At 47.8% G+C, this 1,153,433-nt stretch overlaps 10 protein-coding genes, 6 long non-coding RNA genes, 6 other non-coding genes and 5 pseudogenes across 48 annotated transcripts; 10 read left to right on the forward strand and 17 right to left on the reverse strand.

Annotated features, from left to right (window-relative positions):
• Positions 1-9,667: 9,667 nt before the first annotated feature.
• LOC126539322 (uncharacterized) lies at positions 9,668-12,498 on the reverse strand (annotated as a pseudogene).
• On the reverse strand, positions 12,117-19,911 carry LOC129386972 (uncharacterized; annotated as a pseudogene).
• Positions 19,912-26,491: 6,580 nt separating this feature from the next.
• LOC126539643 (BBSome complex member BBS2-like) lies at positions 26,492-238,023 on the reverse strand. 9 transcript variants are annotated; one of them, XM_055075570.2, is made up of 15 exons: positions 231,495-232,130; positions 228,306-228,518; positions 225,661-225,786; positions 208,226-208,288; positions 207,940-208,122; positions 205,824-206,144; positions 201,124-201,189; positions 184,905-184,961; positions 183,851-183,948; positions 112,179-112,286; positions 66,871-67,003; positions 57,961-58,092; positions 57,064-57,201; positions 56,615-56,727; positions 26,710-27,012 (listed from the first exon to the last, which is right to left on the reverse strand). In XM_055075570.2, the coding sequence occupies exons 1-15, from the start codon at positions 231,744-231,746 to the stop codon at positions 26,766-26,768; spliced, it is 2,250 nt and encodes a 749-aa protein (XP_054931545.1). In that variant the 5' UTR covers positions 231,747-232,130; the 3' UTR covers positions 26,710-26,765. The 9 variants fall into 9 exon arrangements, with proteins under 9 accessions (XP_054931548.1, XP_054931544.1, XP_054931546.1 ...); XM_055075574.2 differs by lacking the exon at positions 56,615-56,727 and adding an exon at positions 33,760-33,879 and having other exon boundaries at positions 26,925-27,012; positions 231,495-232,136; XM_055075575.2 differs by lacking the exon at positions 26,710-27,012 and adding an exon at positions 33,806-33,879 and having other exon boundaries at positions 231,495-232,135.
• On the forward strand, positions 55,879-268,092 carry LOC126539335 (sodium-dependent glucose transporter 1A-like). 5 transcript variants are annotated; one of them, XM_055075582.2, is made up of 6 exons: positions 140,513-140,580; positions 140,867-140,958; positions 265,441-265,537; positions 266,440-266,566; positions 266,762-266,920; positions 266,977-268,092. In XM_055075582.2, the coding sequence occupies exons 3-6, from the start codon at positions 265,463-265,465 to the stop codon at positions 267,999-268,001; spliced, it is 1,386 nt and encodes a 461-aa protein (XP_054931557.1). In that variant the 5' UTR covers positions 140,513-140,580; positions 140,867-140,958; positions 265,441-265,462; the 3' UTR covers positions 268,002-268,092. The 5 variants fall into 5 exon arrangements, with proteins under 5 accessions (XP_054931559.1, XP_054931558.1, XP_054931557.1 ...); XM_055075584.2 differs by lacking the exons at positions 140,513-140,580; positions 140,867-140,958 and adding an exon at positions 55,879-56,009; XM_055075583.2 differs by lacking the exons at positions 140,513-140,580; positions 140,867-140,958 and adding an exon at positions 73,050-73,087.
• LOC140214166 (uncharacterized) lies at positions 164,867-165,958 on the reverse strand (annotated as a pseudogene).
• Positions 241,801-258,868, reverse strand: LOC126539336 (sodium-dependent glucose transporter 1-like). 2 transcript variants are annotated; one of them, XM_055075580.1, is made up of 6 exons: positions 258,549-258,868; positions 252,257-252,359; positions 246,869-247,101; positions 243,138-243,264; positions 242,925-243,083; positions 241,801-242,869 (listed from the first exon to the last, which is right to left on the reverse strand). In XM_055075580.1, exons 1-6 carry the CDS (start codon positions 258,639-258,641, stop codon positions 241,920-241,922), a joined length of 1,665 nt encoding a protein of 554 aa, XP_054931555.1. In that variant the 5' UTR covers positions 258,642-258,868; the 3' UTR covers positions 241,801-241,919. The 2 variants fall into 2 exon arrangements, with proteins under 2 accessions (XP_054931555.1, XP_054931554.1); XM_055075579.1 differs by having other exon boundaries at positions 242,925-243,264.
• A 1,683-nt stretch (positions 268,093-269,775) lies between the features above and the next one.
• LOC126539374 (uncharacterized) lies at positions 269,776-275,854 on the forward strand. Its single transcript, XR_007601288.2, has 3 exons — positions 269,776-271,211; positions 274,999-275,033; positions 275,827-275,854. It is a non-coding gene; the product is annotated as an uncharacterized lncRNA (long non-coding RNA).
• Positions 271,905-277,525, reverse strand: LOC140214276 (uncharacterized). Its single transcript, XR_011891259.1, has 2 exons — positions 277,395-277,525; positions 271,905-272,272 (listed from the first exon to the last, which is right to left on the reverse strand). It is a non-coding gene; the product is annotated as an uncharacterized lncRNA (long non-coding RNA).
• Positions 277,526-283,178: 5,653 nt separating this feature from the next.
• Positions 283,179-599,864, forward strand: g (adaptor-related protein complex 3, delta 1 subunit-like garnet). Of its 6 annotated transcripts, none has more exons than XM_055075585.2 (33): positions 283,179-283,380; positions 284,070-284,165; positions 286,997-287,077; positions 308,492-308,572; positions 308,655-308,762; positions 312,610-312,739; positions 313,029-313,168; positions 324,196-324,269; positions 330,616-330,665; positions 357,740-357,789; positions 358,115-358,163; positions 359,620-359,765; positions 375,772-375,920; positions 390,614-390,740; positions 406,360-406,463; positions 408,187-408,397; positions 409,267-409,412; positions 418,353-418,442; positions 422,077-422,140; positions 431,007-431,075; positions 432,168-432,252; positions 441,031-441,123; positions 461,837-462,026; positions 494,665-494,776; positions 504,807-504,917; positions 516,688-516,825; positions 543,997-544,215; positions 574,122-574,169; positions 574,336-574,473; positions 574,991-575,125; positions 576,672-579,153; positions 587,225-587,307; positions 599,526-599,864. In XM_055075585.2, the coding sequence occupies exons 1-31, from the start codon at positions 283,285-283,287 to the stop codon at positions 576,783-576,785; spliced, it is 3,444 nt and encodes a 1,147-aa protein (XP_054931560.1). In that variant the 5' UTR covers positions 283,179-283,284; the 3' UTR covers positions 576,786-579,153; positions 587,225-587,307; positions 599,526-599,864. The 6 variants fall into 6 exon arrangements, with proteins under 6 accessions (XP_054931560.1, XP_050042061.1, XP_050042062.1 ...); XM_050186104.3 differs by lacking the exon at positions 324,196-324,269 and adding an exon at positions 325,185-325,258; XM_050186105.3 differs by lacking the exon at positions 324,196-324,269 and adding an exon at positions 325,185-325,258 and having other exon boundaries at positions 516,691-516,825.
• On the forward strand, positions 359,774-364,155 carry LOC140214078 (uncharacterized; annotated as a pseudogene).
• On the reverse strand, positions 473,233-473,307 carry TRNAS-GGA (transfer RNA serine (anticodon GGA)). Its single transcript has one exon. It is a non-coding gene; the product is annotated as a tRNA-Ser (tRNA).
• LOC140214079 (uncharacterized) lies at positions 575,600-614,783 on the reverse strand. 2 transcript variants are annotated; one of them, XR_011890997.1, is made up of 3 exons: positions 613,553-614,783; positions 610,303-610,363; positions 575,600-575,873 (listed from the first exon to the last, which is right to left on the reverse strand). It is a non-coding gene; the product is annotated as an uncharacterized lncRNA (long non-coding RNA). The 2 variants fall into 2 exon arrangements; XR_011890996.1 differs by lacking the exon at positions 575,600-575,873 and adding an exon at positions 587,328-588,846.
• LOC129386974 (uncharacterized) lies at positions 611,409-709,499 on the forward strand. Of its 3 annotated transcripts, none has more exons than XM_072285355.1 (10): positions 611,409-612,446; positions 627,997-628,048; positions 633,911-633,969; positions 635,201-635,283; positions 643,008-643,141; positions 643,642-643,712; positions 659,483-659,589; positions 671,111-671,175; positions 687,224-687,315; positions 709,272-709,499. In XM_072285355.1, exons 2-10 carry the CDS (start codon positions 628,035-628,037, stop codon positions 709,436-709,438), a joined length of 792 nt encoding a protein of 263 aa, XP_072141456.1. In that variant the 5' UTR covers positions 611,409-612,446; positions 627,997-628,034; the 3' UTR covers positions 709,439-709,499. The 3 variants fall into 3 exon arrangements, with proteins under 3 accessions (XP_072141456.1, XP_054931564.1, XP_054931565.1); XM_055075589.2 differs by lacking the exon at positions 611,409-612,446 and adding an exon at positions 612,465-613,357; XM_055075590.2 differs by lacking the exon at positions 611,409-612,446 and adding an exon at positions 613,114-613,357 and having other exon boundaries at positions 643,068-643,141.
• On the reverse strand, positions 685,387-685,566 carry LOC126539650 (U2 spliceosomal RNA; annotated as a pseudogene).
• Positions 709,500-724,790: 15,291 nt separating the features above from the next.
• LOC126539348 (tetraspanin-33-like) lies at positions 724,791-760,090 on the reverse strand. The gene is made up of 4 exons (XM_050186169.3): positions 759,651-760,090; positions 748,482-748,717; positions 740,339-740,550; positions 724,791-725,671 (listed from the first exon to the last, which is right to left on the reverse strand). Exons 1-4 carry the CDS (start codon positions 759,855-759,857, stop codon positions 725,316-725,318), a joined length of 1,011 nt encoding a protein of 336 aa, XP_050042126.1. The 5' UTR covers positions 759,858-760,090; the 3' UTR covers positions 724,791-725,315.
• A 3,659-nt stretch (positions 760,091-763,749) lies between these two features.
• Positions 763,750-775,312, reverse strand: LOC140214207 (uncharacterized). The gene is made up of 2 exons (XR_011891128.1): positions 774,047-775,312; positions 763,750-765,210 (listed from the first exon to the last, which is right to left on the reverse strand). It is a non-coding gene; the product is annotated as an uncharacterized lncRNA (long non-coding RNA).
• A 7,350-nt stretch (positions 775,313-782,662) lies between these two features.
• On the reverse strand, positions 782,663-786,171 carry LOC140214228 (uncharacterized). The gene is made up of 2 exons (XM_072285581.1): positions 785,824-786,171; positions 782,663-785,575 (listed from the first exon to the last, which is right to left on the reverse strand). The coding sequence occupies exon 2, from the start codon at positions 784,505-784,507 to the stop codon at positions 783,599-783,601; it is 909 nt and encodes a 302-aa protein (XP_072141682.1). The 5' UTR covers positions 784,508-785,575; positions 785,824-786,171; the 3' UTR covers positions 782,663-783,598.
• Positions 786,172-793,512: 7,341 nt separating this feature from the next.
• On the forward strand, positions 793,513-1,097,067 carry Rtca (RNA 3'-terminal phosphate cyclase). 6 transcript variants are annotated; one of them, XR_008614321.2, is made up of 21 exons: positions 793,513-793,665; positions 806,901-807,055; positions 823,353-823,436; positions 827,953-828,094; positions 846,951-847,064; positions 894,919-895,049; positions 925,648-925,748; positions 926,877-926,979; positions 937,936-938,095; positions 943,595-943,746; positions 1,025,849-1,025,949; positions 1,026,026-1,026,169; positions 1,031,146-1,031,269; positions 1,041,346-1,041,404; positions 1,044,608-1,044,749; positions 1,059,041-1,059,168; positions 1,062,045-1,062,103; positions 1,078,717-1,078,811; positions 1,091,833-1,091,937; positions 1,094,750-1,095,724; positions 1,095,811-1,097,067. XR_008614321.2 is itself a non-coding variant. In XM_055075593.2 (20 exons), exons 1-20 carry the CDS (start codon positions 793,635-793,637, stop codon positions 1,094,804-1,094,806), a joined length of 2,187 nt encoding a protein of 728 aa, XP_054931568.1. In that variant the 5' UTR covers positions 793,513-793,634; the 3' UTR covers positions 1,094,807-1,097,067. The 6 variants fall into 6 exon arrangements, 5 of the variants coding, with proteins under 5 accessions (XP_054931568.1, XP_054931566.1, XP_054931569.1 ...); XM_055075593.2 differs by having other exon boundaries at positions 1,094,750-1,097,067; XM_055075591.2 differs by lacking the exons at positions 1,094,750-1,095,724; positions 1,095,811-1,097,067 and adding an exon at positions 1,092,314-1,092,876.
• Positions 833,660-833,732, forward strand: TRNAA-CGC (transfer RNA alanine (anticodon CGC)). Its single transcript has one exon. It is a non-coding gene; the product is annotated as a tRNA-Ala (tRNA).
• LOC129386976 (tigger transposable element-derived protein 6-like) lies at positions 837,710-838,318 on the reverse strand (the record flags this gene model as incomplete). Its single annotated transcript, XM_055075598.2, has 1 exon — positions 837,710-838,318. A coding segment is annotated over one exon (513 nt), but the record flags the coding sequence as incomplete, so codon positions are not given.
• LOC126539360 (uncharacterized) lies at positions 1,008,841-1,009,913 on the forward strand. The gene has a single exon (XM_050186191.3). The coding sequence runs from the start codon at positions 1,009,155-1,009,157 to the stop codon at positions 1,009,818-1,009,820; it is 666 nt and encodes a 221-aa protein (XP_050042148.1). The 5' UTR covers positions 1,008,841-1,009,154; the 3' UTR covers positions 1,009,821-1,009,913.
• Positions 1,083,092-1,083,166, reverse strand: TRNAS-GGA (transfer RNA serine (anticodon GGA)). Its single transcript has one exon. It is a non-coding gene; the product is annotated as a tRNA-Ser (tRNA).
• On the reverse strand, positions 1,083,373-1,083,447 carry TRNAT-GGU (transfer RNA threonine (anticodon GGU)). The gene has a single exon. It is a non-coding gene; the product is annotated as a tRNA-Thr (tRNA).
• Positions 1,083,654-1,083,728, reverse strand: TRNAS-GGA (transfer RNA serine (anticodon GGA)). Its single transcript has one exon. It is a non-coding gene; the product is annotated as a tRNA-Ser (tRNA).
• TRNAT-GGU (transfer RNA threonine (anticodon GGU)) lies at positions 1,084,276-1,084,350 on the forward strand. Its single transcript has one exon. It is a non-coding gene; the product is annotated as a tRNA-Thr (tRNA).
• Positions 1,097,068-1,146,971: 49,904 nt separating the features above from the next.
• Positions 1,146,972-1,149,543, forward strand: LOC126539358 (uncharacterized). Its single transcript, XR_008614322.1, has 4 exons — positions 1,146,972-1,148,732; positions 1,149,093-1,149,174; positions 1,149,256-1,149,312; positions 1,149,459-1,149,543. It is a non-coding gene; the product is annotated as an uncharacterized lncRNA (long non-coding RNA).
• Positions 1,149,544-1,149,955: 412 nt separating this feature from the next.
• Positions 1,149,956-1,152,780, reverse strand: LOC129386977 (uncharacterized). Its single transcript, XR_011891277.1, has 3 exons — positions 1,152,513-1,152,780; positions 1,152,042-1,152,448; positions 1,149,956-1,150,037 (listed from the first exon to the last, which is right to left on the reverse strand). It is a non-coding gene; the product is annotated as an uncharacterized lncRNA (long non-coding RNA).
• Positions 1,152,781-1,153,433: the final 653 nt, after the last annotated feature.

The raw sequence follows: 1,153,433 nt of genomic DNA on the forward strand, positions 1-1,153,433 counted from the left end.
AAAGACACTCCGAATGATCTCACCATTTCTTGCAGCCAAATGTCTCACGCATAGAGTTTCTAAATAAATACCCTAGAGGGTGTGGGGATGCGCGACTCTCACGCGTCCCCTGATATGTTGGTTTTCCCGCACGGCTCGCGTGGCCTGGCGCCCGCGGCGGTCGGAGTGGTTGAGGCACAGTGCGAGAGATGGCGCGAGTGTTGCGCTGCTAACACCGCCTCACGGCAGGGTTACTTCGGGGCGCAGGGGAGAACAGGCTGGCTCTTTCCCGGCGGATCAGCGAACAGCGTGGACGTCCCGCGCGCGCGCCGCCCCATGCTTCTGCGAGACCGCCTCGCGTGGCCTGCCTTCGAACGCGCCACCGTTCGCGTGACCGTATGCGCGAACGACCAGGCGTTGGGATCCAGCATGGGGCGAACATATTCGCTCGCTATGTGGTCGCGGTGAGTCGGACTTCTAGATTTGTCGCGCGCCCATGGGCATGTTTTGTGGATAGCAACTCGGCTAGCAGGCATTGATCTATGAAAGGTGCAATAAATGCCCTTGTGATTGTTTGCACTACTGTGTTGTCATTCCTTTGTCCCAAGAGCACGGAGGAGAATCCCACATCTGGCGCCCAACGTGGGGCGCCAAAGGTGGGGGTTGCACTCTGCGTGCAGCTAGAGCTGAAGGCGAGCTCCGGATCTGGCCCCACGCAGTCGCTTCGTGGTACTCCCAACCCGTAGCGCGGGAATCGCGGCTACGCCGGGTTCGAACGAATAAGGCAACCAGCGGTGTCAACGGTAATAACGTTTATTGCTATTAGCAATAGCGAACACTCGCAGAGGGACGTCCTCTCAGTAACGGTAATAAATAGGCTTGCCTCGTTGTCTGGGTGGGTCAGACAACGAGGCAAGCCTATTTATTACCATGGGTCAGACAAACGAGATCACTCACGGGATGCGGCAGGTGCTGTCGTCCAGGCGGTCCAGGTGTCGGCCTCCCAAGAGAGAGAGTCTCCCCTGGTGGCGCGCTTTTATGCCTTTTTACCTTTTTGCGAGGGGAAGTCCTCCTCGCCCGCCGGATACGTTTCTTTTTCCCGTGAGCCGCGTGGGGGGAGAGGGGTACGCGCGTCACCAGAGCGACAGAGAAAGGGAGGGCGCATAGTGCCTCTCTCCCTTGTCTACGCCGGCCCGACCCGTCCGCCACGTTCGAACGGGACGCCGCGGGTACGCGGGAGGAAATGGAGGCGGGTGCTCCCCACAAGGGAAATGTGGCACTAGTGTCTACGGGGGCTCTCATGAGCGTTCCCTCAACCTACATGGGAATGATGGGAAGTACAGGCTTCGGATTGACTTCAATCTTTAGACTAGTGGCGTTTGCTTGTGGCGCAATAAACGAAGCTATGCTCAAATATTATTGCGTAAAATCTAATTCTATTTCTGCAGTATGTTATATAATGTACAACACGCTACATAAACTTTGTATGACTTTGAGATGGATGCATGGTTTGCTGTGGTTTGTTACCAGGGCACACCAGGGTATGCATACTTGTGCGATTCTGTTCCCGATATAACGCCAAAGAATAATTATTTATTTATTTTTGCAACAGCAAAACAACCGTGCATGTACTCATATAAAGATACTCATCAAGTATTTCTGGAAATAAGAATGTTGTATTGTGACAAAGCGTTGCGCCCTTGAGCGGAATGCTATAAGTGTCGTCTGCTACAACGCCTGCTCGCTGCAAACGCAAGATTTTTCTCGCAGACGACAGGCACTTGCGAACTCTCTCGCTCTTTCGAAAGGCTGCGTCGACTGTCACGATTGCTGAACGTCTTCAAGTACTTTTAACCACATCTACTGCAGTGCCAGCTAGGACGCTAGTGGCCTCCTACGAGTATTTCGTCATCATATATTATATTGACGTACCGCTTCCGAAGTGTATGCGTGGCTCATTTTTTGAAGCTGAACATTTCGACAGAATTGCCTGTCTGGTTGGGAAATTGATTAGGACTTGAGACTGACTCCAACCAAACCAGCGGTGCGCCGGTTTTAAAGCGTCTTTTTTGAAGAAAGGAGGGGGGAGCACGGGAGGTGGGGAGACACTTCACAGACGGAAAGGTGGGGGGAACAAAAGGAAAGGGGGGGGGGCGTTGTTGACGGCTTCCATGGTGCTGGGATGACCGGTGCTGGGGGGAGTGCTCGCGAGGGTGCCCTTGATGGGTGGCCGGGGGGGGGGGGGGGGGAAGGTTACAGGGTCGCGCTGACGTTTTCGTGTTGGTGAAACAAGCGGCGAGTCTACCTAGCTGTGCCTCCTTTTCTTCTTTTCGTCATGTCGCCAAGGCTATGGACATACACCGAGGGTAGGTTGCCCTTTACGCGGTTTATATTATTCCCCGTATTCTGAATGTGCCATGACTCCAGTAGTAGTCTCTTTCGCCAGTTCGTTTCTGTTTGAAGGATTTCAGTTTCCTGGAAAGCAATTTTGTGGTCGGCGTCTTCAGAGTGTTCGGCGACGGCACTGCGAATACGGTTGAATGTCCTGACGTCGTTCTCGTGTTGTCTAATCCTTTCTTTTAGATTTTTGGTTTCCCCGATGTACGACGCCGGACAGTCGGCACAACTGATTTTGTAGACGACGCCTTGAGCTTTTTCTTTAGGTGGACGATCTTTTGGTTTAGGGAGGAGGATATTGAAAGTGTTTGTTGGTTTGTGCACCACTTTGAGGCCTTCTTTTTTTAATATTCGGCTGAGCGCTTCGCTGATACCTCTGACGTACGGGATGGACACTCGCTTCTGGGGTTGGGGAGAGGTCAGTGGCTGAAGGTCCCGCATTTTGCTTCTTTTTTGTTGTCTGGTTGTTTTTCGAATGAAGTCATCTGTGTAGCCATTCCTCTTAAGTTCGTTGAGAACCGTTTTCTTTTCTTTCTTTAGATCCGATTCCGATGAGGAATGAGTTTCGGCTCGTTTGAATAAAGAATTTACAACAGACGTCTTGTGGTTTGCCGGATGCTCGGATTGGAAATGAAGATAGCGGCCTGTGTGGGTTGGTTTTCGGTAGACTGAGAATTTTAGAGTGTCGTCTTTCTGTGTAACTTGTACGTCTAAGAATGGGAGTGATCCGTTCTGTTCGCGCTCATACGTGAACTGTATATCCGGGTCTATGGAGTTTAAGTGTTTCTGCAAGTTTTCGACTTGGCTCGTCTTCACGATGCAAAAACAATCATCCACGTACCTGAGGAAGACTTTTGGTTTTGGGGAAAAGGTATTTAAAGCTCTCTCCTCGATGCTCTCCATGGTCAAGTTTGCCATGGCAACAGAAATTGAGGCCCCCATAGGAGTTCCTTTAACCTGTTTGTAGTAGCTGCCTCGGAAGGTGAAATAGGTGTTGGACAGGCACAGTTCGAGAAGGCGGCAGATCTCGTCTACATTCAAAGGGGTTCTCTCATTGAGCATATCGTCACGTTCCAGGGCATCCCTAGTTGCGGAAACAGCCAACTTAATGGGTACTCTTGTGAAGAGAGAGATTACATCAAAAGAGACCAGACATTCATCATCTTCGATACGTACTTTTGATGTGAGTTTGATGAAATTCTCGGAGTCGCGCACGTGCGATGCTGACCTTCCGGTGAGTGGTGATATGATCTGATGCAAGTAAGTGGATAGTGCTCGTAGTGGGGAACACGAAAAGTCTACGATTGGTCGTAAGGGGATTCCGGGTTTATGGAGTTTTGGCAAGCCGTAGAAAGCTGGGGCGGATCCGTTCCTACACATTAATTTTAGGTAGACATTTCGAGAATTTGGATGGCTGTGGAATATTTCAATCAGCGTCCTGTTCAGCATAGACTGGGTTCTCGTAGTGGGGTCCTTCTTTAGTCTCTCGTAATCTTGGCTGTCGAGTAGGGCGGACGCCTTATCCTCGTAGTCCTTTATGTTCAAAACAACGGTTGAGTTCCCCTTGTCCGCCGGTAGGATCACAATGCTTGTATCTTCTTTCAGCGTTCTCACTGCTCTTATTTCGTCGGAAGTTAAGTTGCGTTCTCTTCTGCGGTTGTTATTGGACCTTATTATGCCGATTGCTTTCAGTCTGACCTCTTCCCGAACTTTGGGGTCTAGTTGCTGGATGCCGCTCTCAAGGGCGGCGATCATCTTGGGGAGGGGTGGGTTATCTGTGGTAACATTGAATTTGTGACCTTTTGCCAGGATTGAAGTTTCTTCGCTTGTGAGCTTCCTCGATGATAAATTGGTTACTGTGTGCCTGTTTAACACTCCTGTTTTCTCGTTTTCGTTGACTAGGGAAGAGAATTTCTTCTTCTGTGTTTGACTGTGTTTCATTTCCTCTGAGGACGCTACGGCCTTTGCAAACGATTCAATTGATGAAAAGAGATGGGGTACCTGGTGTTCAAGTTGTCTTCTGGCGAAGAACGCGTCGACTTCTTTCTTCCGGATCACCATGTGGCACTCATGTATCCGTGCTGTCACCAATCTTTGCTGGGCCTTGTTGATGATGTCCCGGCCTTCTGGTGTGTTGATTGGTTGGCGTAGCTGGAGACTTCGTGGCACGACGTTTTTGTCTGTGCATTTCCGGGTGAAGTCTAGGTGTGTCTTGAAGGTGGATATTCCTCATTTTGCGACACTAGACTACAGCCAGGAAGCAGCAACCTTTCCTACCACAAGTAAGTTTGTGTTCTCAAAGTCCTAAAACGCACATTTCAATGAGCACATAAACGAGCAATGCATAATGAAGCCCTCAATCAAATTTGATTGTCAAGCCACTAGAAGTACAACTGTCTTATATCAATAGTGCCTTCTTTTTCCTATTCTGAAGTTTCATAAAGCACATAACGCTACAGCGCTAACCTAACACACCTAACAAACCAAGGTCCAAATGGTCAAAACATGTTCTGTCATCGTTTATGATGCCGTCGCTTTCTCGTCAGGGCTTTGACACCACACCGCGACACAAACATCGTCCCAGCCGCTGGCCCAGCGCGCTATCGCCACTTCGAGCAACATAACAAAGGCAGGGAGCTTTGTGTTGCACTGTCCTACTGTAGGTTATAGCAATTGCACTTGGAGCGAAACCAAAACTGCCAAAAAAATACTTGTAGGCTAGTTTACCAGTCAACAAAATGCCAATCCGAAGCCTGTACTTCCCATCATTCCCATGATGGTTGAACGATCGCAGTGCCAGATTTCCCTCTAGGTATACTAATATGAAACTCTGTGGTCTCACGGAAGCAATCAGCCCAGGCTATAATATAACAAAGGGGGGAAGTGGCGATCTTCTCGAAGTTCATGACAAACCATAGTAGTATGACAAACTCTCGAAACTTGTGGAATTTGGGGACATTCCCATTTCAGTGGGCCCACACAGGTCGGTGAACACTGCACAGTATCATCTTGGAAGGTGACCTTCTCAAATTCAGTAAGAGCCTAGTACTTGAAGTATTGCAAAACCAGAACCTAGTCAAGGTGCAAAGGATAAAAATAAGGCGAGATGGCATAGAATTAAATACTTACCATGCACATAATCATTACATTTGGAACCAGTACCTGAATCAATTGAAACCGGTTAGTGTAAACTTCGTGTTAGACGGTACGTCCCAAATCCGCGTCGACGCTTCAATTAAATGTCAGCATTTTGGACATGCATCGTGAAACTGCAGAGGGCATGCTACTTGTGCTAAATGTAGTTCTGTTGAACACCCTTCTAACATCTGCACTTCAACCCACTGTGCCTATTGTGAAGGAAACCACCCTGCCTACTCGCGATCGTGCCTGTTGTGAAAAAAAAAGAGAAAGAACCATTGCAGTGGAAGTCAAACTAAAGCTATCTTTCCCATAGGAACGTAAGCGTTTCTCTCTCCGCAATCAGTCCAATCCTTCCTACACCGATCTGATGTGCTGTGGGCAGTGCCACATACTTTGGTGGCCGCCCATGTTGCACGGAATGCGACGGTGGTCACGCCATAAGCCCCCATGCCATCCCCCCCCAGCCAAGATCGACCAGCAGACCTCTGGGTCTGCCGGTTCCACGGCCACTGCCTGTGCACACAGGCCAGAAAAAAAATCCCCCGAGTGTGCCCGCCAAGTGGATGTCATCCAGCGTCTCTGAAGAGGCGATGGATGCAAGCAGCACTATGGCTTCTCAGATGCCGAAGTAACAGCGTAGCTCCGTGGAGCGCGCCAGGAGAAAAGAAAAATTCTGTATCATGGGGTCTGGAAAGGTCTCGTGAGCTAACTTAAGTTATATCTATTGACACACAGCACAAAACACTTCCAATATGGCTACACAGATAATACTTTGGATTGTGAGAGGTCTAATACACACTCTTGATGGCATTGAGGAACTCCTACATTGCTCTGTGGTCAAGAGACTTGCCTCAATCCTTCACATGCTAAGGTTCTCGGACAATATAACATTTACCGCAAAGTCCGCAACGATGCTCTTGCTTCGTCGGGCGGTGTGGTCATGATAGTAGATAAGGGTGTTGCCTGCCAGGATTTACACCTACAAACGCCCCTTGAGGCAGTCGCAATCAGAGCCATGCTGTTTAATGAGCTTAGTTCTTAGATGTATAGAGAACAATTAGTTCTGTACATTCCACCCTACTATCAATTTCCCAAAACAGAATTCCAGAGCTTTATCACAGAACTTCCCGAGCCTTACATTGCAGTAGGAGATTTAAATGCACATAACACCCTATGGGGAAATTCTTGTTGCAGTGCAACAGGGCGCTTATTAGAAAACTTCTCTGTCAGACAAGGATAGACCGGTTAGTGTAGTGGCTCCGCTTGAACAAAGCAAGTGGGAAATGGCAGAGAAGAGGGTTCCTAGTAGCATGTTGACAGGACCTGATGGCATCACAATTATGTTAATAAAGACATTAGGCCCAAAATCTAAGCAAGCGTTAAGAGAGGTAGTGAGCAAAACGATAATGGATGGTAAAGTCCCCGATGGGTGGATACTAAGCAGGATGAACATGATATATAAGGGAAAGGCGGACAAAGCCAACATAAATAACTACCGTCCCATAACAGTGACGTCGGTGGTTTACAGGGTGGTGATGCAGATTGTAAAGGACAGACTGCAGGCATGGGTGGAGGGCAAGGAGGTGCTGGGAGAACTACAAAATGGGTTCCAGAAACAAAGGAGGTTAGAGGACAATCTGTTCTCATTGATGCAGTGTATCGAAATAGGAAAGGAATGAAGGCCCCTATGGCTAACATTTCTGGATATCAAGGGAGCCTATGACAGTGTAATCCAAAAGGATTTGTGGGGCATATTGGGCACACTAGAGGTGGAAGATGGAGTAACTGATCTTTTAAAATAAAAAGCAATAAACAAATAAACATAAAACAACATAGACAATAACAAAAACATAAACAATAAAACAAATAAAAGTAACAAGGTGCTTATATAATGGAGAAAAAAGTATCTGAGCCTATAGAGATACAACAGGGGCATAGGCAGGGGTGCCTTCTGTCACCTTCATTGTTCATATTGTATCTACAAGGATCAGAGACCAAATTCAAGTGGAGTAGACTTTGCTTCAACCTTTCTTTTTTCAAGCAAGGAGAATGGATTGAACAGTCATCACCAGGACTGATGTACACGGGCGACATTGTACTTATGGCAGACAAGAAAGATTTGCAGGGATTGATGGACATTTGTGGTAAAGTGGGAGATAGGTTAGGTTTGAAGTTGAGTAAGGAAAATCGGCAGTCATGATTTTTAATGATAATCAGGGCAGCAAGCATAGGATACAGGAGGTTATGCTGGAGGTAGTGGATAAGTACAAATATCTTGGCATGTGGATAAACAATAGAACTGAGTACTTATTGGAACATGAAAAATATGTAACGACTAAAACAGGAATGCAGCTGTGATGAAGAAAGGGGCCCTGTGAAATTGCAATAGGTACAAGGTGGTGAGAGGGATTTGGAAAGGGGTGACGGTTCCTAGTCTGACTTTGGGCAATGCGGTCCTGTGCATGAGATCGGCGGTTCGAGCAAGGTTGGAAGTTAAGCCACGAGGGGTAGGTAGGTTTGCTTTGGGAACACACGGAAATACACCAAATCGGTGGGCGCAAGGTGACATGGGACGGGCATCATTTGAGGGCAGGGAAGCTAGCAACAAGGTAGAATTAAAGCGGTGGGCAAGGACAGTTTTCAGTTACTTGTACATAAGGAATGTTGACACAAAATGGAGTAAGTGAACCAGAAAATTGTCACGCAAATATTTGGACAACAGCAGGAAAGCGAGCCAAGAAACATTGGTTAAGAGAAAGGTTTAAGAAACAGAGAGGGTTCTGTGGTAAACGGGTGCAGATGAAATCAGCTGTGGGAACACTTTCAAGCAGGAAATTGCCAAAGAAAATATCTACGATAATTCTAAAGGAAGCTCTTTGTTGTTTGAAGCCAGGACAGGAGTATTGTGGACTAAGATGTACAGACTCAACTACGAGGTGACAGACACGTTATGCGGTGCGTGTGGAGAATAAGAGGAAACGGCTGAACACTTCGTACTTTTCTGTAAAGGGCTTCACCCTACAGTTCAAAGCAACGGGGCTGACTTTTTCAAAGCATTGGGGTTAAAAATACAGTTTAAGCAGGTAGAAATAACCAAATGGAGGTTATCTGATTGGTGGCTAAAGTCAAGGCAAGAGCAATATGTCACCCTCCACTAAGTACAAAATATATTGCTAGTCATGGCTGGGTGGCGTGTGCCGCTGCTTGATTTAAAGGATTCAGCCTTATCCATCCATCCATACATCTCCACAGGTGCGTGCTTAGCCAGTGCCTCCTCTATTTTTCTGTGCCTGGGAAATGTAACAGAACCAAGGGAACCGGCCATCGGCTCTAGTACGGCTTTTCGCCGCCACGCGCCACCGCCGGAGTAGGATCATTGTCGCTCATGAAAATGCAGGGTGCGACTGTATTCGCAGCTGTTAAATGGTTGAGCTTTCGACTGTATTCGCATTGTTTCAAGTACAATCAAGACTTTTGTAAACGTGAACCCTGAAGCACTTGTCACTCTGGGCAACCAGCCCATTTTAGAGGCATGTGTCGTTCGCGGCTATTGCTGTTCGATGCACTCGCGCGTCGTCTGCTGCACCGATACGAGAGCGCGCGCCAGTTGAAATCCAATGCGTGGAAAAATGCTCTGTCACCGCTATGTTTGCTTACATGAAAGTCGATATTTGGAAGCAGTGCTTGCCATCATATAATGGGAACGCTTGGGTGCTGAAAGAGCCTCGGTGCGTCCTAACGTCTACTCGTGTAGCAGACTGCACGCAAGCTGGGAGTTCATGCGCCAAATGGCACGTAATGTCGTGAGACTGCTCTACAGCAAAACGTGATGCCGCGTTCCCTTAAAGTTTTTGAGAATTACATTTGTTGCCACCGCAAGGAAGCCACAGCTGGCGTCAGAAAATGAGGAGCAGTGCCGTGTCATTTAGGAACTTAAAGTAGTTGAATCATGATGGTGCAAAAACAAACAAAAACAGCGCGTTCTGCCGCGCGCTTCCTGCAACACATGAAGCTCTGCAGAACCTGCATGCAGACATTACTCCGCAAATAGAGAGGTTCATGTTTTCAATATCAATGAGTTACGAGTCATGGCTTACATTGATTTTACCATTTCAATGATGGAAATAAAAGCATTTTTTGCAGAAGGAAACTACCACATGTCATTGAAGCGTATGCCACTCTCACAGTTTGCGTACTTTCACGAAAGGGCCTTTCTTACAAAATTTTTAACTGCGTCGTGCCTATCAGTAACATTGAAGGCGTAGTTGCAGAGGAGCGGCCTCAGGAAACGAACCGATATGAGGTTCATGAGCTTAAGCCTGTGCTCGTTGCTATCATTGCTCTTACACTTTAGCAACATTGAAGCACAAAGAGCTGGGACAGCATACTCCACTAAGGTAGTTAGTGGCTTGTGCAAGGTCTGGTGCTCCTGCAGGGTACGGTCAGCAAAATCTCTTAAACAGTCCAGGACAAAGAGAAGTTGGTCCGACGGGTAGAGCAGCCCACCTCGATCTTGGCTTCGAGTGAGCTGAAAGTGAGCTGGTTGCTCACTGGCTTCGTACACAAAGTAACGCAGTTCTCGCAGTCAATATGCTCACCTACAGCCCTTACAATGTAGCCCCCCACATAGGCGGTAGCCGAAATCTGTAGCGATGACAGCTGCTGTGGCAAAATTGTGGTATTAAGTCTCTGCAACGGCAATCTTGCTCTCGAGAGCTGGGGCACTGCTTGCACAGTCGACGTCAGGGGAGGCATTGGAGCTGAAGCAGAAGCTGGTTGTGCAGAGGAAAGTGTATCATGCAGTATGTGTCCCGACATACGTTCTTTGTGGGCAATATTGGAGGCTGCATTGGACACAGCAATCCTGGTCTTGAGTAGCTTTTCGAGACCTGACAGTGCAGCTCGAACATCCAACATGTCGTTGCACCCAGATGACATTTGCAAACATCCAAAGAGCGATTCATTTGGATCGCTGTTGAATTTTCGAGTGAGCACAAAAGAAAACTTCTCTTCTGTCAACAGATATCTGACGCACACCACTGTTGAATAGGTGGTTAACAGAATTGCTTCATACGTTTCGGCTGCAAGGAATTCACAGGCATGTCCAGATCTTTTCTTTAATGTCTCCAAGTACACAGGAAAAGTGACCTCAAGCCATTCAAGCCGTGGATCAGCACTGTCGTCAAATTGACTGCCATCCGAAAAATTGTGGCGTATGTGCTGTGTCGTGTTGCTGACATCGTGAAGCACAAACCACCGATAAACATTCTTCATGAACGTAATTGTTGGGCCTGCGGCTGAAAATGACAGCGCACAAGCGTGTCCAGCCTGATCCTTGAGATGTTCCAAGGCATCGGTTATACTTGGAGACATGAGCTGGACAGCTCTTGCCACGTTCATCTTTTCTATGTTACTCGGATAAACGTGCTTCCTGTTTAAAAACAGAACAGGCTTTACAGAAAAGCCTTTCTGCAGTTCGAAGAGGTCTTTTATGTGTGAAGCAGAAATCTCACCTTTCGGGCCAAAGTCACGCGATAGAAACTGTGACCTCACATTCTTCAGCACATGGCATGGATCAAAGCTAATGAAAAGAATCCTGCTGCGCTCACAGGGGTGTTCAATCCGGTAGGTAAGCAGGCCATTTCCAAGCAGTTTCATGCAATTCACGTTCACTTTATGATTGTCCGTGACAAGGCGAACAATGCTAAACCCACAAGCTTCCACTTTTTGCATTACGAAAATCAGCAACTTGTGGAGTCGGGGGCCCGTTAGTCCTTTTGTAAAATAGTAGGCAACTGGAATTCGAAACTTTGTTTTCAGTCCACTGATGACAAAGCACAGGAACGAATTGGCTAAGACAAGGTCACCGTTTTGCTCTTCCACCCCAATGTCTACATGCCCAACAAAGCAGTTACGTTGCTTGTTGTATTGCAACTTCTGCTTTACCCTCATCTCGTCAACGATGAGCGAGCAGACCTTTGATTGCGGTTTGTCAAAGTTTTCGGCTTCACATATTGGCCGAGCTTCCACCAGTTTGTTGAAGCCGGTCTCACCACTTGTAGTTCCAATATAGTTGGTTAGGGTTTTTCGGTCTGGAAGCTTCAAAAGCATCTCTCCTCGAATATGTTTGTAGACTTTCGTTGATAAATGCCTCAGTACCACACAACGTTGAGTAGTTTCTTCAGACCAGGTAGGCCTTTTTTTCTTGTAATTGGTAATTTGGTCCACGAGAAACAATGCTGAAGCCTCTTTCTCTGCTGCTCTTTCTCTAATGTAGGAAGTGTCTGCAGTCAAAGAATCCTCCTGCAGTTTCTTGAGCTTCTCTTTGTACTTGTCAATGGTCTGATGTAGTCTCAGTATCTGGCTCCTCAGATCTCTTTCTTTTCTCTTCCATTTGGCCTTTTCGGTAGTGAGCAAAGCAGAGGCCGAATTGCTGTCAACCTGGACACTTTTGTCGCATGAGGCAGCCTGGTCAGCCCTGTGCACGCATTCATTCTGGCGCTGCACACCATGATTGTCTCTTGTTTCGCAGATAGCGCTTGTAGTGTCCATCGGCTCCGATTCTTCGGCTTCGGGACTTGATGTTGCCAGCGTTGCACATGGCAGCGGTCGCGAGGCAGCGCGGCTACTAGTGCAATTATTCGTTGACTGTTCATTCGCAGCACGGACACGTTTAGTGATACTTGCCATGCTTCGTTTAATTGTTGCCTTCGGCTGCAAACGTGAAGGGTAGTCTGCAAAGACTGACGGAACTGCATCCTTCTTGAGCCGCCGTTTTTTTTTCCTTCTATAGCGTCTTCTTTTTCTGAAATGGCGGCTGCATACTCTAGTGTAGTTTGAAGCTGTATTAGGCGACCAATTACCCCACCTAATTACTGCAAGCCACCTGTCTCGTATACCAGCGGCAGCTGGTATTTCGTGGAACGACAGCCCGACAATCTTTCCGTTCGATTTGCACAATGGTATGCAACAGTAAGACATACTGAAGCATGCGGAACACGTGCTTGCAGAATCCTGAAAGAAGAACAATACGAATTCAAAGTTTCACACTGTTAGCGCGGCCGGACAGGCTACATGTGCAACACGTGCGTGTAAAAGCCTGAGAAAAAAAAAACGAATGCTATGAAATACGAATGCAAGTTTCGTACTGTCAGCGTGGCCGGACAGACTGCATCTGGAATCATCGCCATCATCAGCCTGGTTACGCCCACCACAGGGCAAAGGCCTCTCCCATACTTCTCCAACTACCTCGGTCATGTACTAATTGTGGCCAAGTTGTCCCTGCAAACTTCTTAATCTCATCCGCCCACCTAACTTTCTGCTGCCCCCTGCTACACTTCCCTTCACATGGAATCCAGTCCGTAACCCTTAATGACCATTGGTTATCTTCCCTCCTCATTACATGTCCTGCCCATGCCCATTTCTTTTTCTTGATTTCAATTAAGATGTCGTTAACTCGAGTTTGTTCCCTCACCCAATCTGCTCTTTTCTTATCTCTTAACGTTACACTTAATGTTAACATTACAATGAAGCAGGCGGAATACGTACCTGCAAAAGCCTGAGAAAAATCGGAATGCAATCAAATGCGGATGCAAAGACGAATTCATCAGCTTCGTACTGCGTGCAGCCGGTTAGCGCCAGCTTACTGGACGGACGGACGGACGGACAGACGAGGCTCAACCCTTTGAATTGAGCGGTAGTGGCGCGCGCCACCTAGCCTTGAATGGTACTATATGCATGCATACCTATGTAATTACTCCTTTACTTTTGTGTTGATATTATCCACCGATCAAATAGCCTCCGTTTAGTTATTTCTACCTGATCAAAGTCTATTTTACTTTCACTGTCTTTAAAACCCAAAACTTTGAATAGTTCCCCCTTACATTCAACTGCAGGGTGAAGTTGTTTACAAGCAAGTATCAGGTGTCCAGCCATTTCCTCCTTTCCACACACCCCGCACAACAAGTCTATCTCCTGGTGTCTGGCTCGCTACATTTTAGTCCGCAGTACACCTGTCCTGGCCTCAAACAACAGTGAGCTTCCCTTAGAGTTATCGTAAATATTTTCTTTGGCTATTTCTTGCTTAAACGTCCTGTATTTACCTAATGCTGATTTGGTTTGCGTCTCTGTTTTCCACATACCCCTCTCTGTCTCCTTAACCACTTTCTTGACGGATGATTCCTTACCTGTCCCCCCACTGCGGCCCAAGTATTTGCTTGACAATTTTTTAGTTCGCTTCCTCTACCTTGTGTCAACATTCCTCGTGTATAAGTAACTGAAAACCTTCCTAGCCCACTGCATTTCCCCCATTTTTCTCAATCGCTCCTCAAATGCTATCTTGCTACTAGCCTCTCTGCCCTCGAAAGAAGACCATCGCAGATCCCCCTGCACCCCAAGATTTGGTGTCTTGCCATGTGCTCCCAGACCGAGCCTACCCACACCACGTACCTAGTTTCCAACTGTTGCCGGGTCTCTGCTCTCATACATAGAACTGCATTGGCAAAAGTCAGGCCCAGAACCATTACCCCCTTCCATATACCTCGTACTACCTTGTACCTATTGTAGTTCCACAGTGCGCTACTCTTCATAATCGCTGCACTTCTGTTACCTTTAGTTGTTACGTGTTTTTCGTACTCTGTGAGATACTCAATGCCATTATGTATCCACACCCCAAGATACTTGTACTTATCGACTATCTCCATCGTGGCCTCGCGTATCTTATGCTCGCCGCAAATGTTATCATTAAAAATCATGACTGCTGATTTTTCTTTGCTAAACTTTAAGCCTAATCTGTCTCCTTCTGTACCACATATGTCCATCAATCCCTGCAGATCTTCTGTATTGTCAGCCATTAATACAATATCATCTGCATACATCAGTCCTGGTAATGACTGTTCAATCAATTTTCCTTGTTTGAAATATGATAGGTTGAAGCTGAGTCCGCTTTTCTGTATTGTATGATTGTATAATCACCCGGTTACATTTATAGATACCTTTCAAGAAATTGGTTGTTCCATCTTGCACTCCTAAAGTTTCCAGAATGCCCCACAAGCCCTCTTGAAATACACTGTCATAGGCTCCCTTGATATCAAAAAAAAAAAAAAAAGCCAGCCATAGGGGTCTGTGTTCCTTTTCAGCTATTTCAATGCACTGTGTTAGTGAGAACAGATTGTCTTCTAGCCTCCTATGCTTCCGGAACCCATTTTGTAGCTCTCCAAGCACCCCCTCGTTATCTACCCATGCCGGCAGTCTGTCCTTTATAATCTATAATTTATAACCTTTCTGTAAACCACTGATGTCACTGTTACAGGCCCGTAGTTATTTATGTCAGCTTTGTCCCCCTTTCCCTTATAGATCATTCTCATCCTACTTAGCCTCCATTCGTCAGGTACTTTACCATCCATTAGCATTTTGCTCACTACCTCCCTTAATGCTTTCCTAGATTTCGGGCCCAATTTCTTTATTAACATAATTGGAATACCATCTGGGCCTGCCTATGTGCTACTTGGTACCCTCTTCTCGGCCCTTTCCCACTCTCTTTGTCCAGGCAAAAGCAGTGGATTGACCGGGCTATCCCTCTCCGACATATTGCATGTACGATTTCTGTTCTGTAAATTTTTCCCTCATCATGGTTCTTATATGCTCCATTGCCTCCTCTCCTGAGTACCTTGAGCTGTTACTATATACCTCTGCTCTAGGCTTGTTCCATTACCCAAGGAGTTCAGATGTTGCCAGAATTTCCTAGCTGCCTGTTTATCTTTTTTATTGCTTACTTCTGACAGCCATTGAGACCCTTCTGTCTTGATTTTCTCGTTGATCAAATAGGATGCTTCCCGTCTGCATTTTATGTACTTTACCCATTTCCTCTCTACTTCTGCTTCAGGTTCTCCCTTACTTTCGGAATACCTGTGTTCCCTGGTGGCTTCCTGACGTTTCTTTATGGCCTTCTTAACCTCTTCGTCCCACCAGCTCTTGAGTTTTCGTATCCCTTGCCTTGTTTTCCTGACTCGCACCTTACCTAGCTCAAGCTCAGATAGTCTCATTAACTTTGGGCAAGTCCAATCAGTTTCAGTACCCTCTGATATTTCCTCTTCAATTTGTTTGGCCGCTATTTCCACTTGCTCTTCTGAGTAAAAAATCCCATTTGGCATATCCTCACACCTCGTTCATGCTTTAGCTTCCCTCTTAAAACTCAACTTGATACGTTTGTGGTCGCTACCTATACTTCTGGAGCCCTGTTCATCTATAATCATGGCTCCTAGTCTATCGTACATCCTATGTGACATTCTGTGTCGAGTGTCGACCCCCTACCTCCCACGTTATGGTCCCGTCACACTTCTTAGTAGAGTTACAGACAACTAAGTTATACCTCTCACATATCCAGCAGCGTGTTATCTGTGGAGTCTGTGTACCCATCCATATCTTTAACATGCGCATTCATGTCTCCTAAAACATTTATCTCGCATCCTTTTCCTAGCTCCTACTTACACAGCGCCGCCACGCGCCGGCGGCGACGCGGGCGCCTGACGGCCTGGGGATAGCGTTCGCCCAGGCACTGAAAAGCTTGGCAAATAACTGGTCGTCCAACTGCGCCATTTTCTGCTCCTGGCTGTGCCCACTGAACTGCCAACTGCGCAAACATGCGGTATTTTCGCGCTTGTATGGCAATGTAATATTTCCAGTAGTGTTCAGTAGTCAACGACCGGTTTTCCGGACGCCTGATTTTTCGGACATGCCCGATAATTTGGGCGCCTTTGCGGCACCGCCACGGTTGCCCATAAGGTCAATGTATAAGAACGTCTGAAACTTCGGACGCAAAAAACCTTCGCCCTCCGATTTTCCAAACTTTTTGCCATGTCCACTGGTCCGAAACGGCATTGGTCGAAACCACCGCCGCCGCCGTTTTGATTATCTCGCCTCCCCTCGAACAGGCACCCTCTCACGCAGATCAGCTGGCAGCCGTAGCCACCACCCCGGCACCGCTAGGCTTAGCTACTTCGACGTTCGCTACCAAGCTTCTTGCTGTTCGGTGCTTTTAATTAAAAGCAATGGCGCCGACTTCGCCTTTGTAATCCTCGCCAATGGCTTCGAAGCTCGGAAAGCACAATGTGTTGCATAATGGCGGTTCCCGAAAGTCAGCTTCACCTGCATACAGTAGTGTCACGCAGTGAAGCATACGTGAAGTATTGCGATGAAGCATATCAAAAGTGGCAAGAGGCAATTGTCACGGGAAGCAGTACGTATTCCTTAATTATACATGCATGCACTCGCCGTCTCCTGTCACATTACGAGCACCGATACGCGTAATAATTGTGCTGAAAGACCTTCAGAGCTACTTCGGACGTGCTTGTGGCGATATGAGCCCTAGGTGGCAGTAAAAAGTACTGCTTTGAAAGGTCGCTTGGGTACCGGCGACAAAAGTTCTCGCTTTACACTGTATCTACTCGTATCTATTTGCAGAGGCCACATGACACACAGGAAGCCGACAAACTGCCTTGCAACGAAAGTGAGTGTATGGGATGGTACAAACGTTGTTCTCCATCGCCATCACAATCTTTGCAACACACCGTACGGAGGCATTTCATCTTGGCGCCGTTCATAGAAGCATAGTCTCTTGTCGAGCTTTTAGCATTGTTATTGGCTGTTATACACATTTTGTCTAGTGCGGTAAAGCATATCAAAGCAAATTTCATTTGGAATGCACATCAGACATTTGCCATCACTTTTTTGTCTTGTGCCGCAATTTGTGCCTGACGGCACAAATTGTTCTAGGTCATTTGTAATTTTATATCTGTTCTCGTTAGGCTACCAAACATTATTTAATTGTTTACAAAATTAAGTTTCTTGCCTACCCAAATAAAAATGTTTGCAACATACCGTGCATGGTATACCTTCCGTGGGAAGACAAGCTTAATTGGTCACTGTTGGCTTTCTGTCGTGCTTCACTGTTGAGCACCGCTAACTGATTGAACAGTAATAACAAGCTTTGCCAAATGGCTACAGAAGACTGCTGTACTACTCCAAGCGTTCCAAAAAAGACAAATTTTTCTGCTCCGAAACTGCTCCAAATTGCTGATATGGCTGCTCCTAAACAGCTCCAGAATTACATTTTTCCCGCCCTAAAATTGCCCCAAATCCTAAACTGGCTGGACCACCAATGAAATTAGAAAGAACTGACACTACAGTGTCGCAAACAGAAGATTCTGTTCTACAGGCCTAAGCATCGCATCAGGCACACTCGTGATGAAAAATCTATATGGGAGTGGCCATTTTCCTATTGTCATAAAATTAACAAAAGGTGATGAATACTCTCCACATGTGCCCCAGTGGAAAGTCAACTGTGCTGACTGGAAACAATACAGGGAGGTCACACATTTGACCTGGCATGACGTACATGCACTACCTGTCTATGATGCAATGGCACATTTGATGGCATTCATAGTTGATGGGTTTCACGTGCCAAAACCACAATTTTATTATGAGGCATGCATTAGTGAAGGACTTCAGATTAATTTTGACCGTTGAGGGATCTTTAATGTGCCCCAAGTGCCTGGGACCCAGGCGTTTTTTTGTATTTTGCCCCCATCGAAATACGGTCGGTGGGCAAGATTTGATCCCGCGACCTCGTGTGTAGCAGCGCAGCACCATAGGCGCTAACCCACCAGGGCAAGTAGTTGGTGCGGCATCAATTTCCGTCTCTGAAACGAATGGATTTCCCTCAAAATAACGTGTTGCGTAGCTGGTGGAACGGCGAGTGTAAGAAAGTACATAGAAATCAAAATAAGGCTTGGAGCCACCTTCGAGCCTCTCCAATTATGGAGAACCTGATCTAAGCCACATCTAAGCTGCCTACAATCAAACAACTAGATATCTTCACTGATATTTAGCTGATATTCAAGAACTCGAGAAGGTTTACAAGGCGATGGAAATCTGCGAGACGATACACACTATGAATAGTAAAACAGCTATTTGTGTCAAGGTACACTGGAAACCAATAATAAGAGGGACCCCAGGGATGTGGCATTAGAAGAAATGCAGCACGAAAACGCACAATTACGTGCGGTTGTGCTACAATTAACTCAAGAAATTCGAGAGATTAAACAGTCGATGGCGCAGACATCTATACCTAAACCTGCTTTAGTCCCGACTCCCATCACGAACGGTAACGACGGTGCGGCGCCGCCCACAAAGAAACGCGCGGCGGCCAGTTCCGAGTCTCAACAGCTCGAGAACTGCGAATCAGCAGTAAGTGATTGGCGCAAAGCATATGTCACGATAAATGACTGGCGGAAAGAACAAGAAGAAATTAGGAAGCTGCTTTCAGAAATTCAATCCGGGATCCGCAACATCGGCGTTGCGGTCAATAACCTCACTGCTCGAACAGACAGGGTTGAAATTCATATAGACAAAATTGAGACTCACATAGGTCTTCGCCCAGGCATGGAAATGATGCCCACCATGGGCCCTACAGTCATTCACCCTAGCCCTATTTCAGGTAACGCACAAGTACAGCACCACGATGGCCAGCCCCACTAACGAGCTCGTGGTGTGGCAGTGGAACTGTCGGGGCTTCACTAAGAAGCAACCACTGCTGCAACAATACGTCCGACACGCGCAACCCAAACCCGACATCATAATGATACAAGAAACAGTAGGTACCGTACCAAAGCTTCCAGGTTACACTGCGCATGCCTCGCCGATTCCCGTTGATCGCGGACTTGCAATTTTAATTCGGAAAGGGACAGTAGTGCAAGAACATAGCGTAAGCGGCACACATGCGGAAAACATGCTTGTAGAGCTCCTTCCCTGTAGAACACGCAACCACAGTGTATTTCTCCTCAACGTATATAGTAATCCGGCTCACTCACGGGCTCGTTTCCTCTCTCTGTTCCGAGGGGCGCTTGCCTTGGCGGGCGCAAACCCGTTTCTGGTGGGGGGAGATTTTAACGCCCCGAACGAGGCCTGGGGCTATGGCTACACTACCGCCAAAGGTCGACGCCTGTGGCAGGACCTACATGATGCCGAATTAACTCTTATTACCGATCCCACGGCGCCGACCCGCACGGGCACGTCTACGGCACGGGACACGACACCAGACCTGACGGCGGTCCGTAACATCCCTCAAGCAATGTGGCGCAATACCTTTGAAGATCTCGGTAGTGACCACATGATCATAGAAACACGAATTCCTCAGGCGGGTACACCCCCTTTTCCTAAGCTATTCAAATGGACGGACTGGGACAAATTCCGAAAGCAGCGAGCTGAACAGAGAGGTGAGGAGAACATCGATGACATCGAGGCATGGATGGAGACGCTCAACGACGACATGAACAAGGCGACGCAGACGCTCGCACCCGAGGTCCAGGTTGACAAGATCGACAGCTGACTAGCCCACCTCTGGGAAGCGAAGACGTCACTAAACGCAAGATGGAAAAAGCAAAGGCACAACCGAAAGCTTCGTAAGAAGATCGCACATATCAATCGCCAGCTGGAAGAACATTGCCGGACCTTAAGCCGCCAACAGTGGTATGACATCTGCAACGCGGTCGATGGGCAGCTCCACAATGGCAGCACGTGGCGTCTCCTTCGTCACCTCTTGGGGGAAACGCAGAGCAAGTCTGCTCAGCAAGCAAACCTGCAACGCCTTTTGCACAAGGAACAGACTACCACGAGTGATCACCAGCTCGTGACACGCCTGCTAGCCAAGTACTTCCCTCAACGGCCCGATGTGCAACACGGAGATTACACTGGAGAGACAAATGTGACACTCGATGAAGAATTTCACGAGTCAGAGATCCGCGCAGCTCTCCACGACCTTAATGGCAAATCAGCACCTGGTCCCGGCAAGGTTACGAACAAGACTCTAAGAAACCTCGATGATGCCTCGATAACCGCTCTTACGGCATACATCAACAAATGCTGGCGAGCAGGTTGCATCCCAGAGGCGTGGAAACGCTCTAAAGCAGTCCTGATACCGAAGCCAGGCAAGCCGTCCAGCCTCGACCACTTGCGGCCCATTTCCCTCACATCCTGCGTCGGCAAGGTGATGGAGCACGCGTTCCTCTCCCGCATCAACCACCACCTCGAGGACACTGGAGCCTACCCACCCACTATGGTGGGCTTCCGGTCACACCTCTCCACTCAAGACGTCATGCTCCAGCTCTACCACCAGATTATCAATGACCCAACTAGTGGCAATCGGGCCATCCTCGGCCTAGATTTGGAAAAGGCATTTGACAATGTAGCACACGCAGCAATCCTGAGCCGCATAAACAAGCTCAACTTGGGTGAGCGAAGCTACAACTACGTCAGAGACTTCCTCTCGCGCCGCACAGTCACCCTCGCGGTCGGCAGCATGACATCCGACGAACATACACTAGGAAGCACCGGCACTCCTCAAGGATCGGTCATATCCCCGCTCCTTTTCAACCTCGTGATGCTAGGTCTCCCGGCCTACCTCGACGAGATCGATGGCCTCCATCACGCCTTGTACGCAGATGACATCACCCTGTGGGTCAACAAGGGCAGTGACGGTCAGATAGAATGCACCTTACAAGCAGCGGTATCTGCAGTCGAAACCTACCTCCAAGACACAGGTCTCCGACTATCTCCACTGAAATCGGAGCTGCTCGTCTACCGCTCGCGCCGCCGGCCCAAGCCTACAGCCGAATCGCGCCAATGTGACGACATAATCGTCTATACGCAAGACGGCTCCTGCATTCCCCGAGTCCCGAAGATACGCATCCTAGGCATGCATATAACAGCCAACGGGTCAAACATAGAAGCTATCCGCAAAATCGAAGGCAAGGTTACAGCGGCTACCCGCCTGATCAAACGCATTACAAACAAGCACACGGGCATGAAGGAGGACAGTGTCATGCGCCTCATACAGTCTTTCGCAATCAGTCACATCACTTATGTGGCTGCCTTCCACAACTGGAATGTCACTGATAGGGAGAAAATCAACACCCTTATACGCAAGACTTACAAGATCGCCCTTGGCCTACCGGAGTCCACAAGCACTGCTTGTCTGCTACAGCTGGGGGTATACAACACGCTTGAGGAAATCGTGGATGCGCAAAGAACCTCTCAACTCGAACGCATGTCTCTGACAGCCACGGGCCGGTACATCCTGCAGAAACTCGGCTTCAACTACCATGTCCAACACGGTCAGAAACAGGTCATTCCACCTGACCTCAGCGACACGCTGATTGTCGCCCCTATACCTCGAAACATGCACCCCGAATATAATCGGGGCCGACGCCAGGCCCGTGCCAAGGCACTGCTGCGCTCCTTGGGTGGAAAGAGGACTACGCGCTTTGTAGACGCCGCAGAATACACACGAGAACACCGATTCACGGCGGTAGTCGTAGACGTTAGCTCCAGGCTTACGCACGCGTGTAGTCTCGCAACGGAATACCCCGAAACAGCAGAAGAGGTAGCGATTGCGCTTGCGCTTACTGACCCCCTCTGCGAGGTAGTTTTTAGCGACTCACAATCCGCAGTTCGCAACTACGCGCGGGGGCGCATTTCCTCAGAAGCTCTCCAGATTCTAAGGAAAGCTGGTCGACAGCACTTCGATAACACCGCCATCATATGGTTTCCAGCGCACGTCGCCACCCCCACCGATGAGGGCCTCATTAACTTGAACGAGGTAGCACACCGCTCTGCGCGAGAACTGACCCGCCGCGCAGAATCGGAGACCGCCTCTTCGAGTTCGGAACTGCTGGCTCAAAACACGCGAGAACGCCTGGTCAGGTACAGTGACATCACCAAGCACTACCAGCTAGGCAGGCGGTTGCTGCCCCCACCTCACCCCATGCTGAAACGTCGCCAGGCAGTCATCTGGCGACAATTGCAAACACAAACATTCCCCAGTCCGGTGCGATTGCAGCACATTTTCCCCGCGCAATACCCGACTGCTCTTTGCAAACTATGTCAGGACACTAGAGCGACGCTGTCACACATGTTGTGGGAGTGTCGGGTTGCATCAGCTACAATGGCAGTAGCTCCGGAGGCTCTTGCGTCGAAGTGGGCCGCCGCTCTGCGCAGCTCCAACCTCAAGACACAAGAGTGGGCTGTCCAGCAAGCCCGAGAGGCGGCGACGAGGCAAGGCCTCGAAGTCCCCTCATGGGAGACCTGAGCCCGGGTCGTCAAATTTGCCGGATTCAGAATAAAGTTGTTTCCATCCATCCACTGGATTTAAAGCCATTCCGCGCACCCTCAGAACATTGCTGCTGACCAGCAGGCACACTGCCCTCCTAATCCAGATCTTCCACGTATTTCCCTCCAGCCTCAACCCCTTAACTCACTCCGAGCCCGTAAAAATGTTCTCTGGCAGGACACATGCGCTCTTATCCCACCATGTGTCTGCTCCTTCCCCCTTCACCTCACGGGGGTGTTATGATCGGCTAGGCATGCAGCGGAAGCGACCTTCCAGCCTCTCCTGCCCTACTGCGACGAATCGCTTTGTGAGGCTCACAATACGTCACCTCGGACAGACCAGCGGCGACACCAAGGCGAGACATGTTTGACGGCTACGGGGTTAATGAATGGCACTTGATTGCCGACTACGATGCTGAGACCAAGGAACTCCTGTGAAAGTGCGTTATATGCCGCTTCGTTGCGGTCACTACTGGGCCACCAGGAGCCAAGACATGCAAACGGAGTCAAGCGTGACACCCCTTTCTTCAAGCGCCTCCTTCTTTCTCTGTGACAGTGAGCCGTGTGCACCTGGAGGTATTTCTTCATTGGCGTTCCGTGAACAAAGGTGTCGGAGTGCTTGTGCGCACTCTCACCTTCAAGGTGACTATGAGTGCACCTATGTAGCTGGAGCGTACTCTGATCTGTGCTCGCCAAAAAGATGTTAACTCATGCTACGAGAACGATGTACTGTGCTCTGTGCCCCCGCCAGTACGAGTACCCATTGTTTTATGTAAATAAGTTTGCCTTTCCAATGTAAATAAACCCCCTGTTGCGTTCCTCACCCTCTTGACCTCGTACTCTTCACTAAAGAAGCAGCCCTCGTCAAGCAAGCTTGGACAACGGTGTGGGCCCGATAAGCCTCCATGTGATGCTCCGATAGCATAGGCCAGCTACCTACTAGAAGACACACTGGCGGCATAGGCTAGAGAGCAACCCTCTGTGTAATGCCAGGCTCCGAGGACACAACCCCCGGCTCATACAAGGGCGGAGGAAGTTGTGCTTAGTAGGCTTTGGGCCAGGGTGGCTCTTACACCGGCTGTGATCTCAACATGGAACTGGTCGCATTTACCATTGGGTGCTATGTGACCATACTGCTCCACCCCAGTGATGGAGGCAGATGGGTACTGCCCAGTATGGACATATCTAGGCTTACAATCGAAACGCTTACGTTTTCTACTGCAAGCTGGTCTCTGCTATGGTATCACAACCAGCTATGACTGCTGGATACGTAAGAGATTTCACAAAACGCTGCTTCAATTCATACATAACACAGGCCTCACAGCACATATATACATATACACATAAAAAATTATGCCTTAAAGGCCAGTCTTTGTCATCATCATCATTTATTGGCCCTTAAAGACCCGTGGAAGGGGCATTTTATAAGGGGGGCCCCGGTGAACGTCGAACATAACAACGTAGGTCACTGTCAAACATTGTCACAATAAGTGATCAGTGATTCAGTGATTATCTCAATAATAAAAAAAAAAGTACAGCTCAGCTTGAATAAATTGTCCAAGTTGGCTGAAGACAATGGTTTTAAACTAAACCCTCAGAAATGTATGTGCATCCTCCTCTCGCACAAGGGAGGTATAATACTAGATCCCATTATTGACCTTAATGGAAAACAGCTACCTATAGTGTTTTGAAGATGCTGGATTCTGTCCACCACTTGGATATGTCTTGCTACAGGTGTGTTCAAGACTAGTCCTGTAGAAAGCCCGTACGTTGAATCCAATGGATGGTCTCTACATCTTCAAAGGACATATTTAAGTTTCTCCTATGCCCTGAAGCTGAAATCGCATGTTCATCATCCATGCCATCCAATTATTCGTGACTTGTCCACGGCCAGGCTGTTCCGTAACCGCCCAGCCACTCCTCTGTCCCTCCGGTTGGAAGCACTGCCAGAAGAAACAGGTGTCCCTCTTCTAGGGAATGTCCTAATGGCTTCCACCGCCTTGAAAGTGGCAGACTATCCAGTGTGACTTCTCTTTCATAGAAATATTAAAACAAACACCTGAGGCACAGATATATTCACATTTTCTTGAACTTATTTATGTGCTGAACTTCAGATCAATGCTTCAAAGTCTCCTGGTGGTGTTGCTTACGCTCTAGGACCATGATTTTTAACGCACAGCACATTCAATCCGCGTACATGTATTTTTATGGCGGAAGCATACGCGATACTCTCTGCAGTTAAGCACATCAAGCAACCGAATCTCACTAGGGCTATTGTGTTCATAGATTCATTGAGTGTAGCCCGAGCCATGATAAGTGTACAAAAGCATAAAAACATGGTCTTTAATGAGCTATATGTATTGTGCTCAGCTTATATGAGTAAACAAGTCATCATACTATGCTGGATACCTGGCTGCAGTGGCACAAAAGGCAATGAAGCTGCTGACGACAATGCTACCACAGTAGCTTTTAGCGACACCGAAGCACTGGCAGAAACAGTGGGATACACAGGTATATAAAAACTAAACTAGGGCCCTGGATGTTTGAGAAAGCAGCATGATACAAGGAAGTGATTGTTTGCAGATTAAGAATAGGACACACTTACGGTACTCGCGCTTACTTTTTGACGGGAAGCAATCCTCCGACATGTAATAAGTGGGGCAATACTCTTAACAGTTGTTCATGTTCTTCTTCATTGTCTTGCTATAGAAACAGGGAGGATAAAGTTTTTGTCTTCCACATATCATGAACACATCCCCTCTGCACCCAGCATTTTGGCTGAGTAAGGAACTGCTTCTTAAATTGAAAACTGTTTTAAGCTATTTAGAAACAAACATCCTGGAAATCATTTGACCAGAATATTTGTAGCATGTGCCTATCAGTGCCTGCCTTTAAGGGCATGGTTATATTGCGCTCAGTTTTACACAGACGATATTAAGGAAGGACAGGACGTGGACGAACTTGCGCTACGTCCGTCCACGTCCTGTCCTTCCTTAATATTGTCTATGTAAAACTGAGCGCAATATAACCATGAACGTTCACCAACTAGCCCCCTTCATTCCTTTAAGGGCACTTTTGGAGCACTGTTGCAACTGTGGGAAAATGAAATGGCCATGATTTATAGTGATAGAATCCAGCATGCTCCTCGCAATTTAAGTAGGAATTATAATTTTAAATTGGCAAAGAAAGTCTTAAAGACCAGTAAGTGGTGAGGCCTGGCGGTGAAATCTTAGTACGTCAAATGTAGTCTATGAGATTACTGTATGTAAGTCGGCTGTTATTAATTGCAGCGTAATTATTGCTTAACATTGCAGTTGCTATATTACTAGACACTTGCGCTTTATTCTATGCTTTGGAAATCAAAAGCGCATGCGTGGCTATGGCAGCATGCTGAACTGTGTATCACGTGTAAAAGCGTCATTTGTTTTCGATCTGGTAACTTTCGTTTAGACTTGTTAAATACCAAAGCAATTGGACAGGAAAACATGAAGACCCATAGGTGCTATCGCAGAAATACCTACTTTAACGCGAGAAAACATGAATCGCAGAAACATCGACTTGATAAACAAAACAATACTTTCTCACAGTTACGGTTGCACTTGTCTGCCTCCCACCAATGCCGGTGTATAATTGCTATTATGCTCACCTATCGACATTTTCAGCATGCTTCCAGTGAATGACTACATCCTTACTGCACATCGAAAAATTCTGATAAAAGATGTTCCATGGTGTTTTCTGTGTTACCACTTCATGATTAGACACTTTGGCTGGTAAGCTTTCCATTGCATTAAAGAAATAGGTTCCATGAAAATTGGTTGTCAGCCCCTTTAATGAAATTCTATTTGTCATAGCCACACTAGTCATTGTCATTATTTTATTAGCTATACATTTTACACCAATGTTACTCCAACCATTAGCACTCAATTTTTCCATTTCATTCAGAATTAATTGACAACACATTGTCTTGTGTCATGGTGCTCTTTGGTCACACCTGGCCATACCACACATCATCAGGAATTTTTTCCAGGATTGGGGACAGCTCGATTTATTTAATGCTGAGAGTCGTCTGCTTTGCCAGCTATTGCTCAGCTTCCCCTTAGTGCTTGCAGCAGCGCGTCGCCATCGGCGGGTGGTGCCAATGCCTGTCGGCAGGCAGCCACAGTGGTGGCCTTGTGGCGGCCCGCCCTTAGAGCGGCGGCCCGCTCGATGCCCCGGTTCAGCATGCGCACGCAGCGCGACAGCTCCTCGTGGCTCTGGCAGCGCACCCGGTGGTCGCTGACCAGCTCTCGGTTCAGTGTTTGCAGCTCCTGGTACCAGCGGCGCATCCCGTCGCTGCGTCGGATATGGCACTTTGTCAGGAAATCGGTCTTGATCGATCCGTAATGGGCAACAGGTGCAACGGAAGGTTCAGGGGTTGATGTGTGCGGAGGACATGTAGTGCTACTAGCAGACAACAAGAGATTCACAGACATTTCCGAATAAAAGCTTATGCAGCAACGAATCAACTGCTGGGCAGATATCTTAACGTTCTAATAAAACACGCTCTGTCATTTCCCGAGCTTTACCGCAACAAGCACACACTTCTTCTTTCTTGTTGTATCTCACTTTATAAATGCATGTTCTAAGGCATCCTGGGGAGGTATTCTGTAAGGGTCCACCTAGCGGACATGTTCATTTCGTCTGCTGTTGAAGCAGTTGAAGTACTGATTGGCTGGGCTGCGCTGTGCGTCCGCAGCAGCCAGGCGCCACAGCCAATCAGCACTTCAGCAGCAGACGAAATGGACATGTCCACTAAGTGGACTCTTGCAGAACACCTCCCCAGATCTCGCTTCGAAAAATAATTAGCTTCATTTGAGTTATGATAAATTGTTTCTTTCCCGATTTCGTTTTTTCCTTTTAAGTAATTACTCATAGCAGGCTTCTTTCCCATTGCTGCCTCCCGTGAGATTATCTCGGCCTCTCTGACTTTCCGCTTGACATTCTTTGTTGCCATGTTGCTCACCACACTGGTCGCATGCTTGCTGGTAAGCTTCCTATTTTTTTTGTCCACTGTGAATCAATGTTTTACAGTGAATCTGTATATGGCTAAGGCATTTCCGTCGTCTGCAAACAACCCTCGAGGAGGAGGAGGAAAAACTTCATTTGCTCTAATTGGTTAGAAATTAGCGGTGGCAGATGAGGTCAGCCGTCTTCGTGGTCTTCTTCCCCATCTGCGCAGGGTCGACGCCCCTATTCCAGGGCACCACTGAGGGTGGCTACTCGGTAAGCGTGCCTTACTAGTCCATGCTGGACTTTCGGGTCGCTGCTGGAGAGCACCCTCTCCCTTGCTCCGCACTCGGGTCTTTTATTTGAAAGATTTGTTGATTGTGAATGCATCCCCATGTAATGTGATATAAGGTGGGCTTGGCGCCGCACCAGGGGCAAATGTCTCTATACTGGGTGGGAAACATCTTGATTAGTGTGTTTAGATTTGGGTATGTTCCTGTTTGCAGCCTCCTCCAAGAGGTTGCTTCATGGTGATTTAAGCTGTTGTGGGGTGGAGGTTATTTGATTGGGACCCCCCTTATAGTAATTCAGAATGTCAGACTAGCTTGGGTTGACTGGTATGGGTTCCTCAGGGTCGGTGTTTGTGGCCGCTCTGTTTGTGTGCTCTCGAGCTACATTGTCTGCCCTTAGGTTCCCTTCTATTCCAGCATGTCCCAGTACCCAGAAAATCGTATGCCTGACTTTGTTGTTAACCCTGCAGAAGCGGAGGATGTGAAGCGCTCTGCGTCCTGTTCTGCCGTTCATGTAATTCCGACACGTGGCTTGCGAGTCGGTGAGTATTGTTAAAGACCTTTCGGATCGGTAGCCCTCCACTGCCGCTAGAGCTACAGCTATTTCCTCAGCTTCCGTTACCGAGCAGCCCTTCATTGACGCACTGCTGATCTCTTTGTAGTCCGGGCTTATTACTATCGCAGCTGTCTTTACTATGTTTGTTCCTCTTTGCTTGGCGTATACTGCAGCATCTGTGTAGACTGTTGTGTTCCTTGTGGCCAGGTACTTTTTGACGTTGGTGCCCCTCGATGAAACCGTGCGAACGCGCTCATGCCACTGCTGAGGCGTTAGTCATCATCGTCCCCTTCCACAGCTGGCTCTGTTGCCACTCATTACTTAAGGGGGTATGAGCCATTCATTGGCAAGGGGAAACTATTATCATCAACAACAACTATCGTCATCAACAATGGCTCGAGCAGCATCGTCGTCTTCCACAGCTGGCTCCGTTGCCAATCATCATTACAATGTTAATTTCATTTTTCTACTGTCGTCATAATGGGGAGGCTGTGTTAATTTGTTTTATGCGAAGCATATTACGAGAGCTCAACCCAGCTCCTCAGGCGCGGCGGTGTCGCCTTCAATACCACGTGACACCGTGACGTCACGACAGAGGAGAAACGGGGCTCCAACTCGCGCCGTCGCTCGCGGCGTCGCGGCGGTATATAAGCAGCTGCGCTTGCCTCTGCTAGACACTCACGAGGTGAGATGCCTCCTGGAGACAGAGCTGCTCGTTGGAATGAGAAGCGAAGGTTGCGGCGTGCTACAGAGACTGATTTTCTAGGTGGCTTTGGCTCAACTCTTGCAAGATGGGCTGGGTGGGAATCGAACCAGCGTCTCCGGAGTGTGAGACGGAGACGCTACCACTGAGCCACGAGTACGATGCTTCAAAGCGGTACAAAAGCGCCTCTAGTGAATGCGGTGTTGCCTTAGAAACGAGCTGTTTCTAAGGCTCAGGCGTGCGTCGCTTGCTCAGGCGCACATTTCGTTGCCGCGCCGAACGCTGCGTTGCTCGACGCTCACCGCGTCCAATGCGGGGCGCGTAGTCGCTGCGCCGTAGCCCATTGTCTTACACCCCTTGGCGGGTCGACGGGAACGCTGTCGCGTTCCACTCTTGAAGGCGAAGCAGAGTAACGCATGAGTTGTTTCTTCGTCTAGCCGAACCAAATATAGCCAAGCAACAGCAGTTCACCAGGCTAAACAGTGGTTCAACAACTAAAATAAAGGGTAGTATGCTTCGCATCCTGGGCTTAACCTTAGCTAAGCCACAGCCATTTTTTTATTTACGGTACCCATTGCGTTCGGAAAATGGTACACGGTATCCCCATTCAGGGGCGTAGCCTGCCCCCCCCCCCGAAATTTTTTCATGCTGTACCGCGGACTAAAACAACCCCTGGCGCCGGAAATCATGCTGGATTTTATCTAGAATGTCTTTCTTATGCTCGAAAAGACATTTCAGTGTGAACATTGTGAACTCTGGCTCGATTTCATGGCAATGCCCATGCACCTGGAGTTGCATAACACAAAGAGGCCCATTCGAGCATGAAGTTTCAGGGTGTGTTTCGATGATGAGCGGGCAAGTCATGGCATCTTGCGAAGGCCGTGGAATCTATGGAGCTCATTAATTTCGATTTCACAAAACTTTATGGGTATTAAGTTCTCAGAAACCTTTGATGCGAAAGGTGCATTGTCATTTCCAATGTCGTCCTTTAGATTTTCAATTCCGGAACATTGTAGGTTTAATGTTCTTAAAACATTTGACGCCAAAGGTGAATTCACTTTTCTAAAGTTGTACATCAGACCGTACGAGGAGACATTTAAGCCAAATCAACACACTATCAGACAAGCTGACAAAGCACGCAGCAAAGTCCGATGAGTCCAAACGTTGTGGTGGATCATTTGTGCCGTCGTGTCACAGAAAGTAAAGTCAACGTCTTTTTTTTCACCTGCGCCAAAGCATTCATGTCAAGACACTAAAGCCAGCAAAGCTAACTGCATTCTTATTTATCTTTCAACTTTAACTTTTATTCGCGAGGCCACATTGAGCCCTCGCTACACAAGGGCTGCCCGAGCCAGCCAGAGCGCATGCACTTTTCTCGTGTTGCCCCGACCACCGCGCGGTGCACTTCGATGCGCGTTCGTTTTTCTCTGGCCGAGTAGATTTTTACCTGGCAATGTTTTGGACGCTTTCTAGCTAGCAGGCGAGAAAAAGAAACAATGGTCGCTCGCCGCCATCACTGTGGGGACTCGACAGGTTGCAACGAGTTCGCTTGAGCGCAACCTCTCCGGAAAATTTTGTCTCGCCAGTTTAGGATATCAAGCAGTATGCATATGGTTCTCTGTGGACCAAACGTCTTATGTTTTCTTCTATATTCCTTCGGTAGCCACATTATGTGCCCAAAGTAGGCATTCGATTGTGGCCAACATGCTTTCCTTTGCGTTTTTTATTTCCGTGCCCCTGCCCCACAAATGAAAAAAGAAAAAAAGACATTGTTGTAGTGCCGCAAATTGTCGCATGGTGAAAGTTCAATTTTATTACTCCTTTTATTGCGGAAAGTAATAATGGGCCACAGGATGCTTCAGTTGCCGGGTACTTTTATAAAGTTGTTGCGGTAGCAATTATATGCATTCCTGTAATCGCCTTCACCATCATGTTCTGTATAAAGTCGAAGGGCGATAACATTGTGACCGCACGCCGCATGCTGTATGTGTGCGTGAAAGCGTAAGAGGGGGGGGCGTGGCATGGGTGAGCCGACGATGGTAGCTCAGTCTTGTGTGCGCGAGGGAGAAAAGTGGGGAGGAAGCGCGTTGCCTCCTGTTGCGCATGATACATAAGTGGGAGTGGAGGGAGGGGCTGCTGTGATCTGTGAATCTGTGGTTGCGCGACATGTTTGTTTGCCTTGTTTGACACATTACATACACTGATCTTTTCTTAGACATGTTGATTTATTGGAGACTTACATGTATATTTAAATATCTTGTTGCGAGGTTTTGCGTATACATGCAGCGAACTTTGTTTCCAGTGACATTTCTTTGCCCTTTATGAAGCTATATCTACATGTTTGTATATTCCACTGTGTCTTCGCATTTATAATGTATGATGGCGAGTCAAGGAAAGTGAGCCAACCCACCCCACGCAATAATGGTCCTGTTCATTATCTGCGAGGCATGCACGTAGCACACAGGCATCTCTCATTTACAAAAGTGACACGCAGGTGTTAGGATAAAGGTTCTATAATGCTCTCATACACAGTTGAACATGGTTGTGTGACATAATGGACACTCCAAAAGTTGAACAGCGTGGGGTTGTGAGGTTTTTGACAGCTGAAGGTGCTTCCCAAAAAGAAATTATCGCCGTGTGGCTGCCGTGTATGTTGAACATTGCATTTCGTTAGCCACTGTGAAGCGTTGGAGCAAACGGTTCAAAGAAGGATGTGAAAGTTGCAAAGACAATCCAAGACTGGGCCAAAGCCAATGCGCAATGACCCCCAATACAATTTTAAAGGTTGATGAGCTGATTAGACAAGAACGGGGGATAAGCATCGATGAATTAGCAGGTTGTGTGAACATCAGTCATGGTTCGGGTCACAGCATGATTCATGGCATCTCGGTTATTGGCTCTTGTGTGCGTAATGAATGCCCAAGATTTTGAACCAGCGCCAGACGACGGAAAGGTTCGGCGCTGCTTTGACTCATCTAGTCCAATATCACAATGAGGGTGACGACTTCTTGTCTGCAATTGTGACCGGGGATGAATCATGGTGCCACTACTACGAGCCTGAAACACGACGGCAAAGCTTACAGTGGAAACATTTGAATTCACTACCCCCAAAGAAAGCAAAGGCCGTCATTTCTGCCAGAAAGGTGTTGTCAACTTTTTTTTCTATCATTAGGGGCCAATACTGATCGAATTTCCTAAACCTAAAGAGACTATCAATCGTTTCCGATATTGTGAAACGTCGGATTGGCTGCATGTCGTGATCAAGAACAAACGACGTGGAAAATTGAGGAATTGGGTCATCTTGCTCCACGACAATGCCCCGCCCCACGTCGCTGGTGTGGTTAACACAAAACCGGCAAAGTTCCAAGTGGGAAACACTGCAACAGCCGCCATACAGCCCATACCTGTCGCCTTGGGACTTCCACATTTTGGGGCAGTTTCAAAACACCTCAAGGGAACCAGACTCATGTTGGACGATGACGTGAAAGAGTCACAGAGTTTTAGAAGCAGCAACCCAAGGATCTTTATGAAACGGGAATCACGCGACACGTTAGTCAGTGGGACAAACGTTTAAATTCTCATGGAAACTGCTTTTAAATAAAGTACCCCATTTGTCATATATTCGCATTGACTCACTTTCATTTGACTCGCCCTCATATATTTTGCAGAACTGCTTTTTATATGTGCTCTCTGTTGTGACTGTAATTTCGGTGCAATTACAATACACGACAGGTGACAGCTGCTCCTGCGCAATACATTGGAACAAAGGACAGTGTCATTGAGATTTTTCCAGGCCGTTACATATTTACAAAAATACAAACAAAGTTCTTGAATGACAAAGTTTTATTAAAATATTTGTCCTCATCTTGTTCATTTCGTGGCCTCTACATTTTTCATGCCAGTGGCATGCACTGCTTTGCTGAGTTCATACTGATATAGTTCTAAAGTTCGTGTGATATTTTCTTAACTTATTAAATAGACAGAAAAATTGGAAGCATTCATATCAGTTATTTTGGGCACAATTTTTGAGACATACGAGTATATTCCTTTATGAAAAAAATACATATTTCACTTGTCTTGACAGTGCCTAGCATTCAAGAATTTGTTTGCAGCATCTTTGGCAATGGCAATGCAGTTATTATTCATGTATTTGATCCCTCGACAAATTCTATAAGGAGGAGGCCGAGCTACAACGTGAGCCCCCCCTTCCGAACGAAATTTCTGGCTGTGCCACTGTCCCCAGTACCTAAGAACATGGATGCTGCTTGCTGGGAGAAGAAATGCTGGGGCATAATGCATAGACAAAAGGACAAAATGTATGAATACGGCGAGATTCACTGATGCTGTGCCTATCAGACAGATGCAAGGAGTGCGGTAATTATTGCTCCACGGACCGCGGAGGGAAAATTACAGCCTGCACAATAGATTGCACTTCTACAACAGAAGCGGAGGAGGTTGCAATTGCCCTCGCAATAAAAGAGGGCTGGATGTGAAAAACTCCATTAACAATAATCACTGACTCACAAAAAGTTTGCAGAAACTACCTAAGGGGGAAAATTTGAGCACAGGCGCTCCGAGTACTGGTTGGGACTGGATTGGACCCGATGGTTGAATACATCCAAACTGTGACCTGGGCAGTGGGGCACAAGGGCGTCACCAGGAACCTGCATGCGGACAATGCAGCTTGAGGCTTTACAAATCACTGAGCCAACCTGGACTCTGCAATAGAAGAGCCTACACCCTTAGACCCTTGCTACACAACAATTCTAAAGTACTATAGAGAAAAATAGAAAAATCTATCCACCACCGCACGGCAAACTCAGCGCTGCGGAGGCAACCGTGTTGCCTGCACTCTCCACCTGATCTACCCCATGATATACAGAAACATGTGCCCGTGGTGTGTGGCAACACCAACACTCTTTGACACCACGTAGGAAGTGCAGAACACAGAGAAGCACACAAAACAAGCGGCACATGGAACGAATGGGAAGCGCTGCTGTCTAGCTCAGCCCTAGAAGATCAGCTACGACCCATCCAACGAGCTGTATGGATGGTCCATGCCAGTGGGGCCTTGAAATAGGGGCACCACCCTGCCGGACAAACTCCGTTTTTCACCCCTCCCCCACCCACCCCCTACTTCCTCTGGGGAACTGTGGTAGGAGCGCATCTGGTTTCTGTGTATAATAAAGCTTTTTTTACTACTACTATTACGGTGGTACATACTATGAACCGTTCCTTAAGGGGGCATTGTCTTACGTAACAGACGCATTTAATAACAGATGTGATACGAGAATGTGTATGCATACCTATCGTCACGGTGATCACCGATCAGGACAATAAATATGTTCTTACCTTTGTTCAAAATTCTATGTCACTTCTGTGTCATGTGTTAAAGCTTTGCTGGTCATCCACCTTCACAGAGTGGAATGGCTCATGATTTCTTCCTGTGCAAATATCTGAACACTCTCCCAGCCCATTTACTTTCTTCTATATTCCTCAGTTGCTCTTCATAATCAATTTTACTCTGAGCTTCCCTTACTTCAGAACTTGTACTACAACAACTACCGTCGTCATATCACCCTGCATAGCATCATTTGTAGTCTTCCTGTGAGCGCCCAATGCGAGGCGTCCCGCTGACCTCTGGTTGCCATCGTGTCCTGATTGTACCCCTCACTTCAAGCAAACAACAGCATTTCCAAATGCAAGTCCTGGAACCATTACATCTTTCCACATACCCCAGAGCACCTCGCACCTATTGCATCCTCATAGTGCTCTGTGTTTCATTATGGCTGCATTTCTCTTCCCCTTTACTGTTATTATTTTTTCCTGTGTTTCCATATATCTATTGCCTTCGTTTATCCATATACCAAGATATGTATATTCGTTTACCCGAGGTAGTTCCTGGCCCTGTATTGCCACTGTCTGTTCACTGTTTCACTGAATACCATAACACCTGATTTCTTAATGCTAAATTTCAAACCTGAATTCTCGCCTTCCTGTCCACAGATATTAGCCAGACATTGCAAATCACTTTGCTTGTTAGCTAGCAACACAATATCCTCTGAATAAAATTTCATTTCATTTATTCAACCTTAAGGGCCCGAAGGCATTACATAAGGGGGGGCATGCATCAAAGTCTAACAGCTTCATAAGAAAGTTACATAATGAAGTGCACATTGGTTGTAATAGGTACAAAAAAAAAATCATAAAAGAAGAAAACGGAACATATACACAGTACCAACAAGGCGATAAATAAATAGATGTGGTATTCATGTGGTTATGTTGGCATTATCAAAATCGTTTAGTTTTTCGTGAAATGTTTTGCGGGAGTGCACAATGTCATCTGGGAGTGCGTTACAAAGTGTTACGGCATGGGGGAAGAATGAGCTGCTCATCGCCGTCGTCCGGCACTTTTATCGTCGCCAAGGGGCGAGTATGAGATAAACGGGATGATGTTCTGAACGGGCGTTAAACCTGGACGCTGCTGCTTTACTACTGTACCCGCCCATTTGTACGAGAGATTAAACCCGGTATTACTTCCTTATGCATTTGGCAGGCATTCTCAGATCATGAACAGCAGGTTGCCATTATCCCTCAAGAGAAAAGTGTATAATAGCTGTGTCTTACCAGTGCTCACCTTCGGGGCAGAAACCTGGAAGCTTACGAAAAGGGTTCTACTTAAATGGAGGACGACGCAACGAGCTACGGAAAGAAGAATGATGGGTGTAACGTTAAGGGATAAGACAAGAGCAAATTGGGTGAGGGAACAAACGCGAGTTAATGACATCTTAGTTGAAATCAAGAAAAAGAAATGGGCATGGGCAGGACATGCAATGAGGAGTGAAGATAACCGATGGTCATTAAGGGTTACGGACTGGATTCCAAGGGAAGGGAAGCGTAGCAGGGGGCGGCAGAAAGTTAGGTGGGCGGATGAGATTAAGAACTTTGCAGGGACGACATGGCCATAATTAGTACATGACCGGGGTTGTTGGAGAAGTATGGGAGAGGCCTTTGCCCTGCAGTGGACGTAACCAGGCTGATGATGATGATGATGATGATGATGATACTTCCTTATAGTGCTCTCTACATTTTCACCATGTACATCATAAACAGCAGTGTGGATAAAGGGCACCCCTGCCTGAGTCCCTTGTTGATATCAACGTGCTCCTCGCTCATCATCCCTTTCTATTCAACGAAAATGGTATTTTCTACGTAAACCTCCCTCAAAAGCTGTATACAGTCGTTTCCTAAGTCTTCCCCTTCCAGAATATCCCACAAAATGTTGCGGTCTACATTGTCATGCACTCCTGTAATGTCTAAAAAAGTCACATGTAACAGTCTCCCTTCTTCTCTGGATATTTCAATACGCTGAGTAAGAACAAATAAGTTGTCATCCAGATTTCCACCAATTCTGAAGCCATTCTGAAGTTCTCTCAATATAGAGGGGTGTAGGATTGGGCTTGTTGGTAAAACATGCTTTAAAGTTTGAATAACAGCGCAAGGACAGCAGAGGGGACAAAAGAGAGAACAGAGCGCTAACAGTTTATTTTATTTTCAGAAAGCATAGCAAGTATTATAGCCATACATTAGCACACCAACCATGCGCAGAACGGCGCGACAAAGCAATACAGCCAGTATGTCATTATGTTCTGCCCATGCAGTTTTAATTTAATCGCCTGCATTGCTTAACTGTATATACTAATGCGAGTGAATTCAATCTTTCTCCCTCTTAGCTTTATAAATTAAGTTCATTCTGCTTTGTCACGAACTGTCTGGTATTCGTCGATCTTTTAAGTTTTTTTTTCTGCTGCTTTTAACACAGCTTCCTTACTTTTTCGTCCTAGTTCATTAATCAGCCCAATGGGAACCTCATCTAGCCCTGTGACTGTGTGCCTAGGAATTTTCTCTTCGACTTTGTTCCAGTTGAAGTTTGTGAGCACCAGCTCCTTTTCCCATCTGGTTGTCTTTCATGTTCTTTTTTTCCTCGAATACAACCTCGTCATTGCCGTGGAAAGATTAGGCTATTATTTTACGGATGTAATTTAATGCCGTGTCCCCTTCCGCTTTGTTTCCATCTTCTTCTAGGATATGTATTTGTATTGTTCCAGACTTCCTGTGCGGCCTTCTTTTCCTCATGTATTTCTGACAACCAACGTTCACTTTCACCTTTTATCTTTGTTTAAACCTGTATTTGAACCATAGATTTTTTTCTTTCAGTATATTTCCCATTTTCTGGTTGCTTCATTCTGTGGCAACTGCACATTTTTTGCCTGCCTGTACTCTCGTGATGCTTTCTATCATTCGGTGATCGCTTCTCATATCTCCCTGTTCCACCAGCTTTTTGGTTTCCTTTCTCCTTTCCAACAAACATGTTGCTTCTCTTTCTGTATTCCTTTCATAATTGCATTTAGAGGCTTACAATATTCTCACTCTTTGCTTGGCCATTTGCCAAGTTCTTCCTTGACTCTTGTGACTATATTTGTTATTTGTTCGGCGTTCAAATTTAGATTGGGCATTCTTCTCTCCTTGCTCTTTTTCCCAACTACATTTACCATTTTCAAAATGATGCGTTTATGGTCACTCCCTATGCGGCTATACCCTTCCTCGTGACCATCTCTCTCAACTTATAAATTGCTTCTGTCATCACATAGTAATCTATGGTCGATTTCTGGTTTCCTACTTCCTGTGTGGTCTACCCATCACACTTAGGCCCTGTATTCCCGATAACGAGGTTATGTTGCTCACAACAATATAGCATTGAAAACCATTAATAGCTAATGGTCTTGTCACTTCCAAACTACTATTTAAAGGCTATAAAGACTTAACGTCCCACACAATTGCACGTGTTGAGAAATGTGGCATGAGAGGACGCTCTGACTATCCTCCAAAACCAAATATACATGAAACACATCTGCGCGCACGAGAAAAGAAGAAAAAAAGAAGGAAACTAGCAAATTACTATTTAAAGGCTAAAAAAATCTGCAAATAAAAAATACAGAAGCAAGCTCAAAGCATGCGCAAAAAACTTATGTTTTCGTCGCCACCACGGAGCACTGGAAAAGTTAGTTCATACGCGACAAACATCACAGTGTCGCAAGCTCCAGCGCTGCCATCTCGTGTTCACTTCGCTGATTACTCACACCGCATTGATGATGGTGATGATTTAACGGCATCCCCTTTGGAACGGCACGGCGACGAATAGTCATCTAGCCTGCTTGAGTTACTCAGGTATGCTGCACATGCCTTTGATTCTAGTATTTTTCTATATGTCTCTTTAATCTTTTTCTCTTCCTCAAGACTTCTCTATTTACTTGTACTGCTACCTATGCCTGTAAAGGATCCAGTCGTATCAATCTCTTCCCTGCATTTTTCTCTCCAATACTCTAAATGTCTCTTGCTTATCTTAACTGATAACTGTTTGATGCTCCTTTCCACTTTATATCCAAGCACTTCTGGAAGGTGTATGTTACCTACGGGTCCAACTGGATGAATCCCTTCACACTCGATTAGGATGTGCTGAGTGGTACTGGATTTTTGCTCCAGCATATACATGCTCACCTTCTTGCGAATATTTGCTTCAGTATGTGTTTGTCCTTAGGCAACCAGCCCGAGCCTCAAATAGCAATGCACTGCTTTTTGTGTTATTGTACAGATTTTCCCTTCTAATTTTTTTCTTACCATTCTTGTAAGTCTCCATGATCCTTTTTGTTTCCATTCTCACTTTCTGATGACTCCTGGTTGTCTAGCTACACTTTCAATTACCCTTTACATGGTTGCCAACTTTCTTGACCTCTTTCTCCATTCTGTGTCCACGCTTTCCAGGTACAGATACTTGTGCACTTTAGCCACATATTTATTTTTATCCATGTTCCCGAGTCTTTCTTCAAAACTTATTTTGCTCTGCGCTCCTCTGACTTCAAAAGAGGCGCATCCCATGTCACCCTGCACTACCTCATTTGTGGTTTTACCGTAGGCTCACTAAGCCAACCGGCCTACCGATCTTCGTTTAACTTCCAATCCGACAAGATGTTCGATTTTAAGCACAGAATGGCATTCGCGAACATTAGGGCTGACATCATGACTCCTTTCCAGATTCCACGCACCACCTCATATTAAAGTGCTCTGTGTTTGACTATTGCCACATTTCACTTCCCTTTTATTTTCAGATTATCTTGGTGGGTGCCTGAATAATTCTTTCCTTCCTTTATGTATACGCTAATGTATTCATATTGCTTGACTGTGTATGACTTGCTGTTGAATGGACACCACGTAATTAATTACTCGTCTATTCATTGAAGATAATAATTCTTGATTTCTCTGTGCTAACCTTAAGGCCTAGATTTGTTGTTGCATTGCCACACATATACACAAGTGTCTGTGGGTCTCTTGCTTTGTTCGCTAGTAGCAGTGTATCGTCCACACACACCAATCCGAGGACCTTCTGTTGTACCATTTGTCCATTACACATGCAGGATAAATCAAACCCAAATTCACTGTTTTCCACTCGTCTTTCTGTCCCATAACATACAGCATGGAACAACAATGCAGACAGAGTGCATCCTTGCTTCAGTCCTTGGTGAATTTCCACTACTTCATCTTAAAACTTTTTGTGCGCAAATAAACAGGGACGAAGAATAGGGGCAACACAAGGACGTCCCTTCTTCGTCCCTGTTTGTTTGTGCACAAAACGTTTTAAGATGAATCTGTTCCAACTAGGCCGACTTGCAGTTATGCTCCACTACTTCATTACACTTTCGGCCTTCCCATAAAATGTTTACTCGATTGTCTCTATATATATTCATCAGCAGCTCCACGAAATCATCATCTATGCCTTCGTGCTTGAGAATATCCCATAACAACTCCCTCTCTACGTTGTCATAGGCTCCCTTAATATCTAGAAATGCCACCCATAAAGGTCTATTCTGAGCTAATTAGCCCATACCCAAAACTTGCTATTCTGAGCTACTGAAATCTCTATGCCCTGAGCTAGAACAAAAATATTATATTTTAAGTGGCTGCCTGTATGAACCTATTCTGTAGTTCCCCCAGTACATCATTTGCTTCCACCCATTTTGACATCTCTAATTTTATGACTTGCATTTCCATTCCATGTAGCACCAATGTTATATTTACTGGCCTGTACCCCCGCAGGGGCGTCTGCGTAAGCAGGCGTTTGGTGTGTTGCGACACCACGTACCCGAGCACACAAGGGTTGGACCCTCCCGCGTCTAGCCGTGCTCGGCTTAGCCGTGTCTGGGGAAAAGGGGATCCTGGGGGTTGAGCCGATGCTGGGTGTCTGGACCTTTAAGGCCCCCCGGCGGAGGCAACACACCTCTTCGGCCTCGGCTTCACATAGACGGCACCTCCAGACTGACCCACCTGGAGGAAATCGGCAGTCGCCTTTTCCTGTCTCTCTCTTCCTACAACCTTCGTCTTTCCCTTACTTTCCACCTTTCCTGTCTCCTTCTCTCTTCTATTCACTTCCTTCTTCTCGGCGGCAAGGGTTAACCCTGTGTGGCTATCCAACCTTGGGTACACCATATTCGGTTATAGTGACGGCGTACGACTGGCGGTCGTGCAGACTTGTATGCAAGCTCTGCCGCGTCCCCTCGTTGGGCTCCGTGGTGGGCGGTCGGCGCTGTTGCCGAATATATAAATTTTTCATGGAAACTTCTTTCCCCTCCCTTGCTGATCGCCCTCAGAAACGAGGGCGCACCGAAGATGTCTTCAAGTTTTTCGGACGCCAAACCCAGAATTTTCCCCGCTTCCACGTTATTCATTCCGAAAAGCCAAACAAAGCAGTGCGAAACATTTCACCATTCCTTGTTTCAAAGTCCCTGACTGATGTTTTTGGTCCAGGATACAAGGTCTCGAGGATGGCAAGCGGCGACCTCCTCTTGGAGCTCCGCGATGTAAAACAATATGAGAAACTACCGCAACTAGTGTCATTTGGAGAGACCCCCATAACAGTAACCCCGCACCGTACAATGAACACCACCCGTGGTGTTGTGTCAGATGATGATTTGCTTGAGCTGACTGAAGCGGAACTCCTGGAAGGCTTCAGCGAACAAAATGTGATCAATGTCAGAAGAATTAAGATTAGGCGGGATGGTAAAGAGATTCAGACAAAGCACCTAATAATTACTTTTGGATCAAGTATCTTGCCCGAATCAATCGAGGCCGGGTACATCAAGCTCCGTGTTAGGCCGTACGTGCCCAACCCACTCCGTTGTTTCAAATGCCAGCGCTTTGGCCACAGCTCGCAGAGCTGCCGAGGCCGCCAAACTTGTGCTAAATGTAGTGCCTACGAACACACATCTGAAGCTTGTGAGAATGCTCTCCACTGTGTAAACTGTGATGGGGAGCACGCCGCGTACTCGCGGTCGTGCCCATCCTGGAAGAAAGAAAAGGAAATTGTAACAATTAAAGTGAAGGAAAATATAAGTTTCAAGGAGGCACGTAGGCGGGTATCGTACCTGCCCAAGAAAACCTTTGCCGATGTGGCGCGTCAGGGGGCAGCGTCACAACGGCCTCCGGCGGCTGTCCGACCCACAAGCAGTGAGTCGGCAGCTACGCCATCTGCCCCCACGGCGGTTGCAGCTAGCGCTGCTCCGCCAACCCAGCAGACGGGGCCATCGACCCCGAAAGTGGGCGCAGCCGAGGCCGCCCCAACCTCCGAAGCTCCTTGCAGCGCTGGCAACGGCCATCGCAGCCAAATCCCTCAGGGATCCCCATCGACCTCCGGGCTGGTGGGCGCAGGGGTCTTGCCTTCTAGGGCAGGACTCTCTCGGAAAACCTCGCGCTCGCAAGAGCGCTTGTCCGGCGTCTCACACGAGGCAATGGACACTACACCTGTCCTCAAGGCGCACCAAACGCCTAAGGAGCGTCGACACTCGCTCGAACGCTTCAGAAAGAGCAAAACCCCTATTACAGGGCCTCGAAAGGGCTCTGTAATTTAAGGCATCCCTTCCGTTTCCGTACACACAGCATATATTTACTTCCAAAATGGATACACAAATTATACAATGGAATGTGAGAGGTCTCATCCAAAATCTTGACGACGTAACCGAACTTCTACACAAACTTAATCCGAAAGTACTGTGTGTACAGGAAACGCACTTAAAAGCGACACAGACGAATTTTCTCCGGTCACATAATATTTTTCGTAAAGATCGTGACGAGGTCAACACCTCATCCGGCGGTGTGGCCATAGTTGTCAATAAGACTGTTGCTTGCCGACACTTGCCGCTTCGGACGTCCCTCGAGGCAGTGGCGGTTCGCGCAATTCTTTTTAATAAGTTAATAGCCGTCTGCTCCATCTACATACCTCCAAACTACCATCTGAGCAAAATAGAATTCTACGAACTTATTAATCAACTTCCTGATCCGTTTCTTATTGTTGGGGACTTCAATGCTCATAACAGTCTCTGGGGAGATTCCAGGACTGACTTGAGGGGACGACTGATTGAATCCTTTCTTGTCACGTCCAGTGTATGCCTATTTAATAGGAAAAAACCCACCTACTATAATATTGCGCATAATTCATACTCCTCGATAGATTTAGCGCTTGGATCTTCCATACTTTTTTCCTACTTAGAATGGAATGTCATAGAAAATCCGTTTGGGAGTGATCACTTTCCTATAACTTTAAGCTTACTAACACGACCCGACACTCGTCCACAGGTACCTCGCTGGAAACTTGACTCCGCGGACTGGAAGCGTTTTAAGGAATGTACTTACTTATCACAAGATTTTATACGCGATTTTAGCATAGATGATGCTGTAGCATATTTTACCGCTTTTATTATTGATGCAGCTGAAACGTTCATTCCACAAACAAATGGTCACTCATCTAAGAAACGTGTTCCCTGGTGGAATGAAGACTGCAGAGATGCACGGAAAAGACAAAATAAGGCATGGGGCAGATTGCGCCAATACCCTACGGCGGAAAATTACATTGCATTTAAACATATCAAGTCGCAAGGACGGCGCACGAGACGGCAGGCTAGAAGAGCAAGCTGGGAGAGGTTTCTCTCAGGCATAACTTCCTATACCCAGGAGGCTAAAGTATGGGATGGTCTGAGAAGGCTAAAAGGGCAGCAGATCAACCCATTACCTTTGATTGATGAGCGAGGAAATACCTTGGAAAACCAGGCCGATGCACTTGGATTACACTTTGCGCGTATATCAAGTTCTATAAACTATTCACAAACATTCCTTAAATATAAGCAAATAGCAGAACTTAGGTCAATAAACCGCAAATGCAGACCTAATCTACCGTACAACTGCCCTTTCAATATTGCCGAGCTTAGAGCTGCGTTGAGCTCGTGTATGAACTCTGCACCTGGAGTTGACAGAATCATGTATGACATGATTAAAAACCTACACACTGATACACAAATGACACTTCTGGCACTCTTTAACTCTATTTGGGCTGCTGGATACCTCCCATCCTCCTGGAAAGAAGCTATCGTAGTACCGGTCTTGAAACAAGGCAAGGACCCATCCGACGTTTCAAGTTACCGTCCAATAGCACTCACAAGTTGCTTATGCAAACTCTTCGAGAAAATGATAAATCGTCGTCTTTTACATTTCCTTGAATCCAATAAAATGCTCGACCCTTATCAATGCGGCTTCAGAGAGGGTAGGTCGACTACTGACCAGCTCGTGCGCATTGAGGCAGGCATTCGCGACGCCTTTATCCATAAGCAGTTTTTTCTTTCTGTTTTCTTAGACATGGAAAAGGCATATGACACGACTTGGAGATACGGGATTTTGCAAGACCTCTCAGAAATGGGTATTCGAGGGAATATGCTTAATGTAATTGAAAGTTACCTATCAAACCGCACATTTCGCGTTAGGGTGGGCAACGCTCTATCCAGGCCATTTACACAAGAAACTGGTGTGCCGCAAGGAGGGGTATTAAGCTGTACCCTTTTTATAATCAAAATGAATTCCTTGCGCTTATCTATACCGCAGAGCATGTTTTATTCGGTATACGTCGATGACGTTCAATTAGGCTTCAAGTCATGTAACCTTTCTATTTGTGAGCGACATGTCCAGCTTGGCTTGAACAAAGTATGTAAATGGGCAGAAGAAAACGGCTTTAAACTGAATCCTGTTAAAAGCTCATGTGTCCTTTTCACACAAAAAAGAGGATTATTTGCAGAGCCCAGTGTAGAACTACATGGAGAGCACATACCAGTTGTCAAACAACACAAATTTTTAGGAATCATATTAGATTCAAAACTGACTTTCATTCCACACTTAAAGCACCTAAAACAGAAATGTCTGAAAACAATGAACCTTCTTAAAGTTTTATCACATACAACATGGGGCAGCGACAGGAAGTGTTTGATGAACCTGTACAAAAGCCTTATACGCACACGGTTAGATTATGGGGCCATAGTATATCAATCTGCCAGCCCAAGTTCTTTGAAGATGCTTGACCCTGTTCACCACTTAGGTATCCGCTTGGCGACCGGTGCCTTCAGGACAAGTCCTGTAGAAAGTCTCTACGTTGAATCTAATGAGTGGTCGCTTCATCTTCAAAGGTCATACTCCAGTTTCATGTACTTTCTAAAAGTGAACGCAAACCGCGACCATCCCTCTTATGTAAGCATAAACGACGTGGCATCTGCAATGCTTTTTAATAACCGACCTGCAACTACAGAACCATTCTCTCTGCGCATTAGAAAGCTTGCTGAGAATATGCAAGTACCAATTCTACAGCAAAACCTGATGACCCCAGCTAAGCCATTGCCACCATGGCAGTGGAAGCCCATAGAATGCGATATATCATTCGTAGAGGTGACGAAACACGCTCCAGAAGCACATATTCGAATGCATTTCTTGGAACTTCAATCTAAATACTCGTGCATAGAATTTTACACTGACGCTTCTAAGTCGCATGCCGGCGTGTTTTATGCTGCAATCGGACCATCCTTCTCCCAGTCCGGCGGACTGCATCCGGAAACAAGCATATTCACTGCGGAAGCTTATGCAATTCTATGTGCTGTTAAACAAATCAAGAAAGCAAAGTTGCACAAAGCCATTATATACACGGACTCTCTAAGCGTCGTAAAAGCCCTAATGTTCCTCCGAAATCATCGAAACCCTGTCCTTACCGAGCTTTATTCTGTCATTTGCACATCGTACATGTCCCAGCAGCAAATCATAATATGTTGGGTACCTGGACATAGGGGCATTGAGGGTAATATGCTGGCTGACCAAATAGCCACATCAATTGCATCACAAGATATCCATCCTACCACTGCACTACCTGCCTTAGATCTAAAACCTTTCATCCGAAAGAAACTCAGAAGCCACTGGCAGCGCTTATGGGATGCTGAAACAAATAATAAGCTTCACTTGATTAAGCCAAAACTGGGTTATTGGCCCCCCGCATCAAAAACACGACGAACAGAAGTCCTATTCTGTCGTCTCAGAATAGGACACACATATGTCACACACAGTTTTCTGCTAACTGGAAATGAACCACCATCCTGCGGTAGATGTGGTGAAAGGCTCACCGTCCTCCACGCTCTCCTGGAGTGTCGGGAAGCCGAAACAGAAAGAAAGAAACACTTTCCGCTAGCATACCGGCAGTACATCCCCCTTCATCCTGTAATGTTTCTTAGTAACGAACCGTTGTTTGACACCAGAGCAGTCCTAAATTTCCTAAACGATGTTGTCTTACATGTTGTTAGCCCTACGAATTTGTAGCACATCCTCTTTCCAGAGGATGCTGCTGCAATAAAATTTTTTTGTATAGCACATGCCTTCAGGCCCTTCTGTTCCAAGGGCTCTCTTAGGCAGTAGTGCTTCTTGCAAACGTTTACCTTCATGTATTTTTAAATAGCATCATTCTATCACAACGTATCTTTTGTGTTCTTAGTAGTACTCACTAGTCATTGCTATAACTTTATTACATATAGCGTTTATGCGCTTGATTTTACATCATTCTTCTACGATGGATTTTAATGTTCATAGTATTCGTCATTATTCATCGCCATAATTTTATAGCACGTAGATTTTACGCACTTTACAGCGACTAATTTTAGGCCACTTTACAGCCAAGTCACATCTTCCATAATTCATCGTCAACATTACCACGTGTCATGGCGCTCTTTGGCCAAACCTGGCCCTTGCGCCACAAAACACCACACATCATCACTGGCCTGTACGAGCTCGTCCTATCCTTATCACCTTTGTAGATGAGGTTCATCTTGCTTTCACGCCATGCAAATGGAATTTTCCACGTTTTCATCACTTGTTCAATGGGGTTAGTTAGCAGTGCCTTGCTCTTTGGACCAAGGTTTTTGATTAGCTCTGTTGGGATTTAATCGGGTCCTGCAGCGGTGTTATTAGGGGCATTTTCTTCTGCTTTTTTCGAGTAAAAGTTTTTTTATGCTAAATTTTGGTTTGTCAGGCTTTTCTGTTGTTGCTGGATCTGTTTTAGTCTGAACCATATCCGCTTTCTTTCATGCCGAACTTATCTCTAATAACGTCTCTGATGTACTGCAGCGCATCGGCTCCTTCAAAAATGTTACCGTCTTCATCCCTTATAGGATTTTGTGAATTTTTAGTTGGAGCTCTGAGTGCTCTTACATGCTTTCAGAATTCTTTTTTTTTTTTTGTGCCTTTGTCTCTTTTGCAAATGTTATGCACTAAATGTTCACTTGCGCATTTAATTTTCTTTTGTACGAGCTCACTTGCCACCCTTTCTTCTGTATTTTTTTTCCATCTAAGGAGCACCTCTTTTTCGTGTAATCCCAACTTCTTGGCGTCTCGACGATCCTTAGATGCCTGCTTACGCTCTTCTATAGCTTGCATTATTTCCTTGTTCCACCAATTACGTGGTTTCCTCTTTCCAGTCCAACAGTTCTTTCTCATTGTCTGTCTTATGTCCTTCTTCATAATGTATACCAGTTCCTCATATTCCCAGACTGTTGTAGGAAATGCCTCCATTTTCTTCTCTATGTTTCTTGCAATCTGTGTTATTTGCTTTTAATTAATTTTTAAAAATTCTGATGCTATTGGTTCGTGTTTTGCATTAGTATCTCTCCCGACTATTAAGGTTAAATGTCTGTGACTGCTACCCAGGCTATCTTCTCTGTGTTAATCTGTAATCATTTTGTCTAGTTGTTCGTAGACTGTTTCTGAAACTAAGGCGTAATCTATACATGACTGCCTATTTCCGCATTGCCATATTACCTGTCCATGATACTTATCCTCTCTGTTAATACTATAAAGTTCTGTTCATTGCACAGATCCAGCACGAACCGTTATAATCAGTATATCCGTCTAAATCCTTCTTTTGCACATTCATATCTCCTAATATCACTTTGCACGATTTCTTGAACTTAGTCATAGGATCAAATCCTGGCCACAGCAGCCGCATTGCGATGAGGGCGAAATGCAAAAACATCAGTGTACTTAGATTTAGGTGCACGTTAAAGAGCCCCACGTGGTCCAAATTTCTGGAGTCCCCCACTACGGGGTGCCTCGGCGCATAAAACCCCACAATTTTTTTTAATTTATTGAACTCATTAATATTGCTTCTAATGCAATCAATCACTTCTTTAGTTTTATCTCTGCTACTCCAAGCCACATCTTTTTACCTCCCCAAGTGCCGCTAATACATGAACGTTCCTCACATGTCTCTTTTACCCTTTGCCACTTTAGACCTCGCCTAATTAGCATGCCTCCACCTTTCCTTGGCCCGGTCATTCTGTTGCACCCTTCCGATACAAAATTGTCATTAACAGGCGGCTGCTCCAAATCTCTTAGATGTGTTTTGGTCAAGACACACACGCCAATAGCTACGTCATTCAGCTGCGTTTGAATTTTCAGCCATTTCTTTCCTGCTTGCGACCACCCTGCATATTTATGTGACAAATTTTACCGCCTTTATTATTATTTACCTGTGACGCTCCTCACGGGATATTCCTTCAAGCAATTAGCAAGCTGTCATGACGACTATCTCGGACCGCAACCACTTATTCAGGAAATTGCAGATGTATTGCAAAGTCTTCTGCACGCTACCATTCACTTTCTTTTTGAAGCGTTAACATCGCAATATATCTGCCAAGGGAAGATGCCTAAATGACAGATTGAAAGAACATATGTACAACACAACAAAAATAATATCAGGGCATTTAGCTATTCATCGTAGGGACTGCGGCTGCACACCCTTAATGGAATAACCTAGCATCATGTCAAAATCAACAGATAAGCGAACAAGAGAGATTGTTGAAGCCCAAGAGATAAAAAAGCTGGGTGATTCTTGTGTCAGCAAGCCATCCGTCATGCTCTGAGAGAAAGACATAAGATTCCTTACAGGAACCGTTTTTCACCTGTAGTAGGCTTTGACCATGTGATACTCTTTCATATTCCTTACATGTACCTGTGCGTCTTATGTTTATTCATGTTCAGCCAGTACTGTGCATCCAGTGAATAAACCTTTAGTTGTCAGTGCAGCCTGTGAATGTGTCGTTCTTCTTCCTCTGGTCCCTTGTGTTCTCTGGCGCTGTATTACTATGGATATGAACAAACTAGCTCAAAAATACGTCTTGACCAGAAAAAAGTATTCGTCGATAAAATTTGCAGCCCCATGTCACGTTTCGTGATCTTGATGAAAATGCGAAATTGCATTTTGCAAAACTTCCGCTTCCCGGCACAACATTTAGAACACATGACCTCTCGACAGATAATAAAAACGTTGACAGATGATCAGATAGTCCACATGGCGGATAATGGCAGCCGCGCAGCCGCCATGGGTGTCGAGAATAGAGCCCTGAAAGTGTAAAGGACAACTAGCTAGGAGTCGTCGAAAAGAAAGTGGGAGAAACAGAGGCAATAAATTGAATGCAAAGGATGGAATGAAAAAAGGCCATGGAGATTTGCAAAAGTAGCAAGAAAGACATTAGAAGGAAAAATTCGTACAATAACACAAAGAGCAGTTCCCTGATATCTTGAGGTTTGAGCTGGTCGCCTAAGGACAAAAACATACCAGAACAAATATTCGCAAAAGGATGAGGCATGTATCTGCTACAGCAAAAGTTCGGAGAGAATTCGCATCTTTGTGGAATGCGAAAGATTTCCCCAATGAGACCAGTAGGTAACGCACACTATCAAGAAGCACTGGGATTTAAAGCGGGTAGAAGCATTAACCGGTCAGTAGTTGAGATAAGCAAGATCCGTTTATAGCATTCGTGGACAAAAGAGCAAAGAAGAGATTGACAGAACAGGGTCCATTTCAGACATAGGTAACGATACAAGGTAGATAAGTTTTAAGGAAGAGAAAAAAAAAGATGTTAGACAAAATGCTAGACTGAAAAGCATGTAAGCATACCTGATTGACCCATGCAGGCTAGGGAAATATTTGTCCCCCACCCCTTGTTTCAAAGAGGATGCCAATAAACCATCATCATACTTATTCCAGGGAGGTTTCCCAGCATGAATCCAGCGTTCGCTGGGTGTGTGCCCCCCTCAAGGCAGCTAACTCTAGCAGAGGTCATTTGGGCCCGCCAGGCTTTCCGTGGATGATTCCGCACGCGATAGAGAAAGAAAGGAGGGCGAGGAGGACGGCGCAACTCCCGCCGGACGCCCTTGCGCACTATTGGTTCTCGCCATGAGGTGACGTATTGCCTGCGCGGCTCTTCCCATCACTGCCGGCAACGGCCTACATAAAAGCAGCTGTCGCGCGAGCGTGGTGTGCGGACGTTAGGGCGCGCCGCGCACCACGGCTTTCTTTCAATGGCGCCTTTTCAATGGCGCAGCATAAATTTTCATTTACGGAAGCTCTTTTCGCTACTTCTGGCGTGTGATGAATGCAACTCTTCAAAAGTGCCCTTTACGTTACGTGCCGCGTGAGTGGTGTATATTCCAGTTTGACGAATGCATTACTCCACACTAATTCGCAATTTAGTTGTGTTGAGTTTTGCTTATGTGGCTTCCACTTGTGTTCCTTCGCGCCGCTCCGAGTGCCAGCTGTGAATTTAATGCCGTATGGTTTTCAAGATTTTAACTACTGAGAAACTCACAATCGCTGATGCGCCCTTCGTCGACGTCGTTCCTCGTACATTAAATGGCGCCACGATTCGGATGACTTATTGCTTTCGCGCCGACGAAGAAACGACGCCACCGTACCACGTGCGTGAATGGTGCAGTCTCTGCGGGCGCAAGTATGCTCGAGTCCACAATACTGGCGAATGAGGAAATGATGTGTTGTCGAGATTACACTTTGCATATAGCGTTCAGAAACTGGGATGAAGGTACCGGTCATGAGGTAATTGATTTTCTACAGGAAATATATCGATAAAATAATGTTGGAAATAACATGGGAAGGAAATAAGAGTACGACAACTGTCGAGGTACACAAAGGATTAAGGCAAGGTTGTCCTCTATCACCGCTGCTGTTCATGCTTTATATGATAAGTATGGAAAGAAGGCTACAAGGAAGCTATCTAGTGTATAATCTGTCGTACGGATTAGGCGGAAAGGTTGTTGAGGAACGACTACCGAGTTTAATGTATGTGGACGATATTGTACTGTTAGCAGGTAGCCAGGCAGATTTGCAAACTCTGGTTAATTACTGTGGAGACGAAGAAGACAGTCTAGGTTTCAGTTTTAGTGCAGCTAAGTCCAGTGGGATGTTTTTCAACGATACAACTGATCAGGAGCTTACAATACAAGGCAATGAAATACCCCGAGTGGCCGAATACAAATATCTCGGGGTTAATTTGGATAAACAAAAGGCAGATGTACACGGAAAAGCATGAACAGTCTCTCATAGCAAAAAGGCGAAGAGATGCCGGGATAATGAAACAAGGCATTGTGGGGGTGCAACAGGTGAGGTACTGAGAGGTATTTGGAAGGGAGTAATGGTGCCGGGGTTTACTTTCGGGAATGCGGTCCTGTGCTTAAGGGCAGGACTGTCAGAGCTGTTGGAAGATTAGCACTAGGTGCCCACGGGAAAACCACAAACGAAGCAGTACAGGGGTATATGGGCTGGGCATCGTTCGAAGCACGGGAAGCTCAGAGTAAAATCCTATACGAAAAACGCCTGAGGAAATTGGATGATAACAGGTGGGCAGCTAAGGTATTTAAATACCTATACAGAAAGAGCGTTGACTCACAATGGCGGAAAAGAACTAGGAAGCTAGCCAGTAAGTATGCCAGACACGAGAACGGAGAAAGAGCACTAAACGACTGGTTAAAAACGCGGAAGGTAAAAATTGGATAAATTCAATGGAAAAGAAGCATTGTGTTGAACTTTATATCGATACTGGAAACAGCAGAAGGAAGCATTTTATGATAACTCCAGAGGCAGTGCTCTACTCTTTGAAGCTAGATCAGGATGTCTTAGAACGCGGAGCTATAAAAAGAAATTTAACGAAGAAGACACATGTACTGTATGTGGTAAATATGTAGAAACAATAGAACACCTCATACTAAAATGTGATGGTATCCATCCCGATGTCAATGCGGGCACAGTCACGCTTCCCGAGGCCCTAGGGTTCAGAGATAACATTAGTCATGTAAATAAATATGCGGTGGAAATTAGCAAAAAGCGATTGGAGGATTGGTGGCTCAAAAGCAGAGAGGTGACATAAGGTTAAAAGTGTAGGAAGACATATTTAAAGAAAACGGCGAATTTTAATAATTTCCAACACAGCTAAAAAAAAAAAAGCTCAGCATGGTGGCAACTACCATCACCCCGTTTCAAAGCGGACGCTCCTACCTTCCATCCATTGTTACGTTTCGCCTCCGACGCGCGGTATAGCCGGCGCGGATGCAACGGACGCCGGGGCTTCGTTCAAAGCGGCGGACATTTTGGCCCGTTCAGCGCTGCCGCAACGCTTCCTCCCAAGCGCGTCCAGGCATGTTTCAATGCCACGTGTCTTCGTGTGTGTGTGTACATGTTGGTGCCCACGCTTGTCAAAGCGCGGCAGCCGGGGAGAGGAGCTCCCCAACTGTGAAGCGAGGAGGTCTGACCGGCGCCGGCCCGGCGGATGCGTCACTTCTCGTCTCAACGTGTCCGTGCGGCGCCGTCACGTGCGCCTCATCCTGAGTCGTTCCTTCTTGCCCTCGACACCGAGAGTATAAAAGCAGCAGCCCACGGACGCCGAGAGAGGCTCCGATTTCTTCCGTCGAGTAACGTGCTCTCCCGTCTCTCCACTTCGGTCGACCTGACCGGCCGCTCTTTTGCAATGCTATAATAAACAAGTTGTTCTGTTAGCAGTCGACTCATCCTTTGCCAGGACCTTCGGATGCTTCCAGCTGTGCCCCAGGCCGCCAGGCCAACGCTACCCTTGGGGCTTGTGACCCAGATGCAACACCATCCAGTAACACTGAGAGGAATCTGTTATTTTTTAAGTTTGGGGGTTTAATAAATTTAACGCTATGCCACCATATCTCGGATTCGGGAATTGACGACCGAAACGAGCCTATCGCGCTAGACGACGTCGCTCAGACGAGTACAGAGCACGGCGCTGCTACGCACTTAGCACGGCGAAGAATTTATTAGTAGTAGCGCGATTATAATTTGGCCATGACGGGCCGCAATGCAACTGAAAAAGGAAACAGTGTGCTTAAAATTGATACGAATTCAATGCAGCTAGAAGACCCCTGGGGAATGATCAGCCTTATCTAATCGTGAATGCTGCGGAACATAAAACTTGTCCCACGTTATGAGCTGGCACGGCTCCACCGTCAGCCTCACACGTGCGATACCAAAATAAAGTTCCCCAGTTCATTAGAGTAATCAACATTAAAGCGTGGTTTTTAATGAAAATCGGTAAATGGGATCGATAACGAAATGGGATCAGCATACGAACATTTTCCAGCCAATGTTCCTTTAAAATGGCGATCACAAGCGGCTTAGGTACGCGAAATAGCGTTGCCAGCCTAGGGTTTAGCATGCTGCTTCTAAAGTTCTGTAATTATTTTGCTTACGTTGTACGGCAGATGCCCATGCGACACTTGCGTGGCCTGACATGCTAGCTGGTTGAATATTCGAACTTTCAAGCAAATTTCCTTAGTTCACTTTCAAGAAAATAAAACATTCACGTTTATTCAGCATATTCTTCCTAGTCGACAATCCATGTCGTATTGGTAGTCTGACTGTAGCTGTAGATCCACTCGTACGCGTCTTCGGCCGTGCAGAGGTCAACACGGAGTCACTTGACGCTCGCTGGGCAGTTCGAACTGGCGTCCAGCTCGCACGTGAATGTCCTGGTTAGGATCCTGGTGCCCGCCATGCCAGTCGGAACCACGTTGGTCATATAAACGAATAGATTTCTGATGCTTTCCACTTAAAACACAAACAACGCGGAAGGCACTTTTCGGTTGTGCAAGTATTATTGATCCACTAGCAGCGCGTATGGGCGTCTTGCGTTGGAGTTTGATGTATAGTAGCGGCGCCTGGTGGCGGCGCGGGAAACGACATCTGGGTCGTACCAGCTTGGGTCGTATTGAGCCCTGGCTGTGGCGAAGCACGTTTCTAGGCCGAGTTTTGCGTCGATTCGCACTTTTTTCTGCCCTGTTGCGAGTGCGAAAAGGCTCGTCACTTCTCACAGACCACGCCGACCACGCTGCGAGCTGGTCGCAGCCTATAGTTTAACGAAAACGGACTCTCCGTGTGCCGTGGGACGTAATGCTGGAAGCAGAAGGAATCAGCGACGCCGATCCGGAGGGACCTAGCTCAGAATCGAAAAAGCATCACCGTCGATACTGCTGAGTCGTGGGCTGCCATGAACAAGAAGGCTTGAATCCCAACATCCGATTCTATCGTTTCCCTTCAAGGCCTCACGAAGCGGAGCATCGGGCGCGCTGTATAACTGCAGTTCGTCGCGCTGGGTAAGCGAAACTTCGCGCCATGCTGACTGCTTCACCTGTCTTGAAGCTTGCTTGATTATAGATCTGCGTTCTAAAATTTGGTCTTTTGCACCTACAGTCCCGACGGGAGACCGACATAGCAGCAGGCATGGCTGGTGATTCACGATTCGAAACCCGGCCACAGCGACAATTAACAATTCGACCGGTGCGAAGTGGTGAAGTGCCCAGGTGTGTGCAAATGACCACAGATGGCCGGGCTGATTCGGTGACAATTCACTACCCCACTACGAGCAGCACAGGTTAGAGAGTTAAATGTGCTCATACTTGACCTCAAGCCAGCATGTTGAGGCAGCGCAGCAAGATAGTATTGATTACAGCAGATTGATTTTCGAGCGTTGTCATTAAAAGCTACATCAAGCGAGCAGCGCACGAGCTCGCGCTGCAGCGCGATTCGCACGTACGTGCGAGCTCATATGCATTGCATCACTTATTACCAGTTACTAAAAGGGACAGATGGCCGCTACTACAACGCAGGCATAACTACTTGTTTAGCGGATGCAGTTAACAAAGATTGCAGGAGACCCGGCGTTTCGCGGCATGTCGAAAGACCGCTGCCGTCGCGGCGCGTACCGTCGTGTGCTCAAGCAGTTCCGTACACATGATGTCTGCTTATCGCTGCTGTGGATTCATTTATAGGAAGCATTTCCTCGTGTTTGTGGGCCTGAATCTAGCAGCGTGCAAACCTTACCTGAAGTTCCACTTCGTACGCGACTCGCTTCACTTGCGATTGACACCGCGCTAAAACTTCGCCGCTTAATTCTTGAACGGCATACACGTATTCGGCACTGCATAATTTCTTGCCTTTACGCAGCGTGCCACTTCTGAAAAAATCTTCGGCGCCCGATATTCGCTGCAGGCCGTGGTACAACACAACCGAAAGTGGCGGGTCTATATTGTAAACGTGCTTTCCGAAGCAGACGACCGAGCTTGGTACGACCCATTTTAGGACTGAGGGCGCTTTTTAGCACCTTTTTCGCAGCGCCCCCTGGGCAATGCAAGAGCCCCATACGTAGCAGCGTATGAAACGCGCGGGAAGCCGTCGGCGAAAACCGCGTGCGCGTGGGGGTTTGCGGCAGTTATGGGAAGAGCCGCGCAGGCACCATGTGACCTCATGGCAAGAAGCAATAGTGTGCAAGGGCGTCCGGCGGGAGTTGCGCCGTCCTCCTCGCCCTACTTTTTTTCTCGCTCGCGTGTGGAATCATCCGCGGAAAGCAAAATACGCGGCAGGGCCAAGCGGGGTGTGCAGGTGCGGTTGAGCTGGGGCCAGGTGGCGGGACATTCGCAAAGGGTGTGGGCACAATGGGCTCGTGCAAAGGTTAAACAAGTGCCCGCTTCAATCTGCCTGATCGGAGCGGCGCGGGAAACTCGCAGCGCAAGCTAGGGGCCAACTTGGATGCCGCATATTCAAGCAGGCGTAAAACACAGAATCGCCGTTGTGAGGAAACCCAATTTGAATGAAATGTGCTGCACTTAAGAGAGAACAGTAATTCTAGTGACTAGGATGCAGCACTTTGATTCAGGGCCGGAATTTGTTGACAAAGGTTACCACAAATCGTTAAGTTAAAGAAATAGGTGTAGGAAGCTTATAAATCCGTAACTTCGTAAAAAAAAAAAAGTGAAAAAAGAAAGAAAAAGGTATCGTAGTTCTGTGAACTGCACCCGTTAGAACATCAGTGCAGGAAGCATATGCATGTATCGCAAGTTTCTCGAATGTTATCGATAGTTCTCTCCTTCGTCTGCTGTCACCGAACCTTGAATAATCTGATTGCAAGTATGTGTGCGACGCGAATTGTGCAGTACTTTCTGGAAGACAGGCGGGCACTGGCGATCACCCTGGAATCTTCCGACGACGAGTCGTGTGTATACAAAAGCCGACGCTCTTGACTCGCAGGTAAGATTTTCGACGTTGGCTGACTTCGCTCGCCGCTATCGTTGTGCCTTGAGTGTTACTTGTAATGCAGGGCACACATTTGCCCAGTGAAGAGTTAAATGTGTGACACAGCTTTGGTATTGTGTCGTTCTTCACCGTCACTACCATGTGACAGTATATTATTTTGTAGCCTTTGTAAATTTGTTACAATGTTAAGGGTTTAGTAAAAGTCTTACGTATTAACAGTGTCTCAATTTTGTCGGCTTTAGAGGTATTATTACGTGCAGTTTACAGAATTGCAATTTCATTTTTCATTGTGTTAGAGAGTTGCAAATGTGATGGCACCGTTTTCTCAACTTTTGCGATATTCAACAATCCTTATTTAAGAAAATCTGTAGCTTAAATAAAATATCTGCGTGTTACGTTCACTAGATTCAAATTGTGTCTTTTAAGTGCAACAAATCTCATCAAATTCAGTGCAATGGATGCCGAGAAGAACGATTACTCCCTTACAGAAGCGCCCGAGCTCGCGACTACTTAACGGTCCGTGTGCAAAGTGGATTATCAGCGTAATTCGCAACGCGGTCGCAATGCGCGCGGCATCACACGTGACACTGTATACCCACTAGTCCCGTAGCAGGCGGCAGTCCTCGGCGCGCAGCAGCAGGCCGCGGACTATGCTCGCGGTGTCTGCCATGTTGGCCGAGATGGTCAGCCTCGCAGACTCGTGCTCTCGAACCTGCAACGGAAGTGGGGCATCGCACGCTGACTTGCTTCTCTGGCCGCACGCTCCTTCTCCGTATGCGCGCGCAAATTAGATCCATCCTCGTCCACTTCTGAGTGTACATCTTCGGTTACGCAGACATTTACACTGACACGATGATCTCAAACTCTGGACTGCAAAACGGCAGAACACGTTGCACTCAACAGCACAGTAACATACAACATGTAGGATGCATGTATAGTTGCAGGACTGTATATACAGTAACATACTAAAAGCTGTGTCATTGGCATGAATAATCTTAAGCCTGACTATATATCTATTACATGAGCTAATTACATGCGCTGTGCCCACCTTGTCGACAAGTGATCTGAGGCGGGCGTACTCGTCGGGGAAGTGCGCCCTGGACTCGAGATGCTCCAGCTCCAGGTAAGCAGCCAGGGACTGCACCATGTCGGCGGCCACGTCCATCAGGTCCGTCTCGATGCTCACCTGTTCATTCGGGGGCAAAACAGGCTGCGATACCTGCAGCGCTGCAGTGTGTGCACAAACGCTGGTGTCTCTGCTGTGGGCGCGTGCGGCGGTGCGAGCGGGACGGCAGACCGTGCAGCTATACAAACGGCTTTCCTTCAATCTCATCTAGTGCGCCACTGATACCGCAGATTGAGCTGCGATAATATCCTGCCAGCATTCTGAGGAACCTGCGTGGGTCGGGGCGTTGTTTCTGCAGCGCAGCATTGCATTTACCTTGCCTATACAGCATCGCGCCAAAAACGCTGTCTAGCTCCATACCGCGCAACCTTGCTTTCGTTAGTGCGTCGCGATATGAGGCGAAACTGCCTTTTTTATTTGTTTGTTGTGAGTAGCTTGGGGGGAGGGAGAGTCTACTGCTTTGATTAGTATAGTAGACTCCGTGAGCTTGTATATCTTTAGCATACCGTTGTGTTCTGTGCTTTACTCATTTTTTCTAGCCGTCCTCTGTTATATTTTCCTGCAATGTGTGCCGTTCGGAACCGCAGTTGTAGGCAGCGTTGCAGGCTCCGCCGTATTTCGGACGTTACCAGCTATGAGAGACGCCGTGGCGGACGGCTCTGGATTAATGTTGCCCCCCTGGGGCGCCGCCGTGCACCCAACGCACGCAAGAGTCGAGCAGCAGAACGCGCAGCCGCAATCAGTGCCTGCAATTTGAGACTGCGCTCGAGGGCGCCGCGGTGCCATGCATCACTCGCACACATTTCCAGAGCTACGCACCTCTCCGCTGGCGTCCGCATCGATGGTGATAGGCTTGAGGCATCGCAATGCCACGAAGCTCACCCGGAAAGATGTGCCGGCCTGGCACAGGTCTTCGGGCAGCAGGAAGTTCTGGTTCACCCACGACGCCACCTGCGAAGGAGCTTACTTGGGGTCCATCGGAATTCCTATTGAGCGCTCCATCAGTGTCAGGAACGCGCAAGTATACCTGTATTGGAGCCATCCGCAACCTCACGTCTGTATATCGGACAGTGAGTGCCCTTCAGGCACGGTATCGAACCGGAACCCAACCGAAACCGGGGAGAACCCGTGCGAACCAAAACGTTGTGATTTTATTTTTCTATTTTTTTCACTCCGGAGTGACGCCAAAAAAGAAAATGCTGTTCGGTTCAGGTGGGCCGCCTTCTCTGGACCCATGTATTGCTGCCTGCACTTGTATGGCTCAACCGTGCCAGTGCGTACAACACAAGCTCTAACCGTGCCACATCATTCTCACTGCCGCGATTTTGGATGTGGCAGCATGATTTTCAAGGTGTCGCCTAAATTGGGAGGCAAGCATGTCGGTACTACACTCTTGAATGAGTAAAATTTGGTACCGTAAAATATTTCGCCTTTAAGGGATGCTTCTTTGTTGGGCGGTCACTTTTGATCATGCTGCATGGTACGTCAGCTTGGGGTGGCGCGATGAAATTGACGTATTGCTTCAATGTTCTTCCACATTTAACGTCAATTTAAAGCGAAGCTTTCTTTGCCTCTGCCTTTGACGTTTCCACTGCTGCTGCTGCTTCTGTGGCTGTTTTGCATGCAGCATAGGGGGTGGTTCAGAGCGCGGCAAAGAAGAAAGGCGACGCGAGAAACTCATTTGGACCTTTCCATCGCTTGGCACGTGCACAATGCCCTCTGGTGCTCTCTGGGCATCGCCACATTAGCCTTTTGACAGCTGTAATTATCCGTGACCCCCACTAAAGCATTGCAGACACTGCAGCGCTTACCTTTCGACTAATGTGCAAGTCCAGAGGGAAGCTAGAGTATGGACCCTAGAATATTGTTCTATATAGCTATGGGACCATAGCTAGATAGAATGGTAGAGAGGAGGCAGAGAATACGTAGAACCGAGGCAGTCGCAAAACGAGCGACGGACTAGGGATGTCCGATTAATTTTTACTCGATTTACAATTAGTCATTCATAATTTTAGCCTTTAATCGATTGATTGATTGACATTTTGCCAGGAACTTTTAGGAAGATTGAAACACAGTTATCTACTTTTGTAGGACCCTAGTTTAAGGTTTGAGAGGTGAAACCAAGCTTCAAACACAAGTCTATAAACGTTTGATAAAGGTTAATATTTAACTTGCTAAAAACTAAATATAGTTAGCACAAGTTCCCTTTGAAAAGATAATACATGTTATGAAATGGCGCTTAGAGCAGAATTAAATAAGATACATAGTACTAGTGAACCCATGTACAGTGTAATCAACGAGAAGAAAGGGGGTTAACCGAGGGGCCCGATTTTTATTAGTCATATCATAAGAAGCCAACACACAACCTTCGCGAAATGCGAAGGTTATGGGTTCGGTTCCCACCTGCCGCAAGTTGTTTTTTCATCCACTTTAATTTCCATTAATTTATCGTTTCTTTATTTCATTTATTAAGCACAAGTAATTTCCCCTATGTTGTCCTTGGTGTCAGTGTTTGTTGGCTTCTTATCACATGTACAGTGTAGTTAGACAAGAAATAAGAAAAATGTCAGAAGTTACAGGTGAAGTCCAACTGAAATATGCGAGAGATTTCAATACGCACAGGGGAAAAAATGCTAGCTTAGAATTTTAAGTCACATGCTCTTTTCTACAGAGCGAAGGAATGTCAATTGGCTGGGATGTTTGGGTAAAACCGACACCTTCTTTTGACTGGACACACAACCAGCATGCAAGAATAGACGCTCGGACGCTATGGATTTGCTGGAATCGACACGAACTCTATCGCTATGTCAACATACGTGCTCCAAACTGGCGCGCATGCTGTACCACCTCATTTGCGGAGCGACACGAGGACTGGGTCGTTATAGCATGCTTTGAATTAATAGGGTCTTTAAAGCCTCCGGCTTCACGAGGCATGGGGGAAGAGTGGAGAAGCGCTCGGCGTGGCATCACTCGGAAAAACAGTCGCTCTACCACAGCGGCACAGTCGCTGCTCGTGTGCCGCAATATCAGTACGATTTCAAGAATTTGGCACCACTCCTGTCAAACTCTCAAAAGTGATTAATCGAACCGGCCTAATCGAATAAATCGATTAAATGAAAGGTGAACATCGATAAAGATTAATCGTTTTGCGGGATACATTTAATGGATCAATCATTCATTGATATTATCAACCCTATGACAGCCTTGTCTCTCTCGCAGTTCTCTTAAAATGGGACAGGGCGGGAGAGGGAAAAGGGGACGTGATATAGACATGACAGCGGTTGCGGACAAACTGACTGTACGGTACGGTACGTCTCCGCTATTTCTGAAAAATAAACACGATGGAAATATTGACACGTGTACTTGTTTATCTTTTTCGAGTGACCGCTTTTCACCGTCTAACAAATGTTATCGCTCAGCGTGAGACGCGCCCGCATGTATCGGAAGTTTCTCGAATGTTATCGATGGTTCTTTCTGCTGTGGTTTGTCAGCGAAGCTTACGTAATTATACTGCATGTGCGGTGCGAATTGTGTAGAACTTTCTGGAAGACATGCAGGCACTAGCGATTACTCTGGAACCTTCGATGGCTCATGTATAAAAGCCGACGTGCTTGACCGGCAGATCAGCACGTTTTCTGCATTTTTTAGCACGCAGAAAACGTGCTAAACACGCAGTACACATGGCCCTAACGCCAAACAAGTGAAACTGATGATGTCTCACGATGACACAGGGAGCTTTTACAGATTTTCTGAACTAGACAGCGGCGATTTCAGCGACGGTTTCAGCAACGGTGGCGGTGTAGTCTCTGACGTCACAAACACATGGTGGCCAGTAAAAAGACAGGGGTTGGGAACGCAACCAATCTTTAAAATTCATTTTCAGGAAAACTAAATGACTTGCAGCCACATTGCTTGGCAAGTATAATCAGAGTGCAAAAGAGAATGTATATTCAAAATTTTATTAAGATCAGTGGACATATTGGATCAGTGGATCAGTGGACATTAAGATCAGTGGAAAAATCGCCGGAGTTGCCCTTTAATTTTAAAGCAAAGCTTTATTTACCTCTTCCTTCGACTTTCCCGCTGTGCTGCTGCTGCTGCTGCTGTGGGTGCTGCTGTCTGGCACTTCGCGTCGGGGGTGGTTCAGAGCGTGTGTATACATGACAGGGGCGAGTCAAAGAGGAAAGGCGACGCGAGAAAGTCGTTTGGACTTCACCGCGTCAAATGTGCACAATGCCCTGTGGAGCTTCCTGGGCGTGGCCACATTAGCCTCTTGACAGCTGTAATTATCCGTGACTCCCCTCAAAAGCACTGCAGAAACTGCAGCACTTCCCTTTAGCAGAAAGAAGAGAGTACAGTCCAGAGGGGATGTAGATAGAACTGTAGAGAGGGTGGAGGAGAAGAGGCAGTTACTATACAAGGGGGGAGGGGGGCAAGGTGACGTGAGAAGGCAAGGAAACCCTACTACTATACGACAGCGGTTGCTGGGAAACTGTATAAGCTGAAGTTCAAGGTACGATACAGTACATTCCTAGTAGTTCTGAAAAATAAACACCATGGAAATATGTCAAGCGGACAAATTACGCAGGGCGTGCAGAAGCAGAGCCGCATTAATTAAAGCGCACTGCAGGGTCTCGGGGACACTAGGGCAGCGGTCGACCGTCAAATCAACACTTGTGTGCCCGCCGCGGTAGCTTTTTGGCGATGGCATTGCTCGAGGTCGCAGATTTTATCCCGACCGCGGCAGCCGCATTTTGACGGGGGCAGAATAACAAACGCACAGATTTAGGGACACGTTAAAAAACACCATGGTGTCAAAATTTATCCAGAGTGCGCCACCACGGCGTGCCTCATAATCCGATTGTGGTTTTGGCACGTATAGCCCCATACTCCAATTGAAGTTTAATACTTCTGCCACCACGCGACGTGTCATGTAAGGCAATTTCAATGCTCGACCCTCTCAGAGGTTATGAAATATGGCGCACAACGCCTCAAGCAAACACCTCTCCCTGTGTGTTATGTGTACTACGCAGACAAACAGCAGTGGTGCACCCAAGGTAAGGTTTAACATCGACTCACCACTCTCATGTTAGACTGAACGAAATTAAGCTTTTGCTGTCAACATCACCGCTAGTTATCGTCAACCAAAGCAACCGCGGCACAGAAAGCTTGACATACATCGATTCCCACAGTGCATGGGACCCGCATAATTTTGAAAACATACTTATTTGTCGACTATCCTGAGTTCTTGAATATGTTTATTTGCAAAACGACCAACTCCTCTCGGTATGTGGTTTGGGAAGGAAGAGGAGGGGGCAGGGCAAGTCAAAATTGCGTGGACCGGTTCAGGAGAGAGTCCCGAATTGCTTTTTTGTGTGTGTGTGCCCCGTCTTTCCCTTTGTGTCCATGGCTGAAAATTTGCGGGACGGTGGGCTGCATTCCCACCTGAGGTGGAAGACGTCAGCTCGCTTTGCAGTGTTGTACCTCAAACACGCATGTCCGCTATGGGCCAGCTTCTCAATGTGTCAGAGCTGTGGCCGTTCTTGCTCTCCTTAAGTTTGTATTATTGCGGAATGTGATCCGGATCTTCTAGCAAGTTTTCCAATTTTCTTAAGTTTTCTAGCTTTACAAGTTTTTCGTGATAACATTGTTCCTCTTTATTTGATAGGACCTCAAGTGCCAACTGTCATGACCGTGTACATTTAAACTCGGAATCATCGCCTTATGCGGGGGTATCGGATATTCCGGTGCTAATCTTATGACGACGTCAACCTATTGCTTCGTCAGGCGATATAGACACGTGAGGATACCATTATTCTCGTATATCCGAATTGTAATCTGGAGGTATCGCCTTCAGCTTGTGTGTAAGTCGTACTTTAGGAATTTTCAGACGCAATTTACTTTGAGAAATTCAACTATTTCAGTAAGGCGCTTGCGCTTGGTGGATGGCCTAGGATAATGAGGATGTATGCTGCACTTCCGCACACGTGCGTGCGCACGTGAATTACGTGTGCACACAATGTATCTGTCCTTGATGCGTGGTGCTCTGCCCGTTGCATCTTTCGCACAGCGTGCGTTGTGACCGTAATCGACATTATGGCAAACTGTCCGAAGACCGTACCTCCACCTCACGGCCGCAGACAATCAGACAGACGTCAAATGGCAGCTGGAAGAAGGCTTTGTCTTTGAGTTTCTGCGTAACAGAAATATGTTTGCTCGTATGTTCAGATTGCAGACCGAAGCTATCATGTCTGCAGCTTGTGTGTAAGTCGTACCTTACGAATTCTCTGACGCAATTTACTTTGAAAAATTGAATTCGTTCAATAATGGTTTTGGGCTTGGCCGAGAGAAATGGGCATGCACGCTGCTGCACTGCCGCGCGTAGCGTATAGTACGTCGCTTGTCTAGCGTTGGCAACAGCGTCGCTGTACATCCACTTCACTGGGTGGAATGGAGGCGGATTTTCCCCCCTGTGTTTCCATACATCTATTGCCTAGCTCCGTTTATCCGTATGCCAAAGTATTTGTATTCTTTTATCCAAGTTATTTCCGAGCCCTGTATTGACATTGTCTGTTCACTGTTTTTTCGTTCAATACCATAAATCCTGATTTTTAACGCTAAATTTTAATCCTGCATTCTCACACTCCTGTCCACAGATATTAGCCAGACGTTTCGTATTACTTTTTGCTTGCTAGCAAGCAACACAGTGTCGTCCGCATAATACAAAGCTGGAAGCTGCTGTTCTACTATTGTGCCCGCCTGTAGATATACCACAGATTAAACCTGATATCGATTCTTTCTAGTGCCCTTATAATGTACATCATAAACAGCAGTGGGGATTAAGGACACCCCTGTCTCAGTCCCTTGGTGATATCAACATTCTCCTCGCTCCTCACCCCTTCCCATTCAACGAAAACTGTATTTTCTTGGTAAATCTCCCTCAAAAGCTGTGTACATGTCATTGCCTAAGCCTTCCCTTTCCAGAATATCCCACAAAATGTTGCGGTCTACATTGTCATGCGCTCATGTAATGTCTAAGAAAGCCACATGTAACGGTCTCCTTTCTTCTCTGGATATTTCAGTACGCTGAGTAAGAACAAACAAGTTATCATCCAGACGTCTACCGATTCTGAAGTCATTCTGAAGTTATCCCAATATGCCATTATGTTCTGCCCATGCTTGCAAATTTAATTTAATCGCCTGAATTGCTAAACTTTATATTACCGATGTAACGGTCAACGGTTATATGAGTGAATTCTTTCTTTACCCCCCTTACCTTTATAAATTTAATTCATTTGTCGCCAACTGTCCGGTATTCGATCGCCTATCTTGTAAGCTTTCTTCTACTGCTGTCAAGAGAGCTTCTTTTCTTTGTGGTCCTAGCTCATTAATTAGCCTAACGGGAACCTTGTCTAACCCTGTGAAAAAAATTTCCACTGTTGTATTGTTGTTGACTTCCTGCCTAATAGGCTAATGCGGTTCCTAAATCTAAGTGCGGTCTTCCTTTTCTCACGTATTTCAGACAACCAACGCTTACTTTCACCTTTTATCTTTGTTTGAACCAGTATTTGAGCGACAGTTTCTTTTCCGGTATATTTCCCATTTTCTGTCTACTTCATCCTGCGGCAACTGCACTTCTTTGCCTGCCTATGCTCTCGTGATGCTTCCTGTCATTCATCGATCAATCTTGCATCTCCGTGTTCCACCAGCTTTTCGGTTTCCTTTTTCCTTTGCAATAAACGTGTTGCTTCTCTTTCCTCATTTCTGTCATCCTTACACTTAGAATACGCTCACTATATTCCCACACTTTGCTTGGTCATTTGCCAAGTTCTTTCTCGACTCTTATGACTATGCTTGTTATTTGTTCAGCATTCTAATTTGTACTGGCCAGTCATCGCTCCTTGCTCCCTTTCCCAACCACATATACTGTTTTCAAAATTATGCGTACAATGTTGCTATGCCCTTCCTCGCCAATGACCAGTTCTCTCAAGTTATCCTAAATTCCTTCCATCATTAGACAGTAATCAATGGTCGATTGCCTATTTACGACTTCCCATGCGATCTCGCCATCACACTTATGCCTGTTATTCATGATAACGACATTACGTTACTCACAGAGATGTAGAATTAACTTACTGTTGTCGACGGTGTAACCGTCTAAGTCCTGTATGTGGGCATTCATGTCACCTAATACGACCATTTCCGTATCATTCCCGAAACTCCTAATGTCAGCACTGAGGTAGTCCACTAACTCTTGATTCTCCTCTTTGCAACTTTTCACCGTCCACAAGTACATTACGCCTAGCCAAGTCTTTACACTTACTGTGTTTCTGGACGCTTCGAATTTGCTCTTTCTCATTTGGCTCCTTGATACATGAGTGTTCCGGCTCCCCCACCCTTTCATTCCGAATTAGCTTTATTGCTGACACTTGAGAAAACCAGCCAACAAAAATTGAGACGCAAAACACGACAGAAAGAGAAGTTGCACCCTTCCCTAACGAAATCCTCAATCATTGGTGGTCCTTCTAAGTCTCTAAAGAGCATTTATGTAACCGCATACACACCTCTTTGTGCATTATTTAACTGCCCCTCAATCTCTAGCCACTTTTTTTGTCTTCTGCCGCCCTGCATGTTTGTGTGGTCTATTGCACGGTGAGCTCACTCCTTTTCCTCCTTTTTCTGTTATTGATGGCGATGCTAGTCTGACGTTCTCCTAGGAGACCTTCTTTGCTGCTTACCCTGGCCTCTTGAGCGCCCATGGGCCACCAAAAAAGCAATTGCGCGACCAGCAAGTCTCCAGTCCACTTCTCGTCCAAGCCTGTGATTGAAGTGGATTACATCTCGTTGAAAACGACCATACCTTCTCACTTCCTTGTTGACTTCCACAACCTCGAAACCTTTCTCTCAGATCACTCTCCATATCGCCTCATTAGCGGCCGCAGCCGCTCATTTTACGGTAGTGTCATGTACAGGTACCTCCGGCACTGTGCACACCACAATTTGCACCCGAGGCGTCATCTCGCGCAAGTAGTCTACACCCTCGCCTCCACCAGACGCTCGCCTTCGCGGATCCGTAAAACCATTTACGGACCCCTTTACGGATGGATGGATAGATAAACGTTATGAGCGTGCCCTTTGTAACGGGGCGGTAGGTTGTGCCATCAAACTCTTGTTTTATTGCCTAATGTCCTACCTATGTTAACGAAAAAAAAAAACCCACAATGAATTCCCATAACCAATGTTTCCGAACTCCTATTGTGAACTTTGTTTGGGTACGTCTCCATTGTTTGTCGTTTCCCCACTTTTCTTCCACCGATCTTCCAATCGCCTCTTACTAACCTCTATTGCGGACATGTTTACTTTCCGCCTGCTCTCGCTGAACCCAAGGGCTTCAAGGAGGCCAGTGATTCCTAAATCTACCGTTGGGCAGATACCTTCACATTCCAATACAACGTGTTCTATTGTTTCCCTAGTTTTACCGGCGTATGCTTTACCGCGCGAGGCCAACGCCATCTGATGGTGCTGCAAGGAATCCAGCGGTGCACGCCTTCCGCTGTGATTGGTTGAATTGTCTGTCAACGGAGACGAAGAAATCCTGGTATCTTAGTCATAAAAAAATAAAACACTATCGGAGGCAGCGTTAGCCATAAAGTGGGACTCGAAAAAGACGTCATGCACGTGCGCTAAATTATCGCGCTGTGCAGCTTGCCACGTCATTGATGAACGTACCCTGTGTGGCCTGTCGTTGATGCGGAAGCGGACGCTCCCTGAGGCCCTGTCACGTGGCTCCTTCTCCGACAGCAGCAGGTAGGCGGCAAAGCGGGGCAGCTGCCGCGACAGCTCGAACACGTGGAAGTGACCGCTGCGCACAAATGCAGTGATAGGGTTGAAAATGAACTATGCGATCTGCATCCACTGATTGTACTGTCACGAGCCCAGCGCAGAAGCACATGTGATACCGCTGACGACTTGATCGCTCAAGTGCAGAAAGTTGGGCTATAGACTTGGCACGAGCCAAACAACGCATACAAGGCGGCAAGTGGATGACGCAGGCACTGTCAAATGGAAACATACACCGATCGTTTTGCGTAGCCTGAACCAAAGTGGTACTTCGTAGAAGGATGTTACCAACGGTTTTCGATCGCCTACAGCTATTAGAATAATTCTTCCAATGAGCTTAGTTGGCTTTTTGGGATCAAGTGACCTTGAGTGCACAGCCGTAAAGGTGAGGTTGAAACTCCGCAAGGGTCCATACGGCGGCAAGTATACTGGCATAGTTGGACTCCGGGCATGGTAATTATTTTAATGTCATCACCCGCCTGCCGTTGTGCGAGTACACTGCGCACTTTGGATGTTACTCGCGTGAATTTCAGTCTGGGAGGCTCCGATTGCTGCACGGCAATAGGAGCGGAGTCGGCAGAACGCCGGTGCTTCAGCAGGAACCGGCCCAAGGAAGAGAAACTGCCCTCGAAGTCAAGCTGACATCGATGACACTGTGTTGCACTCCTGCTCAAGCGATGATGCCTCAGGTGAAGAAGGCTTCGAGAGAATGGTACACCGGAAGGCCAAGAGAAGAAACATCAGTGGATGGTCTTCACCAAGTAAGTCAACTGTCATGCCACAGCGAAAGCCATCGGCGCACACAATTCTCTTTGTGCCTGACACACCTGTGGACAACCTCAACCGCCTTAATCATCAAGCAATTTGCGTTGTTTTGGAGGCTCTTGCGCGAGGAGAAATTAAGTATATCAGAATTAATAATCGAAAGAACTGGCTATTGATGTCCACAACCGAAGCGCAATCAATGTTTGATGGCAGCAAATCTCCTGGGCAACATTAATGTCCAGTACCTCATTCCGCAGGATAACGAAACCACACCTGATTAGAATGACAGAAAGCTGAGCTAGTTGGTAAGGATTCATTATGCAAAAAAGGTGAAGCGTGCAGACAGGTCAGAAGAAAAGAGAAGTGGACAACGCGAACGCCGGCGGCGTTACAATGTTCGTGTTGTTCACTTCACAACACGGCGTTCGTGTTGTGAAGTGTCCTGTCTGCACGGTGTCCACGGTGTGCTGTCTGCACGCCTCACCTTTTTTGCATAACCACACCTGATGTTGTTTATCATAATGACGCATCAATTAGCGATAGCGACCTGCCAATATTAATCAAACCTGCGACAGATGGTGTTGCCTTACTGCAAGCTTGGCACCTTGGCAGTTCTAGCTGTGTAAGGCTCGACTTTAAAGGTGACTGCCTACTATCGCACGTAAAAGTCTGCCACTTTCGGCATGTGGTACGGCCTTTTGTATGCAAACCACTTCAGTGCAGAAGATGTCAAAGTCTTGAACACATGAGTGCTGTCTGCCGAAATTCAATGGTATGCCCACGATGTTCCGAACAAAACGACGCTGGCACTTGCCGGGCAACGGAACTCAAGTGCCCAAATTGTCAAGGCTCGCACGCTGCATCCTCAAAAAGCTGTCCATGCCTAAAGAAAGAGTAGAAAATCTTGAGGAAAATGGCCGGAGACGGATTATCACACAGAGATGCTTATGCTGCAATAAGGCGACATCGCTCCCGGAAACAAACGTCTACGAAATCCTCTTTTGGTCTGAGGGAGACGCCTCGTCCGGCAACGCCGCCTCCTGTTCCATGTGTCTCCAATAAGAGCACGAATGTCAGCGAAAAAAGCGGCCATGCTATTGGCACTTCACCAAATAAGACGTGGCCGGCGCTGCCGAAGACACGCCACACACCAGAGCAACAGCTCATGACTCACCACTTTTGTCGCTGCAGTTGACTACATGCGAGACAAGGATTCGCAAGTGATTGATATGCTAAAGTCTATCACGAATATCATGCGTCTACCATTGACAAACATGGACACTCCGGCTGCTCGTAGCGCACTGCAAGTACTGGACACGTTGATTCCAGTGCTTGAAAGCTTCGCATAGCACCATGGTCCACCCCTCGCTGCCCTTCCACAAGGAAGTCTAGAAAGCGTCTCTATTGCAGTGGAATGCCCGGGGGCTCAAATCAAGAATTTCAGATTTTAGACACTTTGTCTTCAAAAATCTTTTCCTATCCTCGTAATTTGCGAACCGAACGTTCAGAATATCATCCGCATTTCTGACTATGAGGCATTAATGTCCTCTACCTGTGGTGATGTGAGCAAGGTCATTGTATATATTAGATGTGAACTGACATACGTGTTGCACCCAGTCCCGCCTTACGACGACAACCTGTACGTTTGTTTAAATGTATAAAACGAAGGACGTTACATTCACTCTTGTCGCTGTCTACATTGCTTCTTCAAGTCGCTTCGACTCTAAACGACTGCACGACGTGTTGTCAGCGACGCGCAGCCCTGCGATTCTGACCAGAGATTTTAACGCTCCTAATCCGCTTTGGGGGAGCTTGGACTCCAGGCGAAGGAGATTAGCATCCTTTGCCACAAAGCACGAGCTTTATTGCCTTGACGGTGGTAGTCGACATATTTACGAGGGCTTACATACAGCAGCTGTCCAGTTGTTTTGCAAACAGCGCGAATAACGGGACAGAGAAAGAGGCACACGACACAGGCACTGACTTCTAACAAGTAGGTTCATTGCGCGAGCGCAGAATATATAGGCAGAGAAGTAATAGTAAAAACATAAATGGCATGGAAACACGAAAAGAATGATTTCAAATTACATGTGGGCAGAGATCGGTTAAATTTGCAGATAACTGGATGGATGGTGAACTGATGCATGAAAGACCACGTTGGGTGATGGCAAATGCTTTGATAATTTCACGCGTGCGCTGGTCAGCGTGCTTTTGGATGGATGACAGTGACTTTCTAAAATACGGGATGCATTTACATGACCGGCAATGCAGAGCAAGGTTGCTGCTGCAATTTTGTTTTATGTTGTTGGGGTGGGGGGGGGGGGTGCTCCCAGAGGCGATCGTTGAGACAGCGTCCCATTTGTCCTACGTAAGAGCGCCCGCAATTCAAGGGTATTTCATACACGACACCTGTGATGCAGCTGGTGAAGGGCTCCTGCTGCTTCTTTGTCGCAACCTTTTTTGTGGGCATTGTCTTGCTTGACCCTTCTGCATGAGGTGTTGAGCTTTCCTGGGGCTGAAAAAACAACCGAAACACTCGCCCTTCCCACGGCCTTTTTCAATCTGTGTGACATCCCGTGCACATAGGGAATGACAGTCGTCTTCGAATTATTGATCTCGGTTTCCCGTGTCTTCTCTCTTTGGTACATTTCCGCTAACATGTCTTCCGCTAGCTGTACTGGGAGAATGCTCGGAAAACGAGCCAGCAAAAGCCGCTGAACCTGGGCTTCAAAGGCTATTTCAATCTCGTGTGTGCATGATCTTTGCATTACATTACGAAAGATGGCTTTTGCGATTTTCCTCTTCACTAACCTTGAGTGAGCTGATGAAAAAGGCAAGGGGCTTTTTGCTGAGCGGCGTGCATACCTCCAGCATACATGTTCTTTCTTTAACAATAGGAGAAAGTCCAGAAAGCACAAGGTATTGTCCTCTGGTATAGCTCCTTTGTGAACCTGATATCATTCATATTATCCACAAAGCTTTTGTAGACAACTCGTACCACTGAAGCATGATCGTCTTCGGTCACCTCAATGAAGACGAGGTAGTCATCGACGTACTGAACACTTTCTTGGTGCGGACCGTTGGCAGGTTCCTTTCGATCTCACAGTCGTAGCCGGCTAGCAACAGGTCACTCAGTACAGGTGCAAGGCATGAGCCAATACACACTCCTTCGTTTTGGAGGAACAACTTGCCTGCGAACTGGACCACCGTGGAGCGCAGGTATAGCACAAGCAGGTCGAGAAACCTGTCTGCACTTGTTCCGCACTCGTTGTGGGAGTGCATGTCTCCGCATGCCTCAGTGCCTTCTTTTACGACCTCAAGGAAGAGTGAGTGGGGCAACGAGTAATAAAGATCCTTTACATCGATGGAGAAGGCCACCATCCCGGCTGTGCTGGGGGAATCCAAGTACTCGGATACAGCTGCTGAGCTGCGAATTAAGAAAGGGTCGTTCGCCTCGACTAGGCCAATGCATTTCTGCAGGAAGCTAGCAAGCGGCTTCTGCCAAGCTACTCGTCCTGACACAATTACCCTGAACGGGCAGTCGAGCTTGTGCGTTTTTGCCGAGAAAAAGGCTTCAAGATTCCTTCCACCTTTCTTTTTGATCGCTGCAACAAGCTTTTCCAGTCCGGCTTTCTTGCACATCTTACTTGCTTCTTTCTTCGCCTTACTCGGAAGCTTCCCGTCAACTTCATGGAAATTGGCTCTAATGGCGACCACAGCTTTTGCTTTGTAAATGCCCGAAGGCATGACGGCGAAGTCACCTTCCTTGTCGGTTACAAAGAGCTTCAGGTGTGCCTTCCTTAGGATAGTAGCCAGTTGCGCGGGTTGCACACGTCGATCTATTTTGGATCGAGCTGGCAACGCTTCGAGCCCTTCCAGTATGCACCTTGTCGCCTCGTGTGGTTCTGCTTTTGATGCGTTTCTCCGGACAAGGGCGAGCAGCTCAGGTTTCTCGAGCCTCGGATGCATGCAGAACTTAGGACCTAGTTTCACGGCCGCTTGTGTTTTTTTGCTACACAGTGGGTTCTCCGATGAGGTGCAACTCTTGGTTGGCCTTTTCTCTGGGCGGTCTCCTCGGTGGGGTGACAAGCAATTCGGTTAGTTGGCCCACCACGCGCAATTCTTCAAGGAACTTTCGCCGATGGCGATTAGGTGGAACCGCTTGCATGCAGGAAAAGAGCAAGCAATCTTTTAACAGTCGAACTTGCCTCCAGGTTTCCTGCCGAATAATCCGACAAATCTTCTCGCCGTGCTGGTGAGATGGTGCAGACGGCGTGGTTAGATTTCCAATTGCGGACGGTACAAACGAATTGTTGATGGCGAATGTGAGCAGCTGTGCGCGGCTGTTTGCAGCAACAAGCAAACTTGAACATGTACCTGAGTTCTGAAGTGCACAAGGATGAATAAAAGAGCCTGAGGACGAGTTGATAAACTTCAGAATAGTGGCTAGTCGGGCTTGTTGGTACGAACACATTCTTTTGCGAACTGTGCGAATAATGGGACACAGAAAGAGGCACGCGACACAGGCGCTGACTTCCAACAAGTAGGTTTATTGCGCGAGCGCAGAATATATAGGCAGGGAAGTAATAGTAGTAGTAGTAGAGTAATAGTAGTAATAATAAATAGTAATAGTTGTAGAATTAATATTAGTAGTAGAGCGTCCTCCTGGTACAGCTAGCGTAAGACATGTTAGCATAAATGCACTAAAGAAAGAAGATACGGAAAATCGAGATCAATAATTCGAAGACGGCTGTCGTTCCCTATGTGCATGGGGCATCGCACAGATTTAAAAAGGCTACGGGAAGGGCGGGTGTTTCGGTTGTTTTTCAGCCCCAGGAAAGCTGAACGCCTTATGCAGAAGGGTCAACCAAGACAACCCTCGCAAGAAAGGTTGCGACAAGAAACATCAGGAGCCTTTCACCAGCTGCATATCACAGGCGTCGTGTATGAAATACCCTTGAAGTGCGGGCGCTCCAACGTAGGAAAAACGGGACGCTGCCTCAATGATCGCCTGAGTGGGCACGGCGAAAGCGCTGGGTGCAGGTCACTCATCATGCGTTTCGTTGTCGTCTTACAGGCATTGTTGCTGTCGATTGACAGCGCCCTGCCCCCTGCCTCTGCTTCGCCGGTACCCATGTGTGCAGCGAAAGACGCCGACGCGCTGGGCACTGAAAACTGCGGAGTCATCGAGGATGCACTGCCCCTTACTTCAATCCGTGGCCTTGTGACGTCACCAGCAAGCTGCCCTATAAAGACTGCACCATTCGTCATGAACTTCAGTGGGCACGGCAAAAGCACTGGGCGCAGGGCACTCATCATGCGTTTTATTGTCGTCTTACAGGTTAGTTGCAGTTCCTTGAGAAGTGATAACGGATTCCTGGTTGTCGTGCCATGCCCACACTTGCGTATGCATTGCGTACGACTGTTTTTGTGTTTGCAAACTGTTAGTTTGTGGCGATGTAGAGGAAAATCCTGGACCTTGTTGGAACCTCAGTGCTGACGCCCGTTATTGCAAATGGGTCGCAAGCCCCAAGGGTAGCGTTGGCCTGGCGGCCTGGGGCACTGGAAGCATCCGAAGGTCCCGGCAAAGCATGAGTCGGCTGGTAACAGAACAACTGGTTTATTCTAACATCGCAAAAGAGCGCGCGGTCAGGTCGACCGAAGTGGAGAGACGGGAGAGCACGTAACTCAACGGATGAAATCGGAGCCTCTCTCCCGGCGTCCGGGGGCAGCTGCTTTTATAGTCTCGGAGTCGAGGGCAAGAGGGAACGCCTCGATATAGGCGCACGTGACGGGGCACGGACACGCTGAGAGACATGTTGAGACGAGTGTAGTGACGCATCCGCCAGTGGGGCGCCGATCAGACCTCCTCGCTTCACACTTGGGGAGCTCCTCTCCCCGGCTGCCGCGCTTTGACAAGCGTGGGCACACACACACACACGCACACACGAAGACACGTGGCACTGAAACACGCCTGGACGCGCTTGGCGGGGAGACTGCGGGAGCTCCGAACGGGCCAAAATGTCCGCCGCTTTGAACGAAGCTCCGGCGTCCGTTGCATCCGCGCCGGCTATACCGCGCGTTGTAGGCGAAACGTAACAGACCGCCCCGCCGGGGGAAGGAGATCCCGATGGTCAGGGGACTGCATCCGCTGTCCGGAGGGATGTCGCTCGATGATGCTCATAACCGAAGTCGGGCGTCCTTCGGCGTTTCTTGAGCGCAGCGCACAGAGAAGGCCTCGTTCTCTCGTTCAGGTTCACCCAGGACACTGCAAAGTGACTTCGGGAGAGTTGACATTTTTGTTCTCGTTCCCGGCAAGCGTTAGAACTACGCCGAAACTCAACCGCTCAGTCAGCAAGCACGGCACAACCCTCACTAAGCCCTGCCAGGCTCTTTCCCCTTTTATACTACTGCCTAGTTCCTTACAGTAGTTTAGCAGCACTCAGAACACGTCCACAAATTGGAAAATTGCACGAGAAAGCACATCATCACTTTGAAACACTACACAAAAGCAATATGTTAAAAATCCTGCCTCAGGAAGAAAAACATCAGTAACAAACAATTTTGAGGCTGATTCCCACGTTAGGGGCTTCGACTTAAGCCATCGGCGTTACCGTTGAGACTCCCCTTTTTGTAACGCACCTCAAAGGAATATTGTTGCAAAGCGAGGCTCCAGCGCAGGAGGCGGCCATTTTTGGGAGAGATGGTCTGCAGCCATTGGAGAGGGCAGTGATCCGTCTCAATGATAAACCTCGAGCCGGCTAGGTAGCATGACAATTTCTGAACGGCCCACACGATACACGCACACTCTTTCTCGGTGGCGCTGTACGCCTGCTCACGACTGGTCAGCTTACGACTAGCATACAGGACGGGGTGTTCTACTTCTCTATTTTCCCGTTGGCACAGTACAACGCCCATGCCTCGCTCACTAGCATCACACTGAACAACGAACCCTTTTGTGTAGTCGGGCGATCGTAGCACAGGCTGGCTTGTTAGGGCGCTCTTTAGGGCGCTAAAAGCTCTTTCCTTCGTCTCGTCCCAGACGACTGTTTGCGGCTCTGTCTTTCTTAGAGCATCCGTCAGGGGAGCCGCGATATCAGAGTACCTGGGGATGTACCTCTGATAGTAGCCGGCGACACCTAAGAACGACCGAATATCGGTCTTCGTGCGCGGTTGCGGGAAGTCTCGCACAGCGGCCACCTTTATTTCAGAGGGGCCGCGACGACCCCGACCAATCACGTGACCGAGGTAGACAACCTCGGCCTGTGCTAACTGGCACTTGGGAGCCTTGACTGTCAAGCCCGCATCGCGCAGGCGGGTTAGCACTGCCCGCAAGTGGGCCATATGCTCAGGCCAGGATGCGGAGAATATCGCTACGTCGTCTAGATACGGTAAAGCGAATTCTTGCTGTCCCCGCAACACTTTATCCATGAGGCTTGAAAAGCAGTATGGCGCGTTCTTCAAACCAAAGCTCAACACTTTAGGACGGAATGTTCCCATTGGTGAAATGAACGCCGCATACCTACTAGCCTCTTCTGTAAGTGGAACCTGCCAATAACCCCTGACAAGATCTAGGGTGGAAATAAACTGAGCGCTACTCACTCTCTCAAGGCGCTCCTCGATGTTAGGGATCGGATAAATTTGATCCTTAGTGATGGAATTAAGCCTGCGGTAGTCGATGCAAGGACGAGGTTCCTTGCCCGGTACCTCAACTAAAATCAAAGGGGAGGTATAATCACTCTCACCCGCCTCAATAACACCGAGCTGTAGCATTTTCTTTACCTCAGCCTCCATGATATCGCTCTGGCGGGGTGACACCCGGTACGCTTTGGATCGTACTGGCTCTGGGGAGGTAAGTTCTATGTCGTGAGTAAGGACAGAAGTCCTACCAGGCCTCTCAGAGAACAGACCTTGAAACTCTTGTAAGAGCTGGTGTAGTTCGGTTTTCTGCTCAGGCGACAGCGATGCTTTACTGATTAAGTCACTAATGACTTGATCGGTGTCTTTCCTGTTCGTCACTGAGCCTAGTCCCGGAAGCTCGACCGGAAGCTCTTCGGGAGCGTTTACCATCATACACACTACTGCTTCCCGTTGCTTATAGGGTTTGAGCAGATTACAGTGGTAAACTTGCTGTGCTTTCCGTTTTCCTGGCAGACTCACCACGTAGTTAACGTCCGACAGTTTTTGAACAATCCGTGCTGGGCCCTCCCACTGCACGTCGAGTTTGTTCTTTAGCGATGTGCGCAATATCATGACCTCATCGCCCACCTCAAAACGACGGGCCCTGGCTGTCCGATCATAATAAACCTTGGCCCTCTGCTGGACCTTTGCCATTGCTTCACCTGACAACTCCTGTGCCCTTCTTAAGCGTTCGAGGAGCTTAAGCACGTACTCCACCACGACTGGGTCGTCGCCCCTGCCTTCCCACGATTCTCGAAGCATGCGAAGCGGAGATCGCAGAGAGCGACCGTACACCAGCTCAGCTGGCGAAAACCCCGTAGCCGCATGCGGCGCGGTCCTTAATGCAAACATCACCCCAGGCAGACACAGCTCCCAGTCAGTTTGTTGTTCAAAACACAATGCTCTCAACACGCGCTTCATGACGGAGTGGAGCTTCTCAACGGAATTCGACTGGGGGTGGTGCACTGAGCTGTGTAACAGCTTTACCCCGCACCTTTCGAGAAAGGCTGTCGTCAAAGCGCTCGTAAACACCGTGCCCTGATCTGACTGGATTTCCGCAGGAAAACCAACTCGCGCAAATATGGACAGTAGTGCATTGACTATCTCAACTGAGCTTAGTTCTTTAAGCGGCACTGCTTCAGGGAACTTTGTCGCTGGGCAGATCACAGTCAAAATGTGTCTGTACCCCGTGGCTGTTACCGGCAGAGGTCCCACTGTATCAATAACGAGCCGTCTGAAAGGCTCCGTAATGATAGGTACCAACTTCAACGGCGCCCTCGATTTGTCCCCTGGTTTGCCCACCCGCTGACAGGTGTCACATGTCTTCACAAAGTGGTCTGCGTCCCGAAAACACCCTGGCCAATAGTACTCTTGCAAGAGACGGTCCTTAGTTTTCTTAACTCCTAGGTGTCCGGACCACGAACCCCCATGCGACAAGCGCAACAGATCCTGACGATAGCATTGAGGCACGATCAGCTGATCGAACTCCACTCCTCTGCGGTCTAGATACTTTCGGTACAGGACCCCACCTCTTTCCACAAAGCGAGCATTTTTCTTGGCGATACCTTCCTTGACAATGCAGCGTATGTTTTCTAGGCTGCCATCCTTCTTTTGCTCGGCTATCAAAGCCGCCCGGCTGACTTTTAGCAACCTATTAAGTCCGTCTGACGTAGGCGCGATGAGCAAATCTGCAGATAGCTCTTCTAACTTTCCCGTGTCGGGCATTTCCTCTCCAGTATCTGGTGCCTTCAACGCTACAGGCTCAATTTTATTCAGTTCGGGCGTGCTCTGAATATCAGCTTGCTGCGCCTCTGACCCTTTTTCATTGCACGACAACGTCGGCCCCGCAACTACCGCCTTTGCAGCGAGCTCCCGAACCTTCGATCTGGTTAAGGCCTGAACGCTAGCCTCACCAAACAAAAGCCCCTTCTCGCGCAGGAGGTGATCGGACCTGTTCGAAAATAGGTACGGGTACTGGGGGGGCAGCATAGATGACACTGCGGCCTCCGTCTCAAGCGCTCCGAAAGGTCCTTCAATAAGCACTTTTGCTACGGGCAGACACACGCTATGAGCTTCCACGGCTTGCTTGATCCATGCACACTCGCCCGTGAACATATCGGGTTTTACGTAAGAGGGGTGAACTACATCCATTGTAGCTGCGGAATCGCGAAGTATTCGGCACTCTTTCCCGTTCACGAGGAGGTCTCGCATGCAAGGCTCGAGAAGCTTCATGTTCTCGTCAGTGCTGCATAAAGACAAAAACACGACTTTTGTTTTTGTTTCTGGACACTGCGCCGAAAAGTGACCCGGCTTCTGGCACGTATAACAAACGCGCGCTTGCCTCGTCTCGAACCGCTTTCTGCGTTCGGCTTCGGTTGCCGCCGCCTCCTTACGTTCGGTCGGACTGCTTTCACTCGCATCCGCACTACGTGTGTCCCCCTTTGCTCTCATGGGCGTGAACTTTGGCCTCTCAAACTTGGAGCCAAATTCACCCTTTTGACCGTCCTTAGCTCCGCGAGCCCGACGCGTCACAAACTCCTCGGCTAGCTCAGCCGCTCGAGCCACCGTACTAACGTCTGGCCTATCCAAGACCCAGTACCGCACGTTCTCAGGTAACCGACTATAAAACTGTTCTAGCCCGAAACACTGCAGAACTTTCTCGTGGTCACCAAACGCTTTCTCTTCTTTGAGCCACTCCTGCATGTTTGACATAAGCCTGTACGCAAACTCTGTATATGACTCACTTCTGCCTTTCTCGTTTTCCCGAAACTTCCGACGGAAAGCCTCCGCTGACAGCCTGTACTTTTTTAGCAGACTCGATTTCACTTTGTCGAAATCCTCTGCCTCCTCTCTATTCAAGCGAGCGACTACGTCGGCCGCCTCGCCGGGTAACAAAGTGAGCAAGCGCTGTGGCCACGTTTCCCGAGAGAACCCCTGCTTCTCGCACGTTCGCTCAAAGTTAACCAGGAACAAACCAATGTCCTCTCCAAGCCTAAACGGCCGCATCAGGTCAGTCATTTTGAACAATACTCGTTCTCCTGCACCGTGTGCCTGACTTCCATTACGAGCGCGTTCCATCTCAATCTCGAGACGCTTCATTTCCAAAGCGTGTTGACGGTCGCGCTCTTCTTTTTTCTCTTGTTGCTCCCGTTCTATCTGTTCTTTACGTTCACGCTCTTCTTTTTCTTTCTGTTCTTTAAGTTCACGCTCCTGTCTCTCTTTCTGTTCTTTAAGTTCGCGCTCCTGTCTTTTTGCCGTCTCCCTCTCCTCAATGGTCTCAAGGCATTCCGACAGCTCGTCATCCTCAGCTTCTAACTCAAGAATAGCCCTTAGCAGTTCTGGTTTTCTGAGTTTGTCTGAGACATCCAGACCCAACTCTCTTGCAAGCTCCAGCAATTTCGGTTTGCGCAACGACTTCAAATCCATGGCTGCTCCGAATGCTGCTTTCTCTACTGCCTACTATTGTCTTGCCGCAAACTAACCCGGCAGCAACGACAACCACAATTACCAGCTCTGTTTCTGACACTAACAAAAGCCTGGCAAAACTCAGAAGAAGAAAGTCCCGCACTCACCAAACCTCGCAGCCAAGAATTCAGCGCAGTCGTTCCGCTGCAGGCAACCAGTCATCACACAGGGCTCGTTGCACTGCTCCCGGATGGTCGTTGTGCTGCTCAGCATACAGTCAACCGCATCTCTTCGCTGCTGGCCTCCGTTGTCGCGATCTCACCGCTGGCAACCAGCTGTTTGAATCGCACCGCTGCCACCAGCTGTTGGAACCTCAGTGCTGACGCCCGTTATTGCAAATGGGTCGCAAGCCCCAAGGGTAGCGTTGGCCTGGCGGCCTGGGGCACTGGAAGCATCCGAAGGTCCCGGCAAAGCATGAGTCGGCTGGTAACAGAACAACTGGTTTATTCTAACATCGCAAAAGAGCGCGCGGTCAGGTCGACCGAAGTGGAGAGACGGGAGAGCACGTAACTCAACGGATGAAATCGGAGCCTCTCTCCCGGCGTCCGGGGGCAGCTGCTTTTATAGTCTCGGAGTCGAGGGCAAGAGGGAACGCCTCGATATAGGCGCACGTGACGGGGCACGGACACGCTGAGAGACATGTTGAGACGAGTGTAGTGACGCATCCGCCAGTGGGGCGCCGATCAGACCTCCTCGCTTCACACTTGGGGAGCTCCTCTCCCCGGCTGCCGCGCTTTGACAAGCGTGGGCACACACACACACACGCACACACGAAGACACGTGGCACTGAAACACGCCTGGACGCGCTTGGCGGGGAGACTGCGGGAGCTCCGAACGGGCCAAAATGTCCGCCGCTTTGAACGAAGCTCCGGCGTCCGTTGCATCCGCGCCGGCTATACCGCGCGTTGTAGGCGAAACGTAACAACCTACGGTAGAGGAGATGTTAGCAATGCTTGTGGAAGGTCAGAAGTTGATTAAAACTGATAAATCCTACTTGAAAGACGGCCTGGAGACTACGGAAAAATTGATATATAGCTTTGGTGCGCGTTTGACAAGACTAGAAGACGAAGTAAAAGAATTAAAAAACCAGACTTCCCTGAATGAAGGTATTCGCTTAGCGGAAATCGAAAAGACGCTTTACATGCAGCAGGAAAAATTCGTGGATTTAGAGGATAGAAGCCGCCAGTCAAACCAGATTGTATTCGGCGTTCCTGATACACTTGCAGAATCGGAAGCAACCGTGCGAACTACCATTATAAAGTAACTATTTCAAGATAAAATGGGCGTCACCTGCTTGTCGGTCGCCCGCATTCACAGGCTTGGCCGGTCAAAGCCGAATCGTCCGATTATTCTTTATTTCCAAGATTACAGAGAAAAGCAAGCGGTCTGGAACAACGTAAAAAAAACTAAAGCAACGCAAATTTCTATTCAAAACGACTACTGCGCAGACACACTCAGAAGGCGTAAGCTACTTTGAGACAGTGCCAAGATTGATAAAGAAGCAGGAAAGAAGGTGTCTCTGGTACACGATAGGCTTTGGGTTGACGGGTTGACAACTGCCCTTACATGTGAATGGCTCCCATTCACGCAAAGCAGTGCCAAAACCGAGAAATGTTTGCCGAAACCTTCCAGCGGTTGCACCTAGCTAGCAACTACAGCCTTGCCAGCTACGCTTGCTTTCTTTGAATTCTCAAAGTGTTGTAAATAAATTGGATAAGTAGTGTGGTTTGCTGGGCCAGTTGGTGCATGGTGAACGTATAAGGGGTTCCAGCAAGCACGGACGCGAGCATAAGTAAAAAGAAACGGACAGGACCACGCTGGATAATCTGAACGCTCGAAATGGGATAAACTTGAACATTTGTTGCTGCTGTATGATCCACATGTCTGCGTCATAACAGAAACTTGGCTAACTGAGTTCATCCGAGACGAAGTTATTTCGCCTGCCTATCAGTTGTACAGACTGGATAGAGGCTTGTTAACAACGGCCTGCTCAGGTGCAAGTTCTGCCAGCCAGCTGCGACAGCGGCGGCAACCTTTGCTTGGAACGCCACCGTTACGCTCTAGCCTTGTCGCCATTGTGACTAAACGTGGTCGGTGGACCAACTGTTGTTACTGAGCCCGCCACCATCCACCTGGTCAGCCGCGAGCGGGGGAGTGCCCGCGGGAACGTCTACTGATGCCTCTTTCCACGCGCCGTTCGAGACGCAAAACAATGGACTACCGGCCGCGCTGCGGGGGTCAGCTCCGAGTTCTACGAAGTCCGTGTGACGTCGGTTCCGGACCGTGGACTTGTGTGTGTGTGTGTGTGCGCGTGTATAAGCCGTCCCGCGGAGAGGCGGCTTGTTTACGATGACTGGACGAACGTTTCCGTCACCTTGGAATCGAGGGGGGGACCGAGTGTTTATAAACCGCTGTTGTGCGGATGCTCGAGGCACACTTTCTCAAGCAGTCATGTTAGACTGGCACACTTTCTCTCGCAGTCATACTAGACTGATGTAGATACTGTAAATAAACCCATATTCCTCGTTCTCGATTAGAAGCAGTCCTTCCCTTCAACAACGTCCTCAGCGTGGATAAGTTGGATGACGGCATGGGCCAGCTACCTTCTAATTCATGCCCGACTCCAATCTTGACAACGAGTTATGAACGGTGGGATTGAGCCCCCAATCCTGACAGGCTCACGTGGTGGCGGCGTAGCTGTCATTGCTCGAAAGGGGGTCAACGTACAGGTACTTGACCAGACTGATAACCATAAAAGCCTGTCTTTGAGAGTCACGTTTTTTTATATTACGTTTGTTCTTGTCGCTGGTTATCGCCCTCCCGATACTGATGACTTGTACTTGAACCAGTTGTGCAATCATATGCTACAATTTCAGGGAAAAGTCTAGTAATAACTGGTGATCTTAATTTGCCCTTTATTAATTGGCAAGAGCTTAACTATGGTTGCTCCACCCCCGAAGACACCATATTGGACATTGTGCTTACCCTTAACCTCAAGCAAGTCGTGAAAGTTGTGGGGTTCTCCTCCGTGCTCTTGGGACAAAGAAACGACAACACAGTAGAGCAAACAATCACAAGGGCATTTATTGCACCTTTCATAGATCAATGCCTGCTAGCCGAGTTGCTATCCCCAAAACATGCCGATGGGCGCGCGACAAATCTAGGAAGTCCGTCTCACCGCGACCGGATAGCGAGTGAATATGTTCGCCCCGTGCTGGATCCCAAGGCCTGGTCGTTCGCGCGTGCGGTCACGCGAACGGTGGCGCGCTCGAAGGCGGCCACGCGAGACGGTCTCGCAGAAGCATGGATCGGCGCACGCGCGGTGCGTCCGCCGGCCCGCCGCCCAAAAATAGCGAGCCTTCCTTCTCCGCGCCCAAGTAGCCCCGCCTGTAGGTGGCGTCAGCAGCGCAACACTCGCGCCATCTCTCGTACGGCGCTTCAACCACTCCGACCACCGCGGGCGCCAAGCCACGCGGTGAGGCCGCCCTGCAGGAGACGAGCTATGCGGGAAAACTAGATCTCAGGGGACGCGTGAGAGTCTCGCATCCCCACAAAGTAAACACAAGAGGAAATTCAGTCCTAGATCTTTTGTTTATCAGTGACATTTTCGGTGGAGGTACTCTGTTAGTTGAGGAGGGTATTTCAGATTACAAATTAATTTTCTACTGATGGATTAAAGACGCTGATAGGCAAAAAAATGCTTCTGTGATAAAAGTTGTCAAGGACTTTGCTCGGGCGTATGATGTGGCCATAATAGGCTATTTGGATACTCATCTATGCGGTCCTATAAGTAATATAGAGGCAGCATGGAAGCAATTTCGTAATGTTATTCACCACTGGGTCGAAAACTTTGTGCCACTAAAAGCGTTCCCTCAGCGTAGATTAAACCCATGGATCACCAGAGAAATAATTCAGAGTAAAAGAAAAATAAAACGATGGAGGAAGAAATGTAAAACAGAATTCGAGCAGTTCAGACTCCTTAAAGACGATTTGTTAACAAAAGTTAGGCAAGCTAGAAATATTTTTTTCAACAACAGCTTTACGGAGTTCATTAAAAACGATCCTTATAATTTCTGGCTCTACTTAGGTAACGCAAAAGTCGAAGTGTCCAAATTGAATGTCGATGGTGTCATTCAGACAGATCCTTCTAGCATAGCGGATACCTTTAACGAGTACTTTCAAAGTATTTTCTGAGTATGAAGAATATGAGCCACGAACCACCGCATCGGACCTCCCGCAGGACATTCGGGTAACGCGTGAAGGGGTTTTGGCGTTGATTTTAAATGTTGATATGTGTAAAGCTATTGGGCCGGACGGTCTCCTGAACCCGTTTTTCAGGAGATATGCCGAACAAATTTCTGGGACCTAACAGAGCTCTAACTTTTCACTGGAAATGGGCAAAATATCTGATAATTGGCGTCTGGCGCGTATATATATATATATATATATATATATATATATATATATATATATATATGTGTGTGTGTGTGTGTGTGTGTGTGTGTGTCAGCTTTTCAAGAGCTATGTTTTCTTGTGAGGAAACTTCGATATGTTCCTGTAAGCGTTCTAGCTTGTAGCGCATATGTTAGGTCTGCACTGTGGGACCCATATGTTAAGAAAGATATAATAAAACTTGAGGGTGTTCAAAGAAAGGCTGTACGGTTTATATTCGGAAAACATAGAAGGATGGATTCTCCATCGTCATTGATGAAACATAATAAGATTACAACATTCGAGATACGCACAAAAATAAACCGACTTTTGTTACTTTACAATTTTCTGTCCGGAAAAATCGCCCTATCTGAAGCAAGTTATGCTCAACCTGCTGCTACTAGGAAAACAAGGCACACAGCGGAACATTCACTGAGGCCTATTTTTGCGAAAACTAATTTCTACAAATACAGTTTTTTGCTTAGAACAGTGAAAAAGTAGAATGAGTTGCCGCCAAGTGTTATCAAGGCCGAATACTTTTCAGCAGAACTGGAATGTTTCTTTTGTGAGCTATAGATACTTGCAATTGTATAAATGTACGTATTTTCTGCTAGTTTTAGTTCTGTTCGGTCTGTTTTGGTTCTTTTTTTGTTTTGTTGAAAATTGCTTCTCCATTGTGTTAGCGTTGTACTTTTGCCCCCTTTGCTTCTTTTCGAGTTTATTGCTGTTACTTATTGTTTGTCATTCCGAAAATGCCCCTCCTGCTAGGGCCAAAGAATTGGCCGGCAGCACGGTTAAATAAATAAAATAAATAAAATTGGACGCTGCCTCAATGATCGCCTCAGGGAGCACGCCAACAACATAAAACAAAATTACAGCAGCAACCTTGCTCTGCATTGCAGGTCATGTAAATGCATCCCATATTTTAGAAAAGTCACTGTCATCCAAAGCACGCTGACCAGTGCTTGCGTGAAATTATCAAAAACCCGCTGTGGTTGCTCAGTGGCTATGGTGTTGGGCTGCTGAACACGAGGTCGCGGGATCGAATCCCGGCCACGGCGGCCGCATTTCGATGGGGGCAAAATGCGAAAACAACCGTGTACTTAGATTTAGGTGCACGTTAAAGATCCCCAGGTGGTCGAAATTTCCGGAGTCCTCCACTACGGCGTGCCTCATAATCAGAAAGTGGTTTTGGCACGTAAAACCCCATAATTTAATTTTTAAAATTATCAAAGCATTTGCCATCATTCAGCGTGGTCCTTCATGCATCAGTTCACCATCCAACTAGTTATTAGATAAGGAAATCGCATATCTGCAAATTAAACCGATCTCCGCCCGCATGTAATCTGAAATAATTCTTTTCTTGTTTCCATGCCATTTATGCTTTTAATATTACTTCCCTGCCTGTATATTCTGCGCTCGCGCAATGAACCTACGTGATGGAAGCCAGCGCCTGTGTCGTGTGCCTCTTTCTGAAGTAACAAAACGAAGGACACCAACCAACAGAAGTGCTAAAAGATGAATAAATCTAAAAGACGTTTCGGCTTCGCTACGGAAGCCTTGTTCACAATGGGATGACGGAAGGCTCATGGAAGCTTATGTATACTTCAGAACGTGACGCAAGCAGCGCGTGTATGACGGGGGGAGGGTTACCTCATTTCGATTGAGCGTGTGACGTGTTTTTTGTATCTCCAGCGATTCCAGATACAGCCGTGATTTCGTTTTATTACTTCATGCTTCATCCCGACCAGACGGGCTTCCGTCGAACCCTCGATTTCATGTACCTCTTTCTGTGTCCCGTTATTCGCACTGTTTGCAAAAGAATGTGTTCGTACCAACAAGCCCGGCTAGCCACTATTCGGAAGCTGTCTAGTCTCGACCCTGGCTTTTTGGAGTCTTGAAAGAAATGTGTAATGGTTCCCAGACATCGAATCCCATGAAGGCGACCATATTCCCACATATCTGAAGATCAAGGGACTATTTAAATACTCCTCCACGACACTACAACGAATTGACTGACCGGCGTTTCGGTCACACATGGAGGATGTATGTCAGGAAGGGAACCATTCTAGTCTGGAACACGAAATTCAAAAAGCCATGCAAGAGGTTACGCGCGGTTTCCAGCCGTTCCTGAAATATGAAGAATTTGAAGCTGATCTGCAGAGACTACGAGCGATTCGCCGGCGGGCTGAAAGAAGATGCAGAACTAAATCCATCCACAGTCTCAGAGAGGCAAGGCAGTTGCAAGAGAAGATTTAGTGCCACATTGATGCACTGCAATCTTAAAGATGGAAATGATTCTATGAGTATTTGGATCCACGTCAGCGCTTGCCTCGGATACGGAGAACCGTGCGTGGACTTCGCGTATCACCGCAACTGCGTGTTCCTTTCAAATCTCTCGCTTTGTATCAAGGTCGAAGAGGGATTGAGTCTGCTGAACAAATTGCTCAATACTTGTAGACTTGCAGCCCCAAAGTGCACTTACACCATGTGTCACATCTGTGCCTCGGGATTCCTGCATGGATGTAATGTTTTTGATGGAGCAGCTTGAGGCGCACTGGTGATTTGCAGGTGCTCTTCCCCACCTGGGTCGGACAGCGTTACCTATGCGGTGCTCGGCAATCTTGAGCAGAAAGCACAACTCATGCTGCTAAACCATTACAACGAGCCTTGGCGCAACGGTTTGGTTCTACGTGAATGGAAATGCAGCCGCTTAGTTGCGCTCCTCAAACATGTCAAATCACCATTAGATTTGTCATCGCACCATCCCATCGCATCTGGCCAGTTGCATCGGAAAAATAATGCAAACAATGGGCTTGACGCGGACGGCATGGTACCTGGAAAATCACGTGTACCTAGATGATATGCCTTGCTTCCGGCGTGGGCGCTCATTCATAGATTATGTCATCGATTTGGTCACGTTTGTTTAACATCAAAAACGTCTTAAACGACTCACTGCGGTATTGTTCCTTGACACAAAGGGCGCCTACGATAATGTAGCACACTATGCTACATTATTACACTATGCTACATTATAGAGGCTCTAATTAATTGAAGCCGGAATTGGGGGCCGCGCTTTTCAGTGGCTGTGTAGTTATTTGAGCGAGACATTTCTTCGTGATGACGAAGGATGGCGCCATGACTCACCGCTAAACGTTCCGTGTACCGCAAGGCGGGGTGTTGAGCCCGACACTATTGAACCTAGTGTTCGTTGCTTAGTCAGGTGCTTGCCCAACACAGTTCAAGTATCAATCTATGCTGACGAAATGTGTATTTCGCCGTATGCTGTAACATGACTGCAGCTACGAGCAAGGCTACAAGCAGCTACATTAACATCACTGTACTCACGAAAACAAAACTTAGAGCTGTCATCAGAGAATTGCTGCCGTGTTACATTCACTCGGAAGACAATGAGGTCTTCCTATGTAAGTGTCAGTGGGCAAGCAATTGCAAACACACGGAAACACTACTTTTCAGGGGTAATTATCGACCGCGACCTATCATGGAGTCCGCACTTTTCATACCTAAAGAGGAGGTTAGTGACAATAATACACCTCCTCTAGTTTCTCGGTGAAAAGTCATGGGGCACATCGGTGCGGTAAATGCTGCAGCTTTATAACGCTTTGTTCCTTGGTTCCGCAAGAGACAGCCTCCCTGTGCTAGGCAACACCAGCAAAACGAAGCTGCGTGTACATCAGGGATTACAAGCTCAAGCCCTAAGGAGGTGTCTCGGTCTTCCGAAATGTGCGTCTACACCGACAACAATTGGCATAGCGCGACATCGCTCAGTATCAACGTACTTAGCCACCGACGCTCCCAGGACGCATATTGGGCACGTGGCCCGACTACCTTCTCACTATCTTGCTTCTTTACCTGCAGAAAGGCCACACACATCTTCAGTCGTATAATTGCTGCCAATCGTAACTCATTGCCATCGAACTACACGCCTGCAGCAATAGCATGCTCACCTTTATGGTGCCTGCACAAACCTCAAATACGCCTTACGATCCCAGGAATCGCGAAGAAAGCTGACATGCCGTCATTTGCTTTGAAACAGGCCACATTAGGACTCTTACATGAGGCGCACAGTGGACGCGTACATGTTTAGATCGATGACTCAGTCACACCTACAAGTTCAGCTGTCGCTGTGGTGATTCCAGCAAGATCCGTCAAAATACAGCTAAAGACGTCACATGTTTCATCAACAACGGCTGCTGAAGTGGTAGCCCTCCGTGCGGCTCTTCATTCAGGAGGGACCACCCCATCGGTGGTCAGTCTTCTGTAATACCAAGGCAGCCCTCCAGAGTCTACTCTCAGCACTGCGCCATGGGCCACATGAGCAGCTCGTCGTTGAGATAAGAGAAATACACTATCGCATAGTTGACGAAGGACACGATATAATATATCAGTGGTTGCCTAGTCACTGTGGCATACACGGCAATGATCGAGCAGACGCAGCTGCCCGATCTGCCCATGACGGAGTCAACTGCGTTGCCATTCCTCTTTCGAGAGCCGACGCAGCGAAAAAACTTTCCACGCTGGCGCGTGACCTAACATTAGCTCAATGACATTCATCCGACTTCACAAGTGCACACTTTCATACCCTGGACCCTAACTTACACCTCCGTATTCCGCCCGACCCTTCGCAACGTGACCGCACGCTGCTAGTCCGTCTATTGTTTAGAGTAGCATTTTCGCTGTACGTACTCCTTTCTGATTAGAATGGTCAACAGCCCACTTTATGACTTCTCATTGGGCAACTTGTTTGCGAGTGCCCTCGTTTCAGCCCGCAAAGAGCAGCCCTCTTAGCCACGCTAGACCGACTGGAACAGCGCCCAGTAACGGCAAACAACACACTTGTAACTGGCCTACGCGAACATCAGCGCGAACCGCTATGAAGGCACTGCTGCGTTATGTAAAAGACACCGGACTTTGTGACAAATTGTGACTGTGTGCTGTACGTGTGACGTAGGATGGGACGTTGACACTGTGTAACACAAGGAACGCCTTCGCAGATTGCGTGACAGTGCCCACAGAAACAGTCCTGTATTTTGCGTGTGTGTGTGTGCGTGTCTTTTCCTTCTTTCCCCTTCATTTTCTCATTCTTTTTCTCTCTCTCTCTCGCCTATCGCATCCCTTTGCTCCTACCCTAAAGCTCCTTAAACTTCGTAAAGTAGCGACACTCTCCTCCTCTGCCTTCACTCCTCATCGTTTCTCCTCTCTTTAACGCTCCCTCCTCGACCGTGGCGCCGCCTACACTGCTCGAGCGTAGCAACGGCGCCAACATGCGCTCCTCGCCACTCCGTAGACGCTTCTCGAGCAAAAATTGCACTGATGCACGGCGCGAGCGCCCACGTGATGCTATTAGGCCAATATCGGCGCGGCGTCGAGGACAGGCAGCAGAGCGTGCGAGGACAAGGCAGCATTCTTCAAAGTGTGCCGCTACTTTACGAAGTTTAAGGGGCTTTACCTTACCCCGGTACAGGGTAGCCAATCGTAGGTAATCTTTGGTTAACCTCCCTGTCTTTGCTTTTCTCTCTCTCTCGGCCTCTGCGTATACGTTGCAGTATATAATGTGTAATCTTTGTAAGAAACAGTTGAGGTGATTTACTTGGAATTATTCCGACAATTAGTACAGAGCTAGGACAGCGTTCAGTTCTCGTACATAGTCGCCTCTTGAGTGTTGCTTCTTTTCCTCCTCTGTTCCTAGCCGACTCCAGTCGCAGGCAGAGTTACTGAGTTAAAACGTGCCCTGGTGGCATGTTTTTCTGAATCGCTGTTGCGTCGTTTATATCATCATCATCATCATTAGTTTATGATTATGTCCACTGCAGGACGAAGGCCTCTCCCAGCGATCTCCAATTACCCCTGTCTTGCGCTAGCTGATTCCAACTTGCGCGTGCAAATTTCCTAATTTCATCACTCCACCTAGTTTTCTGCCGTCCTAGACTGCGCTTCCCTTGGTACCCATTCTGTAAAGGCCGAACGACACGCGACTAGTCGTACGACGCGCCACGCGTCTGCGAGGTCGTGCTTGTGCTTGTGCGTCTTAATATGGCTATCAGGGCCATTACCGGCCTACCAATACACGCGAAAACAGAAGTGCTGCACAGATATTCCTGCCTCCCGACGGTGGAAGCACTGGTTAAAACCCACAAGCAGGCGTTAAACACTTCCCATACGTGAGCCTATCCCAAAGATAGTGCAATGCCAAGCCGACCCGCGGTGGAAGTGAAGCAGGCGTTAAGCACCTCCATACGTGGGCCGGTCCCGAAGATAGTGCAATACCGGGCCGACCCGTGGCAGAGATGCAGTTCGCAATTAAGGGACCCACATACACAGCTTCGCTGGTCATCCTTCTTCACAGAGTGGAAGGGCACTGAATTTTTTTCGTTCCATCGCTCTTTGCACGGTCCTTGTTTACGAGCTTCTTAACCTCCAAGTTTGTTAGCATGCAATGATTGTACACTTTTCTTTTGAACAACAATCAGTATTTGATAATGCCTGCCATATGCACTCCAACCCATTTTTATACTTCTGTAAATTTCATTCTCATGATCAGGGTCCCCCCTGACCTAGATAAACGAACGCCTGCATAGACTGTATAGAGGCTGACTGGCGATCATGAATTCTTGTTCCCTTGCCAGGCTATTGTCTTCTGCATATTAATCTTCATCCCCACTCTTACTAAGGTCCTCAATCATTTGTTGCAAATCGTCCCCAGTGTTGCTTAACAGGACAATGTCATCTCCAAACCGAAGGTTGCTCAGATACTTGCCGTTGATCCTCACTCCTATGCAGGGGCGTAGCCGGGGGGGAGGCCTATGGGTCTTAAGCCCCCCCCCCCCCACCCCAGCTTTCCGTAATTTTTTCGTGCTGTCATGCACCGCCGACCAAAACAACCCCCGACGCCGGAAATCATTCTGGATTTTGTCTAGAATGTCTTTTTCAGGCTCAAAAAGACATTTCAGCACGAACATAGCAAACTTGGGCTGGATTTCGCAGCAATGCCCATGCACCGGAATCGCATAACACAAGGAGCACCATCCGAGCACGAAGTTTCAAAAGCCTTTTGATGGCAAGTGGGTTCGTCGCGGCGTCTCGCAGAGGCCGCGGAATCTACGGAGCGCAGGGATTTCAATTCCGAAATTTTATGGGTATAAAGTTCTCATAAACTTCTGATGCGAAAGGTTCCTTGACATTTCCAAAGTCGTGCTTTAGATTTTCGATTCTGGAACTTTGTGGGTTTAATGTTGTTATAAACATTTGACGCCAAAGATGCATCAACTTTTCTAAAGTTGTACATCGGACCGTACAACGAAACAGGCCAAATCAACACACTATCAGACAACTTGACAAAGCACGTAGCGAGGTCTGATGAGACGAAGCGTTGTGATGGTTCATTTGTGCCGTTATGTCATTGAAAAGAATAACAATATTTCACCTGCACCAATTTATACATACTGCAACCCTCTTAGGGTTGCAGTATGTATAAATAAAAAAAAATGTCAAGACACTAAAGCCAGCAAAGGTAACTACGTTCTTATTTATTTTTCTACTTTGACTTTTATTCGCGAGGACACATTGAACCTCTTCAATTTTCTTGTTCTCGCTACCTGCGGGCTGCCAGAGCCAGCCAGAGCTCATGCATTTTTCTCCTGTTGCCCCGACCACCATGCGGCGCCCTTCGGTGCGCATTCATTCTTGTCTGGCCAAGTGGACTTTCGCCTGGCAGAGTTTTAGACTCTTTCCGGATAGCAGACGAGTAAAAGAAACAATGGTCGCTTGCCGCCTTCACTGTGGGGACTTGACGGATCGCAACGCCTCCGCTTGAGAGCATCACCTTCACTTTGATGTTACTGCAACCTATCCGGAAAGTCTTTTGTCTCGTCTGTGTAGGATACCGAGCAGTATGCGTATAGTTCTCTGTGGGCCAAGGCTCTGACGTTTTCTTCGATATTCCTTCGGTAGCGACATTAGGTGGCCAAAAAAGGCATTCGATTGTGGCCAACGGGTTTTCCTTCGCGTTTTTTTTTTTATTTCGGTGCTCTGGCTCCACAAAAGGAAAAAAAAAGACGTGGTTGCGGCGCAGCGAACTGCCGCACAGTAAAAGTTCTATTTCATTACTTCTTCTTTTGCGGAAAGTAATCGGACATGGGATGCTTCAGTTGTTGGACACTCTTATTATATTATTGCGATAGAAATTATTTGGACACTCCAGGTGCATTCCTGCCGTCGCTGCCGCCCTCATGTTCCGTATAAAGTCCGAGGGTGATAACATCGAGATCGCGCGCCGCATGCTGTATGTGCGAGTGAAAGCGTACGGGGGCGGGAGGGGTGGCATGGGTAAGCCACCGATGGTGGCTCAGTCTTGTGTGCGCAAAGGAGAAAAGCGGGGAGGAAGCGCGCTGTCTTCCGTCGTGCGCGATACAGAGGGAGGTGGAGGGCGCGGCGAGCCTTAGGATTCTGTGATGTGTGAATCTGTGATTGCGCAACATGTTTATTTGCCTTGTTTGACGCATTATATACAGTGACCTTTTCTTAGATATGCAGATTTATTGGACACTTATACGTATATTTAAATGACTTATTGCGAGGTTTTGTGTATACGTGCATAATATAACTGACACTTTTTGCCCTTTGTCAAGCCGTATCTTCGCATTTGTATATTCCGTTGTATCTTCGCGTTTCTAATGTACGAGGGCAAGTCAAATGAAATCGAGACAACGCACCCCGTGCAATAATGGCTCGGTTCTTTATCTGCTAGGCATGCGCGTAGCACACAGGCATCTCATTTAAAAAAGTGACACCTGGTACGGGGTAAATGTTCTTTATTGCTCTTATACGCTGGGTTGAACATGGTTGCGTGATAACAGCGTGGTGTCGTGAGGTTTTTGACAGCTGAAGGTGTTTCCCCAAAAGAAATTAGTCGCCGTATTGCTGCCGTATACGTTGAACATCGCATCTCATTGGCCACTGTGAAGCGTTGGAGCGAATGGTTCAAAGAAGGACGCGAAAGTCGCAAAGACGATTGTTACGTTTCGCCTACAACGCGCGGTAATGCCGGCGCGGATGCAACGGACGCCGGGGCTTCGTTCAAAGCGGCGGACATTTTGGCCCGTTCGACGCCGCCGCAACGCCTCCCCGCCAAGCGTGTCCAGGCGTGTTTCAGTGCCACGTGTCTTCGTATGTGCGTGTGTGTGTGTGTGCCCACGCTTGTCAAAGCGCGGCAGCCGGGGAGCGGAGCTCCCCAAGTGAGGAGCCAGGAGGTCTGTCCGTCGGCGGGTTGGCGATGCGTCACTACACTCGTCTCAACATGTCTCTCGGCTCGACCGTGCTCCGCCGTCGCGTGGGCTCATGCTCCGCCGTCGCGTGGGCTCATGCTCCGCCGTCGCGTGGGCTCATCCCGTGACCTTCCTCCTGGCCCGCGACGCCGAGAGTATAAGAGCAGCTGCCCCCGGACGCCGAGAGAGAGGCTCCGATTTGTTCTGTTGAGTTACGTGCTCTCCCGTCTCTCCACTTCGGTCGACCTGACCGGCCGCTCTTTTGCTATGTTAGAATAAACAAGTTGTTCTGTTACCAGTCTACTCTTGCTTTGCCGGGACCTTCGGATGCTTCCAGTGCCCCAGGCCGCCAGGCCAACGCTACCCTTGGGGCTTGCGACCCATTGGCAATAACGGGCGTCAGCACCGAGACCCCAACACGATCCAACACCGGGCAAACGCCACCGTGCAATCACCCCCAACACAATTGCAAAGGTTGATGAGCTGATTAGACAAGAACGGAGGATGCGCATCGATGAACTGGCAGAGCGTGTGAGCATCAGTTACAGTTCAGTTCACACCATAATTCATGAACTCGGTTATCTGCTCTTGTGTACGCAATGGATGTCCAAGATTTTGAACCAACGCCGGAAGACGGAGAGGTTGGGCGCTGCCTTGACTCATCTGATCCGGTATCACAATGAGGGTGACAACTTCTTGTCTGCAGTTGTCATCGGGGACGAATCACGGTGCCACTATACGACCCTGAAACACGACGGCAAAGCTTACAGTGGAAACATTCGAATTCACCACTCTCAAAGAAAGCAAAGGCCGTCATTTCCGCCGGAAAGGTGTTGTTGACTTTTTCGATCGTCAGGGGCTATTATTGATCGAATTTGCTAAACTTGGAAAGACTATCAATCATTTCCGATATTGTGGAACGTCGGATCGGCTGCGTGTCGCAATCAAGAAAAAACGACGTGGAAAATTGAGGAATTGGGTCATCTTGCTCCACGACAATGCCCGGCCCCACGTCGCTGGTGTGGTCAACACAAAACCGACAAAGTTCTAGTGGGAAACGCTGCAACATCCCTCATACAGCCCGTACCTGTCGCCTTGCGACTTCCACATTTTGGGGAAGTTTCAAAACACCTCAAGGGAACGAGACTCGTGTCAGAGGACTACGTGAAAGAGTCACTTACGGAGTTTTAGAAGCAGCAAACCAAGGATCTTTATGAGACTGGAATGAAGCAACTCGTTAGTCAGCGGGACAAATGTCTAAATGCTCATGGAGTCTACTTTTAAATAAAGTTCCCCGTTTGTCATATATTTGCATTGGCTCACTTTCACTTGACTCGCGCTCGTATATCTTGCAGAACTCCTGCTTTTTATAAGTGCTCTCTGTTGCGACTATAATTTCGGTGCATTTGCTCACAATACACGACCGATGATAGCTGCTCCTGAGCAATACATTGGAACAAATGACAGCGTCATTGAGATTTTTCCCTGGCCGTGGTATATGTACAAAAATGTAAACAAGGTTCTTGGCTGGCAAAGTTTCATTAAAATATTTGTCCTCAACTTGTTCATTTCATGGCCTTTACATTTTTATGCAAGTGGCATGCGCTGCTTTGCTGATTTCAAACTGATATAGTTCTAAAGTTCTTGCGATATCTTTTTTTAGACAGAAAAATTGGAAGCATTGATATCAGTTATTTCGGGCACAATGTTTGAGACGTACGAGTATATCTTTCTATGAAAAAAAGTACATATTTCACTTGTCTTCACAGTGCGTAGCATTCAAGAAGTTGTTTGCAGCATCTTTGGCAATGGCAATGCAGTTATTAGTAATGTATTTGATCCCTCGACAAATTCTATAAGGAGGAGGCCGAGCTACAACGTGACCCATCTTATGAGTCAGCCATCTTAGCTGTTCTGACTCATCCTGTATATATATTGTAAATATAGTTTTTATAAACTCACAACATCCCCGTAACATATTGGTGAGAGATGGGGGGTACCACGGCTGGAAACGGAGCTCCGCAGTGGACGTTGCATCACCATCCGCACCATGAATGACGGTGAGCACGCGGGATCAACGTCGTTGCCACCTCCAACGTCACCGTCGCCAGCTACGTCGCTGTCACCTTCGGTTGTCGTTGTGCAACCCAAGGATCCTGGAACTTTCTGCGGGACTGATGGCGCCAACGTTGAAGAGTAGGTGGCCATGTACGAACACGTGAGTGGAATCAACAGATGGGACCCTATGCTTATGCTACCTAACCTATTGTTCTACCTAAGAGGCACGACAAAGGTGTGGTACGAAAACCATGAAGAGGAGCTGACCAGCTGGGGCCAATGCAAAGAGAAGTTAACAGAGTTTGGCAAACCAGCCGGCCGTAAAATTGCCGCAAAGCAGGAACTGCCCTCTCGTGCTCAATCCCCCACAGAGTCCTATGTTTCGTATATCCAGGACATGCTGGCGCTTTGTCGTAAAGCCGATCAAGACATGACAGAAGCTGAGAAGGTAGGGCATGTGCTCAAGGGAATTGCTGACGACGCTTTTAATCTGTTCATGTGCAAAAGCTGCCCTACAGTTGATGCTATCATCAAAGAGTGCCGACAATTCGAGCAGGCCAAAAGCCGACGCGTCCTTCACCCATTCACCAGACTTCCCAATACTGCCGCAACGTCGACGTGTGAAGATCAGCCCGCACAGCAGCATGCGTCGCCATCAGAGGACGCGGTGCGAATCGTTCAACGTGAACTGGACGCGATGGCGCCCGCAGCTTTCTGTTCGTGTACCCCTGATGCTACTCCTATTTCAGTTCCCCTCGTGCAAGTCATCGTTCGACAAGAATTTGAAAACTTTGGCCTACATTCTGTCTGTGTTGTCGTCAACCCCAGAGCCAACGAACGCCCTTCTACTATTTTCGCTACACCCCGACGCTTCTGTCCGCGTTATCGCAACCCGACTGAGTGGAGAACCGCGGACGACCAGCCGATATGTTTTACCTGTCGCCGCATTGGTCATGTCGCCAGTACTGTCGCAGCTCGTGGCCCTCAACACCTCGCACGCCGACCAGCCGTAGCCGTTTTAATGGAAATGCCCGCAATGTGTCGCCCACCGTTGAGTCTAACAACGCCGACAACTCTGCTAGGAACACGTGGTACAGTCGCTCACTATCGCCGCGTGGACACCAGTCTCGCTCACCAAAAACACTTCGCCCATCTTCCCGTTCGCCGCAGCCACGTTGCCTTTCGTCCCCTGTGGCTTTTGGCCGCACCCTTTCGGAAAACTAAGAAATGCAGCCCTCGGAGGTGATGCTGCATTGCCCACTACTGCAGCAAATCCTCTGTCTGTGCCCACCAAAAGAAGTGTAATTGACGTTAAAATAGAGGGCTTACCTGTCCAAGCACTCGTCGACACAGGAGCCCACGTATCTGTGATGAGTGCTAGCTTACGTAGACATTTAAAGAAGGTCCTCACCCCAGCAGCTGCCCGAGTGCTCCGTGTGGTCGACGGCGGTGTGCTGGTTGTTCTTGGAATGTGTACTGCACGTTTAATTATAGCCGGCCGCCCTACTTCTGTTCTGTTTGCTGTGATCGACAACTGCCCTCACGACATTATCCTTGGATTGGACTTTTTATCCCATCATTCCGCTCTCATCGACCGCGCAACCGGCGTTCTTCAGTTGGAACTGCCTCAAGTTGCCCATGCTCTGAGCACTGCTCCACCGCACTTGTGTTCGCTTCAAGATGTGCGTCTGTCACCTGAGGCAGTCACTTACGTTGCTTTGACCGCACAGCCACAGATTCCCGACGGTCAATATATATGTCCTTCGCCCCATCATCGACATGCTTTTGAACCGGAACGTTGCTCTTCCACATACGCTGGTGACGATGACTAATAACAACGTCGTTCTTCCGCTTCTGAATTTCAGCCAGCTTTCGGGCTTCGCCTGTCGTCCTTGTGAAAAAAAAAAGATGCTATCTGACGTTTTTGCGTCGATTATCGCCATTCAAACACGATCACCCGAAAAGACGTCTACTCACTACCACGCACCAATGACGCCTTGGACTGCTTGCACGGAGCTAAATACTTCTCGTCCATCGATCTTCGATCCGGCTACTGGCAGATTTCAGTTGATGAAATGGACCGCGAGAAGACGTCCTTCATCACACCGGATGGCTTATATCAGTTCAAAGTCATGCACTTTGGCCTATGCAATGCTCCTGCGACATTTGAACGTATGAAGGACTCTCTTCTGCGAGGCTACAAATGGACCACCTGTCTCTGTTACCTTGACGACGTTATCGTCTTTTCTCCCACATTCGGCAGCCACCTTACCCGACTTGCTGCCACTCTCTCGGTCTTCCGAAAAGCCGGCCTCCAACTCAACTCCACGAAGTGTAAATTCGGGCCCCGTCAGATTACCGTGTTGGGACACCTCGTTGACGCATCCAGTGTCCAACCAGATCCGGAAATAGTTTGCGCCGTACGCAGTGTCCCTGTGCCACGTTCTGCTTCTGACGTGCGCTGCTTCGTCGGCCTGTGTTCTTCCTTTCGCCGTTTCGTCAAAAACTTTGCAGACGTTGCTTGGCCTTTGATAGATCTAAAGAAGAACACGCCGTTCTCATGGGGCCCTGAGCAAGCTCACGCGTTCGCCGCTGTCATCGGGTTTCTGACCACGCCTCCCATACTTGCCCACTTTGATCCATCTGCACCGACCCAAGTCCACACTGACGCAAGCGGCCACGTCATCGGCGCTATTCTCGCCCAACAGCAGAATGGCACCGAGTGCGTGATAGCTTACGCCAGCCGCCTGCTGTCATCTGCTGAGAGAAATTGCTCCATCACCGAGCGGGAGTGCTTGGCTTTAGTTTGGGCTGTCGCCAAGTTCCGGCCATATTTGTACGGCCGTACGTTTTAGGTTGTTACAGACCACCACGCCCTCTGCTGGCTGTCTTCCCCCCGGTACCCCACAGAACGGCCTGGTCGCTGGGCGGTGCGGCTCCAGGAATTTTCATTTGTTGTAAACTAGAAGCCTGGACGCCTGCACAAGGACGCTGACTGCCTCTCGCATCACCCCGTGGATCCTCCCAATCCTGTTGCGCATGATCCGGTGACCTGCGTGATCGCTTTGACTGACAGGACCGACATACGCGCTGAACAACAACGCGACGCATCCTTACAATCTATCATCGCCGGAGTGCAATCTGGCATCACCGACGGCACATGCCGCATGTTCGTGCTGCATGACGGCATCCTCTACCGCCGCAATATCAACCCTGACGGCCCTGAGCTGCTCCTTGTCCTTCCTCGTCATCTGCAATCCGTCGTTCTCGAACAACTTCGCGATGCACCGACGACGGGACACCTTGGAGTTTTGCGTACCTACGACCGTGTACGACGCCGGCTCTTCTGGCCGGGTCTCTACCGCTCTGTACTTCGTTATGTCGCAACTTGCGAATTGTCAAGGTTGAGGACTGGGAGTGTTGGTACAGCATATTAGAGGCTTGATTGCGCAATATTTGGACGACACACTAAGAAGAGAAATACACACCACAGAGCGCTACTTGCAACTATCGTCTTATTCCCTTGTCAATGGAATAAATACTGAATTGTGTCAGCGCCGGAAGAAACCTCCCCTGCCACCTGTCGGCCGACTCCATCCAATTGAAGAACCCTCTGAACCATTCTTTCGCGTTGGCCTTAACCTGCTTGGCCCTTTTCTGACGACGACTAGAGGGAATAAATGGATCGCTGTGGCTACTGATTACGCGACACGCTACGTGATGACAAAGGCGTTGCCGACTAGTTGCGCAACTGACGTAGACGATTTTCTCCTTCACGACGTCATTCTCCAGTACGGTGCACCTCGACAGTTACTTACCGACGGCGCCCACTCGTTCTTGTCTCGAGTTGTGGACGACCTCCTCCGCTCTTGTGCCACTGAGCACAAGCTGTCCACCGCCTACCACCCACAAACGAACGGTCTTACGTAACGTCTCAACCGAACGCTCACAGAGATGCTGTCGATGTACGTTTCCAACGATCACCGCGACTGGAACGCCACGCTGGCCTACGTGACATTCGCGTATAACTCGTCCCGACATGACACCGCAGGATATTCACCCTTTTACCTTTTGTATGGTCGCGATTCCACTTTGCCCTTTGAGACCGTCCTTCCTTCTGTGCCCCGCGTTGCCACTGAGTATGCTCGTGAAGTCATCGATCGAGCTCACACAGCGCGTCAAGTCGCCCGATCTCGCTTATTAGCCTCGCAGCATCTGCAAAGAGAGCGTTACGACCGCGGTGCCATCGCGATGTTCAGTCCGCCCCAAGTGCTTGGGTGCTGCTTTGGCCACCATGTCGTCGGGTCGGCCTCTCTCAGAAGCTCCTCTCTCGCTACACAGAGCCTTATGAAATCCTACGTCAAATTAACGACGTCAATTACAAGATCGCGCCGTTACAGTTTCATCCATCCTCAAGCCCGCCGCCCGTTGACGTCGTGCACGTTTCGAGGCTTAAGCCATACTTCGCTCGCAGTTCTTCGCCTACCATGTGCCGAGAAGGCGCTTCACCACCCGGGGGTCCTGTTACGGAAGGATGAACGAAGAGAGAGAGAGGAAGAAGATCGCGACACGTTGGCTGCTGCGTGTTGTTGCTGGTCAGCCATCTTGACCACAATCACTTTGCTTGTATATATACTGTAAATATATTCAGTCGATACTCCCAACATCCCCGTAACAATATTCCCTATGATATTCACGTATGCCTCCTTTAGTACTCCTTTATTATGCAATGCCTCCATCACTGCTGGTATGTTTATTGAATCAAATGCATTTTCATAATCTATGAAAACCATATAGAGAGGTTGATTACTCCACAGATTTCTTATCTCATTCATGACATGGATGTAATCCATTGTACAATATCCCTTCCTGAAGCGAGCCTGTTCATTTGGTTGTTGAAGTCAAGTGTTGCCCTGATTCTATTGGAATTTATCTTGGCGAATGTTGCTACGGAACAGTATTTGCAATGACGAAGAGGAGAGCAGTGAGAAGACGACGACAACGTTTGGAAGCTAGCGCGGGCTGTTGTCTTTTGGCCAAGTGCGGCGTATTCCCTTGAAAATATACTTGTATATAGCTTTTCCTCTGCGTCTTCCCGCGTAACATATCTGGTGGAGGTGGACGTTCCCTGTACCTCGTCACGGAGCTTCGCAGTGGACGGTACGTCGACCCTTCCTTCATGGCTCCCGGCGATGACAACTCGACTCAGCCGCCTCCGACAGCTGCTGCCACTTCGACGACCTACATCACTCTCCCCGCTCCCCGTGATCCTGGCGTATTCTCGGGCAAAGATGAGGAAGACGTCGAGGAATGGAAGAGCCTATACGAACACGTCAGCCGCAATAACCGGTGGGACCTTACTATCATGCTCGCCAACGTAGTCCTTTACCTGGGTGGCACACCTCGAGTTTGGTTTCGGACGCACGAAGATGAGCTCACCAGTTGGGATTCGCTTAAGCAAAAGCTCCGAGACTTGTTCGGTGACCATACGGTGACCAGCTTGCCGCGCAGGAGGCGTTATCCAGCCGTGTGCAGACGTCAACGGAGTCCTAAGTCACGTACATTCAGGACGTCTTGGCTCTGTGCCGCAAATTGGACGCACATATGACTGAGTCCGACAAGGTTTCCCACATCCTCAAAGGCATTGCCGATGACGCCTTCAACTTGCTCGTCTTCAACAACGTGGCGACGGTGGATGCAGTTATAAAAGAGTGCCGCTGCCTGGAACTCTCTAAAAGCCGACGTATCGACCAGCAGTTTGCCCGTCTGCCCAACACCCCAGCGACATCTTCCTGTGCCGACGCTCCTCGCCCCAACAACACTGACGATGTTACCAGGATCGTCCGGCGTGAGATCGAGGCCGCCTATCCGGCTGCCTTCGACTCCAGCTCCTCCAACGCACCTGCAGTCACGGTTTCCCTGATCCAGGCAGTTGTCCGCCAGGAGTTCGAAAACATGCCTCTTCACACCATCTGCTCGGCCCATCGCCCTGACACCCACCCGGGTCTTCGACTCCGCCCCGTCCCACATCTTATTACCCACCACGTTTCCGCGACCCATCTGGATGGCGCACTGCTGACGACAAGCCCATTTGTTTTCACTGCCGTCGAATCGGGCACATTTCTCGGCACTGTCGCAGTCGCTGGAGTTCCCCGACCCGGTCTACTTATACTGCCTACTCTCGCCCCTCAGGTGGCCCTTCTCGTCCCTATGCCGCACGCTGCGATAATGCCACCACTGATTCTCCTGCGCCGGACCGCCCCTATTCTCGTTCGCCTTCGCCCCAACGACGGCAATCTCGCTCTCCCCAGCCCCGTCGCTCCTTCTCGCCGACTCCCTTCGGACGCCGCTCCCAGCCGGAAAACTAGACGATGCAGCGCCTCGAGGTAACGCTGCATTGCTCCCTACGCCGCCAAATCCTCTACTGACGTTGCCCACTCATCTGAACCTTCTTGACGTGCAAGTCGACGGTGTTTCTGTATCTGCTCTTATAGACACTGGGGCGCATTTGTCGGTAATGAGCGCTGACCTTCGTAACCGCCTGAAGAAAATAATCACGCCCGCCACGGCGCCTGTTGTCCGTGTCGCCGATGGCGGAACAGCCCCCGTAATTCGTATGTGTGTCGCCCGCGTCTCCTTCGCCGATCGCTCCACTATCGTGCTATTCACAGTCATCGCCCACTGTCCCCACGACATCATCCTCGGCTTAGACTTCCTCTCCGCACATTCTGCTTTCATCGATTGTTCCGCCAGTACTCTCCGCCTTGACCTGCTTGTTCTGGATCCCGCTGAACCACACCCCAGTCGCCTCAGTTCCGTCGACTTCGTTCGCTTGCCACCTTCGGCACTGACTTACGTTGACTTAGTGTCATCCCCACCAGTGCCCGACGGCCACTACATCGCGGCTCCTATGCAAGACGTCCTGCTTACTGTGACGTCATCCTGATACGCACTGTGTGTGTGCCTGAGACACAGACACGCGCTAAGATAAGCGCTATGCTTTCATTTCTTTTAACCAGTTCTCACACGAGTCATGTGACCATTCTGGCTGTATATATTTCACGACGGTACATTAAAATGGATCATTCTTGGTCATGGGACGACGAGCGTCTGTCTGACTGTCTGACATGGTGTCAGAAGTGGCTATCTCAAAGCTGGCTACGATGTAGCGCTGCAACAGCCCGTCAACAAGCGAACGAGCGCCTGCTTCCACAAGAGCAAGTCCTCCCGGTGACAATCGTCAAGCAACGCTTCAGCATGGCAGGAATCAAGCCTCCTAGGCCCTTCGACTTCCAGAACGCTGCGGACTAGCCCGCCTGGATGGACGAGTTTGACTACAGATTCGCATCCGGACTACATGAGAAACCAGACGAAGTACAAGTAAGGACACTTCTCTATACAATGGGCAGAAAGTCACGGGAGATTCTTCGGTCGCTAAACGTCAAAGACGAAGAAATGGAGGACTTGAACCTCGTAAAGTGAAAATTTAAGGGCTATTTCGTCCATACCAAGAACACAGTCTACGAGAGTACTCGCTTTAATCTACGCCGCCAACAACTGGGAGAAACAGTCGACTAGTTTGCAACCGAGCTTAACAGGCTAGCAGACAGATGCGAGTTCAAAGAAATGAAGGAACGCCTTATAAGGGACCGCTTCGTAGTAGGACCAGGGGGGGGACACTCCGTATGGCTCCCATTGGCCATTTTCGAGCAGACGCTCTTTCTAACCAATGGGCGACCTAACCTAACCAATGGGCGACGCAGAAGCAAAATGGCGGCGCACATGATTGTTTACGTTGTCATGGCAACAGCAACAGCAGCCGCGCGGTACCTCCTCTCCCAAACGTTTTTCTTTCCTTTTTGTTTTTATTATGCCGACCCGCTCCACTCCCTTTCCCCCACGCCGCGCGCTCCGCTCACTTTTTGTTGTTTTTTTATAGCGCGCTTGTTACGGCGCGCCACACGCCGCCAGCTCGCAAGCAATGCGCGCGCTACGCCGCACATTGGCATTGCTTGCGAGCTGGCGCGTGGTGCGCCGTGAGCTATGCGTTGGCACGCAGGCAGTCTCGCCCATACTTATACTAGCATGTGCCGGGACATAAAAAAAAATTCCACTTCCAACACAACAGATGTTTAGTCTCGCTTTCTTGACTTCGTTTCCGAAAACAGATTTTTCTTACAACGTGGTGTGATACACGCTCAAAAAATGAGCAAAGGTGAAAGGTGCATGACATATACAAGAGTGTATGACATAGTCATGACAACTATAAAAAGGGAAAACTCGCTGGTAATGGCAAAAACAATGACACGCAAAATACCTGAAAGATACAATAAAATCCTAACATTGTTTGATTGAGAGCCATACCAAAAGAAAGCTTACTTATAAATCTGCACGAAAGTATATGAAATGCGTGACATGTTCATTACTGCTGAACAAATTGAAAAAAACATGGCAGAAAAAAAATAACACTGTACTAAGAACTGAAACACACATTATCACATTATTTTGCACTTGGCCACAACTTGAGTAACGGTGGCAAGGGGAACAGAAGGTAGTCGGCTTTTGCAGCAGCACATAGAAAACATTCGCAGGAAGGCTTATTCCTCAAAGACCAGGTAAAACAAGCCAACGCGACTTTTCTTTCTACCCGAATGCAATGCTTAGCAATAAAATTACGTCACTTAAGGCACTAAGTCGTACCTACTGGGCTCTCCTTTGTATAATAAACACGAACTGCAAAAATCTGCATGTAGGACACTTGCAATGTTCATGTTTTCCAGAAGAAAAAAAAAGCGTATCATGCCTACACATGAAGGTTGTTCGCGCGGTTTTCCCATCGAGGGTTACTGAGATAGTACACTAACAGTAATTTTTCAGCTGTTAGTAGGTTTGTAGAACGTGATACACAGAAAAAGCACTGAGGGCGGTATGGAAAGCTGGGCAAGTTACTGAAGTTGCAGAATGAGACTTGGCACAGAAAAACACAAGTCACAGACCAGGTGACAATGAGGAGGAACATCTATTTGTCAGCTTTCTCTACCGGGAAGAGGAAAGTGTAGCACAATCAAGGCGCAACGATGCCCGGAGCCTCATGGAGCACACAAATGGACAGGGCTGTGTTCGTGTACATGCGCCTTCTGATGTCCTTGGGTCTGAGTGCTTGGGTCTGAGCTCTGAGCGTCTTTAGGCACCCGGGACAACCTTGCAGGACTTGTTTTTGAGGTATTTGTGCACCACTGCACGATGCAGGAGCGGTACGAGTCGTGAAACGGGTGAAACATCGCGGAGCACAAGCACACAGCTACCGAGGACCACTGAACTGACGAAACTAGCCACGTCGGTCAACGCACAGCAGCGCACGCATCTCGATGGCAGTAGATAACAAAAATAAAGCGTTACGTAGCGGACTAAGCAGCAGCCGGGCCGGCGGGGACGGCACGGCGGCGCGGGCGCGTAGACAGTCGAAGGTGAGGGAGTTGCGAGTGTGTTACGAGAGAGGGCGTGGGGAGAGGAATTGAGCGGGGGGAAGGGTTGGCCACCTAGATCGGCGCGCGTGCGCGCGACGATCTACGAGGCCATGCAAGGGAAACGGATTTTTGCGTTCGCCCATTACAGAGATGGCGCCAATTTCCTGTGCCACCGAAACCGGGGGGTGTCCCCCCCCCCCCTGGTAGGACTACGAGACCAGCTTCTCTCGGAAGAACTACAGATGGATCCTAATCTCACGCTGAGCACTGCTTTGGCAAAAGCGCGTACAAGCGAAACAGTAAAGATGCAGCAAGCCGAGCTAAAAGAGCACGAGGTCATTATCCCAGAAGCTTGCGTCGGCGCAGTAAAGCCAGACAAAACCCCTGGAAAGAGCAAAACGTTTACACGCGCTCACAGACCAGCTTATCGTTCTGCAGTTTCTGCGCCGGACCATTTCATCCGAGAAGCAGTTGTCCAGCGAAACAAGAAAGATGCAGGTTTTGCCGAAAGTTGGGCCACTTCGAAAAGGCGTGCCGAAAAAAGAGACAAGCAGACGGGAATCTTGACGACATTGCCGAAGCTGATAAATTTCTTGGCACGGTCGAGCAATCGGCGAACACACCGTCTGGGCACTTCGTCACGGTACTGATCAACGACCATAAGCTCCGCATGAACGTAGATACGGGAGCCGAAGTGACAGTCGTCGGGGAAAAATTTCCTTCCGCGTTCTCTGGACAAAGCAGGTGATCTTAAAGGACCGAATAATGCAAGCATCCGTACGATTGGAAAGCTTGACGCTGAAGTAGCTTGGAAAGACAACTGTTCGAAGCAAACCATTTACGTCGTCCACAACTTGCGCACACCCTTGTTGGGACAGCCAGCTATCAAAGCCCTAGGAATCGTTCGCTTCCTAGATGACTTGGAAACTGCTGACGACATCGTAAGCCGGTATCGTAAGATATTCCAAGGCACGGGTTCCATGTCTGGAGAACATACCATACGTCTCGTTCCAAATGCAACACCGTACGCCCTGTCTACACCCAGACGGATTCCTGTTCCCATGAAGGAAAAAGTCAAGCAAGAACTAGACAGGCTAGAGCGAGAAGGAATGATACAAAAGGTCGAACCGACAGAATGTTGCGCTCCTATTGTACCCGTAATAAAGCCGTCTGGAGCAGTAAGGATATGCGTCGACTTAACTCAATTGAACCAATTTGTCAGACGCGAGCGTCATCAGCTACCAACGGTAGAGCAAGTTATGGAAAGTTTCTAGGAAGCGAAGGTGTTTTCTAAACTGGACGCGAATTCTGGATTCTACGAGATAAAGCTTTCCAAGGAGTGTCAAAAGCTCACCACTTTATAATGCCGTATGGGCAGTACTGCTACCGCAGGTTGCCGTTCGGGATCACATCCGCACCAGAAATTTTTCAAAGAAAGTTCGCGCAGGTCGTCGAAGGCCTAGACGGCGTACTGAACTACATGGACGACATTCTTGTGTACGGCAAGAACAAAGTGGAACATGACAACCGTCTTCGTAACGTGCTCGACCGACTGGAACAAACAGGAGTAACCCTTAACAAGGAAAAATGTTGTTTTGCTGTTGAGCAAGTAGCATTTCTGGGCATGATCTTTGACGCCAATGGTGTGCGCCCAGATCCTGAGATGATCAGAGCAATCAAGGAGTTGCCTTGACCCCAAAACGTCGCTGAGGTTCGTTCCTTATTAGGCACGATGAACGACCTCGCAAGGTTTCTTCCTGTTGGTGCGTCTATATCTGCGCCTTTACCCAGCCTCCTCAACAAAGACAGCGACTGCGTGTTGGGGAACTCATCAAGAGGAAGCTTTTGAGAAGATCAAGACTACTCTCAGCTCGAACCTGGCAAGGTACAACCCCATGTACCCGACAATCGTTTCGGCGGACGCATCTTCGCAAGGACTTGGCGCCGTACTACTCCAGGATCAGCCATCTGGCGAAAGACGTCCAGTAGCATATGCCTCCAGATCGCTCACGAAAACAGAGCAGAGGTATTCACAAATCGAAATGGAAGCGTTGGCTTTGACCTGGGCAGCAGAGCGCTTCGACGAATTTCTGAGAGGCCTCACGTTTTTATTTGAGACAGACCAGAAGCCCCTCCTTCCGCTACTGGGTCGCGATCTTCTCGATTCTCTTCCACCAAGAATCCAAAGGTTCAGAATGCGTCTTGTGCGGTACTCGTTCACGATCACGCACGTCCCGGGTAAAACCATCGCTACAGCGGACACTCTTTCTCGAGCCAGAATGATGAACACGGGACTGTCTATCGGGGAATTGTCTGAAGCTGACGTCTCGGCTCACGTGGATGGAGTTGTTCGATGTGCGCTCTCAGATGACATGCTCGACTGCGTACGCTCAGAGCAGGCAACGGACCCCGAGTGCGCATGGTTACTCGAAGCTTGCATGCAAGGTTGGCCCGCAAAGGATCGGCTACCGCAAGTTCTCAAACCATTCTGGGCGCATCGTGGCAACATCACGGTTTGCAAGCAGTTGCTTCTAAAGGACGCCAGACTAGTAATCCCAAGATCTCTGCGGAAAGAAATGCTTCATAAAATTCACGAAGGGCATCAAGGCATTGCTCGCTGCCGCGCAAACGCTAAGGAATCAGTCTGGTGGCCAGGAATTAGCCAGGAAATTGCAACAACCGTAGCCAACTGCCAAACTTGTGCTGCAGAGCGTACCCAATTTTCCGAACCGATGATCCCATCTGAAACAACGGACCTTCCATGGGAGAAAATCGGAATTGATTTGTTTGCGATGAAAGGAGCTATCTTGTTGTTGTCGACTACCATTCCAGGTATCCTGAGCTGGCCCTACTGGATCAAGGAACATCGTCACAGGTGGTCATCCAGCACCTGAAAAGCATCTTCGCCAGACACGGGATCCCGAAAACTGCAATATCTGACAACGGACCACAGTTCATCTCATTTGCTTTCATTGATTTTGCAAGAAAATATGGCTTCAAGCATGTCACAACGAGCCCTCGTTACCCACAAGCTAACGGGGAAGCTGAGCGCATGGTAGGGACTCTCAAAAGACTACTGAAGGAAGCGCCGGACCCACAAATTGCCTTGCTGAATTACAGAAACACACCGGGCCCAACCAGCTATAGTCTAGTGCAACTGCTAATGTCCGCCGCTTAAGCTCACGTGTGCCATGCATGCCATCCGCTTTAAAACCGCGAGTGGTACCCGTTTCTTGGAAAAAGCAGGACGAAAAATACAGACAGAAACAAAAGATGTATTTTGACAGACGTCATGCTGTGATATCTCTTCCCGCTTTATCCGCAGGCAACCAAGTATGGCTAAGTGACAGATGCGCCGAGGGCACAGTCCTTCGTCCTTCCTCAACACAAAGATCCTACTTCGTCCAGACTGCAGGGGGGACCGTACGTAGAAACAGACTCCATCTGTTCCTGCTCCCAAACGGAGGTGCAACCAGTCCCGTCCCGGCCGAACAGCCTCAACAAAGCAGCCTGCCAACGGACACAACCGACAGCGCGGACATCGTGGCTAAGCAATCGTCCGACACCCAAAAGACCCCTCCACCGAACGGAACTTCGAGACCCGAGCAAAGAACGACGTGATACGGTCGCGTCGTACGAGCGCCGAAAAGACTCGCCATTGGTGACTGATTTGTAGAGTGCTTTCCTTTCTTGGTAGGCACGCAGTGCTTGTAAAACGGGGAAGATGTGACGTCATCCTGATACGCACTGTGTGTGTGCCTGATCCACAGATACGCGCTAAGATAAGCGCTATGCTTTCATTTCTTTTAACCAGTTCTCACACAAGTCATGTGACCATTCTGGCTGTATATATTTCACGACGGTACATTAAAAGGGATCATTCTTGGTCATGGGACGAGCGTTTGTCTGACTGTCTGACACTTACAGGTGCTATTACGGCGAATTGCGTCTGCCTGCCAGTGGTCAATTTTGGCTTGACGACACAAGTGCTGCCACGCAGGATGTCTCTGGTCCAGCTTTGCTCATTCGAGGATCACTCAGTAGCATCTATTGCAGTAAACAATTCAGCCGACACTTCTCTACCATCGCAGTCGGCAACTTGTACCATCGCCGACTTACAGAAAATGATTGCACCCGACATGCCGTCCGAGCACGCTCGTGAGTTCTAGCGCGCTCTGTTTTCCCACCACGATATTATTTCCTTTAACGATCGTCCTTTGGCCCAAACTACAGCTGTTAAACATCGCATTAATACCAGCGATGCCCCTCCTATTCATCGCCGCCCGTATCGAGTGTCACCGGTTGAGCGTTAAGTTATTCACGCAGAGGTTCGCAAAATGCTTGCGAAGAACATTATTGAACCGTCATGTAGTCCATGGGCGTCACCTGTTGTACTGGTAAAAAAAAACGAAGGATGGCTCATGGCGCTTTTGCGTGTATTATCGGCACCTTAACAGGGTTACCAAAAAGGACGTGTATCCCCTACCTCGGATCGATGACGCCCTTGAATGCCTCCACGGTGCTGGCTACTTCTCCTCTATTGACCTTCGCTACGGCTACTGGTAGATTGCCGTGGACTACACAAGGACGCTGACTGCCAGTTTCGCTACCCGGTAGACGAGCCTGACGACGCCGACAGTAGTATTGCCAACGGCATTTTCTCTGTGTCTGCCTTCTGTAACATCGCCGATGAGCAGTACCGAGACCTATCGTGGCGAGCACTCATCGAGCGTCTGCGCTCTACACCTAGCTACCGACGCATCCGTTCGCCGATATGTCCTCCAGGGCGCCATTCTGTACCGAAGGAACTTCCTCCCTGACGGATCTGATCTTCTTGTCGTGCCAAAACATCTACGACAGACTGTGCTCTTTGAGATGCATGACGCACTCACTGCAGGACATCTTGGGCTAACCCGCACGTACGACCGCGTCCGCCGCCGCTTCTATTGGCCTGGTCTCGCTCGCTTCGTCCGACGCTATATTGCTTCCTGTGATCCCTGCCAGCGTCGGAAAACACTTCAGATGCTACCTGCCGGTCATCTCCAGCCTATCACCGTCCCTGTGGAGCCGTTCTTTCGTGTTTTATTAGACCTCTATCATCGGTCCCTTTCCCACGTCATCCTCTGGGAACAAATGGGTGGCCGTCACAACTGATTACGCCACCCGATACGCTATCACGCGGGTTCCCCCTACCAGTTGCGCCACTGACGTCGCGGACTTTCTCTTGCGTGACATTATCTTACTTCATTACGCCCCGCGATAGCTGCTTACTGACCGTGGTCGTAACTTCCTCTCGAAAGTTATTGCCGACATTGTGCGTTCCTGCTCCACTCAGCACAAGCTGACTACCTCATACCATCCTCAAACCAATGGCCTGACAGAGCGGTTTAACCGTACTCTTACCGACATGCTGTCCAAGTACGTTTCGAAGGACCACCACGACTGGGACATTGCCCTTCCTTAAGTCACATTTGTGTATAATTCTTCCCGGCACGACACCGCCGGATTTTCTCCATTTTATCTACTGTATACGGTCGTGAACCGACCTTGCCCCTTGACATGGCACTTCCTCCTGCTGCGACCTCAACAAGCGAGTATGCGCGCGACGCCATCGCCCTCGCTGACCATGCACGCCAGCTTGCCCGTGCTCGACTGACGGCCTCGCAAACCACTCAGCAGCGTCAGTACAACGCCCGCCACCGTGACGTACAGTTTTCGCCTGGTGCGCTGGTGCTCCTGTGGTCGCCCTCTCGTCACGTCGGACTTTCAGAAAAGCTACTTTCGCGATACACAGGGCCCTACCGCGTGCTGCGCCCGGTGGCGCCTGTGACGTACGAAATCGCTCCTGTGTGTTCAACCTCGTCCTCTACTCTGGCATCTAGTGATGTCGTGCACGTCAGTAGGCTCAAGGCCTACTACACCGTTTTTGAGTCCGGCCTTTAGTCGCTCCGGGACGGCGCTTTTGTCGCTGGGGGTAGTACTACGGAACAGTACTTGCAATGACGAAGAGGCGAGCAGTGAGAAGACGACGACGTTTGGAAGCTAGCGTGGGCTGTTGCCTCTTGGCCAAGTGCGGCGTATTCCCTTGTAAGTATGCTTGTATATCGCTTTTCGTCTACGTCTTCCTACGTAACAATATACAATACTGAAAGCAAGCTACTGAACCTATAATTATTCAATTCTTTAACATCGCCCTTCCTATGGATCAGTACAACGTTGGCTGTCGTCCAGCTCTGGCTTACTCGCTGGTCTACTCGAAGAGGCCCACATTGCACAGAAGGTTGCAATGCATAACCGACTACTTAACAAAAATTCACTAATCAAGTTTTAAATAATTACCTTATGACACATATTGATATATACAAATTACTACAACGTGACAATATGGTCATGCTTAAAGAAAATCGCACACATGCAGATGACATCACCATCTGGTGCGTCGGCGGGAGCGACGGCCAAGTTGAGGCCGCCATGCAGATCGCCATCAATGTGACCGAGCGCTTCCTCCGCCCCACTGGGCTCAGATGTTCTCCACCAAATCTGAACTACTTCTCTACAAGAGAAGACCCAGAGGCGGCGGCCATTGTGATTGGAAACCGGAGCCCATGAGCGAAATGCGGCTTTTCACTGGTGACGGGTCCCCGGTGCCCAGAATGGGCTCGCTCCATATATTGGCGGATGTATATCGAGTGTAATGGTGCCAATGGAACCGCACTCAGAAAGATACCGCCAAGACGGAGAGTGCTCTCGGCGTCATCCGGAGGATGGCCAACATGCTCCGGGGAATCAAGGAAAACAATCTCATCCGCACTATGCATGCCACCTTTCATACTCGGCGGCCATGCATAATTGGCATGTTGCAGAGAGGAACAAGCTCAATTCCCTCATCAGAAAGGCCTTTAAGCTTGCCCTCGGCTTACCTGTAAGCACCCAAACCGAAAACCTGCTTAAGCTCGGGGTCCACAACACGCTCGAAGAACACAGTGTGTGTGTGTGTGTGTGTGTGTGTGTGTGTGTGTGTGTGTGTGTGTGTGTGTGTGTGTGTGTGTGTGTGTGTGTGTGTGTGTGTGTGTGTGTGTGTGTGTGTGTGTGTGTGTGTGTGTGTGTGTGTGTGTGTGTGTGTGTGTGTGTGTGTGTGTTCGGACACTAGGAGCAGAGCAGCGGCTACAGTCCAGGCACGAGTCCATTCAGTCCTACAGTCCATTCACGAGCAAAAGCGCTGGAGAGGACGACCCACTGTATCGTTCCAATCCTTCTCTGCAATATATATGTATAAAATATTGCACGCTAGTTCACATTGGCTTGCGGGGCGATAAACAGTCCGTGCGAGCACGCTGATTCGCTCGAATGAACGCATTTCACTGCAGCCCACGGGAACACGCGCTGCTCTCGTTTGAGCGCGGGTTCAGCGAGCCTGTGTCGGGACCTGCGCACGTCCTTGATGAATAAGCACTCACCGCTGCCACATTCATATTTGTTCCTGTCGTTGTCTAACACATTCTTGTTGGCATACGTGTTGATTTTTGTAGGTTTTTCTCTGTAAGCACCTTGCGTTTCGCAGTGATTTGGGCTTGTTGGTAAGACATCGTGAGGCTTATAGCGCGTGAAAAAGACAAGGACGAAAGTGAGACGTGACACACACAGGCGCTAACTTGCAACAATCTTTATTTCGAGCAAGGGACCCATACATAATACAACTTTTTCGCGTCATCTGTTTTTGCAAACAGCGCATGTATAATGTACGCGAAAAAGTTGTATATATGTATGGGTCCCTTGCTCGAAATAAAGATTGTTGCAAGTTAGCGCCTGTGTGTGTCACGTCTCACTTTCGTCCTTGTCTTTTTCACGCGCCATAAGCCTCACGTATAGCTGCGGCATAGCTTCTTGGCATGAGCACCACTTTAACGCCCGTCCTACGTGTATTGCTTTAGCAATCCGCGTTCTTTTGTCAGCTGCTGCGTCGTCCACCCGTCGCCGCACTGAATGTCTGCGAATAGCGCAATGAGCTGGATGTCACGTGAGGTGGTCACGTGCAGTGCTGACTCACCTGTCGCGTTGTCCCACGAGAACCTTCAAGTGCAGGTCGACGGCCAGGTCCCTGGGTGGCCACAGTGGCAGGCTCACCTCGCACTGCACCTGCTCGGCCTTCGGGTGGCTGCGCAGCGCCGACAACAAAGCGCTGTTCACCCAAAAAACTTGCGGCTGAATAGCCGCGCGCGGCGTGCGTCGTGCAGTTGCCGAGCAACGGCCTTCGTCACCATTTTTTTCTGATTCATTGCCTCGCGATACAAAAATGCTCCATGGTTCTGATGTGTACGCTAAATACGGCCATATGGTGCATGGTTAAACCGTGCGCACGGAGTAGTTTAAAGAAGTGCAACCTCGGCCAAGTGCCGTATCAACACTCTACACTCATAAGAAAGTTTACGCCCTTCGGGGCTTATCTTGTCCCACAACGACAATCGTCATCTGTCTTGTCCGCATATCCTTCCTTTAACCCTGCGATCCCGGTACTTCTTAGTCACGAACGGTTGCGTGCTATCAGGAAAGTAGTGAGCGATGAGTTTTCGAGAAAGGAAACGCAAACAAGCCAGATCACAATTATCATGTTGGACAAGATAAGCCTCAAAGGGCGCAAACATTTTTAAGAGAGTAAGGAAAGTTTGCACCTTTTGTAGCTTATCTTCTCTCTAAACTACAGTCGCTACACTCTTAAAACAGTTGCACCCTTTGGGGTGTATATTTGTCCTACAACGATAATCGTCATCTGCCTTGCTTGCGTTTCCTTTCTTGAAAACTCGGGGCTCGCTACTTTCCTGTCGAGAATGCTATGTCACGCTTATAAATAACGCACATGCCATTCGTGACCCGGAAGTACCGGGCGCACAGCGTTCAAGAAAGGAAATGCGGGCAAGGCAGATAACGATTATCGTTGTGGGACAAGACAAGCCCCGAAGGGTACAAATTTATTGGGGAGTGTAGCGTTCCGTTCTCTATAACGCTGCACGCCTGGTACAAGGTCTATCTAAATAAGTCGCAAAGTTTGGAACGAAAAGCGTGCAAAAACCTATCGCCACAGATATCACTTAGTGGCACACGATTGAAGCAGTGAGAAACTATATGCGACTAGTTGAATGGGGGGGGGGGGGGGGGGGAGGGAGCCAAACACTAAAGCTAGAAACCCTATGTGAAAAAAAAAAAATGTTCGAAAATTTTAAATCGGGGCCGCTATCTTGTACACGTTCGAAAAGCCGACGTTCGATTTCGCCTCGCGCGATTGTCCAGGCTGCGCCGATATCGCGGCCTTGGCCAATCTAGTCCAATCGCGTGAGGCGAAGTCGAACGTCGGCTTTTCGAACGTGTACAAGATAGCGGCCCAGGATACTGTCATACGAGTAAATATTCCGTTTAAAATATTTTTGCTGCAGTAAAGCAACAAATGCTAATTATTTCTATTTCACAATTTATTAAGGTAGTTCGTTCTTGGTTACCACTACCAAAATACTTGGCAAAACTGTGCAAACCAGCCATTATATCGTGCGCAATGGTGTTGCTCACTGGAACGCAGCGGTTTCATCCGAGTTTCTTTATTTGCTTGTGCGTTTGTTCAAAGTGTGGCTCGCGCTTCACTTCAAATTTTGTCTGACCTAGCGCACGGCATTCATTGGCAAAAGGTGTGATTGCAGGTTTTTGTTATCGTGCAAGTCCACGCTGCGGTATCTGACGTGCTGTGTCTCCTCGTCATAAATGCGGAACGCTTAGCGAAGAAACATCGCTCTATGTTCATTCACTTTCCATAACACCGGCTCAGTCTCCGACTGGCAGCGAAATTAGTAAGTCGAATGTTTTCTGTATGATGTGGGACAAGGTCTGAGAACAGTTGGGTATGAATACCGAACTCGCACGGAGTTGCGAATGATTCTGTGAAAAGGTTTCGCATATGTTGCTGTATACATTACGACTGTGTGCTGGCCATGGTACTTTTCCTCCATTGAGGCATGTTTTGTTTGGTCAATTATATTGGTTGCATTATTCTAGACGAATAAAAGTGAAGTTCTTTTTGAAACCTCTGTGGCACTGCAATTATTCCCATCCTATTCGCCCACCTTCCTAAGACACTTACTGGAGCAATTGCCGTCAGTATAACAGCGTAATTATGTTCACATTAAGATATACGCCACTTCTCTAATTTAATGACACGCTGGCGCTTCAGCTGAGGCGAGTCGCAAGCTCACCTCAGCCTCAAAAGAATAATGATTGCTGCCGTAGTGGCGAAGATGCCGGGCGCTAAAGAAATTCAAACATTCGCGCCAAGCAGCATACAATCTTGACGTCACTTCCATTTCCGGTTGTGACGTTACTTTCTATATATATATTTTTTTGTTTCCTCTTAGTTGTCCCCTTCGATACGTAGATGGCGACGGTTGCAACGAGCCGCCATTTTCTTGAGATGCGTCTCCCCGCAGGCCAGCTGGGTCCAGAGAAAAATAGATGTTCTGTCGTCACATAAGATGTTTCTTCCCTAAGTTGTCCCCGGAATTCTGCGTTTTTCCTCCGTGTGTTACTTATGACGCTGCGAAGTACCTGGTGCGTCACGTGAGCATGAGAACAAGGCCGGCGTGCTTGACAAATTGGCTTGACGGAAGGTGGGGAAGATCACACGAGAGTTGAGATCTATTATAGTTGCGATCACTTCAGTTGGTCAACGTAAGTGCGTGAACCATCGCTGCGTGTTTTGGAGTAAACACTTTACTCAACGCAAGAGCATCTGAGATCACCACAAGAAACATGGGGAGAGCCGACAAATGCGGTAGTGACGGCCCTTTGTTCGAAATTGTTTTGAGACCGAAAGAATCGCATCGTGACAACGCACAAGTTCCTCAGTATGTGAATTTGTCGTTAGAAAACGCTAAAAGTAAAAACTGTTGGATTATGTGGTTCGTTCGTTTATTTTCAAATTTTCTACGGGGAGAATGCACAAAGCCATGAGCAGAGGGTTTCGGCCGAAGGCTGTATGCAAGAAAGACCATTAGTTCGTGTGTAAAATCAATCGTCTGTAATGTCAAAGAATGTGTGGTGGGCGTTTTTAACGTCTGCAGCTTCTCTTCAGTGGTATAACGCTCCGGTGTTTCGCTGACTGCACCAGACTTTTTTTTATCTAGCAAACCGAAATAATCTAGTTCTCGTGTTTAGTTGAATCTAATGGTGTTGCACTGAACGACGAAAATGTTGAGTACGAAATATTTCCCGCTCATAAAACCCGAGCACGGCACGCTAAGTTTGTGCACCATAAGTTTCAGTGCAGTGCAAGCATCATGTTATTGTTAACCAACTGTTAGCATGCATCTTGAGATAACTCACTTGCATTCCTCTTCACTACATACCACATTTATATTTATAACACAACTAGCCTTAGAGATATCCGCAGCGACAGTATAGATCTACGTTGGAGCCGGGAAAAATTTGTACAATACAGTACAACATTAGGTTCAGTAAACAGATGTCGCAGTGCAAATAATTATCAACCAGATAATGGTTACACTGAGCTAAGTGGTGTAGCCAGGTGGGGGCTGAAATTTTCTTGCCGGCGCCCTGCTCCCTTTTATGACTGGCACGGCACCTAAAAACAAAGGTGCATATCCTTCGAACGCCCGGCCGCCCTAGACAAGTACATGACGGTACACGCCTTCAGGGAGACCAAGGGCCCGCGAAAGGTAATAGTTGTATTTTAACGCGCGTTAAGGGCCCCGTGTTGCGGAAAATCCATTTGCATCCTCCGATTCCTGCGGCAAGAGAATTGCCACGATGCGGAGTGGCTACGGTGCATTCTTCATCAGGCCAATCAAGTAATACACATGATGACGCACGTAAGCATGCGCCACACAGGAGTGCGTGAACACGAACTCCGTAAAATTGCTGTGGCAGCAATCTACTCCAGAATCCTCTATGGCCTGCCATACGTTGCACTTACACACAACCAGACCAAACTGCTCGAGTCTTCTTTGCGGAGATGTCACCGCATTGAAGTGGGTGTTCCCAGGTACGCCCGCAGCTTCGATGTTGAAAGCACAACCCTGCACAACGCCTTGGATGCAAAGGTTCAAGCCTACGGAGAGTCTCAGCATGTCCGTCTGAGCACCTCGACCCAGGTACGTGCCATCCTGCGTATGTTGGGACACGACACTTCAACACTCCCACCTCTTTCCATTAACTTTCACCATGGATAACTATCCCTCGAATCGAAGTCCGACCGATACCCCGGAATATGCACCCCGAACACAACGCTGGCAGCCACAGGTGACTCATCTAACTGACCCAGCCCATAACACCTACTACGTTGACGCTGCCTTCCCGTCGATGGCATCCAAGACGGGAGTCATCGGCCCTCAGGGCGACATCACTTGTTGGCATGGCGGAGTACCGTCTCCAACTGACGCCGAGATCCTTGCCATATTGGAAGCCATTACTATTCCCCCTCACTCCACACCAATCATTACCGTTCGCTCAGACAGCCAGGAAGCCCTTCATTCTTTCACAAACAAGCTACTTCCCTGTCATATTAGGGCATCCCTCACGCTACACATGCAACAGCATCACTCACTTCACGTCGTCTTTAAGTGAGTGCCGGGCCATCAGGGGATACAAGAAAATGAGCGTGCCCACTCCCTCGCTCGCGAGCCTAAAATACCAAGGCCTCCTATTCCATGGCCCGACACCTATTGCACCAGAATGCACCGCGCTTAACACCGCAAGCAAAGCCGCGCTAGGCTCCGTGAACTGCGTTCGAATGCATGTACCCAATTCCGGCCCCCGATCCCTCCTTCACCCGCCATGATGCCTCCCAAATTCGTCAGGCTCAAACTCTAAGACTGGCGAATGACGCCATGCAACACATTATTGAACAACGCCGCGGCCACCGGCACGCCCGGTGTACGGCGGCTATCCCGACGTTCGCCACACATACTGGACCTGCCCCCGTGCACAGTCCTTGTCTTACTATCTCCCCACCTCTTCCCTGAGCCTATCTATTCCTTTCTGTTGGGAGAGCTGGACCACTCCACCTGAACCCCACCAAGCCGCTTTTTGGTCGCTCCTTTGCACCACATAAGGCACGTCCAGGGCACCACCACACCCCCCGCTCCGGGTGCTACTACATAATCACACGGCACCGAAGCGGCGGACGGCACAGACGAAGGGCCGTTTCAAATAAAGTTTTATTAATTAACTCATTCATTATCAAAAACTGTTTTGCTGTCTGTGGCTAACATGCAGAAAGGGGTCCTGAAACTCAAATATCTAGTACATAAAATGGAAGACCAATACAGTGATGTGAAATCTTTTTTACAAACTGCTTACACGAGGGGAACATGGAGAGGTCACAGCATTTTATCCATCACAGGCAGAATCCGTTCTCTGCTACTCACAGACTGTTGCGGTCCCCACTGAATTTTGTTAACATCGTAATTGGCTCAAATTCTTCATGCTTGCATGTAGTACAAATGACGAGGACAGAATTCCTTATTTTAGTGCAGCCAATGAGCTCTTTATCAATGAAGAAGCCCTTCTTGAAAACATTTTCTTGCTGCACCTCTGTTAACCATGTCAGACTTGTTTGGTTCTCTTGAGCAACTTGTGTGATTGGGATACCTTAAACTTGTTGTACCTTAACATGATTGGGATACCTTAAACTTGTTAATTTTGTTGTCATGGGCAGTGCTATCAAACTTGTGTATAGAATATATATGTAAAACACGCAAATACTTTCACGTTATCAGAAAAAAGTCTGGCGTACACACACGGATAAAAGACAACGGAGATGGACAACACAAGTTTCCTTGTGTCCACCACCTTGTGTCCGTGCCTGCATGTCTTCTTTTGTAGCATAAATTCCCACCAACTAGCTCAAGTTTCCGACGTACGTTTTATATCTGCCGCTTGTCTTATGGAGCCTGTGTCACTTTGGGTTGATAGTGGCTCAGTTTGATCATGAAGAACATCCATGTGTCAAAATATTGCAGTTACTGCAACACGGTTCCTGCATTCTTAGTGTTCTGTATTAGGATCTACATTATGTCTGCTGTGCTCTGTGCAGAGCTTTGTATGATATGCCTGTAGGCACAATTTATGCCTGCTGGCATAAGTTATGTCTGTGGGCCGTCCATTTATAATATATGCCTGTATTTGTTTTCTGGGTCCCAGATGTCCTCAAGCTACGTTTTTATTGCCTTTCTTGTCTGAGGTCCATTCCGTAATTGACTGGGACGAACAAAGCACTCATTCACTTTCGCATATTGCCGAATAGTGTCTCAACAGCTGTCAGTCCTGCCATCAGCCTGCAGTAAAAGCTTGATGCCTACCAGCACTTTTCATATTGTCATCCACTGTGCAAACGTATTCGATAACATCTTGAGGATTGAGTGCAGGAACTGTAAAAGCAGCTCTCTTAAAGATGGACAGCACCTGTAGTTTTTAAACTCTATTTGATGTTTCAATATATTTGTCATTTTGTCTGCCCTTCAACCACAGATCTGGTTAGACGTGGATACTTCCAATGCCATTTGTTCTTCACCTTCTAGAATGCAGCAACGTTTTTGGGGCATCTCTCTGGCTGCAAGCATGTGTTAGTCTTGCAATCTATGTGAAGACACAACAAGCTGCTTGGGCTGAGGCTGCAAAAGAATGGCTTTGTCAATTTTTATCATTGTGCTTGTCTCATCCATGCCTTGTGAATTCAGCACATTGAACAGACTTTGTCTTGTTAATGTTTGAGTTAGTGTTGCACAATAATTTCTGCAATTACTCTCTACTGCAGACATCTGTCTTCAGTACTCCAAATTATACTTTCATGTGCCGGGCATTCTCCACAGTTGCCCGCAACAAGGTGCTACATCTACCTGACATGTAGCAACTGAAGATATGATGCCTGTGTTCATAAATATTTTTCCGCAATAATGTCTGGGTATAAGTATAGCTGTACTAGTAGCTAAAGTAAAGTTTAAGTGAATTAAATGAGTAATTGGCAGGCTGGTAGTTGTTTTCAGTCTTTGTGAAGCCACTATGGTGTCGTCCTTTTCCTACACACTTGCGACAGAACGGGAGAATGTTGACTTAAACAGATCTATAAACAGTTTTATGTGGCTGAACTTGCCAATGTTGAATGGCTACTTGTTGTGTATAGACACCACACAGATCCAGAGAGGGCTGCCATAGAATGTCTCACTATATCACAGAACACCTATACAAACTTAGAGAAGGGAAACTGCACATTCCACAGTGCAACGGAAATAAGCATAGTTTCTAAATAAATACCCTAGAGGGCATAGAGTTTCCTACAAAATCTATGCTAGAATGAAATGTGGCGCTAGTGTCTACGGGGGCTCTCAAGAGCGTTGCTCCAACCTACATGGGTATGATGGGAAGTACCGGCTTCGGATTGACTTCGATCTTTAGACTAGTGGCGTTTGCGTGGGGCGCAGTAAACTAAGCTATACTCAAATATTATCGCGTAAAATCTAATTTTATTTCTGAAGTATCTTACATAATGTACAACACGTGACAAACTTTGTATGACTTTGAGATTGAAGCACGGTTTACTATGGCTTATCAACAGGGCACACCAGGGTATGCATCCTTGTGCGATTCTGTTCCCGATTTAACGCCAGAGAATATATTTTATTTATTTTTACAACAGCAATAACAACCGTGCATGTACTTATACAGAAATACTCATCAAGTATTTATGTAAATAAAAATGTTGTCTTGTGAGAAAATGTTGCGCCCTTGAGAGGAATTCCAGAAGAGTCGTCTGCTACGATGCCTGCTCGCTCGCTGCAAACGCGAGACTTTTTCTCGCAGACGACAGGCACTTGCGAACTCTCGCTCTTTCGAAAGCTGCGTCGGCGGTCACGATTGCTGAACGTCTTCAAGTACTTTTAAGCACATCTGCTGCATTGTTAGCTAGGACGCTTGTGGCCTCCTACGAGTATGTTTCATTATATTTTATATTCACGTGCCGCTTCCGAAGCGCTATGGCGTGGCTTTGCACTTACCCATTTTGCGACTCTAGACTACAGCCAGGAAGCAGCAACCTTTCCTACCACAAGTAACTTTGTGTTCTCTAAGTCTTAAAACACTCATTTCAATAAGTACATAAACGAGCAATGCATAATGAAGCCCTTAATAAAATTTGATTGTCAAGCCACCAGAAGTACAACTATGTCTTGTATCAGTAGTACCTTCTTTTTCCTATTCTGAAGTTTCATAAAGCACGTAACGCTACAGCGCCAACCTAACACCCTTAACAAACCAAGATCCAAATGGTCAAAACACGTTCATTCAACGTTTACGATGCCGTCGCTTTCTCGTCAGGGCTTCGACACCAAACCCCGACAAACATCGTCCCAGCCGCTGGCCCAGTGCGCTATCGCCACTTCGAGCAACAGAACAAAGGCAGAGAGCTTTGCGTTGCCATGTCTCACTGCAGGTTATAGCACGTGCGCTTGGAGCGAAACCAAAACTGCCAAAAAAAAAATACTTGTAGACTAGTTCGCCAGTCAACAGAATGCCAATCCGTAGCCTGTACTTCCCATCATTCTCATGATGGTTGAACAATAGCAGCGCCAGATTTCCCTCTAGTTATACTAATATGAAACTCTATGCCTTGACCAAAACTAACATCATCATCATTATGTAGTGCGCAATATGGCCGCTGCGGTAGCGGCTGGTGGTGCTCGCTCGCTGGTTTTGGGCGTTTTGATACCGTTTTCCAGGCGGTGTTCGTGTGTACGGTTCTAGAAAATGACTACAGATACTTTTATTATATCGCCAAGTGACCGAGAGGCCTCAACTGGCAAAAAACGTCGGACAAGTAAGCTTAGATTGTTCGTCAATCGTGAATGACGCAATACATGCCCACAATTTTCGTATAGGTCAAGTGTAGCTAATGCTGTCAGTGACCGAGTTTACAACATACAGAAACACAGATAGTAATCTATTGAACGGAATTCAAAGCTGAAATCGGGCGCTCATCGCGTTTGGCGTGTCGCTAAAGCAAGGAGAAGGAAGCTTCAGGCAAGGATATTTGTGCTCGGCTACACTCATACTTGTATTGCGTACAGTGTTGTCTGGCGTGTTTCATACTATACGTATATGGCATGCCTTCGACGATTTCAGCTAGATTAAAAAAAGAAACATAAGAAGTGCTCGGCAAAGATGTACTGTCAGTAAGGTGAGCTCGAGCTGCAATGTCGCATTGTTTTCATAACACATTGGCGATAGGCGCGAAGTGTAGAGGGAAAAAAAACGTTATGCTAAATTTTAGATTACACATCGTCTGTTCTTGATATTTCTGCTGCACACGTAGTGTTCTGGTGCAGCAGTAGAGGTTTTGACACAAGTGGAGTACTCGTTGGGAGGCGAGGAACGTTATGGAGACGACAGTGCTCACAGGACCTCTGCAAATATTGTGTATAAACAAGGACACTAGATAAACCTATAAGTACACCAGATTACCGCTCACGGATCCTTCGGAAATGCAATTTACGGTTTCATGTTGAAAAACAATCTCGGTTTGTGTTTTCAAACAATGTAAAGAGGTTACAAGGAGACGAACACTATAGTTGAGTAACAGAGGTGAGCAAGGGAAGCCTCAGCTTGTAGCCAACGTTTCAGCAATCAAACGTATTTGTGAGGGCCGTGAGGCTTCCCTTGCTCGTCCACTGTTGATTGGCTGAATGTTAAGCCAAACTTAGAGTATATTTCGAAAACTGTTTATGAACACACTGTCGTCACGTATGTCATCTGCTATTTAAAGAGAAAGAAAGATTGATTTTAGTGGTTTGTCATGTTTGAGAAGTGTGGAGTAGGCCGGTTGTGTGAAGTTGCCTTTTCTCGCCAGCTCTTACGGTGCAGGGCTAGCCTATTTGTTTTGATTCAAACTGTAGATGAACCTCTTGTAGTTAACAAATGAAAAATAATGCAAGATTCAGATCTAATTCTAATCCTAGCACTTATCATAACAATATTCCCTTAAATTTCGTCATTTTCTATGAATAAATTGGTGTACACATTACAGATAACTTAAATTGGACCAATATAGAGTATGCCATTAACAATGCTATTCACCTGCTCGGGTAATTAAGTGCAACTTTTTCAAAGCACTGTCTACTTTAAAACTGACCTTTACAAGACTAATACGCTCGAAACTTGAATATGCATCTGCAGAATGGGAACCTAGTCGCGTTAGTCTTATTACTTCATTTGAACTAGTACAAAATAACTCTTCTTGTTTCATTATTTCTAATTATAACCGTACCGGGAGTATAACCTTAATGAAACTAACCAGAACTTATTCCCCTAGCTAATTACCCCCGCAGTCGCTCGTGTTTCGCTATTTCATAAAATTGTCCGTCATACCACACTTCAGGTCAACTTCATACCGCGGCCTCAAGTGCATTTCAAACCGCATCGATCATCGCAATAAGGCAGGAATTGATACTTATTACACGAAGTCTTTCTTTCAATCTTTCATCCCCCGTACATCTCAGGAATGGAACGACCTTCCCTCAGGTATCTAGCTATCACCGATAAAACTTTTTTTTGCAAAACATAGCTAACATTGTATAATCAGGAGAATCATTGCGTTGCCAGAACTCACTGCTCTTGATTGTTTGTTTTACTCTACTGCTTTGTACCCATTCGCTTCTTTAATGGCATATGGCCCTGAGCGTACTTTAAATAAAAGACAGAATAACGCCTCCATAACAATTTCAGTTACTCGCGCATCTTTGGTCACACATTAACCTTGAACACCTCTGCGCTTCCACGTGCCATTTCTCTGTGAAACGATTTGCTCAATACTATCGCTTCCTTAACAAACCATGATTCCTTCCGCAACCAAGTCAGCAGTCATATTTCAATAACACCCTTTTAATCTGTTCACCGACTTATTGCTTTTCATTGTTATTTCTCAGTTGCATGGTGGTTTGTACTGCGCATTGTTAAGAACGGCCTGCTGAGGTGCAAGTTTTGCCAGCCAGGTGCGAGAGCGGCGTCACTAAGTCTACTGTGTGCGGAGAACAATACGCCGCGTCCTCGACCCTTCGTCGCGGGATTGTCGGGATGGGTTCGACGAACCAGGCTTTGTGACTGAACACGCCACCGCCGACTCGGTCTGCCGTGAGCAAGGGAGTTCCCGAGGGAACGTCTTTGGAGGCCCCTTCCCACGCACCGTTCCTGAGGTAAGCCCCGAGTTCTGCGAAGCCCGTCTGCCCTCGGTGGTGTCCGCGAAACCGCTGCGGAAGCGTGTTCCGGACCATGAAGCTGGTGCAGAAGCCCTCCCGCTCAAAGGTGGCTCGTCTACTGATCGAACGTTTCCCTCACCTAGGGATCGAGGGAGGACAGAGTGTTTATAAACCGCTGTTGTGCGGCTGCTCAGTGTAATTTCTCTCGCAGTCATGCTAGACTGATGAACTGCAACGTCTTTATGTAGATACTTATGTAGATACCTAGGTTAAAAAAGAAAAAAACTAACACTATGAACTCCTACAACCAAATTTTCTGACCCCCCAATTGCGAACTTTGCTTTTCTACGTCTCCGTTTTTTGTCGTTTTCCTACTTCCACCAGTCTTCCAATCGCCTCTTACTAATCTCTATTGCGGACATGTTTACTTTTCCACATAGAGTTTTTAACTATAACACCTAGAGGGAAATCTGTCGCCACCGTCTATGGAAGTTTCCTAAGGGGCGCCGTGCCGTCATGGGAATGACAGTATATGTGTCTGCGAGGCTTGTGTTGGCTGGTGTTGTAAGAGGCTTCGTCTAAAACGTGGATATGGCTACACAAATAACGCGTTCTTAAAGTAAAATCTTCATAAAATGTTTCCATTCATGCATATTACATCTTTACTTACTTACAATGCATGACCAAGCGAAGAAAAGCAAGAACAAACGACAAGCTGTTCCAAAGCGAGCACGAATCTTGTCGTCTGCCCTCCAACTTTAGCGGCCAGCTGATACTTTTTACCTATCATATAGTTGGACATGCAATAACAAGTTTTTATAGTTAAACAAAACATGCTTTTGTGCAATAATAAAGCTACAACAGCTTTTTACGTGCAGTTTTAGTAGAAAATGAGTCATTGTGACAGACGGAACGGTGCTTGCCTGGCTCTCCGAGAACGATGCCAATCCGAAGTCACAATGTATACCGGCATTCCCATGCATACCACAAACCCGGCAAACCTCTCAGCATGGACAATCTGCGCCCACTGTCGCTTATGTCGTGCGTGGGTAAGACCATGGATCGTGCGGTGCTTAACCGTATGAAGCCTTACCTGGAAGACAACGAGATATATCCTCACATCATTGGCTTTCGTCAGGGGCTGGCGACGCAAGACGCTATGAAGCTGGTCAAAAGCCAGATACTATACTAAAGCCAGACAGCACAACAAGAGGCATCAAGGCCATCCTAGGCCTAGTCCTAGAAAAGGCCTTTGATACCATACGGCACTCATTCATTCTACAACAAATCTCAACACTCTGACTTGGTCAACATCTTCATGACTACATCCGTGACTTCCTGAGGGGAAGGCAGGCCTTGCTACAAGTCGGGTCCCTGCAGTTGGAGCCAGTCGTACTGGGCGACAGGGGTACCCTGCAGAGCTCGGTGATATCCCCTACCCTCTTCAACCTGACCATAATAGTCCAGGCAACTGACTCGAATCGAGAACCTCCAACATACCATCTATGCAGATGACGTGACCATGTGGGGGGCAAAGGGGAGCGAGGGACAAATCGAGCACACTTTACAAAATGCGATCCGAGCCGCTGAGGAGTACCTCAAACCAACAGGCCTGCGGTGCTCATCGAGCAAGTCTGAGCTGCTGCTATATAGACCAAAGAGACGAGGGCCCAAACCGAAGCGACGGGACACAGGTGCCTGTCCATGCGTCCGCCTGTACACCGCTGCAGGCAACACGATTCCGCTGGTCGGTCACATCAAGATGTTGGGCATGGCAATAGAGGCGAATGGCTCGAACACCATCGCTGTCGCTAAGCTCACCACGAGGGCCGAGAACGCCACATGCCTACTGAGACGAGTGGCCAACCGGCATCACGGGCTCAAGGAGGACAACCTGCTTAGCCTGGCACAGGCCTTCGTGATCAGTCACTTCGTGTACATCGCGGCCATGCACAGTTGGTCCAAAGTGGTGAGAGACAAGTTTGAAACGCTCCTGCTTAAGGTCGCCAAGAGAGCCATGGATCTACCCATGCACACGAGCGCGGAGGCACTGGACGCATTAGGCATGTACAACACGCTGAGCGAGATTGCGGAGGCACAGGAACGGGCACAGATCACCAGTCTGTCCGGCACACCTGCGGGCAGGTGGATCCTACGAGAAATCGATGTCGCCTAGAAAGATCGACAGTAACAGCCACGGGCTAACACCCGACCAAAAGACAAAGATCGGGGCAGCCCCTCTGCCTAGGAATGTGAACCCAGAGCACAACATCGACAGAAGTCTTGCTCGAGCCAAAGCACTCTCCGACAGGCAGCCGCCTCCGGGAAAGCATGCTGCTTTATGGACGCAGCCAAATATCCTGGCAGACGAGCCTATGTAGAAGCGGTGGTCAACAAAGATGGCACGGTCATCAACGCGTGCACGGTCCGCACTGATAGTCCTGAGGTGGCCGAGCAGGCGGCCATCAGCCTTGCACTCCTAGAAGATAATAAAAGCTTGGTATACTGCGACTCCAAGAGGGCAATTCTGTCCTTCGGAACAGGGAGCATGTACCCGACCGTCGGCAGAATGCTTGGTACTGATCACGTCACCCCACACTACATCAATTGGTTCCCGGCACACATGGGACCATTGGAGGGGCCGCTGCCTAACCTCAACGAGATGGCACACGAGGCCGCACGAGACCTAACTCACCGTGCGAGCCCGGACTCCCTCTCGGCAGGATGGGAGAGCGAGCGCGACCCCCATGTCACTTACAACGATCTCACCCAGCATTATAAGCTAGTCAAGAGAACCATGCCGCTACTGCACAAAGCACGCAATAAAGCACAAGAAGTCACGTACAGGCGGCTTCAGACGGGCACCTACCCATGCCCGGCCTTCCTGCACAATATCTTTCCCGACGTGCACCCTCACAATACGTGTCGCTACTGTAAGGATATAGCTAGCCTTGCTCACGTGCTCATGGGCTGGGCTGGATGGGTGGATGGATGGATGGACGGACGGACGGACGGACGGACGGACGGACGGACGGACGGACGTTATGAGCGTCCCCTTTGGAACGGGGCGTTGGGTGGCGCCACCAAGCTCTTGCTATTATACTGCCTAATGTCCTACCTATAGGTTAAAAAAGAAATAAAGAAAAAAACATTATGAACTCCCACAACCAAATTTTCTGACCACCTATTGCGAACTTTGCTTTTGTACGTTTTTGTACGTCTCCGTTTTCTGTCGTTTCCCTGCTTCCACAAATCTTCCAATCGCCTCTTACTAATTTCTATTGTGGACATGTCTACTTTTCCCCTGCTCTCGCTGAACCCAAATGCTTAAAGGAGGCCAGTGGTGCCTAAATCGACCGCTGGGCAGATGTCTTCACATTCTAATAAAACATGCTCCATCGTTTCCCTAGCTTTACAGCAGCAAGCAAATGCTTCTTTTTCTTTCTTATATCTCGCTTTATAGGTGCGTGTTCTAAGGCATCCCGATCGCGCTTCGAAAAGTAATGAGCTTCCCTGTGAGTTATCATAAATTGTTTCTTTCCTGATTTCGTTTTTTCCTCTTTAGTAGTTACTCATGGCCGGTTTCTTTTGCATTGCCGCCACCCATGAGATTATTTCAGCATTTCTGACTTTCCGCTTGAAGTTCCTTGTTGCTGTGTTTCCCAGCCTACAAGCCGTATACTTACTGGTAAGCTTCCTAGTTATTTTCCTCCACTGAGAATCAATGTTTTTGCTGTACAGATACCTTAACACTCTCCCAGCCCATTTACTTTCTTCCATATTCCTCAGCCGTTCTTCATACTCAATTTTACTGCGAGCTTCCCTCACTTCAAAACTAGTCCAGCCCATATCCCCCTGCACAGCTTCATTTGTAGTCTTCCCTTGAGCGCCCAATGCAAGGCGACCCACTGACCTTTGGTTCCCGTCGAGTCTTGATTGTACCCCTGATTTAAAGCAAACAACCGTATTTCCAAAAGTAAGTCCTGGAACCATTGGACCTTTCCGCATACCTCGGAGGACCTCGTACCTATTGTATCCCCATAGCGCCCTGTGCTTCATTATGGCTGAATTTCTCTTCCCCTTCACTGTTATTGTTTTTTCCTGTGTTTCCGTATATCTATTGCCTTCATTTATCCATATACCAAGGTATTTATATTCTGTTACCCGATGTATTTCCTGGCCCTGTATCGCCACTGTGTGTTCCCTGTTTTCATTGAATACCATAACACCTGATTTTCTAATGCTAAATTTCAAACCTAAATTGTTGCCTTCCTGTCCACAGATATTAGCCAGACGTTGCAAATCACTTTGCTTGTTAGCTAGCAACACGATATCGTCCGCATAAAATAAACCTGGAAGCTGCTGCTCTACTACTGTACCCACCTTTTTGTATGAGAGATTAAAACCGATATTACTTCCTTCTAGCGCCCTCTCCATCCTCACCATGTACATCATAAACAGCAGCGGGGATAAAGAGCACCCCTGCCTCAGTCCCTTGTTGATATGAACTTTCTCCTCGCTCCTCATCCATTCCCATTCAACACAAACGGTATTTTCTAGATAAATCTCCCTCAAAATCTGTAGACAATCTTCACGTAAGCTTTGCCCTTCCACAATATCCAACAAAATGTTGCGTTCGACGTTGTCATAGGCTCCTGTAATGTCTAAAAAGGCCACACATAACGGTCTGCTTTCTACTTTTGATATTTCAATACACTGAGTAAAAACAAATAAGTTATCATCTAAACGCCTACCTATTCTGAAGCCATTCTGAAGTTATCCGAAAATGCCATTATTCTCTGCCCATGCTTGAAGCTTTAATTTGATTGCCTGCATTGCTAGCCTGTAAATTACCGATGTAATGATCAACGATCTATACGAGTGAATTCGATCTTTCTTCCCCTTTATAAATTCATCCTACTTTGTCGCCGACTGTCTGGTATTCGTCTATCCTTTAAAGTTTTTTCCACTGCTTTCAGCAGAGCTTCCTTACTTTTTGGTCCTAGTTCATTAATCAGCCTAACGGGAATCTCGTCTAGTCCTGTGGCTGTGCCACTTAGGCATTTTCTCTTCGGCTTTCTTCCAGTTGAAATTTGTCAGCACCAGCTCCTTTTCCACCTGGGTCTCTCTCATGCTCTTTTTTTCTTCAAATACAACCTCGTCGTTTCCTTGGAAAGTTGAAAAAAGGAAGAAGGGGGCGCCAGTGCGCGTCGTCGTACTGCGCGCTATAGTCCAAGAAGGGCACAAGGTTAAAAAAAATAAAATTAGATGCTGATGTTTTACGTGACAGAATCACCATAGGATTACGAGGCACGAAACGTAGTGGGAAACCTCTGGTTAATTCGGACCACCCGTGGAATTCCTTAGCGAGCACTGGGTGCGCGCTAAGGAAAGAGCACCACATAGTTGTTTTTACAACGTTCCTTCTTGCTCATTAAATATAAGTTAAATATTATCTTGCAAGTTTTAAAGTATAGACGCGTGGTGCCGGCCGTTTACGCAATGCTTCAAGCAGTTTATTAAGGTAATTTTTTTTTTTTTTTTAAGTTCTCAGCTGACAGGCCGTGTCGTATAAGCGTAAATCAGTTGCCAGCGCCATGTCGTCTGCTTCCACTTCCTAAGTAGCGAGTGCAAGAGAGCCGTGAAGTGGCTCCTGTAGGGCCATCTTTGCCCCGTGTCAAACTCTCGCCCTTCGTCACGTGTTCGAACATGACTCGCACGCAGCTGTGCTTCTCTTACCGCTGCGATATGTCTGTCGGCGCGTCGCGTGATAAAAACAATGGAACGTGAAATCAAACATTGCAGTATACGGGCCCTGCATTGCCTGCGCGAAGTAGAATCGAAGAGCGTGGTGCTGACGGCACGCGCTGTATACACTGTGAAATTGAGAATGAAAGTGCGGCGCTACCGAAATAGAGCAAAAAAAAAAAAAAATAGCGGCAGCCGTATATAAGAGGTCTCCATACTCTGACTCCACAGTCTTATTGGCCGAATAAGGGAAGTGCTGGAGCTGCCTGGTTGGAACCCTTCTGGCTGCTGAATGGCCATCTGCGAGCTATGGACGCTGGCGATAGCACGAGGAATTCGATCTCGCCGTGCAAATATTTCCTTGGCATTGGCTTTGACAGCCGCAGTCACAGGAAACCTGACTCAGCCCATCTACCAGCTAACACAGTAATTGCGAGAGCAACTTCGTGGACAGTGTCGGCCACAGATATCTAGTCCATTCCGAATAATTATTCGCTTCCGACGGACCTGCAGGCCAGTGGCCAGGTACCGCAGCGTGCAATTCCTCCGCGGAACGGCCGCTGGCGCGCTTGTACCAGAGTCTCCTCCGGTTCGTAGCGTAGCCAGCTAAAGATCTGCCTGGAAGGCCGACAGTGCAAATAATTTTCCGCCGCCTCATCGAGCGCATGTCGAGCCGACACCGAAAGAGCAACGCCAGCGAGCGATAGCCACCAACGCAAGCGCCCGCGCGGGTGTCCGGGTAGCGTTGTCTCCGGGGCAGCGCGGACGGTGCGCGCGGCCATGGTCGGAAGCCAACAGCCAAGGCACAGCAAAGCGAACTACCTCCTCTCCGGTTCCGCTCTGAGCCGACGATGGGCTCGCTTTGAAAATCATTGACAGGTGGGTGACGTCTTCATAGCTTGCGGTGCCGCCCCGCTGTCTTTTACAGCCGCTCGCGCAAGCACAATTCTGACCAATCACATGATGCCAAGTGAACCGTTCACGCACACATACTCTCTCTCTCTGAACTCACTCTTAAACAGTTGCACCCTTTGAGGTGTATATTTGTTCCACAACGACAATCACCATCTGCCTTGCTTGCGTTTCCTTTCTTGAAAACGCTGCGCTCGCTACTCTCCTGTCGAGAATGCTGTGTTAAGGCGCGCTCACACTAGCGGGAGACTTCCCGCAGCGGCACAGCGTCAACGTCGCCGCTGCGTCGCAGCTCCTCCGAATGACGCTCACACTGCGCGCGTTTTCTCGCTGCGGTTGTCTTGGAATGTAGAGAGAGGAGGCGTTGAAGGAGGACCCTAACGAGCAGAGAGAGAAAGGGACAGTCACGTGACACCAGAGAAGACTGGAAAGCGCGCTCTTTTCCCGCGTCGTCGTCTTGATCGTCTGCTAGCTCTCCTCCCGTCGCCCTTTTTGCGACGAGGATGGCTGGTTCGAACGATGATCTGTTGGCCACGGTAAACCTACTTATACTTGCTTGTTCGCTGCTTCTGCACCGTCGCCTCAAGTCGCACATTCATGCGGGCAAAGCAACCGCCGAGTGTCCCGCAGCACGCTCCCAGCCTCCGCCGACGGGGTCACTGAACTGGGACCGACGTCACGGTACACGGTCGGCCCCCATTGGCTGTTCTCGTCAGCGGCGCGGGAAAAATAGGTACCGGACCCATCGCTCTGCGGGACGGCACAGCAGCCTGTCTGCGGGAGAAAAACCGGTTTGTGCGAGAAGCGGCGCGCGGAAAACGTTCTGCGTTGCGCGTTTTCCCGCCACTGTGAACGCGCCTTTACGCTGATAACGCGCAAGCTTTTCGTGTTGTGGGACAAGATACAACCAAAAGGGTGTAAAGTTTTCAAAAAAGTGAATGTCAAGGGCAGCGCAAAATTTATAAAATGTAACGCAGTGCGGTTTAAAATATCTTATTGTAATAAACTTTACAATAAAAGCTTGCACAGCAGGGGTGGCGAGCTTCTGCAGTTCTACGCTACTGGGCGGTGTACACCGACCATATACATCTTCAAGGGGAGTATGGTAGCGCGATTCAAAGACGGGACAAGAGAAGACACAAAGGGACACACACAGCGCTAGTGTGTCCCTTTGTGTCTTCTCTTGTCCCGTCTTTGAATCGCGCTACCATACTCCCCTTGAAGATGCATTACCAACAAGCCCACATTGCAACCCTCGTGACCATATACAGTTTGCAAAATCCGATGCCACTCAAAATGTGAGGGTGCGAGGCCGATCGGCCGCGTCAGAAAAACCTTCACGTGTCGGGCGAAGAGTAGCGCTTCGGGGACTAGCCGCGTGAACATTTTAGGCAACTCATTAATGAGTTCATGGTATCGCGCCCACCTCTCTCCCTGCTGATGAAGGTGTCAGCAGGCTGTATACGGTGCGGTTAACACAGTTCTCGACACACTCCTTTTTTTTTTTTTTTTAAGCGAAGCTTTCTTTTCCTCTTCCTTCGCCTTTCCCGCTTCTGCTGCTGTCTGGCACACCGCTTCGAGGGGGTGCTTCAGAGCATGGGTATACATGACAGGACCGCGGCAGAGAGGAAGGGCGACGCGAGAAACTCGTTTGGACCTTTTCACCGCGTGGAATGTACACAGTGCCCTCTGGAGCTCCCTTAGGCGTCGCCACGTTAGCCTCTTGGGGGCTGTAATTATCCGCCACCTCCCCCCCCCGCCTAAGCATTGCAGCAGCGCTTACCTTTCTACTAACGTGCAAGTCCAGAGAGAAGCTAGATGAAATGGTAGAGAGGAGACCGATAATGGATAGAACCGAGGCAGATGCGAAGCGAGTGAATAACAGCCTCGCCACTCTTCGCTTGCACTCACCATACAAGAAGGGCGAGGAAGGGGACGTTATTAAAAAACCGGCTGCCAAGGTTATTGAATACACTACAGAAACAATATATAGAGCCCGACAAGATTACCATCTGCGGACCTTCGAAAATAGTTTAGTGCGTAGAAGAAGAAAACAAAAAGGGAAACAAGAATAGCATAGTGTATAATTTTGCTGCACTTTCACTGCGGAGTTATCTGCGCTTTCTGCGGTGCATTTTGTGTGCGCTGGTCTCTGGTGGCGTTCTTGTATGGATAAACAGTGCCTTGAAAGCTGAATGTTTGTACTTCGTAACCTGTAATTTGTATGACGATGTCTGAATATGGAATGAGTTTTATCGCTTTGTATGCATGGATTTCAGTGAGTGCTGATTATAACTCATATATATCATATAATTTGCTGGCTGATACGTGAAGTTGCCAGTGCGGGGGCCTGCGGCCTTGTCAAGCTGCAATGCGACAGCTTTTCCTGTAGGCCTCCGGCATGGTGCTTTTCGGATGCAAATAAAGATATTATTATTATTATTATTATTATTATTATTATTATTATTATTATATGGTAAAGGTGACATGGGAAGGCAAGGACATGCTACTGCTTTGGGATTTACTACGACACGCAGACGCAACAGCGGTTGCGGGCAAACAAGTTAAATTTAAGTTCGAAGTACGTTACGGTGCTTTTCTGTCATTTTTTAAAAATAAACACCAACAAATTTGTCGAGCGGTCAACTTACCCAGTGCGTGCGGAAGCAAAGCTGCATTAAATCACACCGTAGGGTCTAGGCGACATTACGGAAGCTGTCTGTGATAGCGCGACGCTGTGTTGTGACGTCATCGCGGTCTTGAAAGAACCACGATTCCGTGCTGCGTTATCACGCCTCTCGGACCTATATATATCCCTGCGTACTGGTCAATAAACGTTCCTCGTTCGTCGTCTGGCGTCAGCCACATCATCTGGCGACGAGGCACTTGGCCCACGCGCGGAGCTGGCTCGGCAATGCGGAAGCCACGTTCTACGCGGAAAGACCAGCCAGAGCACTCGCAATGTTCGTCGACTGTACGTGCTCAAGGTGCACGACAGCCAACGGAGGTGTCGACAGAAGTCCAGCGCAAGTGCTGACGGCAGGAATGGACTACTTCGGACGCAACGTGAGTACTGTCAAAATGCCTTCTTACGGGAAAATAGCGGAGTTTGATGCTAAAACTCAGAACTTCGAATCACACGTGGAACGTATTGAACTTTTTGTCGGCGCGAACGAAATCGCTGAGGAAAGAAAAAAAAAACTGTCTGTATTTTTGAGTTATTGGCGCAGAAGCTTATGAGGTGCTGAAAAACCTGAGTGTTCCGAAAACGCCCGCCGAACAAACGTATGCTGAGGTACAGCGGTTGCTTAAAACCCATTACTGCCCGATAAGCTCTGTGATTGCCGAACGTTGCAAGTTCAATCGCCGCGTACAATTAGAGCATGAAGGTGTGGAAGAGCTTATTGTTGAACTGAAACACTTGGCCAGGAAGTGCGACATTGGCACATTCTTGCGAGATGCGTTATCGTTACGGGACAGATTGGTTGCAGGCTTGCGGAATGAGGAAAGCCAGCGCGCATTGTTCACTGCAGAGAAATTAACGTTTGAGGGGGCGTGCAAAATTGCATTCGATCGGGAGCTGGCGGCAAAAGACGCCAGCTCCCTATAATGCTAACAAGAGGAGCAAACTTATCGTTACATTCTTTGCAGGCTAAGAGTAAGAGTGCAAGGAACGAAGGAATGGCGAAGTTTCCTGACCAGGTGTCAGTAAAAGCCTCTTGTGAAAGATGTGGCAGGAAGCACGAATCGCAGAAGTGTTGGTACAAAAATTTTAAATGCCATAAGTGTTCAAAAATCGGTCACTTGCACAAAATGTGCCCTAAGGTAAAGCTCCTGAATACAGTAGGTGACACTGAGGACGAGGGAGAAGAGTTAGACGTGTACTATTTGAAGAACTTGACGCGATCAAGTTACGAAGTAAATGTTGGAAGGCAAGCCATTGAGAATGCAGATCGACACTGGCGTGGCTGCTTCAATTGTTCCTGAGAGTGTGTACAATTCTGTCCTTCCGCAAGTGAAGTGTGTGCCCACTGGCATGTCATTGCGCACTGGAGAGCAGATATATCTTTCAAAGGCCGCTGTGACGTATCAGTCTTCTACGGCAATCAGAACCTGAATCTGCCCGTCTTCGTATCGCGCGATAACGGGAGGCCGCTGCGGGCACTGTCGGGTCGGCTCGAACGCCTTCAGTGGCAGCAGATCGGCCACATTTTGGGAGGAAACCGCGTCCTAGCACTGCGCGGTGTTCTCGGCCACGTTGGGGACAGCACGAGGCGAGAATGGTGCTGAACCAGAAGGCTGCTCCAGTTTTCAGTCGCGCGCGGCGCAGTTACCTTCGCGCTGCGGGAACTCGGCCAAATGGTAGCGACGGGCATGCTTCGGCAAGTTCCACACAGTGACTGGGCAACAGCGGTTGTAGTGGTGCGGAACAAAGATGGCAGCCTGCGGATATGCGGGGATTATAATGTTACGGTAAACCCAGTGTTGAAAACCGAACACTACCCGCTACCACGGCCAGAGGACTTGTATTCAACACTAGCAGGTGGAAAGATATTTTGTGCGCTCGATCTTTCTGCTGCATACCAGCAAGTGCCGCTCGCTCCTGAAGCCAGACCACTTTTGACCATTAACACTAGTTCGGGACTTTTTGAATTTCAACGCCTTCCGTACGGTGTGGCGAGCGCTCCAGCCATTTTCCAAGCCCTGACGGATGAAGTGTTGAGGCGCATTCCGAGAGTTGGCTGCTACATTGATGACGTCATTGTAGCAGGGTCAGACATGGATGACTGTCAAAAGACGCTTGAGCGTGTCTTGCAGAGGTTGTGTGCCTTCAACATTACACTGAATGTCGACAAGTATCGTTTCTTTCAAAGCTCAGTGACCTATTTGGGTCACAAAATGACTGCGGAGGGCATTTACCCTACTGACGCCAAAGTACGGGCAATCCTGGAAGCGCCGGAGCCAAGTTCAGTCTCCGAACTGAAGGCGTATCTGGGAATGTAGAATTTTTATTTAAAATTTTTGGATAACGTGTTCACAGTAGCACAGCCACTTTACCAGCTTCTAAAAACAAATCAAGAGTGGTCATAGTCTACAGAATGCCGCGACTTGTTCCGATCCACCAAAAAGCTGCTCATAAGCAGCAAAGTTCTAACCTTCTACGATGTCAGTAAGCCTGTCGGCATGCTTTGCGACTCCTCATCTTATGGCCTGGGTGCTGTTATCTTTCATGAGATGCCAGACGGCAGCGAACGTCCCATAGCTTTTACCTCCCGAACGCTGACAGCTGCGGAAAGGAAGTACCCGCAATGTAAGCGCGAAGCCTTGGCTTTAGTTTTTGGGTTGAAGAAATTCCATCGGTATTTCTACGGCCGGGAATTTACACTTTACATCGACCATCAGTCATTGCTGGGAATCCTTGGCCAGGACAAACCAACGCCTACTTTGGCCACAGTGCGCATGCAGCGTTGGGCCATGATACTTGCTGATCGGCTTAAGTACCGCAAAGGCAAGAACCTGGAAGTAGCAGATGTGCTGTCCAGACTACCGCAGGCTGAGAAGGAAACTGATGTTGCAGAGGAATGCTTGGCAGTGTTCGAGAGCCTGCCATTATATGCTGCGGATGTTGCTAAGGCCACAAAGCGCAACTTGACTTTGAGTCGTGTCTCTAATACACACTGAATGGTTGGCCAAACCAATACCCGGAAGAAATGAAGGCATATCACGTGCGCCGTTATGAATTCCCCCTTGAGCAAGGGTGCCTAACATGGGGCACTCGGGTAGTAATGCCGGATCAGTTCAGAGAACGCGTGTTAGACTTGCTTCATGATGAGCACCCTGGCAGCACTCGCATGAAAATGCTAGCCAGAAGCTTTGTATGGTGGCCGGGTCTGGATCAAACCATCGAGATGCACAGGCGCTCCCAGAATAATTCGGAACGCAACACATGCACCCGTTCGCCGGCGGCGCGCGCCCGTCGAAAAAAGTACTACCGTGGCCTGCGCGTGCGCGGTCTCCCCTAGCGGACAAGGTTGGCTCCCTAGTGCATCTAGTTTGTGTTGCGTTGCTCCAAAACGGTAGCCCTAGGTGCCCCTTAACGGCTGCGCCGGTGGTGTCTGCGCATGCACTCGCGTTGGAGCATGAGCGCTCGTGTCTGCATGTTCGGGTGCTTGGGCGCCTTTTTTTTTTTCATTTTTTGCGTGGGCCGTATTTATCATTTGCTCAAAATATTTCAGGTAGGCGACCGTGACTAGCGCTGGCATAGGGCGACGTTTTCGTCTGATGCAACCGTGATGATATCGGTGGCTCGATTGATAGATACGAACACATTGAAACAATGACAGTTACGAGAATTCTGCCCTATTCCAATCGAGGTAACATGCCGAAAAGAGTGCCGATGAATGTGCGGAGAAATACAATTAAGCTCAGTTCAGAAGGTATACCTCAACGTGAGATATGCCGCCTCACAGGAAAGTCTATAAGTGCGGTCAACTGAATAATCCAAGCATACAGGGATGAAGATGGCCGACTCAAAGATGCAGCACGATCGCGATGACACCGATGCACGTCGGAAGAGTTCGACCTTCTCATTGTTGCTGCAGCCGTTGCCCATCCTTTTCAGAGCGGCCGCCAGATCAAGACAGCCCTCAACCTGCAAGCCAGTGAGAAAACAATTGGAAGGCGCATACGAGAGGCTGGTCTTCGTGGATTTGTCGCGGCACAAAAGCCACACCTTACGGAGCGCCAAAAGCGCCGGCGCCTTGAGTTTGGCAGGGCATATGAGCGCTGGACGACTGTAGAATGGAAGGAAGTCATATTCTCGGATGAATCGACATTTTCATCCAGATGGGATCAAGAGCGCCGCGCATGGAGACCATACAACTGCAGGTATTTTCCTTTTCTTTCTGATCTTTTAAGCACAAATTATTACAAAAATTTTTACAAAAGTTATTACAAAAATTTTTACAAAAATGTTTACAAAAACATTTACATAAAATTTTACAAAAAATTTAAGCACAGCAGCGGCCGGTCTGCTCTCAACGTTTGGTGAACAATTAGCAAAGAGGGCCTTCGGTCCGCTCATCCGACTGTCCCCCTCGTTCACAGCCGAAGCTTACTGCGAAATTCTGGACTACCACCTATTGCCATATACGCTCTGGACGGGCCATTTAAAGATGGCTGCTACTTGTTCCAGCAAGACCTGAGCCCGGTGCACACCGCCAGAGCTGTGGAAGAACTTCTTCAAGAACGTGGTGTTCGCGTTCTTAACTGGCCTCCGAAAGGTGCAAACTTCGATGTTATGGAGGACGCGTGGGGCACGATGAAGGAACGTTTATGCAAGCTGAATCTGGAAGGGGCCAGTGCCGACGAACTCTGGCTCGCCATAACGCGCAAGTGGAAGCGCCTTGGACAGAGGAGGGACTTCGTCGATGCGCTCTACGAGTCAATTCCACGCCGCCTACAAGCTGCGCTTCGCGCGGACGGCGCGTTCGCGAGGTATTGATAGCGGAACATGCCACCCGCTTTAGACGAAACAGAGTTACGTTTGTGTTCTGTAGAAAAAAATAAACCCAGTGTTCTTCCTGTTGTTTAAATTTACTATGTTCCCCTTATAATTTTTTTTTTTTGTATTCAGCTCACCATTGTATATCATCATCATTGTATATGCCCTCTGAACAAAAGAAAATGAGTATGAAAATGATTAACTAGGCCAACAAACGCCGACACGCGATCAATACGTAAGGATACTCGCTACCAATGGTCGATTTTCCGTGATTGATTGGCGCACAATATATGCGAACTACGTAACGGGGTGCGCCAATAAATGACTGGAGTCATGAAGAGTTCATTAGAGTGCCCTTTGCATGACGTGACTTCCTGTGCGTGAAATTGGCCTTGATGAACGTGCAGCGTTATTTCATTTTGTAAACTATTTTATTGCCACTATCGCAGACACACCCGTTAAGAGGGGTCACGTAATAGTGGACATTGTCCTCGTATTACGAAGCTAGTAGTAACACGGATCGGGAGATAATTTAATAAGAACTAATACTTCGCAGGACAGGCCAGCACGGTCGAAAAATAAGGCAGCGATGCTGTTGTAGGCAAGCCGCCTCACTATAGCACGTAACGACGCAAGGCATTGCTATCTCCCCGACGGGATCCAGACCATGACGAGAATACGCTGCAAGGAATCCACAAGCCTTTATTTATAGATTACGGTGCATGCTGTGCTACAGACATTCATTCGCCCAGCCCCCATTGCACAATGCTAAAGGGCACCTAGCGCTACCTTCTTGGAGCAAGGCAACGCCAATCTAGATGCACTAGGGAGCGAAACTTGCTCGCTAGGGAGAACGCGCATGCGCAGATCTTGCCCGTATTTATCCGCCGGCGCGCTCCGCCGACGAGCAGCTGCGTGTCCGGCGTTCCGAATTGTTCTGGGAGCACCCGTACGTCAGGAAATGCAAAATCTGCCACGCAGTCCAGTCAGATGCCCAACCCGTGCCGCTCCATCCGTGGAGCTACCCATAGAAGTGTTGGGCACGCGTTCACGTTGATTTTGCATGCAACAATTCTCACATGTTCCTTGTTTTAGTTGATTCTTTTTCTAAATGGGTGGCAGTTTGGCCGATGTCCTCAACGTCTACCACGAAGACGATTGAGAGACTAAGAAGTCTGTTGTTCAAGTCTGTTGAGTTCTCGGACTTCTCAGAGCGCAATGGTGTGAAACATGTCCGTGCCCCGCCATATCACCCCGCGTCCAATGGTGCGGCGGAGCGCACCGTGCAGATGATAAAACGGGCGCTGTTAAAGCAAGTCATGGAGCGTGATGTGACTCGCGTACGATCGCTTCAGGAGTGTGTGGATAATTTCCTTATTGCCTACAGAAATACACCAAGCACTTTGACGGGGCAAACACCGGCACAGTTGTTTCTTAGGCGTCAACTGCGCACGAAGCTTTCTTTGCTCAAGCCCAGCTTTGTCCGTGACATGCGGCAAAAGCAAGCTGACATGAAAAACAAGCGTGATGTGTCGCGTGGTGCTGATCGCGTGTTTCGCGAAGGTGATCGCGTGTACGTGCAGACGGTGCGAGGGGAACATGCCTCTTGGGAGGCAGGTGTCTTCAACCTCCTCTAGTGGATGACGTAGTGCCGACCTCTGTTAGTACAGACTTGGCACCATAGCAAAGACCAGGGCAGCTGCAAGCGTCGGAGCCAACGCCACCTATAAGGGAAGAATCAATCCTTCGTCGATGCACTCGTTTGCGCAAGCAACCGGATCGGTTCAGACACGAGAACTTCTAAGTAGAGCCTGTGGGGGGGAAAGAAATGTGATAGCGCGACGCTGTGTTGTGACGTCATGCGGTCTTGAAAGAACGATGATTCCGTGCTGCGTTATCACGCCTCTCGGGCCTATATATATTCCTGCGTACTGTTCAATGAACGTTCTTCCTTCGTCGTCCATGTCTGGCGTCAGCCATATCACTGTCATACATCAGCACTTCTATGCCGGCAGCGGCAACTCTGCGGCTATGGCATTACTCGAAGTCGCGGGTTTGATCCCCACCACGGCAGCCGCATTCCGACGGGGGCACACACACACACACAAAAAAAAACGCTCGTGCACTTAGATTTAGGGACACGCCTAAGAACACCGCGGTTTCAAAATTAGTCCGCCACTACGGCGTGCCTCATAATCTGATTGTAGTTTTGGCACGCACAGCCCCACAATCCCTATTAAAGTTTAATACTTCTGCCGCGATGCGATGTGCAATGTCAGGCAATGAGTATGCTCAACTCTCTCAGAAGTTATGAAGTATGCCGCACACCAAGAACTCAAGCAAACACCTCCGCCTGTGTGTTCTGTGAACCACACATACAAATAGCAGTGGTGCACGCATGATAACGTTTTGCAACTTACCACTCTCGTGTTTAACTAAACGTTGAATAAATTAAACGCTCGCCGTCAACATCACCGCTAATTAGCGACAATCAAAGCAAACAACACAGAAAGCTTCGCTTACATAGATTCCCACTGTGCGTGGGACCCGCGTAATCTTTTTCTCTTCTTCGTACTACCACAAAAGCAAAAACTTGTCTTCAACGAGCCTTCTTGTTTGGTACACTTTTCCAACGTCACCGCTTCTGCTCTGTGTAAACTATTCCGCGATTTCTCCTGGAACAACTTCTGCTTCTCCGGCAGCATACCGTGTGAGCTGCTTGTCAAGCTGTTTCGAAAGACACCGTGCTGCTGCGACCAAAGGTCCCCACTTGAGACACGGTTGTCTTATTTCGTACCGCTTTCTACACGCATGTGTTGTTATCACTTTGTTTCTGCGGGGACTCGAAGATGTCCCGTTCCACTACAGGCGGCGCTAGCGTCGGGGCCCGCCTGGCGCCATGGCCTGGCGTCACCACGTGGCCATATTTGTTCTCGGAGCGGTGGAGAGTCGCGCGCCGCTGCGAGCGAGTGACAAGCCATGGGTAGCGACGCGCGGAACAAGGCTTTCGCCGGCGTGCGCTACCATACACCAGAGGAGGGCAGGTGAGACGCATGCTAGCTGTTCGCCAAGCTTAGTTGCGTGCAGCACAGTTACGCTGGCGGCGCGGATGGAGATATCGAAAGAGGTAATTCAGGTGCAACGCGAAAATCCGCACTGTAGCCGACACAAATTAGGCATTGCAAGCTGAAATTGCACGGCATATCCGTGGCCACATGGTCAACGCGTCCGCTTTCAACAAAGCGGTGCCTTGGCAGTGCACGACGGACGAGAGTGCGAGTGACGTCAGAGGCGAGCCGTTGCTCGATCGCTGTCGCATTGATGACGCAGCTGGCCTGCGTGCACGACGCGCACGGCCGACCAACATCGAGGAACTGGCGAGAAAAAGCTGCGTCGCCGGACAGACGCTGCGAACGGATCACGTAAGGACTGGCGTTTATTTCTTTATATTACCCCTAAGGGCCCTCACGCGAGGGTATTACATAGGGGGGGGGGGGGGGCGCAAACATGAAATATACACAAGAAATAAAACTACATGAAATAAACACCCCCCCACACACAAGGAACATCAAATAAATAGATATGAACAAGGGGTATATGCACTTAGTCATGAAAACACAAGAACATTTTACATAATATGTTAATATGTGCATATAACAATAAGTAATAACTAATCTGCTACCTCTCCAGGTCAGTGAGCATGCATTGCAATTGGTCTCCTGAGTTACTAAGCAAGGCAATATCATCAGCGAATCGCAAGTTGCTAAGGTATTCTCCATCGACTTTTATCCCCAATTCTTCCCACTCCAGGCCTCTGAATACCTCCTGTAAACATGCTGTGAATAGCATTGGAGATATCGTATCTCCCTGTCTGACGCCTTTCTTTATAGGGATTTTGTTGCTTTCTTTGTGGAGGACTACGGTGGCTGTGGAGCCGCTATAGATATCTTCCAGTATTTTTACATATGGCTCATCTACACCCTGATTCCGTAATGCCTCCATGACTGCTGAGGTTTCGACTGAATCAAACGCTTTCTCGTAGTCAATGAAAGCTATATATAAGGGTTGGTTATATTCTGCACATTTCTCTATCACTTGATTGATAGTGTGAATATGGTCTATTGTTGAGTAGCCTTTACGGAATCCTGCCTGGTCCTTTGGCTGACAGAAGTCTAAGGTGTTCCTGATTCTATTTGCGATTACCTTAGTAAATACTTTGTAGGCAACGGACAGTAAGCTGATCGGTCTATAATTTTTCAAGTCTTTGGCGTCCCCTTTCTTATGGATTAGGGTTATGTTAGCGTTCTTCCAAGATTCCGGTACGCTCGAGGTTATGAGGCATTGCGTATACAGGGTGGCCAGTTTCTCTAGAACAATCTGACCACCATCCTTCAACAAATCTGCTGTTACCTGATCCTCCCCAGCTGCCTTCCCCTTTTGCATAGCTCCTAAGGCTTTCTTTACTTCCTCTGGCGTTACCTGTGGGATTTCGAATTCCTCTAGGCTATTCTCTCTTCCACTATCGTCGTGGGTGCCACTGGTACTGTATAAATCTCTATAGAACTCCTCAGCCACTTGAACTATCTCGTCCATATTAGTAACGATATTGCCGGCTTTGTCTCTTAACGCACACATCTGATTCTTGCCTATTCCTAGTTTCTTCTTCACTGTTTTTAGGCTTCCTCCGTTCCTGAGAGCCTGTTCAATTCTATCCATATTATAGTTCCTGATGTCCGCTGTCTTACGCTTGTTGATTAACTTAGAAAGTTCTGCCAGTTCTATTCTAGCTGTAGGATTAGAGGCTTTCATACATTGGCGTTTCTTGATCAGATCTTTCGTCTCCTGCGATAGCTTACTGGTTTCCTGTCTAACGGCGTTACCACCGACTTCTATTGCGCACTCCTTAATGATGCCCATGAGATTGTCGTTCATTGCTTCAACACTAAGGTCCTCTTCCTGAGTTAAAGCCGAATACCTGTTCTGTAGTTTGATCCGGAATTCCTCTAGTTTCCCTCTTACCGCTAACTCATTGATTGGCTTCTTGTGTACCAGTTTCTTTCGTTCCCTCCTCAAGTCTAGGCTAATTCGAGTTCTTACCATCCTGTGGTCACTGCAGCGTACCTTGCCGAGCACGTCTACATCTTGAATGATGCCAGGGTTCGCGCAGAGTATGAAGTCGATTTCATTTCTAGTCTCACCATTCGGGCTCCTCCACGTCCACTTTCGGCTAACCCGCTTGCGGAAAAAGGTATTCATTATACGCATATTATTCTGTTCTGCAAACTCTACTAATAATTCTCCTCTGCTATTCCTAGAGCCTATGCCATATTCCCCCACTGACTTGTCTCCAGCCTGCTTCTTGCCTACCCTGGCATTGAAGTCGCCCATCAGTATAGTGTATTTTGTTTTGACTTTACCCATCGCCGATTCTACGTCTTCATAAAAGCTTTCGACTTCCTGGTCATCATGACTAGATGTAGGAGCGTAGACCTGAACAACCTTCATTTTGTACCTCTTATTAAGTTTCACAACAAGACATGCCACCCTCTCGTTAATGCTATAGAATTCCTGTATGTTACCAGCTATTTCCTTATTAATCAGGAATCCGACTCCTAGTTCTCGTCTCTCCGCTAAGCCCCGGTAGCACAGTACATGCCCGCTTTTTAGCACTGTATATGCTTCTTTTGTCCTCCTAACCTCACTGAGCCCTATTATATCCCATTTACTACCCTCTAATTCCTCCAATAACACTGCTAGACTCGCCTCACTAGATAGCGTTCTAACGTTAAACGTTGCCAGGTTCAGATTCCAATGGCGGCCTGTCCGGAGCCAGGTATTCTTAGCACCCTCTGCAGCGTCACAGATCTGACCGCCGCCGTGGTCAGTTGCTTCGCGGCTGCTGGGGACTGAGGGCCGGGGTTTGATTGTTGTATTCATATAGGAGGTTGTGGCCAAGTACTGCACCAGGGTGGCCAATCCTGCTCTGGTGAGAGAGTGCGTTACCGGTTCTGGTCACCGGGATCAGGCCGCACTCCAGGCCTGTTTGTGCAATTTTCTCAACACACGTTTTTTTTTTTTTGTATTTTCCGGTGGAGAATAGCGCGGCACCGGGATTTGAATCACGGTCCTCTTGCACTGGAGACGGATACTCTACCGTCCCCGTAGGAGTTAAATTAAAAATTAATTTATGGGGTTTTACGTGACAAAACCACTTTCTGATTATGCACGCCGTAGTGGAGGACTCCGAAAATTTCGACCACCTGGGGTTCTTTAACGTGCACCTAATTCTAAGTACACGGGTGTTTTCGCATTTCGCCCCCATCGAAATGCGGCCGCCGTGGTCGGGGTCCGATCCCGCGACCTCGTGCTCAGCAGTCTAACACCATAACCACTGAGCAACCACGGCGGGTCCCGCAGGAGTTGTACGCCTCATTTAACCTACAGTGGTGCCCTACTTGGTCAGTCAAGGTGGACCAATCTGAGCTCGGTTATACCGCATGGATGGCACTCGGCTAGAGAACCTGGTATTTATGACCTGCACATGTGAGTGTGAGGCCATAAATATTTGAAGATCTATATAAATATATATATATATTTTTTTTAGGAGGGTTCCCGTACAGTGATAAAATAAAGGAAAAGACATTAAAAGAAAGAAAAAAAAGAAGAAAAAAAAGAAAGAAAAAGGGGCAGAAAAAAAAAGGAACATAACAGGTGATTTGAACTCGTGACCCTTCGATGTTGCCCAGAAAGATAGCTCAGTCGGTTGGTTCGTCAGGTCCCAGGCTACTTTCAAGCGCCACAGCTCCTGCTCCGAGCCTCACACTTACGTGGAAAGAGACTCATGTTGTCCGCGATAGTCGGTTTTTGGAAGGCATACTTTCTAGGAAAAAATGGCCGCTCAAGGAGAAGAGCGAACTCGAGCGGCTTTAGAGGCTAGGAAAACTGCCTTAAAATATTTAGACTTGAGGGAAAGCTTCGTTAACAAACTATAACACGGCAATCAGCACTCGAATACGACGAGAGAAATTACTGAGACGTGGAAAATTCCCATGAAAAAAATCTGGTTTGCGAGACAAATGCTTGTATGTATTGAACCTCTTAAAAGATGAGGGGGAAATATGCGCTCACCGAGAGGGCATCTTCAGCACGGGACCACCCCAAGGCACCTTACAGAGATGTGGAGAGCTTCGCGGCCGGAACGAAGCATCCCTTCTCCGCCGGCCAAGAGGGGGAAACGCGCTTTCCGATCGCTCAAGGTTGCGCGGACAAAGCATACTCTAGCGTCTAGGAAAAGCTTAACCAGGTGCGATGGCGGCACGCATAGCGTGGGAAGCTAGCCGCCAGAATAATTATACCAAGGACTGCTGCTGATGAGGGCGAAATACCTTCGTGTAATTATAATAACCCTAATAGGACTACTTTCGAAAAAAAAAAAAAAAAGAAGGAAACGGCCCAGAGGGCTATACTACGAGAGCTCTGACTGATAGTTTTCTATATATATATATATATATATATATATATATATATATATATATATATTCATCTCATCTATGGGATCGCATGCGCGCGCTGTTGCTTTGTCTCTGCGTGTAGTATAGTTAAGAGAGCCAGTTTAAGGGCGGAGAAGAAGAAAGAAAAGAAAAGCAAAAACTGCAGCGCCGTGGTTTTAAAGCGCACCCGTGGTAGAGAAACGGAATGCGATATAAGCGTGCGTAGCCATGATACGCACACGACAAACTGCCTTAATATATTTAGACTTGAGGGAAAGCTTCGTTAGCAAACGATAGCACGGCAATCAGCACTCGAATATAATTATAACCCTAATACTAATTGTAAATATTTATCTCATCTATGGGATCTAATGCGCGCGCTGTTGCTTTGTCTCTGCGTGTAGTAGTTGAGAGAGCCAGTTTAAGGGCGGAGTAGTTGGAAGGCATACTTTCTAGGAAAAATGGCCGCTCAAGGAGAAGAGCCAACTCGAGCGGCTTTAGAGGCTAGGAAAACTGCCTTAAAATATTTAGACTTGAGGGAAAGCTTCGTTAACAAACTGTAACACGGCAATCAGCACTCGAATACGACGAGAGAAATTACTGAGACGTGGAAAATTCCCTTGAAAAAAAAAAAAATCTGGTTTGCTAGGCAAATGCTTGTATGTATTGAACCTCTTAAAAGATGAGGGGTGAAATATGCGCTCACCGAGAGGGCATCTTCGGCACGAGACGTCCCCAAGGCACCTTACAGAGATGTGGAGAGCTTCGCGGCCGGAACGAAGCTTCCCTTCTCCGCCGGCCAAGAGGGGGAAACGCGCTTTCCGATCGCTCAAGGTTGCGCGGACAAAGCCTAACTCTAGCGTCTAGGAAAAGCTTAACCAGGTGCGATGGCGGCACGCATAGCGTGGGAAGCTAGCCGCCAGAATAACTATACCAAGGACTGCTGCTGATGAGGGCGAAATACCTTCGTGTAATTATAATAACCCTAATAGGACTACTTTCGAAAAAAAAAAAGGAAACGACCCAGAGGGCTATACTACGAGAGCTATGACTGATAGTTTTCTCTCTCTCTCTCTATATATATATATATATATTCATCTCATCTATGGGATCGCATGCGCGCGCTGTTTCTTTGTCTCTGCGTGTAGTACAGTGAAGAGAGCCAGTTTAAGGGCGGAGAAGAAGAAAGAAGAGAAAAGCAAAAACTGCAGCGCCGTGGTTTTAAAGCGCACCCGTGGTAGAGAAACGGAATGCGATATAAGCGTGCGTAGCCATGATACGCACACGACAAACTGCCTTAATATATTTAGACTTGAGGGAAAGCTTCGTTAGCAAACGATAGCACGGCAATCAGCACTCGAATATAATTATAACCCTAATACTAATTGTAAATATTCATCTCATCTATGGGATCTAATGCGCGCGCTGTTGCTTTGTCTCTGCGTGTAGTAGTTGAGAGAGCCAGTTTAAGGGCGGAGAAGAAGAAAGAAGAGAAAAGCAAAAACTACAGCGCCGTGGTTTTAAAGCGCACCCGTGGTAGAGAAACGGAATGCGATATAAGCGTGCGTAGCCATGATACGCACACGACAAACTGCCTTAATATATTTAGACTTGAGGGAAAGCTTCGTTAGCAAACGATAGCACGGCAATCAGCACTCGAATATAATTATAACCCTAATACTAATTGTAAATATTCATCTCATCTATGGGATCTAATGCGCGCGCTGTTGCTTTGTCTCTGCGTGTAGTAGTTGAGAGAGCCAGTTTAAGGGCGGAGAAGAAGAAAGAAGAGAAAAGCAAAAACTGCAGCGCCGTGGTTTTAAAGCGCACCCGTGGTAGAGAAACGGAATGCGATATAAGCGTGCGTAGCCATGATACGCACACGACAAACTGCCTTAATATATTTAGACTTGAGGGAAAGCTTCGTTAGCAAACGATAGCACGGCAATCAGCACTCGAATATAATTATAACCCTAATACTAATTGTAAATATTTATCTCATCTATGGGATCTAATGCGCGCGCTGTTGCTTTGTCTCTGCGTGTAGTAGTTGAGAGAGCCAGTTTAAGGGCGGAGTAGTTGGAAGGCATACTTTCTAGGAAAAATGGCCGCTCAAGGAGAAGAGCCAACTCGAGCGGCTTTAGAGGCTAGGAAAACTGCCTTAAAATATTTAGACTTGAGGGAAAGCTTCGTTAACAAACTGTAACACGGCAATCAGCACTCGAATACGACGAGAGAAATTACTGAGACGTGGAAAATTCCCTTGAAAAAAAAAAAAAAAAAGAATCTGGTTTGCTAGGCAAATGCTTGTATGTATTGAACCTCTTAAAAGATGAGGGGTGAAATATGCGCTCACCGAGAGGGCATCTTCGGCACGAGACGTCCCCAAGGCACCTTACAGAGATGTGGAGAGCTTCGCGGCCGGAACGAAGCTTCCCTTCTCCGCCGGCCAAGAGGGGGAAACGCGCTTTCCGATCGCTCAAGGTTGCGCGGACAAAGCCTAACTCTAGCGTCTCGGAAAAGCTTAACCAGGTGCGATGGCGGCACGCATAGCGTGGGAAGCTAGCCGCCAGAATAACTATACCAAGGACTGCTGCTGATGAGGGCGAAATACCTTCGTGTAATTATAATAACCCTAATAGGACTACTTTCGAAAAAAAAGGAAACGGCCCAGAGGGCTATACTACGAGAGCTATGACTGATAGTTTTCTCTCTCTCTCTCTATATATATATATATATTCATCTCATCTATGGGATCGCATGCGCGCGCTGTTTCTTTGTCTCTGCGTGTAGTACAGTGAAGAGAGCCAGTTTAAGGGCGGAGAAGAAGAAAGAAGAGAAAAGCAAAAACTGCAGCGCCGTGGTTTTAAAGCGCACCCGTGGTAGAGAAACGGAATGCGATATAAGCGTGCGTAGCCATGATACGCACACGACAAACTGCCTTAATATATTTAGACTTGAGGGAAAGCTTCGTTAGCAAACGATAGCACGGCAATCAGCACTCGAATATAATTATAACCCTAATACTAATTGTAAATATTCATCTCATCTATGGGATCTAATGCGCGCGCTGTTGCTTTGTCTCTGCGTGTAGTAGTTGAGAGAGCCAGTTTAAGGGCGGAGAAGAAGAAAGAAGAGAAAAGCAAAAACTGCAGCGCCGTGGTTTTAAAGCGCACCCGTGGTAGAGAAACGGAATGCGATATAAGCGTGCGTAGCCATGATACGCACACGACAAACTGCCTTAATATATTTAGACTTGAGGGAAAGCTTCGTTAGCAAACGATAGCACGGCAATCAGCACTCGAATATAATTATAACCCTAATACTAATTGTAAATATTTATCTCATCTATGGGATCTAATGCGCGCGCTGTTGCTTTGTCTCTGCGTGTAGTAGTTGAGAGAGCCAGTTTAAGGGCGGAGTAGTTGGAAGGCATACTTTCTAGGAAAAATGGCCGCTCAAGGAGAAGAGCCAACTCGAGCGGCTTTAGAGGCTAGGAAAACTGCCTTAAAATATTTAGACTTGAGGGAAAGCTTCGTTAACAAACTGTAACACGGCAATCAGCACTCGAATACGACGAGAGAAATTACTGAGACGTGGAAAATTCCCTTGAAAAAAAAAAAAATCTGGTTTGCTAGGCAAATGCTTGTATGTATTGAACCTCTTAAAAGCAGAAGGGTGGGTCTGAAAATTAATCTGCAGAAAACTAAAGTACTGTTTAACAGTCTCGGAAGAGAACAGCAGTTTACGATAGGTAGCGAAACACTGGAAGTGGTAAGGGAATACATCTACTTAGGGCAGGTAGTGACCACGGATCCGGATCATGAGACTGAAATAACCAGAAGAATAAGAATGGGTTGGGGTGCGTTTGGCAGGCATTCTCAAATCATGAACAGTAGGTTGCCACTATCCCTCAAAAGGAAAGTGTACAACAGCTGTGTGTTACCAGTACTCACATATGGGGCAGAAACCTGGAGGCTTACGAAAAGGGTTCTGCTGAAATTGAGAACGACGCAACGAGCTATGGAAAGAAGAATGATGGGTGTAACGTTAAGGGATAAGAAAAGAGCAGATTGGGTGAGGCAACAAACGCGGGTAAACGACATCTTAGTTGAAATCAAGAAAAAGAAATGGGCATGGGCCGGACATGTAATGAGGAGGGAAGATAACCGATGGTCACTAAGAGCTACGGACTGGATTCCAAGAGAAGGGAAGCGTAGCAGGGGGCGGCAGAGAGTTAGGTGGGCAGATGACATTAAGACGTTTGCAGGGACAACATGGCCACAATTAGTACATGACCGGGGTAGTTGGAGAAGTATGGGAGAGGCCTTTGCTCTGCAGTGGGCGTAACTAGGCTGATGATGATGATGAATCTGCTACCACTAACAGTTTTCTTGCAACAAGGTTTGGAAAGATGGTAAGTTAAATTCAGTAGCTATGCATGATGGTAGGTTATTCCATTCTATTATTGTGCGAGGGATAAATGATTTTGCGTAGAGCGATGAGCGGCACATTATGCGTTTTACTTTGTTAGCGTGGTCACGGCGCGGGAAAACTGCGGGGGGCGGTGAAAAGTCATCGTAAAGCGTGGAATGGTGATAAAGTTCATGAAATAAGGTTAGGCGACAAACTGGCGCCGACGTGACAGTGATTCCCACTCGGCACGTTGTTTTAACGATGTGACGTTGGTGAAGCATGAATAATCGGAAAAGATGACGCGAACAGCACGGTTTTGCAGAGATTCAATGTTGATTATGTATGCTTGATCAGGAACCCATATGGCAGAAGCATATTCAATTTTTGGGCGGATCAGCGTGATATAAGAAAGTTTATTTAAGTGTGAAGGTGCGTGCTTGAGGTTACGCTTAAGAAGACCGAGTGTTCGGTTAGCTGATGCTAAGACGGTGTTAATTGGTAATGCGAAGTTAAGTCAGACTGAAGATGAAGGCCAAGATACTTGTAAGTTGGAGCAAGTTTTACTCTAGCATTATTGAGAAAGTAGGTGGTAGGAAGTCGAGGGGAATTGTTGGTAAATGACGTTAGCTTGGTTCTAGACGTACTTACAGACATTAACCACGAGGAGCACCAAGCGATCACCGCATCAAGATCAGTTTGTAAGGAAAGTCGGTCAGCGTCATTACTAATATTACGATACATAACACAATCATCTGCAAATAATCGAATTCGAGATGACAGATTTGGGTAGATCATTAATAAAAATTAAGAAAACTAGGGGACCAGATTGGCGTTGGCCAATCCTTGGCGATTACATTATCGGCGAACGAGGGCGGCTAATTAGAATATACACCTTTTCAGCTAAGCTGTATACCTCTACTGTCCAAGGGAATTTGTGTCGTTGGCGTGGTAAGCAAAAAATTCCCCATACTTGGGCCGATCCCGAAGCTAGTGCAATACCGGCCCGACCCGCAGCGGAGGTGAAGCAGGCGTTAAACACTCCCCATACGTGGGCCGATCCCGAAGCTACTGCAATACCGGCCCGACCCGCAGCGGAGGTGAAGCAGGCGTAAGCACTCTCCCCATACGTGGATCAAACCCGAGAGTAGTGCAACGGCGGGCCGACCCGCGGTGGAGGTGAAGCAGGCGTTGTGAGGTTATGGAGGTCAATCCCACCGCTCGTAACCCGTTGTCAAGTTTGGAGTCGGGAATGAATTAGATGGTAGCTGGCCCATGCCGTCGTCCAACTTATCCTCGCTGGGGACGTTGTTGAAGGGAAGGACTGCTTCTCATCGAGAACGAGGAATATGGGTTTATTTACAGTATCTACATAAGGACGTTGCAGTTCATCAGCCTAGCATGACTGCGCGAGAAAGTACACTGAGCAGCCGCACAACAGTGGTTTATAAACACTCGGTCCTCCCTCGATCCCTGGGTGAGAGAACCGTTGGACCAGCCATCGTAGACGAGCCGCCTTTGAGCGGGAGGGCTTACACACACACACACTTCCGCACCGGTTTCACGGACCCCACCGAGGACAGACGGTCTTCGCAGAACTCGGGGCTTACGTCAGGAACGGTGTGTGTGGGAAGGGGCCTCCAACTACGTTCCCTCGGGAACTCCCTTGCTCAGCAGACCGGGTCGGCGGTGGCGTATTCCGCCACAAAGCCTGGTTAAGGGCGATAGCACAGCAAGACCAGATCGTGGTATGCACAGTGCCGGAGGTGCAAGGACGGAACGGAGAAATCGCCAAGGACGTTGTGGCTGTTAATCGTGAGATAAGAAAGCTAAGCCAGGAGAAAGGATTTGAAGTGGCAGTCATAAACAGAGAAGTGCATAGAGCAGGCTTTGGCGGAGGCTTTACGCGCGATGGCATCCACTTTAATGGAAGGCTAGGAGCCGAGATCGGCTGGCGCCTGGCAGGTCGGGCAGCAGCGTTTTTAGGGGGTCCACTGCGCCTCAGGGCGTAGGGGTAGATAGAAACAGTGTAGAAAGTGCAACAATAGAGGCTGACGCCAATAACATGGCCGCTAGGAGGTCCAGAAAGAAAACTACAAAATATATATTTAACACCAGGATCAGGTACATAAACACGCAAGGTGGTAGAAAGAGAGTGAAGTGGTTAGAAATACAACAGCAGTTAAAAGACGAAGAAGTAGGTGTATACGCGCTATCTCGGGGATCTAGAAGACCCACCGTTTATTGAAGGCTACGTCTGGGAAGGGAGCAATAGAACCACAACGGAGAGGAAGGGGGGATGAGTAGGTATGCTGATACATCAAGGAACAAATTGGAAAAGAATAAAGTTAACTTGCAAAGAACATGTCTGGGTATCGGGTACAATTGCCGGTAAAGAGACATGGCTTGGAGTAGTTTATTTAGGGACAGGGGCCAAATGCAGGCAATAGAACAAGGATCTAGTGAAGTGTCTCGATGACAATATAAAGCAGTTTGGAGAAGGTGCCGATATTTGTCTGCTGGGTGACATGAATGGCCACATCGAGGATCTGGATGGATACACAGATTAATTGTAATGGGAGGTTGATGCTAGACTTCTGTGAGCGACACACCCTAGTTATAGTAAATAGAGAAACTAAGTGTCAGGGAGAAATCGCGTGGGAGTCCCGTAACAGACCAAGGACCATTGATTACTGCTTAATGTCGCAGGGTGTATAGCAAGCTCACAATAATGGAAATAGACGAAAAGGGGAAGCACAGCCTCGGAAGTGATCATAAGTGCATTAGTCTACAGTCGGGAGCCCTGCTCAAAAGAGAAATGCAGGGAAGTCAAAAAGAGTACGCAAAATTAGATGACGAACAAATAGCGCAAATAGCGACCGGCATAGAGGAAGCAATAAAGAAACATCCCATGGAAAGGTGGGAGTATAATCAGTTAGAACTACTCATTAGTACAAAAATAAAAAAAGTAATAGGAGTAAACCGCTGGAGAGGAAATAGGAAGCCACGAGGTTGGTGTAATAAGGAAATTAGGGAGGCAATCGAACAACGACGGTTGGCATCTCGGGAACACAGAGAAGCAAAGAGGGCGCAGTTATCTGTAGAGGAAATAGGCCAAAAATGGGAATCTTATCGACAAAAGAAACAAGTGCAGGTCCTCGTCCAAGCTGAAATGAAGCAGTCCTCTGATCGTTGGCTGGCTGAAGTTCGCGATGCAACTAATAAAGGGAGGTCAAGAAAATTCTGCAACCATATAAGCTGGCTGGGTAAAGCAAATCACAGAAAGCAGGAACAGATTCACAATGTCGAAGGAAATTGTTTAGTGGGAGATGACGCTGTGAACTACATCGGTTCAGTTATAGCAGTCATTTAGGAAAGACAGGGTAATCGCCCCAAATGAGGGAGCAGCACAGAATAGCATAATAGAAAACAGCTTAGAACTGACCAATCTTAACTGGAAAAAGGCGGAAGCAAATGTTCCAAAATGCACGTCCGCGGGGATAGACGAAATACCAATCAAGTTAATTAATGAACTTGGCCCAAGAAGCAAGGAAACGCTGATAAAAGCGTTGCAGGCAGTCATAAAAACCAAATTCCGCACAGCTGGAAACAGAGTAAAATGAATTTGATTTATAAAGGGAAAGGTGATAACAAGAACATAAAATTCTTCCGACCAATTACGATAACATCAAATATATATAGGCTGGCGATGCAGGCGGTGAAATTAAAGATGCCGTCATGGGTAGAAAGTAATAGAATACTCGGAGAACTTCAGAACGGCTTCAGAAGTGGTAGGTGCTTAGATCATAGCCTGTTCGTGCTTACCCAGTGCATAGAAATAGCTAAGGCGGGAAATAGACCTCTGTATTTAGCCTTCCTGGACATAAGCGGTGCATACAACGTGAACAGGGAATTCCTGTGGAACATATTAAAAGCTGAAGGTATCGGTAATGAGGTAATTGATTTTCTACAGGAACTATATCGAGAAAATAATGTTGAAATAACATGGGAAGGAATCAAGAGTACGACAACTGTCGAGGTTCACAAAGGATTAAGGCAAGGTTGTCCTCTATCACCGCTGCTGTTCATGCTTTTCATGATAAGCACGGAAAGAAAGCTACAACGAAGCAATCTAGGGTATAATCTGTCGTACAGATTAGGCGGAAAGGTTGTTGAGCAACGACTACCGGGTTTAATGTAGGCGGACGATATTGTACTGTTAGCAGAGAGCCAGGAAGATTTGCAAATTCTGGTTAATTACTGTGGAGACGAAGGAGACAGCTTAGGTTTCAGTATTAGTGCAGCTAAGTCCGGTGGGATGTTTTTCAACGATTCACTTGATCACGAGCTTACAATACAAGGCCATGAAATACCCCGAGTGGCCGAATACAAATATCTCGGGGTATGGATAAACAAAGGGCAGATGTACACGGAAAAGCACGAACAGTCCCTCATAGCAAAAGGGCGAAGAGATGGATAATGAAGCATAAGGCATTGTGGGTGTACAACAGGTATGAGGTACTGAGAGGTATTTGGAAGGGAGTAATGGTGCCGGGGTTTACTTTCGGGAATGCGGTCCTGTGCTTAAGGGCAGGACTGTCAGAGCTGTTGGAAGATTAGCACTAGGTGCCCACGGGAAAACCACAAACGAAGCAGTACACGGGGATATGGGCTGGGCATCGTTCGAAGCACGGGAAGCTCAGAGTAAAATCCTATACGAAAAACGCCTGAGGAAATTGGGCGATAACAGTTGGGCAGCTAAGGTATTTAAATACCTATACAGAAAGAGCGTTGACTTACAATGGCGGAAAAGAACTAGGAAGCTAGCCAGTAAGTATGCCAGACACGAGGACGATGAAAGACAGAGCATTAAACGACAAGTTCAAAACGCGGAAGGTAAAAATTGGATAAATTCAATGGAAAAGAAGCAGTGTTGAACTATATCGAGACTGGAAACAGATCAGGAAGGAAGCGTTTTATGATAACTCAAGAGGCAGTGCCCTTCTCTTTGAAGCTAGGTCAGGATGTCTTGGAACGCGGAGCTATAAAAAGAAATTTAACGAAGAAGACGCATGTACTGTGTGTGGTAAATCTGTAGAAACAATAGAACACCTCGTACTAAAATGTGATGGTATCAATCCCGATGTCGATGCGGCCACAGTCACGCTTCCTGAGGCCCTAGGGTTCAGAAATAGTAATAGTCATGTAAATAAATATGCGGTGGAAATTAGCAAAAGGCGATAGGAAGATTGGTGGCTGAAAAGCAGAAAGGTGACATAAGGTTAAAAGGGTAGGAAGACGTACTTAAAGAAAATCGAGAATTTTAATAACGCATAGCACAGGTAAACAAAAATAAAAGGCAAAATAAAAAACTGAGCATGGTGGCAACTGCCATCACCCCGTTTCAAAGGGGACGCTCCTTCCATCCATCCATCCATCCATCCTGGTTCGTCGAACTCATCTCGGCGTCCTGCGACGAAGAGTCGAGGACGCGGCGTATTGTTCTCCGCCCACAGTAGACTTGGTGACGCCGTGTGGCTAGAGGGTTGCGGTGTCTTTCCAGGAAAAGCCGACGCCGCTCTCGCGCCTGGCTGGCAAAAATTGCACCTCAGCGGGCCGTTCTTAACAGCATCAAGCACTCCCCATACGTGGGCCGATCTCAAAGATAGTGGAATGCCGGCTCCACCCGCGGTGAAGGTGAAGCAGACGTAAGCACTCCTCATACGTGGGCCAAACCCGAGGATAGTGCAATGCCGAGCCGATCCGCGGCGGAGGTGAAGCAGCCGTCAAGCACTCCCCATACTTGGCCCGATGCCGAAGCTAGTGAAATACCGGCCCGATCCGCGGTGGAGGTGAAGCAGGCGTTAAGCAGTCCCCATACGTGGGCCGATCCCTAAGATAGTGTGATGGCGGGCCTACCCGCGGCGGAGGTGCAGTTCGCCATTAAGGGGCCCACATACACAGCTTCGCTGGTCATCATTCTTCACAGAGTAGAAGGGCACTGAGTTTTTTTTTACAAAATAAAAACCTTTGTGAAATTTGGCCCCGTGGATTAAATATTTCGGCGCTGTACATTTCTTTCGTGCCGTCTAAAAATGATTTGTTGCTTGGGGACTGTGTTTGACTAAGGATATGTGAATCATTAACTTTTTAGATCGAATCGAATATCGCATACTTTTCGAATAATAAAGAGCCTTCTTCACCCTTAATATGGAAAAAGTATGTATGTTCATAACATGCACAACGTTAGCATGTTGATGTCATGACACTGTGATTTATTTTAAGCACAAATAGAACATTACAAACAAGAGAAATAAGGGAAGATGGAGGCTTGTTCAGCAGTGGACGAACAATGCCTGGAACTTTGTCAAGCCGTTTACATAAACAGAGAGTTCGCATAAAACCGGTTCGTAGGTCATGAATTTCAGAGACAGTATTGTGGGCCATTACGCAAGGCATCTACGTAGACCGGCGTGCACACACGCACGCACACGAATTTTTTTTCATTTATTCAATTCTATGTCTGATCGTGCAGAATTGACGTTGGGCAATACTCGAAAAATATTTGAGTGTGCAAATACCGACAATTCTATTCGAGCACCGAGTAGAATAGGCCACTGTTCGATTTCGTTATGACACTCTCGAATGCTCGCGCAACTCTACAGATTTAAGCGAGGGTTAGGCGCAGCTCACTAACGGCAAAAAATATCTTGGTGAAAACTTTTCCCGAAAACAGCGGCACGAGCGCAGTGGTCACCGTTCGTGCTGGCCGCTTACCGCAGGAAACGCTTGAATTTTCTCACCCACATCTGGTCCTTGGATTTCGTTAACCGGCCCTGTAAGTAGGGAGATGCAGCAGCTTTCATTTTTCACAATAACGTGCTTGTACTGCACAGACGAGCGACGGTGCACTGCTGTTGCCAGCAGAGCACTTTTCCTGCAGACAGGGCCAATTCTGAGCTGAGCAGATCACGTGACGCCAGTGCAATTTAACGGAATGCATGATGACAGCTACCAAAGAGGTGGGAATGTCAACGCGCACCAACCTTTCCGCGAAAACAGCGCTGGATTAAAGGGGGGGGGGGGCTAAGGGGGCTGCAGCCCAGGGCCTCAACTCGGACAGTCCCCATTTATTCTAACCTGCTTAGTATATGGAACCGTGGGCAACGGAACTTCGAGCGGCATGTATGAAGCGAGAAAACCAGAACGAGCAGACGGGGCCCCCCACCTAATGTAACAGCATGCGTTTAGCCTGACCATTTGCAGAGAGCTTGTCGAGCTGCAAAAAACAGGAATCCCCGCCATCTCGGCGGGGCCCTCTTTCTTAGGATGTGAGGTGCGTTTGCTTGGAAGAGTTTTCGTGGTTTCCTGTCAGTCCGTCTGGAGAGGAGGGGCAAGGGGGAAAACACCTAAAACATGTAATGTGGGATGAGGACCTAAAACTCCCTTTCCCCTCGTCATCACCACGCCATCCTCCACCTCTCAAATAGTTCCGCCGCTGTCCTTCTCACAGAAAGGATGTGCTGCAGTACCCAACAGTGCCTCCCATTCGACTTTTCTTTACCGGGATGGTAATTTGGGTGGGGGAGGATGAGTCCGATAGAAGATCTTTATGAGTCTGATGGCAGAGCCTAGGCAGGAAAGGAAAGAAGACGTCACACGTGCTTTTGTCCGCGTGCCGTGGGGCATGGAATGTTCGCTGTTCAGACTAGGGTTGTGGAAGAGTAAAGGGGGAAGTTGGAGAGTTGGACACAAAGGCCTGTCTCGGGGCCCATTCCTGCCTAGTGGCTGTGCACGCTCGCGCGCGCTCGACGGAAAAAGTAGCTCAGACTGGCCGCCGAACTTTCCAGAAAGAAGTAGAAAAAGATGACTCAGAGGTGACGGAGGGCGCGTAACTTCGCCCGCGCTAGGAGTCGCCCTCTCCCCTTCGTTCTCGCGCTCGGCGTCGACGGGGCGAAATAAAAATCTAGAACCTCCCAGAACAGACGATTGCTCCTAGCCAATAGGAAGACGAGGCCGGAACGGGAGAAGGAGTGAGTTTGTACGGAAATGGAGGGAATTTGTACAAGGAATTCTATGCTATGTGAACGCCTGCTTTGGGGCTAGTAACAGACAGACGCGGCACGCGTCTATGAAAGAAAGTTGATTGCGGGCTGCGATTCAGCCCTGAGCCGCCGGTTAAGCTTGCATACGCCCGCTTGCTGAGGAGCTCCCGGGGGACGCACCACTCTCGGCCAGCCACGGACCATCCAGGCAGCGTGCGCCAGTCATCGGGACGACCACCGTTGGACACCTGCGGTCGCGTCGGACTGACGAAGTGCCCGGTAAACAATTAGCATCCATTCATTAGAAAATGCTCAGTCGGAAGCATCAAATTGGTGCGTCTAAACGAAAGGCGAAGTTAGAAAGAGAAGAACGTGAAAAGAAGCTACCAAAGATGACAATGTACCTCCTGAATGCAGCTTCCGCGGAGCAGTATGATCGCTCTACCCAGAGTCCGTGTCAAACTCCCAATAGTACCGACTGTGCTTCTGTGGAAGACTTGCCAACTCCATCACCGCGGTTTCCTGGCAAGAAGCAAGGTTTGACTCCTTGGTTGTCTGGATCCTGTGAAAACGGTGCCAACCTCAGTCGTCCACATTTGTGAGCAACCGACGCTAACCGAGCCCTGTCCTGTTCCTGAGTCAGCAACGTCTATGCTACTCGGCGGGGCCTCTGCCACAGAGCTCCAGGTGTCCGGTCCGCCACACCCGATTTCTACTACTGCTGATCAACAGGTGCTAAACCTCCCCGATGAGCCTCCTTCTACTGACGAGCGCCAGGAAACAACACTCCAAGAATCGACTCACTTGTTTCCTGTTAGTTTGGCTTCAAATAATCGTGTTCCCACCCACAAAGTGTGCCTCGAGAGGACGAATGAGACGGCTTCTCGCTGCGGCAACAGAGAAGTAGAGACACCCCCGCAGCAAGAGGTATACGTTGCGAGATTCTCCGAAGTGACCCTGCTAAGTGGCCGGACGTTATTAGTGACAGCTTTCGGAGTGTATGCCTTGAGAAAGGGTCACTGTATTTTCAAAATCGGGCAGAAAATTTTCCGTCTTGCGAAAGGCAATACAAAACTCAAAAACGCTACATATCACCTATTTTCGTGCGAAAAGCTGTAAATGGGGAGGCGTACGAGCGACACGGGTTAATGTACTCTGAGTCCAAAGGCTCCGTTTACTGTTCATGTGCAAACTATTTTCGATTTCAACCAACCCCAGTGCTTTCACCACGCACGGCTTTTCTGATCGGAAAAGAGCAGAAGAAAAGGTTTGCGCACATGAAAATAGCGTCGAGCACCGGAACTACGTGGCAGCATGACTCGCCCGCTCTAACTCGAGCAGCACAATTGACAAGGAGCTGGTTAAGCACCTTGTCACTGAGACCGCTTACTGGACAGAGGCAGTGTGGAGATTTTCGGTTCACCGAGAAATGGCAATTATATGGGAGTGCTTGAGACCATTGCCAAGTTTGATCACTTTCTAGAGTAGCACGTCAAACGCTACGGGAACAAAGGAAAAGGTCACCCATCGTATTTGTCAAAAACCATTTGTGATGAATTTATCGAGCATATGGCAAAGGCTGTCAAGGAACGTCTCGTTGACAAAGGGAAACGCGCAAAATACTTCTCTTCAATTGTTGATTCGACTCCAGACCTTACTCACGTTGATCAGCTGTAAGTTGTTTTACGATACTATTTAAATGGGAAAGTGTACGAACGCATTCTTGGGTTTGTTCCAATTGAATCTCATACCGGCTTGTATCTTTTCGATGCCGTGATGTCCCTTTTGACGACCAATGGCAGCTCAATTGATGATTGTAGGGGCCAAGCTTATCATAATGCGAGTAACATGTCAGGAAAATACAAAGGACTGCAAGCTCAAATCAAACACCTGAAGGAATTCGCAGTCTACGTCCTGCGTGCTGGTCATTCACTGAACTTAGTTGGCGCGTGTAGCATTGACAGTTGCCTTGGGGCAGTCACATTTTTCACTGTAATTCAGAGACTGTATGTGTTCTTTGTTGCCCCACCTAAGCGATGGAGGTATCTTTAGGACAGCATGGGCGGAACTGGCCAGCAGCTTGTTTTGAAAAGTCTCTGAGACCAGGTGGTCAAGAAACGCTGAATCATGTAAGGCCATGCTGAAAATTTTTAAATGCAGTCTTGTGTTGCCTTGAAGCTATATCAAAGAACGAGGAAAAAAACGGTGACATTAGGAACGAAGCGCACTCTCTTCAAGAAAATGATAAAGCTAGAGACTGCATTCATGGCGATTTTCTGGAGTGAAATCTTGGAGCGCTTTGAAAAAACGAGCGTAGCACTTCAGAAACCAGGCCTAGACATTTCAACTGCTGTAGACCTGCTGAGCTCTCTAGAAGGATTTAATTCTTTGCGACCTCTCTTTGATACCTTCGAAGAGAGAGCACGCACGCTAAGTACCTATCAATGTTATCAGGATGAGGGCAAACGCATCGTTTTGAGTAAGCACCCCGACGGAAAAAGCGATAGTGCGCTACTAGGTAGAAAAAAGTATATCGTAGAGACATACAATGTTGTACTTGTCAGTCTAGGTTCTGCTTTGCGAGTGGGAAAGGCTGCCTACACTGAACTCTGCGAAAGGTTCGGATTCTTAAAATTGCTGACAGAAGTTGGGAGCGAGGCCTCTCTGGCACAGCTAGCTGAGAAGTTGGTGAAAACCTACAAAAAAATGATTTGGAGCCAGCATTTCCCGCTGAAATCGTTCAGTTTGCGAACTTTCTGCACAACTCTGTGTGCCAGGACACGAGTCCCCTGAGGACAATGAAGCTGCTGCACGAATGAAAGCTTATTGATGTGTTCCCGAACCTTTCTATTGCTTTGCGAATGTACTGAAGCATACCCGTGGCAAACTGAGACCGAACGATCGTTTTCCAAGTTGTCGCTGATAAAAAATCGCCATCGCTCGAGCCTCCTTGACGACAAGGTGAACTCGCTTGCTATCATGTCCTCCACGATCTATCCTTCGAACAGGCTATATCTGATTTCGCCAAAGCGAAGGCGCGAAAGATGCCAGTTTAAAAGAGGACTGTTTTCGCTATACATGAATAGTTCCAATAAGTTCGTTGTGTCGCCTCCCAGTCTCCACGTTGCCAATGAAACGCTGAGCAGTGTAATTCAACATATGCAAATCTTCGTTGTTCGTCTCTTGTTTGTTCTTCTTGTAATATTTAGCGTGCTTATAAAGAACTGTATGTTTGTGGTTTTTTATAGTGCCACGTTTATTTGGTGTCGTCCTTGCTTGTCTTACCTTTAACGAAAATATTTTCAAATAATGTTTTGTAATTACAGTTAGTAATTTTCATCTGTATTCTAGTGCATTTTTATGGTGTTTGTATTGCCTAAAGTATTGTATATATCTATTGCATATTTATAGAGTAACGTGTATAACGATTACTGCAGTCTGATGCTTGAATTTTAATAAAGAGTGTTTTGGATATAACCATGCGTCTCCTCACGGGATTAAACTTAGTGATGCAAACAAAGCCTAGCTTCAGAAGGATCGACCTCTGAGCTGCGTTGTCTTTTCTACGTTCTTGTTCGTCTTGAGTGCACTAAACTTTTCCTTAAAGCCTAGCTTTTGCTGAAAACAGAATGCAGATTAATCACAAAGTGAACATATGTGTTGGTGTTTACAACAGCACGCATTTCAAGCAAGTTTCCTTGTTTTCCTTATAATAATACCAATAATAATAATAATAATAATCCCGTTGATCGCACTTCGTTCATTTTTGTTTGGTGGAATTAAAATGAAGCACGACACATTTCCAGTAGCGTAGCAAGCGACAGGGGGCGCCATGCCCATTAGCCGAGGGCCCCCATTTTTCTTAGTCCGGCCCTGCGCGAAACGCCCGGTGCCGGCTCAAACAAGGAGGGCTGACACACGAGCCTGGGGCGTCTACAAGCTGCACTCATGCCTGCCAGCCGAACGAATTCTCCGATTGTGGCTGCATAAGGTAATTGTAGAGAGATCGCGGGAAAGGCGACGCGGAAGTGCTGCTCTTTTCCGAGAATATGATGGGCATTATTGACGTATTGCAGCAAAGCATTAGCTCGAAGAGGACCATGTTTGTTGTGCAAAGCCAAATGCGAAGCTTGCATATAGACTGTATGGTTGCGCTGCAATTAAGAGTGCTGTGTATACGGGGACACTAACCGCAAAACAAGCGACGAACATGGAACTCGCGCACTAACAACTGTTAATGTATTCGCTTACAGTCATCATACACATATACATTGAGTACACAGTAAAATTTAGCGTGTACAATCTTGCAGCTAAAATTGTTATGCATTTGCAACAAGCATAAAACCAACATTAGAAAGCACATGTATGAGACACGTACCCCAAGGACGTATTGCAAGTTATCACTTGTGCGAAACCTCTTACAGTGTGCAGGTTTAAAGCAACTATATGTGCAAGGAATTAAGGCTAGGCACTGCCTACACAAAATATTTCTTACATATAATTGGCCGTGCAGAAACCCCCGAATGTCATCGCGGATTTGTAGATGAAGATATACATCACCTCTTTCTAGATTGCCCACAACACACGAAGACGCGGACTTAAATCAACCCTAATTTTATTAGACCGCAGACCTTTCAGTTTAAAGAAACTTTTTGGTCCTTGGCCAACAACGGCCTTGCAGAAGAGCGCTTTGAAAGCATTAAAAGCTCTTTTCTCGACGACAGCGGCATTGTCGGTCGTTATTAACGCTTTTAATGTTCCTTTAATTTCAATGTCGCTGTCTATATGCATGTGTTTGTGGATTATGTAATGTTGACATTTCCGTTGTGACTATATGTGATAATGCATTTACACGATGTATGCACCATCCGCTGACTAGAGACTGTATTACTAAGCGACAGTATAATCTGTATTTTTAAGACTTTCTTCTTTTCATAATTTTAATTATTGAGTTTTATGCGCCAAAACCACTTTCTGATTATGAGGCACGCCGTAGTGGATGACTCCGGAAATTTCGACCATCTGGGGTTTCTTTAACGTGCACCTAAATCTAGTACACGGGTGTTTTCGCATTTCGCCCCCATCGAAATGCGGCCGCCGTGGCCGGGATTGTATGACTTTCTTCTACAGAACTGTCGAGTCATTTAACTTGTATATTGTATGTACCACGTATTTCTTACGGCATAAAGTTACTGTGAAAACGTTGCTTGACAAGTTGTGGTACTTGTATGAAAATGTTATTTGATGTGTAATCTTGAATCCTGTATCTTCTAGGTTAGACCCATTCAAGAGCTAAGGTGTAGCCGGCGCCTTATATTTTGCGTCAACGTCTCCTTATATCGTATCAATGAATAATAAAAAGGTGCAGCGACACATGGCCATATTTGCAGCGTATAACCATGCTGTCTCTGAGCGTGAACTCACGTTGAAGAAGGGGATCTGCGTGGCCCGCAGCGTTGCGAAAACCCGTGCGCGCGTGTATGCGGCGCTCCCTCGTTGGCCGGCGCCCGCCGTTCGTGATTGCGACAGCGCCTTCTTTCAACGAAAAACTTCAGTTTGGCCTAGTTGGTGTTCACTGCATATCATACCGCAAATAAAGACTGGGACAGCGGAAGAGAACACACAAACAACATAGGCGGTAACTTTCAACTGGTTTAGTCACGGCAGCCCGTAGGCATATATAGACAAATAGAACATGCGCAGAACGCAGGAAAAAGAACACTCATCAGCCTAGCGGGGCAACCAGTTATGCAAAAAATATATTTCTGATTGAAACAACCTAATGGAAGTGCCACTAACAGTCTTGGCCTTTCTCATGTTTGCTGTGGTCTGCGCATGTTCTATTTGCCTATATATGCGCACGTGTTGCTGTGAATAAACCAGTTGAAAGTGTTCTTTTCCGCTGTCCCGGTCTTTATTTGTGGTCAATATGATATGCATCTTTCAACGAGTTTATTTCAGATGCACAACGGAATCGGATCATACTGACAACGCCGCCATTCGCGACATCCTTGGTACCCATTGTGTGGACATTCGTCGTATGCCCAAGGACTCGCTGATGCATGTTCGATGGATTTGTGTTGCGCTTCAACGATTAGACGGGTCAACTCGCTCACACTTTTGCCCAGAGTCGTTAAATAGGGTTCGGCAGGCGCACTTCTTGCAGTCAAGTTCAAGAAAACCATTGGACCATCTTTACCATGCTACTGTATCGGCATCGCTGGGGCATGATAGCACAGTAGCGTGGAATCTGCTTAAGCAGTCAGTCTTTCGACTGACTGCTGAAGCAGATTTAGCCGAAAGAAGAGTTCGATTATCGACGGTCGCACCACCTCAACAAAATTGTTCAAAGTGGTAACATTATAGCGCATTGTTCTCAGCACCAAACACGTTAAGCAGTTCTCGCAGGGGCGTACAGAGGAAACGAGTTACGAACAGAGAAAGGTATACGTCGAGTGCAATTTCATTAACTGCATCCCAATGACAAAAGCGGAGCTATAGCTACACCGTCCAAATTGGCCTTAACCATATGCTACGTGAACATAGCAACAAATGAGCGGCCCGGTTGTTTTCTTGTACTTTACTGCAAAAATGCACCTGGTGATTCAGTCTCGACCGGGTGAGGTGGGTCTTCACCGCAAGAATCAAAGACGATGACGAAGGCGGGCATCGTGATGATGAATAAAAGCAGAAAAGATTGTATTAATCTCATTGGTACGTGGTTGCGACTCTGTCCGAGTCTCGAGCGGTTCTGATTAACACGGAGACCAGGACCGCCTTAAGTAACCCATTGTGGACGTGTGGTCGTCGATGTCTTCTTTGAAAACGTGGGGAGCCTGTGGAAGTATCAGTGCCTTCGTCAGGTTCTGCAGTCGACGAGTTCCTGCCCTTCGGGTTTTCTTCTCTTCATCCTTCCCTTTGCGTCTCTGCTCAGGGCATAAAGGGCTGACGCTTTTTCGGGGAAGAGGGCAATTATGTCGACACGAGAACGCCCGCTTGAACGTTTCTCACACTTGACAGGTCGAAGTCCAGCCTTATCCAAACAGCCCTTCCATTTTTGTAACTGGCTCGTACAACAAACAATACAAAGAAATTCTGAGCGTAATGCGAAACCTTTGAAATTAAAACTAATGAGCTCCTAATAACTAACAAATGAAAAGAATTGCATCGCACTCTATTTACAAACAAGAAACTTATGGATTCCCCCAATTCCACGATTATTACCTCTTAATGCGCACTCGATTGGATAGCTGTCTGAAGGCTTTTGGGCCTCGCTCAAAGGACGGACGGACGGATCTCGACCCTTTGAATCAGGCGGCGGCGGCGCGCGCCACCTAGCGTTGAATGGTACTATATGCATGCATACCTATGTATTTACTCATTTACTTTCGCGTTGATATTATCCACCAATCAGATAGCCCCCGTTTAGTTATTTCTACCTGTTCAGTCTATTTTACTTTCACTGTCTTTAAAACCCAACGCTTTCAATAGTTCCCCGTTGCATTCAACTTCAGGGTGAAGTTGTTTACAAGCAAGTATCAGGTGTTCAGCTGTTTTCTCCTCCTCTCCACATGCCCCGCACAATAAGTCTATCTCCTGGTATCTGACTCGGTACATTTTAGTCCCCAGTACACCTGCCCTGGCCTCAAACAACAATGAGCTTCCCTTAGAGTTATCGTAAATATTTTCTTTGGCTATTTCTTGCTTAAACGTCCTGTATGTCTTTAATGCTGATTTGGTTTGCATCTCTGTTTTCCACATACCCCTCTCTGTCTCCTTAACCTTTTTCTTGACGGATGATTCCTTGCCTGTCCCCCACTGCTGCCCAAGTATTTGCTTGTCAATTTTCTAGTTCGCTTCCTCCACCTTGTGTCAGCATTCCTCGTGTATAAGTAACTGAAAACCTTCCTAGCCCACCACATTTCCCCCATTTTTCTCATTCGCTCTTCAAATGCTACCTTGCTACTAGCCTCTCTGCCATCGAAAGAAGACCATCGCAGATCCCCCGGCACCCCAAGATTTGGTGTCTTGCCATGTGCTCCCAGAGTGAGCCTACCCACACCACGTTGCCTAGTTTCCAACTGTTGCCGGGTCTCTGCTCTCATACGTAGAACTGCATTGGCAAAAGTCAGGCCCGGAACCATTACCCCCTTCCATATCCTTCGTACTACCTCGTACCTATTGTAGTTCCACAGTGCCCTACTCTTCATAATCGCTGTCCTTCTGTTACCTTTAGTCGTTACATATTTTTCGTACTATGTCAGATACTCAATGCCATTATTTATCCAAGCCCCAAGATACTTGTACTTATCGACTATCTCCAGCGTGGCCTTCTATATTTTATGCTCGCCACAAATGTTATTATTAAAAATCATGACTGCTGATTTTTCTTCGCTAAACTTCAAGCCGAATCTGTCTCCTTCTGTACCACATATGTCCATCAATCCCTGCAGATCTTCTGTATTGTCAGCCATTAATGCAACATCATCCGTATATATCAGTCCCGGTAATGACTGTGCAATCACTTTTCCTTGTTTGAAAAATGATAGGTTGAAGCCGAGTCCGCTTTGCTGTATTTTGCCCTCTAAACCTTGTAGGTACAGCATAAATATCAGAGGTGACAATGTACACCCCTGCCTAAGCCCCCGCCGAATCAATACAGGCTCCGAAACCTGCTTTTCCCATTGTATAATCACCCGATTACATTTATAGATATCTTTTAAGAAATTTGCTCCATCTTGCACTCCTAAAGTTTCTAGAATGCCCCACAAGCCCTGTTGAAGTACATTGTCATAGGCTCCCTTGATATCCAAAAAAGCCAGCCATGGGGGTCTGTGTTCCTTTTCAGCTATTTCAATGCACTGTGTTATTGAGAACATATTGTCTTCTAGCCTCCTATGCTTCCGGAACCCATTTTTTAGCTCTCCAAGCACCCCCTCGTTCTCTACCCATGCCTGCAATCTGTCCTTTATAATCTGCATAGCCACCCTGTAAACCACTGACGTCACTGTTATAGGCCGGTAGTTATTTATGTCAGCTTTGTCCCCTGTTAGAATCGCACCGCTGGCACGAGTTGTTGTAGTCTCGGTGCTGACGCCCGTTATTGCCAATGGGTCGCAAGCCCCAAGGGTAGCGTTGGCCTGGCGGCCTGGGGCACTGGAAGCATCCGAAGGTCCCGGCAAAGCATGAGAAGACTGGTAACAGAACAACTTGTTTATTCTAACATAGCAAAAGAGCGGCCGGTCAGGTCGACCGAAGTGGAGAGACGGGAGAGCACGTAACTCAACAGTACAAATCGGAGCCTCTCTTCTGGCGTCCGGGGGCAGCTGCTCTTATACTCCCGGCGTCGCGGTCCAAAAGGGAAGGAGGGAAGGTCACGGGATGAAGGTCACGGGACGGCGCAGCAGGAGCCCACGACGGCGCGAACTGTCGGGCCGAGAGACCTGCTGAACCGAGTGTAGTGACGCATTGCCAACCCTCACCCACACGACGGCGCGAACAGTTGAGCCGAGAGACCTCCAGGCTCCTCATTCGGGGAACTCCGCTCCCCGGCTGCCGCGCTTTGACAAGCGAGGGCACACACACACACACGCACACACGAAGACACGTGGCACTGAAACACGCCTGGACACGCTTGGAGGGTAGGCGTTTCGGCGGCGTCGAACGGGCCAAAATGTCCGCCGCTTTGAACAAAGCCCCGGCGCCCGTTGCATCCGCGCCGGCATTACCGCGCGTTGTAGGCGAAACGTAACACCCCCTTTCCCTTATATATCATTCTCGTCCTACTTAGCCTGCATTCGTCAGGTACTTTACCATCCATTAGCATTTTGCTCACTACCTCCCTTAATGCTTTCCTAGATTTCGGGCCCAATTTCTTTATTAACATAATTGGAATACCATCTGGGCCTGCCTATGTGCTACTTGGTACCCTCTTCTCGGCCCTTTCCCACTCTTTGTCCAGGCAAAAGCAGTGGATTGACCGGGCTATCCCTCTCCGACATATTGCATGTACTATTTCTCTGTTCTGTAAATTTTCCCCTCATCATGGTTCCTATATGCTCCATTGCCTCCTCTCCTGAGTACCTTGAGCTGTTACTATATACCTCTGCGCTAGGCTTGTTCCATTACCCAAGGAGTTCAGATGTTGCCAGAATTTCCTAGCTGCCTGTTTATCTTTTTTATTGCTTACTTCTGACAGCCATTGAGACCCTTCTGTCTTGATTTTCTCGTTGATCAAATAGGATGCTTCCCGTCTGCATTTTATGTACTTTACCCATTTCCTCTCTACTTCTGCTTCAGGTTCTCCCTTACTTTTGGAATACCTGTGTTCCCTGGTGGCTTCCTGACGTTTCTTTATGGCCTTCTTAACCTCTTCGTCCCACCAGCTCTTGAGTTTTCGTATCCCTTGCCTTGCTTTCCTGACTCGCACCTTACCTAGCTCAAGCTCAGATAGTCTCATTAACATTGAGCAAGTCCAATCAGTTTCAGTACCCTCTGATATACTTCTTCAATTTGTTTGGCCGCTATTTCCACTTGGTCTTCTGAGTAAAAAATCACATCTGGCTTTTCCTCGCGCGCTGTTCGTGCTTTAGTTTCCCTCTTAAAACTCAATTTGATACGTTTGTGGTCGCTACCTATACTTCTGGAGCCCTGTTCATCTATAATCATGGCTCCTGATCTATCGTACATCCTATGTGACATTAACGCATGATCTACTGTCGAGTGTCGAACCCCTACCTCCTATGTTATGATCCCGTCACACTTCTCAGTAGAGTTACAGACAACTAAGTTATGCCTCTCACACATATCCAGCAGCATCTTGCCTATGGAGTCTGTGTACCCATCCATATCTTCAACATGCGCATTCATGTCTCCTAAAACAATTCTCACGTCCTTTTCCTAGCTCATTGATGTCCGCTGCTATACAGTCCAACATTTTTTTTTGTTTTCCTCTTTAGCATTTGATCCTGCCCAAAGGTACACAAAGCGTAGAAGTGTTTTCGCCCTCGCTACTTTTCCTTTTACCATAAATGCTCCTTGCATTCCTGTTTGACCCTTTGCCAATTTGTATTTTTATGAATGAGTGCTCCAATTCCCCTGCCCTTTCTGCTACCCTGCACTCTGTTGCAGTATTCCCATGCGTAATCAGGGTTACAGGGCGGTTGTTCCATGTCCCTAAGATGTGTCTCTACAAACCCATAAACCATTAAGTTCTCCTGCCTTAGTTGCTCTTCGATTTTCTCCCATTTTAGCCTATTTCTGCCACCTTGCATGTCAACGAACCCTATGTCTGTAGTGAACCCTATGACTTCATTTGCCTCTGGTGCTTACTTCTGTCTCCTACAGTACCGATGCTTGCTTGTTTGCAGCTCCTGCCTCGAATCGTCCATGCCTACACTGGTTCCTTCAGGGCTCTGGTCCCCCTAAAAAAGCTGTTGCTTGGCGACCCATCCTGCCCCCTATCCTTTTGCCAGTCACACCACTGTAGTGAATGCCATCCTGCACAAAAGGCCGGGAGCCCGCTCCATACACGTCCCTGTTGACTTCCATCACGCTCTACCCGAGTCGTCGGCTTAGACTCCTAATGACTCGATTGGCCTCAACCACCCTCCTTTATATCTGGTAAGTCTGGCCCTGCACTTCTGGGATAGTGCATATGGTCACATGCACGCTCCCTAGTGGGCTCTCTAAGCTTACTCAGCCCAGTCTCAATGTACCTCTCAAGGTCCTGGCTTCTCTCCTTAAGCACGTCATTGAGCCCAGCATGCGTAATGACCAAGCTGTCGCTCTCCGTGCTGTCCCCTACCACTTCCCGCGCCTTGGTCATCGCTTCCGCCATGCCCTTCCCCGCTTGCGCCTCCACCTGTACTCGCCCGGCCGCCTTCACTCTCGTCATCACGCCTTGTTCAGCCCTCCCCACGTTGGAGTCCCCTATCACCAGGACCCTTCTGCGTGCGAGCCTTTCGCCGCCAGCCTGTGTCCGCTGCCCCTCTCTTCACGCCCGCTGGCGCCCCTGTGGCTGCAGTGTCTCCTCACTCGGGGCGTGTTGCGCTGCTTCGCTATAACTACGCCGATTCACCGGCGGCGAGCTGGCGACCGCTTGCTCTGCCTCCCTGCCTCCCACTTCGCCTGTAGGGTCTACCCTACTTTCTGAGCTCCTTCCATCCGGATTGATGTACTGACCCGACATTCTCCGCTGCCCGCGTCTCCAGCGCATCGAGCCGCCTTTCCAGTTCGGCGCTCCTTTCTTGCTCTTCCCCAAGCTCGGCCATGGTCCTTACTAACTGCGCGGCCTGAGCCGCCTCCACCTTGGCCAAATTGTCAACTTTCGCCTTAGAAGCGGGTAGCCTGCAGTGCTACCCGCTTCTTCTGCTCCTCCCTCAGGTCTGCTTTAAGCTCTTCGAACTTAGCCGCCCAAGTCCCTTCCAGTTAATGGACGGCTTCCCTGACACCCTCGCACGACCTACACGTGAAGGTAGACCCCCTCCGCGTCTGCTAAATTCTGGAATTTAGACTTGTCGAGGAAGCACCATCGCAGGCACTCATCGCACTGCACTTGCTCTCCCGTCCCCCGCGGCCTTCACGTTCTTCGGTTTCATCGCTAGGCCTACGTCCCTAGGCCCAACGAGCAAGTTCGCCAAATCACTCGAGCAAAGCAGACCACTATACCAAACAAAAATAAAAAAATAGCACTCCCTACCCCTTGTAGGAATCCGAAAAGCTAGCTGAAAGAATTAAATAAGCCTATCAAATAGGTCCCGCCTATCACCTAGGCCTAACGGGGAAGCCGCCAGACCTAGACAAAGCCGGTACATTTACTACTCTTACCAAGAATTCAAAATTTGCGCCCCTACTCCATGCAAAAGAAAACACTTCGAAACACTGGCTAATGCCCAGGAGCGTCCGCGAGATGCGTTCCACACCATCACACGCCAGCGGCCAGGCATACACTGCTCTCTGTCGTCGCTTGCCACTTTGTGTGCCCGCGGCTTGCTTTCTCCTCCTTGAAGGGGAGGCCGTAAACACGAGAATAATCGCCAGTCTCCCTTTGCCCTCACTCTCGCGGCACTGCAGTCACTGCCTGACTGGCCCTGTTCGTACACGCATACCTCAGCCCGGTTGAACCTTTCAGCCGCACCCCTACTCGCAGAGACGCGTCCTGTTTTGTTATTAGGCGACGCCTCCGTTTTTCAACCGTCACAACGAACCTTTTGAAGTTCTGCGCGATGGCCGGTTCCCTTGTCTTACGGGCTGCGGTGTGGCGTCTTTCTCGATTCCTCGCTGCGCCGAATACTTCGCTCGTTTTAACCTGCGCCGCCTGAAAAATGTTTGCCATGCCAGGCGCTGACCGAATGTGCCTTTGAAATCCTTGAGCGTCGGGTTCCGGCTTTGCTTCGCCGCCATGGCATTCTCCTCTCCTTTTGGCGCTTCTGGAAAGTCGCTCAAGTGGAGGTATGAGGGAGTTTTTCAGCGCGTCCCTGACTTTCTTGGGGCTGCTTAAGCAAGTGTTGTAATCGCACCGCTGGCACGAGTTGTTGGAATCTCAGCGCTGACACCCGTTGTTACAAATGGGTCGCAAGCCCCAAGGGTAGCGTTGGCCTGGCGGCCTGGGGCACAACTGGACGCATCCGAAGGTCCCGGCAAAGCATGAGTCGACTGGTAACAGAACAACTTGTTTATTCTAGCATCGCAAAAGAGCGGGCGGTCAGGTCGACCGAAGTGGAGAGACGGGAGAGCACGTTACTCGACAGAAGAAATCGGAGCCTCTCTCGGCGTCCGGGAGCAGCTGCTCTTATACTCTCGGAGTCGAGGGCAAGAGGAAGGCCTCGTGACGAGGCCACGTGATGGCGGGGCACGGACACGCTGAGAGACATGTTGAGACGAGTGTAGTGACGCATCCGCCGAGCAGGCGCCGGTCAGACCTCCTCGCTTCACACTTGGGGAGCTCCTCTCCCCGGCTGCCGCGCTTTGACAAGCGTGGGCACCACCATGCACACACACACACACACACACACACACGCACACTTGAAGACACGTGGCACTGAAACATGCCTGGACGCGCGTGGCGGGGAGGCGTATCGGCGGCGTTGAACGGGCCAAAATGTCCGCCGCTTTGGAACGAAGCCCCGGCGTCCGTTGCATCCGCGCCGGCTATACCGCGCGTCGTAGGCGAAACGTAACACAAGCCTCATCTCCGGAAGGAACCTCCTCCGGAATATTCACTCTTTCTACTTTCGCGACATAATTGCTCTCTTCTTCTACCGCGATTCTGTCTTTGACAACCTTCAGTATGTCTAAAGAGCTTTCCGAATGTGTCAGTATCAAATCAGTCTGTAATTCCGCGCTTGTCCTGTGTGTTTTTCTTCGTCCTGTGTCGTTAGCGCGGTTACATAATGCATTCCAATAGATAGCCTATATTTCCTTAGCAACGCAGCTTTTACTTTTTATAGTCGTCTCTCGTTAGCCTTGCAATTATTTCGGTTGCTTCGCCAGGAAGAACGGTCAGAATCTGTCGCAGCCAACTCTAGTACCAACCCGTTTTTCTTGCAGGTTCGTTCAAAAGTAACGAGAAAAATCCCATGTCATCGTTCCCTTTCTACAACGGCATGACATCCCTTATTCTCACTCCTGCATCACCTTAACGTCTTCGATTTATCGAGAGGTTATTTGCTGATAACCTGGCCCGATCACGCTGTACGTCTAGTTCTTTTAGATTTAGTTCGTGAGCTCTCTGTTCCTCTCTTTCTGCAGCTTCCTTTTGATCAGCTCTTTGCCTTTCTTCTACCACGTTTTGTTCAGGTTTCTGAGTTCGATTCTCTATTTCTTCCCATGTCTCTGAAATTTCGTCCTCAAGAGCGCCACGCTGCTCAATCCCCTCAATAAGCTGCGGCTTTCTATGACTTTTCTCGACCTCAATTCCCAGCTCTTCACATAGTAATACCAACTCTGGCTTTCTCCGTTTGCTTAAGTCCATAGTCAATCCCGAACGAGGACTTTCTTACTCTACTGTGACGTGAGGAAGCTTTCAACAGGAGCCTGCACGTAAGAAACTAATTTGCCGTTTTACAAAACACACGAGCTAAAACCTGGCAATTCTCAACGCCAAGCGCTCACCATCCTGCTGAAGCCAGGACGAAGCGTGAAGTATCCCATTGCTGCCAACCAGCTGGTACAATCTCGACCGGTTGAGGTGGGTCTTCACGGCAAGAATCGGGAAACTACATCGTGATGATGAAAAAAAGCGGGAAAGACTGTATACACTCCATTGGTAGATGGTTGTGACTATATCCGAATCTCGAGCGGTTCTGATTAACACGGGGGCCAGGACGGCCTTAACCCCTTGTCCTGTTGTGGTCGTCGACGTCTTCTTGGGGAGCCTGTGGAAGTATTAGTGCTTTAATCAGGTTCAGCCGTCGAGCTCCTGATCTTCGGATTTTCTTCCCTTCGTCGTTCCCTTTCTGTTAGCTCGGGGAATAAAAAGGGTGACGCTGTTTCGGAGAAGAGGACAATTATATCGTCATGGGGACGCCCGCTTGAACGTTTCGCACACTTGACAGGTCGAAGTCCGGGCTTATCCTAACAGCCCTTTCTAGGATGAGGCAAATCATCTCGTCATGAGAACGCACGCCTGAATGTGTCTCACACTTGACAGGTCGATCATAACACTGCAAACCTTTCTTTAACAATATTGTGATTCCGGCCAGAAGCGTGAACAAGTTGACCACGCTAATCACTGAAGCACAACACAAAGCCATCTATGGAGACACATGTCCATCCACCTCATCATCAACAAAAGAGTAGACACTTTTGTGGATGCCATTAATGTTGTTCACAGAATGGATTCCATGCATGTCGCTACGCCTAAGGCCTCTGGTTGGATTTAGGCGCAACGGTGAGAAATAGTCCTCCACTAGTGTCCCTCATAACCCACTGCATGCAGTTTTGGGAATTTAACACACTACGTGCGCTCCCTGTGTTGCATTGTACCGTCATGGCGAAGGACTCGATCGCGTCGTTGTTTCTCACATGCTATTCAGTTGACTGGGCGTACAGTCTTGGCGGACATTACATGTATCGAATAATGTAAATTAGCTTTCATGTAGTACATGGGTGCCTCGTGTAATTCACGAGGTGCTCTTGTGCGGGTTGGGATTTGAAGGGGTGCTCGTTAGTCGGTGAGCGAAGATTAATCTGTGCGAAGTGCGGTGGCTGAATCTGACAGATATGGGTAGCATACACCGACGGAATGATGCGATGTGGCAGCGAATGCGGTAGCAGTCGTGGATGAGAGCGAAATATGTCGGCACTGACGCACAAGTATTTCTTGAACCCAGGCACCGACGTGGCGATCTACTACGACAGTTGCATCCACGCGCAGGGGCTCCAATAGTCTACAGGGAACAAGCTGCTTAGCTTAAGACTGAATCCTGAAGATAGTGGGTGACCTGACACTGGCAACAAAGCTCGAGGAAACTCCTGCCGCAGAAGCATGGGAGGCACCTGCTTTCTACGCCTACTACAGTTGGCGTCACCGAACGCTGTTTTCGCGCCTGATCAATGCTCACCACGAGAGCACAACATCGGCTCATACACCGCCGGCGAGTGACCATCGTCGTCCCCCCTCTGGTTTCTTCGAGAGCATCAGGTGTGTCCGTATATTCTAGGAATTACTAAGAAAGCTAATCATTCGTCAGTGTCTTTGAAGCATATGACACTGCTTTTATTGCATGAAACATACGCATACTGCATGCATACTGATGGTTCGACCCCGCCTACCAGCTCAGCAGCCGCGTTTGTCATTCCAGCAAAACGGGTCACAATGAAATTCAAGATGTCACACATATAACGACATCTACGGCAGCAGAACTTGAGGCCCTCCGTACCACTTTAAACTATGGCATTGACCAACAAGCAGAGAAACAAGTCGTGTTTTTTGACTGAAAAGATTATTTTCGCAGCGTCAAACCTGCTCTACGTCTCGATGCATATGAGCAGATACCTGAAATAATAGAGAGTAACCATCACGCTCAGGAAAATGTCACCTTTCAATGGCTTCCGTGTCAATGTGGCGTTGTCGGCAGCGACCTCGCTGACAAGGCTGCTTGGTTGCTGCCCACGGAGGCGCTCGTACAATTTCTTCCACCGTCAAGGACTGACGCTGCTAGAGAACTTTGCTTGCTCGCACAAAGACATGTGCCTTCTGGAGCTCTCCGAGCGTATGTAATTGCCGCCTACGATGCTAAATTGACCCTGGTCCTGAGCCCTGGACCCTTTGTTACGGCTCGAAGTGCTCTCTAGCCTTTCCCGCGGAGATGCAACACTGCTCTGCCCCATATGTATTGGTGTGGCAGTTACGAAGGCGTAATCTTTCCCTCTTGGAATGACCGATGCACCAATGTGCGACACCCGTGGTTTTGAAGAAACCGTTGTGCACTCTCCCTCAATACCACGTCTAGCCCAGGTCTTTACAGATTTGACTCGAGCAGAGAGTTTTGTGAAATAGAAACTCTTGGACCCTGGCCACATCCGTCGATGGCGCAGTTCGGGCTCTACGGCAGTGTCAGCGGCTTCAGTGACCGATTGCGGCTCATTCTCGCCCTCTTTCTACTTCCCTAGCTCGTCTGGTTGACCTCCTGGCATTTCCCCTCTTTCGCTCTGTCGATGTCTGTATAGGCGAACCTTCGAGGATTTTGCTTTCGCTTTTGAGAGCGCTGCCTGTAGTACCGGAAAATTGTAGCGCAGAAGGCGTTCACAGAACGCAGTATGCATGCGTGAAAGGTCATCCATGGAGCCAACATTGTTTGAGAGCATGGGAAATGCCTATTCATGTGATCGGTCTTCCCCCTTCGAACATGTAGTTCTTATGCCTTCAGTCTGTCGAAAGCCGTACCTACTTCCGACTTGACACGTATTGAATAGGAGAGCGTGCAACCTTCAACGTATGGCGCGAGACATCACGCTGAGGCCTTCGACATTTCGGGTACTATTGAAAACTTCGTACCATTGGAAACGCTTCCATACAGTTAATAGCTTTCTGTAATATTGCACGCAAGACACGCCGGTTGCGACCACAGCATCACAGGCAGGTGCCATCGGAGTTTAGGTGCAGTTCTCAACCGACGAGGCCAGACAAAGTCAAACAGCGCACAGATTGCCTTGGTCACCGACGATACTGTGGCGAGAAAACTGTAAGCGGCGTCAACAAGTGCGAAAACAATCAGTCTTTTTCGTGTTCCTTTCGAGTACCACGACCGCGTGGGCGACCCCAGGATCCCTGTGCACTCTTTTCTTCGACAGGCCAGCTGTGCGCGTACTCCTCAGTAGCTCTCACTGGAGGAGCAGCTGTCTGACTAGTCGGGAGCCCATCTTCAATTTGTCGAGGACTGGACGGTTGTCGTGACTCGTTTTTAGGTGCTTATTTTGCCGGTTTCAGGCGTCTTCGTTTGACTTGGATTTTCTTATTGCTGACGTTCAGCTGCCTTTGCCTTGTGTTCAACGTTCCGCTTCATCACACAGTTGTCTATCGCCTTCTCCCTACGCAAGATAGAGCAACGAACACAGTTGGATTTGTTATCTTGCGCTGTTGGGGTACTGAGACTGTTTAAAGGGACAGAATAGGACCATGAATCGAGATAACCACGCTGAAGCTAAGATTGCCTATCGTATTGGCTAAAACAAGCCACGTTTTTGTTATTAAACGTAGATTTATAATTTCACTGAATTCTTCACTGAAAGTCTCAAAAGATGATCTTTGGCGCCCCACCCGGCAAGAACATGAAGGTGCATAAGCGGCCCATCACGTGAATAGAGTACGCGGTTCCTGGTCATTTTATTAGCATTGAAATGCAGTACGTTTTTTTCCTGTTATAAGCTTTCCGAACACACAATGTGCAGAAAGGCCTTCGTTTTCGATGAGTTGGCTTGGCGCGTCTATTGACAGAACAACGACGAAAGGGGCCAACCAGTCATGGCGTAGGCGTGTAATAGGGGAGAAACGTGGTGCAAATATCCGAAAGATCTATACAACAACGCAAACTTATTATACCAGCTTTTTATTTTCAAAAGTGGTTGAAAAGGTGAAAATGTAGGTGGTTAACCACAGTTGCACTCACTCCTCTGAAAGCAGAACGATGGGCGGCTTTCACAATTTGCGAGGCGGGCCATCGGCATCGCTCTCACTTGGCAGTATTTATTTACTTTCAGGGCCTGGAGGCACTACAGAAAGGAGTGGGGGAAACATAACAGACAATTTGTGGAAATAACATTGGATTTAAGCAAAGGCTCGTTGAATGGCGTTGTTGAATATAGTGTCCGTGATGGCGTCGATGAAAGTGGAAAGATGGTCCCATTCCGTGCTTGTTCGAGGAATGAAAGAATCATTGTAAAGATTAGTCTTACATGACAGCACGCCTACTTTAAACTTATGGGGTTTTACGTGCCAAAACCACTTTCTGATTATGTGGCACGCCGTAGTGGGGGACTCCGGAAATTTCGACCACTTTGGGTTCTTTAACGTGCACCTAAATGTAAGTACACGGGTGTTTCCGCATTTCGCCCCCATCTAAATGCGGCCGCCATGGCCGGGATTCGATCCCGCGACCTCGTGCTTAGCAGCCCAACACCATAGCCACTAAGCAACCACGGCGGATGCACGCCTACTTTAAAGCAATGATCTGAACGAGATGAAACATAAAACGGCTGCGTGAGAAGCTGCTTTTTTAATACAGGGTTGAAGTGCAAAATTTTATGGAATAGCGAAAGGCGAGCGCATTTTCCACGGTATGAAAGATCTGGTAAGTTTAGGGTATTTTTCATTGCTGTAACGCTGGGATGACGCGAGTAATTTGATGAAGTGAATCTAGCTGCACGGTTTTGGATAGATTCGAGGACAACAGAGAGTGGTTTGAGCGGGATCCCATATGGCACATGGGTGTTCGAGCTTTGAGCGTACCAATGTTCGGTAAAGAATTGCTTTAAGGGATGAAGGCGAAGCTGTAAAATTACGACGCAGGTATCCGAGCATGCGGTTAGCATTATTACAGACGTACTCAATGTGGGTGTGCCATGAGAGGTTATTTGGGATATGAAGGCCGAGATACTTGTATGAGTCAACAGGTGTTAGCTTATTACTGTTAAGAAAGTATAAGCGCGTGTTACTGCATCTTGAATGGCGGGAAATTGGCATAGCTTTACATTTGGTTACGTTAAGTTGCATTAGCCATTTATTGCACCAGAGTTACACATTATTCAGATCGTTTTGCAGTTTACATGCATCAGATGGATTAGTAATTTTATAGTAAAGTACACAGTCGTCAGCGAAGAGCTTAATAGAGGAAAAAGTAATGTAGTCAGGGACATCGTTAATATAGATGAGGAAAAGCAATGGACCTAGCAGCGATCCTTGCGGCACTCCCGATGTTACAGCAGAGGAAGGAGAAGAGTAATCATTAGCTGTTACATACTGTGTTCTGTTAGTCAGGAAGTCTCTAATCCAAGATAAGACGTTAGAATCAATATTAAGTTTGCTGAGCTTAAGGATCAGTAAATTATGTGGGACCGTATCAAATGCCTTGGCAAAATCCAGGAAAATGCAGTCAGTATCAAAACCTAGGTCAGCATTAAAGAACAGGTCATTGGTAAAGGATAATAGCTGAGTTTCACATGAGAAGTGCTTCCTAAAGCCGTGCTGACAAGGCTTAAAACATTAACTTGTTTCTAGGAAATTAACTGTGAATAAATGATGTGTTCTAGAATTTTGCAAGGATTTCTGGTTAATGAGATAGGGCGATAGTTCTTGGGTGAATGTGTAGTACCTGACTTGTGAACAGGAACCACCTTCCCATCTTTCCAATCGCCGGGTAGAATTGAGCATTGCAAGGACAAATTTTTTAGAGAGAATAATAGATGAATACACGGCAGTACATTTTAGAATTTTCGTCGTGATTTCGTTGGGTCCTGCAGGTGAAGGTATGTTTAGGCCGCTAATTAGATTTGTTGCACCGCCCCAATCAATGGGGTCCATGGGCGGGAAATTCCGAACCGCAGTCAAAGGGTTAGAAAAAGGTGACACTTTATGAAAAACTGATGTGAAGGCATTATTCAGCACAATTGCTGCATTCATCGGAGGAGCAGCGATGTCGGAATGTTCTAAATGTATTTGCCTGTTACTTTTGCCGCCAACAACGCTCCAAAATTTACGAGGGTTACTGCGCAAGTACGAAGGAAGCGTAACAGTAAAGAAAACTTGTTTTGCTTCAGCGACCGCCCGAACATAAGCAGCGCCTTAGCGGCTTGATAATCCGACCAAGGTATAGGGAGGTACGAACATTTCGCGCATCGAAACAAGCGCTTCTTTTTGTTGCGTAGGCGGCGTAATGTTGCATTGAACCACGGGGAAACGTTGGTCAGATTGAACAATTCTTTTGGGTACATAACGATCAATAAGGTACAGTAATTTGCTTTTATTTGCTCCACAAAAATCACGGATATGCTTTACACTTTTTTTTTTATGCGAACACGAGCTTGTATATCAAATGCAACACTAAGTGATCACTTATTCCTGGCTGATAACTTATTGCAGAAACAAGGTCAGGTAAGGTGAGCATTGCTGGAGGAGGGACTCTTTCTTTTTTAGAAGTTGTTCAGATAGAAAAATTCTGCTTACAAAATATCCACGCGCTTTTGGAAGTAACCGCTGCAGGTACAAACACTACCAAGGGTGAGCTTTGCGTTTCGTCATAAGGAACTAGCTCCTTAAAATTGGTTGTCAGTCCCGTTAAGTTCTGCAGGCAGATGTCGCCGCCGCCACAACGAGAACAGCGTTCTGGTGGTCACGTGCACTCGGAGCAAGTGTCTCGGAAACTGAGCGTGCAGCTCGGCTCATGGCGACGTCGTGCCTGGGGACAGCGGCACGACACGCATTTTCTCCGATGATCCCAGCCGTCGTAGAGAGACTTGAGAGGGACCCTCTGCAGGTGGAGCCGATCTGATATCAGCCTGGTCAAGAGGAACTCTCTTGATAAGGAGTCTCGGAGGTCTGAAGGGGTACTTCAACGATACTAGAGATTTTCGGTAAGTGTCCACACGCTTTGCGCCTGTCGGGAGCCAAGCATGTGTATACAGTCCCTCATTATAGGTCACATGTGAAGCACGCCATCTGTCTTCATTGTGAGCGAATTGAAACGTGAAATTTACGAAGTTGTTTTCTTGCTTGTAAATTACAATTACGGTTAGATTTCGCTTAGGCGCGCTTGCGACAAGCAGCGACAAATAGCGAGAGTGACATCGTCGAACCCGATGAGGCGGCGATGCGCGCCTCTTCCCCGCGGAGCTCGTTTCTTCGCCGCGGACAGCGTACGCCGTTTGTTTCTACGAAGACGTTGGGCAGTATTTAAATATGGCCGTAGACGGTGCCGATCGCAGGGTGACGGGTGTTAATTAGTCGCAAATTAACAAAAAGCTATTAATAAGCTCTTAATAACTAACAAACGAAAAAAAAATGCTTCGCGCTCTATTTACAAAGAAGAAACATGGATTGGCCCGATTCGACAATTACTACCTCTTAATGCGCACTCGATTGGATAGCCGTCTGAAGGCTTTTGGGCCTCGCCCAAAGGGCGTCAGGCATACACTGCCCTCTGTCGTAGCCTGCCACTTGGTGTGCCCGCGGCTTGCTTTCTCCTCCTTGAAGGGGAGGCCGTAAACACGAGAATAATCGCCAGTCTCCCTTTGCCCTCACTCTCGCGGCACTGCAGTCACTGCCTGACTGGCCCTGTTCGTACACGCATACCTCAGCCCGGTTGAACGTTTCAGCCGCACCCCTGCTCGCAGAGACGCGTCCTGTTTTGTTATTAGGCGGCGCCTCCGTTTTTCAACCGCCACAACGAACCTTTTGAAGTTTTGCGCGATGGCCGGTTCCCCTTGTCTTATACGGGCTGCGGTGTGGCGTCTTTCTCGATTTCTCGCTCCGCCGAATACTTCTCTCGTTTTAACTTGCGCCGCCTGAAAAATGTTTGCCATGCCAGGCGCTGACCGAATGTGGAATCCAGGGCGTACAATCAGGCATGCATAACATGTGGTTCATTCCACTCCAATCTGGTGCATCGGCGTTCAAAAATGCGGAGCATCCTTGCAGCATCTGTCCTAGAGAGCAAGATTGATAGGCAATGGTCTTCTATACGCGAGCCAAACGAGCAGCTCAGTCGACACGTTCGTTGCCGATACCACTTTTTCTGGAATGCGGCGGTAGAGCTGGACGGAGCCGTCGGTGTATATGCGTGTGTACTTCCCGTACTTATGCGCTGCTTATGAGCCGGCGATGCTGCCTTTTTCCGGGCGCCTTGTACTGTGAAGTTGATCTTAGACTGAACGAAGGAGGAGATCTTGCGGCTGCTGTTCGGCAGGCCCCTCCGTTGGGGCGAGGTGCCCCGCGCGCACCGTGGTTGCTTCAGCTGCGCTCTTGCTCGAGCGATTGCAATAGTTGTCCGCCGCTGACGCACTTCGAGGAAGACCGAAACAAACCTGCAGCGTCAGAACACTTTGTTAAACACGTTGGCTTGTTTTACTTTCGTTGGTTAATGCTGGCCGGCAAGCTGTACTGCAAGAAGCGAAGAAAAAGTATCATGTATGGTTGCAGCATAGCGCATGAACAGGTTTACGGGAGCGCGATTAAAAGACAGGACAAAAGAAGACACACAGGGACACGCATGGCGCTGTGTGTCTTCTTTTGTCCTGTCTTTTAATCGCGCTGCCGTAAACCTATTCAAGATGCGTTACCAAAGAGCCCACATTGGAACTGTCGTGAGAATAGCACTTGTAGACGTTCCCCAGGTTTTTCCAGTGAATGCATTCGAAAGGTGAAAGATGCCTGTCAACCGCTGTTTCATGTACGCTACATTGGCGCTCCATGAGAGATGTCTCTGTCTATTATGACACCCAGGAATTTGCATGACCGAACATAGGGCATTATCTGCCCATTGATTATTGCACTGTCGTGCGTCATAGGCGTACGCGCAAACGCCACAAGTGCAAATTTTTCAGATGAAATTTCCAGGCCTTGATTGCGGAGGTAAAGTGTGGTCTGAGTGGCAGCTTTTTGGAGCCTTGCGCGCACCTGTAGGCGTGTCACCCCAGACGCCCAAACGCATATGACATGCGCGTACACTGATAAATTAGCTGTGTTTTGATTCATTAAATGTTAACTGTGCTTAGAATCCTGGCCATCTCGCCAGGATTCATTATACATATTGTCACGTGGTAGTGACGGTGAAGAAAGCAGCAGTATTGTGCATGACAAAACTGTCCTTTTATTGGGCGAACCTGCGCGCTCAAAAACAGGCTCCACTCAAGAAACAACGACAGCGGCGAACACTGTTGGCGATCATCGAAAACCTCATGTGCCGGTCAAGCGCGTCGACTTTTATGCACGAGTTATCGAACGTTCCAGAGTAATCGGTGGTGCCCGCGTGTCTTCCATAAAGTTCTACACAATTCGCGTCGCACATGCAACCAGTTTGCACAAGCTTCAGTGACAACAGAACCGTCGATAGCATTCGAGAAGAGAGAGAGAGAGAAGTTTAATGATACGAAATGCTGAGAGGTCGGCCAACATTCGAGAAACTTTCCATACATGCGGGCGCGTCTCGCGCTCAGCGATAACATTTGTTTGGCGGTGAAAAACGTTCACCCGTTAAAGATAGAAAAGTCCACGTGTCAATATCTAGCAGGATACTCCTCGCCCGCTCACCCAGATGACGCATGGCTCTGTGAGAAATTCCATCAGGTCCTGGCTTTGAGTTCATGGTTGGAAAATGGTAGATCCATGCGGGGGTCACGTGGTGGCGGGAAGCTGATGGAATGTGATATCTTGTTAGGAGCTGTGAGTTGCCCAGATAATCTGGCGCAGACTTCTTCTGCCTCATCAATATCTGGTCGCTGTTGGCAAAGGGTCAGAGCCTTAAATGGAGACCGCTTTACGGGGGGTGTCCGGAGCCCTTGTTCCCTCCTCCGTAAGTGTGATAAGGGCTACGAGGGTCTAGCGATTCACAAGAAAGCAGCCCAGCGTTGCGTCCCCAGCTAAGGATGTCTCAGAATGACCAGTACAGATATTAAATAAACCTGTCTTCAGTAATACGGTGTGTGGCTACGTTGCTTGCATATTACCGCATCGTAGGATGGATTCTGCCGTAATTTTTCACCACAGAGCCGCTGTCCGCCAAGCGTCGCTGTTTCCTTAACGGCACTGCACTGGAATCCATTGGTTTCTACAAGTTGGCTTTCATTTTACCGATCGATTTTCGCGGCATGTATGTGCATGTTGAACCAACGCTAGTCACACGCTCGGACACGCTGGAAGCAACGAATGACGTGATGACGTGAGATGGCAAAAAACACTACTGCGATAGTCACGACAGCGGTTGCGGGGAAACTGGATAAACTTCAAGGTTAGGTAGGGTGCGTTCCTGCTATTTCTGAAAAATAAATACCGTGCCAATATGTCAAGCGGACAAATTACGCAGGGCGTGCAGAAGCAGAGCCGCATTAATTAAAGCGCACTTCAGGGTCTCGGGGACACTAGGGCAGCGGTCGACCGTCAAATCAGCACTTGTGTGCCCGCCGCGGTAGCTTTTTGGCGATGGCATTGCTCGAGGTCACAGATGTTATCCCGACCGCGGCAGCCGCATTTTGACGGGGGCAGAATAACAAACGCACGTGCACTTAGATTTAGGGACACGTTAAATAACAACACATTCTAAAAATTAATCCGGAGACCGCCACTATACGGCCTGCCTCATAATCCGATTGTGGTTTGGGCACGTACAGCCCCATAATCCAAGTTTAATGTTTCTGCCACGATGCAATCTGCCATGTGAAGCAATGAATATGGTCAGCCCTCTCAAAGGTTATGAAATATGGCGCACAACAACGCCTCAAGCAAACACCTCTCCCTTTCTGTGTTGTGTACTACGCAGAAAAACAGCAGGTGGTTCACGCACGGTATAACGTTTAACATCAACTCACAACTCTCCTGTTGGACTAGACGTTGAAGAAATTAAACATTCGCCGTCAACACCACCGCTATATATCGTCAATCAAAGCAAACAGCACAGAAAGTTTCGCTTGCATCGATTCCCACAGTGCGGGGAGCCTGCATAATGTTTTCCTTTCAAATTTATTTAGTTTCTTTACCACATTATTCCTTTATAGCGATTGCCGAGACGACGTTCGAGCGAAGTCGAGAGCTTGCGCGGACAAGGAACGCGCTTCCGAGAAGCGAGGGCGACCCTTCCGCCCGCACCGCCGTCGCAGCCAATGGCTGCTGCAAAGCAGAGGTTTGCATAGCGGCGCACACGTCACGTCGTGCTCACCAGACGAGGCTCTCTCCGTCGAAGATGCCTTCAGCGAAGAGGATCACCGCCCGGATGACGGTCTCGTTGTTGGTCTCCAGGGCCACCTCGACGTGTGGCTGCGTGACAACCGTCCAAGCAGCGAGTTGTTTTTATGGCTTTGAGCATTTAATCGGCACTTTCGCACGCGAAAATATTCATTTTACATTTTTTATTAAACGAGTTAACAGGAAGCTTTAGCTCGGATTCTCCTATCTAAATACATGTAAAAGGAGAATTCGTTCTTCTCTGCATACAGGTCACCAAATTTGACGAGCTTTGTTGCGTTTAAAAGAAAAACTGAAAATTTAGTGACTGTTGTTCTCACATTTTAGATTTAGGTTCACAATTTTCTTTTTCTTAAAGTTGGCAAAAATCGCAAATTTTCATAAATGAAACTACCAAGTTTAAAGAGGAAACGAACCGCGATTTCAGACGTGGTGTGACGGAGTGGACAGGACGAGCGGTATCTAGCAACTGAGGTTTATTACCTCGAAACACCTTTTACACGCATGAACGTGTAAAAATCTAGTAATATGGAATTGCAGCTTTTGCAGCACCCTTGCGCACAACGTAAGGAATTCACGTGAGATATAAATCGACATATTGAATTTGTCCGCTTTGAATGGTCTAAGGGATGCCGTTTACAAAAGCGCGATATCTGTCATTCATGCCGAGCTATTAATTTTTAAACTTCGTGCTTCTATATTTTTCCAACTTCCGAACTTTTGAAAGTGCTTTTAACAAAATTCAAGCCCTAAATAGAAATTTCGCTTTCAACAGTCAGTAGAATTTATTTTTCTCTCTCATATGTCGCAAATTTCACTAAATTCGGGGTTGTTTCACAAGAACGTTTCTGCGTTTTACACGTATTTGAATAGGCCGCGTCGGAGTTACGCTCGAGCTAAAGCTTCCTCTTACAGACCATTTATTGGATTTCAGATGGTCTGCATTGGCCACCTCAGTAGAAGAGAGAACATCAAGCGCTAATCGCTTGCCACATTTGTGACGCGGGTTTGAGTTCCGCAACGCTCACCGGGATGCCGCCGGAGCCGGAGTTGATAGCCAGGAGGGTCTTCAGCTGCGTGTTGGCCTGCGCGGGAACGGAAACCGTGTCTGCGTTTCGTTTTATTACGATAGAAGTTATGTGGACACTCCGAGCAAATCTTTGCCGTCATCGTTGCCGTGAGGTTCCGCATATATTTAGGTATGTGTATCCTATATATGCGGTGCCCTGCTGTATTATGTGCGGTGTATGCGGGTTATATTGCCACACCATTCTATCACTAAGGTTGCTCATACCAGGTCTTACATTCTTGACATTATACTTCAGAATTTTGAGAAAGGCAGCCCACAAACGAATGTCATGGAACGAAACACCAACAGCGCATGCTTCTCATCTTAAATCTTCTCGGACTTTCATATTAAAAGTGCGAAAGAGTAAGGAGCTCATACCTTAAAATGATGCAATTTCATTGGCGCGGCTGTACACCACCTCCGGGATCGGCCCAGGTTTGAAGCATAACCGATGCGGAAAAGTGGTGGTAAAGTCGCTAAGACGCTGACTTTAATTATGAAACATAAATAATATTGCCGATGGTGTGATTCAAACAGAGGGCCCCTAGCACAATGGCTCGTTTTTTACTTAGTCAGCTTACGCTTACTTCAATCCATCCTGCCACTACAGTTACGGGTCTTACACTTCGTGTATTGTTCTAACATGTTGCTATCGAATTCATTGCTTCGCCTGTATTGCAAAACTGTATTTTTTCATAGTTCCATGGCGGACCTCAGATGCGCTGGACATGGGTTTTTCTCTCGGAATATGACCACGGGAAGCGTGTGCTGCCAATTAAAGGAGCTACTGTCGAGGTTGCGGCCGCCGACGATGTAGTTGCTTCAGAATCCATAGCGGCACGTGCTGCCAGCGCCAGCAAACAGCTGCAGGCTGCGGTGCCAACGCCGCATATCACCGACGTTTCGCTACTACCGAGGTTGTGGCCGCCGCCCATGTAGATGCTTCGGACTCCATAACCCTACGTGCTGCCAGAGCCAGCAAGCAGCAGCAGCCGCCGGTGCCAACGCCGCATGTCGCCGACGTTTCGCTACTGCTGAGGTTGCGGCCGCCGACGACGTAGATGCTTCAGACTCCATAGCGGCACGTGCTGCCAGAGCCAGCAAGCAGCAGCAGCCGGCGGTGCCAACACCGCATGCCACCGACGTTTCGCTACTGCCGAGGTTGCGGCCGCCGACGACGTAGATGCTTCAGACTCCATAGCGGCACGTGCTGCCAGAGCCAGCAAGCAGCAGCAGCCGGCGGTGCCAACACCGCATGCCACCGACGTTTCGCTACTGCCGATGTGGCGGCCGCCGACGACGTAATGCTTCAGAATCCATAGCGGCACGTGCTGCCAGAGCCAGCAAGCAGCAGCAGCCGGCGGTGCCAACACCGCATGCCACCGACGTTTCGCTACTGCCGAGGTTGCGGCCGCCGACGACGTAGATGCTTCAGACTCCATAGCGGCACGTGCTGCCAGAGCCAGCAAGCAGCAGCAGCCGGCGGTGCCAACACCGCATGCCACCGACGTTTCGCTACTGCCGAGGTTGCGGCCGCCGACGACGTAGATGCTTCAGACTTCATAGCGGCACGTGCTGCCAGAGCCAGCCAGCAAGCAGCAGCAGCCGGCGGTGCCAAGACCGCATGCCACCGACGTTTCGCTACTGCCGATGTGGCGGCCGCCGACGACGTAGATGCTTCAGAATCCATAGCGACACGTGCTGCCAGAGCCAGCAAGCAGCAGCAGCCGGCGGTGCCAACGCTGCATGTCGCCGACGTTTCGCTACTGCCGAGGTTGCGGCCGCCGGCGACGTAGATGCTTCAGACTCCATAGCGGCACGTGCTGCCAGAGCCAGCAAGCAGCAGCAGCCGGCGGTGCCAACACCGCATGCCACCGACGTTTCGCTACTGCCGATGTGGCGGCCGCCGACGACGTAGATGCTTCAGACTCCATAGCGGCACGTGCTGCCAGAGCCAGCAAGCAGCAGCAGCCGGCGGTGCCAACGCCGCATGCCACCGACGTTTCGCTACTGCCGATGTGGCGGCCGCCGACGACGTAGATGTTTCAGAATCCATAGCGACACGTGCTGCCAGCGCCAGGAAGCGGCAGCAGCCGCCGGTGCCAACGCCGCATGTCGCCGACGTTTCGCTACTGCCGATGTGGCGGCCGCCGACGACGTAGATGCTTCAGAATCCATAGCGGCACGTGCTGCCAGCGCCAGCAAGCGGCAGCAGCCGCCGGTGCCAACGCCGTATGTCACCGACGTTTCGCTACTGCCGAGGTTGCGGCCTCCGACGACGTAGATGCTTCAGACTCCATAGCGGCACGTGCTGCTCGCGCCAGCAAACAGCTGCAGGCTGCGGTGCCAACGCCGCATATCACCGACGTTTCGCTACTACCGAGGTTGTGGCCGCCGCCAATGTAGATGCTTCGGACTCCATAACGCTACGTGCTGCCAGAGCCAGCAAGCAGCAGCAGCCGGCGGTGCCAACACCGCATGCCACCGACGTTTCGCTACTGCCGATGTGGCGGCCGCCGACGACGTAGATGCTTCAGACTCCATAGCGGCACGTGCTGCCAGAGCCAGCAAGCAGCAGCAGCCGGCGGTGGCAACGCCGCATGCCACCGACGTTTCGCTACTGCCGATGTGGCGGCCGCCGACGACGTAGATGCTTCAGACTCCATAGCGGCACGTGCTGCCAGAGCCAGCAAGCAGCAGCAGCCGGCGGTGCCAACACCGCATGCCACCGACGTTTCGCTACTGCCGATGTGGCGGCCGCCGACGACGTAGATGCTTCAGACTCCATAGCGGCACGTGCTGCCAGAGCCAGCAAGCAGCAGCAGCCGGCGGTGGCAACGCCGCATGCCACCGACGTTTCGCTAGTGCCGATGTGGCGGCCGCCGACGACGTAGATGCTTCAGAATCCATAGCGACACGTGCTGCCAGCGCCAGGAAGCGGCAGCAGCCGCCGGTGCCAACGCCGCATGTCGCCGACGTTTCGCTACTGCCGATGTGGCGGCCGCCGACGACGTAGATGCTTCAGAATCCATAGCGGCACGTGCTGCCAGCGCCAGGAAGCGGCAGCAGCCGCCGGTGCCAACGCCGCATGTCGCCGACGTTTCGCTACTGCCGAGGTTGTGGCCGCCGCCCATGTAGATGCTTCGGACTCCATAACGCTACGTGCTGCCAGAGCAAGCAAGCAGCAGCAGTCGGCGGTACCAAGAGAGAGAGAGAGAGAAAGAAATAGAAGACAGGAAATGCAGGGAGGTTAACCAGACGTAGGTCGGGTTTGCAACCCTGCACCTGGTGGAAGGGGGTATGGGGATGAAGAGAGAAGGGATTATATATAATATTGTCACGGGTATAAAACTATTTACAAGATGTATTTACAAGGCATATAAACAGCAGGCTGTTGCCACTTCGTTGTCTTTACCATCGACGACCTTGTCTTCTTTTACACCGTAACCCTACCCCTAGCAGAAAAAGCACAGTCCCGGTGCTTTTTAGCACGGCTTAAGCCGAGAGACGTGTACGACGTCAGGTGATGTGGATCCGGGTGACACGACGGAGGTCTTGGGGATTATCTCGTGACATTGGTCACTTGACGTAGAACACGGTAAGAGCCTTTGTAGCATGGAAGAAGTTTCTCGTAGAGCCCCACTCGGCGGAAAGGGGACCAAAGTAGCACGAGAGAGCCTGGTGAAAAATGTCACGATGGCGGCGATTGTAAGCGTGTCGTTGAGATTCCTGCGATGCCAACAGACGAGTACGGGCAGGCTGGCGCGAATGGTCAGCGTGGGCGATGGCGTCGCTGGCATACTTGGTCCTCGAGTTCTGTATCAAGGGGAGGGAAGCGTCCAATGGTAATACTGGGTCACGACCGAAGAATAAGTAAAAGGGGGAATACGCAGCAGTATCGTGGCTTGGTGAATTATAGGCGAACGTGACGTAGGGCAACGCCACATCCCGGTCCTTGTGGTCGGGTGAAACGTATTTTGATAGCATGTCAGTAATAGTCCGATTAAGTCGCTGAGTAAGGCCGTTGGTCTGGGGATGGTAGGAGGTGGTCAGTTTGTGCTTGGTAGAACATGATCGTAGGATATCGGCGATGACTTGGGAGAGGAAATTGCGGCCGCGGTCAGTAAGGAGCTGTCGCGGGGCGCCATGTACTAAAATGGTATCCCGGAGTAGGAAATCTGCGACGTTGGTTGTGCAGCTCGGGGGAAGTGCCCGAGTGATGGCATAGCGCGTCGCGTAATCAGTAGCCACAGCGATCCACCTGTTGCCGGAGATGGGCTCTGGGAAAGGGCCAAGGAGATCCAAACCCACGCGAAATTTAGAACGGTTCAGGTTAAATGTCGATCGGCTGTAAGCACCCGGCAGGAAGCGTTGCTGGCCTTTTGCGATGTTGACAGGGCTGGCAAGCAGCTACATAGCGCCGTACGGAGCGTGCGAGGCCGGGCCAGTAGAAGCGGCGGCGCACGCGGTCGTAAGTGCGAGCAAAGCCAAGGTGTCCGGCAGTTGGGGCGTCATGAAGCTCCTGAAGCACGATTGAGCGGCGGTGTTGAGGAACGACGAGGAGAAGGGGAGGACCGTCAGGATGAAAACTGCGTCGGTACAATATCCCGTCGTTCAGAACGAACCACCGTGACGATGGATCAGTAGGAGCAGATTCCATTCTGTCAATGAGGGTCCTCAAAGTAGTGTCATGGCGTTGCTCGTTGGCCGTGTCCAAAAGCTGGGAAATGGAAAGAACACTTGCGGCAACGTTCATGTCGGCGTTGGCGGGCGTGTGTACAGGGTAACGGGACAAACAGTCGGCGTCCTTGTGTAGGCGACCAGACCTATACACCACCGAATAGGAATACTCTTGTAGCCGCAAAGCCCATCGTCCAAGCCTCCTTGTGGGATCTTTTAAGGAAGAAAGCCAACAGAGGGCGTGGTGGTCCGTTACAATAGAAAAGGGCCTGCCTTATAAATAGGGGCGAAATTTCGCCACTGCCCACACAACGGCCAAACATTCGCGCTCGGTAATAGAGTAGTTCCGCTCCACAGGTGACAAAAGACTGCTAGCGTACGCGATGACACGTCCATGGGCGTGTTGAACTTGTGCCAAGACGGCACCGATTCCGTGGCCACTGGCATCGGTGCGCACCTCTGTAGGGGCTGAAGTAGCGAAATGTCCTAGAATCGGTGGGGTGGTGAGCGTGGTGGTAAGGCGAGAAAAGGCGGTGGCCTGAGAGAATCCCCATAAAAACGGTACACCTTTCTTCAGGAGATCTGTGAGAGGGCGTGCTACGTTGGCAAAATTTTTAACAAAGCGGCGGAAGTAAGTGCAAAGGCCCACGAAACTTCGGATATCTTTTGCGGACCGTGGAACAGGGAACTCTTTCACGGCGCGAATTTTCTCTGGGTTAGGTCGTATGCCAGATGCATTGACGACATGTCCAAGAACAGTAATCTCACGATGGCCGAAGTTGCATTTCTTGGAGTTGAGCTGTAGACTGGCCTTGCGAAAAACGGCAAGTACAGCTGAAAGACTCTCAATGTGTGTGCTTAATGATGGTGAGAACACAATAACATCATCTAGGCAGCAGAGACAAGTCGACCACTCGAATCCTTGGAGTAATGAGTCCATCATACGCTCAAAGGTAGCCGGAGCGTTTCATAGCCCAAAAGGCATAACTTTGAAGTGGTAAAGACCCTCAGGCGTTATAAAGGCGCTCTTTTCACGATCTTGATCATCGACAGCGATTTGCCAATATCTGGACCGTAGGTCGATGGAGGAAAAATACTGTGCACCGTATAGGCAATCGAGGGCGTCATCGTTACGATGTAGTGGGTAGACGTCCTTCTTCGTGATGCGGTTGAGGTGGCGGTAGCCGACGCAGAATCTCCATGAGCCGTCCTTATTTTTGACCAGCACGACAGGGGACGCCTAGGGACTTGAAGATGACTCTATGATGTCTTTCGCTAGCATCTTGTGTACTTCCGTTTTGATGACTTGACGCTCCGAAGCTGAAACTCGGTAGGGTCTCCGATGGATGGGTGGATTATCGCCTGTATGTATGCGATGTCTGACAAGTGACGTCTGGCCTAAGGGATGGCTGCCCTGGTCGAATATACCCTTGTAGGAGATTAATAGGCTGCACAGCTGTTCAGCATCCGCAGGAGTGAGATTCGGGGCGATCATTTTCCTGATGTCGTTGTTAGTACATTTGGCAGACCGGAAAAGCTCTCTGGAAGCGTCGACGGCAAAAGTCTCAATGCAACTTATTTCTAAAGCAGTGATCGCGGCCAGGGTGATATCTTTAGGCAGAATTTGCTTAGCGAGCCTGAAATTCACCACAGAGAGGTAAGTGCGATTGTCTGTGACCCTCAGTACTGTATGCGGGACAGTAACGCTGTGGCTGAGGACGATGGCAGCTATGGGAGCGGAGATGTAATCACCATCGGGAACTGGCACAGAAGGCGACATTTCGATGTATGTCAAGACTTGTGGTGAAACGTGAACAAAATCAGTTGGTCTTAGGAGGATTTCGTGTGGTGTTGGAGGAACGTCTAGTAGAGGCAGGTCAAGGCGCTGTCAGGATTGGGGGCTCAATCCCATCGCCCGTGATCCGTTGTCAAGATTGGAGTCGGGCATGAATTAGAAGGTAGCTGGCCCATGCCGACGTCCAACTTATCCACGCTGAGGACGTTGATGAAGGGAAGGACTGCTTCTCATCGAGAACGAGGAATATGGGTTTATTTACAATATTTATATCAGTCTAACATGACTGTTTGAGAAAGTACATCAGTCTAACATGACTGCTTGAGAGAAGTGTGTCGAGCATCCGCACAACAGCAGTTTTTAAACACTCGGTCCTCCGGCGATACAAGGCGGCGAACGTTCGTTTCGTCGGCGCAAACTAGCCGCCTCCCGCAGGACGGCCTACGCACACAAAGGCACCCACGTTCGAAGGTCCGGAGGCGACGTCAGAGGGGCCCCGTAGAACTCGGAGCCGTTCCGGGTAGCGCGTTGGGGAGTTTGGGAACAATAGTTGGCCCGCCGAACTGATTCCGTCACAAAGTCGCTTTGGTCACGCTGTGGCTAGAAGTTCGCGGCGTCGCTCCCGGAATGCGGCCGTCACAGTCGCAAGTGGGTGGCAATCTTGCATTGCAGCTCGCCGTTCTTAACAGCGCCGGGATGTTGCCCCCTATAGTCGTAAGGGGGCGGCAATCTTGCACCGCAGATGGCCATTCTTAACAGCGCACAGTACTTGAGGAACAATCGATGAGCGCTGAATGGGCGGAGAGGACGTGTAGGCCTAGGATGAGGTCATGGGGGCATTGGTCAAGCACAGTGAAAAGGACGACAGTATGGTGCCCGGAAATGCTCACACGCGCAGTACACATTCCGACCACGGTCACCGTGCTACTGTCGGCGATTCGTACGAATCGAGTAAAGGCAGGCGTAACAATTTTCTTTAAATGGCGGCGTAGGCGGCTGGTTATAATCGATATGTGCGCTCCGGTATCTATGAGGGCTGTGACGGGTGTGTAATCAACTTGGATGTAAAGGAGGTTATTTCTCGTAAACAGCGTCAAAGGAGGATTTTGCGGCGAATTTTGCTGCAAGGATGCGTAACCCGCACCTCACCAAATGTCACGGGTATAAAACTATTTACAAGATGTATTTACAAGGCATATAAACAGCAGCCGAGAATCTCGAGAGGCTGTTGCCACTTCGTCGTCTTTACCATCGACGACCTTGTCTTCTTTTCCACCGTAACAATATATATATATATATATATATATAAATTGTATGTGTGTGTGTGTGTGTGTGTACGGAGAGGAGAGAGAGAGCAGTTTCGCGCTCAGTTGAAGGTTCTCACCGGGTATACACACGGTTCCCAAGACCTGTCGACTTGAGGTATTTCAACAGCGGTTTCGTGGCTTTCTGTGCCGTTGACGCTTGCGGCCAGGGTCCAAGGATCTTCATTACCGAAAATTGTCTAGAGTCCAGCTGGTTCAATGCCGCCGGGAGAGCTTCTGTGTTCAATTGTTTCTGTGGTTTCACAAGAGTCGCGCATGGGCGTATCCCCCATTCCAATGCTGAAGGAGTCATCATCATCATCATCATCATCAGCCTAGTTACGCCCACTGCAGGGCAAAGGCCTCTCCCATACTTCTCCAACTACCCCGGTCATGTACTAATTGTGGCCATGTTGTCCCTGCAAACGTCTTAATGTCATCCGCCCACCTAACTTTCTGCCGCCCCCTGCTACGCTTCCCTTCCCTTGGAATCCAGTCCGTAACTCTTAGTGACCATCGGTTATCTTCCCTCCTCATTACATGTCCGGCCCATGCCCATTTCTTTTTCTTGATTTCAACTAAGATGTCGTTTACCCGCGTTTGTTGCCTCACCCAATCTGCTCTTTTCTTATCCCTTAACGTTACACCCATCATTCTTCTTTCCATAGCTCGTTGCGTCATCCTCAATTTCAGCAGGACCCTTTTCGCAAGCCTCCAGGTTTCCGCCCCATATGTGAGTACTGGTAACACACAGCTGTTGTACACTTTCCTTTTGAGGGATAGTGGCAACCTGCTGTTCATGATTTGAGAATGCCTGCCAAACGCACCCCAACCCATTCTTATTCTTCTGGTTATTTCAGTCTCATGATCCGGATCCGTGGTCACTACCTGCCCTAAGTAGATGTATTCCCTTACCACTTCCAGTGCTTCGCTACCTATCGTAAACTGCTGTTCTCTTCCGAGACTGTTAAACAATACTTTAGTTTTCTGCAGATTAATTTTCAGACCCACCCTTCTGCTTTGCCTCTCCAGGTCAGTGAGCATGCATTGCAATTGGTCTCCTGAGTTACTAAGCAAGGCAATATCATCAGCGAATCGCAAGTTGCTAAGGTATTCTCCATCAACTTTTATCCCCAATTCTTCCCACTCCAGGCCTCTGAATACCTCCTGTAAACATGCTGTGAATAGCATTGGAGATATCGTATCTCCCTGTCTGACGCCTTTCTTTATAGGGATTTTGTTGCTTTCTTTGTGGAGGTCTACGGTGGCTGTGGAGCCGCTATAGATATCTTCCAGTATTTTTACATATGGCTCATCTACACCCTGATTCCGTAATGCCTCCATGACTGCTGAGGTTTCGACTGAATCAAACGCTTTCTCGTAATCAATGAAAGCTATATATAAGGGTTGGTTATATTCTGCACATTTCTCTATCACTTGATTGATAGTGTGAATATGGTCTATTGTTGAGTAGCCTTTACGGAATCCTGCCTGGTCCTTTGGTTGACAGAAGTCTAAGGTGTTCCTGATTCTATTTGCGATTACCTTCGTAAATACTTTGTAGGCAACGGACAGTAAGCTGATCGGTCTATAATTTTTCAAGTTTTTGGCGTCCCCTTTCTTATGGATTAGGATTATGTTAGCGTTCTTCCAAGATTCCGGTACGCTCGAGGTTATGAGGCATTGCGTATACAGGGTGGCCAGTTTCTCTAGAACAATCTGACCACCATCCTTCAACAAATCTGCTGTTACCTGATCCTCCCCAGCTGCCTTCCCCCTTTGCATAGCTCCTAAGGCTTTCTTTACTTCTTCTGGCGTTACCTGTGGGATTTCGAATTCCTCTAGGCTATTCTCTCTTCCACTATCGTCGTGGGTGCCACTGGTACTGTATAAATCTCTATAGAACTCCTCAGCCACTTGAACTATCTCATCCATATTAGTAACGATATTGCCGGCTTTGTCTCTTAACGCACACATCTGATTCTTGCCTATTCCTAGTTTCTTCTTCACTGTTTTTAGGCTTCCTCCGTTCCTGAGAGCCTGTTCAATTCTATCCATATTATAGTTCCTGATGTCCGCTGTCTTACGCTTGTTGATTAACTTAGAAAGTTCCGCCAGTTCTATTCTAGCTGTAGGATTAGAGGCTTTCATACATTGGCGTTTCTTGATCAGATCTTTCGTCTCGTGCGATAGCTTACTGGTTTCCTGTCTAACGGCGTTACCACCGACTTCTATTGCGCACTCCTTAATGATGCCCATGAGATTGTCGTTCATTGCTTCAACACTAAGGTCCTCTTCCTGAGTTAAAGCCGAATACCTGTTCTGTAGTTTGATCTGGAATTCCTCTAGTTTCCCTCTTACCGCTAACTCATTGATTGGCTTCTTGTGTACCAGTTTCTTTCGTTCCCTCCTCAAGTCTAGGCTAATTCGAGTTCTTACCATCCTGTGGTCACTGCAGCGTACCTTGCCGAGCACGTCTACATCTTGAATGATGCCAGGGTTCGCGCAGAGTATGAAGTCGATTTCATTTCTAGTCTCACCATTCGGGCTCCTCCACGTCCACTTTCGACTAACCCGCTTGCGGAAAAAGGTATTCATTATCCGCATATTATTCTGTTCCGCAAACTCTACTAATAATTCTCCTCTGCTATTCCTAGAGCCTATGCCATATTCCCCCACTGACTTGTCTCCAGCCTGCTTCTTGCCTACCCTGGCATCGAAGTCGCCCATCAGTATAGTGTATTTTGTTTTGACTTTACCCATCGCCGATTCTACGTCTTCATAAAAGCTTTCGACTTCCTGGTCATCATGACTAGATGTAGGAGCGTAGACCTGTACAACCTTCATTTTGTACCTCTTATTAAGTTTCACAACAAGACATGCCACCCTCTCGTTAATGCTATAGAATTCCTGTATGTTACCAGCTATTTCCTTATTAATCAGGAATCCGACTCCTAGTTCTCGTCTCTCCGCTAAGCCCCGGTAACACAGTACATGCCCGCTTTTTAGCACTGTATATGTTTCTTTTGTCCTCCTAACCTCACTGAGCCCTATTATATCCCATTTACTACCCTCTAATTCCTCCAATAACACTGCTAGACTCGCCTCACTAGATAGCGTTCTAACGTTAAACGTTGCCAGGTTCAGATTCCAATGGCGGCCTGTCCGGAGCCAGGTATTCTTAGCACCCTCTGCAGCGTCACAGATCTGACCGCCGCCGTGGTCAGTTGCTTCGCGGCTGCTGGGGACTGAGGGCCGGGGTTCGATTGTTGTATTCATATAGGAGGTTGTGGCCAAGTACTGCACCAGGGTGGCCAATCCTGCTCTGGTGAGAGAGTGCGTTACCGGTTCTGGTCACCGGGATCAGGCCGCACTCCAGGCCTGTTTGTGCAATTTTCTCAACACACGGTTTTTTTTTTTTTTATTTTCCGGTGGAGAATTGCGCGGCACCGGGATTTGGATCACGGTCCTCTTGCACTGGAGACGGATACTCTACCGTCCCCGTAGGAGTTAATTTAAAAATTAATTTATGGGGTTTTACGTGACAAAACCACTTTCTGATTATGCACGCCGTAGTGGAGGACTCCGAAAATTTCGACCACCTGGGGTTCTTTAACGTGCACCTAATTCTAAGTACACGGGTGTTTTCGCATTTCGCCCCCATCGAAATTTCTGATTGCTGTGCTATCGTTTGTTACCGAAGCTTTCCCTCAAGTCTAAATATTTTAAGGCAGTTTGTCGTGTGCGTATCATGGCTACGCACGCTTATATCGCATTCCGTTTCTCTACCACGGGTGCGCTTTAAAACCACGGCGCTGCAGTTTTTGCTTTTCTTTCCTTTCTTCTTCTCCGCCCTTAAACTGGCTCTCTTAACTACTACACGCAGAGACAAAGCAACAGCGCGCGCATGCGATCCCATAGATGAGATGAATATATATATATATATATATATATATATATATATATATATATATATATATATATATATAGAAAACTATTAGTCATAGCTCTCGTAGTATAGCCCTTTGGGCCGTTTCCTGTTTTTTCTTTCGAAAGTAGTCCTATTAGGGTTATTATAATTACACGAAGGTATTTCGCCCTCGTCAGCAGCAGTCCTTGGTATAGTTATTCTGGCGGCTAGCTTCCCACGCTATGCGTGCCGCCATCGCACCTGGTTAAGCTTTTCCTAGACGCTAGAGTTATGCTTTGTCCGCGCAACCTTGAGCGATCGGAAAGCGCGTTTTCCCCTCTTGGCCGGCGGAGAGAAGAGGCTTCGTTCCGGCCGCGAAGCTCTCCACATCTCTGTAAGGTGCCTTGTAGTCGTCTCGTGCTGACGATGCCCTCTCGGTGAGCGCATATTTCCCCCCCTCATCTTTTAAGAGGTTCAATACATAAAAGCATTTGTCTCGCAAACCAGATTTTTTTTTCAAGGGAATTTTCCACGTCTCAGTAATTTCTCTCGTCGTATTCGAGTGCTGATTGCCGTGTTATAGTTTGTTAACGAAGCTTTCCCTCAAGTCTAAATATTTTAAGGCAGTTTTCCTAGCCTCTAAAGCCGCTCGAGTTCACTCTTCTCCTCGAGCGGCCATTTTTCCTAGAAAGTATGCCTTCCAACCACATGGAAGCAAAAACCGACTATCGCGGACAACATGAGTCTCTTTCCACGTAAGTGTGAGGCTGGGAGCAGGAGCTGTGGCGCTTGAAAGTAGCCTTGGGCCTGACGAACCAACCGACTGAGCTATCTTTCCGGGCAACATCGAAGGGTCACGAGTTCAAATCACCTGTTATGTTCCTTTTTTTTTTTCGCCCCTCTTTCTTTCTTTCTTTTTTTTTCTTTCTTTTAATGTATTTTCCTTTATTTTATCACTGTACGGGAACCCTCCTAAAAAAAAAAAAAAGAAAGATATATATCTTCAAATATGTATGGCCTGACATGTGCAGGTCATAAATACCAGGTTCTCTAGCCGAGTGCCATCCATGCGGTATAACCGAGCTCAGATTGGTCCACCTTGACTGATCAAATAGGGCACCACTGTAGGTTAAATGAGGCGTACAACTCCTGCGGGACCCGCCGTGGTTGCTCAGTGGTTATGGTGTTAGACTGCTGAGCACGAGGTCGCGGGATCGGACCCCGACCACGGCGGCTGAAGGAGTAGGCATTTGTAAATGCCACCCCAAGCCAGAGGCGGCACAATACTCTCGCCTCAGAGCGGGAAACTTTTGATGGCGCTTGTAGCTTTAAGGATGGATCCAGCCTATGAAGATGACACTTCGGGAGGTTAGGAGAAGACCAGTATTCGTGTGCCATAGCTTTAGCCGCATAATGAAGCTTTCTTGCAGCGTCGGTTCTGGATAAGGAGATTGGAACATGTCGGGCTTCCAAGTGGGCAGACCGGGCGGCTTCGTTGGCTTCGTCGGCGAGGTCATTGCCAGCAGGTGGAATATAATTTTATGCCCTTTAGCGATCGCTTGGTGGTGATTTTCTTATTTAATATGTCAGCTGCTTGATCGTGCTTGATCGTGTGTCCGTGGCATCCGGTGGCTTCGATTAGGAGTCCAAGAATGCGTATGTGGTCGACTCGCGGAATCTGTTGTCCGTCTCTTGTGTGTAGTGCGATCGGCAGTTCGTCTAGAGGAGTTAGGTATCGGACTCCTTGGCAAGACTTGCGATATAGTAAGAGTTCCGATTTATTGGAGGATAGTTTCATTCCTGTGTATTCGGGCTCCAGATGGTGATGTCATCTGCATATAGAGCGCAATTTACGTTCGGAATGTCTCGTAGTTTGTCTGCGAGTCCCTTCATCACTATGTTAAATAGTAATGGAGAGATGACTGAGCCTTGCGGTGTTCCGACGGAGCCCAGCGTGTAGCAGTCCGACTTAAGTTGTAAGACTCGCAGTCGGGCTTCTCTGTCATTTAGGAAGGAGCGCACGTACTCCTGAAATCTCTGGCCGAGGCCTGCCACAGACTCCAATATGAAGCGGTGCGAGACGGTGTCGAATGCTTTCGTGAGATCGAGGGCGAGGATGCCTCGAACGTCTCTTGTTTTAACGTCAAAGACCTGTCTCTTTAGGAGCAACATGACGTCTTGCGTGGAAAGGTGGGGTCGAAGCCCTACCATGTTGTGTGGGAGGAGTTCGTGTTCCTCAATGTAGCGTGACACTCGGTTTTGAATGACGTGCTCGGCTACTTTACCCACGCATGAAGTAAGAGAGATAGGGCGTAAATTGTCGAGGTTAAGTGGTTTGCCGGGTTTGGGGATAAGGACCACCGTGGCTGTGCGCCATTGCGTTGGTACCTCTCCTGTTTCCCACACGTGGTTGATGTCTTTAGTGAGTAATGTAATGGCCTGGTCGTCTAAGTTACGTAACATTCGGTTGGTTACCCCGTCGGGTCCTGAGGCCGACCTGCTGTTTAGGTTGTGTAGCGCCTCTCGGACTTCTGCTTCCGTGAAGGCAGCGTCTAGTTCGGGAGTGGTTTCGCACTTTATGCTCGGGTAATCGTTGGGGTGAGCGTTGGGTTGGTGTAGCGCCTCTCGGACTTCTGCTTCCGTGAAGGCAGCGTCTAGTTCGGGAGTGGTTTCGCACTTTATGCTCGGGTAATCGTTGGGGTGAGCGTCGCCTAGCGGAAGGTAACGTTTGGCGATCTAACTTTTATTGGGCGAACCTGTGCCCACAAAAACAGGCTACACTTATACCACAGCGATAGCGGCGAACACGGTCGGCGATTGTCGAAAATCTGATCAGCGGGTCAAGCGCGTCGGCTTTTATACAGCAGTCGTCGAATGTTCCAGACTAATCGTTGGGACCCGCATGCCGACAACAGACAGCGGATAGAAGCATCGATAACTTTCCAGAAACTTCGGATACATGCAGGCGCGTCCCGTGCTGTGCGATAACATTTGTTAGGCGGCGAAACGGGGTCGCCAGATAAAGATAAGTACACGTGTCAATATCAAGAAATCAGCAGTATGGAGGAAAAAAATACGGCACTCAGATCAGTAGTGTGTACTAATAACAGATGATGCAGGAAAACTAATATTGTGATCAACAAGTACAGAGTATTAAGCATAAAACCAGCGCTAGCAGCAATAATATTTATACAGACTATTTAACGAAGACTGTAAGACTTCAATATCATCTGCGATCAGTGTGTTGAGTAGGACAGGCAGCGTATAAGCAATCATTTGGTTTCCGTAATTAGTGCGTGGGTGCTTTACATACCAGTATTCTGGATATCGTGTCTGATAATTGCGTAAGGTTAGCTATATGGAACGGATAGAACAGTTATTCGATTTGCAATGCCTAATGTATGCACGAACTAACCTGTAATTACATAAACTATGCACTTTGTGTATTTTGAGTTCTTGGAACCGTTTCACTTGGGGAGACCCATGGTACATCACACATCACACGGAGAATTTTTTTTTTTTTTTGAAGGATGAATAATTAGCATATATTTGTGACAGATGTGGTACCCCTGACAAGACTGCGATAATTCATATGACTGATGAAAAGGGAGATATATATAAGCATTTTTACATTGCGTGGAAGGTACCTGTGCAGCCGGTCCTGCCTAAGAGTACAAAATTTCCGAAAATATTGAGCGGCAGGTAAAAGCCTGTTTCTTGCCTAAAAGTATTAAGAAAAATTAAGATTTCAGTATTTATTTTATTATTCTAGCATTTATTGTTCATTTATTATGCTAGCAATAGATATAATTAAATAATTGCGCAGAGAACGCGAAGACGATCTAGTGAGCGCCTTGTTCTGTTCTACGAGAGATCGCTAATCTGACAACTGAGAAAAAGGTCACTCAGTGTCCGAGTCACTCTCCCTGAACACATGCATTAGAATCGGTCGCGGTCGCTTCCACATTTCGATTTAATTGTACGTAGGCGAGTTTTCGAACACGTTAACTTGCGAACTGGCAGATTGCGAAGGTATATGTATCAGGGGCTGCTTAGTGCAAAGGCCTCGACAACTAGGCACACGGTTCCACGTGCTTCGATCGCGGAGTCCCAGACGCCAGTTAAACATTTCAGAAGGTATACTTTGAAAGCTACGCTATACGTTTTCAAAACGAAACTGAAAAGCACGAAATGAAGACACTCGAAAACTGTGCTGCCGTTTTCTTGTAGTCGTCGTCTCTTTTAGAACTGTATGCTGCAAAGCAGATAACAGCAAGCATAGATGTGTGGAAATTCAAATGTTTTTCTCTCTATCGCCGTGCTGAAAAAAGACGAAACGAGAAAGAGCGGCTTTTTCCCTAACCTTGCGGGGTACTCTCCCCAGCCCTTACATCTCTAGCCCTGGCACGGCGCAGCCAACCGCAACGCAGCCGATGCGAGCCAATCCAGCCTTTGGAACAGCGCAGCACCCGCCGCGGGCGACGCTCACCGGAATGGATCCGCACTCGCCGCCATCCGCGCTGGTCTCGTAGTTGCGCAGCTCCTGCAGCAGCGTCTGCGGGACAATTCGACCCGTTTATTTCTGCGGCCATATTTTGCCAAAATTTTAGAAGCGTATGGTAAAAAATGTTTGCCGACTTATTTTCATAAAGCTCAAAGTGCGCATTTTATTACACCAGTATGAGCTTAAGAAGAACAGGCCTCCGAGGGCTGTCAAGTCTTAGCAGGACTCTGGTGCGAGTTACACCACTGTCAAGAGGGCGAGTTCAGTGCACTTACGGGGAGCGTACTTCGGGACCTTTAGGCTACGCGGTGCTTTGATTGCATCCTTCACTCGGTTCTACTTGATAAGCTTGAAACCTACGGTATTCGAGGGCACTGTGGAAGCCTTATAAAGTCTTATCTTGATAATCGCTATCAATATGTTGAAATAAACAATAGCCGCTCAAATTTGAAGCATATCACCAGAGGCGTTCCTCAGGGTAGTATTCTTGGCCCGTTCCTGTTTATCATATATATAAATGACTTAGTGAATATCTATAAAGATGCGAAATACGTAATGTACGCAGACGACGCCAGTATATTTTTTTCCTCACCTGACTCTAGTAGCCTTGAGAATAAAGCTAACGCTGCTCTGAAAATTCATGTATGGTCAAAACAAAACTGTCTACAAATCAATATAAACAAAACAAAAGCAATAATCTTTAGGCCCAAATATAAGCAAATAATCAGTTCCATCAACCTTGTTTATGACGATGTAAACCTAGAAATTGTAGGTAGCTTTAAAATACTTGGCGTTATTTTCACACAAAATATGCTTTGGGACATGCACATAGAATCGGTATTGGGCAAATTATCTCGTGTAGTTGGCATGATGGTGTGGCTGAGACCTCTTTTACCTTACAGAATCAAGGTTCTTATTTATAACACCCTATTTCTTTCTACACTTTATTATTGTCTGCTCGTGTGGGGTACCACATCACATACGAATCTAGAAAAGATACATATACTTCAGAAAAATTTTTTGCGAGTACTATTTAACCTGCCTTACAATGCCCACACATCAGACTTATTTCCGATAGCAAATATAATACCCGTGTTTAACCTTTATAATTACAAGTTAAGCCAAGCTTTCAAACGGGAGATAAAAGAGAACTAAAGTTTCTTCATGAGTTATCTAATCTCACCAGAAACGCACATTCTTACATCACAAGGTGTACGGAACAGTGGAAGGTGGTCACTCCGCGTGCCAATTACTCTACACAAAAGATATCATACACACTACCAACACTTTTAAATTTGTTTCTGAAATCAGGTCTTGATATTTATATAACTGGTGTACGAGCTTTACGTGAGCATTTTGTCACTCAATCTTTCTTAAATAATTGAAGAGCGCTTTTCAGGTAATTTGTGTTTTTGCGTTTATTTTTTGTGCATATTTCACATGTAGTCAATTCCTATGCATATATGTCTCCTGTTCAATCGTTGTTTGCCTTGTAAAGGAGGCTGCGGGCTCTAGTCAAGTCGCTTCACTCTAAAGCGACTTTTTCCCGCAGTCTCCTCCATCACTGATGGAAATAAAGAAGTTATTATTATTATTAAACGGGAAAACAGAGTGCACTCGCACTCAAAAAAAACAAAAATGGCGACAGACTAATACCATGTTTTTTGAAGATGTAGATTAAAATTAAAAAAAATAGCTTCTAGAAAGCGATTGCTTTAGTTGTATTATAAGTAAAAAAGAATCGTAATTAATATTTATTCAACAATAGAACGAAAGTATTTTTATCATGAGTGTTGCAAGTCAAGGCCGGCCAAGACGAATGCCTAGCCAACCCAGAACAAGATGGTGGCGTTAGTGGCGTGCGACGATGCGGCATTTGATCCTGCTAGAACAGAATATCAGTGAGTTATGCTCCGATTATTTTGTTAAAAGCTGTTCAACAGCTAGAGTTACTTCCTGTGCCGTTGAAACCGCTGGCGGCGAGGCTACGTACTCGACCAGCAAAGTGCGTTCCGTGAGCGCACTCCGACCGGAGTGCACTCTTCTGCGAGTACACTCAGCTTGCGACGTTTAGATTTGGGAAAGTGCACTTAAAACCGAGTGCACGCTCCATAAGTGCACTTGCCCGCTTGGTATTAGCTGGTTCATGATCTTGAAGCGCACTTTCACCAGCGCGAAGAAAGGGGGACGAAAGACGAAGAACACGAAGAAACAGACGAGCGCCGACTTCCAACTGTTAATTTTGAGCGTCCAAGCAATATTTATGCCATAACTTTGGACAGTAGCAATATTTATGCCATAACTTTGGACGATTGTATGGCATAATATTTATGCCATACAATCGAACAACTACTTAACAGTTATACATACAATCTCTGTGATATTATAAAATTACATAAGCTAAAGGAAACCGTCTAAAATTTTTCTCGTTATCAAACAGTGACTGTGTACTAATGCGCACTAATGTTCTTCGTTTTTCGTCCCGATTTCTTCGCCCTGGTCAGAGTGTGCTTCAAGAAGCTTGACTTTTGAACAGAGGTACCCAATAATAAAGGCGTTTGATGCTGCCAAGAACTAGGTGCTCTCTATGAGGGGGCGTTGACCAGGTTTTGATAAGTGTCTCGGGAACGGTCGACAACACCGTTAGGGGGGATATTCAACGCCGTGAGTGAAATGCCGTAAGGTTTTGCATTGTTTGTTTTTTGCTCTTTGTGAGTAATACCACAAGCAGCGCATACATTGAAGACGTATTTATCTGAGAAGACGACGACGAGTCTTGAAATGAATTATATTCAGCCACATGTGAGCAAAACATATTTTAGGTCTTGTAAGATTCTAATAAATGAGTGCTTCAGTGTTTAATTGCGCATGACAACTAGATGTTTCAAATTTAAGGTTTTTATTTCATTCAGATTCATCACAGAATTAGAATTTCTTTAATTCTGCTGAGGAAGGATACAACATCAAGTACGCGGGAAATAAATGCTTACATTTCTTAACAATACAGTCGCCCCTGCAATACATGTACCGCCAACGAATGGGCTGTTCCACTACGTGTTAGCGAGTGGTGGCGCTGGCTGACACTCCCAGGGTTCTAGTAGGAAACATAAATACCCAGGAAAGTGAATGGCAAAACGGCGTCGGTAGAGCATCGCACGCGTAATGCGAAGACGTGGGATAATTACCCAGCTGCGGCAAGTTGTTTTTTCATCTATTTTCATTTCCATTAATTTAACATTTCCTGAATTCAATTAGTAAGCACAAGTAAGTTCCCCTATGTGGTCCTTAGTCATTGTTTGTTGGCTTCTTACGATATGCTTAGTAAAAATCGGGCCCCTCGGTTAACCCCCTTTCTTCTCGTTCATATATATATATATATATATATATATACATTCCTAGGAGCTTAAAGAAAAATTGTCTTCCGCGTCTATATTCTGTCGTACATCGTATTTGCAAAGTGAGTTTTTGCGTCTATCTTCTGTCTATGGGAGCTGATTATTATTGTTATTATTTGTTATTATGGATTATCGCTGAGTGCGTTACGCGTGCGAGTCAGATAGTGGTTAGTATACCTGTAATACGTGTTGCACGAAGTTGTAGGTATATGCACAAGTTGTTGTGAGCGTGGATGTTGCAAGCCTCACTGCACGGCCGCCTTGCACGACACCGCTCCCTCCGGTCGAGCCACGTGCAATGGCGTGGCGTTGAAACAACCGCTGTCCATCGTGCGCAAATAAGCCCCGCGCGCGCATTTACTGATAAGGCCTTAGGTCGCGATGTTTCAAGGTCGCGTTGGGAGGTACAGAAAATAGCACGTGACCCACGGAAGGCCAGGAGCGAATTAAAGCATGTCCAGCCATTTGTAAGATGATTAATGATTAGCAAAGGTAATAAATGATTGATTAGTGATTGGATTAAGGTGGATTAAGGTCGATAAAGGTGGATTGAGGTGTATAGAGAGGGCTAAGGTGGATGAAGGGGGATTAGGGTGGATGAGGGTGCATTAAGGTGGCTTAGCGTGGACTGAGGTGGATGAAGGTGAAGTAGGGCTTTACAAGGTTCTCGCCTTCGCGTCTTAGGCGATAGCTAAGGACACCAGGGACTTTTTCTCAGTGTTTCCGGAATCGAAATGCTCCTGCAACGGCCGCATTCATCGAGATCGGCATGTGTCGCTTTGTTTCGCGCACATTTACCGGCCGGTGATGAGGAAGAACAAGAAAGTCACGCATGCTCACGAATGCCAAGCTCGCGCTTTTGGGCGATGCGCACAGGATGGATGGATGGAAGGTGTGCCCTTTGAAACGGGGTGATGGCAGTTGCCACCATGCTCAGATTTTTATATTTATCGGTGTTGTGTGTTATTGAATTTCTCGATTTTCTTTAAATACGTTTTCCTACCCTTTCAACCTTATGTCACCTCTCTGCTTTTGTGCCACCAATCCTCCAATCGCCTTTTGCTAATTTCCACCGCATATTTATTTACACGACTATTATTATCTCTGAACCCTAGGGCCTCAGTAAGGGTGACTGTGGCCGCATCGACATCGGGCTTGATACCATCACATTTTAGTATGAGGTGTTCCATTGTTTCTACATATTTACCACACACGGTACAGAAAAGCTGCCGCCGATGCCGTCTGGCGGGCATCGGCCGAGGGCCCCGCATTTGAGCCCGGGAGACTCGCCTGCTTCTTGTGGCTGAGCTCGCGCACGGTGTCCTGCTCGAAAGTGGCGTCGGCCGCCTGCTGCCGCAGCTCGGCCGACGCGGCCAGGTAGCCGCGCACCTCGCCGGCCGTCGAGACCACGATGAGCTGCTCGCGGCCGTCGAGGCAGTAGTCGGCCTGCACGATGCCCGCCACGCCGTGCGCCAGGCTGTCGCGGAACACCACCTCGCCCGTGGCCAGGCTGCGCGCGTCCACCTTGCCATTGCTCCAGCCGGTGATGAGCTCCGGCCGCCCGTCGCCGTCGATGTCGTAGCCGTGAAGGCACACGGCTTGGCTCTTGGACTGCGGGGAGAAGGGCCCGGTTTGGCTGTGCGGCGCCCGTCCACGCGAGCCCGAAAACACACCGTGGCCAGCTACACTTGTAGTATGTTGAAAGACGGAGAGAGCACGCTGCTTGCGCTCTCTGTGACAAGTCGGGGCGCTTACCTTCACGCCTGAAAAACAACGCGCGTAACATTCCGTTTGCCTCCGAAGGTTACGCGGAGCCACGTGTCATTGCTACGGAGCCTCGGCGTTGCTTTCACCCACGCATCGTCGAATACCCGTGACTGTGAACGTTGCCTGCAACGCGGGGACATATTGTGCGGGAGCGACGGGCGTTTGACAATCTCCTAGCCAGCGTTGGCAGCCAACCGCTGTCGGACGACGCTATTCTCGGCCACTGCAGTGCGCACAGCGAGAGCGCTTTGCAAGTGCATGACACGTGACTCTGCTTCTCGTCCTCCCCAGAGTAGCAGACTAGGGCGCACCAGCGCAGGCCTTTCCTGCGAATCAGATTTCTCTCGCTCTCTCTGCATTCCTTAAGTACTTGGTCTGTAGTCAATCTGAATTCATGTTTGCGATAATTGGCGTCACAGCCGTTACAGCGTTGCAGAAAGCAGCTGTTGCATGTTAATTAAAAAAGTACGCAGTTTCGCCAGCAAGGAATGCGATAGCAACATGTTAGAATAATACACCAAGCGCAAGACTCGTAACTGTAGTGGCAGGATGGATTGAAGTAAGCGTAAGCTGACTAAGTAAAAACGAGCCGTTGTGCTAGGGGTCCTCTGTTTGAATCATACCATCGGCAATATTATTTATGTTTCATAATTAAAGTCAGCGTCTTAGCGACTTTACCACCACTTTTCCGCATCGTTTATGTTTCAAACCTGGGCCGAGCCCGGAGGTGGTGCACAGCCGCGCCAATGAAATTGCATCATTTTAAGGTTTGAGCTCATTACTCTGTCGCACTTTTAATATGAAAATCCGAGAAGATTTAAGATGAGAGACATGCACTGTTGGTGTTTCGTCTCATGACATTTGTTTGTGCGCTGCCATTCTGAAAATTTCGAGCAATAATTTTGTAAACAATGTAAGACCTTGTGTGAGCAACCTTAGGGATAGAATGGTGTGGCAATATAACCCGCATGCACCGCACGTAATACAGCAGGGCGTGGCATACATATACCTAAATATACCTAAAATTTGCTTAGAGTTTCCATATAACTGCTATCGCAAAAAGCGAAATCGCAGACTTTATACTGATAGATTTATTATGAGAGAAATCTGAGAGTTCGGCCCGAACTGTTCTGTTCTTGCCATGCTATTCAATGATCCTGGACCTTTTCCCAAAGCAGCGCACGGCCCATGAGAGACCTCCGTGATTTAGGCGGCGCCCGGGGTTCCTTTAACGTGCACCGAAATATATGCGTGCACTCGAGCGTTCTTGCACTCCGTCGCAGCCGGGAATCGAACGTTCGACCTTGTAGACACGAACCACCGCTGTTGCATCACATTGCGATGATCAGCACCAACGTGATTTCTGTGGCGTCTAAAAAAATACCTAGACGTGAGTAGTGCGACAAAGGTTACAGGCATTTGCGGTCGCATAACTTTGCAACCGATAAAGGAAAGGCGTAATGAGGAATCGAGCCTGTGCTGTTCGACAACGCTGTCACTGACAGATGGCAAGTTGTCCGACAATCACGGATTTGTGCAATAATATTCACGCTACGTAATGTCCGGTTAAATTATCGTTCGCCGATATTGCGTAGCCGTGCAGAGACGCCGGGAACGCGCGTCTCGCTACCGAACGCACCTTGATCCTCCAGAGGCGCTCGGTGGCCCGGTAGACGCCGATGGTGCCGTTGGCGAGCGCGTACGCGAAGCACTCGTGCGTCAGCGGGCAGAGCGCCGTGATGGCCTCGTTCTCGGCGATCTCGGCCACGATCACGTCGTCGCGGAAGACGCGGATGTCGAAGTCCTCAGAGCCGACGAGTAGCTGCGCAGAGAGACGAAGCTGATTGACGAGTACGCGTCCATCATACAGGCGGAAACAGCAGCACATTTGCGCAGGACGAGCTCGCCCGTCCAATTGGGCTCACCTCGTTCAGGCCGTCCTTGTTGAAGTCGTACAGGGCGAGCGCCCTCACGTTGTCTCCGGTCACCTGCGTGTCGGGGGCCCGTCTCAAGGTTAGCTGCACGGCGTACCACGGAAAAGCGTGTACCCGCAGACTAAATTGTTTAGCATAATTACGCGGCCCGCGGAGTACATTTGCGAAACGTATTGCGCATGCTTTTGTGTCTTAGTGAGCAATATACAATTGTTAGTTCATCAGTATTGAAACACGGGGATTTGCAGAAATGATCCTGTAATGCTATCATCAGCTTTAGTGCATTACCAAAATAAAACACCCCTGTAACCTCACACCCTTATGAGGCGTAATCTTCGAAATATGCTGTTCGTGCTCTCTAGAATGCCTTCGGGGGGTTAGAAAATTAAATTATGGGGTTTTACGTGCCAAAGCCACTTTCTGATTATGAGGCACGCCGTAGTGCAGGACTCCGAAAATTTCGACCACCTGGGATTCTTTAACGTGCCCCCATCGAAATGCGGCCGCCATGGCCGGGATTCGATCCCGCGACCTCGTGCTCAGCAGCCCAACACCATAGCCACTTAGCAACCACGGCGGGTCTTAGGGGGGTAATAAACGTAGGTGTTTTCGGCAACGTTGCAGCCTATTTTAAAAAAGAACTGCTAGAAATAAGGGTGTGGGAAAGGTGTGATTGGTTCGACATTGTACGTACGATCTCCGCTTACGACATAAGCGCATTTATGGGTTAACAAAATTCGTTGCTGGGCTAGTTGGTCCCGTACGTGTCGGTGTCTTCTCTTGTCTTAAAATTGCGCTTACCAGTATTCATCTACAAGCGCATTAGCCCATTAGCACCCAGCGTACTTTTAAAAGTATAGCACCATTTTCATTTGTTAATAAATGAAGATAAAACAGTGTTCCTTGGTACGCGATTTTGCTTGGGAAGGGTCCTGCAAAGACGACCGCATTATAGTTTTAGAGCACAGCTCTTTGGCGCTCGTTCCCGCGTTTCGCGCCGCCGTCGCCCTGCCGTCGGGCCTCGTCGTAACCAAGGTCATCATCTGCGCGCTCCTCTAGCTGCGCGCGCTCTCCTGCTGCCATCTCTCGCGTGCAGCTCGAGTCTTGCTCACCCCTTGTCATATTGTAGGAAACTCTATGTTCTCGCCTATAATCTCGCCCCCTTCCTCGGCGCTGCGCCGTTGTGGTGACTCTCGCCGCTACTGTCCACTGCGCCCTCGCCGTCCCTTCTCCCGCTGTCGCGGCACTGCCGCGGTGCCGGCAGCGGGTGCTCTTGCCGCCTCGCTCATCATCCGCGGTTCTCCGATCCTCCCTCTGCGTCGCATGGCTGTACGGCTCTCAGCCGTCTCTCTCGCTTCCCCGTTTGCGGGGCGCGTTCCTCAGTGGCATTTTTCGCCTCTGGCAGTGCTTGTGCCTGACTGTCCTTCTCCCGCCTCCACTCTTGCCCTATACCTCCCCTTACTTGGCGCAGTGCCGTTGTGGTGACTCGAAAGACAGTTATAGCGTTTCATCCCCTTACTTCTACTTCCCACCCCAAGCTTGTATGGCCACATTGAGGCCTGTCTATAAGTGAATGAGTGTGTGACCTCTACTCAATACCACTGTTCTCCACCCGTTTCCTCATCCCACCTGAGAACAAACATTAAACAATAATTGCTAATCTCCCCCACTCTCCGCGGCGGTGACCCGCTATAAGATGGCGCGCCGGCTCGATAGCGGCGGATCGTGGTGTGCGCTGCCCGATCCAAAACACAAAACCGCCTCCGTTCGGCACTGCGTGTTCTGTATGTGCTTGCCTGTTGTTGAAATAAGGCAGCAGCTGCGCTCAAAGATCGCATTACCAAGAAGCGTAATCGTCGGCCAATTTTTTTTGTCAGCATAGCAGGTGCTGGCTCTACATGCAGCTTCTTTATGTTTTGTCAATCATGGCATACGCTTCTCGGAGCTGAAGATTTCGGGTAAGCTTGAGAAAAGAAGGGTGTAAACGATGAACGCACAACATTCCATATGCAATACATATTTATACCTTCGCAAGAAAATGAATGCCGGTGTACTTTGTAAAGTACGCTGGGCCTATGTTTATGCAGAGGGGTGTGCTTGATCTCTAAGCACACACGATGGTTTTTTACCTGTATTCCGTCAAAACATTTTTTGCTGGCTACAAGAACTCAAGAGATTGTTGCAGGAAAGAAAATTATTTAGAATTTCATCAACGTTCAGAATCAGAATCAGAATCAGTTTTATTCATGACAAAATGAGGATAATTACAACATATGTATATACAGAAGGAGGTCCCGTAGTTAGAAACTGAAATGGGACCTCCTGTGCATGATGACTAGAATTAATAATACATACAACAATGGCAACATGAAAAATTTAGGAATAAAGGTTTAAGGAGACAGGGCATAAATGAACAGAAAAGCAGCATATCTACGTATTAAACAAAAACAAGGCTTCGACTTAGTCAACGAAAGGTGAAACTACAAAAATACCTAAGAAGAAAGAAAGTAAAATATATATGCACACACACATACACACACACACACACAAACACACACACACACACACACACACACACACACACACACACACACACACACACGTATATGCGGGAAGGAAATCAAGAGACAAAGAGAAAGTTCAAAATACAACTTATACAATACTCAAATGGGAAAGTCGGAGGAAGCTAAAAGAAAATGCTTAAGTTCAGTACGAAATCTGTGAGCTTTGAACAATTTTAAAAGGAATGGTAATGTATTCCACAGAGATAAAGCTGAAAAGTGTAGTGACTGCTTACCATAGTTGGTGCGAACTAAGGGTAAAATGAAGTTAATATCTTCAGCAAATCTAGTATTATTTGTATTAGTAAGGGATGTCTTCGGTATGATGGTTACTGGAATATCATTGTTTAATGCCCTAAATATAAATATGGCCAGGTTATATTTCACGAGGTCAGTCACATTCAAAATATTATGTGCATGTAACAGCTGAGTTGCGCTAATACTACGAGGTGAAAATGTTATTAGCCGAATAGCTCGATTCTGAATGACTTGCAACGAAGTTAGGTGACTGATATAAGTGTTTCCCCATGATTCAATGTTATAGTTAATATGAGAATGAACAAAAGCATAATAAAGCGACATGAGAGTAGAAAATGATAAATATGGTCGTGCTTTGATTAAAACGCGTATCCCGTATGTCATTTTCTTATTAACATTAGCAATGTGAAGGTGAAATTTGAGATGGCGGTCGAATTCCACACCTAAATAGGTGCAATAATCAACTGCATTGATTAGGTGATTGTTGATTGAAATAGACTGAAGGAGCTTAGGTGATCGCTGATGTGAGGCAAAAACGACAAAATTGGTCTTATTATGGTTAATCTGTAGCTTGTTAAGTTCACACCATGTGGAAATTTTCACGAGATCTTCATTGAGCTCGCGTGTTAGCGTTGATATACAATTGTTAGAGCTAAATATAGTAGTATCATCTGCGTACAGAATACACTTCGATGAGGAGAGACAACTGGGCAGATCATTAATATAAATTAGGAAAAGTAGAGGACCTAATATGGACCCCTGTGGTACACCAATGTTAGTAGTAGCTTCTTTAGAGTAGTACCCAGAAATATTAACGACTTGTTTTCTATCTTGTAAGTAACTGCGGATTAGAAGTAGAGGCGGACCAGTTATTCCGATGGCTTCAAGTTTAGCGCAAAGAATTGTGTGATTAATTGAGTCGAAGGCCTTGGATAGGTCAACGAATATCGAGGCTGCAAATTTGCCTTCATCAATTGCTTTTTTGAGATAATCAGTAAGAGATATGAGTGCCAGATTAGTTGAAAAGCCAAAAGCCAACGTTGCTATTATTCCTCCTGGTTTTTGCTGCCGACAAAGATGACGATGCTCTGGTCCTCTCAGTCAAAAAATAGCGAGCAGTGTTAAATTTCGATCAATATAAACAATTTAGATATCATGTGAAGAATATTTAAAAAGAAAGATGATTCATGCTTCCTCTACAACAAATTCGAAAATGAGTGGGAGGGAACTGAAAACAGACTATGTATATTCCTATGCCAATCGAGATGAGTTATGCAATAAAATTAGGGCAACCCAGATTGGTGAACCAGACGTAGACCCCACCTCTTGAAATGACAGAAAATTTTAGCGAAAATGACACCTAGCAATCATACAACAGGATTGTAATGCAAGAACCAGCTGTCATTCGAGGAGATGTCACCAATCTCTTGAATGTTTCAATTACTACGGAAACCAAATGCTGAATGCTTTAGTTTTGAAAGCCTGTACTTATCGCCAATTGTCGCGTCTAGATCTGCGTCAATTACATATTTGCGTTGTGCGTGCCTCTGAAAGCAACAGCAACGCCCTTCCTTGTTAAGTGATAAAGTCATGCTACGCACTTGATAAGTAAGAATACTTCCATAACGAACAATATTTCCCACTAAAATGCAAATTTTGCTACCAGAAGGTTATGCAGGCTTGCGCAAAATTTCGTTTGACTTTTCGCTGCAAGGCTTTTTGTTTTTGCAAGCTGCAAGATATAGCATACACATTTCGTGACCTACATCAGGTATTGCTTCATTAAGGCCCAGCGTACTTTATGAAGTACACTATATCATAGCATTTTAACGAATAAAGCGCCACTCACAAAACTTACAATATATTTACTATGTGAAAAGATCGTCTGACACGAAAAATCAACAAAATGTAACTGGTAGATTTTTCTTGGGCCTTAATGGATTGCGGGAGTTGCGGGAATGTTATTAGGTAAGAGATAACTCGAGTCGGTTCTTGCCTGCGCGTGGATGTGTTTTAATTGCCTAAGCTTTGTCTGCATAACCAATGAGAAAACCGTTCGTTCATCCGTCCCGTAAGAAGACCGCTTTCGAGAAAGCGCCCGCAGCAGCGAGTGAATTCACCTTCGTGTTGCCTCTCCCTTCAACTCCGACGAAGCGGCGAGAACGCAGCGCTCACGGAGCTCCCAGCACACGAATCGCTCTGCCCCTTTCGCAGATCGCTTTCACGATGCGGGCCCGCGCGCCTCTCTTCATCGCAAACGAAGCGGCGAGAACACAGCGCTCACGGAGCTCCCAGCACACGAATCGCTCTGCCCCTTTCGCAGATCGCTTTCACGATGCGGGCCCGCGCGCCTCTCTTCATCGCAAACGAAGCGGCGAGAACACAGCGCTCACGGAGCTCCCAGCACACGAATCGCTCTGCCCCTTTCGCAGATCGCTTTCACGATGCGGGCCCGCGCGTCTCTCTTCATCGCAAACGAAGCGGCGAGAACACAGCGCTCACGGAGCTCCCAGCACACGAATCGCTCTGCCCCTTTCGCAGATCGCTTTCACGATGCGGGCCCGCGCGCCTCTCTTCATCGCAAACGAAGCGGCGAGAACACAGCGCTCACGGAGCTCCCAGCACACGAATCGCTCTGCCCCTTTCGCAGATCGCTTTCACGATGCGGGCCCGCGCGTCTCTCTTCATCGCAAACGAAGCGGCGAGAACACAGCGCTCACGGAGCTCCCAGCACACGAATCGCTCTGCCCCTTTCGCAGATCGCTTTCACGATGCGGGCCCGCGCGCCTCTCTTCATCGCAAACGAAGCGGCGAGAACACAGCGCTCACGGAGCTCCCAGCACACGAATCGCTCTGCCCCTTTCGCAGATCGCTTTCACGATGCGGGCCCGCGCGCCTCTCTTCATCGCAAACGAAGCGGCGAGAACACAGCGCTCACGGAGCTCCCAGCACACGAATCGCTCTGCCCCTTTCGCAGATCGCTTTCACGATGCGGGCCCGCGCGCCTCTCTTCATCGCAAACGAAGCGGCGAGAACACAGCGCTCACGGAGCTCCCAGCACACGAATCGCTCTGCCCCTTTCGCAGATCGCTTTCACGATGCGGGCCCGCGCGTCTCTCTTCATCGCAAACGAAGCGGCGAGAACACAGCGCTCACGGAGCTCCCAGCACACGAATCGCTCTGCCCCTTTCGCAGATCGCTTTCACGATGCGGGCCCGCGCGCCTCTCTTCATCGCAAACGAAGCGGCGAGAACACAGCGCTCACGGAGCTCCCAGCACACGAATCGCTCTGCCCCTTTCGCAGATCGCTTTCAGGATGCGGGCCCGCGCGTCTCTCTTCATCGCAAACGAAGCGGCGAGAACACAGCGCTCACGGAGCTCCCAGCACACGAATCGCTCTGCCCCTTTCGCAGATCGCTTTCACGATGCGGGCCCGCGCGTCTCTCTTCATCGCAAACGAAGCGGCGAGAACACAGCGCTCACGGAGCTCCCAGCACACGAATCGCTCTGCCCCTTTCGCAGATCGCTTTCACGATGCGGGCCCGCGCGCCTCTCTTCATCGCAAACGAAGCGGCGAGAACACAGCGCTCACGGAGCTCCCAGCACACGAATCGCTCTGCCCCTTTCGCAGATCGCTTTCACGATGCGGGCCCGCGCGTCTCTCTTCATCGCAAACGAAGCGGCGAGAACACAGCGCTCACGGAGCTCCCAGCACACGAATCGCTCTGCCCCTTTCGCAGATGGCTTTCACGATGCGGGCCCGCGCGCCTCTCTTCATCGCAAACGAAGCGGCGAGAACACAGCGCTCACGGAGCTCCCAGCACACGAATCGCTCTGCCCCTTTCGCAGATCGCTTTCACGATGCGGGCCCGCGCGCCTCTCTTCATCGCAAACGAAGCGGCGAGAACGCAGCGCTCACGGAGCTCCCAGCACACGAATCGCTCTGCCCCTTTCGCAGATCGCTTTCAGGATGCGGGCCCGCGCGCCTCTCTTCATCGCAAACGAAGCGGCGAGAACACAGCGCTCCCGGAGCTCCCAGCACACGAATCGCTCTGCCCCTTTCGCAGATGGCTTTCACGATGCGGGCCCGCGCGCCTCTCTTCATCGCAAACGAAGCGGCGAGAACACAGCGCTCCCGGAGCTCCCAGCACACGAATCGCTCTGCCCCTTTCGCAGATCGCTTTCACGATGCGGGCCCGCGCGCCTCTCTTCATCGCAAACGAAGCGGCGAGAACACAGCGCTCACGGAGCTCCCAGCACACGAATCGCTCTGCCCCTTTCGCAGATCGCTTTCACGATGCGGGCCCGCGCGCCTCTCTTCATCGCAAACGAAGCGGCGAGAACGCAGCGCTCACGGAGCTCCCAGCACACGAATCGCTCTGCCCCTTTCGCAGATCGCTTTCACGATGCGGGCCCGCGCGCCTCTCTTCATCGCAAACGAAGCGGCGAGAACACAGCGCTCACGGAGCTCCCAGCACACGAATCGCTCTGCCCCTTTCGCAGATCGCTTTCACGATGCGGGCCCGCGCGCCTCTCTTCATCGCAAACGAAGCGGCGAGAACACAGCGCTCACGGAGCTCCCAGCACACGAATCGCTCTGCCCCTTTCGCAGATCGCTTTCAGGATGCGGGCCCGCGCGCCTCTCTTCATCGCAAACGAAGCGGCGAGAACACAGCGCTCCCGGAGCTCCCAGCACACGAATCGCTCTGCCCCTTTCGCAGATCGCTTTCACGATGCGGGCCCGCGCGCCTCTCTTCATCGCAAACGAAGCGGCGAGAACACAGCGCTCCCGGAGCTCCCAGCACACGAATCGCTCTGCCCCTTTCGCAGATCGCTTTCACGATGCGGGCCCGCGCGCCTCTCTTCATCGCAAACGAAGCGGCGAGAACACAGCGCTCACGGAGCTCCCAGCACACGAATCGCTCTGCCCCTTTCGCAGATCGCTTTCACGATGCGGGCCCGCGCGCCTCTCTTCATCGCAAACGAAGCGGCGAGAACGCAGCGCTCACGGAGCTCCCAGCACACGAATCGCTCTGCCCCTTTCGCAGATCGCTTTCACGATGCGGGCCCGCGCGCCTCTCTTCATCGCAAACGAAGCGGCGAGAACACAGCGCTCACGGAGCTCCCAGCACACGAATCGCTCTGCCCCTTTCGCAGATCGCTTTCACGATGCGGGCCCGCGCGCCTCTCTTCATCGCAAACGAAGCGGCGAGAACACAGCGCTCACGGAGCTCCCAGCACACGAATCGCTCTGCCCCTTTCGCAGATCGCTTTCACGATGCGGGCCCGCGCGTCTCTCTTCATCGCAAACGAAGCGGCGAGAACACAGCGCTCACGGAGCTCCCAGCACACGAATCGCTCTGCCCCTTTCGCAGATCGCTTTCACGATGCGGGCCCGCGCGCCTCTCTTCATCGCAAACGAAGCGGCGAGAACACAGCGCTCACGGAGCTCCCAGCACACGAATCGCTCTGCCCCTTTCGCAGATCGCTTTCACGATGCGGGCCCGCGCGTCTCTCTTCATCGCAAACGAAGCGGCGAGAACACAGCGCTCACGGAGCTCCCAGCACACGAATCGCTCTGCCCCTTTCGCAGATCGCTTTCACGATGCGGGCCCGCGCGTCTCTCTTCATCGCAAACGAAGCGGCGAGAACACAGCGCTCACGGAGCTCCCAGCACACGAATCGCTCTGCCCCTTTCGCAGATCGCTTTCACGATGCGGGCCCGCGCGCCTCTCTTCATCGCAAACGAAGCGGCGAGAACACAGCGCTCACGGAGCTCCCAGCACACGAATCGCTCTGCCCCTTTCGCAGATCGCTTTCACGATGCGGGCCCGCGCGTCTCTCTTCATCGCAAACGAAGCGGCGAGAACACAGCGCTCACGGAGCTCCCAGCACACGAATCGCTCTGCCCCTTTCGCAGATCGCTTTCACGATGCGGGCCCGCGCGTCTCTCTTCATCGCAAACGAAGCGGCGAGAACACAGCGCTCACGGAGCTCCCAGCACACGAATCGCTCTGCCCCTTTCGCAGATCGCTTTCACGATGCGGGCCCGCGCGCCTCTCTTCATCGCAAACGAAGCGGCGAGAACACAGCGCTCACGGAGCTCCCAGCACACGAATCGCTCTGCCCCTTTCGCAGATCGCTTTCACGATGCGGGCCCGCGCGCCTCTCTTCATCGCAAACGAAGCGGCGAGAACGCAGCGCTCACGGAGCTCCCAGCACACGAATCGCTCTGCCCCTTTCGCAGATCGCTTTCAGGATGCGGGCCCGCGCGCCTCTCTTCATCGCAAACGAAGCGGCGAGAACACAGCGCTCCCGGAGCTCCCAGCACACGAATCGCTCTGCCCCTTTCGCAGATGGCTTTCACGATGCGGGCCCGCGCGCCTCTCTTCATCGCAAACGAAGCGGCGAGAACACAGCGCTCCCGGAGCTCCCAGCACACGAATCGCTCTGCCCCTTTCGCAGATCGCTTTCAGGATGCGGGCCCGCGCGCCTCTCTTCATCGCAAACGAAGGGGCGAGAACACAGCGCTCACGGAGCTCCCAGCACACGAATCGCTCTGCCCCTTTCGCAGATCGCTTTCACGATGCGGGCCCGCGCGCCTCTCTTCATCGCAAACGAAGCGGCGAGAACACAGCGCTCACGGAGCTCCCAGCACACGAATCGCTCTGCCCCTTTCGCAGATCGCTTTCACGATGCGGGCCCGCGCGCCTCTCTTCATCGCAAACGAAGCGGCGAGAACACAGCGCTCCCGGAGCTCCCAGCACACGAATCGCTCTGCCCCTTTCGCAGATCGCTTTCACGATGCGGGCCCGCGCGCCTCTCTTCATCGCAAACGAAGCGGCGAGAACACAGCGCTCACGGAGCTCCCAGCACACGAATCGCTCTGCCCCTTTCGCAGATGGCTTTCACGATGCGGGCCCGCGCGCCTCTCTTCATCGCAAACGAAGCGGCGAGAACACAGCGCTCCCGGAGCTCCCAGCACACGAATCGCTCTGCCCCTTTCGCAGATGGCTTTCACGATGCGGGCCCGCGCGCCTCTCTTCATCGCAAACGAAGCGGCGAGAACACAGCGCTCACGGAGCTCCCAGCACACGAATCGCTCTGCCCCTTTCGCAGATCGCTTTCACGATGCGGGCCCGCGCGCCTCTCTTCATCGCAAACGAAGCGGCGAGAACACAGCGCTCACGGAGCTCCCAGCACACGAATCGCTCTGCCCCTTTCGCAGATCGCTTTCACGATGCGGGCCCGCGCGCCTCTCTTCATCGCAAACGAAGCGGCGAGAACACAGCGCTCCCGGAGCTCCCAGCACACGAATCGCTCTGCCCCTTTCGCAGATGGCTTTCAGGATGCGGGCCCGCGCGCCTCTCTTCATCGCAAACGAAGCGGCGAGAACACAGCGCTCACGGAGCTCCCAGCACACGAATCGCTCTGCCCCTTTCGCAGATGGCTTTCACGATGCGGGCCCGCGCGCCTCTCTTCATCGCAAACGAAGCGGCGAGAACACAGCGCTCCCGGAGCTCCCAGGACACGAATCGCTCTGCCCCTTTCGCAGATGGCTTTCAGGATGCGGGCCCGCGCGCCTCTCTTCATCGCAAACGAAGCGGCGAGAACACAGCGCTCCCGGAGCTCCCAGCACACGAATCGCTCTGCCCCTTTCGCAGATGGCTTTCAGGATGCGGGCCCGCGCGCCTCTCTTCATCGCAAACGAAGCGGCGAGAACACAGCGCTCCCGGAGCTCCCAGGACACGAATCGCTCTGCCCCTTTCGCAGATGGCTTTCAGGATGCGGGCCCGCGCGCCTCTCTTCATCGCAAACGAAGCGGCGAGAACACAGCGCTCCCGGAGCTCCCAGCACACGAATCGCTCTGCCCCTTTCGCAGATGGCTTTCACGATGCGGGCCCGCGCGCCTCTCTTCATCGCAAACGAAGCGGCGAGAACACAGCGCTCCCGGAGCTCCCAGGACACGAATCGCTCTGCCCCTTTCGCAGATGGCTTTCAGGATGCGGGCCCGCGCGCCTCTCTTCATCGCAAACGAAGCGGCGAGAACACAGCGCTCCCGGAGCTCCCAGCACACGAATCGCTCTGCCCCTTTCGCAGATCGCTTTCAGGATGCGGGCCCGCGCGCCTCTCTTCATCGCAAACGAAGCGGCGAGAACACAGCGCTCCCGGAGCTCCCAGCACACGAATCGCTCTGCCCCTTTCGCAGATCGCTTTCAGGATGCGGGCCCGCGCGCCTCTCTTCATCGCAAACGAAGCGGCGAGAACACAGCGCTCCCGGAGCTCCCAGCACACGAATCGCTCTGCCCCTTTCGCAGATCGCTTTCAGGATGCGGGCCCGCGCGCCTCTCTTCATCGCAAACGAAGCGGCGAGAACGCAGCGCTCACGGAGCTCCCAGCACACGAATCGCTCTGCCCCTTTCGCAGATCGCTTTCAGGATGCGGGCCCGCGCGCCTCTCTTCATCGCAAACGAAGCGGCGAGAACGCAGCGCTCCCGGAGCTCCCAGCACACGAATCGCTCTGCCCCTTTCGCAGATCGCTTTCACGATGCGGGCCCGCGCGCCTCTCTTCATCGCAAACGAAGCGGCGAGAACACAGCGCTCACGGAGCTCCCAGCACACGAATCGCTCTGCCCCTTTCGCAGATCGCTTTCAGGATGCGGGCCCGCGCGCCTCTCTTCATCGCAAACGAAGCGGCGAGAACACAGCGCTCACGAAGCTCCCAGCACACGAATCGCTCTGCCCCTTTCGCAGATCGCTTTCAGGATGCGGGCCCGCGCGCCTCTCTTCATCGCAAACGAAGCGGCGAGAACACAGCGCTCACGGAGCTCCCAGCACACGAATCGCTCTGCCCCTTTCGCAGATCGCTTTCAGGATGCGGGCCCGCGCGCCTCTCTTCATCGCAAACGAAGCGGCGAGAACGCAGCGCTCACGGAGCTCCCAGCACACGAATCGCTCTGCCCCTTTCGCAGATCGCTTTCAGGATGCGGGCCCGCGCGCCTCTCTTCATCGCAAACGAAGCGGCGAGAACACAGCGCTCACGGAGCTCCCAGCACACGAATCGCTCTGCCCCTTTCGCAGATCGCTTTCAGGATGCGGGCCCGCGCGCCTCTCTTCATCGCAAACGAAGCGGTGAGAACGCAGCGCTCACGGAGCTCCCAGCACACGAATCGCTCTGCCCCTTTCGCAGATCGCTTTCAGGATGCGGGCCCGCGCGCCTCTCTTCATCGCAAACGAAGCGGCGAGAACGCAGCGCTCACGGAGCTCCCAGCACACGAATCGCTCTGCCCCTTTCGCAGATCGCTTTCAGGATGCGGGCCCGCGCGCCTCTCTTCATCGCAAACGAAGCGGCGAGAACGCAGCGCTCACGGAGCTCCCAGCACACGAATCGCTCTGCCCCTTTCGCAGATCGCTTTCAGGATTCGGGCCCGCGCGCCTCTCTTCATCGCAAACGAAGCGGCGAGAACACAGCGCTCACGGAGCTCCCAGCACACGAATCGCTCTGCCCCTTTCGCAGATCGCTTTCAGGATGCGGGCCCGCGCGCCTCTCTTCATCGCAAACGAAGCGGCGAGAACGCAGCGCTCACGGAGCTCCCAGCACACGAATCGCTCTGCCCCTTTCGCAGATCGCTTTCAGGATTCGGGCCCGCGCGCCTCTCTTCATCGCAAACGAAGCGGCGAGAACACAGCGCTCACGGAGCTCCCAGCACACGAATCGCTCTGCCCCTTTCGCAGATCGCTTTCAGGATGCGGGCCCGCGCGCCTCTCTTAATCGCAAACGAAGCGGCGAGAACACAGCGCTCACGGAGCTCCCAGCAGTCTTTGTCGGTATCGCAGATAGTTTTCGAGGTAGAGCCCGCGCAGTGGTGCCAAACGAAGTCGCTGGCTGGGTACATTTGGTCACGCTTAATAAAGGTTCAATGTGGATAGATAAGACGCTAAAGGGCGATAACGGCTAACGGCGATAACGTCACCAGCGCATTTGGCGCCGCCACATGCATGTACTTGCGCCATCAATTCTCCTTGCGCCGCCGTTCGTGTCGCCGCAGCGCTGTCGTTTGTACTGGCTTGATCAAGTTTCATAACATCGATAATGACACCGGGTTACGCGGATATGAGCAAGTGGCACAATGCTTACGCATACTTAGACAACCCCTGCAGATGACTTTCTGCGAGATTTTTTTTTTTTTTCAGTAATGGCTTTGACCAGATAAGTGATGATGCATCCCTGGCATATCATTTCAAATATTTTGTCCCGTGGAAGAGAAAAAAGTGCCCAGAGCCCACTGGTGCTCTGGGCCTCTCGCTGTTATGCATTTTTTTTTTTTTTACGTTTTTGCCATTTTCGTGAGTCATTTCATCAAGGATGAGCAAAAAGATGTTCCCACGACCACTGTTAGGATCGGCCTGCAGGGGTACTGCTCTGCAAAGCTATTTCAGCCCGCTGCACGTGCTTCGATCGACCCGCGGTGCTGGCGCCCTTCGGAGAACCAGCGAGGACGACAGCGGTAATCCACCATGCGCCTCGTTCGGAGAATCGGTGACGACAGCAGGGCGGGCCACGTTTGGCACCCAACGTATTGTTGGTTGATTTGCCGGGTCGTCATCGTCTCTCTCGGCAGCAACAATAGCTTCCCTAACAAAAAGGTGCTTTGCGGTACGTGGGCCCCAGGATTCGTCAGTCTGCTGACACTCGTGGTGACAACAGGAGAAAGGCAGCTCTGGAATTTAGAGGCGCAAGACAATGGGCAACCGGCAGCTGCGCTGCGGGGGTCAGCTCGGAGTACCGACGCGCCTTTCAACACTCAAGATAATGGACAACCGGCGGGTCAACTTCGATGACTGGTTGAACGGTTCTCTCACCTAGGAAACTAGGGACCAATGGAGTGTTTATAAGCAGCTGTTGTCGGCTGCTAGTGTGTGCTCGTCGTCGTGCTCTGTGCTTTTGTTCGTACTCGTGAGCTGTGTGCTCGTTTGCTGTGTGCTTCGTCTTGCGTGCCCCATGTGGGAGCCACGCTAGACTGTCGATGTATCTCTTGTTTAAGATGTAAATACTGTAAATAAACCCTGTACGCCTAGTTCCTCCCACGTTCCTCTCTACGACCTACAGCCCCTTCAAATGGTGGCAGCGGCGAGATCGTCCGACAACTCCAACTGTATGCCAGCGGTGGGATCGTCCGACAACTCTAATACCACCTGAACAAGGTCAGTCGTCTACTTCCTCGCTCATTTTTGGATGACGTGCCTTTGGAAGCTCGGATAAGCTCGATTCCTGGGAGAGCTCAACGCCAGAAGCCATAGACTCTGGCAGCGAATACACCGTAGTCATGGGCCGCCGTATGAAGAAGATGCGCCGTATGTCGACTGAGGCGACTTCATCGCATCAGAGTGAGCAAGACTCCTTCATGGTTTCTTACGTGCCGCTCTCGACGTCGCACAGCATGAACTCCCTCAGCAGGCAGTTTCTAACCGAATATTTTGAAAGTGTGGCCCCTGGGCAAATTAACGAGATCAGGATCAACGCTCGCAAGAACATCCTGACAATAGATGTGAAAAATTCCAAAATACTTGAGAAGTTAACGACCATTCCACAGTTAAGCGCAATCCCCGTCCTCTCCTTTATTACTTACGGGAAGGAGACAACGACTGGAGTGATTTCCTACGTGGAACTTGAAATCAAGCATGCGGACCTCAAGAGTCTTTTGAGGTCATCGGTGCGCATTCTTGAGATTCACCGCTTGGGCCACTCCCGATGTATCAAGCTAACATTTGCTTCTTCGACATTACCAGCGTCTGTCAAAGTGGGCTACGTTATACACCAGTACGACCATTCGTTCCGAGGCCTATTCAATGTCGGAAATGTCACAAGATAGGACACGTGAGCGCTGTTTGTAGAAGCAAAGCCACCTGCTCTCGTTGCGGCGGAGAGCATGATACCACCGACTGTGAGGCGTCCTCATTTAAATGTCCCAACTGTACCGGCTTTCACGAAGCGACTTCGAAAGAATGCCCAGAGATGAAACAAGAGGTTCGTATTCTTCGAAAAATGGCAAGAGACCAATCTTCACGTAAAGAGGCTGCTCAATCTGTTCGCCAAAGTGACCAACGCTCGCGACAGAAGCATCACAAAACCGTTTCAGGAGAACTACCTAGCGTGGCACAGGTACCCCGACCACCTCTGCCTGTGCGTGCATAGAGGACGGTAACGGCGTCTACTGATAATTCAAGGTCGACGAGAGCACTCGGCAAACATTCACCTCCACCGGCTGATACAGACACGCAATGGCCTTTGCTGACCTCTAGGCCCACGGCCATGCCAGCGGGCACTAGTGGTCCTCTGCGCCATGAAGCCAAGAATTATAGGGCCAATGAAACCGGTGACACTACGGGCAAGCAAGGAGATGAACACAATGAGAAGGAGAGTGTAAAAAAAATGCCGAAGCACCTAGTAGAGTCAATGCGCGTGATTCTCGGTGGTCTCGAGACTCCGGCCGCTAAAAGTGCCCTACAAGTTCTCGCCGTGCTACAGCCGCTTATCGCAGCTCTTTATATGCTATAAAGATTTTGTTTGGTGCTTGTGCTGTTCACGCAGGGGAGGCCCACACACCAGCTTCGTCCTAGCGCCTCTATATTGAAGTTCACTTGAATTGATGACTACAGACTTGATACGAAACCTGATAGTGGCTTCATGGATGACATTTGTGTATGTTTTTCAATGTATGTATGTATTTCAATTCGAATAAACTATACATATTTGCAATTTACATACTTTACGTACATTGTCTTCACTTTTGCGGAATCAACTGATGGTCCGTAGCTTAAATAATATCGGTTTCGCCTACTGCTTTTCCATCTCACCAGCATGCAGGTCAATTGCGTCACTCAACGCGTGCGTTACGGCGCCACTTGAGTAAACTCATCCGCCGTGAACTGGCGGGCACATTCGTGCTTTTGTAGAGACCGGAAGTAAGCGTGCGTATGCACGCTGCGGCGTTCTGCTTGCGCGAATGACGACGCGGGCGACTGAGCGGCTCCAAAAGGTCGACGTTCGGTTCAGCACGCGAATTTCTTCCGTCAAGAATGTAATGAACCGAACATATCAAGCATGACTTTGCTCAGCGTGGTCTTGGAATTTCGCTATTGCAATTCTGCTAACTTAAAAGGGCTACCAATAAGGGAGTCCAGGTAGACTGAAAGGCTTCTGTAATAACAAGTTGGCCATTCGTGGTGAGAAGATGACAATGCTAAATTTGAGTGGAGGCATCTGTGGTGGAGAATGGTGGTGATGGTAACAACTTTATGGAAATTCTGCTCAGTTATGATCTGGCAGGCCCGAGTCCTAGGATGGCCCCTCACGAGGAGTGACCATTTCGGCCCAGGCAACGAGGGTTTTTGTAGTTTTTGGTCCGGCGTTCTGAGCAGCTCCTTTCACGTCTGTTGTGAGGGAGCTGGCAGGAGCGACCTGGGAGAGGGTAAGCCCTCGCACCCCCAAAGAATGTGATTTTGGGTAGCCAATGTTTGATTTGTGCAGTTTTGACATATTGGGTTCCATTGCCCGTTGGTATTATGGCCAGCCAATGTGGGCTGGAAAACGACTTAGTTTGGATTCGACGCAGGATCGAGGCTTGAGCTCGCGTGAGGCTTGCGTAGCATAAAAGGAGGTCACGTGAAGGTTACGTCAAGAGGATGCTTTAGCTTGGGCCCAACTCCGACGCGGCCTATTCAAATACATGTAAAACGCAAAAACGTTTCTATGAGATAACTCCTCTACCGATTCTAATGAAATTGCATTTGAGAGAGAAAGTTAAATTCTAGTGACTATTGGAAGTGGAATTTCGATTTAGGGCCTGAATTATGTTAAAAAGATTTTCAAAACTTGGAAGGTTTGGAAAAAGTAGAAGCACGATGTTTACAATTTAATAGCTCTGCAAGAACTGATATCGCGGTTCTGTCACTGAAAGCGGACATCACTGAAAGCGGACAAATTCGATGTGTCATTTTATATCTTACGTGAATCTGTTACGTTGTGTACAAGGGTTCTGCAAAAGCTGTATTTACATATTTATACATATTTTGAAATTGATGTGTAACATATCAATTTCGTCCGCTTTAGAAGTACTATTAGATAAAATTGTGGTATAATTTTTTGTTGCTGAGTTACAGAGGTGTAAACTTGATAGTTTCGTTCTCTCAAAACTTTTGATTTTTGCCAGTTTTTAATAAAAAATTGATAACCTAAATCGAAAATTAGTGACAAACAGTCACTATAGCTCTTAAGTTTTTCTTTATAATGCAACAAAGCTCGTCAAATTTGGTGAAAAACGAATTCTGCTTTTACGGGCATTTAGATAGGAGCACCCGAGCTAAAGCTTCCTCTTAAGGGCTCCGTTTTCTTGCGGGTGGTTCAAATTGAGGAGCAGCAGCGGACCTAAGGCGGCAAATTGCTACGCGGCAAAGTGGCACACAGAAAACGACGGTGGACTTGTAGCCGAATAATCTATCGACACAGCTTGATTTAATATTTTCGTTTAATGCCTCCAGTCTTGGTTTGAGGTGTAGTTTGCCACGTGTCGTCGAACGCGACAAGGTGCCGACCGAGAGGCTCACCGTCCAGAAGACGTCCTCTCCGTCGTGGTCGAACCCCTGGATGGAGCAGTTGCCGCCCACCAGCACCACGGGGTTCCTCCGGCTGCCCAAGTAGCCCGCGGCCAGGCTGTTGGCGCCGTCCGCCACCTGCGCCAGGCGGCGCTCGTGTCGGCGGCGTGCGGTAAAGCCCCTGAAACTTCGTAAAGTAGTGCCACTCTCCTCCTCCGCGTTCACTCCTCCTCGTTTCTCCTCTCTTTCACGCTCCCTCCTCGACCATGGCGCCGCCTACGTTGCTCGAGCGCAGCAGACGACCTTTCGCAGAGTGAATGCACGCATAGCAAGGCAGTGCTCTTTAGGCGTTCACGTTGGCTTTCCAGCTCCGCGTAACTTCGTGTACAGCATAGAATTTCTAGTCGGATGCTTATACAAATTCGGTGACGGCAGCTTTTGTTTCATTTTTTGATAACTATTTCTTAAAAAAAGTATCTGAAGGAGTGTTAACGCTGTGCGTTGACGACTGCGAATGTATCGCGTGCCCTACAATTAGGTACGCAACATTTGTCAAGGGCGTGTCGCAAGATCTTGTTGCGAATGGTTGTAAATAACACGTTTACCATCGAATGACAACCTCTTGGCTTCCAGCAAGCCCTCAGCCTAAAGAATCCGCGCCGCCCTTACCATGTGAATTCGCGGCGCGTATCAGCTATGACATACAAAGGCTGACGGAGATCACTGCTCTGGAGGTTCGAAAGTGTATTACAAGCTACAATGCCGCCAACGTGCGTGCTTGCCAATCTAAGCGCGCGCAAAGCCTCAGAGGTGGGCGATGGTGCTATTATGTTTCTCGTGTCTCAACGCCGACAGAAATACCGCGGCCGATCATCGAGTCGGGACTGTGCGTAGCCAAGAAAATAAAATGAGTTTTTTAGCATTCGTGCGCGAAGCGGGAGCGCGATAACAATGCTTGACTCAATCTCAAGCAAGACCACTGTGGCCTTCAGTAATTTTTTCAGGTTAATGACTTATCACGAATAACACTTCATCGTGCGTTGGTTCGTCCGTTTACTAAGTGACGTACTTGTCGCGAACCGAGTTGCACTGAGGTGCATGCATTCAGGACGGTTGTACTCCCTTCGAAGTAACATTTGCGAGACATGACTTTATTAGTGAAGTCATGATCGCGCAAAGAATCCCCCCGCCATGACACGGCCGAAATTGCGGCAAGTGAAACGATGTTTTATCCATAGGTTAAAATGATATGAAACGGCATTCGAGTTGCAAGTCAACAGTTTATTTTCACATAGATGCATTACAGATTTGCCTTTGCAGTCACAAGTCCGTGTGCACCATTTATTGTCTCATTGCGTAAATAAACGCACCAGCCTAAGAGTCCTACAGCAAGCGCGTCTCAATTAGGCATAGTGACTGTAGAAACTAATAGTGGCATAGACGAGCAAGCGAACGACTATATGAGCGCGCGAACTAAACGAGCGAGCAAACGACTAAACGAGCGTGCGAACGAACGAGCAAACGACTAAGCACGAACGACGACTAAACCAGCCAGGGAACGGGCGGGCGACCGCACGTTTTCTTTGCGAGTGCTCCAGCGCCGCATCTTAAGCTTCGCACACTTTAAAGCGCACGCGAACTAGCACATACGTCTCAATTACATATGATGCGGTCGCTCGACGACGAACGCACCGCGTAACACGGTTTCGGGAGAGCACGCACGCTTTTCATCGGTGCCTCTGTATCACAAATCCACCGGGCGACCGCCAACGAGGAACACGAACAAATGTGGCAAACAAAGCTAGTCTATCTAAAGAAGGCTAGTAAGTAACCACAAAAAGCAGAGAGTTGCTCTCCTGAGGCGTTTTCATGATCGAGACTGAAATTTTATCAAAAGGACTGCGCTGAATCTTAAAAATTTCGTAATCACGTTATCGCACGCAACCTCGCGTGCCCGCGAACTCAAGCCGGTTGGCGTTCAAAACGATTAAGCGCACCAAATGTGACTAACACGACCACGTAGTGCGCATATAAGCAAAGCGGACGTTGCGTAAAAATCATGCTAAAGCGTGCGTACAAATGACAATATGCACAGTGAACTGTGCAATATCTACTACGTTATTGCCCGCAGCACAATACGCAAGCCTGGCACATACAATACTCTGAGAGAGCCACAACTTACATCACATAGTCGCGCGGAGGAAGTTGGTCGGAAGTTGTCCCTCCCGATTCGGTGAAGCCATGTCTTCCTCCTTAACGCGTTGCGCTTACCGGACGGTATCGCGAACATATTCTTGCCTTTGCTAAAACTATATTGGCATCCAAACGCGCAGCAGGTCATGGTAACAGAAAATGACGTGAGGCGACGTCGCACTTGCCACAAAACATCCTTCAAGGCGTTCACAAGATCAAAACACAGAATAGGAACGGAAGGAATGCCACCAACAAGCGCCGCTTCTCGAGCAAAGATGGCACTGAAGCGCGACTGTAAACAAACGAAGCCGGTGCAAGGGGCCACGTGATGCCATTAGGCCAATAGCGACGCGGCGTCGGCTTCGGGCAGAGCGCTCGAGGAGGGGGCGGCATTCTTCAAAGCGTGGCACTACTTTACGAAGTTTAAGGGGTTTTAGCGTGCGGGCCCCGCGCGGCGCGCTCACCTCCCGGAAGAAGAGGTCGCAGTTGTTCTCCACGTCGTAGGCGAGCAGTGCTGTGGGCGTCCCGACCAGCAGCACGTCCTCCTTGGCTCCGGGCTTAAGGCAGCCGGCGGCCACGCAACTCACCGTCTGGTTGACGTTCAGCAGGGACACGTCCCCGCCACCTTCCCAGCGGTCGCCGCTGCGCTGCTGCCGGTTGTTGTTGTGCACCAGCACCTGCAGCCCGCACAATGCAAACCCGCCGGTCGGTCGAGCGTATTCTCCGTGTTTTCGTCAGCACTAACCTTACACGAGTACAGTTTCAACACAGACTGCCTCAGATATTCTTTCTTCTCACAGCCAATTAGATAATAGAATAGATTACCCGAATGTATAACTAGTTGTAATGATTTGGGTGAATTATTAACATTACTTTGAAATCACTTACGTACTACCCACAGTTAAAATCTAGTCTACTTTTCTTTTGCAGTAGTGCAATTTTTGAATGTGATCATTATGTGCTGTATATGTCTGTTTCGTAATGTTTTTACTATATGATTTTTCCTACCTCAACCCCAAATAATACTGTATAAAATCTCTAACTGCGTATTGACACTTTATTTGTAATTGTTTTTCTTTCTCGTTTTGTTTTGCCCTCCTGCAATAGCCTTCATTTGGATTGGTAGTATGTAATAAATAAATAAATAAATAAATAAATACTGCCTTTCGTACAACCCAAATTCGATACCAGAAAATGTCAAGTGTAAGCTACGCCTCCTTTTTTACTACTTACCTTGTGCAGGCTGGAACATGCTCCTGCAGACTTGCCTGAATATTTTTCAAAGCGTTTCTTCTCTACTGATTCACTATCTGTAGTACCTCTACGAACGCATAGCACTTAACGCACCTCTAAACTGACCAATACGTAATCGTGACATCGCTTTGTATTGCAAAAGCACGTGTGAAATTGTTTTCTTTGACATCTTGTTGGTTTTTCTTTATCCGCCATTCTAATTCGACGCTCACTTTTTCTCAGGCACACAATAAGTGCGTCGGCAGCTGTTGTACTGCGAAATTACCTGCCGCGTGTCCGTCGCTTTTTCGAGCACCGACTTCACGCTCCGGGGCTCGGTCTTATCGCAACCGCTCGGATGGTTCGCCCTGGTTTGTATTTAAAAGGTCAATTCTCCGTGCAGCGTCCCTCAATAGTTCTGACGAATCCGTCTTACTGCCTTCGGCTGATATCACTATAGAGAAAATATTTTCCCAGACGGGATTCTTAGCCTACTAAACGCATGCCCCACACTCGCAACGCGAGATTTGTCAAGGAGACATGTAGAGTTTTGTGTGCGATACGCAACAATATTATATGTAACCGGAATTCCATGAAAAAGCAGACTTTCTTCTAAGACTATGTCAAAACGGCAAGTTGGGCCAGTTGGTTGGGATTCATAGTAAGGTTCGTTACAGCGCAATACAAGACACAAGGACACAAGAAGGCAGCGCCGTGTCGTCCTTTTCTGTGTCCTTGTATCGTATTGCGCTGCAACGAACCTTACTATGATTCTTCTCTATGAATGTAGCTTGAATTACAGTACTGCGGTCCAAACCTCCCAGGGTACTCTGTAATTCATTCGGTGCGCCTGAATTATAAGTTAATTCAGTTTTCTCGGAGAGCGTATGGTCCGTATACTTTTGTTTGCTCGTGTTCGTACGTACTTAAAGGGACTGACAACAGGCCAGAATGTGTTGCGAGACGTTGATGGAAATGAAATGACCATGATTTATAGTGATAGAATCCAGTACGCTGTTCGCGATGTAAGTGGGAATTATAATTTTAAATTGGAAAAGGGAGGAAACTACTTTATGGATATTGGCAAGGAAAGGCTCAAAATCCGGTAGGTGGCGCTGCCTGGCGGTTAAATCTTGGTACTTGGGATGTAGTATAAGAAATCACCGTACATAAGTCGGCTGTTATTAAGCACAACGTACGTATTGCTTAAAGTTGCACTCGGTATATTATTAAGCTATAGCGCTTTATTCCGTGTGCGTATTACAAAGTAAAAATATTCGTGGTAACGAGCGGAGCGGCGACGAGACCTGGTTCGATGCGTGCGCGCGAGTTAGTAGCGAGGTCTGTGCGAGACCGTCGACTAATTGTGCACCGAGTGGGCACCAGGCACTACACTAATAGCGATATTGGCATATTCTGCCACTTGGCTCGGTTTGGCTAGAAAGAAAAGCCTGGCGCACGCAGCCAGCAAGAGCCATGGCTACAGTGGCTGTACCATGGCCTTAGAGATGGGCGGGAGCCGTCGCAGGGGCGTGGATTCGGACACCACCTATTGTTGCAAAAATAATTCGACACTTCGTGAAACACGACCCGCACGAACGTCGGCTGAGTAGCGCAAACACAAGCCGCACTTTGCGAGGCGGCGCATAAATCGCTGTGTTTGTCGAGCACGGCGGCGTGCTCAGTGCGGATCGGAAAATTCTGAGAAAAAACATTTTCGACGGCGTTTTCCACTGCGACCACTTTATGACGAGTTCCGTTGCACTAAAAACAAAAAGAAAAGGTACCATAGAAATTGGTTGTCGGCCCCTTTATGCAAAAGCATCCTCGAAGAGTACGTATGACACGCATCTCCTCACTTTTTGTTCTGTAATGCATGCGGTCACGCATTCATTGAAATAATTTCCTATGGAATTCGATTGTGCCGAATAACAGCGATACGAATCCCTTTCAGCCTCTATATCGGTGTACAAAATGAAATAGCAGCACGTGAAATAATCAGTGGCGTTGTCTCACCAGACGGTTGGAGATTCTATTTGCGGTGTGCGGTTGCACCAGTAAGGCTTCGTTTGCATATGTGGGGGACACATTCAATGAACACGTCATATTTCAGTCCAAGGAGAGAAAAAGGTCACTCGCCAGCTTCGACGTGCTCTTCTTCAGTCGCAATAGCAGACGCGTTGCTACCTATAATTTTTCTGCGTGGCACAAATTGATTGCCGTGTCAATCTTTTTGCTTGCTCTGTTTCCTATTTTCCAAAACTCCTCAGCCAGCTTCTCCCCCAGCTTTTCTGAAAGTATTTGCTATTGCAGTGCGAATTTGGAAGACAGTGCGTACTTAAATGTTGCCGCCCGAAACACCGTTTTTCCAATGAGACGGTTGCAAGTCTATCGACACAGCGAGGCACGTGGGCGCGTACCTTGTCGGAGGCCGTGGCAGCGGTGATGCACGGATGCAGGCCGTCGTACTTGCCCACGGTCACCCTGCGCGCAAGCACTTTGTGGTTCAGCTGGAAGGTGAACTGCGGCACCAGGTTGTCCCTGCCCTTGGAGCACGACATGGCCGGCGCACGAACATTGATCAGAGCGGTTGCCGTGGCGACTGTCCGAAACACGTGCCCCCTCTCGAAACCAGGATGTTCGGCTCCGGAGCGAAACGAATATCGGGACATTCCGCTTCAGTCAACTTCGGATGGGTTTCAAGAAAAAAAGAAAGAACATTCGCGTGCGTCCGGTTAAAAAAAACGCGGGATGCTTTTGAGGAAGCGTAGTTCCCCAGGGCGACAGCTGTGTAAGACGGTTGCCCGGACATTAACGTGAAAAAAGGCGTCTAACACATCTTCGTAACGAAGCAACTGTTTTTTTATGAGCTGTACGAAACGCGGCGCTTGCCGGTCGACAGCGGCACGTGCGCACTTCAGAATGCGCGCGACGGCGCCGATCGACTGGGGAGCTCCTGCCGAGCAGTGCTTCGCCGTCAACTTGCTTTGACGATGTGTATATTGTCGAGAGACGTCGTAGTTTAACTGATGAAACCCTCGGGTAGTAGAGCACCGCAGGGAGAGGTCACACAGCTTAGGCAACACAGGCACAAGATTACAAAGGCGCCAAATAAAACAACAGACGAAGGAAGGAGACACGAGACACGTAGGCGCCTTCCTTCGTCTGTTGTTTTATTTGGCGCCTTCTTTGCAATCATGCATAACCAACTCGCCCACCAGCACGTGCACAGGCACAAGGTTCCCAACCACTCGTTGTCGTCTTTCTCGAAACAGTGCCTGCTGCTTGTTCTTCTCCAGTACAATATATATATATATATATATATATATATATATATATATATATATATATATATATATATATGTATAATATTAGAACGAGAAGAAAGGGGGCGTGGGGCCCGATTTTTATTAATCACATCATGAGAAGCCAACAAACAATGACACCAAGAAAAACATAGGGAAAATTACTTGTACTTACCAATTGAATTTAAAAAAAAATGATAAATTAATGGAATTCAAAGTGGATGAAAAACCACTTAATATGCAGAGAACAAAGATAATCATGAATAGCCGCGCAAGGGAACAAGAGCTCAGGATCGCCAGTCACCCTCTAGAGTCTGTGAAGGAGTACATTTACCTGGGTCAATTAATGACGTGGGCCCCGATCATGAGAAGGAAATCTACAGGAGAATAAAAATGAGTTGGAGCGCATACGGCAGACATTGCCAGATCTTGACTGAAAGCTTACCATTATCATTAAAAAGGAAGGTCCACAATCAGTGCATTTTACCGGTGCTGACATTTGGGGCAGAAACTTGGAGACTGATAAAGAAGCTTGAGAACAAGTTAATGACCGTGCAAAAAGCGATGAAACGAAGAATGTTAGGCGTAACGTTAAAAGACAGGAAGAGAGCGGTGTGAATACGAGAGCAAACGGGGATAGCCGATATTCTAATTGACATTAAAGAAAAAAAATGGAGCTGGGCAGGACGTGTAGTGCGTAGGTTAGATAACAGTTGGACCATTAGGGATACAGAATGGGTGCCAAGAGTAGGGAAGGGCAGTCGAGGACGACAGAAGACTAGGTGGCGTGATGAAATTAAGAAATTCGCAGGCGCTATAGTTGGAATCGGTTGGCGCAGGACAGCGTTAATTGGAGATCGCAGGGAGATGCCCCTCGTTCTGGCAGTGGACATAAAGTAAGCTGCTGCTGATGATGATGCTCGTGTGTAGTCGCCAATGATTTTCCGGGTTCTGGGATTTCCTCTGGGCCACAATAGATGGGCCGAGCTCCCCGTGCATGGTCACGTGAAGTGCTAGGGGCACATGAAATTTTAGAAACTGTGGCGTATCCTCCGGTTGCAAGCGGATGTTGAATGGCTCACCGATATGTTTGTCCTGTTGTCCGTCGAACACGTCGTCATCTCGTGGCAAAATTCGATCCACTTTTGTTGGAGTCAAGGCGCTGATATCGGTGATTCCGATGTCCAGAACCTGGAACCAGTCTCGCCCGAGGAGGCTAGCTCCTTTGCCGTGTACGGCGTGCAGGTACAGCTGTGCGGTTTTGTGATTCACCTGCGCTCCCACGGGACAGCGTTCTAACAGCTTCATTCTTGTTTTCCGACCATACGTGCAGAGTAAGGTCTGTAGACTGCAGCTGCGCGGAAGACCAGAGGTGTCGCTCATCACTCACTGAGGTGCTCCATCAGCAGCGGCTGCCCATTTACAGTAAGTTCTATTGTGATCGGTGTTGACGAACCCACACTGTTCATGGCGAAGAGATCTCGCACTGAGTCGGTCAAGGAGATCAGTTGGTGATTTCTGATTTCTTGCGTTTGCTGCTGAAGAGCTGTGGACTTGAATTCCGTCTTTCGTCGGGAGGAAGCTACTATGACTTTTCCTTGCGATCATCCGGCAAATGCATTCCGGTGCATCAGAAACGCGGTTGTTTGCTCACGTTTGGCTTGCGTGGTGCTAAAGGTCTGGTGCTTTGTGCTGTGCCTTCTCGCTTGCCGGCATGGAGTTACATGCCGGCAAGCCAAACGCCGCCGCCCGGTTTACCTCGGAGAGGTAAACCGGGCGGCTTGGTGGCACGAGCAGACGGCGGCGGCGTTCTGGCCGGGCAGCTGGGTGTAGAGCTCGGGCCCGTAGCCCGACTGCTCTTGTCCTGCCCACGGGTACAGAAGCTCGAACGCCGACCTCGGGCAGCAGGCGGCACGACAGACGGGGGCGGCGTTCTGGCCGGGCAGCTGGCGTAGAACTCGGGCCCGTAACCCGACTGTTCTCGTGCTGCCCACGGGCGCAGAAGCTCACCGGCCTTGAGGAGCTGGCGGCACGCTCAGGTAGACGGGCGACGCACAGGAACAGGTTGGCAGGAGGCCCCGGTCGGGTGAAGTCTTGGTGGCTCGGGTCCGGAACCCGACGGCCCGTCTTCAACGCCCGCTCCGGTGGTTGACCTCCTCCTGCCGTCGCTTCCTGGGACTCTCCTGGCGTCTCCCTTGCGTCTCCTCTGCGTCTCCCTGCGTCTTGTCTTGTCTTGTGTCCCAGACAATGGCGCATACCCACTATGGGGGATTGGCCAAGAAGCAGGCGGTTTTTCGTATGCTTAGTAGTAAAGCCAAACTAGATTTAAATTGTGGAGCATGAGACTAGAACTGTAATTTAGACGTATGATGAAAATATTGTGAATTTTGATAAAATAAGTTAACGTAAATAAACGAAATAATAGAAAATATTGATAATTTTAGAAAGTCAGCAAGGTACTCTTTTTGTATCTCTAATAAAATTGTAAATTGCAAGAAAAGCATCCCTGTGGCTTGATCCCAGTGAGGTCGCACCAAAAGAAAGAATGGTTGGTGAGGTTAGCGATAGCCCAAGTTTGGTGAATGAGTGTACTAATAATTTTCTTTGTCTTATAAAGCGGCGGCAGGAGAGAAAATAATGTTCGATCGTTTCAGGTGCACTGCAAAAAGAACATAGAGGGGACATAGCGAGACCAGACCTGTGTAAGTAAAAATTTAGAGGAGGTATACGGCATCTCAATTTTGTAAAAGAAACTTCCAATTGTCTTGAAGGACACCAATTATTATTCCATGGGAAGCCAAGATGGTGGAAATCAGAAGACGGTGTTAGTATGGATGTTGTCGAGTTTTGGGATATAGCGAAATTTCTATACCTAGCCGCGGTGACATAAGCTGATGTCGGCAAAACAGATATGATAGGGCCGTTGAGGGATGCTCGTGCGAGTGAATCGGCCATTTCATTCAAGCGTAACCCATGATGTCCCGGTACCCAAAGCAAACATACTTTCCGTAAGTACGGAGGTACCATCGAACGAAATGTTCTTTGAATTCCTGTATCTAAAGATGCAGTCAGTGCTGCACATACAGATAGCGAGTCGGTCACAATAACAGCTAATGGGTCGTTTTGGGGAAGTTTTCGTAACGCTAATATAATTGCTAATAATTCTGCTTGAAATATAGGTGTGAAATCGGGAAGACGAAGCGAGTAAGACCATTGTAGAGATTCAGAGAAGATCCCCACTCCCGCCTTCTCATTGCACACAGAAGCGTCAGTGGCTATTACATTTTCAGTGGTTAGTTGGTGTAGGTGGTCGTGTAAGATGTTAATTAAATCTCGCCTTGGTAACAGTTTAGCATGATTCGGAAATATGTCCTCGAACTCAATTTTGAGGTCTGTTAAGTCATTATTTGAATGACAAACTTGGCGTATGGACACGTCCAATTGTTGTAACTGTGCTTGCACAAATAATATCTGAGGGCTGTGGAATCTTGACCACGATACCTGAAAAAACTCAGATGGTTCAGTGATAAAAGCATATTGCGTACGCATTTTTGAAAACTCATAAATTTTTAAATATGTCTGAACCGTAAGCATGCGGAATCTGCAATCTAGGGTGGATATATGGGCTTCCTGATATAAAACAGCGTTGGCAACAAATCTAGGAAGCCCGAGGCATGACCGTAGAGCTTCTCTTTCTAAAAGTATGAGAGGTTTAATTTTGTAGGCGGGGCCACCGGAAAGTATCACGCAGCCGAATTCTAATATGGGCCGAACATACATTTTATAGATCATCAGTAGGGTATCCCTGCGTAGTCCAGAGCGACGGTGGCTGAGCCGGCGGAGCATAGCTACGGCTCGTTCTGCCTTTGTTTTAATATGTTCAATGTGACTGCGCCAGGTGAGTTTGCCATCGTAAATAACACCAAGGTACATGACTTCGTCAACTTGAGGAATGATTTCCTGTCGATATTGCAAAGATATATGCACTTGTGCAGTTAATGGGAAGACGAAGAGCGAACTTTTGCTAATATTTAATGACATACTTAATCTCTCTAGCCATGTCTCCAGCATTCCTAAGTAATTTTGCAACGACTGTTGTAGGGAATGTATATTGCTTGCGGAGGCAAAAAATGAGATATCGTCCGCATAAACATAAACATGTACTTCCGGGGACAAAGGAATGGTGCTTAGCAAAATATTAAATAATACAGGGGAGAGAACGGAACCCTGTGGTACACCTCTTGTCTGCTTATGTTTAGACGTCGAAATACCGTGTTGGTAACAATAAAATTCTCTATCCCTTATAAATTCGCAGATCCAAGCGGTTATATATTTTGGGAAATTCGTAGAGTGAAGCTTATCGAATAGAATGCAAAGTTCTACAGAGTCGTATGCTTTTGCTAAATCTAGCGTCACCAAAGCTGCGTACTCTCGTTTCCGGTGAGCAAGTTTAATGCGGCTCTCTAAATCTACATGAGCGCACCATATGGAGTGGCCCGGACGAAATCCAATCTGACAAGGACTGAGAAGGTTATCATCCTGCATAAAAATTTTTATGCGGCCGTGAAGAACCCTTTCTATTAATTTTACCACATTTGAGGTAAGAGAAATCGGTCTTATGTTTTCTAAGTCAAGTCCTGATGATTTTTTCTTCAATAGTGGGATAATTTTGGCTACTCTCCACTCTCTTGGAACCCATGAATTCTTGAGAGAGAAATTTATTATGTTTAGTAGGTCCTGAGGCGCACAATCAAATAAAACTTTTAGCATTCCTGTTGCAATTTCATCTGGACCGGGGGCTGACGCCGGCAAATAATTAATAATGCCTTCAAGCTCTGTCGCTGTTACTGCTATAAAGTCGTCTACCAAGGGAGGTTTCTTTACTCCTATCGGCAATTGATTTGTGAAACGTCGCGCAAGTCCTTGGGCAATTTTCTCAAGTGATTCTGATAATTCTTTTGTTGATAGAACAACAGATTCGACGTTCACGGGGGCCGGTATAGCTTTGCGAGATCGAAGAAATTTAAACAGGGCTTTTTTATTGCTAGACTTCGAAAGGTATGTGTAGTGCCTGGTATCGTAATCCTCCTTAGCCTTTGAGACTGTTCGTTTAAATGTGGTAGCTATATATGTATAATCAGCCCAATTAACAGGACACTGGTTGTATAAAAGCTTTTTCCATGCAGCTTTTCTACGTCTAAAATCTCGTTCGCACTCAGAATTCCACCAGGGACAATATGATCCACCCTTATAAGATTTCACAGCAAATTTAGCTTTTTTTGATGACTGTTTTAGCATTGAACATAGGCTCATTGCTTTTATATCCATCTCCATGCCCTCCTGGGCTTCTAAAGCTGATTTTAAAGCATTTTAAATTTTTTCGTAGTTAACAAAAGTACGCATATTATTATTTAAACTAGTTAACGGAGTAAGCAGTTCAAAAATTATAGGAAGGTGATCACTGTTAGTTCCGGAATCTAGAGTCTTCCAGGAGGTGACTGTCATGCTCGGGGTAGCAAACGTAAGATCTAGGGCAGATCGCGACTGACCACGCACGAAGGTATGTGCTCTCGAATTTAAGCAGGAGAAATGATTCATTAAGACCCAATCCCACAGGCGTTTGCCACAAGTGTCCGTTCGGAAACCCCACGATACATGATGAGAATCGAAATCTCCCACTAGTATGATGTTCTTCTGACTGCGAGCAATAGAGGTATCTAGATAACGGGTATCTTGTACTCCAATGGGGAAGTACGTGTTTATTATAGAAAAAGGTGTGCAACCAGGTAGTATTATATCCAGTGCTAGGATTTCACAGTCTGGGGACATTATCTGGTATGCTATAGTAGCTCTATGGCAGATTTTTGATGACACAAACAACACTAAACCACCGCCTCGGGATGGGCGATCCAATCGAAAACATCTGAAATTCTTTAGATGAAAAGATTGACCAGCAGCAAGCCAAGTTTCCTGTAAAATAATAATATCTGGAGAGTATGTAGAAATGAGATATAATAAATCTGTTGCGGCCGAAAGTATGGAACGACAGTTCCACTGAATTACTGTTAAAGTTCCTATGGTGAATAAATCCGAGCAGCAGAGACTGCTTGGTCTAAAACGTTCTCTTTTAAGAAGTCCTTCTTAGTCGGAGTCTCTCTAACGTACTTTTTTGCTTTGGAGTTGATGGGAGAGCTAGATTTTTTCTCTGTCGGTGACCTTGTTCGTTTCAGAGATCGGGGGTCCATGTCTACATCTTGATTTTCCACCCCATCTGTGTCGGAGAGACAGATTTGGTCGACTTTCTCAGGAGTTGATGGCTTTGGTGAATCGTTATTTGTGAATGGCTGCGCGGTCGATATTTCAATAGGTGGACTCCGCGGTAGACCCGACACCGGATCCACAATATTGGGTTTATTAGTTAGTTGAAGCCACGGAGTTAGTTGTGAGGACAGCACCTGAACGAGGGAGTCGGTGAGATTTGCCATCAAGCGCTCCATTGCTTTCTCCAATGCCTTTTCTACGGAAGCTGCCACAGCCTCAGAGATTGAGTTCTCCATAGACAATGTTTGACGGGCCGTTATACCAGCATACCCTTGAGATCTGCTCTGAATTTCTCCAATGGCCTCACGACGAGAGCATCGACGTCTGTCAATTATTTCGAGGATTTGCATTTCTTTTGCCCTTGCAGGGCAATTAGGTTCATTTGCAGGGTGGGGCCCACTGCAAAGGCAGCAGGACTCATTTCGGGAAGAACAGTCATTTGAATGATGGCCTTCTCCACAAATTCGGCATCGTGTGTTTGACCTGCAGGCTTTTATCGAGTGCCCAAACCGCCAGCACTTTAGGCACTGAAGGACGCGAGGTGATAGAGGCTCAACTCGGTATATAAGTGGCCATGCCTTGATTTCCGATGGGCGATTCATTCCAGCGAAAGTAGCTATGACTGTTTCAGTGGGCATGCGCTTATTATCAGCAACACGGCTGCAACGATACACAGAAATCACGCCTGCCGCTGAAAACATTTCCAAGATTTCTGCCGGACATAGACTTATGTCGACACCACGGACTAGGCCTTTGGTACATGCAAGGTGATGAGGAATGAAACTGCTCACCGGATGTGTCGCAAAAACATCGCACTTCAGCAAATCTTGAACACAAGCCTGGTCTGACGAGCAGCAAAGAATGCCCCCTCGGCCAAACTGTCGAACCTCGGTGATTTGTTGAAAATTGGCCGAGGCCATCCGGAGTTCGGTTTGAATTGCTTTGGGATTCTTCATGCGAATCACCCCGCCATCACTCGGAACCAAAGCCACAGGTACGCTGCTCGTCCCACTGCGTAAGAAAAGCTCCACCGGCAAATCAGAGTTAGGAACAGAAGCCGACCAGGAGGAAACCTCCTGGCCTGGCGATGAGAGTGACATTGCCAAGAAATAGGAAATTACACTGGAAGCTTATCAGATATTAAACAAAAGCTCAAAACCAATTACGTAAAACACACAGATTAAAAGAAACCGCCAGCTACTTGACCAGAACCAGTGTTCAGGAGCTTCGCAGGAACGACCGTTGACGTTCCCCAGAGCTGACGTGATCGTCTTCTTTGTTCACTTTGTTTACGTCGTCAGTACGTTGATAGCAGTGGCTCACGGAAAGTGCCTCCCTGCGTGTCCTCCCGTTCTGCCAGCGCACCGCGCTTTTTCTTCTGATCTGGCTGATTTGGCATTTTCCGATTGGCTGCCTGAGTCCCCGTGGTCTTTCCTAATTGGTTGCTTTTCTTCTTTTTGTTGTTTTTCATGCGCCGCGCGTTCTCGTGCCAGACGCTCTTCGGCGTCGTTGTTTTCCTTCTTCCAGCATGGAATCCACCTCGGCGCGCGTGCACTCATTGTCGTCTGCTCTTGACCGTCCCGATCACCGCACCATGTCGCGCACCACACATCACATAAGCCCCTTTTTTTAACAAGTTTTTCAGAAGAAAAACTGCCGCTCAGTGCGCGACCTAGTTCACAACACTACAGTCATGGTCCGTTCACAAGAACTCACTGTATGGTTCCATGGCATAGTTCACTGAGCACACAGAAACAAACATTAAAGGAAAACACTAATTGAAAGAAAACACAGCAAGTGACAAAAAAAAATGGCAGCGTCAAAGGCTAATAGCCTGGCATTGTGAAGACAACCTTGCTATGGTAACGGTAACTTCAAGAGGCATAGGGTTGTAGACCCCCTTGTATTCTACTCGTGTAGTCCGCCCTACGAAGTTCGGCACTTTGACTTTCTTGAAGGTCATCGCCTTCATTTGTTGTGAAGGTAGGTTTAGGGGTGTCCGTCTCCTCTCCTCCACCACGATGAATGATGCTGACTGTGAAGAACTTTCAGGTACACGCTCTTCATAGCGCTTCAGCATGTTGATATGGAACAGCTTTGTATGTCAGCATATGTGGCGATTTCTACAAAAGAACTTTGAAACAAAGGTGACCCCTAAGACGGATCTTTATATGTCGAACAAGGAAGGTTCTGCAGCCACTACGCGCCAAAATAACTCGGAGCAATTTTTCTTGTGGCACTCTCGTTCCACGTACATCAGCAAACTTGGAAAGTGCCTCACGTGACCAGAAAACTATGTTCTATGAAACGATAGACGCGTCGTGCTCCAATGCTGTGTCGCCGCTGCCAGGTCGTGTTATGGCCATGCAGCTGACACGCGTGGAACGCTTGAATCGTGTTCAATACGTCGCGCGACATGCTCGGTCGTGCCTGGAGCCAGTGCTTACTTCGGTGTTGATGCGCGCGCACCACATCGCGGCGCACTTCTCGCACGGGCTTGAAAACTACGCGCCTGGCGAGTCTCTGTGCGTTTGGTATTACCGTTTCGTTTAGACATCAATGGCGACGCGCCCATGCAGAGTTTCTGTTCTAGCAATCTTGCGTTGCTGTGAAATTGAACCTGGCCGCGGCCACTTTTACACCTTGCAGCTCGGACATGCGCTCAATTCTGTAGTAAGAACATTTATCCCGAGAACAAGAGCCGGTTGCGCGGGGCGCCGTGCCACAAGTGCATTCTTTCTCGAGAGCCGCTCACCCGTACAATTGGTCGTACGGCAGCAACGCGAGTGAACTGCTTACACATAGGCTGTGAAAGTTACCATTGCCGGCTTATTAAGGCGAAGGAAAAGTCCGGCATTATCATCCGATGGCACCAAAAGCTGCGTGACCAACTGATGACGTCACGTTCCCGGCACTGAACCTGCTGCGGTTCGCGCTGCGACATCCCGCGGTGAACAGCCACGGCCCACACAAGAACCACCGAAATTTCAATAAGTTCGATTAAAGTAGATTAAGGCGTATTGATTCAGGTGGATTAAAATGGATTAGGGTGAATTAAGGTTGGTACAGATTAGATCAAGGTGGAGTTTTCATTGAAGTTGGTACAAGTCCTCATGCCTTCAAATCACGTAAGGGTGACTGTCATTTATTACAGCTGGGTGACAAGAGCGCCGCTACTCGTCCACGCAGTGAATAACTGTTGTGCTGTTGTGTCCGTAGTTAACGCGACTTGTAGGACCGCGCTTCGACTGCAGCGGGCAGCGGGGCGTAACCGTCGCCGCGTCGCACCAGCATCCTCGCGACCAGCAGGAGCAGCAGCGAGACGCCCGCGAGCGCCGCCAGCGCGTAGTGGAAGAGCATCGGTTCGCGCTCCATCTCGGCCCCGAGGCAGAGCGGCGCGAACGCCGAGCTGGCTCCCACCACCAGCACCGCCAGGGCGAACCGGCCCCGAGAGACGCCCGAGTGGTCGTGCAAGAGCAGCAACGTCGAGGGCATCACGGGAGCCATGGACGCGCCGGCCAGCACCGCGCCGATCCACATCGCCGGCGCCTGGTGGCCGAAGGCGGAGCCGAAGCCCGCCAGGGCCAGGAGCAAGACGTTCGAGCACAGCAGCACGCCGAGCGAGCCGTGCTGCTGTAGCCACACGATCGAAGCGCCCCGCACTGCGCTGAACGCGGCCCAAAAGCTGGACGTCAGGTAGGCGGCCACGGTCTTGTTCTGCCCGAGGAGAAGCGCGAACGCGGCGACGAGCTGGCTGTAGATTATCTCCATCGCGACCGACGTGAACAGGTACGAGAACAACACGACTACGATTCCGCTGCAAGGTGCGACGGGGCACTGTGTCTCCATAGCCCTTAGGTCCTGGTGCCGAGGGTCAACAAAGAACGCGACCAGCACCAGGAAGACGACGGCGAACACGTACAAGGCGACGGCCCAGTAGGCGTACGCGACGTAAACAAAGTCCTTGTCTTCGAGGCTGGTCAGGTAGGCGAGCTCCCTCTCGACCGCCGGCGGCATGTCTGACGGTGGTCGAAGCACGCTTCGCTGTGTCAGGAACGGTTCGCCCAACACGGGCGCCAATGTGCAGCCCATGCAGTGCATGAAGCTGAGGGTCTGCAGCAGGAACCCGCTGGCCTCTCGCCACAGCGCCGACATCCACAGGACGCCCACTGCAAAGGCCGCGTTGTGTGATTCGCGAGCAGGCGCGGTCTCGAACGAACTGACCGATGTTGATTGCCCCGAGGGCGAATCCTCCGAGTCCGAAGAGCAGCTCACTCTGGAAGAGCGTGTCGAAGTAGGAGACCCCGAGGCAGGCCATGGCGAGGAAGAAGTCGAGCACCACGAGGAGCACCTGCGGGTTCACGGGCCTCAGCAGCACTCCGCCTGCAGCACGCGCGCCACGTAGTAGTACGCGCGCGGGCACGGAGCGCCACTCACCGGCCACGGCTCCCAAGAAGTACCCGACGCCCCTGGCGGCCAGCAGGAACAACACACGAAACAGGCCCACGTCCAGCGTCACGGCCAAGTCTTGCACAGTGGGGCCAAACAGCGCGTAGTACATGCCCTGTGCAATCGTGACCCATCGCGCTGCTATAGGCTATTGACGGTGAACGAACTATTAGGTAGCGATAAATTTTATTTCGCTGCGACCAACGTCGTTGCGCTCATGCCTTCAGTCGCCGTTCTAACAGCCTCCCTGTAATCTGCTGTTTCACTTTTGTTGGGAAAAGATTCTCTCAGTACGGAATTAGCCAAGCCACGACGGCTTTTAGGGCTGGCCCCTCTTTCTAAAGGTAAATAAAAGGGATTGATAGATGGAAGTCGCAGAGTAGAGGTTTGCTCGAAATATCAGTTTCTTTAAGTCGCCATACTTGTTGCTAAGCTGACATACACTTTAATCCTTGACCGAAGCCTCTTGCAAACATCAGTTACATTTGTTCTAATAAAGCTCGCAGATGCGGTGTATGTATCGCGAAACATGCTCTCCACTTGCTTTGCATAAGCGGGATTATGTGGGCCTCTTTTATTCCGAAAAAGTCTTAAAAATTCGCCCGAGTCGCCAGCGAAGTAGCGCCACTCCAGCTGGAAATCATCAATGGTTCAACTTTAGTATTTCTTATTGCGATAGCATTCACATGGACACACTAGCCCCATTTTTACTTTCGTTGTCTCCGTCGACGTTGTCGTAATGTTCTATATAAACTCGAAGACCGATAACACCGTCGTCGCATGCTGTGTGGAAAGCGTGTGAAGGTGAGCCGGCGATCAAATCAAACCAGTTTATTGTGACGTGAACATGTCCACGCAGAACATGCCCACGGAGCGAGGCAAAAGGAAGAAGCTAATGCCTCACCCCGTGTCACACATCAATGGCAGAAAGGTGAACATGTTCATTAAACAAAACAAATATTCCGTAGTTTAATTTTGGCGTGGTTGTAAATTAAACAAGACACGCGGCCTTATAGAAGAAGCAAAATACATTAGTAGCGCTACAACGCACGATACAAAAGATAATAGAAAAAAATTAAGGTTGATCCCTCTTTCACAGGAATCGACAGAACACGAAAGTGAAACGTGTCTTCGCAAGGAGCTGTTGCATGTTTGCTTCGTGAACTCGCAGTCCGCTGCAGCGCACGATTTGCGGGACGGCGACCGCGTTGCAGGTTTGCCGGACCAAAGCGAGATTCGCCCGTCGACTCCGTTGCCTTTCTGCGCCGCGTGGAGCAGCTGTTTTCTTAGTCGGTGCCATCGAAGCAGTAGGTGGCGTGTGGGCACTGCTGATGCATGTTGAAGAGGCACTCCGTAGGCGACGAGGCGCCACAGGCTAAACCGACGCGAAAGGCAAACCATGCGCTGCAAGTGCCAACACCAGGCGTTGGAGCCTCCGCTGCGCTGTGACTACCGAAGCACTCCCTGTCGGCGCTCGTTAGTGTCACGTGCTTCGCTTCACCACTGCTATCTTTATCTCACAAGGTAGGCAGTTGCGGCACTGCCGAAGGTACGAGGCGCACACAGGTAATAGCCATGCGCAGCGACATACACATATATATATATAGTTCCAGGCGTAACTGGCTGATTATCGGGTATGCACTAGAGAGTTTTATTTTTGATCGCTCCATGATATGGTAAAGCGATACGTGGCATGTTAGGACTTACCGAGAATTACTGCGGTAGTTACCGCCGTTAAACGTAATAGCCACCCTAAACGTGATTATGCAGCCAACGTGGCGGCACCCATATATAGCCGAGACCGCCCGCTGCTACGGTTGGAGTCTGGCACCACGTGCGGAAAGGGATTTCACCCGACCTTCTCTCGCCATGCCTCGTCGAAATGAGGCGTGACTGCTCCTGCTACGGTTGGCATCCAGCACCACGTGCAGAAAGGAATTTTTCTCACCCGATCTTCACACACCTTGCCTCGTCGAAATGAAGCGTGACTTCCTAATTCGCCATGACCATTTCGAGTGTCTGCCGGTCTGCCGGAAGCCCCGCAGTGTTTACAGGCCTCTTTTGCGTTTGTGTGTGTGCGACTTTAGAGGGACCCTTTCCTCGAACGGTCAAACTCTACAGGAGAACTTCCACGAACCAGCAACGCGCAAGAGAGACGGACAAGCGTCTACAATTCCAGGAGGTGGGACGCCCTCCTCCTTGCAGCAGGCTTTCTGTGATGGTCACGTGACGTCGACGGAGGCAAGATCCCTCCCATGGTTGTAGAGAGCCTATTTAAGGGGCTCCGAAATGTACTTTTTAGAATACTCCATGCTCTTCTCATTTTCCTTCATCTACCTTTGAATAAATCGTGCAAGTTTCGCACTAGAAATCGTCTCGCCCTTGCTTGGTCGCCATGGTCTACCGGAAGCCTGCAGCCCGCCGACTACGCCACGCTACCCAATGAGTAACGTCGGTCGAGCTTCGATAGGCAGGCGCCGCTACAACTTGGCAGCAGTACGATACGCTACCCTGGAGTACGCAACACTGCTTCGATTCGAATTCAAGCTTGTTACATGGCTCTCCGCCCTTTCAGCAAAAAACAAGCGGCAAAATCCGTCATCGCTAAGTCTCATCACAAGCTGACGTCGAATCATTAGGCATGCATGCTCTGTCGTAATTATTGAGATCGGCTGTTTGTTTTCACGCTACTATAGGACTACAGACACGACACCGAGCTGTAAAACTGACTCGGTTTCTAGTTAGCAAATGGCGCCACAGCACTAGCATTGGTGATGCGTTGACGATACCGAGCGCTATATAACGGCATTCACTGCATCATTAATTTACTACCCCGCTCTAGCATGGTACGTGATGACGGTAGCGAGCAAACGCTCGGCTATGTTATCAGGACAGTCGAACGAGCCAGCCAGTTCGCAATGGCGCCGCAGTTCGAAGGAGGGCAGACGCCGATGGCCAAAGGGCTGCAACGGCGTGCGTCAGCAAGAACAAGCCTCTTGCAGAGTCGTCTACGCGAGATTCGTACAGGGAGTGGCAGCGGGAAGCGGTCTGCGATACCGTGTGCCTGGTAAAGCGTGTCTTACTCGATCATTTTGTGCAAGTTTTCTTCCCCACAAACTCGGGCGAAATATTCTTCAATGAGTGTCACCACGGTCGCCAAGAAATAGCGTGGCCTTTGTTTCCTAAGAGACGCATTCGGGTGATATCCGCGGAGGTTATATTTTTTCATATATTCGTGCTTGATCCGATTCAGTGGTCGCTTTGCAAGTACCTTCTTCCACTCACGGAGGGCGCAACAAGCGGCGCACACATTTGCATTCAGTCGACGTAGCGTGTCTGTGTTTTTTTTTTTTTTTCCGAGTCCTTAAAATTTCCATCACACGTTGTATTTGGCATCGTGTTATATATGGTGCAAGCAGGTTTTTAGGAGACGGATACGTCGGAGGCAGTGCAAAAAAGTCTAAGCATTTCCTCTAAATTCGCGACTGCATCACCGCAACGCTTCCATTGCGCAATTTCGAAAGTACCCTAATGTAACTGCGTCAAAACGAATTACACCCATGGTTATTTGCTACTGACGCCGTGTCATACAAGCGCATAGCTGTCGTTTAGTGCCTTCATATGACCGGCCCGAAGAAGCGCTACTTGGGCCACACACGAGAACCTGTATCCGCGATGGTAATGCAGATCGGAGGATATAAGCGGTAGAGGAGGCGTGCCATTCCGAAGAAGCTGAGGTGAATGCAGAACGTCTGCGCCGTCTTGACGAGCCTCTCCCGGCGGCTGGCCTCCATGTGGGACTCCCTGACCGGCACCGACTCGAGGAAGTGCTCGTGCGCCCACTGGCGGTGCAGCTCCTGCGCTTCCGCCCGGCTCGTGACGTCAGCCACCGTCACCGACTTCCGGGGCGCTTGAGGCGACGCGGTGGCACCGCCCGCGCTGGCTGCTGCGCCTGCGTCGCTCGCTTTTAGAACGTGCCCCGAGGCGCATGCGCGACACGCAAGCCGCGTTTTCGGTTGGGCACGCTATTTCGCCGATTTAGCGGGAGCCACAAAAGCTGCCCCAGAAGATTTGCGTAAACAAACATGGCGGCACCCATCGAAGCGACGGCTCTAACCTGGCACCAAACTGGGCTCGATTCGTGGTGACGCGTCAAGTTCGCAAGCTAGAAGTGACTGCGGTTATCGCTTTCTCTCAACTAGCGTGTGTTATGAAGATTGATTCGTTAGACGCCGCTGATTCCGAATTCGATTGCGGATTTCATGGCCCGTACGCCCAACACGGCTTCGTTTTTCTGGTGAAGGCACGTAAAGTTGGTTACTCAAAAATAAGCGCAACTAATTGTTTGCTGCTAATAGAATAACCTCTAAATTGTAATTAAACGCTAAAACACATAAGTCAAAGTTACTATCCTTATAAAATGGTATATATTATTTAATTATTTATGATAGCGTTTCTTACGACGTAGTGGCGCTGTCAGCGCAAGAAGCCATCCGCACACGCAAAGCCCAATTCTAAACCTCTTCACTCCTGCGTGCCCCAACGCTAACACCCGCAAAGCCCTTTGGGGCCCCAAACTATTGGGGAGTGTCGGCCTGACAGCAACGCGGCGCTACGAACGAGGGTTCATAAACAAAGCTCCGTAGCTGAAGAAACTCGTCCTGGTCCGGGGCCAAATCAACCCATTTCTGGAGTGGTCGCTCTAAAGCAGATCCCAGAGGGAGGCTAGGCTAGATTGATCGAAAAACGGAAGAGTAACGTCGCCAAGTAACGACAAATCAAGTCCGGAGAGTGGTAGAAGGTTACGCTGAAAGCACCTGCGCTCTGTGATGTCATCTATAAATACCGACGATTCCACAGCGACACCCAAGTATCCAGAAAATTAACTTGGTGCTGATTCTGCCGCATACGTCAAGCAACGAAACCTATCTTGACGCGTGACCCGCTGTGGTTGCTTAGTAAGGCTTTGGTATTGCGCTGCTAAGCACGAGGTCGCGGCATCAAATCCCGGCCACGGCAGCCGCATTTCGATGGGGGCGAAATGCAAGAGCAGCAGTGCGCTTTGATTTAGGCGCACGCTGAAGAACGCCAGGTGGCCGAAATTAGACCGCAGTCCCCCACTATACGGCGTGTCTCATGATGAGGTCGTGGTTCAGGCACGTAAAACTCATTCTTTTTTTGTCGGCGCGTACCGTGTTGAAACGATATTACAGAACATACAAAGGCAGATAAGACACAGCTGAATTTTATCCGACGACACCTCCTTTTCGCCGTCAACCGCATTCTAAATGCCAGACTTGTGGAGGCTCGCGCAGCCATCGTCCCCGAACGTCGCTTTCTTCGGACGACCCTCTCGATGGCAGCGCGGCTGGCTGCCTTGCATGGAGCTTCTCTTTCTTTGAGTCGCTTTCGTTTTTGATTTTGAGTACAACAATTAGTTGAGATTGTTACGCGCATGGCCAATTTCAAGGCACCTTTTACTAAAAGAAGTGCGCGTCAGGATCGTGCAAATATGATATATACGATGTGATCAGCTTCCCGCACTTCACACGCACAGTTTTTGTCCCACTTTCGTTATCGTTAAATATATGCACGGCGCCCCTCGAAGCACGCGCCTAGTGACGTGCTGTAGGCGCGCACGCGTGCGAACGTGTTGAGGTGGACACACGTGCCTGAATTCACCGACTCGTGTGTGGCCGAGCGCGAAAAATGACGTCAAATGATCCGCGCCGCTTCGAAGCCAACTTTACGGGCGCATCGCCGACTCATGCGAACTCGTCGTTTCCGTCAGTACCATCGCCAGTGCAATCAGTGGACCGTCGATCGTGCGTTCAGAGGAGCAGCTAGAGGCTCTTGCATCTTGAATCTTTTTCTATTTGCAGATTTGCGGCTACTAAATAGTAAGCACTACTAAATAGTAAGTACTACTAAATAGTAATAGTAAATAAAAGTAAGCTTTGCTTAATATGTGCACATTTCAACATTTGAAATGCGCTTAAATCTGTGTCTGCACCGCATGTATCGAAAACGTGCAGCTGTTGTGAACGATGGTTAGTGATAAATGGCGCTCTGTTAACGGTCACTGACATAACTGCAGGCACGATAGCTCTCTTGGCGACGGTCATTAATCGGCTGGTTTCGGCAGCCAAAATGCGCTAAGTGTCCACCTTACGTGTATGAAGTTTTAAACACTTTTTAAAACATTTCTTGCTTTCTGACCATGATAAGACAACTTCATATGCATGCTGAAAATCATTGCACCGCTGTTTGTGGCAACGTACTGCGCGTTTGCGAGCGAACTTTGGAGCTGTTCGAGCCACGGGAGTATTTTATTTTGGGGAATCGAAGGCGGTCCCACCCCATATTTGTACGTTCGTGTGTGTGTTTGTATATGCGTGTTTACATAGGTACATACAAAGTTTCGGTTGGTTGGAAGCCCACCCCCTCCGGCTGCACGAATGACTCGTTCGAGCGTAGCCTGTATTAACAAGTGCCCTTTGCTAAGCGCCTGCGAACAATTGGCGCTTGTAGCTCGCGACCACCAGAGAAAAAGGCGGAACACCGCGCGGCATTTGGCTCCTGCGCGCGCGAGGAGTGGCTTCGCTGCAGAGCTGGATCACGGCGGCGGTACTATGCGCAACTCTGCTCCCTGCGGGAGCATATACAGGAACACTAAAAGACGCGCGCCGCAGACGCCCTCTGTCGCCTCCCTCGCCAAACACTCGCAGCATCGCGGTGGGCATCAACTGCTGCGTGCATTTCTGCGTTGTGAACCGTGCGGGGCAAAAACAGAACCGTTGCGGGATATTAAACGGTGCGTACATAGAATGTCAACGAAGACAATTGTACGCATCGCATTTAGTTTTATAACGCTTAAAAAGTTGAATGAGAAGAAAGGGGCTTCACCGAGGGGCCCGTTTGTTATTAATCATATCATAAGAAGCCAGCAAACAAAGACACCAAGGACAACACAGGGGAAATTACTTGTACTTACTAATTGAATTAAAGAAATGATTAATTAATGGAATAGAAAGTAAATGAAAAACCAACTTGCCGCAGGTGGGGAACGATCCCACGTCTTCGCGTTACGCGTGCTATGCCCCACCAAATTATCATTTAATTCAATTAATAAGTACAAGTAATTTCCCCTGTGTTGTCCTTGGTGTCATTGTTTGTTGGTTTCTTATGATATGATTAATAAAAATCGGACCCCTCGGTTAACCCCCTTTGTGTTCTCTTTTCATTACATAACGAGGGTCTCGAATCTGGTAACACTGATGCCCTCAGGTAGCACGTGTGGGTTTATTGACCAGTTGCCTTCACCCAAAAAAGATCGCGTACTGGTCTGCGGCGGAAAGGACGTTCCGAATCCGCCGCCAAGGTTTGTGAGTGGTGGCACTGGTTAACACTCCCGGGTTAGGAGTATTGAGTATGAATAACGCCTGAGAAATATGGAAGAAAGTAAATGGGCTGGGAGAGTGTTCAGGTATCTGTACAGGAAAAACATTGATTCACAGTGGAGGAAAAGAACTAGGAAGCTTACCAGCAAGTATGTGGCCTGTAGGGTGGGCAACACAGCAACAAAGACGGTCAAGCGGAAAGTCAGAGAGGCTGAAATAATCTCATGGGTGGCGGCAATGGAAAGGAAACCTGCCATGAGTAACTACTTAAGAGGGAAAAAAAACGAAATCAGGAAAGAAACAATTTATGATAACTCAAAGGGAAGCTCATTACTTTTCGAAGCGAGATCGGGATGCCTTAGAACACGTACCTATAAAGCGAGATATAAGAAGGAACAAGAAGCATGTGCTTGCTGCGGTAAAGCTAGTGAAACTATGGAGCATGTTTTATTAGAATGTGAAGACGTCTACCCAGCGGTCGATTTAGGCACCACTGGTTTCCTTGAAGCGCTTGGGTTCAGCGGGAGCAGTGGAAAAGTAAACATGTCCGCAATAGGCATTAGTAAGAGGCGATTGGAGGATTGGGTGACGAAAAGTAGGGAAACGACAAAAAACATAGACGTACAAAAGCACAGTTAGCAACAGGGGATCAGAAAATTTGGGTGTGGGAGTTCATAGTGTTTATTTTTTTATTTTTTATTGTTTAACTTAGGTAGGATATTAGGCAGTATAATAGCAAGAGCTTGGTGGCGCAACCCACCGTCCCGTTCCAAAGGAGACGCTCATAACATCCATCCATCCATCCATCCATCCATCCATCCATCCATTCATCCATCCATCCATCCATCCATCCATCCGTCCGTCCGTCCGTCCGTCCGCCCGTTCATTATTCATTCATTCATCCATGGTTAGTTGTAGTAGTAACACATAAATACCCCGGAAATTTGGTGGGAAGACGGCGCTGCGTTAGCTCAATCGGTACAGCATTGCACGCGTAATGCGAAGACGTGGTATCGTTCCCCACCTGCGGCAAGTTGTTTTTTCACCCACTTTCAATTAAATTAATTTCTCATTTCTTTATTTCAACTAGTAAGTGCAAGTAATTTCCCCTGTGTTGCCATTGGTGTCTTTGTTTGTTGACTTCTTTTAATAAGGTTGAGAGCTTCCTCTACCTCTGTCTACGCCATCCCTATGTCTTTTGCGTGCTACAAGTTGGAATGGAATGCCAACATCCCGAAGCTTGGATTATATTCTAATTATTAACCTCTTCCCAAAGACTCGGACAGGCGCGTTGTATAACGCGCGATATATTTCAGGACGTCAACTACGTCCTCAGCAATATTTATATGCAATTAAATCAGATTCGACAGAATCCAAGCTCATTCATTCATCTTTCATCAGGTTCTGGCGCAGAATGTGGAATGTTTACGGTATACCCTTTATAGCTAAAGGGTGCTCGTTAGTGTGAATTCCAACGCAATACTATCAACTTATAATTAAATTGACAAGTAATACTCCACGTTCAAGGCAGCATAAACCTTGTCGAAAATTAATGCACGTCACAGGCAGTGCGTCGCATGCAGCTCCACTGCAGTGCATCGCTTGCCTCCCCTGCGTCCGAGAGGCGTGCAGTGGGCGCTTGCGTAGCTCCAACAAAGTCAGCCTGGCGGCGCCCAGCGTAGCATCGCACTGCGAGCCCGGTCGTACCTTTCGTCGGGCTTCGAGGCGTCCACGGCTGAGGGAACGGCGGCGAGGCGACGGCCGGCTGCGTCGGTGTCTCTCCGGGGGCGCTGAGCGGAGAGCTGCCCACCTGCATTGTGGCATGCCTCTCCGCTGTCGAACGTTGCTGCAGAACCTTTTGGTTGTGCCCGCAACCTGAGCTGCTGCACCGTTAATACCGCTCCACCCCTCCTCGTCCTACACTGTTGGATGTATTTTCTATGCGCAAGCCTAACTGGCCAGCTCTTCAAATCGGCGGCGTTTGTCCGAGGCCGCCAAGCAAGCGAACGAGGAAGCGCCTGGAGGGGAAGAAAATCGCGCGCCGGAAACAGTACGAAGGAGCGCCCTCAGCACGCGGCAAAGCACAGCCACCGAGAGGAATGTGTTACGTAAGGTTTAGCGAAGTGGCGATGGATGAACGAGGTCAAGCGTCGCGGAGCAAGAAGGCAGGCGGATGCGCGCTGGGTTGACGTCATCTGGCAGTACTGGTTTTGTTTGCGATGCATACATGGTGGGTTCGTCTCCTGGGAAGGTCGCTAGGTGTGCGAGTGAAAGCGTGCGACGGTGAGCCGACGATGGCGGCTCAGTCTCGCGTGCGCAAGGCCAGGAAGCGCGCCGTATTCCGTCGTGCGCGTTGCAGCATGGCACCGCGGGGGGAGGCGACGGAGCGGGGGCGTGGTACTTCGGCCGCGCGCGGTCCCGCCCGCTCTACGTTGAAAGTGATCTGCTTTGGGGGCACAGTCTAGGTGTGCCGACAGCTCGTAGCTTTGCGTGCGCTGTGTTCTCACCGCTGAGTTTGCGTACAAGTGATAGCCCCACGGTCACTTCGCTCGCTGCTACTGCCGCGATTCCTCACGCCAGCGTTTTGACAGCGAGTGTCCCGCGGTCATCGAGTGCGGACGCTTGCTGTTTGCCTGTGCGCACTGACACCGTGCTAGGTAATTTAAACAGCAGGCGCATGCTTACAACGGGCCGTTCTATATTCCGGCGACTGCTGCATGTGGCGCGGCCCCCTGCCTTGTACTGTGATGCGCGCGGTGTGCAAGGCGCAGCGAGGGAGCCGACGGCGTCCTGGTGGTGCGCTATGGGATCCACGCGCATGCGCATCACTCGCGAAGCGAAACGTCGCGGTAACTTTTTGTGGGAAACAGAAAAAGTATGGCAATTTTGGTAACTATCGTTTCTGTTATATTCTGTGAGCTTACTTTTCTGTGAGTTTAACAAAATGGCCTGATTATTTTTCTTCCGTGGTTTCACTGAAAGGAAGTTACATAGTGATTTTGAAATAGCGCGCAACGGGATGGCGCAGCAGTAAGGACGACGAACAGAGGCGTTATAACTGTGTTCATCTTCCTTTTGGTTGTGCCGTCCCGTTGGGCGCTATTTCAAGATGGTTCTCATGTCAAAATAGCAACTAGCCCAACATTTAACTCTTTTAGAAGTTAGATAGCTTATTCCATGAACGGAGTAATTTTTACTCCCCTCATGGTTACAGCTTTCATGTAGTACAAAAAAGTCAAATGCTGGGATGCGGATGCAACATAGCATACACAGGTAAACACTCTACGTAGAACATGTCTACTGATACGACACCTGGCACCAGACGCGTCCCGTACCCACTCTGCACGGGTTTGTGTTCGGCCTTATTCCGAGCGACACGGCTCGCCGCTCAGAATGCATTCGCTCGCGCGCACGAGATCTGCGTGGCCGGTGACGCAGCAGAGACGAACGAATGTCACTTTGTTCGCGGTGTGGTTGACTTTACCCTGTGGGGACCGATTGTGCTAACCAGGGGCGTAGCCAGGGGGGCTTATGGGGCTTCAGACCCCCCCCCCCCCCCCGAAATTTTTTCGTGCTGTCATGCGCCGCCGACTAAAGCAACCCCCGGCGCCGGAAATCATGCTCGATTTTGTCTAGAGTGACCTTTTCAGTCTCGAAAAGACATTTCAGCGCGAACATTACGAAATTGGGCGTTCGTGGCAACGAACGTCAATGCACCGGGAGTCACATCGTAACGCCCCCCTCCCAAGAAGCTCCATCCGAGCACAGATTCAAAGGCGTTTTGATGGCTAGCAGGCTTGTCGCTGCATCTCGCGGAGGCCGCGGAATCTAGGGAGCGCTTGGATTTCAATTCTGAAACTTTATGGGTATAAAGTTCTCATAAACTTCTGATGCGAAGAGCGCATTGACGTTTCCAAAGTCGTGCTTTAGATTTTAAATTCCGGAACTTGGCGGGTTTAATGTTGTTATAAACATTTCACGCCAAAGGTGCATAAAGTTTTCTAAAGTTGTACGTCGGACCATACAATGAGACTGAGCAAATCGACACACTATCAGACAAGTTTGCTAAGTACGCAGCGAGGTCCGATGAGTTGAAGCGTTGTGGGGGTTCATTTGTGCCAGTATGTCACAGAAAAGAATATCAACATGTTTTTCAGCTGCGCCAAAGCATCCATGTCAAGACACTAAACCCAGCGAAGGTAACTACGTTCTTATTCATTTTTCGACTTTGACTTTTATTCGCGAGTACACATTCAACCTCTTCACTTTTCTTGTTCTCGTTACCCGCGGGCTGCCAGAGCCAGCCAGAGAGCATGTATTTTTCTCGTGTTGCCCCGACCACCGCGCGGCGCACTTCGGTGCGTATTCGTTTGTCTGACCGAGTGGCTTTTTGTCTGGCAAAGTTTTGGACGCTTTCTGGCTAGCAGACGAGTAAAAGAAACAATGGTCCTTCGCCACCATCACAGTGGGGACTTGACTGATTGCAACGCGTTCGCTTGAGCGCAATCTGTCCGGAAAGTCTTGTCTCGCCGATGTAGGATGCCGAGGAGTACGCGTATGGTTCTCTGTGGGTCAAGCGTCTCACGTTTTCTTCGATATTCATTCGGTATCCACATGAGGTGCGCAAAGTGGGCATTCGATTGTGGCCAACATGCTTTCCTTCGCGTCTTCCTTTTTTTTTTTCATTTCGGTGCCTGCGCCCCACAAAGGAAAAAAGACATTGTTGCGGCGCAGCGAATTGCCGCACGGTGAAAGTTCGATTTCGTTACTTCTTTTGCGGAGGATAAAGGGCCACGGGACGCTTCAGTTGCCGGGTAATCTTATTATATTATTGCGATAGCAGTTATATGGAAACTCCAAGCGCATTCCTGCCGTCACCGTCGAACTCATGTTCTCTATGAAGTCCAAAGGCGATAACATCGTGACCGCGCTCGGCGGCGGCATAGGTGAGCCGACGATGGTTGCTCAGTCTTGCGTGCGCAAGGGGGAAAATCTGGGAGGAAGCGCGCCGCCTTCCGTCGCGCGCGGTACATCGGGGGATTGGAGGGAGGAGGGGGCGGTGATCTGTGAATCTGTGGTTGCTGAACATGTTTATTTGCCTTGGTTGACGCATCATATATAGTGAATTTTGCTTAGATACGTAGATTTATTGGATAGTTATACGTGTATTATACGTGTTATACGTGCGAGGTTTTGTGCATATGTGCAGTGAACTTTGTTTCCAGTTACACATTTTTGCCATTTATCAAGGTGTATCTTCGCATTTGTGTATTCCATTGTATCTTTCTATTTCTAATGTACGAAGGCGAGTCAAATGAAAGTGAACCAACTCACCCTGCGCAATAATGACTCGGTTAATTACCTGCAACGCATGCGCGAGGCACAGAGGCATCTCTCATTTACAAAAGTTACACGCAGGTGTGAGGACCAAGGTTCTTTAATGCTCTCATACACTAGTTTGAACATGGTTGCGTCACGTAATGGATATTCCAAAGTTGAACGGTGGGGCGTCGTGAGGTTCGTGACAGATGAAGATGTTTCCCAAAAAGAAATTAGTTGCCGTATGGCTGCCGTGTACGTTGAACATTGCATTTCATTGGCCACTGTAAAGCGTTGGAGCAAGCGGTTCAAAGAAGGACGGGAAAGTTGCGAGGACGATCCAAGACCGGGCCATAGCCACCGTGCAATCACCCCCAACACAATTGCAAAGGCTGATTAGAAAAGAACGGATGATAAGCATCGAAGAATTGGCAGGGCATGTGAACATCAGTCACGGTTCGGGTCCCACCATAATTCATGAACACCTCGGTTATCAGCTCTTGTGTGCTCAATGGATGTCCAAGATTTTGAACCACCGCAAGAAGATGGAGAAGTTCGGCGCTGCCTTGACTCATCTAATCCGGTATCATGATGAGGGTGACAAATTTTGTCTGCAATTGTGAGCGGGGACGAATCGTGGTGCGACTACTACGAGCCTGAAACACGACGGCAAAGCTTACTGTGGAAACATTTGAATTCACTACCCCTATGGAAAGCAAAGGCCGTCATTTTTGACGGAAAGGTGTTGTTGACTTCTTTTTTCGATTGTCAGAGGCCATTATTCATCGAATTTGCTAAGCCTGGAGAGACTATCAATCGTTTCCGATGTTATGAAACGTTGGACCTCCTGCGTGTCGCAATCAAGAACAAACACCGTGGAAAATTGAGGAGTGGGGTCATCTTGCTCCGCGACAATGCCCGTCCCCACGTCGCTGGTGTGGTTAATACAAAACTGGCAAAGTTCAAATGGGAAACGCTGCAACATCCGACATACAGCCCAGACCTGTCGGATTGCCACTTCCACATTTTGGAGCATTAAAAAAAACAGCTCAAGGGAACCATATTCGTGTCGGACAATGACGTGAAATAGTCAGAGACATTTTGAAGCAACAACCCAAGGAGTTTTATTAGAAACACGCAACCAGTTAGTCAGTGGGACAAATGTCTAAATGCTCATGGAGACTACTTTTAAATAAAGTACCCTGTTTGTTATATATTTGCATTGGCTCACATTCATTTCCCTCGCCCTCATAGATTTTGCAGAACTTCTGCTTTCTATATATTCTCTCTGTTGAGACTATAATTTTGGTGCAATTACTCACAATACACGACCAGTGACAGCTGCTTCTGCACAACACATTGGAACAAAGGACAGCGTCATTGAGATTTTTCTCTGGTCTTTGCATATGTACAAAAATGTAAACAAGCTTCTTGAATGACAGAGGGAGAGAGAGAGAGATGCAACTTACAGAAAGGCAGAGAGGCTTATAAAGCTTTATAAAAATATTTGTCCTCAACTTGTTCATTTCATAGCCTTTACATTTTTAATATCAGCGGCATGCACTGCTTTGCTGGTTTGAAACTGATATAGTTCTAAAGTTCGTGTGATATTTGCTTTACGTATTAAATATACAGAAAACATGGAAGTATTGATGTCAGTTATTTTCGGCACAATTTTTTCCGACATACATGTATATTCTCATATGAACAAATACACATTTTACTTGTCTTGACAGTGCGTAGCGTTTAAGAATTCGTTTGCAGCATCTTTGGCAATATCAAAGCACTTATTAGTAATGTTTAATGTATTTGATCCCTGGACAACCTCTATAAGGAGGAAATTGAGCCCCCCTCCCCCCCGAACGAAATTTCTGGCTACGCCACTGGTGCTAACATCAAGAAAAAATTGTCTTCGACCATATACAGAAGAGATCCTTCTTTAAACATAATCTCTGTTTCCTCATTTGAAAGCGATTCCCTGTAGTAAAAGTATAAATTTCCAGCTTTTTCTTTGTTTTTCACATTTATTCTTACAGTTTCGCTAGTGCAGCTGCATGATCGCGATACCTTAATCCTCTGTGTTTAGCTGGCATGATCAGCATTCTTCTCTCATGCTTACGCTTACGTTCTTGTGATGATTATGAAGCTGGCAAGAACGCATACGCTTAGCTGTTTATTACGTTGCTCGTTTTGCTCTGCCAAAAGAGAAAGACGTCCCTCGTCTTGCGCATGACTCACGGGTTGGCACACAGTGCTCGCCGGGCGAGCACTGTGTGCACCGGGCGTGAGCTCCACATATATACAGCACGGGGGCGCCCTTGCATTCCACCCTCATTGGAACGCGGCCGCCGCGATGAGGACGGGTCGTGAGGCACGAAATGGCGCGCCAAAAGCGCCGTCTCGTTTCTAGGGAGCAAACTAGCTAGTGAAATGCGTGTGTATCAAAGCAGGCCTGGATATCAAACGAGACGGAATATCCAACCGTGCCTGAATATTCCCTGTTGGATATTCCATCTGCGGCAAAATGCGCAAATGCCGCAAGGTGTGCGAATACATTTCTCACTGTGCGGTTGTGACAAGCACGGCGGGAGCACAGAGGAAAGTCACGGGGGGTCACGTGATCGCCTTCGTTGCGCTATAGCATACATGTAGCCCTTGGTGCTCTACAAGCCGTGCTTACGGGCGGCGAGGTCTGCGTGGCCTTGACTTCGGCGTCTGGCGTCGGCTCGAACGTGATCATGGGCCGCTCCTCGGGCTCCTGCTGGTCGGCCATGGCGCCCACTACGGCGACGGCGGCAGCCGCCTTCCTCCTCGGTTGGCTGCAGCAGCAGCGGCGGCGGTGGCTTGGTTGGCTGCGGTGCTCATCGGGGGTGAACAAACCACTCGGGGGCCGTGAATCGGGCAGTGCGAGGGTTTTAACAAAATGCTACAAATTTTGAGCAATATAAATTCAGTCAAAACTGGTATCTGCAAATTGTGAAATTAAACGTGACCTGACAAAGTCGCAGCTCACGAAGACGACGAAGCTCGCCTGGGTGGCTGTGCGCCGCGAGTTTGCGAAGGCTGAGGTGCACACCAGCGAGTGTTGTTGCTGTCCTCGCGGCGCATGCTTCTACGAGTGGGCTGCTTAAGGCAAGCGGATAAGGTCGAGTGGAAATTAGCAGACTGCAAGTGGAAACGTAGAAATGAAAATTTTAGGGTGCGCAAAAAAGAAAAGCAAGAACGCAATCAACGCAAAACAAAGATGGTTTGTTGCCTTCAAAGATATGGCACGTACCCACGAGGGGGAATGCGCAATGGAGAAACGTAATAGAATACCTTCTTTCCCGCTAACTTCATTGCCCGTGTTAGCTATGTTTAAATAAAAATAATAAATACTGAAGAATTACTCAAAAGTGATCGTGCCAATTTTCGATAAAGCCGCCAGAGTATAAAAAATACAATTGATGACGAAAAAGGTGTATGACATGTCATAACACGTCAGCCTCCCGGTAGCGATGAGGTGCTCACGTGAAATCTGACATACTTGCTTTCGGGCACGACCAAGGGTGCTCGGACCAAAAGATAAAGCAGTAAGTAGTGAGAGAGTAAGGCCAATACGCGATAACGGTTCCACTAAGTACGTCTTACTTTAGGGATTATATCTTACGATGAAGAGGAGGAAATGGTCCAGTGATTCCACATCTCCACGTGACGCACAAATGTTCGATAGCGCAAAGTGTGACATCACCACTGGAGTGACGTGTCTTCTTCGACGCTGCGACCCCCCTCGTTCAGCATTGCATTCACATCTTTGTAGCATACTTCTCCACCAGCGGGAAAATTGCAGAGAAGTCGCCTGGTGGAAAGCTATCGTATCCTGCTCATTAATCCTTTTTAGATGCTGCAGCACAAAACGAACCATTCAAGACGTCGGCTGACGCCCTGGCGAATAGTTATCACGAGTCACATAAAACATTTGTGCTCTGGACTCGTTTAACGAGACAACGACATGCTGTGCACCGATCTCGGGGAGAACTGTTCTTGCTTCCAAACCATGGTCAGCGGAAAATCCGACGTCGTTACAAGCGCACTTCCTCGCGACGCCATGCATGCAACGGACCACGGCCGACCGGTCATTGACTTCGCGGCCGTGGCTGTCGCCCAGAGTGTCGACGCCGAGCTCCAGCTGCTTCGCACGAGCCTCTCTAGTGTCTGAAGGTAGTACCTTGCTTCCACACTGCGGCGTTTGTGCTATACGTCGTTCCTACGTGCGTCGCGCGTACCGTCTTTGACGCCCTCCATTCTTTGGTTCATCCGGGCATTCGCGCAACACCTCGTCACTTCTCCATATGTGTAGGCCAGTATCGACGTAGACGTTCGTCACTGGTGCCTCAACTGCCAACAGTCTAAAGTGCATCGCCACACTGCGACTCCTCTTGGCACATTCCCGTCCCCGGACGCCCGCTTGCAGCCATCTGCACGTCGATATTGTTGGCCCCCTTCCTACCTGCGTGAACCATGGCCACCTGTAAACCTGCATTGACAGGTTCACCAGACGGCCTGAAGCGATGCCCGTTCTGGACATAACGGCGGAGTCGAGCACTCCTCACACTCTGGATTAGCCGCTACGGTGTCCCTTCCACCATTGCGACTGACCGTGGTGGCCAATTCAACTCGCCATTGTTTGCCAGTCTATCTCGGCTTACCACTTACCACCCGATATCCGATGGGATAATCGAATGTTTTCACCGCCAACTGAAGGCTTCACTCATGGCTTGGACTTTTCCTTCATCATGGATCGAGCGCCTTCCTTTCGTTATGCTTGGCATCCGCACCGCTCTTCGCAGTGACTCTTCCACCAGCCTGGTGTTAACAGCGTAAAACGTAGACGAGACGAGAAGACGACACCACAAGCGCAGCGCTTGTGGTGTCGTCTTCTCGTCTCGTGTACGTTTTGCGCTGTTCACACCACGATGGAAAACCAACACGCCCAAGCTGCTATTCTAGCGAAATCTTCCACCGGCCGAGATTACGTTTGGCACCACTCTACGAGTCTCTGGCGAATTCTTCGGCGATTCCACCACTGCGGCTGCTGACGTTTCCAAATACGCCTACCGTCTACGCAGCGCTATGCGTACTGTCGTCCACCCACGCCCCACCCGCCAACAACGACGTTCCTCCTGACGTGAGTACGTCAACCCTGGAGAGCTGCATGCACGTCTTTGTGCTCCACGACGCTGTGCGTCATCCCTTGCGGTCTGTTCAAAGTACTCAAGCGTGCACCTAAGCACTTTCTATTGCTCACCGACGGCCGGGAAGATATGGTCTCCGTCGACCGTCTGGAGGCTGCCTATCGGACGCCACTTCTGCTGTCGCACTCCCACCCTACCTTCTCGCCGTCGGCATTTCGCACCGCCGCCATCCGCGCTACGTCCAGCCCACGGCTTCCTCGCTAGAAGGCTGCAGCGCAATGCTACGTGCCACAATGGTCCGGCCGCAAAAGACGGCGACGCCACGCCCAGCACTGTGCACGAGCAGTGGGCTCGGCGGAATCAGACATCCGCCTGATTGGGCGGGCTCGGCTAAAGCGTAATTTGTGGACACCAGCGTCTGTCTCGTTTGTCACAAACACATATCATTCACGTGCATTTCGCACGCCGTTGATAAAAGACTCTGCCGAAGAGGTCACTGAAGTCTGCAGGTTTATTTCAAGGTCAAAAAAGCACGCAAAGCAATTAGAAGCGAGGGGAACATACAGCAAGATATTCATTCTCTAGGCAGAAGCTATTCATACCATTAGAAATAATTGTTAGTTGGCTACCTCCTTCTCTTTATAAAATATAATAAATTTTGTACTGTGAATATATTTAAATATATTGTGTCTGTGCGCGGGGTTCACAGTGGACATTATAAAAAATGCTGAAGTGAAAAAATACGGATGAGGTAGCCTCCGCTAGTGCTTCTAATGCGCTTGAAGTCCTACAGTCAGGATTTGCAGAAATAAATGAAAAACATGAATTAAAAGCCGTGGACGTCCACGCCAACAATGATGCAGTCAGCTTTTAGTCACAATAAAATTTTAAGGTCAAAGGTAGAGTCAACTCAAAAGAAACCTCAAAAAAATTATGTGGGTAACAGAACTCTGGTTATGGCACTCTGGGGGGGGGGGGGGGGCGAAGGGAGGGGTGTCGGCTTTGGCATCACCGGGGGGGGGGGAGGCAGTCCCCTCCCTCCCCCGGAAATCTTCGGAGGGGGCTCGGGCCCCCCTCCAACCCCCGTTGTCAGCGCCTATTGAAAACAGTGAACTTATTGTCATTGACAAACTGGAAAAGACTGTCTAAGCATTTCAAGAATTCTGATACATCGCCGTTTGGGGGCCGATAAAGAACGGAAAGTACAGTGCGGTCGCTGAGAAGCTAGAGTACCTCGCAACTATCAGATAAAAAAGAGAACTCCGGGATTAAATTACGTTCAAGAGCAGAAAGGACAAGAAGCGAGACGCCGCTATCTCTACGCCTGATTGGCCGGTTAATAAGATACGCCTGCTACATTGGAAGTGCTAGCGTGTTATACATACCACGTTTCAGATATGATCAGGACATCGAAGTGAAAGCTAAAACGGTTCAGTAACGCAGTAAACAGTGAGCGAGCGTTGGTGCGAGAACAGCACGGAGCGGCAAGATAAGAACTCAGAACCGAGGTGCCCTCGTATCTGTTCAGGAATTATATGTACAGTCGAGCGTCTAGAGCAGACATCACCGACGCAAGAATGCAGAAACTTCAGAAAAACACAAACAAAACAAACGAGCAGTTCATGCGTTTCCATGATCAGTTTCTTTGAGCGGACCGTTTGCAATCATGCGATCTACATATGTCATCGATGCGATGCGCAATACAGGCGTCGAATCACTTCGGCGCGCAAGCACTTTTCCTTTACTGCTCCAGACCTACTTCCAACCAACAGACTTTTTTGGGGAAAATGAGCAGCTGTTTATTCTTCGGTGTTACGGTACTCAAGTGACTGAGTAGTCAGCCGCTCTTTCCGGGATTTTTGTCAGAATAGCATTGCGCTTGGAATGACGCGTAAAGCGCACAATGCGGTTCTTCACCCTATTGTTGGGGGTTTCGACGCTGTGACAAATATCAATACCCGATCCAGAAATGACTTCACCTTGTTTATGGCCAATTGCCTTGACAGCTGCCATTTCATTGCAGCCATATCAGACAGACCTTTTTTGCTTCAATGTCGTTTAGTCTTTGCTACTGCTCTAGCTCGTTTATCTGAATTTTGAGTATGATTTTCGTGTTCGAGTTGCGTGTTCTTATCCACGAGTTTCTTCATGTTCAGCTTTAGCTCCCTTAACATTCTTTTGAATTTCGGATACACTGTCACTAGTATCCGAGCAGTACTTGGCACTCTCCTTGGGAGAGCGAATTTCAAGACGCAGCTCTCTGCGAAATTCGTCAAGCTGTTCCACAAGGCATTTGTCCTTGCTTTATTTTGACGTTGTTACAAGACACAGTTCACAGAAAGAATATATGTCGCAAAATACAAGAAATACTCAGCGGCAGCGGCAACCACAGGTGTGATTAAATGTAAGTACAGAACGGTTAGAATGACCTGCAAGTATGAAGAACCTTTTAGCACCGGGCCGAGACGGCACGTTGCCGCTGCTGCTGAGTACGTGTCCTCAGCAGAAGTTTGCACAAGAGGTTTTATTAAGCTGTGTTTCTATATTTCTGAGTGGAGAGCATGTGTCCCCCATTTTACAGCATGTCCCGGAGACTTATGTCAGCTGCCCGGACTCTCAGTGGTTTGTTGAGCGAACGTTCAAATTTGTGGATCTCCACTCGCGTGCGCTGGTGTGTTGGAGACCAGATTGCAGGAGCACGACCACACGCGCGTCACGTGTCCCCGCTAACTTTAGCCACAGTTTAAAAGCATGCCGATGCACTGAAAGACGACGCGACCAAATGCATGTGTCCGACTATTGTATGTAGTAAGTCACCATTTTTTGTCGTCGTCGTCATCATCATCATCATCATCATTCTATTTTATGTCCACTGCAGGACGAAGGCGATCTCTAATTACCCCTGTCCACGCGCCAACCGACTCCAACTAGCGCCCGCGAATTTCATAATTTCATCACTCCACCTAGTCTTCTGCCACCCTCGAGTTCGCTTCCTTTCTCTTGGCACCCTTTCTGTAACCCTAATCGTCCACTGGTTATCTAACCTGCGCATTACATGACCTGCCCAGCTCCATTTTTTTCCCCTCTTAATGTCAATTAAAATATCGGCTACACCTGTTTGCTCTCTGATCCAAACCGCTCTCTTTCTCTCTTAACGTTATACCTAGCATTATTCGTTCCATCGCTCTTTGCGCGGTCCTTAACTTGGTCTCGAGCTTCTTTGTCAGTCTCCAAGTTTCTGCCCCATATATCAGCACCGGTAAAATGCACTGATTGTATATCTTCCTTTTCAATGATAATGGTAAGCATCCAGTCAGGAGCTGACAACGTCTGCCGTATGCGCTCCAACCCATTTTTTATTCTTCCGTGCGTTTCCTTCTCATGGTCAGGGTTTCCTGTGATTAGTTGACCTATAGGTAAACGCACTCCTTCACATACTCTAGAGGCTGACTGGCAATCCTGAACTCTTGTTCACTTGCCCGGTTATTCATGATTACCTTTGTCTTCTGCATATTAATCTTCAACCCCACTCTCATACTCTCTCTGTTAAAGTCCTCAATCATTTGTTGTAACTCGTCTGCATTGTCGCTGAATAGAACAATGTCATCGACAAACCGAAGGTTGCCAAGATATTTGCCGTCGATCCTTACTCCTAAGCCTTCCCAGTTTAATAGCTTGAATGTTTCTTTCAAGCACGCAGTGGATAGCATTGGAGAGCATGTATCACCTTGTCTGACCCCATTTTTTATAGTTGTCTTCCTATTTTCCTTGTGAAGAATTAAAGTAGCTGTGGAATCTCTGTAGATATTTTCCAAGATATTTACGTAAGCGGTCTGTACTCCTTGATTACGTAATGCCTCTATGACTGCTGGTATCTCTAGTGAATCAAATGCCTTTTCATAATCTGAAAGCCATATAGGGAGGCTGATTGGTTAATTAATCTTGACGAATTATGCAATTAAGCAGAATACAAAAAATAGTGCGACTTACTCCATACAATAGACAGCAACATGTATTTGGTCGCGTCGTCTTAGAGTGCATCGACATATATTTAAACCATGGCTAAATTTAGCTGGGACAACCTGTATAAATTGTGTCTTTGCAAGAATTGCGAGGCCTGAAGCTTTTGTTCGCACATCAGGCAGAAAAAAAAAAATGTCGGGGCTATGGAGAAAAGAAAGCACGGGCTCACTTATACTGTCATTTCTGTCGTAACAGCGCAATATTTAGCAGCCCTCTAATTGGGGGTAATCGTGACAGGAGATAGCTCAGAGATAACCACTATGCCACGTCAGGCCTTTCTGCTTTCGTGCGACTGAATGACCGGTCGTCCCACGGCCAGCCCGACAGAAAGAGTTGACCGCCGTACCTGAAACGTGGATGCCTTGGCTGCGACAGGAATCGTGCCGACGCGAGAAGGATGCTGTCCCCGCGCGCCCAGCTGTGGCTCAAGCTGGGCCGAACCTGCAACCTCAGCCTGGGCTGCCTGGGAATGGTGAGCGCTGTGGTGCAGGGATCGCCTTTGTTTCCCTACGTGTAGTGCTTTGCGACGCGCTTATGCAAATAGAGGACATCTTGCACACTGGGCCGTGCAGTGTCTGCTGGTGTTTTTTGGCACAAACGCCTTACATGTGAAAAAAGAAAACGCGCATATAGCGGAATACAATAAATCGTGGAGTATTTGCTGCTCAGTTCAACAAAAGCAGGGCAGCCGAATACCTTCAACGTATTCACTACTCAAGGCGCGTGCATCACATGCCGCTTTACACTCTCGTAGATTTATTCAATTGATGACGCACATTCCCTGGGCATCACGACACGCTTCCTGCATGCGCGAATATTGCCGAATGCTCTTGGAAGGCCAACGGAGCACCATGAGAAGGAATTTCGCCTTGGAGATAAAGTCATTAGGAAAGCTATCAGAATTGATGGCAGCTATATATCTTTACAGAATACGCGCATCATCGTATAGTGTAGTGAGGTACTTCTTCTAGAGCGCCATTGCGGCTACAAAAGTTGCTCTATAGTTTTTAACATAAGCAGCCGTCTGGCAGCGCTAAAAGTGTTATTCAAGATATACGCCCATCCCCAGTCTGTAAAACAAAGAAATAAAAAAGAAAGTAGTCAGAGCGGCGGGAAATATCTTGGCAGTTTTATTTACATGCATTTGACCGTTAACCTAACAGTGGGCTAAGTTACCTCAAGCAGTCGTGAATGTACCCTTTCATTGACTGCCATTGCCACTGCTAGAAATTTTCAGTAGCCCCGGGGCCAATTTATTTATTCGTCCAGGCTACTTTTGACGGGCGCCGCTGAAGTTAAGCGGAGGTGAGCGCGAATTTCGCCCACACATGGAGCAGACTTGTGTGTGAACGGGCTGTCGTGTGTTGCGTACAGGGTCTCATCCTGGCCTTGACTGGCGTGGCGCTGCTGGACCTGGTCGAGATATACGACTCGGACATATCAAGCGTGTCGCACCTCATCACCGCACGCTGCGTCGGCGGCCTGCTCGGCTCCCTACTAGGTGAGTCTCGCGGAGAAAGTAACCTTTTTTATGAGCTAACCAATATTAAATCAAATTGGTTCGTAATCTTCGACCGTAACGAACGCGCTGTGGACAAACATTCACGCGTAACAAAGTTTAAGAACCGCGTTCCTTGGAGTCAACCACCGCGAGTTTGCGCAAACACAGCCGTGTTTCGGTCGATGCATGTTTCAGGAGGCAAGCTGTACGACACGTGCAACGTGCAGACCATGTCTATACTGATGATGGTGCTGGCCTGCGTGACGGTGCTCATGATTCCGCTTAGTGGAAGCCTGCCACTGGCGTTCGTCATGGTCTTCTTCGGCGGAATCAGCTCGGGTGCCTTCGACACCGGTGAGGCCCACGTTGGTGCTATAGCTGAACTAAAGCTAACGAACGACACTGCGCAGGCGCGAATGTGTGGATCATCAACCTGTGGCCGGAGAACAGCAGTCCGGCGCTGCAGGTCTTTCATCTGGCCTTCGGCGTCGGCTGCATGGTGGCACCGCTCATCGCCGAGCCCTTCCTGTCCACGGGTCACGTCGGCTCGTTGCTGAATCAGACGGGCACCAACCTGAGCGAGTACTTGATCTTGAACGACACTGGCTACAGCCCGTCAGAGCCCCTGACCGGACGCGAGGGGAGCCGGGTCTACTACGCGTTCGGCATAGCCAGCGCTTTCCACCTTGCCCTGGTCGTTGCCATGGTGGCGCTCTACTTGATCGACGACGCCGACACCAAGCCTCCCCAGGAAGGAAATGTCACCGTCGGATGCAGGAAGGAGTCTCCCGAGAACGTGCGCTTTAGCCGCACCATGCTGGCCCTGCTTAGCGCGTACGTGTGCGTCTACGTGGCGCTCGAGTGCACGTCGTCCCAGATGCTCACCGCGTTCGCCGTCAAGAGCGAGCTGCACTTGTCCAAATCGGCGGCGTCTCGCGTCGCGGCCGTCTACTTCTTCTGCTTCGCGGCGAGCCGCCTGGCGGCCGCGCTGGTCACCGTGAAGCTGTCGCCTTTTCAGATGCTCGTGCTCTCTCACGTCATCATCGCCGTCACGGCCGCCGTGTTCCTGGTATGGGGCTCCAGCAACAGCGCGGTGCTCTGGGCCTGCAGCGCGCTCACGGGCGTAGGCCAAGGTCCAGTGTACGCGGCCGCAGTCGCGTGGACTGTCGCCTACGTTAACATGAGCAACAAGATGATGTCCGTCGTCATAATCACAGCAGGCATCGGCGCGCTGTCGCCGCCCCTTCTAGTGGGTCAGTTCTTAGACCACAGTCCGAACCTGTTCCTCTACGTATGTTTCGTGGCGGTCTTGCTGTGCGTAGCTTTTTTTGTTGCCATGCACTTTTACGTTCGAAAAAGGCCGATACTAAATGCTGATAAAGAAGTGTGCGTTAATGGAACTTACGAAAAACCTCTCGAAATGCTTTCGCTCTAGCGATGTCTCCGTACCTACAGCTACACGCACCGCTCCGCAGGGCACGATCATCTTCCCAGTAGTGCAATAAACATAACCCGGAGCATTGGAACCTTAAAATGTCGTCTTTGTTTCACGAAGACACACAAAACAAGACAAATTTCCGTCTTGCGGGTGGCGCACTCACAAGTACTATTGCACGCAGGTAAGTAACATGTAAGCTTCACAGATTGGTGCAGCGGCCATGTATCGGATGCCGCTTGGGCTCGCCATTCGCAAATCGCACCGGACGACAGCTATGCGACTGCGCGCTGGGTGCACAGTGGCGGTACGCTCACTAAGATGACTCGCCGCCATATGCCATCCAGCTGTGTTCAGGTTCGACAGACTGAGCAGTCGGCCAGGCTTGAGTCGGGAGAGCAATCGCAGGGCTGTCTTTTCTCAAGCGGATTCCCGTTCTTCGGGAGCACGGTGATCTCGGTGCAATATCGTAGCTGTGTGAACAACCAAGGCTAATTAAAGAGTGCCGCCACTTAAACCCAATGTCTACGGATGGCCTCGCCAGACCACGGCATATTGCCTCGAGGTGTTTGCATCCATCGCCGCAAAGAAGGCTTCGCCGACATGATAGAGAGCATTGGACTATTCCGCTAGGGGATCCTGGATCTAGACCGCAGCGTTACAATAATATCTATTTCTCCTTCTTTTCGACTGCTTACTGCTAGTACCCCAGAAAAAGAAAGTGTGCAGGTCCCACGCCTGGTATATGCAAGCAACATAGCGCAGTAAGGAAGAGGGACAAGTCGAGACGGGACATGCGTTAACTTTCAACTAAGATTTCATTACGGATCCTGAGCGTATATGCACACCCATCCGAATCTGCAGAGAAGACGAAGGTACGCTATACCACGTGCAGACTAAGTCAAGAATTCAAGCTCTTTTTTTGATAAAGCCACTGACGGCTTTATCGGTAGACCCGCCGTGGTTGCTCAGTGGCTATGGTGTTAGGCTGCTGAGCACGAGGTCGCGGGATCGAATCCCGGCCAAGGCGGCCGCATTTCGATGGGGGCGAAATGCGAAAACACCCGTGTACTTAGATTTAGGTGCACGTTAAAGAACTCCAGGTGGTACAAATTTCTGGAGTCCTCCACTACGGCGTGCCTCATAATCAGGAAGTGGCTTTGGCACGTAAAACCCCATAATTAATTTTTTTTTATCGGTAGCTTCTACGATTTCCGTGGTTAAACTGTTGCGATGGCGATACACGACATCATTCTAATGAGAAAGAGGACGGCAAGCTGCCTGTGCCTTGAACTAATATGCAGATACACTCGAAATAGCATCCCTACGATGATCCTATAATCCCCATTTTACCTTCGTCAGCTTTCATCGCTGCGGCGCGATTCAGAAAATGTACTGCTACAAATAAGTTCGCTCAATCATCATTGGCAACATCTGATTTCCCGCATCTCAGTTTTCCTTGGAACAACAAATGGTGCTTCTCTAGAAAAATTGAAGTAATAATTACAAGACTACGGTGCCGAGTCCCCCCACTGACCTCGACAGGTCTGGTCTGGCTATATCGCCCTTGTGCCCTTTAGGTAAGAGAGTGAATCTCTGGAACACTTCTTTTTGACATACCGCAGTTTCATTCTTCAACGAAAAAGATTTTTAGAAGAACCGTTCCAAAAGCTTGGCTTGAATTTGACTCTTCCTATAACTCCTTCCTTTAGGGCTACCGTACTGGGTTACAGCCAGAGGAACATTTGTAAAGCCTTCTGCATCTTTCTGCGTGAAACAAAACGAATAGCATGTTAGAATTCTTCAAAAGTCTGATAATGTTCACAAAATTCAAAAAGATATTGTAAGGTCGCTCTGATTGTTCGTGTTCTTAAGTGTGACGAATCGGCCACGTGCTGTGTGTATAGAGAGGGGGTTCACTTCCCCCCCCCCCCCATGTCAGCGGGGCAACCGTTTCTGTGTTATGTGAGGTCACGGACCGCGCGGTGTTGGGTGACGCGTCGCGGCAGGCGCCAGGAGGGCGAGTGCCGATTCCGGGAAGTCGGTATTGTGCGCAGGGTGTTGGCAGTTCGCCGACGGTCACACAAGTCCACACAGACCAGCCTTGAAAGGGACCGCTGTATACGGTATTGTGGCTCTGGCGCCCGAGTACCTGACTAGTTGGAGGCGCCGCCGAGGTTAAGAAGGGCTTAGCAACCTTGACCCCGTGCCGCGCGTCCGGAACGCAATCGCCAGTCTTGTTGTTGGGTGCGACTGCCTGTGTGATGTCGAAGGCCAGCTTACAGTGCACGCTGTAGGGATGCGGTGCACACGTGGAGAGTGGATTCGGACGGCGGCGTCTTGTAAACGCGCACTCGGAGAACTTTGTCTTGTAGACAATAAGTTTGAAGGACAAGGAGGGCCATCCGTCTCCCACACGGCCGAACTTTGAGTACAGCGGCACTACGTGGTGTCGATGCCCCTGCTTCCGAGACATTTGCGGCCTAGACGCCGTTGGGATTTGAGGCGGTCTAGCGATAACTTGTTCGGGCCTGGCGTGTTTTGCTGAGCCCGTCACTAACTACGTAGAAACGAGAGGGCAACGGAGTTTTGGGGAAGAAGGAAAAGAGCTTTGTTTTTCAATATGTTTATTTTTAAGAGTAAGCCCATCCCTTTGGGTTGTGGCTTAACAAACGGTTGACTCTGATTGGCAACTGAACCTGTGGGACGGGCCAACGGCCCTACCGCCTTTTTTTCTTTGTATATTTGGGCTATAAAAATCGGGACGACATGCTGTCCCCCAGACTTGGCTGAAATCAGGATTACTGATAGATCAGTGAGGCTCCGTACCATGTACGTTAGACTTGGCTGAAATCAGGATTACTGATAGATCAGTGAGGCTCCGTACCATGTACGTTAGACTTGGCTGAAATCAGGATTGCTGATAGATCAGTGAGCCTCCGTACTATGTACGTTAAAACGAGTCTGGGCTCTAACAGTCATTGAGACAGTCGAAGAGTGAGACTTTGTTTCTCAATTGTTCAAGTTTGTAATGTATTTGTTTTACCTGCCATGTATATAGAAAAATTCAACTGTAAATATTTCTTGTACATCTGACCTCATCGCTTCCTGCCTGCGTTTGATCAACTGCCGATCATCGTCCGAGAAGCTTCAAGTTCCAACGGTGAAGCGAGGACAACAGAGAACGAACGAAACTTTACTGATATCTAGGTAATTGATTATTCGTATACCTGTAACAGTAGACACTTTAAATCCCAATTGCAAGATACTTATTTCATTTCACCCGAATTTATTTTTTTTATATGCTAACAGTTCCTTCACCGCCCGATTCATGGCCGATCCCACAGAGCGGGTTGCACCATTTTACTAGGGAACAAGAGCAAGAACAATCGACAGCCAGTTGGCCGACTGTAGCAATATTGCTGACTTTTTTGTTGTGCTCTTGCAGACGCGCATTCAAGCACCTGCCGGCCTGACCAAAATGATGTCTTCCTCAAAAGAGTAGAATTCTGTAAAAAGCTCCCTTTCTGCAGGTGACGTAGTTGTCTTTGTGCTTCATAGTGCAGTCTGGTTTGCGCATTCTCGTAGGGCAGCTCGACTTGCAGAAACTCAAAAGCCTATTTCGCACCGTGAACAACACTGTGGTGGCGGAACGTTGTTCTACCTTTTTCAGGTTGTGAGAAACTTTATGCAGGTTGGGAATCTCTGCTGCATTTTCTTTGAATCTTTTTTCTTTCTCTTGTCTTCCGCTCTCTAACGCCTCCACTGTGGAAAACGACGTTGTGCGAAGCATTTTGCAGGTGCCCGACTATCCAGCACTTGAATATTGAAAATTTTGAAAAGCGCCAAGCGTCTCAAAGTGTCTCATGCCCCCGACAAATTCATAAGGGCGTTTCACATCACTTGTTGATACATGCGTCAGTGGTTTATTCATTCTATGTTCGGGTTTCGAGGAGAACGGACGCGTGGTGGCTGGCTCCGTGCGAGGCAGCCGCTGTTGGTCGCGGTGACAGTTTTTCTTCTGCACCCCCGGATTATAGGATTTTGCTGCCAACATTGGTTTCAGGCGAAAGCACGCAGCAATGCGTTTTTTGCACGGTGACCTGGCAAGAAGACCATGTCGGCTGGAAGATTTTCCAGAGCCATTGGGAAAAGCTGGCATCATCAAGAACATCACGGGTATAGGGGCCTTCCAGATGAACCACATCTGGCTAGTCAAGTTGCGCAGCAAAGCAGATAAGGATGACGATGACAAGATTGACATCAGATCCCTGCGAGCATTTTCAAAATTCAATTATTTTAGACAACAGGCACATATGCAATACTGACATAATCTCAAATACGACTAAGCAGCTGGGTCACATATTTGTTGACCATACTCGCAGGTAAAATAAGTAGATCATGTGGACAGCTCCAGCTCATTTTCTTTAAATCAGTGTGTGCAAGGGGTATGCAAAAATAATTTTTTTCTCGCGCACCGATTATTTTGCTGTATAAGCAAGAGAACCCACCACGTTAGTGTAACGTATCTTGTACATCGTCGCCGTCGATTAACGGCTGCTGTCTTTCTAGATATCAAGGGTGCTTTTGACAACGTTCTCCATGATGCAATTTTAAATGCCCTAGAAGAATGTGGCGTCGGGGGACGTATGCATCAATGGATAGCCAGCTATCTTCAAGAGAGAACGATATTCATGACAACTCCAGACGGGGAAACAAAGAACCACCCCGTCTATCGTGGAGTGCCTCAAGGAGGTGTATTGAGCCCAACCTTATTTAATATCGTTCTCATCGGACTGGTCAAAGAACACGCAGGCGCAGTCTCGGTCTCTGTGTATGCAGACGACATCTGTATATGGACCACGAGCTTAACGCGCTTACAAGTGCAAACGAAGCTGCAGCGCGCGGTGTCAATAACGTCGGCATACCTAAACAGTCGCGGACTGCAGCTCTCACCGGAAAAAAGTGCAACCATGGCATTTACACGAAAGTCAATGGCCTGCTACCCCGTTATGATTGATGGGAAGATTATACCTTCAGTAACCCACTACAAGTTTCTCGGAGTCATCATCGACCGTGACTTATCTTGGTCGAAGCACCTCTCAGGATTAAGAAAAAAGCTAGACAGCTTTACTCAGATCATTCGACATATGTCTGGAAAATCATGGGGGCCATCCAAGTCATCTCTTCTGCAGCTCTACCAGGCACTTTTTGTTGGCTACTTCCGCTACAGTGCGCCTGTACTTTCTCGGGTTAGTACAACTGCTGTACGCACACTTGAAAGTGCTCAGGCTCGCGCACTGAGAATTTGCCTAGGACTACCACGATGTGCGTCTACTTGGGGCACTATTGCAGAGGCACGTGCGTGGCCAGCTCGAGTTTATCTGCAACATGAGCCATTGCGAGTGCATCTAAGGGTACTGACTAGACACAGGAACCATCCACTCACGAACGTCACAAGCGTACGGCCTGTGTCCACCTACTCAGAAGCCGTGTTGTCGCAGCAAGACTTATTGCCGTCGGACTTCGAACCGTATGACATGCCCGAAGTTCCACTCTGGACAATGGCAAAGCCAACGGTGAGGCTCTCAATCCCTGGAATAACGAAGAAGTCGAAGATGCCGCTTGCTGGCCTCAAGCATTTCGCGCTATCATACATTGCTTACATGTATGGATATTACGAACATATTTTTACAGATGGTTCTGTGACACAGACCTCTTCCGCGGCGGCCTACACTGTGCCAGGAATGGGGATCGCACAACGGTTCAAGATAGGACACAGGACGTCGTCTACAGCAGCTGAGTTGACCGGAGTTCGAGAAGCAGTTCGCTGCATACTGCAACAAAGTCTCGAGAAGTGGACAGTGTTCTGCGACTCAAAACCAGCACTGCAACTCATCAGCAATTATATGAGTGACAGAACCGCATATAGTCCCCTGGTTTATGACATCATGTATCTGCTTGCTGAGGCGTCTCATTCCGGACATACCATCGTGCTGCAGTGGATTCCTGGCCATTGTGGAATAGCTGGAAACGAACAGGCTGACGCAGAAGCAAAACAGGCGCACACTGACGGAACTATTATAAAAATTCATTTTTCCCGGTATGACATTAACGCCTTGCTCCATACCTCCCTTAAAACTTCTACGGCGCAACATTGGGACAACCCCGAACATCGCCAAGAGCGCCTCCATAGACTTGACGCTGGATTACAATTCCGGCATCCACTTCGGTTGCAGAGAAGCCAGGAAACGCTCATTCATCGATTACGGCTGGGTGTGGCATACACCAATCGATACCTTCACAAGATTGGACAAACACGGGACCCTGAATGTAGCGTCTGTCACACTCTCGAGACAATAGCTCACGTACTTTGCGTGTGCCCTCAATATGCGGCCGAACGAAGAAAACTCAAATCTACAGTTGACAGCTTGGACTCCCGCCCCTTTGCAGAAGAAAAGCTTTTGGGCGCGTGGAGGAGTGTTGACTGTGCCCAACGTGCCATAAAAGCACTTTTGAACTTTTTAAGTGAGACTGGTTTAGACGATCGCCTCTAGAAGCTGTGAGACGTGTAGTCAGTGCGAAATGTGTTTGCGCAAAAACTTTTTGTGGCAAGATTACTTTTTGTATGGACAAGATTACTTTTAGTGTATTGCGTCTCCAGTGCGCATCCGCATATTAGACAACGTGTATATAGTATCTCATTGTACCATATCATAATCATCCGCCACCTACCTTTCCCTGTATTTCCCACTTCCCCATTCCCCAGTGAGGAGTAGCAGGCTAGAGACACGCTCTCCAGGCCGACCTCTCCTCCTTTCTCTCCATTAAAATCTACTCCTCCTCCTCCTACATCACACTAATATGTGCTTTAATTTACCAAGTGAGATGAGTTACTTTTATGGCTCATTCAGTCATATCACACTGCAAGCTGCATTCATCAATCTTCAATTGGATTTTGCAAATGATTAATGAAACATGTTTCCCTTTTATGCAGATATGCAATGGCAAGCCCTTCCGTGTCTTCCAAAGGTAAAATTTAAGCTTTAAATTAAAGAAGACATTTCTAGTTAGAAACAAGCAAAAATGGTGAATGCAGAGTATCAGAAGCCCAAGGTACAGAAATTATGAGAAGTGTCGAATGATTTTAAGGAAAGAGTCGTATTTGAAAATGCAAGACTCTTTAGTGGAGGTCAAGCAAGTCAATATAGGTAGAATACTCTGCAAAATTATGCGAGTGAGGGGATGTCAAACAATGGGTCAGGAAATGCGTTGTTTTTCTGCAAAACAAAAGCTGATTGCCATTACATTACATGAGACTGCTGCTTGATAAATTCAGAAATAAACAAAAAAAAAAAACAAGACACGCAAATATAAAAAAATAATTTAATGATGCTCTCTCCACACTGGGATAAATAAAAACAAGCACATCACATCTAATGTGGACATATCAGACGCCTTGTGAAACACTAAAGGAAAAATTCAGTTTCGAGCTATGGCACTTGCCGCATAGATGTGGGGGGCCTTGCACTAATAGTGATAGTTACCGCTGCATTTAGGAATTGAAAGCATTCATCAGACAAGGATGATTCTTTATATTTTTAGCTACCACTTCAAATGCCTCCACCAAGTGTTACAATGCTGCACGCAGCCATATTAAGGATCTCGCAGCAACACCTGCAGGTAAAAAGCAGAAGCAGTCAAAGTGCTGGTGTGTACTGGACACTATGTTTGAAAACTTTTAGGCAAGAGTGCAAGAAGCAGACATAACAACTGCATTTATTTCCATAATTCCCCATTTGAATGGCCTTTTCTTTTTGCTTAGACAATGCCTACACCTAGCCACAGCAGCTCCCTCATAAAGACTCCGCAAGCCAGGAGGCCGTGGAGGCAAATGCAGGTGAGAGGCAAGAAGCAATAGCACTGGTATCGACTTTCATCTAATTTCTTTCTTTTTCTTTCGTTTAGGCAGCCAGCACACCTTGAACAGCCACCTTGACTGCGGGTGTGTCACCCTAGTCGCCAAGGAAACATTTGAGGGAAAGCGACAGACAATGTGAACAGTCACTTTTCCATGTAAACGATACTCTTTCTCTCGGATGACTCCTACGCCTCGCCACGCCAGCACACTTGTGCACAAATATGCCGCTGAGGCACGTGCAGGTCAGAGGCAAGAAGCAGTGGCACTGGTGTCGACATTCACCCAATTTATTTTTCTTACACTGAGGCAGCCAGCACACCTCGAACAGCCACCTTGACAGCGGGTGTGTCAGTAGATTCCTGTTGTACATATGCTCATAATAAACTTCAGTAAACTTGAACTTGATAATAAACTTGAAGGCAAATGGGACATTGATGCATTGTTCTTTTGAACATTTATTGTACACATACAATATATGTTATACTTTGCAGTGCTACAGAGCGTATTTTGAAGCTTCCCCCTATATTTCGCACCTTTAATTACGTATGTGTTGTGTGACCCTCAATGCAGTTCATGTTGCAGCAGCTGCTTTGTCTGTGTATCGCACATTGCTTTAAGCTCGTGATATCCACATACTTCTTTCACATATGCAAAATAAAGTTCTATGTAGTCCTCAGTGTTACAACAAAAAATGAAAGTAAACAATCCGATCGTGCAATTGTGTTTATTACAGTGATTCCTATGACAGTTACTGACAAGTTGACAACTTGAACTGGTCAATCCGTCTATAGCCTCCTCTATTCATCGAAAATAAAGGAGGCTATGATCCGTCATGGCAAGGAATTGTATGTATACATAAAAAAAAAGGGGGGGGGATGCGTGTGTGTTTGTAGTGGGGGGTATAGGATTAGGGCGGTACGAAAAAATGTACCAACGCCGTCCTCTAGATCCATTCCGTTAAGGTACCGTAACAAAGTGTATTATGCATAAAGTTCATACAACCAACAACCAACGCGTGTGTAGTAACCTACACACGCCAGGCGACGCGAGCTACATTTGCCATGACGCATTCGCGACTGCACCGGATGCCCTCCATATTATTCTCGTTAATCGTGCTCACTGCACCGAGGCAAAATAAAGATCATGGGCGCAGGTGCCTTTAAACTATCTCGACCCTGCGAGGCACCCCTGCGCGTGCCAGAGGAGCTGTCCGGGCGAACACTCCCTGGCACACACCTGCCTCGGCGGCCCCAACCTACGTACCGTTCTGCTTCGAGCTTCGATCCCCCCACTGTTCCTTGGGTGCCCTGGAGTTCCTGCGCCGCCTGCTTTATTATAATCTCAGGTGCTCTCCTGAGACTTCCGTTTGTCGGTTACATGTGCCCTGCAGCTGGATCAGTACTTATAATAATAAAAAAAAAAACGATCTATCGTCGCGACGATAGATCGCGAAAGCGGCTTTTGCAACATACCGCTCCCGTGCGAAGAGAATTACGGAACGCCAACGAGGAATCTGACCACAGCTTCGAGCTCGTAACCTTGTCGAGTGACTCTCCTGCAACAGGCGTGACCGCTGAAAACCGCATACCGCCGGAAACTTAAACAGGATAATCACTGCCACCTGTACGGCAAACATGGACCACACCCTGTTGCCGGATGGACGTCAGACTCTAGAGTTTTGCAAGACGCGTAGCGCCACCTGCCGGTGCGAAGAGAGAGTAATTGAGTAGTGCGAAGCCCGACTCGTTGCCTATGCCGCTAGCGACTGCGAAACAACGATTTAACTAGATTTTGGTCCATGTAGCGAGTGTTTGCGCATTTAACACCCAGACAGAGAGCTATGAATTTCCACTCTAGTCGGACGCGCCCCCGAACTGCCATAAAGCGCTTGCTGGCTCACTCATCAGACTGATGACGGAAACAACGGCAACCGCGATAGCTCGCGCGCTACGAAGAAAGGCCGCAATCGACGCTACTGTTGTGTAGTAAATTGCCATGAATGTGAAGGACGGAATAACAACGTTCAGTTTTACCGATTGCCACCGCGATCGTATGAAGGGGAAAGGCGAGAGCGCTGGATACGGGCCGTTCAACCTGTTGGGTAATCGGATTACTTGCATTCCCCACAACACAGCGGCTCGCATGAGAAAGCGCGACAATTTTGTTCTTCTGTAATTGTGTTGCGTAGCCCTGACGGAGGACCGTGGTAACCAAGCGAAAACTCAAGAATCTGCAGCCGCCACTTCGTTGGTAACAGAAAAAACAACGTTGCGAACCATCCTGCTTATGTGCCATCGATATCTCCGCCTTTTAACAGACGTCCGCCTCCGCTTGACTCAACAAGTGGAACGGAGAGATTTGGCAGGTCAGCTTAACCAAACATTTTGGTTCGTTTATGAATTCAAAATCCTGTTCTGGAGCATCGTTGTATCGCGAGCTCATTTCTACTTTCGGTATTTTGTATGTCCTGCGCCGATACAAGCACGCTTCGCAATGTGCTGAGCCTGCTCGACTGCGTTTTTCAAATATGAGCAATAAAGTTGCTGTAGGAGCACTGGATGAGTAATTGCGAAATAACGCACGTGTGTAAAGAAAAAAAATGTAGCGTTTATTTACATTTATGCGTGCGCGCTTGCTGCTTGAAGCGTCTGCAAAAAGTTCAAATGAAGGTACTGAGCGATGCTGTAGGTCCTGCGAGAAAGAAAGATGCAGCGCGTAGGCACTGTAGGAAGCTTACTTTCGTTATGATCGCACGCTATTTGCTGCCCTGGAAAAGGCTATGAAAGGATTTACTCTCTGTTAATAATTGTGAGACAAAACATTACGATAAAATACATAAAAATATAGGAGATACTTAATAAGTCTTGTATTCAGGACATATTCAATTGAACCAATTTGAAATGCTTATATTTTTATGCTGATATGCCTATAGATAAACCTGACGCTCTCTGTACTTGCGAGTTGCAGCACGCCGAAATAACACTTGAGACTTTATTTTATATTGTACACGTACTTCGCCCTGCTGAGCTTCCTTTCCGAAGCGTGGATGGGCGGAAGAAGCTTTCCAGGTCCTTGATTTTTAGGAAACCGTGCCTCAACACAAACGAAAGAGAAGAGTCCATTGTGGCCTATGTACCTTCGCTTGCGGACAGCTCTCCTTGCACTACTCAGTTCGCGCCAAGGCTCCGATGGGGGCGCTGGTGACGGGTTTTTTCGCAGCGCCGCCTGGGCAGCGTCTGAGGTCTATTAAAACTGACAACTGTCACCAACTCTAGCAAGCGTCTCAGGAGCTGGCAACCTCGGCGTGTAGCAGCATGGCGGTGCTTTTGCGGTTCCCGATTTCAATGCATGGGCCCTATGGGTAGCTTCTCTTCTAGTTTCAGTATAGTAACTCTATGCCCTACCCCCTCCGCGCGCTAGGAGAAAAGTGTGGAGGAAGTGACGTAGTACGTTCTCCTCTTTTTTGCTGGTTTTTTATTTCTTTACAGTAGCGGCCACGCTTTTTGGAAAACAATGGCGGCTTTGTTTTGGTTCTGTGCGCTCACACGTGTTGCTCCGTAGGTTTCGTACCGTGGCAAAGGCGCCGTGCAGGCAGGTTTGCGTTGGTCTCCGTGTTTTGTTGCGCTGCGTTATCTGGACCGTGCTCTCCCGAATGTTGCTGTGGCCAGGTGGGACAGGAGGAACTAAAGTTCGTGAAATTAACGCGCATTCAACGCTGTACGCAATGTACCGCGCCACGGCAATGGCTACGGACGAAGGTATATCAGCGGGAAAATTTGCCCTCTTTCGCGGAATCATGCTAACGTGCTAACGATTGCTTAGTATTGCTGCGGAGCGCGCGGGTCCGAGCAGCACGGTTGCGCGCAGCGCGGTGTGGTTTCGCAGGAAATGTAAACAAGAGAGGAGAGCCGGCCCGATAGGCGGAGCAACGCCATGAGCAACGCAACCTTCCGGCTTCACTTTAGCTTCACAAAGAGTGACGTCAAGGCCTCTCCTTAGTTTCCTTCCTCCGTGTCATGCATCGAAGAAAATGGCGGAATGTCCAGAAAACATAAGAGTTTCCTACAAAAATTATTTTTGTAGGGAACTCTATGCCAGAAAACATAGTATTATGGAGGAAGTATAGTATGCATAGTATGCACAGTAAGTATGCATCATAGAGTTTCTCACCACATTACCTAGAGGGAAATCTGGCGCTGCTGCGATGTAGTATGCATGGCAATGCCCACGGAGGAAGGAAACTAATAGCGTCCTCGATCACCTTGCCCCGGAGTTGCCCCGAAACCAGAATGGTGCGCTTTGCACTGCCGTGGTGGCGCACTGCGGAGGGTCAACATTGGGGACAAAACTGCACCCCGTGCAGGGTGCTTGCCTGCAGCGCTACATTGCCCCTGGCGCGAAAAACGTGCGCGAACAGGCGCGCGCGCACATTTTATTGTTTGCAGGTGCTGAGCATCTGCGGCAAGCGCTCGAACCTTGTCAAACTGCGTGCTCCGGCATACCTGGTTGCAAGTAAACATCAATGGATTTTATAATTAATCCTGACGACCCGTTCCTGACGACCTGTTCAACGAACCTGTCCACTTTCGGCCGCTCTTCACCACATTGTTCTTGGACGAGGTCGATCAGCATTGTCGTCTTCGCTGTCAGACGAACTTGAAAAAAGCTCATTGATTGCAGCAACTAGGAGCGCTTCTTTTCTCATTGCCGACATCTCCACTAGCTAACTCCGTCAATTTCGTTGCAACCGCAGCTATCGGGTCAGAGCGTCCGCGGTTCTGCAGTCGGCAGTGCGCGCGCGCGTCGATCGCACGTCCCGCAGTGCTTGCTGGGTTTGCACCCCGGCGCACCGCCGATTTTCTCGGCGCGAGACGGGGCAACGGAAAACCGCTCCAACAGGGTGCGCTTCCGGTGATCGAGGATGGTCGGTGCGCACCGGTGCGGTTGATCGAGGATGAAAGTGCGCACCAAGGCGCCCCGGTGCGCACCGGTGCGGGTGATCGAGGACGCTATAAGGAGAGGCCCTGACGTCACTCTTTGTGAAGCTAAAGTGAAGCCGGAAGTTCGCGATGCTCATGGCATTGCTCCGCCTATCGGGCCAGCTCTCCTCTCTTGTTTACATTTCTCGCGAAACCACGCCGCGCTGCGCGCAACCGTGCTGCTCGGACGCACGCGCTCCGCAGCAACACTAAGCAATCGTTGGCACGTTAGCATGATTCCGCGAAAGAGGGCAAATATTCCCGCTGATATACCTTCGTCCGTAGCCATTGCCGTGGCGCGGTACATTGCGTACAGCGTTGAATGCGCGTTAATTTCACGAACTTTAGTTCCTCCTGTCCCACCTGGCCACAGCAACATCCGGGAGAGCACGGTCCAGATAACGCAGCGCAACAAAACACGGAGACCAACGCAAACCTGCCTGCACGGCGCCTTTGCCACGGTAAGAAACCTACGGAGCAACACGTGTGAGCGCACAGAACCAACGCCTCCTTTAAAAAGATGCTTGCCGCGTGCGCCGAAAACCTGCTGTATGCCGATTTCAATGCATGGGCCCTATGGGTAGCTTGTCCTCTAGAGTCAGTATAGTAACTCTATGGGAGATAGGGACGTAAGTGGCGCTATCTCTTGACAACTGACCGCAACTCAAGGCGTGACAGCTACAATTGGTATGAGACCAACACCGCAGCAGGCATATCTTTCTAGAGGAGGCGTTGACAGAACCAAACCAAAGCCACCATTGTGACCCGAAAAGCGTGGCCGCTACGCCAAACAAATAAAATACCAGCAAAAAAGAGGAGAACGTACTACGTCACTTCCTCCACACTTTTCTCCTAGCGCGCGGAGGGGGTAGGGCCTCTCCCATGGAGGAAGGAAACTGAGGAGAGGCCCTACCTCCTCCGCGCGCTAGGAGAAAAGTGTGGAGGAAATGACGTAGTAGGTTCTCCTCTTTTTTTGCTGATGTTTTATTTCTTTGCCGTGGCGGCCACGCCTTTCGGGCCACAATAGCGGCTTTGTTTTGGTTCTGTGCGCGCACATGTGTTGCTCCGTAGGGTTTCGTACCGTGGCAAAGGCGCCGCGCGGGCAGGTTCGCGTTGGTCTGCGTGTTTTGTTGCGCTGCGTTAGCTGGACCGTGCTCTACCGGATTTTGCTGTGGCCAGGTGGGACACTAAAACAATGTGGTGAAGAGCGGCCGAAAGCGGACAGGTTTGTTGAACGGGTCGTCAGGAACGGGTCGTCAGGAACGGGTCGTCAGGAACGGGTCGTAAGGATTAATTGTAAAATCCATTGGTGTTTTCTTGCAACCAGGTATGTCGGAGCACGCAGTTTGACAAGGTTCGAGCGCTTGCCGCAGATGCTCAGCACCTGCAAACAATAAAATGTGCGCGCGCGCGTGTTCGCGCACGTTTTTCGCGCCAGGGGCAATGTAGCGCTGCAGGCAAGCACCCTGCACGGGGTGCAGTTTTGTCCTCGATGTTGACCCTCCGCAGTGCGCCACCACGGCAGTGCAAATCGCACCATTCTGGTTTCGGGGCAACTCCGGGGCAAGGTGATCGAGGACGCTATTAGAGTGTAGTGCCCCAATCTTCCAAACACCTCTTAATAATCTCGATTGCGAACATGTTTCCTTTTCCACTGCTCTCGCTGAACTCAAGGGCTTCAAGGAGGCCAGTGGTGCTTCCTTGAAGGCCTCACTAATGTAGTGAGAAACTCTATGCTTGAAGGTTCCTTGAAGTGATGCCTCCAGTGGTTATAGTATGTTTGAGCAGCGCCATCTGGCGCAACCTATGTAAGTTTAATGCGCTTCCGTTGCTTATTTTCGTACCACTGTGGAAGGTACAGTTTCCATTGTCTAAAGCTGGTTCTTCATTTTATGGGTTGGTTTCGAGAATGTGCAATGCCTGGCGTGTATTTGGACACCACTTATTGCAACAGCCAAAAACACGCCAGATAAACTTGACTTTATGGCTTCCAAAATTGCTTCCGCCGCATGCAGCCAGCAAAAGCATGACCTTGGAGATCTGCATTTGTTTCTGTAGAAAATTGTTTCTGGCAAAATTTTTAAAGTATACCTAAAAAGGCTGTTTTTTTTTTGGAGTGTGGATGTGGAGACAGAGAATACTTACTACGGAGACCGCAACCGTAAAATTTTTTGAACGCCGGCTAGGTGGTAGCCACCAAAACCCGAATTCAAACAAGACACTAGTGTAATGCTATCCACAATGGGGTGGCTAGATCAGCATCCAGAGGTTTAGGTCACGTGACTTCTCAGTAGGTCCACGCAAGACGGTTTTCGCTGTATGCGGTTTTTGTTCAGCTTTTTACCAGTTGTAAGCTTCATGTAGTGACCAAACACCGCAGGAAATGGCCTTAAGAAAAGTCAAGGGTAATATAGAACGAATGTTCGACAAGAATTTGACAGACCTCGTCCGCGGTATTAGAAACAACAAGGAGAACGAGGTAAGAGCACGGAAAACTCCCCTCCCCCCTTTCTTTTTTATTTTCTTGCGGTAATGGGAGGCCTAGTCCATATTTCGGGGCGTCAAGTTGCAGACGTTGCTGATAAGTTAGCTGCAAAACGGGACTGGCCTCTGGCTGGCTGTTTACCGCTTTCTCGATATCAGGCTTTCCACATTGTCTGATGCACAGTAACGGGGTTGGCGGTACAGTCACCCTCGCTACAAAAAAGCTGCGATGTCGTGGTCGACGGGAGTTAATTTGCACTTTTAAGTCCAGCGGTGATCTGCGTGACAGGCTGTTCGTGTTCCGAGATGGTTGACGGGGAATCGGGCGATCATTCCGCATGGATTGTCGCGTGGAGACTTCATATATCATTTTGCTCTCGCTAAGCGTACGACGCGAGTAAGCATCTTCCGTGCTTTCCGGTGTCAGCTGACACCCTTAAACTGTGCCATATTTTCTCACTGTGACGAAGTGGTTTAGCGATATCGTCTGGTGCACTTACTTTTTAAATATTTAAATTCGCCCGATTCATAGAGGTGACAGAAAGTAGTGTCACGATATTTGTCGTCAGTATTAGTTCGTTAATTAGACCACGAAATGCGATTGTGGTTTCTTTAAAACACGTAAATACCAAACCATTCCTTTTCTTCTCTGATCTGTGTGCTGGCTGCCTTTTCTTTTTTCAGACAAAATACATCGCACAATGCATCGACGAAATCAAGGAAGAGCTCCGACAGGAAAACATGTCTGTGAAGGCAAACGCTGTTGCAAAGCTTGCTTATGTGAGGAAATCTATTTCTTTATGTAACAATTCTGCTTTGAAGACTGGGCATGTCCTTGTCATATCTTCAGTAAACTAGACCAACTCTACTAGTTATCTATGTCGGAACACAAAGACACCGTAGGCAAAAAGTGAAATGGCTTGTTTGTTGTCATGGGTTAGTCCATTAGTTTGAGCACTTGTAAGTTTCCTAAAAGGATGTGCAACATGCTGTTGCACAGTTTTCACATTATGGTCTCTGTGTAAAGGTTTATTCACAATGGTGGTAGCTGCTTTTCTGTTTTAATTTGATGCAATTAATTATATTAGTTTTGTGCCACCTGTATTACTTTTAAACGCATTGGTTATGTTTAAAAGTTGTATTGGAATGCATGTTTGTGATCTTGACTATTGTGCGTGATATTGTATATCGTAATTGGTGCTGTAGGCCTACATCATACTTAGCTGTTAGCAAATGGATATGCAGCAGTGTAATGGGACACCTTCATGTATTAAGAATGCTTAAATTGTTTTTAAATGCTTGTATTTATGCTAGTAGCACTCATTCTGCATTTGTACAATGGTTCTTATACAATAACTTGACTGAGCACAGAGTTAACATGCCCACTTGATACTTCATATAGTCATGCTGCAATAGTGTGCTTACAAACTGCAGGATAAGGTGTTGTTTTATAAGGGGACACTAAAAGAAATTTTATGGATTGTCTGATTGCTTTAGAAAATATGAATTGACTGTCTCTGCACCATGTTTTGCAGTTTTAGCATCAGCAATTTAAATATATAAGGCTGAAGAAAAGGCCATTTTTATCTCCAATTCTCGCAATCATCCTGTCCTGCCTCGCAATCATATAGTGGTTTTGGCATGTGAAATATTGTCACGTGGTAGTGACAGTTGAGGACACAGCAACAAAACTGTCAATGACAAAACTAACTATACCGGGCGAACCTGTGCCCAGAAAAAATGGTACGCTCAATGCTCAACGAAAACGGCGAACACAGTCGGCGATCATCAAAAAGCTGATCAGCGGGTCAGGCGCTGCGGCTTTTATACATCAGTCGTTGAATGTTCCAGAGTAATCCCTGGGACTCATGTGTCTTCCACAAAGTTCTACACTATTCGCGGCGCGCATACGTGCAATCAGATTACACAAGGTTCGGTGAGACATCGCATGGAACCATCGATAACATTCCAGAAACTTCCGATACATGTAGGCGCGTCCGGCGCTGTGCGATACTTGTTAGGCGGTGAAACGTGGTCGCCCGATAAAGATAAGCAAGTACACATGTCAATATACAGCCACATCACTCTTTTTACATCACTCTTTTTGTTTATGAGAACACTATTGTGCTTTTGAAGAAACTGAAGGAATACTGAAGCAAGGTTAACTACAGAATTTGCACAGTTAACCTGCACAAGTCAGGAATTTGAGAATGGTTGCGATCATATGTGAAACCAGTCTGCATGCGATGGGGCTGAGCACTTGTGGTGCTCATCTGCATCTCATCCCAAGTGTTGTGAATTGGCAGGCATACAGTGGCATGAAACCAGTCTATGGCCAAATTCAATTTGTTTATAACGCTTCGCTGTAAATAAAATTCTATAGATCAGTTCTATGCGTTCACCATAGATACCCCTCTTTAATTCATCCATGAATCGAGGTCTCAAAAATTGCATGTGTACTTCAAACACTTAAGTCTTTCATTACCAGGCCTATTGCCAGTGATTGACAATGTCAACTGCAATTTGCTGCACGTGAAAATGTTCAGCATTCACGAAGCATCGTGTAGTAATTGAATTCTGGGGTTTTACATGCCAAAACCATAATTTGTTTATGAGGCACGAGGTAGTGGGGTACTCCGGATTAATTTTGACCACCGAGGTGCCTTTAACGTGCCCCCAATGCACAGGACACGGGAATTTTTGCATTTTGCTCCCATCGCAATGTTCCCATGATAGTTTGGATGTGGAACAACATAATCACGAAGCCACCGCAGCAGGTTCCATATAATCAGGCTTTCATAGTTGGGATTAATTGTCTCTTTATGGCAATATTGCGATTTTTTATGTGACCGGGGGAACGGAAGTTTGTGTGTAATGGCAAAAAGGGACATGAGCTTTGCCTCATGGGATGAGAAAGTCTTTGCATTATTCTAATCATGACAGACCAACATCGGAAAATTCTTTGGTAGTATGCAGCCTGTTAGTAGTCCTCCTTTTCCACTAACTCTTCCCATTCCAGGTCAAATGCCTCACCCTCACCCTGTGAAATATATTTCCAGCTACACCACTGCTGCTACAGGACAGCATTGGACCATCTGATTTATGAAATGGACATCAGTTATCTGTGACACGCTGGTGCCTTGTATATGCTGTGGAAAGATGGGTAGACAGTACACCACCGACTGCTCACACTACTGTTTTTTCATTAGCGGTGGGGGACAGTAAGTGTATTAGGTAATGGTTGAGGCCATGTCAAACATGTTCCCATGGATGTGCTCAAAGGGCTTGTACATTGTTATACGAGGAAGTATTGGGTATTCTGTTTGGGCATTTTACTAGTGCACTCACCATGATGTCTCTCTGGCTATGGCATTGCACTCACGAGCATGCTCCGAAAGCCAATATCAGGCCCCATATACCATGCCTTTGGTGCTCTTAAGGAATCCCAGATCGTAATAGTTAATCTGGCATCATTCACTATGCTGTTTCTTGGATGTTGCACCTCACATTTTGTTTAATTTTGCTTCTATTAGTGTCTGAAGCCACTGTAGGCTAGTCCGTGACATTTCTTGATGCAGTCATTGAACCTGAAGGAATTTTATGCTTTTCAGCTTCAAATGTTAGGATATGACATCAGCTGGGCAGCCTTCAACATTATTGAAGTTATGAGCTCTACAAAGTTCACATATAAGGTAAGCAGTGGCACTTCTGTTTCTTTAGGCAGTGGCCTTTATAAGCACAATGTGCATGACCATGTTTGCTTACGTTATCACAGTCTTTTATGCCAGTCAGGGAAACACACATCTTTAAAGAGTAGTGCTTGTTATCATCAGATGTGATTCATTTCCATTGGACCAAGTAAGAAATGAGATGCTCGTGTGGGGAAGGAAGTGCATCTTTCCTTGAATGGCAGCTTAAGGTGGCAGTCCCACTCCGGCAGCATGCGCTGCGCATATTAGTCATTGTTTGCGGGCACACTGTGCTTGCTACGCTCACAGGATTGATGTAAATTATATTGCATTAGAAAGCTTACTTTCTGTGCTTTCCATTGACCTGTATTATCGCCTAGCCTGAAGTGTTACCTGGCAGCACTAAAAACAGTGTGAGCAAAAAACAGCCTTTCTGCTGTACTAGCCTCCGTTGTACTGCATTTCTGGCAAAACTCTTCAACAACCCAAAATGAAAATTTCGGTGCCTTTAAAGGGCCCCTGCAACGGTTCAGTCAAATTTTGTAGACACATAGGGTACAGCTAAAGTTAATGCAGTTGAAGTAAAGCTAAAGTTAAGCACCACAATTTGTGTAAAGCGTTTCATATTAAGAGGGTTACGGACGATTACAAGTTACCCTCCTCCGTAGACGCATTTTCTCCCCAACTCGTTCACCGAGTGATCGGGGCTAAGCTCCGCCTTCACTGGTTCTCTACACCAGTGAAGGCACGTCGTGTCGTCTGCTTTCGGTTCTCTAGGAGCGAGCGCGTGAAGCCTCTTCAACCTCTCCGCCAGCTGCTTGGCAGTCGACCCCAAGCGAGATCTATCGAAGCAGCATGCGTTGTGAGCATTCTGTCGCAGCGCCGAACATGTCTGGTATTCCGGTAACCACAGGCAAGCTGAGCATTTCGACGGAACGGTGGAGGCATAAACTCAAACTGATGAAGGAACGTTAGTATAGACTTACATGATCGGCCTGATCGGTCTACACGGTCCAGCCACCTGGTGGCGCAGAGCTTAACCAGCCAAAGAGCTAATATTGCTCTAACCAAGTGTAAAACATTTTAAACATTTACAAAAAGAGTTATTGATTGCGATCCTGCAAAATATTTGCACCAGCTGTAAAGAAGAATACACTTCGTTACTGCTACCGTGTTTGGTTGAGCACTGTGCCACCAGGTGGCTGCACTGTGCAGACCATCCACATTTGCGCTTCTGCTCATACCGTGAAACGGCATGGTTACACAGCCAGGCCCTGTCCCCTTGCGCTTGCGTTTCCGAATACAGAACTTGCGAAATGATATTGTGGTAGTAATCCTCTGGTGTAATCCTCTGGCCGCAAACGCGCAAATTCTGGCGCTGATCAGATAGCAACAGTCCAATGTGCTAGAGCCACTTTGCTCGTTGGCTGCCTTGCAGAGGGACACGATGTCGCAGCTTGACATATTGCCAGTCGCTACATTTGCAGCCCACAACGCAACAAAGTCGAATTATGGTGCTCGCAAAAAGACTGAGACCGACACTGACCACGGAGCTCTTGTCAAAACGAAGCAGGTTGTAACACAAGCAGATGACACTTGCTGTGTGCCGGAAGTGCTTAAGTGTACTGAGAAATTGTTCTTGTGCATTCTCTTTCTGTTATTTTCTTTTTATAGAAACAAATTCACTCCCATTCAAACTATTACGAACAACATTTGTTCACCATAAGGTTGGAAAAATTATCAATGACGCGCCCTGGTCAGCTAATCGGATTGCTCGCCCTACTGACGTTGTGGGGAGCACACGCACCCGTCATCCCCCGCGTCATTGCGGTCGCGTCAAGAGCCGGCATAGACACTGGAGTGGGGCACTGAGCCCTCCCGCTTCTCCCTCGCTCTCGCGACGCGTGCGCACCCTTCCTCCCCGACTCGCGGGAAGGTAGCTGACGGGCGAGGAGGGCATTCCCCTCGCAAAGGTAAAAAGGTACAAAACAGCGCCACCGAGAGAGACCCTCTCTCTCTCTGACGCGGGGCCCCTAACCTGCTGGATTGGAGTACCTGCCGCAACCTGTGAGTGACCTTGTTTGCCTGACTATCTTGTGCAACGAGGCCAGCCTATTATTACTTCTTACAGAGAGGACTTCCCTCTGCCAGTGTTCTTTATTGCTTGTAGCAATAAACGTTACAGTTAACGCCGCTGGTTGCCCTATTCGTTCGAACCCGATGTAGCCTCGATTCCCGCGCTACGGGTTGGGGAGTACCACGGAGCGACTGTGTGGGGCTCGATCCGGAGCTTGCCTTCAGCCCTAGCCGCACGCAGAGTGGAACCCCCACAACGTCAATTGTGTGAATGACGTCAAATGGGCAGGGGCAGCTAAAAATTCAGCCGAGCAGTGTGCTGCGATTGGCAGTGATATACATTCTTAAAACCTTATAATAAATTACATGCTTTACGCGGAGCACTTGGATGCATCAATTAATCATCAGAAGGACCTACTCTAATGATGTAGTATGTTTGTAGAAAATCGTCAAAATCGTTTCAGGGTCCCTTTAAATTAAAGGTTATACAAGGTTTCTATGAAGGGATATAGGCCCTAATAAAAATGGGCTAAACAATGAAAGTTTATAAATGAACATCCTTTTCTCTTTTCAATGCAGAACAATATTTAGTGGTTTTCTAGGTTACAGTGCACTTATCTATGCAAAGTTATTTTGTGTTCTGATGAACAGTTCATGAGTTATTATTACTTCAAATGGGCAATTTATGGCTATACTGAAGAAGAGGCAAAACTATTCAAGCTGAAGCTCTGCTAACTCTGAAAAGCAAAAACGGCACGAGAAAGGCAGACCACACGTGCACAATTTACGCTACGTAGACTGGTGACTTATATAAAGCAATTACTTTTGGCAAATGGTCTATTTATGCAATTCCTGCTTGTGTAGAGCGTGTGATCTTATTCCAAAGGCCAGTGTAAGGACTTGCCATGGGGCGCTTGTGTCCTGGGAAGGTAGAGAAACTGTCCTTCGCGAAAGCAATGAAAACAGCTGTCGGCAAAACTTGGAAAACGTCTGAGGGCTGTGCGCAAGGCTATGCGCGAGGGCTTGCGATGGTCATTGTAATCATAAAGCTTTCACAATGAGCGCTAACACAGGTGAGCGCATGTACATTTACTAAAGTGATCGTTCTGTGCTACAGCTTGTTATACCATTTGCTGTACCGAGGCTCTGAAACTTGAATGATGCGACCTCCAATACCGTGGGCCCTCTAGTGGATATACCCATGACAGCACAGCACATGCACCGGAAGTGTGCGTGATTTCTATCAATAAAACAGCCTGATCAGAAGTACTATTTTGTAGGGGTGCGCAAGTAGTAACTTTTAACGCCAATCAAAAACTGCCAATGACAAATCGAATTGTATATAGATTGTATTCAATTCGACAACTGAATCAAATAGGCAATTATTATATACTACGCTATCTAGATTTTGAATACCCATACTATTATTTCATTTCCGGAAAACATCTCTAGAGTACACCTGCAACCTTCAGATTTGTAGCTGCTGTCCTGTTCTAAGACTGCAATATATTTGGGTAAACAACCAACTAAGTGGACATCAGCAGTTGACAGATGGCAAACGTTGAAGGAAACCCATATAATAAACATTTATTTTTTGTGTGCACATAGGCATATTCATCATATCATTGAGTGACACTTATCAGTTCAGTCATAATGCCTTCTTTCTCTCCTGTTTTTAGCTGCAGAGAATACAGTGACACTCAAGCAGTATTCTTTGGGTTGCATTCCTTCCATCACATGTTCGCTTGTTGAATTCTTCATGAATCTGACAAACAAGTTTCTTAGGCGGTTGGTGCACATGAAACAAAGAGATGAGAAAGCACATGAGACAAAGCCGGCAATATCATTACTAATATGGATGAGATAGTTCAAGTGGCTGAGGAGTTCTATAGAGATTTATACAGTACGAGTGGCACCCACGATGATAATGGAAGAGAGAATAATCTAGAGGAATTCGATATCCCAGAAGTAACGCCGGAAGAAGTAAAGAAAGCCTTGGGAGCTATGCAAAGGGGGAAGGCAGCTGGGGAGGATCAGGTAACAGCAGATTTGCTGAAGGATGGTGGGCAGATTGTTCTAGAAAAACTGGCCAGCCTCTATACGCAATGCCTCAAGACCTCGAGCGTACCGGAATCTTGGAAGAACGCTAACATAATCCTAATCCATAAGAAAGGCGACGCCAAAGACTTGAAAAAATTATAGACCGATCAGCTTACTGTCCGTTGCCTACAAAGTATTTACTAAGGTAATTGCAAATAGAATCCGGAACACCTTAGACTTCCGTCAACCAAAGGACCAGGCAGGATTCCGTAAAGGCTACTCAACAATAGATCATATTCACACTATCAATCAGGTGATAGAGAAATGTGCGGAATATAACCAACCATTATATATAGCTTTCATTGATTACGAGAAAGCGTTTGATTCAGTCGAAACCTCAGCAGTCATGGAGGCATTGCGGAATCAGGGTGTAGACGAGCCGTATGTAAAAATACTGAAAGATATCTATAGCGGCTCCACAGCCACTGTACTCCTCCATAAAGAAACCCCGCAGGGGCGTCTGCGTCAGCAGGCGTTTGGTGTGTTGCGACACCACGTACCCGAGCACACGAGGGTTGGACCCTCCCGCGTGTAGCCGTGCGCGGCTTAGCCGTGTCTGGGGAAAAGGGGATCCTGGGGGTTGAGCCGATGCTGGGTGTTTGGACCTTTAAGGCCCCCCGGCGGAGGCAACACACCTCTTCGGCCTCGGCTTCACATAGACGGCACCCCCGGACTGACCCACCCGGGGGAAATCGGCAGTCGCCTTTTCCTGTCCTTCTCTCCATCTTCGTCTTTCTCTCTCACCTTTTTTATCTTTCCTGTCTTCTCTTCACTTCTTATTACTTCCTTATTTCCTGGCGGCAAGGGTTAACCTGGTGTAGTTTATCCAACCTTGGGTCTATTATATTAGGTTATAGCGGCTATGTACAGCTGGCGTCTGCGTTTCCTTCGGGTCTTGTAGCGTCCCCTTGTTGGGCTCGATGGTGGGTGGCTGGCATGGCTGCCGAAATCAAATAAACATGTATGGATTTATCATCCTTCCCCCGTCTGTCTGATCGGCCTCTTAACAAAAGAGGACGCACCGAAGAAAAGCTGCTATTTTCTTGTCAACCTAAGCAAACGTTCGCACGATTTCACGTTATTCATAGTGAAAATCCTGAAAAGACAGTTAGAATGATATCGCCGTTCACGGTTGCGAAATGTCTCACTGACTCAATTGGCCCAGGCTACGAAGTCACAAAAATGGCTAGCGGTGATCTCCTGCTTGAGGTCCGTGACAAACAACAGCATGACAAGCTCCCAAATCTGGTCTCCTTCGGTAATGTAAACGTAACAGTGACTCCACATCGATCCATGAATACAAGCAAAGGAGTAATTTCCGACGACGACCTGTTGTATCTCAGCGAGGAAGAACTTCTAGAAGGTTGGAAGGAACAGAACGTCACCACAGTAAAGAGAATCATAATCAAACGGGAAAACAAAGAAATTCCAACTAAACATCTGATCGTTACCTTTGCGTCCAGTGTGCTGCCAGAAACATTAGAAACAGGGTATACTAAAGTTCGAGTCCGACCATACATCCCGAACCCTCGGAGATGTTTCAAGTGCCAGAGGTATGGCCACGGCTCACAAAGTTGCCGGGGTCGACAAACCTGCGCAAAGTGCGGTGTCCAGGATCACCTTTCAGATAATTGTAATGGCGCACTCCACTGTCCCAACTGTGGCGGCGGACATGCAGCTTTCTCTAGGGCTTGCCCTACATGGCAGAAAGAAAAAGAAATAATTAGCCTCAAAGTAAAAGAGAACATTTCCTTCCAGGAAGCGCGAAAGCGCATTTCCTTTCTTCATACCGCAGGGTATGCTGCTGCGGCGCGTAAGGGGGCAACGCCGCAACAGACTCCGGCTTCGGCCCGGACCACAAAGAATGTGGCCGTGGCAGAGCCACCAGCCCCCCAGGCGACAGCAGCCGGCTCTGCTGCGCCATCTCTGAAGGAGGGTCCATCGACCTCTGGGTTGGTGGCCTCCAAGGCCCTGCTTTTCGAGGCAAGGCCTAAGGTGAAAACACCCCGCTTGTGTGAGCGGAAGTCCAGCGGCTCCCAAGAGTCGATGGACACAACCCCGAGCCAGAAGGCGCATCCAGCGCCTCGGGAGCGGCGCGAGTCTCGCGACCGCTCCAAAAAAGACAAAACCCGTACCATAATCACGGGGCCTGAAACGGCTCCGTGAGTCATTTCTCAAACTTGACTCCTCTTGACACACAGCACATAAACACAAACAATATGGATACACAAATATTACACTGGAACGTGAGAGGTCTGATCCACAACCTCGATGATGTCAAAGAACTCTTACACAAATACAATCCAAAGGTGCTGTGTGTTCAGGAGACACATCTTAAATCTACACAAACAAACTTTCTTAGGCAATACGCTATTTTCCGGAAGGACCGAGATGATGGTGTTGCATCGTCCGGCGGGGTAGCAATAATAGTATGCAGAGGCGTTGCCTGTCGGCAACTGCAACTCCGAACTCCTCTTGAGGCAGTTGCTATCCAAGCAGTGCTATTCAATAAACTAGTTACTATCGCGTCCGTATACATCCCCCCAAGTTATCAACTCTCTAGCACAATATTTCAAACCTTTATTGATGAGCTGCATCGCCCTTACATAGTCGTCGGTGATCTAAACGCGCATAGCCCACTGTGGGGCGACTCTCGCTGTGATGCGAGAGGACGGCTTGTAGAAAACATTCTATTCTCTTCAAGTTCCTGCTTGCTGAACAAGAAAAAGCCAACATTTTACAGCTCTACACACAAAACGTTTTCTTCGATAGATCTAAGCATAGCGTCTAGTACAATTGTGACATATCTGGAGTGGGATGTCATTAATAACCCTTATGGAAGTGATCACTTCCCCGTCGTTCTAAACCTTAAAAAACAAAGTGAGTGTCATGCACATCTTCCTCGATGGAAAGTTGACTCAGCCGACTGGACAAAGTTTCGCGAACTAACACAGCTGCCATGGAATGATATCTCTGATCTTAGCTTAGACGACGCAGTAGCATACATAACCGCGTTCATTATTGAGGCTGCATCAGTATGCATTCCCCAAACAAATGGGTCGCCATCGAAGCGACGTATTCCATGGTGGAATGAGGAGTGTAGGGAAGCCAGGAAAAAGCAAAACAAGGCCTGGAACCTCCTTCGTAACTCCCCAACCACAGAGAATCTGATTAATTTCAAGGCGATCAAGTCGCAAGGTAGAAGAACGCGCCGCCGCGCTAAACGCGAAAGTTGGAAAAACTACATAAGCAGCATCAATTCATACACAGACGAACGAAAAGCCTGGAACAGGGTGAATAAAATAAAAGGCCGCGAAACTCATCCCTTACCTTTATTAAATACACAAGGAGACACTCTTGAGGATCAGGCAGATTGTCTAGGATCACATTTTGAGCACATTTCCAGTACATCTCATTACACAGATACATTTCTAAAATACCAGCGACTAGCAGAACAGATGAATTTGGGTCGGTACAGCTCATCCAATGAAGTATACAATCGTCCATTTGAAATGGCTGAGTTCCAGGCCTCACTGAACTGTTGCAACAAGTCCGCCCCAGGAAGTGACAGAATAGTGTATGAGATGATCAGACACCTACACCCTGAAGCCCAAGAAACACTACTGTCACTCTTCAATTGTATGTTCTCCGCAGGCTACATTCCGTTTGCCTGGAAAGAAGCAATCGTAATCCCCATTCTCAAAGAGGGCAAGGACCCTTCCTCAGCCGACAGTTATAGGCCTATAGCTCTGACAAGTTGTCTATGCAAATTGTTTGAGAAAATGATTAATCGTCGCCTCATCCATTTTCTGGAAAGCAACAAGATGCTTGATCCCTTACAGTGCGGTTTTAGGGAAGGTAGATCCACAACAGATCACCTTGTACGCATCGAGACAATTATCCGTGATGCCTTCGTCCATAAACAGTTTTTTCTGTCAGTATTTTTAGATATGGAAAAGGCATACGACACAACCTGGCGCTTTGGAATCCTCCGTGACCTGTCTGAAATGGGAGTTCGAGGCAACTTGTTGAACGTGATTCAGAGTTACCTCGCCAATAGGACGTTCCGTGTTAGAGTTGGTAATGTTCTGTCTCGCCCATTTACACAAGAGGCCGGTGTTCCACAAGGTGGTGTGCTGAGCTGCACTCTTTTTATTGTCAAAATGAACTCGATCCAGACTGTCATTCCACGTACTATGTTTTATTCTGTATATGTGGATGACATCCAGATAGGTTTCAAATCATGCAATCTAAGTATGTGCGAGCGACAAGTACAGCTTTGCATAAATAAACTGTCTAAGTGGGCTGACGAAAATGGTTTTAAGCTAGACCCTCAAAAAAGTACATGCGTCCTGTTCTCTAACAAGAGAGGCATACTGGCGGACCCCGCAATAGATCTAAATGGAGAACGGCTATGTGTGAGCCACGAGCATAAATTTCTAGGTATCCTTTTAGACAGCAAGCTAACCTTTGTACCACACCTGAAGTATCTGAAATCAAAGTGCCTCAAGACTATGAATCTGCTGAAGCTCTTATCACGTACATCTTGGGGAAGTGACAGACGGTGCCTTCTAAAACTTTACAAAAGTCTCATATTAACACGGCTTGACTATGGAGCAATAGTCTATAATTCTGCCGCACCTAGCGCTTTGAAAATGCTAGATCCTATTCACCACCTAGGTATCCGCCTTGCTACAGGCGCCTTTAGGACTAGCCCTGTGCAAAGCCTCTACGTCGAATCAAACGAATGGTCATTGCACTACCAAAGGACATACTTAACTTGCTCCTACGCCCTGAAAGTTAGCTCAGATGTTAAACATCCTTGTCATTCCACTATATGCGACTTTTCCACTGCAAGGCTGTTTCGTAACCGCCCGGCCACTAGGCCTCCTCTGTTCCTCCGGGTGGAAGCACTCTCAGAAAACACAGGGGTCCCTCTTTTACACAATGTCTTAATGGCTCCTACACGGCTTCCACCGCCTTGGGAGTGGCAGACCATAAGATGTGACATCTCTTTTTTAGAAATATCGAAACAAGCACCTGAGGCTCACATACAATCGCATTTTCTTGAACTTAAAGAAAAGTATTCCTGTGACGAATATTACACAGATGCTTCGAAGTCTCCTGCTGGTGTTGCTTATGCAGCTCTCGGACCCTCATTTTCAACATCAGGGCCACTAAACCCACACACCAGTATCTTTACGGCAGAAGCGTACGGTATACTTTCGGCTGTTAAACACATAAGGCGCAGAAATGTCGCTAAGGCTGTTGTCTTTACAGACTCGTTAAGTGTCGTGAGAGCGCTAATTAGCTTACGAAAACATAAGAATCCCGTTCTGAATGAGCTGTATAGCTTGCTGTGCTCTGCATATATGTGCAACCAAGTGATTATACTATGCTGGGTACCCGGCCATAAAGGTATAAAAGGGAACGTAGCTGCTGACGAAAACGCTACGTCAGTGAGTTTTAGCGACACAGATGGAAATATCCCCATTCCTGCCATAGACCTAAAGCCCTTCCTGCGCCGTAAATTAAGAAATCACTGGCAAGCAGAGTGGGATACAGAAACTTTGAATAAATTACACATTATAAAACCAAAGCTGCGGAATTGGATAAGTGAGAAAACAGCACGGTACAAGGAAGTACTTCTTTGCCGATTAAGAATAGGGCACACTTACAGTACTCACTCCTACCTGTTGACTGGCGGGGACTCTCCTACTTGTAGTAGGTGCGGCGATAGTTTGACAGTCCTCCATGTTCTAATCCAGTGCCCTGCACTAGAAACAGAGAGGAAAAAGTATTTCCTTTCTGCATATCGGGAAAATATACCTCTTCATCCTGCATTTTTTCTCAGTGATGAACCGTTTTTTAAACTGCAAGTAGTCCTAGATTTCTTAGCCGAAACCGACACTCTGAAAATAATTTGGCCAGGAAATTCTTAACACGTGATTACCAGCCCAGTGATTGAACAGTGATTACCAGGGCTGTCTTGATGCTCTAGTGTAACTGTTGTTTCATCTTCGTATGTTCTTTATATCAAAGCACAATTGCCATCGTCCACGTCCATAACTAATCAGTGTCATTATTTTAGAGACTATATATTTACGCCATTTACAGCGAAAATTTTTAGGCCCTTATACAGCCATATCACACCTACCATAATAAATTCACAGTCCACGCCATTCACAATAAATCCTTTAAATTACCATTTGTCATGGCGCTCTTTGGCCATAAGTGGCCCTTGCGCCATTAAAAACCACATATCATCATCATCATCCATAAAGAAAGCAACAAAATCCCAATAAAGAAAGGCGTCAGGCAGGGAGATACGATCTCTCCAATGCTATTCACAGCGTGTTTACAGGAGGTATTCAGAGACCTGGATTGGGAAGAATTGGGGATAAGAGTAAATGGAGAATACCTTAGTAACTTGCGCTTCGCTGATGATATTGCCTTGCTTAGTAACTCAGGGGACCAACTGCAATGCATGCTCACTGATCTGGAGAGGCAGAGCAGAAGGGTGGGACTAAAAATGAATCTGCAGAAAACTAAAGTAATGTTTAACAGTCTCGGAAGGGAACAGCAGTTTACGATAGGTAGCGAGGCACTGGAAGTGGTAAGAGAATACATCTACTTAGGACAGGTAGTGACTGCTGATCCAGATCATGAGAGTGAAATAATCAGAAGAATAAGAATGGGCTGGGGTGCGTTTGGCAGGCATTCGCAGATCATGAACAGCAGGTTGCCATTATCCCTCAAGAGAAAAGTGTATAACAGCTGTGTCTTACCAGTACTCACGTACGGGGCAGAAACCTGGAGGCTTACGAAAAGGGTTCTGCTTAAATTGAGGACGACGCAACGAGCTATGGAAAGAAAAATGATAGGTGTAACGTTAAGGGATAAGAAAAGAGCAGATTGGGTGAGGGAACAAACGCGCGTTAATGACATCTTAGTTGAAATCAAGAAAAAGAAATGGGCATGGGCAGGACATGTAATGAGGAGGGAAGATAACCGATGGTCATTAAGGGTTACGGACTGGATTCCGAGGGAAGGGAAGCGTAGCAGGGGGCGACAGAAAGTTAGGTGGGCAGATGAGATTAGGAAGTTTGGAGGGTCAACATGGCCACAATTAGTACATGACCGGGTTAGTTGGAGAAGTATGGGAGAGGCCTTTGCCCTGCAGTGGGCGTAATCAGGCTGATGATGATGATGATGATGCACATGAAACGTGGATGATTTCTGTGTAATATAATGCGGGACGCATATTTGTACTGAGTGGTACACAAGCAGGTGCATCATATGGGCATTGATATAGAGACTCGTGTGAAAGAACGCAACTGCGATTGTTGCGTGTTTGTCTGTACTAGATGATATAAATAGTATTCTTCTCAAGTTTATCTCGCAGTCCATCCAACACCAATAGTGAGTTAAAAGCATACGTGCACGTGAACGAAAGAATTGGAATAAATTCTGTGCTATTGCTGCATGAGGTAAACAGGCACGAGGCAATCCTGGTTTTATCAGGTTGCTTCATGTCCATGAGTGCTGCTGTCTGCACGTTGTCCATGGGCCATACAGATAGAAAATCCCAGCTATTTATGACATCTGTATTCTGGCACCTGAGCACTGCAAATACTGATGACAAGGATTACAAGGGCTTTGTCCGCATGCTTCGACACTGCGACGAGTGCCAAAAACCATTCTGCCGGCTCGTGGGACAACACGGGGCTCGTGTTTCGAAATGGAGAGAAGGAAACATTCACATGGGAAAGAAAGCAGGCTATAGACGGAGAGTAAGAATGCTTTCCGGCTGCATCTGCTTACCTCGACCTTTTTGCAGATAGTGTCTGCTCACCTTCCTTCAGTTTTTGATGTATTTTAGTCATGAGGAATTGTTGTTAATGTATGGTGGGAAGGAGACGACCTTCACTGCTGTTACCATAACTGTATTGCAGAAGGCGAACATTTGAACTATTCCATGGCAGGCGGAGCTATCATCAGCTGGCATTCCTGGAAGGGGTCACCCTCTCATGTACTAGCTGAGACCAACACTGCTTAGCTTCGACGGTTGCAGGAGCCGTCACTCATGCACCAGGACATGGCATGATGGCCTAGGAACATTTGTTCGCTACCCAAATCCCCATTCATGTCCATGCAGTTTACAAACAGTGCTGGAAAAAAAAAATGTGTGTGAGCGTGTGTGTGTGTGTGTGTGTGTACGTGTATATATATAGTATATATATATTGGCACCTCTTACATAAAAGACATCTGTTTTGGTATGCACGAGGCTAACAGTGCTTTAGTTGGCTATACGCAAAGCTGTTCCGTCATGCATGTATATAAAAAGCACGCTTCTTAGGGTACTGCAAGGCGTGCAAAAGGGCCGAAGTAATGGAAACGAGCTTGCTGGGGGGTTTCTGAACGCAGGGAAATAGGCATTAGATCACGCAGCACATGCAGTCAAAACAAAACTGGTTGCAGCAGTGCACACAACTCTAATTTCTATCCACGTGCACGCAGTCCGGGATAGCTTACAAAAGCACTGCGACTACTTCTAGCAGTTGGATCTCTCCACCCCACTGTTCCATGCAACGTAACAATGCCGGTAACAACCTTTCGTGAGGAAGCCACTCGACAAATGAACTGTCCTTTTTTTTCTTTTTATTTAGGCGCTCTGTGGTTCATGGTAGAGCACGAGCTGTTCTGCGTGGGCAATAGTTCAACAATGTCCCGTAGTATATAGGTCACGCAAAACAGTAATTGACTCCTATCCGCTTGACCACATGATAAGGAAAGTATGTTATTGCATTCTTGTGGATTTGAAACACGAAAATTATGAAGAAATTGTGGCCTAATCTGAAATCTCTTGACACTTTGTCACAGGTGTTTCATAAAGAAAAGGCATCACAGAGCCCATCTATGGTGATAGACAATCTCCTTCCATCCTTTAATAGTTCTTGGTTGTGTTGATATGTTAAAACTGCATGCTGCTATATTAGATTCAACAGTGGTTCGTGACAGGCAGTTGTGATGCGAGTGCAAAAGGCAAGTATGGCACAAATACTTTGCAAATATGTCGTTATGGCGATTGGTGTACTCTGGCATTGCCGCTGCAAGTGGGCATTGGCAGTTTACATGTCACCATTTATATAGTAACACTAGAGCAGTGCACATGACAAGCATAAGTATGCTTAAGCATTCTAACAATCTTGGTTGTGCAGCTGCGGAAAGCCAGCCGAAAAACTCATTATATGCAGCTTTGTATCGCAAGCAGCCTGACAGAAAAGGACTTTTGATGAAGTGTACCCTATTCATATGCTCACGCTTGTAACACAGCTAAGATATTTGCCCACCCTTAGCGGAAACGTTGCCATGTTAGGATAATAGTGAAGACAAATGCCGCAGTTTTCGCAGCATGCCCACCATGCGTTTTTTGTCACTGGCAGTTAAGCGTGCCCATCTCAGTTTCTGGCCCGACAAAGTGGACATGGCTACATTATTGCTGCAAACTTGCCTATATTAACGATATTGTTCATTACTGATACGAAATAAACTGTTTCAGTGCACGTGATGTACTCACGAGAAGAAAAATAGTCGCGCTCGGCACGTTCGGCTTGCTCCGCCGGCCGCCATTTTTGTTTTGGTGTCCCACACTGTTACAGTGGCAGCCACCTGTTTGTTGACCTGTTGTCATTGTGCAGCAAATGCGGGATGAAAAATTTTTTTTCTTTTCGCGGGAAATTTAAGCCGCGTAATGATCGCACCCCTGAATTTGCGTCAGTTTTTTTTCACAACAAAGTGCGATCATTATGCGAGTAAATGCGGTACTTGCTTCTTAACTTAAAGGGGCCCGGAAATGATTTTGACGATTTTGTATAAACATACTGAGTCATTAAAGTAGGTCCTTCTGTTCATTAATTGATGCGTCTAAGTGCTCCCCGTAAAGCGTGTAATTTATTATAAGGCTTTAAGAATGTACATCGCAAGCTATCGTCACACAGCACTTGGCAGAGCCGCCTCTGACCATTTGACATAAATTGCCCTAATGATGCTAGTAGGGCGAGCTATCTGATTGGCTGCCTAGGGCGCGTCAATATTTTTTCCAACTTTATGGTGAACAAATGTTTGTAATAGTTGGAATGTCATTTGTTTCTATAAAAATAAAGTAACAGAAAAGGAATGCTTAAGGACAATTTCCCACTACACTTAAGCACTTTCGGCGCAAAGCAAGTGTCGCCTGCTTGTGTTACAGCGTGCTCCATGATGACGAGAGCTCTGTGGTCAGTGTTAATCTCGATATTTCTTTTTGCAAGCAACATGGTTCGCCCTTGTTATGTTGTGGGCGGAAAACTTGGTGACTGGCAATATGTCAAGGTGCGACATCGTGTCCCTCTGCAAGGCAGCAGACAAGCAAAGTGGCTACAGCGCGTCGGGCTGTTGCTGTTCGATCGGCACCAGGATTTGCGCGTTTGCGGTTGTCACTCACTTTATACCGGAAGATTACTACCACAACAGTGTTTTGCATGTCCAGTATTCGGGCAAATGCAAGCGAAAGTGGACTGGTCCCGGCCGTATCACCGTGCCGTTTTACGGAATGAGCAGAGGTGCGAACGTGAACGATCTGCACAGTGCAGTCACTTGGTGGCAGAGAGCTCAACCTAACACACTAGCAGTAATGAAGTGTATTCTACCTTGCTGCTAGTGTAAATTTCCCGCACGAGCGTAAATCGGTAATAGTGTCAATCAAGATAGCATGCCGACGCAGACAACTGTCGAGCTTGAGGTGAAACGACGTAACAATGCTTTATTGGACGCTTGCGCCTTTACATCAGCCTCCCGGCTGATGGGCTTACACAGCATGGTTGCCAATCTTGAGGACCCTGGTTGCCAGGCCCGATACTGTGAACACGTTTTTGTGAATGTTTATAATGGTTAGAGCAATATTAGTTCTTTGTTTGGCTGGTTAAGCTCTGCGCTACCAGATTAAGCTCTGCACTAAAGCTCCTTCATCAATTTGAGTTTATGCCTCCACCCATCTGTCAAAATGCCCATCTTGCCTATGGTTACCGGAATACCGGAAATGCTCGCAACGGACGTTGCATTGATAGCTCTTGCTTGGGGTCGACTGCCAGGTGGCTGGCGGAGAGGCTGGAGAGGCTTCACTTGCTTGCTCCTAGCCAACCGGAAGTAGACGACACGACATGCCATCATGACGCAGAGGCAGTGAAGGCGGAGCTTAGCCCCAATCACTCGAGTTGAGGATAAAATACGTGGCTGAGGAGGAAGGTAACTTGTAATCGTTCGTAGCTCTCTTAATATGAGATGCTTCACAAACATTGTGGTGCGGATGGTTAACTGTAGCTGTACCATACGAGTCGTCAAAATTTGTCCAAACTGGTTCAGGGACACTTTAACAAAAGTGCTTAAAAAGCTACAATAGGTTTATTGTTGTTCTGCCTGGCCCTGAAGCTTGTGTTGATTTTGCCATGATAGGGGGGGGGGGGGGAGAAGCTTGTCAGTGCTGCTGTTGCTTAGTAGCGACATAGAGCAAAACCGCAGACTTTAGGTGTAGGATATGCTGCAGAAACTTCTGGGCAGGCAGAAAGAAATGCGAGATGTAAGAGGAACTAAGGCCAACCAATCTTCCTTTTGTAATTAATTAGACAGATTGAACCAAAGAATGTGTGAAGTACAGAGGACATTAAGAATAGTAGGCAAGTACGAGGAAAGATTTGCACACCTCCAAACAACCTTGGACTTAGGAAATGCTGTGGAGGCACAAAAAAAAAAAAAAAAAAAAAAAAAAATATATATATATATATATATATATACATATATATATATATATATATATATATATATAACTGATCGGGAAGATTGCCACCATACAACAATTTTATAGTGTTTGGAATCCTGAAAGTGAAAAAGACTGCTTAACAGATTGGAAAGAAAGTGTTAACTGACGTTTTCTGCAACCGACTTAATGTTCAAAAAGCACAGTGGAAAGAATGCACAGGCGTGGCAGAAAGCAGAAAGGAAAAGTACGCCCAGTGATCAAGAGAGTTTTCGACTACTACAAAGAAAAGGCTGCGTTGTTCAAGAACTACTGAGAGTTAAAAGGGACCGGCATATCTATCTCTGATGATTTTCCTGCAAACATGCTACTAAAGTGGGGAAACCTATGGGAAAGCGCAAAAGCAGAAAGGGTTCAGCTCATGTATGTCAAGATTGTTAACGAGAATGCATTGTATTCTTGGAATAGTGCCCAGTCTTTTAGAATGAAAACAAGCAAGCAAAATACAAATGCACATGATTCTCAATGACACAGTAGAAAACAAACTCGAGATTTCAAGCTAATGAGTAATAATGCCCGCAGCCTAAAACAAAACCACTGAATTTGCGCACCTTCTTTTTCTGCGTGTGTATTGCCATTGCAATCGAAACCCGGTGGCGTCTGGACAGGTAGCTGACAGCGAAGTAGTATTGTAATGTTATTCATAAGGATAGTGAAACTCGTGGTGGCGGCATAGCAATTGTTCATAAAAAGGATATTGGATGATGCACGAATGCCCTGATAATGAAAGTATTTAGTTTAGGTTGACGCTGTCTGGCTCTCCTTGCATAATTGTTTTTATAAACCTCCTAATGCTCTACACTTGCCTTTCTAAAATCAGTTCAACACGCTTGTGACAGCTTGCCTGAAAATGTGCATCTAATTATAGCAGGTGATTTGAACCTTCCACTTATTCATTGGGATGTGTGACATGTTGGCTCAGCAGACTTCAAATATTGTGATGTCTAATTTGACATTGTAGTTAACAGAGGAAAAGCTTCATTAATAACCTTATGCAGGTTGTTAATGAAGCAGCTAGAGTTGGACCAACTACTCTATCAGTGCTTGACCTTGTGTTTATTGACAGCAAGATTACTGATTATGCAATTGACGGACTATCAGACCTTAAACTTGCCCTTTTGTGCATAAAAAAAAAGTTGCCAGCCAAGCGTAACAGAGAAACAATTAATGTTAAAAATTTTGCTACAGAAGATGTTGCATCCTAGATTATCTGGACATGGCAATGGAGTCGTTTTATTGAGCAGCTGAGATCAATACATTGTGGGATAAATTCGACAGTATTGTTAATTAATGTGTGCATAAGTATGGAAAGAAATAAAAAATTCTAAATGTTACATCATGTGTCCTTCAAGGGTCTGTTTTAGGACCTTCGGACCTTTAGGGCCCGTGTAATGACATAACAAATGGCCTTCATAGCATGATCACGGTTCATTTATTTCCATGTGATTGCTTACAGTACTAAAAAATTTATTGTCGTGAGGACCACTTAGAATTAGGCTCAACACTAGAAACAATAACCGATTGGTGCACATGATGGAAAATGAAAATAAAATATGAAAAAAGTGTCTATGCGTGAATAACTAGAAAAACAAGAAACATGTTATGTTTTAATAACAAGCTAGATAGTAAGCCAATAAAACAAGTGAGCCATTTAAATAACTGAGGTTTTTTAGCGCATGAAAAGGGACGAAAGACAGTGGCAAGACGCGGACACAGCGCTAACTTCCAACAAATGTTTTATTTCACGAAGCGGCACACATATATATATAGGTAACACACATTACCGTACGCATGCGCATATGTACTGATTTCTAGTCAAATGAGACAGCAACGAGACATGTGTAATCGAAAGTTAAGATGATATCAAAGATGAAAGAACGACCATGCATAGCCAAAAAAATGTTTTTTTTTTTTGTAATTGCAAGATTAATATGTAATCTCCATCAGGCCACCCTCCGTGTCACCTTTAAAAAATCGAATTCTTTTCTTGAAAGATCTATTGAAGGCGCGCTAACACAAGCGCTCCCTAAACTAGCGATCTTCGCTGCTTCAATAATCTCACGTGTTGTTTGCGCTGGGCTTCTTCCTATCACCGTGCACTGTTTATAAATGGGACTGCACCCATGCTTTCTGCAGTGAAAAGCCAGATGCCCCACTCCTCCAGTTCGCACATTATTTGCGTGTTCACGCAACCTGTCATTTACGCACCTTCCCGTTTGGCCGATGTATTTTTTGCCGTACGACAGTGGCAAAAAGTTAGAGACGTTTCAAAATGTGCTGAGGAAAATGAAGTAGGAAGGTGTATCTCAGTAGGTGTGGATGTTGTGTCGCGAGCTAAGCCATCTAGGCCTGTCGTGCCCTTAAAACGTGTGAAACATTTCCTTCGCGAAAATAGCTTGGCACTGCTTCCTGCAGATAAAGAAGGTGGTTTTGTGGTCATCCCACATAACTCGTTGAAACAGAAGGCAGATGAGGCTTTGGATTCCGTTTTTCATAGCGGGAAAGATGTCTCACTTGCGAAAGTAAAATCAGAAGCCAAGAAGCTTTGTCAGAAATTAAACCTGAGTAAACTGGTCCGCGAAATCGAAAGTAAAAAATCTGGCAGTCTTGAAATGTTTTTTTCAATCAAAACCCATAAACCAGAATGGCCACTGCGTATTGTAGTGTCTGAAGGTGAAACTTGGCAAAAGTCTGTAGGGCTTTTTCTTCAACGCAAGTTGAAGTTGCTTGCAGTGAATGATCCTTTTCTGACCAAGAACTCGGAATAAGTAATAGGGTACCTGAACACGCATGTAGGCAGTAATTTGAAAGCTTTCTCTATAGATGTAAAAGATCTATATTATTCACTGCCACATGATGAGTTATTAGTATGTGTTCAAGAGGCTATTGATGCTTACGATGAACTGAAGTTTGTAAACACCATCTGCATATCTACACAGGGTTTTCTTGAACTATTGTCCATGTATCTGCGCTCGACGTTCTCCAAGTGGAAGTGTTTATCTTCAAAAACAAGGAATTTGCATTGGTTCCTGTATTGCGCCAATTTTAAGTGACCTTTATCTTGCTCGTGCAAACAGGATACTGGATGCCAAATTAGAAAACTCGAATGTAAAAAAGGTGTATAGATACGTTGACGACTACCTTGTGCTTCTCGATCCAAGCCCTAGCGGGGAGGTTTGTCTTGATGTCATGCAAGTGCTAGATCTTTTCAACAAGTGTTTACAACCGCTCACTGTTCCGCATGAAACGCTACAGGATGGTACTTTGCGATTTCTCGATATAAGAATGTTTTTTGAGGTACACCAGGTGTGCTGGGCATATGAACCAAGGGCGAACAAACCTCTATTGCCATTTTCATCAGGCCACTCTAAGTTGGTTAAGAGGGCGATCGAAAAGTCAACCCTAATGAATGCTCTTCGCCGCTCATGTCCTCACAAGTGTTTGTCCAGTTTTATGGCGCAAGTGGATCGCCTGAAACAGGCCGGTTTCCCACAGCATATCATCACAGCTGTGGCCGAAGGTCTCCTTAAGACTGCAAAACGCGGGCGACAGGATGAGCAGTCTACTTCACCAGAAAATGCGAGAGTTAAGCAGAAATGCGCAATCATACCGTACATCCACGATATCTCGCACAGACTGAAGAAGATTGGCAATAACGCAAATGTAAGTGTCATCTTTTCAGCGCCAATCAAGCTATCCAACTTGTGCAAGGCCAGCTACGGTAGTTCTGAGAAGTCCAGTTGCCGGACAAATCACAAGGAACACTACGTTCATTGTGAGAACAATATCGTGTTTGAACTGCCCATGTCGTGCGGCAAAAAATACATCGGCCAAACGGGAAGGCGCGTAATTGACAGGTTGCGTGAACACGCAAATAATGTGCGAACTGGAGGAGTGGGGCATCTGGCTTTTCACTGCAGAAAGCATGGGTGCAGTCCCATTTATAAACAGTGCACGGTGATGGGAAGAAGCCCAGCGCAAACAACACGTGAGATTATTGAAGCGGCGAAGATCGCTAGTTTAGGGAGCGCTTGTGTTAGCGCGCCTTCAATAGATCTTTCAAGAAAAGAATTCGATTTTTTAAACGTGACACGGAGGGTGGCCTGATGGAGATTACATTTTAATCTTGCAATTACAAAAAAAAAATTTTTTTTGGCTATGCATGGTCGTTCTTTCATCTTTGATATCATCTTAACTTTCGGTTACACATGTCTCATTGCTGTCCCATTTGACTAGAAATCAGTACATATGCGCATGCGTACGGTGGTGTGTGTTACCTATATAGTATATGTGTACCGCTTCGTGAAACAAAGCATTTGTTGGAAGTTAGTGCTGTGTCCGCATCTTGCCACTGTCTTTCGTACCTTTTCGTGCGCTAAAAAACCTCAGTTATGGAATACCAACACGCCCTAACCTACGCTCTTTCAAGCCATTTAAAGTATTTAATTTTTCCAATATCAGATGACTTGGGAAAAACACATCACTAACTTGTGTAATTCCGCAGAGGTTAAACTTTGGTTTGTAAGATGTATAGAAACATGCTCCCCGAGATGTTAAGCTTACTGCATGTCTGCCATCGGTATGTCCCGTGCTATAACATGCTAGCATAATACGGTATCTATATAGGAAGAATCAAGTAAACAACATTGAAAAAATATGTGCAGCCACGGTTACTCGTGTGCAAACATAGGTGCAACAGCGATATATATATATATATATATAAACAGAACATCACAGATTTGACAGTCTGTTAGATCTAGCCACGACGACCAATATATGCCCATACCTGCAAAGGTTAACACATTTACGTATTCCTTTCTTCCAAAAAGGATTGAAGATTGGAATGTGATGCCACATAACATCACCAAAATTGATTGTCCAGAACAGTTAGAAAAATTGGTACTGGCCTATTATTCTTCTATGTAACCATGCTTAACATTATTAGCTTCTTTGTGGCACTAGTGATGTAGGTGGCATGTGCAATCTGACATGGTTCGAAATGATTCTGCATGATGTTTACCAAGTTCTTGTGTATGATGTTGAAAATATGATTTTGTATGACACAGTTGTTGTTTCTTATGGTGTCTTATTAGTCTGTAGTGCAGTAGTCATGTTAATATATCTGCAGATAGTCTTGTGTCAAATTGACATTACTTAATCAGACATGTTGCATTTTCTTGTTTGATTTGTGTAGTACTTGTGTTGGTAGCAATCTTTGAAGTTTATGTTATGATCACCTTGTATCAGCCTTTCCGTTAACACTATCAATACATAAACAACTACTGCTTTATATTGGTTTGTTCCCTACGCTCGAGATGGGGCGGGTGGGGGGGGGGGCTTCTCTGGAAAGAGTGCATAGCAAGCACCCTGCCTTTCTTGCCTGCAGCGCATTGGTTATCTGGCTGCGTCACAGAGCTTCCACGAAGGCACAGATGTCCTCATGCTTACCACGAACATGATTCGAAAGGTGAGGGGGGGGGTGCCCCCCATCTTTTACGTATTGCTCAGTGACCGAGCCTTCCCTTGAGAGCAGGCTCTGTGCTTGACAGGACCTGAACAGCCAGAGCATGTATGACTCGGGCACATCGATGAGTGGCCTGGCCTGCTTTGTGACAGCGGACCTGGCTCGGGACTTGGCCAATGATGTGATGACACTGGTGAGTGGTCAGTTCAGAGGTGCCGCTTCTAGCAAGTGTTTGGCTTGCCTATAGGCCAGTGGAATACAAGCTGCTTCGTCTTGTCTCATTGCAGCTGTGGGCTGCTAGTTCCAGAAATGCTGTCTAGTTTCATCTTTGTTGCAGCATGGTTTTATGTTTTATCACAGTTAAGTTAATCTTAGTGTTGCTACTTGCACAATAATATAAGGCAATTTGCCACAAGGGGGCGTGCTTAGTTGCACCCTCTTCATTGTGAAAATGAATTCCATCCGCAAAGTCATTCCATCCTCACTGTTTTATTCAATATATGTAGATGATGTGCAACTAGGATTTAAGTCTTGTAATCTTGCTGTCTGCGAGCGCCAAGTCCAACTTGGACTGAACAAGGTCTCAAAATAGGCAAACGAAAATGGCTTCAAGCTAAACCCCTCCAAAAGCTCCTGTGTACTTTTTTCTAGAAAGAGAGGCTTGATACAAGATCCCGATATTATGCTGCATGGACAACATATACCACTAAACACTGAACATAAATTTTTAGGCCTAATACTCGACTCAAAACTAACCTTCATTCCTCATATCAAGTATTTGAAAGCTAAATGCCTTAAAACAATGAACATCCTGAAAATACTGTCACATACAACATGGGGAAGCGACAGGAAATGCCTCATGAACCTCTACAGGAGCCTTGTACGATCGCGGTTAGACTACGGTGCCGTTGTGTATCACTCAGCTACACCCAGTGCTCTTAAGATGCTGGACCCTGTGCATCATCTTGGTATCCGCCTCGCCACTGGCGCCTTTAGGACGAGTCCGATTCAAAGCCTCTATGTCGAATCGAATGAATGGTCGCTCGATCTGCAGCGGTCATATTCTACATTTAAATATTTTCTAAAAGTAAATGCTAACAAAAACCATCCTTGTTATCCCACCATAAACGATATGGCCTCTGCAACACTCTTTCATAACAAACCTACAGCCAGAGAGCCATTCTCGATCCGTGTGAAAAAGCTGAGCGAGGAGATGGATGTTCCTATTCATGAAAATAGTCTAGTGGCTTCTGCCAAGCCGTTTCCACCGTGGTTGTGGCGAATCATTGACTGTGACACGTCATTTGTGGAGGTAACGAAGCACGCTCCAGAGGCGCACATTCATATGCATTTTCTGGAATTACAATTTAAATACCCATGTCCAGAGTATTACACAGATGCGTCTAAATCACATGCTGGCGTGTCATATGCAGCCGTAGGCCCTTCCTTTTCCGAGGCCGATGTTCTGCACCCTCAAACAAGCATCTTTACAGCAGAGGCGTATGCACTGTGGTCGGCTGCGAAACACATCAAACAGTTAAAACTACATAAGGCGGTCATATACACAGACTCATTAAGCGTTGTGAAAACATTGATGTCATGCTTCAACCACACAAATCCAGTAATTGCAGATCTTTTCTCTCTCCTCTGTACTATGTATGTCTCTGGCCAACATGTGACGATATGCTGGGTGCCTGGACACTGAGGTATTGAAGGTAACGTCCTGGCAGACCGAATTGCTACGTTCGTAGACACAAAAGCTTGCAACATGTCCGTAGCCGTCCCGGTCTCAGACCTAAGGCCATACTTACGGAAAAAACTCAGAACCTACTGGCAGCATAAATGGGACGCTGAAACCCTTAATAAACTCCACATAGTTAAGCCACATTTAGGATACTGGCCATCACTGACCAAGTCCAGACGAAGTGATGTCCTATTCTGTCGTCTCAGAATAGGGCACACTTACGGTACACATAGCTTTTTGTTGAGTGGCGGTGAACGTCCAATGTGTAGTAGATGTGGGGAGACACTCAGTGTCCAGCATGTCTTCCTAGAATGCCGCGAAACACAAGTCGAGAGGAAAAAACACTTCCCTTTAGCATACAGTCAGTGTACAGTCGCCGACCGATTTTCCGGACTCCAAAAATTCGGACATGCCCGATTATTCGGTCAGCTTCGCGGCACCGCCGTTCTCCCCATAGACCATAATGTATAACAACTGCCGAAAGTTCGGACACCTTGAGGCCTCTCGTCTGATTTTTCGGACACTCCTTGAGCCAACTCGATCGAGGGCATCATGCACCGACTCTGACCGGCGCATAGTTCGACTTGCTGAACGCCATTTTTGTTTTGAACGGAGCCTCCTTGCTGCCCCACGAAGCGGCGCTACTGGAAATCCCCGCTCATCATCATCGTTTCTGCTTGGTTCGATAGAGTGGCCGTACAGCAGTTCCGGTTTCAGCTTAGTAAGCCATGTCAAGACAATCCAGCAGCTGATTTGTTTCTTTCGCGCACGACGCTGCGAGCAGGCCGCGTTTTTCGTTTGTGCGACTGGTGTCGGCACGATAGTGTTTGCTTTGTGTGCTGTGTCGAGGTTTCGGTGTTCCAACGCGGCGTACGGAAACATCGCGTCAAGTGTCTAATGGCGCCGACAGTGCGGGTGCCGGGAGGCCTAAGATTTGTCGCCTTCCGATGTGCTCCCTACTGACGCGGAAAAAGTTCTGCCGAGACCTGCGCAGCGGTTGCATTGCGATTCCGGACACCGTCTCATTTGACAGTTTCACAGGTACTGACACTGCTGTACTGACATGCGCAGAACTCGACGACGGCGAGATCATTCGTCAGGTTTCTGCTGCACCCATTCTCTATGCTGCACCGCCGGACGATGACTCCGAGTCGGAAGATGACGCACCATGTGCTACGCTGCCGTCGCATGCGGAATGTGCACAAGCAGTGACTGTGCTTTCAGCCGCCTATAGTGACCGTTCGACCCTCTCCGAGATTCAGGCTTATCTGATTGCGCGTAAACGGAACAGCGTGCAACGGCGCACTCACGATTTCTTCAAGCCTACTGCCGAGCCCGAATAAGTGCGTGGAAATAAAGGATTTCATTTTTTTTTTCCTTAATCTGCTTTTTCGGACACCTGTTTATTCGGACATTTCCGCAGTCCCCGTGAGGTCCGAATAAACGGTCGGCGACTGTATACCACTTCACCTGGCACTGTTTCTAGGCAGAGAACCGCTATTTGACATGCAATCTACCTTGGCCTTCTTAAGCGACGTTGACACGCTCCACGTTTTCTGTCCGAGAAATTCGTAGCACGGCCTCTTGCGAGACGCCACGGTTGCGATGTCAACCTTTGGTATAGCACATGCCTCCGGGCCCTTGTGCTCAAGGTATCCGCTGAGGCTCTTGTGCTACTCGTCAACAATCACCTGTCGATTTATATTCATGTAACGTTATAACACCATTGTTGTACATCCCATACTTACATCATGCCCTACTTCAGTCATTCTCATATTTTTATTCCTTATGTATTTTAAGCAATTTATAGCTCTGAGTTTTAGGCCTCTCTACAGCCACGTCACATCAGCCATTAGTCAATTCAGTGCTCATCACCACTGCCTTGGCGCTCTTTGGCCACACTTGGCCCTTGCGCCAATAAACACTACATATCATCATCATATAAGGCAATTTAATAACTTGCACCAACAAACTGACCACTAAGGTGTAACACCCAGAGGACTTTTCATATGCTGGTGTTAATCTGTGCGCATTGTGGCCACATTGTAGCGTGATCATTTCACACTCAGTTCATAAAGCATCTTTGCTTTTGTGATGTGCTATACCATACGTGCTGATTAGGGTGAAGGATTGTTTTTAAGTTTGTAGTGGGCTAACTTCACTTTGTACACATGACAACCATGACATATGCCATGAAAGATATCACCTGGCAGCACAGTCACCTCGGGATTCTTTGCGCTAGTAGTTGATGCCCAACACAGGGCTTGCGCAACATGTTGTGTGTGTACTCTTGCAGCTCACATCCACCAAGCCTTACCTGCGCAAGAAAGCGGTGCTGCTCATGTACAAAATTTTCCTTCGGTTCCCGGATGCCTTGAGGCCAGCATTTCCACGGCTGAAAGAAAAACTGGAAGACCCTGACCCAGGCAGGCCTGCCTTCTTTTCTTTTAAAGCAAATACTTTGTCATAATGAATACATTGGGTGCAGATTTGGTTGGACGTTTCCTCAATGGAAATTCAATTCTCAGAGACACAATTTCCATCTTGCATGCAGTAAGTTTCTGTTACAATGCATGCCAAACATGTAGTTGTCACTGTTTTTGGTTGTCATCTGGGAGGACTGGGGAATGTGCTAGTTGTAATCTAATCATCAGAGCCCTTTTATGTGCATTTGCTTTTGAAATGCATCCGCTGTTGATGACTCGCCAATTGCAGGTGTGCAGTCTGCATCAGTGAATGTCATCTGTGAGCTGGCACGGAAAAACCCCAAGAACTACCTGTCGTTGGCACCAGTCTTTTTCAAGCTCATGACAAGCTCCACTAACAACTGGATGCTGATCAAAATCATCAAGTTGGTGAGCAGTCTTTGATTGACTGGCCCTCATGTAGAAACAAGTGTTTGGCAAATGGAATGCTTGTCCTCAATGGCCCTGGTGCCTTGGCCATCGATGATGCAGCTATCTGTCCAGTGCAGCGCATGTCTGTATTTCCGATGGCAACTAAACAGGGTCTAGTATAGCCGCCAACAAATGTTTAAGCTTCATTGGTGCTGTATTTAGTACATGCATAGTGATTTCACTTATTTCCCAAAATTCAATGTGAAATTGGAGGTACATTGTTTATGCGGGGAAATATGTTGAGAAAGTATTTCAACACAATAAACTGGGTGGAATATGTCACACATAAGATTTCTTACATTAGTTGCCAATGCACTAATAATGTATTTACTCGAGTCTAACGCGCCCTCGATTGTAATGTGCAACTTCCACAACCCCAAAAAAAAGGGGAAAAAAACGCTTTCGATTGTAACGCGCACCCGTTTGCCGGGACCTAAAAAAAGGAAAAGTCCTTTACAGTACCGCGCACCTCATTCTTTAATACAGAAATGCGAATTTCTCTCATTTGGGAAAAACAAGAATTTACTCCCAATGCACTAAAGTTCCGATAATTAAAAAAAGTCGCAGTTTCGCCCGAAAGGCGAAGCATCGGTTACGATAGCAAATTAGTAGACAGCTATATGAAAAGTAAGAATAGCAGTTTTATTGGCCATATAAACTTTTAAACATTCGCTTACTAACCAAATTAACAAGCATGGTGTCACGCCCGCACAAGCAAACATGAAAATGTCTCACTCAGTGACTGCGAAAACTCTTTAAGCGTTGGAGAGGAACTGCGGTTGCAGGAGCGAGGGAATCTACCTTTGTGCGGCCTCTCGCTTGACGCAAACTAAGCAATGAGAACACAGCGCGGTGCCCCTAGATGCGTAGACTCTTATCTCCGTCACAGATCGCTTTCAAGATAGGGGCCATACAGCCGCGTCGTATGTAGCAGCCGCCAGTGTAGAATGCTTCTCCTGTTTGCACCAGTACCACATGCAAGTTTCGGGAACTCCGAACGCCCGTAATGTGGCCCGATTTCTGTCTGTCTCCGCACACATGATCGCTTTCCTTTTAATTGCAGCATCGTGATGAACTCGGCATGTCTTTGCAGTTGGAACTTCCATGCTGATAGAGCAAATGCAGAAAACGGGAAGACGGACGGTGCACTAACCTAAGCCAAATTGCCTAAGCTCACATACTGCAACGCATGGAGAAAGCTACAACAGCTAGGCTCGAAGCGCATACAAGGTAGCCATTTTGAAATGCCGATGGTGATATGGTAACGCAGATTCAGGGTCGTACTCGTTCCTAACATGCACGCAATTTTCGGACCCGTTTTATCAGAAAAAAAGTGCGTGTTAGATTTGAGTAAATATGGTAATTGCAATTTAAAAAGTAGAACTGAAGCCTATCTTTTTATCTTTAATGAATATAATTGTAGACATATGTTGTATACATGAACCCTTTACAGTAGGAACTTGCTGATATGATCACACCTTGTACGAATTAGGAGGTGATATGAATTTTTACAGTGAAGCTGTTAGCCTCTCATTGGTCGGCACTTTTCGTGTCGTCATCCATGGGTAAAAATGTGGGCTGATCCCAACAGTAGTGTAATACCGGGCCAACCCGTGGCTGAGGTGAAGCAGGCTTTAAGCACTCTAAAAAGTGAAGCGAAAAGTACATACCATATTTACTCGAATCTAATGCTCACTTTTTTCCATTAAAATGGATCCAAAAATTGCGTGCGCATTAGAATCGAGTACAACCCTAAATCTGCATTACCATATCGCCATCGGCATTTCAAAATGGCCACCTCGTACGTGTTTCGATCCTAGCTGCCGTAGCTTTCTTCGTGTGCTGTAGTATGTGTGCTCAGGCAATGCTTCCTTTGGCTTAGCTTAGTGCACTGTCTGTCTTCCTGTTTTCTGCGTTTGCTCTATCAGTATGGAAGTGCTGACTGAAAAGACATGCTGAGTTCATCACAACGCCGCAATTAACCCGTTGAGGGTCAATGACGTAAATATACGGTGCTGCGAACAAGTCCAAAAATGGTCGATGCCGTATATTTACGGCACTGTCTGTACGTTTAAAAAGCACGCCGATATCCTAACTTTTTCTTTTCTGTCATGTGCTGCCACTATGTGAGAATACAGGGAATTTTTTTCGTGCGCCTCCCTCTCTCGGTTTTCGTTGCACGGTTAACTGATGGCTATCTCGTTACTAATCGCTCAAAGGGCAACTGCTTGTTTCTCGCTCATTTAGTGCTCACAGGGGTGCACATAAAAAGGATGCCGCCATGCATGCGTTTCCAGTGCCTTTTTTTTTTTGGCACTCGCAAGAACTAATTGCCTCTGGTTGGCGATAAGATGAAGATTAGTGGAAGTTTGTCACACGTTTTGCTTTTTTGACGGGCACACAACCACGCAGTTTTCTTAAGTGCGCGCACCTACGCAGTTCTATTATGCTATGGATGTACGCCCTTGCAATGTTTTAACAATAACACGCGAGTGTCGACCGCAAGGCATGCCAATGGCTTTGTAGCGGTGAGGGCTGCGGAATTGCCAACTGTATGTGCGGTCGGGCAAGACGAATTCCAGTTCGAATGTATTGTGCGGCGCTGTTTGGATTTAGGGCATCACCTCACTGCTAAAGGGCCACTGACGTGCCGCGCGGTCGACGCTCGCGCGATATTGTTAAAAAATTGCAAGGGTGTACATATTAGTGTAAGAGCAGGAATATTTGAGTCTTACGAAATATTCTCTTTTGCACATTTTCAAAGCCTTGAACTATGTGTATAACAATGCATCAAATTTGTCATTATAATTTTATTTCCTTCTTTTTGTTATTCATGAATGAAGAGTACATATATACCAACGCAAAATATTTTTTTCTCGCTTTACAGTCATCCTAGAAAAATTACAATAAATCACGGAGCAAGAAATATAGGAGTGGAAACTCCGCTGTTTGCGGCGACCAGAAAAGGTCACAAGCCCGCGGATATATTTTCATGCTGGCGGCACCTGGCGGCATGGGAAGAAATTACCGCCGTTTCGGTTGCCAGGGCAACCGGTCGAGCGTGTTGCTCCCGTTCGGCCGCGCGCGCCTGACTTCTACTGAGGGCACTCTCGCGTGCCTCTTTACCGCTTGTAGCCTGAAGAGCAACTGCTGCTACGCTTCAGCCATTTGAGCACAGTAAAAAATAAAAGGCGTTTTCCATGACAGCTATAAGATGATACGTAGCTTCTGGTTGTAGAAAGGGCTATCTTGCTCCGTGGCGGGCGGTTTTCGGCTTTTTGCGCTTGCGAAACTGATGGCTATCTCGTTCCTAATCGCTCAAAGGGCGACCGCTTGTTTCTCGCTCTAGTGCTCACAGGGGTGCGCTTAGGAAGGATGCCGCCGTGCATGTGTTCCCGTTCCTTTTCTTTTTTTTAAGACTCGCGAAAACTAGTTGCCCTAGCTGCTTGGCGATAAGAGGAAGATTAGCGGAAGTTTGCCACACGTGTGGCTTTTTTTGATGGGCACACAACAAAACAGTTTTCTTGAGTGCGCGCACCTACGCAGTTCGATTACGGCGTGCCCGCTGAAGCAAACATCCGTGTCGTCTGCTTGTCGTCTGCTTTGAGCGGGCGCCGCCGGAGTGAGCGCCGGAGCTGCCGGAGCCGCCGAGCCGCCTGCCGGGCGCTGCTTTTTTTTTTTTTTCCGCTGCGGCTTCTACGACGCGCCGCATGGTGCCGCCACTGCATAGGGTAGCGTCGGCGCATGCAACAATTGTGACTTTATCTGGTCGCCCGCGCTCGCTCGCGCTGACGGGAGTTTCACCTCCTATATTTCTTACTCCGTGCAATAAATCTTTTTCAAAATAAGTCCCTAAGAAGAATTGTAATCTGCAATAAAACAATTGACCCTAGGCGGTCGCATATGGCGAAAAAAATCGACCCTCTAAGGGTTAAAGAGCAAAGCGATCATGTGTGCGGAGATGAACAGAAATCAGGCCACATCACGGGCGTTTGGAGTTCCCGAAACTTGCATGCAGTACTTGCACAGACAGGAGAAGCATTCTACACTGGCGGCTGCTACGTACGGCGTGGCTGCGGGGGCCCCTATATTGAAAGCGATCTGTGACGAAGATAGGAGTGCGCATCTAGGCGCACCACGCTGTGTTGTCGTCACTTAGTTCACGTCAAAGCGAGAGACCGCACAAAGGTGAATTCCCTTACTCCTGCAATCGCAGTTCCTCACTCCAGCGCTTAGAGTTTCCGCAGTCACTCAGTGAGATGTGTTCATGTTTGCTTGTGTGTGCGTGACACCATGCTTGTTAATTTAGTTAGTAAGGGAATGTTTAAAAGTTTACACGGCTGTTAAAACTACTATTCTTATTTTTCGTATAGCTGTCTACTAATTTGCTATCGTTACCGATGCTTCGCCTTTCGGGTGAAGCTGCGACTTTATTTATCGCAACTTCAGTGCACCGGGAGTACATCTTTTGTTTTTCCCAAAGGAGAGAAAGTTGTATATCTGTATGAAAGAATGAGGTGCATGGTACTGTAAAGGACTGTATTTTTTTTAAATCACAGCAAACGGGTGCGTGGTGTAATCGAGGGCGGTAGCTTTTTTCCTTTTTTTTTTGTCACAGAATATGGGTGCGTGTTGCAATCAAGGGCGCATTAGAATCTAGTAAATATGGTACCATCTTTGGAATCACGCTTGCAACATACAGAAGAGCATTCATTCCATTAAATAACAAGCCTGAAACAAGCATCCAAACCACATAATTGATAAGGTGCTCCTGTTAACGCAGTGACGGCAGCTTGCGATGTAGGGAGTGACGTCCCTAGCCTTTAGTATATTAAAGAACTGATTCCATTGTTGTTGCAGTACCGCTATATGTAGGCATTGCATAGGACTTGCAAGGAGCAGCGTGGATATGAGGAGCGGCAAAGGGAAAAAGAAATGGCAATATGACCAGCGGCAGCATGCTGTCAAATTTACCATTACTACCATTGCTTTAAATTACCATTACTACCATTATTGTCAAACAATAAAGCATTGCATACCTCCCTCAGCAGTTGTAGTGGTGGTTTTCAACAGCTTCACCGGACATCCACTTTCGCAGGGCCAGGATGAGGAGTCACTCTTCCAAAGTCCCAACCCAAGTCCATTAGCTTACATTGTGCTAAATTATGGATGTTGGGAACTGCCTTTTGCGCCGCGGCGAATAAGACAAACAATCTAGCAGCCCAAGTCCATTACCTTACATCGTGCTAAATTATGGATGTTGCGAACTGCCTTTTGCGCTGCGGCGAATAATATGAACAATCGAGCCGCTGAAGTTCCAGCCCAAGTCTATTAGCTTACATTGTACTAATTTATACATAATTCAAACTGCCTATTGCGTTACTGCGAATAATACAAACAATCGAGCCGCCGAAGTTCCAGCCCAAGTCCATTAGCTTACATCGTGTTAAATTATGGATGTTGCAAGCTGCCTTTTGTGCCGCGCCTAATAGTACAAACAATCGAGCCGCTGCATGACTTCCGGTGGAGTGGGCAAGGAGGCTCCAGCACACCGGTGACTACCATATTTACATGATTGTAAGTCGACTTATTCTTCTTTTAATTTGAAAACCTGAAGTGGGGGGTTGACTTACAATTGAAACCAAGATATGGCACCGCTGTTGCAATCTCACCGCTGGCAGCGGTTGTTGCAGATGGGTCGCAAGCCCCAAGGGTAGCGTTGGCCTGGCGGCCTGGGGCACAACTGGAAGCATCCGAAGGTCCTGGCAAAGCATGAGTCGACTGCTAAGAGAACAACTTGTTTATTCTAGCATCGCAAAAGAGCGGGCGGTCAGGTCGACCGAAATGGAGAGACGGGAGAGCACGTAACTCAACGGAAGAAATCGGAGCCTCTCTCTTGGCGTACGGGGGCAGCTGCTTTTATACTCTCGCAGTCGCGGGCAAGAAGGAACGTCTCGTCAGAGGCGCACGTGACGGGGCACGGACACGCTGAGAGACAGGTTGAGACGAGTGTAGTGACGCATCCGCCGGGCCGGCGCCGGTCAGACCTCCTCGCTTCACACTTGGGGAGCTCCTCTCCCCGGCTGCCGCGCTTTGACAAGCGTGGGCACCAACATGCACACACACACGCACACTTGAAGACACGTGGCATTGAAACATGCCTGGACGCGCTTGGCGGGGAGGCGTATCGGCGGCGCTGAACGGGCCAAAATGTCCGCCGCTTTGAACGAAGCCCCGGCGTCCGTTGCATCCGCGCCGGCTATACCGCGCGTCGTAGGCGAAACGTAACACCGCCAAGAAAGTGAGACCAACGAGAGCTACAAAGTAGTTGCAATTTTATGTTTGCTCTATGGCCCTACCCGTAGCTTTTCGCTATCTCGCATGTTTGTTCACTTTTCGGAAGAGCTTTTCAACATTTTGAGAGTTTTACAATGCGCACAACACTCATGGGGGTTGTCGTTAGTTGATTTAAGCGCCACTGTTCCATTTGCGGCAGCAGCCTCAGAACGGTGGCGCTTGAACGGTGGCGCAGCAGTGCAGTGGCACCTCTTGAAGCCTGATTTTCTTCCCAATTTCGAAGACAACACACTGAAAAAGTGCAATTTTCTCAAATTCTGCTGCATATTTCTTACAAATATTCAGCCATGAGATAAGGGAAGGTTTTAAGTTTGCGGAAAGAAAATGAATTTAGAAATCTGAAATTTTCAACATGTTGGCTATTGCATTGCTTTGTCCCCCCTTATAATTTCCATATATTTTAAAACGTTCTTGGGTGGTACGAATTTCAGGTGTGATGGAGTTTCTGCACCATAACTTTTAGGTTTTTGGTGCACAAAAAGGGACCTAAATGTTATGGAATACCAACATGCCCAAACCTACGCTCTTTCATTTTGCACCATCCAGAGAGATTCGTAATATAGAGATTTTACTGTATTTATGAATTGCTGGTCACGTATGTTCCACATAGAAATCCATGCAGACTCTGAATTGACCCGTCTTCCGCAGCAGGTCGTCTTTGGACACATTCAGTCAGTGCGTGCTTCCAGTCTTATTGAAGCGTGTCCTCGGGACATAGTTGGAAAGGAGGCCCTGCACTTCCCAAGCAGTGGTAGAACAGCTGCGCTAATTGTGCCATCCTGTGCCAAAACGGTATTTTAGCGGAATATTGCACCGAGCCTGCGCCAAATCGTGAATAAGAGTGAAGCCCTACTTCCGTCGATGCTTCGCAGCTAGCAAAGCTGAAATCGAAACCAATAGCACACTATCAGCATCATCAAAGAAGGCAGCAGAGGCACATCCATGGAGAAACTCTATGGGCCTATTGAAATCGTCCATCCTCAACGACAGTATATTAGTGGGATTTTTTTTTTTTTTTTGGACTGCGTTCGCTCAGTATAAGTTTCCAAAGCTTGCCATGTTCAACGTTTGCCTCCTTTAGAACACAATGTAGTCCATTTTTATAGATAGAGCATTAAGTTGGCCCTAGCAGGTGCCATCAAAATGCATGATGTCGTGGTGAGCTGGTGCGCGAATGTCAAGCTGGCGTCGCCACCAGTCTTTTCTTTTTGTGTGTGTGCGGTAAGGGTGGCATTCTCAGTGAGGGTAATCCATCAGTAATAAAGGTGAAATAATTTTATCTTACAGTGCCCCTTTAAAGGGCCCCTCACCAGACCCTATAGCAAATTTGGTTATATGCTGGAAGTTGTTACCTGTCCTCTAGGGAGTGTTCTGCCACAAAAATTTTTCAAATTGGCTCACTAAAAGTCAAGATAGAAATATTTCAGTGCCACGAACCCATGATTTCACGAAGCGAGCGCTACTGCCAAGCGAGACACTCTCTCCAGTTGCCCCATCTAGCCTCCCCGAGCGAAATTCCTTCCCTGCATTCACCCATACCGGACCTCGAGGATCGCGTGACGCATACATCACGTGCCCTGCCTTCACTTTTTTTCCTCCTCGCTTTCTTGTGACGCAGCGCATTTCCGCTGACTGTGTTGCATGCGAGCTGTTGTGATCGTCTCGTTTTGCGCAGCGTGCAATTTTGCGCGCTTTGCAAGTGGTATAAGTAAGTGCTACACAAATACTGAGGCAGACACAAGTAAATCACAGTGCATGATCCTGTGCTGGAACACGGTAGAAAATGACATAGATTTGGTGTCTGCGTGCATGAGTGCACACAGACAAAGCGAAAGTACATCTCTCTTGCTTTAGTGCGAAATAAAAGAAAAAGATGCACACATTCGGTTTGTGTGTTTTATTATTTCTTTAAGCTATAAGTCGTCTGTTCAAGCAACATATTACACAAATAACAGATGTTGCCTTGAATAATTCTCGAAGTCACGTGTCTCGATGATTGGCGTCACACTGCGAACACGAGTATATAGGCACTGGAACACGTGCATGTCACTGTCCGGCTTGGAGCACGGTTGCCGCGAGGGAAAGGGACAAGGGCGTTCAGATTGAAATTTCAGGCCTTTCCGCGGCACGGAGCGACATAATACTTTGTAGACATGATCGTTATCGTGCATTGTATGCATTGCACTTGTTAGCTCAAATTGGCCAGAACTGGTGAGGGGCCCTTTAAGGTGCACCCTTTCACTAGTGCATGAAGATTTTACAAACTGGCTTTAAGAAACGTGTGTATTGTTTAGCTGTATAGTTAGTGTGCTCATCTAGTTAGTATAGTTGCATTGTTTACAGGATGGGTAGCCTCTATTAAAGCGACTTTTGGGTCCCTTTGAGTTGCCCATTGTTGCCCCTTTGGAATTGATTTTGGCGTGGTGTTATTACTCCTTATAAGCGTACAGGGTGTATGGAGATGGGTTTGCACAAGGCTCACCTTACGAGTTACGGTCAGGAAAGGGCACAACGCTCCTCCACTCCACAATGCACAAAGGCGCTACGACAGGGTTCGTCGACTCTCCGACACGGTGCATGCAGAGAAGGCTCCAGAGTCAGATCGCCAATAAGCACGGGTTTATTGACCCAAGATACAGCGCACTGCGATAGTCAGGGCGCTTACAGGCAAAAAAAAAGGCTTGCCGCAAGACCAATGAGTATGCACGCCCGCTGCACTAGGGCTAATTGCGAAGCGGTGCACCAAGCATGAGAATGAGAAGTCTCAGGAGCAAAGGTTTCATGTAAGCAACTCGTTGCGGGCCTGTGAGCATCTGCCGCGGCGATAAAGCGCTCAGTGGAAGGGAGCTCGGATGGAGAGGTCACCTGGGGATCGCCACTGGAGAGGCCAATGAGGGTGCATCTTGGTGCCACTTGCCCGTGCGGTGATTTGACCCCGGGAGGGAGAAGCACGGTTTGCACGAGAAATTGGCTCTGGCGCGCTAGCTGTGTCCTCCATGTTGCTGTTACGGTGGTGGTTCCCGGAGATCGAACTAAGCACAGTGCATGAGCTGGGGGACGAGGCGCGGAAAGGCACTTCGATCCCCACAGGTGTCCCAGTTTGTGAGCAGTTTTCCTGCAAATTGGGATATATTTTTTGTCATGCTACTAAACCATAATTGATTAGCCAGATTGTTAATTACTGCACCAACTAAACATAAGCTCAAGTGCGAAAGTGTGATTTGTATTTGAAAGTGTCAGATTTAATTGTCCTTGGCCCAGCAAATTATTCTTGGTTCACTTTTCTATGCTTCAAAGTGGTAGTTTACATTAATAAAAACAAATGCAAAGTGAGCACGTGCCTGATGTGCCTGACAGCAGTGCTCTCAAAAGTGTACTTATTCAAACAACTCCACTAAGTGGCTGACATTGCGACTGTGTAAAAACGACAAGGCATCAGTGTTAGTTGTTGGCTGCTGCTACGAGGAAGTAGCTGTGCGAAGCTGTAAGCAGAGCTATGGCAGCTGGCTTAGGACAGCGATGAGGGGTTGAGGCTTGGCTGACAGGGTTAGTATTAGGATTTAGTAAGTATGGCATGTCCAAGTGAAAACTGCTTAGGAGAATGCGCTTCCTGTGGAAGCCCCAACTGCAGCCAGGATTTCGTGCTTCAGTTCACACAACTACTTACTATGAATATGCATGTAAGCTGTTTCATTACTGTCAAGATTTGCCTTGCTTGGACTCTTCATAGAATTGACGTAGACAAGTCCATGGTCATTACTCCCTGTGTCAGTGACTACAGGTGCGAAGGTGCTGAACACTATGCAGTAAGCTCCTTAACACAAATATATCTTACTAGTATTTCTCATGTTCAAAAGATAATTTATAAAAGAAAGCATGTGCGAAGAATGTTTCAGGCTTCGAATTATGCAGGAGGTATATGATAGAGAGCCTGTCTTGGATCTGCATTAGTCTATGTGCTTCTTTGGTTTGAACAAGCTGCTCACAGTACTTAATAGCTTTTTGTTCCGTTACGCTACAAAATTGTTTCAGATCTGCTGTCCAAACTCTTAAGTGACTTTATGCTGGTCATCCCCCTTTTAGTGACTTGGAACAGCATGTCCTCTGACTGCATTGGCTTTGGGCTGTGTATCATAGCGCTCATCCCTAAAGGGATAAGTGTTGGTTGCACATGCAATAGTTTGCGCATGTTGCACATGTAATATTAGGTATTGCATTCATTTTCAAGACATAGTGTGGGCCTTCCATTAGTGAACACAAAAGGCCTAAATTATACATCACGCTGTGACTTGCTGGCAAACGACTTCAGTGGTTGTGGAAGAAGGTTATTGTTATTTTTAAGATTGGTGACTGGAAAAGGAGTCTTCTTTTTATAATATTGATTCATGGTACATTGAGGCACTGTGCCGGCTAAATGTTTATTTTTTTTTGATAAAACAAAAATGTGCAGTGATAGCCTGCTCTTGTTCAGCACAACAGGGTGGGGGAGTGTGTTGTGTGGCCACCCATGATGGCTGGCTTCTCTGGCAGTGTTTGTTGCACGTGTGTCTTGTCTTGGCCCCTGTTGTCTTTCCTTTCCTGGTTCACTTGTGTGTTCTTCCCCCTTCTCTTTCTCTCTCTCCATCCAGTTTGGGGTTCTGACCTACATTGAGCCGAGGCTGGGTAGAAAATTGAGTCAGCCGCTCATTAACATAATACGCAGGTAACGGCCACTGCATCAACACCTTCATCATCTTACACAGGGATAAGCTGTGCTGTTAGCTGCAGTAGCTGTGGGCCTTGCATGTCTTGCCTGACTCTCGAGTAGTAGCGGTGCATTGTGGCCGGCTGCAGCTCTTGCATTGTCTGTGCTGCCTCTGCTCGGCTTTGCTTTTTTTATTTGCCACACAGCTAGCTCCAAGCTTTTTGTTTACATCGTTTATGTCTTGTGTCTGGTTTGCAAAGATCTGGCCGACCACCACCCATTCGCGATTACTCCTTGTTAGCAGACATGTGCATTTTTAATGAGCTCCTATAAGCACATAGAAAACAAGAACAAGATAAATGATTTGGTAGTTTTTGTGCTTACTTCCAACTGCTTAAGTAGCCTGCGATCAGTTGCGAGGCACGTGGTGTTATTACGATTAAGTCAACAGTGTATTAAAGTGGGAATTAGGTTTGAGGACCTTGCCTGAGCTTGTCATGTTTGAGATGGAAGCTTGCTGTGGTAGTGCACAATGCAAATGGTCTTTTCCAGTCACCATTACATTTTGTTTCAAATTTAACTCTCACCTTCCAGTAAAGTATTAAGCTTACAAGGTCGTGAACAGTTCTTTACACTGACAGCCTACACGTATAGAGAGAAATTTTAGATTTTGTTTCTTTGATGTAAACAAAGTGCGAAAGAGTAAACAAGGGCATAGCAGAGCATTTCTGAACCAGAGCAGGCAAGAGGCTTGGTTTGCAACGTAGTCATTATAATTCTGCTTTTGACCACTGTCGTGAGTGAAGCATGGGAGGGAACGTGTGTGCACACTGTGCAGCTTTGCTGGTGTGGTGTGGTGTACACGGGGGAGGGGTGGTGTCTGAGCCCAGTGTGGTAGTGCACACGCACATAGTTGTCTGTCTCCTTTTGCAGTTTGGTGCCCTCACCCCACTTGAGCCTAGGCTGGGGAAAAAGTTGATCGAGCCATTAACTAACTTAATCCACAGGTAACCAAGGCACGACCTCTGGCGTGGTTTTTGTTTTGTTTCTGTTTGTACTGCATTTCTTGGGCTGGCGAACTAGCAGACCTTTCCAGTCTCTCTTCTCTTGACATTTGCTGTTTTGATTTTTCACTCATAGCCACTGTTGCTTTTAATTTGCGAAATGCGAGCCTGCTTTGGGCTGTCCAGTTAGTGTAGCATGTGCTCTGCTCTCGTAGCCTTGTTGGCCCAGAGTGCATGTGGGGTAGAAAGCAGAAGTCCGAAGGAGCAAGACAAGAGAGGTGAAACTGTTGCAAGTTCAGTACACGATAATATAGCACCCAGACAGCAACAGCTGTTGGAACAGCACGCATCGAGTGCCAAGTTTATAGAATGCTCACTGGAATATGTTGCATGAACACAGCAGCAGTGCACTATGCTCATTTTCTACAAACCGTCAACTGTAGAGTAGAGCCATCAGTCAGTGCCCATGTTGGCGTGCCACCTTCTAGTTTGATCGTTGGGTCTTCATTACCTTCCGGCATGAAAATATTGAAGTCAAGGGGACGTTTTCTTTTCTTCCCTTAATTTTTGCTGCTCTAACAAAAATGTGCAATATGGTTCTCATGAGCATGGCAGTTACTTCTGCCGAGTGATATTCTTTAGCGTGAGGCATGGCAGCACGTAAAAGTCACATGTTTCACGTAATACTTCACTTAAGTGCATCTACTGCATTGGTAGCTGTATCGGTTATTGTGTGCATTATTTTTCATTAAAGGGACCTTGCAACACTTATTGAACATGGCAAATAAACCATGTAAGGCTCAGGTTGAGGCTGTCATGAGCACCCTAGCCGAATTAACCTCAATTGCATGCAGCAGGGTGTGTACATTGTCACTATTAAGATCACCCATGATTATCTCTGGTTACTTTAAATCTGCAGTGTCACATTAGGACATTCTTTGAGTATTGGCGAGATGGCAGAATATGTAATGAGAAATTCCTTTGGCAGAAATGACAAAATTGTCAGGAGTGCCAGGATGGTGTTACACTGAACTAATTAGCGCATGTCAGTGATGGGTTAGGAAGAGTTAGAGCTAATGCATGTCAGCAGTGCTATCATCATTTGTGTTCAAATTACACAGGTCTGTTGCGTCAAGAGGCACAAACTTTGCACTTCTCAACTAGTCCTTGTTGATGCACATGGGCAGGCAAGTTTGTGGCTTGTAATTCATGGCTTGCCAAGTTCGGCCATTTTAAAGTGGCAAGCGCAGCATATACATTACGACCCAACAAATATGTCTATGGAGTATTACGCACTGCGAAAACAGCTGAAATTTCAAACCAAACATTGCACGCCCTCCTTCTAGAAGGATCCCCGTTACCCGCCGTGGTTGCTCAGTGGCTATGGTGTTGGGCTGCTGAGCACGAGGTCGCGCGATCGAATCCCAGCCACGGCAGCCGCATTTCAATGGGGGCGAAATGCGAAAACATTGGTACTTAGATATAGGTGCACGTTAAAAAACCCCAGGTGGTCTAAATTTCTGGAGTCCCCCACTACTGCGTGCCTCATAATCAAAAAGTGGTTTTGGCATGTAAAGCCCCATAATTTAATTTTTTTTTTTTAGGGATCCCCTCTCCCAGCTAGAGAGTCAGTCACACGCACAAATGCCTCTATGTAAAACATACTTCCTGCTACGTCACTTACCATGAAATGACTTTGTTCTGCCATTCAATGTGGAACATGACATGCTGCCACTGGAAGTACGCCGTGCAAAGAAGGCAAAGAAGAAACATACCTCGCGGACGCTAGTCGAAGCAAAGGGATAGTGTCTGGCAGCATGGTAACAGGGCAGTTGATTTCTTCCGTCTCGTCCATTAATGAATCAATTCGAAAAACTCCCTCGACGGCGCCTTACAACTGCCAGTGTTATAACCAAATTTGCAATTGGACTTGGTGAAGGGCCCTCTAATCATCCATGAAAGAAAGGTGAGGTATCAAAAGTGCAACATCTTCTGCTACTGACTTGTGTAAATATTAGTTCCAGGCATACACGACTCTTCCAGATCATGTTTCGCACAGAGGTAGCATTTTGCAGGGACTTTAGTTTATTGTCATACTTTTGGCCGTTACTTACTAGTTTTGTCCTCTGTAAATCTGAGTTGGTGTCGTCTGTGGCAGTGCCACTTAGAACATTTTCTGTTGCAAGAAAATGGTAGTGCCATCTGTCACTGCTATGGCAAAAACACTGTGCTCACTTTTGCAGCAATAATAGGCGCTACCGCATCGTTGCAATGAAATCGACACATTTCGAGTGGTGTCAGCACAGGCGATGCCCAGTTCTGGTTTATTGTGGACAAAATGGGAGAAGTGGGGAGGGATTGAACTAAAGTTACTACTGCAATATTATGGGTGTGCAAATATTCGGAAATTTAGAATATTATCGAATGTTATATTGTTAATATTCATATTCGATTCGAAAACTAGGTACATATTCGAAAAATTTTGTATATTTGATTGGATATAAATATTTGAAATAAATCGAATTTATTTCTGGCTGTGTGTAATAAGTAATAAATACTTATTAGCATTTATTTCTATCTGATCTAAGAAAGTATGTCTGGTTTTGTGCTGAATTTTGCGATGAGATCATGCTGCTGACGAAATTTATCCTTTAAAACACGCTTAGCCACTGGCCATCCAAGCTGTGCAGGAAAGCCAACCTCTCAGTAGCAAGGAACATGGGTTTGTGAACAGTGAGGGTGCACTCTATTGCAGGTTCCACCCCCCTACCTGAGCTTATTGCTTCACAGAAAATGTTATGAGTGACGACTGGTACAGAGTCAAATGCCTCGGAGTTTAAAGGAAATTGATGTGGTATAATAAGGCACAAGTTGGCGAGAACAGACAACTAGCAAAAATTATTCAATTTTCCAAAGCTAACATGAGCCAAATACAATCATTTAGTATAACGGCTTACTAGTCTAATTTTTTTACCAATGACGATGCAATTGCAATGTTACAACATGTTAAAATAAACCAACATGCTAATAAACGCATGTGCATATCATTATTCGATATCCGATGCTATGTAGTTTAATATTTTGATATTCGCACACCCTTTGCAAAATCCTACTAGTACCGTGCAAAATTTTAGTGCAAATCAGCCAGCAGAATAGCAGGAAGAGTCATACACACCTGGCACTCCCATTTATGTGACACACAATGTACAGCTGCTCTCTCCATTGATTACACTGTGCTGCCATTGGCTTAGGAAATTGTAGTTTTGGCTGCCCATACCATAGTGTCACATGGATGTATATATTATTGTATCTATTGTAACACTGTTTGGAAAGCGAAAATCTGAAGTTGTGGCAATTATGTGTTGTCAATCAAAAACGATACTCCATCACCATCTCCAGTGTAGAATAAGGAATGGCAGCATTGCATAGGAACTGAAAGCAACTCTTTGATTGCCAATAACATCTGTATGCTATGCATTCAGATATAATCTGGCTGAGACAAGTGTTGCAGGGCCCTTTAAATGCTTGGCTTTGATGTGCGTATCTACAATGACAGTGTGTACTTTGTATTATCATAAATTGAATGAGTAACTGATTCTGTGTTGTGCAATACTTGAACACAGTTCAAAAACTTCCTATTAACTGATAGGCCACCTAAATTCTGGAAATCTGCCAGAGCATTTGCACTAACTCATGACAGTGGACTTCTGTTCAGCACTTTAAGCTGGTGGTGGCAGTGCATTTCCATCAACTGAGCTTCTCGTTACTTAAATCCCGAAAACGTCATGGATTAGATAATTTGGCCTTTGCCAATCGGTGCTCACACACTTTCACAGTGGCTACATGCAGCATGGTTAGGATGAGGAGTGCACTAGCTAGGCAAAACAGGAACCCAATAGAACCCAACTTTCCACTTGAGAGCAAACACTTGCCAAGTGCACAGCTGTTTTAGGTCATGGGGGGAGTGGGTAGATGCCAATGTACTCTTGACAGTGTCAAAGGGAAGTTTCTGGTCCAGTTAGGAGCAGTGGCGTCAGGCACACCATAAGCAGCAGTGCAATCAGCAGGGATTTCACTGAGGTACGCAAGGATTTTGTCAGTGGTGTTTGATGGGTGTGTCCAAGAGTGGTACAGGCTGGACTCCGTGTGCGCTAGCGTTCTAGAAGTGCTGTTTTCCACTCTCACCAATGCTGCAAAGGTATTCAAGCATGTTACTGCACTGCACTGTGAAGTATCTTTTTTAAGTGCTTGTGACAGCTAGTGTTGAAAAATCTATTTTTGAGAGAGAAGAGACAGCAAGCCTGGACCTTTTTCTGTTGTTTTTAAAAATTCCACCTGCCAGATAAAACAGTTGATTTTCATAACTATGCAAAAATTTAATAGAACTTGACTGTGCCAGTTTTGCAGAGCACATCTTCCTTGTGGCCTTTGCTGGATAATATTTGTTTAAACGTTTTGACAACATGCGTTTGCGTCACATACCTTGCTGTAAAATTTTTATTGCAGATGCCTATGCACATTGCAAAGTATCATGAGTGCACATCTGAAAATCTACCCTGCACAAAGGTCCATCGGTCCTTAAAGACACATTTACTTTGTATAGTACTAAATTTTTGAAGCACAACGTATACCACTACTGCAAGGATCAACCCTTTCTCTACCGCTCACAATAATAATTTCTGGGATCTTATGTGCCAAAACTACAATATGATTATGAGGCACACCGTAACGGTGGACTCCAGGTTAATTTTGACTGTCTGGGGTTCTTTAATGTATACCCAATGCATGGTACACAGGCGTTGTTGCATTTTTCCCCCTTCAAAATGCAGCCACTGTGGCCTGGATATGATTCTGCGCCGTCGGGCTTAGCAGTGCAATGCCAAAACCACTATGCCACTACGGCGGGTACTGCCGACATTCACAATCATCACTAATTTCTACCAATATAGTCGATGATGAATGTAGCTGTCACAAGCAAACATACTTCACAGTGGAAATCTGTGACGATTATATTTGTAAGACTGCTTCTGGTTGCAGTCCTTGTAACCAGATGGTGGCGTTTGTCAGTCTTAAGATACTATTGTATTTTGTTTTTCTCTCTATTCGGGGATGCTTGAACACTTTGATGGGAAACATAGCTGCCTGCATGTGGCAATTCTAGAACATTTCTGGGAAAATTGGCAGGATATTTATTTACTGTGGTACGGAAATGGTTATATAAACGGAAGAGATTGTCAGCGTAAAACATTTAGCAAAATCAGTTTTTAATGGTCTTGCATTATAACGTGGGTTTTGGAGCTATTGTAAAATGACAGCCATCAATGTTCGTGGCAATACATTGATTTGCCTGCTCGTTTCAGCACTTCTGCAATGTCCCTGCTTTATGAGTGCATCAACACAGTCATTGCAGGTGAGTGGGATCTTGGTGCTGCCCTTCTGTGAGCCAGCCAGGTGCCTCTAATGGCTGGCTCACAGTGAAACCTGTGCCAGTGTTTTTGCGGAGGCCATTAACAGCTGTCTCAGTCCTACATACATTGCCAGAATGCAGTAGGCTTCCATTAATTCTACTTTTCTGGGGACTGAGAATTGGTTTTAATTACCCGCCGAACAAAATAAAAGGGAACGAAGAAAAATTCTGTAAGCTTCTTAGTAATCTATAAAGGTCAGCTGCCATTTTCATTCGCAAGACACTGAATATGTAGCATGCCTTTATTTTGGTATGCACTGGTAGATAACAGGTCTCTTATTTTGTTTGTGACAAAGGTAGATAGAGTGGAAGTGGACAAGACAGCCACTTGTTCGCTGCTTCAACAGCACAGCATGTCTGTGTATTTGAGCAACTGTTCAATGTTTCTTTTTTTTTTCTGGGGTGTTCAAATAGCTTAATTTCTGAATCAGATTCAATACAAATATTTGAGAGAAACTGCCTTCGAATATTGAATCAAATAGCGATAATTTCCAACATATAAAGAATGTGAATAATGCAGGTTGGGCAGTGTCCCTGCAAAAAAGGCTTATTGACTTCACTTAAATTATATATGGAATTCCCGTGAACAGCTGGAAGTCAAGTCTACCGAGGAGCTTCTAACTGGGAGACAGTTGAAATCTGATTGTATCTAGTGCTCTGACACTGATAGCTATAAGACTATGGTTTTCACATGCACACATGTATAGTGGAGTGATGTGTTCGTGGAAGTAGCCGGGTTAGCACATATTGTTTTCGAGGAACCCAGCATGTTAAGATTGACCAGGTAATAAATTGCTTTGCCTAAATCAAGAAAACAATTTCATTGGCTGAACAAGGAGAGGCATGCCTATTTAACGACTGAAATCTATTGTAAAGAAGTGACATCAATGTGTTCGCTCAGCAACTGTTGCCTATGTGTAGAAACCACGGCGCTTCAGAAGAAATAATATTCGGAAGAGTCTCCACTTGTCTTTCTTCTTGCTGACTGCAACAACTCTTCTTATGCCTTCTGTTATACAATAAAAAAAAATATTTGACAGCTTTGGATAGGTACATCAAATATGAATTGAATAGCAAAGATTATTCAAATTTCATTCAAAATTTCTAATATTTACATACCTCTGTTTATTTGAAATATCCTTTGCAAGAACTCCACTTCTGTGGGGTTGAGCCATGTTTCTGCAGAATTTTGGCACAGATGTTTGGTGTCTTTAAGCTTTTACAGCTCTCATTGTCAATTACATTGTAAGGCACTGTGGGCACAACATAAGATTTTTAGCCAAGTGTAGTATGCTACCTCAACAAACCAACCAGGTGTTGCGGTTTTTACTTGTTGTAGGACTGCTAGCTTGGCTTATTTTTTAAAGCATAAAATAGAACTAAATGGAAAAAAGCACAAAAGAGAGGTGCTGTTCATTTGTTTCATTGCAGCTTGTCATGAATGTGACATCTTGACTAGGTATACTACCTTGCTACCTTTCTTCTGTAGTGACGACGTGAGCCGCTCTTGAGTGCTAGTGGGAAACATGAAAGTCAAGGCAAGGAATGAACTCTGGTTTTATCTAATATTGCACACGTGTGTATAGATAACTTTAGCCCTCTGGTCGCATTCACATTGAAATAGAAACAAGAACTAAATATACAACATATTCCCCCCTTTAAGACTAGTAAATTAGTCAATTCTAACATATTGTTACAGGGGAAAAATGTATGTATTTACAATATATACAGTTACGTGGTTGTAGCTCAGTAGTCGGGGTAACACCATCTACCGATCGTCGAGACACTTCAACCTCCTCTTCACCTCACAACGTCCTTTTGTCCACAGCGGGACAGACTCGTATGTGACATTAACACCCGACGGCAGAAGCATCGTCTCGATGCTTCCTAGGGTGTCGAATCAATGTGCGAGTTATAGGGCTTTAGTCGCGAAACGTGCACAATATCAGTTGGTGGGGTAGAAGACGTTGAAGTCACAAATGATATCTCGTGAGGTTGGTGACTTGGCGAAGGACTCAGTATGGCCTGACGTATCGCGGCAGCAGTTTTTCGCAAAGGCCGACGCGATGGGAGGGTAACCAAAGCAGGACAAGTGATTCAGGGCTTAAATGAACGTCTTGACGACGACTGTTGTAACGGTACTTTTGGCTAGTCTGAGACGCCAGAAGACGGTCACGGGCAATGTGACATGCTGTGGCCGCACGAACAATGGCGTCGTGAGCATAGAACGTGGTAGTGGTGGCATCGGAAGGGAGCAGCGAGTCAAGAGGCGGAAGTAGTGCACAGCCATATAATAGATAGAACGGAGAATAACCAGTAATATTGTGACTCGTCGAATTGTACGCAAACGTCACGAAGGGTAAGGTGCAGTCCCAGTCTAGATGATCTTCGGACACGTACATGGAGAGCATGTCCGTGAGTGTACGGTTGAGACGCTCGGTAAGTCCGTTTGTCTGTGGGTGGTAAGTCGTTGTGAACTTGTGGGACGTGGAGCAAGAGCGAAGAAGGTCGTCGACAACCTTAGAAAGAAAACAGTGGCCTCTATCAGTGATTAGCTGACGTGGGGCACCATGATATAGGATCACTTCATGAAGGAGAAAATCAGCCACATCAGTTGCGCAGCTCGTAGGGAGGGCACGCGTTGTGGCATAACGCGTGGTATAGTCTGTCGCAATGGCCACCCACTTGTTGCCCGAGGATGAAGTTGAAACTGGCCAAGGTGGTCCAGGCTGACGCGGTAAAATGGCTCACTGGGGATATCTATAGGCTGAAGGTGCCCAACAGGAGACAATGGAGGCTTCTTGCGGCGTTGGCAAAGTTCGCAGGCAGTGACGTAACTTCGAACAGAGAGATATAGCCCAGGCCAGAAAAATCACCTGCGCACACGGTCGTACGTATGGGAGACACCCAAATGACCAGCGGTGGGCACATCGTGTAACTGCGAAAGAATTGTCGAGCGCAGATGCTGGGGAACGACGAGAAGCAGTTCAGCCCCATGTGGATTCATATTGCGTCGGTATAAGGCCCCTTCCTGGAGAACAAACATACGGAGGGAAACATCCTGTTGCTCCGAGGTAAGGCGTTCGATAATGGATTGCGATATGGGTCACGACGCTGCTCGTCGGCGATGTGTGAGAAGTCTGAAATCGACAACACGCAGGTATCTGTATCTGTATCTGTTTCGGTGCCGTCGGGAGGGTCGACAGGATAGCGGGAGAGGCAGTCGGCGTCCTTATGTAACTGCCCAGATTTGTAGTACACGGAAAAGGTGTACTCTTGCAGGCGTAAAGCCCAGCGGCCAAGACGGCCTGTCGGGTCTCTGAGTGAGGATAGCCAACATAAGACATGATGATCTGACACGGCGGTGAAATGCTGACCGAACAGGTAAGGGCGGAACTTAGCAATCCTCCAAACAAGGGCCAAACATTGACGTTCTGTTATGGAGTAGTTGTGCCCTGGTGCTGAAAGAAGACGGCTAGCATACGTGATCACGCGATTGGTGTCCCACTGTCGTTGGGACAAGATAGCACCAATGCCATGGCCGCTGGCATCAGTGTGAACTTCTGTGTAGGCATGCGGATCAAAATGACCCAGCCTGGTCGGGTCCCCAACGAAAAGTGGTGCCCTTTTTGAGGAGGTCTGTGAGAGGACGAGCGATTTCAATAGATCTGGATAAATCGCTGAAAATAGAAACACAGCTCTAGGAAACTTCAGACATCGGTAGAAGAAAGCGGAAGTGAAAACTTGCCAATGGCACGAACTTTATCAGGATCAGGCTGGACGCCAGCAACGTCAACCAAGTGACCAAGTACTTGTATTTGGCGATGGCTGAAATGGCATTTTGCAGAATTGAGTTGTAGGCCAGCTCGTCGAAAAACAGCAAGGATAGCTGAGAGTCGGTGGAAGTTTCTCTCAAACGTCGGTGAAAAAACAATGATGTCATCAAAGTAGCAGAGGCATGTGGTCCATTTGAATCCGCGCAGAAGAGAGTCAATCATGCGCTTGAAGGTAGCAGGGCCATTGCACAGTCCGAAAGGCATCACTTTAAATTGGTAGAGACCATCTGGGGTGACGAAGGCGGTCTTTTTGCGATCTCGTTCATCAGGATGTCACCAACCGGGAAAACCGGGAATTCTCAGGGACGTTGAATAGTCTGGAAATAGTCAGGGAAAACTCGAGGAATTTGTGCTTCTATCAGGGAAAATTAGCTGTAATTTAATTGAAACGAAACGAAAGTTGCGCTAATGCTGGCTCAAGTAATAGAGAGGAATCGTAATGAATTTTCTTTGACACAGTGTCGTTGGCTGGAGTAGTTGCCAGTGTACAGTCAACTACCGGTTTTCCGGACGCCTGATTTTTGGGACATGTCCAATGATTGGGACGGCTATCAACGAAAAATAACTGACACCAAGTAAGCAGTCCAGCGTGTCATCAATGCGCAGAAGGGAATACATGTCCTTTTTGGTAATTTTACTGAGATGATGGTGATCGATACAGTCTCCAGGTATTGTCCTTCTTTTTAACCAAAACGACAGGTGACGCCCACGGACTGCAGGAAGGCTCGATAATGTCTTTGGAGAGCATTTTGTCCACCTCCGTTTGGATCACCTAGCGTTCAGCCACAGACACATGGTAGGGCTGCCGGTGTATAGGAGGAGCGTCACCACTGTTGATTGGATGGGCAACGACACGGGTTCGACCTAGCGGGCGATTGCAAAAATCAAAGATGTCTGCATAGGACATCAGAATGCGGCATAGGGCATCGGCGTAAGCAGGTCGTAAATCAGTAGCTATCATTGGTGTAAACTTGTCGTTGCGTAAAGTAGGAGGGGCAGAAGCTGCAGCAGTGTCGAATCATGGTTCGGGCGTAAGAGCAGTTACTCCACAGTCTTCCAAAGGGGACAGCACAGCGAGAGATACACTCTCAGGAAGCACTTACAAACACAAGCCAAAGTTCAGAAGAGGAAGCCACGCTTTATTGTTGACAAGAGTTACAGTTGAGCTTGGTAGTGCTAGTTGACGGGCCAGGAGGACGTCGCAAAGTGGGTACACCACGTAAGGACCATCTCGAAGTGGTGGAGAAGGCGACATGAGGACGTAAATCGCAGCATCAGGTTGCAGTCGAACAAATTCAGTACAACGAAGTCGGGGACTTGTGGTCATCGGTCGGGTTGGCAAAGTAATGGGGCAGTTCAAGGTGAAGGGTGCCGGTTGCACAGTCAATAAGTGCTGAATGGGCAGTCAAAAAGTCGATTCCCAGAATCACTTCGCGGTGACACTCGGCCAGTACAGTGAACAGGAGTAAAACTGGAAAGCCGGCAATGGTAACACGGGTGGCGCACATTCCCATCGTCACGGCTGTTGTACTGCCATTAGCTACTCGGACGGCAGGCGACTAGGCAGGTGTCAGGACTTTACGGAGACGGCTACGAAGATCTGATCACATAAATGACACCTGAGCGCCAGCATCGATGAGGGCTTGAATGGGTACATCATCAACAAAAATTTCAACAAGGTTCGGTCGAGCAGTAGGGGTCAGCAGAGGTTTTGCAGTCCGTCTCGTCAATGCAGCCGCACCTCGGGGGGCTGCATTGCTTAGTTTCTCGAAAAGCGACCCATGTAGGATGGGGACGAGGGACGTCGAGGCGTAGGAGAACAGGACTGACAGCGTTTCGGTGAGGGCGAGCGGCCAGTGGTGTGTCCCTGAGGTGGAAGGCCGGCATGATATGGTTCAGAGAGGGGCGACAGAGGCTGAGGGTCTCGGTCGAAGCGGCGATCAGCATATGGTCGAGGCGAGGAGCATCAGCGGCTACTATGGCAGTGGCAGGAGATCTGACCGACCCGGGAGCAAGCAAAGCAAATTGGCCTGTCATCCGGTGTTCGTCACTCTGAGGGGTTCTGATATCGATTCGGGAACGACTGTCGAGGTGCAGCAGAGGCAATGGCAGGAGCGGTAGGGGTGGGACGTGGGCGGACGGCAGACTGGATGTCCATGTTTGCAATTTCTTGGCGGACAACAGCTTGAATGAGTGAGATGGTCATGTTGTCATGCATATAGGGGCAGTGAGAACTTGGTGCCATAGCCTCAAGTTTGCGACGAATGACCTGTGTGAAGCTTGGCGTTGTAGGCGGATGTGACGCCGGAGGGTCGTTGCAGGAGGAAGTGGCAGCCGTATTCATAAGTCGGTTGAAGCATTATACGATGCACTTGCTCTTCGCTTGCTCAAAATTCTGGCATTCCTTAATGATAGACTCAACCGTTGAGCAGTTCCTGCAAAGCTGGAGGTTGAACTCTGTGGGGTTCTCACACGTGCTCTTGGGACAAAGGAACGACAACAAGGTTGTGCAAACAATCACAAGGGCATTTATTGCACTTTTCATAGACTAATGCCTGCTAGCCGAGTTGCTATCCACAAAACATGCCGATGGGCGCTCGACAAATTGTGGAAGTCTGACTCACTGCGACTGGATAACGAGCGAATATGTTTGCCCCATGCTGGACGCCAGTGCCTGGTCGTTCGTGCATACGGTCACACGAACGATGGCGCGTTCGAACGATTGTGTTCGTCCATTCTGGGGTAGGCCTCGCGAGACGGTCTCGCAGAAACATGAATCGGCGCATGCGCAGAATGTCTGCGCCGCTTGCCGATCCCGAGCCAAAGAGGAAGAGCCTTCTCCTTTTTGCGCCCAAGTAACTCCGCCGTTAGGTGGCATTAGCAGAGCAACACTCGCGCCATCTCGTACTACCCTGCAAGCATACCGACTGCCGCAGTAAAGCCAGCGGTGAAGCCAGATTACAGGAGACGAGAACTATGTGAGAAAACATGTCAGGGGACGCGTGAGAGTCGCGCATCCCCACAATGCATCGTCGGGGATGCCCTTCCAGATGTGTCCAGCCTTTATCGGCCTCCAGCATGTCCGCATCCACTTTACAGCAGAGAGCCAGAATGTCCTGAATATATGCAACGTACAATTCGGTTGTTGTCTGGGCCAAGCTCTTGCTTGGCCTCTATTTGATGTACCATAAGTCTTCCGAAAAGATCACGTAGCTTTTCCTTGTGGGAGTCCCAGCTTATAATGTCGGCTTGATGCATTTCGAACCATACCTTCGCGGTTCCTCCCAAGTAAAAGATCGCGTTGGCCAGTGAGAGTGTGGCATCGCACTTGTGCTTACCGACGCGTTCATACGACGTTGACCTTGCCAGTGCCGATGAAGATTCCCGAGTGACGTAGCTGGGTTAGCACTACTTACGCTGGTGCCTGAGTGGCGGAGACAGCGTCAGTAGCCATAACAGTGGAACCGATGTGACCCCTGCTGCGAAGATCCAGGGCCGTCTTGTGGCAAGAGTAACCCGCACGTCCACCAAAATGTTACAGGGGAGAAAATATATGTATTTACAATACATACAGTTCCGACGTTGTAGCTCAGTAGTCAGGGTAACACCATCTACTGATCGTCGAGACACTTCAACCTCCTCTTCACCTCACAACGTCCTTTTGCCCACAGCTGCACAAACTTGCATGTGACAATATTTTGTAACCTGAAAATAATTACAATGCTATATACATGAATACATAAAGCACAAGTTTGAGAAGAGGATCACGTGACAGGTCATTTATGCAATGTTCATCCCATTAGGCACACTACATGTAACGATATTGATCAGGCGGTTTCATGTTACAAAGTGGCAACACAGGACGCAAATGTTCAAGAATTGGAGACAACATCCCTATTGTCTTGAGGCGGGGTGTCAAGGTGGGGAGTGGCGGGTAGTCGAGAACTCGAGGAATCGAGGACTGGCTTTGGAGACGCCATACCAGTTGTGTCTTGAGACTCTGAGGTGGTGGCATGGAGTTGAGAGCCCAAAGAATCGAGGACTGGTCGGAGTAATCGAGGACCACTGGGGAGAGACCTATGCTGAACGTGAGCACTCTCATTGGGGTTCCACGATTGAAGTATAACTGAAGTTGCCACAGAAGCCTTTGACAGCTTGGATGCATTCCATATCGTTGCATCATCGAGTTGAAAAGACAACTGCCCGTGTTTCTTTATTACCTTGCAGGAACACGTGAAAGCGAAGTTGCCCTTTAAAGAAACGACTGGCTTCTTCATTTGAACCATGTCGCCAACTTTCACAGTAGTCTCTTTCACAGACCTGCGACTGTGCTCATATTTCTGTGCTGCTGGTTGCACCGCTGCTGCTGCTTCACCTGCTTGTGCAGGCACTCAAGTTGTGTGTCTGGATAGCTGAAGAAGACAAGTAATGGGTATCCTACGATATCGTCTTGTCCTTGGTACGCGTCCATGGAGCAGTAATGCTAGAGTGACCCCAGTACAGTAGTAGCATGCGGATTGCAGCGGTAAATCCCCAGATACTCGATTACTGCTTGAAAAAGCAGACGCTGCTCTAAAGCCGCCACTTCAACATATGACTTGAAAACTCTGTTGAAGCATTCAATTTCCCTGTTCGCTTGCGGATAATACAAAGAAGGATGCAGAAGGTGGATGCCGCAGTTTTTTAGAGAGTGCTCATACTCTCTAGAAGTGAACTGTGGGCCATTGTCACAAACGACCTCATCCGGGTAACCTTCGCAGGAAAATAGTGAGAGCAAAAATTTGGTGACTGTAGCTGTGGAGACTTTGCTACAGAAGTACACTTCAGGCTCTTTGAAAAATAGTCCACCAGTGTAATTGCATATCGACAGTTGTGTGGGGCTCACTCCAGGGGACCGACAATGTCAAGTGCTATATTTTGCCATGGGCTGTCTGGGAATGGTACTGGTTGCAGTGGAGTAGCAATTATTTTGGCGCTCTTAGGACTGGCCGAAGTGTCAGTAAAAACATATGCCTTAACATTGTAGAGCACCTTGAGAAACCTCTGAATAAATTGTTTCTAACATGATATATCTTACATGGTTCTTTTTTCCATGTTCCAAAGAACGCTCGTCAAATATGAAAAAATATCATGTGACGGGGTGCCTGCACACTGTTATTGTGCTTCTCTCAAACGTGCGATAGATGAACAGGGTCGGCTGCAGCGAGACTGGCCTGCGACTGGGTGTTATGCCTGGTGTAGGTATCTGGGCATGCGGCTCTTATCGCATGATGGTGCAAATGCATGCTGCTGGCCGAAGCGATAAAGCTTCTAAGGCCACAAAAATGAAAAGACGAAAGCAGCATTTTGATTTTGCTTGAAAAAAGGGAAGGGCGAAGCACGTGGCGACAAGGGAAGACAATGACAGCTGCTACAATTTTGACTTTCTACACAACTGACTTTGTAGTAGTTTTCGAATTGAATGATGATGCTACAACTTTAAACCTTAGGGCCCGAATAACAGCGGATAAATCAAACGGGGACAAGACTAACTAAAGGTAAAAAAAAAAAAAACTTCGCTATATTCAAGGAAGATTACACGTCTTCTTCAGACGATGACTCTTTTCGCACTGGCGCCATATACTCTCCTCATACTTGCTGTCTACCAGACGTTCTTTTTTGGTCTTGCACCCCGCACATTGTTAAGAACGGCCTGCTGAGGTGCAAGTTTTGCCAGCCAGTTGCGACAGCGGCGTCAACTTTTCTTGGAACACCACCGTTACGCTCTACCCTCGGCCCCGTTGTGACTAAACGCGATCGGCGGACCAACTATTGTTTCTGAACCCGCCACCACCGACCTGATCTGCTATGAACGGGGGAGTTGCCGAGGGAACGTCTCTGGAGGCGCCGTTCAAGACGCAAGACAATGGACAACCGGCGGCCGCGCTGCGGGGGTCAGCTTGGGGAATCGGATGTGCCGTTCCTGACGTCAGCTCCGAGTTCTGCGAAGACCGTCTGACGTCGGTTGGGGACCATGAACCTCGCGCAAGGAGGTGTGGGTGTAAGCCCTCGTCTACGGTGCCTGGTTGAACGTTTGCCTCACCTTGGGATCGAGGGGGGGACCGAGTGTTTATTAACCGCTGTTGTGTGGCTGCTCAGTGGACTTTCTCTCGCAGTCATGCTAGACTGATGAACTGCAATGTCCTTATGTAGATACTGTAAATAAAGCCATATTCCTCGTTTTCGATGAGAAGCAGTCCTTCCCTTCAACAACGTCCTCAGCGTGGATAAGTTAGACGACGGCATAGACTAGCTACCATCTAATTCATGCCCGACTCCAATCTTGACAACTGGTTACGAACGGTGGGATTGACCTACCAATCCTTACAACGTGTACATCGCTTCTTGGTCGCAGTAACGGGTGGCTGCATCTGGCCTCACACTTGTGCACCGTGACCGGCGTGTCAGTCCCTGAGAGAGTGTGCCCGGGGGCTGCTCCAGTTTACCGAATGTAGTCATACATTATGTACCTCGTTTAATGAATCCCAGCGAACTGCAATATATCCAGTGCTCCTCAGGTGTCCGTATCCCTGCGTGTTCTCCATAGCAAAGCTATTTGGCTGTAACCAGTGTTGAGCAACAGATACGGCTTACTCCAATGAGGAAAGAGCAGATATGGTCTTGGCTCTAGGTGCGTCAAGTGGACATAGAAGGCGTGCAGTTGAGCTATTTAAAAGCTTGCATTCAGGCACGCGTCCGAGCTCAATGACGATTGTGTGTGTATATGAAACGCTGATACAGACTGGGACTTTTACGAAGAAACAACATAAATCTTCAATCCTGGGCGAGGACGTGGAGACAGTTTTCCTCAGACGCACATGCAAGTGTTCATAGTGTGGGTGCTGAAGCTGGAGTGCCAGTCTTCGGTGTGGAGAATACAGTAGAACCTCGTTAATTCGAAGTTCATCGGACTGCAAAAAATCATCGAATTAACCAGGTTTTCGAATTATCAAAAATGGACGAAAAACGAGAAATAAACGTACGAAATGTGGCTGTATCAACACTGCACCTTTATTTTGCCTGAAAAACGGTCACTTGAAGTACCGTATTTACACTATTGTAAGGCGACTCAAATGTAAGTCGAACCCCTTATATTGCGTACGACCGCACCACGACATCTTGTGGAACAGCAGCCCACGCCGAATGAACCAACGACATGCAGCCATCAGGGAGGCTCTTTTGACAGGTCCAGTTGGCGTAATTTCGCGGTCTTCTGCTGCCAGCCACTCATACTCACAGCGGAGCAGGTCCTTAAAAGGCGAAGATCCGGGCTTGTTTCATGACCATGTCGCACTTCACTGGCAGGGACCCATTGCGCATTTCAGCGATATATGCCGCAAGCTTAGCCTACAGCTCCAAAAAGCGTCCAGACTTTGGCACGTGGGAAATTCCTCACTTGTCGTCACAGGTGAAAATTTCGCTTCGCTGCAGTCACCACTCTCGCACCACCCGTTCAGAAACATCGAAGTTGCGGCCCGCTGCGCAGTGATTTGTTTCTTCGGCGCAAAGGATGGCAGTCTCTTGAACGCTGCTGTGAACGAGTGCCGAATGATTAGTGGGCCTGGAGCACTCGTGATGACTGAGGAAGCATAGAAGTAGCACGTAGCCAGCAGTCAAGTGGAATGCGTCAAACCAATGCCTTTCGTCAAACTATAGAGCAAGCTAAGTGCAACAGGCAAAGAGAAACCCGTGAGTGGTGTCTGCTCTTCCATGAACTACCGATGCTCCCCACAAGTGTCGCCGTACTAAGGGTGCCGCCGTGAATAGAACAGCGGCGCTTCCATCAACTATCGACACCCCCTCATGAGTGTTGTGTGCTCTGTAAAACTCTAAAAAATGTTGAAAAACCCTTCCGAAAAGCGAACAAACATGCTGGATGGCGAAAAGCTATGGGTAGGACCATAGAGCAAACATAAAATTCTAACTGCGTTGTAGCCCGTTGATCTCGCTTTTTTGGCGGTGCCATGTTTTGGTTTCGATTGTAAGTCGACCCCCCACTTCAGATTTTCAAATTTAAAAAAAGTGGTCGACTTACAATCGTGTAAATACGATGGTCATCGATGCGTGACTGCTTGGCGCGATAGTTAGCCGCACCGTAGGCTGCGTCCTCCAGTCTGCTTACAGTGCGCAGCAATTCACTGTTACCGCCGCTACACTCCACAAAACAGCGCACAACGTTCACCGGAAACAGAAAGTTGATTTAAAGTGCCGCCTGGCTGCCACTCTGGCAACTATAGTGGCCTCAGAGACCGGCACACAATTTTTTTTTGTTGTTGCGGATCACGGAGACCATGGTTTAAACTGACGTATTATCTGGATATGGGCATGCTGACTGTTCAAATTATCCGGAAAAATTTGCATGCAAACTGTTGGGACTGCCGAAAACCTTCGAATTACGCGGGATTTCGAATAAACCGAGTTCGAATTAACGAGGTTTTACTGTACTTAAAAAGAGGCAACTTCACCCGTACCAGGTGCAGCTGCACCATATGTTGGAGTCCTGTGATTTCCAAGATCGAAAGGGCTTTGCAAACTGGATTATAATCAAGACTGAAGAGAACCCAGGCTTCGTCAACAAAATACTGTGGACTGATGAAGGTACCTTCTCACGTAATGCGCAAGTGAACAGCCACAACGCTCACTATTGGAGCGACGAAAACCGTCACTGGATTTTGAAGACACATCACCAATTATCAGTGGTCGGTTAATATGTAGTGTGAAATTTATGGTGGCACTATCATTGGCCCCATGTTTTTAATTAACCCGCTTACAGGCGAAAGATACGTCAACGAAATCCTTGATGGGGCGCTTGAGGATTTTCTTTGCGAAATTCCATTGGCTAAGATCACAAATATTTGGTATCAGCATGCTGGTGCTCATGCGCACGGCAGCCGCAAAGCTTGCAAATGGCTGCATGATGTATTCCCGCAGCAGTGGATTGGACGGCATGGGCCCATTGCTTGGCCGGTACGGTCGCCAGATCTAACTCTCCTCGATTTCTTTCTCTGGGGCTACGTCAAGGATCAAGTATACCGGACACCAACCACAACATCAGAGAACCAAGAAGAAAACATAAGACAAGTCTGCAACTCTGTTCCTGTTGCCACGATCAAGAACGCCTAGGAAAATGTGTCTATGAGATGCCAAATGTGCATTGCAGCAGATGGTGACCTCTTCGAACACCGATTATAATCAAAGGCCGTTTTTTGGATTGAAGGTCACTGGAAAATCATTCCGGCCCTAACGCCGCCTCCCCACCCAACCCCATTACACGCCGTCGGCAGGCTACCAGCTCTTGCCCATTTCAAACATAAAAAAAAATAAAGCTATGTTCTTGTTCTCTTCCGTCTCCTTAGACGCTTTATCACTTCGGCACCGCTCGGCCAGCAGCACGCATTTGCGCCGTCATGCGATAAAACCGCATGCCCAGATACCTTCATCAGACAACGCCCTGTAGCAGGCCAGTCTCACTGCAGCCGACCTTGTTCATCCATCGCACGCTTGAGAGCAGCACAATAGCAGTGCGCAATACCTCGTCACGTGATATTTTTTCACATTTCGCGGGCTTTCTTTGGAATGCTGAAGAAAGGACCACATGATATATCTTGTCGGAAACAATTTATTGAGAGGTTTCTCAAGGTGCTCTACCACATTGCGTATCACACTTGGGGTCTGCAGCCAATACTTAAATAGTTGATTAATTAAACATAACTAATATGTTAGTAAGGGGCAAATAAAAATAGCCTGAGTAACTCTAGGCCAGTGCCAACATTATGCATTCAGTTCAACTTGCGTCTGGAGTGCCTTTCATTTTTAAAACTTTGGCTCAAGTTATGTGGGACAACCTGTATATTATCTGCTGCCTGGCAGATGATGCAGGTCTGAATCGTGAGCTTAACTTGCTGATCCATGCCTGGCCACCAAAACTGTTCTCATAGAAATGCCTTTGTCCTGACAATTCCAGGATGGGCCTTGTGTGCTGCAGCAACCACGTGTGGTGTTGGTGATTCTGGAACAATAAGACGGACCCCGTCTTAACCTATGGAGGAACAAATTTCCAATAACCGGCAATTCTTGATGCACCTTACAGTATGGCTTAAGTTCAACTGCAAGCGATTTGTGCAAAGGCTACAATGACTGAATGTGGGAAATTACTTGCTGTAACGTGTTGTCTTCAGCCAAACACTGCTGGAATTAGTTTTTGATGATGCATGGTAGCGCTTGAATGAATGCTAGAACTTCGTCTATCAGTTTCCTCCTGTGGTCATGAAACTGGAAGACTGGACAAAAGCGTCTGCAACTTGGTATCCTAAACCCTTCCTGTATTGTACCGTGTAGTTATACCGGTAAAGTCACTCTGCCCAGAGTGCTGTACGAAGTGGTTGTCTAATAGTGCTTTAACGTGAAAAAAGAAAAAAAAGAAAAGATACCAGAGCCTGGTGGTCTGTGCACAGATTGAAATGGCACCCCCCAAAATACGTATGCCAATGCTCAATCGCCAACACACATGTGAGTGCTTTGCGCTCTCCAGTGGCATACTTTCTCTCTGCAGGAGACATAGTCCTTGAAGGAAACGCTACAGTGCTTAATTTGTGTCCGTATTTCTGAAGAACAGCTCCGAGTCCGCAGTCTGATGCATCTGTGGCGACGACGACTGGAAGTGATGTGTTGAACATCGGAGGTACTGTACCGGAATCGAGCACTAACTTAACCTTTCGGAAGCTGGCATCAACATTCTAGGGCCAAACAAAGGGCTTATTCATGCGAAGAACAGCCTGCGTAGGATCGACGACATCGGCTAAGTTGGAAATGAACTTGGTATAATATTCCACTAACTCAAGAAAGAATTGAAGGCTGGCGGCATCTACGGGAGCAGGGATGTTCTTGATAGATTCTACTTTCTCCGGTTGAAGAATGATGCCATTGGGCATGACTTTGTGGCCCAGGAATGAAAGCTCATTTGTGAAAAATACGCACTTGTCATTGAGCTTGAGCCCTGCTTGTTTGGTATGCCTTAGAACAGTCATGAGGTTTGCCCAATCGTCTTTTTCACTTTTCCCAGAAACAATGATCTCATCGATGTAAAGCAATACACTAGAGCATCATTGTAGAATTTGTGACATCATTCGTTGAAAGGGAGAGCGAGCGGAAGCCAATCCAAAGTATGTGTCTAAATTGATAAATTTAGTTATGCATGTGCTACAAAGGCTGTCAAATCACGACCCTCTGGATGGAGCAACACCTAATGACAAGCAGATGCCAGATCTAACTTTGGGAAGTGTGTTGCTCCCACAAGGCTGTGCAGAAGTTCTTCAGTGTGAGGAAGCGAAAAATTGTCTGGAACAAGTGCCCTGTTTGCTTCTCGAACATCGACACACAGGCGAACACCCCCATCCCTTTTTTTTTTACGGTGATGATAGGGGTGACCCATTCTGACGTGTTCACGCGCTCAGTCGCATCCTTCTCTTCCAGCCGATGAAGCTCTTCCGAGATCAACGGTCGTAAAGACAGCGGTAGGCAGCAAAGCTTGGACGCAACGGTTTGGACAGATGGATGTGTTTTGACATGGTGGACGAAATTCTTAGCTTAGGCCACACCATTTCCAAAGAAACAATGGAGCTCTTCCCGTGGCTGGGAAGTGCTGTATAGAGTGGAGAAGGGCTCTTGGCTGAACATTGTTCTTTGCTACTAATTGCAGTGGGAATTGTCTGTAGACAATGGTGGGATGAGCCATCAGGTTGTAGATTAAGAGCCTTAATTACATCAAGACCGAGAAGCAAATTGCCTTGAGACACAACATAAAACAAAATGGAAGCCGTTCGAGCCATGTGCATAACCTCCGAGACAAAACAACCATGCACAGGTATGCGCTGTTTTGAGCAGTCCATCAACTTAACCCAAGGTGCAGTACATTGTCCCTTACTGCTGAAGTGCTGATTGAAGAGGTTATATGACATCACGGAAACTGCAGATCCCGAGTCAACTAAGAACATTAAGTTGACGTTTCCTGCTAGAACTTCTACATGAATACGAGGCTGAGTGAACGCAGTCACAACTAGAATACTTGCAATGTCGTTGCGTGCTTCACTGCTTGTTCATGAACGAAAAGAATGCGTCGGTTTTTGTTACACACTGACTTGAAGTGGCCAACCAGACTGAAGCAATGGCAACATTTCCCTTTAGCTGGACGATGAAAAGAAGGAGCAGAGCAGATGCAACTACAGAAGCGGTGACATTCTGGGACAATATTAATTTGGATGGTAACATGGTTTGCTAAAGCTGCAACACCATTGTCATACGACGAAGGTGCGGCCTTTGTCTATTATTCCGAAAGCAATACTGCTCGCACTTTCGGCCCATCGGTGGTCGTGGCACCTCCTTACACAGCTGCGCGTCACGTGATCGTGTGACGTCACGCCAGACTGAGAGACGGGGCCCCAGCTCGTGGCATCGATGGTGGAGGCGAAGCCTTGCGCGCCGCTGCTGCGGCGCTACCGAGAGAGGGCGCTCGCTGGTGTGACGTCACGCTAGGAGGATAAATGGGGCTACAGCTCGGCTCCTCGCAGTGGTCTGCGCGCTGCCTTGCGCTATGTCGGATGATGTATAGCCCTAAGTTTAACAAAGGGCAACCATGTCCACACCATCAGCCGAACCAAGGCGCAGCCAAGGGTATTGCTTTCGCAATCTTCCAGGCTTAACCAAGCTAAGCCTTCAGCCAATTTTTTTGATAATGGTCCACTGCTTGTGCCCTGAATATCTTCTGAAAGATTTTTAGTGGCGGTGGTCTCACCTTCTCCGGCGTATTCGGTAGACACAGGAAAAGTCAAGGAAATGTGCAGGCCGTCGGCGCCTAAACTATGGATAACAAGGGCCTTTCAACGCTCTACCTAGAATTCAGATGCTCCCAGAGCCAGCATGATGTTCTTGAACAGTCGTAGCCACTGCAACCAAGCAACAGCAGGGTTGCTGGGTGGTAGAAAGGGAACCCGTGGTGCGAGTTTAGAAAAACTCATGGCGGGAAACAGAAAGGCACTGTTACACCCTTTCTTATGTTGACCCTTATCGCCAATGTAGTGACGGCATGAGTGGCTTTTGGATAGTGGAAAACATGAAAGTCAAGGCAAGGAATGAACTCTGGTTTTATTGAATAACACACATGTATATATATAAATAACTGAAGCCCCCTGGTGGCATTCACATTGAAACAGAAACAAGAACTACATATACACCTTCCTGCACTTTTTCTCTTTCTAGTAAAAAAACCAAAAGGCTGAAACTTTTGAAGTATTTGTCAGACTATCTGCATGTTTGGCAGGAATGGAAAACATTCCTCTGCCTACTTTTGTCAATCAGAATTTGCTGGGCATTCATTGTTCACAGCTGTTGTGCTTCTTAGTATCACTCTAATGCTAGTGCTATCAATACCTTTTTTCTGATTTGAAGAGCAGGGTGGGTTCGTAGTGTGAGATTGGGAAAACCGCACAGGGACACAAGACAGGAACACAAGTGCAACTCTCAACTGGTATTTTCTTTTATTTGAAATGCAAAAGAAATATTTATAGAAAGTATTTTTTAAGTATCGCTTGGTACAGTTAAACCCGGTTATAACGAACAGTGTGATTCAACGGTATTTGGTCGATGTATGGAGTAGTTCGATATAACCGAACCCGCTTATAATGAACTTCAGCACCAAATTCGCTATATGCGATGTTGTAAACAGTGAGGGGAAAACTCACTAAGAAAAACCATGCCACTCACTGCGAATAATTACTCCAGGAGTAATTTATTGCGTAAGAGAGTGCCACCTATTCCCAGTAGGCAGTGATTTTTTCTTGAACACTTTGTTTAGTTCCATCAATGAGAATTGCATTTTTGACATGCGACATCATTTCAATGATCTCCAGTCCCCTTCTCTGTATCCCCGAGCAGTAACGTCGAGAGAGGGCTATCGTCTTCTGGCGGTGGCACCTCGGCGGCACCAGATGCCAGCATGTCGGCAACAATTTTCAAATCCAGCGGGCTTGCCATCACAACTATGCCCTCGTCAACCATCAAAAAATTCTCGTAGGCATCATTTTCTGGCAAAGCATCTGCAACATGGGCTAGCTCTCCCCATAGCATGGTAAAGTTACTGTTGTCTTGCACAGTACTCGCAACTTCCGCCCCCTCTTGACACAGTCCAGAATGGTGAAAGCAGTTGCGGATTGTGTCTCGAATCACGTCTTGCCAGGCACGACTGATCATTTTGATTGTGACGAGCAAATTAATCTTCAGCTCATCGCTTATCCGCACTTTTACCAACAGGTGCTCAATGACGCGCTTCCGGTAGCCCACCTTAATCGCATGGATGATGCCTTGGTCAAGTGGCTGCAGAAACACTGTTGCATTGGGTGGCAAGAAGCAAAGTTTGATGTTCCTGAACAGATCGCGTGCGATCTAAGTTCGATATGTCCAGTGTCTGGTTTGTTATAAAAAATACATTTTACATACATAATGATAGGAGAATTTCAGTTGTTTGATAGAGAGCATATTTCACTCTCTCCGAGTTTGTTATATTCAGGTTTGACTGTAGTGAAGGAAACAAGACACAATTAAAAGAATTGCAACTGAATTAAAGCAATAATCAGGCAGCTTTTATTGCCAGTTAGTCTTGGGATGTGTGCTGTGTAGATATTCATTTTCAAGTGAACAGAATAAATGGCTGGCTAACACATACACCTCCCACCTTTATGTGAAAGACCTCCATTATTGCTCGGTTAATTTGGCTCTTCTCTCTCTCAATAGGATACTGGTGTTGATGAACGTCGGTCTGCAAACACACGTCCTGAAATGGGTAGTCATAAGCTAAGTTTGACAGGGACAGTTTGTTTCTCAAGTTTGTTGTATGGCTTCCACCACAAGTTAATGGCAGCTGGTGACAATTTGTTTTTGCAAAATTGTTTTTGCAGAAGAAGACGCAAACAATAAAGGGGGGTACAGGACACACAAAGCACTTCGTCTGGCCTGTACCCCCCTTTCTTTGTCTTCTAACACAAAACATTTTCCCAATACGTAACCAACTTGCCCAAATCACCGCTTTAGCTTGACATCTTTTTCAAGCCTGATGTACTGTTTTACACAATAGTCTCCAAAGAACACATGGTGCAGAGTGAGGTCTCAGTTTCTTTGTTGTATTGATAGCTCTCTCGTCTACAAGTGGAAACAGCAAAGCTGTCCTCGCTTGCAATTTCTAACACCCAAGTGTCGGTCGATTTATCTTCAGAACCATAAACATTACATTGCAGTGGCAAGCATTGGTGTGGAGTATTTCTATTACTCCTGACCTCATAACAAGCTGATGGAATGTAGGGAAGATTTGCAATGTTGTTTAATGATGAACTTGAGTTTTGTTTGCAGTCTGGATTGGCACTTGTCATTCATACTACAGTGAAACCTCGTTAATTCTTAAAATTGGGTTATTCAAGCTCGTTCTTTGGTCCCGGCAGGCCTATGCATTATTTAATGCAATGAAACTTGTTAATTAAGACATGTTTAGCCGCACATCGGAGCGTGACGAACGCGGAGCACTACAAATGTGCGATGCAAAAGAGCAAAAATGGTGTTACCATCCACTGAATCGAAGTGGCGGCGTTCGCACCGCCATAGTCATCAGTGAAAATCGTGCTTGAATGACAGCAATGCCAGAACGCTTCGTGCCTTTAAAGCCTTTATTCTTGCATTAACTGCCGTGCATAGGACCACGTTGGCCGCGTGCCTTCATGACTGCATAGTTACCATCCATGATCGCATCAATAGCAGCAGTAGTTCGTCTGCAGCGATTGCAGCAAACAGTAGTTTCGTTTTGACTCGGTACGCACGTAGGCAGTGTGCCTTCACAGCTGCGTAGTCGACATCCATGATCACGTCGACAGTGACTATGGTTTGATCCACACTTGCAGCAAATGGTAGTTTTGTTTTGACTCAGTGCCGGTGTCAGCTGCACGCCTCCAAACTGCAAGGTGGACATCCATGATTGCGTCAACAGTGGCTGTGGTTTCGTCCACAACTGTTTCGGCAAACAGTATTTCAGTTTTACTCAGTGCAAAGCTGTCAGGATGAAGAGCACCATCTACATCGCAATGGGTGGCTACACTGGCAAAAAAATAATTGGGATTTGCGCGTGCTAGTGAAAAATGTATCAGATTAAGACTCATGTCACGGCTTCGCTATGAAGAGAGTCATGAGGCCTTCACCGCTGCGAGCGCTAATCAGTCACGAGATGAGAATTGCAGCTTATGCACTGCTTTTGTGCAAAATAGAAACAGGATTTGCTGATTCATTCAGTAAGTAAAATCGTATTGACGTAGTAAGCATTTGTTTGTTTTCTTGATACCCTCGATAATTTGACATTCAGTTAATTCGCACATTTTTTTCGGTCCCATGAAATCTAAATTAACGAGGTTTTACTGTATTGCTTTTGTTCTATCTTCAATCATTATACAGTCGACGACCGATAATTCTGACTCCACAGGTAATGTGAATAAGTCCAAACTATTGAATGTCTGAAAAAACGAATGTATCCAAAAAGATCACTTTATGCAAGGCGCCTGAGCAAGGAACAAGTGGTCGATGCATTGCTTCATGCACTTCTGCTTACGTGCAACCAATTAGGTCTGTATTTCTGCCACTTTTACGTAGCGCTGTGCGCTGATGCAAGGACTGCAAAGGCTTGAGTCAGATCTGCATGTGAAGGCTCCAGAGTACATGGCACATCATCATCCGAGTCAGAGTCGCTGTTTGACGGCGGGAGGACTTGCTCGATTATTTCGTCATCGTTCAGTTCGGCACACGATGAAACTGTGCTGTCGATGTCTGCAAAGTCATCAAATGTAATGGTGGCAGGAATCGGCACACCGCAGCCTAGCAGGTCATCAATGATGTCAGCATTTGAGCTCATTGTGGTAGGCGACAGTTCAGCCTCATCAGTTGCAGGGTCAGGCTAATTCGCATTGCAAGGGTACCGTTAATGCCATTTGACGTGGCCTGTCTATAACTTCATGAGAAAGACTTCTTGGAGCCAGCAGAGCACTGTCTGGAATACAAATTAAACAAACAAGCACAGCATGGCAGAACATTGTCCGGAAGGCACTCAACAAACAGAATTGAGATACCCAGCCATGCACGGGGGTGCCGGACTAGTATATGATGATAAGATGCTGATGTGACCTCACACTTCAGGCAAATCCTCTTAGATTGGCATTGGAATGTATATCTCTGAGGCGTAGAGCAGCAACCAAGGCCTGGCCTCAGAGACTACCATTTAGCATGTAATCTCTGTGGCCATACTTGATGTCTCATTGAGGTTGCCAGAGGAGATAATGGTGGCAGAGTCGACGTATGCTACAGCTACGGACGGAGACCGGATAATGGAATATAGGGCTGGCGATTGTACGAAATATGGGTTGTCTTTACACATTGTCTAAGGGGCCATTGGCGGTGCCCCAAAGCTGTCCGAATTATCGAGCATGTTCGGTTTATCAGTGTCCGATTTATTGGTCGGCGACTGTATGTTGGAAATAGTAGACAACTCTATGTACCAAGGGCAAGTGTTGCCTGTATAGGCTCTCGTGTTGTGCACCTACTGAGTTACTTTTCCCTGAGCCCTTTGAATGGAAGAATCTTAAAAAAAAGAAAGGAAGGAACGGCCTGAGACTATTCTTTTCTTTTCATTTGGCTATCTGGTCAGTGTTTGAAAGGACAACAATAATCAAAGGTTTGTTAACATGTTCAGGCTTTTCCAAGAGTGGTGATTAGGTTTAAAGCTCTGAGTAGAAATTACTGAGAACCTTCGATTCTTGGATGCCCGACTTCGATTTTAGCTTGGCCATGTACGTTGGGGGTACCACTTGTGGTCGAATAAAGCCCCTACTGAATTTTTCTCCTAATCATTCTAAACTACATTAAAGGGACACTAAAGGCAAATATTAAGTCAAGCTAAAGTGATAGATTAGCGTTCAACAATCTCTAAGGCATCAATATTATCGTGAACACCTTAGTTCACGATAATTGAGAGTTTGACGTAAATGCAGGACACGATTAGAGACTCTCCCGGGACATTCAAGTACTTGCCTGATGATGAAGGCACTCTTCATTTAAATTATGTCACTAGTACTCAACCACTCATTATAAAAGCATCAATTGCATTATTAGACTAATGAAAATGTTGCTTGTTCAGATCTATTTCATTTTTAGAAATAACTCATTGACAACAATAGGAACGGTCAAAGGGTTTCATTTTTGCTTGACTCTGCACAGCCCCCATTTTCGCCTTTCAGTAGGTTTGCTATTGCATAGTGCTGTGCTGGTTTTGATGGCTTTCGAAACTCACGCAAACTGCAAGTAGCAGAGAATTTGACTTCTATATGATGTCGCAGAGTGCCCGGACGGTTCGTGCCACTTGACGAAAAGCAGCTGCAGCGGCAGATCCACCGCTCTGTCATTGCTCAGTTTCTTCATGGCTGCGCATTTGCATTTTGTGCAAAAAACCGTACCACCATCTGTCGAGTGCCATTCTACTCAACGACGGCAGCGAAGGGCGGTGATGGCATATGGAATGTCACCATTCCCTGGTTTAGTGGTGGGAGATTTGAATTGCGATAGAGGTATTCGGACACTTCAGATGCAATTTTCTTGCAAACTAAGTTTTTTCTTGGCATGTAACATGCATTGCGAGGTTTCTATAATGGCATTTAAAGAGTCCACATTGACTTAGTATTTGACTTTAGTGTCCCTTTAAATCCACGTTAAAAGTCATTGGGACAGGTACTGTACTTCATTATAAGGAGCATTACATTTTTTGTATAAGCAGATGGGCTCTAAAAGAAAGCCATAGTACAGCAGGACATGCAGTTCATTGGCATGGGAGCTCTCCTGGTAGCATATACTGAAACGATGTTGATGATCATCAGCCTATTTTTATGACCACTGCTGGATGAAGGCCTCTCTCAGCAATCTTCAATTACCCCTGTCTTGCACTAGCCAATTCCAATTTGCACCTGTGAATTTCCTAATTTTATCATCCCACCTAATTTTCTGCTATCCTTGGCTGCACTTTCCTTCCCTTGGCACCCATTCTGTAACTCTAATGGTCCACCGGTTATGTACCCTATGCATTGCATTGTCTGGCCAGCTCCATTTTTTACTCTTAATGTCAACTAGAATATTGGCTAGCCCCATTTGTTCTCTGACCCACACCGCTCTCTTCCTCTCTCTTAATGTTACACCTAAAATTTTTTGTTCCATCGCTCCAAGTTTCTGCCCCATATGTTAGCACTGGTAGAATGCAATGATTGTACGCTTTTCTTTTCAACGACAGTGGTAAGCTCCCAGTCAGGATTTGGTAATGCCTGCTGTATGCACTCAAACCCATTTTTTTATTTGCCTGTGAATTTCCTTCTTATAGTCAGGTCCCCTGTGAGCAATTGACCTAAATAAATGTACTGCTGCACAGACTCTAGAAACAGACTGGCAATCACGAATCCTTGTTCCCTTGCCAGGCTCTTGAGCATTACCTTTGTCTTCTGCATAATACACGGTCTGGGTTAAGGTCCAGAATCATTTGCTGCAATTCATCCCCAGTGTTGCTGAACATGACAATGTCATCTGTAAATTGAAGGTTGTTGAGATATTCGCCGTTGATCCTCCTGCACATTTTAAACAAATATCTGCCACTTGATCACCAGCTTCAAATCATTTGGATCCTGGCACCCAGGAACTGAGGCTGCCCACCATTATGCCCGAGGTTTCGTCAGCCAGGCAGTGGGAGGCCTTGACCTGGTTTCAGCGAGGGATTGCATGGGGATGTTCCATGAAATCACTATGCATTACTGTGAAGCTAGACAAAAATACCCTGTTCCACATAAATCACTGGATAAACTGCAACTGGTTACCTGGAGACAGTTGCAGACTGGCTCATTTAACAAACCTTACAAGTATTTCCTAATACATCCAGACTGCTTCTCGTCTAAATGCAAAAGCTTCGACGCCCATAAAATGGACCTGACGCATATATTGAGCGACTGCTCTGGGCTAAAGCCTAGAGCGGAACACCAACTTATTGCACTCGGGCTAGGAGGTAGTGGAGTCACGCTTGGATCTTGTGGTCTCGTGGTCCCATAGTCTCGTGGTCCCGTCGCCAAACTTGAAGTTCGAAAGTGCGGATGCGTGTAGATGCATGTGTATACAAAAGCTGAGACTGGATCAACTTACGCGTGCTTGGCCTGTGGAAATTAATTGCTGCCAGAGCCTAAGATGACATTAAAGGGACACTAAAGCGAAACAATAAATCAGTTTAGACTAATGAAGCATTGTTTGAGAACCTTGCAGGCAGTCATTTAAAAAAAATAGTTTGATTATTAGATGAGAAAATGAAGGTCCAAGTATCAGTATTTGAATTTCGCGCTGAAACCTGTGGGGTTCTCCTCCCGTGCTCTTGGGACAAAGGAACGACAAACACTGTAGTGCAAACAATCACAAGGGCATTTATTGCACCTTTCATAGATCAATGCCTGCTAGCCGAGTTGCTATCCACAAAAGATGCCGATGGGCGCACGACAAATCTAGAAGTCCGACTCACCGCGGCTGGATAGCGAGCGAATATGTTCACCCCATGCTGGATCCCAACGCCTGGTCGTTCGCATGTACGGTCACGCGAACGGTGGCGCGTTCCAAGGCGGCCACGCGAGACAGTCTCGCAGAAGCATGGATCGGCGCACGCGCGGCACAGCACGTCCGTACTGCTTGCTGTCTTGAACCAAAGAGGAAGCGCCTTGTCTTTCGGCGCCCAAGTCACCCCGCCTGTCGGCGGCGTTAGCAGCGCAACACTCGCGCCATCTCTCGTACTGCGCCTCAACCACTCTGACCACCGCGGGCGCCAGGCCACGCGAGCCGTGCGGGAAAACAACATATCAGGGGACGCGTGAGAGTCGTGCATCCCCACAAACCCCAGCGCCGGTACGTCAGCGTGACGTCAGGGATTCCAAAGTATGTTTTCGCATTTTAGCCGCGTTGGCTGAATAAAGGTTCCCGAAACTTGCCATGTTTAATATTTGGTTCCTTTAGAACACAATGTAGTCAATCTGTACCGCTATATATAATTAATAGGCCCAAGAAGATGGCATCGAAATTCAAGACGTCACAGTCCCCAGGTGTGGGAACTTAAGTAGGCGTCGCCACCCGTATTTCGTTCTAGCGCTTTTTCTGGCTTACCAAACGTCTTATCGTTGTAAGAGTGGTGTTTCTGGTGTTGTAGAAAGGTAATTTAATGATGCAGAAGAAATCATTTTTCACTTTAGTGTCCCTTTAAGTATGAAAAGAGTCAATGTGAGCCATATGAACGCAAGTTTGCCCAGTGCAAGAGCCCAGCAGTACCTTCCTAGCGATGCTGCCTGGTTGTATCTTGCCAGTTTATTGCAGTGCCTCTGCATCTGCTTCAATTACTGTGGTATGAACTTATTGAATTGAGTGCTACAGCTCTCCTGGGAAAATTCATCCAGGTACTCCACAGACACTATTACACTGTGAGTTGTAATTATGCAGACTACAGCGTTGTTCAATTGTACAAGTGGTTATATGATACAAGGTTTTTATGATATAGGGCAGAAAGGATATACCACATGTTCTGCGAAGGTTTATGAGTGGTGGCGCTGGCTAAAACTCCCAGGGTTAGTTCTAGCAGTAACACATAAATACCCCAAAAAGTGGATGGGAAGATGGCGCCGCGGTAGCTCAATTGGTAGAACATTGCATGCGTAATGCGAAGACGTGGGATCGTTCCCCCCTGCGGCAAGTTGTTTTTTCGCCCACTTTCGTTCCATTAATTTATAATTTCTTTATTTCAACTAGTAAGTGCAAGTAATTTCCCCTGTGTTGTCCTTGGTGTCTTTGTTTGTTGTCTTCTTACAATATGATTGTTAAAGATTGGGCCCCTCAATTAACCCGCTTTAGGTTCTGAAAGGCTAGATGGAGGCTCTAGCAGACCATGTGCATACAAATCTGTATAGACCTTGCAAGGTTTGTGCTCAGTGTTGTCCACTTGAGATGTCATGTGACCATCTGGAGCTCTGGTTGTGGGATGTTGTTTTGAGACCTTCTTTTTTCATGTACTTAATTACAAAGTGGCATTTGACCTCGCCCATCACTTTGGAACTGAAAAATCTGAGGATGTTTTGTTATAAAGCATTAGCATAAACATGTGCGTGAGACAGGCTGAATTCAGAAACGGAGATGAATTTTGAATTGATATTTGTGTACATAACTATCTGTGGGAATTGCAGCATAATATACATTGTCTGCATGTAATCATGAGCCCGATTCTCATCATCAAGGTTTCTGGGGAGAAAAAAGTTGGAGCAAAGCAAGCACACTAAAAGCTTGCCTTAATGTTCACTCACCGCCCAAGACGGCCTTTCTGCATGCATAGTTGAACTCCTCCACCTCAAGAGTACTCAGTATGTACATGTCTTAATCGGAAAAGCTGTCAGTAGAATGGTGTGTATTGCAAACACTTGCTTTTCTAGAACTATACTTGTTCTGGAGCACTTGTTTGACAGTGCTCTCATGTGGCTTTGTTTTTCATCCCCATATTGGTTTTTAAATTGGAATATTAAGTAGTGACTTGTTCAGGGCTGGTTCAGGGCTGGCCTTGGAAAGCTGCAATTACTTTTTTCTGATGAGAACAAACCTGGGGCAGTCCTGTAAAGTTGGTTACATGGGAAACGTTGTAGGAGGGGATCTGGTCTGCGTGCAGTGTTTGTCTTATGTGCTTGAAACAGTTGCGCTGTGTGTGTGTCTTGTCGAGTTTTGCTAATGGACTGCCCTTGCCTGTTCTCTCTGCTTTCTTTTGTGCAATCACCCCCTCTCATGGCTGCACCCATCACCGGACCACCCCTCTCGCTGCCTGCATCTCCCGTTCGGGTGCAATCACCATTTCGCACCTGCTGCCTTTTCTGGATCACTCTGACTGTCTTCTGTTGGTTGTGCTGGTTACTCCTGCTATCGCTTACTTCACTCTTACATCCTTGTTTTCTCTCATGTCTTCTTTCGTTCTTTTTTGTTGTTCCCAATTTTTTCTGCCCCTTTTTTATTCTTTTGCCACGCTTACAGTCTTGATTTCTATATCCTCAGGAATGCCAAACCACTCTGCCTCAATCCAGGTATGTTTGCAGAGTTTTTCACATTCTGGGACAAATATTTTGCTTTTGTGAACTGTTGTTTTGATATACACATAACCTTGTCTTTCTAATAAAGACCATTGGCTACTGCTAAACTTAATTTTAACTGCTATCTCTACGGTTGCTTGTCAATTGTATGTACAGACACCAGAAATTCATTTTTTTTTTTCTGTTATATATGATATATAACAGCTACCACTTTCTGAATACATAACAACTTAGGCAAGTTGCAGTTCCCATTTCTTTAAAACAAGGAGTGTCTTTCTGTATTGACTGAGTATTTACTGCTGCTGTTCATTATTTGCAGCTCTGCGTCCAGAAGCTCAGGATATTGATAGAAGACTCTGATCAGAACTGTAAGCTTGTGATAATCACCTCTTTCTCCTCATTAGATAATGTTATGGACCACCAAAATATTGGTACTATTGCAATGCTACTTGCTGATGCATAATGTCTACGCCACATTTTCCAGTGGTGGCACTTTAGGACACATGCTTGTATTATAATTGGTTTTGTATTGAACATGATAGGTATAGGCAGCAGGAGGAGTGAGAGGTTGCATATTGTCTTGGTGCACTTGACTTTACAAAGCACATTGTATTACTTGCCACAGTGGCTTGGTGGCTACGGTGCTCTACAACTGAACACAAGATCAAGAGTTCGATTCCTGGCCATCATGGCCGCATTCCAATGAAAGTTCCCATGTAGTGCATTTTGTGCATACGTTAAACACCTGGCAGTCAAAATTAATGCAGATCTCTTAAATGCGGCATATCTCATGGCTTCCGACTTACTTTGGTATGTTAAACACCCTCGCATGTTTTATCAGCTTGCGTCTCTAAGCCAACTTTAACAAGGCAGTGGCACCCACACATCTCTCACGAAAAGCGCATCAAATGAAAAGAGCCAGGGAGGCAGATGGGTACCTTACTTGCAGTGTTTTACTTGGAACTCACCTTTTAGAAAATTAACAAACAGCTTGGCTCTCCTGAGCTTTTAAGTGTGCTCAGGGCACCCACAAGGTTGGGGATTCACAACAGTATTTGCTTGGAAACATTCCAGATGGCTGTAGTATAAGCATTGCAGGGGTTAAACAGCAGTGAAATGAGCCTACGTGTGGGATGCAATGTGTGACCAACAAGCCAGTGCAGCTTGCAAGAGAGCTGCTTTTGCTCTCTGAATGGCAGTCACAAGGGCTCGTCATTCCATTGTGTGTCACTTTTACGGTCACACTTGTACTGTGTGGCCTGCCATTAAAAGCAGTTCTCGCATGATGGAGAAATGAGCTTCGAGCCTCGTGCAATGTCTCACCAAATTGACATAGCTTGAGCCGGCACTTTCAGCCAGAGTGTCAATAAAGGAGAGCCACGCATCAGAGTGACTGAGTGGCGTCATTGGATATTAAGGAAAGCGCAGAATCAAAAAGAGGCACTCTTTGCTTTTCCTCCTGGTCTCCCACTCTAGTCAATGAGAATCCGACAAGAACAACCAACATCCTCTCATGCTTGTGTCGCTACAGTGATGCTGATAATCTATAGAAAGTTTTTTGTTATGTCAAGGGCATCTTTATCTTTGGCTGTCATCAACACCACTTTGCAGAATGCAAATCCTGTCATGGCATCAACGCTCCACATTTATGATGACAGTTGGGTGCATATTTCTCGCATCAATGAATTTGCTGTGACTTTTGTACTGTGACTTTTGGTCGTGAGCACTTTGGCCTTGTGAACTTCAAGGACAAGCACGTTTCACAGTGTGTCCTTCATCCACAGCAGTACAAGCTCGCTTTCGTCTCTCTCTCTCTTGGTTCAGTGAAGTACCTGGGACTGTTGGCCATGTCCAAGATCCTGAAAACTCACCCCAGGAGTGTGCAAGCCCACAAGGACCTCGTGCTACAGTGTCTTGATGACAAGGACGAGTCAATCCGCCTCAGAGCTCTCGACTTACTTTATGGCATGGTGAGGGTTGGCATCTCAAGGGAAGAGCACAGTGTGTGTCTAGTATGGCAAGTGGGACAGTCAAGAAAACCAACGCTAAATTCTGTTCAACTCAGTAGTAATGATGAAATGCAGCACTGCCTGCACACAAGGACAAGAGGTAGTTGTAACAAAAGAAGGGTTGGTCGTGACAGCACACAAGTAACTGTTGGCAATGAAAACCATATACTGAAGGTTAATATACCATATACCATGAATGTTAATCTCATGCTTTTTTTTTCCAGTCGAAGAGTGTGCTTTGTGTTAGGATGATTCAGGTTAGGATGATGTCAGGATGCTGTCGTGTGCATCCAATGCAAGATTTATTTGCCCTTGCACCACCAAGTGCCACAGCAATGGAAAGAAACTGATTTTAGATGGGATTGGGCCAGTGTTGCTATTTTGATAGATTTCCCACTAAATCTAACATTGTTTTGTTTTGTAGGGGGCCTTGAAGCTTTTCTTTTATAGAGTCTTTTGCATTGGTGGAATGGCAACCGAGATCTACATGTATTTTATAATGTAGATCGTGCATTGAGATGATTGGTACAGTAAAAGCTCGTTAATTTGAGTTCTGCAGGGATGCTACGAAAATTTAAATTATACAGAATTTGAACTACTACCCGCTGTGGTTGCTTAGTGGCTATGGTGTTGGGCTGCTAAGCACGAGGTCGCAAGATCGAATCCTGGTGACGGCAGCCTCATTTCGATGGGGGTGAAATGCGAAAACACCTGTGTACTTAGATTTAAGTGCATGTTAAAGAAACCCAGGTGGTCTAAATTTCCGGAGTCCCCCACTATGGCGTGCCTCATAATCAGAAAGTTATTTTGGCACATAAAACCCCATAATTAAATTTTCCTTTAGAATTCAAACTAATGAAAGTCAAAGAAAAGAAATTGCTTGGTTAAGGTGCATATATAGGCTGACGTAGCACGAGCGCGTGCATGCACCCACTTTACGTCACATTGGCGAGATAAACAATGTTACAGCGAACTAGAAGGGACAGTGCAACATGCGGAGGCAGCGACGCATATGGGCACCTGACGCCCCTGGTGGCGAAAAGAGCAGCGGCACTGCAATCGCTCACTCTTGCACGCGGTGCCTGTTGCATGGCTCGAAAGCACTTAGGTGGTGTTTTGCCCATTTTCCCAGAATGTCTGCTGCTTTAAAGTCGTGAACATTTCAGCTCGCGTCAAAAGCGAGGAGGCCAGCAGCTGATTGTGTGTGACATTATTCGCTTGTGTAGTTCTTATTTTCCAGGGCCTCACTTAACGTGCTGTTTAAAGGTGTGCCAAGGAGAGAACAATCGTACAATGTAACTGGTTAATTTAAACTTACTTTCGTTGTTACAGGCATTAGTAATTGCCGAAGCAAAGCAAGCTGTGGAACTTTTGTAATGCAGGTCATTTGCTCTCGTGCCCATTGCCATAGCAATTAAGGGGGGACGCGGCCTTCTAAAACCGAAAAATTGCGAAAAAGTAGATTTGTGTAAAACCACATATTCGGGCAGTATGTCTTATAAACTACCATTTCTGTAAATATCAACGTCTAATTCATCACGAAACTATTTGAAATAAGATTAATAATGAGCCACGGCAGCCCTTGAGCGGCGAGTGAGCACTCAAAATACCTCTGCTTGGTGCAAACGCCATTTCTCCACCACTCTCCTGAGCACCACCATTTTGGTGGTGTTTTGTTTGTGCATTGTTCTGCTTTTTTTTTCCCTTCACCTGCGGCGGCGGTGGCAGTGCGGGAGAGGTGTAAATCGCTCATGATTAGAGTGCTTGTGAGAGCTTTTAAGTTTCACATGGCTGAGACGCAAAGCTGAGATTGTCGAAGCGTGCGCTCCTCAAGGACGCGGGGGAGCCCGCGACTCCCATTGTGTGCTGCGTACGATGATGTAGTGGTCTCCTGCATAATGCATCCTGTCGTTGTCTGCTTCGGCTCCTCCATCGCCGGCACCCTTTGTGTGTTCCGCTTGCCATTGGAACACCAGACACCCTTGCCCTATCCACCAGACACCGGACCCCTATCCTTGCAGCCGTTCGCATACTCTCCAAGTTTCTACCATCTTTACGAGACGATTTTCAACCGTCTTTATGAGACTGTTGTTGCGTTTAGCCTGCTGATTGTTATGCGGTCGGCCACGGTGCATCCAAAGAAACACGAGACAGGCTACACGCGTTCGGTGCAAGGAAGCGTTCTATGAAGCTCGCCCGCATGGCGAAGCTCGCCGCTCGCCTGCGCGCCGACGATGATCGCACTGATGCTTCCTGCGGGGCAGCTTCTGCTTCATCTATGCAAGAGCGTAGTTGCGTCGACGCTTCTAGCAATGTGACCCTTGCTCCACCGGCGCAAGAATTTGTCATGATGAGTGCGCCTGGTGTCTCGTGCTCATCGACAGCGGCTTCGACATCCTCTCTTTCATCTGCCTCGGACAGTGTGATCGCGTCGTCCACTGTGCACTTGAAAACATGTTTCCTGACGTGCGAGGAGAAAGAAGCGGCAGATAAAAAATGCGCTGCTGTGCAACGAGGACTTGGCGCTATGTCAGCGATGGAGCGAAAATTTCAAGCGATGGAGCGCGATCCTGAAGCTGCCACCGCTACAAGTGAAGGCGAAAAATTTCTCCTTGTGCAAATGGATGCTCTAGGTGACCTGTTATCTTGGAACCCATGCCAGCGTTGCTTCGCGGCTGGGATGAAGGTTCAAGAAGGCACCAAACTTGAGCTGCTATGCTTACATTGTGGAGTAGTTGCAAGCTCGTGGAGTTCTGCTCGTCAGGATGACTCAGTGGCTTTTGACGTGAATATAAGAGCCATTGTGGCAACAAAACAGATAGGAAAGGGTCAAACAGCTCTCAATGATTTTTGGGCAGAGATAAACGTGTCCCATCGTGGCCTGCATGATAAGACTTTTTGGAAGCACTTGAAGAAATTCAGGAAACCGCAAACACAGTGCATAGACAAGTTCTATGCAGAATATGCTTGTGCTGTGAAAACCACCTACAAGGAAATGGATCCATAGTTCACAGTAAACTTTGATGGAACATGGCACAAGCGTGGAAACACGTCCCATATTGGAGTTGGTGCAATACTTGAATATCATACGGGCCTTATCTTGGACGCCATTGTTTTATTGAACCAGTGCCTTGGTTGCCAAGTAGGACAAAAGCCTGGAAACCCAGGCTACGCAAGCCGGCAGGAGGATCATGTGTGCCAGAAAAACACTGACTCTAAGTCTGGGAGGATGGAGGTTGAGGCAGCTGTCATCCTTTTCTCACGTTCGGTACCAAAGCACAACCTCCGTTACACAATGCTCGTGTCTGACGGAGATAGTGCCTTCTTCTCTGCCCTTGTGCAAGAAAATGTTTATGGACTGGTCCCCATTTCAAAAGAGGAATGCCTGAACCACGTCCAGAAGAGGATAGGGACAGCACTGCGTAATCTTGTGCAGAAAAGTGACAAGGCTTTAGGAGGGAAGGGTAGATTGACAAAGGCCCTCATTGACATGTTGACCGACTATTATGGCTGGGCCCTACGGAACAATTCCAATGATGCGGCTGCAATGCAGCGTGCAGTGATGGCATCGTACCACCACGTGACATTGGCGGACGATGATCCTCACTTGTGCCTGGAGGGTGCAGACTTGTGGTGTCGTCATAACGCCAGCAAAAGTGATGGTGTGCCACCTCCGAAGCATTGGTACAATCTTCCAGGCTGTGTTTTAGAAGCACTGCTACCGGTTTATGAGCACCTCTCACAGGCTCCTCTTCTGTAACGCTGCCTGGGAGCAAAGACTCAGAATGCATCAGAATCATTTCACTCAGTGCTGTGGTCTCTGATGCCGAAAGACCAGCATGCGTTGCTGATTGCTGTGGAGACAACACTGCATGAGGCAGTTTTAAGATATAATGCTGGCTGCCACAGGGCCACCCAAGAGCTATGTTCATCAGTGGGTCTAACACCTGGCCACCTGGCCATTCAATGAACAGCCAAGAAAGATTCTCGGCGCTTGAAAAAGGCCAAGAAGCGATCGCAATAGAAGGTGGAAAGGCGGCAAAAAAGAGCAAGTGTTTAAGGACATCTCCAGTTACACTGCAAGGTCATTTTAGACCAATATATGTGCTCAAAACTTTCAAAGCTCATTTTCTCAAAATGACTTATTTGGCTGGTGCGGCTGCTTGTTCCAGCCATATCTCTGTAACCGCTCATCAGATTTCCAGAATTCTTTTGTATTGTGTATCTGAATAAATTTCTGAAGGCAAGACAAGCCCATTTTTTATATTTATTGTGTCTGTGATTTGTGATATTTATTCAAAACTTGAATAAAATCTTATTCACCAACACTAAATTCGGTGGTCTGCTAAAATTTTTCAGCGAGGAAACTTAAAAGAAAGGGCTCTCTTGCACTGAGGTATCCATCTGGGAATCATCATAGTGAATTTCACAGTTGCAGCACCTTTTGAAAATTCTCCACGCCTGGAATGAGAAAACCATGTGTACCATTCTGACATATTGCTGTAATTTGAGAACCAGTCAACATAACTGCATGGAATTTTGGAGTTCTACTAATGCTTTTTCTACGAGTCTATATTGAAAATTTCATGAAGATATCTCAATAAACAAAAAAGTTGGTGTCCGAGGGTCGCCTCCCCCCTTAATGCTGTCATTGGATTAGTGTGGAAAACTATTCCAGGTGTCATTCTTCAGCGCCCTACCGGTTCGTGTGTGTGTCTCCCCATACTCTGTGATGCCTGTATAGTGAGCATTTATTTACAGATTACACAGACTATGGAATTGTGCCCCATTTGGGAAGTGCTGTACCTATATTCCTAGTGACAAGAATTGTGTCCTGTGGATATCCCATATCGACATTCACTGCTAGGACATCACTATCCTAGGGATACTAGGGATGTGTCGATTTCGTCTTGTGAACATCCCTCCTGTGACCATATGGTTGCACTTTCTGTGCCCTGCGGACATCCGTTGCATGTCCGCGAGGGACATTATGTGGATATGCTGCGTACATTTTACGGACATATGCCAAGGCCTTTTGCAACGTGCTTGCCATAAGGCAGATTACGGTCGCAGCGCACGCTGTATTATAGATGCAACAGGCATAGCGCCCATGTATCAAGAACAGATACATTTCGTGCACACGTGTGCGAAAGTGCAGCATACTCCTTATTCTTCTAGGCCTTGCACCAAATGCAAGTGCCTTATTGAACTACCATATTTACTTGATTCTAACGTGCCCTTGATTGTAATGCGCACCTGTTTTCCATGACCAAAAGAAAAAAGAGAGCAATACCGTGCACCTCGTGCTTTCATATAGAAATACTATTTTCTCTCATTTGGAAAAAACAGATTTATTCCCAATACACTCAAGTTGCGATGAATAAAAACACAAATGGAAGCGCCATACCTTGCGGCCAAGATTTTCACTGCACCGGTACGAGTCATGTGGGGCAATAGGTATCGCTTGTCGTCGCTATCAGAGAACTCCTTATTGTTTTCAACAGACCAAAGCATTTCATCCTCGGTGTCGTCCATGGCATTCGAAATCCCACACTCTTTAAAGGCCTTGTTGACCATGGTAGATCGTGCACCATGCATCTTTCACCCATCCAGCAAATTCCTGCAGTGAGGCACGCTTTATTTTATTGGCGGGCATGAATTCGTGGCAGCCACTGACAAGCTATTCGATGTAGGGCGCCCGGATTCTATCTTTCACTGGCTTGTTCAAACAAACATTGTGCAGCTGGAGCTGCGATATCATGCCACCGGGTATCACGACAAGGTCGGTGTTGCATGCAGTCAGCTTGTCCTTGATGCTCTGGTCAAGGTGGCACCTGAACGCGTCAAGCACAAGCATCCCATGCAGACCCAAACTGTCGCCGGGTCTCTTCCGTCAAATGCTATCAGTTCAGTCAGTGACCAAGTCCGGCGTCATCCAACCTTTTTCATTTGCGCACAATCACGCCACTCGGAAACACGATTCCTTTCGGGAGCGTCTTCCGTCTAAAGATACAGGGGCAGCTTGTGCCCATTCGCAGTGCAACAAAGCATTGCAGTGACTAGTTTTTTTGTGGCCGGAAGACAAAACGTGCACTTGCTTTGCCCCCTTCTTTTCAATGGTTGTGGTGGCAGGCATGTCAAAGTAGAGCGGCGTCTGATCAACATTTCCAATCTGTCCGAAGTGGTAGCCGTTTCTATGGCTCAACTTCAAAACGTACCTCTGAAAACTGTGCAATTTCTCTTCTTATTTATTGGGCAATTTTAGGCATATCCTTGTCCACCTTCGAAGAGGAAAGCCTTTTCTTTTCATAAAATTTGACAGCCAGCACCTGCTCGCTTTGAAGTCACTCCGCCTTAGCCCTTTCTGTAGGGCTAACTACATCGCCCGTACTTTGACGAGATCGGTCGTCACAGGCCGCTGTGCCGCTCACTGCTCTTGCACGTATTCCGCAAGCAGCTCTTCTATGTCAGCAAAGCGGCCCTGCTTTGGTCCACTGAAACCCTTCCTTGTTGCTTTGCTGATGAAAATATTCTCCTTCTGTTTGCGCCAGTCCCGCACGCAAATTTTGGGAACTCCGAACGCCCGTGATGCAGCCCGATTTCCGTCCGTCTCTGGCACTGTTACGATCAGCCTGCAGGAGTACCGACCTGCAAAATTTTCCCGGCCTGCTGCGACGACTTACTTTATAAAGAGAACAATGCGCTTCCTTAGCAGCCCAACGGTGCCAGCATGTCTAGCCACGTTCCACGGACTGAGTATTGTTAGTTGATTCGCTGTCGCCTTCACGGTTTGCTTGGAACAAGAGAACTGGAAAAGGATGTTTTGCGGTGCTTTCTCACGGGCCCCAGAAGTCGTCACGGTCAATGGACAGACGTGGCAGCTACTGACTGCGGGGTCAGCTCTGGGATCAAGAGGCGCCTGCTTGGGTCAAGACCCCTTGTCTACGAGAACCCTCTCACCTCGGTGTGTTCAGTGAAACCAAAGTGCGGAAGTGAGTGGGTGAACCCTCCCCCTCAAAGACGGGTCGACTAGGATGACTTTGGACGCTCCCATTGGTTGAAGGTTGAACAGCAGTTTTCCCTCACCTAGGGATCTAGGGAGGACAAAGTGTTTTTAAGCAGCCGTTTACGGCTGCTTGGTGTGCTTTCTCTTTCAGTCATGCTAGACTGATGAAATGGAATGTTCTCCACCCTTCATGTAGATATTGTGCATCCCATATTCCTCGTTCTCCATATCCATCCCATATTCCATATTCCTCGTTCTCGATGAGAACAAGTCCCTCCCTTCAACAACATCCTTGGGTGGATTAGTCTGACGACGGCATGGGCCAGCTACCATTTATCCATTTATTTCAGGCCCCACCCCAATCCTTACAACTGGCTGGCAGCGGTGAGACGGACTTTGCGACATGGTGCTATGTCTGCGATGAGTGCTTGGTTCTTGCTTTGACTCTCTAGGCTTCATTTTGTGTTTGTTCAGTTTAAAACAGTAGGGAAGCTGGATTGTTGATTGTTAGCTAGGTTGTGTTTACCTAGATAGGTTTAGCGAGCAGGATTAGGGCAGTAAAGCAGCAATCATGGAGTTAAGGACACTGCTGAGAGACAAATTGTTGATTGTTGGTGAGGAACTCGGCCTAGAGGTACACAAGGAAATGCTAAAATGGGAATTATTGAAGCTGATTTCCGAACAGGCCAGTGAGGAGGACATTGAAATTGGGTTAGAACTTCTTAGGAAAAGAGAGAAACGGGACAGAGAGAGAGAACGGCACAGAGGAACGCGAGTTAAGAAAAATGCAACTTGACCTTGAAAGAAAATGTTTGGAGTTGTCTCAAGGAAGTGAAGGGGCTTTGGGATGATCCAAGTGAGGGAGAATCATACCGCATGGACGGCTGTTAAAGCCACTTGAGGTCGGGAACGACATAGGCTTGTTCCTCGGAAATTTTGAAAGGACTTGCGAGAAGATGAACTGCAGTCCGAGTACATGGCCACAGCAGTTGCTATCTATGTGGCCGTGTGAGGCTGTGGAAATAATCGCCAGGCTCAGTGCACAAGATGCAGATAAGGACAAAGATAAGGACAAAGAGAACGCTTTCCAAGGTTTGAAAACGCTATTGGTTTCTCGTCCTGTGCTTTGCGGGCCAGACTACACAAAGGAATTCATAGTTCAGTGCGACGCAAGCAACAGAGGTATTGGCGGGGTGCTTAGTCAGGTCGGCGACGATAATGAGGAACATCCTATCCTCTATGCCAGCTGTAAATGAACTGTAAGAGAGGAAGCCTATAGCGCTTCAGAGAAGGAATGTGCTTGTTTAGTTTGGGCAGCCCAGAAGTTGTCGTGTTACTTGTACGGAGCGAAGTTCATCTTCGAGACCGACCACTGTCCTCTGACGTGGCTCAATCAAATGTCACACAAAAATGGCCGTTTGCTCTGACGGAGCCTCACCCTCCAAGAGTACAACTTCTCCGTTAGATATAAGAAGGGAAAGTTGCATAGCAATGCAGATGGTTTGATCAAGGCAGATCAAACCATCTGCCTTGCTATGCAACTTTTCCTTTTTATTAGCGCTAATTAGTGCTCGTCTTGTCGTCTTCTCTGTCTGTGTCCCTGTTATTTGCGCTAGTCTTTTTATTAATGGTTAACAGATGGTTTGAGCAGGCTAATTTGAATTATGCGTTTAGGGATGCGGCCTAACTTGTGGGGTTGTTGTTGTTAATTTTGTTAAGCCAAGAAGATCCCCTCTCATTTAGCAGGACTCCCTCCATGTTTGCTCAATTTGTCAGCACGAAATTCCTTCCAAAAATGGCATAGCGAAATACAGCATTTTTTATTTCTGCACTTATGTTTTCTTTGAAGCCTAGTGGGTCTAAAGTGAAATCCAAGATACGGCATCTTGGCGCAGGGCTGTGTTGTGGGGTTCGCTTTGCAGTTACCTGTCCTTGTTGGATGTTTTGGGGCGGTGACATCATTACACAAATGGTCGCTGCGAGCCAAGGCATCGGCCCCTGGCCACCAGCCGTTCTCTTCCTGCCCAGCGGTTATCAGCACTGGTCAGTCGAGATTTTTTGGGCCATGGAGGAGCATTTACGATTGGCCTGCAGGAGTACCGACCTGCAAAATTTTCCCGGCCCGCTGCGACGACTCACTTTGTAAAGACAAAACTGTGCCTCCTCAACAGCCCAACGGCACTGGCATGTCTAGCCACGTTCGGTGGACCGAGTATTGTTAGTGAGTCGCTGTCGCCTTTATGGTTTTTTTGGAGCAAGAGAACTCCTGGAAAAGGACGTTTTGCAGTGCTTTCTCATGGGCCCCAGAAGTCGTCACAGTCAATGGACATACGCGGTGGCTACTGACTGCGGTGTCAACTCTGGGATCAAGATCATGCTTGGGTCATGACCCCTGTCTACGAGAACCCTCTCACCTCGGTGTGTTCAGTGAAGCCAAAGTGCAGAAGTGAGTGTGTGAAGCCTCCCCCTCAAAGGCGGGTTGACTACGATGACTTTGGACGCTCCCATTGGTCGAAGGTTGAACGGCAGTTTTTTCTCACCTAGGGATCTAGGGAGGACATAATTTTTTTAAGCAGCTGTTTACGGCTGCTTGGTGTGCTTTTTCTTTCAGTCATGCTAGACTGATGAAATGTAACGTTCTCCACTTGATGTAGATATTATAAATAAATCCCATATTTCTCGTTCTCGATGAGAGCAAGTACCTCCCTTCAACTTTGTCCTCAGCATGGATGAGTCGGACAACTGCATGGGCCAGCTACCATTTATTTCATGCCCGACCCCAACTCTTACAGTACATGATAACTTTCCTTTTAAATGCGGCATCATGGTGGACTCCACGTGTCTTCGCAGTCGGTGCTTCCATGCTGATTGAATAAACGCAGAAAACGGGCAGACAGGCGGTAGACTAGGTTACACCAGCGCCTGGTTACACTTACAACATGGAGGTATGCACATGGAGGAAGCTGCGGCAGCTGGCTAGGAGTGCGTACGAGGCGGCCATTTTTCTAATGCTGACGGCGATATGTTAATGCGGATAAGGGTGGTACTCGATTCTAATGCGCATGCAATTTTGGACCCGTTTTATCGAAAAGAAGGTGCGCATTAGATTCGAGTAAATGCGGTAATTGAAGTTTTCAAAGTAAATTGCATCAGAAAATTCATAGTATGACATAAACGCAAGCTGCACCATTTGCAGCTGCACCATGCAGCAAATGCACCATTTCTAGCTGAAATGGTGCATGGACATTGGGACATGATTCGAATGTCCTATGGACGAACCGTTTTCACTGGGTCGTTGCCAAAGCTCCATGCTCCATGCCAAAGCATGGTCACCATAAATACAACAATGAGCTGCTTTCCATTTCAGTGAAGCTACCGCTTGGCTTCCGGCATAATTGTTGTGCTAGTCCTCTCCTTCTGCTCATTCGCGTTTACTGTGCGGTTGGGACATTACAGTCGAACCCGCTTATAACAATATTCAAGTGCCATGAAAATTCCATTGTTATAACCATAGAGTTTCTAAATAGATACCCTTGAGGAAAATGTGGCGCTAATGTCTACGGGGGCTCTCCTGAGCGTTGCCTCAACCTATATGGAAATGATGTGAAGTACAGGCTTTGGATTGACTTCGATCTTTAGACTAGCAGCATTTGTTTGCAGTGCAGTAAATGTAACTATACTCAAATATTATCACATAAAATCTTATTTTATTTCTGCAGTATTCTCTATAATGCACAACACATTACATAAGCTTTGTATGACTTTGAGATTGAAGCACGGTTTGCCACCAGGGCACACGAGGGTATGCATTCTACTGCAATTCTGTTCCCGATTTAGCACCAGAAAATACTTATTTATTAATTTTTATAATAGCAATAACAACTGTGCGTGTACTTATATAAAAATACTCATTATTTATGGAAATAAAAATTTTGCATAGTGAGAAAGTTTAGCGCCTTTGACAGAAATGCTACTAGTGTTGTCTGCTACGATGCCTGCTCACTGCGAACGCGGTATTTTTCTCGCAGACGACAGGCACTTGTGAACTTTCTAGCTCTTTCTAAAGGCTGCGTCGGCTGTCACGATTGCTGAACGTCTTCAAGTAGTTTTAAGCACATCTGCTGCAGTGCTAGCTAGGACGCTTGTGGCCTGCTACGAGTATTCTTCATTATATTTTATATTGACGTACCGCTTCTGAAGCGGCTGCCAGCAGCTGTTATGGCGTGGCTTTGCACCCATTTTGCGACAGCAGACAGCAGCCAGGAAGCAGCAACCTTTCATACCACAAGTAAGTTTGTGTTTCAAAGTCCTAAAACACATTTCAATGAGCACATAAATGAGCAATGCGTAATGAAGCCCTCAATAAAATTTGATTGTCAAGCCACTGGAAGTACAACTGTCTGTGCCCTGTATCAGTAGTGCCTTCTTCTTGCTCTTCTGAAGTTTCATAAAGTATGTAACGCTACAGCACCAACCTAATACACTTAACAAACCAAGGTCAAAACGGTCAAAACACATTCTCTCATTTACGATGCCGTCGCTTTCTCGTCGGAGCTTCGACACCACACCACGAAACCAAACATTGGCCCAGCCACTCGCCCAGCGCACTATCGCCACTTCGAGCAACAGAACAAAGGCAGTAAGCTTTGCATTGCACCGTCCCACTGCAGGTTATAGCAATTGCGCTCGGAGTGCAACCAAAGCTGCCAAAAACACCTGTAGCCTAGTTCGCCCGTCAACAAGATACCAATCCGTCCCCTGTACTTCCCATCATTCCCATGATAATTTAACGATTGCAGCGCCAGATTTCCCTCTAGTTATAGTAATATGAAACTCTGTGATTATAACCAATAGTTGTTATAACTGGGTTGCATGAAAAAATCGAAATAGGGGGATGGGAGAGCTGATGTGAGAAAACTATAATGGTGTGGAGGCCAGCGCCCCTCCTCATTCTCCGTCCATTTCCTCCATCCGGCTGCCAATTGTGTTCACTCGTTTAACTGCTTCCTGGGCACTCCGATCGCAAGTAACAAGCAGCGGCTGTCGGCGTTAAAGAATGGCATTGCTATAACAACTGTAAAGAGGTGTCACGGGTGGCAAGCGATATGCAAGCACCGCCGAGGCATCGCGTTCGTGGCCCTGAAAGGGGCCTTTTAAACATTGCGAGAACGCTGCTGCGGCAGCCTGTCAGCTTGCGAAATCCAGATGAAATGCTAAGGAGAGATCGCCACAAGCATCTTGTCACGTCCTTCTCACTGGCTTGCACGAGAAAAGTCCTGTCTGTCAGCCTTGCACGCTGCACGTGAAGCTTGCCGACATCCTTTTCCAAGGCATCCAAGGGCTCCACGTAGTGCAACAGAAGATTCCTCATGAAAACGAAGCTCCGGAGGGACTGAATCATCTGCCGGGCCTCCTGCGAGGACATAGTTGAAGCAGCCTTGCTGCAGTTGTCGCCATTGCTATCTGATTAAGCATGTTCGCGACGATCGTCTCAACATCCGTCGTGGTAGCTCAGTGGCTGCGGTGTTGGTCTGCCGAGTACGAGGTCGCGGGATCGAATCCCGGCCACGGCGGCCGCATTTCGATGAGGGCGAAATACGAAAACACCCGTGTATTTAGAGCTATGGGCGCAGCCCATTCATGTTCGGAGTGGTGGAAGGGCGAAGAGAGAGAGCTGCATGTAGATGGCTGGAAAATTGAGCACGGCGGCTGTTGGAGCAGTGGCCCATCATGCAGCAGCTCGAATTTCTCGTTTTCTTTTTTTCTTTTCAAGAATTTCGCATTTCATCATTATAACCAATAATGCCGCCTTGGGGCATTGTAGTAAGTGGGTTATTTAACCATGGAAAACATACAAAAGTTGACGGTGCAGGAGCTTCTCATTGTTATAACCAATATATTAAAACCGGTGTCGTTATAAGTGGGTTCGTCTGTATTTCTACAGATGAATTTCAGCGACTTCTTCAGAATAAATGGCTTCTGTGGGCATATGTGACTTCAATTCAGGCCTGCATGTTTTTTCTGCTGCTTTTCAATTCGTGAGCATTTCTGTAGACGTAAGGAGAGTTAAGTCAGGCTGTTCGATGTTATTCATCAGCACAGTTTCTGTTTTCATGTAGTTGCCTATAACATGTGCTGTTGAAAGATGTGCGAGAGGAGGTAACGAACGGGCAACGTAACAGCTTAATTTACACTTTCGATGTTGCAGGGACTAGTTGCATATAATTCTTCTGTTATGCGGTCACTTGATTGATATTATGTACGATCCGAACCTGCCCACTCGAGTTTGGATGCACATTGTCTGTGCCCTCAAGCTCTCTATGCTAATCTTGATCCTGGTTGCTGAACATATAGCAGTGATCATTTTCTATTGTGTTGAAAAAGTTCATCTGGGCGGGACTCGAATGCAGTCAAAAGTACCCATTTTCTTGATTGCATAGCTAGGTTCCAGCGGCAAGGACAGACGTGCTATAGTAATTTCAGAAAATGATTTAGCATCTGTGGCAAAAAACAATACGCGTTTCATTGTCTGATTGTAAGCAGAGAATGCTGACCAAATAATTGAAGTGTATCGGGAAAAAAACTGGAAACTTCCTGTGCTCTTCAAGCATATAGGTACGTTGCAGTGTATGCGAGCGTTTCGTTTTCTGCTTTTCAAGAGTGGTTGATCGCAGCACTGCCACGACTTGCGACACCAGCGGAGCCATGCGGAGAGTGCCACCCGCTGCACTGCCCGTTCTAGTACGCTGTAACAACGTCTATAGTTCGAAGCACTGGTGCAGCCAACGTAACCGGACGCAGCCAACGCGATCTGACGTCGAGATGGCTCTTGCTCCAGCTGCACGTTCGTCGCCCCAACTGCGCCAACCCACAATGCATGGCACAGAGAAAAAAATGTGCCCACACCGCTTTGCTGGCTGTTGCAGGCAGCCATTCAAAACGGAGCACAGGTTGGAGATCGTTCTGCGCATGTTCCGGAGAGAGCAGTTGATTGCGCACGCGTCGAATTATGGAGGGGACTGCATTTCAGCTGGTGCAGCGCAAGCAGCATAGTGTGCATGGTAACGTGACTGGCCATAAGCGACATGTGCTAAAAACGTCGTGGACTATAAATACGCCTTTGCGCCGCCAGTGCTCGCTGCAGGAACAAGAGGTGAGCTCTAAAATGCACTCATGAAACGCACCACAACCTGCTGCGACGTTGGTCTCCATTGTACTCTTGTAGCTGCACCAGCTGCATGCTGCCAAGTTTCACTATACGTAGAGGTGTCGTCCAAGCATGAAGAAAAGTAGAAAGACGATAAATGATGGAGGCATACAAAAACAAAGTTCCCAATACGGGTTCAGAAATTTTGGTGATGAGACTTCTTCGTGCTTTTTTTTTCCTTCTTTTTTAACATAGGTAGGACATTAGGCAATATAATAACAAGATCTTGATGGTGCAACCCACCACCCTGTTCCAAAGAGGACGCTCATAGCATCCATCCATCCATCCCTCCAGCGATGCTTTCCTTTGAGTAATAGCCATCGATTTCAAAGGCTGTGCTTTTTGGTACCGCAAGTGCCGACAAACGTCACGGCTGCCATGTTTTAGACATTACCTGGAGCCGCTTCTCGGCAGAACACCTTATAGAGAAAGAGCATAGCCTCCAAGATGTAAAATGAAAAAACGAAAGAAACAGGAAAAACATGCAGCGCCACGTCTGCGTTTTTATCTCGAAGGTTTTGAGAGAGGGAGAGAATCGACCTGCAACAGAGGCGTTAGCCATGCCTGGCCAGGCGCAAATGCGTCTCTCTCCAGTCGTGCCTAAACAAAGGGCCACAGATGAAAAGAGCAAAGCTGCGCAGCGCATGCGGCGACGCCAGCGTTGCCAACGTGCTCCTGTGCACTAGCACTCTTGCCAACCACGTGGGCGCGGAGTTAAAATGATCAGTGGCGGTACGGACCTTAGTGTGAGTTAGCCAGATGCATTACATATTGCTTTCAATACATTGTTGGACGGACCCTGGCTGCTGCTTCAAATTATCCTAAATTTTGAATTAATGAGTTGTGAATTAATGAGCTTTTACTGTATTACTATTTATTAAATTAATTGACTTAGTATGATATCGATCCCTTACATGAAGGACCAAGATAGAAGTGGAACACGGATCACTTCATGTGTACATTGATTATGAGAAAAATGCTATACACTCAGTGGTGCTCCGGCAGTGATGCTGGCAGTGCGAGTGCACTGTGGCTACCTGCACTTAGTGCTTGGTTTGGCTGTGTTGCAGTGCGCGCATGCCCCAAAATCGTGCATGAAGCACCTCCATCATTGCTGGGCTGTTGTCTCCATGTGAGCTTCTCTGTTTGAGGCATTGTGTCAAGCGAGGGAACCCCGTTGCAGGTTGTGTTCCCATTTTAAAGTGCTTTTTCTGCTTTCACCACACGCAGGCTGTATGGTTGTAGGAATAATACATTTCCAAAACCTGTGAAACATGGTGTAGAGGCTGCGGATCGAAATCTTCAGAAGAGACTGGACACAGTGTAATAGTATCATCTTTGCAGTCTGTTTAACAGTGAAGAAACAGTTAACCCACGAATGACTAAACATACATTCTTTACTGTAGCTGAAATGCAAACCTCTGACATTATTCAGAACTGTTGCCTTTTGCGGGAACATAGCAAGCCTTGATCAACACTGTCGCTTAAAAATGGGAAGTGATAATGACAGCTGTTCACTTCTGAAAGGGAACTGTGTTTCAACAGTAAATGAAATATGACGGTTACGACCATCATTTTCATCCCCAGGAGTTGAGGGAAGGAAGCTCAGCTTTCTCGTGACCCCCTCTCCTTGTGGGTCATCTTACGGCTGTGCAGGTGTTGGAATAGTTGATGTATCATCCAGCCTACCATGATGGCTATGCTTTGTGTATCTCTAATGCATTCGATTCAAATGTTGCTGTCCTGTTATGCAGGTGTCAAAGAAGAACCTGATGGAGATAGTGAAAAAGCTCATGGTCCACATGGATCGTGCTGAAGGCACTGGCTACCGAGATGAGCTGCTCTCCAAGATCATTGACATCTGCTCACAAAACAACTACCAATTCATTACAAACTTTGAATGGTAAGGTCTGCAAGGATGGGCAGCACTGCTGGTTGCAGCACGCATCTGTGGCGTGCATTAAGCCACTGTCACGGTCGCTTGATCAGCATGCACTAGGTGCGGCCTGTCGTGTCAGACGGGTGTACACGGACGAGGGTGAAAGCACTGCATTCACAGTTCCACCCATGTTGTTGATAATACTCTGGACCAGAGTCAGGACATTGCTACGAAACATGTGCTGCAGCGTGCATGAGCTCTTTGAAACGGTGGCATTTACGCTGAATTCTCTGCCTTCTGCCATATGTGAAAATGCCAAGAGACTGCTGTGTGCTGTTGTGTTCATCCAATGCAAGAAAGAATCCTGACTTGCTCTACCACGAATTTCTGACTGATTCTGAACATCAGCAAGTGGAGATAACTAACATATCGAGACAGGGATCCGGTAAACTACTGTCCTGACTGGTGATGCCGTGGCAGGAATGGGCTGAACTAAGCACTTCGCGCTAATACTAGCACACTCAACAGGCCACACCTTGTGCGTTTTAACCAAACTGCCGTGCCACTGTATTGTCATGTAGCTGTGACAAAATGCTAGCAGTAGGACAAGCAATGAAAACAAATTGAAAAAACAAAAAGGAAGCTCTTTATGTGACAAATTCGCAATCACTAAAGCATAAATTTGTAATCGCTAATGCACAACTCTGGCATGGCAGTTGTGGCTGACAACAAGCTGCAGTTGATCCTTGTCTATAAGGTGTCGTGCATTCTAGATGGAGACGCTCCTTGCAACAATTGAGACATGCGCTACTACTACATGCATTGCATCCATCTGATGATGGTCTCGTCTTGCTTACAGCAACACCCATGATGCCATTTGGGAGTGTATCTTGTTCTTAGGTTGGAACTACAGTCAACAACTGATTATTCGGACACCGATAATTTAGGCATGCTTGATTATCCGGACAGCCTGGTGGCACCGCCACTATCCCATTGATTGAATATACAGGCAAATTTTGATATAATGAACTTCAATATAATGAAATTCTTGATATAACGAAGTATTTAACTTTCCATAACTTCTTGTCCATAGAATACAATATATCTATAACCTCAATATAATAAAGTGTGTTCGTATGCGATTTCAATATAACGAAATTTCGCTTCTGCTGCATAGGAATGCCTAAAAAATAAATGGAAACTTGAGGTATTATGAGGTCTTGTAAGTACAGTCGCCGACCGATTTTCCGGACTCCAAAAATTCGGACATGCCCAATTATTCGGTCAGCTTCGCGGCACCGCCATTCTCCCCATAGACCATAATGTATAACAACTGCCGAAAGTTCGGGCACCTTGCAACCTATCGTCTGATTTTTCGGACACTCCTTGAGCCAACTCGGTCGAGAGTACCATGCACCGACTCTGGCTGGTGCATGGTTCGACTTGCTGAACGCCATTTTTGTTTTGAACGGATGCCCCACGAAGTGGCGCTACTGGGAATTCCCGCTCATCATCATCGTTTCTGCCTGGTTCGATAGAGTGGCTCTGCAGCAGTTCCGGTTTCAGCTTAGTAAGCCATGTCAAGACAATCCAGCAGCTGATTTGTTTCTTCGCGCACGACACTGTGAGCAGGCCACGTTTTTTCGTTTGTGTGACTGGTGTCGGCACGGTGGTGTTTGCTTTTTGTGCTGTGTCGAGGTTTCGGCGATCCAACGCGGCATACGGAAACATGGCGTCAAGTCTCTAATGGCACCGACAGCGCCCGCGCAGACTGCGCTGGGGAATGCCGGCAAGCGGGTGCCGGGAGGCTAGGATTTGTTGCCTTCCGATGTGCACGCTACTGACGCCGAAAATGTTCTGCCGAGACCTGTGCAGTGGTTCCGGACACCGTCTCATTTGACAGTTTCACAGGTGCTCACGCTGCTGTACTGCCATGCGCAGAACTCGATGATGGCGAGATGATTCGTCAGGTTTCTGCTGCACCGCCGGACGATTACTTTTGAGTCGGAAGATGATGCACCATGTGCTACGCTGCCGTCGCATGCGGAGCATGTACAAGCAGTGACTGTGCTTTCAGCCGCCTATAGTGACCGTACGACCCTCTCCGAGATTCAGGCATATCTGATTACGCGTAAAAGGAACAGCGTGCAACGGCCCATTCACGATTTCTTCAAGCCTACTGCCGAGCCCGAATAAGTGCGTGGAAATAAAGGATTTCATTTTTTTTTTCTTAATCTGCTTTTTTGGACACCTGTTTATTCGGACATTTCCGCAGTCCCCATGAGGTCCGAATTAACGGTCGGCGACTGTGCTTGTATAAGGCCGTTGCTTCACTGAACATATCTTTGATGTCACACGAAGTTCCTTCAAGTGCAACTATAATTAAAGGTAATATATATATATATACAGTGGAACCTCGTTAAACCGTAGTTGGCTGGAGCTCAGAAAAAGTACGTACTAAACGGTCGTACTGTTTAACCGAATTTGCATGAGATCGCCCACACACCTGTGGAAAACGTAACTCAGAGAGAGTGCGATGAAAGGGGGAAAAAACATGCAGTGTTTATTCACTTCGCGTGACAAAAGTGTTATTTTCGTTTGATGCCGCAGCGGCCTAGCACGACGACAGCGGCCTCAAACTTACTGAAGCTGCGTGCCAGCTTTTCAGCCAGCCCCCTTTTCTCGGCAAACACTGGCATGGCAGATTCCTCATTGGCATTACGTATTCTCTGTGCATGCGCGCAGCAGTGCTGCAGAAGTCCCGGGACGCCTTTTTCATTGCCGGGTGCTGTTCTCGTCACGACGATTGCATTCATGAGGCTGACGTAACGCGCAGCTTCTACCACTGTCGGGCCTAAATCGCCTGTGCTGTCGCTTTTCGTGCCGTTGTCATCACTGTCGCTAGTCGACACTTCGGCAACAACAGAGGCAACGATGGCGAAAAGCTGAACCTCGTAGCGGACATCTCTTCGCAGTCGCAGCAGCGCTGTTGAGAAATTTCGGATTCGAAATGCCACACACCGTAGTCAACACCAGATCCCTGTCGCGTGCCATCGCCGACTTCTCCATGTCACGTCCGATAGCACAGACGGTGTCTAATTTTTCTACTATGCTGAGCACTCGACGTCTTTTTTTTTTATCCGAGCTTCCGCATGATGCGAGTCCTCGCTTGTACAATGCCACAATGCTCTCTGGCATCTCTCTGGCACAGCGCCAAAATGATGTTGATGTTAATGTGGCTTCACATGCAAACGCGCAGTGTGCTTGGAGGCTGTTCTGATTTCTGAGGCTTGTTGTTCTGCCGGGCCGCTTGACGGAGACGACGCACCGCCGTGTTTGCGCGACGAAAAGTGGAAATGCTATGTTTTAACCGATTTGTACGCAGTAAGCTGGTACTGTTTATGCGGATACAAAACTCATTATGTTCAATCGCGGCTGAGTCGGGGATTTGACTTTACTACTTTTAAAACGAAACTACTGTTTAAGAGGGTACGGCTTAACGAGGTTTTAATGTATATATATATGTCAAATCAAACAAAATCAAACCCCGGCCCTCAGTCCCCAGTGGCTGCGAAGCAAGTGACCACGGCGGCGGTCAGACCTGTGACGCAGCAGAGGGTGCTAAGAATACCTGGGTCCGAACAGGCTGCCATTAGAATCTGAACCTGGCAACGTTTAACGTTAGAACGTTATCTAGTAAGGCGAGTCTAGCAGTGTTATTGGAGGAATTAGAGGGTAGTAAATGGGATATAATAGGGCTCAGTGAGGTTAGGACGACAAAAGAAGCATGTACAGTGCTAAAAAGCAGGCACACCCTGTGCTACCAGGGCTTAGCGGAGAGACGAGAACTAGGAGTCGGATTCCTGATTAATGAGGATATAGCTGGTAACATACAGGAATTCTATAGCATTAACGAGAGGGTGGCAGGTCTTGTGAAACTTAATAAGAGGTACAAATTGTAGGTCACACAGGTCTACGCCCCTACATCCAGTCATGATGACCAGCAAGTCGAAAGCTTCTATGAAGACGTGGAATCGGCGATAGTTAAAGTCAAAACAAAATACACTATACTGATGGGCGACATAAATGCCAGGGTAGGCAAGATGCAGGCTGGACACAAGTCAGTAGGGGAATATGGCATAAGTTATAGGAATAGCAGGGGAGAGCTATTAGTAGTTTGCAGAACAGAATAATATGCGGATAATTTATACCTTCTTCCGCAAGCGGGATAGCCGAAAGTGGACGTGGAGGAGCCCGAATGGCTAGACTAGAAATGAAATAGACTTTATACTTTGCGCTAGCCCTGGCATCGTACAAGATGTGGACATGCTCGGCGAGGTGTGCTGCAGTGACCATAGGATGGTAAGAACTTGAATTAGCCTAGACTTGAGGAGGGAACGGAAGAAACTGGTACATAAGAAGCCAATCAATGAGTTAGCGGTAAGAGGGAAAATAGAGGAATTCCGGATCAAGCTACAGAACAGGGAAGAGGACCTTAGTGTTGAAGCAATGAACGACAATCTTATGGGCATCATTAAAGTGTGTGCAATAGAAGTTGGTGGTAACTCCGTTAGACAAGATACCAGTAAGCTATCGCAGGAGACGAAAGATCTGATCAAGAAACGCCCATGTATGAAAGCCTCTAACCCTACAGCTAGAATAAAACTGGCAGAACTTTCCAAGTTAATAAACAAGTGTAAGACAGCTGACATAAGGAAGTATAATATGGATAGAGTTGAACATGCTCTCAGGAACGGAGGAAGCCTAAAAGCAGTGAAGAAGAAACTAGGAATAGGCAAGAATTAGATGTATGCGTTAAAGGGATAGTGAATAAAAAATTTGTCGCCGAGATTTGTCTCCAGTGATAGCTGTCGCACTGAGAGTGACCAAAACAACACTCTTTCTGAGGAGAAGTGAGCGAAAAGTAATTATTTTAGTGAATATTTCTCAAATCACAGCACCTACCGGCCTCCTCCGAAAGCTCTGGCAAAACCGGATATCACGTCACGCTTACCCACCTCGAGGCCCATTGCGAGCGATCGTCCACACTGAGCGCGCGAAGGGGCGAGTTGACGTTTGCAGCAACGCGCTTTTTTTGTTCGACCGTCCTATTCGTACCGCTTCCTCGTGTGAGCTGTACGAAAACCTCGTCTTTCATCTCGTGGATTTGTGGTTTGATGTGTGGAGCAGCCGTGTCAACGCCGCAGAATGCCGAGGGTCTGCTGTGCGCATGTGAACACGGCAGGCAGCGGTAGTCTTTTTTTCGCGTACTTGTTCACGCTGTAGTTTTGCGCACAGGTGCTGTTTGACCGTAATTTGTCGTTTGTACGACGTTCTGAGCCAGATGTTTGGCCAATTCTGCCAGAATGAATCGAAATCCGCATAGTCTGAAGCGACGGCTGACGAAAAAAAAATTCGCCGACATGAGACTGGTGGCGCCATCTCGTGTGCACCAAGGGAAGGAGTGCTCGGCTGCGATGAAACAACGGGACTCTGAAACCGCTGCGCATGTACTCGTTCACTCCGTGAATAACAAGACGTTCCCTGCTTACAGAGGCGCATTTCAGTCACTGCACATGCCTGGCTTCAATCCTCACCCGTTGCTTCATCGCATCTATTCTCAAAACAGCTACTTGCGCGCATCAAGCATCTGCCGCGCGAGAGTCGGCAGCCGACTGTTATGCTCACGCCGCCGGCCACACCTGCTCCGATGGTGTAGGTACAGAGAGGTCTACACGCGTCAATATCTTCAACGATTTCTACGTTATTTTTTTTTTTTTGTACAGTGTGTGCTCACGGCACCTGTATTGTGCATTGGTGGCTTTCATGTTTTACGCGCTAGCAGCTACCCATCCAAGCGGGCGGAGCAAGCCGCTTTGCGCAGAATGCAGAGTAAATTCCTTACGTCGCCTGACATTGCATAGCCTGAGGCATAAGCGTCCTCGCTCTGTTGAACCAAACATGGCAAAGAGTTTGCGTGAGTGAATCATGCTGGGCGCACCGCCACGAATGCAACACTGTCAATGAGGCGTGCGCCTCTCGTCCCGCTAATTCATTCGTGACAGGTGCGAGCTTGCGATCCGAGCCGCAGGAACCGCGTTTATATCTGGTTTCCACCTATGATGCCGCCCCTGATCTCTCGAGACGAACGCGTGTACATGGAATGCACAGTGTAAACACCACTTTGCTGGTCCAGACTCTCTCGGCACCGCGGAGGGGGACTGCTGCGGCGGGTCGTCGTCAATTTCGCTTGACGACGCGGACGGATCGTAGGCATACGCCTTTATCGTTCGTTGTCTTTCAGTAGGCCGCTCATCCAAGTCGGAGTCATAAGTTCCGCTCATGCTATCGCTCTCACTAGAACTGCATTTTGCACTGCGCAGCACGAGGAAAACAAAACTGCGCAGCCGGACAGCTCGCTCCGCGGATGCTGAGGGTAGGTGTGACGTCAGATCCGCCGGCTTGTTGTCGGGAGCGCTTTGCGAGTGACGCGGTGGCCGCTCATGGAGAGTCAAAAATAAATCCATCCGCTCAAAAGTAACCTGAATAATGACTATATACTATAGCAATCGTGTCTTAGGAATGCACTTGTGGGGCTTTCTCTATATTCGATTTTTATTCTGTATCCCTTTAAAGGGAAGCTGAGGAGTCTGTTGAATTCAATAAGACGCTCATATACGAATGCGGGAACCTTATAAACCATGCACGTAAAATTTTGGGTGGGATTTTTTACTTAGTAACGACGTAATCGCCAGCTAAAATTGCGCTGTCGCTCCGCCCCACGTCGAGCACCGCGCGCTGCTGCTGATGCTGATGCTGATGATGCGAGCGGAGACCGGAAACCGCGGCGTAGTGACGTCAGCACTGGTGTTCCGCTCCTTGGCAGTCTCCATGACCGTGCCTGACCGTGCCTGACCGCGCTTGTTTCTACAGGGGTGCCGTCATGATCTGCCTCGCTCGAGCCTGCATTCCTTTGTTTGTGTGTAGGTAGAGTGGTAGTTGACGTGCGCAGCATCAATTGAAGTGGTGGGCCAATCATGCCGGCGTTCTGTGCAGCCTACGGTTGCACGAACACCAGCGGCCGCGACGATGTTCTATTATTCCCCGCAAGACAAGAAGCTTGCAGCTAAGTGGGAGGCTGCTGTGAATCGAAAGAATTTCAAGTGCTCAAGAACAACAGTGCCGTGCTCTAACCACTTCCGTGACGAGGATTACTACTAGAGTTTATCAATAAGGCGTGAATGAGTGAGAGTGCCGACTTTCTGCTAGCAGGCTTTCTGAACGCAGCGCGAGAAGGTCGGGGCAACGAACGCACAAAGGCGGGACGGGTGCAGGCGGACGGATGGTAACTGGTCTTGGAAGACCTTATGAATACATGAACTCGTCCAAACTTGGATTTTGATTTATTGCTAGCTCCGTGTTAGCACGCTGAACGGAAGGTACATGCTCATCTCCCACCCTTGACGCAGGTTTGGTTGCAAACTGCCATTAATTTTCTATTCGCACGTGTGTTGTGAAACACCCAACATCCAGCTACCATAATGCAGTGCAAGTGTAAAGTTTTCATGTGTTTGAAAGCCGGCGCACGGCAGGACGCTGCGCTCCCCCTCGCGCACCGAGAGAAACCGGATGTCTCACGCAGCCGACAGAATTTGCCGCCTTTACGGTTCCGGTTACAATTAGCGTGCGGATGGCACACTGATGAAGGCCACTACATGAGCTACAAGAGCTGGAAAACTTTTCCCGCATGTAAACCGTTTGTGTAGATTGCCGACAGCCTTGGGGCAGCGCACAAATGCCGACGATCCCATCCCTCCTTACGTTCCACGAGGAGGCATGCAGGAACATAACAGTACAGTTGCTTGCCCGGAAACGAACTCACTGGATCGCTGAATACAACTTTGCAAAAAACATACTCACCAAAGGACATTTCTAACTGGAGGAGATGCTAACACTTCGCTTTCGTTCGCGTCGAAAGTGCTGCTTGCTACCAGCATCTTTTGCTTCTTGGAGAGGCCGGCTACGTATACATGTAGGGAGCAACGCCGAACTCCTCAGAGAAACGGAAGCTCTCGAAATTTACCATTACCGTTTCGCCAAACCACAGCGCCAAACCACCTTGCACCGTGCTTCACGTGTGGCGGCAGCGGCTGGTCCGGACAAAGAGCAATGTTGACGTCACGAAGCGCCCGACCAATCACAGGCAGAAACGAAGCGCGTGGGCTGCCTGAGTCTGCTGCCGCGCTTTTCGTCGAAATAAAATCAGTTTGTGCTTTCTTTCGCTCAATTTCGATGCGATATTCGGATTCGGAGGGTTGAAAACCATTACGTACAGCTCTTCACTCATTTTTTGTGGAAAACTCTTCAGCTTCCCTTTAAGAGATAAAACCAGCAATATCGTTACTAATATGGATGAGATAGTTCAAGTGGCTGAGGAGTTCTCTAGAGATTTATACAGTACCAGTGGCACCCACGACGATAATGGAAGAGAGAATAGTCTAGAAAAATTTGAAATACCACAAGTAACGCCGGAAGAAGTAAAGAAAGCCTTGGGAGCTATGCAAAGAGGGAAGGCAGCTGGGGAGGATCAGGTAACAGCAGATTTGTTGAAGGATGGTGGGCAGATTGTTCTAGAGAAACTGGCCACCCTGTATACGCAATGCCTCATGACTTTGAGCGTACCGGAATCTTGGAAAAACGCTAACATAATTCTGATCCACAAGAAAGGGGACGCCAACGACTTGAAAAATTATAGACCGATCAGCTTACTGTCCGTTGCCTACAAAGTATTTACTAAGGTAATTGCAAATAGAATCAGGAACACCTTAGACTTCCGTCAACCAAAGGACCAGGCAGGATTCCGTAATGGCTACTCAGCAGTAGTCCATATTCACACTATCAATCAGGTGATAGAGAAATGTGCCGAATATAACCAACTCTTGTATATAGCTTTCATTGATTACGAGAAAGCATTTGATTCAGTCGAAACCTCAGCAGTCATGGAGGCATTACGGAATCAGGGTGTTGTGGGGATGCGTGACTCTCACGCCTCCCCTGAGATCTAGTTTTCCCGCATAGCTCGTCTCCTCCAGGGCGCAGTGCAGGAGATGGCGCGAGTGTCGCGCTGCTGCGGGGTTACTTGGGCGCCAAAAGGGAAGGCGCTTGGTCTCTTTGGGTTCGGGAAGCGAGCGGGAGCGGACGTGCCGCCCGCGCGTGCGCCGACCATGCTTCTGCGAGACCGTCTCGCGTGGCCGCCTTCGAACGTGCCACCATTCGCGTGACTGTACACGCGAACGACCAGGCGTTGGGATCCAGCATGGGGCGAACATATTCGCTCGCAATGCGGTTGCGGTAAGTCGGACTTCTAGATTTGTCGCGCGCCCATCGGCATGTTTTGGGGATAGCAACTCGGCTAGCTGGCATTGATCTATGAAAGGTGCAATAAATGCCCTTGTGATTGTTTGCACTACTGTGTTGTCGTTCCTTTGTCCCCAAGAGTACGGAGGAGAACCCCATATCTCCCACATCTGGCTGCCCAACGTGGGGCTCTTGGGGCATCGGACGATAATTTTAAGTGTTGCTTCGTTCAAGACCTTTGTTTGAACCGAAGCGCAGGCCTAGCGTGGATTTTGATCGCTAGCGTCGGCGGCGTGCTTTCTTGAGCGAGGCGGCGGTGGCTGTAGTGTGTTTGAACATGTCAACATGCTAAGCCTTTTCGCAAGTGTTTTGTTTAATGACATTCGTCAGTACGAGAGCCACGTGGTCTGCATCCTGGGAGAGCGAGGCTGAGCGCCCGCGGAGCAGTGGCAAGCCTGAAGCGAGTGAGTACGGAAGCCTCGTGGGTGGTCCGAATTTCTTATGTAAATAGCTTCTTCTATCTCTTTGACTCGGATGAAGTCGCGGCTCTGGGAGCCGGGTGGCCGCGGGCCACAGGTGCCACGACGGGCTGACTGGTATTGCGGCCTGGCACCGGGCGCTCCGACACCGTCTGGGACGGTGGGCGCCGTCAACTCGGATGCTGTGTGCACCGAGCGGAGTAGGACCACCTCACAGAGCTAACGTCTCCTCGCGGCTGCCTGTTTTGCGCCCATTTTGGGTGTTGTTTTTGGATGCCGGTTGTTGTCAGCGTAGCGACGATTTAGGCCTAAGGCTTTACGAAGCTGCCTGTCGCACGTGGAGGGACACAACCTGGTGGACCGTGGCGTTGAGGCGTTGTGATTTGCTTCCCTCATTCTATTTAGCCTCGCACGAATTGAAATTACTCGTTCGACTCAAGGAAGCGAGCTTCGTTCACGTGAACTTAGCGACTGAGTAGCCGCCCGATCTTTTGCTAGCCAAGTTGAACATCGTACCACGTGGGCGATGCGCATGCATAATTCCTCTCCCTTGCACTACTTTAGTGTTTGCCGAGTGTGTCAAGTGTACGCAGCGTGAATGGAGTCACCCCTGGCTTGCTGTCACCTGCACATCGTCTACGCTGCTGCTCCGGACTACGATCGAACCACCCCGGGCGATGGTGATGCTGTGGCCAGTTCGGCGCAGCGACTTCGGCGGCCTCCTGCATCCAGCTCACAACCCTCGGCGGCGGACAAAAGAGCCGCTGGTCACCGACAGCTGCGGCGGCTCTTGCCAGCAGGGCGTGTCGGCGCGAGCGACGCTTGCTCGTTCCAACTACTGCGTCGCCATTTCCGGAGTCCTGGCCTGGAATCTTGCCGTCTAGTCTGCAAAGCTGCTGCTGTGACCGGCGGACGCCAGCGGTGTACCCCAAGGACAGTCGGCTCGCATGTTATGGACAGCGTGTGGACATTTCCCCGGCGCGGCCACTGTTGCATGTACCACCTTGTTCGCAAAGCACGTGTTGATGTTAGACTGTGTGAAATGTTTCGCCAGAATATGTAGTGATTTAAGGTTGGGGGGATGTGGGGATGCGTGACTCTCACGCCTCCCCTGAGATCTAGTTTTCCCACATAGCTAGTCTCCTCCAGGGCGGCTTCGCCCGCGGCGGTCGGAGTGGTTGAGGCGCAGTGCGGGAGATGGCGCGAGTGTCGCGCTGCTGCGGGGTTACTTGGGCGCCAAAAGGGAAGGCGCTTGGTCTCTTTGGGTTCGGGAAGCGAGCGGGAGCGGACGTGCCGCCCGCGCGTGCGCCGACCATGCTTCTGCGAGACCGTCTCGCGTGGCCGCCTTCGAACGTGCCACCATTCGCGTGACTGTACACGCGAACGACCAGGCGTTGGGATCCAGCATGGGGCGAACATATTCGCTCGCAATGCGGTCGCAGTAAGTCGGACTTCTAGATTTGTCGCGCGCCCATCGGCATGTTTTGGGGATAGCAACTCGGCTAGCTGGCATTGATCTATGAAAGGTGCAATAAATGCCCTTGTGATTGTTTGCACTACTGTGTTGTCGTTCCTTTGTCCCCAAGAGTAGGGAGGAGAACCCCATATCTCCCACAGTGTAGACGAGCCATATGTAATGAGGAGGGAAGATAACCGATGGTCATTAAAGGTTACGGACTGGATTCCAAGGGAAGGGAAGTGTAGCAGGGGGCGGCAGAAAGTTAGGTGGGCGGACGAGATTAAGAAGTTTGCAGGGGCGACATGGCCATAATTAGTACATGACCGGGGTAGTTGGAGAAGTATGGGAGAGGCTTTTGCCCTGCAGTGGGCGTAACCAGGCTGATGATGATGATGACGACGATGATGACGACATATATATACTTGTATATAATGTGGGCGGAGTTCGAAAAGCTGGTCGCAAGAGCCCCCCCCCCCCCCTGAATAAAAGCTTTTCACCTATGATCGTTGTAATATCAGTGCCGACAGTCACAGACAAAATGGTGCCACGCATTTGAAACTCCAACCTGCTTGTGTGTCGCCTGCTGCCTAGACTCATCGAAACTGCACTGTAGAAAGTGCAGTTTTCGTGCTACACTTCAGCTGTAAAATATGGTTTTGTGTAGGTGGGCGGAGCTACATTTTTCTACACCAAGTAAAAGAAATGACTTCCTACACTGACTACGCTCGCGTAGCCAGTGTAGGTAAAGAAATGGCTGTATTGTCACGGCCTCTGGATAAAAAAAAAAGGTAAGGGCTGCAATGGACGAGAATGGTAGAGCCGTAGTTGCATTCTCGGTCGCTTGGCTGGGCTGAACCTCGCTAGCTGTTTGGGATGGGACGCATTGGCTTCCATGGGCAGCGGCGTCCTAAGAGCTTTACTGACGCATTTTCTATGCCGAGCCACGCGAAAGACCCCGACTGGTGGTGCTGCAGCAGATGACAGCATTTTTGATGCACGTGGCAGGCCGCACCTTTTTTTTTAACCAGCAGCCATGCCAGTGTAGGTAAAAAAAGCGTAGCCCTAGAGAGCCCCTCCCAATCTTGGAAGCTATAGAGCGGGCCATTGGAAGCCAAGCCTGGCCAAGGCAGTGAAAAATCCAACATGGTCGCCTCCAAGATCCGGTAGCGTGGCTCGTAATGAGCGATTCAGTCCGGAAAATCAAATTTTGGGGCCTAAATTTATCCGAAAGTTTGGTCGCGAAAATGCATTAGCTCTATGGGAACCCTGACACTGCATTGGAAAGCGATAAATCTGCCGGCTACTGTACATTCGGTGTCAGAAAAAGACGATCCAAGAATACCACACACCTTTCTTGACCACTAGTGAAATAAAGTCACAAATTTTTTTGGGTGAATGCGATATTTCGCAGTCCTGGTTATTCAGATGTTTTCGCGGTCCCCTGCGAGTCCAAATTAGTGGTCCCTGACTGTAAACCTAGGTAATATTGAAAAAGCAAACAGTGTGACAGTGACAGCACAGTGAATGGGAATCGTTGAAGGTGCACCAGATGTTATGTGAACTGACGGAGCTGCTTCAGTTGCGACATGCTGTTGCAACAGCTGCGCCAAGCCAGAGACATGTGGCAGGTTTCAGGGTAGTGTGTCTCAAGGAAAATCAGCACATTTCGCATAACACTTGGGTGATCTCTGAGGAGGCACTATATTTGATTACAACGAAGGCGCCAAATAAAACAGCGGGCGAAGGAAGGCGATGTGGGACAACCACGTAGGCACAATCATGTGTAACCAACTTTCCCACCAGCGCGTGCTCAGAAGCACTATAGACAGAGAATGTAATATAAAGTCTACCTCCATTAATTCAACCCTAATGGGATTGACAAAATCGATTGAATTATTTGGCGGATCAAATTAAACAAGGAGCAGAACAGAAGCAAAAACACCGTAGATTTGTTTCGCAGGACAGCATACTTCTGTCCGTTCAACTCTAGTCTGGTTAATGCGATCCCTACCGAAAGTTCCAGCTGGTGCCCATGCTTTTCAATCGGCCTAATTAGTGATTATTTTGATCCTAAAATTGGCCTTCGGCGGATAATTTGGACTTGGCCAGTCAGCGTGCACGTGCCTGTTCCCTGCGGTGATCCCATCTCTTTAGGGCTGTCGCCAACCGCTTGTCACCATCCACTCATTTACCGCGGTGGCTTAGTGGCTATGGTGTTGCAGCGCTAAACACAAGGTCACTCGATCAAATCCCAGCCCCAGTGGCCACAATTCAATGGGGGCGAAATGCAACAACGCTTGTGCCTTCTGGTGGCCAAAATTATTCGGAGTCCCCCGCTACGGTGTGTCTCATAATCAAATTGGGGTTTTGTCATGTAAAACCCCAGAATTCAGTTCAATTCAACATGTCAACTCCCGTCAAAAGTGCTGATTTTTATCCAGCCCTAGGAAGATCTCCAAGCAATAGCCATAGCTCACAATGTCTGATTATGGTATTTACCCGATTCCAACATGCACCTGAAAACAAAACCGCCTTTGCGGTGTTATGCTTTACTGCATATTGCAGATATATGGCGGCGTAGCTGACTTGTAATAAACTGTGCGGCGAAGCTGACTTTGGGAAACCGGCCAACATTGTGCAACACATATTAAACCCTTGTCCATTTTTCTTGCTAAAAAATCAAGTGTGCATTAGATTTATACTTTGTTTAGTAGCTGTAATGTCATTTCTACACTAGTTTTGTGCTTTGGACATGCAGAAAGTGGGTGTGTTTGATTTAAGGACGTGTTAGACTAGGGCAAATACTGCCGAATGAATCATTGCAATCCACCCATTAATTCGGTCAATTTTGTTGGCCTCGTCTAGGTCAAATTAATCTAAGTCAGCTGTATGTGAATGTTCCTTCAAACTGTGCTGGGATTCAGTTCTTTGTTTATATGCAGCCAGAACTACTGGTTAAAAGGACAGTCAGCATATTATAGATAAAATTTTTTTTAGTATCCAATGTTTTGCATGCCTTGTGACACAACCACTCAGAGCTTCTAGATCTCTTGTCAACATTTTTGTTTTCTGGTCCAGGAACAAAATATGCTATAATAAATCCTGTCCTTCAGAATTTTTACTAGCCTTCAGTAAAACAAGTATCTTTTTGGGGAATGCAGTCCATGTAAATTTAACTTGGTACTATGAAAGAAACACATGGTGGGTCTGTAGTTCAAGAAAAAATGTAGTTTGCTGCTTTCCGGTGGATGATAATGATGCCTCTTGCAGATTTCTGCATAGCTTGTGTGCCCAGTTCTCTGCCCTTGTCTTTCTTGTGCACCTGGCGTACTGTGCGATGGCAATGTCCAGGTCCCGTACTTTTGTTGGTTGACGGGACTTGCACAGCAGGGAGGTGAGGTGAGACTAGTGTTTATGTGCAGGTACGTGAGCGTGCTGGTGGAGCTGACTCGTATCGAAGGGACCAAGCACGGCTTTACAATTGCATCCCAGATGCTGGACGTGGCTGTACGAGTGCAAGCGGTCCGGGCTTTCAGCGTCTCGCAAATGGTCGGTTTGACTTTCAAGCAGCTTGTAAGGTCGCTCATTGTTCTCTGAATTGAAGCTCCTTCGAAGGAAGCTTCCAGCACAAGACAGGACGAGACTGGCTGTGAGCATTCTTTTGAGGGGGAGCTCTGGACATTGAAGCCAAAAGCATGGTTGAGCATTAGTGCGTTCATTATTAAGAACAGAGATTTGATAAGGGAGAAAATGGCAACAAAGAAATGGACAGTGCTGCTGCTACCCGACGATAAAAAAAAAAAAAGAACTAGCATGTATCGAATACCACGAACAAAGCACCACAATTTGAGTGCATGTCCTTTAATGTGAATGTGCAGTACAGCAGAGCCTCAGTAAATGGAAATAGCTTTAACAAGATTACCACGTAAACAAAACAACAGCTTCTAAAGTCGTTGCTTGTTTATGTGTACAATTCAAGAAAAGATTAATTAATCGTAATTGGAAGCTTCACGTCTCTCTGTAAATGGAACCACTGATGTTGCGACCCTTCAAAAAGGAAAATTTGCAGTGCACATACTAAAGGATGTTTTTTAGGGAGAACCATGATCTGCACTTGTTTTAACACCTGTCTTCTATGGAAAAAGGATAAGAACTCAAGCAAGCAAGAATTTACATAAAGTTAATTAATGGTATGTGAAGTTGCCGACGACAATGCGAACATGCTTGAGTATTTGGGATGCCTTAACGTGTGACTGTGTCAAGGAAAATGAGCTATGTTCTAATTTTGATAAATTCGGTGTCTTCTTAAGATGGAAAGCAGTGAAGCCCATCAATCCAGTAGTACATACAGTGCCCAAACCGTGGGATAAGCCATGCTGCTAATTTGTCAAAGCTGCATTTACAGTTTGTTGTCTGTGTGCCATGCGTCCAGCGTTCTTCTTTGCATGTCAAATAGCGCCATAGTCTAATGCAATTTTCTTGGCTGCTGCTCTGAATTCTTTTGCTCAGAATCGCCAAGCAGCTTTAAAATGTTATGAACTCCACCCTCAATGTGTGCGCTGACTTGTGCGGCAATGGAGCTAGAGGAGGACTGGAATGTTGCACAGAAATCCGCTCTCGTTTGACTACCTCTGTTCAAGTTGACAGTGGTGGAGATTTGTTTCATGCATTGACCATACTTTTGTCTATTGTAGTGATAGCATGACATTGGTCAAGGTACAGACTGACCAGGTCTGAATGCAAACATATATGTGTGCAAGGACGCATTTGATTGAGCTCTTTTTTTTTTCTTCTTTACTTGGGGAGTAAAGTCACTTTCTTGCGAATCTATTGTTTCGGACTTCCGGTTTGCAATTTGAGGTGGTCCTTTCAGAGTCCTAAGTGCTGCTGTATTCGCTCTTTGATGCCTAACGTTTCTGATGACTGTGGTAAGAGGGTGTATGACATACATCGCCACAACCTTTCTCATTGAATGAAACTTGTATTCAATATTTCTCTAGTCTCACGAGGCTTTGTTTTGTGGATTCTACTATATGTTCACTCTTTTTGTGCCGCTGTTCACTCATTGCTAGTTAAGGTGGCAGACCCATTTCAAACTTGCATAATGCATACTTTCCAGTACACCGAGAAGCACGTGCAAAACAATCTCATCATCGACATGTTTAACAAAAATAGCATAGACAACTTGACTACATACTGCAGGATGAACAAATTTTGGCAGAGACACTTGAGACTGCATACGTGTAGGAATGCAAAAGCATTATACTGTTTGTAGACTTCAGAACATCATAAATGTGCTCATTTTGTACACACGTGACGTAGTGCCACCTCCTTCCCATTGGCTGAGCTGTCACGGGCTCAATGATGCACGCACTAGGCACACTTTTAGTCAGTCCGAGCCCTGGAGCTGCCACGGCATTGAGGAAGCGTGTTTGCCTCGTATCCCAGATGCCCTGGTTCGATTCCCACCCAGACTGAAATGTACCAAAGTTTCTTTTCAGAGCCATTAATTTACCTTGTTTACAGGAACCGCCCTGAGAAATTTGACATCAGTTCTATCATTTATTGACGTGTTTTTACTCTTCGCGCCATCGGCCATTTTCGGTAGCATAGCTTGGTCATACCGACTATGACGGATATTCACATAAGGGGGCATATAATGCTTTCACATTAAAACGCAACATTATGTGTCAGGGATTAAGCTCTTGTATTAGAGCATAGATAGCTTATAACTTGTAGTGTCGGAATCGAATATCAAATTGAATAAAAAAGGAAATCAGAATATTGAATCAAATGTCAGAAATTTTTTAACAAAACCTAATGCTTACCATTTTGGGCAAGAAAATATGGGGCTGCACATGCTTGGGAGTCTCCTAGCATTGCATAATAAGAATCTAGCAAGCTGTCAGTAACGTAGGTACACAGAAATTAAGACATACAGTATGGTATACTCTTACCAAAGGGAACATCAAATTATATGCCTGTACCAATTACAGCTCAGTTCTAGTATATGAAGGTCTGAAAAATATTTTTGTTTTATCAATAGAATTTCTGTTGAATAGAATCAAGTGTTTTTTTAGGGAAGCTAATAGTGGACCTTTGTTTTTTTTAACAATCACTTATTTATTGCATAGAAAGTATTGGTTTCCAGTTTTTCTACAAAATGCGGAACGGCTATCTCAATTTCATGGCAGGTGGGTTATCATGAGGCTGATCTGTGTGACAGAGAAAAGGACCGCGCATCGCGTGACTCGTGTTGCCAGCACCAACAGTAAAGAGCCGGCGCTGTCTGCTCCGTTTCATTGTCAGATTTGACGTGATTTGCTACCTGTCAAAGAAAGATTAAACCATCTTCACGGTCACGGCGCACTAGGTGGTTCTTTTGCATCGCAACGAAGTGAAACGCTCGCTTGGCCAGCATCGAGCACGACGAACTCTGCAGTGCACGTGACACTGCGTGGGTCTCTGCGCCGAATATATTGATTATATGAGAGATCGAATAGTAGATATTGGATTCGCGAATCGAATTATTTGAACATTCACTATTTGATTAAATTCGGTGATACAGTCGGACCTACTTATCGTTAGAATCTTATCGGTTAGAAGCACTTAGTTTCGAAATCTATAGCCGTGCGCTTTCTTTTCACCGGCAACGGCGTGCATTGCCGATGGTCAGCGTGCGGATCAGCCATCTTCCGTTTCGGCAGCAAGTCAAATGAAGTTGAGAAACCGTGCGGCCTGGAACGACTTCAACACAACCAACAAAAATGAACGTGAGCGATTAATCTGTTCGCAGCTGCCATAGAATGAAGAACCAACTTTAGAAAAGGGAAACTGTACTTTCCACAGTGGTACGAAAATAAGAAGTGGCAACGCATGTAACTTAGCGGGAGGCCCGACAGATGGCACTACTTAAACAGGAAGCGGAGATGCATTTTTTTTAGTGCAATATCTAATATGGCCACTTTTTACCGGTGGCATACGCTGGGTACGCGCTGTGCTTGCCTAGATGGCTTTGCGTCAAGCCTCAGCTGCCGCGTTTTAATCGCCAGGAGACTAAAGAGCCTCTACTGACGCCCATACAAGCAAGCCGCAAGTGAGTGAACAGGACGTGCGACTTCATTGGCAGAAGAAAAGCAGTACACCTTCTCGTATAAGAGCAGAAATATAATTTGCATGTCGAGATGCGCTGAAACCATTAACGCGAGCTCATAAACTACTCACTTTCGTCGTCGCACGTGGCGGTCTGGTAACGAGCGACATCAGCAGCGCAAGCAAATTGGGCAGTGCCCACCTGTTTGCATCGACAGTCGCCGTAACTTGCATTGCAAAGCATTCGGGTGATGCAAGGCCTCTGCTGCCACAGCCAACACTGCGACATGGACTACTCGGCATTTTAGCGTTACCTCCTTTCCAACCTGCACGTTTCTTTCTGTTCTTTCGGGGGCCGCTAATGTGTAACTCATACTTGGTGCCCCACATTCTTAACATGGGTATCACCATTTTGCAGCCACTTTTGCAGACCTTTCCACCCATGTGACCTTCAACTTCATACACTTCGGACCATGTAATCATGTGTGCTGGTCTCTGTTCACACCACATCACCGCTGATGAAGGCCCACAAGCATAATTTGCCCGCGGCTGCAGCAGGAAAGGTTGAACGGGAAGAGCACCGATTACGGTGCGTGTAAATTGGGAATCTTTTTCGCTGTGTGGACTGCAGGAGCAGATGGTTACCTCAAGAGACTGTTGCCCATGCAGCTGACCAGGTCACCATATCCAAGAAACGTAACGTGGCGACCATTATTAAATGAGACTCGGCATTCAATCACCACATAAGGTTCAGACAATACACTGTACGTTGGCTAAGATCCACATGACAACACTGAGCATTCATGCACTACAGGTCACTTACAGCACATTCAGCTATCCAACTTCGGGCACCGTGCTTGCCTACATCGCACATGGTGGTCTAGTAACAAGTGGCAACCAGCAGAGCAAGCAGATTGGACAGTGCCCCACCTGTTTGCATTGACAGTCTCCATAACTTGCACTGCGAATCAATCGGGTGAAGCAGGCACCTGCTGCCATAGCCAACACAGCGACATGAACTACCCGGCATTCTAGCGTTACCTCCTTTCCATTAAAACTTCTTTCTGGGCGAGTTGGTGCATACTTGACATAAAAATTGTTACAGCGCAATCACATGCAACCACAAGTGTTCGTCCTTCATACTTGTGGTTGCATGTGATTGCGCTGTAACAATTTTTATGTCAAGTACCTCCTTTCCAACCTGCACGTTTCTTTTTGTTCTTTTGCATGCCGCTAATGTGTAACTCACACTTGGTGCCCCACATTCTCTAAATATGGGCATGGTCGGTTTTGTGGGCATCGCCATTTTGCAGCCACTTTTGCAGGCCTTTCCACACATGTGGATATCAACTTCATACACTTAGAACCTAATCATGTATGAGAGTCTCCGTTGATGCCAAATCAAGGCCAAGGAAGGCCACAAGCAAAATTTGCACACGGCAGCAGCAGGAAAGGACGGAACGGGGAGCACCAGCCACGGTGCATGTAAATTTGCAGTCAATGTCACTGTGCGGACTGTAGGAGCAGATGCTTGCCTCGAGAGGCCGTTGCCCAATGCAACTGACCAGGCCGCCATATCCGATAAATGTAACACGGCAACTATGACCAAGTGGGACAGCATTGAAACAAGACTCTGCAATCAAATTACTTCAGCATACTCTAACATAACGCTCTATCTATACATTGGCACTATACACAATACATTGGCCATGATCCACATGACAACAGTGAGCATACACGTACACGGGTCGCTTGCGGCACATTCAACCGTCCGACTGTAGGCATAGTGCTTGCCTTCATCGCACATGGTAGTCTGGTAACAAGCAAAAACCAGTAGCACAAGCAGATTGGACAGTGTCTCCCATGTGTTTGCACTGACAGTTGCCGTTGAAGATGAACAACTTGCATTGCGAAGCAATCGGGTGACTCAAGCATCTGCTGCCACAGCCAACACAGCGACATGGAGTGCCCGGCATTTTAGCGTTACCTCCTTTCCAACCTGCATGTTTCTTTTTGTTCTTTTGCATGCCGTTAATTTGTAACTCACACTTGGTGCCCCACATTCTCTAAATATGGGCATCGCCGGTTTTGTGGGTATCACCATTTTGCAGCCACTTTTGCAGGCCTTTCCACACATGTGAATATCAACTTCATCCACTTAGAACCATGTAATCATCTACGAGAGTGTCCGTTGATCCAAAATCATGACCGAGGAAGGCCACAAGCAAAATTTGCACACAGCAGCAGCAGGCAAGGACGAAACGGGGAGCACCAACCACGGTTTGTGTAAATTCGCAGTCTATGTCACTGTGCGGACTGTAGGAGCAGGTGCTTGCCTTGAGAGACTGTTTCCCAATGCAGCTGACCAGGCTCCCACATACGAGAAACGTAACACGGTGACAAGTACCAAGTCAGACAGCAGCGAAACCAGGTTCTGCAATCAATGTCTTCAATGTAGTTTGCGCAAAAACACAGGCTGTCGAGCAAGAACAGCAATCCTGAATGAGACTAGAAATTAAATATGGGAATGAGAAAGCTTGCATTCAAGAAAGAAGCCACTCTACCTTCCAAGCACTGAAAGTCAAGAACATTAAGGAAAGTTAAATGCTACATAGCACACAGTGTAAAGGTTAATGCAAGACATAAGCCAATACCGCATCAGCTATTTCAGGAGAGGAATTGCACATAGCAACATACATTAGAAAATACTGCTACAGATATGTTATGCTTCTAGACAGTGACTGGTATTAAGCATGAGCAAAGAATCGGTTGACCTTTAATGTTTGGACGAGGAAGAGGAATGATCTCTGACAAGAATGTGGAATGAAAAAGCTTGCATTCGTTGAAAAAAAAAATTATACTTGGCGCAAATTGAATTTGGCTAGGCCAGGAAGCTCGCTAAGGAAGGGCAAGCTGATGGAACTCTTCTGGCCAGTGTCGTCTGTGCTTGTTCAGAGGTTCCAGGTGCATCTGAAGACAAAGAATTTCTGTTGTTGAGGTACCTGGATGACTCGGCCAATATCCGTGCTGGTGGAATGATGGCGGAGGTTCTTTTCACTCTTGACACAGTCGTCCGTAGACCTGATATCTTATCCAAATTCTGGAATGGCTTCTTTGTTCATGGTCTAACAGCCTTGGAAATTCAGTTCCAGCCCCTTCCTGTTGGTGTAGATGGGGGCTCCCGTGATGACCAAGATGTGCTTGGCACAGACTGTTGGGGCAGAACCGTGACACATGATACAGCAGAGATTATCCAAACTCGTATAGTGTTTTCTTTTATGTTCGAACCAATTATACTGAACTGTAAATACGAACAAACGTTCATATCATCTGCTACAAACAAATTACATGTATCTCAAGACCAGCAAGCCAATACAGCATATATCAAGCATATTTATTTCTGAACCAGGTGTTTACCTTGTAGTAGCAGCCACCGCACAAGGACCTTGTTGCAGCAGGCAGCAGCTTCTGTTTAGTGCATGGAGTGTGTTGCTTTATACTGGTGCTGTCCTCATTACTGCATGTCTAGAACAGAAATTTTGACTGCATCAGAAATTCAATAAGCACAATTTTGCAATATAAAATGCAAAAAAGTGTGATATATACATTGTAATGGTTTGTGACTACAGAACACATGCAAATGTACACTGTTTGTTCTAGGGGGCTTAAGCAGCATGGTAAATAAATATTGTTACTCTCCATAAAATGTCTGCCTAACTACAATGTATGTCAACAGCTTAAGTGTTATTAACCTATGAGGGTCGAATTATTTTGAAAAAAACTTTCCCAGGTGGTCAAATTATTTTTTTGCGGATCTTGAATGTCCAAAATGTATTAAGTCGGGAATAAATAGTCAAAAATAATTAGGAACAGTATTTTGGTGTCGGCATCACTCAGAATTGAAAAATGTTCAATAGTATTTCCGAGCGTGGTACTCCTTGTAACACGGGTCTACGCACAGCGCCTTATCGCAGTCTGCACACCTAAAATGCGTGTCTGTTCTCTTGAAGCGAGGAGTTGTGTTGGCGCACACATGCCATCTCTGCGTGCGGCTGCCTTGGGCAGAGGTCTGAGGCACCCTCTTGCGTAAGCACGTTGCCGCGGAGAGCGAGAATACCTCGCGAACGGCGCTGATAAGCAAGTGGTGATAACCAAGCTAAGAGAAGTGCCAATCAAGATAGAAATCAACTTCCGCCGCCCCTGCGAGAGCGTGCCGACAAAGAGAAAAACAACGTTTCGCGCGCCTCCGTTGCGATCACGCGGCGGAACCGAAACCGCGAAAGCGCGTTGCCACTGAGAGCGGGAATACCTCGCGAACGCCGCTATAAGCAAGCTAAGAGCAGCGCCAATCGAGATAGAAATCAACTTCCACCGCCCTGCAAGAGAGTGCCGACAAAGAAAAAAATGACGTTTCGCGCGCCTCCGTTGCGATCACGCGGTGAAACCGAAACCGCCAAAGGGGCGTTGCCGCAGTCTGAGCGACGCGCTGAAGCTAGCAATCAGCTCTGTTTATCTCCCCAAGAAGGTAGCACCAATTTCAAACGCATCTTGTAAGTTCTAAGAGGTGGCAGCACCTCCCGATGAGCGCTCATCGTCATTATGGCGCGAAATTTCAAACGGCGGGTCGGAACCGTACCCGTACGGCAAAGACCTTGCGGGACAGAAAACCGCCGCCGTACATGTACGGCTAAAACCTTCAAAGGGTTAAAATCACAAATGAGAACATTTGTGCACTCGTTTCTACTAGAAGAGATCACACTGCTGGTTTCACAAGCAAATAGATGAAAGACATGAAGCTATTAGAAATTAGGCATTATTTTTCTGCATTAATGTTATGCACCGCTTCACTACTGCAAAAATAAATGTCCTGAGGTAAACCAAACTGAACAGCAAGAACATTTGGAAGCAACAGGAACGAAATTTGGGTGAATTATAATGCGTGCAACAGTTTAATACTTTAAATTCTGTTCTTTACCTTCAGTTTATCAAAGGGTTATTCGGTTCTGTGGACGAAAGAAGTTGCCGGCAGACTCGAAAAAAAGAAAATATATTGATAAGTCTACTCAGTCACCCATGGCTACGGCTACAACGAGATGAAAAATGTGACGCATGTTCCGATATCGCTTTCTCTTTCGTGGATGTGTGTATAATAATGGCCTCTCAAGTGAAAGTTTATTTCAGAAACAGCAACGGAGGGTCCCAACTGCCCATATGTACTGCAGCATCTAGTTCGGTAACTTGCCTCCGCCTGTAAGTTAACGTAAGTTAATGAGACATAGCGATTACATAGCGATTGAAGCAGTGATGTTAAACGACTTATCAGTATTGCCGTCCCCAGTCGCAGCGGGACCCGGCTCCCACTCCCATTTCGATGCAGAAGTGTTCCACATGGCTCACGACTGAAACCTAGCTTTCGGGCTTACACCCCAAGTTAAAAACGCGAGATATCGAAGCGCAATAAACTGGTTTTAGAACAAAATAACCAACCAATGCACGAACCAAAGAATCCGTGCCTGCCGTGCATGCGAGCATACCGGTAAAAATTTTAAATCCAGGACAGAGGTCACGTGCGAGGTCGATGATGCTGAACACTATTTTGTGTTTAAAATGGCAAAAAAACACCAAAGTTGATAATCTTGCTGTTAACAGCGCAAAATGTAGACAAGAGACGAGACAAGAAAACACCACAAGCTTGTCATCTTGTCTCGTCTCTTGTCTACATTTTGCACTGCTAACAGCAGGATGGAAAACCAACAAGCCCAAGCTGCTATTCTAGCGAAAGTTGGTAATAAAGAGTACAATGTAAAATTAGGAATGATAATTTTGTACCCTTTGTCATGTAATAAAAACGCTTCGTTTATTGTTTGTGGGATTCTCCTCCCATGCTCTTGGGACAAAGGAACCACAACACAGTAGTGCAAACAATCACAAGGGCATTTATTGCACCTTTCATAGATCAATGCCTGCTAGTCGAGTTGCTATCCCCAAAACGTGCCGATGGGTGCGCAACAACTCTAGGAAGTTCGACTCACTGCGACCGGATAGCGAGCGAATATGTTCGCCCCCATGCTGGATCCCAACGCATGGTCGTTCGTGCGTTCGGTCACGCGAACTGTAACGCGTTCAAAGGTGGCCACGCGAGACGGTCTCGCAGCAGCATGGATTGGTGCGTGCGCGGGACGTCCGCGGCACTCGCCGACCCACAACCCCAAGAGCCAGCGCCTTGTGTTTCCCGCACCCAAGTAACCCTGCCGTGAGGCGGCGCTAGCAGCACAACACTTGCGCCATCTCTCGCATTGCGCTTCAACCACTCCGGCCGCCACGGGCGCCAGGCCACGCGGCGAAGCCGCACTGCAGGAGATGGGAGCTATGCGGGAAAACAAGCTATCAGGGGACGCGTGAGAGTTGCGCATCCCCACATGTTGAAAAAGGTTTGTAGGTTAAAATTGCGCTTACTGCGGCACCTCTTGCGGCAGATAGTGCGCTCAGTGGGGAACCTTTTTAATTGGTGTACTATGCCTGTTTCTTTAGCAGCGCCGAGCGGTCGATTTTTTCGCCCTCTGTGGCCATTTGTTGAACTTGACAGTGTTTGGGGCCTGGAACTGCACTGAAGGAGGAGCCAGCGAGCAACATGATGATGATGATGATGATAGTGATCTAAAGAAAGGAAAGCCGCTTGATTCTGCAACCCGTGAGGGCGAACAACATGCGAGAGAAGTGGTTCTTGTGGGGGGGAAAGGATGAAAGGCTGGCACTATTTTCTGCAGCCCTTGCGAGGAGCACACGAGACATTCATTTGAGAGACCGCCAGCCGTTTCTGCACAGGCCCCTGTAAAGATGGGTGCGAGAGAGATAATCTGGGGGCTTTTGTTCCTTGAATATACTGACACGTGTACTTGTCTTCATCGGGCGACATGTTTCACCGCCTAACAAATGTTATTGCACAGCGCAGGACGCGCTTGCATGTGTCGGAAGTTTCTGGAATGTTAGCGATGGTTCCATCCACTGTCTGTGACTGAACCTTGCGTGATCTGATTGCATGTGTGCGCGACACGAATAATGTAGAACTTTGTGGATGGCGTGCGGGTCAGCGATTAGTCTGGAACATTTGACGATTGATGTATAAATGCCGACGCGCTTGACCCGTTGATCAGATTTCGACGACCGCCGATCGTGTTCACCACTACCGTTCTTTGAGTGTAGCCTGTTCTTGAGGGCACAAGTTCACCCAATAAAACACTTGTTTCGTTAATCACAGTTTTGCTGCCTTCTTCATTGTCACTACCACGTGACAAAGGAGTCTGCTTAGGCAGTACGGAGGAGGTTTCTTAGTGCATGTTGTAGGCGTTTGTCCCTAGGCGTTCTGGCTTTGCGGAGTGAAGTCGAGTTTGTTTACGCTTGGACGCTGACTGCCGGCACGGTAAAATAGGTGAAGCAGCGAGCACTGACGTCCGATTTGGCGACCGCTGTGTCGACCGCTGTGTCGGACAGACTGTCTCGCCCCTGCGGCACTCATTCTATGTCAGTCGTGGCGGATCATAGCTTGCGACCGTAGTAGAGCCCGGGCTGCGTACAGTGGAACCCCGTTCATACGTTTTTCACCGGACCGGGGGAAAAATACGTAACAGCCGGGAAAACGCAACAGTGAGGAAAGCTCCGAAAATGAATGAAAAAAGTGCAGCTTCAACTATAGACAATTTATTTCCACAGAGTGCGCTTAGGACTTAAAAAAGTCCAGAATGGTGGCTTGCCGTTTCTTTCGCTCGCTATAAATCGCCACACGTTTCTCAATACCCTGGAAGGCCGCATTGCTGTCAGCGTCGCTGTGAGGTGCGACGTACCTGCGGAGGAGGTCCAGAGCCGCGACGGCTTCTCCAAAGCTAGGATTTGGCAACTCCCCGGCATCGTGCGGCTCGTGCTCCTTGTCGTCACCGCACCACGGCAATGGCAACGGACGAACGAATATACGCAGGAAATTTTGCCCTCTTTGGCGTAATCATGCTAACGTGCTAACGATTGTTTAGTATTGCTGCGGAGCGCGCGCGTCCGAGCAGCCCGATTGCGCGCAGCGCGGCGTGGGAGAAACGTAAACAAGAGAGGAGAGCAGGCCCGATAGGCGGAGCAACGCCACGAGCAACGCCAACTTCCGGTTTCACTTTAGCTTCACAAAGAGTGACGTCAGGGCCTCTCCCGAGTTTCCTTCCTCCTTGAGTCGACCCGTCCAACAACCAAGCGGTGACTGTAATCACAGTGATGATAGTAAGATCATTTTTCACGAATGGCCACTTAGCGGCGGCCTCATGCGGCCTCTCGAACTGGCGTGCGGCTTCTTGCAGCCAGTTCCATAGCCAAGCCCGGCCAAGCCCAGCCAAAACTCGTCAAAAGCCAAAATGGCGGTTGGAGCGCGTTGTCTACTTTAGCCCAGGCGGGTTCGGGGTGCTAAGTTGCGACGTATCATGCGGGAACGTTTTCACAGCTACAACGTAACAGCGGGGTTCCTTATACATTGGATCCTATGGAAGCTATGCCGGGACCGGATGAAAACGACGTAGCAGCCGGGAAAACGCAGCAGTGAGGAACGTAACAGCGGGGTTCTACTGTATATGGAAAATCTGGAAGGCAGAACACCTTAGCAAGTCTGTCCGATGTACCTTCAGAGGCAAAGTTCTGACTGGTGTTGCAGAAGTCGCTGGGCACTGTAGTGCTGAACTTAGCGTCACAAGTTGGCGGCTGGATGTAAATATATTTATTCAATCGTGTTTTTTTACTAACTGTAACAACCTGTCATTATTTCGCATTATTGGCGGCGCCTCCAGGACACCAAAGTGACAACAGGGACACCAAAGCTGGTGTCCGCAGGTTGGTGTCCGCGGGACTGGTCCGCAGGTTGGGGCTCGGTGAGGCTGAAGCGTGCCATGGGTGTATAAGATTGGCTGTCCGCGAAAGCGGACAGCCAATTTATTTTAGACGAAATGAGCACCATGAAATCGACTCATCATGAGATTATTATTATCAGCCTATTTTTATGTCCACTGCAGGACGAAGGCCTCTCCTTGAAATCTCCAATTACCCAAGTGACGCCCTCTATATTTAAATTTCGGGTCTTAAATGCTATGCCTTTGCTGGTTGAAAGCACTGGATGCGAAGGCCGAAGCATGCTAGGGTGTATGAGGTTGGCTGTCCACGATAGCGGATCGCGAATTTTTTATGCGAACACCCCCTGGCACACTTCGGCTTCCACGGCCCCAACCCACGGGCCGCACTGCTTCCAGCCCTGCTACCGCTTGGGTGCCCCGGAGATCCTGCGCCAGCTGCTTTAATATAACATCAGGTGCTCTCCTGAGGCCTCCGTTTGCCGGTTACATGTGCCCTCCCGGAGCAGTGCTTGTAAAAAATCCAATCTATCGTCGCGACGAAAAAAGCGACCCGCGACTTATATAACACCAGTCAGAACCTTGCCCCTTCAGACACAGCTATCACCAAATGGTGTGTCCATGCCCATTGGCTCACCGCGCGGGCAGTTAGTGGCGAAGAGTAAACAAACTCGACCGCACTCCGCAATGCCGGCATGTCTAGGAGACAAACGCATAAACACGCGCTAAGAAACCTCCTCCATAGTGCCTAGGAAGACTTATATATTCAAGGAGCAAAAGCCCCGAGATTTTCTCTCTCACGCCCGCTCTTACTCGCGCCTGTGCACAAACAGCTAGTGATCCATCAAATGAACGTCTCGCACGGCTCAGCACAATCTGCTTGCGGCGCAGTTGGCACTGTCCATTTGTGTTTCAGAGGGTAGGGCAGTGTAGGGCTATGGACGCAGCTCATTCATGTTCGGGGGAGGACGACGGGAGAGAGCCGCACGGAGATGGCCGGAAAATGAGTGCGCGGCAGCTGTTGGAGCAGTGGCCTATCGTGCAGTGGCTCGAATTTCTCGTTTCTTTTTTTTTTTTCATGGATTTTGCATTTCACTACCGTTCAGCTCGGACACCCAGCAGCCAGACTTCATCGTTATAACCAATAATGCAGCATCGGAGCATTGTAGTAAGCGGGTTATTTCACCATGGGAAACATACAAAGGTCGACGGTGCAGCAGCTTCTCATTGTCATAACTGATATGCTGTACTGTCAAAACCGGTATCGTTATAAGTGGGTTCGACCGTATTCAATATTCGCACACCCCTACCTATAACGTAAGTCACCAGAGTCGTGAATTTCCGCCCTGTAAGTAGTACTGCGCTATAACCAAAACATTTTCAAAAGGCTGTGCTTGTGAAAACATGTAGACCAAGCAGCCACGGGAATCGAAGCATGCAAGTGGGATGTGCCCTCACTTTCATTGGCAAGGTGGTTCCTTCGCTTTCGAAGTGCCATGCTGCCCCTGTGTAACATTTTGTGGACTCAGCACCAAACTGCAACTTCGGCCGCAGACTCCCAAATACACGGCGCTAGTTAGGTCTAGCCGGTGGGGATGTCTGGGGAGTGGTTGGGCGGCATGCTGTCAAGAAAAGCTTGCTCTTGGTATTGATACATGCATATTGAGTGTTTCTTGCGGCCGATGCATGCGGGCGCCCCGACGAACACGACGAATGCTCTCTGGCTCTCCAGTTGTCCGCAGTACTGGCCAGCTCTGCAATTACCCTTTGTAAATATACTTTGTAAATAGTCTCCAGTCTTAATCCTTTGTTCGCATAACAATGTTATTCATATCTGTAGACTAATAAATAGAGATGTGGCGCAAGAGCATGCACACGAGCTGAACTGACGGCAGTGCGCGAGACGCGGGGTTCGCGGGCGATCAGCCGGCAACTACCGCGAACACGTATAGCAAGATTTTTTATGTACGTATACTGGTAAGAATGGCAAAACATCACATCTAGACAGTGTTCTAAATTGATGAACTTGCGAAACACAGTTTAAACTGACAGCATCGCGGGGTCAAAGTCGCACACATGGTATCTGCACTTCACGATAATGTGCATGCAATGGGTGAATGCAAAGTACTCTGTCAGCCTCGACTGATTTCTCTGGTGCTGAAGTTACAAAAAAAAAAAACTAATTGATTTTACCGTCGAAATTCCTTTTTCTGGCATGCTCAATAATTCTGATATTTTTGAGACCCCTTAGTATCCCAAAATATCAGTTGGTGACTACATTTTACCATCTGCACACAAACTGAAGAGCCAAAGGGCGACAGTGCACATGCATTCTGTGCAGACTGTGCGCCAGTCTTGCGCGTTAGTCTTGTGTGGCTCCACGATGAGCAGTGTGTGTAGGCATTGAGCTCTATGGGAAGATAAACAGGAGTCAGTAAAGGCCGCATTATGTCAGGTCCTTCTCTGTAAGTGGTTGTGTTATAAGTGGTCTGAGCTGTACTTCATTTGTGGAAGGCTGGCAGTCAGTGTTGGGTCAGGGGCAAACACACAAAATACAGCACAGCAACCACGAAGTCATTGGGAAACTAAGGCCAAGGCAGGCACTCATAAAAGCATGCAAGTACGTGAGTACAGTAGTGATCTTAGTCAGGCAATGGGTATAAAGCATGTGTGCATAGAGAGGGTTTGAGAGAACGTGAGTGGGGAATTTTCGTTTCTGATATTTGTAACATTAAAATAACAGGTACAAGTTGGGCCCTTTTTAACTCCTTTCAGGTGTGCACTTATTTACAAACATCCAACATCTAGGGCAATTCAGTGGTGCTCTGTGTTTGATGTATTGTGTAAGCCTTATCATTGAATTCATCTAAATTTAATTACAGAATTTCACAGTAGAATTTGATGCCCTGTCAGTGACCTTTTGTTGCTTGCAAACCCAACATTGTGCTCTTTCTGCCCACTCCTAATTTAAGTAATTCGTGGGTACTGCAATAAGCTAACAGGAAGGAGTGCAATGTGATGCCAGATCACTCTATTCCAACTATTCCAAGATCACAACTATTCCCATGTGAAACTGAAGTTCTTTAATATATTTCATATTTCAAGGTTCAGCAACATGCAGGTGTTCCGTAACACGCTACAGTGATTGCACTTTATTTTGGCTCTTTGCATGTTCAGTTGTCGTTAAGCCAGTGACTATGCAGGCTGTGCTGTTGGACAACACTCACCTGCTGATGGGCAATGGCCAGAGAAACAGCATTTGTGAAGTTCTCTACGCTGCTGCTTGGATCTGCGGAGAATACTCAGAGTGAGCAGAGGCCTTTTCTTCTGTTGCATTTGAGTAAATGCAATTTAAACTTAAATATTGCATCACATTATTAGTTTCTAACAATAATATATTAGCAGCAGCGAGTTAATCCTTTATTGATGAGTGTAGTCTACAGGCAACATACCAGAAAAACAAATTTGTTTTTCTTGCCGAGTTTCAGTATTGAGTACGAAGTTTCTGGCTAAATGTATTCGGCCAACACTAAATGACAGGCGGCAAGTGTCATTTGTTAGTTTAGAGCAGGGACACTGGACGAGGAAGAAGTTTGGCATGCAACTTGCTGTCTTTTGACAGCAAGGTCGGAGGGGACTACTGATGCAAGATATCCAGCTACAATGGTGCCCCACATGTGATGCAAAGCAAATGAAATGTGTACCTATGGATGAGATATGATGAGAGCTTTCTATACAATTTGAAAACGAAGCCTTACGTGGCTTGGGGTGAAGCCCACTTCCAGTTGCCTGCCTGGGGTTTCTTCCTATTGCTGAAAAAATTTCTGCAATATATTTTTTCTTTTAGTTGATTATGCTTATCCTTGATGTGTTTTGCACATTTAGATAGAAATCAAACATATTTTCTCGGTATTTATGTCTCGTCCTTAAAGGGTTAATTACAAACATTACGAGGGATTCATATTCTCTATTTGGTCCTGTCAAACCAATGCATTATTTCATGATTTCAAATACACCTTAATTCACAGTGGAAGCACCAGCAGAGTCTGTTGGTACTCAATAGTTTCACGGGGTAGTCATAGTCAAGAACACAGTAGCAAAACTGTGAATGGCAAAGCTAACTCTTCATTGGGTGAACCTGTGCCCAGAGAAACAGGCTACACCCAAAGTACAATGATAGTGGCGAACACAGTTGGCAATTATAGAAAATCTGATCTGCCGGTCAAGCGCGACAGCTTTTATAGATGAGTCATTGAAGTTTCTAGATTAATTGCTGGTGCCCGCATGCCTTCCAGAAAGTACTACACAATTTGAATTGCGCATACTATCAGATTGCACAAGCTTCAGTGACAAAAGACAACAAATAGAACCATCAATAACATTCCAGTAAGTTGCAATCATGCAGGCGCGTCTTGCGCTGAGTGATAACTTTAAGCTGCTAGCAGGTGAAATGCAGTCCCCCAGAAAACGATAAATAAGTATGTGTCAATTGTGCCAAACCACAGTGAGCGGAGAAAAAAGAAACACAACAGACTCCCAAGAATTAACATTAATTTGGGAGAACTGCAGATATATAATACAGGAAGTCATGTGTACAGTGCACTGGATGCAAACAAATTAAACTGAAAAAAAAAAATACAACAAGAAAGGTCAGAACTACCAGACCCACATTGCCTTAACCCTGTTGAGCTGTTAATACTTTGATGTTAAGGATTTGCCCTTCCTGTAACTTTCACAACTTATGCAAACGACACTTCAGTTACTCTACTGATATTTGCCACAGTGAGAGACAAAATGTGCTTTTGCTCTTCACAGTTGTTCAAACCAGCATTGCAGTAACACAGCCCTTACCTGTGCACACTCACTGATCTCAACAGCGGGGTTGTTCCTTTTCTTTTGAGAAATACAGGTTTGGCAGCATTGTGATCGCTGAACGTTTGACATGTCAATCTGTTCTGTACTGCTTGGACAGGCAGAGTGGCTTGACAGATGTTGCAGCAGTAGACAGACATGCGTTGTCTTTGGTCCAGGCTGCTGCTGGAGCCGCAGTCGACCCTGGAGGCCCTGCTGCGTCCCCGGGCGAGCCAGCTTCCCCCGCACATCCAGAGCGCTTATGTGCACAATGCCCTCAAGCTCTGGGCCCGCCTGCTAGCTGCCCAGGAGGAGCCCGACTGCAGCCAGCTGCTGTCCGAGCGGCTGCCCCTGTTTGTGCAGAGCGGACACCTGGAGGTGCAGGAGCGAGTGGGTGCACCCTCCATCCTTTTCCATCATGCATTGCTTGGCTGGGGTTTCAGAGTTAGCTAGCTGCTGGAACTGGTATCCAAGGGTCACTGCTTGCTCAGCTATTGTAAACAGCAGTTATTGGCCAGTTAATTTGAGCGCCCTTCCCTCACTCTGCTTCTTTTCAAACTTGTTCGTTATCTTCTGCCCGGGTGGAGTGTGCCATGAACCTCAAAGCTGCCATAATGTCAGCATTAGTCAGACATACTGTTGCTCACTCATAAGTAGGCATAAAGAACTTAGCAATTTTGGTTACTCTTGAATTCTCTCTAAATAAAGGTTTTCTTTTTGCTGAAGGTGCTGAGCCTGCTATATTATAAGCAGAACACTGCGCACTCTCTACAAGTGCTTCACTCTATCTGGTTTAAAAAGCAGCTTTGCTCGGTGCTGCATGCGACGACCTCGGGAAGCATTAATTTTAGCTTCATTTGCTATCTCATTAATTATTGTTCGCACGTAACAGTGGAGCTGGAATATCTGGAGTTTGGTTCACTGGTAGCACGCACTAAGGCAAAGCTGTTCCTCTGATGAAAGCTTGGATATCAAGCTCGCTCGTAAGCTTGTGTAAGGCCAGCTTGGAAGGGAATGAGGAAATGTTTGAGTGCTCTATTCTTTCTGAACTGCACACATTATCTTCCCTTGCGCATTAACTTCTTAAAATGAAATGGGAGTGCCAGGCGTGCGTGACTGCTCCTGCTAAGCCACTTGCCTATTTTTGGTGCAATTTTGCACAGCAATTGTGAAAATTGAAGGTTGGGCTGGTGCCAGCTCGGCCAAGGCTAGTGCTTGCTTATGCTGGGAGCCTCAGCATTGCTTGTTGGCTCCTTCAGGCCTGCTGTGCCCTGAACTTGGTGAAACAAGTGAGCAAGATGCACGCACGTGGCGAGAGAGTGGGTGATGAGCTGCAAGCCCTATTTGCTGGTGAGCTCAATCCAGTGGCGCCCAAAGCACAGAAGAAAGTGCCTCTCCCCGAAGGGTAAGTCTCCGAAGTTGTGTGGGGTTGAATTGGGTGCATTAAGATTTTCGCAGCACAGAACAGAGGCACCGCAGGAATATGACGTACTGGCACATTATTGCAGAAACAGTGGACTTGATTGATGCTGTGTGCACCTTTGTGTCATACTAGTGGCACAGAGGCTATATAATGTTTTTGATTTCCTTTACTTTGTCATCTAAGAATAACCGTAGTGAGCCATTGTTATGACATAAATATAATTTCATTTGAGATACAGCATAGACCACTTGTTACGAAATTCGCCAGAGTCTCGAATTTCCACACTATAAGTGATATGGGGCTATAACCAAAACATTTTTCAAAGGCTTTGAACCTACAAAACATGTACGCCAAGCAGCTGCATGTGTCTGGAAATTTAAGCATACAACTGGGATGTGCCCTCACTTTCGTTGGCGAGGTGGCTCCTCTTCTTTCCAAGTTGCATAGAGCCACTGCATAGCATTTCACCGAAACTTCCGCCGCCAACTCCCGAGGAGACGGTGCTGGTTAGGCCTAGTTGGCAGGGGTGTTGGGCAGCATACTGTGGGAAGCTTGCCCTAGATATACAGTGGAATCTCTGTAAACAAAAATCACTTAAATGGAACTGCCTTTCAAACAGAACACGATCCTCATGGTTGGTTGGTTGGTATTTTATTCATGACATTGTACTCAGATTTGTCTCTCAGTAAATGGAACTACTGTTAGAGGATGTAGTTTACTGGAAGCATGCTGAAAGCGGTGATACGTAAGCGCGATGCGATTATACGCCGGCATCAGTTGAAGGCAGACAACAAATTAATAAAAACTTAGAGCACTAAAAACACGAAAGACGTAGAGAAAGAAACACGCACCAGACGCGCTTTTTAGCGCTCTTTTATTGATATGCATTACCAACCAGCCCACCTAACCATCCTTTTGCAAACGACAAGTGTGACCGTAACTGTTAGAAAGTATTATTTTGTCTGTCAAGTCGACGTTGCTGCGATTCATGTTTTCCAAAGTGGTAAAGTATTCCTGCAATAATAGCTATGTGCTTTCGTTGTTTCCTGTCCAACTGCTTTGGTATTTAACCAGTCAAAACGAAACCAATTGGATCGAAAACGAAACGACGCTTTTACACGTGATACGCAGTTCAGCATGTTGCCGTTGCCATGCGTGCGCTTTTGATTTCCGAAGCATAGAATAAAGCACAAGTGTATATTATTATATAGCAACTTCAATTTTAAGCAATAATTATGTTGTACTTAATACCAGCCAACTTACGTACAGTAATCTCATAGACTGCATAAGAAGTACCAAGATTTTACTGCCAGGCCTCGCCACTTACTGACTTTTAAGACTTTTTTTTGCCAATTCAAAATTATAATGCCTACTTCAATCACGAACAGGGTGCTGGATTCTATCTCTATAAATCATGGTCATTTCATTTCTATCAGGGTCTCACAACACATTCTGGCCAGTTGTCAGTCCCTTTTTAAGCTTCCTCCAAGTTTTTCTTCATTCATTTCGATAGGTTCGCCCTCTGCAGCGATTTGCTGGAACTTGTTTCAGGTGCCAACCGAGTAGTGTTCTGTGTGCAAGCATGATGTCGTTGTTGTGCTTGTCAAAGGTTGACCATCATGGCATCACAGACTGTTGGTAACGACGGGTTGCGCAAAAAGGGATTACTGTAGTCGTATGTGAAAATGTATATACAACCCAACCACAATGTATACATCCAATGTATATACGCCCAACCACACCCAGGCGTCAGGGAGGCTCTTTTGACAGGTATGGTTGGCATAATTTCGTGGTCTTCTGCTGGCAGCCGCTCGTACTTACGGCGGAGCAGGTCCTTAAAAGGCGAAGATCCGGGCTTGTTTCTTGACCATCACTTCACTGGCAGAGACCGATCGCGCATTTCAGCGACGTACGCTGCAAGCTTAGCCTACAACTCCGGAAAGCGTCCAGAGTTGGCACGGGGGAAATTCCTCACTTGCCGTCACAGGTGAAAATTTCGCTTCGCTGCAGTCGCCACTCTCGCACCACCCGTTCAGAAACATCGCACTTGGCCCGCTGCGCAGTGATTTGTTTCTTCGTCGTAAAGGATGGCAGCCCTCTTGAACGCTGCTGTGAACAATTGCCGAATGATTAGTGGGCCTGGAGCACTCATGACAACTGAGGAAGCATGGAAGTAGCATGTAGCCGGCAGTCAAGCGAATGCGTCAAACCAGTGCCTTTGGTCATACTATAGAGAAAGCTAAGCGCAACAGGGAAAGAGAAACCCGTGACCCATGAGCAGTGTCTGCTCTTCCATGAACTACCGATACTCTCTGCAAGCGCCGCCGTTATAAGGGTGCCGCCGCGAATGGAACAGCGGCGCTTCCATCAACTATCGACACCCCCTCATGAGTGTTGTGTGCACTGTAAAACTCTCAAAAATGTTGAAAAACCCTTCTGAAAAGCGAACAAACACGCGGGATAGTGAAAAGCTACGGGTAGAGCGACAGAGCAAACATAAAATTGTAACTACGTTGTAGCTCCCGTTGGTCTCACTTTTTTGGCGGTGCCATGTTTTGGTTTCGATTGTAAGTCGACCCCCCACTTCAGATTTTCAAATTCTAAAAAAATGGTCGACTTACAATCGTGTAAATACGATACGTGTGTTTAGGTTAGTCCACCGTACGTCTTCCCGTTTTCTGGGTTTGCTCTATCAGCATGGAAGTGCCGACTGCAAAGACACGCCGAGGGTTCATCACGATGCCACAATTAAAAGGAAAGTGATCACGTGTGCAGAGACGGGTGGAAATCGGGCCGCATCACGGGCATTTGGAGTTCCCGAAACTTGCGTGCGGAACTGGTGCAAACAGGAGAGGCGTTCTACTCCGGCGGCTGCTGCATAGGCACAGCCGCTGCACTTACTAACTAAATTAACAAGCAAGGAGTTGTTAATTGAGTTAGTAAGTCAATGTTTAAAAGTATACACGGCCAATAAAGCTACTAAGCTTCTGGTTATCTTGCTGAAAGTAACATTTTATCACCTGTGCAACATGGCTTCGAGAAAGAAATGTCCACTGTGACACAGTTACGACAGTTAATGATATAGCAGTTGTGCATGATAAATCGGGGCACATTTTTGTGCAGCCGAACCCAGCTGTACTGAACTTGCAAAAAAATGCCTATCAATTCAATATAGTCCATAATTCGATATAAGCCTGCTAAAGAATTAGACGTCGTAGAAGCACATGCCATTTATAAAATCACTTTATTGATGAAACTGCTTAGTTTCGCATGAAATAGTCCTGTATTTTCTTCTGCTTGGGCAATTTCTCTGCCTGCAATGCATGCACTTCTCGACATTGTCTAAAGAGTCGGAGCAGCTGAGGCCGCAACCTTCCACATTCGTGCAGAAGCACCGGACTAGTGCGAGTGCACCAATCATCTTGGAGGATGTGGGCAAAGGACCATCGTTGCTTTCCTCGTTATGCCCACTTTCACTTGTGCTCGGTACGATGTCGGCAATGTAGTCTTCGTTTTCGGGCACTCCTATGGTCGTGACACTATCATCTGCACTCACAAACTAGAGGACCATTGACTCGTCACGGCTTCCAGAAATTCTGACAGCTCGCTCCAAACTTCGGCAACACGGGCAATGGTTCGTCGTACTCGTCAGAATTTACAGTCATCAATGGGCACGCGGAAGCAATTTCGGATGAACCGCTTGTGCACGGCCATGTGCACATGTCAGGCGCGACAGGTACTGGGTTGTGAGTTTGTCCGCTTTAGCCCTAATCTCCCCCTTATTCTTCAAGATCGTGCTAAGAGTGCTTCTCGGAACCTTGCACACTGCGGGGTCATCCGACTTCTCACCACGTTCGACCCGATTCATGATTTTGAGCTTCACGGCGAAAAGCAAATTCTGCCACTTCATCACAGCAACACTGCGGGAGAAGGCCCACAAGATGCAAACACAATGAATCAGAAAAGCAGCGAGACAACTCGCACTTGCGCCATCTTGCACAACAAAGGCACAAGAGCCTCTGATTGGCTGTCTGAGCAAGCGCTGCCGGCAGGCCAGTATCATTTTTTGTAAGGGGGTGTCGACGACTCGCCTGATGGAGCGCGGTCGCAGTAAAGAGTGGTTGGATGGAATCGCGCCGTCGGGTCTCCCCGCTGCCGCGAGGGAAAGCCAACTTGGGGGGCACTTCTGCGCCACTTGGCGTTCAATATATCGGGAGTTGCTGCTATTTTTGTTCGATGTAAGCGTAATTTTTGCTATATGTATTCATTGTAGCTATACTGTGTTCAGAAATTGTTCGATATACAGAATAATTTGATGTAAATGGGTTCGGTATAGTCAGGCTTGACTGTACTTATTTTAGATTTCCGAAGGCATTTGATACAGTTCCCCACAGTAAACTTGTTTATAAACAGGAAAGTATTGGCGTGCCCACTGAACTTGTTAATTGGATTAATGCTTCCTTAAAACACAGGACACACGACATAGGTTCCCAAGGAAGCGTCTTAAGCCCGCTGCTCTTTCTAATTTATGTTAATGATTTGCCAGCTGCCATATCCAAAAATGTCTTTTGTCAGGCATTGCATAGGTGACTGCATATTTTAAAGAGCATAAACGAACAGAATACTCATAATATCTTAAAAAATTTGCTATTAGCTGTTCATCAATGGTGCGTTAAATGGAACATGCAACTTAACCTACATAAAACTGCCATCTTGTGAATATCGCGTAAAAACAGGTTTCTCCTTTCACTTCCAGCCTGCTAAAATCATTCTATTATAGAGGTCTCACATCATCAATAATTAGGGGTTACATTAACAAACGATTTAACATGGACTGCCCATATTTCAGACATTTGTTCCTCCTCATTTTCCAAGCTGTGCTTTCTGAGACGGAAGCATAGTGATGCTCCAAGTAAGCTTAAACTTCTTGCATTCATAACATTCGTTAGACCAAAAATTAGAGTGTGCATCAGTCTTTTGGTACCTGTTCATAAAGAAGAACATTTACCAGCTTGAGATGGTGCTAAGGGAAGTGATTAGGTTCATTTCTAACAAATACAGAAAGTTAGATTCACCACGACACTAATAAAAACCAGTCACATCCCATTACTTCAAGTATGCAGGAAAATTTAACTCGTCTACTAAACATATTGCATCCCACAATATTTAAACAGCTATCATCTAGACGAACACACCACACAGGAAGGCATTTGCTCAAGCCAATTTCTGCAAGAACTGAAACATTCAAACGCTGTTTTTTCTTGCAGACCGTTTCTGACTGGAACTGTCTTCCGGGGCCCATTTTCCAGTCCTCTGGTTTTATTAACGCTCTAGAACAGCATCTGCCCGCGTGTGTGTGTGTGTGTGTGTGTGTGTGCGCGCGCGCGCGAGCCTAAATTTTCAAATACGAATACTTAGCTTTGAATATGAACTATTTATATACACATGCATTTTTATGTTGGAACATTGCAATTGCATTGTCAATGATAAAAAAACTAGACCAGTGAGCCGTTATATTAAAACATTATGTATTTGGCTCATGATAACTTGGAAAATTTACCCTGTCTGCTCGCATAATGGTAGCACTTTTTTGTAAAAAAAATTGCTGCAAATTCAGGGGTACATAGGTTAAATTTCCCATGAAAAGAAACATTTTTTTTTTGCATCCCGCATTTGCTGCGGGATGACAACAGGTCAACAAACAGGCGGCTGCAGCTGTAACAGCACGGGACACCAAAACAAAAGTGGCGGTGGGCGGAGCAAGCCGAGCCTGCCGAACACGATTTTTTTTTCTTTTCGTGACTACATTAAGCGCATTGAAACAGTTTCTTCCGTATCAGTAATGAATAGTATTGTTAATATCTGCAAGTCTGCAGCAATAACGCAGCCATGTCCACTTTGAGGGGACAGAAACAGAGATGGGCGTGCTTAGCTGCCAGTGACATAGAAACACATGGCGAGTATGCTGCAGAAACTGCGGCATTTGTCTTCATCACTATCCTAATACGGCATGTTTCCGCTAAGAATGGGCGAATATCTTAGCTGTGTTACAAGCGTCGGTGTATAAATAGGGTACACTTTCTTAATGTATCAGTGTAAATGTGGCTACTATCGTTGCCCCTCACAATTTGTTGCATGCCCACGAGTGCAGATGAGAATAATCGAAAGGTCCCTTTTTTTGTTGTTGTTGTTGTTGACCACAACCATTATAAAGCCTACAAATAATAAAGCCAAGACAAGTTTGGTTGTAGCTTTTTTTTTTCATGGAAGTGTAGAAAGGGATGAAAGGAATAAAATGGGGCATCTGCTTCAGAATGTTTGGTGTGCGCAGACCGCTTGGTATGTCTTGAAGAATCGTTCGCATAGCATTTGACAGCATTCGATAGATGGTAAGCACTATCATCATTAGCTAGACTTGGCATACGACATATTGCTGCGGCAAGTTCGGGGTGCAATCATTACACGGGAAAGAAAAAAAATTAATTTTGACGACAAAATTCAGGGGTGCGATCATTATGCAAGTAAATATGGTAGTCATTCCTACTAGCTGTCCTCGTCAACCTGTGCCTTATTATACTGCATCAACTGCTGACAAACTCGGAGGTATTTCACCTTGTGCCAGATGTCACACATTGAACTTGCCATCAAGTAGTAAGCTCAGAATTTGGGGTGGCTCTGCAGAATATCAAAACAAAAAGTGCACCCTCGCTGTTTGCAAGCATATGCCCTTTGCTACTGAGAGGGTGGCATTTCTGCAAAGTTTAGACTCTTAGTAGCTAAGTGTGTTTTACAGGCGAAATTTCGCTAGCAGCACGAAATCGTCACAAAATTCAGCACAATATCGTCCTAATAAGCATAGATCAGATAGAAACGAATTCTAAGAACCGTGTTTGCTCCCGCACAGTCAGCAATATATTTGATTTGATTCAAATATATATTTTTCGAATTGAATAAAGTATTAAAAATACAATATTTTATAATATTTGAACTTTTCAAATATTCGCACACCCTTAATATTCTGTTTTATTCGTGGCAATCTCGAACTGCCATTTCTTGTGCCGCATTGTATTTTCATACTTTGTACAGTGAAACCTCGTTAAAGCGTAGTTGGCCGGAGCTCGGAAAAAGTACGTACTAAACGGTCGTACTGTTTAAACGAATTTGCATGAGATTGCCCACTTACCTGTTGAAAACAGAACTCAGAGAGAGTGCGATGAAAGGGGGAAAAAACATGCAGTGTTTATTCACTTCGCGCGACAAAAGTATTGTTTTCGTTTGATGCCACGGCGGCCTAGCACGACGACAGCGACCTCAAACTTACTGAAGCTGCGTGCCAGCTTTTCTGCCAGCACCCTCTTCTTGGCAAACACTCGCATGGCAGATTCCTTGTTGGCGTTACGTATTCCCCTTGCACACGCGCGGTAGTGCTGCAGAAGTCACGGGGCAACTTTTCATTGCGGGGTGCTGTTCTTGTCACAACGATTGCATTGATGAGGCTGACGTAACGCGCAGCTTCTTCCATTGTCGGGCCTGAATCGCCCGTGCTGTCGCTTTTCGTGTCGTCCTCATCACTGTCGCTAGTCAGCACTTTGGCAACAACAGTGGCAACAATGGTGAATAGTCGAACCTTGTAACCGACATCTCTTCACTGTTGCAGCAGCGCTGCCAAGCTACTTTGCATTCCAAATGCCACACACCGTAGTAAACAGCAGATCCCTGTTGCGGGCCAGCGCCAACTTCTTTGTGTCACGTTAGACAGCACGAACGATGTCTAATTTTTCTTCTACGATGAGCACCCGGCGTCTTTGTTATCCGTGCTTCGGCATGATGGGAGTCCTTGACTGCACGACGCCACAATGCTCTCTGGCACGGTGCCGAAATGATGTTGATGTTGATGTGGCTTTTCACGTTCAAACGCACAAAGCGCTTGGAGGCCGTTGTTCCGATCTCTGAGGCTTGTTCTGCCGGGCCGCCCGATGGAGACGACGCACTGCCGTGGTTGCGCAACGAAAAGTGGAAACACTATGTGTTAACCGATACTTACACGCAACAAGCTGGTACGGTTTATGCAGATGCAAAACACATTATGTTCAATAGCCACTGAGTCGGGGATTTTACTTTACTACTTTTAAAACGAAACTACTGTTTAAGCGGGTACAGTTTAACAAGGTTTTACTGTATAGCCCCTCCTGTATGTGCCAAAATGTTCACCTACTGTATTTCGAAATAAATAAAATATGCAGTTGACAAGAGCGTCACTGTGTTGGCATTCTCCATTGGCGGAGATTGCCATGGAGCTAGAAGAAATAAGCCATGTTACTTTGCACCACTTGGCTCATGCAAAAGCACAGGTGGTGGCACTGAACACACAAATACGAAGCCACACAAATGCACACAAAGATGCGACAATGTCTCCTAGACACACCTGCTTTGTGGACACACCACATGCAAAATAGCAACCGAAACTTAAAAAGAAACAAGAACCGTTCCTAGGTGATGCATTAAGATGGTTGCCCTGTGGCTAAGCTAGAGGCAGTGTTCTTGGGCAACCACTTTCGGAGATAATTTCACTTTCCCAAGATTTGGCGCTTGGATGTGTCCACTGGTACGGCCAACAGAGTCTCGGGCACTGTGCAGGGGGCTCCATCTTCACATAGTGCCCAGAGTCGGCTGTCAGCTGTGTACTTCGACGCATCACGTCTCTTAAAATCTCACGAAAGAAACTATCGCCGAACATAATTGCCCAAGTATACCGCCCCTAGAGTCTAAAAGTACCAATGAAAGTAGAAACTGGGTTGCCTTGCTGTTCAGCATTCTTTAAGTTTACAGAGCCAGCATGAAAAATAGTTTCTTTTTTACAACACAACATTAAAGAGAATTGACTGACGGTATCATAAAGCTACATGTGTATTTTCTGCTCAGCTTGGACCTGGACCAATGGATTAATGACCCACCCTCAGAATCTTCATCAGAAGAGGAGAATACAACTGAGATATTCATCAAGTCAGAAAGGTAAGGAAAAGAAGTTGCGTTGCAGCTTGAATGCTGGTGCATTTGCTAGTCATTCAGAAGCTGGATGTGATTTGTGGAAGCTATTTCCAAGCTGTGCAACTCAAGCAATAGGCACCTCCCTTTCCACATTGACAACTACTGTAAACAGCAGCGTTTTAAATGTGCCAAATGTGCTATTACATTTCAGTGTGCTTGTTCATCATGGTGTATGCACATTTCACATGTGCCTCTTGTGAAACTGTGCACTAGTATTACATCTCGTGAGTGAAAGGTTTTTTCTATTTCTTAAACTAGTGGTGTGCAAATACCAAATTGTAGATTTTCATTCGAACATTGAATTGAATCAAGAAAAAAAAAAATCAGAATATCAACTCAAATGTCAAATTTTTTTTTAATTTAATGCTTACAAATCTTAGGCAAAAAAATATGGTGCTGCACATGCTTTGGAGCTAGCATTGCATAAGAAGAATGTAGCAAGGTACCAGGTACATAGAAATCAAGATATACAGTATACCGTGAAATTTCGAGCAAGCGCCCCTACCTGTGCAGGCACCCCCCTTCCCCTAACTCCACTGCTAATTTCTCGTTTCTGCGCCATTTCGGGAAAGCCTCCCCTCCTTCCCGCTCCACGGCCTTATCACACACCGCATCCAGGCAACATTGGCCTACCACATCCAGTTCACAAAAAGAAGTTTCCGTGCCTTTTATTTTTTTCTAAGGCGCGTCCCCGTTAGCGACATCGCAACTCGTTGCACGCCATTTGGAGTTCGTGGACCACCGGCCAACAGCAGCCTTGCTGGCTAAAGGAGAGATCTGCCTCTGGCACAGCACAGAGGATCTCCCTGCGGCACAGCGACGGGGGCACTCAGTGACAGAGGAGTGGTCACGGCTAAGCTCATCGTTGCCGATTGCTCACCGCCGATATCGTCGCTAAGCCTTTTCCGGCTCGCTTCGAATCTGTAGCAAACGGCGCTTCAGAACGAACTGCCAAAGCTCCCAAGCAGCAATGTTTTGTTACCATTGGTGCCGCTTAACCCTCTCCTTGCATTAATTTCGCACGAAGATGAAAACATGCTGATATTTGCGCAGCTGTCAGCAGCGATGCGAGCATGGCCAAGCCGCGGTTCACTGTCTGCTGTCGGTAGGCATGCACTGCAGCTGAACTCAACTTGTTTTGAGAGTGATGAACAGCACTAACAAATGTTTGGTTTAATAAAGTTCATGTTGAATACAATTTTTAATCCATGCCCACTGCATTTTTTTTTTCTTGCAGGAAAATTTTCTGGCCGTCTTGAATTTTGTCATTGCCACACTTTGACGATATTTTCGACTTGCTTTAGGGGGGCGCTTGCTCAGAAATTTACTGTAGTTTACTCTCGTTAAGTGGAACATGAAATTAGCATACCAGCACTGATTACGGCTCAGTTCTAGTATATGAAGGTCTGGAAAATAATTTTTTATTGCGATTACAACTATATGGACACTCCAAGTGAATTTTTGCCATCGGCGTTGCTGTGAGGTTTCATGTATATTGAGCTATGTATACATGCTATATATGCCATGCTATGCTACATGACATGCGGTACATGCGGGTTATATTGCCACAACATTTGATCACTAAAGCTGCTCTTAACAAGTCTTACATTCTTGACAAAATATTACTCAAAAGGCAGATCACAAACCAAACAAATTTCATGAAACAAAACACTGACAGCGCATCTCCTTTATCTTAAATATTCTCAGACTGAAATATGAGAAGTGCGAAACAGTAACATGGCTCAGACGTTAAAATGATATAATGTTATTGGTGTGGCTGGGCACTATCTGCGGGACTGGCCCAGGAAAGAGGTTTGAAACATACCTGATACGGAAAAGTGGTGGTAAAGTCGCTAGGAAAGAGGTTGGCTTTAATTAAGAAACATAAATGAAATTGCCAGATTGCAGGATTTAAAAAGAGGGTCCCTAGTACAACAGCTCGCTTTTACTTAGGCAGACTATGTTCACATAAATTCATACTGCCACTACAGCTACGAGTCTTACACTTCGTGTAATATTCTAACGTTGCCGTCACATTCATTGCTTTGCCCTTGTGGTGAAACTGATTTTTTCTTTCAATACAATTTTTGTTGAATGGATCGTGCTTTTTCTTCCTCTGAAACTAATGAATTTGTAGTGTTCAGTTGTGCTGAATACCAATGAGGTTCTCAATTTAATAACAGACCTGTGTTTTGCGGCACTCTTTTATTTATTGCATAGAAAATTTTGCTTTTCAGTTTTTGTTTTCCAAAAGACAGAATGGGTATCGCAGCTTTATGGCTGGTGGGTTATTGTAAGGCCAGTCTGCATGGCAGATGAAAGGACCATGCACCATGTGACACGATCACTGCTCTGCACCTAGCCAGTGCCTATGGTAAAGAGCATGTGCCATCTGCGCCGTCTCATTGTCAGAACTAGAAATGGGGGTACCAGCGAAACATAAAAGACCCGCACACAAGGAAAAGGCGTTAGACACGGATGGGTGCTGGACTTTCAACTGTACTTTGTTGGAATTCACATTGCCGCACATAACCTCTGATGCATGCGCATCTTCAACTCCTCCCAAGACATGCGCATTGATAACGCCTCGAAAAGTACATTGCCACACAAAAACAACCGACGCATGCGCAACTTCTACTTCTCCAAAGACCCGTACTTTTTAAGTTCATGCACCAACTATCCCAAGTGCTTGCTCTAATGCACTTCATTGTCAGGTTCGGTGTGATTTTCCACCTGTAAAAAATTATACAAAATTAGGAAATCTGGTGGAGGGTCATGGCAAGTTCACGCGACGGCACGCCCCCCCCCCCCCCCCCCCCCCATCTCCTTTTCCATCCACCGTCTGTGCACATGCATGCAACCGGGTCGTGACACTTTCGCACCCGCAGAGTGACTCCAAAGATAGTCTTGGGAAGGATTACTCGAAGCTACAAAAAGCGGCTAATGTGCGCCTACGGACAGTGCCAAGAACAAGAGGCCGTTATAGAGTCTTGCAAGGATAGTGGCTGTGAACAACTTTTTTCTCTTCCCTTGCATTCGCTTTCATTTGCGAGGCAGTTTGTTGGCTTTTCACAGAATGGAAAAATGCTCATGTATTGTGCTTTGGTAGCAATTTAAAAGAACTCAGGTGGTCAAAATTGATTCGGTGCTTTCTACTATGACTTCCCTTCTAGTCCACTGTTCAGTTACGGTACGTTGAACCACACAGTTGAATTTTTTAATTTAATTAATAAACACATGTTATGTATAAGTGGTTTTCCAGGAAGTAAACTGTCGAGCTTAGTGAACCACGGTGTCTGCATCTTTTTGTGTTCCTTGTTTGCTTGCACTAAAGCTCTTGTCAGTGAGGTGGTTGTTTCTATTAATAAATCCATGCCATGAGAGTTTTGAAGAGGTGATCTATGTGTCTAGACAGAAAGGCAGTTAGAATATGGCAGTTAGGTAGTATTAAAGAAACTAGTGATAAACAAGGTAGAGAGATGCCTTTGTTCTGGGCCAGTGTTCTGACAAGACTGAGTTGATGGTTCTGCGCACTTCAGAGCACTTTCACTCCGTGATTTAGTATTCTTTTAGTACAGCACAGCTTTGTTGATTTCAGGAGTGCAGCAATGTCCCACTTCGCAGAAAAAAAGTATGAGCCTACCAAGGAAGAACTGGAGAATGTAAGTTTTGCCAATGCATTCTACAGCAGACGCTGATGAACCCTGTTTTTGCATATTGTAACCATTTGGTTTCATGGTCTCTAATTTCATTTCATTTATTCTTACCCTTGGGGGCTTAACAGCATTACAGAGGGGACCAGACACGCGCAAAATGTAAAAACAAGATATGCAAACAAATATACAAAATACAGAAATAGCTGAGCATGGGAACACAAATAAGTACTATGTAAAAACAAGAATATAAGCTACTTACAACTAAAGGAAATCCACTAGTGTGTATTGAAAATGGGAGGAGTCAGTTATAAGAACGTTTTGAGAATGGCAATTCCCATCAGCGCATGACAACCTCCTTCTGTGCATGGTTGGCATGTGAGGGAGATGTATGTTGGTGTTGCGGTATGATGATGATGATGATGGTGTTGTAAATATGATAGTGTATAGTGCTGTAAGGTTGGTTATTCAACTCCTGTATGTGGTTGGCGCATTTCAGTGTGATGGCAATCCAGTACCAAGCATTGGGTGTGCGCTAAAGAACTTTGTGCGGTCAAAATGAATCGGAATCTCATAGGACATTAAACCCAATCACTCAGTTCGCTTTTTAATTGGTCAGTCAATCAAGTTAGGTCTAGTTTGTCTATCTGCTGCTCGTCGCACACCTTTACATGCACAGTGCCTTTGGAGCATTGTGTCACGTAAAGACTAAACAAGCATGCTTTAGATGGACAGGGGTGCATCATCTAAAATTTCTTATTTAACCCTGTAATGCCCAAACACAGTTCCACATCAAGGAAAATTGGAACAAATTGTTCACATTTATTCTTGGCCCTTTGTAGCAAAAAGAAATGTTTTTCAGTTATATCCTAATTACCTTAATAATTCATTATTTAGTCATTGGCTTACTAAACTATCCAATTGAAAACTTCACTCCAGCATATTGAAAACACAACTATGAGTTTTGCATTAACTTTCCTGCACTTCCATCAGAATTTTGACACCACAAACTTGATGCAGCATGTATGGTAGATTGAGTGTTGCAGAATCAAGCAAAATGTGAATCCGAAAAGCTAATTTTGGTTTTTACTCTGTTCTTGCTGCACACACCTTCGTGGAACATGTTAAGCGTACATGCACACACATTGAGAGCAAACCAGGTCCCGCTGAAACAAAAATGCTAGCTGACATTCTTGCTGGCTAGAGTACAATCGGCGCTGAATTGGTAACCCTGAGTAGGACATTTTACTAATTCATAACTCGGAATTTGTAACATTGTGTTGGCCATGAGCAACAGCAAAGGCTTTATGCGCCGTAGCAATAATTTGTTGTTTCAAGTGATATTACAGCTGGGCATCACTTGGTGGATATTCTAGGATATTCTGCCTTGGCAGTGTAGGGCTGTACCCCAATTCCCATCTTGTCCAGGATGGCACTGCTTCGTGCAATGAGGACAGTTTCAGGAAGGCCCTGCAGTGTGGCCAGCGGGGTGACCTAGCAGATGGGGATGCTTGCCGACGGAGGTGCAGTGTAAAAGTTCCTGCATTCTTTGTCTCGATGTGAAGTGACACGCTTGCACCACCACTGTGCCAATTGCCCCGAACTGTGCTGAGAGGTGAATTCTGCTAAATCCTGCTACATTTCAGCAAAATACGAGAAATCCGTGCCCGCCCTGCATCAAAAGGGTTGCTCGGGCTTTCGAAAACGGAACTTAGTCCTCAAGCGCCACTTCTCCGCACCATTGAAAGTGGCATGGCATGGACCAGCAGCTGCAGTAACTTCATCATGCACAGAGTCGAGCTTCTGGCACTTAAACCTGGATCGTATTGCTGTTTCATCCTTGTGCTGTTGTCTATCTTCGACACGTTCGACGTCACTACATGCAGGTAGATTTGGCAGCTGGACAGCATCGCTTTTCAGCCAGCAATGAGCGATCGCGCGGGCACTGAGCCAGACCCCATGCTCTTCTCCTGCAAGTTTCGGACGCTATATTGTGCCTCGTTAAATTTTTCTAACATAACGTGCACGATGTTGCAGACATGGTGGCCGTGAACATTTCTTCCGCTATTCAGTTTTTCGTCTATCTCTCTCATTTGTTGGCGAGACGATTTCACAGCCTTAAAAATATTGTATGGCAGCAGCTAATATTTTGGTCAACTCCACATCAAACAGCAACTTTCACTGCTGGATACTGATAAAGCGCTGCTGGTTTGCCTAGCTGCATCGTACGGCTGTGACACAAATTCGCTGCCAGCCGCGCAGCAGTCTGTCATGGCAAGTTGACCTCCAATGTGTTCAGACCAGTAAACTGCTTTTGTGATTGGGTATGAGATCACACGCTATATGGCTGTTTCACATGCAGCGATTCAAGCGAAAAAAATTTTCTGCCACGCTTGTCGTTAATGAGTACCACTGCCAGCTTTCACATGCGTCGGCGAAGGTGTAATTTCCATCAGAGCGATGCCCAAGATTGAACCCAGCTCTCAGTGCATTCACGCCTCTGTTGTTACAACAGAGGCGTGAATGTTCGCAGTAACATTTCGTTACTGCGAACACCACATTAACAAACTTTTCAGATTTACTAATCTTTTTAGATACCTGCCAAAATGCCCATATTTTCAATGTAAAAACTTTCAGTACTACGAATTTCAGATTACCGAATATTTCAGAATAACGTACATAATTTAATCACGAAATCATCAAGATGCTTCGTCATTACGAAGTTCTGTCACGGTTGCAGCTTGCAGGAATATAACTTCACTGTTTCCTACAAGAGTGGCCGAAAACATGCTGACGCAGACTGCCTTTCCCGTATGCTGCTTACCACGACGGACTGCGACGGAGACGATTTTGATAATCTTGTCGCTTCTGTGACATCCGCTTTTCCAGATATTGATACATTCAAAGCAGTACGATGGACAGACACCAAATTGGAGCCACTCTTCACTTCTGCCCATTCAAGTGCTACAAGCAGCTACTGTGTACATGACAGACACAAGCACGGATGCGTGCTTCCTTCTAGTGGTGCTGGAGCGTCTCCGGCCAGCAATCTTTCAGGCTATGCACGATGACTCTACCTCCGGTCACTTAGGCCCTGTGCGCACCCTTTATCGCATTCAAGAATGCTTTTACTGGCCCCAGATGCGACATTCGGTTGAGTTGTATGTTGCCAGCTGCATACAGTGCCAACGTTGGAAACGCCCAACCACTGCCCCATCTGGTTTCCTTCAACCTGTGCTGCCTCCCAGCTCACCCTTTTGGCAAGTTGGCGTTGATCTGTTAGGACCTTTTCCTCATTCATCTAAGGGGAACCGCTGGATAATTGTCTGCGCCGACTATTTCACACGCTATTGCGAGACGGCAGCTATACCATCAGCCACTGCCACCGAAGTGTCGCTCTTCTTACTTCACGTTATTGTTCTGCGACATGGACCGCCTGGCGTTGTTATAAGCGACTGGGGATGTCAATTCATGGCAGATATCGTGGAAGAGCTTGCGCGTTTATGTAACTCACACCTCAGGCACTCGATGCCGTATCATCTGCGTCACTGAGCGCACTAGTCTAACAATCACCAATATGCTTTCCATGTATGTTGCGTCCGATCATAAGAATTGGGATGAAGTTCTGCCGTTTATTACTTACACCTACAACACCACCAAACATGAGACAACCGGCTACAGCCCCTTCTTGCTTCGATATGCTCGGCCGCCCCGGTATACGCTCGACACTGTCCTCCCTTTTTACCACCATGACAATCCTGTGGTTGCCGATACACTATGCCTCCCTGAAGAGGCTCGGAGACTTGCACGTCTGCAGACTTTGATATTGCAAGAAAACTCCAAAGCCCGCTACGACGCGCGGCATGGGCCTGTTACATATCACCCTGGTGATCTCATTTGGCTTTGGACTCCCACAAGGAAGCGCGGTTTGTGCCAAAAGATGCTGGCAAACTACGATGGACCTTATGTTGTCATCGACAAAGTCAGCGATGTGAACTATACTCTCGCGCGCTTCACGAACATTGGTAGACGTTCTTTTATCATGCATGCCATGACAAGCTAGTTGATTCGCCCAGCGGGCTTTGTCTGCGAGATGAGGTACGTTGCGACCGAACACTTAAAAGGGACGAGTGGATCAAGAATAGAAGGGAAGAGGAGAACGAAGACTGTGCAGCGGCCATTCCTGCTGTTCGTAGCCTGCTGTTCCTGCTCTCGCAAACCTAAATAAACCCCTTTTCCCTGTGCTTGTAACAATATCACAAGCTTCCGAATAAAAAAAGTCGGTTGTGCTTGCAGTTTCGAAATTACAGGCAATCAGAACTGGGCGCCATTTCAAAACAGCTAAACAAGGCCGCATTTTGTTCTTTCGATAGATGTTTGTAATGGAAATTTGCAGCTAGGTGCGGAAACGCACCGGGAACAAAACTGGCACTGAAATTCTGTTTTTCAGACCTATGTGCTGCTGAATTGTAACTGCTGATGCCAGCTTCAGTGAGGTTAATTTGTGAGCCTTCTTAAGGGCGAGTCCACGTATAACGAACTCCAAATAAATATAATGGCCACTTTTCGCGGAACTATTGAGTTTGTTATAAACGAGTTTGACTGTAGTATGCTTTCTGGTCATTAATAAAATCATTTTAAATTTATGATTACTTAGTGCTCAACTGCGGAGATGCAGGCAAAACACATTGTAATGTAGACGTCAGCAGAAAAGCCCAGTTTTGAACGGCACTTGTCAGCTTGCCCGAAATTGCACTGATCACTGTGACGATTGCGATAGTTGCAGACGCACGACAAAAATCACTGTTTTGCTGAGTGAAAATCACAGCATGTGGAACAGCCTACAGACTAGAGGCCAAAGGCCAAGGTTTAGTCTGCAGGTGGTGTGCCGGCAACTACTGCAAAAGTCTTTCGCCAAACTGAATTTGCGCATCGCCAGCCTAACTTGCCAGCCTAATTGGCAGAGTCAAAGGTTGCGCGCGTACTGTCGAACCCACTTATAACAATACCGGTTTTAGCAATATATACGTTAATAACAATGAGAAGCTGCTGTATTGTCAACTTTTGTATGTGTGTGTGGTGAAATAACCGGCTTACTAGAATGCCCCCATGCCATATTATTGGTTATAACGAATTCTGGCTGCTGGGTGTTCGTGCCAAAAGGTAATGGAATGCATAATCCATGCAAAGAAAAAAAGAAAGTGAAATTCGAGCTGCTGCACCCTCACCCACTGCCCCAACAGCCACTGTGCGTTCATACAATGGAACCTGTTTTCCAGCCTTCTCCACATCACCAGCCTTGCATGCTTGTCTCCCTTCGCACTTGCACCCTTATGAACACAAATGGGCTGCGCCCATAGTTCTATGCTGTGCCAACTGCGCTGACGACGCTGCTCCCACATTGCTTGCTGGCCCCTCATTCTGTGCAGTTCTGCCAACGGATTAAGTCACTCATGCTCGTCTTTGTTTGTTGTGTTGATGTCGTTCCTGGCCACATCGTTTCTCTGCCTCGTTTGAATTCCTGCCAAAACAGAAGATCTGCCTGCTGATCATCGGCAATGCACAATGTTGCCAGTGAGGAGAAAGCTCGCTGCTATAGATGTGGAGACAAAATGCAGTATCGGGAGGGATTACAAAGATGGTAAAAAAGTTCGTAACATGGTGAAGTACAGACTATTGCAACCGACAGTGTCGACAATGCTCCGCTCGGTAGAGAAGTTCGAGAAAGAAAACTGCTCGGTAGACAGCACAAACACATTTGACATGGTGCCTTTAAGGTGGTGGCAGAGGCCCTCTACAAGTTGTTTCTTGGTGCCCGTGCCATGAACATTTCCATCAGTGGGCCAATTCTGCCCACAAAGGCGAAGCAGTTCGCCCTACTCATTGACAGGGTGGACTTCCAGCCAGGTGGCAGCTTGGTACAGCACTTCAAAGACAGGCACGACATTGTTTACATAGGCTTCGCCGGTGAGGGAGCTTCACTTTACTTGGAGGCAAAGCATTAGTGGGTGGAGGAAACGCTGCCTCACATCCACGACAGCTACGTTGACACTGGCATATATAATGGCGATGAAACAGGACTGTTCTTCCAGATGTTCCTGTCCAAGACACATCCACTCAAAGGAGACGTGTAATGGCGACAAAAACAGCAAGCTGCGCCTCCCTGTAGTTTTGTGTGCCAACATGGATGGGAGTAACAAGTGTCCTGCATTTGTTACTGGGTCTATCAAGCCAGAAATATTATTGCGAGCTTATGATGCACCATTTGTGCCAGGTGCATTTATTCTGAGCCATGATCCGACGGCGAAAGATTGCAGGGAGTGTTGCTGACACTACACTATGCGAACTGGTGAGACGGCAGGCTTGCAAAAAAATAAACAAATAAAAAAAAACTGAGAAGGAATAAAAAAAAAAAACCTATCACATTCTTGAAAATAAGTTTGGGATAACACAAAACCAAAACAGTACTAATCTTATGCTGTTTAAAACCACGAGTATTTATTTGAAACGGTGAATGAAGTTCTTTCTTAGCTTTTCTGCCTCGATTGTCTTCTTGCCCCAGGTTTGTAGTGGTTTCAATAAATGCATTGGTTTCTTAAAAGTACTTGTTAAATAGCAAGTGATTCATTTTAAGCTCGGAAAACGAGTAGCAAATGTGCCGTGTACATGCAAACACATGCAAAAGCTAAAAAGCAGACGACGCGCTGCATTGTAGAAGGCACAGGGTTATTTTCTTTTGCGATCCGGCATGTGCTGTAGAATTCCAATCACGAGAGCTCTACCAAACCAGTCATCAAAATACAAAAGTCTTTATACCTAGAATTGCATGTTTTATAAGCATGGTTTTTTTTCAGCGGGACTATTTTAGTCGTGGCAGCAATCGGCTGTTGTGCTTTGGTTATCGGGGCTAGGCCTCCTTTTTGCTCTAAAGTTGTACCCGACAATAGATGACACAGTAGAACAAACATACTTGAGCAATCCTACACACACAACGCTTTCGCCATGGTAAGATACCTACAGTGCAGGATATGCATTAGCATACACTACCATAACAATACCGCCATTGTGCCCCGACAACATTGCCGTCGCTGCTGGACTGGGTAGGGCCTCTCCTCAGTTTTTTCTTTTAAAGCAAAAAAAAAGAAAAAACGCCGTAAGTCAAGACGCAGGACCAGAAGGAAGCAGGTACATGCACACACAGTCGCACATTTGCTGGCATAGTGTAGTGGTTAAGTACCATGCTTTGGATCTGTAGGGCAGACGATCAAATCCTAGTGGAGGCATTTTTATTGATGGCGACTGTATGCGTGTGCCTCCATCTGGTCCTGCGTCTTGGTTTTCGCTGGTTTTTTATTGTTTTGAACATGAACCAACTGGCGCAGCAATTCACGCTTCAAACTTTTTTCCTTCCACTGTGCATGCGGCCGACGTATGCACAGAGTCAAAACGTAACTACTGTTTGCCTCAGCCGCTGCGGATCAAAACGCGCTCACTATCGACACAATCATGGATGGCAATCTTGCGGTTCCAAAGGTATGCGGCCGATGCGGTGTTATGCACAGCGGTAAACACAAAAATAAAGGCTTAAAGGCATAAATATTGCTGAAGTGCTCCGGCAGTGCTGTTCGACTTTTGCTGATTTCTATGGTGATGCGGACTCTGCCGTTTTTATTCCAGTTTGACACTAGTGCCATTTTTGCTCTTCTGTGTCGCACATTTGCAGTGCCCCACGCTCGATGAGCTCCGAGAGTTGTGTGAATTAACTGATGTGCGGCCAAATAAGGCCATATTAATTAGAGTTTGATTGCATGAAATAATGCATATGCGTGCCGGGACCAGAGGACAAGTCTGAATTATCCAATTTTACGAATTAACGAGGGTCTAATTAACAAGGTTTTACTGTAGAAACAGCAGTGTGCATAGAGAGTGTTACTGGCCAAACATTGTCTACATTTTGTGACAAGCATAGTTGAAAACTTTGGTAATTTATTTATTCACGCAAGATACATTATGGAATAATTAATTGTAAATGTAGTACACTTACTGCTACAAGGAAATGTTGTGAGGTTAAAACAGAACAGTGAGATTGCTACAGTTAAGGTGGCATGTAGTGGTATGCGATGCCACTAGGGACTTGCGTGAGGTTAGAGTTGGGACCATCAGGTCCTTTCAGCCACTTGGTTTACCCTGCCCAGTTGGTGGCCACGTGATCGTGCGATGCATAGTGTGTGCGTACTGACACAACGGCAGCTCTTCACATTGAGTGCCTAGCTTATGCATGCCACAGTAAACAACTACTTATGTGCAGTCAAAGGCTTAGCATTCTGTTCTCATTTTCTTGGCAATTGCTTGGCTTACCGGTGTTTCTTGAGTGTGCTGGCAAAGTGCTGCAAGCCTCTGATCTTCTAGAATGCTTGTTTGGCATAGGAGCATCCATTTGCATCTGGTGACAAGCATTCTATGAAAATTGGAGTGCAGTGCTCTACCGACGCACTCGTGAAATACCGATAAGCCGAGCGATTGATTCATGCAAGAAATAATAATTTAACACATACATGCTCATTATTTCTTCCATGGTGGGCTTTTGCATTGTCATTGGCTTACACACTAATATCTGCCAATCCTCAGCGGACAAGGTTGGCCATGAGGGTGGACAGCCTTCAAAACAAATTATTTTTAGCTTCTCTTTCAGCTTCACTATGCTGGAGTTTTGTTGCACATCCATGCCCAATCATAGACAAATTCATGTTGACTCCCATTGGGCTGCCTCTAGTAATGTTATCAAACTGTGTGGGTAAAAAAATGTCTGCGGTGGTTGTGATTTACCAGACAGGTGCCGAAGATAATCCTCACTCCATGCCCTCTTGCAATGCAGATGAGAGAAGCCCGTCGGCAAGAGCAGGCCAGCAACCCTCACTACCTGAAGGCCATGCCCAAAAGCAGGGTATGCAGACACTGGCACTGAGTTATTGTGTTGTCTGCATTTCTTCAAGCACTTGCTTCAGTGAAGCCCCAGTCGTTGTGTGGCCAGCAACTTGCTTTGAACTCATGCACACTGCTGCTGAGCACAAGGTTTGATTGGTAGCTGCCACAACCACACAAGAGTGGAATGCAAAAGCAGGTAAAAGGGTCACACATTGAATCTGGAGCCTCCCAGTATCGCATCACTCATAGCCTGCATGTTGCTCTGGGTTGTCAAATCCACTGTATCACAGGCCTAGTGCTTGTGGGAGCTTTACAAATGGAAATGAGGAAAGAGTAAGATGCAAAACTAAGTGCATCCTCTGTAAAATTGACTGTTCAGGATTGGCTTCCATGTAAGTATAATATTCCATACCAATTTTAGAGCAATATTAGTATTCCAATTGGCAGTGTGGATTATTTGCAGTGAAACTTTGAACATCAGTGATATTGACAGAAACAGTGAGGACGTGCCATAAAGTGGCACTGAGCGCCTCTGTCGAGAAGGCAACAACCTTTAAGTTAAACTTGTACAGTGAGTTTACTTTGTAGCTGCATTGTGCATAACAGTGTCTCTGAGAGCCAAATTATTCAAAAAGTTCAAGGGGCACTTGGTTATCCCCACGTGGATAAATGCCAAAGCATTGGGACCACCGCCTGATGGTTGGACATTATTCCACAACGCAAGGTTGTGGGTTCGACTCCCACCAACGGTCGATGGTTCGTCTCCCAACAAAGGTCATGGGTTCGAGTGCCTTAATTACCTCAATCTTAATTAACTTCACCTTAACACCAAGGGTTGTGGGTTTGAGTGCCTTAACTCTATCTTAACCAAAGGTGGTGGGTTCGACTCCCACCTAAAGTCGAAAGTTCATAGCCTTTTCGTACCGTCGTGTGGTCGTGCCACCAATGCCGGATTTCCCGCCTCATGAGCCATTTAATGGTTTTGCATGGAACGAATTAATGCTTTAGCTGTGATGAAGAGTTGTAGGCAAGTGTTTGCTTAGAACAGCATTAATTTGATTGTTTTCTCACTTGTGCTGGACCAGTGTGCTAGAGTTGACATGCATTTCAGTCAGCCAATGGGCATCTGCAAGGGGCAGCTTTGGATGACATCCCTGTGACCGAGATCGATCTGTCAGTGCCTCTTCACATACCTGGTGAGGGCACTGTGGCTTTTATTTATTTACGCTCCACGGCTTGTTCTGGCTCATACATAAGTTGCCTTAGCAATTTCGTGCTTTTGTGGCCTTATGCTGCCTCTTCAAGTGCTGACAGAAAATTCTTTTGCTTTGATTGCTTTATTAGGTAGCCATTGATGTAGTATAATTAGGTTATGGAGCGTCAGTTCCTCAAGAGTGGTACAAATGCTTTCAGTGCTACTTTTAATGCTATCAGTTTAAAGCGTGCACAAAGTGCAGCATGGTGTCACTTAGAAAAATATGTAGTGGTGTGCGAGCATTCGAAACTTCGAATGTTCCATTCGAATTAGTTAGTATTCGATTCAATTCGAAAGGCACTTGTATGTTTGAATATTTGCAGCCCCCAAAATTGCTGTTGTCAGTTTTTAAGTCAACTTTGCCGCAATACAGCCGAGCTCTGCGGCGAAGCGTACAGATTGCATTGCAGTGAAGCATATTTGCGGTGCAGTGAAGCAGATCAAAAGTTAAAAAAGGGCACTGTCAAGGTGCCGCTGCTGGTGCTTCTGGCTAGCCAACACTATCAACTGAAGTACCCACACTGTGCTGCCACTTCATGCAGCTGGACAACACCAGCTACCTGGTGGAAACTTCTGTGTCTGCTACCAATCTGGCTAAATGCCTAAAAATATGGTTCCTAAATTGTAAATTTGACAAAGTAGCATGGCAATGTTTTCACACTGTCGTTCTAAGTACCACCAGGATGCTTCAATGGCAACCTGGCTTTAGAAAAAGCAAGGGAAATTTCAACACCAAGAAACCCAGATATATCTTCAATGACAAGAGCTTCTGAAGAGGGTCCTTCTATGTCAGCAATGTGGAAAGGCTTATATAAGCTCACCAACCAACAGAAATTTTCACTTGCTTGTGGCAGCAATTTTTATTGCCACAAGCACAGGTTGAAAGATATGTGCATGATTAAAATTGTGACTAAAAAGAAGATACATGTGAGGGGGGTATAAGCATCATGCTGTCTGTTGGCGGGGCTTGTGAAGAGATATATGCCAATACCAGACAGTTCGGTGCCAAGGTGAGCAGCTATTTTCACTGTCTGAAAGAATGGTGACCTACAAGACGGTGTCGCTGCTCCCTGAACATTTCAAGCAGCTATCCTTCCTTCATGGCAACATTAAATAACTGCAGTTATGATGCTGTCAAGCAAAAGTGTTGTACTACAGAATTATGTTGACCACAAAGCATAATTTTCCTGTACATAATTTGCTTTTTGTTCTTTTGGTGGTGAAAATTTGCACTTTTGCTAATGCAGTAGTAATTGCAAAAAAAATTATTCAAAATATATTTGATTAGATTTGCACTTGGTTTTCATTATTCAAATTCACTTTAAGAATGAAAATTTTATATTCGCACACTTTAAAAAAAGAAGACATGGTGCTAAAACCTATGGTGGTCTCGCGGTACCAGACGCCACTTATGCTTACGCACTCACTATGGTTGTGCTGCCAAAACCGGAGTCCGTTGAACCATTTACAGAACAAGAAAGAAAAACATGTCACCCCCGCATTTCCAAGAAAAGTGAACAATTGGAAAGGCCTATCTAGCAGCTTTTAGCAACACAGTCATTGTATGGCCTTCCAATGACTGCGTCAGGCTGACTAATACGATGGACTGCTACGTCTGCTTTCAGTGTTGTGATCAGTTTCCTTTTTCGCATCCGAAGCGACATTGCTCTTGGTGCACATTTTGAATGAGTTGTATACAAGGGTCTGAACTTATAATTATTTGGGGCAGTTTCGAGGAATTGAGTTTACATGCCATAATTGTGGAGACGACACCTGTCTAAAAAAGCATATATATATTGACACGTGTACTTATCTTTATCGGGCGACCACGTTTCGCCGCTTAACAACTGTAACCGCACAGCGACGGACGCGCCTGCATGTATCCGACGTTTCTGGAAAGTTATCGATGCTTCTACCCGGCTGTCTGTTGTCGCCGAACCTTGTGTTATCTGATTTCATCGCGTAACGCGAATGGTGTAGAACTTTGTGGAAGGCACGTGGGTCCAAACGATTAGTCTGGAATATTCGACGACTGCTCTATAAAAGCCCACGCGCTTGACCCGCTGATCAGATTTACGACGATCGCCGTTGTGCTTTAAGTGTAGCCTGTTTCGTGGGCACAGGTTCGCCCAATAAAAGCTAGTTTTTGCCTTTCACAGTATTGCTAATGTGTTCTTTGACGTCACGACCACGTGACAACTGGTGGAGGTGCTTTGCGTTCATGTACCGGACGCCCCCACAAAGCCGTGACCCAAGCCCTCACTCGGAAGACACGAACGTCGCCAAGAACCAGCGTGGTAGCCGCAGGCTGCAAGGACTGCCCCCGGAGCACGGACTTTTGCCTGAGACGACTAGGAAGATGGCCACCAAGTCCACCTCAATGGCAGCCCCAGCATCACCCGTCGTGCTGCAGCAGCCCAGGGAGCCTCCGACGTTCCGCGGTTCAACTTTCGAGGACCCGGAAAGCTGGCTTGAAACGTACGAGAGAGTCAACTGGAACAGCGACGACAAACTGCGATATGTCTCCTTCGCTTTGGAAGACGCGGCCAGGACGTGGTTCGAGAACCGAGAAGCCACTTTAACGACCTGGGAACTTTTCCGAAGCGGCTTCCTACAAACATTCGCAAGCGTCGTACGCCGAGAACGAGCCCAAGCGCTATTAGAAACCCGGGCGCAGCTACCTAATGAGACGACCGCGATCTACACGGAAGAAATGAGCCGTCTCTTCCGCCACGCCGACCCTGAAATGCCCGAGGAGAAGAAAGTCCGCCTGCTGATGCGTGGTGTGAAGGAGGAACTTTTTGCCGGAATGGTACGAAGCCCACCGAAGACCGTCGACGAGTTTCTTCACGAGGCCACAAGCATCGAGAAGACACTCGAGATGCGAAACCGGCAATTTGACCGCCGCACGAACTCGACAAACTACGCCGGAGTTCAATCACTGGCCACCGACGACCTGCGCGAGACTATCCGAGCGGTCGTGCAGGAGGAGCTACAAAAGCTGTTCCCACCATCACAGCCTCAAGTGGCTTCGATTGCCGACGCCGTGCGTGAGGAGCTCCAACAACAACTTGGGGTAGCCTCTGTATCGCCCCAGCCTGAGCCGCAAGCGATGACCTACGCCGCCGTCGCACGCCGTCAAGGTTCCCCTCCGTGACCGCGCCAGGGCCCTGTCACGCCATAGTTCCGTCGTCCGCCGCCGCCACCGCCAGCACGACCGCCCGTCGCCAAGCGCACCTACGCGAGGAAGACGGACATTTGGCGCGCTCCTGACCACCGCCCGCTCTGCTACCACTGCGGAGAAGCGGGTCACGTCTACCAACGATGTCCATACCGGGAGATGGGACTGCGAGGTTTCGCCGTGAACGCTCTGCGCCCGCAGCAAGGTGAACGCCCCTGCGATATCGCCGACTACCTCGCCGCTACTCAGTGGAGCTCTCGACGACCGTCGCGTTCGCCATCACCAGGCTGCTACCTGTCACCGCAGCGCCGACCATACACTGGCCCAGCCCGGGGCGGGTCAGCGAGCCCATATCCGGAAAACTAAAAGCAGCAACCGATGGAGGTGCGGTTGCTGTTAGTCGAACTGACGAAGATGCTCCGCCGCCGACGAACACACCGAAGAAACTACCTCGACGACATAACGACACGCCGCCGTCCCGACGAAATCAGGAAGCCAAGACTACATCGATGAAAGACGACTTGACAACGTTCCAACTTCAGTTCAACACGACGCAGCCGTGATCCGACGCCAAGACCTAACTGTAATGCAAGACAAAGAACCACCGACCTCGACGTGCTTCTCGACGGCCACGCAGTCACCGCCTTAGTAGACACAGGAGCCAATTACTCCGTCATGAGCGGACCCATCGCCGCCCAGTTGAGGAAAGTTAAGACTGCATGGAAAGGCCCTCAAATTAAGACCGCTGGAGGACACCTGATTACGCCGACTGGGATCTGCACGGCAAGAATTACTGTTCATGACCGGACTTACCCTGCCACCTTCGTTGTCCTCCAACAGTGTTCACGAGACGTCATTCTCGGCATGGACTTCCTGAATCAACATGGCGCAGTCATCGACCTGAAGTCGAAATCGATAACGCTGTCACAAGATCAAGCGATACCGCCGGAGAGCTGTCGTAGTCACCACGCCTTGAGTGTGCTCGAAGATCAAGTGAGCATCCCGCCGCGCTCCAGCATTATTATTTCCGTCGGCACTGAAACACCCGCTGACGTAGAAGGCGTCATCGAGGGCGACCAACATCTACTGCTTGACCGTGAAATTTGCGTCGCAAAAGGGATCGCTCGACTCCACGGAGGGCAAGTGGAAGTTATGCTAACCAACTTCAGCCAAGAGTTCAAGCACATCAACAAGGGCACGACAATCGCATACATCGAGGAAATTGTGGAAACCAGCAATGCCTTTGCCTCTCGGATTCAGCCGCATCTACCCCGATGAACATTGTCCCCGAACCAGACTTCGACGTGAATCCAAGTCTTCCTATGAGTAAGCAGCAACAGATCAGAAGCCTTCTCCGACGATACAAAGACTGCTTTTCGACGTCATCGAGGATTCGACAAACACCAGTCGCCAAGCATGGCATAATCACCGAGGAGTACGCTCGACCACTCCGCCAGAGCCCTTACCGAGTTTCGACGCGAGAATGTGAAGCTATTAGGCAACAAGTCGACGAAATGTTGCGCGACGACATCATCCAGCCGTCGAAAAGCCCGTGGGCCTCTCCTGTAGTCCTAGTAAAGAAAAAGGACGGAACCCTACGCTTCTGCGTCGATTATCGTCGACTGAACAAGATCACGAAGAAGGATGTGTACCCCCTTCCACGGATAGACGACGCATTCGATCGGCTCTGCAATGCTAAATACTTCTCGTCGATGGACCTCAAGTCTGGCTACTGGCAAATAGAAGCCGACGAGAGAGATCGCGAAAAGACTGCCTTCATCACGCCAGACGGCCTCTACGAGTTCAAGGTCATGCCATTTGGACTGTGCTCGGCGCCTGCAACGTTTCAGCGCGTCATGGACACGGTGTTAGCCGGACTGAAGTGGCAGACGTGCCTTGTTTACCTGGATGACGTCGTTGTCTTCGCCGGAAATTTCGACGATCACCTTAGACGGCTTGCGACAGTGTTAGAAGCCATCAAGTCATCAGGGCTCACTCTGAAGCCGGAAAAGTGCCGTTTCGCTTACGCTGAGCTTTTGTTCCTAGGCCACGTGATCAGCAAATCAGGAGTACGCCCCAACCCACAGAAGACAGCTGCCATCGCCAAGTTCCCGCAGCCAACTGACAAGAACGCAGTGCGCAGATTCCTTGGCATGTGTGCCTACTATAGGCGCTTTGTCAAGGACTTTTCACGCATCGCGGAGCCGCTAATACATCTAACCAAATGTGATGTCGCGTTCAAGTGGGAAACGCCGCAGGCCAAGGCATTTCAAGAACTCAAACGACGCATGCAGTCGCCGCCGGTACTTGCACACTTCCACGAGGACGCCGATACCGAAATCCACACTGACGCCAGTAGCCTAGGCCTCGGTGCCGTCCTAGTCCAGAGGAAAGAAGGACTTGAAAGGGTGATATCGTATGCTAGCCGGTCGCTGTCAAAAGCGAAAAGCAACTATTCTACGACTGAAAAGGAATGCCTCGCCATCATTTGGGCTACAGCTAAATTCCGCCCTTACCTCTATGGCAGGCCATTCAAAGTCGTCAGTGACCATCATGCATTGTGTTGGCTAGCTAACCTAAAGGACCCTTCAGGACGGCTGGCGCGGTGGAGCCTCAGACTACAAGAATATGACGTCACGGTAATATACAAGTCCGGAAGAAAACACTCCGACGCCGACTGCTTATCGCGCGCCCCCATCGATCCCCCGCCGCAAGACGATGAGGATGACGACGCCTTCCTTGGGATAATAAGCGCGGAAGACTTCACTAAACAGCAACGAGCCGACCCGGAGCTAAAAGGCCTCGTCGAGTATTTGGAAGGGAACAACGACGTTGTCCCTAGGGCATTTAAGCGCGGGTTGTCTTCGTTCACGCTACAAAACAACCTGCTCGTGAAGAAGAACTTCTCACCAGTCCGCGCCAGCTACCTTCTTGTACCGTCAGCGCTGCGTCCAGAAATACTGCACGCCCTACACGACGATCCAACCGCTGGGCACCTCGGATTCTCCCGGACGCTGTCGAGAATACAGGAAAGGTATTACTGGCCGCGTCTGACCGCCGACGTCGCCCGTTACGTCAAGACATGCCGAGACTGCCAACGACGCAAGACACCATCAACAAGGCCAGCAGGATTACTACAGCCGATCGAACCTCCTCGCCGACCATTCCAGCAGATTGGGATGGATTTGTTGGGGCCGTTTCCGATATCAACATCCGGGAATAAGTGGATCGTCGTGGCGACGGACTATCTCACCCGTTTTGCTGAAACTAAAGCTCTACCAAAAGGCAGCGCAGCCGAAGTGGCGAAATTTTTCGTTGAGAACATCCTGCTGCGACATGGTGCCCCAGAAGTCCTCATCACCGACAGAGGAACGGCTTTTACAGCAGAGCTCACCCAAGCCATTCTGCAGTACAGCCAGACAAGCCACAGGAGGACAACTGCCTACCATCCGCAGACGAATGGTCTCACGGAGCGCCTGAACAAGACCCTCGCTGACATGCTAGCAATGTACGTCAACGTCGAACACAAGACGTGGGACGCGGTCCTGCCATACGTAACCTTTGCGTACGACACGGCGGTGCAAGAAACAACACAGATCATGCCGTTCAAGCTGGTCTACGGCAGGAACCTGACGACGACGCTTGACGCCATGCTGCCGCACGTAACTGATGAAGAGAATGTTGACGTCGCTAGCTATCTCCAGCGCGCCGAAGAAGCCCGACAGCTCGCCCGCCTGCGAATCAAGAGCCAGCAGAGGACCGACAGCCGACACTACAACCTCCGACGATGCTTCGTCGAGTACCAGCCTGGCGACCGTGTTTGGGTCTGGACCCCGATACGCCGACGAGGACTCAGTAGAAACTACTCCGACGCTATTTCGGACCCTACAAGGTCATCCGACGTATTGGCGCTCTGGACTATGAGGTCGTGCCAGACGGCGTTTCGCATTCACAGCGGCGCCGCGCACGATCTGAAGTGGTCCACGTGGTGCGCCTTAAACCCTTTTACGGACGCTGACGAACTTCGTCATTTTTGTTCATTTCTTTGCTACGAGTGCTTTTGTTTATTAGCTTCGTTGGTTTGCAGCATCGGGTCGATGCTTTTTAAGAGGGGGGGTATTGACACGTGTACTTATCTTTATCGGGCGACCACGTTTCGCCGCTCAAAACTGTAATCGCACAGCGACGGACGCGCCTGCATGTATCCGACGTTTCTGGAAAGTTATCGATGCTTCTACCCGGCTGTCTGTTGTCGCCGAACCTTGTGTTTTCTGATTTCATCACGTAATGCGAATGGTGTAGAACTTTGTGGAAGGCACGCGGGTCCACACGATTAGTCTGGAACATTCGACGACTGCTCTATAAAAGCCCACGCGCTTGACCTGCTGATCAGATTTACGACGATCGCCGACTGTGTTCGCCGCTCTCGTTGTGCTTTAAGTGTAGCCTGTTTTGTGGGCACAGGTTTGCCCAATAAAAGGTAGTTTTTGCCTTTCACAGTATTGCTACTGTGTTCTTTGACGTCACGACCACGTGACAATATATATATATATATATATACAGTGAACTCTCACTTGAGTGAACTTCAAGGCACCGAAGGAAATAGTTCACTTAACTGAAAGTTCACTAAACTGAATACTCACTCGACCAACATAAGACATGGCATACAGAGTCAGAAGTTTGGAGTGCAATTCATGGAGCAAAAGACATGGTATGCATAGTGTTAGAAATGTGTGAAATGGAATTTGTACATATCAGTGAAAAACACACCACGTGGTCATTTGTGTGCACATGCGGAACCGACGAGACTGGAAAGAAAGAGACGACGACCATGCCACGACTATTCGGTCGGAAAAACACACGCACCACGTGGTTTGTGGTGTGACAGATCGCCGCTTTGCTCTGGCGGCGTTGTAAGCGCCAGCGATGTTACTTTGTTCATGGCCTCTGAGATTACATGTTTGCTCGTTTTGTGCGGGCGATCTCGGAGGCCATGCCTCGTTGCCGTTCGTTTTCTGCGCCGCCGCATTGCCCCAGGGGCGCTGTAGCGCCAGCGGCGTTACATGGCCGCTGCAGCGGCGGTTTGATGAGGGCGGGCAACGGTTGCGCCTGCAGTGCAGTGCAGTGCAAGCCATGGTCCTCTGAGCAAGTTCGTTAAACTGAAATATTCACTGTTCCGAAATTCGTTTAATTGAAACATTTTTGCATAGAATCTTTAAGAAAACTGCCGGGGATTTTTAAAAAGTTCGTTATTCTGAAATATTCGATAAACCGACGTTCGTACAACTGAGAGTTTACTGTATATATGTATAAATAAATGACAAGATCTTTGTGTTCGTACTCCCTTAAACGGGTTTCAAAATCAGTAAAGCTTTTTAATGCACTCTTGCACCGGTGTCTGTGCTTCTGTGCTAATGTAGCTTCCGGATTAGCTTTGTTTCATGTTTATTCTGTTTTTTCAAGAAATTAGTAAATTAAGGCTTGTACTTTGTGAGAGCACAATCTCTGAATCCATCACTCACTGTTCTTGCTGCTCAGGTCTCATTTCATCCGACAAGTATCTTAATGCAAGTCGCAAGGAACGAGATGTGGCAGATGGCGGCAAGAAGAAGAAGAAGAAGCTGAAGAAAGGCAAGTCATTGCGATTTTCTTCTCTGCTAGCACATTTAGAGTAAAGGAGTTGGCTTTCGAAATTGGCCACAAAAAAAAAAAAAAAAAGGAGCATTCACCACTATCAGAAGTCTTGTCAATGCTGTGCCTTCGTGCTTGGTAGGTCTTTTATTGTCCTCATATATACTTTGCTTGATTTGGCATGCCCTCAGTTTTACATTCACACAGTTTTCATGGTCAGGAAAGAGATGTCACCCTCACACTTTCATAATTCATCTGAATACCTTTATTCATACTAAATAACCAAATTAGTATGTGCTAACTCCATTAAAGTTTCGAAAGGCGCTCAGCAAAAGGCAAGCTGTGGTAGAGAGTGTGACAAGCATTACAAGTTTGCAGTAATGCTTATTCTACACTGGATGCCTCATGAATTGGAACATATTGGTGCCAGACCTAAAGTTGATGTCCTATTTCTTGCTAAGAACTAACTTGAATGTGTCTGCGTTTGTGTCCAAAGAGAAAGCTCCTGGAGTGTTGCATTAAACTTTGCAAGGAGTTAATCTAATGTTTTCAGGGTGTCTACCAAGTGGGAAAACTGGGAATTCTCGGGGATTTTGAGTAGTATGGGAAAACTCAGGGAATTTGTGCCTCTATCAGGGAAAATTAGCTGTAATTTTATTGAAAGGGTCGAAAGTCACGGTAATCCTGGCTCGAGTAACAGACAGGAATCGTAATGAATCGTCTTTGACGCCATGTTGTCGGCTGGAGGAGTTGCCAGTGTACAGTCAAGGACCGACTTTCCGGATTCCCGATAATTTGGACGGCTTCGCGGCACCACTGCCGGGGATACATTGACCCCATAGAGTCAATGTATCAGAACGTATGAAATTTCGGACGCAGGAACCCTTCGCTGTCCAATTATCCGGACGTTTTGCCGTGACTGCAGGTCCAAAATAGCATTAATCAAAGCCACCACCGCTGCCATTTTGATTACCTCGCCGCCTCGAACCGGTGCTCTCGCACGCAAATCCGCTGGCAGCCGTAGCCATCACTGTGGCAGTGCTATGCCTAGCTGCTTCGATGTTCGCTATGAAGCTTCCTGCCGTTGGGTGCTGTGTTTTTTATTGAAAGAATTTGCTGCTGTCAGCAGTGCCACAGACTCTGCCTTTGTGGGCCTCACGATTGGCTTAGAAGCTTGGAAAGCACAGTGTGTTGCATAATGCCGGTTTCTGAAAGTCAGCTTTGCCTCTGTACAGAAATGTTACTTGGTGAAGCATACACAAAAGTATTTCAGTGAAGCATAAGGAGGGCGTGAAGGGGCTGTTGTCCCGAGACACAGTATGTATTCCTTAATTACACACGCGTGCACCTGGTATTTCCTGTCACAGTACGAGCACCAATATGCCTAATACGTGTAACGACAGGCCTGCAGAGCGGTTTCCAATGTGCATGTGGTGAATTGAGCCCTTAAGGGCAGTAAATGACGTGCATTTATTTTTTGCAACCGGCCGATTTTTCAGACATTTTCGCGACCCCTAGGGAGTTCGAAAAATCGGACATGGACTGTGCAACTGACCAATAAGATGCTTGAAATGGTCCATGGGGTGAACGAGTGGCGGAAGGCGGACAAAAACAAGAAGGACCTACGCATTGGGTAATGAACGGGAAAGGAAGCATGCTGCCGCTGTTATGAGTTCAAAAAACAAAGTGTTGGGCTGATGCTGAGATGCAAATGTTCCTCATCCAGACCAAATAAACTATTTAAAGCAGTGAAACATAGTACTGAGGCATCGTTGCGGGCTAAGAGTATGTCAGGACAGTTGAGGTTGACTTACGAGCGGTTAAGAAAGAATCTCAATTGTGACAAGGTTCGGGCCTCATACCACTGAGCTTGCTATCAGTTGATAGAAATAGCTCATATTCGAAAATATTTGCTTCTGTATTCATCTCCTTTTTATTTGTATTTGAGAATGTCCGACTTGATTTGCAATTTCTTCTGAAGACATTTTATTTGCTGTGCATTTTACTAACCCCTCCCTTCTATTCTTTTTTTGACTAGCATAAACAGTACTCCTTAGTATTCAAATTGCATTAAGTCGTTTTTTTAAGTTTTTTTTATATGCTTACTAGAGTGACAGCATCAGGCGATACGGTTTCAGCCTGTCTTGACATGAAACATAGTTCATCACTCAGGGAATTTCGCTAAGGCACTCAGAAAAAACCTGGAAAACTCGGGGAATTTGGAAATGCCAACTTGGTAGACACCCTGGTTTTTCATGTATTGCAAACTTAATGGACACAGGCAACGGACACAACTTCTACCCATGTGGCTCATACAGCGCCTAAATCTGTTCTCTAAACAAACAGCACCCACCTCCTCAATATGGCAATGCATATAATTCATTGGAAGATCAGAGGTCTTCTTCACAATCTTGATGACTTTAAAGAACTCCTCTAGAAATTTAGTCCCAGGGTGCTGTGTGTTCAAGAAACACACCTGCGCAAACAAATTTTCTCCAACAGTATTCTATTTTTTGTAAAGACCGTGATGATGATGTTGTTGTCATCCGGTGGTGTGGCCATCATAGTCGACAGAGCTGTTGCTTGCCGGGAAATAAAAGTCCGTTCGCTCATAGAGGCAGTTCATGTCCATGCAGTCTTGTTTAATAAACTAGTTAATATTAGCTCTATATACATGCTTCTGAATTATAAACTCCTGAAAAGCGAATTTCAAGACTACATTGATCAACTTCCAGAGCTATACATAGTTGTCAGATTTAAATGCTGTGGGGAGCACATGCGCCCATCTTCCTCCACGTCGTCACGGTTGCGTCGAGAGCTGGCATAGACACAGGAATGGTGCACTATGCCCTCTCCCACTTCTCCCTCATTCTCGCGATGTGTGGGAAGGTAGCTGACGGGCGAGGGGGACATTCCCCTTGCCAAGGTCGAAAGGTGCAAAACAACGCCACTGGGGGAGATCCTCTCTCTGACGCCGGACCCCTAACCTGCCGGACTGGAGTATCTGTCGTAACCCGGGAGTGACCTCGTTTGCCTGACTATCCCGGGCAATGAGGCCACCCTATGATTACTTATTACAGAGAGGACGCCCCTGTGCCAGTGTTCTTTATTGCTGGTAGCAATAAACATTGTTACAGTTGACACCGCTGGCTGCCTTATTCGTTCCACATTGGTAGCGCCAAATGTGGGGGTTCCACTCTACGTGTGGCTAGGACTGAAGGCAAGCTCCGGATCTAGCTTACACAGTCGCTCCGTGGTACTCCCCAACCGGACACGGGAGGGCTTAGTGCGCCTTTCCCGTGTCTATGCCGGCTCTCGACGCGACCGCGACGACGCGGGGGAAGATGGGCGTGTGTGCTCCCCACAATGCACATAATTCTTTTTGGGTAGACTGCCGTTGCAATGGAAGAGGTTGTTTAATAGAAAAATTCCTCTTCGGATGCATGTGTACTTAAAAAGAAGGAGCCTACATAATTTGGCGTTCCATACAAAAACCTACTCATCAATAGACTTGGACATAGTATACAGCACACCAATGCCATACCTTGATTGGAATGTTATTAGAAACCCCTACGGATGTGCCCACTTCTCAGTGGTCATAAATGTTGCAAAACAGGCTTAATACTCTCCGCACATTCCCCGATGGAAGGTTTAATTGGCAAACTGGGTTCTCTTCAAACAAATCACATATTTAGCTCAGGATGACATTGCTGGTTTTAATATAGACGATGCTGTGGCTTACATGGCAGGTTTCATAATAGAGGCTGCCACAAAGTCCATCCAAGAAACTAACGGGCTGGCCAAAAAGCTTCGGATCCCATGGTGGAATGACAAATGTGGAAAGGCACGGAAAAAACAAAACAAGGCTTGGGGATTGCTTCATGACTCTCCAACCGCTGAAAATCTTATCAATTTCAAACAGGCAAAATCTCTAGGCAGAAGAATGCGTAGACGTGCTAAGAGAGAGAGTTGGGAGAAGCACCTTTGCAGTATAAATTCTTACACAGACGAGAGAAAAGTGTGGCACAGAGTAAACCAGGGTGTCTACCAACCGAGAAAACCGGGAATTCTCAGGTATTTTGAGTAGTCTGGAAATACTCAGGGAAAACTCGGGGAATTCGCTTCTATCAGGGAAAATTAGCTTTAATTTTATATAAAGGGAACAAAAGTCGCTGTAATGCCGGCTCAAGTAACAGAGAGGAATTGCAACGAATCTTCTTTAATGCCATGTGATCGGCTGGCCAGTGCACAGTCAACGACCGACTTTCGATGCCCGATAATTTGGATGGTTTTGCGGTGCCACCACATACCCCATAGAGTCAAAGTACAAGAACATCTCTGAAAATGTATCTGAAATTTCGGACGCAGGAACCGTTCGCCATCCGATTTTCTGGATTTTTTGTCGTCAACGCTGGGCCCAAACTGCATTAATCAAAGCCGCCACCACTGCTGTTTTGATTACCTCGCTGCCTCAAACCGGCGCTCTCACACACAGATATGCTGGCAGCTGCAGCCACCGCTGCGGCAACGCTAGGCCTAGCTTCTTCGACGTTTGCTATTAAGCTTTATGCTGTTGGGGGCCATGTTTTTCATTGAAAGAATCCTCTGCTGCCAGCAGTGGCACCAACTCCGCCTTTGTAGTCCTTGTGATTGGCTTGGAAGCTTGGAAAGCACGTTGCTTTGCATAATGCCGGTTCCAGAAAGGGATATTCGCCCCAATACAGAAATGTTATGCTGTGAAGCATAAGCGAAAGCATTGCAGTGAAGCATAACAAGCGTAGGAAGGGGCAGTTGTCACGGGACCCAGTATGCATTCCTTAATTATATACATGTGCACCTGCCATCCCCTGTCCCAGTACGAGCACCGACATGTCTAATAAGTGTATTGGCAGGCCTTCATAGCTTTTTCAGATGTGCCTGTGGCGATTTGAGCGTTTAAGGGCAGTTAAAGACATGCATTCATTTTTTCCAAACTGCCCGATTTTTCGGACGTTTTCACGGTCCCTAGGAAGTCCGGAAAATCGGATGTTGACTGTAGAACTGACTAAGAGGATGCTTCAAATGGTCTGTGCGGCACACGCACGGCGGATGGAGGACGAGAACACAAAGGACCTACGCATTGAGAAATGAACGGCAAAGGAAACGTCCTGCCACTTCTTTGAAGGAGCTTGAGCTCAAAAAACAAAGTGTTGGCTGATGCCGAGATGCAGGTATCCCTCATCCAAAACCAAAGTAAACTCTTTAAAGCAGTGAAACGCAACACTGAGGCCTTGTGCGTGGGCTGAGAGTATGTCAGGGCAGTTGAGGTTGACACACCAGCTGTTGAGAGAGATTCTCACTTGTGACAAAGTTTGGGCTTCATACGAATGAGCTTGCTATCAGTTGATGCAAATCGCTCATATTAGAAAATATTTGCTTCTGTATGCATCTCCGTTTTATTCGTATTTGTGAACGTTTGACTCAATTTGCAATGGGTTTTACCATTTCTTTTCGAAGATATTTTATTTTCTGTGCATTTTACTAGCCCTTCCCTTCTGTTTTCTTTTGGAATAAAATAAACGCTACTTCCTATTATGCGAGCTCGATTAAGCTTTTTTTTTTAACATGCTTGCTAGAGAGTGACAGCATCGGGCGACATGGTTCCAGCCAGTCATGACTTAAAACAAATTTTTGGGTCACTCTGGAAATTTTGCAAAGGCACTCAAGGAAAAAACCTGGAATACTCAGGGAATTTGAAAATGCCAACTTGGTAGACACCCTGTGAACAAATTAAAAGGACGTCACATGCAATCACTCCTCTTGGTAAATACACAAGGTGATAGCCTGAAAGGTCAGGCTGACTTTCCTAGTGAACATTTTAAATATATCTCTAGTGCATCACACTACACAGAACACTTCATGAAGTTCAAAGAATGCACATAGTGATAGCTCCTCGAGCACAAATGTGCACGAAATGAGGCATACAATCGACCATTTTCTCTTGCTGAACTTAAGGCATCTCTCAAGTGTTGCAACAACTGAGCACCGGGTGGCGATCGTATAATATACACAATATACAAAATGATTAAGCAGCTGCAGCCTGAAACTCTATATACACTATTAAGTCTTTTCAATTCCATGTGGGCAGCCGGTTATATTCCATCGTCATGGAAGGAAAGTGTGATCATTCTTATACTTAAACAAGGACATGCTGTCTTTGCAAGCTATTTGAAAAAATGGTAAACCGGCACTTGATCTGTGGGCTAGAAAGCAGCGAAATCCTAGACCCCTTCCACTGTGGTTTCTGGGAAGGCATGTCCACAATAGACCACCTTGTTTGCATTGAGTGACGTATTAGAGATGCTTTTATGCACAAGCAGTTCTGTCTCTCCGTGTTTGTGGACCTAGAGAAGGTTTACGATACCACATGGCGCTACGGAATTTTCCGAGATCTTTCTTCAATGGGAGTCCGTGGCATCCTGTTAAACACAATCAAAAGTTACCTCTCTAATCACACATTCCACGTACGAGTGGGTCATGTTTTGTCTAGGCCCTTCACCCAAGAGACCGGTGTACCACAAGGGGGTGTGCTTAGTTGCATCCTATTTATTGTAAAAAATAAGTTGCCTACATACAGTCATCCCACACACAATGTTTTATTCTGTTCATGTTGATGATGTGCAAATAGGCTTCAAGTCATGCAATATTGCCATCTGCGAACAACAAGTGCAGCTTGTGAGGATGCGCGACTCTCACGCGTCCCCTGATATGTTGTTTTCTCGCATAGCTCCATTCTCCTGTAACCCGGCTTCGCCGCGTGGCTTCACTGCAGCGGTCGGTATGCTTGCAGGGTAGTACGAGAGATGGCGTGAGTGCTGCTCTGCTAACGCCACTTAACGGCGGGGCAACTTAGGCGCAAAAAGGAGAAGGTGCTTCCTCTTTGGCTCGGGGTCGGAAAGTGGTGCAGACGTTCTGTGTGTGCGCCGATCCATGCTTCTGTGAGACCATCTCGTTAGGCCTACCTCGGAACGCACAAACATGATCGTTCTAACATGCTACCGTTCGCGTGACAGTACGCGCGAACGACCATGCATTGGTGTCCAGCATGGGGCGAACATACTTGCTCGTTATCCGGTTGCAGTGAGTCGGACTTTCGCGATTTATCGCACGCCCATTGGCATGCTTTGTGGATAACAACTCGGCAGGCAGGCATTAGTCTATGAAAGGTGCAATAAATGCCCTTGTGACTGTTTGCACTACTCTGTTGTCGTTCCTTTGTCCCAAGGGCACGGATGAGAACCCCACAAGCTTGGAATAAACAAATCGTCAAAATAGGCAGATGAAAATGGTTTTGAAGTAAACTCCCACGAGAGCACTTGTGTACTCTTTACAAACAAGAGAGGCGTAACGCCATTTTCAAGTATCAAAATTGATGGACACAAGCTCCGATGGACACATGCGCATAAGTTTCTCGGAATCATTTTAGACTCGCATTTATTCCTCATCTTAAGCATCTGAGGACCAAATGCCTTAAGACAATGAACATTTTAAAACTTTTACCACGTACAAAATGGGGCAGGGATGGAAAGTGTCTCGTGAACTTGTATAGTAGTCTTGTCCACTCACACCTTGACTACAGAGCTATACAGTAAAAGATCATTTATTCAAATTCCACAGGGATGCTACAAAAATTCAAATTATACAAAATTTGAACTAATTAAACTGAGAAAAAAATTGCTCAGTTAAGCTGCGTACAGTAAAAACTCATTAATTCACAACTCATGCCAAAGTTAGGCATGGATTCAGGAAGGGCATGTCAATCACTAGTCAACTAGTTACGATGGTTAATGACTTTCTCAGCGTACTGGATAACTCGGGACAGATCGATGTTCTTTTTTTTTGGATATGGCGAAAGCTTTTGGCAAGGTACAGCATTCAAAGCTTATTTATAATTTGCAGTTGATTGGTCTTCCACCGTATCTTGTTGAATGGGTCAAAGCATACTTAAGTGGTAGAACGCAGCTGTTGATGTTAGAATAAAAACAGGAACAGCGCAACACAGGATGAGCGAGTAAACAGGACAGAGCGCTGACTAGCAACCAAATGCTTTATTTGCAGAAGCAGCATATAAATGCATCATGAAGGTGACATAGAGAATAGAGAAAGAAGGATAAGAAGGATAAGTGTCAGCCACGAAGATAATCAATTTCTTTTGTTGAGAGCGAGAGGGATGCAGAGCTTACGCACGCGTTGCCACTTCTGAATATACAATATGCTTCATAGATTTCCCGCGCACGCTTTTCACTATATCTGCCGATTATTTCGCACTTGTTAAAGATCGGGGTGCAACCACACGTCTTACAGTGCGCAGCTAGATGACTGTACGGGTTTTCTTTTAGTGAAGCGGCATGCTCGCGCAGGCGATCATTAATGCACCTCCTTGTTTGCCAGATATAGCAACGTTTACAATCAAGTGGGATTTTATAGACGACCTGCGTTGTACAGTTAACAAAGCCCTGAACATGATTCTTATAGCAGCTTTTGCTCATGACAGTATCCTCCCTATTGACTATATTGCACAACCCACCCAGTTTTTTAGGGGCATTGCACACCACCCTCACTCCTGCCTTGGCCGCAATTTTCATAACGTTGTGGGAAACACGGTGTACATAAGGAATGATGGCAAGCCTAGATCTGGAAGGCGGTGACTGCAAAGTTTGTTTTCCGGCATTCTTTAACTCTTTTACAAGGTCACCAGCAACACTGCACAAAACGCTGGTCGGGTAGCCTGCTGATGTTAGTCTGTTGACTTGCACTGAAAAGCTCTGTTCAACAGAGTGCTCGCACAAGCGCTTCAAAGCAGCTTGCAAACATGCCTTAGCGATGCCTTGTTTTACGAGTTTGAAGTGAGCAGACGAAAACGGGAGAAGCCCTTTCTTTGAGCGAGGCGAGTAGCTCCAGCACACGTGATGCGGTTTAAAAACAATCTCAATGTCTAAAAACCTTAAACGGTTATTAGTGGGCTCTTCCGTTGTTAATGTAAAATCCTTCATAATCGCATTGAAGGCGTCAATAATTGTCTTGGAGGTTAACTCCATGTCACAAAGGTCAACTGGATAAAATACTAAAAAGTCGTCTACAAAGTGAAATATTCCTATGGGCGTCAGCTGTAGGCGAGCGAGTAAGCTCCTGTCATAGCGCGCCAACAAAAGGCCGCTAAGTATGGGTGCCAAACATGAACCTATACACACTCCCTGCTTTTGAATTAAAACCTTATTGTCATGACAAATGAACGTGGATTTTAGGTAGTAAGTGAGCATTTCCATGAAGCTGCCGATTCCACAGGTATTTTGAAACTTCACTACGCCATACTTATCGATGCAATCACCGACTTCCTCTAAGATCAGGTCACTTGGTAACGAATAGTACAAGTCTTTGACATCAACGGAAAAGGCGTGGCAGTCTGGTGGGCACTCATTATGCAAGACTGTAGAGACTTCATGCGGCTTCCGGATTAGGAAAGGGTCGTCCACTTCCAGATTTCCCAGGGATTTTTGCAGGAAAGCACCTAGGAGTCGCTGTCAGATTCCCCGCTCCAACACAATCACACAAAAAGGGGTTTCCACCTTATGTGTTTTTGCCGAGAAGAACAATCAAACAAAACGATCTGCGATGTTTGCAGAGTACATGTAGTGCCGGGAGTTTCGTATGCAATGTGCTTTCTATATTTCGTTCGCGTTGAAGCAAGAGCTGTATGAAGGTCAATTCGCTCGCTGCTACTGCCGCAATTCCTCACTCCAGCATTTTTCAGCGAGTTTCCGCGGTCATCGAGCGAAATGTGTTAATGTTTACTCGTGCATGCTTGACACCATATTTGTTAATGTAGTTAGTAAGCGAATGTTTACAAGATTATACGGCCAATAAAACTACTATCCTTACTTCGTATAGCTATCCAAGTTTATACGGCCAATAAAACTACCATCCTTACTTCGTATAGCTATCTACTAATGTGCTATCTATCGCAATCGATGCATTGCTTTTCGGGCGAAACTGCGACATTTTTTGTTTCTCCGCGCCAGTCAGTGCAATGAACGTGCGGATTGAGCAACAGCCATCTTGACATTGGGCACGTCGGACCACATTGGCCACGCCCAGTTACGTTGGCTGCTCCAGTGATATGAAGTATAGAAACTGTTATTCACGCCAACGTGACATAGCGTGTGTGTGCGTGTGCTCACGCGACATCAATCTATATACGCGCCTCAACCGAGTGATATTTTTCTATGACTTCTTTCATTAGTTCGAATTTTGTATACAGTAAAACCTTGTTAAACCATACCCGCTTAAACAGTAGTTTTGTTTTAAAAGTACTAAAATCAAATCCCCGACTCAGCGGCCATTGAACATAATGTGTTTTGTATTCGCTTAAACCGTACTAGCTTATTGCATGTACATCGGTTAACCTGTAGTGTTTCCACTTTTAATCGCGCAAACACGGCGGTGTGTCATCTCCATCGGGTCGCCCGGCAGAACAACAAGCCTCAGAGATAGGAACCATGTATCAGACCAACGGCCTCCAAGCACCCTGTGCGTTTGCACATGAAGCCACATAAACATCACCATCATTTCATCGCCCTGCCAGAGATTGCTTAAATGATATTGCGCGACATAAAAAAACGACACGGACGTGAGAGAAGACTACACACCAAGCGCAAACTTTCAACTAAGTTTATTGTGCCAGAGAGCTTGTAGCATTGTGCGAACAAGGGCTTGCGTCATGCCGAAGCTCAGATAAAAAATGATGCCGGGTGCTCAGCATAGAAGAAAAATTAGACATTGTTCGTGCTATAGAACGTGACACAAAGAAGTTGGTGCTGGCACGCGACAGACATCTACTGTTGACTACAATGTGTGGCATTTGGAATGCTAAGTTGCTCGGCAGCGCTGCTGCAACTGGGGAGAGTTGCCGGCTACGAGGTTCAACTTTTCGCCATTGTTGCCTCTGTTGCCTAGCGACAGTGATGAGGACGACACGGAAAGTGACAGCACAGGTGATTCAGGTTCGACAGTGGCAGAAGGTGCGCGTTACGTCAGCCTCATGAATGCAATTGTGGCAATGAGAACAGCACCCTGCAATGAAAAATGCGCCCTGTGACAACTGCAGCGCTACCGCGCCCGTGCACGGAGCATATGCAGCGCTAACGAAGAATATGCCATGCATGCGTTTGGCAAGAAGAGGGGATGGGGTGCTGGCCGAAAAGCTGGCTTGCAGCTTCAGTAAGTTTGAGGCCGTAGTCGTCGCTGTTAGGCTGCCGCGCCACCAAATGGAAATAATGTTTTTGTTGCGCGGAGTGAATAGATATTGCATGTTTTTTTCCCTTTCATCGTACTCTCTCTGAGTTGCGTTTTTGACAGGTAAGTGGGTGATCTCATGCAATTTCGGTTAAGCAGTACTACCGTTTAATACATACCTTTCCCGAGCTCCGGCCAACTACAATTTAATGAGGTTTCACTGTAATTCTAATTTTCATAGCATCCTTGCGGATTTCGAATTAACAAGCTTTTACTGTATGCGGTTTGACGGCGCTAGCGTCGAAGTCTATAGAGGGGATGGCATTTTGGCTGGCGCAGCACAGGTGCCGTTGCGTGACCGGCTGCACGCGACGCGCGCTGACACTCGCCACAGGAACAAGAGCTGCGCTCTAAAATGTACCTTAGGAATGCATCACAACCTGCTGCGATGTTGGACTCCGTTGTACTTTCGTAGATGCACCTACTGCACGCTGCTGAGTTCTGCTATATGCATAGGTGGCGTCCAAACGCGATGCTTTGCTTTGAGTAATAGCCACGAATCTCAAAGGCTATGTATGCTTTTTGGTACTGCAAGCGCCGATAAACGTCACGGTCGCCATGTTATAGTCATTACTTCGTGCCGCTTCTCGGCAGAACACCTCGTAGATAAAGAGCGTAGCCTCCAAGATGTGACATGAAAAAAAAATGAGAAAAAGACGCAGTTTCACTCAAAAGGCGAAGCATCGATTGCGATAGCAAATTAGCAGACAGCGGTATGAAGTAAAGATAGTACTTTTATCAGCCGTATCAACTTGTAAACATTCGCCTGCTAACTAAAATACTAAGCATGGCGTCAGCGCACACAGCAAGCATGAACACATCACACCTGATTTCTACGGACACTCGCTGTCAAAGCATTGGCGTGAGGAAACACGGCAACAGCAGCGAGCGAAGTGACATTCGTGCTATCGTTTCAAACCAAAGTGAGCGCCGAGAGTACGCAGCACGCACAAAGCTACGAGCTGCCAATGCAACTAGACTCTGCACCCAACGCAGATCGCTCTCAAGGTATGGCCGCACGACTGCTCGTAGCTGCCACATGTGCAGTTGCAGCTGGAGAGAATGCCCCCCCCCCTCTCCCACCCCCATTGGCACCTCGTAATGTTGGGTGCCTTGCCTGCGAGAGAGAGAGAGAGAGAGAGAGAGAGAAGACGGCGCGCTTCCTCTTCGCATTCATCCCTTTCACTCGCGCAAGACTGAGCCATGATTGTTGGCTCTCGCGACTCCGCTTGCACGCTTTCACTTGCACATACAGCATAGGGTGCGCGGTGACAGTGACGCCGATGATGGAAATGCACTTTGAGTGTCCATATAATTGCTATCACAATTTAAAAAAAGAAAGAAAAACTGTGTTCGCGTTTTTATCTTGAGAGTCTTGAGAGAGGCACAGAACCGACCTGCAACGACGGCCACAGATGAAAAGAGCAAAGCGACACGGCAGCGATTGTCACCAACATGGTCCCGTGCACTAACGCTCTCCCTGTACATGAAGGCATGGAGTTCGAATTATTGGTCGTGGTGCGGATTTCAGTGTGAATTAGCGGGATGTGTTCCATATTGCTTTCAATACATTGTTGGGCGAACCGCAGCAGCTACTTCTAATTATCCAAAATTTCGAAGAAACGAGTTGTCAAACGAGCTTTTACTATAATTTATCATTCCGCAACGCTAAGTGCACTAAATATACTAGGCCCTGTTCACCATATGGGTATCCATCTCACGGCCAGTGCAGGACAAATCCAATCCACAGCCCATACGTATTAGTCGAACCAGTCGCCACTTCATCTCCAGCATTCATATACCAGTTTTATATATTTTTTTAGAATAAACGCAAACATTCAACATCATTCTTATTCAACCATAAACGACATGACTGCTGCCACACTCTTCAATAACTGGCCTGCAGCGAGAAAGCCGTTCTCTTTGCGTATGACGAAGCTTAATGAGGAAATGGGTGTTCCAGTTCTTGAACAGTGTCCTATGGCTCCAGCTGAGTTGTTACCACCATGGCAGTGGTAGCTCATAGAGCGTGACATATCGTTTGTAGAAGTCACTAAGCACGTACCAGAGGCACACATTAGAATGCATTTCTTAGAACTTCAGTCCAAAATTTAGAATTAGCGAGTTGTGAAATGAGCTTTTACTGTAATTTATCATTCCGCAATGCTAAGCACACAGAGTCTAAGTCATATGCCGGGGTCTCATGTGCAGCCGTCGGCCCATCCTTCTAGGAATCCGGTGTACTCCATTCGGAAACAAGTATCTTTACGGCTGAGGCCTATGCACTATTATCAGTTATAAAGCATATAAGGAAATCAAAACTTCCAAAAACTATTATATTGATACATGCATATTGCGTGTTTCTTGTGGATGATGCATGCGGGCGCCCCTACGAAGAGGACAAACGCTCTCTGGCTCTTGAGCTGTCGGTTGAACTGGCCAGTGCTGCATTATCCTTTGTAAATGTACTTTGTGATTAGTCACCAGTTTCTAATCCTTCGTTCTTGTAACAATATTGCCACCTGGTGTTATGAGCCAGCGACCATTCAGCATTGCGTGCCCAGCAAAATGGCGAAGAAGACGACGAGGTCAAGGATCCCGCGCCAGCTGGAGAACCGTCGCTTAGTGCGTGGCATTTTTCGTCTCTGGCTGCTCGTACTGTCACTTACTCCTGTGTTAGCGCGTGACAAACTGGTGGAGGTGCTGGGTAATCTAATCTATGCACAACACCCCTCCGAGCAGCAGGAGCTCCAGCCCCGTACCGGTGGTTACGCCTGTACACCGCGCCAGCAGAAGGATCCGTGGACAAGCCCCTGAGTTTGGACTCCTCGCAGAGAAAATGGCAGCTCCGACCACGCCAACAGGTATGGAAGGCCCAACGCCGATTCAGTGTACGCTACTGAATCCGCGAACGCCAAATCCCTTCCACGGCGCCATACATGAGGATGTTGAAGATTGGCTGGTCCACTATGAACGTGTTGCCGCGTTCAACAAGTGGGATGACGCAGAGAAACTGAAAAACGTATATTTCAGCCTGAACGATGGTGCACGTGTTTGGTACGAGAACCGCGCAGATGCCCTAAATTCATGGGCAGAATTCAAACGCCGGATTCTTGAGACGTATGCGAGCCCTGATCGCCGGGAGCGAGCTGAGCGTGATCTGCAGTCCCGTATACAAATGCCGAACGAAGGTGTCGCAATGTATGTCGAGGACATGACGCGTCTCTTTCGACGAGCCGACCCCAGCATGTCGGAAGAAAAGAAGGTGCGGTACCTGATGCGCGGAGTGAAAGAGCAGCTGTTCGGCGGTCTCGTGCGCAGTCCTCCCAAGACTGTGTCAGAATTTCTTTCCGAGGCCGTCACCATGGAACAGACGCTTCGGCAGCGGGCACCATCATACGAACGCCAAGTGAACGCTGCCTCACCTACGGACTTCTTCGGAGCTCTCGGGGGCCACGTCGATTTCTTTCGAGAGCTCATTCGCTCCGTAATCCGCGAAGAACTCCAGAAGCTGTCGGTACCCTTACAGCCGACGCTCAACTCCTTGTCCAGCGTTCTCCGTGACGAAGTCCAGCAAGCGCTAAGAGAACCACCCTTCAACACAGAAGCTCGACCGCTAAGAACTGACAGCTCCCGTATGTCGTATGCGCAAGCTTTGAGGCAACCTGCCCCACCTCCCTCCCCGCTTCGCACCGCGTGCCCGGCCATGCTACAGCCCGTCCAAGCGGCCTCGTATTACCAGGACCACCGACACGCCCCAAGGAAATCAGACGTGTGGCGGGCACCTGATCGCCGTCCCCTTTGCTTTCACTGTGGCGAAGCTGGGCACGTCTACCGACAGTGCTCCTATCGAGAGCTCGGACTACGCGGATTTTCAGCAAACTCGCCGCGACCTAGGTTCGGCCAGCGTCCCCCTGAAATTGAACAATACGTTGCCCAGCAGTGCGGATCCCCATCAACTCGACACCAGTCACGCTCCCCTTCGCCGCGGCGGTTTTCTCCGACTCGCCGTACGTATTCGAGCGTGGTGCGGGGTCGGTCGCCCAGCCCGCGCCGGGAAAACTAACCACAGCGGCCTTCGGGGGCGAGGCCGCTCAGTCTGGACGTACTCAAGGACCCCTACTGACGCGTACACGGACCGACGATACACCGACGACGACAGTACCCGCTGATTACAGAAAAAGAATTTCCTTGGACATTCCTGTAGTGCTCGACGGTCGTGAATTGACTGCTTTAGTGGACACTGGAGCGGATTATTCTATAATCAGCGAAAGACTGGCCACCCTTCTGAAGAAAGTGACGACGCCTTGGAATCAAACGCCAGTTCGTACAGCTGGCGGGCACATCATCACCCCACTCGGCATGTGCACGGCAAGAATACAGATTCGCGGCTCCACGTTTGTTGCCAGCTTAAGCATTCTCCCTCAGTGTTCTCGAGACCTAATCATCGGTATGGACTTTCTCAGGGAGCACGGAGCTATCATCGACATTCGAGAACGCCTCGTCACTTTCTCGACAAAGAGCGCCGCAGCGACGACCAACACCATCCACCCTCGAGCACCTCTTCGTGTCATCGACGACGCTGTCACGTTACCACCACGTGCAAGTGTCGTGGTTCAGGTGGCATGTGACAGACTCTTATACGGTGAAGCGGTCGCAGAAAGCAATCGCTCTCTCCTGCTTTCTCAAGGTGTTTGCGTAGCAAGAAGCCTTATTGATCTCCATGATGGCCACTGTGAGGTTCTTGTCACGAACTTCAGCTACGAACACCGGCACCTTTTCCCCGGTACTGTCATCGCCTACGCCGACCCGATCGCCGATGTCACTGAGTGTTTTGTTTCCGAGGCAATCGACAATGCTGAACCACCTTTACGCAACGTCGACATTAGTCCAACGCTTCCTGAAGAGAACAAACAACCCCTACGCGAGCTGTTGCTCGAGTTCCACTCTTGCTTTGCACGGTCGTCGAAGATACGTCAAACGTCGATTACGAAACACCGTATCATCACCTATGACGACGTGCCCCCCATACGGCAACAGCCTTATCGTGTTTCCCCGACAGAACGACATGCGATTCAAACGCAGGTGAAGGAAATGCTTCAAGACGGCGTAATACAGCCTTCATGCAGTCCCTGGTCATCGCCAGTCGTTCTCGTTAAAAAGAAAGATGGCACGCTTCGGTTTTGTGTGGACTACCGGAAGCTAAACAACGTCACAAAGAAAGACGTGTACCCGTTGCCTCGTGTCGACGATTCTCTGGATAGATTGAGGCGCGCAAAGTATTTCTCCTCTATCGATCTGAAAAGTGGCTACTGGCAAATTGAAGTAGATGAGCGGGACCGCGAGAAAACTGTGTTTGTGACTCCGGACGGCCTTTACGAATTTAGAGTACTCCCTTTTGGCCTCTGTTCCGCGCCAGCCACATTCCAGCGAATGATGGATACCGTTCTCGCTGACCTCAAATGGAAAAGCTGCCTCGTCTATCTCGATGATGTCGTTATCTTTTCGGAGACTTTTGACGAGCACCTTCGACGCCTTCGGAATGTACTCGAAGCCATTCGATTGGCTGACCTTACACTCAAGCCAGAGAAATGCCATTTCGGTTACGAGGAACTGAAGTTCCTTGGTCACGTCGTGAGCGCGGCAGGTGTTCGGCCCGATCCCGAGAAGACTGATGCCGTAGCTGCTTTTCCCACTCCAACCGACAAGAAAAGTGTCCGACGGTTTTTGGGGTTGTGTGCCTATTATCGACGCTTCATTGAAAATTTTTCGAAGATTGCAGAGCCGATATTTCGCCTTACACGTGACGACGTGCCATTCCTCTGGACGGATGAACAACAGACTGCCTTTGCGGAGCTACAACATCGATTGTCTTCTCCTCCTGTGCTCGGTCATTTTGATGAGGATGCTGACACAGAAGTACGCACTGACGCCAGCAATATCGGTCTTGGAGCTATCCTGGTGCAACGGCAAGACGGAACTGAACGAGTTATCGCCTACGCGAGCCGCACTCTGTCACGGGCAGAGTCCAATTATTCCACCACAGAGAAGGAGTGCCTCGCGGTTATTTGGGCTACTACAAAGTTTAGGCCCTATCTCTACGGGCGGCCATTTAAAGTTGTGACCGATCATCACGCTTTGTGCTGGTTGACCAACCTCCGAGACCCTTCTGGACGATTGGCACGTTGGAGTCTGCGACTCCAGGAATTTAACATCACCATCGTATACAAGTCAGGTAGGAAACATGAAGATGCTGACACTCTATCAAGAGCACCTGTTGAATCTCCGAATCCTGACGAGGAAGACGACAGCGCCTTCCTGGGAGCCCTCAGCAGACCGGACCTGCTCGCTGCACAACGATCGGACGCTGAGTTAAGGCCCATAATTGATCACTTAGAAGGCAGCATCGCGTCCATTCCTCGCCCACTTTCGCGACGGTTGTCATCATTTTGCCTTCGAGAGGGCATCTTATACAAAAGAAACACAGGTGCCGGCGACAAACCACATCTTCTAGTAGTGCCTCAAGCCCTTCGCGACGACATTCTATTAGCCTGCCACGACGAGCCGACATCTGGTCACTTGGGTTCCTCAAGGACTCTGGACAGGGTACGGCAACTGTACTACTGGCCTAGACTGACTGCTTGCGTCAAACGCTACGTGAAAGGATGCCGTGAATGCCAGCGCCGAAAGTCACCACCCTTCAAGCCTGCAGGCCTTCTACGACCCATCGACCCTCCGCGTACGCCGTTTGATCAAGTTGGAATGGACCTTCTTGGACCATTTCCCTTGTCTTCCTCCGGCAATAAGTGGATCATTGTCGCAACTGACTACTTGACGCGTTACGCTGAGACGAAGGCACTACCACGCGGGACAGCATCTGAAGTTGCCCAGTTTTTTATGCATCACATTGTGCTTCGGCATGGCGCACCATCAATCATCATCACTGACCGAGGGACGGCATTTACGGCGAAGCTTCTGGACGACATCTTCAAGTTGAGTTACACGAGTCATCGAAAGACCACTGCATACCACCCTCAGACTAATGGTTTAACAGAAAGACTAAACAAAACACTGGCAGACATGCTCTCTATGTACGTCGATGTGCAGCACAAAACGTGGGACGAAATCCTGCCATACGTAACGTTTGCGTACAACACTGCCACACAGGAAACTACACGATTTACGCCGTTTCGCCTCGTTTATGGTCGAGATGTTCAAACTATGCTCGACGCCATGATTCAATATGAAGACATCGATCAGCTCGACCAGTTAGCTCCTGACGTCGAGGAGTACATTCAGCGTGCCGAGGAAGCCCGTCAACTGGCCCGTGTCCACATACGACAGCAGCAGTGTACCGATGCCATAAGGTACAATCTTCACCATCGACAAGTTACCTATGAGCCTGGTGACCAAGTTTGGGTTTGGACCCCCATTAGACGGCGAGGCCTCAGCGAGAAACTCCTGAGCAAGTACTTCGGACCATACACGGTACTAAGGCGTGTAAGCGACGTGAATTATGAAGTGGTTCCGGACGGAGACCTACCATCGCCCAAGCGCCGTTTACCACGCGCAGAGACTGTGCATGTCGTCCGCCTCAAGCCGTATTTTGCACGGTGATGTTAAGTCTACCGGTGAAACAAACTTTTGTTTTTTGCTGTCGTCGCGTCGTCCTCCAAAGAACTGCGAAGTGTTTTTTTTCTCTTTTCTTGTTCCCGACGACAGAACCCAATTTTTTTTGCCTCGTGTGCATGCCCGTATGTGTGCTAGCGCGTTTTCCCCTTTTTTTTAATGTCTTACCTAATGTGCGTACTTTCCGTGTACGTCTTGTGTTTGAGCATCGAGTCGATGCTTCATAGGGAGGGGGAATAATGCCACCTGGTGTTATGAGCCAGCGACCATTCAGCATTGCGTGCCCAGCAAAACGGCGAAGAAGACGACGAGGTCAAGGATCCCGCGCCAGCTGGAGAACCGTCGCTTAGTGCGTGGCATTTTTCGTCTCTGGCTGCTCGTACTGTCACTTACTCCTGTGTTAGCGCGTGACAATATTTACAGGCTTCCAAAGCGTAGTAAAAGCCCTGAAGTCAATCTAAACACAAAAATCCTGTACTCATTAAGCTCTATACAGCCCTGTGTAGAGCGTATATATCTAACCAGCATGTTATTACACGCTGGGTACCTGGCCATAGAGGCATCGAGGGTAATGTGCTTGCACACCAAATGGCCACGTCACTTACATTGCAAGCTATTAATCCTACCGCTGCATTGCCTGCCACAGATCTGAAACCTCTCTTACAAAAGAAACTGCGAAGGCACCTAATAAGCTTCACGTGATAAAGCCACAGTTACGTTTCTGGCCCTCCGTTACAAAATCGCAGTGATCTGATGTCCTATTCTGTTGTCTCAGACTAGGACACACATTTGGCACCCATAATTTTCTGCTTGCTATTGCATTAGTAATCTTCCGTTGTAAAGTGACGGCCGCAAACGCACAAATCCTGGCGTTGTTCGGATAGCGGCAGGTAAATGCGCTGCAGCCAGCCTTCTCGTCAGCTGCCTTGCAGAGGGACACGATGTCGCCGTTTGACATATTGCCAGTTGCCACATTTGCAGTCCACAACGCAACGAAGTCGAATCATAGTGCCTGCGAAAAGACTGAGACCGACTCTGACCGCAGAGCTGTCATCAAAATGGAGCACGTTGTAATGCAAGCGGTCGACGCTTCCTGTGTGCCAGAACTGCTTAAGTGGAGTGAGAAATTGTTCTTGTGAATTTTCTTTCTGTTACTTTCTTTTTATAGAAACAAATTAACATTCCAACTATTGCAAACATAATTTGTTCACCATAAAGGTGGAAAATTATCGATTACACGCCCTGGGCAGCCAATCGGATAGCTCGGCCACATGAGGTCAATTGGGTGATTTACGTCATATGGTTAGGGGCGACTGAATATTCAGCCAAGCAGTGTGCGGCGATCAGCAGCGATGTACATTTTTAAAGCCTTATAATATATTACACGCTTTACGCAGAGCACTTAGATGCGTCAATTAATGATCAGAAGGACCTACTCTAACGACTCAGTATGTTTGTAGAAAACCATCAAAATCGTTTCAGGGTCCCTTTAAGAGGTAGTTGCTTTTATCGAGTTAACGCTTATATCAAATTTTTTAGCCATCCCATTCACTTCGTTATAACAAGGGCTTACTGTGTGTGCCAAAATGTGCATTCACTAGTATTTCACTTTGGTGTTGATGTAGTGCAGTAAGCATGTGTGTCTCATATTTCCACTGTTCCAAAAACTGATTGAAAAAGATGCAATGCTACTTCCATTACTGTTGAATCAACATGGATCCTGCAATATGGTGTGATCTTGCGGCATGCACAGGCAAGGAAAGGCGGAAGAAAACATCCCAGCTAGCAGTAGCCTCAGAGTCGGATGAGGAGGAACTGCCCGGTCCACTCGGTGTGGTCAACACATCCGTTGAGATGCCTGAAGGTGCTCGGCTGTCTGATGATGACGATGATGACCGCAATGCTGATGACCCACATCGGGCCTTGGACATCGACCTGGAAGAGTGAGACCCCTTTTTGTCTCTGCTCCAGCATGTGTCACTTTCAATGCTCAGCACATGAGCACACTGCTCACAAATCACTGTGCCAGAACAGCGCAAGTCATTTCATGTCGCTGTATTACATATGGCCACACTTTTTGATCTGAACGTACATTTTCACAGCTCAGCGATTCGAACACAATAATCTGACTGCATGGTGGCCAGGGCTTTCTGTGCTACCGGTGAGTGATAAGTAATTGCTGGAAATCCAAATTCAGTCTTAATGCATCACAAAGGCTCTTGCCTTCATCGTATACAAAAATGGCTCAGCTCGATGTCCCCAGCGCCCACCAGTGGTGCAAGAAGCGTTAGCAGCCATGTGTTCCGAGTATCACATTTTAATCGCTGAGCATATTACTGAGAGAAGCGGAAATTTTTCTTAGTATAGTTCAGAATCATTATAGCAAAAGTGTACAGCAAAGCGCTTTTTTATTCATCGAGTCAGTTTGCATGTTTCAAAAGTCTAAAAACAATCCCACAGCATCTTAATACACTTTAAATGGCATTGTTAGTAAGCACTTATGAACAAATCCCTGTGAAACTTGTTTGATAATGTTGTGGACAAGTGTAGCAGATGTTTCATGTGTCACAAGCATAATGCACAATGTAGTAAGCCTGTGTGTGCTGGAAAGAGCAAAGCTGCGGGGTAGGTGCTTTAAACTACCTTCTGATGGTGCCATGCACATTATCAGCAGTCATCACGAGACTTCTCTTTTCAGTTGGTGTACAACACCGTAGCAAAATGTAATACTCTAGTACTCCCTGGTAGTGGCTGGCATGTACTACTATGTGAAAGTTACTGCCATTGCCAACAAAACAATCCCTCTCAGTCCCTGTGGTGTTAAAAAAAAGAAAGGGAAGGCATTTTCTTAGCGACACTGGTACCAATGAGAAGCAACAATGACATAAAATCTCCCGTAAAATGCAGCATATAATATTGTCCCCGCAGGGGCGTCTGCATCAGCAGGCGTTTGGTGTGTTGCGACACCACGTACCCAAGCACACAAGGGTTGGACCCTCCCGCGTGTAGCCGTGCGTGGCTTAGCCGTGTCTGGGGAAAGGGGGATCCTAGGGGTTGAGCCGATGCTGGGTGTTTGGACCTTTAAGGCCCCCCGGCGGAGGCAACACACCTCTTCGGCCTCTGCTTCACATAGACGGCACCTCCAGGCTGACCCACCTGGAGGAAATCGGCAGTTGCCTTTTCCTGTCCTCCTCGCCATTCTTCGTCTTTCTCTCCCACTTTTCCATCTTTCCTGTCTTCTGTTCATTTCTTTTAACTTCCTATTTCCTGGCGGCAAGGGTTAACCTTGTGTAATATATCCAGTCTTGGGTATATATATATTAGGTTATAGTAGGAACGTACGCTGGCATACACAGAATAGAATTTTTCTAATCCTGTGACGTCCTCAGGTTGGGCTCCAAGGTGGGCGGCGGGCATTCCTGCTGAATACAGTAATCCTATATATGGCTTCGAATTTCCCCCCACTCCCTGATCGCTCCCTGAAAAGGGGGCGCACTGATGAAACCTTCAACTTTCTCTTGAAACCAAAAGAAATATTTCCCAAGTATTGTGTAATACATAGTCAACACGAAAGCAAGACAGTCCGTACAATATCCCCATTTGTGGTCGCAAAATGTCTGACAGAAGCAATCGGCTCTGGTTACAAAGTAACTAAGATGGGAAGCGGCGACCTTCTTCTGGAAGTGCGTGACAAGCTCCAATACAGCAACCTGACCAAACTTGTTGCATTTGGTGACATTCCTGTCTCTGTGGGTCCCCACCAGTCAATGAACACTGTATGTGGTGTCATTTCTGATGACGACCTCCTTGAACTTAGTGAGAGCGAGCTTTTAAAAGGATGGCTAGAACAAAACGTGGTAAAGGTGCAACGAATTAAGTTAAGGCGCGATGACAAGGAAATTCCAACAAAGCATCTAATAATAACATTTGGAACAAGTGAACTGCCTGATTCATTAGAGACGGGATATTGTAAACTACGCGTACGACCGTACATTCCCAATCCGCGCCGATGCTTCAAGTGCCAGCGTTTTGGGCATGGGTCTTAGAGCTGTCGAGAGCGTGCTACTTGTGCAAAATGTGCATCTAAAGACCACACATCAGACACCTGTTCTTCCACAACCCACTGCGCTAACTGTGGCGGAGACCACCCCACCTATTCGCGATTGTGCCCGTCATGGAAGAAAGAAAAACAAATAATCGAACTGAAAGTCAAACTAAACATTTCTTTCCCAGAAGCGCGCAAGCGATTTTCTGTCCACAACCATTCGAATCTGTCCTACAGTGATGTGATGCTCCGGGGGGCAGTGCCACATCCTCTGGCGGCCGCGCAAGTCACACGGAGTGTGACGGCGGCTACGCCATCAGCCCCCTTGGCGGGAGCAGCCACTGCTCTTCTGCCCCCTACCACGAAGGGCCAGCAGACCTCCGGGCCTGCCGGTCCCAGGGCCACTGCTCGTGCAGACAGGCCCGAAAAACCCCCGAGAGCGCCCGCTGAGCAGGCATCATCCAGCACCTCTGACGAGGCGATGGACGTAACAAAAACTTCTCTGGCGTCTCAGACGCCCTCCAGAGTTGCTCCCTGGAGCGCGCCAACAAGAAAGAAATACCCCGCATCAAGGGACCTGGAAAGGTCTCATGAGCCAACTTAATTGATATCTTTTGACACGCACCATAAAACACTTCCAATGTAGCCACACAAATAATGCACTGGAATGTGAGAGGTCTAATACACAATCTTGATGACATTAAGGAACTCCTTTGCAAGTTTAATCCAGGGGTGCTGTGTGTGCAAGAGACACACCTCAATCCTTCACATACTTTCTCAAACAATATGCCATTTACTGCAAAGGTCGCAATGACGATTAAGCCTCATCAGGCGGTGTTGCTATTATAGTTGATAAGGGTATCGCCTGCCAGCATTTGCATCTGCAAACGCCCCTTGAGGCAGTGGCAATCAGAGCCGTGCTATTTGATAAGCTAGTTCACAGTTAGCTCTCTGTACATTCCTCCGAGCCATCAACTTTCCAGAGCAGACTTCGAGAGCTTTGACGCAGAACTCCCTGAACCTTACATTGTAGTAGGCGATTTAAATGCACACAACACCCTCTGGGGACGTTCTCGTTTTGATACGAGAGGGCGCTTATTAGAAAATTTCCTTTCATCTTCCAATGTGTGGTTACTAAACAAGAAAGAACCCACATTCTACAGCGTGGCGAACAAAATGTTCTCATCTATTGACTTAAGTATAACATTAAGTACACTAGTGCCATACCTGGAGTGGAACGTGATCAAAAATCCATACGGGAGCGACCATTTTCCAATTGTCATAAAATCAGCAAAATGTGATGAATGCTCTCCATGCGTCCCCCACTGGAAAGTCGAGTCAGCCGACTAGAAACATTATAAAGAACTCATCCGCATGACTTGGGAAGACATCTCTGCACTTTCTATTGATGACGCTGTGGCATATCTGACAGCATTTATTGTTGATGCGGCGTCACTATGTATCCCTGAGTCAAATAGATCGCCCTTCAAACGACGTGTTCCCTGGTGGAATGCGGAGTGCAAAGAAGCTTGTAAAAATCAAAATAAGGCTTGGAGTCACCTTCGCGAATCTCCAACTGCCGAGAATCTGATCAATTTCAAGAAAATAAAGTCACTGGGTAGAAGAACACGCCGCCGGGCCAAACGGGAAAGATGGCAAAAATACATCAGTAGCATCAATTCATATACAGACGAAGGGAAAGCCTGGAATAGGGTCAACAAAACAAAAGGCCGCGGAACTCATCCTCTACCTTTAGTAAACACAAAGGAGACACTATTGAGGACCAAGCTGATTCGCTAGGGGCACATTTTCAGTACATCTCTAGTTCATCCCATTACTCAGATACATTCCTAAGATGTCAGCGACAAACGCAATGACAGCCTCTGAATCAGAAAGGAAATAAAAATGAACCTTACAACCTACCATTTCATCATCAACATCATCAGCCTGGTTACGCCTACTGCAGGGCAAAGGCCTCTCCCATACTTCTCCAACAACCCCGGTCATGTACTAATTGTGGCCGTGTCGTCCCTGCAAACTTCTTAATCTCATCTGCCACCTAACTTTCTGCCACCCCCTGCTACACTTCCCTTCCCTTGGAATCCAGTCCGTAATCCTTAATGACCATCAGTTGTCTTCCCTCCTCATTACATGTCCTGCCCATGCCCATTTCTTTTTCTTGGTTTCAACTAAGATGTCATTAACTCGCGTTAGTTCCCTCACCCAATCTGCTCTTTTCTTATCCCTTAACATTACATCCATTATTCTTCTTTCCATAGTTCGTTGCATCATCCTCAATTTAAGTAGAACCCTTTTCGTAAGCCTCCAGGTTTCTGCCCTGTGGGTGAGTACTGGTAAGACACAGCTATTATACACTTTTCTCTTGAGGGATAATGGCAACCTGCTGTTCATGATCTGAGAATTCCTGACAAATGCACCCCAGCCCATTCTTATTCTTCTGATTATTTCAGTCTCATGATCCGGATCCGCCGTCACTACCTGCTCTAAGTAGATGTATTCCCTTACCACTTCCAGTGCCTCGCTACCTATTGTAAATTGCTGTTCTCTTCCGAGACTGTTAAATATTAATTCAGTTTTCTGCAGAGTAATTTTTAGACCCACTCTTGTGCTTTGCCTCTCCGGGTCAGTGAGCATGCATTGCAGTTGGTCCCCTGAGTTACTAAGCAAGGCAAAATCATCAGCGAATCGCACTTTACTAAGGTATTCTCCGTTAACTTTTATCCCCAATTCTTCCCTATCCAGGTCTCTGAATACCTCCTGTAAATACGCTGTGAATAGCATTGGAGAGATTGTATCTCCCTGCCTGACGCCTTTCTTTATTTGGATTTTGTTGCTTTCTTTATGGAGGACTATGGTGGCTGTGGAGCCGCTATAGATATCTTTCAGTATTTTTTCAGTATTTTTCAGGTTTCGACAGAATCAAGTGCTTTCTCGTAATCAATGAAAGCTATATATAGCGGTTGGTTATATTCCGCACATTTCTCTATCACCTGATTGATAGTGTGAATATGGTCTATTGTTCAGTAGCCTTTACGGTATCCTGCCTGGTCCTTTGGTTGACAGAAGTCTAAGGTGTTCCTGATTCTATTTGCGATTACCTTAGTAAATAGTTTGTGGGCAGCGGACAGTAAGCTGATCGGTCTATAATTTTTCAAGTCTTTGGCATCCCCTTTCTTATGGATTAGGATTATGTTAGCGTTCTTCCAAGATTCCGGTACGCTCGAGGTCATGAGGCATTGCGTATACAGGGTGGCCAGTTTTTCTAGAACATATCCGCCCACCATCCTTCAACAAATCTGTGGTTACCTGATCCAACCCAGCTGGCTTGCCCCTTTGCATAGCTCCCAAGGCTTTCTTTACTTCTTCCGGCGTTACTTGTGGTTTTTCAAATTCCCCTAGACTGTTCTCTCTTCCATTATTGTCGTGGGTGCCACTGGTACTGTATAAATCTCTATAGAACTCCTCAGCCACTTGAACTATCTCATTCATATTAGTAATAATATTGCCGGCTTTGTCTCTTAACGCATACATCTGATTCTTGCCTATTCCTAGTTTCTTCTTCACTGCTTTTAGGCTTCCTCTGTTCATGAGAGCATGTTCAATTCTTTCTATATCATACTTCCTTATGTCAGCTGTCTTACGCTTGTTGATTAACTTCGAAAGTTCTGCCAGTTCTATTCTTGCTGTAGGGTTAGAGGCTTTCATACATTGGTGTTTCTTGATCAGATCTTTCGTCTCCTGCGATAGCTTACTGGTATCCTGTCTAACGGAGTTACTACTAACTTCTATTGCACACTCCTTAATGATGCCCACAAGATTGTCGTTCATTGCTTCAACACTAAGGTCCTCTTCCTAAGTTAAAGCCGAATACCTGTTCTGTAGCTTGATCTGGAATTCCTCTATTTTCCCTCTTACCGCTAACTCATTGATCGGCTTCTTATGTACCAGTTTTTTCTGTTCCCTCCTCAGGTCTAGGCTAATTCGAGTTCTTACCATCCTATGGTCACTGCAGCGCACCTTGCTGAGCACGTCCACATCTTGTATAATGCCAGGGTTAGCGCAGAGTATGAAGTCTATTTCATTTCTAATCTCGCCGTTCGGGCTCCTCCACGTCCACTTTCAGCTATCCCGCTTGCGGATGAAGGTATTCATTATCCGCATAATATTCTGTTCCGCAAACTCTACTAATAAGTCTTCCCTGCTTTCCTAGTGCCTATGCCATATTCCCCCACTGCCTTGTCTCCAGCCTGCTTCTTGCTTACATTGGTATTGAAGTCGCCCATCAGTATAGTGTATAACCGACCATTTAACATGGTGGAATTTCAGGCTGCACTGAACTGTTGCAATAAATCAGCTCCTGGAGGCGATCGAATAGTTGATGAGATGATCGAACACCTACATGCCGAAACACACAAAACACTGCTATCAATTTTTAATTCCATATTCTCTGCCAGTTATATTCCATCTGCCTGGAAGCAAGCAGTTGTAATTCCTATTGTCAAAGAGGGCAAGGATCCAACTTCGGTCAGCAGCTACAGGCCTATAGCCCTGACAAGCTGCCTATGCAAACTCTTTGAGAAAATGGTAAACAGACGCCTAATTCATCATCTTGAAAGCAACAAAATACTAGACCCCTTTAAGTGTGGTTTCTGGGAGGGTAGATGTACGACAGATCACCTTGTCCGCATGGAGGTAAATATCCGAGATTCCTTCGTGCACAAGCAGTTTTTATTGGCGGTATTTTTAGATATGGAAAAGGCATACGACACAACCTGGCTTTTTGGAATTCTTCGTGATCTGGCTGGTATGGGTGTCAGAGGCAATCTCTTGAACCTGATTCAAAGCTACTTCTCTAATCGTACATTCCGTGCGAGGGTTGGTAAAGTGCTATCTCGTCAATATTCGCAGGAAACAAGTGGTGTGCTGAGCTGCACGCTCTTTTGTAAAAATGAATTCCCTCTATAGCATCACACCACGAACAATGTTTTACATATTCAGTGTGTGTGGATGACGTACAGATAGGATTTAAATTATGCAATATTTCTATCGGTGGAGCAACATGTACAGCTTGGCCTAAACAAAATATCTAAGTGGGCTGACGAGAATGGATTTAAGTTAAACCCCCAAAAAAGCACATGCGTTCTATTCTCTAAAATGAGAGGTATGTTACCTGACCCTATTGTCCATCTTAATGGACAGCCGCTATCTGTCAGCCGCGAACATACATTTTTAGGAATCATCTTAGACTCGAAACTAACATTTGTCCCTTACCTTAGGTATCTTAGAGCGAGATGTCTGAAGACAATGAATTTACTAAAGCTCTTGTTCCGCACATCTTGGGGAAGTGACAGGAGGTGCCTTTTGAGCCTCTACAAAAGCCTTGCACGGTCCCGCCTCGACTATGGAGCAATAGTGTATAGCTCTGCTGCGCCTAGTGCTTTAATGATGCTAGATCCCATTCACCACTTGGGTATACGCCTCGCTACAGGCGTTTTTAGGACAAGTCTCGTAGAAAGCCTGTATGTGGAGTGTAATGAATGGTCATTACGTCTCCAAAGGACATATTTAACTTTTTCTTATTGCTCTCAAGGTTAAATCAGACGTGCAGCATCCATGTCAGTCATCTATTCGTGAAGTGTCTACAGCCAGGTTATTTCGTAACCACCCAGTTATTAGAGCTCCGTTGTACCTCCGTTTGATAACACTGGCAGAAGAAACAGGTGTCTTAGTCCCAGAGAATGTCCTAATGGCACCCACTCGCCTGCTCCCACCATGGGAATGGCAGACCATTGAATGCGACGTCTCTTTCGTTGAAATATCTAAGAGGGCGCCAGAAGCACATATACAATTCCATTTTCGTGAACTTCACGAGAAGTACTCTTGTACAGAATGCTATACAGACGCTTCCAAGTCCTTAAGGGAGTTTCCTACGCAGCTCTGGGACCTTCATTTTCAGTATCCGGGGCACTAAATCCACACACAAGTGTCTTTACAGCGGAAGCCTAGGCTATACTATCGGCTATTCAAAACATAAGGCTCACAAAACTTGCTAGGGCTATTGTGTTTACAGATTCATTAAGTGTAGTCAGAGCCCTACTTAGTCCAAGAAAATATAAGAACTCAGTTTTTAGTGAGCTGTACAGTCTGTTGTGCTCCCTATATATGTGCAATCAAGTGATTATCATATGCTGGGTACCTGGTCACAAAGGTATAAAAGGCAACGAAGCTGCTGACCAAAGCGCTAGGTCAGTAACTTTTAGCGATGCAGATGCAAATATCCCCATCCCTACCACAGACCTAAAGCCTTTTCTACGCCGTCAATTGAGGAATCATAGGCAAGGCGAGTGGGATACACAAGCAATGAATATGCTTCACATAATAAAACAAGAACTGGGGAACTGGATAAATGGGAAAATAGCAAGGTACAATGAAGTACTTCTTTGCCGATTAAGGATAGGCCACACATACGGTACCCACTCTCATCTCTTGACTGGGGGCGATCCTCCAACTTGTGTTAAGTGCGACAATAGTCTCACAGTCCTCCATGTTCTTATTCAGTGCCCTGCAATAGAAACAGGGAGGAAAAAGTATTTCCCTTCTGCATATCGCGAGAATATACCCCTTCACCCTGCATTTTTTCTTAACGATGAACCGCTTTTTAATCTGCAAACAGTCTTAGACTTTTTAGCTGAAACCGACACCCTGAAAATCATTTGGCCAGGCAACCTTTAGCACATGACTAACAGCCCTGCGTTCAAGGGCTCTCTTGAAACTCTGGTGTCAGTGTTATGTTTTATTGCATCATGTTTTAACGAAAGCCTGTTGCCATAGCCCACATCACATCCTAGTCACCGTCATTATTTTAGCACCTATATATTCTACGCCACTTACAGCTACAGGTATTAGGCCCTTTTACAGCCATGTCACATCTTCCATGAGGAATTTATTGTGCACGCCATCCATAATACATCTTCAACATTACCACTTGTCATGGTGCTCTTTGGCCAAACCTGGCCCTTGCGCCATAAAACACCACACATCATCAGCATATAGTATTGTCACGTGGTAGTGACGGCCACAAACGTAGTAGCAAAAGTGTAAATGGCGAAACTAAACCTTTATTGGACGGACCTGTGCCTAGAAAAACAGGCTACATTCAAAGTACAACGATAGCGGCAAACGCAGTCGGCGATCGTTGAAACCTGTGTCGGTCAAGCCCGTTCACTTTTATACATCAGCCATCGAAGGCTCCAGAGTAGCCACTGGGGTCCGCGTGTCTTCCAGAAAGTTCTACACAATTCACGTCGCACATGCAATCAGATTACACAAGCTTCGGTGACAACAGACAGTACATAGAACCATCAATAACATTCGAGAAACTTCTGATACATGCGGCGTCTCCCTCGCTTGGCGATAACATTTATTAGACGGTGAAAAGCGGTCATCCAATAAATATAAACAAGTAAGCGTGTCAATGCCCCCTCTCAAAAAGCATTGTCCCAATGCTACGAGAATAACAGGAGAGCGAAACACAAAAGGGCACTTATTAAACAAAAGTAACAAAACAACAAAGAAATAAGTCCAAAGTAACACAGAAAAAAAAAACGAAAAACGAAAAAAACAACAACTTCAAAGTGCAGCTATGCAGAGTCCCAAAGTTCGTTAGTGCTGGTAGAACGGCTTAAGTCGCACAACGTAGACTATTTCAGATCATGAGCAGTGCCGCGTTGATAGCGAAATGCCATCTGGCACAACCTCATAGTCTAGTGCGCCAATGTGTCGGATAATCTTGTAGGGTCCGAAATAGGGACATCAAAACTTCTTACTAAGTCTTCGTCGGCGTATTGGGGTCCAAACCCAAACACGGTCGCCAGGCTGATATTCCACGTATCGTCATCGAAGATTGTAGTGCCGGCCACCAGTCCTCTTCCTATTCTTGATGTGCAGGTAGGCGAGCTGTCAGGCTTCTTCGGCATGCTGGAGATAGCGTCGTTGTCGAGATTCTCTTCGACGGTGACGTGCAGCAGCATGGTGTCAAGAGTCGTCGTCGGGTTCCTTCTGTAAACCAGCTTGAACGGCGTTATTTGAGTTGTTTCTTGCATTGCCGTGTTATAAGCGAAGGTTACATATGGCCAGACCGCATCCCACATCTTGTGCTCGACATCGATGTACAGCCGCTCCGTCAGACCATTCATCTGCTGCTGGTAGGCAGTTGTCCTCATGTGGCTTGTCTGGCTGTATTGCAGAATGGCTTGGATGAGCTCTGCTGTAAAGGCTGTTCCTTTGTCAGTCATGAGGAATTCTGGGGCACCATGTCGCAGGAGGATGTTCTCGACGAAGAATTTTGCCACTTCGGCTGCACTACCTTTTGGTAGAGCTTTTGTTTCGGTGAAGCGGGTGAAGTAGTCTGTTGCCACGACGATCCACTTCTTTCCAGATGTTGAAGTCTGAAAGGGTCCCAACAAATCCATCCCGATCTGTTGAAATGGCCAGAAAGGAGGCTCGATCAGCTGTAGTAATCCCACTGGCCTTGTCAGTGGTGTCTTTCATCGCTGACAGTCTCGGCATGTTTTGACCTAACAGGCGACGTCGGCGGTCAGCACATCCAGTAATACCTTTCCTGTATCCTCGATAGCATACGGGAGAATCTGAGGTGCCCAGTGGTCGGATTGTCGTGTAGGGCATGCAGTACTTCTGGACACAGTGCTGAAGAAATAACAAGAAGGTAGTTGGTGCAGACAGGTGAGAAGTTTTTCTTTACAAGTACCGTATTTACTCGATTCTAACATGCCCTCGATTCTAACGCGCGCCCGTTCCCGGGACCTAAAAAAAAAAAGTCCTCTACAGTACTGCGCACCTCATTCTTTCAAACAGAAATACAACTTTCTCTCATTTGGAAAAAAACAAACAAAAAATTACTCCAAATGCACTAAAGTTTGATGTTGTAGTTCTGCGGAAACCCGCAAGGTGGAGAGAAGTAATGAATAAAGGGAAAATCAGACATCCACCCTTACGTGGCAATTGTTACAAAGGAAACCCATACGGGTTCCTCGAAAGAAAAGCCTCATAGTTGAAGAAAAATTCGTCCTGGTCCGGGACTCGAACCCGGGTCCACCGCCTTTCCGGGGCAGCCGCTCTACCATCTGAGCTAACCAGGCGGCTAGCAGAAGGCAGGGCGAAGTCGAATTTGTCGACAAATTCGACTTCGACAAAACATTTTTCATTTGCATACAGCCATCACGTCCTTCTGCATCCGGCCATGTTTCTTGGTGTAGAACCGCTTTTTAAGACCAAAGCAGTCCTCGCTTTCTTAAAAGATGTTGTACTACATGTTACAAGCCCATTCATTTCTTAGCGCATCCTCTTTCCAGAGGATATTGCTAGGATAGATTCTCTGTATAGCACATGCCTCTAGGCCCTTGAGTTTCAAGGGCCCCGGTGAGGCAGTTGTGCTCTAGACAATATTATACATCTAGACAATCACATATTTTATATATTGCATCATTCTTTCTCAATACATATTAATGTTCATAGTACACGACAATAGTCATTCCCATAATTTTATTACTCGTACATTTTATCGAATTTGCATCAACTCTTTTAGGCCCCTTTACAGCCACGGCGCATTAAGATCATAGAACCCATCAGGCACTGCGAACTCATTAATCATTAGCATGGCGCTCTTTGGCGACGTCTGGCCCTTGCGCCATTAAACATCAAATATTCATTCATTCATTCTGCCACCTGGTGGACGTCTTCGAGAGGTTGTGCATGCAGGCGGGTTGACTCTAAAGCTGAAGAAAGCTCAAATAGCTGAGACTCACATTTCCCTATTGGGCTTTACTATCAACAGGTGTTATCTTCTGCCGTGCATAGAGAAGGTCCGAGCTATTCTAGAATACCCAATGCCGGCGAACATTCAGGGCCTTAGGCACTTTTTGGGAATGGTGAACTACTATAGACAGTTCATCCCAAATTTTGCCACTCTCCAAGCGCCCTTGACCGCACTGTTGAAAAAGTCGTCATGATGGAGCTAGGGTCCTGAGCAAGGAGGGTGCCTTTCATGCACCATTCTGAGCTCTAGTGGCCACAGTCGAACTGAAGCTGTCCGACCTCAACAGGGAGTTCGTTGTCCAAGCTGACACAAGTGACCTGGGTCTTGGGGCTATGCTGCTTCAAGAGCATGACGGCATTCTCCGACCAGTTGCCTCTGCCAGCCGGTCACTTGCCGCCAAGTGCAACTACAGTGTGACCAAAAGGGAGTGTCTCGCTATAGTTTTTGCTCTCCGGAAGTTTGACTGCTACGTCAACGGAGTGCCATTTGTGGTAGGGAGGGACCACATGCCACTCACCTGGCTTAAGCGCTTGCATGAGCCCTCGGGCTGCCTTGTGCACTGGGCATTGACACTGCACCGGTACAACTTTGTTGTGCGCTACTGGAAAGGGAGTTCGAATGTGGTGGCTGAAGCCCTGTCGCGCGCCCCCGTTTTGGCGTCTTACTCTTCAGTCCGTCACTCCCATGAGCATTTGCACCAAGTAGAGATAAGAGCGTTTGTCTTCAATGGCTCGAACGGCGCGACCCCCGATGGCGAAGCGCAACCCACATTGCCAACCTCTGGAGAGGACGTTTACCTGGTGGACCCCATTACTTCCTCTGGTATAATCTTCAGCAGGCAAGAACTACTAAAGGCGCACCAGAGCGATCCATTTAACATTGAAGGGCTCACAGAGTCGAGCGAAGCCGTCGGGCGCGCACGTGCAGCTTGTATTGCTGTTGACGCCGAGTGCGATACCGCTGGTATTGTTTCTGGCACATTGGATATGTAAGTGCTTGATGCCCATGGAGTTCTCCTGCACTATATCCCATCTGAGGAGGCTCCCCAGGAGTCTTTCAAGGTGGTGATACCCTGCAGTCTAAGAAAAGCCACCTTAAGCTATTTCCACGACTCGCGGTTGGCCAGACATGCAAGTGGTCTTAAGACTTTCCAAAAGTTGTGCTGCTCTGTTACCTGGCTAGGCATGAAGCGTGGCGCTCTTCACTATGCCCGCTCATGCCGTGTGGGCCAATGGGTGAAGCGTCTCGTGGACAGACCCCCCCGGGATCATGCAGCCAATCGACAGCCAGCTACCCTGACAAGTCGTGCGCATATGACATTATGGGATGCTTTTGCAGAAGCTGGCGAGGCTACGTTTTTCTCCAGGCTGTCACTGCTCACTTCACGAAATGGGTTGAACTTCTTACCCTTCGGAAGTTAATGGCACGGGCAATCTGGGACAGGTTGACCGAGTTCTTTAACTGCTTCGGCTTTGCGCCGGAGCTTATATTGGACAACGCATCCCACTTCATGGCCAAGGTGTTCGTGGATGCGTGTGCTGCGTTTGGCATTAAGCACTGCAAGACAACCACATATCACCCACAGGCCAACCCGACAGAGTGCATTAACCGGAACCTCAAGCCCTTGCTCGCAGCCTTTGCCCTGCAATACAGGGATTGGGATATCTGTTTTAACGAGATAGGCTTATCCTTGCAGTCTACGGTGAACCATTCGACTGGGTACACGACGACTTTCCTCAACTTCGGGCGGGAGCTGCCAAACTCCATGTATCGCATTCTGCGGACCGCAGCAGGGCGTGCGCCACGGATGGACGCAGCCCTTGACCTGGTCTGTTCCAACCTGGCAAAAGCGCGAGCTGGACAGAAGGCTTAATACGACCGGTCTCATAGGGACGTGCACTACAGTGTCGGCGATCTTGTCCTCAGACGCAACCATATCTTGAGTGATGCTACCAAAGGCATCACTGCATCCCTGTTGACCAGGTTGTTGGGCCCATACCAAGTAGAGACCAAATGTCCCCTCTGTTATACAAGCTGGCTGACTCCCAAGGAAGGCTAGTCGGCGGTGCAGTTCACGTCTCGGATGTCAAACCTTTCGTTGCCAGAAGCAGCGACTGGGGAGAAGGGGAAGCGGTCAACGAATCGCAGGCAAACCATGACACAGCTGGCCCCAGGCCACGCCACCGGTACAACCGGTGGAAACGCACCTAAGCAGCTTTTCTCCCGCCAGCTCGTAGCCAGCCTTCATTCCCTACCACGCAGGTGAACGGAGAAATGCAGCTACAGTGCAAGGGCACACATTAAAGCGGTGACAGGCCCTTCTGACCTAATATACCCTCGAGTGCTGACCCAGCCTTTTAGTGACACGACTAAGGAATTTCCACTTCCCAGCAGGTAGATGGACGTTACTCCCTACCACCGTGGTAAATGGAGAAAATTAACGGTTTTGGGGGGGGGGGGGGGGGGGGGTGCGCACGTTGAAGCGGTGATGGGCTCTTTTAGCCCAATATACCTTCTTGTGCAGTCCTGGCTCGTGCTGAACGCCAGCCAGAGGTGAGAGACCCCCCCCCCCCCCCCCCCCGACCACGATTACTTACCAGGCTGGGGGCTTAGCTCTCTAAGTACTAAGTACACTGGAGCGGAAGGAAGCACGCATCCTTATTGGCCCAATACTCCTTCCCATCTAGCCCCAAGGACTACTCTGATTGGGTCACTTCGGTGGCACATCAGAGGCTGCACTTTCCTTTATGCATTGCCTGACCCTCATCGCATCACTTTCCTTGTTCGCTTGTCCGCTAGTGACTTCCGTGATGCCCTCAAAAAAGCGGCCGTACCCTGCGTATCGCCACTCAAAGCCGAAGCTCTGCGCAGTGGCTCCTGCTCGTGACATCAAGGCTTTGCATTGCTCCTCCAAGCCGGCCCAGAAGTCACCCAGGCCAGCACCTGCCCATGCACCCTCTACTCCTGCCCCCCACAAGAAGCAGCTGTCTTATCGGAATGTGGCAACGCAGGCCTTCCAGCAAAGTCAGGAGGCTTCAGTGGCGTTTGTCTCCACTCAGCGTTGGTGATATCAACGGGAAGTGGGAATCGGAATGGTGTTACGGGACCACCCCCACCCTTTCTGGGGCCGCACTCTCTCAGACCAGACCCAGGCGACTGGTGCTGCAGCAATGCCGGTGGAACCATCGGAAACATTCTGCAACACGTGTAGGGTGCTTGTCATGCACCCGGCGACACATAACTTGTCGCTGGTGCACAAGGCCAAGGCGGAAAACAAGGAAAAAAGGCTCCAGCTGCACAGCCTGCCTTCGCCCCTGAATGGCTGCACTCGGTTGCTGCAGCCCTCGCGGCTGACCCAAACTTCATGGCGGCCATTGCGGCGGCTATTAGTGCATCGACCCTGTCCGCGAAGGAGGTGGACTCTTGGCACAAGCGGGCAGTTGACATGGCCGCGGAGGATGAAGGCGCTTGCGGTCCACCGGCTATGGACTGTGTTTTCTGGATTAAATGCCAGAAATAAAGGTGGCAGTTGGTCAGACAGGCGTTGCGGTTTCTCAGGCTGGCTGCGGTCTTTGGGAGGGGAAAATGTGGGGATCGAGGTGCCCTGCCGTGCCTCGTTACCAGCCTGCGCATTGTGCTTAGCTCGATCTCCGGGAACGGCCGCCGTGATGGCAACATGGCGAACACTGCTACTTTGCCGAAGCTAATTTCCTTCGCAAACCGTGCTTCTTCCTCCCAGGGTCTAATCGCTGTCCGAACAAGTGTTGCTGGTACATGCCATGATTGGGCTCTCGAGTGGTGGCCCCCGGGCGCCCTCTCCACCCGAGCTCTCTTCGGCTGAGCGCTTTATCACTGCGGCAGATGCTCACAGGCCCACAACAAGGTGGGGTCATTGGGCCTTTACTCCCGCAACTTCTAGTTCTCACGCTTGGTGGACCGCTTCCTGGTTAGCCCTAGTGCAATGGGCACACGTACTCGATCGGTCTTGCGGTGAGCCTTTGCCCGTAAGTGCCGTGAATGTCGCACTGTGCTGTATCTTGGGTGATTGAACCTGTGTTTGTTGGTGATCTGACTCTGGAGCCTTCTCTGTGCCGTGTCGGAGAGCCGACGAACCCTGCCATAGCGCCTTTGTGCGTTGCGGAGTGGAGGAGTGTCGTGCCCTTTCCTGACTGTCGCTCGTGCGGTGAGCTTTGTGCAGAACCGTCTCCACAGCGCAGGACGCTCATGAAAGTCTGTAGGAAGCTATTGCAGAGCAGGTCCCATGTAGTCAGGGTCGATTCCTGGTTCTCAAACCACGTTCTGGCCGCATCTTCTAAGGCAAAGTACACGGGTTGCAGCTTGTCGTCGGAGTTCCAGCTGTATAATTGAGCAACCCTTTCGTATTTCCAGCCAGTTATCCGGGTCTTCAAATGATAATCCCCGGTAGGTCAGTGGCTCCCTGGGATGTTGCAGCACGGTGGGGAACACTAGGGCTGCCATTGGGGTTGTTGGCTTGGCCACGATCTTCTTGGTTGTCTCAGGAAGAAGTCTGTGTTCCGGGGGCAGGTGTTGTAGCCTGCGGCTTGCTCGATGGTCCGGTATAACAGTGGTGCTACCTTCGCGGTCCGGGCTTGCATCACGGCTTGTCGGCGGATTCGGTACATGAAATCAAAGCACCTCCAGCAGAACTCACATAGTAGTGACGATCACAAACACAGTAGCAAAACTGTAAATGGTGAAACTAAATCATTATTGGGCGTACCTATGCGCAGAAGAGCAGGCTACACTCAAAACACAATGATAGCGGCAAACACAGTTGCAATTGTTGAAAATCTGCTCTGTCGATCAAGCGCGTTGGCTTTTATACATCAGTGATAGAAGGCTCCAGAGTAATCGCTGGTGCCCACATGTCTTCCAGAAAGTTCTACACAATTCACGTCGCACATGCAATCAGATTACAGAAGCTTCGGTGACAACAGACAGCACATAGAACCATCGATAATATTCGAGAAGCTTCTGATACGTGCAGGCACGTCCCGTGCTGGGTGATAACATTTGTCAGGCAGTGAAAAGCGGTCACCCGATAAACAGCTACGTGTGTTAATATGAGCTCTTTGTCCAAATTTTGAGGTGCATATTTCCTTTATCATAATATGTTTAGTGGTGTGCAAATACTGAATTATCACTGAATAGAATTGTGAATGTTCCACTAATTCAGTTCGCAAATTGAATACAGTGAACAACTGATTTTTCTGACGCTTGATAATACAGGCACCTTCATGGCACTGCCATGTACTCCATAGAGCTAGTGTATCAGGATGACTGAAAGTTCTGACACTGACACCATCTGCTGTCCGATCTTTTGCGACTGTGCCATGACTGCAGGTTCGGAATGGCATTAATCAAAGCCACCATCACCACCGTTTTGATTATCACGCATCCTCAAACTGGCACTCTCACATGCCAATCAGCTGGCAGTGTAGCCATTTGTGTTTGGCCAAATAGTGTTAGGTGTGTGGTCATGTGCTCATTTGTGGTCATGTGCTTATTTGTGGTCGTGTGCTCAATGTGGTCATTTTGTGCTGGCACGCACTCTACAATGCTTGGCCTAGCTGTTTGGACATTTGCTAAGAAAGTTCCTGCTGTTCAGTTCCGTGTTTTTCATTCAAAGGATTCGTTGCTGTCAGCAATGGTGCCAACTCCATCTTGGTCATCCTCACCAATGGCTTGCCACATGCCAGTTTCTTATGTCAGCTTCTCCGCAATACAGCGATACGACGCAGTCAAGCATATGCAGTTTGTTGCAGTGAAGCTTACCATGAGGGGAAAGGAACCACTGTCACAGGACATAGTATGTGTTCTTTGGTTATACATGCGTGCACTCACTGTCTCCTTCCACAGTACAAGCACTGAGGTGCCTAATAACTGCTGGCAGCCATTCAAAGCTATATTGAACATGACTGTGGTAATATGAGCCCGCAATAAAAGGCATGCATTTGCTTTTTCGGATGCTTTCGCAGTCCATAGGGAGCCCCAAAAAATCAGATGGCTATATTTGCTGCTCGATTTTTCAAATATTTGGTATATTTGATGAAACACCCAGAGTGGTCAGCCCCTTAATGTGCATAGCCTTTTCACGGTGTATGTTCCAAGTCGGTGCAAGGTTGGTCGGCCAATAGGACCGTTTGAGATGATAACCTGATGCAGACCAAATGAAGGGTGAGAAAAGCAGCCCCTATTTCAGAAAATGCGAAAGCATGTGCAGAGGTCAGACTGATCAGCCACTGGAAGCCACAGATTGTATCGGATATGCGCGTTCACACACACATATTCATGCAGTTCGGAACTTTCTGTCCACATGCAAGTTTAAGCACACAGATGAACATGGTAGGCATGCCTGTGGACCCGAATGCCCCTTCAACAGCAGTCAGGCCATTTAGGCCTATTCGGTGCTGCTTCATCAACTGCCAGTAACTAAAGTTGTGATTTGGTGCTGAATAGATGCAGATGTATTCGCAGCAGCTGTACTGTACTTGGAAAGCTGGCAAACTGCCTCACTACTGAAAGCAAGTTTATGAAATGGCACCAACAAAGTTCACGGCCACCACCTTTGCCACACATCGTATGGTGGCCTCTCATTCTTGATGCCAGACGCACATTGGTCTTTTTTTGTAGCTTTGAGCAACTCCTTACAAGTCTATTTTTTTATTTACATGGTGGGCACCAAAGTGCCATGCGACTAGTGCACTGGCCACCTGGCTGACATCTGCACCGATGACGGATAGACTTGGAGAGCGAAGGGAGGGGAAGTGCCTCACACAAACTTGCCAGGACCCTCCAGATTTCGGAACCTTTCACGGGTGGCCAATGATGCTGAACACTACTATAAAAATGATTCTACTCTATATTGTCAGCACAACCACGGATTGACCCACACCATGCCAACGATGGCTACACGTGAAGCAGTACTCGAGTAGCACTGTGCGTATTTCGCCATCACCGCCTTTTACTGCTGTCGGTGATTAAAATGGCGCCCAAAGGACGGCGCTGCGATTTTTTGCGCAAAATGCATATGTGCGGCTATGGAGAAACTGAGCCAAGACAGAGCATTGGATTTACTATTGTAGCTGCTCATGGTCAAGTGGCATGGGCCGTTCGGGCATCCCATGACATCCTATGTACATGGATGCTACTAGTGTGTGGGTTTGTGTGGGTTTCATGAGCCAGCAAGAACAGTGCAAAGTCAAGCGAAACCAAAAATTTCCACTGCCTGCCGTTGTCCAGAGTAACGTCCACAAGTTTTTTCTAAATTACAAATAGAACTGGACACGTAGCATTTTTTCCAGCTTATAACGCAATGCCATGTTCTTTTTTTTTTTAAGAGTGGTTTAGTACTAGTGACAGAATTATAATGATGAGTGCGCACGTCATCAGGCTAGTACTTGAATGTCCTGGGGCAGTCTCAAATTCTGTCCTGCATCTACCTCAATTTCTCGCTTAGTAAGCTCTGTTCGTGATAGTATTGACGCCTTAGGAGTTCTCGAGCATAAAAGTTTAACTTTAGCTTAGCTTCATATTTGCCTTTAGTGTCCCATTAAACTGAATATCTCCTTAAATATTCAGTACAACATATCTTGACTACTTTGTTATCTTCAGAGTGCAAAAAGCTCTTAATTCTATTCAACATACGTTCTATATAGATAAAAAATATTTTCCAGGCTATAGAATTAAGCTGTAATCAGAGTTGGCTTATTAATTTAGTGTTCCCTTTAATAATAGTTTACCATATGGTATATCTTGATTCCTAGGTACCTAAGTAAAAGATAGCTTGCAATATTCTTGTTATGCACTGCGGCCGCAAGTGGAAACGGATTCTGGCTGCTGAAAATACCAGCAACAGTGCTGCAGAGTGACAGTTCAAAGTGAGCAGCCTGGGTACAGTGTACTAGAATAGGGGCATTGTGTTCAGATGGCGGAACGCGCCATGCACTGCTTTGAAGCTGGGAGCGTAGACAGGTCCCAGATGTATGCGACGGCGCTGCAGTCGCATGGGTTGTATGGACGCGTTCTCTGTGTGATGCGGCCAGTTGCAGCGTGCTTCCTCTGAAGGTATTCCTCGAGTTTCTGTCTCATTGGAAGTCACATGCAAAAGGTCTTTGTGGCTTTTTGAGCCAGTCGGCGGCAGATGGGCTCCATGTGACATTGTGCAGCACTTTGGCTCTGTTAGAATACTACTTGGAAGGAGAGGGTTTTAAATACCTATTGACATCTACACTAAGACAATATAAGTTGGGGAATTTCTTCTGAGGCAGTCGTGAAGATCCAACGACCACCCAATGCCGTCTCAATTTTTTATTGTTGTCAATTGCCTGTCTTTTTGTAACTTGGCGAAGGCAATGCAAACAGGGAACACAGAGGTCAGTAAAGTTTTGGTATCGCTACTTCACTCACCTGATAATCTGACAAGGAAGGGCAAGTTGCGTCACTTGATGAATGTTTATTGCAAAAGAAGGTAGATGCCAAGCAGGGAAGCTCTTTGGCTTTGGGCTATGTACGCACATATTGTTTTGCCTTCTTTTCTACAACAGCAGCTGAGGAGCTATAGGCGCTTGACGTTGGGTCGTGGATTCCGCGGCCACGTTTTTATGAATGCGAACCGCAAAAGAAAATGTGTGTACCTGGAATCTAAGTTGGTTTAAATCTATTCGATGTCCTTTACTACAGCGTTATTTCCAGCCGAGTTTTCCGTCCGAATAATTTCTGGTTTTATGTGGCAGCGTGGCTCAAAACAAATTTAGCAGCTTTACGCCACTACTTCGGTGTCTGGAAAACCTTTGCTGTCAGGTTAATAAATCCATCTAATGGTCGTTGAGATGCACTAGGAGTGCACATATAATTCGTCTCTTATATGAAGTGAGTTTCAGGGATGCATCTTAACATCCGTTGAGCATTTGCACGTCTATTTGACTGCAACAGAAACTGATTATCAAAATGTCAACATACAGTGCTGGCGCTGCACCGTCTGTTCCGTACAGCCCATGTTCCTACAGCACCATCTCGTGCTGTCTACATGAAGCGCCTCAGCGGCGAGCGCTTCCTGAACACACTGCCCCTATTGTAGTACACTGTAGCCTAGGCTGGCGGCAATGAAAAGCACTTCTTTCATGCAGCAGGAAAAGACAATGTTTTCTAGATCCTAGAAAGGCGGCATTTCTTAAATCGTGGAGAACTTGGCAACATATGTAATGCATCAATGCTCTACATGATCATCATCATCACCATCATCAGCCTGTTTTATGTCTACTGCAGGGCGAAGGCCTCTCCCTGCAATCTCCAATTACCCCTGTCCTGCGCCAACCGATTCCAACTACCACCCGCGAATTTAATAATTTCATCGCTCCACCTCGTCTTTTGTCATCCTCGATTGCGTTTTCCTTGTCTAGGTAACCATTCTGTAACCCTAATGGTCCAACGTATATCTAACCTGCGCATTACATGACCTGCCCAGCGCCATTTTTTTCTCTTGTCAATTAGAATATCATCTAGGCCCTTTTGTTCTCTGATCCAAAACGCTCTCTTTCTGTCTCTTAATGTTATGCCTAGCAATCTTCATTCCATCGCTCTTTGCACGGTCCTTAACTTGTTCTCAAGCTTCTTTGTCAGTCTCCAAGTCTCTGCCCCATAAGTCATCACTGATAAAATGCACTGATTGTACACCTTCCTTTTCAATGATAATGCTAAGCTTCCAGTCAGGAGCTGGCAATGTCTGCCGTATGCGATCCAACCTATTTTTATTCTTCTGTGAATTTCCTTCTCATGATCAGGGTTCCCAGTGATTAATTGACCTAGGTAAACATACTCCTTCACACACTCTAGAGGCCGACTGGTGATCCTTAACTCTTCTCCCTTTGCCCGGCTATTTATCATTATCTTTGTCTTCTGCATATTAATCTTCAACCCCACTCTTAAATTTTCCCTGTTAAGGTCATCAATCATTTGTTGTAACTCGTCTGCATTGTTGCTGAATAGAACAATGTCATCAGCAAACCGAAGGTTGCCGAGATATTCGCCGTTAAAACTTGCTCCTAAGCCTTCCCAGTTTAACAGCTTGAATACTTCTTCCAAGCATGCAGTGAATAGCATTGGAGAGATTGTGTCTCCCTGTCTGACCCCTTTCTTTATAGGTATCTTCCTGCTTTTCTTGTGTAGAATTAAGGTAGCTGTAGAACCTCTGTAGATATTTTCCAAGGTATTTGCATAGGCGTTCTGTACTCCTTGATTACGTAATGCCTGTATGACTGCTGGTATCTCTACTGAATCAAATGCCTTTTCGTAATCTATGAAAGCCATATAGAGAGGCTTATTGTACTCTGCGGATTTCTCGATAAGCTGATTGATGACATGGATGTGATCCATTCTAGAGTATCCCTTCCTGAAGCCTGCCTGTTCCCTTGGTTGACTAAAGCCCAGTGTTGCCCTTATTCTATTGGAGATTATGTTGGTAAAAATTTTGTATAGTACTGTGAGTAAGCTAATTGGTCTTTAATTAACGTCTCCCTTTTTGTGGATTAGTATAATGTTTCCATTCTTCCAGTTTTCTGGGACCCTTGCAATCGATAGACACTTCGTATAAAGAGCTGCCAATTTTTCAAGCATTATGTCTCCTCCCTCTTTGATTAAATTGACTGTTATTCCATCTTCTCCTGCCGCTCTTCAACGTTTCATCTCTTGCAAGGCCCTTCTGACCTTATCGCTAGTTATGGGAGGAGTTCCTGTATCTTGTTCATTACTGTTTCTAATTGAGGTTTCCTGGCCCTCTGGGTACTGTACAGGTGAGTATAGAATTCATCCGCTGCTTTTACTATATCTTTGAGATTGCTGATGACATTGTTACGTAGGAAGATGACGACGATAAGCTATATACAAGTATATTTACAAGGCAATACGCCGCACTTGGCTAAAAGGCAACAGCCCGCGCTAGCCTCTATTCGTCGTCGTCATCTTCACCCTGCTCATCTCTTTGTCATCGCAAATACTGTTCCGCAGCACTACCCCCGGTGGCAAAAGCGCCGTCCCGGAGCGACTAAACGCCGGATTCGGAAGCAGTGTAGTAGGCCTTGAGCCTACTGACGTGCACAACATCACTAGATGCCAGAGTAGAGGACGAGGTTGAACGCACGGGAGCAATTTCGTATGTCACAGGGGTTACCTGGCGCAGCACGCGGTAGGGCCCTGTATATCGTGAGAGGAGCTTCTCTGAAAGTCCGACGTGATGAGAGGGTGACCACAGGAGCACGAGCGCACCAGGCGAAAACTGTACGTCATGGTGGCGGGCGTTGTACTGACGCTGCTGAGTGGTTTGCAAGGCCGTCAGTCGAGTACGGACAAGCTGGCGTGCATGGTCCGCGAGGCCATCGCCCTCGCGCACATACTCACTTGTTGAGATCGCAGCAGGAGGAAGTGCCGTGTCTAGGGACAAGGTCAGTTCGCGACCGTACAGTAGGTAAAATGGAGAAAATCCGGCGGTGTCGTGCTGGGAAGAATTATACACAAATGTGACGTAAGGAAGGGTAACGTCCCAGTCGTGGTGGTCCTTGGAAACGACGTACTTGGACCGCATATCGGTAAGAGTACGGTTTAACCGCTCTGTCAGGCCATTGGTTTGAGGATGGTATGAGGTAGTCAGCTTGTGTTGAATGGAGCAGGAACCCACAATGTCGGCGAAAACTTTCGAGAGGAAGTTACGACCACGGCCAGTAAGCAGCTGTCGCAGGGCGCCATGAAGTAAGATAATGTCATGCTAAAGAAAGTCCGCGACATCAGTGGCGCAACTAGTAGGGAGAGCCCGCATGGTGTAATCAGGTGGTGTAATCAGTTGCGACGGCTACCCATTTGTTCCCAGAGGATGACGTGGGAAAGGGACCGAGGAGGTCTAATCCAACACGAAAGAACGGTCCCACAGGGACGGTGATCGGCTGGAGATGACTGGCAGGTAGCACCGGAAGTGTTTTTCGACGCTGGCAGGGATTACAGGCAGCAACATATGATGGATCCACACGACAGACTAAATCCGTCGTTCCTGCGACGGACGGCGCATCACGTGACTACGCGTGATCGATTCATGCCGTCCCTGCGGCGTCCGCAACCCCCATGAACGGAAAATGCAGAGCTTTTTTTTGCATCCGGATTCTGGGGGTCGAATGCTGCGGATTTAGCTTAACATGCTTTACAGTCTGGCAACAAGCGCAGCTTTGGCATCTTTCTGAAACAGCTTCATCGCTGTTGACACCATTTGTGCCTGTTTGCACACGCGACTCGCACAAGTGGTTCTTTATTCTATGACAAGAGCGACTGCAATAAACTTGAGTGACGAGGGAACTTTACTCTTCTTGCATTTCGTGGAGCAGATCCCCGCGTTGTGGGACATGACTCTCACCGATTACGCGGACGAGAGCGAAAGAGACGATTTGGCAGCAACTGAAGAAACTGCTCTCTTGTCACTCGAAGCAGCCTCCGGTATTCTTCAATGTTACCGACCAACAGCTCTCGGTACAAGTGGTTTTGCATACCGAGATGCTTGTTGGCGTTCTAGTCCTTTTGCCAACAAGACCTCTTTCGATGAAACAAGCACTCGTCATCATCCAATTCAGACGAAACAACAGCCGTTGCGGCCAACCGCTGTTTCCTTTCGATCTCCATCTTCATTCAGAGTGAAAAACACGTATGACAGCGTGTATTACACCGATGGCACCATCTAGAATGAGTAGAAACAAGCAAACATTTGTAACTTACGGCCACTGAGATCCGCTTGGGCCGCCGCAACATCTTTGAGGCCATGTTCAGCCAATAAAGCCACTCTAAGCCTGCACGCCTAGAATCTGAGTGTGGCTTTCGTAAACAGTGCCAACTCATCGCGAATACTTTGCTGTTGAAGCTTTTGGACATAAATTTGAACCAAATACAAGCCTCAGTTTGAAAGTTACGGACCACACAGTGGACGACGACGACGACGTGACAGGTTCGAGGCGAACGGCAGTCGCTTCGGGCAATGCCGCCATCTTTATTTTTCCGGTGCGGTCGTCTGCTCACTCCGTCCGTCGTCTGGATGCACTTCGCAGCCGGACGGGCGGCGGAATAAGCATCCACGGAGCAGATTTTCGCGGAACGGTCTGTCGTGTGGATCCACCAATAGCGCCGGACGGAGCGAGCAAGACCAGGCCAATAAAAACGGCGGCGGATGCGGTCGTACGTGCGGGTTACCCCAAGATGTCCTGCAGTGGGTGCGTCATGCATATCAAAGAGCACAGTCTGTCGTAGATGTTTTGGCACGACAAGAAGATCAGAGCCATCATGGAGGAAGTTCCTTCGGTACAGAATGCCACCCTGGAGGACATATCGGTGAACGGAGGCGTCGGTAGGTGTAGAGTGCAGACGCTTAATAAGTATTGACAGCGATAGGTCTCGGTACTGCTCATCGGTGATGTTAGCGAAGGCAGACACAGAGAAAATGCCGTTAGCGGTACTACTGTCGGCGTCGTCAAGCTCGTCTACCGGGTAGCGAGACAGGCAGTCAGCATCCTTGCGTAGTTGGCCAGATTTGTAGGTGACAGAGTACGAATATTCTTGGAGGTGTAAGGCCCAGCGACCAAGTCTTCCTGTAGCATCTTTCAGTGAGCATAACTAGCAAAGCGCGTGATGGTCTGTGACAACGAAAAAGGGTCGGCCATATCAGTATGGGCGGAACTTCGCAACCGCCCAAACTAGGACCAGACACTCACGCTCAGTGATGGAATAGTTGCGCTCCGCGGGTGAGAGGAGCCTGCTCGCGTAAGTGATAACACGGTCGTGGCCACACTGGCGTTGGGCCAGTACTGCGCCAATTTCATGACTGCTGACATCAGTACGGACTTCGGTAGGCGCAGAAGGATCGAAATGGGCCAGAACGGGAGGCGTTGTGAGAAGGTCAATTAGAAGAGAGAATGCAGAGGCCTCATTATTGCCCCACTGGAAAGGGGCGTCTTTATTCAAAAGCTGGGTTAGTGGACGTGCTATGGCCGCGAAATTTTTCACGAAACGCCGATGAAGCTGCGCACATCCTTGACACACTTTGGAACAGGGAAGTGCGTACCAGCATGGATCTTGCCTGGGTCCGGTTATACTCCGTTCACGTCAACGAGATGTCCAAGGACGGTAATCTGGCAACGCCCGAATTGGCACTTCGATGCGTTCAGTTGCAGACCGGCTCGCCGAAAAACATCCAGGACTGCTGAGAGGCGCTCGAGGTGCGTAGCAAACGTTGGGGAGAATACTATAACGTCGTCCAAGTAGCACAGGCACGTGGACCATTTAAAACCGTGAAGAAGGTAGTCCATCATGCGTTCAAGAGTGGCAGGAGCATTAAATAGACCGAACGGCATCACTTTGGATTGATCAAGACCGTCGGGAGTTACAAAAGCAGTCTTCTCGTGGTCGAGATCGTACACGGCAATCTGCCAGTAGCCGGAGAGAAGGTCAATAGAGGAGAAATGGCGAGCATTGTGGAGGCAGTCAAGGGCGTCATCAATCCAAGGTAGGGCATGCACGTCCTTTTTGGTAACCCTGTTAAGGTGCCGATAATCCACGCAAAAGCGCCATGAGCCATGTTGTAGTTTGGGCCAAAGGACGGTCGTTAAAGTAAAAAGTATCGTGGTAGGAAAACAGAACGCGGTAGAGCTCATGAGCTTGCTTGGACGGCATGTCGGGCGCAATCATTTTCTGTAAGTAGGCGATGGTACAAGTTGCCGACTGCGATGGTAGAGGAGGATCGGCTGAATTGTCGTCTACTGCAATAGATTCTACTGAGTGATCCTCGAATAAGCAAAGGTAGTGCCAGAGACATCCCGCGTGGCAGCACTTGTGTCGTCAAGCCAAAATTGATCACTGGCAAGCAGACGCAATTCGCCGTAATAAATAAAACTGTATGAGGTACTGTGATCCCGTGTGTAAAAAGGACGTCTTGCATAGGAGCCGTGATGTAGTGACCATCGGGGACTGGTGGGGATGACACGAAGTCAACGTAAGTCAGTGCCGAAGGTGGCAAGCGACAAAGTCGACGGAACTGAGGCGGCTGGGGTGTGGTTCAGCGGGATCCAGAACAGGCAGGTCAAGGCGTAGAGTACTGGCGGAACAATCGATGAGAGCAGAATGTGCAGAGAGGAAGTCTAAGCCGAGGATGATGTCATGGGGACAGTAGGTGATGACTGTGAATGGCACGATAGTGGAGCGATCGGCGAAGGAGACGCGGGCGGTACACATACCAATTACGGAGGCTGTTCCGCCATCGGCGACACGCACAACAGGCGTCGTGGCGGGCGTGATAATTTTCTTGAGCCGGTTACGAAGGTCAGCGCTCATTACGGACAAATGCGCCCCAGTGTCTATGAGTGCAGACACAGAAACGCCGTCGACTTGCACGTCAAGAAGGTTCAGATGAGTGGGCAACGTCAGTAGAGGATTTGGCGGTGTAGGGGGCAATGCAGCGTCACCTCGAGGCGCTGCATCGTCTAGTTTTCCGGCTGGGAGCGGCGTCCGAAGGGAGTCGGCGAATAGGAGCGACGGGGCTGGGGAGAGTGAGATTGTCGTCATTGGGGCGAAGGCAAACGAGAATAGGGGCAGTTCGGCGCAGGAGAATCTGTGGCGGCATTATCGGAGCGGGCAGCATAGGGACGAGAAGGGCCACCTGGGAGGCGAGAGTAGGCAGTATAAGTAGACCGGTTCAGGGAACTCCAGCGACTGCGACAGTGCCGAGAAATGTGCCCGATTCGATGGCAGTGAAAACAAATGGGCTTGTCGTCTGCAGTGCGCCATTCAGACGGGTTGCGGAAAAGTGGTGGGTAAGAAGATGCAAGACGGGGCAGAATCGAAGAAGCCGGGTGGGAATCAGGGTGATGGGCCGAGCAGATGGTGTGAAGACCCGTGTTTGCGAACTCCTGGCGGACAACTGCCTGGATCAGGGAAACTGTGACTGCAGGTGCATTGGAGGGGCTGGAATCGAAGGCAGCTGGATAGGCGGCCTCGATCTCGTGCCAGACGATTCTGGTAACATCGCCAGTGTTGTTGGGATGAGGAGCATCGGCACAGGAAGATGTCACTGGGGTGTTGGGCAAACTGCTGGTCGATACGTCAGCTTTTAGCGAGTTCCTGGCGGCGGCACTCTTTTATGACTGCATCCACCGTCGCCACGTTGTTAAAAACGAGCAAGTTGAATGCCTTTGAGGATGTGGGAGACCTTGTCGGACTCGGTCATGTGTGCGTCAACTTTGCGGCACAGTGCCAAGACGTCCTGAATGTACGTGACGTAGGGCTCTGTTGACGTCTGCACACGGCCGGAAAGCGCCTTCTGCGCGGCAAGTTGGTTACCATAGGGGTTGCCGAACAAGTCTCGGAGCTTTTGCTTAAGTGAATCCCAACTGGTGAGCTCATCTTTGTGGATCCGAAACCAAACTCAAGGTGTGCCACCGAGGTAAAAGACTACGTTGGCGAGCATGATAGTAGGGTCCCACCGGTTATTGCGGCTGACGAGTTCGTAAAAGCTGATCCAGTCCTTGACGTGTTCCCCATCTTTGCCCGAGAATACGCCAGGATCACAGGGAGTGGGGAGAGTGATGTAGGTTGTCGAAATGGCAGCAGGTGTCGGAGCCGGCGGAGTCAAGTTGTCGTCGCCGGGAGCCATGAAGGAAGGCTCGACGTACCGTACACTGCGAAGCTCCGTGACGAGGTACAGGGAACGTCCACCTCCACCAGATATGTTACGTAGGAAGACGCCGACGAAAAGCTATATACAAGTATATTTACAAGGCAATACGCCGCACTTGGCCAAGCGACAACAGTCCGCGCTAGCCTCTAATCGTCGTCGTCGTCTTCACCCTGCTCGTCTCTTTGTCATCGCAAATAGTATTCCGTAGCAATATTACCCTGCTTATCTTTTAGTACATACATCTTGGTTTGTTCTATGCCAAGTTTCTTTCTCACTGATTTCAGGCTGCATCCATTTTTTTACGGCTTCTTCAGTCTTTCTCACATTATAGTTTCGAATATCTCTTATTTTCGCCTTGTTGATCAGTTTTGACAGTTCCACGAATTCTATCCTATCGCTTGAGTTGGACACTTTCATTCTTTATTTCGTTATTAGGTCCTTTGTTACTTGGGAGAGCTTGCCCACTGGTTTCCTTGGTGCCTTGCCTCCCACTTCAATTGGTGCCTCTGTAGCCAGCTTAGTTGCGGTTTCATTCATTACCTCTATGTCATCTTCACCTCTGTTCTAAGGCTGCATATTTTCAAGTGCCAGCCTGTTTGCCCTTACTGCCTCTAGGTTGACCTGTTTCTTCTTGACCAATTTTACTCTTTCTCTGTTTAAATTGAGGTGAATCCTAGCCCTCACTAACCTATGATCACTGCACTTTACCCTACCTATCACTTCTACATCCTGCACTATGCTGGGATAAGCAGAAAATATGAAGTCAATTTCATTTCTTGTTTCACCATTAGGGCTTTGCCAGGTCCACTGTCTGTTGCTGCGCTTCTTGAAAAAGTTGTTTATTATTCGAAGCTTATTCCTTTCTGCGAATTCTATCAGCATCTCTCCTCTAGCGTTCCTAGAATTGACGCTGTAGTTGCCAATTGCTTGTTCATCAGCCTGCTTTTTCCACACTTTTGCATTGAAGTCGCCCATTACTACAGTATATTGCATTTACACTTTTCTCATCGCTAATTCAACATCTTCATGAAACTGATCTACTTCCTCTTCATCGCGACTGGATGTTGGAGCGTAGGCTTGTACTACCTTTAATCTATACCTTTTATTAAGTTTGATTACGACTACAGCTACCCTCTCATTAATGCTGTAGAATTCGTCAATGTTGCCCACTATGTCCTTACAGATTATGAATCCTACCCCGTATTGCTTCTTATCTAGGAGACCTCTATAGCAGAGGACATGTCTGTTGTTCAGCAATGTATAAGCCTCACCAGTTCTTCTAATCTCACTAAGGCCGATGATATCGCAAACAATGTCTGATAATTCCTTAAAGAGTCCTGCTAAGCTAGCCTCACTCGTGAGGGTTCGGGTGTTAAAAGTTGCAAGGGTCAGTTTCCATTGGCGGCCTGTTCGGATCCAGAGATTCTTAGCACCCTCTGCTGCGTTACAGGTCTGACCGCCGCCTTGGTCGGGTGCTCCGCAGTTGCTGGGGGCTGAGGGCCATTGGGTAATTGAGTGAGCCATTTGGGAGGGAGTTGCCGAATACTGCACCAGGGAGGCCAATTCCAGATCTGGTGAGGGAGTGTCTTGTTGAAGCTTTGTGGGCCTTCCTAATTTGGTTGTACCTGGATTAGTATAGCCCCACTCGCTCTCAGCATCTTTTGCCGGTGACAGGCGTCACCCAAGCCTGCAGAAGCTCTTTATCGGGGGTTGTCAAACTGGGTTCCGCAAGGAGTCAGTATGAATTTGACTATCTTGTCTCTCTCAATTCACGAAGCCATCGTGGGCCACATTGGCACTTTAGTAGTCTTTGAGCAGCAACAGACCCATGTGGCAGTGGCGCGCAAAGCTTATCATGCTAATTGCAAGCCCACAGTGGTTGTACTGAGTGCCTTTAATTCGTGATAATGAGTGCACTTTGTAACATGTGAGCGGGAATCAACTCGGAAGTTCGGCAAGCTTTCAGCCACTTGTCTGACTGGTCGACTCTTGTTTCTGACGAATGACGATAATGACCATCTGAACAGCATATTGTAACAGACATGCGGGGTGCATTTACACATTATTGGTGGCTCAAGCGTGGCAGTATTGGCATGGCACAGTTTTGGTACAGGCTGGTCTGCTATATATACGGCTGGCATGTATGCGTGGCACAGCCTAGTCAGGCAAATGTTTGCCTTTAGCTGTGTCTGTGAAGACAATTTGAATATTTTTTTAAATAAATCAATAAAGAAAGAAAGAAAAATATATCAGGCGTTCACACTATATCGTGCTTGTTGTGCATTCAAGAATCTCTAGCATTTAGGCAATAAAGGATTTGGAGAATTGAATGAGTAGCAGAAAGACAATGCTGCTCCCACAGTTTGCAACTTGCAAAAATAATGTTTGAGAAATATTCAACGAACTAATAAGAGTGCAGAAATCTTTATTTTAAGCTCGAAAACCAAGTAGGTTTTTTCTGAAACAGCTCTGAAGAATCATTTTTGACAGGAAAGCAAGCTGGAAAGGTGCTCTTTCAAATGAGGCCAAGATGGCTTGGCTCTGATAAGTGGTTTCGGAATGGCCAACTGCACAAAATGTGTCATTTTCAGTGCTTTCATGGCTGAAACTGAGCATTTCAAAGCATAAAGTTATTTTTCCTTAATGACATGTAATTTAGAGTTAGTTTATTGCTAGCAGGTGTGCCATGATATGTAGATAAAAATATTAACGAAATAACACATATTTTTGTGATTTTTTTTGTTTCCAACACTTATGACCCCTTATAAAGTGAAAAGAACCAAGCTCTCCAAACTCTTTTCACTTGTTATGAAGCTTAACCCTTTGAGGGGTCGAATTATTTTGAAAAAAACTTTCCCAGGTGGTCAAATTACTTTATTGCGGATCTTGAATGTACAAAATGTATAAAGTCGGGAATAAATAGTAAAAAATAATTATGAACAGTATTTTGGTGTAGGCATCACTCAGAACTACAAAATGTGCAATAATATTGCCGAGCGTGGTACTCCTTGAAACACGGGTCTACGCACAGCGCCTTATCGCAGTCTACACACCTAAAATGCGTGTCTTCTCTCTTGGAGCGAGGAGTTGCGTTGGCGCACACATTACATCTCTGCGTGCGGCTGCCTTGGGCAGAGGTCTGAGGTACCCTCTCGCGTAAGCGCGTTGCTGCAGAGAGCGAGAATACCTCGCGAACGGCGCTGATAAACAAGCTAAGAGCAGCGCCAATCAAGATAGAAATCAACTTCCACCGCCTGCAAGAGAGTGCCGACAAAGAAAAAAATGACGTTTCATGCGCCTCCGTTGCGATCACGCGGCGAAACAGAAACCGCCAAAGGGGCGTTGCCGCAGTCTGAGCGACGCACTGAAGCTAGCAATCAGTTCTGTTTATTTCCCCAAGAAGGTAGCGCAAATTTCAAATGCTTCTTGTCAGTGCTAACGGGTGGCAGCACCTCTCGGTGAGCACGCATCGTCATTATGGCGCGAAATTTCAAACGGAGGGTCTGAACCGTACCCGTACGGCAAAGACCTTGCGGGACAGAAAACCGCCGCCGTACATGCATGGCTAAAACCTTCAAAGGGTTAAGGACTCTGCAAGTTGATACTGTACACAAAATTACTTTGTGAATAGTATGGGCTCAGAGACACAAGAGCTTAGGTAGAACTGCTGTCAAAATTAAGCCAGGGGTTGAGCTTTCCAAGGTTTGAGTGCGACTTGAGCATTCACTGACTGCTGGCATGCAAGGCTCATCTGTCTCTCTCTCTCACTCTTTCTTTCCCTTCTGTGGCATCTGTCACTTCGAGGGTCAGTCAGCGATCATGAGGAAGGCTGCTCGTAGTAGTGAACTCTTGAGTGCAAGCTCAAAGGTAATGGCAGGAATATAAGTTCTACCGTAGCAGTTATGCCAGTGTTGTGTGTTTAGATGGAAGTTACGCACTGGTGGGAACGCACCTGTTCATGTGCAGACCTCTGCATGAGGAGGAGAGGCTGCCAGCCCAGGCACAGAACAACAGCTTGTCAGCGGGCAGTGCAAAGCTTGCAGCAGAACCAGAAGGGAAGCCATCCAGAAAACACAAGGTAGGTGAAGTTTTCATTTGGAGTGGCTGGTGCAAGGCCATTCACAATATTTGGCTAGTTGTTCCTTTGTTGACTGTCACATTTACTTCTTTTAACCCTTTGCCATCATTTTGCACATAGTGTATATGTCTGGCACTGGTAGGAGTGCAGCTGGTTGTGCATCATGATGTTTCCCATTTCTCCCAAAGAGATTGCAAAAATTTGGAGTTGTCAGTCTACATCTTTAGTGCACTTTTTCTCTCCTTGGAGGGCAAATTGGCACCTCATTGCATTTTACTTGTTTGGGTACATGACTGTCTTGTGCTCAGAAAAGGGCCAATAATTAATCTGTAGTCCTTAGCCATGGCATCTGTTATAGCTCCCATTGTTTCTTTTTTCAAATTAGAACCCTTGAATCAATCGATCAATCATCACATTGTACAGACCAAAGAACCAAATTGTGGTGAAACTTTGAATCTAACTCTCTATTGGGCACATTTGTGCTCAGAAAAATAAGCAACATGCAAAGCACAATGATAGTGGCACATCTTGTGCCATGTAACAGATCGATATCTGTGACAATTTGGTAAGAAACAGTCACCGTCAAAAAGCAATGCAATGTACTCATAATAATACCATATTTACTTGCATAATAATCGCACCTCTGAATTTTGTTGTCAAAGTTCAATTTTTTTTTTTCCCGTGTAATGATTGCACCCTGAACTTGCCGCAGTGATATGTCGTGTGCCAAGTCTAGCTAATGATGATTGCGCACCATCTGTCGAATGCTACGCGAATGGCTCTTCAAGACATACCAAGCGGTCTGCACGCACCACACATTCTTAAGCAGATGCCCCATTTCATTCCTTTCATCACTCTCCGCACTTCCACGAAAAAAAAGTGACAACCAAACTTACCTTTATTATGTGTAGGCTTTATAATGGTTGTGGTCAGCAACAACAACAAAAAAGGCGTCTGTCAATTCTTGTCTGCAGTCGTGGGCACGCAACAAATCGCGGGCGGCAACTATAGTAGCTGCGTTTACACTGATACTTTAGAAGTGTACCCTATTCATATGCCGAAGCTTGTAAGACAGCTAAGATATTCGCTCACGCATAGCGGAAGCTCGCCGTATTAAGATAATAGTGAAGACAAATGCCGCAGTTTCCGCAGCGTGCCTGCCATGGGTTTTTGTCACTGACAGCCAAGCGCGCCCATCTCTGTTTCTGTCCCCTCAAAGCGGTAATGGCTATGTTATTGTCACAAACTTGCGGATAGTAACGATATTATTCATTACTGACGTGGAAGAAACTGTTTCAATGCGCGTAATGTACTCACGGGAAGAAAAAAATATTTTGTTGGCCGCCATCTTTGTTTTGCTGTCCCGCACTGTTACAATGGCAGCTGCCTATTTGTTGACTTGTTGTCATCCCGCAGCAAACGTGGGATGGAAAAAAAGAATGTTTTCTTTTCGCGGGTAATTTAACCAGCGTAATTATCGCACCCCTGAATTTGTGTCAATTTTTTTTACAAAAAAGTGCGAACATTGCACGAGTAAACACGGCATACCTTGCAGCCTGCAGCTATTTATAACATTTGCGGGAAAATGTGGCTTTGCATCTGCACATCATTTTTGGTGCTGTAACGAGGTAAACGTGGTTTTGTATTTTATGTGTGGCTTTGTTAATATGTGATATGCATACATGCACTTAAACATAACAAAGACACAAGAGCACTCACAATGCCACTAGAGTAAAACTTTGTTAATTAAGCCCTCTATAATTTGGAAGATATGATAATTTGGGCTCGTCCTCTGGTCTCCGCAGGTGTATACATTATTTAATGGAATCAAACTCGTTAATTCAGATGTTTTTGGCCGCAGACTGGTTACCGTATTTACACAATATTAAGTCTACTCGAATGCAAGTCGACCCCCCTCATATCGTGTGTGACAGGGAAAAAAAAAAAAAGAAGAGCATACCCGCGAGCGCATTCCATAACGAAAATTATGTCGTCCTAAATTATGTCGTTCATAAATTATCTTTGTCGTTCGTCCTTCCCGTGCTATGCTTCTAGTGTAATGATGTTCTCAATATGTTCTCAAGTTCTCAATACTTTTGGAATGTTTGAAATCGAACCCGATGAAATTACATCCATTATTCTCAGCTTACCAGGCAATAAATTTGCTGGACTGGATGGAATTTACCCACACATACTTAAGGAAAACACTGATATCTTGGTACCCATCTTATGCAAACTTTTTAATCATTCATTAAAATGTGTAAAGTACCCCTCTGCACTAAAGATTGCCAAAGTTGTCCCGGTATACAAAGATGGAGACCGATCCAACCCATCAAGCTACAGACCCATTTCTGTCCTAAGTGTTAATAATATTTACGAAAAGATTCTATCCAATAACATTAACAAATTCTTAGAAAAATATAACTTACTCTGTCAACGGCAATATGGATTTCGAATACATCATTCAACGGCATCTGCAGTCCTAAGCTTGACTCAATTAATTAATACAGCATTACATGCAAACAAACTGGCCGCCGTTGTATTTGTTGATTTAAAGAAAGCGTTTGATACCGTAGATCATGCTATTATGCTCAACAAATTAAACCACTATGGATTCCGCGGTGAAGTCTACAGCTTATTTTCCAGTTACATCGAAAACCGTCAACAAGCTGTAGTTATCAATAACATTGTATCATCAATTCAATATTTCCAGATCGGGGTTCCTCAAGGATCCGTTTCAGGGCCGATGTTATTTTCGTTATACTTGAATGATTTGCCGAAGGTCCTAAGTTGCTCTGATATTTTAATGTATGCCACGGCGGCCGCATTACGATGGGGGCAAAATGCAAAAAACAACGGTGTACTTAGATTTAGGTGCACGTTAAAAAATTCCAGGTTGGTCCAAATTTCTGGAGTCCTCCACTACGGCGTGCCTCATAATCAGAAGGTAGTTTTGGCACGTAATACTCCATAATTTTTTTTTTTTTATGTATGCAGATGACACTGCTATCATTGTTACAGCTCACAACCATGAGGATCTATCTAGAAGCAAAGACAAATGCTGAATTGAAAAAAATTTCAAGCTGGTTTTTCACCAACAAGCTAACGTTTAATTCAAGCAAAACCAAATATATAGTATATAGGGGCATCTGCGTCAGCAGGCGTTTGGTGTGTTGCGACAGCACGTACCCGAGCACACGAGGGTTGGACCCTCCCGCGTGTAGCCGTGCGCGGCTTAGCCGTGTCTGGGGAAAAGGGGATCCTGGAGGTTGAGCCGATCCTGGGTGTTTGGACCTTTAAGGCCTCCCGGCGGAGGCAACACACCTCTTCGGCCTCGGCTTCACATAGACGGCACCTTCGGACTGACCCACCTGGAGGATATCGGCAGTCACCTTTTCCTGTCTCTCCCTTCCTACAACCTTCGTCTTTCCCTTACTTTCCACCTTTCCTGTCTCCTTCTCTCTTCTATTTACTTCCTTCTTCTTGGCGGCAAGGGTTAACCCTGTGTGGCTATCCAACCTTGGGTACACCATATTTGGTTATAGTGGTGGCGTACGACTGGCGTCGTGCAGACTTGCAGGCAAGCTCTGCTGCGTCCCCTAGTTGGGCTCCGTGGTGGGCGGTCGGCGCTGTTGCCGAATTTTTATATATTTTCATGGAAACTTCTTTCCCCAAACTTCCTGATCGCCCTCAGAAACGAGGGCACACCGAAGATGTATTTCAGTTTTTCGGACACCAAATCCAGAATTTTCCCCGGTTCCATGTTATTCACTCTGAAAAGCCAAACAAAGCAGTGCGAAACATTTCACCATTCCTTGTGTCAAAGTCCTTGACTTATGTTTTTGGTCCAGGTTACAAGGTGTCCAGGATGGCAAGCGGTGACCTACTCTTGGAGCTCCGCGATTTGAAACAATATGAAAAGTTACCGAGACTACTATCATTTGGGGAGATCCACATAACAGTAACCCCGCACCGTACAATGAACACCACCCGCGGTGTTGTGTCGGATGATGATTTGCTTGAGCTGACTGAAGCGGAACTCCTGGAGGGCTTCAGCGAACAAAATGTGATCAATGTCAGAAGAATTAAGATGAGGCGAGATGGTAAAGAGATTCAGACGAAGCACTTAATAATCACCTTTGGTTCAAGTGTCCTGCCCGAGTCAATCGAGGCCGGGTATATCAAGCTCTGTGTTAGGCCGTACGTGCCAAGTCCGCTTCGATGCTTCAAATGCCAGCGTTTCGGCCACAGTTCGCAGAGCTGTCGGGGCCGCCAAACATGTGCGAAATGCAGTACCCATGAACACACCACTGAAACTTGCGAGAACCCTCTCCACTGTGTAAACTGTGATGGGGAGCACACCGCATACTCGCGGTCGTGCCCATCCTGGAAGAAAGAAAAAGAAATCGTAACGATCAAAGTAAAAGAAAATATCTCATCCAAGGAGGCACGCAGGCGGGTAGCATACCTGCCAAAGAAAAGCTTTGCCGAAGTGGCGCGTCAGGGGGCAGCGCCACAACGGCCTCCGGCAGCTGTCCGACCCACAAGCAGTGAGTCGGCAGCTACGCCATCTGCCCCCGCGGCGGTTGCAGCTAGCGCTGCTCCGTCAACCCAGCAGACGGGGCCACCGACCCCAAAGGTGGGCGCAGCTGAGGCTGCCCCAACCTCCCCGGCCCCTTCCTGCGCTGGCAACAGCCGGCGTAGCCAAATCCCTCAGGGAGCCCCATCGACCTCCAAGGCGGGACCCTCGCTGGTAACTTCCCGCTCGCAAGAGCAAGTGTTCGGCGCCTCACAAGAGGCAATGGACACTACACCCATCCTCAAGGCGCACCAAGCGCCTAAGGAGCGGCGAGGCTCCCTCGAACGCTCCAGAAAGGGCAGAACCCCCTTTACAGGGCCTCGAAAGAGCTCTGTAACCTAAGGCATCACCTTCGTTTCCATACACACAGCACTTATTTACATTCAGTATGGATACACAAATGATTCAATGGAACGTCAGAGGTCTTCTTAGGAACCTTGATGACTTGCAAGAGCTTATCCAAAAACACAATCCAAAAGTGCTGTGTCTGCAGGAAACACACTTAAAACCACAACACACAAACTTTCTCCGACCGTATGTCAAGTTCCGCAAAGATCGCGATGGTGCTGTCGTATCATCAGGCGGTGTTGCCATTTTTATTCATAAAAGTATTTCCTGTCAGCGTTTACAGCTACAAACGCCCCTTGAAGCAGTGGCGGTTCGAGCTGTTCTTCTAAATAAACTCGTCACCATTTGCTCGCTTTACGTACCCCCACACTACAAATTAACGAAACATGAATTCCAATCCTTTATAGATCAATTGCCAGAAACTTATGTTGTTCTTGGTGATTTCAATGCGCACAGCTCCCTGTGGGGCGACTCTCGTATAGATGCGCGAGGTCGTCTTGTTGAACAGTTCCATTTTTCTTCTGGTGCGTGCCTTCTGAATAAGAAGGAACCCACTTATTACTGTCTTGCAAACAATACCTTTTCTTCAATTGATCTGAGCATAGTTTCCCCGTCCATACTGCCTGAACTCGAATGGGAAGTTACGAACAATCCTTACGGAAGCGACCACTTCCCCATACTATTAAGAACACTTAAAGAAAATGAATATCCACCACAGGCTCCTAGGTGGAAGATTGAGACAGCTGATTGGGAGAAATTTCGATCTCTTACTAGTATCTCATGGGCTAACATGTCTTCGTTAGGAATTGATGCTGCTGTTGAATTCTTTACAGCCTTCATAATAGATGTCGCATCTAAATGCATATCAGAAATAAATGGTTTGGCATGCAAACGGCGTGTCCCGTGGTGGAACGACGATTGTAGGATCGCTCGTAAAAAAAAGAACAGGGCGTGGGGGTTGCTACGCGCTTCTCCCACTGAGGAGAACCTTATCAACTTTAAAAAAGTCAAGTCCCAAGGCAGGCGAACCTGCCGACAGGCCAGAAGAGAAAGCTGGCAGAAGTTTTTATCTCTGGCATCAACTCGTACACAGATGAGGCCAAAGTCTGGAACAGGGTTATTAGGATAAGAGGGTGACCAGCACAATCACTCCCTCTGGTAAACACACAAGGCGATACCCTGCAAGATCAGGCAGACTCACTTGGGGAGCACTTTGAGAGTGTGTTGAGCTCAACCCATTATTCTCAGTCCTTTCTCAAATATAAACAAATAGACGAATGTAAGCCAATAATTAGAAAATCCAGACAGAATGAACCCTATAACCAGCCTTTCAGTATTGCCGAGTTGAGAGCTGCCTTGAACACATGCAAAAGCACTGCACCGGGACCTGACAGAGTCATGTATGATATGATCAGAAACTTACATACTGACACACAAGTTACACTACTCACACTTTACAACACTATTTGGGCTGCGGGATACCTCTCATCTACATGGAAAGAAGCGATTGTGGTTCCTTTCCTGAAGCAGGGAAAAGACCCCTCCTTGGTAGCAAGTTATCGTCCGATAGCTCTTACGAATTGTCTGTGTAAGCTCTTTGAAAAAATGATTAATCACAGACTCATACACTTCCTTGAATTCAACAATATACTCGATCCCTATGAGTGTGGCTTCAGACAAGGGCGGTCAACAACAGATCATCTTGTGCGCATTGAAGGATATATTCGCGATGCCTTTGTACACAAACAGTATTTCCTCTCGATATTCCTCGATATGGAGAAGGCATATGATACAACATGGCGTTATGGGATCTTGCGAGACTTGTCGGGAATGGGCATGTGTGGAAATATGTTGAAAATAACTGAAAGCTATTTGTCCAATCGTACCTTCCGTGTAAAAGTCGGCAATGCACTGTCACGTCCCTTTATGCAGGAAACTGGTGTACCCCAGGGAGGCGTGTTCAGCTGCACTCTCTTTATCGTTAAGATGAACACACTATGTGCTTCACTACCACCTGCCATTTTCTATTCCGTATATGTAGACGATATACAAATAGGCTTCAAATCCTGCAACCTCACAGTATGCGAAAGACAGGTACAGCAGGGCTTAAACAAAGTGTCCAAATGGGCAGACCAAAACGGATTTAAGGTCGACCCCCACAAAAGTTCTTGTGTTCTCTTCACAAGAAAGAGAGGCCTGGTCCCAGATCCTTGTGTAGAACTTGGCGGACAACAAATTCCTGTCAACAAAGAACACAAATTCCTAGGTGTTATTCTTGACTCCAGGCTCACTTTCATTCCTCACATAAAACATCTTAAAGAAAAATGTCTTAGAACAATGAACTGACTTAAAATCCTATCCCACACAACGTGGGGTAGCGACAGACAGTGTCTATTGAATATTTACAAGAGCCTAGTTCGATCACGGTAAGATTATGGTGCCGTAGTATATCACTCTGCCGCACCGAGCGCGCTTAAGATGTTAGACCCCGTTCACCATCTGGGCATCCGTCTGGCCACTGGCGCATTTAGGACAAGCCCTGTTGAAAGTTTATTTGTAGAGTCGGATGAGTGGCCACTCCATCTTCAGAGAACCAACATCAGCTTAACGTATTTTCTCAAGGTTCGCTCTAATAAGGAACATCCGTGTTTCACAACCGCTAACGACTTGACGTGTGAAACACTTTTTCATAACAGACCCTCTATGAGACTTCCTTTCTCACTGCGTGCAAGAGAACTTAGCACGGAAATGGATGTCCCAGTTCTCCAACAATGCCTAATGCCTCCAGCTAAGCTAGTACCGCCCTGGGAGTCGCAGCTGATAGAGTGTGACACATCCTTTGTAGAGGTCACTAAACATGCGCCAGAGACGCATATCAAAATGCATTTCTTGGAGCTCCAGTACAAGTACTCGTGCACAGAGTTTTACACAGACGCTTCTAAGTCGCATGCCGGGGTGCCCTACGCAGCCATTGGTCCATCCTTCTCGGAATCCGGTGTACTGCACCCTTAAACAAGTATATTTACGGCTGAGGCCCATGCACTATTGTCGGCTGTGAAACATATCAAAAAATCAAATGTTCAAAAAACAATTTTATTTACAGACTCCTTAAGCGTCGTAAAAGCCTTGAAGTCACACTGTAAACACGGAAACCCCGCAATTACTGAGCTCTATTCCACTCTCTGTAGAGCGTATATGTCTAACCAGCATGTCATTATATGCTGGGTGCCTGGACATAGGGGCATCGAGGGTAACGTTCTAGCAGACCAGATGGCCACATCAATTTTATTGCATACAGTTAATCCTACTGCTTCGGTCCCTGTCACAGACCTGAAGCCTTCCTTAAGAAGGAAACTGCGAAACCACTGGCAAGGTAAGTGGGACGCAGAAGTAAATAACAAACTGCATGTGATAAAGCCACAGTTGGGTTTTTGGCCCTCCGTAACAAAATCACGGCGAACAGATGTCCTATTCTGCCGCCTCAGAATAGGACACACATTTGGCACACATAACTTCTTACTCACTGAAAATGATCCTCCAACCTGCGGTAAATGTGGGGAGAGGCTGACCATCCTCCACGTCCTCCTGGAGTGTCGGGCAGCCGAATCTGAGAGAAAGAAACATTTTCCCCTAGCATACCGGCAGCAGATCCCTCTTCATCCCGTAATGCTACTCGGCCCAGAACCTTTATTTGGCACCAACGCAGTCCTAAGTTTTCTGAACGATGTTGTCCTGCATGTTGTTAGCCCCACATGTTCGTAGCGGGTCCTCTCTTTAGAGAGAGGATGCCGCTGTGATAGCTATTTGGTATAGCACATGCCTCTAGGCCCTTGTGTTTCAAGGGCTCTGGCGAGGCAGCAGTGCTCCAAGTAATTTTGCCATGTTATATATTTTCTATTTTGCATCATTCTTTTACGATGGATTTTAATGTTCATAGTATTCGTCATTAGTCATCGCCATAATTTTATAGCACGTAGATTTTACGCACTTTATAGCGACTATATTTAGGCCACTTTACAGCCAAGTCACACCTTCCATAATACATCGTCAACATTACCACTTGTCATGGCGCTCTTTGGCCAAACCTGGCCCTTGCGCCTTAAAACACCACACATCATCATTTAGCTCACGAGCAAAAGTCATTGACAGCTACCAAATTAACATTTTCATTAACGACCACTCGCTCAAACGAACACACTCATTTAAGTATCTTTGTGTCATTCTAGATGAACATCTTCACTGGAAAAATCAGATTAGCGCCGTCTGTTCCAAGTTGGCTTCTTGCTGTTATGCCTTATTACAGGCCCGAAATTGTTTTAACACACATACACTGCATACACTTTATTTTGCCCTTCTTAACAGTCATTTAACACACTGTGTAGAATCATGAGATTTGAGATATAACACTTACCTTGATCCTATCCGGCGATGACAAAGACGGGCTATCCGAATTATAACACAAAACAAGTATACTGAACCAAGTAAACCAATTTTCCAGTTAATAAATATCCTTCCTTTTGAGCTTTTGCAGTCATTAAAGATAGCGGTATGTGTAAACAACATAGTAAAATATAATCAACCTTTCAATGCCTCCCTGTTTCGCTCTCCTTCTCGACTCACAAGAAACCTCACACACAGTAACTTTAATCTGCCGCCGAATAATAACATCTACAGTGAAAGATTGATGCAGTTTTCAGGAGCCAAGGTTTGGAATGCTTTACCCTCAGAAATAATACAGTCCCACAAAACAAATAAAAAAATAAGAACATACTTTATGAGCCTATCTTGAGCTATGTGACAGTCGTTTTTGGTTTGTGTTTGATGTACTGTGTTGTTCATGACAGATCTTTATTCATTCTGCTGTAAAATGCACATTATTTTATTTTCTCCTCATTGTATGCTGTACTTTGGTCTTTCGCCGTGATTTTGGGCTTTTCATTTTTTTACAAGTGCTGTATCATTGCCATCGTGTATTTTGTTTCTGAACCCCACACTAGCCTCTGGCTATGTGTTCAGTCAGTGTTTTGATAATTTGTATGGCAAGAGTAGCAATAAAATGAAAATGAACATAATCAAAGACTGAGGCTCAGTGTTCTCCGCCAGGAGAGGAAGCATCGCAAGAAGGGGCACAAGGAGCACCGGAAGGGCCAGCTGCTACCAGAGGCCAATCACGGCTCAGAGGGTCCCGCTGATGAGGCATCCTCGCGTGTCAAGGTGAGGATACCATGGGCCTGTAGAGTTGTTGGCCATCGCAAGGATTGGTCAGCAGATTATAAAGGTTAGTTTTGCCCAAAAGGCGAAGCATTGATTGCAATAGCAAGTTAGACAGCTATACAAAGTAAGGATAGTAGTTTCATTGGCCGTGTAAATTAGTAAACATTCACTTACTAATTAAATTAACAAGCACGGTGTCACACTTGCACTAGCAAACCCGAACACATCCCACTCGATGACCGCATGCACTAGCTGTCACGGCACGGTAGAAGCAGCGAGCGAATTGACCTGGATGTTGCCTCTCGCTTCAACATAAACTAAGCAATGCAAGAACACAGCGCACATGAAACTACAGTGAAACCTCGTTAAACCGTAGTTGGTCGAAGCTCTGAAAGAGTACGTACTAAACGGTAGTACTGCTTAACCAAAATAGCATGAGATTGCCCACTTACCTGTCGAAAACACAACTCAGAGAGAGTGTGATGAAAGGGAAAAAAACATGCAGTATTTATTCAATTTGCGCAACAAAAGTGTTATTTTCGTTTGATGCCACGGTGGCCTAACAGCGACGACCGCGGCCTCAGACTTACTCAAGCTGTGAGCCAGCTTTTTGGCCAGCCCCCTCTTCTCGGCAAACACACGCATGGCATATTCCTCGTTGGTGCTGCATATTCTCCGTGTGCAGGCGCGGTATCGTTGCAGATGTTGCGGGCCACCTTTTTCATTGTGGGGTGCTGTTCTAGTTTCGACGATTGCATTCGTGAGGCTGATGTAACATGCAGCTTCTGCCACTGTCGGGCCTGAATCGCCTGTGCTGTCGCTTTCCATGTCGTCCTCATCACTGTCGCTAGGCGACACTTTGGCAACAGAAGCAACGATGGCGAAAAGTCTAACCTCGTAGCCGACATCTTTTCGCGGTCGCAGCAGTGCTGCCGAGCAACCTTGCATTCCAAGTGCCACACACTGTAGTCAACAGTGGACCCCTGTCGCATGCCAGTGCCGACTTCTTTGTGTCACGTTCGATAGCACAAACGGTGTCTAATTTTTTTTCTATGCTGAGCACCCGGCAGCTTTGTTTATCCGAGCTTCGGCATGACGCGAGTCCTTGTTTGCACAGCGCCACAACACTCTCTGGCACGGCGCCGGAATGATGGTGATGTTGATGTGGCTTCACACGCAAACGCACAGGACGCTTGGAGGCCGTTGTTCTGATACATAGCTCCGCTCTCTGAGGCTTGTTATCCTGCCAGGCGACCCAATGGAGACGACGCAGCATCGTGTTTGTACGACAAAAAGTGGAAACACGACATGTTAACCGATACGTACGCAATAAGCTGGTACGCTTTAGGCGGATACAAAACACATTATGCTCATTGGCCACTGAGTCGGGGATTTGACTTTACTACTTTTAAAACAAAACTACGGTTTAAGCAGGTACGGTTTAACGAGGTTTTGCTGTATCGGCACTTGGCACACATAGTCCCCATCCAGATCGATTGAAAGATAAGGCCTGTGTGGCCGCGCCATACACAGCCACCGCCGAAGTAGAGCTCCCTTCCCTTCATTGCCCTGCGCATACGACAAAAGATTGCGTGCTTCCTCCCTGCTTTTGTCCCTTGCGTGTGCAAGATTGAGCCACCATCGTCGGCTCACTCTCGCATGCTTTTACTCTCACATACAACATACGGCGCAAGGCGACAATGTTATCACCCTTGTACTTTACACGGAACATCACGCCGACGCCAATAGCAGAAATGCACTTGGGGTGTTCACATAATTGCTATCACAATAAGACATGTTATTAACGCAGAGCTTTCTTTACAAAAGCTCTTTGTTGTAAAACTACATAGAATAGCCAGTGTATTTTCGCCTACATGCTACTCTGCAGGGGACTCAACGAAGGAGAAAAAAAGCACTAGAGGAAGGCGAGCAAATAAAAAAAGCAAGAAAAAAAAATGAAAGGTGCAGGTCTTGTGATGTTATCGACAGCAGAATAAGGTGTGGATAAGTTTCACTGAGACAATGCAGGCTGATAGAGAGTGGTTTGGACAAATGTCTATGACATTAACATCTTCAGGTACCACATATAAAGCTCCCTATTATTGCATTGTCCTCAGCTTGTCCATTTTTCACTCTCTGAGTGAGTTACCAATGCATTTTGCTATCTCCACCTCTGGTAGGAAGCCAACATCAAAACATAAAGATGTATCCGCTTGGGTTGTTTCTGCAGTTGATAGTTGATGGGAAGGTTTTCCAACCCAAGTATCAGCGTCATTACTAAATTTGTTTCTTCGTGCACTGCAGCTTCTCCCATTCTGCTTTCTGCCCACCCCACCCCTAGTGCATGAGCACTAAAGGGCATTCTCACACACTGTGAATTGCGATTTTCTGTGCTTCGTGTTTAAGTCTGTGCAGTAAGCTTTCATTTCTGTGGCACTGCATGAAAAGCACGACTGCCGCATTTTTATAGTAAGGTTTCGCATAAAAAGGAGACTGAAGTAAATGCAGAAATTTTCGCGGGTGCAATGATCGCTAAAAAAATTCACAAACAATTATGATAGTTAAACCTGGATGTAACGAAATTGAAGAAAGTCCGCATTATTTCATTATATACGGGTTTTCGTTACGCGCAGTTTCATTGGAAAACCGGGAAGTACCATGCAATAACAAAACCAAAATGAGACTGATTTCACTTAATGTGAGCTCACCTCTCAGACATTTATTCAGGAGAAAATACCTGCCTGATTTTAGCTTGTTTCTTCTGCATGATTGATGACATCAACCGGTGCTCCAAAGAAGTTAAATCATGCAATGCGGCTTCCTCGTCCTGCGCATGAATGGAGCAACGCAAGACGTCCAACGCATCTATCACCTCTCTCGGTAAACAACGGATCTGCCTCTGATACGCCTTCCTCGTCACTGTGATCTTGCATGATTTCAGCAAGTGCCGCATATTAAATTTCTTTAGTACATACGGCACCATCACCAGCATACAAAAATATGCCAAGTTCGACGTCGTCGGGCACTCCACCATTGACATGTAGTACATCCTACACCTTGGTGACATCGGGTGGGCGTGCAGGCTCCTCTTCGTCATTGCAGATTCCAGCTTGAACGATCTTTATTTGGGCCTTGGCAAAGCAATTAGAAATCATCTGGGTTCCAACTTCCTGCCACGATGCAGCAAGCATCTTGATCGCGTGACATATGTATATCTTCGTCTGCCGTTCAAAAGGATGACCAGAAGGATCTTATCTATCACCCAACGGCGATAGCAGCACTTGAAGCTGTTGATCAAGGCTTTATCAGGGATGTGCAATTGGGAGAAAAATATATCAACTCGATGTTTGACAGCTGAGGGCCAGTGACGTGGTGCGTGGAGAATTGTCGTGCAGCAAGCATATTTGGCGGCCTCGTCGCTTAATGTCTTCATTGAACTTATTCAACGATTCGGAAAAGATCGTCCGTGACATTCACACTTTAGAATTGGCCACATATATAACTGGTATTCATTTCATTCCCTTGAAGCATCTGGGCTGGGCACTTTGCCCGATAACTAACGGGGTTCGTTTGTCACTGCCATCGCTATTGGCACAAAGCAAAACTGTCACGCGGAGTTTGCTTTGCATCGCAGCAGTCTTGTCCTTTATGTGCCAGCGTGGGATTTGGCAATACAGTAAAACCTCATTAATTCGAAATCCTGCATAATTCGAAGGTTTTCGGTGGTCCCAACAGTTCGCATGCAAATTTTGCCGGATAATTTGAACAGCCAGCGTGCCCATATCGGGATAATACGTCAGTTTAAACCATGGCCTCCGTGATTTTTCCGTGCCTCCGTGATAAAAAAAAAAAAAAAAAAAATTGTGTGCCAGTCTCTGAGGCCAGTATAGTTGCGGGAGGGCAGCCAGGCAGCACTTTAAATCAACTTTCTGTTTCCGGTGCTTTGTTGTGCCTCAGCTATCTGCACAGTGCTACAGCCAGTTCTGGAGGCTAGCTTTAGTTGACAAAGCAACAACCAGGTGCCACTAGGTTAAAATTTTTCTAGTTCCGTTTCCGTTGTTTCTTTGTCTAGTTTGTGTCGGGCACTGCTAGTTATTCTTGACCATGTGCGGGGTGTTGGTGTTAAGAAAATGCCGAAGTACAGAACTCTGACTCTCTGCCAGAAAGTGTGCCTAATTGAGGAGGCTGAAAAATGGATGAGCTCCAAAACACAGCTGACGGAAAAGCACAAGGTGCCTTTATCGACCCTTTTGACGATATTGAAGACTAAGACAAAGATATCTCCTCGAGGCCTACGGGAAGACACATTCGACGAAGTGGACAAGGATTCGTTTTCGTACGTATCCGGATGTTGAAGACGCCTTGATAAAGTGGCTTCAGCATGCAAATGCAGCACACCTGCCTATGAACGGCACACTGCTGCGCGAAAAGGCCGATGAGCTTGTACTGCGACTGGGCCATGAAGCATTTAAGTGCAGTAACGGCTGGTTGTCCAGATTTAAAGACCGCAATAACCTCACATTCACGACAGTGTACGGCGAAAGCGGGAGTGTCGACCCAAACGTTGTTGAGAATTGGAAAAAGCATACATTGGCTCCGCTACTTCAGCGGTACGCGGAGGACGATGTTTACAACATGGACGAGGCCACATTGTTTTATAAAATGCTGCCAACGAAGACGTTTGCCTCAAAGGATGCAGTAGTCACGGGAAAAAAGCAACCTGAGGACAGAATAACCGTTCTGTGTGGTGCGAATATGTCCAGCAGTCAGAAAATCCCGCTACTGATCATCGGAAAAGTGGAGAAGCCACGGTGCTTCAAGAATGCACGACTTCCTCCTAAGGATGACGTGCTGTACAGAAGTAACAAAAAGGCTTGGATGACAGGAGCGCTGTTTGAGGAGTATGTGAGGCACCTTGACCGTAAGTTTGCTGCTGCGGGACGAAAAGTTGTTTTTGTTGTTGACAACTGCCCAGCCCACGCCGACATCCAGAACTTGACAGCAGTTAGGCTTGTCTTCCTGCTGCCGAATGTTACAGCTGTATCGCAGCCTAGAGACCAAGGCGTTATTCTTCAAGCGAGAAAGATTTATCGCTGCCATTTGCTTAAAAGGATCTTGTTGGGCTGTGATAACGGCAAACAATATTCCGTAGACCTACTGGGTGCCATTTGTCTAATCGTGTACGCCTGGAAGCAGATGGAGGGAGATATGATCAGGCGTTGCTTTATGCACGCCGGTTTTTCCAAGCAACAAGATGACAGTTCCGAGGATGCATCTGATGCCAACTGCACACTGGATGATGAAGGAGAGTCATTGTGTGTGCGCATGACCGACTTAGATGAAAGCAACGGATTGACCTTTGTGGAATATTTGAGCACGGAACTTGATGTCCAAACGTCCTATGCCGACTTGGAAGGAGAAATGTGTGACAACCGGCCTTCCAACGAAAGTGAAGGCGATGTTGAGCCCACCCGAGCACCAGCTTTAGCTGCAGCTGTTGAGTCACTGAACGTTGTGCGCAGTTTTGTGGAGTGTAGCGGCGGTGACAGTGAATTGCTGCACACTGGAGCAGACTGGAGGATGCAGCCTACGGTGCGGCTAACTACCGTGCCAAGCAGTCACGCATTGATGACTATTTCAAGTGACCGTTTTTCAGGCGAAATAAGGTGCATTGTTGATACAGCCACATTTTTATTTCTCGTTTCTCGTCCCTTTTTTATCATTCGAAAATCCGGTGAATTCGATGATTTTTCACGGTCCGACGGACTTCGAATTAACGAGGTTCCACTGTATCTGATTAAACTGAGCCGTCTCATCAGAGTTGTAGACGTCAGCTGCCTCGTTGCGGCTGAAAATGCCAGGCCTTCTTGGCAACCAACGATGCAGAAGCATTCCCGTCGGCAGAGGCAGACTCGCGGCTAATTATTTTCGAGACGACTGTTTCGGCTCTTCAATCCTTGCAACCAGCTGTTGCTAGGTTTAAAGTCCTCATGGCCGAGCATGCATGCAACATTCCTCGCTTTCTGCTGCAAGATTGTGCCACTTATGGGCATGTTTTGTGCTTGTGTGTACGAAAAACACGTAAGCATGGCTTTGTCCACATCAGTGTAAGTCGACTACTTCATTCTTTATTATTCAAATTTGTGCTCAACTCCACTACACTGCAAATACTTTCTTTTGCATTCAAGATAGTCGACAGAGATTGTCTGGGATGTTGAACGGGGCAGCAACATCCTTCTTCTTGCCCTTGGCAACCGCATTCACAATTGAAAACTTGTCCTCGAAAGACAAAACTTTGTGCTTCCTCACCGTACTCATTTTCAAAGCGAACAAACATCGTGAGAAACGTGTGATACACTGCTGAAGTTAACACTCGCCTCACGTCCGCTCTCACATTCACACTCCTGCCACCTAGCCACATCAACACAAGTCTGGAAAAAAAATCTAAAACATGCAGGCACAGTAGTGACACCTGGTGTCACAATGCATAAGTGAAAAATGCAGAGGCTGATCCGCTTGTCAGAGTGGCACTAGGAGAGCTAGCGGCTTTCATCATCATTATCGTAGCACACTGGATCGGTTGCTCTTAACTCGCTGTGATTGCATGTGTTCCTCTCTCAATTGGCCGCGTGCCTTATTTATCAATTACAAAAGTTATAGATTATTTACCTAAATTTTCGGTGGAGCTACTGCTCACATATCAGCGTTGAAAAGTCTTTGCAGCAAGGTCAATTGACGCAATGCCTTCGTTAAGTGGCGGTCATAAATATGTGAGGTTCTATGGGGGTGGCATTGGGGGAATGAAAAGATTTCGTTAAATCTAGGAATTCATTGTATTGGGGTTCGTTGCATCCAGGTTTAACTGTACTCCCTAATGTGAAATTTGAGCGCAGCTCTATACGAGTTTTCAGTTTGCAATATATTGGCTGGTGCCGACAATCTGTCTCGTGCGGCACATTGCAAAGTGAGCGAAGTGGGGCGCAACTGCCTCGCCAGTTGGGAGAGGGCGAGAGGCAGTGCATGGGTGACACATGGGTGTGAGTCATAGCGGCCGCCACAGACAGACATCCGCTCATGCAGTGCTTTGTTTTTATGTATGGTATTGGTGATGTCGTCTGTGAACAGGCTACTCTGGCACCATGTCGTAGCCATCGTCACCACAGAGCCGTCTTGCACAGCACTACGCTTCCCATGCTTTCACCATACTCTCCTCCTCATGCCCTCTTTGCTATCACCATCTTTCATCGCCCGCTGCACTGCGCATTCGCTCTTTCATCCTTTCCTGTGCTCGTTCACTCGGTTACAAGGGACGCCGACGCTCGCTACAGGAATAGACACATAACTGCTGCGCTCTAAAACAGTAGTAGGTTTCTCCTTACCCCTACCCCCCATCGCATAACTCAAGAACAGCTTCATCTTTGAACATCTTTGAACAGCTTAGTATTAGCATGGTGGACAGAGAGCTACCACACGATATATTGGCCTCATCTTGCATTGTTTCAGTAGTTTATGTTTAGAGTAAACACCAATGCTCATTGACTAAGCATTGGTGCCGTCACGAAATCGGTGTCCCGGTTCCCTGCTGCTTGTCCCATCTCACTTTCCACTTGTACATACACATTTGCGCAACATATTGTTAGGGAGCAGTGGGGCATAGTGTGACTACGAACATGGTGAAGCGAGCGTGCGGCTATTTCGGGCAGCATCTTGTGTATCCAGCATTGCTGCAATTTGTAAATACCTCTAAATACATCTTCACTTGACTATTTCTGCCCCGTGGTATTTTGGTGGAGGTGCAAGGTATTCCCAAGAGACCACAGAGATCCGCAGCGGTCGTCACAACAGTATTAACACCATGCCGGAGTAGGTGGGACCCAACGATACTAGACTGGCTTCAATTTTCAAACTCGGCGCCGTTGCGCAGAACCGCCACCCGCCTGCGCCTTCGTGGTGCTGCAGTCGCGCCCGGCTTCACCTCAATAGCCGGCTACGCGGGCGGGCCGGACTATGCATGCGGTGCAGTGGTGGTGTATTCTTGACGGCGCATTTCAGCAAGCATGTCATCCGCGAAACTAACCTTCGTCGAGTTTGTTAAGAATATCAGCAGACGATGCCTACGTGCTGCGTACCTGGTTGCATAGGCGGCTATAGGAACGATGTCGACAGTTCGGCGCGCAAGTTTTTCTGGGCTCCCAGCAATGCGACGCTTCGCTAGGCGTGGAACAGAGCGATTCCTCGTGCCGACCGGGAAATCTCTGTGAAAACCACGGCATGCACTCGTGCTACTGCTCCCGCGTTCGTCGTCGTCGTCTTCCACAAATGACTGCGTTGCCATTCATCATTCCAGCGTAGAATTTCAATTCTGTCGTCGTAATGGGCAGGCCGCGTTTACGGTGGTATGAGCCATTGTTTAAGGGAGTATGAAGGAAGGAAATACACTTTATTCAAGGTCCTGCAGGCCACGAGAGCTTTGGGCTCTCGTGGAGTGGGCGTCTCCCACGACGGAACCGGGAGGTTGAGTTTCCTGGCGGCGTCGTGAACCTGCTGGACGGCCCAGAGTTGGGGAGCGAGTTCTTCGATCGCTCCGCATTGCTTCTTCAAAGTTGCGCTTGTCCGGTTCGGAGTTTATGTGAGCTTGCGAGCACGGCCAGAGTAAATGGTAGACGTTAAGGGATGTATTGCAATTGGTGCGATAAGACTTGTCGTAGAGCTCAGGCATGTAGTGGTGTAGTCTGTTTTGCGTGGGATATGTGTCTGTCTGTAGCATTCTGAGTGTAACTGCTTAAGCTCGAGTGAGCGTGCGATGTGGCGGGCTATACTCTCTACGTTGTAGGTAGTAGTGTTTAGTGATTTTATTGTATGTAGTGGGGGCGTCCTTGTTCTCCGAGTGGTCGGGTGAAGCCGCGCGGTCTGTAAGTGCGCGCGCAGCCTTGTGTGCTGCCTCGTTAAGGTTGCGGACGTCGCCGATCTTTGGTCCTAAGTGTGCCGGGAACCAGTATATGACGTGGTTCTTAATCTATTTCTTTGCGACAATTCTGAGAGCCTTTGCGCAAACCGTGCCCTTTTGGAAAGCTCTGATAGCGGCTATGGAATCGCTGTAGATATGAGAAAGATAGTCGTCGGTGAGCGCAGCAGCGATCGCAATCTGTTCGGCCTGTTCAGGTTTCCTTGCAATTACCGTGGCTGCATGTCTTGTGGATCCGCGGCCGTCCACAACCGCCACTGAGAAAGCTTTGTTTCTCGCGTCTGCCGCCGCGTCCGCAAAAGCTGAGCGTTCGCGGTTCGCTAAGGCTTGGTTGAGGAGGAATTGTCCTCCCACTTGTCGTCTGCCCCTGTTGTTTTCGGGGTTTAAGTTTTTGGGTATAGGTCGGACCACGATGTTGGAGCGGATGTCCCGTGGGAGAACCATGAGCTACTCATTGTCTTACGTAACGGACAGATTTAATTTTCAAGAAATTTAATTTCGAATAATCACAAGCGGCAAATGGCGGGTGAAGGCTGCTAACCAGGCCGCCGAGCAATGAGACATCAAACGCAAGCAACAATGGCAGACTGCGGGCATGCCGTCAGTGACGTTGTTCTTTCCATCGCAGCCGATTGTATGTGTAACCTCATAATTGAGAAATACTTTAATGAACCCTTGGGATTAACCCAGTGATAAACACAGGGGCCGCACGTTTCAGCTTCTCCACTTAACCAACTTCACGGAGTGGAACAGCCGAAGATTTTTTTTCTTTCTTTCTTTCTTCCTTTTTTTTTTTTTTTTTTTTTTTTTGGCATGTGTGTTCACGGACTGACCTCATCTGTCTTTTTGTAGCGCTTCTTTGGTGTGGTGAGAAGCCTCGGTGGGGATGAAGATCATCCTACAATCACGCCTTTTGGCCAGATCTTTAGGTTCCTGAGCTAAACTGCGCGAAACATTAAGAAACTGCGCAAAACGTTAAGATGACAGGAAGAAACACACGACATTTAGAAATGCAGCTTCTGCGCTTCGCTGTATGCGTTTCTTCCTTTCGTGCAGTTTACCCTTCTTTCAGTATGAACCAACTGGCCCGATAAATCTTATTGCTATAGGTGGATACCGCTTTCCCATGGTATCACCAATTCGGACAAGTGAGAATGCCAGGGAGCGTGAAACAAGCGCGCAAGCTGCCCGTCCGCATGAGCTCAAGGCTGCGGCGAGGCGTCTGCGGTGGAGCTCTATGGAACGGCGCTGCCATCTGGCGGCTGTCACATAAGTGGCGACAGCGGCTGTAAGCGCGCAGGCGGAGAGTTTTACAACTAAAGCTAGTCTAATAACGTTGGTGGGACCTGTGTCAGCTGTGACAGCCCTAACCATTGTCCTGGCCTATCTGAAAGATCCAGGAACACTCTGCAGCACCGATAATGTCGACATGGAAGATTGGATTACCATGTATGAGCAGGCATTCTCAGATCAGATCATGAACAGCAGGTTGCCATTATCCCTTAAGAGAAAAGTGCATAACAGCTGTGTCTTACCAGTACTCACGTATGGGGCAGAAACCTGGAGGCTTACGAAAAGGGTTCTACTTAAATTGAGGACGATGCAACGAGCTATGGAGGGAAGAATGATGGCTGTAACAATGCAAGTTAATGACATCTTAGTTGAAATCAAGAAAAAGAAATGGGCATGGGCAGGACATGTAATGAGGAGGGAAGATAACCGATGGTCATTAAGGGTTACGGACTGGATTCCAAGGGAAGGGAAGTGTAGCAGGGGGCAGCAGAAAGTGTTGTGGGCAGATGAGATTAAGAGGCTTGCAGGGACAACATGGCAACAATTCGTACATGACCGGGGTAGTTGGAGAAGTATGGGAGAGGCCTTTGCCCTGCAGTGGGCGTAACCAGGCTGCTGCTGCTGCTGCCGCCGCTGCCGCCGCACCCAGTGCCTCGCTACCTATTGTAAACGGCTATTCTCTTCTGAGACTATTAAACTTTAGTTTTCTGCAGATTATTTTTTAGACCCCCCCTTGTGCTTTGCCTGTCCAGGTCAGTGAGCATGCATTGCAATTGGTCCCCTGAGTTACTTAGCAAGGCAATATCATCAGCAAATCGCAAGTTACTAAGGTATTCTCCATTAACTCTTATCCCCAATTCTTCCCAATCCAGGTCTCTGAATATCTCCTGTAAACACGCTGTGAATAGCATTGGAGAGATCGTATCTCCCTGCCCCTGACGCCCTTCATTATTGGGATTTTGTTGCTTTCTTTATGGAAGACTATGGTGGCTCTGCAGCTGCTATAGATATCTTTCAGTATCTTTAAATACGGCTCGTCTACACCCTGATTCCGTAATCCCTGCATTACTGCTGAGGTTTCGACTGAATCAATTGCCTTAAGATAATGTTGAAAGCCTAGATAAGAGACATATTCCCTATAGCCACTAGGATCTAACTTGTTTGCTTAAATGCAATAAGTTCATGTCATTGTTATCACTTTTCTAGTTGCCTAATTAGAACATTTATGCGCTTTGTATTAGAAGAAGCAAATGAGAGTTCACTGCTAGCCAAACATTCCTGTTACGGAAGAATTAATTTAGTGCGAGTCAAGATATTGCTGCATAACAGTGTGCAGGCTGTTAGTTCTAGGCAGTGCCAGATAGGCCGTTGTACATACACTTGTGTATGGTCATTTTTGTGTGTTTTCTTTGTAATAATATAGTCCAAGTGTGCTGTGCTGTCTCTCTTCTTCTTCTTCCTTTTTTTTCATACTTATTGGCCTATAATCAACTGTGTTTCCATTTGTTGCAGCAGGATGATCTGGACTTCTGGCTTTCACCTGCAGAGGGTCAAGATGGGCCGGCAGGTGGTGACGCTTCGAGGGATTCAACGCTACCGTCCTCTGGTGTGGCCGAATTGAATGGGGCAGCACCTGTGTCAAAGAGTGAGGTGAGCATTTGGCATAGGGTCTCTGCAGGAACTTTGTCAGTGACTGCAACCACATGTTCATTCAAGAGGAAAGAAATTACAATGGAACATCGCTGATTCTAACTCCAAAGGAATAGGAAGTTTATTTGAATAAAACGGAGTTAGAACAAAGGAAGAGCCTCGTTGACTATCATGCTCAATAGTGTGCATGGTACAACACACAATACAGTTGCCGATAGAGTCCTAAATATGAAATTCACTAGAAATTGAGTATATTCCACAAGCGGCCAGAAAACCTGGCCAATACATTGGTGTACGCATGCAGATATACTTGCTTGTGACCTGGTCAATCTGTATTTTAACCAGTCATGCCTATCTCTACTGACTGATGAAAGCTTGATCTCAGGATACACCAAATCTCCATTCCTTGTTATGTCAAACGCAGGCTGACCGTGCTTCGATAGCCATGCGATAGTGGGTTTCGTTGTAACTGCGTTCGTTCAGCAGTTCCCTCACATAATTTCTACCCTTCTCTGCAGAGACGTGGAATGTGGAGTTGGCAAGCTGCTTGACAGGGTTTGAAATCTTGAAGTCCTTGAAATCTTTGAAACCCTTTGAAATTTCAAGGCTACCGATTCCCCCACAGAATCAGAGACGACTGCTGACTGTGTAGACTCGGAAGTGATACAGTCAGACGAACTACTTAGCTGGTGCTTATAACTATGAGAAGACGATGTCACTACAGACGAGTCATCGGAATGACTGTCCAAGTTTGAATCTTCCAATCACTGAGTAGAAAAGTAGATGGTCCTATCTGGGCCTTAACTGTACGAGGTTTACTGTACTTAAAAAATCCTTTCCTGTTAAATCTTATTCTGGCGGTGTCTCCCACCTTGATACGAGTTTCCTGAGCACCTCTACGTTTTTCTATGTACTGTTTAGTCTGCCACTGTTTCTGCAAGACCCTTTCTTGAACTTGAGGCACAAGACTCCTGTTCCTGTAGATCTACACAGAGCCGCATGATTCCATCCTTGCGCACCACCACGAGTGGAGACACCCACTCAGAAGCCTCGACGCGCTCGATGACATCGCAGTCCTCGAGACGTCGCAATTCATTTGTGACCTGGTCACGGAGAGCCAGGGGTAGTCGGCGCAACTTTGAAGATACTGGTTTCGCATCTTGCTGCCGATGAATTCGGTGCACAAAGTTGTTGACGAGACCCAACTCGTCACTGAAGAGGTGATCAAAACCCGGAGGCACACCTGTGGGGCTCTGTACTGAAGGAAGCTATGGTAGATGACATGTCAGCGACGTACCGTCGATCTGTATGCCCAAGCGTTGGATGGCGTCTAAACCCAGCAGTGATGTTCCTGTGGTCGTTACGTAGAACGTGACGGAGCATGACCTTTGGAAAAACTGGACAGTGGCTTGAAACAGGCCTTGAATGTCGATGCGTTGCTTGGAGAAATTTCTCAAGTCCACTGTTGTTTGTGACAGCCTGTGCTGTCGACCAAAGTGATTTCTAAAATCTTCGGCCGTCATGAATGACATAGACGCTCCCTTATCCACCAGCAGTCGCATGGAGACGCCGTTAACTGCGACCAGAACTTCCAAATCTTTTTTAGTTTCAAAAGCACTTACCGTCAAGACAGACGCGGACGGCTGCCCTGTGGCAGTTGACGAAGACAGCGTCTCTGCGGAAGAGACGCGTTGCACCGCTGTTTGGGTGTTTCGACATATCGAAGCGAAATGGCCCAACGTGTGGCAGGCGTTGCATCGCCGATTTCTTGCTGGACAATTCCTGTAAGACGCGATATGGTTCCTGCTTCCACACCGATCGCATGCACCACGGTTGAAATTAGGGTGAGCTGCCTCGATTCTTTGTATTTGTTCGGAGTCGAACGCCCAGTTCACTCGATGCAAGGCTTCTAAAGAGCGTCCAATTTCTTCTGCCTTGTCCAGGGACAGGGTTTCGCCATGAACTAATAACTTTTCGCGAACGCTGACGTTCGCTACCCCATGTATTATTTGGTCTCGGACGCGCTCATTGTAGGTTGTGCTGAAGTTGCACTGTACCGCCTTCTCCTTCAGTGCGGTCACGAATTCCAGGAATCCTTCTCCCTCGAACTGCCTTCGACTGGTGAATTTGTGCCTCTCTGCCAGAACATTTGTTGACGCGGCGAACAGCCGGTCAAGCCGCTGCAAGAGTTTCTGGAACTCTAACGCTGGCGGGACCGCATCACTTGACGTTGACGCTGCGCCGGTCGACGGCCTTGTTGCTGCGCTTGACGCTGACGCTCCGCCGGTTAACTGCCTTGCTGCTTCCTGCTCCTCGTCTGCAAAGTACTTTCGTTGTCCCTCACGCCCGAGGGCGCTGACGAGCGCGGGCGCTTGTCGCGCGTCCGTCCAGTCGCCACCGCCGGCCGCTTCGAGGTGGGCCTGAAAAATTTTTTTACATCGATACCATGGAATTAACGGTGGCCCGGGCAATTCAAGAAAAACTGGAAGGTTCGCCGAAAAGGAAGCCATGCCGGGTAGCGTGCAGGAGATAGTGCAGGAGACAAGCCGGAGCTCGCAGCAGGAATGGGGCAAGGAAGAACAAGGGGGGCGAGAAGGCCTAGGCTTGGAAGCCTCGCGACGCCAAGTGCGTCGGCGGCGTTGGCTTGCCGTGCAGACACAGGAAGGGACGCTTCACTTACGAAGCTCGTTGGTTTCCCGGGGCTTCGGTCAGAACCACTGCGGGAATCCCATCCTCGTCGCCATAAGACGTTGTGTCGGCAGCGGCAGGCAAGCGGGGGCCCACGCCCAGCGAACGCGCGGCGACCGCCTTACGCAGACAGGGAGACGCGGAGCAAACTGCTCCTGATGAAAACCGGACAAGGACTGGGCCGGCTAATGGCCGTTAATTACCAAAAAGGACTTCACACGCCAGATGACACCTCCTGATTGGGTCCAAGCTCGTCACATGACAGAAGGGGGGTGCACCATCTAGCTAGACTACTACGAAACGTAAATGTATAACACGGAGATCTGGCAGGGGGAGACACTATACCACAGCCACGCTTTATCTTTAATGTTAATCTATGGCAAGTGCAAAGTCATCCCACTGCAGGCGAAGTAATTAGTCGCCACAGCGGAGTGGAGAGAGAGAGAGAGAATAAACTTTTTTATTCGGTGAATGAAGCTTTGGAGAGGCGTCCTCATTCCAGGATGCCTTGAGCTCGGGCCGCGTCCTGGGCCCTCGCAATCAGCCGTTGCTGATCCTCGAGGTCGGAGCTGGCCAAGGCTCTCTCCCAAAGCTCGTTAGTGGGGTAAGGGTCCGGAGGATTTAATGGAGCCGCTCTGCAACCCCCTACTATGTGCCTGAGGGACCCGGGCTCTGCGCAGAAGCGGCATTGCGGAGAGAATTTTGTAGGGTCTATGAGGTGATTTCTGGTTGGGTGGGGGAATGTATTAACCTGTAGAGCTCGGAGGCATCGCTCCTGCTCTCTAGGTAGTGACTTGTGTGGGGGTGCGTATGTTCTGCGGGTGAGCTTGTAGTGTTGTGTGATGTCTTGGTAAGAGACTAGAGGGTGCATGCGCTCGGGTTCAGATTCCTCGGCGTCGGCTCGGTGGGTCAGATCTCGAGCCACGTGGTTGGCGACCTCGTTGCCAGGAATGCCTTGATGAGCTGGCGCCCAGATGATCATGACTGATCTCGTTGGCGGCTTTTGATTGATGATCCGGAGCGTAGTGGTATGAATTCTGCCGCTAGCAAAGTTGCGGCACGCCTGTTGGGAGTCGGTCACTATGACTTCAACCTCTGTTTGGGAGAGCGCGAGGGCTATGGCCGCTTCCTCGGCTTGGAGGGGATTGTTTCGTGTGAGTGAAATGCTGCTCCGATGTTCTGTGTTGACGACTACGGTGGCTGTTGTGGCTGCGTGTCTGGAGTAAGAAGCCGCGTCCGTGTAGGCTGTAGAGGGTAAAGTCCCGTATCGCTTGTGTATGGCCAGGGCGCGGGCCTCCCTTCGCTCTGCGTGGTGCACTGGGTGCATATTGCGAGGTAGAGGACGTACGGTGATGTTTCTCCGGATGGCATGGGGTAAGCTCACAGTCTCAGGCGGCGGATGGCTCAGAGGGGCAGAGAGCCCCAGGCGTAAGAGAATGGACCTCCCTGCTTCCGTAACCGCCAGCCTTGTTCGTTGACTGGATAAATGTGCCTCGATCAGCTCCGCGGCCGTGTTGTGCACACCTAGTCGTAGTAGGCGTTCTGTGGAAGTACTGGTTGGCAGGCCCATCGCCTGCTTATATGCCTTTCTGATCATTGTGTTGATTTTCTTCAGTTCCGTCTCGTTGAGTAGTGCGTATGGAATAGCGTAAGTTATTCGAGACACGACGAAGGCTTGGACAAGCCGAAGCGTGTCCGCCTCCCCCATGCCTCTTGTCTTGGTTGTTATTCGCCGGATCATGTGCGTAACTTGGGCTGTTGTATTCTTAAGCTTTTGAATTAATATTGTATTGGTGCGATCCGACTGGAAAACCATTCCCAATATCTTTACGCTCTGAGACGGAACGATGGTGTGTCCCTCCAGTTGTATGTTGATAGTGGGCGAGTCGGATGTGTGCTTCTTTCGAGGTGAGACCAGGAGTAGCTCCGACTTTTGGGGGGCGCAGCTGAGCCCGCATGACTTAGCATAGTCGCTCACCACGTCTGCAGCTTCCTGCAAGCGGTTCTCCATTTCCCCTGTGGACCCTGTGGACGACCAGATGGTAATGTCGTCGGCATATAGGCCATGCCGGATCCCTGGGATGTTATCGAGGAGCGGCGGTAGGCCTATTAGGGCGATATTGAAAAGGAGAGGGGATAACACTGCGCCCTGTGGTGTGCCGCGCCCGCCCAGTTTTTCAGGCTTCATTTCGTACTGTCCATGTAAAGATACCATTGACATAGCATGAAAGCGTATCTTTGGTCGTGGACTCACAAATTAAATAAAGCGCCTTTTTCATCATGAAATTATTTTATTTTTCCAGTTGTGTGATGACACAAAAAGTTTTGAAGCCCCTTCCGTGCAAGAAAATATGTTGGTGACTGTACTTATTTCCATAAAAGGTCCAATTTCAATATGACGGAAGTAAAGTGCCAATTTTACCCACTCCACTCTCTCTAAGTTTAGCTGCAGTGTTTTGAAAATGTTATAGTAAAAAATTGGTACATGCGATGCCACTGTGCACCCTTTAAATAGCTTTGACAGGGTCTTGAATATCCTTGAATTTCTGTCTCTGAGACATATACGAACTTTGCTTGATGATTGCAAATGATAAATTTTGGGGTAGCAGTCAAAAAAGTTGCCCAAGACCACGTCACAATGTTCGTTGATGATGATCCGTTGGGAACAAGCCCAATTTATACAGGAAGCATTTAGTATGGATGGTCAACAATTTATGTGTAGAATAATATTGATGGATCTATTTGAAAGCTGCCCACGATCGCTTTTCTCGGCAACTGCTAAAGTACTGTTTTTACTATATTTTATGCATGTTAGTTTGCTGTCTTTTTTAGCCTACTATACATTCTGTAAGCGTGTTTGTTTCTGCAAATTTTAAATGTCTAAGCATTTCTATGCCTACCCAATGAGGAAACCCGTCGGTCTGTCTGTAAAGAAATTAGTGTATAAAAAAACAGTTAATTTGAAATGACAAAACGTTGGTGTTGGTGAGTTTCGAACCTACGATGCTACGCTCAGACGCCAAGTGTCTTACCAACTAGGCTAAACACCCACGCTTGCAGAAGGTGAATATATTGGAACTATGTGAATGTGTTGTACAGGCGATACAAAACAAATGTCAGAGGAGAACAGTTTCTATGAAGGCTTTCGTTAAAGCTTTGGTGATGGTGGAATAAAAGCCATTTGAGGGCCACATGTAGAACTGACTTGGAGCAGCGTAGTCATTAGGAAAATTTCAATTTTGCAAAAATTTAATGCCAAGCATGAGATATCCCCGATGCGCTTCGGTGGTTGTGGGATTCGCCTTCCGTTGGGGCATTCTTTCACCAACCGAAATGCCACCGATCTCCACAGATAAGCAGTCAATGTGTTGATAAGGAGTGATGATGGATTATGTGAGTCTCATCGTGGTTGATAATGGTTCGACACGGATGGAGAACATGCTAAAGGGCGATAATGGCTTATAATGATCGAAGCAATTCTGGTAAGGTTGATAAGTACCAATTAGGGTTCATAAAGTTTTTATGATGTCCAATAAGGCTGATAAGGACAGATAAGGGTGCATTTACTATTTTCCGACCCTTCCTATGGAAACTGCTTCTTGAATAACGCACACTTTTTAAATCACCGTACTGCTACAACAAACGCTTCGAACCTGGTCATGGTAAAAAGAGGGCACACACGAAGTGCCAAAGCAAGGAAGCACAACCACACTGGGCACATGGCAGCGTGCGCCCCACTCCAGTTAAACCGCAACGATGATATGGTCTTCGAGATGAGCAAGCAAGCGACCGCATTGCGCCGATTTCGGATGCCGCGAAGAAGGTCACACATTTTCAATACACTGCCTACGGGGTGTTACGTTTCGCCTACAACGCGCGGTAATGCCGGCGCGGATGCAACGGACGCCGGGGCTTTGTTCAAAGCGGCGGACATTTTGGCCCGTCCGACGCCGCCGCAACGCCTACCCGCCAAGCGTGTCCAGGCGTGTTTCAGTGCCACGTGTCTTCGTGTGTGCGTGTGTGTGTGTGTGCCCTCGCTTGTCAAAGCGCGGCAGCCGGGGAGCGGAGTTCCCCGAATGAGGAGCCTGGAGGTCTCTCGGCTCAACCGTTCGCGCCGTCGTGTGTGAGGGTTGGCGATGCGTCACTACACTCGGTTCAGCAGGTCTCTCGGCTCGACCGTGCGCGCCGTCGTGGGCTCATGCTCCGCCGTCCCGTGACCTTCATCCCGTGACCTTCTTCCCGTGACCTTCCCTTTTGGACCGCGACGCCGAGGGTATAAGAGCAGCTGCCCCCGGACGCCAGGAGAGAGACTCCGTTTTGTACTGTTGAGTTGCGTGCTCTCCCGTCTCTCCACTTCGGTCGACCTGACCGGCCGCTCTTTTGCTATGTTAGAATAAACAAGTTGTTCTGTTACCAGTCTTCTCTTGCTTTGCCGGGACCTTCGGATGCTTCCAGTGCCCCAGGCCGCCAGGCCAACGCTACCCTTGGGGCTTGCGACCTATTGGCAATAACGGGCGTCAGCACCGAGACCCCAACAACTCGTGCCAGCGGTACGATTCCAACAGGGGCGAAGTGTCGTGTACAGCATAAACAGCATGACGCGGGGCTTGCACTGGGCCGTGCGCCGGTACGATATTGTATGCCACGACGACGTCACCCTCATTTTTGGGCAGTTTTTCGTGCGGCACCATGTGCATTACGCCTGTTTGAAAAATTTGCAATGACCATGTATGTCTTTCCATCGTGGGAACAACGGCCACTCAATCGTTTGTGTCAATGCAGCCCGGGTTGGCGAGAATGCTCACCGGACGCTGCCGCCAAGCATAAGTTGCAAAAGGTCTGCGGTTACTATGATATTGCTACGGAACAATATGTGCGATCACGAAAAGGCGAGCAGTGCAAAGACGACGACGACGATGAGAAGCTAGCGCGGGCTCTTGCCTCTTGGCCAAGCGCAGCGTATTTTCTTGTAAATATACTTGTACATAGCTTTTCGTCTGCGTCTTCCTACGTAACATATCTGGTGGAGGTGGACGTTCCCTGTACCTCGTCACGGAGCTTCGCAGTGGACGGTACGTTGAGCCTTCCTTCATGGCTCCCGGCGACGACAACCGGACTCCCCCGGCTCCGACACCTGCTGCCATTTCGACAACCTACATCACTCTCCCCACTCCCTGTGATCCTGGCGTATTCTCGGGCAAAGATGGGGAACACGTCAAGGACTGGATCAGCTTTTACGAACTCGTCAGCCGCAATAACCGGTGGGACCCTACTATCATGCTCGCCAACGTAGTCTTTTACCTCGGTGGCACACCTAGAGCTCACCAGTTGGGATTCACTTGAGGGGGGACCTGGGCCTTGAGCAATACCATTATTGATATTGCTGCTATAGGAATGAAATTTGTAGGTAATATGTAATTTAATGTGCTTGATGCAAATATGTAATTAGTTTTTCTCTATATAACGAGACAAATATTTTATATAATTTTTCCTGTTCCAATGTTTCGGGATGACTGGCAGAAATCTTTTTCCAGTAAGAAATGTAAAAGTTATGTGAAAGTATTCCTGAATGTTCAAGGAGTGCAGTAAGCATTGTCTCATGTTTCTACCTCTGTTCTATCCAAAGTTACAAAAGTTAGAAGTTGTAACTTCACATGCGATATATATATTTTTTTACTTTCCTCAAAATTTCAATATGTTTCAAGGTGCAGAAATGTGGCATTATAGACTTACTGCACTCCCTGGGAGCCTAGCTATCAGATAAAGCAAAAATTACTAAAATTGGATGATTAGGCAAGTAACTATGCCTCCCGCAAAATTGCTAATTACCAAAAAAAAGCGTATTGAGAAAAGTGGAAAAAACTAGCCACCATGTGAAAAAAGCATTTCATTACCCTGGATGCATGAAATTGTCATAGCCAATGGCTCAGAAGGCTCTAGGGGAATAATCTGGATGGGGATTTCCTCGCTGCCTCCGCTTTGCAGCTGCTTGAAAAGCTGCCAAGGACATTCGCTTTCTCTCCACACTAACAACGCGACAACAGTCCTTTTCAGGGGGGACACTGCTATTGATATAATATTCATTTTTTCATCAATATTAATGAAACTTTGGAACCTTATTAAGATTCTTGTGATGATCTCAAATGTGTAATTATTTTTACCATAGGCCAATTACTTCTAAAGATAAATGAGATTCATTGTTCATCATTTGCAGAAACGGGAGAATACTACCCACACTACAAAAATTCATATTGCCACATGCCTAGTACTAGAAAACATAGGAAACACAATGGTAGGAGTACCTTTTTGATATAACTAATATTAGTAACTCTATAGCAATTCAATATCCACTGTTCCAAATGTGAGTTCCCCACTGTCTGATCTAAAGCAGAACTGAAAAAGTTTAAAGCATAAATTCCAATATCTGTTCCTACCATTGTGTACTTTGCACACTCAGCTGCAAATAAGCCACAACAAAAACTATGGCCCTATCTGCCTTGAAGGCACAGATATCGCTGCTGCAAATCAGTACAAATCAGCAAGTAAAAAATCGGTGTTTTGGGAAAACGAGAAAAAAAAAATAGATGCACTTTTAACCAAAAGTGCAGAAATAATTTTGCACTATTTTGTAGTGAAAGTGCCTAAAAGCCACCAGGAATGTAGTCGCTCTGACCGCGGCCACCCAAATGTGCCAAAAACATCGTTTAGCGCCGTTCGCCGATTCCCGGTGGCTTGCATCGCGCGCGCGGCAAGGTTGCCGTTCACACAGGTCGAGCTCCACGCCGACGCGATATCGCCGCAGCACACGCACGTGATAACGATCTTTATGGCGAGGCCATATTCCCGTTCGCTTTTGCCTACTGCGACGTTACCGCCGCACACCTTGTGCTTGAGAAACGATTAGTGCGTTAACGGGGTCCTACTGATGATAGCGTCGACTGGTGGGGCTGCAGTGCCGTCGGCGCGAGTGAGCAAATCCAACTTCCGCTTTGACGCTGGCGTTGACGCAAGAACTTGAAGTTTTTTGAACATTCATCTCCCTCTGCAGCAAATCCGCACGCTGCAACATTGCAGTGTCACGCCGAACGCGGCCGCTGTCCGGTCACTCGTAGGCGAGCTAGCTAGGCCTACTTCGGCATCGTTCGCGGCTACGACATCACTTGCGGATAGCAGCGGACGATTATCGATGGTTCTCTGAAGAAATGGAACGCATTTGAAAGTTATAAGCTGATCGATTCTTCTTTTTTGCCGTAGTTGTGCCTCCTGGCGAACTTTTCCGGTGGATCGGTCATCGTTCCGCATTCGTCAAAAACCTACGAGACGCGCCGTCGCGTCGCCTGCGGAATGGAGCAGACGACAGGAACCTCGCGCAGCCAACCACAGCACGCGTTTCTGATCACGCACGCTAGTCGACGAATGGGATCGCACGTTCGGACTTTTTTTCTTCGCAGATTTTAACGTCACCGGCGAGCCGACGGAGTCACTTTTGGCGGGAAATTGAAGAAGAAAGGCTCCTCTTTCCAACGAGACCAAGATGGCTGCGATCGTGCGCGTAGGAAAAGGGCTACGCGCCGCGACAAAAAGGGTCGTTTCTGCGCGGAATTCAGTTCACAGGGATGTTTTAAATTGATATTGTGGGCAAAATACTCTTCCGCGAGATGTGAAACTTGGTGAAATAAAGGAACAGTAGTTGTAGGTATAGAAAATGTTATTTTCAAAAAATCGATTTTTTTCGCGATTTTTTCGCCTCAAGACCTGTGTCCCCCCTTAACACACAGCTTCGGGACTTGTTCGGCAACCCCTACGGTCACCAACTTGCCGCGTAGAAGGCGCTTTCCGGCCGTTTGCAGACGTCAACAGAGCCCTATGTCACGTACATTCGGGACGTCTTGGCTCTGTGCCGCAAAGTTGACACCCACATGACTGAGTCAGACAAGGTTGCCCACATCCTCAAAGGCATTGCGGATGACGCCTTCAACTTGCTCGTTGGCAACAACGTAGCGACGGTGGATGCTGTTATTAAAGAGTGCCGCTGCCTGGAACTCGCTAAAAGTCAACCAGCAGTTTGCCCGTCTGCCCAACACCCCAGCGACATCTTCCTGTGCCGACACTCCTCGTCCCAACAACACTGCCGATGTTACCAGGATCGTCCGGCGTGAGATCGAGGCCGCCTATCCGGCTGCCTTTGACTCCAGTCCCACCAACACATCTGCAGTCACGGTCTCACTGATCCAGGCAGTTGTCCGCCAAGAGGTATAAAACATGGGTCTTCACACCATCTGCTCGGCCCATCGTCCTGATACCCGCCCGGCTTCTTCGATTCCGCCCCGTCCCGCACCTTCTTACCCACCACGTTTCCGCAACCCATCTGAATGGCGCACTGCTGACGTCAAGCCCATTCGTTTCCACTGCCATCGAATTGGGCACATTTCTCGGCACTGTCGCAGTCGCTGGAGTACCCCGACCCGGTCTACTTATACTGCCTACTCTCGCCCCCCAGGTGGCCCTTATCGTCCCTATGCCGCACGCTCTGATAACGCCGCCGCTGATTCTCCTGCACCGAACCGTTCCTATTCTCGTTGGCCTTCACCCCAACAACGACAATCTCGCTCTCCCCAGCCCCGTCGCTCCTATTCGCCGACTCCCTTCGGACGCCGCTCCCAGCCGGAAAACTAGACGATGCAGCGCCTCGAGGTGACGCTGCATTGCCCCCTACGCCGCCAAATCCTCTACTGACGTTGCCCACTCATCTGAACCTTCTTGACGTGCAAGTCGACGGCGTTTCTATGTCTGCACTCATAGACACTGGGGCGCATTTGTCCGTAATGAGCGCTGACCTTCGTAACCGGCTCAAGAAAATTATCACGCCTGCCACGACGCCTGTTGTGCGTGTCGCCGATGGCGGAACAGCCCCCGTAATTGGTATGTGTACCGCCCGCGTCTCCTTCGCCGATCGCTCAACAATCGTGATATTCACAGTCATCGCCCACTGTCCCCACGACATCATCCTCGGCTTAGACTTCCTCTCCGCACGTTCTGCTCTCATCGATTGTTCTGCCAGTACTCTCCGCCTTGACCTGCCTGTTCTTGATCTTGCTGAACCACACCCCAGTCACCTCAGTTTCGTAGACTTCGTTCGCTTGCCACCTTCGGCACTGACCTACGTTGACCTAGTGTCTTCCCCACCAGTCCCCATTGGTCACTACATCGCGGCTCCTATGCAAGACGTCCTCCTTACACACGGGATCACAGTACCTCATACAGTTTTATCTATTACGGCGAATTGTGTCTGCCTGCCAGTGCTCAACTTTGGCTTGATGACACAAGTGCTGCCATGCGGGATGTCTCTGGCCCAGCTTTGCTCATTCGCGGATCACTCAGTAGCATCCATTGCAGTAGACGACACTTCATCCGATGCTCCTCTACCATCGCAGTCGGCAAATTGTACCATCGCTGACTTACAGAAAATGATTGCGCCCGACTTGCCGTCCGAGCAAGCTCGTGAACTCTACCGCATTCTGTTTTCCTACCACGATATTTTTTACTTCAACGATCGTCCTTTGGCACAAACTACAGCTGTCAAACATCGCATTAATACCGGCGATGCCCCTCCTATTCATCGCCGCCCGTATCGAGTGTCACCAGCTGAGCGTCAAGTTATTCACGCAGAAGTTCGCAAAATGCTTGCCAAGAACATTATTGAACCATCATATAGTCCATGGGCGTCACCTGTTGTACTGGTCAAAAAGAAGCATGGCTCATGGCGCTTTTGCGTGGACTATCGGCACCTTAACAGGGTTACCAAAAAGGACGTGTATCCCCTACCTCGGATTGATGACGCCCTTGACTGCCTCCACGGTGCTCGCTATTTCTCCTCTATTGACCTTCGCTCCGGCTACTGGCAGATTGCCGTGGACAACCTCGACCGCGAGAAGGCTGCTTTTGTAACACCCGACGGTCTATGTAACGCCCCTGCCACTTTTGAACGCATGATGGACTCCCTTCTTCACGGTTTCAAATGGTCCACGTGCCTGTGCTACTTGGATGACGTTATCATATTCTCCCCAACGTTCGCTACGCACCTCGAGCGCCTCTCAGCAGTCCTGGACGTTTTTCGTCGAGCCGGTCTGCAACTCAACGCATCGAAGTGTCAATTCGGCCGTCGCCAGATTACCGTCCTTGGACATCTCGTTGACGCGAACGGAGTGCAACCGAACCCAAGCAAGATCCATGCTGTTACGCACTTCCCTGTTCCGAAGTGTGCCAAGGATATGCGCAGCTTCATCGGCCTTTGTTCATACTTCCGCCGTTTCGTGAAAAATTTTGCGACCATAGCACGACCACTAACCGCGAGCTTTTGAAAAAAGACGCACCTTTCCAGTGGGGCGATAACGAGGCCTTTGCATTCTCGCATCTAAACGACTTTCTCACAACGCCTCCCGTTCTGGCCCATTTCGATCCTTCTGCGCCTACCGAAGTCCGTACTAGTGCCAGCGGTCACGGAATTGGCGCAGTACTGGCACAACGCCAGTGCGGCCACGACCGTGTTATCACTTATGCGAGCAGGCTCCTCTCACTCGGGGAGCGCAACTATTCCATTACTGAGCGTGAGTGTGTGGCCCTAGTTTGGGCGGTTGCGAAATTCCGCCCATACTTATATGGCCGACCCTTTTCCGTTGTCACAGGCAATCACGCGCTTTGCTGGTTATGCTCACTGAAAGATCCTACAGGAAGACTTGATCGCTGGGCCTTACGCCTCCAAGAATATTCGTATACTGTCACCTATAAATCTGGCCGTCTACACAAGGACGCTGACTGCCTGTCTCGCTACCCGGTGGATGAGCCTGACGACGCCGACAGTACTAGCGCCAACGGCATTTTCTCTCTGTCGGCCTTCGCTAACATCGCCGATGAGCAGTACCGAGACCTATCGCTGCGAGCACTTATCGAGCGTCTGCGCTTAAAACCTACCGACGCATCCGTTCGCCGATATGTCCTCCAGGGCGGCATTCTGTATCGAAGGAACTTCCTCCCTGACGGCTCTGATCTTCTTAATAATAATAATATTTGGGGTTTTACGTGCCAAAACCACTTTCTGATTATGAGGCACGCCGTAGTGGAGGACTCCGGAAATTTTGACCACCTGGGGTTCTTTAACGTGCACCTAAATCTAAGCACACGGGTGTTTTCGCATTTCGCCCCCATCGAAATGCGGCCGCCGTGGCCGGGATTCGATCCCGCGACCTCGTGCTCAGCAGCCCAACACCATAGCCACTGAGCAACCACGGCGGGTAGGCTCTGATCTTCTTGTCGTGCCAAAACAGCTACGACAGACTATGCTCTTTGAGATGCATGACGCACCCACTGCAGGACATCTTGGGGTAACCCGCACGTACGACCGCGTCCGCCGCTGCTTCTATTGGCCTGGTCTCGCTCGCTCCGTTCGACGCTATGTTGCTGCCTGTGATCCCTGCCAGCGTCGGAAAACACCTCAGGTGCTACCTGCCGGTCATCTCCAGCCGATCACCGTCCCTGTAGAACCGTTCTTTCGTGTTGGATTAGACTTGCTCGGTCCCTTTCCCACGTCATCCTCTGGGAACAAATGGGTAGCCGTCGCGACTGATTACGCCACCCGTTACGCTATCACTCGGGCTCTCCCTACCAGTTGCGCCACTGACGTCGCGGACTTTCTCTTGCGTGACATTATCTTGCTTTATGGCGCCCCGCAACAGCTGCTTACTGACCGTGGTCGAAACTTCCTCTCGAAAGTTATCGCTGACATTGTGCGTTCCTGCTCCATTCAACACAATCTGACTACCTCATACCATCCTCAAACCAATGGCCTGACAGAGCGGTTAAACTGTACTCTTACCGATATGCTGTCCAAGTACGTTTTCAAAGACCACCACGACTGGGACATTGCCCTTCCTTACGTAACATTTGCGTACAATTCTTCTCGGCACGACACCGCCGGATTTTCTCCATTTTATCTACTGTACGGTCGCGAACCTACCTTGCCCCTAGACACTGAACTTCCTCCTGCTGCGATCTCAACAAGCAAGTATGTGCGCGACGCCATCGCCCTCGCTGACCATGCACGCCAGCTTGCCCGTACTCGACTGACGGCCTCACAAGCCACTCAGCAGTGTCATTACAACGCCCACCATCGTGACGTAGTTTTCGCCTGGTGCGCGCTCGTGCTTCTGTGGTCGCCCTCCCGTCACGTCAGACTTTCAGAGAAGCTCCTTTCTGATACACAGGGCCCTACCGCGTGCTGCGCCAGGTGACGCCTGTGACTTACGAAATTGCTCCTGTGGGTTCAACCTCGTCCTCTCTTCTGGCATTAAGTGATGTCGTGCATGTCAGTATGCTCAAGGCCTGCTACACTGCTTCCGCATCCGATCTTTAGTCGCTCCAGGACGGCGCTTTTGCAGCCGGGGGTAGTGCTACGGAACAATATGTGCGATCACGAAAAGGCGAGCAGTGCGAAGACGACGACGACGATGAGAAGCTAGCGCGGGCGGTTGCCTCTTGGCCAAGCGCAGCGTATTTTCTTGTAAATATACTTGTACATAGCTTTTCGTCTGCGTCTTCCTTCGTAACAATATTATCAGGCTATCACGGGTCAGCTGCGCTTCATTTATGCGTTGCTGATTGCTGATAATGGTTCGTGATGACATTTTACCTTTCGAACATCGCCTTTTTTTTTTTCCACCCTAAGCAACATAGATAACATAATTTTACGGCGCTTGTGTGGCTGGCGCCCAGTCCTAATGCCGAGACCGTCGCAGAATGGTGGCATGCCGCAGTAGTTTCCGAAGTTTTCGATTCCGGCCAACTAGAACGCTTCGCTCTCATGTGCAGAATACATACAGTCATGTCCCGCTGGTAGTAAAATATATTGCAAGCTGTCGAACAAAAAGTGGCAGCTGCGCTTGCAATTTCAAAGTGATAAGCGATCGCAATTGGGAGCTGTTATGAAAGATTGAGCTATGTGATGCCGAATTTCGTTCTTTAGACAGACGTTTTTAATGAATGTTTGCAGCTAGATGCGGGAATACACTGGGAACAAAAATGACACGGAAAATCTGGTTTTGTGACCAAACTGCTGCCGAATTGCAACTGCCGACGCCAGCTTCTGTGCGGTTAATTTTTGAGCGTTGTTAAGGGTGCGTCCTTATGTAACGAACTACTGATATAACAACCACTTTTCACGGAACTATGGAGTTCGTTATGAACAGGTTTGACTGTATTGGTAGTGACACCAGGCTGCATGAACATGAAGTGTCGCAGGGCTTGCATGTACATAAACAACTCCAAGAGTTCCTGCCCCCCCCCCCCTTTTTTTTTTTTTTTTTTTTTTTTTTTTTTTGTCGAGCGACTTTGTCTTGGATATGGACACGGTAGTATGCGTAAATAAATAAAAGATCATGATTGAGCACCTTAAAAAGCACTTGAAATAACTTTTGGAAAGAGTAAAGTTATTGCAATATTATTAGTAATATTTGGTAAGGTTGTCTTTTTAATCAGAAAAACATCTTAAGTTCACAGGAACTGCTGGCATCACCATTGTGTGCCCACATTACTTTATGATTCAGAGTAATTTGTGCAAAGTCAAATGCAGTAGCAGCAGTTGCTGGAATGGAGCATTGGAAGCTCAAGATGGTAATTTTTCTTCACGTAGACAAGTCCGTATGGAATACAGTGAAACCTTGATATAACAAACTTCAGGGGACCGTGGCAAATTGTTTGTTATTCAAAAAGGTCATTATAGTAAAAGCCCCAAAATTAGACATTTCTCCTATCAGCCTATCAATGTTCACCGTATGAGCTGTCCCCGAAAATGTTGCTCTTGGCTCTTGGCCCGTGCTTTTGGTATTTCCAGATTCCGCCGCCACACAAGACCGCCCCACTGTATGTAAAGTGGTTTATGCAAAGGAGATGCGGACATCGAGGAAAACACCGACAAAGAAGAAGCTCCATTTCCCCTATAAAACATACTGCTGGTTTTTGTTTGTTTGGTTTTCACATTTCTTGCCATGGACATCGCAACTGTCTTACTTGAGGCAGATACCTCAACTATTCCAAAGTGCAAACACTGGTAAATGACACTGTCTGGAAAGGGCGAACTTGACTAGGACCTAGGGCGAACTTGACTTGGACCTAGGGCTTTACCCTACTGAACTTCAATGTTGTGCCTTGTACAACACCATATTTTTTTTCTTTTGTTGCTCTTTTTCTTTGCTCTTACAACACGTGTGAATGACACTGTCTGGAAAGGGCGACCATGTGGCATAACAGAGGTTACGTTTCTTCGCCCGCGTAGCTGGTACGACTGCAAGAAAGAGCTTGAAAGAAGAGGTGTGCACAGAAAGAAGAGTGAAAGAAGGAAGAGACGAGCCTTCGTTGCATGGGCGACACTTGTCTGGGAGGAGCGTGCGCTCAAAAAGCCTGATGCACCATTGCCTCCGTAGTAGGGAAAAAATTTTATTTTCCAGCGTTCCTTTTTTTCGCCGGCACCACCTCAAGTTATCCGAACTCATGCGCCACGGCATCTGCTAGCCCACTGTTCGGGCTGCTGTAAAGGATACACAGAAATCAGAATCCCCAACTTTTGGAATGTTAGTTCGTAGTACTGAGGCGTTAACATGACACGGAAACGGAATAACAATCATTATTCTCAAAGACTCGGTATTCTGAAGTATACGCCAGCCAAACAACACCTCCGGCATCGCCAACATTGATTTGTTCTGGCTCATTGCATCAATGCGATGCTCCCATCTTCAGCGGTTCCGACGAATACGACGTAGAAGATTCGCTCTCGATATATGAGCGGGTGAGTGCCCACAATAAATGGGATGATGCTGCGAAGCTCAATTTCGTGAACTTCTATCTCACGGGTGTCGCTAGCGTGTGGTACCACAACCACGAATCCGACCTCAGCACCTGGCAGATTTCAAGGCGTGCATTATGCAAGTCTTCGGTCGCCCTGAGGTGCGGAAGCTCCATGCCAAACAGCGCTTGTGCAGTGTTAGGAACGACCTGCAGAGGTGCCAACATGCAAAGTTTTCCCAGCCAGCTGCAGCAGTGGGGTTGGCATTTTCTAGGGACCGACCGTCAGTCTCCAGCCGAACGGCGCCACTAGGTCTACTGTGGAGACTTGCTTTGAAAGAACAAGGCGTCATTCCACCGCCTCTTGGTGTCACGATGTCTACTGCGGCGACTGACTGTGTGAGGAGGACAATATGCCCAGTCAGCAACTCTTAGTCGCCGGAGTGCCAGGACGAGGTCGGCGAACCAGGCTTTGTTAGTGAACTCGCCATCACCGACCTGGTCTGTCGGGAGCAGGGGAGTTCCTGAGGGAATGTATTTGGCAGCACCGTCCCACACGCCTTTTAAGACGCAAGACAATGGAGAACCACGGCGGCCACTCTGTGGGGGTCAGCTAGGGGATTAAGGGGCGCCTCCTTAGGGCAAGACCTAGTTCTGCGAAGACCATCTCGCCTTGGTGGGGGCAGTAAAACCTGTGCGGAAGTGTGTGTGTAAGCCCTCACTCTCAAAGGCCACTCGGATACGATAACTCTGGTTGAACGTTTTCCCTCACCTAGGTATCTAAGGAGGACAAAGTGTATTTAAGGAGCTGTTGTGTGGCTCCTCAGTGTACTTTCTCTCGCAGTCGTGCTAGACTGATGAACTGCAACTTCCTTATGTTGATACTGTAAATAAACCCATATTCTTCATTCTCGATGAGAACAAGTCTCTCACTTCAGCAACGCTCTCAGCGTGGATGAGTTGGACGACGGCATGGGCCAGCTACCATCTAATTCATGCCCAACTACAAACATTACAGCAGCCGTTCCCAGCAACCCGGTGAAAACTTAATCAAATACATAAAACACACTGTGGACCTTTGCAAGCGCGTCAATCCATCGATGACTGAGTCTGACAAGATCCGTCACGTAATGAAGGGCACCGAAGACGACGCATTCCAAATGCTCCTCTCGGAAAGCCCGCGGACCGTGGTCGAAGTTGCTGAACTTTGTCAAAGCTACGACGAAGTCAAGAGGCAATGTCTACTCATTCGACATTCTTTGATCCCCGATACTTCCATTGCAAGTTTAGCCACTGTGACTAACAACGACCATCTGTTCGGCGAAATCAAGGAATTTATACGCTCCGAAGTCACCCGCCACCTATCCCTACTGACTGCCGTCCCAAGACCTATGCCATCCTTGGCTCCTATGTTGTGTCAGATGCTCCAGGAACAAGTGTCCAAAGCTATTTAGTCCCCTCGTGCAGTGCCACCATTGCCTGTACCTCTAAGCTACGTCGAGGTTGCAGCATGACCACCTGCATCGACTTTTTCAGCACCACCGTTAGCTGCACCGCCACGTCCAATCCCTGCAGTGTAAACCACCAGATCACCAGCTAGCGCGGGACCCTGGCGTACACATGACAATCACTCCGTGTGCTTCTTCTGCGGAATCCCTGGTCACGTGGCATGGCACTGTCACTGTCGCTTATGGCTTCAAGGTAATGACCAACCTGTCCGCTCCTACGCTTTGCCAGCTTCGTCTTTCTCGCCACCAAATGACTCGCATTTGCCGTCTACGAGCAACATAGTTCCTTCTGCCTGTGATCGTCGCTCGCCATCCCCTCGTCGCCGCTCACTTTCCCCCATGTGGCGGCTTCCAGCCCCATCGGAGCAAGAAAACTAACTACCGCAGTTCAAGAGGCGAGAACTGCATTCCAGTCGAACCACACAAAGCCTCACTCTCTTTCGACTAACATAATCGAAGTATTTGTAGACGGAGTCGTCACACTGGCATTAGTCGACACAGGCGCCGCCGTTTCAGTAGTTACGGAAGAACTTTGCCGCAAGCTTCGAAAAGTAATGACGCCGTTATCTGCGCTGTCACTTCGGACAGCAAGTTCCCAGTGCATTATCCCTGTTGCTGCATGTACCGCCCGCATCGTCATTCAAGGATACACGTATACAGTCGAGTTTGTCGTCCTCTCATCCTGTTCATACAACGTCATCTTGGGGTGGGACTTCCTTTCCACTCATCAGGCCATCATTGATTGTTCTCGCGCCGAAGTTGAATTTTCTCCGCTTCCCAATACCCGTTTACATGACCTTGACGATTTTGGTGACAAACTGGCCGTTACAGAAGGCACCACGATCCCTCCGCACTCTTCTATGATTGCAAATGCCTGCTCTACTTTCGCCACTGACACTACTGCCCTGTTTGTCCCATCGGACATTTTTGTTCGCCGACGATGTTCCCTTCGCTGTCCGAACTGTCAGCGGTGGCTGCACGTGACTGCTCGTTTCCAACGCTAAGGCCACGCCCCTTGTCTTACGTCGTGGCAAGTGCTTTGGACGTCTTCAGCCTGCCGACTCAGTAACCATCTTTGACACACCTCTTGACAACACTTGTTCAGATGGGAACTCGTTCACTTATAGCTTGCCTTGTTCCCAGCCTACGCTAGACGTCTTCCATAGCTCAGTAGATGCCCTCCTGAGCCCTACTCAGCGTTCGCAGCTTCTCAGCCTTCTATAGAAATACCTATGTACGTTCGACTGTCAACAAACCCCACTAGGCCGCACATCGACTGTACGTCACGAGATTGACATCGGCACCCGTGCACCACTGCGCCAGAGGCCTTATTCTGTATCACCCGCGGAGCGCCGCTTCATTGAAAACCAAGTAAGCGAAATGCTTGAGTGTGGAGTGGTTCAACCCTCTAATAGTCCCTGGGCGTCACCTGTAGTCCTGGTTAAGAAAAAAGATGGCTCAATTCGATTTTTCATCGACTCATCATCATCATCATCAGCCTGATTACGCCCACTGCAGGGCAAAGGCCTCTCCCATACTTCTCCAACTACCCCGGTCATGTACTAATTGTGGCCATGTTGACCCTCCAAACTTCCTAATCTCATCTGCCCACCTAACTTTCTGTCGCCCCCTGCTACGCTTCCCTTCCCTCGGAATCCAGTCCGTAACCCTTAATGACCATCGGTTATCTTCCCTCCTCATTACATGTCCTGCCCATCGACTACTGCCGTCTTAATAAGATAACTCGCAAAGACGTCTACCCTATACCACGCATCGACGATGCTCTGCATTGTTTGCAACACAATATTTTTCTTCGCTCGATTTACGCTCAGGTTATTGTCAAGTGCCTATGAATCCTGCCAATCACCCAAAGACAGCCTTCATGACCCCAGACGGCCTATGTGAATTCAACGTTATGCCGTTTGGGCTTTGCAATGCCCCTGCTACATTCGAACGAATGATGGACAATCTCCTTCGTGGGCTAAAATGGAAGACATGCCTATGTTACCTTGACGATGTCATCTTTTCTCCAGATTTTCTCGCACATCTGTACCGTCTCGAACAAGTCCTGCAGTGCATCACCGAGGCAGGCCTCCAGCTCAACTTGAAGAAATGTCGCTTTGGAGCCAAACAGCTTGCAATACTCGGACACGTCGTATCGAAAGATGGCATACTACCTGATGCTTCCAAACTTCGCACCGTCGCCGAATTCCCGAAACCCACGTCCCTGAAAGAACTTCGGAGCTTTATTGGGCTCTGTTGCTACTTTCATCGTTTTATCCGGAATTTCGCTTCTATCATTGCTCCCTTGACTCGGCTGCTTCGCGGTGTGGGGTTGCGCGACCCTCGCGCCTCCCCTGATGTTTTTCCCGCATAGCGCGTCTCCTGTAGTGCGGCTTCGCCGCACACGCGGCGGTCCGAGTGGTACAGGCGCAGTCCGAGAGATGGCGCTAGTGTTGCGCGGCTGCGGGGTTACCCTCGGCGGGAGAGACAAGGCGCGCTCTCTTGGGTTGGAGACAGCAAGCAGCACGGACGTGCCGTGCCGCGGGTGGAGCGACCCTCTTTCCCGGCGGGTCGGCGCGCGGCGGAGGACGTCTCCCGCGAGCGCGCGGCGACCGATGCATCTGCGAGACCGCCTCGCGTGGCCGCCTTGGAACGCGCCACGATTCGCGTGACTATACACGCGAACGACCAGGCGTTGGGATCCAGCATGGAGCGAACATATTCGCTCGCGAGGACGCGGTGAGTCGGACTTCTAGATTTGTCGCGCGCCCATCGGCATGTTTTGTGGATAGCCACTCGGCTAGCAGGCATGGATCTATGAAAGGTGCAATAAATGCCCTTGTGACTGTTTGCACTACTGTGTTGTCGTTCCTTTGTCCCAAGAGTACGGAGGAGAACCCCGTATCTCCCACAGCGGCGACACGCGACTTACTTCTTGGGCCACAACTTGCGACAATGCTTTTGAAACAATGCGGCGTTTGCTCACTTCGCGTCCCGTACTGCGCCATTTTGACCCTACGTACCCCCATGGAAGTCCACCCCGATGCCAGCGGCATAGGACTTGGTGCCGTAGCGAAAAAGTGGGCGTGATGAATATGTAGTAGCCTACGCTAGCCGAACACTAATGAAAGCGGAATCCAACTACTCCTTCATTGAAAAGGAGTGCCTGGCTATCATCTGGGCCCTTGGAAAATTCCGACCTTACCTGTACGGCCGCCCCTTCGACGTCGTTACAGATCACCATGCTCTATGTTGGTTATCGACTTTAAAAGGTCCGTCTGGCCGCCTTGCGCGATGGGCTCTATGGTTACAAGACTTCGACATATGCGTCATTTACCGGTCTGGCCGTAAACACACCGACGCAGATGCCCTCTATCGATCGCCCACACCAAGTGACATGACTTGCATTTCAGTCATCGAATCGGCGTTTTCGTCACCTTTGCACGTCAACATGGCTGCAGAGCAACGCAAAGATCCCTGGATTGCGGCACTTATGGATTGCATTGCTGACACTTCAACAACACGCCCTTCACACGCTATCCGCCACCAAGCTTCTCATTTTAAGTTGCGGGATGGTGTTCTCTATCGTCGAAATTACTCTTCTGATGGCCGCAAATGGTTATTAGTTGTCCCCCGCCATGTGCGCACAGATGTATGCTCCGCTCTCCGTTCCGACCCATAGTGCGCCTATGCCGGCCTCTTCAAGACTTACGCCAGGCTTTGCTCTTGCTTTTATTGGCATAGCAAGTATACTTTTGTGCGAAAGTACATTCGCTAGTGCACAGCGTGCCAATGATGCAAGCTTCCTACCCCTCGTCTTTTTGGTCCTTTGCAGCCCATTCCTTGTCAGTCCCGACCATTCTACCGTGTCGGCATTGATCTCTACAGTCCTCTTCCCTGCACATGACCTGGCAATCGTTGGATTATTGTCGCTGTCGACCACCTCACCTGCTATGCAGAAATCGACATTGCAAACAGCGACAGCCCGCGACATTGCGTCCCTCCTGCATTACTTCATACTGCGTCATGGGGCACCGCGGGAACTTCCGAGTGACAGAGGGCGTGCGTTTCTTTCCGAAGTTCTTAATGCCCTTCTGACCGCGTGCCATACCGTCCATCGCACCACTGCAGCTTATCATCCGCAAATGAACGGCATAACAGAACAGTTCAATCGTACTTTGGGCGACATGCTATCCATGTACATTACACTGGACCAACTGGGACCTTGTTTTGCCATATGTTAAGTACGCCTATTACACCGCTTCCAAGGCCACAACGGGATTGTCGCCATTCTTTCTCTTATATGGCCGTAAACCTACCTGTACGCTAGACACCATTCTCCCCTACCGGCTTGACCCATCAGAGGGCACGCCTCTGTCTGAAGCCTCCAAGTATACCGAGGAATGCCGTCAGCTGGCCTGTTCGTTCACAGCAGAAGACCAGAGTCTCCAAAAATACCGTCACGATGATGACCAACCTCCCTGCACCTACCAGCCGGACTCACTAGTCTGGCTGTGGATACCTTCAGGCACCTCTGGTCTATCCTCTAAACTCCTCGCTCAATACCACGGTTCCTACCGCGTTGTACTACAGATGACGCCAGTCAACTACGTCATCGAGCCGCTAACGCCATCTACTGTCTTGAGGCATCGCGGATGCGAGACAGTGCATGTCTAGAGGCTTAAACCGCATTACGACCCCCTTGTCCTCGCTTCTTCTTGAGTTGCCAGGAGGGTTCCTTCTTTTCCAAGGGGCAGTTGTAGTGAAGAAGACGGGCGTGCCCTATGTATGGATGCACTATAATCATCGGCCCGCCGACAAAGAGGGGCTTGCGCTCTCGGTGTTCGACGCTCGACTGAGACGGTCGCGTTTCTGATTGCTCAATAAACTGCGTTACAGTTCATTAATCTGAAAAGTTTGTTAATGTGGCGTTCAAGGTAACAAGGTTTCACTGTAATACAGTTAAACCTGGATATAACGAAGTTGACAAAAGCTCGCAATTTTTCGTTACATGCAGGTTTTCGTTACATGCAGGTTTCGCGTGAAGGCTCGTACGAATGATGCAGAAACGAAACCAAATAGCTCAATATATCCGTGAAGGTGAACTCACCCTTCAATCATTTATTTTACACTAAAAAACTGCGTAATTTCCGCTTGCTTCTTCGGCACGAGTGTAGGCACAACACGCCGCTCCAAAGAGGCTAAATCGTGTAGAGCTCCTTCATCGTCGAGTGAGCCGACGAAACGGCGCATAACGTCCATTGCGTTCATCACCTCCTTTGCAGTAGGCACGTCACACGGATCTGCCTCACAAGCACCATCATCACCGCCATCCGGATTTTGCACGCTTTCAGCTACTGCTGCATCAGACATTTCTTCTGTAGTCACGGCGGCGTTGTCGGCAAACAAAAAGTCAGTCAGTTCAACGTCGTCGGGTACACCACCGTTAGTACATAGCTCGTTCCACGCCTCGGCCACATTGGACGGAGTAGAAAGGTCTTCCTCCTCCTCGTCGGCACCAGCCCGTGCGTTTTTGGCTATTCCGGCCTTTAAAAAGCAATTCGCGATAACTTCTGCCCTGACCTCTTGCCAGGAGGCAGCAAGCATCTCGACTGCTTGATAAATGTCTATCTTCATCTCCCGTTCCAGACGGATGTCGAGAAGTATTTTCAGGATTAGTCGGCGCCGGTAACAGTATTTAAAACTGTTAATGACCCCTTTGTCCAGGGGTTGTATTAGGGACGTGCAGTTGGCCGGGAAGTAATGCAGTTCGATGTTCGACAGCTGCAGGCCCTCGACGTGGTGCGCCGAGCAATTGTCCAGCAGTAGGCAAACTTGACGGCCTTGCCGCTTGACGTCCTGGTTAAATTCCTTTAACCACTCAGAAAATATTGGCCGAGTCATCCACGCTTTGGAATTCGCCACATACTTCACGGGCATACGCTTCGTTCCCTTAAAACACCTGGGACGGGCACTTTTGCCGACAACTAGCGGGACTCGCTTGTCTGTGCCGTCGAGGTTGGCACACAGCAGAATCGTTATGCGGAGCTTGCTCTGCTTTCCACCGCGGCAGTCATCGCCTTTTAACGCTAGCGTGCGGCCCGGAAGCATTTGATAAAATAGAGCTGTCTCGTCGGCATTGTAGACATCAGCCGCCTCGAAGCGACTCAGGATTCCAGGCAGCTTGTCAGCCACCCACGAAGCAGCAGCATCGCTGTCTGCGGAGGCAGATTCGCCGCTGATTACTCTTCCGACGACACCGTGCCGGCTCTTAAATCCCTGCAGCCACCCGTTGCTTGCCTTGAAATCGTCATGACCCAAGATACACGCAAAATCCTTTGCCTTCTGTTGCAAGATCGCGCCACTTATGGGTACATTTCTGGCTCGCGTGTCCAAAAACCACGTGAACACTGCCTTGTCCACATCAGTGTATGTGGACAGCTTCAGTCTTTTTTTCTTCGAGCTTGTTCCCGACTCCACTGCGTTTCTGATGCTGTGTTCCGCACTCAAAATCGTTGATAGTGTGCTCGCTGGAATGCTGAAACAGGTGGCAACGTCCTTCTTCTTCTCGCCCGCGGAGACTGCATTAAAATTGCGAGTTTGTCTTCAAAAGACAGAACTTTTCGTTTTCTGGCAGTATAACTCATCACGACCAACCGACGACGCAGTTAGAAGCGGAGACGCACGACTACACGCCGACAGGCAGGCCTAGCACCTCCAAAACAAGTCGGACAAACCAGTACCAGAGCACAGTTGACACACGCACACGTGCAGAACGCAGGACAACACTCAAGATGGCGAATGCAACGCATCCATAGAGAAAGAAAAAAAAGTAACGGATATCGTTCGTCATCGTCCCTCCCCCTCTCTCTTCCGGCGCCTTGGCAATGAAAGAACCGGCTATCAGCGTTGCTTTTCAAGTGAATTCTTACACATAAGTGTGTCTAAGCCGTTGAAACAAATGAAAATCACAAAATAAGAATGCTTGTCCTCAAATCCATACGAAACAAAATAATTCTGCAAGAGAAATCAGCTGCCGATACCAATGCCACCTGGTGCCACGCTAGACAAGCAAAGCCTGAAAAGACTGCTACGTTAGGCACGGAGCGGCGCTAGTTGCCGCCATCATCATCATCATCGCTAACTTTGCTCGGTCGTGGCAATCCCTGGCGTTCGCGTAGCTGCTGGCTCCTTACAGCATTAATATTCAATAATCTAGAGCATTTCTTCGGCCGAATTTTCCTTAAAAGTGCTAAAAGTAATGACTGATCAGCTTTGGGAGTTCGTTACATCAAGGCTAACCGCCGCAACGCGTTCGTTACATCAAGGTCGAAAATACATGGGCTTCAATGGGGGCAGCGTTGGGGAATTCAAAAACTTCGTTAAATCCAGGAATTCGTTACATATAGGTTCGTTACATCCAGGTTTAACTGTACTTGCACAAAACGCCATGTTTTTTTTGCTTGTGGCTGCTGAATTTCGATAGGAATGAAATGCAAAAGCGCCTGTGTACCATGCATGGGTGCATGTTAAAGAACCCGAGATTGTCAAAATAAATCTGGAGTTTCCACTATTGTGTGACTCATAATCATATCAAGGTTCTTGTAGTGGTTACTATTATCATCATCAGTGCCACAGGGTGGCAGGTGGTGCCCTCATTGTTGTGTATATGTATTCAAAATTAAAGGAAACAGTTTGTTTTCGACCATCACTCATAAGTTAACTGAGTTGCATCGGCAAACTTGACTAGGACCTAGGGCTTTACCCTACTGAACCCCAACGTTTTGCCTTGTACAATCCAATAATTTTTTTTTCTTTTGTTGCTCTTTTTGTTTGCTTTTAAAGTGGCGCTTGTTGACGCTACACACTTTTAGGGAGCTACACAAATTGGATTAGGTCTGCTGCCCCATGCATTTGCTATCTAGTGCGCTTTGCAGCAAGTGTTGATAAAATTTCTTGTGGGGCAGCTTCGAAATGGCACGAGTGCCAGGCAAAAAATACCCGACTGTTGCATGCTGACTACTCATTCAAAGTGGCACCTGACAGGGGTAAATTTGTTGATAAATGCGAACAGGCTATGGCATCCTGTGCTGTCTTTGTTGTGTGCACCTTACTGCAAACTCCTCCTTGTTGCTTACAGCGGAGTGGGCGCAAGAAGCACCACGAGAGCGAAGCGTCTGGCAGTAAATTGGAGAAGAAGAAGAAGAAGGCCAAGTCATCCAAGGGAACAGCCACCCTGCTGCAGCAGGACATGCCCAAGGACAAACGGGAGTACGAAGAGACGCCAGGAATCACCACACCGTCCAAGGAGCCCGGTTTCAGCGCCGCCCAGACGCCTATGACGCCCAGCATGCCACCGGTCAGTGCCTTATTCTCCAAACCTTATTATCTGAGTGACCGATCACACATTCAGCAACAGAGCATGACTGTGTCCTTTAATTTCAAGGAAAGAGCACTCGCAGGCGTGCCCACGCACGCACACACACACACACACACACACACCACTGATGTGTCAGCATTCCACTCTCAACCTTTCTTTTTTTTTAAGCATAATTGAGAGTGCTGCAATCCAGAGGCACAAGAACTTAGCAATGTTGTTTACCATATTTTGTGGGCTTCCTTCAGAGCATTAAAAAAAAGGGGGGGGGAACCATGTTAAAGATAGTGCCACGAAAAAAACTGAGCGTTTCCGAAAACTCTCTACAGCCTTTTGAGTACTGTTGCCTTCTGGTAATTCGAACTTTGGGAGAGCTGCATAAATATTCCAAGTTAGTGGGAGTCTAAAATAATATGTTCACCAGGAAATTAATGTCTTTCCACAGGCGATCAGAGAAGCTTGACAATGCATTTTTGCACGCACATGCTCTTGCATGCAACTTGTAACTTGAACAGGAGTTTACTGTGCTCCAACAGCTGAATGATTGCAGCTTTCTTTGGAACAGTCATTGTGTGGCGCTTCCCTTGCTTTACCGTGGCTTTTATCGGTGCTGGCGTCAATGATGAAGTGGGCACATTTGATACTGCTGGACAATATTGAGTGATAAAAATTCATAACAAAAGACAACAAAGTCTCCTGTGACTGCATTGCTATTTGATTGCAAAGGAACAAATGCTGGACATTTGAAACATACATGACAAACTACACACGTAGCCTTTACAGCTTTGTTGCTTGGCTTGGCTTATCTTGGATTGGATTGCCCGTCCCCTGACTGACCTCCTCATAAAAGACGTTCCTTTCTGCTGGGGCTCTGAACAAGCAGCTGCTTTCTCGCAGCTCATCACGCTGCTCACCACACCTCCTGTTATCGTCTATTTTGACGCCTCTGCTCTGACTAAAATCCGCACTGATGCCTGTCGTTACGGCATCGCCGTAATTTTACCTCAACGCCAATGTGGGCATAACCGCGTTATTGCCTACGCCAGCTGCCTCCTCTCTCCCGCCGTGTGCAATCACTCGATTACCGAGCGCAAGTGTCTCGCCCTCATTTGGGCAGTAGGCAAGTTCCGACCCTACATATATGGTCGACCATTTACAGTTTCAACCGATCACCACGCCCTTTCTTGGCTTTCTTCCCTCAAGGATTCCACCGGACGCCTTGGTAGCTGGGCCCTACAGCTGCAGGAATACACATACACTGTGGTCTACAAGTCGGGTCGTCTACATCAGGACGCTGACTGCCTGTCTCGTCATCCCGTCGATGCCCCAGATGGTTTATTGGATGTCGCACTGATCTGCGTTCTTTCGCTCTCTGCCTTGAAAGACATTGGCACTGAACGACGCGATGAATCGTTACACCCCATTATCGAACGCCTGCTCTCTGATCCGTCTGACCCATCCCTTCACATGTTTGTGCTACAAAATGGCATTCTGCATCGCCGCAACCTGCACGCAGATGAGCCTGAGCTCCTAACTGTCATTCTGTCTCATCTTCAACAGATTGTACTCCAGGAACTGCATGACATTACCACCGCTGGACACCTTGGCATCACTTGGATCTAAAACCGAATTCAGCGACGGTTCTTCTGGTCCCGTCTCAACCGCTCTGTCCGGCGCTATGTTGTTGCGTTTGAGTCGTGTCAACACCGGAAAAGATCAGCTGTGCATCCTACTGGTCTGCAGCAGCCTTTGTATTGACACGTGAACTCGTTTATCTTTTACGGGTGAGCGCTTTTACCGTCAAAGAAATGTTATCGCTCAGCACGGGACACGTCTACATGTATCGGAAGTTTCTAGAATGTTATCGACGCTTCTATCTGCTGTCTGTTATCGCCGAACCTTGTGTAATCTGATCGCATGCATGCGCGACGCGTATGGCGTAGAACTTTGTGGAAGGCACGCGGGTCCCAGCGATTACTCTGGAACATTCGACGACTGATCTATAAAAGTCGACGTGCTTGACTCGCTGATCACATTTTCGACGATCGCCGACTGTGTTCGCCGTTTTCGTTGAGCATTGAGTGTAGCCTGTTTTTCTGGGCACAGGTTCACCCAATAAAGTTAGTTTCGTCATTCACAATTTTCTTGCTGTGTCCTCAAACGTCACTACCACGTGACATCTGGTGGAGGTGCTGCACCCAAGCATTCTGCAAGATGAATGGTTTCACGGAGCACCTGAACAAGACCCTCGCCGACATGCTAACAATTGTGGGAGATACGGGTTTCTCTCCTCCGTACTCTTGGGACAAAGGAACGACAACACAGTAGTGCAAACAATCACAAGGGCATTTATTGCACCTTTCATAGATCAATGCCTGCTAGCCGAGTTGCTATCCCCAAAACATGCCGATGGGCGCGCGACAAATCTAGAAGTCCGACTTACCGCGACCGCATTGCGAGCGAATATGTTCGCCCCATGCTGGATCCCAACGCCTGGTCGTTCGCGTGTTCGGTCACGCCAACGGTCGTGCGTTCGAAGGCGGCCACGCGAGGCGGTCTCGCAGAAGCATGGTCGCAGCGCGCGCGGAATGTCCACGCTGTTCGCCGGCCCGCCGGGAAAGAGGCAGCGCCTTGTCCCTCGGCGCCCGAGTAACCCCGCCGCGGCGCGACGGTCGCGCCATCTCTCGCACCGCGCTTGTACCACTCCGACCGCCAGGCCACGCGAGCCGTGCGGGAAAACAGCATATCAGGGGATGCGTGAGAGTCGCGCATCCCCACATCCCCCCAACCTTAAATCACCACATATTCCGGCGAAACATTTCACACAGTCTAACATCAACACGTGCTTCGCGAACAAGGTGGTACATGCAACAGTGGCCGCGCCGGGGAAATGTCCACACGCTGTCCATAACATGCGAGCCGACTGTCCTTGGGGTACACCGCTGGCGTCCGCCGGTCACAGCAGCAGCTTTGCGACTCGACGGCACGATCCCAGGCCAGGACTCCGGAGACGACGACGCAGTAGTCGGTACGAGCAAGCGTCGCTCGCGCCGACGCACCCTGCTGGTGGGAGCCGCAGTAGCTGTCGGTGACCGCCGGCTCTTTTGTCCGCCGCCGAGGGTTGTGAGCTGGATACAGGAGGCCGCCGAAGTCGCTGCGCCGAACCGGCCACAGCATCACCGTCGCCCGGGGTGGCTTGATCGTAGTCCGGAGCAGCAGCGCAGACGATGTGCAGGTGACAGCAAGCCCGGGGCGACTCCATTCACGCTGCGTTCACTTAACACACTCGGCAAACACTAAAGTAGTGCAAGGGAGAGGAATTCTGCATGCGCATCGCCCACGTGGTACGATGTTCAACTCGGCTAGCAAAAGATCGGGCAGCTACTCAGATGCTAAGTTCACGTGAACGAAGCTCGCTTCCTTGAGTCGAACGAGTAATTTCAATTCGTGCGAGGCTAAATAGAATGAGCGAAGCAACTTGCAACACCTCAACGCCACGGTCCACCAGGTTGTGTCTCTCCACGTGCGACAGGCAGCTTTGTAAAGCCTTAGGCCTAAATCGTCGCTACCCTGACAACAACCGGCATCCAAAAACACCCAAAATGGGCGCAAAACAGGCAGCCGCGAGGAGACGTTAGCTCTGTGAGGTGGTCCTACTCCGCTCGGTGCACACAGCATCCGAGTTGACGGCGGCCACCGTCCCAGACGGTGTCGGAGCACCCGGTGCCAGGCCGCAATACCAGTCAGCCCGTCGTGGCACCCCTGGCCCGCGGCCACCCGGCTCCCAGAGCCGCGACTTCATCCGAGTCAAAGAGATAGAAGAAGCTATTTACATAAGAAATTCGGACCACCCACGAGGCTTCCGTACTCACTCGCTTCAGGCTTGCCACTGCTCCGCGGGCGCTCAGCCTCGCTCTCCCAGGATGCAGACCACGTTGCTCTCGTACTGACGAATGTCATTAAAAAAAACACTTGCGAAAAGGCTTAGCATGTTGATAAGTTCAGGGTGTAGATGAACCATATGTAAAGATACTGGAAGCTATCTATAGCGGTTCCACAGCCACCGTAATCCTCCACAAAGAAAGCAACAAAATCCCAATAAAGAAAGGCGTCAGACAGGGAGATACGATATCTCCAATGCTATTCACAGCGTGTTTACAGGAGGTACTCAGAGACCTGGAGTGGGAAGAATTGGGGATAAAAGTTGATGGAGAATACCTTAGCAACTTGCGATTCGCTGATGATATTGCCCTGCTTAGTAACTCAGGAGACCAATTGCAATGCATGCTCACTGACCTGGAGAGGCAAAGCAGAAGGGTGGGTCTGAAAATTAATCTACAGAAAACTAAAGTAATGTTTAACCCTTTGAAGGTTTTAGCCGTACATGTACGGCGGCGGTTTTCTGTCCCGCAAGGTCTTTGCCGTACGGGTACGGTTCCGACCCTCCGTTTGAAATTTCGCGCCATAATGACGATTAGCGCTCATCGGGAGGTGCTGCCACCTCTTAGCACTTACAAGATGCGTTTGAAATTGGTGCTACCTTCTTGGGGAGATAAACAGAGCTGATTGCTAGCTTCAGCGCGTCGTTCAGACTGCGGCAACGCCCCTTTGGCGGTTTCGGTTTCGCCGCGTGATCGCAACGGAGGCGCGCGAAACGTCATTTTTTTCTTTGTCGGCACTCTCTTGCAGGGCGGTGGAAGTTGATTTCTATCTTGATTGGCGCTGCTCTTAGCTTGCTTATAGCGGCGTTCGTGAGGTATTCCCGCTCTCAGTGGCAACGCGTTTTCGCGGTTTCGGTTCCGCCGCGTGATCGCAACGGAGGCGCGCGAAACGTTGTTTTTCTCTTTGTCGGCACGCTCTCGCAGGGGCGGCGGAAGTTGATTTCTATCTTGATTGGCACTTTTCTTAGCTTGGTTATCACCACTTGCTTAACAGCGCCGTTCACGAGGTATTCTCGCTCTCCGCGGCAACGCGCTTACGCAAGAGGGTGCCTCAGACCTCTGCCCAAGGCAGCCGCACCAGAGATGGCATGTGTGCGCCAACACAACTCCTCGCTTGAAGAGAACAGACACGCATTTTAGGTGTGCAGACTTCGATAAGGCGCTGTGCGTAGACCCGTGTTACAACGAGTACCACGCTCGGAAATACTATTGAACATTTTGCAATTCTGAGTGATGCCGACACCAAAATACTGTTCCTAATTATTTTTGACTATTTATTCCCAACTTAATACATTTTGGACATTCAAGATCCGCAAAAAAATAATTTGACCACCTGGGAAAGTTTTTTTCAAAATAATTCGACCCTCAAAGGGTTAACAGTCTCGGAAGAGAACAGCAGTTTACGATAGGTAGCGAGGCACTGGAAGTGGTAAGGGAATACATCTACTTAGGGCAGGTAGTGACCACGGATCCGGATCATGAGACTGAAATAACCAGAAGAATAAGAATGGGCTGGGGGGCGTTTGGCAGGCATTCTCAAGTCATGAACAGCAGGTTGCCACTATCCCTCAAGAGGAAAGTGTATAACAGCTGTGTCTTACCAGTACTCACCTACGGGGCAGAAACCTGGAGGCTTACGAAAAGGGTTCTGCTGAAATTGAGGACGACGCAACGAGCCATGGAAAGAAGAATGATAGGTGTAACGTTAAGGGATAAGAAAAGAGCAGATTGGGTGAGGGAACAAACGCGGGTAAATGACATCTTAGTTGAAATCAAGAAAAAAAAATGGGCATGGGCCGGACATGTAATGAGGAGGGAAGATAACCGATGGTCATTAAGGGTTACGCACTGGATTCCAAGGGAAGGAAAGCGTAGTAGGGGGCGGCAGAAAGTTAGGTGGGCGGATGACATTAAGACGTTTGCAGGGACAACATGGCCACAATTAGTACATGACCGGGGTAGTTGGAGAAGTATGGGAGAGGCCTTTGCCCTGCAGTGGGCGTAACTAGGCTGATGATGATGATGATGATGAAGTTCAAACACACTACAGCCACCGTCGCCTCGCTCAAGAAAGCACACCGCCGACGCTAGCGATCAAAATCCACGTTAGGCCTACGCTTCGGTTCAAACAAAGGTCTTGAACGAAGCAACACTTTAAATTATCGTCCGATGCCCCAAGAGCCCCACGTTGGGCAGCCAGATCTGGGAGATACGCGGTTCTCGTCCGTACTCTTGGGACAAAGGAACGACAACACAGTAGTGCAAACAATCACAAGGGCATTTATTGCACCTTTCATAGATCAATGCCTGCTAGCCGAGTTGCTATCCCCAAAACATGCCGATGGGCGCGCGACAAATCTAGAAGTCCGACTTACCGCGACCGCATTGCAAGCGAATATGTTCGCCCCTTGCTGGATCCCAACGCCTGGTCGTTCGCGTGTTCGGTCACGCCAACGGTTGTGCGTTCGAAGGCGGCCACGCGAGGCGGTCTCGCAGAAGCATGGTCGCAGCGCGCGCGGAATGTCCACGCTGTTCGCCGGCCCGCCGGCGAAGAGCCAGCGCCTTGCTTCTCGGCGCCCGAGTAACCCCGCCGCGGCGCGACGGTCGCACCATCTCTCGCACCGCGCTTGTACCACTCCGACCGCCAGGCCACGCGAGCCGTGCGGGAAAACAGCATATCAGGGGATGCGTGAGAGTCGCGCGTCCCCACACAATGTACGTCGACGTCGAACACAAGACCTGGGATGCCGTCCTGCCGTACGTAACCTTCGCTTACAACGCGGCGGTGGAAGAAACAACGCAGATTGTGCCATTCAAGCTGGTTTACGGCAGTAATCCGAGAACTACTTTCAACGCCATGCTGTCGCACATCCGCAACGAAGGAGCTCGACAGCTCGCCTGCCTGTGGATCAAGAACCAGCGGAGGACCGATAGCCAACACTACAACCTTCGACGACGCTACGTCGAGTACCAGCCCGGCAACCGTGTTTGGGTTTGGACCCCTATATGCCGACGATGACTGAGCGAGAAGCTTTTACGCCGCTATTTTAAACCATACAAGATCATCCGACGCATTGGTGCACTCGACTATAAGGTCGTGCCAGACAGCATTTCGCTATCACAGCGGCGCCGCTCACGACCTGAGGTAGTTCATGTTGTGCGACTTAAGCCGTTCTACCAGCGCTAATGAACTTTGGGGACGTCGCATAGCTGAACTTCGGACTTTTCTTTGGACTGTGTCACCTTAGACTTTGTTTCTTTGTTTACAAGTTTCCTTTTTTGTTTCACCTCCCGTCATGTTTGTAGCATCGGGACGATGCCTTTTGAGAGCGGGGAATTGACACGTGAACTCGTTTATCCTTTATGGGTGAGCGCTTTTACCGTCTAACAAATGTTATCACTCAGCGCAGGACGCGTCAACATGTATCAGAAGTTTGTAGAATGCTATCGATGCTTCTATCCGCTGTCTGTTATCGCCAAACCTTGTGTAATCTGATTGCATGCATGCACGACGCGAATGGCATAGAACATTGTGGAAGGCATGTGGGTCCCAGCGATTACTCTGGAACATTCGACGACTGATCCATAAAAGCCGACGCGCTTCACTCGCTGATCAAATTTTCGCCGATTGCCGACTGTGTTCGCTGTTTTCGTTGAGCATTGAGTGTAGCCTGTTTTTCTGGGCACAGATTCGCCCAATAAAGTTAGTTTCGTCATTCGCAGTTTTCTTGCTGTGTCCTCAACCGTCACTACGACGTGACAGTATATACCGACCGCCCCCCCCCCTTTTTTTTTTTGCGTTGGTGTTGATCTTCTTGGACCATTCCCTATATCAAATGATGGAAATAGGTGGATTGCCATCGCTACGGACTATACAACCCACTATGCCATTACTAGAGCCCTACCGGCCAGTTGTGCTACAGATGTCGCTGACTTCTTGCTTCCCGATGTTACTTTACACTGCGGTGCACCTCGTTAACTTCTCACCGATCGCAGAAGATACTTTCTTGCTAAGGTCATAGACGACGTACTTTGATCATGTGCTACTAAACACAAGCTTACTACCGCTTACCATCCTCAAACTAACGGTTTTACCAAACGCCTGAACCCCACATTGACTGACGTGCTAGCAATGTATGTTTCCTCCAATCGTCGTGACTGGGACACTGCTCTACCATTTGTCACGTTCGCTTACAATTCCTCGCGCCATGACACTGCTGGCTACTCACCTTTCTATCTCTTCGGCCGTGAGCCAACTTTGCCTTTCGGGACTCTCCTTTCGACCACACTCGACTTGCCGACAGAGTACAGTCGGGATGTCATAGCCACAGTGACCCAAGCACGCCAGGTTGCCCGCATCCGTCTTTCTGCTTCACAGACATGCCAGAAGTGCCGTTACGACCAGCGCCATCACGACGTGGAGTACGAAACAGGTGCTCTTGTGCTAGTTTGGTCTCCAACTCGGCATGTTGGTCTTTCGAAAAAAACTCCTCTCGCGATACTATGGCCCTTACCGCATCCTTCGCCAAGTGATCGCTGTCACATATGAAGTGTCTCCACTGGATGGCACCGTGCCTTCACCTCTCTCTGACATCATCTACGTGAGCCGTCTCAAACCGTACCTTTCTCAGACCGATGAGCCGCACCAATAAGCTGCTTTTTCCCGATGGGGGTGATGTCACAGTCTGTAATATGTGAAGAAGAGGATGCAGATGGTGGCCTTGGAGATGACGAAGAAGAGTTTAGTGTTATTGCTGCTCTATGCTTGTTGGCTCTGCCATTGAAAGCCATCTGTGAATAGACGTATGCTTCTTCCTTGCCGTAACAATTTATTGTATTCTTTTTATTCAGACGCTCTTATTTTCTAACTTCTTTTTCTATTTATTTTTTCCACCGTCTCCTCGTGCTTTCTTGTCCTCTTCTGCTCTTTCTTCTTCCTTTTTCTTTCTCCATTGGCTTGTGACACGTACATAACGCAGTGCATGCAGTGCCGCATGGTGAACTGAGAGTGCCGCTGCCATAGATTGAGATATATCATCATAATCATCATCATTTATTGACCCTCAAAGGCCCCTGTTGGGGTATTACATAAGGGGGGAGCAATAAGGGGGGAGCAAAATTCATAAGGGCAAAGAAGGTGCAATCAAATGAATGTCAAACACAAAAAGTAATAGCCAATGCAGATAGATATGACGCAGTGCCACCAAGGTGTCGCACGGAGAACTCCACGCTAGTGTGCCGCTGTTCACTGCAGTGCAGGGCGCGCTGCTGTGCGCCCAGTTCAGTTGTGCTTCTGTGGTTTGGAACTGCGTGTGCGTCCTCCTTTTACAGCGACCAGGTTTGCAATATGTACAATGCAACAGTATGGCGTCTTCAAAATCTCCGTTATATCTGTACACAGTTTCTTCAGGCAGGGTCGGAAAATCCTGAATGCCATGAAATGTGGTCGTTATAACCGATAGATCGTTATAAGTGGGTTCGACTGTATAAATTTTTTGTTGAAAGTGAACTCAAAGCAAATACCACATTTACACGAATATAGCGTACACCTTCTTCCGAAAAAGATGGATCCAAAAATTACCTACACATTTACAAGCGGATATAAACAGAAACCGTATTTCCGGCGTTGGTAACAGCCTACCATAAGGGCCTTCCGGCGTAGCATCATCACCATCACGAGATGGTGGCTGAGCATGTTTTCATGAATGTTGCTGTGGGTTCATTTTCTGCGCGACTACAGTATAAACCGGAATATAAGTCGAGATTTTTTCTTAAAAACAGCGAGTGAAAGTCGCCCCTCATCTTATATAGCGGCCATTAGCAGAATGTGAGTCGCAGTCTGGCAACCCGCGGTGTACCTGTTCGCGAACGGATAGCCAAAGCCGTACTGACATCCAAACGCGATTGCTTGCATTGTTTTTTTCATTCCCTGGCTCTTAGTCTTCGCGTGCGCTGTTTCGTTTGACCTCGTGTGCAATTCCGCATTAGCAATGAGTAGCGGCACGTGGAGGCAGTTTATAGCGGCTTTCAAGAAGAAAGTTATAGAGTTCGCTGAAGCAAAGGGGAACATGGCCACTCAGCGCATGTTTGGCGTTTCGGAGAAGAGTGTGCGGGATTGGCGCGGACAGAAAGATAAGTTCGCATGAAAACTGAACAAAATTTCCTTTCGCGGACGTTGTGCAGTACATCCACAGCTTGAGGACGCACTTGCGGACTTTGTGCGGCACCTTCATGCGCGGTCACTACCTGTGATTATGCATTCAATTCAATGCATTTCAATGCAATTCAATTCAATTACGATGTTTGTATGTTTAATACCACAGATGATGTGATGCCGTTGTTCGCGAAGTTGACCTTTATGTTTTGTAATTAACCCCCCTACGATAATGCCCAACTCAGGCGCTGTAGGTATTTGTAATAAATAAATAAATAAATAAAATGCAAAGCTTTCGAGCTTGTGCATGAAGCCGGACTACGCCGAGAAGAGTTCAGCGCACCGAAGTCATGGGTGTGTTGTTTTATGAGGCGCAAGGGATTTTCTCTCTGCCGCCGCACATCTGTATGCCAGAAGCTGCCAGAGGAGTTCGCCGATAAGCTTGTCAGCTTCCAGCGGTATGTGATTCGGCTTCGAGAGGAGCACGATTACATGTTCGGACAAATTGCAAACGCCAGTGAGACCCCTGTCTGGTTTGATATGCCTTCGGCTACTACGGTCAGCGAACGCAGCTCCGACAGGAAGTGAGCACTCGCGCTTCACTGTCATGCTTGCGTGCATGGCAGATGGCAGAAAGTTGCCTCCTCTTGTCATTTTCAGAAGAAAAACCACGACGAAGGAAGCCTTCCCTTCAGGTGTTGTTGTGCGCGTGAATGAGAAAGGGTACATGGACGAGGCTATGATGATTGAATGGGCTCGCGTGGTGTGGAATCGCCGGCCCGGTGCACTGCTGCGTCATCGGAGCAAACGTAGTCCCAAAGGTAAACCAAATCAGAATCTTAGGACTTTTCATACAGGAAAATGGGTATAATGATGGGACAATCAAAAATCTAGAGGGATTTGCCACGCAAGCCCTTGGCATATTTAGAAGAGTCGTGCTGAAAGGACGAGGCCTGAAGGAAAGAAGCTTGCCCAAGCATACGTAATAAGCCGCGTGTGCTATGCCATGCCTTTCTTCAGGTCAGAGGAGAGGAGGAAACTCGACTCGCTCATTCGACAGTACATAAAGAGGGCCTTAGGCTTACCAATTAGCACCTCCACAGGGAAGCTCCTCTCTATGGGAGTGCGCAATACCTGGGACGAAATAGCGGGGGCTGTCAGAATTTCGCAGCTCGAAAAATTAAGCCGAATGACCACGGGCAGAGCTATCCTCGAAATGGTCGGCCTGCAAACACATAGGCGACCACGAGGCAAGACAAACATCCCGCTGGACTGCCGAGAAAATCTAATCATTCCCTCCCTCCCTCGTAACATGCATCCCATATTCAACATGGAGAGGAAGGAAAAGAGAGCAGAAGCACTAATCAAACGTTTTGATTCGATGGACAGCTAGTCGGTTGCGTACGTGGACGCGGCAAGTGGCAAGTCGGGTGTGGCGGTCACCTCGGTGGTCGACGGCCGAGGTGCCCCCATATCGGCCGCCACCATTAGAAGCCGCAACTCGAAAACATCTGAAGAAGGTGCGATAGCGCTCGCTTGCGTGGGAACGGAAGCAAATTTCATAATTAGCGATAGCAATACGGCCATCTGGAATTTTGGAAAGGGTAGGATCTCGCCGGAAGCGGCAAAGGTTCTGGCCAGTAGACGGCTGAACAGAAAAATTAGCCTAATTTGGAATCCCGCACACACGTCCGTTCCTGGCAGAGGTGGCCCACCAGTCAGCCCGAGCTCTCTACTTCCGGGTGGCTGTGGAATCGCCCGACTGCCGGAACATGGACGATCGTCTGCAAAATTATACGGAGATTGTCGAAAATTATCGGCTACGCAGGAGACTGGTGCCACCACCGGATAAAAGTCTAAACAATAGAGAGGCAGTCGCATGGCAGCGCCTGCAAGCTGGGAACTTCGTAAACCCGGTCTGGGCATACCATGGTGTGCATGATAGAGAAAATAAGTGCAAACACTGTGGGGCGAGAGGGACCCTCGATCACATAATCTGGGAATGCGCTAGCTCACCAGGGGCTAAAGCAAACATAAATTGTAGAGAGGCCTTGGAAGCCCTGCTGCGCAGCGAGGACCCTACTCCACAGCAACACACCATCCGCCTGGCAGAAGAAGCCGCGAAGAGTCAAGATCTCTTTGCTTGCTTTTAATCGCGGAGGTTCTGTCCCCCGTCCCCAAGGCCTGTGTGCCAGGGAGGGGGAGTAGGGGCCTCCTTATCCGGCGGTACAATAAAGTTGCTATCATCATCATCATCTGGTTTTGGATGCGTTTTGCGGTCACCTGACAGAATCAGTAAAGCGTGCGCTCACGGAAGCTAGGACTGACCTCATCGTCAATCCTGGTGGAATGACGTCTACCCTTCAGCCACTCGACGTCGTACTAAACAAGCCCTTTAAGAACAGAGTGCGACAGGAGTACAATGAGTGGATGGCCGGCGACAAACCGAAGACGCCGACGGGTCGCCTACAAGGGCCTCCGCTTGTGACCGTTTGCAGCTGGGTGTTGTCGGCCTGGCGTTCTTTGCCAGATGCCATGGCGCAGAAGGCTTTTAAGAAGTGCTGCATATGCAACATGCTGGATGAAACCGAGGACGACGCGCTGTGGGAGGCGGTGAGCGACAAAGAATCGGCTTCCGACGATGCTGATGAAAGTTCGGACTAAAGTCACAGCTCCGGTGGTTCAGGGACGCAGCCGACGTTGCAAATAAATGCGTTTCGGCAATATTTGCTTTTTTTCTATTTTTTTTTTCTATTTTCTTCACTTCAAGGTAAGGGGGTCGACCTCTATTCCCACTTGACCTATATACAGTTTATACGGTAGATCACTTCCACAGAGACTATCAATTATGGATATTTCGCGTAACTGAGCACCAGATGTGTTGACGCATACGACCACCAGCATTTCTGGCGCTGTGCCAAACTCACTACTTGCGTAGATAACCAGGAACACTGTTAGCTGCATATTTTGATAAATCTGATGCAGACTCTTGTAAGATCTCATGAAAGTAATACTAGTAGTAGTATCTCTAAAAGTGATCGCTTCAGAATGCCGCCTTGTTTGATTGGTATCTGTGGCCAGTAAAGTTGAAATTGCGACAATGATGCCGCTGCTTTCATTATGAAAGCTTATTTAAAAAAAAGTTGCATATCTGTAGAGGTAAATTCTGCACGTATTGTATTTTGTGATGGCGAACGTGGGGACATGCTGTACTTCTTTTTTTTTTTAAAGTTGGGCACATATTATTTTTATGTGGATGTTGCATTCAGGTGCACTTGTATTTTCACACTTTAAGGGCCCCTTACCAGGGCACCTACCAAATTTTCGTTATATTGTCACGTGCTACAGAAGGTCTTTATTACAAGAAGTACTGCACCGGTAGGGACGAGCACTAGCCGAGAAGATGGCCAACTCAAAAACAACTTCTCCTTTCCTTGCCTGAATGCTGGCTCACATTTGCTGCACCTGGTAACCTGATGTCAATATGCTGTCTTGTTATATGCTCTCTAGAGAGCATTCTATTGCAATAATTTTTTAAATTGGTTAGTTACTAACAGAGATCAAAATATTTGAAGTGCCCCAAACCAAACAGGGTGCAAAGGCCAACTATCCCAACCAGTGGACCAACTTGGCTCACTAAGTATGTGGCAATGTGTACATACATGCCACTCTTCAATGAACCTCTTTCACGCTTGCATGAGTCACTGTAGATGCGAGACTGGGTTGGTACATGTACCGCTGTTCAGCGAAACTCTTTGACGCCTGCTCGGAGTACTGGGCATTAGGCACTTGGTCTGTGCTGGTGTTAATGAGCCTCTTAGATGCCAACTTGAGTCGCTGGTTATATGACAGTAGGTGCATGCTGCTCTTCAATGAACGTCATTGACACCAGCTTAGGTAACTAGCTAGGTGCACTGGGAATGTGCCGCTCTACAATGATGAAAAAGATACCTTAAATTTTTCCACTCCTCAGCAGAATCGAACCCACGTCACAAGGGTTCCTCACGAACAGCAAGCTGATGAGTTCGCAGGTTGAGCCACAAGTGCCCTGGGTATGTGCCACTATTCAATGAACACCTTTCAAGCCAATGCTCTAGTGAGCTATGCCATAAATGCACTGGATATGTGCCCTTCTTAGCCCTTTGAGGGTCAATGACGTAAATATACGGTGCCGCGAACAAGTCCAAAAATGATTGATGCTGTATATTTACGGCGCCGTCCGGACGTTTAAAAAGTGCAACAATTTCCTAACTTCTTTTCTATCATGTGCTGCCAGTATGTGGGAATACGGGGAATTTTATTTGCACTTCCCTCTCTCGGTTTTCGTTGCATGGTTTGTTTTAGAGCTAGTTTGCGCAGGCGCGTCTATATACTACCGCTCGTGCATTAGCGCGCAAGCAGGCGGTGGTTTGGCTTTTGTTCCGCGGGCGGTTTCGGCTTCTTGCCCTTGCAAAACTGATGGCTATCTCGTTACTAATTGCTCAAAGAGCAACCGCCTCTTTCTCGCTCGTTTAGTCCTCACAAGGGTGTGCATAGGAATGATGCCGCCATGTATGCGTTTGCGTTGCTTTCTCTCTCTTTATTTTTTTTTTAGACACTGGCGAAAACTAATTGCATCTGGTTGGCAGTAAGATGAAGATTAGCGGAAGTTTGACACACGTTGCTTTTTTGACAGGCACACGACCACAGTTTTCTTGAGTGTGCGCACCTACACAGTGCGATTACGCTATGGACGTAGATATTAGCTTAAGAGCAGGAACAGGTGAGAGTTGCGAAATATTCTCATGTGCGCCTTTTGAAAGCCTTGAACTATGTGTACAAAAAGGCATCAGATTTTTAATTCTTGTAAGTTTATTGCCTTTTTTATTGTTGTTATTCATGAATGAAGAGTTTAATATACCAACGCAAAATATCTTTTTCTCACTTTCTGGTCACCCTAGAAAAATTATGGTAAATTACTTTTGAAATAAATCCCTAAGAAGAATTGGAATCTGCAATAAAAAAATTGACCCTGAAAGGATTAAATGAACTTAGGCCACTGAGTATGTGCGGCAAAGTGTGCAGAAAGCGAGAGAGCAATTCCCGGCGTTTGCAGGCACCGGCGTGCCATGCTTCTCTTGGAGGCCACATGCAGATTTCTCAGCAGTGCCACTAGATGGCGCAGCATGTTTAGAAAGAAGTGCGAGAGAGGAGTAGGCATGACGTGTTTCTCAGCGTTCACACACACCAGTGCACCTTGTATTTCGGTGGCCACGTGTAGGCTTCGCCGCAACGGTACTAGATGGCGCCGAGTATTCTTAGGGAAGTTCGTAAAAATAATCCCACTGCAGCACAAGCCTCATGCGTAACTTGTTTCAATGGTGGCAATACTTTGTGTTGCTACACTGATTCAGTGCTAAACGCTTTACCATCGACAGTCATCGTGAGGTGGATTCTGCTGAATATTTTTCTTAGGGGTAGCTCGCCTGGCCGTTGCATGAGAAAGCCAAGTTCTGAGGCAGTTGGGCACTTTTTGAAGTTCGATATGTCTGTAGTGACTGCTATTTTTGTTCTATGTAACCATATTTTTTGCTATGTATTCTCGTCATAATAGTGTTCGAAAATTGTTCGATAGAAGGCATGATTCGATGTTAGACGGGTTTGATATAGTCAGGTGCAACTGTATTTGTTATAGCCAATATTTGCGACATGGAAACGCTGTAGTAAGCAGTCTAATTTACCATAAAACACCCAAAATTTCAGGGTGCCGCTCATTGTCACACCCGAGTTTTGTTAAAACCGTTAATGCTATAAGTAAGTCGACTATAGTTGTTTCTGTCCAGTTAAAATGTGTTAATGTCACTGACCAACTTTTTGGACTTGGGAAAATATTTGGACTTTCCTGTGGCACCACCACCTACAAAGTGCTTGAAAAGGTCAAGATAGAGGTAATTGACCACAGTTGCACTCACTCCTGTGAGAGCAGAACGATGGGTGGCTTTCATAATTTGCGGGACAGGCTGTTGGCATCACTCTCACTTCTCAGCATTGCTGGAAGAGGGGCTCTTCATAAATGTCCGTCCACTTTTGGAAATAACCGCTGTAGGTGTAAACACTATCGATGGTGAGCTTTTCGTTGTGCCGTAAAAAACTGGGTCCTTAAAAATAGGTTGTCAATCCCTTTAACAATATATTGGATAAAACAACGAGCAGTCGATGCACAGTCAACTTTTGTAAGTGTGCCATAGTAAACGAATTTATGAGGGCACCTAAGCAATTCTTATGTGTAAGTGTGAGAGCATTACTTGTTGCTGAGATATGTCGCTGAGTTTAGTGTGACGGTGAAATTTTGCCTAGTTTAGTGCTGCTGCGTTGAACGTGCGTGCTGATTGAAGTCTCCTATGACGAGCATGGATGTGCCGCAGCGTAGAGCTGAAGGCAGATTCCTGTCTATGAAGGCTGCCGCGTCTCTTTGAGACAGATTTGGTACCACATATATGCACAAAACCACGAGTCCAGTTTCAAAAAACTGCACACAGTGCACATCTCTCAGTCTACACCAATGCAGTCTCCGAGCTGGATGGGTCGTAGTTGATCTCCTGGCTTGGGGTATATGGTGACACCAGCCGCAACATTGTCAGGTCGTTGAGCGATGCACACGAGTATCCCGTGATCTGTCTCTTGTCATCCGACCTCATCCACGTCTCTGTGAGGCAAATTATGTCGCCTTTGTTGATGTTCACATGGTGCGCCACATAGTGCACGTATTTTGGTAGAGAATGCACATTGAGGCATACGATGAGACATGCTGCCCGATCCGCCATGTGCTTGCACTGCCCCGTGCGCCATCTAGTGAATTGCCTGCCAGACAAAGCCCAACCACATTCATAGCCTCGAAAATATTCATCATTGTCACCTGTTGCAACAGTAACGCAATGCAATGGTGGCACAGTGGTTAGCGTGCTCGGCTAAGGAGCAGTAGCAGCGGTGGTGGAGCACAGGATCGAATCCTCACCGTGGCCACTTTTTTAAAAAATTAGGTAAGGATAACGTAATTTGTGTTCCGTGTTTCTGCCACGGCTTTCTAATGATGGCGGGGTTGCACAATGAGCCAAGTAATGCTTTTGCATTAATAAACCATTCACTACAATGCTCCTTTGCTGCATTATTGATTACAACAATTAAATCTGGCTACTGTATGTGTGTACGAAAAGGAAATAGAAAGTGACATCCTCAAAAAATCCAAGGACGCCTAAGCGCTTCTTATGAGTTGTGAATGCAAAAGCATTAAAGTCCAATTGAATAGCGCTGAGCAGTGCTTTGAATTTTGTGCTGCAAGTAATGTACCATAGCGGTATGTGCTGCCCGAGCCAGCAAGTAAAGTATTAATACTGCTTTGTTGCAACACCTGGTGCACTACTGCCGCAGCAGGTGCATTGCCGCAGACAGGCGCATGGCCGGCTTCATGCGCCTGTCTCCCTTCCACCTTCTCGCTGACGTCGGAGAGGTGGAAAGGAGACCAGAGAGGGGCGACTAAGCATGCAGTGCAGGTAACACAGCACAAAGGTGGGTGTGGCAAAGTGGCTCACATTTTTTTTCCTGGATTTCGCATTCTTTTTTTTTTTCTTCTCCTGTGGCGACACCCAGCAGTCAGATTTAATTGTTATAACCAATCATGCAGCATGGGAGCATTGTAGTAAACTTTATTTTACCATAGAACGCCCAAAAGTTCACTGTGCAGCACCTGCACATCGTTATGTTTGAGTATTGTTAAAACCAATACAGTCGAACCTGGATGTGTCGAATGTGAAGGATATCACAAAAAAGTTCGATATATCAGCATGTCTACCAACCGGGAAAACCGGGAAAACCAGGAATTCTCAGGGATTTTGAGTAGTCTGGAAAAATGAGAAAACTCAGGGAATTTGTACGTCTATCAGGGAAAATTAGCGGTAATCTTGTTGAAAGGGTCGAAAGTCGCGGTAATGCTGACTCAAGTAACATACAGGAATCGTAATGAATCGTTTTTACGCCCTGTCGAAGGCTGAATCCCTGGTTTCGGACAGGCCGCCATTGGAACATGAACCTGGCAACGGTAACGCTAGAACGTTATCTAGTGAGGCGAGTCTAGCAGTGCTATTGGAGGAATTAGAGGGCAGTAAATGGGATATAATAGGGCTCAATGAAGTTAGGAGGCCAAAAGAAGCATATACAGTGCTAAAGAGCGGGCACATCCTGTGCTACCGGGCCTTAGCGGAGAGGCGAGAACTAGGAGTCGGATTTCTGATTAATAAGAATATAGCTGGTAACATACAGGAATTCTATAGCATTAACGAGAGGGTGGCAGGTCTTGTTGTGAAACTTAATAAGAGGTACAAAATGAAGGTTGTACAGGTCTATGCCCCTACATCCAGTCATGATGACCAGGAAGTCGAAAGCTTCTATGAAGACGTGGAATCGGCGATGGGTAAAGTCAAAACAAAATACCCTATACTGATGGGCGACTTCAATGCCAGGGTAGGCAAGAAGCAGGCTGGAGACAAGTCAGTGGGGAAATATGGCATAGGCTCTAGGAATAGCAGGGGAGAGTTATTAGTAGAGTTTGCAGAACAGAATAATATGCGGATAATGAATACCTTTTTCTGCAAGCGGGTTAGCCGAAAGTGGACGTGGAGGAGCCCGAATGGCGAGACTAGAAATGAAATCGACTTCATACTCTGCGCGAACCCTGGCATCATACAAGATGTAGACGTGCTTGGCAAGGTGTGCTGCAGTGACCATAGGATGGTAAGAACTCGAATTAGCCTAGACCTGAGGAGGGAACGGAAGAAACTGGTACATAAGAAGCCGATCAATGAGTTAGCGGTAAGAGGGAAAATAGAGGAATTAAAGATCAAGCTACAGAACAGGTATTCGGCTTTAACTTAGGAAGAGGACCTTAGTGTTGAAGCAATGAACAACAATCTTGTGGGCATCATTAAGGAGTGTGCAATAGAAGTCGGTGGTAACTCCGTTAGACAAGATACCAGTAAGCTATCGCAGGAGATGAAAGATCTGATCAAGAAACGCCAATGTATGAAAGCCTCTAACCCTACAGCTAGAATAGAACTGGCAGAACTTTCGAAGTTAATCAACAAGCGTAAGACAGCTGACATAAGGAAGTACAATATGGATAGAATTGAACATGCTCTCAGGAACGGAGGAAGCCTAAAAGCAGTGAAGAAAAAACTAGGAATTGGCAAGAATCAGATGTATGCGTTAAGAGACAAAGCCTGCAATATCATTACTAATATGGATGAGATAGTTCAAGTGGTTGAGAAGTTCTATAGAGATTTATACAGTACCAGTGGCACCCACGACGATAATGGAAGAGAGAATAGTCTAGAGGAATTCGAAATCCCACAGGTAACGCCGGAAGAAGTAAAGAAAGCCTTGGGAGCTATGCAAAGGGGGAAGGCAGCTGGGGAAGATCAGGTAACAGCAGATTTGTTGAAGGATGGTGGGCAGGTTGTTCTAGAGAAACTGGCCACCCTCTGTACGCAATGCCTCATGACTTCGAGCGTACCGGAATCTTGGAAAAACGCTAACATAATTCTAATCCATAAGAAAGGGGACGCCAAAGACTTGAAAAATTATAGACCGATCAGCTTACTGTCCATTGCCTACAAAGTATTTACTAAGGTAATCGCAAATAGAATCGGGAACACCTTAGACTTCCGTCAACCAAAGGACCAGGCAGGATTCCGTAAAGGCTACTCAACAATAGACCATATTCACACTATCAATCAGGTGATAGAAAAATGTGCGGAATATAACCAACCATTATATATAGCTTTCATTGATTACGAGAAAGCGTTTGATTCGGTCGAAACCTCAGCAGTGATAGAGGCATTGCGGAATCAGGGTGTAGACGAGCCGTATGTAAAAATACTGATATCTATAGCGGCTCCACAGCCACCGTAGTCCTCCATAAAGAAAGCAACAAAATCCCAATAAAGAAAGGCGTCAGGCAGGGAGATACGATCTCTCCAATGTTATTTACAGCGTGTTTACAGGAGGTATTCAGAGACCTGGATTGGGAAGAATTGGGGATAAGAGTTAATGGAGAATACCTTAGTAACTTGCGATTCGCTGATGATATTGCCTTGCTTAGTAACTCAGGGGACCAATTGCAATGCATGCTCACTGACCTGGAAGGCAAAGCAGAAGGGTGGGTCTGAAAATTAATCTGCAGAAAACTAAAGTAATGTTTAACAGTCTCGGAAGAGAACAGAAGATAGGCAGCGAGGCACTGGGAGTGGTAAGGGAATACATCTACTTAGGGCAGGTAGTGACTGTGGATCCGGATCATGAGACTGAAATAATCAGAAGAATTAGAATTGGCTGGGGTGCTTTTGGCAGGCATTCTCAGATCATGAACAGCAGGTTGCCATTATCCCTTAAGAGAAAAGTTTATAACAGCTGTGTCTTACCAGTACTCACGTACGGGGCAGGAACCTGGAGGCTTACGAAAAGGGTTCTACTTAAATTGAGGACGACGCAACGAGCTATGGAAAGAAGAATGATAGGTGTAACGTTAAGGGATAAGAAAAGAGCTGATTAAGTGAGGGAACAAACGCGAGTGAATGATATCTTAGTTGAAATAAAGAAAAAGAAATGGGCATGGGCAGGACACGTAATGAGGAAGGAAGATAACCGATGGTCATTAAGAGTTACGGAATGGATTCCAAGGGAAGGGAAGCGTAGCAGAGGGTGCCAGAAAGTTAAGTGGGCGGATGAGATTAAGTTTGCAGGGACAACATGGCCACAATTAGTACATGACCGGGGTAGTTGGAGAAGCATGGGAGAGGCCTTTGCCCTGCAGTGGGCGTAACCAGGCTGATGATGATGAAGGCTGGAGGAGTTTCCAGTGTACAGTCAACGACCGGCTTTGCAGATGCCCGATAATTTGGACGGCTTCGCGGCACCACCACGTACCCCATGGAGTCAATGTATCGGAAAGTCTGAAATTTCGGACGCAAGAACCCTTCACCATTCGATTTTCAAAACTTTTTGCTGTGACCGCAGGTCCGAAATGGCATTAATCAAAGCCACCACCGCTGCTGTTTTGATTACCTCGCCGCCTCGAACCGGTGCTCTCGTATGCAGATCCGCTGGCAACGCTGGCAACTGCGGCAACGCTAGACCTAGCTGCTTCGACGTTCGCTATTAAGCTCCTTGCCGTTGGGTGCCGTGTTTTTCATTGAAAGAATTCGCTGCTGTCAGCAGTGGTACCGACTGCACCTTTGTGGTCCTCGCGATTGACTTAGAAGCTTGGAAAGCACGGTGTGTTGCATAATGCCGGTTCCTGAAAGTCTTTTTACAAAAATGTTACTTGGTGAAGCGTACAAAAAATTATTGCAGTGAAGCATAACAAGAGTGGGAAGGGGCTATTGCCGCAAGACACAGTATGTATTGCTTAATTATACACGCGTGCATCCGGTATCTCCTGTTGCAGTACGACCACCGATATGCCTATTACGTGTACCGACAGGCCTTCAGAGCGTTTTCGAATGTGCCTGTGGCAGTTTGAGCCCTTTAAGGGCAGTAAATGGCATGCATTATTTTCCAACTGGCGGAGTTTTCGGACGTTTTCGCGGCCCCTAGGGAGTTCAAAAAATAGGACTTGGACTGTGCAACTGACCAAGATGATGCTTCAAATGGTCCGTGGGGTGAACGAGTGGCGGAAGGAGGACAAAAACAGAAAGAACCTACATATTGAGGAATGAACAGGAAAGGAAGCGTGCTGCTGCCGTTTTGAAGGAGCTTGAACTAAAAAAAAAAGTGTTGGTTGATGCCGAGATGCAGGTGTCCCTCATCCAACCAAGATAAACTCTTTAAAGCAGTGAAACACTACACTGAGGCATCGTATGCGGGCTGAGATTATGTCGGGACAATTGAGGTTGACGTACAAGCTGTTGGGAGAGAATCTCAATTGTGACAAAGTTCGAGCCTAATACCACTGAGCTTGCTATCAGTTGATAGAAATAGCTCATATTCGAAAATATTTGCTTCTGTATGCATCTCCTTTTTATTTGTATATGAGGATGCCCGACTCGATTTGCAATTTTTTTCGAAGACATCTTATTTGCTGTGCATTTTACTAAACCCTCCTTTCTATTCTCATTTTGAATAACATAAACACTACTCCTTAGTATTCAAACTGAAATAAGTCAATTTTTAAGAAATATTTTTCATATCTTTACTAGAGAGTGACAGCATCGGGCGATGTGGTTTCAGCCCGTCTTGACATAAAAAATAGTTCTGCATCACTCAGGGAATTTTGCAAAGGCACTCAGGGAAAACCTGGAAAACTCAGGGAATTTGGAAATGTCAACTTGGTAGACACCCTGTATATGGGTAATTCGGTATATAAAATAACAATATGATACCAAAATTTTCAAGGTGGTTTTACAGCTGTTGATTCTACACAATAATTTGTTATATTTGGGTTCGATATATTCAGGTTTGATTGTATTGCTGCAGTCGAACCCGACTATATCAAACCCGTTTAAATCGAACTATTCTATATACCAAACAATTTCTGAACACGGTATAGCTACGATGAGTATATATAGCAAAAATTACTCTTACATCGAATAAAAATAGCAACGACACCCGATATATAAAACATCAAGCGACGGAATAGTGCCCCCAGAAGTTGGCTTTCCCCCACAGTTGTGGAGAAACCTGGTGGTGCGGCTCCATCCAACCGCTCTCCCTACCGTGACCACGCTGCCTCAGGCATGCTATCGACGCCCCCTTGCAAGAAATGATCCTGGCCTGCCCGCAGTGCTTGCTCAGACAGCCAATCAGAGGCTCTTGTGCCCTCGTCATGAAAGATGGTGCAAGTATGAGTTGTCTCGCTGCATTTCTGGTTCATTGTGTTTGCTCCTTATGGGCCTTTTCCTTCAGTGTTGCCGTGATGAAGCGGCAGAATTGGCTTTCTGCCGTGAAGCTTGAAATCATAATTGGGTCAAACGCGGTGAGAAGTCGGTTGAACCCGCAGTGTGCAAGATTCCGAGGAGCAGTCTCAGCACGATCTTGAGGAATAAGGGGGAGATTAGGGCTAATGCGGCCAAACTCGCAACCCAGTGCCCATCACGCCCGACCTGTATGCACAGCCGTGTACAAGTGGTTCATCCAAAATTGCTTCAAATGTGCCGGCCTCCGCGTGCTCGGTGATGACTGTAAATTCTGATGAATGCGACGAAGCCGTTGCCAGTGTTGCTGAAATTTGGAGCGAGCTGTCAGAATTTGCTGAAGCTGTTGACGAATCAAAGGTCGGTGAGTTTGTGAGTGCAGATGATGGTGTCGCGACCACAGGAGAGCCCGAAAACGAAAACTACATTGCCGACATCGTACCGAGCACAAGTGAAAGTGGGCACAATGAAGAAAGCAATGACGGTCCTTTGCCCACATCCTCCGAGGTGATTGGTGCACTCACACTAGTCCGGTGTTTCTGCACGAATTCGAAAGGTTGCGGCCTCAGCTGCTCCGACTCCTTAAATAATGTGGAGAAGTGCTTGCTGCGTCGCAGGCAGTGAAATTGCCCAAGCAGCAGAAAATACAGGACTATTATATTGTTACGCCCACAAAAGGCGTTACTTTGATGCCGGGTAGTGTTAGATGCGATGGCCTTGATCAGCTGAGTGCCTGTCGAGATTCAGCTAGCCAGCCACCCGTTGTCTTCTTCGTTCACCACTCTTCAGTGCCCCCGCATACTGTTTGTTGAGGCGTGAACCCACTATGCACGTAAGAGCGTCACGTTTCCCTCCACGCACACGAAGCCCGCCGGGCAAGTCAAACAGGCTGTCGAGAAATAAAGGGCTTTAAACGGGCGACATGCGAAAGTTCAGTCTTTGCTGACCGTCGGCCATTTGATGTGAGACGTGCTATGCGGTAGGTTCATTCGCTGATACGCTCAGTAATAACATAGGGTCCAACATAGTGGGCCAGCAGTTTTTCACATAATCCACATTTCCTGGTTGGTTTCCAGAGCAACACTAAATCACCAGGGTCATATATCACGTGTCGGCGTCGGCGGTCGCAGCGTGCCTTCGAGCGGTCTTGTGAAACAAAAGTGCGTAAAAGAGCAAGTCGTCGGGCTTCTTCAGCAAGACAGACTGTCTCTGATATACAAAAATTATCGTGGCTGGAAAACGGGAAGATAGTGACGTCTAGTGTATAACGAGGCGGACGAGCGTAAAGAAGAAAGAAGGGACTGTAGCCCGTAACGTCATGCTTTGAGGTGTTAAATGTATACGTAATGAAAGGTAGCACGCTGTCCCAGTTCTTATGATCTGACTCGACATACATGGACAGCATGTTAGTAAGAGTTCTGTTCGTGCATTCCATAAGGCCATTTGTTTGGGGATGATACGGGGTGGAATGTTGAAACCTTGAAGCACATAGACGAAGCATCTCTTCAACCACGTCTGCAGTGAACTGTCGCCCGTGATTGCTGATGATGACTCTGGAGGTCCATGTCAAAACGCAGCAGAATGACAAAACGCAGCAGAAGAATACACACTTCGGTTGCAGTAGCTGATGGTATTGCAGCTGTCTCACAGTAGCGTGTCAAGTGATCGGCACACACGATAATCCAGTGATTCCCATTGGATGAATGCGGGAAAGGACCGAGGAGGTCGATGCCAACTTGCTCAAAGGGAGTGCTGAGGGTTGGCACTGGATGGAGTTGACCAGGAAGAGCACTCGTCGGACGCTTGTAACGTTGACACTCGCTGCAGCTGGACACATACTGGGCGGTCGTCTGGCGCATTTTAGGCCAGTAGAACCTTTCTTGAAGGTGGTAGAGAGTTCGTGCAGAACCCAAATGACCAGATGTTGGATCGTCATGCATAGCGCGCAAGACGGAGGCACGGAGACTCTCCGGGACCACCAGAAGATATCGTGTGCCTGTAGCAGAATAGTTCTTTTTGTAAAGAACCCCATCTAGAACGCAGAAACGAGTGGATGGTGCTGATTGCCTTGCAGTAACAAGCAGTGGTTCTAAAGTTCTGTCATTTTGTTGCTCAACCTTGAAGGTATTTATATCGGGAAATCCCGGCTCCAGTGATGTGATATAGCAGTCGAAGTTGTCCGCGTCATAGTCCGTCGTTGGAAGCAGCATGCGCGAGAGGCAGTCAGCGTCGGCGTGTCGGCGGCCGCTTTTATAAGAAACGGTAAAGTTATATTCCTGTAAACGAAGTGTCCAACGCGCAAGCCGGCCCGACGGATCACGGAGATTAACCAGCCAGCAGAGAGAATGATTTTCTGTCACCACAGTGAAGGGGCGCCCGTACAGGTACGACCGGAAGCTCTGTACTGCGAAAATAACTGCAAGACATTCTTGCTCTGTAACGGTGTAGTTATGCTCGGACTTACTTAAAGAGCGACTCGTATAGGCGACGACGTGTTCTTTGGTGTCGACGTGTTGAATAAGGACAGCGCCGATGCCAATACCGCTAGCGTCCGTATGAACTTCTGTGGGAGCCGCATGGTTGAAGTGTCGGAGAATGGGATGGGACGTCAGACGAGACTTCAGCTCATGAAAACTAGCTTCACATTCAGGAGTCCATTCAAAGGGAACGCCCTTCTGGAGGAGGCATGTCAGCGGGTACGCGATGTTGGCAAATCCACGAATAAACCGGCGGAAGTACGAGCAAAGCCCTAGGAAACTGCGTAGCTCTTTTACATGGCGAGGTTGCTTGAAGGCTTCCACTGTAGCAGTCTTCACTGGATCAGGTCGTATACCGTCCTTATCCACTAGGTGTCCCAGAACGAGTGTTTGGCGCTCTCCAAAGTGACACTTCTTCGAGTTGAGCACCAAACCCGCTTTGTCCAAGCAGTTTAGCACAAGATCGAGACGTGCGTTGTGCTCACTGAATGTGCGCCCGAAAATCACTACATCGTCTAGATAGCACATGCATACTTCCCACTTCAAACCACGCAGGATGTTGTCCATGAAGCGCTCGAAAGTTGCAGGTGCATTACAGAGCCCAAACGGCATCACATTAAATTCAGAAAGTCCATCTGGGTTACAAATGCCGTTTTCTCCTTGTCTGCCTTGTGCATAGGAATCTGCCAGTACCCCGACCTCAAGTCAACAGACGAAAAGTAAGACGCTGATGAGAGGCAGTCGATAGCATCCTCAATACGCGGAAGAGGATATACATCCTTTTTAGTGATGGTGTTGAGGCGGCGGTAGTCAACACAAAATCGCCATGTACCATCTTTTTTTCTTACCAGAATCACTGGCGCTGCCCACGGACTACAGGATTCTCGGATTACCCTCTTATTTAGCATTTCGTGGACTTGGTCATTGATCACCTTGCGTTCCGATGGTGAAACTCTGTGTAGTTTCTGTCGCAACGGTTGGGCAGATCTCGTATCTATGCGATGAAGTATACGAGAAGGAGGAAACAATGGTGGCCCCTCTTGCTAGAAAAAGTCAAACAGTCGGGCATGTTTTAGCAGAATATTTGCCACTTCGTGACGCTGCTTAGTGCTGAGTGACTTGTTTACCATAGTCAGAAATGAGGAGTGCGCCACAGGACAGGCATTAACGAAATGGCGCTCATCCGCAGAATCAAGGGCCTCTGTAAGAATGGCGAGCGATAGCACTTGATCTTCATGGTAGGCGGCAAGTTTCAGACCTTGTGGTAGTATTGCAGGTTCACTCGAACAGTTTACGGTCCATAAGTTAGTGCGTCCCTGAACAACTGACAGCGTGCAATACGGTATCAGTACATTCCTCTTGATGCAACTCAGATGAACGGGCTCCACGGTAGCGTCAAACGTTCCGTCGGTGGTAGGGAAACAGGCAACTGAAACACACGTTGCGGATAACGGAGGCACAACTGTATCCTGGAATACACAAAGCACACTTTCACGATACGGTGGGCCTTCCATAAACACAGCAGAAAAGCTCGTACCTACACTGATTTCACCCGTTTTGCAGTCGACGGTGGCACCACACAGTTTCAAAAAATCAAGGCCCAGGATTACGTCATGTGTAGAATGAGGTAGAACAGCGAACTCCACGTTAAATATTCGACCACCCAAGGTAACGTCTACATTATACATGCCCACAGGATACAACTCCCTACTCACTCCGCGAAACGTATCGGCACGGTCCCAGCAAAACATCACTTTTCGTCCTAGGAGGCTTTTGAACGCAAGACTCATCACTGAAACGGTTGCTCCCCTGTCCACTAAGGCCATGGATGAAACCCCGTCAATTAATACAAACATCTTATTCTTAAACATACAAATGGTTGGAGGTCTCTCTGTCGACATCGAAGATTGTCCAGCGACCTCACCTCCAACGGCTGCGCTGGCTAGTTTTCCGGAGGTGGCGACGGGTATCCACGCCGCGGAGAGGGCGATCGGCTTACACGAGGAGCGGGTGGTGGTGTCAAGCTGCGATCGGATGCTGGAGAACGGTTTCGCAGCGGTTCCGGGTGCTGGTGAGGCAAGCTTCCTAAATATGTGTGCGAGGGCGAATATGTTTCGCCCAGAGGAGCGCGGTACCGCCTAGACATCGTTGATCGGTCGAACCTCGGTGGTTGGCAGCGATTGCAGTACCTGGCAATGTGACCCAAGTCACCACAGCTATAACACACAGGTAAACGACGATCAATGAACTGCCCTTCGAAGCGCTCAGCCATTGGGGGTCGTGTAACAGAGCGAAGCAGCTGAGCCTGCTGCACAAGAGGAACGGTCGGTCTGCATGCAAACCTGCTGGGGCGAGGGTGTTCTGCAGGTCGGTGTTCGGGCGTAAATGTGCCCTCACGTGGCCATGGAGCTCCTCTGTGGATTGATGTCTGTGACACATACCGCCGGTTACCTGGAAGTGCAGGGTGCAGCAGGCGCCATGTGTTGCGGGTAATAAGCATCAGGTTGTCGTATGACATCGCGCGCAAGTTCCTGGTGCCGCAGCAATTCTTCACGCACGATCTGCCGTATAGTAGACGAAAGATCAGCGGACGGGCTCTCATCAGCGCTGGCAACGGTTGTCACATTCGCCAGGCGTCCAAATTTTGGCACAATGCGACGTGTTTTCAACGTCTCAAACGTACGGCAATGACGCACGACATCTGAGACGGAATCAACGTGTTCCCGGCTTATGAGGAAATTGTATACATCTTCTGCAATTCCTTTGAGGAGATGTCCGACTCTGTCTTCCTCAGACATCTGCAAATTTACGATTTTGCACAGCTTGAGGATTTGCTCTATGTATATAGTACATGTTTCTCCAGGAGCTTGAGCTCTTTGAGCTAGTGTTCTCTCGGCGCGTTTCTGTTTGACGTAGGAGTCACCAAAACACTTCTTAATTTCCTCAACGAAGCGCTCCCACGTTGTTAGGGAGTCTTCGTGGTTTTCATACCACATCAGCGCTGTCTCCCTCAGAAAGAGTACGACATATTCAAGTTTATGACATCCAATTCTTTAGCAGGCTTATATCAAATTATGCTCTATACTGAACTGATAGGCAATTTTTTGCGAGTTCGATATAGCCAGGTTCGACTGTACTTCTTCATAATTAAAATGTTTGTCCCATCTGCATTTTTCATCCAACCCAGTTATAACAAAGGGATTTTCTGTGCGCTTGAATATTGTTAGAAGTGGGCTCGACTATACTGGATGTGCATGCGAATTTTTGGTCAAGTGACAGAATCCCAACTGTTGTAGCGGCTCACCCTTGCGTAGTGCGTCAGCCACTCATCGACGTCTTCGCCCACTTTTCCCATGAACGAGCGTGGTTCCATGTAGTGCTGCAAAGGTCCAACTGGGGCTGACCTTTGAGCAGGTGAAACTAGAGCTGGCATTTGTCCACCTCCGTCCTGAGCCATAGGGAAAGTCATTGGCAAGAGACCGGCAAGACGACGGCTCCGGCGAAGTTCTAGATGTTGCGACTCCGTGGTACATTGTGTCGTACCCCGCACCTCCACCACTCTGTTACGCCCACGAAAGGTGTTACGTTGAAGCCGGGTAGCGTTAGATGCGATGGCCTTGATCAGCTGAGCGCCTGTCGAGATTCAGCTAGCCAGCCACCCGTCGTCTTCTTCGTTCATCACTCTTCGGTGCCCCCGCATACTGTTTGTTGAGGCGCGAACTCGCTATGCACGTAAGAGCGTCACAATATATATTTCACGTGGAACTAAGCTAGTTTCATCAGTAAAGTGATTTTATAAATGGTATGAGCTTTTATGACATCCAATTCTTTAGCAGGCTTATATCAAATTATGCTCTATACTGAACTGATAGGCAATTTTTTGTGAGTTCGATATAGCCAGGTTTGACTGTACTTCTTCATAATTAAAATGTTTGTCCCATCTGCATTTTTCATCCAACCCAGTTATAACAAAGGGATTTTCTGTGCGCTTGAATATTGTTAGAAGTGGGCTCGACTATACTGGATGTGCATGCGAATTTTTGGTCAAGTACCACAGTCGGTAAGCCAGCCTGCCTATCCCGCATGATCACACAGTTGCGTAATCGCAACGATGCAGAGCATATGTATGTACTGTACTATCACGTGTACGTATAACCTGCATCAAAAATGAAAAATTTGAACATAAAGTAGGGGTGTAAATTTTGCAAATTTTCCTTGAGGTGTGTCTTCAAGGCAGCATGTAAGCAGGCAGAAAATCACTCATTTTGTTTTATTATGAATTGGATTTATCTAAGTTCACTCTCCTAGTAATACACCACATATTACATTTAATCATCCAGGCAAAATTAATGTCTGCTTTGTGAAAATTTTTCAGCCTGCCTCAAGTTACAAGCCACTAGCTGAGGACAAGAACATCAAACTGGTGAGTAAGCTTGTGTCTTGAAGCATGTCATTTTTATTTTTTGTATTAGTTGAGCTAGACGAAAGATACACTTGCACAACATGACATCTGAAGCATGCATGAGTCTAGGAGAGTCCTTTGAATGAGCAGGAAACTACAGTAGGCAGGGCACTTGCATGCTTTGCAGACATATGAAGTGCGTACCCTGCCCATGGTGCGGGACCAGGTTGTGGTGTCAGTGATCTTCACCAACCAGAGCGTGTTCCAGCTCAAGGAGATGGAGCTAAACATTCTGGACACACTCAACACCAAGATGCTCCGTGGGGTAAGAGGCCCTCCTGCTTCTGCAGTACTTACCAGTTGAAAGCTGAAGTAACGACATGCTTTCGCAAGAATTTCATAGTTGCAAATTGTAGGGTAAAAATTGTAATTGCATGTCAGCACAGGTCGATGGCAATTTGGTATTGCAATGGGCAGTCGACAAATGAGATGGTAGCGAGACGTGTTTCTGGTGCCTGCAATTGCTTCCAGCAAGTTGCGGTTTTTCTAAACAGAAATGCTTGCAGCCACGTAAGCGTTCTTTGCTGGTATTTTACGCAATTTAAGTGGGCAGGAAATCCATTGGAGCACTTTTTACATTTGCATTACAATCTGGCCAGTTTCATTAATGCGGGTTTGCATTTATAAATGTTTCTTTGTCAAGAGATGCGAAATGCATTAAATCCGATGGCCATTCGCTGGGGATACGAAAATATGTCATTTTTGAAAGTTCCGTTGTCTGGCTTTCGTTATTGCGGGATTTGACTGTGCCAGTGCTGCATGTGTTGGGGCCACCCTTGCAGGTGAGTCCACAAGAGGGCATCCATCTGCCCTTCCAGCTGCCCGAGGGAACAGCCAATGAGGGCCAGTTTGCCTTTTCCGTGGACAGCGTCAGTATGGCGCAGCGTCTGCGCGGCACCCTCACTTACATGCTCATGGTAAGCCTCTTCCGTGCTCAGTTAGTTGGGGGGACGCGACTACAGTCGATGGGAATTCGCAAAAGGTTTCCAGCCAAAGCCCAACACCCTTCTAGTAATCAGGTGGTGGAGCTAAAATAGGAGAACCCATTATTGAGTAACCTTCTGCTTACAAAATAAACATGCAGCTCTGCAGCAATAATGGCGAGATTGGCTGAGGACACAGTTTATGGCAGTTGGACTGATGTTATGTGGGAATACTTGACTCACAATTATAGAATGTCATTGAACAGTGTGCATGTGTGATGAAGGGACCGTCATGCTGGTATAGTATGGTTATTCTTTTTGTACTCTTATACCACCTGAACTACCTGTGTGTATCTTTGGCTCATGATGAAGCAACTAGCATGCTCCAACATTCATTGGCACTTTGATACCATGTGTCTGCCTCAAAAGAGAGTTGAAGTATCATAACACACATTACACATTGCAACGCACAGTTGAGTGAAGGTACTTTAATTAGTTTACGTTGGGCGAACTTGTGCCCAACAAACAGCTAAGTGATAGTCTCACTCCCACGTACACAATCTTTTCGCAAGAGTTCCACACCTCTTCTTTTTCCCTTCTGCCCAGCACTGATGACACGTTGCTCCAATCGCACGTGCCTTGTGAGACCTTGTTGCCTGCTTCACTGCTGTTGTCTTTCGCATGTAGGCATAAACAACTGAACGGGTGCAGGAGGCGGCTGGTGCATGTGATTTGAAGGCGCCTTGCATCAATATGCAACATGAAATCAATAGTGACAGAACATTATGAATGAGGAAAACAAAGCACCGAACAGAAGATTTATTGAAGTTACCGTTTTGGCTCCCACACAGGAGCCTTGTTCACTATGAGACTAAAACATGTATGACATAACCCAGACAATTGGCATGCACAGGTAGCAGATTTCCACCATTTCAGTTGAGAGTGTCCCACATCAAAACAGTCAGCTGGGAAAGTTGGTAGGTTAACAGTATGAAACACAGACAATTCAGACAACACAAGTGCTCATGTTGTTTGAATCCTTGTCCGTCGTCTGTTTCGCGCTATTCGGTTTTTAAGATAAGAGTGTCCGCCATAGCATGGGTATGAAGCAACTTTAGATAAGGACACGTTCAATTTCTTTTTCTATCACAATCACACGTGCCCGATCCAAGTTAATAGCACACAGCCTGAAGAAAGGCAGTGTTCAGCAAGCACACTCAATGGCGCATGTTCACATTGTTTTCGTGCTGCCTGAGCCGCCTCTCGAAGTTTGCTTTTTCTTTTTCCAACATAATATTTTTATTAATATAATACTTTTTCCAACATAATATTTTCCACACTTAATATTAGGAACATATACATCACCAAAAAAAAAAAGAAAAACTCATTTTGCAGCTTGTATGGACAGTGATCTTCACTTGGCTGTTTTATTTATTTGCAAATATTGCAGGCAGTATGGAGCTAAATATTGGCAGCAATTGCTTTCCCTGTCTCCTAGGCACCAGTTTGTCAAACAGCTCATGAATGTTGTTACTTTCAGACAGAAACTGGTTCCACACACGAGAAGCTGGACTTCAAGCTACACTTGCCAGTCTCTTCATACCTGATAGGAACAATGTCAAAAAGGCAAGCACTCTTTGTTCTACTAGTCTGAAAGCACAAAACCTCCATGATTGCTGCGGCTGCTGCAGCACAGGACACAGTGTAAACTCGATATAACGAACGTTAGGGGACCGCAGTAAATTTTTCGTTATTCTGAAAGTTCATTATCGTTTATTTATTTTATTTTTATTTATTTAGTGAAAGCACCAGAATGAACCATTCCGCCCATCAATTCATAAGTTGTCGCCATATGAGCTATCCACAAAAACGCTGCCGATGGCTTTCCGCATGTGCTGCTGTTATTTCCCATAGATTCCGCCGCCACGCACCAATGAAGTGCCATATAATAAAAGTGACGCATGCAAAACAGATGCTGCCGCTGAGAAAACTGCCGACAAAAAGGTAGCTCCATGTCGCCTACAAAGCGCAATGTTTTTTTTTGTTTTGTTTTTTTCACATTTCTTGTCGTGGACACCACAACTGTCTCGCTCAAGACGGACACCTGAACTACGTAAAAGCGCAAGCGTGTCTAAACGACACTGTCTGGAAAGTGCAAAGTGTGACCGTGTGGCATCCCCACGAGTACGGAGGTTACATTTCACCGCGCGTTTAGCTTCGGACGCAAAAGAAGTGCAACATAAAGAGGCATGTGTAGAAAGAAGGGTGAAAGAAGGAATAGACCCTCCTTCATTGCTAGGCAACACTTTTCTGGGCGGAGCACGCGCTTGCAAAACCTGATGCACCGACGCCTCAGCTCACCCGCATTCTTTTTTTCTCGGGCGCCGTTTCAGGTTTTCTGAACCCATGCACTGCAACGTCCGCTCTCTGCGCCTTATTGTCTGCTAGCCTACTATTTCAGCTGCCATGAAGGATACTTGGAAATCCGAGGGTACTCAGATTTAGTAATATTAGTTTGTAGTACTGAGGTGTTAACATCACAGGGAAACTGAATATCGATCTATATTCTGAAAAGTTTGGTATTCTGAAGTTTGTAGTACTGAAATATCGTTCCCCACCTGCGGCAAGTTGTTTTTTCATCCAGTTTCATTTCCATTAATTTATAATTTAGTAAGTACAAATAATTTTCCCTATGTTGTCCTTGGTGTCAATGTTTGTTGGCTTCTTATTACTTGTTATTGACAGTGTTTCAAAATGCTTCGATTGATGGACATGGAGATCACAGCAAAAGTAGTGGCCAAACGAAGGCGCTGCTGAGGTTGGGCCCGCAAGCGCTGATGTTCCGCCACTCCCGACTTCATCTGAGGCTGTAGCTGCTTTGGCGCTTCTACACTGGCGCTGGCCTATCGCTTGTGGATGGTTTAGACTGTGTTGAGGACTCTGTTTAAGCACGCGGCTGCCAATAAGAAGGAGACTGCACTGCTGCAGTACTTTCAGCCAAATAAATAATTTGTGTGAAGCTTCAAGTGAGTATTCACTGCACCACGATCGGGGATCGTTGTTCGGAGTGTGCATTCGGTTGCGCCATGCGCGATTGGCCTAGACCGCGCCAACTTTGTGTGGCGAACGAAGTCGGCGTGGCCTACGCTAATTGCGTGCGGCGCAATCGACCGCGCGCTCCCACCTAACAATTCCCAATTGAACCCTTGGTTCATTGATTGATTTGCAGATGTTTGTGACGCATTTTTTTCGCGATATTATATATCGAGTTCTGGCTATATCGAACTATTTCACCTGTAGGTTCATCTGTAGTATATTTTCTTATACTGAATGAAGTGGAATATAAAGTCCGTACGGGGTCAGTGTGGTTAAAAGAAAAATACTGATTTACATTTGGTAGATGCATACAATGCTGTTTGCAATTGAAAGTCCAGTCAACTGAGGAGTTTGTGAATAGAAGCGCTTGACTGCTTTCCATAATCTAGTGAACCCTTACAATTGCTGTAATGAAACAAGAGAACAGCATGGCGTATTCTCCACGTAGTGGATTGTCCACTTCGGCCACCGCTGAATGGCTGGAGCTGCACAAGCAAGGAGGAGACAGGTGGGGGGCACCTTCCTCCTTATCGCGGATACCCCAGCCCAGCCAATGAGCAGCAGCCGTAAGGGACAGTCCAGTAGGTAGACACTTGCAGAAGAGCACCCTCCAGCTCCACATTATATTATTTATTAAGTGCATGTGGTCAGAATTAATCTAGAGCCCTCCGTTGCGGCATATCTCAAAGAAACTCCCATCATTCAGAGCCCACTACAGTCACTGGCTTTGCCCTGCAGCTCCCTTGAAGTTCGGACCATTTGCACTGAGCGTGGTCTACCATTTGAAATGTATCTCTCCAGGGACACATTTGCAGAGCTCCTGAGTGGTGGTGAGCTGTCGGCAAAAGGCAGCATCACCTTGGATGCTGTGGAGTACGAATTCCCTCATGTGCTCTCCAAGGTGTGCTTCCACTGTCACTTCACAGGTGGGTGCACAGTCACTGTTTTTGTACCAGTAGTTAGGTGGAGTAAAGACAAAGTGATATTTACAAACTGTCATGAAAGGTAAACTTGCCACCTACCTAAATGCAACAGAATGTTTCAAAGAAAGCCATTTCAGTCCGCCTGAAAAGCAGACCTGATGACTTCATCCTTGTAAGAGTTTTTTTGCCATCTGAATTAATCTGGATGTTGTATGGCGGCAGCATGGTGTCAAATTAATCAGCGAGTCAAATTCTTTGAATATTGCCACAACAGATTTAAATGAGTCTTTCCAAAACCCACAGTGTTGCCATCTGGATGAAACAAAGGTTGTTCCTTCTGTAAGGTTTTATGCTGCATTTCTACAGATGGTAATATTTACTAGCTTGGAACTTACCACAATGTTGTGAATTTTACTGTGACAGCAGTGAAAAGGTTGAAAGTTGTTTTGTTGTGTCTGTCTGTTTAACTCTGTAATGACATTTTTGTCATTTCATGTTGTCATCGTCAGACCATCTCTCTGCCTTCACCCTCGCCATATTGCGAAAAAAATAAATCAGAACTTTGTGATACTTGCCTTCAAAAGCAGTGGAAACACTCTGACGGCAAGTGCAGTGCTTTAAGATGAGATGTGGTTTTATCCACACCATGTCTGGCAGGGTTCTGTTGTGTAAAGTTTCCCAAGTAACATAACAGCTGTTCTGCACAGACATTAGCTGTTGCTGCGAGAAAGAACGAGAGACAAAAAAAAGTGCGCACCCAATTGTGGCTCAAGTTATAATCGACGACCGATAATTTGGACTTTAGGGGACCGTAAATAAGTATGAACTATCAAATGTCCGAAAAAAACAAATGTATCTGCAGAAAGAAAAATCACTTTATTTATATTTTAAGGCCCCTGTGCACGGAACAAGTGGTCGATGCGTTGCTGCATGCACTTCCACTTACATGCAACCAAGTCTGCCTGTATTTCTGCCAGTTTTGAGTTTGACTGTACACCGATGCAAGGACTGCAAAGGCTTGAGTCAGATCTGCATGTGGAAGGCATTGGAGCACACGGCACTTCATCACCCGAGTCAGTGTCCCTGTTTGATGGTGGGAGAACTTTCTCAATTATTTCGTCATCGTTCACTTCGGCACACGACAAAACCACACTGTCGACGTCTGCAAAGTCTTCAAATCTAATGGCAGCAGGAATCGGCACACGGCAGCCCAGCAGTTCATCAATGATGTCCGCATTTGAGCTGGTTGTAGTAGGCGGCAGTTTAACCTCTTCAGTTGCAGAGTCGGGCTCATTCGGACTGCGACTTCGTGCCATTTGACGCGGCCTATTTATAACTTCACGCGAATGATTTGTTGGAGTCAGCAGAGTGCTGTCTGGAATGCAAACTAAGCAAACAAGCACAGCATGGCGGAAGGCTATGCTATGGTGTACTGGAATGGAGCAGTGTGTCCTCCATACAGCAAAACAAAGGGAGAACCGGGGGATGCTTATGCAATGACGCCACCAGATAACACTGCGATCGACCGTGTGCCTAGCGCATGAAATTTGAGCATGTTATGTAAAGCTTCCTGCATTTATAAACTAACATGCTTTCAAAACAATTGAAATTATAATTTGCAAAAAAATAAATACAGTAGAATCTCGATGATACGATTACGGTTGATGCGAATTTCGCGATGATACGAATTTCAAAAGTGTTTTGGATGGTCTACGTTATATAGAATACGCTATGATTTGGGATTATACGAACAGTTTCTCAAGCCTTCGCGGATGATACGAACGCGCCGATGACCGGCGCACGCGAGCGGGGCGACGCGGCTGGTCTCGGAGGGGGAGAGTAGCCACCATGGCTAATGCGCGGTAGCTGGCCCTTTCCACGCCAGCATCCCTTGACCTCCAGTCTGCGCTGGCTGAGCGGCCACTGGCCCTCCTCTCCACACCGGTCTCCCTTCACCTCCACGTCTTTTCAAGCCCGCTTCCCTTCACCCTCTGCCGGCCGAGCGGCAGCTGCCACAGGCCCTCCTCTCCACACGCCTCCCTTCACCTCCACGTCGCCGCCGCCGCCCATGCCGCCGCCGTAGAGTAAAGTGCGCTCGGCACATGGCTCGGCACGAAACCTGCCTAACCAGGGCGAGTCACGTGCCTGACAACTCTGCGTCGCCCATTTCCTGGCAGCCATCGGCGTACGCTAGCTTCTTTTTCTTCTTTCTTTTTTCGCTACGCCGCGCTTTCGCGCAGGGCGACCCGATCTGAAAGGAAAAGCCGAATCGCCATCGCCATCACAGGAAGCTGCGCGCTGCTGCTGCATGCGTCTGTTCAGTGTTCGCTGCTGCTACTGCTGCCCTGTGCGTTTTGCAACGTGGACTACCTGAACCTGACGGGCGGAAGTTTAGTGCGCGCGGAAAGACCGGTTTGCTGTTCGACATGTCGCGAAAACGGAAGGCCCTTTCGTTTAAGGAGAAAATTGAAATACTCAAGAAGGTCGACGACAACCCGAAGAAGAAACGTGTCGAGTTGGCGAAGGAGCTAGGCATAGCACCGTCGACGCTGTGCACCATTGTTGGGCAGCGAGACGTTGTGATGAAGAATGCCCAGCACTTCGGCGTGAACGTCAAACAGGCGAAGACGGCTACACACGTGAAGCTGGAAGAGGTCCTGCTGACATGGTTTGGCGAAGTTACAGCGGCCGGCGTCAACGTGGACGGCAAGGTGCTACGCGAGAAGGCGGACAACATTGCGCTTTCCCTGGGAATCGAAAATTTCCAAGCTTCCGGAGGATGGCTGCATCGTTTTAAAGAGAGGCATGGACTTGTCTACAGAGTCGTTTGCGGTGAAGGAAAGAAAGTGGACCAGTCAGCCGTCAGCGACTGGCTGAACACGCTGCCGGCACTGATTTCAGACTATGCACCGCGCGACATATTTAATGCTGCCGAGGCGGGCCTCTTTTTCAATTTACAACCAGAGAGGAGCTTGTGTGTGAAGGGCCAGGCTTGCCAGGGCGGCCAAAAAAGTAAGGAGAGGATCACCGTGCTTTTTTGCGTGAATGCCGACGGCTCGGAGAAAATTCAGCTTACCGTCATAGGCAAGTCCAAACAGCCGAGGTGCTTTCGATCGGCAGGACGTTTACCTTGCTTTTATAAGGGCAACAAGAAAGCGTGGATGACCGCGGAATTTTTCCGCGAGTTCCTCACGATCCTGGATCGAAAAATGGCTGCAAAAAACCGAAATATCTTGCTTTTCTTAGATCAGTGTTCGGCGCACCCAAAGGAAACGACCTTCAACAACGTCACCGTAAGGTTCCTGCCTGCCAACACTACCAGCCATTTGCAGCCACTGGACGCTGGAATAATTCGGAATGTAAAGCATCATTTCAAAGGACTCTTAGTAAGGCGTCTCCTGGCAAAGATTGATCGCAAAGATGAAAATTTGCGGATCAGCCTGCTCGATGCGTTGCATTTTTTGGCGATGTCCTGGGATAATGTGACCTCGGACACCATCGCGAACTGTTTTCGCAAATGTGGGTTTAAAACGGGACGGGACGCGGCTCCGACGGGAGAAAATGAAGAGCCCGATGAGGACTTTCGAATTGAAGGCTGGGGGAGTCTGCAAACTGAAGCTTCCGCACACGACTTCGTCACCGCGGACGACAACGTCGCGACCTGCGGGTTAAGATCCATTGAAGAGTTGGTCGACGAAGTGAATGAAGTCGAGACCGAGAGTGATTGTGAAGACGCCGACGAGTGCGATCAGCTGCCGTCGACGTCAGAAAGCCTTAACGCTCTGGATGTTCTGCGCCGCACCGTAAGTGCCGGCAACGTGAGCGACGAAACCGCTGCACGATTTTATGCATTTCAGGCGTGTCTCGTCAACGACCTCGAGGGCAAAAAAGTGCAAGCGAGCATAACTGACTTTTTCGGCCGGAAGTAGCTGTGGCCAATAAAGTTTGTGTTCATTATCATGTCGAGATTGGCTTGTTTTGGCTCATACGAATTCGGGATGATACGAATATTTCGCGTGCTCCCGAGGAATTCGTATCATCGAGATTCTACTGTAATAATGTCGTCTAAGCTTGCACGTTTCCAACCATAGATCATATGCAGCGTTCCTGATGTCTGTTCAGCATTTTGGTTGCAGAAGACAAGCAAATGCTCGCCTGCTCGTTCCGTTCAGTAAGCACACATATGTTTTTAGTATTTTGAAACGCGCGAGGATGGGAAGCCCAGAAGGAGCACCTGCACTGTGACTCGTGGGTTGCACGGGATTCCTTTTACGTTGCATTAGCCAAAAAAGCGGTCAATCGCTAGGCTTCGCTGAAGAAAAAAAAATGAAATAATGCTCTGTGATGAATGCAGCCACCATTGTTTAGATAGTTCACTCCGCAAAACAACTCCGCTCTGAAACAGCACAGAGTTGTTCTAATTGTTATGCAGGAACCTCAATGCAGGCAAACACACGCACATGCATGCACGCACACACACACACACACACACCTTTACAAACCTAGTGCTTGCCGTGCACATGGAGAACGTGAAAACGTGGCACAAAAACCCACAGCAAGCAATCTGCGAGCTCAGAGCGTACATGCACGACCTCTGCGACAACCATACCTGCTAATCCCGGAGGCCCTGTGTTGTACCATTATTTTTACTCTTGGCAGCAATGACTTCAAGCTGCAGCAGCAGATGGCGCTGCAGTAGACCGGAGTGCTTCAGCACCCCAGGCCGTTATCGCCAAAACCGTCATGTTTTTGCCCCCGGACGACACACTTCCCTACTCCAGTACACCATAGCTGTACGCAAGGCAAACTTGACAAACAGAATGGCGATAGCAAGCCATGCGCAGGGGTGCCAGAAAAGGATGTAATGATCGCAATGTTGATGCGACCACACAATTCAGACAAAGCCTCCAAGATCAGCAACGGCAGTTAAATCTCAGACGCGTAGAGTGGCGATCAAGGCAAGGCCTCAGAGATTGCCGTCTAGTGTGTAACCTCTGAGGCCATACTTGATGTCTCGTTGAGGTTGCCAGAGGAGATAATGGTGGCAGAGTTGGCATACGCTACATCAGCGGATGAAGTCCGAATAAACAAATGTAGAGCTGGCGGCTGTCTGAAATATCAGTCGTCTATTCACATTAAGTTTACGGGGCCATTGGCGGTGCCATGAAGCTGTCCGAATTACCGAGCATGGCTGGATTAACAGTGTCCGATTTATCGGTCGGCGACGTTTTGTCACGCACAAGCAAGAAATAATTATCTGCTTTGAGATTCATTTATGACTATGTCACATTAGAACCTTTTTTGTTTGCATTGAGCACATACTTTTGTGAAACGAGGGTGACAATAAAGTTGTGCTTTTCTTCATGTGAGGTGTCTCAGCCAGCTGGAGCAAGTCCGAAAAAATAGTAAAAAGTAAAGGTTTCTTTGCAGATGAAATCAGCTGTGTGATGTTGTTAAAGGGGCTCAGAAACACTTTTTGAACACTGTAAGAAAACTTTGCCAATCCTTTAACAAGGCTCCTGCGAACATGTTAGCCAAACATTACTGCACAACGTGCAGCAGAGACAACCTTGTTTCAACATAGTGAGCAGATGCTTGCTCTTGCATCTGCAATGTCTTCATCAAAAACTGATAGAAAGCATTTGGCCGACCAACTCTATTGTCTGATTTCGTGATCACGAGAACATTCTCAGTAGTACATAATTGCTGGTTTTGAGTCAAATAAATTGCATTGCGCATTGGCAGCATGCAATCATTGTGCACCTCTCCTTTCAATAACAGTGGTAAGCTTCCAGGCAGGATCTGGCAATGCCTGCCGTATGCACTCCAACTCATTTTTACTCTTCTGTAAATTTCCATCTCGTGATAAGGGACCCCTGTGAGTAGTTGACCTAGATAAGCATACTATTGTACAGACTCTAGCGGCTGACTGACCATCCTGAATTCTTTTTCCCTTGTCAGGCTATTGGACATCATCTCTGTCTTCTGCATATTAATCTTCAACCCCACTCTTACACTTTCTCAGTTAAGGTCCTCAATCATTTGTTGCAATTCATCCCAGTGTTGCTGAACAGGACAATGTCATCTGCAAACCGAAGGTTGCCGAGATATTCGCTATTGATCCTCTCTCCTAAGCCTTCCCAGTCTAATTGATTAAATACTTCTAATCATGCAGTGAATAGCATTGGAGAGATTGTCTCCTTGCCTGACCCCTTTCTTGATAGGTAAATTATAGTTAAATGCTTTGTTATATCGAGGGTTAACTGCAAAATTTGTTGCATTTAACAAATGAAGTTAGCTGTTATCTAGTTCAGGAAGCACAATTCCAATTTCTGACATTGCGTTTTCTAAAGAAATTGCCGAAAATGGGTAAGTGAAAAAATGTACATACACAATGTTTCCAAACCTATAACTCTGCACCAATAAGAGATACCACATTTCTGTAAATTACATCTGTTAAAACATTTTAAAGTGGACAAATTTGATATATGAAACCATAGATTATGTGATGTTTACAGGCATTTTGTGAAAGTTGTATACAGTAAAAGCTAGTTAATTCGAATTTCGCAGGGATGCTACAAAAATTTGAATTATACAAAATTTGAACTAATGAAAGTCAGAAAAGATGTCACTCGGTTAGGACACGTATATAGGCCAACGTAGCGTGAGCATGTGTGCGCACATGCTGTCTCAGCCAATGTAACTGGACGCGGCCAACACGGTCTGGTGTGCCTGAGATAGAGATGGCTCTTGCTTCATCCGCACATTCATCGTGCTTACTGCGCCGACCCACAATGCATGGAGCGGAAATAAGAGGTGCTCGATGGTCGCAGACAGCTGTTCAAAGCGGCTCGTGCGTTGAGGACCGTTCTGCGCAGGCTGCAAGGGGAGCATCCGACAGCGCGCGCATCGCAGTTTAGAGGGGATGGCATTTTGACTGGCGCAGCAGTGCAAGCAGTGTAGCGTGTCTGGCCGCAAGCGACGCGCACCAAAAAAGTCTGACTGTAAATGCACCTTGCCACCGCCGCTGCTCGTTGCAGGAGCAAGAGCTGTGTTCTAAAATGTACTTGCAAAAAGCACCACAACCTGCTATGACGTTAGTCTCCATTGTGCTTTCGTTGCTACACTGCTGAGTTCCACTCTACATATAGGTAGCGTCCAAACACGTATCCTAGCAATGCTTTCCTTTGAGTAATAGCCGTGAATCTCAAAGGCTATGCAATTTGGTATTGCAAGCGCCGATAAACGTCATGGTTGCCATGTTGTAGACATTAAGACATTACCTGGTGCTGCTTCTCGGAAGTGCACCTCGTAGAGAAAGAGCATAGCCTCCAAAAGATGTAACATGAAAAAAATTAAGAAATGAGAAGAACATGCAGCACCACATTTTTGTCTTGAAGGTCTTGAGCGAGGGAGGGAACCAACCTGCAACAGAGGGGTTGGCCATGCCTGGCCAGGCGCGAACGCACCTCTCCAGTCAGGTCTAAACAAAGGGCTGCTGATGAAAAGAGCAAAGCTACACGGCGACGCCAGTGTCGCCAATGCCAACGATGGTGCAGACTTCGAATTATCGGTGGCGGCGCAGATTTCAGTATGAATTAGCAGTATGTTTTACATATTGCTTTCAATGCATTGTTGGACGGGCCTCAGTAGCTGCTTTGAATTATGTGAAATTTCCAATTAATGAGTTGTGAATTGACAAGGTTTTACTGTAGTTAAAAAAATAGTACAACATCACATTTGTCCGCTTTAAACATATGATTAGGTGTAGCTTGTAGATTTGTGATATCCTTTTTAATTGCTGAATTACAGTGCTGTTAACATGGCACATTACTTTTTGTATTTTGATGTTAAGAAATTATTGTAGAGGTACTGACATTATAAATGAAAAATATAGTTGCTACTCTTGCTAGATACTAATATTTTTTTTGAAATGCAGCAAACCTCATTATACAAGCTTGGTAGCTACACCTTATAAATATGGTCATATCATTAGCAAGACATAAATTTTTCACTGTAGAGCAAATGATTGTGGCCAGACATGCTGTGACAAACATCTGTGAATTATTTGCAGTGGTAGAGCAAGTTGGCTTGAGTGCGTCCCTGTACAGCCGCTCCATCCAGGATGATCACATCTGCCTTCTAATCAAGCATATGGTGAGTCTAGAAGAGAACGGCATGTCTTGCATTCAGCAGAAGTGGAGTTATTGGCAATCAAACATGCCCTTTGCGATGCTTCCGGTCCTTCAATACTTTGCACTGTAAAGGCTACGGAGGAGAGGGGCGTGCCCACAACACTCTGCCTACCGAAAGTCACTGTGGCACACAGTTCAAATTTGATTTTGGATGTTAAGGCGGACGCCAACAGCGGTATCTACGCTACGTAGCAGACTGTAGCTACATGCAACTGTAGTGCACAGTGTTTGCTTTATGCACGACAGGGCTTGAGTGCGTGCTCGCGCTCATATGCTGATTTGGCCATGCTATGGGGTGTGGACCAGCTTTGTCCTTCACCAGCTCGACCGACGGATAGTAGCCACATCCAATTAGCACCTTTTAAAGCGCTATCAATAAGTTTGCCAAAGCGTCTAACCAGGAGCAGGCAGGAGTCACCGTGCCAGCAAGCGTGCGTGTGGTCTGACTTTAAGTTTTACATTGTTCAATACTAGTTGCGCATTCAAAACTAACCGGAATTAGTGAAGCCTGATGGCTACGACACCGATAAACAGCATGGGCAAAATCTAATTCCTATGCAGGTGGCTTCAGTCAAGCATGAGTAGACGATAGTCAGCTTCTTCCAGAAGTATGTGAATATTATCAAAATTCGAAAATAGTTTTTTGCTTACTTCAGCCTGTTTATTAAACTTTGTCAACAAGTATGCAGTAGAAAGAAGCGCACTGATCAAAACACTGTTCTTAACTGACGTGAGCCATTGGCCAATAGCGGCCGCGCATGTAAATCCGCTATATTACGAAATATAGCATTCAGAAAAGAGTGAGAGCAGGCTTCTGTTAAAACAGAGCGATTGAGAGAAAGGTGACATTGGCACTACGCTTGCAAGTTCCACGCACTGTGTACAATTGCAAAGCATGGCTGAAATATTCACAGCAGTGTATGCAATTCGCAGACTGTTTTCTCACCAGGCCTGTGGGGTGGTTCAGCACCCCTTTAAAACAAAAGCTGTAACCATCGCCAAGTGCCAATGAAACCGACACACAGATCTTGAGGTTTTCCACTGGTGGCCCTGAGGGGTACCACATTCCCTCTTAGGAATCGGAGCTGGTGCCTAATCATACCAGGAATATTGTCAAAAATGAAAACAGATATAGTAGAAAAAGATAAACAAAAGATAAAATAAGTTATAGCAGCAAGTGTTTCAAATTAAGAGGGGCCAAGACCTAACGAAGTATGGGTATATAGTAAGCTTGAATTCTTAATGACAAAAATAAAATGATTGAGGGTAAAGCAGAATGGGAAACCCTGAAACAGTAAAATAATGCATTCTGTTGGAGAATGGCACTGAGCACCAAGGAAACACAGACAGGCAACTTCTGTATACTGGAAAAATGTTGCCAGGAAAAAGAAATGGATGTTCAAGCTGTGGCCCAAGCAAAAGAAGTTAAGTGCTCCACTGGGCGTTGGGCGTACACTGGGAAAGAGGGCTGCTCTGGGAGCTCCATGGACCCATGATAAGTCTGGAAAGAAAAACACTAGTGCGTATGAAAGACAAAAATGGTGGTGACGAGTGAATTGAAATGTATTAGCAGACCATAGGGAATTGGTGCAAGATGGGAGAAATAGAAGCATTTGAAGGGATTAAAGACCATCATGAAGTTGTGTCTGTGAATGTTTAAGCATGAGCAGAAACTAATGGCATGTTGAGAGAACTGGAGTACAAAGCTAAATTTGGAAGTTTTACGTATGAAAACCACAATATGATTATGAAGCATGCTATAGTGGGAGACTCCGGATTAATTCTGACTACTTGGGGTTCGTTAACGTGTTTCTAATGCACGATAGGAGTTCTTGCATTTCAGTGGCATGCAACCATCGCAGTCAGGATTTGATCTTACTTCCTTGGGCTTAGAGCGCATTGCCAAAGCCACTACACTACCACAGTGGGTAGAACTCCAGTGCCATGCTTGGTGGTGTTACCGTTTTGCTTTGCTCGGACTATGACGAAGAGAGTGGGCTCTTGTATGTAGCTTTTCTGGTGTGCATGACAGTGCGCATTGGGAAATCTTGCAGAGCATTCTCAGAGAAAAGTACATAGGCAAGAACTGGAATTTGTGCACTAAAGCAGTGTGTTCTACGCATGTAAAAAAGGCACATAATGTAGCATTTTAGCATGATTGGAGCCAATATGTGCACTCTGTGTTTGCAAAACATGGCCAGATTTACACAGCTGAACCTCATTGTAACAAAGTCAGAACTCTCATTAAAATTACTGTTGTACAGTCGAGCACCTCTACAACGAAATGACCTGTGTAACGAAGGAATAGCTCTGTCTGGGTTGTATTGTTTGCAGTGTGGTGGCGCGACTTTTACAATAACAAATGATTTCAGAGGCCCCAAGGACTTCGTTATGAAGGCGTGCGGCTGTATTCAATATTGGTTATAAAAGTACACACTAATATTAATGGAAAAGTTGCAGTTTCAGCCGAAAGGCGAAGCTGCGATTGTGGTAGTAAATTAGCAGGTAGCTATACGAAGTAAGGATAGTAGTTTTATCGGCCGTATAAACTTGTAAACATTCGCTTACTAACTAAATTAATAAGCACGATGTCAAGCACGCACAGAGAAACACAAACACATCTCGCTCGATGACCATGGAAACTCGCTGTCAAAACACTGGAGTGAGGAATTGCGGCAGCAGCAGTGAGCGAATTGACCTTCGAAATACTGGTTGTTGAAATACTGGTTGTTACTACACACGACTACCGCTAATATGCAGTAAGTACGATTTCTCTAGGGCTCCTGATTTTAAAAAAAATTGTGGTTCAAGTTAGCTGGGACATTTCATATATTCGACCGTGCCATTTGCTTCGGGATCCTCGAGTGTTGGCACAAAAAAAGATCCTTGTTTGTTGTCTAACAGAGACACAAACATCTTCAGCAACTAATCTTTGGGGTTCAGCCCTGCTTCTTGATAATTTTGCCAAGAAATTTGTTAACTAGTAAATATGTTATGGAGCAGTGGGGCGTGGCACTGAAGACACATCTGATTTTCAACAGAGATGATGATTTGGCAGGAAGTGCATGCAACTGGTTCGGGCAGCCATCTTGTTTATGCACTGTTGCCACACCTCATAAGTAAATTCTAAATACAGCATTTTACATAACCTCATCACCATTTCCACCCCATCACACACATGCTTTTTTTTTTCAGAAATGTTTGTTCTGTCTTTACAGCAGTGTGTCCTATATGTATATGCATAAAACTATGCGTGCTGGCACAATCAAAACGTATACTTTTTTTCATGAGTACAAGCAATCGTGCACAGAAGTGTTCTGAAAGAAATCAAGCCTTGTTTTAACATTGGAGCGGCAGTGGAAACAGATGCTAGCTGCAAGGGCTCAGTGTGTAGGCAGTGCAGCAGCCGCAGTGACATAGGTGCCGCTGTGACTGAAGGTCATGCATACTAGATTGTTGTTACGTTGTACTAGTGTTATTATTTTTTTAAAGCAAGCATTATACCCACAGGACTGACACAATAAGTAAGAAAAAGGCAGCAGTTTTTCATTGTTGTCTTGTGGTTCCTTACCACTTGCTTATCTTCGTCGTCAGTAGCCCGTGTGAGAAGTTGCAGCACTCCAACAGTAGCCACAGTGCTTCCAGCTTACGGTCGCCGTTTCACGTTTGCAAGCATCCGTTCAGCCATCACGTGATCGTTATTTGTTCGCCCCAAGCATGCCACACCATAGAAGCAATGCAAGCATGTGCTTCAAGGTGCTCACAACATTGCATATAAGTTATTAGGGACTTTTTAGATTTTGCGTACCCAGAATACAAACTGCGAGGTTTATAAAGAACGCAAAAAGGTACACAAAGGGAGTATAAAAGAACAGAAATAGACAGTGTGATACCTCGAGCGATCAACTGTGCGCCCAAAGCCATTTCGCTGTGCAAAAACAAAAACTCCATATTCAGACGCTGACTGTGGTAACCCAGCGATGCTACCTGTTGAGCTGGAATAAATGTCGCTTTCCTGCAGCTAAACTAAAGTTGCAAGTTGGTTCAAGTTTTATTCTGCTAGAATTTGCAGCTCGAAGTAACTTTGTTTACAGAAATTGAGTGTCTTGAAATGAGTGAGTATGACATTCCGTGTCAACTATATAGTAAGCGAGCGTAATCGTGTTTCATCTTGCAGACTGTTTTATATACAGGTACATCTTATTTAGCAATTCTTTCCTTAAAGGGACCCTGAAACAGTTTTGTACAAATGTACCGAGTCGTTAGAGTAGGTTCTTCTGATCATTAATTGACGCATCTAAGTGCTCCGCGTAAAGCGTGTAATTTATTATAAGGTTTTAAAAATGTACATCGCTGCCGATCGCACCAAGTCGCTTGGCTGAATTTTAAGCCGCCCCTAGCCATTTGATGTCATTTACCCCAATGACGTTAGTAGGGCGAGCTATCCGATGTGCTGACCAGGGTGTGTCATCAATCATTTTTCCAACTTTATGGTGAACAAATGTTGTTCGTAATAGTTGGAATGTTAGTTAATTTGTTTCTATAAAAAGAAAGCAACAGAGAATGCACAAGAACAATTTTCACTACACTTAAGCACTTCCGGCACACAGCAAGCGTCGTCTGCTTGTGTTACGATGTGTTCCGTTTTGACGAGAGCTCCGTGCTCAGAGTCGGTCTCAGTCTTTTCGCGAGCGCAATGATATTGTGAGACGAGGTTTAGGCAGCCAGTCTCTTCTTTATTCTCTCGAGTGAGAGCCCCACCACCAGGCCCCAAAACGGTGATGATGAGTATGTACAGGTGAAAATATGAAGCGTATGAATATTGCTCACACTAATTTCCCCGTACGCCCAAGCGGCCAGCCAGGCCGCGACTTAGCCAGGAGGGGAACGCCGAACGAATCGTTTGAGGCGCGAAACGTGAACGATCTCCGAACCACGACAACGATGGTCGGAAGAAACGTCTACGGGAGTAACGCGATAGTTCACGGGGGATGTTTGTTGATTAATAATATACGGTCCAAGGAAGCGGGATTCAAACTTCTCGCACAAACCGGGTGTACGAATGGGCGTCCAAAGGAGAACTTCCTCTCCAGGACGAAAGGAGACGTCGCGACGAGAGATGTCGTAACGTTGCTTGCGATCTAGCTGACTGACTTCTGTGTTGAAGCGAGCACGTTGACGGCATTCTTCAAGTCTCGAGACGAACTGTTCGGGTATACTGGCCGAGGTGTTAGTTGGGGCATTGAAGAAAGCGGTGTCGATGGTGAATGTCGGTGAACGGCCGTAAACTAGGTAGAAAGGTGAGTATCCCGTAGTTCGTTGGATAGCGGTGTTGTGAGCAAAAGTCACGAAAGGTAAAAGTTTGTCCCAATTGTCGTGGTCTGGCCCGATATACATTGATATCATATCTATTAATGTGCGATGAAATCGCTCGGTTAAGCCATTTGTTTGTGGGTGATATGCGGATGTCGTCTTATGAACCGTGCCACAAGCTCCGAGTACTTCTGCGAGCATTGTTGACATGAAAGTCTTGCCGCGGTCGCTTAACAGTACACGAGGTCACCATGGCGCAGCACAATGGCATCTAGAAAGAAGGTGGCAACGTCGGAGGCCGAACTAGAGCGTAGAGGAGCGGTCTCTGCGTAACGTGTGAGCTGGTCAACAGCTGTCACGACCCATCGATGACCCGCTGGCGTTATGGGCAGAGGGCCGACTAGGTCTATCCCAACGATGGCAAACGGTGTCTCGGGACATGGGATGGGCTGTAAAAGCCCAGCAGGAGGCGAAGTCGGTCGTTTCCGCCGTTGACACTGAACGCAAGAAGCGACGTATTTGGCCACAAAGGTAGACATGCCTGGCCAAAAGAAACGGCTCCTAACGCGGTGGTATGTTTTGTGGAATCCCAAATGGCCAGCAGATGGGTCGTCGTGCAAGGCTTCAAGGACTTGTGTGCGCATCGAACGTGGAAGAATAGGTACCCAGCGGTGTCCGTCGGAGTTGTATATGTAGCGGTACAGCACATCGTTGTCAAGCTTAAATAGTCGCAGTTGTCGACGTAATCGGGCATTTGGTGCAGATGTAGTTCCGCACAGGCGTTGGATAATGCTGTTGCAGTACGGGTCAGAACGTTGACACGAGGCGAGGTGAGTGACGCGATTGGAAGATAACGTGTCGGTAACCGATAGAGGTAATAACGGGAGTGACGACTTAGTCTCATCATCAAGTGGCGAGCAATGGAGAGATGTACTCGAAGCTAATAGTGGCAGCGGGCAGCGAGAGAGAGCGTCGGCATCTTGATGCTTTTTCCCAGACTTGTAGACAACGTCAAAATCGTACTCTTGTAAGCGTACCACCCAGCGACCAAGTCGTCCGGACAAATTTTTTATTGACGACAACCAGCATAAGGCGTGGTGGTCGGTTATGACTGTGAAATGGCGTCCGTAAAGATATGGTCGAAATTTTTGGATCGCCCAAACTACTGCGAGACATTCCTGTTCTGTGATCGAGTAATTCTTTTCGGCAGCTGTTAGTGCGCGACTGGCATAGGCAACAACTCTCTCTCGTGAGGTGGTATCACGCTGTAAAAGTACAGCACCGATCCCATGGCCACTAGCGTCGGTGTGCAAGCAAGTTGGTGCGTTCTCATCGAAGTGACAGAGGACAGGGTCGGTGGTTAATGCCTGCTTGAGGGCTTGGAACGAAAGTTCGCAGTCATCTGTCCAAGGGAAAGCAGTGCCCGACGTGAGCAGCTTGTGTAGAGGCGACGCCACGGCCGCAAAATGACTGATGAAGCGGCGGAAGTAGGATGCCAGGCCCAAGAAACTTCTTAATTGCTTTTGATTTTCAGGGCGAGGGAAGCGAAGCACGGCAGCAACCTTTTCGGGATCTGGTCGAATGCCATCTTTGCTGATAAGATGGCCCAACACTTTGATGTTCTTTCTGGCAAAATGGCATTTCTTTGTGTTGAGTTGGAGTCCAGCGTTGGAAATGCACGTGAAAACTTCGTCCAAGCGCTCAAGGTGCTGACGAAAAGTTGTAGAAAAAATAACGATGTCATCTAAATAGCACAGACAGGTCTTCCACTTAAGGCCACGTAAAACTGTGTCGATCATGCGTTCAAATGTTGCAGGGGCATTACATAAACCGAATGGCATGACGTTGAACTCGTAAAGTCCGTCTGGTGTTGCAAAGGCTGTCTTGTCCTTGTCCGCTTCGTGCATGGGGATTTGCCAGTATCCGGATCGGAGGTCTAGACTAGAGAAATATTCTGCACCCTGGAGGGAGTCAATGGCATCGTCAATTCTTGGCATCGGATATACGTCTTTGCGCGTGATCTTATTAAGAGCTCGATAATCGACGCAGAATCGTACAGAGCCGTCTTTCTTGCGAACCAGCACGACAGGAGACGACCAAGAACTGGACGATGGCCGAATGATGTCTCTTTTGAGCATGTCATCAACGTTATCCGCAATGATTTTCCGTTCTGCGGAAGACACGCGATACGGGCGGCGGCGTACAACCGAACTGCCTTCGGTTTCGATGCGATGTACTGCGACGGAAGTGCGCCCCAGAAGGTTGGAGTGGACGTCAAATAAGGCCCTGTGTTTGTGCAGGAGTGCCAGAAGGTCTTCTTTCTGCGCAGTGGTCAAATCGGGATCTATCGCGGCCGTTAAAGCAGCGGCAGCAGTGTGATAATCAGTTGTGGTAGACAAAGGTGGTGATTCGGTGTGAAGCGGTACGAGCGAAAGAGGTTCGGTGTCAGTAAAGCATGTCACAGTAGAGCCCTGGGAGAGCACAACTGGCGAAGAAGTAGGGTTGTGAACAGCGACTAACGCTCTACCGTCCTGAAACCGTACTACGCTAGGAGTAATGCTAAGCCCACCAGAAATGCAGTAACCGCTCGGTGCAAGGAACACATCACCATTAATAATAGTGTCGGAAGTCAGTGTCAGAATATGCTCATTGCCCGCGGGGATGAAACAGTCGGTAGACGTGACAAAACGCAGGCTATGAGCATCGACAGCGGACGAAGATTCAGTGTCCGTCATATGAATAGTTCGCTGACGGCAAGAGATGAAAGCTGAGGCGGCGGACAGGAAGTCCCATCCCAAAATCATCGCGTAAGTGCACGAAGACAGCACGACGAACTGAATGTGGTGTAGGATGCCATCAATGAAAACGCGCGCAGTGCAAACACCGGAGGGCTGAACAAGAACTGCATTAGCACAACGAAGGGGAGGGCCATTATACGGTGTCTTCACTTTTCGCAATCGAGAACACAAGTCAGCACTAATAACGGAAAGCGATGCACCTGTGTCAACCAAGGCTTCGATTCGGACACCTTCAACACACATCAAAAGTACATTTGACGGGCGCTCCGGAGGAGTTTCACGTTGTCCAAAAGATGCAGCTTTCCCTCCTGAAGCTGCACCATCTAGTTTTCCGGGCGGTGATCGGAGGACGAAGTAGCGGGTCGTAGAGGGGAAGAAGAGCGCCGCATCGGTGATGGAGAGCGACGACGCGGGAAACGCAATGAACCGGCAGTGTTGAAGTCCTGTGGAGATGGGGAACATCGTGGATAATAATCGTAGTCAGAACGCCGACGTCGTGGTACAGGGCCAGAAAACTGATCCCTTTCAAAGCCGTCATAGCCACGTCTTTCATCTTGCTGGCGGCGTCGGCAAAACCTGGAAATGTGGCCACGGATGCCGCAGTAGTAACAAACCGGTCGAGGTGGGCTCCATGCGTTATAAGACGGAACAGGCGATGGTCTTGCAGTGATAGGATTCAGGGACATGTGCGGTGCAGGTGCCTGTTGTGGTGGCTGCTGGGAGGGTGGCACTATAGAGGCAACCTGAGCGTACGTTGGCGTATGGATAGGGTGCGGGCTCGTGATTTGCGGGCAGGTCGCGGCAGCTAACTCTTCCCTCACAATATGGCGTAGGCCGCCACCAGGAGGCGTCAGATGGACCTCAGGAGGGTTTGACGAAGCTTGGGCGTGCAGTTCCTCACGGATGATGGAGCGAATCAAGGCACGTAGGTCGCTGTCGTTGGACGCCTTGAAATCAGATGTGTCAGAGTGTAAGCGGAGCGTATGAAGCTCATCGAGACGCTGACACGTACTGATGATGTCGGCGACGGTAGTGGGATTCAGCACTACAAGAGCATTGAATGCCGCAGTCCCAATACCCTTGAGCAGGTGGCGTACACGGTCACTCTCGGCCATCGAGGTGTTCACGCGGCGGCAGAGGGCGAGAACGTCCTCTATGTACGAAGTGTAGGACTCGCCGGAGTGCTGAACACGCTCAGCAAGCTTCTTCTTAGCGATATCGGAGCGAACAGACGAGTTCGCGAAAATCTGGCGTAGATGTTGTTTAAAGATGCTCCAGTTGACCAAATCAAGCTCATGATTGTAAAACCAAGTTTTCGCAACTCCGGTTAGGTAGAAGGCGACGTGAGCAAGTTTTGCTGATTCGTTCCAGTGGTTAAAGTCACTCACGCGCTCGTATAGCTCCAACCAGTCGTCAACGTCGTCACCTGGAAGCCCAGCAAATACCGGTGGATCCTTCTGAGGGGTGGTGACTGTCCAAGAAGGGGTTCCCGCAGGAGTAGGCAAGGTGGATGTCGTGGTACTGGTCTGCTGGTCTTGCGACATGGTTGAGTGCAGTTGGTAGAGGCGGCGACCCGAGCGGAGCTCCAGGGATGTAGCGTAGGTGAAGCTGGAGAGAGACCGGGAGCGAGAGGGCGAAGGAACCGGACAGCACACTCCACCACTTGTGAGACGAGGTTTAGGCAGCCAGTCTCTTCTTTATTCTCTCGAGTGAGAGCCCCACCACCAGGCCCCAAAACGGTGATGATGAGTATGTACAGGTGAAAATATGAAGCGTATGAATATTGCTCACAATATGAATTTTTTGCGTTGTGGGCAGCAAACATAGCGACTGGCAATATGTCAAGCTGCGACATTGTGTCCCTCTGCAAGGCAGCAAATGAGCAGGCTAGCTGCAGTGCATCGTACTGTCGCTATCTGATCGGCACCAGGATTTGCGCGTTTGCGGCCATCACTTTACACCGGAGGATTACTAACGCAATAGCGTTTCGCGAGTCCAGTATTTGGGCAAACGCAAGCGCAAGGGGACAGGGCCTGGCCGTTTGACCGTGCTGTTTCTCGGAATATGAATATGAATGGTCTGTACGGTGCAGCCACCTAGTGGCACAGAGCTCAACCACACACAGTAGCAGTAATGAAATGCATTCTTCTTTGCTGATGGTATAAATTTGTCATAGGAGTGTAACCATCAACACATTGTTTTTATAAACATTTAAAATGTTTTACACTTGGTTAGAGTAATATTAGTGCTTTGTTTGGCAGGTTAAGCTCTGCGCCAACAGGTGGCTGGACCATGCAGACCGATCAGGCCACTCACATACATCTACACTAAAGTTCCTTTATCAGCTTGAGTTTATTCCTCCAGCCATCCGTCGAAACGCCCAGCTCGCCTGTGGTTACTGGAATACCAGACACATTCGGCGCTGCCACAGAATGCTCGTAACGCACACTGCTTCGATAGCAATAGCTCTCGCTTGGGGTCAACTGCCAAGCAGCTGGTGGAGAGATTGGAGAGGCTTCGGGCGCGCGCTCCTAGAGAACTGGAAGTCGGCGACATGACATGCCATCATGACGCAGAGCTAGTGAAGGCGGAGCTTAGCCCCGATCGCTCAGCGAACGAGTTGAGGAGAAAATGCATGACTATGGAGGCTATGCACTTACATTGATATACACGGGAACTTTCGCTCCCGAACGAATCGAAAGACTCTGCCACCGGGTTCTCTCCGACACAGAGCTCATACCGCTACTCGCGTTTAAAATAATAACGTGCACGATGCACTCGCTTCGATCACAAAAAGGGGGCATCTCAGTAGGCACATATTGGCAGCGCATTTAGGAGATTTCTGCAACCCATTTCGTAAATCTTACGTGCCTAAAAACTTATTGATGTATTCGCAGTAGATGTGTTTTCTTCGTTGAGATGGGTAACTCGATATAGAACGATTTCTAAACGCTTCTGGCCTCGTAGTTCCGGAATCGCATGTGTGCAGTTGGCCGTGAACTTTGCAAGGCACACCCTACAGGCGTACCGACGACCTTTCACAGTTGCAAATATATGCTCGTGATCTACAGGAGTACAAACGGAAGCCCGCGAAAACGAATATAAGTGCAAATGTAGAGGAAATAACTGGACACAAACTACGACTTTTTTTTTTTACTTGATTAAAATCTGTATGTGAACTTTGCAACTGTTGTCGTTACGTTATTTCTTTTCCTTATTGTTTGTGTGCTGCTGCAAACCTTCTCATTTTGGGGGGGGGGGGGGGGGGGGGGAGGGGGGACGCGAGTTATGTTGGTAGAGTCAGTTTAATAGTATTTCTCAAATGCCTGGAAACATGCTTGAATTATCCGCAGCATACGGGTTTTGATGATCGCAGCAGGTGGGACGGCATAGTATTTCTCAATGGTTCTAACATCGTGGTTTTGGAGTCGCCCGTACACAAGCGGCCATGAATGCGGCTAGATACACGACATATTTTCGACAGAATTGAACAGCACTTAAAAGTAGTGTGTAAAAAAAAAAAGAAAATAAAGAAAAAGAAAATGAAAAAACTTTCAGCGCTTACCGTGAATTCAAGCCGCGTCTGGAGAGAGGTACACCAAACAGTTCATGCTCTCGGCTGCTTGTCTCATGCATCGGAGAAGTCTTTCCGAACGAGACGGAACTGGTACGAGGATGTTTTTTGCAATGAGTGGTTGAGTAGTAATGACAGAATTTAACTGTGGAGCGCTTTTGTCATCGGGCAGTCTCTAATCATGCCCTGCATTTACCTCGGTTTCTCAATAATTAAGGCTCTGTTCGCAATAATATTGACGCCTTAGAGATTCTCAAGCACTAATCTATCACTTTATCTTGACTTAATACTTGCCTCTAGTGTCCCTTTAACCTATAATTTCTGCTTATACACATAAGGAGGGAAGTTGTGATGCATGGATAACAAAAAAATCATAGCTTCTAAAGGCAGTTGTTAATACAGTACTAATCCTGTTTATATTGGGCAGCAGTGTTTGTGTCAAATGCATGCGGAGTTGCCAGCTGTGTTTCATGTGGATACTCTGCGATGTTTCAGAATCCCAGCCGGGTGCTTGTGGATGGCAAGAGCACGAACTCGCAGCTTCTGTCAAGTCTGCTGGATGAAGTTCGTTCTCTGCTGTGTGCCAGCAGCATGACCTCCACTTAGGAGAGCTCACAGCTAATTCCATTCCAAAGTGATGGGCCAATGAAGATGACTGCATTCAAGGCATCCCCTTATGGGGTGAAAACCGTGTATATTTATACCAAGACGTGGCTGACCACTTTCTTTTGCCACAGTTCTTGGGCATGCCAAGGTCCCCCTCCTTTTTTTTTTCATTTGCATAAAGAGCCATATGGTGTTTAACAAGTGCAGACTTCACTTGGCATGTGCTTACATTGTGTAAGGTGTGATTCTTGGCACAGAGTGAGCGCATGTCCCATTGCTGGGGCTTTCCCCTGTGACTGTGATGCTCTACCTAATGATAAAGTAAGTATGGGTATATCCAACAGCCAACAAGTGGAATTCATTGCCGTAGTACATGCTTCAAAAATGGCTGCATGCATTTGTTTTACACCTTTTGCAAATTTTTTTTTTCTTGTACATATGTCTTGCAACAAGTCTACCGAAGGAAAAAAGAAAGGTACAGGGATATTGAAAGCAGTATGCATTGTGGGGTCACTCACATCTGTAGCTTATGGTAGTGCAGACTTTGCAGTTTCAGTTGTATTTTTTTTCCTGCAATGGGTGCTATCGATAAACGTATATATATTACAAATCAGTATGAAATGTGAACTTTGTAACATGACTTTCTATGACTCAGTCATCACAGCACAAGAACACTATTTGGTCACGCTATTTGCTGCTGTGACACATATGAGATGTCTTGAGGGAGCCCTAAAACACTTCGTGAACATAATAGAAAAACTTTGCTGATCTGTGTTCACAGGACTCCTGTGAACATGTCAGCCAAATATTATTGCACTACATGCAGCATGGAATTTACAATTTCGTGTAAATAAAGTAAAAAAACAAAATAATTTGCTCTCTCCTTCACAATGTCGTCAGCAGCTATGTTGCAAGGGGGCCTAATAGGTACTGGCAGATTTAGTGATGCAAGAAGATTCTCTGTACTAATACTGTTTCAAATACTGAGTTAAATAAATGGGAAATGTACATGTCTGCAATATCAAAAATACAAAAAGTATTTCGTCTTTGCCGATCTGGTCTTCATTAACAGTTGTCTGCTTAATCCTCCAATGATGTGAGGTGGCACTCGGCGTACTACGTGGGTACTCTTTCTCAAACATTTCATGCCCGAGTCCATCACTCGCCTCGTACCGAGTCCACTACGACAGCACTCACCAATGGTGTCTGGGGGTGGTCCCAGGTGGGAATAGGAAGTTTGGGTGGACTCATCTGCATTGATTGGCATTCACAACACTGTCGTACTGTTTCTTCGATAACCTTGTCGATTCCGGGCCACCATATGTAGCTTCTTGCACACTTCTTCATGGCTGCCATTCTTCGGTGACCAGCATGTGGAAGTTCCAGAGCGTGAGATTGTGCTGAGCTTGGTATAATCACCCGTGACCAAATCGTGAGGCAGTCACAATAAATTGTCAGTGCAGTCGCTCTTTGTCGGTAAGGAATGAAGTCATCTCCAGTGAGTTTCTCTACTGTACCATCCTGCACTGACTTGTACAGCCTTTGCAAAATATTGACTTGTTGTGTCAGATGTGCTATCTCTGTGGCTATAAACGGCGGTCTCAACATTGCTTCAAACAATAGCACGTTACCTGGTGGCCATGGCTCGTCGGTGCGTTCTGGTAATGGTAGTCGGTTCAACGTGTTTGCGTTTTGATGGCTCTTGCCGTGCCTGTAGACAATGTCGTAGTCATACGCAGATAAATTGATGCACCATCTGGTCATTTGTGGTGAAAGGACTTGAGCCGTTGGTTTCTCTGGGCCCAGTATGCTGAACAGCGGCTGATGGTCAGTGACGAAAGTTACCTTTCTTTCCGAAATATATTTAATGGAGCTTATGAGCTGCAAACACTACAGCAAGGCCTTCTCTGTCCAACTGTGCATAGTTTCGTTCCGCCGGCCCATGAGTCCTAGATGCAAATGCGATCAGTTCTTCTCTATTCTGGTCATCACGTTGAGACAGAACAGCTCCTATGCCGTATGGTGAAGCGTTGCATGATACAAGAAGCTCCTTCCGTTTGTCGTCGTGTGCCAGCACGGTCTACGTTTCTTGATGCTGTGGGGACCCCTTTTGGGACCCCTGTCTCCTGTTCACGCGCGGTTTGGGCCATTCGGCCGCGCGATCGCTGGGGACACGCACTTCCAAGCCTCATTTTGGATAGCGTACATTCCCCGCGGCCGCGGGCGCGACGCGGAGCCTGCTGCTTGCGCGCGCGGCTCACGTTACGCCGTGCGCCGCGCGTAAGAACAGTGCCTGAGGAGCGGGCCCCTCTCGCCCTCTCTTCGGTTTCTCTCTCCTTCAGCATCGGAGGTGCGCGGGCGCTTTCGCCCGGACAGATTGACTTTCGGTGCTCATGGCTGTCGGACGTGCGGACCCCCTTGGTCCCGTGCCCCTCTGAGCAAGGCGGCCCCCTTTGGTGTGGCGAACCTGCTCGGAAGAGCCAGCGTGGCGGAGCAGACTTCCCGGGAGCTTTCACCCGTAGTCTGCGACTGCCACCCCAGTGCCGTATTCCTGTATTGTACTCGCATTTTGTACATAGCAGGAAATAAACCCCCATTCGTTGGTGCCACGGCTGGAGTCGTCTCTACGCCTTGCCGGTGAGTCAGCGAACCCGCCGCGGCGGCCCTTTGCGTGCGCTGCGGAGTGGGGACGAGCTACGTGTCTCCTTAGACCTTAGCTAGCCGGGTCCGGGCACGTTAGCCCGAAGCCCCACATATCTGGGCCCCACGTTGGGCGCCAGATATGTGGGGCTTCGGGCTAACGTGCCCGGACCCGGCTAGCTAAGGTCTAAGGAGACACGTAGCTCGTGGGGCCCAGATATGTGGGGCTTCGGGCTAACGTGCCCGGACCCGGCTAGCTAAGGTCTAAGGAGACACGTAGCTCGTCCCCACTCCGCAGCGCACGCAAAGGGCCGCCGCTGCGGGTTCGCTGACTCACCGGCAAGGCGTAGAGACGACTCCAGCCGTGGCACCAACGAATGGGGGTTTATTTCCTGCTATGTACAAAATGCGAGTACAATACAGGAATACGGCACTGGGGTGGCAGTCGCAGACTACGGGTGAAAGCTCCCGGGAAGTCTGCTCCGCCACGCTGGCTCTTCCGAGCAGGTTCGCCACACCAAAGGGGGCCGCCTTGCTCAGAGGGGCGCGGGACCAAGGGGGTCCGCACGTCCGACAGCCATGAGCACCGAAAGTCAATCTGTCCGGGCGAAAGCGCCCGCCCGCGCACCTCCGATGCTGAAGGAGAGAGAAACCGAAGAGAGGGCGAGAGGGGCCCGCTCCTCAGGCACTGTTCTTACGCACGGCGTAACGTGAGCCGCGCGCGCAAGCAGCAGGCTCCGCGTCGCGCCGGCGCCCGCGGCCGCGGGGAATGTACGCTATCCAAAATGAGGCTTGGAAGTGCGTGTCCCCAGCGATTGCGCGGCCGAATGGCCCAAGTCGCGCGTGAACAGGAGACAGGGGTCCCAAAAGGGGTCCCCACAATGCTTAGTTTCCAATCCCCACATAGCGTCCTGCTGAAGGAGCTGGTAGAGACAGCTGGCAATTGCTGCCCTGTTCTTCAAGAATCTGTTGTAGGAAGCCAGCATTCCGAGAAATGACTGCAGCACTTGCTTGCAGTTAGGTGCTAGAGCCTCAATGATAGCTCGAAATTTCTCTTGACTTGTGTGAACTCCTGTTTCGTCAATTTGGTGTCCTAGAAAAAAAACTTGCCTCACTGCAAAACAGCACTTGTCAGTGCAGATTTTACTTGTGCAGCCTCTTGAGGACTTCTTTCCAATCTGATGGCATGTTCCTTGGCTTCCTTTCCACTGATGATCACGTCATCCATGTATGCACAAACGCCTGTGATGCCGGACACCATAGTCTCCATGAAGCGTTGAAAAATGGCTGGTACTGCAGAGATTCCAAAAGGCAACCATTTGATATTGTAGAGCCCTTTCAGCATGTTGAGGGTCAATATCTTTGATGTCTATGGTGTCACATGAAGTTGCTGGTAAACATGTGCTAAATCCAGGGTGCTGAAGACCTTGCCGCCCCTCAAGTGGCGGAGGACCTCATCTGTTGTGAGAAGTGGGTAATCTGCCTTTTTCGTTACCTAATTCACTGTACAACGGTAGTCACTGTATATTCGTAACGAACCATTCTTCTTTCGAACCGGTACGAGAGGCGTTGTCCAATCCGAATTCTGCGCAGGCTTGATTATGCCTTGATCTTGCAGTCGATCCAGTTCAGCCTCTACAGCCGACCGCAGCACGAAGGAAACTGGACGTGCTTTTATAAACTTTGCCATTGCTCCTTCCACAAGTTCGATTTGTACCGCAGGACCGATGTGTCCTGAGGTGTCCTCGTGGAACACAGGCTGGTACATGTCCAGATGCTTGGAAACAAGTTCGTCGTCTGATATGTCATTGATGCCTGTTATCTGTATACCCAGATGAGGAAACCAATTTCGTCTGAGAAGGTTACACCCTGCTCCCTTGACAAAGACAAGCGGTAATGTGAACGTCTTGTCCCTGTAGGGTACATATACCATTGCACAACCTCTAAGGGGCTGACTTGACCATGTGCATAGGAGAATGTTGTTCGTCTGAAGCCGTGGTGGGTCATGTGTCAACATGGCTTTGCATGTGGCGTCACCGATGATAGTGCAGGCTACACCTGAGTCGACCTCAAAATCCAAGGACTTGTCATGTATGCATAGCTGAATTATGACCTTTTGTGTGCTGGTCGCATCTCCTAAGGAGTTGAGTTCGTAAAGCGCCATGTCTGGTGTTGAGGCTGTTGTCAAAATTTCTTTGCATGGATTGTCAATATTGTTATTCGTCTTAGTTCTTGCCTCTTTCCACTACTTTATGCACGCTTTTTCAAAGTGTCTGCATTTCTTGCAGTAGTTGCAGGAAGCTGTCTGAAACTTGCAAGTGTGCGGACTATGTTGCGCGTCAGAATGCGAATAGCGCAGATTCTTCTTTTGGGTAGTGCAGTCCACTTATAATGATATCGATAAAGACGAAAAATATGATCGTTATAACCGATGATCGCTATATCTGGACTGCAGTTATCAAAAAGAAAAAAAATTTTTAAACGCGTTTGCGCTCTTTACCTTTGCAGCTCTGAACTCGAATTCGCTAGTTGCTCTAAAGAATAGATGATGTATACAGTAGGCCGTGAAAAACAAACTTTATTTCTAGCGCCAATGACCGTGTCAAGGATTAGGCGCGCCGAAATAGTCCGAAATCTGCACTTGCTTTTGCGGCAGCTTCAGCTTCACAACCGCGGTGTGCATGGATTCCAGCTGCTGCGCGAACACTGGCGGCAATCCTTTAGCATGCATAAAATCAATTAAGGAGTCGATCGACGACAGTGCACTTTGCGTGGACATCGTGGTCGAGGTCAAGGAGCCACTGTCGATCTCGTTGTCACTGTCGCTGATGCCGTCGCCACCGTCGCACAACTTTGCGTCTGTCGAGACAGCACATCTTCGGCGATCGCCTCGTCGGTGACCTCATCGCAGAACGAGGCAGCACTGTCTGCAGTCAAAAACTCCTCCTTCGACACACCACCTGTGTTACCAGTAGGAACGAGCTCCCAGAGCTCGGTTATGTCAGCGACTTCCACCGGGTCGGTCTCAGCGGGTTGGGGAAGTTCGTCCTTACGCACAAAGCCCGCCTTCTTTAAGCCATTGGTGATGAACCACTGGTAAAGCGCCTCTTCAACATCGGCGTACAAGGGGTCTCTAAACCCTTTTCCGCTGATCGGAATGGCCGCTGATAGCTCCTGCCTTCACAATCGCGGTGCTCCCGGTTTTCAAGATGGTTGATATCGTTAACTGGACGAGCTCATACTTCTTCACGAGGGCGCTCACCTTGAAGCCGCATCGAGAGTCCTGCAAAATATCCATCTTCGTGTCAAGCGACACAGCTTTGCGCTTTGTCGGCGCTATCTTCGAACAGGGTTGAACCCATAGAGTTGCTAAAAATACCCTAGAGGGAAATGTGGCGCTAGTGTCTACGGGGCTTCTCATGCGCGTTGCCTCAACCTACATGGGAATGATGGGAAGTACAGGCTTCGGATTGACTTCGGTCTTTAGACTAGTGGCGTTTGTTTCTGGCGCAGTAAACAAAGCTATACTCAAATATTATCGCGTAAAATCTAATTCTATTTCTGCAGTATGTTATATAATGTACAACACGCTGCATAAACTTTGTATGACTTTGAGATGGAAGCATGGTTTACTATGGTTTGTCACCAGGACACACCAGGGTATGCATACTTGTGCGATTCTGTTCCCAATTTAACGCCAAAGAATAATTATTTATTCATTTTTTTCAACAGCAAAACAACCGTGCAAGTACTTATATAAAAATACTCATCATGTATTTCTGGAAATAAAAATGTTGTATTGTGACAAAGCGTTGCGCCCTTGAGAGGAATGCTACAAGTGTCGTCTGCTACGACGCCTGCTCGCTGCAAACGCGAGACTTTTCTCGCAGACGACAGGCACTTGCGAATTCTCTCGCTCTTTCGAAAGGTTGCGTCGGCTGTCACGATTGCTGAACGTCTTCAAGTACTTTTAAGCACATCTGCTGCAGTGCTAGCTAGGACGCTAGTGGCCTCCCACGAGTATGCTGCATCATATTTTATATTGGCGTACCGCTTCCGAAGCGTTACAGCGTGGCTTTGCGGGTACCCATTGTGCGACACTAGACTACAGCTAGGAAGCAGCTATCTTTCCTACCACAAGTAAGTTTGTGTTCTCAAAGTCCTAAAACACGCATTTCAATGAGCACATAAATGAGCACATAATGAAGCCCTCAATAAAATTTGATTGTCAAGCCACTAGAAGTACAACTGTATATGTCTTGTATCAGTAGTGCCTTCTTTGTCCTATTCTGAAGTTTCATAAAGCACGTAACGCTACAGTGCCAACCTAACACACTTAACAAACCAAAGTCCAAACGCTCAAAACATGTTCTTTCAACGTTTACGATGCCGCCGCTTTCTCGTCACGGCTTCGACGCCACACCGCGACACAAGCATCGTCCCAGTCGCTGGCCCAGCGCGCTATCGCCACTCCGAGCAACATAACAAAGGCAAAGAGCTTTGTGTTGCACTGTCCAACTGCAGGTTATAGCAATTGCGCTTGGAGCGAAACCGAAACTGCCAAAAAAATACTTGTACACTAGTTCGCCAGTCAATAGAATGCCAATCCGAAGCCTGTACTTCCCATCATTCCCATGATGGTTGAACGATCGCAGCGCCAGATTTGCCTCTAGGTATACTAATATGAAACTCTATGGTTGAACCGTTGTACGCTGCTTCGGTGGCGTCAGCCTGATATCGCGAGAGAGACGCGGGACGGGCGCCACCGCGCCGCTTTGCTTGTCGCTTCTTTTTTTCTTTCTCTCTCTTTCGGAGCGACTGTGGCCGACGCGCATGAAGCAGCTAGCGCCATCTTGTGGCGCGCTGCGCCAACGTTGGCTGCGCCTACTCGTGCGCGGGCGGGGCGAGACGCGCTGCGCGGTAATGGCGGCAGATACGAACTTACGGAGGTAAACATCGCCTCGTCTCGACATAGTTCGTTTCAGGGAACTAAGCAACGCAAACGTTACGATTATTTGGCACGGAAAACGCCGTCCAGACTGCAAAATTTTGATCGTTATATCCGATATGCGGTGAATAACCTATCGTTATAAATGTTTTTTTTCCCCATAGACCTAATGCATAAAATGACACTCTCATGTCGACCCATCGTTATAACCGATATATCGTTATATGTGGTATCGTTATAAGTGGACTGCACTGTATGTAGTACTGGAGCTTCCTTGCTTTTCTGTCTTGCAGATGCTTGTGCTAACTTCATAAATGTCTTTAAATTCTGCCTTCACGTTTTTCTGATCTTTGACGGCGTTTTCAGTTCGCATTGCAAAGTCGAAAGCTTTCTTGAACTTGAAGTCCTTTTCTGCAAGCAACCGTTGCTGAACCTGCTCGTTCCGGAGACCACGAACGAAACAGTCACGCAATATTAGGTCAAGACGCAGCATTGTCGGATTCACAGCCATGTCTGTGCTGGTTCCAAAATTATAATCAGCTGCTAGTTCCTTCAGCGCTGTCGCATAATCATTGACTGTTTCACCGTGCAGTTGGTCATGTCTTTGGAAGCGTACCCTGCTGAAGACTTCAGAAGGTTGTGGATCAAAATGCGCCATGAGCATCTCGACTATGTCTAACTGTGAGTCGGCCTAGTTGGAATAGATTCATCTCACACAAAAAGTTTCGGCTATTTATTTATTTATCTATTTATTTTTTCAAAATACTCACAGGCTCCAAATAGGAGTATTGTGTGAGGGGGGCATGTACAGAAAATGAAGGATATAAGAAAGCAGCTCATGCATCATTATACAATGGGTAACAGTTTCACAGGACACAAAGAACTAATGAGAAGTATAAAGTTACAAATATAAGGCCAGAAAAATATTGCACAGTATATGCAATCTATGAACGAACATTGAAATGGCGGCTAAAAGGGTGACTAACGAAGTACAAAGTAGTGAATAAAACAGTTAGGAAAACCAGAGCAGTACTTGGTCTTTGAAGGCTGCAGAGTCATGTAATGCAACGATGCGATCAGGAAGATCATTCCAGTAGCTTATGGCACGTGGAAGCGCTGATGAATTGAAAGCCATGGTTCGGCCAAATATGCGCCTAAAGCTGTGGCTATTACAAAGACGACGGGATGTACGATGTGGTTCAGTAAGGGGAAGGGTAGTAGGATGCTGACTATGAATTATTTTGTGGAAGAGACAGGGCAAAGCTACCTTCCTTCGCAGCTCTAGTGTTGGGAGTGATAGCGAGAACTTCAGGTTAGTAGCGCTAGTTTGTCGGTCATATATCCTGGTTATAAAACTATGTCCTCGTAATTCACATGGCTGGGCTGCTTGGGTTGTACAAGAGTGCACACAATGTCGTAAGTCTGTTCCTCGCACAATGTTAGCAGATGAACACGTTTCTTTGAAGCGTCCGTAATTTCGTTAGCTTCAAAAAAGAATTGAAGCCTCCCATACCAGGATCTCCAGGAGCCGGAGCTACCACTGAACTCGGATAGCCGACCAAAGTCGGGCATGTTGATCCTTGACGTCGGTGAAGTGCCGGTGAATCCAGAGTCTTCCTCGTCGCCAGTTGTTACATCTCTACAGCCATGGTTGGCTACCGACGATTTAAGTCAAGGAAACAGGTGCATACTAGCAGACACTAGTTCAGGCGTAGGAGCCAGCACTGGTGAGGCATTTCGTGAGGCGCATTCATGCCAAAGCCGCCAGTGCCTTCGCATGCACACTTCATTGACGACATATCACTGTGAAAAGACTACTGAGGACCTCCTCTGTCAGTAAACCCACTTTGGCGTCCAATGTCAGCCCCTTTAGAGTGCACCCATCCAGCTGGATAGTGGATATTTCACAGAGGCTAGGATCCTGGGCGCTTGGCCATATCAACGAAGAAAGCTATATATGCTCTAATGACTTACTAAATTAACAAATCTGAAAAGGCACTTATAGACACCCTCTGTCTTCTGTGCGAGTGAGCTCTTCCACTTGCCTCCTTTCTTTCGACCCCTCATACTCTCACCCCCATGCAGGGTAGCCAACTGGATGTACATCTGGTTAACCCACCCGGCTTTCCTTGTTCCTTTCGCTCTCTCTCTCAAATGTAAACCCCCATGCAAGAAAACTAAAAACCACATAAAATCTAGTCAGCCATACCTGTTGAAACTAAGATGTGGCATGCTTAAACCATTTCCAACGTGTAAATGCACCTAAAATACAAGGACGAAACAAAGGACAAGACACAGCACATGTACTACTAATTTTTGTCCTTTCTTTTGTCCTTGTATCTTGAGCACATTTACAGGCCTGCAGTACTGAACCAACTCACCCAATTAGCTACATTGCTTAAACCAATGCAATTAATATTTTGGTTAATGTATACTTAGCGATTCGTGTGATGATTAGGCAGACACTTCTCTTTGTGAAAGGACCTTTATGTGGGGCATAATGAAATGGCTTCTTATGTCTAGCTCCTCTAAAATACATATATTTTGACAGCTTGCATGCTAAGATGTAGCTTCTTAAGTCTCCAACTGGCATCAAGAAAACATGCACCATAAAATGATACTGGGCTGAATAAGTCAGTTTCCAAAGATTTATGTTGTGTAATTGACCTCCTTTCCACAGTTCCTTGTAACAAGTTTGTGTGAAAGGACATTCTCAAAGCTAACGTATGTAAGGACCAAGCTGAGAAGCTTTATGTCAAGAACGGCTTAGCTGGCCGATGGTGCCTTTGGTGGAGCAATGAATTGCAATTTTTTTTATTATATTATGAAGAGAAATAACACTATAGCATGCAGATTTATGCTGCAGCTTTCTTTCCTGCCAGGCAACACCAAGAAAGCAAACGAGTAATTGCAAAGTAGTCTGCACATTGTATCCCACCTGTATTGTGCGTGCCACATTACCAGAGAATCCTGCTAACCTTTAATTCACCTTTACGGTGCAACATCTCTTTATAAAGCCATATCTTTACATTGGGTTGATAAACGTAGGTATGACTTTTCACCTTCTTGTCAGCTTACCTTTGTCAACAGCAGATGCACTAAAGCTGCACACTCTTGCTACCTACTTCGCATCTTGCAACTGAAATAAAGGAAACACAGGTCTTAACAGAAAACTTTTAAAGTGTTTATCTGTTTCAAATTTTCTTGTACCAATATGTGTAAACTGTAGGTTTCAAACAGTAAAATCATTTTTATTGTCCTACAGTTTTCATGCTTATTGGATTCTCATTTTAACCTTCTTTTCGGAAAGACCATGTGGTGCTTATTGGTGTAGAGGTGTTGGCAAAGGTAAGCTGACGTGAAGGTGAAAAGTCATACCTACGTTTATCAAGCCAATGTAAAGATATGGCTTTATAAAGAGATGTTGCACCGAAAAGGTGAATTAAAGGTTGGCAGGATTCTCTGGTAATTATGTGGTTTTGTCTAAAAATAAAATTTGTTTTGTGGGACAAGGTGCCTTGTCTCAGTTAGCATCCTTTATGGCTGAGTATATTTTTGCCATTGGGCCATCTTTGAAAACTTGTCAATGCTTAATCTTGGGCGTATTAGAAAACATCTTGACACAAAATGAATGGAACCCTCAAGGTCATTGAAAGAAAGGCGCTGAAAATAATTACGTGAATACAGCAGAATGAAATGCAGGGGCTTAGATGGGAAATCAGGTAAGCAATTTACCAACCAGGTTATGAATGCAAGAAGCAGACACTTCATAGAATAGAAAAGCCCTGGAGTGGATCTCTGGCTTGCATTGCAAGACCTGTGCACACCTATGATGATGTTGCCGTATCCATGGCAGATACGAGACTGCTCAACCCTAAACACTGTAACACTGTTTCTCTCTTTCAAATCTCCTTGTGCCAACATGTGCAAACTGCATGTTGGCAGTAAAAAGTAACAGTACATTTACAGTAACAGTACATTTTACTAACAGTAAAAATCATTGGTATTGTCCTACAGTTTTCATAATTATTGGATTCTCATTTTAACAGCCGACTTTAAACTTCCACACTGAGAGCTGGGAGAGTTAGTGCATTTTTGAAAGACTAGAAACAGTGCACAAAGTATAAATGACAGCGAAAATACAACAGGAGCGCTGGCTTGCAACTGAATTTTTTATTCAAGTATATGTACAAGAACAATACGTACACACCAGGCAATGTGAAAAAGCAAGCAAATGAAGTGCAGGCTATTAATCATGATTGACATTGCTAGAAATGCCAAAAAACACAAGCATGAGTGACGTCGCGAGTGAATTCCATAAACTGCGAGTTGGTACTAAAAAATGCAGAAAGCTGTGTTAAAACTTGTATAGCCATTATGTGATTTAATGAATTCAACAATATGTATGTATTCTAACGTTTTACTTGAATAAGGTGTTAAGAAGATCAATCTATATGTAGCTACAAATGCCTTAGCCACCAGGTTTAAAAAGAGGGACGACTTGTAAAAAATGAAGGAACGATGCCTGTTATGAGAGTATGCTGAGAAATAAGTGATACTTACGAGCCTATTGGGAATAATGTAATGTACCAAAACGTGTTGGGAATTACATCAGGGACTCCACATTTCATAAATTTGCAGACTTGCTTCTATATTTTAACGGTAAGGCATACAACTTAAAAAAAAAAAAAAGCCGCTATGTTAGCGTTTGCAGTAGGAAATGAGCCTCTATGGGTGCACGCACAATGGCCCACAATTGAAACTTGTACCAGTAAACTCCACCACATGTGTTTGACCCCTGTTGATTGCTTCAAGTCCAGCTAAGTTGCACAAGCCTGTTCCCTTAGTGAAATTCGGTGAAACTTGGCCTTCTTTGTAGAGCAAAGACAGGTGGCAAAAATGAAGCACACAAAGGTAGAGATGAAGATCCAGGTGCTGTACCATGTTTCCCGAAGATAAACGATTTATCTAAACACGTGCCCAGGGTGGAAAGATTGCATTCCCATGCATGTGGTACATAATGACAATCACCACAAAAAACCATCGCATTACTATTACTTCCAGGTAATTTTCATTGCTGCTATGGAATGGCTGTCTCTCTGCACCACAATCTATAGCAACCAGTACACTGAGCATTTTAACTGGTTCATGAAAGCGGGATGGACGCTAGCCAGACTAAAGCAGCGGTACTCGACACACGTTCAACGCCCAGCCTCGTGCAGGTCAGTTAAAGCTCGTCACGGACACTTGTCGGCGTTGGCTTCAGGCGGGAACAGGCCTTTCTGTATCACGTTCCACGTTCGAGCTTTCGCGTTACATTACCTTGCCCGAATCACTACGCTTCTGCGTGCGCAAAGGGACGCGAGATATGTGAATGCAATTTGTTCATCGACAAAGGCGCCCTTATTTTGCAAAGTGTCTATGCACCCTACATCGATCGTCAATGCCGGCGCGCATCATTTCTGCATTTTCGAGCTCGTGAGCAGTGTCGCGACCTACTGGAAGTCGTGGTCTCGACGTGGTGTCCAAGGTCAAACAGGCAACCGGCTTTACCAGAAGGCTTAAACACAAACAGCGCTACATATGACACACCCTGCAATATGCATTATCCGTGTTGGCGCCATACGCAGTCGGCGCAGTATGGTACAGTTAGTTCGAAGGTTCTGTCACAGAACGCCTATATAAAATGGTTCTGTAGCTTCGTCACGGCAACTATCCGTACTCGCAGATACTACACAGCAGCACTCCACTGCGCCGACAGTCATTTTCGATTTTAAAACGCAGCAACAAATAAATGCTCTATAACTGTAGTCTTTAACAACAAAACGATAATATTAGCATTCTCTTTTTTTTTCTCCTCCCTATTGTTCTCTCGACGTCGACAAGTGTGCGCCGAAAACCATGTCCCCCGCGCGGACGATTTTTTCGCCCTCTGGGGTTACAGGTGTTCTGTGATACAGCGCCTACAGTCAACATATATGGTCGACACTTAACAGTCATTGCTACAGCATACAGACTGTTTCTGGCTTCGCCTGTTGTGCATGTTCGTGACGCCGTCATATTATACCTACTGCTATGTATAACGTGATTTCACTGTCGCAGAAAGATGACTCCATCGAGTTGGTTCGGTTCGGTAAGTTGAGAAACGAGTGTGTTCTCCCACGGCTCTTCTTTTTTGACGGTCTCGTGACGTGTTGATTTGTGAATGAAAGTTGCAATTTGCCAGTGCTGGCCGTACCCCTATTTAAACGGATATATTGCATCCCGCGAATCGGACTTCCTCCACAGTACACCAACAATCAAATATAAGAGAGTAAACTGTACCTACCACTAGTGAAAGGCGAGCCAGTGCAGAGGGGCGGTTTCCCGCGCACGGAGAGAAGCAAAGAAAAAAAAAAAAAAAAACTACGAGAGGCCAAACCGGAATGCAAGTGAACTGCGAAGTGAACGCGGGTGTTTCGAAAGCAAAAATTGTGCAGATCCTACGTATACTGCGGGAATCTATGCAGGCGAAGCTTTCTGTGCCGTTTGCGTTCATTGACGATATTTGGCGGTGATGTTCAAGGCTGCTAAGCACGAGGTACCGGGATAAGATCTCGGCCACGGCAGCCGCATTTCTATGGAGGCGAAATGCGAAAACATCCGTGACACTTACATTTAAGCGCACGTTAAATAACCCCAGGCGGTCCAGGAGTCCCCCCACTGTGGCGTGCCTCATAATTTAATTTTAAGGCCTACGACAGTCGTGATGTGATGGTAAATGTGTTTATCTGCGTAGTACACAACTGCTAGACAGAAGAAAAAGAAGTGCAGCCTGCCGCGTCTGGCCAAACAATAGAAATGAACGTCACAGCCGTAGTCAACGTTTATAGATAGCCGTAGTTGCATGGTCAGTGGCGTAGCTAGGTCGTCTGGCACCCGGGGCCCATAGGTCTTCTGTCACCCCCCTCCCCGGGTGTAGCCGGTGGAAAGAGGGGCGTCTTCAGACGTATATATAGACTTCGTTGCCAAATGAGCCTTGTGTCGCCTCGATATCCACACCACCAAGGAGCCTCGCCAAGAAGTACAAGAGTGGCCATATCCTGCATAGCGATTCACACAACATGATCCTCCGCTGCTACACGTATTGGCATAACAGGGAGCCTGAATGCAGCGCGGAGGCCACGACCAAGTTTGTCTCCGAGATTCTCGGCGTCAGCGAAAGCACAGTGTTCAAGTTGAGGAGCGAGGTAAAGACGTAGCATATTTCGGGTGGCAAAGTGTCGGAAAAAAATGAAACACTTAACGGCGGAAGACTGGAGGAAGAACATTCACCACGTGATGGACCTGGAGGCAAAGTTCAGGCTTGACACGTCTCGGAGTGACCACATCCAACCTATCGTCATCCAAGTGGGTGAAGATGACACTGAAGAAAGCGACTCCGACTGTGAGCTGTCCGGCATTGAGCCACTCGACGAAGCATAACAGCTACTTATTAACGAAATGTCAGCCCTTAGTACGGCTACCAAAACTTTGCCGGTGGGTTCGCAGCAGCCAACCATCCTCCCATGACCTCTCAAATAAATAAGCAGTTCACTTGGTTACATATTCCTTTTAATGGAAGCTCAATTCTGAAAAAGCAACGTCCTGCACAGATTGTGCTCAATATAAGTACTGGCATAGAAATGTGCTCAAATGCAAATACACTTATTAACCCTGAATAACATGTGGGGCCCAAAATGTTTATTCGGGCAACCACTGTCCAGCTTGACAAGAAAAAGCAGTAGTCAACACGAAATTGACAGCCACTGTTGGCAGCCTGCACGCCAAAGCACATTCATCTGGTTGCATTGTTTATTTTGGTTATTCGGCTCAGGCAAATAATGTGAATAAGAGAACAGTTATAAAACATCATTAGCTTAATGAGGCCCAAATTGCTCACTAGGGCAGTCATTTTCGAGTTGACGGGCCCTATGGTGAAGTAGCAGCAGCCGAGGCGAAATTGACCGCCAACGTTGGCAGCCTGCGTGTCGAAAGGAAAACAATAGCAGTTGGGTTGGAGCCATCGTAAAGCTTTACATGCCCTTAAAGGCTACAGTACATGTAGCCAAGCAATAACAGAAACACACCGTCGGCTTGGTTTACTCCACCGCACAGTCATTGTTAATTTCATCAAGCCACTTGAACAAATAAGAGCAATGGAGAGCAACATGCCCATTAGGTGGCCTGCTTCCAATTAGTTGTGCTGCCCCTACTGTTTTTTCCAGCCTGTTGAGATGAATAATGCCAATGTCAGAAGGCCCAAAATACTCTATTGGGCAGCCACCATTGAGCAGGACGGGCCCTGTGATGAAGTAACAGTAGTCGGGGCACGTTTGAAAGGCACCTTTAGCAGTTGCATTTCAAAGCGCAGTCATGCGTAGCCATAGTAGGTGAAACAGCAGTAGTCGATGCAAAATTGACAGCCACTGTTGGCAGTTTTTGCATGCTAAAGCACAATTATGTGGTTGCATTATTTTGGTTATCTGGCTTATGGGATCCTCACCTGTGCTCTTGGGACAAAGGAACAACAACACAGTAGTAGAAACAATTGCAAGGGCATTTATTGCACCTTTCATAGATCAATGCCTGCTAGCCGAGTTGCCATGCACAAAACATGCCGATGGGCACGCGACAAATCCAGGAAGTCCGACTCGCCGCGACTGGATAACGAGCGAATATGTTCGCCCCATGCTGGACACCAACGCCTGGTCGTTGGCGCATATGGTCACGTAAGCGGTGGCACGTCTGAATGACGCCTCGCGAGACAGTCTCGCAGAAGCATGGATCGGCGCATGTGCGGGACGTGCGCGTCGCTTGCCGATCCCGAACCAAAGAGGAAGAGCCTTCTCCGTTCCGCATCCAAGTAACCCCGCTCTTCGGTGGTGTTAGGCAAGCCACACTCGCGCCATCTCTCGCGTTGCGCTTCAACCACAGCGACTGCAGCGGGGATCAAGCCACGCGGCGAAGCCGGATTACAGGAGACAGGAGCTATACGAGAAAACAACATATCAGGGGACGCGTGAGAGTCGCGCATCCCCACATCCCCTCAACCTTAAATCACTACATATTCTGGCGGAAAACGTCACACGGTCTAACATCAACGCGTGCTTCGCAAACAAGGTAGTACATGCAACAGTGGCCGCGCCGAGGAAATGTCCACATGCTGTCCATAACATGCGAGCCGACATTGTCCTTGGGTACACCGCTGGCGTCCACTGGTCATAGCAGCAGCTTTGCAGACTTGACGGCACGATTCCAGGCCAGGACTCCGAAAACGGCGACGCAGCTAGTAGTTGGTACGAGCAAGCGTCGCTCGCGCTGACTCGCCCTGCTGGCGAGAGCCGCCGTAGCTGTGTGACCGCCAGCTCTTTTCTCCGCCGCCAAGGGTTGCGAGCTGGATACAGGCGGCCGCCGAAGTCACTGCGCCGAACCGGCCACAGCATCACCATTGCCTGGGGTGGCTCGATCGTAGTCCGGGGCAGCAGCGCAGACGATATGCAGGTGACAGCAAACCAGGGGTGACTCCGCTCACGCCATGTACACTCAACACACTTGGCAAACACTCAAGTAGTGCAAGGGAAAGGAATTCTGCATGCGCATCGCCCACGTGGTACGATGTTCAACTTGGCTCGCAAAAGATTGGGCAGCTACTCAGATGCTAAGTTCATGTGAACGAAGCTCGCTTCCTTGAGTCAAACGAGTAATTTCAGTTCGTGCGAGGCTAACTAAAATGAGGGAAGCTACGTACAATACCCCAACGCCATGGTCCACTAGGTTGTGTCCCTCCACGTGCGACAGGCAGCGTCGTAAAGCCTTAGGCCTAAAGCGTCGCTACCCTAACAACAACTGGCATACAAAGAAAAAGAAACACCCAAAATGGGCGCAAAACAGGTAGCCGCAAGGAGACGTCAACTCTGTTAGGTGTTCCTACCCCACTCGGTGCACACAGCATCCGAGTTGACGGCGCCCAGCTTGCCAGACGTGTCGGAGTGCCCGGTGCCAGGCCGCAATACCAGTCTGCCCGTAGCGGCACCCGTGGCCCGCGGCCACCCGGCTCCCAGAGCCGCGCCTTCATCAGAGTCAGCTGAGATAGAAGAAGCTATTTACATATAACAATTCGGACCACCCACGAGGCTTCCGTACTCGCTCGCTTCAGGCTTGTCAATGCCCCTCGGGCGCTAAGCCTCGCTCTCCCAGGATGTAGACCACGTGGCTCTCGTACCGACACTTGCGAAAAGGCTTAGCACGTTGACAAGTTCAAACACACGACAGCCACCGTCGCCTCGCTCAAGAAAGCACGCCGCCAAGGCTAGCGATCAAAATCCACGCTAGCCCTACGCTTCGGTTCAAACAAACGTCTCGAATGAAGCAAAACTGTTAAAACTATCGTGCGATGCCCCAAGAACCCCACGTTGGGCGCCAGATGTGGGATCCTCACCAGTGCTCTTGGGACAAAGGAACAACAACACAGTAGTGCAAACAATCACAAGGGCATTTATTGCACCTTTCATAGATCAATGCCTGCTAGCCGAGTTGCTATCCGCAAAACGTGCCGATGGGCGCGCGACAAATCTAGGAAGTCCGACTCTCCACGACCGGATAACGAGCGAATATGTTCGCCCCATGCTGGACACCAACGCCTGGCCGTTCACGCGTATGGTCACGCGAGCGGTGGCACGTCTGAATGATGCCTCGCGAGACAGTCTCGCAGAAGCATGGACCGGCGCAGGCGCGGGACGTCCGCGCCGCTTGCTGAACCAAAGAGGAAGAGCCTTCTCCCACCGGTTATAGATCCTTTATAAATGGTGCCTCCTCCTTTCCACTCCCAAGTAACCCCGCTGTTAAGTGGTGTTAGCAGATGGATGGATGGATGTTATGAGCGTCCCCTTTGGAACGGGGCGGTGGGTTGCTCCACCAAGCTCTTGCTATTATACTGCCTAATGTCCTACCTAGGTTGAACAACGAAAAAAAAGAAAAAGAAAAGAACACTGTGAACTACCACGCCCAAATTTTCTGATCCCCTATTGCGAACTGTGCTTTTGTACGTCTCCGTCTTTTGTTGTTTCCCTACTTTTCTTCCTCCAATCCTCCATTCGCCTCTTACTAATGCCTATTGCAGACATGTTTGCTTTACCACTGCTCCCGCTGAACCCAAGGGCTTCAAGGAGGCCAGTGGTGCCTAAATCGACCACTGGGTAGACGTCTTCACATTCTAATAAAGTATGCTCCGTCGTTTCCCTAGCTTTACCGCAGCAAGCACATGCTTCTTCTTCCTTCTTATATCTCGCTTTATAGGTGCGTGTTCTAAGGCATCCCGATCTCGCTTCGAAAAGTAATGAGCTTCCCTTTGAGTTATCATAAATGGTTTCTTTCCTGATTTCGTTTTTTCCTGTTAAGTATTTACTCATGGCAGGTTTCTTTTCCATTGCCGCCACCCATGAGATTATTTCAGCTTCTCTGGCTTTCCGCTTGACCTTCTTTGTTGCTGTGTTGCCCACCATACAGGCCGCATACTTGCTGGTAAGCTTCCTAGTTCTTTTCCTCCACTGTGAATCAATGTTTTTTCCTCTACAGATACGTGAACACCCTCCCAGCCCATTTACTTTCTTCGATATTCCTCAGCCATTCTTCATACTCAATTCTACTGCGAGCTACCCTCACTTCAAAACTAGTCCAGCCTATATCACCCTGCACAGCTTCATATTTAGTCTTACCGTGAGCGCCCAATGCGAGGTGACCCACTGACCTTTGGTTCCCATCGAGTCCTGATTGTACCCCTGATTTAAAGCAAACAACTGCATTTCCAAAAGTAAGTCCTGGAGCCATTACACCTTTCCACATACCTCGGAGGACCTCGTACCTATTGTATCCCCATAGCGCTCTGTGCTTCATTATGGCTGCATTTCTCTTCCCCTTTACTGTTATCGTTTTTTCCTGTGTTTCCATATATATCTATTGCCTTCGTTTATCCATATACCAAGGTATTTATATTCTGTTACCTGAGGTATTTCTTGGCTTTGTATCTCCACTGTCTGTTCACTGTTTTCATTGAATACCATAACACCTGATTTTCTAACACTAAATTTCAAACCTAAATTGTTGCCTTCCTGTCCACAGACGTTGCAAATCACTTTGCTTGTTAGCTAGCAATACAATGTCATCCGCATAAAATAAACCTGGGAGTTGCTGCTCTATTACTGTACTTGCCTGTTTGTATGAGAGATTAAATGCTTTTTTACTTCCTTCTAGCACCCTCTCCATCCTCACCATGTACATCATAAACAGCAGCAGGGATAAAGGGCACCCCTGCCTCAGTCCCTTGTTGATATAAACTTTCTCCTCGCTCCTCATTCCTTCCCATTTAACGCAAACGGTATTTTCTAGGTAAATCTCTCTCAAAAGCTGTAGACAATCGTTACCTAAGCCTTCCCCTTCCAGAATATCCCACAAAATGTTGCGGTCTACGTTGTCGTAGGCTCCTGTAATGTCTAAAAAAGGCCGCATACAACAGTCTGCTTTCTGCTTTTGATATTTCAATACACTGAGTAAGAACAAACAAGTTATCATCCAAACGCCTACCTATTCTGAAGCTCTCCCAAAATGCCATTATTCTCTGCCCATGCTTGAAGCGTTAATTTGATTGCCTGCATTGCTAGCCTGTATATTACCGATTTAATGGTCAACAGTCTATACGAGTGAATTCTGTCTTTCTCCCCCTTACCTTTATAAATTAAATTCATTCTACTTTGTCACCAACTGTATGGTATTCGTCTACCTTTTAAAGTTTTTTCCACTGCTTTCACCAGAGCTTCCTTACTTATTGGTCCTAATTCATTTATAAGCCTAACGGGAACCTCGTCTAGCCCTGTGGCTGTGCGCTTAGGAATTTTCTCTTCCGCTTTCTTCCAGTTTAAGTTTGTCAGCACCAGCTTCTTTTCCACTTGGGTCTCTTTCATGCTCTTTTTTTCTTCAAATATAACCTCGTCATTGCCTTGGAAAGATTCGGCTGTTACTTTCTGAATGTAATTTATTGCCGCTTCTCCTTCCAGTCTGTTTTCATCTTCGTCTAGGATGTGTTGTATTGTTGTTGACTTCCTGCCTAATAATTTTACGTGGTTCCAAAATATTCTAGGTGCGGCCTTCTTTTTCTTACGTATTTCTGACAACCAACGTTCACTTTCACCTTTTAATTTTGCTTGCACCAGTATTTGAACCATAGACTTTTTCTCTTGTTATATTTCCCATTTACTGGTTACTTCATCCTGCGGCAACTGCACTACTTTGCCTGCCTGTGCTCTCGAGGTGCTTTCTGTCGTTCGGCGATCGCAGATAAGAGCCACACTCTCGCCATCTCTCGCGATGCGCTTCAACCGCACCGATTGCCGTGGGCATCAAGCCATGCGACGAAGCCGGATTACAGGGGACGCGTGGGAGTTGCTCATGCCCACAGGCTCGGGCAAGTAATGCGTATAAGAGAACAATTATCAAACATCATCAGCTTAGTGAGGCCCAGAAAACTCATTTGGTCAACCACCGTTGAGCTTGATGGGCATTTTTGTGAAATAGAAGCACTTGGGGGGCACGCTTGAAAGGCACCTTTAGCGTTTGCACTTCAAAATACAGCCATGTTATAGCCATTGTAGCTAAAACAGCAGTAGTCAACGCGAAGTTGACTGCCATATTTAGCAGCTTGCATGCAAAAGCACATTCATGTGGTCGCATTCTTTAATTTGGTTATCTGGCTCAGGCAATTAACACAAATAAGAGAACAATTATCAAACATCATTAGCTTACTGAGGCCTAGAAAACTCATTTGGGTAGCTATTAATAGCAGTAGTCAAGGGCACACTTGAAAGGCACCGTTTGCTGTCTGCACTTCATATCGCAGTCGTGCCGTAGCCATTGTTGTATTTGTTTATCTGACTGGGCAAGTAACACGAATGTAAGCACAATTATTCACCTTGAATAGCTCTGCTAGCATTGTTTGTACTAAAGAATGCTGAGTAAAGTTGAATGTGTTTTATTGAGGCAATTTTTTTATTCAGAAGCCGTCGGCATAGCGACGGCCAGGTTCAGACAATGACATTGGTGAAGTAATAAATGGTGAAAGTTGTAAAAGTTCTCAGTGCACTGATTTGCTGGGCTCCATTCACTGAAACATGTATTCGTAACGATGAAAGCGTCGGACAGGAAATGATGCCGCCCTGCACAATGTTATTCATGTTGAAAATTTGTACCAGCATATGTGATGGGCAGCAAAATTGTCTGTTTACTAAGACTGGAAGCATGAAAAATGCAACAACATAGCAAGGTGCTTGTTTCACAATATGGCACCCTTTCATGTGCACTTCTGGCGAGCTGCTGCATGCACTAATGCATAAACATGAACAGAGGCAAAGTTACTTTGCAACCCACATGACACCTTTAAGAAAATCTACCTGTAAACCTTTCTGTCTTCGTAAGTGATCAAAATTTGTTATGAGTAAGTTGGTTAATCACATTGTGGCAACAACACAAGCAGCAAGGGCAGAAAACCCTGCGAGAAGGCAGATTGAGAAGATGAGGTAGGCCAGTGAGAAAGGCTTTAATGAGATGGAAGAGGCCAGCGCTGCAGTTTACAGGAGTTAGTGCTTTGAATGAGATGGGTTAATGAAAATGTGTAAAAAGGCTGCTGAAAGAAAACTAGCAAAGACAGATGCTAATATAAAATAAAAGAACAGAAATAAGAGTAAGCGCAAACACGCATGGAAGCAGGCACATATTCACACAAGAACGTGAAAACTAAGAAAATCTCAAATATAAACAAATGTGGGAAATAATAGAATTGCACAAACGCAAGAAAACATACACACATGCATTTACAAACAGACGTGGGTCCAGGTATTAGGAGCGGTTTCACAAGCTGCTGTGCCTACCTTCTCGTATGTTATTTTTTTCTTTTTCTTTTTACCGTTCTCTTAACACTGTCTTGGGAATTTTTAGTTGCAACATATCACGAGAATTGAAAAGTAGCGCGGAGCTGTGTTGTGGGAAAGCATATCGAGTGCTGGCAACACACCTTATGCGTGACTGTGTCACAGCACGCATTCTACAGCTTGCGCGTGCAGTGAGCACTGGTGGACAGCAATCAATCGAGGGTGCTCCACAATGCTCGAACACCGCCGCTAGATGCTCAGCTATCACACTGCTGACAATGATTGTTCACGCTAAGTTGACGGCGACAAATCTTTGCGTTGAAGGCTTCTTCTGAAAATATTTTCTGTTGAGACACTCGTTGGCTGAAGCACACAGTTGACGCGACTTGGCCCAGTTCGAAGCGCGGGCGGCCATCTTCCCTGTCGGCGGGTTCACCGGCCGTCCGGCTCATGACGTCAGTCCAGAGTGCGCGCCCATTGGTGGATGCTCGTGTGCATTCGCCTCGGAGGAGTAGACGCCCCCTTTTTCTAAAGTTGTACCCTACTAGATGCCTGCCGCGTGGTCCGGTAAACTCGCGAGATGTTCATTTGAGGGATCGTCAGCCATTTGTGCGCAGGCGCGAGTAAGAGCTGGCGTGAGAGAGATAATCTGGGGGCTTTTGCTCCCTAAATATAGACCTTTACATCGGGCGAGGAGGAAAGGGTGCACGGCAAGCCTTTCCTTCTCTCTGGCTTGTGTGATCTGGCGTGGCGCTGCTTGAAAGTATTGTTGCGTGCTGCGGAATGATTTCGAGATGTTTTAGCTCATACTTTGTGAAATTTATGCAATGTCCATTCATATAACGTCGTCAGGGAAGCCTTTCAGTGAATTGGTAACTACAGTATGCGGAAATATCTTTCGGAGGTGCAAACATGCGACAGGCATTATATCAGCCGCGGTGTGTATATGTGTTGCAAACTATTTTGCGTATATCCATTTTAATTCAAGGAAGAGACCCGGTGTCTGTATTACCAGCATGAAATGGTAGATCTGCTCACTATCTGATCACTTGGCATAATGACTAAAACATAAAAGCGCATGCTTGTGTACGGCCAACCTAAGGCAACCACGAAACATCTAAGCGGCAGGCGCTATCAAATATTCCTGATACACCAGCATCATTCTCTTGCATTTCAAGTCTAGTAGGCTTGAAATTACTATGTCTATGCTAGCCTCCTGCATGAGGCCGATGGCGCTGCTCAACACAGCGATCACTGCGGTTGGTGAATACATGTATACGTTATATGCTTCGGCATTGCCTTCTTGCCTTTAAAGCCATAATATCCGAGGTGGATCGCATAAAAAGAATGCGATGGCTATTTTTGAGGACAAAATTTCCGTAATACATGTCAGTGCGTCGTAGAGAACAGAACGAACGCAACCGAACAAAAAAATTTAATTATCAACCTCCTTCTCGACAAAGAAGGGAGAAAACGGGCTAACGCCGCAGTACGACCTCCCATAGTCACGCCGCGTAATGGTTATAGGTCTATAAACGTTGATGCCGCATGCTTGACCCATGTGCTATATAGAACAAAGATTTGTGTAATCCAGCACCCTCCACTGCTTCGGATTCTCGCGCAGTTCATAAACGGTCGCTTTGTTGGACAAGTATAGTTCACACTGTAAGGTATGCTGTTATTACTAACCAAAACTATTTTATTCATGGGTGGAAACCTCATCTACCGAACCAAGTAGTCACACAGTGTAATCTGCAGCTAACAGTTTGAATGCTTGTCACAGTATAACGACACAGCTCCTGTCGTATATAGCAGAACGGTACCCACGCTGTTACGATATTCGTGTATGTTTCATTGCTCCTAAACCACAGCTTAGAACTAGAAGATAATAGTACTGCAGTAAGGTCACATTAGTGAATGGAACTTTCAGAAATACACAATCGATCTCCAAGGCCGATTGTAGGCTCAGATGCGCGCACACATTGCGCTGCGTGCTCCGCCCGCCTCAACGTCAGCAGAAAATGTGGCCATACCGACTTAAACCACTTCAGTACGTCTCGCAGAACCATTTTCCACGTAGAAGATGCCCCGTCATACTAAACAGACCGCGCGAGCGCGCAAACAAACGCCAGAAACTACAGCCGAGCGTATACTTGCCATGCAAAACGGAGCGCTCACCCAAGTCAGCATGCCGACTGCCCATAGATGGCGCCACTGTGTAGCAATATGGTGGCGCCCATGAAAAAACGGTGTATAGACAAGAACGGCACTGCCGAGCGCCGCTGTCGATGGATGGATGTTATGAGCATTCCATTTAGAACGGGGCTGTGAGTTGCGCCACCAAGCTCTTGCTATTATACTGCCTAATGTCCTATGAACTCCCACAACAAAATTTTCTGATCCCCTATTGCAAACTTTGCTTTTGTACGTCTCCATTTTTTGTTGTTTCCCTACTTCCACCAATCTTCCAATCACCTCTTACTAATCTATGGGACATAAACGGTTCCCTGGATATAAGCAGAACCAGACAATAAACACTGCCAAGACATCATGTAACTTACTATGTGTTCTTTCACATTGACATCTAGCTACTGACTATTTTATATGGTGTATACCCATGGGTCATAACATGGGTAGTTAAACTGAATTGAATTTATTTCTATCTGGAATGGGGGAAAGCTCGAAATAAAAGTGAATATTGTCACTTGACAGTGGTTCAGGCACCCTTTACCAGGCATTCAGTAGGAGAAACCGGAAATACCCCTTCTAACATTAGAAACATGTGAGCAGAAGAAAACATTAAAAACAACATACATTTCAGCATACATACAGCATTCATTTCACTCTTAGTTGCTTAATGTGCGAACGCCAATTGTTTTTGTATTGGGAACAATGCCCAGATACCTAATATTTTCTACTTGCGGAATAACACACTAGATCTTGAAGAGGAAAAACATCTCTTGTTCACAATAAGGGAGAAGCGAATACCTAGTAAAGCATAACCGGCTCCAGTACAACGTTAAATAAAAGTGAATGCCACGAAGAAGCGCCACTTTTCCAAAGAAATGCCATAGAGTAAAACTCCCCGCCCTATAGTAAGTCAATGCTACAAAGTACCCAAGTGATCAAGAGCATCACTTTATAAGTGATGCGTTAGAAGTCTACAAGAGCTGCTGTGCTGTCTGTATTCTGCTCCCAACCTGGACGCATCAGATTCTAGGCTTGAATTCAAATTTGCAAAGGCTCAATAATTATCTGCTGGTCAAAGCATGCAATTGACAATTCCAGAATCGGTTACTTCTACTAAACAAGTTTTGCGCCAAGACCACACCCACAAGAAAGGGGACAAGATGGGCGCTTACTTCAACTATTTGAAGTTGATGTAAGCGCCCGTATTGTCTCCTTTCTTTTGTGTGTGGTCTTGGCACAAGACTCGTTTAATATGTCAGATAACCAACTAGCCCAGCAGTTCACTCTTCGGTTACTTGGGCTGGCAACACAGTCCAAATAAACAAAGGTGGTTAAGACATCCAGGTTCACAGCAGCTCTTTTGCTTCGTGGTGGGCTCACGTTTCTCTTTTGTGACATTGAATTCAGGTGTTTCGTAGAAGTCGAAAGGGTCCTTGCTGCCGATCACCTTATTTAGGTCAGTCTCAAGGATTTCATGACTGAATCGTGGAAATAGTTGCACTGTGCGTACAAACATCCGGCCTGCTCAGTGAGCCACATCAGAATATTTTAAATGACAAAGAGCGTTTCAAGCAAGCCAGACATTAAAGAAAAGGAAGTGTTTGTGTGTAATGAGCACAAGCACTCGTTCATGACATTACTCCACTGCTACAGGTACGATACTTGACTGTTATCAACCTTCATAGGCAACTCCGCATTGCGACTCGTGTGGCAGTATATCACAAATAGCATCACACAGTATATAGGCAGTAACGTCCGTCGTGCTTTTAGCAGCTAAAAAAATTCACCGACAATTATGATGCTCCCTAATGTGAAATTTGAGCGCCGCTGTATACGTGTCTTCATGTTGTGATATATTGGCTGGTGCGGGCAATCTGTCTTGTGTGACACATTGCAAACGGAGCGAACAGTGGCGTGACTGCCTCGCTAATTGGTAGATAGCGAGAGGCAGCGCATGGACAACACGTGGGCGCAATTCACAGCTGCCACCGCAGACAGAGCTCTGCTCATGCAGTGCTTTGTTTCCATATTTGGTATTGGTTGGTGCGCTTGCCGCATGCCATCGGTGAACAGATGGCGGCGCACTAATCTGGTGCCATCTCGTGGGGGTCGTCGTCGCAGAGCCTGTCTTGCGCGACACTACGCTTTCCTCCTCACCATTTCACTATACTCTCCTCAACCACTTTCCTCCTTGTGCTCTCTTTGATATCACCATCTTTCATCACCTGCTGCTGTCCGCATTCGCTCTCATACTTCGCTATGGTCATTTGCTCGGTAATTCTGAGGGAGGCCAAGGGGCGCCGACGCTCAACACAGAATCGGCCACCTAAAGCTAAACTCTAATACGGACATTCTGCACTGATAGGACACGGCTAAAGACTGTAAGGTTACCTTGTCATTGCATCTTGGAATAAAAACATTTCTGTTTGTGACTCAGGGTGCACCTTTTTATAGTTAGCTGATACATGTGATGAGGTCATTCGTGTCCGATGACTGGCACTTGTTCGCGCTCGCAGTACACAGTACTTGAGGGAGGGCCTGGACTTTAATTTTAAAGCACAGCAGACATCTTCCGTCTGTAGAAATTCCCAAACCCGGTGAAACGTGAGATGCGATTAACAACCAGTCGGAACAAGTTGGAGGAGTTTCTTCCAACAGGTTTACAAAATTTAGCAAGGGTTTTCTTTTGGCAAAGTCACTTTTATTTGTCCAAATACATGACTTGGAAACAAATTGAATCAGTTGTAATGAAATTTAGCCTTGTGCACAGTGTCTGAAAGTGAACTAGTGGTGCTGTGCGCAGGATGGACGCTCCAAAGCTGGAACTAGCGCTCTTTGCAGTTGCTTCTAAATTTCTTGCGAGCAAATAGATTGTTAAAACAGACGTTTGGGTGAGTTGGTAAGACATATTTGAAACATTCTTCCTGCAAATTCTCCCTGCTTGTCCCCATGAAAACCATGCTGTTCTGTTCCAAATATTTCAAATAGATTGACAAGTCACGGCGTTCAATGAGAAAACTGCATCTTCTACTTGCACCGCTAGACTAAAGCATGCTATGAATACGATAAGTTGCCTCGCAGCTTAACATGTGCCGTGATCGAATTCAGACCTTCCAAGGTAGTTATCATTTCTCTACCGTGCCTGCAGACAAAAGTACATTAGCGAGAACAGTCCTGCTGCTGAAAACATCAGTAACACTAATGCTCGGCTGTTTCTTGGCGTGGCTGCTAGGTGGCGAGCATTAGGCAGGCGAGCATTCTTTGTTTATTAAGAGGCCAAATTGTCATCCACCTAAATGTAGCACAAAACTACAAAGGAAACCCATACATGTTTCTCAGAAGGAAAGCTTCATAGTTGAAGGAACTATCGTCCTGGGACCAGAACCAATTTTTCAACTACATTCAACATATGCTGCATTTGGGTGGATGACAATTTTCCCCTTTCATAACCTCTCTATAAAATTAACAAAAATCTGTTTTAATTTTATTTCAATTTTTGTTGTCATCGTTGTTGACTGACTTAAGTTTCTGTTTACAAAAGGCTACAAGATTTGTGCGTTATCCTACTGCCCACACTCGTCTTTTTCGCACACATGTCGTTTTTGCATTACCTTATGTGTGCGGTTTTTTGTTTACTTCTTTACAGGTGCTACCCTGACATCGTGGAAAGTAGACGGTAAAGAGATGTTGTTCTTGAGGTAATGAGATCACACTACTGTAGCATTTTATTTTGACAAACACTGGCGCTTTTAATTACAAATTCTTTTAATTTCCTTCTTACAGTGGTAGCTGGTATAGGCCACTCTAGCTTTTTGCATACGTCTGTGCCGATCAAGTCTCATGTGGAACGCGGTACAAGCTTTAATTCAATTAGCAGACCAACAATTCTCATCATGACAAGTGCCGTAAATTATTAAAAAATTCATTTCATCTTGGCATGATTTGTATCAATTTACAAATTAGTTTGCAAGGTTGACTTTTTTTATGTAGAATGTTCGTAAATGTGCATATTATTTACTTTATTTCATTTTTCATCTTGTTACATTAAAGACCCCTTAAAATGGGGGTATTACATAAATGATAGGATATACAGGGAATGAACAGAAAGTGGCTACAAGTCTTCAGTTACTGAATGGATCAGCAGTTGAAAATGACTATGGCCAGATGATGTGCAGAAGAAGGCCGTTCCGTGGCTGCTCGATAAAAGATTGGCGATGAAAATGTCATTGTATACGTGCACGGACAATTGGATGACAAGTATGGCCAAATATGCAGAGCACAGGGACTCAAATATAAGGTTTGTGGTCAGTGGTATGAATTTGTACAAGACGCTTATAATGCAATGGCGTAGGGTAAAAAAAAAGTATGTCAGATTGTGCTTTCAGAGATCAATATCAGCATGTGGAATGAACAAACCTGATACCACGATTTTGAACTGTTTCAGTGGCATCTTTGAGGTATGCTTGGGGTGGATCCCATATAGCAAACGCATACTGTAGTTTTTATTTGCCAAGTGAGATTTACAGGGTGGGGTAAGTTCAACAGGGACATTAGCAATTGTGCAGAAGGGACTAGGCGGTGCATGAACTACACAATTTTACATTCATTAGGGTTCAGTGTCATGAGCCATTCATCACACAATTCCTGCACACAGATGAAGTCAGGGTCGAGGGTGGATTGGTCTGAGTCAGTAGTTGTGGTGGTCCAGTATATAACGCACTCGTTGCCAAACATACTAATGTTACAGGAAACGGAGAGTGACAAGTCTGATGTAAATAAGGGCAAGAGTTCTAGAAGCGCATTTTGTTTGTGTGCCCTGCTTATTTTGCCTACTTTGTTATTGGGAATCAGTTTGAGGTTATGGAGTTGCTGTTGTTGTGTTCCCCAGTTTATGTGAGTACAGCAAAGCACAGGATGATTTCACACGCTACTGTATCGGCCAGTGACTGGAAACGAAGAATGCGGGTTGGTTCAGCGAATAGGGGATGCGGGCGACGCTTACGTGTGGAAAGAAGTACAGCTTAGTGGTTGCACGATAGAGGAGCTGCCAAGTCTGCACCCCCGCTCAGAACAAAAGGGAAGACAGTCCAAGCTGAATGGGAGCGTTCGGGGAGATGGGCAAGAAGATAAAAGGTAGAGGTATGCTTGATGTTATCGCCACCGCTAATGCCCATGCGCTGCTCACATGTCCCATTGACCTTCTCGGTCACGACTGCACTTTGTTTGTGGGCCTCTCTACCTGATGGGGAGACGTATTCATGGAAAGTAGGCGTCGTGACAAATGGCCATCCAGTATGAGTGTCATTGTTTGGTATCCACGCATGCTTTTTGAGAGTGCCTTGTGAAAACGGTGGTATTTTTACAACCCCTTAGCCGGCTATAACCAATAATTGCTTTTGTCTGCGATCGTCACCAGGCCCCAATTACGGTGTTTGGAGCGTTGAAGCGAACCAGCCCACAGCTGCACGGCTATACTGGCAGGGCAGCCCACTGTTTGGCAGACATGCCGTCAATAAGCCGTGGTTTCGTGGAAACATTCTCGCAGCTTGCGTGGAGGCCGCTTGCAGGAGAAAGGGGGAGGACATCAAGGCAATTGTGCCTTGATGTAGGGGATGTAATTGAGCCTAATGTAGGGGAGAGGGAGATGACGTGTATTTGAGCAAACTTATCCCCTTGCGTGTTGTAGAGTGTGCCACTGTATCACCAGTGCCGTGTGCGTAACAAAGGTTGTTGTGCTATTGGTTGCAATGGTGTGAGCCTGCATGTGTGATTGGCTGACTTGTGACTTTTTTTGTGCAAGTGAGGGTCTAAAAAGTCACGTTTTGGTTGTGTGAAAGAAAACTGAGGTTCAGGCTTAGACTCGGACAGACGCCTTGGCGTTTAAAGCGTCTCTTTACTGCACATTGGCTCTTTCTTCGTGCTGCCACCGTGCACTTGAGTCATCGAAGGGCGCCAACTTCGGACCTTAACCACCTTCCATCCTTAACTAGTGTTGAAGCTAGCAGAGGATAAAGGGGAAGGAAATTAACTTTATGAAACAAAGGCTTATATTTAATATATTAGATTGTACCAGCGCCACTCCCCCTCCCCTGCAATGTCGTCCCCAGCTCCTGGAAAAGGAGGTACGGAACCTTGAGGCTACTGATGACAGGGGGCTAGAAATCTGGTTATTTATGACTGGCAGCGACCTATTTGAAATTCTTTTATCCAGTTAGGTATATGTTAGAATTTAAGTAGATGTAGGTGCGTTAGTTTGTAGAAAGCCTTGGCAAAGTCCAAGAAGGTGGCATCTGTCGTTGGTGGCAGGTGGTTTGTTAAACAGCACTACACCAGACAAATGGTGCAAGAAAGGGACAAGCACCTTTCTTGTGTCTGATCTGGAACATCCCGCTCTATAGCTCTGGGTGAACATGCCCCAATTGAGTGTCGCAAGATTGTGAGGATGGAAAGAGTGCAGAAAGTTTAATATTGTAAAATAAAATAAATTTTTCATGGTTTAGCAGGGAATGTTCGTCAAAGAGATGAGTCAATAATTCAATGGGGGATATTTGTTACCTGATTTGAAGACAGAAATTACCCTCCCCATTTTCCAGTTGTTTGGGTTTATGCCTATGGAAAGCGACCGAGAAAACAGTAAAGTTAAATATATTCCAGAGCTGTGTTTCGTGTTTATTGATAGGGTTCTTTATTATTTTTTTTTTCATGCAGTAGTATTAAGGGCCCCATGTCACATAAGATCCGGTGCCGGCGTCTTACGTCAGACTCCATTTAGCAAAAAATCATTTTGAACCACAACCATGCAGGCTCTCTGCATGGCACAGAGGCGTTACTGAACTAATTGAATTCAAAGTCAGCACTGGTGTGCTTGTCGCTCCCCCTTGTCCCTGTATTTTTTGCGCTGTGTCCTTTTTACTAGTTGAATACCTCAAAGTAAGATGCGTCAGAAAAATCGTAAAGTACCACCTAAGCACAACCTACACACATCATAGCATTGGATTGTAATTTGTATGTATAAGAAAATTCTGTTACGGGGAAACTCAAACATAAACCCCATTTCCGGCGTTTCTACAATTCATACAGCGGCGAACAGCGTTCGGTTCCTTGCAACACCATCCATATGGCGCTCGCATCCACGATCCACACGAGAGGCCATGTTTCTACCAGAGAGCACGCCTGCTCACCTTCGTGCATAGCGTTCGCCGCCAGCATCTCCCAGTAAACATTACAGTTACATAAGCTGCAGTTATCGGAAGGCGTGAGAAGCAGTTGGGGATCTTCAAATGCTATCGGGTTCCACTCTTTAAGGTGAAGCTTAAGCGTCCTCCAACTTTCTTTTTTTTTTTTTTCTTGCAAGGTCCGTTCAGTCAAGAAATGAAACCCACAGTGAAAATCCGATGGCTCTGTGCACAGATGTGTTGCGCAGTGTCTCTAGTATGCCCGCTGATCATATGAGGTCTCAGTTGCCAATTCTGAAAATTCAGTGAGCACGTAAACATGTCTTAAACAACAGTCTCTCTCACTAAGTGTGAAGTGCGTGTTGTCATTTGATTTCTGCACACCAGGAGATGCAATGCAGCCGAAATTTCGACAAATGAGTAATGTGTACGGTACAACTTTCATGAGCACCTGCAAAGTGTGGCAGTGGTGCAGGAACATTGAAGCAGGATGCACAGACGTTCATGATGCAGGCAGGCAGGGAAAGAAGTGAGTGTCAAACAATGATCTTGTTCAGCGAGTGGGTCAGGCGATTCGAGAAAATCGTCGGTTCACAATTTCTGTGTTGAGTGATTCGTTTCCTAAAATTTCACGGTCAGCTCTCTATACCATCTCAATTGAGTAAGAGACTCCAGTAAACTCTTTGCAAGCTGGGTTCCCAAGATGCTGACTGACCATCATAAAACACAGCGAATGAGTGCAGCCTTAATGTTTCTCCAGCGCTACCATGATGAAGGAGAAGGTTTTTTGAAGAAAATCGTCACAGGGGATGAGACATGGGTCCATTTTGAGACTGAAGAAACATAAGAGCAATCCAAACAGTGGATGCATTCTGATTGCCTGAAAGCAAATGAGTTAAGCGAACCTTCTCCAGCAGAAAGCATACGGCTACGGTGTTCTGGGACAGTAATGGTGTTCATGAATGGAATTCATGGAACGTGCTGCGACCATTACCGCAGCCTCGTACAGTATTGCTCTTGAACGTATACGAAAGGCCATTCAGAACAAGCGAAGAGGAATGTTGTCATCAGGCATTGTCGTTCTTCATGAAATGCATGGCCGCACAGTGCAGCTGCAACAAGGAAGCTCCTGCAGCATTTTCGATGGGAAGTGTTTGATATCCCATCAACAGCCTGGACTTGGCCTCCTTCTGATTACCATCTCTTTATTCACATGAAACGCTGGCTAGGATGACTCAGGCAACAAGCTGCAGACCAGCGAAAAGAATTGGCAGAAAGCACAGCCTGCTACCTTCTATGATGAGGGTACTATAGGAAAGTTGGTACCATGCTGCGACAAAGGTCTCAGTTGGAGTGGCGACTATGTAGAGATGTAGCTGAAAATTTTATCTAAATGTTCCAAGTAAAACAGTTTTGATTTTCACAGGTTTTCATTTTGCGACTGATTGAACCTTGAGAAAAATATAGCCCTCGTAGTTTAGAGTGGATTTCATCTGCACCACTTGATGATGAAGGCTTTACGTTATCTATTATAAATCGTATGCCGTTGGCTGTAAACATGTTATCAGGCATGGGGGATGATACGTTACTGGTTTCGGGTGGAACAATTATGGGTGATTCATTAGTGAACACAAATGCAAATGCAGAGTTAATTAGCATATTCAGAACGATGTTCAGATCTTGAGGAAGCTAGACCTACTATCATGAGCTATTATGTTGAGCTATTATGAGCTGTTGACAGCCATCGGACATCTTGACGTACATCCGTAATGAAGTCGACTACCGTTTTACAAGAGAAGCTACTAGTCTCCCTGGTTATTTGAGCTGGAATCCGCCGCGTGAGTGCCAAGTGCTTTACGTGTTTTCACCATGGAATGCTTACTTCAAGGACATGCCAGCTGCTCCGAAATCTCATCAAGTCGCACAGCTGCTTCACGCAGCGTTTCTAAATCATTTGCACGGCGTTTCAAGTCGTCACTAGCAGATGACCTCTGCGGAAGACCACACATTCTGTGTGTAATGGCAAACCTAAGCGGAACTTGGTTTTGGCACTTAGCTTGCTCTGAACAAACTTTAGAGTGCGGTGAGGCTCAAGGGGATACATCACATCATACGGGAACATATTAGAGAGTGTTCCGTATTGCGAATGGTTTCTTGTCGGGAGAAATAAATGTGAGGTTTTGATATGGAACTGCTACGAGCCTACTGGTACTGGAAGTAATTGAAGTCAAGAAAAACACCCAAAGCTATTGAAAACGGGGTTGCTTGAGAGTGCGAACGGATTTAGATGAAGGAAGCAGTCGCGGTTCATCCATGCTCGCCTGTTTCCATGTCTGGTTCCGATCAAGTGTTCCTAACATTTGTGCTGCTAAATTTCTGTTTCAGCGATAGGTCACTTCGTGACAGCAAGAGCCCCATCCGCGGAGGAATACCACTCGTTTTCCGTGAGCATCTTCTGCCCATGCGTTTTTGTTCATATGCTTTAATTGCCTTACCCGCCGTAGATTTCCTTTGACGTTAATTGGATTTTGCCAGCATAACGAGAATGTTGAGCTACATGAGGTCACAGCAAAATCTGGTAATGTGCACATGTCAAGCTTACAATGATGAACCTGTCACATACAGTGCAAAATGTTAGAAAAGAAATTATGTCAGGAACCATCCTCAATGATTAAGTCAATGCGAAGCATTGCTCCTCTGCACGTGGTGCAAAGCCTGAACAAACTAGTGTCCTCCCGGGGAAACGCTTGCTTGAGGACCGCTGCGTGTGTGGGTAGCCACACCCTGTTAACATACTATTTGGAATGGAGGCAGTCGTATACACTGTGTGCTGCAGAAAATTTGTCTTTGGCAAAGTGTTTTTGAAAGTACGCGTCTTTGCAGAGCCAAATTTGTACTCTTCCGCTCATCTTCCACTTGATACATTCTAGGGCTCATTGTTGTACCTGCAAGTAAAGGCCTACTTGCAACATTGCGCAACCTAGCCACATCCATTTGTGGAGCAAGGAGGGGAGCCACCAAGCCAGTAGTGGCATGAGCGTGGGAAAGCGCACGCATGCTTGTGAAGCAAAGTGCTGAGCTGCCAGCGAGCAGACACCTGAGCATGCATTGGCAATAAACTCTCTGACCCTGGACAACCTCTTGTTTGACCTTGGCTCCGATTAGGCAAAGAAATACTTCGCATTTAGAAGACGGAAGCGTGCTAGCTGTCGTGCATGTTCTCTGTCCCTGTCTATTTTGTGTCGGCTGTATAATATAGACTGTGTGCGTGTGCACAAGTCCGTGTGAGAGAGCTGGGTGTATTCTTTAAGCGTCCACCAGATTGTGCAGGGGCTCCTATCTGCTCATGCGTACCCCAGCCCAGCCAATCAGAATTTCAGCAGCAGACAAAATGATCGTGTCCACTAGGTGGACACTTATAGAATAACCACCCACCCTCCCCCTGCAGCTCCACATGGTGGCAAATACTTTTGCAGTGAAATGAGCAAAGCAGAATATCACTTGAAATGTAGTGCAAGCAAGAACGAGTATAGAGCAACATGTCTCAATCATGTCCGCGTCTTGCGCTATATTGCATGGTAGCATGTACCAACAAGCCCTCACCTAGAAGATCACTTTGACGGTGACATCATGATAGTCAATGAAGTGCACCGCAGCGATCATTCCCACCCGCAGCAAACTTCGGTGCCTGGGAGCTGGGTCCACACCACGGCTTCGCACACACCTCCGAATGGACAGTGCAGCAGGCGCCCGCAGAGGTAAGGCTCAGTGCATATACCCACTTTGTGATGTTAGGGTTACAACTTGCTATGGGTGCTGGTTTTATGGGCGATGGAGCTCTGTAGGGATGTGCAACAGCCAGTTGTGTAGCTAGAAATTTCGTTCGGGGAGGGCGGGGCTCACAATGGAGCTCGGCCTCTTCCTTACAGAATTTGTCGAGGGCCAAGTGCATGAATAATAACTGCATTGCCATTGCCAAAGATGCTTCAAACGAATTCTTGAATGCTACGCACTATCAAGACAAGTAAAATATGTATTTTTTCATAAAATAATATATTCGTATGTCCCAAAAGTTGTGCCAGAAAAAACTCATATCAATGCTTCCATGTTTTTTGTCTATTTAATAAGCAAAGAAAATACCACACGAGATATAGAACTATATCGGTTCGAAACCAGCAAAGCAGGGCATGCCGCTGATATGAAAAACGTAAAGGCCATGAAATGAACAAGTTGAGGACAAATATGTTAACGAAACTTTGTCATTTAAGAACCTTGTTTACACTTTTGTACATATGCAACAGCCAGGGAAGAACCTCAATGACGCTGTTCTTCGTTCCAATGTATTGCACAGGAACAGCTGTCACCGGTCGCGTATTGTGAGTAATTGCAACGAAATTAAAGTCGCGACAGAGTGCACATATAAAAGCCAGGAGCTCTGCAAAATATACATTAGAAATGTGAAGATACAGCTTGATAAAGGGCACAAAAGTGTCACTGGAAACAAAGTTCACTGCATGTATACACAAAACCTTGCAACAAGGTATTTAAATATATGTGTAAGTCTCCAATAAATCTACGTATCTAAGCTAACGTCATTGTATATAATGCGTCAAACAAGGCAAATAAACATGTTGCGAAATCAGATTCACAGATCACAGAATCCTAAGGCCTGCCCCACCCCCACTACTTCCACTCCCCCCGATGAACCGCGTGCGACGGAAGGCGGCATGCTTCCTCCCGCTTTTCTCCCTTGTGCACACAAGGCTGAGGCACGATCGTCGGTTCACCCATCACCCCCCTCCCCAAGCTTTCACTGGCACATACAGCATACGGCGCGCAGTGACAATGTTATCGCCCTTGGACTTTATACTGAACATGACGGCGACGGCAGGAATGCGCCTGGAGTGTCCATATAATTTCTATCGCAATAATATAATAAGAGGATCCAGCAACTGAACAGTCCCGTGGCCCATTACTTTCCACAAAAGAAGTAACAAAATCGAACTTTCATCTTGCAACAATTTGCTGGGTCGCAACAATGTCTTTTTTTTTTCTTTTGTGAGACGGGGGCACCAAAATAAAAAAAAAAAAAAACTCATAGGAAGCATGTTGGCCATAGTCAAATGCTTACTTTGGGCACCTAATGTAGCTACCGAAAGAATATCAAAGAAAATGTGAGGCGCACAGAGAACCATACACATACTGCTCGGTATCCTACACCAGCGAGACAAAAAGACTTTCCAGAAAGGTTGCGATAACATCGAAGTGAATGTAATGCCCTTAAGCGAACGCATTGCAATTCATCGAGACCCCTCTGACAGCGGAGTGTGACCATTGTTTCTTTTTCTCATCTGCTAGCCAGAAAGCGTCCAAAACTCTGCCAAGCCAAAATCCACTCGGCCAGAGAAAAATGTATGTGCACCAAAGTGTGCTGCGCGGTGCTCGGGGCAGCACAAGAAAAACACAAGCACTCTGGCTGGCTCTGGCAGCTCGTGGGTAGTGAGAACAAGAGAGAGAGAGAGACAAAAGGGAAGGAAGGACAGGGAGGTTAGCCAGTGTAAATACCGGCTGGCTACCCTGTGCTGGGGAAAGAGGTAAAGGGAATAAAAGGAGAAGGAAGAGAGAAAGAAAACTAGAAAAATGCACACAGTAACGCGACGTTATGCACAACAATAGTCAAAGGTGGTTGCACAATTCACATGTCCTTAAGAACGTGAGCAAAGCCCTTAAGGCCTTGAGTGCCGAAACCCGTCTAGACCAGTGTCCTAGAACCTTCTCTTCTGTGAAGGGGCGATTGTCCAGTTTTTCGAGCGCGGTCACGAGCACTTTTCTTTCCACATTGTAACGTGGACAGTCACAGAGGAGGTGCGCGATCGTCTCTTCGCAGCCGCAGGTGTTGCAAGCAGCGCTGTTGGCCATTCTGATGCAGAAGGAATAGGAGTTCGTGAATGCCATGCCGAGCCATAGGCGACACAGAAGTGTAGCTTCTGCTCGTGGCAACCCTAGTGGAAGACGGAGTTGCAAACGTGGATCCAATCTGTGAAGATGTGTGTTTGTGAATTCACTGGTGTTCCACAGAGTTAGCGTAAGCTCGCGTGCGAGGAAGTGAAAAGTGAGAACAAGAAAAGTGAAGAAGCTCAATGTGTCCTCGCGAATAAAATTCAAAGTAGAAAAATAAACAAACACCTAGTTACCTTTGCTGTCTTTAGTGCCTTGACGTGGATGCGTTGGTGCAGGTGAAAAAAAATTTTATATTCTTTTCTGTGACACGACGGCACAAATGAACCACCATAACACTTCGTCTCATCGGACCTCGCTGCGTGCTTTGTCAACTTGCCTGATAGTGTTGATTTGGCTTGTCTCGTTGTATGGTCCGATGTATGACTTTAGAAAAGTCAATGCACTTTTGGCGTTTAATGTTTGTAAGAATAATAAACCCCAAAAGTTCTGGAATTAAAAATCTAAAGCACGACTTTGGAAATGTCAATGCACCTTTTGCATCGAATGTTTGAGAACTTTATACACATAACGTTCCGGAATTGAAATCCATGCGATCCATAGATTCTGTGGCCTCTGCGAGATGCTGCGACGAACCTGCTCGCCATCAAAACGCCCTTGAAACTTTGTGCTCGGATGGGGCTTCTTGCGTTATGCAACTCCAGGTGTATGAGCGTTGCCACGAAATCCAGCCCAACTTCGCAATGTTTGTGCCGAAATGTTTCGAGGGTGGAAAAGGCATTCTACACAACATTCAGAATAATTTCTAGCCCCAGGAGTTGTTTTGGTTGGTGGTGCATGGTAGCACGAAAAAAAAAATTTGGGCCGGGGCGGGGAGGCGCTGAAGCTAGGTCGTCTGGCACCCGGGTCCCATAGGTCTTCTTTAACGCTGTGAGCCCGGTACTTCCAAGTCACGAACGGCATGTGCGTTATCAGTACGACAGAGCATTCTCGACAGGAAAGTAGTGGCATATATACACCCCAAAGGGTGTACATTAGTTTGAGTGTAGGCACCAGAGGGGTAACAGTGGTCTTGCTCCTGGGTAAAGTTCTATGGAAGGTAGCCTTGATGTGTCGCAACAAGTTTGGAAAATGTGGCTTGACGTCTTTGTACTGGCAAAGCAGCAATATAGTAACTGGGTAATGTGTGCTCTAAAGTTGTCAATCGTTATGTATGTTAGAACCAAGTAGACCCTAGCAATCATGATTGTTGCGTGAGTCAAGGCGCATCGTGGTAGTCCAAGACATGTCCGTAGAGCCTGGCCTTGCAAACTTTCGAGGGTATGAATGTTCGTTTTGCATGTGTTTGCCAAAACCGGCAAGCTGTACTGTTAAAAGCCCAGAAACAGGGCTCTGTACAGCTGCAGCATGGACTGTATCGATGTGGCCCGTGTTTTTCTGCACAGGAACCTCATTAATGTACAATCAAAATTGGTCTCCGCTTCAGTTAGATGCAGTGTAGGCTCCACGAAAGGTCCCTGTCAATAATCACACCTAAAAAGCGGTGATACTTCTGGTATTTGATACCCTGGCCATTGGGAGAAACAGGGTATGGTGCCATGGGTTTGCGTGTAAATGCGATTAACATGCATATTTCTATGGGCACACTAAGGCCTTGTTTGCGGAGATACGAACGAGTTCGGCTGGCTGCCCACTGAATTCTTGCACGCACAAGAAGACGAGTCACTGCAGAAAACCAAAGACAAATATCACCAGCGTGCATTGATGGGTGAATTGTCTTGGGTAACATTTCAGCAAGGCCAACTATAGTTAGGTTAAAGAGAATAGGGCTCAATACCCCGCCCTGTGGGACGCCACCATGACAACAACAAAATGACAAAGAGATGATTAGCTATGACTAGGAGACAGTCTTTTTATTCAACACTGCAAAACTGGTACAAAACTAATGCAAATGATACAAAACTAATAAATGGAACACTGTATACATACTGACGACACACAAACCACGGTGGGACATTAGCGCACTGCACGAACACACTGCACATGAAACATTCCGCTATCATTCACGCCCAGTCAGGCCGGGGGAAAGAGGGGTGTCTACAGACCTATATGAACCCCCTTCCCTACCTGGCACGACCCCCCCCCCCCCCCCGCTTCTTTACTATGTCAGTGCCCATAAGCCCTCCTCCCTCACGCACGTCATCCAAGCAGAGTCAGTACCAGCTGAAGTGACACGCATTCGGAGCCATGCCACCAGTGCTGCCAACCCAGAGAAATTTTCTTAGAGCTAGGGATCTTAAAGGGCCCCTCACAAGGTCTGGCCATTTTGAGCTGACAAGCGCAGAACACTTAATGCACGATAACGATCATGTCTACAAAGCATTACATTGCCACGCCCCGGAAAGATCTGAAATTTCAAACCGAACGCTGTTTTCTTTCTTCTTGCGGCTACCGCGCTCAAAGCCGGAGGATAACATACACTTGCTAGTGCGCCTACATACACGTGTTTGTGCTGTGACGTCGCTTGTTATGACATGTGGCTTTAAGAATTATTCAAGACATCTGTTATTTGTGTAATATGTTGCTTGAATAGATGAACTAAAGCTTAGAGAACAATAAAACACACAAACCAAATGTCTGCGGGTTCTTGTTTTAATTCGCACCACAGCAAGATTCGTCTGTTTCGTCTGCTTGTTCCCATGTCGTGCAGTCGTGCAAGCAGACACCAAAACTATGTCATTTTCTACCGTGTTCCAGCGCGGGATAATGCTCTGTGATCCGCTTGTGTCTGCCTCAGTATTCGAGTTGCACTGACTTATACCGCTAGTGAGGTGTCCCCATGCACAGCGCGCAAAATCGTGCGCTGCACGAAACGACACAATCGTAACAGCTTGCTCGCGACACCGTCAGCGGAAGTGCTCCGTGCTGCAATAAGGTTAGGAAAAAAAAATGAAGACGGGGCCCGTGATGTATGCATCACACAGTCCTCAAGGTCCGGTATGGGAGAATGCAGAGAAGGAATTTCGCTTGTGGAGGCTATACGGGGCTAGTGGAGAGAGCGTCTGTTTGCAGTGAAGCTTGCCTCCTGAAATCATGGGTTCGCGGCACTTAAATATTTCTTTCTCGGCTATTAATGAACAGATTTGAATAATTTTTGTAGCAGAATGCTCTCTAGAGGACACGTAACAACTTCCAGGGTATAACCACGGCCGCTCGATCCAAAAGCACAAGGTGCAGCCTGCTACGTTGTGCCTGAACGGCATCTCGGGCCTAGTTCTCCGTTCGCCTGCTGCGGCACCACTGCTCGGGGATGGCTGCTGATAGAGAGCGCCTTCACAGCTGCGTCGGCACGCACGATCTCCACTCCAGTCAAGGCGTAAATAATGCGTTTTATATTTGGAAATTGCAGACAAATTGTTTTAAGTCGTCATTGTAAGTGCTGATTACGCCACAAACGCCAACAGATTGTCACAGGGGTGGAAATCTGTTCTAGAATACGCCTGAACGCTATCCATGATGGTTGCCCGTACGATGCACGACCTAGTGATGCACTTCCATCGAGAGGTTCTGCTTGAAGCAATCTATCAGTACTTTTATACACTTCTCGTGAACATGTACGCAAAGTAAAAACTTAGGGAGAAATTGTACAGACTTTCCCAAGTAATGCAAACTAACTTAGATGAAATAAAAACGCTTATCATTGCAAATAATCATCAGCAGATTGTTTCTCATGAAAACGGAGCATATTGAGTGATGCTAGAGGTTATCTAAGGAGTGCGCCCCTTTTAACGAAGCTTCAAAAGGCATCTGCTTCGAACATGCTCATACCCTTTATTTAAGCATGCTTTCCATAAAACACATTCCCGCAGGATTCTTTCATTGTAGGCAGGTTTTTTTTTTTTTTTTTTTCCCTGAAGTGGCCATGTGGTTGCTGATAAAAACAGCAGCTTTGTCTGCTCTTTCCGCTCTTTGTAATACCTGAACAAAGGACTGAATTTCGTTGTTGTTTTCATAAACTAAGAGACGGTTTTTCGTTTCGTCCCGTTCGGACTGCAATTTTTTCACCTCTTCTCCTTGACGGGCAACTTTTTTTTTCTATCTCTTGACTGCTTTCTTTGACTGTTCTAGGACGTCCACAATATCTAATGTAGTTTGGCAGGCCTGGTCAACAGGAAAACTATGTTCAGAGCATGAATCTAAGGCAGTCTCTGGAATTAGAGCTTCCACCTGGTCGCTGAGAAACTGCAAGGCACTTTCGATGTTGGGGCTTTCTCCTGAGCTGCCGCTATTATCGCTTGCCTCAACTACAGTGTGATCAGTAAAGTTTCTTCGATGGTGTTTTTTGGGCTGCACATTCTCTTTTTGCAGGTAGTACTGTGGATATTTGCAAAACACGGTCAGTACCGCATTCGGAAGCAGGAGCCTAAGTTTCATGTTCTTTTTATAGTCGCTTTCTGTAAAGGGCAGGGAACATACGAGAGACTTATCGCTCGGTTCCCACTTGCTTCCTTTTCCCAACACTCCTTGGCGAGAGATATTTTTTAGCCACGTTTCTCGACGCTCCAAGTCGCAGGGGAACTCGTGATATATCACAGTCGGGTCCTTTTTGGCATTTGTGGCGCAGAGTGGCACACAACCGTTGCACAGCATCGCGCCACATGAACGAGGCTGGCTATGGCACGCACGCACACCGAAGAGCCTTAACAAAGCACAGGCAAACTTGCTCACACACACGCACGCGAAAAAGCACGAGATTAATGCATATCGCACGAGGCAAACACGTTCTGATGCGAACCGACTTGCTCACACACACGCATGCAAAAATGCACGAGATTAATGCATATCGCACAAGGCAAACACGTTCTTCCGCGAACCAACTTGCTCACACACACGTATGTGAAAAAGCACGAGATTAGTGCATAGAGCACGAGGCAAACACGTTCTGACGCGAAAACCAACGCCCGCTTAGCCCCGGCGCGAAGTTGCAAAAGCATCCCCGAGCAGTGGCGCCCTCACCAAGAAAAGCGGTCGCAACTGTAAACTCGGTCGAGACGCGCCCGCCTATTGTCCGCGGCGCGACGTAGCTGGCCGCACCTTGCTTTGCATTGAGCAGCCGTGGTATAACCGAAGTTCACTGTGTGGTCTGGTGAGGAGCCCTTTAAGCATAGGAAATAGGGGGAAATTTTTACGCTAGGACAAGAAGCAAAGAAACACTCCTAGACATGAGAAAGCACTGCGGTGATGACCGATACATGGAACTGCTGACGTGACAGAATATTTTGATTTCAGCCACCATAAATTACCTTTGCATTACTGGAAAGAAAATGTGTAGAACATTTAAGCTAAGAAATCTAGAAATCCATGGCATTGTATCTGCCCTGTGCCGTGTTGCTTTCCTCTTTTGTGTGCACTGCTCAAAGTGGTTGTCAAAGTTGGTTACGTAATGGGTATTATTTCCGCTTTAGCTGATGCAAGTGCATTCTTGAGATACTTATGAAGTCAGTGAGTGCGAGGTATGTTGCAGCCCCTGGTGGACTGGATCTGTTCTCAGCTTCAAGGCTCTTTTGTTCTCTCCTTCCACCAGGAAGCGAATGGTGACAAGGCAGTCACCTTGAGCCTGCAGGACAATGACTACACACGCTCCATTTGGAACCATGGGTATGCATTTACTGCATTGTAGCCAGTAGATCACTGGCTTGCCCAGTAAATGGTAGAAATCGGTACAAGCTGACTATTCTGCAGGCTCACTTATGTATTTGCGGACGCAGGGATTTTTCATACGAACTTGTGACTTGCTAAGCTTGTCCAACTTGACGGGCCTGGGGTCTGAAAAGGCCTGGGCCTTCTTGTGCATCTAAGATCACTTGTGTAATGTGCTGCTAACTTTGGAATGTGTTGTGGTAGCTCGGCATTCCTGCTATTAACAAATATAGTACTGCTATTCGTCGTAATTGAGTTGGTATGGAGGCATCTGCGTGAACCAGAGTTTGGCGAATGAACTTGATGAACTCATATTAGAAACTGCTCTTGACACTGAAACGCATGTTTATCATATTGTATTTGTGATGGAAAGGGGTGCAGAGGAGCTCTGTCAAGAGTCTTCACATGGCGAGGTGGAAGCCGCTTGTTGTGTCCACTCATGCACTGCATCCGTGCAGGTTTCAGCTCCTGTATCGCGTTGCACTGCGGAAGGCCCAGCTTCACCTCGAGCTGTCCGTGGAGAACAAAGGTGAGGCGTGGCCCATGAACACCGCTTATCAGCTCCACAGTTCTGCGAGCAAAGTGCTAATGGTTAGAACTGAGGTTAAAGAGCGCGAAAAAGACAAGGACTGACGGGCATGAACTATATGAACAGTATGAACCAACTGGTCCTCATCAAGCTCTTACTTATGCTAAATGGTCCCCCAAGATTTCTGTGTAAAATTTTGCATTTCAAATGCAAAATTTTGATCCCGTCAGAACAAAATAAGCTTTCTATTTTGAATGAGATTTCCCAGCTCGGGCGAGTATATTGAAACTAGTGAATATGTTTGCATCCGCTGAATGTCATGGCATGGTCGTCTTCCAACATGTGACCGGCAGCTCTGAAGAGTCATAAGCCTGACCATGTCTGTGACGGTAACCACTGCCAACAAAATCAAGCCCATAAAGGCTTCCAAGAAGCCACCGCAAATCGCTGCTCAGCACGTAGCTGAGGTGGACTGCTAGGACTGCACCCCGCTGCCTTCTTAGCCAGCGTTTTTGGCGCCTAGCTCCCAGATCTGAAGATACAGACAGAAGAGGCTATTTACATACCGTATTTATTTGAATCTAGGCTGATCGTTTCTTTCTTTTTTTGAAATCATATGCCAAATTGTGGGGTCAGCTTAGATTCTCAGATTTAAACAATGTGCCAGGTTGTAATTTCAAATGATAAATGTGGTGCATAGCTAGTGCCATCTAGAAAAGTCAGTATCGCAGCCACTAAAGCCGCGCCAATAGCCAACTGTGGTACACAAGTGACGTCGCTATTTTGACCTGTGTCCTATCGGCGTACAGTGTGGCCTATAGCGTGGTGTTACCGTTACGAAACCAAACAGGCGATGCCACTATAGTTGCCACTTTCAAACAAGTTGTGCTAGCCACAGAGGCATCGTCAAATGTTCTAGCTAGGCAGGACTTCAGCATTGATGAGAAAAATGTCCATCGTAGGAGGGGGCGACGGAGGACGCTTTTTGCGTGTGCCACAACGAGGAGATGACAGTGATAAGGAAAATAAGCACGGGATAACAGCGAGGAGCTGTTCATCGAGATTGCGCCCCGTTTCAATGCGTGCAAGCCATGCCACACTGTCTGCACATACATAAGCGCTAGTACGTAAGCGTGTGTGTGGTCTGGGCTATAGCAACGAAGCTAGCATCGATGTTAATGTAGTGAGCTTGGCATGTTCATATTAAATAAATGCTGTTTTCATTTTGTGAATGCTGTCCTCACTTTCTTGTTCGGCCTATGTTTGAGATAAGTTTTATTATGGTTCTTTTTTATTTTTATTTATTTATTTTTTATTTATTTATTTATTATTTATTTATTTTTTTTTTCTTCGGACATTTGGGGGTCGGCTTAGAATTGGGGCCGGCCTACTTTCAAGTAAATACGGTATGTACCGAAAAAGTTGGAAAATTTGGCTAGTAGACTCGCTTGCTTCGGGCTTGCTCTTCGTCAAGGCATCACGCTCCCTGCGTGGCCCACGTGCTGTAGATTTCTTTGAAGAAAATCTAGCTGCAAATTTAGGCGTCCACATCAGTTTGGCGACACTGGTGCAGCGTTACCTCACACTCAAGAAAGCACACACCCAACATAGCTATCAGTCACGCCTTTGGGTGAAGCCCAAAGACGCTGCCCAATGACGCTGGTCCGTACGAAGTCTTTCTCGTGCCGAACATATTGTTGTCCCGTTTTCCATGAGAGCAATTGCCCCGTGCACGTTGGGTGCCAAAAAGGAATAAAGGGGTGCCAACAGCACTAGGCCTCTGCATGCCGTGGTTGACGCACGCGTGCCCATCAACTGCTGTCCAGTACAAGCTCAAGTACACTCGAGCATTTATTATGGCTGCAACTAACACTTTGAGCAGGCCAGCTGGCTATAGTTGACATCACTAAGGGTTCCCTCGAATAGAATAATACGCTAGATAAAGAGAGGCTTCCGGCTTACCAGCTGGCATTCAGGCAACCGCGGCGGAATGTGGTTGACTAACCACATGCGAGAAAACGGGAATGGTGACAGAGCCTTTCACGCTCGCCGTTTGCTGGTGACCAAAGAGGCTCGGGCAGTGTTGGAGGGATCTTGTGTGACATGGCTGGTGGCACTGATAGCACTTGTGATTGCAGTGCACCACCTGCTAAAGGAAGGCTACCCCTTTCCCCAAACCTGCTTGCGGTTGCACCCGACGCGACATTTGCCACATGTGCGACTGTTATGGAACACGAGGATTCGCACAAACTTTTGCACTCTTATGGTCCTCTTCTGCTTGATACTTTTGAGGGCTCATTGTTGTATGTGCAAGTAGAGGCCTACATGCAACAAAGTGCAGCTAGCGCAACTATGCCATGTCCATTTGTGGCGCTCACACCTGTACCAGCGAGTGGAGCAGGGAGAGGAGGTGCCAAGCCAGTAGTGGCATGCGAGTGGGCGCATGGGAGAGCGCATAAATCGGTGACAAACTATGTGAGCTTGGATAGCCTTGCAGTTGACATTAGCTTTAACTAGGCAAATAAATGATTCGCATTGTAAAGAATTGAAAAAAAGAAAAGAAAACTGATTGAATCATTGCAGAAGGCAATCATATGTCCCCATGGGTGACGATTTGTGTTTATCTAGGCATTCAAGGGCAGGGAGGGACCTTTCGTATTTGGCGATGGTGGTAAGTTTCACCCCTGCCCCTCTTTTCTACACCCTAACCATCTTCCTGCACCCCAGAATAGGCTGTAGAACCATCCCTTTTGGATAAAGTCCTTAATTCATCTGCATAGCGAAGGTATTTTCTAACACCTCCAGAAGCGTTTGCATAACGATGTTCAATTTTGTCCCTTTGAATACGCCAATGTGGCAACGCGACATCCACGTTATGGTGCAAATACGCGTATAGCGCATTCGTAATGAAAAAAAAAAAAAAAAATGAAACGGAGAACGGGACAAACCGGTTATTGACCGGTTGTCTTCACCCAAAATGATCACGTTCTCATGATGCCTCGTTCTCGGGCTGCCAGAGCCAGCCAGAGCGTCTGTTTTTTTCGGGTTGCTCCGCCCACCGCCCCACGCACTTCTGCCAGGCTTTCGTTTTGCTCAGGCTGGACGGTTCTGGCTACCTGCTGGCTGCCAGAACCTGCCAGGACGATTTTCTCTGGCCAGAGAACTTCTCTAGAAGTTCTCTGGCTAGCAGACGACTAAAAGAGGCGATGGGCGCTCGCCACCATCGTTGCGGGGACTTCGCGGATTGCAACGCGTGCGCTTGAGGACTTAAATTTGCCTTGCTCAGCCAACTGTCTATGGTCATCTTCAGATTTCCTTACTTCTAGCATTATCTTTTTAGGTGCTAACGCACCATTCCACATTGCAAAGCGGTGTGATACGAGCCGTGTTGAACAGTTTGAAGCTTTTGTGTGTGTATGTGTGTCCCCAAGGCTTCTTCGCGGTGCTGGTCAGCGCGCTGCGCTCTCATGCGTGCATGTTATCTGCATCATGTTCCACGCAAGTTGTAGATGCTCATTCACATGTATTGCGGTAAATTTTCTGTTCGTCTTTCTCTGGTGGTGTTCCTTTTCACATATCTCACGTATGTATGCGGAGATACAGTCGAACCCGGCTATATCCAACTCGCAAGAAAGCGCCTATCAGTTCGATATAGAGCATAATTCGATATAGGCCTGCTAAATAATTGGATGTCATAAAAGCACATGCCATTTATAAAATCACTTTATTCATGAAACTAGCTTAGCTTCGCATGAAATAGTCCTGTATATTCTTCTGCTTCGGTAATTTTGCTGCCTGCAACGCACGCACTTCTCCACATTGTCTAAGGAGTCTGAGCAGCTGAGGCCGCAACCTTCCGAATTCGCGCATAAGCATTGGACTTGTGCGAGCGCACCAGTCACTTCACAGGATGTGGGCAAAGACCGTCATTGCTTTCCTTATTGTGCCCAGTTTCACTCTTGTCGGTACAATGTCGGCAATGTAGTCTTCGTTTTCGGGCTCTCCCGTGGTCACGACACCATCATTTGCACTCACAAACACGTCCACCGTTGATTCGTCAACAGCTTCTGGAAATTCTGACAGCTTGCTCCAAACTTCGGCAACAGCAGCAACGTCTTCATCACATTCATCAGAATTTACAGTCATCACCGAGCACGCGGAAGCCGGCACGGCTGAAGCAATTTCAGATGAACCAGTCTACACGGCTGTGCGTACGTGTCGGGCGCCACGGGCACCGGGTCGCGAGTTCGGCCGCATTAGCCCTAATCTCCCCCTTATTCTTCATGATCGTCCTGAGAGTGCTCCTCGGAATCTTGCACGCTGCGGGGACATCCGACTTCTCACCGCGTTCGACCCGATTTATGATTTCAAGCTTCACATCGAAAGGCAAATTCTGCCACTTCATCACGGCAATACTGCGGGAGAAGGCCCACAAGGCACACACACAATGAACCAGAAGAGCAGCGAGACAAGTCGCACTTTCGCCATCTTGTGCGACGAGGGCACAAGAGCCTCCGATTGGCTGTCTGAGCAAGCGCTGCGGGCAGGCCAGGATAATTTTTTGCAGGGGGACTGTCGACGGCTCGTTCGAAAGAGTGCGGCCACGGTAGGGAGAGTGGTTGGATGGAGCCGCGCCGCGGCGTTTCCCCACCACCACAAGGGAAAGCCAACTTCTGGGGGCACTTTCCGCCGCTTGACATTCTATATATCTGGAGTCGCTGCTATCTTTGTTCGATGCAAGCGTAATTTTTGCTATGTATGCTCATTGTAACTAAACCATGTCCAGTAATTGTTCGATATATAGAATAATTCGGTGTAAATGGGTTCGATATAGTCTGGTTCGACTGTATCTCCTTTTTCTGCGTTTGGCGAAGGCGTTCACTCTAAAAACAGTTGCACCCTTTGGGGTGTATATTTGCCGCGGAACAATAATCGTCACCTGTCTTGCTTGCGTTTCCTTTCTTGAAAATGCTGCGCTCGTTACTTTCCTGTCGGGAATGCTCTGTCATGCTGATAACGCGCATGCCATTCCTAACTTAGAAGTACAGGGCTCGCAGCGGTAAAGAAAGGAAATGCGGGCAAGACAAATTACGATTATTGTTCTCTGGCAAATTTACACCCCAAAGGGTGCAACTGTTTTTAGAGTGTTGCAGCTAGCCCGTGTTCACTCAGTCTCTTTGTTGTATGCTTGGGTGGCAGCTCGAAACCGATACGTGTCCGAACTGCAGGCTGTTGATGTAAAAATGCAATGGTTGAGTAATAGGCACACGTACATTAGACACACGTACATTGGCTTATTGCTCTCATGATCATGACCAATGTTGTTTTTCATGTGAAACTTTTCACTGGTCACCGGCGGCGTGCATTTTCATGTGCCAGCCGCGTCCCCAGTTCCTTGGGGTCAAAATGAGAAGCACCGTAAGCCACGACAAACTTCCTGAAATCGAAGCTCAAGCAGGTCGGCACAAAATTTTATGCGTATAAGACGTACCCGATACCCTGCTTTTTTCTTGTCTTTTGAAGTGATGACTTAACGCCAACTCATCAATGTCGCTGGTGGGTGACGTTATCGCTGCAAGCAGGGGTCCTAGAGCTATCGCTTTCGAGGATGCAATCACGGACAATTTCGCGTCTTGTCACCGGACGCGTCGGGGACCATCTGTGGCGCTGCACAAAGTGAGGTTGGCCCAGTGCACGTCCTGTGCCGAGCCGCGCGAAAGTAATCGTATCCCTGAATGCAACTATATATTTTCAAGCTGGCAACGCATAAATGAGCCGACACCGAGCGCTTGCTGGCCTCGCCAGGCGCTGCCATGCTGGTAGCATGTTTACGTTTGGCCAGCTGTCCCGGCGTTCGATTTTGCAAACTTCGGGCAGGTTTGCCTTGTCTTGGGATCCCAGCCCACGTGACTCCCTATCAGGACCGGAACTAGCTGGCTTCCAGCGGGCTGCCAGGACTCCGAAAACAGGCCCAGAGTTCAAAAGAAAACAAATGATGGCATATGCATGGCCGGACAGCAGCAGGAAGGTTATCAAGCGTGGAGTCGACGGCAGAGCTTCCCCGAAAAATGCTGGTAAGCCGATCTGGTTGCGGTGGATGCGATTGCTGGGCTGGGTTTCCCGGGAGTCTAGGTCTGACGTCTTCCCTCGAGCAGGTTGAGCTAACTTGAGGGGAACTACTGTGAGCTTCGTTGCAGACGCTGGTTGTCTCTTACGCCAACTAGTAACTCGCAGTTCAGATGCGGCTAGGCGACCCAGGCGATACTGAATGGCACTAGCTCCTTGACGCTTCTCGGCGGATTGCAGGCTCAGCTTCTAAACTCTAGACTGCCCAGCTCAGTCTAAAGCCAGCGCTTAAATAACCTCTCCTTTCCCTAGTGTCCTGGGTGGGAGGGCGGCAGATAATGGTGACGATCCAATCAAGTGCACCCAATTGTATACTGGCTCCTCCCGAGGTCTTGGCCGCGTCCCTGTTACCGTATTTTCGCGATTCTAAGCACCCCCCGATTCTAAGCACCCCCTCTATTTTCGCGAAAAAATTCGGAAAAAGGTTTGCATGCGAATCTAAGCACCCCCCTATTTGTTAGGAGGAGCGCGTAGCCAAGGCTGCCAAGCGCGCTTGCTCACTCTGTCATCGAGCCGGAGTCGTCGGATAGTCCCGAGTCCCGAGGTGGCACGGCGTCCGCTGTGCGAGTACACCGTACAACCGGACTGTACGGCTGTACGGCGAAAACTGCAGAAAGCGTCCCCATCAACCATCGCAAAGTGGATTTCGGATGCTTGGAAGCGGGTCCAAGTGGACGTTGTGGTCAAATGATTTAAGAAGTGCTCGATCACAAACCACTTCGACGGAACGGAAGACGGCCTGCTGTGGGACACTGAGAGCGGCGGTTCAAGCGGTACGACGAACTCGAGTGGCAGTGATAGTAACTGCATGAGCATCCGACACAAGTGGTGGGTTCACTGTCTGCACCGATTTTTCTTTTGGATGTTCGTAAAATAAAATTTTATTTCTCGCACCCGTCTCGTTGTGATGTCGCAGCGAAAAGAGGGAGGGGGAGGGGTCATTCTAGATTTTTCGAATTAAGCACCCCCCCTCACTATGGGCATCGCGATCGTGAAAAAAAAGGGGGTGCTTAGAATCGAGTAAATACGGTAATTAGGGGCAAGGGAAGGGGTGTTTCTCCCCTGCTGATAGAGTTCGCGCAATCGTATTGCACCACCCACGCACTCCCTTGAGTCCATGCCGAACCTCCATTGTCCGTTCATAAACATAGGAGAAACTACGGCAGCTAGCCATACGGCGCTATTGGCACACATGCACTGGCAACAATTCGTGGGCACGGGATTGCACAGAGATACCGCATACACTGTCAGCACTTCGTGGAAACAGGATTGCACAGACACCACATACTTCGGAGTATTCGCACCCCCGCCTTCTTAGCTTCCCAATGCAGGTGTCATGGTCGCGCCAAAGACACAGATATTGCTACAAAAAGCTGTCGGAGCGTCACGGTCGCGCCAACGAAGAAATCTCTAAACCTGCTTTCGACCCTTTTCGGCCGCTTTACCGAGTGGCCGGCACTAGCCGTCTTGTTCGTCGGTTCCTATTACTACGACCCTTTGGCGCCCGTTGATCGGTGCTTCGCCGAATCGAATTATGCCGCACCGTGACACGCAGTAATCCATGTCAGTCGTCTGCTTTTTCCGTACCATTTTCTTGTGAATTGGCAGAATTTCAGTGGTGGCATCCAGCCTTTCATGTATACATTTCTGTTGGGGCAGTTAACAACACAATAATAATTCCCAGTCACCTGAAGACGCACCGTCGCAAACAAGGCATTTCGCGCGCACCGCAAGCTAAACGCGGGCGTGACCTTGAATGGAAGCGGCGGAAACATACAACTGTGGGAGGTGAAATCGTTCCGCCAGAGAAGAAATGAGCGCTAGCGTCTAGGATGAAACTTGGCGTGCGGACATCTGTGCTGTGCGAGGCTATTTTTATACTCCGTTTTCACTCTCCCAGCCTTCTCTCCCTCAGCTCGGTGAAGCAGCGGATGCACTGAGAAACGCAGTGAATTTCTAACAGCTGCACTGCAAAAAGAAAAAAATTAAGAGGATGCGGCGTCGGGCGGGCTGCAGTGGGAGTGAACGTGACAGCCGTCGTTTCATTCTCGGCCGCTTGGCTGGGCAGGACAAGACGCGTCAGGCGACGGCGTTCCAAGCGCGTTCCTGATGCATTTTCTAAGCCAATTGCCGACAAATAGCCCAGGATGCTGGCGCCGCGGTGGAGAACGAACAGCATTTTCGATGCCCGCAGCCGGCCGCACCTTCTTTTTCGTTGTTTTTTTATCCCGCTGCCGTGGCTGTGCCAACATATGTGTTCCTACCAACCGGGAAAACCGGGAATTCTCAGGAATTTTGAGTAGTCTGGAAAAACTCGGGGAAAACTCGGGGAATTTGTGCCTCTATCGGGGAAAATTAGCTGTAATTTTATTGAAAGGGTTGAAAGTTGCGGTAATGCTGGCTCGAGTAACAGACAGGAATCGTAATGAATTGTCTTCGACGCCCTGTCGTCGGCTGGAGGAGTTGCCAATGTACAGTCAACGACCGACTTTCCGGATTCCCAATAATTTGGACGGCTTCGCAGCACCACCACGTACGTACCCCATAGAGTCAATGTATCACAACGTATGAAACTTCGGACGCAAGAAATCTTCGCCGTCCGATTTTCTCAACGTTTTGCCGTGACCGCAGGTCCGACACGGCACTAATCAAAGCCACCACCGCCTACATTTTGATTATCACGCCGCCTCGAACAGGTGCTCTCCCACGCAAACCCAGTGGTAACGACCGCGGCAGCGCTAGGCCTAGCTGCTTCGATGTTCGCTATTAAGCTTCTTGCCGTTGAGTGCCGTGTTTTTCATTGAAAGAATTCGCCGCTGTCAGCAATGGCCCCGCGTCTGCCTTTGTAATCCTCGGGATTGCCTTCGAAGCTTAGAATGCACGGCGCGTTGCATAATACCGGTTCCCGAAAGTTAGCTTCGCCTCGTTGCGGCAATGTTGCGCGGTGAAGCACACGCAAAGTATTGCGGTGAAGCTTAAACCTAGAAAGGGGCAACTGTCACGGGACACAGTCATCATCATCATCAGCCTGTTTTATGTCCACTGCAGGACAAAGGCCTCTCCCTGCGATCTCCAATTACCCCTGTCCTGTGCCAACCGATTCCGAATAGCGCCCGCGAATCGCACCACCTAGTCTTTTGTCGTCCTCAATTGCATTTTCCTTCTCTTGGTACCCATTCGTAACCCTAATGGTCCAACGGTTATCCAACTGGTGCATTACATGACCTGCCCAGCTCCATTTTTTCCTCTTGATGTCAATTAGAATATCGTCTATACCCGTTTGCTCGCTGATCCAAACCACTCTCTTTCTGTCTCTTAACGTTATCCCTAGCAATCTTCGTTCCATCGCTCTTTGCGCGCTCCTTAGCTTGTTCTCAAGCTTCTTTGTCAGTCTCCAAGTTTCTGCCCCATATGTCAGCACTGGTAAAATGCACTGATTGTATACCTTCCTTTTCAGTGATAATGGTAAGCTTCCAGTCAGGAGCTGACAATGTCTGCCGTATACAATCCAACACATTTTTATTCTTCTATGAATTTCCTTATGGTCAGTGTTCCCTGTGATTAATTGACCTAGGTAAATGTATTCCTTCACAGATTCTACAGGCTGACTGGCGATACTGAACTCTTGTTCCCTTGCCTGGCTATTCGTCATTATCTTTGTCTTCTGCATATTAATTTTCAACCCCACTCTTACACTCTCTCTGTTAAGGTCCTCAATGATTTTTTGTAACTCTTCTGCATTGTTGCTATATAGAACGATGTCATCGGCAAACCGAATGTTGCTGAGATATTCGCCGTCAATCTTTACTTCTAAGCCTTCCCAGTTCAATAGCTTGAATACTTCTTCTAAGCACACAGTGAATAGCATTGGAGAGATTGTATCTCCCTGTCTGACTCCTTTCTTTATAGGTATCTTCCTGCTTTTCTTGTGTAGCGTTAAGGTAGGTGTAGAACCTCTGTAGACGTTTTTCAAGGTATTTACGTTAGTGTTCTGTTCTCCTTATTTACTTACTGCCGCTATGACTGCTGGTATCTCTACTCAGTCAAATGCCTTTTCATAATCTATGAAAGCCATTAGAGAGACTTATTGTACTCTGCAGATTTCTCGATAACCTGATTGATGACATGGATGTGATCCATTGTAGAGTATCCTTCCCTGAAGCCAGCCTGTTCCCTTGGTTGACTAAAGTGCAGTGTTGCCCTTATTCCATTGGAGAATGTTTTGGTAAATATTTTTTAAATTTTTTTTCTGTAACCGTTCTTTTCTTGTTGCTTGTATACTTCCTTATTATATGCTGTTGTTGCTTTTAGATGTTAACTACAATAACTGTTCTTGTACAGGAGGTCCCGATACAGTCTTTGACTATGGGACCTCCTTCTGCATACTAAATACTTGTAATGTGACCCAACTTCTAATAAATTTTGATTACAATTTTTGATTCTGATATAATACTGGGAGTTGTTGCATTTGGAGACGATCCCACCGCTGTCAACCAGTTGTTGGATTTGGAGGACAATTCCAATTGCTGTCCCCCAGATTTTGGACCTTGCGGTTGGGTGCGGGTCATGGCCGAGGTTGAGGAGGACTTTGAGGTGAAAACTGGAGGTTTAGTTACGTTATTTACAGTGCAAGTACGAAGAAATTAACAGTCATAAAGTCATTACGGGCTGAAAGCAACTCGGACGCTGCGGCCCGTGGCAAGAAGCTCGAAAGAGATGAATGAAGGAATGCTCTGCTGCTGCTCCCGGTCTCTGGCTTTTAACCCCTTCGGTTTCTCAAAGTCACGTCATTTTCGGCCATTCGGCGAGCCCGCTCAAGTGTCGTCATTTTTGGCCAATGGTAGGCGCCCGTGCGAGTGTACGTCACCTTTGGCTCAGAGGGTCACTCCTTGGGCTCCAATTGTTCGAGGGATTATTTGTCTGCGGTATTGCCTTCCTGGTCTGCAACTGCCTTCACAAAGGTGGATGGGGGGATTGCTGCCAGGGCTTCACGGTGCATTACAGCCATCTTGCCTCGGGACCCACGTTACCTGGAACAGTCCCAGGCTCTCGCTACACTTTTGGGAAGAGTCAAGCAGTGAATAGCTCCAGATGCGGCGCACGAGGTGGGGGACGCCAACTTGTTTGCATGTGCCGCGCCTCGGGAACGTGGTAGATGTGCTTCTGCGCTCCTTAATTAGCTGTGACGCGACTCGATGTAGTCTGGTGAACTCGAAGAAGGCTCAGGAAAAGGTCCCGTATCTAACAGAGTAAGCTAATGGGCGTGTAATTTTTTTATTCTTTAACGTCTCCCTTTTTGTGGATTAGTATAATGTTTGCATTCTTCCAGTTTTCTGGGACCCTTGCCGTCGATAGACACCTCGTATAAAGCTTTAGCCACCAGTTTTCCAAGCATTATGTCTCCTCCAGCTTTGATTAATCGACTGTTATTCCATCTTTTCCTGCCGCTCTTCTTCGTTTCGTGCCTTGCAAGGCCCTTCTGACCTCATTGCTAGTTATAGGAGGAGGTCCTGTATCCTGTTCATTACTGTTTCTAATAGTGGTATCCTGACTCCTCTGGGTAGTGTACAGGTCAGTATAGAATTCTTCCGCTGCTTTTACTGTATCTTCGAGGTTGCTGATGATCTTATCTTTCAGTGCATACATCTTGGTTTGTCCTATGCCAAGTTGCTTTCTCAGCAATTTCAGGCTGCATCCGTTTTTTTACGGCTTCTTCAGTCTTTCTCACGTTATAGTTTCGAATATCCCTTATTTTGCCTTGTTGATGAGTTTTGACGGTTCCACAAATTCTATCCTCTCTCTTGAGTTGGACACTTTCATTTTTTGTTGTTTCTTGATTAGGTCCTTTGTTACTTGGAAGAGCTTGCCTACTGGTTGCCTTGGTGCCTTGCCTCCCACTTCAATTGCTGCCTCTGTAGCCAGCCTCGTTACGGTTTCATTCATTACCTCCACGTCATCATCATCATCTCTGTTCTAAAGCTGCATATTTGTTTGCAAGTAGCAGCCTGAATTTGTCTGCTTTTACCCTTAATGCCTCTAGGTTGACCTGTTTCTTCTTGACCAATTTAGCTCTTTCTCTCTTCAAATTGAGGTGAATTCTAGCCCTCACTAACCTACGATCACTGCACTTTACCCTACTTATCACTTCTGCATCCTGCACAATGCTGGGATCAGCAGAAAGTATGAAGTCAATTTCATTTCTTGTCTCACCATTAGGGCTTTTCCAGGTCCACTTTCTGTTGCTGCGCTTCCTGAAAAAGCTGTTCATTATTCGAAGCTTATTCTCTTCTGTGAATTATACCAGCATCTCCTCTAGTGTTCCTAGAATCAACGCCATAGTTGCCAATTGCTTGTTCACCAGCCTGCTTTTTCCCCACTTTTGCATTGAAGTTGCCCATTACTGCAGTATTATTGAGTTTCTGATATATTGAAACTGATCTACTTCGTCATCATCGTGACTCGATGTTGGAGCATAGGCTTGTAATACCTTTACTCTATACCTCTTATTAAGTTTGATTACGACTACAGCTACCCTCTCAATTATGCTGTAGAATTCGTCAATGTCGCCCGCTATGTCCTTATGGATTAGGAATCCTACCCCGTATTGCTTCCTATCTAGGAGACCTCTATAGCAGAGGACATGTCCGTTATGCAGCAATGTATAAGCCTCACCAATTCTAATCTCATTAAGGCTGATGATATCCCAAGCAATGTCTGATAATTCCTTAAAGAGGCCTGCTAAGCTAGCTTTACTCGAGAGGGTTCGGGTGTTAAACTTTGCAAGGGTCAGTTTCCATTGGCAGCCTGTCTGGATCCAGAGATTCTTAGCGCCCTCTGCTGCGTTACAGGTTTGACCGCCACCTTGGTCAGGTGCTCCGCAGCTGTGGGGACTGAGGGCCATTGGGTAATTGAGTTAGTCATTTGGGAGGGGGTGGCCGAATACTGCACCGAGGAGGCCAGTTCCTGGTCATGTGAGGGAGTGTCTTGTTGAAGCTTTGTGGGCCTTCTTAATTTGGTTGTACCTGGATTAGTATAGCCCCACTCGCTCTCGACATCTTGTGCCGGTGACAGGCATCACTCCAAGCCTGCAGAAGTTGTGAACTGGAGGAGGTGAATTTTTTCACCTCCTCATTTTTCACGTACGAAACACAGTATGTATTTCTTAATTATACACCCGTGCATGTGCCGTCTCCTGTCACAGTACGAGCACCAATATGCCTAATACTGTCACTCCTGTCACTGGCAGGCCTTTCGACCTTTTTTTGGACGTGTCTGTGGTGATTCGAGCGCCTAAGAGCAGTAAAAGACTTGCATTCGTTTTTCTTTTTTTGACTTCCCGATTTTTCAGACGTTTTCCCGCCCTAGGGATTTCGAAAAATCGGACGTCGTCTACAACTGACCAAGAAACGCATTGAGGAATGAACGAGAAAGCAAGTGTGCTGTCGCTTCTTTGAAAGAGCTTGAGCTTAAAAAAAACTAAGTGTTGGCTGACGCCGAGATGCAAGTGTCCCTCATTCAAACCAAAATAAACTCTTTAAAGCAGTGAAATGCAACACTGAGTCGTTGTGTGCAGGCTGAGAGTGTGTCAAGACAGTTGAGCTTGACTTTCCAGCTGCTGAGAGAGAATCTCATTTGTGACAAAGTTTGGGCCTTATAACAATGAGCTTCCTATCATTTGATAGAAATAGCTCATATTTGAAGATATTTGCTTCTCTATGCATCTATTTTTTATTCGTATTTGAAAAGGTTCGACTAGATTTGCAAATGGTTTTACCATTTTTTCAAACATACTTTATTCGCTCTGCATCTTCTGTTTTCTGTTTGAATAAAATACGCTACTCCTTACTATTCAAACTGGATTAAGTCGTTTTTACTTTTTTTACATGCTTACTAGAGAGTGACAGCATTGGGCGACATAGTTTCAGCCCGTCTTGACATTAAACAAAGTCCTGTGTCACTCAGGGAAAACCTGGAAAACTTTGGTAATTTGGAAATGTCAACTTGGTAGGCATCCTGTGACACATTAATTCCAGAGAAGAACTGTTTACGTCTGCGTCAAGCGGGACAACAAGAGGCAGTGCGTTTGGTATAGCGGCACATACTGGCTCTATTACCAACGGCGTCAGCAATGGCATCCGTGTTTTCGCGACAGAACTGCACTGCCGAATAATGAACGCTTATGCGAGTACAGTTTTCTCTAATAATGCTTTATGGCACATGCAAACTTTAAGTATGATGAAATTAAAGAAAAGCGAGAATCAGTAATAACAGCTCGTAATATATATGTCTGGATCACAGTTGTCGTTGTGTAAGTGGCTCGTCCGCTCTTATTGATTTGTCTCCGGGTGGAACAACATGGCTCATATGCACAAATATGTATGTTCTGCTACGTTTGACATTACTGCATATCAAAGAGGCGCCGTTTCCACAATATCCAAAGCTAACAACAATCTGTGGCTGTAGATGTCGATGTAAACAAATGCACTGCTTTGGCAAATATGACGTAGGAAGCAGCATTCGTAGACTTCTTGAATTTGCGAAATGTCTAATGATCGTGTAAAAGGAATACAAAAGGCGAGGTGTGAGAGCAGACATCAGTGACAATAAGCTCCAAGGCAGCTGCGTTGGCAGATGGAACTCAGCGTACCTTTGTCGGCTGTGCTGTTAGCACAACAGTGGTATATATGTGCTAGTGTTAATTAGTGAAAATCTTACTACTGATTGTCACACGGCTTTGGGGTCCAGCTCTGCTGTGAATTTATGCCGACAAAAACAATCATTTTGTGTTAAGTCTAGTACAAAAAACTTTATGGACGCTTAAGCTTTGCCTTTATGAGTAGAACGCGAATGGGGCCTCGCTGTCTCTGACACCGGATATTCTGCAACACGGGGCCCAATAGAAAACAATATGTAGCCGATCCCTGCAGCAGTACAGGGCAGAGCAATGGCTCATACCCCCGTAAAGCAGAGGCTACAAGCAGTGACTTGTCAATAGCTCATACCCCTGTAAGCAATGAAAAAGGGGTTTGTGTTTGAGTTTCCTAGTAATTAAACTGTTTTCTTGTATACTCAAATATTTTCTCGTATATTCAAATTACAGTCTGACGCTGTCTGTAGCTTAGAACGACAGAAAGCTGAGCTAGTTGGTAAGGATTCATTATGCAAAAAAGGGGCGAGATGGCGCTCATGTTGTCCACTTGTCTACTCTTGTGTCATGTCTGCACACCTCACCCCCTTTTTTGCATAATGATGTCTGTAGGTTGTGTGTAAGTCGGACTAAGAAGTTTCTGATGCATTTTACTTCGATAAATTCAATTGGTTCAATAACGCTTATGTGCCACGCAAAGGGCCTGCGTGGTTGGGGTTTCGGATTACCTTTTCTGACAGATAACGCCGCCAACGGTGGACGGCGACAACAGCACCGGATTTTCTGCTACACAGGGTCCTTAACACTCATGTTAAAACCTGGTTGCAGTCATTGCTGAAGCGCTTCATATAGTAAGCTCTAACGTCGGCCATACTGTCAGATAAATAGCCGTGTTCATTAATGAGCAAAATATTTCTAAATTATCGTTCACACCAGTGCCTCTTATGCAAAGCTTTCCTGATCCTTGAGATTTACAACACATGTGGTGATGGCACAGGCACGGAGGCCTTCGAGTTCACGGCCCTGCTGCACCCCTACTGGCGCATGGCAGACGTTCGTCGGTGTACGTTGTCTGGCTGTCATGGCGTCGTCTACACTGACAAGGTGCGAGAAGCTGTTGACACCCAATGCATTGAGATTGACATGCATCTCTACGTGCCTGACGGTTCACAATCAATTCGTGTTGCTTTGACATGGCATCACTAATTGTGCACAATGAAGCTTTGCACTGCTGGCATATCATTCAGACCAACTTTGTTTCAACATCTTAGAAATATTGGATGCTTCGGCAAGTTTCTTTAGCGTAGTACAACCATTGCAAGGAAGCAGAGAAGGAACAAGAAACAAGCACAGTGCTAACTTAGAACAACTTTTTATTTCTGGGAAATAACGACACTTTTGTACCCCAGACTATATGTCACAAGCACGTGTCCACTTACAGTGCTAACAAAATGAACACCCAAAGTTAAACATGACAAACAACCCACACTCCCACGCTCTAACATGCCTCAACCTTCAGGTACCTTCATACCTATTAAACCAGTAGTTGCATGAAGTGCCAGCCGATAAGGAGGGTGGCTTTGCAGTCTTCCCACACAAATCGTTTTTATTGAAGGCCAATGAGGTTGTGTCAGTCATTCTTGGGCAACATAAAGGCGTTTCATTGATCAGGGTGAAAGGGAGGGCGGTGGAATTGTGCAGTAAAGTGAACCTCAATAAGGTTGTAAAGGGACTGAAAAGAGCACTAGTAACATGTTTAGAGGTATTCTTTAGTGTAGAAATGCACAGATATGATGTCCTTTTCAGGGTAATCATTTCAGAGAAAGGTACGCGGCAGAATGCTGTTGCGGTTTACTTACTTGACAGACTAAATTTTCTTAGCATGAATGACCCATTCCTAGCAAGAAGCTTAGTTCAAGATTTAGAATTTGTAAAAACGCATGTTGCCAAGGGGCTAAAAGCTTTCACTGCTGATGCAAAAGAACTTTATTATTCAATTCCGCTGTTTGACCTACTACCTATGTCAAAGAAAACATTACCAGCTTCATCTCGGTTTCACGATGAAGCTGGTAGTTAAGTTGATGAGTTCTTAGAATTACTAAGATACTGCTAGATGCAGTGGGGAAACAACTTGTACACGCAGAAGTGGAGGGTATGCAAATATCGGGTCCTTTGGCTCGTACCCTCGGCAACTTGTACCTCTCTAAATTGTCTAGTCAGAGACCTGGCCAAATGGCTCGAGGGAACTATGGTATGTAGAGCCTTCAGCTATGTTGCTTTTTATAGTTTATCGACTCTGCTGCCCAGTGTTTTAAAGAAAGTGTGCGAGGGTGTTACACATGTAATTTGTTAATATCTTAGTCTCCTTGATAGGTCCTTCAAGATCATATTGGATGGTACGATCCGATTCCTCTATCTAGAATTTGTTCTTTCCGACAACCACACATGTTGGCATCATCATCCTCTAGCTAATGAGCCACTTTTGTCATATCATTCTGCTCCGTCTGAGCTTGCTAAAAGGGGCATAGCAAAAATGTGTTTTAGCCATTCACTAAAACGTCACAGGTTCATTTGAAAGGGGAAGTGTCCATAACGATAGCAAAGTATCAGACAACTACACGGGAGTCAGGTTCGCAGATTTATAACCATATAAATTTCAGTAAGCATTCATTCGCTAATTAAACTAAAAAGTATGGTGTTACGCGACCCAAACAGGTAGCCAGAAACAGATTTCACTTGATGGCCATGAATACTCATCGCAATGCTAACTTAATGAAGAGCGCAGCAGCGGAGGCGGAGACGGCCGCTGCTGCGCTCAGGTGGACGCGGCATAGGTGGACACAGACCAATGATTAATAACATTGTATTACTGCAAATCCACTTCATTTTAAAGTATTCATTTGCAGTTTATACTGAACTTCTTGTTCATGAGTGAGCAGCGCATACGGAGAATGTTATCATGGGGCATGTGCTCCTCCTGCACCATAGCACTGGTAGAGTGCCGAAGATGAACTGCGAAGTGGCAAGCCTTATGTTACGTGGCGCTCCGGTAACACAAGCCAACCATTGATGACAAAAACCTGATTATTCGCCATTACGGACTCTTTATCAGCCACTATGGCCCAGTTTGTATAGAAGTTTAAGCAGCCGTTAAACGGAGCAAACCATGTTGTCCCCCATCGTATGAGCAAAGGCACATTTAGAAGCCAAATGTTGGGATCTTATCGTGTCTGGACTTTATGAGGAATGTCACAGCGATGCCAAAAATTTGCATGGAGTGTCCATATGATCGATATTGCAATAAAAGATTCTGGAACCATGTGAGAGCCTTCTCAGCTCCAACTAAAAATTCACAAATGGCTATAAGTAATGAAGACGATAATGTCTTCGAAAGAGACAACATGCTGCGGTACATCAGAAACTTCATTAAGGATAACTTATGTGAGAAAGAGAGCATAGCCTACATTCAAACAGATTCAGTGACAGAGAAGCCGGAGGGATCAAAATTCAACGTTGGAAGCTTTTACTAAAAGAAAAACAAGAAAAAATCCCTATAATATTACAGCTGCTGGACCCAATGAAATCATCATCATCAGCAGCAGCCTGTTCTATGTCCACTGCAGGACAAAGGCCTCTCCCTGCCAGCTCCAATTACCCCTTTCCTGTGCCAACCGATTCCAACTAGCGCCAGCGAATCTCCTAATTTCATCGCTCCACCTAGTCTTCAGTCATCCTCGACTGCGTTTCCCTTCTCTTGGTACCCATTCCGTAACCCTAATGGTCCAACGGTTATCTAACCGGCGCATACATGACCTGCCCAGCTCCATTTTTTTTTTTTTTTCTGTTGTCATGTACTATATCGTCTATACCCATTTGCTCTCTGATCCAAACCACTCTCTTTCTGTCTCTTAACGTTATGCCTAGCAACCTTCGTTCCATCACGCTTTGCACGGTCGTTGACTTGTTCTCAAGCTTCTTTGTCAGTCTCCAAGTCTCTGCCCCATAAGTCATCACTGGTAAAATGCACTGATTGTACACCTTCCTTTTCAACGATAATGGTAAGCTTCCAGTCAGGAGCTGGCAATGTCTACCGTATGCAATCCAAGACATTTTTATTCTTCTATGAATTTCCTTCTCATGGTCAGGGCTTCCTGTGATTAATTGACCTAGGTAAACGTATTCCTTCACAGACTCTACAGGCTGACTGGCAATCCTGAACGCTTGTTCCCTTGCCTGGCTATTCATCATCATCTTTGTCTTCTGCATATTAATCTTCAACCCCACTCTTACACTCTCTCTGTTAGATCCTCAGTGATTTTTTATAACTCTTCTGCAGTGTTGCTAAATAGAACAATGTCATCGGCAACCTAAGGTGGCTGAGATATTCGCCGTCAATCCTTACTCCTAAGCCTTCCCAGTTTAATAGCTTGAATACTTCTTCCAAGCACGCAGTGAATAGCATTGCAGAGATTGTCTCCCTGTCTGACCTCTTTCTTTATAGGTATTTTCCAGCTTGTGTAGAATTAAGGTAGTTGTAGAACCTCTGTAGATATTTGCCAAGGTATTTACGTCGGCGTTCTGTACTTTTTGATTACGTAATGCCTCTATGACTGCTGGTATATCTACTGAATCAAATGGCTTTTCGTAATCTATGAAAGCCATATAGAGAGGCTTATTGTACTCTGCGAATTTCTCGATAACCTGATTAAGGACATGGATGTGATCCATTACAGAGTATCCTTTCCTGAAGCCAGCCAGCTCCCTTGGTTGAATAAAGTCCAGTGTTGCCCTTATTCTATTGTAGATTATTTTGGTAAATACTTTATATAATACTGGGAGTAAGCTAATGGGCCTATAATTTTTCGATTCTTTAACGTCTCCCTTTTTGTGGATTAGTATAATGTTTGCATTCTCCAGTTTTCTGGGACCCTTAGAGTCGATAGACACTTCGTATAAAAGCCGCCAGTTTTCCAAGCACTATGTCTCCTCCATCTTCGACTAAATTGACTGTTATTGCATCTTCTCCTGCCACTCTTCCTTGTTTCATGCCTTGCAAGGCCATTCTGACTTAATCGCTAGTTATAGGAGAAGTTTCTGTATCCTGTTCACTGATGTTTCCAATGGAGGTATCCTGGCTCCTCTGGGTATTGTACAGGTCAGTATGGAATTCTTCCGCTTCTTTTACTATATCTTCCTATACCCATGAAATCCTTATACAGCTAATCAAATGGCTGGGTCCAAAGAGCAAGGCACTGCTGACGAATGCCACGGAGCATGCTATTAAAACGGAAAATAATTCCATTTGGGTGGCATGAAAGCAGGATGAACCTTATCTAAAAGTGCAAAGGTGATAAGGATAAGACGAGTTCGTACAGGTTAATTACAGCAGTAGTGATTATGTGTATATAGAACGGCAATGCAAGTCCATGATATCAGATCTGTCAAAGTGGGTGAAGAAAACATTGTATACTGGGTGAACTATAGGATGGACTCGGACCAGGCAGATGCTTAGAGGATAATATATTCGTACTAACATAGTTCATAGAGATTTCAATAGCTTACAGACCTTCTCAATAGCATTTCTATATATTAAAGGAACTTACGGATCTTATAGTGCTTGGACTTTAAAAGGAACATCACGGTCACGGCAAAAATTTGTCTGGAGTATCCATATAACATACCTGCCAACTCCTTTGAAATTTCCATAAAATGTACGAATTTTGAGCAGTCTTATGATTTTATGAATCTTGCTTGAAATTTTACGGAAAACATTTTATTTACAAAAAAAAAATTTGACGATATAGTAAAACTACACCCTGTTATCTTGCACCGCCATGAGAGGGCAATACGTATGTGTGGTATCATCAGCAGCTGCAAGGTTGTAATGATTTCTGTCGTCTACTAGGGGGGTCACGAATCCATATCCAAAGCGCAATAGCACCTCTGCAAACCTGTTGCCATGCTGTTGCCTTTGTTAGTGCGGGTCCCCGCATTTGGACTTCAGTCAGCTTCAGTTACTGCAGTGTTGGCCTCGCCTTTTGTGTGACTGGCTGCCGTGTCAGATGCAGTGCGCCTCCGGCCTGTAGCGACTTCGCAGTGCAATGGCGGGCTCGAAGCCCCGACAATACTTCCAAGTGTTTTTGAAATCGTACACGGCAGAATTTCCGGGCTTCGTGCCATCGAAGAAAGGGGAGAAGTTCAGATTCTGCACCACGTGTGCCTGTGATGTGAACGTCTTGCATGGCAGCAAGTCTGACATCAAGGTCCACATCGCTTCAAACAAGCATCAAGGATACATGCGAGCCGCAGACAGCCAGCCAAGCCTAGCAAGTTTTGTACGCAGTGACAACGACCTTGGCGTGATTCTTGCAGAATGCCCCTTCACGGCGTTTTTAGTTGAATCCCGCTGAGTGTCAGCGATCATGCAAGACCGCTTTTCCAAAAGATCTTCCCCAAGAGTGAAGAAGCGAAATCCTACGCCTGTGGACGAACAAAGACGACGCCGATTGTTCGGGAAATGGGCGCCAACGCGGAGACTCCTTTGCTGGATGCCCTAAAACAGCAGGTATTTTCAATCTCTGTGGATGGCAGTAACAGTAGAGATATGCAGCTTTACTATATTGTTGTGACATATTTCGTTAAAGAAACGAGTCGAAAGCCGCCTTCTTTGCCTCTGGACAATCCAAGGGGAAGCAATGGGTCACAAGATTTCAAATCTGGTTCTGGACGAGATGAAGCCTCAGAATTTGCCTGCTGGAAACTTGTTGGCTATTTGTTCGGACAGTGCCAATGTCATGATCGGCAAGAGAAACAGCGTTTCTACTGTATTGAGAGAGGCTCAACCAGTTTCGATAGGGGTTGGTTGCCCGTGCCATCTCATCAACTTTGCCGCCCAAAAAGGAGCGTCATGTCTTCCTGTAAAGGCTGATGAGGCTTTGGTTGACATTTTTTTTTTTACCTAGAGAAAAGCTTGAAATGGAAAGATCGAAGTTCCAAAATATGCATGACGTCAAGGACAGAAAAATGTTGAAGCATTCGCCGACATGTTGGCTGTCGTTGGGAAAGTGTTTGAAGAGGCTGCTCGACCAGTGGAAACCACTACTCAGCTTTTTTTTATCTGAAACGAAGCAGTGCAAGAAGCAGATCTTGTTTTTGGAGTCATACTGAATTCTGAAGACTTCCTCACAAATCCCCAAGAACCCTGCACTGACCCCAACGCCTGCTACAAATCTTCGCAAGACTGCTGCAGTCCTCGAGAAAAAAAGCACCAATGGCGATGAACTTTCGCTAAAGAAGAAAAGAGCTCATTCTGGACCTCAAGCAAAAAAACTGAAACTTCATAGCAAGGATTCTGGGGAAGCCAGCCACGTGACCCGTGAGGAGCGCCTGTTTTATTTTTGTCATCGGAGGTAAACAGGGCATGCTGTCTTCTTCTACAAAATGTCATACCGCTTTCTGAGAAGGCAAACTGCCTTCTTCAAGCACAGGCTCCTCAGATTCATGTACTGAGGGGCCTCTTGAACTGCCTTTTCGAGGATCTCCCGACTAGATTTTTGCGCCCAGGTGTTGTCAAAGCATGTCATTCATTGCTGGAAGTTGACTATGGAGCTGCAGAGAACAAGAAAGGTGATGAAGACATAGTCATTGGCAGCACAACCTACTTTTTGGTTGATACACGGAGCTGCATTAAGAGAGAGCAGTTCTTCTCTGCTGTATGTCTGTACTTGACAGCAGCATGCGATTACATTCGCCACAAATTCCCACTAGAAGACTTCAATCTCAAGATGGCTGAAGTTGCTTAAGTACAGCCTCTGGGAGCTGCTTCATTCAACAGCATACATAATTTTATTATGGCGTTCCTTTCTATCCTACCCCTGCAGAGTGGCAAATCAAAAGAAGCAGCAATCGACGCACTTGAAGTCGAGTTTGTCAGCTTGCAAGCATATCAGGTTCCAGCCAACGTATTGAATGAGCCAAGGTGCGATGTGCAGAGGTCGCAATTAGGATGCGTTCGAAGTGTCGACGGATCGCTCAGGTTCCAGAGCATTTTAATGGTTATGCTGGGTATTCTCTCCATTCCCAATAGCAATACTGAATGTGAGAGAATATTCAGCACTATGAACAAAACTCAAACGGAGTTTCGCTTATCTGTGTGTGAGAAAACACTAGAAAGTCTGCTGATGGTCATAGGGCACCAGAGTGATACTTGCTTTGAGCAAACCTACACGAAGAAGTTTCTGAAGCAGGCAAAGCCGCCAACAGCGAAATCATTGCAAAAATAAATTGTACACCAATGGAGTTTTTGCTCTTTACTCTCCAAGACACGGATTTCACTTGTGGTTGTGAAAACGTGAGTAAGGTTGTCGCAAAAGGTAAATCCCCTAAAAAAAAAAATTGTGCTGCTGCACCCCCCCCCCCACCACCACCGTGATAGTTTTACAAATTTCCAACTCTTCAGATTGGCAGGTATGCATATAATTGCTGTAACAATAAAATAGTCTCGCAGCCTTCCAGGGAGGGTTGTCATGTGTTCCAGAGGATCAGGCAAGATGCGGCAACCTTCCCTGAGCAGCTCTTTTCCACAACTGTCTACAAGTGGTGACACAAGCTCATGCTAGCGCCACCTTGGCAGCAGAGCAGCAACTAGCTTTCCCATAGATCAAGGCGATTGCGCATTTTTTCTTAAAAGCTAGATTACGAACTGCACGAAGCATTACATTGAATGATGTGCACCATAAAGTGTGATATTTGTGCAAAATGCCAGTTAGGACGCACCCGTGATAAAGACAAAATCTTTGTCTTGCAATTTTAAGAGGAACACGCTTGCCCTTACACTTTATGCAACTTCTATTGCAGCCAATAAAGCTGAGCGTGACTGTGCATCCATTTAACTCGATCGCTATTGTAGTCAAAAGCACTGCGCATGTCTGGGGACCTCCTAATCCTCCACATGTGACCCCCACCGATGCATTGATTGCTTGCATGGGAAGGCAGCACTCGTGAAGCCACCATCCTTCTTGTCTCACACTCGCACACTTTCACTCACACCTAAAGCACACAGTGCGCGGGGCGCGGTAGGGTCTTATCGCACTTAGACTTTATATGGAATATGACGGGCTCCACTTTGGCGGTCACTCTTGTCATGCGGCACACAATTAGAGAGGTGCGTTTGCTAGCAGCTGTTTGTAATTCGATCACTTGGCGACTGCATCCACAGAAGTTTCCATTTATTGTCTTGGCCTTTGTGACGACAGTGAAATTTCGTTATATTGAAGTCGCATACACACTTCCTTATATTGAGGTTGTAAATACATGGTGTTCTCAGAACAAGATGTTATGAAAAGTTAAGTACTTTGTTATATCGAGAGTTTCGTTATATTGAAGTTCGTTGTATGGAGGTTTAATTGTATATGTCATAAGAAGCGCACAAATTTGATGTGTAAATTTTAGAGCTTATCTAAATCGTTCCAATATTTACGAGGGTGTTGCAAAAGTCCGACTCACAAGTTAGCACTGCATTTCAGAGCAGTGTATAAATACACAAATTTTGTCCGCATTAGATGTGTAGTTTAATGTAGTTTACAGAATTGCGATATTGTTTTTATTGCCGAGTTACAGAATTGTAAGCTTGATACCCAAGTTTTTATTGCAGTAGCAAGTATACAGACGATTGCAGAGCATTTGATCGCGTCGTCAGCGCCATCGTCCATTGTCGTCGTGCATTCCCGTTCGATGGCGCATATGCGGCACGTGTGTGGACAATTAATTCCAGAGATGTGGAGTGCTTTTGGCTGCAAAAACAACGACATGGTCGTGCCACCAATGCTACGCTGGGCACCATTGTTACTTTTGCTGCTGGCACATACATTGTGCACTCGCACAATATGTAAGCAGACTGTAGTGTTCTTGCTTAGCTGATGTGTCTGACCAGTACGGGCAGTAAACATCAAGCTAATGTTATGTAATATATCTCACTGAGCACTGGTAAATGGCAACAGTTTCCTGTCGGTCTTGTCTAGTTCACTTTTGAGGTGCGACACCGCTCATGGCACTACTTATCATGCCAGCATTGTGCAATACCAGGGCATCATTCCTTAATTCTGCCCAGCAAGAGTTACCGTGCATGCAGGGGATGTATTCTTCAATGGTCACTTTTGGCAATATCACTTTCACTGAACGCTTATTGGTTGGTTGAGCAAACCATGTGAGCTGATTGGCTGGTTGGGCACTATGTCACGCGAAAGGGATAATATCGCCAAAAGTGATCGCCTGAGAATACGTCCCCTGCGTAGTGCCAACATGACGCACATGTGTATATGAGAACACTGTCCCGGGAGTTCAGCTAAACCTTTTTATTGCTGTCAATGCTTCACCATTAAGGAGAAACTGCCAATTTTTATGACATTATGCAACTTTTAGGAATTCTAAAAAAACATATGGCATACCTTGAATGTCTACTTTGTACAATTACTATGCTCACAGACAACTCTCTCTGGTAATGAAGGGAAAGCTACGGGGGTGGAGCTTCTGCACATGTGTTACTGTGCCAAGTAGTCCAGCAGCGCTTTTGGTGTCTCTGAAGAGACGCTGTATCAACGCTGCTTTTCACGCACGACAGTTTCGCATTTGCCCAGACATGGAAAGGAAAAGTTGTGAAATAAGTAAACTTTAACACCCAGTGGTGTGTTTTGTTTTGTTTAGCAGTTGTAAGCAAGGTGTTTTCTCTTCCCCAGCTAAAGCTAAATGTGCAGGACATATTAAAGTGTGGACAGACAGTTGTCCATAAGTGTAGATTATAACTTTTTGTTTTATTGCAAGATACATCGTGCAGTAGTTGTCGAGACGAACCATTTCTCAGTTTCCCATGTGTATTTAGGTAGAAGCTCCTGAGCATAGGCTTCTTCAATTGTATTTAACACGGGTGTCCAAATAGTCAAAATTTCGATTCCCAATCGAATAGTCTTTGCTTTTCGGTTCATATTTGATTCCAGAATGCACTATTCGAAGTTGTTGATTATTCATTCCGTTTGAAAAATTTAAGAGACAACAGTTGTTGTAGTTGAAAGAGTGAAAGGTGGACAGACGTGGAGGCCTTCTCATTATGATTCAGCTCAGGACAACTGAGGTTTTTGTGTAGACAAACTAGTTCCTGAGCACGACACCAAATTCTACTGTGCTCATGGACAGGTCTCTCTAAAGGAAAGCTACAGGGGCAACAAATTTGGGAAAGTACGGATGTGGTGTCTTTTTGGTGTCTTGATTTTGGCAGAGCAATTTATTATTTGGCCAGTCTCACCATGCATGATGTGCGGAAGTGCCGTATTATACTTAGATACTTCAAAGGGCGCTATACACTTTACTACATGTATCTGATGCTCCATTGTGTCATTAATGTCACCATCATACTCTACCAGATGCAATTTACATTTGTATACCTTACATTTGCGTTTCATTTAAAAGCCAAGTTCTAGTTGTTAATGGCATTATACATCACCTGTCGTATACTACAAGCCATTTGTTGTCAAACTCCACGAAGCCTTTGTGTTGGACATTGTTTTAAAATTGGAAATATTCTATTTTCGTTTCCATCTCCAATAGTTGATTTTCTCAGATATTGTATTTGATTCCATTTAAATATGTCACTATTCGGATAGCCCTAGTATTTAGATATGTGTCGTACTTAATTGTCATCATTCTTCTCTCGTTAAGCATCTTGCATTGTCCTCGTCACATCGTGGTCTCAAAGTCTCACACTGTGCATCTTCTTCATTTGGTCTTTTCATTTTGGCTTAGCTTCTGAATGGTATAGTTCACGAAACATTGTATGAGATGCATGTTGTGACTGTGTGGAGCATAAATGTAAACGTTGCATGAGAATAAACATCACATAGGATGAAAATAAGCACAATTGTACGCATTGCATTTAGTTGTGCAGCATATCAACTACTGCTTCGCTTAACACAAATTCCACTGTGTGCGTTTTCCTTTTTTCCTCCCCTAAAACTCCCATCCCTATTCATGCCCCGAAAGCAGGGCACAGGTTCTCATTTTGCAGTGCCAAAGACTGCCTTTAATGATTTTGATGTATCTGTCTAGCAAAACACCCTGCTTTGAGTGCATGTGGAACTTAACAATTGCATGTAGGTGCACAGTCTGTGGCAGGAATTCCCTTCTCCACTTGAGTTTCTTACTCGGACAACCGAGAATGCCATGTTTCGAATTTTGCCTTTAATGGATTCAATTCTGTGGCTATGTCATAGAATTCTTGCTGCATGCATGCACTGAGTTTGCCACCTTCATTTCCTGTCCAAAAAACTTCGCAACGCTGCAATACATAGCTTTGCAAGTGAGCTTTTTTGCAGAGGTTGGCCAACACCACAACAGCGATCAAAGAGTGACAGAATGAATGGACACTTATATTAGGTTTAATAACTGCGAACGACATCAAATCACCCTTATGACTCTGAAACATTAACGTCTTTGTACGCAGTGTTCAGCTGGCTGTTTCTTTTGTATTATAGGACCTGGCTTCTTATCTTGCAACTTCTTGCTTGCACCCTGAAATGTTTGGATGAGCTGAAACACAGCCCTCTCTCTCTCTCTCTCTCTTTTTTTTCTTTTGCAGACAAGGGACGTAGGCGAGTCACGGGAAGAACGAGAATATGTGACGGTTTCACAATGGACTGACAAGTACGTAATAGCAGCTTGCACAATCCAGCTTTGACGTCAGTGCACTTCACAGTGAGCTTGACAAACTCACAGTGGCTGTGGCTATGGTTTTATCTACATAAATGACATATTCTTCGTTAGAAGAGTGCACATGGCAAGATGAACAAAAAATTCGTGTTATGTACCAGCTGCTATAGAGTCCTCGTCATCGGCTCATGTTCATGTGAGATCTGCATGCACGTTGCCACGGTTGAGTGGACAATCGACGTCACGCAGAAGATGCTTGATTGCCGAGAGAGGTCGGGCAGAGTTTGCCTTAAGGGTTTGTACACCACTTTGAGGATCCAGTGCCAAATTTAGACAGGACAAAGAAATATACACACAGCTCTTTCAACATGTTCAGGACATGTGTGAAATGTAACTTGGGGATCACACTTTATCAGTGTGCACCAGAATCATTATACAGGATCACATCCTCCTTCACACAGGTAAACGAGGCATACATATTTAACGATAAAAGTGGTTTTCTTTCAACAATAGCCAGGGTTCACATACCTTCTCGATACAATATATATACAATATATCGTTCGAGCAATACCCGTTGTCTTAAATGTTCCAAGTATTATTGTTTTTTTTCTTTCTTTTCATTTCACAATACCTTTGGTTTCCACTGCATGTGTTTCAGGACTTTTCCCAGTAGCTGTTCTGGGTCTCCAAACTCAAGGGCCTAAGCTCGGGTGCAGCCAGGCTCTGTAGGGGTAGCTCGATAACTGCTGTGCAATGCGTGCAGTAGTGTTGCATTGAACAAAAAAATAATAATAATTTCTGTGCATGAATTCTCTTTGGCAAATAAGCAGGACAATGCATAGGATGTTTTCAGCCTCTCTAATAGGGAGACTGCCCCGCAATCCTATCAGTTTTTTTTTTTGCCAGAGGTGCAGATTAACTGCTGCTGTGGGGTGCTCGACAGTGTTCTACCCTGGTCTGCTATATAAGTCGCTTTCCGCATAGGTTGCTATCTGGGGGCCACATAATGGACAATGTGAACTGCAAGAGGCCTCGAGAAAGTACAGAAGTCAACACACTTTTCTTGAATACGCGAACCACGTGCTTAGGATTGCGCTAGCGATATCTGAACATGACATGTGGCACAAGATCGGCTGGACTTGAGCTTGCGTGACTACATTTATGGTTTCCAATGGTTTCTCTCGACCTGGTGGTTGGCTCAAGCTTTGGTAGCTGCTATAGCCCTCAAGAGCATGTTTAGACAAGTGCATTGACCTCTGTTCAAGCCAACTCTTAAGTATGGTGGCTGGGTTCCAGGCCACTTCTAGATAGGAAGATTCTGTTGGATCGTGACATCCTGAGGCGCAGGAGCATGTAAGCCACACAGCTAATGTTATAATTTCTGAGACCAGCTGACCTCAGTGAGCGATTGAAGGCATTGTGGGCAACGCATGTAAGCAGATTGGCTATCAAGTGAACAAGTGAATCCATTTCTTGACGACATAAAGTGTTATACATTATGCGATCTTGTGGTATTAAGATCATGGTATAAGACGCTTATGTGATGTGTGATGCCGGGTGACTTAGCCCTGCTATATACATATCTTGTGGAACAATCTAGCTGCACATCATCGCTGTGGCGTTGTCATCCCGAGAAGTGTTGCGCCACTTGACATGCGAAATTCAGTGTTTCTAAGTGACAATTTCTTTAGTGCTTTTTGGTCTCATGGGCTTCTGATGCTTTCATTTCATTTAAGCTTAGGTAATATGTGCTTGAGGTGGCATGCACATATGTATAGCATATGTAGAAAATCACCCGATCCTATGTGCACGCGCAATGTTATCGCCAGATAAGGTTATTTCGAGAGATTGGCTGATTAAACTTAAAGCTTTTTCTTCTGTCTGCTGCGCCGTCTCAGAAGTGCTATAAACGATTCCAAAAAATACTAAATTGTCCCTCCGAGAGCCATCTTCTGCTTCATCAAGACGCGCTCTTAGCCTAAGCGCCTCACTTTGTACTTGCTCAGTTAGTTTACACATTAATTTGCACTGTACATCATCCAAATTAGATGTCCGCTTTTCGACAGTTTCTAGGCGCGTAACTGTGATAGAAATATCTTTAGTAAGCGATTGTTGCTGACTCTTAAGCTCTAGGATGTCAGTTGATATCGTCATCTGTGTGGCTTCAATGCGAATTGAGCGTTCTTGCATGTCTTTCATTAAGTTGTGCATCTCCGTAAGTTGATCATCCATGGGACCCGGACTCCGCTTGACATCGCCGCATATTAACAGCAGTAATTCACACAGAGGTACTAATAAGGCTTCTGGGCATGGAAGCACCATGATCGTGAGACTGAAAGGTCACAAAGGGTAGTTTGTTGAAATAACTAACCTGCAAAATGTAGGGGAGCATGAATAAGTACATGCTTAAGTACATGCTTCGGCCGATCTGCATCCGTGCAACATGGTTTTATTGGGCTCGTTGGTATTGCTGTCGTCATGGTCGATGCCGATTTGGCTGCAGTGCGTTCAAATCCGTTTCGTTCGATAAGCCAGGAATGACGACGTAAACCACAGGGCATCAGTGGCTGGGTTGTAGCCAAGTAGGTGCTCTTCCCAGTCGCAGGGACAGCGTCGCAGGAATCCATGCTAAGCTACAGCAAGGTACCTGCCCTGGCTGCACTCAAGCACTTGATGAAGAACTGCAAAACGTAGGGGAGCAGGAATAAGTACATGCTTCAGCCAATGCTTCCATGCCCACCTTATGTAGTCTCATGTAGTCCTTTTTTCAGGGTTTCAAAGAAAGCCCGCGAAATATGAATAAGGCCACGGGATGGAGCATTTGCGCAGTAGTATTCTGCTGCCCTCAAGTGTGCGTTTGGTGAACAAGGTCGACTGCATCATGACTGGTGACGAGGAAGTGGCACGGCGTTCTTTATCTCATCGGCAGCGCTCGGCCAGCAGCATGCATTTTCGCCATCATCCGGCTAACACAGTGGAAGAAAAGCGTCAAGTTGCTTTTGTTGGTGATTCAAACATACGAAAAGTAGAATTGGGGATAATAGGGTAGGAGCAGCAGAGTGAGTGCAGATTAGCATGCTTCCGGGAAAACCACTTAGGGAGGTGATGGCAAAGGCCAAGGAACCCATGTGGGACACAATGCAGGAGAGGCACCTAGTGGTGATAATGCGTGGTGTGGTTGATGTAATGCAAGAACAGGGGGCATGGATTGCGAAGCAAATAGCCAAAGATGTCACTGACCTGTGGAATGTTTCAGAGGAAATACAAATCGCAATGTGCACTGTGCCAGAGTATATTCCCAAGCATGAAGGCATAGGTGACGATTTCGTGGAGCTTCTGGTTGATATTGACACGTGTACTTATCTTTATCGGGCGACCACGTTTGGCCGCCTAACAAATGTTATCGCGCAGCGCGGGACGCGCCTGCCTGTAAAAGAAGTTTCTGGAATGTTATTGATGGTTCCGTCCACTGTCTTTCACCGCAACTTGTGTAATCTGATTGCATGTATGCACGACGCGAATAGTGTAGAACGTTATGGAAGACACGCAGGTCCCATCGGTTAATCTGGAACATTCAACGACTGATATATAAAAGCCGACGCGCTTGACCCACTGATCAGATTTTTCGACGATCACCGACTGTGTTCGCCGCTCTCGTTGTGCTATAAGTGTAGCCTGTTTTGTGGGCACAGGTTCGCCCAATAAAAATCTAGTTTTGCATTTCACAGTATTGCCACTGTGTTCTTAACGTCACCACCACGTGACATCTGGTGGAGGTGCTTGTGCGTTCATGTACCGAACGCCCCCGCAAAGCCGCGATCCAAGCCCGAAGCCCGAGGACAAAACCGGCATCGCCCAAGACCAGCATGCTAGCCGCAGACTGCAAGGACTGCCCCCAGAGCACGGACTTCTGCCTGAGACGACAAAGAAGATCGTGGCCAAGACAACCCCAATGGCTGCCCCAGTGTCCTCCGTTATCCTGCAACAACCTCCGGACCCACCGACCTTCCACGGAGCAGCTACTGAAGACCTGGAATCCTGGCTGGAGACCTACGATCGAATCGCGACTTTCAACAACTGGGACTCCGACGACAAGCTGCGGCATGTATACTTCGCCTTAGAAGATGCCGCCAGAACGTGGTTTGAGAACCGGGAGTTGACCATGACCACATGGGACCTGTTCCGTAACAGCTTCCTGCGCACCTTTAAGAGCGTCGTGCGCAAGGAAAGGGCCGAAGCCATGCTGGACGCCCGAGTGCAGCTACCTAACGAGAATGTTGCCATATTCACGGAAGAAATGAACCGTCTGTTCCACCACGCCGACCCGGATATGCCCGAAGAGAAGAAAGTCCGCCTTCTCATGCGTGGTGTGAAGGAAGAACTTTTCGGCGCATTGATACGAAGTCCACCGAGGACAGTTGAAGAGTTTTTTCGCGAGGCCACCAGCAGTGAGAAGACACTCGAAATGTGGAACCGGCAATTCAACCGCCTTACGAACTCTACAACTACACAGGAATTCAGTCACTGGCCACCGACGACCTGCGCGAGACTATCCGAGCGGTCGTGCGGGAGGAGCTACAGAAGCTGTTCCCATCATCACAGCCTCAAGTGCCTTCGATTGCCGATGCCGTACGTGAACAGCTCCAACAACAACTCGGAGTAGCCCCTGAATCGCCGCAGCCTCAGCCGCAAGCGATGACCTACACCACCGTCGCCCGCCGTCAAGGTCCCCCTCCACGACCGCGCCAGGGCCCCGTAATGCCGCAGTTCCGTCGCCCAGCGCAGCTACCCGAGAAAGACAGACGTTTGGCGCGCTCCTGACCACCGCCCTCTCTGCTACCACTGCGGAGAAGCGGGTCACGTCTACCAACGATGCCCATACCGGGAGATGGGACTGCGAGGTTTCGACGTCAACGCTCTGCGCCCGCAGCAAGGTGAACGCCCTCGCGATATCGCCGACTACCTTGCCGCCACTCAGTGGAGCTCTCAACAACTATCGCGTTCGCCATCACCAGGCCGCTACCTGTCGCCGTAGCGCCGACCACACACTGGCCCAGCCCGGGGCTGGTCAGCGAGCCCATATCCGGAAAACTAAAAGCAGCAACCAATGGAGGTGCGGTTGCTGTTCGTCGAACTGACGAAGATCCTCCGCCGCCGCCGAAGACGCTGAAGAAACTACCTCGACGACATAACGACATGCCGCTGTCCCGACGAAGTCTGGAAGCAAAGAATACGACGACGAAAGACGACCTGACGACGCGACGTTCCAGCTTCAGTTCAACATGACGCAGCCGTGATCCGACGCCAAGACCTAACTGCAACGCCAGACAAAGAACCACCGACCTCGACGTGCTTCTCGACGGCCACGCAGTTACCGCGTTAGTGGACACAGGGGCCGATTACTCCGTAATGAGTGGACACATTGCCGCCCAGTTGAAGAAAGTTAAAACTGCATGGGAAGGCCCTCAAAGTCGAACCGCTGGAGGACACCTCAATACGCCGACTGGAATCTGCACGGCAAGAATAACCGGACTTACCCGGTTAATGACCGGACTTACCCTGCCACCTCCCTTATCCTCCAACAGTGTTCACGAGACGTCATTCTCGGCATGGACTTCCTGAACCAACACGGCGCAATCATAGACCTGAAGTCGAAATCGATAACGCTGTCGGAAGATCAAGCAATACCGCCGGAGAGATCTTGTAGTCACCACGCCTTGAGTGTTCTCGCAGATCAAGTGAGCATCCCGCCTCGCTCGAGCATTGTTATTTCGGTCGGCACCGAAATACCCGCTGACGTTGAAGGCGTCATCGAAGGCGACCAACGTCTACTGCTCGACCGTGAAATTTGCGTCACTAGAGGAATCGCTCGACTGCACGGAGAAAACACGAAAGTGTTGCTGACAAACTTCAGCCAGGAGTTCAAGCACATCAACAAGGGCACGACGATCGCATACATCGAGGAAATTCTGGAAACCAGCAATGCGTTTGTCCTCTCGGATTCTGCCGCATGTACCCCGACAACCGTAGTTCCCGAACCAGGCTTCGGCATAAATCCAAGTCTCCCCATGATTAAGCAACAACAGCTGAGAAGCTTACTTCGACGGTACAAAGAGTGCTTTTCGACGTCATCACTGATTCGACAAACGCCAGTCGCAAAGCATCGCATAATGACCGACGAGTGTGCTCGACCACTCCGCCAGAGCTCTTATCGAGTTTCTATGCGAGAACGTGAGGCTATAAGGCACCAAGTCGACGAAATGCTGCGCGACGACATCACCCAGCCGTCCAAAAGCCCGTGGGCATCTCCTGTAGTCTTGGTGAAGAAAAAGGACGGAACCCTACGTGTCTGCGTCGATTATCGTCGTCTGAACAAGATCACGAAGAAGGACGTATACCCCCTCCCACGAATAGACGACGCATTGGATCGGCTCTGCAACGCTAAATACTTCTCGTCGATGGACCTCAAGTCTGGCTATTGGCAAATAGAAGTAGACGAAAGAGATCGCGAAAAGACCGCCTTCATCGCCCCAGACGGCCTCTACGAGTTCAAGGTTATGCAATTCGGACTGTGCTCAGCACCTGCAACGTTCCAGCGCCTTATGGACACAGTGTTAGCAGGATTGAAGTGGCAGACCTGTCTTGTTTACTTGGATGACGTCGTCGTCTTCGCCGGAAATTTCGACGATCACCTTAAGCGGCTTGCGACAGTATTAGAGGCCATCCAGTCATGAGGGCTCACTTTCAAGCCGCAAAAGTGTCGCTTCGCTTACGATCAGCTTCTATTCCTAGGCCACGTCATCAGCAAATCTGGAGTACGCCCCGACCCTCAGAAGGCAGCTGCCATCGCATAGTTGCCGCAGCCAATCGACAAGAAGGCAGTGCGCAGATTCCTTGGCATGTGTGCCTACTATAGGCGCTTTGTCAAGGACTTTTTACGCATCGCCGAGCCGTTGACACGTCTAACTAAATGTGATGTTGAGTTCAAGTGGGAAACGCCGCAGGCCGATGCATTTGAAGAACTCAAACGACACATGCAGTCGCCGCCGGTACTTGCGCACTTCGACGAGTACGCCGATACAGAAATCCATACTGACGCCAGTAGCCTAGGCCTCGGTGCTGTTCTAGTCCAGAGGAGAAATGGAGTCAAACAGGTGATAGCTTACGCTAGCCGGTCGCTGTCAAAAGCGGAAGGCAACTATTCTACGACCGAAAAGGAATGCCTCGCCATCGTTTGGGCTACAGCTAAATTTCGCCCTTATCTTTATGGCAGGCCATTCAAAGTCGTCAGTGAACATCACGCGTTGTGTTGGCTAGCGAATATAAAGGATCCTTCAGGATGACTGGCGCGGTGGAGCCTCAGACTACAAGAATACGACATCACTGTAACCTACAAGTCTGGACGAAAACACTCCGATGCCGATTGCCTATCACGCGCCCCCATTGACCCGCCGCCGCAAGATGACGAGAATGACGACGCCTTCCTTGGAATGATAAGCGCAGAAGGCTTCGCTGAACAGCAACGGGCAGACCCGGAGCTAAAAGCCCTCGTCGAATATTTGGAAGGGCACACTGACGTTGTCCCCAGGGCATTTAAGCACGGATTATCTTCCTTCATGCTTCAACACAATCTACTCGTGAAGAAGAACTTCTCACCAGTCCGCGCCAACTACCTTCTTGTTGTCCCGTCAGGACTTCGTCCAGAAGTATTGCACGCCCTACATGACGATCCGACCGCTGGACACCTCGAATTTTCCCGGACACTATCGAGGATACAAGAAAAGTATTATTGGCCGCGCCTGACCGCCGACGTCGCCCGTTATGTCAGAACATGCCGAGACTGTCAGCGACGCAAGACACCACCGACAAGGCCAGCCGGATTACTACAGCCAATCGAGCCTCCTTGCCGACCATTCCAGAAGATCGGGATGGACTTGCTGGGACCCTTTCCAACGTCAACAACCGGAAATAAGTGGATCGTTGTGGCGACGGACTACCTCACCCGCTTCGCTGAAACTAAAGCACTGCCGAAAGGTAGCGCAGCTGAAGTGGCGAAATTCTTTGTCGAAAACATCCTGCTGAGACGTGGCGCCCCACAAGTCCTCATTACCGACGGAGGAACGACTTTTGCAACGGAGCACACCCAAGCCATTCTGAAATACAGTTGGACAAGGCACAGGAGGACAACGGCCTACCACCCGCAGACGGATGGTCTTACGGAGCGGCTGAATAAGACCCTCGCTGACATGCTAGCGATGTACGTCGATGTCGAACACACGACCTGGGATGCCGTCCTGCCGTACATAACATTCGCTTACAACACGGTGGTGCAAGAAACAACACAGATCACGCCGTTCAAGCTGGTCTACAGCAGGAACCCGACGACGACGCTCGACACCATGCTGCTGCACGTCACTGACGAGGAGAACCTTGACGTTGCTACCTATCTCCAGCGCGCCAAAGAAGCCCGACAGCTCGCCCGCCTGCGGATCAAGAACCAGCAGAGGACCGACAGCCGACACTACAACCTCTGACGACGCTTCGTCGAGTACCAGCCCGGCGACCGTGTTTGGGTATGGACCCTGATACGCTGACGAGGACTGAGTGAGAAACTACTTCGACGCTATTTCGGACCCTACAAGGTCATCCGACGTATTGGCGCACTGGACTATGAGGTCGTGCCAGACGGCATTTCGCATTCACAGCGGCGCCGCGCACGATCTGAAGTGGTCCACGTGGTGCGTCTTAAACCGTTTTACGGACGCTAACGAACTTTCCTTATTTTGTTTTTTTTTCTTTGCTACGAGTGCTTATTTATTACTTTCGTTTGTTTGCAGCATCGGGTCGATGCTTTTTAAGAGGGGGGTATTGACACGTGTACTTGTCTTTATCGGGCGACACGTTTTGCCGCCTAACAAATGTTATCGCGCAGCGCAGGACGCGCCTGCATGTAAAAGAAGTTTCTGGAATGTTATCGATGGTTCCGTCCACTGTCTTTCACCGCAACTTGTGTAATCTGATTGCATGTATGCGCGACGCAAATAGTGTAGAACTTTGTGGAAGACACGCGGGTCCCATCGGTTAATCTGGAACATTCGACGACTGATCTATAAAAGCCGACGCGCTTGACCCACTGATCAGATTTTTCGACGATCACCGACTGTGTTCGCCGCTCTCGTTGTGCTATAAGTGTAGCCTGTTTTGTGGGCACAGGTTCGCCCAATAATATCTAGTTTTGCCTTTCACAGTATTGCTGCTGTGTTCTTAACGTCACCACCACGTGACAATATATATAGAGACAACCGAGTAAAAATTGTACGGGAAGACAGAAATTGTAATGAAGTGGTGGAAATTCACCAAGGACTGAAGAAAGCATGCACTCTGTCTCCATTGTTGTTCACACTTTATGTTAAGGGCGTAGAAAGACAAATAGAAAATAGTTGATTAGGATTTAATCTGTCACATACGCATAGTAGACAAATGGTGCAACAGAACATCCCCACACTGGTATATGTGGATGACCTAGTGCTACTAGTGGACAGTGCAAGAGATTCGCAGATGCTGGCCAATATGTGTGGCAATCCAACAACAAATCTGGGCCTTAAATTTAGCACAAAGGAATCTGGAATTGGGATCACTGCAATTTATTGCCCTTGCGCACCTGCCCTTAAAGGGAAGCTGAAAGGTTTTCCAGAAAAAATTAGTGAGGAGCAGTACGCCGTGGTTTTCAACCCTCTGAATTCGAATATGGCATCGAAATTGAGTGAAAGAAAGCGCAAACATATTTTATTTCGACGAAAAGTGTAGCAGCAGACACACGCAGCTCGCGCGCCTCGTTTCCGCCTGTGATTGGTCGGGCGCCTCGTGACGTCAACAATGGTGTTTGTCCGGACCGACTGCTGCCGCTACACACGAAGCACGGTGCAAGGTAGTTTGGTGGTGTTTTGCTGAGACGGTCATGGAAATTTTCGAGAGCTTGCGTTTCCCTGAGGAGTTCGGCGTTAAGTCCAAACTGTACGAGAGCGATTTTGCGCGCGACGGCTTTGAGCGACAAAACGGGCTGTGGCTTGAACAAATCGCTCGGTGTAGTCGCTCGATCGCTCGTTTCTAGAAATCTAGAACTCGTCACTCGTCACCCGGAAATGCTATGAGTGACTAGCCAATTGTGCGAAGCCGAAACTGGATGTACATAACTCAAATACGGCTGTTTGTCGCACGGAACGAGCAAACTATTGAATTTTACACGTGCAAGAATAAGAACCTAGTGCAAGACCTTCAGAAATATTTTATGCTCCTTCTTCAGTAAAATACATCAACTTAAATTGATAAAGCATGTTTCACGCTAGTTTCATCGCGTATATTGCTGCCCTCATTCCGGGAAGTCGTCGCTCAAAGCCGTCACTCCGGTGGAGTTTGGCTTGCAGACGACGTGTGAACGCGACAGCCATCGCCTCACTTGTAGCACTGTCGCTGTCGCGTGCAAGATCACTTGTGCGTGCAAGATCACTTGTAAGGGGTTTATACTTGTACATACTACACGTACGTACATACTTGTACATACATGTACGAGCCGATTGCGAAGAGCCGGCCTCTTGAAGAAGCAAAAAATGCTGGTGCAAGCACTGCTTTCCACGCGAACGAAGGCGAAGTGTTAGCATCTCCTTGTGTTGGAAATTTTCTTTGGCGAGCATGTTTTTTGCTAAGCTGCATTCAATGTTCCAGTGAGTACGTTTCCGGGCAAACAACTGTAGTGTTATGTTCCTGCATGCCTCCTCGTAGAACGTAAGCGGTGATGCGATCTTCAGCATTTGTGCGCTGCCCCAAAGCTGTCGGCAATCTACACAGACGGTTTAAACGCGGGAAAAGTTTAGCGGCTGTTCTAGCACGTGTAGTATAGAACCTTCATCAGCGCGCCATCCACACGCTACTCGTAACCAGCGAATTCCGTCGGCTACGTGAGATGGTCGGTTTCTTATGTGTGCGAGAGAAGGGGGAGTGCAGGGTCTTGGAGTGAGCAGGCTTTCCAACACATGCAAACTTTACGCTTGCACTACGTTATGGTAGCTGCATGCAGGCTGTTTCAAAACACACGTGTGAATAGAAAATTCGCGGCGCTTGGCGATGAAACCTGCGTCAAGGGTGGGCGATAAACATGCACCTTCCGTTCAGCGTACTAACTATTTTTTTTTTAGGAGAACCCAAAGCACGCATTATTGATAAACTCCGGTAGTAATCATCACGGAAGTGGTTAGAGCACAAAACTTGTTCTTGAGCGCTTGAAGTTGTTTCGCTTCACAACAGCCTCCCACTTAGCTGAAAGCTTCTTGTCTTGCAGCAACTAATGGAACATCGGAACATCGTCGCGGCCGCTGGTGTTCGTGCAAGCGTAGGCTGCACAGAACGCCGGCATGATCGGCCTACAAGTTCAATTGATGATGCACGTCAACTACCACTCCTATATGCACACAAATAAAGGAATGTAGGGTCGAGCGAAGCAGATTAGGACGGCACGCACGCAGAAATAAGCCCGATCAGGCACGGTCGCAAAGGCTGCGAAGGAGCGGAACACCAGTGTCGACGTCACTACGCCGCCGTTTCCGGTCTCCGCTCGCATCGTCAGCATCAGCAGCAGCGCGCGGCGCTCGACGGGGGGCGGAGCTACAGCGCAATTTTAACCGACGATTGCGTCGCTCCTAAGTGAAAAATCCCCCCCAAAATTTTACCTTCATGGTTTATAAGGTTCCCGCATCCGTATATGAGCGTCTTATTGAATTCAACAGACTCTTCAGCTTCCCTTTAATAAGGCGACCCGGCTTCAAATCCTTCCTCCTTTTGTGCTGAGCTCTTTGCTGTTCAAGAAGCGTTGTGCTCTGTGGCCGCCTTTCCCATGGTCCTCACGGCCCGCTTCATCATCCGCGCTGATGCCCTCCAGGCGACGCTGCTTCTGCGACATGTGAGTCGCAGCCCTGAAATATGTCGACAGATCCATCTCCTGGCGGCACACATCCTGCAGCCAATATCTATAGAGTGGATCCCACGCGACCTTCTAAGCTTCCAAAGCCGTGTGGATTCTGCGACCCGTCTCGCGACCTCTCCATCGTCACTTCCTCAGCTCTTTCACCTAGATGATGCCACCCTCCTTTTAACAAGAAAGGGGCGCTTCCGGCGCCGCACACATGCTCTTATACCTCCGTGTGCGGTAAATCTCCCCCACGGTCTTACCCGTGCAGAGGAGGTTGCGCTTCGGAGGATCCCGGGTCAGGGTTGCCCTCACTCCTGCCATGACTAGGAAGTGGCCGCACTTTCGCCAGTTATATTCTCGCACTGGGTGTCCACTCTGCAAGTCGCAAAATGCTGAAGCCGACATCCACCACCTGCTGTGGGTTTGCCCTGCATTGAAACCGACAAAGCTCCGGCACCTCGCAGCAGTGTGACTTTCGCCGCATAATCTAAGCGATTACACTGTGTGGACGCAGGGTCCACATTATCGATCCCTCTTGGACTTCATTAAATCAGCAACTCTTTTTTCATTCATTTAATCATCCTTATTCACCCCCATCCCATACCCCTGTATGCCCTGAGGCACTTACCCTCGCATTAAAAAAAAAATGGTATCCTAAATGAAAAGACGACTAACTATGTGTGTCGATTGATCAGCAAGTCATACCCATAGTCAAGCAATATAAATACCTCGGCGTATACATAAATGAAGGAAAGACTTACTCAAACACCCACCAAGAGAATCTGAAAATAAAAGGGAAGCGGAATGCAGCATTGAACATAGGGCACTTTGGGGCCACCATAACTATGAGATACTGCGTGGGATCTGGAAAGTAGTAATGATGCCAGCGGTAACATTTGCAAATGAGATTCTGTGCTTCAAATCGGATATCTTGTCATGGCTGGAAGTTAACCAAAGATTGGTAGGCCTATTGGGTTTGGGAGCCCACGACAAAACCACAAATGAGGCAGTACAGGGGGCCATGGGTTGGTCTTCGTTGAAGTCGGAGGAGTGCAGAGCAAAATTAGTTTTTAAGAAAGACTCGGAAACGTAGATCAAAATAAATGGGCTGCTAAAGTGCATAAGTGTCTGTGCCTGAAAAGCATGGACACACAACGGAAGAAGAGGTCAAGAAAGTTGGCAACCAAGTACAGGGTAATTGAAAGTGTATATAGACAACCAGGAGACCTCAGAAAGAAATTGAGAGAATCAGAGACAGTTAATTGGAGCAAATAAGCAACGAAAAAGACCATGGAGATTTACAAGAATTAGAAAAAAGAAATTAGAAGGCAAAATCTGTACAATAACACAGAGGGAAGTGCCTTGCTATTTGAGGCTCGAGCTGGTTGCCTAAGGGCATAAACATATCAGATCAAATATTCACAATTAGATTAGACATGTGTACGCTGCAGCAAAAATCAGGAGACCACTCGGCACATCTTAGTGAAATGCAAAGAGATTCACCCAGTGGGACCCGTAGGTAATGTGCACCTTCCAGAAGCACGTGAATTTAATGTAGACAGAAGTATCAACGGTGAGCAGTGGAGATAAGCAAGAGAAGTTTAAAGTATAGGTGGAAGGAAAACAGGAAGGAGACCGATATGACCAGATCCATTGCAGGCATTGATGGCGGTACAAGGTAGACAGAGAAGATCAAAGAGATATATACAAGAATGATAGAAGAAAAAGCGTTCATAGCATACCTGAGTAACAAAAGCAGGCTAGGTGACGATTTATCCCCACCCCATTTCAAATGGGATACCAATAAATCATCATTATATTCATGCGTTGGAGAGGCTTTCAGGCACTCTGGTGCTGTTTCTGTGGCTTGGATGAATCGAGAAAAGAATGTTCTTGCGCTGCTTTAGGATCCTTCACTGATTTGGAAAGGACGGCTCCAGGTGTACGAGGAGACAAAGTGCATGCGTGAGCCTATTTTCTCAAATTGCCAGCTGGTATTGGCGCTTGCTTTCGTCTGTGCATTTCGCTGTCGTGGTATTGTGTAAAGCAAGCCATAACACGACCCGCCCACAGAAACCTGCCGTAGTCGCCCGTGTACTTACATTGAGGTGCATGTAAGAGAACCCTGAGTGGCCAAAATTATTTCGGATCTCCACGCTGTGATGTTCCTCATAGTCATATTGTTTTTTACAGCGAAGCTGTTCATGGCTAGGGTTCCATGCATTTTCGTTCTGCATGTGCAAAAACTATGGGCCAATCCCGGAGATGGTGAAATACTGGGCCGACCCACGGTGGAGATGAAGCAGGCTTCAAGCACTCCTCCAACTTGCAAAAATAAGTTTAATATCTTGGGTCCAAATAGAACCTGTATTGAATATTAAGCTGATAAAAACAGATACTACACTTTGACCCGCACCGGCCATGTCTACATTTGCACCGCCCTCTCTTTGTCAGCGTTCCAAGTGCTTGCGTTTCTACTTTCCTTCTGCTCTCCTGTGGTGGCAGTCCCATCAAAACGTCACACGTGCCTAGTTTCTTCCGGCTCCTCGGCGTGGCGGTCCTGTCGTCCACACAAATGTATGCAAAAAAAAATCGTGAACCGTTCCACTCTGTGAAGGTGGATGAATAGCGAAGCTGTTTAGCGCATGATACAGAGGTTACACAGAATTTCTAACAAAGGTACGAACTCATTTACCATGATTCTTTTATTTTATTTTATTATTATTATTTTTTACGGCACAACGAAAAGCTCATCCTTGGTAGTGTTTCCACCTGCTGTGGTTACTTCCAAAAGCACTTGGATATATTGTAAGCAGAATTTTTCGATCTGAGAAGCCTTTAAAAAGGTAAGAGTCCTTCCTCCGGCAACGCTGACAAGTGAGAGCAATGCTGATAGCCCCCCTCGCAATTAGTGAAAGCCACCCATCCTTCTGCTTTCATAAGAGTAAATGTAACTGTGGTTAACTACCTACATTTTGACCGTTTCAACTACTTTTGAAAATAAAAAGTGGATACAATAAGTTTGCATTGTTGCACAGACCGTTCTTATATTTGTACCGCGGTTTTTCCCAAGTACACGCCTACATCGCCTACACGCCCCGCCATTGTTATTCTGCCGATAGACGAGCCAAGCCAAGTCATTGAAAACAAAGGCAAACAAGGCGTTCCTCTCCCTTTCCTGCTCACACCAAACGAAGGCCTATCTGCACATTGTAAGTTAGAAAAATTTCATAACAGAAGAAAGTGTACTTCATTTTAATACTAACAAATAGACCAGGAACCGCGCACACTAATAGAAGCCCGCTTAACAATCTTGCATGTTATTGCTGCGTGGAGCGCCAAAGGTCATCTTTTGCTACATTTAATAAAAGATTACAAATGTAAATCCACGTTTAATGAGAAAAACACGGCTTGTTTTTATCAATACGATAGGCAATCTTTCCATCAGCGGGATTATCTCGATCCATGTTCTGAGTGGTTGTCTGTCCCTTTAATGAAATTGTCATTCAATATGAAATTAGCACACTGTCAGTGCTTGGCAAAAGTGTTCGGTGTACTGGCATTGTGGCTGGACATTACTGATCACGAGCAGAATGCCTGTTAAGCCGCTGTTCTGTATGACGAGCTGCTACTGTATGCATGCTGCTGGCACGACACTTTAGTGAGGCAGCGTAGGTGGAAGCGACGTGCACCGTACCTTATCTCAGAGTGCACAGCGGCATTCCTTTTTTGTGATAGTGCATGCGTTCCTCTTCTCTGACTAAATTAAATTACGAGGTTTTACGTGCCAAAACAATGATCTGATTATGAAGCATACCATAGTGGGGGACTCCGGAACAATTTGGGACACCTGCAGTTCTTTAATGTGCGCCTAAATCTTGGTACACGGTTGTTTTTGCAATTCGCCTCCATTGAAGCGCACCCACCGTAGCCGGGATTTGATCCCATGACCTCGAACATAGCTGCCTAACACCTTAGCCACTAAGCAACCCCGGTGGGTTCTTCTCTGACTGACAGTGCTTGCGTTTATCGCCCTGACACGACAGAAACTGTGAGCTGAGGTGTTGTTTCTTCTTGCAGCGTCTATAAGAGCACGGAGCCTGTCCACAAGCTCACTGCAGTTGGTGCTGGAAAGACTCTTACGATCGAGAAGGAAAACCTGCCGGACACGGGTAAGGAAGGGGGCCGGGTCCCTGCGAGTGGAGCATGCAGCAGCGAACAGTGTTTTGCTTGCGCTTTTGGAGCAGCATGCTAGGCCTTGTAGGTGTTCACTCGTCATGATTCCCAATGGTGAGGTCCCGAACTTCGAAGGTAGACGCGAGTCAAGTTCCGGATTGCTTTTAACTGCAGCCTTGGCACTGCCTTGCATGCGTGCACCTTCCGTTATACTCCGTGGTATTTGAAAGTACTCTTTATTTTTTTATTGTTTTTATGATTTAACATTTACTCAACTTAATGAACACAGGCGTTTCTGAAAGAATCCCACCCCCCTTTACCCACTCGTTGCTGTGCAATGCTTATCTGTGCGTGTCCTGAAGCTCATGATGGCGTAATCAGTTGAACAGCGGTCTTGGGATTTAAAGCGTTCAAGTTTGCCAGTTGTTGTGCCTTTATTCATTAAAGACAACACTTAGCGTTGTCATGGAAACACTCCAGTTTACTGGTATAATCGTAGGTCAAATCACTCAATTTGGTTTGCTAACTGTAGTTCATGCCATCTCAGCACCTGTTCAGTGCTCGTGCTGCAGAACGAAGTCAGCAGTGCGAGCCTGTTTGTGCACAGTGATTACTGTGCATGCGTTCTGCATGAAGCCTGAATGGTGTGAAACGTGTAGCACACCTGACGCAAAGTGTGTACACTAGTATGGGACCCGTAAAATGAAAGGCTATAGCTAGCCCCATGATGCAGCATATCATGTTGATGTCATCAAATTCACCGCTTACATGGTGCACAGCTGACTTCAGTGGGCATATATTCCTGAGCAGGACGGCTTCCTGGGTGCAAATGGAAAACTTCTCTAGCGCCTTGCTGAGCGACTGCAGCTAGAAATTGTGGCACAGTCCACAATATGAAGGCCAGACAATGTGAACAGTGCAGCGCCTGTAGACTGCACTGACTTCCAATGGTTTGACTCCTGTCCTCCAACGACTACACTTAGATGAAGAGAGCAGGAATAGCATCGAGAGTGACCACAATCGACTGCGACTAGATTTCACTCGAGCTCAGCAAAGGTCTGACCATCAATGCAGATTGACTTCCACCTGAGACAGGAAACCAGGAGGTGTGACAAACATGTCTCAGAGCTACGCTGCATTATGCAACATATGTTAAGAAATGGCAATAGGTCAGCACGCTACCAAGGAAAGCATTGTTGGAACAAAGAAGTGCACTAAGGCATGGCACACGCGACGAAAAGCAAACTGTACCCATCTCGATCAGTTTATTTCATTAATACTGTCAACCCTCAATTGAAGATCATAACAGAGATATGGACACAGTTGAGGGCGACATCACTTGGAAGCACTCTCTCTAGCTGAAACATGAGATGCAGGCTCTAGTGCAGGTGAAACGCACCCACTCCTATATGCTTCTCTTCTCTTCTTGATCGGCTCATCTGGATGCCAGACCAAGCAGGGGTAATTGGGAACAACCCTGCGCACGACGCTGCCCGAGCAAGTATCAACCGGGAGAGCCACTTGCGTAGCCCATCTTTCTCTGGACAACAAATCCCCGAAGAGACCTAACATAAATACGGCCCTTAGAACCAGAACCAAATCAGGAAATGACAGCTTCTTAATACTAACAAATGACTACTTACCAAGAAATCCTCGAATACTGCCGAAATGCTCGCTATATATATACCCTCCTCCTGACAAATCATTAAACGAACACCCAGTAGCTACATGGAGACTTCTACAAACAAGCACCTTCCCTACGTAACTACGCGTGCATCGAATACACCCGGAAGCATACTCATCACACTGTAAGACATGCAATACACCACGTGCAGACCTCCATCACATCATATGGGCATGCCCATCAGCTCCAAACAATACCAGATGCAGCATAAACCACAATGCTAAAATAAAAAACCCTTAGCAGTGGGAGCCTATACCGCTCAGCGAATGCCCAGAAGACCAGCTCCGGGCTGTCCAGCTGGCAGAGGATGCTGCTACGGTTCAGGCTCTGAAGAGCACCTGAAGAGCTCTGTTCCGAAGGCGATACAGTCGAACTTACCTATAACAACATTCAAGTGCCACAAAAATTCTAGTGTTATAACCGATAATTGTTGTAACAGGGTTGCATGAAAAAAAAATTTAATAGGGATAATGAGTTGTTCCAAGAAAACTATACTTACTCCATCTGGCTTCCGATTATGCTGACTCATTTAACTGTTTAACTCAGCTTCCTGCGCACTCTGATCGCATGTTTTTAACAAGCCACGGCTGTTGGCGTTCAGGAATGGCACTGCTATAACTGCAAAAAGGGGATCACAGGTGGCACATGAGCTCCGCCGAGGCATTGCTATGGTGACCAAGAAGTGCCTTTTAAAAAATGCGAGGAGGTTGCCGCGGCAGCATCTCAGCTTTAGACATCCAGAAGAAATGCTGGGATGTGATCAGCACAAGCATCTCGCACGTACTTCCCACTGGCCTGTACGAGAAAACCGCATGTCCGTCAGCCTTGCTTGCTTTATGCGAAGCTTGCTGACATCCTCCTCCAAAGCATCCAGGTGCTCCATGTAGTCAACCGGGAGGTGCCTCATGAAGACAAGCCCATGACGAACTGAATCATCTACAGGGCCTGCCGTGGGAACTTCGATGAGGCAGCCTGTCTTACCGCATCAGTGCTGCCATTGTGGCCGTCACTGTCGCTATCCAATACAAGTACGTTCGTGACAGTCACCTCATCGGTTAGGAGCACTTCATTTCCAAATCTAGTGCACTTTCTTTTCACCGGCAACGTTGTGTATTGCTGAGGATCAGCAGGCAGATCAGCCATCTTCAGTTTTGGCGGCAAGTCAAATGAGGCTGAGAAACAATGTGACCAGGAATGGCTTTGATGCAGCGAACAAAGGCAAGCACGAGCGACTTAATCCTTTAGCAGAATTGTACAGAATGAGGGCCATAGAATAAAGAACCAACTATGGGGGCCCAGCAAGCAATCTGGGAGCGGTGCCAGCAGCACGTCGGCACGGTCCATTCGTCTTTTGGAGGGTGGTGCGGCGCAGAGCTTTGGGTGCAGCCCATTCGTGTTCGGAGGGGTGGAAGGGCGACAGGAGAGATGTGTGCAAGACTGGCGTGCGTCTCTCATGGAAAGAAACGCAAGGCGGCAATTGGGGCAGTGGGTGATCACGCAGCGGCTTGCATTTCACTATTTTTTTTCAAGGGTTTTGCATTCCATTACCTTCCGGCACGGGCACCCAGCAGCCAGACTTCATCATTATAACCAATAATGCGGCATGGGGACATTGTAGTAAGCGGGTTATTTCCCCATAGAAAACATACAAAAGTTTACGGTGCAAGAGTTTTTCATTGTTAAAACCAGTATCATTATAAGTGGGTTCGACTGTTTGTATAACCGGCATGCAGCACATGTCCGCCAAGCAGCATTTAGAGTACAATGCATCCTTAGGCGCCGCACTTTGTGGGGATGCAACCAGTTGATAATGGTCTCGGGTTCTTTGGAAGCTTGTCCACATTCTCTGCCTGACATTCACCTACACCGTCGTCTGCATGCCAGCAGCAACTCGAGACTGGTTCGAGCGGCAACAGCGACTGCACGGCACTTGGGTGCCACAGGTATGAGGCAATCCACGGAGATGGGGGCTGGACCAACTTCGAGGCTCGTGAAGCATCCAGCAAGCTCACCTACCAGGGCTGACTGCAATTCATGCAGTGACATTGCTGGGCACAGCATGTTTATGACTATCTTGCGCCAACATGCCGCCGGCACGAGCTAGGTAAATCGCATGTATCGCCTAGAGCAGAAATTTGTAACGTTCACAGAACCTGTGCGGGTCGCGGCCATAATGTGGTACACGAAAGATGTGTCGCATCATGTGCATGAAATAGGAGAGGCAATTTGGCGGCAAATGCACCCTCAAGCTGTACCATGCACCATCCATTCAGTTTGCCTATATGACAATGAGCTAGGAAGTTCCATGCAAGGACAGCAGCACTTCAAACTCTCACATGCAGAAGAACATTGGACACCAGCGTGGACTGGGTGCTGTGTTGCTTGCGCACAGTTGCACACATTGTTCTTGAGTGCGAACAGGTTGGCTCTCCTTGTACAGAATGATTGTGTGCAGCGCTGGGCTTTGCGGGCACAGATGTTCAGGTAGGTGCAGTGGCAACAGGTAGAACGAGGCGCCACCACTGGAGGGCAGCAGTATAGCCTCTTAAACAAATGAGGGTGCTGTGAAAACACTCTAATTAATTACTGTATATGCTACTTAAGGTAGCAATTTTTGGTAGCCTGTACAGTAACTTTAACTCTAATGAAAGCTAACACGCACTTCATTAAACCCCGCACCAGTCTCGCTTGCGCCAAACTCCCTGAAGTGTTCATGTCTGTATGTGTGGCGAGATATTTTTTTTCTTTGTGTGTGTGTGTGTACGTGAACTAAGTTTCTTTTTTAACTTTTTATGTGCTAGGGTGTTCATACACCTGCCGGTTACAAAGGGTGAAGCAAGTCATCATCATCATCATCTGCAGGGTGCCTTATACCACACTTCACCGTGCAGGGCTGTGACACGTCCGGTTGTGTCGCCATGTTGTGTCGGAATCAGAGTTGCGGATTGACACCCCCTCATTCCATTGCCATTTCAGTCCGGAGATCCCTGTAATTCCACTTCTTTTAGCGCCTCGGAGTGGTGAGACTTAAACCATTCCACACCTGGAGTGACTGAGCTGAACCATTCTATTCTTTCTATTCCAGTAAATGAAAAGCTTTTTCTATTGCTTGCTTCGTAACTATAACCGCATTTCTGAAGGTTTAACAAAGTCACAAATAACGTTACAGGCAATTTTTTCCACACAAGGAAATAATATTTTTCCACACAATGGCGGTTTCTGAAGTTCAGTGAGATGAGACACGGCACACGGAACAGCTGTTCACAGCTGGTTGTCTAGCTGTGTGTTGTCTCATCGGCCTTCTACGACTGTTTCGTTCTCAGAAGGGTTTGGGTGCGAGCTAATTGGTACGGATCATTCATATTTAAAGCAGCGCCAAAAAACACGGACAGCGCTCATCCTGTGTCCTCCCTTGTCCGTGTTTTTTGGCGCTGTTTTAAATATGAATGTTTCGTTCTGCCTACGCTACAACAATCTACAAGATGACCTATCAACAAGTTCATATAGCTACACTCACGACATGTTCAGTATTCAGCTGCCACGAAGTTGTGTCAGCCCAACAAAATCCTCGTGCTACCCATGCTCAGCGTCAGCTTCTGGAGAAATGATGTGTCTATATTGCTCATGATTGCGCATATGCGGTGCGTACTCCTAGCCATATTTTTGCACCAAACGCACCAACAAGCACCAACCCGAAAGCGTGTGTCAGCTCTAAAGATTGCATTGGGACGCCTGCGACAGCACTGATTTTCGTTGTTCCAGTCGCATGTGAAGCAGACTTTAGTTCGCTTGATGCGAGATGCAGCGTAAAGGTCAACTCGCTTGCTGCTGCTGCCATGTTTCCTTACTCCAGCATTTTGACGAGTTTCTGCGGTCATCAAGTGAGATATGTGTTCATGTTTGCTTGTGCGTGCGTGAAACTGTGCTTGTTAATTTAGTTAGTATGCCTATGTTTACAAGTTTATACAGTTTATAAATACAGTCGCCGACCGTTTATTCAGACCTCACGAGGATTGCAGAAATGTCCGAATAAACAGGTGTCCGAAAAAGCAGATTAAGAAAAAAAAGAAAGAAATCCTTTATTTCCACTCACTTATTCTGGCTCGGCAATAGGCTTGAACAAATCATGAATGCGCCGTTGCACGCTGTTCTGTTTACGCGCAATCAGATAAGCCTGAATCTCGGAGAGGATCGTACGGTCACTATAGGCGGCTGAAAGCACAGTCACTGCTTGTACACGCTCCACATGCGACGGCAGTGTAGCACATGGTGCGTCATCTTTTGACTCGGAGTCGTCGTCCAGCGGTGCAGCAGAAACCTGACGAATGATCTCGCTGTCGTCGAGTTCTGCGCATGTCAGCACAGTAGTACAGCAGTGTCGTTTGCCCGGAAGAACACGTGGACTTGTTCCTCGTAAATTGGCCAGGCAGACCCATCTCCCTCGAACGGCTTGAGCCTTCCATACAGGCATGGCGGCAGGACAGGGGGGCGGTGTTTCACTGCTCGCGGTGGCATGGGACGATCCGTGGGTACTCGTCGCCATCCTCGCCGCCAGTGTCACGATGCGCCTGGGTTCGTGAACAAGGGAGGGCTAGAGGCACCCTCCGTTAGACGGACGTTCCGCAACGTGGTGGTGATGAACGATGACTGACCGCCATAGAATAAAGAAACAACTTTAGAGAAGAGAACTTACCTAGGTGGACGCCAGATGGTGCTGCTCGACCCGGAAGCGGAAGTTCTTTTGTTATAGCAAAATCCAGTATGGCCGCTTTTTGCCGGTGGCGTACGCTGGTACACGCTGTGCTTGCCTTGCCGGCTATGCGGCATGCCCAAATGCCTTGGCTGCCGCGTAGCTGGTTCGTTTTAATTACCAGAAGACCAAAGAGCCTCTACTGATGCCCATACAAATAAGCCACAAGTGAGTGAACAGAACGTGCGACTTTATTGGCAGAAGACAAGCAGCGTACATTCTCGTGCAATAGCAGCAATAAAATTTGCATGTCGAGATAACCTGGAATCAGTGACGCGAGCTTGTAAACGGCTCACCGTCATCGTCGCACATGGCGGTCTGGTAATGAGCGACAACCAGCGGCGCAAGCAGATTGGATAGAGTGTCCCACCTGTTTGCAGCGGCAGTCGCCGTTAAAGATGAGCAACTTGCATTGCGATGCTATCGGGTGCTGCAGGCATCTGCTGCCGCAGCTAACACAGCGACATGGACTACCCGGCATTTTAGCGCTGACTCCTTTCCAACCTGCACGTCTCTTTTCTTTCGAGGGCCGCTAATGTGTTGCTCACACTTGGTGTCCCACTTTGTCTCAATATGGACAAGTCGCTTTCGTGGGCATCACCTTCGGGAGCCATTTTTGCAGGCCTTTACACCCATATGGCTATCAACTTCATACACTTCGAACCATGTAAGCACATATGCTGGTCTCCGTTTTGAGCAAATCATGGCCGAGGTAGGCCGCAAGCACAATTTGCCCATGGCTGCAGCAGGAAAGAACGAACGGGGAGCACCAGTTACGGTGTGTGTATACTGGGAGTCTGTGTCGCTGTGCGGACTGCAGGAGCAAATGCTTATACGTGAATTTTTATACGTGCAAGGATAAGAACCTACTGCAGGACTCTCAAATATTTTATGCTGCTTTTTACAATAAAACACATCAACTTAAGTTAATAAAGCATGCGTCACGCTAGTTTCGGCGCCTATATTGCTGCCCTCATACCGGCAACACTGGGGAGACGTCGTTCGAAGTCGTCACTAGCATGGGGTACGACTATGGTGCCTTCTAGCCACCATAGTACGACTTGTAGGTGACGAGCGAACGCGACAGCCATCTCCATCGCTTTGCTTGTCGCTCTCACGTGCAAGATCGCTTGCATGGGGTTTATACTTGTACGAACGAATGAATCTGTGCCGCCGTGCACTCGAAAATGCCGGTAAAAATTTACAATATAGGCCAGAGGTCACGTGAAAGATCGATGATGCTGAACGCTATTTGCGTTTATAATGACAAAGAAACAATAAACTTACTAGCAAAGAGTACAATATATAATTAGCAATGATAATTTTGCCCCCCTTTTTATGCAATAAGAATGCTTCGGTAATTGTAAGATAAAGTTTGTCAAATGGATGGATCGATGGACGGATGTTATGAGCGTCCCCTTTGGAACGGGGTGGTCGGCTGCGCCACCAAGCTCTTGCTATTATACTGCCTAATGTCCGTAAAAATTGCGCTTATTACGGCGCCTCTAGAGGGGAAATGTTGGAACTAACGTAAGCATCCCGAAGTGATTCTACTATGCTGGTTTTGTTAGCAGCGGCGCGCGGTCGATTTTTTCGCCCTCTGTGGCCATTTGTTGAACTTGAGAGTGAGCGGGGCCGCGGGGCCTGTGACCACCGAGCAGCTGTGCTCATCGGTGTTTATTGTGGTGCGGTGACCAATGTTGCCTACTGAGCTTGGCGGGCCAACAAAGATTATGCCTGAGGGGGCATCACATGCTTGTTACAGTTGTGATAGCCGCAGAGGCATCGTCGAACCTTCAAGCCGGGCGGGACTTCAGTGTCGACAAGAAAAACGTCCGTCGTTGGAGGGGACAACGACAGCAGCTTTTTGTGTGCACCGCAACGAGGATGGCATTTAGCGGACCAAAGAAAGGCCGTCACCACGAAGTGGAGACAGTTTTGGCCGACTTTGTTCGGATGCAGAGAGCAGCTGCCCTTCCAGTGACAACAGAAGTGCTCCAAGCGAAAGCTAGGGAACTTTCGAGGGAGCGAGGCCTAACGCCAAAGGATTTCATGAAGAAATTCATGAAGCGCTTCGGCTTCAGCCTCCGACGTCGCACTTCAATCACCCAGAAGCTGCCAAGCGATTTCGAAGAAACGCTGATAGCTTTTCAGCGCTATAAGCTGCGAAAGAGAGAAGCGGCAGGCTACAACCTTGGGCAAATCAGCAATGCCGGCCAGACGGCTGTGTATTTTGATATGCCGGTGGCATACACCGTGAATGGAAAGGGTGCCAAGGAGGTGAAGGTGCGCTCTGCGGGCTACGAGAAGCAGCGCACAACTGTGATCTGTGCTGCACAGCTGATGGACATAAACTCCTTCCTCATATGATATTGCTACGGAACAGTATTTGTGATGACGAAGAGGCGAGCAGTGTGAAGACGATGACGATAAGAGGCTATAGCGCGGGCTGTTGCCTTTTGGCCAAGTGTGGCGTATTTCCTTGTAAATATACTTATATATAGCTTTTCGTCTGCATTTTCCTACGTAACATATCTGGTGGAGGTGGACGTTCCCTGCACCTCGTCATGGAGCTTCGCAGTGGACGGTACGTCGAGCCTTCCTTCATCGCTTCCGGCAATGACAACTCGACTCTGCTGGCTCCGGCACCTGCTGCCACTTTAAAGACCTACATCGCTCTCCCCGTTCCCCGTGATCCAGGCGTATTCTCAGGCAAAGATGGGGAAGACGTCCAGGACTGGATCAGCCTGTACGAACACGTCAGCCACAATAACCGGTGGGACCCTCGAGTTTGGTTTCGGACGCATGATGATGAGCTCACCAGTTGCGATTCGCTTAAGCAAATACTTCGAGACTTGTTCGGCAACCCCTACGGTCACCAACTTGCCGCGCAGAAGGCGCTTTCCGACCATGTGCAGACGTTAGCAGAGCCCTACGTCACATACATTCAGGACGTCTTGGCTCTGTGCCGCAAAGTTGACACCCACATGACTGAGTCAGACAAGGTTTCTCACATCCTCAAAGGCATTGCGGATGACGCCTTCCACTTGCTCGTTTTCAACAACGTGGCGACGGTGGATGCGGTTATAAAAGAGAGCCGCCGCCTGGAACTCGCTAAAAGCCGACGTATCGACCAGCAGTTTGCCTGTTTGCCCAACACCCCAGCGACATCTTCCTGTGCCGACGTTCCTCGTCCCAACAGCACTGGCGATGTTACCAGGATCGTCCAGCGTGAGATCGAGGCCGCCTATCTGGCTCCCTTCGACTCCAGCCCCTCCAACGTCTCTGCAGCCATGGTTTGCCTGATCCGGGCAATTGTCCGCCAGGAGTTCGCAAACATGGGTCTTCACACCATCTGCTCGGCCCATCGCCCTGATGCCCACCCGGCTTCGACTCCGCCCCGTCATGCATCTTCTTACCCACCACGTTTCCGCAACCCATCTGAATGGCGCACATGCGGCCGACAAGCCCATTTGTTTTCACTGCCACACTCGCTGGAGTTCCCCGACTCAGTCTACTTATACTGCCTACTCTCGCCCCCCAGGTGGCCCTTCTCGTCCCTATGCTGCACGCTCCAGTAATGCCGCCACTGATTCCTCTGTGCCGAACTACCCCTATTTTCATTTGCCTTCGCCCCAACGACGACAATCTCGCTCTCCCCAGCCCCGTCGCTCGTATTCGCCGACTCCCTTTGGACGCCGCTCCCAGCCGGAAAACTAGATGATGCAGCGCCTCGAGGTGACGCTGCATTGCTCCCTACGCCGCCAAATACTCTACTGACGTTGCCCACTCATCTGAACCTTCCTAACGTGCAAGTCGACGGTGTTTCTGTGTCTGCTCTTATAGACACTGGGGCGCATTTGTCGGCAATGAGCACTGACTTTCGTTACCGGTTGAAGAAAATAATCATGCCCGCCACGTACGCGCCTGTTGTCCGTGTCGCCGATGGTGGAACAGCCCCTGTAATTGGTATGTGTGCCGCCCACGTCTCCTTCACCGATCACTCCACTATCGTGCTATTCAGTCATCGCCCACTGTCCCCACGACATCATCCTCGGCTTAGACTTCCTCTTCGCACATTCTGCTCTCATCGATATTTCCGCCAGTACTCTCCGCCTTAACCTGCCTGTTCTGGATCCCGCTGAACCACACCCCAGTCGCCTCAGTTCCGTCGACTTCGTTCGCTTGCCACCTTCGTCACTGACCTACGTTGGCTTAGTGGCATCCCCACCAGTACCCGACGGTCACTACATCGTGGCTTCTCTGCAAGACGTCCTCCTTACACACGGGGTCACAGTACCTCATACAGTTTTATCTATTACGGCGAATTGCGTCTGCCTGCCAGTGGTCAATTTTGGCTTGACGACACAAGTGCTGCCACGCGGGATGTCTCTGGCCCAGCTTTGCTCATCCGAGGATCACTCAGTAGCGTCTATTGCAGTAGACGACAATTCAGCCGATCCTCCTCTGCCATATCGCAGTCGGCAACTTGTACCATCGCCGACTTAAAGAAAATGATTGCGCCCGGCATGCCGTCCGAACACGCTCGTGAGCCTTACCGCGTTCTGTTTTCCTACCACGATATTTTTTTACTTCAACGATCGTCCTTTGGCCCAAACTACAGCTGTTAAACATCGCATTGATACCGGCGATGCCCCTCCTATTCATCGCCGCCCGTATCGAGTGTCACCGACTGAGCGTCAAGTTATTCACGCCGAAGTTCGCAAAATGCTTGCCAAGAACATTATTGAACCGTCATGTAGTCCATGGGTGTCACCTGTTGTATCGGTGATAAAGAAGGATGGATCATGGCGCTTTTGCGTGGATAATCGGCACCTTAACAGGGTTACCAAAAAGGACGTGTATCCCCTACCTCGGATTGATGGCACCCTTGACTGCCTCCACGGTGCTTGCTATTTCTCCTCTATTGACCTTCGCTCCGGCTACTGGCAGATTGCCGTGGACAATCTCGACCGCGAGAAGACTGGTTTTGTAACTCCCGACGGTCTTTATCAATTCAAAGTGATGCTGTTCGGTCTATGTAACGCTCCTGCCACCTTTGAACGCATGATGGACTCCCTTCTTCACGGTTTCAAATGGTCTACGTGCCTGTGCTACTTGGACGACGTTATAGTATTCTCTCCAACGTTCGCTACGCACCTCGAGCGCCTCTCAGCAGTTCTGGACGTTTTTCGTCGAGCCGGTCTGCAACTCAACGCATCGAAGTGCCAATTCGGCCGTCGCCAGATTGGACATCTCGTTGACGCGAACGGAGTGCAACCGAACCCAAGCAAGATCCATGCTGTTACGCACTTCCCTGTTCCGAAGTGTGCCAAGGATGTGCGCAGCTTCATCGGCCTTTGTTCATACTTCCGCCGTTTCGTGAAAAATTTTGCGACCATAGCACGACCACTAACCGCGAGCTTTTGAAAAAAGACGCACCTTTCCAGTGGGGCGATAACGAGGCCTCTGCATTCTCGCATCTAAACGACTTTCTCACAACGCCTCCCGTTCTGGCCCATTTCGATCCTTCTGCGCCTACCGAAGTCCGTACTGGTGCCAGCGGTCACGGAATTGGCGCAGTACTGGCACAACGCCAGCACGGCTACGACCGTGTTATCGCTTAGGCCAGCAGGTTCCTCTCACCCGCGGAGTGCAACTATTCCATCACTGAGCGTGAGTGTCTGGCCCTAGTTTGGGCGGTTGCGAAGTTCCGCCCATACTTACATGGCCGACCCTTTTCCGTTGTCACAGGCAATCACGCGCTTTGCTGGTTATGCTCACTGAAAGATCCTACAGGAAGACTTGGTCGCTGGGCCTTACGCCTCCAAGAATATTTGTATTCTATCACCTACAAATCTGGCCGACTACACAAGGACGCTGACTGCCTGTCTTGCTACCCGGTAGACGAGCCTGACGACGCCGACAGTAGTACCGCCAACGGCATTTTCTCTGTGTCTGCCTTCGCTAACATTTCCGATGAGCAGTACCACGACCTATCGCTGCGAGCACTCATTGAGCGTCTGCGCTCTACACCTACCGACGCATCTGTTCGCCAATATGTCCTCCAGGGCGGCATTCTGTACCGAAGGAACTTCCTCCCTGACTGATCTGATCTTCTTGTCATGCCAAAACATCTACGACAGACTGTGCTCTTTGAGATGCATGACGCACCCACTGCAGGACATCTTGGGGTAACCCGCACATACGACCGCGTCCGCCGCCGCTTCTATTGGCCTGGTCTCGCTCGCTCCGTCCGACGCTATGTTGCTGCCTGTGATCCATGCCAGCGTCGGAGAACACTTCAGGTGCTACCTGCCGGTCATCTCCAGCCGATCACCATCCCTGTGGAACCATTCTTTCGTGTTGGATTAGACCTTCTCGGTCCCTTTCCTACGTCATCTGGGAACGAATGGGTAGCCGTCGCAACTGATTACGCCACCCGATACGCTATCATGCGGGCTCTCCCTACCAATTGCGCCACTGACGTTGCGGACTTTCTCTTGCGTGACGTATTATCTTGCTTCATGACGCCCCGCGACAGCTGCTTACTGACCGTGGTCGTAACTTCCTCTCGAAAGTTATCGTTGACATTGTGCGTTCTTGCTCCATTCAACACAAGCTGACTACCTCATACCATTCTCAAACCCATGGCCTGACAGTGGTTAAACCGTACTCTTACCGATATTGTCACGTGGTCGTGACGTTGAATAACACAGTAGCAGTACTGTGAACGACAAAACTAACTTTTATTGGGCGAACCTGTGCCCACAAAACAGGCTACACTTATAGCACAACGATAGCGGCGAACACGCTCGGCGATCGTCGAAAATCTGCCCAGCGGGTCAAGCGCGTCGGCTTTTATACAGCAGCCGTCGAATGTTCCAGACTAATCGCTGGGACCCGCGCGTATTCCACAATGTTCTACGCCATTCGCGTCAGGCGATGAAATCAGATAACATAAGGTTCGGCGACAACAGACAGCCGGGTAGAATCATCGATAACTTTCCAGAAACGTCGGATACATGCAGGCGCGTCCGTCGCTGTGCGATTACAGTTGTTAAGCGGCGAAACGTGGTCGCCCGATAAAGATAAGTACACGTGTCATTACCCCCCTCTTAAAAAGCATCGCCCCGATGCTGCTAACAAACGAAAGTAACAAAGAAAAGCACTCGTAGCAAAGAAAACAACAAACTAAGGAAGTTCATCAGCGTCCGTAAAATGGTTTAAGGCGCACCACGTGGACCACTTCAGATCGTGCGCGGCGCCGCTGTGAGTGCGAAATGCCGTCTGGCACGACCTCATAGTCTAGTGCGCCAATACGTCGGATGACCTTGTAGGGTCCGAAATAGCGTCGCAGCAGCTTCTCACTGAGTCCTCGCCGGCGTATCGGGGTCCATACCCAAACACGGTCGCCGGGCTGGTACTCGACGAAGCGTCGTCGGAGGTTGTAGTGTCGGCTGTCGGTACGCTGCTGGGTCTTGATCCGTAGGCGGGCGAGCTGTCGGGCTTCTTCGGCGCGCTGGAGATAGGTAGCGACGTCAAGATTCTCCTCGTCAGTGACGTGCGGCAGCATGGCGTCGAGCGTCGTCGTCGGGTTCCTGCCGTAAACCAACTTGAATGGCGTGATCTGTGTTGTTTCTTGCACCGCCGTGTTGTAGGCGAAGGTGACATACGGCAGGACCGCGTCCCACGTCTTGTGCTCGACGTCGACGTACATCGCTAGCATGTCGGCGAGGGTCTTATTCAGCCGCTCCGTAAGACCATTCGTCTGCGGATGGTAGGCCGTTGTCCTCCTGTGCCTTGTCTGACTGTAGTTCAGAATGGCTTGAGTGAGCTCCGCTGTAAAGGCCGTTCCTCTGTCGGTGATGAGGACTTCTGGAGCACCATGTCGCAACAGGATGTTCTCGACGAAAAATTTAGCCACTTCGGCTGCGCTGCCTTTCGGTAGAGCTTTAGTTTCAGCGAAGCGGGTGAGATAGTCCGTCGCCACGACAATCCACCTATTTCCGGAAGCTGATGTCGGAAACGGTCCCAACAAGTCCATCCCGATCTGCTGAAAAGGTCGGTAAGGAGGCTGGATCGGCTGTAGTAATCCCGCTGGTCTTGTCGGTGGTGTCTTGCGTCGCTGACAGTCGCGGCATGTCTTGACGTAACGGGCGACATCGGTGGTTAGGCGCGGCCAGTAATACCTTTCTTGTATCCTCGATAGCGTCCGGGAGAAACCGAGGTGCCCAGCGGTCGGATCGTCATGTAGGGCGTGCAGTACTTCTGGACGTAGCGCCGACGGAACAACAAGAAGGTGGTTGGCGCGGACTGGTGAGAAGTTCTTCTTCACGAGTAGGTTGTTTTGAAGCGTGAACGAAGATAATCCACGCTTAAATGCCCTTGGGACAACGTCGGTGTGCCCTTCCAAATACTCGATTAGGGCTTTTAGCTCCGAGTCTCCTCGTTGCTGTTCGGCGAAGTCTTCCGCGCTTATTATTCCAAGGAAGGCGTCGTCATCCTCGTCATCTTGCGGCGGCGGGTCAATGGGGGCGCGGGATAGGCAATCGGCATCTGAGTGTTTTCGTCCGGACTTGTAGGTTACAGTGATGTCGTATTCTTGTAGCCTGAGGCTCCACCGTGCCAGCCGTCCTGAGGGGTCTTTTAGGTTAGCTAGCCAACACAACGCGTGATGATCGCTGACCACCTTGAATGGCCTGCCATATAGGTAAGGGCGAAATTTCGCTGTGGCCCAAACGATGGCGAGGCATTCCTTTTCGGTTGTAGAATAATTGCCTTCTGCTTTTGACAATGATCGGCTAGCGTAAGCTATCACGTGTTCATGTCCATCTTTTCTCTGGACTAGGACGGCACCGAGGCCTAGGCTACTGGCGTCAGTGTGTATTTCGGTATCGGCGTGCTCGTCGAAGTGCGCAAGTACGGGCGGCGACTGCATGCGTCGTTTGAGTTCTTGAAATGCGTCGCCCTGTGGCGTTTCCCACTTGAACTCGACGTCACATTTAGTTAGCTGTGTCAGCGGCTCAGCGATGCGTGAAAAGTTCTTGACAAATCGCCTGTAGTAGGCACACATGCCAAGAAATCTACGCACTGCCTTCTTGTCGGTGGGCTGCGGGAACTTTGCAATGGCAGCTGTTTTCTGCGGGTCGGGGCGTACTCCGGATTTGCTGATGACGTGGCCTAGAAATAGAAGCTCATCGTAAGCGAAGCGGCACTTTTCTGGCTTCAGAGTGAGCCCTGATGACTTGATGGCCTCTAGTACTGTGGCAAGCCGCCTAAGGTGATCGTCAAAATTTTCGGCGAATACAACGACGTCATCCAAGTAAACGAGACAGGTCTGCCACTTCAATCCTGCTAAAACCGTGTCCATCACGCGCTGGAACGTTGCAGGCGCCGAGCACAGTCCAAATGGCATAACCAGCATAACCTTGAACTCGTAGAGGCCGTCTGGGGTGATGAAGGCGGTCTTTTCACGATCTCTTTCGTCGACTTCTATTTGCCAATAGCCAGACTTGAGGTCCATCGAGGAGAAGTATTTAGCGTTGCAGAGCCGATCCAATGCGTCGTCTATCCGTGGGAGAGGGTATACGTCCTTCTTCGTGATCTTGTTCAGACGACGATAATCGACGCAGAAACGAAGGGTTCCGTCCTTTTTCTTCACCAGCACAACAGGAGATGCCCACGGGCTTTTCGACGGCTGGATGATGTCGTCGCGCAGCATTTCGTCGACTTGTTCTCTTATAGCTTCACGTTCTCGCGGCAAAACTCGGTAAGGGCTCTGGCGAAGTGGTCGAGCGTACTCCTCGGTGATTATGCGATGCTTGGCGACTGGTGTTTGTCGAATCCTCGATGACGTCGAAAAGCAGCCTTTGTATCGCCGGAGCAGACTTCTGAGCTGCTGTTGCTTAATCACGGGGAGACTTGGATTAATGTCGTAGTCTGGTTCGGCAACCATGGTCGTCGGGGTAGATGCGGCGGAATCCGAGAGGACAAACGCATTGCTGTTTTCCAGAATTTCCTCGATGTATGCGATCGTCGTGCCCTTGTTGATGTGCTTGTACTCCTGGCTGAAGTTTGTCAGCAACACTTTCGTGTTTCCTCCGTGCAGTCGAGCGATCCCTCTTGCGACGCAAATTTCACGGTCTAGCAGTAGACGTTGGTCGCCTTCGATGACACCTTCTAAGTCAGCGGGTGTTTCGGTGCCGACCGAAATAACAATGCTGGAGCGAGGCGGGATGCTCACCTGATCTTCGAGCACACTCAAGGCGTGGTGACTACGAGGGTTCTCCGACGGTATCGCATGGTCTTCCGACAGAGTTATTGACTTCGACTTCAGGTCGATGACTGCGCCGTGTTGGTTGAGGAAGTCCATGCCGAGAATGACGTCTCGTGAACACTGTTGGAGGATAACGAAGGTGACAGGGTAAGTCCGGTCGTGAATGGTAATTCTTGCCGTGCACATTCCAGTCGGCGTTATGAGGTGTCCTCCGGCGGTACGAATTTGAGGGCCTTCCCACGTAGTCTTAACTTTCTTCAACTGGGCGGCGATGTGTCCACTCATGACGGAGTAATCAGCCCCTGTGTCGACTAAGGCGGTGACTGCGTGGCCGTCGAGAAGCACGTCGAGGTCGGTCGCTCTTTGTCTTGCATTACAGTTCGGTCTTGGCGTCGGATCACGACTGCGTCGCGTTGACTTGTGGCTGGTATGTGACGTCGTCAGGTCGTCTTTCGTCGTCGCATTCTTTCCTTCCAGACTTCGTCGGGACGGCGGCGTGTCGTTATGTCGTCGAGGTAGTTTCTTCGGCGTCTTCGTCGGCGGCGGAGGATCTTCGACAGTTCGACGGACAGCAACCGCACCTCCATCGGTTGCTGCTTTTAGTTTTCCGGATATGGGCTCGCTGACCGGCCCCGAGCTGGGCCAGTGTATGGTCGGCGCTGCGGCGACAGGTAGCGGCCTGGTGATGGTGAACGCGACGGTCGTCGAGAACTCCACTGAGTAGCCGCGAGGTAGTCGGCGATATCGCGAGGGCGTTCACCTTGCTGCGGGCGCGGAGCGTTGACGGCGAAACCTCGCAGTCCCATTTCCCGGTATGGACATCGTCGGTAGACGTGACCCGCTTCCCCGCAGTGGTAGCAGAGCGGGCGGTGGTCAGGAGCGCGCCAAACGTCGGTCTTCCTCGGGTAGCTCCGCTGGGCGACGGGTGGGCGCGCTGTCGGCGGCAGCGGCGCTGGTCGACGGAATTGCGGCGTTACAGGGCCCTGGCGCGGTCGCTGAGGAGGGCCTTGACGGCGTACGACGGCGGCGTAGGTCATCGCTTCGGGTTGGGGTAGCGGTAATTGAGGTTGCACCTCCGGAACTCCAAGCGACCGCTGAACCTCATCTTTGACGATGTCAGCGATCGAGGCCACTTGAGGCTGCGACGACGGGAAGATCTTCTGAAGCTCCTCTCGTACGACTGCCCTGATAGCCTCGCGCAGGTCTTCGGAGGCCAGTGATTGAACTCCGGCATAGTTTGTAGCGTTGGTGCGGCGGTCGAATTGCCGGTTTCGCATCTCGAGTGTCTTCTCGATGCTAGTGGCCTCGCGAAGAAACTCGTCGACAGTCTTCGGTGGGTTTCGTACCATACCGGCGAAAAGTTCCTCCTTAACACCACGCATTAGTAGCCGGACTTTCTTTTCCTCGGACATTTCCGGGTCGGCGTGGCGGAATAGGCGGCCCATTTCTTCTGTAAAAATCGCGGTGGTCTCGTTGGGCAGCTGCACTCGGGTTTCTAGTAGTGCTTGGGCTCGTTCTCGGCGTACGACGCTTGTGAATGTCTGCAGGAAGCCACTTCGGAAAAGGTCCCAGGTCGTTAACGTGGCTTCTCTGTTCTCGAACCACGTCCTGGCAGCGTCTTCCAATGCGAAGAAGACATGTCGCAGTTTGTCGTCGCTGTTCCAGCTGTTAAATGCAGCGACCCTCTCGTACGTCTCGAGCCAGGTTTCCGGGTCCTCGAATGTTGAACCGCGGAACGTGGGGGGCTCCCTGGGCTGCTGCAGCACGATGGGGGATGCTGGGGCTGCCATTGGGGAGGACTTGGTGGCAATCTTCCTGCACGTCTCAGGTAGGAGTCCGTGCTCTGGGGGCAGTCCTTGCAGCCGGCGGCTAGCTCGCTGGTCTTGGGCGACGTTGGTTTTGTCCTCGGGCTTCGGGCTTGGATCGCGGCTTTGCGGGGGCGTTCGGTACATGAACGCACAAGCACCTCCACCAGATGTCACGTGGTCGTGACGTTGAATAACACAGTAGCAGTACTGTGAACGACAAAACTAACTTTTATTGGGCGAACCTGTGCCCACAAAACAGGCTACACTTATAGCACAACGATAGCGGCGAACACGCTCGGCGATCGTCGAAAATCTGCCCAGCGGGTCAAGCGCGTCGGCTTTTATACAGCAGCCGTCGAATGTTCCAGACTAATCGCTGGGACCCGCGCGTATTCCACAATGTTCTACGCCATTCGCGTCAGGCGATGAAATCAGATAACATAAGGTTCGGCGACAACAGACAGCCGGGTAGAATCATCGATAACTTTCCAGAAACGTCGGATACATGCAGGCGCGTCCGTCGCTGTGCGATTACAGTTGTTAAGCGGCGAAACGTGGTCGCCCGATAAAGATAAGTACACGTGTCAATATGCTGGCCAAGTACGTTTCCAAGCACCACCACGACTGGGACATTGCCCTTCCTTACGTCACATTTGCGTATAATTCTTCCCGGCACGACACCGCCGGATTTTCTCCATTTTATCTACTGTACGGTCGCGAACCGACCTTGCCCCTAGACACGGCACTTCCTCCTGCTGCTATCTCAACAAGCGAGTATGCGCGCGACGCCATCACCCTCGCCTACCAGGCATGCCAGCTTGCCCGTACTCGACTGACGGCCTCGCAAACCACTCAGCAGCGTCAGTACAACGCCCGCCACCGTGACGTACAGTTTCGCCTGGTGCGCTCGTGCTCCTGTGCTGGCCCTCTCGTCCCGTCTGACTTTCAGAGAAGTTCCTTTCACGATACACAGGGCCCTGCCGCGTGCTGCGCCAGGTGACACCTGTGACGTACGAAATTGATCCTGTGCGTTCAACCTCGCCCTCTACTCTGGCATCTAGTGATGTCGTGCACGTCAGTAGGCTCAAGGCCTACTACACTGCTTCCGAGTCCGGCGTTTTTGCCCCCGGGGGTAGTTCTACGGAACAGTATTTGCGGTGACGAAGAGGTGAGCAGTGTGAAGACGACGACGATGAGAGGCTAGCTCGGGCTGTTGCCTCTTGGCCTAGTGCGGCGTATTTCCTTGTAAATATACTTGTATATAGGTTGTCGTCGGCGTCTTCCTACGTAATAATATTTAAAAGGAATACACTGCCTGCTCTAGAAACTTTCCCAAGAAATGTCATTGTGTGGGCAAATGAGAACTGGTGGATGACGGGTGCGATGGTGGAACAGTGGGTTAAGATTGTATGGCGGCGGCATCCAGGAGCCCTTTTGACAAAGAACTCGCTCCTTGTCGTCGACTCTTACCATGGGCGCTTGACCGACAATGTGAAGGCTGCGCTCGCCCAAGCGAACACGAACCTCGCTGTCATACCGGGCGGCATGACGGGCCAGTTGGAGCCACTTGGTGTCTAAATCAACGAACCTTTCAAGGATCGTCTGCGGAAATATTACACAGACTGGTTGACTGACGACGACCACATGCTAAGGGCAACGGGTCGCATCGAACGTGCATCGCTATCGCAACTGGCGGGCATGGTAACTGCAGCGTGGGACGACATGCCAGGTACTTTGATAGTCCGCGCCTTTAAAAGGTGAGGCGTATCTAATGCGCTTGACGTTACCAAAGATAGTGCACTGTTTGAAGGTGACAGTGACAAGGAACACAGCGAAGAGTCTAGCAGCGACGACGACGTTGAATGAGCTCTGCACGTTGAGATTCAATAATTGCTGTTTGCATTTTGTGAACGCTGTCCTCGCTTTTGTTGTTCGGCCTACATTCGAGGTAATATATATATTGTTGGCTTATGACTTTAGGGGGTCGGCCTAGAGTCGAGTAAATACGGTAGTTTGTATAGCTAGCTGTCGACTAATTTGCTATCGCAATCGATGCTTCAGCTTTTGGGCGAAACTGCCACCTTTTTGTGTGTGCACTGTACGAACTGAAGAATAATTTATTTCAAATCCGTATATGATCAGAACTAAACTACAAAAGTAGTATTATTTATCCTAGTGGCTTAATTGGCTTCAAGTCAGTTACTTGGGTCCGCTGGTAGTAGACGCACGAACTCGGCGACTGTGTTGAGCCCGACCTCGGCAGGACGCGATCGACGTTGGCTCAATATGTGTCTGCGGATGGCGAGGGCTGATGTTCATGCAGCCAACAACGCAACACAACTTGTCACTCATCTCTCAATTGACCGTAGATTTTTCGCATGGTGCAACTATTTGCAACGTCATTTTTGGCCTTCATCCGGTGTGTCGTAGGTGCTAAACCGAATCATTCTTGCCAATTAGAGGTTGCTGTCTCATAAAGCATTTCAATCACGTAACGCAGAAAGGAGAAGTGTATAATGTGCAGAATACAGTGTAGGATACTAAAACTATGAACTTGCCACTCTGCAACTCTGGTCGGAACGCGTAAAGGAGGACAGTGGGAATTTATATTCTGCGCTCGCTGACACTGTGAAAAGGTGTAGTTTTCAGTTACGTTTACATGCGTTGCAATATTTACATTTCGCCTTAAACACAGGCAGAACGCTTAAATTGAAGGAATGCTAGAATAACTTTGGAGCCCAGCAGGTAACTAGTCGTGATTGCCGGGGGTCGCTTACGCCAACAAATTTGTTTCCAAAACAAAGTTCACGCATGTGGTGTATATTTCTGGTTTTAGAGGTTGCCTTTATAAAAGACTGACGCAAGCGCTTGCATCCAGGGCATAGCGACCGTAAAACTATACTTGCACAAACACATGACGAGAAAGGCTGTAGGACAAAACAAGGTGGATAGTTAAGCACGGCGGCGTTAATAAGAACCGAATATTTGGATCGTGTGTGTGAAGAGCACGCGGCCAAACAATCTTACATTGTCAGAGATGCACTTTGCAGGTGAAAAGCAAGCTTGAGGTCGCAAATTCGATCACGGCCGCGGCGGCCACATTTTGATGGGAGGCGGCGCTGACATCGAAGCACCCTTATAGAGTTACTTTATAAAGGCTGTCTCTGACACACACGCACACGCGCACGCTCGCTCGCTCGCTCGCTCTCTACGCATGCGCGCACACAAACCAAGCGCGCGCACTTACGTGATCACAATAGTGAATGCCGAAACATGCTTTATGGTGATCACATGAGCATGCGTCTGTATATATGTATGTTACAGAAAGTTAGAAGTCAGCGCATTGTCGCGCCATTCCTGTCCTTTGTCCACGCTGTGCACATCGTCATGGATTGCCCACTGGCCCTCGCTGTTGCTTGTTGCGTGTGCAGTTGTGTGGAATCCATGGGCCAAAATGGCAGCCGACTTGGAAGACTTCGGATCGGAGGAGTACCTGCACATGCTGTGCGTGGAACCCGGTCACGTGGCCCGGCCCGTGCGACTGGAGCCTTCGGGGCGCTTCCACGCTGCGTGCACGTTCACGGCGTCCGACGGGTAGCCGGCGAAATGAAGAGCTGTCGGACAGACTCGTGGTTATATAAAGCAGCTGATGTGCGTGATGTCTGCGCCGTTCCTCTAATGGCTCGCATCAGCAGCATGTCGTGTGCTGACAGGGCGCAATATGGCACGCACATGCCACCTGTCCTATTCGCTGGGGGTCATGGCCCAGTGGCGTTCAACAAATGCAGATTCAGCTGAAAAACTGTAGTGTCTGCTATATATAGATCGAATGTACTGTACCTTTTACCTGTTATACCTGTTTTACCTGTGAATCTGTTATAGAAATGCTCAAGAATTCGAGCGCAGATGCTTAACCTGAAGAATCGAGCGTTGTAGCACGCTGAAAATTGTAGTGAGTCAGAGTTGTACAGTCATTGTAGCAGCACAGACAGCGGAAAGAATGAGGACATACAAAGCGTTCTGGATGTCCTCGTCATTCTTTTTGCTGTCCGTGTTTTATTTGCGCTTTACCTGCTTCGAAATTTTGCCGTACCCACTAGCTTGGACCCTATCGAAGTGAGTGTGTGCGCATGCATGGTTTCTCACTTGAAGAGCTGTGGCACCTATGCATTTACAGCGCGAATCTGGAAGAAAAAGAAACTGTATGATCATTTGGCGCAAGAATTGAAGCACAGTGCTCATGTAAGCCAAGTAAGTGCAACCCCGAAACATTGCTCGCACGCATTTCAAACATATATAGTATGCGCTATAGGGCCTACAGGCCGAGCATCTCGTGTGAGACCAATGGCATAGCTAGCACAGTGATCTCTGAGGTTGGTAGACCAGGATGATATCTAAACGATGATACTTTTAGTTTCAGCACCCGCTCTTTGCCCTGTAAAGCAGTAATATTCAATAGGCGGTGCATAAAAAGAATATGCAACGGCTCTTTGCGATGACACGATTTCTGCAATATGACTGGATGCATCGGAGAGGACTGGCCATACACTAAATCGGCTTTTATCGCCTTGCGACTTGTACGGTATGCTGTTAGTACTAAAGCCCCTACATCCACGCGTCACCGCCGACCAGGTTAAGTACTGCCACGGAGGAAGGAAACTAGGCCCGACCCCCTCCGCGCGCTAGGAGAAAAGTGTGGCGGAAATGACGTAGTAGGTTCTCATTTTTTTTTGCTGCTTTTTTATTTTTTTTGTTGTATGGCCACGCCTTTTGGGCCACAATGGCGGCGTTGTTATGGTTTTGAGCGCTCACACGTGTTGCTCTGGTAGGTTTCGGGCCGTGGCAAAGGCGCTGAGTGGGCGGGTTTGCGTTAGTCACCGTGTCTTGTTGCGCTGTGTTGCCTGCACCGTGCTCTGCCAGATGTTGCGCGAGTGCACGCGCTCCGCGCGCGACACCACGCGCAGCGCGGTTTCGCGAAAGATGTAAACAAGAGAGGAGGGTGGCCCAAAAGGCGGAGCATCGCCATGAGCAACGCCAAATTCCGGCTTCACTTTTGCTTCACAAAGAGTGACGTCAGGGCCTCTCCTTACATGCCGGAACCGGAAATGCCGGAAGCGGAAATGCCGGAACCGGATTTGGTGTGAGGGGAAAAGGCGGTTGTCGCTACTTAAGAAAGCGGCGGTGGCGCGTGGATGGAGGGGCTTTAGTTAGTACTAACCAAAACTATTTCATTCGCCGACCAACTAGTCGCTTAACACATCTAAAAATAACAGCTTGAACGCTGGTTGAAGTAAATGGAAGAGCGGTACTCGTGCTGTTACGATCGTGTCTTGTGTATTTTATTACTCATTGCTACTAAATCGCAGTATGCAGGTAAACTGCGTGAACGTTACATTAAAGGGCAACTCCAGTGAATTCCAATGGAATGTTCAGGTTCCTGAGACACCCCTGTGACGCGTTTGATTGTTGAATTGTTCCGCAAGTTCGAAAGTAACCTTAAATAAGGAAAAAAATTTTTTTCACGGCAATTTGACCCTTTTCGTGTCGTGTCACCCGAGAGTTGCACCCCCAGCGGGGAAGGCGCACAAGGCGCGCCGTCTCGCCCCGCGGGGCGAACGAAACCGGCTCAGCTGATTCGTAACCCCGTCGGACCTTCATGTAACAACGTCAGCTGCACCAGTTCTTCTTCGGATTTGTTCCGCAGTGACAGCTGCGATTCCAAGGAGTTCAACAGCCACGAATCGCCGTTCGCATTCGACCCACCACCATGTGAGCCAGCGCCCATGCGCAACATATCGCACTGCAACATGAAGCGCAAGGATAGTCCTAATTACTGATTTTATAAGTGCTTCTTACTATATTACGTGTTTTACCTCTTCTCAGGGAAGCGTTTCGCATACTGGAAATCACGCTTGATTTTGCCTAGAATGGCCTTTTCACGCTCGAAAAGACATTTTAGCTCAAACATTGCGAAATCGGGCTGGATTTCGCGGCAACGTGCATGCACCCAGAGTCGCATATCGTAACGCAAGGAGCTCCATCAGAGCTCAAAGTCTCGGAGGTGTTTTGATGGCGAGCGGGCTCATCGCAGCATCTCGCAGAGGCCGCGAATTCTAGGGAGCGCTTGGATTTCAATTCTGAATCTTTATGGGTATAAAGTTCTCGTAAGCTTTTGATGCGAAAAGTGCATTGACATTTCCAAAGTCGTGCTTTAGATTTTCAATTCCAGAACTTTGTGGGTTAAACGTTCTAACATTAATGTGTAACTTTATAAACATGTGTGAGCCGACGATGGTGGCTCAGTCTTGGTTGCGCAAAAGAGAAAAGCGCAAAGGAAGCGCGCCGCCTACCTTCGTGTGCGATACATCAGCGGAAGTGGAGGGAGACATGCACAGATGTTAATTCATACTTTGCTTTATTTCTGCAAATCCTGACTATAGGAGAACAAGCGCATTAGATGTACCAGTGGTGGCTACCTCGTATGTATTTTCTCACTTCAACATTGTTTTAAATTCCCCCTGTTAACACCATGCACATACACTATTTAAATATGTATACAGATCAAAGTTTATTATATCTTTAAAGAGAAGGAGGTAGCCAATTAACAATTATTTCTAAAGGTATGGATAGCTTGTGCCTAGAGAATGAATATGTTGCTGTATGTTCACCTCGCTTCAAAATGCTTTGTGTGCTTTTTTGACCCTGAAAAATGCCTGTAGGCTTTAGTGACCCCTTCGGCAGAGTCTTTTATCAACGGCGTCGCAAATGCACATGAATGACATGTCTCAGTATCACTTCTCTTTCCAGTAGGCGAAGCTAACTACTCATTAAAAAGAAAACACTTCTAATAATATACATTTATTAGGGATGGAAACATTGTCACTCTCATGCAGAGGTCATAAATATATACAGGGTGTTCCAATTAACTGTCATGCGCCCGTGTTAAAAAAAGCAATGTTACTCGAAAACCTAGTGCATATTGTTCCAGTACAGTGGAGCAGCTGCCAGTATTTTTTATTACTGAGATTTGATTACATAATCGTAATTAATTATGTAACTCCAGACGTGCTATCATAATTATCAAAGTGTCAATGAGGCACTTGTAGGCACAGCCAAGAGGCATCTAACTGCGGTATATTTAGTGACGTACTGGGTAATTGAGTACTAATTTTTTCCGATTGATAAATAAACCCGGTTAAATATGGCGAATACCACGTGACTGCGCTCCCACCCGCGTTATAAGGCCGCGCCCTCGGAGAGGCTCCTTAGTTAGCCAGAACAAAATGAAGGAAATTAAGAAAAATATCACTGCCCAAGCACTCTGTACAGATAGTTAACCAGCGAAGCTGAAAGATGCGGCCCCATTGTTTATCACTGGGTTTCATTAAACGACGGTTCATTAAACGACGGCTTGGTAGGCTGCCAGATAGTTGCTACTTGCGCTCGGCTGTACGAGTCTGTTATTGTGCCCGGGCTGCAGCATTGGGACGGTGTAGATGAGCTCGTTCCCAGTTCTGCTCGCGGTGTTGCTGATCGAAAGCTGCCTGCTCCTCGGGAGTGCATGTGACGCGTGGCCTGTCTGTTTTGGAACCGGAGAGAAACTGTTGCGCGACCACTCGGCTGCGATGGAGAGCAACGACGTCACTACTGGCGCATTCAATCGCGGGCCTCTCTTTCGCTTTTTTTTTTCCTTCGTGCATTCGCATAGGGTTGCACGCGAGAATTTTTCGGCGTACAGGCGACAGATGGACGGACGAACGAATCGGCTAGCCACATACAGCTCCGTTGTAAAGCATCGTGATCAAGCTAGTGCCTTATCTGACGCGCCCTGGCCAAAGTAACACGTCTCATTTGGTGTTAGTTGGAAACAAACTGTGATAGCTGTTGTCTTAGCGTAGATAAAGTGCACGAATGGTTTCTTTTTTTCAGTGCGAATGTTGAAAGGTGCGTTTTGTTTCGTCCTAGTCGCAGTGTCTCTAATGAGCAGAAGGTAAAAATGATCCTTACCTTGGGAGCTGCAAATAACAAGAGGAGGGCCGCAAATACAAATCAGTCATGGAAATGTGGCGGTAGACCAAACGAGTCGACTATCATCAGAAATGATGAAAACCAGAGAGAAACCGGCAACTTCAAGAAACAGTGGCGTAGGACTCCAATTTGAGTGCTAGCCTACGAATGGATGTTCTAGCATTTATGACCTCAAACCATCATGCTAGCGCGTGGGACGTGGCCGTCCAGATACCAATTTCCAAGTCATCAGTTTGGAGAATTCTAAATGACTCGGCCTTTCACCCGTACCCTCTTAGCCTGCATCAATGTTTGAAAGAAAGATAGGCACCTGCGGAATCGTCTAGATTTCTCGAATTGGGTCATCACAAAAGCCGATGAAGCACCGGACTTTTTGAACATCATGTGCACAGATGAAGCCAATGTTCACAGAAACGCCCAGGTGCATTCGCATAATGCACACTATTGGAGTAACTACAGTGCACACTGGGTAAAGCGCCATCAGCATCAGCACCAGTGGTCGTCCAATGTGGGGTGCGGAATTCACGTCGGTGCTAAATCAGTCCCATCTTTTTTGATCACACACTGACTGGACAGCGTTACGTGGTCTAAATCCTCGGAGTGGTTGTTGAGTTTCTCAGCGAAGTCTTGCTGTCACGCCTTCCACTTGTGTACATGTGGTATCAGCAAGATGGGGCACCCGCACACAGCAGCAGCCGAGCACGAAACTGGCTGGATGCGACTTTTCATGCGCAATAGATTGGAACGCACGGGCCCGTAAATTTGCCGGCTAGGTCACCTGACCTCTCTCCACTCAATTTCTTTCTTTGGGGTTATGTGAAAGATTGTGCTTACATGATCGAGACGGACGTCAGATCAGCTCAAAACAAGGATAACGGATGTCTGCTGTAGAACTCGAGCGCCGGTCAAGAAAGCTACTGAAGATGTGATGAACGGACTCGGTACTGCGTAGCTGCAGGAGGAGACCTATTCGAACACGTCCTCTAGGCAGCAGCTTGTGTTCAATGGCGCTTACGAATTCATAGATAAGGGCGCACTGAAATCTGGTGTATTCTCTTTTGTTGTTTTTTGTAGAGGCGTCCCGATTGCCAATTCGGCGCATTTAGAAGTGGTTATTTACCTTCTTGAACGCATCGGTTTTGCCTTTTCTGAACACGTGGGTCGCTTCCCAGTCTGTGTATCTCGCTTTTATTTTATGCCATAAACCTGTTTTTGCAGCACGTATACACTTACGAAAACTAAAATTATCACTTTAATTTGCCGTTGGTCCAAAGCAAGTTTCTCGCACCAAAAATAACTGCCCGCACACACTGTCGATGCGGTGCGAACAAAGCTGGAATTTTGAAATGTGCCATGCCTATTACATTGCTTTTCACGTTTCGTGTGTGGTCAGAGCAGCGCTTCAGCCTTGAGAGACGGATAAGTGTGAGGTAGAGAGGAAGGAATAGCTGTAAAGCTGCGAAACCTGCTGTTGGTGTTCCTTCCGTACGTCAAGATGATGCGCTGTGTCCTCGGGTTTGCGACAGGCAATGGAGTTGCTTTCAATCAGTTTATTTGAGGGCGCTGCTTTATGATGCGGGTGGGAGCGTAGTCACGTGGTATTTTTCATATTTTGTGAGATTTGTTTGCCAGTGTCAAAAAATCGCACGCAATTAACACGTCACTGGAAACTCCGCGGTTAGATGTCATTTGAGGGTGCCTGGGGGTGCCAACAAATTCCTCATTGGTACTCATAATTAGGATAGTACTTCTCAAATTGTCGAATTAAATTTCAGGAGCGAGAGAATTACTGGTGGCTACTCCACTGTAATGGAAACAATATGCACTAGGTTTTCTTCGAGTAACGCAACTGCCTTTTTTTTTTAAGTCTTCGGGCATGATAGTTAGGGCACTCTGTATAATTGACTCAGTAACGAAAATTAGGCCAAGCTGTATTCACTCCAAATCAGAATCAACAGCAGTCATTCGCAGGAGCGCTTATACTTATAAAGAGTATAAGCGCTTATAAAATATGATATGCACATGCCATTTTGTGCGATGATTTTAACTTGCCCAAAATAAACTGGGAATCGTTGAGCGTCTTATCTTCATGCCGGCATTCTGGCTTGCTACTCAATATTGCTTTTTCTTTTAATTTGGAGCAGGTTGTGGCTGAACCATCGCAGGTTACTGCTACCACGGGCTCATTCTTCTAGACCTTGTATTTGTGTCTGATGCTATTGAAAGGGTGGGTTTCATGGTGGGTATTATGCCTGGCATATCCGACCACAATTTACTGCTTTTCAAAACCAATATGGCGCGACCAACCACACGCCAAGCAATAAAACAATTTTACGACTTCAATAACGCTGAAGACGAGAGTATTTTAGATCTTGAACAAGAATATGACAATTTTTCTGCAAGAGACAGTGATGGCCACACAAGTCCGAATGAACGGTGGTTGGATTTTAAAAGTACAGTACATAAGTGTATTCATCGGTCCGTCCTGCTGAGGAAAAAGAAAATTCATAGCCACAGTCCATGGATTACACGAGAAAAAATTCACCTAAAACGCTGCGTAAGCATGACTTTCCCGTAATATTTCGAGGGTTGCACGCAGTACTGTAGCGTCACTTCATAGAGAGCTAAGAAATAAAATAAAGCAATCAAAATTCTAATTCATTAATATAAATCTGCATAATTTTTTCCCTATTGACCCACGAAAATTCTGGACTCATTTAACTAAAGAAAGGGCCCTATACATAAATTGACAATAAATGACGTCGACGTTAGCAACAGTCAACAAATAGTGACAACATTTAACGACCATTTTTCTTCTGTGTTCCTGCGTAGTGATGGTCCGTCTACCGATTTCAGATCAACCAGCCTCCAGGTACCTGATCTTAGCATAAGCGAAGAGGGCATTTTTTCCGCCCTTCTACACCTGAATACAAAGAAATCATCTGGACCAGATGATATTCTGAATACGTTTCGAAAAGAGAGGTGCATAGCATAATTTACAGACCATGTCTAAGGAATGCACAACACGGGAAGTAGCAAAAATGAGAGATTCAGTATATAATTTACAGGTCAAGTTCAACATCTCACTTCAGATAATCACTATTAAATGGCAGACCGACATAGCAGCAGACATGGCTGGTGATTCACGATTCGAGACCCGGCCACAGCGACAATTAACAATTCGACCGGTGCGAAGTAGCGAAGTGACCAGGTGTGTTCAAATGAATTGTCGGGCTTATTCGGTGACAATTCACTACCCCACTACGAGCAGCACAGGTTAGAGAGTTAAATATGCTTATCCTTGACCTCAAGCCAGCACGTTGAGGCAGCGCAGCAAGGTAGTATTGATTACAGCACATCGATGTTCGAGCGCTGTCATTAAAAGCTACATCAAGCGAGCAGCGCACGAGCTCGCGCTGCAGCCCGATTCGTAGGTACGTTACTGCGAGCTCATATGCATTGCATCAGTTATTTATAAGTTGCTAAAGGGACAGATGGCCGCTACTACAGCGCAGGCATAACTACTTGTCTAGCGGCATGCAGTCAACAAAATTGCAGGAGGCCCGCCGTTTCGCGGCATGTCGAAAGACCGCTGCCGTTGCGGCGTGTGCCATCGTGCGCTCGAGCAGTTCCGTACACATCTGCTTATCGCTGCTGTGAATTCATTTATAGCAGGCATTTCCCTGTGTTTGTCCGCCTGAATCTAGCAGCGTGCAAACCTTACCTGAAGTTCAACTTCGTACGCGACTCGCTTCACTTGCGATTGACACTGCGCTAAAACTTCGCCGCTTATTTCTTGAAAGGCGTACACGTATTCGGCGTTGCATAATTTCCTGCCGTTACGCAGCGTGCCACCCCTGAAAAAAAAATCTTCGGCGCCCGATATTCGCTGCAAGCCGTGGTACAACACAACCCAAAATGGCGGGTCCATATTGTAAACGTGCTTTCCGAAGCAGACGACCGAGCTTGGTACTACCCAGTTCAGGACAAAGGGCGCTTTTTAGCACCATTTTCGTGACTGGAGAAGCGACTTGAAATTTTGTGGCGAATGGACATGCTTTTCAGGGCTCCGTGGCGGCGACGAAATCAAGGTTTTCTGCATGCTTTGAGCTTGCTTCTGTTTTTTATTTGCTGATTTTTTTGCCCTTAAATAGTAATTGGGTGGTATTTTTTTCTCTATTTTTGTCATTCATATTTTGTGCGCGCGGGTGTGTTTCGCGTACATTGGTTTTGCAGGATGGTTAGAGCGTCCTTTCGCGCCACGTGCTTCAACATGTGCAGCCGGGTGGGACGTTGTGTGTTTGTAGTCTTTAAATGGTAGCTTGGAAGTGGCAAGACTAATAGCTGTCAGTGGTTTTACTGTGCGTGTTTTAATAGGAAAGTGAGAGCGTGGCCGTGTGGTTGAGCGCGTGCGAGAGCGTATCATACTTTGGGTACTCCGCGGAATTGATCGCTTTTGAAACAGTGGTGAGAGTTGCTTTGCGACATTTTGAGGATTTGGATCCTGTACGTATCGATTTTTGCTAAGAGGCACGTGCTCTGCATTATTATAGTATAGTATTTGCATCAGAAAAAGCCGTGCAGTACATGGCAAGAAAGCCGGGAAAACAGGCAGTGCACGGGGGGTCGCTCAAGGCAGAGGAGGGAACGGATGAGAATGGAGAGGGAACCGAGTCAATCGGCACTCACTGTGATGTCGATGCTAGGCTCGAGAAAATGGAGGCTTTCCAGGAAGAGCTTGTCAAAGAGGTGGAAGAGCTCAAAAATCAGCTAAATAGGGAGCGTGATGCACGGAAGGTAGTTGAAAAAAGACGAAGCAGCTGAGGAAGAGCTGAACAGGGTCGCCATTGTGAACTAGAATGTACGTGACAACGGAACGCAGTCCCCCAACGTGACAGGAGAGGGAGTGCTAGCAAAGTACGTGGAATGCGTGAAACGTGGTGAAGGGTTAGCTGGAAACAGCGGCACGTACCTTGAGGCCACCACGCGGGAAAAGCAGGATCACAGGGGACAATGCCCATTGTCGAGTCCGAATCACGTGGAAAAGGACAAAGGAAAGCAGGGAGAGGTAGGAGAGAGTGAAAGGGTGATTATCGCCGGCGACTCAAACCTAGCTAGGTGCTCAGAAGCAATTGTGGAGAGGGTGAAAGGCGATAAAAGAGTGGCGGTAGGGACATTTCCAGGACGGATACTGGGTTCTGTCATGGAGCGAGCAAAAGAAAAGCTCGCGGAAAATGCCCACGTGCGCAACCTTGTCATAGTAGCAGGTGGGCTAAATGACGTCCTAAACAAGAAGGGAACAGGACTAGCCCAGCGCTTGGCGAAGGGGGTGGACGAATTGCGCGAGCTATCCTCTCAGATGCACATCGTGGTGTGCCCGGTGCCTGTACGTGACAGTCACGTACAAAGAGCCGTAGTAGCTGCTAATGAGGCGATATGGAAAATGAGCCGTGAGAAAGGTTTCGAGGTTGTCGAAGTAAACAGGGAAGTGAGAAGGTGTGGTGGTTTTAAACGAGACGGGATCCACTTCAGTTACAGGCTGGCACGAGAAGTGGGCTGGCGACCCGGTGGTCGCGCTGTTGCTTTTTATGGGGGCCCACGGGCGCTCAGAGAGATTCACATAGAAAATACCATTTGCGTTGAATGGGAAGGGATCAGGAGCGAGGAGAAAGTTCATATCAACAAGGGACTGAGGCAGGGGTGCCTTTTATCCTCACTGCTGTTTATGATGTACATGGTGAGGATGGAAAGGTAGCTAGAAGGAAGTAATATCGGCTTTAATGTCATACAAACAGGCGGGTACAGTAGTAGAGCAGCAACTCCCAGGTTTATTTTATGCGGACGACATTGTGTTGCTAGCTAACAAGCAAAGTGATTTGCAACGTCTGGCTAATATCTGTGGACAGGAAGTTAACAATCTAGGTTTGAAATTTATTGTTAGAAAATGAGGTGTTATGCTATTCAATGAAAACAGTTAGCAGACAGTGGAGATACAGGGCCAAGAAATACCTCGGGTAACAGAATATAATTACCTTGCTATATGGATAAACGAAGGCAATAGATATACGGAAACAGGAAAAAAAATAACAGTGAAGGGGAAGAGAAATGAAGCCATAATGAAGCACAGCACGCTATGGGGATACAATAGGTACGAGGTGCTCCAAGGTATGTGGGAAGGTGTAATGGTTCCAGGACTTACTTTTGGAAATGCGGTTGTCTGCTTTAAATCAGGGGTACAATCAGGACTCGATGGGAACCAAAAGTCAGTGGATCGCCTGCATTGGGCGCTCACGGGAAGACTACAAATGAAGCTGTGCAGGGTGATATGGACTGGACTAGTTTTGAAGTGAGAGAAGCTGAAAAGTGAAAATCGCTGAAAAGTTCGGGTCACGTTTGGGAATAATCACACCTCGATGCTGACTGAGCAGACTTAACACGCCGATCGATTTGTTTGTTTCATAACGTAGTCCCTTCTTGCAAGTAAATTTTGTACTCAACTGAATTCTTTCTTATTATGCTTACGCAGCAGGGGACTAAACCCGGCCTTGCCGCCAGCGCTCATTTACTTGGACTGGCGCTGCTCTGCCATTAAATATATCATGTGGCACCTCTCTCTAGTAACATTTAAAAGAAGTACTAAAAAATTAGTCAGACTTTAGCTTTGTACGTTTCCAAGCAGTTCCCTTGGGGAATTTAAAATTGCACGAACTGCAGCGGGAACGGCAGTTCACCGGCGTATGAAGAATTGCATTGGCGGTACAGCGCTAACACGCGCTTTTATTAACCCGTGCGTTTGGTGACTTTATTGACTAGTGTACGCGTTTCTATCAATAAATTCGCAATTACTCTTCTTGAGGCGACTTTGAGCGCACTTATTCGGCGATGTCACATGTATTCATCGGCAGAAAAAATCGCAACGGCATATGCAGACATCGCACCGTGTGGATTTGTTTGATATAAGTCTGCGATAACGACGGGTGCTTATTATTGAGGTACAGAAGCAGCATTACGGCAAGGGTAGAATTTAAAGAAACAATCGCGACATCGCATTATTCAACAAAATTTATCGGCTAGTTAACATGAGCTCCACTTCATGTAAATGGGGTTCATGGCGTTTGTCTGCGGGACGCACTTGGCACGTATGTATGTGGACCATGTTGTCCCAAACACCGGTAACATCGTGTTCATACCTGCTCCCACAGAGATCAGCGTCTTCCCTACAGCTGTCACCGCAGAAGCAGCAGCCTGGCACCAGAACAAAGGAGAAATCGCAGCCGCGAACTGCAGCTATCCATGCTGCAAAGGGTTGTCGTCTGCTACTGCTCCCGCGCGCAATGTTGGAAGCGCCCGCTAGGTGGCTATCAGTGGCGCCTCTATAGGCGGTGCACGAGGCGTATACGGAACCTCACGGCGACGGCAGAAATGCGCCTGGAGTGTTCATATAATTGCTATCGCAATAAAATTCAACGTGCCGAAATATCGCTGTCGAGGTAGAAGGGGGGGGGGGATTTGGTTAGTGGCTCTGGGGGGTGGCATTGCCCAATCGCCTCCCCCCCCCCCCGGATCTGGCGCTGTTGTGGCTGATGTGTGCAGCGATGACGCAATGTATCGTACTTGTGCGTGGTAAAGCCATTGTCCCCTGCATGTGATGCTGGGCAATTGGTGCAGGCGCATAATGAGCGACAATCCCAGCCAGACCAAGCATCATCTGTACGACAAAGAAGTGGTTACTCATGACGTCTGCGATGGTGCCGCCGAGCCCACTGAAGGGGGCTCGGCGGCACCGTTGAGCTGCCACCGTTTGGCCAACATTCTTGCATGTTACGCATGCACTTACAGGGACGTGTATATTACGCTTAAGTGTTTGAAAAAAGATTTTGCGCTTACCGCTGCACTGTTAATGCTCAAAATTTGCAGCAAGATCGCATTTTGAAGTCTACGTCATTCAGAGCAACACTTAATTTGGTATGGTCAATTGCGTGCCTTTTAAAAAAATGCGCAAAATTGCCTTCGTTTATGGAGATGCAGGCTGCTGCGGGCGACCGCTCGAGCATAAACTTGTTTCGCCGTCTACCGGCTGTTGCAGAAAGCGGCCAGTCATGGAGGGCTTCCGCACATTGCTCGCTCCTCTGAAACACGCAGCAATCCTCCACGGCCTACCGCTTTCTGCATCTGCCTGCATGCGACGACGAAAGCCTTGTTTGCTCCATCACGGCAGCTGCTTGCAACTCCATAAACGAATGCCCTTTCAAGCTAAGCTTGCATTGCTCCACTCTTGTTGGTGTTGCCGTTGCCGTACAAAAAAACACGAGCTGTGCGAAAACAACAAAAAAAATGCGTGGCTCTGCTATCGCAAACACCGGAGACCAGCGGAGATGGGGCAAGGCCACTAAAGTAGCGCCAAACGCACACTTAATCTAACATTTGCTGGGCTTCCCCGAGCTCCACTGGTCTCTGATGTCTGCGATAGCAGAGCCACGCATAATTTTTTAAAGCGAAAGCTTTACTAACCGCGTCGAGCCGAATTTCGCCGTCGCCAGCAATTTGACCTTCATTTGACCGCAGGTGCGCCGTTGCCTTGGCAACGCATCACGTGACTCGCCGCGCCGAGCTCCGCCGCCTGCTTGGCGCATGCGCTCTCCGCTGCTGGGTCGCCGCCTGACCACGTGACTCGCCGCGCCTTTCGCCGCGCTCGCCTATTCAGTGCGAGCTTGGCGATGGATGAGAGGTAGGCCGGGCCGTCTTCTCTGAGCATTGCACGGTAGCGGGCGGCTTTGAGCCGTCGTCGCCAAGTGGCGTCTGACCACCCCGCGGGCATCGCCCGGCGAGCTGCTTCACTGAAGAGGGTCCGGAATGCAACAGACGTCGCACCGTCGAGATCAATGTAGCGACCGCGTTCGCGCCTTGTCCTTTTGTGCTTCGACGCTGCGCCCGTTCGCGACGTCTCTTTGCATGTCTAGCACATGTGCTTTCCCTGTGATACAACAAATGTCGAACGATGCGTGTCTATTTAAACTTTCTTCACGTCGGTGTCTTCTGAGAATCGTTCGGGAAGCGCGACGCGTCGATCTGCAAGCCACTCCAACGCCGCTTCGTAGAAGCAAAGACGCTGGAGTCTCGGTGAGCATTACTTCGTTTTCTATTGCATGTCTGCCTTCCTCCGCAGCAGGGCGCATTCTTGCTCCATGCTACCAAGCCACGCATTTTTTTCCACTGCGAGAAAGAAGACCGCCGAAGCGAGCGTGCGGGTTTAGAGCAATGACGTCACACCACCTGCGTCCAGGCTGTGCCGCTCCTTCTCCGCTAGGCTCCACCCACCCTCGCCGCGTCGCTATTCTGCGCGATGCTATTTTTATACTCTGCTTTCACTCTCTCTAAGCTCTGTTTCACCCAGCTTAGCAAAGCTGCGGACGTCAAGAGCAACCCAGCGAAGTTCTAACAGCTCCGATGTAAAAAATTGGCAGTGGCTTAGCTCAGCTATGCCAGGATATACGTAGCGTAAAGGTACGGTTACCTTTGGTTAATTTTCAAGTCTTTTGCGCCGACTGGCAGCGGCTCGACTCTTTTTAACCTCCATGTCGAGCGCGCTGCATCAACCGTCTCTCTCGCGCATTTCATTTATACGCACGGTGTGCCCTCCTCGCGCATGCGCAGTGCCGCGCGGCGCCGCAATCGTAAAGGCGCGTTGTGCGACGTTATCGGCGCGCGGGCGAGCGTCGGAGCGCGTTGGCCTGGTTGGCCGCGTCTGGTTACGTTGGGGGCGCCATTGCGTCGAACCATGGGTTGAACTATAGGCGCTATTGTTCTCGCCAGCGTGACGTAACGTGTGCGCTCGTTCACGCTACGTCAGCCAATATTTAGGCCTTAAATGCAGCAGCGGACGCACACGGCGCCGGCGCGTCTGCGGAGACTGCGACGTCACACCTCTGGAATGCGCCGCAGTCGGCGAGGGCGACGCATGCGCAGTATGGCAGGCGCACACGCACGCGAAGGTTGGCTCCAACCCGCGTAGTGTAGCTTTACGCTACAAAATTGTTTGTAGGGCTGCGGATCCGAACCAACGACTTGTGAGATCACCACGCTAACCGATTCAGCCACTGGTGATTCATCATACGCGGCCTTTAAAGCGAAGTTTTATATGCATGAAGTGAACGCAACGCAAGGTGCGAGCCAATCAAAGGCGTCCCCTCCCTCCAGAGAAGGGAAAGGGTGATTGCGTGTTCGCTCGCCTCGCGGCCGCCGTTTCCCGCCAGTTCTCAGGCCCTGCAGTCAGGTGGGGAAGCTGCGTTTGGTTTGTTCTGCCGCAGAGCAGGCTGCGTTCAAGGAACGGCAGTGGGAGCGGGCCGCGCGTCGTGCGTTCGGCCGAAGAACAGGTGGGGTTGCATGAACGCCTCCGGGAGCTCGCTCGAGAAAGGGCTTGTCGTTGGTGTGCCGGCTACATTCAGCATTAACAACGCACACCATAACAATAGAGTGCGGATTCAGTGGATTCCGAGTCACACAGGGATCAGAGGTAACAAAGTAGCACATGTCACATCCAGCGCAAACCTCCCGGGCCCTCCTTTGTGGTGACCGGACCCGCTAAGTCTGAATGAGCAACACGCTTTCGCGCGAGCGGGAAGGCGGGAAAAACTTGACGATTTACGAAGCAACTCCATTAAGTATCCACAAGCAGACACACATGAATCGAAGAGGGGCGGTACTACGGAGGCGTGCGCAGACGCACTCTCTCTCATCCCCACACTTACAGCACTACATGCAAGGTTTGCCTGGTAAACCTGCTTGCATAGCACGTGGCGGCTTCCCGGATAATGCTCACATTCTGTAGGATTATCCGGGGAGCAATCCCGCTTTTCAGGCTAGCCTTGCCAAATTCTCACCCACCCGTAGACCTGCGACACTTGAGGAGTGGCTGGCGGACTCCGACTATGTACAAGCCATGTTCGAGCTCATCACGACGCTCGGCTTGGCAGACAACTAGAACAAAGCGGGTGAACCCGGTCCGGGACTCTTGAATAAAGTTTATTCTCTCTTTCTCTCGCCGTGACGGAGCGCGAAGCCGACGCGTTACGACAACGAGGAGCCGCGGATCCCGAACTTCGATTGCAGCCCTATTCACAGTAGCGGAAGGGCCGTCAATTTCTTTTTTCTCAGACACCTGGCAGTTAGCCATGCCAGGTGCGTATTCCACTGAGGGAAGTAGATTCAATATGCCATCTTTCGGAAAACTTCGAGCAATATAACAATACAGCGGTAAGTGCAAAATGTTTTTTTTTTTCGAACACCTTAAGCGAAATATGCGCGTCCGTGTATACAGACACCAAGAAAACAAACGAAGGAACAGCCGTAGCTTAATATGCGCGCATGACTTCCTCCGCCTTCGTGTGGCTGCTCTAAACTGACCCGCTTGCGCAGACGAAACGCACACGCAGGAGGCGTCTCTCTCTTTACTGCGGCTGGTAGTAGTAAGCGGGGTAGCTGTAGGGCGGCGGGGGCACCAGCGAAGGCTGATGCTGGCTGGCCTGTGCGTACGACGACGACGACGCCTCCGTGGGGTCCACGTAACTGGAGACCTTGCGGGGCTTGTCCGAGGGCGGTGGTTGCGAGGCGGCCCGTATCCCCTTCATGAAGTCTCGCGTCGTGGCCACCACAAGCAGCAGGCCGATGGAGGCGAGCAGTGCCACGCCGCCGATGACCACCACATTGCGGCGCACCGAGCTCAGCACGCTGTCCAGACAGCTGTCGCCGTAGATCTGCTTTTTCGCCTCGTCCCAGCTCTTTGATAGCACGTTCCTACCGCAGCCTGGGTTGTAAATGTGATATACTCGCGAATTGGGTTTGTCACAGAAATGGAACGGAAAATACTGCATAACTTGGCCAAGACCTTTATATGTGTTTTTTGCACACGTGCTACAAAGCGCTGCCTAAACACATAGAACGTTTAAGTTTTCAAGACACCGATATGGCGTGTCCTCCGATAGCTGCCTCATAAACTGTTGCGTTCATTAGGCCTTTACGTCAATTAGCGGCTTTTAACGTTTTTCTTGCGTGCCGCTAACGCTGGGTCTTGGTATATGCACGAAAGTACGTAGACTCTGAGTACCCTGCGCAACACAATGCAAAGAAACAATCTGTACCCAAAGTACAACGTACCAGATTTGAATGCCCTAATAACAAGCATTTCTCCGCATAGAAAAACATCCTTAAGAGGAAGCGAAGCCTGCTCGTTCCAAGCTTGTTGCTTCGAAGGCGACCGTGGGAACGACATAAAAAAAAAATAAGCAAGCCAACTTAAAATGGCCTCTCTTTTCCACTAGAGGTCGGCACTTTTTTTCTGCGAATATTGCCAGATATGTGGGTCCTTCATTTATACTCGAACAACACATCTGCCCCTCAAGCAGGTGATGCTGTCGCCATGTACATTCATTGTCTATGTGCAAATGAAGCCTGAAGACGGGGAGTGCACGCGCCGTGAACATATGAGCCTGACATTCACCCCTCAAGTAGCAGTGGGCGTCACCATCAACATTCGTTGCCTATGTGCGAATGAAGGCAAGGAACGGAGAGCGCAGCCGCCGAGCACATATGAGCCTGACAAACAGCTGCCCCTCAAGCAGCAATGGGCGTCGCCATCAACATTCGTTGCTTATGTGCAAATGAAGGCAAGGAACTGAGAGCGCAGCCGCCGAGCGCATATGAGCCTGACAAACAGCTGCCCCTCAAGCAGCAGTGGGCGTCGCCATCAACATTCGTTGCTTATGTGCAAATGAAGGCAAGGAACTGAGAGCGCAGCCGCCGAGCACATATGAGCCTGAAAAACTAATGCCCCTCAAGCAGCAGTGGGCGTCGCCATCTACATTCGTTGCTTATGTGCAAATGAAGGCAAGGAACTGAGAACGCAGCCGCCGAGCGCATATGAGCCTGACAAACAGCTGCCCCTCAAGCAGCAGTGGGCGTCGCCATCAACATTCGTTGCTTATGTGCAAATGAAGGCAAGGAACTGAGAGCGCAGCCGCCGAGCACATATGAGCCTGACAAACAGCTGCCCCTCAAGTAGCAGTGGGCGTCGCCATCAACTTCGTTGCTTATGTGCAAATGAAGGCAAGGAACTGAGAGCGCAGCCGCCGAGCACATATGAGCCTGACAAACAGCTGCCCCTCAAGTAGCAGTCGGCGTCGCCAGCAACATTCGTTGCTTATGTGCAAATGAAGGCAAGGAACTGAGAGCGCAGCCGCCGAGCACATATGAGCCTGACAAACAGCTGCCCCTCAAGTAGCAGTCGGCGTCGCCTTCAACATTCGTTGCTTATGTGCAAATGAAGGCAAGGAACTGAGAGCGCAGTCGCCGAGCACGTATGAAATGGGCGTCGCCATCAACATTCGTGGCTTATGTGCAAATGAAGGCAAGGAACTGAGAGCGCAGCCACCGAGCACATATGAGCCTGACAAACAGCTGCCCCTCAAGTAGCAGTGGGCGTCGCCATCAACATTCGTTGCTTATGTGCAAATGAAGGCAAGGAACTGAGAGCGCAGCCGCCGAGCACATATGAGCCTGACAAACAGCTGCCCCTCAAGTAGCAGTGAGCGTCACCATCAACATTCGTTGCTTATGTGCAAATGAAGGCAAGGAACTGAGAGCGCAGCCGCCGAGCACATATGAGCCTGACAAACAGCTGCCCCTCAAGTAGCAGTCGGCGTCGCCATCAACATTCGTTGCATATGTGCAAATGAAGGCAAGGAACTGAGAGCGCAGTCGCCGAGCACATATGAGCCTGACAAACAGCTGCCCCTCAAGCAGCAATGGGCGTCGCCATCAACATTCGTTGCTTATGTGCAAATGAAGGCAAGGAACTGAGAGCGCAGCCGCCGAGCACATATGAGCCTGACAAACAGCTGCCCCTCAAGTAGCAGTGGGCGTCGCCATCAACATTCGTTGCTTATGTGCAAGTGAAGGCAAGGAACTGAGAGCACAGCCGCCGAGCACATATGAGCCTGACAAACAGCTGCCCCTCAAGTAGCAGTGAGCGTTACCATCAACATTCGTTGCTTATGTGCAAATGAAGGCAAGGAACTGAGAGCGCAGCCGCCGAGCACATATGAGCCTGACAAACAGCTGCCCCTCAAGTAGCAGTGGGCGTCGCCGTCAACATTCGTTGCTTATGTGCAAGTGAAGGCAAGGAACTGAGAGCGCAGCCGCCGAGCACATATGAGCCTGACAAACAGCTGCCCCTCAAGTAGCAGTGGGCGTCGCCATATACATTCGTTGCTTATGTGCAAATGAAGGCAAGGAACTGAGAGCGCAGCCGCCGAGCACATATGAGCCTGACAGCTGCGCCTCAAGTAGCAGTATGCGTCACCATGTACATTCGTTGCCTTTGTGCGAATGAAGGCAAGGAACTGAGCGCAGCCGCCGAGCACATATGAGCCTGACAAACAGCTGCCCCTCAAGTAGCAGTGGGCGTCGCCATCAACATTCGTTGCTTATGAGCAAATGAAGGCAAGGAACTGAGAGCGCAGCCGCCGAGCACATATGAGCCTGACAAACAGCTGCCCCTCAAGTAGCAGTGGGCGTCGCCATCAACATTCGTTGCTTATGTGCAAATGAAGGCAAGGAACTGAGAGCGCAGCCGCCGAGCACATATCAGCCTGACAAACAGCTGCCCCTCAAGCAGCAGTGGGCGTCACCATCAACATTCGTTGCCTATGTGCAAATGAAGGCAAAGAACTGAGAGCGCAGCCGCCGAGCACATATGAGCCTGACAAACAGCTGCCCCTCAAGTAGCAGTGGGCGTCACCATATACATTCGTTGCTTATGTGCAAATGAAGGCAAGGAACTGAGAGCGCAGCCGCCGAGCACATATGAGCCTGACAAACAGCTGCCCCTCAAGCAGCTGTGGGCGTCGTCATCAACATTCGTTGCTTATGTGCAAATGAAGGCAAGGAACTGAGAGCGCAGCCGCCGAGCACATATGAGCCTGACAAACAGCTGCCCCTCAAGTAGCAGTGGGTGTCACCATATACATTCGTTGCTTATGTGCAAATGAAGGCAAGGAACTGAGAGCGCAGCCGCCGAGCACATATGAGCCTGACAAACAGCTGCCCCTCAAGTAGCAGTGGGCGTCGCCATCAACATTCGTTGCTTATGTGCAAATGAAGGCAAGCAACTGAGAGCGCAGCCGCCGAGCACATATGAGCCTGACAAACAGCTGCCCCTCAAGTAGCAGTGGCTATCACCATCAACATTCGTTGCCTATGTGCGAATGAAGGCAAGGAACGGAGAGCGCAGCCGCCGAGCACATATGAGCCTGACAAACAGCGGCCACTCAAGTAGCATTGGGCGTCGCCATCAACATTCGTTACTTATGTGCAAATGAAGGCAAGGAACTGAGAGCGCAGCCGCCGTGCACATATGAGCCTGACAAACAGCTGCCCCTCAAGTAGCAGGGGCTGTCACCATCAACATTCGTTGCCTATGTGCGAATGAAGGCAAGGAACGGAGAGCGCAGCCGCCGAGCACATATGAGCCTGACAAACAGCGGCCACTCAAGTAGCATTGGGCGTCACCATCAACATTCGTTGCCTATGTGCGAATGAAGGCAAGGAACTGAGAGCGCAGCCGCCGAGCACATATGAGCCTGACAAACAGCTGCCCCTCAAGTAGCAGTGGGTGTCGCCATCAACATTCGTTGCTCATGTGCAAATGAAGGCAAGGAACTGAGAGCGCAGCCGCCGAGCACATATGAGCCTGACAAACAGCTGCCCCTCAAGCAGCTGTGGGCGTCGTCATCAACATTCGTTGCTTATGTGCAAATGAAGGCAAGGAACTGAGAGCGCAGCCGCCGAGCACGTATGAGCCTGACAAATAGCTGCCCCTCAAGTAGCAGTGGGCGTCGCCATCAACATTCGTTGCTTATGTGCAAATGAAGGCAAGGAACTGAGAGTGGAGCCGCCGAGCACATATGAGCCTGACAAACAGCTGCCCCTCAAGTAGCAGTGGGCGTCGTCATCAACATTCGTTGCTCATGTGCAAATGAAGGCAAGGAACTGAGAGCGCAGCCGCCGAGCACATATGAGCCTGACAAACAGCTGCCCCTCAAGTAGCAGTGGGCGTCACCATCAACATTCGTTGCCTATGTGCGAATGAAGGCAAGGAACTGAGAGCGCAGCCGCCGAGCACATATGAGCCTGACAAACAGCTGCCCCTCAAGTAGCAGTGGGCGTCACCATCAACATTCGTTGCCTATGTGCGAATGAAGGCAAGGAACTGAGAGCGCAGCCGCCGAGCACATATGAGCCTGACAAACAGCTGCCCCTCAAGTAGCAGTGGGTGTCGCCATCAACATTCGTTGCTCATGTGCAAATGAAGGCAAGGAACTGAGAGCGCAGCCGCCGAGCACATATGAGCCTGACAAACAGCTGCCCCTCAAGTAGCAGTGGGCGTCGCCATCAACATTCGTTGCTTATGTGCAAATGAAGGCAAGGAACTGAGAGCGCAGCCGCCGAGCACATATGAGCCTGACAGCTGCGCCTCAAGTAGCAGTATGCGTCACCATATACATTCGTTGCCTTTGTGCGAATGAAGGCAAGGAACTGAGAGCGCAGCCGCCGAGCACATATGAGCCTGACAAACAGCTGCCCCTCAAATAGCAGTGGGCGTCGCCATCAACATTCGTTGCTTATGTGCAAATGAAGGCAAGGAACTGAGTGGAGCCGCCGAGCACATATGAGCCTGACAAACAGCTGCCCCTCAAGTAGCAGTGGGCGTCGCCATCAACATTCGTTGCTTATGTGCAAACGAAGGCAAGGAACTGAGAGCGCAGCCGCCGAACACATATGAGCCTGACAAACAGCTGCCCCTCAAGTAGCAGTGGGCGTCGCCATCAACATTCGTTGCTTATGTGCAAATGAAGGCAAGGAACTGAGAGCGCAGCCGCCGAGCACATATGAGCCTGACAAACAGCTGCCCCTCAAGTAGCAGTGGGCGTCGCCATCAACATTCGTTGCTTATGTGCAAATGAAGGCAAGCAACTGAGAGCGCAGCCGCCGAGCACATATGAGCCTGACAAACAGCTGCCCCTCAAGTAGCAGTGGGCGTCGCCATCAACATTCGTTGCTTATGTGCAAATGAAGGCAAGGAACTGAGAGCGCAGCCGCCGAGCACATATGAGCCTGACAAACAGCTGCCCCTCAAGCAGCAGTGGGCGTCACCATCAACATTCGTTGCCTATGTGCGAATGAAGGCAAGGAACGGAGAGCGCAGCCGCCGAGCACATATGAGCCTGACAAACAGCTGCCCCTCAAGTAGCAGTGGGCGTCGCCATCAACATTCGTTGCTTATGTGCAAATGAAGGCAAGGAACTGAGAGCTCAGCCGCCGAGCACATATGAGCCTGACAGCTGCGCCTCAAGTAGCAGTATGCGTCACCATATACATTCGTTGCCTTTGTGCGAATGAAGGCAAGGAACTGAGAGCGCAGCCGCCGAGCACATATGAGCCTGACAAACAGCTGCCCCTCAAGTAGCAGTGCGTGTCACCATCAACATTCGTTGCCTATGTGCGAATGAAGGCAAGGAACTGAGAGCGCAGCCGCCGAGCACATATGAGCCTGACAAACAGCTGCCCCTCAAGTAGCAGTGGGTGTCGCCATCAACATTCGTTGCTCATGTGCAAATGAAGGCAAGGAACTGAGAGCGCAGCCGCCGAGCACATATGAGCCTGACAAACAGCTGCCCCTCAAGTAGCAGTGGGCGTCGCCATCAACATTCGTTGCTTATGTGCAAATGAAGGCAAGGAACTGAGAGCGCAGCCGCCGAGCACATATGAGCCTGACAAACAGCTGCCCCTCAAGCAGCAGTGGGCGTCGCCATCAACATTCGTTGCTTATGTGCAAATGAAGGCAAGGAACTGAGAGCGCAGCCGCCGAGCACATATGAGCCTGACAAACAGCTGCCCCTCAAGTAGCAGTGGGCGTCGCCATCAACATTCGTTGCTTATGTGCGAATGAAGGCAAGGAACTGAGAGCGCAGCCGCCGAGCACATATGAGCCTGACAAACAGCTGCCCCTCAAGTAGCAGTGGCTATCACCATCAACATTCGTTGCCTATGTGCGAATGAAGGCAAGGAACGGAGAGCGCAGCCGCCGAGCACATATGAGCCTGACAAACAGCGGCCACTCAAGTAGCATTGGGCGTCGCCATCAACATTCGTTACTTATGTGCAAATGAAGGCAAGGAACTGAGAGCGCAGCCGCCGTGCACATATGAGCCTGACAAACAGCTGCCCCTCAAGTAGCAGGGGCTGTCACCATCAACATTCGTTGCCTATGTGCGAATGAAGGCAAGGAACGGAGAGCGCAGCCGCCGAGCACATATGAGCCTGACAAACAGCGGCCACTCAAGTAGCATTGGGCGTCACCATCAACATTCGTTGCCTATGTGCGAATGAAGGCAAGGAACTGAGAGCGCAGCCGCCGAGCACATATGAGCCTGACAAACAGCTGCCCCTCAAGTAGCAGTGGGTGTCGCCATCAACATTCGTTGCTCATGTGCAAATGAAGGCAAGGAACTGAGAGCGCAGCCGCCGAGCACATATGAGCCTGACAAACAGCTGCCCCTCAAGCAGCTGTGGGCGTCGTCATCAACATTCGTTGCTTATGTGCAAATGAAGGCAAGGAACTGAGAGCGCAGCCGCCGAGCACGTATGAGCCTGACAAATAGCTGCCCCTCAAGTAGCAGTGGGCGTCGCCATCAACATTCGTTGCTTATGTGCAAATGAAGGCAAGGAACTGAGAGTGGAGCCGCCGAGCACATATGAGCCTGACAAACAGCTGCCCCTCAAGTAGCAGTGGGCGTCGTCATCAACATTCGTTGCTCATGTGCAAATGAAGGCAAGGAACTGAGAGCGCAGCCGCCGAGCACATATGAGCCTGACAAACAGCTGCCCCTCAAGTAGCAGTGGGCGTCACCATCAACATTCGTTGCCTATGTGCGAATGAAGGCAAGGAACTGAGAGCGCAGCCGCCGAGCACATATGAGCCTGACAAACAGCTGCCCCTCAAGTAGCAGTGGGCGTCACCATCAACATTCGTTGCCTATGTGCGAATGAAGGCAAGGAACTGAGAGCGCAGCCGCCGAGCACATATGAGCCTGACAAACAGCTGCCCCTCAAGTAGCAGTGGGTGTCGCCATCAACATTCGTTGCTCATGTGCAAATGAAGGCAAGGAACTGAGAGCGCAGCCGCCGAGCACATATGAGCCTGACAAACAGCTGCCCCTCAAGTAGCAGTGGGCGTCGCCATCAACATTCGTTGCTTATGTGCAAATGAAGGCAAGGAACTGAGAGCGCAGCCGCCGAGCACATATGAGCCTGACAGCTGCGCCTCAAGTAGCAGTATGCGTCACCATATACATTCGTTGCCTTTGTGCGAATGAAGGCAAGGAACTGAGAGCGCAGCCGCCGAGCACATATGAGCCTGACAAACAGCTGCCCCTCAAATAGCAGTGGGCGTCGCCATCAACATTCGTTGCTTATGTGCAAATGAAGGCAAGGAACTGAGTGGAGCCGCCGAGCACATATGAGCCTGACAAACAGCTGCCCCTCAAGTAGCAGTGGGCGTCGCCATCAACATTCGTTGCTTATGTGCAAACGAAGGCAAGGAACTGAGAGCGCAGCCGCCGAACACATATGAGCCTGACAAACAGCTGCCCCTCAAGTAGCAGTGGGCGTCGCCATCAACATTCGTTGCTTATGTGCAAATGAAGGCAAGGAACTGAGAGCGCAGCCGCCGAGCACATATGAGCCTGACAAACAGCTGCCCCTCAAGTAGCAGTGGGCGTCGCCATCAACATTCGTTGCTTATGTGCAAATGAAGGCAAGCAACTGAGAGCGCAGCCGCCGAGCACATATGAGCCTGACAAACAGCTGCCCCTCAAGTAGCAGTGGGCGTCGCCATCAACATTCGTTGCTTATGTGCAAATGAAGGCAAGGAACTGAGAGCGCAGCCGCCGAGCACATATGAGCCTGACAAACAGCTGCCCCTCAAGCAGCAGTGGGCGTCACCATCAACATTCGTTGCCTATGTGCGAATGAAGGCAAGGAACGGAGAGCGCAGCCGCCGAGCACATATGAGCCTGACAAACAGCTGCCCCTCAAGTAGCAGTGGGCGTCGCCATCAACATTCGTTGCTTATGTGCAAATGAAGGCAAGGAACTGAGAGCTCAGCCGCCGAGCACATATGAGCCTGACAGCTGCGCCTCAAGTAGCAGTATGCGTCACCATATACATTCGTTGCCTTTGTGCGAATGAAGGCAAGGAACTGAGAGCGCAGCCGCCGAGCACATATGAGCCTGACAAACAGCTGCCCCTCAAGTAGCAGTGCGTGTCACCATCAACATTCGTTGCCTATGTGCGAATGAAGGCAAGGAACTGAGAGCGCAGCCGCCGAGCACATATGAGCCTGACAAACAGCTGCCCCTCAAGTAGCAGTGGGTGTCGCCATCAACATTCGTTGCTCATGTGCAAATGAAGGCAAGGAACTGAGAGCGCAGCCGCCGAGCACATATGAGCCTGACAAACAGCTGCCCCTCAAGTAGCAGTGGGCGTCGCCATCAACATTCGTTGCTTATGTGCAAATGAAGGCAAGGAACTGAGAGCGCAGCCGCCGAGCACATATGAGCCTGACAAACAGCTGCCCCTCAAGCAGCAGTGGGCGTCGCCATCAACATTCGTTGCTTATGTGCAAATGAAGGCAAGGAACTGAGAGCGCAGCCGCCGAGCACATATGAGCCTGACAAACAGCTGCCCCTCAAGTAGCAGTGGGCGTCGCCATCAACATTCGTTGCTTATGTGCGAATGAAGGCAAGGAACTGAGAGCGCAGCCGCCGAGCACATATGAGCCTGACAAACAGCTGCCCCTCAAGTAGCAGTGGCTATCACCATCAACATTCGTTGCCTATGTGCGAATGAAGGCAAGGAACGGAGAGCGCAGCCGCCGAGCACATATGAGCCTGACAAACAGCGGCCACTCAAGTAGCATTGGGCGTCGCCATCAACATTCGTTACTTATGTGCAAATGAAGGCAAGGAACTGAGAGCGCAGCCGCCGTGCACATATGAGCCTGACAAACAGCTGCCCCTCAAGTAGCAGGGGCTGTCACCATCAACATTCGTTGCCTATGTGCGAATGAAGGCAAGGAACGGAGAGCGCAGCCGCCGAGCACATATGAGCCTGACAAACAGCGGCCACTCAAGTAGCATTGGGCGTCGCCATCAACATTCGTTACTTATGTGCAAATGAAGGCAAGGAACTGAGAGCGCAGCCGCCGAGCACATATGAGCCTGACAAACAGCTGCCCCTCAAGCAGCTGTGGGCGTCGTCATCAACATTCGTTGCTTATGTGCAAATGAAGGCAAGGAACTGAGAGCGCAGCCGCCGAGCACATATGAGCCTGACAAACAGCTGCCCCTCAAGTAGCAGTGGGCGTCGCTATCAACATTCGTTGCTTATGTGCAAATGAAGGCAAGGAACTGAGAGCGCAGCCGCCGAGCACATATGAGCCTGACAAACAGCTGCCCCTCAAGTAGCAGTGGGCCTCGCCATATACATTCGTTGCTTATGTGCAAATGAAGGCAAGGAACTGAGAGCGCAGCCGCCGAGCATATATGAGCCTGACAAACAGCTGCCCCTCAAGTAGCAGTGGGCGTCGCCATCAACATTCGTTGCTTATGTGCAAATGAAGGCAAGGAACTGAGCGCAGCCGCCGAGCACATATGAGCCTGACAAACAGCTGCCCCTCAAGTAGCAGTGGGCGTCACCATGTATATTCGTTGCTTATGTGCAAATGAAGGCAAGGAACTGAGAGCGCAGCCGCCGAGCAGATATGAGCCTGACAAACAGCTGTCCCTCAAGCAGCTGTGGGCGTCGTCATCAACATTCGTTGCTTATGTGCAAATGAAGGCAAGGAACTGAGAGCGCAGCCGCCGAGCACGTATGAGCCTGACAAATAGCTGCCCCTCAAGTAGCAGTGGGCGTCGCCATCAACATTCGTTGCTTATGTGCAAATGAAGGCAAGGAACTGAGAGTGGAGCCGCCGAGCACATATGAGCCTGACAAACAGCTGCCCCTCAAGTAGCAGTGGGCGTCGTCATCAACATTCGTTGCTTATGTGCAAATGAAGGCAAGGAACTGAGAGCGCAGCCGCCGTGCACATATGAGCCTGACAAACAGCTGCCCCTCAAGTAGCAGTGGGTGTCGCCATCAACATTCGTTGCCTATGTGCGAATGAAGGCAAGGAACTGATAGCGCAGCCGCCGAGCACATATGAGCCTGACAAACAGCTGCCCCTCAAGTAGCAGTGGGCGTCACCATCAACATTCGTTGCCTATGTGCGAATGAAGGCAAGGAACTGAGAGCGCAGCCGCCGAGCACATATGAGCCTGACAAACAGCTGCCCCTCAAGTAGCAGTGGGTGTCGCCATCAACATTCGTTGCTCATGTGCAAATGAAGGCAAGGAACTGAGAGCGCAGCCGCCGAGCACATATGAGCCTGACAAACAGCTGCCCCTCAAGCAGCTGTGGGCGTCGTCATCAACATTCGTTGCTTATGTGCAAATGAAGGCAAGGAACTGAGAGCGCAGCCGCCGAGCACGTATGAGCCTGACAAATAGCTGCCCCTCAAGTAGCAGTGGGCGTCGCCATCAACATTCGTTGCTTATGTGCAAATGAAGGCAAGGAACTGAGAGTGGAGCCGCCGAGCACATATGAGCCTGACAAACAGCTGCCCCTCAAGTAGCAGTGGGCGTCGTCATCAACATTCGTTGCTCATGTGCAAATGAAGGCAAGGAACTGAGAGCGCAGCCGCCGAGCACATATGAGCCTGACAAACAGCTGCCCCTCAAGTAGCAGTGGGCGTCACCATCAACATTCGTTGCCTATGTGCGAATGAAGGCAAGGAACTGAGAGCGCAGCCGCCGAGCACATATGAGCCTGACAAACAGCTGCCCCTCAAGTAGCAGTGGGCGTCACCATCAACATTCGTTGCCTATGTGCGAATGAAGGCAAGGAACTGAGAGCGCAGCCGCCGAGCACATATGAGCCTGACAAACAGCTGCCCCTCAAGTAGCAGTGGGTGTCGCCATCAACATTCGTTGCTCATGTGCAAATGAAGGCAAGGAACTGAGAGCGCAGCCGCCGAGCACATATGAGCCTGACAAACAGCTGCCCCTCAAGTAGCAGTGGGCGTCGCTTCAACATTCGTTGCTTATGTGCAAATGAAGGCAAGGAACTGAGAGCGCAGCCGCCGAGCACATATGAGCCTGACAGCTGCGCCTCAAGTAGCAGTATGCGTCACCATATGCATTCGTTGCCTTTGTGCGAATGAAGGCAAGGAACTGAGAGCGCAGCCGCCGAGCACATATGAGCCTGACAAACAGCTGCCCCTCAAATAGCAGTGGGCGTCGCCATCAACATTCGTTGCTTATGTGCAAATGAAGGCAAGGAACTGAGAGTGGAGCCGCCGAGCACATATGAGCCTGACAAACAGCTGCCCCTCAAGTAGCAGTGGGCGTCGCCATCAACATTCGTTGCTTATGTGCAAACGAAGGCAAGGAACTGAGAGCGCAGCCGCCGAACACATATGAGCCTGACAAACAGCTGCCCCTCAAGTAGCAGTGGGCGTCGCCATCAACATTCGTTGCTTATGTGCAAATGAAGGCAAGGAACTGAGAGCGCAGCCGCCGAGCACATATGAGCCTGACAAACAGCTGCCCCTCAAGTAGCAGTGGGCGTCGCCATCAACATTCGTTGCTTATGTGCAAATGAAGGCAAGCAACTGAGAGCGCAGCCGCCGAGCACATATGAGCCTGACAAACAGCTGCCCCTCAAGTAGCAGTGGGCGTCGCCATCAACATTCGTTGCTTATGTGCAAATGAAGGCAAGGAACTGAGAGCGCAGCCGCCGAGCACATATGAGCCTGACAAACAGCTGCCCCTCAAGCAGCAGTGGGCGTCACCATCAACATTCGTTGCCTATGTGCGAATGAAGGCAAGGAACGGAGAGCGCAGCCGCCGAGCACATATGAGCCTGACAAACAGCTGCCCCTCAAGTAGCAGTGGGCGTCGCCATCAACATTCGTTGCTTATGTGCAAATGAAGGCAAGGAACTGAGAGCTCAGCCGCCGAGCACATATGAGCCTGACAGCTGCGCCTCAAGTAGCAGTATGCGTCACCATATACATTCGTTGCCTTTGTGCGAATGAAGGCAAGGAACTGAGAGCGCAGCCGCCGAGCACATATGAGCCTGACAAACAGCTGCCCCTCAAGTAGCAGTGGGTGTCGCCATCAACATTCGTTGCTCATGTGCAAATGAAGGCAAGGAACTGAGAGCGCAGCCGCCGAGCACATATGAGCCTCACAAACAGCTGCCCCTCAAGTAGCAGTGGGCGTCGCCATCAACATTCGTTGCTTATGTGCAAATGAAGGCAAGGAACTGAGAGCGCAGCCGCCGAGCACATATGAGCCTGACAAACAGCTGCCCCTCAAGCAGCAGTGGGCGTCGCCATCAACATTCGTTGCTTATGTGCAAATGAAGGCAAGGAACTGAGAGCGCAGCCGCCGAGCACATATGAGCCTGACAAACAGCTGCCCCTCAAGTAGCAGTGGGCGTCGCCATCAACATTCGTTGCTTATGTGCGAATGAAGGCAAGGAACTGAGAGCGCAGCCGCCGAGCACATATGAGCCTGACAAACAGCTGCCCCTCAAGTAGCAGTGGCTATCACCATCAACATTCGTTGCCTATGTGCGAATGAAGGCAAGGAACGGAGAGCGCAGCCGCCGAGCACATATGAGCCTGACAAACAGCGGCCACTCAAGTAGCATTGGGCGTCGCCATCAACATTCGTTACTTATGTGCAAATGAAGGCAAGGAACTGAGAGCGCAGCCGCCGTGCACATATGAGCCTGACAAACAGCTGCCCCTCAAGTAGCAGGGGCTGTCACCATCAACATTCGTTGCCTATGTGCGAATGAAGGCAAGGAACGGAGAGCGCAGCCGCCGAGCACATATGAGCCTGACAAACAGCGGCCACTCAAGTAGCATTGGGCGTCGCCATCAACATTCGTTACTTATGTGCAAATGAAGGCAAGGAACTGAGAGCGCAGCCGCCGAGCACATATGAGCCTGACAAACAGCTGCCCCTCAAGTAGCAGGGGCTGTCACCATCAACATTCGTTGCCTATGTGCGAATGAAGGCAAGGAACGGAGAGCGCAGCCGCCGAGCACATATGAGCCTGACAAACAGCGGCCACTCAAGTAGCATTGGGCGTCGCCATCAACATTCGTTACTTATGTGCAAATGAAGGCAAGGAACTGAGAGCGCAACCGCCGAGCACATATGAGCCTGACAAACAGCGGCCACTCAAGTAGCATTGGGCGTCGCCATCAACATTCGTTACTTATGTGCAAATGAAGGCAAGGAACTGAGAGCGCAGCCGCCGAGCACATATGAGCCTGACAAACAGCTGCCCCTCAAGTAGCAGTGGCTGTCACCATCAACATTCGTTGCCTATGTGCGAATGAAGGCAAGGAACGGAGAGCGCAGCCGCCGAGCACATATGAGCCTGACAAACAGCGGCCACTCAAGTAGCATTGGGCGTCGCCATCAACATTCGTTGCTTATGTGCGAATGAAGGCAAGGAACTGAGAGCGCAGCCGCCGAGCACATATGAGCCTGACAAACAGCTGCCCCTCAAGTAGCAGGGGCTGTCACCATCAACATTCGTTGCCTATGTGCGAATGAAGGCAAGGAACGGAGAGCGCAGCCGCCGAGCACATATGAGCCTGACAAACAGCGGCCACTCAAGTAGCATTGGGCGTCGCCATCAACATTCGTTACTTATGTGCAAATGAAGGCAAGGAACTGAGAGCGCAACCGCCGAGCACATATGAGCCTGACAAACAGCGGCCACTCAAGTAGCATTGGGCGTCGCTATCAACATTCGTTACTTATGTGCAAATGAAGGCAAGGAACTGAGAGCGCAGCCGCCGAGCACATATGAGCCTGACAAACAGCTGCCCCTCAAGTAGCAGTGGCTGTCACCATCAACATTCGTTGCCTATGTGCGAATGAAGGCAAGGAACGGAGAGCGCAGCCGCCGAGCACATATGAGCCTGACAAACAGCGGCCACTCAAGTAGCATTGGGCGTCGCCATCAACATTCGTTGCTTATGTGCGAATGAAGGCAAGGAACTGAGAGCGCAGCCGCCGAGCACATATGAGCCTGACAAACAGCTGCCCCTCAAGTAGCAGGGGCTGTCACCATCAACATTCGTTGCCTATGTGCGAATGAAGGCAAGGAACGGAGAGCGCAGCCGCCGTGCACATATGAGCCTGACAGATCTGATTGACAACCACGAGTAGGGCCGCCGTCTGTCAGCCCATTTCCCACAGCAGTGAGAAACTTTCGGAAAGCGTACCGGCGCTCCTGACCCGGCAGCAGGACTCGGGGACGGAACATCGCTCGTGGCTGGGGTTGCCGGGTGCACATCGGTAGCGGCCGTTTCGGTCCCAGTCCTGGTAAGCGAGGGGTCCGATGCCGCAGCACTGGAAGCTGTGCTGCATGTGGTCCACCAGGTCGTCCCAGTCGGCGCTGTGCCTGTAGTACCTCACCAGGTCCGGCTGCATGTACCTGCGCGCGCGCACTGCACCCTTCGCCGAGAATGGACGTGCCTCCGTGCGCTTCGGTGTCTTTCATTGCGTCCCGTAGCCACGTGCGCTACTTTTGGCCTACGCTTTACTTCGGTGGCTGAGGCCGAAGTGCGTGTCACCCCTATGCTGGCGGCAGATGCTAAGCGGTCGCGTCATTCAGTGGGGAACGTGTAAATTGACTGCTGAGCAACGCGTCTTGATTCGGCCTTCGCGTGATTTCATCATCACCGAAAAGTTCGATTCTTTGGTCACCTTTATTTATACACATTAAACCTACCTTTCTTTACCTAGCTTTCTTTGTATGTATTTTGTAAATATATCTTTCGCCTACATCTCGCCTCCGTCACAATATGTAGTGAAATGTTTATAAAGTTCTTATCGCAGGAATGCGCTTTCGTCCACTAAAATCATTTTTGAGGTAGCCATGCACTAAGACTTAATCTTGATACGTGTCAAATATGGCTTCATTCGGCAAAGTAGCTGAGGTTTGAAATAGACTTTTCTAACTAAACTCTCCTTTAAATCACCATTGCGTACGCACGTGTCTCTTATTTTTTATTTGGTTAACAATAAATGATTGTCACGATGGTTGGGAAAAAAGGTGACATATAGTCATCTGACTAGGCCTGTGCACAAGCATCAGTCTCCCGAGAACACACGGAAAACGAAGAATTGTCACATAAGTTAGCCTTAATGGGAAAGAGCAAGCAGCTTAAAAATCCAAAGCACTTCGTGGTAAACGGCTTTTTTAAAAGCGGGATTCGTTGTCTATGCACATGCTGCGATATTAAAAGGACAATAAAGGCACGTCAAAGACAATAAATACTAAGTCAACGTGGACTGTTTGAATACCATTCCAGAAACCTCGCAGTGCTTGTTTCGTGCGAGGAAAATACTCAGTTTACGAGGGAATTGCATCTGAAGGGTCCGAGCACCTTTTTCGAAATTCAAATATCTCGCCACCGAACCGGGGAATTGGTGACGTTGAATACACCATCACCACCGAGCGAAGACCGAGCCGCGGATTCGCCGCTGCAGCTGCTTCCTGGTCAAGTGGCGTAGACCGTTCGGGCATCGCCTGACATCACGTGGAAGCTGAATTCTCTGCTACTTGCAATTGAGTTGGTGCGAGTTTCAGGGGCCGGCAAAACCAGCGCAGCACTACGCCGTGCTGAAACTACTGAAATGCGAACGTGTGGCCGCTGCGGAGCCGAGCGAAAACTTTTCGACCGCCCGCGTCGTTGTCAAGGGTAATTCCAAATAGTTCTTTTTTTTTCTTCTAAAAATGACATAAACTGGACAAGTAGCATTTTATTTTGACTGATAATACAATACAATGGTGTTTATTGCAACGAGTGGTTGAATACTGGTGACAGAATTTAACTGTGGAGTGCTTTCGTCATCGGTCAAGTACTTGAATGTCCCGGGGAAGTCTCTAGTCATATCCTGTATTTACCTCAATTTCTCGATTATTAAAGCTCTGTTCGTGATAATAATTACATCTTGGAGATTCTCGAGCACTAATCTATCACTTTAGCCTCACTTAATATTCGCCTTTAGTGTCCCTTTAAACGTGTGTACGCCAGTTTCGAAAGGCCGAAGCAACCATGGCCTCAAAGTCACCGAATATGCATACACTAGATGATTTTTTTCTTGTAAAAAAATGTAATGTCAGAGCCTTCGTAGCAGAGTGTGAACGCAAGAAAGGACATTTATCGATTGTCACATGGAGAATTCAAAAGTTAGAGCGAACAGGATCATATGCCGGGTCACTGGAAATTAGTAAGGCTTAAGCACAAAAATAAAAAAGAAGACGAAGCTTAATGCCCTCTTTCTCTGTAAAATGTAAAAGCAAATGTGATCCATTGTAGAGTATCCCTTCCTGAAACCTGCCTGTTCCCTTGGTTGACTAAAGTACAGTGTTGGCCTTATTCTATTTGAGACTATTTTGGTAAATATTTTATATAATACTAGGTGTAAGCTAATGGGTCTATAATTTTTCAGTTCTTTAACGTCTCCCTTTTTGTGGATTTGTATAACGTTTGCATTCTTCCAGTTTTCTGGGACCTTTGCATTCGATAGACACTTCGTATATAGAGCGGCCAGTTTTTTCAGCATTATGTCTCCTCCATCTTTAATTAAATCGACTGTTATTCCATCTCCTCCTGCCGCTTTCCCCTGTTCCATGCCTTGCAAAGCCCTTCTGACCTCATCTGTAGTTATAGGAGGAATTTCTGTATACTGTTCATTATTGTTTCGAACAGAGTTAACCTGAGTCCTCTGGGTACAGGTCAGTATAGAATTCTTCCACTGCTTTTATTATACCTTCGAGAATGCTGATGATATTACCCTGCTTATCGTTCAGTGCATACATCTTGGTTTGTCCTATGCCAAGTTTTCTTCTCACTTATTTCAGGCTGCGTCCATTTTTTACTCCTTATTTAGTCTTTCTCACGTTATAATTTCGAATATCATTTATTATCGCTTTGTTAATCTGTTTTGACAGCTCCGCGAATTCTGTCTATCTCTTGAGTTGGACACTTCTATTCTTTGTCGTTTCTTTATTCGATCCTTTGTTACTTGGGATAGCTTGCCTACTGGTTGCCTTGGTGCCTTGCATCCCACTTCTACTGCTGCCTTTGAAGCCAGCCTAATTACGGTTTCATTCATTACGTCTATGTCATCTTCATCTCTCTGTTCTCTTGCTGCATATTTGTTTGCAAGCACCAGCCTGAATTTATCTGCTTTTACCCTTACTCGCTCTAGGTTTACCCGTTTCTTCTTGGCCAATATTACTCTTTCCCTCTTCAAATTGTGGTGAAACCTAGCTCTCACTAACCTATGATCCCTGCACTTTACCCAACGTATCACTTCTACATTCTGCACTATGCTAGGATCAGCAGAAAGTATGAAATCAATCTTATTTCTTGTTTCGCCATTAGGGCTTTTCCAGGTCCACTTTCTGTCGGTACGCTTCTTAGAGTAGAGTAGAGTTTTCAGAACAGAATAATATGCGGATAATGAATACCTTTTTCCGCAAGCGGGTTAGCCGAAAGTGGACGTGGAGGAGCCCGAATGGCGAGACTAGAAATGAAATCGACTTCATACTCTGCGCGAACCCTGGCATCATACAAGATGTAGACGTGCTTGGCAAGGTGTGCTGCAGTGACCATAGGATGGTAAGAACTCGAATTAGCCTAGACCTGAGGAGGGAACGGAAGAAACTGGTACATAAGAAGCCGATCAATGAGTTAGCGGTAAGAGGGAAAATAGAGGAATTAAAGATCAAGCTACAGAACAGGTATTCGGCTTTAACTTAGGAAGAGGACCTTAGTGTTGAAGCAATGTACGACAATATTATGGGCGTCATTAAGGAGTGTGCAATAGAAGTCGGTGGTAACTTCGTTAGACAGGATACCGGCAAGCTATCGCAGGAGACGGAAGATCTGATTAAGAAACGCCAATGCATGAAAGCCTCTAACCCTACAGCTAGAATAGAACTGCAGAACGTTCCAAGTTAATCAACAAGCGTAAGATAGCTGACAGAAGGAAGTAAAATATAGATAGAATTGAGCATGCTTGCAGGAACGGAGAAAGCCTAAAAACAGTGACGAAACTAGGAATAGGCAAGGATCAGATGTATGCGTTAAGAGACAAAGCCGGCAACATCATTACTAATATGGATGAGATAGTTCAAGTGGCTGAGGAGTACTATAGAGATTTACACAGTACCAGTGGCACCCACGAAGATAATGGAAGATGGAATGGTCTAGAGGAATTTGAAATCCCACAAGTAACGCCGGAAGAAGTGAAGAAAGCCTTGGGAGCTATGCAAAGGGGCAAGGCAGCTGGGGATGATCAGATAACAGCAGATTTGTTGAAGAATGGTGGGCAGATTGTTCTAGAAGAACTGGCCACCCTGTATACGCAATGCCTCATGACCTCGAGCGTACCGGATTCTTAGAAGAACGCCGACATAATATAGTCCTCCATAAAGAAAGAAAAGAACAATATCCCAATAAAGAAGGGCGTCAGGCAGGGAGATATCATCTCTCCAATGCTATTCACAGAGTGTTTTCAGGAGGTATTCACAGACCTGGATTGGGAAGAATTGGGGTTATATAAGAGGTAATGGAGAATACCTCAGTAACTTGCGATTCGCTGATGATATTGCCTTGCTTAGTAACTCAGGGGACCGATTGCAATGCATGCTCACTGACCTGGAGAGGCAAAGCAGAAGGGTGGGTCTAAAAATTAATCTGCAGAAAACTAATGTTTAACAGTTTTGGAAGAGAACAGCAGTTTACAATAGGTAGCGAGGCACTGGAAGTGGTGAGGGAATACATCTACTTAGGGCAGGTAGTGACTGCGGATCCGGGTCATGAGAATGAAATAACCAGAAGAAAAAGAATGGGCTGGGGTGCGTTTGGCAGGCATTCTCAAATCATGAACAGCAGGTTGTCATTATCCCTCAAGAGAAAAGTGTATAACAGCTGTGTCTTACCAGTACTCACGTAGGCAGAAACCTAGAGGCTTACGAAAATGGTTCTACTTAAATTGAGGAAGACGCAACGAGCTATAGAAAGAATAATGATGGATGTAAAGTTAGGAGGGGGGGGGGGGGGGCAGAAGAGAGCAGATTGGGTGAGGGAACAAACGCGAGTTAATGACATCTTAGTTGAAATCAAGAAAAAGAAATTGGCATGGGCAGGGCATGTAATGAGGAGAGAAGATAACGGGTCTTCATGAAGGGTTACGGACTGTATTCCAAGAGAAAGGAAGCGTAGCAGGGGGCGGCAGAAAGTTAGGTGGACGGATGAGATTAAGAAGTTTGCAGGGACAACATGGCCACAATTAGCACATGAACGGGGTATTTGGAGAAGTATGGGAGAGGCCTTTGCCCTGCAGCGGGCGTAGCCAAGCTGATGATGATGACGATGAAGCCTCGCTAGTGCTAATCCCACTGAGGCCGATAATATTTCAAATATTGTCTGATAGTTCCTCAAAGAGTCTTGCTAAGCTAGCCTCACTCGAGAGGGTTCAGGTCTTAAACGTTGCAACGGTCAGTTTCCATTTTGGCGGCCTGTCCGGACCCAGAGATTCTTAGCACCCTCTGCTGCATTACAGGTCTGACCGCCGCCTTGGTCAGTTGCTCCGCAGCTGCTGGGGACTGAGGGCCATTGGTTAATTGTAGATATCATCAGGGAGGTTGTGGCTGAATACTGCACCAGGGAGGGCAATTCCTGTTCTGATGACGGAGTGTCTTTGTTGAGGCTTAGTGGGCCTTCCTAATTTGGTTGTACCTGGATTAGTATAGCCCCACTCGCTCTCGGCATTATTAGCCGGTGTCAGGCGTCACTCCAAGCCTGCAGATGTAGTGCACTAGAGGAGGTCAAATTCAGGCACACTACCGCTAGTTTAAAGGAAAAAAAATCACAGAAGGCTTCGAACTTCTGACTACCGCTACCGAGCATTCGACATAGCTCAGTCAGATAATCCCGCAGGCGGCGAGGCTACCTTATCGCCGAAAAGTACAGCCAAGAGGGCCCTACATGCCTAAGAGATCCGTTGATTCAACGTTGGTACAATCAAAAATACGCTAGAAGGAATAACTGCAAATGTGGAGGAAAGGAATGGACGCAAATACGATCGTTCTGACGTGATGAAAATCTGTATGTTAACTTTACAAGTGGTGGCGTCGCTAGTTGCTTTTTCTTTATTCTTTGCGTGAATGCTGTAAAACCTTCTCGTCACTTTTCTGTGTTCCTTTTGTGCGAAAATTTAGCATCATCAAAGAAAGCCCGTTATGGCAGCGCGCCTCGTAAGTTCCTGCAGATAAATTCGTGAACATTGTAGTGGTATGGAGTGTGCGGTGCTAACATCTATTCACGCATTAGTTTCCCCGAAAACGTGTACAAGCTCTGTATGAGCTAGCTTCTATGTATGTAGGCTCACAAAGAGAGAATCGCGGCATGTGCAGATGTTAGGAATTTGTCAACCTTATATTTTCTAGTGTTGTCACTACAAAGTATCTGCACCAGCAACCGAAAACGACACGGGGCACCGGCCGTCTCCATCCCGATCAGGTTCGGAGGAGTTCATCGAACTGCCAGTTTCCTAGAAGTGTTGCCAGAGATGTTGCTGGTTTTCAGCACTCAACCTTGACATTTCTGCGCTGTCAACTGGACCTTGACCTTGAGAGGGAAAAAGGTACCCTCTCAGTTCAAGTGCGTGTTCGTGACTTACAATGACCCTATACCAAGGTTCCCGGATGGATGCGATCTTGACCACCACTGGCAGCCTTCAGAATTCCACAGAACTGCTGGCCCTTGCCCAGGAGACCGGTTTTACGCAGCTTGGACTGCTTCGACGAAAGAGGAAAGCGTCGCGGTTGTCGTCAGCACCGGTCTTTCCTCGTTCCTGCCGACGATGCCCAAAGGGATTTAAGGCACAGCCGGCCCAGTGTTAGGGAGAGAGAGACGCCACCAGCCGCCTCGCCTGTCTGGTGCGCTCTTCGGTGCCGCTACTTGCATGCTAGAGTCTGTTCACTGATTTCCTCAAAACATGTAAATACGTGTATAAAGTTTTCTTCCGTCCCTGAACTTGTCCTGATGACTACCGCGGCACGGCACCAACTCGACAACACATCGGTCACGAAACCCCAGCCGCAACAGGTGCCCCAATACTGTTCTAAAGCTCTCTAATATTAATCTCGAAACTGGTGCCATCCTTAATTCGTTCCAAGTGAATCCGCCGTGCGAACTCTCCGGCTACAATTTGTATCTTGAAGGGGTTGCGCAAAACGTGTAACACAAAAAGCAGGAAAGACTCGGGACAGCGCTGTCCTGTGTTTTTCCTGCTTTTGTATTATGGATTCTATTACACATTCTATTATGGATTCAAACCAACTAGCCTGTGAACGTGTTTAAATAAATTAACCAGCACGGTGTCACGCGCGCACAGGTAAACATAACACACATCGCTCGATGACAGCGGAAACTGTCTGTGAAAATGCTAGGAATCGCGGCAGCGGCTGCGAGCCAATTGACCTCCGTGCATCCGTCGCTTCAACGCGTACGAAACGTCGAAAGCAAGCGCATACGAAGACCGGCACTACGCGCACTCCGCAAACATTGCAAATTGCTTTGAAGATGAGGCCCGCGCGGGCACGCACTTTAGCCGCGACGCCGCAGGTCGCTTTCCGGACACACGAGCGCCGGCGACGCGTCCCTGCGGCGTCCGCGATTCGCGTGGCCAGCGCCGTAGCAGACGCCGCGGTTGATGTCTTGTCAACGTCAAGGACAAAGACAGGTTCCGTGGCATTGTATATGAGATACCGTGTGTGGACTGCAATTATGTCTACATTGGTGAAAGCGGAAATTTCGAGCGGCGCCTAAAGGAGGACAGGAACGATGTGAGAAAAAAAGTCACTTCCAGTGCACTCGCTGAACACGCAGAAGCCAAACAGCACAATTTCAACTGGAGTCAGTCATCGCCCAAGAAAAGAACTGGACGAAGCTACAGCGTCTGGAATTCCTCACTATCCAAACAACCGCACACACGCTTAATCGAAACGATGGCAATCTCCCGCCAACATACGCAAGATGCCTGAAGCGATTTTTGACGCGGATTTAAGATGAAGGTTTTATGCCTCTCAGCTCATTGAACAAGGCTTCCGTGTGAAAGCCGAAACGTTTAATAGACGTCCCATCTTGGTAGGCGTTCCTACTATGCCGTTACTTCCCGACCAGACGAGATTTCGTCAAACTCCAGATTTCAGTGACCACCGCTTCGAGTAGACCAGCTCAGCAATGCACCACCAGGCAAACGTCTCTGAAGGTCTTCGCTGCCACACAAGTGCCCGTTGGAACATGCACGCGCCTTCGCGACCCCGGCGCAAGGAAGACCGACCTGTGGAAGACGTTGTTCGCGAGGAAGGGCGTGAGCGTGACGGCAGCCGTGCCGACGAACGCGACGAATGCGACGCCGGTCATGGCGAGCGCGTACAGCCGCAGCGCGGCCAGGTTCTCGCGCAGGGCGCCCAGGAAGCCCAGCACGGCGGCCGAGAAGACCGCGCCGCCGCCCACCACCGCCGCCAGCTCCAGGTTCACGCTGAGGCGCATCACCAGCGTGCTGAAGTACGTGGCCTGCGCGGGGACGGGCATTGCATTGCAAGCTTTATTAGGAGCCCCAAAACAGGCACTCTTATATCAGGCACCATGGTTGAGACAAACGGCGACTTGTTTTCTTTATTGAGGGTTCACTGCCAATTTTCATAGTGTAAGAAACCTCAAGTAGCGTTCAGTTGTGAGGTTTATGGCGCAAGCCACCGAGGACCATTTCGGCGCCTTTTTGTCGACCCGCATACTGGAACCAACACGTGTCATACATGTGTTCCCACCCAATGTGCAGGAAGTGTATTAGCCAAAACATCTGCTGACAATCGCGTAACGTGGAGCAAGCACGAGAAGCGCGAAATACGCCAGGAAAGCCACTAAACAGTTAATGATACCAGGTAAAAGTTGTGCCTAATGAATTGAAGTCAAGCAATGTTCCAGTAAGAAGAAAAGCGTTTAATAATGTACGTTTATGGCGTTTTTCACTGGTCGATCTGGAGCGGCCGCCGAAATCCTCGAGTGAGCGCTCGGGTTTCACAAATCCGAATCGGCCAGCGGAGCGCAAGAACGCTCCGTGGGGGATCACACAGGAATTCTGCGTACCCATCGCACAAACCGGTTTCGGAAACCATGCCCGACTTCCGCTCTGTGCGTTTCCACGGCAACCAAACTCGCCGTATCCCGTGCGTAATTTGACCGCGGCAGGCGCAGAGTCCGTCATTTCCAATGTCGCGCCCGCAAGGATTGTGCATCTATACCGTGCATAGAAGGCTTCGTACAGCACCTGCGTCACCTCATAATCGCTGTCTTCCGAGCTCTCATCGCTAAACGCGAGCTCAGCAGCAGCACCACAGAACGCAGCCATCTTGCGAAGCAACACGATGTCGGGCGTACCGACCGATTTCGCTTGAAGACGGAAGTACCGCGAGCTATTTCCGCCCGAATCCGCGCCTCGGCGGCGGAGCAAGTGAGAGCGATCCGGCGCGGAGCGAGTTGATCCGAAACAACCAGTGGAACGCGCGAACCCGCGCCAGATCGACCAGTGAAATTCGGATTCGTTGCCGCGGAGCAAGAAATCCTGCTCCGAATTGACCAGTGAGAAACGCCATTAGAAACTTGCACAAAATTTGGAGGACGCTTAAGCTTTAGCTCGGGCCCAACTCCAACGCGGCCTATTCAAACACATCAACACATAATCATCATCATCACCATCATCATCATTCAAACACTTGTAAAACGCAAAAAAAAAAAACGCTTTTCTGAGATAACCCCTGGACCGATATTCATGAAATTTGTTGCATTTGAGAGAGAAAGTTCAATTCTAGTGACTGTTAGAACCGAAATTTCGATTTAGGGCCGGAATTCCGTGAAAAGAATATTCGAAAGTAAAAAAAAAAAATGGACGCACGAAGTTTATAAATTAATAGCTATGCATTAAGAACGGCATCCATTAGATCATTCAAAGCGGACAAATTCAATATGTCAATGTATACTTTACGAGAATTTGTTGCGTTGTGTGCAAGGATACTGCAAAAGCTGCATTTACACATTACTAAATTTTTTTAGATTCATGTGTAACATGTCAATTTTGTCCGCTTTGGATGTAATATGAGATGCAATTCACAAAATTGTAATATCATTTTTTCTTGCTCAGTTAGAGAGTTGTAAACTTGATAGTCTCGTTTTCTGAAAACTTTTGCCAATTCTTATTAAAAATTGACGTCATAAATCAAAAATTCGAAACCAACCGTCACTACATTTTAAGTTTTTCTTTTAAATGCAAAAGACCTAGTTGGTGCAGTGGTTGCCGAGAAAAACGAATTCTCCTTTTATGTGTATTTAGATAGGGGCACCCGAGCTAACGCTTCGTGCGAGTGGAACGCGATAACTTTCACATGTCCCTGACTGCTTCTCACGCTTCCCGGCAACTGGAGCGCATGTAACCGTACTGTTCACTTGGAAACGCTTGCCGCGAACGCTATGCACGAAGGCGAGCCACCGAACACCTATATGAGCGAGCTTTGTGGTAGAACCACGGCCTCTTGCGTGGGCCGCGATGCGGCGGAGGCGAGCGCCGGCTGCAGTTAATGAAGGAACCGGTCGCGCCGCTCCGTGGCCCCCAAGACACCCATCCCTGCGCCCATCGCTCCGGCGCGCGAAATGGCGGACGCCGCGGCCGGATTGTGTGTGTGTGAAGGGGTTCCTTTTGAGTTTTCGCGTAAGAGAATTGTGTTCTCGTATAGTCAAATTACAACCCGAGAACTATTATGTCTGTAGGTTGTGTGCAAGTCCTAGTTTGCGATTTTTCTACGTATTTTAGCTTGATAAATACAATTAGTTCAGGCAATTTCTTGCATCATATGGAAGGCCTGGGTATACCCGGTTCGAGAATCTGTAAGACGACGCGGGAGGCCGGATTTTCTGCGAAACGTGAGTTTTAGCTCGTTTGCTCGGCTATTCACACCGCGCTCACAATGCCTCCTCGGAGAGTTCGTGTTGTGTTGGGAAGTTCGAGTACTGCTGATCCCTTCCACGTGGTCCCCTCCCGGAATGTCTGGATACGGCGCGGGGCCTTGAGGACTCCAACCTGCTGTCCATCCGTTTGGTGAGGTGCCCTTGTGGTTCTTTTTCTTTTCCTGTGTTTTCTCCCCGTGTTTAGCTGAGTTTATTCGGCTTCCCACATTGCTGCAGTGTTAGCTTCGGCTAGGCGCAGGCGCCACGCGGTTTTCACCGCGTTAGTGGCCCCTACGCGGCTTCGTCCGCTCACCTTCATTGGCCGTGTTCCGAAAGGCGCGACCAATGTCGATGTTTGTAAGGCACTTGTGCAGCGCTTTTCGTTGAACGACTTGGAGTTGGTACATGATTTCCGTGCGGGTCGTTTTGAAGTTACGTTTAGGAGTAAGGCCGCGGTTGATCACTTCTCAGCTGATCCCGCTTTCAAGGTTCGAGATATCGACGAGTTCCTGTGAAGATGGTAAGGATTTTTGCCTGCCCCGAGGATCTTCCAGACCAAGCTCTTGTCTCGGAGCTAGAGGTCTTTGGAAAGGTCCACGGTATCTCCGAAGAGTGCGTGCCCAGGTTCTCTGCCATTGGCACAGGGAACCGGCGCATTCGGATAGAGATGGCGCGGCCCGTTCCTAACCTTCTTCGTGTAGGAGAGCGTGTAAAATTCCAGTGCGAGTACTAGGGAGTCGCTAGGTTGTGCCGTAGGGGTAACCTGGCAGGACACCACGCGGCCTTGTGTGACACGCCGAAGTGCGCGCGCTGCGAGCAGTTCGGCCACGTGGCCTGCGACGCGGCGTGTGTACGATGTGACGGAGACCACGCGGTTTCGGCGTGTAGTGTGCACACCTACTCGCCAGTAACCGCGAGACCAGACCAGCAGGAACATGCAGTAAAGGACACGGTTGCTTCGCCGGTAGCTGGCAAGCAGCTGCCTCGGAGGACGAGAACAGCCGGGCTTCTTTGAGCGTGGTCGACGCCACCGACGGCGGCGATGATTCAGTGGATTCCACCGCGAACACTCTCCCGTCTGTCATGGCAACGTGCGAGAGTGGTCGAGGGTGTTGACGCGAAGGCCGTTGCCGACTCTGTGGCTGTGGCTGGTCGGAGCCGGCCTCTGGCTGGTCGGAGAGGCTGACTGCCACGGCCGGCTTTGTTCGTCGGTCGAGCAGGAAGCGTGAAAAACAGCGCGGTCACCGCGCTGGCTCTGCTGCTAGGGACGCGGCCGACTAGCGCGCGTCGAGCTCGGACGACGGTGGGTGCCGTGGCTCGGAGCCTGGTGCTCCCGAAACCAAGCGCAATGCCGTGAACCCAAGAGATTCAGAGTCCGATACTGAAGTCCCTTCGGACACGGAGTATCTCACTCATTGTGTGCATTGTAAACGGGTTCGATGCGACTGCTCCGAACTGTCAGACAGATACTATGATTCTACTAATGAGGGGCCTCCAATTTCGGAGACTCTCTCATAAGTAGTTCTAGCATATTTATCTTCCGCGGCTAGTATTACTTAATACTAGCCAGCTCTTCTCTTTGTTTCTCTAGCTTTTTCTGGTTTCCTTTGCTTTAATTAGCTTTCGGCTAAATTTTCTCTTCCCCCAATATGGCTCATTCCCTTACTGTAGCTTCTTTTAATTGTAGAGGTTTGTCCCGAGCTTCCAAACAGTTAGATGTTGTCAACTTGGCTAAATCCAAAAAGGTAGATATTCTCGTACTCCAAGAAACTTATGTACATAGGTTAGGCTAGATCAGCCACTTTGATAGGATTTTTCGCACCAGGTCTTTCTGGAGTTATGGCGGGACAGGCAGCCGGGGTACGGCCATCGTTCTGATGCCGAATTTCGACGGCCTTGTTATTCGCCATGCCAGGAATGCCGAGGGCCGTATCTTGTCGGTGGATCTTGATTGTGGCATTAGAATTGTTAATGTTTACGCTACAACCCGGTCTAGAGATCAGAGAGCTTTTCCCTGCATTACAACCCTACTCGGTAGGTCCCTCTCGGCTAATTCTTGTAGGCAACTTCAACTGTGTGCTAGAACAGGTTTATCGCGTCTCGCGTAGAGGGACTCCAAAACATAAAGATAAGCGTGGAAGTGTACTCCGGACTGGTCGATGCTTGGCGCGTACTTCGCCCTAACAGTCAGGAATGACTTGGACAGGAAGGGGCATGTAGAGCCGCACCGATCGTTTTTACGTCTCGTCGTCACTGGCTTCCAGTATGCATTCTTGGTTGATTCTTTCTGCTCTTAGCGACCACAGCTTCCTAATTCTGCGGTTTGCCGATTCTAGCATAGTCTCGCAAGGGAAGAGACCGTGGCACCTCAATCCACGTCTCCTAAAAGACAGGCATGCAGGCAACCGCAGATGTATCATCCATTTTGTTTCGATCGCTGCGCAACAAAGAGAATCTAGGTGGCACAGAATGGGATGACCTGAAGGTCAGAGTGCGTGAGTGCTTCAGGACTTTGGGCGAGCGTCGAGGAGCGTGAGGAGATTAAAATCATCTCCGACGCGATCCTCCTGCTCTCGAAGCCGCTGTCCGGCGGGCCTGGTGTGGCTCCGGCGCTGACCTCACTCCGAAAGAAACTTCGGATTCTCCTGCAGTGACGCTGGGATGGCTGGAGGGCCACAACCCGAGCAGAACTGTGTGAAATTGAAGTGTGGTGCAGCAGGAACGTCCAACGTAGGCATTTTTCAAGGAGGAGCACAACTCTCTTTTCCCTAGTAGATGCAAGTGATGGTAGCATAGTCGATTCACCAGATGTAGTTCTTGCACTGGCGAGGCAGTTTTACATGACCTTGTATGCCGAACCAGTTACCTCTCCAGCTGTCTTTCCTTTTGCTTCACCACTGCAGCTGAGCCGCTGCAAGTATGTGGCTCATTCATAGATGAGGACGAGCTATTTTCGGCTTTGAAGTCTATGAAGCATAATCGCAGTCCAGGATCCGATGGTCCGACAGTCTAATTTTATGTTAAGTTTTGGACTCTGTTAGGGAAGCCTTTAACATCACTGGTGAACTGGCTACTCAGTGAAGGGACTTTGTCAGCGTCTGAACGAGAGGGGCTAATCCCTCTCCTTTGTAACGACGTGTCGAGAAGCTCCGATCTGAGAGCATGGCGTCCAATCACGCTTCTGAACTGCGATTATAAGCTCATAGAAAAGTGCCTGTGTATGCGACTCACGCCAGTGCTCAACACTGTTTTGGGTCCATACCAGGCATGTTGTGTCCAGGGGCGCTCTACTCAGCTTCACGATTTAGCAGTGAGGGATCTTCTCCTGTGGGCCAATACCAGGAAACTTCCAGGTATTCTTTGCTCCTTCGATCAGGAAAAGGCTTTCGACATCATTAGCCATAGGTACCTTTTCCGTGTTCTGGAAGAGTCTGGCTTTAGTGTGGGTTTTCGGCAGATAGTCCAAGCTTTGTATTCTCGACCGACTTCTGCTGTTCTCATACGGGAGCGCGTCTCGGAGGCGTTCATTATGGGACATGGTGTACGGCAGGGGGACTCTATCACCTGCCTTCTACGTACTCGCTTTTGAACCGCTTCTGCAGAGGTTGTCCTGTGACAGCAGAATTGGCACGTTCCTCCTCACACCAGGTTCCCATCCGGTTGCACTCTTTGCCTATGCGGATCACTTGTCCATTGTGGTTCCGGACGAGGCATCAGCTTGCAGCGTCTTGGAGGTCATGGACAGTTACTGCGAGGCGAGCGGTGCAAGGTTGAATAGGTGGAAAATTCCAGCCATGTATTTGAACTCCGTCCAGTCCGCAGCCCGTTCATGGTCTCCCCGTGAAAACGCGGCTGCGCATTCTAGGTTTCCTATTCGAACCACACGGTGTCTCTCCTGTAAACTGGCAACAGGCTAAGGAGAAGTTTGAAACCAGAGTTCAGGAATTCAGCGCGTTGTCATGCCCACTAACTGCTCGAGTGACAATTCTTCGCTCACTTCTGTTTTCCTTCCTGACGTGTGTGGCATGTGTGTCTCCTGTTCTAAGCCGAACCAAGCTTATCTTGGAGAGGGTCCTCTTTCGCTTCCTCTGGAAGGGGACAACTGTTTGTGTGGCTAGGCGGGTGCTCAAGTTGCCCAGGGATAAGGGAGGACTCGGAATTCCCGACCTGTGCATCGTGGCTACTGCACTACACGTCAGGTGGACCCAGGTCGCTCTTAACTCGGATATGCTCCTAACTCGAAGCTTAACTTCCTTTTTCTCAGCACCCGACTCCGCTTGTTTTCAAAGAGCACATTTTCCCACTGTGCGCCTCGCTCAGGTTCCCCGTCCTCCATTTATGCGGCGACTGCCAATTCTCTGGTAAGCCTCCGCAAGGTTCACCCCGGCATCGACGTAGTTTCAACTCCACTCCAAGAATTAGTCGATATCCTCACCCGGTGAATTCGGCGATACCCTCACCCGGGAATTCCAGTGACCGCTGAAGCGGGATTGCGATTGAGCGCCGGAATTCAGTGAAAAGAATTTTTGAAAGTTGGAAAAAAAAGACGCACGAAGTTTATAAATTATTAAAGCAATCAAGGCAGAAAGCTGGGCTAGTTGGTGGGACATCATTAATCAAAAGACTAGCGCAAATAACAGGGACACAGACGGAGGAAGCGACAGGACGAGCGCTAATTAATAGCTCTGCATCAATATCAGATATCGCGGTTCAGTAAATGGGATCCATTAGATTATTCAAAGCGGGCAAAGTCAGTATGTCAGTTTATATCTTACGAGAATTTGTTGCGTTGTGTACAAGGGTTCTGCAGAAGCTGCATTTACACATTTTTTTTTTTAGATTCATGTGTAACATATCAATTTTGTCCGCTTTAGATGTACTATGAGATGCCACATAATTGTGATATCATTTTTTCTTGCAGTTAGAAAGTTGTAAGCTGGATAGTTTCGTTTCCTGAAAATTTCAATTTTCGCCAGTTTTTATAAGAGATTGACCGCATATATCGTAAATTCGAAACTAAGTGTCACTATATTGTTACGCCCACAAAAGGCGTTACTTTGAAGCCGGGTAGAGTTAGATGCGATGGCCTTGATCAGCTGAGCGCCTTACGATATTCAGCTAGCCAGCCACACGTCATCTTCCTCGTTCACCACCCTTCGGTGCCCCCTCATACTGTTTGTTGAGGCGTGAACCCGCTATGCACGTAAGAGCGTCACATTTCCCTCCGCGCAGACGAAGCCCGCCGGGCAAGTCAAACAGGCTGTCAAGAAACAAAGGGCTTTAAACGAGCGACATGCGAAAGTTCAGTCTTTGCTGACCGTCGGCCGTTTGATGTGAGACGTGCTATGCGGTAGGTTAATTCGCTGATACGCTCAGTAATAACATAGGGTCCATCATAGTGGGCCCTATGTTATTACTGAGCGAACCAGCGAACCCACTATGCACGTAAGAGCGTCACAATATTTTAAGTTTTTCTTTTAAATGCAAAGAACCTTGTCAAATTAGGTGCAGTGGTTGCCGAGAAAAACGAATTCTCATTTTACATGTATTTGGATAGGAGCACCCGAGCTAAAGCTTGCTCTTTAAGCTCTCGCGTTAAAATTAAATTGAATGCGTCGTCTGCAATTATCTTTAGCACATGGCCAACTTTATCCGATTCCGATATGTCTTTGTTTGCTTTTTTGCGAATAGCCAGCACGTCCTGCATAAAGGAAACAAATGACTCTGTTGTCGACTGAGCCCGTGTCTCAGGCTCTTGTCTGGCTGATAGCTGACGCCCGGCAGGTTTTCCAAATACGTCACGCACCTTTTGTTTGCAGACTTCCCAGCTAGTCAGGTCTTCGTGTGTGTCGTTCCACATGCGAGCCGTGCCTTGGAAGTACAAGATTACGCCGGCAAGCATCAGTGTCGCGTCTCATCTGTCACGGTCGCTGACGCGTTCGTACTAGGTGAGCCAGTCTTCCACGTCCGCGCCATTTGTGCCGGTAAAAATCACGTAGTCACGAGGGTGCGTTATCGCTCGATGTGATGAAGCCTGGGTGGATGGGGCACCGTCGTTTGAAGACATCGTGATGGAACCGATGTAGCGTCCTTTACCGAGATCCAGCCAAGCGTCATAGCGAGCGTACCCCGATCCCTCCACCAAAATTGATGGTGTAGGATATCGACACCGGTGTTTAATTAAACGCAAAACCGAATGTTCCGAACCACAGTATCGGAAAACAGTCAACCTCATCTTCTTCCGTTATCGCGCTGCCGGCACATACCATGCTGTAACAATATCATCAGCATTTTGGAACATAGAGTAAAAGCAGCAGAAGAGTTCTATGCTGACCTATAGGGTACCCAGAGCAGCCACGCTACCTTCATTCAAAGTAGTAGTGCACAGGGGACAGAGGCTCTTTCTATAACTAACGATGAAGTTAGAAGGGCCTTACAAGACATGACCAGTATAAAAGTGGCAGGAGAAGATAGCATAACAGTCGTCTTAATCAAAGATGGAGGAGATATGTTTAAAAAGCTTGCGGCCCTTTACACGCAATGTCTCACGACTTCAAGTGTTCCAGAGAACTGGAAGAATGCAAACATTATAATAATCCACAGAAAGGTAGTCGCTAGAGAATTGAACAATTCTAGGCCCATTAGCTTACTCCTGGTATTATATAAAATATTCGCCAAGATAATCTCCAGTAGAATAATGGCAACACTGGACTTTAGTCAACCAAGGGAACAGGCAGCTGGTTTCAGGAAGGGATACTCTACATTGGATCACATCCATGTCATCAATCAGGTGACCGAGAAATCCGTGGATTACTATCAGCCTTTCTGTATGGCTTTCATGGATTAGGAAAAGGCATTTGATTCGGTAGAGATACCAGCAGTCATAGAGGCATTGCGTAATCAAGGAGTACAGACCGCTTAGGTAAATATCTTGGAAAATACCTACAAAGTTTCCACAGCCACCTTAATCCTACACAAGAAAAGTAGGAAGATACCTATAAAGAAAGGGGTCAGACAAGGAGACACAATCTCTCCAATGCTATTCACTGCGTGCTTGGAAGAAGTATTCAAGTTATTAAACTGGGAAGGCTTAGGAGTAAGGATCGACGGCGAAACTCGGCAACCTATATATACGGTTTGCCGATGACATTGTTCTATTCAGCAACGCTGCAGACGAACTGCAGCAAATGATTGGACCTTAACAGAAAGAGTGTAAGAGTGGGGTTGAAGATTAATATGCAGAAGGAAAAGATAATGATGAATAGCCGGCAAGGGAACACGAGTTCCGGATCGCCAGTCAGCCTCTAGAGTGTGTAAAGGAGTACGTTTACTTAGGTTAATTACTCACAGGAGACCCTGATCATGAGAAGGAAATTCATAGAAGAATAAATATGGGTTGGATCGCATAAGGCACACATTGTCAGCTCCTGACTGGAAGCTTACCATTATCACTGAAAAGGAAGTTGTACAATCAGTGCATTTTACCAGTGCTGACATATGGGGCAGAGACTTGGAGACTGACAAAGAAGCTTGACAACAAGTTAAGGACCGCGCACAGAGCGACGTAACGAAGATTTCTACGCATAACGTTAAGAGACAGAAAGAGCGGTTGGGATCAGAGAGCAAACGGGTATAGCAATATTCTAACTGACATTAGGAAAAAAAAATGGAGCTGGGCAGGTCATGTAATGCGCCGGTTAGATAACCGTTGGACCATTGGGGTTACGGAATGGGCACCAACAGAAGGGAAGCGCAGTCGGGGATGAGAGAAGGTGGAGCGATGAAATGAAATTTGCGGGCGCTAGTTGGCATCGGTTGGCGCAGGACAGGGGTAATTACTTCACCACAACTAACTCGTTTATTAGACGGTTCGTATACAGTCACCTCCCGTCTTTTCAACTTTTTCCATGCTTGCACTCATTTTGGTGCGAAGGGGTCCTTACGAAGCTGACAAGTTTCTCTTGTAAACCACTTGAAAACATCTCAAATAATTTATTTTAGTATTTTAGAAGCCGCTCGTTGCTTTTTACAGCAAAACACGACGACGCTCTCAAGGTCTGCTCGGAATGGCGACAAGAAGAATGGCACAATCTGCGACGCGTCTCCCATTTCCGGCACCGCTGCTGTGGCATCTTGTGACGCACGTCGGTCTGCAGCAGCATTTATACATAAACCTTACTAAACGGTAGAGTCATCTGATTTTGCCTGCGCGTGCTTCATGCTTTATTTTGTATTTTCCTGAGGCAAAGCTTCGTTGCCTTTTCCCCTTTCTAGATCCGTCTGCGGTGTGACGAGATGTTTAACAGCAACGGGTGAATCGATATGTTTACAGCGCTCTTAACAAAATACGGCTGTTTCGAGCACATATTTAGCGTTAAATCCGCGCGGTCTTAGGACGGGAACGGCCATAATGATATTTCGCGCCACTACATACAAAGTGCGGAGTTGAAGAGCCAAACGCATTTGTGATCCAAAGGACGCAATCTGTCATTGCACGAGTGGTGCTCACCCCTGGGCGCCTGCGTTCTGAGAAGGCGAAGAGGCCCACAGAGGCGACCGAGCCCGCGATGACCATGAGCAGCACGTTGAAGGCGAGCAGGAAGGCGCGGTACAGCCTGTGCGGCTGCCCCCGCAGGGCCATGGTTGTTCTCTGCGTAGATGTGGAGCCGCTGCTGCCAGGAGACCTCGTCGTCGTCGTCTGCTCCCCGATTTCCATCGAGTCACCTTGATGGCTCGCTCCGTCTTCGCTTGATAGCAAATCTGGAAATTTGTCGTGTTATGTCGATTCCTATACCATGTTTAGTTGCATTCGTTGTGGCGTTGTTAGATACGGGACCGTTTCCTGAGCCTACTTCGAGTTCCCCAGACCACATCAAATGGCACCACAGCTAATTGAGGAGCGCAAAAGCACGGATACCACATTCCTGAGGCACGGCACGCGCAAACAAGTTGGCGGACCCCACTTCGTGTGCAGCCGGTGGAGCTATTCACCGCTTGGCTCTTCCCGAAAGTAAAGCGAGAGCCTGGCACTGTTGCGGGTAGAGTGGGTACCGAAGCAAGACGGCTGTAATGCGCCGTGACAACGTGACGGCTGTAATGCGCCGTTACAACATGGCGGCGTCGCCCCATTCCTCTATGGTGACGGCGCATTGCAAGTCAGCAAGGCAAGACCGCAGGGAGAAGAAAGCCCTCGGAAACACACGAGCAGCGACTCTCTTCGCCGGGTGTGACTCCATCGCACGGGCGCCTACCATTGGCCGAAAATGGCGTCACCTGAGCGGGCTCTCACATTGGCCGAACGTGACGTGTCTTATCGACACTGAAGGGCTCAAAAGACGCAGACCGGGAGCAGCAGGAGAGGATTCCTAGAGCATTCCCTGATTCACCTCTTTCGAGCTTCATGCCACGGGCCGCAGCGTCCGAGTTGCTGCCGGCCCGTAATGACTTTAAGACTGTTAATTGACTCTCACTGTAAATAATGTAAAATAAACCTCCCAGTTTTCATCCCGACGTCCTCCTCAACTCTTACAGCGCCAAAGCACATCGTTCGAGATCGACCACAGTGCTAGCCATCCCAACACTGTTTAGAATGTACGAACGAATGAAACTTTATTTGGCTATGTACGACGTGTTCTCGCTTGTTGGCTTCAGCACTGTACAACCAAAGGTGTTTCTCTTATAATGGGTTAGCTAGCAGACGCCCATTGCTACCGGGCAGGGGATGGCCGCTATGCCCAAGGCTTTGCGCCACTTGTTCCGTCTGGCTCTGATGAGCGGGTGTCGGAGCGTCTAGTGAGCAGTTTATTCTATCTTTTCTTGGAGGTCGATAAGTGTACGTTGGTATCGCCTTATAAAATCGACGGAACCCATCTCAAGGTGACCGTCGAATATAGCGACACAACGTATTACCACCGTCAAAACGAGCTATGCATGAAGTGTACTGCAGCGGGACTCTTCTTTCGCGCTTTCCCAAGAACAGTCGGCGCCATCTGGCGGAGCCGCCGTGATACCTGCGCCTGGCCTGCGAAATGCGTGGCGTGCCAATGCGTGCGAACGCTTACAAACGAGTAAAGACGCGTTTCACATGCCTCGACTGGAGCGGAAGAAATCGGTACAGTCGCAGTGCGATTTTAGAGGGTTTATTCCACACGACGGCGACTTCAACAATGCGGCTGGTGCGGCTGGCAGGCCTACTTGCTGCCAGATTTTGTAGTATATACGCCGCGTAATTCTTGAAATGTAGTCAAAGAACCTGTGGATTGCGATATTATTGCGATAGCAATTATATAGACACTCCAGGCGCATTTCTGCCGTCGCCGTGAGGTTCCGTATGAGTGAAAGCGTGTGAGGGTGAGCTCGCGAACGCGGTTCAATCTCGCGTGCGAGAGTGAGGAACGCGGCCCGGATGTGTGCCTTCTCCTGTGGCGCGCGAGACATGGGGGGGGGGGTGAGGTGAGGGAGGAGGGGCGTTCTTCTCCGGCTGCTACGGTGCCTCAATGTCCTCCTCGCCCGCCGCTCCGTGCAGAGTGGCGAAAGCCGCGGTATGGTGGCTAGTATGGTGTTTAGTATGGTGGCTATGGTGGCGCGAACGCCCGTATGTTCGCGGCAAAAGCGCGCTCCTTCGATTCATGCCGCCACTACAGTGGCCGTAGTAACGCTGCGGTCAGCATTGCGATGTCTCCCCTAGCACGGTATTCCCTAGCCTTTCCGGCTCTGTCCCCCGCTATCTGTGCATGAGCACGCGTGATTCTCGTCTTCTCGGTTCGACGTTGCGTGCACGTGATTTTCGCGGTGTTTTCCTGGGTGGTGAACGTTCACCGCGGGCTCTTCCCCGGGCTGACAAATCTCTCGACGAGGAAGCGGCCCTCTGTGAGCTTCACTTCCAGGAACAATACATTGTGCGGCACTCCACGCACATGGTCAACGGCAAAACAGTCAAGATTCCCCGTGATCGACCCGCGCCTACAAGCGACGCAGTGCCAACAATTTACCCAAATACTCCATAGCATCTCTCCAAGAGGTGCGGCGGAGCTCCAGGAAAACAGCCCTCACCACTGCTGTAGACAGGGGAGGACTTTTGTATCCGTCAGATCAGCTGAATGCACTGGTGACATCAACGGAAAACACTTTCACCCTCTGCTTTACTGTGAAGCAAGAAGCGACAGCTTTATGGATCTGGTAACTTTTATCCACCTTACCAAACTGAACCTTGTTGGCTGCCCTGAACACAAAACAGCACTTACGAATAGAATCATAAAGTTCTATGTGCTCACATGGCTCCATTTCTACGTCAAGTCTCAGAACGCGAAACAGGACGAAACGCGGGAGCGAATGAAAATGCTAAAACTGCGTCGAGTGCTATAAATAGTGTCTCGAGACCCTTGCTACAAACTTCTTATCAGTGACTTTTAGTTTCAGTTACGTGCAATTTCTCTGTGATATGTGCTGAGAAGAAGTCCTATTTCCTGAATACAATGTACAATAAATGTCGTTTTGGCAACCTGGACTTGTTTCCGAGGTTCGTGACTGTTTCTGTTGGGCTGCTCCATTAGTTGGAAGTGGTCGTCGTGAACTCTTATATCGTATGAGAATCACGAGTTTCCTCCCTATCGAGTGCGGTGTGACAATCAGTTGCTCTCTAGAGCTGAAACTGCATGTAGAACTTTATTCACTGTAGACCTTTATGTGCTCACGTGTGACTTATTGGCGCGGAAACACGCGTCGTGAGCTTAAGTGAATGCAGCTTCCTTGACGCGCGGTGACGCATGAGCGCTGCCCGCGGCCAGCCTGGCCCAGCGTTTTGAGTAGCACGAACCATAGAGTTTCCCACTATATTACCTAGAGGGAAATCTGGCGCTGCTGCGCTGTGGTATGCATGGGGATGCCGGTATATTGTGACTTCGGATTGGCATCGTGCTCGGAGAGCCAGGCAAGCACCGTTCCGTCGGTCACAATGATTCGTTTTCTACTAAAACAGCACGTAAAAAGCTGTTTTAGCTTTATTATTACACAAAAACATGTTTTGTTTAACTATGAGAACTTGTTAGTGCATGTACAATTATGTGATACATAAGAAGTATCAGCGGGCCGCTAAAGTTGGAGGACAGATGACAAGATTCGCACTCGCTTTGAATCATTTTGTCGCATGTTCTTGCTCTTATTCGCGTGGCCACGCATTGTAGGGGAGTCAAGATGCAATATGCGTGAATAGAAACATTTTATGATGATTTACTTTCGCTTTAAGAACGCGTTATTTGTGTAGCCAAATCCACGTTCTAGACGAGGCTTCCTCCTACACACCATTACACATCTTACAACACCAGCCAACACGAGCTTCGCAGACACGTATACCGTCATTCCCATGACGGCACGGCGCCCCTTAAGAAACTCCCATAGACGGTAGCGCCAGATCTCCCTCTAGGTGTTATAGTGAGAAACTCTATGGCGCGAACCACTTCCCTCCTCCTCCGCTCCACTCCCGCGCTCGGCGCGGCCTAGACAGTGGCGCCGCCTATGCTGGGCCTGCCGTAGCAGACGACTAACGCGCTACCGGAGGAAATACGCGGAAAAGTGCGTTCGCGCCCTGCGGAGCAGTTTTTCAGGCGTGGTTTTGCTTCGTCAGTCGATAACTGGCCTTAATAATGTCGTGCTTGAGATGCGCAAAAAAAAAAAGAAGAAGAATAGAGAAAGGGACCATTATAAAAAGCGTAAAGCGACCGCACGTTGAGAGTTAATTCGTGTTGCTGAAATACGACGCATGCACACAGTGTATCATACTTGGCTACCACGGAAGCAGACGAGCTGATAGCAGCGCATCCTTCTTTCCCCTAACCACTTCTGGGCATGCGGCACCCTCTCACACGAAGATATAAAAGTAACCACAATAAAGAGACAGGCAGTTTTTTCGATGCCCAACCACTGTGTGTGTCGACTTGCTCAGACGCGCACGATACATGGTGTCAGAAGTGCCCGCAGCCGCGCGGCAGGAAGCAAGCCATGGACGCCTTAAAACTGCCCTGCCCACTACAGTTGACCGGCAATGTCAGAAGGAACTGGGAACTCTTCAAGCAAAGACTGGACCTATTCCTGACGGCCACCTCGACAGACCACCCCAAGACAGAAGCGGTGAAGGCGGCCATCCTCCTGAGCGCCGCGGGTGAAGAAGCGCTTGAGGTCTATAACAACTTCACATTCGCCGAAGGTGAGCTCAAGGATGACTACGAGACACTAGTGCGGAAGTTTGACGCATGACGCGCAAGTTTGACACGCGCGTAATTACCTCAGTTCCAGGTTTTGGCTGCGTGAAATTATGTGTGCGTCGTTTCGCAGTCTCTGCAGGGTACTTTTGTTCGGCCGGCGCATGAGAGATTCCAACTCTCTGTCTGGGGCCAGCAACGCCTAGCAACAGGGCCATTTCTGCTCCACGCCTTGTACAGATGTGTACATCTCGTATGCGGGTTGCGGCGGCCATGAGCAACGTTTTCACACGTAAACAGTATTGATAATTTGGACAACGTACCAGCACATGGAATCGTTATTTATTTATTTATTTATTTATTTATTTATTTATTTATTTATTTATTTATTTATTTATTACAGTGCAAGTGGTTGGAACTTGATAGCAAGAACGAACTTGATGGGGACAATTGAACAGAGGTTCCGAAAATAATTACCGCCCCCCTCATTAGCAACAGCAATACTTTTATTGAAGTGCTCATTTTATATATGTATACTGCGTACATCTGTATTCTTTTCCGTTGTAAGTTTTCGCAGTGAAGCAGTGTTGCTTGAACTGGAACACTTAAGGCGCACAAGACACAAAAATTTATTCCAGGGTTTTACGCGCCAGAACGATATGGTTATAGGCACGCCGTAATTGGGACTCCGAATTAATTTTGACCGGCTGGGGTTCTTTAACGTACTCCCAGTGGTCGGGACAGGGGTGTCTTCGCATATCGCCCCATCGAAATGCGGCAGCCGTGCCCGCAATTCGATCCCGCGACCTGCCGCGATCAATCCGTCTGCGCGTACTTTGGTCGCTCTGGGCCAGCAGTGGCGGTCGGAGCGCCCTGGAAAGAGAAAAAATATATATACAAAAGCTCGACGCGTGCTTCCACGTGACACAGATTAGCCAATGGAGGAGCGGAGGAGGCTGGACCGACAGGAGGCGTGGAGGAGGAAACGCCGGGGAGAGCGGGGTGGCGGAAAGATCTAAGAATGGTACTGCTATAGTGTGCTAGAATTCTAGTGCACTATAAGCGTTACTTTTTGAAAATTGAGGGGCTTTATCGGATGGATGGATGGATGTTATGAGCGTCCCCTTTGGAACGGGTCGGTCGGTTGCGCCACCAAGCTTTTGCTACTATACTGCCTAATATCCTACCTAGGTTAAACAATGAAAAAAGAAAAAAAAACACTGAACTACCACGCCCAAATTTTCTGATCCCCTATTGCGAACTGTGCTTTTGTACGTCTCCGTCTTTTGTCGTTTCCCTACTTTTCGTCCACCAATCCTCCAATCGCCTCTTACTAAAGTCTATTGCGGACATGTTTGCTTTACCACTGCTCCCGCCGAACCCAAGGGCTTCAAGGAGGCCAGTGGTGCCTAAATCGACCGCTGGGTAGACGTCCTCACATTCTAATAAAACATGCTCCGTCGTTTCCCTAGCTTTACTGCAGCAAGCACATGCTTCTTCTTCCTTCTTATATCTCGCTTTATAGTTGCGTGTTCTAAGGCATCCCGATCTCGCTTCGAAAAGTAATGAGCTTCCCTTTGAGTTATCACAAATGGTTTCTTTCCTGATTTCGTTTTTTCCTCTTAAGTAGTTCCTCATGGCAGGTTTCTTTTCCATTGCCGCCACCCATGAGATTAATTCAGCCTCTCTGACTTTCCGCTTGACCTTCTTTGTTGCTGTGTTGCCCACCCTACAGGCCGCATACTTGCTGGTAAGCTTCCTAGTTCTTTTCCTCCACTGTGAATCAATGTTTTTTCCTGTACAGATACGTGAACACCCTCCCAGCCCATTTACTTTCTTCCATATTCCTCAGCCGTTCTTCATACTCAATTTTACTGCGAGCTTCCCTCACTTCAAAACTAGTCCAGCCCATATCACCCTGCACAGCTTCATTTGTAGGCTTCCCGTGAGCGTCCAATGCGAAGCGACCCACTGACCTTTGGTTCCCGTCGAGTCCTGATTGTACCCCTGACTTAAAGCAAACAGCCGCATTTCCAAAAGTAAGTCCTGGAACCATTACACCTATCCACTTACCTCGGAGGACCTCGTACCTATTGTATCCCCATAGCGCTCTGTGCTTCATTATGGCTGCATTTCTCTTCCCCTTTACTGTTATGGTTTTTTCCTGTCTTTCTATATATCCATTGCCTTCGTTTATCCATATACCAAGGTATTTATATTTTGTTACCCGAGGTATTTCTTGGCCCTGTATCTCCACTGTCTGTTCACTATTTTTCCTGAATATCATAACACCTGATTTTCTAACACTGAATTTCAAGCCTAAATTGTTGCCTTCCTGTCCACAGATATTAGCCAGACGTTGCAAATCACTTTGCTTGTTAGCTAGCAACACAATGTCGTCCGCATAAAATAAACCGCGGAGTTGCTGCTCTATTACTGTGCCCGCCTGTTTGTATGAGAGATTAAACGCGATATTACTTCCTTCTAGCGCCCTCTCCATCCTCACCATGTACATCATAAACAGCAGCGGGGATAAAGGGCACCCCTGCCTCAGTCCCTTGCTGATATGAACTTTCTCCTCGCTCCTCATCCCTTCCCATTCAACGCAAACGGTATTTTCTAGGTAAATCTCTCTCAAAAGCTGTAGACAATCGTTACCTAAGCCTTCCCCTTCAAGAATATCCGACAAAATGTTGCGGTCTACGTTGTCGTACGCTCCTGTAATGTCTAAAAAATCCACATACAACGGTCTCCTTTCTGCTTGTGATATTTCAATACACTGAGTAAGAACAAACAAGTTATCATCTAAACGCCTACCTATTATGAAGCCATTCTGAAGCTCTCCCAAAATGCCATTATTCTCTGCCCATGCTTGAAGCTTTAATTTGATTGCCTGCATTGCTAGCCTGTATATTACCGATGTAATGGTCAAGTGTCTATATGAGTGAATTCTGTCTTTCTCCCCCTTATCTTTATAAATTAAATTCATTCTACTTTGTCGCCAACTGTCTGGTATTCGTCTACCTTTTAAAGTTTTTTCCACTGCTTTCACCAGAGCTTCCTTACTTTTTGGTCCTAGTTCATTTATCAGCCTAACGGGAACCTCGTCTAGCCCTGTGGCTGTGCGCTTAGGAATTTTCTCTTCCGCTTTCTTCCAGTTTAAATTTGTCAGCACCAGCTCCTTTTCCACTTGGGTCTCTTTCATGCTCTTTTTTTCTTCAAATACAACCTCGTCATTGCCTTGGAAAGATTCGGCTGTTACTTTTTGGATGTAATTTATTGCCTCTTCTCCTTCCAGTCTGTTTTCATCTTCGTCTAGGATATGTTGTTGTATTGTTGTTGACTTCCTGCCTAATAATTTTATGTGATTCCAAAATATTCTAGGTGCGGCCTTCTTTTTCTCACGTATTTCTGACAACCAACGTTCACTTTCACCTTTTAATTTTGCTTGCACCAGTATTTGAACCATAGACTTTTTCTTCCGGTATATTTCCCATTTACTGGTTACTTCATCCTGTGGCAACTGCGCCTTCTTTGCCTGCCTGTGCTCTCGAGATGCTTTCTGTCGTTCGGCGATCGCTTCTCGTATCTCCTTCTCCCACCAGCTTTTCGGTTTCTTTTTTCCTTTCCAACTAACATGTTGTTTCTCTTTCCGTATTTTTGTCGTTATTACATTTAGAAGCTCACCATATTTCCACTCTTTACTTGGCCATTTGTCAAGTTCTTCCTCAACTCCAGTGACTATATTTGCTATTTGTTCAGCATTCAAATTTGGACTGGCGATTTTGCTCTTCTTGCTCTCTTTCCCAACTACATATCCCATTTTCAAAATGATGCGTTTATGGTCACTCCCTGTGCTGCTAAACCCTTCCTCATCGATGACCGTTTCTCTCAACTTATCATGAATTGCTTCTGTCGTCAGAGAGTAAGCAATGGTCGATTGCCGGTTTCCCACTTCCCACGTGACCTGTCTTTCACACTTAGGCCCTGTATTCATGATCGCGAGGTTATGTTGTTCACAAAGGTCTAGCATTGGCTTCCCGTTATTGTCGGTATAGCCATCTAAATCCTGTATGTGGGCATTCATGTCACCTAATAGGATAACTTCAGCACCATTCCCGAAACCCTTAATATCAGCGCTTATGCATTCCACTAACTCTTTTTTTCTTCTCTGTGCAATTATTTCCGGTCCACAAATACGTAACGCCCAGCCAAGTTTCTTTCCCACTCATTGTACCTGATAACCAAAGATGCTCTTGACATTGTGAATTTACTCTTTTCCATTTGGCTCGCTGATGGATGACCGTTCCGACTCCCCCTCCCTTTCTTTATGACTTAGTTCTGTTGCGCCCTTCCCAAACATAATTCTCAATAACTGGGAGCTCTACTGAATCTCTAAGGTGCGTTTCTGTAACCGCCTACACCCCTATTTGTTCTCTATGTAACTGCTCCACAATCTCTGCCCACTTTTCCTTTCTTCTGCCGCCCTGCATGCTTATGTAGCCTATTGCATGGCGAGCTCTTTTTCTTGCTTTCCTCCTTTTTCTGTTATCGTCGGTGATGCTCTTCTGATGTTCCCCTATGGGACCTTCTTCATTACTATCTACTCTGACCTGAGCGCCCGCGGGCCCCCTAAAAAAGCAACAGCGCGACCACCAAGTCGCCAGCCCACTTCTCGTGCTAGCCTGTAATTGAAGTGGATCCCGTCTCGTTTAAAACCACCACAACTTCTCAGTTCCCTGTTTACTTCGACAACCTCGAAGCCTTTCTCTCGGCTCATTTTTCATATTGGCTCATTAGCAGCCACTACGGCTCTTTGTATGTGACTGTCAGGTACAGGCACCTCCGGCACCGTGCACACCACGATCTGCACCTGAGAGGATAGCTCACGCAAGTTGTCCACCCCCTTCGCCAAGCGCTGGGCTACTCCTGGCCCTTTCCTGTTTAGGGCGTCGTTTAGCCCACCTGCTACTATGACGAGGTTGCGCACGTGGGCATTTTCCGCGAGCTTTTCTTTTGCTCGCTCCATGACAGAACCCAGTGTTCGCCCTGGAAACGTCCCTACCGCCGCTCTTTTGTCGCCTTTCGCCCTCTCCACAATTGCTTTTGAGCACCCAGCCAGGTTTGAGCCGCCAGCGATAATCACCCTTTCACTCTCTCCTACCTCTCCCTGCTTCCCTTTGTCCTTTTACGCGTGATTCGGTGTCGACAAGGGGCATTGTCCCCTGGGCTCCTGCTTTTTCCGCGTAGCGGCCTCAAGGTAGGTGCCGCTCTTTCCAGCTAACCCTTCATCACCCTGTATGCGTTCCTCGTATTTCGCTGACCCTCCCTCGCCCGTAGCGTCGGGGTCTGCGTTCCATTGTCACGCACATTCTCGGTCACAATGGCGGCCCTGTTCAGCTTTTCCTTGGCTACTTCAAGTCTCTTTTCAACTACCTTCCGTGCATCACGCTCCCTGTTTAGCTCATTTTTGAACTCTTACAGCTGTTTGAGAAGCTATTCCTGAAAAGCCTCCATTTTCTGCAGCCTAGCATCGACATCACATTGTGTGCCGGTTGATTCGACGCCCTCTTCCTTCTCATCCGTCTCCTCATCTGCCTTGGGGGAACCCCCCCGCACTGCCATTTTGACCGGCTTTCTCGTCATGTATTGCACGGCTTTTTGCAAATACTATAATACTGTAATGATGCTACTACTGATGCAAATACTGTAATACTATATCAATGCAGAGTACGTGCCTTTTAGCAAAAACTGATACGCACAGGATCCAAATCTTCAAAATGCCGCAAAGCAACTCTCACCACTGTTTCAAAAACAATGGATGCCGCGGAGACCGAAGGTATGACATGCTCTCGCACGCGCTCAACCACGCGGCCACGCTCTCGCTTTTCTACGAAAACACGCACAGTAAAACCACTAATAGCTATTTGTCTTGCCACTTCCAAGCTACCATTTAAAGACTACAAACCCTCAACGTCCCACCCGGCTGCACGTGTTGGAACACGTGGCGCGAACGGACGCGCTAATCACCTTGCAAAACAAATGTACACGAAGCACACCCGCGCACCCGAAATACGAGAGACAAAAAAAGGAAAGAAAAAGAAAACCCCCCAATTACTATTTAAATGCAGAAAACCAGCAAATAAATAAACAGAAGCAAGCTCAAAGCATGCACAAAAACTTTTGATTTCGTCGCCGCCACGGAGCCCCGAAAAGCACGTCTATTCGCCACAAAATCCAAAGAAGACTCTCACACTACGGAGAGCAGCGCCACCTACGCAAGACATGAATCAGAGGAGCAGCGCATCTCGTATATTTGCGGAGCGCCGTTTCTAATTTGGAGTGCTGGGTCTTGGTGAGAGATTGATATGGAAGTTGGTAGAGCACACGGGAGTAGACAAGCGCCTCAATAATCCTTCGAAGTTCTTGCTGCTTTAGTCCTCTGTATTTACGTGTTACTCTAGATAGCATGTGGTATATCTGGTTTAGTAGTCGGAATGTTTTTTCCAACCATACTTCAGCTCTACCGTCATCCTGAAGGATGAATCCCAGTATTTTGGTGTTAGATCGGTGTGGTATTTGAGTGTGGTCGATATGGAGACTGATGCTTTGGCGCTGCTCTTCCGCGCGGCGGCCTATTTGATTAGTTACTACTATGTACTCAGATTTTGTTGGAGAACACTTAAGCCCAATACCGTTAACGTATTCGTTAATTGGATCTAAGCCTGACTGGCTGGTGTGCTCCTGTTCTAGGGACCCCTTGCAACACCATATAGTAATGTCGTCTGCATAAATATTGTGTTCGAGTAGTGCGATGGAAGAGAGCCGGGCAGGCAGATCGAGCAAAGCAATATTGAAGAGAGTGGGTGATAGGATTGAACCATTAGCATTAAGCATTAAGCATTAAGCTAATGCTTAAGCATTAAGAGCATACTTTTTGAGCCTTATTTGATCTATGTGACAGTCGTTCGCGGTTTGTGTTTGTTGTACAGTGTTGTTCACTACAGATCTTTATTCATTCTCCTGTAAAATGCATATTGTATTATTTTCTCCTCATTGTATAGTGTACTCTGGTCTTTCGCCGTGATTTTGGGCTTTCTATTTTACACAAGTGTTGTGTCATTGCCATCGTGTATTTTTGTATCTGAACCCCACACTAGCCTCTGGCTATGGGTTCAGTCAGTGTCTGATAATTTGTATGGCAAGAATAGAAATAAAACAACAACAACAACAACAACAACAACAACAACCTTGAGGGACTGTGCCGAAAACACCCGTGTGCTTAGATTTAGGTGCACGTTAAAGAACCCCAGGTGGTCAAAATTTCCGGAGCCCTCCACTACGGCGTGCCTCATAATCAGAAAGTGGTTTTGGCACGTAAAACCCCAAATATTATTATTATTATTGAGGGACTGTACTAACTCCTGTACTAAGAGGGTATGGCGCTGAAAGCTCTCCATAGATTTGAATTTGTACAGAACGACCGGTAAGAAAATCTTTAATATAATTGTAGAGGCGGGTGCCGGTTCGTAAAGTCAAAAGGTTCTTGAGGATAGCGGAGTGTTTCACGTGGTGCAACGCTTTGTGTATGTCTACACCTGCGATTACTCTGGTTTGTACGAGACTGTGATTTTGATACACATCTGAGATACGAAGCATCGTATCCTGAGTGCTAACATGTGGTCTAAAGCCTGTCATTGTGTAAGGAAAAGCACTGCTGTTGTCTAAGTGCCAGTTGAGACGGTTAAGGGCCATGTGTTCCATCAGTTTGCTTACACACGACGTTAAAGATATAGGACGTAGGTTCGTGATACAGTTGGCCGGTTTGCCGGGTTTCGGGATTGGTATTATTATTGCCGTTTTCCATTCCTCTGGAAGGATTCCGGATTCCCAAATATTGTCAATATATTCTAAAAGTTGCTCTAACTGCGAAGAGGGTAAGTTACGAAGTGTACTATAAGTAATCCCATCTTTGCCAGGCGTTGTGTTTCGCTTCAGCGAAGAGAGAGCCGTATGTAGTTCAGCTAAAGTAAACAGGCTGTTTATGCCTGTTGTACTCTCGTCGGGTGACTCAGTTGGGTAATCCGGAAGTTGTCCTGCATTTTGGTCCAAGGGATAGAACGTCTGACGAATTTCGTCAGCTATTTCTTCGCGTGTCTGGCCAGAGCTCATCATCATCTTCTCCATGGTGTGTCGTGGTTTTCCTTGGCCCAAAAGTGATCGTAAGATATTCCACACTCTCGCAGTATGTAGGCGGCCGTTGAGCTTGTCACATGTTTCTAACCAGTTCTCGGTGCAAAGTTCTTGCGCGTATTCTTGTGCTTCTAATGTTATTTGCTCAATAAGTTTGCGAGGGCCACGATTCTGTTTGTTTCTTCCAGTTCTGCACTATCCTGTGTCTTTTATCCCATAAGTTAAGCAGATGAGAGTCGATGTGTGGGTTTTCAGCAGTACGCGCAATCATTTGTGTACTTTTTCCTCGTCTCGCTAATATTCTTCACCCATGAATATAGGTCCGGTTGTTCGTCGGCCCTGTCTAGGTCTGATCGGAATCGGTGCCAGTCAGTAAGTTGTGTATTGAAAGCTGCATTAGCAAGGCGAGTCTTAGAGCGAGGAATGCTTAGAGTAACTTCAATGATGTAATGGTCACTTCTAACACTTTCGTGAAGATTCGCCCAAGTTACATTCCCAATTCCGCGGTACCAGCTTAAGTCGGGATTAGAGTCACGTTCGACGCAGTTTCCTTGGCGCGTGGGCTCGGTTGTGTCATTAAGGAACGTATACTCGTTATCTTGCATTTTTCTTTCGAGGCGCTGCCCTGCTTTCGTTGTGCGCTGGTAGCCCCATGATATGTTATGTGTATTGAAATCCCCAGCTATAATGTCTTTGTCCGTATGTAGCTTTGTGTACGTCTCCAACCATTTCAGAGAAGGACAGTCGAACCTTGGGACCCAGTATGAACGTCACGGCTGCCGAAGCGGCATTGGACAGTAACGTGCTCCTGAGTCGAATTGTTTATGGGATCAGTATGGATTTGTATAGCTGGAATATGTTTGGCCACGTATGTTACAGTGGTAATGGGAATGGTCACACCCTGTGGAGCTCTTTTGTCTCGTTTACTAATACTTCCTTGGGTAAAGTGTTCATATCCCGGTAATGATATAAGTCTGCAAGCTTCTTGAATTAAAAGGATATCTGGTTTCTACGCTTCTCGGCAGATGAATTGTTGTAAGAGAGCCTTCTTCCTTCGAAGGCTCCTGCAATTCCATTGCCATATTACTAGAGGTCGATTAGGGCCTGCCATATTACAGATTTGCCGAGCCGGGGGGCTCATCGACCTTGGACTGCGTGGATGTCTGTGCACGTGCGAATATTTGCGCGTTGGCTACTAGCTGTTGAATGACGACATCAGTGCGTGCAATTTCTTGTTTTAGATATTGCATTTCAGCCTGTATCGCGCGAATCACTGCAACCTCATTCGCGAGGCTGTCTAATTTAGCCGTTAAAACCTGGACCGCTCGTTCAAGGCGCTGCATGCTTGTTTGGTCCGGCATGTGCAATGGTGTTGTAGATGGTGTCATAGGGCGCTGAAGAGCTTGAGAGTACGAGTAATGAAGAACTGGAGTCCGTAAAATAGATTGGGTTGACTGTGAAGTGTTAGGTGAGGGTTGTGAGGAATTAGTAGCTAGGTTTGGACGGACTGGCTCACCGTTATCAGAGGCTAGCAGGCTCTTGTCATTTCTGGGACGTTTCGGCTCCGAAGTGGTAGATCGCTTGGCGGCCTTAGACGGCGGGCTTCCATGTGGAGATTTTTTTTTGATGGTTTGGTTGGCACTGTGACTTCGGTTGCGGTTGCGACTGCGACTGCGGCTGCGGCTGCGGCTGCGACTCCGGCTGCGATTCGTCTGGCGAAGCACGGCAAACCGGTTGGAAATGGCGATGGAGGTGTCTGGGGTCTTGTCACTTATAGTGACTCTTGTGTCCTGTTAACGGGGACGGTGTGTCCACTGCGGCAATTCAGGGAAATCTGATGTATACTGGAAGGGCTTCGTGTTGCGTATCCGTCGGCGACGGTGCTTGGATGCCCGCGAACGCGCCGCGCGGTCCGCTTCCTTTCTTGCTTCTTTCGAAGACGGCGAATGTTCACCGCCGCAATTATGGCAGTATAGGGGAAGCACTCATGGGGGGGGGGGGGGGGGTATGCTTTGCGCACTGGGAAATGTTCTACTGCATTGATGGCACATGCAATACGTCGAACGATTTGGCCATACGTCGGTGGCGTGACCGAGCGTGAAGCTGTGCGAGCACAGCGAACTTCTGTGTCGACATGGGTAGAGGCGCTGGACAACGCGATTATTAAGGGCAAGTCTGGGTGAACGTGGGCCTTCCACCGTCACCATCACGGTGTTAGGCGAGCCTATTCGACGAATTGTCAGGAGTTTCGATTGTTCTACTTCCACAATACTCTGCAGCTCTCTCTCGGAGACCGAGGTGGGTATGCCATGTATGACGCCGCGTGCGTTCATAGGATCAGCGGCCACGTAGGTGTTTGTCTCGTAAGCTGCATCGTTGATAGCGATGCTCTTTAGTTCCGCGAGCTTGTCGGCAGCAGATCGACGATAGGTGTCAACGGCCACCAAGTTTTGTGGGGTACGGATTTTGAAGTATGTGTCGCTGCGTTCCACTGTGTCGAGTCCTGCCGCGGAGCGGATAGCGTTGCCGAGGGTACCGACGTCGATTGCGGCAAAGTTCAGGCATGCCGTGAATTTAACAATCACAGTGGTGGCTTGCTGCTGGCGCGGCGTTGTCCCTACGGTGCGCCAGTGGCCGAGTGTCGTAGCGGACGCCGCTGCTTGCTCGGTTTCCATGCTTCAGAAGCCCGCGAACGCGCGTGGCGTCGGTGGTGTCGAGGTGGCGTCCAGCCAAGGACTGGGCTTAGTGGCCGGGGGCCGGCTAAGCCGGCCAAGTTCTTCCATTAATTGCGCAGAAACGATGAAAAGTTCGTCTCACCGGAAGGTTGGTACCTCGAGACGTCTTCCTAGCACAAGTTCGGAGTCCTATCGAAGAAGGTTTCGTTGATAGGGTGAAAACTTGGAGGAGCAGATGTGGATCCGTACTGGTCGGTGACCGCGTCTCTCTCTTTGGCGAAAGCCGTAGGGACGCGTTGCTGGCGTTCGTGTGTCTAGAAAGTAACGTGCGCGCCCGCACCGCCTCATATTCAAAACGGTCTGCGATGTTCGCAGAGTGCACGTAGTGCCGGCGGTAGCTTTGTATGCGCTGGTTTCTCGACGTTTCGCGCGCCTTGAAGCGACAGATGCACGGAGGTCAATTGGCTCGCGGCTGCTGCCGCGATTCCTAACTCTAGTGTTTTCGCAGGCAGTTTCCGCTGTCATCGAGCTATGCGTGTTCATGTTTACCTGTGCTCGCGTGACACCGTGCTGGTTAACTTAGTTAAAACGCATTGATGGGCTAGTTGGTTGGAATCCATGATAGAATGTGTAAGCGCGACTGAACAAGGACGTGGAAAGAAGCAGACACATAAAGACAGAGCTGTCTCCGTGTGTCTGTTCCATTCAACGTCCTCGTTGAGTCACGCTTGCACATTATATGATTGTTAATTTAGTTAGTAAGCGAATGTTTCCAAGTTTATACGGCCGCTAAAACTACTATCCTTACTTCGTACAGCTATCTACTGATTTGTTATACCAATCGGTGCTTCGCCTTTCCGCGGAACTGCGAATTTGTTTGTCTCTACTTTAAAGCTTTAATGCGGTCTCCTGAAAACGTTGGATTCTGAAACGTGTAAAGGTAACCTCGTGCTTAGCAGCGCAACACGAAAGCCACTAAGCAACCATGGCGGGTAAAGTCACGCATTGAGACAGGATAGGCCCCGCACACTCTCAAGTTCAAGAAATGGCCACACAGGGCGAGAAAATCGACCGAGTTTATGATAACTCAAAGCGAAGCTCATTACTTTTCAAAGCGAGATCGGGATGCCTTAGAACACGCGCCTATAAAGCGAGATATAAGAAGGAAGAAGAAGCATGTGCTTGCTGCGGTAAAGCTAGGGAAACTATGGAGCATGTTCTATTAGAAAGTGAAGATGTCAACCCAGCGGTCGATTTAGGCACCACTGGCCTCCTTGAAGCCCTTGGGTTCAGCGACAGCAGTGGAAAAGTAAACATGTCCGCAATAGGGATTAGTAAGAGGCGATTGGAGGATTGGTGAAATAAAAGTAGGGAAACGACAAAAAAGAGAGACGTACAAAAGCACAGTTCGCAATAGGGGATCAGAAAATTTGGTTGTGGGAGTTCATAGTGTTTTTTTTTTATTGTTTAACGTAGGTAGGACATTAGACAGTATAGTAGCAAGAGCTTGGTGGCGCAACCCACCGCCCCGTTCCAGAGGGGACGCTCATAACATCCATCCCTCCGTCCATCCGCTGCTTCTAATAAAGCAAGCATAGTAGAAGCACTCAAGGGATGCCCGAGTTAGTTTCAATATCTCCCGCTAGGGGCGCCGTAATAAGCGTTTTTTTCTTACGTACTTTCTCCTACAATTACCGTAGAATGTTTATTACATAAAATAGGCCACAATATAATCATTGCTAATTAGATACTGTACTTTTAATCAGTAAGCTTATTGTTTTTTGTCATTATAAGTGCAAACAGCTTTCAGCATCATCAATCTTTCACGTGACCTCTGGCAAAAGTTTAAAATTTTTACCGGTATTTTCGAGTGCATGGTGGCACGGATTCATTCGTTCGTACACTTAGACTGGTTGCTTCTTTGTTGCTAAAGCTAGTTTATTGCGCTTGGATGTCTCGCGTTATTTAACTTGGGGTGAATTGACGTGTTTGCAAGCGGACATGTAAGCCCAAAGGTTGGGTCTCAGTTGTGAGCCATGCATCTGCATCGAAACGGGAACCGTATTCTGCGACTGAGGACAGCAGTACCGGTGAGTCGTTTAATATCGCTGCCTGAATCCCTATGTAATACTGTCGCGTATACCCTGCCGAAGTATACACGCTGAATGGGAATGCAGGCGTTTGTACTTCACGAAACCTAACCGTTGACGTGCGATGCCGAGACGAACCTCGTTCTCTTCCTCTTCAGTCCCCTTGCTGTGCCTCATCATGTGGCACTACCCCCTCTTCAAAAAAAAAAAAAATTATAAAAGCATGAAAACATACATAGGCTTGACGTGAGAGCGCCGAGATGGCCTAGGACGAACACATAGGCCATACTCACAATCACTGTGGTGAGCGATGTAGTCACAAGGCACTGAGGGACGAGCAACAACAAAAACTAACCTAAGTGGCTGAAAACGTCGAATTTTAGGGGCTATGGTACGGTTTTAACCGCACAACATGCACAATCTCAGATTGCGGTTGTCGACGTCGGGGAGGCTGGCTTCCGTCAGGAAGGACTTCGTAATTCACGTCACTAATTCGCTTCAACACTTTGTAAGGTCCGAAGTAGCGACTCAAAAGCTTCTCGGATAGTCCTTTTCGGCGCACGGGAGTCCAGACCAAAACTTGATCGCCAGGTTGGAACTCGACTTGTTGATGGCGGAGATTGTAACGTTGCGCATCGATGCTCTGTTGTTTCTTTATGTGTACTCGAGCAAGCTGACGGGCTTCTTCCGCGTGCTGCACGAAGAGTTCGGCATCTTGGGCGAGATCGAAGTGATCGATGTTGTGGCATGGCAGCGTTGCTTCTAACATAGTCTGCACTTCACGGCCGTAAACGAGGTAAAACGGCGTGAAGCGTGTTGTTTCTTGCGTAGCAGTATTATAGGTAAACGTTACGTATGGGAGTATCTCGTCCCACGTCTTGTGCTGTACGCCTACGTACATAGACAGCATGTCAGTCATCGTTTTGTTCAGTCATTCGGTCAAGCCATTTGTCTGGGGATGATAGGCAGTTGTCCTTCGATGGGTTGTGCAGCTGAGTTTAAAAACGTCTTCAATGAGCTGCGCTGTAAAGGATTTGCCTCGGTCTGTGATGACGTGCGATGGGGCGCCATGTCGTAGGACGATGCTCTGTATGAAAAACTGGGCAACCTCGGAAGCTGTGCCTCGAGGCAACGCCTTTGTCTCAGCATACCGCGTTAAATAGTCTGTGGCGACGATTATCCACCTGTTGACAGAAGATGACAGTGGAAACGGGCCCAGAAGATCCATGCCGACCTGGTCGAAAGGTTTGCCAGGTGGGTCAATCGGATTCAGCAATCCCGCAGGCTTCACAGCTGGCGACTTTCGGCGCTGGCACTCACGGCAGGCTTGGACGTACCGCTTAACACACTCGGCAAGTTTCGGCCAGTAGTAGGATTTGCGCACTCTATCAAGCGTTCGCGTAAAACCCAAATGGCCAGACGGAGGCTCGTCATGACAGGCGAATAAAACTTCAGCACGGAGGTCTGCTGGAACGACCAAAAGGTATGTCTTGTTGGTGGCAGCGGAGTTCTTATACAAGGCGCCATGTCGTAAACAAAAAGACGACAATCCTCGAGCGATGTGCCGGGGTATTGATGGGTTTCGTCCTTCCATATGTTCGAATATAGGTCGTAGTGAGTCGTCTGCGCGCTGCCGTGTGGACAAATCAGTGACGCTTACGGCCCCAAGGAAAACGCGGTCGTCCTCAATGTCTTCGTCGGTAGTGTCGATAGGGGCACGCGAGAGTGCGTCAGCGTCTTCGTGTATGCGGCCCGACTTGTACACGATGGTCACGTCGTACCCCTGCAAACGTAGACTCCACCGTGCCAGTCGTCCAGAAGGGTCCCGCAAATTTGCAAGCCAACATAACGAGTGATGATCGGTTACAACTTCGAATGGGCGGCCGTAGAGGTAAGGCCGAAATTTGGCCAGCGCCCATACGACGGCAAGACACTCTTTCTCCGTAGTGGTGTAGTTGGTCTCTGCACGCCATAGTGTGCGACTTGCGTAGGCGATCACTCTTTCAATACCGTCCTGCCGTTGTACAAGCACCGCACCAAGACCGACGTTACTGGCGTCTGTATGAACTTTCGTGTCCGCCTCCTCGTCAAAGTGGGCCAGAACTGGTGCTGACACCAGACGCTGTCGAAGCTCAGTGAAAGCAGCCTCTTGCTGTGAGGCCCAGACGAACGATACATCGTCCCTCGTGAGGCGAGTCAGCGGCTCCGCCATCTTCGAAAAATTTTCGATGAAACGCCGGTAGTATGCGCAAAGGCCCAGGAAGCGTCGGACAACTTTCTTGTCGGTCGGCGTTGGGAACGTGGCTACAGCGGCAGTTTTCGCGGGATCGGGGCTAACGCCTTCCGCGCTGACCATATGTCCCAGAAACATAAGCTCCTTGTAGCCGAAGTGACACTTCTGAGGCTTAAGGGTGAGGTTAGCCGATCGGATGGCTTCGAGAACTTGCCGCAGTCGTTTCAGGTGGTCGTCAAATGTCGCCGAAAAAACAACCACGTCGTCGAGGTAGACGAGGCAGGTTTGCCACTTCAGACCAGCGAGAACGGTGTCCATCATTCGCTGGAAAGTTGCTGGTGCCGAACAGAGCCCGAAAGGAAGTACCCTGAATTCGTAAAGGCCATCTGGAGTGACGAAAGCAGTTTTTTCGCGGTCTCGTTCATCTACCTCAATTTGCCAGTAACCGCTCTTTAGATCGAGAGACGAAAAATACTTAGCTCGCCGCTACCTGTCTAAAGAGTCATCGATACGTGGTAGTGGGTACACGTCCTTCTTGGTGACATCGTTGAGGCGTCGATAATCAACACAGAAACGAAGCGTTCCGTCTTTTTTCTTGACCAGAACGACCGGGGACGACCACGGACTGTGCGAAGGCTGTATGACACCATCATCTAGCATCTCCTTGACTTGGGCTCGAATTGCCTCACGTTCTTTCGGCGAGACACGATAAGGCTGTTGTTTGATGGAGCGTGCGTCGGCGGATGTCGTTATTCGGTGCTTCGTGATCGGCGTTTGGCCCACCTTAGTAGACCGAGTGAAGCACGCGCGGAATTCGTTCAGAAGTTCCTGCAGTGCGCTCTTTTGGTCGTCCGTAAGCTCGGAGTCTACATCGATGTCTCTGAGTGAACCGTCGTCTGTGTCCACTTCAGAAGCAAGGCATTCGGCGATGTCCGTTGATGGTTCGGCGTAGGCGACGGCAGTGCCACGAAAAATGTGCCGATGCTCAAAGGTAAAGTTGGTAACGAGGACCGCTGTCTGGCTATCTCGAAGTTCCACAAGGCTTCGCGCTACACAAATACCTTGGGTCAGCAACATAGAAATGTTGCCTTCTACAATGGCCTCACCGTCTTGTAGCTCGTCGGACTTGACCGGAACCATAACACTTGCACGCGGCGGTATCGTGATGCTGTCTCCCGAAACGCGAAGTGCGGATCTGTGTCCAACGGCGTCGGTCTGTGTTGTTGCCCTTTGCGTCGAGAAAGTGATGCAGCGCTCGCGGAGGTCAATAATGGCGCCATATTCCCGGAGAAAGTCCATCCCAAGGATTAAATCGCGGGAACACTCGCGTAGAACCAGACAAGTGGCGAGAAAAGCAGCACCGCGAATTTCTACTCTCGCCGTGCATAAGCCAAGTGGTGTGACGACGTGCCCACCTGCAGTGCGAACCGGTGCCCCGTTCCAGGGCAACGTAACTTATTTCAGAACCCTCGCCAGTTTGCCACTAAGAATGGAGTAATCGGCGCCGGTAGCTACAAGTGCACTCATTTTTCTGCCGTCGATCAACACAGGTATGTCCAGTGAAATCTTGTTGGCGGGAACTGGTTCTGGCGTCGTCGTGTTTTCGTTGTTCTGCGGTCGGTACGATACGAGGTCTTCAGCGCGTCGAGTATCAGCGGCCCCGCCTCGGAAGGTCGCTGACGTCAATTTTCCCGGCGTGGACTTGGTGATCTCCCTTGCGTCGTCCTCGAGGTGGTATCACGAGCAGGGAAATATCGCCGCGGTGATGGTGAGCGTGACTGCCGCTGCGATGTGCCCGGACTGCGCTGCTGCTCGATGAATTCTGCGATGTCGGGAGGCCTCTGGCCAAACCTAGGTCGAGGCGAATCGATGGAAAAACCCCGCAGGCCGAGTCGTCGATAGGGGCACTCCCGATACACATGACCAGCTTCGCCGCAGTGGTAGCACAGCGGTCGTCGGTCGGGTGCTCGCCGAACCTCTGATTTCCTCGCGGGCGTTCGGCGGTCGTCGAAGTACGGTAGCGGAGTTGTCGGAGCGGCTTGCGCCGATTGCAACGCGACTGGCGACGCAACATAAGTAGGTGCGAAAGCTTGGGTGGGGCTCAGTAATGTTTCTGCGTAAGTCTTCCGCCTGGACTCACTTGGCAGAGGTGGCGCTTCACTGCTGGAAAGAGATGCCTGCAGTGCCTGCTGTACTTCGTTGCGTACGACGCTGGCGAGGGAGCTGACTGGCGGTGGCGACGTACCATGGTGCTACTGCAGCTCGTCGCGAACCACTGAGCGAATCAGCTCGCAAAGCAAGGCGACGTCGCACCCGAAGCCTACCGGCGTATCGGAAGTGCAGGCGGAATTTACTTGTCGGTTGTACATGTTCGACCGTTGCTGCAGTGTCTTCTCCATTGCGGTGGCTTCGGTGAGGAACTCCGCGACAGTCTTGGGCGTATTCCGAACAAGACCGCCAAAGAGCTGTTCCTTTACGCCTCTCATCAGATGACGCACCTTCTTCTCTTCCGACATGCTTGGATCGGCACGCTGAAAGAGACGCGTCATGTCCTCCACGTACATCGTGACGCTCTCGTTGGGTTTTTGGACGCGTGACTGAAGGGCTCGCTGCGCTTTTTCCCGGCGATCGGGGCTGGAGTAAGTATCCAGTAGCTTGCGCTGGAATTCAGGCCATGATGACAGGGCACTTTCGAGCGCCATCCTGGAGGCTGAAGTAGACGTTCCTGAGTTTGGCGTTGTTGTCCCACTCGTTAAACGCAGCCACGCGCTCGAACTCCGCCAGCCAGTCTTCCACGTCTCCAAATATGTCGCCATGAAAAGCCGTCGGCATTTGAGGGTTCAGCAGCGTTAGGTAAGTCGGTGTCATCCTTTCCGTAGAAGTCGCAGTGGTCGTAGTTATCACTTTATCCTGGAGGTTTCCAAATTCTGGGGCGAGGCCTCGTATTCGCCGGCTTGTGCGGTGAACTGGAGTCAACTCCAATTGTGCGAGGTTCTTGCAGCCCAGTCGGGTCTCCTGCATAAGTTGGGTGTACCCAGCTGTTGTGTCGGCAGCGGCACGCAAGCGGGGGCCCCCGACCAGCGAACCCGCGGCGAGCGCCGACGCAGAGAGGGAGACACGGAGCTAACTGCTCCTGATGAAAACCGGACAAGGACTGAGCCGGCTCGCGGCTGTTTATTACTGAAAAGGACTTTACACGCCAGATGACACCTCCTGATTGGTCCCAGCTCGTCACATGACAGAAGGGGGGTGCGCCATCTAGCTAAACTACTACGAAACATATATGTATGATAACACAGAGATCTGGCAGGGGGCGACACTATACTACATCATCCCCCCCTGGAAACAAAGTAAGCATACAGTGAAACGCGCACACAAGACGCACACTTAAGTCCAAGGACAAATTCAGTTCGTTCCCCCCCACGTTCACACGCACGCGCACCAGATGCACATAAGGCATGCACTTAAGTCCACAACAAATTCAGTCCGTTCCCGCCCAAGTTCAAATACACGCGCACCAGTCTTGGGCACCAAAACACAGGCAGTCAGTCAAAACAAAATCCGACAAGGAACACGGCACAAGACTCACTGCACCGCAACAAGGAACACATTTTATACCTGTGTGAACGAAAAATGTAACTGTCTCCTAAATGTCGCAGCGAGGCCCCTAGCCGCGGCATTTCGAAGACGGCAATACGCTCTACATTCAAGAAGCATAATCATCGAGCCACGGAGGCCGTTTTCTGTCACGATGGGGACGCGTGCGTACCTCAGAAGAACTTTGGGGGTTGCGACGCGTATTGGTCGACTTTGAAGACCCAGTCGTCCCACTACTATTTCCCTCCCCCGTGTTGGAAAACTGAATGTGGTTGTCGCTCAAAGCTGGAGAGGGTTGCCCAGGAAGCTCCTCTCGACATCCCAACAAGTCCTGGGAGGCTACCGATTCCCCCACGGAATCAGAGACGACTGTTGACTATGTAGACTTGGAAGTGATACAGTCAGACGAACTTTTTAGCTGATGCTTATAACTATGAGAAGACGATGTCACTACAGACGAGTCATCGGAATGACTATCCAAGTTTGAATATGAGTACAAAAAGTCTCTCAATTGTAGACAATGTACTATCTGTTGAATCCTTTATCACTAGGGCTAACTTAGACACATGCCACGTCTTCCCATCACTGAGTAGAAAAGTTGATGGTCCTATCTGGGCCTTAACTGTACGAGGTTTGCTGTACTTAAAAAATCCTTTCCTGTTAAATCTTATTCTGACGGTGTCTCCCACCTTGATACGAGTTGCCTGAGCACCTCTACGATTGTCTACGTACTGTTTAGTCTGCCACTGTTTCTGCAAGACCCTTTCTTGAACTTGAGGCACAAGACTGTCCTGTTCCCGTAGATCTACACAGAGCCGCATGGTTCCATCCTTGCGCACCACCACGAGTGGAGACACCCACTCAGAAGCCTCGACGCGCTCGATGACGTCGCAGTCCTCGAGACGTCGCAATTCATTTGTGACCTGGTCACGGAGAGCCAGGGGTAGTCGGCGCAACTTTGAAGATACTGGTTTCGCATCTTGCTGCCGATGAATCCGGTGCACAAAGTTGTTGACGAGACCCAACTCGTCACTGAAGAGGTGATCAAAACCCGGAGGCACACCTGTGGGGCTCTGTACTGAAGGAAGCGATGGTAGATGACATGTCAGCGACGTACCGTCGATCTGTATGCCCAAGCGTTGGATGGCGTCTAAACCCAGCAGTGATGTTCCTGTAGTCGTTACGTGGAACGTGACGGAGCATGACCTTTGGAAAAACTGGACAGTGGCTTGAAAAAGGCCTTGAATGTCGATACGTTGCTTGGAGAAATTTTTCAAGTCCACTGTTGTTTGTGACAGCCTGTGCTGTCGACCAAAGTGATTTCTAAAATCTTCGGCCGTCATGAATGACACAGACGCTCCCGTATCCATCAGCAGTCGCATGGAGACGCCGTTAACTACGACCGGAACTTCCAAATCTTTTTTAGTTTCAAAAGCGCTTACCGTCAAGACAGACGCGGACGGCTGCCCTGCGGAAGTTGACGAAGACAGCGTCTCTGCGGAAGAGCCGTGTTGCACCGCTGTTTGGGTCTTTCGACATGCCGAAGCGAAATGGCCCAACGTGTGGCAGGCGTTGCATCGCCGATTTCTTGCTGGAAAATTCCTGTAAGACGCGATATGGTTCCTGCTGCCACACCGGTCGCATGAACTACGGTCGAAATTAGGGTCCTTCTTCGCATCCTGTGCTTCATTGCGGGTCCCGGAGGAGCCTCGCGAAAAATGTCGCTTATCTGGGCGGCCTCCCGGAAGACGTCGGCCATCTTGGCAGCTCCTCGGAAGAAGTCGGCCATCTTCATGGACTCCCGGACCACGTCGGCCATCTTGGCGGCTCCCCGGAAGTAGTCGGCCATCGTGGCTCGTCGACGGAGCGCCAAGTTGAGCTGCCTCGATTCTTTGAATTTTTTTCGGAGTCGAACGCGTGGTTCGCTCGTTGCAGGCCTTCTAAAGAGCGTCGAATTTCTTCTGCCTTGTCAGGGACAGGGTTTCGCCATGAGCTAACAGCTTTTCGCGAACGCTGACGTTCGCTACGCCATGTATTATTTGGTCTCGGACGCGCTCATTGTAGGTTGTGCCGAAGTTGCACTGTACCGCCTTCTCTTTCAGTGTGGTCACGAATTCCAGGAATCCTTCTCCCTCGAACTGCCTTCGACTGGTGAATTCGTGCCTCTCCGCCAGAACATTTGTTGACGCGGCGAACAGCCGGTCAAGCCGCTGCAAGAGTTTCTGGAACTCTGACGCTGGCGGTACCGCTTCACTTGACGTTGACGCTGCGCCGGTCGACTGCCTTGCTGCCTCGCTTGACGCTGACGCTGTGCCGGTTAACTGCCTTGCTGCTTCCTGCTCCTCGTCTGCAAAGTACTTCCGTTGTCCCTCACGCCCGAGAGCGCTGACGAGCGCGGACGCTCGTCGCGCGTCCGTCCAGTCGCCACCGCCGGCCGCTTCGAGGTGGGCCTGAAAAATTTTTTTACATCGATACCACGGAATTAACGGTGGCCCGGGCAATTCAAGAAAAACTGGAAGGTTCGCCGAAAAGGAAGCCATGCCGGGTAGCGTGCAGGAGACAAGCCGGAGCTCGCAGCAGGAATGGGGCAAGGAAGAACAAGGGGGGGCGAGAAGGCCTAGGCTCGGAAGCCTCGCGACGCCAAGTGCGTCGGCGGCGTTTGCATGCCGTGCTGACACGGAAGGGTCGCTTCACTTACGAAGCTCGTTGGTTTCCCGGGGCTTCGGTCGGAACCGCAGCGGGAATCCCATCCTCGTCGCCATAAGATGTTGTGTCGGCAGCGGCACGCAAGCGGGGGCCCCCGATCAGCGAACGCGCGGCGAGCGCCGACGCAGAGAGGGAGACACGGAGCTAACTGCTCCTGATGAAAACCGGACAAGTACTGAGCCGACTCGCGGCTGTTTATTACTGAAAATGACTTTACACGCCAGATGACACCTCCTGATTGGTCCCAGCTCGTCACATGACAGAAGGGGGGTGCGCCATCTAGCTAAACTACTACGAAACATATATGTACGATAACACAGAGATCTGGCAGGGGGCGACACTATACTACACCAGCAAGCTCCACCAAATTGTCGCGTATACCCTGCTGAAGTATACACGCTGAGTGGGAATGCAGGCGTTTGTACTTCACGAAACCTAACCGTTGACGCGCGATGCCGAGACGAACCTCGTTCTCTTCCTCTTCAGTCCCCTTGCTGTGCCACACCATGCGGCAATATTGCTCTCGTTAAGTTACAGGCGGAGACAAGTTAACGAACTAGATGCTGCATTACATATGGGCAGTCAGGACCCTCCGTTGCTGTTTCCGAAATAAACTCTTAGTTGCGAATTCACGAAAAAGAAAGCGATATCGGAACGCGCGTCAGATTTTTTATCTCGTTGTAGCCGTAGCCATGGGTGACAGAGTAGCCTTATCAATGTATTTTTTTTCGAGTCCGCCTGCAAGTTCTTTCGTCCACAGAACCGAATAACTCTTTGACAAACTGAAGCTAAAGTACTGGATTTAATGTATCAAACACTTGCACGCATGATAATTCACCCATATTTCGTACCTGTTGGTTCCACAAATGTTCTTGCTGTTCAGTTTGGTTTACCTGAGGACATTTGTTTTTGTAGTAGTGAAGCGGTGCATCACGTTCATGCAGGAAAAGAATGCATCATTTCTAATAGCTTCATGTATTTCATGTATTTGCTTGTGAAAGCAGCAGTGTGATCTCTTCTATTCTATAAATGAGCGCACAAATTTTCTCATTTGTGATCTTAATAATACTTACGCTGTTGACATACATTGTAGTTAGGCAGACAACAATTTTATGAAGAGTAGCATTATTTATTTACCATGCTGCTAAGCACCCTAGAACAAACAGTGTACATTTGCATGTGTTCTGTAGTCACAAACGATTACAATGTATATGTCACCCCTTTTCACATTTCATATTGCAACGTTGTGCTTATTCAATTTCTGATGCAGCCAAAATTTATGTTCCAGACATGCAGTAATAAGGACGGCACCAGTATAAAGCAACACACTCCACGCACTAAATAGAAGCTGCTGCCTGCTGCAACAAGGTCCTTGTGCGGTGGCTGCTACTACAAGGTAAACACCTGGTTCATAAATAAGTATCCTTGATATATGCTGTATTGGCTTGCTAGTCTTGAGATACATGTAATTTGTTTGTAGCAGATGATATGAACGTTTGTTCGTATTTACAGTTCTGTATAATTGGTTCGAACATAAAAGAAAACACTACATGAGTTTGGATAATCTCTGCTGTATCTCATGTGTCACGGTTCTGCCCCAACAGAGTCTGTGCCAAGCACATGTTGGTCATCACGGGAGCCCCCATCTGCACCAACAGGAAGGGGCTGGAGCCAAATTTCCAAGGTTGTTACACCACGAACAAAGAAGCTGATGCAGAATTTGTATGAGATATGAAGTCTGCAGAGGACTGTGTCAAGACTGAAAAGAGCTTCAGCCACCATTCTACCAGCACGGATATTGGCCTAGTCAACCAGGTACCTCAACAACAAAAATTGTGTCTTCAGATGTACCTGCAACCTCTGAACAAGCACAGACGACGCTGGCCGAAAGAGTTCTGTCAGCTTGCTTTTCCTTAATGAGCTTCCTGGCCTTGTCAAATACCATTTGTGCCAAGTATAATTTTTTTTCAATGAATGCAAGCTTTTTCATTCCACATTCTTGTTAAAGATCAGTCCTCTTCCTCATCCAAACATTAAAAGTCAACCAATTATTTGCTCTTACTTAATACCAGTCACTGTGTAGTAGCATAATATATCTGTAGCAGTATTTTCTAGTGTACGTTGCCATGCGCAATTCCTCTCCTGAAATAGCTGATACGGTATTGGCGTGTCTTGCATAAACATTTGCACTGTGTGCTATGTAGCATTAAACTTTTCTTAATGTTTTGGCTTTCAGTGCTTGCAAGGTAGAGTGGCTTCTTTCTTGAATGCAAGCTTTCTCATTCCCATATTTAATTCCTAGTCTCCTTCAGAATTGCTATTCTTGCTCGACAGCCTGCGTTTTTTCGCAAGCTACATTGAAGTCATTCATTGCGGAATCTTGTTTCGCTGCTGTCCGACTTGGTACTCGTCACTGTGTTTCGTTTCTCGTATGTGGGAGCGTGGTCAGTTGAATTGGGCAACAGCCTCTCAAAGTAAGCATCTGCTCCTGCAGTCCGCAGAGTGGCATAGACTCCCTGTTGTCAGGATTGGGGGCTCAATCCCATCGCTCGTGATCCGTTGTCAAGATTGGAGTCCGGCATGAATTCGAAGGTAGCTGGCCCATGCCGTCGTCCAACTTATTCACGCTGAGGACGTTGATGAAGGGAAGTGCTGCTTCTCATCGAGAACGAAGAATATGGGTTTATTTACAGTATTTATATCAGTCTAACATGACTGTTTGAGAAAGTACATCAGTCTAACATGACTGCTTGAGAGAGAGTCTCAGTCCAACATGACTGCCTAAGAGAAGTGTGTCGAGCATCCGCCCAACAGCAGTTTTTAAACACACGGTCCTCCCGCGATACAAGGTGATGCGAACGTTCGTTTAGTCATCGCAAACTATCCGCCTCTCCGCAGGACAGTTTACACACACACATGCACACACACACGTGTTTACGGTCCGAAACCGACACCCCACGAATTTCATAGAACTCGGAGCCGTTCCGGGTAGCGCGTTGTCTTGCGTCTTGGTCGGGGCGTGGGAAGGAGCGCAAAACGGCGTTCCCGCGGCAACTCGCGCACCCGTAGCAGATCAGTTTGGTAACAATAGTTGGCCCGCCGAACTCATTCCGTCACAACGGCTCCTAGCTGAACCGACGGAGAGTGGAGGATGCGCGTATTGATATCGACACAAAGTCGACTTCGCCACGCCGTGGCTAGAGGTTGGCGGCGATGCTCCCGAGATGTCGCTTCCACTGTCGCAACTGGTTGGCAAAACTTGCGCTGCAGCTGGCCGTTCTTAATGCTGTGTACACGCACCGTGATTGATGCTCCCTGTTCCGTCCTTGCCTGCTGCAGCCGTGTGCAAATTTTGCTTGTGGCCTTCCTCGGCCATGATTTGGCGTCAACGGAGGCTATCATAGGTGATTACATGGTCCGAAATGTATGAGGTTGATATCCACATGGGTGGAAAGGCCTGCAAAATGGAGATTCCCACCAAACAGACCATGTCCACATTGAGAGAAGGTGGTGCACCAAGTGTGAACGACACATTAGAGCCACCCAAAGAACAAAAAGAAACGTGCAGGTTGGATAGGGGGTAACGCTAAAATGCCAGGTAGTTCATGTCGCTGTGTTGGCTATGGAAGCAGATGCGTGCATCACCCAATTGATTCGCAATGCAACTTACAGCGACCGTCAATGCAAACAAGTGGGACACTGTACAATCTGCTTGCGCCCCTGGTTGTAGCTCGTTGCTAGACCTCCATGTGCGACGAAGGCAAGCACTGTGCCTGAAGTCGGATAGCTGAATGTTCTGCTAGCGACCCGTAGTGCGGGAATGCTCATTGTTGTCATGTGGATCTTAGCCAATGTACAGTGTATTGTCTGAACCTTATGCGGTGATTGAATGCCGAATTTCATTTGATCATGGTTGCCGTGTTATGTTTCTTGGATGTGGCGACCTGATCAGCTGCAATTGGGCAACAGTCTCACGAGGTAACCATCTGCTCCTGCAGTCCACACAGCGACAATGACTCCCAGTTTACACACACCGTAATTCGTGCTCCCAGTTCGACATTTCCTGCTGCAGCAGCGGGCAAATTATGTTTGTTGGCCTTCATCAGCCGTGATGTGGCGTGAACTGAGACAAGCATACGTGATTACATGATCCTAAGTGTTTGAAGTTGATAACCACATGAGTGGAAAGGCCTCTGCAAAAGTGGCTGCAAAATGGTGATGCCTACAAAACCGACCATGCCCATATTGAGAATGTGAGGCACCAAGTGCGAGTTACACCTTAGCGGCACACGAAAGAACAAAAAGAAATGTGCAGGTCGGGAAGAACGTAATGCTAAAATGCCGGGTAGTCCATGTCGCTCTTTTGGCTGCGGCAGCAGATGCCTGCGTCACCTGATTGCTTCGCAATGCAAGTTACGGCGACTGTCGATGCAAACAGGTGGGGCCAATTTGCTTGCGCTGCTGATTGTCGCTCGTTACCAGACCGCCATGTGCGACGACGTAAGTGAGCTTCTCAGCGCATCTCGAAATGCAAATTTTATTTCTGCTCTTCTACGAGAAGGTGCACTGCTTTTCTTCTGCCAATAAAGTCGCACGTCCTGTTCACTCACTTGCGGCTTGTTTGTATGGGCGTCAGTAGAAGCTCTTTGGCCTCCTGGCAATTAGAACGCACCAGCTACGCGGCAGCCTAGGCAATGAGGCATGCCGAATAGGCAGCAGGGCGAGCGCGGCGCGTACCAGTGCACGCCACCGGCGGAAAGCGGCCATATTGGATTTTGCTTAAAAAAAAAAAGAGAACTGCACTTGCGCTTCCTGGTTGAGCAATGTCATCTAGCGTCCGCCCCGCTAAGTTCCATGCGCTGCCGCTGCTTATTTTCGTACCACTGTGGAAGGTACAGTTTTCCTTCTCTAAAGTTGGTTCTTTATTGTATGGTCTCCGGATGACCGCCACGTGCCCTACACCGTTGGTCCACGGCCGTAGCCTACGGCCTCGCTGCGTTTAGGGGAACGTCGTCGAGTCGAGCCTGGTGAACGAAACGCCAGTCGGCAAGCCTCTTCCGGTGCGCACAAACGACGCGCTCCATCTCCCCGCGGTTGGCCGAGAATGCGGTTTCGTGCGTCCGCCAGTGCCGTCCCCCTCTCGTCGCCGAGCGTCACGTCACCCCTGGAGATGCCCTCCTAGGCGACACCCGCTCGCCGAGAAGCCTTGCGCAGTGGCCCAGAAGTGGCCCTCCGTCTCGCCGGCGTGGTAGGCAGCCGTGTCAACAGGCTCTGCAAGCCGACACAGTCGCTCGCTGGTTATCGGCGTGAGCGCTGTTGCGTACTCCAGGGTAGCGTATCGTACTGCTCCCGAGTTGTAGCGGCGCCTGCCTATCGAAGCTCGACCGACGTTACTTATTGGGTAGCGTGGCGCTGTCGGCGGGCTGCAGGCATCCGGTAGACCATGGCGACCGAGCAAGGGCGAGACGATTTTCTAGTGCGAAACTTGCACGGTTTATTCAAAGGTAGATGATAGAAAATGAGAAGAGCATGAAGTGATTAAAAGTACATTTCGGAGCCCCTTAAATAGGCTCTCTACAATCGTGGGCGGGATCTTGCTTCCGTCGATGTCACGTGACCGGCACAGAAAGAGGGCCCCTCCTTCTCTGGTTATACCGAGCCTGCTGAAAGGAAGAAGTCGTCCCGCCTCCTGGAATTGTAGACGCCTGTCCGCCTCTTCTGCGCTTTGCGGGTTCGTGGAAGTTCTCTTCTAGGTCCAATTCGAGGAAAGGGCCTCTCTAAACTCTCTCTCTCTCACACACACACACACACACACACACACACACACACACACACACACACACACACACACACACACACACACACACACACACACACACACACACACACACACACACACACACACACACACACACACACACACACACACAAAAGAGGCATGTGCACTGAGGGGCTTCCGGCAGACAGGTAGACACTCGAAACGGTCATGGCGAGTTAGGAAGTCACGCTTCATTTCGACGAGGCCTGGTGGAAGAAGGACGGGTGAGAGAAAGTTCTTTGTGCACGAGCTGCGGGACGCCAACCATCGCAGGAGAATTCACGCCTCATTTCGACGAAGATGGTCGGATGAAATTCCTTTCGCCACGTGGTGTCAGACGCCAACCCTAACAGCGCCCTCAACGCCATCTCCTGGATTTCCGTGTCTGCAGAGGAGTTCGAAAGCGTTATCTACTCTACAATCATCACTGATTTCTGCTGCCACTAGAATGCCGATCGCGCCGGCCTTGGAGCTACCGCAAATGTAGTCTTTGGAAGCCTTGGCATTTAGGTAGAGCGTCCGCTTAATCTGCGGGCGGAGCGTTGTGTCCAGGCGAGACCACTCTGCCTTACCAAGGGAGCCAAACCTCACGATAAAGTTGAGCGCGGGAAATACAAATGTTTTAACAGCGTCCAATCTCTGCCACCGAGCGAGCACCGAGGTAAGCAGGCGACGATCCACGCTGATGGCTTCGTCCACCGTCGCCCGGTCCGGTAGCACTGAGAATCCTGCTGGTCGGCCGAGAAAAGTATGCGCTTCCAACTCACCAATCGAGGGAATTGGGGTGTCGTAAACCGTGAAGGTCCTTGGTCTTCGCCCAAATTCGGATCTTAGGCAAAAAGGCCGGTACCCGCGTCGCCCATGTCTTCGCACCGCCCTCTCTCTGCCAGCGTTCCCCAAGCGCTTGCGTGTCTAGCTTCCTTCCGCTCTCCCGCGTCGGTGGTCTCGTCGAAACGTCACGCGTGTCTTGGTTACAAAGAAGGCGCCAAATAAAACAACAGACAAAGGAAGGCGACACGTAGGCGCCTCCTTCGTCTGTTGTTTTATTTGGCGCCTTCTTTGTCATCATGCATAACCAACTGGCCCACCAGCACGTGCTCAGTGACGCGTGTCTTGTTTCCTCCGGCTCCTCGGGGCGGTGATCCCGTCGTCCACGTGAATGACAGACAATAAATTTGGACGCGTACATTTGGTCACGATGACCACCAACCAAGACAATAAATGAATTCGTAACTTTGTTCAAAATTCTGTGTCACCTCTGTGTCGTGTGCTAAGCAGCTTCGCTGGTCATCCACCTTCCCATAGTGGAATGGCTACGAATTATTTCCCCTTTATATGCGATTGCTCTTTGTGTTTTGCGAATATAGCAATGAGGTGCGTGGAGGGAATTCCGGGCACTAAATTGATTTGAAGGCTCCAACGACGTCATCGCATTGAAAGAAAGAAGCAACTAACGAATACCCCGCACTCCCATTCGAGTTGAGTCACCGTTTCTCACAAACATTCGCGCTGCATTTTTATTTTAATAATGATCGTGCCTGCGGCAGTATAGCTTAGCGATTAACGTTGCGCTGCTGAGCTCAAGGTTGCGGGTTCGATCCTGGCCGTACTTCTGTGGGGGCTAAATGGCGTGCCTCGTAATCATATCAGGATTTTGGCCCATAAAACTCCAGAATATGTTGCTTGTGTCAGTGACAACCACAGCATTCGCAGGCCAAAATGTACCTTGTGACGACGTCGTCCTTGACACATTGTTCTTTATCAGCCGTGAAAAAGCCCACCGCAAGCGAAGACAATACGTTTCAGGAACCGCCCCTGATTGTCGTGAATGTTATCGCCCCATGTGTCGACACTACCGTCGTTTATTCTCTTCCGCCTGTGCGCGTAGAGCAGTCGCCGATAGCTCGCTTGCAACGGGCTCGGCAAACGGGTCCTGTGGCGGTATAAAAGCACGCGCAGCAGCCAGGCGTCGGCAGGCTTCCATCATGCGGTTTCTCATCTTGCTCTTGGCTACCGGTGAGTGCCAGTATGTTGGAGAGGTGGTCGTGATATTTGCTTCGCAGCAGCTTTGTGAGGGCGTTGTCTTGTCCACAAAGTGATGTCGCCCGTCTTTACACGTGTTTCAGTGAGAATGGGGCAACCCGCGTGTAAGTGATGCATGAATGGCATTGTTCGCCATCTAGTTCAGCTGCCTAGACAGTGGAATATGTTCTTCAATGATATCCTTGCTCATTTAAAGCCTAGGTTAGTCCCTCCTGCTCCTTCCGATCGTGCCGGCGGTATAACATGCATGATCGTCAAGAATGAAACACAGCTGCATTCGTCCTGTCTCGTTCATTGCGCCTATTTGTGGCACTGGAGACATGCAGTCGTAGCGTTACTTTTGCGACATGGCAGCATTGAGTAAAGCTTGAAGCAGCGCGACGAAGACCCAGCATGTGATCGAAGAAGATCGGACCGATTATGGCACCGGCGTAAATTCTGAACCACACATTGAGCAAACACTGGTACTGGTGCCGATTGCGCTTTACCCGGTGTAGATTAGAGTCCCTCCAATAGTGTGCATTATGCAAACTTACCTAAGCGTTTCTGCGAAAATTGGCTTAATCTCTGCACATGATGTTTCTCAAAAAGTCCAGTGACTCATCGGCTTTCGTGAGGACCCAATTTGAGAAATCTAGACGATTCTACAGGTCCCTATCTTCTAAGAATTGGTGCTGGTTTAGGTGGTAAGGGTGAAAGGCCGTCATTTAGAATCCTCCAAACTGATGACTTCGAAATTGGTACCTGGGCGGCCACGTCCCGCACGCTAGCGTGAGGGTTTGAAGCCATAACTGCTAGAACATCCATGCGTAGGCTAGAGCTCAAAGACAGAGTCATCCGTCTCTTGAAGCTGCCGGTTTGTGTCAGGCTTTCATAATTTCTGATGATAGTCGGTGCGTTTGGTCTACCGCCACACTTCTACGACTGATATATGTATTGGCGGCCTTCCTCTTGTTGCCGTCTGCAGATCCCATGGCAAGGATCATGTTTACCTTCTGCTTATTAGAGAAGGACATGGCGACTGGGACGAAACAAAACGCACCTTTAAACCTTTGCATTGACGTTGTCAATTGGCTTTTGTGGTAATAGGTGTTGTGGAAAACAACACAAACATCTGTGCACTTTATCTACGGTAAGACAACTGCTATCACAGCTTGTTTCCAACTAACACGAAATGCGACGTGTTACTTCGGCCGGGGCGCGGCAAATAAGGCACCACCTCGATTACGATGTTTTTCTTTATTTCCTTGATCTCGTTCTGGATAACTCAGAGGGAGCCTGTTCGAGGGCGCTGCTTTATGATCCGGGTGGGAGCGCAGTCACGTGGTATTCTCCACATTTCGCGGGGTTTATTTGTCAGTCGGAAAAAAAAATTAGTACGTCGCTGAAAATACCGCAGTTAGATGTCCCTTGGCTGTGCCATCAAATGCCTCATTGACACTTTGATAATTAGGATAGTACGTATCGAGTTAGGTAATTAATTATAATTACAAATTAAGTCTCAGTAACGAAAACATTACTGGAAGCAACTTCGCAATACTGTAAGCATTATGCACTAGGTCTTTTTTTTTCAGTTACGCATTGCTCTTTTTTTTAAATCTTGGTGCATGATAGTTTATTGGGACACCTGTTTATATTTGTAACTTTTGAATGCTACTGACGATGTTTCCATCCCTAATAAATGTTGTAAATTATTAGAAATGTTTTTTTCATGAGTTGTTAGCATAGCTAACTGGAAAGAGAAGCATTTTTGAGACACACAGCGTTCACGTGCATTCCAGACACCACTGAATAAGGACTGCTGAAGTGGCCACTGAAGTCTTTGGGTCTTTTTCACGGTCAAAAAAGCACGCAAATAAACTTGAAGCATGGTGAATATACAGCAACATATTCATTCTCTAGGTATAGGCTATCCATACCTTCAGAAATAATGTTTAATTGACTACCTCTATCTCTTTCAAAAATATAATAAACATTGTCATCTGTGTATATTTAAATATATTGTGTGTGTGCATGCTGTTTACAGTGGAAATTTAAAACAATGTTAAAGTGAGAAAATACGGAGATGGGGCAGCCGCCGCTAGTGCTTCTAATGCGCGTGTCCCCCTGTAGTCAGGATTTGCAGAAATAAAGCGAAACAAACAATAAAAAGCCGTGCACGTCCGCGCCAACAATGATGCAGTAAGCTATTATTTAGTCCTAGTAAAATTTCAAGTGATAAGGTTGAGGAAAGTCTAATTACTCCACTACTGAGAAAGAATGCCTCGCCGTGGTATGGGCGGTTATGAAATTTCGCCCATATTTGTATGGCCGCCACTTGACAGTTATCGCGACCACCATTTACTCTGTTGGTCGACAAACCTTAAAGATCCTTCTGGACGACCGGCGCGTTGGAGCCTAACGCTGCAAGAGTTGGGCAAGACCGAGGAACCGCATTCACGGCTGCACGTTTAGTTCACGTCTTGCTGCTAAGTGGAACGGCTCATCGGAAGTCAACCGCCTACCATCCACAAACCAATGGATTAACAGAACGCCGAAACAATTGAAGACATGCTCTAAATGTACGTGGACGTTGAACATAAAACTTGGGACGACATCCTACCTTATATCACCTCTGCTTATAACACGGCGAAACAAGAGACGACGCGCGTGACTCCGTTCACCCTTGTTCACGGACGGGATGTACGAACGATGATGGATGCGATGCTTCCACACAACTTTGACGACACTTACACGGACTCCGGTGCGTTTACGCAACGCGCAGAAGAGGCTCGGCAACTCGCGCGCTTGCGGATCTGCTAGCAAGACTACGACGCGGGCCGCTATGATCTTCCCCGTGAAGCCGGCGACAGAGTGTGGGTTCGGACACCCATACGGAAACGAGGCCTCTCTGAGAAACTGCTAAGGCGATACTTCGGACCTTATTGCGGGGACTCAGCTATGTCACGTACGAGGTCGTTCCCGATAGTTCCTCTTGTATACGCGGCGCCACACACACCGCCTGAAGTTGTGCACGTTTACCGCGTGAAGCCGCATGTGAGCGAATAACTGTGCCAGAGACCCTTACTTCCGCGAATGACATTTCTGGTTTAGCATCGGCGCGATGCTCTCTTAGGGAGGGACAAATGCCGCGTGTATTCTATGCAGACGACAGCGACGATGGGGCATTAACGGACTCCGTCTAATGGGTCAGTGAGATTGGGCGAGGACGAAGAAGACGTGCCTCTGTTCTGTTTGTTTTTGAACATAGTACCTTGCTGAATTCTAAAATTACCAATAATTTCTATTATTTCATTTCCTTACGTTAACTTATTTTATCAACATTCTTAACAATATTTTCATTACACTTCTAAATTACAGTTCTATAGTCCCACGCTCTGCTATTAAAATCTAGGTTTGCTTTACTTCTAAGCATACGGAAAACCGCCTGCATCTTGGCCAATCGGGGAAGAAGAAGGCGCAGAGTAGTGCTGACGTGCCCACATCGGATCCCATTTTTCAAGGTTTGAAATGGAAACGATATTCGAAGGAAGATGGTTTCAGTCGTTGCACCTGCACTAGACGAAGGAAGAAAGGAAAGCGTTAGTTACTCGTGCCTTATGGTGATGATCTAAATGAGCCGAACGATAAGACGGGGTCGTGGCAAACTATATATTTTATGAAGCGGCAAGTTCCGAGGAATGCGCAGGTAGTGGACTCTTATCGGTGGGTCGACTTTTCACCATTTTGTGACACCTTGAATCTCCCACCACGCCGCGGGAGCGCCAACCATAACGGCCTACGCCAACTTACGTAAAACTCTTGCTTGGGCTAGTTGGTTCATGCTTGAATGTGTAAAGAGCAGGGCGCAAACAACAGAAGAAGAACACAAACGGCAGGACCGGCGCCACTCGACACTGGCAAACTGAGACGGCGGTCAAGCTGTCGCACAATATGACGGGATCGGCGCGAAAGCTTCGTTGAAAGAAAGGGCCAGTGGCCGCGCAGTGGACTTAGACCGCGGCAGCGCGAGAAGGCCTAACCCCCTCCCGCCGGCGCGGACGACCGGCGTTCCAAGCGAACGACTGACTAACAGAAACCATGCCCGGGACCATAGTTGTCGAAGGGATGGAAATCACCCCCGGAGGAGCTCGATGAAGCGGTATGGACGACCGCCCTCGGCAGCAAGCGAAAACAACCAACGAGTACGCCGTCATATGGCGAGCAACGTGTCACCAAGAATATGCCGGCTGGCAGCCGCACGGCCAACTCGCCGGCCAAAAGTTTCATGAAGCCGGTAACGGCAGCCTCGAGGCTACCGAAATTACCCAATGGCCAAATCAAGATCATCGTGCTCTCCCCAAGGGAGGCCTCGACGTTTCCAAAACCGGTATCGTACTCCTCGCCCAAACCCTGGCCATGGCGGCGGCTTTGACGGAACAGCAGACTGCCGAGAACTGTGTGCCCAAACAAGATGCAGAACATTTTGGTTATCTCTACCCCTCACGATCAAAACGCGAGGGCATATGCAAGAATCCGCAAGATACATAATAAAATAGTGAAATTTCCTTTTTAGAAGCCCTTAGTTAGAACTGAGCACGTTGCTGCGCCGCCTGCACTTGGTGAAAAATCTTAATCATTTGGTTTTTATGAGGTGTATCGCGTAACCATTATCTTTTAGCGTCCTTTGGCCCTATACACCACGTGTCATTGTCGCGATCGTCATCTTTTACAATCGTTTTATCGCCTTTTGCCTGAGTATATACCATGTGATTTTCGACATTGTGTCAGTTGCGCTGCCAGATTTGCATATATATTGTGTGTTTCTGACAATAAAGCATCAGTTGTTCGTAAGCGTTCGTCCGTGTCTCTTGTGTCGTCTGTTTGGCGCTTTAGTACTTCAGATGCATAATAAGCTCGGTGCCTTTGAGGTGTCAGCCTACATCTCTGCCCCCGATGACACGTGGAAAGGTGTAAAAAGAAACATCGTCCCTTCATTTGACGAAGGAGCTCTCAAAATAATGATTCTGAACCCAAGAAACCCTACGGCATTAGAAGTCCGAAGAATTCTGCTCACCGTAGAACACGTGAAGATCATCCGACGTGAACTTGACGCTGTGTCTCCTGCCTCTACGTGCGGCCGTACCTGTGACCATAGCTCCCAGATGGTGCCACTAGTCCAAGCTGTCGTTCATCAGGAGCTCTCCAATGCTGGCCTGGACTCTGTGTGCGCCGCAGCTCTTTACCAGCCGATCGACCGCCGTCCTTCACTTTCGCACGCCCAAGGTCAAAGGCCGCCGTTCAGTACGCGCAATCCAGCAGAGTGGAGGACTGCTGATGACCGTCCCATTTGCTTCAACTGCCGTCCTATTGGACACGTGGCCCGCCATTGTGACAGCCGGTGGTATTGGTATCATGCGCCCTATGGATACAACCGCCGCGCCCACGTAGATCATGCCCGATTTCAGCCTTACCGCGAGCCTCCTCGAACCACCGGCGACGACGCTCCCTCCATGCCGTATCGTCATTCACCATCCCCACGTAGTCACCAGTCCCGTTTGCCGTTGTCTCGTCGCCAATCATCTCGCTCGCCCCAATTCCACCGCCCTACGTCGCCGATTGAACGACCCCCTCGGGAAAATTAGACGATGCAGCTCCCAGAGGTGATGCTTCATCGACGACTCGCCTGCCAAATCCTCTGACCACACTGCAGACCGGAAGGAACGTGATAGACGGTAAACTGGATGACGCAAATGTTGTTGCTCTAGTGGATACTGGGGCTCAGATATCAGCGATGAATTCGGAGCTTCGTAGACGCCTCAAGAAGGTCCTAACACCAACCACAGTACAGTTCATTCGCGTCGCCGATGCCGGAACGTTTCCCGTGCAAGAGATGTGTTGCTGACCGATCCACAAGTGGACTACTTGCCGTGCTCGAGAAATGCTCCCATGAACTCTTCCTCGCTATGGATTTTCTGTCTGCACATTCTGTCCTTATTGACTGTCGAACCGGCTTGCTTCAGCTAGACCTACCGTGCTACCGCGACGCTCCTATTGCACGCCAACCGCGATTGTGCTCAGTGGACTACGTTCGTCTACCTCCTCAAACCGTTATATGTGAACTTGCGGTCTTTTTCTCCCATTCCCGATGGCGATTACATCTTGACCTCGATCGTTGACTCCTTATTCGCCAAAAACGTCGCTCTTCCTCACACCCTTACTAGAGTTACGTATAATCGAACGTCTCTACCCGTATTGAACGTTGTTACGACTTTGCACCGCTGCACCACTATTACGACTTTGTGGTCCCGTAGCGCTCGTCACCCGTTTCGTGACAGAGCGTTGGTAGCGAAGACTCCGAGCCAGGCGTCGATGAGAATAACAAAAGGGACTTTATACACTATATACAGGTCATTATACAAGACATGAAGGGATCGGCACTGGGGCCGAGAGCTCACAGCAAACGCGACTGTTCCCGCACGGCAACGTCCGGCGAAAACGCGTGACACATCTCGCTCCAGTCGAGAGCGGCACTGGCTCCCGGTGGGTCGGCGGATCCGGTTTTTCAGGCGGCGCGCCTCCGCTTATAAGCCCCCAAAACCATTGTCACCCAAACGGCCCAATACAAAGCGAGCACTCGACGGTCGTCCGAGAGGTCCAACCAGCGACCGCGCTGGCCACCTGGTTCAATTGTGGCGGGCGCGGTGACCTTCAGGCAAGGGCCGGAGGTCACCTAGTGGATGTCTACGGCGCCGGGCTGTCTGGCACTTGGCGACACGTATGAACACGTTGTACGCCGATGCTTCTCCGGAGGACACCACTGCCTGACGGCTCAGCATCTTGACTTGTCAAGGGAGAATTAGGGCGCTGTGCCTTTCGGCGCAGCCCCGGGTTTGTCCAAAGGGCGCTCGCCGGATAAATTCTGCATCTTGCAGATTCGGAATCCGGGCTTGTGGTAATGGCACAACAACGTTAGCTGGTGCACGCAACTTATCCCAGGCGGCGTGACTCTAGCCCACATATCATCTATCGATGAGTGTGCCGTTTCTGCATTCGCCACCGACGCTTCTTTGTCCTCTGCCCCTTCCTCTTCCTCGCACAATCTCATCGACGGGGATATTGACAAGATGATAGCGTCTGACCTCCTTCCTCCTCAGACTGCCGATATGCGGCGCATATTGAAGTCTTACCACTACATCTTTGACTTTAATGACCGTCCTTTGGGCAGACATCTGTGGTCTCTCATAAGGTCAATACTGGGGACGCCATCCCAATCAGACGACGTCCTTATCGTGTGTCCTATTCCGAGCGAGATGGGGTACAGCGTGGAGTCGACAAGATGCTCACCAAGGACGTCATTGAACCTTCATACACATCCATGGGCATCACCGGTCGTCCTAGTCAAGAAGAAAGATGGCAGCTGGCGCTTCTGCGTAGACTACCGCCACTTAAACAAAGTAACGCGCAAGGACGTCTACCCTCTGCCGCGAATCAATGACGCTCTCGACTGTCTACATGGCTTTGCCTACTTCTCTTCTATCGACCTGAGATCAGGATACTAGTAGATATCCGTCAATGATCAAGCCCGTGAAAAGACCGCATTTGTTACGCCCGATGGACTTTACCAGTTTAACGTAATGCCCTTTGGTCTGTGTAATGCCCCAGCCACATTTGAAATGATGACGGACTCCCTCCTTCGTGGATACAAATGGTCAACATGCCTCTGTTACCTTGACGATGTCATCGTCTTCTCACCGACATTTGAAAACAACCTTAGCCGCTTGTCGGCAGTTCTTGAAGTTTTCCGGCAAGCAAACCAACTCTGCCAAATGCCGTTTTGGCCACCGCAAAATCAATGTGCTTGGCCACCTTGTGAGTGCTGAAGGCGTGCAACCTGACCCAGAAAAAATTCTTCGCGTTGTCAAAGACTTCCTTGTGCCACGTTCCACTAAAGACGTACGGAGCTTTGTCGGCTTGTGCTCCTATTTTCGACGCTTTGTCAAGAACTTCGCCGACGTTGCCCGTGCACTCACAACTTTTGAAGAAGGAAACGTCTTTTTCTTGGGGTCCTGAATAGGTCCACTGCGTTTCACATGCTCACGACTCTACATACGTCACCACCAATCTTGGCCCATTTTGACCCGTCAGCCCCCACTGAACTTCGCACAGACGCCAGTGGACATGGCATCGGCGCTGTTCTCGCCCAGCAGCAACAAGGACGAGACCGCGTCTTCGCCTATGCCAGTCGCCTTCTTTCCTCTTCAGAGTGCAATTTTTCGATCACTGAGCGCGAGCGCCTTGTACTAGTTTGGGCTGTTGGCAAGTTTCGACTATACTTGTTCGGCCGCACGTTTTCGGTCATCACAGACCACCATGCGCTTTGCTGGTTGTCTTCCCTCAAAGATACCACTGGATGACTTGGTCGCTGGGCACTGAAACTACAAGAATACAACTTTGACGTCACTTACTAGTCTGACAGACTGCATCAGTATGCGGACTGCCTATCCCGTCATCCTGTAGATCCTCCCGACTTGCCAGCGCACGATTCGGACGCCTGTGTCTTCGCGATATCCGATTTAACCGACATACGCAGCGAACAGCTCCGCGATGTCAACTTGCGGTCAATTATCCACCGTCTACGCTCTCATCACTCTGCCCCGTCCCTGCAATTATTCGTGCTTCGTGACAGAAGTTTATACAGATGCAACACCAGCTCCGATGGCCCAGAGCTCCTACTGGTTGTTCCCGAAACACTCCGTTCCACCGTTCTCGTACAGCTTTATTACGCCCCAACCACGGGACATCTCAGAGCAACTCGCACGTACGATCGCGTTTGGCATCGGGTCTTCTGGCCAGGCCTCCACCGCTCTGTGCACCGATGCATTGCTTCTTGTGAGTCCTGCCAGGGCCACAAGCATCCATCATTCTCGCCAGCTGGTCCTCTTCAGCCCATCGACATTCCCGGTGTCCCGTTCCGCCTCGCCGGCCTTTATCTCAACGGGACATTCCCAACATCTCTGACTGGTAACAAGTGGATTGCCGTAGCTACGGACTACGCGACACGACACGCTATCACGCGGGCACTGCGGACGAGGTGTGCCATTGACGTTGCGGAATTTCTACTTTACGACGTTATTGTTCACCACGGCGCTCCACGACAGCTGGTGACCTACCGTGGTCGCTCATTTCTGCCCCAAGTCGTCGACGACATTCTTCGTTCGTGTTCCATACGTCACAAGCTAACCACAGCCTACCACCCACAAACCAACGGGCTTACCGAGCGCCTAAACCGCACGCCGACCACAATGCTCTCCATGTACGTTTCCTCAGACCACCGTGATTGGGACAGCACCTTGCCTTGTGTGACAACAACTCGTCACGCCATGACACCGCTGGCTTTCCCCCCTTTTATCTCTTGTTTGGCCAGCATCCCACATTGTCATTCGATACTCTTTTACCATCACCTGTGCACCCTGTTACAGACTGCGCCCGCGATGCAGCTTCTCGGGCTGCAACGGCTCGCCAGATTACAAGGCATCGTCTTTATGCCTCCCAGCTGTCCCAGAAGGCCCGCTACGATCGCCATCACAGAGTCGTCAATTACTCTCCGGGCTCTTGGGTCCTCCTCTGGACGCCTTGCCGCCACGTTGGCTTGTCGTCTAAGCTTCTTTCCCGCTACTCCGGGCCTTCAGTGACGTCAGTGACGCCAGATCACTGATGTCACGTACGAGATCGCTTCATTGGACAGTCGATCATCTGCCGCGTCCGCCACTGATACTGTGCACGTCTTCCGGCTTAAGCCTTATGTTGCCGGACACGATCCTACTGCTCCTTTTAAAGCGCGAGGCACACCGTCCGATTCGGTGTCCGATCCGGCGTCCGACGCACCGGAACGGCAGCCGGAATCGAGTTGTTTTGCCGTGCCGAAGCGCCGGGTCGGACGTCCGGCGTACGACAAACCGGGCAGATTTTGATCGTCCGACGCATCCGACAACCGCACCGTCAATTGGCCGCAGCCAAAGAGAGCTCGGCTGGCATGTGACGTCCTCAGACGTTCCGTCCACAGAGGCGGGCCGGTTTCTCGCCGTCTTTTCTTTTTTTCCTTGCCGGCTGCAGTTTGTTTCCGGCACGAAATAGTTACCAGTTCAGTAAAATTATCTCGAACGTGTGCTTGTTCTGTACTAAGCTACTTGCGAGATCGGGAGCCGCGATGCGAGGGCATTTCGCAGGCAGACAGCACACACCGACCGTCTGAGCGAGCAGCTCGCTTCGCTTGCACGTTTGCCTTTCACAACGACTGCGTTGCGTAAACGAATTACATTTCATTACGGGCGACATAAGTGTACAGTGTTAACTGTTTTGGCAAAATAAGTGCTCTTCGACGAGCTCGGGGCTGGATCGCAATTGCCGTCGACCGCGTGTCATATGTAAGAGACATGTGGCACAAGAAGAAGAGGGGACGATGTGCTTGGATCCGTCCGAACGACACGAGCCCTCGAGGCGCGTGACCCGAGGTGTGATCGGGAGAGAAGCGGCACTGAGCTGGGATTATCGACGTGGCTGTGGGCCGAGAAGGTTGGAGCGTCAGCATCGTACTGGCGACGGGAGCCGTGGAGGTTCGGCCAAGTCCGTGACGCTGGCTATCCAGGGTGTGGCCGTCGACCTCGGCGACGTTCGAGCGAGGCTCCTTGGACCTGCTGCAGCCTCTCACGGCGGTGCCGGGCACTCCAGGAATTAGATCCCCCTTCTTAGGCAGACCAGCACGGACGATAGTCCCCGGGGCGTCTCGTCGGCAATCAGAGAAGGAGCGGCGGAGCCCGGCAGTAGGGCTAACCAGGGAGGCCCGAGTGAAACGTCACCGGCATAGTTCGGGACACCGACATCCGAGACGGAGGAGCTGGCCGGTCGATACGAAGGCAACAAACCTTGCGAAGTCGGCAGGAGCACCGACTGGCACCAAGAGCTGACGCACATCGGACTTGGAGAGACGTGCTACAACCGAACTTTGTAAGAGCGTTCCTTTTTGTTAGCATGCAACCATAGGCCAGGGTTGCTGGACTTTCGCGCGAAACGCGCTAAGGACGCGCGTAGGCGAGGATAAGGACATTGCTTTGGCTATGCAATTGTGGAGTTTTATTTTTTGCCAATTGAGTTTCGACTTTTCCATTTCGAGTTTGGGTAAATTAATGTGTCTGCTGTGCTCGCCTGCGTTTCCCGACTCCATCTCTCCCAACATCCGCACGGCCCCGAGATCAGTAACACCGGGGCGTCCGCCTAGGTGGGCCTACCTGCCCGGCCACACCGCTTTCTGTCAGCGGTGCCGTCATTGGATGACGCGCCGTGGTGTTTTGCCACTCGCAGGGACATAATTTTATTGACAGTGCTCGGGTAAAGCGAAGCCGTGCTGTGCAGAGCTGTTTATATTGCGTTTCTCGACGCGGATATGAAGTCTTCTAGCGTACAAGCTGGGGCGCTGGGTGTAGCTTACGCGCCGCTCGCTCATTCGGATGCACGTACCGTGTAGCCCGAATCGTCGTATGTCGCATGCCGGAGCATGCAGCGTCGCACGTCCGATCGGACGCCAAATCGTGCCGTGTGTCTACTGCGCCGAGACGGCGCTCTCGCCGGCGGGGCTCTATGTTACGCGCTATTCCCGCGCACTGAAGCACGCATCCTTCCGAGCATGGAAGAATGCGCCAGAAAGACAGCGAAGACGACGATCAGAGTAGCGCTCGTGTTGTTCTGCCATCTAGCCTGCAGCCATCTCTCTCTGTATATATTTTGTAAATACAAGTTCCTATCCCTTTCGGCTACTCTCATCCCCGTTGCAATATATATGTATATATATATATATATATATATATATATATATATATATATATATATATATATATATATCCGGCCCAACGCGCGAAGAATATATATATATATATATATATATATATATGCCTATATATATATATAGTCATATCGTTAGAAGCCAACAAACACTGACACCAAGGACAATATAGGGAAAATTACTTGTGCTTAATAAGTGAAATAAAGAAACGATAAATTAATGGAAAATAAAGTGGATGAAAAAACAGCTTGCCGCAGGTGGGAACCGTACCCACAACCTTCGCATTTCGCGAAGGTTGTGGAGAAAATGAAACGTAGATTTCGTTTTGTCTATTCAGAAAGGTCAGTCTCCAACCGAAAGTCGGCACAATCAACAGTTGTCTTTAGAAACTGCATCAACTTTACAACATATATAATATTTTTCTTTTTAGAGCGCAGCTCCTATGCGCCGTTCTTGCGGCGAGCGTCGGCGTTGCGCCTCGTAACCGAGCGAACAGAGCGAAAGATGAAAGCAAGAGAGAGCAAGGAGGAAAGCGGAGGAGGGTATGGCGAAAGCGTGTGAAAAATGTGTAGTGCCGCCCAAGACAGCTTTGCTACGACGATGGCGACAGAGTAGTGCGCGTTGTCGGTATAGAAACAAAGCGCTGCATGAGGGGAGGTCTGTCTGTGGCGGCTGCTGTGAATCGCGCCCACGCGTCACCCACGCGCCACCTCACGCGATCTCCCGATTATCGAGGCAGTCGCACCACACATCGATCCGTTTGCAACGTGCCGCACGAGACAGATTGTCCATTCTAGCCAATATATCGCGAAATAAAAGAACGTATACAGCTGCGCTCAAATCGCGCATTAGAGAGTATCGTAATCGTTGGTGAACATTTTCTTTTTCTGGTGGTTTCTGATGCTTAAACGAAAGCACGGGTAAACTAGCCAGCTTAGTACAACGTGATGTTCCTTTCTTTTGTTTATCAATTCCCGACCCTATTAATTATCTATCTCTCCTTGCAATGCTCTTGGCAAAGTGCCCAATGTTTCCTGTATATTTCATGTCTTGTGCATCTCACTGGCCAGTGACGCGATATGTTGTCAACGCGATGCCAACGCATTGTATGTAAATCTCACACTGTTTGTCGCGTTTTCCAGTGATGTTACGTTAGCAATGTACAGTGCATCTGCGTGTACTGCATGAAGCTGAGCGCTTGAATAGCGCCACAATCCTATGCACTCCGACGAAGGCTGGCCAGCCAGCCGAAATGGTAAACCGCTCTTTTGGTGCATGTGTCCTTGATGTGTCACGCGACCTTGGCCGGGCGCCCGACCTGGGCTGTCGTCGCGCTTTGCGCGCGGTGTCTGCGCAATTGCTGGACGCGTGCTTGCTTGAAACCCCGCAGCTGCGGCCCATGGGGCGACGCTTCGGGACGGAGCCAACCTGCTGATCCGCGGCGAGGCCAGCGGCTACCTGCAGACGCCAGGCTTCGCACTTGGACAGCGCACGCCCAACGGGTTCCGAGGCGCGGCGACCATCTACGCTCCGCCGGGCTACAGCGTAAGCGAGGCTGTTGCCCGTCGCTCGTTTCCGTGTCTGCACTCGAATCCAGCCACGCTTCGGCGAAAAAACCAGGCGAGACCTACCGCAAAGAAACGATAAACCCTTTGCATTGAAAAGTTCTTTCGTGCGGCTTTGCTGCAGACTCGTAATGCGAGACCAGCGAATCGGTCCCATTTTCCCGCAGCAAACTCTCTGGATTTTGTTCTCTCGAAAGCCGTTGCTTAGGTAATCTGGTCTAATCAACGCGCCTAATGCAACTGTGCGACGCTGCAGCTCTGCAAATCTTTATTCTCCTCCATGTGTATTTCTTACTATCATTATTTAAGCTCCTTCGTAGGAAGTTTTATCAGAACTCCGCAGTTTCTTTCTTGTGTGTGTGTGTGTGCCTTCTACAGGGCCGTGCATAGTTCGCCTAAAGTGTTCGAAAAAAGATTTTGCGCTTAGCGCTGTGCTGTTCTTGCTCAAACTTTGCAGCAAGATCAGATTTTGGAGTCTTCGCGTTGCCTTCGTTTGCGGGAATGCGAGCAGCTGCCACGACAGCGCCTCCGCGCGGGAGCACACACGGGAAGACTGTACAGCGCGGCTTTAAGCAGCGCTAAAGTCCCTCTATAATTTTCAAGGTAGCGACATTAAAGCCCCTTAAACTTGGTAAAATACTGCCACGCTTTGAAGAATGCCGCCTCCTCCTCGCGCGCTCTGGCCGAGGCCGACGCCGCGTCGCTATTGGCATAATAGCATCACGTGGGTCCTCGCGCCGTGCATCAGCGCCATTTTTGCTCGAGAAGCGTCTACGGAGTGGCGAGGAGCGCATGTTGGCGCCGTTGCTACGCTCGAGCAGTGTAGGCGGCACCACGGTCGAGGAGGGAGCGTGAAAGAGAGGAGAAACAAAGTCGCCCATTATAAGCAGGGTGTTGGATTTCGCTAGCTTGATGGCTCCTACGAAAAGTTTCTGAAAATCCCCGTCATTCCGTCGCGGTGGACTGCATAAGTTTATGATAAAAGTGCTTTTTTTCTTTTCCCTTTTTCTTTGGAATTATCTCTGTCACGATGTGTTCTATCCGCGTGTCCGGAATTTCATCGTGTGCTATGGCGACTAGTTTTTTTTTACTAATTAAGGTGGCCATGCGATCTTTTTCTTGGCACGTGTATCCATTGAGTGTCGGCACGGTGTTTGTCTCCTGCAGCGCGATTATGTCAGGAGGACTTAACTGTGAATTGATGAATTGCTGCAGCGGACCTTGCTTTTTGCGGTAGCCTCTGCAGTTCCACTGCCATATATCTAATGTGTTGTGTCTAGCCATGTTGGTTTATCGTTGGTTGTTGTTATACTTTGGTTTTCGGTGCCGAATCTTTTTTCGTGATAGAGTCTATCTCTAGCCTCATTTGTTATCTTTTGCGTATATTGATTTTTTTATGTTGTTGCGAAAACTTTGATCTTGCATTGCGATCTTTTGTTGCATTAAATTCATTTGCTCCTGCATTTTTTGCATGAAGGATTGCATTTGCATTTCCACTGTTCCCTTTTCCGGCTGCTGTGGCTGTTGCTCCATAGCTGAAGGTGGAGTCTGCTGTCGCGGCAGGCTACCCACCCTTTGCTCTCGCACTTCCCTGGTTAGTTCTTTGATTCTCTCCTCTATTTGTTCTGTTTTCTTCCTACTCTGCTCTAGTTCTCACCTTAGAGCCTTATTTTCTTCCCTTAGTTGTTTAACTTCGTTGTCGTTATTATTATCCGAGTGCGGAAACAGTGATTTGGGAGGGCCTGCCCCCCAGCTTACCTTAGCTCCGCCCTTCTTTTGTTGTTGTTGTTGTGGTTTTGGCTGCTGTTTATACTGACCTTTGGCTGCGGGTGGTGGCCCCAGCGGTGGGAAGGAGCTGTCCCTGGACTGGCTCCGGTCCCGGCTCCGCGTTTGGCTGCGGCCCCGGCTCCGCGAGCGGCTCTGCTCTCCTTCCGAGCTCATCCACCTGGGACGGCGCCTACGGCTCCGCCCTCGGCTTTTCTGCGGGGCTCGTCCTCGCAGCTCGTCGATGTTCTTCAGGCGCATCCGGCAGTCCCTGGTACCGGCGGCGTGTTCGCCTCCACATACCAGGCACTTTGGTTGGCACTGATGTCCTTCAACTGGGTTGCTTGCTCCGCACTTCCTGCAGGTTCTCGCTCCCGGCGTTGGGCAGACGTCCGAGCGGTGTCCTTGCGTGCCGCATACGTAGCAAAACTGTCTGGTTGGTCTGTAGGGGCATGTCTTGTATTCTACTGCGCTGAAGTTGACCCACTTCGGAATGATGGGGCCGTCGAAGGTGATTAGCGCCGTCTCCGACTTGCCCAGTATCCTTGCCGCTAGGATCTGCACCCCTTGAGCGCGTAGTAGCAGCTTGGATTCCAGTATTTCAGATGGTAGTCCTATCGGTAGCCCGTGAATTACCGCCCGCTTTACGTCCCCAGGCATGGCCACGTAAGCGTTTACTTCGTAATTGATGCCGCTGTATGCGAGGTACTTGATCTTCCTGATGACGTCCGCAACTTGGAAGCGCTTGCGATGACGATGTTGGACCCTGGTCAGAGCCTGACCAGAAAGTCTTCTTCCTTGAATTTCATCCCGCAGGCCTCTATGATGGCTTGTGTTGCTTGATATGGTTTCATGTCCGTGGTTTTCAGCCCCCGCCCTTGGCCGGATGATGATCTTCGCGTCGTCCGTCGGTAGTGGTGGCAGCCTCTGCCTCGGCTGCCGCGGCGCACCCACTTTTTGTGGTTGTTGCAGCGGCGCTCCCGTCGTGCCGTCTTGCGTGATGCCGCTGCCAGCTGTGGCTGCCGGCGCCATCTTGCTACTGTTCTCCGTGGCTTGGAGTCCTCTCGTCTTCAAAATGACGTCGCTCTGTGTAGCGCGCTAGAGATTCTTTTTCTGGCGCCTGGAATGGTAGATTTGCCAGTTTGTTTCCTTGTCTTGCTGCCGGCTCGCCTCGCCCGTGGCGTCCTGCTGAATGAGGTGCTCTTCTGCGGCTCCGGTGCCCGCTTCCTCCATGCTCGAGTGCGTGGTGGCGGGTGCCTCCTCCATATCTTGTAATTCTGCAGGGTTTTCGGCTGGCTCGGCCATAAAATTGCTTGTCACAGGGTTGGTAGCGCCCCGGGTATCCATTTCGGTCGATGCCTTGTCGCTCCGACCTACTTGGTGCCCGCCCGGGTGTCGGGTGTGGCCAAGCCTAATGCGAGACTTAGCTCCCCGGCCACGTCGGAGATGTTCGAAGTCCGATAAAAAGTCAACAAAAAATTGGCTGAAGGCTTAGCTTGGTTAAGCCTGAAAGATTGCGAAAGCAATACCCTTGGCTGCGCCTTGGCTCGGCTGATGGTGTGGACATGGTTGCCCTTTGTTAAACTTATGGCTATACATCATCCGAAATAGCGCAAGGCAGCGCGCCGACCACTGCGAGGAGCCGAGCTGTAGCCCCATGGAGGAAGGAAACTGAGGAGAGGCCCTACACCCTCCGCGCGCTAGGAGAAAAGTGTGGAGGAAGTGACGTAGTAGGTTCTCCTCTTTTTTGCCGATTTTTTATTTCTTTGTTGTAGCGGCCACGCCTTTCGGGCCACAATGGCGGCTTTGTTATGATTCTGTGCGCTCACACGTGTTGCTCCGTAGGTTTCGTGCCGTGGCAAAGGCGCCGTGCGGGCAGGTTTGCGTTGGTCTCCGTGTTTTGTTGCGCTGCGTTATCTGGACCGTGCTCTACCGGATGTTGCTGTGGTGGGACAGGAGGAAATAAGTTCGTGAAATGAACGCGCATGCAACGCTGTACGCAATGTACCGCGCCACGGCAGTGGCTACGGACGAAGGAATATTCGCGGGAAATTTTGCCCTCTTTCGCGGAATCATGCTAACGTGCTAACGATTGCTTAGTGCTGCTGCGGAGCGCGCGAGTCCGAGCAGCACGGTTGCGCGCAGCGCGGCGTGATTTCACGAGAAATGTAAACAAGAGAGGAGAGCTGGCCCGATAGGCGGAGCAACGCCATGAGCAACGCCAACTTCCGGCTTCAGTTTAGCTTCGCAAAGAGTGACGTCAGGGCCTCTCTTTAGTTTGGTTCCTCCGTGTGTAGCCCCATTTATCCTCCTAGTGTGACGTCACACCAGCGAGCGCCCTCTCTCTGTAGCGCCGCAGCAGCGGTGCGCAAGGCTTCGCCTCCACCATCGATGCCGCGAGCTGGGGCCCCGTCTCTCAGTCTGGAGTGACGTCACACGGTCACGTGACGCGCAGCTGTGTAAGGAGGCGCCACGACCACCGATGGGGCGAAAGTGCGAGCAGTATTGCTTTCGCAATAAAATAGGCCTACCGGCTCGAAAGTGGTATCCTCGTGGTCGTGACGATCAGCTGCGTTGATGTCGCCAAAAAATTTGGTGGCCTAATAAAATTGTCCTGTCGAAAACTTCGAAAATTTGCGGAGCCCATGCGACGTGCTTCCGCTCGTCTGGCGGAGGTAGAGGTGATTGAGGCGATACGAAAGCGTGCGCATCTCCAGAAGCAGGCGGCCTACGGGCCTCTGGTATCTCTAAGCGCGATCATCGACCTTGCTAAGGAAACGGAGAGATGTGTTGTAGAAGGAGAGGCTACGTTTAACTATGGGGGCCATATAATATGGTGTGGAATACGAGAGACGACGAGCGCGGCTGTCCAGGTCGAGTCACGCTGCCTGCAAACAAGCGCCGTGAGGGGCCCGTTGCATACTATAACAGTTCCAAGTCTGCAATGTAACCGGCGCCGTAAAGGTCACTGTTGCTCCTTACTTTTTGTAATCTATACGCGATGTACGAGAATTGACACCAAGCAGTTAATCGGTCGCGCTCAGATGTAAACAAAGTGCAGTACCCCCAATGCCGCTGCATAAAATAAACGTTGTGTGCATTCACGACGAGATACATGGCTCCATGCACCGGCTTAGTTGCGAAATGCTTGTTAAAAATGCGAGATAACACGGAGACATTTCAGTAGTGCTGATTTACAATATATGCGCGAGACGATGAGGTGTTTCCAGCGCGATTAGCACTTTTGCGTGCTGTAGGGAAGCTCGCACTCGCAGTCTTCATCAACGACCGCTTCAGGTACGTAGTCCTGGCCCTTGTTTTCTGCAACATTGTTATATAAGAACCCGCCGTGGTTGCTTAGTGGCTATGGTGTTGGGCTGCTATAGGCACGAGGCCGCGGGGTCGAATCCCGGCCACCGCGGCCGCATTTAGATGGGGGCGAAATGCGAAAGCACCCGTGTACTTAGATTTAGGTGCACGTTAAAGAACCCCAGGTGGTCTAAATTTCCGGAGTCCCTCACTACGGTGGGCCTCATAATCAGAAAGTGGTCTTGGCACGTAAAACCCCATAATTTATTTTCTTTATTTTTTTTGTTATAGAAGAGATGCTTTAAGACCAAACAAAACAAATACAAAATCAGAAACGCGTGCCCAGGACCTCCGATCGGTACATACTTTTTTACGGCCAAGAAACAAGCAGCGAATGCCTTGTGCATTGACCGCCTGCTTCATTCTCATACAGAACGACTAAGAACAGTTGCGGAATACGTTCTCTAGTCTGCAATGCTCGCGACGCAGCGTCAGGCGCCGTCGCAGAGTATTTGCCGAAACAGCGCGAGTGCAGGCAGAAAATTTAATAAACGGTGACACTTGCGTACTTAAATTTATTTTGGGAATCTGTGGAGGGCTTTCTTCAGCCAACCCTAGCCCTCACTCTTGCTTCGTGGGAACGCATCGGGATCCTTTGCGAAGGCACGGCGATTCTCTCCAGCCGCTTTTGTAAACGCTTCAGCTCGTCTTTAAAGCAAAGTTTCACAATCAGCTCGCCACAAAAATGAAACGAATCTTTGAGAGCAGCGCAACAGTCAATTACACTCCCCAAAGTGGCCCAAAAGAAGTTGTCTTTGTTGAAATGCTCACTACATACGACCATTTCTTAGCTCACTTCTTCCCGATGCGGAGCTTGACCGTCCACAACTTCCTCCGTTTTTTTTTTTCTCTTTTGGAAAGTGGTGCAGGCTTACATTTCCCAATATCGCGCGATTTGTGCATTGTGGCACACTGTACACGTGGTTGCTCTTCGCATATCGAAGAGTCTCGATATGGCTTTCATGGATTACGAGAAGGCATTTGATTCAGTAGAATTACCAGCAGTAACAGAGAGTGTAATAGTGGGGTTGATCAGTATGCAGAAGACAAAGACAATGATAAATATCCGGTCGAGGAATCATGATCGCCAGTCAGCCTCTAGAGTTTGTGAAGGAGTACGTTTACCTCGGTCAATTACTCACAGGGGACCCTGATCATGAGAAGGAAACTTACAGAACAATTAAAGTGGGTTGGAACGCATTCGGTAGACATTGTCAGATCCTGACTGGAAGCTTACCATTATCATTAAAGAGGAAGGTGCACAATGAATGCATTCTACTGGTGGTGACATGTGGGACAGAATCTTGGAGACTGACAAAGAAGCTCGAAAACAAGGACCGCGCAAAGAGCAATGGAACGAAGAAAGTTAAGCGTAACGTTAAAGAGACGGGAAGAGAGCGATGTGGATCAGAGAGCAAATGGGGATAGCCGGTATTCTAACTGACATTAAGAGAAGTGAAGCTGGGCAGGTCATGTAAAGCGTAGGTTAGATAACTGGTGGACCATTAGGGTTACATAATGGGTGCCAAGAGAAGGGAAGCGCAGTCGAGGACGGCAGAAGACTAGGTCTGGTGATAAAATTAATAAATTCGCGGGCGCTAGTTGGAATCGGTTGGCGCAGAACAGGGGTAATTGGAGATCGCAGGGAAAGGCCTTCGTCCTACAGTGGACATAAAATAGGATGATGATGATGATGATGAACAGGCGGCATTGGTGTTGGGACCGAACTAAAGCTTCTTCTTAACAGCTGTGGGTTGTCCTACTGCGTCTTCAAATCTGCAGTTTTCAGCATCTGAAAATGCAGCGGGCGAACTAAGCTGACAATTGCATCTCGACGTCCAGGTGCGATTGATGGTAGTTCATTTCAACAAGGAAACTATACTCCCACACAATTGCATACAAGACGCAGTAGTGTTCGCGTTTCAGTTAATGGCCAATCAAAATAATTTGATTGCCCATTGGAAGTATATGTCAACCATGCTTGAACAGTTACTCTTTTCACAGGAAAGTTAATCGATCATTCGTGCAGCCCTTTTATTTGAGTACAAGGGAGACTAACCGAGTACGTGTGCTGTGGAGTTTGAATAGACGAAATTACTTTTGTAATGCTCCCACGGCAGTGAAAATGGTATTTCACTTTTTTTTTTTTTTTGCTGCTGCTGCTGTATGTTACGTGGTTATGCATGTTGTGCGTTGTGAGGTTTTTTTCTCTCGTTAGGATAAAGAAAGGTGAAGCAGCAGATGTGAGGACACTACTAAAGGCCTTTTTTTTCTGCTGAATTTGCCACGGTTATCTTAGCAGTTCTATATTTTTGGGTTTCATTGCAATTTTCGTGGATTAGGTGTATCATGCATAGCGTATATTTCCTCTGTATTTTGAGTACGCTGATATATGTCAAAATAAATGTTCTTGCTTTTGTTGTTTCCTACACTGCCGTGTGCGGTCACGTAAATGTTGGTCGGGACCTTTTGTCAAGCAATTGCGGCTTTTATTCTAGGAGGGGTATTCTGTAAGAGTCCACCTAGTGGACTGTCCATTTCGGCCGCTGCTGATTGGCTAGGGCCGCTCGTCTCCTCCTCTCTCGTATAGCTGCATCCAATCAGCAGCGGCCAAAATGGACAGAATAACCCCCCCCCCCCCCCCGGCCTCCCCATTGTCAAAGGAAAGTAAGCTTGATTGATGATTGTCTAGCCACTTGAACACTCACTGCCACATGTTATTTGTACTGCAGGGTGTCTACCTACCGGGAAAACCGGGAATTCTCAGGGATATTGAATAGTCTGGAAATACTCAGGGAAAATTCAGGGAATTTATGCTTCTGTCAGAGAAAATTACCTGTAATTTCGTTAAAGGGAACGAAAGTCGCGGTAATGCTTGCTCGAGCAACAGAGAGGGATCGTAACGCATCGTCTTTGACGCCGTGTCGTCTGATGCAGGAGTTGCCAATGTACATACAGTCAACGACCGACGTTCCGGACGGCCGATCATTCGCATGGCTTCGCGGCACCACCAGGTGCCCCATAGAGTCGATGCATAAGAACGTCTGAAATTTCGGAGGCAAGAACCCTTCGCCGTCCGATTTGCCGTACTTTTTGCCGTGACCGCAGGTCCGAAACGGCATTAAGCAAAGCCACCACTGCCGCCGTTTTGATTACCTCGCCCCCTCGAAACGGCGCTCTCGCACTCAGATCCGCTGGCAGCCGTAGCCACCACCGCGGCAAACGCCAGGTCTAGCTGCTTCGACGTTCGCTATTAAGAGGAAGCTTTAGCTCGGGCCCAACTCCGACGCGGCCTATTCAAACACATGTAAAAACGCAAAAACGTTTTTCTGAGATAACCCCTGGACCGATTTTAATGAAATTTGTTGCATTTGAGAGAGAAAGTTAAATTCTAGTGACTGCTGGAAGGGGAATTTTGATTTAGGGCTTGAATTTTGTTAAAAAGATTTTCAAAAACTCAGAAGTTTGAAAAAAATAGAAGCACGAAGTTTACAAACTAATAGCTCTGCATCAAAAACAGATATCGCGATTCTGTAAACGTCATCCATTAGACCATTCAAAGCGGACAAATTTGATATGTCATTTTACATCTTATGAGAATTTGCTACGTTACTTACGAGGGTTTTCCAAAAGTTGTAATAACACATTGACACATTTTTTGAGGTTCATGTGTAACATATCAATTTTGTCCGCTTTAGATGTGCAGTCAGATACAATTCACAGAATTGCGATATCATTTTTTCTTGCTGGGTTACGGAGTTGTAAACTTGATAGTTTCGTTTTCTGAAAATTTGCGATTTTTGCCAATTTTCTATAAAGAAATGACAACTTAAATCGAAAATTCGAAACCAACAGTCACTAGATTTTAAGTGTTTCTTTTAAATGCAGCAAACCCCGTCAAATTTGGTGCAGTGGTTGCCGAGAAAAACGAATTCTCCTTTTACATGTATTTAGATAGGAGCACCCGAGCTAAAGCTTCCTCTTAAGTTTCTTGCCGTTCAGCGCCGTGTTTTTCATTGAAAGTATTCGCCGCTGTCAGTAATGGCACCGACTCCACCTCTATGGTCCTCGCGATTGGCTTCGAACCTCGGAAAGCACGGTGCGTTGCATAATGCCGGTTCCCGAAAGTCAGCTTCGCCTCAAAATAGTAGCGGTACGCGGTGAAGCATAACAAGCGTGGGAAGGTGCAATGCGCCTTTGGATGGATGGTTGGATGGATGGATGGATGTTATGAGCGTCCCCTTTGGAACGGGGCGGTTGGTTGCGCCACCAAGGTCTTGATATTATACTGCCTAATGTCCTACCTAAGTTAAACAATAAAAAAATAAAAAAGAAACACTATGAATTCCCACACCCAAATTGTCTGATCCCCTATTGCTAACTGTGCTTTTGTACGTCTCCGTTTTTTGTCGTTTCCCTACTTTTCGTCCACCAATCCTCCAATCGCCTCTTACTAATGGCTATTGCGGACATGTTTACTTTTCCACTGCTCCCGCTGAACCCAAGGGCTTCAAGGAGGCCAGTGGTGCTGTTCTGATTCCGTGGCACGCGTTGGGGCTGCGGCCACTCCTCAGATAGTTAACGAGTCGCAAACACCAGGAAAATTAAAACTTTATCCTGTGCATTTACAAACTCGTAAAAACGCGGTGCTGCCACAGTCGTGCAGCGCGAAAGAACGAAAGAGACGCGGGTCGCGTGAACATGGCACTCCGGGAGGGAGCAAGCGAGAATGAGGGCACACAGGGAGAAGGAAGAAAAAAGGAAGGGGAGAGGAGTCCAATGTTCGCAGACGGAGGCGGCGCCCATGGGCGGGAAATTTGAAGTGGACACGGGACAGCACAGGTGCCTAAATCGACAGCTGGGTAGACGTCTTCACATTCTAATAAAACATGCTCCATAGCTTCCCTAGCTTTACCACAGCAAGCACATGCTTCTTGTTCCATCTCATATCTCGCTTTATAGGTGCGTGTTCTAAGGCATCCCGATCTCGCTTCGAAAAGTAATGAGCTTCCCACGCCGCAGGGATCAGTCATCTCCCCTTTTCTCTTTAACGCGGCGATGCGCGGGCTCCCGGAACTGCTGTGCTCTATCCCTGGGCTTCACCACAGCCTCTACGCTGACGACGTGACGTTATGGGCAGCGGCGGATGATCCACAAACTCTTCAAGAGATCATGCAACGCGGCATCGACGTCGTACAAGCTTATGCGGAGTCAAGGGGCCTGACGTGCTCACCGGAAATATCCGAATACCTCCTGATCAAGCCCGGCAGAAGTAGCTGTCCCAGGGGATTACCACGGAGAAGGCGCTTCCTTGAACTTAAGGTCGGAGAACTTACCATCCCGGAGCGCCCCAGTATAAAAATATTGGGGCTTGACTTTCAGAACACGCTGCGCTGCGGGCTCATGTTAAAGAAACTCCAGAGGGCGACCAACTACACACTACAGCTCATTCGCCAGGTGGCTAATCGGCACCACGGCATGGGCGAGGGCGATCTGCTTCGACTTGTGCAGGCATACATAACCAGCAGAACCATGTACTCGACACCATATGTCAAACTCGCAGTCACGGACTTAGCCAAATTAAACACAATGATCCGACGAAGCACAAAGGCAGCCTTGGGCCTTCCGGACCACGCGGCCACCGCAAGGCTAGAGGCCTTAGGCATGCATAACACGATCGAGGAGCTCTTAGACGCTCACCACACAGCCCAAGTCCGTCGTCTCTCGCTAACCCCGGCTGGCCGCACAGTCCTCCGGAAGCTCAGTCTCGAGGCTATCCCCGAGGTTACAGAGTAGATGACGATTCCGCGAAAGGCCAGGGGGCATACTTATGCCCCACCCCTACCCCGCAACATGGACCCCGAGTCTCATCAGGGCCGTCGGCAGGCCCGTAGTGAAGCCATTTGGCGACACTACGGCTCGCAAAATGGAGTGGTCTACACAGACGCAGCCAGACACCCTCGCGGCGACCTCATGACCTCGGTGGTAGCGGATCACAACGGAGGATTGATAGAACATACAACAATCACGGCTGGCCGAGTGGTGGAAGCGGAGGAAACCGCGATTGCCATAGCCATGCATGCGGAAGCGAATACCGTCATCAGCGACAGCAAGCAGGCCATCGGCAATTTCGTCCGTAGTAGAATTTCCAAACAGGCGTACCATGTCCTCACACGACGCCCCCTAAGCGGCTTGAAAACCCTCGTGTGGACCCCCGCACACGCGGCTGTGCCCGGCAACGCGTCGGCTCACAGTTTGGCTCGAGATCTCGCGCGCCGAGCCTCGTCCGCGGATGCGGACGGCGTGAATGAGGAGGAGAGACACGAGGAACCCTGCGAGACTTATTATGAAATAGCCCATCGGTATCGCTTGAGGCGTCGCGCGCTCCCACCACCGGCCAAGCAACTCGACAAAACGCAAGCGGTCGCGTTTCGGCGACTTCAGACAAACGCATACCCACACCCAAAATACATTAACAAAATCACAGGGGGCAAGGAAAGCGACAAATTTAGGCTCTGTTCAGAAACAGGAGCACTCACACACAATGTGGGAATGCACCTCGCTCCCGTTCTCTCATCCCCCCGTCAGCAGCAAGACTGACTGGACAGCCTGGCTCAGTTCCAGGGACGTCGACCGACAACTTGAACTGGTGGACTGGGCGGAAAAGGCCAAGCAGGCCCAGGGCCTTACTTGAGCCCAAACCCTCAGCCACGTCCCTCTTTACGCTTCCCCCTTTCAATAAAGTTTAACACCACCAACAATGAGCTTCTCTTTGAGTTATCATAAATTGTTTCTTTCCTGATTGAGTTTTTTCCTCTTTAGTTACTCATGGCAGGTTTCCTTTCCATTGCCGCCACCCATGAGATTATTTCAGCCTCTCTGACTTTCCGCTTGACCGTCTTTGTTGCTGCGTTGCCCACCCTACAGGCCACATACTTGCTGGTAAGCTTCCTAGTTATTTTCCTCCACTGTGAATCAATGTTTTTCCTCTACAGATACCTGAACACTCTCCCAGCCCATTGACTTTCTTTCATATTCCTCAGGCGTTTTTCATGCATTGTGGCGCCATTGTGCGGTGGCCACGAGAAACAATTTAGCAGGCGCCGCTGCGTGCCGCGACAGCCTCCCCACGCGAGACTTGCGACCAAACAAGCAGCGTGTGAGACAAGATCGAAACAACGTGTACGCGCCGTTATATTTTTTGTCATCGTCAGCTGGCCATCGAGCCCGCTGGTAAATGCTTTGTACCTGGAGGTTTCTTCAGCGTGACGAACGGTTGGAATAACAGCTTCGGCAACGCTTTACAAGCTTCTCCTTGGCCTGAAACCGCTGCACCTGTGACGTAAAGTGAATAAGTAATGAAACATTACGAGTACGCACATAATCGCATGACTCGAAAAGAGCATGAGTTGCAGTTTTTGGGGCGAATATCACGTTTCACCACTGCATGTGTTTATGGTGTGCCGTGCACTAAGAGTACATACATACACAGGCAGTGGGGAGGCCAACAGAATGCCTAGTTGCATACCTTATTTACCCACATAAAGTGTTTGTACATCTACAAAAATGCAAAAAAAAATGGTCAGAAAGACCAAAATCGGTGATACCCCCAGTTTGTGGGGCGCCTGTCTTCCTCTTAGAACGAGCCGCGGTACGAACGTTGCGGTCGACCGCGTCTTTTTTTTTTAACTGGTGCGTGTACACACACAGGGTCGGTATTGTCACGCAGTAACGGCAAAGAACAGACTAGCAACACGGTGAATGACGAAACTAACTTTTATTGGCCGAACCTGGACCCACAATAACAGGCTACACTTAAAGCACGACGATAGCGGCGAACACAGTTGGCGATCGTCGAAACCTGATCAGCGGGTCAAGCGCGTCAGCTTTTACACGCGAGCCATCGAACGGTCGAGAGTAATCGCTGGTGCCCGCGTGTCTTCCAGAAAGTTCTACACCATTTGCGTCGCGCATACATGCAATCAGATTACACAAGGTTCGGCGACGACAGACAGCGGATAGAATGATCGATAACATTCGAGAAACTTCCGATACATGCGGGTGCGTCCCGCGCTGAGCGATAACATTTGTTTGACGGTGAAAAGCGGTCACCCGAAAAAGATAAACAAGTACACGCGTCAGTATGAAGTCCTGATGTCTGGGCGACAGCGAAGGCGCCCCTGAAGTGTGTCAGTTACACAAGACGCGCCACACGACTCCAGCAATGCCGCACAGGAAAATGAGCCTTAGTACAAACCGTACTACATCCCGATTCGCTAAACGAAAATAAAAGCCTTCTGCAAGTAAATATTACTGACAAGAATGTCGAAACAACTAGCAACGATTGCTAACTAGCACTGTCAGCCACTTGGACTGTTTCCCACGTCAGCCCAGCAGTGCAGGCGAGCTTGGCTCCGACAGATAACTACGCCGACACCACGAACATTCGCTGAACGCTTACAAAGCTGTGAGTGTGCACGGTGTGAAGTTGCGAAATGACGGCGTTCGAGCGACGGACGCACAGAGACGATAAAAAAAAAAAAGACACTTGGCGTTTCACTCAACCAGGTCGCTCGAGCTCAGATCGTTTGTTTCACTTGCTCAAACATACATTTGCGTCTTCGTCGAGATTATTCGTATGCGAATACATACTTGTCACAAAGTGACAAGTATGTAGGGCTGCATATCGAGGACTATGTGTGCCAGAGTGGAGGTCTGGCCGCTGGAAAGGCAGGCGTCGTCGCGATATACGTCGGAGTAAATATACGTCGCGATATACGTCGGAGCAGGCCTGCGGCAAAAAGGACGTTCCACGTCCGCCGCCAAGGTTTGTGAGTGGTGGCACTGGCTAACACTGCTAGGGTTCTACTAGGACACATAAATACCCAAGAAAGTGGATGGGAAAACGACGCCGCGGTAGCTCAATTGGTAGAGCATCGCACGCGAGATGCGAAGGTTGTGGGTTCGGTTCCCACCTGCGGCAAGTTGTTTTTTCATCCACTTTGATTCCCTATAATTTATCATTTCTTTATTTCATTTATTAAGCACAAGTAATTTCCCCTATGTTGTCCTTGGTGTCAGTGTTTGTTGGCTTCTTATGATATGACTAATAAAAATCGGGCCCCTCGGTTAACCCCCTTTCTTCTCGTTGGTCTGTAAGAGTGTAAGAGAAGTGGCTGGCGCCCAATTATACTGACAAGTGCAGCGCCTGCCACGGCCGTACTCCACTCGCTCGGAGGAGAGAGTCGAGTCTGGCCGTGTGCCTGCCAATTGCTTCAGTCCTCAGCCACTAGGGCGCTGCGCATGCGCAGTACGGCGTCGCAAAATGCGGATTGCCACGGGACGCAGTGTGTATTCCTTAATTATACACGCGTGAACCCGCCATCTCCTATCACAGTACGAGCACCGATATGCCTAATAAGTGTACTAGCAGGCCTCTTCGAATGTGCCTGTGGCGATTTGAGCCCTTAAGGGCGGTAAAGGACATGCATTCATTTTTTCCAACTGCCCGAGGAATGATAGGGAAAGGAACTGTGAAGGAGCTTGAGCTCAAAAAGTATTGGCTGACGCCGAGATGCAGGTGACCCTTATCCTTTTTAAAGCAGTGAAATGCAGCGCTGGGGCGTTGTGCGCGGACTGAGAGTATGTAAGGAGTCTCGGGACAGTTTAGGTTGACTTGCCAGCTGTTGAGAGAGAATCTCGCTTGTGACAGGCCTCGTACCGATGAGCTCGCTATCAGTTGACGGAAATAGCTCATATCCCCTTGAGTCACAGCATCCACATTTGTGGACGGGACCTATTTGTGCCATTTCTGTGCAGTGATAGCAAGGAATAGAACACAAACATTAAGCATAGGGTAAATTGAACATTATGGTAACCTAAATTACTTTCATTTTACTTCTGAGGGATATGTATCGTTACGGAGTACCGCTTTGGTGACGGCATTACCGTGTTTTACGTGACGTTTGACATGGGGCATGTCGGTAGCAACCTCGGAATATTTTTTTTCTTGAAATGCTTGAGGCCAATGAATAACTTTTGCATGCAATTCGAGCGGGGGATTTAATGCTTTTTATGAGGAAACGTAGCACGACTGACTTACAATATTCAAATATTTAGTTACTCTATAATTATGATGTCTCATCATAAAATGTTCAAAGAGTCATTATACCGTCTTCATTTACTTTCAGTGGAATCTCAAGCACCATCTATGCTTGACACGCGTATCGACAGTCGATCATAATTAGGGACTGAACGGGATGTTCGAAAATATTTGTTTCTGTATGCATCTCCTTTTTATTCGTATTTGAAAATGTTTGACTCGATCTGCAATGGGCTTTACCATTTTTTTTCGAAGATATTTTATTCCATGCGCATTTTGCTAATCCCTCCCTTCTGATTTCTTTTTGAATAAAATAAACAGTACTCCTTACTATTCAAACTGGATTAAGTTGTTTTCTTTGTTTTTTAGCATGCTTACTAGGAAGTTCATGATTATATTGCGCTTAGTGTTGCACAGACGAACGATAGGGACAGCACGCGGACATACGTAGCGCTAAATATTACTACGAAGTGACAGCATCGAGCGACGTGGTGTCGGGTGTCGAAGGCACTCAGGGAAAACCGGGAAAACTCAGGGAATTTGGAAATGTCAACTTGGTAGACACCCTGTACCACGTATTCCAGCCATGATGCAGACAACTTCCGCGTAATATGCATATACCACAAGAAAGGGGTATACCCCAACCAGTGTTTCGAAATACCATGCGTGCAGGTGAGACCACTTGCTTTTTTTGTTTGTTGTTGTTAACTGGAGGCGTAGACCGAGCGAAAGACTCGGCAGGCTATTGCAAATTGGCTATATCACACGAGATGAAAGACGGAGAGAAAATAGAGAACGGACGCACATACACTCGAAATGTAGGCAACAATGAGCACCATGAAATGAACAAAGTGGAAAGTAGATAGCTTTATGACGTCATCTATTTAAAAAAAATCTTATCAATATGTGTCCATTTGGGTGCAGCAGCGCGCACCATGTTGGACATTATCAAAGGGAACAGTAACTAATATATTGTTCACTACAGTAGATGAAAGGAAGTGGTAATTGTCTGCTCTTCACTAATCACGTTTTTCTGTCGCAGAGACTCCGTCTGGACTTCGACAGCTTCGATCTGGAGACGAGCAGCCAGTGCAAAGCAGACTGGGTCTCCATCGAAGAGAACGGGGTGCGTGAGTCTTCCTTCGTTTGGCGAAATCCAGTCGTTATGCAAGCACCGCGGTTGCTGTCCCTCGGAGGGTTGCTATATACGTAGCCTATTACAACCCGCTGCCTCTGTGGCGGTGGGTCGCTCTGTGCATGAGAGGCTGCGGCCGTTCCGTTCAGCAGCCGCGAGTGGAACGGCGCATGGACCAAGTCCAAGATTATAGACTTCAAACGAGAGCAGCTGCGCGGAAGGCAGTTGTGTTTCGGTGATTTAGCGATGCATGAGAATGCCTTAACTTTCCTGTTGTTGTGACGAGGTGCCGCAACGGGTGCAATGTTCAAAGAACGGACGGGCTGCACTGGTTTGGCGCATTTATACGCCTCGTATACCGCCTATAAAGGCGCCACTGATAGCCACCTAGCGGGCGCTTCCAACAGTAAGCGCGAGTGCAGTAGCACACGACAAACCTTAGCAGCATGGATGGTTGAAGTTCGCGGCTGCGATTTCTCCTTCTTTTCCGGTGCCAGACTGCTTCTGCGGTGACAGCTGTAGGGAAAACGCTGACCTCTGTGGGAGTGGGTATGAACACGATGTTACCGGTGTTTGGGACAACATGGTCTACGTACGTGCCAGGTGCGTCCCGCAGAAAGCGCCATGAACCCCATTTACATGAAGTGGAGCTCATGCGAACTAGCCGATAAATTTTGTTGACTAAGGCGATGTCTCGATCGTGTGTTTTTTTTTTTTTTAATTCTACCCTTGCCGTAATGCTGCTTCTGTACCTTAATAATAAGCACCCGTCGTTAGTGCAGACTTATATCAAAGAAATCCGCATGGTGCAATGTCTGCATATTCCGTTGTCATTTTCCTGCCGATGAATACATGTGACATCGCCGAATAAGTGCAGTCAAAGTCGCCTCAAGAACAGTAATTGCGAATTTATTGATGGAAACGCGTACACTAGTCAACGAAGTCACCAAACGCACGGGTTAATAAGAGCGCGTGTTAGCGCTGTACCGCCGATGAACTGCCGTTCCCGCTGCAGTTTTTGCAATTTTACATTCCCCAAGGGAGCTGCTTGGAAACTTACAAAGCTAAAGTCTTACTAACTTTGAGAACTTTTTTTTTTTACTTTTACTTGAGAGAGGTGCCATATTTAAAGGCAGAGCAGCGCCAGTCAAAGTAGATGAGCGTTGGCGGCAAGGCCGGGTTTAGTCCTCTGCGGCGTAAGCATATTAAGAAATAATTCAATTGAGTACAAAATTCACATGCAGGAAGCGACTAAGTTGTGAAACAAACAAATCACTAGGCGTGTTAAGTCTGCTCAGACAGCATCGAGGTGTGATGACTTCCCAAACGTGACGCGAACTTTTCAGCGAAAAATGGAACAAAAATACCATATGCAGCAACTATTAGCAATTCTCGCCCTGAACTACATATCTTCTAAACACATTTCCCAAAAAAACACAATATCTGAGATGCCCTCGGGCGAAAAGAATGAAGCTGGTAAAGAAGCACTTAATTTTGCTTGGCATCATTCCGATGAGACACTGCGTGATTTATACCCTTTACAAACGAGGCAGGGTGAAAACCTCGCAGGTCAAAAGAATCAACAAGAGTTATGCACGAAGCAACTAGCTACAGTTAAACAAGCGCGAAGCCACGCATAAAATAGATGTAAGAACATGACCCTATGTAAACCCTAGGTTTGCTGATGACGTGTTCCCTTAAAGGGTCCCTAAAACGGTTGGACAAATTTTGCAGACGCTTTGGGAACATTCGCGCCACAATTTAAATTAAGCGTCTCATAATAAGAGAGCTACGGACGATTACAAGTTACCCTCCTCCATAGCCATGATTCGCTCGTTCGCCGAGTGGTCGGGGCTACGCTCCGCCTTCACTCGCTCTGCGTCATGACGGCACGTCGTGTCGTCTACTTCCGGTTGTCTTGGAGCCAGGGCGCGAAACATCTCCAACCTCTGCGCCAGCGACCTGGGTCGCTATCCTGTTCGCTTTAGAAAATCCGACGTTTGGTTTCGCCTCACGCGATTGTCCAGGCCGCGCTGGTGGTCAATCCAGGTCAGCCTAGGTCAGTCTAGGCCAATGTGTCGATCCCAAGCGGGAGCTGTTCAAGCAGCGTGCGTTGCAAGTATTCTGTCGCAGTGCCGAGCGTGTCGGGTATTCGGCTTACCGCAGGCGAGCTGGGCGTTTCGGCGGTTGGGTGGAGGCATAAACTAAAGCCCCTCCAGATTATTATTGCTGTGGTGAAGGATCTTTAGCGTAGATGTACGGCGAGGGGCCTGATCCATCGGTCTGCATGGTCCAGCCACCTGGTGCCACAGAGCTTAACAGGCCATACAAAGAGCTAATATCGCTGTAACCAAGTGCAAAACATTTTAAACATTTAGGAAAACAGCGTGTTCACGATTACGCTCCTGCCAAAAATTTACGCTAACAGCAAAGTAGAATACGCTTATTCACTACTATATTAGACGAGACGTTCATTTGAGGGATCGCCAGTCGTTTGTGCGCAGGTGCGAGTAAGAGCGGGCGCGAGAGAGAAAATCTGGGGGCTTTTGCTCTTTGAATATATGACTCTGACTAGGCATTACGGAGGAGGTTTCTTAGCGCGTGTTGTATGCTTTGGTCCTCTAGACATGCCGGCGTTGCGGAGTGGGGTCGAGTTTGTTTACGCTCCGCCGGTGGCTGCCCGCACGGTGAGGCAGTGGGCACAGACGCCCCATTTGGTGATCGCTGTGTCTGAAGGGGCAAGGTTCTGACTGGTGTTGTACAAGTCGCGGGTCGCTTTTTTCGTCGTGACGATAGACTCGATTTTTTACAAGCACTGCTCCAGGAGGGCACATGTAACCGGCGAACGGAGGCCTCAGGAGAGCACCCGAGGTTATAATAAAGCAGGCGGCGCAGGATCTCCAGGGCACCCAACGGGTAGCGGAGGGATCAAAGCTGGAAGAAGGGCCGCCCGTGGGTTGGGGCCGCGGAGGCCGAAGCGTGCCAGAGGGCGTTCGCATAAAAAGTTGGCTGTCCGATGGTAGTTTGTACAAAATTGTTTCGGGGTCCCTATAATAAGGCATTTCATTAAGGCATTTGTTTGCCAGTCTGGCCGACATACTCTTTCCCGCCATATAGTGGCATATAATACCTTGCTCCTTCCATACAAGTTCTATCAGTCGCTTCGGTGTTATTTGCATTAAACTGGCCTTCATGCTTACATTTAATTTTATCCTAAAGTTACAGCGCGTGGAAGCACAAGCGAAAAAAAGTTACGAATGGCTCTCGGTGCTTTTCACATCGAAGCTGTATATGGCTAGCCGATTCTTCTGTCCGTCCGTCTGTCGTCTGTACGCCGAAAACTCCGGCGCGACCCCGGACGCATGCGCGAAAAAAAAAAAGATAGGAGGCGCGATTGGCTGCGCCACTAGTGACGTCATTGCTCTCCGTCGCAGCCGAGCGCGCGCGTATCAGTTTCTCTCCTGCTCCAAGAGTAAACATCATTATTATTGAAATGGATAGGCCACGCGTCATATGTACTCCTGAGGAACAGGCAGCTTCCAACCAGCAACGCCGCGAGCAGAACTAGGAACGAGCTCGTCTACGCCATGCCGATGCTGCATCCCGGGCTTTTTTTTATTGCACGCTTTCTTGTATGTATGTATGTATGTATGTATGTATGTATGTATGTATGTATGTATGTATGTATGTATGTATGTATGTATGTATGTATGTATGTATGTATGTACAGAGTGCGGCATATTTCGCTGCGCATGTTCGAAAAAGGTTTTGCGCTCACCGCTGTACCGTTCTTGCCGAAATTTTGTAGAAGGATCACATGTTGGATTCCACTACGTTCAGTGTAACAATTGCCACAGTTGATCGCCTGATATTTTAAAAAAAAATGCAAATTTGCCTGCACTTATGGGGATGCAAGCTGCTGCCGCGACGGCGCAAGCATAAGCTTGTGTTGCCGTCTGCCGGCGGCTACAGACAGCAGCCGGTCAGGGAGGTTTGCCGTGCGTTGCCCGCTCTTGGAACACGTGACTGCCCTCCCTGAAATGCTGCTTTCTAAGAGGACAGCTTAGATCCGCCTAGAAGATTTGCATGTGGAGAAAACACACAAGGACTTGTTTGCTTCTCACACTTGGCTTATATGGTACATCGATATATTGAATGTTAGTTAGTTGATCATTACGGATCATTAAGTTAAAGAGAACAAGATCGGTAACACTGCCGCATTTTAAAGATAATTACTTCCTCCGCCCGTCCCTCCCTCTTGCTTCATCCCTATTGGCTGACGCCAACTGGTGGCACATGACAGCGTTACGATATGGCGATGCGTAAAGCACGCGTCTAGGAAGGAGACCAGATCACTCGAAATCTGGAGGTACATGTGGGCTGCCAGTTAAGCAAGCCACCCGAACCAATAGCGCCAAGTATGGCTTGTACGAAATGAAAGAACAATATGACCGCGCGGACGATCACAGAGGCGACTATGGATGACCGAGTACGTCTCCCCCCGCAGACGAGGACAAGGATCCTGTGTTCGAGCTCGCTACCGCCGCCGTACCTGAGCTCCTCGTCGGCAGTCACGGTGTTCCTCGCCACGGACAAGATGAAAAGCAGCCGCGGCTTCCTCATGCGCTTCTCCGCCACCAACAGCCGCGGTGAGTCTCGAAAAACGCACGAGAAGGATCCGCGAGTAAAAGACTAAGCGATGTAACTCCGCTTGTGTAAATAACGCCCCAGAACGTGCTCATCACGTCCTGTCAGTGAAGGAATGCGATGTATTGATGCACGACGTAATGCGCCGAGCACTTTCTACTTGCAAGTCATGTGGGCATGCTTCGCGACCTCAACAAATGGGTTCATAAACAAATTACTCTCTAAACATATGCTAGGTGACAGTTGACCTCATAAATAATCATACAGTGCACTGTGTTAAACACTGTTGCGCTCAGGACCACGGAGGAAGGAAAATACTAGGAGGGAGCGTCACGTGACAATATTGAAGCCTAGTCATAAAAAAATTAGTGGAATGGGATGATGGGAAATAGGCCCTCACGTGATAGACAAGCGGTAGCTTTAGTCGGCTCGCTTTGGTTGCCTCTGCTGCGGGAGTTTTGGAATATTCGCACATAGTCGGCGTACAAAACGCACGCCGAAATTGAGTGAAGGAGTTCAAGTGTGTGAAGCAGTCGAGTCTGTGTTATGTCAGTCAGGTAAAGCACCGAACCACCACGCGGTTCGCCGCTTAAGCAAGCAGCAGACAAGCGTGAATCAGCGAACGAAGGCGTCGGTATTATGCCTAGCAATCCGCGACGACCACCTAAAGGACTGGTCGCGTTTCGGGGCGGTTTCAGGGAAACGAAGGAATCCTTTCGCCCTGCAAACGTGTGAAGGCAACCAAGCCGCCCCTGCAACGGCGATTCGTCGCGTTTGGGGGTATCTCCTGGGAAACAATATGATGTCTTTCGCCCCTGCAAACATGTGCAGGCGCTCAAGCGAGCGTTCAGTGTCGGCAGCGACTGCTTTTCCGTGTGAGAAAAATTCGTCCCACGTTGTGCCCAACAATGGACTGGCGAGCCGGGCACCCCGACCATATTTGAGGCCGTGCCGGCCCACTGCTATGGCAGACGGAACCAGTCGGCGCTGTCGTCTTGCTCAGTGCCTTCTGCATCTCAACAGACGGGCGAGAACTCAATGGGCACGCCTCAACAGCGTAAGGACGTGGCACCACACAATCTTACAAAATAGTGCAAATCTACATCAGTTCTATGAACACTACGTGTGCGTCTTGTTCACTGCCCCCATGACCACCATTTTAGAAGTCTCGCCTTCGTGTTGAAGGTCGCCGCAAGGGGATGTACGTTTGTGTCGTAATCGTCTTGCACTTTCACAAAACCAAGTGCCTCGGGAAATGTGCCATCCGGTTGACGAGGGCACAAGCGATCAGATCGGAGCACAATGTGTTCAAGGTTCTCCTCTTTGTCCCCGCATGCCCTGCACTGCACAGTACTGTCGTCTGCCGACTGGCCGTCTGCGCACCTTCGTGCGCAGTGTTCCCGCAGGGATCTCGAACAAAAGGCCAACACTTGTTGTACAGCCGCTCCGCAGAGATGGCCGCTTTGTGGACACTATACAGGGCCAGGCTATATTTTTGGTCCATAGCGGCTTGCCACATCGACGTATCCGCTTCCTGTACTCTAGAATGACCATTTCCTTTCGCTGTCCTCTTGGATAGGGTCAGTAAAGAAAAGTTCCTGCAGAGGTTGTAAGACGCCTGCTCCACTGTGTGCCCTTTAGAGGGGTGTACCGGAACACGCGCGGGGCCCACGGCTCATCACTCGTGAGGGGAAGACGTCCCTCGTAGGCTGCCTTGCTCCTTGCCTCGCGTGCCTCGAAGCTGGACCATCCGAGGTCGTCCTGGATGGCCTCGACTGTCACGCGCCCGTGACATGCCACGGCCAGTCGTACAACCCCGCGCTGACTACGTTCCAACCACTGGCGTGTTTTGGCGGACAGACAGTTGATGGCGTTGGCGAATGTTAGCATCGGCACGTGTATTGCCTTCCGCAGTTCACGCACTAGAACGAGCCTGTTGCACCCCCACAAGCTCCGTCGTCGCAACACATTGACGGCTCTCACAGACCCGCCTGTCGAACATGTTCCTCGTGTTTGGCAAACAGTGCCGCTGAGGTGTGACACTTCACCCCGATGTACCTGTATTCATCCGGTGCTGCAGTGTGAGTCCTCCTCCGGGAAGCAGCACAATAACGTCCCCCTCCGTGCCCGAAAACTGCAGAATGGTGCATGTTCTGGCATTGAAGTGGAGACCAAGACGCCGCTGGTGGTCGGCAGCCAGAGTTACCAAATTTCGGAGGTCTCTCTGCCAATAACACAAAGTCAATCCAGGTAGCGTCCACGTGCGTGCCGCGCCGTCGCACATGAGGCGGAATACGAGCCCAGATCCGCATTTCAGAAGAGCATGCTCCATCCCCGCCATATACAGCATGTAGAACAGCAGGCACAAAGGGCAGCCCTGCCTGAGTCCTCCCACAGGCTGTGTTTTGGCGTCTCTGAAGCACGGCACCACAGAGCTATCTGTGTACATCTGCCGAAGAAATTCTACCCACACACGAGCCATCTGTTGTTGTTCTAGTCGGCGGAAAAGCTAATCGCGCGGCACACTGTCATATGCCTTGGAGACATCAACAAAGCATCCACCTCTTGATTCCCTCCGTGCCACCTCAGTGGTATGGATGAGCACGAAAATATTGTCTTCCAAGCGTCGATTTGCTCGAAAGTCATTCTGGAGCTTGGACATTATGCCAGCTTTCTCTGCCCAGCCACAATCTTCCACAATTTTGGGAAGTTATCGCAAGCAAAGCACGAGACTTGAAGAAAGGGACAACATGAAGCGGTTCGTGTTGTCCCTTTCTTCGAGTCTCGTGTTTTGCTTGCGGTAACTTCCCAAAATCACGAATCACCAACTGGCCTACACCTACACACTGGTCTGACTCATCCACGACTCCGCGACTTCAGCAAAAATAGTCTATACTAGACGCTCATCAAAGTAATTAGCCGATAATCACTTAGGCCAGCGTCGCCTCGTCTCTTGCGCACAAAACTAACTCTGCCGCTCAACCAGTCAGATGCGATCGGACCGTCTTTCAGGATGGTGTAATGAATATTGTAGCGAGGTGTTCTCGAGCAGACTTGCTTAGGCATTTAGCGGGGCCCGCCGGTATTCCGTCCAGTCCGGTAGCAGTGTTTGCACTGATACGTGGGAGTTCGCGGTCAATAGCGAGCCTCGTTATCTGCCACGTGTGTCCTTCACTCGGGCGGTCAAGTCAAAGCCCCTCAATAAAAATCAAAATGAATGCCGTCCTCAGCTATTTTGAGCCAGGGCCCGCATCTCTCTTTTCAGACGGAGGAATTCCTCCCATGCCCGTATGCACGCTTCTACGGAGCATGATTTAGCAGCCGCTCTGTGAAGGCGGTTCGCGGTTTGTTTGCGGCAAGGGCTTCTTGCACTTCTTTGTCCCACCGGCCTTCGCGCTTTACGCCTCCACGGGTATTCACAAGGATTTCGTGCTTCTTCAGGTAGCGTCTTAATTCGCACACAAATTTTGAAAGTGCTGCTCAAACTCTTCAGCAATGGCCTCGTACGCCTACTGTGGTTTGGATGGGTTCCGGTGTTCCTTTGGATTCGTTTGGATTTGTAACATCCTCTACTTTGTTTTCCTGGTTCCAAGGTGCCGCGACCACGAACTGCCATGGGAAAGCCGCAACAAGCCTGCGCGATACATACGTGGCACGCTTAGTTTATCTCGCTCCACTCCGCGCTTATCCTTGTATAAGTGATACAACACATCGCTTCTCAGTTGGATAATCCTCTTTGCTGGAGTGCTCGTTCTCTGGTGCTCTCTGACCTCTCGAATGCTAGGGTCCTCGACCTGCTCAAGCCAACTCTTCTCTAGTCCCACTTGGCAATGTAGTGAAAGCACTTGACACTGGCGGCAATAGCGCGTTCTCAAGGACATCCTCGTTCTGCGGTTCGCGAAACTGGTTCTCCGGCTGACCAGTCTCGGGTGTCTCGTTATCGCGGTGGTCTGCACTGCATTCATTCGTTTCCGCCACAGTCTTATCGGGTGTTTCCTCCATCGTGTAACTCTCGTAACTGAGTTGAGTTGCCAATTTATTTATTTATTTACATATACTGCCATCTTGCATAGCAAGATGTTGCAGGAGTGAGTGCATATATATGTCCATCAATTGAAGAATACATTTTAGTGGGAACAAGAAAACAAACAATATTCAATGTCAGGAAGAGCTGGTTGATTAATGAACATAGTTAGGCAATAGGTCGGCAAATTCATCGCTCGATAACTCGCGCAAGGACCCATTCTCGCGCCTTTGGACGGGTTAATGCTTGTACAACCAGAAAATAATGCCCCTCTCTCGCAATGACATATCTGATCTGTCTGAGAACAAATGCGGACAGCATTCAGAGAGCTTTCCTGAAACGGCAGCTTCGGTTGTTAGCTTACCGAAAGGACCCTCGATGAACACTGTCGCCATTGGCAAGCAGACGATCTATTCTTCCACCACCTGGCGGATCCATGCACATTGGCCTGAGTGGTCGGACACATACGATGGATGGACAACATCCATTGTTGCTGCCGAGCCGCGCAGTGCTATATGCACGGTTTCCCGTTTACTGCCAGGTCAAGCACGTAAGGCTCCAACAACTTGATGTTTCATTCGCAGTCACTGACATACGAAAACGCGACCCTTTGTGCAGTTTACCGCCATGTGACCCGGCTCATTGCATTTGGAGCAAATGAGCGGCTTCCTAGTCTCAAAAGCTTTCTTTGCCTTTTATGCGTTGGTCACTTTTTCACTCAGTTCACCGCAGTCCTTTCATTTTTACCTGAAGGGACCTTTTTTTTTCTCTCTGTCAACTCGAGGGCTCGAATGGTGCTTCACATAACGGTTATTCGCACTTGTTTTCGAATTGTATGCCCTGTCAACTCCTAGGCTGTTGCTCGACGGCGCGGTGCGTACTCCTCAACGAGTTCGGCCGCTTTCGTCGCAGAAGGTACGTCGCCCCGATCCTGTAACCAATTCCTTTCCTGATCTGGGAGACAGTTAACTTCCCTAACAAAACCCTCTTCACTACTGTAGGCACTCAGTGCCTTTTAATCATTCGGCTAAGTTTACTCTTGTACAGAAACACGGGATAGCTCCTCGACTTCTCGGCGCCCCGAAATCTTTGTCTGAACGCTCTAAGTCTGTGCTTCTTCAGAAGGCAAGCCTTGACCTGCTCGTAGGTGTCCGCGTCCTCCTTGCTGAGCCGCGCAACCAACTATGCTGCCTCGCAGGGCAGAACCGTCGTCAGTAGCCTCTGAGACCATGTGTCTCGCTCAAACGCCATATAAGAAGCCAACAAACACTGACACGAAAGACAACACAGGGGAAATTATTTGTGCTTAATAAAGGAAATGAAGAAACGATAAATTAATCGAAATGAAAGGGGATGAAAAAACAACTTGCCGCAGATCGGGAACGATCCCACAACCTTCGCATTACGCGTGCGATGCTCTAGCAATCGAGCTACCGTGGTGCCATTTCCCCATCCACTTTCTTGGGTATTTATGTTTCCTGGTAGAACCCTGGGAGTGTTATACAGCGGCTAACACTCCCAGGGTTCTCTCAGTGGAAACGACGCCGCGGTAGCTCAATTGGTAGAGCATCGCACGCGCAATGCGAAGGTTGTGGGATCGTTCCCCACCTGCGACAAGTTTTTTCACCCACTTTCATTTTCATTAATTTATCGTTTCTTTTATTCAATTAGTAAGCACAAGGAAATTTCCCTATGTTGTCCTTAGTGTCAGTTTTTGCTGGCTTCTTATATGACTAATAAATATCGGGCCCCTCGGTTAACCCCCTTTCTTCTCGCTCAAACGACAGTTTTTCACACCTTCATTCAAAATTTGCAAGATGCAGACCGATATCCCCTGATACCACATGCGGCTGCATTTACCTAGACATTTTGAACTCTACCTCCTTGTTGAGAAGAGGTACCAGTTGCTGCAGGGACATTTGCCCGACCTATTTCTCAGGTTCCAACTTGCCGAGCTCAATCTGGCGTTCCAGCCTCCTTGCCCTGTCTTTCTTCCTTCCTTTCCCGCTCTTGCTGCTGCCTGTCGGGCTGATCTTCCTTTTTTTGTTCAGTGAGGCTCCATGCTTCACTGAGCTCCTCAACGATTGCCTGTCTGATCATGGGTTTTCGTGTCGAGCCCCTTGCGTCTCACACAACAGCAACAGGTCCAGCTTCCGCAGCATCTGCAAATCCATGGTCCTTTCGAGTACCGGCTACTTCCAAAACAACAATCCGAAAGTACGTAACCTTTAGGCTTTCAGCAAATTTATCTGCCAGTTCTAAAACCTAACCGTCTTTTAGAACCTTGTTCGCATCAAATAAAAAGCGAAGCACTCACCCACACGGGATCGATGTGTCGAGACAGCTGCTCTCTGGGCTGGCCGATCGTTGTTGCCGCTTGTCGCTTCAGATGTCACCGCTGATCACCAGTTGTTGCGGCGCTATAAGTTATGTCTCGAACCCGGCTCCATATGGTAGCGTGGCGGAGGCTTCGGGTTGAATAAACCAGAAGCTCGGAAGTTGGAAAATCGAAGACCAACAGGTTTATTGGCACTTGAACAAAACTTATTTACATCGTTGAGTAGAAAAAAACATAAAAAGGTTGTTTAGCGACGAGCATCTGAATGAGCCTCGTTTCCATGGCCCGGAACAGCTTCTTTTCTCTCAGCGTCGTCGTTATGCCACGTCTATGAAAACCCTCCCTCCTGGCGGTAGCCAGTCACACACAGGCCACAATCAAGACACACAAAACACACTGTCGCAGAAGGAATATTGGCGGAGAGAGGGTGTGACCATGGGAATGGCAGAGGAGATCTTTTACTTCGAACACTATGGTCTTCGCTGATTCTTAGTGGGCAGGCAGCAGTTCGTGGAGGCTTTGTTTCGGGAAACGTCCATGAGCCCTTCGCGTCGTCTCGCCTCCCCCGGCGTGGCAACTCTTTCTTCCCTTTGTGCCGCTTCTTCTCTGACGAGGGAAGCTCCTTCGGGAAAATTAGCAACGCCCTGCATCGCGTGGGAACTGCCTTCCGACTATCTTCCCAGCGTGGCTCTCGCATTCTATTCTTGTGCGTGACAAACAGCATGGCGTCTACTGCGGTCATAACAGCACCCAGCAACATGGCCGTCTGAACACTCGTTGAGAAATATAGTGCCTGCACGATAAGATACTACTCCTTCCTCCCACTTTCAAGCCCATGGTTTCACTAACTTCAGTCAACAGGAGCCATATTTTCCTTCAGGAAAAATAGCTGCGTGCTCTTCCCGCAGCCCCGTAGCTGCATGACGCTGCCGGCGAGAAAAAGGCGCATCAACTCGAATCTATAAGCTGCTACATTATTCGCGGGTGGGCTTAGATTTGAGGATGCGAAACCGCAGGCTTAGACAACCAGTTTGCGGACAGCGGTTACATCGCTGCACTAATTGGCTGGGATATCGAAAGCGTGCTGGCTAAGCCTAACCGGTCACCCGTATCACGTGTCACTTGAAACAAAACTGGATTGTGGGCCGCTGTACGGACATTCCTGCTGAATAAGTTCCGTTTCGCGACCTTGTTGTAGGTGGCGCATCAAGCGATGTCGCGAGAATGATGTGCCAATTATCTGAATATAATGCGTTCTCTTTCACTTGCTGCTCGTGCCGATGTATGTATTTTGACACCAAGCATATATTAAATTAAACTCAGTTGACCGTTTGCGCTGTCCGTGTTTACTTGTGTGTGTTGGATTTACATGCGCATTAAATCATGCTGCACCAACCAGCCCACCAATAATGTTTACTGCAAGCGTGCTGATGCATTCCGGTTAGCAGTGATATAGACAGCAAAACAAGAAGGAACAGGACTAACCTCAACCCTTCCCTATATGCCTTTTTGGCTTTACGCGCAAACGTACCCGCTTAAAAAGAGTTTGCACCCTTCGGGGCTTGTCTTGTCCCACAACAATAATCATCATTTGCCTTGCCCGCATTTCCTTTCTTTAACGCTGCGAGCTCGGTACTTCCATGTCATGAACGGCATGCGCGTTCTGATCGTGACATAGCATTCTCGACAGGAAAGTAGCGAGCGCAGCGATTTCAAGAAACTAACGCAAGCAAGACAGATGACGATTATTGTTGCGGGAGAAATATACACCCCAAAGGGTGCAACTGCTTTAAGAGTGTAAGTGGCCCGCCAGTGAAATCGGCGAAGGTATGTTTGAAGCCGCCAAGGAAGCGAGCGCCGGAGGAGGAAAGTGCCAGGAGGTTGAGAAGAGAATCCTTTTCGGCTTTAGCATGTCTTGGTAATATTGATGACAGCGAACCACACGCACGAATAACATACGCAGTACTGAACAGCTTAACTCAGGCTAATGAAAGAAAACATGTAGTGATATTACAGTGAGTCCCGGGACGTACTGGTATAGCAGGCAACGAATTAGCGGACTCGTTGGCAAAATCGGCCCATAAAGAGGCAGAAATTCAACTCATCCCTTTATCACCAATGGACACAAAACACGTATTGAGAGTACTAAAGAAGGACTTGTGTATGTCGACCTGTTTTAATGAAAATACTAAGGAATCAATTCTTTACCAAGTGTGCCCTCAACTCAAATACCAGCTGGACGTAGAACTTTCGAAAAGTGCCGAGACACTCATTCATCGCCTGTGGATTGGGACAGCATACACCAAACATTTCCTATATCGCATAAAACGAGCTTCCCCGGCTTGCTCCTGTGGCCACGACGATGAGGATGTTCGCCATCTGCTCCTCGAATGCCCCATGTACGCGACGCAAAGACGGCAGCAAGAACAAGAGCTGCACCCCCACTGATCCTCACCGACCTTTGTCACTCGCTAAATTGCTGGGCCCATGGCCATCGAAAATAGCACAGTGAACGCACTTGAACATTTTTACGAATAGACAGGCATCCTCAACAAGTACTACATATTGTACTGAATAGTCAAACGATGTTACTATAACTTGCTTCTATTACAGTCTAGCCCGGTTATAACGAAGTCGGCGAGAATCGGAAATCACTTCGCTATATCCGCTATTTCGTAATATGTGGACTATGAAAAAAAAAAATGCAAACATGGGCATACTGATTTATTGCCGCTGAAATAAGTGGTCCAGCGTCCCCTGAACACGTTTCGCGAGTGCGGACTTCAGGATTGCGGCTTCCATACCATCCAACTGCGAACCAAAGATGTGGTCGAATTCCGGACTCCCGAGGTACATCCGTAGCGTGTCAACAGCTGCGATAGCTGCTGCGGAGGTGACCGGCTTAGGGACACAACACGAGACCGGCGTGTCATGCGATGCAGTGAAGCAACCTTTCGCTTCGCGGGAGAGCAAACGACGCCATGGAAGGACGCCGTCAGCCGAATTTTGCTCTCATTTTCGCGGGAAAAATCGCCTCAAGGACGCAAAAATGTGTTGACTGACAGATTATTTTTCGGTTGGTATTAAATCTCTTCGTTATATCCGCTGACGCGCTCATATTTACTTCGTTAAAACCGGACCCAAAATGTATTGAAAATGCAAAAATTGGAATGGGAAATTGAAATCCCTTCGTTATAAGCGCTATTTCGCTATAAGTGGCTTCGTTATACAGTCCAGCCCACATGTAACGAACTTGATCGTCACGTGGCATTTGTTCGTTGTATCCAAAGTTCGTACTAAGTGGACCACCTATAATACGGGAAAAAAGAGCAAGCGAGACGAAAGTTCACTTTATTTTTGAAAAAAGTCTGTGATGCATGTCTGCTTCTTCAAAGCTGATCGCATCACTGCCGTTTCTAATTTTTCCAGCGCGGTAATATGTTCATCGCCAAGGCCTCTGCTGCACACGAGTTCCTTAAGCGGCGCGATGTAACCGATCGCGGTTGAAGCGTTCACAGCAACCGGCGGTAGAGCAGCATCCTCGTCATCGTCCTCGTCGGTCTCTGGGCAGTCAGGAAGGGCTCGCACTTCACGCACAATAGCTTCGTCAGTGCATGGCTCCGCAATGTCGGCGTCTTCATCAGCAGAAACGAAATCGTCCCAGGCAACGTCAGGTCCGGCCAGCTGCGTGTCAACGACGCGTTGCCACAAGTCCTCGTGCGACCGGCCTTCCGGTGGGTGATCTATGGCGTCCTCGGTGCCTGGGCCCATAAAACCCGCCTTGCGGAAGCAATTTTCTATGCACTCCGCGGTGAGTTCCATCCACGCCGCTTTCAACATGTCCACGGCGGCAAGCAAGCTGATTTATTTTACCCGCAAGGGAGCGCCGGGGGACGCTTTGTGCGCTCTGTGTTCGCGTCGTGTCAGCCTGCCGCGGGTTCGCAGTCCAGCGAAACCGCACCAAACACCGCCGGCTCGGTCAACTACAGGGGCCCGACAGCTTCGCGTTCGCTCTAACCGAGTGTTGAGGCCACAACAGTTCGTTCTATGTGAGACACTGTGCCATTGCCCCAATATATATTTTGACGGTAGCACCGCCCTCGTTCGTACTAAGCGAGCGTTCGTTATATCTGCGCTTGTTATAAGTGGGCTGGACTGCTGGGCTAGACTGTATTTGTAGTTATTAGCGCTTGTATATTACGTGTAATACTTTTTTTTATTCTGTGCATGCTTTATTTTAACTTTGTGTAAATCCTCATCTGTCTATATGCTCTACATCACGGCCGCTTGCGTGTGTTTGTGACTTTGTTTACTAACTCGTTGTGGGGCAACATGCATCTGCCTTTTATATATATATATATGTTCATGGGTGTATAGGACTGTGTGCTGTGGATTTCTGATCCTACGACGTGGTTTCTTTTCATTTGCTTACATATATTTCTTTATATTGTTGTTCCCGCTATGCGAAAAGGAGTAGTCGTCACCATTATAAGTTCGTCTTTCTTTTATTTGCATTTCAATAAAAAAAAATAACCGCGCGCCGGGGAAAGCACGAAGGAGCGCGCTGAGCGAAAGCCACGCAGACAGAGAGGCTATGAAGGGAAAGCAAAGCGCGCACAAGTGAGAGCGCCTCTGAAAAGATTCCCGAGTTTTAATCCAGGTTAGTGTAGGCCGCGGAAGGGAAAATACGAGCACCTTATTAGCAACAGTTAAATAAGACAGAACACACCACTGAGTGTATAGGCTTACTTATTTTGCGGCTTTTCCCTACCGCGTTTGGGGAAACGCCAAACCGTTGCCCGTGGGAGCTGCGTCGATTCAGCGTCTACTCCGAGCAACCAAAAGCACTGCCAAACGCGGCCGGACTACTTGGCGCGGTAACACATGTGCAGCAGCTACGCGCCCGTAGCTGTCTGCGAGTATACATAGTATGCACGTACGTCATTCAGGGATACTCCGCGACTTCCGGTTTACGGCGGCACCATGTTGGGGAACCTATGGGGAACCAGCGCTGGATAGGCGGCGCGTCGAAAATATAGTGTTCCTGTATATGCTCCCGCAGGGAGCATATCCCTGCGGGAGCATATACAGGAACACTACGAAAATAGTGCGTTGCACGCCGCCCTGGCGACGAAACACGGCATATCCCAGCCGCTCGACCAGACGACACATACGTGCGCGGCCGTATTATATAGTTCGTATGTTTCCGTTTACGCGCCGCTTCAAGTGGACAGTTTTCGTAAAGAAGCTAGCGCCATCAAGTGAAGAAATGACGAAAGAAGCTTTTTAAGCTTTATATATTTTTCACAGTGTGTCGCGGCGAACACGTGTGTTTCTTTAATGGTTGCGCGTGTGCCGTTGCCATGCGTGCGGGGCAGCCTGTCTCGCAAATCTAGCAGCTATGGCTCCGGTCGTGCTGCGCTATGCTTTCGGAAGTATTAGTTGGCCTGAAGACTTTCCATATTTCTCTGGCTAGACATAAAAAATTCAGATGTTACTTCGCCACAGCAGTCAATGGAGAAGAAAGCTTTATCGCATCAGCTGACTCGCGCAAGCAAGGGTTTGAGTGCTCCGCTGCTGGATCCGTAACAACGCTGGCTACATTTAGCACTAATTACATAAATTTACCGGATGCATCTCAGCGCCGAGTCCTCATCCGCATGCGCATTTTAAAAAGCACATAGGCGGCTTAAGCCGCGTTCAGACTACGTGCGCTACGTACGGATCGTTCGCACGGAACGTAAGCGTAAGCACAAAAAGCGCAACTATTTTGTTCACGCTACTGTTGCATTGAGCGGAAACTACGCAACAATCGCAACCAGCCTGGGCGTAAATATTGGAGTACGCGCTACTTTTACGACAGGCACAGATACGACTGTTACGACGCCGCCAATGCACGAAGCAGTTTCGGTTTGCATCTTCCGCTCACCGAGCTCCCGGCCTCCCCATATTCCGCGTTTTCATCCGGTAGCAGCGTTGACGTAGCAGTAATCCGACGTAGCAGCGTTGTTCTTTGCGCGTCTATGCGGTTTGACGCTGTTATTGTGCTGTGTGCTCGTGGCTGGTGATGATACTAGCTTCGGAAGCCTCTGCGTGACCGCCATCCCAGCCATCCGGCGTTGCAACGCTGTTTCTTGCTGCTGCTGCCGACGCCATCCGAGTTTTCCCGGGTTTGCGACGAACGCGCGCGGTGTCCCTGAGTGCAGTGCGGTTTTCGGGTCTCATTGTGTTGTGTACACTGCCCGTGCCTAGTGATGATGTTAAGTGCGGAAGCTTCTTCGCTGTGCAGCGATGAATGACTAATTGAAGAAGTGCGACAGAGGCCGGTACTCTATGACTGGCGCCTGAAAACTTTGGGCTTGAAGAGCCTCGACCTGCGCTAACAGCCGCTTGCTGATCGGCGCCATGTTGAAAAATGCTAAACGCGGCTGTCCCAGGACGGTGATTGGCCAATCGTAAAAAACTTATCTTATCGAAATGCTCAATGTGAACATAGGCGGTTGCTAGCTGTGTAAACAGTCCTTCCAGCAGCTGCGTAAATTGCAATAAATACGCCACTTATAGAGGATGCGACTGTAGTCTGAACGCGGCATTAGTCGCGCGTGCGCCGGCAGTATGCGCACACAACTCGTATTACAAGGCAGCTTCCCTCCGACATAATTCTTGGCAAATAATGGATAATATTTACTTTTCGTATCGTTCGCTTCGTGCGGTGGCATTGGAAGGGGCTTGGCGGTGGTATGGCGAAGGAAAAATGGTTGGTACATATGCCGGATGGTGCATGCTATTGCTCATTTTGTTTCCGACGAAATGCCGACTGCACATTCTGCTGTTTGGTACTGGCTGCCACGGCTGACCGTCTTCACTATCGAGTAAACCAAGCACACACGCGAAATTCGATTTAGAAACCAGCCCGACACCGTTTGACAGGGCGACAAGACAGGAACTTACTCCGCTCGCCTGACTGCTTTGATCCAACGCCGCCTCCGTTCTTGTTCGTAGGGTTTAGATGGAAAGACGCAGAAAGATACATCCTCCCTCATCCCGACGTAGTTGCGGCACTTGTATACGCAACAGTATCGTCGGCGTCCTTTTGTTTTCCTCCGACTTTCAGCGCACGTAACGCCACTACCAGTAGCAATTTTCGTCCGCGGGAGCGGCTGCGTTGTGAACGTTCTGACCGCCAGGGCGGCGCTGTAGGTGTCGTGAAAATAAAGCCCCTCAATCTCCCAAAGTAGCGCCATTCGCTTCCCTCCTCCTCCGCTCGGCGCGGCCTCGACGGTGGCGCCGCCGGTGGTGGGCCTGCCGTAGCAGACGACGGCTAACACGCTACGGGAGGAAATCCACAGAAAAGTTCGTTCGAGCCCTGCGGAGCAGTTTTTTCAATCGAGATCTTTCTTCGTCAGTCGGTAACTGGCCTTTAGAATTTAGTGTTAGAATTGCGGAGGAAATACAGAAAATGACCATTATTCAAGGCGTATTTAAGGCGTAAAGCGCGCGACGTTGAGAGTTCGTGTTGCTGAAACGCGACGCAAGCACGCGGTGTACTCAAACACGCGCGTAATTACCAAAGTTTCAGGTGTTGACAGCGTGAAAGTATGTGTACGTGGTTTCGTAGGTTCATTCACGTACCTGCAGGACACTTTTGTTCGGTCGGCGCGTGAGAGATTCCGGCTGTGTGCGGTCAGCAATGCCTGGCAACAGGGCCGTTTTTTCATTGCGGGGTGCTTTGGTAATCGTGACGATATATATATTTTTTTTACAAGTACTGCTCCAGGAGGGCACATGTAATGGCTAACGGAGGCCTCTAAAGAGCACGTAACATTACACTAATGCAGGCGTCGCAGGGAGTGTTCGCATGCAAAATTGGCTGTCCGCGATCTTATACCCCCTTGGCATGCACAGGCTTCGGCGAGCCCCATCCAGCGCTGGTTCTAGCTTTGGTGTTCCCGTTGCCGCTTTGGTGCCCTGGAAGCGCCGTCAATAATACGAAATAATGACAAGTTCTTACGCTAGTAAATAAAATTTAGTGAAGAAATACAATCGCGCCGAGGCACCAACTTCTAAAGCAGCGCTAGCGCGCGAGTATTATGAAACGCCGACGAGGAATTTACCGGCCCACGTACAACTCTACGATCAAAGTGCACGTTAAACATCCCCAGGCGAGCTAGATAAAGTTATCCGGAGCCATCCACTGCGACCTCCATCCTAGCTTTAGTCGCTTCGGAACGCTAAAAACATTAATCACCACAAACCAAATCAATACATGCGGGCGTACATTCGAAGCCAAAAGACTGCATCGTAAGTCATAGTGAGCCTTGCAATAGCGTCGAGAATGTGCTAACTTCTGGTGGAGCTCAAAACACACCCTGAATAAAGTCGCTTTTATGTCACAGGCCAGCTGCAGATGCGTGCATTTCACCGCAAGACGATACTATATGAAACAAAGAGAGCACATTCGAAAAAAGAAAGTCAAACAACGCGCTAAAAACCACGCAGAGCATGAACACCCACTTTTTCGAAGCGGAAGGCGTGAACTAGGCTCAAAATAAGAGGTTGTGAGTAGCCGTGGCCCTTACTTCACTAAGCCGTGCGTTCTTTGCCATTTCCTCGAAGTCAGCCCGCCCGATCCTGCGAATCCACACTTCTTTTTGCGTTGCGCCCGCCGGACGGCAAAGCAAAAAGCTTTTTGCCCTCGCTGTGTCTGTTGCGGCAACCGAAGGCGCAGCAGCATGGCATCGCAATTAAGTTCTCGGCCCTGCACATCCTATTAAGCTAACGCACTCTGTCAGTCCACCTGCCGTACTTTCGTCGCGCAGGCCCAACAATGGAGCTCGGCGCGCGCTGGAAAGAAAAAATATACAAAAGCGCGGCGCCTGCTCCGCGCTGGAAAGAAAAAAATATACAAAAGCGCGGCGCCCGCTTCCACGTGACACAGATTGGCCAATGGGGGAGCGGTGGAGGCTGGGGCGACAGGAAGCGTGGAGGAGGTCGCGCCAGGGTGAGCGGGGTGTCGGAAAGATCTAAGAATGGCGCTACTTTTGAAAAATTGAGGGGCTTTGCGTGAAAACTCCAGCGCTGGTTCCCCATAGTGTTCCTGTATATGCTCCCGCAGGGAGCAGAGTTGCGCATAACTTTTCCGGCGCCGCTCGCACCGCTATTGGCCGAGCGCGAAAAATGACGTCAGATGATCCGCGCCGCTGCGAAGCCAACTTTACGGGCGCATCGCCGACTCATGCGAACTCGTCGTTTCCGTCAGTACCATCGCCATTGCAATCAGTGGACCGTCGATCGTGCGTTCAGAGGAGCAGCTAGAAGCTCTTGCATCTTGAATCTTTGTCTACTTGCACATTTGCTGCTACTAAATAGTAAGCACTACTAAATAGTAAGTACTACTAAATAGGAATAGTAAATAAAAGTAAGCTTTGCTTAAAATGTGCGCATGTCAACATTTGAAATGCGCTTAAATATGTGTCTGCACCGCATGTATCGAAAACGTGCAGCTGTTGTGAACGATGGTTAGTGATAAATGGCGCTCTGTTAACGGTCACTGACATAACTGCAGGCACGATAGCTCTCTTGGCGACGGTCATTAATCGGCTGGTATCGGCAGCCAAAATGCGCTAAGTGTCCACCTTACGTGTGTGAAGTTTTAAACACTCTTTAAAACATTTCTTGCTTTCTGACCATGATAAGACAACTTCATATGCATGCTGAAAATCATTGCATCGCTTTTTGTGGCAACGTACTGCGCGTTTGCGAGCGAACTTTGGAGCTGTTCGAGCCACGGGAGTATTTTATTTTGGGGAATCGAAGGCGGTCCTACCCCCTATTTGTACGTTCGTGTGTGTGTTTGTATATGCGTGTTTACATAGGTACATACAAAGTTTCGGTTGGTTGGAAGCCCACCCCCTCCGGCTGCACGAATGACTCGTTCGAGCGTAGCCTGTATTAAGAAGTGCCCTTTGCTAAGCGCCTGCGAACAATTGGCGCTTGTAGCTCGCGACCACTAGAGAAAAAGGCGGAACACCGCGCGGCATTTGGCTCCTGCGCGCGCGAGGAGTGGCTTCGCTGCAGAGCTGGATCACGGCGGCGGACCTATGCGCAACTCTGCTCCCTGCGGGAGCATATACAGGAACACTAGTTCCCCATAGGCCTATGCGCGCGCCCACGGAGGAAGGAAACTAAGGAGAGGCCCTGACGTCACTCTTTGTGAAGCTAAAGTGAAGCCGGAAGTTGGCGTTGCTCATGACGTGTCTCCGCCTATCGGGCCAGCTCTCCTCTCTTGTTTACATTTCTCGCGAAACCACGCCGCGCTGCGCGCAACCGTGCTGCTCGGACCCGCGCGCTCGGCAGCAATACTAAGCAATCGTTAGCACGTTAGCATGATTCCGCCAAAGAGGGCGAAATTTCCCGCGGATTTTCCTTCCTGTAGCCATTGCCGTGGCGCGGTACACAGCGTACACCGTTGCATGCGCGTTCATTTCACGAACTTTAGTTCCTCCTGTCCCACCTGGCCGCAGCAACATACCGTAGAGCATGGTCCAGATAACGCAGCGCAACAAAACACGGAGACCAAGGCAAACCTGCCCGCTAGGCGCCTCTGCCACGGTCCGAAACCTACGGAGCAACACGTGTGAACGCACAGACCCATAACAAAGCCGCCATTGTGGCCCGAAAGGCGTGGCCGCTACAGCAAAGAAATAAAAAAAAACAGAGGAGAACCTACTACGTCATTTCCTCCACACTTTTCTCCTAGCGCGCGGAGGGGGTAGGGCCTCTCCTCAGTTTCCTTCCTCCATGCGCGCGCCTATGGTGGCTATACGCGCGCCTGTTGATAAGGTTCCCCAAGATGGCGGAAGGTAGCGGAAGCAGACGACATCAGCGGATTTGACGTCACGTGCATACTATGTATAGATCGTTTTATTGAGGGCGCCGCCATTTTACGATCACAACGCCGTCTATCGTCCGGCTCCATGCTGGTATATGGGATGGAGAGTGCACAGCGAACGTGCTGTTGACGACGAATAGCAAACTTTCGCGCTTTCTTGAGAGGTGTCAACAAATTGTTTGGAATGGGAAATTTCATAGCGTGTCGTCACTAAGCTTTTTGCTTCGATATAGCCGCAGTATCGAACGGCGACGGGCCTCGAGGGGCCCCCGCGGCTCTGCCCACGATCGAAATAGGAGGATAGTCAAGCCTGAACATTGTCGATACGTAACGTATACATGTAGCGTGTTATTATTGTATGTCTAGACGTGAACTCTGTTAAGGTATCACTCAGGCGACAACAACGCCGCACCAGCGTGCATCCCAATCCAGGAAACTGTGAAGCTCCGAGGAAACACGTTTTGCTAGCTTTCGTGCTCCTAAAATTTTCGCGGTACAATTTTCTAAACATTGTTTATCTGGCAACCGGGCATCAAGCTTTACAAAATAAAGAACTTTAAGATAACTCGATCGAAAGGGCTGTTAACACGAATAAAATGAGCTGATGATGGTGGCCGCGAATATGCCACGATCAACCAGACGCACGCGACGCGTCGAAAGGTTGCGCGTCGCCTACTCGAGTGTCGCCTCGTCGCTGCGCACGCTGGGCGTGTCGAGTTTCATAGCACGGGGCGTCTTTTGTTTCTTTTTTAACGAGCGTTTATTTGGCGTTTTTTGGAAAGCTAGTCACACAGCAGTCATTCATCCTCGAAAAGGTTGTTTGCAACCAGGCTCTAAAGGTGTTCAGAGGCTATTCGTGCAAAAACAATTAGTGATGTCTATAAAGCGGATCGTGATAATTGGCTTTCTTTATTTCACTAGTCAATACAAGCATGGTACCTAACTATAGCACAAATAAATATTCCTGGTGTAAATATATGCGTCTGAGTTTGACTACTCGATACTTATTACTCGTATTCGATTCGTATTCGAAAACTCCCCCCTTCTAAATATGGGTCGATAAAGCCCCTCACGGCTGGTGCTCGGTGGCACACCCGATACGAGCGACCAGATCTTTGTCCAGCTGATATGTGAAGGTTTACAAGGAGCCGATTTCTCGTGCTCAGTGGCTTTGTTCTTGCTCAGCTCGTCATTATGCAGAATGCTTGGGTGTAGCTGCATGAGTACTCACGCTGTTCTCCTTCTTGCCCTTTTGATTCTCTGACGTCCCCCAGCTACGCTCCTTTGTCTATCCCATTGCACTACATATGGCTGTCCACCGGCAATCTACTCTAGACGTTTATTCTCTGCCCAATTATACTTGTTACATAAGCTAATTTAATTTGCACAGTGTATGTAATCGCATATGCGCTCTATATACCATGTTGCCCGGTCCTTCGCATTACTGCACGCGCGCTTGGTTTGAGTCTCCTTGTTGCTGAAACAGTAAGACAGAGCGCAAAGTTTACGTCGAGTTGTAGAATGCATTGACCAAGGCGAGCCCGTTTAACGGCCAGTATGATTATGGCCGGGGGTCTGTCATAAATCGCTTGCCTCTCTCCACAGATCTGTGCAGCAGCCCCGGCCAGTTCCAGTGCGGCAACGTGGCCTGCATTCCGACAACGCGCGTGTGTGACGGACGGTTCGACTGCGCCGACGGCTCCGACGAGCAGCACTGCCGTGAGTCAACACAGTCGTTCACTATATATATATCTATAGGTTGCGTTGGTTATGTCCGGCGATTACTCCCTGATGCGAAGTTTGAGTGCAGCTTTGTACGTGTTTTCGTTTCGCGATATACTGAGGCAAATATTTTGAGAGCGAAGTCACCGACTGGCAGTGGTTCATAAAGCCCCTTGATAATTTGAAAGTAGCGACACTCTCCTCCTCACGGTGCTTTCCTCCTCGATTCTCCTCGCCCGCCGGCTGCGCACGGCGCGCTTTTCCTCCTGGGCTCCCGCAGACGGGCCGCAGGATTCTATGGAGGCGTGTTATTTTTGGCCAGTTGCGCACCCCAGTGGGGTTAAAAATTTTGAGAAATGCTAATAACAGCATCGATAATGCTGGAGGCAACGTTTATGAGGAGGTTGGTTTTTTCTTAAAGCCGTATGAAAGGGGTATACCGGTGTAAAGGGAGCTTTGAGGCGAGTTCTATACTCCAGACAATTTTTCTGCCACATGATCAGATGCTTTACTTCGTGCGTCTGATCTAGTATTGCTTGTGACACATCTTTTTGTGTGTCGCTTATTAAGCGAAAGCCTTAGACCTCTGCTTCAAGGTCCCGTTGTGAGCTATAGAAAATATCACGTGACCGAAGGAAGGCGGGAAGCGAACCAAAGCATGTGCAGCCGCGTATAAGAGATGATTATTGATTAGCAAAGCAATGATTGATTAGTGATTGGATTAAGATGAAATCGGGTGTATTAAGGAGGATTAAGGTGGATTAAAGTCGATGAAGGTGTGTTAGGGTGAATGAAGATTGATTAGGGTGCATAAAGGAGGACTAGGTTGGATTAATGTCGATGAAGGTGGATTAGGGTGGATGAAGGTGCGTTGAGGTGCATTAAGGACGATTATAGTGCATTAGGGTGGATTATAGTGCATGAAGGAAGATAAGGGTGGATTAAGAAGGATTAAGGTGCCTTAAGGAGGATTATGATGGGCTAGGGTGAAATAAAGTGAGTGAAGAAGGATTAGGGTGGATTAAGGAGGATAAGGGTGGATTAAGGTAGATGCATGTGGATTCGGGTAGATTAAGGTGAATTAAGGGCGATTATAGTGGATTAGGGTGTATTAAAGTGAATAAGGTAGCATTGTGGTTGATTAAGGAGGATTAAAGTGCATTAAGGAGGTTTACAGTAGATTAAGGTCGATGAAGGTGGATTAGGGTGCATTAAGGAGGACTTTCGTGGATTATGGTGGATTAAAGTGAATGAAGGAGGATTAGGGTCGATGAATATGGATTCTGTGGATTAATGTGCATTAGGAGGATTATAGCAGACTAATCGGTCTTATTACTCAATGGACCCTAATTAACCTTAGTCCACTCTAATCCACCTTAATGCTCCTTCATCCACCTTAATACTCCCAATCCACCTTAATACAACCTTATCAACCTACATCGCCCATAATGCACCTTAGCCTACCCTATACCGTCTTAATCCTCCTCTATCAACCCTAATCCATCATAATCCACCTTAATCCTTATTCATATGCCTTAATCTAACTTAATCCTGATTAATAGTCCCAATCTACCTTAATACACGCTAATCCACCTCTATCAAACCTAATCCCTCTCCATGGTCCCTAATTTATTTTATTTATTTATTTATACATACTGCAGCCCGTTAGGGCTATGGCAGGAGTGGGTGTACATGCGAGGAAAACTGACTATGATATGCAGAAACAAGAACATAGAAATATAAAGATGTGAAGGAACTATACATCAGCAATAGCATTTAAAAATTGAGAAATGGGTAACAAACGAACTTCGGCAGGTAACAAATTCCACTGTTCAATCATGCGGGGAAACAAACTGTATTTGAAAGTGTTAGTGCGTGGATGGAGTGGTCTGATATTAGAGGCATGATAAGCTCTAGTTGAAGTCGGGCAAGCAGACATTAAAAGGGAGGGATCTGATAGGTGACAAAGAGAGTTCTTATAAGAATAGAAAATCTTCAGAGATTCTATGGGCCGCCGCCTAGAGAGAAACTGGAGGTTTAATTCCGTAAGAGCAGCTGACGGCGAAAAGTCTCGGTCGAAGCGACGGTAAACAAAACGAATGGCCTTCCTCTGGACCGACTCAATACAATTAATTTCACATTGTTTATATGGGTTCCATACGGAGGAAGCATATTCTAAAATTGGGCGAATCAGTGTTTTATATGCTACTAATTTAGTGTCCCTCGGAGCAGGAGACAACGTCCGGCGGATGTAACCAAGTTTTTTTAACGCTTTACTACAAATGTAATCTATATGTTTAGACCAAGACAAGGTGGGTGTAAAAATGACGCCTAAATATTTGTATCGAAAAACTCGTGTTAGTGGTACACCGTTGCATATATAATCATAACATACGGGCATGTGTCTGTGAGTAAAAGACATTACAACAGTTTTATCAAAATTTATGCTCATTTTCCAAGTAGCACACCAGTCACAAAATGAAACAAAGGAATCTTTAAGGCGCTGATGATCAGCGAGTGAGTCAACTGGGCTGTACATAACACAATCATCTGCATAGAGGCGTATTTTTGAAGTAACATGGTCTGGAAGGTCGTTAATAAACAATAAGAATAGTAGAGGGCCAAGTACGGATCCCTGTGGGACTCCTGAGGTGACGTCGACTACAGACGAATCCGCAGAATCATAGCATACGAATTGGTAACGCAAAGAAAGGAAACTGGAAATCCAAGACACTAACTGAGGGTTATTTAGAATATTATGGAGTTTCAAAAGCAATTTAGAATGTAGTACTGTGTCAAAAGCTTTGCTAAAGTCAATGAAAATGGTGTCAATCTGATTACCTAAGTCGATGTAATGGGAAAGGTCATGAGTGAACTCCGTAAGTTGTGTTACAGTACTAAAACCGCGTCTGAAGCCGCGCTGAAAGCTGTTCAATAGGTTATTATTTTCAAGGAACAGTATTATATGCTTATAGATTATGTGTTCTAGTATTTTACATGAGGTTGCAGTTAAAGAAATAGGCCTATAGTTAGATAAAAGCTGCCTGCAGTCACCAGATTTATATAAAGGTAATCCACTTTAATCCCCTAATCCACCTTAATCTACCCTAATCCATCCTAATCAGTCTTAATCCTCCATTATCAACCCTAATTCACCTTAATCCACATTAATCGACCTTAATCTGTCTTTATCCACCTCAATCCTCCCTAATCCTTGTTCATGCACCCAATTCACCCTAATCAGTCTTAATACCCTTTCATCAACCCTTCACCCTTATCCACCATAATCCACTTTAATCCTCCTCCACCCACCTTAATCTTTGTTCATGCATATTAATCCTTAATGTACTCTAATCCATCTTAATCTTCTTTAATACACTCTAATCAACCTTAATCCTCTCTAATCCACCTTATGTCAATCACTAATGATTCATTAATTAACTTGGGTAACCATCCTCTTATACGGGGTGGACACGCTTTGGGTCACGTGATACTTCCAGTTTACAACGCGACCTTGAAACAGAGATCTAAAGGCTTTCGCCTTAAAACATAAAAAAAAAAAAACTTAATGTTGACTAGCTAACGTTCATCACCTGCAATACCACGGGTATACTTGCCACTAATTTTTTCAGGGCGCAAAGCAGAATCTATAATGCTCCACTTTCGACTGAATAACAACAGTTAGCGACATGCGCGGTTATGGAGCCGCCCCAGAATATTAAGCATATTGAGGACAACAGCAACAAAAACGCTGGTGAGCAGGCCGGAAGAATGAAAAAAAAAATGCAGCATTACTGGATGCTTTGCTACGAGCTATAAGACGCCTCAGCTCGCAAACAACGCTGTTCTTTGTCGGAACAAAGTTATTTCGGCCAATGTCATGCAGCCACTGCTTCCTGCGCAAGCCGTAACGCTTTCCTTGTGGTATCATAAAAACGGCATAACCATCTTCAGGCTTCTTGCTGCAGTTATATGCGCAACAGCCCGGCATAGCGCTAGCACATAGAGCAGGAAACACAGCGTACAACGTTCGCTACGCCGAGCTAAAGCGCCGAGCCAGCCGTGCTCGGGAGGAAAATGGCGCGAACGAAAAAGAAAAACAGAAGCAAAACTCAAGATCCGTGCGTTTCCAAGGGCAACGGCAGGGAGACCAATCGTCGTGCAGAAAAACGGGGGCAAAACTGGTCGCCGCGGGGGAACGCGCAAGGGGCGAGGAGGAGGCGAGGAGGTCGCGCGGCCGCGGCAGAGTTCAAAGAGTGTCGCTACTTTCCAATTATCAAGTGACTTTAGTGGTTCAGTGCCATCAGCGCCATCGCAGAAAGGGGAACGCTAGCGTAGTGAGCCGCACCGAAGCGGACGACGACGACAAACGCGCGCGTTCGCGCGGTTACGCCGACGCTCAAACCAGGAACGGGCGCCCAAGAGCTGTGCTCTAAAAAGTGTGCCTGAAGACTCGCCCGTTAATTTTGGCTACTGGTGCGTTGACCTTGCGGCAACGATTGTGTGGTTGCAGAGTATTACACCGATGCAAGCTGCGAAAACAGGGTTCAGGTGTCAGCAAATGTTGCAGCCGTAGACAGTTAAGCAGTAATTTTCTTATTTTCATTTTCTTTGTTTCATTGAAAAGAAACAACCAACTACTACTACTACTGTACAACGGGGATTCCCGTGAAATGCTGAGCGCGCGAAATACCGCACTGCAGGAAGGGATAAGGAAGGAGGCGGCAACATGGCGTCACGCTTCGTCTCTTCTGCGGCGTGCGAGAGAACGAGGAAAACAGCGGTTCCATTGTTGAAGCAAGCTTCACCTCATCCTCAGAGAAGACAGTTTTGTTGTGATGGCAATTATATGGAGAGGCGCATTTGTGCCGTAGTAGTAGTAGTGATTTTAAGATGAAAGGAAGAGAAAAGTGCAGTGCCGTAACTGTCTCTCAAGGGAGGGCACCTCAACAGCACTGCACGGGGTAAGGGGAGTGGGGAGAAAAAGATTAGAGAGAGAACGAAAGAGAGCGAAAAAAAAAACAAAAAAAAAACAAGAAGGTTAAAGAAGAAGCAAAGCGGGGCTTACAGCCGCGCTCTCAGCTGAGTCTCGTCACAAAAGCCAAGGAGGGCAGCAAGCGCTCTCTTGGCGATGGAGGCGGGAGCTGCGGGAAATAGGAGATCACCCTCCGTGCTGCACGGTAGTCCGACTCGGCGATACGAAGCACAGAGCGCGGTGCGCTCAACGTCGAAGGATGGGCAACGCTGGAGAAGGTGTTCCAGTGTCTCATCCTCGCCGCATTCCGTACACGCGGGGCTGCCTGTTCCATGCAGTCTGTGCAATCGGGCGGCCGTGCTGTAGCAGCCGACGCGCAGCCGCAGGAGAAAGGAGCGATCCCAGCGGGAGAGGCCGGTGCGGGGGAGGAGGCGAGGGGGCGTCCCCGCAGCAACACGTGAGTCAGGATGATGCGCGCGGAGGGTGCGCAGTATGGCCGTCTTGGCCACGTCGAAGCGAGTGACGGAGATGGCGAGGGGGAAGCGAGCCGCGAGAGCTTCCATCGCAAGGGCGTCGGCTGCTTCGTTTCCGGGCAGGCCAATGTGCGCGGGGACCCACTGCAAAACCAAGTCGCAGCCCTGATTTACGACGTGGCGCAGTTTCGATCCCACGCGCTGCACAAGTGGGACACCGGCATAGTCGTTCCGCAGCATGCACAGAGCCGCGCGCGAGTCACTCAGGATCGCAGCAGACGAGACACCGCACTGGTGAAGAAGGTCAGCCGCAAGGTCGATGGCCGCGAGTTCGGCGACTGTCGATGAGGCAGGGAAACGGTGACGGCACTGCCGGGACGCAGAAATGTCCGGTGCCGTGCACGCAGCAGCAGCGGAGCCGTCACTGGAGACAGAGCCGTCAGTGTAGACTAGGAGGCGGTCGCGCAGGTGTTCGTGAAGTAGTGCAGCCGTCTCCTGCTGCATGGCACATAGTGCTGTTCGGCGCTTGCTCGTGACGCCCGGGACGCTGATGTTAACGTCAAGCAGCGGGGAAGCGTGCGGCGATGGCGGCAAGGGAAGGAGTTGCGGCAGAGACGCGATGCGGGCGCTGAAGTCGGTGGCATGCTGACCCATGCCCGAGCCCTCGAGGGTGTGGAGGCGGCACACGAGAGACTGGCCCTGTGGCGACCGTTGCAGGCGCTCGATGTGGTGAAGCGCCTGTTTCCTCGCACGAAGTGAGGGCGGCCAGTTTCCCGCTTCGGCGAGAGTTGCCCCCACTTGCGAGAAGCGGGGAAGCGCGTACATTTGGCGAACTGCAGTGCGGTGTTCGACGTCAACGGCCCTCCAGTTGGCTGCACTGGCGTTGGTGAGCGGGAGTGCGTAGAGCGCTCGCGAAGTAGCGATAGAGTTATAAACTCGGAGCGCAAGATGCGGTGTGCAGCCGCGGCCACGGGCGAGCAGGGAGCGTGCGGCGCCTGCAACTTTCCTGGCGTCCCTGCAGAGCTGTGTGGTTGCCGCATTAAAGTTCAGGCGGCAGTCGATGTGAAGGCCCAGGTAGCGAACTTTTCTCTGCCACGGGAGGGGGCTTCCGCGCAGCGAGAGCGTGGGCACTGCGGAGCGAGCACGGCTACCACGGGGGTGGATCATTAGCGCCTCGGTTTTAGACGCCGAGAGCTGAAGCCCCACGCTGGTGAGGTATTCGTCCACGGCGTTGATAGCAGACTGCAGTGATTGCCGCACTTGGTAGCCATAGTCCGTGGGCCCGGAAGCGAAAAGAGCGATGTCGTCGGCGTAAATCGCCACGCTGACTTCGAAGGCTGTCAGCTTCGGGATGAAATCGGGGAGCCTTGCAAGCGCCAAGTTGAACAGAAAGGGGCTAAGAACACCCTGAGGGCCCTGAGGAACACCAGCGGTCACGCTGCGGGGGGTGCTGAGCGCGTCGCCAACACGCACTCTGAGTGTTCGGTCGCTAAGAAAGGCCGACACATAGTCCAGTAGGCGCCCGGTGATGCGCAGCTCGCGAAGCGCTTGGATGATGGTGCCGTGCGGGAGGCCGTCAAACGCGCGTTCGACATCGAGCAGCACCAGGTATGCGGCTTCGTGGCGGCTTGCAGCGTGCTCGAGAGTGGCGACAACGTCCGCGATGGAATCAGCTGTCGAGCGGAGTCGGCGGAAGCCACTCTGTTCCGGGGCAAGAGCGTCGAGGGCGGAGGCGATCCATTCGAGTCGGTTCAAAGCCATCGACTCCATCGTTTTGCCGGGTACCGAGGTCAGCGATACTGGGCGATAGGAGCTGATGTTCGAGGCTGGTTTGCCGCGCTTCAGAATGGGAACCACGATCGCCTCTTTCCAGTTGGCGGGGATGATGCCGCTGCGCCAGACGGAGTTGAAAACCTCGAGAAGTGAGGGAAGTTGAGCTGCGTCGATGTTCCTGAGCACTTGATGAGTAACGCCGTCGGAACCGGGAGCGGAGCGGCGTTTGTGCTTGTTCAAGACGATGCGCAACTCGCTGATCGTGAACTCAGCAGAACACAACACTTCTACATGCTCCATAATTGCGCTCGTTGGGAAATAGCGCATAGGAGCGAGGCGTTCAACCATGTTGTGCGGCGGAAGTTCGACGGCGGCTGTGACAGGGCACACAGACGGCGGGGCGAACGTATCCGCGAACAGTTCGGCCAACTGCTCGGCACTCAAGCCCTGAGCCACTGCGATGGAGAGTGCAGGGCGGCGGGGGATCTTGGGACTGAGCAGGGCGGCGAGGATGCGCCAGGGGCGGGCTTTATCGCGAGTGTCCTCCAAGGAGAGGCAGAGACTTTGCCAGCTCTGATTGCGGCGCTGCTTGGCATGACGACGGCACGCGGCGTCAAGGCGGTTGTAAAGAGTCCAGTGCTCCACCTTGTCGCTTTTGATGGCGCGGCGTTCGGCGCGTCGTCGTACCGCGCGTAAGTTCAAAAGTTTCATGTCGGGCGCCGGCGTTCCAGCGGGCACCGTACATGACTTGGTCGCGGCGGCAACGCAGCTTGAGATGTGCGAAAGGAAATCAGTGTTGACAGGAGGAGGCGTGGCACACAGCGTCCTGAAGAGAGACCAGTCCGTGATGCGGTAAGTGCGGATCCGGTCGCGGCAGAGGCCGAGAGGGTCAAGCGAGATCGGATAATGATCCGATCCTTGCGTGTCAGGGCTGCGTACCCACTCGTAATGGCACCGTTCACTCACCAGCGATAAGTCTATCACACTCCCGCGCACATTCCGACGCACGAAAGTGGGACTGCCGGTGTTGATGATCAGCAGACCAGAGGAGTTGATAGAGTTCAGCAGGTTCCTGCCGTTAGGCTCACAGCGGCTGCTGCCCCATGCCGTGTGGTGAGAGTTAAAGTCGCCGCACACAACACAGTCACCGTCGATGCGCGCTGTGAGGCTCTCCACGAAAGAGGTATCCCATCGCTGCACGGGCTGGACGTACACGCTGGCGACACAAGTGTCGACCCCCCCAACGCGCACAGTCACAGCCATGCACTCCACGGAGGTGGGAACGATGTCGGACACAGAGACGGCGGCTTGACCAAGGCGCGCACGCACATAAACAGACGCTCGAGAGCGGCCGGGTGGGTGGAGTGGATCGCGGCACGGAACGTCGGCACAAGACTGAAGTTCGCACGTGACGGCACTGTGGTAGGCGACGAAGCCCGGAAGGTTGCACTCCCCGTCGCGTACGTGTGTCTCCTGCAACGCGAGCACATCGTACTCGTGCAGGAGAAGAAGCTGGCAAAGCTCCGGGTGCCGGCGGCGCATCGAGCGGACATTCCACTGCAGTATGCGCGGCGGACGTTTCGCTGCTCGGCTAGCCATGACGAGGCAGGGACTGCTGTGCGGCCAGGGCCGCGGTGCACATCTGTCGCACCGTGTCGTCCATGTGCGGGGTGGTCTCCATGAGCGCCCGCAGAGCTGCGGCGAGCGCCGCGATCAGGGCGTCCCTCGGGTCGCCGACAGGGGCAACTGCGGGAGGCGGCGTGGTTTCCGGCGCGGCGGGATTGACGCTGCGGCCACGTAAAGCATCGCTGAACGACACGCCAGCTTGTACCGTCGCTGAAGGGCGGGGCACGTTCTGCTGATGCTGACGATGCTCAGGTTGCGCGGCGCGAGCTTTGGCCAACTCGAGCGCCTTCTTCCGAGTCATGGGCTGCTCGGAGGAGGCTAGCAGGATGGCTGCTTTCCTTTCGAGCTGCCAGTGTGGGCAGCGCGGCTCGGTTGCTGCATGGCGGCCTTTGCAGTTTATGCACGCCGGGTGCTGCGCGGCGCAGTCGCTTGTCGCGTGACCACCTCCGCAGCGGAGGCAACGGGCGTCGTAGGAGCAAGTGGCGCCGGCATGGCCGTACACACCGCAGCGGTCGCACTGGAGTGGACGTGGCAGACGAGGTCGCACGAGCCGTCGTTGCTTGAAGAGAAGTACGTCCGTGGGGACGACGTTGCCGGCAAAGGTGACGCTCACGTTTGCGCCGTTGCGGGAACAGGAGAGAACGGGAACGGGAGCCTCTATGTTGTCCCTCAGTGTGTCGTTGTCAAAGGAGCTGTCAACGCCGAAAAGGACGCCGACGCAAGAGTGCTTGCCGAGAGCTTTCGCCTTCACTGGTATGTCCGCGATGGCCCGTACATCCAGCAAGCGGGACAGGTCCGCACCGGGCACAGAGTCTGCCGCAACCACGTTACGGCGAAAGTTGACTCGCACGCGTTTGGCGCCATCAATGCGGCAAAGTTGGGCGGCAATAAGGTCACTAGACAGCTTCAAAAAGTTGTTTTTGCGGCCGATGGGACGGAAGAGCACAGTGTCGGCGGCATTGTCAGGGGAGGCATGTGCGTTTTGCGACGCATCCGTGAAGAGTTCGGCAAACTGGCGGAAGCGTCGCTTCCTTCTTGGGCCGGGCTTAGTAGGGGCTGAACGCTCAGAGAGCACTGCGGCGGCGTTTTCGTCTGCGGCAGCTGGCGTCTGTGACAGTTGGGGTGCAACGACGGGGAGTGGTGCATTAGAGACGACGGCTGTTACTCGGGTGGCAGGGCCGGATGGAAGTTGGAGCTCGGAGACGGCGCAGGGGGGAACGCTCGGCGGCTGCTTGCGTGGCCCGGCAGGTTCGTCATCCTCGCTCTCGCGGGCGCGTTTCCGAGAACTGGTCAAGTCCATTTGTTCGTCGTCCGAGAGGGGAAGCGGCACCTCAGCGTGGGTTTCCTGCACGCAAGGGCCGTTCTCGGATGGCGCCGAAGTTGCCGCTGGGGCTGCCGGTGCGGTCGTAGGCACGGGGGGAACTGCAGGGATCTTCAACGAGGGGGCCCGTGCACGTAGCCACTCGCCCAGCATGCGAGTGGCGCGACGCTCGAGGTCCTCCCTTGCCCGGAGCTCATCGAGGGTCGCGGGGCCGAGTATCACCCGGCTCAAGCTGGCATGGCGTCGATGGCGGACGCGTGGCGGCGGCTCGCCGGGTGGCCGAAACTCCATATTGTGCTGCCGAGGCCTCTTCTCGCGTGCGGGAAGAAAGCCGAAAGCAGCGAAAAGCGCGGCAACGTGCTCCTAATGGTGGATCCACACGACGGACGAAATCCGTCTTTTTCGCGACGGACTGCGCATCACGTGACTACGCGTCACGGATTTGTGCCGTCCGCGCGTCGTCCGCGACCCCCACGGACGGAAAATGCCGAGCTATTTTTCGCATCCGGATTTTGGGGGTCGAATGCTGCGGATTTAGCCTAGCATGCTCTACAGTCTGGCAACAAGCGCGGCTTTGGGATATTTCTGAAACAGCTTCATCGCTGCTGACACCATTCGTGTCCAATTCGGACAAAACAACAGCCATTGCGGCCAACCGTCGTTTCCTTTCGATCTCCATTTTCATTCAGAGTGAAAACACCTATGACAAAGTCTCTGTTACACTGATGGCGCCATCTAGAGTGAGTAAAAACAAGCAATTATATTAACTTACGGCCACTGAGATCCGCCCGGGCCGCGGCAACATCTTCGAGGCCATGTTCAGCCAATACAACCACTCTAAGCCTACACGCCAAGAATCTGAGTATCGCTTTCGGAAACGGTGTCCACTCATCACGAATACATTGCTGACGAAGCTTCTGGACACAAATTTAAACCAAATACAATCCTCAGTTTGAAAGTTACGGGCCACACAGTGGACGACGACGACTTGACAGGTTCGAGGCGGACGGCAGTCGCTTCGGGCGTATCCTCGGGCTACCCTGTCGACCTCACGGTTGCCTTCCACGTCCCGGCAGGGTAGCCCGAGGATACACTGCATACCGAGCACCCTCCGCCAATGACCTCGAGGAAACCGAGCCAGTCCCCAGAGAATACTCGGCTATCCTGAATCACTATAAGGGCAGCAGGAAGCGGTACCCCTCGCCGCATAGGTCTCTCACTAGAGAGGACTCCGTAGCTTGGAGGCTGCTACAGACGGGTGCATATCCGAACTTAAACACCCTCAGCAAAATACAACCCACACAATACAGTGACAAATGCCCATGGTGCCAGGACACACCCATGCTCTACCATATAACGTGGGCCTGCCAGAAAACAAATGCGGCACCAATAATACCAAACCCGAGTGCGGAGCAATGGGAAGGAATGCTCTCCAGCGACCGTCAGGACGTCCAACTAGGGCTGATCCGACGGGCCCAGCTGGCAGCGGCATCCAGCGGAGCCCTGGACTAGGGGCAGACGGCCATTGCCAAGAAGATGGAAGACACCATCTGACTCCGCGAAATTCATAGAATTTTCTAGAACTAAATAAACGTTTTTCCTCCTCCTCCTGCTCCTTCGGGCGTAGCCGCCATCTTTATTTTTCCGGCGCGGTCGTCTACTCAGTCCGTCCGTCGTCTGGATGCGCTTCGCAGCCGGACGGGCGGCGGAATAAGCGTCCGCGGCACAGATTTGCGCGGAGCCGTCCGTCGTGTGGATACACCAGCAATCGAGGCGAAGTCGTCAGAGCGAGGAGCAACGTGACCTTCTCCGATCGCAGCTCAGACGCGACTGCATTTGTGCCGTCGCCGTGACGTACCGTATGAGTGAAAGCGTGTAAGGGTGAACCGGTGAACGCGATTCAATCTCCCAGAATCAAGCGTCTTTCTTCAGATCACTGTCATCATCATTCAATCTCGCGAGCGAGGAACGCTGCCCAGATGCGTGCCGTCTCCTGTGGCGCGCGAGGCAGTGAGGCGAGGGAGGAGGGTCGTTTTCTCCGGCGGCTGCCAGGGCGTCTCGATGTCCTCCTCACCCGCCGCTCCAGCAGAGTGGACGCAACAGCGGCGTCTACTACGGCGTTGGCCACCCGAGTCGCGGACGCCGTGGGAAAGCGTTGCCGGCGCTCGTGCGTCTTGAAGGCGGTCTGCGACGTGGCGCCGGTAGCTTCGTTTGCGCTGTGCTTTCGACGTTTCGTACGCGTTGAAGCGACAGATTCACGGAGGCCATTTCGCTCGCGGCTGCTGCCGCGATTCCTAACTACAGCGTTTTCACAGACAGTTTCCGCTGTCATCGAGCGATGTGTGTTCATGTTTACCTGTGGGCGCGTGACACCGTGCTGGTTAATTTATTTAGAACACGTTAACGGGCTAGTTGGTTTGAATCCATGATAGAATGAGAGAGCGCGACTGAAGAAGAACGTAGAAAGAAGCAGACACACAATCCCGGCCACGGCGGCCGCATTTAGATGGGGGCGAAATGCAAAACAGCCGTGTACTTAGATTTAGGTGCGCGTTAAAGAACCCCAGGGGTGCGATCGGAGATCGTTGTTCGGCGCGTTCGTTCGGTTACCGACGCGCGCGATTGGCCTACTCCGCGCCGACGTCACCAGTCGCGGGGCGCGGCCACGTTTTCGGTGACGTCAAAATGAGGACACACTCCTGTTAATCATCTTACCACCGAGCAAGTCGTCTGCTAGGCACCCAACGCGACGGGAGTTGGGAAGTTTGGAGCGATCATCGCTCGTTACGAGACCGGCTTCGCGTGGCGCGTCTGGTGGATTGGATTGGATCCGAACGGCGGCTTCGGCAGCTGAATAGCACGTTCGGATCCAATCCATAGTTTAATTCGAGAAAAATGGCGCTTGCGTTGGGAACTTAGGTTGTTGCGCTGGCGTTGCTCGAGAAGGAAGGGGAGCGGGTGGCGGTGCGAAACGCGTTTGAAGAAATGGCAGAACGCGAATTCCGACGTCGCTTTCGTTTCTCAAAACAAATAGTGCGTTGGCTGCAAAGCGAAATCAACCCCATCATCGGTGCCAGCAAACCACTGGAATGTTGTTGCTGCCTCTTGAAAAGTGCGCCACTGTTCCCGTCGTTTCATTTTTCTCCTCGCTGTGTGCGTCACTACCTAGGGACGACGCAGAGAAACTAATAGTTTTAAATTGTAGTAGTCACACGTACTACTATTTCAAAACGTCTTTAAGCTTGAGAAGAAAAAGAACACATTTTTTTAGACAAAGATTTCATTCGTTGGAAGACATTTTGTTTTGTAGTATGGGCTCCCTGCAATGGTCAGGCGGCGCAGCGATCGGCTCAGCCGTCAGCGCCACCGTGTCGGTTGCGCGAAACACCGAGGCGGCCGCTGCTGCGGGGGCATGCTTCTGCGGCGCTCGTTTGAAACCTGTCGGACATTCTAAATTGCGGTCTTAAGGCAATCGAAAACATTGAGGCCCATTTTGGACCACCGGCGCTTGAGAAAGGACGTCAAATTTATGACTACAACCATGTATATCATGTCAAAGGAGTAGACAGCACGGACATCACAGCGAGGTGCTTAAACCAAATTATGGTGTTTTAGGTGCCAAAACCACGATCTGATTAGTAGGCACGACGTGGCGGGGGACTCCGGAATAATTTGGACCACCTGGGGTTCTTTAAGGTGGACCTAAATCTAATTACACGGGTGTTCTGGTATTTTGACCCCCTCGAAATTCGGCCGCCGTGGCCCTGATTTGATCCCGCGACCTAGTGGTTAGCAGCCCAACAACATAGCCACTAAGGAAGCACCGCAGATGGCGAATTATTTGTCACAACAAAGCAAGCATGCTTGCGACGTCGAACTCAAAGGGAGTTAAATTATTATTTTATGCCACTGAAGTGAGCAAATATGGCCGTGGACGTCTTTCAACTATCATTTGTCACTTCGTTACTTGGAGCGTGCCTTGCACCGCACAATTGTAGAGGTTTTGGCGAATTGGCAGGTAAGTGCTTTTTTCTCCGTTGACAAAGTGCCTCGAGCATATTCTGTTTATTGTCGTTCGGGCTCGAATGTGAGAGGGCATTACCGCTGAAGCATCATAGAGAGCAATCAGCTGAGACTAAACAATGTGACGACTGAACAAATATGCACTAGCGTGCGCGAGAGAAATGCTAATTTTCGACTACTCGACGTGTGCTGCAGTGTACTCCAACCTTAGTTCTGTTGTTCTAAGCATGAGAAAACATCGGCACGAATGAGCTCGGTTCCACTATTCGCATCTTGATCTTGGCGCAGGAAGAAGCACAGTAACCCGCCGTGGTTGCTCAGTGGCTATGGTGTTGGGCTGCTGAGCACGAGGTCGCGGGATCGAATCCCGGCCACGGCGGCCGCATTTCGATGGGGGCGTAATGCGAAAACGCCCGTGTACTTAGATTTAGGTGCACGTTAAAGATCCCCAGGTGGTCGAAATTTCCGGAGTCCTCCACTACGGCGTGCCTCATAATCAGAAAGTGGTTTTGGCACGTTAAACCCCATAATTTAAGAAGCACAGTACGTACGAAGCTCCAGCACGGAGCGCTTACGAAGCTAGATTTGACACGTAACAACCACTGCGCATTTGTTCTGGAGCAAGATGAGCTAAACAAATATATGAACTGATTTACAACAGCGGGAATCAGTTCACGCGTTTCTATGCAGTTGACGCTTTATTGCGTGTTTTTACGTATGCCGCTGCTGGTTTGTTTGAACTTTTTTTTCTTGTTTTTACATTTACACCTTAGATTGTTTAACAGAAATTCGCAAGACTGACACGAACCGCGACGATCCACTCCAGCCGCCGGGTTGCTTCCCCCGATTTTGAAGGGATGCAGTACAATTTGGTGCAGACATCCCCTTTGCGGTTATGACTATCCTTAACGCAGCAGTATCTGCGCTTGTTCTTTTTGTTCACACTTCTCACGAAGGAGCTGCCGGGAAGCCGCGGTGAATCCATTGGAAAATTGGAAAAGCAGGCTTTCAGGCGGGCCTGAACGCACCACGGACAGTGGTGAAATGACGGTGAGGGCCTACCCGCGGATGCTCACCGCCGCTGCTGGATGGCGCAACATGTGCAGGCAAACTTCATTGCAGGGTGCCCATACTACAGTGAACTAGTACTAGTATTCTACTAGTAACTAGTACTAGTAACTAGTATTCTAGCACACTGTACCCATACTGTGCAAGCAGACGGCAGACGAGGGAAGTAAACTTCCGGGGAGTTCACCGCTGGCCGATTGGCTGCTCTCTCCGCCCCGTTCTCAGAAATTTTGCATACTGCCACTCTGTGACGTTGCAGCAACCGAACCGAACGCGTATCGAACAAAGATCTCCGATCGTGCCCCAGGTGGCCGAAATTTCCGGAGTCCTCCACTACGGCGTGCCTCATAATCAGAAAGTGGTTTTGGCACGTAAAACCCCATAATTTAGAAGCAGACACACAAGAACAGCGCTGTCTCTGTGTGTCTATTTCTTTCTACGTCCTTGTTGAGTCACGCTTACGCATGCTATGAGTGTTAATTTAGTTAGTAAGCGATATTTACAAGTTTTATACGGCCGATAAAACTACTATCCCTGCTTCGTACAGCTATCTACTAATTTGCTATCGCAATTGGTGCTGTGCCTGTCCGTATATTTTTGATATACTGAAAACAATAGGAGGAAAGTTTTCATTTTCCCAGGAGGTGGGGGGAGGCTGGGGCCCGACCAGCTTTCCTGACCTCACCCATGTGTATATATATGAGGAGTTTTTTTTCGAAATGGGTCAAATCCACGTAAACAAAAGTTGAGAAAAAAGCAAAAATTTGTTACCCGACCTAAATGCAACGCTAGCAAAGCTATTATATGATATGCTTTACATGTCGGCTAGGGCAAGTTTACGACCACAAGTAATGAAAAATTATGCGGCAGATATGCCCAATATTAGGGTGAGAACTCTGGATTTGGCTCGTATTGAATTGAAACACTGGATTTTAGGCGGTATTGTTATGAAAACTTTATTAAAATTGGCTTTCCAGAATGGCATCATGTAATAATGACAGAAAAGCTATAATAACATTGGCAGCAGGGCTTTGCTGTGCTTCAAGAACAATAGAACTATACTTGAAGAGCAGGTGCGTCTTCTTGGCAGCATAAGCAGCTCTCTTCTAATTCTTCCGCAGGATCATTTCCTTGGGCGCGCCTGAAGACACTGACGAAGTACGCAAGCTCTTCATTGTCTTGCCAGGAATTTCCGAAATGCTTCACAAGAAGGCTGGTCACATCTCTGACTTTCATTTCGTTGACGTGGTGTGCGTACAGTGCACATCTTATGGGTGCTTGTGCAAGGGACCTTCCCCTTTTTAGCACTGACACGAAATTTGACACAGAAACTTTATAGTGAGGCTCTGCTCTAATTTGAGGACTCCTACCAGCTGCATTTCTTTGAATGTAGAAGACCTTCGTTTCGGTTATCTTGAACGGCAAGCTGGATGTCGACTTCATCACCGCCGTGCAGTAGGCCTTCCAGTCGAACGCATGCCAATGTTTTCCAAGCTCTAACACAGTGCCGTGATTTGAAATAATACTTTGGTAGCTTTGTGGATTCAGGATTTCTTCGTGTCGTCTAACATCTTTTTCAATTCTGCCAAATACCCTGTCTGGGGGTAAAAAACTGTGTCCTGTGACAGGAAACACAAGGGAAACTACTGAGACACCTGCTGGAGCCTCATTCTGGAGCCACCAAAGAAGCATGCAAAGCACAGTACTGTTCTTGTTTTGTCCAGCACAGCCATCGGCTACTAACCGCACCTCTCTAATTCCTTCGAAGTTAGCGCTTCGAAGTGTATTATGTACCGCACTGGCTACTTGGTTGCTTCCTTTGGAGCTTTCATCTTCGCTCCATGTGTAGGAATGGATGGCCTCTTTGGGCATTGATCCATCTGCCTGGTTTTCCACCACGCAGAGGTGGTACTGATAGAGCTGGCGGCTGTAGTAGGCTTCCTGGTCCGGAACTTTGGGGAGCACTTGATTTTGTTGGCAATCAAATGAGAATGTTTTCAAGTCTTCCCTCTTCTCACGCAGCAGGGAATAAAAAAGCCTTATACTTCAACTTGTGCACACGTTGCTCTGTTATGACGCGCTGCTTCTGTGAAACATCTCCACAAGTTTTCATCTCATACGCATTTTTCAGGCACACAGAGCAAACGTCTGTCCTCGGTGTTCTGAACGAAAGATTGAACGTCGCTCGAAAAATGTGGTGAAAGAAGCCATACTTCACCCTCACATCTTCGGGTGCTTGTTGGCTATAAATCTGCCACAGGTTTCGGATGCTCTTCAGCTCACTTGGAAGGTATAACTTTTTTGTCTTCTTCCGGCTGTAGTGCGACTCTCTTGCCCGAAGTCGCTTAATGAAACCCACAACAGCTGATCGCTTTCGACCGTAGCGCTTGATCTTCTGGTCACCTCCACGACTGTCGGCTTTCACTTCACCTTTTTCATGCTTGTGCTTTATATAGCGAGTAACTGTGCTGTGACTAATATCAAGCACTGCGCAAAACATATCGCGACAAACACGAATCTCTTGGCCATTTTCTATCCGTACCTTGTAAACAACAGCAAGGCTCCGACGAGGTTCCGCTTCTTTTCCTCTCCTACGTTTTACGGCTGTTGGCGTGCAGTACATCAAAACGAACGCCTTTTGTTCCACGCTACACAGTTCGTAAAACTTCTCCTTGAAACGTTTAGTGGATGCTTCTGTCACAAGCGCACACCTGAGAGTCTTTTTCGCGTGTTTACATTTTGGCAACGGCGCATTCTTGCTTTTACGGTGGTGATGCGGCTTTTTTTCACTTCGCCGTCGACGTCTAGGGATAGATCTTTCGCCGATCTCTTCATTGCCATCCGAATCCATGAACAACGATATCAGAAAAGCGAAGAACTCGCGAAAACACGAACGAAACACTCTGAGCTGTCAGGCGGGAACCAACTCCTTGGCGGGAACTGACAAGGAGGCAGCGATGGCTAAATGACGTCATGCCAAAAGCGCTCTCCTATTGGGCAAATGGATTTGGCTCATTTTGATCCGTGCAACAGCTGGATCTGGCTCAATTTCGATACGAAATACGATCTGCGAACACGTTCGCCTGGCGTTATTTGACCCATATCGTTGCAACGGTTTTTCTATGAGAAAGTTGCCTAGTTTTTCTTGTCTTTACCGTTTTATCTGACCCAGTTTCGGTTTGTGGATTTGGCTCATTTCGAAAAAAAACTCCTCATATATATATATATATATATATATATATATATATATATATATATATATATATATATATATATATATATATATATATATAATATTGCCACATGGTGTGGCGCAACAAGAGACTAAAGAAGAGGAGAACGAGGTTCGTCTCGGCATCGCGCGCCGCCGCTAGCTTTTTCGTAAAGTGCAACCGCCTGTATCTTGATTCAGCTTGTATACTCCAGCAGGGTATACGCGACAATATATATATATATATTGTTACGAATGATGTTTATTTACAAGGTGAAACGAGGTTTGAGAGGGAAGCTACAGGCCAGGCCCAGCCAGCGCAGAGTACCCCGAGATCACGCGCGCACACCCTACTTCTTCTTTCTCTGCCTCAGTCGCGCAGTGCTGCGACAATATATATATATATATATATATATGACCGAGAAGAAAGGAAACCCAGGGCCCGATTTTTATTAGTCATATCATAAGAAGCGAATTAACAAAGACCCCAAGCACAGCATAGGGCAAATTGCATGTTCTTATTAATTAAATTAAATTAAATTAAATGATGAATTAATGGTAACGAGAGAGATAAAAAAATTTCGCGGTTCTGCCCGAAAGACGAAGCGCCGATTGCGATAGCAAATTAGTAGATACCTCTGCGAAGAAAGGATAGCAGTTTTATCGGCCGTGTAAACTTGTAAACATTCGGTTACTAACTAAATTAACAATCATATAATGTGTAAGCGTGACTGAACGAGGACGTAGAAAGAAACAAACAGAGGCAGCGCTGTCTCTGTGTGTCTGCTTCTTTTTACGTCCTAGTTCACTCGCGCTTACACATTCTATCATGGATTCTAACCAACTAGCCCGCCAACGTGTTTTACTAAATTGGCAAGCGCGGTGCCTCGACCGCACAGGTGAACATGAACACATCTCGCTCGGGGAGCGCGGAAACGCAGTCAAAATTCTGGAGCGAGGAATCGCGGCAGCAGCAGCGATCCAATTGACGTTCGTGCATCTCTCGCTTCAACGCGAACGAAACGTCCAAAGCACAGTGCGTACGCAGCTACCGGCATTACGCGTACTCTGCAAACATCGCAGATCGCTTTAAAGATGAGGGGCGGGCGCGCACTTTGACCTCGTCGCAGACAGCTTTCCAGCGATGCTGTGGCGATGGCAGCTTGCGACGTGGTGACTAACGTCACTGGCCTTTCGTATATAAAATAACTAACCTAGCAACTAGTTTCATTTTAACGCGATGACGTTAAGGACCCTGTGTCGCAGAAAACCCGGCATCGGCGTCTTGCGTCGGACGTCGCTTCGGTTAGCGAAATTTCTAAACCAAATTCTGAACCACGTATACTCAACCACTCTTCTACAACCAAAGTTGCTGACACCTTGTGTTTCATTCTTTAGAAAGTTATTCCTCGGAATGGTGAGAACCGCAGTCCACAAACAAACGTAATGAAAAAAAAAAAGAACACCGACAGCGCATATCTTTTATGTGAGTTCTTCTATGACTGAAGCAGTGCCTCCTTTACTAGATGCCTGCCGCGTTGTCCGGTAGCTCGGTTCCGGGTCCTCTCCCTTTTCTCTCCTCCGCGAAAAGGCAACGAGCGCCTCTCATGGCGAGCGCCTGCAACTTGCAATCACGTGCTGCGGCCTCTGAGATTAACGTGGCATCTCTCACCGTCTCGGAGGCCCGCTAACAGACGCCCGCGCATATAACGCGCCGGCGAATGCATTTAGCCGCCGCTGCCACATCCGCCGGAAGTTGAAAAGGCAACGAGCGCCGCCTCACGGAATTTATGCTGAACTAACTTCAACTAAGGTAACCGCCGTTACAATGGGAAAGCGAGCAACGCGGCGGGCATCTAGTAAAGGAGGCATTGACTGAAGTATTAAAAGTGCGTAACAATAACAGGAAATCGACCCACGCAAGAGTATCCACCAGAAGGCTTGCCTTCGTGTGTAGCGTTCGACGCCAGCGTTTCCCGGTAAACGGTGACGTAAGCTGAAGTTGCAAGGGCTCTTTGAACGAGGCGAAGCGTAAGCGGCTTCTTCTTTTCTTTGGTTGCAGCGCCGCTATGGGTATACGCAACGCATAGTTAGAACTATCCAGAGTAGTGGCAAAGGGAAAAAGAAACGGTGATACGACCAGCGGCGGCGTGCTGTCGAAATTGTCATTACTTCCATTACTGCCCTTATTCTAATGCAACAAAGCATTGCATAGCCCCATTAGTAGTTGTAGCGGCGGTATCCAACAGCTTCGCTGGATATCCACTTTCGCAGGGCCAGGCCGAAATGGTGTCTTTTCTTTTACTGTGAGTCCGAGTATAGGCGCTGCTCAACATGACTGCAATTGATTTTATATCGAGTGAACCTGGCTGGGCCTCATTTCGATTACTGAGGAAATTACAGATATTTATGACCTCTGCCTGAAACTGGCAATGTTTCTATCTCTAATAAATGTTGTAAATAATTTGAAAAGTATTTTTTTTTATGAGTCGCTAGCATTGCCTACTGGAAAGAGAAGTAATACTGAGACACATATCATTCACTTGAATTTCACACGCCGTTGGTGAAAGACTCTGCCGGAGGGGACACTGAAGTCTGCAGCTTTTTCTCAGGGTCACCAAAGCATGCACAGAAATTTGAAGCGAGGGGAACATACAGCAACGTATTCATTCTCCAGGCATATATGCTATCCATACCATTAGGACTAATTGTTAGTTCGGTAGCTCCTTCTCCTTGAAAAAAATGTAACAATCTTTGTCTTGTGTAAAGAGGGTGTCCCAACTATCGTGCACGAAGATTTAAAGATATTGACACTTGTCTATCTTTCTCTCGGGGACTGCATTTCTCCCACATCACGCTACTTAAAGTTATCGCTCAGCGCAAGACGCGCCTGCATGGTTGGAATTTACTGGAGTGTTAACGGTTGCTTTATCCGTTCTCTGCTGTCACCGAAGCTTGTGTATTCTGATTCTATGCGCGACGGGAGTTGTGCAGTAGTTTCTGGGAGACACGCGGGCACCAGCGGTGACATTGTGCATTTCGATGACTGATGTGTAAAACTCGATGCGCTTGACCGGCAAATCAGATTTGCGATGATCGCCGACTGTGTTTGCCGCTATCGTGGTGCTTTGAGTGTAGCCTGGGCACAGATTCGCCTAATAGAGAGTTAGTTTCGCCATTTAAAATTTTGCTATTGTGTTCTTGACTGTCACTACCACGTGACAATATTCAAACGCCATGTAGCTGGACAGAACCAAGGTAATGTAATTTGCCGTCGTTTGGAGATACTCAGATTACTTTTTACATTCCGCCTAATTGCATAATTAGTGTTGATCAATTAATCAACTTACCTATTATCATTAGATGAAGCGTGTCAATGAGAAAATTGTAGAGTAACATCAAAAGCTCCCTATACAGCTTTCTGTTTCTCGATACGTGCTACATAAAAGTGTTTTTACGAGCATGAAAGAAGCCCGCGAATACACGCAAAATTGCTGCGCGACTGGCCGCTCGAGGCACTTTGCGTGTAAACGTGGGCTTCTTTCATGTTTGGAAAGACACGTTTATGTAGCACGTATTGAGCAACAGAAAGCTGTATCGGGAGTTTTTCATGTTGCTTTACAATTTTCTCGTTGCCATTCTTAATCTAAATATAATATTTTAGAAGATGATTATTTAAGACTAATGTAATTAGGCAGAATACATCCAGCTGATAATCACAGTTGGAAAATGCGCGTGAGGAAAGTAAAATGTATGACATGAGTCGTAAGACGAACAAAGAGGAATTACAATGTTCATAAAATACGTGCATATAAATAGTAAGCGATAATCGTAATTACTCGTACGAACATAGTTTAAAGAGAAAAAAATTGTCGCAGGAATACTGTAAGAGAACCGACGAGTTATAATCCTGACGTTGGCAAGGCAAGCACTCACCGACCTTTGGTGAGCAATTGCCTTGTCATCTTGACTGTGGAAGAACATAGTCTTTCATATATTTACAGAGCTTATAATTCTAACAATATGCAACCTTCAAGAAGTACCATTGAACGTACCATAGTACCATAGTACCATAGTTAAGAAGTACCAACTGTAATCGACCTCTTCTATTACGGGCCAGCAGGTCGTTCTGTATGCTCCCACTCAAAGGCGAATTGCAGTCACAACTTCTTCGCACGAGGAAAATGCGGGTTTCAAGCTTTTTCTAGATTCCGGTGTGCCTTCAAGCGGCAGCATTTACCGACTCACCGTCGAGCTGCTTACGAGTAAACTGACAGAGAGAGAGAGAGAGAGAGAGAGTGGGAGGGAAATGACATGTTTATTTTATGAACCGAGCTTAGGAAAGGCATCCCTGCTCCAACACGCCTTGAGCTGGGGCCGCCGCTTGGGTGCTCGATCGTGACCAGCCGAAGGTGATCGCTGAGGTTGGAACTGACAATATTTTGCCCGGCTCTTATTGAAAAACGCCTCGGGTAAAGCGAGGCGTGAGCTGAAGTTAGCTCAAAACGTGGCTCAGTAAATACCAATAATGTCATGAGTAAATAGTAAAATAACATCCTTTGATTCATTGTAACGATATGGGGTGTCCAAATCCACGTCTGAGTAGCCAGCTCTCGCCAGAATTCTTTACGCAATCTTGAGGCCGATGTAGCGCTGGGTGCATGCGGCGGAAGTAATTTTAGAGCCGGAAATACGCGGTGAGATTTGCAGACCATCTTACACTACCTATAAGACACCTGCAGAACGTTACCAAACGTTTTGGCTATTAGTAAAGGCAAGGCGCAGAAGACCAGGACCCAAGAAGAAGAACACAAACGACAGGACCGGCGCCGGCGCCTGTTTTCGCTTCTTTTCGCTCACGAATAATTTTCGTCTGGCTATTTTTGGGCTACGTACTGAGATCATTTGGCTATATTTTGTGGGGTCATCTGGCAACCCTGGCAGCCGCCACATGCGCAGTTGCAGCCGGAGTAGAACGCCCCCTCCCCCCCCCCCCCCCGTCTCTTTCGCGCGGGCCAGAGTGAGCCGCGATCGCCGCCTCACTCTCGCACCCCTTCACTCGCTCGCACAGCGCAGGTCGCGCGGTGACGGTGCTCTCGCCCTTGGATCTTACACAGAACCTCTCGGCGACGGCGACGGCAGGAATGCACTTGGAGTGTCCATAGAATTGTTATCCCAACAAAATAATCTTAGTGTCTCCAAACGACGGCAAGCAACATTGCCTTGGTTCTGCCCAGCTACGTGGCATTTGCATATTTTTAAATCTTGGTTGACGATAGTTGGGGCACCCTGTATATTCACATACGTTGTGTCTGTGATGGTGTTCACAATGGAAAAAAAAGAAGACGTTGAAGTGAAAAAATACAGACGAGGTAGCTGTTGCTGGTGCTTTAATGCGCTTGCCCTCCTATTGTCAGGATTTGCAGAAATAAAGCGAAAACATGAATTAACAGCCGTGCCCGTCCTCTCCAACAATGATGCAGTAAGCTTTTAGCTGCAATAAAATTGTGAGCGATAAGGTAAAGACAACTCGAAAGGAACCTCAATATATAGAATAGAATTTATTGATAGGAAAGACAGAGAGGTCGACCTGAGCTAGTGCGCTCTAGTCTGCTACTCTGCACTGGGGAAGAGGGAAGGGGAGCGAAAGTACTGAGATGGATGATGATGATAAGAGAAGTGGTGAGTGCTTATGTACATGAGACAGTTGCCTCGCTAGAGCCGCTCGTCGAGCTTGGTGTCCTGCAGGTACTTCAACAATACTTTTGTTGCACGCATTGAAATTGCAGTGTCAGGCCATGGGCCGAGGATAGCTTCCTCCGACAGTAGTTGTCTGCCAACGCTGGCTAGGAAACTGTCTAACGTCATTCGCTCCAGCATATATGCTGGGCAGTCGCAAAGTACGTGTTGCAGTGTTTTGGGCATCTGGCAGTGGACACAATCAGGGCTGTTCGATTGGCCGATGAGGTGTGCGTAGTGACGGGTGAAAGCAACGCTGAGCCGAATCCTGTGTAGCAATGATGTTTTGCTCCGTGTAAGCTTCGGGGGCAAACAGAATTTACCGTCTAGGTCAATCATATGTAGACGTCTGTGAATGTTATCAGAGTGGGCTCTGTAAGCCTTTGTAAGGTCCTGCATGAGTGCCTTGATCATGGAGTTGGTGTCAGGTCGCGAGTAGGCAATCCGTATTTCATCAGAGGAAGAGGAGGCCGATCTTGCCTCACTGTCAGCGAGTTCATTACCAAAAACACCACAATGGCTAGGCACCCATTGAAAGGTGATCACGTGGCCACTGAACTCGACACTGTGATAAAGTTCGACTATTTCCAGCACGAGCAGATAGTATGGTCCTTTCATTAAAAAGTATTTTAGCGCCTGTAGCGCTGGTTTGGCATCGCACAATATCGTCCATTTATGGGGTGTCTGCGTTCTCATAAAACGGACAGCCTCCCGTATTCCCGCAAGTTCCGCAGCCGTAGATGTCGATTTGTGGTCTAATCGAAATCGTTGAGTAATTCCAAGTTGTGGGATGACAAATGCGGCCGTTGTGGCAGATGGCGTGACCGAACCATCGATATATACTTGTACAGTCCCACTATATAATGTAAATATATGGAACAGGGTGAGCTGCTTCAAGCCAATGGAGCAAACGTGAGATTTCTTCCTAATTCCGGGTATCTGAAGCCTCACTAGTGATCTTGGCAATGTCCATGGAGGTGTCGCGGGGATGTCGGTGGCCTGGAATCTTGCAGGTACAATGCTTGCGTGACATGCAATAGCTTTAGAAAAAGCACAGTCAAGGTTGGTGCTTGGAAGTGTTGGTGCCAAACCTCAAATGTTGTGCATAACACAACACTATGGTAATGACACATTAAGGGGGGGTGAGGCTTCGGCATCGCCAGGGTAGGGGCCTCTGACCCCCCTCCCGAAAAACTCCGGAGAGGGATCGGACCCGGAGCCCCCTCCCCCCCCCCCCCCCCCGTAGTCGGTGCCTATTAATCCCTTCGACCTTACGACGACTGGTGCGCTTGATATGGGCATACCAGGTCACCATGGTTTGTACCTAAATGAAGTGGCCGACACGCTTGTGCGTACATCCCTAGATAGACCAGTCATGTCTGCTATCTCGGCTTGTGCTTATATCACGGCGCCTAGATTTTAAAAAAAAATATGTTTTTTAAGTACTCGGCAAAACCGACATTCCAAATGACAGACTTTAACCATTGATTGCTATCCCTTGGACAATCAGTGATGTCCCAGACGTAAATTGCAAATCGCCCTCACAAAATTGCGATGCCATATTCCACTATTTTTCTTTATAGATGTCTGGTCTGGCGCTGTCCCCTCTTTCCCATATCTGCGAGGAACCTGAAACCATTGATTTTTTTTTTTTATTAAGCTGCCAGAGCAATCCAGAGAAAGAAATACTTTGATATTCCATTCCAGAAATTAGGTATTGCTGTAAAACACTGAAACCATTCTCTCCTTTGGGGCACTTGGGATTGATTGGATATTAGCGTTGGATTTTAGCCACAGGGACGTATACATGGCCGTCTGCAAGTTCCTTTGTGACTCAATGCCTGGTTAATCACCGATTTATCGTTAAATATTTTGCAAACTTTCATTTTTAAATTGATTAACATGTATTACCTTCAAATCCGCTATGAAAGGAAAAATCTACATCCACCCGTGTACATCACGAAGATACGGAGGAAACCAACACAGGTCTCTGACTGAATAAACTTTATTGACTCTCAGAAGCAAAACGTCGTAGGCGAAGAAAAATTCACCCTTGTCTCTGAGCTTTGTTTCTGAGAAACACTTGTGGGTTTCCCTTGTAGCTTCCTGATGCATAAAGGGTGGACGTCGATTTTTCCTTTCATGACCTTTGTTCCACCTTGCGGAATTCCGCAGAACTTATTCGCCAAATCTACTATCCTTTCACAAAGCACACTTTTTCCTCTAAGAAAGAAAAGCTTTATTAAAATATTTCACTTCACCCCGACATATGCGTTTTCTCTCAAGTTTTCGTTCCTCCAACTCGTCTAACCGCCGGTTTCCTGGCCATTCCGCCGTAGTGGTTACGAGCCGTAATGTGGAAAGCAAGCAAGCCTCTTGCATTCGGACCGGCTGCCGTGAGTGGGTGATTGGCCAGGTTTTTGAGCACGTTAGCTAGGTTTGGAGCTTTTTAACGCGACAGCGTTCGGGGACCCGTGTGGCATAAAATCCGGTGTCGGCGCCGGCGTCCCCGTGAGCGAACATTCCCGTATATATTGATACATGCATGCTGCGTGTTTCTTGTGGACGATGCACGCAGGCGCCCCGACGAAGACGACGAACGCTCTCGAGCTGTCGGCTGAACTGGTCAGCGCTGCAGTGATCCTTTGTAAATATACCTTGTATATAGTCTCCAGTTCTTAATCCTTCGTTCGCGTAACATTCTGGCGGAGGGTGCCGTTCCCCGTCCTGCTTTCCGCCATGCGTCCCGGTGACGACACTTCGTCTGCTTCTACTTCAGCGACCCCGCCCACAACGTACGTTACGGTTACCAATCCCCGCGATCCTGGTATATTCTCCGGCCAAGATAATGTCGATGTTGAGGACTGGCTCAGCCTGTATGAGCGTGTTAGCCAAAACAACCGCTGGGACCCTACCATTATGCTAGCGAATGTCCTGATCTACTTGGGCGGAACTCCTCATGTCTGGTTTTGGACACACGAGGACGAGATCTCTAGCTGGGATGCTTTCAAGGAAAAGCTCAGCGGCCTCTTTGGAAATCCCACCGTTCGGCAGCTGGCTGCTAGAAAAGAGCTTGCTACCCGAGTTCGGTCTTCTACTGAATCGTATGTCTCGTACATACAGGACGTGCTCACTCTTGCCTCAAAGTCGACGACAAAATGGCCGAGGTTGACAAAGTCGGCCACGTACTCAAATGGATCGCGGACGACGCGTTCAACTGGTTGGGCTTCAACAATGTGTCCATCATCGACGTCATTGCCAAGGAATGCCGCCGCTTTGAGCTCGCCAAAAGCCGCCGCGTCGTTCCGCAGTTCTCCCGGCTCCCTAACACGGCTGCGACGTCGTCTTGCGTCGACCTTACCGCTTCACCACCCTTAAATGAGCACGTCACACGTATTGTTCGCCGCGAGCTCGAGGCTACAAGTCCTGCGCCGTTCCATCCACGCCCACTTGACCCCACCATTGGCCAACAAGCCCCAGCGATCTCTCTCATTCAGGAAATTGTGCGGCAAGAATTGGAAACCTCGGTTTTCCTGCTGCCTGCTCAGTCTCCCGACCTGACGCCCGACCGGTGCCGACAGCTACGTCTCACAGCGATCTGTGTTCCCCGCCCAGATACCACAACCCTTCCGAATGGAGAACTCCGGATGACAAACCCATTTGCTTCCGTTGCCTCCGAATTGGCCACGTCGCTCACCACTGCCGCACCTCCTGAACGTCGCCGTATTCGAGCTCCTTTTCCCCGTCTCCTCGCCTATATGCCGACCTGCGCCGTTACTCGCCTCGCCGTATGCCTCCTACCTCAGGCGTATCCGTTGATGATAGTCGTCCTGCTCGCTCGCCGTCACCTCAGCACCGTCGGCCCCCGTCGCCCCAGCCACGCCGCTATTCGTCGCCGACCAATTATGGACTCTCCCGGACGGAAAACTAGACTATGCCGCTCCTGGGGGTAGTGCTGCATTATCTTCGTCGTGTCGAAATCCTCTATTGACGCTCCCAATGAACCAGAACTTACTTGATGTTCACGTCGACGGTGTCCCTTTGACGGCGTTAATATATACTGGAGCCCAGGTGTCCATAATGAGTTGTAATCTCCGTCGTCGACTGAAAAATGTTTTCACGCCTGCTACGACACGAGCCGTAAGCGTGGCCGATGGCAGCACTGTTGACGTCACTGGAATGTGTACTTCCTGCATCAGTATCGCCGACCGCCCCGTTCCTGTTGTTGTTACAGTGCTGACCAATTGTCCCCGTGATCTAATCATCGGACTCGACTTTCTTACGGCGCATTCAGCGTTGATCGACTGTTCTGCCGGTACCCTTTGCCTCGAACTTCCTTTGCTCGCGCATATTCGTGCCGAACTGCCGAACAACTTTAGTACGACCGCCTTCGTCCGCCTGCCGCCTAAATTAAAGCCTTGACTTTCGTAGATTTGCTATCATCTTTTCCTGTGCCCGATGGTGATTACGTCGCCACACCTGTTTTTGATGTCCTTTTGATGCACAATATCACTGTGTCCCACTCAGTCGTCACCGTCGCCGATAACCGGACATGCCTCCCCGTCATCAATTTTGGCCTGACAAAGGAAGTTCTACGCCAAGGCATATCAGTTCCAACGCTGCGTGCTATAGATGATCACGTCACGACGTTTTCAGGAGACGTCTGCTCAGATTCTTCACCATGTTCACAGGATGCTATTTGCCCTGACGCAATATTTCGTTCCATGATTACTGCGGACCTATTATCTGAACAAGCAGAAGCTCTGTGTCGCCTTTTGGTTTCCTACCATGAAATCTTCAACCTCAACAATCGCCAATTGGGCCAGACTTCAATTGTTAAGCATCACATAAATACTGGTAATACCAGTCCTATTCATCGCCGGCCATATAGAGTTTATGCTTCAGAGCGTAACGTTATTCAAGATGAAGTGAACAAGATGCTTACCAAAGGTATTGTTGAACCTTCGTCGAGCCCTTGGGCTTCGCCCGTGGTACTTGTTAAAAAGAAAGATGGCACACGGCGTTTTTGCGTATATTATCGTAATCTAAACCGCATTACCAAGAAAGACGTCTACCCCTTGCCTCGCATTGACGACGCGCTCGACTGTTTCCACTGTGCCAAATACTTTTCATCAATAGACTTTCGGTTTGGTTTTTGGCGAATTTCTGTGGATGAAAAGGACCAAGAGAAGAACGCGTTCGTCACCCCTGATGGTCTATATCAATTCAAAGTTGTGCCATTCGGTCTATGCAACGCCCCAGCAACGTTCGAGCGTATGATGGACTCTTTACTTCAAGGGTTCAAATGGTCAACATGCCTCTGCTACCTAGACGACGTTCTCGTAGTTTCGCCTACATTTGAGACACACCTTGAGCGTTTATCAGTGGTTCTTGAAATCTTCCGCGATGCTGGGCTGCAACTAAATTCATCGAAGTGTCACATCGGTCGTCGGCAGATTGCATTGCTGGGCCACCTCGTCGACGCTTCCGGTATTCAACCAGACCCAGAGAAAATTCATGCTGTCACGTCCTTTCCTGTACCTCAGTCTGTCAAAGGCGTCCGAAGTTTTGTAGGACTCTGCTCCTACTTCCGACGCTTCGTTAAAGACTTCGCAGCGATTGCCCGACCGCATACTGATCTTCTGAAGAACGACGTTCCGTTTACGTGGGGCCCCGCTCAAACTGCCGCGTTTGCCTACCTCACTAACATTCTCACCATGCCACCTATACTTGCCCACTTTGACCCATCCTCTCCTACAGAGGTGCGTGCCGATGCCAGAGGTCACGGTATCGGAGCCGTTTTAGCGCAGCGCCAACAAGGTCAAGATCGTGTTATCACCCACGTCAGCAGCCTCCTCACAGCAGCGGAGCGCAGCCATTCGATTGCAGATCGTGAAGGCCTGGATCTCGTCTGGGTGGTTTCCAAATTCTGCCCGTACTTGTATGGCATGTACTTCTCTGTAATCACGGGCCACCGTGCGCTCTGCTGGCTTTCCTCACTCAAGGATCCTACCGGCCGCCTTGGTCGCTGGGCTCTGCTGCTGCAAGAATATTCTTATGCAGCAGTGTACAAGTCGGGCCGATTACATCAAGACGCAGACTGTTTATCACGCTGTCCAGTGGACGAATCACCTGCTGTCCCTGACCCCGATGCCGACGCTTGCGTTTTCTCCGTTTCTCAGCTGCTACACGTTGCTGACGAGCAACGCCGTGAGGCCACCTTGTGCGCCATCATTGATGGCTTGGAATCTTCGTCATCGGATTCGTCCCTTCACCTGTTTGTTCTCCGGGATGATGTATTATACCGCCACAATGTACGCCCCGACGGTCCTGCCCTACTCCTCGTCATTCCTAAGCACCTCCGGTCAGCTGTTCTCCAAGAACTTCATGATTTATTAACGGCAGGTCACCTTGGCGTCTCCCGCACCTACGACCGGATTCGCAGACGCTTCTTTCGGTCAGGCTTTGCCCGCTCTGTCCGGAAATACGTTGTGGCGTGTGAAAAATGCCAGCGCCGAAAAACACCGTCGACGCTCTGTTGCGTACTCCAGGGTAGCGTATCGTACTGCTGCCGAGTAGTAGCGGCGCCTGCCTATCGAAGCTCGACCGACGTTACTTATTGGGTAGCGTGGCGTTGTCGGCGGGCTACAGGCATCCGGTAGACCATGGCGACCAAGCAAGGGCGAGACGATTTCTAGTGCGAAACTTGCACGATTTATTCAAAGGTAGATGAAGGAAAATGAGAAGAGCATGAAGTGATTAAAAGTACATTTCGAAGCCCCTTAAATAGGCTCTCTACAATCGTTGGCGGGATCTTGCTTCCGTCGACGTCATGTGACCGGCACAGAAAGAGGGCCCCTCCTCCTCTGGTTATACCGAGCCTGCTGCAAGGAGGAGGTTGTCCCGCCTCCGGGAATTGTAGACGCCTGTCCGTCTCATCTGTGCGTTGCGGGTTCGCGGAAGTTCTCCTGTAGTTTGTTCGAGGAAAGGGTCTCTCTAAACTCGCACGCGCGCGCGCGCACGCACGCACGCACGCACGCACGCACGCACGCACGCACGCGCGCACGCGCGCACACACACGCACGCACACACACACACACACGCACGCACACACACACACACACACACACAGACACACACGCATGCACGCACGCACGCACACACATGCACGCACGCACGCACGCACACGAAAGAGGCCTGTACACTGCGGGGCTCCCGCCAGTCCGGTCATGGCGAATTAGGAAGTCACGCTTCATTTTGACGAGGCCTGGTGGAAGAAGGTCGGGTGCGAGAAAATTCTTACTGCACGTGGTGCGGGACGCCAACCATCGCAGAAGTCACGCCTCATTTCGACGAACAAGGTCGCGTGAGAGATGGTCGGTTGAAATTCCTTTCAACACGTGGTGCCAGACGCCAACCCTAACAGCTCCCTGCCGGGTGCCTTCGATCGCTCGACATTCCTTCGGAGCCGTTCTTTCGCGTTGGCCTGGATTTACTTGTCCCTTTCTCTCTAACCACGTCTGGCAACAAGTGGGTCGCTTTGGCGACAGATTACGCCACGCGCTACGCCGTCACCAGAGCTCTTCCAATGAGCTGCGCCAGATGTCGCCGATATTCTTTTATACGATGTGATATTCTTTTATGCGATGTGAAAGAAATGGGCATGAACAAGACACGTAATGAGGAGGGAAGATAACCGCTGGTCATTAAGAGTTACGGAATGGATTCCAAGGGAAGGAAAGCGTAGCAGAGGGCGGCAGAAAGTTAGGTATGCGGATGAGATTAAGAAGTTTGCAGGGACAACATGGCCACAATTAGTACATGACCGGGGTAGTTGGAGAAGTATGGGAGAGGCCTTTGCCCTGCAGTGGGCATAACCAGGCTGATGATGATGATTCTGCAGCATGGCGTTCCACAGGAACTGCTCACTGACCGTGTTCGGACATTTCTTTCGAAAGTCTTCGCCGACATTCTGCAGTCCTGCTCCACCAAGCACAAGCTGACTGCGTCTTACCATCCACAGACTAATAGTGTCACGGACCGTCTGAATCGTACCCTAACAGACATGCTTGCAAAGTACGTCTAGTCCGACCATACTGATTGGGACCTTGCCCTACCCTGTGTCACTTTTGCATATAATTATTCGCGTCACGACACTGCCAGTTATTCCCAGTTCTTTCTTTTGTTCGTCCGAGAACCCACATTGCCACTGGAAGCCACATTGCCGCAGCAGAGACCAGCGACTATGCACTTGACGCAATCACCAGGGCAGCCCAAGCACGCGAAATTGCCCGCGCTCGCCTCCTGACCTCGCAAGAGAAGCAACAGCGTTTGTACGATCGTCAACACAGAGACGTCCTCTTTTCGCCTGGATCTCTGGTACTCCTGTGGTCCCCGACTCGTCACGTTGGCCTGTCAGAAAAACTCCTGTCTCGGTACACGGGCCCAATTTGAATGCTGCGTGGTGTGACTCCAGTTACGTACGAAATCGCCCCAGTCAGTACCAGTGCCTCATCTGCCCCGAATTCCACTGACGTTGTGCATGTCGCACGCCTCAAACCATATTACTCTTCTGTTATCACCGATATTTAGACGCACCGGGATGGTGCTTCTGCCGCCGGGGATAATGATACATGCATATTGCGTGTTTCTTGTTGACGATGCACGCGGGCGCCTAGACGAGGACGACGAACGCTCTCTGGCTCTCGAGCTGTCGGCTGAACTGGCCAGCGCTGCAATTATCCTTTGTAAATGTACTTTGTGCATAGTCTCCAGTTTTTAATCCTTCGTTCGCGTAACAATATTTAGGTATATGTATATGCCACGCCTATATATGCCACGCCTAATTGGTTACGGGGCCATTAAGATAAAGAACGCTAAAGTGATTCAGGAACAGTTGCGCACGGCCGCTATCTTGAAATTTCGGAGGTCAGATCGTCTGTCACAAGGGGAACTGTCTGCAAATGCTCAGGTCTGGCTTGTGTGCATGGCCTACTCCAGTACGCAAGTGTCGCGTCGTTACCGGTAAAGGCCTTCGCCCCGATGGCATGTACAAATGGTATGGTTCGCGGTGTGGACCCATCTTGCTCTGCTAAGGAAGTGCTCGAGCACTTCCAGGAAGCTGACGCTGGGATTGCACCGCTGCAACAGGGTGGTGCTCGAGTACCGGCAGAGTCCATAACAGCAACGTTTGCTGTGTCCTACAGAGCCGAAGGTAAGGCCCGTTATCCGCAGTGATTGATCGCTTGAAACCTCCAGAGTGCAACAACTGTTGGCGTTTTGCACGCAGCAGCAAATCCCGTAAATGTGCGCCGCGCTGTCGCAACTGCGGCGTAAATCACGCGCCAGACTGCTCGGATTTGCCTTTCCCAAAGTGCTCACGCGGCGGATGATCCAAAATGGAGACCAGACTGCTGGAAATTGTTAATCAGAACGAGCGTTCCGCAGCAGATGCGTGTGTACTCTTACAGCGCGGGAAACACGTGCTGACGCATTAAGACCACCTGGTCGTGTTCCAGAGGAGAACGACGGTCGCAGCTGTGGAGAAGGCCCCGAGTGGCGCACTAGATCGCTTACTGGCCTGTTCATGTACTCCTGAATCTCTTACAGCTATAAGCGTGCCTTCTTAGGGCCCGTACATGGTCACTCCGCACGTCCGTTCCGCCCTCGTCCGGTCGCATGCGGATGGCTCTCTACTGGTGAGCGAGGAGCGGACGCAAGTTTCCTGTCCGCCCGCCTGCTCGTCTCTCATTGGCTGGTCCGAGGCGGATGGTTCGGCTGTCGTCACAGCAAACATGGCGCGTGCTCGATGCGAAGCGAAGCGGGGACGTAAGGCCTAAGCTACAGCCGCGTCAGAAACAGTCAATTTTTTCTCCTTTTTGTGATTTTTACTAGAGTTATCTGGCACCCACGGAGATAGTCATCGAAAGCAGCAAGCCGGTGTGTACCCTTGCAGACCTCATCAGTGCGAGCGATCGCCGAAAGAAACAGACGGAGCGCAGGAAGTGTGTTGTGTTTACGATTGCGCCTGAAGAAATATTTGCAGCCGTCGACTTCGTGATTTTTTTGTTCCATGCTTCGCGTGCGTGTCGCAAACGAGAAGTACATCACATACACCTGCATTCTGAGCAGCAGGACACATGTTCAGTGCGTGGCGAAATAAGTAGCGTCCGATTAGCGCACCCAGCGAACACGATTGGTTTCTGTTCTGTGTATTCGGATCGTTGCCGCGAAGTGGTGAACGCCAGCCCTTCGAAACTTTCAGAAGTAATGATACGATCAGTAGCGATAAGTTTTTATCGCCTCGTTATCGCTGCCATTCTGCGTGTGCTATACTACTTGTGAGCCGTTTTGCAGGCTGCGATGCGCCGTGGTGACCGCGACGTTCGAGCTGTGCTCTTGCTGTTATGAAGTGCGTTTGCAAGCTACAAATCGTGATATATATGTGCGATGTGTTGCAGCGTTACTGGGTGTAGAAGTGGTCGTACTACGCGATGTTCGTGTGCTCAGAAGTGAACTGAGCATATGTGTTGCCGATTGCGTTTTCTTATGTAGTAGCCCGATAGAGAAGCCCTATCACACCGGCCTTTTCTGCTTCTTACATCTATCGTTTGTTTCAAAAGTTGTTACTGCACGGTTAAAGATGCTTCTATCGGTGGGGGGAAATTAGGGAACAACATTATAATTGCATACGTCAAGACGTTCAGCGCTGTCGTGAAATGTGGACGCGCCTGAGAGCACTAATGTCATGAATGCAATTAAAAATTCCCAAGACAGTGTAAGAGAACGGTTAAAAAAGAAAACATATGAAAAGGTAGGCACAGCAGCTTGTGAACCCGCTCCTATAATACCTCTACCCGCGTCTGTTTGTAAATGTATGTTTTCTTGCATTTGTCAATTTTTTTTCTATTTCCCACATTTCTTTATATTGCAGTTTTTCTTAGTTTTCGCGTTTGTGTGTGAATACGTGCCTGCTTCCATGCGTGTTTGCGCTTACCCTTATTTCTGTCCTTTTATATTATATTAGCATTTGCTTTTGCTAGTTTTCTTTCAGCAAAGTCATTACACATTTTCATTAACCAATCTCATTCAAAGCACTAACTCATGTACACGGCAGGGCTGGCCTCTTGCATCTCATTAAAACCTTTCTCACTGGTCTACCTCGTCTTCTCAATCTGCCTACTCGCTGTGTTTTCTGTCCTTGCTTCTTGTGTTGTTGCTGCAATGTGACTAACCAACTTGCTCAAAACAGATTTTGATCGCCTATGAAAACAAAGGTTTAGAGATAGATTTTCTTAAAAGCGTCATGGGGGTTGCACAGCAACTTTGCTTCTTACCTCTGTTCATGTCTATGCATCAGTGCATGTGGCAGCTCGCCAGAAGTGCATGTGAAAGGGTGCCATATTGTGAAACAACACCTTGCTATGCTGTTGCATTTTTCATGCAATCAGTCTTAGTAAACGGATGGTTTCGCTGCCCATCACATATGATGGCAAAAAATTTCAACACGAATAACATTGTGCAGTCGGGTGTCATTTCCTGTCTGATGCTTTCGTCGTTGCAAAGACATTTTTCAGTGAATGGAGCCCAGCAAAGCAGTGCACTGATAGCTTTTGCAACTTTCACCATTTATTACTTCACAAATGTCATTGTCTGTACCTGGCCGTCGATCGCTATGCCGATGGCTTGTGAATTAAATAATTGCCTCAATAAAACACATTCAACTTCACTCAGCATTTTTTAGTACAAACAATGCTAGCAAAGCTATTCAGGGTGAATAATTGTGCTTACATTGGTGTTACTTGCCCAGTCAGATAAACAAATACAACAATGGCTGCGACATGACTGTGATTTGACGTGCAGACTGCTAATGGTGCCTTTCAAGCGTGCCCTCGACTACTGCTATTAATAGTTACCCGACTGAGTATTTTGGGCCTAACTAAGCTAATGATGTTTGATAATTGTTCTCCTATTCGCATTACTTGCCTGGGCCAGGTAACCAAAATAAACAATGCCACCACATGAATGTGTGTTTGCATGCAAGCTGCCAACAGTGGCTGTCATTTTCGCGTTGACTGCTGCCGTTTCACCAACAGTGGCAACGACTTGACTGCGCTTTGGCGTGCAGTCTGCTAATGGTGCCTTTCAAGCATGCCCTCGACTACTGCTATTAATAGTTACCCGAATTGGTATTTTGGGCCTCACTAAGCTAATGATGTTTGATAATTGTTCTCTTATTCACATTACTTGCCTCGGCCAGGTAACCAAAATAAACAATGCCACCACATGAATGTGTGTTTGCATGCAAGCTGCCAACAGTGGCTGTCATTTTCGCGTTGACTGCTGCCGTTTCACCAACAGTGGCGACGACTTGACTGCGCTTTGGCGTGCAGACTGCTAATGGTGCCTTTCAAGCATGCCCTCGACTACTGCTATTAATAGTTACCTGACTGAGTATTTTGGGCCTCACTAAGCTAATGATGTTTGTTAATTCTTCTCTTATTCACATTACTTGCCTCGGCCAGGTAACCAAATAAACAATGCCACCACATGAATGTGTGTTTGCATGCAAACTGCTAAAGTGGCGGTCAATTTCGCGTTGACTACTGCTGTTTCACCTACAATGGCTACGACATGGCTGCGGTTTGAAGTGCAGATGCTAAAGGTGCCTTTCAAGCATACCCCGATGACTGTTATTTCATGGTGTACTTGATGCACACAAACGTGTACAGCTATTTTAAAAATTAAAATAGCATTACAACATTGGCTCATGTCATTTAGAACATACTCAAAAATTTTTACAAGTGGAAACAAAGTTTCCACTTACCATATACTCATCGGATACAAAGGCTCAACTCTTTGTATCCCAGCTGCAACACATGTTGCCATTAGGAAGTGCTGCACCACAACTTCTGTGCGGTAGTTAGACCCCACTGAAACACATGTGTTACATCGGTGCTTTGATACAGCCACACAGATTGCACAACCTGAGGAGCAGTTACCCGCCGTGACTGCTTAGTGGTTGTGGTGTTGCGCTGCTAAGCATGAGGCTACGGGATCGACTGCCAGCCACAGCGGCTGCATTTTGATGGGGGCGAAATGCGAAAACAACCGCGTACTTACATTAAGGGGCATGTTAAACCCCAGGTGGCCCCAATTTTCAGTCCCCCACTATGGTGTACCTCATATTCATATCCTGGTTTTCGCACATAAAACCCCATAATTTAATCTTTTTCTTGGAGCACTCATTATCTGTGAGAAAGAAATTATAGTGTCTGACAGGAAGGTAGTATATTGGCACATTGGTGGTTTAGTCTGCATTTTCTTTTTGTTTCATAAACATGTCAGTTTACTGCACCCATACCACAAGAAAGCAATTTATAAATGTGCCTTAACACTGCATTTTGAAGTAATAGTGCAATAGCAGTTCTTTGTAGCGTACTGAATAAAGTTCACATGTGTTACCACTGCAAAGGTAAGCATGTCACGTGCATTAGGCGAGCTCAAAAATGTAATGCAAAACCTCCTGCAATGCAAAATCCAGAAAGGCCTGATGTCCAAAGCACTTGGGATGTTTTATTAGCATACAGAGAAGAACAGAGCTCTTAAATGCACTATAGGGCCCACCTAAACACAAGTCATGCACAGTAGCTGTGATGGTTCTCAATATCCTGGGTTTGGCTGTGTTGTGCAAGTGTGTTGTCACAATTAGCAAAGGAAGTTATCTTACGAGTGATCACTCTGTCTGCATCACAATCAAAGCAATATTTTAGTGGTGCAATACTACACTTATTGGCTCCTCCTAATTGTATGTGGTGACATGCTGTACCTTGTTTCATTCTACTGTCATTTACACAGAACATAAGGTGAGTTCAAGCGGCTCCTCGAAAACATTCCATCATAACTTGTATTATTTTTGTTTGCCAGTAAACACCCACTACCTCATGTAATGTCTCAACAAGGGACCTTTCAGGAAATAAATAAATAAATAGAAATGACTAAATGCAAAACGCTCTGATTTCTTATTCTAATGCTCCTCAGTTGGGATTGGCACTGCAAGCACGAGTATTTAATATCTGCAAATAATTACTGGCTTCTTAACACCAAAACACATGATTTTAACTTTGTATTTATGTGTTTCGAAATGAGAAAATATTTGGTATTCGTAATCGGTGCCTTTCAGAAACTTCGCTACTTACGCAAGTGTACGTAATTCGTAATTTGCTGGGCAGGCTCAAAGCCTGCCTACAGCAGGCCGATAAATTTTTCGGAACCCCCAATACGCGAAGAACCAAGCAGCGCTATGCAAGCGATTAATGCGGCAGCCGTATGGAGAAATAGTCGCAACACCTTTCGATTTGAGGCTGTGGCGTTCCCTGACTGCGGAGAAGTTTTGTTACTGTTTCGAAAAAAGCTATTTCGTACCTAGATACACATGCTTGGAAAACCTTTGTGGTCGATGTTAATTATGCACGATTAAATCAGGATTCTGTTATGCCTCATAGTTGCGCGTCCCATTGGATCGTAGCGCAAATGCACGGTGCAGCTAGGCAGTGTATGTTCGGATTCGTAGCAGAAGAGACGCATTGATGTCTCAGCCACGGCTATTCGTATTACGTTCTCTAAATACATAAATAGATGAATAGAGAAATTAATTATAGATTGAAATTGAACTTATTAAAGGGGGGAAATTACGCAGAACTATTACGTCAAACTTGAACTTGCATCCACAAAAATATGCCAGTGTCGTCTGCTGTCAAAATTCGTTGCCAACCTTGAACACGTTTGCTCCGCCGAATGGTTGCCAGCTGTCAATAGACCGCGTCGTCCAATAGGAATGCGCATGCGATCCGCTCGTGCGGATGCAGCACGGCTGGTCCGAGGCGGGCGGACGGTGTCGGGTGTCGTCACAGCAAACATGGCGCTTGCTCGAAGCGAAGCGGGGGCGCGGGGCGTAAGCTACAGCCGCGTCAGAAACAGTCTATTTTTCTCCTTATGATTTTTACTAGAGTTATCTGGCACCCACGGAGATAGTCACCGAAGGCAGCAAGCCGGTACACCCTTCCAGGCATCGATCGCCAACAGAAACAGACGGAGCGCAGGAAGTGTGTTGTGTTTACGATAGCGTCTGAAGAAATATTTGAAGCCGTCGACTTCGTGATTTTTTTGTTCCATGCTTCGCGTGCGTGTCGCAAACGAGAAGTCCATCACATACACCTGCATTCTGAGCAGCAGGACACATGTTCAGTGCGTGGCGAAATAAGTAGCGTCCGATTAGCGCACCCAGCGAACACGATTGGTTTCTGTTCTGTGTATTCGGATCGTTGCCGCGAAGTGGTGAACGCCAGCCCTTCGAAACTTTCAGAAGTAATGATACGATCAGTAGCGATAAGTTTTTATCGCCTCGTTATCGCTGCCATTCTGCGTGTGCTATACTGCGCGTGAGCCGTTTTGCCGGCTGCGACGCGCCGAGGTGACCGCGACGTTCGAGCTGTGTTCTTGCTATCATGAAGTGTGTTCACAAGCTACAAACCGTGATATGTATGTGCGATGTGTCGCAGCGTTGCTGGGTGTAGAAGTGCTCGTTCTACGCGATGTGTGTTTGCTCAGAAGTGAACTGCGCAGAAGTGTTGCCGATCGCGTTTTCATATTTAGTACCCTTACAGATAAGCCCTATCACACCGACCTTTTCTGCTTCGTACATCTATCGTTTCTTTCAAAAGTTGTTACTGCATGGTTGAAGATGCTTCTATCGGTGGGGGGAAATTAGGGAACATCATAATAATTGCATACGTCAAGACGTTCAGCGCTGTCGTGAAATGTGGACGCGCCTGAGAGCACTAATGTCATGAATGCAAATTTCTGCCAGCCTAGATTTTCTTAATGTGGACACTAGTGTGAAGATCAAGAATTTCTAGATTTCATGAAGTAAATTGCTTTATATTTTGTGATGCAAGCGGCTTACATAGCCAAAAATCTGAGCTGCTTGTTTTTGACTAGTGACTAAGCACAGAGTCTCTTTGTGAAGACACCAGTGGCATGGTAGATGAATATGTTATAGGTAAGAACTGGATACTACCTTCTTATTAACTAAAAATTTTACATTTGCTGACAAAAAGCAATAAATGTAAAAATGAACACGTAGGACGAGTAGTAACAAGTAAGTAAGTGTCACAGGTATGGTGTTATATAATATTCTGCTAGCAGCCAGCAGAACTGCGTGAAAGAAATTTTGCCCAGAATTCTTTCTTCCTCACTGGCCAGCCATGGTCACGTTACTAATGCAGGCAGAATTGGGTAAGCGAAAGTTTGTGGTTACTTTGTTTATCCACCCTATTTGATTATCTGGTTTGTGTCGCCTGTTTTGTCACGAGCCTTCAGTTTAAAGGGAACAATAGCACAAGTACCAGCATTATATGCCTGATAAGTGCTTTATTTTCTTTCCTCGTGTTTATTCTGCCAACAGTCATTAGCAAATAATGTGCATTAAACTGACTTGGGCCTGTAAAGTATGTCCATTAAATGTTTTTCTAGTGCACTTTCATCTGCCAGTAAGTTTACTGCTACCTATCATTCATGGGTGTGGGATGTTGGATGCTATAAGTGGCTATCTGACTGATCTTTATTTTGAATAGGCCACGGTTCCACTCATTAACTGAACTGCTGCGCTGCCAGACTATAGAAAGGGGCACCTTGCCTCTTGTCATTCTTTAGCATGTTCATGGCCACAGTGTGTTGTCCCTGAGAAGTCAGCTGCTATCACAATATAAAACGTGCCTATTGGCTGCTATGAGTTTATCCTGAACACAAATTTTCAGTTATGTAAGCATTAGTTATGTGACCGAAGCCAGCCAATGAGCACGAACTGCTAGCAGAATTTTCAAGTGACTCTGCAGGCATAGTGTCTGCTCCCTATATTATGTTAGCCACACTGCTTTGTCACTGTGCTGAATTGTTCTTTTTTGACAGAAATTTACTAACTAGCCAGACAAGATATCGCCAAACCATCAATTTTAGGCCCGTACACATGGTCACTTCTTTATTTTATGATATTCTGGACATGACACCCATGGCTTAACTTATGCACGGAGTTGAGTTGCTGCATGTGAGAAAAAAAATCACTGCGTAGCTAATAAGAATTAGACTGGTACGAAAAAATTATTTATCTTTATGGCTTGTAGTATAAGTGGTGCTGTTCATTTGATGCACACAGTAACACGTGAACACAAATGTATGTGTACCTTGCATTTATGTGCATGTGTGTGAATAAAACAGCACAACTTCTAATATCAAGGCACGTTGCACCAACTATACCCATTAAAGATGTTCTATGTGGTATTCAGCTGATCTTATTGAAATTTTATCGCATGGTGCAGTTACAACATTTCATACCTGTATGTAAACCAATTTAAGAACTGTATTCACTGCATGTGAGAATCCATATTTTAGGCCAATGCAGTACCTGGGGTAGCAGCTTTTTAGTTAGCTTTTGCCACAGCTCATTAGAGGGATCTTGTTGATTATGCCATCCAAACAACTCATATAAAGGTTTGTGTTTAGCACACCAGCAGTGAAATACTGAATGCAGCTGCAATTCTTTGTATATTAGTGAGATTAATTCCACTGCTCATTGTTCTGTTACGTGTTGTTCTTCAGTCGCACATGGTGACAGTATTTGGCATCATGAGTTCTATGCTAATTTTCACATGGGCCTTTCGATGAAGTGAAATCTGCCTCTTCAACAGTCAGTTTAGTGGAAAGCCACCACTGAACCAATAGCTCAAAGACCAATTCCTGCATGCTTTTCGCCAATTGGGTAGTGTGCGGAAACTATGTGTGATGCATCACTTCAGCTACGCCAATAATCACACAGCTAAACCTGCCACATATAGTTAAGTCATTGATATAGGCAGAGGAAGATGATTCACGTATGTAACAGTTACTCATCCCTTGAAATGTGAATGACCCAAACCTTCGCGAGCATATCAGTAACAACCATCCAGCAGCACAAGTGGGAAAACTTGTGCTATCACAAACGAAAACAAGTAGAATAGTACCACTGTCTCAGCTGGTTTGTCGTGATTACCTTGCCTGCAAGTTTCTTGTTTATATTGGATAGGCTTCCTACTTCCTACAAATAGCGTGTATACATATTTGACCTGCACCACAAAGAGCTGATGTGACAAAAAAATGTGTACACCTTAGTGTTATGTTGCTTTTCATGGTGTCTCAGTTTCCTTAATACAGTTTTGAATTTACAGATTGCTTCACATGTTTATAGCTAAAAACCACAGAAAACTACTTGCATTGTGACTGTGGGGTCACAACACAAGGATTTGTGTGGTATCCTTCCTGATCATCGGTGTGTCCATGCACTATAAATGTAAAACGTCACACCTGCAAACCTGAGCATCCACTCTTACATTTCAAAGACTTTTTTGAATGCTCGGCAGTTATGCTTACAAGCACATTGTGACAGCAAATCTACACCACCTTAGTTTAAGTGCGATGTAAAGGGTTGTTTGTGCCTAGCCAAACTGTTCTAGCGTGCCTGCAGGGATACAGCATTGTCCAGTGGCACCGTATAGTTCAGGCGTAACAGTGAACTAGTAAACAAAGCGGCTGATAATACTAAGCTGACCCATATGTAGGAGCATTATATTATCTAACCCACATGCAAAGTTGCTTTCAGTGTACTGAATAACCACAGCTTTGATTTACCAAGTTATATTACTGCACACACACAGCGCTGAAACAAAGTCTGTACAGTGGTGAGAAATGTGCCAAGAAATGAAAGATTACTTGTGATGCGTGGATTTGAATAGTAGATGTGAATGCATACCCAATTCCCCAGTATGCATGTTTTCTTTTGGAACAATTTTACATTTGGCACAGAGGCTGAGCCACTACGGCCTCTTGACTGCAAATTTCTGTGCTCTCACAGCGCTAATGGGAGTATCGTTCATTTGGCTATCCGAATAGTGAATAGGTAATAAAGCACTACAATCTTTCAGTTTTACGCAGAACACCTTGTGCATTATTCACAAAACTGAACCTAAGGAACTATTCGCTGGTTTGTTATGGAAATAAAAAAATGGCAATGAATGTTTCCTCGCTTTTTGTGTGGCCCTGTCTTCTGCCCTACGTGCCTTCATTTCATTGTCATGTGCATGTTAAAACAGCAACTAAGTAAGAAAGACAAACACAAAACTACTAACTACATCAACCTTTTCACACCACAAGAGGTCACTGAACTCACTGCTTAGCTACACTTGATAATATTGGTTTACTTTCAAATAAATACAGGCACTGGCCAGCTGTTTATGTTATGCTATGCATTTTTCATTTTCCTAAAATATGGCTGTGCATGAGCTAGCAAGGTTGTTACTACATAAATACATAAAGAACATGCAGCCCATGCCCAACTAACTCATATAACCTGGGTAGAGCTTATTTTTTATATGTAGAGCAATCAAAATAGAACACGCATGTATGATGCCGACAGTATCAAACAGCCTCAAGTCGAACATCCTTGTTTGGTGCCATGGGTGAGAGAGGGAGCATGCCTGTCAAGGTACTGCTTAATTTTGTGCGCTTTGGTAATGTTTGTACATTGTTGAAATGTTAAATTAGGTATGTTAAGTAGTAAGGTGGCAACATATTGGCCACCCAGGCTGGCAAGAAAGAATGCAATTATTTGATTTCACTCAAAATAAGTTTTCTTATCAGCAATGTAAATTATATGCTTCCAAATAAATACTCCCCTTGGAAACATATCTCATGAGTATGCATATATCTGCATAAGGTCACCGCTATACATACATATTGCTTTAAGGTAGTCATAATGAATTGTACACTCACTGCTTAACCTTCAATGCCTTGCTGCATGAAATTAACCACTTATGCACAACTTTTTTTGCACACGGTGAGAACTTCAGTCATCGCTGAGCACATCATTTAAGGAAAAGGCATTCCATGCATTCAACTGCTTTAAGCACTCTCTTAAAATTGGCAGAGTGAAAAAAAAAGATATGCACGAGCAAGCGTATCAGCAAGCTGTACTCGGAGCCTCACACGCGTGCTCAGTGGTAAAAAGGTGCGTCTTCGCGACCTACGCAAATGCATTCCGCGACAGATGTGCGTGTGTTCCGTATTCTTGCAAGCCGTCACTAGCAGTACAGAAACCGCGCCACCGCGCTTCCGGCGACACTATCAGTTTCGCGTGACGCAGAACGCATCACGTTGGATAATTAGAGAGGTTTTGTTCAACCAGCCAAGGCAGCGCGCTCTGAAAGTAATCATCCGAGAATACGTCGCGTGATGCGATTGCAATACATCTGTAAAAGGTGGCGCAGATAAGACGACTTTGCAATGTTTCGAAGAAGGATGACGGTGTCAATGCAACACATACGGCTGCATAACAGAATGTGGAAGCCTAGAGTCGCTTTTTCACCGGGACGCGGAAACTTGAAATCACATCTGCAAAAATATGCCAGTGTCGTCTGCTGTCTTATTTGAAGTAGTAGTTTAGCGCAAAAAACCACAGACACAAGGAAGACAGACAAGGACAAGCGCTGTCAAAGGTCGTTGCCAACCTTGAACACCTTTGCTCCGCCGAACGGTTGCCAGCTGTCAACAGGCCGCGTCGCCCAATAGGAGTGCGCGTGCGTTCCGCTCGTGCGGATTGAGCGTGCATCGAATTTTGCGACACCTTCCGCCTTTCGGGCTTCCGCACGCGGCCGGACGAGGGCGGAACGGACGGGCGGAGCGACCATGTACGGGCCCTTAACCTCTTTCAACTTTTTACGCACCATATGTACCTTCCGTTTCGAGTGAATCACTCAGAATGATGCCACCCATAAATGACATCACTATGACGTAGAAGAAATGTTAGGACTGATGTGGAAATGCCAAACGTGGCTGAGAAATTAAGCGCAGGGCTTCTCATTTCTCACTAACCAAACATGAACATTACCAGACAAAAAGCAAGAAATGTTTCCCGAGCATTAAGCAGGCTGATGTATCGAAAGAGGCGTTGCCTCTTCTTTCTTGGAGTAATCATGGCTGAGTTGCAAATATTCCAGTGGTATTGCCGCTCTGTATTGTCTTCTTTGACTGATGCTCAACGCCTTATTTATACCTATGACTCAGACATAGTCCTTTTACAACAACCTTGGCTGAAACCTGTAAACTAATTTTCTTGTAGTAATTTCCGCATCTTCAGAGTAGACTGAATTTATGGCCGTGGCGGTGATTTAATTACTATGGCGTCCTCAAAAATAATGCACGGGGCGGTTATAGATAAAGAAATCATGACTCTGGAATGTGAACTGTTGGCTGTTGAGGTAGTTCTTCCCAGATGTGCTCCTTGTTTACTTTACTACCGGCGTCCGAACAGACTACTTTGTTGACGTAATAGTTCTGCGGAAACCCGCAAGGCGGAGAGAAGTAATTAATAAGGGGAAAATGAGACATCCACCCAAACGTAACTAAGTGCTACAATGGAAACCACACGGGTTCCTCTAAAGAGAAGCTTCGCAGTTGAAGAAAAATTCGTCCTGATGGTCCGTTATTGGTCCATTGTTGGAGTTTGTTGGCTCACTGAGAAAATCGGACAGAGTTGTCATTGCAGGCGACATTAATTCACATCATATCGCGTGGGGTTATCCCTCGCATACAAGTGGTGAACTCCTGCGGTCATGATTGTCATAAGAAAAGGAATGTTCGCTGCTGTAATATACGGGCTGTAACATTTATGTAACATTTATGCGCCGAGTTTCAAGGTCCGTGATTGCCCTAACTCTGGCAGCTGCTGGAGTTAGCGTGTCATCATGAACATTCTAGATAGTGGGACTTGGAGCGATCATTTCGCTATACTTTTTTCATTTCCATGCTTACCCAACGAGAAAAGCGTCCCTCCGTCCGACGACCGCTTTCGAGAGAGCGGCCGCTTCAACGCCAACAGGCGGCGAGAACAGAGCGCTTTTGTAAGTGACAATGATTACTCTTTGAAGGACATTTCATTCAATATGCATGTGGTTAGGTTATGGGAGCGAAGCTTGGATACGATCGTGGTGACGTTGAGTGAGTCACTAAGGACTTAGTCACGTGACTCAATAATATTTGAGCATGTAGTTACACTCTTAGAACCATTTCGTTCGATATACATGTCGGAAGCATAGGAGCGCATCCTAAGGTACAAGTTTAGCGACCTATTATTAGTCACTTAGTTATTGTCAAATGGCTGAGTAATTGTGAGCAAATTTTTACCCTTGCATACCATTCCGATCGATATACATTACGATAGTGAAAAAAATCGCACGTCATGATAGAACCGAGGTCTTCACTCGTGTGATTCACTCCTGTGAGTCGCCCCTGTCACTGCGATAGGCGACTCGAAGAAAACGAGTGACATTCACCCCACCCGAGTGTTTGTGAAGAGCCCGGGACGCCACTGGCAGGGTGGAAACTGTGCTCCTATAGTGCTGACACCAATATACTGATAACGTCAATAAATAGACGGAGTTCGTGATACCTGTTACGACCTCTTGTTGCAATATTTATTCGTTCTTCAAGCAACTTCTAAGAGGACTAAATTGATTGGCTCTGGGATTAAAATGACTGGCACTGGGATTAAAGTGACTGGCGCAGGGATTAAATCTGTTGGCAGGTGGGTTAATTCAGATGGCGCTCGAATTAAATGAGCTGGTGCCTGGATTAAATTGTTGGCTCTTGGTTTAAAAATGCTGGCGCACAGATTAAATTGGCTGGGGCCTGGATTGTTTTCCGTGGCGCTTAGATTAAAGTGAGCCGGAAAGCCTTCGATGTTCTAAAAGCTTATTACAGCTTGGCGTATAGCATTCTACTGAATAAAGTGGCTGCCTTAAACCCTCCATCGTGTATAATTGCTTGGATAAGGGATTTCTCACGCAGAACTACATTTTTCTGTACAGATGGAAAGCATCATTCTGTGTGGCACACAATCTCTCGGTGATTAATATTTTATCTTTTGGTGCCACTATCCTTGGCCGACCCCGAAAGGTAGTCTGTGCACGAGTACGTCGTTGCTACAGGGAGACTCCCATGTCAAGTACCTTTTCCTCATTGATAACATTAGATCGCATTTCTTTTTCATAATTTAGCGGCTTCGTCAAAAATTGGCATGCTAACTTTTAAAGAAAAGATAATTTATAATAATTATTCATACATATACAATACAGGCCGCTAAGTCAACGGGAAGCAAGGACTTTACGTTTCCATTGCGAACCATGGGCAGTCCTCTCTCGTGGGTTGCGGAAGGCGGCGACAACAACAAAGGGGCGCGCCGTCTGCGGGACCGCTGCGCCCTTGCGTAGCGGACGACCGAGGATCCGCGTTCGGAGCCGCGCTGGCCGAGTCGAGCGGTGTTTGCGAGAGCTCGACTCCGATGGCAGCCTGCGTCGAGGCTCGAGAGCTTGCCGACACGGTGTCCAAAGCTTAGCCTGCAGCGACAACGCGGCGGAGCAAGCAACTTTCGCTCTGCTTATGCGAACCAAGTCGCGGCACGTGGAGCGCGTGTTCGGGGCAGCGGAGAACGTGACTACGCGATGGCACACACGGGCCAAGGCGCGCCCGGGTGTCGATAACGCCGGGTTTCTCTGCAGGCGTCAACCGATGGTCGCACCAACTGGCGAGGAACACGGAGTGCGGCAGCCCCACCGTGCAGCCGGACGTCGAGGTGGCCGACCGCATCGTCGGGGGACAGGAGGCGGTGCCCCACAGCTGGCCCTGGCAGGTATGTCGGCATCGTGTGCAGGCCAACGAACAGCACGAGTTGAACGTGAGGCTGTGTACGCGTCGTACGTGTAACGACAGCGCACACACCAGTTTTGCGTCTCAAAGGCGCCGCAACGAAACGGAGTCACGGAAGGAAGCCTTATAACGTGTTCGCTGTAATCGTGCCGTTGCCTTACTTCGTAAAGCATGTTCATTTTCTCAAATATGTGGCTGGCCCAAATTCGACTTCCCGTCACGTACGACTTGTCTCCACGGAGCCGGTTTTTTTCTGGCATAATTCGTTTGTCATGCAAATCCCTCTTCTGTAGACATATAGGATGTCCCAGCTAACGTTAGCCAAGCATTCCCAACGAAAAAAAGATATTTATAAATTATGCAGACCCTTTGCACTGTGCGAATCGATGTAAGCGAAGATTTGTGTGCTGTTTGCGTTCTTCGGTGATATTTTGCCGTGATGTTGACGGCCTACAACTGTCGTGGTGTGGCCGTCAAATGTTACCTTGCGTGCACCACTTGGGTTCGTCTACGTAGTACACAACGCATAGCGAGACGTTGTTGTGCGCCACCGTTCCTAGCCTGCGAGAAAGTTTGCACTGTCATTCCCTCACACGGACGCATCGCATCGTAGCTGCGGTGTTGATTTGCTGGAAAGCCACTTGCGTGTTGTCGTCTTGACGCGGTGGTGTTTTACTGCAGCTTTGCGTCGGCACCCCATGCGTCAATTGTCCGCATGTACAAACCTGCACGGTGTTTATTTTTCATAAATGGCAAGAATGAGCTGTAAATTTTTTATTGTTTGACCGCAGCTGTTGCCATGCTTAGTAGTAGCACGAAGAGACCCCAAACGAAGCATGCTGACTGACGGCGTTCCCTTTCTTCCGCAATCATCCCATGTGTGCAAGCTGAGCGAAGAGTGGCTATGGTACGCCCGTTTCGCCGGTGCGTTCGTTGGCTTTCTCCGTCTCCCCTCTGGCACGTGAGCATGCGTGTACGCACTTGTTGCAACTGAGTGCAGTAAGCGCTGCAGCTTCTGCAATGTTTCTGCGAGGGGCTAACGCGTAATTACAGCCGTCCAGAGGGCATTGTGTCGATGGCCAGGGAGTTCGAGAAGGAATTCTGGCACGCCCACGAAGCTCTCGCTGGATGGGCTCAGAGACGCCTCCCCCGCGTCCCTACCATGTACAGTCGCGGACAGAATAAAATGGACCACGTGATCTCCGAAAACGTTCAATTCCCGAGCAGCCTGTAGCAGTAACCAGTAAAACTGCCCACGACAACGTTGTTAGCATATTCTAGTCGAGGTCCAAAATGCAAATACCAGATTGCGTTGTGAGGTTGCGGAGATATTCAGCTTTTTCTTAGATTTCATGGTCCGTAATATTCTGTCCGCGACTGTACATGATACACGTTGTCACGCGTTATACACGTTGGGAACTTAAACTTCACCCTAGCGCAGTATATGTTCCCAAGAATATGTCTTACCAACTAGCCTCCCAACACAGTCTCCTTGAGCTCAAGACAGCGGCGGCAGCAGCAGCAGCAGCAGCACGAAGCCATATACAGTCTAGCCCGGTTATAACGAAGCCACTTATAGCGAAATAGCAGTTATAACGAAGGGATTTGAATTTCCCATTTCCATTTTTGCATTTTCAATACATTTTGGGTCTGGTTTTAACGAAGTAAATAAGAGCGCGTCAGCGGATATAACGAAGAGATTTAATACCTGAAGTCCGCACTCGCGAAAAGTGTTCAGGGGACGTTGGACCACTTCTTTCAGCGGCAATAAATCGGTATGCCCATGTTTGCATTTTTTTTTCGTAGTCCACATATTACGAAATAGCGGATATAGCGAAGTGATTTTCGATTCCCGCCAACTTCGTTATAACCGGGCTAGACTGTATTACGATTTCGCGGAGCTGCTGAAGGAGATATATACGGACAACGACCGCAAATTGTATGGGTAGGCCGGAAACGCAATGAAGTGGTGGAAATTCACCAAGGACTTAACAAGCAACGATGTCCTCTGTCTCCACTGTTTACACTTTATGCAACTCTGGCAATTTAGGACATCGCCTTTAGTGCACAGCTTTTGCACCACGTGGCGTACGGATCTTCAAGATTCAAAATTCGCGCGACGGCACACGCAGTGTATACTGGACGAAAACAGAATCACACAATAAAAAAAAAACAGTACCACACGAACAGGGTTCACCGCCGAGCGCTAGTCCGAAATGGCTGATTTGATAATCGCCGCGCGTAGAAGACGAGCGACCGACTAGTGGATTGTGAATCAGCAGTTTTGCTGCAATTGAACGGCGTTTAGGGGCTCAGTGGCGCTTCGAGATAGCGGGTGCATAATATCTCGAAAAAGCGGCCTGCCCACTCCCTTCCTCCCCTGTCCATCTTATGCCTCGATGATCTTTTTTGTCCGATCGTAGTGTCGTGCGGCTTCACCGAGCGTTTTATAAAAGCAAGAATGTGCTTTTGTCGCTGTAGTTCTAGTAATCTAGAAGTCTGATATTCGAAAAAAATAATGCGAGCTTGCTAAATAGTGGCCGCATGTTTCCGGATATGCAGACGCAGGATTCACGTCGGTAATTTCTATTGGTCTCAGTTTACGAGTCGACTTACGCATTTGCATGCACATGCCCGGTCGCATTATTTTCACTGCCACAGACATCGATTTCTTTTCTTCTTTTACGAGCAGTAAATAGCGCTGAACAACAGGACGAAGAGAGGGACACAGACCACAGCGCTAACAACCAAGTGTCTTTATTCTTTCAGTCAACATATTATTACGATATCATCGAGCGGTGCTCAAGAACCGAGCCGCCGCGAGAACGACGATGAAGTTAGTCGGTGCGCTTGGCGCGAGCGAGTGTCGGCCTGGCTGCCTGGCTCCAGTGTAAATAGCCTGTAAATAGCCTCTTCTGTCTGTGTCTTTCCACACGCAACATTCTGGTGGAGGTCAGCGATCCCCGTCCTCACCACGGAACTCAGAAGTGGTCGGCACACCGAGCTTGTCACCGTGCCTCCCGGTGACGCGCTCACCTCTGCAACGGCTTCGGCTTGTTCCACTGCTCCAATCGTCACGGTCGCCCCACATCGCGACCCAAGTGTGTTCTCTGGCCTGGAGGGCCAGGATGTTGAGGACTGGATCAAACTCTATGAACACGCCAGTGCTAATAACAGGTGGGACCCAACGATTATGCTCGCCAATGTCATCTTTTATCTCGGCGGCACCCCACGTGTGTGGCACCAAACGCATGACGACGAGATAACCAGTTGGGACAATTTCAAAGAGAAGCTACGGGAACTGTTCGGCGACCCCATTGGGCGCAAGGCTGCCGCAAGAAAGGCTCTTGCGTCCCGTGTTCAGTCATCTACGGAGCCGTACGTTTCATAAATCCTCGACGTCTTGGCTCTCTGCCGCAAAGCTGACGATAATATGTCCGAAGCCGATAAAGTGTCACATATTCTGATAGGCATCGCCGACGACGCTTTCGATTTGCTTGTTTTCGGCAACGTATCCACTATCGACGCCATCATCAAAGAATGCCGTCGCCTTGAACAAGCTAAGAGCCGCCGTATCACACACCACATCACGCGGCTACCCAACACTGCTGCTACGTCGACATGTGAGAGTCGACCACGTCAGACTACCACCTGTGATGACGTCACCCGTATTGTTCGCCGCGAACTCGAGGCCACCTGTTCGCCAGCTTTCTCCACGACGCCTCCCGATCCGCCAGCAACCACCATTGCGATGATCCAGGCCGTCATCCGACAGGAATTTGAGAACATGGGTCTAACCTCCGTGTGTTCCACGTCTCAACCCAGCGTTCCTCAGTTCTCTAGCGGCCCTCCTCATCCTCGGCAGTCCTTTTCCGCCACATCTCGCCGCAACCCGTCCGATTGGCGTACCCCTGATGACCGGCCGATCTGCTTCCACTGCTGTCGCATCGGCCACGTCGCTCGTCACTGCCGCAACCGATGGCCACCACCTCCTCGGACATACACCGCCGCTTATTCCCGCACTTTTGGACCTTCCGTTCCCTATACCACCCGCCATGAATCCACTGCCGCTGATGCTCCTGCTCCGAACCTTCGGTACAGCCGCTCGTCCTCACCTCGACGCCATCAGTCTCGTTCGCCCCAACCCCGTCGCTTCTCTTCGCCGCCTATCGCCTCCCGGATCCAGCCGGAAAACTAGGCACTGCAGCTTCTGGAGGTGAAGCTGCGTTGTCGATCCTGCCCTCAAATTCCCTGCTCACGTTACCCACGAACCGAAACCTTCTTGACGTTGACGTTGACGGCTATCCTGTCACGGCACTCATCGATACAGGAGCACATCTTTCAATTATGAGTGCTGCCTTCCGACGACGACTCAAAAAGCTCCTCACCCCAGCGTCGGCGCGCGTCGTCCGCGTTGCGGATGGCGGTACTGTGCCTATCATCGGCATGTGTACGGCACGCGTCAGCATCGCCGGCCGCCACACTCCTGTCCTCTTCACCGTAATTGCTCATTGAACCACGACCTAATTCTCGGCCTGGATTTTCTCTCCGCACATTCTGCTCTTATTGACTGCTCTTCCAGTACCCTTCGCCTTGAGTTGCCGATGCTCGCAGAACCTTCTCACGTACCCCACTGCAGCTTACGTCCCACCGGCTTTCTTCGCCTGCAGCCAAATTCAATAGCCTACATTGAACTGTTGTCTTTCCCACCAATTCCTGATGGCGAGTACCTCGTCACTCCTCTGCCCGACATTCCAATCAGGTATGACGTTACAGTACCTCACAGTATACTTAATGTTACTGGGAACCGCACTCGCATGCCTGTCTGTAACTTTGGATTGGCAAAGCAAATTCTACCGCAAGGTATTTGCCTTGCCACCATTGATTGTCTCGGCAACCAATACGTGGCAGCGTTATCGACCGATGGTTCTCGCGAGCTTAGCAGGCCCCTCGCGCCAGCCTCGGGTGCCGATCCCAATATAATGAAAATGGTGGCGACGGACCTGTCCTCGGCGCAGGCTGAAGAGCTTTGCCAAGTATTATCGTCCTACCGAGATATTCTCGACATCGACGATCGCCCTTTAGGCCAGACGCTCGCGGTCAAGCATCGGATTCTTACTGGCGATGCTACGCCTATTCACCTACGACCGTATCGAGTTTCAGCGTCGGAACGCCGAGTAATTCAAAACGAAGTCAACAAAATGCTCGATAAGAACATCATTGAGCCTTCTTCGAGTCCCTGGGCGTCACCTGTGGTGTTGTTTAAGAAGAAGGACGGCACGTGGCGCTTCTGTGTAGACTACCGTCATCTGAACAACATTACTAAGAAGGACGTCTACCCGCTCCCACGTATAGAGGACGCCCTTGACTGCCTCCACGGTTCCAGCTATTTCTCGTCTATTGATCTTCGTTCGGGATACTGGCAGATTGCTGTTGACGATATGGACCGAAAAAAACCGCGTTCATCACACCTGTTGGCCTATACCAATTTAAGGTAATGCCGTTTGGATTATGCAGCGCCCCTGCCACCTTCGAGCGCATGATGGACTCCTTGCTCCAAGGATTCAAATAGTCCACATGCCTCTGCTACCTCGACGACGTCATCGTCTTCTCGCCAACATTCGACACTCACCTTGAGCGTCTAACAACTATACTTGATATATTTCGAAAGGCAAAGCTACAACTTCACTCCTCCAAATGTCGTTTTGGCCACCGCCAACTTTCTCTTCTGGGCCATCTCGTTGACGCTTCCGGAGTACAGCCTGATTTTGACAAAACTTGCGCTGTCCGAGAGTTTCCGGTTTCGAAGACAGCCGCAGACGTTCGAAGTTTTGTAGGGCTATGCTCGTGCTTTCGTCGTTTTATACAAGATTTTGCGGCAATTGCTAGACCCCTCACTAATATTTTGAAGAAAGGCGTACAATTCTCGTGGGGTACTGCAGAACCCGCGCCTACTCTTTCGTCTCGTTACTCTTCTGTCGTCACCACCCATTCTCGCCCACTTCGACCCTGATGCCCCTACAGAATTGCGTACAGATGCCAGCGGTCATGGCGTAGGTGCCGTCTTAGCCCAGCGTCAGCGTGGCCAGGATCGCGTTATTGCTTATGCGAGCCGCCTCCTCACACCATCGGAGCGCAACTATTCCATTACGGAACGAGAATGCCTTGCTGTAGTCTGGGTGGTTGCGAAGTTCCGTCCTTACCTTTACGGTCGCCCTTTTTCCGTAGTCACTGACCATCATGCTCTCTGCTGGCTCTCATCGCTAAAGGATCCCACAGGCCGGCTGGGTCGATGGGCTTTGAGGCTACAAGAATTTTCATATTCCGTGGTCTACAAGTCTGGCCCCCTGCACCAAGACGCTGACAGCTTGTCGCGTTACCCTGTTGACGACCCTGACTCCTCCAATATTACCAGTGCTACTTGCGTATTCTTTGTATCACAGCTGCTTCATTTCGCCGACGAGCAACGCCGTGACGCCTACATCAGAGCACTCATCGACCGTTTTGAGCACTCTCCGGCCGATGCTACTCTACGCCTCTTCGTCCTCCGCGACGGTACTCTGTACCGTCGTAACCTTTATCCGGACGGCTCTGAGTTCCTCCTTGTAATACCCAAACACTTCCGCTCCACCGTTATAGATCTCCACGACGCACCAACGGCAGGACATATCGGCGTATCTCGAACCTATGACCGTGTACGTCGCCGTTTTTTCTGGCCGGGTCTTGCCCGTTCCGTACGACGTTACGTCACCGCTTGTGAAGTTTGCCAACGACGCAAGAAGCCTTCCCAGCTCCCTGCTGGTTACCTGCAGCCGCTCGAGATTCCTGCCGAGCCCTTTTATCGTGTCGGCTTAGACCTTCTCGGCCCATTTCCGGAATCTACATCAGGGAACAAGTGGGTTGCTGTCGCGGTGGACTACGCGACCCGCTATGCCGTAACCCGTGCTCTTCCGACCAGTTGCGCAACTGATGTTGCGGACTTCCTCCTACATGATATTATTTTGATGCATGATGCTCCGCGTCAATTGCTAACAGAGCGTGGCCGTACGTTTTTGGCCAAAGTCATCGACGACATCATGCGTGCCTGCTCAATACGGCACAAATTTACCACCTCCTACCATCCCCAAACTAACGGCCTCACTGAGCGCTTGAACCGCACCCTTACAGACATGCTATCCAAATACGTTTCCGACGACCACCGTGACTGGGGCCTGGCACTACCTTACATTACTTTTGCATACAACTCTTCCCGTCTCGAAACTGCTGGCTTTTCCCCGTTTTACCTCTTGTATGGCCGCGAACCAACGCTACCACTGGACACTGTGCTGCCGTCCGCCACAGCTTCAACCAGCGATTATGCCCGTGATGCAATCGCCCATGCTGACCACGCTCGCCAACTTGCGCGCGCTCGTCTAGAAGTGTCTCAAGACAAAGAGAAGCAACGCTACGACCTCCGTCACAGTGATGTCAATTTTGTGCCCGGCAGGCTCGTATTGCTTCGGTCACCTTCGCGTAAAGTTGGCCTATGTGAAAAACTCATTTCTTGTTACACAGATCCATATCGCGTGCTCTGCAAAGTGACCGATGTCACCTATGAAATCGTTCTAGTCACGCCCACTGCATCCTCCGCTGTGACAACCAGTGATATTGTCCACGTCGCCCGACTCAAGCCCCACAACTCTCCACGCGCCTTGGGTATTTAACAGCACCGTGACGGTGCTTTTGCCGCCCGGGGGGGGGGGGGTAATATTACGATATCATCGAGCGGTGCTCAAGAAACGAGCCGCCGCGAGAACGACGATGAAGTTGGTCGGTGCGATTGGCGCGAGCGAGTGTCGGCCTGGCTGCCTGGCTCCAGCGTAACTAGCCTGTAAATAGCCTCTTCTGTCTGTGTCTTTCCACACGCAACAATATGTATACTCTACCGCTATCTCAAAGCACAAAAAAAGCAACAAATTCAGCATGCGCAGGGGCAATAAATTGCAATAAATGAGATAGGAAGGCTATCTCCTTCGGAAGGAAAGAAATGAAGGGGAGGCTTACACATGCTTCGCCGCTATTATGAATGGGAAAGGCTTCGGAAATAAGACGTGCGCGGTCATCGAGGTATTTTGACAAATAGGTCACATATTTAAAAAAGGGCTTGCAGCCGCATTCATAGCAATTCAGTTATAATTGACTGTCTCTAGCTTGTTTTTGAACCTTGTTATAGTGTTCGGGCATGCGGTCATTGATGCACCGCCCCGTTTGACCGATATAGAAACGCTTGCAGGAAAGAGGAATCTTATAAACCACACAGTCGCAACACTCAACAGCAAACCTCTGCCTGAGCTGCTTTTTACAACTTTTCTTGTTCTGCGCATTAACCCGACTGTCTTGGTGGCACAGGCCGCCTAACTTATTTCTGGCAGTGAACGACAACCAGACGCCTGCCCTGCTGACCTTTCTGAGATTATGCGCAACCTGGTGCACATATGGGATAACCGCAACCATTTGCCATGAATGATTCTCAGACTGAGCAACTGCTGATTCATTTCTTTTAAGGCCTGTAGCGAGGCTTTCATCGATGCTAGTTAAAACGGTAACTGGAAACCTGCGAGCTTCAGTTTGGCTACTTGCAATTCGAAGCTTGCGTCTACTTGGTGGTCACAAGACCTAATGAGGGCCACCTTCATGCAAGATCTCGCAATACCGCGTTTAACTATCTTTGAGTGCGCGGAATAAAAGGGAAGAAGGCTCTTAATGAGACCGAGGAGCATAACCCCAACATACACGGTTGCTTGAGAACGAGAGCTCTACGTCTAAGAAACGCAGCTTATTGTCTGACGGATGCTCCGTAGTCAATTCAAAGGAATCTAAAACTCTGCGGAACGCGTCATATATTATAGCAGCAGCAGGCTGCGCGTCAGGAGTGTTATTATAATAAAAAAATTAAAAAGTCATCAACGTATTGCATCACTTTTACAGTGCTCGTCTGGCCCAGCTTAGTTTTAAGATTGCGGTCATAGCTGGCCCAGTAAGACTCCGCCACGGCAGGTGATGGGGGACCAGGTAAGGTAGGGCGTGTGAGGGGAGTGTATAGGCAGTCTCTTGGTTTGGCGCAAAGTTTGCATGTTGAGGGGAATTGGCCTGGGTATCGGGCATGTAGTAGTATGGGGTATGGAGCCGTCCGAGCTTGTAGTCATCGCCAGTGTGCGGCCTGTGCTATGGTGAGGGATGGAGCTGGGGGTATGTATTCCCTTCGTTTGTCCCAGTAGTACGAGAGAATATCACGGAAGCAGAGCAGGCACTCGCCGGCCCGTAGAGGGGGCTCGACTCCCACTGCCCGGAACGCGAGACCTCGGGCCAGGGAGTGAGCCTCGTTGACAGGGAGGCCGGCATGTGCTGGCGTCCAGATTAGGGTTATGGGGCGCCGGGGCTGCCAGAAGCGTAGTAAGTGCGCAGCGGTGCGGGATATGTAGCCATTGGCATAGTTGAGAATGGCGGATTCGGAGTCAGTGATAATTTCGGTGGCAGATCTAGAGATGAGAGCAAGCGCGATGGCTGCCTCTTCTGCCTCTGCGGTGGAATTGGTGATGATTGAGCTGGAGGTTCGAATCTTTGCTTGACTGTCGGCTGCAGCCAGGGCCATACGGGCGCCTGACGTATAATCCGCTGCGTCTACGTAGAGCACTTCATGGTCCTCTTCACACTGTTTGTGGAGGGCGCGAGCCTTTGCTATTCTACGGTTCCCGTCTCGCTCGGTGTGCATGTTCTTGGGGATGGGGGTGTGTTGAGGTTAAAGCAGAGGATAGGAGAAAGGGGAACCCCCTCGGTAGGGTGTGTAATTAGTGTTAGGCTTAATTGGGATAAAACAGTGCGGCCAGGCTCTGACTTAGACGGGATATTTGTGCCGTAAAGGTGGCTTCTGTGAGTTCCTCAAAGGTGTTGTGGACACTGATTTTTAGGAGTCGGCCATTTGATGTGCTGAGAGGAAGGCGTAGAGCTGCTTTCGTGCAACTCCGTAGGATCGCGTTTACCCAGTCTCTCTCCTTCTGTCGGAGGGGTAGGTATGGAAGAGCATATGCGGTGCGGCTTATGATGCAAGCCTGGGTGAGGCGAAGAGCGTTTCGCTCGCGTAAGCCAGCCCGACGGTTCGCTATTTGGCCAATTAGTCGGGTGGTCTGCTGAGCGTGTGTTCGGAGAGTCTTTATGACTTCTCCTTGCGCGCCACGAGAGTGGAGAACTAGCCTTAGCGGGCAGATTTTGGATACTAGTGGGATGAGATGGCTACCTAGCGTAAGGATCATGGGAGGAACGACCGAATCGTGTTGCTTGTGGCCGTAGAGAAAGAGCTCCGATTTTGAGGGGCACTGGTCAGGCCACGATCCCGTACATATGTGTCGACGGTGGTTAGTGCCAATTGTAAGTGTTGTTCTATTTTGGTGTCACTGCCTCGATTTGTCCAGACAGTGATGTCGGCGAAGTGATGTGGGCAGAATATGAGTATAGCCGGGAAGGGTAAGTGGGCTGGAGGGTTCCTGCGTGGCAAGGATGTCAGGCCCTGTTGCGCAAGACAGCAGTTGGTGGACGCTGCTGGCCGAAGCCCCGGCAGTTCCACTATCAGATTACGATTTGGAGATGCCATCATGAGAGTCGGCAGGAGGGGGAGCCATAACGGGAGTTGGGGAGTCGTGAGCTATGGCAGACATAGGGTTGTCCTTTACTTCCGTTGATTTAGCCTTCTTGCGTCTACATGGGGTGGAGTCCCGCTTTGGGAGGCCGGTTGAGTAAGAATTGAGCTGGGACTCAAGATTGCTACAGCTGTCAGAATCCTTGGATTAGCACGTTGAATCGTTGGTTAAGAGCAGCATTGTCTTGTGTTATGCGGATTACCGCGTTTTTGAGGGTTGCACATTCCTGGTTGATGTGAGTTATAGCGTCCTGCAATTCTGCCTCAAAACGAGTAAAAAAGGACTCAAGCAGGGTTGCAATGTCGTCTAGTGAGATGGGGGTGGAGGGAGGGGGTGTTGTGCACGGAGTTGAATTTGTAGCGGGGTCCGTGTCAGCCTCCATTGCTAGCAAATCAGGAGAGGCAGTAGAGTTGGAGTGGCTGGGCAAGGCAGGCACGTACCCAGGGGGGGGCCCGGGGGGGCCCGGGCCCCCCCCGAAATCAAGTGGCATACCCCCCCTCCCCACCCACGCCACCACTCCTCACACATTCCTAAAGCGCCGCCAGATCAATGTTGAGACTTGGCAGCTCTTCATCGGTCAGCATTATGCTGCCTTTTGCACTTCTTTTAGATGGCGGTAGTTATCGGCATCTCTTGTAATGTGAAGGACAGTTTTCTCATAGATTCCGCACCCGCGCGATTAACTCGAGATGCGTTCAGTTGTCACCATCTATTCAACCGTCACGCGCATAGCTGTTGCTTTTGTTAGTTCAACCTTCTTTGTATAGGCTGATCCTGGGACCAGGAGAGGGATGCGGCTGTTACTCAGCTGGTCTGTACTCTCATGAAACGAGTTGCAGCCGGAGAAAACGCCAATTGCGTTTAACTTTTCCCTTTGCTTCATTATTTCCTTGAGTTACGGCTCGCCGCGACGCTGGCAGATGCCCGGAACCATATACACGTGATATGGGTTAGATAAGGTGGGAAATAAAATAACGTGAAAGAGCCTACATCATGAAACCCTGCAATGACCCTTAAACCCATAAGCAAGATGACTGTCGCCCGTTACCTCGTCTGTTTTTCCCTAATTGCATAGCACTTCTCGTGCAAAATTGGAAACTGGAAACAAAAATCGCAAGGAGTTGAGAAATTAAGCGATCTACTAAGGGAGAGAGCCAAGGCAACAACCAAACTGCAAGCAAAAGCGAATAATAAAAAAGTTAACCGTTGTTTATGAAAATATTTATGGATCGTCATCTTTTTATTTAAAAAGGAAGTAGAGAAAACGCCGCCGGAAGTGGAGAACAATTACTTGTTTTGAATGACGCTTCTACAGTTATCGGTCGAACCGCCTCACGTAGCTACTTCTCTGCTGTGCTTATGTGGGTGTTTTTCTAACTTTTCGCGGTGAGCGCAGTACGTCTAGAATCGCAGAGTCCTGCGCTCTACGCGGTTGTATGGCACTGGCGGCCGCACAGCGTTACGCAATTCGCGGAACTGTCAAAACTGATCAACAAGGCGAAAATAACTGATATTCGAAACTATAACATGAGGAAGACTGAAGAAGCCGTAAAAAATGAACGCAGCCTGAAATCAGTAAAAAAGAAACCTGGCATAGGACAAACCGTGATGTATGCACTAAAAGATAAGGATAATATCATCAGCAATCTCGAAGATATAGTAAAAGCAGCGGAAAAATTCTAAGCTGACCTGTATACAGTACCCAGAGGAGTCACGGTACCTCACTTAGAAACAGTAATGAACAGGATACAGAAACTCTCCTATAACTAGCGATGAGGTCAGAAGGGCCCTGCAAAACATGAAACGATGAAGAGCGGGAGGAGAAGGTGGAATAACAGTCGATTTAATCAAAGATGGAGGAGACATAATGCTTGGAAAACTGGCGGCTCTTTATACGAAGTGTCTGTCCACTGAAAGGGTCCCAGAAAACTGGAAGAATGCAGACATTATACTAATCCACAAAAAAGGAGACGTTAAAGAATTTAAAAATTATAGAACCATTAGCTTGCTCCCAGTATTATATAACATATTTACCAAAATAATCTCCAATAGAGTAAGGGCAACACAGGATTTTGTCAGCCAAGGGAAGAGGCTGGCTTCAGGAAGAGATACCTTACAATGGATCACATCCATGTCGTCAGTCAGGTTATCGCGAAATCTGCAGAGTACAATAAGCCTCTCCACGTGGCTTATATAGATTACGAAAATGCATTTGATTCAGTAGAGATACCAACAGTCATAGAGGCACTACGTAATGAAGGAGTACAGAACGCTTACGTAAAAAGCTTGGAAAATATTGCTACATGCGTGTGGTATTTGTTTGTTTGTACGAGGCGCGTGGGCGCCATCACTCCAGAAAAGAGGAGGAAGAACAAACTGGGCTCGCGCTGTGAATCTAACCGGTCAGCGCTGCAACCGTTGTTGTAAGTATAATCTGTAAATAGTTTCTCGTCTTACTCGTCCTTCGCTTAAGAATATCTACAGAGGTTCTACAGCTACCTTAATTCCACACAAGAAAAGCAGGGAGATACCTACAGAGAAAGGGATCAGACAGGGAGACACAATTTCTCCAAAGCTCTTCATTGCGTGCTTAGAAGAATTCAAGCTATTAAACTGGGAAGGCTTAGGAGTAAAAATCGACGGCAAATATCTCAGCAACCTTCGGTTTGCCGATGACATTGTTCTATTCAACAACAATGCAGACGAGTTAAAACAAATGATTGGAAACCTTAACAGAGAGAGTGTAAGAGTGGGGTTGAATATTAATATGCAGAAGATGAAGATAATGATAAATAGCCGGACAAAGGAACAAGAGATCAGGATCGCCAGCTGGCCACTAGAGACTGTGAAGGAGTACATTTACCTAGGTCAATCACAGAGAACCCTGATCATGAGAAGGATATTCACAGAAGAATAAAAATAGGTTGGATCGCATACGGCAGACATTGCCAGCTCCGGACTGGAAGCTTACCATTATTATTGAAAAGTAACGTGTGCAATGAGTGCATTTTGCCAGTGCTGACATATGGGGCAGAGACTTGGGAGTAAGTTAAGGACCGCGCAAAGAGCGATCGAACGAAGATTGCTAGGTATAACGTTAAGAGAGAGAAAGAGAACGGTTTGGATCAAAGAGCGAACGGGTATAGACGATATTCTAATTGACATCAAGAGGAAAAAATGTAGCTGGGCAGGTCATGTAATGCGCCGGTTAGATAACCGTTGGACCATTAGGGTTACAGAATGGGTACCAAGAGAAGGGAAACGCAGTCGAGGACGACAAAACACAAGGTGGAACGATGAAATTAGGAAATTCGCGGGCGCTAGTTGGAATCGGTTGGCGCAGGACAGGGGTAATTGGAGATCGCAGGGAGAGGCCTTCGTCCTGCAGTGGACATAAAACAGGCTAATGATGATGATGATGATGATGATGATGATGATGATGATGATGATGGGGGTAGTGGGCCCCCCCCGAAAAAAAATCCTGGGTACGTGCCTGGGGCAAGGTATGGGCAGTGGGTTGGTTGCGAGGCTGGGATGCGGCAGGAGCGGGGGCCGATGGAATGGGAGATCCAGAGGCAAGAGCTTCCAGTTTGGCAATATGTCGACGAAGGGCGTCGGCTTCTGCTCGGGCTGCTGTAGCTTCTGCTTTGGCCGCCGCTGCCTCCTCCTTTACAAGGGCGTGTTGTAGATTGGGAGTCGCTGTTATGGATGCCGTGTGCTTGTGAGAAGAGAGAAGAGTGCCCCAGGCTTGCTTCAACGGCACTGTCCAGGCTTGCTTGTATCGGTGGGGCGACAACTGGGGAAAATTGTCCCCGGGTGCGACGAATTCTTGCTGCTGCGTTTGTGGGTGGCACGGCTATTTCCTTGGCTGGTGAAGGTTTCGTCCCTTCGCATCCACTTTCATTTGCATTAATTTATCGTTTATTTATTTCATTTATTAAGCACAAGTAATTACCCCTATGTTGTCCCTGGTGTCAGTGTTTGTTGGTTTCTTATGATATTCGTAATGGATAAATGATGCGACAGGAGGTCCTCGGCTACTAGCGTAATGATGTATGCCGACGAAATAGTGCTACTAGCGGACAATGCAAGAGACTCACAGAGACTTATGAATATGTGTGGCAACGCAGCGACAAATCTAGGCCTCACGTTTAGCACAGAGAAATCGGGAATTATGATTTTTAGTGAAGAGATGAGTAATTACTGGGTATCAATTCAACGGCAAGTCATACCCATAGTCAAGCAATATAATTGCATCGGAGTATACATAAACGGAGAATAGACTTACTCAAGCACCCACCAAGATAATCTGAAAATAAAGGGGAATGAGAATGTATCAAAAATAAAACATATTGCCCTTTAGGGCTACAGTAAATATGAGGTGGTGCGTGGAATCTGGAAATGAGTAATGGTACCAGCGCTAACTTTCGCAAATGTCATTCTGTGCTTAAATTGGGATATCTTGTCGAGATTGGATGTAAACAGAGGTCGGTAGGCCTGTTGGCTTTGGGAGCCCATGACAAAACCACAAATGAGGCAGTGCAGGGAGACAGGGGTTGGGCTTCGTTTGAAATCAGAGAAGTGCAGAGCAAAATTAGTTTTGTAGAAAGACTCGGGAACATAGATCAAAATAAATGGGTGGTTAAAGTGCACAAGTACCTGTGCCTGAAAAGCGTGGACACAGAATGGAGGAAGAGGTCGAGAAAGTTGGCAAAGAAATACAGGATGATTGAAAGTGTAAATAGACAACAAGGAGTCATAAAAAGGAAGGGGAGAGAAACATTGACAGTGAATTGGATGCAATGAATAGAAAAAAAAACAAGATTTTTAAGAATGAGAAGAGAGAAATTGGAAGGGAAAATTTGTACGATAACACGAAGAATCTGTACGATAACACGAAGGGAAGTGCCTTGACATTTTAGGCTCGAGCTGGTTGCCTAAGGACAAAAACATACCGGAGCAAATATTCCCAACAAGATAAGACGTGTATGCTGCAGCAAAAGTCCGGAGACCACTCAGCACATCCTATTGGAATGCGAATGTATTCACCCAGTGAGACGCGCCGTAGCTAACGTAGAAGCGCTTGCGTTTAAAAGTGGAAGGAAGCATCAACCGGTCAGCAGTCGAGATAAGCAAGAGAAGTATTGGTGAGAGAAAAGCGGGGAAGACACTGGTATACGGCCTGATCCGTTACAAGCATGGGTAACGGTACAAGTTAGATAGAGATGTTTTGAGGAAGAGAAAAAATTTAACCGGATGTGCCCTATATACTCGTGTAATTGCCGCAGGTGTATACGAAATTTGGGGAGAACATCGGGAGTGTGGCCATTACACGGAGAAAAAGACACATCATTTTTCTTTCGTAAATATTTTCGGTGGTACTTAACTTTATTAAACTACAGTACTCGCTTGTGCTGGCTCTGGCTATTCTTGGCTCTTCCTGTAGCGAGCCACTTGCCGGTTGGGATAAATGGTGACGCCCCACAAAGCAGCGACGGCAGCGTCTCGGAGCAGCCGCTCAACCTCGGAGGCTGTGCTTTTGCTGGCGGCGGAAACTAGGCACGGCTGCCTTGTTTCGCCACCGAATAAAAAAAAAAGAAAAGCTTAGGAATTCTCGCACCACATAACAGATAACATTGCCAACCTTCTCAAAAATAGAGGGCGGGGCTAATACATGGGTAATTTTTAAATATATATTTTTATGATTTTTTTTCCAAAGTTCTGGGTGCGGCTTTTTATACACGGGTGCGGCCAGTACACGAGTGTATGCGGTATACAAAAACGCTAGAATGAAACGCGCGTGTATAGAGCACACCTGTGGATGCTGACTCTCCAACCCTCTCCAGCAGCTTTCCAGTGCACGTGGCCGGCATGTAAGGGAGACCTTAGAGTGTTTCAGTTGAGCGCGTTTACGCTCCGCTCAGCAGCTAAGCGGAGCGGAAGCGCGAATGCGCATGCGCCGTCCGCTTAGCCGTAAGCGGGCTAGTGGAGCGAGGAACACGGTCCGCTGAGAAGCTGCCTGAGCGGAGCGTGCTGCGCAGCGCTTTGGCTAGCCTTGGCGTCAGAAAGGATTGGATTGGATGCAGAAAGCAAGCGCACTGGCTATCACGTGGCGTTCCCCAAGACGGCGCTTTATATTCCAGTAGGTAAAATGCACCGGTAACGCATTACAAGCGCGCGTCTAGATACTTAATGGAGAAATAAGTTATGCATACACATACATACGTTTTACTGTATAAAACTGACCAATAGGTGTTTTTATTTTCTTTCATTAACCTGCATTTGGCCAGAGGGCGCTGCAACTACGAAAGTTCCGCTCCGCTCCGCTAAACGTATAAACTAAAACGTGAAAATCGCCCGCCGCTCCACTTTGGCTTAGCTGGAGCACTCGGAGCGGAGCGCACCGTAAGGACGCTCAACTAAAACACTCTCTTATCACGCGTGCTGCGTAAACATGGGCGGTCAGGTGGCTCACCTTCCTGTGCGCAAATTAAGGCACGCAGTCGTGAGCGGAAAAAGGAGACAAGAAACAACCTGGCTTCGTTTTCCGTGACCGATCGCATTTACATCGGGCAGACGGGTGGCTGCGCCAACATCGGAAGCACGCAGCAACGATTAAACACAATTTTGGCTGGATCAACTCTGGTCTAATCGGCCAGGAAAGAAACTGGAAGTCATGCATGTAGCTGCAGTCCCTCGAGATACAATCAGCAGGACACAGGCCCAGTCGAGACGCATAACGCTCCCCTCGTCTTACGCGTGGTGCTTGTGTCGCATGCGAAAACCTATCGAAACAGGCGCTGTAATGTTTGGAGTCGGGCATGAAATAGATGGTAGCTGGCCCATGCCGTCGTCCAACTTATTCATGCTGAGGACGTATTTGAAGGGAGAGACTTGTTCTCATCGAGAACGAAGAATGTGGGATTTATTTACACTGTCTACATGAAAACGTTACAGTTCATCAGCCTAACATGACTGAAAGAGGAATGCACACTGAGCAGCCGCACAACAGCTGCTTATAAACACTCTGTCCTCCCTAGATGCCTAGGTGAGGGAAAAACGGCCGCTCAACCTGCTACCAATTCGGAGCGTTCAAAGTTATCGTAGCCGACCCGCCTTTGAGGAAGAGGGGTTACACACACTTCCGCACAGATTTCAGTGACCACGCCGAGGTGAGCGGGTACTCGCAGATACGTGTCTTGCCCTGAGCAGGTGCCTTCTCATCCCAGTGTTGACTCCGCAGACAATGGCCGCCGCGGCTGTCCGTTCTGGAAAACTCGTGCTCGCTCCTGGAAAACTCGTCACCCTTGCAGCTGCAGCTGGCTGGGAAAATTGTGTAGGTCGGTACCCTTGCAGGCCGCTCGTAGCAGCTCCCGCATGGCCCGAAAAAGCTCGATTGGCCAGTGCTGATAACCGCTGGGCAGGAAGAGAATGGATGGGGGCAAGGGGGGGTGGTGCCTTGGCTTGCAGCGAACAGCTGTGAAATGATGACAACGCCCGAAAACATCCAACAAGAACAGGCAACTGCAAAACGAACGCCACAACACAGCTCTGCGCCGAGATGACGTATCTTGGATCTCACTTTAGGCCCTCTAGGCTTTAAAGACAGACGTGCAGAAACAAAAAATGCTGCATTTCGCTACGCCAAGTTTTGAAGCAATTTCGTGCTGACAAATTAAGCAATCATGGATGGAGTCCTGTTAAATGTGAAGGGATCTTCTTGGCTTAACAAAATTAACAATAACAACCCCAAAATTTAGGCAGGATCCCTAAACGCAGAATTCAAATTAGCCTGCTCAAACCATCCGCATTGCTACGCAACTTTCCCTTCTTATATCTAACGGAGAAGTTCTACTCTTGGAGAGTGAGCCACCACCGGAGCAAGCGGCCATTCTTGTGTGACATTTGATTGAGCCACGTCAGAGGACAGTGGTCGGTCTCGAAGATGAACTTCGCTCCGTACAAGTAACACGACAACTTCTGGGCTGCCCAAACTAAACAAGCACATTCCTTCTCTGAAGCGCTATAGGCTTCCTCTCTTACAGTTAGTTTACGGCTGACATAGAGGATAGGATGCTCCTCATTATCGTCGCCGACCTGACTAAGCACCACGCCCATACCTCTGTCGCTTGCGTCGCACTGAACTATAAATTCCTTTGCGTAGTCTGGCGCTCGAAGCATAGGACGAGAAACCAATAGCGTTTTGAAACATTGGAAAGTGCTCTCTTTGTCCTTATCCAAGTGCGCGCTATTCGGTGCTCCTTTTCGGAGGGCGTCTGTTTGCGGGGACTTGCGGGAATAGTTGCGGGAATAGCAAGGACTTGCTATTTGCGAGTAATTCGGAATGTACAGTTGATAGTACCCACAAATCCCAAAAATGAACAAATGTCTACTTTGGTGCGCGGCTGTTAAAAATCTTCAATCGTAGCTATTTTCAGCTCGGCCGGCCGTCTCGTGCTCTGACCGAAAACATGGCCCAGATAAGTAACCTGCGAAGAGCCAAATCTACACTTTCCCGCCTTCATCGTCAGGCCTGCTTCCCTCAACCGTGAGAACACCTGTTTGAGGTGCGATACGTGCTGTTCCCAGCTGTCCGAAAAAATTCCTACATCATCAATATATGGCAAGGCGAACTCCTGCAAGTCTTTTAGGACAATATCCATTAACTTAGAGAAGCTAAACGGCGCGTTCTTCAGCCCGAAGCTGAGGACGAGAGGGCGAACAGTGCCTACAGGTGAGATAAATGCGGCATAGCGGCTGGTACTTTTTGAAAGGGGAACTTGCCAGTACCCACGCACGAGATCTATAGTTGAAATGCATTTAGCAGCACTAACTCTTTCGATTCGCTCCTCAATGTTGGGTATCGGGTACAGCTGATCCCTAAGGATGGCATTTAACTTCCTGTAGTCAACACACGGACGAAGGTCCTTGTTAGGGGTTTCTACCAGTATTAGCGGTGACGTGTAGTCACTCAGCAGGCTCAATAACTCCCAACTCTAGCATGCGCTGTATCTCTGCCTCCATAATTTCTCTCCGTCGCGGAGACTCCCTGTAAGGCTTTGATCTTACGGGTTCGGTTGATGTCAGCTCTATTTCATGCGTTATTAGTTCGGTTCTACCTGGCCGATCGCTGAATCTGTCGAGGTATTCCCCTAACACCCTCTTAGCTCATATAGCTGCTCGAGTCTAAGAGAGTGCGAGCTTGCCGAATGTTTTACCACTTCTTCCAGGTTGATTTCAGAGTTGGAGGTCGCCCTGTACTCCTTAAACTTGGTACTATAGTGTCATCCTGCTCTTTGATGGTACAGTTAATGACTCCGCTCCGCTCTACGTACGGCTTCATTAAATTGCAGTGGTATATCCTCACCTCCTTTCTGCGACCGGGCATTTTCAGAGCATAGTTAGTATATGAAAGTTTGTGCAACACTATAACGGGCCCGTCCCAGTGAACTTCAAGCTTGTTCTTTCTTCAAGGTTTGAGCATCATTACCTGGTCTCCGGCGTTAAACGTACGAAGCCTCGCATTCTTGTGGTAATAGAACTTGGCGTTTTTTTGAGCTACTCCCATGTTCTTTTCGACTAGTTCTTGGGTTGCATTTAGCCGTTCCAGTAGATTTAGCACGTGTTCAACCACTGTAGGACTCTCTCCTCTTTCCTCGCACATCTCTCTTAACATTCTCAGTGGAGAACCGAGTGTCCTTCCATACACTAGTTCTGCTGGCGAAAACCCTGTAGCCTCATGAGGAACCGTTCGCAATGCAAGCAAAGTGGCCGGAAGACAATTCTCCCAGTCCTCCTTGTGCTCGTAACAGAGCGCCCGCAAAACTCGCTTAAGCACTGAATACCACCTCTCTACACTACTTGACTGAAGGTGATAGACGGAACTCTGTATCAACTTTACCCCGCACTTTTGTAAGAATGTGGAAGTCAGTGCGCTGGTGAATACTAACCCTTGATCCGCCTGAATTTCGGCTGGAAACCCAACCCGTGCGAATACTGTCAAAACCGCGTCTACTACTTCGGTGGAGCTGAGCTCTTTCGGAGGGATTGCTTCTGGAAACTTTGTAGTCGGACACAGCATGGTAACCAAGTACCTGTAACCCGACTTTGTCTTTGGTAGAGGCCCTACCGTGTCTATCACAAGTCGTATGAAAGGTTCTGTTATTAAGGGCACTACCTTTAGTGCAGCTTTCCATGTCTCTCCTGGTTTTCCCGAGCGCTGGATGGCGTAGCATGATCTTACGAAGTTTTCGACGTCTTCGAATCGGCCAGGCTAGTAGTATTCCATAAGCAATCTTTCCTTTCATTTGTTTATGCCTAGGTGGCCAGACCACCCATTTCCATGACAGAGACTCAAAAAGTACTCCCTGTACTTAGTAGGTACGACTAACTGATCCAGAATCCTACCATTTCGATCTGTGTGGTGCCGATGCAACAATCCTTCTTTCTCTTGTATCGTCACGTTGCGCCTAACAATGCCTTCTTTAGCTGTGTGGTGTAATTTAGCTAAGCTGTCATCATTCTTTTGCTCGGCTGCCAGTGACTGTCCACACGTAAGAGCTGATCAAAATATCTTTGAGGCCAGTGATAGTAACGACCCTGTCTCGTTTGCGATTGCGTCAGCTGGCTCTTCCTGCAGGAGTGAACTTTAACACTCTAGTGATCCGCTCTCATTGAGCTGGTCAGCTGGCCGGCTTTCCTCAACTGATTTTTCGTCCCTCGAGCCTAGCTCGGATTCGCTTACTGAAGTTACCTCTTTTGCTACTTCCGCTGGAGCCGCCTTTGCATTTTCAGCCGAAAGCGACGCGATTTTCCGAGCTTGGCCTCGCGTCAACGCCTGTACTGCGCCCTCTCCCAGTTTGAGCCCTTTGTCCCGCAGTAACTGATACGAACGATTCGAAAAAAATGTAAAGGTGCTGCAGCGACAAGAATTTGGAAACTGCAGCCTCGGTCACTAACTCCCCGAAAGGTCCACTGATTTTGACTTTGGCCATGGCCAGACACACGCTGTGTTCTTCTACAACCTGTTTAATCCATGCTACTTCTCCAGTGAAGTCATCTACCGTCCTGTAAGGCGGATGGACAATGTCCGTCGGGACGGCACTGTCTCGCAGCACACGGCATGGTTTGCCATTAACTTGGGGATCGTGAAGATATGGGCTTATAAGTTCCATATTATCGTCTTTTTCATCCACGTAGCAGAAAACTACGCTAGGCTTCCCGCAGTTTACAGCGATATTTCCCAGTTTGTGGCATTTATAACAGCGGATTGGTCTAAAAGATTCGAATGTTCTTTTCTGCTCTTTTTTTACGGTTTCCTCGTTGGACTTCTCCTGGCTTATTTCTGAGGGCTTTTCCTCCACGTGTACAGGCTCCGATCGTCTAGCCTGCGAACCCCTTTTGAACGGAAATGGTTTCCGCGGTCCATTTCGACCGTCCCCATTTCCGTCCTCGGCGTTCAGCTTTCTACGCGTTGCGTACTCTTCGGCTAATTCAGCCGCCCTTTCCACAGTGCCTACATTTCCTCTGTCTTGCAACCACAGCTTCACATATTGTGGGATGCTTCTGTAAAACTGCTCCAGACACATGCATTCAATAATCATGTCTCTGCTCTCGTACGCGTCCGCGCTTTTCAACCACTCGACTAGGTTGGCTTTTAAGCTATATGCAAACTCCGGATATCCCTCGCTATCTTTCTTGCCTGTGCTTCGAAACCGTTGCCGAAAAGCTTCGGCTGAAAGGCGGTATTTCTTCAGAAGACTAGCCTTAACTTTCGCATAATCATATGCATCTTGTGCTCTGAGTCTGGCTATTATTTCCGGAGCCTCACACGGCAACATAGAGATCAACCGCTGCGGCCATGTGCTCGGACCGAAGTTTACCTTCTCGCAAGTCCTTTCAAAATTTCCTAGGAACAAGCCTATGTCGTTCCCGACCTCAAATGGCTTTAACAGCCTGTCCATGCGGCATGATTCTGCCTGATCGTCCCAGAGTCCCTTCACTTCCTTGAGACAACTCCAAATGTTTGCTTTCAAGTTCAAGCTGAATTTTTCTTAACTCGCGATCTTTCTCGCGTTCCACTCTCTCTCGTTCTTACCTGTCCCGTTCTCTCTCTCTCTCTCTGTCCCCTTTTTCTCTCTTTTTAAGAAGTTCCAACCTCATTTCTATGTCCTCATCACTGGCCTGTTCGGAAATCAGCTGCAACAATTCCGATTTTGAGCATTTCCTTGCGTACCCAAGGCCCAGTTCCTCACCAACAATCAACAATTCGTCTCTCAGCAGTGTCCTTAACTCCACGATTCCTGTTTTGCTGCTTTGATCCTGCTCGCTAAACCTACCTGGGTAAACACAAGAAACCTAGATAACAATCAACAATCTAGCTTCCCTACTGTTCTAAACAGAACCACAAAATGGAGCCTAGAGAGTCAAAGCAAGAACCAAGCACTTACCGCAAACACAGCACCACGTCACAAATTCCGTGTCACTGCTGTCAGCCAGTTGTAATGTTTGGAGTCGGGCATGAAATAGATGGTAGCTGGCTCATGCCGTCGTCCAACTTATCCACGCTGACGACGTTGTTGAAGGGAGAGACTTGTTCTCATCGCGAACGAAGAATGTGGGATTTATTTACAGTATCTACATGAGACGTTACAGTTCATGAGTCTAACATGACTGAAAGAGGAATGCACACTGAGCAGCCGCACAACAGCTGCTTATAAACACTCTGTCCTCCCTAGATCCCTAGGCGAGGGAAAAACGGCCGTTCAACCTGCTACCAATTCGGAGCGTTCAAAGTTATCGTAGCCGACCCGTCTTTAAAGGGGGATGGGTTACACACACTTCCACACAGGTTTGACTGACCACGCCGAGGTGAGCGGGTTCTCGCAGACACGTGTCTTGCCTCAAGCAGGCGCCTCTTCATCGCAGTGTTGACGCCGCAGACAATGGCCGCCGCGGCTGTCCATTGTCTGGCGTCTTCAAAGGCCCGTGAGAAGGCACCGCAAAGCATCTCCTTCCAGGAATTCCCCCAGCTTCAGTCGAACCGTGAAGGCGTTGGCGATTTTACTAACAATACTTGGTCCACCGACCGCGTTTAGTCATAGCGGCGCCGAGGCGGTGGCGTGCGGCACACCGTCGTTCCTACAAAACGAGTCGCCGTGGCAGGTGGGGAAGGCTTCCATGGTCACTTCTGGGAAGCTCGCTGCCCTTGCATCTGGGGCTGGCTGGAAAAATTGTGTAGGTCGGTACCCTTGCAGGCCGTTCGTAACAGCGCCTGTACCTTTTTGCCCCATTGTGAACAAGGCTTCCGTATATGGAAGCCGAAGCGTCTTGCTCTTATTTGGTTGGTGCACGTCTTTCTTTGTCAGGTTTCGAGAGGACCAGACTGAGGCATTCGGTCCAAGGAGGCTACTCGTCGCCGCCCCGTTTCGAAGGCCTCCCGCGACGCTGGAAAGCAGACCGCGCGCGAGATCTCGGCGAGCGCATTGCCTCTGTTTTCACATGTTTTGCAAGATTTTCACGGCCAACGCGAAGGATCAGCGCCCAGGTCTTCCAAATGCACTCAAGGAAATTTGTTTACTGCATTTATTTTGGTCTTGTTTACGGCGATAGGCGCGGCAACTGCTTAGTTTTCCGAACAGCGCTCAATGTAAGGACTGAGCTTTTCGTTGATGTTAATGTTACGTCATTTTATTCTTGTCCACTTCTTGCAGCGTAAATATGTTGATGTGGCAAACAACAGGGGCGTTCTTCTGGCCTCTTGTTTTGCTCAAGGAATGTTTGGATGGAACTAGGGCTAAGTGTGGTCAGCGGATTCAGTGGTTTTCATCCCGTGGCGGATCTTATGATTTGAGACGATGAGCAAAACGAGAACAAGGGGAAAGTGGCAGCCAACTTTTCGACAAGTGGGCTTGTCTTTTTCAAGGTCCTTGAAGATCGAAGGTCCGCGTTCCCCGTGTTTTCTTATGATTTGATCGCCCACATTATTCATGAGGTAGACGGAGCCAAGCAGGGCTAGTTTCTATGTTATAAGAGGCCTGTTTAAACTGTCTTTGCGTGTTTGCGCATTTCAGTGACACTTGAACATTCGCCTTTGAACTGGTATACTTAATCCTGCGAATTAGGTTTGTCCGTTTGCTATAAAAGCCAGAGCTGACTCTAGATACGTAGGCAAGCTTTTTTTTTTCTTTCCTGTACTCTTGTATCATAAATTTAAGTGATTTTGCCTGTGAGCTGATGCATGTGAATACGCGCAGCACTGGTGATCCTATCAGTGTTCAAAACTCAAAGCTTCATTATAGTTGTGACTCAGCGCGGCGAAGAGTTACCGTGGCGATTGCGGCAAAAGAAACTTTTGGGAGTGCTTCAGCTGAAGCGCCAGGACGCCATTAAACTATAGGAGTAACGTATGTCTGAATGGGAACATAATTATATGCTGTTATACTGACGGCATTTGCTCCAATAGGCTCCTTAGATATGTCAGCGAACAGGGGGGAAGTAGGTGACAGTGCCTCAGAGGTTTCAAAAGGAACTTCACTTTTATTCGCAACCACTATACTTGACCAAACAAAATATACGTTTGAATGGATGAAAAGTACTATGGCCAGCACAGTCATAATATATAGCAACACATTCGTAACCTTCTCACAGAATCATTCTCAATTCCGTGCGACACCATGTATCCATTCATATCCAATTACATTATAATGACCACATTATAATTAGAAAGCATTCGATTTACTAGTTTTGCTGCCTGTAGGACACTCAGAGCCTGTCTTACGGAGAGGGAACAAACATAGCCCGACGTTTCTTCGCGTAGCGCTCCGCATTTATCGTCACGATAAAGACCCAGCACGTCGGATCAGCGCTACATAGATAGCACAAGGCCTGTTCACTCGGATCCATGACGTCGTGCTACCTGGCCCTAAACTTCCAATGCCAAGGCTGCCGTGACGAAAGCGGGGACGTCAAAATCACCGCAGCTTATTTGGGAGCATCTCCGTTAAATTTTGTGCCAGTCGGACCAAATAGCATGACGTCATGGATGGGAGCGAACAAGCCTTGTGCTATATAGGTAGTGTTGGTCGAATGCCGCAGCGTGAAGTTGCAGGATACAAATCTGCACTCACACTGTATCGTAATCTGATAGTACGCTACCAGCGCAACCCACGTCATTATTTCTACTCGGCACGAGCCGTGCCCTTTCTCTTTACTTTTCCCTCTTTGCTCTTGGCGTGCCTTTATAAGCAAGCGCAATAAAGGACGCAGGCAGTTTTTCGCCCTTCCCCATGTCGGCCTGGTCAATGCTTCACACACGCCCATAACGCACGGAACGTTACACACACCTTTCGCCAATAAATGCCGTGTGCTAGGTCACGACAAATCTGAAGCGCTCGCGTCACATGCTTGCTACAATTTGTTGTTTTAGTGCCGCAAAAATATTTGAAACGGAATGGCATTATTGTGATTAAATATTTTCGAACATATTTTTACATAGGCTTTCTAGTTTCACTGTTTGTCCCCCCCTTCGTCTAGTCGCGCTTCAATCGCGCACCACTTAGTGTCACTGGAAAAAATTTCAGAGTACCGCATTCGTTTTCCCCGCGCCGCCGACGCGTTCATTGGCCCAACCGTACCACGTGACTTTGCAGTGCCATATACCTTCCAAGCGCCGGGCGGGCCGGCTGAGTTAGAGCGCAGGCAGCGCAGGTTCCCTACGTTTTTTTGTGTTCCGATTGTCGCGCTCGCGTTTGACTGCAAGGAAATCATGTCTGGCTGCTGCGCCTTCGTATGCAGCAACCGAACTGAGTCTGGAAAGACTTTTTTCTAGATTCCGACCGGGAAAAATGACTAAGGGCGTCGTTCTGCGTAGTTACACAGGATCGGCCGGGAGAACTTCAAGCCTACAAAAAACACCCGCGTGTGCGAGGTATAAGTACACTTTGCTTGTGCTTTTCGGCAATGTTTTAGAAGACATTTAGGCGAAGTGCACGCGGTGTTAGCGATGCTACGAAAATAGGAGTTCATTGCAGGGATCGTTCGCGTCTTGCACGCTTGACGCGGGTACACGTGTACGCGTTTGTTGCTCAACACACGCGGTTATTCCGTGCTCGTGGCACGCGAAGGCACACTTGTCTTGCGAGAATTCCGCGTCCTCACGTGCACCAGGTACTCGCATGATTTCTCCGCGCACGAGAGCGCGCTCGCGCCTCGAGTCACTCGACCCATATGGCACTTGTATTTCGCAGATCGTGCCGATCGCAGTCAATAAAAACATGGTCAATACGAGGCCCATGATACCTCCTTTTTTCCACTTATCCTTTGCTCATTTATACATACGCATTTCGAGCTTGAAACCAATGGCCAGGTGATATTTACAACACATGCTTCAAATTTTGAGCATGTAAGCCGAGCACATGCAATGAACTGAAGTCAGCATACATATTATGTTTTATGTTGAAATGCTACGGTGCATATCGAAATAATGTTGTGCTTGATGCATAACAAGAAATACAAAACAACAGAACACCCAGTAGCTTTAGTTTCACTCTGTCACTATGCATGTTACATAAGCCGCTCTAAAAGGACAAGAATTTTATACATCGCCTATGTAACTTAGACAAAAAAAGTGCTGCGTTAGCAGCGGGCGCTCCTGCTTTTTTTTTTTTTTTTACACAGGCAGCAAATCTTGGCAGTCTAAGAAAACCGCCATAAATAAGTTGAGAAGAGTAGCCGCTCATGAACGCACTAGACAGCGGCGTTCCTAAATCGCAATGTAGCAAACTCTCGCTCATTATCAGTGTACAGAAGTACATATAGGTTGCTGTAATCACTCAAGTGGCTCATATTGGCCTTCCACAAGATTTAGTGCGCAAAATGGTCATCGAAGTTAGTTTTTACGCCTGCTGTGCACAGATCGTCTTACGATCACGGCCAAACACCGCTGCGCACACGGCAGTCGCAGTGTGTCGTGCGTATACGGCGGACAAAGTCGCCCTGCAGAATCGAGAACGCGCGTTATCCGTTTACAAACTAAATTAGATGTATCCGATTTAGCCTGTGAAATTATACAATAAACGTACGTGCCTGTGACACTGTCAGGTGTTAGTTTCGTCCTGCTTGGAAACCTTCAATAGAAGTCGACTGCGGTCCACGATGTTCATGCCCAAAAACACAAGCTTTCCTCATTCCGGCTCGAAGTGACGAAATATTTCCTTCGTAGCTCGCTCCGCGGAAGGGGGAAAAAAACGAGTGCATAAGCTCCCGATAGCAGCGCTAAGCTGCTGTCCACAATCGTAGCACAGTTCCAGCAGTAGACACGATGGGCGTGCAAAACAACCACCGGCTGCATTACTTCGCACAACATAACATTTTATTTTCGTTCTTAGCAACCATTATCTCTGGGCACAAAGTATTTGTACTTCAGTAAACACTCAACCCGATGTGTCACCGAATATCAAGCTCTTCCAACACAGCGGCCTTCCCGCGACGCAGTCGGCTTGGAAGGTATATGGCGGTGGCCGCTCAGTGTTGCCAGTCAAATTCCGACCTTTGCGGTACTCTGAAATTTTTTCCAGTGACTCTAGCACCACTAACTGATATCTCTGGCAATAGGTTTTGCCACGGTTTTCGTTACAAGCTTCGCGACCTATTTAGATGGACCTTGCCTTTAAGCCGGTGTACTGGCAGAGCGATCATGAAGACGTCGTTTCGTTCCACCCTCGGAAGTTGTGTGATAATCGTGTAAATGCGCGAAAGGCCACTCGCTGTCTCGTGCACAGCAAGGACAGCTGTGGCGGCACTGTGACCGCAAGTTGAGGGATAGCCTCCGAGTTTGGCGCGTCATAGGCACCAAAAGCTCAAGTGTATAGCGTCTCCGTGAACATCCAAAATCAGATTTCAACTGCGAGCCACGGCGACGCTCAGTGCATTGTGGGCACGCTCCGCCGTAGCCTTCGCAGTGCATTACCCGCCGGGGTTGTTTAGTGGCTATGGTGTTGGGCTGCTAAGCACCAGGTCACGGCCACGGCGGTCGCATTTCGATGGGGCGAAAACACCCGTGTACTCGGATTTAGGTGCACGTTAATGAACTCCGGGTGGTCCATATTTCCGTAGTCCCCCCCACTACGGCGTGCCTCATAACCAGACAGTGGTTTCGGCACGGGAAACCCCATTGTTTAGGTTCTAGTGAAATTGCATTGAAGGAACGAAAACATCGCGATGGGGGATCATAGGCAGCCTTCGATCGCCAATAACTCCGCTTTTGTTGAACGCATAGAAGTAGTATTTCCGGGCAAGTTATTTCTGAAATAGTGACACGTGAACTCGTTTATCTTTTACGGGTGAGTTATCGCTCAGCGCAAGACGGGCCCGCATTGATCGGAAGTTTCTGGAATGTTATCGATTCTTCAATACTCTGTCTGTTGTCGCCGAACCTTGTGTAATCTGATTTGCATGTAGCGCGACGCGTATGGGGCAGAACTTTCTGAAAGACACGCGAGCATCAGCGATTACTCTGGAATGTTCGATGTCTCATGTATCAAAGCTGCCGCGCTTGACCCGCTGATCAAATTTCGCCGATCGCCGACTGTGTTCGCCGCTGTCGCCGTTCTTGGTTTTGTGGGCACAGGTTCGCCCAATAAAAGTTAGTTTCGTCTTCCACTGTATTGCTACTGTGTTCCTTACGGTAACTACCACATGAAAATAGTCCAATTTCACTTCCATCTCTTGACTTCGATAATGAATTGTTCAGGGTCCCTTTAAAGCACCGTGTATGAGCGTTTTAAACACTTTTTACAACTACGCTCTCTCAACGAGGCGTTTCAGCGCGAAGCTTTTCGTAGTCTGTTCTTGCGCGATCGTCGGCAGGGCGCCGTGAGGTGGGCTGCGGGTTACGCTCGTTCGCGGCATCTGCTGCCAAGGTCAGTTCGCGGTACCAGCGTGTGTGACGGGGATCACTGCTCCCACAAGGAGCGATGGCGAGCTGGATGTGACGCTCCCTTGGGTGTTGTCGCCGCTGACACCGGTGACACGACCTCCCCGCGACGAAGGGCCGCTCTCGTCGTCCGTGGAACGAGAAGAAATGCCTCGTGCCGCGCAGGACAGGCTCGGTTGCGATACGGCGCCAGAGTAGCGCGCGTCGTCTGCGTGGAAACCAAGCGCTGCATGAGCGGAGGTCTGTCTGCGGCGGCTGCCGTGAATCGCATCCACGCGCTGGCTCTCGCGATGTCCCGATGAGCGAGATAAACGCGCCACACTTCGCTCCGTTTGGAATACAGTGTTAGTTTGGAACGTGCCGCACGAGACAGATTGTCCGCGCCAGCCGAAATGAAACCACGTATACAGCTGGGCTCAAATTTCTCAGTAGGGAGTATCGTAATCGGCGGTGGATTTTTTTGTAGGTCTCCTTGCTCCCTTAGAACACACCAAGTTGGCCCGATGGCCACCCGTCTCGTGGTTTCATAAATGGTCGCCGCCATTAAACGGTATGCTTATTTGTTTCACAAACAAGGTTAATGCCATGCGCCTCCTTTACATGAGCTCGACCGGAGCAACTGTGGCCATCTGATCCCGATACCTCTTTTATTTGCGCCAAATCGGGCAGTCGACGTGTACCAGACAGCCTCGCAGATCTCAAGCTTATCCGTGGCCGACTGCACCTTTTCGCCATCGGCAACCTGCAGGCGGGCTAGCCAAGCCACCCGACCTGCTATAATTTACACAAATCAAATGACAGGTTGACCAGATTTTATCGGGCACGCGTAAACGTGGAGATGTAGCAGGTATCGAATGGTATGCCCGTGTAGACACGACTGCACCATACGTCTTTGCGCGATGCGGTTGAAGCGCGACAATGCGTAGTGGTTGCATGTGCAACCTTGGCGAGACAAACTGCCCCTCCCCGTGCAGGCGAGCATCCAGATGAAGAGCTTCTGGCCGGCGGCCCACTTTTGCGGAGGAGTCCTGGTACGCAACGACCTGGTCATCACGGCCGCTCACTGCGTGCAGGGGTAAGTAAGGCCAATGACGGACAATTCAAAACACGGGTAAAAAAAACTTCTTCAATAATGGTTATGTCGGATGTAGTATATCCAGCCGTAATATACGGCTGGGTTGTTGAAGGATCTTCGGCTTATGCTCGGTGCCACCAGATGAGTGGTGGTGTTGGCTGATTAATACAGCAAACTCGAAACCACCCGTCTCTCAACCAGCCGCGTCACTAACGCTAACGTGGCTGCATTCCGCACGGCTTGGTGTCGTTTGAAACAGTTTTCAATAGAACTCAATAGAAATTGGGGAATTTGTCGCGGTCGTCGAGCGGTCCGTTTTAAGAAGTCATGATTTTGTCGGGCTTGATGAGCGAATACGGGATGTCCAGCGAAGACAGAATTAGGAAATTTTCCATTTACTCTAGACACTCCTCGCCAGCTCGCTCCATCTGTCCACGCAACGCATTCCGCTCATGTCTTTCTTTCATTTGTCGCCTCACAGTGTGCACACCGCTCCTGTATATCGGAAACGTTTGTGGCCGGCGTCCCGTCTTGTGCCCAAATTGTGCAAGGTGTCGGTATAGAGCTCGACTTACTTGCCCGATCGTGGGTGTGTATCGTTCAAACCACTCGCTGGAAAAAGGAAGTTTCTCGATAGACTTATTATCAAAGAAGAAAAAAAAGATATGCGTTTACAAAGATCACAAAGATTGTTTACAAAACATTGCACCTGCAATGGTTTGGACGACAGAACAATGTCCAGCTTACTCGAAATTGGGATTTATGTACCTAATTTCATAGTCACGTTTTTCGTGCCTTGATACTTTCAGGCTTGCCTCTATCTCGCTTTTCTGTTGTGGAAAAAGTAGGGGCATATTTTTGCCGCCTTCAACGCTAGACAGCGACATTTGGGGCTCTGGATGCAGGCTACAAATGCAGGCTCCCATAGTACGACGCTGGGAGCTCGCAGAGTTTGTCGTCTGTTCGGGCCTTCTTGGCTGAGGTGTTCACTTTGATGACGTCACTACTGCTGCGAACTCGTTGCTGCGGTGGACGTGCAGGAGAAAGACAACAGTGGCGTCCGATGTGAAGTGGCCCTTTTCTTGAACTTTGACCGCGCCAGATCACTTTCTGCACTTTCCTCCGCAGGATGCGTCCTGAGAACCTGGTGCTCAAATTTGGCAGCCATGACCTTGTCCGCGACGACGCCGGCGTCCAGATAAGGAGGGTCTCCTCCTACGCAACGCACAACGTAAGTGACCACCCCAAGTTGCCACCTATACTGATTTGTCGGCAGGTGTACTAATTTTTCTTTTCAATGTTTGTGATGAAGCTTCCGAATCTACAGATGTCTTCGATAAAAGTAATAGCGAAGCCTATTACTTTCACAAATTTTTTTACTGCTACGTTTTCGGTAGACAACTGCTAACGTACGATCAACTTTTACTTTGCGCAGGCAACGTGTGATATATGTCTTTGTATTTTCATTTGTGGGCTTAGGTGCATACCGCGCCCATTCGCTATGCCATGCCCACCGCTGTCAGGAATCGACCCTTCGTGCATCCCATACGACACGAAACGATGTCGCAAAGATATCCACACGCCCCTGTTGCAGATGAAGACGTCCGGCGGATTTCTTAGCGAGGTCCCAGTCACCAATGTAAAAAAGAAACGCGTCATCACGGGCACGGTTGAGATATGGAATCAGCATGCGAAACATTTCTGCAAACGTGCACCAGAAGAGGGCCTGCCTCCAGATGTCTGTGCCTGCTGGTTTATTTTCGCGATTCCTGTAGGATGGATCCTGGACGTCGTAGATTGTCCGAAGACGTCCGATCCCTACGTTCGAAGCCGTGTAATGCCGCTTATTAGGTGTTCTTAAATGGATGTCCTGACAAGTATGCCCGCTTCACGGTCGCTGTACCGACATGAGGCCCCGATGATACCACTGCTCATAGTGGCGCCTGGCCCTCAGTTTGGCGTCCGTTGTCAGGCTACAAGTTGCAAACAGTGCTCGCAACAACTCCTCCATGTGTACAGGTTTATTTACAGCAACTTGCGGAGCGGACAAGTTCCAGATGCTCTCACTGCTCTTCCCCCCACCCCAAAACAAAAATATACGGATAACTCTACGAATCGCAAGTAGTTTTACCAGCACACAACTGTCACGGACCAATAGTTAGCACAAATCAGCCAAAACGTTTTCTTTCGGCCGCCCCCTTTGGTTCCGTTCCCTTTGCCGTTTTCCTCTGGCCATTGGCTACCATTGTGGCTTAACTTCAATGCAAAAACAAATAAACCAAAAACAAAACAGCAACAATAGAGTACACAAACAGCCAGGCAAAGCATACTTCCCCTCCATTTTTGGGAATCCGCTCGTTGCCATGCACTTGAACAAACTGCACATACAGGTGCGTGCCGTGTAATTGCTCAAACACGGGCGGCTCACTACTCTATGCGACGCATTGCCTACACTTGTGGCTCAGCTGTGCTGCCTCATTTCTTAACGCGCACAAGCTTTTCGTTATACAAAGTACGTTGCGCAGTAACAACAAAGGAGAGGTCAAGACAGGACAAGCGCTTGTCCTGCATCGACCTGCTCTTTGTTCTGACTGCGCTGTGTATTTTGTGCAACGATGAATTACCAACACGCCCAAACTTATTCCCTTCTGGAGCTTTCTGTGAAGGCAAAGTGACGGCACCGCTATAGTGCGATTGTTAACGTGTCGCATAGGAAGTCAGGCAAGTTAATGATAAACTTGTGAAAGTTGAAATTGATGACCATCAATATGATCTTCCAATTAAAAGCGCTTTCTAGCTTGGTGGTCGCTTTTGGTTACACCGCATGGTATTCACCACTGAAATAGGTGCGGTAACTTGTTGCGTTTGAGTTGTGCTTCAGAAACATGATCCATATGAATCGAAGGTACCACCCGGTATTGACGTTGAAGATGTCTATTTATAATAAATTGGTACAATCTCCCTGCTTGGTAGATGGACATCTTCGGGAAAGAAGGGGACAAGGGAGGGGAGATTGCGCCGACAAAGATTTCTCTCAGGCCTGACCATTGCGGGCAGCCCGATTATAATATTGAGTCCGTGCTAGGTTGGGCGTGTCCACACTAGACGTCGACATGGCAGTAACTGCCATGAAGTCGGACACCGAAGAACGGGTTGCCCTCACCCAAAAGCCATCCATGCCAATCCTTCATCCACCTTAATCGGCCTTAACCCTTCTTAACGTACCTTAATCCATCTTAATTCACCGTAATCCTCCTCCATCGACCTTAATCCACCCGAATCCTTCTTAATGCACCTTAATCCTCCTTAATCCTGCATAATCCTCTTTCACTTTAATGCACCCTAATCCATGATATTCCTCCTGCATCATCGTCAACCTGGTTACGCCCACTGCAGGGCAAAGGCCTCTCTCATACTTCTCCAATTACCCCGGTCATGTACTAATTGTGGCCATGTTGTCCATGCAAACTTCTTAATCTCATCCGCCCACCTAACTTTCTGCCGCCCCCTGCTACGCTTCCCTTCCCTTGGAATCCAGTCCGTAATCCTTAATGACCACCGTTATCTTCCCTCCTCATTACATGTCCTGCCCACGCCCATTTCTTTTTCTTGATTTCAACGAAGATGTCATTAACTGGCGTTTGTTCCCTCACCCAATCTGCTCTCTTCTTGCCAAAGTAATACCTGTCCACCAATCTGGCTCTAAATTCGACGTAAATAACTAAAGACCTGTTTCATGAACATGTGCATCCAGTAAATTGTTCGAACATATTATTTATAAGGCCATTTATTTATTTATTTATTCAGGTACCTAGAGCGCCCGTTGAGGGCATTTTTGTAGGGGGGATACAGTTCCAAAACATACATCGTCATGCAGATGACAGTGTGTAAATAACAAACAACAAACAATAAAAATACAACGCATTCCAATACTGAGCAAACTGATAACAAGAGAATCATGAAAGCAAGAAAGACGTAAATATTGTCATATGAAGAAGCATATACAAAGAATTCGAAAACGCACAGCAACACAGCACAAAAGAAATCAACAAAATTTAATTCAACAAAACGCGTGACAGAGCATTTTCAAAAGAAGATTGCAAGGCTAAGACAACTTCTGGCAATTTATTCCAGTCATGCACTGCTTTGGGAAAAAATGAGTTTTTAAAGACATTTATATGGCACTGGTATTCTTGAATCTTTAAAGAATGATCTAAACGGGAGGATATATAGCTGGGAGGTTTCATGTATGAATTTTTAGACAAACCTGTTGCGCCTATAAAAATACTGTAAAATAGCTTAAGTCTAATGTATTTGCGTCTGTCTTGCAATAGAGGCCAGCCCAAATTTTTGCACATCTGAGAGCTGCTTTTGGTGAAATCATAGTTTGTGGACACAAACATTGCTGCTCGCTTTTGAATTCGTTCGCTGATAAGTGTTTTTGTTTCAGGGTCGCACAACCACGTTCCAATATGGGACGCACGTCTGTCAAGTAGAGTCAAATCAACGGATGCCTGCTTGAAATTGCGTTTTTGAAAGTTTAACACACGGCTAGCTTTGGCAGCAATATGGTTTATGTGGTCGTTCCAAGAAAGGTTGTTTGCGAAGATAACACCCAAGTACTTGTAATTCTTAACAAATGATACGTTTCTGTGGCCTAAAGAATACTGGGTAGGTAATGGATGCTTTTTATTTGTAAATTGAAGAACTTAACATTTTTAAAAATTTAATGTCATGTTCCATGTTTTGCACCATGCCAAGACAGAGTCAAGGTCGCTTTGCAATTCATAAGAGTCGCTTATACATGTGACGTCACGATAAATGCAACAATCGTCAGCATACAGTCTGACCCGACTGGAAACCCGGTCAACTATATCATTGATAAATATTAAAAAAAGAAGAGGGCCCAAAACTGATCCTTGGGGGACACCTGATAAAACTGCAATATCAGATGAACTTCCGCCTTCAAGAATAACGCGTTGCTTTCTATCAACGAGGTACGCTTCGAGCCATTTCAGCAGGGTGGGTGGAACTTTGAGGGTAGACAGTTTCACTAATAATAAATTATGTGCGACAGAATCAAAAGCTTTTTGAAAATCCAAAAATATGCAGTCAACCTGGCTACCATTGTTAATTGAAAAAGCGATATCGTGAGCAAACGCTATCAGTTGCGTGTCGCAAGAAAATCCCTTTCTGAAGCCGTGTTGCATTGGACAGAAAAAGTTGTTATCCTGGAGGTGCTTAAATAGATTAGTGTAAACGATTTGCATATGACACTTGTAAGGGAGATAGGCCTATAGTTTACAGTTTTTGTTTTGTCGCCACTTTTATATAGAGGAACTACGTTCGCGCTTTTCCAGTCATCGGGCAAAGCGCCGACATCCATTGATTTTCGAAACATGGGTTACTAAGAAGGGAGCAACAGAAACTGCACAGTTCTTCAAGATGCAGTTCGGAATACAGTCAGGACCGGGTGCCGTGTTTAGCTTGAGCTTCTCCAAAAGTAACACTATTCAATGTACTGAGAAATCTATGCCACTCATCTCCGTAAACTCATTCACAATATGTAAACCGTCGGTAGGGCATGTCGATAGAGAAAAAACTGACTGAAAATAACGATTAAACTGTTCAGCCTTGCCTTCCAGATCCGAGCTATAGTTAAAGTAATCTATAATATCGGGAATGTTGTCTCTGACGCGCTGCTTACTTTTTACATATTTCCATACTTGCTTTGGATTATTCTTTATTTTCCCACCAAGAGCACCCAGATACGCACGTTCGGCCCTGCGCATCTCCCGCGTTATAATCTTGTTCAGCTCTTTCAATTCACAATGCAAGGAAGGCTCTGGTGATTGACAGTACCTACGATATAAGCGGTGCCTTTTGTTTATCAAAGTTCGAATGGCGGCGTTCATCCAAAGCTTATCTGTTCGACACTTCGACGAAATGGTGCGTGATGGAACATACGTCTGGATTAAGGCCAGGAGTTTTGTCTTCAGTAGGTGCCACGTGGAATGTATATCAAGTCTGGAACTGTGATCTTTAAATTCTGGGAGAAAGGCATCGAGTTCATGCGATAGCGAGACATAGTCTCCTCTGTCGTAATGAAATACCGTACGTGGTGGCGGCTTTCTGCGGTGCTCGGAAAAACAGGATAATCTTGCGATTACCACTTCATGGTCGCTTAAACCGGGAATTGTGGTGGTTGAAGAAACGAGGGTGCGATCGTTGCAGAAAATCAAATCAAGTACATTTGCACTACTGCAGCCTATTCTAGTCGGGCATTCCACAAACTGAAATAGGGAGTGAGTGTTAATCATTTCACGAAAAGCAGTATGAAGAAGCGATGTGGTCTTTATATTCGGCTTAAGGGAGACCCATTCTACATTAGATAAATTATCATCACCACCTAAAATAACGTAAGATGCATCCAAGGTTAGTAGGACGTTGCTCAATTCAACAAGGGGTTGCGGTGTTTTAGGGGCTGGAGATCTGTAACATGAACCAATAGCCATTGAGGAACCGTTAGCCAGTATGACCTTACACCAGACCATTTCGCATGTCTTGCTTTCTGTGTTAAGAGGTATGCTATTCAGTCCATTATCGACAATTACAAAGACACCACCGCCATGCTTGTTACGGTCATTCCGGTATACGTTGTAATTAGGCGGAAATATCTCGCAGCTGCCTATTGTTTCGTTCAGCCATGACTCGGTGCCAATGACCACATGTGGTTTGACCAATTCCAAGAGTGCAGCAAACTCCTCTTTTTTGTTCTTGAGGCTGCGGCAGTTGGCAGCAATAATTATAAAGTCGGATTTAGGATCTGCTCTTTTCTGCGATGCAGGACTCCTTGATCGCTATTGGTTTATGCTTTTCACGGTATCAGTAGCGCTGTCGTACATGTAAACTTGTTTTGCCAACTTTAGTTTGTTGACATTAAGTTTGAAGTCACCGCCACGTTCCCTGGCAAACTGTATCAGCTTTTTCCGCTCATGCCTTACTTTATTCGAGTAGTCTTCACTGATAGCAAAACCGGTATCCTTTAGTTTTGAGGCAGCTGCAAGTAAGTGTTGCTTGTCTTTGAAAGATAAGAATTTCACTAGAATCGGCCGTTTTTTTTCTTGTGAGTAACGCCCTAGTCTGTGCGTTCTTTCCATAGCCATCGACTATGCACTTAGAGAATAATAACCTACTATACAGCCGCAACATGGATTCCGTTCAGGCTTAAGTACTATTACTCAGTTAGCTGAGGTAACCCATGATATCAATACCGCAATAAATAACAGAAGCCAAATAGATGCCATTGTCTTAGATTTTTCAAAGGCCTTTGATGTTGTTCCCCGTCCAGATCTTATTACTGAACGAACTGCCATTGGTATACACGAGAAAACAGCATCACTGATAAAAAAGAGAGAGAAGTTTAATCATACGAAATGCAGAGAGGTCGGATGGATAAAGAACTAGCTCGAAAACAGAAGGCAATGCGTAGCTATGAACGATGTTATGTCTGATTACCTCAACGTTTTTTCTGGTGTACCACAAGGCTCGGTTCTTGCGCCCCTCTTATCCCTGACCTACATCATTTGATGTTGCGCTCAGCCGCCTATTCAAATGCGCTTATTCGCCGCTGATTGCGTAGTGCATGCAACTGAATGCCAGAGAGGATCAGGTAAAACTAAACGATTCATTAGCTGCAATACAAAATTTGTGCAACAAATGGGGGATGAAACTAAATGCAACAAAAGCTACCCGTATTTTCTTCACACACAAGAAAAGTGCGCTTCAGTTTACGTGCACAATAAACAATATAACACTCAGAAAATGCGATGAGGTCACATACTCGGGGTCACTCTTACAACGAAATTAAATGGGGAACCTCATATAAATGACATGTATGACAAGGCGCTAGGTAAACTGCATTTCTTGAGAAGAAAACTTAGAAGCACACCTCCTAGTGTTAAATGCATACAGAACCCTCATTAGACCCGTTTTAGAGTATGCTGGCGCTATTTGGGCCCCTCACCAGAAGTATTTAACCGACAATCTAGAACGCATACAGAACTTAGCAATGAAGGGGATCACGGTCACTGACCAAGTCTGATGCCACTGTCGGCACTGTCACGCGTATTTTCAAAATACGACTTGCGCATTGCCCACATCCCGACCAGCAAGCTCCGGAATCAGCTAATGAATGTGAAAGACAGGTTACGTGTTGAATCATTCCCAGGAGTCGTGTATAAGATACCATGCGCTGGTTGCCACAAAGTATATATTGGTGAAACAGGGAAGTTCTCCAGACGCCTCAAGGACCACAAAACGTGACGTAAGAAATAATAGTCACACGACGAACACCATTGCCGAGCATGCTCAGGAACATAATCACAAGATTGACTGGGACAATGCCACTGTTGTTGCGATAGAAAAGAGCATGGTCACCCCGACGGCTGCTAGAATCGTTAATCATTCCATCGACGCCAGCTGCGATGAACCGGACACCATGGGCTATGCCTGCCATTTAGGCACGTTCGTTACGTCGCGTGTTGGCTACATAAGTGACGACGATTTCCTGTCCAACTCAGTGAACAAGGAACCCGTACGCGGTTCCGAAACGTCAGCTTATACATTAGACTTGGTCAGTGACCGTGATCCCCTTCATTTCCATGCCTGACCAGACGAGCTTTCGTCAAACCCTTGATAAATAACTTAGCATTGAGATTCATATATTCGCAATTTGAAACAACGCAACTATTTGTTTAGGGGGGTCTTTTATAGCCGCACCCGGCTCTCAGACAGAGCTGCACCTCCCGGGCTCTGCCAAGCCCTTGATCACGTGCTTATTCGAGAGAGTGGACATCAGCGCCACAGATGTCGGCGAAGAGCTTTTGTGTAGCTGCGCAGCCTTGCTGCTCCGGGTTGGTTCCTTTTGGAAGCCCACCTGTGTGCGACGCCTTTCCACATGCCATCTTCCGCAGTTTCACTGCCGACCGCAGAGAGGAGTTTCTCAAAATTAAACTTAAGACATGCCTAAGATCAACTATGGCAGATGACAGGCCATCTTCACTGGCAATTTTGTCCAATAAAAACATTATATAGCGTCTAGCCTTAACCGGTCGCAAGCCTCAACTGGATTTGCGATGTTCGAGTCACGCAAGGCTCCCTTCTAAGATGTGTCACGAGCTTCCATTGTATACATTGCATGAGAATGTTGGAGCGTGAACCAGGGCACGAACAACTGACCGCCTTTTTTGCTGCTTAACTGTCAGAACTGAAAGGTTTAAATCTACGCTCCAGTCGCAGCTCTTCACGTCGTCCTCATGTTGCTTTGTCGTTTTATGTGGGGTCATATTTGTAAATGTATTCGAAAATTTAATTTGATGTACGTCACAGCTGTCCAGTTGTGCCGCACAAAGTTGAATGTCGGGAATAAGGGTGCTTTGGATCATCTTAAATCAATTTTAACACAATGCCTGACACGACGCTAAATGCTAAATTGTCCTTTGTTTTTGGAATTCGGTCATATAACAGTCACATAGAGTCATGTAATGTCATATACAGTCATATAATGTCATATACCTAGTAGACATGGGTGTACAAAAAAAAAAGGGGTGGGGGGGTGGGGTGAGTTCGCCCAGGGCGCTCTTCATGGTGTAAGTCTTCACATATAGCTGTAGTTGCTTCACATATTGTATAACGAACAGCTGCGATAAAGCATTGGAACTTTCACAACTCTGCTCGACACATTACAAGTTTGGAAAGCCAGAAGTGGGCTTCCTCACTGACATGTAGCACGGCTGTGTTTCCCGGAAGGACGGGAATAGTGCACGAGGAAGCGCCGGCACATTCTACTCGTACTCACATTCCTGCGAGAGACTTATCGACTTACGTTGACAGGTATTTACGACACGGCCAGAGACGCTCAGGCGCAGAAAGTCTGCCGCCGGTCTGCCTTGTTGGCTTCTCATCACTTCAGCGTATTCCACTCAATGCAAGGCATTCGGCGCCTGCCGCTCAGACAAGTGGTGCGCCCGTCTGACGATGGCGTCCTCGCCTCCGCATGCGAACTCACCCCACCAGCTGCCGTGTGCGACAGGGAGAACGACCGTAGCAGACTCGCCAATATGACGATACGGTTCACTAACTCAAGGCCACGTGCCGCAAGAACACAACACGGCCAAGACTCGCTCCACACCTTTCCCTCGCGTCGCGAACGGCTCACGATCACAGGGGGGCTTGCGGGCACGTGCGTCGCAGCATGTGGTTCGTGCTTAACGTGCTTACATCGTGGCTCCTTAAGCTAGGTGAGAAGAAGATGTCCTGGCCCTGATCAAATTCCCAAAGCTTTTTTAAAGAGATACGCCGAGTGGTGCTCACGTTTTCTTTCGGATATCTATACTAAATCTCCAGAATCTGGCGACGTTCCAAGAGACTTGAGGCGGGCTAAAGCAGTACCGAATCACAAACAGGTTCCAAGCATGATGTGACTAATTACCGACCAATCTCTTTGACAAGTACATGTTTCAAAACTCTAGAGCACATCCTAACTACCCACCTAACTAAATTTGTGGATGAAAATGACACTTTGGGTAAAAACCAGCATGGCTTTCGACGAGGGTACTCCACAGTCACTATCTTCACTCAAGTTACACATGAAATCGATCAATGTATTAATGTAAGGGGTCAAATAGATATTATCTTTATCGATTTCCGCAAAGCATTCGACAGAATATCCCCTAGAAATCTGCTTATAAAGCTGTCTCATTTGTTAGGCAATACTCAGCTATTAAAATGGATTGAGGCATATTTGTCCGAAAGGGAACAATTTGTTTCATTAAATTCTGTTTGCACTACCAATAAATCAGTTCGATCGGGTGTGCCGCAAGGATCTGTTATAGGCCCTCTACTTTTTTTTTAGATTAGTGATATTTTAGATTAGTGATATGGCAGCAGGTTTTTCGCCACAAATAGCCATCAAGCATTATGCAGATGACATCATTACATATGCTAATATATGCACTCCTAATGGAGCTTAGTGCTCCATTATGCTCCTAACAGGAGCTTAGTAAGCATTTACAAAAAGTCACTCTCTGGTGTGACGAGTTGCAAATGGAACTGAATGCATCAACAACTGGTTCTGTGCGTATGACGCGTAAAAAAAGATCCTTTAATTTTCCCCTACAGCATCAACTGAGCCGAAGTCGCTGAGGTTAAGGAATTTAAATGCCTAGGGATTCATCTCACACATGATTTGAACTGGTCGGTACAAGTCGACATCATCTATGATAAGTCCTTGTGTAAACTTTGGTCATTACGACGAAAACTTCACGACGCCACCCCAGAGGAAAAAGCAATGGCCTACAATATGACTGCACTTCCTGTACTGACTTATGCAAGTCAGGTTTGGGAGCCGTACACTCAATAAAACACACTAAAATGTGAGCGCGTACAAAACAAGGCTTTGGGTTTTATTTTTAACACATACGTTAGAACCCAGTCCGTCACCGAACTTAGATATAGAGCTTGCCTCATGACTGTCAAGCAGAAAAAGCAGCATAAGAGTCTGACATTCTTTTTTCACGTATTAAGTGGAGACTATAAAGTAGACTTAGAAAAACACATCACATTAGAGAGATCTGCTAACCCCTGAACAAAGCATTCAAAACATATTAAACCACTTAATTATAGAACAGAATCATTAAAAAATTCGTTCCTGGTTCGAAGCATGGACGATTGGAACAACCTGCCACAAGGTATAGTAGAATGTACTGATTTACAATCTTTTGTAAAAGCTGGTACCAATTATTTGTAAACGGTTGAGAATACGTTTTATTGTTAGATGTTTGTCGGTTGCATGTTGTTCTGGCGCATTACTTTTTCGTTAGACCCATATAGTGCTATAACTTGTTAATTGTAACTCACGTTGTTTATTACTTCATATTGGTTTATATGATGTGCCTTCCTATCCTAATTGCTTTCTATTGAATTCTTTAAACATGTACTGTGTACCTTGTGAGTGCTTTCTACTGAATTGTTTAAAAATCTGTATGTCTAGTTTGATGACAGCAATGTAACCGCAACTCCTGTCTTGGCTTGTGTTGACAAGATGAATAAATAAATAAATAATATTTTAAATAAATAAGAAGCACCCCTTAGTGCAGCTTTAACGATGGCCTCGCTGTCCGCGCAGAACTACCGGCCAGACGATCTGACGCACGACGTGGCCGTGATCAAGCTCTCGCTGCCGGTGAACTACACCGCGCACGTCCGGCCCGTCTGCCTCCCTGGCGCCGGACAGCAGCTGGCCGTCAACACCACTTGCTTCGCCAGTGGATGGGGCAACACGCGAGGTGAGGACGCTTGCTCTGTGACGCGTCGATTGCTTGCCTCCGCTTCCCCTGTGCTTACAATGGGTGCACACGACGCCGGTGCGGCCCTGAAAACCTCGGCGGATGTCGCAGACGGTCACTTGGCAGACGACACGCGAACGCTTCAACGCACATGTAAGCGATTTTGGAGCTCATAACGCTTTGTCCAATAGGCGTCAGTAGCGTATCATCATCACCTGGTTACGCCCACTGCAGGGCAAAGGCCTCTCCCATACTTCTCCAACAACCCCGGTCATGTACTAATTGTGGCCATGTCGTCCCTGCAAACTTCTTAATCTCATCCGCCCACCTAACTTTCTGCCGCCCCCGGCTACGCTTTCCTTCCCTTGGAATCCAGTCCGTAACCCTTAATGACCATCGGTTATCTTCCCTCCTTATTACATGTCTTGCCCATGCCCATTTCTTTTTCTTGATTTCAACTAAGATGCCATTAACTCGCGTTTGTTCCCTCATCCAATCTGCTCTTTTCTTGTCCCTTAACGTTACACCCATCATTCTTCTTTCCATAGCTCGTTGCGTCGTCCTCAATTTGAGTAGAACCCTTTTCGTAAGCCTCCAGGTTTCTGCCCCGTAGGTGAGTACTGGTAAGACATAGCTATTATAAACTTTTCTCTTGAGGGATAATGGCAACCTGCTGTTCATGATCTGAGAATGCCTGCCAAACGCACCCCAGCCCATTCTTATTCTTCTGATTATTTCCGTCTCATAATCCGGATCCGCCGTCACTACCTGCCCTAAGTAGATGTATTCCCTTACCACTTCCAGTGCCTCGCTACTTATTGTAAATTGCTGTTCTCTTCCGAGACTGTTAAACATTACTTTAGTTTTCTGCAGATTAATTTTTAGACCCACTCATCTGCTTTGCCTCTCAAGGTCAGTGAGCATGCATTGCAATTGGTCCCCTGAGTTATTAAGCAAGGCAATATCATCAGCGAATCGCAACTTACTGGGGTATTCTCCATTAACTTTTATCCCCAATTCTTCCCAATCCAGGTCTCTGAATACCTCCTGTAAACACTCTGTGAATAGCATTGGAGAGATCGTATCTCCCTGCCTGACGCCTTTCTTTATTGGGATTTTGTTGCTTTCTTTATGGAGGACTACGGTGGCTGTGGAGCCGCTATAGATATCTTTCAGTATTTTTATATACGGCTCGTCTACACCCTGATTCCGTAATGCCTCCATGACTGTTGAGGTTTCGACAGAATCAAACGCTTTCTATGCTATATATAAGGGTTGGTGATATTCCGCACATTTCTCTATCACCTGATTGATAGTGTGAATATGGTCTATTGTTGAGTAGCCTTTACGGAATCCTGCCTGGTCCTTTGCTTGACAGAAGTCAAAGGTGTTCCTGATTCTATTTGCGATTACCTTAGTAAATAGTTTGTAGGCAACTGACAGTAAGCTGATCGGTCTACAATTTTTCAAGTCATTGGCGTCCCCTTTCTTATGGATTAGGATTATGTTAGCGTTCTTCCAAGATTCCGGTACGCTCGAGGTCTTGAGGCATTGCGTATACAGGGTGGCCAGTTTCTCTAGAACAATCTGCCCACCATCCTTCAACAAATCTGCTGTTACCTGATCCTCCCCAGCTGCCTTCCCCCTTTGCATATCTCCCAAGGCCTTCTTTACTTCTTCCGGCGTTACCTGTGGGATTTCGCATTCCTCTAGACTACTTTCTCTTCCATTATCGTCGTGGGTGGCACTGGTACAGTACAAATCTCTATAGAACTCTTCAGCCACTTGAACTATCTCATCCATATTAGTAATGATATTGCCGGCTTTGTCTTTTAACGCATACATCTGATTCTTGTCAATGCCTAGTTTCTTCCTCACTGCTTTTAAGCTTCCTCCGTTCCTGAGAGCATGTTCAATTCTATCCATATTATACTTCCTTATGTCAGCTGTCTTACGCTTGTTGATTAACTTCGAAAGTTCTGCCAGTTCTATTCTAGCTGTAGGGTTAGAGGCTTTCATACATTGGCGTTTCTTGATCAGATCTTTCGTCTCCTGCGATAGTTTACGGGTATCCTGCCTAACGGAGTTACCACAGACTTCCATTCTACACTCCTTAATGACGCCCACAAGATTATCGTTCATTGCTTCAACACTAAGGTCCTCCTCCTGAGTTAAAGCCGAATACCTGTTTTGTAGCTTGATCTGGAATTCCTCTATTTTCCCTTTTAACGCTAACTCATTGATCGGCTTCTTATGTACCAGTTTCTTCCGTTCCCTCCTCAGGTCTAGGCTAATTCGAGTTCTTACCATCCTATGGTCACTGCAGCGCACCTTGCTGAGCACGTCCACATCTTGTATGATGCCAGGGTTAGCGCAGAATATGAAGTCTATTTCATTTCTAGTCTCGCCGTTCGGGCTCCTCCACGTCCACTTTCGGCTATCTCGCTTGCGGAAGAAGGTATTCATTATCCGCATATTATTCTGTTCCGCAAATTCTACTAATAACTCTCCCCTGCTATTCCTAGTGCCTATGCCATATTCCCCCACTGCCTTGTCTCCAGCCTGCTTCTTGCCTACCTTGGCATTGAAATCGCCCATCAGTATAGTGTATTTAGTTTTCACTCTACCCATCGCCGATTCCACGTCTTCATAGAAGCTTTCGACTTCCTGGTCATCATGACTGGATGTGGGGGCGTAAACCTGTACGACCTTCAGTTTGTACCTCTTATTAAGTTTCACAACAAGACCTGCCACCCTCTCGTTAATGCTATAGAATTCCTGTATGTTACCAGCTATATTCTTATTAATCAGGAATCCGACTCCTAGTTCTCGTCTCTCCGCTAAGCTCCGGTAGCACGGGACGTGCCCGCTTTTTAGAACTGTATGTGCTTCTTTTGGCCTCCTAACTTCACTGAGCCCTATTATATCCCATTTACTGCCCTCTAATTCCTCCAATAGCACTGCTAGACTCGCCTCACTAGATAACGTTCTAGCGTTAAACGTTGCCAGGTTCATGTTCCAATGGCGGCCTGTCCGGAATACCCAGTAGCGTCCAGCAGCGTATACGGTGCTTGTAATAAAAGCGTGGCTTAAAATGTATTACAAGCTATTCTAACTTTCCGCTTATGAATTGAATCAGGATCGGTGTGTTTAGATCTTCGTTCCTGGTTTAGCAAATACTTTTAAACAACGGGTTGCCACGTTTCTGACTCGGGAAAGTTCCCCGGGCGGTCACTATCTGATAATTTTCTGCCTGATCGCTCGCGGGTGTGCTCAGTTGCGGTAGAGTTGTTCTCGGTGCGCACAAGGCTTGTAATGTAGATGTTCTGTACGTTTTAATAGCTTGTAACAAATACATATTATCGCTAGTAACTCGCTTACTGTGCGAGTCGTTATAAAACGTTCAGCTTCGAACATTAGTGTGCTCTCCGTGTAGTCGCCGTCACCCATGCATCGACGCGTATTGCTTCAAGTGTGCGCCGTTCACTTATTCTTGATACGTTGGCGATAGAGGGCGCGTAAGTTGGCGCGTGAGTAGGGGTGCGTAGATAACGTGCGATAAACATACTGTATGCCGGGAAGCGGCCCTGCTCACTTTGTCACCGTTTAACGAACGGTACTCCCTCGTGCAGACGTTCCGGGGTTGAAGTATTTTCCTATTGTATCCCCACAGCGCTCTGTGTTACATTATGGCGGCATTTCTTTTCCCCTTCACTGCTATTGTATTTTTTCCTATGTTTCCATACATCTATTGCCTTCGTTTATCCATATACCAAGGTATTTATATTCTGTTACCCGAGGTATTTCCTGGCCCTGTATCGCCACTGTCTGTTCACTGTTTTCATTGAATACCATAACACCTCATTTTCTAACACTGAATTTCAAACCTAAATTGTTGCCTTCCTGTCCACAGATATTAGCCAGACGTTGCAAATCACTTTGCTTGTTAGCTAGCAACAAAATATCGTCCGCATAAAATAAACCTGGGAGTTGCTGCTCTATTACTGTACCTGCCTGTTTGTATGAGAGATTAAACCCGATATTACTTCCTTCTAGCGCCCTCTCCATCCTCACCATGTACATCATAAACAGCAGCGGGGATAAAGGGCATCCCTGCCTCAGTCCCTTGTTGATATGAACTTTCTCCTCACTCCTCATCCCTTCCCATTTAACGCAAACAGTATTTTCTAGGTAAATATCTCTCAAAAGCTCTACACAATTGTCAACTAAGCCTTCCCCTTCCAGAATACCCCACAAAATGTTGCGGTCTACGTTGTCATCCGCTCCTGTAATGTCTAAAAAGGCCACATGTAACGGTCTGCTTTCTACTCTTGATATTTCAATACACTGAGCAACGCCTACCTATTCTGAAGCCATCCTGAAGTTCTCCCAAAATGCCATTATTCTCTGCTCATGCTTGCAGCTTTAATTTGATTGCCTGCATTGCTAGCCTGTATATTACCGATGTAATGGTCAACGGTCTATACGAGTGAATTCTATCTTTCTCGCTCTTACCTTTATAAATTCAATTCATTCTACTTTCGTTCATTCATTCATTCATCCATTCATTCGCCAACTGTCTGGTATTCGTCTATCTTTTAAAGTTTTTTCCACTGCTTTCACCAGAGATTCCTTACTTTTTGGTCCTAGTTCATTAATCAGCCTAACGGGAACCTCGTCTAGCCCTGTGGCTGTGCGCTTAGGAATTTTCTCTTCCGCTTTGTTCCAGTTTAAATTTGTCAGCACCAGCTCCTTTTCCACTTGGGTCTCTTTCATGCTCTTTTTTTCTTCAAATACAACCTCGTCCTTGCCTTGGAAAGATTCGGCTGTTACTTTTTGGATGTAATTTATTGCCGCTTCCCCTTTCAGTTTGTTTCCATCTTCGTCTAGTATATAGGTTGTATTTTTGTTGCCTTCCTGCCTAATAATTTTATGTGGTTCCAAAATATTCTAGGCGCGGCCTCCTTTTTCTCACGTATTTCTGACAACCAACGTTCACTTTCACCTTTTATCTTTGTTTGCACCGGTATTTGAACCATAGACTTCTGTAAAATGTTTAATCCGGTTCACTTGAACTTGAAGGAAGCGTAATGAAAAGGAACGGAGAACAGAGTGAGGGCTCACTCCATTCTCCCTTCCCATCCATTACCCCTTCCATCTTCCTTTGTGCTCTTTCTGAGCTGCGTTACAAGCCTAAAAAAGTCATGAGATACCAACTCACCCAGACTGCCACGCTTTTGAACTGTACACTTGCCGAAACACGATAATATCGCGGCTGCATTCATGCATAACGATAGGACGATACATTCATAAATCGTGCCTCCATTGATGTGATGTTACCATAAACACTTCTCCTTTAAGTTCACAATCGGGTTTACTTGAGGTTCTGCAGTGACATATAAACAAAAGCTAAAAATATACGAGATTATGCTTTTGTATGCGAAAGCCAAGCCTGGCGCCCCCCCCAGCCAGCGTTGACGCCCCCTCCTCCTCGCGCAGGCAGCGGCGGCTCGTTCTCGCTGAAGCAGGCCCGGCTCGCGGTGCGCCCCTTCGCGGCCGCGTGCGCCGCCATCCTCGCCGCGCAGCCGAGCCTGGACGCCAGCGCCGTGGTGTGCGCCGTCGACGAGTCCCACGACGCCGGGCCCTGTCACGTGAGCCTCCCGTCTGAACATGCGGGTCTTTTTCTCGGCAGTCGCTGCACAGAATTCGATTAGGTTTATTGCATGTTGAACAACTAGTGACTCTAGGAAGCTTTTATTTTATGTCGTCAATATTTAGTGAAAATTAGTGAAAATCTCAAAGTTAGAAAAGAAGGCGCAACTGTCAACAACTCTTTCACCCGGCAATAAAAAACAATATCACCATCCTGTAAACTGCAATTCATAGTGCATTAAAGCATACAAAATCGATGCATGAGGATATGAAATGTACCACTGATAGGAAAGCAGGACTTGAGTTCTAAATTAAAATACAGATTTGTTCGCTCTAACGGACGCAGTTTACAGTACTAGAATATCTCTTCTTGCTGCTGCAGAGTTGCGAATTTGTACACTTCGGACTTGTATTAATTTTTTTGAAGCTCACCGATTGCCAACAGCTTTCTTTTTAAGATTCGTAGGCTTTAAGTCAATGTTTTCCTTACTACTTCCACTAGAATTTAAGCTTCTCACTCAAGTGCAAAGGAAAACAATAAATCATTTCTGCTCACAAAAGCTTTTTTGAGTTTTACTTGAATGGGCGGCATCGCAGTTGGGTCCGTGCTAAGGTTTCCTTTTAAGCTAAAGCACTGACGCTACACCTCCTCTTTTCCTTAAGTCCTTTAATTCGTGCATATTTTTGTAAGTTCGCCCGCGACAACGTTGTTCCTCCTTTTCAGGTGCATTTATGGAAATTTGGAGATAGCCTGTGTAGGAAATCGAGATGTCTAGGCAGCTAATAAAAAAAAATCACGAATGGAATTTGTTCTTTTCTTTGTTCTTTCGGCGGTGGAGGGGGGGAGGGGCGTAAAACTCACAAGAGCACGCAGGACAACAGAAGGAGACGAAAACACAGCGCTTCTAGCAACTGAGAACAACTGAGAACAGGAAGAAAACAGGGGAACAAAGTCACCGTCGCAACATAGATTACGGCACAATCGTCCGTCACAGGCCGCTACCGCCATAGGAACAAGATTTCTTTTTTTCGGCAGTCAAAACAATGGGCAGCTTACAGAATTATTGCTTCTGTTCATTTCGAACACCTCTATACACCCTAGTCGCTTGATCCGTGTGTCTGGATGTCGCTGTTGATCTAATCAAACAAAGGTTTACAGCCACAGTGCAGGCAGTGTGCGACTAGATGGGGGGCCGGTCTTTGCCAGATTGCCATGCCAGAATTGCCAACATTGTTAGACTGCTCTCGTAAGCGATCATTGAGGCATCTTCCTTCTGTCCTATGCATTCCTTCCCGCAAGACAAAGCAATACAGTAAGCCATAGGCGCCGACTACGGGGAGGGGCGGGGGGCTGAGCCCCCCCCCCCCCCCCGGGTGATGCCGAAGCACCCCTTCCCCCCCAAACACACACACCTATAGTGCCATTACCAGAGCTTTGTGTCCCACATCATTTCAGGTTTCTTTTGACTTGCCTCGACCTTTTTACTTGAAATTTTACATGAGCTAATAGCTTACTGCATCTATGTTGGCGCGGACGTGCACGGCATTTAATTCATGCTTTCGCTTTATTTCTGGAAATCCTGACATAGGAGAACACGCGCATTAGAAGCACTAATGGCGGCTGCCTCATCCGTATTTTCTTACTTCAAGATTGCTTTAAATTTCCACTGTAAACACCACGCACATATACAACATATTTAAATATACACACAGGACAAATTTCATTATATTTTTGAAAGAGATTGAGGCATCCAATTAAAATTATTTCTAAAAGTATGGATAGCCCATGTCTAGAGAATGAATATGTTGCTGTATGTTCACCACGCTTCAAGCTGCTTTGTGTGCTTTTTCGACCATGAAAAAAAATAATAAACCTATAGACTTCAATGAGGGCCCCTCCGGCAGTCTTATCAATGGCGTGTGAAATGCAGGTGAATGTTTCAGAGCCGGTGCGGCCCTGAAAACCTCGGGGGATGTCGCAGACAATCACTTGGCAGACGACGCGCGAAGGCAACAGCTTCAACGCACGTGTAAACAAACGCTTTCGGAGCTCATAACGCTTTGTCCAATAGGCGTTGTCCAATCCTCCTGAATGTTGTGGGCCTCAGTATCGCTTCTTTTTCCAGTAAACACTGCTAACGACTCATGAAAAAAGAACATATCTAATAATTTACACTATTTATTAGGGATGGAAACATTGTCACTTGCATGCAAAGGTCATAAATATATACAGGGTGTCCCAATTAACTATCATGCACCAAGGTTAAAGAAGAACAGCAATGCGTTACTCGAAGAAAACATAGTGCATATTGTTTACAGTACAGTACAGTAGCTGGCAGTAATTTATTTCGTTGCTGAGCTTTAATTAGGTAAATGTAATTAATTATCTAATTCGAGACGTACTATCCTGATTTTCGAAGCGTCAATGAGACATTTGAAAGCACAGCCAAGGGACATATAACTGTGGTATATACAGCGACGTACTAATTGCGACGTAATATTTTTTCCGACTGGTAAATAAACGCCGCGAAATATGGAGAATACCACGTGACTGCGCTCCCACTCGAATTATAAAGCAGATCCTTCGAACAGGTTCCCTCTGAGTTACCCAGAACGAAATAAACGCAGTAAAGTAAATAAAGAAAAACATCGTGATCGACCTGGTGCCTTATCTGCCGCGCTCCGGCCGAAGTAACACGTCGCATTTGATCTTACTTCGGCTAAGACCATGCTAAGACAAGCTGCGATAGCTGTTGTCTTAACATTGACCACGTCAGTGCAAAGATGTAAAGGTGCGTTTTGTTTCGTCCCAGTCGCCGTGTCTTTCTCTAACGAGCAGAAGGTAAACATGATACTCGCCTTGGGAGCTGAAAATGACAAAAAGAGGAAGGCCGTAAATATGTTACAGTCATAGAAGTGTGGCGGTAGACCAAACGCATCGACCATGATGAGAAATTATGAAAACCTGAGACAAACCGGCAGCTTCAAGAAACCGCGGCGGAGGACTCCATGTTTGAGTCCGAGCCTACGAATTGATGTTCTAGTGTTTATGTCCTCAAACACTCATGCTAGCGTGTGGGACGTGGCCGCCCAGGTGCCAATTTCCAAGTCATCAGTTCGGAGGACTCTAAATAGCTCGGCCTTTCACTCGTATCGCCTTAACCAGCACTAGTCTTGGAAGATACGGACCTGCAGAACCGTCTAGATTTCTTGAACTGGTTCCTCAGAAAAGCCGATGAGCCGCCGGACTTTTTGAGCAACATCATGTGCACAGATGAAGCCAATGTTGGCAGAAACGGCCAGGTAAATTAAACATAATGCGCAATATTGCAGTGACTCCAATCCACGCTGGGTAAAGCGCAATCGGCACCAGTACCAGTGGTCGCTCAGTGTGTGGTTCGGAATTTACGCCGGTGCTGTAATCGGTCCCATCTTCTTCGATCGCACACTGACTGGGCAGCGTTGCGTGAACGAAATCCCTGAAGGAGTAACGGATGACTTTCTCAGCGAAGTCCCGCTGTCACGTCTTCTACTTCTGTGGCATCAGCAAGATGGGGCACCTGCACACAGCAGCAGCCGAGCACGAAACTGGCTGGGTGCGACTTTTCATGCACAACAGATTGAAGGCACGGGCCTGTAAATTGGCCGGCTAGGTCACCTTACCTCTCTCCATTCGATTTATTTCTTTGGGGTTATGTGAAAGATCGTGCATACAGGATCGAGGCGGACGTCAGATTAGTTCAAGGCAAGGATAACGGATGTCTGCCGTAGAATTTCGGGGTCGGTCATCAAGGAAGCCACTGAAGATGTGATAAAACGTACACAGTACTGCATAGCTGCAAAAAGAAAAGAAAAGAAAAGAGAGGAGACCTATCCGAACACGCCCTCAAGGTAGCAACTTGTGTTCAATGGCGCTTACGAATTCATAGATAAGGGCGCACTGAAATCTGATGTACACGCGCGAGAGCTCGCGCGTGGTGTTTTCAGTGAGCGCTGACAGCAAGACCTATGAGGAGCGCGCCGCGTGATCCCTCATACTACGCCAGCGAGGCGCTTCCGATAGATGACGACTCCGCAACTCCTCGCCGCCAATAACGCCGTCACTTCTGCGCTCAATTCTTCGAGGTCACACGCAGTTTCTTCAAGTGCAAGACATTATATATATATATATATATATTGTTACATACGAGGTGTTTAATGCAGAACCAGATGAATCTGGTTGATGGGCGCGGTTGTTGAAGAGCGGTCCCGCGGCAGCTTGGCTAACGTCGTTCTCTTCTTTCTTTCATCTGGTTGTCTGCGCGGCAGGCGTGGTTCATGACAGCTTGTGACATTTCCCCGCTGGCAGACGAAGCCCGCCGGGCGAGTCAGTCATCTCGTGGGTTGTAACGCCTCAGACGCGCGACGTGTGTCACTTCGGCCTTGGCCGAGCGTCATCCACTGCTCGTGAGACGCGCAATGCGGTAGTGTACTTCGCTGAGGCGCTCCAGAATAACGTAAGGGCCGACGTAGTGGGCGAGAAAATTCTGGCACAAGCCACGCTTCCGCAACGGCGTCCAGAGCCACACAAGGTCACCAGGATCGAAGTAAACGTGGCGGTGACGCCCGTCATAGTGTATCTTGGACCGGTCCTGCGATGCTAGGGTGCGTAGCCTAGCGAGGCGTCGCGCTTCTTCTGCTCGACATAGGATCTCATCAATCGATTCGTTGTCATGAGCGAAGTAGGGAAATATGGTGTCGAGGGTGTAGCGTGGCGGACGAGCATACAGGTGGAAAAATGGTGAGTAACCAGTGGTCTCGTGTCTCGTGGTATTGAAGGCATAGGTAATGAAAGGCATGATACTGTCCCAATTCTTGTGTGCTGAATCGACGTACATGGACAGCATGTTGGCAAGCGTTCTGTTTGTGCGCTCGACTAGGCCATTAGTTTGTGGATGGTAGGGCGTAGAATGGCGGAAGCTACATGAACACAGACGAAGGGTTTCTTCAACCACGTCCGCGGTAAACTGTCGCCCACGATCGCTGATTACTATGCGAGGAGGTCCATGTCGGAGTATAACGTTAGCCAGCAAGAAGATAGAAACTTCTGTAGCTGTGGCCGATGGCAATGCGGCGGTCTCACAATAGCGGGTAAGGTGATCTACGCAAACGATAACCCAAAGATTACCCTTGGAGGATCGCGGGAAAGGGCCAAGAAGATCTATACCAACTTGCTCAAAGGGGACGCTAGAAGGGGGAACTGGTTGAAGCAGGCCATGTGGCGCTTGTGGCGGACGCTTGTAGCGCTGGCATTGAGAGCAGCTGGCGACGTACCGTTCGATATCTTTCCGCATCTTAGGCCAGTAAAAACGTTCTTGAGCCCGGTAGAGTGTACGTGTGGAACCAAGATAACCGGAAGTTGGGTCATCGTGCATGGCCTGTAATACTTGGTGGCGAAGGTTCTTGGGGACAACTAAAAGGTAGCGTGCACCGGTGGTCGAGTAGCTCTTCTTATACAGCGCGCCACCATCACGTAGGCGAAAACGACTGCCTGCAGGTGACTCCTGTGCTGCCGCGAAGAGCGGTTGTAAGCTCTCGTCCTTGTGCTGCTCGGATATGACGGTTCCCATATCCGGAAATTCCGGGGACACAAAAGCGATTATCAAAATTGTCCGCATCAAATTCAGTTGTTTGAAGTGGCATCCGAGAGAGACAATCAGCGTCAGCATGTCGCCGGCCACTTTTGTAGCAAATAACGAAATCGTATTCCTGTAGACGGAGGGCCCAGCGCGCTAGTCGTCCTGAGGGATCCCGCAGATTCACAAGCCAGCACAGCGAATGATGATCTGTTATCACAGTGAAGGGGTACGAACGAAAGGGAATACGAACGAAACCGTTGCACGGCGAAGATGACCGCCAGACACTCTTGTTCGGTGACTGTGTAGTTGCGCTCGGAGCGGCTCAATGTCGCCAACACGCTGAACTAGCACAGCACCGATGCCTACGCCGCTGGCATCGGTGTGAATCTCAGTTGGTGATGAAGGATCAAAGTGGCGAAGAATTGGTTGGGATGTCAACAGGAACTTGAGCTGGCGAAACCATGAGTCGCAATCTGCAGTCCACTCAAAGGGAACGCCTTTTTGGAGAAGGCGTGTAAGGGGATGAGCCATGTCAGCAAACCGGGGAATGAATCGGCGAAAATAGGAGCACAAGCCCAAGAAACTTCTTAACTGCTTGACAGTTGGGTGCTCTAAATGCTTCTACGGCCGCAGTCTTTTGTGGATCTGGTCGGATGCCTTCTTTAGCGACCAGATGGCCTAGCACAAGAGTTTGTCGTTCTCCAAAACGGCATTTTTTTAAATTGAGCGCAAGACCCGCTTTCTCCATGCAGTTCAAGACCAAATCCAAACGTTTGTTGTGCTCACTAAACGTTCGCCCGAAGATCACAACGTCGTCTAAGTAGCACATGCAAACTTCCCATTTTAAGCCGCGTAATATCGTGTCCATGAACCTTTTGAACGTTGCGGGCGCGTTACACAACCCGAAAGGCATCACGTTAAACTCGAATAGTCCGTCGGGTGTTACAAATGCTGTCTTTTCTCTGTCGTCCTTGTGTATAGGAATTTGCCAGTAACCTGACCGTAAATCGATTGAGGAAAAGTAAGATGCCGCAAAGAGACAGTCGATGGCATCGTCAATTCGTGGGAGCGGCTATACATCTTTCTTAGTAACGGCGTTTAGGCGACGGTAATCAACACAGAACCGCCACGTACCGTCTTCTTCACCAATATCACGGGGGCTGCCCAAGGACTAGATGATTCTCGAATGACGCCTTTGCATGGCATTTCTTGGACCTGATCGCTGATTATCTTGCGTTCTGACGGGGATACACGATAGGGTTTTTGTCGGATTGGCTGGGCGGCTCCTGGGTTGATGCGGTGACGAGTTCTGGACGTAGGAATTGATGGCGGGCCATCGTGCTGCGCAAAGTCGAATACCGAGGTATGTTTCGTAAGCAGGGCCATCAAAACTCGACGCTCGTGATCGCTGAGTGACTTATCAATCATGGAAAGTATCTTCGAGCTCCCGGGGCTCGAGACACTGGTTGCTCCTCCATCGGGGAGCTCTGTAAGTACTGCCACCGATACGAGCGAATCTTCCTGAAACGTGGCAATCTTGAGGCCTTGAGGTAGCACTGCCGCTTCAGTGGAACAGTTTAGCGCCCACAGCCCCGCGCATCCATTGGTCACTGAAACCACGCAGTGCGGAACTAACACGTTTTTCTTGAGGCAGTTCCGATGTACAGGTTCCACTGCAGCATCGAACGAGATAGGAGTCGGAGATGAACAGGCGACGGCAACACGCATCGCGGATAAGGCGGGCACAACTGTATCCTCAGACACGCACAACACACTCTCCGGGCAAGCTTCACCTTCAAAGAGGACAGGTGAAACACTAGTGTCGACACTGAGTTCTCCCGTCCGGCAGTCAACATTCGCACTACACAATTGCAAAAAGTCACTCCCCAGAATCACGTCATGCGAGGAGCGAGGAAGAACAGTAAACTCTGCTTAAAAACTTTCCCACCCAAAGACACATCCACGTTGCACACACCAACCGGGTATAATGATTCACCACTGACTCCACGGAAACTTGTGCACTGGTCCCAACGAAACATAACCTTGCGTCCCAGAAGGCCTTTAAACCCCACACTGAAGTGGAGTCTCCTGGAGTCTCCTGAAGTGGAGTCTCCTGGCCACTGAGTGCGCAGTGTACGACCGCTAGACCGCATAGTCGGCGCTGACGATCCGTAGTTTGATGCTCGGCGTCGGCTACAGTAGCTAGCTATATGGCCAGGCATGCCGCAGCAGTAACACACTGGCGAAGGGCGTACTTCAGAATGCGGATTGAAGTATTCTGCCGAAGACATCGGTTGAGGGTAACGAGACTCCTCCCCTTGAAAGTCGTAGGTAGCGGCGAGTCTTCGTGGACGAAAGTTGCGTGGGCGTGGATCAAAACGTTGAGGGGGCGAATCATTGCGTGGTGGTTCGGTCGTATTGTAATGCGGTTCGTCTCTGGAGCCGTTAAGATCTGCGACGTTCACCGAGTGGTTCCAAGTAGCCGAAGGGGGTTCCCAAAGAGTGTCTCGGAAAACGGAGGAGCTGCAACGTGGCGCCGCATAACGTGCCTGTTCGTCATGTCGCTGGAGCTCCTCGCGGACTATCTGGCGGATGGCGGACGAAAGGTCTGGGAGCGGAGGACTCGTGTCAACACTTGCTACAGTCGTTACATTGGCCAGCCGTCCAAACTTTGGTGTAATTCGGCGAGTCTTCAGCGCCTCGAACGTACGGCAGTGCCGTATCAGTTCTGATACAGTGTTACACACACACACACACACACACACACACACACACACACACGCACGCACGCACGCACGCACGCACGCACGCACGCACACACACACACACACACACACACATATATATAATCGGGTTCGGGAGGCTGGTCGGGCTCCCCACGCTCCCCCGGAATAATGTAAAGTTCCCGTCTATGCAGTAAACTACTCCTTCGATGCATGCGTGATACAGACTGTTTGTTAAGGCGGTCATCTCTCAAACATGCAGTTCTTCGTATTTTGTATTGCAACCAGACGCTTCTGTGTAGTATTGTTTACTTTCACGCACAAACCAGACAGTTCTAAAGGGGCGGAGGAAACGATGTCAACGCCAACACCTTTGCCAATTTTCTTCAGATTATGGCTAGTTTGATACGGCATGACAACCATTTTTTTTCATCTGCTTGGTTAAGCAGCACACTCCGGACAATCATTGCATTCTCTTAGCACGCCGTCAGAAGTTGCAAGGGGTGGCCAGCTGCGCATCTGTCGCCCTGCGTGCTCCCTAGCGCTTTACCTCGGGTTATGCGGCACCAACTAACCCACCAGTCTGTTCTTTTGAATTTCTTCCGTTGTTCACCTTGCGGCACATGTTGCAATTGCAAAGTTGACGCAGAGTCATTGCGAAATCATATATGCTGACTTAGCAGAAATGGTAAGACTAGCCCCACTTCCGCGATACATACCTGGCCCTAAAGCATGTATGTATGTATATATATATCTATATTGGCGTTCCGGCTTGCAGTTTCCCAAAAGCGTTTGTGCAAGCCACTGCGCATGCGCGGCGGCACGCTGGGAGTGGCGGGCCGCCTGCTCGCTCGCTCGTGTTATAGTGTACTAGAATAATTATTCTAGTACACTATAGCTGGTGTCATCTCTCCCCAGCGGGAACATGGCGACCACACGCACGAACAGCGGTGGCATTTCGTCGGCGTCGTCAAGTCTCGGAAAGAGAGAGAGAGACAACTTTATTTATCCCATCTTAAAGGGAAAGGGGCTGCGGGAAGAAGGCGAGGGAGGTTATCCTACTCGCGGTAGACGCCTCCTCGACCACCTCAGCCCACCTCAGGATAGCTTCCTGAAGTTCGGGGTTGTAGCTGCGCATGGCAGCCTCCCACAGCTCCCTACTACTTAAAACTCTTCAAAGGTTAGGGGGAGGGGAGTGGTTCTTGCATTGCCACATAATGTGGTTAAGGTCTGCTCTGCTAGCAGGACAAAACTTGCAGGCTGAAGTAAGGTATATTCCTGGGTGAATTTTGTGACGTAAGGCAGGAGATAGAAAGGTGCGAGTCTGTAGTTTACGCCATAGTACCACGTGTATGCGTGACGACCGAATCATTAAAGGAGGGAGGGTTAGGCGACCTAGGCGGTGATGCCCGAGAATGTCGTGTAAGTAATCTGTCTTTGGAGGTGAATGCTCGAGGGAGATTATTGGCGTCTGAACCGTCCCCTAGTCTAGCCTGTGCTCGGTTCGTGAAAGCTCGAGCACTTAGGTGGGCCGCTTCATTGCCGATTAGGCCTGCGTGAGCAGGTGTCCAGATTAAACTCAGAAGTTGGGCTGGCGGATTGTGAGATAGAATGGCTAGGGCTGTCCTGCAAACCCTACCCGCTCCGAAGTTGTCTATGGCAGTTTTGGAGTCACTTACTATGACAGAGTAATTGGGTATTGTTGCGGCGAGTGCCACCGCCGCCTCCTCTGCCTCCTCCGAAGAAGAGGCAAAATGGATGCTCCCATTGCAATACTGCCAGTGGAGTCAACGACTGATATGGCGAATTTGTGTCCACACGGATACTCTGCGGCATTGACATAGAGCACGTCTTCGTAGTTAAATAACTTTTTCTGCAGGGCTTTAGCTCGTTGTTGCCTTCTATGTTTGTGATGAACAGGGTGCATATTAGGGAGAGGAGGGATATGAAAGTGCTCATGTATCGAGTGGGGAATATTGAATTTTTCATTGGTTACGGATGCTGGGGCAATACTTAGGGGGTTTAGGATGTGCCTACCAGTGTGGGTGTTCGATAAGCGCTGGTATTGAGCGGTCAGGTGGGCTTCTGTGAGCTCACTAAAAGTATTCAAGGTACCTGTAACCAAAGGTCTCTCAGTAGAAGCTCTACTTGGCACTCCAAGGGCAAATTTGTAGAGTCTGCGTATCAGTGAATTAACTTTATCTTCCTCGGCCCTAGTTAAGTGGAGATAGGGAAGGGGGAATGTGATTTTGCTGACAGAAAACGCCTGTACCAGTCTTAGCAATTCTGCCTCGCGGAGACCTCCGTGCTTATTGTACACCCTTCCTATTAGCCGTGTGGTGTGACCTACGCTGGCAGTAACCGTTTGAAGTGTATACGTATTGAGTCGGTTAGATTGAATGTGCATGCCAAGTACACGGATTTTGTCTGCTACGGAACTTGCTTCCCCTTAATGTTAATCTGAATGTTCGGCGTAACGCGTTTATTTGCGGATAGAAGTAACAGCTCAGATTTGGTAGGCGAGCACTCGAGGTTCATAAACCCGGCTCTCGTGGCCACTGCATCTGCAGCCTCTTGTAAGGTATCTTGAATGTAGCCATCCGAGCCACCCTTAATCCATAGGGTAATGTCGTCTGCATATAAAGAATATTGGAGATCCGGTATTTGGGCTAACTTCCCAGCAATAGACCTCATAGCTAGGTTAAATAGAAACGGCGAGAGCACACATCCCTGAGGAGTGCCAAAGCTACCTAGCGGGATTGGGGGCGAAGCTTGATCATTGAGACTTATGACAACTGTCCGATTGGTAAGAAATTCGCGGATGTAGTCATGCATTTTTCTACCACAGTTAATAACATTCAATTCACGTAATATAGATCCATGATCTATGTATATTGTTGAATGCACCGCGAAGGTCGAATCCTAAGGTGGCTTGGGTGTCTTTACTAAACGTAGGAGTGAGAAGGTCATGCTTGAGCCTTAGCATGGCATCCTGGCAAGAAAGCGACTGGCGAAAGCCAATCATCTCTGGCGGGAATAACTGATTGTCTTCTACGTATTTATTGAAACGATTAAGCATGACATGTTCGAGCGTTTTGCCCAAGCATGACGTGAGGGAAATAGGTCTAAGATTAGCTATGTCAGAGGGTTTATTAGGTTTGGGAATAAAGATTACTTTAGCAGTTTTCCATGAGCTCGGAAGAGAGCTGTTATCGAGGCAATGATTATAGTATTCTGTGAGGGCAGAGATTGATTTGTCGTCCAGATTTCGGAGTAATTTGTTATTTACATTATATATACCGGGAGCAGATGTAGTTGTAAGGGAAGCTAAGGCATGTCGAACTTCTGCCTCCTTTATTGGGGCGTCGATAAGTTCATTAACCTCGCCTATATAATCTGAATTCTCATGAGTTGTGGTAGGAGGGAGGTGTAATCGCGCAAGCTCCTGAAAAAGATGGGGAATATTATCGTTGTGTTTGTGCAATAATTGAGTGATGTAGTGACTGTGTTGCGCGCGCGAGGTAGAGGGATCAAGCAAATGTCTCAGCAGTTGCCAAGTCTTTTTACTACTGAGATTACCATGCATGCTCTCACATACTTGGCCCCATTGTTGATTAACTAGTTGGGTCGCATATGCTTGTATGTCATCCTCAAGCCTAGCTACACGGATGCGAAGCCTGCGGTTATGGCGCCGTCTTTTCCACCGCTTTAATAGTAATTCCTTCGCTTGCCACATGTGTAATAGTTTGGCATCAGCTGTTTGAAAAGGAGCATCAGGTGGCATAGTTTTAGTATGATTGTCAACGTCCGTTTCGAGTTGACTAATCCATTGCTGTAGATCAAGTATGGAATTGGGAGCATTATTTGTGCGAGTTTTCCGAAATTTGTCCCAATCCGTAAGTTTGGGAGGCAGAGTGTGAAAGGGCTTGTGCGAGAAAGTAACACGAATATGTATGACGTAGTGATCGCTACCAAAATTGATTTGAAGGTTTTCCCATTTAGTTAACCCGAGAGGTGAGGGTGAGGTCTGGTGACGTATCTATGGAGACACTATTTCCTAAGCGAGTGGGTGTGTCGAAGTCATTGTGGAGGGTGAGTTGATGATCCTGAATGTGGGTCCATAAAGCTCGTCCTATAGGTGTGGAAGTAATGTGACCCCATAGTTGATTTGGAGAGTTAAAATCGCCAACAGTGAGGAGCGGGTTTCTCCGAGCTTCCTGTTTAGCACGAGCAAAAACGGTAGTAAAACGATGATGTTTAGAGCTGGTACTGCTGTAAACGTTAAGGATGTAAATAGGAGTCCACCTGGTCTATTTAGGAAGTATTTCTACGAAGTCGAGATCAATGTCAATACTCTCGAAATGGGAGCAAGTAACAGTCAAATGTTTTTGTGCTAGGATCGCGCTATTGGGACGTTCCCATCTCTTGCATTGGAATGTGTTGTATCCGGAGAATTTAACGTAACCATTCGTTTCTTGTAAAGCAATGACTACGGGCAGTTGTGTGAGATTGGCTATGTATTGTTGCAGACTGGCCTTTTTCGAAAAGCCCCTACAATTCCACTGCCACACAATTAGGTTGCTTAGGGGATGCGGCCATGCAGTCGATCGAGTCTTTCGATAATTTGCTTGAATCTCTCATCAATTTGGGTAAGTCGCGCGTCATCCTGGTTAAATTTAGCATTTATATGGGCACTGAGGCTATGAACGTTAGTAGTGAGGGACTCAAGTTTGGCTTCTACGGCATCCATGCGTTCTTCAAGGGCCTCAAAGCGATTGTTAGAGTTTCTAATGGGTGCGGTGAGTTTACGACTTAGCTTATCGTGTTCCTCCCAAGTATGTCTCACGTCATCAATAGATTTGCGCTTTGTGGCGGTTATGGTAGTGGAAGGAGGAGAAGTGTCCATGGTTAGAGTTTGATCGCCATTCTCACTGACAGGGGGAGGAGTTACAGTGAGTTGTTCATCAGTAGAGGGTTGAGATCGAGTGGTAGTAGTCGTACATGAAGAAGGGGTTTGGAGGTCGAGAATTTGTTTACGCAGAAGACGATTTTCTTCCTGAAACTGCTGTAGGAGGGCATAGATTGGGGCATCAGGTTGCTTAGGTTTATGTAAGCTGTGGGAGGCTACCGATGCCCAGCTTACCTGAGGAAAGCTTGATTTGTTGTTAGATGGAGCAGCGGATAGGAGAGGCCAATCTTCGTCTTGTTTTTTCTTAGGATGAGGTCCCTGCTTCTTGGGCGAAGGAGAATACTTGGTCTTGGATTGAGGAGGAGTCTTGTCAGCCTTTGGGAGTAAGATTTTGGGCTTATATCGTAGTGCACACTGAATGGATCCAGTCTCATGACTTCCACTACATAATACACACTTGGGAATGTACACATGATCAGTCGGAGGATTCACAGTTCCGCATTTATGGCAAGTATCCTCAGTATGCGTAGGGCACACGTCTGGTCGATGTCCAACTTTCCAACAGCCTGTGTAGGCCTCCATTCTTTGTCGAAAAGGCTTGCACCGGAGCATCGCCATTTCATATTTGACCCAAAGAGGAACAAGAAAGTCACGAGGACTGCGTCGGAAGCTTTTCCCATTCATCTGGCTTCTAAAAAGTGCATTTGTGGGTTGCACTCACCAAGCATGGGTAGAATGTCTTTTTCATAGATAACTTCTCCCAGGCATACTCTGTCGATATAGATAATGCCTTTGCACGTCTCGGAGTTTGGAACGCTGTAGGAGGTGACTTCGTGCTCTTGGCCGTCGGCCGTGAGCGACTTGATGGCAAGATATTTCTTCAACCGATCGCAGCTTTCCGTGCTGAGGGTAACTATGTTGGTGGTGGGGTTGATGGTAACGATGTCTTGGCGCAGCTCCGCAGTGGCTGGAAAGCCGGCTGCCGTAGAGAGAATCTTGGTGAGTTGGAAGTGGCTGAAGCGGGAGGCGTCGAAGCCTCCGCGAATGCGAAAAATAGCCTTGTATGAGCCTTCGGGTAACTTGGGAGGCCTCACTTTGTTATTCCTGGAGATCATCTGTTTCCATACAGCAGCCTTGGCCGTGGCAGCGATGGCGTCCTTGCGGAGTGAGTCTTGATATGCGGCGTCGTATATGTGCATTTGTCGCCACTGGAGCATTTGCTCCGGGGAAAGATCTTCCCCTTCTGCTACCTCAACCGGGTTCATGACGCCCGCACGAGGGGTGTCAACGCCTACGGTGTCGGAGAGCCACCAACTTCTCGTAAGCGAGGAACCACATAAGTCACAATAACAAGCGTTCTAATGGACAGACCTCTTCAAAAATAGTCTCAAAACGTCGCGGAAATCTTCACACATGTCGCGTGAAAGAGCCACTAGGATATGACAAAACAAACGGGCGCTACACCCAAAAACTCACGGAGCCGATGAGACACGTCCACACGCGGCGACGCCACCTCGCGTTCCCTCTCCCAAGCCTCGGAAGTTTTTCACCACTGAAGAGGACTTCTGCATCCTGCGAGGTTGTCTCAGTAACGAGACCGGACGGCGACGACTAGAAGTGGATGACCGCGATCGAGAACCTGAAGCAAGCGTAATGATCTTTTCACAGTAACTCCCAGCTTGTTCGAAAGGTGGCGCAGCAACGCTCTCCGCTCTAAAGCCCCTTGATAATTTCAACTAGCGACACCCTCCTCCTCACGGCACTTTCCTCCTCGATTCTCCTCGCCCGCCGGCTGCGCACGACACGCTTTTTCTCCTGGTTTCCCGCGGACGGGCCGCAGCATTCTATGGAGGCGTGTAATTTTGGGCCAGTTGCGCGCCCCAGTGGTGTTGAAAATTTTGAGAAATGCTGATAACAGCATCGATAATGCTGAAGGTAACGTTTATGAAGGGGTTGGTATTAACGCGATAGCGTTAAGGAGCTCGTGTCGCAGGAAAGCCGGTGTCGTCGGCGTCGGCGGCGTCGGCCGTGAGCGAAAAATCCCGGAAGGCAATTCATAAATAAAATCCACTTGCAAGATGGGCTGGGTGGGAATCGAACCAGGGTCTCCGTAGTGTGAGACGGAGACGCTACAACTCAGCCATGAGTGCGATGGTTCAAAACGGGCAAAAGCGCCTCTAGTGAATGCGGTGTTGCCTTAGAAACGTGCCGTAGAAAGTTATACTGCGGTGTATATCGGTAATTATGAGCATGTACGTTACAGAAGTCGCAGTTAAACGAGTAGCGAAGTGCGTTTCCGCTACATTTCTTCTGCGCTTGGCGCACAAGCAGAGCCATCTTGCGGCAAACACAGAAGATCCCCTCCTCTCAATGTACGGCGCTGCCCCGACAGTTGGCGCGCCACTAGCCCGCTCCTCACCTTCGTCTCGTTTGAGCGCATTGGGGCCTTGCGGGGACCGGTGCGAGGATGCCCCAATACCCTTGCGTTTAATAAGTTTTGTCGCTCTCTCCCCTTCCAACTTCCAGCGTGCGTTACTCGAACCCTCGTGTTTGGCGACGCGGCTCCTCTTTCCGCTCACAGCGCGATTCCTAGGTGCAGCGTCCGGTGCGGGACGCCTCTGATGTGATCGCTGCGCCGTAGCGCGTCTGATGGGAGAGCGGCCCCTGCGATGTGTGCCGTGTTGCTGGCGAGGAGTCATGCGTCTGCGCGGTGCTCCCAAGCGAGATAGAGGACGACCCATCGAGGCGTCAGTCCCATGATCGCGTCCGCCTTCATGGCGCGTCGCGGCCCGGCTGTCCGTGCCGTTCACGACGTTTGGCTCGCGTAGATCGTTTCTCCCTCCGAGACACCGCGCTCTTTAGTTCGTTCTCACCGCGTGATTGGTGGGTGCAAAGTCCGATGCAGGGCGCCTCGTAAGTGATCGCTGCGCCGTAGCGGATTGTCTTACACCCCTTGGCGGGTCCACGGGAACGTATCGCATTCCACTCGTGAAGGCGAAGCTTAAGCGTCCTCCATTTTTTTCTTCTTAAAGCTGTTTGAACAGGGTATACTGACGTAAAACGAGCTTTGAGGCGAATTCTATACTCCAGACAATTTTTCTGCCACATGATGATCGAGATGCTTTAGTTAGTGTGTCTGATCTAGTATTGCTTGTGGCACATCCTTTTGTGTGTGGTTTATTAAGCGAAAGCCTTAGATCTCTGTTTCAAGGTCGCGTTGTGAGCTACAGAAAATATGACGTCACCGAAGAAAGGCCGGAAGCGAACCAAAGTATGTGCAGTCGTGTAAAGAGATGATTATTGATTAGGAAAGTTAAGTAATGATTGATTAGTGATTGGATTAAGATGAATGAAGGTGTACTAAGGAGGATTAAGGTGGATTAGGGTGAATGAAGGTGATTTAACGTGCATTAAGGAGGATTAGGGTGTATTAAAGTGAATGAAGGAGGATTGGGGTGAATTAAAGAGGATTAGGGTGGTTTAATGTCGATGAAGGTGTCTTAAGCTGCATTAAAGGAGGATTAACGAGAGGGTGGCAGGTCCTGGGCCGATTTTGTGAATATCTAAAAAGTGGCGCGCTAGTCTTAAGGCTTGTGCTAAGCACACATGACTTCACCACTCAAAATAACCCGGACAAGTTGGTTAATACTTGAAGTCATTGCAGCACCCGTATAATAGCGTTGTTTTGTGCCTGTTTTATTTCCGCTGCAAGGGCTTCATTAATGCTCGATTTTAGTTTTGCCATTAGAACATGTGCATAAAGTCATAATTTAGAAGTCACAGAGGCATTTACATCTCCTTGCGCGCATTGAATTCGAAAATATTCCGAGTCTTTCGCGTTTCACTTGGTCGTGTGCTCGAACTGGGTAAGGTACGTCCCTTTGCAAGCGAAGTCTGTTTTGAGGGTGGGCCAAGTCAATTTTGAGAGCGGGACAGGTGGGTTCTTAACGTACGTCAACTCAATTTTCGAATTGGGCAAAATCAATTTTGGGGGTGGGCCACCTAAATTTTAGGCGTGGGCCAAGTCAATATTGGGAGGGGGCCAGGTTGGTTTTGAATGCAAGTCAACTCAATTGCGGTATTCGGCTAAGTATTTTTTTCTTTTTTTTTTTGTGGTCTACCCAAACTTTAGGGGTGGGCAAAGTCAATTTTAAGAGTGGGTCAAGTCGGTTTTGAACGTGTGTCAAATAAATTTTCGAATTGGGCAATGTCAGTACTTTGGGTGTGGGCCACGGCGTCCGTCCGACGCCGTGGCTGTTCACCATGGGATTGCGCAGTGCAAACCGTAGCAGGTCCAGCGCCAGGACCGTGACGTCATCACTTGGTCACGAGGGTTTTCTTGCCATCGGATGTTAAGAGGAGGCTTCACCTCGGGTGCTCCTATCTAAATACATGTAAAAAAGTAATTCGTTTTTCTCGGCAATCACTCCACCAAACTTAACGAGGTTTGTTGCATTTAGAAGAAAAACTTAAAATGTAGTTAATATTCGTTTCGAATTCTTTTAGTTCGTCCATTTTTTATTAAAAATTGACAAAAATTTGGCATTCTCAGAAAACGAAGCTATCAAATTTACAACTCTAACTCAGCAAAGAAAAATGATATCACAATTCTGTGATTTGCATCTAACAGTACATCTAAAGCGGACAAAATTGATATGCTACACGTGAATCTAAAAAAAATTAAGTAGTATGAAAATAAAGCTTTTGCGGAATCCTTGTACACAACGTAACAAATTCACGTAAGATATAAATGGACATATCGAATTTGTCCTCTTGGAATGATCTAATGGATGCCGTTTACAGAACGCAGATGTCTGTTCTTGATGCAGAGTTATTAAATTATAAACTACGTGCGTCTGTATTTCTCAAACTTCCGAATTTTTGAAAATTCGTTTAACGAATTGCAATCCCTAAATCTATATTCCGCTTCCAACAGTCACTAGATCATAACTTTCTCAGCAACATATTTCATTAAAATTGGTCCAGCGGTTATCTCAGAAAATCGTTTTTGAGTTTTACATGTATTTGAATAAGCCGCATCGGAGTTGGGCCCGAGCTAAAGCTTCCTCTTAACTCCGGACGCTTGCCGGATTTTCCGCTTCATGGGACATATAATGCGTTTGCATTAAAAAGTTATTTAGTGTATCTGGCTGGTTATATAGTCACCTGGTTATTCAGGTAATCTACCTGAATGACTCCACCATCTGACTGAGCTATGTCGAATGCTTGGTTGCGATAGTAGGAAGTTCCAATACTTCTATGATTTTTTAAAAATCTAACTGTGGTGTGCCTGAATTTGACCTCCTCCAGTGCACTACATCTGCAGGCTTGGAGTGACGCCTGACACCGCAAAAGATGCCGAGAGCGAGTGGGGCTATACTAATCTAGGAACAACCAAATTAGGAAGGCCCACTAAGCTTCAACAAAGACACTCCCTCACCAGTACAGGAATTGGCCTCCCTGGTGCAGTATTCGGCCACTTTCTTCCTCATGATTCCTACGGTTAACCCATGGCCCTCAGTCCCCAGCATCTGCAGAGCACTTGACCAAGGCGGTGGTCAGACCTGTAACGCAGCAGACGGTGCTAAGAATATCTGGACCCGGACAGGCCGCCAATGGAAACCGACCCTGGCAACCTTTAACAGCCGAACTCGGTCGAGTGAGGCTAGCTTAGCAGGACTCTTTGAGGAACTATCAAATATTGTTTGGGATATCATTGGCCTTAGCTTGATTAGAACTGGTGAGGCTTATACAGTGCTGACTAACGGCCATGTCCTCTGCTTTAGAGGTCTCCCAGATAAGATGCAGTACGGGGTAGGATTCATAATCTATAGGGACATTGCGGGCAACGTTGACGAATTCTACAGCATTAATGAGAGGGTGGCAGTAGTCGTAATCACACTTAATAAGAGGTATATATGAAAGGTAGTACAAGCCTATGCTCCAACATCCAGTCACGATGATGATAAAGTAGATCAGTTTTATGAAGATGTTGAATTAGCGATGAGAAAAGTGCAAACTCAGTATACTGTAGTAATGGGCGACTTCAATTCAAAAGTGGGGAAAAAGCAGGCTGGTGAACAAGCAATTGGCAACTACGGCGTCGATTCTAGGAACGCTAGAGGATAGATGCTGGTAGAATTCGCAGAAAGGAATAAGTTGAGAATAATGAACAACTTTTTCAGGAAGCATAGCAACAGAAAGTGGACCTGGAAAAGCCCTAATGGTGAAACAAGAAATAAAATTGGCTTCATACTTTCTGATGATTCCAACATAGTGTAGGTGCAGTGATCATAGGTTAGTGAGGGCTAGGATTCACCTCAATTTGAAGAGAGAAAGAGCTAAATTGCTCAAGAAACACGTCAACCTAGAGGCAGTAAGGGTAAAAGCAGACAAATTCAGGCTGGTACTTGCAAACAAATATGCAGCCTTAGAACAGAGTGATGATGATGACATAGGGCTAATGAACGAAACCGTAACTAGGCTGGCTTCAGAAGCAGCAATGAAGTGGGAGGCACGGCACCAAGGCAACCAGTAGGCAAGCTCTCCCAAGTAACAAAGGACCTAATACAGAAACGAAAAGAATAAATGTGTCCAACTCAAGAGATAGACAGAATTCGCGGAGCTGTCAAAACAGATTAACAAGGCGATAATAAGTGATATTCGAAATTATAACGTGAGAAAGACTAAAGAAGCAGTAAAAGATGGACGCAGCCTGAAATCAGTGAGAAGAAAACTTGGCATAGGACAAACCGAGATGTATGCACTGAGAGATAAGCAGGGTGATATCATCAGCAATCTCGAAGGTTTAGTAAAAGCAGCGGAAAAATTCTATAATGACCGGTACAGTACCCAGAGGACTCAGGATAACTCCATTTGAAACAGTAATGAACAGGGTACAGAAACTCCTATAACTAGCGATGATGTCAGAAGGGCCTTGTAAGTCATGAAACAGGAAAGAATGGCAGGAGAAGATGGAATAACAGTCGATTTAATCAAAGATGGAGAAGACATAATGCTTGGAAAACTGGCGGCTCTCTATACGAAGTGTCTATAGACTGCAAGGGTCCCACAAAACTGAAAGAATGCAAATAAATTTTGTACTAATCCACAAAAAGGGAGACGTTAAAGAACTGAAAAATTATAGGCCCATTACCTTATTCCCAGCATTATATAAAATATTAACCAAGATAATCTCCAATAGAATAAGGGCAACTCTGGAGTTTAGTCAACCAAGGGAACAGGCAGGTTTCAGGAAGGGATACTCTAGAATTGATCACATCCACGTTATCAATCAGTTGATCGAGAAATCCGCGGATTACTATCAGCCTCTCTATATGGATTTCATGGATTAGGAAAATGCATTTGATTCAGTAGAGATACCAGAAATCAGAGGCATTAGGTAATCAAGGAGTACAGACCGCTTACGTAAATACCCCGGAAAATACCTACAAAAATTCCCCAGCTACCTTAATTCTACACAAGTAGGAAGATACCTATAAGGAAATGCGTCAGACAAGGACGCAATCTCTCAAATGCTATTCACTGCCTGCTTGGAAGTACTAAAGCTATTGAAAGGCTTAGGAGTAAGGACCGACGGCGAATACCTCAGCAATCTGCGGTTTGCCGATGACATTGTTCTATTCAGCAGCACTGCGGACGAGTTGCAACAAATGATTGAGGACCTTAACAGACAGAGTGTAAGAGTGGGGTTGAAGATTAATATGCAGAAGACAAAGATAATGATGACCAGCCAGGCAAGGGAACACGAGTTCAAGATCGCCAGTCAGCCTCTAGAGTCTGTGAAGGAGTATGTTTACCTAGGTCAATTACTCACAGGGGACCCTGATCATGAGGAGGAAATTCATAGAATAAAAATGGGTTGGATCGCATACGGCAGACATTGTCAGCTCCTGACTGGAAGCTTACCATTATCATTGAAAAGGAAGGTGTACAATCAGCGCATTTTACCAGTGCTGACATATGGGGCAGAGACTTGGGGACGGACAAAGAAGCTTCAGAACAAGTTAAGCACCGCGCAAACAGCGATGGAACGAAGATTTCTAGGCATAACATTGAGAGACAGAAAGAGAGCGGTTTGGATTAGAGAGCAAACAGGTACAGCCGATATTCTAATTGACATTAAGAGAAAAAAATGGCGCTGGGCAGGTCATGCAATGCGCAGGTTAGATTAGATAACCGTTGGACCATTAGGGTTACAGAATGGGTACCAAGAGAAGGGAAGCGCAGTAGAGGATGACAGAAGACTAGGTGGTGCGATGAAATTAGGAAATTGGCGGGTGCTAGTTGGAATCTGTTGGCGCAGGGCAGGGGTAATTGGAAATCACAAGAAGAGGCCTTCGTCCTGCACTGGACATAAAAGATTATTATTATTATTATTATTATTATTATTATTATTATTATTATTATTATTATTATTATTATTATTATTACTGTTATATAATAACCACAAACTTTATTTTAATGCGAACCTTACACCAGCAAACCGGGAACTGTTCTGGCTTGCCAGGAAAAAGGGAAAGGAAAAGAATTATAAGCATGTTTGGACAAAGGACGGAAACGTGTTTGCTAAGAAGGAGGAGGGTGCCTCTTTAATCCGTGTGACCGACGTGAATGATCTGTTGCGCCTAACGTAATTGGTTCAAAGCGGTCTACCATTCACTACGGCGATCTTTTTCAAAACAACCTCATGGCTCTGTGCGAGAGTTTGGTTGACTTTCAAGCACTTGTTCGTCAGTTTTCCTTTCCATCAACAGTTACCACTGTTCACGTTAATATCCGCAGTTTGCGAAAGCATTGGGACACATTTTGTACTTACGTTGATAGCATTTTACATAAAGTGGACGTTTTTGTTCTTACTGAAATAAATATATGCTCGGCCGAGACTAACCTTTTCACTCTTCCAGGATTCGTTTCCTTTTGGTTCACTCGAGACACTCAAAGAGGCAAAGGGATAGCAATTTTCGTACAGGATACTTGGAGTGTGGAACAGGTGGCGGCTAATTTTTCTAGTGCGGAATCTTTGGCACTGAACATTTCAAACCAACTTAGTCATATTTCACTCTTGGCAATACATAGACCACCCTCAAGTAACCTGTCCTTGTTTCTCAATGAGCTGGAGGCACATTTACAAAGAACGACGTTAGTTCCTAACATATGCCTAGTAGGTGATTTCAATATAGATATTCTTAATCCCATTGCAACCTCGGTATGCGATTACTTAGATATCATTGCAAAACATGGCCTTGAAAGTATTATTGATATTCCAACTAGGGAAGAATTGCTTCTTAATAATTTAGTAAAGTCTTGTATTGATCACTTTAACATCCGCACGGAGTCTGCTTCAGTTCATGGTGCAGTGTTACAACAGAAAGTTGCCGACCATTACTTCATAGCTTGTCAGTTACGCTTTCCTTCTCGGTCGTTATCATGGTCTAGCCCCAACACTTGCCACGCTGTTACCGATACGGCTACTTTTAATAAACTGGTCGCCTTGTTCGACTGGCCAGGCCTGCTTGAACATACCGACAGGCTCGAGCTATATAACGAATTTTCACGTTCGATGGACATTATATATAAATCCAGTGAAAGGACTATTTACATTCGCCAACGCCGCCCGAACCAGCCCTGGTTGAACAGCACGATATTATCCGCTATCAAAGAAAAAGACCTGCTTTGGCAACGGTGCAGACGTTCGCCTAGTAATTGCATTCTGCGTACACAATTTAAAACTTCTCGAAATAAAGTAAATGCTCTTATTCGTGCAGCCAAGCGTTCGTACAACAGAAACCGCTTTTATGAATCTCGTAGAAATCATAAGAAAACGTGGTCTCTGATAAACGAGGTGAGAGGACTACCTTCAAATTCGGCTAAAGATATTCAGAATCATTTTGATTCAGATTTATCAACAGTAGTTGACAATTTTAACCAATTTTTCTCTCAATTTTCTGGGGTGTCTAAGCAATCATGCTACACTGGTAGCACTGCTACTCCTGTAATTGAATCCGCTTTCCTACCCACTATGACGGAAGAAGAGCTTTACTCGTTATTGGGCAGCTTTGGCAGACATCAATCACCAGGTATCGATAAAATTCGCATGTTTGATCTATACAGGAACTTCGGCGTTCTGAAAGATGTCTTGCTAGAAATCCTAAATGGGATAATTACAAGCGGTGGTATTCCTACGCGGTTAAAAACGGCCGTAGTTCGACCACTTCTAAAAGGTGGTGATGCTAAGTGTGTGCATAATTATCGCCCCATTTCTATCCTGCCTAGTATAGCAAAAGTTCTAGAAAAACATGTCTTCTTAGTAATAAACAGCTTTATTAACAAAGCGGGGGGGGGGGGGGGGGGGGGTTCCCCGACTGTCAATACGGTTTTATTGAAAAAAGGGGCACTCCGGCTTTACTAGAAGAATTGAGTGACCATTTATTTTCTTCACTTGAAAAAAATCTTGTATGTTGCGCACTTTTTTCAGATGTGGCAAAAGCCTTGGACACCGTATGCCATTCGATTATGCTAGAGAAACTCTACAATTTAGGTTTTCAAGGACCTTTCTTCCGATTGCTACGCAATTTCCTTACAGATCGCTCCCAGATTGTTTCCATTTCAGACATTTGCAGTTCCCGTGTTTTTCTGAAGGCCGGTGTGCCACAAGGTTCCATACTGTCTCCCTTGCTTTTTAATATATACGTTAAGGACATGTGCAACGTGCTATCTGTCTGCAAGTTATTTCAATGTGCGGACGATACTGCAATTTTAGCCACACATGTGAATTTTCCAGACGCATTCTCAATCCTTCAAAACGACGTCGGGAAATTAATGGATTATCTTGGTGCAAATGTGATTGACATCAATCATTCTAAATCAAAGTTGGTTTGCTTCCATAGCCCACTCAAGCGTGTTTCACTTTCTTCCTCACTTTATCTGCACAGCTCTCGATGTAATAATTGTTCCCGCCCTCCAATAAAATTTTCGGACACTGTGAAGTATTTAGGCATATGGTTTGATTCTAGTCTTCTTTTTTCTACTCACTTATCTTACATATGTGCCAAACTTCGTAAAATCGTCTGTTACTGTACCGCATCAAAGTGTTTTTACCCTTGTCTGTTAGGAAACTCTTGGTCCACTCGTTAGTCTACAGTGTGCTCAGATATGGTATTACAACATTTGTACATTGTTCTAGTACCTGGCAGCACCGTGTAAATAGGTTGCTAAAGTGTATGTTAAAAAGTGTTACTTATGACGTATACAGACCACAAGGGATGAACCTTTTTCAGATGCTAAAAATGCCGCACATGCGCTCACTGTTTGTTCAAACAGTGGTACTGAAACACTTCTGGACGGATACCTTCCCACTGTGCCTTGCCGTCCTTTACGGCGTGCACCTGCTTTTTCAGTTCCTCACACACGTACCAGATTTGGCAGATATACTCGAGCCTTTTATGTCCCAGATATATTCAATGCCCTTCCTTCCGAAATATCTTCCTGTAAGTCTGTACGCGACATTCGCAAAACTTTAAGGGCATTGTACACGGAATGATTACAGGCGTCATATTTTTATTTTTCCTGTCATTGTTGAAACATGTCTTCGCTCTGCGGTCGTTTCTTCGCTTTTTTGTTTTCTTTGTTGTTGTTTTTTCGTGATTCTCCTTCTTTTGCCTTGTACTGTATCACTCACTACCTTAGTTTTAAATGTCTTTTTGTTTTTATTTCTTGCAAAAGAAAGAAAAGCCAGTTTCTGGCTGAGTCTTGTTATTGACTGCCGGGTTTCGCGTGACAAGCCACTGTGATGGCTTAGGCGAACCCGATTTCTGTACTTATACTCGCAGATTTGATAATAAATTATTATTGTTATTATTATTATTATTATTTTCGATTCGGTAAGCCACAGTATTCTATGTGCTAAACTACATAATTACGGTTCTCGGGGGCATTTCCATGCATTTATACAAAACTACCTATTAAATCGGTCCCAGATCGTATGTATTGGCGACCAAAAGAGTTCTTTGCGGTTTCTTAGTGCAGGGGTTCCACAGGGTTCCGTTTTGTCTCCGCTTCTTTTTAATTTGTACGTTTGTGACTTGGCACAGGTAACAACTTCATGTACGATTTTACAGTATGCAGATGATACGTTGCTTGTATCTAAACACATGCAGTACGAAGCAGCTGTCGCTTTACTTCAAAGCGACATAAAGAATGTGGTGAACTGGTTTTAAAAAAAAACCGTATAAAAGTAAGTGCTAGAAAAACTCGATTAGTATGTTTTATAAATCCGTTAAAGGCTCTAGTAACAAGTCAACATGTTTTCCTTCACGGTTCTGATAGCTTAGACTGTGTTTGTGCCCCAGTACAATATGCGGATAGTGTCAAGTACCTTGGAGTATACTTTGAGACTGACTTATCATGGAATATTCAAATGGCTCAAATTTGTCCGCGATTACGTAATGTTGCATGTGTCCTTTACCGTATAAGGAGTTATGCACCTACCAAGATTAAAGAAGTGATAGTGCATGCTTTAGGCTACTCGCATATAAGGTACGGCATTCCCTGTTGTTTTAATTGCAGCGGATTTTGGAAACATAAAATTGACAACCTATTAAAAAGCATACTAAAAAGTGTCGCGTACAACCAAACCACAGATAACTTATTTCGAGATTTAGAAATGCCCGATTTCCAGTCTCTGTTTCGTTCAACAATTGTGATGCGTTATTTCTGGAGCAATACTTTCCGAGAACCTGTCCATAAAAGTGTTGCTTTGCGTAGTCATCCAAGATATGTAGTTCCTCGGACAAGAACTCGTTATGGAAAAGGACAAAGAAGGTACTATATCCCCCACCTGTTTAATAACCTTCCCAGTGCTGTACTGGATCAGACAACTTTGTCGGGATTAAAAAAGGCCCTCAAGGCAATGATAGAATAGATTTCACATGTATAAAGTCTCTGTTGTTGTAGTGTGATCTTTACCGAAATGAATGTCGGACTGTTTCCGCTGTTTTCACGATTTTTTTTTCTTTTTTCGTTCTCGATAGGTTGTAAGTTTGTTTACATATTGTGCTTTGCTTACTCAATCTTAATGGTTGTTGAGTGCTAGGTGTTTTCATTTGAACATTAAGTGTTGTTTACTAGGCATGTTTACCTGAAAAACCTGTGATACGTTCTTTTCTAATTTTTTTTTTTTTGACATTTGGCTTGGATGTAATAAGGTACATAATGCATTGCCCTGACTGCCAGGTTTCTGCCATACAAGCCCACAGAAGGCTTCGGCAGACCTAGCAAAATTATATGTACAATTTGATTATTTGTAATAAAGATTATTATTATTATTATTATTAATATTATTATTATTATTATTATTATTATTACTATTATTATTATTATTGCGGTGGTGGTGGTGATGATGATGATGACCTGAACAGGCCGTATTGCGATGTACTTCCCTGTGATATGTAAAAATGTGTTCTAACTACAAAACAGACAAATGAGAGGAGAAAGGCAGGGAAGCCAACCTGGAGACAAACGTCTGGGTTACTACCTTACACTGGGGGAAAGGAAACATAAAAATAGATAAGGAAAAAAACGAAAACATGCGAAACAGCAAACTGAGCTATTCGCTTTAAAGCGAAGAAGAGTCAAACAAGTCAATTCATATTGCAAAAAGGGTAAGGCATGCAGACACAGACACAAGAGAACTGGACAACACGAACGCCGACTATATCAGCTGAAGGAAGTACTGAGGCGAAAAAAAGGAGACGCAAAACTTATATGCGCATACTCTGCAATGGTAGCACCATGTGTCAAACGGGTACACGTGTCGGTCTACGTGAGAGATAACTCTTAAGGCATTTGATCTCTTCCATATGTAAGGTAATCGAAGGCTGACTCACGCACGCACGCCGTTATTGATATGTCATGCCTCGACCATAAGAACCGTATCTTCATTTCTATGCCTGTACAATATCGCGCATTCATCTTACTCAGGCGTGCAGTTACAATCTTCGCAATGTAAGGAAAGATTAGAAGGCGATCCACCAGTCAACGACCTTTTAAGGTGTCATGGTCTCAGGTTGGTAAGCACGACGCAAGGAACGTTTGAGTCAGGAAAAGCCTTTATGGGGTATAAGAAAAATACATATATTAAGAAAGCACGCGTTGCCAACCCGGTGGCAAAACCCTAACATGCGACAAAATATATACAAAGCTAGTTAATTGAAAATATTGTCTCAAGTCCTCGCACACGACGTATTATGAAGTTGAAAATATTTACATAAAGTCTATCGACGTGGCCACTTCACCTCGTCATCGCTGCTTCCGACGGCACGTCGTTGGGCCCGCCGATGCGTCGTAGACTCGACGTCGCTGTGTCCGACGTTCGGTCCACGGTTGGCCTGGTCAGGAGGGTGGAGGGTGGAGCGACCTAGGCGCCTGGATCGCCCGGTAAACTTCGCAAGCTGCGGATCGTAGTCGCAGGAAATCCTGGAGGCGGCGCCGTCAGCATGTAGCTGCGCCTTCCGGTGGGAGGTCCACTCAGCTCGCGGGTCGTGGCCGCGGCAGCTGAAGAACTGCTTCCACTGGGTTGCTGCCATCTCCGCGATCCACCCGTCCTATTCGACCTCGAGCGCCTTCTCTCGCCTTCGTCCCAGAGCGTAGCTGGGCCGCTCCCTTCGACTACGTTGTCCACGTAGCTGCGCGTCCACTTTTGCGCTTCTTCTGCTTTCATATTAACGCGACAGCGTTAAGGAGCTCGTGTCGCAGAAAAGTCGGTGTCGGCGTCAGCGGCGTTGGCCGTGAGCGATAAATCCCAGAAGGCACTTCATAAATAAAAAAACATCATGCAAGATGGGCTGGTGGGAATCGAACCAGGGTCTCCGGAGTGTGAGATGGAGACGCTACCACTCAGCCAAGAGTTCGTTCTTTCAAAACGGGACAAAATCGCCTCTAGTGAATGCGGTGTTGCCTTAGAAACGAGCCGTAGAACGTTATACTGCGGTGTATATCGGTAATTATGACCATGTAACTTACAGAAGTCGCAGTTTCACGAGTAGCGAAGTACGTTTCCGCTAAATTTCTTCTGCGCTCTGCGCACACGCAGAGCCATCTTGCGGCAAACACAGAAGACCCCCTCCTCGCAATGTACGGCGCTGCCCCGACACGTGGGGCGCCACTCGCCCCATGACCGCGTCCACCTTCATGGCGCGTCGGGGCCCGGCTATATCTCTGCCGATCGCGACGTTTGGCTGGCGTAGCGCGTTTGAGTAGGCGGTGCGAACGGGATGCGATAACGCTATCGCGTTCCACTCTTGAAGGCGAAGCCTAAGCGTCGTCCAATTTTTTTGTATTCTTTTTATTCGTACGCTCTTATTTTCTATCTTCTTTTTTCTTTATTTCTGCCACCGACTCCTCGTGTCTTGTTTTCTTCTGCTTTTTCTTCTTTTTTCCTCCTTTATTGGCTCATGACATATTATGCCCACCTTCAAGAGTTTTTCCATATGAAAAACTGCTTCTTTTTTCTTGTGTTGGATGTTTCCATCGTCTTTATATGTCGGTCCAACACTAACACTTGATGTCTTCCACTATTTTTGTCATTTGCACCACTGGGTACCTTCCCCACACATCACTTCACTTATTCTGTGCACTGTACACATCATCGAGCTCACTATTACACACAAAAAAGTCATTGTCCAATACTCCTAAACCACAACACTTCTAGAGTAAACTGTTTGCTCCAACATTTTCTCTTCAACATTTTCTCTTCCCTTGATGTATTCTACATGGAAGCTATATTCTTGAAGCGCAAGGCTCCACTTCATCACTCTGGAATTATTTAACTTTGCTTTATTTAAGAAATCAAGGGGTTGTTGATCTGTCTGCACCCTAAAATGTTTTCGATACAGGTATATGTGAAACCGTTTGACTGGCCATACAAGAGCTAAACAATTTTTTTCGAGCAATCATTTGCTTGCATAGAATACCGAATTGTCATTTTCTTGTAGCAGCACCGCCCCAAGCGCTTTCTCTGATGCATCTGTGCGCAAAACACTCGCTTTCTAAGTTGGGCGCCACCAGAAAGGGAGGATGTGCTGCTTGAGTGTTCCAAATGCGTCCTCCTGCGCGTTTGTCCATTTCACTGTATTGCTTGCACCTTTCTTTGTTAATTCCACCAAAGGATCAGCTATCTCCGCATAACGTGGAATGAAGTCCCTGTAGAACCCCGTCAATCCCAGAAAAGACTGTACTTCTTTCCTGTTCTTTCGTGGGTTTGCTTCTTGAATCTTCTCTATTATTTCCTATTTCGTCGAAATGCGTCCCATGCCTAACTTACGTCCCAAAAATGTCACCGCGTGAAACCCAAATTCATACTTCGTTTGCTTGATGGTCAGCTTGGCTTCCTGTAACCTATAAAATGATCCTTCTAATGCTTCCAGGTGCTCTTCCCAAGTGTCTGTCGCCACCAAAATATCGTCAATATAATGTTCCACATTTTCAGACCGTGAAGACTCATGAGTTTTGTAAATACTTTAGCGGCTGTCTTTAGTCCAAATGGCATGTACTTGAATTGAAATAGCCTATTTGTACTTGAAAATGCCGTCTTTTCCTTGGATGTCTTCTCCATGGGTATTTGCCAGTACCCCTTCGTTAAGTCAAGCGTTGAAAAGAACCTTTCTTGCCACCTTGGCAAAAACAACGTCCGCTCTTGTTATTAGCTCAGAATCAGACACTAATTGGCTGTTTAACCTCCTGAAGTCTACACAAAGCCTATTAGAGCCATCTGGTTTCTTTACAACGACCAGAGGTGCGTTGTAAGCTGATTTAGACCTCTCAGTGATGCCTTGACGTAACATCTCGTCAACTTCCTTCTCAATACTCTCTTGAACCACTAGTGGCAATGGGTATTGTTTGACGTACACTGGTGTGTCCGTGGTGCATTCTAACTTGCAGTCAATAACATTTGCTCTTCCTGGGAGGTCCGAGAATAATTCGTCATACTTGTGTATTAATGATTTTAACTATAGTGCTTCTCCATCCACACATGGATTAATGACTGCTTTTTATAACCCCATGATTTTCTTGTAGTGGTAGGTGTGTACTTCCAAGTCGTCTTTCTCTTCTGTGACTACCATGTTGACAACTTCGGACTCTTGCAAATTATGCCTCTCTTCATATTTCTTTAACATGTTGATGTGAAATACTTCTTTAGAATCGTTCACCAGGAGCTCGTAATCCATCTCGTTCCTTTTCTGGGTTACCTCTAATGGTCCGTTCCACTGCAACAGTTTGTTTCCATCACTTGGTAGAAGGATAAGTGCTTTGTCTCCTGGATTGAGGCGTCTTGTCACTGCCTTCTTGTTATTATAGATTTTATATCGTTCTTTGGCTTCCTCCAAACTCTGATGTGCCAACTTGCACGATTCTTCCAGTTTCTCTCGAAGTTCCAACACGTAAGTGTATGTCGTTTTGACTTCAGTGTCAAGTCCTTCATTTGCCCATACCTCCTTGAGGATAGTTAACGGACCTCTAACCGTGCGTCCATATAGCATCTCGAACGGTGAAAAATTGAGGCTTGCTTGTGGCACTTCTCTGTATGCAAATAATAATGCTGTTAGGTAACGGTCCCAATTCGTCGGTCTTTCTTGACACATCTTCTTTATCATGCTCTTCAATGTGCCATTATATCTTTATACCAGGCCGTTCGCCATAGGATGATACAGCGTTGTGCGCAACTGCTTTATCGAGCGCAACCTGATGAACTCCTTCATTAGGTCAGATGTGAAGTTGGATCCCCGGTCACTAAGAATTTCTCGGGGAAAACCATACCGAGAGAACATCTCTATTAGAGCCTCGGCAGCCTGAATTTAATCGATGCCTTTTAAGGCAATGGCTTCTGGATATCTTGTCGCCATACCGACCATCGTGAGAACATAGCGGTTTCCTTTTGCTGATAACGGCTTTATTGGTCCTACAATGTCTATCGCTACTCTCTGAAAGGGCATATCAATGGTTGGCATATTCCCAAGTGGAACTCGATTCACTCGTCCTTTTGGTACTGTCCGCTGGCAAATGTCACAGGATTTTATATATCTCTTTACTTCGCTTTGTAGTCCCGGCCAGAAAAATTCTTCTGTGATCCTAGCCACCGTTATTTTTATGCCTTGGTGCTCGGCCATGATGCTGTTGTGTCCCAAATTCAAGACCGTCCGTCGTAGTGATTTAGGAACCGCCAACTGCATCACTTCTCTCTGCCCGTGGTAAACTTGCATCTCCTGTACAACTATCCATTTTTCTTCTGGAATTCAAAAATGGTTCTTCCTCTTTTATTTGTCGTTGACGCTCCTTGCTTCTCAAAGCAGGCTTGTAGGGAATCATCCTTTCTTTGCATTTCCGCAAATTCTGTTGGCGTCACCGCAAGTACTTCGGTCGTAGGTACCTTCAGTGCCCTCAATGTTCGCTGCGTACTTGATCTTGTAGCTTCCGCCGACGAAACTGCTGGACTATCCTCCGCAGTCTTAACTTTTTGTGTCGCCATGTTAGGATCGTGCTCTTGCTGTTTTTCTTTCGCTTTTCCCGTGTCGGTGCAGCTGCTCTTCCACTTGATATCAGGGTAACTCACGCTTCTTACACCTGGTAGATTGCCCAATATTAAATCATATAGCGGCTTATCAACGCACTTCACTATCAGCCATCCGGAGTAGTAGAGAGTAGAAACTTGAATGCTGGCCTCAGGTAAATACCTGACCGTGCTGTCGACCATGATAACCGCCGCTGTTTCTCCTGTTGGTTGTTGCTCCTGAACCAAACTCCGTCTCACCAAGGCCGTGTTGGTTCCACTATCTCGAAGAACCGAGACTCGTATTCCGTTGATCTCTCCGTCAATTACAGGAAGACCCAGTGATAGCCTCGCCTTCTCGAACGTGTCCTTGTTGTCCAAAACCATGGTTTTCGACGCATCATGTGTATCCTGGGTATCCTTGGTCGATCCTTGTGATGATGCTGCCTTTTCTCGGTTCTGTAGTTTGCAGTCTTCTGTGCGGTGTCCTCGTCTCTTGCAGTGCTGGCAAATGATATGCGCCTGTGGTCGATTCGCTCCTACACGACAATCTACTGCACAATGACCTTAGGTACCGCACCTTTCCTAACTTGGATTACATCATCGTCTCTTTTACGAGTTTCTTCTTCGTTTTTACCTAAATTCCTCAATCCTAGCGCTTCCAGAAATTGGTCAGCACATTCAGCAAAGTCATCTTTTTAGTGAACGTTCTTTAAGAAAAACATTGGGTTTTGTGCTACAACAAGTCAAGAACTCCTCAATCACAATGCGCTACCTGACTCCTTCATACGTCTTCTCCGTGTTTGCCATTTCCATCCATCTATCAAAATAATTTTTCAAATGACAAGCAAACTGTTTATCAGTCTCTGATTGTTCTGGTTTACTATTCCGGAATTTCTCACGGAATCTTTCTGCAGTTAGCCTGAATCTCTGCAGTAATGCTTTCTTGACTTTGTCGTAATCCATTGACTCAGATGCTGGCATTCTTCCGAACACGTTCAACACTTCTCCAACTAAACACAAACTAAGCGCTGTCGCCCACTCAGATCGCTCCCAGCCTTGTCCCAAAGCGATTCTTTCAAAACGATGCAGATAAGCATCAACGTCATCTCTCTTATCGTCAAATGGAGCCATTAACTTTCGTGGACAAATTGTCCTTGTTCTTTGTGGCTCCAATTCCGAAGAAACAGACGATCTGTCCGCGTCATCTCTGCTGATAGACACATCGGCCAAACGTAACTTTAGCAACAAAACTTCTTTTTCCGCTTCACATGCTTGTCGAGCTTCTTTTTGCGGTCGATCAAAAAGGCTAAGCGATTCTTCGCGGCTTAGTCCCAGAGAATTGGCTATCCCCAACAGCTTCTCATAATCCATGTTCCTGCGAAGTGTGAGACCGAGTATTCAGGAAATAAATCCTGGCAGGCTCGCCAATATTTTGTCATGGTCTCAGGGTGGTAAACACGACGCAAGGAACGTTTGAGTTAGGAAAAGCCTTTATGGGGCATGAGCATAAGAAAAATACATATATTCAGAAAGCACGCGTTGCCAACCCAATGGCAAAACCCTAACATACGATAAACTATATACAAAGCTAGTTAATTGAAAATATTGTCTCAAGTCCTCGCACACGACGTATTATGAAGTTGAAAATATTTACATAAAGTCTATCGACGTGGCCACGTCACCTCGTCGTCGCTCCTTCCGACGGCACGTCGTTGGGCCCGCCGATGCGTCGTGGACTCGACGTCGCTGTGTCCGACGTTCGGTCCACGGTTGGCCTGGTCAGGGGGTCAGGAGGGTGGAGCGACCTAGGCTCCTGGATCGCCCGGTAAACTTCGCAAGCTGCGGATCGTAGCCGTAGGAAATCCTGGAAGCGGCGCCGTCAGCATGTAGCTGCGGCTTCCGGTGGGAGGTCCACTCAGCTCGCGGGTCGTGGCCGCGGCAGCTGAAGAACTGCTTCCACTGGTTTGCTGCCGTCTCCGCGATCCACCCGTCCTATTCGACCTCGAGCGCCTTCTCTCGCCTTCGTCCCATAGCGTAGCTGGGCCGCTTCCTTCGACTACGTGTCCCTTGTCTTCAGGGGCGTAGCCAGGGGGGGGGGCTTATGGGGCTTGAGCCCCCCCCGAAATTTTTTCGTGCTGTCCATGCACCGCCGGCCAAAAGCAACCCCCGGCGCCGGAAATCATTATGGATTTTGTCTAGAACGTCTTTCTCACGCTCGAAAAGCCATTTCACGGCAAAAATTGCGAACTCGGGCTGGATTTCGCGGCAACGCCCATGCACCGGGAGTCGCACAACGCAAGCAGCCCCATCAGAGCACAAAGTTTCAAGGACGTCTAGTTCTCATAAACTTTTGATGTGAAAGGTGCATTGACATCTCCAAACGTGTGCTTTCGATTTTCAATTGCGGAACTTTGTAAGTTTAATGTTCCCATAAATATTTGACGCCAGAGGTTCATTAACTTTTCCGAAGTCGTACATCGGACCATACAACGAGACAAGCCAAATCAACACACTATCAGACAAGTTGGCAAATTCCGCAGCGAGGCCCGATGAGACGAAGCGTTGTGGTGGTTTATTCGTGCCGTCATGCCACATAAACGTATATCAACATTTTTTTTCACCTGCGCGAAAGCATCCAGTGAAGACACTAAAGCCAGCCAAGGTAACTACGTTCTTATTTATTTTTTTCTACTTTGACGTTTAATCGCGAGGACACATTGAGCCTCTTCAATTTTTTTGTTCTCGTTCCCTTACCCGCGGGCTGCCAGAGCCAGCCAGAGCGCACGCGTTTTTCACGTGTTGCCCCGACCACCGCGCGGCGCACTTCGGTGCGGGTTCGGTTTTCTCTGGCCGAGTGCATTTTCGCCTGGCAGAGTTTTGGACGCTTTCTAGCTAGCAGATGAGAAAAAGAAACAAGGGTCACTAGCCGCCATCACTGTGGGGACTCGACGGATTGCACCGCGGTCGCTTGAGCGCAACCTCTCCTGAAAGTCTTGTCTCGCCAGTGTAGGACACCGAGCAGTATGCGCATGGTTCTTGGTGGACCAAGCGTCTCGTGTTTTCTTCTATATTCCTTTAATAGCCACATTAGTTGCCCAGTGTAGGCATTCGATTGTGACCAACATACTTTCCATTGCGTTTTTTTTTTATTACGGTGCCCCCGCTCCACAAAAGGAAAAAAAAATTTGTTGCGGCGCAGCAAGTTGTCGCATGGTGAAAGTTCTATTTTGTTACTTTTGCGGAAAGTAATGGGCCATGGGACGCTTCAGCTGCCGGATAATCTTACTATATTATTTCGATAGCAATTATATGGACACTTAAGGCGCATTTCTGCGGTCACCGTCGCCCTCATATTCCGCATAAAGTCCAAGGGCGATAACATCGTGACCACGCGCCGCATGCTGTATGTTCGAGTGAAAACGTGTGGGTGGTGAGGGGGAATGGATGAGCCGACGATGCTAGCTCAGTCTTATGTGCGCAAGGGAGAAAAGTGAGGAGCAAGCGCGCCGCTTTCCGTCTCGCGCGATACATCAGGGGGAGTGGATGGGGAGGGATCTAGGATTCTGTGAATCTGTGATTGCGCAACATGGTTTATTTGCCTTGTTTGAGCCATTATACAGCGTGACTTTTTCTTAGATACGTACATTTATTGGAGACTTATACGTATGTTTAGATCTCTTGTTGCGAGGTTTTGTTCATACGTGCAGTGAACTTTGTTTCCAGTGGCACTTTTTTGCCTTTTATCAAGCTGTATCTTTGCATTTGTATATTTCATTGTATCTTCGCATTTCTAATGTTTGAGGGTGAGTCAAATGAAAGTGAGCCTACCCACCCTGCGCAATTATGGTTCTCTTCATTATCTGCAAGGCCTGCGCCTAGCACACAGGCATCTCTCATTTACAAAAGTGACACGCAGGTGTGAGGATAAATGTTCTTTAATGCGCTCATACACTGGGTTGAACAGGGTTGCGTGTCGTAATGGATGCTCCAGAAGTTGAGCAGCGTGGTGCCGTGAGGTTTTTGACAGCTGAAGGTGTTTCCCAAAAAGAAATTAATCACCGTATGGCTGCCATGTACATTGAACATTGCATTTCATTGGCCACTGTGAAGCGTTAGAACAAACGGTTCAAAGAAGGACGTGAAAGTTGCAAAGACGATCCCAGACCAGACCAAAGCCATCGTGCAGTTACCCCTAACAAAATTGCAAAGGTTGATGAGCTGATGACACAAGAACGGAGGATAAGCATCGATGAACTGGCAGAGCGTGTGAACATCAGTCACGATTCGGGTCACCGTCACCGTTCACGCCATAATTCATAAACGTCTCGGTTATCGGCTCTTGTGTGCGCAATGGATGCCCAAGATCTTGAACCACCGCCAGAATACGGAGAAGTTCGGCGCTGCCTTTACTCATCTGATCCGGTATCACAATAAGGGTGACGATTTCTTGTCTGCAATTGTGATCGGAGACGAATCATCATGCCACTACTACGCACCTGAAACACGACGGCAAAGCTTACAATGGAAACACTCGAATTCACCACCTCCAATGAAAGCAAAGGCCGTCATTTCCGGCGGAAAGGTGTAGTTGACTTTTATTTTTCGATCACCAGGGGCCATTACCGATAGAACTTGCTAAATCTTGAGAGACTATCCATTGTTTCCGATATTGTGGAGCGCCGGATCGGCTGCGTGTCGCAGTCAAGAGCAAACTACGTGAAAAATTGACGAATGGGGTCATCTTGTTCCACGACAATTCCCGTCCCCACGTCGCTGATGAGGTTAATACAAAACTTAAGAAAAATTAAAATCAAATTGTGGAGTTTTACGTGCCAAAACCACTTTCTGATTATGAGGCACGCCTTAGTGGAGGTCTCCGGAAATTTCGACCACCTGGGGTTCTTTAACGTGCACCTAAACCTAAGTACACGGGTGTTTTCGCTTCGCCCCCATCGAAATGCGGCCACCGTGGCCGGGATTCGATCCCGCGACCTTGTGCTCAGCAGCCTAACACCATTAATACAAAACTGGCAAAGTTCAAGTGGGAAACGCTGCAACATCCGCCACACAGCTCAGACCTGTCGCCTTGCGACTTCCACATTTTGGGGCAACCGAAATAAAAAAAAAAAACAGCTCAAGGGAACCAGATTCGTCTCGCACTATGACGTGAAAGTCAGTAACTGATGTTTTGAAGCAACAACCCAAGGAGCTTTATGAGACGGTAATTACGCGACTCGTTAGTTAATGGGACAAATGTCTAAATGCTTATGGAGGCTACCTTTAAATAAAGTACCCCGTTTGTCATATATTCGCATTGGCTTACTTTCATTTGACTCGCCTTCGTATATTCTGCAGGACTCCTGCTTTTTATACGTGATCTCGGCGGCGACTATGATTTCGGTGCAATTACTCACGATACACGACCGATGACAGCTGCTCTTGCGTAATACATTCCTGCGTAATACATTGGAACAAATGACAGCGTCATTGAGATTTTTCACAGGCTGTTGCATATGTACAAGAATGTAAACAAGGATCTTGAATGATAAAGTTTCATGAAATATTTGTCCTCAACTTGTTCATTACATGGCCTTTACATTTTTCATATCAGCGGCATGCACTGCTTTGCTGGTTTCGAACTGATGTAGTTCTAAAGTTCATGTGATATTTTCTTTACTTAATAAATATACAAAAAACGTGTAAGCATTGACATCAGTTATGTTGGGCACAATTTTGGCACATACGAGTATAATATTTTATGAAAAAAAAAACATATTTTACTTGTATTGACAGTGCGTAGCGTTCAAGAATTAGTTTGCAGCATCTTTGGCAATGGCAATGCAGTTATTTTCATGTATTTAATCCCTAGACAAATTGTTTAAGAGGAAGCTTTAGCTCGGGCCCAACTTCGACGCGGCCTATTCAAATACATGTAAAACGCAGAAACGCTTTTCTGAGATAACTCCTGAATCGCTTTTATTGGAATTTGTTGCAATTGAGAGAGTAAGTTAAATTCTAGTGTCTGTTGGAAACGGAATTTCGATTTAGGGCCCGAACTTTGTTTAAGATATTTTGAAAAATTTGAAACTTCGAAAAAAAAATAGAAGCACGAAGTTTACAAATTAATAGTTCTGCATCAAGAACAGATATCGCGGTTCTGTAAACGGTATCCATTACACCATTCAAGGCGGACAAATTCGATATGTCTATTTGTATATTATGTGAATTGGTTATGTTATGTACAAGGGTTCTGCAAAAGCCGTGTTTCCATAATACTTAATTTTTTGAGACTCATGTGTACCATCAATTTTGTCCGCTGTAGATGTACTATTATGTGCAATTCACAGAATTGTGACACCAATTTTCGTTGCTGATTTACAAAGTTGTAAACTTCAGTGTTTCGTTCTCTGAAAAGTTCAGATTTTTGCCACTTTTCAATAAAATATTGACGACCTAAATCGAAAATTCGAAACAAGCAATCACTAGAATTTAAGTTTTTCTTTTAAATGCAATAAACCTCATCAAATTTGGGGAAGTGGTTGCTGAGAAAAACGAATTCTCCTTCTACATGTATTTGGATAGGAGCATTCGACCTAATGTTTCCTCTTAAGAGGTAGCCGAGCTGCATTGTGAGCCCCCCCCGAACGAAATTTCTGGCTACGCCACTGCTTGTCTTGTGTCCCAGACAGTGGCGCATACCCACTATGGGGGATTGGCCAAGAAGCAGGCGGTTTTTCGTATGCTTAGAAGTAAAGCCAAACTAGATTTAAATTGCGGAGCGTGAGACTAGATTACAAAGACGGCGCCGAATAAAACAACACACGAAGAAGGGAGACACGAGACAAGCACGTAGGCACACTAACAACTGAGTGTTTTATTTCTTGACACAGTAATATGTAGCTGCTGTCAAGGATCAAAACAACAAGAATAAACAGGGCAGTCATCTGCATCGCACAGGGAAGCCAAGATACAGAATAACTTTTAAGTGTTGCTCTCAACATACGCCAGTTCCTTTGTCGAAAGAGAAACTGAGGCTTCACTGATACATTCAACACCACGCTTCTTGATCTCAAGCGCTTCCAATATCTCCCTTGTCAGTTGATCATAAGCTCTGTTCAAAACATATATTGGATATTGGAAGCGCTTGAGATCAAGAAGCGTGCTGTTGAATGACGGGGGTCACAATGTTAACACAGCTAAAGTTCGACAGCCCCTAGGGGTGGCCAGGCTCACTTGATTGAAAAAGGTATAGAGAACGACAGCAGGCTGCTTCCTCATTTCCAGCCACGGCCGCAGGTTGGACAACTTTCCTCAAGGAGGCCCATGCTGCCACCACCAGAGTGATCAAGGCCACAACGGAAGCAGCAGCAGTAGACAGCCATCTCGCCCACCTCTGGGAGGCCCACAGAAGCCTCACCAAACGCTGCAAGCGGCAGCGGCGTAATCGCAAACTTAGGCGCCGAATAGCCTTGCTGGCAAACGAAGCTAACACCTATGCGAAGGAGCTGAATAATCAAAATTGGCGCAGCTTCTGCGACTCTCTCAGAGGCACCCTCAGCACCAAGAAGACCTGGGCCATTCTTCGGTGCATGTTAGACCCAACTAGCACGCGCACCGAGACGTCTAACGTCATGCGACGGCTCTTAGGAGAATACAAGGGCTCAGAACAAAAACTACTCGAGCACCTGAAACGCACCTACACCGGCGCTGCCCAGACACCTTCAAGCGTTATGAGAGAATGCCAAGGACAGGATAACTCGAGCTTGGACGCCCCCATCACCTTCTCAGAGCTCTACGCAGCGGCACAAACCTTCAAGAAGAATACGGCTCCTGGACCCGACCAAAAATCACCAACGCAATGCTGCGTAACCTTAGTGACGTAGCCCTACAGCACTTAGTCGACTTCTTCAATGAACAGGTCTGGCGACCGGACGGAAGACTACCGCGAGAATGGAAGGAGGCGGACATCGTGCTTATACCAAAACCGGGCAAGCCGCGCGAGCTCAACCATCTCAGGCCCATATCGCTCACGTCTTGCATGGGCAAGCTCTTTGAACGAGTAATTCTAACCCGACTCGAAGCCCACATCGAACGAAACTCACTCTTCCCTGAATCCATGTTCGGTTTCCGCAGGAGAATCTGTGCACAGGACGTCTTTCTTCTATTAAGAGATGAGGTGCTCGATCCTCCTCCGGGCAGTATGGACAGAATCCTGCTAGCACTCGACGTCGATAAGGCATTTGATAACATCTCACACACTACAATACTAGACGGACTACGAGATGTCGGGTGTGGAGAAAGAGTATTTCATTACGTTCAAGACTTCCTGAGCAGCCGCTCCGCGAAAATAGGACTGGGTTCAGCACGTTCTGCCCTGTATCGCCTACCAGGTAAGGGCACTCCTCAAGGATCCATATTGTCACCACTTCTTTTTAACATCGGCTTACGTAGAATGGCCCTGGACTTACAGAAGAACCGGGACCTTGGCTGCGCATATATGCAGACGACATTACACTCTGGGCCTGCAAAGGGTCCTACGGAAACCGACAGGACACTCTTCAACAGGCCATCAGCACCATTGAAAACTATATGAAGCGAGCAGGCATGATGTGCGCTCCAGCGAAATCGGAGTATATTCATATTAGACCTAGACATACCCTAGCGACCAGGGCTCCGGATCTGCAGCTCACCTTAGAGGGAGAGCCCATCAAGAGGGCATCCCACCGGCGCGTACTGGGAATGTGCATTCAAGAAACGGGCAGCGTTAGCATGGCGCTCTCCAATCTCAGACGCACTGTTCGGAGCGTAACTGGGCTTATTAGCAGAGTTGCACGCAGCCGAGAAGGCATGACCGAAGCAGACACCATGCAACTAGTAAACGCCTTCGTCATTAGTCGTCTAACGTACGCTCTGCCTTTCCAAACCACGCGGCGTAACGACATCGAACATGCGGATAAGCTCATAAGAATCGCCTGTAAAGCAGCACTCGGCCTGCCTGAAAGCACAAGCACGATCCGACTGAACGAATTAGGAATGATGAACACTTTCGAGGAATATGCAGCGGCCACTCTAATGGCGCAGCGTGAACGGCTAAACACGACACCTCAGGGACGCTCGGTTTTACAAAGACTTCACTATCCACTGACACCACAATGTTGCGGCGACGAAACAATCCTACTGCCATCTGAAATCCGAGAGCGGATCCACGTGGCGCCAATCCCCCGTCACATGCACCCAGTCCATCATGCGGCACGGAGACGCGCGCGGGCAGCCACCTTACTAAGGCGGCGAAGCGATCCGGATACATACTTTACAGACGCGAGTTCGTATCACAAGAATACAGGCACCCTCAATACATTTGCAGCAGTCATGACTAGCCAAGGGCGAACAACCGTAGCAGCATCTATACACACGAAATCGGTTGCAATGGCCGAAGCTGTGGCCATACGCGCCGCGGAAGCTAAAGGCCAATCGGCCTACGTGCTGACAGACTCGCAGGACGCCAGCCGCCTCTTCCTTGGGGGGCTTTACCGGGCTGCGTCTTCTGCATCCTAGGAACGGAACTCACCATGGATCATTGCGTGACCTGGTGCCCGGTGCACACAGGGATAGCGGGGAACGAACGGGCGGACCGCTTGGCTCGAGGCATGACAGGCCGAGCCGCGGGCCACACCGCCCGAGAGAACACCTCGACACCCGGTGCGCCAAGAGAAATCCTCGAATTACAACGGCTAAGTAGGCGAACCAAAGGCCTTCCTCACCCAGACCTAGACATGAGGCAAGCACGGGACTGGCGCCGCCTGCAAACAAACACTTTCCCACATTTATACAGGCTACACAAAATGTACCCAGACAAATACAGCAACAAATGCCCGTGGTGCGAAGGAACACCGACATTGGAACACATAACATTCCAGTGCGCGTTACGTCCGGTGGCTGCCACCTCGCCGCTGCTAGACAACACTCTACATAACTGGTCGTGGGAGGCGCGACTCGCGGAAGTGGAATTGGGAAGCCAACTGGCGACCCTTGACCAGGCCCGGCGAGCCGCTGTAACCAGTGGGGCCCTGGAGGAGGGGCTCCACCCACCATAACCAAACAGCCTCTATTACAATAAACGTTTACTCTCTCTCTCTCTCTCTCTCCACCCAATCTGTGTCGGAGAGACAGATTTGGTCGACTTTCTCAGGAGTTGATGGCTTTGATGAATCGTTATTTGTGAATGGCTGCGCGGTCGATATTTCAATAGGTGGACTCCGCGGTAGACCCGACACCGGATCCTCAATATTGGGTTTATTAGTTAGTTGAAGCCACGGAGTTAGTTGTGAGGACAGCACCTGAACAAGGGAGTCGGTGAGATTTGTTATGATGCGCTCCATTGCTTTCTCCAATGCCTTTTCTACGGAAGCTGCCACAGCCTCAGAGATTGAGTTGTCCATAGACAACGTTTGACGGGCCGTTATACCAGCATACCCTTCAGTTCTGCTCTGAATTTCTCCAATGGCCTCACGACGAGAGCATCGACGTCTGTCAATTATGTCGAGGATTTGTATTTCTTCTGACCTAGCAGGGCAATTAGGTTCATTTGCGGGGTGGGGACCACTGCAAAGGCAGCAGGACTCATTTCGGGAAGAACAATCATTTGAGTGATGGCCTTCTCCACAAATTCGGCACCGTGTGTTAGACCTGCAGCCTTTTATGGAGTGCCCAAACCGCCAGCACTTTAGGCACTGAAGGACACGAGGTGATATATAGAGGCTCAACTCGGTATATAAGTGGCCATGCCTTGATTTCCGATGGGCGGTTCATTCCAGCGAAAGTAGCTATGACTGTTTCAGTGGGTATGCGCTTATTATCAACGACATGGCTGCAACGATACACAGAAATCACGCCTGCCGCTGAAAACATTTCCAAGATTTCTGCTGGACATAGACTGATGTCGACACCGCGGACTATGCCTTTGGTACATGCAAGGTGATGAGGAATGAAACTGCTCACCGGATGTGTCGCAAAAACACCGCACTTCAGTAAATCTTGAACACAAGCCTGGTCTGACGAGCAGCAAAGAATGCCCCCTCGGCCAAACTGTCGAACCTCGGTGATTTGTTGAAAATTGGCCGAGGCCATCCGGAATTCGGTTTGAATTGCTTTGGGATTCTTCATGCGAATCACCCCGCCATCACTCGGAACCAAAGCCACAGGTACGCTGCTCGTCCCACTGCGTAAGAAAAGCTCCACCGGCAAATCAGAGTTAGGAACAGAAGCCGACCAGGAGGAAACCTCCTGGCCTGGCGATGAGAGTGACATTGCCAAGAAATAGGAAATTACTCTGGAAGGTTATCAGATATTGAAACAAAAGGTGAAAAACAATTACGTAAAACACACAGATTAAAAGAAAACCGCCAGCTACTTGACCAGAACCAGTGTTCGGGAGCCGAAGCCGTCGATGGACACCTAATTGGACCCGTTGGCCACATAGCTGCGCGTGCGCTTTTGCGCTTCTTCTTCTGCTTTCATATTGTATTCTTTTTATTTGTACGCTCTTATTTTCTATCTTCTTTTTTCTTTATTTCTGCCACCGACTCCTCGTGTCTTCTTGCTTTCTTCTTCTGCTTTTTCTTCTTCTTTCTTTCTTCCTTTATTGGCTCATGACATATGGTCCAGTAGCCTCTGATTGATCCACCGCCCAGCTTACCCTACGTAGAAATGGTCATAGCTAAAGGGAACTTTATAAACCACACCCATACGACAGTCAGTAAAATTGTTGTTCTTGATGTGCTTCACTGGAAAAATTCTGTTCTTTGTTTGCTTTTCACCTGCTCCTTTACGCACGGGCGGACTCGATATGCCGACTGTAGCAGTGATGACTGTGTAATTATTAAAAATGAGAAACATTCGCAATAAAGAACGGCAAAATAAAACTTAACAATCTCACAGCATAGTCAACGAAGAATCACTATTAAATTTCCAATTATCAACGCTGTGCTACCGATCCCAGTTGGGTGTCTGCGTCTAATGGCGAGCTATCTGCCTTCATTCGAACGGATCAAAAGCCGTCATCCAAAGCCGTTTTTCCGCGCGAGACCCAGTGCATGATGGAGGGCGCGCTGTTTGACTGCAGGGAGACAGCGGGGGTCCCCTGGTGTGCCGGCTGGAGCCGTCCTCGGCCTGGACGCTGGTGGGCATGACGAGCCAGGGCACCGCGTTCACCATGACCAGCGCCCTGTGCGGCATGGGCGCCGGCACTATCTGGAGCGGCGTCATACCAAACCGCCGGTGGATCGACCTCGCTTTGCGCACGCTGTGAAAATAAATCCGTCTGCGCGATTTACTTTCTTTTTTTCTCTTGTGTGACGCCGATAGCAAATTCTACTCCGGCCGCTCGACACGAGCTTATGCGACGCGCCGTTTTTTGAGCAGCGTAAGCGAGAGAAACATGCACTGTGACTGCAGAAGAGTAGGCGTTTGGGCTGGCTAGCTCACGATTACGAGCAGCGCTGACTAACAGCCAAGCGTCTTCATTCTTTCAGTCAGCATATATATATGCTCTACCGCTATCTCAAAGCACGGAATCAACAGAATTCAGCATTCGCAGGGGCAATAAATTGCAATCAATGCGATAGAAAGGCTGTCTCCTTCAGAAGGAAAGAAAGGGAGGGAGGGCTTACACACGCTTACAAAGTATTGGAAACTTTGCAAGAAACATTCGCAAGTATCACGCAATCATCTGCGTACAGACGTATTTTCACTTGTGTGTTTCTGGCTACTTCAATAATGTCATTAGCATATACGATGAATAAGAGTGGCCCGAGAACTGAGCCCTGCGCACCCCTGACATGACCTGAGCTATAGAAGATGTTTTGTAATTAAAAGTGACGAATTCGAATCGGAGGTGCAGGTAAACGGATATCCAGTCAATCAGTTTATTACCAGGAAAGAGTGCAGCAAGATTTAGACGTAATTCTTTATGTCTTATTGTGTCAAATGCTTTTGAGTAGTCGATAAAGATGGCAACAAGCTGAGCGCGTTTATTTAGTGATGTGGCTATGTCATGCGTGAATGCTAATAATTGCGTTGTTGTAGAAAATGCTGCTCGAAAACCATGCTGCTGTGAGGACAGAAAGTTTTTTGCCGATAAATACTGAAGGATGTGCTTATGGATTATGTGCTCGAGAAGTTTTCAACACGTGGGCAGCAACGATATAGGCCTGTAGTTAGTGATTAGCTGTTTGCTGCCAGATTTCAAGACGGGAATGATGTTAGCTTGTTTCTACACCCGAGGAACTGTCGACGTCTCAATAGATTTGTTAAATATAACTGTCAATTAGTACCGGGAATTCCGTTCAGAATATCGCTGTAAAAATTTATTATGCAAAAAAAAAGTGATCCGTGCAGACAGGACACAAGAGTAGAGAAGTGGACAACACGAACGCCGACTATCAACTGAAGGGAGCACTGAGGCGAAAAAAAAAGACACAAAACTCGTCTGCGCAAGCTCTGAAATGGTATCACCACGTGTCAGTCGGGTACACGTGCCAATCTACGGGAGAGATAACCGTTAAGACACTTATTCTCTCCCTTACGTAGAGTAATCGAAGGCTGACTCACGCACGCACTTCCACCATTATAGATATGCCATGCCTCTACCATAAGACGCGTATCTTCATTCCTTGTGCATGTACAATATCGCGCATTCATCTAACTCTGACGTGCAGTTACAATCTTGGCAATGTGAAGAAAAATTAGAAGGCGATCCACCGGTTAACGTCTCTTCTAAACAAAGTGAACACTGTTGCTAACATGATGCAGGTTCCCGGACTCACGGAACTAGACGTTAGTGGCATACATCGCCTTCCAGCAAGGCCTGGCAAGATCCCCGGTGTGACCGTTAGGTTCACAAGGCAAATGGCACGAGATCAGTGGTTTGTGAACAGACATAAATTGAAGGAAAGTAACTCCAGTGTCTTCGTACTAGAAAACTTGACCAGTCACAACAGGCACTTACTTGGTATGGTGAAAGAATGGGCCAAAGAAAAAGGGTACCGTTACGCGTGGCACCGAAATGGCAAGGTATTTCTGAGGCGGGCGGATGGCGACCGAGCATTTGTGATACGAAATGCACACGACCTTCCCGCTTAGTTTGTACTTTCATGATTGCACATTGTTTTGTTAAATGTCCAGTATGACACAACATAGATATTTTCTTCCGCAAGAATTAGATGCAGCTGGTATAACCGAACATAAGAATTCCTTGAAATGCCTTCACTTGAATGCGCGCTCGCTCTGCACTAAACTAACAGATATCGTGGATTTCATCTCCAGTTTTTCCTTTTTGTTCGACGCCGTCATGGTCACGGAGACGTGGTTCAAAGATGACCGCGACGAACTTAGCTTGGCTCCTTATCACTGTTATTTTTTAAATCGTCCAAATCGTCGAGGGGGTGGTGTTGCTATTGAAAGATGCAATGAATTGCGAATTGCTTCCGTCGTTCTGTAGTGTATGTGACGACTCCGAAATACTTGCGGCACGTGCTGGCAAATACGTGTTCTCTGTTTGGCCCCCCAATTTTTTTTTTTTGTATCTGTGAGCAGTTTCTGCGTTTTGTTTCCGAGAATAACGTGTTCTTGATATCTGGTGGTGATGTTAACATAGACCTGTCTGTAAATTCCACATACCAGAAAAAAATGATCACTATAATAACGTCAAATGGTTTTGAAAATCTGATTGCTTCGCCAACCCGAATTACAGACAGCAGTGAAACTCTACTCGACTTATTCATAACAAATATGCAAAACGACAGCATAACCGCCAGTGTGCTATTATACGACATAAGCGACCACCTTCCAATATTTATCATGATACCTAAACATAGTTTTCGAGACAAGAGGGATGTGAGATGCTTCACTTATCAGCCAATCACAGCAGCCAACCTTGAGACTTTTAGAACTCGGATGCTAACCTGTGACCTGGAAGTTATCGGTCAAATCGCGAACGCTGAAGAGGCGTATACTAAGTTCATAGATATAATTTCTGGTGTATACAAGTACCACTTTCCCGAAAAAAGAACTACCTCAGGCAAAAAAATTCGTAAACCTTGGATAACGCCTGAACTGCTTGCAAAAATACATCGCAAAAACGAATTGTATCATAAATTTATTCAAAATAAGGACCCAGATACACTGAAACAATTCAAAACTTATCGAAATGAACTGAATAAAGAAATAAAACTAAATAGAATACGACACATTCAGTCTGAATTTGAGTGCTCTGCACCGAAACCTGACTTCTTATGGAAAAGGTTAAATACTGTCCTTAATCGTAATAAATCGCATTCTCGTATAGAAAAACTGAACATAAATGGCAATGAGATAACTGGCATCCCTCTCGCCACTATGTTTAATGATCACTTTGTTAGCAACAATCAAAACAGTTCATCTAGGACATTGTTTAAGTTGAAGCCTGTTGCTAGCCCCTTCTCACTATTTCTTGAGCCTGTCTCTGAACATGAAGTTTTCTCTGCTTTCACGTCACTGCGAAATAGTTCCTCGTGTGATTTTGAAGGCATGCAAATTAGACCGATAAAGTACGTGTTAGATATTGTCACACCATACCTTACATATATTATTAATTTATGTTTGTCTAGTGCAACTTTTCCGAAAAGAATGCAAATCGCTAAAGTGAGTGTTCTATTTAAAAAGGGAGACAGAAATGATATCCAAAATTCTAGGCCTATATCCATATTGCCTATCTTTTCTAAGGGCCTGGAAAAAATCTTACATCGCCAATTTAATAATTTTTTCGAGAAGAACAATATAATATCACCTGCCAAATTCGGCTTCAGAAAGCTTAAGTCCACCGAATATGCACTGTTGGAACAAAAGGAATTCATCTTATCCCAGTTCGAAGAAAGAAGACTTGTGCTTGGCGTCTATGTGGATTTTAGCAAAGCATTTGATAATATTCACCATTTAACATTGATTGAAAAACTTCATAGCTATGGCATTCGAGGTCATTCTTTAGCAATAATTAAATCTTACCTAGCAAGCAGACAGCAATTTGTTCAGATAGATATGCATTGCTCAAGTATGAAGCCTATTTCAAAAGGAGTTCCGCAGGAAAGTGTTTTGGGGCCCCTTCTTCTCAACGCCTATGTCAATGATGTAACGAATATTTACCTAAACGCGAAATATGTCCTGTATGCTGATGACGTCAGTATATTTGTTTCAGGAACAAACTGTACAGATATAGAGTATGAAACGAACCTCATGCTCTCTAAGCTGAGGGACTGGTCAGTAATGAACCAATTAGAAATAAATACAAACAAAACCAAAGCTGTGCTCTTTAGGCCTAAAGATAAGCCAGTGAATTCAAATATTAACATTATGTACGGGGAGAAAACGATAGAAATGGTTACCAGTATGAGAACTCTCGGCGTAACGTTTTCGGGTAATATGCTCTGGGACGAACACATTGACGCAGTCCAGTTATCTAGGGTCGCTGGCATGACGCGGAAATGTAAATCACTATTGCCGTTTAAACTTCTCATTTATAACTCGCTTTTTTATTCGTACCTCTATATTGCTTATTGGTATGGGGTACAACTACTTTTGTTAACTACTTGTCTTGCAAAAGAAGTTTGTTCGGCTGCTCTTTAATGTCCCCTACAACTCCCATACTATAAACTTATTTCAGGAAGCCAACATAATTTCTGTGTTAATGTTATACCAGCACAAGTTAACAACTGCATTTAGGCGGGAAGTAAAACTGAACTGCTCCTTTCTACGAGAACTTTGTAACCTTGAACTTAATGACAGATTTTATGTTACCCGTCATAGAGAGATATGGCGGGTCGTCACACCCAGAACAAATTATTTAAGGGAAAAGCTGTCACACACAATGCCACTGCTTCTAAATAAATATAATAATCTAGGCGTTGATATCACCCAAATAACGGCCCAACAACTGAGAGACTTGTATGTGCAGGATTTTTAAATTACTGGTTGAGTGTACATCCTCTCGGCTAGTATGTATATAAAGTGTGTATATATGCTTCTGTATATGTGTGTGTATATATGTAGGTATGCATACGAGTGTGTATGCGTATACGGGTATATGAATGCATGTGTGTGTATATATATGTGTGTATATAATGTTCAGCGGCGTATTCTTGTTTCATTTGTATTCACCACGAGAACCACACAAGCTACCCTAAGTATTTTTGATTTAGTCACCAGTGGCTCTGTATGGATATGGGTGTGCATGTGTATATGCGAGTATGTGGGTTCATGAGAGTATATATATATATATATATATATATATATATATATATGTATGATGCATATGTGTTTGCATGTATGCTGTTGCCGAATATTCTGTAGGGGGGGGGGCTGCGGGCCTCGTCAAGCTGCCTCTACTGGAGCAGCTTTTCCTTGCAGCCTCCTCCATCAAGTAGATGGAAATAAAACTATTCTATTCTACTCTTATGTTCCATTAGCCTCTGATTGATACACCGCCCCGTTTGCCCTACGGCCAGTTCTACGTAGGGCAAACGGGGCGGTGTATCAATCAGAGGCTAATGGAACATAAAAGGTCGTTAACCGGTGGATCGCCTTCTAATCTTTCTTTACATTGCCACGATTGTAACTGCACGCCAGTTAGATAAATGCGCGATATTGTAAAACGGGAGCACGACTCTGTTCGCTGTCGTCGTCGTCTCTCCGGCATCCCGTGGTTCGATAACCCCAGGAGTCGTTGCAGTTGCCATCGGTTCGAACTCCTCCAGTCAGGACCCACCGCGTGTTGCTTTGCGAATCCCGACGAATGGACGAGAGGCGTCAGGCGATCCCGGTGGTTCATCGGCGCCACCGGATGTAACGCGACTCGCCCCCGGCCAATTCGCTCGGCGCCCGGCAAAGCGAACTTTTGTTGGGAGCTCTAGCACAACAATATCTACGATAAGTAGTGAATTGCACAATGAAATCTGACAATCATACCTGTAAGAGGTTTGGTTAGATGTTTAATGGTTATGAGATACTGAGACTTCAATGCTATGCGGGCTACCTCTGGACGGAGATTCAGCAGTTCCAGCATTTGATAATCCAATCATCTCATGCCGCGAGGCACACGAATCGTTGGGCGCGGCTGACTATACTACTTTATGCGGACCCCCGCCTCCAGGCTAAATATAGCAAACTGACTGTGTTTTCAAATACGTATATAGCTGCCCCTCTAAAGAAAGAAACTGGGCAGTGCGGGAACTTTGCTAGTGCGGGAAGTATATATTCTAGTACACTATAGCGGGAAGCCTTCACCGCAACACGAGCCTGTATGGCGGGTCGTCGTCCACTAGTGCGCGGGCCGAGGAGGCACAAGAGACAACCCTCGCTGCCCAAGCAGGGGATGCGTAGCGAAGAAAAGCATTCCCTAGCAAAAATTCTAATACAAAAACTAATAGCCTATGAGGTTATTGACACTAATACAATATATTATGTCTATTAGTGTGTTAGTCTAATAGATATATTGGTGTATTGGCCTATTAGTCTGATAGGTCTATTGGTGTATTAGTCTAATAGGTATATCGGCGTATTAGTCTAATAGCTAGGTCTATCGGTGTGAAAGAAAAGGTTGCAATGCACTAGTTACAGAATGAAAAACAGGCATAATTGCTAGAAGCATTTATTAGCACATCAAATATTTTTACAGATTTCTCTTTTGATATCTCCGTCAGGTCAGCAATCTTGATTGCCAGAGCTTTTACTCCACCACTTCGACCACAGAACGTCCTTTTGGGGAGGTTAAAAAACCTGGACAGAAAGATAAACACATATAGAAACATATAAAAGCAGGGGTGCTAGTTAGGCCACTAAATGTTTAAGCTGGCAATATTTGCTTCTAAATTAGAATAATATGGCCCCGTAATTTCGAAACTAATTTTAGGACAAATTGTGATATGCTTAGTTGGACATGTTTATCATAAAGAAAAATGACGTCACCTGATACGACAGAACAATTAGACAGCACATAAAATGAACCTAAGATGTCCTGTGTGTTACATCGAAACTGTAGGCAGATAAGGAACAACTCTATCTAGACAGAAATCTTGCACAGCATTGCCGGAAACAGGCATGTCATTGCTACTATGCGCACAACAATCGGCCCAATGACACTGTACTGAAGGCCATCCACCATTGGGATAAAAAGAAAGAAACAACTTTATACTATACTATAGAAGCATAAATAAGTACAATAATTACCTCCAAATGGTAGGGAATCGGCGCCGGCGAAAACACATCACATCGATGCACGCTGAGAGATCCACAAAGCCGCGAAGCAACGGGGTAAGAACGGTTGCCTTCCGCTGTTTTGAAGTCACTCAACACCCATATCCACATATACTACTGCAGGAATAAGATTGCGCAGACGCCAGTACCTCGGGTTCCTTAAAAACACGTAGTTCATTCACTAAAAATCACGCGCACCTCGCCTTGACATGGCTACAGTACACTGCAACATGGCAGCCGCCAATGCACACGTGCTGTGCGCAACTACGGCTGACTACGGTCGCACTTCCCGCCTGCCGTGTTCCCTTCTCTGCGATACTGCTCGTTGATGTCAATAACGGCCTTTTATATGCGGTATCAATTTAGGTTACAAGTTTAGCACTACCTTATGCGCACTTAAACAGAAGACACGGGACTAACGAAACTTCAGCGGCAAACAAGTATGTTTGCTGCGATTGCACCATCGTTCGTAAACCCACCGGGCATCGCGTCTCTGCCTTGTAGGTTACGGCTGGTCGTTCGTTGTGCTGCTTTTTTTTTTTTTTCGTGGCGAAGTATTTGCTGTGTTGTAAACACTAGCTGTTTCCTCACGACTCATCGCGACGAGGCTGAACAGAGGCCTTGTATTGTGAGACTTCGCCAGTGAAGCAAAATTGGCAAGACCATGTAGGCGCGCGTCGATCGCTTTCGTGCATATCACTGAGAGATAGGGGCCAGTTTCACTACCTTAGTGTGACGAAACTAATACAAACGTGCGAATGCTGTGTGCTGCACATTTTGTACAGCAAAATTCTTAATTATTCAGCGAATAATCAGAGAGCTCCCTGCAAATGGTCCCCAATACAGACTTATTTTTTTTTTAAACTTTCACCCTGGCATGAAACAACCAGCAAACAGGGGCAACGGAATTCAGCAATGCATGTTGTATAAAGTCAATAGGACGTATCAGTCTAATAAAGAAACTAGCAGACATGCAACACTTTGTATAAGACTAATACGTCTATTACATATGTGGTCTATTGGTCTTATAGGTCAATCAGTACGACTAATAGCAATTTCTATTGGTCTAGTACAAAACTTATACAACTAATACAAAACTGCATTAGACTAATACAAATTTCTATTTGAATTTTTGCTAGGGTTCCCTTCGTGGCCACTCTATTAAGAACGAAAATTTTGCTTCAGCTTTAGTTTTGTTGGACTTTCCAGCGTGCAGTCGAAAGTGTCCGCTTTCAAGAGTAGGGAGGCAAACGGCATACTTTGCCCCCCCCCCCCCTCCCACTTTTGGCAGTGAGGGGGGGAGTGCCCCTTCGCCCCCACCCCCGGTAAATATGTCTATGTCTCTCATACAAACAGGCGGGTACAGTAGTAAAGCAGCAGCTTTCAGGTTTGTTTTATGCGGACGGCATTGTGTTGCTAGCCAACAAGCAAAGCGATATGCAACGTTTGGCTAATATCCGTCGACAGGAATGTGAGAATTAGGATTAAAATTTAGCGTTAAATATCATATTTTATGGTATTCAATGAAAAGAGTCAACAGACAGTGTCAATACAGGGCCGGGAAATACCTCGCATAAAAGAATATAAATAATTTGGTATATGGATAAACGAAGGCAATAGATATATGGAAGCGCAGGAAAAAACAATAACAGCAAAGGGGAAGAGAATTGCGGCCATAATGAAACAGAGAGCGCTATGGGGATAGAATGGGTACGAGGTGCTCCGGGGTATGTGGAAAGGTGTAATGGTTCAATGGTTCTAGGACTTACATTTGGAAATTCCCTTGTTTGCTTGAAGTCAAGAGTGTAATCAGGACAAGACGGCAACCAAAGGTCAGTGGGACTCCTCGCATTGGGTGCGCACGGGAAGACTACAAATGAAGCTATGCAGGGTGACATGGGCTGGACAAGTTTTGAAGTGAGGGAAGGTCATAGTGAAATTGATTTTGAAGAACGACTGAGCAATATGGAACAAAGCAAATGGGTTGCGAGAGTGTTCAGATATTTTTACAGGAAGAACATTGATTCACAGTGGAGAAAAATAACTAAGAAGCTTACCAGCAAGTATGCGACCGGTATAGTGACAACTATACAACAAAGAACGTCAAACACAAGGTCAGAGAGGCTGAGACAACCTCATGGGCGGCGGCAATTGAAAATAAACTTGATATGGGTAACTAACCTAAGAGGATAAAACGAAATTAGGAAAGAAACCATTTATGATAACTCAAAGGGAAGCTCATCACTTTTCGCAGCAAGATCAGGATGCCTTAGAACGCGTACTTATAAAGCGAGTTACAACAAGAAAGAAGAAACATGTGCTTGCTGTGGTAAAGCTAGAGAAACAATGGAACAAGTTTTATCAGAAGGTGAAGATATCTACCCAGCGGTCGGTTTAGACACCTGTGGCCTCCTTGAAGCCCTTGAGTTGAGCGATAACAGGGTGAAATTAAACATGTCCGCAATAGCGATTAGTAAGAGGCGTTCGGAAGTTGGTGACAGAAAAGTAGGGAGATCACAAAAAACGGAGGTGTACAAAAACAAAGTTCGCAATAATGGTGCATAAAATTTGACGTTGGCAATTCTGTGGGCGTTTTTGTTAAGGTAGAACACGCTATGGGGCTAGTTGGTTCATAGCTTTCAAAAGATGAAGCGCTGAGAGAGACAGCACACTAATAAAGAAAGAACAACGACATGACAACGCGCTTCCTTGTCATGTGGTTGTTCTTTCTGCATTAATGTGCTGCCTCTGTTGGCGCTTCATCTCTTTTTAAAGGTAGGTAGGGCATTAGACCAAATAATAACAAGAACTTGGGGGCGCAACTGACCGCCCCGCTTAAAAGGGGGCGCTCATAATAGCATCCATCCATACATCCGCCACAGCAGCGGCCGTGCAAGGAAAAGAATAAAGAACCAGAAAGCTCGCCTTCGCGCATCCGCAGCTGCACGGTAATGAGGAAATAAACATTCTTGCAGACAGAATGGATTCGAATTGCACGTACGCGCATGCTGCCTCGGAGACGTTCAAGGCGTCCGCTAGTAGTCAGCAACTCCGCTTAACTGTACGCTCGGTTTGATTTGTGTGTGCCTGTGCGGGCTTGCGTGTGTGTTGAGAACCCTTGCCCCGTAATGGGCACTTATGCCGGCAGCAGTCCTTGCAGCCTGCGGCTAGCTCGCTGGACTTGGCGATGTTTGTCTTCGCTGCCTGGGCTGTGCTTACGGCTTGCAGGGGGGGGGGGGGGGGGAGGCGCTGCACAACGGAGGATCTTCACCAAATGTCCCCTTATGGAAATCGTCTTGAATTTCTGCTGAGCTCCTAATACTATCCCCTTATGAATCATTAGAAATCCATAAAGAAATAAACTGAAGATGCTTTACAGCATAAGCTTCACAACAGGCATTTGAGAATACAGACAAGGCTTTTCTTATGGAAAACTAAACAAAGCTGCGTAATGCCGTATGGGTAAAGTGAAGATGTGTTTTAGCATTAGCTTCATCATAGTCATTCACTTGAGAATACATACAAGGTTTTCTTTTATGGAAAACGAAACAGACTTTATGTGTGGTGCCTTATGGGCAAAGTCAAAATGTGTTTCAGCATTAACTTCATAATAGGAAATCACTTGATAATACACTCAAGGTTTCTTTTTTTTTTCTTATAGAAAACTAGACAGACTTTATGTGTGGTGTCTTATGGATAAAGTCCAGATGTGTTACAGCATAAGCTTCACTACAGGCATTCATGTGAGAATACACACAAGGCTTCCTCGATGGAGAACTGAGCAGACTTTATGTATGGTGCCTAATGGGCAAGATGAGTTTCAGCAGTTGCGTCACTACAGCCATTCAATTGGGAATGCACAAGGCTTTCCTGGTGGAAAACTAAGAAGGCTTTATATGTGGTTCGCTATATAGAGATGTCATCACCTGTTCCAGCAGTAGCATCACGACAGCCATTCACTTGAGAATGCGCAAGGCTTTCCTGGTGGAAAACTAAGAAGGCTTTATATGTGCTTCGCTATATAGAGATATCACAACGTGTTTCAGCAGTAGCATCACAATAGCCATTCACTTGAGAATGTACAGTGCTTTCCAGGTGGAAAAAAGACTTTATATGTGGTTCGCTATATAGATATGTCACCACGTGTTTCAGCAGTAGCATCATAACAGCAATTCACTTGACATTGCACATAAGGTTTGTTTGGTGGACCATGCAACTATTATAATTTTGTTGTAGTACCTAAGACTGACACAACGTGTCGTTGGCGTATTGTAACTTCACTAAATATTGCAGTTCTCTTTATAAACTGTTACTCATAAATTGACCCAGCATAACGTGGCTTTTGCAGACAAGCAATCTACGGGCTTTTAAATGCACTGTTATTTGAGGAACGGCGACGATATAATTGTTCGACCGTACCTCGGGCCGCTGCATGAGCGAAAGTATCCCGCTAGATTTAACTCAAGTTGTTCAAAGCGCCACTAGAGGTCGTTCAATGCTGGATCTTTTTAGAGTCACTGGAAAAAATTTCAAAGTACCGCATTCGTTTTCCCCGCGCCGCCGACGCGTTCATTGGCCCAACCGTCCCATGTGACCTCTGGGGTGCCACATACCTTCCAAGCGCCGGGCGGGCCGCCTGAGTTAGAGCGCAGGGAGCGCACGTTCCCTACGTTTTTTTTTTTTTTTTTTGTGTGTGTGTGTGTGTGTGTGTGTGTGTGTGTGTGTGTGTGTGTGTGTGTGTGTGTGTGTGTGTGTGTGTGTGTGTGTGTGTGTGTGTGTGTGTGTGTGTGTGTCGCGCTCGCGTTTGACTGCAAGGAAATCATGTCTGGCTGCTGCGCCTTCGGATGCAGCAACCGAACTGAGTCTGGAAAGACTTTTTTCTAGATTCCGACCGGGAAAAATGACTAAGGGCGTCGTTCTGCGTAGTTACACAGAATCGGCCGGGAGAACTTCAAGCCTACAAAAAACACCCGCGTGTGCGAGGTATAAGTACACTTTGCTTGTGCTTTTCGGCAATGTTCTAGAAGACATTTAGGCGAAGTGCACGCGGTGTTAGCGATGCTACGAAAATAGGAGTTCATTGCAGGGATCGTTCGCGTCTTGCACGCTTGACGCGGGTACACGTGTACGCGTTTGTTGCTCAACACACGCGGTTATTCCGTGCTCGTGGCACGCGAAGGCACACTTGTCTTGCACGTGCACCAGGTACTCGCATGATTTCTCCGCGCACGAGAGCGCGCTCGCGCCTCGAGTCACTCGACCCATATGGCACTTGTATTTCGCAGATCGTGCCGATCGCAGTCAATAAAAACATGGTCAATACGAGGCCCATGATACCTCCTTTTTTCCACTTATCCTTTGCTCATTTATACATACGCATTTCGAGCTTGAAACCAATGGCCAGGTGATATTTACAACATATGCTTCAAATTTTGAGCTTGTAAGCCGAGCACATCCAATGAACTGAAGTCAGCATACATATTATGTTTTATGTTGAAATGCTACGGTGCATATCGAAATACTGTTGTGCTTGATGCATAACAAGAAATACAAAACAACAGAACACCCAGTAGCTTTAGTTTCACTCTGTCACTATGCATGTTACATAAGCCGCTCTAAAAGGACAAGAATTTTATACATCGCCTATGTAACTTAGAAAAAAAAAGTGCTGCGTTAGCAGCGGGCGCTCCTGCTTTTTTTTTTTTTTTTTTACACAGGCAGCAAATCTTGGCAGTCTAAGAAAACCGCCATAAATAAGTTGAGAAGAGTAGCCGCTCATGAACGCACTAGACAGCGGCGTTCCTAAATCGCAATGTAGCAAACTCTCGCTCATTATCAGTGTACAGAAGTACATATAGGTTGCTGTAATCACTCAAGTGGCTCATATTGGCCTTCCACAAGATTTAGTGCGCAAAATGGTCATCGAAGTTAGTTTTTACGCCTGCTGTGCACAGATCGTCTTACGATCACGGCCAAACACCGCTGCGCACACGGCAGTCGCAGTGTGTCGTGCGTATACGGCGGACAAAGTCGCCCTGCAGAATCGAGAACGCGCGTTATCCGTTTACAAACTAAATTAGATGTATCCGATTTAGCCTGTGAAATTATACAATAAACGTACGTGCCTGTGACACTGTCAGGTGTTAGTTTCGTCCTGCTTGGAAACCTTCAATAGAAGTCGACTGCGGTCCACGATGTTCATGCCCAAAAGCACAAGCTTTCCTCATTCCGGCTCGAAGTGACGAAATATTTCCTTCGTAGCTCGCTCCGCGGAAGGGGGAAAAAAAACGAGTGCATAAGCTCCCGATAGCAGCGCTAAGCTGCTGCCCACAATCGTAGCACAGTTCCAGCAGTAGACACGATGGGCGTGCAAGACAACCACCGGCTGCATTACTTCGCACAACATATAACATTTTATTTTCGTTCTTAGCAACCATTATCTCTGGGCACAAAGTATTTGTACTTCAGTAAACACTCAACCCGATGTGTCACCGAATATCAAGCTCTTCCAACACAGCGGCCTTCCCGCGACGCAGTCGGCTTGGAAGGTATATGGCGGTGGCCGCTCAGTGTCGCCAGTCAAATTCCGACCTTTGCGGTACTCTGAAATTTTTTCCAGTGACTCTAGATCTTTTATTCGTTACGGATGATTTCATGAATGAAGACCTCGAGCGTGAAATTGTTGAGGGTCTTTCCGATCATCACGCAGTCTTCGTTGAATTTTCTGTTGCCTGTGAACCTGCAAAACCAGAATCCAAAGTTGTTACTGATTTTTTACGTGCCAACGATGATGGTATACTTTCTACGTTTGCGGATCCCTATGATAATTTTCTGCTTTCCAGTATCACCTGCGGCGTGGACGCGTAAGTAGAACATTTTCATGTGATTGTGTCTGAATGTGTATCGAAATTCGTTCCCAGCAAGTGTGCCAAACGCAATCCTAAACACCCGTGGTACAATAGAGAGATAATTCTACTTTTTCGCCACATCGATGCCGGTGCAAACCGTCGTCGATGCCGGTGCAAACCAAACCAGGATTTGCTTTTGTGCACGGTAAAGAAAACACTCAAAAGTAAAATGCATGAATCAAGAGACTTTTATTGCAACAGTACTCTGTCAACGTTCATAGGGGAAAATCCGACTAAATTTTGGAAGACAATTAGTCCACCTTCTGCCAACCCTTCTTCATTCATTATTGGAAATGAAACCTGCTCTGACGCTCAGACGATCTCGTAAGCCTTCAGCAATTATTTCAAATATGTTTTTTGCGTTGATAACGGTACTGCCGTGTTCCTTCCTTCTCCCCTCCACTTTTGCCTGCAGCTTTCCCAGATATCGATATACCTTGTTCTGGAATCCATAACCTCTTACTAAACATAGACATTACTAAAAGTGCCGGTCCGGATAGTATTCCTAGCGTATTTTTGAAGAGGTACTCTGAATGTTGTGCATGTTATCGAATAATTTTATTTCAGAAATCACATGACTCCAGACGAGTACCGCGAATTTGGAAGGTCGGTAATGTCGTTCCTATCTTCAAATCTGGCAAGAAGGAAACTGTTTTAGTTGTAGATCAATTTCATTACTATCTACGTGCTGTAAACTTCTGGAGCATGTCATTCACAAGCACATCATTCAATACTTCACTAATAACGATATCCTTTCACAGCATCAGCATGGTTTCCGTAGTGGTTTTTCCACTGTTACACACTTGATTGAATTCACGCACGATATTGCCACATCACTTAACAGCCAGAAACAGGTCGACGCTATTCTTATTGATTACTCCAAAGCTTTCGATAAGGTATGCCACTTGCTTACTTCTCTTTAAAACTTCGCACCTTTCTTACTGGCTCCTATGCAGATAAATTACTTGGTTGGATTACAGATTATTTGCACCTTAGGACTGTTTGTTAGCTACAATCACCAACAGTCATAACCGGTTTACATTTCCTCGAGTGGCTCACAGGGTTATGTTTTGGGACCCCTCTTATTTATGATTTATATCAATGATGTCGTCCAAGTTGTTACTAACACTGCAGTTAAGCTTCGTCTCTACGCTGATGACTGCGTTTGGCATTCTAATATCTGTAGTGTCACTGATCAGGTTTTAGCAAATGATGTGTTTTCTTCCTTCTACAACTGGAGCAGAACTTGGCAAGCGGAGATTAAATTTAAGAAAACGGTGATAATGACATCCACTAACAAGCAACAACCCTTGTAATTTAAGTATGACAATGCGGAGCACATACTAGAAAGACTCCAGGAATTTGTTTATTGGTGTTGTATTCTCTCTAACTCAAAGTGGCACAAACATATTGACCTTATTTGCGCAAAATTGTTTAAGAAAATGCGTTACTTAAGAAGAACTTTAAAGGGCGCTACTAAAGAATGCAAGCTAACAGCCTATAAATCGCTGGTTAGGCCTATTCTTGAATATGCGGCAGTTGTGGGGTCACCTCATGTTGTACATGACAAAGATAAACTCGAGTCTGTCCAGCGGGAAGCTATCAGATTAATTTTTAACCGTTACGACCGCAACCGTTTCCCTTCAGGGCATTACCATGTCTTATCAATGAATTGCTTAGAACATCGACGAACGTGTGATCGGCGTATCACTTTACATAATATTGTGCATAAATCCGTTTGTATAGCTGCCCCTATTTCTTTCACTGGTCATTCTACACCTGTGACCCGCTGGTCCGATCCTTTGAACATTGTGCCATTCAGGTCGTTTCTTGACTGTCATAAACATTGATTTCTTTTTTCTGTGCACAGTTGACACCTGGAATAAATTTGATATCTCCTTGCGACAACGTTCACATGTACAGTTTGTAAATAAAGTGTCTAATTCTTTGTTTTGACGTTTCCTTTTTTTCTTTATGTAACCACTCCTGCAATGTCTCAAACCTGAGACAGCAGTAGCTGTAAATAATAAACAATTGAATTTTGAGTACTCAAAATTAATAGCGAAGTGCCTCTGAAACACATCCTTAATTAAAATTAAATTAAATTATGGGGTTTTACGTGCCAAAACTACTTTCTGATTATGAGGCACGCCGTAGTGGAGGACTCCGGAAATTTCCACCACCTGGGGTTCTTTAACGCGCACCGAAATCCAAGTAGACGGGCGTTTTCGCACTTCGTCCCCATCGAAATGCGGTCGCCGGGATTCGATCCCGCGGCCTCGTGCTCAGCATCCCAACACCATAGTCACTGAGCAACCACGGCGGGTCTCAACAGGGGAAGTTCCGTATGACTGGAAGGTCGGTAAAGTTATACCTTTTTTAAGTGTGACGATAAAAGAGCTGTGAACAATTACCGCCCTATATCACTAACAAGCGTTCCCGCTAAGCTAATAGAACACATAATATTTTCAAACTTATCAAATCACTTGGAAACTAACAAGTTCTTTTTTAAACATCAGCAGGGTTTTAGAAAAAGACTATCAAGTGAAACGCAACGTATCGAATTCACAACAGATATTTTCCTAAACATGGATACGGGCCTACAGACAAATACCATTTTCATAGATTTCGCTAAGGGTTTCGATCGCGTTGCCCATTGCCGTCTCATAGCTAAACGTTCATGCTTAAATGTGGATTCCCTAAGAGCATCTGGGATAAGAAATTTCTTGTCATTCCGTAAGCAATTCACCGTTGTCGATAACTTTATTTCCAGTATCAGCGATCTAACATCTGGTGTACCACAAGGAAGCGTACTTGGACCGATCTATATTAACGACCTGCCATCCGAAATAGCGTCATTCATTCGCTTGTTCGCAGACGATTGTGTGATCTATCGCCAAATCTGCTCACCTTCCGGTCCTTCAACGCGATCTTGACCGCATTACTAACCGGTGCTCTTCTTGGCAAATGACCCTAAACATGCAAACGAATAACATTCACCCGCAGAAAGACATTTTCCGCTTTCGATTACTCACTGGATAAGAACGCCGTCACGCGAACCAACTCATACAAGTACCTCGGCATTCGCCTTACAGGTAGCACATCGAAAGAGTGACTGCTAAAGCCTCACGTACGCTTGGTTATCTTAAGCGTAACCTGCGCGATGCTCCTGCCCTCACCAGACAAATCGCCTATCAGACATTTGTAAGGCCACAACTGGAATTCGCAGCCCCTATCTGGTCACCTCATCAAGCTTACCTAAGCGCGACTCTCGAGTCAGTCCAAAATCGCGCCGCCCGCTTCATTGTCAGAGATGATGATGATGATGATGTCCTTGAGTTTGGCGCTTACCCACTCGCGGGGATTGGCCAAGAGTCGGGCAGACTTTGCTTGTGTGTTCAGAAAAGGAGGTAAAAATCTAAAATTTTGTTACATGAATTTAGGCGAGGGAAAATCGAAACGGTTCAGTAGATTGTCATGCTACGTAGAAGAAAAAAAATAATTATATTTATTATATCAATGAGGCAATAGAGGAGGAATGAATAGAATAATATGGTCATCAATGAAATCGGTTTGATTCAATAATAAATTTTTTATCACCACGACTCTAGCGTGACTAGCATTAAGTCTTCTTTATCCTTCTCATCTTTTGAATCACGAAGAACCATAGCATTGCTTCGTTTCACAACATGGCACGCGCCCGTCCGCTCACTCATCCACATCTCGGCGTCTGCATAATCATCTCCGCTCGCAGCGTGGCTCTAACCAATTCTTCCGCGTTACCACGTACCACTCAGCATTGGAGTAGCCTGCCAAACAACATAGGGGAAATTCTTGAGCCCGTATCCTTCAAAGCACGCTTACGCATATTATTTCTTTCTGTCTTTCTTTCCATTGCTAAAAATTTACATTTCCAAAATTTCCATAATTCATCACAACTAGCCTTACTGCGCACCTAAGTAATTACCTTCAGCGAGGTTGTATAGTTTTCTTTTTGTTTATTTGTTTGTTTTGTATAGCGTTAGCATTGTTAGAGACTTGTTCTTTCATCTTCACCAGCTACCATTCGTATAATTTCTTGGTACTCCTTTTTCGCTACTTCACACAGTCATTTTGTTTAATTCATCGCGTTATTTATATTGTTAGATATTTGTTATTTCATCTTTACTCGCTAACAATGTATAGTTTCTTTTTACTCCTTTCTTTTTGATAATTCCCTGTATCCTCCCCTCACACAACACACATTCGGGAGCCTGTGAGGTAACTGAATAAATAAATAAAATCTTAGAAGCCTTTCACACTGTAAATCAGCAAGAAAATTGTGTCAGCGCATAAAGACGTATATCAAGATGCGTCCTTATGTTTAACCAACAAGAAGCGTGCTTACCTAGCGAGTAGGTACAAAGTGATAAAAACTGGCATTGATGCACGTGTCTCGGGAGGAAGATGCGCATGCGCTGGAGGTCAAGTACGGAAATGTGAATCCCAATAATCTGTTCAATACATTTTCCTTAAGTGCGCGTCCTTTTTGCTTCGCCGGTGCCGCCTTTTAGAGCTACAGGTACTCCAGGTACAAACCCACAAAACGCCTGGTTCCATAAATTTGACCTTCAAGCTGTGCCAAGGTCAAACTGAGACTTAGCCTGCCGCTACGTGCGGCTGCTGCGTACGTCGTGTGGGCGCCCACATCTTGAAAGTGCGCTCGATGTTGCTGCCGCGCCGAGCAGCGTCTGTGTCCTTTTCCAAAGCAAGCAAAACCGTGCTATCGCTCGACAGACTTAGTTTACCACGCAACCACGGCAATTTTTTTTCTTTCAAGTTCATCTGAAACTCAAATGCACTGCCAAGTTAGAGCCGGTATCATATTCCCTTCAACCACAGACCTAGCGAACCGGTTCACTTCGCGATCGGCGCATCTGGTCTTAAGCATAATCAATTCCGACAACGAAAAATCATTGCAGATTTCAATTGTAGTCACGGTTGTTTCAAATGTTTCCTTCCTACAGTGTCCTCTCACCGCCTAAGAAGTAGCGAGTGCCGAGAGCCCTCTGCTTGAAAGTGGTTTGGCAAATGTTCTCGTTTCTAGCCGTGGAGCGTGGAAGTTCACTCGCCTTGTCTATGCGTAAAATCTAACAAGCAGCTTGGACAGCGCGTGCGATTATTCACTCGGTAAAATACGCGGTAGCCTGCCGTGATCCGGCGTGGCGTTTGCTTTCTCTTCCTTTTATTGTTCGGTAAATTACTGGGCTTAGGATCAAGAGGTCAGATGTTCCAGTGCTGGTGGTGGTGTGTATGTATGTTGGATCAAAAGCCGCATAGTGAAAAGTCTCCAGAACTTGGTTAAAATTCTTCCGCGTTCTTTTTTTATATCGCTTATTTCCAAATTATTAATGCAATTCAGAAGAGTATACAGGCTTGGGCTGGTTGGTAATACATAGCTACACTGGAAGCATAGCGCGGGAAGGAAGATCGACAAAGACTCGACAGGACAAGCGCTTGTCCTGTCTAGTCTTTGTCGATTGTCCTTCCCGCGCTATGCTGCCAGTGTAACTATTAATGCAAATTTTGGCTGAAATTCGTCTAAAACACATTACGTATAACAAGAAAAGTAATCAACAACAGAAAAGACATTCTTATGTGTACAAATTAGGACCCCCCTCCCCACTCGGTAATTGATGCTTACGCCGGCGGCAGCAATCCTTGCGCTGCAGCCGGCGTCTAGCTCACTGGTCTTGGCCACGCTGACATTGTCTTCACTGCTTGGGCTTTGCTCCTTGAAACATTCAATAACAACACACAGCCACAAAAGAAAATCGCTAACATATACATTAGCTCTTTGCTTCACCCTTAATTATGCGCCGCAGCTGATTACTTACATTATAAAGCACTTCACCTACAAGAATACCAAAAGAAAAAGTACGATCCATTATAAAGTGATAGACGAACGCACCTGCAAGAGGCAATTGAACTTTCGCAGCACGATGCAACCGGAATGATGGGCTCCCCGATTTAGGTCTGCAACCTGGGAAGCATCTTCACAATTGCTAGTAGGTATAGCGGGGCGGGGCGTTTTTCGCGGCGCTCGACGTTTCTGCGCAGGCGCGAGTATGAGCGGGTGCGAGAGAGAAAGTCTGGGGGCCTTTGCCAACACCACCTATAAGACAAGAGAAGGCCTGAGCGCTCTGTGAGTGACGTCACTGAGAAGAGGCTGGCGACGTGCTCGGGGATACGGATTGAATGAAGGGTTCGTGCCCTTGTGGGCAACGTTAACCAGAGCGCAGTTATTGTTTTTTTTTTTTTTCTTAGGCATAGTTCATCATCATCATCATCATGATTTTTTTTATTTTCACCACTCGATACAAGGGGAAAAAGGGAGAACCGGAAAAGAAGCCGAAAATTCTTCGGCTTTTTTTCTCTGCCTGCGGGCAGAGTGTACCACCACACTCTTGTCATGTACTAACACGATAGCGTTAAGGGCTGCGCATCGCAGAAAATCCGGTGTCGACGCCGCGAGCGTCGCTTGCTGAATCATTCTGAACCGCGCAGGCCCTCCACGTGGCGCACACCTTGTCTTATACTCTTTACAAAGTTATTCCTCGGGATTTTGAGATTGACAGCTCATAAACAAACGTCATTAAACAAAACACCGACAGCGCATGCCTTTTGTGTCATCGCCACGTCTCGACCACGTCCCAACGCGGCCGGCGTTAGCGGCGTGCCGGGTATACCAGCAGTGGGAAAGTCGCAGGCAAAGAAAGCTTGGCTTTAATAGGGGGAGCCCCATTAGACCTCCGGTTGTTCCTGGACGCACAAAATAGTGATTGATCGAATAAGTGATTTGATTGACTCATTGATCGATCGTCTCTGATACTTTCAAAAAATGAAGCGCCAACGGTAACGGCACACAGAGAAGGAACAAAAGACAGGACAAGGCGCTTACCCTGGCTTTTGTTCCTTCTTTGTGTGCCGTTACCGTTGGCGCTTCATTTTTTGAAAGCTATGCACCAACTAGCCCCACAACGTGTTTTACTGCAAGTCTCTGATACATCGTATTTCGGGAGGATTGTCGCGCTTGCAATGTTGTTATTACTACAAGGAAATTTCGCTTACAAGCTCGGAATTATTGCGCGTCTATCGCCGCAGCTGCCAGGCCGTCTGTTTTCCGAGTTCTCATCGCCGCATGAGCGAGCGACAAGCCAAGTTCAGCCCCCTGTTCTGATACGGCCAGTTTGTTCGCGTCGGTAAGCGTGCTCGTTATCTACCCGGGCATCGTCGTTATCTGTGTGCCTCGTAGCTCTGCTGTTTCAGGCACGCGCGTTCCCCTTGCGTAGCCGCATGTTCCGGTCGGCCGAACGGCGAGCTTCGCGTCAGTTACAGGTCTGTCCAGCAATTAAGCCGCCATGGCGTGCAGCGTTGCGTTCTTCTGTCCCGAGTGCCAGGCCCCCATGGCCAACAACGGGGCCGTGGCGTCGCACTGCCAGCGCGTGCACCGGGACGTGCACACGGTCGCCCGGTGCTGCGGCGAGCTATTCTTCTCGCGTGGCTCGTACGCGAGCCACTGCGGCTCCCACCACCCGCACGCGTTCGTGTGTGCCCAGTGCAAGACAAACTTCGACAGCGGCGCGCAGCTCAAGAGCCACCAGACGGCCTTCGTCAAGACGTACACCTGCCCAATGTGCGGCCGGCGCGAGCCGAAGCTGGCGAAGCTGACGAGCCACGTTGAGCGCGCACACGCCGTCATCCTTGACCAGCGCTACGTGCTCGTCGACGTGCGGCCGCGACGACAAGCGGCCAGCGGCGCCGAGAAGCGGCGCGGCGTGATGCGCAAGGTGCTGCGCGCGGTGGTGCCCTGCTGCGGGTCGCTGCTACCCGTCGGCGCCGCCCTGGAGCGTTCGTACACGTGCGGCTTCGGCAGCGAGGACGCGTACCGCGAGCCGTTCGTCGACGCGCCCTGTGAACCGGCTGCGCCAGACGACGCGGCGAGCCTCGAGGAGACCGGCGAGAGCGCCGTGCGCTTCTTCGGCCCGCGGTGCTCCCCTGACTCGGGATTGCCCGTCTTTCGCTAACAAAAGGCACGCCGCCTTATATAAACATTTTGTCACAGTCGTGGCCATCGTGACGTGCTCTGCAGTGGCGAATAAAGGACTGCGATCGGAGAAGCCGTCATTGTTTTGTGTCTTTGGCAGATCTACCACTTACGTTGTGCCTGACAAGGTCGCACCGCAAAGGCAGCCTTTCACGGAGCGGGACGGGTTCTTGCCAACGTTGAGGGGCGCCCATTGCAGTGACACGGGCACAGGGAACTCAAGCATGTTGGCTGGTATAAAACGCGCAAATCCTGGCGCAGATCGGATAGCGACAACTAGTACGATGCGCTACAGCCGCTACAGCCACTCCGCTCGTCTGTTGCCTTGCTGAGGGACACGATGTCGTAGCTGCCAGTCGCTACGTTTGCAGCCCGCAACGCAACAAAGTAATTGAATCATGGTGCTAGCGAAAAGACTTGAGACCGACTCTGGCCGCGGAGTCCTCGGCAAAACGAAGCACGTTGTAACGACAGTATACGACAAGAGCGGACACTCGTGCCGTTTTGCGGCCGAGCTATGCAGCTTCGCCGATTCCGCTGGTGGCAGAGCCTATCAAGAAAAATGCAGCTGCGGCTGCGGCTAGCAGCTTGACAGGCGGCACGACCACTGGGCACGAGCCATAATGGGCGAAGCCTTGTGACCACTCTGCCGTGCTCTTTCTGTAAAATGCACCTGTGCATCGTTGTTGGGTTCTTCTGCCAGCGTCTGCTTCGTCGCCGTTTCATGGTAAGGCCACAGCAAGTTCTTTTGCGCGTCGTTAACGACTTATTCTCTTCGCATTTCGTTATGTCACTGTTAGCCGCATGAACGAGTAACGACGGCCTTGCAGCCATGAACAGCTGCTGCCCATTTGCTACGCTGACTTTCATTTCGTGTTCTTTCTTTATGCGCAGCAATGAGCGGTGATGCTAGCGAAAACAGCGATGCGGCAGCGTCCGAGCTGCGATGCACGTTCGATACAATGACGAAGTTATAAAATAAAATGGTTCGTTAAGAAATGTGGCCTGTGAACACGTCATTCGGGGTATAGTACGCGCGGCGACTGCTGAAAAAGTATGGTGCTCTACTTCTACAAAAGAAATGTAGTTATTTCTAAGCGGTACACGTGTAATGTTTGCAGTATGGCAATAATGCGCTCTCTCCCAACCTCTGTAGCAGGCTATGTGCGCTCGAGCGTTGTTAGCTGTTCTGCATTGGGCTGAAAATACGTGTTCTCATGTTTTGATTGCGTATGGAGTTGTTACCGTAGAAAGTTCCTTGTTTCTTAGCCTTTATAACAGTGCTTCCTTAACAAAAAAATAAAATAAAATACGCATTGCATGAACGAACGCAGCATCGCCATTATAAAGCTTTGCAGGCTCCAATATTGCTTATACGAAGGAACGTAGCGTCTACATTCAATAGGTTTGAAGCCACCAGTATTGCTTACCTTCTGTCTGTCATTCTACGTATTGCAGGAATCTCCACCATTTCCTCAAAATACACTGCACAGCCAAAGGACATCACGCATACTCAAGGGCAAAATTCCAAGTATCAGGAGACGATTGCAAGGCTTCGAAGACAGCAGGTGAAGACCCCCAACACAAAGTGCTAAATTGCAGCTCTTTAATGACGGACACACTGGCTTACACATTCGAGATGAAGATGTTGGTGCGTGCTCAATTATTTTTGCAGCCATTTTATGTCGGCACGCTACCATTGACATAATTTTGCTGCCCTAATTCACCTTCCTTCGCAGAAGTACAAGAAAAACGTCATATTTTTCCCCCCTTCTAAAACAATCCCAATTTAAGCAAATTAATTGCTGTCGTGTATTTGCAGTTTTCTTTTTCATTATCTGGATAGCTGCAACACGTCTTCTATGTGTTTTGCTTGTGCTAAGTTATTGCCATCACGCCATTCATTTCCAACTATTCTCCATTATACCGGTGTCACACGACCACTTGCGATCGCGAACAAGGGTGCTATTCTCGACACGCATGGCGGCTGCACGGCCGCCATTATCCGCCTTGTCGACTCTGATTGGCTGTGGCGAGCTCACGGGCCTTGAAATTTGTGCCGGGAAACGGAAGTTTTGCGAAATGTCATTTTGCGTTTTCATCAAGATGACGAAACGGGACGTGGAGCTGCAAATATTATGGACTAATACATTTTTTTGGTCCTTGGCAGATATATTGTGATGTTAGCGCTTCAAAAAGAATGTGAGCGGTAGCGTGCAGAAGCCAGTGCAATGCATCTGCATTGCGCGAATATGTGGTGGCGATCCAACATATGCGCCATGCCAGCTTGCTGATTGGCTGAAGGAATATCTCGTGAGGAGCGTCACAGGAAGGGCTGTTTCGCAAACGTCATTTTGACGATGCGTGACGTTGCGCTGGGCCGCCATTGCTGAGATTTTCCGCCATAATTTTTGCTGCGACGAGCCGTGCGAATTATGCTAATGAGCAGCCATATGCAATGACAGCCGAGAGGAATGCGTATCGCCACATTTTCCCCGCCGTTTGGCGCCACGAAAATATTTTGTTCATAACGCGTGCTCATAGTATTTGCATCGCTCTCGGGTAGTGTTGGCATTTGTGTTTGGGGCCATCATTTTTTAAAAGAACGCGTTTATACGAAATAATATTGGTTGAACATAGCAAACTTTCGGCAGTGTTGTCCAATTTTCACTGCTGCATTTGTATTGTAATCAAGATTAATGCCGTTTCGCACAATCAAAAGTTATGACAACGGCCTCTAATTTATAAAAAGAAATGTACGCAAGGCGGCGCCTTGAAGTTTCCTCCCGCACCAGCGAAATGAACTAGAGATGGCAGCGCCGGCGCTTGCGTCACGCTAGTGGATATCTCTGGCGCGCGCAACGCTATCGGTGATATTCGGCCGTTTCTCAGCTAGCCGAGTCGGGCTGACTCACTTGCGGTTCACGAGATAGCGATAACGTGGCCTAGAACGTGCGCGCATCACCACAGGTAGGTCGCGTATGTTGTCTCAAGCAAGAAAACAAGCGCGTTGGCGCCAACATGCGATGACTCATTCCATTTTCCGGGGAAACGCAACGCTACATTCAGTGCCTTCATTTCAGTTTCTTAGGCGAAACGTCAAGTTGGCGTCACGTTACGTAAGCAAAACTTGGTCACCAGCACCATTTTGTTTGCGTCGCGCCTACGTTAGCCACCCTACCTACGTCACGCACCGAAGAAAATGGCGGAATGTCCAGAATAGCGCCCCAAGTCCGATCCGGATTGAAATTCGCGACTGATATTGGCGCCATCGCGCAGCTTGCGCAAAAGAACCAATCGTGACTGAGAAATTCAAATCGGATTGGGCTTGATCGCGTTTAAAAGTGCGCCGTGTGACACCCGTAACTTGCATTTCGCTGTTTCTTCCCGTTTTCATGTATCTGCCTCTTACAATCTTGCTGCAATAAATTGTTATCTGCTATTTTCGTAGTCTTGACTGTGCAGCAAGTTCATTTATATTTAAGGAACACGGCACATTTATTTACAATACACCTTTTGGCCTGAGTTACTAGACGTACAATATCATAAGCGATAAAGTTCTACTTCCTCAATAGTTGGCATGATTGTTGCGCAAAGTTACAGCTTGAAACAGCAAATGTGAATTTAAATGAAACTAACATGAATGAAACACCTTTGCGCGCTCGTCGTCACAACATATAAACAGCGGCACAAGCGCCTGCATGAAATCACGCGATTTAAGCAAAGGTATGGGTCACACACACACACACACACAAAAAATGAAACTGAAATTGGAGCCTCCGAGATTCGGCAGCGTACGCGACCATCTTGGAGGCTGACGCGTTTCGCCGATTCCGCTAGGTGCGCTGAGAGCCAAAGTCGAGCAGAGTTGCGCATAGCTTTTCCGGCGCCGCTCGCACCGCTATTCGCCGAGCGCAATCACGTGGTGCAGAAATGACGTCAAATGATCAACTGCGCGCTCCGAAGCCAACTTTACGGAAACGGCGCCGACTCGTTTCTGTCAGTGCGATCGAAATTGCAATCAGCGGGCCGCCGAGCATTGGCATTAATTCAAACCAAGATAGCAAAAGTTGGGGTACAGTGGATGTTAGAGATACGAAAAAAAGACAGAAATGCCTCCAAGAAATTTTGGGAACACACTAGGCAACAGAGTAAGAAGGCAGAGGTGGTTCAGCACTCACTGACCATACCAGAAGGAACAAAGGTAGAGGGATAGGAAGCTCAGGAATATATTAGGTTAACAATAGCGGCAGCATTTGCAGAGCCAGTGGGTAGTGAAATGGAGAACAATGACAACAGCAGGACAGAATTAGAGGAGGAGTACAGAAGGATGACAAGTAAGGAATGGGACAGAATTGAACACAAGGTCCCAGTGGGAACAGCGACAGGACCTGATAGCATACCTATGAAATCGATAAGCATATTAGGCCAGAAAAGTAAATTAAAATTACGACAACTTATTGAACAAATAGTAGTAGGGGGAGATGTTCCACAGGACTGGAAGTCAAGCAGAATGATATTAGTTTACAAAGGTAAGGGAAGCAAGGACAACATTAAATCCTACAGGCCAATAACTATCACATCAGTCATATACAGAGTAGCAATGCGGATGGTGAAAAAGAGAATGGAGGAATGGGCAGAACGTGAAGAGATCTTGGGAGAACTGCAGAATGGATTTAGAAGGAACAGAAGGCTAGATGATAATTTAGTTGTTATAACACAGTGCATAGAGATAGCGACACCCAGGCAGAAACCGCTATGGATAGCTTTTTTAGACATTAGAGGAGCCTATGATAATGTAAACCGAGAAAATTTATGGAGCCAGTTGAGGGAATATGGTCTAGATAGAAAGATGAGTTCCTACAACAAGTTTATACAGATAATGAGGTAGAGATAACATGGGAGGGGGAAACTACAAAGCCAGCTAAAATAAGAAGAGGTCTCAGGCAGGGCTGTCCATTGTCGCCTCTGCTTTTTATGATTTACATGAGCCAAATGGAAAAGAGACTAGAACAGAGCACAATAGGAACTGACATAAGCTATATGCTGGAAGGGCAGAAGGTAGCTCAAGTACTAGCCGGACTGATGTATGCAGATGATATTGTACTGCTTGCTGACACCCGAGTAGTGCTACAGGAACTAATGAGCATATGTGGAGAGGAGGGAGAAAAATTGGGACTGCAATTAAGTAGAGAGAAGTCTGGGATAATAGTATACAATGAAGAAAGGGGGGACCCATTGGAAATACAAAGCACTAAGATTGATCATGTTGAAAAATACAAGTATTTGGGCATATGGCTAAACGAGGGCAAAAAGTACTTGGAAGAACAGGAAAAAATTATGATTGAAAAAGGGAAAAGGAACTCAGCTGTAATGAAACACAAGGCACTTTGGAACTATAATAGGTACGAAGTGGTTAGGGGCGTATGGAAAGGGGTTATGGTACCTGGCCTCACATTCGGAAATTCAGTACTGTGCATGAAATCGGAAGTTCAGGCATGCATGAAAACGAAACAGAGAAGTGTAGGCAGATTGGCCTTAGGAGCACACGGGAACACCCCTAATGAGGGAGTGCAGGGGGACATGGGATGGACGTCATTCGAAGGTAGAGAGGCAATAAGTAAACTAAAATTTGAACAGAGACTCCCAGCACTGGAGGAAAAAAGGTGGGCAGGAAAAGTGTACGAATATCTGTACATGAATAGTTTGAACACAAAGTGGACACTCAGAACGAGGAAGCTGAGGAATAGATACCTACAGCCGAGGGAGGGGGTCCAACGTGGTTCTAGTGTGGGAAAGGAGGTGAAGGAGACGGAAAAAAAAATGTGGGAAGAAAGAATGCTCGGAAAGCCAGCGCTATCAATGTTTAGGTTACAAAAACAGGAGATTAAGAGGGAGCTCTTATTTGATAACTCGCGGAGCAGCTCACTATTATTCGAAGCTAGGACGGGGGTTTTGAGAACGAAAACATACAGGGCTAAATTTGAAGAGGTGGACCTTCGGTGCACAGCTTGCGGAGCCGAAATGGAGACCACTGAGCATATAGTGCTGAGATGCACAGACCTTCGCCTGACTCTGGCAGAGGGAACAGTGGCAGATATGGAAGGGGCATTAGGTTTTCCCGGGGAACGAGGGCAAATAGACGAGAAAAGAGTGGCAGTAACGAAGGGGAGGCTAGAGTATTGGTGGAGGAAGTCAAGGGAGAGATAATACCATAAATCGGGGAGATAATGTTTCCTATACTGTTTTAGATAGTTATTTTGGGGGGAGGAGGGGAGTGAAAACTAGGTTAAGGAAAAGAGGATATAAAGAAAGGAAAAAGAATAATAATAAAATAGGAGGGGGAGTAAAAGGCTAGGTGGCGCCAGCCGCCGCCCGTTACAAAGGGTATAGCCGCCATCCATCCATCCATCCATCCGAGCATGCGTAGCAACGATCGGCTCCGGGTTGCAGGTACGGTATTCGAGGATATTAAGTTAATGACTTTGGTGAAGTGCTACGAAGCACATCATTTGGCACTTGTATTCGAGTATGACGGGTTGCAGCGCACCAAACTGCGCAAATCGCACGGAAGGTGGCAAAGCTTTTTACTCGGTGCCGTGCGGACGGACGAGACCGGCCGGCTCCGAAAGGGACCAGGATATGCGAGGTTCGTTCGCCTTGTTTACAGAGGTGGGTTCGGCTTGTTTACACTAAAGCGGCATTTATCTCGATTAACACTCCTGTACGCGCTGAAATGCGTACGCCTGGCATGAGAGGTTGTTCACTTGTGCAACTTTTGGTGTATATGTGCAGCGCGACACAGACGCGGTACAAAGAAAGGACGACACGTCTGTGTCGCGCTGCACATACAAGCCAAGAGTGTTAACTTACCAACTCACTAAATTCGCTTTCTTGCTTGTACGATTGTTCCGACTATGCGGCTCCAGAAAAGTGTGTTCAAAACAGAGTAAATACTAGTAGGTGCAATTTGTCCGCTGCACCCTGCTTTTCTCTGCTCCGTTTTCTTTTCTTTTTGTCGGCGTTCTGATTTTTCATGTAAAGTCGATTGATGTGCTGCTGTTCATTGTTTTGTAGTAAGCGAAAAAACCGTGCGCTCCCACTTATGAGACAGCTGCGATAGCTTCAGCATTTACCCCGCGCAATATGTTGCTTGTTCGATCAGCCTTAGTCGACGTGAGGAATGTGAAATTATTTTTGTACGTTTAATAAGCGCTGTGTTATAGTAAATTAACCTGAGTAGTGTGAAGAGATAAAGGAAAATGTGTTGTCATATTGCAGTCTGCAATGTGTGAATAATTACTTTGCAAGTTTGCCATGTTATGTGATTATATATATATAGTGCAATAAAAGTAACCTGTTGTTACTCTTAATAACTTATTACCTTTCCAGTGACATTGAAGTCCGCCCCCACGGCTCCATGAACCGGCACTCATCCCCTGCTGCCACGAGCCATTGCTCATCCATTCTCTTGTACGAAATAAATTTGATCCAGAAGCTCGTGCATTTTGAATATTTTTCTACTCATAAATTTGCTGCTACGAAGCAGCTGTTAAGTTTGCGGTATGAATCATAAAAATGAGCTCTGCATAAAATGTGCGCAGGTGAACATTTGAAATGCGTTTAAATATGCGTGTCTGTACCGCATATATCGAAAACGTGCAGCTGATGTGAACTACTTTTACTGATGGATGACAGTCAACGGTCAACAGTCACTGACATAATTGCAGGCACGATAGTTATGTTGGTGACATTCACTATTCGTCTCGCTTCGGCATCCAAAATGTGCTCACATAATTGTCTACCACACGTGTGTGAAGTTTTCTTTAAACACCCTTTAAAACATTTCATGCCTTCCGCCTCCGCGAGAAAACTTCATATGCATGCTGAAAAACATTGCAACGCTTTTTGTCGCAAGGTAATGCGCGTTTACACGCGAACTTTTGAGCTGTTCTAGCCACGGGCCTAATCAGGATTTTATTTCGAGGGATTGAGGGGGGTCCTATTCTTTATATGTACATTCGTGCGTGTGTTTGTATATGTGCGTGTATGCGTGTATATATTTACACATAAGCTAAAAATTTCCGGGGGTTGACACCTCTTCGGCTACGCCAATCTTGCTCAGCGCTTACGTACAGTGTCCGCGTGTAGCTCGCGAACAGCAGACGAAAAAGCAAATGGAACACCGCGTGGCATTTGCCTCCTGCGCGCGCGAGGAGTAGCTCCACTGCAGCAGAGCTGGATCATAAACCGGACCTATGCGCAACTCTGCTCCATGCGGGAGCATATACAGGAACACTAAAGTCGGCCGCAGGCACGTAGGAACGAAACTAAGGAGAGGCCCTGACGTCACTCTTTGTGAAGCTAAAGTGAAGCCGGAAGTTGGCGTTGCTCATGACGTTGCTCCGCCTATCGGGCCAGATCTCCTCTCTTGTTTACATTTCTCGCGAAACCACGCCGCGCTGCGCGCAACCGTGCTGCTCGGACCCGCGCGCTCCGAAGCAATACTAAGCAATCGTTAGCACGTTAGTATGATTCCGCGAAAGAGGGCAACATTAGACAGTTTTAGTATAGCGTAAAGCAGCAAACGCAAAGAGCTAGCGTTAGCGTTGCGTGCACCACACTGCGCATGCGCTGTACGTAAACGCTGCTGGAGCTCTTAGGGTTTAGCGGTGAACGCTAACGCACGCAAGGGGAGCCTTACGTACGGCAACATGGCGGCGCCAGTCAAAGTGAGAGCTGCCCGCTTCGTGTTCGCTTTAGATTTGTGTGATGATACTTCGACAGCGGCGTACATGTGACAAATGGACGCTGTTTACGATATACGTTCTCGTTTAGCGGCGCAGTAGGCTTAACGAGTAGGTTTGCTCATGTTAGCTCATGTTGGCTGTATCCGCCTCGAGATGGCGCCCAAGTGTATTTCGCTCGTTCGCTTGGTGTAAAGCCACATGTCAAGCCGATGCATGTCACATTTTCCGCGGCAAAACCAAGTAGTGTGGTCGGTGCAGTGGTCACAATGCGTGTGCGCTTTACTAACGACGACGACATGAACCTCCTGAACGAGGTTTTCGCCTTGAACCCATTCGGACAGACGTCAAGATGGGCGTCTGTTGCAAAAAAGTGGAAAGAAGTGGAAAATCCGCTATCTGAAAGCGAAATTGCCGGCGAAACATCCCTTCCGGAATACACCTCGATATTGAGCAGGCCGCCTCTTGAGAACACGTACAACCTGCGCGGTCGCTCTCGTTCCCGAAGCATGAGGGCGTCTATGTCATCCCAACTTAAAAAGCACAGGTAATATAGGTCCCACAGAACACTCGATCGCGGCATGCTAAGAATAATCGGTGTGTTTCGCGACTCTCGACAAAACAACACTGAAACCAAACACCTACATGCGTAATTAACGCAGCGACTGTGGCTTTGGACAAGCTTGACTTAGATACACACTTGCGGATTCGGCATTGGATTAGCGCGACATTTTTTGTGTATTAGGCTTTCCAGTATTTCGTGTTTTTACATGTAGGTGGCGCCGTATATGTTTGCGTTAACTAGTGTTAATTTAGTGTTAGAAAATCGGGTGTTATGGTATTCAATGAAAACAGTGAACAGACAGTGGAGATACAGGGCCAAGAAATACCTCGGGTAACAGAATATAAATACCTTGGTATATGGATAAACGAAGGCAATGGATATATGGAAACAGGAAAAAACCATAACAGTCAAGGGGAAGAGAAATGCAGCCATAATGAAGCACAGAGCGCTATGGGGATACAATAGGTACGAGGTCCTCCGAGGTATGTGGAAAGGGGTAATGGTTCCAGGACTTACTTTTGGAAATGCGGTGGTTTGCTTTAAATCAGGGGTACAATCAGGACTCGACGGGAACCAAAGGTCAGTGGGTCGCCTCGCATTGGGCGCTCACGGGAAGACTACAAATGAAGCTGTGCAGGGGGATATGGGCTGGACTAGTTTTGAAGTGAGGGAAGCTCGCAGCAAAATTGAGTATGAAGAACGGCTGAGGAATATGGAAGAAAGTAAATGGGCTGGGAGAGTGTTCAGGTATCTGTACAGGCAAAACATTGATTCACAATGGAGGAAAAGAACTAGGAAGCTTACCAGCAAGTATGCGGTCTGTGGGGTGGGCAACACAGCAACAAGGAAGGTCAAGCGGAAAGTCAGAGAGGCTGAATTAATCTCATGGGTGGCGGCAATGGAAAAGAAACCTGCCATGAGTAACTACTTAAGAGGAAAAAACGAAATCAGGAAAGAAACCATTTATGATAACTCAAAGGGAAGCTCATTACTTTTCGAAGCGAGATCGGGATGCTTTAGAACACGCACCTATAAAGCGAGATATAAGAAGGAAGAAGAAGAAGCATGTGCTTGCTGCGGTAAAGCTAGGGAAACGACGGAGCATATTTTATTAGAATGTGAAGACGTCTACCCAGCGGTCGATTTAGGCACCACTGGCCTCCTTGAAGCCCTTGGGTTCAGCGGGAGCAGTGGTAAAGCAAACAGGTCCGCAATAGACATTAGTAAGAGGCGATTGGAGGATTGGTGGAAGAAAAGTAGGGAAACGACAAAAGACGGAGACGTACAAAAGCACAATTCGCAATAGGGGATCAGAAAGTTTGGACGCGGTAGTTCATAGTGTTTTTTTTTTTCTTTTTTCATTGGTTAACCTAGGTAGGATATTAGGCAGCATAGTAGCAAGAGCTTGGTGGCGCAACCCACCGCCCCGTTCCAAAGGGGACGCTCATAACATCCATCCATCCATCCATCCATCCATCCATCCATCCATCCATCCATCCATCCATTAACGATACCGCTTTTCTCCGTTTCGCTATTCTAAAACACTACCTTGTGCCGCGCAGTGCAGCCTTTCTTTGCGTTAGCGTTGCGTCGCACGCTAACGCTAATGCAAGCGTTTTACGCTATACTAAACTGTTTATTTCCCGCGGATATTCCTTCGTCCGTAGCCATTGCCGTGGCGCGGTACATTGCGTACGTCGTTGCATGCGCGTTCATTTCACGAACTTATTTCCTCCTGTCCCACCACAGCAACATACGGTAGAGCAGGGTCCAGATAACGCAGCGCAACAAAACACGGAGACCAACGCAAACCTGCCCGCACGGCGCCCTTGCCACGGTACGAAACCTACGGAGCAACACGTGTGAGCGCACAGAACCATAACAAAGCCGCCATTATGGCCCGAAAGGCGTGGCCGCTACAGCAAAGAAATAAAAAAATAGCAAGAACGAGGAAAACTACTACGTCATTTCCTCCACACTTTTCTCCTAGCGCGCGGAGGGGGTAGGGCCTCTCCTCCGTGGCCGCAGGCATGCCGCAGGCGCCTATGGGAGTGTCCGGTCTTGTCGTATACCATAGGTTTGTTCGATTCAGAAAAAGGTGCACGGCACCTCAAACGAAAAAGTGCAGGGGGTGCCGGGCTGCACCCACCCGCTGCAAGGTTCAAGGGTGCAGTGCACCGCGGCGGCACCCTGCATTGCACCCCGTTCAATCGAGCACGGGGGTGCAGGGTGCACTGCTGCACCTTGGGGAATCGAGGGTCTAGGTGCAGTGCGCCGTGAATGGGTGCAGAAGGTGCAGAGAAACTTGGCTATATCGAATAGACCTTATGTTACTCTATGGAGCTACCGGACAACGCGGCAGGCATCTAGTAAAGGAGGTATATTGGAATGGCCGGTTAGGCGACCGCTGTGTCCAGACTGTCTCGCACCTGCGGCGCTCGTGCTAAGTTAGTCGTTAGTTAGTCGTGGCGGATCATGGCTTGCGGCCGTAGTGAGCCCGGGCCACATATATTGAAAATCTAGGAGGCAGAGCGCCTTAGCAACCGCGGTTGAACGCAAGTGGGTGAAAGGCTGCCGGTGGCGATGACTGACCACCAGAGCTGCAGGCGCGAGAATATCTGTCCGACGCACCTTCAGAGGCAAAGTTCTGACTGGTGTTGCAGAAGTCGCGGGGCGCGGTAGTGCTGAACTTATCGTCACAAGTTGGTGGCTGGACGTAATTACATTTATTCAATCGTGCGTTTTACTAATTGTAACAACGTGTCATCATTTCGCATTATTGGCGGCGCCTCCAGGACACCAAAGCTAGAACCCGGACTGGTCCGTGGGTTGGGGCTCGCCGAGGCCTGCACGTGCCAGGGGCATATAAGATCAGCTTAACAGCCAATTTTTTATGCGAACACCCCCTGGGACGCTTCGGCCTCCACAGCCCCAACCCACGGGCCACCTCCTTCCAGCTTTGATCCCACCGCTACCCCTTGGGTGGAGGTCCTGCGCCGCCTGCTTTATTATAACTTCGGGTGCTCTCCTGATCAGCCCGCCGTTTGCCGGTTACATGTGTCCTCCTGGAGCAGTGCTTGTAAAAAAATGGCAGTGGCTTAGCTCGGCTATGCCAGGATATACGTAGCGAAAGCTAAGGCATAGCATGCTTAGCCTTGGTTAATCTTGATTGCAAGTCCGGATTAGTCTGGTTGTCTGGCTATGTTGCGGCGTTTAGACAGTCGTTCGGCGCGCTGTTCGCCTGTTTCCTGGGCGATTCGTTTACTCTTCATCTCGTTCCGATGTCGATTCCAGGCCTCCTCCTGCTTATCAGAATTGTCGCCGTCCATACTACCGCCTCACCTGTGGTTGCGGCGCACGCGATCTCTCCTTTTCAACCTCCGACATGTTATCAGGCATGCGACGCAGCTGGAGAAGCGAGCGGAGGCGAACGCAACGACGAGGAACGCGGTGTGACGCCATGTGCCTCCTCAGAGCACGGCCACGGCGAAATCGCAAGTTCGCGGCCAGTAAAGCTTTCGCTTTAAAAATCGAATCTATCGTGGCGACGAAAAAAGCGACCCGCGACTTGTACAACACCAGTCACAACCTTACCTTCAGACACAGCGATCACCAAATGGGGCGTCCGTGCCCACTGGCTCACCGCGCGGGCCAGCCAGCGGCGGAATCAAACTCGCCCGCGCTCCGCAGTGCTGGCACAAACGCATCTGTGCGCCTAGGTTCTTTATTCTATGGCGCATACATCACGTGCTAAGAACCCTCCTCCGTAGGAAGTCCCCAGATTTTCTCTCTCACGCGCATAGAGTTTCCTACAAAAATTACTAGAGGGAACTCTGGCGCTAGTGTCTACGGGAGCTGCAATGGGAGCGGATGTTCCAGCATGGGAATTATGGGAAGTACATAGATTTCCTAAACTTCGTTTTTTTGGCTTCTAACGGCTTTGTGACTTTGTAAACTCGCCATTTTCAACAGTGTATTGCGCAACAAATAATTAAATAAACATAATGAAAATTGCCCGATGGCAGGATTCGAACACAAGGACTCTAGCGCAGAAGCCTGTTATTGAAACCATTAAGCCACGGACGCTTTTCCTTTTCATTATTAGCCACGGACGCATGTATCGACAAGCGAATGAAACGCCATTACGAATTTATCGCGGGCATGCCAGTGCCTTGAGACGCTTGGCGCGTTTCGATTTGGCCACCTGGACAAGCTCAATCGTTGCAATTAATAGCAATTGTACGCGTTCCCGGCGTCCTCTGCACTTCGAGGAATATTGATTGCGCTGAAATATACGACGATAAAATTTATAAAGCGTAATATACAAAGCCACAAGAACGCCTGAATCCACAAGCACGAAGATCAGACAAATCCATGTACTTCCCATCATTCCCATGCGTTCCATCAAAGGACTCTGGTTCCATTTAAAGCCCCTACATCCACGCGTCACCGCCGACCAGGTTAAGTACCGCCACGGAGGAAGGAAACTAGGCCCTACCCCCTCCGCGCGCTAGGAGAAAAGTGTGGCGGAAATGACGTAGTAGGTTCTCATTTTTTTGCTGCTTTTGTATTTTTTTTGTTGTATGGCCACGCCTTTTGGGCCACAATGGCGGCGTTGTTATGGTTTTGAGCGTTCCCACGTGTTGCTCTGGTAGGTTTCGGGCCGTGGCAAAGGCGCTGAGTGGGCGGGTTTGCGTTAGTCACCGTGTCTTGTTGCGCTGTGTTGCCTGCACCGTGCTCTGCCAGATGTTGCGCGAGTGCGCGCGCTCCGCGCGCGACACCACGCGCAGCGCGGCGTGGTTTCGCGAAAGATGTAAACAAGAGAGGAGGGTGGCCCAAAAGGCGGAGCATCGCCATGAGCAACGCCAAATTCCGGCTTCACTTTTGCTTCACAAAGAGTGACGTCAGGGCCTCTCCTTAGTTTCCTTCCTCCGTGAGTACCGCCAACCTGCCCTCCTCCTCCACGCTCCTCTTCCACTCATCCCCTCAGCTTCCGGTGTCAAGCGGAACTTACGTAGCTTCCTGTTCCGAGTGGAAGTGACCCTATGTTTTTTTAGCGTTGTTTACTTTCGCGTCTACGGAGAGGCTTTAATTGCACCAGCTGCGGTTGAAACATTTAATGCGATTCCATCCAAGAACCACCGCCTACTGTAATCGGCGATCTGGTCGTGTTCGCTGCTTCGCGTCAACCTGCGACAAGTTGTGCCACGAGAGACAACGTACAGTGGAATTTGAGCGGCCGTTGTAGGACAACGACTGCAGCGCCAGAGTTCCCTCTAGTAATTTTTGTAGAAAACTCTATGCTCACGCCCGCATTTGCTCGCGCCTGCGCACAAACGGCTGGCGATCCCTCAAACGAACGTATCGTGGCGGCGCGCGGCCAGCAGTTGCTCATATTCTATGAGTTGCTGGCGAAGTTCGTTCATTATTCTATGTGCTGGTACAGTGGCTAACACTGTAGTGCTGGTTCTGTGATACACAAGCTACAGAAGTGTGACGGCTGAGAGATCTTGTGAAAAGTCATCTGTGGACTGTTCTCTATTTTCTTGATATGAGCTTCCGACATGCCAGAATGACGGATGAATCCAAAAGGAGCTTGTTTACCATCGACGGCAGCGTTATGGAAGGCGTGAGTAGGTGATCGAGCGAGGGCCTACGTTTGCGAAACTTTAGTGCAGTCGGCGACTGGCAATATCGGCTGTGGTAACACCTATTATGAGTGGCGGGAGCGAGAACACCGGTCAGTGAGCCTTTAGGCAAGAGATCAAGTTTCGTGAATATTATTTGAAGTTTCAAATAGCCTCTCACTGTCTTACACTTCTTTTCTTCTTTTTATTTTTTGCCTTAATGGGACAGGGGGTCTGTCGGTGCTGCCGGTGAAAAGTAACTTCTACATGCGTGGGTGTTGCAACGGAACTACCCCCTTTGTTCAATATTATAGGGAACAAAGAAATTGCTTTCAGAACGCTGTAGTCAATAAACACACGTGCCAACATGGTTCAGAACAACATTCATTTGGGCTAGGTGGTGCATACTTGAACTAGGAAAGAACAGCGCCAACTAAGACTATCACGAGCGGGCGAACGGCTCTCGAAGGCGAACGAGGAATGACGCTTGTCCTGTGTCGTTCTCACGCTCGTGATCGTCTTAGTTGGCGCTGTTATTTACACATTCCAAGTTCAAAGGTATTCACTGCCACCAAACGTTAGAGAAAGAGCTGCCTGCTGCATGTTAAAACATCAATCCACACATCAAGTGCAATTGTTTCTGTAAGTCAAATTCGCTATTCCTGCTTATATTGATCATGACTGTACCTTGCACTTGCAGAGTTTCTCAGTTATTGGATGCTACTTAAAAATGTGGTCGTGGTTGGAATAGTTGGTATGGATCCATAACCTTGAATGATGCTTTGTTTTCTGCGTCCTTATTTGTAATCAAATAGGGGTGCAAAAAACAAAGGGGCAACATAGAGACAAGCTCTTGCTTCTTGCGTCGACTTCTCTTGACAAGGCAGCATGTATGTAGTGTTTTGCATCATTGATTCATCATCACTAGACGCATAAATAAATTTAAAAGACACCCATGCTAAAGATACCCATGCTACCCAGCTCCTTTTTCCCTGTCAACATGTGCTTGAGTAGTTTTTTTTTCTTCTTCATGTAATGTAGTATTTTTCATATCTGGCCCTTTCTTCAGGGAGGACAGATACTAAGGATGGCCATAGCGTTCAGTGCACTATTCCAGAAGCCAGTGCGGGTAATCAATATTCGTGCTGGAAGGAGCAACCCAGGCCTGAGGTAATCACGATATAGTTAGTGATTTTTAGCACCTCTATAATGGCAGCTCTTTTTGTGTGTCTGTATGTGTTTACAGGCCACAGCACTTAACAGGCATCAACTTGGTGAGGGATATCTGTGGAGGCCATCTGGAGAATGCCTTTATTGGGTCGACAGAAGTTGTGTTGTACCCTGGCCCCATCAGAGGCGGGGAGTTCTTTGCTGACACTGGAACAGCAGGGTGAGCGTCGTGGGGTATTGAAAATGTATTTATTGGACTTGACACAACTTGCTAATGAACTAGAAGACATGTAAGGCAGAGAATAGAACAGGGCAACCAAAAGGCACAATAATAATGTCAATTGTTTTATTGCCTCAAATAAGTGCTGGTTAACAAGCAAGAAACTGAAGATATATCAGCAAAAGGGCATATTTAAATGTAAAACTCTGCTATCCAGGGGCTCCAGATGGATCCAGGGGTGGTGGTATAGCTGTTACTTATAAAAAGTCAATTGTGTGGGCACTGTATGGTACTCGCCAGCAGAAATTAAGTGCGTTGTATGTTACATGATCTTAGACGGCTGTTCGTTCATGTTCATTGCAATCTATCACCCTCCGGATTCATCAGAAGAATACATGCTCGCTTCAAGTGACTTTTTACAGAGTGAATTTGAGAATTTAAACAAGAAAATTGTATTAGCTGGTGATTTAATTCTCCCACATATTGACTGGTCTGAATATAAAGTGGCCCAAGTTGATGTATTGTCATCATGCGCACTCCTGGATGTAGTGTTCAAATTGTTCAAGGGCGCACTCGGGTGCACAAAAGGGGAGGTTCACTACTTGATCTTGTTTTTCTGAGCCCGTGTCTAGCTCAACACAAGTACACTTGTAAAGTCACGGAGGGAATTTCAGATCACAAAATGGTCATTCTTCACCTATTAGGCATTCATCATCAAGAGCGTACTACGAAAACTGCACTGGTCCCTAATTATTCAAGAGCTGACGATGTTTCCATTCTGGACTACCTTGATGTTAACTACGACAATTTTAAATGCATTGGTGCATGTGAAACTTCAACGGTGGAAGATGCGTGGAAACATTTTAAAGAAATAGTAGTACCCAGAAGAGGGTTATAGCGCCGAAAAAACACAACACACAGCAAGCGAGACGGGACAGGCGCAACTTCCAACTGTTTATTCACCGCGTATGCGAATGAATATAAGGTCAAACAAAGATGGGTAGCAAGAACCACACAGCTACCCATCTTTGTTTGACCTTATATTCATTCGCATACGCGGTGAATAAACAGTTGGAAGTTGCGCCTGTCCCGTCTCGCTTGCTGTGTGTTGTGTTTTTTCGGCGCTATAACCCTCTTCTGGAAACATGCACCAACTAGCCCCCCAACAAGTATTACTCAAATAGTAGTACAAACAAAAATAAAATGGCACATACCTGACCGTGAGCGTCGACTTAGGTGCATGCGTGCAACACAAAATAGTAATAAACAAAGTGTAAAACACTATGACGTCACGACGCTCTCTTTATCGTTCAGAACTGAGTGGGTCGCTGCATGGAAGCGATACATAAATGAATCACTAACCTACTTTATTAAGGCACCACCGCAGAAGTTTTGGCGCTATCTATCAGCTGAAGAAACGAGGGATGTATATATAACTAGCGAGAACTGCAAGGTTACCGGTAATTTCCAGATAGCCTGTACTTCTAATGATTACTTTGAATCAGTGTTTTCGAACGATGATGGCATTGTACCGGGATATGACCTGTGCTGTCCTGCCTTGCCAATATTGTGATGACTGAAGAAGGCACTCTTAACCTTCTTCTAAACCTTGATGTAAAGAAATCAACCGGCTTGGATCGGATTACAAATGCCTTTTTAAAGAGTATGCTGAGTCGTGCTCCTATTACTTGACTGACATATTTAACAAATCTTTACAAACAGGAGAGGTTCCTAATGACTTTGGAAATGTGTGAGAGTAATACAGATTCATAAAGATGGCGTTAAAGATGGTGTGAATAACTAGAGGCCTGTGCCATTGACAAGCACATGCTGTAAAAAGCATGTACTTACTAAGCACTTAAGAGAATTTATTGAAAAGCACAATCTAATGGGCAACCAACAACATGGTTTTAGGTGGGGCTTCTCTACCGTGACCATTCTTACTGAAGTAGCACACTTCATTAAACAAATCGTTGACGCTAGAGGACAGGTTGATATTATCTTTCTTGATTTTAGGAAAGCATTTGACAATATAACGCATCCCAAGTTGTTCCATAAACTTAGCGCAATTTGCGGAATGATACTCTCATCGAGTGGATTGCAGCCTATTTTACAAAGAGAGAGCAAGTGGTTTGCATCCAAGGCGCCACCAGTACGAGGCAAGCGGCACGAGACAGGGGTTCCCAAGGGCTGTGTCATAGGGCCCCCTGTTGTTTGAGCTTTATATTAATGATATGAGTAGCGGTTTCTCGCCTGACATTTTTATTAGGAATTATGCGGATGACACAGTTATATACTGAAAGGTGGATTCTATCTATGATCAGGAAAAACTTAATGAACACTTGGGGATGATAGGCTTCTGGTGTGAAAAATGGCAAATGGAGTTGAACTCTAGCAAAACTCTTTTTATGCCAATTACTCCAAAAAACAAGCCACTATTATTTCATTGCATGATTCATGACGAAGTGCTCTGCTGTGTGTCAGCATATAAATACTTTGGTGTTTACGTCACAAATAACTTGAGCTGGGGTCGCCTCATGTATAATATCTGTGATAAGTCACAAAAGAAACTGTAGGTGTTTTGTTGTAAGCTTGGTGATGTGATAACTGAAGTCAAACTTTTAACGTATGAAACTACCATTCTACCGTTGCTGGAATATGCATGTCTGATATGGAAACCATACACACACACAAAAAAAAAAAACCATTGCGGAATGTGAACGGGTACAAAATAGGGCTTTACGATTTATTTTAACTATCCGTCGAATGCAGTCAATAACAAGAGGACACAAGCAGAAATTCTTACTGTGTAGCAAAGAATTAACATCAACAGCCTCAAATTCTTTTTCCAGATATGTCATGGCAAATGTCAAACTCAAATAGTGAAAACTTTAATAATGGACACTTCACATTCGCGCACAAAGCATAGTAAGCACATAAAGCCTTTGAGGCATAACACAGAGTCCTTTAAAAAATAATTTATTGTGTGGGCTATAGATACATGGAACAAATTACCGAATGATGTTGCCCTGTGTAATGATGTTAAAATATTTGGGAGGGCTTTGTTGAGCCAAATTACCTATTGTACTTAATGCCACTTCTAAATATTGAAATCAGAATTGATATACCCAAATGTACTTTCTTGCTCACTCGTGTTCTGCTGAGTTGTGCTGATATGTCTATTGCACGATAGCATTTTGTTTGTATTTGTGTTCATATTTATAACACCTGTATTTGTGCCCAATGCAGCAACTCCTGTTTTGGCATGTATGCCAACAGTATGGATAAATTAATGGAATAAATGTACACCCTTTCAAGCGGGCACCTACGGAGAGTGTCACTCAGTGCACATTGCTGAATGTAAACATCGCAAGTGGTGTGCACTTGGCGAAGAGTGCACTCTGGTCGGAGTGCATTCACGGAACACACTTTGCCGGCCAAGTGCTTAGCCTTGCTGCCAGCGGTTTGAATGGTACAAAATGTAGTGCATAAAAAAAGGACACATAAGTCCATGTTAGTTCTTGAAAATTTGAACAAATTTTAACAAAATAGTCTGAACAGAACTCGCTCAAATTTTGTTTTAACAGGATCAAATGCAGTCTCATCGCACACCACCATTTTGTTCTGAATTGGCTACACATTCGTCTTGGCCGGCATTGACTTGCAACACTCTTATAATAAAATTCTTTTCCGTTTTTTGTTGGGAAAATATGCATTATGGTTGTTTTTATCTGGAATACAATGTAAAACAATAACTTTTTAGAAGCTTTTTCTTTTTAATCTACATCTTAGAAAAATGCAGGCTCTCTCCAATTTTCTTTTAATGTGAGTGCGTTCAGTTTTGCCGTTTAGCAGCGCGTAGCCTAAAGTGTCACTCAAGGTCCCGAAGTGCACTCCCCGTAAGTGGACTTAACTTGCCTAAAGTGTCACTCAAGGTCCTGAAGTGTACTCCCCGTAAGTGGACTTAACTTGCCCACTTGATAGGGGTATTAGTGTGTGGACTGGTAGGATGGTTAGTGTCATGCCACAGAAACCACCTGCAAAAGTAGCTAAGGTGGATCATCCTTCTGTCTTAGCATCCTCTGCTAGGCTATTCCGTTACCACCCAGCATAGCCCTCTTTGCTTGTCCGATTCCAATAAAAGCAGAAATACACACGTGCTTAGGAACAAGCGCCTTATCACACCCATCAGCATTTTTCTTCTCATCTATTCCTCTATGCACACACGCATAAAAGAGAAGAAAGAAAGTTCTATCAGCATCAAGTAAAAACTGTACGAAGAAACATTGACAAAAGGAAGGCACATAAATGATGGAGGTGAGCGCAGACTTCCAACTTTATTGAAAAATGTGAACCAAGTATATTTAAAGGGCGCAGCTATTGCAGAAAACATTTTTTCTTGCTTCAAGCCTTTGACTGCGTGTTCTAGCCAGAAAAAGCACAAGCCATAGTGGAAAGCAGTGGCTGTCACACAGTGAACTGCAACACATGCCTGATGCCCCAGTGACAAAGCATACTTGCACACCGTGATTTATCGCCAAGCATGCGCAGTGCATCAGAATGAAATGGGAAAAGATAATTCATTATCACTGAAGCACTGTGACCTAGATAAAACTAAGACAAAGAAAATAACTGGTATATAAAAGAAAGCTGGAGGTCTAGTAAATAACCTACAAAGAACAGGCAACGAGAAACAAGCCTTACATGCAACCATCTCTGTTAGCTGTAGCAAGAGCAATACATGAAGCAAAGAGTGCCTACCTGGTCGTATGTGTCTGGTCAGAGAACACTCGTCAGTAGATAACCATGGAGTCATTTTTTTCTCTGATAGATTCACTATTGCTTTTATTTACTTGGCACTTTTTTCATCATGTTCTGCATAAATATGTACGGAAATAGGCAGTGTACTACTTTGGAGTGCTGAGCATGGCTGTTGCAATCTGTTGTTTGGCCTCCTTGGTCGATTTTATTTCCAGGAGCGTAGTGCTGCTCCTTCAGGCTGCTCTGCCATGCCTGCTGTTTGCAGACGCACCATCTGTGCTGCGCCTTCGAGGTGGAACCAATGCAGAGATGGCCCCCCAGATTGACTACACGCTGTCGGTAAATTTCTTTCTCTCATCTTCTGACATGCTGGCACTGTCTCCAAGCAAGCAATAAATGTGAACCTAAGTTATAGTATCACTGTTCCAGGGGTCCAAAGACATTTAAACCAAGAATGAAAGGGCCTGAGAAAGATATGTACAAAGCTCAGAGCTAGCAACACGCTTTCATTTATACAGCTCTATTTCCAATCACTTATGACAAGGGTCTCTAGTTACCTGCAGGAACTTTGTGTTGTATATGGGCACCTTGCTTCCATTATACTAGAGGCATGGCAATATTTGTTTTGAGTGAATCAGGATTAGGTTGTACATGATTTGCCTAACATGCATAGCCAACAATATAGGGCAGCTGTCATTTGAATGGCCTGTTAACTGCTTTCATCAGAAAACCATATCGCACCTTGTACTATCGGCACAAATTCAAATGAAGTTTCTAAACTATTCCAATGTGTTGTTCTGTTTCCAGGTTCACCTGAATATGTAATTGTGGTTTGCATGCTTAAAAGTCAACTACAGAACAATTAGACATTGCCCTCCCATGTAGTTATGCGCAGCAGGTGTTTTGTTTATCCGTTTGTCTTGTTCAGATTTCAATTTATGCGGATGGTACATTGCTTCATATTAAAATACACAGACAACGCGCAGGCTTTCAAGAAAACGTCAAAGGAAATGGCCACATTGGCAAGAGTATTGTTCAGTAAAGAGCTACAAGACTACTGCTCTCAAAGAAGAATGGAATGGAAGTTCATTGCAGAAAGTGCTGCATGGTGGGGTGGCTTCTGGGAGAGATTAATAAGAACTGTGAGAACCAGCCTCTGGAAGATCCTTGGCAAGGCAAAGCTTACTCCAGAAGAATTAATTTTCTTCGTAAAGAAGCACCAGATCGCCAGCTTTCGGACTGCTCGAAGCTTGAACATTAGCGTAGTGCGCTGAGCACAGGCTAAGAAGATATTCTCTCCTCCAAAAGTGCTCCAATAACTGATTACAGTGAAACCTCCTTAAACCGTAGTTGGCCGGAGCTCAGAAAAAGTATGTACTAAACGGTAGTACTGTTTAACCGAATAGCACGAGATCGCCCACTTACCTGTCGAAAACGGAACTCAGAGAGACTGCGAAGAAAGGGGAAAAAGACATGCAGTATTTATTCACTTCCCGCGACAAAAGTGTTATTTTCGTTTGATGCCGCGGCGGCCTAGCACGACGACGACAGCGGCCTCAAACTTACTGAAGCTGCATGCCAGCTTTCCAGCCAGCCCCCTCTTCTCGGCAAACACTTGCATGGCAGATCCATCGTTGGCGTTGTGTATTGTCCGTGCACGCACGCAGTAGTGCTGCAGAGGTCCCGGGGGCGCCTTTTTCATTGCCGGGTGCCGGAGTTTGGAATACTTTTCATTTGGAATAGAGTTACGTTATTGCGCCCCTGGTCTCGTCGTGACGATTGCATTCATGAGGCTGACGTAACGCATAGCTTATGCCACTATCGGGCCTGAATCGCCCGTGCTGTCGCTTTCCGTGTCGTCCTCAACACTGTCGCTAGCCGACACTTCAGCAACAACACAGGCAACGATGGCGGAAAGTCGAACCTCATAGCCAACATGTCTTCGCGGTCGCAGCAGCGCTGCCGAGCAACTTCTTCGCATTCCAAATGCCACACACTGCAGTCAACAGCAGATCCCTGTTGCGTGCCGGCGCCGACTTCTTCGTGCCATGTTCGATAGCACGGACGATGCCTAATTTTTCTTCTATGCTGAGCACCCAGCGTCATTTTTATCCGAGCTTCAGAACGACGCAAGTCCTCGCTTGCACAACGCCATAACGCTCTCTGGCACGGCGTCGAAATGATGTTGATGTTGATGTGGCTTCACGCGCAGATGCACAGGGCGCTTGGAGGCCGTTGTTCAGATCTCTGAGGCTTATTGTTCTGCCGGGCCGCCCGATGGAGACGACGCACCACCGTGCTTGCGCAACGAAAAGTTGAAACTCTACGTTTTAACTGATCCGTACGCAATACCGTACTTACACGATTGTAAGTTGACTCGAATGTAAGTCAACCCCTCCATATCACGTGACAGGAAAAAAAAAAAAAAGAATATACCTGAGGGCGCATTCAATAACGAAAATTTATTAGTAGCTGACATGTTCACTGGACTACTCGTCTTCACTAGTGCTGCCATTGTCATCCTTGCTGCGGTCCCACAGCGCGTTGTGGTCCTGCGAAATTTCACATTTGGCAAACGACCGCACCATGACATCTTGTGGAACAGCACCCTACGCCGAATGCACCCAACCACACGCAGCCGTCAGGGAGGCTCCTTTGTCAGGTCCGGTTGGCGTAATTTCGCAGTCTTCTGCTGCCAGCCACTCGTACTCATGGCGGAGCAGGGCCTTAAAATTAAGGCGAAGATCCGGGCTTGTTTCATGACCATGTCGCACTTAACTGGCAGGGACCGATCACGCATTTCAGTGACGTACGCCGCAAGCTTAGCCTACAGCTCCGGAAAGCGTCCAGACTTCGGCACGTGAGAAATTACTCACTTGCCGTCACAGGTCAAAATTTCACTTCGCTGCAGTTGCCACTCTCGCACCACCCGTTCGGAAACATCGAACTTGTGGCCCGCTGCGCAGTGATTTGTTTCTTCGGCGTAAAGGATGGCAGCCCTCTCGAACGCTGCTGTGAACGAGTGCCAAACGATTAGTGGGCCTGGAGCACTCATGAGGTCTGAGGAAGCATAGAAGTAGCACGTAGACGGCAGTCAAGTGGAACGCGTCAAACCAATGCCAATGCCTTTCAACAGAGAAAGAGAAACCCGCAAGTGGTGTCTGCTCTCCCATGAACTACCGATACTCCCCGCAACTGCCGCCGTTCTGAGGGTGCCGCCGCAAATGGGAACTGCGGCGCTTCCATCAGCTATCGACACCCCCCCCCGATGAGTGTTGCATGCATTGTAAAACTCTAAAAAATTTTGAAAAACCCTTCCGAAAAGCGAACAAACATGCGGGATAGCGAAAATATACGGGTAGGGCCATAGAGCAAACATAAAATCGTAACTACGTTGTAGCTCCCGTTGGTCTCGCTTTTTTGGCGGGGCCATGTTTTGGTTTCGATTGTAAGTCGACCCCCCAACTTCAGACTTTCAAACTTAAAACAGTGGTCGACTTACAATCGTGTCAATACGGTAAGCTGGTACGGTTTATGCGGATACAAAACACATTATGTTCAATGACCGCTGAGTCGGGGATTTGACTTTACTACTTTTAAAACGGAACTACTGTTTAAGCGGGTATGGTTAAACGAGGTTTTACTGTATGATGAAGCCACTTTCTTGTGACCGTAGAAGATCTTGGCCCTGAAGTATCGACATCGTCGTTGTGGTAAGGAAAGCTTGTCAGTCATTTACCGGTTAAGAAATGAGCCGGAGTAAATATTTCCATTTCTGCTGTTGCTGTTGACAAGTAAGTGAGAGGTCTGGAGTTTACTACTGCCTCTACCTCATACAATACCGTCGTTAATTCTTCTGGCATAAGCTTTGCTTTGCCAAGGATCTTCTGGATTCTGGTTTTCACAGTTCTTATCTCCCAGAAGCCACCCCACCATGCAGCTCTTTCTGCGATGAACTTCCATTGTATTCTTCTTTGAGAGCAGTAGTCTTGTAGCTCTCCACTGAACAATACTCTAGCCAAGGAGGCGATTTCCTGTGACGCTTTCTTGAAAGCCTGTGCATTGTCTGTATATTACATCGGGCAATCCACGACGTGATACAAATCGAGGAGGCCTGAGCAGAAAACTTTCTGCTGACAGTCCGCTGGTTAATTCGAAGTGTACTGCTCTTGTGACGGCACAGGTAAATAACACAATGTAGCCCTTCGACGTACTGTCTTTCATGTAGAGAGGTCCAGAACAATCGATTCCAACCGCTTGAAAGGGATCATATCAGCGTACTCGGTCACTTGGTAATGGTGCAACAGGTGCGCTGCTGGACTTTAAAGGGACACTAAAGGCACATATTAACTCGACGTGGACTGTTTAAATACCATCCCAGAAACCTCGTAACACTCGTTTTGCGCCAAGAACAACCTTCGTTTACGAGCAAATTGCATCTGAAGGGTCCCAATGCCTTTTTTGAAATTCAAATCTCCCACCAACCAGGGGAGTGGTGATGTTGCATGCATCATCACTACGCCTTGCTGCCTGCCGTCGACGAGTAAAACGGCGGCCGACATACGGTGGTACCAAGTCAAAACACAGCGGTGGGCTCGCCACTGCAGCTGCTTTTTAGCCAAATGGCGACATTACAATGAAGTTGAATTCTCTGCTACTTGAAGTTTGTGTGAGCCAGCAAAACCAGCGCAGCACTATGCGATCAGGAAAGTGCTGAAAAGCGAAAGCGTGCGCGGCGCAGTGTCGAGCCCACGTCGTCAACGGCAATTTCAATGAGTTCATTTTTCTAAAAATGAAATAGAACTGGACAAGTAGCATTTTATTTCATCTTTTAATATATCACAAGGATGTTTTTTTGCAACGAGTACTTGAGCACTAGTGACAGAATTTAACTGAGGAGTGCCTTCGTCATTGGTCAAGTGCTTGAATGTCCTGGGGGAGTCTCTAATCATGCCCTGCATTTACCTCACTTTCTCGATTATTAAGGCTCTGTTCGCGATAATATTGACGCCTTAGAGATTCTCGAGCACTGATCTATCACTTTAGCTTGACTTAGTATTTGTCTTTAGTGTCCCTTTAAGCATGTCTTGATGCAAGCGTTGCATCCTCTGATGACTTTCTTTACAGTTTGTTTCTGCAGGGTACCCAAAATTTCCCTCTAAGCTCGGTAAGGGTATCTGGCAGACCACCGTGGAGTGTACACTTATGGCAGTCTCTTATGACAAGTTTTGTCAGATGATGAAGCGGAGGCAACAAAATCGGATGTTTAACTTCTTCTGCTTCCTGTGAGAATTGCAGTCGTCCACTTACATGGAACCGTCCTTCCCTGTCGAGAAAAGGATGAAGCATTTTCAGATCTGAATTGCAATTCAGCTGTAGTTCCTTTTCAAGCTGGTTGATTTGTTCTGCATAAACATCCTCTTGAGCCACCTTGATCCAGTAATATTCAGCGCCGCTAATGTCTTCGGCTGTGAGCTGTGGTTTGTCCCTGATGCATTTAATTTTTCAGCTTTTGATGAAACGAAATACCCACGTTGTTATTTGTAATACTCTTTTGAGGCTTGAGTAACGTTCAAGGTCCAAAATAGGCAGCAACGTTTTCACATGTAAAATTTGTATGACAACTTTTGCTTCCATTAAGTCTATATCATTACTACGTAATTCTGTCTCAAGGGTGTGCATGGGCCATGCATCTTCCATTTCTGTAAACCATGGTGGTCCTTTGCACCATACTGCGTTTGTCTTGAGAAACTGCAGCTGAACTCCCTGTATAATGTAATCCGTAGGATTATCAATCCCAGGACAATGTCGCCATTGGCTCTTGTCGGAACAGCCTCGAATTTCAGCCACCCTATTCTCGACAAATGGCTTCCTTTTCTTCGGAGACTCTTTTAGTATCCAATGCAGTGTGACCTTGGAAACCATCCAAAAGAATGTTTCTAACTTGCACTTCTCAAGGGCAGTCTTCAGAAATTTCGCTAACCTTGCTCCGAGTAGAGTAGCTCCAGTCATGGCAAAGTCACTTTCTGCATAGGCGCCACTCGTGACTTCACCATTATAACGGGGCTATGAGCACTATTCTCTTGGTCAAGGAATTTCAGATATGCACAAGTTCCATATGCCCTCTGACTTGCATCACAAAATATATGAGGCTGCATGGAGTGACTTTCGAGCCCAGTCTTCACCCAACGTGGGGTAGTCGTAGAAGTAAGGGGCTGCAGATTTGAGCACCAATTTTGCCACTGTAAAGCAAGGTCTGAAGGCAAATCGGCGTCCCAATCTACCTGTCTCTGCCACAACTCCTGAAACAATATCTTGGCTTGAATGCTGAAGGGTGCAATCATTCTGAGCGGGTCAAATATAATTGACACTGCTTGCAGAGCATATCTCTTACACGGCTTTTGATCTTTTCCCAAGAAACATAATGCTGATTTTGTGGCTACTGTCATCTTGTCTGTTAGAGGATCCCGCAAGAGTCCTAATATCTTGACAGCTCCCGATGTGGCGCTATCTCCTTCAGCCGCGGCAATAAGATCTCTCAGCAGTTTAGAATTTGATGACCATTTTCTTAGTCGCATTCCAGTGTCTTCCATTATAGCATTTGGTTCTCTGTATGCTTTTTGAGCTGAATCCTCATTATCAGCTCCTATAAGAAGGTCAGCTCCTATAAACGGCCAAGGAACTTGGCTGTTTCTTCTGTTTGATCCTTTACTCCCTTCAGATGGTATTGGAGTGTGGCGTGGAGTAGGAATGGGCTTGCTACTGTTCCAAAAGGCACCCTTGTCATGCGCCATTCCTCAATTTTAGGATCGGGTTTTCTTTTATTAGAGGGTATATCCTTGAACCACAGGAATCTCAACGCATCTCTGTCTTCCAGTTTTATGCTAATCTGGAGAAAGGCTTTCTCAATGTCAGCCGTCAGAGTAATACGGTTCATATGAAAGCGTATGAGAAGAGCAACCAAGTTGGCTAGTAGCTTAGGTCCTTTCTCGAGATGGTCATTGAGGGACGATGAATCAGGATCGTTAGCGGATGCATCAAAAACTACTCATACTCGAGTTGTTGTCGACTCACTTCGCACAACAGTGTGATGCGGCATGTAGTGAGAGCTTAGAGGGTTGCGCATCAATTTGGCTAGGTACTCTCGCGGCGTGACCCATCTTCATATAGTTCCTGAGGGTGGTATATTCTATGGCATACTCTGGGTTGTTCTTCATTTTCTTTCTGAGACACATCAGTCACATCCGTGCTTGCAATCGGTTATCTTCAAGTCGACAGCTTTCTTTCCACGGAAGGGCTACTTGGTAGCAACCGTTGACAAAGGCGATATCGTGTTCAAATTTTTCTAGCACCATATTAGGTTCCTTATTTTGAGTGTTGTTGACTGGCACAATCCATATGCTCTCTAACTCCCAGAACCTCCGAAGAAGATTGTCGATTGAGTTGGTAGATGCACTTACTCGCAATACGCATGCGTTGAGTGCTGCTTCCAAAGAGGTGTTAAACGAAAGTGGTCCTTGTAACCTCCAGCCAAATGCAGAACCCAGCGCCACCAAGTCTGCCTGGCTGTGGTATCGTTTCATTTCTCCGGGCATGAATTGCCATAGCTGGTCAGCACCAATTAAAAGGCTAATACCAGGAACAGCAGCCATGCCTGGTAACAAGAGCTTATCTGCAAGAAGGTGTCCGTCGCTTTCAATGGTTCTTACAAAGTCATGCTCGAGTGGTACTTGAACAACATCCTTGCAGACGAACAATACTTCAATGGCCTGTACCAGGTACTCCAGATTGTCACACTGACTGCAAAGCTTTAGTTCGACAAGGCGATGTTGTACGGTAACGAAGCTTGTCTGTCGAAAAATATTTAGCTGTAAATTAACAGATCCAAGTTCTTCCAAGCCAAATGTCTTGGATATGTCTTCACGAATGAATGTGCGCTGACTTCCGCTGTCTGCAATTCCATGAATGTAGGCCCTTTGCTTTTTTCCGATGATCCATGTCTGAAATGTCTGCAATAAAACCTCAGCATCCACATATGAACGAGAGCTGGTATGAAGACTGTTTGTGGTTACGGGACTTTCTTGTTCCGTCGTCTTAGGTTTCCACTTGGGATCACACATTGAGGAGACGTGTCTTCCTCTGCATGTTCCACACTTAACTTTTCAATAACAGTCTTTGGCAAGATGTCCTCTTACGGTGCATCAATAACATCGGTTCTCTGTAGTCAATTTCTTCAACTTTTTTTCATGGCTGATGCTGCTGTCACAAACTGAAGTTGAGTGCTTTGAAGACCCACAGAAGAGACAGTCCTTATCTCTAACTTTCGAGGAAGACTGCAGGACAGCTGCTGTTGGTGAGGTGGAGTGCAAGTTTCTTCTCTCTGCAGGTGGTTCAGCGCATTTCTTTCATTTAAAGTCATGAACTCCACTTCTTTCTCGGCTTTCAACTTCCATGCAAAGATAGGTCAAGAGTTCTTGCAACTCCTCATTGGCTGTCGCTGTTGTTGAGTTTTGCTGTTGTACAGAGCCTGAACTGATGACGGTGATGACTTTGAACTGTGTTCTTTTCGGTAATAGTCAATGACAATGTCTGCTGGCAATGCCTTCAACAGAATGTCCGTTATCATAGTTGCGTAGCTGGCACGACTGACGTTTAGACCTTTCAAACCTCTGATATGGCACTGCACATAATCCAATAGCCTTCGAAGATTGTATACATCTTCTAAGGAAGCAACAGCTGGTAGCGTGCGCAGACGGCGTAGACGCTCCTGCATAATGCGACGCTTATCGCCAAAACGACTCTTTAGAATTTCGATGGCGTCGTCGTTGCACTCGCCTGTTGCTTGTAGACCAGAAATTGAAGCTGCTGCTGCACCACTCAGAAGATTCTTCAGATATCGAAATCGTTCTCCTTTCGTCAGCTCTTCGTTTTCATGCACACATGCCTTGCATTGCTCCCAAAAAGCAGGCCAATGACAAAGCTGCCCATTGAATGTCTGCAACTGTAGAATTGAAGGCTTGATTGATTTGCGCGGGGCGCGATCAACTAGTGCATGAGATGAAACTGCAGCTGCGGAAGGGGCAGTACTACTAGAACACTGATTTTGACGGACTAGCCACTCCCGAGCCTTCAGCTCCCCCAACATTGCTCGCGCAGCATCTTGATAAGTCAACACAGTTTCAAATTCTGTCGTGAACTCGTCGTCAGGGATGTCTTCTTCTATCTCAGCGGTAAGCTTGTCCAAGTCCGCATTACTGGCGTGTAGTCGTTCGATCAAAGACGAAATCTTTGCACTCTCAGTGTTTTCAATCACGACTTTTGCTTCATTGATGAGACGTGTATTCATCTGGCGTCGTGCCGTTCGCTTGTCTTTGAGGACTTTGAGGTGGTTCATCTTGTGTTTCAACGATGTGTGACTTCGCTCACCTTCTTGAATTGACGCTGAGCAGGTGTCTTATCTGGGCGAAGGGTAACGGCGGATGGTCCAGTCAGGTCGTACTGTATGGCTTTTGAAGGAGGTTTTCTGTCCTTACGACGGGCTGTCTTCGTTTTCAAAGACCCCTATGAGCACTCCAGACGTGTAGTCTGGAGTGCTCCTGTCCTGGCGAGTACTACCGGCGGGTTTCGGCACCCGATTATAGAATAAATGGTCACGGCCTATGATGAAACACAACTGTATTTACATTATTTACAGTAATTAGATCAAATGCAGTCCATGACGGACGCTGTCTTGTTTTTCTACTTTTACGCCTTCGTGCGTCCGCACTCTCGTGTGCCGTGCAGTTGGCTTCTTCTTCTCTAGCTCTTCGTAGAAAGGTAAATATTCAATAGATATGATGCCTTTTGCATATTTGTGTACATACTAATAGACATTTAACTTGCAGAAGGGGTAAAAAGACGTTGATGAGAAAGCAGGGTTTGCTTAGTGGAACAGCACTTTTTGTTTGTACTTGACTTGCACTTGTAGTATTGTGCAACTACACTACTCATCAATCCTCTACATTTTTGAGACATTTAAATCCAATAGCTGCCATTTTCCTGCACTCCACTCTGCCTGATTTCTCGTTTTTTGTTCACTTATGGTTAAGTACTTATATACTTAACTTATAGTTGACTTGTATTTACTTTGTGTAGGTAAAACCATATTTTCAGAATTGTGTGGACAGTCTGAGGTGCTGACTTTGACTAAGTCATCGTACACTATTGCATTTTATTGCAAAGTGTCACATTGTTAGGCTGAGGTAAACTACTCTGCTGGTTGTTTCACTCAGTGTTCAGTAAGCTAACAAATTGAATTTCATATTTCATGCGTATTTATAAAAGTGAGAATGGTTGTTATTATTTGTGATTGCTCGTTGCCTACATGTTTGTGTCAAAAGCCTTCACTTTATTGTACTTTGTGATTCATTGCACAGGTGTTCCTGCCCATAGCAAGAAAATTTGGGGCTTCATGTGACATCAAGGTTCTTAAAAGGTAGGTTGAGACATCTTTTGCACCATGTCAACTAATAAAAAACAATCACTTTCAGAATAGACATCTGCTACAATAATCCCATTTCGTTCCTCTCTCACTTCACAGTTGGCCTGAGCACTGTCACAGTTGCAAGTGTACTGCAAAATTTTAAAGCGAAGTGTACCTTAGGGTCGAGTCATGGCATATTATCAGTAGCAGTAGCACTTGTGTAAGTGAGCCCTCAATTATTTTGCACGGAGTGAAATTTCAAATTTCCGCGTCTAAACAGGCATCTTTCACGAGTGGCCACAGATTTCCATGATTGATGGGTTGACACTGTTGCCCCGTGCAGATAAGGTTTGAGCCTGCCTTGTTTTCTGACACTTCTTTCAGTTGATACATAGTCGGCATTTCTGTTGTCCTTTTTGTTCTTGTGTCTGTGTTTGCACACCTGGGTGTAAGAGCGGAAAGGGGGGGGGGTTATGCTGTAAGTATCCACCTAGTGGACATGTATACATTTCGTCTGCTGCTGAAGTGCACATTGGTTGGGGGCGACTCTCTCCTTCTTACGCGTACCCCAGCCCAGCCAGTCAGAACATCAGCGACGGGCAAAATGGACATGTCCACTAGATGGACACTTCCAGAACACCCCCCCCCCTCGCTGCCTTTCAATACCTCTTTTTCATTTTATTCACAGTCTTTTGACAGTGTGTGGCAGGCTGTTTAAACACACATTTCAGCATGTGTTGGCCCTTGGTGCATCCTATTACTATAGCCATGTCTGTATGTATTAAAACTATTGGTTCATAGGAAGCACCGTCCCGTTCTCTGCTCTTTCATCTTTGTCTTGCCTTTTGCACCTATGCATTTCCAAATACGGTTAAACCTCAATATAACGAACTTAAATATAATGAAATTCTTGGTATAACGAAGAGTAACTTTTCATATCGTGTCCATAGAACACAATGTATTTAGAACCTCAACACAACGAAGTGTGTTTGTACGCCATTTCAATATAACAAAATTTCACTGCCGCTGCAAAGGAATGCCAAGACAATAAATGGAAACTTCCGCCGACGCAAATGGTCAGCTGATTGAATTACAAGCAGCTGTTTGCAAATGCACCTCCAAAATCATATGCTGCACGACAAGAGTGACTGCCGAAGTAGAGCCATGTCATGTTTCGTAAAAGTCCAAGTGTGATAAGACCCTATCGCGCCCCGCCCACTGTGTGCTTTAGGTGTGAGTGAAAGTCTGCGAGGGTGAGAGAAGAAAGGTGGTGGCTTCGCGAGTGCCGCCTTCCCATTCGGGCAAACGGAACAAGGGGGAGGGGAGTGAGGGCACGGCATTGTGATCAAGCTTGCGCGAAGGGGCGGGTGGGAGGCAGGGGTGCGGTAAGTTGGCACGCGTCTCGGCCGTGGCTGTGCAGGGCTGTAAGCACGGCGGAGCACATATGCAGCCGCGCACCCTGCTTTAGAGGTAATCTGCAGCGTATGCAAAGAGTGGGTGTGCCGATCTGGCCTGGCACTATGTAAGCTGTCTTGCTGAGCGTTTAGTATTAGAGGTTGCGTAATCTTGAGTTTCGGTGACCCATTAGAGCGACGCTGCTGGCGCTCTTGCTGATAGCATCGTCCCAGTGCGGGCAACGCTATCAGCCGTGGGGCGGAGTGCACGTGAAAGCGTAGCTGGCTCAGCTTAATTTGTACCGCCGAGAAGATATCGTCGACGTACGTGGCATGAAACCGTATCATTCGTCACTGACTGCCAAATTTATCAAAATGAATTGTTTTCTCATTCAAATTTGCTTTTTCTGATTGCCTGATTGGATTGGATTGTAAAAACTTTAATAGAAGTCCTGCAGGACGCACGTCAGCGCGCAGTGGGCGTCTCCCACGCAGGGACCGACAGGGAGTACCTGGCGGCCGCTGCGCGAGCCTGCTGGACGGCCCATTGCTGATCTTCTAGGAGCGGACTTCGTATCGTCCTCTCCCACTTGTCGGAGGTAGAGTCGGGCGGAGCGTTTCTGCACTCCCAGAGCACGTGTGCGAGTGTCGCCGTGACCCCGCACTAGGGGCACGCATTGTCTGGGTAGACGTCCGGGTAGATGATGTGTAAGGTGGCGGGGTTCGGATAGGTATCTGTCTGTAATAAGCGTAGCGTTAGCACCTGTGGCCTGTTTAGTTTGGGGTGCGGGGGCGGAAAGAGACGTCGTCCCAAGTAAAAGTGTTTGGTTATTTCATTGTAGGTTACTGGGGCGTCCCTGTTCGCCTCCAACTCATCGAGACGTGGTTGCCCGGGGGTGACGGCGCGGTCGGTAAGCGCGCGCGCAGCGTCGTGGGCTGTCTCGTTGAGGTTGGGCGGGGTGACCGGGATCTGACCCAGGTGGGTGGGAAACCAGACGACGATGTGGTGTTTGAGGGTGCTTGGATCAGCGCCGCGGAGAATGCGTAACGCCTTGACGGAGACGACTCCTCTCTCGAACGCTTTGATGGCCGGTCTCGAGTCGCTGAATATTGTCGTTCGCTTATCGTCGAGCATTGCCAGGGCTATGACCACTTGCTCCGCCACCTCGGGATCACGTGTGCGTACCGTTGCGGCGTTTAAAGTCCGTTGCGAGGACGAGACGGCTACGGCGGCGTAGGCTCGGTTGCACCGGTAGGCGGCGGCGTCCACGAAAGCGACGTCGTCCGTTTTCTCGTTTATTCATTTGAGGAACGCGGTGGCCCGGGCTAGGCGCCTGCCTCGATTGTGTTCCGGATGGACGTTTCGCGGAATGGGTGCGATTGTGATCAGGTCGCGGAGCTCGCGGGGAACCGGCGTAAGCTCCGGTGGATCCTGGGTGTTCGGTGGAAAGTACCCCAGCTCGCGCAAGATGTGACGGCCAGTCTTCGTCATCGTCAGACGTATCATCTGCGCTCTCTCCTGAGCCTCAGCGATCTCTTCGAGGGTATTGTGCACACCGAGCTCGAGGAGTCGAAACGTCGGCGTCGTGATCGGGAGCCCAAGGGCCCAACCATATAGTTCGGAAAATTCTGCGGCCCCTTTCTGTGTAACAAAAATCTGTCGGTGACTGTACTTATGTGCATAAAAGATCAAATTTAGTAGATCGAAATTTCTATGTAACGAAGAAAATTGCAGATTTTACCGACTTCGTTATATCGAGGTTTAACTGTATTCTGAAGGCGCTTTACCCTAAAAATGCTGCTTGGCCGATGTGGCTGCAGGGGTTACTACCCCAAGGGAGGGGGCCTAGTGGAGGTCTGCACACAGCCTGCAGGGTCCCTGAAGCCAGTAGTCCTGACCGAGCCTGGATATGTGGCCAGAGTGACAGGCAGATCCTTTGTAGCTGGTGTTCTCCCTATCAAGGTTTGTTCCACATTTTGGAATTCCACTGCTGCTTTCATTTTGGAACTTCTAGGTCAACAGTTATGCAGTGTTCCTGGAAATGTGATTAGTGGTGTGTGTGTGTGTGTGTGTGTGTGTGTGAGTGTGTGAGTGAGTGTGTGAGTGTGTGAGTGAGTGAGTGAGGAATTTGGCATACAAATAGCGCATGGTAATGGGACTTGATTGACATTTAAGTTGGGTCATTCTAAATCAGTAGGCAGGTTCTTGTGGACCTTAACCCTTTCGCTGTCACGGACGTACCGGTACGTCATTGCGCTTCCCCCCCCACGGTGTCACTGACCTACCGGTACGTTCTCTATCGTGCGTTCAAAATTTCGCGCCTGAGCGCAAAGCAGGCGCTCCTGGATTGGCCACGCCATCTGTTGACTCTTTCTACAAGTTCGTATATTCGCCCCGACCTGTGTTAATCCATGTATTGAAGAGTATGGTGCGACTGCCACTCCCCACTTTCTCTTTGCTGAGTGGCGTGGTGGCTCCGTGTTCGCTGGGTCATGCGTCGCGCGCGTTTGGTTATGGGTTCAAGGGTTGTTCTGTAATCTCCGCTGGTTTGAAGGTTTTTATTTTTCTTCTGTTGGTGTGCCTGCTACGGCGCGTCAAGTTCAGGCGCACGTGCCGTTGCCTCTCCAAAAAGGGTGACTCGATTGCTGCTTTCGCTCTCTCGCCGCACCCTCGTTTCCGACTTGCAGCAGTAAACGTAAAGCCCTTCGAACTTTGTTTAGCCTTTTTCCATCTCCCTCTGTCTTCTTGATCACGCAACGTCCCATTTCTCTCCGTTGCGCGGGCGACTGAAAGCGCATCCTCCCTGCGCGCGGTTACTTTCGGATGGCTCGGCGCGCGGGACCTTCGTCTGCTCATGGGAGCGGTGGCTGAATTCCGATTCAGAATACGAGCCGAGCTCGGATTCGGACTCGGACAAAGTCGCATGAGAGGAAGAGGGTTCCGCATCGTCAGATTCGGATGTTGAACGGATTTTATAGTCAGGCTGATGATGATGATGATGTTTAGTAACAACAGCTGCAGAACACTGAAATGCGCATATTGCATTGACTATGTTATTTGTATACCAATCATAATCAAAAATAAATTGCTATGTTCATTCCCTGTTATGCTCGTTCCCTGAAACCAAACCGACACTGGGGGTGCGTCACGGCCAGAAACGCCCGACAGCGAAAGGGTTAAAAGGCTAGCTTAAGCTTACTACAAAAGTTCAAATTTGTGCTGTTGCTGCAACTTTTTACAAGGCAGGAGGATGGTAGACACCAGCATATTTTTAAGAAGTTTATTTACCACATAAGTACACTGATGTATACAAAGCGGTGGGGATGGCAGGATAAAAGCTGCATAACGTCAGCTTGACTAGACCCACTTCCCCGTACTATACAAAAGACTGCAGGGTTGTGACAACTTATTTGCTTATTTATTCAGGTACCTCACGGGTTCCAACTGGGATATTATGTGAGGGGTGTTACAAATTTTGGTGCAAACGGAAGCAATTTGAACATTGTTATTTGAACATCGTTACACAATAGGAAGTAAATAACCAAACTGGAAAATGGAACTAGAAGGAAACTTTTCAAAACAAAATGCTGCATTTATTTCTTGGAAGAGAATGGGTTGGGAGATGTGAACACTGTTGTCCAGAAAACCAATCCAGTAGATGATTGCACTTGGCAAGGCTGGTGAGTTGAATGCGATGGTTTTTCCTGAAAGACATTTGAAACTGAGGTGATAATGCAATTGGTACGATATGCAATTCGGCTGTTTTATAGGTAGCGTAAATGGATGATGATGATGGCTATAAGTGCGATTGTTCTGCAAGATTCTAAGGATGCAAGGGACAATGATGTATTAACCTTAGTTATGCTGGAATTCCAGCTGTAGTCTCGTGCAATAAAACGAGCGGCACGATTTTGTACGTGTTTAAGGGAATTAATGAGGTATTCTTGATGAAGGGACCATATGGAAAATGTGTATTACAGTTGAGGGCGAGAAAATGTTTGACAGGTGAGTTGCCGACCGAGCCTCTGAGATTGCGCATTTAATAACCTAGCTTTAGCAGCAATTTTTTCTATGTAGGTTGTCCATGAGATACTAGGTAAAAAATGTACACAGAGTTGTTTATACGATGCGAGGGTGACTGGTCTGATATTAAGTGAATAATTATATATAGAATTCATTCATGTGCGGCCAAATGTCATTAATCAGCATTTATCAGTGTTGGACATTTGCCATGGTGAGCACCAGGCAGTACATAATGCGGTCCAGATCTTCCTGGACAGCTATATCGTCATTAACAGAGCGGATTTTGCATTAACAGGGTGTCTACCAACCGGGAAAACCGGGAATTCTCAGGGATTTTGAGTAGTCTGGAAAAACTCGGGGAAAACTCAGGGAATTTGTGCTTCTATCAGGGAAAATTGGCTGTAGTTTTATTGAAAGGGTCGAAAGCTGTGGGAACGCTGGCTCGAGTAACAGACAGGAATCGTAATGAATCGTATTTGACGTCCTGTCATCGGCTGGAGGAGTTGCCAGTGTACAGTAAAAAACGACCGACTTTGCGGATTCCCGATAATTTGGACAACTTCGCGGCACCACCACGTGCCCCATAGAGTCAATGTATCAGAACGTCTGAAATTTAGGACGCAGAAACTCTTCGCAGTCCTATATTCCGGACGTTTTGCCGTGACCGCAGGTCCGAAACTGCATTAACCCTTTCGCTGTCGGACCTTTCTGGCCGTGACGCCCCCCCCAGTGTCGGCTTGGTTTCAGGGAACGAGCATAACAGGGAATGAACATAGCAATTTATTTTTGATTATGATTGGTATACAAACAACATAGTCACTGCAATATGCACATTTCAGTGTTCTGCAGCTGTTGTTAGTAAACATCATCATCATCGTCAGCCTGACTATAACATCCGTTCAACATCCGAATCTGACGATGCGGAACTCCCCTCTTCCTCGCATGAGACTGTCCGAGTCCGAATCCGAGCTCAGCTCGTATTCTGAATCGGAATTGAGCCACCGCTCCAATGAGCAGACGAAGGTCCGCGCGCTCAGCCATCCGAAAGTAACCGCGCGCAGGGAGGATGCGCTTTCAGTCGCCCGCACAACGGAGAGAAATGGGACGTTGCGGGATCAAGAAGACAGAGGGAGATGGAAAAAGGCTAAAACAAAGTTCGAAGGGTTTTACGTTTACTGCTGCAAGTCTGAAGCGAGGGTGCGGCGAGAGAGCGAAAGCAGCAATCGAGTCACTCTTTTTGGAGAGGCAACGGCGCGGCGCGTGCCTCTGAACTTGACGCGCCGTAGCAGACGCACCAACAGAATAAAAATAAAAACCTTCAAACCCGCGGAGATGGCAGAACAACCCTTGAACCCATAACCACACGCGCGCGACGCATGATACAGCGAACGCGGAGCCACCGCGCCACTCAGCAAAGAGAGAGGGGCGAGTGGGAGTCGCACCGTACTCTTCAATACGTGACTAACACAGGCCGAGGCGAAAATGCGAACTTGTAGAAAGAGTCAACAAATGGAGGGGCCAGTTCAGGAGCGCCAGCTTTGCGCTCAGGCGCGAAATTTTGAACGCACGATAGAGAACGTACCGGTACGTCGGTGACACTGTGGGGGGAAGCGCGAAGACGTACCGGTACGTCCGTGACAGCGAAAGGGTTAATCAAAGCAACCACCGCTGCCATTTTGATTACCTTGCTGCCTCGAACCGGCGCTCTCGCACGCAGATCCGCTGGAAGCCGTAGCCACCACTGCGGCAACGCTAGGCCTAGCTGCTTCGACGTTCGCTATGAAGCTTCTTGCCATTGGGTGCCGTGTTTTGTATTGAAGAAATTTGCTGCTGTCAGCAATGGCACGGACTCCGTCTTTGTGGTCCTCGCGATTGGCTTAGAAGCTTGGAAAGCATGACGCATTGCATAATGCCGGTTCCCAAAAGTCAGCTTCGCCTCCGTACAGAAATGTTACTTGGTGAAGCATATGCAAAAGTATTGCAGTGAAGCATAACAAGCGTGAATACAGTAAGTATTCCTTAATTGTACATGCGTGCACCCGGTATTTCCTGTCACAGTGCAAGCACCGATATGCCTAATACGTGTACTGACAGGCCTTCGGAGCGTTTTTGAATGTGCGTGTGGTGATTTGAGCCTTTAAGGGCAGTAAATGACATGCATTTATTTTTTCCACCTGGCCGATTTTTCTGACGTTTTCGCGGCCCCTAAGGAGTTCCAAAAATTGGATGTGGATTGTGTAATTGACCAAGAAGATGCTTCAAATGGTCCGTGGGGTGAACGAGTGGCGGAAGGAGGAAAAGAACAGAAAGGACTTATGCATTGAGGAATGAACGGAAAATGAAGCATGCTGCCGCCGTTTTGAAGGAGCTTGAGCTTAAAAAACAAAGTGTTGGCTGATGCCGAGATGCGGGTGTCCCTCATCCAAACCAAAATAAACTCTTTAAAGCAGTGAAACACAACACTGAGGCGTCGTGCGCAGGCTGAGAGTATGTCAGGACAGTTGAGGTTGACTTACGAGCTGTTGAGAGAGAATCTCAATTGTGACGAAATTTGGACCTCATACCACTGACGTTGCTATCAGTTGATAGAAATAGCTCATATTCGAAAATATTTGCTTCTGTATGCATCTCATTTTTATTCGTATTTGAGAATGTCCGACTCGATTTGCAATTTTTTTCAAAGACATTTTATTTGCTGTGTATTTTACTAACCCCTCCCTTCTATTCTCTTTATGAACAAGATAAACACTACTCCTTAGTATTCAATATTAATTAAGTAGATATTTAAAAAAGTTTTTTCATATGCTTACTAGAGAGTGAGTAATGCAATCATCGGCGAGCAGTCTGATTGTCGAGGTGATGTTTAATGGTAAGTAGAGGTGTGTGAATATCAAAATTTTCGATTATGAATCAAATACAAATTTAAACATAGAATATCGCATAATGATATGCATACGCATTTATTAGCAAGTTGATTTATTTTAACATGTTGAAGCATTGCAATTACATTGTCGTTGGTAAAAAATTAGTATAGTAAGCCATCATACTGAAACATTCTGTATTTGGAAAATTGAGTGATTTCTACTAGTTGTCTCTTCTCGATCATGGTGTCATGGTGTTAAACAAGACACCACTGACTTTTGAACCATGATAAACCTTTATGGGGCAATGAACATGAAAGGACTATATGTAAATCTGCAAGGAACACGCACTACAAACCAAATAGCAAAACATACAATCAACAACCTATGTACAGGGCGCATTAATTAAGCGTCTTCTCAAAAGTCCTCACACATGATGGGTTGCAAAGTTCAAAATGTTACATTGCGCCCACCAATGTGGCCATGTCACCTCGTCGTCGCTGTTTCCGACGGCACATCGATAGGCCCGCTGATGTGTCGAGGATTCGATGTTGCTGTGTTCGACGTTGGGCCCACGGTTGACCTGGTCAGTGCAGAGGGGCGATTGAGGCGCCTGGCAGACTCTGCTGACCCGCGGATCGTAGCTGCGGGAGTCTTGGTGCCGTCAGCCTGTAGCTAGCTGCGGCCTCTGGCGGGGCGCCCACATTGCTCATGGGTTGCTGCCATGGCAGCTGAAGTGCAGCTTCCACTAGGTTGTTGCTGTCTCCATGAACCCTCTGCTCCATTCAACCTCCAGTTCCTTCTGCTACCTGTTATCCCAGAGCATAGTTGGGCTGCTCTCTTGCCACTTGTCCTTTTGGCCCATTGGCCACGTAGCTCCGGGTGCATTTTTGCACTTCTTTCACATATTCCATGTTTTATATTCGGACACTTTCTTATTTTGTCACTTATATTTTCTTTATTCCACAGCCTCCTCGTGCTTTCTTGTCCCATTCGTATCTTCTGCTTTTTCGGCTCATGACATTAGCCAACCTGTGCCTCAGTATACCGCATCAATTTCCCATAAACTCTGAGGCATTTGACCCTGTCACTCATTGCATTTGCTGTCAAGCAATAATCTCAGGATTGGGGGTGGAACCCACAAAAAAAGTGCACCCTCGCTGTTTGCAAACCTGTGCCCCTTGTTACTGAGAGGTTGGCTTTCCTGCGCAGCTTAGACATCCAGTGGCTAAGCATTTTTAAGGCAAACTTTTGCCAGCAGCATGAAATTATCGCAAAATTCAGCACAAGATCAGACAGACATTCTTAATATAGATAGAAACAAATGCTAGTAAGTATTTATTACTTATTATGACTTGCTATACACAGCCAGAAATATATTCGATTTAGTTCAAATATTCATATCCTATCAAATATTCTAAAATGTTTGAATACATAGTTTTTGAATCAAATACGAATATTAAAAATATAATATTCGATAATATTAGAAATTTTCAATTATTTGCACACCCCTAATGGTAAGTCATTTATGTATAACTTTGTTGTGGCATGTAACCTTCTCATTCTTTTTTCATAGGTTTAATTTTTTTGTTGCTAAGTCATACTCAGAGTGAGAACCAAGAGTGTTACAAGTTATCATAATAAATGCCTTTATGACTTAAAGTGGCGGCCCCACATGGACACACTGTTTTCAGCACCACTTGAGCAGCCGTGGTGGCTATTCTGCTTTTCGTATAAGCTTGTCATGTATCTTGATAAAGTGGGAGCTTGGGCGAGTTGGTGATTCAGTATCGACATGTGTGCACAGTGCAAAAGATGAGGACAGAAGAAGGGACACAACGTAGGCACTGCGTTGTGTCCTTTCTTCTGACATTTATTTTAAACAGCGCCAAAAACACATGGACAAGGAAGAGCACAGGACAAGCGCTGACTGCCAACAACATCTTTATTGAAGCTAAGCACAAATGCAGTGTAGCCCACATATAACAGCCCCACTTAAGACGAACTTTCGCTTAAAACAACCTGTGCGACCATCAAAACATACATTATTTCAATAGCATAACATCACCCATATAACGAATGTCTTTGAGCCCTGCTGATCGGTTGAGTCCTTTGCACGCGGTCTGTTTTCTCAAGCCTCCTCGCAGGCGAACTATCCGTTTTGTGCCCCGCTATCTTCTCCCCGCCATCACGCCCTGCCCACGAGTGTCGGCGTGTGGCTTCCAAGGTCGCCTTCCCGCCCTTCCTTGGAACTCTGCTCCCATCCCCTCACTGTTTCTTGCAATTCTCTCGCTGTCTCGGCGGCCGCTATGGCGCCGGCTTACGTTCAGAAGTTTTGTTTTCTGGCCGTTACCACGAAGCAGACCTCTCCACACTAGTCTCCGTGCTTCCTCGTTTCCACGCTTCATTCTTGTCGGACTTGAGTTATATTCAGCATGGTGGACGGGAATGCCGTGCCTGCAGGGGTCATGAAACGAAAAGCGCTGGAAATGGCAACGAAGCAGGCAATTTTGACGGAACTGTTTCAGGGTGCCAAAAACTGGTGAAGAAGTACAACGTGTTGAAATCAACCATCTCGACGATTCTAAAGAACAAGGAAAAAATTGGCAGCTCTGACACCGACTTGACGAACAGAAAGCTCCTGCGGAAGCCCACCTATGCGGACGTAAAATACTCATTGCTTAAAGGGTTTGTCAACGCACAGGCTCGCAACACTCCGATAAGTGGACCAATGATGTTGAGCAAAGCCAAAAACTTTGCGTTTCTGCTAGACTTCTGCCCATCATTGGCTGGCTACATAGATTCAAACTGCGGCGTGGGATTGTTTTTAAATCAATTGTCGGCGAGGTGGCTTCGGTAAGTGATCAAGACGTTGCCACTTGGCCTTTAAGAAACGGAGCCATTATTGCAAGCTATGCGGAGCAGGACATGTATAAGACAGACGAAACTGCATTATTTTATGAGATGCTGCCGGACAGGACGCATGCCATGAAAGGCGACTCAAGCGCTGGTGGCAAGCACAGTAAAGGGTGCGTTACTGTACTTCTGTGCAGTAATATGGATGGTAGGGACTTGCACGTGCCCTTTGTAATGGGAAAATCAAAGAAGCCGCCTTGCTTTCGGAGCTATGTACCCATGCGCTACAGGCCCAATACTAAGGCGTGGATGACATGCAATTTATTTGCAGAGTGGCTGGGCGAGCTTGACCGTGACATGCAGAGGCAAAGCAGGGGCGTGCTGCTCATGCTCGACAACTGCTCCACCACGTGCGAACTTCTCTGACGGCAGTGACTCTATCTTTCCTGCTGCCCAATACCACTTCGGAAGTGCAACTGCTTGATTTGGGCATAATACGCGCATTAAAGGCATCCGATAGGCGCTGCATTCTGGAGCACTTGCTCATTTCTGTTGACCACCTGGCCGCCAACTTGCCACTTCGAATTTCGCTATATTCAGCCATTGATATGATGAAGGCGGCCTGGGTGGAGGTGACGGCCGCTTGCGTGCAGAACTGTTTCCGCAAGGTCGGCTTCGTCGACGCAGTGCCTGCCGAGCCTGATGCTTCCAAAGATGACCAGTCCGGCGGCGATTTGTGGCAGCATGTCGTCGACTCCGACATGGGGGACCATGACATTGCTTGGGATGACTTCATTTCTGCTGATCAAGATGCTGATATTCCAGAACCGTGCACGGACGAGGGCCTCGTGTGAAGTGCAGGCGGAGAGCATCACAGAGGAATCGGATGACGATGAAACTTCGGAGCCAGCACTTATAAGCTGCGCACCTGTAGCAATGGGCTACATAGAGGGTCTCGGGCAACTTGTTTATTCCAAGGGCCTCAGCGAAGGGCACGCTTCTGCTTTAAATAAACTGTAGTCTGCCCTCATTGGATCTGCTCTGTGGAAAGAGACGATCATCACAAACTTCTTTGCAAAGAAAGAAATTCTGTGTTTTGACTAGCCACCTTCTTCTTTAAGCTGTGGTCCACTTACTACGAACTTCGGCATATACCGAACAGACCCCTCGTGATGCTCAGGTTCGTTATAAGCAAGCTCGACTGTATATACTATTCCCAAGGAGCTGAAAAAGAGAAAGCAAGAAAGGGAAGGTGCGTGATCGTCAATCAACTCCTGCTGCCCATGCATCGCAAATGTAAAATGCACAATATGGGCATCATCGAAATTGATTAACTTTTGAGGAACTTAAGTTCATTATCGCAAAAAGCTATAGAAAGGGCGCTTATGCAAGTGGCTCCTAACTCACAAATTGAAAGGGCCTCAAAGATTTCCCTGGCCATCTGATTGCTGTACCTTCTCAGCACACCTGTGCGGAGTGAGCAGCCACACTTTGCACAATGAACAGCTAGGTTACTGCCGGTCTTAATCTTGACACTGTGCGCATGCTCACGTAAACGTTTATTAAGTTAGCGTCCTGTCTGCTGTATACGAGTGCAGCCGCAAGAGGTGGTAATGGCACAAACTACATTGATTTTGCGGTCTACAGGCTTGGCGGTAGGTCGCTTACTACACAGTCCAGGCGTTTGCTGGCTGTCATTAACTTTTGGCTCAACATTCCCAACTTGCTAGGTGCGATAAACACCACCTTAACACCAGCCCGGCCTGCAGCTTTCTTGATGTGGTGGGACACGCAATGTACATATGGGATCACAACAGTTTTGGCTATGTCCTTTACCACTTCGCGCAGTTTCGTGGGGGAACGAACCTCTTGCAGTAAGACTTCTGTGAAGGATGACAGCAGTTGTGCTGGATAGCCACTTGGGGGACAGTGCTATTGAAATAATGTTCATCCTTTTTTTCATCAATATTAATGACACTCTCCAGTCTTATTAAGATTCTTGTGCTGATTTCAAATATGCAATTATTTTTCCAATAGGCTATTTAGTGCTGAAGATAAATGAATTTTATTGTTCATCATTTGCAGAAACAATAGAAAACTCGTGCCACAAAAATTTATATTGGCACATGCCTAGTTACTAGAAAACATAAGAAACACAATGGTAGGCATACTTTTTTGATATAAGAAGTATTAGTAATTCTATAGCAATTCAAGCTTTACTGTTCCAAATGTAGGTACCCTACTGCCTGATCTAAAGCAGAACTGAAAAATTTTAAAGCATCAATTACAAAATCTGTTCCTACCATCGGGTGCTTGGCACATTCAGCTATGAGCCACAACAAAAATTATCACTCTACCTGCCTCGAAGGCAGAGATATTGCTGCCCCAAATCATCAAGAAATAGAAAATCCGTGTTTTGAGAAAACAAGAAAAAAAGGCATACATTCACTTGTAACCCAAAGCGGAGAAAAAATTTTGCAATATTTTGCAGTGAAAATGGTTAAAAGCCACCAGGAACGTAGTCGATCTTAGTACGGCCACCCAAATGTGGCAAAAACATTGTTTAACGCTGTTCGCTGATTCCTGGTGGCTTGTATTGCACGCGGCAAGAACGTTCACTACGAACGGGTTGCACTGCTGGAGATGCGTCAGCCCTGCTCTTCGTCCACGTCAGCAATCCCCGCTTATCCGCCTTCGCCTCCTTTTTCTGCATTTTCTCTCGCGCTTCACATGCTTCACACATCATGTGTCCACTTCCACTTCGTTTCGCTGATCGGTGCCGTCTTCTTCACGTATTCGCACATGCCTTACTGGTCACTCACAGTTTACTGTCACGAGGCTTTGGGCTATTACCTGATTTCCTGGAACATCTGTGTTGATGCTTTTAAACTGTTTTTGACCACCATTATACTGAATGTTGTGGTGTATGGCCCCTTGGCCATTTGTAGTGAGCACACGTGCATCTGTAAAATGGCCCCGAAGTATTGCACAAGCCACAGCTTTGTAATGTGAAACTATTTCATGCATCCGATCGTAGTGGGCGACATGTGAAAGTGGCTCACACTCTGGGCCTTCGAAGCTGCCTCGGGAGATTATCTCAGTATTTTGTGCCCCCGATGCTGGCAGTGTCTGCTCGGTTAGCTCTGATGTTTTGAGTGGCTGCAGTTCTGGCAGTCTTACAATGCTGACCCAAAAGGGATTCAGTGAGTGCTTTAGAAGTTGGGCATTGTTAGTGGCATGTTCACAGCGCACCAGTTGTCACAGAGTGTGTGTCCGAAACGAGAACAAATGTGCAAAGATGGACATAGACAAACCATCCTTGCAGAAGAAGACAAATTGCAAGAAGGGCGTCCCATGTACAAGTATGATCCAGGGAATGCTATAGGGGCCAAATAAGTAACAAATTAAATATACTACAGTTGTGAATCTTAAGTCATTTTACTTATTTTGAATTCTTTAGCAATTTTTGGGTTTACAAAACCTATTGTTTCCATATTACATTAACCAGATTAGTATTAGAGAGTTCTCTGGGGCAAAGTTTTGTGCAAAGTACAACATATGCCCTATTTCAGAATTTTGCTTTGCTCTTCATTGAGAAATTGATTTTTTTTAAGTAATGGTGTAAGTGCAAGAATAGTGGTCTTAATTTGTAAATCATTTTTTCTAGAAAACATTCAAATGTTGAAATAGTAGTGCCATGACTGCGCACCTTGGTTCCATCTAAAGTAATATGAAATGAAGGGAGACGAAGTTTTCTTATAATTTTGCAATGATAGATTTTATGAGCTATCATAGTCATTTACACGTTTAAAGAGACATAGCTGCTTCAAGAATTAAGCAAGAGCTATGATGTTTAGTGCGGAGCCTTAACCGATTGCCATAAAGAAGGTGTAGAATTTTTATTGAAATCAAACCTGTTTGTGAAAAGTTGTGTATCTTGACCCGTGTGCGGCCCTTGAAATACTTTTTTCATGCATAGTGCTCATTCTGTCTTGTGGACAGAATGAACACTAGCAGCAAATAGTGAGCTTACCTAATGGGCTGTGCTTAGCATGGTCATTTTGGACAACTGTTTGAAGTGATCAAGGGCATTGACCTTTGTTTTGTAGTCGTGCCGTTGCTTGAAATGGTGCACTGCAGCTGCACGCATCAGTTCACTGCTGTGATGCTTAGTGGAAGCTTGCCATCATAGGTTGCCAAAATAAGGAGAGCTGAGATCCACTCACGAAGTACATTTTTCCTTTCGGGCTCACTCAGACTCTCACTTGTCAAAATTAGGTCACCTGACTTGCACCCAGCCTTGTATATATACATGTGTGCACATAAGCACATGGTACCATATTTGATTCAGGCTCCAATTTGCTGGGACTTGTGCTCATGCTCACCTTTCTGCTGAACTTGCCCTGCTGTTGTATGCACGTGTATGGGGTTAAACTGCAGGGACTGCATGCTTTACAACATGCAAGCACTGCGTGTAAACTTTATTTTCAGGCCATCATCACCGCTGTGAAGTAACACTGCATTGGAAAAAGATGGGGGAAAACATGTCACTAGTGTCTCTGCATAATGTTGTGGCCATGGCTGCACATAGAAGTTTATGGGGAACGTCACAACCTGGGGATGAGGCTAAGGTTTAACTACTTGTAGCCCTTTTAATATAGTGCTCTGACATAACATTCTTCTGAGAAAGTATTCCATATAGTTTAAGGGACTCTTTAAGGGTGTAGATTGTTATCGTATTGGCTGGAGGTTCTAATTTGTTTTGGGCACGAGTTGTACAGTGTTGGCATCAAGACTAAGCTTTACACTTTCTGCTCATGAGTTATTACTTATTTTGCAGTAGTCAAAGAGAATGTTGTGCTTTTCAGATGCCACAGGGAAATGTCACTGGTGTGCCAAACGGTGCGGTAGATGAGTTCTTGTCCTCATTAAGTAAGGCGTACTTAGCCATTTTGTGGGAGCATATGATGTCTTTCTTCCAGATGGATTCCGATATCTTGCAATAAAATAATACTCTCTTGTATTTCAGCACATAGAAGGAATGTATTCCTCTTCTTAACCACAATTGTGAGGCTTGCTACACTTGTCTCTGCAAAATGTGCGTAAACACTGCCATGTTTTCAATGCGTTTGCTATTTAACGCCATCAACAGTGCCACTGAAAGGTATGTAAAGACTGGTCGATGCTCTGAAAGTTCCTGACCACACCAGAAGGAAGAAGTGTGTGTCGGGCTGCCTGACATCTGATCGGAATCAGCCTCTTTTCATGTCAGGCGGGAAGCATGACTGCAAAAAGTCAATAAATGCTTAGTGCTTGGAAGAGTTCACAGTTGGGACTGAGGACCAAATATCAACCAGTGGCATGAATAAACAGTGCTTAAAAGCTGCTTGAGGTGTGAAGTTGGTGCTGGATGGATTAGGCAACCAGAAGCATGGCGAGTCCTTGAACTTGACAGTTATTGAAGTGTGCACAACTTCCAGATGTGTTCAAGAAATTATCACACGGCAACTTACAGTGTCGCATACAGCAACATTCAACTACCAGTGTGTAGCACACAGTCACAACAAAAAAATTTATATGTACTTACACCTTCGAAAATTTCGCTATCAGCAATCTGGTTCAAAAACCATGTTTCAGTGGGGATAACTGCATCTGCTAAGCATGTATTGATTAAAGATGACAATTTGCACCTGTATTATGTATTGAAAAAAGCAAGTTTCTTGTTTGGATTTTTATTTAGCTGCAATAGGGCTGCGTGTGTGCTACTCATGTCTGCAGAAGGATGATTATTAGCAACAGGAGCGACCACTAAATCAGCCTTGCAAGGATGACCCCATGCAAAATACTAATACACATAACATTTATTAATAATACACAGCTTGTTCAGCTCAAGTGTGAAGTGCTGGCCACTCTTCTTGCTACTGAATGAGCTTGTTTTGAGATTAAACTTGCTAGAAGCCTTTAGCATCAGTGACGCCTGTCTTGCAAAACTTAGTTCATTTAAAGGATGCTTTCTCTAAATTTCAGTGAAGAAAATTTGAATGTTAGTTGCAGGATTCTGAGTGTAATTTGAGTACCTCAACAAAGCGCATGTGAAACGCCCTCATTATAAAAATCTGAGAAAGTGAATTGTGATTGTAGAACTGAAATTACTTTCGGGCAACTAGTAGACTAGTATTAAGCTGTCATGTCTTGGCTCGTCGGGTTAAGAATTTATTACTATGGTTCCATGACTAACAGCGTCGCTTTCAACAGGAGGCAGGGCACATCATGCTGAGGTGAATAAAATTGTTGAGTAAGTCTTGTTGTCATAACCACTGTTCCATTCGTCCCTGGTTATGCATTAGGTAGGTCAAAAGTTTCTGCTCCCCCCTTTCCCTTACCACCGTATAGGGTAGCAAACCAGGGTTGACTTCCCTGCATTTCCTCTCCTTGCTTTCTCTCTCATCATCGCAGCATGGTCCTTTGCTGATAGGTGCCATGTAGCAATGTCTTGTTCTTTTTGTTTCATAGGTGGCCCACATGATGGCCGACAGTGCAGTGAATATCCTGAGGGAGCAGTTGCCATCTTCTGTCGCTGTCTCAGTGGAGCAACTCAAGGAATCTGAGGCAAACGCATTCGGCACAGGAAGTGGCATTGTGTATGTTTTTCGCTCTTGGCTTTAATGTCCCATTCACCTTGTACAGCAGCGTCGCTCAAGTGGCTCGGTCACCTTCTATGTATAAGGCTTCACTGCAACAATAGCGACATATGAAATCGCTTGCTGCTGTGACGTGATGATGATGTGCGTTAGTGATAACCTGGCATTGCCTAGCATTACTTCGTGGGCATTATACTTTGTGAGCAGTTGTTGGAGCGCAGTTTGCTGACCTGGTAATTAAGTCCAAGCTTAAGTGATGCCTGGACCCAAGCCTTGGGCTGTGGAAGACACCTCCCAAAACTGTCACTGGTCTTAAGAATAAAGTTGCATGGAGCATCTTTATTGAGGAAAACGAAGAAAGCTCTCCCATGTTGGCAAGAAAGAAGACTTCAGTGCACTTACAGCCAGCAGCGGAGTGAAATTTCACGACAAGCTCTTCTGTGCATATTTGTCAGCTATGGTAGCCAATAACCAAACCTTGTGGTACAGAGAAGCCGGTACAATAGACAAGCTAAGCCCAATGGAATACTGGAAGCATGTCAGCATGTTATGTCAAGCTTGGGGGTATGTAATCCTGGTGGAAGATCATTGGACTGCTCTAAGCTCGGGGGGTTTTGTTTATACCAGGCACGCTCGAAATGAAATGAGCAAATCTAGCTGCTCTTCAACGAAGTCCATTCTTAAGCGTCCAGCGGCGCGCACAAACTCCGACCACTTCTGCTGCTCATTGACGCCCACGGTAGCGAACGAGCAAGCCAGGCGAGCTGGCGATCGCTGGGAAACAGTATAGGCCTAGCTCGCTGGCCGTCGGAGCTGAGGTTGATGGCCCTTGCAATCCATCAGCAGCTCGTAATAAAGCATCTATATATTCATCAACACAATCAACGTCTGCACATTTATGTCGCTTATAAGTGACAATACAATTTTCTCGACACCGTTGGTAGCGATGAAAAGACACGTTAGCCAGGCGAGCCGCTTCGCAGAGACAATTGCAGTGGCAGCTGCGCTGACCGCTTGTGAGTCAAAATCATGCCATTGATTTACTATTTCACGCAACGTTTTGTGACATGCACACTTTCGAGGTCATTTTTTTCTGAGTTATTTTATGTCAGAAACAAATTTTAGCAGATTTTTTGTGCAGCCGTCAGTGACCAAAAAAAAGAACAGAAAACGCATTGGGACGATTGGAGCGACGAGAAACTTGCTCCCTGGGCCCGTCCCGACGGCAGCGCAAACTCGTGACGTAACGTTTTCTCTGTTTACATTTCTTACTTGATGTTGCAAGGTGCTACGTTTTGTGATTGGCTGCGCATATGCATACCTTAAGATTGATTTTATATATGTTCTAAGCTATAATCGCCGTTTATATTTTGCAGGCGATGTGTGTGTGCTCATATAAATCGATCTCGCACGTTAACTCAACTTCTAATTTTTGTGTCAGTACTCCTTTAACGCTATCGCAATAAAAAGAGCAGTTATTTGGCGGTCTCGTATGCAGTACGCCTAAGAGTGTCAGTTTCTGGCCGAGGCCGTCACCATTGAAAAGACTCTCCAAAAACGGTCCAGCTTGTATGAACACCATGTGAACTCTCCACCCAAGGTCTTCCTACCTTACATAAACGATGCCTGCTGCATAATTCAGCAAGAAATTTCTTCATTCCTGTCTTAATTAGGATTGAAGCGTCTGTCCAATTTATAGTCAAAGGAAGAAAAGGCGGTGAGCTACCCTTCCTGGACGTCCCCGTGATACGCGACAGGCACAGTCTGGTATTTTTTCTGTACAGAAAGAGCATACACACTGACAAGTATCGGCATTTTAATTCAGTGCACCCAACGAACCAGAAAAGACCGGTGTTCGCCTCCCTCGTCAGCAGAACCAACTGCATCTGTTAAACACCGAAAGGCAGGGCTGATGACCTATAAGAAGTGCACCAATATCTCTCAGCATGTTGCTACCCGAGGTTGTTTCTAAACTTGGTGGAATGCCATCTGTGTCAGCCTCCAAGACCTGACCATCTGCTCCCAAGGAAACATGCCTCCCTACCGTACATACTCAGCGGGAGTGAGGGTTTGGCCCACATTCTATGCAGTTATGGTGTCTAGGCAGCTCACGTGCCATCACAAAAATTATGCCATCGGCTGGTCAACATAAAAACAAGTTTCCAAAAAAAATTTCCTGGGATCGTCTACCGGATTCCATGTGAAGACTGCAACTGTGTATACATGTATATTTGCGAGGCAGGCAATTTCGAACAGCAGTTGAGGCAGCATATCAATGATGCAAACAAGAAAAAAAGTCGCATCAAATGCCTTGGCAGAACGGCAACTTATTGGAAAAGGAAGGAATTTGGCTTAAAGACACCCCTTGGAATCACTTCTCATCCAAACAGCAGACAACGAAAATGACGGAACCCTTCCCCCCATCTATACGCGCTGCTTACATCATATTTTAAAGCCTTATAAACATTGTATCCCACTTCCTTGATTACACTGTGAGCAAGGTTCCCGTCAGGGGAGCTGAAACGTGTTTTTGTAGTCTTTTAGTCGTCGGTGTCCTTCTTTTTACATTTTATTATGATGCCTCCCGAGCAGACGAGCTTCTGTCAGAGCCTTGAGTTCATTAAAGGATAATCTTTTATAGTGATGTAACAAATATTATTCACTTTGCTCCAAAGACTGCAGCAATGGCACTTGAATGAAACAAAAGGAAGTTGTGTAAATTATCAGCTGCAAAAAGATATCATGATTGCAAAAGCATAAGGATCTAACCCACTGCGATACAGACATTCTAAATTTTCTAACCATGTCTACTCATGAAAGTGTTAATGTCTGATGGTGAATGTTGAACAACCTTTGCATTGTTTTTTCATCTACAGTTTGTTTGCAGAGTCCTCGACTGGGATGAAGGTTGCTGGCAGTGCATTGGGAAAACGAGGTATGTTGACCGCTGTCAGTAACGCCAGCAAGTCGCTCGGACACTGTGGAATCAGCAAAAAAATTAAGGATTTGCGATGTGAAGCTAATGCTCTGAAATCCTCTGTAAGATATGTGTAACGTAAATTTTAGAAATTAACCAAATATTGAATACTTCATGAGTAGTTTTTCAAATAATAAACAGCCTTTATCACTGTTAACAAAGAATGATCTTTATGTCCTAGTATATAATCAAACATTAGCAAGTTTTTGTCGTTGCATTGCATATTAGTAAGCTTTGTTAATTAAAATCATAAATGGGAAGTAAATAAGCAGTTCATTTATGTACCGAGGATTCATTGGTCGGTTTGAATGACAGCAGTGTGGCTGAGGAAGTCTGGCTCACTGAGGGATGTGCTGCACTTCACTAAAATGCCTTACTTAATGTCTGCCATGGTTGCCAAGATGAAATTTATTGCGCTTGTTGCTCCAATTTTATGCTTTATTATTACCCACAGTTGATAATTTGAAATACTTGAGAGGTGTTTGTATTTACGAATAGTTACTGTTCAATTCGAATTATTCGTATATGAAAATTTTGAGTGTTTGCACATCCCTAGTGTAATACTTTTGTTATTGTTGTGAATTCCCCAAGTAGAAGACATTTTGAGTGGCTGGTTAAACTAAATATAAGGATATTTGCGCATGCCAGCAGCTCTTATGTAGCCATTTATGAACTCTCACATGGCCCTCAAATTCTCGAACTAAACCAGAACTGATTCTAACTACAGTCGCATTGTGGTTGCCACATGGTATTTCTTTGCCAATTCAGTAGTGAGAGTGCTGTGCCAATCTGTGTGGACTGGAACTTGTTAGGAATGGGCGAATGGTGAGTGTGAGGCACGAAGCGAATAGTGATTTGGTCGAATAATTTCGAATCGAATAGTTAAAATAGTATATCACATATTTTAAAGAATTAGCACTTTTATCGTGACCCGACTAATTTACACAACTTTTAAAGAATTAGAACACATGTAGGCACATAATTTTGTGAAATTTACAGCTGTTAACAGATTAATTTTATTCAGAAATCACACACTGCTTTTCTTTACTGCATTCACAAGTTTTCATGCACGAATGCTAGCTGCTCCACGTGGTCTGGGAGCAGCAGTTCCCGCCGGCTGCTAACAACATTTCCTGCTGTTGAAAACAGCCTCTCCCTCCTTGCCTGTGGGGCAGGAATCAAGAGGCACTTTTGTGCAACCTTGGCCAGCGCTGGGTACAGCCGGCTGCCATGGCTCTTCCACCACTCCAAAGGGCTTTTTGACCTTGGAAGCACAGGGGTAGCCAAGTAGTCTGCTACTTGGCAAGGAACGCTTTCATGTGCATTCTTTTCACTACGTTGGAGCTTAATGAAGAAAAAACACTCCACAGAGTGTTAGCTGGAGGCTTCTCCATGTCTGGGCAAACAGATGTCTGGGCACAATCGTGTTGGGCTGGCATGAGCTGCAGCTGAAAGTGTGGCTTTTGCCCACTTTTCTTGGCTCTTCAGTGTAACAAATGTCTTTGTAGCGGGGGTCAACTAGCATTGCATTTGCTGGAACATGTTCTATTTTTAAGTCAGGGAACCCTGTTGCAAGACTGCGCAAGAGGCTCTTTGCAAATGATGCTTCAACTAGCATTGCATTTGCTGGAACATGTTCTATTTTTAAGTCGGGGAACCCTGTTGCAAGACTGTGCAAGAGGTTCTTTGCAAATGATGCTGCTTCCTCACCTTCCGACACATGCCTATGCAGCACCAATTGTGTACAATGCATTAGAGGTATCACTTCGAAAAGTGTAGGGTAGCGGTCTGCGCACAGCTTGGTCGTTGCTCGGTCTAGGGGCTGCAAGACATCTACAGCTGCAGCCATTAATTTCCATTCTTTGGAATTCAAGTTGTCCACATCACATTCGCAAAGTTCAACTGAAGTAGGGGCACAGAGTGACGAGTCTCTCCATCATGGTGTACTTGCTGTTCCAGCGTGTGGGCACGTCTTGAATCACTTCATGCTGGACCATATGCATGTCCTTTTGTATGTCCATAAGCCGTGCACGGGCATGCGCACGTCTCTTGTAGCAACCCGCAATCGCTCGACACTTCGCACAAAGCTGGGAAAAACTTGCCACATCCCCTTTAGCATCATTTATACACAGCTGCAGGGTATGCGCCAAACAGAGAAGTCCTGACCACTGCGATTTGGCAACAGCTGAAACGAATTTTCTGCCGGTGTCGTTGTCATAATCATCATCATCAGCAGCAGTGCCGCCGCCGCTTATTTTATGTCCACTGAAGGCTTCTCCCTGTGATCTCCAATTACCTCTGTCCTGCGCCAACCGATTTCAATTAGCACCTGCAAATTTCCTAATTTCGTTACACCTCCTAGTCTTCTGCCGTCCTCTACTGCGCTTCCCTTCTCTTGGTACCCATTCTGTTGCCCTAATGGTCCAACGGTTATCTAATGTGCGCATTACATGACCTGCACGGCGACATTTTTTTCTCTTAATGTCTATTAGAATATTGTCTATACCCTTTTTCTCTCTGATCCAAGCCGCTCTCTTTCTGTCTCTTAAAGTTATGCCTAGCATTCTTCGTTCCATCGCTCTTTACGCGGTCCTTAACTTGTTCTTAAACTTCTTTGTCAGCCTCCAAGTCTGGGGAAGTGACAGGAAGTGCTTATTAAACCTCTACAACTGCCTTGTTCGATCATATATGGATTACGGTTCCATGGTATATCACTTTGCCACACCGAGCACGCTTAAGGTGCTGGATCCAGTCTACCATCTGGGTATCCGTTTGCCCACAGCACCTTCAGAACAAGGCCCTATTGAAAGACTATATGTGGAATCAAACGAATGGTCTTTTCACCTACAAAGGACATACAGCAGTTTTACATATTTCCTCAAAAGTATAGTCTGTAAACCTCGACATCCGTGCTACACATATGTACGTCGACGATGTGGCATGTGCTGCACTATCCCATAGCCGACCCTCAGTGAGAGCATTTTCTTCAAAGTGGTGATGAAAGGTGATGATGATGAAAACTTGGTGATGAAATCGGTGTCCTAATCCTCCAACATTGCCTAATGGCTCCAGTAAAGCTGTTACGGCCGTGGCGATTGCAAATTGTTAAATGCGACACACCATTTATAGAAGTTACAAAACACGCTCCAGATGCACACATACATATGCACTTCCGTGAGCTCCAGCCGAAGTACACCTGCCCAGTGTTTTACACAGGTGCTTCGGAGTCGGAAGCCGGTGCCTCTCGCATAGCTGTCGGACCATTGTTTTCGGAATCAGACGTTCTACATCCTGAAACCAGTATCTTCACAGCAGAATTAAGCCTGTGCAATACTGTTGGCTACTAAACACATTAAGAAGGCAAAGCTCCCAAAGGCTGTCATATTCACAGATTCCATGAGTGTCATCAAAATGTGTAATATCCTGTAATAAACAAGTTTTATTCACTTCTCTGCAATACGTATGTATCTAACCAACAGGTTGTAATGTGTTGGGTGTCTGGGCACAGGTGTATAGAGGGTAACCAGCTTGCAGATAAAATGGCAGCTTCCACAGCAACAAAACTTAGAAATCCATCCATACCCGTTCCTGCCACAGACTTTAAGCCATTCCTATGCAATAAAATCGGGAGTTATTGGCAACACTTGTGGGATGAGCAAACATTGAATAAGCTCCACATAATTAAGCCACTTTTATGGAAATGGCCATCATAACTAAGTCACGATGATCTGAAGTTCTCTTGTGCCACCTCGGAATAGGGCATAGATATGGTACTCATTCACACCTTTCAACTGGTGTTGAAACTTCCCCTTTCCCCCTTTTCATGGCAGATGTGGCGAAAGGCTGACGGTACTCCACGTCTTGCTGGAGTGCCAGAAGCTGAAGCAGATTGAAGACGGCACTTTCTTTTGGCATACAAACAATGTATCCCTTTATGTCCGTCACTGTTTCTTGGTCTAGAGCCTATGTTTGAAATCAGGGCAGTGCTTAAAGGGGCCATGACAAGAAGCCAACAAGTATCTACACAGATGGTGGATGCAGAACCAACACCACCTGAACAACACCTGCCCATATGGAAGCCCACAACCACCCGCGAAGCCTTCACACAAACAGCTACATACACTTATAAGCAGACAGATACCTAGACAGACATCTGTGCAGGCCTCGACAAAAAAAAAACAAAGTGTGAAAAGACACCACCTGAAAATGTTTCGCCCCGGAAGTCTGCCCGAACCAAACAGAAATGACTACCACGCACTACGGATAGATAGCACACGCAGCAGCAAATCTCACCCTTTCCTCCAATCCCACAAACTCGCCGCCAAACAAACAAATTACAGATCTCACCTAAAAACTTACACTAGCTGCATTAAACAGAGGAAAATCCCAAAAGGTCTCAGAATTAAAATTAGATGTGCCTTGGCTCCTTACCCTCCAGGTTATTATTAAAGTGGAATGCTATCCTAGAAAATGCATCGCTCTCTTTATTTGATATTCTCTATGAACACTGCGAGGAACAACTTAGCATAATTACTAATCAACTCGACAGCATAAATTTATCTGAACCGGAAGAAAGAGAACTTGAACAATTTGTCCAAATTAGGGAGGAAAAATTACTAGATAAATACCAGCACAAAGGAATTAGAGCTGCAGATCCACCCAAGAAAAGTAATGTAACCCCTACAGCTCTTAACTCCTCAGATATTCCTACAGGTGAGAATCCAGAGCACTGCAGCAATGTAGTAGACATATCCCAGAGTCTAAGCCTCGAGGAAGTTGATCTCCTGAAACGTGGTCTAACGTTTTATCCCACGAACAATGCAGTAAATGAATACGAACTCCACAAAGATAAAACGGAGTTTTCAAGGCTCATGCGCATCAAGGAGTTCTTTTTCTATAGGCCAGACTTAGGAAAACAAGATAGAGACTCTCTTAGACCACCTAACACGTGGACACCGGAAACTAAACAGTGCCCAGACCTGGATTTATACATAAAGCTTATCTCAAAGGAAATTCTAGAGCCAGCACGGCATTGCCGGAAATGCAAAAATTTGTCCCCCGCTTAGCACCAAATCCTTAAGGGGGGAGGTGGGTCCCAAAAATTGTTTTCTTATTTTTGGGTGAATCTTTAATAAACTCCACTGTCTGGAGTAATTTTTCGTGCTGATTTCAGATCTGTAATTAGATTTTTGATAGCTGTAGCAGTTCAAAAAATATTGAGGTCTGAAGTCAAATTAATTTCAAACTCGTTACGGGGCTTTGTGATGATTCCGTCTTGCTAAACCAAAAACTAAATGCATGACACCATTGCTAAAGACCTACTGTAGGGGGTGATGCTATTTTTATTCATTTGGAAGCATTTTGCGGACAAAAAAACAATCTTGCATTTATTATGAACATTTTTTTCTAATTAGCAGCGATTACTATACCTGAGTGTAATTTTCATGACGGTGCAAGAGTAATAAAAATAGTGTCACCCCCCAGATCATTTCAATACGAATAAATTGATACCACCCTTGTCATTTTTGGCCAAAAACAACCCAGGAAAAACACCCGTAAGGCGGAGCACAGTGTGCAAAAACATCGAACTGAAATAAACGCATTTGAAGTTGCAAACAAATGTAGCTTTTGCTGAAGTGAATCTACAGCAATACAAATGGCACCGTTTTGAAGCTCTATGTTTTGTAAGAATGGCCATACTAAATGTGTGACTGCACACTCTCAAAATAATAGCACACTGGCCACTGAACTAGCACAAGAAACTTTATTAGGCACCATGCTCTACAAAGAGCATGGTGCCTGGGTTTCAAACTGAAGGGTAGAACTCTGTGTGGGCATGAATATAGTTCCAGTGTTGTACATGCAGGCTGCCTGATTGATAGCAGTCTCCATTACAATCAGTGAGGCATTTCTTCATTTGGTATAATTGACCATGTTACTGAATGAAGGCTCTGAGTGTAAGTAGCCTTCCAAGTCATCTTCACCTGACAGTGGCTGTGGAACTTAGGATCAGAGAGCCAGTGATAGATATGCAACTGCTATATGCTTTCCCGAATTTTAATTTTGTATGATGCCTCGATCACTTCTCCAGCCAGGTGTGTGCCAGCCCAAGGGGCCTAGTGAACAGAGCTCATGATGAGGTTCTCTTTATGAAGGGGTGGTATGATAGATATTGTTAGGAGCTATCATGACAATATGATAATAGAGTGAACGCGCAATGTACTTGGTTGCAAGTCCGAAGTGCCGATGTGCGAAATGCATAGCCGCAGTTCAAGGTGCCGACGCGCGAAATGCCTAGTCGCGGGCTCGAGGAGTCGACCCTCGATGCGCTTATTCGGGCAGTCCGAGGTGCCGACGCGCGAAATGCCTAGTCGCGGGCTCAGGAGTCGACACTCGACGCGCTCATTCGCGCAGTCCTACGGGCCGACGCGCGAAATTCCTAGCCGCGGGCTCGAGGAGTCGACACTCGACTCGCTTATTCGCGCAGTCGGAGGCGCCGATGCACAAAACGATTACGTGACGGTCCGAGAAGTCCGCGCGCGATGTGCATGATCGCCGAGTCGGAGACTCCCTATGCGCGAAATGTTTAGCTGCGTTTCCGAGGATTGCGTGCACGATACAAATTTATCACGAATTCGAAACACCGAGTGCTGAAAGGCTTAGCCGCATGTCCGAGGATTCCGCGTGTGAATCTTGGTCGCGAAGTCCGCGTCGCCGATGCCCCGAATGCTTAGCCGCGAGTCTGAAACATCCACAAGCGTAGGGATCGGCCACGCTACTGCGATGTCCGCGTAGCGCTCGTTTTGACACGTGGAGATTACGGCCAGTGGAGACATCAAACTCGCGAGGTGCAAAGAGCCGAGCAGACGACGCGAGCGCCGGACCAATGGCGAACCGCGCTGGAGTCACGTCGCAGGCGCGGCCAATCGCAGACTCCGGCACGACCTTCAATCATTTGCTTTTTGTGCGCTTGTTTCTGTATGGAGGATATCGCTGAAGCGGCAAATTTGAAGACGGAGAAATGCGCTTTCCAACGAGACCAAGATGGCGGCGCTCGGCCGCCTCGTTCCGGAGATATTGTGGCGTGAAAAACGCTGTTCTTTCTTGATTTCCGCGAGATTTTTCGCCACCTTGGCTGATAAAACGAATTTTTTAGAGCACTTCTAAGTGGTTTACAGTGATGGTATTTGGGTATCAGATAGAAAAAGGGTTATAGAAACTGAAAATGTGATTTTTAAAAAATCGATTTTTTGGCCATTTCTCGCGATGTAAAACCCGCGTTCCCCCTTAAAGAACTCGTGGGAAGGAATGATATTCTAATATAACCAGCAGACAAAGGTGGCAATATCGTAATCTCGCCTGTAGAAAAGTACAAGAGTGAGGCCTCCAAACAACTGAGCAACCACACCCATTACAGAAAACTCGACTCTAACCCAACTTCAGACTACAGCAATACTGTGAAAAACACAATAGCAGAGCTCCTGTCCAGGGAACTAATCATGCAATATGAATATCGCTTCATGATGCCCAAGAACAAAAAAGCAGGCTGCTTTTATCTTCCTCCTAAAATACATCAAGTTCCTGTCGAAGAAATATTTACAGCAGAAATCCCAGGTTGGCATATTGTGTCTAGTAACAACACACCTACCGAGTCAGTATCTAAATTCCTAAATCACCACCTGTCAAACAACCCCACCACCCTCCCCTCTTTTGTTCAAGACACACCGCACTTCCTTCGAATTAGCAACGGCATCAACACGAACCAAATCCTTTCCGACCATGCTATTCTAGTGACTGGATGTTTCTGCCCTTTACACTAATATACCGATGAGTGAAGGAATTGAAGCCGTTTCGAAATCCTTTGCAATCAATCCCCAAGCGCGCGCTCCTGAAGTTTACCTGTCGCTCCTTAGGTTAGTTCTCACACTCAACTATTTCGAATTCGATTCTATTCACTACCTGCAAACTTTCGGCACTAGCATGGGAACACCATTTGCTCCCTCTTATGCAAACATTTTCATTGGACAGCTTGAAGCAGACCTGTTGAAATCCTACCCTTTAGAACCCGACACCTACCTTCGTTATATTGACGACATGTTTATAATATGAGAACACGGCTCAAGCGCATTAACCAACTTAATTAGTCATTTCAATCACTTTCACCCAAGTATTAAATTTACTGCTCACCACTCTCCTAGTCGGATCAACTTCCTCAACATGACGGTCTACATACAAAGCGAAAAACTGAGAATGACACTTTACCGGAAGCCTACGGATAGCCAGCGATATTTAGACTACAACAGTCATCACTCGCGACACTGCAAGCAAGGAATTTTGGTCAGATAAGCGAAACGAATAAGAAGAATCTTCAACGAAGACCACGATTATATCCACCACCCAAATGACCTTAAAACAATGCTAGCAGAAAGAAACTATCCACAAGTTGCTCTCGATAGAGCTTATGATGTCGCGTCAAGCTTGTAGAGACAGTTGGAATTAGCGTAGGAACAGCCTACACCAGAATCTGACAGACCACCAGCCTTTATAACAAAATATTCTAATGCACTCCCAAACATAAACAACATCCTACGAAAATACCACCCGATAGTATCAAGTAACGAGTGTCTGAGAAAAGCTACCCAAGGTTACCTATTGCAGAAACAGGAACTTTAAAGACATGTTAGTGCATGCAAAAGTAAGCCAACAGCATTCCGCCGTAATAAAAGCATGTTGTCGCCCCAGGTGCAAAACCTGCAGGCACCTTCAAAGTGACATTAAAATTAAAAGCACTGCAAATAGTTATACACATGAAGTCAAATCTAGCTTTACTTGTGCAAGTTTAGATGTAATTTATATGCTTGAATGTTTCTTCTGTAAGAAACAATATATCGGTGAAACGGGACAATCGGTGAACATCAGATTAAACAGACATCATGTGGACACAGCTAAAGAGCTTGACAAAGCCGTCGCCGAGCATTTCAACCAATCAGGTCATAACTTTGATGAACTTAAACTCTGCATCTTATAGTCAAATTTCCGTTCTGAACGAGAAAGAAAATACAGAGAATCATACCTTATCCATAAGTTCAAGACATAGCAACCAATAGGCATAAACGTTTCAAAGGGAGCTTCAGAATCCATTCACTATGCTAAATTTCAAGCTATAGGCAACACACTTAGTTTGGTTGCTTAGTGTGCTTCCCCCCCCCCCTTTCTTTCCGTTTTCTTTCTCTTTTTTTTCTTTTATTTATTTATTTATTCCATTTCAGTATGTTATTTTAATTTTCTTTTTTCTTTTTTGACAAGCGCCAGTTCCTGCCGCTCCTTCTATTATCTCGTTCAGAGACACGATAGCCCACGACCATCAGCAAAACAGGTAATAGAGGGGTGCTGTGCACGCCGTTTACACGCCGGCTGACACACGGCCGTTGATGCCTGATTGACAGATAGGCCGTGTTGCTGGTCTTGCGCACAGCACTCCTTTACTCTCAATTCGACACCCTTGCCGCTAACACACCTTTGCTTGTTGCCGCACCCACCCGCCTTACACGCTCTTCCCTTCAAAAGAACCCCACTTATATATACTGTGGCGAGGAAAACATATGTCGGCTTGAAGAAGACAAGTCCACTTTTCGAAACGTTGGCTCCTGCTTTCGTCTTGTTCTCGTTTTGCTCATCGTCTTGAATTTACATCTCCCGCCTTCCCGCTGTTTTCCCTGGATTTCATTTTAGAATATATTCTATGATCATCGCCCACATCACTCATCCTTGACGTTATTTTAATGCTTGCATATTTTACGTACCTTATAGGGAATATTTTAGGCCTCTACACAGCCTTGCTACATCTTACCCTTGTCATGCACCCCATCATCGGCTTTCGCACACCGTTTCCTGGTGCTCTTTGGCCATCCGTGGCCCTTGCGACAAGAAAACCCCATAAATCATCATCAGAACTCGCCATGTGATGAATGTGATTATGTAGCACGCCACCTAGAAGTCTGGTGGAGTCTATGATGGTTAGGAGTCAGGCACGTGCCTGCCCCCCCTCCCACGCCAATGCTCCTCACACACATTGCTAAAGCGCCACCAAATCAATCTTGAGACTTGACAGCTATTCGACGGTTAACATTTTGCTGCCTTTTTCTCTCCTTTTGGATGGTGGTAGTTATTGGCATCTCCAGGGATGATAAAGTCAATTTTCTCATTGATTCGGTGCTCGCGCGATTAACTTGAGATGCGTTCAGTTGTCACTATTTATTGGAACGGTCATGCGCATCGCTGTTGCGTCGTTAGTTTAACCTTCTTTGTTTAGACTGAGCAAGGGACCAGGAAAGAAATTCTGTTCGTAGTGAGCTGGTCTGTATGCACGTGGAACGAGTTGCGGCCGGAGAAAACGCCAGTTGCTTTCAACTTTTCCTTTTGCTTCATTATTTCCTCGAGTGATGGCTTGCCACGACGCTGGCAGATCCTCGGAACCATATACCCACGATATGGGTTAGATAAGGTGGAAAATAAAATAATGTGAAACAGCGTCCATCATGAAAGCCTGCAATAACCGTTAAACCCATTAGTAATATGAAAGTCACCCATTACCTCATTTCGTTTTTCCCTAATTGTACAGCACTTTTCGTGCAAAATTGACAACTGAAAACAAGAGTGTCAAGGAGTTGAGAAATTAGGCGATCTACTAAGGGAGAGAGCCGAGGCAATAGCCAAACAGGAAGGAAAAGCGAAAATTTACAAATTTAACCATTGTTTGTGAAAATATTTATGAATCACCATGTTTTTATTTAATAAGGAAGTAGAGAAAGCGCCGCCGGAAGTGGAGAATGATTCCGTGTGTTTTGAATGACGTTTCTACCGTTATCAGTCGAGCCGCCTGACGTAGCCACTTCTCTGTTGTGCTTATGTGGGTGTTTTTCTAACCTTCCGCGGTGGGCGCAGTACGTCTAGAACCGCAGCATCCTGCGCTCTACGTGGTTGTACGGCAGGGTGTCTACCAACCGGGAAAACCGCGAATTCTCAGGGAATTTGAATAGTCTGGAAATATTCAGGGAAAACTCAGGGAATTTGTGATTCTATCAGGGAAAATTAGCTGTAACCTTATTGAAATGGAACGAAAGTCGTGTTAGTGCTGGTTCCAGTAACAGAGGAATCGCAACGAATCGTCATTGACGCCGTGTCATCGGCACGAGGTATTGCCTGAGTAGTTGACCTATTTTCCGGACACCCGATATTTCGGACATGCCCGATAATTCGCGCGGCTTTGCGGCACCACCACGTACTCCATATAGTCAATGTAGATTGCCCTCACTGCAGGTCTGAAGTTTCATTAATAAAAGCCACCACCGCTGCCATTTTGATTATCTCGCCGCCTCGAACCGGCACTTTCGCACGCAGATCCGCTGGCGGCCGTAGCCACCACTGCGGCAACGTTAGCCGCGCTATTGCTTCTACGTTCGCTGTTAAGCTTCTTGCCATGTGGTGCCGTGTTTTTCATTGAAAGAATTCGCCGCTCTCAGCAATGGCACCGACTCCGCCTTTGTAATCCTCACGATTGGCTTCGAAGCTCGCAGAGCACAGCGCGTTGCCAGTCTCCGAAAGCTAGCTTCGCCTCAGTACAGCAGTGTTACGCGTTGAAGCATAGCAAGTGTGGGAAGGGGCAATTGTCACGGGACACAGCATGTATTCTTTTAATTATACACGCGTGCACCTCCGTCTCCTGTCACAGTACGAGCATCGATATGCTTAATAAGTGTACTGGCAGGCCTTAAGAGCTTTTTCGGACGTGCCTGTGTCAATTTTAGCCCTTAAGGGCAGTTAAAGACATGCATTCATTTTTTTCGGACTGCCCGATTTTTCAGGTGTTATTGCGACCCCTAGGGAGTCCGAAAAATTGGACGTTGACTGTACAACTGACCAAGAGGATGCTTCAAATGATCCATGGGGTGAACGCGTGGCAGAAGGAGGATGAGAACAGAAAGGACCGATGCACTCGGGAATTAATGGGAAAGGAAGCTTGCCGCCGCCTTTTTGAAGGAGCTTGAGCTCAAAAAACAAAGTGTTGGCTGACCCCGAGATGCAGGTGTCCCACATCAATACAAAAATAAACTCTTTAAAAGCAGTGAAACTCAACACTGAGATGTTGTGTAGGGGCTGAGAGTATGTCAGGACAGTTGAGGTTGACTTCCCAGCTGCTGAGAGAGAATCTTAGTTGTGACAAAGTTCAGGCCTCATTAAAAATAATTTACTTATGTATGCATCTCCTTTTCATTCGTATTTGAAAATGTTCGACTCAATTTGGAATGCGTTTTACCATTTTTTTCGCTGTGCATTTTACTAACACCTTCCTTCTGTTTTCTTTTTAAATACAATAGATATTATTCCTTACTATTCAAACTGGATTAAGTCATTTTTCTTTGTTTCAACATGCTTACTAGAGAGTGACAGCATTGGGCAACATGGTGTCAGCCTGTCGACGTAAAACAAAGTTCTGGCTCATTCAGGGAACTTTGCAAAGGTACTCAGGGAAAACCTGGAAAACTCAAGGAATTTGGAAATGTCAACTTGGTAGACACCCTGTACGGGACTGGTGGCCATGCATCATTACGCAACTTTCCATATAACAATACGAGTCGACTTTGGCACTTGGTAGAGCAGTGAACGAGGGATCCAAAAGATCTGCGATTGTTCCGAAAATATACATTTCGCTATAATTCTTCCAGATCTAATTCAAAAAACGCTATTAGAAATCTTTATTTTACACTTTCGCTTGTTTACTTGCTCTTGGCAGTGTTCCTCCTGTGTGAGTCCATTTGATGTGGTTCCTTGTTTGTCAAGTAAAGGAGAAAAAAATTTTGGGTATGTGCCTGTTAAGAGTGTAATCCCCTCTGAAACATGGTAGTGGCTTGTGGCACCACATTCTAGTCTACTGTTTAAGTGTTTGTTATTTAATGTCAAATGTTTCTAATTTCTACTTTTTTCTATATATAATTGCTCTATTCTGTGGTTACATACATATTCTTATTCCACGTCCCTCTGTCTCCTTATGCGCCACCAATCCTCCAAATCGTCTCTTACGTTTACTGCACTAGTGTTTGTCCCTTTGGTACCGTTTTTAAACTCCGGGCCTTCCTGAAGACTGCCCCAATTCTATTTACTACTGGATGTATACCATGGCATACCAACAAGATATGTGTAATGGTTTACGAAGTTTTTCCGCAAATGCCACACACAAGTAATTTTCTTGGGTAAATCTGTTATAACTTCACATTTTCAGACAGGCTGACCTAGCTCCAAAAAGAAGTGCGCTGCCTCTTTAGTTATCACAGAAATTTCCTTCCTGATCTCCTCCTTCCGTTGTCTATAGTATGCCACTGATTTCTTTTCTTCTATCTCCTTTAAGTAATGCTCGAACTCTGCCTGTTTAGCTTTAAGTTTTATGTTCTTTTTGGTCTCACTAATACTATGGCCTGTATACTTTCCTACCAATTTTCTCATTCTTTTTCACCACTGAGAGTCCACACATCTTGTCTATAAACTACTTAAATTTACTGTCCTCTGTGTCTGTCTTTCCTCAGAAGGTATTTTACTTTTTGCTTCCCTCACCTCAAAAGATGCCCATCCTATTTCTCCCCGCCCGTGTCGTTCTTGTGCTCTCTTCCGCTGTCCCTGTCTTTATTTGCAGTTAATATGATATGCTCCCTGTACTGGTTCATTTGTCATTTTTCCATGGGCTCCCAATGCTAATCTACCTCTTTGGTTTACTTCCTAGACTATATTTCTGACCTTAAGCATAGCATTGCATTTCCAAATGCAAGTCCCAGCACCACTACACCCTTCCACAGTCCTTTGACAATATCATACTTCGTATACCTCCATAGCACTCTGCGCTTCGTTATAGCTGCATTTCTCTTGCCTTTTGCTTTAAATGCATCTTTGTGGGTTCCTAGGTACATCTCCCACATTTATATACACGCCCAAATATCTGTATTCTTTTACTGTAGGTAGTTGAGATTCTTGTATTGATATTCTCCGATTTTTATTGTCATCAAAAACCATGAGGCCAGGTTTTTCTATGCAAAATGTGAACTCCAGTGTTTCACCCTCCTGTCCACAGATAATTGCAAGTCGTTAGATATCTCTCTGGTTATCTGCTAATAAGACTGTAATCTGCAGATATTAATCCTAGTAAGCGTTGTTATATCAGTATTCCATTTTGTCTATGTGGGTGATCAAATCCTAGTTTACTGTGCTCCAACGACCTTTCCATTCCCCTTGTGTATAAACCACGATCAGAAGCACGACAGCCCTCTCGCAGCCCTCTGTTAATATCCACTGTTTCTTCCAGTCGGCGTGATGAGCACTTGTGGTTTCCAAGATGGCATCTTTGTTACGCGGCGCTCATGCCTGGAAATGTCACCTTTATACCGATTCTAATGCACCTGTGCAGGTTTTTGAACTTCGGAAGCAGCAGTGATGCCGAAGACAACTTTGGTTTGTTAGATCTTCAAATGGGGTTTCGCTTTCTTTTCCAAACCGCTTCAAAGCTGCCGTGCTCCGGGATGAAAATATCCTGTGTGTTCTAAAGGTGATAGTTCTTATTTGCGAAGTGTTAACAACCTTCGGTCAGGATCATTTGCTGGCGGCCGTGCAGCAAGTGAAGTTACACATAAGAAGGCGGCCGAGCGTTGACCTCGGCATCGCGCTAGGGCTAGTCACTAGGGTTAATGTTTTCTTTATTTCAAAGAATTTCTTTCGTAGAAAAATCATATTTGCTGGAATAATGCACAAGTACTTTGCGGTGAAGATAAATATTCTGAAATTTTTATAGGTTTTCCTGTGCGAAGCAACAATTATGTTTTGATATAACTTTTCTACAAAATTCTTGTTTTCATATATTTTTTAAGCCTTTTCAATAAACATGTTGGTTGAAAATAGTACCATTGGAAAGAAAAATTCCACTTCAATTTGATGCTGTACACTTCAGTAGTACCAAGCTTGGTATGCGATAGAAAAAAAAAGTATTGACTAGACAACCACAAAACTGCTGCTTTTCCCACTGGCATGAAAATGTTAAAACACTATGCAATAGGAAAATGACAGAGCATGTCTCGGACCACTCGGGCCCCACCAGCTCGATGTGCATGAGCGTCTTGTGCTGTGTGTGGGCGTGTCGACACTTCCCACCAAGATGCTCCGTTCGAGAAGCAGAGTTGACCGAGGCTGAATGGCAGGAGTGCAGACATAAGCTGCAAGAACAACTACGCACTTCTTGGGATGCTCAATCCCCACCAGCGCAGTGTGTGTCGGCGCCTTGTGCTGCAACAATTCTCATAATGCTTTGCATTACGTAGATGTCGACTACAGTTAGGCCTGGCAAAGTTTTTAGCAACTTTGGGTAGTTAATTTGGAGAACTAGTACACACAAAGCATTGTACCGTGAGGGTCTGCCATGGAGGAGCATCATTTTGAAACATGCAATAACTGTAAGAACATTACTTGCACCGAAAGTTTCTTCACTGTTTAAAGTTCAGGGACGCTTCACTGAAAGCTTCTGGATATATTTTGAATTTCATCAAAAGCTGCACCTGGTGGAGCCTCAAATACGGTAAGGTACTCGTGCACATACCTGAAAATAAATGAAATACTGAGAATTCAGTGAGAAGTGGTCTGTGGAAAAAAATTATATATAAAGACATAATTGGGATGGAGGATATGGTTAGTTCTGTTCTGACCAGATGTAAGACCACAAAAGTAATGTGTGTCCGTTTATATTCTTGCCCTTAGTATATTTAATAGATTTAAGAGCTGTTCAATATACTACACAATATTCTAATACAAATAGCACTCTGTCGCTGCTAGCTTAGCATGTGATAGATATTTTAAACAAGCTTTTGTAAAGAAGGGAAAGCTGGACTAGGTGGTATACTGGTTGGTAAGCAGTGCATCAACAGACGTCATATCGAACTCTGAAAAAGCCTGCCATCTTGTGATGACAGTGGTGACCATGCTGGCCCTGATGATGAACTATTGCATGACTGTTGCCAGTGCTATTATTTGGGGTGTTTGAAGACAGTTGGTGTTTGCATTCTGTTTGGCTGTCAATATTTTCTAGTGTCAGGACTCGCAAGAGTAGCTCTGAAGTATTAAGATAAGAACAGTGCAAGAAACAGGGACAAACGAAGAAAAGTGCTGTGTGTGTCTTTGTTTGTCTCTTTTTCTTACACTGTTCTTATTTTAAGCATGAACTGCCAACACGCCAAAGTCTCTACCGTTCATAGTCTCAAGTGTTGCTTTGTTCTTTATCCGGGGTGACGGTCTCTGGACTTTTTTTTATGAAACCTTTGTTGAAGCAAAATTGCACTTGCCACAAGCTCAGTTGCACCAGTAATCTTTATGCATTGACTTATATTTGACACTGATAGGGAACAAGGGAATTTCATTGAACCGTTATTAATTTTGCAGAGATTTGACTGTATATCATTTTGTTTAGTTTAACCTTTTAAGCATACCAATTGATTTCAAATTAATGAGCTGTGCTTCCCTGTGATTTGTGTGCCCATGTGCAGGTGTGACGGCAGAAGCTGTCGGTCAAACGGCAGCTGAAGAGCTTTGTCAAGAACTCAGACAGAATGTCTGTGCTGATAAACACCTCCAAGATCAGGTATGGCATGTTTCTTGTGATTACAGAGGCGACAGTAGCACGATGGGCAGTGTGATAATGCTACTGGCTTCAGTGACAAGAGTTAAAAGAAGAGTGGAAAATGAATTATGTCATTAAAATAATATGGCCCCAGTATGCACAGACATAGGAAAATTGAGGTGTGCCATTTGAGTACCTCCAGGAAAACTCTGTGCTTGTGTACCCATCAGAACAATGAAGTGAATGAGAAACTTGTAGTAATCAATTGTTGAATCACAGGATGACGTACAATCATTTATTTCACATCTCGCAAAAATAGATGTGCATTGTCGTATCATTTGTTTGCTAGGTGTGTTGACGCTACCGGTGTAGATGTGGTCAGGCAAATGAAGGATTGCACGCGTGCACAGTGCGGTGAGAGAACAGGCCAGGCAGAAAGTTGGACAGGAACTGATTTTAATATTTGTATTTTCATTTATTTATACGTACTGCGGCCTCAATGAGGCTATTGCAAGAGTGGGATGAACAACAAACATACAAACATTTATAAACAAGCTTGTATGAATTCTTTCAATGATAGTGAATGGATTGTCCCGGTAATGAATTCCAGATTTCAATTGTTGATAGAAAAAGAACTGTGTTTAAAGGAATCAGTGCGGGCAAAAAAGGTTGAGATATTTAGAGCATGGTGACTCCTCATGCGTGATGGTTTCGAAAAAAGTCATGTAGTTATCTAGAGAGGAGAGGTGAGGAGAATTAACGTGGGAAGGAATTTTAGGCATTCAAGTTTGCGACACTCTGCAAGAGGAGTGAGACCAAGTCTTGTATACATTGGGCCAGTGACGTCACGCGAGATTGGTTACTTGGACAGTGCATGTGCACTGTACCACGTTTAAAAAAAAGGGGGTGGGACCTCTTCACCCAGAGATCCGCCACCCACATTAGTGCCTTCTTATAAACAAAGTAGCTGCAAGCCTCTGGAAGAGCCATGCGAGTATGCATTTCACAGTAGCACACAGAGAAATAAGATGTGAGATGGAAATAAATTTTTGTCACCCCCGTAACTCACAGTGGTGCAAGCACATGCGGATGTGAGCATGTGACAGTAAACTAGACGAAGCCAGCTACCGTGGTGGCAGCTACTATGCATAGTACGAGTTCTGGGAAAGCCGTGAGGTGGCAGCACTATAATAAACTGCTTGAAACTCGTGTACGGCATCCCCAGAAATGCAAGGCGACACTTAATATTCTCAAAGGGCACACTCATTGAAATGTGTGGTCGCCGCTATACATGCATATACATTTTTGACCATTTGGGAGGGTGGAGACCATCAAAAGGTCCTGAAACTTGAGCCTTGGTTCGTGCACACGCTTCTGTTGAACACCATTGTGTGCCACAGAGTTGTACATCTTGAGACCTTGTCCGGTATCGACGCTGATTTTGCCCTGTGATCGCTCTGCATTTTCTCGATAGTCTTTCATTTTCATTACCGCACCTCCGATCTCATTTGGAGGCGGGGCTCGTCCACGTAAGTGAAAGCCTATCCTCCTCAGTTTCATACATAGGCAACGCTGCGGAACCTTAGCCTCCTATATAGAGGGCTATGCACAGGAGACTCACCCGGCATGTATCCCAGTGAAGTTATATTTTTATCTGCAGTGCCTTCTATGGATTAACTAGTGCTTCATACAATGCAACTTGTAGACACAAGTCAAATTACGCACGCATTTCTTGTGCATCTTTGTGCTTACAGTCTGTGGCGCGACTGATTTTTCAGACACGCGTGATAATCCGGACACCTTTGCAGCTTCGCTACATGCCCCATAAAGCCAATGTATAAGGACGTTGAAATTTAGGACGTTCAGACCCTCTGCTGTCCAATTTTTTCTTACTTTTTGCCGGGGATTGTAGGATTTGTCGGATTCCAGCATGTTACACAGGACTGTCCACGATTGTGCTATGCCTAAAGCGTCTTGTAAAGAGCTACAGAATTGTACCCATCCTTCGGTAGCTGCATAAGCATTGGCTTTATCTGAGAGGGCCGCTATACTGCATAGCAAGGTGCAGCTGAGACATTGTTTTTTTCCACCGTCTGAGCAAGCTTTTACGGCTCTCCCACAAATAGAGTAGGTGGTGGTCTACTGCTGGTGTTTCCACTGTGCGCGAGCATTTTTGAATTTTGCTCGTGGGCCTCTTTTATGTGTCGAGTCCATTCCTCGACATTGCTCGGAATGTGGTCAGGTAGGAGGTGGGAAAGAAGGCAACCCACTCCGCTAGGATGGTGTCACCTACTACTCTATGGAGCTTGGGAGATGATATGGATACACTGAGGCTATGATGATCGCTTCCCAAGTTCTCTTCCAGGTTGGTCCAAGTTAGTTGATTAATGTTGTAAGTGAAGGTGAGATCTAGAAATGTGTCCCTACTTATAACGTTACCTAAGCGTGTGGGTGCTGTCGGTAGGGTAACTAATTTTAGTCTTAGCTTTTCCACCAAGTTGAGGAGGTTGTCTCCTTTAGGCAAGTGCCTATGATGGCCCCACATAGTGTGGGGAGCGTTCAAATCTCTGACCACCACTAGTTGGTGTTTGGTGCCCGCAATAATTTTAGCAAGGGTTAGGAGGGTGTAAAGTCTTCGTGTTTGTCTTTTGAGGGACTGTACAGGTTTAGGACGACTGTATGGGCTTTGCCCCTTTTCTGGGGCATAACCACAATTGTTTGGTGATTAGCTTCTGTGCGGTTATAAAAATAATGGGCAGTGGCAGTTATAGTTTAGATACCGGCATTGCAACATGAGGGTATTTTGCATTGAACAGCGTATAATAACCCAATAGTTTTACTGGGCGGGGGCCCACTTCTTGTAAGCACATTATGTCTGGTGGGATTAGGAAATTTTGTACAAAGTATTGGAGGGCTGCTGCTCGTTTCCACTCATTTCCACAATTCAACTGCCAAATCTGCCAAGTTGTTCTGAAGAATTTGGCCTAGTTGCCGTCATCCACGCTCTCTGTGTCAGTGACATCTGTAGCGTTCGCAGTGTGGCGGTAGGCCGGAGCTCTGTGGTTGTGCCTGCATCTGTGAACTTGCAAGCTTCACGTCTTGCAGTCAAATAAGTTTCGTTGAGCATAGATATTTGCTGTTAGATTTCTTGTTGCATTTGCTGCATCTGTTGCACTGTGGTGGGTAGGGTAAGCTGCTCCTTCCTGCTTACTAAGCCTAGCACTGAAAGCACTAAATTGTTGCTGCAAAGTGTTGTTGGTTTCTCTGAGCTGTCTATCCTCGGCTATGATTTTCTGGTACTCTGGGTGTTCTGTAATATACATGTTTTTTGCCGCAATTGAACACTCACAAAAGGAAGACACATAAAGACAACACAGGCAGCACTTCCAACTGATTTGTTTTGGGCAGTGACCCAAGAATATATATATACATACACGCATGCGCTGGCTGTTCACAGATCTACGTTACCCAGTGGTCAAACAATCAAACTGAGTCGACTCTGTTCGAAAACCACACGCGAGGAGACCAGTTCGCAAGGCTGTGGCAAGAAGCATAGCACGTCCTACGGGAGATGTGCTACAGGCGTGGTGTACGAAATTCCCCTTGAGTGCAGCAAGTCCTATATAGGACAGACTGGACGCTGCATAAATGAACGAGCCAGGGAACATGAACTAAATCTAATGAAAGATGGCGTGGCACATTTGCCTGCGCACTGCAAGGCCTGCATGTGCAAACCACGGTTTTCTGAGATTAGGATTCTTGGCAGAAGTAGATTTCAAACAGCACGTGAGCTGATGGAAGCCTACTAGATAAAAAAGAAAGGAACAAATTGCATTAGTGATACATCTATCGTGCTCTATAAATCAAAAACTAGATTGTTTGACCGCTGGGTAACGTAGATCTGTGAACAGCCAGTGCATGAATAAAGGGAAAGTCAGACATCCACCCGTTCGTAGCAATTGCTACAAAGGAAACCCATACGGGTTCCTCGAAAGAAAAGCCTCATAGTTGAAGAAAAATTCGTCCTGGTCCGGGATTGAACCCGGGACCACCGCCTTTCCGGGGCAGCCGCTCTACCATCTGAGCTAACCAGGCGGCTAGCAGATGGCAGGGCGAAGTCGAATTTGTCGACAACACGAAGCAAAGGCAAGAGTTTGACGTAGTAGTTCTGCGGAAACCCGCAAGGTGGAGAGAAGTAATGAATAAAGGGAAAGTCAGACATCCACCCGTTCGTAGCAATTGCTACAAAGGAAACCCATACGGGTTCCTCGAAAGAAAAGCCTCATAGTTGAAGAAAAATTCGTCCTGGTCCGGGACTCGAACCCGGGACCACCGCCTTTCCGGGGCAGCCGCTCTACCATCTGAGCTAACCAGGCGGCTAGCAGATGGCAGGGCGAAGTCGAATTTGTCGACAACACGAAGCAAAGGCAAGAGTTTGGCGTAGTAGTTCTGCGGAAACCCGCAAGGTGGAGAGAAGTAATGAATAAAGGGAAAGTCAGACATCCACCCGTTCGTAGCAATTGCTACAAAGGAAACCCATACGGGTTCCTCGAAAGAAAAGCCTCATAGTTGAAGAAAAATTCGTCCTGGTCCGGGACTCGAACCCGGGACCACCGCCTTACCGGGGCAGCCGCTCTACCATCTGAGCTAACCAGGCGGCTAGCAGATGGCAGGGCGAAGTCGAATTTGTCGACAACACGAAGCAAAGGCAAGAGTTTGGCGTAGTAGTTCTGCGGAAACCCGCAAGGTGGAGAGAAGTAATGAATAAAGGGAAAGTCAGACATCCACCCGTTCGTAGCAATCGCTACAAAGGAAAACCATACGGGTTCCTCGAAAGAAAAGCCTCATAGTTGAAGAAAAATTCGTCCTGGTCCGGGACTCGAACCCGGGACCACCGCCTTTCCGGGGCAGCCGCTCTACCATCTGAGCTAACCAGGCGGCTAGCAGATGGCAGGGCGAAGTCGAATTTGTCGACAACACGAAGCAAAGGCAAGAGTTTGACGTAGTAGTTCTGCGGAAACCCGCAAGGTGGAGAGAAGTAATGAATAAAGGGAAAGTCAGACATCCACCCGTTCGTAGCAATTGCTACAAAGGAAACCCATACGGGTTCCTCGAAAGAAAAGCCTCATGGTTGAAGAAAAATTCATCCTGGTCTGGGACTCGAACCCGGGACCACCGCCCTACCGGGGCAGCCGCTCTACCATCTGAGCTAACCAGGCGGCTAGCAGATGGCAGGGCGAAGTCGAATTTGTCGACAACACGAAGCAAAGGCAAGAGTTTGACGTAGTAGTTCTGCGGAAACCCGCAAGGTGGAGAGAAGTATGGGTTTCCTTTGTAGCAATTGCTACGAACGGGTGGATGTCTGACTTTCCCTTTATTCATTACTTCTCTCCACCTTGCGGGTTTCCGCAGAACTACTACGTCAAACTCTTGCCTTTGCTTCGTGTTGTCGACAAATTCGACTTCGCCCTGCCATCTGCTAGCCGCCTGGTTAGCTCAGATGGTAGAGCGGCTGCCTCGGTAAGGCGGTGGTCCCGGGTTCGAGTCCCGGACCAGGACGAATTTTTCTTCAAACCCGTATGGGTTTCTTTTGTAGCAATTGCTACGAACGGGTGGATGTCTGACTTTCCCTTTATTCATTATTTCTCTCCACCTTGCGGGTTTCCGCAGAACTACTACGTCAAACTCTTGCCTTTGCTTCGTGTTGTCGACAAATTCGACTTCGCCCTGCCATCTGCTAGCCGCCTGGTTAGCTCAGATGGTAGAGTGGCTGCCCCGGAAAGGCGGTGGTCCCGGGTTCGAGTCCCGGACCAGGACGAATTTTTCTTCAACTATGAGGCTTTTCTTTCGAGGAACCCGTATGGGTTTCCTTTGTAGCAATTGCTACGAACGGGTGGATGTCTGACTTTCCCTTTATTCATTACTTCTCTCCACCTTGTGGGTTTCCGCAGAACTACTACGTCAAACTCTTGCCTTTGCTTCGTGTTGTCGACAAATTCGACTTCGCCCTGCCATCTGCTAGCCGCCTGGTTAGCTCAGATGGTAGAGCGGTTGCCCCGGAAAGGCGGTGGTCCCGGGTTCGAGTCCCGGACCAGGACGAATTTTTCTTCAACTATGAGGCTTTTCTTTCGAGGAACCCGTATGGGTTTCCTTTGTAGCAATTGCTACGAACGGGTGGATGTCTGACTTTCCCTTTATTCATTACTTCTCTCCACCTTGCGGGTTTCCGCAGAACTACTACGTCAAGCCAGTGCATGCGTGTATGTATATATATATTCTTGGGTCACTGCCCAAAATAAATCAGTTGGAAGTGCCGCCTGTATTGTCTTTATGTGTCTTCCTTTTGTGAGTGTTCAATTGTGGCAAAAAACATGTCTTTTAGCAAGCACCAACTAGGCCAACAAGCAGTTCTGTTGCAACATATTTCTGTAATAGTATCAGTGGGAGATACAACTCGCGCCCAGCTCACCTGTTGGGTGTTTTGTGGCACTGGAGGCATCTTCTTCGCTTGGATCTTCGGTTTCTTCGACTGCTGCTGCGGCTCCAGGGCTCTGGTCTTAGAAGGGGACCGCGACTCCGTCAACGTCTCACGTTCCGAGCTGAACCACCTAGATCTTTGCTTTCACCGGAGTGCTTAGTCATTGCAACCTGGTCTTGGTTGTGCAGGAACGACCAGTTTCTTGGCTGTAGCCTTGAGGTGACGTTTACATTCCTTGGCGCCAGTAGCGTGGGCTTCTCCACAGGCGGCGCATTTCAAGGTGCAGTCATGCCCTTCCGTTGGGTTTTGGGCACGTGTGGCAGACCACTACGTTAGGGGTGGGGCACACATCAGAGCAGTGGCCGGTGCGGTAGCATACTCGGCATACCTGTGTCGTTGCCTTGTAGAGGTAACAGGGCGTCTCCCCTCCATAGTAGTAAACATATTTGGGTGTGTACTCACTGCTGAAGGTACATTCCGCAGTCTTGGTGTCACCCAGCATCCGAGCTGGAAGAATCTCTACCCCTTGAGTCCGTAAACACAAGTGGGCCATCAAATCTTCCGTGGGTGTCTTGGGGTGGATTCCATGAATTACACCACATGAGACTCCGTCCGGAGCTGCCATGTACGCATTCACCTGGTACAGTGTTCCGTTAACGTGGAGGTGGGTCAAGCACCTCACCTGGTCAGCGACTTGCTGGTGAGATATAGAAACAAGTATGATGTTGGAGCCTGGTCTAAGCCTGACCAGGAATTGTCTGTCCGTGACTTGGCCTTGACAGGCTATCACCATGGCTTTGGGAATTTGGTGGTTATATAGTCAAGTTTTTGACAATAAGTCCCTTGAAAGGTCGAAGCACAATCTTAAAATCATTCTTGGGGAGTGGTAGCAACCGGCAACCTTCTAGCGTAGTCCTGGTGCTTGCGAAGTATTCGGCTACTGCTGTTTGGCGGATGGTTGAATAGTGGTCCCGGCTGCGGTCACCGCTTCTCCGCTCGTCAACTTCTTCTGTCGTCGAGTCAGGTTCATTTGTCAATTGAGGTACGGGTCGTTCATTGCTGACATGGCACAGTCAGATGTCGCATTCTGGCTGGTCAAAGCAAATTCCAAGGCCTGCGTCTCTTGGAATTCCATAGAAGTGGGCACGGTACACAGTGCGGTACTCGTAGAGGGCAGGTTCAGGCTCCGGTGAACCCCACTAGTCGGCTGGGAGGCCGCCATATGGCTGCCCATAAGGCTGCTGAAGCGACTGCGTCAGGCTTAGTTAGATCTCGCCTAACCTCGTGTAAGTGCTTTCAGAGCTCAATGCGCCTTGTCCAAACGATGCGAGCAGCATATATGGCGCTTGTAATTGAAGTGGGGATAGAAATGTATTCCAAGCTCTCCACACTTTCCAATTCTGATCAGGATCCATGTGTTTTGCTCTTCATTCTTTAACACTTTAAAGCTGCAGCTTGTCATGTTTCTGAATCAGTAACATTCATCAGTGCGATAACTATCCCATTGTTAATTTTCTGCCTAATTATTCACAGGTGTGCTTAGTTGCGAAAGATTTGTTCTTGCTGCTTACAGGGGCTTGGAATACAGATGTTCTGTACTCTGTGATAGTTTGTAGCCATGACATATTATCATTAGTAACTCGCTTAATCTGTGGGCCGTCACAATACATTTAGCTTCTAACATTCGTGCATGGTTGGTGTAGTTGCCCTCACTCATGCTTTGGCACATTCATTCCAGAGTATGCCGATTCACTTATTCCTGATACGTTGGTGTTGGAGTGGGCGTACGTTTGGGTGAGAGTTGTGGTGGATGTGTGTAGACAATGTGCAAGTAACTTGCTATGCTAGGAAGCAGCGCAACTCTGTCACTGTGTAACGAGCATGTACTCAATCTTGCGGAAATTCCATGGTTGAAGTTCTTTCTTACGAGGTTAGCTATACATGGCTGGCAGATGAGGGAATTTTTTATCCTTGAGGAAAGCCACACATTGCGAAGGGCTGACAGCACAGGCAGTCTAGTCCTTATGTAGTAGCAATGCGTAAACTTGGCCATGCAGATTCATTGCACGCCTTAATAGGCCAGTCACTACTTTTCCTGCCAACTACGGCACATGTCTATCCTCTGCCGTTCCACATATTGCAGCACGAGTGGAGTACAGTGCGTTGGCGAACACACAGTTGCATTTACGACATCTGATCGCACAGTAGCAAGGCAGAAATGGGAAGGGTTTTGTATTCGTGTGCTTTCACTGAGGCAACGTGCGGCATGCCACCGTTAGCGCCCTCTGATTCCTCTAGAGAAAACTCCTCCACAAAAAGGGCCTAAAATGTGAGCCTGTCAGCATTAAATAACCTGGTTGTAAGCGGGTGCTCTTTTCTGTGCCTGTCAATCTTTTCCTCTTTATAGTTCGCATTCTAAATGTCAATAAAAAATTTGAATATGAATAACATACTGTCCAAAAACTGTGTGCTATCATACAGGTCAGGTCCTGTAATGCTCTGGTCAAAGAGAAATGCTGTTTTTGTAGTCTGATTGAGCAATGTTTCTACAAGATATGGTTTGTGAAATGCACCCCATACTTTTCTACGCATATTTAGTGATTAGCACCTTGATAATTGGAAGAAGAGTCTTGGAGCCATTTAGACAGCCTTCTTCAGCTATTATTGTAGTCCACACTAGTTACTGATAAAGGGTAGTGTTTCTGGACAAATAAAAGCAGACAAGTTAAATTATGTTATAAGGAGACAGTCTTTCAGTTGCGCATGCATTCACTGACGTTGGTATTGTGACCAACTCTTTATAGAAAAAAAAAAAAATCACGGCCCAAGCACTCCGTGCGGATGGCTAACCAGCGAAGCGGGAATGCGTGGCCCCAGTGTTTATCACTGGGTTAATCCCGACAGTTTATTAGATGACTGCTTGGTAGGCTGCCGGATCCTTGGTATGCAGTTGCTGCTTGCACTCGGCTGCACGAGCCTGTTTTTGGGCCCGGGCTGCAGCATCGGCATGGCATAGACAAGCTCGTTCCCGGTTCTGCTTGCAGTATTGCTGATCTAAAGCTGCCTGCTCCTCAGGAGTATGTATGACGCGTGGCCTACCCATTTTGGAGTCGGAGAGAAACTGCTGCGCTCACGCTTGGCTGTGATGGAGAGCAACGACGTCACTACTGGCGCAGCCAATCCCGCACCTCTCTTCTTCTTCTGTTTTTTTTTTTTTTTTCCATGTGCATGGGGTTGTGCCGGAGGAGTTTTCAGCGTACAGGCGACAGATGGATGGACGGACAAATTGGCTAGCCATATAAAGCTTTGCTCTAAACATGAAAGCAGCACCAGTGTTTCTATGGGTAGTGCTCGTGCACAATATATTAGGGAGGTTATAGCATTTGTAATCACCTGTGGCAGTTGAAATAACAGTGCATGAAGGTAAATGCCCTTGCACTGGATACCACAGTTGGTGGAATTATGTGCAACATGCTTCAAACGGCTTCAAAGTGAACCCCAACAAAAGTTATTGCATTCTTTTCACCAGGAAAAAAGGGCTTTCTGCAGATCCCACTGTTGAAATATTTGGGCAACGAATACCCGTAAACAAGCAACACAAATTCCTAGGTGTTATACTTGACTCCAGGCTTACATTCATCCCACACAAAATATCTTAAAGCAAAATGTCTTAAAACAATGAAATTACTTAAAATCCTATCCCACACAACATGGGGTAGCGACAGAAAGTGTTTATTGAATCTTTACAGGAGCCTAGTTCGATCACGACTGGACTATGGTGCCGTGGTTTATCACTCTGCCGCCCCGAGCGTGCTAAAAATGTTAGACCCCGTCCACCACATGGGTATCCGCCTGGCCACTGGCGCCTTTAGAACAAGCCCTGTCGAAAGCCTATACGTAGTCAGATGAGTGGTCACTCCATTTTCAGAGAACATACATCAGCTTCACCTACTTTCTTAAAGTGCGTGCTAATAAGGAACATCCGTGTTTCACAACAGTAAACGACTTGACGTGTGAAACACTTTTCCATAACAGACCCACTATGTGACTTCCTTTGTCACTGCGTGTAAGAGAACTTAGTGAAGAAATGGATGTCCCCATACTCGAACATCGCCTAATGGCCTCAGCTAATCTATTACCGCCCTGGGAGTGGCAGGTGATAGAATGTGACGTATCCTTTGTAGAGGCCTCGAAGCACGCTCCTGAGCTTGAAATTGCTATGCATTTCCGTGAGCTTCAATTGAAGCACTCCTGCTCCGAATTTTACACAGACATGTCAAAATCACATGCTGGCGTATCCTACGCTGCTGTTGGTCCCTCTTTTACTCAATCTGATGTGTTGAACCCCCTAACAAGTATCTTCACTACAGAAGTCTATGCAGTACTGTGTGCAGTAAAACATATAAAGAAACTGAAACTTGACAAAGCAATCATATTCTCAGACTCGTTAAGTCTTGTAAAAGCACTCACTTCTTGACGAATCCTGTCTTCAATGAACTCTACTCACACTTATGTAACATCTACTTATCACATAGACATGTAGTAATATGCTGGGTTTCTGGCCATAGAGGAATCGAGGGAAATGTGCTTGCTGACGAGATGGCCAAATCAATAGTATCGCAGGGTATTCTTTCTGTTGCAGTCCCTACCACAGACATGAAGCCTTTCCTCAGGAACAAACTGCGAAGCGACTGGAAACGCTTGTGGGATGCAGAAACGAATAATAAGCTTCACCTAATTAAGCCTAAATTAGGTTTCTGGCAACCAACAACAAAAACACGAAGAACAGACGTCCTGTTCACTAGACTAAAGATGGGACACACATTCAGCACGCATAACTTTCTCCTGACCGGTAACGAGCCTCCAACCTGTGGTAGATGCGGCAACTGGCTTTCCGCCCTCCACGTCTTCGTAGAGTGCCGCGAAGCCGAAAGAGACAGGAGGAAACATTTTCCTTTTGCATACAGCCATCACGTCCCTCTACAGCCATCAGCCATACAGCCATCACGTCTGTAAAAATACTGAAAGATATCTATAGCGGCTCCACAGCCACCGTAGTCCTCCATAAAGAAAGCAACAAAATCCCAATAAAGAAAGGCGTCAGGCAGGGAGATACGATCACTCCAATGCTATTCACAGTGTGTTTACAGGAGGTATTCAGAGACCTGGATTGGGAAGAATTGGGGATAAGAGTTAATGGAGGATACCTTAGTAACTTGCGATTCGCTGATGATATTGCCTTGCTTAGTAACTCAGGGGACCAACTGCAATGCATGCTCACTCACCTGGAGGGGCAAAGCCGAAAGGTGGGTCTAAAAATTAATCTGCAGAAAACTAAAGTAATGTTTAACAGTCTCGCAAGAGAACAGCAGTTTACGACAGGTAGCGAGGCACTGGAAGTGGTAAGGGAATACATCTACTTAGGACAGGTAGTGACTGCGGATACGGATCATGAGACTGAAGTAATCAGAAGAATAAGAATGGGCTGGGGTGCGTTTGGCAGGCATTCTCAGATCATGAACAGCAGGTTGCCATTATCTCTCAAGAGAAAAGTATATAACAGCTGTGTCTTACCAGTACTCACGTACGGGGCAGAAACCTGGAGGCTTACGAAAAGGGTTCTACTTAAATTGAGAATGACGCAATGAGCTATGGAAAGAAGAATGATAGGTGTAACGTTAAGAGATAAGAAAAGAGCAGATTGGGTGAGGGAACAAACATGAGTTAATGATATCTTAGTTGAAATCAAGAAAAAGAAATGGGCATGGGCAGGACATGTAATAAGGAGGGAACATAGCCGATGGTCATTAAGGGTTACGGACTGGATTCCAAGGGAAGGGAAGCGTAGCAGGGGACGGCAGAAAGTTAGGTGGGCGGATGAGATTAAGAAGTTTGCAGGGACAACATGGCCATAATTAGTACATGACCGGGGTAGTTGGAGAAGTAGGGGAGAGGCCTTTGCCCTGCAGTGGGCGTAACCAGGCTGATGATGATGATGATTGTGATGATGATGATGATCACGTCCCTCTGCATCCGTGCATGTTTCTTGGTGTAGAACTGCTTTTTAAGACCAGAGCAGTCCTCGCTTTTTTGAAAGATGTTGTGCTACACGTTACAAGCCTATTAATTCCATAATGCATCCTCTTTCAAGAGGATACCTCTACGATAGTTTTCTTTGTACAGCACATGCCTCTAGGTCCTTGGCTTTCAAGGGCTTTGGTGAGGCAGAAGTGCTCTAGAAAATTTTAGCATCTCACATATTTTGTATATTGTACCATTCTTCTCCCAATGCATTTTAGTGTTCATATTACATGTCAATAATCATTGCCATAATTTTATTATGCGTAGATATTATGCAATTTACTCCAACTCTTTTAGGCCCCTTTACAACCACGTCACATTAATTTCACAGAAACCATCAGACCAGGACGAACTCTGTAACACTAGCATGGCGCTCTTTGGCCATTCCTGGCCCTTGCGCCATTAAACATCAAACATCAATCAATCATCAACATGCTTTGTAGTGCTGCGGGTTTTCTTAATCTGGATATGTTGAATTTGCAGGTGATTGTGTTAATGGCGCTCGCAAATGGAATATCGCAAATTGTGTGTGGGCCTCTAACATTGCACACTGAAACTGCAATCTATGTTGCCCATCAATTAACACAGGTAAGCTTGTTAAAATTTCCCTTTGTTTCTGAGTTGTTCTGAAAGTGGCTGCAGAAATGCATAATGTTGTAGGTACATTGGAACCTCGTTAATTTGAACTTGAGTTTGATTGCAAAATGTTTAGAATAACACTGAGTTCAAAGAAAAGAAAGCCTCTTTAAATATTGTACTTGATAATGTGTGTGGGACAGTGTTCAGTACAGTAGCCAAGTGATTTGGAATTGGCCGGGATGGCCTAAATGTTGCATGAACAGTATTAAATTTTTCAGAAAATAACTTTTCATTACATTAACAGCCAGAAATCCTGGTCACTGCACATGCATGGGGCCTAATCGGCTTGTATTGTGACCACTGTCTTTGCTATTGGTGCGCATAGCTGAAAGTATGGCCTCCAAGTGCAACAAACCTCCATTCCCTGCAACTTGAACAGTCAAGAGCACTTTGCCAGTCATACGATCATTTTTCTTTGCAAGTCATTGTTTCCTGACTTCCTTCTTCAACGAGGCTGGTGTTGGCTTCAGTGCCCATAAGGTGATGACCCTATTGGCTCGCTCTGTTTCTGGAATCGCTGCAGCTACCACACGCGAGAGCAGCTCGAAGAAACGCACACGACACTCTTGTATATACTTTCTATGAACAATGTAGTCATACCTAGCCTTAATACAACACATCAATAAATTTTGTTCTGTGTAAGGTCATGGTGATAATGTTGAAGACACCAGGTCCAGAATTCTGACATCAGCTGTAGCGCAGAATTAAAATGCCTTACATTTCCCAACGTTTGTACTTGTTAGTCGTCAAGCATACGTCTTCAGGCTTAAGTCATTGCAATTTTAAACTGAACTGCCCTCTCATTGCCTAGAAACAGCATAACTGCCTCAGAGGTGCAGTTCCTGAGCCAATCTACATCTATAAATTTTGGCCCCGGTCACAGCTTTTGGGCCATTTATGTGCTACAGTTGTGCTGCACTTTGGTGAGAGTGCAGGTGTCAAAGTTGTGTTTTGTATTGTTTTGACAGGCCAAGTTTAATTCTTCCCCTCAAGAGGGCGGCACTGTACTCCTTGAGTGTGTGGGAGCTGGCTGCCATATACCAAAGCTGCAGTGATACCTGCCATTTTATGACAACTTCTACAAAGTGGGAACTGGTGTCATTTGAGGATCCTTGTGCAAGAATAATATGGGAAGTAAATATTATTTGGCATTGCCCTGTTGGCGATATCTTTGTATATGAAGTTTATGGAGTGTACAATTTAATTGGCAGCTGTTTATTTTTTACAAAAGTGTGTTCATCACTTACTATGTTTTACAAAGGATGGGGAACATTACTATTTGATTATGCTTGCTTTCTTTAAATATTGCACATTGGACCACGGATAATTATTTATAGTGCAGAATCATGTTGATAATTGCTGGTTCCGAGAATTCTTATATTGACTAAATGAGAACTGAGGTATATCTTGAACAGTATTTATTGGTTCTTTGAGACCACAAAAACGGGCCCTGCTATGATAGATGAAGTGCGTTAAGTATGGGACGCTGTTAGAGTAATGTGCCGCACCTGTTCTGCTGCTGCCACATAGTTCGCACCCTCCTGAAAGTGGGCCCTTCCCACCAGGCGCATTCTGTGCTGTGGTTGTGATGGTGATTCCTACAAACGGGTAAGCTTCACTCACGGCCGTATGCCTTATCACGTTGCGGAGGTAAGAAAGCCCATGGAATATATACAGTGTGTCCCAGCTAACTTTAACCAGAGTTAAAAAATATGCGAATGCCACGTAGCTGGAGAGAACCAAGGTAATGTTGCTTGCCATCACTTGGAGATACTCTTAATTGTTTCTTTCAGTCTGCCTAATTAGATAATTAGCCTTAATTAATGAATCACCTTCTCAAATATTGCTACTAGATGAAAAGTGTCAATGAGAAAAATTGTAGAACGACATGAAAATCTCCGGATACAGCTTTCTGTTGCTCAATATGTGCTACATAAAAGTGTTTTTATGAGCGTGAAAGAAGCGTGCAAATGCACAAAAAATTGCAGCGCGACTGGCCATGTGAGGCACTTTGCGTGTATTTGCGGGCTTCTTTCACACTCAGAAAAAACACTTCTATGTAGCATGTATTGAGCAACAGAAAGCTGTATGGGGAGTTTTTCATGCTGCTCTACAATTTTCTACTTGACATTTTTCATCTAATTGAAATATTTACCTGCCGCGGTTGCTTAGTGGCTATGGTGTCGGGCTGCTAAGCACGATGTCGCAGGATCGGATCCCGGCCCTAGTGGCCGCATTTCAATGTGGACGAAATGCGAAAACAATACCATCACCAGCGACAGCAAGCAGGCCATCGGCAATTCATCCGCGGTAGAATTTCCAAACAGGCGTACCATGTCCTCACACGACGCCCCCTTAGCGGCTTGAAAACCCTCGTGTGGACCCCCGCTCACGCAGCTGTGCCCGGCAACGCGTCGGCTCACAGTTTGGCTCGAGATGTCGTGCGCCGAGCCTCGTCCGCGGATGCGGATGGCGTGAATGAGTAGGAGAGACACGAGGAACCCTGCGAGACCTATCATGAAATAGCCCATAGGTATCGCTTGAGGCGTCGCGCGCTCCCACCACCGGCCAAGCAACTCGATAAAACGCAAGCGGTCGCGTTTCGGCGACTGCAAACAAACACATACCCACACCCAAAGTACATTAACAAAATCACAGGGGGCAAGGAAAGTGACCAATGTAGGCTCTGTTCAGAAACAGGAACACTCACACACATAATGTGGGAATGCACCTTGCTCCCGTTCTCTCATCCCCCCGTCAGCAGCGAGACTGGCTGGACAACCTGGCTCAGTTCCGGGGACATCGACCGACAGCTTGAACTGGTGGACTGGGCAGAGAAGGCCAAGCAAGCCCAGGGCCTTACTTGAGCTCGATCCCTCACCCACGTCCCCCTTTGCCCTTCCCCCTTTCAATAAGTGTATCACCACCACCATGCGAAAACACTCGTGTATCTAGGTTTAGGTGCACGTTAAAGGAACCCCAGGTGGTCCAAATTTCCGGAGTCCCCCACTAAGGTGTGGCTCATAATGAGATTGCAGTTTTGCCGCGTAAAACCTCATTATTTAATTGTCTAATTATATTTAAAAGTCTACTTAATTAAGACAAATTATATAATTAGGCAGAATGAAACAAATAATTTTAGTATCTCCAAGCGGAGGCGAGCATTACACTGGTTTTGTCCAGCTATGTTGCATTTGCATATTTTTAAACTCTGGCTAAAGTTAGCTGGGACACCCTGTATATCTTTAAGCATGGAAACAAGAAAAATTACCAACTTTCAGTGCAAATCTATATGTCCTTCTTTATATTAGTAAAGTGTGTACATATCAAAGGGCATTTTGTGGGTCGGAAAAAACAAGGAAAATACTTGGTGAGGCGAACATAAGAAAGCAGCGATGTGACAGGATGAGTAGAGGGAGGCAAATGAAGAGCATGACTTTGAAGCTTTATTAATTGATGTGAAGCATTATTAGAATTGATCTCTGGGTTTTCGTGTTTGTTCATCCAGCGAGACAGCCTTAATTGCATAATATTTATAATAATAAGCAATTATGTGTATGGTGGTAGCTATTCAACCCCGAGTGCAGCAGCCCAGTGTTGTACCTATTATGCCACAGGTTCCTGCATAGATTGGCATAATAAAAATTTACCAGTTCTCTCATCCAGGTCGGCATCGCATAGCAACACTTGTAAAAGTGACAGCACGCCAGCTGCTTCAAGCAGGTATACTTCAGTGGTGCGTTTCGGTGTTTCCTCATTCTCTCAACACTGATGTACCATGCCTTGTACTCCAGGTGCCATTAGGCATTCTTTCAATTGCAGCCTCCGCACTGCACCTGCAAGGCCAGTTGTAGGCAGGTGTTCGTAGACATGCACGCACCGCTGGTCCAGCACCACATGTGTGTGTGTGTGTGCAGGTGTTTCCCTGGTGCTGTACTGATGTGTGTCATACTCAAGGTGGTGTTCTGCTGAGCATGGCTTTGGCGAACTTCAAGTCACAATCATGCTGTATAAACTTGGGTGCTTAAAGGGTAATTTTGCTGCTGCTGACCCAGAAAAACTTGCAGAAGAACAGCCTTTCTTGGGGTGTTCGTTTGTGTGATCGTGTGCACGTACATGAGAGCGTTCTCGTGATCTGAAAGAATTTACCAGCCTGCTTCTCTTGACCCCTTAGCAAGTACCAGCACTGTAAGTGATGTTCACAGAAATTGAAAATTACCTATAACATCTCATCACATGCATTGTGTGGCAAACACTTGACATCGACATAGATCCTCACATTGCAAGGGATCTGCATAAGCATGCATTATTTAAAACTTGCCTTGAACATAAGCAGCTAACTTCGAACAGCAGAGACTGACAAGCAACGCATTGCTTTTAGATGACCGTCATGGAAGGTTTGAAAACCAACGAGCAAATCTTTTTCATTAACAAAATTAATTTTTTGTTGTCTCATAAATTAGTAAAATAAAAGAAGCCCAAATTTGCAAAGTTCACGAAATAATATGAGAGTTGGCAGGTATTTAGCAGAGCACTTTATGTTTCAGCCGTTACATCACATAGTTTTTGCAGAACCAGTCTCTGGAATCTCACAGGATACACCATTGTTCCCTGATGCTCCTGCAACTTTCATTGCATTTTGAATAAGACAAGGAAAATTTTAGCAGTACAGACATGAGAGAGAGAGAATAAACGTTCCTTGTTGGTCCCAAATGTGTGGGCTCTGAGTCGTTATTTCCTTTAAAGGGCCCCTCACCAGGTCTGGCCATTTTGAGCTGACAAGCTCGGAGCATGCATTACATGATAACGATCGTTTCTGCAAGGTATTACATAGCTACGCGCCGCAGAAAGATCTGAAATTCTAAACCGAACGCAGTTTTTTCTTCTCGTGACCACCGTGCTTCAAGCCGGAGGGTGACGTACTCGTATGCCTGCGCCTACGTACTGGTGTCCGCAGTGTGACGTCGCTCGTGGTGCCACGTCACTTCGATATTTATTCAAGACATCGGTTATCTGTGCGATCGGTTGCTTGAATTGACGAATTTAAGTTTAGAGAAATAATAAAACAAATGGAACGTCTGCGTGTTTTTGTTTTACTTTACACGGAAGCAAGAGAGATGGGGGGGGGGGGGGGGTACTTCCGCTTCGTCTGCTTGTTCCCATAGTCGTGCGGTCACGTGCGCAAGTACCGAAACTATGCCATTTTTTACCGTGCTCCAGCGCGTGATCATGCTCTGCGATCCGCTTGTTCTACCTCAGTATTCGTCTAGCTCTTATTATACCGCTAGTCATGTTTCCTTGTGCATAGCGCGCAAAATCGTGCGCTGCACGAACGAGACAACAGCTTGCGCGCGATGTCGTCAGCGGAAATGCGTAGCGGCGGAAAAAAAAAATCGAGAAAAAGAAATGAAGGCGGGGCCTGTGACATATGCGTCACGAAATCCTCGAGGTCTGGCATGGGACAACGCAGGGAAGGAATTTCGCTTGCGAAGGCTAGACGGGGTGAGTGGAGAGAGCGTCTAGCTTGGCAGTGGAGCCCGCTTGCTGAAATCATGGGTTCACGAAATATTTCTATCTCGGCTATTAATGAGCCGATTTGAAGAATTTTTGTGGTTGAACGCTCCCTAGAGGACACGTAACAACTTCCAGCTTATAACAAAAATTTTCTATGGGGCCTGGTGAGGGGCCTTTTAACAATTTTCTGGATGAATTCCACCAAGGGTTTTGCGGGTCAGAAAGAAGACATAATCAGTTCACAGGAATATTGGATTTCCTGAGCAAAAGGGCCCTCATTAATTTGCATGCAAGCTTCAAAGTATTATTAGTATCCCCGCTTGTGGGAACCTATACAAAATTACATTACTACTATCATCCACACTTTCAACTGTCCCATGGCCGTTTTCTATCGCTCCTAACAGTGGAAATTCTAGAAGCATTTCATTGTTACCTAAAATAACACAATAATGTTTATCTGAAATGTCATTCACTCAGCCTTTTTAATTTTTTTGTTTTTCTTTGCTGATGGATATTCCCAGCTGTCGCACTATTCTTTGGTAGTCCCATGAGAAATGCTTTAACTGTGTATAACTATACATCATACATATATCATATCATATAACTATACAACTTCATATCGAAATATTGTACTTGCTATATTTTGCTTCACACTTAGCAATGATACTTCGGCTACTGTAAGCAAAAACAGAAGAAAAAAAGCCTAAAAGCCAGCTCCGGATCCAAAAAGAAACCTTTATGCATTACTATATTTGCTTTGTAATTGCAATTTGCCTTCACTCTCTACATAGGCGCCGACTACGGGTGGGCTCCGGGGCCCGAGAACCCCCCCTCTACACACACGCCTAAAATGCCATTACCAGAGTTTTGTCACCCACATCATTTGATGTTTCTTTTGACTTGTCTCTACCTTTCCACCTAAAATTTTATTGGAACTAATCGCTTACGGCATCATTGTTGGCGCGGACGTGCATGGCTTCTAATTCATAATTTCGCTCTATTTCTTCAAATTTTGACAATATGATGGCAAGTGCATTAGAAGCATCAGCGACGGCTGCCTCATCCATATTTTCTCGCTTCAACGTTGTTTTAAATCTCCACTGTAAACACCCTGCACATGCACAATATATTTAAATATATACACAGGACAAAGTTTATTATTTTGAAAGAGGAGGAGGTAGCCAATTAACAATGATTTCTAAAGGTATGGGTAAGCCTATATGCCTAGAGATTGAATATGTTGTGTATGTTCACCTCGCTTCAAATTGATTTGCGTGCTTTTCTGACCCTGAAAAAAACCTGCAGTTTCGGTGACCCCTTCGGCAGTCTTTTATCAACGGTGTGTGAAATGCACGTGAATTATGTTTCAGCATTGTACCTCTTTCGAGTAAGCAATGCTAATGACTCATGAAAAAAAAAAGAGAAAGAGCAATTCATAATAAGTTCCGGCATTTATTAAGGATCGAAACATTGTCACTTGCATGCAGAGGTCGTAAATATATGCAGGGTGTCCCAATGGATGGATTGATGGATGGATGGATGGATGGATGGATGGATGGATGGATGGATGGATGGATGGATGGATGGATGGATGGATGGATGTTATGAGCGTCCCCTTTGAAACGGAGCGGTGGGTTGCGCCATCAAGTTCTTGCTATTATATTGCCTAATGTCCTACCTAGGTTAAAAAAGAAAAGAAAAACGCTGGATGAATTCCCATAACCAAATTTTCTGACCCCCTATTGTGAACTTTGTTTTCGTACATCTCCATTTTTTGTTGTTTCCCTACTTCCACCAGCTGCCTCTTACTAATCTCTATTGCGGATCTGTTTACTTTTCCCCTGCTTTCGCTGAAACCAAGGGCTTCAAGTAGTCCAGTGGTGCCCAAATCGACCGCTGGGCAGATATCTTCACATTCTAATAAAACATGCGCCATCGTTTCCCTAGATTTACCGCAGCAAGTACATGCTTCCTTATATCTCGCTTTATAGGTGCGTGTTCTACGGCATCCTGATCTCGCTTCAAAAAGTAATGAGCTTCCGTTTGAGTTATCGTAAATTGTTTCTTTTCTGATTTAGTTTTTTCCTCTTAAGTAGTTACTCATGGCAGGTTTCTTTTCCATTGCCACCACCCATGAGATTGTTTCAGCCTCTCCGACTTTCCGCTTGACGTTCTTTGTTGCTATGTTGCTGACCCTACATGCCACATACTTTCTGGTGAACTTCCTAGTTCTTTTCCTCCACTATGAATCAATGTTTTTCCTGTACAAAGGCATCAACAATATCCCAGTCTATTTACTTTCTTCCATATTCTTCAGTCGTTCTTAATAATCAAAACTAGTCCAGACCGTATCACCCTGCACAGCTTCATTTGTAGTCTTCCCGTGAGCGCCCAATGCGGGGCGTCCCACTGACCTTTCGTTGCCATCGAGTCCTGCTTGAATCCCTGATTTCACCGCATTTCCAAAAGTAAGTCCTGGAACCACTGCACCTTTCCACATACCCCGGAGCACCTCGTACCTAGTGTGGCCCCTTAACGCTCCGTGTTTTATTATGGCCGCATTTCTCTTCCCCTTTACTGTTATTGTTTCCTCCTGTTTTGTTTCGTTTTGTTCGCGCTGTTACCATTATGAATGCATACCAACTCTCCCACCTTTCCACTATCCTATAGCCCAGCAGCCAGACGTAGCCATTAAACCGTACTTGTATCGCACGAAATCAAATTACTTGTATTCTTACTGTTGTAGATAATTTATCGCCTTAGGAATGTATTTTTTGTGCGTTTACTGTTGTAACTCATTCCCTTCGCCCTCCACTTGTAATCTTCGCGTGATGGCCCAAACGGGGGTGCACGAAAGAACGCACGATCGAATGCGAGGAGGCGCGCTTGGCGAGGAGCGCATGCTGCTTTCTCGCGTTATGCGCGCTCGAGTCAGCGCCGCTGTGTTGCACTCGGCGCGACGGGCATTGCCGTGCAGTGCTTTCTTCGCAGCACCGAAGTCTGCGCATACAAGCTGTGCGACGCGGGGCCGCTTTCGCCATCGGCCCAGGCAGAAGAAGGTCAATGCTTCTTCGCTGCAGTACACGTACGATTGTACGTTGCCGCTGATGTCGTTACAGTCCGTGCTTATATCGCTTAAATTCGTGTAGTATCTGTGTCGACAGTCGGCACGCCGCGAACTCGCGTCGAACAATGGAGTAGAAACGATGCCCTCGTGCCTTGTCGTCGCACGTACAGCTGCTCGCCCGGCAAAGACCGCGTTGGTTCGCCCGGTGACGCCTTGCAGCACACCAAGCCAGCTACCCGCTAAATGCTTCCCATAACAACGATTCCTGCAGTTTCGGGGCTCTGCATATTTGTTTTCTGTGAAGTGCATCCGCTACCATTCATGTGCCATTTCCATTGTTCAACGTCGCGCTATACTCCTGGCGTGGGTGGCAGCGCAGGCAGCGCGGTTATCTGGCGCCACCGTCGGCGTGACGTGGTACGAGGGATCACGTGGACAAAGCGGCCGCGTCAGCTGCTTCGGAAGCGCCGAAGTCAACTGAAAACGAAAGTTTAAACTCCCACCTGCGCTGCGGTTCTGATTAAGTGGCGAGGTTTTACCGCCTTGGATTTCTGCTTGACAACATTTGAAAGTGCTATAACAGGTAGTGGCTTTCTTTGGAGGCGTGCAGCATGGTAGGCTACTGCTCGGTGCCGCAGTGCCGGGTGTACGCAACGGAGCCCGGTGTCAGCCTTATTCACACGTAGCCGCAGGACAAGGAGCTGCGTGAACCTTGGCTCGCGAAACTTAGAACTGGCAGACAGCCATCGGCTACAACTCGGGTACGCAGAAAGCACAGACGCGAGGAAGATTTCTGCTACGGCGCCGGGACTGTGATGTTCAGTGAGTAGCAGAAAACGCGCACTGAGACGCTCGCCCGCGCCCACTGCCCGGCTAATGTCATGACGGTTTGGTCTATGAACTCGTTGATGCTAGATGCTGGCAACTTCTCTGGAACGGAAAGGGAGCGTTAAGACGCACATTAAAAAAGGCATGGCATATGGTCATGTTCGTGCTATGAATTAATGCACTGGATTACGAAAATATAAGCAGAGGGAAATCGCACGCCGAGAAGACTGATAAACATAAAGTGCGACGAAACTTGATAAATAATGTGGAAATGTCCAATAATTTAGAAGACAAGAATAATTAAATCGTTGCGACGGCACATCACAGTAGCTGTAGACGTCGAAGTCTCTATTACGAAATTATTTTGGAACAGTTCTGATAGCGTCTACGCAACAATGGTGCTAGTGTAGTGTCATTTGCACATATGCTGCGGCCTAAAGCTCACGGCACGGTGCGAAAAAGCGCTCACAGCGAAAGCAAAACATTGTGCGCGTACATGCATGCAGACGCGCAGTCGGTCGCTGCGAACCCGTGCGATCGCTGCATTGAGGCTTCATTCTGTTATGCTCCATTGGGTTGTACAGACAGCCCACTATAAGAACATATTTCACATAGTTTGCGCTCAGCGTTTGCCTACCTTTCACGCAAGAAGCCGGTTCGGGAGACTCCATCGCGGCGGCCACGCTCAGTGGCGTTCACTGTACCTATTCGGTAAAGAGAGAGCGTCTGTAAACGATTCCGTGTTTTCAGTTTGCCCAAGATGATTATTTTGACAGTGAAAAAATTACCGACGATTACGTTACTTCCTAATGCGAAATTTGAGCGCAGCAAATAAGCTGTGTCACCTTTTCGATAGATTGAGGCAAAGAAATCGAGCAACACATGTATGCGCTATCACAGAATTTTTTTTTTATTTTTCACACGTATTCCTTTAACAAAGACTCCACTAACAGTTCTTGACAGTCATGAAGGAAGCTTTGTGGTCGGAGAAATAGACTGATATATGTTCGACTTGGTACACCAATGCTTGATTCTCAAAGACGAGATCTATACAAGTGCCTCGCGAGGTTGTCACAGCCGTGGGACGCGTTACGAGCGAGAGGAACGGGATGTTCTCCCGCATAAGTGTTAGGAAATTGCTGTTTGTCTTTATGTCAACATTAAAGTCCCATCGGTCGTCTCGCTCATGGCTCAGAAAGAACTGGCAGATAATTTCGCAGTGGCGAACGGCAGCGGCAATTTCGGCTCGGGCGGTGCACATATACAGATCCGCCGCCACCGATCTGGCTCTCTGATTGCCACCGCACAGGGCGAACGGCAGCGGCAATTTCGGCTCGGGCGGTGCACATATACAGATCCGCCGCCACCGATCTGGCTCTCTGATTGCCACCGCACAGGGGTTGCATTGGAGGAGGAGCGAAGAAAGGAATTAAGTTCGAGCCGGCGCTTTGACAACCGGAGACTCGCAGGAAGAGGGGGGAGGGGGGCGGCGTGTACACCCAGCGGCAAACGATGGGGGCAGAAGCGCGCGCAGCAAGCGGACAACACGATAAAGGGAGGAGGGAAGAGATAGCAGCGACTGACTGATGCCGCTGACGCCGATAGTGAGTCAACCCCAGCTGCGGAGTTGGTTTCAGGGACAACGCCGCCGATGCCGACACAAACAATAAGATACCCTCGCTTCCGCAGCGCTAAGAACCAGGTCTAGCCGTGGGAAGGTGGTCACGTATTCGTCGACGTGCCGGGGCCTACGTGAAATAACCGGCGCGTCGGCAACTGAAGAGCACCCTATCCGCCACACAAGAACAGGGGGGGGGACCCTTTCCTCCTCTTTCTGCATGGCGGCGACGGTGTTCTATGCAGTCACGTTATCTTGACTCTCTAGCGGCGTCAGCGGCATCCAGCGGTATCAGTCGGTCGCTGCTAGCGCTGGGGGGATGAAAGGGGGGCGGAGCTGGTTACAAGGCCGACGACAACGCCGACGACGACGCGAAACCCAGGAACGGACGCCAAAGAGCTGCGCTCTAAAACATCCCTAGTGTTGAGAGTACTTACATAAATATCCAAGAGGGTTGCCGCGTGCTGTTTTTATTGAGCGTCGTAAGCGAAACCTATGAGGAGCGCGCCGCGTGATCCCTCGTACTACGCAAGTGAGGCGCTTCCGACAAATGGCGACTCCGTAAGTTCTCGCCTATCCTCGCCGCCAATATTATTGCAATAGCACTTATATGGACACTCCAAGCGCACTCCTGCTGTCGCCCTCGTGTTCCGTATAAAGTACAAGGGCGATAACACAGTGACCGCGCGTCGCATGCTGTATGTCCGAGTGAAAGTGTCGTGGGGATGTGACATGGGTGAGCCGACGATGATGGCTCAGTCTTTGTGCGCAAGGGTGAAAAGCGGGGAAGAAGGAGCGCCGCCTGCTGTCGCGCGCGATACATCGGGGGGAGTCGGAGGGAGGGGGGCGGTGGTCTGTAAATCTGTGGTTGCGCAACATGTTTGTTTGCTTCGTTTGACGCAGTATATACAGGGACTTTTTCTTAGGTGCGTATACTTATTGGAGACTTATACTGATATTTAAATATATTGTTGCGAGGTTTTTGTATACGTGCAGTGAACTTTGTTTCCAGTGGCACTTTTCTGCCCTTTATCAAGCTGCCCTTCGCATTTCTATATTAAATTTTATCTTCGCATTTCTAATGTACGAGGGCGAGTCAAATGAAAGTGAGCCAACCAACCCCGTGCAATAATGGTTCGGTTGATTATGTGCGAGGCGTGCGCGTAGCACAGATGCATCTCGCATTTACAAAAGTTACACGCATGTGTGAGGATAAAGTTTAATGCTCTCATACACTGGGTTGAACATGGTTGCGTGACAATGAACACTACAAAAGTTGAACAGTGTGGTGTCGTGAGGTTTTTGACAGGTGAAGGTGTTTCCCAAAAAATAAATTAGCCGCCGTATGGCTGCCGTGTACGTTGAACATTGCATTTCATTGGCCACTGTGAAGCGTTGGAGCAAATGGTTCAAAGAAGGACGTGAAAGTCCCAAAGACGATCCAAGACCGGGCAAACGCCACCGTGCAATTACCCCCAACACAATTGCAAAGGTTGATTAGCTGATTAGACAAGAACGGAGGATGCGCATCGATGAACTGGCGGAGCGTGTGAGCATCAGTCACAGTTCAGTTCACACCATAATTCATGAACTTCTCGGTTATCGGCTCTTGTGTGCGCGATGGATGTCCAAGATTTTGAACCAACGCCAGAAGACGGAGAGGTTGGGCGCTGACTTGACTCATCTGATCCGGTATCACAATGAGGGTGACAACTTTTTATCTGCAATTGTGACCGGGAACGAGTTATGGTGCCAATACTACGAGCCTGAAACACGACGGCAAAGCTTACAGTGGAAACATTAGAATTCACCACCCCCAAAGAAAGCAAAGGCCGTCATTTCTGCCGGAAAGGTGTTGTTGACTTCTTTTTTTTTCGATTGTCAGAGGCCATTATTGATCGAATTTGCTAAACCGGGAGAGACTATCAATCGTTTCCTATATTGTGAAACGTGGGATCGGCTGCGTGTCGCAATCAAGAACAAACGACGTGGAAAATTGAGGAATGAGGTCATGTTGCTCCACGACAATGCCCGTCTCCACGTCGCTGATGTGGTTGATACAAAACTGACAAAGTTCAAGTGGGAAACGCTGCAACGTCCGCCATACAGCGCTGACCTGTCGCCTTGCGACTTCCACATTTGGAGCATATGAAAAAAAAAACAGTCAAAGGGAACCAGATTCGTGTCGGACGATGGCGTGAAAGAGCCAGTTACAGATTTTTTGAAGCAGCAAACCAAGGAATTTTATGAGATGGGAATCACGCGACTCGTTAGTCAGTGGGACAAATGTCTAACTGCTCATGGAGACTACTTTTAAATAAAATAACCCGTTTGTCATATATTCGCATTGGCTCACTTTCATTTGACTCGCCCTCGTATATATTGCAGAACTGCTGCTTTTTATATGTGCTCTCTGTTGCGACTATAATTTTGGTGCAATTACTCACAATACACGAACGGTGACAGCTGCTTCTGCGCAATACATTGTACCAAAGAACAGCGTCATTAAAATTTTTCCCTGGTCGTTCCATATCTACGAAAACGTAAACAAGGTTCTTAAATGCCAAAGCTTAATTAAAATATCTGTCCTCAGCTTGTTCATTTCATGGCCTTTACATTTTTCATATCAGCAGCATGCACTACTTTGCTGGTTTCAAAGTGATATATTTGTAAAGTTGGCGTAGTATTTTCTTTACTTATTAAATAAACAGAAAACATGCAAGCATTGATATAAGTTATTTCGGGCACAATTTTTTGGGACATACGAGTATATTCATTTATAAAAAAATACACATTTTACTTGTCTTGACAGTGCGTAGCATTCCAGAATTCATTTGCAGCATCTTTGGCAATGGCAATGGCAATGCAGTTATTCATGTGTTTGATCCCTCGACAAATTCTTTAAAGGGACACTAAAGGTTACCAGAAACTCAAGTTAAAGTGGTAGAGCAATGTTCTAGAACGTCTAAGGCGTCAATTTAATCGCGAACAGAGCTTTAGTAACCGAGAAATTGAGGTAAATGCATGACACGATTTGAGACCCCCCAGCGACATTCCGGTACTAGCCCGATGACGAAAGGACTCCTCATAATTTGTGTTACTAATACTCAACTACTCGTATTAAAAATATCATTTCATTCGATTATAAGACGGAAAAAAATGCTACTTGTCTACGTCTATTCGACTCTAAGAAAAAATAACATTTTGACGTTACCCTTCAGTAATATGGGCGTTCGAAAGGTTTCGTTTTCGCTCGACTCTGCGCGCTCGACTCTGCGCCGCGCACGCTTTGGAGTTTCAGTACTTTCGTTATCGCGTCGTGCTGTGAGGGTTCTGCTGGCTCGCGACACTTTCATTTGGAACAAGCAGCGAGAATGCCACGTCCATGTGATGTCGTGGGAAGCCCTCGTTGCTTTCCCGCTCCGGAGAGCCGGTGTCGAGGCCGCCGTCGTAGTACGCAACGACGCCGGCAGTGCGAGCCCTCAGCAGCAGGTCGCGCTCGTCGGTGCTCAAGTCGCTGAAGTTGAGCCCACCATCGCGAGCCAATCTGTCGGTGTCAGGGTCCATTGCGACGAGCGTCGAAGTTTGCGCCATAGAATGAAGTACCAGCTTATGGGCGTCTTGCGCTGGAGTTTGAGGTATAGTAGCGGCGCCTGGTGGCGGTGCGGGAAACGACATCTGGGTCGCGCCAGCTTGGGTCGTATTGAGCCCTGGCTGTGGCGAAGCACGTTTCTAGGCCGAGTTTTGCGTCGATTCGCACTTTTTTATGCCCTGTTGCGAGTGCGAAAAGGCTCGTCACTTCTCACAGATCACGCCGACCACGCTGCGAGCTCGCCGCAGCCTATAGTTTAACGAAAACGGACTCTCCGTGTGCCGCGGGACGTAATGTGGGACGTAATTCGTTCCTCCTTCCGCTAGCCACCATACTCCCGCTTTCGCTCTGCTGTCGGCTCTGTCTTGGCTCTGTTTCTGGCCGCGCGTTTGCGTTTTGCGCAGAAAAGCCGTAGCGCCGTCTGCGGACGCCGTTCTACTCACCGTTGGCGCAACGTCACTATGAGACCATGATGTCAGTACTCCTCGATCGGAGGGCGGGCGATTTGAACTGTGCTAGCGGTACGCGGACGCTTCAGAACGCATTTTCTCTTAAAATAAGTCTCTCCTTGGCACGAAACAAGCGTTTCGAGGTTTCTGTGATGGTATTTCAACAGTCCACGTTGACTTAATAGTAACCTTTAGTGTCCCTTTAAGGAGGAGGCCGAGCTGCAACGTGAGCCCCCTGAACGAAATTCCTGGGTACGCCACTGCGCACGTGGTCTTATTGCGGCGTGAGCCCGTGTTTCGTCTTTTTTTTCTCTTTTTCGAAAGATGGCAACCAAATCGCCTGTTTGACCGTTCTATGATTGAAAGTTTACGAGTCGCAAGAGGCTTGAAACCGATTTTTGTGCGATCTTGTTCGGCCCGACCTCTACGACGATGCACTCACCCGTTCGATGGAAACGGTGTCCTGACAAATAGCCGTCGCATTCACTTCATGCGAATCTCATTTGTTATTACTACATTACAGGCAATGCCGAAACAGAAAGCTTATATGTAATCATGCTGGTTTACAACACTAGTGATCGCTGTGTTGATCCATGCCATCGGCTTCATACAGGAGGCTAGCGTATACGTATCATAGTGGTTTCAACTCCATACTAGACTTTAAATACGTGACGATGCTAGCGGCTGGCGCAAATATTCTTGGCGCTTGGATGTTTCAGGGTTGTATTGGGATGACCGTATGCGAGCACTCTTTTGCGTTTCAATCCCTACACCACGCGATCAGATGGTGAGAAAGGTTTCCAATTCACGCTGGCGCTTTACAGATGTCTCTTGGTCGAGGGGAAACCGATACGCCCAAAATAGTTCACAACACGTACACTCGCCGCAGCTGGTGGTGCACGTCGTATGTTTGCGCAGCCGAAAGAAAGTCCCACATACGCTGCACGGAAAGGCTACGCAGTGGTTCCCCGACGGCCTTGTATATTAACTGAGATCGTGTAAGTTTCGCGGAGGCCAAGCTAAAAGCATTTCCAAATATTTCCGCAGCACGCGACGGGAACAGATTCGAGCAACGCCGCGCCGGCTCGCAAGAAAAGAAAAAACGCCCAGCGAAAACAAGACCGAACCTCTGTCGCCGCCGGGCAGGCGCGGGGGCAGTGTGGGCTGCGCCGCGCATCGCCCACCACACCTCGAGTTTTTACATGTGCGCGGCGTACACATCTGTGTAGACCGCTGAGGTGCTTGTAGCACGTCCGCGTAATAGCTGATCTACATTTTATGCGATGGCAATTACGTGGACACTACCGGCGCATTCCTGCCGTCGCCGCGTTATTCCGTTCAAGGGCGATAACACCGTCGCCGCTCGCCCTGCGCTGTACGTGCTAGAGGAGCCGACGTTCGCGGCTCGCTCGCGCGAAAGGGAGGAGAACGGAGAGGAAGCGCGCCGTGGCGGCGCCCGCGAAGCACCGCCGGGGCCCGAGTCTAGGTGCGTCGACGGCATGTAGCTTTGTGCGTGCTTTGTGTGTGTTATGGGCGCTCAGTTTGCGTTGAAGCGACGGACAGCAAGAAGGTCGATTCACTTGCTGCCGCCGCGCTTCCTCCCTCCAGCGTTTTAAGAGCATATCCGTGGTCATCCAGTGTTGTGTTCATGTTTGCTATGCGTGATGACACCATGCTTGTCAATTTAGTTAGCAATCAAATGTTTACGAGTTGATACGGTCGATAAAAGTACTGTCCTTACGGCTGTGCGCTAATTTGCTATCGCAACGGTGCTCCGCCTTTCGGGTGAAACTGGGACTTTTTTTCTTTGACACTGCTACTTGTCGATGCAAGTTTTGTCGAATCAGGTCAGGTCAGTTTATTTCCTTAAAGGCCCCTTTATCAGGGGTGTTACATAAGGGGTGGGGTACATCTTGCGACAACAATTCAACATGATAACAAACGAAACATTTGAAAAGTGGTAGATACCCTGTATAAACAAGTAGATACTCGTGACAAATTGTCAATTAGAAGAAAAAAGCTACAGTTATTTTGGCCGATGAGAAGAAACAGTGGCAATGGACAATTTACTTCAGTAACTAGAGGAACACTTGAAAAAAGGTAGATACATTGCATACAATTGACAAACGTATGGTAGATGATGAATTTGTACAAAAAGGCAATTAATTTGACAAAATTGAAGCAACCTCTGCAATGAGCCCATGGTGATTATTAGTATATACAACATCGTGGGGAAGGGCATTCCAATCAGTTGCTGATCGAGAAAAAAAAGAAGCAGAGAAGGTAGTTGTGTGTGAGCGTAGTTTTAAAACTTGGAGCGGATGACGAGCGCGTTGTGATATTCTTGCGGGTGGAATGATGTATGGCACACGATTAAGTGAACTGTAAAAAAACTTAAGAAAAAGACCAACGCTGGCTATCTTACGGCGGTGCGATAGTGACTCTAACTCAGATTTCTCTTTTAAGGATGATATGCTTAGGTCATATGAGTAGATGAATGAATGTATCTTACTGCACGATTTTGGAAGCGCTCAAGTGCGTTAACGAGATATTTTTGATATGGGTTCTAGATTGGTGACGCATATTCGTCTTTAGGCCTGATAAGTGATTTGTACGCCACAAGTGTGACATCCTGAGGCGCATGACGCAAGTGGCGCCTCATAAAGCCGAGTGTTTTGTTCGCCGATGATACTGTGCTGTTTATATGCGTGCCCCAGTTAAGATCACAGGAAATTAAGACGCCTAAGTACTTGAATGATTTTACTGTTTCAATCTGATTGTTGGCTATTGTGTAAGAAGGCAAGAAGGGTGTACGACTGCCAGTAAATGACATATGTTTAATTTTTTTTGGATTAAGAGTCATTAGCCAATGGGCACACCAAGACTGTACATGGTTGAGATTTTGTTGCAAATTATCTCCATCAGTGTCATTGTTAATGGTATGATAAATAACGCAGTCATCAGCGAACATCCGAATTTTGCAAGTTACATGAAGCGGTAAGTCGTTGATGTATATTAAGAGGTCCAAGAACAGACCCCTGAGGGACACCTGAAGACACCGGCGGAGGACTGGTCGTTGCTAGTAACGAATTGCTCGCGCTCACTGAGGAACGTTTCTAGCCATTTTAATACATCCATGTCGAAGAAAGAAAGTTTATGTAATAAGTGACGGCGAGGGACTTTGTCAAAAGCTTTTTCATAGTCGAGGAAGATCAGTTTGTTGATTACAGTGAAGATTCGCATGAAGGTCGTGAAGGAAAAGAGCTAGTTGGGTCTCGCAAGAAAAGCCCTTACGAAATCCATGCTGTGCAGGATGAAAGAAATAGTTGGCGTCTAAATGGTCCATGATGAGTGAGTAAATGACGTGCTCCATTATCTTACATGGAAGACTCGTTAAGGAGATGGGGCGATAATTTAGTGGGTTATTCCTATTGCCTCCCTTGTAGATAGGAATGACCTTTCCTACTTCGCGCGCTACTCGTGCACATGTGCGCTTCCGGCAGATTTTGGTGTCGCGAGCGCACGGGATGCGCTGCGGCCCCAGAAGTCCGCTCGCGTGCCGGCAAGTGGGTCCAGAGCGCCATTCGGGTCTTATTTAGCGACGTAAGGGTACAAGACTTAATTTTGCCTCGAATTGCATGGCGTATTCCTAAAATCTTTGTTTGTGTGACGCACTATACTTTGTGGCTGCGGATGCGACCAATTTGAGAAGTATCTACTGCTTTCGTAGCGTTACATGCTAAGCATGAAACGGAGTATAACGAAGCTACTACAACGGAGTAGAGAAGATTGATTTTTGCGCAGCAGTTTCACAGAAAACAGAGCGATCATCATCTGGCTGCGGTTGAATAATAATTTAATAAAGAGATGTATATATGGTTGCAATTGTAGTACAAAGCGCTGAATTTTTTGTTACATCTTCTGCTTTCCTTCTGACTGCGTCTCAACTCGGTGTTCAGAAGCCATATCGTCTCGGATTGGTCTTTCTCGAAGGAAGAACATGTCTCCGTCGTTGCTGCTGGCTGTTTCTTCTTTTGCCTGTGGTGTCAGAAAGCGAACGAATGTGTGCCAACGTCCATTTATTATCACACAGAAAGCCCTCCACTGAACTGTAATGGTGAAAACGGGCATTGACGATCTTTAGTTTGTTTATAGGTATATTCTGCGCACTAGTTGCGGTAATCTCTGCGCCGCAATTTTTGTATTCGCTGTGCGGCTTCCCTCGACCGTCTGATATCTGGGAAGCGTGTCAGTTTTACTTTAAATACTGCAAGCGAATGATTTGGCTCGAGCAGGAGTGGCTTCATGTGAAATACAAAAGTATAGAATCAAACAACGCAAGAGATGAACACAGGAAACACAGGTAAAAAAAAAGAACTGCGTCATAAAATTTGTTTAACAAATGCGGTCATCAAAAGGGTAAAAATCATAATACACACGTGGTACTTAAGAAAATCACCAGAAGCGTAAAATAACTGGTGAGGCTAGGAATTCAAAACATGGCACTGCATTTCATTAACAAAATCATTAGAGGTAAATATGCTAGGTGGCAAAGAATTCCACTTCGCGACCGTGCGCGGGAAGAAACCATATCGAATAGCGTTTGCGCGAGCGAAGATTGGTTGTAAAGAATGTTCATGACTGTCCAGTAATCTGCCCAGCGTAGCGTCTCAAAAATACGTTTGCAATGCCGTCAGAGCCTGCCGACTTTTTAATATTCAGATTAAACAGTGTTGCAGTGACACCTTCTCGAGCAATTACTAGTGTTTTCTCCGTTATCGCCAGAGATCCTTGATAGACGTATTCGTCTAGCTCAGAAAATATAGTCAAAAAATAAGATAAAAAGTTTCAGCGATTTCCCTTGTCAGTGAGACCCTTTGGATGGTTGAAACGCGTCGCTACAAAGTAAGCTCTGTCGGGATGCTGGCTTCGGCAATCGAAATGAAGGGCATGCTTTTGACTACACGGTAAGTATATTTTAAATCTGAGGTGCCTCCAGGCACTCTTTCCCAGTTGTCTGGTTGACCGAGGAAGCAGTAAGGAAAAAATATTCAGATTTAATACAGTGTGGGAGTCGATGTTACGTAAAACACGTTACAGGCAGCTGGCTACCAGCATTGTTTGGGGTTCTAGAAAGCGTTACCAGGGGGACTAATGTGTTTCTTTGAGGCGATCAACTCATTGTGACGTGGGTGTGTGTGCTCACGTCGCGGCAGCAGCAACACGACGGCGACGTTGGCGACGATCGTGTGGCGGCATTGTCGCTCCTCGGACACGTGGGGTCGAAGACACGTGTCCCTTGATGCACTGGGTGAACATAAGCGAGAGAAACGTGGATTGGATCAGCGACAATTTCCACTCACACTTTTTACTTAGTTTCATCCTGGTAGCATTTGTAGCTGCCCAAGGGCACCGGGTTAAATTCTGCGCCTCTGATAAAACACACTCAGAACGCTCCAGAGGGCTTGTATATGTTATGTATTACAAAGATAACAATTCACCCACGCTCGTTAAACTTTGCCTACGCATAACCTATACCGTGCCCCTTATTTTCACTAAACGTAAACAAGGTGCCTCATTTAGTTCACCGGGAAAACCAACTACGTATAACACATGAATATCGGGATGAGGGTTCAGTACTTAATCGCAACGCTTCTAATTGAGCCAGAAACGTTAAAGTTTCGTTTAACTGAATACTTGTAAGCGCAATTCCAAGACGGGACTGAAGATAGACACACGATGCCGATGCATCAACGATCGGGCGTGGGAACATGAGCGCTCTGCAGCTAACAAAGCTTCTTTTCATTTACCTATTCAATTGTAGGTCCTGTACCTGTGAGCCAATTCCTTCCGGTATGCGAATTCTAGGCAGGAGTGGCAATGCTTTAGCGAGAGAAATCATGGATGCATATCGTATTGTAAAAAAAAAAAAAAAAGTTCCCGTATTAGCGATACGTCGCTTTTTTGCGTAGCAGATAAAAGCAGTGTTTAGAAATCATGCTGCATTCTGTGCGCTTCTTGATATGCATTGGTTGGCTTGATTGGCAGTGCGCTTGCGCGATTATGGTCTAAGTAGACGAAGTGTTCAGAATAAAATTGTGTTGCGAGTTAGTGCTTGTCCTGTCTATCTTTACTCCCGTCTTGGAATTGCGCTTACCAGTATTCAGTTAAGCATGAACCAACTAGCCCAGCAACAAATTTTGCTAACGTAGATTTTGTTAAAGTTTCGGCACACATTACACTTAACATGCCCCTCATTTGAGCTGAATTCGAACTCTGTGTCATACGCAGTTATTTAAGGAATCTGGGAGACATTGCATATAACAGCAGCTGCGACACTCTGGAACGTTTACATAAAACATTTTATACAAAGGCTGCAATCAATCTACGCATAATAAACAGTTTTAATAAATCAGAAAATGCTCAACTGAACGTAAATAAGTGCCTCGCATAGTTAACCGAGCATACCGGGAAGACCCACTGCACGCCTTGTATAACGCATGAATAAAATTGGCACAGAACGGTTACATTCGAATACTACGGCAGCATGCGGCCGTTCGGAATAGCGAGGGCGCCATGCTATCTGTTGATAAGATGCGTGCGTAGGGCTACCGTGCCGCCTATCTGCGTGTTGGTGACGCCGCACTTGTGCGCTGGCTATAAGAAGGCCAGCAGCCCGTATCTTGTACGCCCCTTGATGCGTCGAACAAAGCATTAAGCCCCAAGATCGTCTTCCCTCTCTTCAAGCCCAACAATGGGGACGTGTGGGGTCAGTTTAATCGGTAGAGCGAGACGATGACAAGTGGACAGCCAACTAACTACCATGGCGAACTGCGGTGGGGTCACCTGCCGGAATTTTCAACGGAGAAGGGTGACTTTGAAGCCTACGTTCAACGCTTCGAGGCATTCGCTAACAAGATAGACAAGGCGACGAAGCAGCAGGTGTTCTTGACGCTTATTGGAGCGGCTGCGTTTATCTCGCTTCAAAACTTGCTTTTCCCGAAGGCTCCTGTAGAAGCCAGCTTCGATTATAGCGACCCTGCAAACGCATTACAGATCTAGGCGATCCGTAGTAGCGGAAAGGTACAAGTTGTACCGTAGCGACCAACGCTGAGGTGAAGCCATCAGTGACTTCGTCGTGGAACTCACGATGATTTCAGCCCCATGCAACTTCGGCACGTTTCTTGAAGAGACGATTCGGGGCCGCCTCATTGTGGCACTACACAACGCCGTCATCCGCTGCAAGCACCTTGCGACCGGAAGACCAGCACCTCGCCTTCGAAAAGCCCTACAGCCCAGCGTTGGAAGCAGCGCAATGAGCAAGAAAGGGCGCAGCAACGACGCAGCAGGCAGCACCGGTGCCACTGGAAACGTCAACTGGCAACGAGAAGCCTGCAGCACCAGGTAAAAACAGTTTTCCGCCTCCAAGGCCGAATGTTGCGTGTGCTATATAGGTCTGGTAGCGCACATGGTGGGATCAACTGTCCGCATTTATTCGGAAAGTGCTTTGAATGCTCCGAAACGGGACACTTGGCAAAAGATGCGCGCAACTAAGACTAATTCTAGAACAAACGTAAACGCTGCCAATGATGAGACTGATGATGAAAAGGTGGGGGCGTACTGTGCAGGCGTATTGATCGATTGACGGAAAATAGGTCGTGATGCAAGTCGACACGGGAGCGGCAGTCTCCGCAGTGAGTGAAAGCTAGTTACGCAAAATATTTCGGCACAAGCATTGTGGAAAGACAAACGAAGGTTAACAGCCTACAATTGAAGCTAGATTCCAGTTGTAGGCGAGTTGAAGTTCGGGTAATCTATGATGGGAATGACCACACTTTGCCGTAGATCATTGCACAAGACGTGAAGGGTCTTGTCATGCCAAACCTGTTAGGCCGGTATTGGTTGTCACAAGTGCGGTTGAACTGTCGACAGGTAGCGTCGGTAAACACAATGATACGACAAGGTAGCTAAGCTGGTTGGAAAGCTAGAAAAGGAGCTCAAGAGTGAGCATGAATGTGGTAGGAGATGAACTATAGCTCATAGTAGGTGTGGACCAGCTTAAATTTGTGGGTGCGCCAGCATGAAATTTGGGGGTGGGCCAGTAAGAACTTCCGCATACTTAGACAACTCCAGTGGAGTTTCTGCATACTTTTTAACATTGTTTTGTCACGAACAATCGTTATCACGTTATTCTATTTATCGCGTGCATCCTTATGACATAAATATATATCCTGTTGGGAAATGGCTGTACAGTTGAGTGCTTGTTTCTTGAATTTTCTCCCCACCGTGCCGGGTTGGCATTCAATAGACTAGGTGGGCACTACTCGGCGTAAATAAAAGATTAGAATGCAGTAACTTGCAACATACTCTACATTAAAATAACGAATATTAAAAGTAACTTCCGTGGTTAATAGCTAACCGGGGAATAGTAGCTAACCGTGCTCGGAATGCATACCAACAACGAAAATCGCTGCAATTGGCAAGCCGTGGTTTCTGGCCTTATGTGTATGTAGGAACAGAAGGCACACAAAGAATTGCCATTTATTAAACATATGACTGATTTGATGTCGCGGCTACCATCGTCGAGCCTATATGCCTGATGGCGCAAGTCCAGTCTCTCCTTCCACCACTGCGGGGCTATATATGAGTATTGTCCACTACATGCATGGCTTCCCCCCTAGCGTTGAAGGCACTGCCGTTGAGCGGTTTAAGTTGTGCAGATGGCACTGTCAGATTCTAGATGAACTGGCTTCAAGCAAGGTTCGTTACAGTGCAACACAAGACGAGAACAGAAGAAGGTATAAAATGACGACACAGCGCCGTGTCGTCGTTTGATACCTTCTTTTGTCCTCGTCTTGTGTTGCGCTGTGGACCCGCTGTGGTTGCTCAGTGGCTATGGTGTTGGGCTGCTGAGCACGAGGTCGCGGGATCGAATCGTGGCCACGGCGGCCGCATTTCGAAGGGGGCGAAATGCGAAAACACCCGTGTACTTATTTAGATTTAGCTGCACCTTAAAGAACCCCAGTTGGTCAAAATTTCCGGAGTCCTCCATTACGGCGTGCCTCATAATCAGAAAGTGGTTTTGACACGTAAAACGCCATAATTTTTTTTTTGTTGCGCTGTAACGAACCTTACTATGAATCACAACCAACTGGCCCAACTTGCCGTCTTGACTTCAAGCGGTCGATAGAAATTGTCTTCGCGTCCGTTGACAAGAAGTGTGAAAAACATGGCGTCACGCTTGAGGACTTTGAAAGGATCGACCGTCCTGAAGAGCTTGTAAAGGAGCGCGAGTAGCGTCGTGAAGGATAAATACGTGACTGCTATCAAGTAAAGATGGCCTCATGTAAGCATTTCTGCGGTCGTTACGAACAGTGGCCACTGTAATGCGAAAGCGGTCGGCGTAGGATTATAGGGCAGCAGATGACGAGGCGAAGAACTCGCCGGGTACGCGAAGTGTCGGGCCGAAAACGAATTCTGCTGAGGAACACTGCATCTGCTTTCAGAGCTGTGCGAAGACTTAGTAGAACCAAAGGCAGGCGCTCTGTCCATTGAACCATGGAGTCATGGGCACGAAGTGCTGCTTTTAGTTAAAGATGGAAACGTTCTACCATGCCATTGGAACTTGGGTGATAAGCTGCCGTTCGTATGTGTGTTACACCCAGAAGACGGGAGAGAGCTTGAAAGAGCGACGAGTCAAATTGTCTTCATCTGTCGTTAATGGTGTGTGGTACGCCGTAGCGAGAAATCCAGGTATTTAAGATGGCCTGGGCTACGGACTCTGCAGTAATGTGAGTGGCATTGCTTTAGGCCAGCGTGTGAAGTGGTCGATACAAGTGAGTATGTATCGTTGGTTCGAGGACGGTGAAAGCGGACCAACGATATCGATGTGAACGTGGCCGAAACGAAGGTCTGGTGGTGGAAAATTACCAGGCGCTCATAGTGTGTCGACTGACCTTGGCGCGCTGGCACTGTATGCATGCCCGAGCCCAGCAACGGACGTCGGCGTTCATACGTTGTGTGGCACATACTCCAGGGTGCGATAAGGAGTGCGGTGCGTCAAAAACTTGCCGCCAAAATTGTTGTGGAACGTACGGTCGAGGGTGACCCGTAGACACGTCGCATATATCACTGCGGCGTTACAAGCAGGCAGTAAGATATCTTCGAAGCGCTGAGAATCGTTGCCAGTCCTCAGTGTTTGAAGTTCATGGTCTGTGCGTTGAGGGGTAGCAAGGCGGACGAAGTCAATGCCGGAACTATTTACTTGGCTTTCATTTATATGAATCCGTGACAGAGCGTCAGCGACGGGATTATCGGAACCACTGATATGTCGAATATCAGTAGTGAATTTGGAGATATATGCAAGCAGACGAATTTCGCGGGGAGGGGAGTGTGCGAGGAATGAGCGCTTTGTGGTCGGTGAGATTAAAGAACTGACTCTCTTCGAGATTGTGACGGAAGTGGCGGACTGCGAGGTAGAGCCCTAGCAATTCGTGACAAGGTGCTGTAGCTGGTTTCTTGCGGTGTCAGCTTTCTTGAAAAGAAACGTATAGGCTGCCATGGCTTGCCAACCAGTTGTTGAAACACCGTGCCAACAGCTATGTCAGAGGCGTCTACCATAACAGACATTGGAGCGTCTGGTTGCGGGTGTGCCAGTAGAGTAGTGGTAGCAAAGGCGTTATTGGAAGAGATAAAAGCAGATTCAGCAGCATTGGTCCACGGTATAGGCGTGCTAGCTCGTGGTGTGCCAGAGAGTAGAATCTACAGAGGCTACAAATTTGAAGCACAACGAGGAATGAAACGGCGATAGTAATTGACGAGGCCCAGAAATGCCTGTAATTGCTTGGTGGAAGACGGACGTAGGAAATTTTTAATGCCTTGGACACGGGATGGGACGGGTTGGATGCCATGCTCATCTACTCGATGGCCCAGGAAATCGAGAGAAGCAACGCCAAACTCACTCTTCGAGATGTTTACAACCAGGCCGTATTGACGGAGGCGCACGCTCAAACACCTTACGTAGGTCAGATTCGTGTTCCATAGCAAAGCGACTGAATACAAGAATGTCGTCTAAATAGACGAAGTAACAAATTAGGCCACGGAGTACGTGATTGACGAACCGCTGAAATGTTTGAACGGCATTACGGAGGCCGAATGGCGTGCGCACGTATTAAAACATGCCAAAAGGGGTAATGATTGCGGTTTTAGGAATGTCGGAAGGTTCGACAGGAATCTGATGGTAGGCTTTTACTAGATCCACCTTGCTAAATCTGCAGCAGCCATGAAGCGATGCGGTGAAATCATGGGTGTGAGGTATAGGGTACCTATAGAGAATCGTCACTTTGTTTAAGGCGCGGTGATCACCGCACGGTCGCCAATCACCCGTCTTCTTGGGTACCATGTGTAAAGCAGATGACCAAGGGCTAGCGGAAGGACGAACGAAGCCCAACTCGAGCATGTGTTCGAATTCTTGCTTTAGTTTTCAGACGGTCTGGTGCTAAGCGGCGACGTCCGGCGTATACTGGTGGTCCTTTAGTCACAATGTGGTGCGTGACGTTGTGCACTCTGGCGAGGGCGATTCGGACAGCTCTGGAAATTCCAGCAGGATGGTGGACCATGGTTTCGGTATTTGGGTGTGTGCACATTGTACGAGACGCAAAGGTGGTGCAGACGTCGTGGTGCCTTGTACCGGCAGTCATATCATAAGAAGCCAACAAACATTGACACCAAGGACAACATAGGGGAAATTACTTGTGCTTAATAAATGAAAATAAAGAAACGATAAATTAATGAAAATGAAAGTGGATGCAAAAACAACTTGCCGCAGGTGGGGAACGAACCCACGACCTTCGCGTTTCGCGTGCGATGCTGAACCAAATGAGCTACCGCGGCGCCGTTTCCCCATCTACTTTCTTGGGTATTTATGTTTCGTAGTAGAACTCTGGGAGTCTTAGCCAGCGCCACCACTCACAGACCTTGGCGGCGGACGTGGAACGTCCTTTCTGCCGCAGGCGTCACGAGAACGTGATCTTTTTGGGTGAAGGCGACTGGTCAATAAATCCACACATGCTACCTGAAGGCATCAAGATCACGCTGGCAAATGACCCCACCGCTACCAGAAGACCATTACAAGATTGTTTACAGACCTAAAGCCGGTGCCAAAGTAAAGACGGAGTGATAGCAAGAGGATTAGCCCAAGCATGCGGAGTCACACCCCAGGAGCTCTATGCCAAAGTAATCATACAGACACAGTGGCAACAAAACTTAATTCTGGCAAGTACCGAAGAAGAGGACTACCCACTTAAACTAGCAGAAATAACGAGCATCGAAATAGGACACGCAACATACGAAGTCGCACCGTACCTCAAGCCAATTCCGGGCAATGTACGTGGCGTTGTTCATGGAATAGAGGAAGGATGACCAACTAGCAATGACCAACAAGTGCAATATCCTGTACGCTAGAATGCTGGGAGATTGACGTCGGCAGTGATCACCTTCGAGAACCCGCACGTGATGTCCTACGTTAAAGTTTAATGTACGCTCACCCGCTGCAGACCATACGGAAAGTCAGTCCAGTACTGCAGATCTTGCGGGGAGATAGGACGCAGAAAAGACGTCTGCCCTAATCCAAACGACGAACTATGTGACAACTGCAGAGAACACAACGCTGATCCAAACAACCACCAATGCGAGCCGAAATGTAAGCTCTGCGGAATGCCCCACGAAACGGCTAGTAGAGACTGTCGAAGGAAGCTGAAACCGGCCCCGCCACCGTTGAGAGTCGGGGAGCGGTCAAGGTCGAGACAGAGAAGCTTCTGGTACCAGGCCAGCGCAGTAACTACCAACGACAACGAGCACATGATGACCATGTCACCATCGCCACAGCCACCGAATGAGACCGAACAGACAAAAAGATCCAGATCCAAATCGGGATCGAGATTGAGGGAAAGAGAACAGAGCTCCCTCGGATGACTGCAACGGGCGTAGAACACAAAACCCAGCGCAAGGTAAGCCGGGCCAACGTCATCACAGGGCAGAATCATACGGCGAGGGAAAAAATGGCGTTGAAACCGCAAGACAGTCGAGGTACAAAGACACGATAATGATTCTCCGAAGACAGAACGATGAATTGAAGCGGGAGCTAGAACAGCAAAATAAGTCGCAAGAGAAGGAAGCCAGCACATAAAAGCAGCTCGAATACCTCATGCGAGAAATAAAACAATTACTGAGAGAAAAAAAACCCAGCAATCGCAAACACCACTACCGCGGCCTCCATCCCCACCACCACCTTCATCACCAACACGATCAGAGCCAGCAACACTGTCGAACGAAGCGGTGATAACCCAGAACGACCACAAGACACTTGAAGACCACAATGTCCACGGTAACGCAGGTTATGCAAACCACAGTAACACAGATGATACAGACTGGGTTCCAATCTCTCAAGAGCGAATTGGAGAACCAGATTCAGGCACTACAGACCAAAATGACACAATCGGGAGAAAGTTTCAGTCAACGCATCCACATGCTAGAAGAAAGAGATAATGCTCGCAAGAAACCTAAGTACCCTGCGAGAGAAGCCAAGATCATGCAGACCCTAAGCGAACAAGATGGCGAGGCTAACTAAAGAGAAAGATGACTACAACCAACACAATAAAATTTGGCAATGGAACTGTCATTCTATCCGAAGTAAGAGGAGCAACCTTGCACAATTCTGCACGCAGTTTGACACAAATATTATAGCCTTACAAGAAACCGAAGCTGAAGACGTCAAGGTCAGTGGTTAACTCACTCACGATACCGACGGTAAGACGAGGACAGCAATCCTGACCAAGAAGGCCATCAACGCTCAACGACACGACATCCAACACCGCATCAAACACACCCCTCGTCGAAATCGTACCCGAGAAAAAACAGCAGTAAAGCCTTTTTGTGTTAAACGTGTACAGCCGGCCAAATGACCACCTAAAGAACCTAGACAAGCTAATGCGAGAAGTGAAGAAGCCGAGCAAGGGTAACGGACTAATGGTCGTTGGAGATTTTAATGCTCCCCATGTGGCCTGGGGTTATAATAATAATAATAATAATACTTTATTGACACAGAATTCCGCTAACACTAATACATAATAGGCCTGCCAAAGCCGCATTGGGCTTGAAGGGCAGAGCCGACAGACAGCGTTTAACACGATGTAATATCGCGGATAACGCAAGATATGCAGAAGCATTGTTAACAGGCACGGACACAAGGGATATACACAAACAGCAATGAGGAGGCAAAAAAATTGCACACAAACCACGTATCCTGCGATGAAAAGTAGCATAACCCACAATACTTAAACAGAGCAAGAAAACATACATCAGGCATTTGTATGTCACTTAAAATCCGTCAATTATCCTATTGACAACAGCCAAAAAAGACAAAATGAAAATAGGAACCAAAAAGAGACAGGAATATACATATGAGGTCAGCAGGGAGCAGGGCATTGAAACAAAACGAAAGTATTCTTTCCAGGCTCTATTCACACACATCAGTAGGCGTAAAATGAAACAAATAAATTGACCCTAAATTTATGTAGGGTTTTAATACAAATGAAAGAAACCAACCGCATAATGGATTAGAGGTTAATGCGACGAAGAATTTGTTTTAATTTATACTTTGATTTCGCGCGAAAGGCGCTTGCTGGTAGTTTATTGAGAGAGGAAGGGATGAAGTAATGACGAGTGCGCTGACCGTACTTGGTAGAACAGCGAGGCACCCGAAAACGGTCTTTCGGCCGGAGACAACGAGCAGGAACATATTCAACCTTGTATTTGTGCGACCAGAAATGCCTCAGGATGGCCGTTTCCGCTAGAAGGGCGTTAAAATCTGGCAACCTTAAGGCTTTGAAAAGGTCGATGCCGGTGGTTAAACCTAACCGCCGGCATCGGCCTCAAAGAAAAAAGGTGAAGATGTGCACAACGTAGCCCAACAACAACTCGCGCTACTCGACCCGCAGACACCCACGCGCATCGGCAACAGTGTATCTAGAAACACCAGCACCGACCTCACATTCGTACACGGACTCAAACAGTACGAGCGGAGCTGCATGGACGAGAATATGGGAAGCGACCATTATATAGTTCAAATGGTCATCCCGCACCACAAAGCGACGATGAAGATCGTAAAAGCCAAGATCACGGACTGGCAGGCCTTTCGCAAAGACGAGAGCGCCATTAATGCGACAATAGACGACATAGAAATATGGATCAGAGGAGTCGCGGAAAGAGCCGAGAAGCATACGACGGCAATCCAACTGTCGCAAGACACCCCCGGGGTCGACCCCCACCTACTCCACCTGTGGGAGGCGCGGAGGGGACTCGCGAAACAGTGGCAGCGTAAGAAGGAAAGAAGGAAGGAAAACTTTATTTGGTCCTGCAAGTAGTGATAAATAACCACTAAGCGGGCCGCTCCCACGTCGGGACCGGAAGGAAAAGCCTCACGGCCACGTCGTGAGCCTGCTGGACAGTCCAGAATTGTTCATCCAGGTCCGGGCTGCGAAGTGCAGCCTCCCACCTGGACGCATCCTTGATCGCTGAGTCTTCAATTCTTTCGCAAGACCAGAGCATGGGTTCGATCGTGGCTAAAGCACCACAATCTTGGCAATAAGGCTCTGTATACGTCTCCGGATAAGTGCAACCGGAAACTCGAAATTCGGATATCCAAGCTGATCAAGGAAACGCAAGAGTACTCTGAACAACTTGAAAGAAAGAACTGGCGCGAAACATGTAACAAGCTTGTAACGCCGGGGTACGACAGAATAAACAAGACCCTCCGGAACCTTGACGTACCCTCTGTAGACGCAGCCTTAAAATACATCAGCGAGTGATGGGAACACGGTAAAGTACCACCGGAATGGAAACATGCCGAGGTAATCATGGTACCTAAACCAAACAAGGCCATCAGCGTGCAGAACCTTCGACCTATGTTCCTCACCTCGTGTGCTGGAAAACTCTACGAGCACACGGTGCACAACCGCATGATCGAACATCGAGAAGACAACGGACACGTCCGAAACACCATGTTCGGATTTAGAGCTCACCTGTCCACGCAAGACTTGTTACTGCAGATCAAGGAGAAAGTCATCGACAAACTGGACACGCCCAGCAAAAGAGCCATCCTCGCACTTGACGTGAAAGGGGCTTCCGACAACGTGTCACACGAAGGCATACTGCAACACCTCAATGTATATAACTGCGGGGGAAAATATAGAATTACATCAAAGCTTTTCTGAAAGAACGGACAGCCACAGTGGGGATAGGCAACTTACGCTCTGAGAAATTTGACATACCGCGAAAGGGAACGCTACAAGGCTCCGTCATCTCGCCGATGCTATTCAATTTGGCGATGAGCTCGCTACCCCAACAACTGAAGCAAATAGAAGGGATTGGTCACGCAATATATGCTGACGACCTCACCATCTGGACTACGGGAGGGTCGGCAGGTAAACAGCAATACGCTCTGCAAGAAGCGGTTTACACAACGGAAAAGTACCTGGAAGCATGTAGTCTGACGTGCGCACCAGAAAAGTCGGAGCTCTTGGTGCTAAGAAAGCGCACAAGAGGCCGACAACCGCAGCAGATACCAGACCCGGAAGTAAAGGTGGGAGGCATCATGATTCCGCAGGTTACGACGCTCCGCATCCTCGAACTCCTGATTCAAAAGGACGGGGCCGGGGGAGCAGAGTTGGAAAAAATTCAGAGAACAGTTCAACAAATAACCCACCTTATCAAAAGAGTAGGAGCCCGAACGGCGAGACTAGAAATGAAATAGACTTCATACTCTGCGCTAACCCTGGCATCATACAAGATGTGGACGTGCTCGGCAAGGTGCGCTGCAGTGACCACAGGATGGTAAGAACTCGAATTAGCCTAGACCTGAGGAGGGAACGGAAGAAACTGGTACATAAGAAGCCGATCAATGAGTTAGCGGTAAGAGGGAAAATAGAGGAATTCCAGATCAAGCTACAGAACAGGTATTCGGCTTTAACTCAGGAAGAGGACCTTAGTGTTGAAGCAATGAACGACAATCTTGTGGGCATCATTAAGAAATGTGCAATGGAAGTCGGTGGTAACTCGATTAGGCAGGATACCAGTAAACTATCGCAGGCGACGAAAGATCTGATCAAGAAACGCCAATGTATGAAAGCCTCTAACCCTACAGCTAGAATAGAACTGGCAGAACTTTCGAAGTTAATCAACAAGCGTAAGACAGCTGACATAAGGAAGTATAATATGGATAGAATTGAACATGCTCTCAGGAACGGCGGAAGCCTAAAAACAGTGAAGAAGAAACTAGGAATTGGCAAGAATCAGATGTATGCGTTAAGAGACAAAGCCGGCAATATCATTACTAATATGGATGAGATAGTTCAAGTGGCTGAGGAGTTCTATAGAGATCTATACAGTACCAGTGGCACCCACGACGATAATGGAAGAGAAAATAGTCTAGAGGAATTCGAAGTCCCAAAGGTAACGCCGGAAGAAGTAAAGAAAGCCTTGGGAGAAATGCAAAGGGGGAAGGCAGCTGGGGAGGATCAGGTAACAGCAGATTTGTTGAAGGATGGTGGGCAGATTGTTCTAGAGAAACTGGCCACCCTGTATACGCAATGCCTCATGACGTCGAGCGTACCGGAATCTTGGAAGAACGCTAACATAATCCTAATCCATAAGAAAGGGGACGCCAAAGACTTGAAAAATTATAGACCGATCAGCTTACTGTCCGTTGCCTACAAAATATTTACTAAGGTAATCGCAAATAGAATCAGGAACACCTTAGACTTCTGTCAAGCAAAGGACCAGACAGGATTCCGTAAAGGCTACTCAACAACAGATCATATTCACACTATCAATCAGGTGATAGAGAAATGTGCGGAATATAACCAACCCTTATATATAGCTTTCATTGATTATGAGAAAGCGTTTGATTCTGTCGAAACCTCAGCAGTCATGGAGGCATTAAGGAATCAGGGTGTAGACGAGCCGTATGTAAAAATACTGAAAAATATCTATAGCGGCTCCACAGCCACCGTAGTCCTCCATAAAGAAAGCAACAAAATCCCAATAAAGAAAGGCGTCAGGCAGGGAGATACGATCTCTCCAATGCTATTCACAGCGTGTTTACAGGAGGTATTCAGAGACCTGGATTGGGAAGAATTGGGGATAAAAATTAATGGAGAATACCTTAGTAACTTGCGATTCGCTGATGATATTGCCTTGCTTAGTAACTCAGGGGACCAATTGCAATGCATGCTCACTGACCTGGAGGTGGTGGTAAAAACGTTTATTTCCTCTGAAAAGAGGGAGTTACATGGAGGGTGCTCTGGAGTCAGGCTTAGTGCCCTTCCCCTCACAAACACTAGGTGGAGTCCCTAGTACGGGACCCCAGTGGCTTCCGCTGCCGCCATAGCTCGTTCGACCATCGCCTTTTGGGCTTTCAGGTCGCAACAGGCGAGTAGGGTCGCCTCCCAGTCCTCCCGGGTGGGGTTTGGGTGTGGGGTAAAAGCAGGGTTGGAGGGGCACGCCCACACCATGTGGTAGAGGTCCGAGGACCTCTCCCCACAGTGCGGGCACTCCCCGGAGAAGGCAGGGTCAAAGTGCTTTAGCGAGGCCGGGCACATCATGGTGTTCGTGACAAGGCGGAGGAACAGGCGTTCCTCCGCTCTCGTTAATCCTTTACACGGGTGGGGGTACAGTTTATGTCTATCTTTGTATAATTGTGTTATTTCTTTGTAAGTGTAGGTCGGCGTGGCTTCCGCTACTTCTTCAGAGGAGGCGGGGGACGAGGTTGCCCGGTTAGAGAGCGCGCGGGCGGCTGCATCTGCTACCTCGTTTCCTCCTAGCCCCGAGTGGGCCGGAGCCCAGACTATGAAGCGGTGGGATGGACCTCCTACGTACGAGCTATTTTGCAGTAGCCGGTAGGCCAGGTACGGGACCCAGCCCTGTTGGACGTTCCGACACGCCCCTCGCGAGTCGGTTATGATTGTCTTGGAATCGGAGTGTGTTGCCGCTAAAGCGATGGCGACTTCCTCTGCTTGAGTGACGCTTCGGGCTTTGAAGGTGAGCCCGTTCACCGTTTTGGACTCGTGGATCACTGCCGCCGTGTACCACCCGCCATGGTGCGGGCCGGATGCGTCCACGTAGTATACCCCTTTGAAATGGAGCGGTGACCAATAAACTAAAGTAATGTTTAACAGTCTCGGAAGAGAACAGCAATTTACAATAGGCAGCGAGGCACTGGAAGTCGTAAGGGAATACATCTACTTAGGGCAGGTAGTGACGGCGGATCCGGATCATGAGACGGAAATAATCAGAAGAATAAGAATGGGCTGGGGTGCATTTGGCAGGCATTCTCAGATCATGAACAGCAGGTTGCCATTATCCCTCAAGAGAAAAGTGTATAATAGCTGTGTCTTACCAGTACTCACCTACGGGGCAGAAACCTGGAGGCTTACGAAAAGGGTTCTACTCAAATTGAGGACGACGCAACGAGCTATGGAAAGAAGAATGATAGGTGTAACGTTAAGGGATAAGAAAAGAGCAGATTGGGTGAGGGAACAAACGCGAGTTAATGACATCTTAGTTGAAATCAAGAAAAAGAAATGGGCATGGGCAGGACATGTAATGAGGAGGGAAGATAACCGATGGTCATTAAGGGTTACGGACTGGATCCCAAGGGAAGGGAAGCGTAGCAGGGGGCGGCAGAAAGTTAGGTGGGCGGATGAGATTAAGAAGTTTGCAGGGACGGCATGGCCGCAATTAGTACATGACCGGGGTTGTTGAAGTATGGGAGAGGCCTTTGCCCTGCAGTGGGCGTAACCAGGCTGATGATGATGATGATGATGATCAAAAGAGTGACGAGCAAAAGTCACGGACTCAAGGAAGAAGACTGCACGAGAATGATACAAACGCTGCTCACGAGCATCGTCACGAACGGTACCCCATACGTTGACATGAACATTCAACGAGACAAAGTAAACACACTCATCAAAAAATACTACAAAATTGCCTTGGGCCTGTCCCACTCCACGTCCACAGCGAAACTACTCAAAATGGCACTCCACAACACGTGGAAAGAGCTCGGGGAAGCGCACAACTTTAACCAACTGGATAGAGTAAAGCTGACAAAGACGGGAAGAGCCCTGCTCCAAGATCTGGGCTACTAAGTCGAAAATGAGAGGCACATACTTCAGCGTATCCCACACGAGGTCAGATGCAAGCTACACATAAGTACCATTCTCGGAAACATGCATCCCGAGTACGACAAGGAGAGGAGACAGGCGAGAGTACAAGAGCTCAAGCACATACTCGATCGCGTCAATAGGAAAGAAGAAAATGTGAGATACAGGGACGCAGCTGCATACTTAACAAACGACCGATTTGCAATCACCGTGGTCGACGAGAAGAGCGAACAACTTACAGCCACATCCATACGTGGCAAGAACGCGATCACAGCGAAAGAGCTGGGCATAGCCCTGGCCATCGCAACTTGCAAGAAGACCCTGGTTACTGTGTTGACGGACTCGCAAGAAGCATGCAGAAGGTACGTAAACGGAAGGATCGGAAAGGCAGCACTTCAGGTCTTGAACAACACCGAGATAGAAGCAGCACAAATCCTCTGGACGCCGGGACACGAGTCTCTCGCGGGGAACCAGGCGGCGCACGCCGCGGCTCGAGATCATGCACGCTGAGCCATCTCCGACACGCAGAGAACACGGAACTGTGACGAGATTGATGCGCGGATATCCAAGAAGTACTCGGACATCTTGGCGCACTACAAGAAGCAGAGGCGTCGCTACCCGCCCGCGTTGAGAGGATGAGTAGGGAACAAGCAGTAACCTGGAGAAGACTCCAGGCGGGAACCTACCCGCTGGTGCGTGTGCCGAGGTATGCGTGGCCGGCAGGAGGTTTGGACCCCACTTCAGGCAGACTCAGAGACGAGGAGAGCTTTCTCGGCGAAGAATTCTTTATACAATGTTTACATGGTGTCGTAGTTATCAGGAGAGACCAACAGAGCAGTTGCAAGCTGCTTAAATAACACCCCTCAGTCCCCAGATTCCCCAGACAGTCCCGAAGGACGAAATAAGGTCCAGAGAGAGAGAGGGCGTCCGGGCAGCCTCCGTGATCCTAACGCCGCTCTCGGTGGCCGGCGCTTCCTGGAACCGCGCTGCGGCGTCAGGCCGATCTGGCGGTCGGTCAGAATGGTGCGCCGGCCAAGTTTTATAGCCCGGCATAAGGCAAAGGGAACCAACTGCAAGGCACGGGGTCGAAACACAGCCCTCCTTTGGAAACCGTCCCAAACACAGCGGGGGTCGTCCGTGGTGCGGGCGCCGCCGGACAAAGGGGGGGGGGGGGAGGGTTGCATTGCTGCCGACACGGGGAGGGGCCGTATAGCAGTCCGTGAGCCGGTGGTCGCTTCCGTCGAGGACGCCGTGCCGCCGCGAGGAAACCCGAGCCGTGCACGTAGTCGTCGTGTGCCCGAAGCAGGCACCATGACGCACCGTAGCACTGGCCTCACGTCAGGCAAATCTCGGGGCACAAACATAACACCTTATGGAACACTTCTGCATGCCATGTATACGGGCACCTACGGGCGAGACTGCAAGTTCTGCCCGCGGACACGCCCAGCACCTTGCGCCGTATGGTGCTGGAGTGCAGGAATAACCGAGAACTACCACCGTCATCATCACCACCAGGCGATAACATGCAGGAGGAAGCGGATTCAGAGGAAGAATCGGAAAATCACTGGGAGGCTCTGCTGGTGACGCAGGACCCTGACAGCCAGCTACGGTTGGTGAACAGGGCTTGGGCGGCGGCAGCGAGCCTTGGCTACCTGGACTGAGGAGGCCACCCTCCTTTGGGCTCAAGAAGCCTGGTCAAGCAATAAAGTTTATTTCTCTTTCTCTGTGTCGGCTACAATTCGTTTCCGACACGATATAGTTACCAGTTCACTATAATTATCTCGAACGTGTGCCTATTCTGCAAAGCAGCGCCTAGCACACTAGTAGTGAGCTAGTAGCGAGATCGGGAGCCGCGATGCGAGGGCATTTCGCAGGCGGACTGCACACACCGACCGTCTGAGCGATGCAGCTCGCTTAGCTTGCACGTTTGTTCTTCGCAACGACGGCGTCGAGTAAACCCATTGTATTTAAGAGGAAGCTTTAGCTCGGGTGCTGCTATCTAAATACACGTAAAAGGAGAATTCGTTTTTCTCGGCAACCACTGCACCAAGTTTAATGAGGTTTGTTGCATTTAAAAGGCAAACTTAAAATCTAGTGACTGTTGGTTTCGAATTTTTGAGTTAGGTCATTAATTTTTTATTAAAGATTGTCAAAAATCGAGAACTTTTGAACAATGAAAATATCAAGTTTACAACTCTGTAACTCAACAACGAGAAATGATAATACAATTCTGTGAATTGCATCTAATAGTGCCTCTAAAGAGGACAAAATTGATAGGTTAAACATGAATATAAAAATATTTAGCGATATGGAAATACAGCTTTTGCAGAACTTTCGTAAACAACGTAACAAATTCATGTAAGATGTAAAATGACGTATCGAATTTGTCCGCTTGAATGATCTAATGGATGCTTTTCACAGAACCGCGATATCTGTTCTTGATGTAGAGCTATGTACTTGTAAACTTCGTGCTTCTATTTTTTCGAACTGTCGAATATTTGAAAATATTTTTAACAAAACCCAAGCCCTCAATCGAAAATCCGCTTCCGGGAGTCACTAGAATTTAACTTTCTCTCTCAAATGCAAGAAATTTCATTAAAATTGGTCCAGAGGTTATCGCATAAAAACCGTTCTTGCGTTTTAAATGTATTTGAATAGGCCGCGTCGGAGTTGGGCCCGAGCTAAAGCTTCCTCTTACGGGCGACCCAAGTGTACAGTTTTAATCGTTTTGGGAAGAATTGGCGCTCTTCAACGAGCTCGGGCTGGATCGCAAGCGCCGTCGGCCGCGGCGTCCACCGAGGTAGGCCTGCCGGCCTGACAGCCAGCGATATATCGCTGGCTGTCCGCGGAGCCGTCAGTGGACAACGCGCCGTTGTGATTTGTCACTAGCAGAGGCTTAATTTTATTGACAGTGCTCGGGTAAAGCGAAGCAGTGTTGTGAAAAGTCATTTACATCGCGTTTCTCGCCGTGGATATGAAGTCTTCCGAGCCTACTTGCCGGGGCGCTGGATCTGGGCGCTCGTTCAGATGCGCGTACCGTGTGCCCCGAATCGTCGTGTCGGATCGGATGCCGAATCGTACCTCCCCTGCTTAAGGAAGCCGGATGATGATGACGAAGGGGCCGGGAAGACAGCGAAGGATGAGGAGGGGAGCTGCAGCTTTCAGCGGCAAGGGGGAGGAAAAGAGTTGTCTTCGTTGGGGATTCAGTCGTGCGAAATGTATAACCGGTGATAATAGCGAGCATAGGCGCTGACTACGGGGTGGGGGCGCTCCGAAGCCTCCCCCGCCCCACTTGATGCGTCATTGCCAGATTTTTGTCACCCACATCATTTGAGGTTTCTTTTCATTGCTTCGACCTTTTCACCTAAAATTTTCTAGTGGCTATAGCTTGCTGCATCATTGTTGGCGTGGTCGTGCACGGATGTTAATTCATGCTGTGTGCAAATCCTGACAAGAGGAGGACAAGCGCTCTAAAAGCACTAGCGGACTAAGCGAGCCTGATTGAAATTTCCCCTGTAAACACAATGCACACACACAATTTATTTAAATATATACACAGGACAAAGTTTATCATATTTTTAAAGAGGAGGAGGTAGCCAATTAACAATTATTTCTAAAGGTATGTATAGCTTATGCCAAGAGAGTGAATATGTTGCTGTATGTTCACCTCGCTTCAAAACGCCTTGCGTGCTTTTTTTTTTTCCTTGAAAGAGGCCTGTAGACTTTGGTGACCCCTTCGGCAGTCTTTTATCATTGGCGTGTGAAATACACGTGAATGGCATGTGTCTCAGTATCGCTTCTCTTTCTAGTAAGTAAGGCTAATGAGCAGAAAGCAAAATTATCCTTGCCTTGGGAGCTGAAAATGACAAGGCCGCAATATCAGTCATGCAAGTGTTAGACAAAATGCGTCGACTATCATCGGATCTGATGAGAACCTGAGACTAACCTGCAGCTTCAAGAAACAGCGGTGGAGGACTCCGTGCATCTTCGAGTCGCAGCCCATGCACGCACGGGTCTTCTAGCATTATAGCCTCAAACCCTCACGCTAGCGTGAGGGACGTGGCTGCCCAGGTACACATTTTTAAGTAATCAGTTTAGAGGATTCTAAATGACGGCCTTTCACCCGTACCACCTTAACAAGCACCAATGCTCGGAAGATAGGGACCTGCAGAATCGTCTGGAGTAACTATTGGAGTGACTACAATGCAGACTGGGTAAAGCTCAATCGGCACCATTACCAGTGGTCGTTCAATGTGGGGTGCGGAATTCACGCCGGTGCTATAATCTGTCCCATATTCTTCGATCACGCACTTACTGGACAGAGTTACGTGGACGAAGTCATTGAAGGAGTGGTGGATGAGTTTCTCCCGCTGTCACGTCTTTTACTTCGATGGTATCAGCAAGATGGAGCACCATGCAGCACACAGCAGCAGCCGAGCACGAAACTGGCTGGATGCGACTTTTCGTGCGCAATAGATAGGAAAGCACTGGCCTGTAGATTGGCCGGCTAGGTCGCGCCTCTCTCCACTCGATTTGTTTATTTGGGGTTATGTGAAAGATCCTGCTTACGTGATCGAGACGGACGTCAGATTACCTCAAGACAAGGATAACAGATGTCTGCCGTAGAATTCGAGCGTCGCGGTCATCAAGAAAGCTACTGAAGAAGTTATAAAGCGGACTGAGTACTGCGTAGTTGCAGAAGGAGTCCTTCGAACACGTCCTTTAGGCAGCAGCTGGTGTTCAACGGCGCTTACGAATTAATAGATAAGACCACACTGAACCCTGATGTATCATTTTTTTTTTTTTTGTGCAGGCGTCTCGATTGCCAATTCGGCTCATTTAGAAGTGGTTATTTACTTTCTTGAACGCATCGCTTTTGCCTTTTCTCAACACGTGGGTCGCTTCCCGGTCTGTTTATATCGCTTTTATTTTTTCACACGAACTTGTTTTTGCCGCACGTGTACACTCTGATGGAAAACGTTAATTTGGCTTTGGTCCGAAGCAAGTTTTTTGGCGCGAAATGTAGCTTCGCGCGCACTCTTTCGATGCGGTGCGAGCAAAGCCGGGATCTTGAAATATATGCTACATTGCTTTTCTCGTTTCGTGTGTGGTCAGAGTGGCGCTTCGGCCGCGTTATCGAGGGGCTTTTGTTATCAATGTGATCAGTAGGCCTTGAGAGACGGATAATAAGTGTGACGTAGAGAGGAAGGAATAGCTGCAAAGCCGGGTAACTTGCATCACCATTATCAAGGTGATGCGCGCTCTGTTCGGGTTTGCGACGGGCAGTGCAGTTGCTTAAAAATAGCTTATTTGAGGGCGCTGTTTTAGGATGCGCATGGGAGCGCAGTCACGTGGTATTTTTCATATTTCGTGAGGTTTGTTTGCTAATAGGAAAAGAATTGCACGCAATTACTACATTGCTGAAAACACAAAGTTAGATGTCATTTGGGGGTACCTGGGGGTGCCTACAAATGGCTCATTGATATTTTGATAATTAGGACAGCACTACTCGAATTAGATAATTATTGCAACTGTCGCATTAAATTTCAGGAACGAAAGAATTACAGGCGGCTACTCCACTGTGCTGGAAACAATGTGCACTAAGTTTTCTTCGTGTAACGCAACAGCTCTTTGTTTAAGTCTTGGTGCATGATAGTTTATAATTCACTCAGTAAGCGAAATGAGGCCAAGCCGGATCCACTCGAAATCAGAATTAACAGCAGTCATGCTCAGTAGCGCCTATACTCGGACTCACAGAAAAAGAAAAAAAAAAGACAGGGAGAGGCTGCAGTTTCGCCGGAAAAGCGAAGTAGCTATTAGTGATAGCGAAGTATACGACAATTACACGAAGGTAGGTTACACGAAGGTACAGATCCGATGTCTCAGCCTTGCGCGGCGCGTCAGTACCAGTTCCGCCCCGTTCGGAAAGACTTCTCCGACGCGTGAGACAGGCAGCCTAGACCGTGAACTGTTTGGTGTACCTCCCTCCAGACACGACTAGTGAATTCACGGTAAGCGGTGAAAGCTTTCTCATTTTCTAATTTTCTTTTTTTTTTTCTCCACACTACATTCAAGTGCTGTTCAATTCTGCCGAAAATATATAGTGTTTCTGGCGGCGTTCATGGCCACGTGCGTATACGGGAGACTCCGAAACCACGATGTTTGAACCATTGAGAAATACTATGCCGTGCCACCTGCCGCGTTCATCAAAACCCGTATACAGCGGGTAATTGAAGCGTGTTTTCAGGCATTTGAGATATACTAAATTGGCTTAAACTGACTCTACCGACATGGCTCGCGCTGACTTTCTAATGAGCCCCCCCCCCCCCCCCCCCCCCCGGGCTCCCCCTAAAGAAAAGAAAATTGCAGCTCTAAAGGAAGAGCAAAAATGGTGAGAAGGATCGCAGTAGCACGCAAACAATAAGAAATAAATAACCTAACGTCAACAGTTGCAAAGTACTCGTACAGATTTTCAAGTAAAAAAAAAAAAGTAGTTTGCGTCCAGTTATTTCTTCTACATTTGCACTCATCCTGCGCGAGGTGTATAGGCAAAAAGGAAGTCCTAGTGGCGAGAAAACGCCAAATGGACGCCGGAGAGAGAGAGAGGCGAAAGTTCCACTGGTGCGGGCAGCAAGCCCGGGCCAGGCACGGCCGCACTGCGCTTATCCGGTCGATCGTCCGTGTCGCTGCAGCACATCTGCAGCCCTCGTGGTGGCGGTCGTCTGCCGGTGCGGGTCCGTCGCGCGCAGTGTGGCCTCCCATTCCCGCCATGTGGAGCGCTCCGAGCCCGGCGAGGGAGGACTAGCCTCCATAAGGATGTGTTAGGGCAGCGGTGGGAGCACAAGCAGCAAGTTGGGGCGAAGGCACCCTGGTGGATGCGGGATAGTAGGAATGTGGTGGGGAGTGTTTGCAGGCGGCGCCACAGGATGCGGTGTAGTAGGACGCTCGCCAGTGTCTGTCGCGCTCAGGATGATACGGTGGGCAGTTTGGCTGATGCGCCCTTGTAGGTAGTGGCGGCAAGCCGCCTGGGAGTTCGTCAGAACTGTTAGCGATCGTCTATGCCTGTAGCCGTGGGCAAGAGCGAGCGCAATGACTGTTTCTTCGGCCTCGGTAATGTTGTGGCAGCGTATGAAGGCGCTGGTAAGTTCTTGGAGTGTGTTGTCCAGAACTGTGGTTACTGCCTTGGACTTCGTGAGGTCGTAGTTGGCGGCGTCAACTTATTATGTGGTGTTCTTGTGCCCGATCTTTCGTTCGAGGGCTTCCATTCTGGCTTCTCGCCGGCCGTGATGTAGTCGGGGGTCTATATTGCGGGGAATGGGGGCGACCTTATAGGTGGCGCGAAGGAGTTCTGGAATGGGCTCGCGGCGAGCTGCTTCATGGAGCTCACCGGTATAGCCTAGGTGTCGAAGCAGGGCGCGGCGCGTTGGTGTTTGTGCAAGTCGCTGAAGTTGCGTGGCGAGTTGCGCGTAGCAAAGTTCTGCATAGATGTTGTGCAGACCCAATGCGAGAAGCTTGCTCGTAGGGGTGCCCGGGGGCAGCTTGAGTGCCGCCTTATAGGCCTTCCGGAGCATGGCATCAACCTGGTCCTGTTCACCTTTGGTGAGTCGTTGACAGGGCAGACTGTATGTTACCTTACTAACTACGAGGCTGCTGTTACGTTTCGCCTACGACGCGCGGTATAGCCGGCGCGGATGCAACGGACGCCGGGGCTTCGTTCAAAGCGGCGGACATTTTGGCCCGTTCAGCGCTGCCGCAACGCCTCCCCGCCAAGCGCGTCCAGGCATGTTTCAATGTCACGTGTCTTCGTGTGCGCGCGTGTGTGTGTGTGTGCATGTTGGTGCCCACGCTTGTCAAAGCGCGGCAGCCGGGGAGAGGAGCTCCCCCAACTGTGAAGCGAGGAGGTCTGACCGGCGCCGGCCCGGCGGATGCGTCACCTACTCGTCTCAACGTGTCTCTCAGCGTGTCCGTGCCCCGCATCACGTGCGCCTCTGACGAGGCGTTCCTTCTTGCCCTCGACTCCGAGAGTATAGCGTTCGTACACTTTCCCATTTAAATATTATCGTAAAACAACTCACAGCTGATCAACGTGAGTAAGGTCTGGAGTCGAATCAACAATTGAAGAGAAGTATTTTGCACGTTTCACTTCGTCAACGAGACGTTCCTTGACAGCCTTTGCCATATGCTCGATAAGTTCATCACAAATGGTTTTTGACAGATACGATGGGTGACCTTTTCCTTTGTTCCCCTAGCGTTTGATGTGCTCCTCCAGAAAAGGATCAAACTTGGCAATGGCCTCAAGCACTCCCATATAATTGCCATTTCTCGGTGAACCAAAAATCTCCTCACTGCCCCTAAACGCTAGGTTGCGCTCAGCTAGAAGCTTAACTACAACGACTACGCACTTCAACACCTCTGTCCAGTAAGCGGTCTCAGTGACAAGGTGCTTAACCAGCTCCTTGTCAATTGTGCTGCTCGAGTTAGAGCGGGCGAGCCATGCTGCCACGTAGTTCCGGTGCTCGACGCTTTTTTCATGTCCGCAAACCTTCTGCTCTTTTCCAATCAGAAAAGCCGTGCGTGAAAGCGCTGGGGTTGCTTGAAATCGAAAATAGTTTGCACATGAAACAATAAACGGAACCTTTGGACTCCGAGTACATTAACCAGTGTCGCTCGTACGCCTCCCCATTTAGAGCCTTTCGCACGAAAAGATGTGTCATATAGCGTTTGAGTTTTGTATTGCCTTTCGGAAGACGGAAAATTTCCTGCCCGAATTTGAAAATACAATGGCCCTTTCTCAAGGCGTACACTCCGAAAGCTGTCAGTAATAACGTCCGGCCACTTAGCAGGGTCACTTCGGAGAATCTCGCAACGTATACCTCTTGCTGCGGGGGTGTCTCTACTTCTCTGTTGCCGCAACGAGAAGCCGTCTCATTCGTCCTCTCGAGGCACACTTTGTGGGTGGGAACATGATTATTTGAAGCCAAACTAACAGGAAACAAGTGAGTCGATTCTTGGAGTGTTGTTTCCTGGCGCTCGTCCGTAGAAGGAGGCTCATCGGGGAGGTTTAGCACCTGTTGATCAGCAGTCGTAGAAATCGGGCGTGGCGGACCATGACACCTGGAGCTCTGTGGCAGGCAGTGGCGTAGCCAGAAATTTTGTTCGGGGGGGGGGGGGGGGGGCTCACGTTGCAGCTCGGCCTCCTCCTTAAGAGGAAACATTAGGTCGGATGCTCCTGTCTAAATACACGTAGAAGGAGAATTCGGTTTTCTCGGGAACCACTGCACCAAATTTGACGAGGTTTGTTGGATTTAAAAGAAAAACTTAAATTCTAGTGAACTTTTGTTTGGAATTTTCGATTTAGGTCGTCAATATTTTATTGAAAGTGGCAAAAATCGAAAATTTTCAGAAAACGAGACAATTAAGTTTAGAACTCTGTAAATCAGCAATGAAAATTGATATCACAATTCTGTGAATCGCACATAATAGTACATCTACAGCGGACAATATTGATATGTTACACATGAGTCTAAAAAAATTAAGTATTATGGAAGTACGGCTTTCGCAGAACCCTTGTACATAACATTACTAATCCACGTAAGATACAAATTGACATATCGAATTTGTCCGCTTTGAATGGTGTAATGGATGCCGTTTACAGATCCGCAATATCTGTTCTTGATGCAGAGCTATGAATTTGTAAACTTCGTGCTTCTATTTTTTTTTTCGAACTTTCAAATTTTTCTATATATTTTAAACAAAGTTCAGGCCCTAAATTGAAGTTCCGCTTCCAACAGACACTAGAATTTAACTTACTCTCTCAAATGCAACAAATTTCGTTAAAAGCGATTCAGGAGTTATCACAGAAAAGCGTTTCTGCGTTTTACATGTATCTGAATAGGCCGCGTCGGAGTAGGGCCCGAGCTAAAGCTTCCTCTCAAACAATTTGTCTAGGGATCAAATACATGAATAATAACTACATTGCCATTGCCAAAGATGCTGCAAACGAATTCTTGAACGCTAAGCACTGTCAATACAAGTAAAATATGTATTTTTTCCATAAAAGATGATACTCGTATGTGCCAAAAATTGTGCCCCACATAACTGATGTCAATGCTTTCATGTGTTTTGTCTATTAATAAGGAAAGAAAATATCACACGAACTTTAGAACTACATCAGTTCGAAGCCAGCAAAGCAGTGCATTCCGCTGATATGAAAAATGTAAAGGCCATGAAATGAACGAGTTGAGAGAGAGAGAGTAAACTTTAATGAACACCAGCAGTTCTGTCGGCTGGGCCTAGGCCTCCCACGATGGGACGTCGAGGTCTTGCCTCTTCGCCGCTTCGTAGGCCTGCTGGGTCGCCCAGAGTTGGTCGTCGAGATGGGAGCTGCGCAGGGCGGCGTGCCATCTCGACGAGAGGGTCACGGGATTAAGGTCTGTGTATTGAGAACAAATATATTAATGACACTTTGTCATTCAAGATCCTTGTTTACATTCTTGTACATATGCAACGGCCAGTGAAAAATCTCAATGACGCTGTCATTTGTTCCAGCGTATTACGCAGCAGTAGCTGTCACCGGACGTGTTTCGTAATTGCACCGAAATTATAGTCGCAACAGAGCACGTATAAAAAGCAGGAGTTCTGCAGAATATACGAGGGCGAGTCAAATGAAAGTGAGCCAATGCGAATATATGACAAACGGGGTACTATAATTAAAAGTAGCCCCCATGAGCATTTAGACATTTGTCTTATTGACTAACGAGTAGCGCAATTCCTGTCTCATAAAGCTCCTTGGGTCGCTCCTTCAAAACCTCTGCAACTAACTTTCACTTCATCGTCCGAGACGAATCTGGTTCCCTTGAGCTGTTTTTTCGTTTGCCCCAAAGTGTGGAAGTTGCAAGGCAACAGGTCTTAGCTGTGTGGCAGATGTTGCAGCGTTTCCCGCTTGAACTTTGCCAGTTTTGTTTTAACCCCATCAGCGACGTGGGGACGGGCATAGTCATGGAACAAGATGACCTCATTCGTCAATTTTCCACGTAGCTTGTTCTTGATTGGGGCACACTGCCGATCCCGCGTTTCGCAATATCGGAAACAATTGATAGTCTCTCAAGATTTAGCAAATTCTATGAGTAATGGCCCCTGACGATCTAAAAATAAAAGTCAACAACACCTTTCTGGCAGAAATGACGGCCTTTGCTTTCTTTGGGGGTGGCGAGTTCGAATGTTTCCATTGTAAGCTTTGCCGTCGTGTTTCAGACTCTTAGTAGTGGCATGATGGTTCGTCTCCAATCACAATTGCAGACAAGAAATCGTCACCCTTATTGTGATAGCGGATCAGATGAGTAAAGGCAACGCCGATCTTCTCCGTATTCTGGCGGTAGTTCAAAATCTTGCGCATCCACTGCGCGCACAAGAGCCGATAACGGAGATGTTCATGAATTATGGCGTGAACCAAACCGCGACTGATATTCATACGCTAAGCAGTTCATCGATGCTTATCCTCCGTTCTTGTCTCATCAGCTCATCAACCTTTGCAATTTTGTTAGGGGTGATTGCACGATGGCTTTGGCCCGGTCTGGGATCGTCCTTGCAACTTTCAGGTCCTTTTTTGAACCGTTTGTTCCAACGCTTCACAGTGGCCAATGAAATGCAATGTTCCATGTACACGGCAGCCATACGGCGACGAATTTCTTTTTGAGAAACACCTTCAGCTGTCAAAAACCTCACGGCACCACGCTGCTCAACTTCTGGAACGTCCATTACGGCACGCAACCATGTACAACCCAGTGTATGAGAGCATTAATGAACATTTATCCTCACACCAGCGTGTCACTTTTGTAAATGAGAGATCCCTGTGTGCTACGCGCAGGCCTTGCAGATAATCAACAGAACCATAATTGCGCGCGGTGGGTAGGCTCACTTTCATTTGACTCCCCCTCGTACATTAGAAATGCGAAGATACAATGGAATATACAAATGGGAAGAAACAGCTTGATAAAGGGCAAAACAGTGCCACTGGAAACAAAGTTCACTGCACGTATACACAAAACCTCGCAACAAGATATTTAAGCATACGTATAAATAAGTCTCTAATAAATCTACGTATCTAAGAGAAAGTCACGGTATATAATGCGTCAAACAAGGCAAATAAACATGTTGCGCAATCACAGATTCACAGAATCCTAGATCCTGGCCCCATTCCATCCACTCCATCCGATGTATCGCGCGCGACGGAAGGCGGCGCGCTTGCTCCTCACTTTTCTCCCTTGCGCACACAAGACAGCCACCATCGTCGGCTCACCCATTCCCCCCCACCCTCCCCCACACGCTTTCACTTGCACATACAGCATGCAGCGCGGGGTCACGATGTTACCGCACTGGGACTTTATGCGGAACATGAGGACGACGGCGACGGCAGCAGTGCGCCTAGAGTGTCCATATAATTGCTATCGCAATAATATAGTAAGAGTATCCGGCAACTGAAGCGTCCCATGGCCCATTTCTTTCCGCAAAAGAAGTAACAAAATAGAACTTTCACGATGCGACAATTCGCTGCACCGCAACAATGCTTCTTTTTTCCTTTTGTGAGGCGAGGGCACCGTAATAAAAAAAAAACGCAAAGTATGTTGGTCACAATCGAATGCTTACTTTGGGCAACTAATATGGCTATTAAAGGAATGTCAAAGAAAACACGAGACGCTTGGTCCACCAAGAACCATGCGCATACTGCTCGGTATCCTACACCGGGGAGACAAGACTTTCTGGAGAGGTTGCGCTCAAGCGAACGCGGTGCAATCCGTCGAGCCCCCACAGTGATGGTGGCTAGCGACCATTGTTTCTTTTTCTCGTCTGCTAGCCAGAAAGCATCCAAAACTCTGCCAGGCATAAATGCACTCGGCCAGAGAAAACCGGACGCGCACCGAAGTGCGCTGCTTGATGGACGGGGCAACACGATAAAAACGCATGCGCTCTGGCTGGCTCTGGCAGCGCGCGGGTAGGGGAGCGAGAACAAAAAAAAAATTGAAGAGGCTCAACGTGTCCTCGCGATTAAAAGTAAAAGTAGAAACAATAAATAAGAACGTAGTTACCTTTGCTGGCTTTAGTGTCTTCACTGGATGCTTTGGCGCAGGTGAAAAAAAAATGTTGATATTTTTTTATGTGACATGACGGTGCGAATGAACCACCACAACGCTTCGTCTCATTAGGCCTCGCTGCGGGCTTTGTCAACTTGTCTGATAGTGTGTTAATTTGGCTTGTCTCGTTGTATGGCCCGATGTACGACTTTGGAAAAGTCAATGCACCTTTGGCGTCAAATATTTATGGGAGCATTAAACTTACAATGTTGCGCAATTGAAAATCTAAAGCGCACGTTTCGGAATGTCAATGCACCTTTCACATAAAAAGTTTATGAGAACTTTATACCCATAAAGTTTCGCAATTGATATCCACGCGCTCCGTAAATTCCATGATAGAGTGTAGATTTCGCGACCTCCGCGAGATGCCGCGGCGAGCCCGTTCGCCATCAAAACGTCCTTGAAACTTTGTGCTCGGATGGGGCTACTTGCGTTATGCGACTCCCGGTGCATGGGCGTTGCCGCGAAATTCAGCCCGAGTTCACAATTTTCGCGGTGAAATGGCTTTTCGAGCGTGAAAAAGACGCTCTAGACAAAATCCAGAATGATTTCCGGCGCCGGGGGTTGCTTTGGTAGGCGGTGCATGGACAGCACGAAAAAATTGCGGGGGGGGGCTGAAGCCCCATAAGCCCCCCCCCCCCCCTGGCTACGCCCCTGGTGGCAGGGGCCCGGCCGAATCGCATAGACGTTGCTGTCTCAGGAAGAGGACAGGGCTCGGTTAGCGTCGGTTGCTCAGAAATGTGGATGACCGAGGTTGGCACCGTTTTCACAGGATCTAGACAACCAAGATGAGTCAAACCTTGCTTCTTGTCAGGAAACCGTTTGCTCGTTCTGGTTTTCTCGCTTCATACATGTCGCTCGAAGTTCCGTTGCCCATGGTTCCATATGCTAAGCAGGTTAGAATACATAGACTGCCTTCTCCTACTGTCCGAGGTGAGGCCCTGGGCTTAAGCCCCCTTAGATTCCCCCCCCCCCCCCCCCCCACTTAATCCAGCGCTGGCTAGGCGCAACGTGACGATACAAGATAGAGGAGGATTGTTGTATCGGCACTACAGAGACCGAAAGGGCAGGATTCTAGATCAGTTCGTCGTACCTACTAAGTACAGGGAGGACCTTTTCAGTTTCTGTCATGGAAATGGGTGGTCTCGCCACCTAGGCATTAAGAAATCGAAGGAAATGCTTATGGAATACTTCTGGCCTGGCTGTTTCAAAGACGTAGAAAACTTTGTAAGATCATGCGACGCCTGTCAGCAAAACTTGGAAAGGAGAAACCTGGAAAGCTCCGCTAACGGTAGTGCCCTTAATTTCAGAACCTTTCAGACGACTTGTGATAGACACGGTAGGCCTCTACCAAAGACAGACGAATCACAGGTACTTGTTTACTATACTGTGTCCGGCTACAAAGTTTCCCGAAGCAATCCCTCTGAAAGAGCTCAGCTCCACCGAAGTAGTAGACGCGCTTTTAACAGTATTCGCACGAGTTGGGTTTCCCGAAATTCAGATGGATCAAGGGTCAGTATTCACCAGCTCACTGACTTATACCCCTGTCACACTGGGTGTTTTAATGTCATTCGAACCGAATGGCATTAGCATCGAATGACATTATCCGGTTGCTACACAGCGATATTTAATGCCATTAGCACCGAATGACTTCCGCAATCGAATGAGTTCGAGAAACTCATTCAGCTTCGCACTCGGAGCGAATGTGTACTCTCAACCCCAGAAACTAAGCAAAACAGGACACAGTATTTGCAAATTGAAAACCGTACTCGTATAGAAATAATAACGTTTGCGTGACGTTTTAATGGTTTTGTTACTTTAATAAAGAGACAAAATATGTGCGGCCGGCTGTGGCAAAATGTTGTTACTCTCCAGCTCAGCAGCGTCTGGCCGCCGCCCATGCCGCCGCCACTCTGCTCGTCGGCCATAGAACGTCTAATCGCTTCCTCCGATTATTACGCCTTCTCGTAATGCAAAGTACGCAGCAACTAATCGCTTCACCTACTGCAACTTAGCGTCGTCGTCCAGCATCGTCATGTCAGCCATTTTGTTTGTTTTCAATTTATCGGCTACTCAGGTGGCTAAGCCTTGTTTTGGCTTATAGTGGCCACATGGTCTCAAATAGAACAACTTTTTTTTATAGGCATTACTAAAATATTTTTTTTTTCAGTGAAGTGACGTCCCAAAAATACATTCAAATATATGGATTGCTTATGCAAGCACTTTATACCTACCTTGTTCTACTTTCGGTGCCACGTATTTTTCAGAATTATCGCCATTGATATCGCCACCGAATGACATTAATTTTTCGAGTGTAGCACCTCCGCGGGCAAATGACATTCGTTGCACCGAATGCCATTCGATTCGAATGACATTAAAACTCCCAGTGTGACAGGGGTATTACACATTCCTACAGGAGGGCGGGGTAAAGTTGCTACACAGTTCCGTCTATCACCCTCAGTCATACAGTGTAGAGGTGGCATTCAGTGGTTAAGCGAGTTTTGCGGGCGCTATGTTACGAGCACAAGGAGGACTGGGAGAATTGTCTTCCGGCCACTTTGTTTGCTTTGCGAACGGTTCCTCATGAGGCTACAGGGTTCTCGCCAGCAGAACTAGTGTATGGGAGGACACTCCGTTCTCCACTGAGAACGTTAAGAGATATGTGGGAGGAAAGAGGAGAGAGTCCTACAGTAGTTGAATACGTGCTAAACCTACTGGAACGGCTAAGTGCAACCCAAGAACTAGTCGGAAAGAACATGGGAGTAGCTCAAAAGAACGCCAAGTTCTATTACAACGAGAATGCGAGGCTTCGTACGTTTAACGCCGGAAACCAGATAATGATCCTCAAACTTTCAAGAAAGAACAAGATTGAAGTACACTGGGACCGACCCGTTAAAGTGTTGCACAAACATTCAGATACTAAGTATGCTCTGAAAATGCCCGGTCGCAGGAAGGAGGTGAGGATATACCACTGCAATTTGATGAAGCCGTACGTAGAGCGGAGCGCAGTCGTTAACTTTACCATTAAAGAGCAGGATGACACTAGTGCCAAGTTTAAGGCGTATAGGGCGATCTCCAACTCTGAAATCAGCCTGAAAGAAGTGGTAAAATATTCGGTGAGCTCGCACGCGCTTAGACCCGAGCAGCTAGATGAGCTAAGAAGGCTGTTAGGGGAATATCTCGACAGATTCAGCGATCGACCAAGTAGAACCGAACTAATAACGCATGAAATAGAGCTGGCATCAACCGAGCCCGTAAGATCAAAGCCTTACAGGGTGTCTCCACGACAGAGAGAAATTATGGAGGCAGAGATACAGTGCATGCCAGAGTTGGGAGTTATTGAGCCCGCTGAGAGTGACTACGTCACCGCCAATACTTGTAGAAACTCCTAATAAGGATCCTCGTCCGTGTGTTGACTACAGGAAGTTAAACGCCATCACTAGGGATCAGCTGTACCCGATACCCAACATTGAGGAACGAATTGAAAATGTTAGCGCTGCTAAATACATTTCAAGTATATATATCTCGTGCGGGGATACTGGCAAGTTCCCCTTTCAGAAAGTACCACCCGCTATGCCGCATTTATCTCACCTGTAGGCACTTTTCGCCCTCTCGTCCTCAGCTTCGGGCTGAAGAACGCGCCGTTTAGCTTCTCTAAGTTAATGGATATTGGCCTAAAGGACTAGCAGGAGTTCGCCTTGCCATATCTTGATGATGTGGGAATTTTTTCGGACAGCTGGGAACAGCACGTATCACACCTCAAACAGGTGTTTTCACGTTTGAGGGAAGCAGGCCTGACGATGAAGGCGGGAAAGTGTAGATTTGGCTCTTCGCAGGTTACTTATCTGGGCCATGTTTTCGGTCAGAGCACGAGACGGCCGGCCGAGCTGAAAATAGCTACGATTGAAGATTTTTAACAGCCGCGCACCAAAGTAGACATTTGTTCATTTTTGGGATTTGTGGGTACTATCAACTGTACATTCCGAATTACTCGCAAATAGCAAGTCCTTGCTATTCCGGCAACTATTCGCGCAAGTCCCCGCAAACAGACGCCCTCCGAAAAGGAGCACCGAATAGCGCGCACTTGGATAAGGACAAAGAGAGCACTTTCCAAAGTTTCAAAACGCTATTGGTTTCTCGTCCTATGCTTCGAGCGCCAGACTACGCAAAGGAATTTATAGTTCAGTGCGACGCAAGCGACAGAGGCATGGGCGTGGTGCTTAGTCAGGTCGGCGACGATAATGAGGAACATCCTATCCTCTATGTCAGCCGTAAACTAACTGTAAGAGAGGAAGCCTATAGCGCTTCAGAGAAGGAATGTGCTTGTTTTGTTTGGGCAGCCCAGAAGTTGTCGTGTTACTTGTACGAAATGAGGTTCATCTTCGAGACCGACCACTGTCCTCTGCCGTGGCTCAATCAAATGTCACACAAAAATGGCCGCTTGCTCCGACTGAGCTTCACTCTCCAAGAGTACAACTTCACCGTTAGATATAAGAAGGGAAAGTTGCATAGCAATGCGGCTATTTTGAGCAGGCTAACTTGAATTCTGCGTTTAGGCATAAATTTTAGGGTTGTTATTGTTAATTTTGTTAAGCCGAGAAGATCCCCTCATTTAGCAGGATTACCTCCATGATTGCCCAATTTGTCAGCACGAAATTCCTTCCAAATTGGCGTAGCGAAATGCAGCATTTTTTGTTTCTGCACTTATGTTTTCTTTGAAGCCTAGCGGGTCTAAAGTGAGATCCAAGATACGTCATCTCGGCACAGAGCTGTGTTGTGGGGTTCGCTTTGCAGTTGCCTGTCCTTGTTGGATGTTTTGGGGCGGTGTCATCATTTCACAGCTGGTCGCTGCAAGCCAAGACATCCCCCCTTGCCACCAGCCATTCTCTTCCTGCCCAGCGGTTATCAGCATAGGCCATTCGAAATTTTCCTGGCCATGGAGGAGCTGTTACGAACAGCCTGCGGGGGCTGGCGAACTTCGGGGAAGCGACCGTCAAACTCAGCCTGGCCCACTGCGATGACTCGCTTTGGGAAAACAAGAATGCGACTCATCAACAACCCGCTGGCGCCGGCATGTCTGCTGCGGCGACTCGCTTTGTAAGGACGACAATACGCCGCGTCCACAAGCGAGCGGCGCCGGGATGTTTACACGCAGTCGGCGGACCAAGTATTGTGTGTGGTTTCGCCGTCACCGTCACGGTTTGTTTGAAGCGGTGGAACTCCTGGAAGAAGGCGTTTTACGGTACGGTGTCACGGGTCCCAGAAGTGGTCAGTCAATGGACAGACGCAGTGGCCACGGTCTGCAGTGTGAGCTCTGGGACCAAAGAGGCGCCTGCTCGGTTAAAGACTGTGAGAACCCTCTCACCTCGGTGTGGTTAGTGAAACTTGTGCGGAAGTGAGTGTGTAAACCCTTCCCTCAAAGGCGGGTTGGCTACGATGACTTAGGACGCTCCGAATTGGTCGATGGTTGAACGGCCGTTTTTCCTCACCTAGGGATCTAGGGAGGACAGAGTGTTTATAAGCAGCCGTGGCGTGGCTGCTGAGTGTGCATTCTCTTTCAGTCATGCTAGACTGATGAACTGTAACGTTCTCATGTAGATACTGTAAATAAATCCCATATTCCTCATTCTCGATGAGAACAAGTCTCTCCCTTCAACAACGTCCTCAGCTAGGATGAGTTGGACGACGGCATGGGCAAGCTACCATCTATTTCATGCCCGAACTCAAGCCTACAGCGGCAAGAGATTTAGTTGAAGGTATTCAATTCTGAGAGCCGTGCAGTATGACTGGGAGAACTTTTGGGCATGAACCTTGTTCAAAAGAACAAGAGTAGGTGTAGTTGAATGGATTGATATATTTCTGCTATTATTGGCAATAATACCGAAGTATCCGACAAGAAAGGTAGATAGAGCTTAGGGGAATGTTTAAGTGAAGTGCATGCATAAACGAGTGAAGGGAAACGAAAGTTGACGAAACGACAAGTGGCCGCGCTGGTGGAGACCGAACCAACGCACTGCGCTTTGTGGGCGTGCCTTTACAAACTGTAACCTCTACCCTTGACCACCGCCGATCACGGTGGCACGCATGGAACCCCTTTTGAACCGCAGGTTTGTCAATACGCAGTACGTGAGCTTGAGAGCAGGCCAATAAAGCCCCGTGGAATCAGAAGTGCTAAATATCCGAGGGGCCAGTGCCTATCGTGGGTATTAGCCATGTTTTGAGGCCACAAGGTTACGCGCTACATTTGCGCTTACTGACACGGAACTTGGACACGTCGGTAAGTTGTGCACCCAATGTGATCAGTGAACGGCTTCAAATGTCAGAGGTGTGGCGATGGTTCAGAAAGCTGTCGAGGCCGACAAACCTGTGCGAAGTGCGGTCAAATTTTCGTCGAATAGCAGGGAACAATGTCGGCAATACGAACACCTCGCGGCACAGCTTCCGCGTGCGTGAGAGAGATGGCTGCGTCCCAGCAGCTCGTGTTCAAACGCAAACGGAAGGATCTTCCGAGGCGGGTGTTCCGAGCAGTATCCTCTTCGCCATGCAGTGGAGGAAGCGCTTTTTATCCCCGCACTATCTACTTTATTCGGGCGAAGCCAGCTGTTGCCGAACTGCGCGCTATCAATTTATAGATTTTGCGCATACCTCGTCTTCCGGTCTGAATGGCGGCGGGATCTATCTTCGTCGGGCCGCTTTGTTCGCTGTTCTCAATCGGAGTTTCTTCTGCCGCTTCGTCGTTTTCCAACTCGCGAAAATCCTTTGTGACGCACCTCGTGCAGGCGGGCAATGCGCGGGCGGGGCGCGAAACGGCGATTCCTCCTTCGGAACGGAGCGAACCTTTTGTGTGGCGCGATTAGCCACGCGCGTATCGGCTCTTCCGCGCCCATTGTGTCGTGCAACGCGCTCGGTTCGCGTCGCTTCGGCGACCGTCTCGTCGACGCGAGGCCCTTGTTATAAAACGTTTCATTGCACCGCGTCGCGCTACCCTCTGTCCGACGAGAGGGGCCAGCGTCAACGCACGCGATTGCATGATGTTGAAGGTGATAGTGTATAGCACATTTCATGGGCACCGAATAAAAGGAAACGTTCTGTTCCCGTGTGCAGACAAAAATCATTTAATGCACGCGGCTGGCTGACAGTTGAGTCTTTCTCTTGCTAAAGAAAAAAGAACTGCCAGACACGAGTGATTGCAGACACCAGTGGTGACGAAACTTCTCGCGGCTTCCCTTTCTGGGTCCTTGCAGGCTCGTCGCCGGCGCGTCGTTTTCGGCCTCGTGCGGTCGACGCTTTCCGTCCTTTTTCTCTGGCGGTGTGTGTGCACCCACCGCGCTCACTACCGTTGCGTGCAGCCTGAGCAATCTGGGCAGTCAGGTGCGTTCAGCCCATTCCCTAATTTTATGAGATCGGATTTTGAAGCCCTAGAAGTGGTGGTATTAGGCACCTAAAACAGACACCTGGGGCGCGATCTTGTACGCGTTCCAAAATAGAACGGAGGTGGTCCGTTTAGTACGTCACTAAATAGGCGGTCCGCAATGTTCGCGAGAACGAGAGGAAGCAAACAGCCGATGAGCGAAGTGGAAGCATACGTCACGCTTTTGATGTCTGCTTGGGGACCGTATAATATATCGAGGAGCGTTTCCAACATGTTGAGAAATATTTTGCTATTATGACGGAGTAGCAAAATGTGTTGGTGTTGCTTTTCAAAGATTCAATTTGGAATGCGAAACAACTGAAACAAAATATTGCGGTTAATGTCTTCAAATGGTGCTAGGTGGTGTCGCAGTTTTGCGAAACGTTTAGTGATGGCGCTAGCCACCACCCCGTTTCAAGCACACGGCGCGAATTTTGAAGCGGTTGGTTCAGTCGTTCAGTCGAGCACTGGAAGCCATGGCGCTAAACGTGGCAGCACCGGTGAAGGGGCCACGTGTGTCGGAGGCGCAGAGAGAGACGGTGGTCGCCTTCATGGAGCAGCATCCCCAGCTGGCTATAAGATCCAGCGAGCTGAGGCCGCGCTTCACTGTTGGCGACCGCCGACGGCTGTGGCAGCAGCTGGCCGACGCGCTGAACAGCGAAGGCCCTGTAGTCAAAACCACTGAGCAGTGGCAGGAGTGGTGGCGCAAGCAAGTTTTTGAGGCCCGCCGCGACGCTGCCGCAATTGCCCAAGAACAAAGGTGAGTGACCGTCCAATGGTCTGGGCGATTTGTCCTTCGACATTGGCGTGTATTTTCAGAAGCACAGGAGGGGGGCGGCTACACGGTTTTCGTGGCCGAGTCCTCCAGCTGACCGGAACGGTCCGCCTCCACGGCGTGACCGACCTCCCCTACCAAGAGGTAAGCACACTGCCGCCGTAATATCATGGGTTCCTGAATGGTGCCGGTGTAGAGTTTGCCATTATCTGTAAGTGGTACCTTTAGCGGAACGCGACACCGTTGGTGAGCAGGAAAATAGCGTAGGAGAGAATGGAAAAGCAGGTAGGTTAATCAACTAGAATCTCAGTTGGCTGCGCTTTCGGGAAAAGGGGGATGAAGTGATCGACACAGAAATAAAATGCCTTCAGGGATGTGCACGAGGCCGGTAATACATGGGATCATTAAGCACTCAATAATTGCAGAATATTTCCGCAAATGTGTAGTACGAAAACTTGTAACATAGGCATTGTAACGAATAGCCACGCTTATGACACTTTCTAGCAGGCTGACGTCCCCACCTCCGCCATGGAAGTTGTCGTCCAAGCTACAGACGAGGCTGCGGTCCTGAGGAGCACAGCGACACGTAAGCATCAGAGGAATGAGTGTTTTAATTATCGCCAAATGTGTGTGCAGTTCGTAAACATTTAATGTGTTTACTCTACAGCGGCAGAGGATCCACCGCGCGGTGCGTCACCTACCGAAAGGGTGACCGCTGCACCTGGTAAGTTATTGATCCTCAAGCTGTTAAAAGAAAAATGAGCTCTCGTATTTCATTAAACTAGCCCAATAAGCCATAACATGGCCATAGCCACTTTTATTCGTACCATAAGATGCAGTGCAACTGTAGAAAATGCTGCATGCTTTCAGTGTTGCAGCACCCTGTTCAGCCACCACGTCGACAGCGACCACGACGGGTGGATACCTTGACGACGATGTCGTCGCAGTGCGCCCGCAGCGTGGAACAGGGCGACGAAATGCTGCAGGTTGGCAGGTCCTTTGGTGTCATTTTACATGAAGGACATAAATATTCTTTATGCTTTGTTATAAGTGAATCATGAATCTGAAAAACAAATCGGCTTGGGATGTAAACAAGAGATATGCGTTGTATAGAGGGCTCGGTATCGTGTCTTGCCAACGATCAGCCGCTGGGCAAAAGGTTGGTTAGACCTGGGCTGTTTGGTGGTGAGAGATGCATTTGAGTAGATGACGGAAGAGTAGTTCCAGCAGGTCTTTGTCTGTCCAAACGAAGAGGGCATAGCTTGTACGCGACGCTTGACACTGCCAAAGGATGCCATCAGGCCAGTGGCTCTTCAACAGAGAGGGAATCGTTGTGCACGTTGCAATTCTTAACAGCAGCTTCCAGCCGTGAGCTGGTTGTGAGTAATCGGCAACTCATGCAAGATCTTGGAGCAGGTGCGCGCCACAGCGCAACACATCGCTGCGCACCTGCAACAAGACAGAAATTAATCATTTTTTCAATATCATATTTTATTCATTTGTGTTTCATCAGTTCCGTTTGTTTTATTTATTTATGGTTTGAATTTTAGTGTTTAAGTTTCCTTTATGAGTAATACAGGGGAGTTTTTTGGTTGAAAGGTGTAATGCGTGCACCCATTTTTGTTCTGTAGTATTTGCCTCTTTCTATTTACGCTTATCCAGCTGCAATGCCAGCGTGCTTTCTTTATTTACACATTTCGAAGGCGCCTAGTCATTCACACTGGAATCATTACAAATAGTTGTCGATTTCTGTGTATGTGTTTTGTACTGTGATATGTACTGTGAGCTTACTGCACTCATTATGAAGTGTTAGCGCATAGTGTTTGCACTGTGATATTTTCATTTCGGCACAGTGAGGCTAAGGTGCAACAACTACAATGTGCTCTTTTTTCAGAGCACCAAATTAGTCACTCTTTAAGTTGCATAATTTCACAAATGAAAATGACCGTCATCATTGCACCACGCCAGTGATTGGTTTCCTCTAGTCTTCGCTCCAAGGGAGTCATTGCAAGAATAACTTTCACGTGTGACACTTTCTGGGTGCTGCGAGATTGTAGAGCCAATTATTCATGTTTTATGTAACGTGTTTCATCACAGCTGGCAAGTGCACTCACCTTTTTACAATTATAATTCGCCTGTTTAGCATCGCACTACAATTGCTGTCGAGAAATGAATGCTTCTAGTCAGTGACTCATAACACTGACAAGGGAACGGACATAGCTGTGAAAGTCATACTTTCTTGCAAGGTCACGCAAATGTAACTGCTAGTTTTATGTGCCGTGGTGGAAACGAATTGTGTGATGCTGATGTTGTCACATGCTTTGCTACCTGAAGCATGTTGTACTACAAGGTTTGTGTTGTACTTGTTATCATAGAGTGTGATAAAGTTGACCTATCTATTTTTTGCGCTTTTACGTTAATTTACGTCTACCCATTTGGACATGATGTGACGAGTGTAATGTTGTCACTACACTCAGCGTTACATTTTGTTTGTGTTTGAATCCGCATTCATTACGCTTTACTTGCTTGCCTCGCCTGTGTATTCATGCTTGCACAGAAGTTTTGATACACCTAGCACAAGAGATGGCTAGCAAGCATATTGCCTCGCTCCTACCAATGTACACTGAGCGTCCGAATGCACAGGATGCGGTGGTTGCGTTCATTCTGGTGTGTTTTATGAAAATATTGCGCACCTTTTGCTGATGGTGACCATGAGCACAGAGTGCCAATCATATGTACTGCTTTCATCAAGTCTGTCATGACTATGATGGGTCAAGGGATATTTCCATTTCATATTTCATGTGATATTTAAAGAAAAGGCTGCACTTTCACGTTGCTACCGTGTTTCATGTTGCACTAAGAAAGAAGTACTTTGTGCCAATTTCCCATTACTGTAACCACCAACTATGGCAAAACAAACACATGTTTGGATATGAGTAGAAAGTAACAACTGCTGCATCTACAGAAAGTGGCATATCACAGGATGAACACAACACATACAAGCTGTTGTAGCGTCGTATTTCTAATGTTACACGAGGAAAGAAGCATTTTGTGATGTGCATATTGCTCAAAACAATGCTAGCTTGGGAGCAGCAGCAAGTGCAGTTCTTCACAGATGAAGGGGCATGAAGCATTGCCTTACGACTGCTTCACGAGTACTACTGTTCATAAGTGGCAGCCTTGGACACTCTTGCATAGTGACGAGGGTACAATTGTTTCCGAGTCCGCGGCTGTGGCATTCTATTTAAAGGATTCTTTGTATAAGTGTACTTCGTTTGTGTTTAAATTATCATAATCTGTCGGATGTGTGGATTTGGAACATTCACCATCCGTATGGAGGTGCACTTGTGTATACAAATTTTTTAATGCATTTTCCGCTGTACAAACACAGCCCTGTGATAGCCTAAGGGCACTGCAATTTGTATAAATAAATTATGTATTATGAAAACTCACCATTCCTGTGTCCTTCAGAAAAGCTGGACAACGGCGCTGCGCTGCTGCCTTCCTCTGAGGAAACACGTCGTGCGGTGCCAGCACCTGGATGTCTCCTGGCTGTTCTGGCTCCTCAGCTGGTGGCACTTCCCCACCATAATCGTCCAATGTCCAGTCGCCCGCGTCCAAGGCAATGTTATGGAGAGCAACACACGCATAAATGATTCGCGCTGCTCTATCGGGGCTGTATAGCAGTGTCTTAAAGCGCTGCAAGCAGCGGAACTTGCTTTTCAACACCCCGATACATCTCTCCACAACATTGCGCATGGATGCGTGCTCCCGGTTGTAGTGGCCTTCAGAGGTGGTGCCGGCATGGCTGCCAGGTAGTGGAACAAGCAGCCATGGCTCGAGGGGATATCCTGAGTCTCCTATTACAGAAAGTGACAGCTGAGTGCTGTGCCCTAGTTAGGGGTACGCATTACGAATACTAACCAAGCAGATACTTGCCAGGCTGCAGTTGTGCGGCTAGGCTTGCACGCAGTAGGTTATGCTGCCACACCCAAGAGTCGTGGCAGGAACCAGGGAACCGGGGGTCCACAACAAGAATGCGAAGTTTCGCGTTGCACACCTGCGATGGGGCGCAATACAAAATATATCGGCAGATATGCTCGAAATCCGTTTTGCCATTCATATGCAGAAAAGAATACATGCACGCTGGTACAAGTAGCAGATTGTTTCAGCCATAAGCGTGCACAGGGTCTTTCAATCGGGGGGGGGGGGGGGGGGAATGATTATCAGCAGCAAGACGTCACGGCTCACGTGACAATTGACGTCATGGCGTTCGACGCGGTTCAGATTGACCAATTGTGTGCGGCTCGATAGAATGAACCGCCTCCGTACTATTTTGGAACGCGTACAAGATCGCGCCCCTGAAGCCTCGTTTTAGGTGGTGGCATCAGGCGAGGAGGATAGGGCGCGCGGAGGGCCTTTCTTCCTCTCTGGCTTGGGCGATCCGGCGCGGCGCTGCTTGAAAGAATTGCTGTCGCGTGCTGCGGAACGATTTTGAGATGTTTTAGATGTTACTTTGTCAAATTTACGCCATGTTCGTTCATATAAGATCGTTAGGGAAGCCTTTCGGTGCATCGGTAACTACTGTAGGCAGAAATATGTCTTGGGGGCGCAAAAATGTGACGCGCATAATCAGCCGCGGTATACGCGCTTTATCAATCGCGGCGCGTGTATGTGTTGTTTACTATTTTGCTTATATCGATTTTAATTAAACAAACAAAACCGGCGTCTCTGTATTACCAGCATTAAATGGTAAATCAGCTCACTCTCTGATCGATTGGCGTAGGGAGTAAAACATAAAACATAAGGGCGCATGCTCGTGCACGGCCAACCTAAGGTAACCAA

Source organism: Dermacentor andersoni, chromosome 11 (assembly GCF_023375885.2).
Source record: "Dermacentor andersoni chromosome 11, qqDerAnde1_hic_scaffold, whole genome shotgun sequence".
NCBI lineage: Eukaryota > Metazoa > Arthropoda > Arachnida > Ixodida > Ixodidae > Dermacentor > Dermacentor andersoni.

Coding starts and splice junctions, on each gene's coding strand:
- LOC126539360 (XM_050186191.3), top strand. CDS start 1,009,155: ATGGCGTGCAGCGTTGCGTTCTTCTGTCCCGAGTGCCAGGCCCCCATG.
- LOC126539335 (XM_055075581.1), top strand. CDS start 140,858: ATGACGCAGCTGGCCTGCGTGCACGACGCGCACGGCCGACCAACATCG. Junction 265,538..266,439: donor GCCTGGGCTGCCTGGGAATG/GTGAGCGCTGTG, acceptor TGTTGCGTACAG/GGTCTCATCCTGGCCTTGAC. Junction 266,921..266,976: donor CTCGGGTGCCTTCGACACCG/GTGAGGCCCACG, acceptor GACACTGCGCAG/GCGCGAATGTGTGGATCATC.
- g (XM_055075585.2), top strand. CDS start 283,285: ATGGCCTTAAGAAAAGTCAAGGGTAATATAGAACGAATGTTCGACAAG. Junction 287,078..308,491: donor CTACAAAGTTCACATATAAG/GTAAGCAGTGGC, acceptor TCTTGCCTGCAG/CGCATTGGTTATCTGGCTGC. Junction 312,740..313,028: donor ACTGGAAGACCCTGACCCAG/GCAGGCCTGCCT, acceptor CGCCAATTGCAG/GTGTGCAGTCTGCATCAGTG.
- LOC126539348 (XM_050186169.3), bottom strand. CDS start 759,857: ATGGAAATCGGGGAGCAGACGACGACGACGAGGTCTCCTGGCAGCAGC. Junction 740,551..748,481: donor GCGAACAACGTCTTCCACAG/GTCGGTCTTCCT, acceptor GCGCGCGCGCAG/GTACATGCAGCCGGACCTGG. Junction 725,672..740,338: donor CTGCCGGGTCAGGAGCGCCG/GTACGCTTTCCG, acceptor TTTACAACCCAG/GCTGCGGTAGGAACGTGCTA.
- LOC140214228 (XM_072285581.1), bottom strand. CDS start 784,507: ATGCGACTGCTGATGGATACGGGAGCGTCTGTGTCATTCATGACGGCC.
- LOC126539336 (XM_055075579.1), bottom strand. CDS start 258,641: ATGGCCGACCAGCAGGAGCCCGAGGAGCGGCCCATGATCACGTTCGAG. Junction 252,360..258,548: donor CCACGCAGACCTCGCCGCCC/GTAAGCACGGCT, acceptor GCCACAATGCAG/GTGGGCAGCTCTCCGCTCAG. Junction 243,265..246,868: donor ACCTCAGCTTCTTCGGAATG/GCACGCCTCCTC, acceptor ACGATTGCACAG/GGCATGTACTACGCGCTGTT.
- LOC126539643 (XM_055075569.2), bottom strand. CDS start 231,746: ATGTCCCGATATTCGTTTCGCTCCGGAGCCGAACATCCTGGTTTCGAG. Junction 225,787..228,305: donor GCGACCTCTTCTTCCGGGAG/GTGAGCGCGCCG, acceptor CGCCTGGCGCAG/GTGGCGGACGGCGCCAACAG. Junction 201,190..205,823: donor AGCTCAGCCACAAGAAGCAG/GCGAGTCTCCCG, acceptor ATTGTCCCGCAG/ACGCTGCTGCAGGAGCTGCG.
- LOC129386974 (XM_055075589.2), top strand. CDS start 613,300: ATGTATAACGTGATTTCACTGTCGCAGAAAGATGACTCCATCGAGTTG. Junction 628,049..633,910: donor AAAGAGATGTTGTTCTTGAG/GTAATGAGATCA, acceptor TTTCTGTTTCAG/CGATAGGTCACTTCGTGACA. Junction 643,142..643,641: donor CGCTCCATTTGGAACCATGG/GTATGCATTTAC, acceptor GCATCCGTGCAG/GTTTCAGCTCCTGTATCGCG.
- Rtca (XM_055075591.2), top strand. CDS start 793,635: ATGCGGTTTCTCATCTTGCTCTTGGCTACCG. Junction 938,096..943,594: donor TGGATGGGGCAACACGCGAG/GTGAGGACGCTT, acceptor CTCCTCGCGCAG/GCAGCGGCGGCTCGTTCTCG. Junction 1,062,104..1,078,716: donor CAGTGCATTGGGAAAACGAG/GTATGTTGACCG, acceptor GCCCATGTGCAG/GTGTGACGGCAGAAGCTGTC.